Genomic DNA, 919,032 nt, shown 5'->3' with positions numbered 1-919,032 from the left:
AATAAACTTGAGTGCAGCAGCAGCAGCAGCACGAGCAGCCCAGGAGGAATTGAAACGACTGGCAAGAAGTGGAAAGGGTTTTGCAAAAGTCAGTTTTGCAAAAGAGGGGGAAAAAAAAGAGAGAGAAAAAAATGCTTTGTGGGAAAAAAAATCTCCTCGGGCACGCCCCCTCGTTAATGACTTGCGTGTAAAGCCGACAGCGGCGGCGACCCAGCGGCAGCAGCCTCAGCAGAGCGCGAGGCCGCGCGCGTGAACGTGGACGTGGGCGGGGGGATGGGGCTCCGCCCGGGCGTGTTGCGCGGGGCGCGGGGCTGGCGAGCGGGCGGGCGGCGCGAGCGCGGGTGTGAGCTCCGGACAGAGCAGGGGGAGGTGCCGCCAGCCCGCGCCCAGCCAGCGCTGCTGCCGCGGCGGCCCGGGTCATGTGGACTGCTTTTTTTTTTTTTTTTTTTTCTTTTCCTCCTTCCACGCCGTTTACTTGGGAAGGGTGGGGGCGGGTGGAGGGGAATAGCTGGTGCAGCCAGTCAGGGAACGGCCTGCTGTTTGCCTACAGATTGGGGGTTTTTCCTCTCTCTTTACTCCAACCGGATTGGTTTGCTCCACGAGAAAGAGGCGTTTTCCTAATCTCCTCCCTTCCCCACGCCTCCTGCCCCCTCCCCCCGCCCCACCTTCCAGAAACCTGACTAATTGAATTACTGGGAGTGCCGAGGCGCCCTCTCCTGCGCCCGAGGCCCGGCAGCCACGTGTAACCCTTTGGGTGCTGAATTCCGTCTGGGCTAAGGAATGATTTGACATCTTTCTACCTGGGAGTAGGGTCTTTCGGTTTTAAAGGAACCGGTGCCCACCCTTTGGCTGGAGAGCAGGCATCTGTCTCTAGTACCCCTCAGGTGACGGATGGGCTGGGACGGAGCCCCTGGGAGTGCGCGCTCCACGCCGCACCGTGCCTGGCGCTGGGTTATCTGGAAATCTGAGCACCCCTCCTGTGCCTTTCAACCCTCCTCTTCCCACTTGGGATTTAAAGATTCTTGGGCAGGAAGCGAGTTTTCTTTAAAGTGATGCTCTGAAAACACGTTTTTAAAAATCAGGCAAATCACAGTTTAAAGTGATTACAATTCAGCGCGAACCTTCCACAGAGAGGAAATGAATGCGGCAGACGAGCCCTTCAGAAATAACCTCACACCTCTTCCATTTCAACCTTGAGGGTGATTTGCTGCCCACTCCCCAAAGAATAAACGCCTTTAACGAACCCGGTGCTGAAAGAAATGGGGGCCGGGGGTGGGGGTGTGGGAAAGAAAGCAGTTCCTTTATTGTTGGAAAAGGCCCCTCGGTCCTGGACTTCAAGGGCAGGTTGCAAGCCTGGGTCTTCAGCCGCCACCGGAGCGCGATCTCCTGGCAGCGAGACTGTCCCAGTGCCTCGGGACGCGTCCCCACTGTGGTCCAGAGCCCGGGAAGCGAGCCCGACGCCTGTTCTGCGGGGCCAGAGGCCCCCGCGACCCGCCCTTGAGGGGTCCGCGGGCACCGGAGCAGCGGTATTTTTCTCGTGGTCTCTAGGGAGTTTGCTGCCTTAGCGGGAAGGGCAGATCCCCAAGAGAAAAAAGGCAGTTTAGTTTTGCTCCCACACCTGCCTGCTCTCCTTTTTACTTATTAGTCCAATAAAATCAAATCTCACGTTCTCCCTCCTGCGCTTTCCAGTCCTCAGACGGGATTTCTAGGCGCTTCAGAGCTGTTTGGAAGCGTCCAGACGCCCTCCAGTGGTGGGCCTGCAGTCCGCACCCAGCAGGGGCATTGCCTGCAGCTCAGGCCGGATTCAATTTTGTGGAAAATCTAGGGCTATGACCAATAAAGACTGAGAGGAAAAGAAACAGTTCATAGGGGCATGGAGGTACCTGGATGTTATGGGCTCTTGGCTAAACGTTAAGTCGGTTTTCAATTACAGTAATATTTCCTATCTGAAAAGATCCTGAAATCGTCCTAGGAAAGTGACTTATGTTTTGTGACTAGATACAAATTGCAATCTGTACAATAATGGACTTTACCACAAACCAACCGTCTGCCTAATTATTAAAAATTGAAATTCAGAATGTCGACACAAATACTCCTCCATCATCTGTATGTTTCACAAAGTTCCAGCAGTGAGAAAGAAATGGGGAAAGAAGAGAGAGAACCAATGGATAAGCTCTTATTTTTCAAATCAAATTTTCAGTTAAAGCGTTATTCGCTTTTTTCCCTGGTCTCTAATCTTGCTGATTTTCACGTTCTTGGCCCATTTTAGGGTTTTTGTTTTTTTTTTGTTTTTTGTTTTTTTCTGTTGCAGGAAAGATGGATTTCTTTCCTTGGCTTTTCTGGTAGTAGCTCTAATAGGTGCTCATATGACAGAGACAGTTTTGCAGGAAATATTCTGGACTCTTTTAAGAGATATGTGTATCTTTAGGAAGAAAATTCACGACTCCTGTCTGGGATAAAATGCTGATCCTCACTGAAGAGTCTTCATTCAGGGAACTATCAGGTAACAGGGAGCTAGCAAGCTGGCTTCCTGTGGGATCAAAGCCAAAAAAAGGTGAAGAAAAAGAAATGGTATCCACTCATTTCCCATGTGAAATACATACGATAGCCAAATGGTAAAATTCAATACATCAGAAAAATGTGGATGTCATCATATTTAAATATCTCTATTATTTAAAGTTTGAATAGCCCCATGTTAAACAGAAAAAATGTATACATTGTCCTCTTCCTTAAAGTGATTCATAAGATTGGAATAAGATGTTGAAATTTGCAGCTGTTCGTAACATAACTCAAATGTCTACGTGAAACAATTCATAAACCTAAATCAAATGACTCCGGGATTATATGCCTAAGTGATTATTGGTATGGAAGTTACTAGGCAGTGGGATGATAGATACAGTAAGTCCTTAATGTCAGGGATAGGTTCTTGGAAATTGTGGCTTTAAGCGAAGTGGCATATATAAGAAAAACAATTTCACCATAGGCTACTTGATATAAACAAGAGTTAAATTCCTGTGCATATCTCAGGTCACAAAAATGTCACCAAACTTCCAAATAAAGACCAAAACACTTCTAATGTTAAACATTGAAATAAATGTGAGCTAGACATACATTTGAGAAAGATTAATAAAAACAAGTAAGATCATTTAACCAATTTTTCCAATTCAGGATTGCAGGTGGTTGGAGTTCAGGGCTCAAGGAGGAAAGTAACCCGGGACAGGACACCCTTCTATCCTGGGGTGCACTCACACTCACACCCACACTCACTCAGACTGAGAATATTTAGATATGTGCACAGCTTAGAGACAACCTAGCGAGCACAGCTGTGGGATGTAGGAGGAAACCAGAGTACCCGGAGAAAACCCACACAGACATGAGGAGAATGTGCAAACTCCACACAGACAGTGACCATGGCCCGGAATCGATTTTTTTTTTTTTTCCTCATCACCCATTATGTCGAAGTGACGTTGAACCAAACAGCGTTGAGGACCTGCTGTACTTGAACAGAGTTTGAAGAGCTATATTATTAACTGTACACTTACCGTTAGATAGTGTGACTTTGTCTCTTCAGGAAAACATTCATGTGATTTAAATTTATACAAGTCAGCATTATATAAAATAATTTTACTATAATTCGCCCAGTGTCACAGAGGCAATGACTTTTAAATGACTTTAAATGGCCTTTAGAATGTAAGTATTTTGCCAGGTATAGAAGGAGGTGAACGTATAACAAAAAGAAAACAGCAAGAACCTGAAAACATGGAGACAAAAAAAATGCAGAGAATGTTTGAATGCTTCAAGTTTGACAAGACAGTGTTGTAGGGAGCTGAGACCTGAAAAAATAGATTGGTAATGGACTATAAAAGAGCTTACCTGCAATTCTGTTTCCATTTAAAGCTATAGGCTACTGGGTGCACTGGTGGTTTTAAAGCAAGTGCCATTGAAGCAATAATTTATATGCCTCAAATTAAAGCCCAAATAGGAATTTATGCGTTTATTTAATTTTTTGGCCTTGAACTACCTTGATCAGTGTTCTAACCTTGGCTACAAATTAGAATCATCTAGAGAGCATTAAAAACAAACATGCAAACAAAAAACAGCAACAACAACAAAAAACAATACCAGGGTTCCACTTCCTGTTTTAGCTGGTTAGGAAGGGGACTTGGGATCTACAATTCTTAAAAGCTCTCCAGGGAATACTAATGAGCAGAGAGGACTGAGAACCACTGATCTCAATAAATAACCACTGGTAATTTATTTTTTCCTTAACTAATATTTCAGGCAAAAGTAAGTTCTGCAGTTACTTATCTGGAGAAGTAGCCCAACTCACCATTAAGACCAGAATATTGATACCTTAGAGAATTTCATGATCTCTATGAATGTGAAGTGATACTGATACTTTTAAATAATTTTTACATGACACCAAATTATCTGTGAGTGCCATCTCCAAGATGTGGTTGCAGGGCAAAGCTTAAATATGATTAATCTTCTTTTTCAGATTAGTTTTTAATTTGAATTAGCTGCCACGAGATAGAAGTAGAGTTCTATGGGCTCAGGGTAGCTAGACAAATAAATGAAATAAGCTGGCAAATCAAATTCCTCAGTCCTAAGCAACTTTTAATACAGCAGTTAAATTAGAACTAGTATCCAGAAGAAATAATAAAGAAAATAAACTCTAGAGCAAAAATTCAATAATAATTAAACACAAAACTAACAGGTGACTAACATAATGGTATTTAAGCTAACCCTGCTATTTTCCTAGAACATTTAGAATAAATTCTGAAGCTCCAAGAAGCTCAGATCCTATCTCCAAACTGTGACTCAGCTGTCCTGCCCACAGACTGTTTGAAGTTACCAATAAAGCACTCTCCCCTCCCCATCTTTTTTTATAACAAGTTCCTAAGAATCTTCAGAAATAACTCTTTGCTGACTTTTCTCTCCTCAGAGACTTTAAGAAAAGCTCCTATTCTATTCCTGATCTAGTTATCTCTTCTGTGTACAATCAAAAAAAAATCTATAGAGTGTTACATCTCTCCTTTCATTCCTGTGACCTTCAACTTCCATCATGAATTTTCTCCCTTTTCCTCATTCTCCCCTTTATTTTCTGGGGTTTGCTAGAGTTTGTTTCCTTAAATCTACAGAGAAACAGAAGCAGTCCTGCAAGTTGGGCTGCAATATTCTGGAAGAGGCATTTAAAAATGTTTTTATTTATGAACTTAGTCTATTTGTTGTTTTGCTCATTTCAAAGCATGTTTTAAATAAAACGAACATAGTAAACTTCTTAAACACACAAAACTTTCACCAGTCATTTTGGTGAACAACATAAACCATATAATTAGGCACATTTGTAAATACGTGTTATATTTCTATGTATTACAAATGTGTATGTGCTCATATGAAATTTTTTTAAAAAGCAAGCAAGGACTGGTTGATGTAAACAATTTCCACATCACTTTTCATTATCTAGATTTCAGGACATATACCATACATACATTTATGTGACCAGTTTTCAACCATAAAGCTTACATTAGTAAGTACTTTTATTCCCATAAGCCATTTTCAGGTTGTCTTTTACTAACAAAATGTGCATATACATTCTACTCCTCTATATTTCCCTCTTCAGATTTTTAAATTAAAATTAACAAAGTTTATCTGTATTTTATAAATCTAATAGATCAATCAGCATAAAGTATACCGTTCTGGCTGGTGTGGTGGCTCAAGCCTGTAATCCCAGGAAATTTGGGAAGCCAAGGCAGGAGGATCACTTGAAGTCAGAAGGTTAAGGCCAGCTGGGGCAACATAGCAAGACCCTGTCTCAGAAAATACTATTAAAATTAGCCAGGTGCAGTAGCACATACTTGTAGTCCCAGCTACTCAGCGGAGGCAGGAAGATCTCTTGAGCCCAGACATTCAAGGCTGCAGTGAGTTATGATCACACCACTCTCCAGCCTGGATGACAGAGCAAGGCCCTGTCTCTAAAAGAGAAAAAATTTTTAAAAATATATATATACTCTCCTGAATTGTTCTTTGTGAATATTTCTATTTGCAATGAATATGTTTTACTAAATTCCTTGCTTAAAAGAATACGTATTACCATGAATGTATATTATCAAGGAAAATAAAAGTTTGTATTTATGTTTTACTACAATGGTAATCTTAGATATCTACAGCAAACTTGTTTTTAAAAAAGGAATACAAATAGAATTTTCAGAAACAAACTTAATTTGCACTTTTTTCTGCATTCAAACTAAAAATTAGGATATGTTTCTCCCAACAGGTGGAAGAAAAGCATATAAGTATGCATTTTTGTATTCTTTTACTTGCGTAGAGCCTTCCAAAAAGCTGATATATTTTTTAAAAATTTTGTTGATACACACACACACACACACACACAGAACATCTGTAATGAGCTTATAGACAGAGAGAAAGAGAAATAACTTATTTTTCAATCAATTTTCACCAAATATTTTCATCAACTTCTGTGAGAATTCTACTTAAAGATGAATAGAGGATATGACCCTTAGTAACCATGATTATATAAAACAGGAAATGCTGTTTCTAAGCCCCTGTTTTAGCTTTGGCTTTACTGCTTTTCCCCCTCCAGATCTAAACTGGCTAAGCAAAGTAAAGTGTAGAATTATGGCAAACTAAGATATTCTTTCCTCATATTATGTGTACTTTTTTTAGATAAAAGACTTCTTTAGAGGGATTTTGGTGTCAGTATTTTTCGAGTCTGGGAAAAATTGTTCTCCTACTGCAGATTTATAACTCTAGTCTGAGACTTCTAAATGCCTTATGCCAACATTGTAAATTTTATTGTGATGCTGTTAAGTTACAGTTTAAAGTATATATATATTTTAAAAGCATTTCATCTTGTAGTTTGGGATAATAGTTATAAAGCTGGTCTCCATAGAAACCATTTTAACTTATGATCTTAGAACGTCAGGTAATAACGCAGAGGATTATTGGCCAAAACTTTTTTTTAATGAGAAATATTTTACTGAATTGACTCTTTCTAAACTCAAGTCTGGGGAGGAACGTGTGCTCTTAAGATGACTACCTTCTAATCAGAGATTATCACTCTCCATTTCCATTAGTCTCTCTTTTTTTGGCATGTGATGTATGCTAAATTAAATAGGATTTATTGGTTCAGCTAGATTCTGAATTACCCTCTTTTCCTGTGGATTAGGAGAGTGCATTTTTAGCCCTTTTCCTTGAAATCCATCAGGATCTTTTATGTGGACTATCTAGTATTCTGCACACTTCCAATGCTTAATAAATATTACATTACAATATTAGCATAATAATAAATCATCTTAAAGTACTACATGGGCTATTGAGATCCCATTCAGTTTGAGCCAAGACATCAAAAAGTTTTATTTTCTCTATATGCATGCAAAATAATTGAAAACTCCCTTTCCATGAAATGTCCTTGCATCCGTAAGTCTACATGTTACAAAGTGAAGTGGTGAAGTGTGTACCTTCCAGTTACACATTTCACTTGTTCAGTATATTCTGGGGACTGAATTTGCCATTTTAATAAGAGAGAGTTTAAAATTGGGCAGACAAAAATGGAAATAGCATCATTTGTCAAGTAAATGTTCTTTTCCCAATGGCAATTCTGAAATTTTTATACAAGATTACCAGGCCAGCAGCTAGATAGTGTTTCTTGCCATTAAGAAGTTCTGCTTTGTCTATGATTGGTTATGTCACACAGACCTAGAGTAACAGCCACTGAAAACATTAAGATTTTCCTTACAGTTACAGAAGCAAAAATGAAGTAGAAAATGATTCCATTAACACAATTCCATCCTCACTGGTTGCTTTAAGGAAGGTCCTAGTTTGAAACTACCATCAAGGAAAAGAATAAAAATATTTCCCTTCCAAAGGTAGTGTTCAAATATTGTACATTTTATCCACCTATATGTAAATCAAATTGTATAAAAATGATGCATCATCTGTGGTAGACAGCAAAATGGCCCAAATCACCTCCTTACAGTGTAATTTTGCAATTAGTCCCCCTCCCCATCAATAGATAGAGTTTTGTTTTGTTTTTTTACCCTTTACACCTGAACTGATGTTGTGACTTGCTTTGGCTAACAGAATGTGGCAAAAGCAGTGCTGTACCAATTTTGAGCCATGCTTCATGCAGTCTTCAAGCATTCCTGTAAGAATGCTGTCCAGTTGCCATGCAGACAAGCCTAAGCTAGCATTCTGGTTAATGAGAGGTATGTAGCCCAGTCACTCCCAGTGTCCAATCCAATCCCCAGAAACAGGGCTACCTAGATGACTGGCAGCTGTCTGCAGATGCCTATAGATACATGAAGAATGTAGTTGAGACTAGAAAAACTGTGCACCAAAGCCCAGCCTAAACCGCCAATGGTTCTTGTAAGTCCCCTCATTTTGAGGTGGTTTGTTATACAGCAACAAATAACAGATACGTCTTCTTCTTACATTACTGGAAATAAAAATTTGAATATTATTTAGCTCAAATGTTATTCTTTCACAACCTTTTCATTACTGAATTACTTTGTGTTAAATTTGTAATTGGTAATCACAACTTTCCAAATATGTCTAACAAAAATGTTTGTTTCTGCTACTTTATAAATTTCACAGGGAGACTGTCTTCAACACAAGCCTAACATGGAACCCTAAATGAATACAATTAACATTCAGGCTTTTCTGATCTTCTTGGATAATGTCATTTGGTTAGAAGAGCAAACCTGAGCAGATGATTTATCCAGAGGTGATTCTTCTTCTAAAGTGGTGTCCAGCAAGAAAAATGAAATGGTAAAATCAAAGGAAGCTACGTTTAGCTTCAACTCAAATCTCTGCATCACTCACTACTATTGATTTAACATCATGGCACCTTCATATTTCAGCAAGAGGATCTGCCACAAGACAGAAACTATAGTGACCCTGTAAGGGTCATCTTGATGTCAACTTCAAATTACAACATCTCTCCTCTTGGCTGACAGCCATGGCAGGCCCAGGAAAGTACAGCTGTCTTTCTGTAGATGGAAGAGATGTATTTCAAGGAAGTGAGATTATAAAGGGAAATATTATATGTCAAATCTCATCTTCCTGTAAAGTTCTAAAATGAGAGGAAGGTTTTGTCAGGGTCCCTTATATGCAGGTCTGTTTACTAGCCCAAGTTTACTCATCCGGGTTTCTAGTGGGTGCCATCCAGGGTGGAATCTAATCCACAAACTCAAAGTCATCATTTCATCTTTCACTGCATTTTCTTCCTTGGCAGCAACTGAACCATTAGCTATCCTTCCTTCTTCTCCTTTGGAGTTTGTTACTTCGCACTTGCAGAGTTGGTTTTTTTTTTTTTTTTTTTTTTTTTTTTTTAATCTCCAACTGTTTTTTTCCACCACTTCATCTGTCACTCACAGTTCAGGTCCAGGCACATAGTAAACAACTTAATGATTATTTGTGAAATGAATGAATACATAGTACCCATTCCTTAAATATAGGTGTTTTTCTTTAGACTCCTTCTTTACCAACATGATCTTCTTTAACAATTCCAACCACAGTTACAGCTCCAGTTATAGTTTCTTTATGGCTGTCTCCCAACTTCAGCTCTAGGACTTATTGTGTGCCACTATCAGAACCACCTCCCCAGGCTTCTGGTTGACTTTTCAACATAACTGTACTCTAATACCTAAAAGACAACAAGTCCAAAAAAATGCATCTATTCTTTCAACAGACAGAGCTACCCTGCTCTGGCCCCTCCTGCTCTCCAGCATGCCAAGATCAGAATAAAATCCCCCACCGGTTCCCAAATGAGAACTTCTAGCTGACAGATCTGATAAAGCAGAGGACTCAGTATTCTGTCAAGGAATGTAAAAATTTGTTTTTCAAATTGTCATTTCTGTATCAAGTTGCCTCCTAACTGGTCTCAGCCATGTAATCTTACATCTGTCCAATGTCTATCCCATTCTACAATCAGATTGATCTATTCCAAAGAGAAATCCTGATGTCATCCTTCACCATTTAAATGCCTTTCCATATCTTTCAAAATAAAGATAAAACCCTTAACATGGATACTAAGCCCTGTCCAAGCTGATCTCTGCCTTCCTGTCATCTCTTTTCATAAAATTGTTGCCACATCAATAACTGCAGCCACTCTGGCCTTCTGTCAAGTCTTCAAAGAAGCCATGCATCTCCTTGTCTCCAGGTTTCTGCTTATGCTGTCGCCTCTGTCCAAAATATTTAGGGTCCTACCTGGTTAACTTGTATTCATCCTTCAAACCTCAGCTCAGATGTCACTTCCTCAGTCAAATCTCTTCTGACCCCAGAGAATAGACCAAGACTCCTCTAAATAACCACATGGCACTAAGGTCATTTTCTTTATATCACCTGTGCCCTGATTGAAATTCCATACTTGTTTGGCTATTTCATCTGTTTCCTCTTCTAGTTCGATTGCTTTCCATTATCCCTCCAAAGCTTAGCATTGTGCACAGCATGTAGTAGGCACTCTATAAATATACATTGAATGAATGAATAAATGAATGAGTGTGTTAGTACCTCACACGGTGTGTTCTCTTGTGGTTGCTATTAGGAACCAGATCTCAGGGTTATACAAAAGGCAGTGGAGATAAGAAGGAGGGACAGTCAAGTGACTCTCAAAGATTTGGAAAAGGATTTCCCTTGGAAGGTTTAAGCAGAGAAGCTCCACACAATAGACCCCAGCAGAGAGATACAAAACCCACCTTAAAGAAATACTTGCAACCTAGATCCAGATCTAACTGAAGGTCTTTCCATTTCTAAAAAGGAATGTGATAACCTCAAAAGGAGCCAGTCAGAAATGGAGTGAAGAAAACAAAATTGCCTGAGGCAAATTCACAGTTTTCATTCCTGAGTACTCGAGGAAAGTGTTGTTTGGGCAGGTTGACAGGTAAATCCAAATTATAGACAGCTCCACTTAGCTTTCTCAACATAATACCATTAAACATTTCTGTCACATAACATCTCCCTTATACTGATGCCACCAAAGAACTTGTTAATAATTTGCCTTCATTGTAGTCTGCTATTCACTCATTTATTCATTCGTTCATGTATTCATTCATAAATATATAAAATAATTTATTCATTAATAAATTTATTGAGAACAAGTATATTCTAATGTGTACCATGCTTTTAGGATATAATGGCAAGCAATAACAAGCTGTTCCCTAACTTCGTGGAGCTTATGTTACAGTCTAACAGGTAGCAGAGACAATTAATAAAGCAATTTATTATAAAAGTGTTGGATCCTATTGTGAACTAACGCTGCCTGCCTGCTTAACATCCTTCAGTTAGAGAACTTTTTCACCCATCTTTCTGATCCTAGTGAAGCTATCCATTCCCATGACCTAGCACCCTGCAACACCACTACAGCCCTATCACCACTACAGGGGAGAGTATGCTACTAAATTAGGCGTCTCAGGGTACTTGTTGAGATTTGTAAATGGAGCTGGGATAGTAAGGGCCTGCCCTCTTTTGGGAATTTGAGTTACGTGGATATAGGTTTGAGCAATTTTACTACGCTGGAGAGTAGGGTTGCCAGAGTCGACAAATAAAAGTAGAAGACGTCATCATTCATGCAATCAAAAAACACTTATTGGGCACCTACTATATGCCAGGCACTGTTCCAGGAGCTAGGAATTCATCAATGAACCAGATTAAAATCTCTGCCCCATGGAGCTTACTTTCTAGTAGATGGAGAAATTAATAAGCCAGATTAATCAGTAAAATATATGATGCATTAAAGAGTGATACAAAGGAAATGATCATGCAGGGAAAGGGAATAGGCAGTTTCTGATGGAGGAGAGGTTTGCAATCTTAGAGCAAGAAGACAGGGAAAGCTCTTGTGAGAAAATGACATTTGAATAAACACCTCAGAGGGGTAAAGGACCAGCCACTCTAATAAAAGAGACAGCTGGTCCAGGCAAAGGGAACTGTAAGCATAGGGGCTCTGAAAGGAAGGAGTACACAGAGTATTTGGGGAACAGCAAGAGGCCACAGTGGCTGGGAAGAGCCAGTGAAGGAACAAGCAGAAGGATAATATCTTAGGGGGAGCAGGGGCCAGATCTTTTAGGCATCATAAGCCTTTGTCAAACCATACTTTTAAAGTCCAGAACAGGCCGTGCATGGTAGCTTATGCCTGTAATCCCAGCACTTTGGGAGGCCGAGTCAGGTGGATCACCTGAGGTCAGGAGTTCGAAACCAGCCTGGCCAACGTGGTGAAACCCCATCTCTACTAAAAATACAAAAAATTAGCTGGGCATGGTGATGCATGCCTGTAATCCTAGCTACTTGGGAGGCTGAGGCAGGAGAATTGCTTGAACCTGGGAAGCGGAGGTTGCAGTGAGCTGAGATTATGCCATTGCACTCCAGCCTGGGCAACAAGAGTGAAACTCCATCTCAAAAAAATAAAGTCCCGAATGAGGCGAAAGAGTGAAGAGTTCAGAGCTGAGGATCAGACTTAAGTCTAGTAGGATCATTCCAAATGCTCTTCTGAGATTCCAGGGCAAGGCAGAACCACAGAGCCCATCAGGGGGCCTTATGTTAAAGATTTAGGCTGTTCTCTAATAGTTTTACTACCGTTAATTACATTAATTATAGGTAAGTTCTACATGTCAGGATTTCAATATCACTATATACTTTTAATTCATTAATTCTTTTCTTTCCTTGGTACCATTGGACTTTGTTTTGTTTTTTGTTTTGAGATAGAATCTTGCTCGGTCGCCCAGGCTGGAGTGCAGTGGCATGATCCTGGCTCACTGCAACCTCTGCCTCCCAGGTTCAAGCAAGTATCCTGCCTCAGCCTCCCTGGTAGCTGGGATTACAGGCACCTGCCATCACACCCAGCTAATTTTTGTATTTTTGGTAGAGATGGGGTTCCACCATGTTGGCTAGGCTGATCTCGAACTCCTGACCTCAGGTGATGCACCTGTCTTGGCCTGCCAAGGTTCTGGGATTACAGGCGTGAGCCACCGCTCCCAGCCTGGTACCACTTGACTTTGAAGCCCAAAAATGTACAGTTTGGAGCTGAAGAAATGGCACTGGAGATACCTGAATATCAGTAAATGGACCTTTTCCCAGGATTTTAGCTTTAGGAGCAACCATACATCAAGAGGGGAGATTTTAAACATCATCCTTGTCCCTTGATGTCCTAAGCAAAAAGAGCAACTTATCTGCAGCCACAAGGGAACTTAGCAACTGGTTCCTATGCAGGTGAATTATGGCTTAAGAAATAATAAAAAGAAATTGTGAATTACTAAATGACTTACATTGAAAAAAGCAAGAAGGGAGGAAAGATGCATGAGCATAGGGAGACGATTTTATAATGTACCTGAGTCTACTCAATGATAAATGTACATAATTAATCATGCACACCATTTTGGCAAATGATATTTTTAAATGATAGAGGCAATTATCTGTACAATTACATATGCACAGGAATGCATTATTTTCTGACTTTCAACAGGCAGGCTACCTTACAGAATAGGTAAAGAAGAGACTTACCTAATTTAGCATCCTGCTTTGTAACCTCAATCTAATTAGGACATTTTTTAGTGATTAGAAGAGGTTGAGAAAAGGAATGTAATAATAGTAACTTCATGATTCTACTACTAATATCTTTGTGAAACTATTTAATCACTTATTGTTTCCATTTTGCACTGTAAAATATAGGTTACATATTCTCTTCCTTTCTCTCTAATGAAATATAATTTTCTAAATACCCTTTCAATGAATGTTTTAGAAACAAATTGAAAAATTTGTGGAAACAATGAACGAATTTTGCTACTCTCTATAAATAACATTAAAGTGAGAAAATTTCAGTGACTGCAGTAAGCAATGGTGTCTTTTCTAACTTGATAGAATGAATTCACACTCTCTGCTATTTCTTCAGCCTCATGGTCTTATCATATAAGGCAGTATGGTATAGTGAAAAGAGTTCAGTCTGGAATGAGACAAATGTAGTTTCAAATCTGGCTCTGCAACGAACTGTGATCCTAACCTTGAGCAAGTTACTAAACATTGCTAAACCTCAAATTATTTTTAAAAGTCAGGCTGATCATATCAATCTTGTAAACTACGCAATGAGCAGTATATGACATGATAATGTTCAGGTATCTTATCTAATGTTAGGGATGCAACACATATTCACTACTGTGTGTATTATTAGTGTTAAGTCCTCCCCTTCACTCGAGTTCTTTAATATCCTTCTAAAATAAATCACAATGCCATTCTATCATTCACGCATTCTACCAATGTGTATTGAGTATCATGCATACATACAAGAGATCAGTACATAAATAAATGAGTTGTTTTGGATATAAGTGAGGAAAAGATGGATTATTCAGAAAACGGCTTGGAATGACAGGCCAGCAATTTTGATCTTTAAGTTTGATGGTCTAAAACTGTGTTGCTCCATACAAAAGTCATTAGCCACATGTGACTACTGAGCATTTGAAATATGGTTATTTTAAATTGAGATGTGCTGAAGATGTAAGATACACATAGGATTTTGAAAACCCAGTATGAAGAAAGGACTGCAAGATCTCTCATTAAAATTTTTTTTAATTGATCACATGTTGAAATGGTACTATTTTGTATATACAGTTGACTCTCAGTACCCACAGGGGATTGGCTCCAGGAACCCAACAAATAACAAAATCTACAGATATTCAAGTCCCTTGTGTAAAATAGTATAGTGTTTGCATATAACCTATGCATTACTTCCTATATGCATTAGATCATTTCTAGATTACTAATAATACCAAATACAATGCAAATACTATGTAAATAGTTGATATATTGAATTGTTTTTTATTTCTGTTATTTTTAATTGTTGTTTTGTTATTTTTATTTTTAAAATAAAAATAGTTTTAGCTTTAAAAACATATTTTTGATCCATGGCTGTTTGAATTCAAGGATGCTGAACCTCTGGACACAGAGGGCTAACTGTATTGGATTAAATCAAATATATTATTAAAATAAATTTTATCTCCTTTTTGCTTTTTTGATGTGATTACTAGAAAAATTACATGCTTGTTGCCCAATTTGTGGCTTGCATTATGTTTCTATTAGGCAACGCTTGTGTCAATATTAAATACCTTATAACAAGAAAGAAAGGAAGGAAAATAAAAAGAAAAGAAAGAATCTTTATTAACTAGAAGATGGAGAGAGGAGGTAGATCAAGTTGGCCAAGTAAATGCCTCCACTAGTTGATCACCCACACCTCCACCCCTAGGGACACCAAATTGAACAACTATCCACACAAAAAAGCACCTTCATAAGAAATAAAACTCTGGTGAGCAATCACAGTACCTGGTTTTAACATCATATTAAGGAAAGAGGCACTGAAGAAGGGGTAAGAAAGATAATCTTGAATCACTTACACCACTCCTCCACCATCACCCAGCAGTGGCCAATGTGGCACAGGGAATCTTGCAAGAGGGAGAGTGCAGTGACTATATTAGAACTCAGTCCTGTCCTGTTCACAGCAGAAAGGAACATGGGCAGAACTTAGCATCCACAGAGGGAGAATTTAGACTAGCCCTAGCCAGAGGCAAACTGCCCATCCCAGCAGTCAGAACCTGAGTTCTGGCTAGCCCCGCCACTACAGGCGAAAGGGCTCTGGGGTTCTAAACAATCTTGAAAGGCAGTTAGGGCCACAAATACCACAATTCCTAGGCAAGTCCTGGTGCTGTGTTGGGCTCAGAGCCAGGGACTTGGGGGGCACACAACGTGGCGAGACACCAGCTGGGATGGCAAGGGAGTGCTTGTGTCATTCTTCCCCCAACCCCAGGCAGTGCAGCTTGCAGCTCTGGGAGAGACTTCCTCCTTCTCCTTGAGGCGACGAGAAGGGAGAGTACCAAGAACTTGGTCTTGCAACTTAGATACCAGGTCAGCCACAGTTGAATAGGGTACCAGGCAGAGCCCTGAGGCCCTCATTCCAGGTCCTAGCTCCTGCGTGACAATTCTAGACACACCCTGGGCCAGAAGGGAATAAACTGCCTTGAAAGGAAATACCCTGTCCTGGCAGGATTCATCACCTGCTGACTAAAGACTCCTTCAGCTCTGACTAATAAGCAGTGGTAGTCTGGCAGTATTCACTGCAGGCCTTGGTTGATTCTCAGAACCATGTGGTTTCATGTGTGACCCAGCAAATTCCCAGCTGTGGTGTCTGTGAAGAGAGACTCCCTCTGCTTGAGGAAATAAGACAGAAGAGTAGAGGGGACTTTGTCTTGCAACTTGGGTACCAGCTCAGTCACAAGTTTGTGACATACAATGGGGTAGAACACCAAGCAGATTCCTGGGGTCCCTGATTTCAGACCCTGGCTCCTGTATGACATCTCTGCACCCGCTTGCTGTCCTGAAGGGAAAGACACAAGGCTGGCTGGATTCACCACCTGCTGATTAAAGAGCCCTTTGGCTTTGAGTGAACATAGGCAGTAGCAAGGCATTTGACACTAAGGGTCTTGGATGATACCCAGTTCTATGCTGGTTACATGTCTGAACCAGCATAGTCCCAGTGGTAGTGAATATAAGAGTGCTTGGGACACCTCTCCCCCAGTGTCAAGCAGCTCAGTACAGAGAAAGACTCTGCTTTTTTGGGGGAAAGTAGGGGAAGAGAACAAGAATCTGCTTGATAATCCAGGGAGTTCTGGATCTTCCCTAAGACCACCAAGGCAGTACCTCTACAAGTCTGCAAGAGTCACAGCATTCCTGGGCTTGAGGTGGCCACTAATGCAGATGACCAAAGACTTAGATCACAACACCCAAGTTCTTTCAAATACTTGGAAAGCCTTCCAAAGAAGAATGGGTACAAACAACCACAAGGTGCAAAGACTATGATAAATACCTAATTCTTCAACACCCTGACACCAACAAACATCCACAAGCATATTTACTGATGAACATCTAGGAAAACATGACCTCAACAAAGAAAATAAATAAGGCACCAGTGACCAAACCCAGAGAGATAGAGAGTTGACCTTTTAGAGAGGATTCAGAATACTTGTTTTGAGGAAGCTCAATGAAATTCAAGGTACCACAGAGAAGGAATTCAGAATCCTATCAGATAAAGTTAATAAAGAGGTTGAAATAATTTAAAAGAATCAAGCAGAAATGCTGGAGCTGAAAAATGCAGTTGACATAATGAAGAATGCATCAGAGCCTCTTAACAGCAAAGCAAAATAAATAATTTGTGAGCTCAAAGACAGGCTATTTGAAAATACATAGAGGCAGAAATGACAAAAGAAAAAAGAATGAAGCACACCTATAGGATCTAGAAAATAGTCTCAAAAGGGCAAATCTAAGAGTTATTGAACTTAAAGAAGAGAAAGAGAGAGATTGGAGTAGAAAGTTTATTCAAAGGGATAATAACAGAGAATTTCCCAAACCTAGAGAAAGATATAAATATTTAAGTACAAGAAGCTTATAGAACACCAAGCAGATTTAACCCAAATAAGACTACGTCAAAGCATTTATTTATTAATCACACTCCCAAAGGTCAAGGATAAAGAAAGGATCCTAAAATCAGCAAGAAAACAAACAAACAACAGTAACAACAACAAAAAATGACATGCAAAGGAGCTCCAAAACATCTGGCAACAGACTTCTCAGGGGAAACCTTCCAGGCAAGAGAGAGTGGCAATGTGCCAAGGGAAAAAAAATATTCCAGAATAGTATTTCCAGCAAAAATATCCTTCAAACATGAAAGAAGGAGAAATAAAGACTTTTTCAGACAAATGAAAGCTGAGGGATTTCATCAACACCAGAACTGTCCTGCAAGAAAAAATAAAGAGAGTTCTTCAGTCTGAAAGAAAAGTACATAATGATCAATAAGAAATCATCTGAAGATACAAAACTCACCGTTAAAGTAAGTATGCAGAAAAATACAGACTGTTTTAACTCCGTAATTGTGGTGTGTAAACTTCATATCTTGAGTAGAAAGACTAAAAGATGAACCTATCAAAAATAATACCTACTACAACTTTTCAAGACATTGTATAAGAAGATATAAACAGAAACAACAAAAACTTAAAAAGCAGCGAGATAAAGTTAAAGCGTATAGTTTTTACTAGTTTTCTCTTTGCTTGTTTATCAGTGTGTTTATATAATCAGTGTTAAGTTGTTCTCCGTTTAAAATAATGGTTTATAAGATAGTCTTTGCAAGCCTCATGTTAACTTCAAATAAAAAGAAATAAAACAAATACATAAAAAATAAAAAGCAAGAAATGCAAACGTATGACCAAGAAAAAATTACCTTCACTAAAAGGAAGACAAGAAGGAAGGAAAGAAGAAAGTAAAGACCAGAAAACAAATAACAAAATGGCAAGAGTAAGTCTTCACTTATCAATAATCACATTGAATGTAAACAGACTAAACTCTCCAATCAAAATACACAGAGTGGTTGAATGAATAAGAAACCAACACCCAATGATCTGTTGCCTACAAGATACACACTTCATGTACAAAGATACACATAGACTGAAAATAAAAGGATGGAAAAAGATATTCCATGCCAATGGAAACCAAAAAAGAGCAGCAGTAGCTATACTTGTATCAGACAAAATATATTTAAAAACAAAAACCGTAAGAGACAAAGGAGGGCATTATATAATGATAAAGGAGTCAATTCAGCAAGAGGATATAACAATTATAAATATATATGCATTCAACACTGGAGCACCCAGATCTGTAAAGCAAATATTATTAAAGTAGTTAAAAAGAGAGATAGACCCCAATTCAATAATAGCTGGAGATTTTAACTCCCTATTTGTAGCACTGGACAGATTGCCCAGACAGAAAATCATCAAAGAAACATTGGATTTAATCTGTACTACAGATCAAAAGGACCTAATAGATATTTACAGAATATTTCATCCAATGGAACAGAAAACACATTCTTCTTTACAGCACATGGATTATTCTCAAGGATATACCATATGTTAAACCATATAACAAGTGTTAAAACATTTTAAAAATTAAAGTTATATCAAGTGTCTTCTCTGATCACAATGGAATAAAACTAGAAATCAGTCACAGGTGATATTTTGGAAAATATACAAACACATGGAAAGTAAACAATATGCTCCTGAATAACTAGTGAGTCATTAAAAAAATTAAAAAAGAAATTAAGGGCCGGGTGCAGTGACTCACGCCTGTAATCCCAGCACTTTGGGAGGCCAACTCGGGGGGATCATGAGGTCAGGAGATCGAGACCATCCAGGCTAACATGGTGAAGCCTCGTCTCTACTAAAAAAAATCCAAAAATTAGATGGGCGTGGTGGTGGGCACCTGTAGTCCCAGCTACTCAGGAGGCTGAGGCAGAAGAATGGCATGAATCTGGGAGGCGGAGCTTGCAGTGAGCTGAGATCACACCACTGCACTCCAGCCTGGGAGACAGAGTGAGAGTCCATCTCAAAAAAAAAAAAAAAAAACAGAAAGAAAGAAAGAAATTTAAAAATTTCTTGAAACAAATGAAAATGAAAACATACTAAAACCTATGAGATTCAGTGAAAGCAGTATTAAGAGGAAAGTTTATAGCAATAAGTGCCTACATCAACAAAGCAGAAAAACTATGAATAAACAACTTAACAATGCACCTTAAAGAATTAGAGAAGCAAGAGCAAACTAAACCCAAAATTAGTAGAAGAAAAGTAATAATAAACATCAGAGTAGAAATAAAGAAAAAAGAGAGAAGACTCAAATAAATAAAATCAAAGATGAAAAAGGAAACATTATAACTGATATCACAGAAATTCAAAGGCTCATTAGATGCTTCTGTGAACAATTATATACTAATAAAATGGAAAACCTAGAAATGGATAAATTCCTAGACAAACACAACCTACCAAGAATGAACCGTGAAGAAATCCAAAACCTGAACAGACAAATAACAAGTAACAAGATCAAAGCTGTGATGAACTTTTTTCCAGCAAAGAAAAGCCAAGACCTGATGGCTTCACTGCTGAATTCTAACAAACATTTAAAGAAGAAGTAATACTAATCCTACTCAACTTTTTGCAAAAAATCAAGGAAAAGGGAATACTTCTAAACTCCTTCTATGAGGTTAGTATTACCCTGATACAAATACCAGACAAATATTTCAAAAATAGAAAACTATGTGCCAGTATCCCTGATGACCATTGATGCAAAAATCCTCAACAAGATACTAGCAAATCAAATTCAACAACATACTAAAAAGTTCATTCATCATGACCAACTGATTTTTATCCCAGGAATTCAAGGATGGTTCAACATATGTAAATCAATCAATGTGATACATCATATTAATAGAATGGAGGACAAAAACCATATGATAATTTCAACTGATGCCAAAAAAGCATTTGATAAAATTCAACATCCTTCATGATAAATACTCTTAAAAAATTGGGTATAGAAGAAACACAACTGAACAAAATAGAAGGTATATTTAAGAGACCCACAGCTAGTATCAGATTGAATGGGGTAAAACAGAAAGCTTTTTCTCTGAGGTCTGGAAGAAGACAAGGATGTGTACTTTCACCACTGTTATTCAACATAGTGCTAAAAGTTCTAGCTAGAGCTATCAGACAAGAGAAGGAAATAAAGAGCATCCAAATTAGAAAGGAAGAAGTCAAATTATCCTTGTTTGAAGATGATAGAATCTTATATTTGGTAAAACCTAAAGCCTCCAGCAAAAAAAAAAAAGCTATTAGAGCTGACAAATTCAGTAAAGTTGTAGGATACAAAAATCACCATACAAAAATCAGTAGTATTTCTATTGCCAATAGCAAACAATCTGAAAAAGAAATCAAGAATGTAATCCCATTTACAATAACTACAAAGAAAATAAAATGTTTGGGAATAAACTTAACCAAAGAATTGAAAGATCTCTACAATGAAAACCAGAAAACAGTGATGCAAAAAATTGAAGAGGACATAAAAATATGGAAAGATATTCCATGTTCATGGATTGGAAGAATCAATATTATTTAAAATGTCCATACTTCCCCAAGCAACCTACAGATTCAGTGCAATCCCTATCAAAATACCAATGACATTCTTCACAGAAATAGAAAAAAAAATCCTAAAATTTATATGGGATTATAAAAGACCCAGAAAAGACAAATCTATCCTGAGTAAAAAGAACGAAATGGGAGGAATCACATTACCTGACTTCAAATTGTACTACAGAGTTTTAATAACCAACACAGCATGGCATTGGCATAAAAACAGATGCACAGAACAATGAACAGAATAGACAACACAGAAATAAATCCATATATCCACAGTGAACTCATTTTTAACGAAGAGGCCAAGAACATACATTGGGAAAAGGACAGTCTCTTCGATAAATTGTGCTAGGAAAACCAGCTATCCATGTGCAGAAGAACAAAACTTAGAACCTATCTATAGCTAATATCCAAAAATAAAATAAAACTGGATAAAAGACTTAAATCTAAGACCTCAAACTATAAAACTACTAAACAAAAACATTGGGAAAACTCTTTAGGGCTTTGGTCTGGGCAAAGATTTCTTGAGTAATATACCAATAAGTACAGGCAACCAAAGCAAAAATGGACAAATGCGATCATATCAACTGACCAAGCTTCTGCACAGCAACAGAAACAATAGAAAAGAAGAAGAGGCAACTCACAGAATGGAAGAAAATATTTGCAAACTACCCATTTGACAAGGGATTAATAATCAAAATATATAAACAGCTCAAATAATTCAATGGAAAAAATCTAATAGTCTAATTTTAAAATGGGCAAAATATCATTTCTGAAAAAAAAGAGACATACAAATGGCAAACAGGCATATAAAAAGATGTTCAATATAATTGATCATCAGAGAAATGCAAATTAAAACTACAGTTAGATATCATCTCACCCCACATAAAATGATTTTTATCCAAAAGACAAGCAAGAGCAAATGCTGGAGAGGATATACAGGAAAGGAAACGCTTGTCAACTGTTGGTGGGAATGTAAATTAGTACAACTACTATGGAAAACAGTTTGAGGCTTCCTCAAAACAACAGAAATAGAACTACTATAAGATCCAGAAATCCCACTGCTTAGTATAAACCCAAAAGAAAGAAAATACGTATATCAAAGAGATATTTGCACATTTATTCCAGTACTATTCACAATAGCGAAGTTTTGGAAGCAACTCAAGTGTCCATCAACAGACAAGTGGATAAAGAAAATGTGTTACCATATTAGTCCATTGCATGCTGCTAATAAAGACACACCTGAGACTGGGTAATTTATAGAGGAAAGAGGTTTAATTGACTCGCAGTTCTGCATGGCTGGGAAGGCCTCAGAAACTTGCAATCATGGTGGAAGGCACCTCTTCACAGAGTGGCAGGAGAGAGAATGAGTGCAAGCAGGGGAAATGCCAGATGTTTATAAAACCATCAGATTTCATGAGACTCACTCATTATCACGGAACAGCATGGGGGAAACCACACCCATGATTCAATTACCTCCACCTGGTCCCACCCTTGACTGTGGGGATTATAGGGATTACAATTTAAGGTGAGATCTGAGTGGGGCCACAGAGCCAAACCATATCAATTACCTATACACAATGGAATACTATTCAGCCATAAGAAGAACGAGATCCTGTCATTTGCAACAACATGAATGGAACTGGAGGTCATCATGTTAAGTGAAATAAGCCAGGCACAGAAAGACAAACTTTGCATGTTCTCATTTATTTGTGGGAAATGAAAATTAAAACAATTGAACTCATAGAGACAGAGAGTAGAATGATGGTTACCAGAGGCTGGGAAGAGTAGTGGAGTTGTGTGGGAGAAGTGGGATGGTTAATGGGTACAAAAATATAGTTAGAATGAATCACATCTAGTATTTGATGGCATAACAGGGTGACTGCAGTCAACAATAATTTATTGTATATTTCAAAATAACTAAAGAGTGTAATTAGTTTGTTTGTAAAACAAAGAAAGGATAAATGCTTGAGGTTATAATTATTAAGCATTGTATGCCTGTATCAAAATATTTTAAGTAACCCTTTTATATCGATACCTACTCTGTACTCATAATTTTTTTTTTCAAAAAAGTAAGGCAAAACAAAAAACTAGGAGATGTAAACCTTAAAAGATCTTACAGTGGCATAATCCTTACTACAGACAATATAAATGGCAAAAAATGTCAGGTATTTATCAAATGCTCAGTTAATACCAGCTTGTATTATTTATTTGTTAATGATGATCTCCCACATTTTAGGCACTATACTGGGTGCTCCAATTGCAATTAGTAACAAATAATCCATTCTGTTTAGGAGTTCCCAGTCTAATGAGGAATACAAATAAGAAAAAATATTGCAAACTTTCGTATGTCCTATATTATATTGTTCTTATGGACCTAAAATATATTGTTTTTATTTTCTTTTAAAAAGTGTGTGTATACCTCTCCACATGTGACACTTATTAGAACAATAAACAATAGCTTCCATTTTGTTATTGTGAAAAATGAACAGCAGTGGGATATTGAAAGGCAGTTTAATTTGGCAAAAATGTTATTTACTAATATGCTGCAAAGGTGTTCAGTAATAAAAGTTAGTTTAAAAGCACTCATCTGGCAATTATTTCTATATCATACTATCATTCTCACACAAAACCATCCCTGACTCTTTCCACAATACTTCATGATACTATGGTCCTTTATGTAGTTATGCTTGTATATATGCATGAGTGAGAGAGCAAATACGTTAATTTTTGAGCAGTCATAACATTTTTCCTTCCCCTTCCACTAGGCTTCTAAGAAGCAGCCTTGCTGCTTGGGCAGCTCCAAGCCTGGCCTTATGTCCTGGTGATTAGAATAAGAGCAGAGCTGCACGATTTACATTTTAAAGGAAATGGAGCCCTGGCCCTGACCAATCCCATAGGGAGGAGGAAGACAGAAGAAAAGGTTTACAGAAGCCAGAGTTAGGAATTAGAGTTAGGGGGAGTGAAGAGAGAAAAAGGAAACAGTGAACTGTTACCATGGCGAGCTGTGCAAGATGCTGAGATCTGAGATGAAATTGAAATACTGAGATATGGATAAGGGCTGAGACGATACTGAGATCTGGAGAGAGAAGAGGGAAGAAGGCAGTGTGGGTGGAGGCAGGAAGACTCCTAAAAACCTTGTTGAGGGTTGCATAAGCTCTAGGTGATTTTCAGAGACGCTGCAACAAGGATTTAAAATGCTTTTGTTAATTTTTCCTGTGCGACTGGTGTTGCTACTGGCTGTGTAGCCATGTGACACTGTGGGTGAGAGCAGGTCCACGCAGCCCAGGTCTCTCTGGTTCTGTGTGTTACTTCCCCGTTGGACTCAGTCTTGAAAGTGAAGACTCTGCTAAACTTCTCTGTAGTGCAGCAGCCACTATGGTGGACTGTAGCACCCGAACCCTAGCAGGTGCTCCATAAATACAGGTTGAATTAAATCATCGGGGTCTGGAAGTGGGTTCAGCGTAGGCATCTCTGAAAACTAAATAGGTACAGCAACCAATTTCATAAATGTGCCTGTGTGGCTCTATGTCGTGATAAAGTACCAAGCCAAGCATAACTTCCTAAATTTTTGTGCTTGTGATGCCGACAGCTGTTTCAGACCTGGTTTACAGGTTTTACTCAGGTTTCTTGCTTGTTTTAAATATTCAGTTGTCCTTCACAATAAATACATATTCTCAGCTCAAATGTACAAGCTCACTTTGCTGCAGCTGCCACCTCCTCTTGCCCCAGAATTGTTGGAGGCCAGGTGAACAGGGAGGAGATTCCCTAGTGGCAGGATCTGTCCACCACTTTGCCAGCACAGGCCAATTCAGGAAAGGGCAAAAGAAGCTATAGTCTCCTGGAAGCCTGGGAGAAGCTGCAGAGTTCTGGGTAGTCTGTGCATTGGAATCACTGGCAACTTAAAAAAATGAAAACACTTGTTTAGGCCCAATCCAGAAAATTCAAGTTGAATTCCTGGGCATCTGTAATTTTTTAAAGTTCCAGGGACTTCAGAGACAGAAACACTCTCCTCGTCCTCCTAAGCAAGGTGGAGTCTTCACTTTCCACATAATACAATTGACTATGCCTCCAGGCCTCTAGGCCTCTACAATTTAGCTAGTAGCCTGGGGCTGTGAATCTAAAGGAAGCTTTGCTACTATTACTTTGACCCTAATTAGGGAGACCTGATGCCCTGGTTTGCCATGGCCAATGCCCAGTCATGCTGTTATCTTGGAAAAATTATTAATAGCTCCCACTTTTACTCTTAGAAGAGTCCAGGTTTGGATGGTAAATTATATGGTCACTTTATGCATAACATTTAAGGAAAGCCAAGCCCAGGATAATGTTTACCTAGGATGTCTTCCAGCAACAATTTTAAAATTTGTTCATTCTTTCTCTTCCTCAGTTGTCTTTCTTTCTGGTCTTTCATCTCTTTCTTTCAATAGATAAGGCTTAAATACCCTCCAAAAAGCTCATTTCCTCACCTCACTCCCCATCCCTATCCCCTAGAAATTTTTTGTCTCATCTCCATGTTTCTGGAGTCCCTGTTGAGGCTACACTTGAAGATTTTTTATCTTGTTTGTCTTGTTTGGGGGCAAGGAGAGAAGGAAGTGTCCTGAAGCTCTGTGTGGCCAGACTACCCTGGACTCTTCTCCAGACCCTGGAAGACTAGAGAAATTGTCTATCAAGCACGATGTCCACAGAAAATGTGCTATGGCTGACGAGCGAATCTGGCACTGTCAAAGGAAGGCTAAGCCAAGTGTGAGCCTCAGACCACTACCAACAGAGGAATGGGTCTTCAATATTAAGCAAAATCACAGACTTCTCACAAAGGAATGCAGGGGCCAGAAACGGCCATCTTATTGTTCCCACCTGTCCTGTAAGGTTTTTAGCTCAACCTTTCTCCTTTAGTTGGACTCTATTCTTTCAATCCAAAAGCCTGTGTCTGATATTTCTTGTGCTTCGATTCTGGGTTTGCATTTTCTCTACCTTTGCTTCATGTCCTAACTCCCGCACATTGTATTAATAATACCACCAGCTTGGACTGATGCCTACCTCATGAAGCTCTTCCTGGATTCCATTTCTATTTGTAGTGATTTCTCAAGAACATAGGCCAGGACTAAGAACTCACCACTTGGGGCAAAGATGATGCACAGTCTAATTCAATGGCAAAGAGCCTCTGACATGGTCATAAATGTAGTCGAGTTTCCTTTGCTTTTACTACCTGGTCTGCCCTCTAATCACCAAAGTTCAGATTTCTCTGCAGGGGTGATACTAGGAAGCAGACTGGAGCCTCTGAATCTGCTTTTACTTTATAGTGTGGCTCTTACCTTGACTCCTTCCCTTCCATTTATTCACAGCTCAATCTCTGCTCTCAGTGCATTTTCTCCCATCCTCCAAAATGGCCTCAGCTCCTTCTCATATGAATTGCATATTAGTTCATGCAGCAAGGATTGGGTTATATTTACCAACAAGCATTGCAGTTGCAGAACTCAACTGCAATGGAGCAGGGGTCTATCCCCTTAAATGATTGTAGTGGGCAGACCCACAGGTGTCCAATAGGCTGAGTGGTAACTAGAGCAAGCCAACAGGTGCCAGACCTGCCTAAAACATACATTCTCCTGTGGTAGACTGTTGCCATGGAAGAATGCTGGCCAAAAAAGCCAGATCTTTTCATTTTTCAGAAAAGAAAAAGAATTTAGATTCTTATGAGCAATCTACTAATTTTTAAGAATATTGGCAACTCATTTAAAAAGATGTGAATTCCATCCTAACTAAACAAAACTAATTAGTGAGTAGAATCTTGTTCTCTGGCTGCCAGTTTCCAATGGTTTTTGTAGTGTATTGAAAGATATGCTTTTATGTGATGTGACTTTAAGATTGAAAAATCATCTGAGGCAACCCAACATGAGGTCAAGTGGTGTGAAATTCTAAAGAACATCCTGGAAAACTACAGATGCTGGTATTTATGCATGAAAACAACAGTAGCAACAACGGGGATTCCTATTAAGTGACAAACAGCCACTTAAGAAAATCTTTTAATGAAAGGATATTTTAAACATCCCATAAAAGGTCCACTGTGCATTCTTTTGTGCCTGAACACTTCATTTTTCATAAACATAAAGCCTCTAATTGTCTTCCATTTTAAAACATCTTCGTCAGCAAGAATATCAAGCTGATAGTTACAGGGAAAAATAATGACACTGTAAAGGTTGACAGTAAAATCAGTTAATCTCTTATCCCTTATGACAGTTTACATTTTGAGTGACAACTAAGGTTATCTATTTTGCAAATATTACAGCTTTATTCTTGAGCAAAGTGATAGGAAAACACATCATTTTCCACTGTACACTGGACATTATCTTGAAAAGAGAATCCAAATGTAATGCTTTAAATAAAAATATTTCAACATGGGATGGCAAAAATGGCCAACTGATTAAAACTCCAGAGCAGGGCTTTTCAACCTCAGTACCATTGACATTTTGGGTCAGAGAATCTTTTGATGGGATGGGAAGCATCCTGCAGGCTGTTCAGTAGCATCCCTGGCCTCTACCAACTAGATGCTAGCAGGACTCTCTCCGCAGCCTGTTTGTAACAATCAAAAAAAAAATTGTCAGACATTGCCATATGTCTCCTGGGGCCCCAATTTGTCCCCAGTTGAGAACGATTTCTCCAGAGGAATTGTTGGACTTTGCAACTTGGATTATGATTCTCCAAAAGAGTCTTAAAGTGGCAGGTCACACAGTTCACACAAGAGGAGAGAGACTGGAGAAAGCATAAGCACTAGTTTCCTCTGAGTCCTCAGGGGCATCTAGGGGTTGAGAAGGAGGGTCTTTGAGGCATGAACAGTGAATGTATACTGACAAGAAAGTTATTGTGGAGGACAGGAGGGGTGGGCCCCAGATGGAAAATCCACTCTTCTCCTTGAAAATAATGCCTGAACAAGCAGCAACCAACAAAGATTGGGCCAGCAAGTGACATCTCCTGGTAGATTCCAAACTACAGATGAGAAACTCCAGCTGTCCTCCAGCCAAGTCTGAGGTGAATTTAACATATTGAAGGATGTGATGATACAGAAAAGTTAGACATTTAATAAGGAGTTCCTTTTCTTTTCATTTTGGAAAGAAAACATTTTTCCAGAAAAACTTGAAAGGTTATAATAGTGGTTTGAAATCAGTAACTCTCAATTTTTTCTTTGTGGTTATGGAAGAAATCATCAATTCCATTTCTCAATAGAACCTCATAAACACAATAGGTCAAATGCCAGAACAGAAATTAAATGGCTGTGTGATCCTCAAGGGAAGACATACTTTAATATGAAGTATTCACACCAAACCATGAGAGCAGCGCACGAAAGAGAATGAACTAGAGTACGTGGTGTTCGTGTTTTCTGTTTTGACAGCACTGTTTATCAAAATAACTACAATTTTCAAAGAAAAGACTACTTAATTTTTACTATATTGCTTTTCTGTCTGGAAGGAACTATAAAGAATAAGTTCACTAAGTTTTGGGTTGCGTTTTAGTTGATTTAACTTGTTTCAGCACAGTTAAATGTTTCAACATGGCATCTTTTAGTCTTCTTTTTGTGAAATTTTGTTAGCTTACCATCTGTTTTGGTGATACTGTAATGGTAGATACCTTTTATTATACATTTCTCAAAACCCATCGAATGTACAAGAGTCAACTTTAATGTAAACTGCAGACTTTAATTAATAATGTATCAATATTGGTTTATCAATTATAATAAATGTACTGCACTAATGCAAGATGTTAAAAATAGGGGAAACTGTAAGGTGAGGTAGGAGAGGGTGTGGGTGGAATTTTCCATACTTTCCACTTACATTTTCTATAGACCTAAAACTGCTCTAAAAATGAAAGTCTATTAACTTTTTAAAAAATCAATTAATTGTTAAAAAATAGTCTATTATTTTAAAAATCTGTTTTGTAAATTGTATTTTTTAAAAACCTAGCAGCATTAAAATTGTGTTTTATATCAGGCTTTTGGGAACTGAGCCTCATTGCTCATTGCCCTTCCTTGCTGCAAGATAATTGCCCAAGATGAAGTGGAATGAGAACCAAACTTCCTTCCTTGTCCAAGCCTGGCCACTGAGCATTCTCATCCAAGCTCCTGGAAAATAGAATTGGAGTACTGCAAATAGTGGACCTCACACTGCATTATATTTTGTGTTTTCTTCATTTCAGCAATTTTATACGCTTTTATGTTTTACTCTTACAAAATTACTTTTGAAGAACTATTTCCTATAATTTTTGTAATACATTTTGCATGATAGGTAGAATTTAGGTTTCTAATTAATGGTATATAATACTAGCTAAAGAAACAGTAACTTATGATGAGAGAGAGAGAGCTTTTTCTTGGTATTTATGCAACAGCAAACAAGTTATTAGGCTGAAATACAGTAAGCGTGTTTTCTCAGTGGCATTCTGCTCACTCTGTTATTATATATATATATAAATGTAAATATATATTTACATATATTTTATATATATTATATATATTTTATATATTATATATATAAAAGTCTCAGTTTTAGTCTCTGACACAATGGGAGATTTTTCAACATAGAAGCTTCTTGGCTGGTTGTCACAGAGGAATCTCTAGGATAATTAAAACCTCATCAGTCAGAGGAGGGCTCATAGCAGGGCTTCATAGTAGATGCCCTGAGGGGAGCTAGACAATCTTAAGAAAGTTTTCAATGATCCTGTATTCAGAGGATATACTGTCCAGCTCCAAGGCTAGAGCCTACATTTATGACAAAGGTTCAGCATATAACCAAAGCAGCTAATAGTAAGTGCAACTGAATTCAAGAGTAATCTAGACTCGAAGAGTGCCAAATACTTGCAGAGTTAGGAGGCACAGAATGAAGTAGTGAACTCATGAGCTCTGGAGTTCACAGAAACTCAGGTTCTACACCAAGCTGTGTAAACTTGGGCAGGTAACTTCACTTCTTTGGGTCTCAAATCCCACATCTGTAGACTAAGGAAAGTTGAGGTCATGTCTCTCAAGAGCCAGGTAAAGTACAGTAAGTGAGGGTTGTATTGCAGTTGTTAAGAGTAGTAGTGGCAGTAACAGCAGTAGGTACATCCTGAAAAAGGTGCACATTTCCAAGAAGTTGACATAGCTCAGTGGAAAGTAAGGAGGCTGGCTTTCAAGGTGGAAGCTTGTATTTCCAAGGTAGTAGGAAGGAACAAGCCACATTTTGAGGTAAGACTAAGAAACTGAATTTCATTTGAGGAATTTATATGAAGTACAGTTGATCCAGTGTTCTCATGTAGGGAACGCTATACCGAAGGTTTGGTAAAGCAGTGTGAAAGGTGAAAAGAGAATTGGTTCAAGAATCAGAAGACCTGAAATCTAAACTAGGCTTTACTTTCTGCGTCCTAATTCTTCTCCTGGCTAGCTGTGTGACTCTGGGCAAGGCAAATCCTCTCTGGGACTCAAGTCATTCATCCATGAGATAGGATGTATGGTCTCTGAGAGTCACTCAAGCCCTATGGCAAATATGAATCTACATGCTTGGGCAGAAAAGTGGCATGATCAAAACAGTAAAGCAATTGCTCTACAAGTTCTGTGTAGAATTGATTGAAGTGAAAAATAGAAGAGGATTGAAAAGAAGTTACATTTACAAAGTAATCTCATGGTGGCACAGCAGAAAGGACTGGATCTCTAAACTTGGTGCAGAAGGGATATTAGAGGCCCATGAATTGAGAGAATGGCAATGACATGAAAATAGCTGAAACAGAGAGTAATTATTTGTAGAGGAAAGGGAACATGATAAGCTTATTTTTCAAAGACGTTAATTGTCAGGACATGGCAGGGTATCTTTAATATTGATGACTGACCAATAAATTACATTTAGTAGTTTGATATAACTAGGATAGATGTTATACATTTTTCTTACCAATTTATTGTATTGAAGATTTTTTTAAAAAACTGATAAAATTCATATAAGAACATAAAGGTCCAAAGATAGCCAAGACGAATTTGAAGAAGTGAAATAAAAAGGATGGATTTGCTCCATTAGATATCATGAATTCATGTACTACTTTATCAACTAAAATAATGTGGTGTTAGGAGAGAGTCAACACATCCATGAATGGATTCACAGAACCTGCTCTTACATCAGACCTCAGTGAATGCAGACATGACCTTAAAAGCCAGTGGGTATTGAAAGTAGCTTTGCTATCCATATGGAAAATAATGTAATTAGAACCCTAACTCATGTCATACTCCAAAATAAATCCCAAATGAATTAAAGATGCAAATGTGAACACACAACAAATATATTTTTATAATTTGGGGATGGAAGAATTTCTTAAACCAAACCCAGAAAGCATAAATCTTAAAGGGAAAGATTGATCAATTTGATTACATCATTGTTGGTGACAGCAATAAATTTAGAGAGCATTTGGTAGTATACAGTGAAGGTGACGATGCATATATTCTAGATCCAGAAACTCTATTTCTTCTTAGAGACATTAAAGAAGTTTGAACATATATGCATAAAGAGACATGCTGCACAGTACAGCTGTGAAAAATTGGATGCAACCTAAATGCATATCATTAAAATAATGGATAAGTAAACAATAATGGAGTAGGATAAGTCAATAATAATGGAATATTCCATATCTGTTAAATTTTAAAAATCTTAATCCACATGTATTGATATGGATAGATCTTAAAAATAAAATATTGAATGAAAATAAGATGTAGAAAATAAAATTCTCACAAAAAATGCTATTTACCAATTAGGGATTCACAGAAATATAGTAAAAATATAGACAATATATGGTGAGAATATACTCCTACTTCAGGATAGAAGTTATTTGAGAGAGAGAGAAGGAAAAATAATATCAGGGAAGAGATTAAACATTCTTCAACTCTAAGTACAGGTTTAATTTTTTTAATTAATAAAGAAAATCTGTTCACATATTAAAATTCTGAATCGTACATAATACACATTTGTTATATTATTGTTGATGTTTTTCTATATGTTTGAAATATTTCAAGACAAAAAATTAGCATTAGTAGCATGCTTTTTTCACTCCAGGAATTTAAATATTATCTGTATAATTGTTTGAATTTTAAGGTATCATTATTACTGTTTTGGAAGTGTTTGAAAATTTTACCTCAAATTTTCAGAATTTTTTTTTGTTTTAGTTCTTCATTTCCTCAAATTGTTGCATAAAAGTTATATATGAAAGAAAACACTATAAAACACTGATGTTACAAAGCATTCTTGACTTATAAAGAAATTCACTGCATGGCTCCACTTCAATTTTGATCATTAATTACTAGATAGACAAGGAAAAATGAAAGCTGGAGTCCAGGGACCATTACCAATGGGAAGTATAATATGTTAGTGGGTTAATAAAATTCGATTCACTAAAATTTGCTCCCTAATACCTTTCAAACACGGAAGTGCTCTGTAAAATGAGATATACCAGTAAATTCCACAGTGTAATTCAGGCTCTTGGGACTTTAGACCCCTTTGATCTTGTCACAAATTGGCTCCTGGAAACCAGAAGGCCTCCAGGACTCAAGTCTCCAGGGACCTTACCCCTGAAGCATCTCAAAACAAATAAAGTGGCTGAGACAGACGCTGAACCCAGACAGAATGGCAACCATTTCACAAAATTAACGCCAAATGATATGAACAGACAATTCTCTACATGTAATTATGGTTTTTGTTATTTTTCCCCCATGAAAGCATTCTGTTACTTTGGCTTAAATGCAACAGATAGAGGTATTCAGCCCAGGCTGGCCATATTTCCGATCCATATTTCAATAGATTATCCTGAACTGGCCTCCTGGAAGCAGTTATGCTGACCAGTTTTGAAAACCTCTTTGTCAGCCCTCACCCTTACCTGCTAACACCCGCCGTAATGGATGAAAGCAGGGGGTGATGATAATCACTGTCTGCTGCCCAGCCCAGAGTGAGCTGCCTGAGTCTGCACAACAGTCCGTCTGGAGAAAAAAAAAAAAAAAAAAGGAAATAAGGGATGTAATTCAATGAATACTTGGAAACCAAGCTCGAGGGTTTCTTTTTCCTTTTAAAGGAGTAGTGATATCAGAAGCAGGATTATGAAAAAGAAAGAGTTGGTAAAAATATAATCTTTGTGAGTTAGAATAGTGAGGCCATTTCAAATTAAATTACACAGGATCATGGCAATTAGAATTGGAAGAGATCTTTCAGTCTTTCTCTGTCAAAGCATGATTACTCCCAATGGAATATTCTTCCAGGCTTAGTCCAGTCCAATTCTGAATGATTCAAGTGATCGAGCCTCCTTGACTTCTCTTGGGATATCATTTCAGAGTCTGAAATAGCTAATTGCTAGGAGATCCCCCCTCCTATTTTTCTTTGCCTTATTTATGTTTTGTATTTCCCCAACTCACCTTAAAACCATTTGAATTTAATTTTAACTGCATATGATCTACATAAAATGACTAAACCCAGCTTAGGCTGGGTCATTATGGCTAGGTTCATGTCTCTCACTCTCTTTCACACACACATACACACACACATATGAACATATGCATATGCATACAACAAACATACATACATTCACACATGTACTCACATGCATACACACACAATTAGAAAATGTTATGCAGCTACAATGTGACTTTTTTAAGAAAAATTTTTATGAGAGAAATTAATAAAGGCCCCTAACTTTTAGGTCATTCATTCATTTTTTAAAAATCACAAAAACATCAGTAACCTGCCTTAAAACTGATAGAAGCAACAGAGAAAACCTAAATGTTATTTTGCCTGTGAATATTTTTTAACATGAATAAAATAATATGATCTTTTAATATAGTATTATATTAACTATAATCTATTTACCATATTTAGCATAAATAATATAGATATAAAATAGGTACTAATACCACAATTGTATTCATAAAAATATTTTAGTCAAACTTTTAAAATCCATTAAAACAACACTGGCTCACATGTATATATAATTTTATGGATGGACTTGTTCTTACACTAAATATGGTTTGAGCTTTGAGTACGTTTGAGAGCCTGTGGGAACAGCTTGAGGTATTCAAGGTTAATGGAGGTTGCTTAAGGGTATTTAAATTTGATCAAAGAATTTATATAGCTTTCCATGTCTTTTCCAAAGAGCTGCCCCAAAGTATTTTTCACACCTGTCAATCAACCAGCCAATATCCAATCAGGTAGGAATGTGAGTACTCTGGAAAACAGAGAAAAATGTAAACAAATGATTTCATGGGCATGATTTTTTTATGTCATTCATTCATAAAATTTAATCTGGAACAAACCTTAGAGATCATGTAGCTCAGTGATTTTACAGTCGTGGTCTGGAATAATTATAAAAAGAGTCTTTGCAGCAATTTAAACTTTTGAATTTGTCAGTTGAATAAATTTTCATTAAATATGTATATTGAACATGTTTTTACATTAAATTTCTTTATAAATCTTCTCAAAATTATAGGAAAGGAATTTAAAAGAACAAAAGAAATGTGAGAGGAGATGCTAAAGATACACACTTATACATTTTTTGGAAGATAAAAGCAAATGGAATGGTAAATAAATAAGCTGAATAAAAGAGCTGATACTACCTAACAATTTTGGAACATTCATTATGTGCTAAGCATTATTACAAAAGCTTCACATAATTTATTTTAGTTAATCTTACAATAATACTGTGAGGTAAGTAACATTATCTCCATTTAACAGGTGGTGAAGCTGAAGCAGAGTGAGTTCGCAAGAAAGCTGTTGAGTGGTAGAACTGGTAAATAAATCTGGAGGATCTAACTCTCAGTCTATACGAAGGGGAATATCAATGACAAACAAGATAAATGGCCCCTCCAAAACTTGAAAAGGCTCAGTAATTGGGGGCACTTTCACTAGAAGGTAGAAGGAGTGATTGACAGGACTAAAACAGAGTGATTAGGTGAAAGACCAGGAAGAAAACACAGGCTACTAGCTCCCTTTACCCCTTCAAGTGAGGCAGAGGATTGGAAGGTTCTTTATGGCAAAAACTGAATCTCCTTAAAACAATACTTACACTAACTGACATCGTGGGCTCCTATATAAAAGCCAGCAAATAACTGAAGCCCACAAAGTGGTGCCTAACTGTCTACACATCCTATCCATGTACAGAGAACTTCCAGTTAGATTTTACAGCATCACTCTTGATGTCTATTTCTGTGGATCACTTTATCTCTTGATAATAGGTTGCTTTTCCCTTGCTTTTTTGTGTCTTATTATCTTTGATTGAATGCTAGATAGTGTGTGCAGAAGACCAGTGGAGACTGAGGAAAACATCATTTGAATATGTATGTGAAAAAAGTAAACCTTTACCTCTATCTCATAAGATATACAAAATCAGTTAAAGATGGATCATACACCTAATTATAAAAAAATTAAGTGTTCAGAAGAATTTATAGGAGAATATATCTATGATCCTATAGTAGAAAAAAATTCCTAAAGGGCATGAAAAGCACTAACCCAAAAAAAAGTAAATGGATATGTTGAACTACATTAAAATTAAGGAACTTGGTTCATCACAAGATATTATTAACACAATAAAAACTAAAGGCACAAATAGGATGGATATATTTGTAGTAAATATCTGATGTCTGACAAAACGCTAATGAGATCATATAAAGGACTCCTTCGAATAAGTAAAAGACAACCTAATTTGTAAAAATGAGTGAGAGACTTGAAAACAAATATCACAAAAGAGTATATGGAAATGTCCAAAAACATAGGAAAATGCACTTAACATTAGTCATCAGGGATACAATTAAAATGACAATGGGATGTCACCATAAAACCACCATAATCGCTTAAACTGAAAAAACTGACGACATCAAATGTTGGGGAAGATCTGGAATAATTTGAACTCTTACACATCGTTACCTGGTGTGAGCATAAACTGATGCAACTACTTTGGAAAACTATTCATCAGTGTCTACCGAATCTAACACATACCTACCACACAACTCAGGAATTCTAGTCATAGGTATTTACTCAAGAGAATCTAGTACATATGTCTACCAAAACATGGTAAAAGAATGTTCATAGTATTTTTTTCATAATAGCCTCAGATTGAAAATTATCAAAATATCAATGGGAAAATGGATAAAGTATAATATGTATACACAGTTGAATAATTATACAATAGTTATTAAATTAATAGCAATTATAATAATAATAGTAATTGTAATCATAATTACAATTTTTAAAAAAGAATTAACTATTACTACATGTAACAATATGGATAAATCACACAGGTGACATTTTTGGTAAAAACTAGTTATAAAAACATGTATATTTTATGTTTTGTTTATATGAAGTTTAAGTAGAGCCCAAAATATCTATGGTATTATTAGTTAGGATAGTGATTACCTCTGGAGGTTATTATCTGGGGTGGTGGAAATATTCTATATTTTGATTGGATATTGTTATATAAGTTTATACATATGTAAAAATTTATCAAATTGTTCATTTAAGATCATTGCACATTAATGAATATACACTACTTACTCCTTAATGAAAAATGTTAGAAGTTCTTTTTAAAAAAATGGTCAGCTAAGTTCATCACACATTTGAGGAAACCGCTAAAACAGAACACAAACAAAACAAATTAATTTTCTCAGAGAGTCAAGAGGTTATATATATGACATCTATGAAATAGAGAAATTTTTTTTAAAAAGATGGAGAACAAGCAATAGTTCTTTAAAAAAGGATAAATAAAATGTAAACATTTCATAGAAAATGAAGTTTAAAAAGTTATCTAGAAAGCAGAAAAAAATATTGGGAGATAGTCAATAAAAACTTAGATTTTTAAAAAATTTAGTCTCTCCAGGCAAACATGTTTATCACAGGCCACAGTAGTCCTTGCCCCTGATGATTTCACTCTTTTAACCCTGCAAAGGACTTGAGCATGTTATAACAAAACAAGGCTGCTGAGTGCTGCAATACTATCTATCTGTTTTTTGTCCATTTTTGTCAACTCAGCCCAGTGTATATTCCTTTTTCTCTCTTTCTCTCTTTTTAAGATAGGGTCTTGCTCTGTCGCCCAGGCTGGCGTGCAGTGACATGATAATGGCTCACTGCAGGCTTGACCTCCCAGGCTCAAGAGACTACCATGTCAGCCTCCCAAGTAGCTGGGCCCACAGGCATGTGCCACTATGCCTGGCTAATTTCTTCTAATTTTTGTGGAGACTGGGACTTGTTATGTTGCTAGGTTGGTCTCAAACTCCTGGGCTCAAGCAATCCTGCCTCAGCCTCCCAAAATGCTGGGATTACAGGCATGAGCCACCACACCTGGCTGGTGTACATTTCTCTAGAGTAAAAGAACCACACACACACACACGTATATGTGTGTGTATGTGTATACATGCTATACATATATACGTATAGTATCTATGTGTATACATATACACATAGGTGTTTGTACATGTTTATACATATATACATGTGTGTGTATATATGTTTCTATGTATATATGTATACACATACACACACTATATATAGTTATATACACATACACGCACGTATATGTATGTATATGTGTGTGTATATGTGTGTGTGTGTATATATATATATATACACACAGAGAGAGAAAGATTATTACAAGGAATTGGCGTACGTGATTATGAAGGCTGAGAAGTCCAGACCCAGGAGAACCTATAGTATAGTTCCATCTGAGTCTGAAGGTCTGAGAAACAGGAGAGCTGATGGTGTAAGTTTGAATCCAAGTCCAAAGATAGAAGAAAAACTATGTCCCAGCTGGAAAACTGTCAGAGAGAAAGAACTTTTCCTTACTCAGTCTTGTATTCTTTTCAAACCTTCAACTGATAGAATGAGGCCCACCCACACTGGGAGAGAGGGGCAAATCTGCCTGATTAGGTCTACTGATTCAATTATTAATCTCATCCAGAAGCACCCTCATGGATACACCCAGAATAATGTTAGACTGTATATCTGGGTACCTTATGGCCCAGTCAAGATGCCACATACAATCATTCGTCACACTTGGTAACAACTATTTCTTCACCTGTAATTGGCGAGTGTAATTTTTTGAACAAAATTGAGAAAACACATTCATTAACTTTTACTTACTTTTATTTGGTAGATGAAGTTTCAAAAGACAGTCTATTTGAGGAAGAGCATGACAAATATGGTCTCTGGTTGTTAACAAATATAAAATGGTAAGAGAGGTGGGAATAGATTGACCCAGACCTTTTGATATGTCACAATACTTACTATTATTTAATCCTCTGTATTGATCCATTTAAAAATATTGCATGTTATCATTTCAAAATCATTTCTGCTTTCCTGTCATCTTCAATAAATCGTGTAAATTATAAAATATCGGATAATATGGTAAGACACAGAGAGAAATATCAACCATAATTCTTCAGCACAGAGATGATTACTATTGATAGTTAAGAATTCTGTGTTCTTTTTTTCCTGTCACCATATACACATTTTGGAGGACAAAATTGATATCATACATAAAAATTAAGTAAATGCTTTACCTTTAATAATATATTGTGGATCTCTTCTTCTGTAGCTAGTGTAGATTTATAAAACCACTTTATTTTTTTTTAGATGGAGTCTCATGCTCTCACCCAGGCTGGAGTGCAGTGGCATGATCTCACCTCACTGCAACCTCTGCCTCCTGGGTTCAAGCAATTCTCCTACCTCAGCCTCCCGAGTAGCTGGAATTACAGGTGCACGCCACCACGCCCAGCTACTTTTGTATTTTTTTAGTAGAGATAGGTTTTGCCATGTTGGCCAGGTTGGTCTTGAACTCATACCCTCAGATGATCCACCCAGCTCTGCCTCCCAAATTGCTGGGATTACAGGAGGGAGCCCCCGCGTCTGGCCATAAAATCACCCTTAATGCATAATATTTCATCATATAGGTGCTCCATGATTTACTTGCCATTCTATTATTGTTAATCACTAAATTTGTTTCAATTTAAAAATTATGATGAATGATATAAAACATAACGACGTGAAATATTTGCACATTTTTTAAGTATTTGGCTCTTATTGCCAAATTGCCTTTAGAAATGTTGTCACAAATACATTTACACTAGGTGCTGCACAAAGTAGCTGTTTTACTGATCTGTAGTCAAGCAAGGAAATTATCATTTTTATAAAATCCTCAACAATCAAGAGGAAAAAAATTGTAAATTGTTGGGTTTTAATTTTGAATTTCTGTGTTTCTGATATTGTTGAACATTTCTTCATATATTTATTGGCCGTGTATGTCCTCCTCTTATGAATTGCCCATTCGTGGTATTTCCCAAGTTTCAATTGTGGTTTTTTCTCTGTTTCTTATTAATGTGTAAAAACTTAATAAATTAAGCATATCAAGACAAACAATTTTCAAACACTTTTCCTCTTTTGTTGTTGTTTTTGTTTGTTTAATAAATTATACATGTCAACATGAAGGAATATTTGTGAATGGAAAGATAACTGAAAACACCAGGATCAAAAGGCTTAACAGGGAGTGTGTACTACTTTAAATATGGCTGTGTTTGGAAAACATAGCCGAAGAGGTCATCTCTAAATCAAAAAGCAGAAGTCTGGAAGAATTGTTCTTATAGTTAAAATGTATTTTTGGGAGTCTCTCCTATGTTTGTATTACATAAGCAAGTATTAACGGTATAAAGTCTCTCCCAAAAACCTACTAAGAAGTCAATTCTTTAAATGACAATAGAAATTGTTCTTTTCAAGAATGAATATGTCTTTTGGCTAAACATGGATAAAAGCTTTTGCTCAATATGGCATAATAACTCCAGCAGGCTCACAGCAGCAAAACTAAGTCTGTCTCAAAGTGTCTTATTACAATAAAATCAAATTTAACCTCTTAAACCCAAGACATAAATCATTCACTTTTCTCTTCTTTCAAACAATTTGTGAGTATATTACCATAAATACTACCTGTCACAAGACTGATAGCTGTCAGTAGCTCTAAAATACGAATAAAATTGAAAATGCATTTGAATATGGGAACCATAATAGCATTTTGTAGAGAGGTGACAATAATAAGAGGCTATGGCAGACACGGAAAAAAAAAAATAGAAACCCTCTGTAATAGTAAAATCCAGAAAACTTTCTTCAAATTAAATAAAATCCCAAATCAGTGTTACCAGAGTTTTATTTCCACCAAATATAACAGTCAATAAAATACTTATTGGCCCTCGGTAGTCTGTAGCAGTGGTAAATTGAGTTCACTTTGTGAATTTTTATATTGAAAGTATGTATCAAGTTGCAGGGCATAATTTCAAAACTGCACAATCTGAGTTTATGTTTCATTTCAAATGATACCTGAAACTCTCATTAATATTTCTCCAACAAGGTAAAAATTAATCTCTCCTGAATTTTAAAATACATTTTTAAATCATTAGCTGAAATGAATAAATCCCAGTTATTTAAACAAATACAGACTTTTAAATGACCCAAGTCAATGTATTTTAGATAAAAGAAGTTTTTTCCAAATGTTTAAACTCAATTTGTATCTCTTTTGCACTTTCTGATTTTAAAAACATAGTATTACGTGCAGCAACTTAGGGGAAGCTCAAGGGCATTATGCTAAATAGACAAGGCTAACCCAAAGTTTATATACTTTATGATTCCATTTGTACAATATCCTTGAAATGACAAAGAGATGGAGAAAAGATTAGTGGTTGTCAGGGGTCAGGGGTGGAGGTAGGTGTGACTAATAAAGGGATAGCGTGACAGAGTTTCTTTGTGTTGCTTGAACACTTCTGTATCTTGATTGTGGTAGTAGTTATATAAATCTATACATCAAATAAAATTGCATAGAATAACACACACACACACACACAAACGCACGGGTGCATTTAAAAACTGGTGAAAATTGAACAAAGTCTGTTGTCTATTGAATGTTTTGTAACCAGATCAGTTTCCTGGTTTTGATATTTTGCTACAGCTATATAAGATGTCACCACTGGAAGAAACTGGTTGAAGGGTTCATGAGGCTCTGTGTATTAATTTTGCAACTTTCTATGTATCTATGATTATTTTTAAAAAATGTTTTTTAAAGTACAATATCCATTCAGTCAAACTTTCAAAGTCATATAGACAATTGTTAGAAAGAAAGCAAATTAGAGCTCTTAGCAGCCAAATTATATGTCAAAAATTCATGCACTAACAAATTCATTTTATTTATTGGAGAATTCCTCAGGTTCTCATGAAATGCCTACTTGCTCTTCAAATGCATTTCTTTTGTACTTGATAATCTGGTTTCCACATCTATAACAGATACATTCACTCAATGCTCTACCTCAGGCTACATAAATCAGCAGCTCTGAGGTTAGAGGCAAAGGCACCAATTTAAAAAAAAAAAAAAACTACTATCCCCAGGTGATCCTGATACGCAGCCAGGATTGAAAACCATGGCTATAAATGGTAATCAAACCTACCAGAGTGGATGAGATCATCCAAAGAGATTGTATGGCAGTGGTTCTAAACTTTGGCTGCATAAAGGAATCACCTGGAAACTCTAAAATACACTGATGTCTGGCTCCTCTCCCCAGAGAATCTGATTTACTGGTCTGGGGTGCAGCCTGGGAATCAGGATTTGGAAAAGCTCCCCGGTGATTGTAGTAATCAATCAAGGTTGTCAACCACTGTTACACATATACAGAAAAAACAAAGGTCGAAGTCAGAACCCTGAGGAATATTGACTTTAAATCACGAAAAGAGAAAGTCATAAAGAGAATCACAGAAATGTAGAAATAAGAGGAAAAAAGGACTAGAAAATGGCATTATAGAAGCCAGAAGAAGCAAGAAGCAAGTATTTTAAGAAGTAGAAAATAACAATATCAAATGCAACTAGGAAATACAATAAAGTAACAACAGTAATCATAGCCATTAATTATAGTACTTGCTACATTCAGGGAGTAGGTAGACACTTGACAAGCATTACCACATTACATTTTTACGACAAACTCATGAATTTCATGAGTAAATAATAAATAACAAACTGATTACTGTTTTCACTGGAGGTGAAAGACGACATGTAACGTCCTATGATGGCACATATGGTTAAGGACATAATCAGATCTACAGCCTACAATCTGGAAAGTGTTGAATTTAACTCCATAGAGCTCTCAGCTTTAGATTTTTATTTTGCTTGTGTGGTATCTTTTGGGATGTGCTTCCAGTGCAACACTCCTCCCTCATTATCAGAAACTTTTCTCTTTATTTGCCCCTAATATTTATGTTCTAGTCAATTTGATTTTGATTATTCTTAGTGTATCCTGAAAACTCATGAGGGGAGATTTGTCAAATATCCCTGAAATTCTGGACGATGTAACCTGACACAGCATGGTGGAATCTTCCCAGGGCTGTGCAGTTTTTTGCATTTACTTACAATTTGAATCCTGTGAGTACTTTCCTCACTTTTGCTGGTTGTTGTCAGACGCTTCCCCCAGGTAGCGTAGTGTCCCCTCTTTTGTGGGGTATGTGTTGATGATTTTTTTTTTTTTCCCTGGCTTGTACAATACGTTGGTAGACACCTTTTTTATTTCCCTACCAGCCCTACCACACAATTATTTATCTTGGTGCTTTGTGCATGCTCCCTTCTATTCTGGAATATGTAGGGATTCTTTTCCCCAGTTTTTTGAATACATCATCCATAATTTTCCCCCTACAATCCTAATTAGTCTGCTTTGTTTTCAGGGGGAATTTTTGAGAGACTAAAAGACTCCACTGTCATATCTACTAAAGCTAAACAGTGTATAAGGCCTACATTATGACCTAGCCCTCTCATTCCTAGATATATTCCCGATGAAAGTGCATACATATATTTTTGAAATGTATTGTATGTAAATGGATATCCATAGCAACACTATTTGTGATAGCCCCACACTTGAAACAACCCAAATATCATTTGTATAATGGACACATAAACCTTGGCATATTTACATAGTGAAATTCTATATAGCAATGAAAATGAATGAACCCTACAACTATTTTAACAGCATAAATGTATCTCATAAATGTAACACTGAGAAAAAGAAGCCTGACAAAAGAGTAAATATTGTATGCTTCTATAATAACAAGTCCAAAGCTATTTGGAGACAAAATAGTAGTTACTTTTGTAAATGGAAGGAAAGAGTAGCACAGGAAGGGGCAAGAAAGCACAGGAAGGCTTTTGTGTCTCTGAGAATTTTTTTTTTTTGATGTGGGGGCTGGTTAAATTGGTTTGTTTACTCTGCAAAAATTTATTCAGCTGTATGTTTGTGATCTGTATACTTTTTTCCATGTATGTCAAATTATGATTAAAATTTTACATAAAATACATACATACTAGCAAAATGCACTGAAATACTATATAATTTGCGTGTTAATGAAATGAATCCAACTGTACATCAGCTAGAAAGAAAAAAGATACATTTAAAAAATTATCCTATCACAGTGATAAGTCGCTATAAGCATATTACGTCTGCAATCAAAAGGAAGAGTTAGGCCTCTGTGTTATTAGCCGTCGCATTCACCAGAATGTAAAAAAATACACGAAATTTAGCAGCTTTGCAACATGTTTTAGGACTACAAGACTGAAAAATGTTTTTCACTTACTTTTAATAAATAAAAACATGACCTTCTTCCCTTAAACATTATCTAGAGACAATTCTAGATTTCCCCATAAAAGTAGGTCAGAAACTGGAAGTTTCTGGTCACTTATGTAAGATGCTTAGAAGTTGCCAGTCTGTCCAAAGAAGTAAAAAGCTGAACAAGCTGAAAAATCAATAATTCTTAAATTAATCAAGGAAATGAGGTCACACAGCAAACTGCTACCCCCAGAATTGGAGAGACAGAAAGGTAGACATAGAGAATCACAACTTACCTGAGACAGAGCCTCTGTGGGAAGCAGTGCTGGGGTAGGAAAACCTGAAGTGTAATCGATAAAATGCTGGAGGCTCGGTGTAGACAAGCCTCAGAGTTAAAAACTCCAGGAGGACCCAATCACAGGGAAGCCCCACACTTTCCTGAGTCCTACCACCTGGAGCTCTATTAGGTTCTCATGGCAAATACGGAAGAAAAATCCCCTGGTGCTTCCAGAGGGAAGGGAAAAAAAACATATACGAAACATGCCAAAGCATTCTGTTCTTCTTAACACAGCCTGCCCTCAGGAGAAAGTATTTTACTAGAGCCCAACCTTCTGGGGTATTCTCAGGGCCTAACCGACCTGGGGGAAGGGAGATACCCAGCTCCAGCTCCCTCTGGCCTTCTACGTGGGAGAAGGGAAATATCCAGCTCTAGCCCCTTCTAGCCATCCTGTCCCACCGAAGGGGTAAAACACTGAGAAGCACTCAGAAGTTCACAGTCCAAAGGCACAGACTCACCAAAAGATTGAAACATAATCATAGGACTATAGAACACTTCCTCTCCCCCAACACCTTATTACTACATCACTAAAGATTAGCTATCAATAAAAAATCGTAAGACATATTAAAAAGGCAACAATAGCTTGAAAATAATGAACAAACATCAGAACTGGAGTCAGATATGGCAGAAATGTTGGAATTATCAGACCAGGAATTAAAGAACAACTATAATTAATATGCTTTCATTAAAAGGGGTTTAATGGATTTAAGTAGACAACACACAAGAACAGATAGATAATGTATGCAGAGAGATTTTAAAAATCAAGGAGAAATGCTAGACGAAAAAAGAAAATAACAAAAAGAAATGCTAAAGATTAAAAACACTGTAAAATAAATGAGTAACTCTGAGGGGCTCATTAGTAGACTGGACATGGCTGAGAAAAGATCTCTAAACAACAATAGAAACTTCTAAAAATGAAAAGCAAAGAGAAAAAAGACTGAATAAAGTCAGTACAGAATTCCAAGAATAGCCTGGTCACAGTGGCTCATATCTGTAATACCAGCACTTTGGGAAGTCAAGGCAGGTGGGTCACGAGGTCAGGAATTCGAGACTGGTCAGACTGACCAGTATGGTGAAACCCCGTCTCTACTAAAAATACAAAAATTAGCCAGGTGTGGTGGTACACACCTGTAACCCCAGCTACTCAGGAGGCTGAGGCAGGAGAATCACTTGAACCCAGGAGGCAGAGGTTTCAGTGAGCCTAGATCGTGCCACTGCACTCCAGCCTGGGTGACAGAGTGAGACTCTGTCTTAAAAAAAAAAAAAAGAATTCCAAGAATAGTGGGACAACTAAAACAGTGTAACTTACATGTAATGAGAATACCAGAAGGAGAAGAAAAAGAGGAAGGAAGAGAAACAATATTTGAAGCAATAATGACTGAGGATTTCCCTCACATTAATGTCAGACACCAAGCCACAGATCCAGGAAGCTCAGAGAACACCAAGTAGAATAAATGCCAAAAACTCCTACACCTAGTTGTATTATATTCAAATTTCGGGAAATAAAAAAAAAATTTTTTTTTTAATATTGAAAGAAAGCAGAAATAGAAAACACTTTACCTGTAGAGGAGAAAGATCAAAATTCTGTCTGACTTCTCAAAAACTATGCAAGCAAGAAGAGAATGGAGTGAAATATTTAAAGTATTGAGAGAAAAAAATCACCAACTTAGAATCCTCTACTCTGTGAAGTAATTTTTCACGAGGGAAGGAGAAATAAAGATTTTCTCAAACAAAAATGGAAGAATGTGTTGCCAGTAGACCTGCCTTGTGAGAAATGTTAAAAGAAGTTCTTCAGAGAGAAGGACAATGATATAGTTCAGAAACTTAGATCTACATTTAAAAAAAGAACAGTGTCAAAGAAAGAATAAGTGAAGGTAAAATAAAAACCTTATTTTTCGTATTCTTAACTGATCTAACTGATAAAAGTTTGTTCAACATAATAAAAACAATGTAATCAATTACATATGCCTATATAAAATATATATGTCATATATACATTTGCTTATGCATACATGAAATGAATGACAGAGTGATTCAAGGGATAGGAGAGACTATTTTGTTACTACAAGGTACTTATACTAGCCATGAAGTAGCACATTGTTATTTGTTAATGAACTTGAATTAGTTGTAAATGTATAGTGCAAACTCTAGGGCAACCACTAAAACAAGTTTTAAAAATGTATAACTTATATGGTAAGAAAAGAGAGAAAACAAAATAATATAAAGTGCTTAATTAAAACCACAAAAGGCAAGGAAATTGTGGATGACAAAAATAAAAACAAAAAATAAAGGCAAAATAACTTGGAGCAGGGCCAAGATGGCCAATTAGAAATAGCTGTGGGAGACTCCCACAGAGAAGAAGGTAAATGGCAAGTGAATTGTGCACCAGCAACTGAGGTATTCAGGTTCTCTCACTGGGACTGATTAGGCAGTTGGTGTGACCCATGGAGAGTAAGGAAAAGTAGGGTAGAGTAACAGCCTACCAGGGAGCTGCACAGGGCTCACCCCTAGCTAGGGGAGGTGGTGAGTGATTTTGCTACCTCACCCGGGAAATCACACTCTTTCCAGATCTGTGCATCCTGAGGATCATGTGATCCCCTTCATGAGCCACACCGCCAGGGCCTTGGGTCCCAAGCACAGAGCTGTGCAGATTCTTGGCAGCCACTCAACTGGAGACTGTCTAAGATGACCGAGTTCAGGTGGTGGGGAGCAGCCACTTTCACTGCAGCTGTCTGCTGCCTGAGATGACTATGCTCCCAGGGGGAGGGGTGGCAGCCATCATTGCAGCTGCCTGCTGCCTAAGATAACCAAGTTCCCAGGGGGAGGGGCAGTCATCATCACTGCAGCTGCCTGCTGCTTAAGAAGACTGAGCACCTGGGGGGAGGGTCAGCAGCTATCACTGCAGCTCCAGTCTGTTAGTTTTCCCTTGCCAGTGCCAGGGAGACTGGGCACTTTGGACCCAGGAGGAATTCCCCACAGTGCAGCACAGTGGCTGTGACAGATCATGGCCAGACAGCCTCTTTAGGCTAGACCCAGACCCATCCCTTCTCACCACGCAGAATTATTGTGGGCATATCTACACACCAATAATCCTGTAAAATACATGCTTTGCTCCCAGTTATGTGTAACAGAGCAGGATTTATTCAAGATACTAGCCTTATCCTCTATGAGAAAGTTAAACCGAATTGAACAGAGAATTCAGGACTAAGATGTGTCTCTTGATAAAACCCTTGATGAAGGAATGGATGATGACATCATAGTATTTCAGAAGGATGACCCTGAAAATGGTAACAGTGAATTACCCACCGAAAAGGAGTATTTCCAAGATCTCTGTGCTGATGTTATTTTCTGTGATAAAACAATCCCTAATGATCCTGGATTTGTGGTTACATTATCAAATAAAATGAATTATCTTCACATTGCAAAGACCGTTGCACAGAGGCCCAACACAGATCCAATGTTGCTCCAGTTTTTCAAGTCTCAAGGTTATAGGGATGGCCCGGATAATCTTCTTAGACACAATTATGAAGGTACTTTAAGAGAGCTTCTACAATTCTTCAAGCCTAGACAACCTAAGAAACTTTACTATCAGCATCTTAAGATGAAAATCACAGACTGTGAGAACAGGTGAAGTTTTAAATGTACATAGTTAAACAGCCAATTTAGGGAAGAAGAAATAACACTATATCCAGACAAGCATGGGTATGTCTGGGACCTGTCAGAAGAATGTAAAAAGTCCGTGGAGCTTGGGGAGAAAGCAGCAGGGAAACTTGGGCTTCTAGAAATTGTAAGCTACAAAATCATTTGTGTCCATCAAGAAGATGAACAATTAGAATGTTTATCTCTGGCAATGAGCCGGACCTTGTGAATAGAGGAAATCCCTTTGGACTAGATGGACACAGACAAAGAGAATGAGATGCTTGTCACAGTGGCACATTTCCACAAAGAGGTCTTCAGAACGTTCGGAATCCCGTTTTTTCTGAGAATACACCAGGGTGAGCATTTTTGAGAAGTGACAAAGTGAATCCAGAGCCTGCTGGACATCCAAGAGAAGGAGTACGAGAAGTTTAAGTTTGCAATTGTAATGATGGGCCGACACCAGTACATAAATGAAGACGAATATGAAGTAAATTTGAAAGACTTTGAGCCACCGCCCAGTAACATGTCTCATCCTTGGCCTTGGCTAGGGCTTGACCACTTCAACAAAGCCCCAAAGAAGAGTCGCTACAATGATCTTGAAAAGACCATTAAAAATCCCCCAAGCTGGTGTGTTCAAGGCAAGGACAGTGCGTGGGGGCCCCTTAACAGCCTAGAACTTTGGTGCAGGCGCCCCCTAGTCAAAGTCTTCAGCAAGAGGATTCGCTGCTGGGTTTTTTTTTTTTTTTTTTTTTTTTTTTTTTTTTTTTGTGGGACGGAGTCTTGCTCTGTCATCCAGACTGGAGTGCGGTGGCGCGATCTCGGCTCACTGCAAGCTCCACCTCCCGGGTTCACGCCATTCTCCTGCCTCAGCCTCCTGAGTAGCTGGGACTACAGGCGCCGGCCACCACGTCCAGCTAATTTTTTATATTTTTAGTAGAGACGGGGTTTCACAGTGTTAGCCAGGGTAGTCTTGATCTCCTGACCTTGTGATGGGCCCGCCTCGGCCTCCCAAAGTGCTGGAATCACAGGCGTGAGCCACCGCACCCGGCTCGCTGCTGGTTTTAATTTTATTTGTTGAGGCTGTTCAGTTTGGCTTCTCTGTATCTATTGACTGCCTTTTTGAGCAAAATGAAGGTGTTTTTATAAAGCTTGGATGCCAATGAGAGTTATTTTATGGTAACTACAGTGCAAGGCAACTGTCAACGCAATGGGGGAGAAGAGGTTAGCGGATCGCAAGTCCCTGGCTCAAGGTCTCTGGACTGTCCCTAGTGGGCACGAATGGCCTTGGCTGCCTTCCTGGGGTCCCGTGCACCAGCCCTGCAGCTAGAAAGTCTTGTGTTTAGGCTCCTCTGATCTATTTCCTTCAGTTATACTTTCAATGACCTTTTGTGCATCTGTAAAGGCAAAACAGAGAAACTCACAACCTAATAAATTGAGCTATTCCCTTCAAACAAACAACAACAACAACAACAAATTTATAAGCCTCTAGACAGGCTAAGAAAGAGAGTGGGTACAAATTACTACCATCAGAAATGAAAAGGGGAACTCACTCTAGGTCCCATGGTTATTAAATGAATAATCAAAAAATACTATGAACAACTCTGTACCTACAAATTTGATAACTTAATGAAATGAACCAATTACTTGAAAGACACAACCAGTTAAACTCACATAAGAAGAAATAGACAACTTAAATAGGCCTATAACTATTAAATAAATGAACTGAGATGATATGCCAAATCCTGATTTGATCATTATACAATGATACATAAACCAAAACATAACACTGTATACCATAAATATGTATAATTATTATATGTTAATTAAAACAAAATTAAAAATAAATAAATAGAATTACTGATTCATAACCTTCCAAAATAGAAAGCACCAGGCCCAAGTGGACTCACTGGTGAATTTTACCAAAAATTTAAGAAATTGTATTAATTCTCCAATGTCTCTTTCAGAGGACAGAAGCAGAAGGAATATTTCTTAGCTCATTCTATGAGTCCAGCACGACTCTAATACAGAAACCAAACATACTACAAGAAAAGAAAACTACAGACCAATATCTCTCATAAACATAGATGCGGAAATCTTCAACAACTTATCAGCAGCCTGAATCCAACAACGTATAAAAGGAATTATACACATGACCAAGTGGGGCTTTTGTCAGTTATGCAAAATTGGCTAATATCCAAAAATCAATTAATGTAATTTATCACATAAACAGACTAAAAAAGAAAATGTATATGACCATATCAATAGACACAGAAAAGCATTTGAGGAAATCCACCATTCAGGCATAATGAAAACTTCCAGCAAACCAAGTATAGAGAACTCCCTCAAACTGATAAGATCATATACAAAAAAATCCACAATGAATACACTTGACGGGGAGAAACTAGACATTTTCTCATTAAAATCAGGAACAAGGCAAGAATTTCTTCTCTCATCACTCCTTTTCATCATTGTAGTGGATGTCTTAGCTAATACAATGAGAGAAGAAAAGGAAACCGAAGGTATACAGATTGAGAAGGAAGAAATAAAACTGTCTTTGTTCACAGATGACATAATCACATTTGTAAATCTGAAAGAATCTACAAAAACTGAACTAATAAGTGATTATAATGAGGTTACAAGGTCAGCATGCAAAAGTCAATCATCTTGCTGTATACCAACAATAAACAAGTGGAATTTGAAAGTAAAAACACATTGCTACTTAAATTAGCACCTCCCAAAAATAAAATACTTAAATATAAATCTAATGAAATTTGTATAAGATCTATATGAATAAAACTGGCCGGGCCCGGTGGCTGACACCTGTAATCACAGCACTTTGGAAGGCTGAGGTGGGCAGATTACTTGAGGTCAGGAGTTCAAGACCAGCCTGGTCAACATGGTGAAACACTGTCTCTACTAAAAATACGAAAATTAGCTACGCATGGTGGTGCATGCCTGTAGTCCCAGCTACTTGGGAGGCTGAGGCAGGAGAATCGCTTGAATCTGGGAGGTGGAAGTTGCAGTGAGCCGAGATCACGCCACTGCACCACTCCAGCCTGGTGACAGAGTGAGGCTCCATCTCAAAAAATATAAAAATCTATATGAATAAAACTAAAAAATTCTGATAAAATATATCAAAGAAGAACTAAATAAATGGGGAGATATCCCATGTTCACAGATTGGATGACTCAGTATTGTAAAGATGTCAATTCTTCCCCACTTGATCAGTAGATTCAATGCAATCTTAACCCAAATTCCAGCAAGTTACTTTGTGGATATTGATAAACTTGTTCTAAAGTTTATATGGAGATGCAAAAGACCCAGGATAGCCAACACAATACTGAAGGAAAACAAAGTTGGAGGTTTGATACTATTCCAGTTCAAGACTTGCTATAAAGCTACAGTAATTAAGACTGTGAAATTGATGAAAGAACAGACAAATAGATCAGTGAAACAGATTAGAGAGTCCAGAAATAGACTCACATAAATGGGTAGTTATTTCAACAAATGGTACTGGAACAACTAGATATCCACATGCAAAAAAATGAATCTAGTTACAGATCTTACACCTTTCACAAAAATTAACTCAAAATTTATCATAGACCTAAATGTAAAATGCAAAACTATAAAACTCCTAGAAGATAACATAAAAGAAACCTAGATGACCTGGGGTGTGGTGATGACTTTTCAGATACAGCATTGAAGGCATGATCCATGAAATAAATTATTGATAAGTTGGGCTTCATTAAAATTAAACCTTTGGCTCTGTGAAAAGCAATGTCAAGATCGTGAGGATGACAAACTATAGACTGGGAGAAAATATATGCAAATCATGCATTGAATAAATAACTGTTACCTAAAATATACAAGGAACTGTTAAAACTCAACAATAGGAAAACGAACAACTTAATTATTAGGTTGGTGCAAAAATAATTGCGACTTTTGCCATTACTCTCAAATGAACAAGTTAAAAGTGTGTAAAAATGACCTAAACAGATGTTTCACCAAAGAAGATATACATATGACAAGTAAGCATGTGAAAATATGTTTAACATCATATGTCATTAGAGAATTGCAAATCATAACAAAAATGCGATACCATTGCACACCTATTAGAATTGTTAAAATCCAAAACATTGACAACAGCAAATGCAGGTGAGGATGTAGAATAACAAGAAATCCATTCATTGCTGATGGGAATGCAAATGATACAGCTACTTTGGAAGACAGATTGGTGGTTTCTTATAAAAGCGAACCTTCTATTACCATATGATCCAGCAATTGTGCTCCTTGGTATTTACCCAAATGAACTGAAGATTTTACGTACACACAAAAACCTCCACATGAATGTTTATAGCAGATTTATTCATAATTGCCAAAATTTGGAAGCAACCAAAATGTCCTTTAGAAGGTGAATGAATAAATAAACTGTGGTACATCCAGACAATGGGACATTATTTCAGTGCCAAAATGGAAAGAACTATCAGGTCATGAAAAGACATGGAGGAAACTAAAACACATACTACACTGAAGAAACTACTCTGAAAAAAAACTGCGTAGTATAATTCCAACTATATACCATTCTCAGACAGGCAAAAACTATGGAGACAATAAAAAGATCAGCTTGCCACAGGTTGGAGAGGAGGGAGAAATGAAAAGGTAAAGAACAGAGAATTTTTAAGGCCGTGAAGCTATTCTTTATGATACTATAATATGGGCATATGTCATTATACATTTGTCAAAACCCATAGAATGTACAACACCAAGAGTTAACCCAAATGTAAACTATGGATTTGGGGTGATAGTGATGTGTCAATGTATGTTCATTAGTTGTAACAAATGTATCACTCTGATGCAGGTTTCATAGTAGGGGAGGTTGTGTGTGTGTAAGGAGAGGGGCTATATGGGAACTCGCTATAATTTGCATCCATTTTTCTGTGAACCTGAAACTACTCTAAAAATAATGTTTATTTTTTTTAAGCAGGGTCAGAAAATATAAGCCAATTTTCACACCCACATTTAGAACTTCCTTAGACATTAAACTATGAAAACTAGAGAAAAATGGTTTTATTCAGTTGCTTTTAGAATCATTAATACCACTTAGGTCTCATTTTTTGAACCTTGGTCAAGTTTTTTTTTCATGGCAGAAATACAGAAAAACTCTCTCTCATGGTAGTTGAGAGTTAATACACACCATTTCCATTGTAACAGAAGATTTCGATTTCATAGTTTTATATAATCCTCTCTGATTTTTAGATTTCTGGAGAGAAAAATATTTTATTATCTGTGTTAAAATATAGCTTTTGGGTATTTCTATTGAGGCTTTGAAAAGAATATGTCCTAACAGTTATTTCATTAATCTCTTTTATTTAGGCTAGCATGAAAATAAAAGTATATGTAATTTCACATTAATGCTAATACATAATACATTGTGTTTAGATTGGTTATATAAACCAAACAAATTTTTCAATGTGATTTTTTTTTCATTGCAGAAGAAATAATGTGAGTACCGGAAGAGAAATAGAGCATAATGGATGTAATTGGCTATATTTTTCTGATTACCTGCAGGTGGTAATATTTATGAAGTAGGCATTTTTTTTCTTTTTAATGTTGATCCCTGAGCAGATCTTTTGCTGTTACACTAGTCTGTGCCTCCTTCTAACTGCACCTGCTCTATTCAGAGATCATGTTGCAAATAATGATATAATTATCTACTTTGGGAGATTATTGCTATGTTATGAGTGAAAGATAATGGATCAGTCACTTTGCATGATTGTATTTTTTTTAAATGTTACCAATAATATTTGAACAACAAACTCCATGAAGAATGTATAGAAATCGATTCTCAAGACTTGGGAAGTCCTGGGAACCAGTGAGGGGGCATATTTAAAAGGACTTGCCAGGGTCTGCAAAGCCGAAAGAGTCTAACAACTCACTGAGATATTTTTCACATATAAGTTAAAAAAGTAACTCCCAGCATATTTCTACAAATGACCATCCAATCTTTCAAGACTTCATTCTCCACTAGAGACAGAGCACTTCCTTCATACCAAATTTGTCAACCTTACCTCCAATTATTTCCAACCCCATTCTTCTCTGATTTTACTTAATTGTCTACTCTCCAAAGAATTCCCACAAATGGCCCTAATAACTTTCTTTTACCTATCTTCCTTGACTGCCAACTATTTTTCTATGCCTCACTCTCTCTTCTGACTCTGTAGGGATAGTGTGCTCCCTGCTTTGACTCACCTGCCCAGGCCTCTTGAGGGATGCCTGAATGTCACCATAGTGATAGGGTACCACAGCAGGGCCCTACTGGGAATGGGTAGTGTTCAAGGGATGAGGCATACCTCTGGCAGAATGAGTTTAAGTCCTCTTAGTTGCAAGATAATAGGAGATAGAGGTATATAAAGCTATATTCTGATGCTCATAGACCTCAGAAGCCAAATTTAACTCACTATTTCAAAAAAGTAAATCCTGGTTTTGCAGCTTATATCTCTATTCCAATAAAAAGATAGTCAAAATTCAGGCCCCAGAAATATTGCTGTGTCATCTGTGTTAATGAACCTGAAGACATATATGTGTGTGTAGTATATAATGCTCTCAAACAAATTAAGCTTAACATTGGTTTGAGTCATCTATTTGTAGGGGTAGTTTCAGAGTAATTAGTGCTTGGGGGGAATAATTACTAGAAATCTAGTTATATCAAAGTGCCTTAGCATAGGACAGATAATCCAGCCATTCCTTCACAGCCTTATTTTAGATCAATATTGTTAAGGGATATCCCCATAGATGCTGAAAATCTAGGAAAACCCATTTTGTTAAGAGTCCATAACTAATGATGCAGTAACTACTTCATAACTGTAAGCTGGCATACAAAAAATCATCTCAAAATCTTCAGAATAGATTTAAATTTAGTCTTTTCACTACAAACATTTAGAAGACAAAATTCTAAAAAATATATTCTCTAAAATATCATAGATATTCCAATAACACTCTCAAACGGCTGCAGAAGGGAAAAGAATAATCATTTATTGATCAAAAACCAAGACAGAAACAAAATCACTGGCTCAACAGGATAAGGATAAGGAAAGATTTGAGATTACAAAATGCATTTGGAGTTTGAAAATGCAGGAAGTAAAGAAATAACAGACCACATAGGTAGTATTTTGTAATTATAATTTCAAGGATTTTGAGTGAGAGCTAAAATCAATAGTCTTGTATATAGAAGAAACATATATAACCCAGCATCTTACCTATTTTTCTCTCAAAATTTGTTCCACTTGGGTGGATCTCCAGCTGACTCCTCAGTCTCTATTGTCTAGCATGGTGCTAAATATGAAATTCTTTCCAGGTGTGGAAGAGACCCTGCACACATTCTTAAAGATTAGGGAAATTTAAGAATAACCACTGGGTTGGAAGGTAATTTTCTTATGTGCTAGAGTGGTGGTTCTCAAACTGTGGTGTGCATCAGACCCACCTGGAGGGCTTGTTAAGATGGATTGCTGGACCCTACTGATTCAGTAGATCTGAGGTAGGGCTGAGAACATGCATGTCTGACAATTCCTAGGTAACGCTGATGCTGCTTATCTGGGGGCCCCCATTGAGGACCAACATTCTGGACCAATGGTCTCTACCTTGGCTGCACATTCCAGTTGCCTGGGAGGTTTTAAAACTCCTGATGTCCAAATCATAACCCAGACCAATAACATTAGAATCTATGGTGGTCATGACTAAACTTCAATACTTTTAAAAGTTCCTTTATAGTTTCTAATGTACAGCCCTGATTGGGATACTGCCTAGTGTTGTAGTGGTTCTTAGCCCAAGCTTTACATTAGAGTTACCCAGAGAAGTGTTTTGTTTGTTTGTTTGTTTGTTTTTAATTGAGATATAATTGACATACCATAACACTTACCCTGTTAACATGTATACTTTTTTAAAGTCAGTAGTTCTTTTTTATTCACAAAATTATACAACCATCACCACTATATAATTCCAGAACATTTTCATCACCATCTAGGAAGTTTTTAAACAAAATTCTGGTATGTGAGTTCTACTCTCAGAGATTCTGACTTAATTGGCTCAGACATCATTGTCTAAGTTCCTCAGGTACTTCTTAAGTCCAGCCAGGGTTGAGAACCACAGTTCATGAGTTTGATTACAGATGTTCCAAGAGAGTTTGAAAAGTTAAGAACTAGTCAGAGGATTTTGTTTACCCTGGGAGGGATGTTGTCTGTACGGAGGAACTAAGACATATTCTCCTTACATCATGCCTGTCTATCAAATTTGGTCAATCATAATACAGAGGAACCATTACCCTGATTTCTAGCTTTTAATACATGGACACGGAGGTGGCATGCTGTTGAGTCTGGCTCCACTGCCGGCAGCATTTCCCTGCAAATCAAAGCTGAGTTTGGAGACTGCAGGAGCCTCTGCAGAGCTCAATGGGACAATACAGCCCTCAGAGCAGAGCCGCTACTGAATTTTCCAGCATTGGCTTACGATTTTTAAGAATTCTACAGGCTCATGCCTACAATCTCAGCATTTTGGAAGGCTGAGGTGGGCAGATCACCTGAGGCCAGGAGTTTGATACCAGGCTGGTCACCCCGATGAAACTCCATCTCTAATAAAAGTACAAAAATTAGTCAGGTGTGGCAGCATGTTCCTGTAATCCCAGCTACTCAGGAGACTGAGGCAGGAGAATTGCTTGAACCTGGGAGGCGGAGGTTGCAGTGAGCCAAGATCACACCATTGCACTCCAGCCTAGGTGACAGAATTTGACTCCATCTCAAAAAAAAAAAAAAAAAAAAAGAATTCCACTTCTTAGAAAGCATTGGATAGACATTGTTTCTGTATTGGCCTTTTGCTGATTAAGGCACAGAAGCAGGGTGCACTTGTTATTTGCCCATTTAAAAAAATTTTTAATTTATTGTCTATTTATTTTATCTTCGTTACAGAGTCTCTCTGTTGCCCAGGCTGGAGTGCAGTGGTGCAATCATAGTTCATTGTAACCTCGAACTCCTGGACTCAAGCAATCCTCCAGCCTCAGCCTCCTGAGGGAGGACTACACTTGTGTGCCACCATGCCTGGCTAAGTTGCATGATTTTTCTGTAGAGACAGGATCTCACTATGTTGCCCAGGCTGGTCTCAAACTCCTGGCCTAAAGTGATCCTCCCACTTCAGTCTCCCAAATTGCTGGGGTTACAGGTACGATTTACCTGATTTCAAGTAAAACTTTCTGAGCTAGAGTTTCTTCATTTTGTAATGGTCCCTTCCTTCCAGAGATGCTCTAATTATTAAGGAAAATAGTGTATTAGACACACTCACCTATGTAGAGTGAATATAGTAAAAATATTGTGAAATTTTGTGTGGAATGATCAGATTCAGTTCCTGGCTCTGGCCCTTTCTGCCAATAAGAGTTTGGTAAATCATTGAGCATTTATAAACTGTTATCCCCTCATTTGTAAAGGAAAACTAATACCTGAGTCATCTACTTTATAATTTTTTGTGAAGATCAAATGTTACAGTTCACATGAAAATGGTTTATATACCATGACACCATGTAAATGGTTAGGCATTCGGTTATAACCGGATAGATAAAAATATGAAAGGACAGAAAGGATGCATATTTTATAAATTATGTTGATTTCTTTTGATGTATAGACAGTTCAAACCTTAGGACCTCAGAGCAAAATGATACTTCCTCTTATGGATCATTTAAAAATAGCTTTTGCCTGAAATCTAGATAATAAAGCCTCATTTAAATATTTTAGGGAAAAAGAGATCCTGGTTTGATATTCTTCAATAAGTCACTTTTTTTAACCTTACCTGACCCTCTTCATTTTTTTTTTTTTTTTTTGGTCCTTACCTGCACAGCAGTGAGTGAATCATGCTCTTTGGTTCATAGCACTTCATTAGCCCATGCATAGCCACTCCTGTTAATTTACTTTCCTCTTTCATCCACATCTCTGATCCTATTCCCCATTTTCTCACAAGTCTTCATTCTTATGTTTGCAATGTCAGTTCTTCCAAATTACCTTCTGTGCATTTGTTAATGTGTATCTATCTGTACTTGTAAAAATATTCTTTGGTATATGTGAATGAGGGGAGGAATTTACACAATTATTGTGTGCTGTAAGTTTCATTTGTTTTATTTCACTTAGCAGTATGTTTTTGAGATCTAACCATGTTACTATATGGCAATCTAATTAATTTATTTTGACTACTGCATATTATTCCATCCTAGGTAAGTACCCTATTATACTTTCCTATTTCCCCAGTGAAAGACACACATACCACCTCCAACTCACCGTACCAAAAACAATGCTGCAACGCACCTTCTTGTGTCTCTCCCTGTACATAGTTGTGCCAGGAGTAGAGTCTCTGAATCATTGGATACACGAATACATAGTACCATTAAATTCTGCAAAATTGGCTGGGCACAGTGGCTCACGCCTGTAATCCCAGCATTCTGGGAGGCCGAAGTGGGAGGATCACATGAGGTCAGGAGTTCGAGACCATCCTGGCCAACGTGGTAAAACCCTGTCTCTACTAAAAATACAAAAAAAGTAGCCGGGTGTGGTGGCACACACCTGTAGTTCCAGCTACTTGGGAGGCCGAGGCAGGAGAATCGCTTGAACCTGGGAGGCAGAGGTTGCAGTGAGCCGAGATTGCACCATTGCACTCCAGCCTGGGCAACAAGAGCAAAACTCTGTCTCAAAAAAAAAAAAAAAAAAAAACCTGCAACATTGCAATCCAAAATGGATTATGTACCAGATTATGTTGCCCCCTGGTTTGCACGAGGGTTCCTATAGCTCTATATTCTTGCCAGCTGATGATATCTTTAACACTTGAATTTTGCCAATGTGAATAGTATCAAGTGATATATCCTGATAGTCTTAATTGGTATTTCTCTGATTATTAGTGAGACTGAACATCTCATCAAACAGTTTTTCATCATTGGAGTTTCATGAATTGCCTATTCATACCTTTTGCCTGTTTGTTTTTCTACTGGGTTCCTGTCCTTTCCCTGAAGATTTTTCAGACTTCCTTAGATATTCTAGAAACTAATGTTCTGTCTGTTATTTATGTGAAGATCTCCCAGTCTATGAGTCATTTATTAATGTTGTGTGTAACACTCCTTGTTCAATAGGAAATGAATTATTTTGATGCAGTCAAACTCAATCCTTATCTCTTTATGGATTATTCCTAGGATGTTCTACTTAAAAACATACTTTTCTGCCCTGAGACTTCAAAGGTTGCCCTGAAACTCTGTACAACTCTATGAAACTGTGTTTTGTAACTCTATTATTTTATATTTGTCATGTGTTCTTTCACCAGTACTATATTGTTTTAACTAGTATAATTTGTCATAATATCCGTAGTGTTTCTTAGTGTCTGCTAGGGCAGTTTTCTTATTTGCCCTTCTTTTTCAAAATTGTCTTAGTTGTTCTATATTAATTAATTAATTTACTGCTCCATATTAATTAGAGTCAGTTTATCCAGTTCCCTGCAAATACTCTGCTGGAATTTTTATTGAAGTGCATTGAATTTGTAGGTCAATTTGCAGAAGTCTACATCTTTTTTTTTTTTTTTTTTTTTTTAGGAGCAAAACTGCAAGTTTATTTTTGGTCACCTAAGGTGTGGGGGAGAGGTCTGTCGGCCTCCGGCAAAGAAGGCCGACAGAGTCCCCCGGTGGGGCTCTCGGGCGGGGTTCCTGATGCAGTCCCGACATCCCGGCAGGAGTGGGGCTGGGAAGTCCGCCAGAAGTCTACATCTTTACATTGTGAAACAATCACATCCGTTTATATGGTGTAACTTTCCGTTCATTCAAATCTATCTTCTTTCAGTTGAATCTTAAAACTTCCCCTGTAAAGATTTTCATTAGGTTATTTCCTAGGTAGTTCATAGCTTTGTGTTATTGTAAATAGTGCTTTATTTTCTATTGTATTTTCTAAGTGGTTAATGCTAGTGTAAAAAATGTTATTTCTCTTTGGTTAATGACATTTTATTTCTCTATCTTGCTGACTTGAACTCTCATATTACTTTTAATAGTTTGTTGATTTGCTTGTTTTTTTAAGTAAATTATTATGTAAACTACAAACGATGGCAAATTTTCTCTTCCAAATTTTATTTATTTCAATGTGATTGCATTGACCAAACCTCCAGTACCATGTTCACCCAGTAGCATTTGAAGAAATTAGCTTTGTTTAATTCTAGACCCAATCATATCATGGTATGAAACCATATATCCTCTTGGTTAGGAATGTAGTAGTTTTTCCCATAAGACTTTCATCAGCCTGTGGTGGAAAAATGGGTGGGATTAGAACACGGCAGGAAATGAAATGCAGATATATGAAAAGTCTTTGATAACACAAATCCATGGATTCCTTGTAATAAAGCCAGGTAATTATGTTAAAAATGCATTTTGGGTTAATACTTGAGTGATTACTATAATCCAAATTAAATTTCCTCCCTTTCTTTTCTAACCCATTCTTTCCTATTCTAAAACATACTCTAGAGCCTCTCTGCTCCCCTTTAAAAAAAAAAAAAAAAAAGACACTGGGTTTTGCTATGTGCTCAGATTGGGATGCAGTGGCTATTTACAAGCACCATCCCCCTATTAATCAACACTGGAGCTTTGGCCTGCTCCATTTCTGACTTGGGCTGGTTTACTCCTCTTTAGGCAACCTGGTGGTCCTCCACCCACAAGAGGTCACCATATTGATGCCATACTGAGTGCAGACACCCAATTGGCATAGCACACAAAAGCTCAGAACTCTTGGACTCAAGCAATCATCCTACCTCAGCCTGAGCAGCTGATACTACAGGCATGTGCCACCTCACCAGACCCTTCTGTCTTTAAACACGCCCAGCTCTTTCTTCACATGTGCTCACTGGCTTTTCTGTGTATTCTTCTACCCCCTCCTTCTTTCTCACACTATCCTTTATTATGTAGCATAATGTAACTTGTCTCTCAGAGAAAACCCTCTCTGGAAAGGGGAACATAGAATATACAAATAGCAGGTGGGAGCAGAGAGAGGCTGTGAATATTTCCATTGGCACATTGAGGGAAGATCATTACATATTCAGGTAGAAATATTTGAAAACCTTACTTTCTTTGGCTCTATGTCTTTCTACCCTGCAAACCTAACCTCATGATATGTGCAATATGACATCTGCCTCCATCACTACTGTATCCTATTTGTACAGTCCAATCTAACTCTATTTATTTATTTATTTTGGCAGTCATATCATGTTGCTGTCCATTTTAAAATTATATTTGACTAAATTTCAGTGTTACTCAGTTATTTGTATAATTAGTTTTTGGACCTAATTCAAAGATTTTACACTTGTTCTTCTTAAAATTCCATTTTTATACTCTAGCTTATGAAGAGTTTTAGAAACTAGTCTCTGTTATTCAACATACTATCTAGTCCTCCAATCATCTTGTCATCTGTAGCATTTGATAGGAATGCCATCAGTGTGCTCATCCAAACCTTTGATAAATATGTCAAAAAGGACAGGCCCAGGAAAGAACCCTGAGGCACACAGCTATAAAATTCCCTTCAGGTTGACATGGAATTAGCATTCTTGGACATGACCCTTCAATTATTGATGAAGTCACCTGACTGTACTTGCATCCACTCCAAATTTCTGCATGTTATCCACAAGGATTTCACGAGAAACACTGTCAGATGCTTTGCTAAAAGGCTAATGCACTGTGTATGCAGCATTTCCTTGACTTACCTGAGTAATAAACCCATGTATGGTTCAGTTCAGCTTCAATTTTAAATGAATTTCAATTTAAACTAGATTAAGCAAAAGAGATGATTTATAAGTTCACCTAAGTGTACATTCTATCCTCTAGAGCACTGGCTCTCTCTGCCTCTATGCTCTACCACCCTTTCCATGAGTTCCATTCTTATGCAGCCTCTTCACTCTTAGAGCCAAGATGGCTACACCAGCTACAGAGCTTCTTTCCCCAACAGCTCCTCTAACCTCTTAGAACTGAGTTGCATTGTCCCTGACTAGATCATGAGCCATCTCTAAACCAAACTCAGAGATAATCCAAGTGGCTAGCCCTGGGTCACATGCCTGCCCTTGATGACAGAGCTGCACTCTGTTCTACCCAAATTATATAAACTCACAGATAAAAGCCTCACAGATACCAAAAGAAGAAGAATGAACAGATATTTTCCATATTCAAGAAAAATATTTTACCTCTCAGTGTAGGCTCCACAGTATCTTCTCAACATATTGTTTTTCTCAAGGATTATTCATATTATATATTTATATAACCAATTACCTTCTATATATTTACATATACACATCAACCATATATATGTATAGATATAGAATAATGTCTATATACACGCATATATAAAATCTCTAGTTATACAGTTGAAGGCATGCTATGCTTGGATAAACAAGGTATCACCAGAAGTTTATTTCTATAGGGCTGACTAATGAGTATTCTCCATTCTGCAGCTGGCCAACAGACTTCAAACCCACTCACCACAGAAATCTGGGCAAGACAGTCTGTCCACAGATGAGAGGTGGGGTATCATGTATGCATTCTGTGGTGAGCTGTTCTACTATGAAGTGATAATTTCCTGGTCCTGATTCATTTGGATGGCAATGGTAATACACAATCCAGAATATAGTGGTCTTAAAGCAACAGGAAATACCAGAGTTGAGAGATATAAGAACAAAAGTTATACTTTGGCTTCAATATAACTATCAGAATCTGGGGCTGAAAATTGCTTTTTCAGAGATGGATTCTCCAAATGCACTTAATAATGGGCAAATTGGTTCATCACCAAGGCATTTTCCAAGGCCCCAATTCTATCTGTCCCCATCACATTCAAGTCCATGGAGAAAGAAGTTTCACTTTTTACCATGCAAAAATCTGGTAATGGGAAAATGCAGGGATGAAAGAACTCTTAGGGAACACTTTGAGAGGATGCTTTGGAGGAGAAAATCTTGGGAACCTTTATCTCATGGGATTGATCAAGGATCATTTGTAGCCAAACTCAATGGCAAAGTGAGGACACTTCAGGTGTGACTGCCTGATGAGGTCACCATATTGATTCCCACTCTATCTTTAGCTTTCTCATCTCTGTACTGTCAGGTGTCCCAGAAGGAAAGCCAACAGCAACAAAGACAGGACCCCATGCTCCCCTGTGACCACCCCCACCAACAATACAATATGACCTTGGCCTGAGTTATATATACCTCTGCTGGTACATAATACCTCATAGTGGTTTGTGTCTGCCTCTTTCCTGTTCTTATTTTACATGGTGTCCTGTCTTTTGTGTTAGGTGAACTTGATGCTGTATCAGAGTTAACATCTACCTGAGCAGCGACAGAATCACCATATCTGACACTGAAAGGTAGATAGGTAGGCAGCAGAGGAAAAAATAAGAGGATTGTCAGTGTCACAAATAAATTGAGCTTGGCCTGAATGTACTAGATATAAAAATGAATGCAAAAATCTGTTGGGATTTTTGTTAATATGTAATACTTATTAGCACTTGAGGTATTACTCTCAGAGAAAGTAGGGGAAAAGGTGGGTATTTCAGGAACCTAACAAAGAAGTCCAATAAGCCACCTTTTCTTGACAAAGTAGCGCCAAGCCACATAGCCATGGGAGTATTAGGGCATTTTGGTACTTTCCAGACTGATCAATAACATTAAATGCTGCACTTAAGTCTAACAAAATGAAACTAGCAAGAACATATCAATGAACACAAAGAACCTGATCATTATCACTCCTAGAATATATAGAACAACAACTAAAATGTAATTTATCTAAGGGTCTCACCATTAGAAAATAGAGCAGTGTCTTAATTTTCTTTCCCCTTTTCACAGTAAGAAAGTCAATCCAGTGCTCCAGGCACTATTACATTAAATATTGATATAAAGTCACCGTATAGTAGGTTTTCCTTCTAAGAAACTGATAAATTCTTAATGAAGAGTAGGGAGACACAGCCCAACATGAATGGGTAATTCATTCAAATACAGTTGACTTTTGTCTTTAGAGTTGTTCCTTTTCCATATTACTCAAGGAATTATTTTCCTCTGGATTTAATTTTTCTGACACAAAAACATATATACCTAATAAATATTTCTAGATTATAAATGAACATTCTTGGAAAACTTTCATTTGGCACAAATAAAAATGAACAAAATCGAGTAGGCAGTTAGCTGACTTAAAGCCTGTATTTTATGAGAGGCCAAACAATCAATAGCACCTACTTAGGAAAAGAAAAAATAAAAGCCGGTTGGATATGTGGCTTCTTCTCCTGCTGCTTTCTGAACCTTTGAGGCTGCAAAATTCTCTATGCTGTAGATATGTGGAAGAAATGGAGACTATAGTGCTCTGAAGCTAAAAGGGCTTTGAGATGTACATCTGCATTGGGGCTGCACAGAATCATCTAGATATATAGTTGTCAGTTCAAGGGTTCAGCTCCATTCACTTCAGCTCAACAAGTTTCCATTAAGCACTTAGGTAGACAGGTATAATAAGAAAGCTAGAAATAGAAAAGGCACAGAAGACATGATTCCAGTCCTCAGGATGTCACCTGGAAGACATTCAAAGCACACATACATGAACTAAAGAGCCAAGATTAATGCATGATGACAGTATTTATCAAGCTATATGCAGAGATGCTAAGTGGAGGAAGTTAATTAAGGAAGACTTTTTGGAGTTTTGAGTTGAAATTTAAAGAAAATGACAAAGCTATCTTTTGGCCTCAACTAGCATGCACCCACATGTGATATCACGGAAAGCGTGTCTCAATTCAATTATGCAGTAGGAGGGCTCTTTGGATTTAAAAGATCACTAGGGAATGCTCTTCGTAACTTAGAAAAGATGTATTTCCTGGAACTGGGTATGTATTTTTCTAAAGATCCCAGCAGAACTCTGCTCAGGGGATGGCCAGTGAGATGTCCCATACGATTTCCAGATGACCTTTAACCAGGCAATCGGCACCTGGAGGGCAGCCCAGCCTGTCCAACAGAAACATCAATTGAATAAGATAACTCCCTTATATAAAAAAGATCACAGGGAATTAAATATATTGGTGCATTAGACAATCTAATAAAAATGGAAACATATACTGTATTTAAGAGAAGGAAAGCCAATGTCTTGAGAAATTCCAAACAGTATTCCACAACCCCAGTATTGAGGTTTGAATTAAACTAATCAAAATCAGTCAAGACAAGAAGCTAGATAAAATTATGTTTACTAAGATTTACAAGCATTCCTATTGATTAGTACCAGGCCTTCTGGATGTATCTGAATGAGAGATTCAGTCCATGTTGTGAAAAAAAATGAATGAAGAGTCTTTAATTTACTTCTAAGACCATGGTTTTGGTATAATGAATACCTTTGTTTTTCAGCATTTCTTTTCTCCTATGTTCTCTCTTGCCTGATGGAAACAATGGCACTATATTTTAGTTGTATTTATCCATGTAATTTCATAATTACTTATTGTTGCACATGGGTAGATTCAGTACTTAAACCTCCCATTGGTTGACTTCCCAGTCTCCTATCATCACCAGGCTGTAGGGTGTGGCGGTTGAGAGTATGACTAAAGAGTCAGGCTGCTGTCTCCAAATCACCACCTTGTCATGCACTATTTGTGTTACCTTAGACAACTTACATAAAGTCCCTATGTCAGCGGTTCCTTATCTACAAAATGGAAGCAAAAATAGACCACATACCATGCATGGTCTATTATTTGTAAACATTTACAGTGATAATGTAAGAAAAGCTAGGTATAATGTCCGTAGTTGGCTCTCAAAAGTATTTGTTAATTATTATCACTGAAATAAAAATAATCCTATTAACTTCAATTAACATGGTTACAAAATGAACATTATTGTGCCACAGCTTGCAATTTCTTAATATTATCATTGAATACTTCCCTGCCTGATTGCCCTGGTTATGGTCAATTAACTCCACGTGGACTTCTAAATTGTTCCAGCTTCTGTCTGAGTCCTTTAGATGAGGGGTGATTTGATCCTTACCTGATTTATAAGGACCTACTCCAGGTTGACCTTCATTTTTGACATGACAAGAACTAGACCAGATCTGGAAGCAAGAAGTTAACTTTCACCAAACATTCATCCTGTACTCTTCTTTTCTCCTATAGAATTTCCCATCTTCTACTTTTCATACTTTTATTATTTATGGCTTACTGTATGTTTCTCCCACTAAACTATAAGCCCCAGGGAAGGAATGATCTTTGTTTTATTCTTGGAAGTATCCCAGTTGCCTGGAAGAGTTCCTGACACATAGTAGGAATCCAAGAAACGTTTGTTGAAATGAATCAACTTGTGGAAATGAATTGAGTGCAATGAGCCTTACAAACATGTTGTCCTGCCTTGGACCATATTCATTCAACAAATATCAATTAATTAGGGCTACCATGCATATTCAATCATCAGAGAAATCTCTTGCAGAAAATGCAATCCCCAAAGCATATGCAAAGTGGTCTCTAGTTGAGTACACACTAAGTGTACCTTATTTTGGGCTATTATAAAATACAGTACTGACAACTGATATGCTTGCTAACCAATTGGAGAGACAGGACAATTACAGAGAAAAGTATAACTGAAATATCAGACTCTATATATCCTGTGCCTCAAGAGTCATAATGAGAGTGAGGGCTGGCATTCAGTTGAAGGAGAATGGTAAAAGAAAGGTTTAAAGGCAAAAAAAAAAAAAAAAAAATGCAATGATGTGTTCACAGATCTGTAAGACTATGGCAGAGGTTGTGAAGTACAGTGGAGAAGGTATTAATGTTAGAAAAGGAAGTGTTCACTGCAGGCATTGTCCCTTCCAAACATTGACTGCACAAAAACTGACATGGCCCCTACACTCATGGAATTTAGTCTATTGGGGGGGGTGACAGAAATTAATGAAATAACCTCTCAAGTAAATGTAAATTTACCTCTTCTTGGGAGCATTTAACACAGGAACACGTACTATTAAAAATGCACATAGGGTATTTGACCAAGATCAGGGAAAGGTAGGGAAGGTTTCCCTGAAGAAGAGAAAGGAGAGAATTTGCCTCTTTCTCTCACTATTATAACTCGAGGTCAGAAAATGTCCTATTTTACCTTTGTCTTTCCAGGCAGCATAATAGATATACAGTATCTTAATCCATTTGTGCTACTATAATAAAATATTACAGACTGTGTAATTTATACAGAGTGTATTTCTTACAGTTCTAGAGGCTGGGAAGTCCAAGATCAAGGCACTGCATTTGCTGTCTGGGGAGGGACTTCTTGCAACATCCTCATATGCCAGAAGACAGAAGGGCAAGCTAGTTGAATGCTGTGTGAAACCTCTTTCATAAGGCTCTTACTCTGTTTCATGAGGGAGGAGCACTGAAGAACAAATCACCTCTTAGAAGCCTCACCTCTTAATACTATCACATTGGCAACATCTGAATTTTGGAGGGCACACATTCAAACCATAACACAGTGTATTTTCTATGAGTGACTAAATGAAGGGGTGCAGATTTTGGGGGGTTACTGGATTTTGAGTAGAGGATATGAATCTTAGTCCAAATTAGATCCCACTCTGAGCATACTTCTGCTAAGCCTGGTGGAAAAGTCCATTTTAGTTACTATTTTGCTGTCTGTCATTCCAAAATACACTAGAATCTGGAAAACATGTCTGAATCTCAGAAAAAAAAGGATCAGATCTCTATTGCCTATTCCAGTGTGAAGATGCTGACCATTCTTATTTACTGTGCTCATTGAAGTCCTTTACAGCCCCTTAAAGTTCTGTGGCTCTCTTGCTGGTTTTTTTTTTTTTTTTTTTAAACAGTGGCATCTGGAAATCTTTGCTAAGAATGTGAATATGATCCCATCTCTTGGGTAGACCCTAAAGCCATTGCTTCTGAAGTCTTACCTGCTTTTGGGGGCATTTCTGTGGAAGACACACTGTATTCCCTATCTTTTTTCTGAATCTGTAGCAATTACCCTTTCTCACCTCTAACTACCTTCAAAGACATTAGCACTATCTTCAAAAAACTAGGTCACTTTTGAGAAATGGGATAGGAGATATTAATAATAGAGGGGTAGGGTTTGAGTATCCCCTATTAATTAATATCTCAAGAATCTTCCTGCCACACCTAGATGAGAAGCTTAGAATTCTTCTTTTAGACAATGATTTTTTCGAATGTATAAATGATTCTCTAACTTAAGGGGACAAGATGGACTGTAGGGGGGCAGGTGGGGAAGGCATTATTGGGAAACCAATGAGAAGCTTATGGCCACAATCTACATATGATGCAAAAAGATTCTGGACCTTATTGGTGGCAGTGGATATGGGAAGCAGAATAGACATTAGAGGCATATAGAAAATACTTTAGTAACTTTGGGATACAGATCATGTGAGAAGGAAGATTTAAAGTCTCAGTGAGTAGAAAAAGTTGACTTGGAGGGAAACAGGGAGCATGACATGAACATGTTAGCAAGACAGTCATTAATGTAGAGGTGTTCAACTAGATGATGAGGTTGTGAGGTTGATCCTCTGGGAGAAAGTTAAGTGCTAGAGAACATTTTGGGAATCACTGGTAACAGGTGGTGATTGAAAATGTGAAAATGAATGAGAACTCTGAAGGAGAATGTTAGAGAGAAAACCAAGACAAGGTTGGATCTTGGAGTTTGGTGGAGTTTGGACAGAGGCAGCTAAAATCCAGAAGCCTGTCTCATGAAGAAGAAAATCTCCCTAAAGCACTGACACTGAAGCCTAGGGTCAAGCCAGGCTGACCTCTGTGAAACTAAAAGCCGTAAAGAGGACAGAAAGAATGAGAATGGCCGACTTCCTAAAATTAATTTAGGAAACAAATATTAAAAAGCTATTAGAGTAGGCTACTAGAATCTTTGTGGGTTCTAGTTTGGTGGGAAGAAAAATCAGGAGTTCGGGAAAAAAATAGGTGGTGAGGAAAAAAAGGAAGGGCTTGAAGACCCATTCTTTTAGAAATCTGGCAGGGAAAAGATAATGAGAAATATGACGATAACAAAAGGTGTTACAGAATAAAATAAGAAATTGTTTTCTCTTTCCCAGTACCTCAAGAAAATGTCTTTTCCAAGGGAGCAGAAGTATCAGATTTATACTCTTAAAGGAAATAACCAGATTTCTATAACATTTTGCCATTTGTAGGTAGTCATACTGGAAGTTGTTCATCTAAATTACTTGGCCCAGGGTCTACCGTGACTCAGTAAATGATTAAATGTCCATTTCTGTGGCCTTATGAAAAGACATTCACCATCACAGCACAGTCAGCAATGATAATGGATTCTTTATTTCTCTGTTGCCATCATGCTTACTAAAGCTGACCACTCCTGCCCAGCGGCTGTCCGTTCTGCTGCAGAGGATACAAGAAAGAGAGAGAGAGAAGTTGGAAAAGAAATATATACTCTAGTCCCACACAGAGATCTAAAGGGTTGGATTTAGATGTGTGCTCTTTTCAGAATTTGGATTAGGAATAAGCAGAACAGAGCCTTAAGAACAGTGCCTCTGGCACCATGACTCACTATTGAGGATTTCATTAGGAGGGGAAGTATATAGCCTTCAGTCAGTCATCAGGAAATTATGACTGCCTGCTTATTCCACCAAATCCTGCAGAAGTTAGCTGGAGAGGATAAGAGTCTGGGGGTGGAAACTTTGTACTGCAATGATTTCCTTGCCTTAATCCAATCTTTTCTATTTCAAGTCATGAAAATACATATTTTTTAGATGGATTGAGAAACACACATACAGATATATATATATCTTTTCATAAACATTTACCTGTCAATGTAACTTAGGGTGCCTTTAAATAAAAATCTCAACTGAATTAACCTAAAATGAAATGTTCTGTATACAAGTCCCCAAAAGAAGATGAACTCTAAGAAGGACTACTTAAATTCATTCCAGAGAAAATGGGGAATAAATGAGCATACCAGGTAGAGTTAGAGAGTTATTTTGATGAACTGATTTCTATATAATATGAAGGAAGATTACAGCTCATAGGGTTCTATATTTTAAAATAAATCATTGCATAGAAGCAGAGGAAATAGAACCAAGAATTTTGTTCTTATGTCAGGTTAACACTTTCCTCCCTTTACAGAATTCAAAATTGCAGAAGGAAAACACAATTTAGGCAGTCCATCACTCATTCAACCAGAAGGCATTGGTGGCCTCCCATGAGCCAGGCACAGTGTTAGGCTCTAGGACAAGATGGTGAATAGAAAGATCTTTCTCACTTGCCTGGAGCTGAGAGGTTAGTGGAGGTAGGGGGAGAGAAGTAAACAAATAATGGCACTGATGAATGTATAATTACAAACTGAGATAAGTGCTTTAACAGAAAAGAATGGAGACTTCTGAGAAGCAACAACAAAGGACTCCAAGTCGGGGGCATAGACCTGGGAAGGCTTCCTGGAGAATGGGATATTTGAGCTTAGATCTAAAGAACAAGGTTGAGTAAAAGCTAACCAAGAAGCGGGTGGGTGGCGGGGGGAGCATCCCAGATCCTGAGAAGAGCTTGCACAAGGGTGAACCCCACCCCCACTCCCAATCTCCACAGGGGCCAAGCCGGGCAGCTCCTTGTTAAAGATTTGGTCTTTATTCCAAGATCAGTGGGAAGCCATTCAAGGGTTTTAAGCAGGTTGGTGACATGATCAGATTTGTGTTTTGAAAAGAGCACCCTGGCTGCTATGTTGAAAACAAATTGGAAAGACATTGTTTAAAAGCCAATTGTCGCACTAAGTAAATGCGAAGGCCTGCAGCTGTCACAATCACTATCTTGTGGTCACCTGACCCCAGTCATATTTTTCTCTGCCCCTGAGGACATTTGGAAGCTATTTGCAGTGAAGAATTAAGAATTTCTTGATTCCAGATTATTATATGTCAATCTTTGAGCTAGAGACACAATGTCTTTCTGTCTGCTCAAACTTTTGATTGGCACAACTAATCGCTGTTCCTGTTGGTGACAGTCCATACAAGGCCTAACAAGCACACGTCTGCATTTCAGAGTCAGGGAGAGCAGCAGAGTCCTCCTCTTCTCCTTCCTTCTTTGTGTTGTACTTACTCATCACTCTTCTACCTTCCCTATCTGCACTTTGACTCTCCATGCTTCTCACCCCTGTCTCTAACTTCCCTGGTTTCCCATCAAACCTACACTCCCAGTCAGTTATTTCAACAGAGCTGTTGCTGTAGTGCCAGACTGAGGAGGACAGGGAGAGGAACTGGCAAGAACCAGGCAGGATCCAGCCATCTCTGACTAGCTTGTAACCTTGTCTTGGAAAGGACTGATTGCCAAGGCCTGTGTATCAAATCTCAACTAACCAGGACTAAAACCACGCGTATTGCCCTCATCTCAGAACCCTGAGTCCCATTGTCACGTTAGGAGTAGTCCTGGAGCCCAAGCAGGGATAAGATGGAGTAGAGGGCTGGCCATCTTAGCTGAAGTATGTGGTAGAACATGGGGACAGGGAGTTAGGTAGGTCCTGATGACTCCAGCCTGGGAAACCCACCTCTCGCTAAATGTATACCTGCCTCCAAGTTGCAAAACATTTCTGTAGAAACTAATGTGCTCTTAGATGGCAACCAAAATGCACCCTCTGCCATGTTTAAAGCTCTCTTCACCATTCAAGGCAAGTGGCCATCACCAGGTGTTAAAAATATGCCTTTAGCTGTTGTCTTCTTATATTGACTCCAAGCAGACCCCTCCCTTAATTTCCACTAACTTAAGCTAATTGCAGCCTCTGTGGCCACACAGAAGGCTAATCCTTTGTTGACAATAAAACCCTTTAGTACTTTAAGTGTGTCATTATGTCTCCTAGATTTTCTGCAGGCTGGCGCTCCTTATTGATTGGCATAGGTGCTTCTCTGCTGAGACTTTCAGTGTGTTTTCATACTGGCTGCACTTCTCTGGACCTGCCAAGAGTCTGAAAAATACCATTCTTAAGATATTTGCAATTGGTTGATTCAATAAGCTGATTAATCAACGTTATCAGTTTATCCATTGTTTTCAAACCAGTTCTGTTTCTACCTTTGCCCAAAGTTTGAAACAGACCCCGTAGCTTTTCTAATGTGGGAAATAAGAGTAGTCCTCTTGGACATTTAACAACTAATAACGCTGTAACTCCAGTTTGGTCCATCCCAGTTTGCTCAAAATTCCAAATATATGTCCAGTTTAGGGCTTATCCTTTCCTGCCAAGATCTGACCCAGTCTCAGAAGCCTGGAGTTAGGGGACAGAATATGATTGCATATTTATTGTTTCATAGCTCTTTTTCTTTTTCTCACTGACTGCTGTTTCCCACCATTTAGTGCTGGGCTGAGGAAGAAGAGACTATGGGAACGTGGCTGACACGGTTAAATGTGCCTTCAAGGTATAATGGATATACAAAGCTGATTCTCTCTTTTACATGACACCATTGTATGTTCTTTGAGGTGCTTTTCTGATGACATCTAAACCAGTTCTTCTGAAAGTATGGTCCATAAATTACACAATTATTATCACCTAGGAGCTTGTTAGAAACACACATTTTTGGGTCCTACCTCAGTCCTAAGGAATCAGAATCTCTAGGAAGTGTGGCTCAGGAAATTTATTTAAACAAGTTCCCAGGGTAATTCAAATGTAGACTAAAATTTGAGAAGCACTGATCTAGATAGTGGTTTATCCTCTGGCTGGTCACTTACAAGGCCTGGGTTTGGGGGCACATTGCACCTCTAGGCCTGTGTTTTCCTGTGAGCTGAGCCCACAGGTGAACTGCAGGACATGATAGCTTTTTCCCAGTTTCCTCCCAACATTATCCTTTCCTCTCTGCTGTACTTCTCAGAGGTCCCTGACCCCAGTTGTCCATCTTACACTTCTGGGATGAGGCAGGTGTTAAGTGTCTCTGCTCCAAACTCCAGGAGATAAGAACAAAGTTCTCAGGGAGTTCTAAGCCTCCCTCTCTTGATTTAAGGAGTGGAGAATGTTCCTCTTTTTTTCTCTCCCATTGAAGTGAGTAATAGGCCCACGTAAACCAAACTGGATTTACTGTCCATTAACTGTTCCACAAAAGTTATCTAGCATTTGCATTTGGGATGTGGAAGGACTTGATACCTCTTGTAATATTCATGGCCTTTGGGGTCTGTTGCAAAAATCTGAGAAGCAGAAAAGTCACGTTTAACATCTTCTTAGACATGGCAACCAAACTCAATCCAATAAGATGGCTCTTCTTTGTTGTACACACTCATTTTAGGTATGCAGTTGAAGTTCACATTGACCACATCATATCACTGATATAAGAGATATACTGTCAATTCCCTTAAATTATTTTCCTTTATACTCCTGTTGTCATGCCTGCCCAAATTTATTCTTAGCTGGGTCTTCGTGTTACTTTTTACATAGATTTTTGCTTCTCTTTCATATTTACCATGGTTATGGCCCCCCTTGCCTTCTTGTGTGTGTATGTTGTGGAGCTCACAGAACTTTCCAGCACTGACTTTTCTAATATCCAGATTATCTGTGTTACACACATTCAGGTAAAATGATCACAGTTCCCATTACTGGCAACATTTTCCTCTTCTTGTTGATCAGAATTAAGAACAGATTACTAATTCCCTGGCCCATTCCTCTACATCTGAAAGACGAAATTATCATCAAAGCAAATGAAGAATTTATCAGATGTTTTGCTGTCATTACATCAAACATCCTGCAAATGCTTATTACACATCCATGCTATTTATCCTTCCTGGTTGGGCATTCACTGCTGCTTTGCGATTGATTTCTTTTTTTTTTTTTTATTTTTATTTTTATTTTTATTATACTTTAAGTTCTAGGGTACATGTGCATGACGTTTATATCATGTATAACTCCCCAATGCAATCCCTCCCTCCTCCCCCCTCCCCATGATAGGCCCCAGTGTGTGATGTTCCCCTTCCCGAGTCCAAGTGATCTCATTGTTCAGTTCCCACCTAGAGTGAGAACATGCGGTGTTTGGTTTTCTCTTCTTGTGATAGTTTGCTAAGAATGATGGTTTCCAGCTGCATCCATGTCCCTACAAAGGACGCAAACTCATCCTTTTTGATGGCTGCATAGTATTCCATGGTGTATATGTGCTACATTTTCTTAATCCAGTCTGTCACAGATGGACATTTGGGTTGATTCCAAGTCTTTGCTATTGTGAATAGTGCCACAATAAACATACGTGTGCATGTGTCTTTGTAGTAGAGTAATTTATAATCCTTTGGGTATATACCCAGTAGTGGGATGGCTGGGTCATATGGTACATCTAGTTCTAGATCCTTGAGGAATCGCCATACTGTTTTCCATAATGGTTGAACTAGTTTACAATCCCACCAACAGTGTAAAAGTGTTCCTATTTCTCCACATCCTCTCCAGCACCTGTTGTTTCCTGATTTTTTAATGATTGCCATTCTAACTGGTGTGAGATGGTATCTCATTGTGGTTTTGATTTGCATTTCTCTGATGGCGAGTGATGATGAGCATTTTTTCATGTGTCTGTTGGCTGTATGGATGTCTTCTTTTGAGAAATGTCTGTTCATATCCTTTCCCCACTTTTTGATGGGGTTGTTTGTTTTTTTCTTGTATATTTGTTTGAGTTCTTTGTAGATTCTGGATATTAGCCCTTTGTCAGATGAGTAGGTTGCAAAAATTTTTTCCCATTCTGTAGGTTGCCTGTTCACTCTGATGGTAGTTTCTTTAGCTGTGCAAAAGCTCTTTAGTTTAATTAGATCCCATGTGTCAATTTTTGCTTTTGCTGCCGTTGCTTTTGGTGTTTTAGACATGAAGTCCTTGCCCATGCCTATGTCCTGAATGGTACTACCTAGATTTTCTTCTAGGGTTTTTATGGTATTAGGTCTAACATTTAAGTCCTAATCCATCTTGAATTAATTTTCGTATAAGGGGTAAGGAAAGGACCCAGTTTCAGCTTTCTACTTATGGCTAGCCAATTTTCCCAGCACCATTTATTAAATAGGGAATCCTTTCCCCATTTCTTGTTTCTCTCAGGTTTGTCAAAGATCAGATGGCTGTAGATGTGTGGTATTATTTCTGAGGACTCTGTTCTGTTCCATTGGTCTATATCTCTGTTGTGGTACCAGTACCATGCTGTTTTGGTTACTGTAGCCTTGTAGTATAGTTTGAAGTCAGGTAGCGTGATGCCTCCAGCTTTGTCCTTTTGACTTAGGATTCTCTTGGCAATGTGGGCTCTTTTTTGGTTCCATATGAACTTTAAAGCCGTTTTTTCCAATTCTGTGAAGAAAGTCATTGGTAGCTTGATGGGGATGGCATTGAATCTATAAATCACCTTGGGCAGTATGGCCATTTTCACGATATTGATTCTTCCTATCCATGAGCATGGTATGTTCTTCCATTTGTTTGTGTCCTCTTTGATTTCACTGAGCAGTGGTTTGTAGTTCTCCTTGAAGAGGTCCTTTACATCCCTTGTAAGTTGGATTCCTAGGTATTTTATTCTCTTTGAAACAATTGTGAATGGAAGTTCATTCCTGATTTGGCTCTCTGTTTGTCTGTTACTGGTGTATAAGAATGCTTGTGATTTTTGCACATAAATTTTGTATCCTGAGACTTTGCTGAAGTTGCTTATCAGCTTAAGGAGATTTTGGGCTGAGACAATGGGGTTTTCTAAATATACAATCATGTCATCTGCAAACAGGGACAATTTGACTTCTTCTTTTCCTAACTGGATACCCTTGATTTCTTTCTCTTGCCTGATTGCCCTAGCCAGAACTTCCAACACTATGTTGAATAGGAGTGGTGAGAGAGGGCATCCGTGTGTGCGATTGATTTCTTAACCCTTTATTGCACTGCATGAAGATTATGCCAAATCTTCTTCACTCCTATAAGTTCAGGCACCATTTGTTCCCCTCATCCCCCATAAACGATTCTACATCCACTGGACTAAAAGAATTTCAGACAATATGATATCCCTGTACTTTCCTCCTCTCTACCTCAAAAATCTCTGTAATTTGACTCTGTTACTCTTTCCTCCAAGACCATGCCTCCATCTTTGTCATTTTTTCTCATCCCACCTGGGGTTGCCATTAATTTTTCTCTTTAATCTGTCTCTCTGCATTAGCTATATAAGTCTCATATCCCAAAAACCAACCGACAAGAAAACATGCCATGACCATCATGTCCTTTTCCCATGTCCCACTTCTGTTGATCCACCTCTGCTCACTTTCCTCCATTCTTCTAATAAACTTTCTTCAATGCCAGTCAATGATCTAATCACAGATCCCAAGACCTTTTATTATTTTTTCATCCTTTTGGAACCCTGCGCTTTTTATGTTAAAATATATATTCCTGACTCTCCCCTGGGCATGTGATAAGTACTCAATGTATTTCAATCCCAGTGATTATAGTTTCATGAATTTTAAAACTGACCTCCCTACTGCTAGTTTCTTTGTCTATTGTATACTCTATTGCTGGAATTACTTTCCTAAAGAAAATTCAACCTTTGCTGAAAAATCTTAAATAATCTAACTCCAATATTTATTTCCAGCCTTATTATTTACTGTTTAATGGGTTTTGTTTTTGTTTTTGTTTGTTGACACACCAACCAGTGAATGACACAAAAAGGAACCATTTCCTCTTCTCCAAGAGGTTTTCATTTCTTCAAGTATTGGATTGTGCTACTTTTTCATTTAGAATTTCCTTCCTTCCAAGTTGTTTATGTCACAATAGTACTTATTCTTTAATATCCCTCACAAATGTTGCCTTTCTTCAAAGCTTTGCCACATTCCTTTAAATGAGTGTGACTTCTTTCTTCTAAATTCCTATAGTCCATTGACATGATCTTATGCTATACATTCAAATACACAAGTGTGAATAATTACTAAATTTAGAGAGTGTAATATTTTTCCAAAATAACTACATTTTCCAACACAAGATAAACAATATAAACTACTCCACTTTTCGTCTTGCATTAGATTAGACAAAATATCATCTGAGAATTGGGAAAACTATAATTTTCTCTAGTTTTTTGCCTATAATTTGTAAAACAACAGAAAATATTCCTGTGGGCCTGTTTAAAATTTTTCCCAGATGCCATAATTTCAGTACTCTATGGTGATGCGTTCATGACACCCACTGAATATTCAGATGTTGAAAAATCTGGAGGATGGGAACTGGAATGATTAGCACTTTCAGAAATAGTCCCTTTGTAGAAGTAATTTATATATGAAGAGGGATGAGGAAGAGGAGCTGGAACTGGAATTATTTGACTTAGAAAAGAAAATGCAGGGGCAGAAAATATTAGCAATTAATTTCTGAGTATCTTTAAAAAACGATTGTATGAGTGACAGTGAGCAGCTGTTTCATGTTCCTACCTAGAGCAGGACAAATGCTTTTGGGCTATTCCAACAAAAAATCCAAAAAGGCATTAGGAAAAGTCTGCAGACTCTAAAGTTGGTAAAATTGTGGTGTATGATAACAGATTGTCAATGAAGGGGAAAAGACATCTTTCTGCACAGGGGGTCAGGGTTGTAGCCTATACGGAAGAAAAGATGCTGTCGATGAGGCTTATTCAAGGTTTTTATCTATTCCAATGAGATCCTACATGTAAGGAAAGAAGTAATTCATTCTATCACATAGTATTGAGAGAGCTTTTTCAGAAAATGTATGTCAGTAATCTAATCTACACCCAAAGAAGAAAGGAAGGTTCTGAGAATATGGCATTGTGAGTGGATAGATGCACACTTTGAAACCAGACAGTTTGGTTGCTTCTCCAGATCATCACATCCTAGTTTGTGACCCTGGAAAGATTTTAAACTGCTCTAAGAATCAGTTTTCTCCCCTGCAAACTGGCGATAATAGAGATGTGAGTAGTCACAGAGATGATACTCGATAAACATCAACTTTTATTATTTTATTAGACATGTAGCACCTTCCAGGCACTATGTTAGGCATTTTCCCAATCATTATTTCCTTCACAAGCAGTCATCCAAGCCTCCTATAAAATAGGATGATATGATGACTTTTCACCAGAGTTATGTTCTTTAATTAAAAATGAAAGCCCTAGGTATCAAAGACCAGCCTGCTGAGTTCCCTTACCTTTCCCAACCATGAGACATTTCCCTGATGTCTGCAGCATGTCTTTGACGTCTGGGACAGAAGACCAATTTGCCTCCACGCCTACGTGGCTCCACCTGTCACCATTATTATGTGATCTTTATCAAATTAAACTGAGAATGTACTAACTTTTTTTCATTATGCTTCTAACCAAAGCCACCAAGCTCACAAATATGGTGTCTGTTTAGTAAAATGAATTGATACAGGAAAGAAAATCCTGGTATTTAATTTCACATCTTCAAGACAATATTTATATCAACTAATATATTCATGTTCAATTTGAGCTATAATGTATTTCTCACCACCTGATGAACTTGTGATAGAGGGTCTGTTTGTAGCCAGTGGTTAATACAGAGTGTATTTTCCTCTGGGTCATTGCCTCTTTCTTCTACCATTTACCTTCAGAAAAAAAAGCCATTTTCTCAGGGATCTCAGGGTCTGAATCCTTTACTCTCCTCTGTTTATATCAAGTAAAGAAATCATCATTCTGATCTTGGCAGTAGTTATTGTATATCAACATAGGCACCTGGTAAGGTTTCAATTCCCTTTCTTAGAGTCAGTTTAAAAGTGCAGGATGCTAAAGTTACCTATGTAGTTTTACCAGAGTTTATGCGTGTGTGTGTGTGTGTGTATCCTTTATAAAGAAAAGTTTGTATTCCCGGGAGCAAGGATAATGAGGCATATGCTCTATTCCTAGCAAAACAACAAGTTTAGTACCAAGTGTTAGATACAGTTTAATGTAAAATGTATTAATAACTTTCCCTATGCTAATAGCGAGATTTAAAAATCCAAACCATAAGGTTGAATTTATATGGCTAAATCAGAAAGAGCCATCATAATTGGAATTTCAGCAACATGTTTGGATGATAGAAATCAGTGGGGTATGACAATCTTTATTTTGAGTTATACATAAAGGTATCTTAGGACTTGAATAAGACATGCATTGTGTATAAAGAAATCCTGAGACACTATGAAAATAGTTAACCACTGTGAAGAGAAAAAGAGAAGCTTAAATTACTTTGGCTATAAAACCACATGTAATGCAAAAACCCAGTGAACCAACTTTGTTTTCCGGATGTGTTCAGAACTGCATAATTGCAGAATTTTGAGAAGTATATGAAGATGATTTCAGGATGTGCAATGATAAAGTTTTAAATGATCCTAGAAAGGACAAAGGAAGTACTATTGCATTAGATTCAGTATAGCATTCTTTTATAGAAGATGTTTAAAACATCAACGTTTGGAGGAAGAAAGACTTGGGTTTAAGCCCCAGCACCACCACTTCCTCTCTATTGGACTGTGGGAAAGTCCTTCAATTCACTAAGTTTAATTTCTTCATCTGCAAAGTGAGGACAATAACAAGGCCAATCACATGGGGATGTGAGGATTTTGATGACATAAAATAAAGTCCTTAGCACAGGAACAGGGGAATAGAATAAGTGCTCAATAAATGTCAGCTACAGTGTTGATAATGCTGAGGGTGGAGGTGATGTAGAGGAGAAGGAAGAGAACAAAGAAGAAAAAACATCAGGTAGACTCTGCATCTATATTATTTGTAAAAAGCAACGCAATAGAGGAAACAATTGTCTGATGATAAAATGAGAAAATCTTCTCACTCCTTTCGAGGACAAAATATTCTATAGTGAAGCATTTAGGTGCATTTTTTACTTGTCTTTGCAGAAAATTATTCATTTCAAAATTAAAAGGTTGTATACCTTTTGTCAGAGTAAAAAAATGATCCTTTTAGCCAAGAATTAAAACACATTTCAAATGTGCCATTTAAAAATAAATTCTGCCCTTGGCTAAAACCCTATATGGCTAAGAGTTTATTAAAAAGAATAGTTTCTTCACTCTCTCTATTTTGCAGAGAGAGTGGAGATGGAATGTGAAACACCAAAAACTGAGGCTGGATGAGGAGGCTTTTTGTTTGAAACTGGTGAGCTGACTCTAACATTCATATGAAAGGGCAAAAGGACCTTGAACATTCAAACAATCTTGAAAAAGAAAATCAAGGTTAGAAGACTTACACTACCTGATTTCAATATTCTATGATGTTACAGTAATCAAGACAGTGTGGCACTGGCGTAAAGATGACAGAACAATGGAACAGAACTAAGAGCAGCAGAATAGACCCAAACTTACCTGGTCATCTGACTTTTGACAAGGGTGCCAAAGCAATCCAATAGGTAAAGAAAATTCTTATTGCATACAATACATTAAATATTAATAAATTGAATATTCACATTAAAAAGTGACCTGTGACCCCTACTGATGTGGTTTGACTGTGTTCCCATCCAAATATCATCTTGAATTGTAGTTCCCATAATCCCCCCATGTCATGGGAGGAACCTGGCAGGAGGTAATTGAATCATAAGGGTGGTTACCCCCATGCTGCTGTCCTTGTGACAGTGAGTGAGTTCTCATGAGATCTAGTGGTTTTATAAAGGGCTTTCCCCACTTTTGCTCAGCATTTCTCCTTCCTGACATCTCCTTCCTGCCATCACGTGAAAAAGGAATTTTGAGAAGTATATGAAGATGATTGCGTTTTATTATTTTTAAATGGCACATTTGAAATGTGTTCTTAATTCTTGGCTAAAAGGATCATTTTTTTACTCTGACAAAAGGTATACAACCTTTTAATTTTGCAATGAATAATTTTCTGCAAAGACAAGTAAAAAATTTGCTTCCCTTTCCACCGTGATTACAAGTTTCTTGAGGCCTCCTCAGCCACGTGGAACTGTGAGTCAATTAAACCTCTTTCCTTTATAAATTACCAAACTCAGGCAATCCTTTATAGTAGTTTGAGAATGAACTAAAACAGTGAATTGGTACTGAGGGTAGGATGATGCTATAAAGATACCCAAAAAGGTAACAGGCAGAGGTTGGAACAGTGTGAAAGGATCAGAAGAAGACAGAAAAAGTGGTAAAGTTTGGAACTTCCTAGAGAGTTGGAGCGCTCAGAGGACAGGAATACACAGGACAATTTGGAACTTCCTAGAGACTTGTTGAACGGCTTTGACCAAAATGCTGATAGTGATTTGGACAATGAAGTCCAGGCTGACGTGGTCTCAGATAGAGATGAAGAACCTGTTGGGAACTAGAATAAAGTGATTCTTGCTATGTTTTAGAAAAGAGACTGGCAGCATTTTGCCCCTGCTCTAGAGATCTGTGGAACTTTGAACTTGAGAGAGATGATTTAGGGTATCTGGTAGAAGAAATTTCTAAGCAGCAAAGCATTCAAGAGGAAGCAGAGCAAAAATGTTTGGAAAATTTGCAGCCCAGCAATGAAATAGAAAAGAAAAATCCACTTTCCAGGGAGAAATTCAAGCCTGCTGCAGAAATTTGCACGAGTAAATGAGGAGTTAAATGTTAATCACCAACACAATGGGGAAAATGTTTCCAGAATATGTCAGAGAACTTCACAGCAGCCCCTCCCATCACAGGCCTGGAGGCCTAGGAGAAAAAAAAGTGGTTTCCTGGACTGGGCCCAGAGCCCTACTACTGTGTGCAGTCTAGGGACTTGGTGCCCTGTATGCTAGCCACTCCAACCATGGCTAAAAGGGGCCAAGATACAGCTCAGGCTGAGACTTCAGAAGGAACAAGCCCCAGGCTTTGGCAGCTTCCATGTGGCATTGAGCCTGTGGGTGCACAGAAGTCAAGAATTGAAGTTTGGGAACCTCCACCTAGATTGCAGAGGATGTATGCAAATGCCTGGATGTCTAGGCAGAAGTTTGCTACAGAGGCAGAGCCCTCATGCAGAACCTCTGCTAGGGCAGTGCAGAAGGGAAATGTGGGATTGGAGCTCCTAGACAGAGTTCCCACAGGGCCACTGCCTGGTAGAGCTGAGCTGTGAGAAGACAGCCACTGTTCTGCAGACCTCAGAATGGTAAATCCCTTGAGAGCTTGCACCATGCACCTGGAAAAGTCTCAGACACTGAACACTCAATGCTAGCCTGTGAAGGAAGCTTGGAGGGGGCTGTACCATGCAAAAGTAGGGGTAGAGCTGCCCAAGGCCATGGAAGCCCACCTCTTTCATCAGTGTGACCTGAATGTGAGAAATGCACTCAAAGGAGATAATTTCAGAGCTTTGAGGTTTGACTGCCCTGCTAGATTTCAGACTTGCATGGGGCCCCTTTCTTTTGGCCAATTTCTATCATTTGGAACAGGTCTATTTACCCAATGACTGTGGCCCCATAGTCTGTAGGAAGTAACTAACTTGCTTTTGATTTTACAGGTTCATAGAAGAAACTTGCCTTGTCTCAGATGAAACTTTTGATTTGGACTTTTGAGTTAATGTTGGAATGAGTTAAGACTTTGGGGGATTGTTAGAAGGGCATGCTTGTGTTTTAAAATGTGAGGACATGATATTTGGGAGGAGTCAGGAACAAAATGATATGGTTAGGCTTTGTGTCCCCACCCAAATCTCATCTTGATTTGTAGTTCCCATAATCCCCACATGTCATAGAAGGGACCTGGTGAGAGGTAATTGAATCATGGGGGTGGTTACCACCATGCTGCTGTTATTACAGTGAGTAAGTGAGTTTTCATGAGATCTGATGGTTTCATAAGGGATTTTTCACCTTTTTTGCTCAGCACTTCCCATTCCTGCCATCTCCTTCCTGCTATCATGTGAAGAAGGGTGTATTTGCTTCCCCTTCTGCCATGATTGTAAGTTTCCCAAGGCCTCCCAAGCCATGTGGAACTGTAAGTCAACTAAACCTCTTTCCTTTATAAATTACCCCATCTTGGGCAGTCCTTTATAGCAGCAAGAGAGCAGACTAACATACCTACCTTACATTATACACATAAATTAATTTGGTATGAATAATAGACCAAAACAAAAAGCTAAAACCATAGGCTTTCAGAAAAAAAAGAAAACACAAGAGAATATCTTTATGATTTGGGGATAAGCTAAGTTTCTTTAGGTACAACAAAGAAGCACTAACCATCAAAGAAAAACATTGATAAATTAGACTTCATCAAATGAATGCTTCTCTCATCAAAAGACAGTGCTGACAAGATAAATAGGCAAACTGCAGACTGGGAGAAACTATTTGCAAAGCATACACCTGACAAAAGACTCGTATCTAGAACATAAAGAACTTCTACAACTCAGTAATATAAAGTCAAATAATTCCATCAATAAAGGAGGCAAAAATTTAAACAGACACTTTACAAAAGTAGATGTATGTATGGCCAATAACTACATGAAAAGATGCTTAACATCATTAGTCATCTGGGAAATAAAAATTAAAACCATAATGAAATAGCAATATATATCCATAGGAAGGCTAAAATGAAAAAGACTCAGCAGCACCCAAAATTGGCAAGAATATGGAGTGATTAGAAGTCACCAACATTATTGGTAGAGGCAAAAGAAATGGTACAACCTGGAGGATGTGCAAGCTACTTTATGACCCAAAAACACTACTCTCAGGTATTTACCCAAGGAGAAATTGCTGTATGTATGTGTTCACAAAACCTTGTACAATCATATTCATAACAGCTTTATTCATAATACCTAAAAACCAGAAAGAGTCTATTAATAACATAAAAATAAACTGTGCTCTATTCATATAATGGAATATTACTCAGCAATAAAAGGGAAAAAACCTGCCAATTACAGGAGCACTGAGGAAACACGAAAACATAATGTTGAGTGAAAGAATCCTTACACACAGATTCCACTTAGAGTGGTTCTAAGACAGGCCAAACTAATTTATGGTGAAAATGTCAGAATAGTGGCTGGCTAAAGGGGACAGCAATTGACTGGAAAGGGGTATAAGGAAATTTCTTTGGAGTGTTAGTGACGATCTGTATCTGGATAGGGGTTTGAGTCACACGAATGTATATATTTGTCAAAGCTCAGCCAATGTTTACTTAAGATTTCTGCATTTCATTATAAATAACTTTTACCTCAAATAAAAACAACTCTGTAAACAAATATTGAACCCTGGTAAATAATATGCATGCTGACATGTTTGGGGAGAAGTGTACTGATGTTTAAAAGTGGTTTTGAAATACATCAAAAGATAAACTAGATCGATGGATGGATAAAGGGATGGATAGCTAGATTGTTGCGTGATAAAGCACATATAGGAAATTTTTTAAATATATTTTATTTATTTATTTATTTATTTTTATTATACTTTAAGTTCTAGGGTACATGTGCATAACGTGCAGGTTTGTTACATATGTATACTTGTGCCATGTTGGTGTGCTGCACCCATCAACTCGTCAGCACCCATCAATTCATCATTTATATCATGTATAACTCCCCAATGCAATTCCTCCCCCCTCGCCCCTCCCCATGATAGGCCCCAGTGTGTGATGTTCCCCTTCCTGAGTCCAAGTGATCTCATTGTTCAGTTCCCACCTAGGAGTGAGAACATGCGGTGTTTGGTTTTCTCTTCTTGTGATAGTTTGCTAAGAATGATGGTTTCCAGCTGCATCCATGTCCATACAAAGGATGCAAACTCATCCTTTTTGATGGCTGCATAGTATTCCATGGTGTATATGTGCCACATTTTCTTAATCCAGTCTGTCACTGATGGACATTTGGGTTGATTCCAAGTCTTTGCTATTGTGAATAGTGCCGCAATAAACATACGTGTGCATGTGTCTTTGTAGTAGAATAATTATAATCCTTTGGGTATATACCCAGTAGTGGGATGGCTGGGTCATATGGTACATCTAGTTCTAGATCCTTGAGGAATCGCCATACTGTTTTCCATAATGGTTGAACTAGTTTACAATCCCACCAACAGTGTAAAAGTGTTCCTATTTCTCCACATCCTCTCCAGCACCTGTTGTTTCCTGATTTTTTAATGATTGCCATTCTAACTGGTGTGAGATGGTATCTCATTGTGGTTTTGATTTGCATTTCTCTGATGGCCAGTGATGAGAGCATTTTTTCATGTGTCTGTTGGCTGTATGAATGTCTTCTTTTGAGAAATGTCTGTTCATATCCTTTGCCCACTTTTTGATGGGGTTGTTTTTTTCTTGTATATTTGTTTGAGTTCTTTGTAGATTCTGGATATTAGCCCTTTGTCAGATGAGTAGGTTGCAAAAATTTTTTCCCATTCTGTAGGTTGCCTGTTCACTCTGATGGTAGTTTCTTTTGCTGTGTAGAAGCTCTTTAGTTTAATTAGATCCCATTTGTCAATTTTGGCTTTTGCTGCCGTTGCTTTTGGTGTTTTAGACATGAAGTCCTTGCCCATGCCTATGTCCTGAATGGTACTACCTAGGTTTTCTTCTAGGGTTTTTATGGTATTAGGTCTAACATTTAAGTCTCTAATCCATCTTGAATTATTCTTCGTATAAGGAGTAAGGAAAGGATCCAGTTTCAGCTTTCTACTTATGGCTAGCCAATTTTTAATTGCATTATCTAAAAGTTTTAATTGCATTATCTAAATAAAGTGTCTGTAAGTGTTCGCTGTAAAATACTTTCAACTTTTCTGTGTGTTTGAGCATTTTACAACAAAATGCTAGAAAAAGAAATTAAGGTTAAACGGGTAGCCAAAACCCTGATGAGTGAGTTTGGTCCTATCATTGAGTATAGAATGGGGACTATGAAGGTTTTCAGCAGGGTATACTATCATCAGATTTACACTCCAGAATGCCTGAAGTATACAGGGTGAATTGTAGGCACGGGTATAGGAACTAACTTTAGGCTTGAAAACCAATAAGAAAAGATTTCAGTCGTCTGCGTGAGAGACTTAACAGGTTAAGATCTATAGAATCGTCATTGGTTGGTGATGGTTAGATACTGGGGAAGATGGTGAGGAAGGAGTCCAGGATGGCTTCCAGGTTTCCAGCCATGTTCAGTGAGTAAATGGCAGTGACCACTTCTGAGAGGGAATAGAGGAGAAGAAGCAAATGAGAGACTGGGAGAGGGAAGGGTGAGATAAGATGTTTCATTCTGTATTAGACATGTTGAATATGAGTTCATTGTAATTCACTGAGGTGAAGATGTACAGGTGGCATTAGCAATATGGGTCTAGAACTCAGAGAGGAGGTCTAGGTTGGTGTCACAGTCCATTTTGTGCTGCTATAATGGACTACCTAAGACTAGGCAATTTATAAAGAAGGAAATGTATTCTCTCACAGTTCTGGAAGTGGAGAAGCCCAAGACCAAGGTGCTGACAGGATAGGGTCCAGTTTCTCTGCTTTCAAAATGGTGCCTTGAGTGCTGTGTCCTCCAGAAGACAGGAATGCCATGTCGTCACATATCAGAAGAGCAGAAGAGAGACAAATAACTCCTGCAAGCTCTTTTATAGAATTATTACAGGGAATTAGCAGAGCTCTCATGACCTAAACACCTCCCAAAAGGTCCTGCCTCCTGACACTGTTGCATTGGGGATTAAGTTTCAACACATGAATTTTGAAGGGGGAAAATACATTCAAACCATAGCAGTTAGATATATGGATTTTAGAAGTATCAGCTAAAAGATGGTAGTTGAAACCATGCTAATAGATGAGATCATCCAGGAAGAGAACACAAGTGAGACAGCCCTGAGGTTACCAACAAATTGGGGGTTGACTGAGAAAGAAGAGAAACCCAAAGAGGCCTTTGATAAACAACTTAGAGCAATGTCTATAGTTCTGAAAAATACAAAGAATAAAATTTGTACAGTGGGTGTAGATAACTTTGTCAGGGATGTTGGTGTCAGGAAAGTTTTCACAAGGAAAATGGTACTTGAACAGGACTATATAGGGCAAGCAGGAGTTGTCCAGGCAAACAAGGGAGACAGAAGTAAGGGAGACAAAAGAAAGACAGAAAGAACAACATAAGAGGCTAGAAGCTCTAGGAGTGTTCAGGCAGGTTCAAGCTATGCCTTTTTGACACTAGGTTGGGGAATGTTGTATAGCATTTTCACTCAAAATGCAACCGTTGAAATATAGTCATGGGGTTGTGGAAGGGCAGCCTCTATAAGTCTCCCTGATGTAAACCACTAGTTCTGCACCAGAATCACCTGCAAGCCTTGTTAAACCACAGATTGCTGGGTCCCACCTCCAGAGTTTCTGGCATAATAGGTGGACAGATGAGAGACTGAACTGGGTAAATCTGGGTAGGGCCTGAAAATTAGAATTTCTAATGAGATCCCAGATGATGTCTGTGCTGTGGGTCTGGGGCCCACACTTTGAGAACCACTGAGGATGCTAGGAAGAAGGGGTGCTGTACAATGCCCAGAATCAGTTTCTCAGGGCAGGCCATTCTTACCAGAAGGTGCTAGTTATACTGTGGATAAGGCACAGTTCCCACCATATAGTTTACATCCCCTCACTTCCTTGGTACACGGAACCTTCTTAATTAAACTTCAACTTACAGAAATCTTGGAGAATTTTTGAGGCTGAGGTCTCTTCAATAAAATAGGCTTATACTCATGCTGCATCTCAAGGACTCCTCTGTTCACACACCCTGGTGACATATAGGAAACAACTGCTGTGCAATTCTCTGCATCCTTGGCTGCCTCATAGGGACTGATAGCTGGATAAGATGTACCTAATATAATAGTTGTTGAATGTTTTGTACATTTTAAAGTACATTTACATCAATTCAGCATTTTAATTTCCTTATAAGCCAGCACTACTATTACTGATCAATAAAATAAGCAAAAGGAGAGGATGACGTATTATTTTCCACACAGTTCCTGGTCTGTGGTGACCCCAGTGACACCCTGACATCTCCTAGAAAATGGGTAACAGGTTTCTATCACTTTATAAGAAGGAGTTGCTTTTTATTCTCCTCCTTTTCCCAAAATCTTGGGATTGTGGGGGGTCTTGTGGATGTTTTTCATATCACATGGCATGGGAATAGTATAATTAACATGTCTGCAAGGTGAATGCCAAATGAGTGCCCTGAGTCATTTGGTGACTCAGTTTGGTGCAGGGAGGAGCTGGGCTTTCCCTGTGTGCACAAGAGGAACACAGAAGGGATGAGTGAGGATCAAACTAGTCCACAGCGAGGAGGACATAGTATGAACTGTGGGGCCTCAGGACAAAGGCCATGTAAGAAGGTTACTTAGTTTGCTGATGGCAGATCATAATGCAAAGAGGTGTTTACACCAGCTAAGAAAGTTTAAATAGGGAGACTTACAAGCAACAGTAGAGACAGGACCAAACTAAAATTTACTTGCAAGATACTTCAGAGCTGTGGAAGGCATTCATTCAACTCAAACTGAGCCAACAGAGAGTTGAAGTTATCTAGTTTCAGGATATACAAAGAGAAACATCATCACTAAAATATGAGACTCCTATAGTCCATCCCATTCCTCTGTCAAACTAGGTTCAGTTTATGATAAAGACATTTACAAAGTAGGGTAGAGTAACCCAGAGGATCAAAAGGCCCAATCTCATGCCATCTGTGACACTGAACCGTGGGAAGAGGCAATTCAGGGAGATGTGATATTCATCATTGAATATTTAAGAGTCTGTCATGTGAAAAAGAATTACACTTCTGTGGATATACGGTAGGCTCTATGGGTGGATGTTACAAGAAGTAGATTTCAGAGCAAGCAATATAAGAAGGAATTTTCCAGAAAGTAAAACAGCATGAGGAATAAGAGCATAAGGTTTAAAATAAGGCTGCTTGGGTTTGAATCCCAGTCCTGTCTGATCTTAAACAAATTATTTACCTTCTTGGTTCTTCAGTTTTCTAATCAGAAAAATGGCATTAAGAGTAGTATCTTCTAATTGTATCATAAGATTAAATGAACTAGACATTTTAAAATGGTTAGAACATCATCTGGCATGTGCTAAGCACACAATAAATCCCAGCAGCTGTAGTTGTTATTATTATTGTTATTGATAGAGCTGGTGATGGAAGGACAGCCTTGATTGATGGTCTGTACCCTCTGAGGAGCTGTCCCAGCAGATGCCTGGAGACACCCGGCAGGAAGTCCTGGTGAGAGGAAGCAGGGCTGGCTCGCTGATGGCACCGGACTGATGGTTTTCAGCTGGTAGGCTGCATGCCACCCATGGGCTGGAGGAGCAGTACAGGCAGACACAGGATGTCAGAACAATTATATATTTATTCTCTGCCATCTTTATTTATAATGGCAACAGTATCATGACTACTTTTATGTTCTAGAGATACTTTTGTTTCAGCAAAAACACCAAAACTCACTCCCAAAAGTACTTCTGCAATTTCAATATCTTTAAACCTGTCCATAGATGATACATATTTTATGTAAACTAATAAAAGTCAGAGTCAGCCTTGAAAAAAGTAAGCGTTCTAAATCATGGTGAGGTCCAGGGATGCTCAATCTTCTTTGATCCAATATTTACTGAGTACTTCATATATGTCAGACACTGTGCTAGACACTGGGGATGTTTAGATTAATATTAATAAGCCATATCCCCTGCCTTCAATAAATTTACAATTTAGTCATTTTGGTTGGACATAAAATACAAAAGGTTAAGCAGTACTAAGTTAGATGAACCTTAGCAAAGCCGTTCAACACTGAGTGAGAGTCTACAATTTTATCATTCTCGACATGGTGAGCAGCAGCAGCAACCCAGTGGACAAATTTCATACAGAGGAGAGAGACAAACAAACACACACAAAAAGCCCCAGCAGCCTAGAATCAGCCTTGAGGTTGTATAAGCCTGTGAGTTAAAGGCACTGAAGGTCACTACACTTTTGAAAAGTAAAGCACAAGGGCAAAAAAGAGCAATCCCTGTGTGATAAAGCAGAGAAATGACTTCTTCAGAGAGAAAACAGAAATTCTTTAAAATAAAACAGCTTGTAGCAAATGAAAATCTACCTGGACATAATTATAGCCACTGAACTACCAAAGTAAATTCAGATGGGATGGGGTAGATAAACAGAGGGTACACAAAATAAATTGTTGAAAACTACATATGGTAGTTCAGAAGCTGGATGAAAAACTCTGTTGCCAAAGATAGATTTCACAAAGAATTTGACACCAAGCAGAGAATTTAAGAGATGCAGTTTCAACAAAAGAAGTTTAAAGTAAAACAAACATTTCTCCTGCAATCATTTTTAGTACAACGTTGATGGAGAATAAAGTCTTCCAGGAAGTCGTTACATAGCACTGAAGACATGTAAGTGTTTCAAACCTCCAAAGCCAGATGGTATGCACCGAAAGATCCCAGAAGGACTCACATGTGAATGGCCATCAGACTGGTCAGGACACGAAATACAGACTGACTGCCACGTTCCTAAGATCTGGCTCCACTGGCAATTTTTCTTTAAATAAAGGTTGGAGAATTGGGTCCCATCATCTATTAGTTCAGACAAATTATTGTGGGAAATTAGAAAGGTGTTCTGTTCTCAGGAGATGCAAGAAATTAAAAACCTCTGCGCCTCTTGAATTCTAAAACACTTGCTTCAAAGACTGATTGAATCAATATGCAGTTATAATCTTGATATATTCTCAATTGAGAAATAAAATCAATATTCAATTTAAATTGTTTTGGGGGAAGGACAATAAAATGTGGAGAAAATAACTAACATTACTTTCCGAAAGTAATTTATATTTTTCTTTTTTTTTCTAAATTTCCTATCATGCATATGCATTGTGTCTATAGTCAGGAAAGTTGGTTGAAATAAATAACTGTAAGATACCAATATTAAAATGTTTCCTGAAATATTTACCTAAAAGAGTATAATTAATTGTGGTGACTTTACTCAAAAAGATCTAGGACAACTATGCATAGTAAGAGTTAAGGCAACCACTCTTAGCTGGGACTCTAAACAGACACTGTAAGATGGAAGGTCCAGGCTGGGCGCAGTGGCTCACGCCTGTAATCTCAACACTTTGGGAGGCCGAGGAGGGTGGACTACAAGGTCAGGAGCTCAAGACTAGCCTGGCCAATATGGTGAAACTCCTTCTCTATTAAAAATACAAAAATTAGCCAGGCATGGTGCGGGCACCTGTACTCCCAGCTACTCAAGAGGCTGAAGAATCGCTTGAATCCAGGAGGCAGAGGTGGCAGTGAGCCAAGATCAAGCTGCCGCACTCCAGCCTGGGCAATAGAACAAGACTCTGTCTGAAAAAAAAAAAAAAAGGAAGGTCCAATACATGGTATGAAATTGAACAGTCTTGCATTATACTATTCTGCAACAGAGAAAAATTATTAGAGCCTTTATTGAGCTATTCAAACCCTCAATGAAATCTGAGTAACTAGACATTTTTACCTAATTGTCCTAAGGAGAAAAAAGGGACACTGTATGAAATTAATTAGGAAAATGAGCAAAAGATATGAATTAATATTTTTATCCTGTATAGACCTAATGTATGGAATAGAGGGCCAAATATTATAATAGAAAAATAACAGAAGTATATATTTTATGATCATTAATTATATTTTTCCCATCAGCATAAAACATTATTCTATAAATCTCTCTTATAGGTAATCTGAAGCTATCAAAAGCAATAGCATATTAATTATCTACAAAAGAGTATTTCCCTTACTCAATAATGTCACCTTGGAATGCATACCCATTGGTTATTGCATTATATGGAGCCCATGGCCAATTTATTTTGGAATTATCAGCTATTGGCAACTAATTAAACAAGACACCTGGTGAGGGAGACCAAATATTTGACTATTCATGGGAGATCTTTGTCTTGTAATATTTTTCTTTAGGAGACGCTTCTGGCCCTCAGTCGGGAAGACCAGTATATTTCCCAGGAACTGAAAGCTGTGTGTAAAATAACCTCCACTCAGCACGAGATAACATCTGTCTCCAGGTCAAAGAGAGGATATACTGTGTTGCAGGACACTGGTTCCTTTTTGTTCCCATTGGATTAAGATAAGGTCAGGCACTCGGCTTCAAGCAACTGCTGCACAAGTCACATACCCCAAAGTTTATCCATGGCCTAGTGTCAATCAGAAGTCTGGAGGGCAAAATTCTTTCCACATAACAATGATGCTTCATTTTCAACTCATAGCTGACATCCTCCTTAAAGGCTATTATCACATCAAAAACTCTCAACATTTAACAGGGGATGGGGTAAACATAATCATCGCCTTTACCAGGGGCAAGGACTACTAGGACTACCATTTTATTGTGCTCATACCCTTAGTATGTTGATTTTCTATTAATTTGCTGATCATGTATGGACTTTAGGCTCAGTGTATGTATTTAAAATTTGTAGAAATTGATTCCATAAAGACACAATATCCTGTGACTGCTTTAATAGAACTAAAATGCCTAAGCAGCCCTCCCCATACAATCTTCCTTTGTGTATCTGACTTCTGAAAAACACACTTTGTCTTTGTAGTGTTCAAGCAGTATCCTTGAGCTGGAAGCAAGAGTGAAGGTTAAATGAGAGAGGAAATCTTAAACAAATCAGATACGTTTCATTTTGCACCAAGAATTTTTCTATCATACCTACCTCTATCAAAAATCTGCCTATCTTTACAGTTTACTTTTTACTTGGAGTAAAAATTAGAGTTTGCACATTATAAATAGAGGGGGGAAGATAATTTAGCGCACTGTTTTATCACTGTCAACCCAGTGGTTTTCATAACCGAATTCCACATATTTCGAGAATGTCATTATTGCCTGGCAGTGTTTATGGAGCAGAGTGGAGCAAGCCTGCCTCCACCAGAGGTCAGAGAAAGAAACAGAATGACCCAGGGAAGGACTCTCACAAACAGAGAGTGACCTGTTTGTGATTAAACCCCGAGAAAGATAAATTGAGTTAGGATAGTGGCCAGAGTGGAGGAAATAAGGTGCACACTTCGAGTTCAGTCATATTTCCTGAACATTTTAATGCCCCCCACCTACCCAGAGGACACCACGATTAATAGCTGCTCTTTTACATCAAGGCATAAATGCTGTTTCTTCAATGCAGTCATTAAAGCTGTAAGAAGGTGAGGATCCTGTTTAGTGATGCCAGGATGTACTTCTGTTTATTTCTTTGTACTTGGGGACAGAAAAAGGCAAGGGGGGTTTACTCTGGATTTCAACATATGTCAAAATCGAGGCAAAAATTTTCAGCAGCTGAAGTCAATCAGTTTCTGGAAAGTGCTAAGCAACCATACCAAGTGCTCCCAACTAACATTACCTCTGAATGTGCATGACCAGGCATATTTCAATATGCTCTGCCAGGTGGTGTTAGTAATGTGAGCAATATGCAGCTCACTTTACTTGCTGACTGGCTTAAAAAGAGAAAATTAAATACATTTCTCATAAGGATATTTTGTGGAAATTTTCCACATCATTAAATAAAATGTAGCCCTGGTTTAAAGGCATTTCCTGAGAGAAAACATTTCTTAACCTAAACTAACTGAACTATGTGAAACAGTCTGCCTGTATACACCACAATATTTTTTTCCTGATTACATGTAATGGGTCTCCTATCATCCTGCAAGCTTACCCATATCACTGAATTGTTTCACAGCCATCCGAAAAAATTGACTGCAAACTTTTTAAAGCGATTCTTGGGAAATGGGTGGTTATTCAATTTTCTCCCCACAGTTACAAAAGACTGGATGGTATTGCAGGTGACATTTCTGAAATAATTAAGAAAAATAATGACATGCTTTCTTCAGCTAGGTACATACTTCCTTCACAACTTCAACATAACAAGCTATAACATCGCTTCCTTATTGCTAGAGAAAGGAAGATAAACTCAAATATGACAGACAGAAAGTAGCAAACGTTATAAAGAAGTACAGAATCAAATTGAAAGCTTTCTTGTTTGCCATCGTAATGCATATTTTCACCTTCTTCCCAAGGAAGGGATGGTACATCCCCAGCGACAGCTTAAATCCATTCAGAGTTAGGTTTTCCAATGCCCATTTAATTACTTTAGAACCCCAGTGAGGTGAATTACCACTCCTGACTTCGTGAGTTCATGTTTCCTGCCTAGGGACTGAGGTGCTGTACAAGGCTTATGTTTCTTTTTGGTTTTCCATTGGAATAACCACATGAGGTGTTCTGATTTTTCAACACACTCTCTTGGCCTCTTTGTCTCAGTCAGAAATTTTCTATTAAAAAGAAGGGAAAAAATGCTCCTTACAAGAAGATACCAAATATCTTCTGTTCAATCCCAGGAGCCCTCTAGCCAATTTGAAAGTCAACATCAGACAGAGAGGTAATGCTTTTTTGTTTTGTTTCAATCTGAACTCTCACAGTTTTTCAAATTGAATCAAGAAGCGAGAGTTTCAAACTAAGTGGTGAGCTAAAATAAAACTGGGAGACAACCGTTTTACAAGGTTGTATGGGAGAACGGCTGAGTACACCCTGACAGAAAAATAAAGGAGGGGGTAACATTTCTACAAGAGGTTATGGCTACACAACGATCCACAAAGCAACGTGTAGGAAGAGAATGTACGCACCTCCTATACTCCTACACAGCATAATCCACATTGTTGTAATATGGCTTGGTGAACTATTTTAGCTCTGGGGTTTTTGAAAGAACTCTGTGAGTGAGATGCCCTCTGAAATAAAAACAAAGTCAGGTTCCAAGAATCTTAGTGATTCTTGTTCCCATCTGGCAACACTGACACACGCGCATGAGTGCGCACGTGCACACACATACACAGTAGATGTGCCATTGAGACAAGGGTGCTGTGTCTAACGAGAAACATAGGACAATTTTCTCTTTGGGATACTGGATCAAATTCCCATTCTCCTAACTAGGTTAGGACTTTGTCCCTGCTCTGGGCATTGCCTTGTGGCAGAGAATAACCTCCTGCTCCATTCCTATTCCCTGAAAAAATAAAACTTTCAAGAAGAAAGAATGTCCTATTGTTGGAGCAGAATTATTCCCCCAGCTTCTCAAAGAGGAGGTATTTTTTGCATCTGGGAAGAGATTGTGTCCAGAGGGGCTTCTTAGTTTTACAGCTGGGTCCACTCAAACCAGTCCAACAAGCCAGCATTACATAGAGGAGCCCAGCCAAACACAGGCACTTCAATCACGCTCAATTCACTTGGGTTCTGGTAAATGAAATGAAACCCCAAAGCTTGGCTTTTTATTTTTCTTAGGGCAAAGTCCATTTAGAATTGATATAATCACTTGCTATGGTTACATAGGCCACATTTATTTTTAAATAGCTGTACATCCCAAGGGCTCCTGATTTCCATCCACACGACAGGTAGGAAGACCGCAGAAAAATAATTTTCAACACAGTTTACATGTTACTAGGCTCAAAAAAAAAGCACATCTGGAGATGCATGCCTTCGTTGGGAAGGAGCTGGGCAGCTTGGTAAATATGCCCAGCATTTTGTGTGCTGCAAAAGGGGGCCCAGCTGAGGGCATAGCTGGGGGATGAAATCCATGCCACAGTCTTCTGGCCAAGCCATGCATCCTGTCATGGGGTTTGCAAGTGCCTAGAGGAAGAGGTTTCTTTCCCTATTCTGTGTGAATATGTCATCCATTTGCAACCACTGTGCATGTGGGGCTGTATCTACAAGTCTTCTGATGTAACGGTGACTCTAATTAAGAGGTCTTCCATCTGCTCTTGAATCCCAGGTGGAGGTGGATCTGTTGAAGAACGCTTATCTGCTGAGACACAGCTCAGGTGCCAGACTTTCCCAAAGCCCAGCTAAGTTGCCGAGAAATGTTAAGATACGAGCTCCCAAGTCTGTTTGTTCCTCTTCCTAGCTAAATAGTATTTTTTGCTTCTCCAAAGGCAGTTTTTTTTTTTGTTTTTTTTTTGCCTACTCTTACCTAACTTTCGGGCTTTCCTTTTCTCCCTTATCAGTCCCTCGCAGCCAGGGACTGGGTCCCACTCATCTTTGAATGCTAAACCTCATCCAACTGAGTCTTGCTAGTTAATGTTTTATCTAATTCACAGATTGCAAACTGTGGTCTGCAGACTGATCTGGCTGGTCATGTACCATCGTCCCAAAGACAGTTTAACAAATTGTGAATTGGGTTATTTGTTTTGCGTACTCATGTTTACAAAGGAAGAGCTTCCATGTGAAAAATCTGCATTTCTACTTTCTTTGGAAAAATTGGATGTGCTGGCAATACTAGGCTTGCTTTCTCTCATGATAGCAATCAGTCAGAGGAGGATAGCTGCTGCCTCTTTTTACCTGGTGTGTTCTTCTGGTCACAGAATCAACATCACGCCCTATTCCTTCTTGTGATCATCTACCTTGCTCCTCTAGGCATTAGCATATATGATCCAATAATTTCCCTAATATTCAATTACTAGATCCCTTGCTGTAGCAGAGTTTGTCAACATTTTTTCTGCCTTATCATCCATGGTAGATGGCTTTCACATATGCAGCCACTCCCAAGGGTACTGTCAGGGTTATTCTAGCTGTAACGAGACTGTGAGATGGTTGCTATAGCCAGGAAACCTCTTCTTAGAAAAAGGAAAGCAAATACTTTGCAGGCTTCAGAGAAACCATTACTGGTAGGTAACAAATTTCTTGTGACATCTCACAACTGATCATGACACATATGCGGAGGGAATGCAGTTGAGAGCGGCTATTGTAGCTGAAAAAGGAAAAGCATAAATAAGTTTAGAGAATTATGTTTATAAAGTATGACAGGAAAAAAGCATCAATAAGACCTCCAAGTGAATAATTTTAGGTCAGGGTAAATACTAGGTTTACTAACTTCAATTCGATTTTCTACGCCTATACAGGCATACCTCAGAGATATCGCGAGTTCAGTCCCAGACCACCAAAATAAAATGAATATTGCAATAAAGTGACTCACACAAAATTTTTGGTTTCCCAGTGCAAATGAAAGTTACATTTACACTGCACTATAGTCTGTTAAGTGTGCAATAGCATTACATCTTTTAAAAATGTACATGCCTTAATTTAAAAAATACTGCTAAAAAATACTAGTAATTATCTGAGCCTTCGGCAATTTGTAATATTTTTGTTACTGGAGAATCTTGCCTCAATATTGATGGCCGCTGATAGATCAGGGAGGTGGTTCCTGAAGGTTGGGGGTGACTGCGGCAATTTCTTAAAATAAGACAGCAATGAAGTTTGCCACATTGATTGACTCTTCTGTTCATTAAAGATTTCTCTGCAGCATGTGATGCCAACTGATAGCATTTTACCCACAGTAAAACTTCTTTCAAAATTGGAGTCAATTCTCTCAAACACTACCACTGCTTTATCAACTGTTTGTGTAATATTTTAAGTCCTTAGTTGTCCTTTCAACAATGTTTACAGCATCGTCACCAGGAGTAGATTCCATCTCAAGAAAGCACTTTCTTTACTCATCTATAAGAAGCAACTCCTCATTTGTTGATATTTTATAATGAAATTGCAGCAATTCAGTCCCATCTTCAGGCTCCACTTCTAATTGTAGTCCTCTTGCTATTTCCACCACATCTGCAGTTACTTCCTCCACTGAAGTATTCAACCGCTCGAAGTTATTCATGAGGGTTGGAATCAACTTCTAAATATTAATGTTACTATTTAGACTTTTCCCCTTGAATCACAAATATGCTTAATGGCATCTAGAACGGTTAATCTTTTCCAGAGGTTTTCAATTTACTTTGCCCAGATCAAAGAAATCACCATCTATGGCAGCTATAGCCTTACCAAATGTATTTTTTAAACAATAAGACTCAAAAGTTGAAACTACTCCTTGATCCATGGGTACAGAATGAATGTTGTGTTAGCAGGCATGAAAATAACATTAATCTCATTATATATCTTCGTCAAAACTCTTGGGCTACTAGGTACATCTTCGATGAGCCGTAATATTTTGAAAGGAATCTTTTTTCCGAGCAGTAGGTCTTACCAGTGGGCTTAAAATATTCAGTAAATTGCTATAAACAGGTATGCTGTCATCAAGGCTTTGTTATTCCATTTATAGAAAACAGGCAGAGTAGATTTAGCATTATTCTTAAGGGCTCTAGGATTTTTGTCTCTAAGAGACTTTTAAAGACCAATAGGTTCTCTCAGACATTCTTCTTGAATTTGCACTAGGATTAGCATCTTAGATTAATCATCTGTACCAAGAAACTCACCTGGAGATTCTCGGGACTCTTGGGCGTGTTTCAAGAGAGGTGGGGGAGGTTGAGAGTTCAGCAACAATAGAAGGGGAGAAGCAGTAGGTCTGGAGCAGGGGGTTACAAAACCAGATGAAGAATTGCCAGGGAGCCTGGGGGTGCTGGGTCCTGGGTGCTTGGTGCTGTTTTAGGGAAAAAGACCCAGGAGATGAGCTTTTGAAAAAGAGAAATGGAGTAGGGGTGAAATCTACAGGGGTTGATTACTTCATAGGTTCTCCCCAAAGTTGGCTTTGTTAACTGATTTTGAAATTCACTAGTGTTATACCAGTTCACTTAAAGCATAGTTGATAGATTGCACTAGAAACCAGCCTTCACCTGTGGGGCAAGTGCAACATCAGATGCTTGTCCGTGTTGCAGAGCGTGGTTTTTGTCTTGATCACCAATCTGTTTTCCAGGATTTTCAATACAATGACTGGCATTTTGCTTAAGAGTAATAGAGTCATCTTAGGGAAAATATTGAACATCTAATGTTTTTAAGAATTACATTTTTAACAGGCAATGTAAGTGGATCAAGTGGTTCATCGTTTTTGTAGGCTGGATTATTTACAGGTTATGCTGAGAAAATTAACGTATCAAGAATTAGGTATTTATTACTCTGGTTTCTTCAGAGTCAAAGTCGAATTTTGAAAGAAAAAAAGAATTTCAGGGGCTTCTAAAAAATACGGTCTAGGTTAATGGTTTTAGTCATAGCTCTTTAAAATGTCTTTACCACCTCTCAGAGGGACTTCAATTTCAGCTGTCTGAGCTTGACTAATTATTGAGGTAGAGTTAAAAGTTGTTCAGTGCTCAGAGAGGACAGGGGAAATAAAAGCAGTGAACCACAAAACTATGTCAGGAAAGTTTACTTTTCCTGGTCATTGAATTAACGAAGGAACAAGCCAGCTCCGGCCCATCTCTGTCTGTCTTCGCATCACCCTGGGCCTCTCTGCTACAAAGGGGGGAATATTTGTCAGACCCAGACACTTTTGAACAACAGAATGCTCCTTTATTAGAATAAAAGGTTGGAAATTTCTAATTCTCACTTTCTATCCACTTGCTTGAAATGTGACAATTATGTTTCTGGGGTGTCCTTCAATAGATATAAGGATGAGAAGCCATGGGGCAGAGAACACAATGCCTGTCTTTTTTTCCTCTGTGGAAATGGAGGGTGAGCAGAGTGACTTGCAGGTGGCCCTCTCTGCAGCTGAAAGGAATGCAAGACTTTTGAAAAAAGAGTACTATTTTTTTTTAATTGCAAAAAAGAATGAGAAACAAATGCTAATCGTTGCAGCTAGAAAATATGCCTGGGAGAATGGTCTTTATCATCTGCTTTTGAAGTACGGGCTGAGAAAAAGATGAAGTCAGGGAGAGAACCGAAAGGGCCGATCAGGCTCTATGGGCACCAAGACACAAGTGACGCCTGAGGGAGAAACTTTTCTATAAAGCCATTTCAAACTTGCTCAATGATTTGGTAAGAGTAATTTACATGGTATTCTAAATGGTATATCCCTGTTTCATCTCCAGACAAGAATTCAAGTGATGTTTATAAAGATCCCAACCTCTGTTTAGTGATGTCTAAATACATTCAGTAATTAGCTTAACTTTGATCCAATGCAGTTCTTTCTCTTAGTAACATAAATAAATCAGTGAAAAGTTCTGGAACACTCTCTCTTTTGAGATCTCTGCCTATTAATATAAAACTCTGTTATTTCTAGGAATGTGGTTAGCATTTGATGTTCACTTTTTAAAAATTCTGATGTCTGGTTGTCCTGTTAATAAATAATATTCAACATCTACTAATAAGAGTTCCAAGTGAAAAACTGTGTAATTAATGCAATGCCTGTTTTTCCTCATAAAACAAAACATGAAAAATGTTCCATATGAGAATATCCACACTTTGGCAGTATTCTCATTATAATCTGCATCCAGGTTTCTCACTTTGTCAGAAATACTTGACCACATGGCAAAAGCAATAGAAGGGACAGTGTTCACCTTCCATACCAGTGAATGACTTATATTCAACATTTTGTGTGTGTCATTTTTATGCATTCCTCTACTCTAGAATCCAGAAAGAAAAGAGGTAGGTAGAATTACCATTTAGCTGAAAAGTATCACAGGCTAGTAAATATCAGACATACTGTCTACCTGCTCTGGTCCCCGTTTCCTGGCATTTCCTCAGTTGTGTTGTCTGAGAAATTGGCTGGCCTCAGATCAGACTCAAAGATATAAAAATAAGTATGATTCCTTTTATTATGAAGAGAGAAATAAATGGACATTTAATTATTTGATCTGAACATATATTATTAATGTACAACATAGTCTTGTAACAATAACTGATATCTTTTTGTAAAAAGATTTTGGAATGCTATTTCAATCTGTATAATCATGAGTAAGAGGTTCCAGAACAGCATTCTCACATAAAACAGCACTAACCCAAAGTTGATAAACATAACGTACTTTAACGGGGCTGGACATTTTAAAGCAGTCAGTGAAAGGAAGGCTCAAACAAGCCAATCTATTCTCATTCTGAAATTAGACATTTTAACGTAATTTAAAAATATAACTCTTTCTGAATTTAATAACCCATAAATATATAAAGAAAAAAATTTATTTGTATCTCACCACTTAGAGATCATCACTAACAACATTGTGAATGATTCCTTCCCAGACTTTTAGTATGCACATAAAATACCACTTTTTGCAAAATTGAGATCCTGCTGTATACGTAATATCGTACCCTAACTTTTTATTGAAAGTTAAGTTTCTTCTCCCATGTCATCTTATGTTATTTAAAAATAAACATTAGCTTTTTGTAAATGAAAATTACATGTTGATATGTTGAAAAAAAATCAATACACTGATTGATTGTGTATTGTGATGTATAGTGAAATGTGATGTGATGGAAAGGAATTCTCTCTTCTCTCATTGCAGACTTCAATTTTATTTCCCAGGATCGAATAACCATGGCCAACAGTTCCTTATAGACACCAGTTTTCATTAAAGTCATATCATACTATTGCAGTGAGCGAAGCATCCCACAGAATTTTTGTGAATGAAAAAGGGAAAGTTCCCATGCTGTTTGTTTAAGAAAATGTGAAAGTTCGTCGTTAATATGAACAATATTGTTTATGTGATTGTGCAGGTGGACAACCAAGGATCTGTACAGGTAAACGCAAACAGCTCTTCAGAGTGTCACTACAGTCAAAGGAGTTAGAATAGACAGTGACACTGGCCCCAATAAAGACTGTAGCATCCATGAGAAAGGCAAGGTATTGTCATGTTTAATAGAGGATATTGCACTCCACAATTTTTCCCAGGTATGCTCTTGCATCTTGAAGGTTGCAAATTCAGGTGCCTACCTGGCCAGGAGAAGCAAGTGACTGAAGTGGGAAGCTGTGAGAAATGAATAGGGAATGGTGGGAACCATGGAAAACAGGAAAGAATGTGTAACAGGGTAAGGGGAAGTTGCTACTCAGACTGGTACATTACGGAAATGCAGTCCCATGTTATCCTTCTGATTTGTTAAAAAGAGAAATAAAAGACCTAAATTTTTCTATGAATTTTGCCAATTTTTAGAGATTAGCTATTTATTTAAAAATGTAACAACCCTGAACTGAAAAAACTTGTCTAGAGGCTGCCTTAGAGTATGACCTTATTTTCCTACCAAAAGGCCCCCTTGTCAAGGACAACAGTTTCCTTAACTTTTCCTGCAAGCCCTGGTCTCACTGAGCTCTGGAACATACCTCCCTCTACTTATCTCCTTCCCTGCAGGAAGCCTGTGTGACAGAGCTGGCTGGCACAGATGCTGACATTACATCACATCACAAGTTTCAGCATATCCGGAGCAAAGATGAGCAGGGGTTTGGAGCAGGGGTAGAATGAGGACAATCTCGCTCTTGCCATAGACAGAAAGTGGTGCTTTGACCTCCTCGTCCTGTTGCTGTGATAACATGGTGGGTCTCCCAGGACTGCAGGGATGGACAGGACCCATTGCTGCAGCCCCTACCCAGGAGTTTTCAGGGCCATGCTTGTGTCTGTAACAGGAGAGCACTTAGGGTAGAAGTTATGGGTAAGAGATCTGAATATGGTACCATTGTCGTTTCTTTAAAATCCACTTAATGCGGCCTAAAACATTTTTCCCCACTCTAAGATATTCTTTCTGTAATCCAGTCCAACTCCCTTTATTTGTGTTAGCAGATTTGCCCTTGAGTGTCCCTGGGTGAGTTTACTTAGTTTCTTAAGAGGCAGAAAGAAAGCAGATTCAATTTTACATGAGTAGTGAAAGGCAAATACCATCAAGAAGCTCCAGGGGGCAATTGTAGATGTTTTTCACAAGGGGAATTTGAGACTGTGCTATGTAAAAATGACAAAAGCTTGCTAGAAAGAGTCAACAAACCAGCTTAGAAGCTGATGTGCCACAAAAATAATGGCCACTTGGCATGGTATGGGTGGGACTAAAGAGGGCTGGACCCCAGTGAGAACTGCAGGTCCTGTCTTTATCATGGAGCAGGCATCAGTTTACTCAAAAGGCTTACGACGCATGTCTTTGCTATCCTCCTACATAAAGGGGTGCCCTATTATTTGAATAGTAAAATATGGTCTCAAACAAAGCTATAGATCTATTTTTCCTAGTTATTTACATTTCAAATTAGCGAGATCTTTTGAAATATTAATATTCTTCGACTGGGTAACACCACTTACAGGAATTTATTCCAAGAAAACAATTCTAAACAATAGCAAAAAATGGAAAACAAGTTAAATATTCAATAATGGTGAAATGGTTAAGTAAAGCACAGTTTATGATCTCAGTGAAATGTTACAGAACCATTGCAATGACTATAAAGATTGTACAATAACAGAGAAAATGCTTATGCTAAAATGTTGTCAGAAAAGCAAGACACAAATTTCCAAATAAGCGTGATTATATATTATGCAAGCCAGCCAGCCAGCAAGTAAAAACTCTTTTGTATGGGAAATATAAGATTAGGGGAAAATTCACTGAAAAGTTAATAGTAGCTCTGTGTCTGGGTGATACCAGCTTTTTCCTTCTTTCCTTAATTTTCTGCATTTTCTTAAATGAGCATGTTTTACTTTTATAATGAAAAAAGTATAAATCCTTAAAATGAAACTTAAACATGTTTTAGAAAATGACAGCTAACACTAAAATGAAGCAGTCTCTTCAATAAAGTGCATTTCAGGTTGTCATGAACAAGCTTTTCTAAAGCAAAAAGGTTCATTTAGCTCCATAATGATCCAAAAGCACAGCTTCTGAGGAAGAAAAATAAATTCAACTCTTCCCTTGAATAGCTTTGCCCACACTCTGCACAGAATCAAGTTAATCATTCCAGGGATGGTTTACAACCCAAAGATGAGATTTTATTATTTTTATCATAATCTCAGCTAAACCTTGTAAAAGTGGTCCAATCAGTCAGAAAATTAACTTTATTAAAATCTGATACATTATTAAGTCAGGGATTTCCATGGAAGCAGATTGAGAAGGTTGAATGAATGTAATGCGAAGTGGAATTTCCTTTCATTTTGTACCCCCTCCCCTCATAAATCTTTGTCCTTCAATTCCATCAAGCAATCCTTTGTTCTAACTTTCTGGGCAGGAAGTATAGTGAGAACTGATCAACTTTTCTAACACCTCTCATGATTTTTGAATATGCACATGTTTGAATACATCAAACACATCTGCTTCAAGATAGTCCATGCTAGATATTCTCAACATGTGTAATTCATATACAACACGAACTCTCTTCCTCTCTTCTCCTCTTTATGTAATAGCAGCTCACGATATACACACACTGTAGCTTTCCCAGCCTGATTTTTTAAATGAAAGAAAACAAATTTGCAACAAGAATGTGCAAAGCAGTATGCTGCTATGTCCAAATAACCATCAAAAGTAAATTAAACTGAGGGAAGAGGAAAGAAATTTAAGCCTGAGACTTCATTGTGTGATTTTCAAAGGCTTTTCTGAGCTTTCTTTTCTCTATTATCACCTTACAAATAGCCTAACATATGCCCATTGAGAAGAAGTGGATACAAATGTTTGTTTTTGTGGCTTTACTACCTTCTTCTGGACTTAATGGAGGAAGTTTTTAAAGAAGATATTTTGTTATTCTCAAACAGCTTTTGCTTATGTTTCTTTGTAGTAACAAAAAGACATAAAGTGAACACACAAAAATAATCATTACTATTGATGGCACCTTGACTTACTTTTTCACATTGTTTTCTTGGTGTCTGTGGTTCATGTTGCTAGAAAAAGATACTGATGGGTTGACAACTATTTCCAAGACCCTTCCACAGGGATGTGTATGAATTAAATTTGTGTGTATATGTAACAAGTTTGACATAGGCCAACTTCATATTGCCTTTCCCCAGTCATTAGCATCTTTTCTTTCATTTGTCCAAATTAAATACTATGTGCTTTTTGTCTGCCCTCTTTCCCAATTTGCTTGGTTGCATCTAAAATGTCTTCAAATCTGCCATTGCTTATCCTTGAAGGAAGAGAATTACTGGCACTGAACATCCATAACTAGGCTTCCAATTTGGTTCAGAAAGTAATCTGGTAGACATTATTATCTGTATTTTGGCTTCAAGTTACTTATATGAGGATGTTCAAAAAATAAGGATACTCATGTAGAGTTTAATTGAATAGAATTCCTAGGAAGTTAAACGTCATTTACAGAAAAGTATATTCAGTTCCTACTCCCATAAGCAGCACTCAACAAGGGCGGGGTGGATGTTCTGCTGCTAAATGCTGCCTCACAAGTCCACAAGTCCTTTCCTTTCCTAGCTGGTTTTCAACTTATGAAGAGATCTGACTTTTACCCTATGGTTACTTATTTCCTTTAAAAGTCAGGAAAAATGAAATACTTTATTTAAAATATCTTATAAAAGATGGCATATTCCTCAAAAGCTGGCTCCTGCCTCACAGCTTCTCCCTTCCCCCATTTTCACTGGGATTTTAAACATGACTCTTGTTACCCAAGTCATGGCAGAATTTTATCATCATTTCTCACAGATTCCTCTGACCAGACTGAAATTTTATTTTATCTTATTTTTGAGACAGGGTCTCTATCTGTCACCCAGGCTGGAGTGCAGTGGCTGGATCATGACTCAGCACAGCCTCGACCTCCCTGGGTTCAGGTGATCCTCCCACCTCAGCCTCCTGAGTAGCTGGGACCACAGGTGTGTGCCACCATGCCCAACTAATGTTTTGTATTTTTTGTAGAAACAGGGTTTTGCCATGTTGCCCAGGCTGGTGTTGAATATCTGGGCTCAAGTGATCCTACCATCTTGGCCTCCCAAAGTGCTGGTATTACAGGTGTGAACCACCGCACCTGGCATCCAAAAATTGTAAAATAGCAAGAGCTTGCAAATTGGAATAAATGATTCTATAGGTGTTCCAAGTACCCATTAAGACCTGGGATTATTGGCCCGGGCGCGGTGGCTCAAGCCTGTAATCCCAGCACTTTGGGAGGCCGAGACGGGCGGATCACAAGGTCAGGAGATCAAGACCATCCTGGCTAACACGGTGAAACCCCGTCTCTACCAAAAAATACAAAAAAAAAAAAAACTAGCTGGGCAAGGTGGCGGGCGCCTGTAGTCCCAGCTAATGTAGTCCCAGCTACTCGGGAGGCTGAGGTAGGAGAATGGCGTAAACCAGGGAGGCGGAGCTTGCAGTGAGCTGAGAACCGGCCACTGCACTCCAGCCTGGGCGACAGAGCAAGACTCCGTCTCAAAAAAAAAAAAAAAAAAAAAAAAAGACCTGGGGTTATTAAGAGAGATGTATGTGGAAATGGCCTACCATGGCTAGTAGACTGGTATACGGGTCTTAAAATTCACCCAGTATAAGTATTTTTCAATGAGTTATTTCTCAATTTAAAAAAATTAAAACAGGGTCCCATAGTTATATATGCTCTATTAAGAACATCACACATTACCTATTCCTACCTGAAAGATTTCTCAGCCTCTACGAACCCTTAGTTTTCCTCCCAGGCCTCTGCTCTACAAGAGGGATCTTGCTATGTGTGGCCCTAGCAGCTACCCCCAAACTTGGTCTTAGCTCTTCAAAAACCATGACAATTTTTTTATAGTGACACTGAACAGACCATCTCTTTGTGACTACCTTCATGAAAATGGACCTCAGCTAGAACATACAAATGCACATACCCTTTCTCCACCCACCACACACAAATTCTCTTGCTTCCAAACCAAAATGCCTTTACTTTCCTTTGATGTTCCACTTGCCTTTTTGAGAGTAAAGAGCACCATGGTTTTAGACCAGTTTCAGTGAATGGGTCATTTCTCCGCCTTCCTTCTGCGTTATGAACACACTAGTGATAACAATTAATGAGAGGAAGGGTTTTTATGATAGTGCCCAGCATCCTGTTTTCAGCTCTTAAATTCTCCCTACATGTGCACGGATCCTATTACCCCTGGGCAAGCTCTTATTAATCTCAGTGTCGGAGCTGTTTCAACAAATCTACTGTAATAATGAAAAGTCATCTTATCACACTTTGCTCTCAGTAAATTTACCATTCTTTGATAAGGTTGCAAACAACTGGGAAGTAATTGATCTGTAATTAGTGTGGCAACTGCTGAAGAGAGACTGTACTGGGGTTTCATCATTTATCTGCCCAGCACAGTGCATCCTGCTCATACACACTAAATTATTTAGCATTCCTTTCAAATACAAATGGTCTCAATGGGTCCTCCATTATTTTAAGAACTTTCTGAAGAGGAGGCTAACATTTAAATTTCTGATTATCTGTCACCAGTGCAGTGCTTAAAGGAGCTGGGAGTGGAAAGGGATCATTTTTCACACATGACTTGCCCGCTGAAGCCGGCCTGTGCTATGAATGGAGAAGGACAGGGGCTCTTTGATCTGAACCAAACTTGCACAATTTATCTTTTAAATGCACTACAGCTTTTGATAAATGTCAATTTGACAATTAAATTCTTCAAGGGCCACAATATATCACCATCACAGTGTCTATTTTTGAGGGTCGGTCAGCCATAACATCTTTCAGCAGACTGAAGCAAGCAGAAGTCAGAAGGGAAATGACAACTCTCAGGCCTAGCTCTTCTACACATGGTAGTTTTATCTCTTGGTACGTAAAATAGCTGTGATCTTTTCCTTCAAGACATTCACAACTCCAATGGCAGAGTTCATGGTTGGCCTGGCAACCTAAAGGGATTATGTTCAAGATCTGTTCTCTATCATTTCTCTGATAGTTCAAGGGAGAAAGAAACAAACCCCTTTCTGTTATATGGCCTTTTGAAACTATTTCTCTCTCTCTCTCTCTCTCTCTCTCCACACACACACACACACACACGTATATATACATATGTATGTATATACATACACACATACACACACACACATATATTTCCCCCTTCTCAAAGATATTTTCCTTTGTATTTTGCAAGAGATGAGCTAAGGCAAGTCTTTCATTCACAGAGGTATCAGAGTCAGGAAGAGAAATGGAAGTAGAACCACTGAGTTGTGACTTTGGTTTCACGGAAGACCCCATTTATCCTTTGATTATAAAGGTCACTGATTAAGTCAGAGACTGTGGATGCAGTTGCAGGTTGAAGGGAATGGGGAAAATAAATAACAGGCATGATGATTTGGGGTGAAATTTCATCTTGGAGGCCATTCCAAATTTTTAGGCTATGGGAACTTCAAAGTTATGTCTTGCCTAAACTCAGATCTTTCTATGCATCTTTGAGAATGAAAATAGCTATCAGATCATGAAGAAGGGTTGCTCCCTGCCTTCTCAGGGTTTACATTCAAAAGCACTTCTTCTCTTTGCTCTTTTTGCACCATGAAAACTCAATGCTAGCTGGAAGAATAACAATTGTAATGTGACATTTTGAAGTGTTTCACATGAAAGATTATTTTGAACTCCATGGTTACGAAGGAGTTTCTGAAGAGCTGACAAGGGAGGACCTTTTGGACATAACAACAATGCCTCTCTGATCACCTTTCAAGCTCTTCCATCATCGTAGATAGTGTTGCCATGGCCCAATGCGGCCCCACCACTCAGATATTTGGCATTGATGTGATACTATCTTCTGACAAACTGACATTTCAGTATGATTGTGAAGAAGACTAAAGCTCCCGGATTAGATGGCTGACCTGCTGAAAATACACACGTTAAGATGCTGTGCGGATGTCTGCATGTTACCTTTCCTCAAGGTCAGAAGAATCGCTATAATCCTTACTATCTCTAAGAAAAAGTGAAAAAGACTCAACTGACTGTCTTTAGGGTGTTTCACTGCTTTCTACACAGATTAATTTTTTGGTTGGGCTATCATGCAGCATTGTCAATCAAACCCTCCTAGAATTGTCGTGTGACATCAGCTCTCAGGAGTGCTGAAGGTTAGCTACAAAAGAAATGTGGATCACTTTCCTGACCTTCATAATGTCTGAAGTCTTTAACTTTTTGTGAAGGACTGAGAATAAAAATTATTTTGCAGATGGGGCTACCAGAGGATGTTTGTCATGTGCTTAAGATTATTTCATGAAGGTAAGACTGGGTATAACGACTACACAAGAAAAAAATGTAATTTTGGCCAAGGCCATTTCTAGATGAAGTTCTATATAACATCAACCCCTCTAGATGAAATTTATTCAGTGATCATTTAGCTTTTCCCTGGCAGCTATATAGTGTGTAGGTCTTTGTTGTGACATATATATATTAATTTAAGGTACATACTTGCCTTGTAAGTAAACTCCTATTTGGTTTTTCCTCATATTTTCTCCAACTATATCTTATTGGATATATCTAAGAAGTCAGTGGGTAGGTAAACCGTTACAAACCTTCGATGGATAAACAATCATCTATTTTAAGTACTGATATTCAGATAAATGCTTTTCATAATATATATGTTAATGTATATTTTTAAGAGATTGGCAAAGTCCTTTGGAATGATATTGCTAATGTAATAAACTTCTAAAGCCTCCTTTTCTCTGTAAACTGTCTTTCAAGTATCACTAAATGAATCATACAGATTAAACATATGGAAATCAGATTGAACACTTAATTCCTAATTGAGAATTTCATCATTTACCCTGAAACAGCACTTAGTAAGTATCTCCTGTTATTTAACATTCTCCATGCATTACTGGATGAACGGCTGCAAGAACTATCCAGAGCTTTATCTTTTTCACTGTCTTTTGCTGCATCACACACTGTAGGACAGGCCTATCCTTAACACTGGTGGGGCCTATGGCAGGAGCACAGATGTAGGTTAATATATTATGTCTTAATATGTAAAAGGTAGACATTATATCTACAAGTATAAAAGTTATACATTGAAGCTAGCTCTCAATAAAATATACTTTCTTCATCTACCTTAATAAATATAGGTTCATAACAACAAAATGGAATCATGTGTATAAAGGATACATATAAAGAATAATATGTATATTATAAAATAATGTGTTTTTATATGACTGAATGTCAGCATAATACAAAAGATGACAGAATTTAATTATTTTTTGATTTTTGTTGATGTGCTGCTGATGTTTGGATAAATAACAAAGACACATATAATTCATAAATCACTATATATTTATCCCTCAAAATTGTGTCTTAACTTCCTTTCCTTTGTCCCTTAAAATTTTGTCTTGCCTTGCCTTTTTATTTAGGTGAAATTCACATAACATAAAATTGATCATTTTAAAGTGAACAATTCAGCAGCATTTGGGATATTCACAGTGTTGTGCAATTACTATCCCTATCTACTTACAAAACACTTTCATACCCCGACCTGTTGAGCACTTACTTTCCATTTCTCCCTCTCCCAAAGCCTTCATAATCACATGCAAAATTCTATGTAATAATTAAGAGTTTCACATAATTTTTGTTCTATTTCCAAGAATAAAGTGTTAAATGTAAAGGGTAATAGCAAAGTATATGACATTTGAATATAATTTTAAATCAAAATTTAAATCAAACAAAAAATTAATATTAGTTTTTGTATATTTTTCAAAGGTTATTTTTATTCTAAAATGTCAAAAGTTATACATTAAAATGAAAAGGCAAATTATAATAAGTGACAATTACTGGAATATCAACATTTCAAGAAAACTTTAAAAGACAAACTTGACTTTAAAATTTACTTTTAAAAAATAAAAAGTTAAATTATTTTTATAAAAATAAAAATAGACACAGTGTTAACATTCAGTGTCTGAATAGGAAATTAAAAGCAAGTTAGAGGGAACTCCTGCTTGACTGCCTTTAAGTTGGAACATTGATTTTTTTCCTGTCTTCAGATTCACACTGAAACACAGCTCTTCCTGGGTCACGAGCCTGCTGGTCTTCAGGTGGGAACTACACTATCAGCTCTCCTGGGTCTCCAGCTAGCTGACTGTGAATCTTTGGACTCGGGACTCATCAGCCTCCATAATTTATTGAGCCAATTTGGTATAATAAGTCTCTCTCTCCCTCTTTCTCTGTATATATGTATATATACACACACACACATATATATATATGTTAGTTGTTCTGTTTCTCTGTAGAACTCTATTACATCCCTTTCCCAGGGTTTGTTGTTGTGGCTATTTGTTTGTTTAATGACTTTCTTGAAGTAATTCTTATAGTTGTATTCTTTGTTGTGTGCTACCCATGTAGTCTCTACTTGGTTAGTTTAGTGGTCAGCTAATGATTGGACACACATGTCCTTAAATTCCAGAACCAATAAATCTCCCTCCCACACTTTGCTGAGAGGCTGTGTGTGTGTGTGCGTGTGTGTGTGTGTGTGTGTGTATGTGTTGGGACACACCTTCAATTCTAGGGACGTTCACAATTCTGCATTAGTCTTCATTTCTTGCTTATACAGAACTAACTCTCAGCTAGAGTTGAGAGATTAGGGCCTCTTCTGTTCTTTCCTGATCATACACACAGTCCTGCACATGCACATGGCTATCTAGATTCTCAGGAGTATGTCAAAACTTTTCAAAATCTCCTATAGACCTCTCATTACCCACACTTACCTTTTAATTATTTCGGCTAGCCTCTTGTTTGCCCCAGCTTGGAGTACTACATCATGCAGCTGCAATAGTAAACAATTGCCATTGACTGTTTTCAACAAACGGTTTGGGGATTGAGCTTTTCTCACTGAGTGAACTCTGAGTCAGGTCAAATAAAGAAAATGTTTCTAATTTTTTTAAGGGAGCTGACAGATCAAACAGTGGTAATTCTCTCAGTGTAAGGCTTCTGGGGGAGATCCAAACCCAGCCCTGTTCAGTGGCTGCCAGGATTTTGGTTTTCACAACTACCATAACTGTGAGGCTCCCAGATTTCAAAGCTACCACATAGCTGGAGAGAGGGAAACAAGAATGCAGCAAGTTAAAACACCACAAAATGTACTATTCTTATCAAAGTTCAGCCAATTTTTTTGAATAAATGCTTCTCTAATTTTTGCATGTCTTCTGTTAATTTCCAAAGTTCTGAAAAGGTTAATTTTGGCCATTTTGGGCCAGTTTTTAAATTGCTTTTATATAGAACAGATTTTGTCAGGTTCTTACTCTGCCAGTTTAGAAGTGCTTCCTCTATTCTGTAAGTTTTACATGTTCAAAACTTTTGTCTGTCATCTTTACACTTGCTGGAAATAAAAGTTTGGCTGAATATAAAATGATTGGCTTACACTTTTTTCCTTAAGCATGTTAAATTGTTGAGGTGCTGAAAACTTCTTTGGAGAGATTTGAAGCCAGCCTTATTTTTGCCTTTCTAGGAGACTTGACCTGTTAGCCTTGCTGTGCTCCCCGGGATGACAAGACGTCATGTGTATTGTCACACATTGACATTGAGAGGGTAATGTGTCCTGAGTGCAATGGAAGCTTCATGTTGGGGACTCAATCAGATTCTGCCCTGAGTGTGTCTTCTTCTGACTGGTTTTTTTTTTTTTTTTTTTGTATTCTTTCTCTATAATTAACCATATTATGAGGATAATAGTTTTAAGTGAGTTCTGTGAGTACTTCCAATCAATTATCTAAACTGATGGTGATTTTAGGCTTCCTCAAACTTGAAGTTGGTATCAGAAGTGAAGGTGGTTATGTGGAAGACTATGCCCTCAGACCTTGCAATTCGGCTAATTCTGGGAATGCCCATTTTAAAAGGAATTTTTGTCTTTTTAAATTTAAATAACTGATTTTTTTTACACATTCTGAATACAGGCACTTTGCCAGATATATATAAGACAAACATTTTCTCCCTGTGTGGTTTGCCTATTTATTTTTTAAGTGTCTTCTGATAAGCAGAAGTTTCAACTCTGAAGACATCTAATTCTTTTTTTTTTTTTCTATTGTGGATAGTGCTTTCTGTGTCCTGCCTAAAAAATCTTTTCTTGCTCTGGTGTCATAAAAATATTTTGACATGTTTTCCCTAGAAGCTTTATGGCGTTTGTATGTACTTTAGAATTTGTTGATTATATCTGTCTCCTATCTTCTCACTGAAAATAATGTTTACAGAAGTTTTCTTTATTTACTTTGTGCTTTTATATAGAGGAAAGGAAAGAAAATGCTGACATATGATATCCTGTTCTTACAGGAATCTATGGCAATATAATTTTAATTTAGAAAATCAATCCCAATATCCCATCAACTTCATATATTTGGAATCTGTTCTATTACTAAGAAGCATTAGCTTTTTTCTCCTTTATAGCTCATTTGAAAGTAAATTTTACTCAAGGAGATTGTTGTATCAGCCCCAGATAAGATGAGTGTATAATACTGAAAGAAACACCTCACTTCTTCCTCTGACAAGGAGAATAATGACATGTGCATTTGACAAGGGAAATGTGGAAATAGGGACCCAATGGCCCATGCTCAAATATTGACAGATGGCATTTGGGTAAGGAGGAACAAGGGAAGAAACAGGACAAAAAAGGCCATAATAAGATTTTCAATCTAGGTGCTTCTTTTTTTTCTTAAAAATACTTAGAAAACTTGTAGTTTCCATGTCTATAATAATCTCACAACTTCCTATCATGGACCTGGTGACATACAAATGTTGGTCTGGTCCAATTGGAGGAAGGAGAACTGAATGTGTTTTGTATAGAAAAGAGACATTTGGTAAAAATGATCTAGAAAATGACTGGTAAATTGAAGTCATAAATATAATTATGCTGCAGCCTAGCCCAACTTACCACTAATAGAAACGTGAGTGGGTTCAGAATTTGTCTTGAAAGAGATTAGGCAGTAAGTTAGTAAGAATGACAGAAGGATTGCGTGTTACAGTGGATTTAACTATTACTGAGTCTTCCAAACAGAGTTGAGATCATAACTAAGCATTTACTGCTGTAGGAAGGAATAGGAAAGTATTACTGGGAAAAAGCTTTTGCACAGACCCTTTTGCTGAGGTATCAACCAAACCAGTGCATATATGCATGTATATAAATATGAATCTGTTATTTGTAAAACATGCACATAGTTTTCCTGTTCATTATTTCCTGTCTAACAATCTAAGACAAGTACACTATACAAGTTAAGACTAAGCAGTTCTCCAGAATCTCTGGGACACATTTAAAGCAGTGTATAGAGGGAAATTTATAGCACTAAATGCCCACAAGAGAAAGCAGGAAAGATCTAAAATTGACACTCTAACATCACAATTAAAAGAACTAGAGAGGCAAGAGCAAACACATTCAAAAGCTAGCAGAAGGCAAGAAATAACTAAGATCAGAGCAGAACTGAAGGAGATAGAGACACAAAAAACCCTCCAAAAAATCAATGAATCCAGGAGTTGGTTTTTGAAAAGATCAACAAAATTGACAGACCGCTAGCAAGACTAATAAAGAAGAAAAGAGAGAGGAATCAAATAGACTCAAAAAAAATGATAAAGGGGATATCACTACCAACCCACAGAAATACAAACTACCATCAGAGAACACTATAAACACCTCTACACAAATCAACTAGAAAATCTAGAAGAAATGGATAATTTCCTGGACACTTACACTCTTCCAAGACTAAACCAGGAAGAAGTTGAATCCCTGAATAGACCAATAGCAGGCTCTGAAATTGAGGCAACAATTAATAGCCTACCCACCAAAAAAAGTCCGGGACCAGATGGATTCACAGCTGAATTCTACCAGAGGTACAAGGAGGAGCTGGTACCATTCCTTCTGAAACTATTCCAATCCATTGAAAAAGAGGGAATCCTCCCTAACTCATTTGATGAGGCCTACATCATCCTGATACCAAAGCCTGGCAGAGACACAACAAAAAAAGAGAATTTTAGACCAATATCCCTGATGAACATCAATGCAAAAATCCTCAATAAAATAATGGCAAACCGGATTCAGCAGCACATCAAAAAGCTTATCCACCATGATCAAGTGTGCTTCATCCCTGGGATGCAAGGCTGGTTCAACATTCGCAAATCAATAAACGTAATCCAGCAAATAAACAGAACCAAAGACAAGAACCACATGATTATCTCAATAGATGCAGAAAAGGCTTTTGACAAAATTCAACAGCCCTTCATGTTAAAAACGCTCAATAAATTCGGTATTGATGGAACGTACCTCAAAATAATAAGAGCTATTTATGACAAATCCACAGTTAATATCATACTGAATGGGCAAAAACTGGAAAAATTCCCTTTGAAAACTGGCACAAGACAGGGATGTCCTCTCTCACCACTCCTATTCAACATAGTGTTGGAAGTTCTGGCTAGGGCAATCAGGCAAGAGAAAGAAATCAAGGGTATTCAGTTAGGAAAAGAAGAAGTCAAATTGTCCCTGTTTGCAGATGACATGATTGTATATTTAGAAAACCCCATTGTCTCAGCCCAAAATCTCCTTAAGCTGATAAGCAACTTCAGCAAAGTCTCAGGATACAAAATTTATGTGCAAAAATCACAAGCATTCTTATACACCAGTAACAGACAAACAGAGAGCCAAATCATGAATGAACTTCCATTCGCAATTGCTTCAAAGAGAATAAAATACCTAGGAATCCAACTTACAAGGGATGTAAAGGACCTCTTCAAGGAGAACTACAAACCACTGCTCAGTGAAATCAAAGAGGACACTAACAAATGGAAGAACATACCATGCTCATGGATAGGAAGAATCAATATCGTGAAAATGGCCATACTGCCCAAGGTGATTTATAGATTCAACGCCATCCCCATCAAGCTACCAATGAGTTTCTTCACAGAATTGGAAAAAAAACTGCTTTAAAGTTCATATGGAACCAAAAAAGAGCCCGCATTGCCAAGACAATCCTAAGTCAAAAGGACAAAGCTGGAGGCGTCACGCTACCTGACTTCAAACTATACTACAAGGCTACAGTAACCAAAACAGCATGGTACTGGTAGCAAAACAGAGATATAGACCAATGGAAAAAAACAGAGTCCTCAGAAATAATACCACACAACTACAGCCATCTGATCTTTGACAAACCTGAGAGAAACAAGAAATGGGGAAAGGATTCCCTATTTAATAAATGGTGCTGGGAAAACTGGCTAGCCATAAGTAGAAAGCTGAAACTGGATCCTTTCCTTACTCCTTATACGAAGATTAATTCAAGATGGATTAGAGACTTAAATGTTAGACCTAATACCATAAAAACCCTAGAAGAAAACCTAGGTAGTACCATTCAGGACATAGGCATGGGCAAGGACTTCATGTCTAAAACACCAAAAGCAACGGCAGCAAAAGCCAAAATTTGATGGGATCTAATTAAACTAAAGGGCTTCTGCACAGCAAAAGAAACTACCATCAGAGTGAACAGGCAACCTACAGAATGGGAGAAAATTTTTGCAATCTACTCATCTGACAAAGGGCTATTATCCAGAATCTACAAAGAACTCAAACAAATATACAAGAAAAAAACAAACGACCCCATCAAAAAGTGGGCAAAGGATATGAACAGACATTTCTCAAAAGAAGACATTCATACAGCCAACAGACACATGAAAAAATGCTCATCATCACTCGCCATCAGAGAAATGCAAATCAAAACCACAATGAGATACCATCTCACACCAGTTAGAATGCAATCATTCAAAAGTCAGGAAACAACAGGTGCTGGAGAGGATGTGGAGAAATAGGAACACTTTTACACTGTTGGTGGGAATGTAAACTAGTTCAACCATTATGGAAAATAGTATGGCAATTCCTCAAGGATCTAGAACTAGATGTACCATATGACCCAGCCATCCACTACTGGGTATATACCCAAAGGATTATAAATCATGCTGCTATAAAGACACATGCACACGTATGTTTATTGCAGCACTATTCACAATAGCAAAGACTTGGAATCAACAAATGTCCATCTGTGACAGACTGGATTAAGAAAATGTGGCACATATACACCATAGAACACTATGCAGCCATAAAAAAGGATGAGTTTGCATCCTTTGTAGGGACATGGATGCAGCTGGAAACCATCATTCTTAGCAAACTATCACAAGAAGAGAAAACCAAACACCGCATGTTCTCACTCCTAGGTGGGAACTGAACAATGAGATGACTTGGACTCTGGAAGGGGAACATCACACACTGGGGCCTATCATGGGGAAGGGGTGGGGGGAGGGATTGCATTGGGAGTTATACCTGATATAAATGATGAATTGATGGGTGCTGACGAGTTGATGGGTGCAGCACACCAACATGGCACTAGTATACATATGTAACAAACCTGCACGTTATGCACATGTACCCTAGAATGTAAAGTATAAAAAAAAAAAAAAAAGACTAAGCAGTTCTCTAATTTTATTCATTTTTCTTTTTTTTATAAGGATGACTAGGTTTGAAAATAGAAATATTTTATGAGCTTTTTGACCCCACTTATAAGGCTGATGATACTTAATTCAGACTGTATAAAGCCTCCCTCATTCTAGTATGACAGTCTGAAAGTTGTTTAAGTAGGATATAGTCTGGAGCTGAGGTATTTTACATGGCCTTCATGTATTTAGACATGCAAACCTAATTTTTGTCCTTGGCTATGAAACAGTTATTTCCTTCACAGACAGCTACTGACATCACTGTACCCAACAAAAGAGTATTCAGCTGATTTTTGCTAATGTAAGTTCATGGAAAAAAAAGAAGCAGAACTCTTTGAAAAACAGAAAATGTTCATTTCCTCTTCTTTGTTTTCACAAAGTGACAAGAGTATCAGTGAACTGACAAATGCACAGACTGCCAATTTCATCTGAGGACTCCACTATTTCAGAAATGCAGGTACAGATTAATATATCTTTAGATTTATATTTCAAGATGAAATTTAATAAAATATAAATAATATTCAGCAGTTATATTCCATTCTGAAATTATCCTACCTATTCTCATCCTTTATCATTCCTTTCTAACTATGGAAATCTATAACTCTTAACCCAATGAGTTCTAACGCTTTCATCTTCTTTGAGACTGCAATTGTAGCAGGATTAATAAATTAGTTTCTTGCCTCAGTTCAGTCATTGGTCATCTGCAATCTTTATTTGACATATTCTTGATCCCCTCCCTAATTGCAATTAAAAGATTCTTTAGAAATAATAAAAACAACGAGGTTTTTTATAAATATTATAAATATTATATTTATAGTCATTGATTATATTACTGAAGGCTTTCCCATGATAGCCACCAAGTTACTTGTACTTCTAACAGAACTATATTCTCCTGACACTGCTTTGCTTCTAAGATTCAAATTGCAGTGGGAAAACCCAATAGTAGCCTTTTTCCAACCAGGTTCCTTGAAGTATTAGAATGCTGCAGACAGAATACAATAGGTCTTTAGCCAAAATAAAGAGAAGAGGTAGAATTTCATGAGAAAGTGTATTTGGAAAATGTTCTGTTAAAACAAGGCCTTTATTCTTTACTACAGAATTCGCATGACTTTTGATATGCTAATAGGTTTTGTGACTTTCTGAAAAGGCCATGATTTTTTCTAGGTTGAGGAATTTTGGTCAATTTCTTTCTTCTTTGCATTTTGTTCCTACAAATTTCACTTCTTAACAAATAACATATAATACTTTTAAAATATGAAGAAAGTTAAAAGTTTCTCTTTATTCATTTTCTGTTACAATCAGTCAGCCCATCATTATTTCTCGTCTCAACTATTTTAGTTGCCTCTTTACTTTCCCTTTACCTGGAATCAATCCTTTCTATAAGTGGTCAGCAAACTGTAGCCGCAGGCCCTATTGGGGCACTGTCTGTCTTCATAAATAAAGTTTTGTTGAAATACAAAATGTCCACTTATTTACATATTTTCTAATATTGCTTCTGCTTCACAATGACAGAGTTGAGTAGTTCGATTGTGACAGAGACCAAATAGCCCACAAAGCCAGAAATGCTTACTACGTCACAAGGCTGGGATTAGGAATACAAGTGAGGCTCCCAGGGTGCAACATTTAAGGAGGAATTCCCTTTCAGGGTAATTGTGCTCAAACATGTGAAGCACTGAACTGTGCAAGAGACGCTGGTGTCCGTTTGGGCCTCTGAGGAGCAGATACAATGAAAAAATTATTTGTGCTAGAGATTTATTGGAGGAAATGCCTGTGAAGATAAGGCAGAGAAGGAGCAGGAGGAGTTGTGTATGGGAGGTGTCAAGGGGCATCAGACCAATAGACAGGTTCAACTCTTGTGAATGGAATGAGTGACAAAGATTGGTTAGAAGCCGCTTCAGAGCGCAGTGTTTTCTGGGGAAGTCTCAGCCAAGCCAATGGGAAGCCCAAGAACAAGACTGGAAGGAGAGGAATCCTGCAGTAAGCTGGAATAGCCTGGATCTAATAACCCTGCCTTGAACACCATGGTGGGTCCACGGATGTCACTGCTGGAGGCTGTCAGCTGAATACGCACACAACAGAAAGCTCTTCTAAAGAGACATCCACGCAGTACACCTCCACGGCCACCACAATGCTTATTAATATTTGCCCATGTGATTTAAGGTGTGTAGTGGACATTGTGGTTATTTCCTCCCGAACCATCTGCAATGGATTGAATGTTTGCATGTTTGCATCTCTCCAAAATGTATATATTGAAATCCAAAACCCTAAAGTGATAGTATAAGGAAATGGGGCCTTTGGGAGGTGATTGGGTCATAAGGGTGGAGCCCTCATCAATTAGTGCCCTTATAAAAGGACGCAGGGAGCTCTCTTGCCCTCTTTCTGCCATGTAAGCATACAATAAGAAGAAAGCAGTCTGCAACTGGAAGTGAGCCCTCATCAGGACCCAACCATAGTGGCAACTGATCTCTGACTTCCAGCCTCCAGAACGGTGAGAAATTAATTTCTGTTGTTTATGTGCTGCCCAGTCTATGGTGCTTTGTAACAGCAGCCCAAAATGACTAAGACACCATCCTGCATTCCCTTTCTGGTTTGAAAGAGATTGGCCCTGTTTTGGACTAAGGCAATCAGAGTTAGGTCATCCCTAGTGCCATAGTGATTGTTGCAGGGATGATTGAAGCAGAGTGAAGTTTAGGACTTTTAGTGAGTGGTTACTGTTAATGGTCCTTGGGTATAAATGAGGAAGCATGTAACCCTGGCTGCTGCTGGTATTCTGTATTAGTCAAGAATGCTTTTAGCCAAAAGAAACAAAAGGACCCCTCCTTAATGTGGTTTGTTATTGTGAAAGAATAAGAGGGTGGAGAATAAGAGTTTACTTACATTGATTCAGTGGTTTTGAGGCAACATCTCCATGATTTGCTAGGTCTTTTTGTTGCAGCAGCTCCATCCTCACACATGTGTATTCAGTGGCAACAGGCAGCGGTGACAAAAGGCACAGGGCACCATTTCTCCTCACATACCTTCCTCTCATTAGCAATGGAAACATGTCATTCATAGACTCTCCCAAAGCCATTTGCTTATGCAGAACTGATTTGCATACCCCTCTTTAAAACAGACTGAGAGCCTGCCTTCTCTGAGATCGGGGCATCTCTGTTAAACACTACTATGAACTGAATATTTGTGTCTGCATTTCTCCAGATTCATATGTTGAAATCCTAACCTGCTAGATGATGGTACTAGAAGGTGGAGTCTTTGGGAGGTGAGTATGTCATAAGGATGGAGCCCTCATGGATTGAATTAATGCCCTTATAAAAAATGTCTCAGAGAGACTCCTTACCCCTTTCGCCATGTAAGGATGCAACCAGAAGACACTGTCTACGAATCAGGAAGTGAGCCCTCACCAGACACCAAATTTGCTACCACCTTGATCTTAGACTTTTCAGCCTTTATAACGGAGAGAAATAAATTTCTATTGTTTATAAGTTACCTTGCCTGTGGTATTTTGTTGAAGCAGCCCAAATAAACTAAGACAGAAAACTTGTCTGAGAAGGGGGTGCTCCTATGATAAATACCTGAAAATGTGGAAGTGGTTTTGGAACTGGGTAATGGATAGAGGCTGAAAGAGTTTTGAGGTGCATACTAGGAAAGGTCCCATTGTTATGCACTGGTCTTTAAGGGTAACTTTAAGGGTAACCGGTCTTTGAGGGCCCAGAAAGAAAAGAGCGCTAAGGAGAGGCCTCAGTCTTCCAAGAGAATACCTAAGGAATCTTGAACAGAATGTTGGTAGGAATCTGGGTGGTAAAGGCCATTCTGATGAGGTCTCAGGCTGAAATGAGGAACACATTACTGAAAACTGAAGAAAAGATGATCCTTGTTATAAAGTAGTGAAGCACTTGGCTGAATTTTGCTCATGTTCTAGACTTTTGTGGAAAGTAGAACTTGTTAGTGGCAAAATTGACTGAGAAAATTTCTAAGCAAAGGGTTGAAGGTCCCCCTTGGCTTCTTTGATTGCTTGTAGTAAAATGAAAGAAGAGAAAGATGACTTAAAGATGCAGTTGTTCATCAAAAGAGAAGCAGACTTTATCAATTTGGAACATTCTCAGCCTATCCATATTGAAAAGAAAGCCAGTTCAGGTGAGTATTCTAAGGATGTGGTAAAAAAAAAAAAAAGAAAAGGAAAAAGAAAAAAGAAAAAAAGAAAAAAAACTACTGATAAGGAGATTAGTCAATCATCTCAACAAAAAGCAGAAGCTATTGTCTAAGAGGGGCCACCTGCAAATGAGAGGCCCCCTGAACCCACAAGACCTCTGTGAGTGCTGTCACGCTGTCTCACATCACAGGCTCTGTTCTCCACACTCCAGAACCGTGCTCCTCGGCTGTCCCAGGTGCAGAACCAGTGGCCTCAGTGCAGCATGGTAAGCACCCAGCATAGCCTTGGGGACAGAGCTGCCTGGAGCTGTGAGGGCCCAATTACTGTCCAGCAAAGCTTTAGGGGGTTAGAACTATCATCCCAGTGGGTTCAAAAGGTGGGACCTCTGCCACAGTGGGCCTGGAGGGCACAGCATTGAGCCAAAGAGGATTATTCTTGAGCTTTAAGATCTAAAGGATTTGCCCTTTTGGGTTTCAGACTTGCTCAAGACTTTATTTCTCCCTTTTGTAATAAGAATGTTAATTCTATACCTGTCTCACCTTCGTATTTTGGAAGCATATTACATGTTTGATGTCACAAGTTCACAGCTGGAGAACAATTGCCCTCAGAATGAATCAAACCTTAAGTCTCACTCTTACCTGATGTAGATGATATTTAGATGAGACATTGGACTTCAGACTTTGAGTTGATACTGGAATGAGTTAAGACTTTTGGGGCTATTGAGATGGAATGAATGTGTTCTGCATTTGAGAATGACAGTTTTAGGGGCCAAGGGCAGAATGCTCTGGACTGAAAATTTGTGTCCACCCCCTCTAAATTCATATGTTGAAATCCTAACACCCAAGGTGATACTAGGAGGTGGGATCTTTGGGAGTTGATTATGTCATAAGAGTAGAGTCCTCATGAATGGGATTAGTACCTTTATGAAAGAGTTGCTAGAGACCTCCCTTGTTCCTTCCACCATGTGAGGATGCAGCAAGAAAGAGGTTGCTGTCTATGAACAGGCAGCAGGCCCTCACTAGACATTGATCTTGAACTTCCCAGCCTCGAAAACGGTGAGAAACAAATTTCTGTTGTTTATAAGCCACCCCATCATGGTATTTTGTTATAGCAGCACAAGCAGACTAAGACACAACTAAACAAAAGTAGGCCTCCACCTAGAGTGGAGGTACCAGGAGGTAGGAAATAGTTTCTGGAAGGGAAACAGAATATGCCTCTTACTTGTCTTAAAAGGACAACCTAAGGATGAAGCTGGCACAGACAGAAAGATAGAGCTCTAAAAACATAGAGACATGGAGCTAGAGCCCCAATCAAACCACACCTGAAGCTCACTTGAAGGTCAGGAATTGCCTGTTATGTGAATAAATATAACCCCTTTTCTGATCAAGTCAGTTCGAGTTGGTTTTCTCTTTCCTGTAACTGAAGGACTTCAACTGATAGAAAGGAAGAAGAGTTTCCTTGCCATTAGACTTTCCAAGACAGAGTAGCAAAGTGAAAAATCAACCAAGTATCACTGTGTATCAGTTAAAAGACATTTGGTTTCAAGTTACAAAGCATCCTGTAACTCAAAGTGACTTAAACAGTAATCAAACGTATTATATCTTATAACTAGAAGTGCAAAAGAAAAGCAAACTCCCAGATTTGGGCAGCTGAAGAATATCATTAAGCACTGAAGTTAGTTCTTTCTTTCTCTCTACTCTATCATCAGCATCAGGATACCTAAAACAAAGATGGATGCCATTGACAATGGAGGTACATCCAACAAAACAGAGAAGGAGCATAGAATCCAGGCCTTTCTCTCCAGTACGATATGGTCCATCTGAGCCAACAGCACATGAAGTAAATGGCTGTGTGGAGGGGAAGCAGGGATGAGATTTGGGAATAGCTGATATGTGTATGTATGTGTATGTAATATAGCTAGTCTCCTGTTTCTTCATGTTTAGAATAAATCTAGTCTTAAGTACTGCTTTCATCATTGTAATTACACAAACTAATAATTGCTAAGTGTTTACCGTACACCAGGCATTCTTCTAAGTATCTTTACATGCACTATCTCATTAAATCCTCATAACTGCAATAGCCCTCTGAGGCTGTTTTTATCATCTCTGCTTTACACAGGAAGTAACCATTTTATCATCCCTGCTTTACAGAGAAAGCAACTAAAGACACAGAAATGTTAAATACTTTGGACAAGGTCACACAGCTAGTAAGTGAAAGAGCTGATAGTTGATTTCAGAAAAGCTGAGTACAAGTTTTAGTATCCAGCAGTCCTGGTTTGAATGCTTGGCTCTGTTGTTTTCCAGCTCTGCAGTCTTGGGCACGTCACTTCACCTCTCTGAGCTTCATGTTCCATGCAATAGGATCATCTGATAGGGTCTGATTTACATCACAGATATACGCATCACTGTGCTGGAGTTCCCTAAGACTACCCTCAGGTTCAATGATTCACTAAAGGGACTCAGCACTCAGAAAAACTCTTTTCCTTGTGGTATGATTTAATACCATGAATGGATACACATTAAAATCAGTGAAGGGAAAAGGAGCATACAGTGAAGTCCGGGGAAGACCAGGCACAAGCTTCTAGTAATCCTGTCTCAGTGGAATTTATGAACAGTGCTTCATTTTCCCAGCAACAACATGTGACAATATGTACAGAATATTGCCAACTGGGGAAGCTCACCTGAGTCTTGGTGACCCCTCACCCCTTGGTGGTAAGGGGTTTTATTGGGGATTCTTTTTGGGGATTTGTCATGTAGACATAGAGTACCCACATGGCTGACTGTAGTTATTTGGTCTCTAATCCCTCTGAGAATCAAACTAATACAGTCAGGCCCTAGATCCCAGGTATACAAAGATACTATTATCGGGCAGGATCTTTCAAGAACTTAGATGTCATCTTCTGGGAGACAGACAAGGACCAATCTGTTCTTTGGAATATAAATGGTTTGAATGACCCAGGCATGCTGGTTAACCCTTTACTGTACAATCAGATTTGATGAAATTGCTACCATCTCTTGAATCCATCCATTGGGCCTGTCTCATCTAGACACTTACTTTTCTCTTCTTTACCCCTACCTTCACAGACACAAAGCTACACTTAGCAATTAAGGACTTGAGAGGATCCATCCAGCTTCAACTTATTGAGTACCTTTACCTAGCATCTAATTCTCACTATCCCTGGTCCCACAATTAGTAAATATCAATAAACTGCTCGTTTTTATTTTGGAATCTCAGAACCAAACACTTTTAAAGGGAAGATTCCTCAAAAGTCATAGGATTTACCCATAGCAAAAAAATGTCAGTGGTTTGGGGTTATACCCTTTATGATAAACATTATCAACTGTTTCCTCTAAAAATCAGATGATCACTTTTCATTTTATTCATGCACACGTAGACAGATCAAGATGTTTACTTTCTGTTTGGAAGTCTTTTCCAATAATCTCAAAGCTTTTTAAATTGCCTACTCCATCTCTGAAATAATTTTGACTTAGCCTCTCCAATATAGTCATGTGTCATCTAAAACATTTCTGAGAAATGCATCATTAAGCAATTTCATCATCGTGTGAACATCATAGAGTGTACTTACACAGACCTAGATGATATAGCCTACTATACAGCAAGGTTATATGGTAGAGCCTGTTATTCCTAGGCTACAAACCTGTACAGCATGTGACTGTACTGAATACTGTAGGCAATCATAACACAATGGTATTTGTGCATCTAAACATAGAAAAGGTATAGTAAAAATACAACATGAAAGATAAAAAGCAGTACACTTATAGAGTGCACTTACCATAAATGGAGCTTCCAGGACTAGAAGCTGCTCTGGATGAGTCAGGGAGTGAGTAGTGAGTGAATGTGGCATTACTGTACACTAGGGCATTACTGTACACTACTGTACGTTGTGTAAACACTGTACACTTAGGCCACATTTTTAAAAATAAAGTAATTGCACTATGATGCTATAATGGCTGACATCACTAGGTGATAGGAATTTTTCAGCTCCATTATAATCTTATAGGAATGCTGTCATATATGTTGTCTGTTGTTGAACAAAACATCGTTATGCAATGCATGACTGTATGTATATACACATATATATAAATTTATAAAATGTGTACATGTATGCTGCTGTACTAATATAATGTATATGTAACAAATCACATTCTCAGTAGAAATCTTCAGAGGGTAAAATTTAAAAGTAAATCTAAATAGGAATTCTAACACTATCTTCTCTTAATTGAGGGGATCATCTTGTGAACCCCTTGGGGTACATACCTCCAGTGTGGATATCATTGTTCTTCACATTGAAACCACATGTCAATCCCTTAATGTCATACTATCCTGCTGACCTAGAATTCATGCCATCTCCCCTGAGGCCCTTGCTGTTATAACCTTATTGTAACAGCACTGTGGTCCAGAGGATGTGATTTGATAAAGTAGTAGGATAAAAGAATCAATATGTCTGAAATAACTCAAGGCAATGGAATGTATGCTGTGTGGTAAGGGAATTGGGGATTCAAGGCCCTCTCCAGATGCTGGATTTAGTGGATGAGGGTCATTAGGAAGGGTCCATAAAAGAGGGAGCTATATGGTTAGCCTTTAAGATGGATGGGATTAGGTTGGGAGGTAAAAGTATAAGATAAGCCAAGGCCTGAAGGAAGGATTAAATGTTACCCAAACTGGGGAGAGTGTAGACCAGCCCAACGAAAACGCCCAACCCAGGCCAAACTCAAAGCTCTTGACTTCTTCTCCCAGTGGGCCACTAAAGTAAATCTGGTTCCTTTCCTAAGTCTCAGGAGCTCCAGAGGCTGACAGCTGTCCTCTCAGGCCTCATCTGTCAAGGTAACTAAGGAATGTCCATAGTTCTCACAGGACAGCTCTCTGCAGACTCCTTTCCCTGGATTTTTAGCCTCTAGCTGGCTTTCAGGCTCTTCCCCAGGTAGTCATAATAACTAAGCTTCCTCTAGGCGGGACAAGGTTGGGCAGATGATGGGTGGGGAGTTTTAGTCAGGATTAAAGCCTTTTTGCTATGGTAAGCAATCCATGCACTCAACCTCAAAGTTTTGCCCATATAGTGATGTACTAGGTGCAGTTTTCCTTTAAACATTGTACAATGCAGAAAAAGATAGTTCTATTGAACTATCAACAAAGTAAACAGACAACCTACAGAATGGGAGAACATTTTTGCAAACTATGGGTCTGACAAAGGTGTAACATCTTACATCTTTAAGGAACTTAAACAAACAAGAAAAAATGAACAACCCCATTAAAAAGTGGGTAAAGAGCATGAACAGATACTTTTCAAAGAAAATATACATGTGGCTGAAAAGCATAAGAAAAAGAGTTCAGCATCACTAATCATTAAAGAAATGCAAATCAAAACCACAATGTGATATCATCTCGTACCAATAACAGGTGCTGGTGAAGTTGTAGAGAAAAAAGGAACAGTTATACACTGTTGGTGGGAATGTAAATTAGTTCAGTCATTGTGGAAAGTAGTTTGGTGATTCCTCAAAGACCTAAAAACAGAACTACCATTCGACTCAGCAATCCCATTACTGGGTATATACCTGTAGGAATATAAATTATTCTATCATAAAGACACATGCATACATATGTTCATTTTGGCACTATGTACAATAGCAAAGACATGGAATAAACCTAAATGCCCATCAATGGTAGACTGGATAAAGAAAATATGGTACATATATACCATGGAATACTATGCAGTCATAAAAAAGAATAAAATCATGTCCTTTGCAGAAACATGGATGGAATTGGAGGCCATCATCCTTAGCAAACTAATGCAGGAACAGAAAACCAAATACCACATGTTCTCACTTAAAAGTGGGAGCTAAATGTCGAGAACACATGAACACAAAGAGGGGAACAACAGACACTGAGAACTATCAGAGGATGGAGCACAGGAGGAGAGAGAGGATTAGAAAAAATAACTAATGGGTACTAGGCTTAATACCTGGGTGATAAAATAATCTGTACAACAAACCCCCATGAAACAAGTTCACCTATGTAACAAATCTGCACATGTACTAGTGAATTTAAAATAAAAGTTAAAAAAAAAAAAAACTTGAACTTCAGTTTCTGTTTTTCCGTAATGGTAGGCTAGGTTACCTTAACCAACCCTCCTACTGAAAATATGTAATGTTGTTAAATAAAATACTTAAAAATATATTTGTAAAGCATTGAAGAGAAAAAAAGTGTGCAATGGGCCAAGGTTGAAATAAGATTGCACTGATACATCAACTCCCTCAGTAAAGTTCACTTAGGATCACACCCTGGGAATGTCTCCTCTGCTGAGAGTGGGCCTGCAGAAAGCTCGCTGAGAAGGGGTGAAGATGGTGGGTGCTGTGGTAGGAAGTCTGCATTAATGGAGTTGAAAATTACTTGGTGTGTGTGTGGTAACAGGAAAAATGAAGGAACAGATGTTGAGCCAAGGCCAGTTGCCAGCACACGGAGATGGATTGCCTGTCTTTCTGCCAGGACTCATTCGAGCTCCTAGGAGAAACTGTTTTGCTACCTCAAGGTCTTAATGGAACATTAGTCAGGGCTCTGGGGACTAAGTTTTTGCCAAAGAGATGTCATTCTAGACCAGATTTCGAAAAGGCAGTGGAAGCCAGGGGCTCTGCGCCTTGTGCGCTGTATCAGACCCACCCCTTCCAGGCTCATGAGCTCCTGTAGCACCTTCAGAGGCAAAACCAAATAAGTCCATTGTTTTCTATCACACACACTGTGTGCAGTGCCTGAGACATTAAGTCGCCACTCCATCTCCAGACTCAATCCAGCCACACCACAGGCCACAAGCGGCAGGCCTTGTCCTCCACAGCATTAGGAACTGTTAGGGCATGGGTCTTCTGCAGAGATGGGTTTCCATGCGTGATGCCATTCATTCGTTCATTCGCTGCAAAGACATGGTGAGCACTCCCATTGTGCTTTGTGCAAGCACCAGCATAAGCATTGAGATAGGTCAGTAAACAAGACAGAAAAATGTTTTCGTCCTCACAGAGCATACATTCCAATGGGAGGAGAAATCCATAAACAATAACTATAATGAATACATTAACTTTTTGGTTGAAGGGGATATGTTGTACTATGGATGACAGGAAAAAGTAAAGCAAGGTAAAGGGAATAGGATAGTGCCAGGGGCAAACACCAATGACAATGTTGAATAGAATGCTAGGTGTATTAGGCCATTCTTGCATTGTTATAAAGAGATACCTGAGACTGGGTAATTTATAAAGAAAAGAGGTTTAATTGGCTCATGGTTCTGCAGGCTGTGCAAGCATGGCGCCAGTATCTATCAGGCTTCGGAGGAGGTCTCAGGGAGCTTTCACTCATGTCAGAAGGCAGAGCAGGAGCAGGCACTTCACACGGTGAGTGCAGGAGTGAGAGAGGGAGTGGGGTAGCGGGAGATGCTATACATTTTTAAATGACCAGGTCTCATGAACTCAGAGTGAGAGCCTACCACCAAGGAGATGACCCAAGCCATTCATGAGGGATCTGCCGCCATGATTCAAACATCTCCCACCAGGCTCCACCTCCAACAGTGGGGATTATATCTCAACACGAGATTTGGAGAGGACATCCAAACTATATCGCTAGAGTGGCTTCTTCATTCAAGTGAGTCAAGCCCATATTGATATCTGGGGGAAGGGTAGTCCAGGCCATGGGAACAGCCAGTGCAGAAGCCCAAAGCTGGGAGGGCATGAGCAGAGTGAGCAGAGGAGAAACAGGTAGAAAATGAGGTCAAAGGGGAACAGGGCTGCAGCATGGAGGGCCATAAAGGCCATTGTAAGGCCCTGGGCTTTGGCTCTGAGTGAAATGGGAGCCATTGCGGGATTTTGAGCAGAGGAGAGCCATGATGTGACATGTTTCAAAAGGATCCCTCCAGCTGCAATGTTGAGAATGAACTGTAGGGGACAATTATAGACACAGGAAGATGATTTAGGAGTTCATTGCAGTAATCCAAGCAAGAGATGGTGGTGACTTGGATCAGGGCATAAGCAATGAAAGTGGGAAGAAGCAGTTGAAGTCTGGATATATTCTTTCGAGACTCTTCTTTATTTATATTTGAGTTTCCCAAAGGGAATACTGCATTTCCTTTGCTGTGTATTAGATACTCACTCTATCTTGAATTTCCCAAACATACATGAAGATAAACCTCCCAAACATATGTGAAGATAAACATACTCATGAAGATAAACCTCGGAGGCCAGGCGCAGTGGCTCACATCTGTAATCCCAGCACTTTGGGAGGCCGAGGCAGGTGGATCACCTGAGGTCAGGAGTTTGAGACCAGCATGGCAAACATGGTGAAACCCTGTCTCTACTAAAAACACAAAAATTAGCCAGGTGTGGTGGTGCATGCCTATAATCCCAGCTACATGGGAGGCTGAGGCAGGAGAATCACTTGAACCCGGGAGGCAGAGGTTGTAGTGAGCCAAGATAGCACCACTGCACTCCAGCCTGAGTGAGAGAGTAAGACTCTATCTCAAAAAAATAAATAAATAAAATAAAAAATAAACCTTGGAAAATGTTTTAATGTCTAAGCCTTAAGGCAAAAACTGGTAACTGGCCATCCACCGGCTATATCTGGTATAAAGTGGGGTTTTGTTTTGTTTTGTTTTAACTGAGCCAGCATTCTAAGAACAAGTGATTCACATAAAATCTGAATTCCTAGCTTCACTTGAAAAAAAAAATGGAATATCTGATAATGCATTTTCTCATGCAATCAGCTGGATTTGAGTAGCTGTCCTCATTGTGCTCTCCAACTCCCCACTGTCCCTACTTGGCTCCCTTCACACATTGAGGTTACTGCCGTGGAGCACATAGGCATTAGGGTTTATAAAACTGCCCAAGTCCAGGAGGAGCTTTCAGGAGGAAGAAGACAAATAGCAATGCTGATTGAGACCACAGGTACTGATAGTCCCTTAGGTCCCAAGTACCACTGGGACATAAGCAGACAACAAAATTCAAAGCTCATCTGTCTACACAAATAGTCTCTTTGGATTTTCTCTGTAGAACCTGTCTCTCTCCCTCAGTTCCTCTTGTCCTCTCTCACAAAACTGGTGTGATGAGAGGAGCCAGACCTCTTCCAGGGTGTGAAGACAGCTGCTTCTCTCCCATTCTCCCTGTAGAGAACCCAGTGGGTCCAACACGGGGTCCAGGTATCAGGACACAGGGAGTAGGTGGCAGACCTCTCATGCTCTAAACTTTAGGGAGAATTTCATTCTCTGTTGTTCTTGTGTTTATTATTTTCTGCCCTTTATTGCCTTCTGACTGGTACAGCCTGTGGGGCCAACACTAGTACGAGCTTGCGAGTAACAGACTTAAGCGATAGGTCTTGAGCCTAAGGGACAAAAGCCACTTGAGATCCAGTCCAGTTCTCCAAAGCCAGGGACCCTAAGGCGGTCTCTCGGCCCAAATTTCTCTGGTCAGGAAATGTGCATTTGTTTAGAATTTCTTTTGTGAACCTGTAGTATCTATAAACAAACAGTCACAGTCAAAGAGACGGTGACTGAGGGTCGTCTCTCTACATAAGAGCCTAATGGACCTCAACTAAGAGTGCTTAGTAGATGAGACATATTTTGAAAGGCATAATTCCTGAACTCCTTAGGAAAAGACAAGGGAAGACTCACCATGCCTTCCTCCTCTCTTGCTATGAATCTTGAGGATGCAACAACAAGGTCTACCTCACTCACGTGTACAGTTCAACCTCAAATGTATGCTCTCTTCCTTGGCCCTTAACAAAATCATCCCACACGTGATGAGATTTGAAATTCCAACTCTTCCATTCCAAAACGAGAAAGAAGACTTCAAATGCCAACTGTACAAGAAGAAATCCTCTGGCAGCACTGGTCCTATGAAGGTCCCAGGACAGCAGAGAAGGTAGAGATCATGAGACAAATTATCCAGGTGAGTTTCTAACTATCTTTCCTTACACAATGAGAAGCAAGCAATATCTTTGTCCAGGCTGGATTCATAGGAGAAAATGTTCACAAAAGTTTTATAACATGTCCTCATCTCTTCCTACTTCACATTCTTCTATCACCATGGCAACCCACATTTTATAAAGGCAGGAGATGAGATTTGTAAATCTTATCTTAGCTCCTTGACTTTCAGGCCTCTTTAACATTAATTTTTTCTCAGTGCTTTTCAAGAACATAAGTTACCTAACGTGTATATTGCAGGGGAGAGGATTCCTAGGGAGGAACGTGGGAAATAACAGAGAACTTCTAAATGGTTATCCAGATTAGCAGGAGAATCATCATGCTAATGGCTGATCATTTAAATCTGTTTCACCAAGGGAAGAAGATGTCAGGCTCCCAACTAAGACTGCATGGGGAAAAGTTTACGACACATCTGAGGTCACTCCCACCCTGTTTGAATGTTAGAACTTCTTATCATTAAAATTTTTCTCAGAGTGCTTATTGTTACAGATAAATAGATTCATCTGGGAGAAATGACATATGTACTCTAATTCTCACTAAGGTAGAAATGACTGACTCCAGATCACTCCCAAGGACAGTTTTATATAAAGGAAGAGGGGACACCAAATCTAAGAGCACAGATAAACACTATGGAGAAAAGGAAATCAACTGACTAGAAAAGTTGGTAAGCAATAGGTACAGAAAATGCCAGAGAATGGCATTTAAATAGTTTGCTTTTGGACATATGAATTAAACTTGAAGTGGAGATTTTAAAGATGGTCTTTGCATTCACAAAGGCTCTTACACAGTGAGTTGATAGAGATTTATTTATTTATTTATTTTAGATTTTATTTATTTATTTTAGCTTTTATTCATTTGTTTATTTATTTATTTTAGAGACAGGGTCTTTCTGTGTTGCCCAGGCTGGTCTTGAACTTCTGGCCTTAAGTGATTCTCCCATCTTGGCCTCTCAAAGAGCTGGGATTACAGGCGTGACCCACCACGCTAGCCTATGAGTTTTAAAATCTAATGCATATCCCGATTCTGGGTGAAATAATGAGCTCCAAGTCTCTCAGCATTAAATCATCTCCAGCATGAGGTGAGTCCAGTCAATATGGTTCCCAGATGCCCCTTAAGAAGCTCTAATTTGAGCCAGGTGCTTGGGTGTGATCAACTCACTGTCCTTGGCTTGGTCTGAACTGTTGCCACAGTGACAGGTCCACTGTTTTAAGACCAAAGAGGAAGCAGTAAATGCATTACTGTCAATGACATTAGCAGCCCTGCAGAGGTCTGGCCGTGAATAGCTCTAGTGCTCTCTCTTCACTCTTGCATGGAGTCACATTTGTGGCAGCCCACAGCCAAAAAAAACCTGATCTTTTCCTTGATTTTTTGGAAATTTGAGGAAGGTTAAGAACCTCGGGGTGCAAATGATAAAATGCACTCTTTACCCATGTAAATGTCTTGAGGCTCCGACTTCTGAGTGATCTAATTCATTGACACAAAGCCACAATATCTCAACAAGGAGGGATATTCTTCTATCAGAGAGCTATTTATCTGAACCTCCTACTGTTCTCAGACAATAACAGCCAAAACAGAGAAACAGGAAGACAAGATCAGTCATTTTAGAAATCCAAAAGATATTGAGTGGGGGGTGGGGAGGGGTAAGACAGCAAACATATGGAAGAGTTTTCAGTTATGCAGGAAGGAAGCCAAACACAGGGGCCATTATTTCAATTTTCTTTAGTTTTCAGCCTTAAGAGATGCCCAGGAAATACTTTATGCTAATTCTCATTTTTTAAAAAGCTGGAAAATCTTTCAAAACTAGAGGAAAATAAATGTGGCTTAGAACTGTGTTTTTCCCCTGTTCTTCAAAGTAAGCTGCATTTTTATTCTATACAGAATTTAACTAGTTCAAATCAGTTACATGAGTAACAATTCCACTAAAATAATGAGAATATATTTGCTGTGTAGAAATCTTCATGAAGTGAAATAGTGAATGAGAGCATTTTATAGAACACTAGGTATATTCACTAGTAAACATTCTGGAAACACAGAAGACAATGTGTATTCACAAGGGCATTCTGGGCTTTTGTTAATTTTCATGGTGCTTCTTGGCCTATTTTCACCCCTTTTTTCAGTGGCATTCTCTGTAGAGAAACAATTTCGCTGACAAAAATAAACAGACCAGAATTTAAAGCAACTCTTATTTTCATAAGCCTTACATAGTTTTTGACTGATATTTCAATAAACATAACCTAAAATTGTATAGGGATAAACATCCTCATGTAACATTGCTTAAACAAAAGTTTTTGCACTCCTTTGCAAAGATATTAATTCATATTCACAGCTACCAATGTGAAAATTGTACTATTTCTTTTACGAGGTCATTTTAATCACTTAAGATACATGAGGTATTGAGTGCTTTCTTTGATCTCAAGGAAAGCCAATCAGAGTAGCAGAGAGCAGAAAATAATCTCAGGCAAACAGAACTCACGATCTCTTCATGCACAAGTGCCAGTTTATGAGTGTGTGTATATTTGTGCACAGATATCTGGTGAGAGCACAGTACATTTCAGAGCAAGTTTTAATCGTCTCAAAGTGTCACTTTAAAAACAAAATGTGATCAAAGGTGAAAATTTGAGTAATTTTATCTTAGTAATACCTCTACCTTTAAGTTTAGTAATAGCACCACTTTTTCATACAGTGTTTCTTGGTACAACATGATTCTAACATTATTCTTAAAATGTATGTTATCAAAATTAAGTTACCTACTACTTAACACATTTATTAGGAACACACAAAAAATCATATAATTAGTCACAATCAAGAAAAAAATATATCATTATCATCAGTGGTAAGGAGAATTAGACCGCTCACAGCCTCTTGGCTCTAAAATCTGTTGTACTTTCCCAAATCCTTGTGGTATCAGAGTAAACCCTCTTGAGGCTCAGTAAATAACCACATCAATTCCTATAAAGAGCCTCAGTGGAGTGGGTGCTGGAGCAATGGGAGCCTGAGTGCTGGTGGTGAAGGATTAAGCACTGGCCTGAAAAGACCAATGGGAAGTTAAGGGACAGCTCATCAATGGAGCCCATATTTGGGATCTGCAATTATTTTAAAAGGTAAATATGGGATAAACATTTAAAAATCAGTAGATATTTAACTAAAAGTCAGAAGTTCTGGCTCCTCTTACAAAATTGAACAATCTGATCACACAGGGCATGCATTCTTGCCCAGAAATGCTAGGCTGCAACAGAGGAGCCCTGTCCCCTTTAGAGGGGAGCAGTGCAAGATCTTCAGTCTATTGTGTGCGTCCCTCATATCTTTCCTGTCTCACTCACTTGTGTTACCTTCCTGACAACGGTAGACATTTGAGCTGTCTCCATCCTCAAAGGATGCATGGCCCAAACCACTAATTTGGGCATGAACAGATGAAATAGCCCAACGAACTACCTGATGATAGAAACTAGGGTGTACCCCAATGTCCTTCAGCTGGAAAAACTCTACCCAGCCTTAAGTGTCCTCATCTCCCAGAAGGTTTCCCTGCCCCTCTGAAGACGAGTCTGGTGTCCTTATATCCCTGGGGCACTGTATGCTTCTTTATCATCCTGCTTGTCACGTCACAATACAATAATCTCTGAACGTGCTTGCTACCCACAGGTTTGTATGTATATCTTACCGTGCGCCAGGTCCTCCAAGGATGCTAGGATACATATAATATATTCCCAAAAGACATTAAAATATAATAGATGAAAAATGAAAAGAGCCATTTTCAAGTTTAAGAAGATTAAGAAGGACTTCTTGGAGAAATTGACATCTGAAATATTTTGTGAAGGTGTTTACAGGAAAGATGAGCATGGGATATATTCCAGGAGGAAGAGACAGACATTGGAAGAGCGTTTGGGATCAGTGAGTTTATAGGGTGTGTCTAAAGCACAAGGGAAGACCATCAATAGAAGGCCGAGGAGTGGACACTTGGTTGAATAAATGGCGAGAGCCCTGTGACGGTCTTTGAACTGCAGAGTGACTTGATCAGTGCTGGTTATGGTGGCATATGTGGCAGGAGGAATTGGAGAGGTGAGACATAATGTGAAAAGGAACCAGCATTTCTTGGGTGTGTCAGGCCTGTGGTAAGGCTTTTAATCTGATTTCATCTTATCCTCACAGCTCTATGAACAGGTTGCTAGGATTCTCATTTAAATTACAGAGGGGAAAGATCAGACACAGTTGGTTACATAAATTGCTACACTTTCTATATCTGTATCTGTCACATTTTGCCTAATAAGGGTTTACTGTAGGATACAGACAAAGATGAACAAATAGATGAATGAATGAATGGATTGGTGGATGGATGGATGGATGGAAGCAGTGTTGAACCAGCTCTGCCTGATGCTAAACTCATGTTCCCAGCCTTCTGCAGGTTGGAAGATGTTTCAATAGGCCAGAACAGGCTCAGTAAAGGCCTAAACTGGGGCTGTGGTGCTGAGAGTGGATAGAGGGGCCAGCAAGAAAGATGCTAGAGAGAGAGATACCATAGACTAAAGATCTTGCACTGCTTATCTCTATAGGAGGAAGGGCTCTTGTGTTCCAGCCTAGCATTTCCATATGGGAATGTGTGCCCTATGTGACCAACATGCCCAATTTTGTAAGAGGAGCCAGCACTTCTGATTTTTAGGTAAAATCTACTGATTTTTAAATGCTGATCCTTTACCTTTTTAAAAATTGCAGATCGCAAATATAGGCTCATCTGGACCCATAGGCATTAGTTTATGAGCTCTTTCTAAATGAATGAAATACTGCCTGGAGTGGCCAACTATCTAAATTTGCCTCAGACTAAGGAGTTTCTGGGCTCACAGCCTCTTAGTGGTAATACTGAGATTGTTTGTCCCCTTAACTAGAAGCCCAGAGGTAAGTATCATACATCCCAAGGTAGGGAAGGAGAAATACCGGGAAATCTTTCAGGAAAGGAATAATGCTATAACTGGATAGCAGTGGTTCTAACACTGTAGCAGCCACCAGAATCCCCTGGAGGGCTTATTGAAGCAGAGTGCTGGGACCATAACCTGAGTTTCTGACTCAGTAGGTATGGGGTGGGAGCCAATAATTTCCATTTCTAACAGGTGCTACTGGCACGGCCAAGTCCAGAATCAAACTTTGAGAGCCACTGCTTTCCAGTTTGCAAAGAACTTCTGCAGGCCTCAACCCATTTGCAGCTTATAGAGTGGGCTGAGACTGGGAAGGTCTGAGAGTAACTACCGGCCCATGGAGCTGTATGGTCTCAGACCAGGGAAAAAGTAGAAATGGCTGACAGACAAGGCGCTGCTTTGGGATCCAGTCCCTGGGAATTTATCTGTACTTCTTTGTCAATACCACCCTAAGGCTCTAATCCTCCACATATCCTTGTACCCCCAGAGAGCTTTTATGCAGAGTGAATCCTAACCTGATGCTCCAACATTTGAAATTAATCCCTTCTATCTAGGCAGAATCATGAAAGAATTATGAAAGACCTGCCATTTCCTGCCACCTTGCTCATCCTATGATCCTAAGCAAAAGTTTCTACTTCCTAGAATTGGTTTTCTAAAAGCTGCTCTGTTCTGGTGTTTATAGAGATGCCTGTCTATACAAAAAGAGTTGTCTGCTTGTAATTAACAATTTCCCAAAAGCACCCCTGGTTTTTATCTGGCAGTCTCTGGATTAAGCCAGAGGTTGCTTGCATCAGCTTTTATGCTTAAGTATTGAGGATGCCAGTTGGATATAGACTATCAACTTTTACAAAAGAGATTAAGGAAGAAAAGCTTATTTTTATGTATTCTTTAGAGTCTACAAAGTACTTTCATAGGTCATGTCTCACTTAATCCTTATAAAAATCCTCTGAGTCCTTTCTACATTTTACTGATGAATAAGTTATAGTGGTATGTCCTAGGGTTGCCATCTAAGAAGCAATTGAGTTAGGACACATCCTCACTTCTGCACTATTGTCTATCTTTACCAATCACAAAGGCAGAAAGCCTGACTGGCTGCATCCTTTCATACATACATGATGAAACATACGTAATTTCATATGAATGCCAAACCTGTGAATATCCAGATCCTAGCCATCCCTTCAAACTCACAGCCCCACAATGAATGCCCCCTTATTAAACTACTTTGTGTCATGGATTTCGTATGTACATGTCTATTTTCTCCAATTCGATGGTAAGTCCTCACAGACAGTTTTACTTTCCTTCCACTCTCCCTAAAACCTTAGAACAATACTTTATAAACAGCAGGAACACAGTGAGCATGCGCTTAACATTAAATGACTATTAAATAAGAACTTTGCCTTCCTGCAGATCTGTACAAACCAAATAGGGTGAGATATATTTTAGTTTCCTATTGCTGTAACAAGTGACCACAAAATTACTGGCTTAAAACAACACAGATTTATTCTACAGTTCTGGAAGTCAGAGTCTGAAAGGGTTTCATGGGAATAAAATCAAGGCATTGGCAGGATTACATTCCTTATGGAGGCTCTAGGGAATAACCCCTTTCCTTTCCTTTTCTAGCTTCTAGAGGCTGCCCACATCCCCTGCTTTGTAGCTCCTTCCTCCATCTTTAAAGCCAGCAACAGAGGGTGAGACTTGACATTGCATCACTCTGACCTTCTCTTCTGCCTCTTTCTTTTGCTTTTAATGACCCTGTGATTACACTGGGCCTACCTGGATAATCCATGATAAATTCAGCTGATTAGCAATCTCCTTTTTTTTTTTTTTTGAGATGGAGTCTCACTCTGTCTCCAAGGCTGTAGTGCAGTGGCGCAATCTCAGCTCACTGCAACCTCCGCCTCCTACAATCTTAATTTCATCTGCAACCTTCACTCCCCTTTGCTATGTAACATAACAGATCTCCAGGTGTCAGTCCACTTGCATTGCTACAAAGGAATGCCTGAGACTAGGTCATTTATAAAGAAAAGAGGTTCATTTGGCTCACAGTTCTGCGGGCTGTACAGGAAGCATGGTGTCAACACTTGCTCCTAGTGAGGACCTTAGGATGCTTACAATTATACAGAACGGGAAGGAGGAGTTGGCATATCCCATGGCAAGAGAGGGAGCAACAGAAAGGGGGAGGTGCCGGCTCTTTTTAACAATCAGTTCTTGTGTGAACTAATAGAGCAAGAACTCACTGATTACCTCAGGGAGGGCACCATGCCATTCATGAGGTATCCTCCCCCATGACCCAAATGCATCCCACTAGGCCCGCCTCCAACATTGGGGGGGTCACATTTCAACATGAGAATTGAAGGGGACAAATATCCAAATTATATGAACAGGTTTCAGGGATTAGTATGTGGACACCTTGTGAGGAGGGGCTTATTTTGTCTTCCACAGTGAAGCAGAGGTAAAAGTGAAAAAAGGGGCACAGAAATTTGTAAAATTCACATTAACATTACTCACCAAAAGCACCTGCCACCACTGCCTGCTAGTTGAGCACTACGAGGTATCTGAGTCTGTGCTCAGGGCCTTATGTAGCTTTTGGGTATATAATCCTTACATCAATCTGGTAGCATTGGTATTAGCCCAATTTTCAGATTAGGAAAGAGAGGCGAAGAGATATTATGTAACTTGCTCACAATTCGTCGAAGTTCTGAGTAACAGATCCAGGACGGTGCAATCCTCCTCACACTGCCCGGCCCGCCTCCTGGAGCCCATCTCAACTCCACTCTGCTGGCTGCATGGTGCTGCATTTTCATAGGCCCTCTTTTCTGTAACTCCCAGTCCAGATCCTGCTTAACTAGACAAAGAGAGGGTAAAATGAGACCTGGCAAAACCCTCCAGCAGGTAACTCTTAGGGGATTTGTTTTTCCTCTTATTCTTGTTGTTCAAGGAGACAGATGATAATTAAAATGTCAGGGCCCTTCATGCTTCCCTGATCAAGATAACTACGTTGCCACAGGTGATAGAAAGAAAAGGAGGAAAATGTGTGCTCTCAGGGGTGGGGGTAGGTAATGATTCTGATAAGGGGCAAAGCTGGGGAAACTGAGCTCCCTCAGCTCAAGAGAGAGCTCATTGCAGCTCCAGCTGCACCAGGGCGAGTGCTCACCCACAGGGTCTTCAGGGAGCTTCCCACCTCATCCCTCCTCCCCAAACCTCCATCCCTACCAGCTCTCTGGGAACCTATTCCCAGAGGATCCATCCAACAGCTTGCTAATTCTATCCAATCTCTCTCCAATTCAGTTAATTCCCAGTTTCAGTAACAGAAGCAGCAGCTGTCATGATCAGCAGCTGTGTTCCTTGTCTCTGTAGTTCTACCTCTCCCCCTTCCCTCACCAAGTTAACGGAGTGGATCGCACACAACTTTCTAGGAGACAAAGAGCATAAAGATCCTCAATAAATTGAGAGAAAAAAGAGGGGAATGAATTTGTATGAGCATGAAAGTGTCAGGTGGACTGGAGACAATGGAGAAAATTCTTCCCCAATCTCCAAGTCCCGATTTAACATGGAACAGCCTCCTCAACAGCCATGTGCTCTCTAGAAGTTAATTCTTCTCAAACTCATGATGGCAGGGAACTAGTTTTTTAAATTCCGATCTGTTGTGGACTTAGTTTACAGTTCTACTCTGGATGACTAGCATGTAAACTCACACCGCATATGACTCACCCCCAAGTGCAGCAATACCTGGATTGACCTACCCCTTGCTCCAGAGCCACATGCAAGGATGTCAGCGCAATGTCAAGTTGCTGGAAAAGTTCCACGCATTTTTATTTTTTGTATTTATCTCAGTTAACTAAGTAGCACTGTCCCAGAGGCTCATTGAGAAAGTGTGATTAGCACAAAGATGTAAGGTATGTGAGTCTTGTGAATTGTTGGAGGAAAAGTATTTTAGGCAGAGGGAACAGCTAGAACAAAGGCAAGAGCCAGGGTGGCTGGATCTCAGGGAGTGAGGGGATAATTAAAGATGAAATCTCACCTATAAGAGAGGGCAGTAGGTCACGTTGGGCCCTGTAGACTGTTAAAGATTTTGCCGTTTTTTCCCTCTGAGTAAAATGGGGTGCATTGTAGGGTTTTGAGCAGAGTGGCGGGATCTAGTTGCAGCACGAGGGGACCAAGGATAGAGGCAGGGAGACCCATCAGCTGCTGCGGTCATTTGGGCAGGAGATAAGAGAGGCTCAGGCCAGGATATCAATGCTGGAGGATGTACAAGAGGTCCCAAACTGGGTCTATTTTGAAGATAGAGGATGGATAGGGTTTAAGAGAAAGAGAGCAGTCAGGGATAGTGCCATGGTTTTGGCCTGAGCAACAAAAAGGGTGGAGTTGTCATTGCTGAGCTGGGGAACGCAGCACGTGAGGGAATATAAGGAGTTTAATTTTTGACACAGTGAGATTGAAATATCCAATAGGCCTCCAAACAGAGATGATAGATGCAGAGCGGCAGTTGGATGTACAAGTCTGGAGTGTGGGAGAGACGTCTGGGCTCGAAATATAAATGAGAGAGTTGTCAGTATTTAAAGCCATAAGATTCAGTGAGATCACCAAGGGAGTAAATTTAGAGAATAGGGCACGCTAAAATGAAGAGATCAGGGAGAAAAGGAAGAACCAGCGAGGGGAAGGTAGGATGGAAACAAAGAGAATGTGGTGCCCTGATAGCCACGAGAAGGATATGTGTGAAGCAGGGATTCGGGTGAATTGCCTAGCCTTTCTGCATCAGCTAAATGGGAATATTAATTCTTCATGTGAGGTTACTGTGAGGATTATAAATGAGTTAATCCATTTAATAAATACATGCTAAGTGCAGTGATTGTACTAGGTACTTGATTTTGAGTAGCATATAATTCTTTACCTTAAGTAGGAGGTTACATATTTGCAAAACATCTAAGCCCAGTGCCTGACCCCAGAAGGGGTTCAATAGATAGTTTTTTGCTAGAATAATAATTGCCTCTGTGTGGCCTATGTGGATCCACACTCTTCTCTGCTTCTTGAGACCAATTAAAATATTTAGTGTTCATTAGTTGGAATGGATAAGCAAGGGAATCTTTCCTTTCCCCACCACTCCAACCATTTCATGCTAATGCTCTGTTGCTCCATGTGTGTGAATTTCTTCCTTGGTTAGGGAATATGAAGGGTCCACTTGGGAACTCAGTAACGAGGCTTACCTGGCCTAATCTGAAAGCCTTCAGTGCCTAAGGCCACCCTGGGGAAGCCAGCAGCCTGATCACACCACATACACAACTCAGTCCCAACTCTCCCAGAGTTGAGGTGAAATAAGGCAAAGAGCAGTTTCCAGAAGGGGAAAGAGATCAAGGAAGGGCAGCCTCAAGTGTGCAGCCTGGAGGCCAGGCCCACTGCTTTCCCTGTGGCCCATGGACGGGATTTAGTGTTCGTTGCATATGTGTTCCCACAGTGTGCACATGGGTTTATATAAGTAAGTAAGACTTACTGTTTTATTTTCCCACAAGCCAAGCAGACACCTCCTTCACCTGGTTCACTCTGAGTCTTCCAGCAGCCCAGGGCTTGGAGCAGTGCCTCCTCATCCCTTCCCCCATTTTTCTCCAATCCTCCTGTCTACAGGCTAGGTCTGACACCAGGGCTACAAAGCCAGGTAACCAAGGTAACCAAAAGCCCCTGGAGTCCAGGGGGCCTCCCTAAGGACCACCCAGACACCACAGGCTCCATGCAGTCAGGTGCAGCAGCTCTCCCTGCTGTGTCCTCTCTCCCCCAACACTGCCCTGCCCATCCGGGCCGCTGCGGAGGGAGACTCCTTGGGGCCTGCTGTTTTGTTCATGACTATGGGTGACATTGCACAGGCGGTCCAGTTTCTCTCACAGTGCCTTTGCTTTGATCTACAAAAATCTGCTGAGTTTCTTTTGGGCCCTGTCATGTTAACAAAAACAAATGTAATAATATGCACTTGAAAAAGCTCACATGTCTTGATATTTTAATAAGCTTTTGATTCTACAGGGACCTCTGAGGCTTTAAAAGTTTAAAGTTAATAAAGAGAGTAAAAGAAAAAAATATGAATTGTTTTTAATTATTACTATGCAGGATTAACCAAGCCAGTTGTGTATAATTAGACAGTAGCTACCTTGCAACATAGAGGCAGTAAATAGGCCCACAGGGGGGCTGCCAGAAGGCTGAGGTGTTTACAAGGCACTGGAGATGTTTTCACCAAGCACATAATCCCTGTTGCAGTTACTATTGCTTTTGTAATGGATGTGTTCATTACAACCAGAGACTAATATGTGTATCCATCACCTTTCTAGCACAGATGACTCCAAAGTGGGGGATGGCAGTGAAGATTGTAGGATATACTTTGGTGGTAAAATTATTAAGAGAGCCCATTTGTATGCAGCTTTTTTTGTGGTTTTATTTTTGTTGCCATTGCTTGGAGGAATCTTAAGAAGTTAAATAAACAATTGCCAAAGGAGTGATGATTAAGATATTGCTAAGAAAGTTTTGTTTCTTGTAATACCTCCAGCAGTGAAAGCAATGAGCCAGGAGTTCTAGGGCTTTGTTATGAACCAGCCTGTGATCTTAGGGAATTCATTCATTAATTCAACATTTATTGAGTGCTGCCATATGCCAGGCATTGTCCTAGGTACTGGGGACAAAATGATGTGCAAGAAGGACTGGGCCCTTCTTCCCAGATGTTCTCAAACCGGGACATTCCTCATGATCACCTGGGAAGCTTTTCAATATGCTCTCACTGAGATCCCAGTCCAGTCTTAGTAGAGCTGCATAGCATCTTCAGGGTACCATTTGAGCATGAGAATTTTTGAGAAAGTGTTTCAGTGATTCTGGTGGTTTCTCATTGTAGTGGGAGGGAGTTATAAATAAACAATAAAATATGATAAGTGCTATGAAAGGGAAGATGTGACTGCTCTGAGCTTTCATTTCTCTATTTTTGTAAAGAAGGTAATAATTCCTGTCCTGTATATCTATCTTAGGTCACAGATTCTGAAAAGGAGAGTATAGGAAATTTACTAGGGAGTGCTCTCAGATAAGCTATTGTTGGGGTGAAATGGGCAGGTCATTGGCTGCCCCCAGGAGAAGATGTGTCTTGGGGCAAGTAGTAGTGACCAACCTTAGGCCAATTCCTGGAGAGTGGGTCAGCTGATAGCTGCCAGTCACCACATTCACTCAACTCCCAGAAGCTGGGGAATGAGGATGGGAATGAGAGCCTCTGTCCTGAAGGAGGAGGGTGCAGGTGGCATGTCACAGCTCCACCAGAGCATCCTGCAGAAATAGACAAAAGAATTCACATTGGGAAGTACTGAAAAAGATAAGAAGTCACTTGTTTTCTATTATTAACCCATAAATAAATTTGCTCATGACCATGGTTTTCTTTATTCATATTTGATGTAAGAAAAATCTGGCTGCAACATCTGTCACTCCATGCTTACCAGCATTGATTGGGCTCAGCTTGCTGGCTGGGCTAGAATCCTATTTTTGCCCCAAAGCTCCTTGTATATTACCTCCCAAGCCTGCACACTTGAGCTGAGACGGCACATTTCCAGGGAGAGAATGTCTGATTTTTGATAGGAGACATAAGTGAGGCTAGCTCTCCTACTATACATTTTAAACAAGTTGACAGGTTCCACTTGTCACTGAACTGCAACTACTAAGAATGTGGTAGTTCTTTTATTTACATTTGTTCAATATTTTTTTGACTGTCCTACTCAAGGGTGAGTTGCTGGAGCTATGTCATCTCCTCCTCCTTTAAACTCACTGGAGTAGGGAAGAAATACGTGGTTTTTACACAATGGCAAAAGGAGTGGAAGTGAGAAGATACTACCAAGGGGAAGAAAAACATTGTTGAAAATTGGGTAAAACATTGGGGTCCTCCTCCATTGTCTTGGCTGTATACAAATTACACTTCATCCTCAAATCATGTTCATCTCCTTTCCTGATTTTGTTAAACAATCCAGATGAGAAGCGCCAGTTAAGTTTTTCATTTTACATTTATGTAAAGAGATATCTCTCATCAAGCTGCTCCATCTCTCAGCATGTTCAAGAATATTTTAAACAACAAGAAATGTTCCATACAGCTTCACTGGAGACTGTAACTCCCTGTTGTGGAAACTGAAAGCAGCAAACCAGTTTGCTGGGGGATAGTAGGCTGAAACATAAATAGTTAGAGCCAGGGGTCAATACTTGGAACTCAAGAATGCTGGTAATGAGCCCAGATGGCAAGTTGGAAATGGGTTTTCAATACAATCACTTGACAAACATGATTTTTAGAACTTTGAGTTTCAACTACAGGCCATGTTATTGGACAGACATGTGAATAGGTAAATTCTAACTATTTGTATATTTCTATAATGTTCTTCCCTTTGGGGCTATCAGGACAACCTACCAGGCCTAGGAATCAGACTACTTTCAGAACCTGAAAGGGGGCTGATGGCAGCTACCAGGATTTGGGAACTAGGAAGAATGAATAATGACAAAACAGTTTAAGAAAAGATGAAAGAACTACTTTGGAGAAGAACTGGCTAGAAGAAATGTTAATGGCCTGCCTTCATGGTGTTGTATAGAAAATTAAATACTGAGAAGCCACAAAGAGAGCTCATCCCTGTGGTATAACTGTGAGGCGTAATAGGAGGGATTTAAAAAGAAAAACTTGAGACAGGCATTAGGGAACAGACAGAACTTCCACATTCCCAGAAGAAGGTGAGCACATTGAAGGCATTTAAAAACTGAGGTTGAATGAAACTCTAGGAAATTTTTTCTCTTGTCGGCAACAATTCTCTGCTGGCCCAGTGGGACAGAGTACATCATCTAACAAGACATTTTCATTTCTAATTTCTTTAACTCCATGGAAAATCCTTCCTGAATTCTCCGCAATTCTCTGTGGTGTTTACTAAGTGAAATAACTTAGTGCCCTCCACAGCCTTCACTAACTTAGTATCCATTCGCTCTTCCAAATCAATAATAAACACATTAAATAACATTGGTCCCCAAACAGATCCCAAATGCACCACACTATTAACCTCTCTCCACTCCAGGAGACCAACAGTCACTCTGTCTCCCGCGGCTTAGCTGGTTTTATAGAAATCTCCAGCCTTTGACTGCTCCTGCCCAGCTGAAAGAAGGGTCTGACTCCACTTCTGCTCTTTCCTGGTTAACACTGCAGGGCTCTCTGGTGGAAGCCTGCACGCCTGGGTCAGTGGCTGCAGATAACACTAGTCCGTTTCATGGAAGGCCTAAGAGTTTCAGCAAGGAAGGAAAGCAAGGTGGAAAAAAGTTTATTGTTCTTGCTGAAAACCCAATTGCACTGCCATTTTTCAATTCCATTGAGAAATGTCAATGTTCTTTCCTACCGTCTGGCGGAGGCAGATTTGACCAGGTGTCTCCACACAGAGTGGGTTCTCACAGTTGGGCTGCGTGTGTGTCATAAAGCTAAATAAGGAGCCAGTTCAGTCCGCCACCCCCCTTCACTTCTGCCGGCCAGACACACTTCCCCATATGACAGTCTTATAAATAGCTGCTAAGCAGCTGGTCCTCCTCTCACCTCCTGACTCTGTCAGAATCCCCCACCAGAAGCCCCTGACAGTCATGCAGCTGGGAGCTTCCCCTTTCTCTTCTTCTCTCCTCTCCACTCTCTACCTCTGACATATGGCCGCCATCTCAACAATGTCCACTGAAACCAGCCAGAGACTGACTTACATGGGAGAAGGGGTCAAGCAGGCTGAAGGCTGGATCTGACCACTGAAGCAAGCTGTCACCCAAGTAAACAGGGGGATGGAAGGTTGGGAGACACCACAGTGAGACACCAGGCAGCCCACAGTACAGCGGCCAGATGGCTGACCCAGCAAAAATTCCCAGGAATCTTTCTGGAGTGAGTCAAACATTATAAATATCTGTGGGACTCCGCAATGCTTCTATCTATATATGCACATATTCAAAAATAGTTTTGGACAAATAAATATAGGATAAAATGTATTATTATTAACTTTTACAAAGTTCCAACAATGTCTTCAGAGTTCAAATGAGGGTAGGATTTAGGATAAAGAAAATACATGAAAGAATTAAAGATTTAGAAGCCAAGATGTGATAAGAAGGTAATAAAACAGAAATGGTGCTTTCTTTCTAAATATTGTTGGTTTTCATGAAAGAAGAGGCTCTAGCTGATAGGGCATTAGAGCTGCAGGATGGTCAGAGTCAAGTCAATTTCACAGGAACTTACTGAGTGCCCACTATGTGCTAGGTACAGGGAATGCAAAGTTATCCCCAGCGTTGATCAGCCCAGACAAGTAGAAGGCCAGTAGATGTTGTAGAAGGTGGAAAGGTCAATTTTGTTTTTGGGGTAGAGAGTTGTGGAAGTCTACAGAGAGGACACAGGACAATCTAGACTGTAGGAATCGCAGGAGGTCAGCCAAGAAGATGCCCACTTTCCCACAGATCTAAGAAATAGTGAACAGGTCCCCCTGGCATAGCAGGCATAGTGTGGGAGGGGGGGACCTGCTGGAGCATGCTGGAGTGGGCATGCGGCTGGGCGAAGAGGACTTAGACATGAGAAAATGAAGCCATTGAACAAAGTGTGCGATAACCGCAAGCTAATGCTGAAATTTCAGATCTCGATTGTCACCTAAAGACCTCGCTCCTTTTCATGTAGGCTATTCTGAAAGTTTATATTTATTTATTTATTGAGACAGAGTCTCACCAGGCTGGAGTGCAGTGGCACTATCTCGGCTCACTACAACCTCTGCCTCCCAGGTTCAAGCGATTCTTGTGCCTTAGCCTCCCAAGTAGCTGGGATGACAGGCGTCTGCCATCAGGCCTGGCTAATTTTTGTATTTTTAGTGGAGAAGGGGTTTCTCCATGTTGACCAGGCTGGTTTCGAACTCGTGCCCTCAAGTGATCCACCCACCTCGGCCTCCCAAAGTGTTAGAATTACAGGCATGAGCCACCGCACCTGGCCGAATCTGAATGTTCAAACAGATCATAGTTTAAATCTCCTATCAGAGTCATCCTTGAACCATAGACCCCTCATGCATTTTTCCCAACATGCCCACACATTTCACAGGAAGTGCATAGTTGTGGCTGCCCTGAGGGACCCTTCACAAAGTGTTCTGAAGTTCTGCCCTGGCAGTGCTAGGCCAGGACCCCTCCGGGGTTAACACCACCATCTGGATATTTCACTGGCAGGGCTGAAGCCAGAGGGCAGGGAGGGCACAGACCACCAGAGAGAGTTAGTGGCTTCCTTTGGGAAAGATCAGGGCCGGAGTCCCGAGGCTGGGGAGGGGTAGCCTCAGTCCTGGATTAGGGGGGCCCAGCAAGGATTTGGTAGACGGGGCTGGGCAGAAGCTGAGTATGCTTTCTTCTGAGGTCAGCCAAATCATCTCACTCTCAGGGACACCTTCCCCAGCCCTTTATTACATATTCTCATAGCACTGTGGACCTTTTCTGCATACCACCGTTGTCATTGTATGGTTGTTAATTGACATCTGTTCTCTTCTCCTACAGCACAATCCGCAGATTGGCTTTGCTCTCTGTTGAATCCCGTTTCCAGCACCCTCCTGGGCATGCACTAGACACTCAGGAAATAACTGTTTCTTGAAGGATTAGAAGAGCTAATTTTTATTGAGAATTTTGTATTCTACCATTTAATCCTCAATAACCACTTGTGAAATAAGTAATATTAATTAATCTCATTTTACAGATGAGTAAATGGAGACTCAAAGGATTAAGTGACTTGCCAAATGCTAATGAGTGGTGGAGTGGGCCTTGAACTCTGGTAGTCTGGGAGAGGCCATGTAGCAGGTCTGGTGGCAGAAGAGGAACCAGAGTGGCCAAGAACAAGGGAGGCAGAGAAAGTGGTTGCTCTGGGGGCAGGGATGTGGGGAGATCCTTTCTCCCATTTAGGCTTACGGGACCCAGATTTCTGGCAGCACTGCTAGATCGCCTCCACTTCAGCTGTTCAGGGAGTATTTTAGCGAGTGAATGAGGCTGGACATCCTCAACAGATGCTGCCCGCCCACATGGACTGGTCTTCCAGCCGCTCACTACTGAGCTGAAGCTGTTGAACGTCTCCTCAGGCATCCCCTCCACAGCAGGGCCTTCCAGCAAACCTGCAGGCTTCCTGGCTGCTGCCTTGACCTAGGCCCTGTTCTCAGGAGCTTCTCCACAACAGGCAAGAGGCCAGGTGCTGGGAGTTCCTAGGAAACTGAGGTGATGACATTAAGGCTGTCTCCACAAGCTTAAGTTGGAAGTGTCCCAAAACCTGGGGGCCTGGGAATTTAAATGGTCTCCAGCAAGTCGGATTCTTTCTCCATCTCAAAGCTATTGTGTTACCCTTAAGTCTTAATATGACACCACATGAACAGTAATTTATAATGTTCTGAAAGTCAGGATGGCTTCCTTGGTGTAGCTTTCTAAAATGAACTGAACTTTCAACCTGTGCTAAGCACTCTACATGCATTCATTTCATCCTCATGATTTTACAGACAAATCAACCAAGGCTCAGGGGGGTGAAGGTGCTTACTCAATGTCACTCAGGGAATGAATGGTGAAGGTGGAGTGAGAGCCTAGATCTTTCTTAACGTAGAGTCAAAGATCCTGGCAACCAGCATATCCTGGGATAATAACCCATTATGGCTGCCAGGATATTACATGTATAATTTTTTATATTTTTGGCATTGAGAATAAGATTTTTAAACAGTCAAATCTATCACCTGAAATGTCTTGAGGAGTTAATGTGAAGATTTCTTTCTTAATCAACAATTTGATTGTTTAATGGCCTTATTTTATTTTAGAAAGTGAGACTCAGATTACAAATCCCATCTTGATCTGCAATATTAATTCTAGGAGGCCTCATCTTTAGTTCTTAGAGCAAAATGCAAGGGCAAAAATGAGAAGTAACACTGTCTGAATGCTATCATCTGGGGATTTTTTTTGGTGATGCTCATAACTGAACAACAGCTTTTGTCTAAAAAATTAAATGTGACAAGAAATTAATCCACATTGTGATCTAATTATTTTTAGAATTATGAGAAAAATGTAAGGTGTCTCAACTACTTAATTTTGAAAAGTGTCTGAGGAAATTAACTTTAACTATCTTTCATAAGGATTTAGTTTTCTTGCCATCCTTAAATGGCATTTTCAACAATCACTAATATTGTTATTGCTGTCGCGTAAGGTCACTGGCATGTGAGGTAGGGTTTCTTGCAAAGCCTGACTTTAAAGAACATGTGGCGTATCATGATCTAGACTACTCTAAAGTATAATTTATCAAATTCATGAATTAGAATACAGGGGCTAATCAAAGAACCAACCAAAATTAGTTTCTTAATTTCCTTTACGTCTCTGAAGAATCAGCTGTTAAGCAAGAATGAACACCAAACACAGGGAGATTTCTTGTGGTACATTAAAAGCAAATATCACTCTGTCCCTTGAAAATGAGATTAGAATAAGACCAAAAATAATGGAAAAGTGGTTACTGAATGAAAAATATTTGAATGGGGAAAAATGAGTTCACAATTGTGACATTTTTATAATAAAGGTTTTGGCGATGCTAAGGTCCACCCACCAGTCCCCTATGTTCAGGCTCTAGTGACCTGAATTCTGAGTACTGAAGTTGATCTTCTGGGAAAAGGCATTGTGATCCAGAAGGCACCGATCAAACTCAAGAATATAATCTGGAAAGGAACCTGCTTAAGTGGTCTACTCTTAGGAAAGGGATATTTACTAAAGAGAGAGCAAGTTGTAGGTGAACTCCAAACTTGGCACCAAAAGTACTAGAAATTCTGCTGTGGGGTAAGAATGAGGGGAAAGTAAAGGGAAAGGAAGAAGGCATGAGGCACGTGGCCTTAACAAGAGGGGTGCCACAGTGAGCTGTCAGTGGAAAGTTTTGGATTCCCAGTGCTGTGAAAGGAAAAGAAGGAGCTCCAGAGATGGAGGTGGGGAAGCCCAGGAGATGCTCAGTTTTATTTACCTGGCAATTCTGTGGACCCCTCAATCACTCTAGATCCTAAATTCAATGCGAGCACATGGCTATCTGTAATTCTAAACATTCTTTCTCTTGAATACCACCCTCAAGCCCCAGGGAAACACTCGTTCACATCTCTTGCCCTAGGTCCTCAAAACAAATGGTGACCACATCCAAATGCCATGAAGCTGTGTGGGGTGTCATCTGCTAAGTTGGGAGATGGAGGGGCTGGACTCCGCCTCAGAATACAGGGAGGATTTCATCAGCAGAAGTGCTTAGGTAAGAGCAATGACAAATTAATTAACTTGTCATAGTCTTCCTCTCACAAAGCATGAATGTTGTGGATTCTTGCATAACAAAGCACCGTTTCCCCGTGGTGCCAAATGTCCATTTGCTTGTTTCTCTTCTTTCTCCAACTGGGGATCCCAAAGGTACACAACATATTAACATGACAGTCCCAACAGTTACACATAGCTGCTAATGGAAATCACTCTGAAGTGTGTATCTATACATAGGTCTATAAGCAATGTGAGTGAAGCATGATGCTGATTCTTTACAGACAGCTAGATAGACATTTAATGCTAGAGCTGTAGGGCTTTTTAAAATAAAAATGTACATGTTTACAAAACTAAATATCTGGCCTTTATTAATGTGGCATTTATTAATTATAACATATTTTGCCTTTTAATTTTAAGAGATCATTTTGAGTGTTTCAAAAGAAAATTGTTCTTATTGTGGTAAAAAACACATAGCATAACATTTACCATCGTAATCAGTTTTAAGCATATAGTACTTTTTAAGGTATGGGGGTAACTATATGCACCTTGCTATACAACAGATCTCTAGAACTTTTTCGTCTTGAAAAACTGAAACTCTATACCCCGAACAACAACTCCTCTCCCTCCCCCTTGCTCCTGGCAACCACATTCTACTTTCTGTTAAAAGAAAATTGGTTTAGAAAACATAAGACACTTTTAATTTATTTTAAGCATTAATTTACATTTTGATGAAAATAAATTCAAATTTTGCATATATGTATTTGAATATAATTGTATCTTAATATTTTAACTCTTTGGACATTAGTCTCAATAGAACACAAATTCTATGAAAAATGTTGAATATAATATCTTAACTAGTGATTTTGTTGAAAGGAAGGAAAAAATAAATTTTATGGAATGAATCTATAGTAGTTCATGAATTATGTATGTCTTTATTTTATTACTCATTTAAACATCTCCATCTCTTCAACAAAACACCCAGACATATGCAATAACAATTAATTTAGTCATTTTTGACATTTTGCTAACTTTAACTCATACAAAGGCCATACTTTCACTCATACTTTTCAATTTATCTCAATGACATATAATTGTCAAGGAAGGAAAATAGAATATATTTTGTTTAACAGTTTATTAGCTTTAAACATTTAGGCATATGGTATGTGGGCTTCTATTTGTACTCTTGTCCTGGCCCGCAAAATATAAGTATGGCTGACTGCAGTTGCATGTTAATTGTCTGTCTTTACCGTGTTACCTACCATAAATTTTGAAGGGACAATATTTGTTTTGTTTATCATTGTATCTCTATTGTTTGGTATAATTGATCCTCAAAGAAATGTTTCAATGTCATTGAAGTCACCTTCATTGATGACAACTAACTGAGCTGTGAAGTGTCGGCCACTATTCTATCTATGCTCTGAAGAAGCAAAGGTGAATAAGACTGGGTTCCCACTCATAAAAAGCTTGTCATTTAATTGAGGAAGGAGATCAGGCTTATAGAAGGGGCTTTAAGTAGGAGTTTTCTTCATATAGGTACAAACTAAGTGCCACAGGCAGTAAGTCTTGCTAAATTCCAGACCCCATTTGTAATATGGTGATAATAGTAGGACCTACCTCGCTAGGTTGTTTTGAAGATTATAAAAGATAATTCATGTGAAGCACTTAGCACTGGGCTAGCACAGAGTATTCACTCAATAGTGGTAGATGGTGGTGATAATACAAGTAGTAGTAATTGTAATAATACTAGTGGCCATGGAAGTGGTATTAGTGGTAGTCATAATAGTAGTGATGGTAACTGGTGTAAAGTTTAATAGTAAACAGTGTTTATGGGTTCAGACGGTCAGGGAACACATCATGAAGGAAAATATAGAGGCATTAGAGAGTTGAAGGTACTTCGATGAAAGTATTTTCGAAAAGATGTTTCAAGGAGTCTATACTGGATACAAAAACAATGAACGAAGGTAGAGCAGAGGAACCCATAGGTCAGTGGATGCATCAGTTGGAAATGGGACAGGGTCACATAGCCGAATGGTCTAGTTCATGATGGAACTGACTCAGAGAGAAAGGAGGTGGGGCTGTTATGGTCAAGTAGAAGCAGAAGCAAAGAGGACTTGACCCCTCCTGCTGGCCTTGAAGAATACTGGATGGGATAGAGTAAGAGCCAGACACGCAAGGGCTGCAGCCTTGGGGAAGACCCAGGTGTCAATTCAAAAAAAAGAGCTAACAAGAGCCCCCAAGAAAAGAGTATAGACCTGGTTTGCTAGAACATGGCGAGTTTAATCTGCCAGGTAAAAGCATTGATGGTGATGAGTTGGTGTCAGGAAGCTGGATCAGGAGCAAGGAAGGAGACAACATCACCAGGGATGGTAGAGCATTCAAGGAGGATGTAAAAGTCTAAGTCTGTTGAGAATCCATGCACAAAGGGTCTTATGCTTACTGCACCAACTGATGTAAACAAGGAAGAGAGGTATTAAGATTTTATTTTCACCAGTTTCCTTGGAAAGGATAACATATCATCCCAATCCTGTCACCAAACATGTGTGAACTTAGATAAGTGACTCAACTTTCTGTATTCGTTTCTTCATTGAAAATATAAACTCAGAAGTGCTTGCCTCGTGTGTCAGTAAAAATAAAATTCTAAAGATTTGGAGACTTAGAAAGGTACAAAATGCTTTGCAAATATAAGGGATGATTATACTATTCATATTTCAAGTCAGGGTGGGTTCCCAGTTCAAATATTGCAAATATACTAGTGTGGAAAATACATAGAGGTGCATAGGGCAGCTTCAACTGCTTGCTGGGTTTTTGTGAGACACAAAGCGTTGGTCCTAACAATAACCTCAACCATGGGCATGTTGCAAATCAAGCTGGAGAAGGATGGACATGAAGAAAGAAGAGAATGGAAGAGGAGAAAGAAGCAAGGCCAGACACTTGGAATGTTGTGTGAAGTCAAAGAGCCAGTATGGTGACAGGTGCTCCATAGAGAGGGGACTCTCCCTTCCCTAGTGGAGTCACGGCTCCATTACATGCCACACGACTCAGCAGTCTTGAGTGGAAAAACAAAGAATAACTCAACAGGATAGAAATTAAATTAGCAGCATGGAAGAACTTGAGTCATGTTTGAGTAGAACAGTGATATTATTTCCCTGGCTCTGGTGATATTTTTTCCCCAATCTTGGCTGTGGACAGCTTTAGTCATATATCTCTCCTGAAAGTTGTAATTCACTGTAGTTTCTCACGTGTTCATGTATCACATTGAGTGTTGACAGGCTGGGCATTTAATTATCTGAGAACTGCTGTACTTTCCTTGCTTCTTGAATAATGAACTGGATTCTGTACCAAAGTGTGAGGTACTTACAGCTTCTTTTAGACACCTAGGACTCTGCCTTGGGTTGCACAGGGATTCACTTATTCACATATACCCCAAGAGGGCAAGTGAAGCAATTATCTGGAGATTACAAGAAAACCACTGACTCATCTTAATTATCTGGATGTAGGTACAATCCCATTTCAACAAACTTTAACACACTGTCCTAATTACTTTAAATATTGAATATTGTTTGTAAGAAGTGAGTCATCATTTGGGTATTAGATCGCATAGGCTGCTATCATTGTAATGGTGTCTGTGATAATCAGATTTAACCTGCTTAAATTACCTAAAAACAATGGTCTGAAATGATTACTTCATTTTTTTAAAGTATATAATCCACCTTGAGTAGAGATAAGCAGAAAATGCCCCTATCAATGATGTATTTGAGTTTGCAGAACATGAACTCTGCTACAGTCAAATTACGGTTCTAGCAAAACAATTTTTTCCAAATTTGCCTGAATGAAGGCAGCAGTGGGCTTGGGCTCTTGTGCTAGTCAGTTTTGCATTCTGGGCGGCTTGTTTAGATCAGCTTGCACACAGTGTAGTTCAACAGTATCTGAGCACTGCCTTTCCTCAGCCTGGCCTTTCATGCGGGGTGATTATCTAGAGCTGCTTCATTTGCCAAAGGTTATCACTCCAAGGGCCTAGCCTTTCCTCTGGTCATGTTAGGCACTACCACAAGGATGTGAGGGCTTGTGACTTTACATTTTGACACAATTATAATGGCTTTAATTACTACAAGGCCACAAGAGGTGGAGCCTCCATTAAGAAACAGAAGAGCAACATCCAAAGTACTACCTGAAGGCCTAACATCCTGTCTCATGCACAGAGGGTGCCTGGATATTTACTAAGTAAACGAGAATGTATCTAGAGCATGCCCCATTCTCAGACACAGCTGCTATAGAGCTTTCTGGAAAAAAAAATTGCTTCACACAGAATTGTAGTTTGACTCAACTTTCCTTTTCACTTCAAATCTTTGTTTTAAATGACCCAATTGCCATCAGCATCTTGAGGCCACATAGGCAGCTCAAACAACATTGCAAAAGACCAGTGTAGTAGGTGTTCCCTACAATGGCTGCCAATGACCCTGCCTCCTGGTATTCATGCCCTTGAGAAGGCTGAACCTAGAGACTTGCTTCTAACAAATGGAGTATGACAAAAACTTACGGGATATGAATTCTGAGGCTAGATGCCCAAAGACTCTAGCATCTGTCTTGCTTGTCCTCTCTTGCTCTTTAACCCTCTCTATTTCTTCCTAGTTTTCTTTCTCCCTCATTCTTTCTCTCTCTTTCTATCAGAGCCCTTGCTCCAGGGGAAGCCAGCTGCCATGTTGTGAGTAGTTCTATGGAGGGGCCCATGTGACAAGGAACTCATGTCTTGGCCAACAACCAATGAGAACCTGAGGCCTACCAGGAGCCACACAGCTGAGCTTGGAGGTGGGTCTTCTGAGGGCTCCCAACAGCCATATGAGTCAGCTTAGGAGTGAACCCTCCCCCAGTCAAGCCTGGAGATGACTGCAGCCCTGACTGATACCTTGATTGCAGCCTTGTGAGAGACTCTGAGTCAGATATACCCAGCTAGGCCATGCCTGGACTCCTGATCCACAAAAAGGGAGATAAGAAATGTTTGTTGTTTTAAGTTACTAAGTTCAGGGGTGATTTGTTACACAGCATAGATAGCTAATACAGCCAGTCCTATGTTTTCTAGGGTATTATAACAATCTGATGAATGGTATCCTTGTTTCCTTTAACTTCCTTGTTATTTTTCCTTGCCAAAAATTCAGTCATACTCACCTCACTGAAAAATATTTTATGATCCCTTGTTATTCCAAAAGAAAAATTCTGAAATCGAGCACAGAACATTCTAGGTATTCGGTCATCTGGTAATTACCTGAAGCTTTTCAACCTATTTTTTTTCTGTGCTCCCACTTCTTCTTTTTTTTTTTTTTTAATAGGGTCTCACTCTGGCACCCAAGCTACAGTACGGTGGCACTATCATGGCCTACTGTAGCCTCAACCTTCTGGACTCAAGCAATCCTCCCACCTCAGCCTCCCTAGTAGCTGGATTGCAGGCATGCATGAATATGCCCGGTTAATTCTTCTTTTAAAATTGTTTGTGGAGACGGGGTTTTGCCATGATGCCCAGGCTGGCCTCAAAATCCTGGACTGAAGCCATCTGTCTGCCTCAGTCTCCCAAAGTGCTAGGATTACAGGTAAGAGCCACCACAACTGGTGAGTGCTCAGACTTCTAAATGTCCTTATTCCAACCACACCAAATTACTTCCAATTGCCCAGCACACCACAATTTTTGTGTTCCTCTGTCTTGTCCTGGCTGTTTCGTCTCACTGGAATGCCCTTTCCACCTCATCTGTGCTGGTAACATCCTGCAGAACTGCTACCCATCCTTCTAGATTTAGGTTCCAACGTCCTTTCTGTAAAGCCTTCTCTGCTATAGATAAAGTGGGACACTCCCTCCTCTGTGTTCCCGTGGTTTTCTGCTCCCACTCTACCATTCTCTCCCTGACTAAACCGTGGATTTCTCACAGGTAGAAAAAAATAATTCCTAGAGCATGATTATTAAAAGCAAAGGGTTAGAACCCAACCCAACTAGATTCAAAATCCTTTCCCTATCTCTTTACGTAGCTACGAGCTAGACAAGTTATTTAACCACTGATATAGTTTAGCTCTGTGTCCCCACCCAAATCTCGTCTGGAATTGTAATCTCCACAAGTCAAGGCAGGGCTCTAGTGGGAGGTGATTGGATGTTGGGGGTGGTTTTTCCTCTGCTGTTCTAATGGTACTGAGGGAGTTCTCACAAGAGCTGATGGTTTTAAAGTGTGGCACTTCCTTGTTCTCTCTCTCCTGCTGCCACGTAAAACATGCTTTGCTTCCCCTTCTCCTTCTGCCGTGATAGTAAGTTTCCTGAGGTCTCCCTAGCCATATGGAGCTGTGAGTCAATTAAAACTCTTTTCTTTATAAATTACCCAGTTTCAGGTAGCATCTTTATAGCAGTGTGAGAACAGACTAACGCAACCACTGAAGACTTAATTTTCTAATCTGTAAAATGAGAAGAATAATCGGACCTATGTATAGGGTTGTTTTATAGTTAAATGAGATAATATGTGAAAAGTACTCAGCACAGGGCCTGGCAATAAGAGTTAAATATATATTAATTATTATTATTTATAATTATAATCATAGAGATAAGCACGCAGTAAAATTTCAAACACTGTTTCGTGATTCTCTGAGAATTATTTGCATTTTCACTGAGGACAAAGACATGTAAAGAAAAGGGTGTGACAATGGTAGAATTTCAGACATCATGGACACCTGTTTTGCCTTCTTCTAAGCTTGGCCCTGGGTATTAATATTAAAACGGATAATAAATTAGCAGGTAGGAAAGAGAGCAGGGTTCATTTATTCACTGGACTCTTTGTCAAGAGTCTGGAAATGAGAAATTTTCCCCAAATGAAAGATTAATATTAATGCGATGAAGTGATTGTAGTCTTGAGGATGAGAAACCGATTTCCATTTTTTTTTTTGAAAGAAAAATTGCCAGAGAATCTATTCAAGGGGTTCACAGTCTTTGACAAGTCCTTTTAAGCAGCAGGATGCAGTAGAAGGGGCAGAGACTGAAGAGTCCAGTGACCTGGGTTCTAGATCCAACGCTGCCTCTACTAGTGTGTGCCTTAAGGCAGGACATGCTCATGCCATCTGTAAATGAGGGATGGTAATATCCATTCTCCCTAATTCACAGCACCATAGCAGGGAGAAACTGAGATCACGAATGTGAAGACAATGTTTGAAAGTTTAAGAAAACAGAAATTCACGATGTATATATTTTCATGGTTTCGTATTTAAATAAGAAATAGCCAAGCATGTGTAAGGACAGCAATGGAAGATATAATTGATTCTGCTTATGTAAATGTGGTGTTTTTCTTATAAGCTTTCCAAAAAACTCAAAAGGAAGTCATAAGACTAAAAGTCATTTTAAGGAACTTTTTTTTTTTTTTTTTTGGAGTAAAAGCAATTTTTCTTTTTTGGAACTAACAGAACACAATTAAAAGAAAAACAACCTGAGGGATCCAATATTTAACATGAAGAAACTAAGGATTACAAGCCAGGAGTTGGCTCCTTTACATAGTATTTGAGTCCTTGCAGATGTCCTTGGGCCAGGTAGACCAACTCCTAAACATTAGCAAGTATATGTGTTTCCCAGGAGTCTATTTAGAATCTGCTCATAGTTACACTTAACAACCTGTCTTGGAAGGAACAACCCATCCGATCTTCAGAAACCTCTGTTATAAGGAGATATTTTTTAAACAATCAAATGCAAAAGAGAACTCTAGGTAAACTAGGTAAACATGATTATCCTTAAAGGGTACTTCATTTCAAAAGAGAAGAATAATGAAAGAAAACGATAGATGACCAACATAGTCTACATATTAAACAAGGTCTTCCAACTCCAGCGGTTTCTTCTTTGGTAATCTCTCAGAGATAAAACTCACTCTTCACAATTTGAAACAAAAGTAAATGGATGTTTGCAATGCTGAGAACCGCTGTGGAAATGAGGCGAAATAAGACAAGGCCTTCAGACCTGTGAGAAAAATCAATCTGATGGAAAATTGACAAACTTGTTTAACATGGGGCACAAGAGCCAAGGGCTGACCCCAGAGGCCTCCTCTGAGACACCCAGTGAAGTTGCCGTCAGTTCCCTTAATCTGTTCAATTACACAACAGCATCGCGAAGGGAACCTTTTTCTTTTCTAGCCAAACATCACTTTAAATTAACTTTTTTGCCATTGTGTTTTAAATTCCAATTTCCTTCTCTTCATTCTTTCTCTACACTAAATTATTAAAATCACCAACTGCTCTACAATCAAAAATATTTCAGAAAGCAGTGATGCCAAATTTGGATTGACTAAAGTGAAATCAGACAGAAGGAAAGATATTTTGAACATTTCTACGCTTGGTGCATTGTTTAAAGATATGGCAACAAGTAATTAAAATGGACTACTTGGCTTTTCCCCACAAAACCAACCTGGTGTTTGGCCCCATTACAGCCTAATTCAGACCAGAGAGACATCTGAGTGAAGTGAAACACACCAATATATTTACAAATAGACTGATTTTTTTTCTTCATCTATAACTTGTTCCTTTTTTATATAAAAAAAGTTAAGCTACACTAAAATGAAAAAATAAGTAAAATAAGCCTTTTATTTGGAAAGTCAGAATGAAAAGGCAAAGTGGACTAACTTTTAGAACTAGAGAAAGGAAGGACTTGATTTTTTTTTAAAGAGCAAATTTTACTCAAAATGTCGCATCAACGGACTTGCACATGGAAATGGCCATCTAAATTCCAACTATTTTCTTTTCACTGACCATCATCTAGCTACACATGACACAATTAAAAGTGTATGCACGGCCTCACAGAGGAAACCGAATTACACTTCGCCTTTACACACAAACACACCTCAGCCACGGGCCTTGTTTTCTGATGGGTGGTGGGCCCTGAGCAGGCTATCGCCAGGCCAGCATTAATACTCAACACCTGTCAGCTCATGGCTTCTCCTTATTACACTGCATTCAGTTCAACGACTGAATTCAAACAATTGTCACAGCACCTGGTGCTAAAGATGCAAAGATAGTCCCTGCTCTTTAAAAGGTGGTAGAATAGTGGGTCCCTTAACATTCCTTCATAGCAGGACCCTGAATTCCAGGTAGCACTCAGCAGAATATTTGTTAAATAGGTGCATCCTCAACCAACATATTGGCTTTATTTTTAAAAGAAATAAAGAGGTGGGTCAGGTGCTAATTATTTGATTGGAAACAATTCACTCTTTTCCCTGTGAAAGAAAATGTGCCAGGCACGGTGGCTCATGCCTGTAATTCCACCACTTCGGGAGGCAGAGGCAGGAGGGTTGCTTGAAGCCAGGAGTTTGAGACCAGTCTGGGCAACAGAGCAAGACCCCATCTCTACAAAACCAGGTTTGGTGGAGGTTGTGGGTGGGGGGCAGGCAGTCAACTACCTAGGGGTCAGCTGGTTAAGAAGTAGTGGTTCAGGGACTGGAATCAGGGCTTCTGGCACAAGAGCCCATGTTATTCATTCTACCTGAGACTGTCTCAGAATATCTCTGAGGTAATTCAAGTGATGTACCAAAGCATTGAACTTTATTTAAAATTAGAAAAACAAATGTTCATCTTGAATTTTCCAATGTTCCTGGGATATTTGATTTCTTCCTTGGGACTTTGAGAGCAAATCTACCTCAGAGAAGAATGAATTTATCCTGAAGCAGTTTTTCTGGCAGTGGATGAGAAGTTCAGTAACCATACATTATTACTAAGTTTATTAATTCTTGGTTCTATTTATTTGTAATAACCATTTAAAAAAATTTCCCCTATAAGTGGCCAGTTTGGAAACCAACATAATAATTAATCAGAAAAGAGAGAAGTGAACTGCTGCTAAAATACAAAGATAAGCTTGTAAAGACTGGCCCTGCTTAGTTTGGACATAGGTCACCTAAGGGGTTTTTTGTTTGGTTGCCTGGATGGTCTAAATGAAAGAGTAGAAACATCTCAGGGCACTTATTAAGGCGTTAGTTATACAAAGTTTACATAATTTTACCAAGAATTTTATTGAAAAGATTAGGCCTTCCAGAAAATTAGACTGAAGTCAATTGTATTTTTTTCCTAAGGGACCAAGGAGTGTAAAGGTACCAAAAGCATCACCAAAAACATGGCACTTGCAAGAACCGATTTTAAAATTAAAACACCTGAATTTTAGTCCCATGCTGAAGGTAAAGAAACAAAGGCATTTATATTGCAAGTTGTTAGACTGAGTGTCAGAAGTGAATGCGTTTGTGTCTGGTTGCATAAATGCATCATCTCCAGCTATTTCTAAATTCACAATACACCCTCTGTATGAAGTCTCACCCTTGTCCCCTCTGCCCGACTCCACATCACTTATAACACACACATAATTTATTACTGTACCATGCAATAATGACATATTACTTTTACTCTGTGAGTCGAATACAGCACTTTGCCACATGTTACCAAGCTGTAAGCTTTTGTTAGCTCTTGTGGGAAATTTGTGATGGTGTGAAGTGAACTCCTGTCACCATTCAATGGATTGCAAAACTGGTATAGCTCTTGCCAAAGACCTGGATCATATCTTGAAAGATTGCCTGATCAAATCATTATCTTCAACAAGGTTGGTTGTAGCCAACTTTTTTCAATGTGTGAAATCGATACAGTTTGTTTAAGAATGTATGGTTGGCCATCTTCTTCCACTGTATTCCTTCTAGCTAATCTTTTGGTATGGATTTTTGCAAGTATAAAAAAACACAAGGTAAGTATACCTTTCTTGGCACCCTGTGGACACTGAACTGACCACAATTAAGTATTATTGCAAAAGAGAAGATACTTTGGTGTCCTGCTGACCTAAATTCAAGGCCAAGCTCTGTTGCTAAATAGACATGTAACTTTGGGCAAGTTACCCAGCCCTCCTGAGTCTTAGTTTCCTTATATGCAAAATAGAGTTATAATGTTTGCATGACAGGTTTAAGAAGTTCCAGGCATGTAGCAGAAACCTTCTAAATATTAATTTACTTTATTTTATTCCTTCCTAGGTACAATTCTCTTTTCTGCTCCATAGTCTACCAACTTTTTATCTTTATATTATCCCCTTATTAAATATATCTTTACATTTATATAGGTGTTTGTGTGGATTTATGTCTTTATTTGCACATGTTGACTATTGAGCTCTACACTGATATTTGCTGTCATTACCTTTAAGAATTTCAAAATAAACTTCCTTTTCATATAGCTATTTTTATTTCCAGTTGGTATAGTTAATAAAAAGAAATATTCCTTTTCGAGTGGGATTTTTGACTCTAAAATGTGTAAAAGGAACTTATAATTAAAAAGAAAGTTTAAATGAGTAACAACATGCTGAAAAATTAACCATATGAAAAATAGTGTTTTTCAGGCACTCATTTACATGTTAAGGAAAATTGAATTCTAAATGGAAAAATTAAAAAGAAAATACCTTTAGAGGGTGTGTTAGAGAAAAGAAAGATAACAAAATCATACTGAATGTTACACTCCATTTTTATATAAAATTTGCCTTCAGAATATACCAAGAAGGACAAGAGCAGCAGAGAACAAGGAGAACAAGTTAGGAAGAGACCTGGTATTCACCACCATATTGGCAATATGGTCTGAGAGACCGGGTATTCACCAGTGTATTGGTAACATGGTCTTAGAGAGGGCTCAAAGTCCTTTGCTTAAGCTAAGACATTAGAACACAACCATTTCAGAAAGAAGAGACAAACATCAGTGTGCTTAAAAGCAGCCATATTTGGAAAACTAGCACCAAATTTCACAGAGTTTGCTGGAGTTCTTCATTGGGATATATTGCTTTGCTTCACCCTGAGCAAGCAAGTATTAGGAGCTGCAACTGGGGGGACTTTTCAAGGAGAGATTTTTGCTTACTATGTTATTTTATTTTTGTTGCAGAATAATATATTTGAAATATTAATGTGTTTTATACTCATTCAAGCAGCTGGGCCACTTTAGGGTCATTCTACGGGGAAGAATGCCACATAGGGTGGAAAGCAAAATTGCATTCCTGGATTTTATCTTCCAAAAGCCTTGGCTCTTGAATCTCCCTAGAAAATAAAGTGACAAAAACTTTGAGAGCTGGCGATTGAATGGGAAAAATGTAGAAATTCATTCCTCTCTACCCATAACTCATCAGACTAGAAAAAAATTCCTGGGCTGGGAAAGTTGAAAGAGAGACAAGAAGAATCCATGAGTGCATAGATGGTCTTCTGAATAGAAGTATCTCTAACCCTGCCTTCTGTGCCGAGCCCCGTGGAAGCAGGAAAACCCAAAGTGCTTTCTAAAATCCAAGACTAGAGGGCCCCTGTGCCTTTCCCAAAGGGATGAAATGGCTGTGCAGTGAATCTGGGTAGACGGGGAAAGACTCGTGACCATCTTCTGGAGGTTTTCATGGCTCAGCAGGACACATGGCATGAAAGGATCAAAATGATGACTCATCAAGCACGGCCCTGGTAAGCTGAGAGAGACGTTTGGCCTGGGGGGTTCAGGTGAACAGGAGCAAAGGACTGAGGACAGACGCAGAAGGACTGGTAGACTACTAAGCAGAAACCTAAGTGGCAGATACTCCATGATCAAAAGTATCTCCTCCAACACCTGCTTCCACACTCCTCTTCTCCCCTCTGTAAGTGCCTGCACAGCGGATGCCATCCCAGAGAGAAAGGTGAGGTGGAACCCTGGATCAACAGAGGGTACACTTCCTCTACCTCAGCAGAGTCAGGGCTGAATATATATTAACCAGAGTTGGAGAAAAATAAACTATTATAGTTATTGCCCAGCTGATTTGTGATGTGCATTCTTATGAAAGCCTAATGAAAAGTCCAGAGATAAAAACCAGACAGCCTGCCTGAGAGAGAATGGCCGGAACAAGGACAGGGCAACACGGTCTCCTATAGTCGGAATTGCATCCTCCTCTCTGTCATCTCAAGTCTCACTTCCAGTTCTGTTTAAGTTTTGAAGCTGAGAGAAAAGAAGCAATGTCAGAGGGAGTTGGGTCCTTTAAAATTGTGCACCGCAGTTAGCTCTTGAAGCAGAGCCACGCTGCTGCGGCGTTTCAAAACCAAGTGCAGTTCTCAACTCTCAGCACCTCACATTCGGGAACTTCAGTAACAAATTCCTTTCACATTTGTTCCAAAGACTCTCCTTATACCTGAGGGTGAAGCTCTGGGTTTTTTAAGTGTTCAAATGCAGTGTTTAGAGACAGGACAAAGTTTTCATTCCAAAGCAGTAGCAATGGAGAATGATGCCTGAGGCATATCAAGGTTTTCTTGCCAGATCCCAAGCAGCGTCAGTGGGGGGCCCCTAGAAGGTAGCCTCAGAAGAGTGGGGCACTCAGACTCTCCGATTGGAGCCAGGAAGAACCTGACTCCAAAGCAGAAACTCTCTGCTCTTTAAAACTTTGAATTGTTGAGCCAAAAAGCTCCATGATACTGAATCACAGTCGAGTGGGCCTTATTTTACAATGTGGCATGGGTGTAGGTCACTAATGCCGAAAGAAGCTGACAGATCAGCCATCTATATCCCAGGAAGGAAATAGGACTGGCTGGATTTTAAGCAAAACCTTGTGATGACAAAAACAAATACGTTAAGGGCTGGTCAAGGGCAAGTCAATAAATAAAGAGGGAAAGACAGCCTCCCTGGTGTGGCTGCCAGAGGTTAAGATTGATTGCTTTGCGTGTATTGTAAGAGAAGTTGCATGTGATGCATTTCATATTTGTGCTTCTAATCACACCACTTCTGGTTTACAGAGGGAGGACTCTGATCCTGGATGCCTACTGCCAAGCCTGGGCATGGAAGGGAAATGTCTTCCTTCTGGTTGGTCTCCTTTTGATTTGTGGTCACAATGAAATCACTTGTCTTCTTTTGTGATTCCTCTCAGAGTGTGGGGAGAAAGATGATAAGAGCATCTCCTGGGGTCTGCAGGATCCTCTTCAGCCTGTAAATAGCATAGAAGGTGTAGATCTACCTGGTAATAGTTGAGGGACACCTGGAAGATTCCTTGCCTGCCTCCTCCAATTGCTCCCAGGTGCTCAAAACTCTTTTAAATAAATGCAATCTTTCTTTCTACTATCAGACAGAAAGAACCTCTTAGGTGTAAATGACTGATATCAGATTCTTTCCCAGGGATGGGTTTTGATAAAAGGAAAAGAGGAGACAGCATGGAGTTATTATTGACAGCTTTGGAGAAGGGAGGGGGATGCTGTGTTGGGGGAATAATTAAAATATTGGAAGGGTGAGGTTCCCAAAATTGGTCACTTTACAATTTTTGCATAGGGCAAGACTTATCGAAAGCTAATGAAATGGCTTTGCTAAGCTATGTGGAGGTGTCATTCAGAATAACCTGCTGGTTGAGAATTCTTATATATTCCACATTATTAACAGTGATGTAAGCAAAACTCCCACCAAAACACTTAAAAACATTTGACCTTTTTCAGCTCTGGCTTTCTGGGTGATTCGGCCCTCTAGTAAAACACAATCCTAATATTGGTCCAGCAGAACCCGCTGCTGAGCGTGGAGGTCAGTGGGCAAACACCATCAGAATCTCCTTGAAGCTTTTACAAACAAAGGGTCCCAAAATGTTTAGTCAACAGGTCTTTTCATCATTAACATCAATTGTCTCTGAATTACGGATTTAACATGATTCCAACAAAAGCATGAATATTCCTAGTCTGGACCTAAACGAGCTGATTTTCCAGTTCATATGGAAAAATAAACAAGCAAAATAACCTGGAAATTCCTAAAGAACAACTGGCAAGTGCAGGGTTATTAGGATCAGCCCTAGTAGATATTAGAACATACTAATAAAAACTAAGTATTTAAAGACTCTGGTATGCCATATCAGTACACCGTTGAAACGGAAAAGAAAAATAAAATACACATAGAATTCAGCATGTGATAGAGAGGGACTTTTTTACACAGGGCATTGAGACAACTCCGTATCATGTGATAAAGGATAACATTGAATCCATACTTTTCACTCTACAACAAGATCCATGTTTTAAATATGAAAAGTAAAATCATAAAAGTACAAAGGAAACACATGAGAATTCACTCATAATCTTGGTTTCAGGAAGGCCTTTCTAGCTATGACTAAAACTTCAGGATCCATAGAAAAAGAAATTAATAAATTCAATTACATTTTAAAAAACTCCTCAATGCAGAAAGTAAGTCATAGGAGAAAAATAACTGCAGCTCACATATAAGCAAAGCACTAATTTCTCTGTGAAAGTACTCTTAGAAAAGAAAAAAGACTAACAACTAACAACCCAAATATAAAAATGAACCAATGACATAAGAAAACAGTAGAAAAAGAAACACAAATGCCAAACATACATCAAGATTAGCAGTGTCACTCATTACAAGAAAAAAGCAAACTAAAACTATACAAAATGCCATTTCTCCCTAGGAGACTGACAAAATCCAAAAGTTGGACAACAATTCCGTTGGCAGGGCAGGAAAAGAGGTGCTGGCAGAGTGCAAAATGGCAGACTCCTGAGATAGGTATTGACAGTGATCTTCAAAATAACAACACACTTACCAGATCTCCACTTTCACCTGTGACGGAGGAAGAGACACCAAATTTACTATCTCTCGAGTCTTCACCTAAAGACTCTCCTGATCCATGAGCTCGTCTCAGTTCTGGGTGCCTCTCCTGGTAGAAGCAACTTTACAGATTGTGGTTCTTTAAAGACTCATTTTCCACACAGCAGGCCCCCAAAAACCCAACCCACTACTTCATTTTATGTGCAACTTAAGAAGTAACGATTGCATTGACTCTGAAAGCAAACTTGGCAGCGTTGGACTCAATGACAGATGTGTTCATCTCCAGCATGGTGACTTCCTAAGAGATTTTCAGAGGCTATTCTGACCCTCTGTTATTTTCACCTGGTGTAGACTTCAGCTCTGTGCAAAATACAAATCAAATGAAATGGCAAGAGTACTCAATGTTGAGTCAGGTGACTTACTGTAGGCTTTGGTCTGTCATATAATCTCTCTGGGTTTGTTTTCATCTTTATAAAATGAAGTCCCCTGACTATGTGATCTCTAAAACCCCCTTAGTTCTAGAATTCTATAAAAATTTCTGATAAGAATACATCACAGTCACAAAGAATTTACAGTGCTCCAAGATAAGGCATAATTACACTGGCTCTAAAATATATAGTTATGCTACTTGATTTTATGATGAGATTTAATTAACTCTCCTTTCCCACTGTCAGAAGCTGCAGTGGAACAATTGTCTTTGCAAGTCATACAGAGCATCGGTGCCTTGGCTGGACACTCTGGATCCCAATGTGCTCTCATAGCAGCAGGCAAGAACCTTGGAAAGCAGCAATGCTTGCTTCACTGGTGAAGGGGGCAGGACAGTTGTGCAGGAAATCTGCTTCCATTCTCCCCTAGCAGCCGCAGAAGACCTCCCAGAAGAGCTATGGCACCAGGTGCCAGCCAACGACCACAAGAAGGATTTAGCCCAGTGGATAAAGTTTGTTCCTTTGGCTGCCTCAGACAGGTGGGTCCATCTGAAGCAAATGTTACGAATTGGACTTTTTCATATAGCCTTGTTGAAATAACCAGTGCCCCTAGGACCCAGTAGCCAACAGGGACCTGTCTGACTTATCCACGGTTTTACTCATCTTTCAGCTGGAGCAGACCTTCAAACATAAACCCAAGTCGTCCAGGGCACGGAGTGGATTTGTGATCCTCCCTGGAGGCTGTTGGCTCCAAATCCCAGGAATGTGTTATATGAAAAAATAAATGCCTTTTTTTGCCATCTGTGAATGAAAAAGTTCTTCATATGTTTAACTGTTTCAAGTTGCCATATGTGACATACACGCTCAACACACACACACACACACACACACATGCCTGTTTGGGGGCTGGGATCAAGTTGGTAATACAGACTGGGTTCCCTCTTTCACCCTCCATTTTTTCTTTCAAAGGGGCTAGAGGCAAAAAGCTTCCAGGTTTGTACCCACCCAGAAATAGAGCAGTTTTAATCTTCACGGGGTGGGAGGTGTGCTGAGGCTGACTTAGCCAGGGCATTTTTCTGGAATTTCAACCATCTGCCGCAATCCTCCCTTCCTGTGCCAATTGTTAGCCTAGACTGCCCCTACACTGCCTCAAAATCATAAACATCTGATGATCAACACTATGGCAGAACAGGGCACAGTCCCCTTATGTTGTTTTATGAGAGGCTAGAGGGTGGAAAGAGAGGGGAGAAGGAATAAACTGAAAGGATTTGCGGAGTTCAACTCTCCCACATTAACTCTCAATAAGAGAATGAATGGACTTCTTTCAAAGACTTTTTATTTGGTCATTTGCTGAATTTATTTTGGTCAGGGGGAAAGCCTAACAAACCAGAGCTTTGCTTATTGCTTACGTTTCATTATTCATCCCACAAAGCTGTTACGGAATGAAGGTGAAATCCTTAATAGTACCCACTGCAGGATCTGTTTTGATCTGACTCTCCCGTGGCAACTGTCACTGAGTAAGATCCTAACCCATCAAAGCCATTATCTTTTAAATCTAAAGGAAACCCTCTTATGAAGGACCTTTTCAATGAACTCACAGGTATTGCTAAATACGTCTTCTTGTAGCAGGCAGTGAAGACTGTTGCCTGCCTACCAAGATCAATCTACAAATGTTTCTTTGGCCCACAAGGTTGATATTGATTCCATTCCGCCTGGATAAGGTTTTTATTTAGTTATGATCATATGACTCAATTTTGGCCACAGAGATATGAGGGGCTTGGGATTTCTATAAAAGGCTGTTTTGGAAGTCTTTGTTCATGTTCACTGGTAATCTGGTTCTGGTCTACTTGCATGTACCTAGCGAATTGTACCTGCCCATCCCATTGAAATTAGGCACAGCCATGATAGAATTCTAGTCAACAAAATCTAAGATGCAGTTACATGTATCACTTCAGGCCAAAGGATTTAACAGCAGGAGCTAAACTATCCAGCCTTCTCTTCCCTTGCCACCACAAAATCTGAAGTTCTTTTTAATATAAGAGCCTCAATTAGCCTGGGTCCATTATGGTGAGTGTGCAAGTCTTTAAGACATGGAGCAAGAATAAGCAATGCACTTGTATTGTTTTAAGACACTAAGATTTGGAGGCTATTTGTCACTATGGCATAAATTTATCCTTGTGATTGATCCAGCTTTTCTTGTTCTTAAAAATAGACATGAGATGCAAGAAGGAACAGCCTCTTTTCCTACCCTAAATATGACTTGGGGGCTGATGCTGCCATCTTGCAACCAGGAGAGGACAGACTCTGGATCAATTCAAGTCAGGGGAGGACACCACCACACCAAAACGCGAGGAAACAGAGCTCTTAATAATGTTATTGAACCAGGGAATTAAACCTAGACAACTCTGTCACCAAACTTCTGTGAGATAATAATCATTTCATTGTTATGCTGCTTTTAGTCAGATTTTCTGTTACTGTCAGTCAAAAGCACTCTAACTGATACACTCCAGAAGAAGTGACTCTCTCCTACTCTATCTCCATCCATTCATCCATCCATCCATATATTCATGTGACAAACAAGTATAACGCATGCTTTTTAGGCCATGCCAGCCATGAGAAACAACACATAACGAGAAACTCCCAGCATTTTAGTTAGAGCCATATGCAGATCTCCTGGAACTCTGGCTCCACCAAATCCCCCCAGAGGTCATCAGTGCTGTTCTTACTACTGATCACCTCCAGGAGTCCACACCCACCGACACTTCTAAGGAGGTGCTGGAAAACTGGAGGTCTTCTGGGGTATGAGGCCTCCTTTCTTGAGTACTTTCAGTCCTTCTACAAATATGTTTCCTGTGGATGGGCTCTATGCTTGACACTGCAGTGACCACAGGAAACACTACAGTCACTGCCATCAACACAGACAAGGGGGCATTAGGCAGGGAAGCAAGACAGACAAATCAACAGGCCACCTGAACACGGGGGTGCCACTGTGACCAGCAGACACCCTACAGCTTCTCCCTACCTTCTCTCTGGACACTGTTCCACCCACCGCATCTTTGGCGGATGGGAGCTGTCATGTCATGTCAAGTCAGCAGGCCATGCCAGTCCTGCATGCTCCAAACCTTCATAACCAAGGATCCTTTAGCCCTGGAAGTGACTTTTCTTTTTTAGGTCTAGACTGATGCCCTGAGATGCCTTAGAAGCTTTTCTTTAAAGCTCTACTTTGCCACATGATAGTACTGCTTTAATCATCTCTAACCAATGATTGCTTCAGGACAGACCCTGGCCTGCAAGGTGACTTCCTAAGCATCCATCACAAGGATGGGGAGGCAATCTTTATCTCCTGCCCTTGATGCCTGGCTCCGGGGCCAAATATTCTTTCAGAGATAGCAATGGAACACATTCTCCAGAAGCAGAAGCGTAGATGGCATTTGGGGTGCAAAATGCTTTTTAAGGAATCATAGCTGTGAGTGGAAGGCAGATAGTGCAGAATTAGGCAGAGGGAGAGGGATCTGAGGCAGGAGTGACCGACCTCAGCCAAGACAGTGGGTGCTTTGGAGAGAGTACTGCCCATCAGAGTGCACTGAGTTTGGCTGAAATGGCCAGCTTCACACTACTCTGCCTTACTCAGTCATCAATGAGAGCTGTCCTGGGAGCACGTGACGTCAAGCGAGCAGTGCTCTGCATCTTGGCTAGATGGTAACAAAAGTGACGGGGGAGTCATCTGTCCACAGTGCTGCCCACAGCTGGGTGGCAAGTCCTTCCTTGAAAGAGGATCTGGGAGGTGTATCTCTGTCCCTCCACTCAGAGGGATCTGGGACGCATACCTCTGTCTACCGCAGCCCACCCTTTGGACCACCTGCATTCATTTCTCCATCTATGTTCAGGAAACAACTCTTCCAGGATTTCCATGGACTTCTCTTCCTGAGGGAAAACTTAGAAAAGGGAAATTCACGGTCTGGTACACACACTGACTCCCACCTGCAATCCCAGCACTTTGGAGGTTGAGGAGGAAGGATTGCTTGAACCTAGGAGTCTGAGACCAGTCTGGGCAACATGGCAAAACCCTGTCTCTACAAAAAAAAAAAAAAAAATTCTTTCAAAAATTACCCAGGCTTGGTGGCAAGCCTCTGTAGTCCCAGCTACTTGGGAGGCTGAGACAGGAGGATCCCTGGAACCTCGGGAAGTCAAGGTTGCAGGGAGCTACTATCTCACCACTGCACTCGGCCTAGGTGACACAGGGAGACCTTGTCTCAAAAAAGGAAAAGGAAAGGAAAATTCATGAATAATTATAGCGCCCATGTGATTTTCTGTGCAGGGCAGGTGCTTTTGGGACCCACAGGTGACCATCATTGACTCCTCCTCCACTATTCAGTTTAGAGTCCACTCACTCTCAGGTCCCACCTCTGTGCACCTTTGTGGCTGGGCCCAGATCATCCTCTCCAGGTGGCCAGGACCTCTGGTCACCATGTCCTTCACGGACCAGGGTTGCTGACCCTCTCCACTGACAGTTACATTAGGCAAGGGAGGAAAAAAGCACCCAGTGGGTTTCTCACATATTTCTCCTGCTCCCCTAGTGTAACAGTGGCCCATCCTCTGCTGATGATCGGGGTCAGTCATTCTACTGCTCTTCGTGCCCACTGGTCCCTGGATACAAGGATCTTGAAATGCCTGACCAGAGAGCAGGGACATCACTAGAGCCCACAATTCTGTGTCTATTCCAATCATGGCTCATTTCTGTTTCTGCACAAGTTGATGCCAGGTATGAGCCTTGAAACCGCTCTTTGGGAGGATGGTCCCTTGACGCTCTCTTTCAAGGCCGCTGTTGATGAGGCTATATTGAAGCTACCATCTATTTTTGGCTTACACCTACACACTGAGCCACCCATCTGTGAAGCAAACTCAGGCTTTCCCTCCATTTTCAGCTGGTTACACACTATGCCCCACACACTCAAAAGCAAGAGCCAAGGCAGGGCCTGTGTAACAGTGGTGGGTGCCGTGGATCTGGGCTACCTGTTCATGCCGCCTGCTTGAGTATTTGGTCCCACCTGTGTTTGATCCCAGATGTGTCACTCCCATCTTATTGCTGGGCCTGCCTGACTTTATGATGTGGAGGGTCTACAGGACCCAAACCATGATGGGTGGTTCAGGCTGCATGGTCACTTAGTGTTCTGTGCTTAGTGTGACCAACAGTCTCAGTTTGCACAGAACTGGGGGGTTTCCTGTGACATAGGACTTTCAGTGCTAAAACCAGAAAAGCTGGGAAGATCTCGGGCAAACTGGGATGCATTGGTCAGATGCTCTGTCTTTAGTAGGGCCTAGTTAATATGCCAGGAGTTCTATTTCAAAAGGTGTGTGATTCTCCTTTGAGCATAACATGGTTTAGCTGCAGAGCGTCAGAAGCCTGCATTGTTATTCTCCCACTGGGGTTTGCTATACACTTGATTTTAGCCAAAAGACAGAGAAGCGATACTGGGGTTTGCCATAAATTCTTTGGAGTCATCCACCCAGATGTCCTTATTCCATGGGTCAAGGTCCCAGGTTTCCCAACCAGAGCCCCGAACTTGGGTTAACAGACCTACCTTGGTTGCGTCAGCCACTCTGACTTAAAGTCCTGAGCGTGGTCCTTGGCTTTCTGCATCCTCCAGCTGGAGGTGATGAGAGCTTCACTGCGTGTGACCAAAGTGTCCCTATGGCTTGCAGTCCTGGCTTTCAGTTGCCTGTTGCTCATCTTCAGCTGTGCATTATCTTTTTGGAGAGGATCAATGACACTTAGCAATAGCCATCCAATCCCACTCTCTTTATGTCTGCACCTTGTTAAGTGTCAGGTGCCCTGTAGATTGCTCTCACTAGTTCGTTCCCTTCTATCAATACACCAGCCCAATTGGCAACTGATGAAAGTGTTAACAACAGGACCACCACCTGGTGCAGGGGCTGTCAGAACTCCACCTATCACCAGAAAAACAGGCCCTAATTGCCAGGCAGGTGGTGAGGGATTCAGCTTCCAACTCTGTCTTATCTCCACCAGCTTTCTCAGCCCTCCTTTTCTCAGGGCCAACTGTTGCAAGGCTGGCTCTCTAGAAGCAGTCACCGATACAGAGTTTGGGGAGCACAATATTTATTAAAGATTAATACCTGTAAAAGGAAGAGGGAAGAGAGAGGATTGGTCAGAGGAAGAAGGTGATCAGCAACGCAGACCCACAAAGCTTTGGCTAACCTGGCAGGGCGTTCTGGAATGAATACTCCCTTTCAGAGTCTCTTGCAGGGCGCCCTGGAAGAGCAAGACCAGCGAAGTGTCTTCTGCAGCTGAGGTGTATGCTGTAGCTGATATTGGCTGCTAACTTCACTCACTCTCTGCAGCTGGCCCTACATCCCTCTGGGAAGGAGGGTCTGCACAGCACATTTCCATGCTGACCACGTTCTCTCTCCTCAGACAACCCAGGAGACCTCATGAAACAGGGCAATGGAGGACAAATTGAGCCCTGTGTGTTCCCACTATGCGCTGAGGGGGAGGATGGCGGGGAAGACCCAAAGAATAATTGTGTGTAAATTAAAGGGTAAAAGATAAAAGCACCACTACAATCTAAGAAGAAAAATGACAGCTTGCCCCTTTCCAGATATCTCTTCCATGGTCTTTTCTTCCCATCTTTTCCAGTCCCAACTCCACAATAAGAACACCAGGACTCAGTTCCCCTAAACTTCTTGGAAAAGATCCAGATCTATCTGTATAAGTCTTTCTTCCAGATTTCTGCCGGAAATGTTCAGTCAAATCATGATTGATCTTCCCTGTATTTGAAATCAAAGCTGGAAAACAGAAATCTATTACTTGTCTATAAATGCTAGTCCTGGGAATCCCATCCCAGGCTACATTTCCCGCCTACTCCCCCTGACCATCTGGTACCTGCCCCCCACGGACCATCCTGCAGGGAACTGACCCGTTGTGTCATCCCTTTAGTGTGATCAGCCACAGAAATACACCAATACCACTTTCTACAGGTCTACAACGTTGCATACTTAAAAAGTTAAGAGCATTTAAAGTGCAAGTATTACTCTGAAAATGTTCCCTAATTAATAAATGTTCTACATTTTTATGTGAGAATGTTTAATATTTAATTTTTCAATAATTTTATCATTTATAATTTATTAAATTTATTTTGTGGCTTGTATTTATTAAAAATTGATATACTTCCTATTTCTCTTACTCCAGTGTTAGATTATTTTTATGCAAAATGAAAAAAAAATTGGTGCTTTTAAGTCACAGGAATTTTTTTCTTAAAGCCTCAGTTATGGCACATTAAGACTCCAATATTCCAGGCCCCCTTGTATATCTCTCCCAACATTTTCTCAATGGTTATTGCATTTTTGTAGGTCAGGGGATCAGGGACCTTTCAGAAGCAGGGTAAGATGTTTAGGTTTTTACCAGTGAGCTGGGAGTAGAGATTATTGCAGTGCTAAGTTTCATGTCATGGAAATGGTGTGGACTTAGAGCAGTCATGATCCACATGCCACTGAAAATTCAGAGTCTGCATGAAGATGCATTGAGTCAAGGATTGCTGGCCCTCAGAGCTGACAGCACAAATGTCTTCAGTTTCCAATCAGGTAATATAAAAGAAGGAGATGCTAGAAGTGGAGTTGGTGGTAAATGCCTCAACCTTTTGAAACTAAATGTTTTCAAAGAAACAAAACATGATTGATGTCTGTGATTTGGATTCTGCCAGTTTGTGTCCTCTGCAAGGGAAGCCTTGAGACTTTAAATGAAGTCTGAATATAAGGCAATTTGCCCTCATAGGTGGAGGGGATGATATTATTAAACTTCTTTCCATAGTGTGGGTTATAGGCAGTTCAAGTTGTTATTAAGGTCAGGGGGCCACAACGTGTGCTAATGGAGGGGCATACCAGCATAAAATTCAGCAAGCACACAGCAGGTCCAGTTCATTCCATGCACAAATGTTTATTGAGCATTTACTATGAAAGGTGCCCATGAGGTCAGCTGAAGAGAGAGGTTCAAGGGGTGAGAAGGGCTTGTCAATGGAGTTGGCAGCATGAGCAACAGAAGGGAAGATGACTTTCGACACTCTGTAAGTCACCAAAACTCTATGAATAAAAGCCTGTCAAACAGGGCTGTGAAGTGCTAGAAATACTGTGTTCAAAATATGATATAAAATCATTAATATCAAAATCTACTATTCATATTTAACATTATCTTAGGATGACCCATGAACACGCCTTCTCACCACTACTGAACTAAGGGTACGGTTCACATATGTTTTATGTTTGTTTCTTGACATCCTGCACAGTCCCTTGCTCATAGTAACTCTCATAAAGACAGGCCAAATGAATTAATGTTTATACCCAGATCATCTCTAGCTTGTAGGCCACTGGAAGATAGGTTGGATGTCATTTTAATTAATGTGTCTTCCAAGGAACCTAGAGCAATTATTTGCATTGAAGGTGCTGACCAGATGCTGGTTTCATTGAAGGGAACCCTTTGATACTCAATCCTATTTCTGATCCTCACTCCCTCAGTGTCCTTCTCCCAACCTGGCAGTGCTGAGTGGGGTCTCCTTTGGTGCCAAACAGATCTGTCTCCTGTAATCTAACTGCTGAGAGTCTGTAGCATTTTTATATAATGCATTAAAACATTTCCTCAGCCAAGTGTTTTACACAACATAAAATATTTTTCTATGCTAATGTTTCTTTTATTGAGTTTTTTTTTTTTACAAAAAATTATCGCACATTCTACAGATATTCAGCAACACTTACTCAACTGAAACACAAAATAAGATTACAGAAACACCAAATACAGACATTCTCTCAAATTAACCAGAAAAAAACATTGTTAATGAGGAACAAACTTCACAACATCAATGGCAGCACAGCCCTGCCTAGGGTCTCTCCTGTCATGTCATGTCGGTGGACACTCTTCAGGTGGCAGCACTGCCATGACTTTACCTGCTGACCCAGCAGTTGTGACAGAGACTGAGCATTCCATGTCTCTGTTCTTAGAAGAGGGTGTATTCTATAGCTCTAGGAGTCTACAAAGGAGACAGAAACACCAACACATTGTACAGCCCAAACCAAATGAGAGCAAGGAGGATATGAATCTCTTATGGAAATTCTGCAAGAGCTACTGCGTTGAGAAGAACACTCTCCAACAGAAGAAACTGGAGAGGGCCTTCACCCTGGGGAAGGACAAGAATCTGAGCAAAAGGTGGTGAAGAGCTGTCAAAAGACAGGAGATATCAAAGGCCTGGTCACAGGGAGGAGAGTGTGAGAAGAAGGAGGAGTGAGGGAGGATGTCCAGGTAGGACATCAGTGAGGGAAGGTCCACGGTGGAGGCAGTTGGAGGGGGGCGCAGGTTGTATACTGGAAAGTGAGGCCACGAGTTGCATATGATGCTCAAGGAAGGCTTAGATTAAGTACACAAAGCTCAACTCTTTATACTTCAATTTGCAACTTCACATTACACCAATTTCGTCCCCCTGTGAGTTAGAGGCAAAGGGCCAAGAAGCCTATAGCCTTGCAGACAAGGTTAACAGCACTCGTGCATATATACATCCTATACATCCTGTTTGAACCTCACAAATCAGCCATGAATTAGCCATCATGGGTGTTTTTATTCCTAGTGGACCACTAAGGAGACCCAAGGTCAGGAAGTTTAAGTAGCTTGCAAAATGTTGCAATACACAGGGAGAAGGAGATCTGGGGGCTGGAATTCAGGTCTTCTGACCACTCACTCACTGGGTTGCTCTCTTATTTCCTTTATTTCTCTGTTCACATTTTACCCTCTTGGTGAAGGTTTCTCTGATTATCATGTACAAGTAGTAACCCTCACTCCACATCCAGGCTTCCTTCCCCACTTTGCCTGACTTAACACTACAACCGTCAGAAACACAAATACCTGTCTGCTTGTTTATTGCCTTTTCTCCCTTTTCCCATTAAAACGTAAATGCAACACAAGCAGAACTTGTCTGTTGTATTCCCTACTGTATCCCCCAAACCTAGAACTGTGCCTGGCTGATCCTCTTTGGACTGAGGATCAGTCTTTCTGAATCATCTGCAGATTTTGTTCCAGTGCAGATTCTGATGCCTGGGATAGGGCATGTGAGGCTGCAGTTGCTGGTCTGCAGACCATTCACCATCACATTGGCCTGTTTGGTCTTCTTTGAGCTCTGGGGTGGGTGAAAATGGCCATTGAGGAGGGCAAGCAGGGCCAGAGTGGAGGGCAATGGCTAAAGCAAATCTTCCATAGATCCGTTCTCTCTATCTTCAGTAATTCCTCTATGATCTCATGTGCATGTTGCATGTGTGATGTTCCTAAACTCCAAATAGGAACTAGCATTTATCTCGCTTCTATCCCACAGCACTTTGACAAAACAGCAAGTCTCAGATTCACCAAGCCTCCTTCATGAACATTTAGGGAGCTGCTCTGTAGTTGAAAACCTGGTTTAATTCCGAAGCATACCTTAAAAACAGAAAAGCCTCAAAGGTTGCAGATAAAGGAACCAAATCTCTCAAACAGGGATTTTCTTTAGGGTCTGTTTGGCAAACACGTATGCTTCTTACTTTGAGGCAGGCCATGTCAGCAGTTTAATTTAAGACATCAAATGAGAAACAATCTGTCTGGTATAACCTTTTGCCGGTGAAATGAACAGCTTCTGAGCCATCTCCCAGAGAACACTCTCATTATCCTGGTCTCCGTGACATGGGACATATTGTCTCTTTTCTTGACTTGACCTTAACACATCACTGATGCAAAACATATTTCTAGTTTGAAAAATAGTCATCTAGAAAATAAAACCATTTTATCATCTCAACCACAGTTCTGAGCCTCAGCACTATTGAAAATGTGTTTTATTTGTACCATTGACTGCTTCCAGCCTCTTAAAAAATTAGGGAAATCTTTGTGAGCAGATCGGTACCTTGAAAAAATTGATGTCTTTCCATTCGAAACATAAGGTCAACAAACGAAGATGAGTAGGAACATAGACTCTGACTTGGGTCACAAAATGTTCCTTTAAAATGAGGGGTAAAGGGGGTTTTGTTTGTAACAGAGATTCCATGATCAAAATTTTAAAAATTACAAGCTCTGTAACTCCTTAAAATAGTGCAAATATTATCTACATCATGGAGAGTTCAGTGGAATGAGGAGAGGAAAATGAGAGACCATTTAATTTAATGCAATATTTTCACAGATGAGGGTCTAGACAGTGGCCCCAGAGAGGGGGACTTGCCCAAAATATGTAGCCTAGTTGGAAGAAGCAGGACTAGAATGCAGGTTCTCTGGTTTTCAGGCTAATGACTTCTCTACTTCACCACTTTCTTCCCTGAAAAAAGTCCGACATGATGGCTATACCTGTATTTATTGCTACATTACTTATATGAGAGTCTCTTTGCACTTAAATTAGTTAGGATTAGCTTCAACTACTATTAATAGTGGCTATAACAAGACAAAAATCTACCTGTTGCCGAAAGAAATGTACATTGTGATGCTACATCAAATATGGGTGTTTTCACTGAAGAAGAAAAAGAATAAGGGTATTGGGAGGCAAGGAGCTACCTACCTCTGCTAGCATAGACAGTGTGTATGTAGTACTAAAAACATCAGTGTTTGGCATCTTCTGGCAGCTTGTATTAGACTAACCCTCCATAGATAGCAATTCAATACTTTGGTGTCAGGGGGTGGTGCAGGGGTGGGGGATGGCCTTCTTGAAGTCACTGGAGAACAACGAAAAGTGAGCAGCTATTGAAGGGGATTTGATCATTTAAAGAAAGGAGTCACACTCATTGGGTGAGATCCACTTTTATATAGCTTTTCCCTTGAGGGTACTCCCTAGTCTACAAGGTAGAGGGAAGGTTAGAATCTGAGCAGAATGTTGCTATCTTACAGAATTGAAGGTCAGGGAATGGATTTGGGGTTGCCCATGAGACTGGAAATTGGGTGGGGAAAATCCTAGAAATTAAGAGACAAATCAGAATCTGCATATAAGCTTCCCACAAATCTTTTGCTGCCTCCTGTTCTGTGCATTCATGGGGGAGGTTATAGAGAGCCTAGTGGAAGCAGCAATTGGAAGGCTGAAAAAATTAAAAATTTAGTTCAGCTCTACAGATTCTGGCAAGCAAGAGCTGGGGATTTAGGTTCCTCCAGGTAACAGGGGCTTGGCTACTATTTTTTCAAATGTTTTTCTCCCCTATTCTTTTCTTCCTCTTTGTCTGGGATTCCAACTGCACATATATTAGACTGCTTGATATGGTATCGCAGACTACTGAGGCTTTGTTCTTTTCCGCACCCCCCAGCTTTTTAAGAAAAATCTTCATTCTTCAGATTGGATCATTTCTATTGCTATATATTCACATTCACTGACACTTTTTTCTGCCAACTTGCATTTGCTCTTAAGCCCATATTCAATGAATTTTCTATTTCAGATATTGTACTTTTCAGTTCTAGAATTTCCTTTTTTTTAAAAAAATATAGTTTCAATTTCTCTGCTGAGATTCCCCATCTGTTCACTTGTTATGACCATTTTTTCCCCTCAAAGTACTTGTACATATTTATAATAGTTTCTTTAAAGTACTTGTCTATTAATTCCAACATCTAGATCATATCAGGTCTATTTCAATTGACTCTTCTTTTCTTGAAAATGGGTCAGATTTTTCTTTTCCTTCACATATCTAGTAGTTTTTTTTTTTTTTTTTAATTGTACAAAGAAGGATTTGGAAGCGATTCTGGTTTCTGTTATCTTCCTTTGTATGCTGTTGATTTTTTTCCATCAGGTAATTAAATTATTGGCCGATGGTCTTAAACTTTTGAAGACTTGGTTCTCTGTGTTGTTAGAGAGAAACCGCAGATAGTCAAAGAAGGATGTTTTATTCACAGTAGAGGGTCTTACACTGCTTTCATTAAATGTATTCCTATGTATTATATGCTCTTTGATGCTGCTATAAATGTAATTTTTAATTTTTTTATTATGAAGTTGTTCATTACTAATATAGAGATATGTAACTTGTTTTTGCACATTGTCTTTGTATCCAGTGACCTTGCTAAATTCATTTACTAGTTCTAAGTAGTTATTTGAAAATGTCTAGAATTCTTTAACCTAAAAACTTATGTCACATCTGAAGACAGTGCTATACAAGTGCCATATAAGTGACATTACTATAGATTCTACAAATATTAAAAAGATAATAAGGGATTATGTACAACTTTATGCCAATAAATTCTACAACTCAGATGCAATGAAAAACTGACACAACAGAAAACAAACAATAGAAAATTTGCCTCCAGATAAACTCCAGGCCCGTGTAGTTTCACTGGGGAATTCTTTCAAATGTCTCAGAGGTAAATTACCAATTTCACATAAACTTTTTCAGAAAATACAGAAATATTACGAGGCCATATTCTAACAAAAGAAGATAAGTGAAAGAATCTCTATGATCATGTCAATCCAGTTTCAAGAAATACTAAGAAGAAAATTTTCGGGCCTTAAAAAATATTAGAAGAGACTTATACAAACATGAAGTAACAAAGAATACCAGAAGTGGTAGATATGAGGATAGATATCAAAGGACTAAGAAAACATTTGACAAAATCCAACACCCATTGATAATAAAAACCATAGACAAACTAAAAATAAAAGTGAACCTTTTTAGTTTTATGAAGGTAATCTACAAGACCCTACAGCTACGATCGTACTTAACTGTGAAAGATTAAATACTTTCCTCCTAAGATCAGGAATAAGCAGGTCAGCTCTCACCATTTCTATTCAATATTTTACTGGAGGTCATAGCCAGTGCAATAAAGCAAGTAAAAAAAAGGTATAGATATTAGAAAAAATAAGCACTGTCTTCATATATGACATAAGTTTTTAGATTAAAGAATTCTAGACATTTTCAAATAACTACTTAGAACTAATAAGTGAATTTAGCAAGGTCACTGGATACAAAGACAACATGCAAAAGCAAGTTTCCCTTCTCTATATTAGTAATAAACAACTTCAAAATAAAAAATTTGTAAATTACATTTATAGCAGCATCAAAGAGCATAAAATACATAGGTATACATTTAATGAAACCAGTGCAAGACCTCTACTGTGAATAAAACATTGCTGAGAGTAATCAAAGAAGATTTTAATAATAAAGAAATAGATTTTGTTCATGGACTAGAAGACTTAATATTGTTAAGATGTCAATTATCTCTAAATTAATCTAGGTATTGAAGCACATCTCAATCAGAATTTTAATGGGTCTTTTATTTTTAAAAAAGAGGTTGTTCCTAAAATGTATATCAAAATTCAGAGGACCTAGATTAGTAAAAAACACTTGAAAATGAATAATGTTGGAAGACTGATGCTACTGATTTAAAGGTTTGCTAGAAAGCTATAGTAATCAGGACAGTGTGGTATTGACATAGAATAGACAAATAAATGACTAGAACATGATGGAAAGTCCAGAAATATATCCACACATATATGGTCAACTGATTTACCAAAAAAATTGCCAACATGATTGATTTTGGAAATATTAAACCACATTTGGGTTGTTACAAATTTTTTACTATTATAAATAATGTACCTATACATATTTTTACATAACTCTTTTTGTAGGATATGTTTTCTTTTCTCTTGGGTAGATACCTAGGACTGGAATTCCTGTGTCATAGATATGCATATAAACTTACTTTCATTGAAAGTAATGGCAAAAACTGCAATTACTTTTGCACAAACCTAATACATGGTGCTAAAATGCAAACTTCACTTTAAGATAGATCAAAGACACAAACATACACTTCACAGAAGATGTAGGGATGGGTAATAAGCATATGAAAAAGGGCTTACTATCGTTAGTCATCAGGGAAAGGCAATTAAAACTACACTGAGATATAATCATGTATTTTTTAAATGGCTAAATTTAAAAGACCAACAACACCAAATGTTGGTGAAGATGTAGAGTAATTGGAACTCTCTCACTCATGGTACTAGTAGTAGTGGAAAATGGAACAACCACTTTAAAAACAAGTTTGCTAATTTTTATAAAAGTCTATATTTATGTGCACATCTATGACTCAGGAATTCCACTCCTAGGTATTTACCCAACAGAAAAGAAAACTTATATCCTACAAAAAGAGTCATGCAAAAATACACATAGCTGCTTTATTTGTAACCACTAAAAAAAAATTGTAACAACCCAAATGTCTACGAAGAAGAGAATGATAAATTATGATACATTTAGATAATGGCATACTTCTCAGCATCAATTGATACAACAAAAATCACATGAGAGAAAGAAGTCTCACAGAAATAATATATACTGTTTGATTTCATTTATAAGATGTTCAATAATAAGCAAAAGAAATGTGTGATAGAAATCAGAACAATGATTACCTGTGGTGGCACGAGGAAATTAGAGAGGTTTCTGGGGTGGTGTACACACACACACATACACACATACATTGTATTCTTTGTTTTATATATGTTGCACATCTTGTTTTGGGTGTTTATCACATAAGCCTATAGATTCATCAAAATGCAGAGAACTGTAGTATATGTGTATTTAATATAGGTAAATAATACCTCAATTGAAAAAAGATGTTACTTTTTAAGACATTTTTTCTATTATGTTTGTATATGTTTTGGCCTAAGTAGATGCAGTAAAAATGCTCTTAGCATGATCAGAACAGCGAGTTGGTTATTTAATTTTAAAAGCTAATTAAAAATCATTAAAAAGGTATATATGTACACACATATTTTAATATTTTATCTTTCATACAATAGCATATATGTGTGTGTGTGTGTGTGTGTGTATATATATATATATATATATGCATTCACTGCTAATCTTTTGATACATGGCCAAGGCCTTTGCTCTTTGATTTGTGTTCCACATTGTCATTCTTGTATAAACCATCTCTGTAACATATTAACATATTATCTATGATTTCCAGTCCGAATTTCTTTAAAAAGGAGTAAGAAATTAAAGCATTTTTGAAGCAATATAAATGGAAAATCTTTCTAGGTTTTTATATATTTTTTCACATTTTATGTCTTATGTGCCCTACAATTAATTTGACAGATTTTTTTGTGGCTTGCCTTTCATCTAGATTTCCAAAGCATTCAACTTGGTTTTCATAGCAGAGGAATGACAACTCTCTTTTTTTTTCATTCTTACTTCATTGGGTTACATGATATTCAATTAAATTACATTATCACAATAACCATACAATCTTACATTGAGGCATGGCTCAGATCCCTGTAGCTTCTCATTTAAACTCAAGGTAATGACCTCCTTCCATACATCAAGATGTAATAAAGTCAGAAGAAGGTAAAGGGGGGAGAAAGCTTTGTCTTTTAAACTTATAAACCTTCTAAAGAGTCTCTTGCTTTCCTTGCCCTCTTTGCATAGTTTTTGCTCCAATAGCTATAATCCACAGTGAAATTATGGCAATTCTTTTAAGTCTTTCTTCTCTATATTATTTCTTTCTCTGCAACATAAAGGAAATTATTGGTTTAAAGGAATTTATAAACATTATAACCCAAGTGGCTGATTAACATACAAAATAATACCCAGTATTTAAATATTCAGGAGAACACAGACTAAAATCATAAGACACCACTACATGGCAATCAGAAGCAAACTGGCTATCAATGGGATCTTCCATATACTGAAGGTTAAAATGTGAATTGTTCAACCTAAAATTTCAAAGAGGTATGGTATGACATCACCTAATAAAATTAAAAATGTGGAAATACTAGCAATCCATTTTTTAGGCATGTACCCTGGAGATATATGCACCTGGGTGCACTAGGACGTATGTTCAAGAATCTTCTTCACGGTTGAGTTTATAATTGTCCCACCATGGAAACAAACCAAATGCTTTTCAGTAGTATAATGAATAAATAGTGGCATATCCACACAATGGAATATTATTGCTGTGATCTGAATGTTTGTGTCCCCCAAAACTCATATGTTGAAACCCTAACCCACAAGGTGATGGTATTAGAAGGTGGGGTCTTTGAAAGGTGATTAGGTGGAACTAGTGCTTCATTTAAGAAGCCCCAGAGAGCTGCCTTGCCTCTTCCACCATGTGAGGACACAGTGAGAAGGCTCTATGAGGAGGTGAGCCCTCCCTCCCCAGACAACCCATCTGCTGAAGACTTGAGCTTGAACTTTCCAACATCCAGAACTATGAGAAATAAATTTCTGTTGTTTTTCAACTATCCAGTTTATGGCATTTTTTTTATAGCAGCCTGAATGGACTAAGACAATTACATAGCAAGGAAACTATATGGACTAGAGTTACACACAACAAAATAGATGGAGCCTATAAACACTATTGAGTAAAAAAATAAAGCCACAAAACAATACACACAGCATGATTCTTTCCTATAAAGTTCAAAACCAGGGAAAACAAAACTACATTTTAAAGGATGCATGCTATATTGATATGACAAAGATAAAAACAACAAAATTATTTCCACAGAGGCCAGGAAAGTGGTTACACATGGAGGAAGGAAGATGCATGGGTTTGGGAGGGGCGTATGAGGAAAGAATTTCCAGAGAGGGCCAGTGATGTTCCCTTTCTGACCTAAGTGGTGCTTGCACGGTGTTTGCTTCTTAATCATTTTACAACTGTGGTGCACATATATGTCAACTATTTTCTCTGTGTCACATTTCACGATATGTTTTACGACATCACTGAGCATTCTACATAATTCATTTAATACTCCCTGCCAGCACCAGCTCTTTCTCTCCCCAGTTCTTTGCTTGAAGATCACGCCCAGGTGCATCATTCACTCTAAGAGACATGAAGATTCTAATCACTCATTTTCTTAGTCTCTTTAGTTAATTTCAAGAATGAAGTAGGACTGAGAAGAAATGGGAACAGTAACATTCAACAGCAGCTACAGAGTAGGAAAGTGGACTAAACATCCGTTAGTACAAATTTATTCTAAGACAAGTATGTTTCCTATTTTACAGTTTACTTTAGAGCAAATTAACTCATCTAAATTATCTAATAATCAGAGTGCCAGTAGCTTAATTTTCACATTAAGCATAATTATTTAAGTTATCTACAAGTGTTTTTCCCAGTATTTGCCTCTCTACATCCATGAATTCTGTATTGTAATCCAATTTTGATTTGAAATTGAAAAAACACTTTAATAAAAGCTTTATTTAAAATCAATTATCAAGATTTCTTTTTTCACTTAGTAAATGATTCAGTTGCAAGATGTTGCTTAAGAATCCAGTAGAATCATGTCTGTCAACAAAATCAAGCTTGCTAAGCTTTCTCCATTCATTTCAGCATTATTTATAAAGCTTGCCATTGTCAGTAGCTACTAGGCCCATCAAGGCAGCATCTATTTATGAGACTGTTCTTTTTAAAAATCTTTTATTTAATGACTCATTTTTTATTTTCCATTATGTTAACCACAGAGGGCTGAATAGACTGCATTCGGTAGGCGGTGTTCATGGTGGGATGGAGCATGGACACGTGAGCACGTGCGCACACACATCCCAAGCCACATCATTGGAAGATTTCAGTCTACAGAAATGAACTCAGTGAGTGCCCACTGGCCCAGTTTAGCCAAATATCCTCAGGCCACTTGACATTGACGCCTCTTATCTCTAGATCTTTCAAGTAATGCCAAACTGTGGGGAAAAAATTCGAGAAATGCATGACTGTCTCTTCCATCATGTGGTGAATAAAAGAGCCGAATCAAATAATGCCTGCTCTTTCAAATATTTCTGTTTTCTGTTGGGCTGTTGGCATCCACACATAGTTTTATTAGTCAAGGAAAATCATAGGAAAGGGGATGCTTTGAAGGACTAGTTCTTAGATGATTTTAGTTTTCTAAAGTTTATTTCCTGGAGATGGTTGCATTTCAGGGATTGAGGAAGCCTCTCTAACTGCATTTGTACCTACTAAATAGCTCATGAAACTAGAATGAATTTTTATAAGTGTTATGCCCCAATAATATCCACCAACAGTAGTATGGGCAAATAAATTGTGATATACTAATATAATAAAAGGAATAAGCTTGACCTTAACTAAATTTCCATTTCAACTCTAGATTATCACATTATCAGATGAGTCTCTGTATTCTTCGAAGACGTTTTGATACCAGAGTTATTGGCATAATTAAAGTGAAGTGATAATGAAAGGGCCCCTCACTGTTTTACAAAACCTGCATAGTGGTCCTTTGATTTCTATGGCAATAACATGACAGATATGCCACACGAATTCTCACAGCTGTCTCGGCACAACATGAACAGCTGGTCCACTTAGAATTGCAATGAGGGTCAGCTAAAAACCAGGAACTTACACAGTGCTATGCTCCCAGCACAGGAGAAGAAGGGTGAGGCTACTGGGTTCTCCCATCTCTGCCACCTGCTTAAATATGGAATTCTGTAAGCTCTGCCTCATGCAGAGATAACCTCCATAACCAAATAGGTGGGCAAACTTGTGTCTTGGTTTATCAACTCTTGATGGTCAATCAATTTAAATAAGATATAAAACATTTTTAATTTAAAATTTTAATAATGGATGCAAAATAATTTGTTACATATTTTAAACATGTTTTGTATAATGTAATGTTACGTATGTTTAACTTAAAATATGTTTTAGATTCATAAAACAAATACTGGTAAAGCCACCGTTCAATTTACGAAATAGAACCTACGAATTTGGTCGAAGGCATTTTTGTGCTCCTAGAATCCCAGCCCACTCCCTGTCCTCCCATAGATAACAAGTACTCTGAAATTTTGCAATTGTTCTTTCTTTTTCCTTTTTTCTAAATTCACTTGCATCCCTAAATAGCACATTATTTAATTGTGTTGGTTTTGAACTTTGTGCAATGATGTACAGCTTTCCGCATTCTTCTAGGACTCGCCCTCTTTATTCAACTGTTTCTGAGATTCACACATATTGAGATATGTTGTTGTAATTCATTCATTTTTACTACTTTGCTTAATTGAATTAAATATGTAAAAGTTCCTGGTTTTACTATGATAAACAATGCTGCTATGCATATTTTGGTCCATGTCTCTTGGTTCACATGTGTTAATGTTTCTCTGGGGTATACACCTATGAAGGGAATTGCTGTATGCGCATGTTTCCCTTTTTAAGATAATGCCAAACTCTTTTCCAATTTCCACAGCAATGTGTAAGGTTCTCATTGTTCTACATCTTTGCCAAAACTTAATCATGCAAGACTCACTTTTTGCCAGTTTTTTGGGCATAAACTTTGTATCTTTTAATTTGCATTTATCTAAATACAAATGAGTTTGGGTTTGTTCTTCTATACCAATTTAAGAAAAAGCTTGTTGAGTTTGATTTTAAAAAACCTTAATAGGATTTTGTTTGGAATTGCATGATATTAATAGATTAATTAGTGGAGAATTATCAGGTTAAGAACTGTGAAAGGTTTGAGATTTTACTCTACTTGCAAATTCACGTCAGTCCGTTAGTTTCAGGGATGTTGGCAGAAGACGCGAGACTCTTGAATCAGAGACAAAGGACTTTATTACCCACAGCAATGGCAGTAGCCAGAGTATCAGCATTTTCCTGAAATGCTGATTCTGAAGGTTCTGAAGCTGCAATTCCCACAGGAAATGTGAAGAGGGTGGGTGACCCCTGTGTCTGTACTGGGTTGTGGTACAGGAGGGGAACACTGAGCATAGGAAACAAGCATTTTATATGTAACAGCAGGTATGTTTACCCTCTGCTCTAGAGGGAGGCACTATCCCTGTCTTTGAAGGCCATTCACCATAAGAACATCTTTGAAAAGATAATTCAGAGCAAAGGCAACATGTAAGTAAGCAACCTCTGCTTGAAAGATGTGCAGAAATGCAAGATGCCTATGGAGACTTGTCTCTCAACATGACATCCGCAGAAAATTAAGACTTCCTTTCCGTGAAGATGTTTGCTGTCTACATTTTTTTCTGTCTTTAATATAGTTTTGTAATTGACTCATAAAAGGAATGCTACTTTGTGTATTTGTTGCTTTTGTAAAAAGTATTTTTTGAAATTACATTTTTCTACTTCATGATTGGTATATAGAAATGTAAATAAGTATTATATTTGAACATTACATCAACTAACTTTTAAATCCTCTTAATTCTATATTCTAGATTCTTTTGGGGTTTTGCTTGTCTATGTCTGTTATGTCTATATTCTTGTCAGCTGTATATAATTCAGTTTGTCCTTTCCGTTATAGCTCCTACCCTTTTATCTTGATATTTCTGTGCTGGCTTAGCTTTCTGATTACCATGTTAAATAGAAGTTATAATAGTAGTAAACATTCTTTTTTCTTTTTTTGTTACAAGGTCTTGCTCTACTGCCCAGGCTGGAGTGCAATGGTGTGATCATAGCTCAGTGTAGCCATGAATTCCCGGATCCAAGCAATCCTCTTGCTTCAGCCTCCTAAATAGCTAGGACAGGAGGTACCACGCCCAGCGACTTTAAAAATTTTTAGAGACAGGTCTCACTATGCTGCCCAGGCTGGTCTTAAACTTCTGGCCTCAAGTGGTCCTCCCACCTCGGCCTCTCAAAGTGTTGAGATTACATGTGTGAACCACTGTGTCTGGCCTTTTAAGATTTTTATACTATTTATTTAGTTTTTTCTTTAAGTATCTGTTCATTTTGGTAGTTTCATTTTTCTTATACATGTTAAACATCTTTTTAATACAATACATTTATTTTGTAGTATGTATCTGAAAATGTAATATTGAAGTCTTTGAGGATGTGGATCTATTTGTTATTTCTACTGAGTTGCCCTGCTAATCCTGCGTTACGTCCTTTTTTTTTTCTCTGTGATTTTAGATTGTGGGTTTATATTTGCTGGCATGCTATCTCTGGGGTTTCTTTTGAGGCCTGGGTTGAGGGTACCTTTCTCCAGGGATGGTTTTTGTCTGCTTTTGTCAGACACTGAGAACTACTGATATGAATCCTCTTAAAAATACAATGATCAGCAACATAAACTAAGTAAACAGTGTAGATTCAGTTACTAACTCCATCTGTGTGTGTGTGTGTATGTGTGTGTGTGTTTGAGACAGGGTCTTGCTCTGTCCCCCACATTGGAGTGCAGTGGTGTAATTATGGCTTACTGGAGCTTCGCCTTCCCAGGCGCAAGTGATCCTCCCACTTCAGCCTCTCGAGTAGCTGGGATTACAGGCATGTACCACTATGCCCGGTTAATTTTTTTTTTTACAGTTTTTTTTGAGTTTTTATAGAGATGGAGTCTTGCCATGTTGGTCAGGCTGTTCTCGAACTCCTGGGCTCAAGCAATCCTCCTGCCTCAGCTTCCCAAAGTGCTGGGATTACAGGCATGGGCCACCACACTTGGCTTAAACCCATTTGGATGTTGTTAGCCAGTAGCTGTTAATTTGCAGGGAGCCCTTAAAAAAATCCATGAATAGCCCAGGCTGAGAATGGTTACTTTCCTCACTATCTGCCTCTTAATTTTTTGATTTATTGTAGTTCACTGTTTTTAAAAGGGTAGAGCCTTTCAGGGATCCAGGCTTTCTGTGAGGTAGACTCTGATATGACTCTCAATTATTCACTGGCCCTAATGTTTCCACAAGTTCTCTAGGCTATCATGATCAATATAATCCCATATTCTGATTGTCTCCAGGCTTGTCTCTATAGAGATAAAAGTTTAGCTCATGCATCAGAGTCACCTGGAGGATTTGCACACAGATTTTGGGACCTTACTCTCTGAGTTTCTGATTTAGTAGGTCTCACGTAGGGCCCAATAATTTGTATGTCTAAGTTCCCAGGCGATGCTAATGTGATTGATCTGGGGGCTGAACTTGAGAACCACCTCTCTGGACTAAGTTGGTTGGCAAATTTTCTTTTTTCCTTTTTCTTTCTTTCTTTCTTTTTTTTTTTTTTTTTTGAGATGGAGTCTCTCGCTCTGTCTCCCAGGCGGGAGTGCAGTGGCGCCATCTCGGCTCACTGCAAGCTCCGCCTCCCGGGTTCCCGCCATTCTCCTGCCTCAGCCTCCCGAGTAGCTGGGACTCCAGGCGCCCGCCACCACGCCCGGCTAATTTTTTGTATTTTTAGTAGAGATGGGGTTTCACCGTGTTAGCCAGGATGGTCTGGATCTCCTGACCTCGTGATCCGCCCACCTCGGCCTCCCAAAGCGCTGGGATTACAGGCGTGAGCCCCGCGCCCGGCCGGTTGGCGAATTTTCTCTGTGAAATACCAGAGTAAATCTTTCTGACTTTGTGGATCACATGGCCTTTGTGGCAACCACTCAACTGTACTGCTGTAGCATGAAATCAGCCACAGAGAAGGCAACAACAAATGGATATGATTGCGTCCCAAGAAAACCTGATTACAAAGATATGTGTCTGGCCATGATTGACCCAGGGGCCACTCCTTTGCTGATCCCTGTTCTAGACTGCTGTTCGCACTTTGTCCCAGTCCACAGGGAGCTTTCTTTTACTTTCTCGCAGGTATGTTGGTCACTTAAGAAGTTTTTGTTTGTTTTTGTTTTTGTTTTTGAAATGGAGTCTCGCTCTGTCGCCCAGACTGGAGTGCAGTGGCCGGATCTCAGCTCACTGCAAACTCCGCCTCCCGGGTTCATGCCATTCTCCTGCCTCAGCCTCCTGAGTAGCTGGGACTACAGGTGCCTGCCACCTCGCCTGGCTAGTTTTTTGTATTTTTTAGTAGAGACGGGGTTTCACCTTGTTAGCCAGGATGGTCTCGATCTCCTGACCTCGTGATCCGCCCGCCTCGGCCTCCCAAAGTGCTGGGATTACAGGCATGAGCCACCGCGCCCGGCCAAGAAGGTTTTTAAAAAATATGTTAATGAACATTTTTAGATGTTACACAGCAGAAAATCTTTCAGGATCTCCTTTCCACTATATTATTATAAGTGGAAGTCCTGCATTTTAAATTTCTAGGGAGAACCCCTCTTGTTGGAATAACTTAGGGCAAGGCTTTTCTAGCAGATCTGATTTTCCCTACAAGTCCAATCTCTTTAGTAGGCCAAAAAACGTTTATGATTTGCCCTTGTTTTCTTCCCGGAACCTTCTCCACCTGCTGCCTCTATATAACATACCTTCCTATTAAACTCAGTCACCTCAAGGGCCCTGCTCTTTCTGTGCTATCTCATTTCCTCATGCCTTCGCACATACTTTTCCATTTTCCAGGTTGTCTTCCATTCCTTCCCCCAAGCAAGGCTGGTAAATTCCCGCTATTTCTCTAGCCTTCATGAAAAGCTCCTCCTCTGTGAAGCTCTCCCTTCCCAAAGCTGCTGCATGGCCCTAGATGTGCTCCCCATAATTATTCCAGTCATTATATCTATGGTTCTCCACTGTTATTGCTACTGACCCAGAATGTCCCCTTGTTAGGCTGTGAGTAACTTGAGGGTGGGTGTTTCATTTATCTTTAAATTTCCAGTGCCTATATTTGTCACTCAATAAATGTCTTAGGTATTTATTTACTTTGGAAAAATAGAACACATGGCTATATAAATGATGACTGTTTAGGAAATGCGATTTTAAACAACTCACTTGATATGGTTTGGCTGTGTCCGCATCCAAATCTCATCTTGAACTGTAGTTCCCATAAGCCCCAGCTGTCGTGGGAGGGACCAGTGGGAGGCAATAGAATCGTGGGCGTGGTTTCCCCCGTGCCATTCTTGTGTATTGAGCAAGTTCTCATGAGATCTGATGGTTTTATACGGGGCTTCTCCCTTTGCTTGGTTCTCATTCTTTGCTCTCCTGCCACCTTGTGAAAAAGGACTTGTTTGCTTCCCCTTCTGCCACGATTTTAAGTTTTCTGTGAGTCAATTAAACCTCTTTCCTTTATAAATTACTCAGGTATGTCCTTATAGCAGTGTGAGAACAGACTAATACACACTTACTTAAATGCTTGAGGTTTTAATCTTATCTCTATACTCAGTCGCCCAATTAGAACCTCCTAAACTCAGTCTCGTTTATTATTCTGGGTTAGTCAAACCTACATAAGTCTGTAGTGAAACACACAAAAGCACAGACCACTGCATGCATCATACCCAACCAGCATCAGGGCAGTCATTTATTGTCTCTAAAATAAAACAAAAGACACAGTGTTTTGTTTCTCTTTTATTGCAACCCATTGCAAGGTCAAAGATTCACGGAAATATAGAAACTACAAACCGGGTGAATTTTCTTTATCCACTCAAAAAGACATTAAAGACAAAGGACCAGAATTTTCCACTACAGCAATATATTTCATAGTCTTTATTCTGAAAATACTGTTGACATTTTGGAGAGAATAAAAAGCCCTGCATTAAACGTATTCACATGTATTTATGACATTCTAAGCAAAAAAAAAAAGAAACTCTATATTGCCCAGAAAAATTATTTTAAGCCTCATTTCAAAGCATCTAATGAGAACACATTCAATAACCATCACAGGATCACTCAAGGTGATGCCTTTTTCTGGCTGGTTTTTTTTTTTTTTTTTTTTTTTTGAGATTAATGCTTTGAGGCTGGATATGGTATTTCTATGGAGTTCTACAAATGTACCAAAGCAGTTTTCCAGATTATATTGCATCAGGCTTTCTGGATTAGTCAACATTTTAGAGAATAAGTGCAAATCCCCACCCCACCCCATCCCGCAAGCTAAAGCATGTTATAGTGCTGTACTTTATATGCAAACAATGCAACGTTTAAAAAATCAATTATACACTCTGAAACCATTTGACAACCAAACTGTAACACTCCAAAGGTTATTACAACTTTGAACTGAAATGGTACCATCTATATCATAGATGGCTCTCCCTTCTTTTGTCTTTTTTAACTATTTAAAATATAGTATGACATATATAAAAATTAAACTTCTGCATATTCCCTCAAGCTACTATTACTATACATACTGTCTTATAAATTAGTTTTGGATTAAAAATCAGTTAAAATATTGTGAAATAAGCTATTTCAGTGGTGGGGAAGTGGATATGAAAATGATGTAGTTCAATGTGTAAGAAGAAATACAGTTTATTAATGTTAAACAGCTTTTTTCTTACACAAATTTTATTCCCTTCAAATTAAATTAGAAACTCATTTAGTGACGGGAAGAATACTCCTGGTGCTTACTGACTAGATTTCCTAACTGATTGGGATTAAAACAAAAATGCCACATCAGAAAACATGTTGACATAATCAAAGGAAACAGTTGTTTACAAAAAAAGAGAATCATTAGAAATCAGTAAATGGCATTCAAATGTAAAGCTGTCTTTTGCTTCTTACAGCTAATGTCATGTTAGCAATATGAGACTTAAAGAAAGTGAAACTCAAACCTCAGTATATCTGTTAAAGACCAAAAATAATAGTTATATTCACTCAGGGAAAAATAAATAGCAAATTCACAAGTTAGGTTTTTGTTTCTAGTTCTACTGTGAAAGATAATCACTCTTTAGCTTAAAAAGGCTCCCTGATGTCCTCATTATAAATCTAGACACAGGAACAGTTATTTGAGCCTGAGTCCCTATTATGAATTAATTGTAAAGATGTGTTAAATCAAAACATATATTCATTTACTGATAGGTCTTGTCTTAACTGAAGCTGGCAATCTTTAATTAAACAAAGAAATGCTTATTTCTGACAAGTGTAAACAGAATTTCAATGAACAGATTTTCTAATTTTCCTTCTTAACTCATATATTAGCTAGCAATAGATCTTTGCAGTAGCATGAGAACTAGTCCAAAATGACAACATGCACATATCCAAAACACCTGTTCAAAAACCCAAAGCAAAGCAAAAAAAGCAACAACGGTAGAAAGATTGTCTACTTATATCTCACTCATGAATCTTCGATTAATGTGACTACCCTCTCGTATCTCAGAAATACACTTTAATAATTACCAAAATTAAGAAAATAATGAAATGATCTGTACTTTTAAAAATAATTGCACACCATTAATTACACTGGTGGCTTCAATGCTAAGATTAGTTTCAAATATCATTAAAATATATCCTGACCAGTTACTATCCAGGAAATAAAAGCTAACACAATGTTAACGTAAAACCAACTAAAATATTTAGTGCTCAACAGAATGCATTTGTAGAATAATGTATAATTAATTTTTGTGAGCTGGCCAGGGGAGTTCAGATTGTTGCCTCTAAATAGCAAATTTAGAAAAGGCTTTATTCTTTCTAGTCCCCAAGTCACCTACCAGATAGCAAGTTGGCCACCTGAGGATACATGGAGTGGCAGTGCCACAGTGGATAACATGCTACCTCAGTGGCCTGGAAGAAGGCTTCTCTGTCAGGAAATGATCTGGAGTAGATCAGAGCCCTGGTGTAGATGTGCACACATGTGTGAGTATGTGAGAGTGTAAGTGCCTGTACGTGTAACATCACTTCTATTGTAGTCGTCATCAGCAGAAGTGCATAATTCATCCCATGTAAAAAGAAGGCCTTCTTATTTGGACATCTCCAAGTGGCAGCAATTAGAAGCTCAAAATAATACATCCAATTTTTTGACTCTACGTTAAAAAAAAAGTTTTGTTTTGTGTTTTTTTTTTTTTTAAAGAGAAAGAAGCCTTTGAAGTTAAAAACTAAAAAGTTTGTAGCTTTCATAATCTTTAATTTCTAAGAAAAAAAGCCAGCTCACTTGGGAACAAATGACAACTGCACTTTTGGTATGCAGTATGCAAACAAGACACAAATACACATACTTGAACACATACAGACAGGTGACAGTTAAAACTCTTCGGAGAGATCAGCCCCCCAAATGTACAATTCTCCTCTGCTCTGCTGAATGATCCCAGTGGACTAGGCGGGGCAGGAGCGTTAGGAGGAGGCGGCAGACATGTTGGGGGTCCAGCCCATCTGATAGGCTCTCTCCAAGGTCCTCTTGCAGTCCTGCAGGACGGTGCTGAAGGTGATGTGGGGGTACTGCTGCACCAGCTGTTCCACCGTCACTTCGTTGACCTGCAAACAAAGAAGAGCCATCATCACGCACAGAGACCACCAACACCATGCCGCTGCCCATGCTCACTGATGTGCTGCGGCTGACTCACGGTGGCACAAGGAGCCCTCGCTTTGTTCCTCCTAGCGATGTGAGGAAGGGTTTTGTGAGAAGATATGTGTCCCCTTTCATCTGACCTTTCTGATCTCCCAGTAACGCACCTGCCCTTAGGGATTTTTAAAAGACATAATATCAAGAAATCAAAAGTGTTTTCTAGAAGCATAGATGACCGTGATTTGTCAAGATCTTAACCATGTCCATTGAAAATGCAGTGCTTGGGAGGTGAAGAAGCAGTAAGATAGCTAATGTGCACTTGACTTCATCATCAACCCGACAGCCTTCTTAGGACAAAAATTGTGGAATGCCGGAGAGGATACACAGGATTCCAGACAGAAGTGTTGGGGAAGATGTTTATTTTTCTTCCCTTTAAATGTTAAGTTACGGCAAACTTCAAGTTCCTTTGTGAAAAGGGCTGAAATGTGAGGAATCAATAATTAAAACATACATGGCTGGCAGGTCAGAGATGGCCCCAATAGACCTTAACCATCAAAGATACCACCTTGATTCTTGATTAGACAAGGCAATCAGACAGGCCTAATTAAAACTAACACCTTTACAATTGCTGTGCTGTGAAGGGATTAATTTGTCAATTATTTTTAAGCTGATTGCAGTTCATATCACAAAATTAGACAGTTTTCTTCATCCTTTAGATAAATAAATGATTAACCTAAGAACCACAACTTTTAGGTAGCTTTATTTAAAATCTTTATTGAACACTTGAGCATTTTCAAATACATCAATATTTCATTTATACCGAGTAAGCTAGTCTGAAAGAAGGTACTTGTGATACACATTTTTGAGCATACCTCTTGATGTCCGTTATTGGAAAAGATCAGGATCACTAGGAAAAACCTAAAACAACATCAAACCCTTGCTGTTTGCTTTGAAAGCCTGCTTAGAAGTATGATGATCATGAAATTCAGTTATCTGCACTTTTCTGAAATAGCATGATGTTTTCTAAGTGATCTAGAAAGCTATGTTATCTGTTAATCTTTTTACATTATTGACACAGTTGATATTTCAACATTGTGTTGATGATACTAAATCTTTGCCGGAGCATTTCTCTATTTAAGACCTGCTTGTGTTTAAGTCAAATTTAACCAAGCCATATAAATAATTCTTTTTGTGATAAAGCTAAGATTTATAACATTTTATTTTCAAAAGCTAATAAACTAATTTTGAATAAAAAAAGGAAAACTGATACACATATTGGAGTTGAAATATGAACTGATTAATTTAATATAATTTAAATGTGTGCTCTAAGTCTAGAGTTCAGACAGCTTGTAACAGTACATTTAGGAGTCATCTATCATCTGGCCTTGCCTATTCCTCTAGCATATGTTTGATACTATCCAGCCACTTGGCCTAGTTTCAGTTTATTAAGTTGTTCAAGTTCCTTCTGGTCTTGGGATCTTTACACATCCCTGGAATACTTTTTGCCCCATTTATCCATTATGACCCCTTTCTCATGCCTACTTCCTACTCATCTTTGAGTTCTTAGCTTCCATGTCATTTTCCCAGCAAATTTGGATCACTGCCTTATCTCCGCTCCCCTCACTAAGTTACGTAAGTATTCCAGATCATTCACTCTTTCAATACTGCCTACTTTTCCCTCATAGTACTTATTATTGTACTAAGTGAATTTATGATTGCTTACTTTAATGTCTATTTCTCTTGCTCCAATCTAAGATCTATAAGAACTATGATGAGCCAGGAATAGTTATGAGTGAGTGAATGCTAAAACAAATACAAACTACAAATAAAAAATAGAAATCCAAGAATAAGGCAAAGCCAGACACTGACACTAACATACTAAGCAAGAAGGCCAACAATTTCTTGAGGAACTCATATTCAGCTCAAGAATCTTCTCCTTCAGGGAAGCCCTCCCTAAGCAACCCAACCCAGAAGGTTGAGTTAGGCACCCTGTCCCGGTGCACCATGGCAGGCACCCTGCAAGGTCTGTCCTCTCTTTGAGCATTCTCACACTGTATTACAATTATCTGTTCACTTGCTTATCTCTTCCACTTGAATAAAAGTCTCTGGAGATTAAAGACTGGCCTTTTATCTTTAAATCTACTGGGCAGTTCAAAATAGAGAAGAACTATGACAACTATTGTTCGTATCATGGACTTTGGAAGCCACCAGAAACAGGTTTGAATCCTGCTTTCATGTTACTTCTTTTCTTTTTTAATCTACCAGGTTTTATTTTGATAAGATGTGATTAAGGAATCTAATTTTAGTTTTTTAAAAACTTTAAGAATTTTACTTTAAGAATTATACTTTAAGTTCTGGGATACATATGCAGAACGTGCAGGTTTGTTACATAGGTATATACGTGCCATGGTGGTTTGCTGCACCCATCAACCCATCATCTACCTTAGGTATTTCTCCTAATGCTCTCTCTCCCCTAGCCCCTCACCTCCTGACAGGCCCCAGTGTGTGATGTTCCCCTCCCTGTGTCCATGTGTTTTCATTGTTCAACTCCCACTTACGAGTGAAAACATATGGTGTTTGGTTTTCTGTTCCTGTGTTAGTTTGCTGAGAATGATGGTTTCCAGCTTCAACCATGTCCCTGCAAAGGACATGAACTCAGTCTTTTTTATAGCTGTATAGTATTTCATGGTATATATGTGCCACATTTTCTTTATCCAGTCTATCACTGATGGGCATTTGGGTTGGTTCCAAGTCTATGCTATTGTGAATAATGCTGCAATAAACATACGTGTGTATGTGTTTTTTATAGTAGAATGATTTATAATCCTTTGGGTTTATACCCAGTAATGGGATTGCTGGGTCAAATGGTATTTCTGGCTCTAGATCCTTGAGGAATCCCCACAGTGTCTCATGTTACTTCTTTAAGATTTGGTTTTTCTCAACTGTAAAGAGAGGATAAAAGTATTTATCATAGGACTGTTATAGGGATTAAATGTAATAATATGCCTAGCGCTGTGACTCATATAAAAAGCCCACCATACAGGAGCTCTCACTATTGGAGGAGGCACTCAGTAAATGGTCACTGAATGAAAGAGTTAATTCATGATCTCTTAGGGCCACCAGTTCTCTATAGCGTTAATCAATATTGTTCCACCTCTAAGTTATCTCATAAGATAAACTTTGTTAACACTAGTTGTAATGTTAAAAATAAATTAATCACCAAGCAAAGAATAACTTTTAGAATGTTCTCCATGTACAAGAAAAATTTATTTTATCTTAATGTTTTATTGAGCAGATTCCAGAACGCTCCTTAATAACATAGTCTAGGTTTTAAGTAACTACTTTGGCATGGTTTGGATATTTGTCCCCTTCCCATCTCATGTTGAAATGTGATCCCCAGTGTTGGAGGAAAGGCCCGGTGGGAGGTGTTTGGTTAATGGGGGTCTGCCCATCATGGCTTGGTGCTGTCTTCAAGATAGTGGGGAACTAGTTCTCTCGAGATCTGGTTGTTTAAAAGTGCGTGTGGCACCTCCCCCAACTCTCTCTCTTGCTCCCAGCCTCGCCATGTGACATATGTGACATGCTTGCTCCCCTCGCCTTCCACCATGACTGTGTTTCCTGAGAGCCTCACCAGAAGCAGATGCCAGCATCGCACTCCTGTACACCTCAGAACCATGAGCCAATTAAATCCCCTTTCTTTATAAATTACCCAGTTTCAGCTATTCCTTTATGGTAACACAAACAGACTAATATATCACTGTCAGGAAATTCTTCCTTTTTTTAAACGGATGTTCCCCATGCTGCAGTTAGATGAGTTGCCTCTCTCCTGCCATAGACAAACAAAAGGATGTAGTTTTCACTAAGAGATGAAGTCATTTGGTCAGAGAGGAACCTTGGAAAATCTGCGTCACATTGCAAAGAAGTAAATGTAGTCCAAGCCATTTGGCATTCAAGGAAGTACTAACTAAAAATAAATGAGAAAAGAATGGAGCAGAGAAAACATTCAAACCCACTGTTAACGATATGAACTCTTTTCTGTGGTACATCTTTTCCAATTTATACACAGGTTTGTACAGAGTTTTGTACCTAGGGTTGACAGGCAATTTGTTTTGGAGGGCCAATTAATTTAAAAATAGAAAATATCTCTATGTGATAACTGTTTTCCAGGAAAAGGCACATAATTCACCTTAAGCAAACTTGATACATGAAGATAAGGATTTATGAAGTATACAAATTAGAGACTAATTGTTCACTTTAGTAAATAATTTCATGGTAGGGTTAATTTATTTTGCCAGCTTCCCCAGCATATTTTATATATCCTTTGATTTCCCAAAATGCAATTTACCTATTTCGGCTGCACAAAGTAAAATACATCTGTAGTTGAGAATATAGATGACGATGTGTTTGTTCTCTGGCTTTCATAGGTTTGGGGTAAGAACTGACAATAATTTGACTTTGTGTAACTGTATGAAAAATGGCACCAGTAATCCTCTGTGGATATAATGTATCTTCTAAGCAATCCTTTTGCTAACTGTACTCTGTAAATTTTAGGAAACAAAGCAGTGGGGAAAATGCAAATATTTCATTTTAGAGCCCTGCTGGGTAGAAGTTATTCAGGGGAAATACACGGGCTCCTACTTAGGGAGGGTTCTATCTATTACTTACAATTTCTCCTGGCAATAGTGTGACAAATATTATACTACAGTTATGCTCATTTACTCCTCAGAAGCACAAATTATGCTCACCTTTTCTTTGTATGGACTCCATAAGTGCTTTGGTGCCATAGAGGATTCAGGTAAGACACCAGCAGAGCCCAAATCCTTTTACATCGTTATGTCTACATGCACATTTCTGCAGACATTTTGTCATGCACAACTCCACTTGCTAGAATGAAAAGAACCTCTCTCTGTTCCAACTCATAAAATATATGTAATACAAAAAGGGAACATTAAAGATGAAGTTTTTTTTTTAAAATTTCTCCATGATCCCTGGTTTTCTGTATTCAATTTCTTTTCCTCTTGCTGAAAACTATCAATGGCAACTCCTATATGACACATGAGATTTAAAAAATGCAATGTATCTTCCTAAAAAAATATGCTGCACTGTCATTTGAAGAAATTACTGTGATTAAAGGGGAAAAAAACCATGTGCCACAAGCTTTTTTTAAATATAAGAAAGACTGGATTTTATACTTCTCTCCAAATGCTGCATAACCATAATTTACATTTTCAAAATTGTTATAACTCTTTTTAAGGTAGTAGCAATTTGTCTGGTATTTTAATCTATTTTGAGTTAACATCTATTAGCACTTTGTGAAAATGTGAGGCAAATTGCTATGCTAATGAAGGTAAATCACACCACAGTTTCATGATAGGGCTGCTGCTCTTACGGAAGGGTGAGGCAGAAACTTCAGAGTAACAGAGAGTCAGTGTAACCAATTTATCTAGGCCATTACAGTCTCTTTATTAATTTCCCCAGAAAGTTCCAGATAAGTGTAAACCCAGGCCTGACTTATCTCCTCAATGACACATACTGTTCAATAAATGTAATTTCTGATAAAATTTGCAGAAGAAGCCATTTACATTAAGTGATTGTTACTTCCTTTTTAACTCAGGTTTTAAAAGAAGACATATTTATGATGGGGGAAAATATTTGACATCTGATTATATTAAAATCACAATTAAGACAAAACCACTTAAAGTTCTTGACAACAAGGAGAATTTCAGTCATCTCTTTGTTTTTAGTCCTACAAGCACTGTCTGGTATATTCTTGCCCATTAGAATACAGGCTCTATGAGACAGATGTTCTTGCTGGTTTTGTTCACTGTCAAATCCCTAGCACATAGTATATACTCAATAAATATGTGTTGGCTAAATTCACATAGGAGTTGTTCCATGAATACTTATTGAGTACATTTAAAAAGCACTAAATAGTACTGCACCAGAAATTGTAGAGATAAGCTCATCTTGTTCCCAGACTGTTCAGTTAGAGTGGCAGCAGTCTCTAAAGTCCTGGTATTATGGCAGCCCCAAACTCCTTTAATCCTCTGAAGTTCATACCCATGGTGATTCTTTGAGCTATTGTCTTTTCCATCTGACATCACCAGATACCTCTTTCCAGATACATCTTCCCTAGAGTTTCCAATAATGTTGCACAGGAGACCAAAGCAGCTCATGATGGTGGTTTAACAAGTTTTTCTGGGTCATGTGGCTGTCAGGGCATACTCAGAAAATAACTAAGCTACACTTTGGATTACCTGATGTCAACCCTCCACACTGGAGATCGTTCTTAAACCAGGTGTGTAGACTAAGAGGCATGCTACTGATCCTGGACACGAGTCAGTTTCCAAAACTTGGCAAAACCCCACACAGTTCAGAGGATTTGACACTGGCGTTTACAGCATCAGCAGCCTGCTCAAGATGGCAGGCCCAGGAAGGCAGATGATTTGGAAATTTTGTGACATCTAAGCTCCCTTTTAATGTCATAGTTATCTGATGGCAAAGAGTAAATTGTGGACAGGTCTCCTGACTCAAAACAATGCCATTTCTATCTTCTGATTTCTTGGGCATTGGGAGTTGGTATGCCTTTACCCTTACGTGGAGGCAAGTGAAAATGTGAAGGGCTCTTTTTTCAGTTGGTTCTGCTGTCATGATAGTGTTTAGTATCTGATGCCTCAGAAGCGTGCAATGAATGGCAATCTCAGATAAGGAGAAATTCTTCCACCAAAACCGCCCCATGCCCCCACTGCTAAACACATAGTATTAGGCTTTTGTGTGTTAAGAGACAATCAAACGCTTCTCTTCAGCATGGTTTATTTTGGCAAAATACTTGAAAACAATTTGTTAATGTTTTACTCAAATAACCAATAAAGCAAAATAAAAGTATGTCCCTGTTCAGGCAAGGACGGGGAAGACAGGAAAGGAATAATATTCAGTGAACATCTATTATTTCTCAGACATCTAAGCATGAATACCCCTAATCAGATGGAATTCCTATTTCACAGAGCTAGTAAATGGCAGTTAGATTTTGAATTCAGGACCCTAACACACAGTGCTCTCTGCACTGTACCACATTGCCTGGCCCCTTAGGTAAGATGGTGTGGTATGGAAAGTGTCAGACTGGGGTCTAGCTGATTTCCTGCCCTGTAAAATATTTACTGACATTCGTTTTTTTATTGAACATAAAAGAGATTGCAGTTTGCATATACATACATTTCAAAGTCCTTGACAGTGTTTTCAAAATGGCTGCTCTAAATGTAAATTATAATGGATCTCACTTGGCCCGCAGAGCGGTCTATTGTGGAGCTGTGGATTACCTGAGACTTTGAAGCATGATGGAAATGCGAAGAAGCTGCAGGACTGACAACAGGCCTTTGGATAGGCCATCCGTGACTACGCCAGAAATGGGCACTGCTTCCTTTCCCGTCTCTCATCCATAAAAACACCTTCCCTTGTTACAGGGGTAGGATGGCCTGCAAGCCAGATATGGCCCCTGCCCTCTTGTAGCTTATAACCCAGCAGGGGAGGAAAATGACACCAGCAACAGCAAAGCCCGGGAAGTGCTTTCTAGGGAAGTGCAGGTTGCTGCAGAAGGAAGCCTGCAGTAGGCACCTGACCTGCTCCTTGAGGGCTGGAAAGGGCTTTCCAAATGAAGTGATATTTGGACTTCTGAAGATCAAGAAGGTGTCAGCCTGTGTACCATATCCACAAAAATATGCACATATTATTCAGAGAAGAAAGGAAACCAGCTCATGAGCTAGAATAAAACAACTCATCAGTCGTTACTTTGTAAGCTATGCAATGTTTCTCCCGCCCCATCCAACAAACTCAAGTGTATACCTGCAGTAAGTTCTTGTATCAAATAGCTCTGCTGTGAGGAAGGGAGGGGCGAAGAAGGTGGACCCCTTTATTTGCAGGTGGGAAAAGTAAAGGGCCCACAGTGTATCTGTGAAGGCATCACAAATAGCACACTCAGCTCCTACCTCCTAATTCAGGGCTTGGGCCTTCACACTGGTCTGTCATTCTTCACAGACTCCCTGGGTAATGTCACTCACTGCTAACAGCCCCAGAGGCTGACTCCTGGCGGCCCAGAGGCAGACTGTTGTCTCTGGGGCAATACGCCTCGGAGCCTGCTTCTCTCCGTGTTTCTTGGCTCTCTGGCAAACTAGTGGATATCCGTGGAACCTGGTATTCACCAGGTGCCAGCAAAAGTCATCGTGAACAATGCATATTCAAACAGACCTTAATGTGCTTTCAGCTGGTGCCCACAGGCTCTAAGATGGGCACATATTAAAAAGGATGAAATCAGGGTAATGTGAATTTTAGTAACACCCCAAATTTGCATGTAAATGAGGTGAGTCATCTAAGTGCAGTTTAAAATATTTTAAATAGGACACCAAGAAAAGAGAAAAAGAGCAGACGATATATTGATTTTTCCAGGATCCTGCACAGCTGACAACATGTGCCTGCTCTCTGCTGGCCTGTGTAGATTTTTATAATTCTATCTCTCTCCCTTTGCAGCAGGACTTCGCACATCCCTGTTCAAGTGACATGCCACATTCTGCTGAGGTCTGCTATGGTGAGAGCAGGGAACTAGGAAACTGGTGCCTCTTTTCAATCTCTCACCTCTTTCTCTTCAGTGGCAAGGCTAAACTTCCTACCTTAGCACTTGGCTCCTTTATTCTCTCCTGTAATCAGCTTCAACATTCCCTTCCTTCCCTCTTCCTTTCTCAGACAAACCAAGGCCTTCTGCCATAAACCCTACAGTGACTCATATATAGCAAACTTATGATAAATGTTTACTGACATGGGATGAATTAAACTGTGTCTACAAGGGCAAGAAAGACACAAACAAGAATAAAGTGGTTGTCGACCCAACTGCTCATTAGAATTACCTGAAGATTTTTCAGAAATCCCAGTGCCCAGGCCATATCCTAGACCAGTTATATCGGAGTCTTGGTGGAGAGGGAGTCAGCCATCAGTAGTTGTAAAGCTTCCAGGAGATTCCAAAATGTAGATCGGGGAGACCTACTGGTTTAAAGCCACTGACTGAAAAAAAAGCTCCTAGAATGCACAGGTGATTCCTGTTCTTGGGGATCTGAAGGCAAGGTTGAACTAAGCACCTGCCCACTTCCCACGATATGACACCTCTGAGCTAGAGGTTCTGGGGAAAAGGAACTGTTGCTACTATAGCTTATTAGCCCTTCTTTTTTCAAATATTCATCACTGTCTGAAAAAAATATGCATTCTTTGAATGTGGTAAACAGCATCAAGTCTTAGATCTCTAATTAGGCAAAGCCAAAGGTGGCCTCCATCTGATCTTCCCAAAAGCTAAGGGGAAGGAAAAAAAAATTCTCCTATCCCCAGTTCTCACATGGACCTAGTGCTTCCTCAGTGGAAAATCCATGATATGGAAGGAGAGGGTATTCATGATTAGGTATTTATTACAATTTTTTTTTTTTTTTTTTTTGAGATGGAGTCTCGCTGTCACCCAGGCTGGAGTGTAGTGGCGCGATCTCAAGTGATTCTCCTGCCTCAGCCTCCTGAGTAGCTGGGACTACAGGCACGTGTCACCATATCCATCTGCTTTTTTGTGTTTTTAGTAGGGACGGGGTTTCACTGTATTAACCAGGATGGTCTCAATCTCCTGACCTCATGATCTACCCGCCTTAGCCTCCCAAAATGCTGGGTTAATACAATTTTAAGAAAAGAAATTTTAAGAAGAAAAGTTGACTATCTCATTGGAGCCTAAAAGCAACTTGCTAAATATGGGAGTCAGCTGACCACAGAGCATCCATAATGTACGATGCTTCATGCGTGAACCTCATACCGGTAGCCTGGGGTCTTTAAGGATGTGTTTTCATACAGAGGTAAGAAATAGTACTCTCGGGTGGCAAAAAAAAATTCATCTAAAAATCCCAAAGTATACAATAAGACAGATACTGAGAATGCAATGAACCTGACAGAGGCCGGCTCATAAATTCACTCAACTTTGTCAAATGCAGTCATTCCATTTCGGAATCTGCAATGATTGGAAAGGCTATGCTCTGTCAATATCACAACAGGCCTGGCTTCATGCTGTCTCTTTTTCATGAAATGTGTGTTGCCTGTTAACACTAGTGCTGCTTCTATTCACTTGAATTAGCACAGTGAGAAAGCCGCAAAGAACTTGGGAGGACGGGGATCACAGAAACGCCTGCAGTGTTAAGTGAGAATTGGGGCTTGCTAACCTGAAGCCTCTAATTAGAGATTAGTGTGACAGGAAGTCCAACAACCAGACTGTCAGAGAGAAAAATTAGTGACATTTTCATTCCCTGTATCACCAAGCTATCCTCCACTGAGAAAGATGTTTCCAAGCTATCCTCCACTGAGAAAGCAAGCTCCAGGTACACAACCATGCATTGGCCACTCTAAGGCCACAAACCACTGGCCAGTGACTTGGCCATGCTCAAATCTATGCATATGTGCGTGTGGTGCAGATGAGAACCAGAACATAACGTATGTGGAACACCAGGATGGAGAAAGTTGCTTGGGGGAGTCATCTGTAGTGCTATAAATGGTTCAGCAAATGATCAACAATTTGCAAAAAGAAAAACTAGGCCCCAATAAGATAATTAATGTAGTCACTAAGTGAGTAGTAAGTGCAATGTACTTATGGAACACATCTAGGTATTTCTAAATTAAACTCATGAAGTTAAGCTGAAAAACATAATCGAGGGGGAAAGCTCTCTGAACTAAAAGTGTGTTTTCTTTTGTGCATAATGGCTTTCTCGATTTCAGTTTTTACTTTCTTACATAAAGGATACGGTAGTGGTAATCAGCAAGTGCACACTTGATGAAAAAAAATCTTTCTAAAATTGCCATTTCCATTATGTAGAATTTACTAATTTGACCTGTTTCCTAAGACAAATTCATGATTAGCAAAAATTTATTCTGCATTAATGTGACCGGTAAATCTGTAGATTCAAAAACCTGAAAATAAGTGGTATTCTTGGTTTTCAGAAGATGAACTGTACATAAATCAGAGCATTGCAGGGTTGGGCTCTGAAGGATGCCAAGTTCAACCATGCAGCAGATGCTGAGCTCATGTGAATGTCCTGATCCCCCGGGGCTTGCAGCTGCCCTCACAACTCCCCAGCTATACGGATTTCATATGAAATCCAAGGGGGGACGTTTCTTACTTGTTTATTTATTTTCCTCTGTCTAGGTACTTTTTACAATCCATTAAATTATTAAGAGGCAGTGGAATCTAATGATTTTCAAATTTACTTTTAGCTGTATAATAGTTTCACAAACCAAAACTGTAGATTTCAAGTACATAAAGCAATAATAACGGGGCTGCTCTGGTTGAAAAGAATGCAGATGAGAAACACAGTCCAATCTATCCATGCATCCAGCATGCAATACATATTTGTTTAGCAACTAGTGTGTACCAGCCACTGTGGTAGGTCCTGGTAATATAACATAGGAGAAACCCACAGATCTTATATTCTAGTAAGGAGAAGGAAAGAGATGAAGGTAGGAAGGGTAAAAATCAACCACTACAACAAGTAAGAGCTAATGTTTATTGCTTGCTTCATAGGAGGAACACCACACAGATTAATTCACTCCACTCTCTCGATGTGAGACAGATGCTATTATTTTCATTTTACAGATGAGGGAATGGCAGCACTGGGAGGCGGTGGGGAACGCAGAGATAGCAGCAAAGCCACAGTCTGGTGAAGTGGAAGACAAGAGACAAGCATTCTCTGGCAGGACGGAGTGGTTACCATATGGATGCTGCTGCCAAGACATGGGGGAAGTGAGAACAGAAAAACGGCCACTGCATTTGGTGACACAGAGGCCACTGCTGACCTTGAAAAGAGCAGCATCACTGGCATGGTGCGGATGGAAATAGTTCATAACAGGTGGCGAGAAAGCAAGGAAAACTCCTCCTAGACAATCCTTTTCAGAAATTAAATAGAATGGCAAGAAAAGAGGCTAGAGGACCACGGCTGAAAGCTGATGTAGGATCAAAGTGAGGCTCTTTGTTCAGAAGAAGCATAACCTTGGGTGTCACTTAAAAATAAATAATCAGCAATTTTACAGTACTGCAGCTGCCCATTTGCTTGTCCTCTCCCAAGAGGCTGCAGGCCCCATGGCATAGGGAGTATATCTTGTTCACTGTTTTTTTCTGACCTATCACCTATCACAGTGACTTGAATATACTAAGTCACTCAATAGATATTTCTTGAAAAAAATCAACCATTAATAAAATATATGATAAAAATTGGAGGCAGGAGAGGCTTAGTTTTTCTCTGAAAAATTGCTTGCAAATAAGAACAGGATTTTCTCTAGGCACAGCATAGTAGGCCCTGAAGACCTGCTGCTGCTGGATGGCCAGGCCTGGCATGTGGGCTGAGCCATCGCTTCCCTACCTGCAGTAGTCCCTCAGTCACCTGGTCACTGCAGGCTGGTCTTGTTGCTCCTTGGTGAAGTCAGGTGATTAAGAGTTCTGGGATCTCATCTGAGCTCTGTTGAGGAATTGCTGCTACCTATTCTATTTTTAAATTCGAAAAATAATATGATCCTACAATCTAATTCTTTCATATAATTACCGAAACCAAATCAAAGCTCCAAGGAGATTATTTACTGCAAAGCAATGACGCTCCAGGGTGCCTTCAGGCAAACTCCAACACAGCAATCTATTCACCCTACAGTATTTGGGGAACAGTAGGCTCTCTCCTTCCCCCTTTTAAAAGCAAATGAACAATTTCACTATCCATCAATCCCATAACAGAGGCCAGCGAAACATAAGTAGCTACTTGCAGCACATTCCCTTAAAAGGTTCTACACAGATGTTGATTTTCCTGAAAAAACAAACCAAACAAATCTCAGCCTGGACATTGACTGGCTATTTGACTTGGCAGGTCTTCACTCTCTGCTCACAAGAAAGGACTGACTCCTACCGGTTCCAGGTTTCTTCTTTCTCTGTAAGTTTGGCTGTAATTTAGTGAGTCCTAATGATTAGAAACAATTCTATTATTTTCAAGAATTGCTGCGTCTCAGGAGGCCAGTTCTTCTATGAAGATCTAAGCTTGTGAATTTATATTCATGGCTAGAATATTATGAACCTGTTGGACAGGTGATTAATATACCAGACACAAGATTCCAGAGCAGGTATGTATATGTGAATAAATATAATGATAATGCTAATAGTAGTTAACATTTATTGAGTGCTTATAGTGTGCCTGACTTTGAGCTAAGGTCTTTATCACAATATTTCATTTAATTTTGTAACAACCCTATGGGATAAATGTCATTATCATCCCCATTTTTCAGTTGGTGAATTTGAGGCTTTTAGAGATTAAGTCATCCAAGGTCCCGGAGAGAGTAAAATGATGGAGGTAGAATTTGAAAACCTAACAGTTTGACACTAGTGCTCAACCTCTTTTATAAAATTCCACATCAGTGTTTATTGGTTTCATATTTAAATACTGGAAAGGACTTTTAGTTACCACTTCTTAGAAGTTCAGGTGAACAGGGTTGGAAGAGGAGGAGATGGGAACACTTAACTAAAATGAGGTTGAAAGGTAACCTCTGAATTTCAGCTGATGTGTTTTTCCCTGTTTCAATTACCAGGAATAATCAGGAGAGGGTTGTAAAATGCGTTTTAAAGTGCTCCTATGTGAAAATCACCTGGAGAAACTGTTTCATCAGCAAAAGGAACAAGATGCTGATGCTTCAAGTGAAGGACTTAAGTTCAGATTTTAGAGCCCCAGCTGCACTCTCACCATTTCTCATCCCCTCTTTCTTTTGGGGCCACATGTCATGTGGGCTGTCTGAATAAGGGTTATGTCACCCACAACAGAGGACTGCACAGTCTCATACAGTTAGACCACTCCTGCCTTATTCGAATAGAATGTTTTCTTTTCATTTTGTTTTTTACTTTATTTTCTTTGATATGGCATCAATTTTAAATCTTACATTTTGGCTATGGGCACCCTGGACACAGCTGCGCAGACAAGGCAGGGAAGAGGAGAGTCCCTGCAGGTACACGCTTTGCTTCATGGCTGAACTGCTACCAAAACAGTCCTGGACACCGTGCCCTCAAATTATTTTTCTCTGAAACTGATTTTTCCAGTTAGTTCTGTATGTTAGTTACAGAGTCCTATATGATTTTCCCCATAGGGCTTTCCTGCTCATGATTCCTAAACAAACTGATAAAAACTCCATTTTCTCCACAGGAGTAGTTAAGTTGTTGAGGCTTTCTCTTACCATAATTACTTCCTGAAATATGCAGTGGTCAATTTTTCCTGAATAATTTTACATTAAATTGGGCACCCAACACTTGGCCCTAGTATTTTCAGGTGGTAAAGCAGACTCCTGGTTCGAAAGAGCTGATTGGTTTCTATTACTTGCTTTCTGTATTGGCTTCCTATTGTTTCGATTTTGAAAAATCTCTCTCCCATTTAAAAATGTAGAACTCCATGTGAAAACCAGGATTTCTTAGGTCCTGGAGAATATAGCAACATTTACTAAAAGAAATCACTATTTCACTCAACTAAGAACTTCAGGAATTGGGGCAGGTAAGGAGAAAGGTCTTGGCAATGTCAGTTTGATGAGAAATGAATTAATTCGATTATTTTCGTGGTGTGGATCAATAGTAGTCGGCCTCCACAGAGGCCCCTGGCCTGAAGGCAGCTGGATAATCAATAGGCTCACACAGAGGCGGCTCTCCTCTCCAGCAGCCGCTCTCATCTTTTCTGGGCGGGCTCTTCACGCCTGTGTAATTCTAATTTATGTCAACTAGAAATCAAAGAAATTCCAAGAGGCTTTGGTCATAGGACATTAGGGTGGACCTTTCACAATCTATTTATGTCTGTTCCTTAAGTAATGTGGCCCCCACAGCCCTCCAGGCGCCTCTACTGGCCAAGGAGGAAAAAAAACCTCCCAGCAGAAGGGTAGCCATCTGCTCCGGGCCATGGCAGAGGCGTGGGGTTAGGTAAACCGAGGCACACTTTCTCCTTCCCATCTATAACTATGCAGGGACATAAGAACCAAGCATTTTAAGCAAAATGCTTTGCCAAGAGTGGCTCCCTCAATAACGCTCTTTAATGATACCCCAGACGCTGGCATTTTCAAATCAAATGAACAGTGTATAAAATTAGTTCTGCATGAAGTTAAAAAAAAAATAGAAAGTGAAAGGGAGCTTTTAAAAGCTCCAGCATTTCTCCATCCAACTGCTTTTCACAAGGGTTTGGCATTTGAGAATTGCTACGTTTATGATGTTATTCACTGCTCATAATTCAGGCCTGCGTCTCCAAACTTCTGTATTAACACACACTGCAGAGGTTTCCACCACGACACTTTACCACCGAGGCCTCGCAAACTAGCCAGGCTGCCTCTGGTGAGGGCTGTTTTTTTCCGCCAGTGCCAGGCCATGGTGCCTCCTCCCTTCTCATCAACCTTGTCACCCCAAACATTTTTCATTAACCTTGAACACTGCATTTCCATTTGCCCTACAGCTTTCTCATGATTTTTTTTGGTCCTTTATAGTTTTGTTCTCCATCCAAACTGCCTTATAAGAAATGAAGAAAATATAATACAATTACAAGATACAGATCTATAGAGAATCTAGAATTCACTGAAGTCACAAAAAACATTTCTATGACCAAAGCTTCTGTTTATGATTGCGGTAAACAGAGTGAACATACTGCTCTTATTGGAGAGTTCCGTTGATTACACAAGTATTTTTAACTAAATCACCAAATAAATGTGAGTTAAGTTGATAGGTGATTTCGGGTCAACTCTAATTCCCAAGGTCAAGTAAGCCTTTGAACAGTCTTTAAGAATATAAGCTCACCCCAATTCATCAAAGCCGTCTCACACAGCGTTTTCTTCTCTTGGTTCTTACAATGCACTAAAGTTTAGGAGATTAAGTGGCGTCAGCTTCAAAACCCTCTAACATGCTTATCCATCCAGCAATCAGAAAAGCTACTCAAACAGGGGCTTCTTAATGCACTTCCTGACTTTACAACTGCATGGGGAATGCTGCATTGTTGAATGACTGGAGAACTCCTCCCCAGGAATCACCAATGTTGCAGCCAAACGTATTTACTGCAGTTTCGCTTAGCCCTTGTTTGACAATCCAAGTACATGTTGCTTTCATCTGCAACGAATATGTTTAACTTTTCTCATTTGTTCTCTGCTAACTTACCAAGAGAGATGGGGGGTGGGGGTCGTGGGGGGAAACACTGTTTTCCTACAACAAATACAATGCATTTTGTTATTCCTGCAATTCTTCAAAAGCTGAAATGAGGAAAAAAGCATCAGTTTGGTAAAGTATAGCCTCCAAATTAAATATAAGTGGCCCTCAATAAAACTGACTGTGAAAGAACATGCAACTAGAATGTTCTTTCTCAGAACCACAGGATCACAGAATACCAGTGCAAGGGCTTCACAAACCACATCTCTCTCCAGTGTAGGGATCCCACTGACGCCATTCCTGACCGAGGAGTTTATTGAGTAGATGTGGAGGTTCCCTGCCTCCTCCATTGACGCCATGGGTGTGCAGAAACACAGAGGAGAACTCTAATGGGTTTTATTAGTGGTTAGCAGATTTGGTTAAGGTAGGGAGAAAAGTGACAGGGCCAAATTAATTTTGTTCTTTAATGCTTTGCTGGCACAGATGATCATAGACTGCCAAGAGATGGTGTATCTTCTTCTCCATTCCCTAATCACAGTTTTTCTGTTTCCAGTTTCTATTCTTATTTTTCACCTTTATTTTTCTTGTTACTTTCTGTTTCCCTGAGTACTTGAACAGTCTTATCTTCAACTCACCCTTTTCTCCCACTGCAAATCTTTCTGCATCCCTGTGCTGGAGTAGATGGTTAATAAATTCATTCCAGATACTGAGTGTCCTACGGAGGCATTAGTTTTCCATTGCAGAGGTGTGTAGAAAGTGTAATTACTGGCCGGGCGCGGTGGCTCAAGCCTGTAATCCCAGCACTTTGGGAGGCCGAGACGGGCGGATCACGAGGTCAGGAGATCGAGACTATCCTGGCTAATACGGAGAAACCCTGTCTCTACTTAAAAATACAAAAAACTAGCTGGGCGAGGTGGCGGGCGCCTGTAGTCCCAGCTACTCGGGAGGCTGAGGCAGGAGAATGGCGTAAAAAACCCGGGAGGCGGAGCTTGCAGTGAGCTGAGATCTGGCCACTGCACTCCAGCCTGGGTGGCAGAGCAAGACTCCGTCTCAAAAAAAAAAAAAAAAAAAAAAAAAGAAAGTGTAATTACTGACATCTTTATATAAAAAAAATCTTAATTTTAAATTTAGTTGAGGAAAAAGCACAAAGGCAAAGCATTCTCTAATTTGAGTTTACTTTTTCCCTTTCTTTTTAATTTTCTCTCAAAATTGAATAGCAGGCAATATAAATTTTTTTTTCTCATTGGGAAATTCCACTATCACAGCACAGGTTAATATAATGATATTGATGATAAGAATAATCAGTAACAGATCATTTTATATATAATAGACATTATTCTAAGTGCTTTACATATGTTAACTCATTTACATGCTCATAATTCTACAAGATAGGTACTAGTACCCTCATTTTGCAAATGAGGAAACAAGCACTGAGAGGTTAGTAACTGCCCATGGTGACACAACTAGTAAGTGCAAAACCCAGATCTGAACCTGAACTCTGGCTCTGCAGACTATACCCTTGCTACTAATTTCTTTTCTTTGCTACTCAAATCTTCCTTTGAATCTTGATGGTAACTTAAAATCTGGAGATGGATGGCATGATACAAAATCTGAAAACTGAATAGCTACTTTACATTTCCATCCAACTGAACCAACAAGCAGGCTTTTCTGTGCAAGCCTTTACTTGTGCTTTGTGTGTGGTTTGGAACTGTCTTCCATCCTCACAGAGCCTCTCGTATTTGGCTCTGAGCTGCTTTAAGTCTGAGGAAGCCAGACAGCAAGGCTGGGTCCAGCATCTCCCTGAGCTGTGCTGCAGCAGGCTCTGACCAGACGGCATCGTGCTGGAGCCAATGGGTTCTCAGAGTGGCTCTCTGGTTAGAGAAAGGATTCAGAGGCAGCCCAGGGAAAGGGCTAAAACCCTCAGGGATATAGCTAATCTGAACAGTGTCTCTATTTAATTTTGGAGTAATTTGCATTTGGGTAGAAAATAACCCATTTCTTAACTAAAAATCAGCAAAATGCTGGTCAGCAAAAATGTCGGGAATAATACTCTCCTGTAGTAACTGTAACATACAACTTCTACAGTGTATCTCTGAAGATGGAGCCGATCTTAACCATCTAAAGATTACAGATTAGAAATACGGCAATTTCTGAGAATCGTTGTGGACACATATGCATGAATGCTTACATTTCGGTAGCTTTAGTTAGACAGCATTCACGTGGCAGCTTCTGCTGGAAGCTGAGGAGTTCTGCTGTCATTGATTCCTGTTTCTAGAGCACTCTGCCTATGGTAGATCCTTTAACTTGTCTTAAAAGAAGTCATTTTAAAGTGGCAGGGTTAGCAGCAGCATTAGGTTGGTTAGTAGAAAGATTTCTGGGAGACTTGCAAGCCCTGGGTCTCAGTGCTGTTGCTTAGTTACAAAGTAAGTCGCTTCTGGGCTGGGTTGAGAATATATAACAACATTTCTCTAAACATAACTAACTGGCAAAGGTCTAGTATAAGCTGGGATTCTAAAGTGTTTGGAGAAAAAGTCAATTCACAAAAAATGACAAAGGACACAAGGGCTTTGGGCCATACTTCATTTGCCCCCAGATTTGCTACATTTAGAAAATGCATGCCCTTTGAATGGCAAGTCTATTTAGTTTCACATTATTTTGCTAGATTTGTTCCTAATCACCATTTACAAAAGTAGCACACATGTGTAAATTAGTACAAGATGGCGGCACTTTCTGAGCAAGTATCTGAACTGGACCTTTTCTAAGGAAGCAGTCCCTGTGGCCAGAGAATGCCCCCTGGGTTGTGCCAGTAGCATTGGATACAGACTCCAAAGACCCGGCATGAAGTCTTGCCAGAGTATCCCTGGGCCACTGACTGGTCTTTCTGAGCCTCCATTTTCTCCACTTCACAATGCAAATAACTATTTCTTAGACTTGTTATAGGAAAAACATGGAATAAATAAAGAAGAAAACATCTGTGGAGTGCCTGGTGTCTAGTATAGGTTTTTTTTTGGTTTTTTGTTTGTTTGTTTGGGACACGGTCTTGCTCTGTCACCCAGGTGGTGTGGTACAATCACGGCTCACTGCAACCTCGGCCTCTTGAGCTCAGGGATCCTCCCACCTTAGCTTCCCTAGTAGCTGGGACTACAGGTGTGTGGCACGATGCCTGGCTAATTTTTTTTTTTTTTTTTTTTTTTTTGGTAGAGACAGGGTGTTTTGCCATGTTGCCCAGGCTGGTCTCAAACTCCTGGGCTTGAGTGATCCTTCTGCCTTGGCCTCCCAATATGCTGGGATTATAGGTGTCAGTATAGATTTTTATTATCTGTTTTCTCAGTCTTCAAAGGGTCCCACATTAAATGCTGTACCATTTCCTAAACTCATGCTCACACCGCTGGTCAGCTCCACAGGCCTTCCGCCAGGACCTCTGGAATCACTTCTTATCACGTGCTAGGAGTGGCATCTGATGTATGGGGAGATGCAAATTCCCACATACCCCCTCACTGGCCCTTTCTTGGTCCCGAATGGCCAGAATACATAGATGTTCAGTACCAAAATTACACACTTGTGAAAAACCAATTTGGCACTGTTCTTTCCACCTTTACTGTTGCTGGAAACTTGAAACACAGAATATAATTTTACGGTTAGACCCTGAAAATTGCAGTTTGTCATGTAACCTTTTACATTTTGGTCCATGGACTTATAAACAGGATGCCAAACTCTAAGTTGACTATATATATATGATTACTTTTTCTTTCTGCTTAAGCACAGCATTCATTATTAAGTGGGGAAATGCAAAGATTATCCCAGATTAGTTTACAAAAGCAGGCAAACAATGCATAGCTTAATTGTATATATATAAAATGTATATATAATATAGAATATATGGGGGTGGGGATAGAGAAGGAGAGGATACGACATCAAGCTATTAACTATACTGATATGTAGAAGGCAAACAACTTGATAGTCAACTCTTACTTTATCACATCTCATCAGCCCCAGATATCTCAGAGACTTGCTGCTCTGTGCAATCAGGGTGGCTCCTTGGTCTGTAATTTCTTTACACCATCCAACATCCACAGTCTCTATTGTCATGCTGTACCGCCCAATGGCTATGAGTGCTGCGAGAAGGGACGGAGAGAAAGCATTAGCGTTAGCAGTGTAAGGGAGCTCTATCTTGTTATGACTATTCATCTCATTTCCTCACTAAATTTGTTCCTGAAATTTTGTGTGTAAATGAATGTTTTATAAACGAAATTAAATTTGAAATGCTTTAGGAAAGCTTCCCTATGACAAACCCTTTTGCAAAGTGAATAATCATTCCATAATTTCCCTTTCATTGGACACAACCTTTTATCAGTTTTATTCATTACAAGGTTACCTGTGCTTTCAAACATTCAGCTCTGCAGAAGGAATACATTAAAATGAATTACAGATACAACGTTTAAGAAAACCCAAGTAATAATTTTACCCAAGATAACTTTAATTTTTTTTCAAGAAAAACCCATGTAAACACCGTTTTGAGGAGTGTTATACTGCATGTGAATGTCTTTACCAATTGGCATAATTTTTTCCATCTGCTTATGACCTATAAAATGTAAAAGTATAAAATATTTTTCACATTAGTGCTTCTTGGGACTGTTAGGAATTAAGAGTACATCATATATACAGCTGATTTTAACTGGTGCCATGCTAGAGTTCAGTAAAGGGAATGCATTTGTTATGGTGAATTTCCTCATCCTATCAGAAGTCTTCCTTCTATTAACATATAAAATAAAGCCTGTCATCTGTAAACCATGAGAGTATCTGTAGTCTTCTCAGCTGTTTAGCATTGTACCACCACTAAAGTGTAGACTCTTATCCCACAATCTATGACGTGCACTACTAATCACTGCAAAGCCCCACAGCTCATTACCACATCAGAGTGACCAGTTGGTGAATGTGGCTCTTTTCTACCGACTTTGATAGATGTGCCCACCTCTATATTTATGGAGCAGAAAAACAAATTTCAATACTCCAGCACCAGTTTATGGTGCATTGGTTTGTGAATGAAAACTCTGAAAACAGTGCCACAAATATCAAAAAGAAAAGAGAAATGGTTTTCTGATACTTTCCTCATTCTATGACAGCATAAGTTGATTTCTGTGACAATAAAGGTGAATGATAGCTCCCAAAATGTGTTGACTAGATGGATAAAGTACTCATGTTAACAAATGTTACTCCTACAGCTCACAGAAGAGAATATCTGGAAAAGTCTTTCTTTGCTAATTACCTCAGTATTTTTTTTTTTTTTACTAGAAAACTCATGTCTGTGCATTCCAATAGGAAAGCACTCCCAAGGAGCCAGATATTTAATGTTTACACAAACAGCAATCATGATCCCAGTATTTTACAGTGAAAATACAATAGAGAGAATTTTTTAAAAAATTTCTTTATGTACCAGTTTGTTAATGTTTTCATCTTTGTGCATGCTGTTTTGATATTTAAAGTTTTCCAAGGGATTTGGGGATTTGCCAACTACTAAAAGTTTGCAGAAATGGTCTGAATACTATTTTTGTGTAGAAGGAGCAACATCTCAGGTTAATTTTGGTATCTCTGACCTAAGGAAATTGTTCTCCCTGGTACCATCATAACTTTCATTGGTTACGATATCCTGAAGATCTGCTAAGAAAAATGAAGTAGGGGATACATAACATAAATCCCTTTTAATACAAAGCGCTCAAACTATAATTTCCAAAGATGACAAAGCACCACTTGCAGGATGGCTTGAGGTTGGTAGATTTTGTGAAGTTGTTTCATTGAGGTCTGAGGCTAGAACATGAAAGCCTGGTACTATCCAGAAAAGCCCTGACTATCACAACCTGCTTTATAAGCAGATAAAGCGACAATAGCTATTGATTCTGGGTGGTAAAATTACTGATGTTTGGAGGCTTTTCTTCTGACTTAGCACTATTTACTGAAGTTAGAATGAAACTTTATTATTTCTTAATGCATTCATTTATTTAATAACCACCTCATGAGCTCTAGAGCATTTTTGCCAACATTTATTGACTACACTCCATGTGCCAGGCCCTTGGCTAAGAATTTCAGGTGCATTATCTGATTTATTACTAACTGCAACCCTGTTAAGTCTTACTGTTATTTCCACTTTAATAATCAGGAAACGGAGTCACAGAGAGATTGAATAACTTTCCTAGTGTCACAAGATAGTAAGTTGGGGAGTGGATTTTAAGTTGGGAGCCAGCTCCCAGCAGAACCATGGGGCAAGGCACCTGGAAGTTCTCACAGGCCATGCCACCAGTGGTGGAACTGTAGTGTGACATGCTGGGCCTATGCTGGTTACTAGGAATATAAGATTCATGGAGCTCAGAGGCCAGTTGAGTGGAGGTGGGGGGTGGGTGTGAGGTGGGGTAGAAATGAAGAACAGCTCAGTAAACAGTCACAATCCAAGGCTCACCCCCTATCTCTTCCCTTTTCCAACTCCTTACCTTTCAGATCTCAGGTCAAAGGTCAACTTCTCAGAACTGATCACCCTAGCATTTTATTGCTATTGGGAATGTTATTATTTGTTTACTTCTTTGTGGCCCACTCCCTCAGTAGAATGACAGCTCCTATTCACTGCTGTGTGCCCAGCACCCAACACATGCCTCATACAGAGGAGGTTCTTAAAAATATCCATTGAATACAGCAACAACTATAACAGAGGCATGCTGAGGGGGCATAAGAGCCCCCTCATGCTTCAGGGAAATGGAGATATGTCAGAAGCCCTCACAGAACAGTTGAGTTAGGTCTTGAAGGATGAGTAAGGGTTTTCCAGGTAAACAAAGGAACACGGATAGGTATGTTGGGCAAAGGAAACAGCATGTGTGAAAGTAGAGAGATGAGAAAGGACAAGTGAGCTGCAGGTATTCCACGTGGCTGAAGTAAAAACAAGTACAAGAAAGTGGGAAGACTCATTTCAGAGAGACTTATTCAGTGATTAATGAGGGTGGTATAAGAGACACAGAGTAACAAAACCAAGCAGAGTCCTTAATGTCATGAAGTTTATAGTCTAGCAGAAGAGACAGATGTGAAACCAATAAGCATAAAAGTAAACATAACTCTAAACTGTTAAAAGTGCTCTGAAGGAAATGGACTGACCACTGTAGGATAGAATAACATTTAGCTGGGGGCTTCAGGGAGGGTCTCTCTGATAAAGGTACTCTTAATTCTTCCAACAGCTCTGCAGAACAATAACCATTTCAGAGGTAAGAAAACAGAGGTTCAATAGCTCATCAAGGCCCAAAATCTAATAAAGTGGCAGAACTGGCGTGCAAACTAAGGCTGTTTGGTCATTTGGCCAGTGCTTATTCTGTTACAGCAGCAGCACCTAGGGTGGGAGTAGAGCCCTGCACATGGTCAGAATGGATCTGGCCTGAGGGAATCTTCTGATTCCAAAATATACAGCATGTAATTTGCCTCTCTCTGACTATATCATGTCCTTGGACAGTTTTTCATTGTTGTTTCACAGCTAGCTATAAAACCTGTAGTGTGGTCTAGTCTCAAGTTCGGTTCTAGCCCTACTACCTAGCAGATCTTTGACACTGGGATCATGTTTAACTTTTCTGAGTCTCAGCATCCTTACCTGGACAATGGGGAGGTTGACTGTATGCCCTGTCTACTTCATGAGGTTGGTTTGTGGCTCAAGTGAGATAATAGATGTAAGGGACTTTGCACTACATAAATGTCATAATTTATTTGATATTTCCCCAATCCATCCTACAGTTGAGTAGTTGCTATAAAATGAAAAGACTTGAAAGAATTTTGAAAAATAAAAAACTCTGGGCAAATGATAGCATTATATAAATACTTAGTCATTATGTCACTGCTAGAGTTCTTGAACTGCCTACTCTCTATCAGTGATCATAAAATTCTAGTCTGCACCTGGGCTGATAGGGCTGTAAATGTAATGTATCATTACTACCTTCATTAGAGGCTGTTGACACATTACAATGGTATTTATTGAACCTTGAAAAGGGATAAATTATGCAAGACTAATTCCTAACTCCAATGCGATTTTAATATACTTTTTAATGTGCTAAGTGCAACTAATGAAGAAAGTTAAATTTTAAAAAAGGTACACAAATTAAAAGCTGTAGTTCAGTAACTTGTGTGTTGATGAAGGATATACATTAACCCCCTAACAGTCATCCCCATAGGCATACAAATGACAGACAGAGTGATTAAAAGACTTAAGCACACATGCACTTAATTTTGACCAAGAAATTCCATTTCTAGGATTCTACTCAGACAATATACCTCTAATAGTATAAAATTACTTCAATATATACAAGTTTATTTATTGGAGCACTGATTGTAATTGCAAAATAATAGTAACAGCCTAAATATCCATAAATAGGAGAGTGGTCGAATAACTATGCTATATCCACACAACTGAATAATACTATGCCACGCTAAAAATATGAATAAGGAAAATCCCTAGGAATTAATTTGGAATGATTTTCAAATCATTAAGTAAAACAAAAGCAGAGGCCAAAAGAGTTTATATGATGTGCTACCACCCTTCATAAAAAGCATAAGGGAATATAATAAAATACATATTAATCTGCTCATCTGTGCACAAGTAACAGGAGAAGCATAAACCAGAAACCACAAAATACTGTGTGACTATGAAGGCTGGTAAAAAATAAAGAAGCAGGCATGAGTGTGGGGGTGCGGTTGTGAGGAAGAAGAGATAGAAGAGATACTTCTTGTAATAGCTCTTTTTTATATAACTTTGACTCTCTGAACCATAGTAATGCTTTACACACTTCTCAAAGTAAAAAAAAAAAATGTGTAAGAATCCAAAGAGGAATACAAAGAGTAACAAATGAACTCAAATAAACAGCATAACCCAGATGAATAATACAACTATGGCAAGGGGATAGGAATTAAAAATGAATTTAAGTCACTTTGGAAACATGATCTTGACTGTATATTACAAGAGGAAAACCAAAAAGCATTGTGAGCAAACAAATACTATACTATAGTAAGTAAATTTATTTGTCACAAGAGTATGAGTTAGGAATTTAGTAACTACTCTGTGTAATCTAGGATTGCAAATAATGACAGCTAGGGTTTTCACTCTTAGAGAAAGAAGTTACAAATAAGAAAATAGGAGAGGCACACACATACACAGATACATAGGTAGCTATAGAAGTAAGTGATAAGTACTGTGTATGTGTATTCCTGGTTTAGTGTACATATATATTTCCTAGCTCTTTCTGCTGGGAGGGACTGGGGGCAATGGCAGCCTAGCAGCACTCAGATCTTTATTTCCAAATATCATTCTCCAATGAAAGGAATCAGAGCTTTGTAGAGAAATGGCTGATTTCAGGACTGGAGCAGGGAAGGTACAAGATGAGTCTGGAACATCTAGTGATGTCAGAAAAAGAAGAGCTTTTAAAAGAATGGGGGCATTTCAAAAGGACACAGGATCCAATCAGAAGAAGCTGCCAGTGACCAAAGCTGGAACAATCTGAACATCAAAATAAATAATGATAGTATGGATTATAGTTCATAAAATAAGTATCCACAAGTCCATACTGATACAAATAGTCAGATAAACATATTAACATCATATGTACTCCCTGATGACCTCTACAATATTATTGCCAAGATGAATAATTTCAATGTACTTATAAGAAAACACCACACAAATCCAAAATGAAAAACATTCTATGAATTAATTAACTAGTACTCATCAAAAGGGTCAAAGTAATGAAATAAAAAAAAAAAGGACAAGGAACTGTTGCAAATTGGAAGAAACTAGGATGACATGACAATTAAACATGATGTGGGGTTCTGGGTTGGATCCTGGAAGAGACAAATCAGGGAAAACTAGTTAAATTTAAATAAGACTTGTAGTTCACTTAATTGTTTCATGTTAATTTCATGGCTTTGATGACTGTATTGTAGTTATAGAGGTCGTTAAAGTTAGAAGTAGCTGGGTGAAGAGTTATATGTAAACTCTACTATTTTTGCAACTTTTCTGTAATTCGAAAATGATTTCAAAACAAGGAGTAAAAAAAGTATGGACAAGCTAACAATAGATAACAAGTGAATGAATTAAGTAGAGGACTAAAATTTTCTAAGTGTGACAACATTTTCACAATGGAACATCGGATATATAAATGTGAGGACTAAAAATACATTTCCTCCTCATAGAAGGAAGATTAGTCATACAAGTGCATTAACAAGCGACCTGCATGTGCCACTTTGTCCTTTCCAGTTCTATCTTCTGCTATGGATCTATGTACCTGTAATAAAATCAGAAGAAAAGCCCTAGTGCTTGAAAGAATTAGGGTTAAAATTTAACAGTAGGATTAACATCTTTCATGTAATACGTCGATAAAAGCCATTTGCAAAGAAATTTCTTGGCACGGTTACAAAGAGATAAATATGAAACGTGCTCTTCTTTGTAGAAGCCACAGAAGCTCCAAAAACAAAGAAATGACACTTTCAGAATCATTTGTTGCATTGATGGTCCCTGTGAAGGCTCCCTCCACCCCGCAGGGACCACAGGGATGATTCCTAACTCAGGCTGCTCAGGAGAATCACAGGTGTCTATTCAAAGTACAGATACCTGAGTCCCACCCCTGGAGAATCTGATTCAGGAGAAGCTATAAAAGGTTTTGTGATCCTGATATGCAGCTAGGGCTGAGAACCACTGGAAGACAATAACCTACAGCTTGGGCAAAGTCAGTCAAGTGAAAACAGAAGAGCTTCCTTTTAAGGATATAAATAGCTAATGTGTTCTGACACTTTAAAACAATTTGGTCTCTCAAACGGTAGTTACTTTTGTATATAATCCAATACTTTTAAATCTCTTTACTTCTAATTTATGTCCTTTCCATCCACTTTTGTACATTATTATATTCTCCCTATTTTCTATAGTAAACTGCACACTGACCACACTCTAAAACATTTTTCCAGATCGTTCTTTTTTTGCAACATTTTGTAAACATTTTCCTTTTCTTCATTGTACTTATTTTATATTTCTAATGTAGCACTTACCAGAGTTTGTTTCATGTTAAAATTATTTATCAACATGTCTGTCTACCCCATTAGATTGTAAAATCCTTGAAGCAGTGAATAAGGAGTGTGTTTTATCTAGGACCTCTGAATGTCTGAAAATCAAGTGTCACTCATTTTTCATAGTTTTAATTAACTTTCTGAAAGCATAACTAACTGTAGACAGTTGCACATGTCTGAAGGGTACACCTTGGTGAATTTTAGCAAAGTTCACACAGCTGTGTGACAGTTTCTAGGCTGAGAAACAGAGCAAGTCCAGCATGCCTGCGGTCTTTCACCCCCACTTTAGTCACTTCTATTCTCCCAGCAAGGATAATCATGATCTTGACTTCCAATCACACACATTACCATTCCTGTTTTGAACTTGATATAGAGTCAAACATCAAACATTCTTCTGGGTTTTTAGCTGCCCATTACGCATGTGAGATCCATCCACGTTGCTATGTATACTGGTAGTGTTATTCATTTCTCAATGCTGTATAGTATTTCATTCTGCTGATGGACATCTGGGTGGATTCCGCCTTGTGGCTATTACAGATAATGCTGCTGTGAACATTCGCATACATGTCTTTGTGTGGACATATGTTTTCATTTCACTTGGGCAATTACCTATGAGTGGAATTTGTGGGTCACATGGTAACTGTATGTTTAACTTTATAAAAAACTGCTAAAGTGTTTTCCCAAAGTGGCTGTACCATTGCACATTGCCACCAGTATGTCTGCAAGGTTCCAGTTTCCCTTGCATTCTTGGTACGTGATAACGTGTCTCTCTTGGATCACAGCTGTTCCAGTGAGTAGGTAGTAGTACCTTCTCGTGGGTTTTAATTTCCATTTCCCTAAAGATTAATGGTATTGTATTACCTTTATCATGGTGTCATACTTTAAAATAATTCTAGCAGAGTGCCTCTACCCTTGTAATACTTAGTAGATACCTATTAAATTAAATTAATGATGGGAAGGCACATAATTTTTCTGTTATTAGACTACAGCAAAGAATACCTTTCTAAACACCAGATAATTTCCCATGTAATCTGAAGACATGAAGCTTAAGTAAATTCAGGGAAAAATAAGGTTATAGAAAATGTTGCAAATGTTCAATTGTTTGTGAAAATTTTAAAGATGGTGGAGTATTTTTTATTTAGAAACTTTGAATCTCTGAAAATCAAGTGGAAAAATACAAATAATAAAAATGATTGCCCATCAACGGTGGATAACATTAGAGACTAAAAATTTGAATTGTGCTAGCATTTTCAAGCAGCTGCATGCAGGGGCATTCGTTTTATATAACTCTGCTTATTGAATTCAGAATAGCAACACTCAGGTATTGTCTGACTCACAAAGGGAACAAGCTGGCTGTGGCCCTTGACCTTTCTGGGTAGAGGCTCTCCTGCCCTGTAACTCCTGAAACAGTAATGCAAGACTTATTTATAGGTTGCATCTGCTTTCCTCCCTTTGAGATGAACAAGTTGGTGAAAAAGTCAGTTCAAGTGAAGAATTTTTTAAACAAATGTGTTTTAAGCATCAGCAGCAAGGGTAAGCATTTACCCATTGTCCCTTATTTATTTTTATTTTGAAAACAGAAAGACACAAATTCGATTGAGTATGTAGAAATGATTCCTATTATGTGACTTCCAAAAATGTCATAAACAAGGGGCATATTTAGAACCTATATTTAACAGGAACCTGATCCACTGCTCTGGTTTTCAGTGGTGCAGTATTTGGTGGGAACCAACCCTTTTAGTAGAATGTTAGGTTCCCCTGACAATCCCCTATTAAATTTTAAAATTAAAGATGAGGAAGAAAAAGAACCTTACAACTCTAACATTAGCTGAGAACCTAAAGTCCCTGGTTCAATGATTCTTTCTTATTCCAGCCTGCATAAATACATATATTACTCATCAAAGAATTATGCATCCTTTTCAAAATCCTGACATTACATTAGATTTCCTCACTTTATGAGAAATGAATTCTGAGTTTAAATATGTTAGTTTGCAGAGATGGAAAAGTACATTAGTGTCTCTGTCATATATCCGCCTTGTCCAGCTCTCTAAACTGAGTTTTTCAGATCACTGTAAAGACAGAGTATCAGTTTTAAGCAGGTCTCAGATTAAAAAAAAAATTGAAGCTGGGCATGGTGGTTCATGCCTGCAATCCCTGTACTTTGGGGGGCCAAGGCAGGCAGATTGCTTAAGGCCCGTAGTTCGAGACCAGCCTGGGCAACATGGCAAAACTTCGTCTCTACAAAAAATAAAAAAGAAATAAGCTGGGTATGGTAATGTACACCTGTGGTCCCAACTACTGGGGAGGCTGAGGCGGGAGGATTGCTTGGGCCTGGGAGGTGGAGGTTGCATTGAGCCAAGATCATGCCACTATACTCCAGCCTGGGGGACAGAGCGAAACCTTGTCTTAAGAAAAAAAAAAAAAATTCTCTGACCTAGTGTGCATGAGTAGGATGCGATTTCAGTGAACACCACTTAAAAGACACGAAGGTTGGTGAAAACACACATGTTGTCAGACTGACCAATAAACATTGTAGAAGTATTCTGACAGTGAAGCAAAGGAAACTGGAGGAAAAGGGAAGAACATGGGGGATAATGGCAGAGTGAATAGATTATCTTTTCTTTTATTCGACAAATACAAATTGAGTACCCACTATGTGTCAGGTAAATGTTTCAGTGGTTGGGGATAAAAAGGTCAAATTCCTGGTCTTGTGGAGCTTGTATTTGGGATACAAATAAGTAAGTAGAATATATAATTTGTCAGATGGCAATAATTCTTTGGAGAAAAATAAAGCAGGGACCAGGATGAGAGTGTTGAGGTTTTAATGAAGTCTGCTAGGGAAGCCCTCACAAAGAAAGTGACATTTGACCAAAACCTGAAGTGCTGGGGTAGTAAGCCATAAAGATATCTACGGGAAAGGCTTTCCATGCAGAGAAAACCCAGTGCCAAGGCCACGAGGTAGGAAGACTGCTGGCTTGTTCCAAAACGATGGAGTGCCATTAAGATGAGATCAGGGAGTTAATGGAAAAGAGGATGGAAAAATAACCTCGTAGGCCATTTTTAACAATATTGGCTTTCACTCTAAATAAAACGGGAATTGACCGAAATATTTGGGGCACAGGAGTGATATAATTTAAGTTAAATTTTCAACGAATTGCTCCAGCTTCTGGGTTGAGAACAGACTGTAAGGAGGTAAGAACAGAAGCAGGAAGACCAATAAGGAGGCCATTGCAATTATCCAAGCAAGAAGTGATAATGGATTGGCCTAGGGCTGCATAATAGAGATGGAGAGAAGGGGTTGAATTTTGAATCGATTTTAAAGATAGGACCAACAGCATATGCTCATAGATTGAATGTGGAGTGAGAAAAAGAGGACTCAAGGATGTAAAAAGAAAAAAAATTTCTTGGCTCTTAGATTTTGAAGGAAATTTCTTACATGGAATTTTACATAGTTGCTCTTTGTGTCCTTGTATGTCTAAGTGTCCTTGGATTGGTAGGAATATACTGATTTCTTCTACTGGATATAAACTCCACTGAGGGGGCAAAGACCACTCTTATTAATCTTTGCATCATCATTGTCTAGATGAGTCTTTCTTATTATGCAATATCTATTTGTTTAAATAGAGATACTGTTTAACTTACAATGGGGTTATGTCCCAATAAACCCATCATAAGTTTAAAATATCGTAAGTTGAAAGTGCATTTAATATACCCAACCTACAGGACATCATAACTTAGCCTAGCCCATCTTAAATGTGCTCAGTCACTTACATCAGCCTACAGTTGGGCAAAATCATCTAACACAAAGCCCATTTTATAATAAAGTTATTGAATATCTCATATAATTTATTGAATACTACACTGAAAGAAAAAAACAAAATGGTTGTATGAGAACTCTAAGTACCATCTCTACTGAATGTGTATTGCTTTGACACCATCATAAAATTGAACAATCATAACTCAAACCAACGTAATCTAGGGACTGTGTATGTGTACATATTAGTTATTACAATTATAAGCACTTGGGGAAAAATCAGAAAGGGGTCTTGTTCATTGGTCTAGAGTTCACACTTATTCTTTTATTCTAAAAGTATTTATTGGGTAGCTACAAATATGTCAATCACTGTGATGACTGTGTCACTGAGATGTCTTTGCTAGGGGGAGATTATAGGTAATACATATTTTTCCTTACATGTTTGTGTATTTAAAATTTTTCAACATTATGCATGCTTTATTTTTACAAAGTAAAAAGAAAAACATTTTAAAAGGCTTCTACTGAATAGATCACTTAATTTTTCCAGAGTAAAACCGAAAACTTGACATTTCCTACAGTGAATTTTCTCTCTAATCCAGTGCTCCCCAAGGCAAACAAACCTACCTACTGGTGCCAAAATCCAACACCTAAAATCATGTAAAATTATGTGGGGAAAAAAATATAAAGCTATTTACAAACTAAAACTAAACACGGAAAAATGTAGCCCAATTGTTTCTCCCTAACTGCAACCAGTACAGTTGGAACTCAGAGGCGGTTGTCTGGAATGTGGATTAGCATAGATATTTGCAATGATTTTTGCTATGGGCATTTCTTCCATAAGAAAGGCAAAGGAAATAAAAATATGAAATTCAAAACATTTCCAGTTTTTATAGTTTAGTAGAGAACTAGATTAGAATACAGCAAATAATAATTTTTCTATATTGTTTTTGATTTTCTCTATTATCTTCCTATCAATGGCCCCTTCCATTCCCAGTTTGCTGTCTAATATACCTGTCTATCTCTCAAGTCCAGCAATTATTTCAATCCAAAACTCCAGCAATGGGACTTGCGGGTATCATTGTCAGGGTTAGGAACTAATGAAAAAGTAGGGGACACAATCAAAGGAATGGAAAGTAGAAAAAGAAAGCACAAGAGGGAGTAACAAAACAGGGAGGGAAAGTAAACATTGAGAGAAAAAAGTTGAGGTGCATAGAATAAGCAGGATGGATGATACAGAAGGGAGAGGCCCGGTTCTGGATCTGCTCATCTGGGAGCTTAAACCATGCACACAAGCACACTGCTCACATGTGCACACACACACACATATATACACCAATATCACACACATTTATCCCTAGACCTTAACCCACAGGCAGATTTAGCATGAAGCTAATGAAGGTTGAGCTTCAGGGTTTATCACTTACATGGACCTATACATTAGAAGGTCCTAGAAGTGTATTCACATGGTAATATGTTTTGGAAAGTCTGTAAAAACAAGATAGTGTTGTATTCTTTTTCTTACAGAGCGCTTTCATATTGTATATAATCCTCAGGCACTACAAAATCCTGAATCTGTCCCTGACCCAACCAACAATATTCTGATTCCAGTGGGTTTGAGGATAAAGGCTGTCTTTTTTTTTTTTTTTCTTTTTCCTTAAATGTCACCAAGTGATTTTGATACATAGCTAGCTTTGGAAATCACTGACGAAGGACTACAGAATGATCAGTTTAATGAGTTTCTGACACCTAGGTGGTATTTCTTTCTGGAGTTTTGCCACCATTGATTGCGACATAAACCATATAACACTATGCAGTTTGGAAAAAGCTGACAATTGGCAACATTCACTTGCACATTGCAGTGATGAATCACATAACCCTCTGTGCCGAGTAATTAACTATCCATTTGTATGTACTGGCTGTAGCGATACAGTTCTTTCCAACGAGGAAGGAAGGGAATTTGGACATAACATTAACAGTTGTTAATACCAAGCAAATAGAGCAAATTGGATTTATTAAAAAGAGTATGTGTGTGGATTTTTCCCTAGGAGTTGATATAATTTGTCTAGCTTTCTAATTATAGCTGGGACAGAAAATGGCTGAACCCAAAGACCTCTCACGGTATCTAATAAACTTTTACTTACAGGGAGAACATTTCTTGGGTAGGAGAATGACAAATAATTTACTAAGCTTTTCCTGAAAGATAGCTAAAGGTGTTTCACCTATATCCAGCTGATGAATTAGCTTTAGCTAATAATCAGTGTCATGAGACAGGGAAGAAGCAGCCTGTAATTACTTTGAAAGGAATGAAGGAACAGATCTGATAAAGAAACTAAATCAGCTAATTCCTCTAGTGGCATACTGAGTGGGAGAGAAGCTTACTTTACTGCAAGTTTTAAAGTGAGGCAAAGATGGGGGGCATCAGTGGTTTTTACCTGCCTGGCATCAATTCTCATTTTCTCACAAGAAACTCTCAATTTTCCTTTCCATAGGATGCCATTTAGGGCATATGATCCAAGATTCCCTGCCTTCTTTAGGCCAGGGGTAGGCATGTGTCCCAAACCTGACTAACCATTCTCAGTTGCAAATAATCTGAATCCTGCCTGCAATGACTTAAGAAGAAAACCATCTGGAGCTGATCCACCCTGGGGGACATTATATATAAATCTTACTCTTACAGATAATTATACATGTGTGGAGATTTATACATAAATCTCATTCATATATATAATTACACATGCTTTTAAAAATGTATTTGTTTTTACATAAATTTAATCAAAATAGAATTGCAACTATAAGAATCACAGATTTTCAGCTATTTCTTTACCATAAAATACAATAATTTTAAAAATAATTTACATCAATTGATACAAAATTTTATGGAACCTTTAATAATTTGGAGTCATTTAAAAAATTATGCACTTTAAATTCAGATAGAATCTATTAGGAATCAGTTCTAGGAAAGATGAGAAAACTGGCAAGCACTTGTCCCTTTTCCCTCTTCCTCCTTTTATTTTTGTTAGCTATATTATTATTTTTACATTGTCAGGTTTTAATGTTTCTGTCTTCTCTTGTAACCACAATTCTCATGGTTGTTTTCCTCTTGTTCTATACTTAGCATATGATTATCCACAATTTTTTAAAGTTCTTGAGATCTTTATTGTGATTAATCTCTGGTGGCTAGATACCACCTTTAAGCATTTTTTTTTAAAAGAAAGATTCATCATATATTCCCTAAGTTCTTGTGTGCTTGAGGAGGACTGGTACCCTCATGCTTGGGGAAGAACAACATGGCTAAATACTGAATTTTGGGATCATCCTTAATTTTACCTTCGAGGCTTTATAGACTCGGTGCATCAGTTTGCTGTGAAGAAGCCTAAGTCTAACATGGTTTCTTACCCTTCTTATGTATCTAGCTTTTAATGTCTGAAGCTATATTCTTCCTTTGTATCTTAGGTCAATACCTTTATCAGGACATGTTTTCATTGTTCTGTAGCAATTTATTTAACTGGAACTTCACAGGCTCTTTTAATTTTTATAGATTCAAAACCCTTTAGACACAAGATCCACAAACGTCACTCCTGTTCTGTTGGTCTCACTTCACTCCCCATCCCCACTTTTCTGTAAATGGTGCTCTCAAATAAAATGCAAGTTAATAGGACTGTAAGTGATCCTATGTGTGTTCCTTTCAGATTGTTTCTTCTTTGATTGACAGGGGTTGGTTATCTGTCGGGAATACGGGAAAGTGATTAATGAGCTAGAGCCAATTAGAAGGTGAGTATTGTGAGCATCCACTTAAAACACTGTGACACTAATCATCTCCACGTGAGCAGTACATCTCTCCAGTAAATTGCATATCAGAGTAAAAAGTGATCTCTTGCAGTTCTTGTGTATTTTAATGCAATACTGTAAACCTGGAATAACATTATGGGACACATACAACATGCAACTAGTGATGCTGGAAATGCTCCCAAGAAGCAGAGAAAAGCCATGACATTCCAAGAAAAAGTTGGAATTGCTTGATACATACTATAGACTGAGGTTTGCAGCTGCAGTTGCCTGCCATATCAGAATAAATGAATTCAAGGTAAAGATCATTGAAAATAAGAAAAGAGAATTTGTGAAGCTGCTATTGCAGCAAGGCCAGCAGGCATGAAAATTTGGCATTTTTTGGTGAAATTCTATACCTTTTTAATCTCGTATTGAAAATATAGCTTTTATGTGGGTATAGGATTACTATAAGAGAGGCATACCTATAGACTTTAGTATAATTTGAGAAAAAAATGAAGTCATTACAGTAAATGACAAATTAAAGCAAAAGGAAGATGAGGGATCTAAACGTGGTGAATTTAATGCCAGCAAAGGATGGTTTGATAATTTTAGAAAGTGGTTTGGCTTAAAAAATACCAAGATAATAACAGAAGCAGCTTCTGTCAACCAAGAGATAGCAGAGTTCCCAGATGTCATTAAGAAAATCATAGCAGAGAAAGGATATCTGTCTGAACAGATTTTTCATGTAGATGAAAGTGCCCTATTCTGGAAAAAAATGCCAAAAAAACATTTATTAGTAAGGAAAAGAAGCAAGCACTAAGATATAAGGCAGGAAGGGATAGGCTAACTATGTTTTGTGCAAATGTAGTTGAATTCATGATCAAGATTGCCCTTATCTATAAAGCTGCTAACCCATGAGCCTTGAAAGGAAAAGATGAATACCAGCTGCCAATCTTTTGGTTGTACAGCAAGAAAGTCTGGATAATGACAACCTTTTTCTGGACTGGATCCTTGGATGCTTTGTCCCTGAAGTCAAGAAGCACCCTGCCAGGAAGAAACTGTCTTTTAAAGTTCTTTTGATATTGGACAATGCCCCTGGCCACCCAGAACTCCATGAGTTTGACACCAAAGGCATCAAAATGTCTACTTGCCTCCAAATGCAATGTGTCTAATTCAACCTCCAGATCAGGAAATTGCAAGGACCTTTAAGGCTCATTACACATGGTACTTTTTGAAAAGAATGATCAATGCTGTGAAAGAGAACCCAGACAGAACATATAAGTCTGGAAGCATGACATCATTGAATATGCCATTCTTATTATTTTTATATATATATATATCTGTGAAAACAATCAGTGCTGGAGAAAAGTGTCCAGATGTGCATGACTTCACAGGATTTATGACAGAGCCAATCAAGAAAATCACAAATGAGATTGTGGATATGATTTAAAAAAAAAAAAAAAAAGAAAGAAAAGAAAAGAAAAAGAAGGTGGGGGTAGAGGATTTCAAGATGAGGATCTGATCTTCAGGAAATTCCAGAACTAATAGACACTACACCAGAGCGATGAACAGAAGATGACTTGATGAAGATAAGTACTTCTGAACTAGTTCCAGAAGATGAGGATGAAGATGTAGAAGAAGCTGTGAAAGAAAGCAAATTGACATCAGACAATCTGGCAGAAGGGTTCCTACTACTCAAGACGGTTTTGGGCTTTTTTTTTTTCTTATGACTTGAAGTGGGCACTGAAACTAAAGCAAATGGTGGAAGAAGAATTGGTACCACAGACATACACTTTTAGTGAAAAAGGAAAATAGACGAAAATTATGCTGTATTTCTGTAAAGTTACACTGAGTGTAGCTGCGTCTCCTGCCTCCTCTTCCTCCTTTGCCACCCCTAAGACAGAAAGAGCAGCCCCTCCTCCTAAGCCTACTCAATGTGAAGATGATGAGAATGATGACCTTTATGATGATCCACTTCCACTTAATGAATAATAAATACATATGCTCTTCCTTATGATTTTCTTATTAATTTTTTATTATTATATTTTACAGGTTTGTTACATGTTACACCATGTGCCATGGTGGTTTGCTGCACCCATTAACCCGTCATCTACATCAGGTATTTCTCCTAATGCTGTCCCTCCCCTAGCCCTCCACCCATCAATAGGTCCCAGTGTGTGATGTTCCCCTCCCTGTGTCCATGTGTTCTCATTGTTCAACTCCCACTTATGAGTGAGAACACAAGGCGTTTGGTTTTCTGTTGCTGTGATAGTTTGCTGAGAATGATGGTTTCCAGATTCATCCATGTCCCTGCAAAGGCCATGAACTCATCCTTTTTTTATGGCTGCATAGTACTCCATGGTGTATATGTGCCACATTTTCTTTATCCAGTCTATCATTGATGGGCATTTGAGTTCCAAGTCTTTGCTATTGTGAACAGTGCTGCAATAAACATACATCTGTATGTGTCTTTATAGCAAAATGATTTATATTCCTTTGAGTATATACTCAGTCATGGGATTGCTGGGTCAAATGGTATTTCTGGTTCTAGATCTTTGAGGAATTGCCACACTGTCTTCCACAATGATTGAACTAATTTACATGCCCACCAACAGTGTAAAATCATTCCTATTTCTCCACATCCTGTCCAGCATCTGTTGTTTCCTGACCTTTTAATGATCGCCATTCTAACTGGTGTGAGATGGTATCTCATTCTGGTTTTGATTTGCATTTCTCTAATGACTTTTCTGTATTTACTTCATTGTAAGAACACAGTGTATAACACATATAACATAGAAAATATGTGTTAACTGTCTGTTTATGTTATCAGTAAGCATTCTGATCAACAGTTGGCCATAAGTAGTTAATTTGGGGGCAATCAAAAAGTTATAAGGGCTGGGCTCACACCTGTAATCCCAGCATTCTGGGAGGCCGAGGTGAGAGCAATAGCCTGACATCAGGAGTTGGAGGCCAGCCTGCGCAAATAGTGAGACCCTCCCTGTCTCTACAAAACTTTAAAAATTAGCCAGGTGTGGTGGCAGGCACCTGTAGTCCCAGCTACTTGGAAGGCTGGTGTGGGAGGATCACCTGAGCCCAGGAGTTTAAGGCTGCAGTGAGTTATGATTGCGGCACTGCACTCCATTCCTGTCAAAAGAGGATTTTTGACTACATGGGAGGTTGGTGCCCCTACACATTGTTCAAAGGTCACTGTACTTAAATTTAGATTATTCCATACAAATGAATGGACGATTTTCTAAATGTAAGTTGTATACATCTAGATGTACTTTATCAACTGGAGAACTATCTTTACCATTGAGTAAAATAATATTTAAAATTAAATCCTGAGGAGGGGGAGTGAGGGTTGAAAAATTACCTGTTGGGTCTAATGTTCACTATTCAGGTGATGGCTATACTAAAAGCCCATACTTCACCACTCAAAACATGCATTTCAACAAATCTGTACTTGTACCCCCTAAATATTAAAAAAAAAAAAAAAGTTTGGACACTTGAAACTTTTCCAAATAGCCTCAAGAAATAGTTTTGATAATTTGAATCTTTACTTTGTAACATATTTGAAACATTTTTTCTGATGTAACCAGCACCTTACATATGCTAAATATTTTTACTTCAAGATATATGAAAACAAACAAATAAACATCTGATATTTTTTGTAAAAGAGTATTTTCAGTAAGGATTGTCTTTGCTAAAATCAGTCTATTAGCAAGACTTGACTGAGTTGGTCTTTTAGTAAGGTTAATTCCACTTGGTTTAATTGAAGCAAATCTTGATGAAATAGTATTATGCTTCCATTTACTTCTTTCTATCATCTACCCACAATATATGTAATAGTCATTATATTCAGCCAACTATTTTTCAGGTCAAGAGATGTCTTCAAGAAAACAGACTATGACTGACAGTTCTCCCAAATCAGTAATATCATAAATATTTATATATACAGTTATAAACAAACTATTATTAGTTTAAGAAATGCAATTTATCCTTGGTGATAATAGCTTTGAAGGTTAAAAGGCAGAATTTAACATTTTAGTTCTCTAAAATGTTATGCTTTCAACAAAAACAAACTGTTCTAACTAAAGAATACCAGATAATGTAATTCTCTCTCTACTGATGATTACATTTCAGTTTCTTAGATATGCTTACAGCATGTAGTAACTGCTATGTGCTTAAAAATTATTTGTGTGCATTAAATACATTACTTGGTAGAATTCTTCAGACATCAAGTAATGAAAGATTTCGAATAAAATTCCATTCCCAAAAGCTTCTACTTAAGTACTTTGAATTTATTGAAGCTTCTTATATAGTAAAATCTACTGAATTTTAGGTGACAATCTGTTTCTAAAGTGAACCCTATAAAAACAGCAAGTTGCATCCACAAAGGAGAACTAACGAAGTGCAATGCACTTAATTTCTTAAACAGATTTTATTAGATGCTAAATAAAGTAAGCCTCTCCAGAGACAGGATTACATTTCAGGGGATTAGAGGATTTGTAAAGCCACTATCTGATCATAATGGAGGGCTTATCAACTGAAAAATATTTTTAATGATTTTACTGAGTATATTATCACATCGATGAACATAAGCTGCATTTAAGACTGTAATGAAGCATGATCTAGTGTTTTAATTGCTTTTAAAAGAGTTACATAATATTTGTAACCATTCTTCAGTATATTATAGATGTTCTTAACCTGGATAAAGCGCTGTCTCATTTGTTTGGTATTGTGGAAAAGAAAGAGTTCCATAGAAGTGAAATAAACATGTAGCACAATCTTACTTTACAGTGGGTTATTTCATGTGAAATTGCCACTTTTGTGGGTCAAAATTGTTAAATACGGACAATTTCAAATGGCTCAGCTCATACACCAAAGGTTTCTCATTTTATTAATAACTATTTTGGGTAGAAATAGTTCTGGAAATTTTTACTTTCTTGATTATCTTTTTCAATAGCCTTTATTAGATCTAGGCAAACTTTTGCTTAATGATAATGATTTCACTCTGCTGTAGTAAGAAGCTGTGCTCAGAACTACTGAAGAGATCTTTACTAAACCCCAATGCCTCAAGGGCCCAGGTAGGTAAAGGGAACGGGTTCAGGTGCTTTAATACATTATTTTGACAGGGACACACTTTGTTTGCACGTAACACACAGAAATATCCTTCTCCTCCATAAAGACATGCATTTGCTCCCTTTCTGTATCCGCCACTCATTCCTCTAGGCCTGCCTTCCTATTGCTCGCTTTTGATGGTGACTCAGATGTAACAAGTATATTGTTCAGTTTCTTTTCAGCCAGACTATTTTTAAAAACACACAAAGATAAATGGCAACCAACACTGGGCCTCTGTGTTGGGGAGATAATGGGGAAGGGTAGGAACTAGGGATACTGAAATGCCCTCCATAAAAGTGGGTGCTGTGGTAAACTGGAACCACATACACTGCAGTCAGTTTAAACTCCCAAGAATGAATACCTTTTAGGAATGTAGATGCAGTGTTGCTAGATCTTCAATTCTTCAAGAAAAGACTTGAAGTAGACTTTTTAAAATGTGAATTACCTGATATTTAACTGCTAGCAACCAAAACAAGACAAAAGAAAAACACCATGTAGATGAACATCGTGAGAGTTAAACAAAACTAGTTTGTGAGCTGAATACGGCCCATGGAGTTTGGAATCTCTGTTCTAATTGTTTCCATACTATGCTGTGGTTTTTTAGTTTTTCTATGTATTTCTCTCTCTTCCTTTGTTTTCATAGCTGTTTGTCAGTGGTTCCTAAGTTAGCTGGATACTTTGAGAAATCAGATCATCACACTTGTCACAACAGTATATAAAGTTGGAATTAACAGGTTTATATGGGAGGAAAGGACAAGAGATTTCTCTGAAATGGTTTAATTTATTGATACATTAAATCGATAAATTAATTTATCCAAGACATCATCACAGCAGGTTTTTAAAGAAATATTTATTACTGGCAATCTACTAATGCAGCTTAGAGTATCAGAGACACAGGTAAGAAAGAGCAGTTGCCATGCGTTATTATCTCACCACAGCATTTCTTTCTTAGGGTAGAAGTTGCGGCGGTCAAAATTGTTAACACTGCAAGATTTCAAACAGCTAAATTGGGATTATCCCTCAGACCCAAGCAAAGCAGGGGTATCTGAGAGGCTGTTCTCCTCCTTTCATTAAGTAAAGCAGCTACCTGAAGATGATGTGCTCTTGGAGACAATCTAAAAATACCTTTTAGTACTTTCTTCCCATCTGCCTTTATTTATTTTTTAAAAGTTCTTATTATGGAAATATAAAAACAAAAGTATGAGAGATTTTACGCATGCACTTTGTGGTATCTCTTTTAATTGCACAAAGTGTTTTTTTAAACAACTTGCAGGCTTTTGGTTTGTGTTCTAGTTGAAGTTGGTTGATAATTGATCTCCAGACAATTGAAATTTTACTGGAGTTTGTATAATAAAAATCATCATTCACTACACTGACTGAATAAAAAGTGAAGAGAATAGAAATTTTGTGTTTTGTCTCAGTTAGTCATTTATAAGACTGAATAACTTTCCTTGTGCATTTCATCGACCTCTATATGATCAAAATGAAAACTAATAAATCATTTAGATTTTGCCTTTGTAACTGTAACTTGATTTGTAATCTAAGCTTACACAAAGAACAAAAAGACTTGGGCAACATAGCTCTGGAAAATATTTCATATTTTACAGACCTTACAACAGTGAGACATGTCATTCTACATTATTTTTTGCTTTTGATTTTTCAATTTAAATATTAGCTTTACTTGATATACCTTTAAAATAAACTACCACTGAAAAAGAATTAATGAGGTATATTTATAGAGTTAGTAGTAGTCAAACATACAATAATTAATGAAAAATGTATGTATTGAGCATTTTCAAGGTACTTGAAACAGTATCTCATCCTCAATGTTACAAGGCAATGTATTAAGGTAAGCCACATGAAATTGCTGTTTTTGTAGTCCAAACATCAGCAATTTCAAGTGGTTCAAGTTAATAAGTAATGTTAGCATAGACCTTATCTTACAGAAGAGGTAACTGAGTAAAGAGAGGTGGAATGATTTGTTTATAGTCATGTACTTAGTCAGCAGCAAAGCTAGGATTCACATTGAGGTCTGCCTGGTCCCAAAGCCTGTATTCTTATATCAAAGAACTGTGGTGGGACATCTACTGATAGGTGAAGACAGAATAAAAGGAAAAAGGTAAAGATAGGTCTTTAACTACAGGAGATTTATAGCTTGCTTAGGGAGAAAATAATAATGCCAAAATTACCACAAAAAATACAAACCATCCTAACACAAAGTGCAAAATGATGGGATATTTGTTTTTACACCATGATTTGAGCTTTACTGGTGCAACTTCAGAATCAATTTTCCTCTGATGCTCTTCATTTCTCAAGTGCTTTTTCTTGAGACTATTAGAGTACCATGTCACTGGTTGGCAAGAGAGAAGTATTGCTCATGTGATCCAGCTTTCTCTAAAATATCTATAGTTACATATTTATAAGAACTACATTTTCACTTTGGTATCTGCATAATTCATTACAAAACAAATGGACTTCTAAAATATTAATGACTCTAAGCCTAGATCCCCTTTCCAGAGCTCTCCACTGCATTTCTGCCTCCAGGGCTTCACCTGGATGCTCCAAAGGTACTCAAAAGCAACATGTCCATTTATAAACTCACTCTTTTGTCTCAAACCTATTCTTCCTCCTATTTCCTATCTCACGATGGCACCATAGAGTCATCCAGATCAGAGCCAGGAGAGTCACCCCCTTCTCCCCCTGCCACTGGCCTCCACATTCAAATCAGTAACTCACTATTGATCCCGTCTTCTAAATAGCTCTACCGTCTCTTTTAGCATCTCCAGCCCCACTGACTCTGCTCCATTTGGATCCTCATCATCTCTCCTCAGTCAACGACGCAGTCTAACTGGTTTCTTGACTCCAGTCTTGCCCCCCTCCAATCTAGCTTTCCTAGGAAGGAAACTTTCTGGTACATCATCTGATATATAACTATCTAGTTTCTAGTCATACCAAGCATATTTAAAAGATGAAAAACCACCTTCTCTCCTTAAATAGCCTGCTTTGGGGCTTGGAGCAAAAGCACAGACATCATAAACACTAGATAACTCAGGTTTTGGCAGGTAAGTAACATCCACTGACAGGTTGGACCTATACACTGGGCTACTTAATGGAATATTTATTTATGCTAATAATAAAATATAATCACAAAACCCAAAAGTATATCTTGCTTAAATAAATTTGCTAAAGGACCAAATGTGTAAAATAATATCAATGCTTATATATTATCATTCTAAGAAAATCTAACATATGCTTAATTGCTATTAGATTTTTGAACTCCAGGACTGACATTCCGACACAAAGCTGAAGAACCCCCAATTTTGCTGCAGGACCTCTAGGTCCTTCATTTCCAGGGGTGAGGCAGAAGGAGGAGGGTGAAGGTGGGAAGCAGATGGAAGAGGAGGGAAGAGGAAAGGAAGATTCCAAGTAAGTGAGATTCTTAGCTTTCTGCTTCCAACTCAAACAGGGCAGCTGAACTTTTTTGCTATATATGTATGGATTATGGATCTTCATAAAACTTAATAATAAAAGAATAATAATTCTTAAAATAGTACTTTAAAAATTATTGCTCTATAGTCTGAGATGAGAAAATTTTGAGTGATGAGAAAAATTTCAATTCAGTGTGTAGCAACTATTTGTACATATACATAAAAATAGTTTTTAAGTAAATAATAATTAACACAAAAGCAATTCCTCTTTCATAAATATAGAACTATTCTGTGCCTTCTTAAACATTTTCCGTTTATCAAGTATCTGATGTATTTCTAAAAAGAGCTTATCCCAAACTCAAGATTTTATCCAACATTGTTCTGATTAATTCCTTTTGCTTTGATTTCTTATATAATCTACTTTTTTATTGTTGTTGTTAAGCAAAATAACTTTAAAACAAGGTGTATGGAATACCTCCTCAGACATCCATGTTGATATTGTTTGCTATTTGTGAAATAACATATACTGAGTATATATTGTGAAAATGACACTTTCGAATACACCAAATACACTCAATTACAGACATGTATAGTTCAATACAGCCAACAACAGGTCAACCTGAGCATACATATGATCACAATGTATGTGCTATGTGCCTGTATGTATGTACATATCTTCTCTCTCTGGATATTTAGATGAAGCTATAACTCACCCACACTAAAAGATTATTTTCAAGACTCTGTCCATCTGGAATTATTTCCATAATGGAATTTCATATCACACTTTTGGGGTGGAGATTCCCTTTTAATAAATTCTATATGTTTCACATTTTCTCTGGGCCTCACCTGCCTCAGGCAGCTGCAGCCTCCTATGGTAATTTGCGTGTCTACCTTTGTGCATATGTACCTCTGGGCAACATTTCTTGAGAATGAAGTGTGGGACTGTAGTCATACTCAGCATGAATAGAAGGGCATGACCACATTGGGAACAAATCTAATATTATGCCCAAAGAAACTGAAAAGGAAAAGAGGCAGACGACATGACTAGAGTGAAGTTTTTTTTTTTTTTTTTTTCCTCAAGAAGTTTAGCAAATCTGGTTAAATTCCCTGGATCCACATGTATATTTTGACCTTTTCTTGGAAACTAGATGACAGGCCAGCCAAATAGTCAAGTAGTCAGAATAATTTCTTTTTTTTTTTTTTTTTTTTTTTTTTTTTGAGGCAGAGTCTCGCTCTGTCGCCCGGACTGGAGTGCAGTGGCCGATCTCAGCTCACTGCAAGCTCTGCCTCCCGGGTTTACGCCATTCTCCTGCCTCAGCCTCCCGAGTAGCTGGGACTACAGGCGCCCGCCACCTCGCCCGGCTCGTTTTTGTATTTTTAGTAGAGATGGGGTTTCACCGTGTTAGCCAGGATGGTCTCGATCTCCTGACCTCGTGATCCGCCCATCTCGGCCTCCCAAAGTGCTGGGATTACAGGCTTGAGCCACTGCGCCCGGCCAGAATAATTTCTACTAATACATATTTTTAGAAGGCATGTTCCTTAAACTTCATAGAGATTCAAGATGTTATATTTATATGTATATGCTAAATGTGAACAAAATATATCCAGTATTTATTACTTTAGGCTTCATATACTAATGCATAATTGATAAAAACTATTTTAAATATATGTAAAATAAGAGGGAAAACAATATAGCACCCACTGTTACGAAAAGCACTTTGAACCTAACAACAACAAAAGGAACTACAGTTTTTGAATATTTACTTTGTGGTAACAGCACGCTAAGTGCTTTCAGGTACATTTACTAACTAATCCTCAGCCCATTCTTGTGATGTAGATGCTATTTGTATCATCTGAATGAGGAGGCTACATTTCAGATGATTGGGCATCTTAAGGACCCAGTTAATAAGAAGTAGGGACAGGACTGGAGCCCAGGTCTGTCTGACCATACCAGACCCCAACATCTCACCTCATACCACTAGGTAATTGGATAAAACTCAGAAAGGAAAGAGGGGAAAAAGATTTGAGTGGGGAGGACATGTCTAGGAAGAGGGCTAATAACTGCAAATTGTTATGAATAGTAAGCTAAAGTAACCAAAGAGATTTAAAAGCAACTAAGGAGGGCAATAACCTTTCATTTAAACAGTCTGAACAAAACAAAGAAACTACACATTCATTAACATTATGCAATATTTAGGTAGCTTATAATACTACTGTTACATTAAACTTAATTTTCTTTCAATTAGGCAGTATCTCTAGAGCAGTTTCCATTCTGCATGGGAAGTAATGTGATACTGAAATGCAAGAGCAGACATTTTCTAATCAGAGTTAGAAATATAGTCAAACTTTCAAATCATAATTAATATCTTTGTAAAATAGATAAAACTCCCATGACATGTACAGTAATTCATTGACGAATGGAGCAAAATATTAATAGCTAATTTGCACCTTCCTACCCTGTTGTCCTCTACCTCTCCTTGACCATATCATCCATTTACACTTCATACATTGACCTTGTAAAGACCTCTGAAGTGTGACTACAGTGTAATGAATAAGGAGTAGTCTCAAAAGACAATGAATTTGAAGGCAGTAACAATGATCTAAATGGGGAAGCTCTAGTTATGTTGGTTAGAGATCAGTCATATTACTTTATAAGCATCCTTTGTGCTTTTAGAATGAAATAAACACATACATACAAGCTCAGTACTAAGCACCTGTGAACTCTCAACACAGTGCCTGGCTCAGCACAGCTGCAAAGTAATATCTCTCCAAAATGACACAAAACGAGGTAAAGCAAACAAACAAAAAACATGGAGCCAACCAAGCAAATAACCAATGTGATTCTACCTGGCAGTAGGCTAAGAACTAATTATGATGTATTTTGGTTATTTAGTCAAGTTAGGTTATTTGCGAATTTCTCTATATTCAAATACTGCCTCTCACATGAAGAGAATCCACTTTTTTATTCAACAAATGATAATAGGGATCTACTAGGTTAAATTTCAGGCACAATTCTTAGGCACTGGAATATGAAAGAATGGGTTGAGTGAGAGATATTAAAATATATCATTTAAAGCCAAAAATATGCTTATATTCAAATTTAAAGGAACTTTGAGCTCATCTGAGAAAACGACATATTTAAAGACTGAGACATGTGGCCAAAAACCTACATACAATTAATTCTTCATAAAGAGCTATGGGTTTATAGGTAGGGATAATCTTATATGTGCTGGAGTAGTCAGAATACTTAGGAGAAGTGGGCTATGAGAAGGGCCACTGAAGCACAAGAGGGTTGAAAAGTGACAGGAGGACTGCGGGGCAAAGGCCCTTGGGTGGGAATGCTCATGGTAGAATGGAGTTCAATGAGCATATCAGGGAGCATTTAAATCTCTGGAGAGAAACCACTAGCACCAGGGTGGGAAATGTAGTTTGAGATCTTCTGAGGACAGTGTTAAATGTTAAATGCCAGTTTGGGAAGTTGAACTGTATTAACGGCCCCCAAAGCCTCAGGCTTATGGATCTGGGACAGTGAGCTCCTTCTAAAATGGTTCTATCTGCCGTGCCAGTGCACACCTTTGCTGGCTGCAGCACAGCAAATGGTCGTCATGATAGACTGTGCCCCATCTTAACTATGATTAACTGAACCCATGATAGTCTCATTTGTACACTTAAATGAACATAAATAGATGTTTAGAGCAACCTATATTGAGATTCTGGGTAAAAAATGAACAAAATTAAATAGAGTTCTATACTGTGAATCAATGTAGATTGAGTAAAAACACAGCGAAGGGAGTATTTCCAGTCAGACCATTTTGAAGACTCATTACTAACTCCTTTAAGTGGATTCTGAGTACTTCAGAAAGAACAATTGAGCCAAGTTTCCATGGAAAGAGCCACAATTTGTGCACAGTGCTTCAAGACTGTCAAATTAGCTTCAAATAATGATATCTACTGTATGTGAACAATGTTTATTGCTCAGTGGCTACACATAACTTGCATATTCTTTAGACTAACAGAGCTTCAAACTGTAATTAGCTGCCTTGCCTAATGAGCACATGGAACTTTAGGAAGGTGGTTGAATGAAATTGTCTTTAAGATCCTTGAACAACAATGAGAATGATGGAAATACAAAGAATAGCTATTAGTTCTGGAGGCCTTTGAAACATTTTCCCTCTAAACTAAAATATTTCTTCAGCCTATCCTGCATCATAAGCTTAAGTAGCAAAATCTTACTTTTCTCACTAATTGAGGCCTTTTTGCCTGAGGGATTTTTCAAGAAAACATAATGGCAGCATCTCCTTCACATCCTCACCCAGTGAATTCTGAGACTCTAAATAAAACATAAAGCTCTAGTACAGAGACAAGAGAGGTGAGCAGAAGGGCTGAGCACAAAGATTGAGCAAGGCCGTCAGAATGGATCAAGCCTCACTCTTGAAGCACTGGGACCAGACTAGAGCAGTCCTCTACTTCGAAGGAGGTTTAAACATTTCAGGAATAAAAGTCAGTCCTGAGGAAGGCAAACAAATACATTTATATTTACCTTACTATTATTGTTGCTGAATGTATATGATACACTTTGGTTGTGTTCTACAAACCTGGCTTCTTTAGAAAAGTAAAGTCACTAAATTATTCTTGGAGCATAACATACACTGAACTAAAGTGACCTCACCACAAGCCACTCAAATAAATGCAACTCAGAATCTCCAGTGTCATTTGCTTGCAGTATGGGATGGGGGTTTGGGGAGGGAGGTTATCTGGGCTGGGTAAAGGCCTGGCCATGGGGGATTAGGGGACAAACTATTCAAGCAATTCAAGAAAAGAACTTGTTATAGGAAGAAAAGAAATAATACAATTGGGCCTGACTCTTTTGAAAACTAAGTACGAAGCAAATGAAGTAAATTAAAAATCTTATACTCTTAAAAACTTAGTCAGTGATAAATACATCTACTAGGACTTCTAGAAGGCTGACATACACTTTTAAGGCTAATTGTTTTGGTCTTCAGAACAACAAAATGAGAAACAGCATGGTATAGCAGAGATTCTCACTAAAAAGTGTCCATCTGAAACTGACAGCAAGCATCAGATTTGATGGTCCAGTAGTGTTAAGTGTCCATTAAAGCCATAAACAAGTTAAGAGATGCGTCAAACATTCCCGGTATCCAGTATATTCATGGTCCTAGATGATTACAATAAAAAAGAAGAAATATGAGGCCTAAAAATTGGAAAGAGACAAAATGATCAGGATTTCCAAAGGATATAATTGCTTACCTAAAAAAGTACAAGAAACTCAAACTGACATACTATTAAAAATATTTTTAAAAATTTAGTACATTAGCTAGTTACAAGATCCACAAAACCAGTTGTATTCCAATACAGTAGCAGGAACCAGTTAGAATTTATAAAAGAGAAAAGATTCCACTGACATTAGAAAAAACATCGAAAAAAGTTATATAGGAATAAACCTAACAAAATATGAAATAGCTTTGTTGCAAAAAGTATAAAACTTTATTAAAGTGCATTAAGGAAGACCTGAAATGGAGAGCTATACCAAATTTAAAAATGGGAAAACCTAATGCTATAAATATGTCCTTTGTCTTCAGAAAAATCATTCTGTGCAAAACTATATTCAGTGTAATCCCCTAAAAATACCAACATGATTCTTAAGGAAAGCTTAAGAAATTGATCACAAAATTAATATGAAATATTATGTAAGAATTAGTAAGATAATTCTAAAAGGTAGTTAAGAGTGGGATGAATCTGCTAGATATATAGTCATTATGTAAGTTGCAGTAATCTGAAGAGATTCCAGGAACAGACTTGTGGATATATGAAATTTTTATCTATAAGAGAAGTGTTATATCTAATCAGAGGAAAATGGATATTGATGAATGATGTAGAGAAAATTCACGTTTCCTGTATTAAAATACACAGATGCCACTATCACATATAAAAAGTAAATTCCAGGTGGATTAAAGACTTAAACCTTAAAAGAAAACTGAAACAATTATGATACTAGAGGAGAATATCTGTTTGACTTTGTGTTGCAGAGTGCTTACTTAATAATAGAAAACACTTATGTGGTGTTTACTCTGTGCCAGGTACTTTATACATATTAACTCACACACTTTACGGCAATCTATAAGGTAGATACTATTATTATTCTCATTTTATGGCTGAGGAAATGAAGGCATCCAGAGATTATGAAGTTGTTCTAGACCTCACAGTCAGTAAGTGATAGAGTTGGAATTCAAATCTCAACTGTTAAGGCCTAAAGCACATAAAGGAATAGATTGAAAAATGTGGCTTCATAAAATTAAATTCTTCTAAAAGACAAATACATCTTAAGCCAAGATAAATTTAAGTGGCAGAATAAGAGAAAATACTTGTAGCATGTAACAAAATAGGGTCAAGAATATATATTTTTAAATTTTACAAAGGTCTACAAAAATAGAAACATGGGCAATGGCTACAAATAATTTGCAGAAGAAATAAAACTGGCCAGTAAATACATTAAAATGTTATACTTCATTAGTAATAAGGGAAATGCAAATTAAAATGTCACTGAGAGGACCTTCATCATTGGACAGAACAGCAAATAAAAAGGTTTGATAATACAAGGTGTAGGCAAGAATTAGGAAAATGGACACTTTCTCCTACTGCTGATGAGAGTATAAATCGATGTAGCCAATCTGGAGGACAATTAAACTGAAAATGAATACAGCTCAGGACCCAAACATTTACAATACTAACAGCTCTCTTTATCTGGAGTGCTTACCTTGTGCCAAGCCTGTAACTCCACACCTTAAATACATTATTCATCTAATCCTCATCACAACTCCATGAAGAGAATGGAACTCAGATTGTTAAGGCAACTCGTCTAAGGTCCCATAGCTAGTAAGTCCAGAGCTGGGATTTAACCAGCAAAATATATTGCTCACTGAACCCAAAGAGGTTCACTGAAGTATTTATAATAGTGGAAAATGAAGAAGAGCTTAACATTTACCAACATGGGAATATATAAATAAAACATAGTATATTCATTTCATGGTATACACAAAGTGGCTAAAAGAACAAAGTACATCTATATGTATCAATATAGATGAATCTCAGGGAATACTGTTGAATGAAGAAAGCACATTATTGACAGATATTTATACTCTGATACTATTTACATAATAAAAACAAAATACCATATATTTTGGATGGCTACATACATATAAATATGTATAAAATTATTTGGAACTATGACCACTATGAAAATGTTTTCCACTAAGGAACAGAAGAGAGGATTAGGAAGGAGACTGGTAGCTAAAAGGAACTTCAGTTTTATCTGTAGCATCATACAGGTTTTTACGGGACGTGTTCACATATTATCAGTGCAATTACAAATGTAATAATAAGGAAAGTGCACAATTTGGTGCCCCAAGAACTTGGGTTCAAATTTTAGCTCTGCCACTTATTTCCATATTTGGCCAACGAATCAAATGTTCTGGAAAAGTATAGTATAAGGCTTAGGGAAGAGCTAAGATCTGACGTGCAGGTGGGCACTGGGGACCCTTTGAAGGTTATGAGTGGCTTAACTAGGGTGGGAAATAGCTAATATAAGATTATAAGTGCTTTAAAAGTAGAGATCGTATTTTTTTTTTTATCTTAACAATGATTAGCTTTTTACACAGTAGGCTCACAATATATATGGAGAGTTGCTAGAGAGACTTTAGGAGAATATATGAGCTGATGGGGAGGGTAGAAGGAGCTGAAGAAGCTGGTATGGACTACTTTATTTACCACCTAGACAGTAGCCATGAAGGGCAATGAGAAGGTGGCATTTTTGTGGAACTGACAGATTGAAGGAAGAGAGAGGTCTGTTTTGTTGCCTTAGTTACATTCCAAGTAGGCAGAATGTAGAAATGGCATGTCAAGTCTTGGAGTAGGGCAGAGGAGATGGGATGAGAGAAGTGTATGTGCAGATGGTCGGGTTAAGAGAAGTAACATTTTCGTCCGATATGGAAGTGTAGGAAGAGAGGAACCATGAAGAGATAGTGGTGATGTGGATGACAGTGATGATCATGACAATGATGATGGTGTCACTTTTTATGTTCCCTTGATCCTCAGGGAGTGCTACTTAGGTTCAAAAGGTTTAGAACTCCCCTGAGAATCTTTGAACTTTAAGTGAAGCAGGTCCGCCAACTCTTGACTGCACTGCATCCTGGAGATTAGGGGTGGAGGGTGGGAGGGAGGAAGGAGGACACTCTAATGCTTAGACTCCTCCCCTGCAACATCTAAGAACAGCATTTGGGGCTTAGCTTCGTAAACAACATGAAAGAGATGCTATTTGCTCAGGGCAATAGTGTCACTGCTTATTCTGCAAAAACTAACAGCTGTGGGTGAAAAGTTAAATCCAAATAAGGGCCAAACCAGGGCAATTTTAGAGCTGTAAAAAACAGTACGAGAGCATGTGCCACACAGGATTGAAATGGGCATATTTGGATGATATTATGTAGACAGGCAGGAAAAATAAAGGGGAAAGACTTTAGGTTTCATTGTATGAGTTTTGTTTTTTTGTTTTTTTTGTTTTTTTTTTTTAAACAAGAGGCACTTCACACAATGATATAAGTATAAAATGCAACCATGAGTTTATGGTATGAAAATTTAGTTCTATAGGAATACTTCATTATAGATTTGGTTTAAAAACCTACAGTGAAACTGGTGAAATGATTCCTATCAAATTTAACTTTTCTCTAAACCCTACAAGTAGTTCACTGAAATGAGAACAGTGTTTCAAATCAGACAGTATAGTCAATTTAAGTGGATTGATGGGTTACTAGAGTCATGGGGGAAAACTCTCCTTTATCTACTGATTACACTACTCCTTCAAAAAGTGAATTTCCTTCCAAAAGATAAGGCTGCAATATCCCTACCTAGAAATACCCAAATAAAGGAATTGGATGAGTTCTCTCTGCTGAAAGGTAAAGGAGATGACGGACCAGATAAACTTTCCCCAACTGGTTTCAGCTTAAGCATCTAGTCTGTATCCTTTTTTAGATCCACAGGTGCACAGAATATTTGCTGCTGCCCCCAAATTATTCAATTTTCCTTTAAGAATGAGGCCATCCCAGCTGGGCATGGTGGCTCACGCCTGTAATCCCAGCACTTTGGGAGGCTGAGGCGGGCAGATCATGAGGTCAGGAGATCAAGACCATCCTGGCTAACAAGACGTCTCTACTAAAAATACAAAAAAATTAGCTGGGTGTGGTGGCAGGCGCCTGTGGTCCCAGCTACTCGGGAGGCTGAGGCTGGAGAATGGCGTGAACCTGGGAGGTGGAACTTGCAGTGAGCCGAGATCGCGCCACTGCACTCCAGCCTGGGTGACAGAGCGAGACTCCGTCTCAAAAAAAAAAAAAAGAAAAAAAGAATCAGGCCATCCCCATTCTTAACTGTACTTAGGTGATTGAAGCCATCCTCAACTCTGGGGTTGGGCCTTGATTGGCTTAAGCACACTTGTGTACTCCATCCACCTGGCCACGATGGGTGGGCATTTGACATAAGTCAATCCCACCCAAGTGACCACGGGACTTTTGCTGGGAATGCTCAGAGGATTCTGTCTTTCTTCAGGATGGCACTTATGAGGTATAAGGTCTAGAACTGTTGTAGCCCTTTCTGCTACCAAAAGGAAAGTCTGCCTAAGAATAACACCAATATATTGAGTAAGACAAAGTGGAAGGAATTGGAGAAAAACAGAGCTGAAGCCTGAGAACTGTGAACTGTTGCTCCAAACCTTACATATAACTAGAACTACCTCTTCATTTCCATGAGCTAATAACCTTCCCTTCTTTGTTTAAATCAGTTGAGTTGGTGTTTTTACTAATTGCAACGAAAAGATTCCTGACAATACTCCATTTAGTTGATTAATGGTTTTAAAAATAAACATGGATAGAACACTGAACTACATTTTAGTCTTTGATGAAGAAGATAATAAACTATCTTTTGTATAAAGAACATCTACTTTCTTACTATAATTGAAATTTTAAATTATATTATTTGCTTAGACCAAGCATCTCTTCATTACTTTTGGCACCCCCTAAAATTTATTCCATATGGAATCTGGAGAGGGATGTTTGAATTCTAAATGAAGAGTCTCAACCATTACAAGCTGCATAAAACATAAGTAAAACATTTTTGCCAATTTTTTAAATTTGTATACCCTATTTTAGATCTGGGAATCTGACACTAAAAATGGTCTCAGATTTAATGTTGATTTGTATTCAATGCCAACAATAAAAAAAAGAACCCTAGTTAATATGTCTTTGGTGTTTTTATTTTAGAGAACTGCTATTTCATGAGAGCTTTTTCCCAGACTGGGTAAGGGCTGGGATACGGGACTGGTTTATTCTTTATATGTGAAGAAAAATTTCCACCAATAGTCTGGAAAAAATACATAACAGTCTTCTTTTCTGCAGGAACTTATGAAAGTAATGAGATGTTTTCTCCTTAGCTTCTAAGAAATTTACAGTGAGCCACAATGTTATTGCATAATCTAGTCCTGGGACATACAATTTTAGAAGCTGAATGTACCTTTTTGCATGTAGAAGTAAAAGTAATTTTGGTACTTATAATAAATCAACAGCTAAACAGGAGGATTGTGTTTACTCTAGCCTCGTCTGCTGCCTTGTTCAACTGCTTGAACCAAATACCTTAATCCAAACTTGACTTCCCAAACATTTCATCATTATTGCTAGTTCCCGCTGTTGCTGCTGTCTGTGTTCAATCACCTGACATCTATTGGTTCAAAGAACTTTACACATCTGCCAGCAGACAAAGGACATGTGGTGCCACATCTGCATGTTACCATTAGGCACCTTGGACTTCTCATCTTTTTGCAGATATTTTCTCTCACCGTGTAAAGATTCATTTAATACTTTCTTTGCTCCAGACAATAGATTTTTCTTCTTCTGATGGGGCAGTCTAATAAGAACATAACCTGGTTGCTTAAAGATCTTCAGTGTAGCACAGACCTTACCTAAGCCACTGCTAGGTAGTGTACATGGTGCAGTAAACATAAAGTCCAGATCCCTGGTGTTATGTCCATATTTATTCAATAAAGACTAGGTGGTTTGGGACTACAATAATCAATCCTTTGTTTTCACAAGGTTTTATGAAATGTAAGGCCATCTAAACATGGTTAAGGTCATGCTTTTAAAGTCTAAAACAAAATTTACAACAGAGGTTCGGAATGCTCTTTGTTGAGACTAAAATCACTGTAAGAACCTAACCTTATATACATTCTACTTGAGCATGGGGGGTAGGGGAGGAGGGCTACCCCGTGTAATCTAATGTCTTCTCTGACATTATAGTTTTCCTCAAAGCTGCATCACCTCCTGCTTAACTTTGTAAATACAGTTTCATGAGATAAAAATGAAATCAAATAAAGATATTTGGAATACACAATTTCAGAAAAGGCTGTTCCTTCCTCAAAGATGTTCAACAATAAATAGGCATTATGTTTAATCATTTTAAATGAAGTCAAGTCTAAAATTTGCTATTTTTATTCCAGAGCACAGGCTATACAAACATATTTCTTCTTTCTTATATAAGAAAATAAACTTCTTAAATAAGCTGTCCTACTTCCCATGGCTCCCGGGCATAAAATGTGCTATTTAACTAAAGAATATTTTACTTCTTCCCTTTATCTTGTTCATCTTCCACAAAATAAGGTACACAGTTCACCTTCAGAACTGACTGAATGAGAAAATGCCTCAAACATGTGGTTAAAAATTTTTGTTTTCTGAATTAAGAATACTCAGAAGCAGAAACCCTTTTCTTAGTAACATGCTAAAAATTTAGTCTCTGAGTATGATCAAAGGTGTATCACTAAGACATAGTAACTTTTGGTTTAAGAATCCTATTTAGGATTCCTATTTCACACCCTGTCAGTATATTTCTATCCCTTCATAAAGACTTTTCAAAGAAACTAGTAAAAGTTCACTTTGTAAACCCTGAATATCTTTTACCCTGTTAACTTGCAAATATTAATAATTACTACCACCACCACTACTATTACCATCACAGCTACTATTACTGGTTGCTGACTGCAACTGTTAACTTGCTAGAAGACAGCAAACCGGGTGGTAGAAGGCTTCTTTATTTTCCTGTTCTAATTTCTAAGATTATCGAGGGTTTAAAATGATCTTTTGAGGATGCCGGTAAAACCACAGTTGAAAATCCAGAGAATGAGCATTCTATAAAACCTAAGAATGAAATAATATCAAAAGCCTTACAAAGCTGTGTGGTTTTTTTTTTAAAGAAGGTGAAAGATGAAAGAAAAACCTGCACAAGTAGCATACCAAGAAACAGATGGTCTTTTTAAAAAATGAACCAAGAGTGTGCCTTCCACAAGTCTGCTTCTTAATTGTAGCATACTGAGCACTTTCATGCAGATGATTTCAATTGCTAAGCACAGAGCCGAATAAACAGGGTTAGCTCATTGACATTAAATGACATAGTGTACTTGGAGCTCATCTACTATTTAGTCTGTAAACACCTGATATGCAAAATTGTATGAAGAAACTAGTGCCAAGACGGTTTAAGATTAACCAATGTTCAGTGAAGATTTAAAAGCTTGGCTTTCATTTTGCTAAAGATGCTCCCTTTCATATTTAATCAATGAACTTCAGTTCCGTTTTAAGTGCTCGATTTAGAATTTATGATTTTGTTTCTTTTTGGCTTATTCCAAAATGTGAATTAAAGAAAGCTTAAAACTAGGAGGAGAAAAAGGAAAAAACAAACTCACTAACTTATATGAGTTAAGCAGCAATAAAAGTTCACAAGAAAATTTCAGAAAGAAGTAGATTATTGAATTTACCTTCCACTGGGCAGACTGAGAAATAATGGTTTAAATCTTTATTACAGAATCAGGACAGAATAATTGAAACGTTAATAACAATCCTCAGTGAAGGTCTCCTCCTACCTTCCTCACTTCTGGCTTGCCATTCCATGTCCCCTCATTCCTTGCTGAGGAAGACTTTCAGTGAGTGTCCAGGCAGATCTACTCACCCTCAGGAATGCAGGCAACTCCCTCAGCTCCCATGTGGGAGAAGACCCAGAGCAATGGGGGCCTGTTGTGAAGAGAGGCTGAGCTCCCTAGGGGGCTGTGGGGCTGGGGCGGCCCTTATGGTGGCAAAACCAGAAGTGATTCAGAGTTTGCGCACAACTGCTCTCCAACTTCCTTGGACAGTCATAACCCAGTCAAGGGTACCTTTAAGGGCTGTCTGGGAACTGGCAAATCTAGGAAGGTTGCTGAGATTACATTACTCAAATGTACAGAGAGTTTTTAAAAAGAATCTTGATCAATATCTTCTGATTAATTTGGGTACTATCCAAACAGCTTTTTCATGGACAGAAAACTTAAGTAGCTTGTATAAATTCTTAGTTTACTATTGTTTTACTAATCAGGGTAGCCAAACAATTTCTGAATACTAAAATATGGGACAAGAATACGGATAGGTTTGCATTCACATACCTATATTGCTGGTTTCTATATACATAAAAACATGTTGAAATATTTATATATATCAATATTAGTATCTGTATTTGAAATAGTTACCTTACTGATAAATCTCTGTAAATGACATAAATAAAATCCTAGTGTTCCACTGAATTATGATAGACAAAGTGCTTTCATGAGACTTTAAGCTCCTCAAAGACAAGAAATGTGTCATATTCTGTTGTTGATTCCCAACGCTTAGCCTTGCTGCTTTGCTGAGTAACTACACCACCAGCTTTTGCTCATCCCTCTTCTGGATTTTGTAGATCCAGGGAAGCCATGCATGAGCTCTTGCTTTTGTTATATTTTAAACTTAGCCCTCTCTTGGCTTGCATTGCTAGTGGACTATACTTTGTGGGAGGGGCTGTGTGATGAACCTGGGTGTTTGGCAACTAAATTCTCAAGCAGTATCTCTATTTTGTTCCACCAGAGTAAAACTTTGTTTACTTTACAAAAAATACTACCAGTATCATGTTCTTTTTAAAGACAGATAAACAGATTTTGCATTGAGTCAAAAAAAGAAAAAAAAATGCGGGGTCCTGACTAAATAAAGATTGGATTCCTTATTTTGTCTACATAATAAATAATTGAGATGACAACACTGGCATCATCTTGACTCTCATCTGCTCTTACACCCATATTTGATCCATTAGCATGTCCTGTTGGCTCCACTTTCCATTGATCCAGGATCCAACAGCTTCTCCCCAACTCCTTTGCTCCCACTCGGCTCCAAGTCTGGATTACTGATGGATCACAACAGCCTCCTGACAGGTCCCTCTCCTTTGTCTCCAGAAGATCTACTCTCATGAATAGCCAAAGTGATCCTCTTAAAGTGTATCAGCTCAAGTCCCTCCTCTGCTCACAATGGGTTCTCACCTCACTGAGGGGAAGGCCGTAAAGGCTTTACATGCTCCAGTGTCCTTTACCTCCAGATCTCATCTCTTACTGCTCTCGCTCTTGCTCACTCCACTCCAGTTACACTGCTCTCATCCCTGTTCCACCATCAAATGAATCATCCTCCTGTCTCATCCCCCAGATACGCTCTATCCTCCCATCCCCAAATCTTCATGGCTCATACTCTCATCTTTCAGATCTTTCTCATAGAGTTCTCTTCTCCATGAGGCCTTCCCTGACTACCCTTGTTAAGATGGCACTTGTACCCATTCTCCATTATCCTCCCTGCCCTCCATCATTTTTCTCTAGATCACTTACCGACTGATTGTATTTACAGCATTTACTGACACTAGAATGCAAGTCCCAAAAGGGCAAGAATTTTTGCCTCTTTTCTTCAGTGCTTTATGTCCAGCAACTAGGACAATTCCTTGGGTAGAGTACTCACTAAATACAGAATAAATGAATTGAATGATGACTATATAGTGCAACCAAGCAACCTTCTAAGATCTAGTTTTATGCTACAGTTGCAAAATGCATACTTAAAACTTAAGCAAAACAGCAAAGTTATTCAGTGTTGTGACTCCTCTTCAGCAATTAGACATTTCAAATGCCATATTAGTTCATTTTTGAGAAATCTGCAAACTGAGAACCAAAGTGATGGGGCCAATCACATTCACATTGAAACTGTGGATGTGAATCTTTATTTTTCTTTTTGAGATGGAGTCTCGCTGTTGTTGCCTGGGCTGGAGTGCAATGGCGTGATCTTGGCTCACTGCAACCTCCGCCTTCTGGGTTCCAGCAATTCTCCTACCTCAGCCTCCTGAGTCGCTGAGATTAAAGGTGCCTGCCACCACGCCGACTAATTTTTGTATTTTTAGTAGTGATGGAGTTTCACCATGTTGGCCAAGATGTGAATCTTAATATAGGTATTCTGAATCTTAGTAGCACTGCCTTTGTCACTTAATCAGCAAAACGATGGTGGCCAGAAAGAGTTAATATAATTTCTAGGTAGACATGAATTATCAGAAGGGACTGGAACAACCTAATCCAATATGAATCTGAGAATATTTCTTAGGTGGTCAACTTCAAGGGATAACGAAGAGATGTCTGTAATATGAATAAATCCACACCCCAAATTCGTAAGTGAACTTTTGAGAAAATTGAATGACTTCTGTATAGCACCTTTTATACATCTAGCAGAAGCCAAAGTTACATCAATGTCAAAGGCAGAGTGAATCCTTCTCCAGGAAGTACCTAATCCTGCAATAAACCTGTTGAACAGATAGGTTTAATGTTCACCAAGGCTAAATGTTTAAGAGGTCTCCACGGTATAATTTGTCACCACTACAAGTTTCTGCTTTGCCTTAAAAGCCGTGAAAATTGCTCCACAATCTTACTAGGAACTAAGTTGCTCATGTAAGGGCTATGGTTTACAATGCATTTCTGTTTTCATAGAACTTCCTTGTTTATGGCTTGTTGAAAAAAAATACATGCTATTATATTTTAAAAGCCACAGAACATAGATAGTTGCATGAAAATTCAAAGGGTAAATGATTTAAAAACTAACATTATTTGACTACAATAAATTGAGTAAAAAATAACATTGTATTGTTCATGTAACAAGGCACAATAGTTTGAATAGAAGGTTTCAGATTTAAATGGGAATGGGGGAGCTGGTCATTGAATTTTTATTTCCAACCGGTGGAAAAGTTAATTATTTACACACTGTAGCCCAATAACTATAGTGTAGTCTCTGAGGCTTCTTCAGAAATTCTGTAAACAGCCGCCACCTTCATTTAGTGTGCTAAATATGATGCAAAGGCAGTAGCTGTGTGCATATATCCCATACACTCCATATATTTGCATGTGAAGTATTAAGAAATTAGTAATGCAAAACTTAGTATCAATGAGCCGCTTTAGTAGATTTTTCATAGCTGAAGGCAATGACATTGAGAAGCAGGAAACAGTATGGCAAAGCACAGGGCATAGATGGTGGCATGGCATAGAGGAAGGGGCTGTTCGTTAAAAGGAATGTAGAAAATGGAGACAACAAAGCAATATTTTCTCGCTTATTGTTAAACCAACTCCACACACAACTTGAAGAGTTGAATCCAAGCCAGCTGTCATGATGGCTGCTGGAAACCAGGAAGGGGCAGCAAGAGCCGCCCAAGGTGAACAGTTCAACACTTGTGCTTCCACTTGGGAAGCTCTTGCTCTGAGCACTGCTGGCTGCTCCTCCCCCTGTCTAGAAAGCCAGGGAAGGTACAGTCACATAACCCAAACCTGGTTTGACCCAGGTTTACTGAATCCTGATTCAATTTCAATGACTATTCAGCACTTGCTGAATATAAAGCTCACATTTTCTCTGCACACATGGGTGGGGCAGTATTGCTCCAATACTTTTGGAAACATGGATTCGAAAGCTAATGGCAGAGAACTGGGTATCACCAGACAGATTCTGAACAATGATGCCTGCTGCTGGCTTCCCTACACAAGTACTCAGGGATACTGGGAAAGAGAGAGAGGCCAATAAGACCCGCTTTTTCCCTTAGTGTATTGAACGATTCATTTCCAAAATGGATTGAGCTCAGACAGAAACACCACAAGGCATGCTGAATCTCTGAAAGCGGATGGTTTGCAATGTGTGCTCTAATGCTGTGGGCCCTAGAGTCACTAATATGTATGAAAGTCTACGGGACTATTTCTTCATGTCATACATTACAATGTCTGAAAAATCAATGTCCTAGGGCACAGAAAGATGAATGCAGAGCTTTTCAATGATCTCTTTTACTTTTTCCTAAAAATACTGCTCCCTTCAAACAGATTCAAAAGACAGTATGAGATTGTTTTCATTTTGGTTAAGAAGATGTTGAGTCTATGCAAGGATCTTAACTGGCTCAATCCCAGTGGGTAATGGCCCACTGGGCAGAAGACTATATAGACCTTGAAAACACAATAGGTTTTAAAAAAAACCATTCATGGAAGCTCCATGAATAAGAATGAGATCTCTCCAGCAATTGACTATCAGTGTAGCTGCACCCAGTTTCTTAAGATTGACACTGTCTTTGTTTTTTAAACCAACATCTTCTGTCAGTGAGTGCATAGATCATAATATTGTTTTAAAATAAAATTTCCTGTCACACTCACATCTTGGGAAACATAACAGAAGGAATCCTAAAGCCCGGCTACTTCATATTCAGTCAAATCAGAACCCAGAGTGAGGTTAATATAACAGGCAGAAACCTAACTTTCAATCTCAATTACCCAAAAGGCACAGGGTCATCTGCCACCTTTGAAGAAACAGGCCTGCACATAAATGATATGGTATAAAGAATAAGCTCTGAGACTTCTCAACTTCTTGGGGGACAGGAATGAATACTGTAGTGGGTCATAAAGCATTACAATTTTTTCTCTCATTCTGTGTTTTGGAACAGGTGTTTCTGTCTAGTGCCTAAAGCACTTCTTACTAGTGTTAATAAGGTGTGCAGAGAAGGCTTGTCAGACTTGTTATAGTGGCAAAGACCTTTTTGAAAATCAAATTTTTCATGAAACGCTAATAAATAATAGAGTCAAAAGTAGAATGACTCTGTAGCAATGGGTATGCAAGTATGTTGTGGGGAGGAGGAGAAGGAAAAAACAAGGCAGGAATTGAAATATTGAAATCGTACTGGGCCACAGAGGGTGCTCAATAAATATTTGTTAAAAGAATAAATTACCTGTCATTTCAGGAAAGCACAGACTGGATTGCTCTGAAGACCCCTGGTGTGCTTGCCTCCAATACACCCTGCCTGTTCTTTCCTCTGGTGGCCTGTTATGGCATTTTCATCCTTTCCTAGTCTTGGTAAGTAGGCCTGGGTAACTAGGCAATGGCTGCGATATAGGCCCTCTAAAATAGGGTTTCTTTCAGCCTCCTGAGTCTTGGCCAATTCATGTAGTCTTAACTCCTGAATACTTCCCAAATACAGTTCCACAGCTGCCTGGCACAATGGCCAAGAGCATGTTCTCCTGGCCATCTTCTCAAGCCCTGCACTTAGTGCTCCCTTTCAGAAAACTCATGGTCAATGGCTCAGTGTTCTACTCATGAAAAGCTGCCTCTTTTTAAAGCTTATGTTATTGCTGTAGTAAAATGAAATGCACTTTTAAGCTAGAAAGTGTTAATACTGTTCCCTAAAACGCTAGGGTACTTGATATGCTACATTTATTTTCAAGGGCACAGGATTCTTAATACCCACTCTTTCATTGATTCATTCAACACAAATTTATGGAGTGCCCACACTGTGGGATGCACTGTCTTTGACACTGGATTATTACAATGAACAAGCCAGACAATTCTATTCCTCCAAAGTGGTAACATGCTAGTGGAGACTGTCAGACAAACATACAAACCGATGAAGGAAGAAGAACTTTAGGGAGTGATGAGTGTGCTGAAGACAACTAAACTAGATGAAGTGACGGCAATGAGGGGCCAGGAGAGGGGGATGCTATTTTAGATCCAGTAACCAGAGAAGTTCTGCCTAAAAAAGTGGCATATGAGCTTAGTGGTTTTTTTTTTTGTTTTTAAGATATGGGGTCTTACTTTGTTGCCCAGGCTAGACTTGAACTCCTGGGCTCAGCCTTCTAAATACCTGGGACTACAGGGGTGAGCCACTACACCCAACTTTGCAAGACTTGTCTTCTGAGAGAGTGTTCCTTTCAGACCTTAGTTTGCAGCCTTCACCAGGAAATACCAAAAATATGAAGGAAGTACATAAAAGATCACTTTATTTGTCTGCATTAATGTGGTTTGGGTTCCACTAAAAATTAAACTTCATGGCGCAGAGCCACATACATTTCTAACTGGGTAAAAGGAGTCTTATTAGAGAAATATTTATTACATGTAACTGGGTAGAATACTCCAGATGGTATCTAGCCATTTGCATAGAACTTCATGTCAAATTAATAATCATTAATGAAGGCTTAGATTATTCAGAGTAAGATGGGTTAAAAATGGTAAATAAGTGGTCAGGCCAGTACTAATCCTCTATAAAACTTTAAAGAAGACAAGGTTTGGCTTTGAGGCTGCCCTAGTCTCCATCTAGAATTCTCTTCTTATTATATTCACTATCAATGTACCCAGCATCTTTATACTCGTCAGTTTAGCAATTCTGGACTTAACCAGGTAATTGTGAGGATCCGCCCTAAGAAGAATCTTAGGTACCCTCCTTTTAACCTGAAAGCAATTTCACCAGATGATCTGTTTCAAATTGAGTAAACCATCCATCACGAAATTCTCCAGACCAGTTTAAGAATTCAACACAATTTCTTGTGCCTAGTAACACTTGTTCAGCTGCAGAGGCAAACTAAGAAGATAATACGTGAAATACAGCAATTCTGAAATCTTTGCATTTTCTGATTTGTGTTATGGTATAATACAAAGAAAGAATTGCTTTTGACCCTGTCAAGTGGAACCTCAAGGACAAAGATTTTTATCATTTTCTTTTCCCGGAAAATTGATGTAAAGATTTGATTTACGTTGGAGTCTCCAAGTGCTTCAGCAACTAAGAAAAAAACAGATTGATTTTTCATATAGATGTGATATAATTAAGTTCTAATTTGATAAAAGAGCTGATCAAATAGTGGTGACTATTCTGAAATGTTCCTCAGTGCCAACCAATTATCTGTAATGGTTCTCAAAAGAAAAACTCCCAAGTATATGTATTTTCTGTAACTCAGGTATTGTGTTTCCACACTGTTTTCATCTTTATTCTAAAAAAAGAATTACAAAACCAATGTTTGCACAGTTATACTTCTCTTATGTTTCTATGTATTTTGATCTTGGCACATCCTGCCTCATGTTGTAGTTTTTGGGTGAAGATCTATGTAGCAGATGCTATCACTGCCCTCCCATATTCCTTCAATGATCACTGGTTGTGAAAAGGCCAATGGCTTCCTGTTGCAAGTACCTGTCTGTGACTTTGTTGACAGCACTCTCTGGCCCCAGAGCATGCCTGGATTGCATATAGTGCTGGCTAGAAATGCCATAGAATTATCTGCCCAAAAGCAGCCCCTGGCCAATGACAGAAAGGCAATGGCTAATAAATCTCCCAGTTTCTTTTCCCTTTGGGGAGATAACTCTGAGGTGTGCTTTGTCATCTTGCAGAAACCCCCAAGTGGGACTGAGCCCCAGTTGTCCACAGTAGTAATGTATTCATTAATGCACTCTCTAATGACTATTATTTTTCTGACTCCTCCTTCATCCCATTCCCCTACCAGTATGTCCTGAGATAACCTCTTAAATAAACGACATACATTCAAATCATTGCCTCAGAGTCTACTTTAGGGAATTGCCACCTAAAGTAATCAATATCTTAATATGCAAACATATTATTAATACTAAAAGATGAGTTTCATGCTTTCACAGACTTTTTTGCATTTCTTGTAACACCTAATGCAATGCTTTTGCGCATAAATTGTGGCACTGATAAACAAAGCATCTAACATCAACTGAGCACATTCTCTACGCAATGCACTGTGCCAAACTTTTTATCCTATTGACTCCACCAACAGCCTTATAAGGTAGATAGTGTTGAAGGCACAGACTTTATTTAGTTCACTGCTAAGCCCTAGCTCCTAGAAAAATACCTACACATATCAGGCACTCACTAAATATGTTGCATAAATCCAATTTTACAGATGATGTAATAGTGACTTAAAAACGTAAGTAACTTGCTGATGGTTCTGCAGCTATAACTGGGAGAGCTGACTCCAGAGCTGAAGCTCTTAACTCCATGCTATTCTTGATGACCTAGATGAGGAAGAGGAGGGAGGAGTGCATTGACAGAAATTACAGAGAGATTAAGTAATAGGTAGCGTTGCTAACACATTTGTCCTCCCCACCAAATCTGTATTACTTGCATCTTCGTTTTCTGATTATAGTAGTTCTAATCCTTCTGGCTACTTGCATCCTTTCCTACTCTTTTTCCTTGCATCTCCTGAGTAGGTAAATTCACGTTTCTGCCCTTGTGTATGGTGAGAATATTCTGATGTTTAATTTGGTGATTAATGTGTGTCATGATCTCTGGCAAACCTCCTACTCGTCTAATAGCTTGTTCTCAGGTCAAAAGTTAGGAAGGCAGAATAATTAGCTAGTATATGATAGGGAAAGAAGTAAATGCTTCCTTTTTTCCCATTAAAAAAGATAATATGGAAGAAGACAGTTGAGAAGGTGGTAGTGACAACATTTATTTTCTGCTTCAAAACAAATCAGGAATACTTAGTACTTCAAACATACATTCTTTTCAGTTACTAACGTTTTGGAGCTATCTACAACTGATTTCTCCAATAAGTTATGATTTTCCTAGCCCATTTAGTTGGAAACATTTGTTTTTACTGGAGTATTGACTTGAATTTTGTTTAAAGACAAAGCACAATAAAATTACCAGTTAAACATTTAAATGAAATAAAGCAATAAAGGATGTATCTAAAAATAATAATTGAAAATTGTATAAGTGAATGAGCAAGTTTTTAGAAAAAAAGTTAAACTTAAAGCTATATACAGAATAGGTCTCAGTGGTTATTAAAATGAAGCCCCTAAAGTCCTATGATTTTTAATAAAAACACTAAATAGAAAATAAATGCTAAATCAATTTCTCTTAAATATTTAAAATGTTAAAGGTTAATCTATTTTGGGGAACTAGCCATGACAAAGTGACATGTTATAAATAATAAATGGCTTCTAATAATAAGAACTGTAACTACATTATATAATAGCAATATTTAAATAATGGCTCAGGGCCGTGTTGCTTGCAGTGGTGTAGGCAATTAACTGTATGAGGGAAAAATGCAATGGCTACTCTGACTCCAGAGTTACTTTCCTAAAGAAGTGGATATTGTAGAGGACCAAGCAAATGCTTAAGACTCTTTGGTAGAAGGCTTATTTAAAGACTTTGATTCTTGAGCAGCCTATATGCTCAATAGCTAGGAACAATCACTTTCTTTTACATAAAGGAGTATGAGCCAACTGTAAAAACCAAAACAAATAGAAAATAAAATTTCCTATTAATAAGCTCTCATAAGGCTACTATGAACACATAATGATTCTCTAGTAAATAAACTTGATATAAAAGAACTATTATCTATCACAAGATTATATTTGTCACTAGCACAGTAATTTTCTTCCATAGAAAATGTTCTTTAATTTCCAAGCAGTATTCTTTACAATGGGGGAAAAATCTTAATTTTTTGATGATTTATAATGATAAGTCGACACTCAACCAACTCTTTTTCTTGCCATATGCTGACGGGTATTCTACATGTGTTCCAAGAAGTTAAGAAGAAACAGTGATCGAGGTTGCACATGGCTTTTTTCATATCATGTTGGCAATTACTCTTCTAAATTCACCTGCTCCTATAACTGACCTCCTCTGGCATTTAGATATCAAATATCCAAATATTTAAGAATGGCAAATGATATTTAAAAATGACTGCATTTCTCACCATCTGCAAACTTTTTAAAAATATTTAGGCTACCCTGGGAAACAAGGTTCTTGGATAATGCCTGCCATAACAAAGAAAATTATAAATAATAATTAATATGAGAAAATATAATTTCTCTTTGAACATGGGTGTAGGAAACAAGTATATCTTGAAATCTGGTAAAGAGAAGCAGCATGTAGAAACACATAAAGAAAAAATAGGACTCCTATGGGACCTGCTCAAGCTCTAAGGAAAGGTTTTTCACTAAGATTAAAGAGGCAGTGAGAAAAAAGACTGACTAGCTTTGCAGGGAAATACATATACAGTGGCAATCCATCACATCATTAGTTGTGAAACATTTATTCTTTTAAACCTTTATTTACTTAAGAGAGTTTGGCTCTAGGATTCTTTCCAAGAAACAAAAAGCTACATACTTTGATTTTTTTTTTTAAGTCAGCAAAGATGACCCCCACCCCAAATACTTCCTAGTTACTCTTTTTGAAGAGGCTGTATTGTATTTTGAAATAATACTACATTTAATTGTACATACAGAAACTCAACTTGGTAATATTACTTCTAAGTAATCTTATATGCTCAGATTTGAGGAAGACAAGCAATTGGCACATTTAGTTCACTGATCAATAGCTTCAAAAATTTACTTTTTGGGGGAAGGAGAGAGCTTGATGAGAAAGGTAGTGGTTTTAACAGGATTATCTACTATTTTACTACTATAAGCAGAGCAAAAGGCACATATCCCTAATATTCCAAGTCCTAGTCTTTCATTTGCTGTTTAGCTGTGGGCTCGCCTACAATTACACAATTACCAGTGTCTCTAAGTGTAGGCAGCCATTTGTAGAAAACATGCCCTTAAAACAGAAGTTACATATTTCCTAATTACCTCTCTGGAAAAATAATTCTTTGCTAAAGCAGATTTTTTTCCCCCAAATATAAACTGACAACATAAAAAAGAAAGCAATCTTCTTGTACAGGAGTGAATAGTCCAAAGCTCTCCATTTCATGCACTGCCATTTTACCATTTACCTTTCTTTACATAGTTCAGTAGAGGGGAAATAACACAAGGCAATGAAAGGTGAAATCTCTCTTTATCTCAAAGAAACTTGCCATACTGGTGGTGAAAAGAAACTCACTGTCAATATTGAAAACTGTGAAGACTAAACAGACACAATAGGGAAAGTCTTCAGAGAATAATTCATTTTTAAATGGCTTGTCCTTTTATTTCCTTGTGGGTGGGATGGAGGATATGGAGCCAAGTGCTTTTGAAAGCCTAAATCTAATTATTCTGTGGTTTCAGATTTGTCCTGATGCTTCTTTCCTACTCTAGTCTCATTACTTAAAAGAGCCACATTTGTTTGGCATTATTAAATCTGATAAATTAACCTAAATGCTCTAAAATTACTTTTACTACTACTTAGTGGGAACACATAGTAAATTATTATAAAACAGTGTTTAGCCAGGATAGGATATATATGTGTGCAATAGTAAAATAGAAATATTTAAACACACATATATATGTAATTTATTTTGGTACTGAGAGTTTCTAAAAGCTTCAGGTTTACTCTAAATCTAAAATGCTGATTTATTGACAATATTAATGTGATGTAAAAGGCAAAAATTGGAGTTGGAATCAGATAGCTATGAAAGAATGATTCCAAGAAATATTTGCTGATGTATCCAGAGGACCCCATAATGTGTTAGATCTCTGTGGGAGGAATCAGAGAGAGAAAGCCTGTAGGAGTGTCACCTGTTCCATCTCCTCCCCCATCTGTTATACAAAGGCAAATGGTTCTGTGATGACCACTCCAAAGAGGACAGAGTCTAGGATGGGAGAAGAGATGGGAGGTAGCAATTGCAAAATTTTTATACCCTATTTCCCTACACTTCTACATCCACAAAGTCTGGATATAGTCTTCCTAAAAATGATGCTCCTAGCAACTTCAAGTAAATTCCAGAAGAAAATCTAATGAACCATGAATCCATTCATTTTTGTCCATCTCCATGGCCACTGTCATCTTTCTTTGGGCCACAGCACAGTTCCCTACCTGTTTTTTTTCCTATCTCCAACCATTCTGTACACAGCAGCCAAAGTAAATTTTTCAAACAGTAATTCTGATCTTATTTCTCTGTACAACACCCTTCAACAGCTTCCTGTTGCATTTAGAATAGAAGCCAAGCCCAGCACCACGGCCTATATGAGCTATGTCCCAGTCCACCAATCCAACTTCTTGTCCATTGCCCATTTCTGGGGCTGTGTTCATCTTTCATCAGTTCCTTCGACTCACCAAACTCTCTCCCCTCTGCCAGGCCTTTGTGGCCACTGTTCTCTCAGTTTCTTTACCCAGCTCTTCTTGTGGCCAACTCCTCCTCATCTTCAGGCCTGTACTTAGACTATTTCCTTCAAGAAAAGCCTTCTCTGACAATCCTGTGTAAAGTTAGGCCCCCTACCCTGTTCTTTTCTGTCACAAAGTCTTCTAAATTCCCTGAAGCACTATTTTATTACTTGATTTGTTCAAGTTTTCATGAACTGCCTCTCCAACTATTATATAAACCCCAAGCGGAAAGAATGATTATGTGTGCTTATTTTACATGGCAGCCCCAGTGCCCAGGCCAGTGCCTGGCAACATCACTAAGTAAGCATTTATCAAATGGAAGAACACAAAAGAAAGAAGTGAAATGAATAGAGGATCTAGCAGGTTCCTGAAGTTCTTTTATATTTCACTTTGTTGTTACCTATTTATATATAATTATGACCTACAGGAGAAACTATTATGCATGCATTATGAAGGTGACTAATTTATTGGAATTAGTACTTTTTAAATAAATACTGGAAAGCTACATCAATTTTTTGAGAAGTTTCATTTATACTAGTTTGTCAATATTTCCTACTTTGACATTTTCTATTGATTGTTCAGCATCTTGTGGAAGTTAGTTCTATTTACCATTTTGAAGTACTGGATAAAAAGTAAATAAAGATATTTTTTCCTTGGGGCTATGTACACAGCCTTTGTGACCAGTGTGAACTATCACTTTTGGTTGTGCTGAGCAGTCGGTTGAATTGAGCAGAACAATAAAACTCAAGTGATGGATATTTCTGAGATGCTGCCAGTTGCACATCTGAACCGACCAGGTTGTATGTACTGTTGGCGTCAAGTAGATTGACTTGATGTTGCTTTTGCTAAGAAACATGTAAGAAGTCAAAACCTCTTTAGCATTTTTATTGCTGTTCATGTTAAAGAGAATTTTTAAATTTTTTTTTATTTTTCTTTTTTGAGACAGGGTCTCACTCTCATTGCCCAGGCTGGAGTGCAGCGGTGCAATCTCAGCTCACAGCAGCCTTGACTTCCCAAGCTCAGGTGATCCTCCCACCTCAGCCTCCCAAGTAGCTGGGACTACAGGCATGTGCCACCATGCCTGGCTAATTTTTTTGTATTTTTATAGAGACGGGGTTTTCCCATGTTGCCCAGGCTGGTCTTGAACTCCTGCGCTGAAGCGATTTGCCCATCTCAGCCTCCCAAAGTGTTGGGACTACAGGCATGAGCCATCATACCCGGGTGAGAATATTTTTAATTGAGTGATTTATACAGGTATCTTTCTACTTCATTGCATAGCAGATTTATTCCTGAGTCTTGCAAACATGACCTCATTCTGACATATCTAGCTCAAAACAGAATCTCTAGAATATGTTTAATTTCTATTAAAACTTAAAGACACCTAAGGCATAGAAATACAGGTAAATATTTATCCAGGTGCTCGCTCCATACATTAGGTCACATATTCACATTTTACATTCATTAGAAACATAAAGTTAAGTATTTATCAATGCCATTTCTATTAAAATAACTATCACTTGGTATTGTACTTCTGTATCTTTTCATGTCTGTCTTCTTGACATACAGGTGCCTCTCCAATTTATAAGCCTCAGAATCACTAGCTTATTAATCATTGGTTTATATAATAAGATGGCTTTTATTAAAAGTACAGATTCCTGGCCGGGTGCGGTGGCTCACGCCTGTAATCCCAGCACTTTGGGAGGCCAAGACGGGTGGATCACAAGGTCAGGAGATCGAGACCATGGTGAAACCCCGTCTCTACTAAAAATACAAAAAATTAGCCGGGCGCGGTGGCGGGCGCCTGTAGTCCCAGCTACTCAGGAGGCTGAGGCAGGAGAATGGCGTGAACCCGGGAGGCGGAGCTTGCAGTGAGCCGAGATCGCGCCACTGCACTCCAGCCTGGGCGACAGAGCGAGACTCCGTCGCAAAAAAAAAAAAAAAAAAAAAAAAAAAGTACAGATTCCTGAATCCCACTTGCAGATTATAATTCAGTAGATCTGGAGTGGGGCTCGTGAATCTGCATTTTTAACAAGTTCTGCAGACAATTTGGATGTTGGTAGAAAGAGGCATACCCTTGGAAAGACACTGGTCTAGACTTTCCTTCTTAGAAGAAAGATTTTTGTCTAGCTCATTTTAATGTCTCATTTAGTACTTTGCACATTACCTGGCATTGCATAGGCATCAATAAATTTCACTGAATGAAATGTTCATGTGAACAGAAAGTTTATTTTATAATTTTATGAGACATATAATAGAATGTTCTCATTGGTATAATTTATCTTCTGAGTAGTACTCTTAATTAATACTAGGTTTTTAGGAAAAGACTACATTTACAGAATATGTTGGTGTTTAAAATTTTCTAGGAATAGGATGAGGTTGGATATTTTAATTACCTCCATGTGGCTAGAAGCAGGTAGAACTACTGTGAAGAAGAGGAAAGTGCTCTTTACTACTTGATCTATTTGTGCAATTCGATTAAACAGTTTGAAATAAAGTGCTGACCATTGTCCACTGAACTTTCTAGCCCAAACAGATATAATAAAACAAATGTCATTTGTTTTAAAAGCACAATTGAATCTAAAAATCACTGAACTAAACAGTCTTTTTTCTCCTTAGCATATGGTGAAAAAATTTCAAGAATCAAAGACAATCTTAAAAAATTCAAAATGAACATGATTTATTTCTAAATAAGAGTTATTACCTGTTAAAATATGTTTAAAGAGAAACTGGAAAGAATAGCAAAGGAGAAAAATCCATAAACTATCTCTAAAACAGATTTTAGAATCCAAATTACTTCTAAGCTTAAAAAATCCATCACTGCCAAAAGCAACGAGCCAGCTAAGAAATACATGTCTTGTTCAGTGTTGACTGTGGATATAAACTAGGAAATTTAGGAATTGGATATAAGGTCATGGTTATTATGAAAGAGGAAAAAGGAGATATAAGTGGTTTGGAAACAGAAAATGGAATTGTATAGGAAGATGGGTGAAGGCAGCAGGAAGGAAAGGAAGTTTGAGGTCCAGCAGTGGAAGCTTGGCCATGTCACTTTTAAAAAGTTCCAGGTTTCTTATTTGAGGTGTGGAATGGTATTGAATTTACAGGTTTATTCTGAGGATATGCTATAATCTATGTTAAAGTGCCTTGTAAATGGTTGGTTGATATCATTGAGTTACCATTACTGCAGCACAGAATTAGGATCTACAGGTAAAGAATGAGATGGAACTTGGGAGACATCTGCATTTGCCATTCTATCCAGTTTCACAGGTCTGCTCAAAATTCACCTCCTCACTGATTACTGCATACATTCAGTCTGGGTATGTGCATCACAAATATTTTCTATTTACTTATCTTTGTTTTGGTTCAGTAGGCAAATTTTTACTTACGACTTACAAACAATAAGTAGTCACTTACGTTGGACTTAAGACAATATGAGTTAACAGGCTTCTCAAGTATTCTTTACATCCAAGTAGCTGGAACGCAAAGAAATGGAAAATCTAAATCTCTTCTTGTCTTCCTAATTATTTCAAACATTCAAGGAATTTATGGTAAGTGTACAGACTTAAACAATAAGTCTGTACACTTACGCTGAATAGACTTAAAATGTAGTCACTGAAATGTATGCAATTCTATTTCCTTGCTTTTTACCAATTTGTCTTTGATTCTGCTTATGAGTTTTCATCTTGGCTTGCTCTTCCTCCTTTTGCAAAGTGTGAGGTAGTGTTAGGAATTTTTTAAAAATCTGTGATTTATTGTAGGATATATCTCCCTAACTGTTTAGACTTTGACCATTACATTTCTTTTCATTTGACAATTTCGAAACAAAAAAATAGATAGGGATTGTGGAAGGGAAGGAAAGGATGTGAACTCATACCTCACATGATCAGCTTCCACATGAATTATATAGCAGAAGCTGTCTGAATTCCTACAGTGAGATGACCACTGTGGCTCCTCTTGAGTGTAAGGCATTACTACTGTGCTGCCATATAACATGGACTCAGGAGCCTTTAAGCCCTATCTGTCTTTTGACATCACAGGTGCTACACTGCGAGATCTGAAAAACTCTATTTTTTTAATAGTATCTGAAATATTTCTCTCATAATTGACTCTAATTTTATTTACCTTTTTTACTTTCCATTACAAATCTAGGCTTTGGGAAAGAAATTATCTTCATTGTGGATAATAATAATCTAAAAGTAAAGTTTGACCAAAATTCTATCTAAAAAATGGCATATTTAACTACATATATTGCACTGCGAACTTTGACAACAATTCTAGTTAAAAATCATTTTTGATTGTCAACCAATAACATAAATGACCACTTTACATCAATAAAACTCATCTTTTTCTTGGTTTCAAAATAGTCAATATGACAGAATAAGCAGACATGATATTATGATATTTTAAAATTATTTCCCAAAAAGTAAATTTATTGAAAAGTTCATTTAAACATTGAACTTTTCTTGGAAGCACTATAATGTCACCAAAGGTGTTTTTTCTTTTTAAAACTAGAAGTACACTCCCAACTTTAAAGGTTACTTTTTTACTTTCTTTCCTATTGTGTTTTCTTAATTTCATTTTCTTCTCATTCTCTCACTAGGCACTTTATTTTGCAGACTAGCTCTAGTTACCAGATCTAATAAGTTACCAGACCCAGTAGTTCCTTGGGTCCTTATTAGGGGATGGTAGAGAGGGAGAATCCCAGTGATTGCTATGACTGCATTTCAGACAGGCTGTTTCAGGAGGTCACAAGAGCTGGAATCTCTCACTATGTATTATATTTTCTGTGAAAGTATGGTAATGCAGTTTGAACTACTGCCCTAATGACACAAATTTTATCACATACTTTAACGTACTTGGAAAGAATATAAAGTCATATTAAACACATAGGTGCCAAATGTTGGCCTAAAACACAGTATTCTTTCGCCTGGAAATAAAATCCGTGTTCTGAAAATGTAGACTTCAAGTCAGGTGGTCTGTGAAATGAGTTGTTCTAAGAAGGTTATCATTGCCATTAGTCTACAGAAAAGAATGGTCTGTAGATCAAAAAGACGGTATCTTTTTGTCTTTTTGCACTTTACACACATAAGATACTGTTTAAATAAGAAGTCATATTTTATGTATTAAATGTCTATTTCCTTACTGAAGATGCAAAGTTTGTCTATATTAGATTCTGGTTGTTATGTGTGAATAGCAGCCTTCAAGAATCAAGGACTCTTAAGAATTGATTTGAAAGTGACTGCTGTCCTTTTTACATTGGCAGGAGAATACAGCAAAAGCATGTAAGTGTTACTGCTATGCCTACGCTTTTCTGTAAAAACACACCAAAGAAAACAAATGAAACAATGTTCTTGATTTTCAAAATAACTTTAAATAAAAGAGGCATCTCTATGTGTGTGTGTGTGTGTGTGTGTGTGTGCGCGCGAGCATTTCAAAATATTATGTTTAACATCTTTTAAAAAAAAGTGTTGTCAGTGGTAATGGAACACTTTTCACAGTGATAGTTAAGAATCTTTAAGAAAGAAGGCGAATGTGCTTTCAAGGTTTGCCTCAAAAACATTTTACATTCTTGTACTTTAGGAGTAACAATAGAGAGGTAGTAATAAATAGAATTACGTCATTTTTTTCTTTGACAATTTTGCAAGATGTAAGCACGTAAGTTGGTATAAAAGGCCATTTTCCAATTACTAAGCTAAACAGAAGTGTTCGGTAACAAGTCTGAATAGAAATGCCAGCACCAGTTTGTCCAATAGGTTCACAAGATCTCATTCCATAGATCAGTTGGAACATGGAAGCAATGGAGGGGAAGCTAAGATCGTATCACCATAGCAACCTGAAAGAGTGGGGGAAGGCAGCAAACTGCATGCCACCTGCTAATCAATTAGAACTGTTTGCAAGCTCAAGAAGTCCTGGAGAATCTGAGTGGGGCTGTAGGGTCAAGTACACAGAAAAACTTAATTGGGATTTCTCTTTTAAACTTATAACACTCAGTCAAATCGTCAACACCCATATATTAATAATACTGTAGTTCAAATCAGCCACTTTGCAGTATGCCATCTGCTTCGAATAAATCTTACTTCCTTGTGTTATTACCAGGAGTATGGTATCCATTTTTTAAAGTTGTATTGATAGTTTCTTTTTAGTTTGCATTCAATTGCAATATGGGATGAGTCTGAAAAATCAGCTTGATTTTTCAAATTCAGTATTTTATAATCTCTCATTAAGGCATCATGTAGCTTCAAAGTTTATATAACTGTTTTACACTCAAATCTTTTCAAATTCTTAATAGCTGAAAAAGGCAAGGTATCAATTCTCTCTTTACATTTATTTGTTTTGGGTGGCAAGATTACTCAATTGACTGTTAAATGGGGTCAAAAATGCTTGTAAGTTACTTAATTTACTATTTACTAAAATATATATATATATTTTCCCAGGGGCTGAGAATCCTGTTATGTTTGCTGCTTTTCTTTTACCTTCTAGCTAATTATTCTTCCTCCCCTTGCACCACCTTCTACCTTGACAGATCTAACAACTATTCTTTTGTCCTACTTTTCTTGAATTTGAAACTATTGATGATGCTACATTAGAAGAATGACTGATGCGTTACACAAAGGCCCCATGCAGGTGAAGTGTGGAGATCTGCTAAGCAGACCATTATTTTCACAGTACAGTGATCTGCTTGTGGAATTTTCTGAAAACACTTCCGAGGGACAAGACATCAGAGCCTCCACTCCTGTTTCATGTTGACTTTTGACCTAACATTGGACCAGTAAATCCCATGTGTAAATATGAGGCTGGGTGGCAAGATGACTTTTTAAAATATTTACAGTGGTAAACTCTCTGGATTATAAATTACAACAGAAACAAGATGGACAGCTTTACCCACCATGAACTCGTCTTTAACACTTTTTTCTATTATATTAAGCAGTCTAGCAGGAGTTTCACTAGCAGTATAAATAAACTCAAAAAAGAACAAAAATTAGATTAAACAATTCATCACTGAAAGTAACCATGGCTTAAAAAAAATGAATGGGAAAACACACAATGGCTAATGTCAGCCTTGAAAAATGTTTTTTAAATTAAAAAAAAGTCAAGATAAAACCTGGGTAATAAATAAGTCCTATTATTAAACAAAAAAAAATCCATATTCTCATTTGTAAACACAAAAGGATGTGAATTAGTGACAAAAACATATTACACAACGTATGTGAAACATCCAATAATCATCTGAGCATGAATAGGCTGAGACGCTCAGTCACCAATGGGCGAAGCAGGGATGCAAATCAGCCTGATCTTATTCAATCTATTGTGTGCAGCATTCTCTGAGGGTGGAATAAAAGACTCTGAAGCCAGTGTTAGACTGTGATTTTTGTCCTCTGGGAAACTCCACTTAACAGCTCTGAATATCATTAAAAGCCCGTAGGCAGTCATTCAAGGGCTGCTGTTGTAGGTTGTCATGGGAGCTTTCAAAATGTACACACAGAAAGACAGGCCATGATTGCAATCTTACTGCAGAGTAAATCCAGTGGCCAAAATGTTGATATGCTTACTCTGACCTCCAACAGCAATTATTGTCTGTCCCTTCTAATCATGAGATAAACTTTCATCATCATACAATAATGCTGTAAGCTCCTTGAAGTTAGAAACTCTACCTTTATTTCTCTCTTGTGGCATCTTGTGTATTTCTGGGCAAATGGTAGGTGTGCAGTGAATACACGTTGAATTGAATTACAGCATGAGATCATGTACTTGCCCCCGTCGGCAGAATCCTACACACCTCTCACTGGCAATATTGAGATTACAGGGGTCACTGGCAGCACTCTGCCTAATGGCATACTGACTGACAGAGTAGAAAATCAAATCAAGAAGGCCAGTATGACCTTTGAGTCGGCAGACAGGGTGTGCACTCACTGTAGCAACAAGGTCAAGATCAAAGTGATGAATGTCCAACCTTCTCATACATGGCTAGAGACCCAAACTGACCACATCTGATTATCTGCACAATTTCATCAGCACCACATGTGAGTAATACTTTAAATAATAGTAAACACTGAGAGAGGAGCACAAACAACACAATCCCAGAGTGCAGCAAATTTACCAGCTTGAAGACGTGCACTTGACGACGGGCTTCTTGTGGATTATGCAAGCCTGCTGATTAGACATGAAAACAACTGCTTTATGGTGACCTGAAATGGGATTAACGTAAGCCGGATGAGTGTTAGAAATGCTTTAAAGAACCCAGTGAAGTACCATTCAAAATGATACAGCCAAGCTGTTTAAGAAAAAAAAAAATCCTGGGAAAACAGAAAAGCTGAGATCAACTTGCTTATCAGTAATCAAAAAACGGAGCAGCGCATACTGAGAAAGACTATGTGGGAAAACACGATTCTAGGCATCCAAGTCACTAGTTTCTATGAACACAGGGTGAAAGCGGTTATTAGTCACTTATCTGTCTTTTAGTGACACTGGCCTTCACAAACTGTAGTCAGAAGAAGTAGCATGAATTTTAAATACTAAGGATAAAAATAAATACATTGTATGTAAATAGATGTCTAAATGAGTTTTAATTTTTAAAAATAACTTCACTTTCAGCTATTGAAGAGCTCCTTTAATTGCTAAGAGAGAAGTCAGTAGGTGACTAAGGCACTGCAATTTACATCTGCTTAGTGGTGATATATTAGTATACTCTCCAGAGAGCTTCCAACCTGATTTTCTCCATATGTTGCCCATATGTTATATTTCCATAAACATATTTTCTAGAAAACAGCCAGATGCTTCACTTTTATACCTGAATAATAGTGGCCCTTCTTTATCCTTTGGTCTTATCTCTTCTGTAGATTTTGAAATATTTATAGTAATTAAATATGGAAAAGAATTATTTTAAAATGCATTGAATATAATCCCAGTTATTCATGATATTGTATTTCTAGGACCTACAAACTTCTTTTCTATAATACAAAAACTCTCAAGCTTGAATATCGAGATAGAATATTATTGCCATTCAGATGAAATAGAATTTAGCGTGAATTTTAGTGCATGGTCCGAACCCACATTCCTGACTATGTTCTGGAAGTGGATGATTTCCTGAATGAGTTGTGAATGATCATCATCATCCTCATAATATCAACAACAGTTTATAGTTACTGAGCACATATGATGTGCCAGGTATTATGCTATTGGACATAATGTATCATTTATCATTTTACCTACAAGTAATATGTAGGCAAAAATGTCGTAATAATGTTTACAGCTCTATTATTTTCAGGTTGAATTCATATAATTCTCAGTTATCACAGTCATGATTTTGCACATCTGAGACTTGACAATCCTGGTGCTTCTAGGGCATGCAACATGAGAAAGAGTAAATAAGTGACCTCTTTATTTCCTCTCTGTCCTCTTTCTCAATCTTCTTTCTTTTCCTTTTAACTACTAGAACCTCCACAGATTTGAGCCACGGGTCAGGGAGGAGTATGCAGATCTGCTTTCAACAAATGCCTCTGGGTAGGTGACTCTAGCCATGAAGTATTAGTGTGTACCCAACTTTTAACGTCAGGCTCCTGTATAGTGGGGAATTCAGAGGCAGTCTCTACCCTCAGTTGATTCTCATTATTTCATGTCAGAGTATGGAGGATCACCCTGTTTCCAGTATTTCCTTTTTTCAATCACTGTACAGAATAATTCTCTGCGTATATTATACCATCTGAATTATTTGACTCTCTTGCTATAGCATATCCTTTCAAAATACAGAATCCTCTCTCTGTCTTCCAAAGTCTACTAGCTGATTCCTGTGTACTCCTTTCTCAAGACTAGTCAATGAAGGTCCTGGAAGAGAAGAGCAGGAGGGCTCAGTCAACCCAGACCAGGCTAATGCAAATTTCATTGACTATATTTCACCTGTTTCATGCTATTCCTGTCACAAATAATTCTTACAGTTCCATCCAGATAAAAATCAATTTAGGGGTAATAAGAATAATAACAGTCAGCATTTAGTGCTTAATGTGTTAAATTGTATACTAGCCACTCTGACTAGCATCCTATTTCAGTCTCAAAAGCCTCTGAAGTAGGCAACAGTATTATTTCTACTTAACAGATAATGAAATTGACACTTAGAAACATGAAATAACTTATTCAAGGTCACAAAACCAGTAAGTGGCAGAGTTGTCATTTGAACCCAGGAAGTCCGACTCCAGAACCTACCTACTGCTACATATAATGCATTTTTAGAATAAATTTCATTCATTCATTCATTCATTCATTCATGTAGTTCCTGTGTCTTAGGCACTGTGAATAATACAAAGAATAGTAAGGCATGAATCCAACCATCACATAAACTCTGGTTTTTGGAGGAGGGGGACACATAGACAAACAACAGTGAGATGGCATGTATATGCAAGGTGGTCAGCATGCAAGGTACAGAGAGGAGTGAATGCTGCCTGGAAGAACCAGGGAAGGCTTGTTAAATAAGGTGGTGATCTTCAGGGGCATGTTTAAAAATGGAAATACTTTAGTGGGGAAGGATATGGTCTCTTCTCCAAAGTATTTGCTAACACGTAGAGATGGAAGATAGGACTGCCTATTAGAAAAAAATGAAGTAGTTGGAGGGTGGGCGTGTACAGGAGAGTAGCATGAGCTTATCTGGGAGGGTAGCGGGTTTGTTCTAGGAAGGACCTAAATGCCTTGCTCCTTAGCAAGGAGGCTAAGGCTTAGGCTGTTGAGGAAAGGTTTTAAACTAAGATACATAATTGGATCTGCATTTTAAAAGGCAGGTGTTCTCAAACCTGGCTACACACCAGAATCACCTGGGGAACTCTGAAAGAAATACTGGGGGCCTGACTCCATCCCCAGAGAATCAAATGCAATTAATCTGTGGGAGGCCTGGGCATCAGTATTTTAAAGAGGTTCCTATGTAATTCAAATAGGCAGCCTAGGCTGAGAACCACAGCTTCTTGGCTTCTAATATCTAATTTATGGGGAAAAAAGTACTTTATTAAACATCTGCCATACAAACAGAAAAACTTAACCAGTAATTCAGGACATTTCACCTAAGATATGATTCTAAAAGATGTCTCAAATAAAATTATTGCTAAATCAAATGAAAAAAAAAAAAACCCACATACACTTTTGTCTGCGATTACATTTCAAAGTTACAGGTTTGCTGGCAAGGTGTGTGCCAGGGTGCTGAGGGGTTAAATTACAGAACTAGATGATAATGCAATATTGAAAAGCCATGGCATTTAATGGAGTAAAAAGGACATCAATCACACAACTTGAAAACTCTTTCCCTAAAATTCCGTGATTCTCTATCATTGCATCTTGGGCGACAATAGTTAAAAATCACTTGAATCATTGCGCTACTCTACAGAATCATGGCTGTGATAAGTGCAGAATACCCTCGGCTGAGTTACATAATGGAAGTATCTGCAACAGTGAGTTATTCCAACCCTTGGGTAGAATGACGGATGCTCCACAGTTTCCTCGGATGTGAAGCCGCTAGGGACCTGGCTGCAAGCATATATTTTTATAGACACCTTAGCTCATGTAAAAGTTCTAATGCAAACTTTAGTGCTTGGGAACATTAAATAGGTTTAGGACGCTTCCCCAGAGAGTTTTAGTTCCATTAACACAAGACTTGGTGACTAAGGACGGATATAATCCTGATCCCACATTAGAGATATAGAAAGAGAAACTCTTCACTGTCTTCAAGTTAGCACTCACATTTCAAAAGATAAGAAGAACCTTTCAGCATCAAGAGGACTAAATAATTCAATCTGAACCTAATTCAGCATCTTATGCATCCCCCTTCCTCCAACAGAGCTCATGTGGCACAATATAGCTAAATTTTTTCAGCTGTTAGAAAAGAAAGAGACAGAATTCGTAGGCTTCCTTCTGTGACCGTTGTGGCTGAAAGTTCTATTACTGAACTACTGGTGCTTGGCCTGTGGAGATCCTGACTATTCACTCTCAAATGGTTAAGGGCTGAGCTGCATGTAATAAGGTCTGCCACCAACTCAAAGGTGCCATGTTGGTCCCTGACCAGGGAACACAGATGTTCCAGGAGCACAGATACCAGGGGCACAGATGTTCCCCTGCAGAGCTTCTACCTCTCCGCACAGGGCTGAGGGTGTACACAGCTGGGTGCAGGCAATACCAGCACATCTACTGAGGTCCCATGACCGTCTTCAGAGTGCCTAACATGCCCGCACTGGATCCTTCCCTACCACCATGGTTCCTCAGGTCATGCAAGGCTCTAAAGGAAAAATAAAACTTTATCCTTTTGGAAAGTTCAGAGCAGAGGTGGAGGGGATGGACCCTGACATTTCAAGGCTTCCCAATGGTAGGCTCCACAGCCATTTTTTCAAACGTCTGTGTTCCTCATCTCTTTGTATAACCTCTGCTGCAATTAAATGGGCCTTCTCAGCAGTTACCCAACTTGATCTGCAAATTCTTACCAACAAATAACTACTGATGCCACATCTGTCTCCTCCTCACTATCTAATCACAAACGGCTCACTCGAACCATGAAGATTTGCCTATTACATTAGCTTTGAATGACTTCCAAGGGAGAGAACCAGGACATTTGGTTGGAGCTTTTTCCACCTAACTCAATCCCTTTATCTATCTTCCCCTTAGATGCAGCCAACCTCTCCACCTGCGCCTCCAATGCACTCATGACTACTACTCTGGGATTTTGTCCCATTGACAATGCCTCTCCCTAGTATCTCTTATTATAACCAGCTCCCATTCTCTGTGTACAAACATGCACAATTTTCTCCCTTGTTGAAAAGAAAAAAAAAAAAAAAAAGAAAACCCATCTGATTTCTTCAACCATACTTCACCCAAGTAGAATCCTCCTTTACCCATTTCCTCACCTTCCACTTGCTTCTCTAAGTATTTTGGCAACTGTTTCATGATGCTGACTGCTCTGACAAAAGTCACCAATGTATTTCCCTTTCCAAATACAATGGACACTCTTCAGGTCCTCGTTTCGTTGAACTGACCTTTTGGTAGCGCCTGGCGTAGTTGTTCATCCCTCTTTTGTGGAATGCTCCTCGCCCTGTCTCTCTGGGTATTTGCTCGCTCTTGCTGGCTCTTCTTTGCCTTGGTATCATGTAAATGTAGGTGAGCCCAGGCTTTGTCATTGCTTGTCTCCCACTATACAACACTTCCTGTATCCTGCGGACTCCAATCAACTCTATGCTTTGAGTCCCAGACTCTCCTAAGCTTCAGAGATGTAAGTGCAATAACCCAAATCTCCCTGTGAGCCCTTTCCATTCGGTATGCCAAAGCTGAAATACTTTCTGTTCTCTTAGCTCCCTCACTAAGCCTCCTTCCCTCACACCATCCTCCCCTGCAAACAGAAAATACCATTCATCTATTCCTAGGTTTACTACCTTAGTTGAAGCCATCACCATCCACCTTTTGGTTAACTCCAGTCTTCCCTTTCCCTTACCACTAGCCCCACACATTCCAGAGCAGTGTTGCCAAATTTCTTTTGCAACCTTTTCCTCATTCATCCCTTTCTCTCTATCCCAACTTTCATAGTCTTGGTTCAGAACCTCATCCTTTTTTTTTTTTTTTTTAATTACCCAATCTACTGCAGTCATTGCAGTTAAGTCTTCCCTTCTTCGATGCATCTTCACTCCAAGTTATCCTCTACTCCACTGGTCAAATAATGATGGCGCAGGGTCAAATCTGGCCTGCTGCTTTTGGTATATAAAGCATCTGCCCACTCCTTTATGTATTATCAATGACTGCTTTTGTGCTTCAATGGTAAAAGAGACTGTATGGTCCATAAAACCTGAAATATTTACTACCTGGTCCTTTAGAGAAAGTTTGTCCAACCCATTACTGCCAGGATGATTCTGATCAAAAATACAAATCTGATCATGTTGCTTCCATGCTTAAAAGACTTTGGTAGTTACATTAGGTGGTGAGGTACCAATCTGTAACTGTCAAATGCAGCACTTCTGGCCACACTAAATAAACCTCTGATCTTGAAGGTGCCTTGTATATTGATGCCAACTTTGTCCTTCTGTGCTGTTGCATATGCTGTGCATTTTGTATATCATGCCTTTGATGTGAATAATTTATTTTCATCCTCCCAGATTCAGTTCAAATGTCATCACCATGTAGCCTTCCTTGACTCCTCTCAATAGTGAGATCCTCTCTACATGCCTTATTTCCATACACTTTATACATTTGTCTATTTTGCATTTATCACTCAGTATTTCATTCATTCATTCTTCTATTTACACATCTGATTGTCTTGCTAAGTCATGAGGACTTGACTTAAATATACCAAGAGTAAACTTCCAAATGAATGTAATGGAGGTTTTATGCCCTTATTTATATTAAGGTCAATTTTATTTCAAAATAGTTTTGAGAATTTCTTCTACATGTCTGCTCACAGAATCACTTTATGTTCATTCAAGAAAGCCCATCTTAACATTTCAAAGTTAACATTTCATTTTAAATTAAACCAAAACGTTACCCTCCAGCTTCATCAGCAAGCATGTTCTTTACTAAAGGAGTTTGAATCTTTCCAAAAATCAAATCTGCCCTTAAAGGAAGAAGTTTACCAATGTTGGTAGTTGTTAAGTAAGGAACAGCAGACATTGGATGTAATTTTGAAAAGATAATTTTAGAAATATTTTGAGCAATGACAACCATCTTGAAATACAGAAATACTTTTGTTAACTTACTAACTTTGATGAGACTGCTACATGTTCTGGAATGTCTTTTTTGTTCATTCAATTAAATCACATTGAAAAAAGAACGGACTACTCAATAAATGTATATCCACATTTTTTAAAAGACTATTGGATTCAAGTAGATAAAAGATCTAAATATAAAAAGCAAATTCAAACTTTTAGGAGAAAATTATCTTTATAAAGTTGGAATAAAGAAGGCCTTAAAAATGTAAAATAGAAGAAACAGAACAAAGCAAAAGATAACTTTAACTACATTAAAATGAAAAATTTGTTCATTAAGATAACATAATAAAAGTCAAGCCATGAATTTGGAGAATTCATACCAGTAAAAAATATAACTGACTAAAGATTAGCATCCAGACTGTCTAACTACAAATCAATAGAAAAAAAATTCAATCTTCTAAATAAAAAAAGATATGAATGGACAATCTAAAATATGAGGAAACTTGAAGATTCAATACACATACCTAAAAAGGCTCTACCTCATCAGAAATCAAGTAAATATAAATTTAAACCTTAAGGAGATTCAGTTTCACAGCAATCGGATTGGCAAACATTAAAAAGTCTGGCAACATCAATCATTGGCAAGGATATTGAGCAATGAGAAATGTTATACCTGATGGTGAGAGTATAAATTAGCACAACTTACTTTGGAGAGCAAATTGGCAATATCTAGTAAAGCTGAAGATGTACTCCTATATTTATTCTTAGACACAAGGAGACACACAAGGATATTCATTGCAGCACTGTAATATGAAAGTGGAAAATAACCTAAATGCCCATCAATGTGAGAATGGGAAATTAAGTTGGGGGTGTTATATATAATGGCATAATATATAAGAGCAAATGTGAAATAATTAGGACCACATATAACAACGTGGATAAATCTCAAAAACATAATGCTGAAAAACAAAAAAAAAAGCAAGATGCAGAGAACATACACATACAATTTACATAAAATTTCAAAATCTGCAAAGGAATGATATATATTGTTTATAGATGCATACAAATGAAGCAAAGGTATCAAGATGTGCCTGGGAATGATAATACTAAAATCACAAAGGTGGTTACTTTTGGAGGGGAGAGACAGGGATGTAATTAGGGACTTTAATTTTCTTTGTTAACAGTTATTTTTTAAGCTAAGGTATAAAGGTATGTTTGTACACTATTCTCTATGTTTTGCTGAATATCTGGAATTTTCAAAATTTGAAAACTTACTTTTAAGACAACTATTTTTGGAGGAAGTTGTATAAAGCATGTACCACTATAATGTAATCTAACAGCCAGATATATTCCAGTGCATTGAAATAGAGATTTTAAAGTACACAGTATTAGCAGTTTTAGAATTAGAATTTACCTTAAAGTCTGACCAGTCTACCCCTTTCCTATTTGCAAATAAGGAAATGGAAGAATTACTTTAATCATTCAGTATTATTAGATTGGTTAGTAACAGGGTTAAGACCCCATCTGCTACAACCCCAGACACATGAGTGTACTTAAACTAAGGCATTCTAAGCACAATGCTCAAAGTTGTTCTAGTATTATTACTTTTATCAATCTCATTTTATATGTATGTGTGTGCATATGTGTGTGTGTGTGTGTGTGTATATATATATATATATATATATATATATACAGTGACAGAGTCTTGCTCTGTTGCCCAGGTTGAAGTGCAGTGACATGATCATGGCTCACTGCAGCTTCAAACTCCTCGGCTCAAGTGATCTGCCTGTTTCAGCCACCGGAGTAGCTAGGACTACAGGTGTGTGCCACCACACCTGCCAATTATTATTATTATTTTGTAGAGATGAAGTGTCATACTGTTGACCAGGCTGGCCTCCAACTCCTGGCCCCAAGTGATCCTCTGGCCTTGGCCTCCCAAAGTGTTGGGATTACAGGCATAGGTCACAGCTCCCAGCTAATCTCATTTAATCTTGAATCACATTCTTGTATCTTGAAACTTTTGTCAGGGACAAAAGCCCCTGCATAATTTTTGGGTTGGAGATGACTCTGTATTGAGAAAATAATCATAATTATCAAGTGAAAACAGTAATATGCAAAATAGTGTGTATATTATAGTATCACTTTGTAAACAATGAAAAGAAACAAGAATACTATATTTGTGTGGCTTGCATACGGAGAAAAATACCCATGAATGGATAATAAATAAGAACCATGATTAGCAATTAGCAGGAATGGGTACTGGGTAGAGCACAGTGACATCTGGAAGGTGATTTTTTTTCTCATACCTTTTTATTTTTTTTTTGCAGTTCGAACCATGTAAAGGTATTACCTATTCAAAAGTTAATTGAAGAATTAAAAAAGAAAGCCCCTATAAGATGCATGATATAGCTCCTCTGTTGTGAAAGATGTATTATTTTTCTCACGTACTTCTCTCAATGAACTCCAGTTCCAGCTTCTAATCACACCAACATGACTTTTTTCATGGGCTGATCAGAAAATGATAGCTGACAGATCCTGACAGGTAAAGTACAATGGCCTTTACCATGGCATTGCTATGGGCAATGGAGACAATTTCAAGGTCTCAGCTTCTTGTGTATTAAGACTTTAGTTTTAGCTTCTGAGTTGAAATGTCTCATGCCTCTTCCTTCCTATAGGCTTTAAGCTCTGGCAGGTAACATGGTGCAGGCCTTGCCTGGGCTGTGAGGTGCCTGAGTTTCTTTGGAGTATCTAAAATATGCCCACCAGCCACCTTGGCTCACCTTGACCCCTAGGTTTGTGGGTGCTTACTGGCTCATTATCTTTGCTTAGGCTTGGCTGACCTTGACCATGTGCTGCTAATTGTCATTGGAATATCCACGGTAAGCTCTTTTCCCCCTTTTCTCACCTGCCAAAACTACTAATTCCTAAGATGTGAAGTTATCACTAATATATTCTTCTGTTCTGATCATTTCTACCAATCAGATGGATGCTACTTCTTCCTTAACTTGTAATTTTGTTTCTTTATCTATTGGTCCTTTCTAAAGAGCAGGGTTCTAGCAGATAGCTTCCAGGAAAATCATGACAGTGGAGAGAACCCTAGACTGAGGATCTAGGGCTCCCGGCTGAATAAAGAATAACTTCTATGGTCAACTCTAAAATGAGTGGCTTAGTAGACATCTGTAAAGTTCCTTTATAGAGCTAAAATTCTATGACTCTCTTATTTTTTAAAAAATTCTCTTTTACCTCCTTCCACTCTATTCCTTTTCTACCTAAACATTTAAAACATATTCTGAACAGAAGATGTGTTCAGACACATGTACCCATAATTTAATCTCATAGAAATATATCAGAGAAGACTATAAAGCCTCAGAAACCTAAAGGAACAAATGGGACTTGCTGCCTGCCAACTTTCCTCATGGAAAAAAGGCATTTTCTTTTAGATAGAAAAATCTCTTAAGGTACTATGGTTAAAAAAAATAGGCTCCACTTTCTCATAAGGATATTATCATATATAATTTTCCCTAAGAATAAGAGGCAATAGAGAAATAAACTTTTGAAAGTAGTCTCTTATTTTAACTTTAACATATATAATCTATACATTTAGTCACTCACTTTTTTCTGCGTATTTACCTATCATAACCATGTAATTAATTCTTCTTAACTAATTTGTATTTTTAATAATAATTGTCATCGTGTGACTGACACTGGACACCTAGGAGTCATACTGGACTCCTTCCTTTCCTTGACCACACATTCATTCCATCACCAAATCCTGGACATTCAAACTCCGTAACAGACCTTGAACCGTGTACTTCTCTGTTGCTCTTCTCCAGGGCCTAACCATCTCTTGCTTATACTCTTTAATACCCTTGTGGTGGCCTCCTTGCACTCTGGCCATTCTCCAATCTCCTCTCCAGAGAGTAACCAGAGCCGTCTTTATAAATCCATAAACCTGTGTGTCACTCCCCAGGGAACCCTTCAATGTCGTATCAACAGCTTTTGAATTAAACCCAAATTTCTTCCTTGGCCTTCAAGGCATACATGATTTAATTCCTGCCTTCCTTTCCATCATTAACTAGTTATGTGAGTTTGAGAAAGTTATAGGACTTCTCTTTACAGTATAAATTTCATGCTATAAAATGCCACTAAGAAGCAGATCCTGCCTATAAAGTGTTTAAGATAGCTCTTGGTACATAGCAAGTACTCAATGAGTGTTAACTATTTAAAAATTTAATAGTCAGTAAAGACTTACAGAACATTCGCTGTGTGTATAACACTAAGCTTGGCACTTCAAAAAACTAATGAAGCCTTTCTAAAACTTCTCTCAAAACCTGTATCTTTTTCTCATCACTATATCAACAAGGAGATTCCTAGTAACTATATAAAGTCTTGCACTTGGGGTTAAAGATCAATAGTACCAAAAATGGCTTAGGGCATTTTCACAGTTAGTGTGAAAACACCTTAAGGATTTTAGGTGAATGGCAAGTAGCTAAGAGCACAGTGGTTTTCACACCACATCTGTCAATGCACTTCACACACAAAAAAATTAAAGAAATCTTAGACCATCATATTACTTATATACAAAACAAGAGAAGTAACATGTTGCACTGTTCAGATAATATTTGGTTTTATTCTGGGTACCATATCTTATTAGGGACATTAATGACCAATTTAAAGCAAGTAGGGAGGTAAGGGGCCTGCAAAGAATGTTATGCATGAAAGTTAAGGGACCTGGGTAATTACCCTTGAGAAGAAAATATCTGAAAGAGTAGACAGACAAGATATTTCAAATATCTGAAAAATCTTTTTATAGACAACACATTCTACATGTTTTAATGAGCAGGGCTGGACCCAAAGCAGAGAAGTCACAAGAAGGAAGACTTCCATTCTCATTATTAAAACTATCCAAAAACGAGGGAAAAATACTTGGGAGAGGAGCAAATGGCTCTTCATAGGGAAAGTTTTAAGAACAGGCTGAATGATCACCCTCTTAGAAGCATGTGAAAAGAATTTCCTTTTGGATAGAAGCACAGACTAGATAACAGCAGCTAACATATACTAAGCACTTAATGATATGCTAGGAGCTTTACAAAATTATTCATTTAATCCTCATGACAACTCCATGAAATAGATACTGCCATTTTACTGATGAGGAAATTGATATAGGTTAAGTGACTTGCCCACTGTCCAACAGGAAGTAGCTGAAACAGGAGCGAAATCCAAGCGTCTTGGTTCCTGAGTTTGACTGTTAGTTTACGTTCTACGCAACTTCTAAACCAGATGATTTGTGAATGTCCTCCACCTCCAACTTCCATGTTTCCATCTCACCTAACTTTCTGCAGCACTTTGTTGACCGCTGTCCCATACGCCTTTAATTTCCTGTTACTAAGATTTGTTAGAAAAGAAAGTTTTTCTGAATAGATGAAAGTGTACAATTTCCTGGAGATGTACAGCAATTCACACGCAAGGGGGAAGGTTGTTGAAGAAGGGGAACATTAGTCTACGCAAACCCTCCAGGAAAAAAACAGAAGTCCCTGCAACCAGAGAGGGACACCTCTCTGCTCATTCAGAAAGCACATTTCTGGGATCACTTTAGATATACAATTATTTTAAATATGCAACATTTAATCCCTATTTAACAAAGGGATCTCAGAGAAAATAAAAATATATAGTAATGTTTACAAATATCTTCTTGCCATTAGTCTAAAAAAGTTTAATTGGAAGTTATTAACACTGGGAATATTCTGAAAATAGAATAATCATTACACAATGTTCCCCATAAAGAGAGAGTTTATAAAATTAAATGTTTCAGAATAATTTGAGATACATACAAATATGGGGTAGATAAACGAGGTAATGGCAAAAAGCAGAACGCCCCAGTGAATGCACAAATATGCCACTCTGGTAGAAACTTTTGGGTGTATTACTACACTCAGATGTCTCATTTGGTCTCATCTGGCACAATTTTGCAGTGATAGTAAAAAATACAATTTGCTCACTTAGAACATGTTTTAGAGCTGGGTGAGAAATAATTTCCCTAAATTGAATATTTGGGAACCAATTTACAACCCCAAATCTGCTATTAACCTCAAAATAGGTAATTGCAAGTTTCTGTCTAAATCCATTTGTCATAATAGAGCAAATTAAGAATCACATGATGGATGTGATTAATGTGTGACAGTTATCATGAACACCATGAGCACAAACTAATAACAACATCAAAGAGAGATTCCAAATGTGATGCAGCCATGAAGGCAAAACTAATTTTCAAATTATAATAGCAACATCCAAGAAAGCTAATATTTTCTTTGTGTGACAGTCATGGCTGGGCATCTGGACGATGGCTGGCCACTAATGTCCTAATAAATGGCAGGCACACACTAGAAAGGCTGTCACCATGTGGTGGGCTGAGCATAGTTGCTGCTGCCATCATCATAATGGACTGGCTAGGCAGAAGGTCACAGGGTGCTGGAAAAAAGGAAGCCTCATTACTGGTTCAGTCTCAGGGTTTGATGTGCCTGAGAGTTCTGATGCACACGGCATTTCAATGCATATGGGTAATATGTCTGCTTAATTTTGGTCTTATGCAGTATTTCTTCATTTCACATTTTCAATGCATATGGGTAATATATCTGCTTAATTTTGGTCTTATGCAATATTTCTTCCCTATTTTCTGCTGAGAGAATATCAGAAGACTCGAAAAGTACTTGTAATTTAGTAATTTAGTGTCACAACAATTAAAACGTTTTATTTATGTGTAGAGCTTACTTTCAGCAACCATCACATAGGCATTCAGATAAAAAACTGCCAGTGCATTCTGGCAAAACAGGTACTTAGCTGATGGTGCTTGAAATCTGGGGGAAGCACATACTCTGGCAGGGCCTAGTGGGCCTGGTGCTACAATGCACCTACCTTGCTAGACTGAATGCCATGAGGGGAGGGAGAAAGTATTTTTTATCTTGACATACCTGGCACTGAGCATGGTGCCCTGAGCAGATGGCCAAGAAATCAAGGGCAATATATGAGAGAACTAAGCAAATGGATGTAACTCTGGCTTTGCCATCTACTAGCCTATGTAATCCCAGGCGATGACGTCAGCTCTCTGTCTCAAGTTCTCTCTCCAAGAATGCAAACAAGTTGTTGTGAGAATTAAATAGTGTATTAAAGCATTTAGTACATAATTGTGCTAAAAATGGCAGTTTATTGCATCAAATACATTTTCATATATTAACCATAGCAACAAAAATTCTCTGCACAAATCTACCCATCTGACAAAGGGCTAATATCCAGAATCTACAAAGAACTTAAACAAATTTATAAGAAAAAAATCAACCCCATCAAAAAGTGGGTGAAGGATATGAACAGACACTTCTCAAAAGAAGACATTTATGCAGCCAACAGACACATGAAAAAATGCTCAGCATCACTGGCCATCAGAGAAATGCAAATCAAAACCACAATGAGATACCATCTCACACCAGTTAGAATGGCGATCATTAAAAAGTCAGGAAACAACAGGTGCTGGAGAGGATGCGGAGAAACAGGAACACTTTTACCCTGTTGGTCGGACTGTAAACTAGTTCAACCATTGTGGAAGACAGTGTGGCGATTCCTCAAGGATCTAGAACTAGAAATACCATTTGGCCCAGCCATCCCACTACTGGGTATATACCCAAAGGATTATAAATCATGCTGCTATAAAGACACATGTACACGTATGTTTATTGTGGCACTATTCACAATAGCAAAGACTTGGAACCAACCCAAATGTCCATCAATGATAGACTGGATTAAGAAAATGTGATATATATACACCATGGAATACCATGCAGCCATAAAAAAAGGATGAGTTCACGTCCTTTGTAGGGACATGGATGAACCTGGAAACCATCATTCTGAGCAAATTATCTTGAGAGAAAACCAAACACCGCATATTCTCACTCATAGGTGGGAACTGAACAATGAGAACACTTGGACATAGGAAGGGGAACACCACACACCGGGGCCTGTTGTGGGGTGGGGGGAGGGGGGAGGGATAGCATTAGAAGATATACCTAATGTAAATGATGAATTAATGGGTGCAGCACACCAACATGGCCCATGTATACATATATAACAAACCTGCACATTGTGCACATGTACCCTAGAACTTAAAGTATAATAAAAAAATTCTCATTAAAAAATGATCTGCACAGCACCTGTGAGATGGGCACAAACAACCTTTAATTGTACAAAACTAGTTTTAATAAAGGAAAAATCTAATTTGCTTTTCAAAGCTTTTTCTCACAACTGTCTAAAAGAAAGTAGTCCCCAAACAGTAAATAATAAGAATAAATGATAATCTGAATATTTATTGCCATATATAAGCTCAATTAATTTTGGAAAATTTTTACTATTTTAACACTCGCAAAATATCAACAATAGGAAAACACAAGCATTAAAAAAAACTCCTTTAGTCATTTGTGCAAGTATGCACATATATGCCAATTTATGTGCAGAAACATAAAATAAATAATTGATGGATCCTCTCTTTCAAATATTTTTACATTTACTCTTTGTATTCTTCTATAACAGTCTTTCTCTGGTTTATCTCCTTTGACAGAATAGAAATTGAATTTTTTTGTATTGCTAATAGTCTTGAAATTAAAGTGGATGTATTAGGTGCTGGCAATTTTCTACATCTGCCTCCACTATAACTGAAATTATTTCGGCATCATCTTTGGGGATAAACTTTACTTGTTATTTGTAGACTTCAGTCACAGAGTTGGTTAGAAATGATGAGTATTTTAATATAATTGTTTCTTATTAAAGGGTCAAATCTTAAAGAAAGTATTGCTAGGTCTTTGTGGAACTGTTTGAATTACAGGTTCTCTGATGTATGTTACATTTTGAATGCACAAATGTGATTGTCTTATTTTAATATACCATCAAAAAGCTCAGATAACCAAATGATGTTTTCAGTGGTTCAATTTCAAATATTGGCATGTTTCCAAAATGGAGACCTGGAGTAAGTAATCAGAGATTAAAGCAAGGCTATTTGAACTATTCAAATGGTATAAACGGCAAGTTGAAATAATCACACATTCCGATTAAACTATGTAGTGTACATGAATATGGTTTGGACTAAGGAAGTCCAGCTTCTCTTAGAACAGGTAATAAGTTAATTTGACTTTCCTGATGCATAATATATAAATATTCAGTGCATATAACTGGGGGAAATCTATATCTATATAATTTAAATTTAAAACTACAGTGTTCCTCAAGGCTCAGTCCTCCTCCATTACTCCCACCAAATATTCCTCCCCTCTCACAGGTCAGATGTGCTTTTGTAGATTCAGCTATTGCTTTTGAGTGGAGAACTCTGAAATGTTTATTTCCGGTATGTTAAAGGTACAAGGAAATTTCGAGACTCTTGTTTCATACTTAAAAACAAAAGGAAGATGGAATCCATGAAGTCGCTTGACTACATTTACACATCTAGTTGGTGTAAGGAAAGGAACTAGAACACAATTCTCAAAAACTCCAGTTATGTGCTGCTCTCTATCATACACTACTGCTTCCCTTTCTAGCTTTGGTATCTCATTTGTTCTCTTGTATTATCTGCCTTCTTACTAGACCTCACACTTCAAATGTCCAAAAGCAAAGTCTTCACCTTCTCTTGCAAGCCAGTTCCCATGACATCTTTCTTCACCAGTGACGTCTCAGTCTCTAGGTAATCCCTGCATGAAATTGTAAGATTGTCTTTGACTCCTTCCTTTTTACCTTCTAAATATAATCAATAAGTCTTTGGTATAGTGAGTACATTGAAATTATATCCACCTTTCGAGAACAAGTGCAAATATCAGCTCTTCAATCAAACCCTCCAAAGTAATTAATTCATGTTAATTTCTCTTTCCTTTAAAATCATAGAGCATTGATTGAATCCACCAATTATTTCGATACTTAATCATATATCTTACTGTGTCACTAATGACTAAACTCTAACTTGTTTTGTATTTCTCATAAGACCTAGAAAAGTTTATGATTAGTAGGTACTCTATAAATTCTCACTGCGTTGAATCACATTTCTTTATAACTTGTTATTGGCTGACATATATCTAAAACATGAATAAAATGCTTGCAAATATTTTTGATAGTTTTGAATATTAAAACCACAGAAAGTGAGTTCCGAATAAATATTCCTCTTAAAAGAACATTTTATTTAATATAATAATTCCAAGTGAGAAGAAAGTGTGAGAAAAGTTATGAACAAAATAAAATGGATATAAAATAACCATCAAGTATTATGTACATTACCAAAATGGGGCCATTTAAATAAATACTTTTCCTGACACTTACCTATTTGAATCACATAAAAATAACTTAAAATAGCAATGACTTTAAAAGACCAGTGATATCTCATTAGGAAAGAGCAGTTCAGAAAGTAGGCTGAATCGTGCAGTGAACCACCGTCAGTGGGCCTGTAGGCCATGGAAGGAGCACTGTTACAGAGTGCAAGGGTCCTCAAAAGGAAACACTCCTTTAAGAAATCATTACTAGGCAAAGACAGCTGATTTTAATTGTTCAGACTGGTACACAGGGAGAATGACAATCTCCAAAGTAGAGAATTCTTTTTACCCTCCTAATTAGTCCAAGAAGTTGACATACCATGGCATATTCATGAGTCTACGGGAGAGGAAACAGATTTTAAAAGGAGAGATGAATGAAAAGACAGCAGATGGAAAGAAAGTGGTTTTGATCACAGATGACTATAAATGAAGGACAATTGAGGTAAATTAATATTAGAGAAGTCAGAACAAAATTAATAAATATAAAAAGCAGAAGAGAAATGGAAGAAGGTTATAGGAAATTCTTATCTATAAAATTAGGTTTAAGAACTATAGATTGCACAATTTCTGCTTTGACATTAAACATGCTCATCAAGCCAGACATTTACTTCCAAAGCCACCCAGGAAATTCAATCTTGTTAATTTACTGACACCCCATAGATGTTAAGTATGGAATATGTAAAGCACTTTGAAAATTGACTATCTTAAGTTTTACTCAACTTCAAGGAAATAAAATGATCAGTTTTAATTATAAAACAATTTCTTAGAAAAAGAAAATGCTAAAAACTAGTAAACTAGAAAGGATGTCACCTTTTATTTCTTGATATTTAAAAAAACTGCAAGAAATAACAGAATAATTTTTATAAATAAATTAACATTAACTAGGAGTAAGCACTAGGCCAAAAGACCATGAATTCAATACATATCACAAAATGGTTCTTCCTCTCACCTAAACAGCCCTTAGTCTTAACAAAAAAAAAAAAATTAGAATGTCCAACATGAGTAGCATAAGTCTGAGATTTTTTAGAAACAAAAAAAGTAAGATTACTTTTTAAAAACCAATAACTAAGAAACATCACAAAGATGCTTCACTTTACCACAAAAGTGATCTGAAACCCTCTTTCATGTTGATTTTGCAATCACAGTAGAGGCAGCTTAGAGCTATTGCAGTGCGCTGTGACAAGAGTCTCCAAAGGAGATGAATGAGATCATCCTATCGATAAGGTCGCAATCGATCTGAAGCAGACCTTTTTTAAATTAGCAAAATGTTACAGCACTTTAGTAAGTGTCACCAACAGCCCTTCTCCATGAAAAATGCACTGGCTTATGGAAAAACTAATTTTGTAAATTAAAAATCTGTCTCATAACAAAAAAGCGTGGCTATACCTATTTTTCCTCCAAACGCTCAGAGACAGAGATTCTCAAGGTAGCCTGCTTTTATATCTGGTTTCAGAAGAGCTCACCTCTCAAAGATCTCTTAAAATAAGTTGTTTCTACTAATTAATATCAATGGCTATGGCTAAAAGAGTCAAAAGAAAGGTTCCTCAAAATACTAATAGATATCAATCTCAAATAAATTCTGATCCCATGAACATAAAAACATCTTTAGCATTACTTGCTAAAAAGTCAATTACCTCAAAATCAATTACCTCCAATTCATCTGAAGAAAGCAAAACTAATCCTTCAGCTTTCTTGGGAGGAAGAAAGTGGACACAGAAGGAATCTTAGAGGGTAAAGGGGCTGTCATAAAACCATCAAAAACATAATCATTGTGTAGTAAAAGTCAATTTCTTTTCAAGTAAAAATATGGAAACTTCTAGATTTATACACACATAATGGATGAATGTATAGATAATAGAAATAATTTTATTAATATCTTTAGAAAGTGATTCTCAAAATGGAAATCTGCTTCAGAATTACCTTGCACTTGTTAAAACTTCAGATTCCTGAGATCTCTGCATGTATGGTAAGGAACCTGCAATTTTACTATGTTCCAAGGTGTTTATTTTGCATGAGGTTTCAGAACCACTGCTATAGCAAAACTTGGTTGGCCACTTCACTTATATCCAAGATGGTGCTGGTAACATGGAGCTTTCTTTCTAAAGGTGTAAGGGGGAGTGATCAGAGGTCAGATAAGCCAAAGGCACCAACTCTAGTTTTTCCCTTTATAATCTAACTTGGGGCAAGTTACTTAAACTCTTGAGTTTAGTTTCTCATCTGAAAGTAAAAATTTTAACATCTCATAGAGATGTTTTAGAGATTAAAGAAAATTTATGTTAAGAGTCTGACACACAGGAGACTTTCAAAGATAGTATAATTAATTCAATCCCCACAGTGACAATTAACTTGTTCTGCAGCTGGTCCACAGAATGTACCTCCAAACAGCAGCCAATCAAAGAAACTGACTGCTCTGGGGTGGTGTGATCCTAACTCCCCAAGACAAGCTGATTTCAAGAAATCTTGAAAATTTTTACTACGATTTCATAAAATTAATTTTCAGGGGTGGGCAGAAAAGAGAACACTTACCGGGCAGCTTAGGAAAAAATTAAGAGAAGCACCAAAAAGAACTGGCTACAAAATAAAGACAAATTTTTGGGTTTTCTCAGTGCTCAACCCTAGGCACTGATAGTACTGAGATGGTAGCAAGTGAATTAGCATCGATTTCACATTTAAAATTAGGATGCAATTTGCTACCTTCAGTACTGTGAGGTTGACTCTTTAGTTTTAAATTTACATGGCTTCACTGCTTTGATTAATATAGTCACTTCCTGATTATTCCTTTCTTTCTTTTGTGGTTTCTCAACCTCTTGGTGTCACTGATTAAGATTCCTTATACCAAAAGTATATAGCTAACAGGACAAAGGGCCTCAGCTTTGTAAGTAATCCAGGTGAGGATAATAGGGACAGAGACCCAGGAAGAGTGGGTGTAAACAACATCTGGTTCCACCGACTGTTCACTATACTCAGTCAATTAGTGTGATCAGGAAGTAACATGCTAATAAACAGTTCTAACACTGGAATGGAGAGAAAGGAAACAAGATTTTTTCCCATTGGTTAGAAAAAACTGGCTCCAGGTCTAATTATTAAAAAAAAAAAAAAATCACTCAACAAGAAGAGAAGCTTTAATTCTTATTTAGAATACACAGTTAGAAATATATTATTTAAAAAGGACTACACTCAAAAATGATGTTAGTGAACAGAAAGTTGACATCATCTTTCGGATCTCCATACAAATTTTAACTCATTGGTGACATATGCTTTCTAAATTTGCGGCACATACTATTTTTCCAAATAAAATAACTGTACAGTTCTGTGCTCACATCACCTCAGATTTAACCTAAATTGGTTTGCATGCTTACACACTGCATAAACACACACTGACGTACACATATAGAGAAAGTAAGCACTTTCAACTGTACTTTGCCTAGGCCATAATTTGTACATATTTAAAATATAATTGTGGTAGAAACTTCCTAGTGATTCAGTTGGATTGAGGAAGAAAACAAAAAAGTTGACAAATGAATCTCTATTTTCCATGTTCACAGAGCAGTTTTAAGATGACCTGGTGAATTGTGTGGAGAGCAGACACCAACACAGGCAACGTATCCTTAAATAGCAGTCTGTGGCCCAAGCATTCTGTGCAGGCAGTGAGGTCCAGTGTCCAAGTAATACACTGCTAATTGTTGACATGGCAGAGAAAAGGTCTAAGTTGTAATAGTACAATGGCCATGTGATACAGGTGAACAGCATGATTATTTCCCTTACGATTATGAATCAACTTTGGTACACAGAAATGGAGTCGCTTGAAAAAAAAAATTATCATGAGTAACAATAAAAGGAGAAAAGAGAGCCCAGGTTCTGTTTTATTTTGTTTTTTTTGTTTGTTTGTTTTTGTTTTTGTTTTTGGTGGCTGTTTAGAGCACATAAAGATATAAAACTGCTTGTTTATTTTTTCATAGGTTTAAATATCTCTTTTCCCTTTATGGTCATCACTATTCCCCCTTTTCAGTTCTAATACTCTTATGGACTAATATAAAATCTCTAATCTCAGAACCAAACATGTACTATATGGACCTCAGAGTAATTTGCACTGCAGCCAGCTAGAAAATTTGAGAATCAACATCTCATATAGTTTTTCTGACTTACTTTTGAAAAGAAAGAAAAGCTTAAATTATCTTTCCTTGTATAGTTTGCCAGCCAGAGGGTAACTTGTCCTTAAAAAGCACTGAAACACAGATGACTTAGCTGTTTAATCTATAGATAGCTCTTATGTGCTCCTCTGTCCTGCGGCCTCACTTCTTCAAGGAATGGTGCAAGAGCTGTCAAAATGAACATGTATGTGGGTGCTCCTGGCATGCCCCTAAACAACAGTTTCTGCTTCCAGTACCTGTCTTTTCCCAGATAATGTGGCTGCCAGCTAATACCTGTGACCCATTTTTTATATATTAGGCAGGCCTGTGCTTTCTCAGAAATATCTAAGTTAAAAGAATTACATTCGAAATTAAATGGAAAATAATCCTGTCATAATGCTAAGAAGAAAATAATGGAAAAATTACATCATGTTCTAAATCGTATATAGATCACTCATTTTCTTAAAATAAATTGTGGCATATTAGAGTTTAAAATGTCAAGTATGGTCAAGGTTCTGTGGAAATTAGTGAAGAATTGAAGATCAGGTGCGTTAGCATCAGGAAGTGACTTGAATCATGTGGTCTCCATGGTAACAGCCTTGGTGCTTACATCAAAGGGCCTTCTCTTACACGCACCACACGCCATGATATTTCTGATGAGTGCTTGGGCCATAGAATTGTTCTCCTCATAGGTGGGGGCCCTCTGCATTCAAGGCTGGCCATTAACCTTAATTTAGGAATGCTGATGGGTGAAATTATCTGTCACAGAGCCCTGGGTCTAGCAGGGTACAAGGAGCACTTTGTAAAAAGAGGGGTAGTCAAGAATAATTTAGAAGTACCTTATATATTTTCAACTTACTTTTAGTAATACAGAAAACTAAAGTGTTTTGAGTCATGATCTTTATTTAACATACAGGGCTGCTATATAAACACACACACACACACACACACACACACACGCAACACTTTATCATTGAAATATATTTTATTTCTGTATATATGTTGTGAAGTGCTCCACCTGCCTTCGCCTGGTTCTAATCAACATCATGCCCCCTTACACTCACTCATCAAACTCACTGGTTTATTTGCTTCGTACACTTCAATGGTCACACTGTGAAAAGCATGTTAACCACCCCATCTTGTTTATATTTTAATAGGAGTGGCTTTTATTACATCCCCAATGTATAAAGTTTTGTTATAATGGTTCTTATAATATGGGGACTAAGTGTGACATTTGTTACTAAAAACATTACAGTTTTCAGGTCTTTTCCAACCTGGCCTTGATTGACACAGAATAGAGCTTAAAGAAGTTTGCTGAAGTTGTGGTCAGAAACAACCTCTGAGCTCCCTGCTTCTTTGAAACTCTGTTTTCTCATCTGTTGAACTAACATAGTCTCACAAAGGCAAGAAAAGCTCTGGGAGGTTTATTCAGCACTTTGTAATAAAATCCATACTTACTTCAGGGGGTGTTTCAGTAGATCTGTTCTCAGTGACTAAAATTAATCTATGTACTTTCCTTCCCACGTGACACACAAGTCCCAGGGCCTTACTTTGTTGTGGAAACTGATATTCAGAATAATGAAGAACAGGAATGATAGGGACAGAAATCTGGAGAACTCAGTGATTCCTATTGGTTCTCACTTCCTTTTTATTTTTGCTCCTTTAGTTACCTTGCTTTTCATGTGGACTAAAGCTTACTCATTTATCCATGGTTCTGGGACACAGTTTGTCCTCACTAAGTCTCTCAACAGTTACACATTCATCTACTCTTTCTCTTTTTTTAAGGTGTACAATGTGATATTTTAAGATATGTATACATTATGGAATAATAACTTCATATATCATTTTTGTGGTGAAAACAGTGGAAATTTACTCTCTTAGCAATTCTTTTTTATTATACTTTAAGTTCTAGGGTACATGTGCACAACGTGCAGGTTTGTTACATATGTATATTTGTGCCACGTTGGTGTGCTGCACCCATCAACTGGTCAGGACCCATCAACTCGTCATTTACATCAGGTATAACTCCCAGTGCCATCCCTCCCCCCTCCCCCCTCCCCATAATAGGCCCCGGTGTGTGATGTTCCCCTTCCCGAGTCCAAGTGATCTCATTGTTCAGTTCCCACCTATGAGTAAGAACATGCGGTATTTGGTTTCCTGTTCTTGAGATAGTTTGCTGAGAATGATGGTTTCCAGCTGCATCCATTTCCCTACAAAGGACACAAACTCATCCTTTTTTATGGTTGCATAGTATTCCATGGTGTGTATGTGCCACACTTTCTTAATCCAGTCTGTCACTGATGGACATTTGGGTTAATTCCAAGTCTTTGCAATTGTGAATAGTGCCACAATAAACATACGTGTGCATGTGTCTTTATTGCAGCATGATTTATAATCCTTTGGGTATATACCCAGTAATGGGATGGCTGGGTCATATGGTATTTCTAGTTCTAGATCCTTGAGGAATTGCCATACTGTTTTCCACAGTGGTTGAACTAGTTTACAATCCCACCAACAGGGTAAAAGTGTTCCTATTTCTCCACATCCTCTCTAGCACCTGTTGTTTCCTGACTTTTTAATGATTGCCATTCTAAAACATACATTATTACTAACCATATTCACCACGCTGTGCAACACACCTCAAAAACATATTCCTTCTGTCTAACTGGAACTTGTATCTTTGACCGACAACTCTCTGCTCCCTCCCACTCCCAGCCTCTGGGAATCACCAGCCTACCCTCTGCTTCCAGGAGTTCAACTTTTGTAGATTCTACATATAAATGAGATCACGCAGTATTTGTCTTCCTGTACCTGGTTTATTTCACTTAATATAATGTCCCATAGGTTAATCCATGTTGTCCCAAAGTAATTCAAAAAGGTTTCTGAATAAATAAAAAATACAAATCCAGGAATCCATTGTTCTTGGGTCTGAGTACAACTACTACTACTACAGCTGAAAAAAACGCTAATACTGTAACATTTATTTAATCACTATTTACTGACTGCCTCTTCCTTCATGCCAGGTACTGTGCTGGGAAATCAAGATACAGGTAAGTCACAATCCAAACTGTAGGGAGTTCCAAATCTATAGACAAAGAAAGATAAGTAAGTATATATTCTCAGTACAGTGTGACTCAGGTTACCAGAGGGTATACACAGGAAGTTACTGGGGAACTGAGGAGAGGCAGGTAGGATGGGTGCCAGGGAAGTTTTCCTTGATAAAATGAAGTCTAAGCTGAGTAAAAAGTGATAGGGAGAACAGGCTGGCTGGAAAGAAGTGGGGGTCCAGGTTGGAGAGGGACACTTCAGGTAGAATAAGCAACACATGCAAGAAGCACAGACATGGGAACTTTAGGTGCTGTCAGCTGCTTTTTTTTTTTTCTCCTTTTCCTTTTTTTTTGAGACAGGGTCTTGCTGTGTTGCCTAGGCTAGAGTGCACTGGTGCAATCTTGGCTCAGTGCAGCCTTGACCTCCCAGGCTCAAGCAATTCTCCCACCTCAGCCTCCCAAGTAGGTGGGAGTACAGGCACATACCACCACGGCCAGCTAATTTTTGTAAATTTTTTTGGTAGAGACAGGGTTTCGCCATGTTGCTCAGGCTGGTCTCTAACTCCCAGGCTCAAGCCATCTGCCTGCCTTGGCTGCCAAAGTGCTGGGATTACAGGTGTGAGCCACCAAGTCTGGCCAGGCAATATCTGATTAACCAATGTGATCGGGGTGGAGAGTGGGAGCAGGCAGTAAGAGTAGGGCAAGGGGCAGGAACAGGGGAAGTAGTTACAAATTATTCAAACTCCTGATTGAAACAAAATGAGTCAAAACCTGGTATGATTTGGATAAAATGGAACATAAAATCATGAAATGTATTTTCTGATATATATTGTGTTTGTTAAAAGATACCTGATTCAAGAATGCTTGCATTTCAATGTGAGACAGCCTATCTCAAGGTTGCATGGGTTTCTCAGCTAAACTTCTTTATTTCAAATGATCATGGGATAGGGTCTATGTCTGTGCAGATAGGTGGGAGGGAACACAGGCTAGGAGACAGGCCCTTGGGGTTTGAAGAAGAAAAGATCAACATTTTTAAAATGATACTTTTATTTACATTTACAATAAGAAACTAATTGTAAATGTGACCCATCAGACAGTGAAATGCCTTTGGAAGAACAAATGTGAGCATGAAATTATGTTCACTATAGATCTGTTAAATATACTTCTATTGTATAATTCTTTGAAAGGAAGAATCATTTTAAGATTAAAAATAAAATATCTACACAATTTCTCTTTCAGATGATGAAAAAGGTCTGGAGATAGTGGTGATGGTTGTACAACACTGTGAATGTACTCGATGCCACTGAACTGTACACTTAAAAATGGTTAAAGTGGTGGCCGGGCGCGGTGGCTCAAGCCTGTAATCCCAGCACTTTGGGAGGCCGAGACGGGCGGATCACGAGGTCAGGAGATCGAGACCATCCTGGCGAACACTGTGAAACCCCGTCTCTACTAAAAAATACAAAAAAACTAGCCGGGCGAGGTGGCGGGCGCCTGTAGTCCCAGCTACTCGGGAGGCTGAGGCAGGAGAATGGCGTGAGCCCGGGAGGCGGAGCTTGCAGTGAGCTGAGATCCGGCCACTGCACTCCAGCCCCGGCGACAGAGTGAGACTCCGTCTCAAAAAAAAAAAAAAAAAAATGGTTAAAGTGGTAAATTTTATGCTATGTATATCTCACCAGTTAAAAATTATTTAAACCTATAATAGTTATAATTTGTAGTATAAGAATTTTTATGTAGAGTAAAACAGCATTAACGACATTTAGCAATCTATGCTTTCACCGTGATCATAACATTCTAGTATATAAATTGCTACCGATCATTAACCATCTATTCTGTATCAGACCAGCTACACATATATTGTGTAACTTGGATACCGGTATTTTTCTCATTTTAAAGATGACAAATACATATTACTGGGATAGAAAATACCATTCACATACAAAATTAGAAAAACATACATGGATGTTATTGCTACTATCCTGCATGCCAAGGGAAATTTTTAAATTGATAGTTTATTACATTATTAAATGCATTTTAAAAGTTATCTATGGGCTAGTTTCTCTGGAATTAAATAGCAGGGCAAGTGTTAAAAGTTTTTTTTAATGAACAAATTTGATTTTATTTTGAAGGAGACATGTTTATCTATAAGCTAATTATTTTTTCATAAATTAGAATGGAGAAGTAGGTATCAATAAATTTATATTGCTCAATACATTTATTTTAATGACTTCAGTTATTTCATGATCTATATAGAAGTCTTTGTAGATGTGCCCAAATTTGGCAAAAGTATAAGGTTTGATAGAGAAGACAATTATTTTATACAATGCACACCACCCGAATCTAATTTTTAAAAGTTAGACGCGTAATTTCATGGTACAAAACCCATCCTCCATTAGGAAACATTTTCATTTGAAACTGAAAGTTTTATGTTCCCAGTGAAGGGAAAAAAACAACACTTAAAATATTTGGAAGTGCTAATCTCATACTATCAAAGATCAAATATATTTTCTTTTCATTATTTCTAAGATTCTGGTGTCCTGATCTTTTACTAAAGTACACATATTTTAAAACTGAAGAACTTTACCAGAGAGAATATTTAAAGGATTAGCCTAGACATTAAAAGCCCATGGCTCTGATACTGGCATGCCCATCCACCCATACATTGACGGCCTATTGTGTGCCAGGTACTGTTGTTAGCATTGATGAATAAGACAGACATAGTCCCCTGCTCCCAAAATGGGAAATGAGAAATTAAACAAAACTCATGTGTGTGTGTATGTGTATACTATACATAATTATAGTAAGTCCTATAAAAGAAATGTACAGGAAAGTGCTAAGACTAAACATGAGGGGAGGGATCTAATTTGCCACTAATTTTAACAAGCCAAGAGCAAAAGCTTTGAAGTCAGAAAAAATGAGTTTTAATGGTGGATTCTCTAGTTAGAAGCTGTGTTTCTTAACGGTTGTGCTATTGAACTTTCCTAAACTTGTTTTATTTCCTTTAAAATGAGGATCGCACTACTCTTTTAGGGTTGTTGTAAGAGTTAGTGATAAAGTATGTAAAATACTTAATAGTATAAATTGCATGCAAAGGATATTACTATTATCATAATACCTCCATTTACTATAAAATACAATAACTGAGCAGAAAGCACATTTAGCCCTGGGAGCATGGAAAATCTTGTTGCTTCTCTATGTCAGACTCATATTTCGGAGAAACAAATCAACAGTTTTATTATTTGAAAACTCATTCTAGGCTTTATAAAACAGAAACTAAAAATTGTGGGAAATAGATTCTTTTCTAATTAATGAGGTTAATCATCAGATAATTCAGGACATCTAAAAATCCTTTAACTATTTCTTAAGTTCGTCTTGCTTTTCCAGTACAATGGAGACCTAACACATTTATCACTTAGGCAAATGTCCAAACAAAGTTTGAGAAATGTGAATAAAGTAGCATAGTTTTTATGTCAGTGGGAGCTTTATAAGATTTATTACGGTTCCACTCTAGTACAGACAGGTGAATTCACTGCACAGCTGGCAACTTCACTTTGTGTGGTGAAGACCTGGCATCAACCAAAGGTTCCCATTTTCTTTATCCAAATGGATAATTTTGCCCAAAGAGATCACTTTGTCATATGAGCTTTCATGTGGTGAGCTGGCAGAATTGCCGCTGCCTTATATGATCAAACAACAACAATAAAAATCACAGGGGATGCAGCGTATAGGCAAAGTACAATTAGAGCCATCAATTATTCTCAGGGATAAAACTTATTATTTAGAGAATAAACATTATGAAATTACTGATTATCTGTTCCTTTCAAAAAATTACCCAAAACGAAGAGTAATAACATGTAATACAAATATCAAATGTAACACAAATATCCAAACTGGATCATAACTACACAAGATAAAAATCCTGAGCCAAGAAGCTGTACCCAATTCTCATACTTTAAATTAAGAATCTTAATAGCACTGATAGTCCCCATTAAATTTTGTCCCATTATCATTAGTACACAGTTAAGACATTATATACAATGGATAGCTTTACCTTCAAGGCTATTTATAACAAGCTAATAACTGAGACCCCAAAGACCTCAATTTACATAAAAAGAAGGCAAGGCTACATTCACTCAGGTATACAAATCACAACCACATACACAAAAGCTCTAAGAACTCATAATCTCTTCTTTTTGGATTTTGTCAGGGATGGCTGGCTAATTGGGGAAACTCATGAAAGTACCTTACAATCCAATTAGCACTTCAGTGCAATTAAGTGGTAGAGGCTTCCCTATTCTGCAGAGACTGGCTTTGATCTTGCAGTGAAAAGTGTCCTTCCTTAAAGCTGAGGTTTTGATTTTTTTCTCAGTAATTAGTGCTAATTGTAAACCCAAGCCTGACCTGCTATAAACAGTGTTTTACCACATTTGACACTAGGACCCTAAATCAGTGTTCTCTTTTGTCTATGTTGTACTTGCTTATTAGAAATCTGGCTATTTTGCTCATCATTTGATGCACAATGGATAAGTACATACTAAAGTCAGCTGAAACAAATGCCTTGATCTTAAGAGCTTGCGTGGGTATTTTCATTGATGTCTTTTAAGCCCAGTTACCATAAAAGTAGTTGATTGAATTTCACTTAAGGAATATACTGTAGTTTTTCTACACAAAGAATGACTATTCAAAAGCAGTTTCTAAAGAGGTTTAACAACGCTTGTATGTTTAGAAAATAAAAACAAAAGATGAAAATGGTCTTTTCATGGGATCAAACATAAAGAACTGCATAAATCAATTGCAGAATTCTCCTGAAAAATATCTATTATAACAATGTCTGTTAAATCAACTCATTGTTTAGATTTATAAAAATGAATTAAAATAGAGGTCAATGAGTGAGTAGGCTGATGAGATATCTCTATATGGAAATAAGATGCTGTAAAATAGAAAATCCCAGACCTTCTCCAAGGTATAGATAAGATCCTTTGAAATTAGCACACAGTTTCTATGCAAATGCAAAGCAGCTGGATGTTAGATAGACTGTTTCTCCCTCAAATATGTTTTTAAACATACCCTGTTCCATTATTTAGCAAATGCTTTCTTCATAGGAAAAATTATACATAGGGCTATAGCCAGTCGAGGTTATAATGTTAGACACTCTGAATTAGGACCAATTTAGTGATCTTGAAATAGACATAGTCTAGTGTACAGATATATAATTACTGGAGGGAAAAATATGTTCCCAATACAAATATGCATTACACATAAAATATGATGACACCAATTAGCACTTCTTAGAAATAGCTATTTTGGTGATATTTTTCCCCTTAGGGAAAAAAAATCAAGAGTCTAAGAACAGTTTTTTTCTATAAAAGACAATATGATTGAATCTGACTAAAACAAACAAAAGGCAGAATGAGTTCTTAGAAATTTTCCCTGATTTTATGCCTTGTAAATTTATTTTAATCATTTTAAAACCAAAGTATTACAGGCATAAAAATCAAACAATAATAAAAAGCCTGTTGAAAACTTTGGGGTATTTGCCCTATCCCTTCCCCTCCTCCTCTCCAGACACAACTACTTTCAACTCTTGCGAGCCACTGCTTTGACTCTTCATCTCCGTATTTTTAAATCAGAAATGGCTCAAAGGGATAAGTCTTGACTATCTGTATTTTAGAGTTACTCAGGGGAAGGGGCTGGGATATTACATTTAGCACCAGACTGTCACCCTTGTTTTCAGTCTGATCTCACCCTCTTCAGTCCCTGAGGTCTCCAAGCCCTGAGGCTCTCTAATTCAATCTTCCAAGAGCATCATTTCCTGACAGGATGGAAGTGGTGTGGTCATTTGTCCAGTGACAGAGAATGTTTCGAGGAAGACGAGATCAGGAGATCTGGTTGGAACTTATACACACTTTCAAGCAATCCCTGTTTCCACTACCCACAACTTCACTACCTGGCTCCCAATTTCTCAGACCTTTCTGGGAGGTAAACTGGGTAGCTGCTTTTTGGTACTCTCAACCTGGAAGCATTTTTGTTTGACTTCACGTCTCTCTACTAAATCCTTATCATTCCTTTACAAAATTTTCGCGGTAACATATATATAACAAAATTGGGCACGTTAACTCTTTTTAAGTGCACAATTCAGTGGTATCAGTTACACTTATCTTATTGTACAACTATCACCACATCTAGTTCCAAAACTCTCCCATCATTCTGAACATTTTTTATTCTTCCATCTGCTTTCCTGCTTCACAGGTTGTGTTTTAGGACTTCAATGATCTACTTTACTAACAATTGAACTGTGTGTTTCTTTTTTCCTTATTTTGGGTATTTTTCCAGAGACGAATGCAGAAGTATCTTTATTCCGTCATCCTAAAACTAAAGTACCATCTTCTCTTTTAAAGATGGGACAACTCTTGCTTGGAATGATTAAGTAACTTGATCTGGCTATCAATGTGAATCAGTGGCATGACAAGTTTAAAACCCAATTTGCTTAATTATCTACCCAGGGTACCTGCCATCAACTACATTATTCATATCATTATTGGAGTTCTTGTGAGTTAGGATCTCAATTTTTTTCTTTTTCTTGTACACTGTTTTAAATTGTGTGTACCAAAGAGATTGACAATGATGTTTCTGTAAATATTATTATAACACTAACTGTTAGACAGTTGCTCAGTAGGAAGCTAAATCTACCTAATTCTTGTGGGGACAGTAAGTAGGAAATCGAAGATCAGAATCAAATCTCTAGAACTTCTTAGATGTGCAGGCATGGAAGAACTTGACTAATGCTGACAACTAAGTTTATGGGTCCTTCTCCTAGAGCTGGCAGTCTGTATTTTAGGACCCGCTTAAAACAACATTTTCAATATTTTACCTAGCATGCATCCCAAATTAGATGTAAATTATAGATTAAATATTTAATGATATAATGGCAAAAAGGATAAAAAAAATTATCTGTAATTGGATGCAGCTTTTTATGTTATAAATACTAACTTCCTATATTCCACGTATCATGTGGCCACCTATTTTAAGGTGGGACAAATAATTTTACCTAATATTAGGTATTATCTGCTTCAATGATAAACTGGCTTTAATATGGTGGTATTACAAATAGCACATTTTTATTTTTTGAGGTTAAAAAAGCTGCTCCAGTTATACTAAGGTATAATTGACAAAACAGTACATATTTAAAGGTATAAATGTGATGTTCTGATTATGTGTTAAGTTTTAAAACTAGACTTGATGTGAGTGTCACTGACAGAAAGGAGGACGAAAAGAGTAACAAGGACAACAGCATCAAAGAAACAGAAAACAATGCTCTCAAGCGGGTATCCTTAGAGTCTCTATTTTATAGATGGAAGAGCTTTTTTTTTTTTTTCCAGAAAAGTTACGTAACTTGTCTAATATGACACAGCTATAAGTGATAGAGCTAGGATTTGAACACAGATCTAGTGCTCTCAACAACTAAGCTATGTGTGCAGATTAAAGAGTTCCTGAAAATTCAAAAAACAAAGTTTACTTATGCATATAAAGTAAACCTAGATGTAAGCATAAAATATACTAGTGCAGTGATCATGGTGAGGGCAGGGCAATTTCTTCTCATTTGTAAAAGGCAATTTAGTCTCTTCTCTTAGAGTAGACACATCTGTTACTCTTGCTAAACCATTCATAAATATGGAAAACATGGGATGAGAAACACTAAACTATGTCCATGAAAATGTAGTTGAAAATTTTGTTCTTACTTTTAAGTGAATGTGATGAATCATTACAAAAACCTAATGAATCATAACAAAATTCTTTTAATATAAAACTTAGTTTACATGCCAACAATTAGGTGAAGAATCCAAAAATAAATAAAAATTGCTTCTGAATAAGCACTGAGAAGGAATGCCATATCAAATGCACTCTGTACTTTCTTTATAGGAAAGCCTTATGAACCTTGCTTGGAGTTTAGTGGCTCTTATTTTAGAAACAATTTTGATAAGCTAGCTTTTTTCCTTGTAGTCTAAAGCATATCAAAGTAAGTAAACAGAAAGGAGTGATATATTGCTAAAAGTAGGAATACAAGAACACTAAAACATCAAAAATAGCCATGATGACCCCCCCCCCAAAAAAAAACCCAAGAAAGAAAGAACTCCCTAAAATTACCCAAGCATAACTTAGAGGTTGTCAAACCACAGCCTACAGGCCAAATTCAACCTACTGCCTGTTTGATGACAAAGTTTTACTGGAAATCAGCCATGTTCATCATTCATACATTGTTTATGGCTGCCTTCCCAGTGCAATGACACAGTGGAGTGGCAGCAACAGAGACTAGGTGGCCCAGAAAACTTAAAACATTTACTATTCAACCTTTTGCAGAAAAGGCTGTCAACACTGTGGTCCAGGTCATTGAAAGCATGGATAAATAGCTTTCCACACTGCACGGGGTACTGTGGACATGGCACATTTGACTCACACAGAAATTGTTGGTTTATGATTAGCACACTTTAGTATACACTCTTTAACAAATCACTGAAAAATGTAAGGCATTTTAGAAAAGTTTCCAGAAAAAATGACTCATTATTGTTTAACAGACACAGCCTAAACATTTCAATTAACCAGAAACCCATTTATATAGAACACCCAAATAAAGATATCTTTCTCCATATTACAGAAAAAAAATAGAAGTTGAAATCCCAAAATTATTCCCTGGCACAAGCAGGTGAACAAAGTTAAGTCAATTCAGATGCTCTTGCTAAAATATTTTTTCCCCTTAAGTTCAAAGTTTGTGTTCTTCTAATTTCCTTCAGGTGACTCACAGTCTCAGGACTGTAGAAGCCTCATGTTCTCTCAACTGAACACACTGGAAACACTGATATTAGGCAAGCGAATTGGCATTTTTGAAGAACTACGGCTGTAATTTAAACTACTCCTTGATCTTCCCCTAAAGCATGCTAGAGAATCTAATTTCCATAAAACTTTCTAACCCAATTTGAACAGTATAATGTGGACAGTGGGGAATAAATGGGTTTGATCAATTATGAATTTATATGATATGTTAGTAAGTTATTCAGGCATCGTCTTACAATTCAGTATTTTGAACACTAATGCCATGCTACATAATTTTAAAATGGTGCATTTCAGAAAAACCTCACTACGGCATATTTGCATATTTGGAAATCTAATTAACCCAAGCATATCTTAAGGCTTTCAAAAGAGAACATACAATAACATTTTTGTCAGCTGAATGTTTGCTTCAGGCCATGTAAGGACTGTATCATCTGGTGTGTGTTAACCCTTCAGCTCCCCATTTTTTATGTAATGGCTGTTTAATCTGGGAGTTGGGCAGATAGAACTTTCCACTCCCTTTCTGGGCTGGAGACTCTAGGGCTCAGCATGAACAGGAGGACCTGTGATGGTTCTCTTTGTTATCCAACCCAAGTTTAAAACTCTCTTCTCTCCTACCTTAGATGATATAACTGAGAACTGCACTACTTGCAGAAACAATTAAAATTAGAGGAAAAAATGACCATCACATTGTATATATAGCGAAACATCCCTTTTATATTTTCTGTGGGAAAAATATTTCAGAAAAAGGACAGGTGCCCAGTGAGGGACACTACCCAACCCCACAGCTGCTACCTCTTCCCTCTTCTGCCCTTAACTTTAATTCCCTCTAGTGGGGTTTTCTTCTATCCCTTAGGCCAGAATCTATGACCAAAGCCAAAAATAAGAGCAGAAAGAAAAGGCCTGTTCTTTAGACCTATCAACTCTACCAGAAGGCAACACTCTGCTCCTGCATGCATGCCTCTCTCTCTGCATGCCTGGTAGTAGACGCTGATCCACGGCCCAAGTCCCACTCTCCTGTGATTTTTCCTTTGAAACTTTGGCCATGTATCTTGCCAGAGTGGAAAAAGGCCTGCTGCCCTTGTTACCACACCTCCCCAATGATTGCTGCAGGTCTGGAGGCTCCGACTGCAAGTAAAACTACCTGCGCTTCCACAGCCTTCACCTGTTTTGCCAAGTTCCCTGCAGGTGCTCCCCGTGTTAGCAAAGCCCAGAGAAAAATGTTTTTCTGGAAGAAATGGAAGTTACTTATGTGAGCGTTAGTTAAGTAGAAAACTGGATTTATGTAAAATTATGATATGCCTGACAGAATCTAGACACAGTATGCTAGAAATTTCAGAAGTGAGGTAAAAAATTATAAACTTAATTTGCAGCAATGTACAGTCAGTTCTTCTACAAAACGTGTTTTGAAGTCACAAACTTATTCCAAAAGGATTGATACATGAGGGAACAATTTGAGCATAATGCAAATTACATTTGCTTACCGTTTCTTTGTGGAAAACACCAGTTCAACACGGAAAACTTCACCAGGCTGAACTGGGCTAGAAAGGTGAAATTCACAAAGCACACACAAGCACACATCTTAAACTTCTACCAGCTATCTCATTCCACCTCCTGTTATCTATGAGCCGCACCCCTCCACATCTGCTGGTACATCTTTACATGGGATTTCAGATAGCTCTACTTCCACCATGTCACCATAACCTTCTGAGGCCAACTTCCACATGTAAACTTAAGGTATTTTTCAAGGTGCACTGCCACATTGATTGTAGTATATACGGAGTTCTATAGTATCAGTATGTATTTCTTAACCACTTAATACATGTAAAACTATGCTATTTTTTATGAGGTCCCCATCCTTTAAAAATTTTGTGTGTTCCTGATAAAGTTCTTGAGTGTTTGCCCCTGATTCTGTTTTCTCATAAGCTACAATTTGGTGCATGGTGTGATGATTTTGTCACTTTATAATGGAACTGACCGTAAATCAGGTTTCATTGTTTTATTAAAAAGCAAACAAAGGGCAGAGGACAGAATCACTAACATTTTAGTTGATAAAGTGAAACAAATGTGTTCATGTCTACTGCTACTATATATCCTATTAGGTAGGAACAAACAATTCACATGATTATTGGCATTTTAGAGTATACTGGGCTCCCTTCCCACCCCACCCCAATTCAGCACACATGTCATCTCCTCCAGCAAACCTTTAACTCTTCACCCCAATTCTGTATTAGATGTCTCCACCGTATCCCATGTGTTTCTAAGTTCCTGCTCATACCTTTGGCAAAGGCCTCATCACACTGCATTGCAATTCTGTGTACTTATTATACTCATTCACTAGATTGTGAGCTCTTTAGAGCCCTCTCTGCACATGTATTTGAATTCTGAGCATGTAGCGCAGTGTTCAGAGAGCGGAGGTGCCCAGCAAATGTGTGTGAAGGAAGAATAAAGGAATGTCCAGTTCTTTGTATGACTCACAGCCCTGTGCACAGTGCTTTGCACAGAGCAGGCACTCAACAGATACTTGCTGAATAAATGAAAGAAAAGAAAAGAGAAAACAAAAAGTGTACTTATTTAGAGAGAGGCAAACAGTAAGCAAACTTGTATCTTGAAATTGTCAAATAAAGTCTTAATATAAATGGTGTAAATGTATCTTTTTAGGTAGATAACAAAAGAAGATGACTCATATTTTATAACAAGGATAGAACTGTAAGATTCCTCAAGAGGCTGTCTGGCTTGTTTTTACCATCCAGTCAACTCTTAAGGTAGGTGTTCATTCCATTTTAAACATCTTCAAAGACTATAATATGTTCCTTGGTAGCCTTAGACAGGCTTAATAATATTTTACAATCAGGAAGTTTCTTCCAATGTAAGATCAAGCTTCCCCTTGCTACTTTAAACTAACTTTTTCTTGTTCTTTCTTCTATGGGATGGAGAACTGGTCAGCATTCTTATTTTTATATGTTATTCTTATTCTTATAAGCATTCTTATGACAAGTATACTATAAGACAGTTATTAAGTCACCTCTTAGCTTTCTATTTTCCTGGCTAAGCAAAAAAACTCCTTTAATCTTTTCCCATATAATCTATTTTACATCCCATAAGCATTTGTCACTTTTTTTTTTACACACCTTCCCCAATTTTCCCACTTAATTTTAAAATATGGAAACTCAAAGTTGTCAAAATAGTTTAATAAAAGCTTATACAATGCCAAACATAACAAAGAATTATTTCCTAATTCCCTAAATCCCAGTATCATATGAGTTTTATAGCATGCTTTGTTAATAGCCAACAACCTCTCATCCCATCTCCATCCCTGTTAGTCCTCACACACTCCCTGAATGGGTGGTGTTTGAAGAGGGCCTGGCACCCACACTTTCTCTATGGACAACATTCAAATGTGCCCTCAATGCATGCAACACTCTCTGGGTCTGCCCTCACCAGCTCACTGAACTAGGGCTTCAGGAAATGGAGCCTGTTCAGGGTGTACTTCATTTTAATTTTCTGCAGTTCTGACCACAGAGGAGCTAAACGTGCCTTATGCAGAGCAAAGTTAGCCTTTTCAGTCTTGTTTTAGAGTAAGCTTGTCCAACCTTTGGCCTGTGGACCACATGCAGTCTAGGACAGCTTTGAATGTGGCCTAATACAAATTCATAAGCTCTCTTAATTAAATGTGATTTTTTTTTCGTAGTTTTTTTTTAGCTCTTCAGTTATCAATCAGGGTTAGTGTATTTTATGTGTGGCCCAAGAAAATTCTTCTTCCACTGTGGTTCGGGGAAGCCAAAAGATTGGACACCCTTTTTTTAGAGTGTACACCACTCTGCTAACTGTCATACCTGTGCTCAGAAAATCTTCCTCCCTCTGCTGACAGTATAGTTTGCTGTCTCTCTCAGAATATAACCTTGAATTTGTTCCACAATTTTGAAATGTGATTTATATAATTTATTAAGATCATTTTGAATTCTAGTTCTAGCGTTCCAAGCGTTTGTAACTCCTGTTAGCTTAGTGTAATCTCCAAACTTAATCAGTATGCCTTTAATTCTGTCACCCAGGAAATAATGAAAAATGCAGAATGGAATCTAACACGGGCACCAGGACTGAATCCTGAATATCTCCAATCAACAGGCCCATATTGGCTTATGGTAAAGACTTTGGGGGATAATCTAAAAAAAAAAGTACACTTAACTAATTGTGATAGACTCTAGTTAGACAAAATCTTATTTATTGATAAAGAGTAGCAACTTATGGGGCTGAATTAATGTGATACTAAGTTGATAACAATTCCATTCATTGCTTTCCTTTAGCCTGTGTAAGTTAATATTTTATCACAGAAAAATATTATACCACTTTGGGTAGATTTGCTATTTGCAAAACAGAAAGTAAAATAATAACCAAGGTTTTGCAAAGGGTGATTTTTACTACATTGTTTATTGTCACTGTGGGATTTCTAAAACATCAATAATCTAATACTTTTAAAAACGTAAAATTATATTACATTAAAATGTAAAAGGATATTTAAGTCAATATAAGAAGTTAAAGATAGAGACCTCATCAATCTAGGTGACTGTGATAGTCAACAACATATGTACTGAGTAACTGCATAGAGAGGAAAACACTAGCAAAAAATAACTTTATTGTGAAATGCATTCTTCTAAAAAATTCCTTTACCTTCTAGACTTCAAACTAGATACTCTATTATACAGTTAAACAAAAAAGAGTAAAGCAATTATGTCTTAATACTTATAAATACTTTTTTCACTGGCAATTTTTAAGTAGGTAAGTAAATTTAATTTCCACTCAAAAATGTGATCCAGAGCAATTTCCATCAGAAAACATTTCTTTCACCATTGCTGCAGTCTCCAAAGGATCTAAATAACACATCTAGAGACAATTAACAGCAATGCTCTTAAGAAACAGTGTTTGGTTAATCAACAATATTTATTGACTGAAAATTCAATTGCCATATAGTCTCTTAGTTGATTATTTTCTAATTTTTTTTTAGTTTTAGGTTCAGTGTTTTCCGATTACTAGGTTGTTTCATGCAACTGCTTATTAGATATTTACAAAACTGCACAGAAATAGATAAAGGGAGAGTTAATAAAAAATTATCTCACTAGACTCAGATTTATGGAATATTTGCTGAAGGGATATCTACTAACAGAAAAAGGAACATGTATCAAAAGAAGAAAAAAAAATCTGAGCTGTGATGTTCAGCAAGGAGTTAGTGAACTGACCTTGGAGTTGTATTGTATAAATGTATAATTCTCCCCATTTAGTTTTCTGCTGGCACATACACTTCTGTTTTCATGTAATGTTAATGCATCATTTATTTATATCAAAAACCTGCCCTAGACGAGAGTCCTAAAAATATAGTAAGATTATAATCTTTGTTCTGGGAGTAAAATAACTTGAGAAAGTTCTCATTCTTAAAATATGTTATTTTATAAAATCAATTCTTAGATACTCAGAGTCTAGTCACTGAGCTATGAATTGCCTATAAATATGCTCGGATATTTCTCCTCTTCCTTCCTTTTCTTCATGTATTGGCTTTGACTGCTCATTAGCACATCCAGGATAAGACAGGCTGGGTGACACAAATCTACCAATTTAGAAAACTTGCCAAAAACTTCTGGAAGTTGACTTCTCTACAGTTATCTTATTTTTCATTATATACTGTTCTTAATATATGTTTAATTATTAGGATTAAGTCCAAGGGCAAGTAAACAGATTACATAGAGAAATATCATATTTATTTTCACAGTTCATATACCATCAGCTTATAATGTATTTCCATTAAAACCTATCTGATATTTGTTTTTTATTCTACACAGTATTCAAGATTAAAGATGTAGGTGAAATCTTAAAATGAATGTGTTTTTTAAAATTTGTTTTGGCACAATCTATTATATTAAAAAGTACCTGAAATAAATGTATTGTTGTCTGGGATTTAGATAATAAAAATAGTGTGATTTTCATTGTAATGACATTAGGATTAGTAGAATTTGACTTATGAATTGAAATGGGTAGGATGAATTTACTGTTTTCCTCAATAAGACACAAAGAATTCCAGAAAGCAAAAGGAAAAAAGGATGCATGGAATCTAAACCAATCTACATGCAAATGTGACACTTTGCTTTTATTATAATAATTAGAGGTTTTTTTTTTTTTTTTTTTTTTGAGACGGGGTTTCACTCTGTCACCAGGCTGGAGTGCAGTGGTGCGATCTTGCCTCACTGCAACCTCCGCCTCCCGGGTTCAAGCGATTCTCCTGACTCAGCCTCTTGAGTAGCTGGGACTACAGGCGTGTGCCACCACACCTGGCTAATTTTTTATATTTTAGTAGAGACAGAGTTTCATCATGTTGGTCAGGATGGTCCTGACCTGGTGATCTGCCCGCCTCTGCCTCCCAAAGTGCTGGGATTACAGGCGTGAGCCACCGCACCTGGCCTAAAAGTCTGTCTTATCTCTACTAGTTATAAGAAGTATAAAGAACACTTTAAGTACTACAAAAAGAGAACAATCTAGGATTCTCTATCTGCTGTTTTTCATCTCATCCCTGGATTTCCCTCAAACTAACAATTACTGAAGTATGTATAACAACGTCTGAAATAGGGAGGAAATACATTATTTAAATTGTTATGATTATTTGAAGCTAATAGATAATAATATTCAGTCAACAAAGAGTTACTGGGTAGGTTTGTTAATTTTATACAGACTTAGATAATGGACAAAAAGGAAGAAAAAAGGATCCTTCCCTTTCTCACTTAGAGATAAGGAGTCATAAACACAAAGACTGAGTGATGGTGATACTGGCAGCAGAAACCTGAACGCAGGAATTGTCTGCCCTTGACTTCCCATGCTTGTCTAGTTTGGGCTTGCAGTTGGACTATTCGGGAATGCCTGTTCTAAACAACAATGAAGAATCAAACATGTGAGATATGAGTAGAAAAAAGGACAATATTTCATTGTTTAAAAATGCTTTAATGACATTATTTTTTTCTCCTGCTTTTTGGGACATTTCATGTTATAGAATCAATTGGATAAAAAAAGGGTAAGACAAAACATATATAACAGACTTCAATATATTAATAAATAGTGTTTAAGGTCTCAAGCCATATAAGCTAGAGATAAAAGATGGCTGATTCTAGTCTCACAGGAGTTGAGGGAGAATTATAAGTGTTAGAATATACTAAGACAATGAGATACATTTTAAATCCCATTCACTTTCACTCCCTTCTCTCTTTCCAAGCTCATATATGATTGGGTTGGTTTGGGACTGAAGAACAGGAGTGGAAATATCTGTACCAATTAAAACTAAAAATATACTTATCCCTTGCCACTATTATGGGGCAAAAAATATCTGGTTGGGTATAGGCAAGCAGGAGCTAAATCTTATTCATGTATTATACTAAATTGTTCATTGGAGATAATTTCTTTCTGAGAAGGTTAACAAAGAACTGTTTAGTTTAGAGTCTAGCAAACTGCACATGTTCCAATTTTTTTTTTTAAATGAGAAGCAATTGTGGTTATCTCTGAGTTATCATTTATTTTATTTATGGGTTATCATTTATTTTCTGTCTTTTCCAAATGATACAGAACACACACACACACAGTTTAATGAGTGCTGTACTAAAATGCTAGGAACTTTACATTTATTATTGCTAAACTTTCAACAATCTTGCAAGGTTGGTATTATTACTCCTACTTTACAGAGAAAAAAATGGGGCTCAGAAAAGGGTAGTCTTGCTTAAATTCACACACAGATAATTGTCAGAGGCAAGACTGTTTTCAAGAAAAATGCTAATGAACAGAGATGGGCTGCTTATTATTGTGTGAGGGGCATTTATGGGTCTTGGGTATAATCTTGGCATTCTTTGCAGTCACTGCTTGAGAGTCTTCACCTGGCCATCTACGGACTTTCAATGGATTAGCTCCAGGCAAACGTGATGAACACAGTCTACATGGACATACATAATGTGCACTTCTCTGGGCAGGAAGTTCATAACTTTCATCAGATAGTGACTAGATAAAGTGCTTGTTCAAGAAACCCAGCACATAGTTTGTTTTTGAATAAACATAAATAACATTTCTTGTATGGCTGGATTCTTTAAAGACAGGAACATGGTTAAAGGAGGGGCTGGGGGGATGGGAAGTGAAAGCCAGAAATCAGCTGCGGCTGTCTGGGCAGATGTAGGTTAGAAAAGCTAGCTGGACACCCATGCCTGAGAAGGGAACAGTGGAAGGCCATGATCTCTAACTTTATGTAGCATGATCAGAATCACCTATAGGGCTTGTTAAAACAGATTGCTCAGCCCTATTCCCAGCGTTTCTTATTCAGTCAGCCTGTAGTGGGGCCCAGGAATTTGCATTTCTCAGTGTCCACGTAATGCTGACACTGCTGGTGAGGGGACTGACACTACCTTTGCAAAGATTATGACAGTGAGAGAAATCTAACATGGCTGACCCCATCTTGCTTCTAGCCACACAGGCTGGCTGCCTTCACTCATTCCTGGGTATAGGCCAAGCTAACAATGGGAGGAAATTTAGTTTATAGTTTAACTTTGAAGCAAGGATGATAACAGTCCCTCCCTAAACTGCTCCCACTCCTTGTTCGGGGGCTGAAACTGCCTTTGTAAAACTAATGAAAGGCCACAAGGTTAGGATTATGAGAGGGGCCCAAATTTTTCTAAGATGTATTTGCAGTTACATGATATCCAGCCATTGTTCCAGAGCTCATGAGATTTGTAACTTCCCCACTACTCCTGCAGATAACATCACCATTGCAGAGCCTAAAATGGACCTTTCAAGATGTTTTTTTCAGACTTTTACATATCTGGCAACTGACTGATTCTACCTGGACCTACAACTTGTGATTCAATCTGTCTATGGCCCTGACCCAGAGGCTGGTGCAGTGTATGAGGACCATTTTCCACATCCCTATGATTTCATTCCCAACCAATCAACATTCTCCATTCCCTACCTCACTGCCCACCAAACTATCCTTGAAAAACCCTAACCTCCAAGCCTTCGAAGAGACTAGCTGGATATCCGAGATTTCAATAATAACTCTGTTGTCTTGCATGTGGCTAGCCTCATATTAATTAAACTCTTTCTTTACTACAATACCACAGTCTCAGTGAACTGTTTTATTTGTGCAGGGGGCAGGAAGAACTTGTCAGGACATTACAGAACCACATATAAGGGCTGAAACATAGGCTCTGGTGCCAAATGGAGTTTAAATTCTGGGTCTTACCAGATGTGGAATCATTGTCAAGTTAACTTCTATCTCAGTTTTTTAACTGTAAAATGGGGATAAATATGTCTCGTGAAGATTAAATGAGATAATGCATGTGAAATGGTTATTCCAGTTCCTGACATACATTAAGAGCTCTATAAACTTTATGTATAAGTCAAAATTAATAGCTCAATAAGCTTTATACATAAAATATATACATGTCTCCTTGGATTAAATGGAATTATGTAATACTGAAACAATTCCCACAGAATAGGATAATATATTAAATCAAAGCAAGTTGAGTATAATATAGTTTTAATCATCTTTTGGGTAAATAAATCCTGTTCAAATTATTGAGTCAAGCTAATCATATCATTACTATTTCCTTAAATTTCCAGCATTTCAATCACAGCAGACCCATCAATGTTAAGGGAATCCATGGTAACAACATAAAGTAAACATCCACCTACCCATTAGTGCCAACAATTATTTGGCATTTGTTATGTTAGTTAAATTGCGTAATGGTGTGTGAGAAATCAGTTTCTGCTTCCTTGACCCTTTGGAAAGCTGGTTCTCCAAGCCAGCATCCCTTGCTGAGACTCCAGAGTCTGACAGCTATAACTTTAGGCACTGGTTCTCTCACAAGCCCCCTCTGGAAATGAGGCAGCAAATGTGGTCTTCTCTAAAAGAGCATGAATCTATCATCGGGGCTTGATTATTGGTAAGGATCATTTCTATTCTGGGGCTAACATCTAATTAGGACTTTTACTATTTATTTGAACAAGTATTCATCATGAACCCTGAGTGCTCCTTCAAAGAACATCAATTTTAGATGCATGCGATATAACAAAACAAACTGAAAGGATTATTTTCATGCCTTTAGATTTCAAGCAATATATCCTGTTCACTTAGAGTATATGAAGAAAAAGAAAAGAGATTTAAGAAATAAATACATTATCCTTAACAATAATGGTTTTAAATATAAATGCATCTGGTATGCTCTGACAAATCTTTAAATTTGATCTTTTTCTTGTTGGTGGAAGAAATAGTCATTTTTGTGAAATAGACCAGGAGGTGTCATTTGACCACATGCTCAGTGTGAACCTATGTAGGATGTGGCTGTCAAATGAACTAAAAAGACTTTAAACTGCATTATTAGAAATTTTTTAAGGGAGAGAGCTTCCAGTTTCATTTTGCAGAAGGTAGACAGAGAAAACTACTGCTAAAGAAAAGTGGTAAGGCACCTAGAATGGTGAAAATCTTATTACGAACAAAATGATAAAAGGACTTGATGAAGCTTGGCCTATAAGAGAAAAGACAGAGAGGGGATAAAATAATCCTCTTTCTATTTAAAGAGTTGTCATGACTACCCTTTAATTAACCCTACAGGTATTATAGATCTAAAACCACCCACAAATTTTACTTAACAATTTTTTTGTTGTTGTTGTTGCGACAGGGTCTCCTAGGCTCAAGCAATCTTCCCACCACAGCCCAGCTGGGACTCCAGGCTCATGCCACCATGCCCACCTAATTTTTGTATTTTTTGTAGAGACAGGGTTTCACCATGTTGCCCAGGTTGGTCTTCAACTCCTGGGCTCAAGTAATCCACCGACTTCAGCTTCCCAAAGTGCTGAGATTACAGGCGTAAGCCACCATGACTGGCTTATAAAATAGTATTTTTTAATACAATAGCTATTTACTATGTCTCCTTAGTATGATATCTTGTATGAAATTCTGGGAGGTATACAAAAGTAAGTAAGTGCTTCTCAGTCATTACGGAGCTTATAATTCAGAGAGAAGATGAGACACAATTGTGAGGGAAAGTGGGAGGGCATCTAAGACACAGGTAAGGTCACAGAAACTGGGCTGAGGATAGACACTGAAGGGAGAGTGAAGAGGAGCCCAGCATGGCTTGAGCAGGAGTCCATGCTAGAGAGAAGTTGGAGATAACACTAAGTACGTGGAAAACCAGGGCTGAAAATGAATCCTATGGAATGGATCCTCTTCAAAGCTAAAGGCCTCGTAAGCCAGAATTCTGGTATCAGCCTAACATTTTCTTCTTTACTGTTTCTGCATATCTGTGCTGGTCATGGATATGCCTAGGAGGATGTTTACATGGAGTGACCACAACTGTGGGTCAGTGCTCCTCTCCATTTCCACAGCATAGAGATTTTGCTAGGGGAGTAACCCCTTATTGGAGCAGAACAGAAAGGGCAGAGGTGGGAAGCTGCTCAGTCAGGACAGGCAATGGTGTAGGAAGAAGGACCGACGAGGTCATCACCACCCACCCACTCCATTCTGCTTTGAGTGTCCCACTGGTCTAACAGAACACTTCTCCGTTCTGCCCAGAAGAAAGCACTTTCTCTTTAAAGAAATCTCAGTTTGCTTTCGCAGTTTATGTTTTAAAATCTAACAAATTATGGCACCAGGGCAGGGAACATTATACAAGAAAAACATTCTCCTTGATATTCTTGCCAGCATGCGGAGGGGAGAAAAACCAATGAACAAACACAGTAAGTAAAAACAGCATTGATTCTAGAGCCACATCTACCTGAATTTTTTACCCCACCATGCTGATTTACCTTTTCTACCACTTCCCCTCATTACGGCTGAAAACACAATGCCTCCCTGTGGATAAAACCATGAATGTAACTTTATTATAGAAAAATGTACAAAGAGGTCTAAACTAAGGCTGATTGTGAAAAATATTATACATGATTGCTAGTTCACTGTGCAGCATTTCTAATATAATGTGGAGTCTCAAAGAGTAGGGACCTAACTATGAATATAATGATAGCTTAATGAGGGTAATTTCATATAATATCTTAAGGTTAAAAAAGAGGCAAAGATGAATCTTAAGCACAAAGGTAAAAGATATTTGAATATACAGTACTCTCCACTTAAAGTAAAAGAGAGTCTTGTCTTTACTACATAAATAAATTTTCTTTCACTTGTAAACTGAAAGCTTAAAAGGATAATTGTACTTTGAGGTACATCAGGCATACTTTACAGGATTACAGTACTGGGTCATCAATATTGACCTTATCTACACAAAAGGCTTTTATATTAGGATGTCAAGGAAATGTACCAGGTTCATCTAAAAACAAATCCTTCAATATTCAGTAATAGAACTATGAAGTGAGTACTCTTTGCTTTATCATGCCTTTGCTCAATGCTTTTAAAAAAATAACACGTAGCAATGAATTTGCTATAAAAACAATGATATTTCAAAATGAAACTTTGCTCTACTGAGAACCAGAGGAAAAACATGCATCCATTTGCTAAAGGTGCTGCTTAGCTACACTTCATTTATGCAGATTTTAGGTTAATTGATAGGACACACAGACAAGAGTTCTATAAACCATTTTACTGAGCATACATCCTGATTATAATGTCACGTTAAGAAATGGAGTGCAATCTGTCTTCATGTCATATTTAATAGATTTCTAGTAAATAGCCCACAAGTGCTCTTTCTAACAGGTGATGAATTATATTAATGCCCTGCTGTACTTTCATAATTAAGGGTCTGGCAGCACTTCCATTATAATCAAGACTTGAGATTGGAAACAAAAGGAGTGGTTTCCAAGTTTCCTGGCTCTGACTACAGTGCTCCTCCCATGCCCCACTGCTACGTTTGGCCATGGGGAACACACCTCGAAGGTTGTTCTCAGAAATAAAAGCTGGGGAGTTAGCTAAGATTTTCTTAGCAATCCATTATCACGTCATTCCTTTTTTTCCCTGGTTTTCTAGCCCCTTCAGTCAGCCTCTGCTTCTCCCCTTTCTAATTAATTCATAGAAGTCCTGTTCTTTTCATCTGGCCTGCACCTGATGACTTTTCTTTGATGCTATTTCCTTATCCAGATGGGATGTTGCCCTGCTGTTTCCTCCAAATGAAACCTAGCTGCCCAGTGTCTGAGTTGCATGCTGTCAGTTTTTGTTTTGTTTGAGATAAGACTATCACTCTGTCACAGGATCATAGCTCACTTCAGCCTCAATCTCCCAAGCTCAAGTGATCTTCCTGCCTTGGTGTCCTGAGTAGCTGGGACTACAGGCATGCATCACTATGCCCAGCTATTTTTTTTTTCTTAGTAGAGACAGGGTCTTGCTATGTTGCCCAGGCTAGTCCCAAACTCCTGAGCTCAAGCGATCCTCCCATCTCAGCCTCCCAAAGTGCTGAGATTACAGGCGTGAGCCACTGCGCCCACCCAGCATTCTTTGTCTTTTGCATAACAAGGAACGAACTTCATAAACAAAAAATACTGAGATAGCAAAGAGAGAGCGGGATATGGTTGATGGGGAACTTCTCTCGACAAAACAAACACAAATTTACCAGAGAATTCAGAGAATAAAACCATATCTTCTCGGGTCCATCCCAAAGAAGTGTTTCTAATGGTAAGAATGTCAGAACACCTAACCCAGGAGAGGGGGGCAAAGTCTGGAGAGGACTGGAAACTGGCATCTTTGCTGTATTCCCCAAATTATTTTGGGTAGATGCATCATACTCCACCTGCATTAACACACATCAGAAATAGAAATGGAAGAGACTGGGCATGGCAGGGAATAATAGAGGGAGGGAGACAGGAAGAAGAGGAGGACCCAGTGAGAACAAAGGTGGGGAGGGTGTCCTGGATTGGATTTACATGTTTTGCAGTGAAGAAAAAGAATTGACATCCAGAAAAAAAAAGAAAAGAAAAGAAAAGAAAAAAAAAAAATGGGGTCGCCAACTCTGCCCCTCAAACATAAGTGATTTTTATAAGTCTTCTTATATTTGCATATTCTTTATATTCTTATAATTTCTATCACAGGCAGACTATCTAGTGAGCAAGCTCGGCCTTGGGGATTTGTACTGGTAGGGTTTTTTATTCTCAGCTTTTTTCCTTATGAGTTGGCGGCATCAAATTGGACAATTTATATAGAGGTAATATTAGTAACTTCCCATAGCTGTTATAAAGGTATGCTCAGGTATTTAAAAAACTTCAAAGAGTCACAGTCCCATTTCCATCTCCCTAAACTTTTGTGCTATTAAATTATGTTAATTCGTAACACAAATTGTACTTCATTTTTACAAAATTCATACAGAGTATATTACTATTAACAAGTGAGCACATATTATTGGAATGACAATATTAACCAAAGTCTAGTCTCTCATGCTGATGCTGATGAGGTCCTCAAGGTTACTCAGGATCTAGTTCCGGGGTGTAGCAAGCCAGCCACACAACTTCAGTTCCCAGATACCTATGAGTTCCTGGTACCTACTTGCTATAGTATACACTGCATCCTTCAAATGTCCTCTCTACTTGCTCAAACCCACGCGCGGCTTTGTTTCTTGAAACCAAAATAGACTGAAACCAAATAAAAATGAAAAGTGGCTATCATACCATCTAAATTCCTACTTGTTTTGCACTGGCATTATATGACTACAGAGCAAAAATAATTTGTTATCCTTTTAAGATAGATCAGATATATTAAAATATTGAGAAATACCATTAAATATTGAGAATACTAGGAAATATTCAGAAATCTATCATTCATTTTAGCACACAATAAGGATATTGTGCATAGAATCCTTACATGTGCATTTTGGGGCAAAAAGGACGAGTATTTTTGTTGCTGAATTGCATATACTTTTCTAAAGTAAAAACTTTATACCTACCTTTTGTAGAAAATCACAATGAATTAGTATGGTGTATACAATAACCTACTATGTCATTGTGCCAGAAGTTTGACCAATTCCTTTTCATGGAAGTTTGAAAATGTCAAGTTCATTTTTAAACCCATGGCTAGTTTCATCTAGTTTAAACCAAAAGTGACAAAATAGGAACTGACTGGGGGGAAAATTCTGCAATCCACTGTTCTTAATATTTGATAATCCATGTGAAGCAGGTTTACCACAAACTGCTGTGACAGAACAAAGATGACAGATAAACTCCTGTGACCAAATTAATTGGAAATAGATGCCTCAGTCTTGTGATCCTATTTCAGTTTTTGAAAGAATTATATGCACCTTCAGAGCATGCCACATCTAAGGATGATTAGTCCTTGTACTGTTGGCATTGGGCTGATATGGCATGTGGCCAAGTGTCTCAAGAGAAAGCTAAAAGTTCAGTGGAGGTGGTGCAGACTGTGTAGCTATTCCAGAATTACCTTGGAGAACATTCTGTCTTTTCTGTTGAAAGCTTGTCAGAGTTTGATATCTATTCTCTCTATGCCTATGATGTGTGTTTTCAGATTGCCCTAAGTGGACCTTCTTAAATTAGTCTCTTGTTCACTTCATTTTTTTCTATACTGCTGAGAAACAATAAAATTACTTTGATCATTTTATCAGGTCATCTATATCCACATAACTTTTCTCACCTTTGTTATGATTTATATACATCTGAATGATCTCATATTAAACTATGGCAACTACTTCCAAAGGGAACTCTTAATGTTTTCTATTTGTCAAAAAACAATAACACCATGCAAGAGGCAAATGGTCAACTATTTATAAATACAAATTGCTAATTTTAAACAAGTCATAATGTCTCTTGGATTTGCTTCAAAATAATCCAGCGTGTGGGTAGAGAGTAGGGAAGGTGAGAGTGCAGATGGAACAAGTTTAGCTGTCTATTGGTCACTGTTAAAGCTGGGTTGTGTGTACAGGGCTTCATTATAGTCTTCTGTAGACTATGTCAATGTTTGAAAAACTACACTATAAAAACAGTTTAAAGACACAAAACAACTCCGAATAGCTTTAATAATATTATATGTGGTTAAAATAAGTCTACTCTTTTGACTACAGATATAATCTATTAGATTATCAGTAATTGAATCTGCTCTACACAGCCAACCATAATAAATTTAAGAGATAACCCATATCTGTAGCTGAGGTAGGTATTTTAATGTCTGATATAGGTATAAGTTTTTTATACTGATAAACATACTTCTCGCCTTGTTATGCCAACCATAACAATGATAATATAAGAAAACCTGAAATAAACAATTACTCTAATAGAGACTTCTTTTTTAGCATGTTTAACTTATAATCACAAATGATGTTAACCCTCGCAAATTAATCTTTTCAAGGCTAAAAAAATTATGAGATTAAATATAAAGAAAAAAGCAATTTAATCAAATGTTAGAACAACATAACACAAACCTAACATCAATTTATATTAATATATATTTATCATTTTGTTTGCAATGTGAGTAAAATTGCAAGTATCTTACTTTACACTATAGAATTCAAATCACAATGTGGCATATTTTCCTTATATCTTGAATATGACAGGGATACCTACTAAAATCAAGTAAACTGTTTAAAAAGACCGAAATCACATCACTTAAAATTGTAAGGTTAAAGTACAATATTCTTTTAAATTATATTTTATTCAAGTTATTTTAACAAGAATTTGATATTCTCATTTGAAAAATAAAGCAGATTTTACAATGGTGCACTACAACTTTCGAGGTAGTAGAATGACATACAAATGTGCAGCCCTATTTATAATGACAATTTTGAAAACCATTAGTCACTGAAAATTTAAAATATATTCTAAGAATCAGTTTTGAGGGTGGAAACATCTAACAAAAAATGCAATTTTAACCTGGAAGATAAATTGTGGGAAAACTATGTTTATATGGTTGATCTTTTTTTTTTCTAATTTTAATGATACTGTAGTTTCCAAAACTTTATACAAATTTATTGACATGCTAAACTGAAAATACTAATAAACTCAGGACAAAAATGTCACATAACTGAAACCTTCATACATTTTTGAGCAATGGCATTTATGAAAGAATGGCTGAAAATGAATTAGCTCCTTTGAAAAGAGATAGGAAAACACAAGAGAGGGAATTTAAAGTATAATATAGCACATGCAATTGAGTTATCTTTTCTGTACATTCCTTTGATTATTTTTAAAAAGTAGCATTAAAATATTTTCTAATTGACATGTAAAAACCAAAACCACATAAGTAGTATGGATTTTCAGCTTCTCACATCTGCTATTGTTTGTTTTTTTAACCAACAATCACCTTTTCATGAAAAGAAATTTCAAATTTATAATGGTCAGGCAAGTGAATGAATTTTACCTCCCTGGTGCTAAAACCTATCTTGAAAATAATATTTTTATTTTAAGATAATAACAACTATCACTTGCAGAACGAAACTTGTTGAGCTGGGTGCTTTTTATAAGTTCATGCGTGCACTCCTTCCTAAATATTTCAGTTTTTTTCAGTTGAAGGAAAAGGCTCGAGTAGCTCAAGACACACAACTAGTAAGATAGTTGCAGTGGCCTGGCATGAGCCCAGCTCATGCTCTTTGCATATTGTGTGTCCAGAAGATAAAACCTCTTCATGAAAATCTTGTCTACTATTTTTAATCGATGTTTATAATAAAAATATTCAAAACCAAGAAATCTAGTGTAATTTAGCACATGTTGAATAGATGCTATGAAACCCTGGTTGGGTATGACAAAATTGGAAAAGAGCTTTTGAATACCCTTAGAATGGAGTGAGAAGCTCTGCTCAGGCCAAACAATCAATACATCTATACCATTTTAATAATAAAATATAATTCTTTGGCCATGTTGAATTCATCACAGGATGCATTAGATGAAATTGAATTGATGCTGATAGCTGAGAGGATTATTTTGTAAATCAGTTAGATATTACTGTCTAAATATTGGTTAAAAGAGTACTGTTGGATTTATTTTTATACAGATATGTTTGAAAATGAACACACAAAATCTACCAATGATAATTTTAAATCACCAATTAAAAAAAGGAATATTATCAGGTTTTCTCAATTTTAATGCATTTCTCATTTTAAAAAAATATAATTAAAATATTAAAAATCAAATGACAAGATATTCAGAAGTCTTCTTCAAATATATCCTGTGTATAATACAGTTACAATATCCTGAGTTCTGTGATTAGTCTGAAACCAAGTAATTCTATATCTAAGAGTCTAGCAAGATATCGCCTTTCAATTCATTACCACTTTTTTTCTACTGCAGAAACAGATTACTCTGGGAACTTACTGGTCAACACTTTCCCTCCACTTTGGCAAATAAAATTTTTTTTTCAATCATTTTCTCTTGAAGATGTCTTACAGAGTGCTAACACTTTCATAAGCAAAATCAACACCTTTAGAGCACTGAAAATTTGATACGAGTTGAATATATAGGCTGCTACAAATAGTCCTTTTCTACGTTTAGTTTTAGGAGTAGTATTTTTGCAAATGACCAAATAAATCACTCTATTAAAATGCAGGCAATGCATTTAAAGTAAATATTATTTACTACATATAAATGAAACATCAAAGATTCAAATAATGGGTTCTATTGATAATAGATCAAATTTGGATGATTAGTTTTTAAATGTAAAAATCTTGCTTAAGTGAATTAAAAGGATGAAATTCTTTTATGATATAGTGCTGTCTTTAAATCTGTTGGTCCATTAATTAAAAGTGAGTAAGAAGAGCATGATGATCTGATGTTTTGTTTAGCTTAATGCAAGTAACTGCCCACCCTGGAATTTAACTCTAGGGCAAAATTTTCTCATAGACATTACCGAAATTTGGCCAAGAAAGAATCTTATACAAAGAAGCCAGCTCTTAATTGTACCTGATAATGAAGAGCATAATCCCAAATGACTACTTTAACTCATATCATGACTATTTGCCCATGGGGATGTCTTCATTTTATTTTTTCTCTTTTCAGTAATACATAATAATTGTATACATTTATGGGGTACAGGTGACATTTTGATACATACATACAATGTGTAATGATTAAGTCATGGTAATTGAGATATTTGTCACCTCAAACATTTACCATTTCTTTGTGTTAGGAATACTCTCTTCTAACTATTTATATACAATAAATTTTTGTTAACTATAGTTGTCCTACTATGCTATCAAACAATACCACTTATTCCTTCTATTTTAATGTATCTTTGTACCTCTTAACCAACCTCTCTTCATCTCCCCCTACCCCCTTCCCAATCTCTGGTGACCACCATTCTACTCTACCTCTATGAGATCAATTTATTTTAGTCCCCACATATGAGTAAGATCATGTGGTATCTGTCTTTCTGTGCCCAGTTTATTTCACTTAACATAAAGTCCTCTAGTTCCTAGTTCCAACCATATTTCTGCAAATAATGGGATTTCATTCTTTTTTTATGGCTGAATCATATTCCATTGGAATATGCACCATGCCTTCATCCATTCATCTATTGATGGACACAGGTTAATTCCATATCTTGGTTATTGTAAATAGTACTGCAATAGTAACAGAAGTGCAGATATATCTTCGATAAACAGTGATTTCCTTTCTCTTGGATATATACCCAGCCGTGGTATTGCTGGATCATATGGTAGTTCTACCTTTAGTTTTTTTGGGAACCTCCATACTATTTTCCATAGTTGCTGTGCTAATTTACATTCCCCAAGAACGTGTTTTCATCAGAATATCTAAATAAGGGTGTGTATTTGCAGCTTGTAATATTTCTAGATAAATAATGAAAACATACTGTGACTTCCTGAATTAAGGCAAATACAAAATTGGTTAATTTCTCCACCAGGTTTACTGATTGAAACTGTTCCTGGATTTCTCCATGAAAAGGACCACCACTGCTGGGCTCCAGAACAAAGCCGTGAAGTTCTTTTCTTCTCTTCCCCTAACCCCTTTTCATTTCTCTCAAAGGAGGAGGAGTGCAGATCTGAAAGTGGATTCTGGGATAGTAACTGAGCAACATATTCTAGGGATGAAACTTTCGAAAGAGGTTAGAGCTTTTCTTTATCTACCGTGGTTGTTGCTTTCTTCTGGCATCCTCCTATGACAGGAAACTAGTAAGGTAAATTCAAGTTCCCTAACATCCCTTTTTCTTTCAGCTGGGGCATACAGAACTGGAGCTATCGCCCTAGGGAGACAAGGTCTGGGATAGTAGGGATGGGTATGGCTTTTTATTTTAACAGGGTTACTAATTATAAGATTGACATTTGGGAGCAGAAACTCATTTGGTCCTTAAACAAGGGAAAAGGACCATGTGTTTTTAAAATTAGAGTTCTGCATTAGCTTTGGGGTAAAAGACGTTTAACATCATTTATTCATTTATCAATTGATTATTAAGTGAATAACGATTAGAGCAAGCTCTGGAGTTGGTCTCTGTCAATTTGAATTCTGGCTCCATCACTTAAAAGCTGCATTACTTTGGGCAGGTTATGTAATTTATCTATACCTTAGTTTTCTTATCTGCAAAATGGAAATAATAACAGTAACAACTAATAATAAATCCCTAGCAGAAGAGCTGTGATAACTGATTAAGTTAATAAACGTGAAATCCTTAAAACAGGGCTGGCATATAGGAAGTGCTCAATAAATATCAGTTACTATTATGAATAGTTATTTAATATAAGAAATAATGTTAGTCTTATTTGGCAAACTGCTAAGCAACAGAAGATGCAAATGGAAACATGAAAGACAAAGTCCCTGTCTCCAGGGAACCTATCTCATGGTATCTTGTGTATGCATCTTAGAGACTGACATCTTCTCCGAGACTGGTAGGATTTGTCTCAGTCTCAGACTTCCAGAGGCAAAGGACCATCTTAATAACCATCTAATTTTATCCTCATAACAAACATCGACTCTCAGAATGATGCCAGGACCAAGTCTGAGGCCCACTAGCTAAACTCTTTTGTTTTTATTTGAAAAGGGCTAGTTACAGACATAAACGCAGAGGCTCTGAGCTAACACTGATGTGTGGCATCATCAAAAAGGAAACAGAAAAGTGTAGGGGTAATGTCAAAATGACCTACTTAGATCATTGTTACTGTACCTCCAGAAAGATGAAGGATATGGGCAGTCTTAAAGATGGACAACTAAAGGGACTGAAGGGATGGACATTTTCAGTGGTTACAGGGGCAGAGGACTAGCTTGCTTAGAGGCTGAGAAGTCTGGAGGAAACTGAGGAGATACTGAATGCAGCAGCACCATCATAAGAAGAAACCCACAAGAGAGCTGCTTTAGTTCCCTACAGCTCTTCAGTTTCACACCTAGGTTATTCATCTTTAAATATATCCTCTTTTGTGGGAGGAGGTTGAGGTGGGAAGAGGTGGCTGAATGAGTCCCTATTTCTTAGTTCCTATAATTAAAAGAATTCATACCATGCCCACAGATAGGATTTCTCTACTGCTTCACTCCATTCCCTTTCTCAATTGAGACTGTTTCCCTTCTACTCAATTTAGAGCCTATATTGGTTCTGGAGTGTCAGGAAGAAAGATTGTGTTGGCCTTGCAAGTTACTGTGTTCTTGCCCAGGCAGGGCTACAACAGAGAGAGAAGGTGGCCACTACAGTTGGCAGACTGGCTATATTCATCCCTCCTATTCCCCAGAAATAACCTGCTCTTTCAGATCTAAGTTTCTCTTGCTATTTTATCTCTTTCTATCTTTGGTATTTAAATATTGCTATGCTGGGAGAAGAACAATCCTGCATGGTTTATCTGCTATTTTATAATATCCTTTCATTAGCTTGGAAAATGAGGAGTCAACATAATTAATTTTCGGGGATACACCATATAAAACCCATTAAAAAATATCTAAGCATATCATTTCATTGCTTAAGGTAGAGAGATTTAATCACAGTATTTAGTAAAATAAAAACTAATTGCTTAAATCAGAGTATCAGCACTTTTTTCAATGAAGTCAGAGGACAAATGAATCATGACTTTTGCCTGTTCACACCTAAAACATTGAGATAAAAATTATACACGCACACACATATCATATTAATTATGTGTGTGCATGTGTGTGTAAAATGACTTTTAAAAATATAAATTTGGGGCAGGTAGATGATCATTTAAATGTCAGAATTTTCTTTATGATAAATAAGAATCAGGTACAAATTGCCTTTCTTTACAGAGTTTAGTGATCAATAGATTTAGTCAAATTAGGATGGAACTAACTTTCTATTATGGAAAGAAAACATATCACTAACCAAATACCCTGATTTAACATGAAAAGTATAGTATTAAACACAGAACAAAGGGAAATTTTCTAATTTGGTGTATCAGGAAAAAAAAAAAAAATCGTCTCCTTGAAACTGGAACTACAATCAGAAGAATGTTGGCCTTGAGAAAGTCATATAAAAAAAGGCCATAACTCTTCCAATTTCTGTCATTATTTATTTAACGTGAAAAACACTGCCATTACTAAGTAGATTTTCCCCTTTGTCCTTCTACATGATGAAAAAGGCAACTGATGCCACTTGTGTCACTGAAACAGGAATAATTATTTAGGTAAGTTCTATGCATGCTTTGGGGTGCACAACATAAATAAAAGTACATAAATAGTATAATAACTTTCATGTATCCAACTCCTAGCTGCAACAATTAACCCATAAACACAAGCATTTTTTATATATCCCTACCTACTTCCCCTATTCTATGTATACATTGACTGATTGGTTTTTTTTTTTGAGACGGAGTCTCGCGCTGTCGCCCAGGCTGGAGTGCGGTGGCGCGATTTCGGCTCACTGCAAGCTCCGCCTCCGGGGTTCATGCCACTCTCCTGTCTCAGCCTCCCGAGTAGCTGGGACTACACGCGCTCGCCACCACGCCCGGCTAATTTTTTGTATTTTTAGTAGAGACGGGGTTTCACTGTGTTAGCCAGGATGGTTTCCATCTCCTGACCTCATGATCCGCCCGTCTCGTCCTCCCAAAGTGCTGGGATTACAGGTGTGAGCCACCGTGCCCGGCCGACTGATTGTTTTATAGCAAATACCAAACAGCATGTCCTATCATTTTGGTGGTTCATTTAATTAAGCCATTACCCTGCATAACAATAATTACACTTTTGTTTTTCCTTTTTCTATTTTTTTTTTTTTTTTTTGAGACGGAGTCTTGCTCTGTTGCCCAGGCTCGAGTGCAGTGGTGTGATCTCAGCTCACTGCAAGCTCTGCCTCCCGGGTTCACGCCATTCTCCTGCCTCAGCCTCCCGAGTAGCTGGGACTACAGGTGCCCGCCACCACGTCCGGATAATTTTTTTTGTATTTTTAGTAGAGACAGGGTTTCACCAGGATGGTCTCGATCTCCTGACCTTATGATCCGCCCGCCTAGGCCTCCCAAAGTGCTGGGATTACAGGCGTGAGTCACTGGGCCCGGCCTGTTTTTCCTTTCTGAGTCCTATCACTTGTACTTTTCTTATTCCTAAATTTTTTTCCCTCATGTCTTAATGCATTTATAAGCCTGCAAGGGGTAAAAGAAAGATTCTCATACTGTCATGGTAAGAAGATGAGTGATTATTCTTTATCCATGTGTATTTCTGATATATAATATGTGAGTCTACTAAACAAATAATTAGATAAGGAATTAGAGATACAGGGATTTATTAAACCCCCACGTGCAAATATGTTCTAAGCAAAGCTACTAAATACGTATGATTTTCTGACATTTCTAATAAATTACGGAAGTTGAATGTCAGTGAAGCTTCCATTTTTACATTCAGCTAGCAATAAATAGTCTAGGCAGTTGCTTTTTCACATATCTAAAAGCCAAGACCTGCACAAACAGGAATATTTCTTATATTTTCTCAAAATATTTAATATACATTTTCCTACTGTTTTCCATTTTCACATCCGATGTCTACTTTAAACATAATGTTTATGTTTAAAAGGAAGGTATACATTTTATCATTTTTCAGGAATTTTCCTGTCAAATCACACTCCTTGGTATCATGGTGCCAGTCCCAATAAAACAAAATATGTGGCAAACCAAAATTTACATCGGATAATGCCACAGCTAACCAATTTTGGGATACAGCCTATGCTACCAGATCAAGCTCATTTCAGATTAACATCCTTTTCTGAAGAATATACATTCCCCTCAGAGCGTCCCTCTCAGGGCTGTGGTATAGAAGTTAAAAAGTTAGAATTAGCTGATAGAGATTTTCAAAATAATGTTAAATCATAGTAAAATCATAATTATCATTAGTTTTGCATGTTTGAAAACAAAATTTTAAGGTGAAAATTGTTTCATTAATTAAGAAGGCTTGGAAAAGGCATAATATATATTGATTCATAAAGCCATATTGTTTCCTCTACCATTCTAGGAAGTTACTAATTTATCTCCATTGAAGCCTAGTGACATGATATCACAAATACTGATTTTAAAAATAAAATCCTCTGTTTTAATGCCAAATAATTCCAAATATTGAAAAAATTAAATGAAATAATATGTTTTCCTTCTTACCACTGATAATATGTTTTCTTGCTAATCCACTGCTTTAAATCAGAAGAATTTGTGGTAGGGCAAAATCTTTTTAGTGTGTTGTGTGTGTGTATGTATGTATATGCACACGTGTATCAGTCTCCCTCCTTCTCTCTGAGGCCACAGGTAATTCATTAAAAATTAGTTTATCTTCAGGCTGAAAATAGCATTAAAATTGCATATTTAAACAAATAAACATAAAGGGCAATAAGCATACTATAAAACCTATACAGGCCAGGCACGGTGGCTCATGCCTGTAATCCTAGAACTTTGGGAGGTCGAGGTGGATGGAGCATGAAGTCAGGAGTTCAAGACCAGCCTGGTCAAGATGGTGAAACCCCATCTCTACTAAAAATACACAAATTAGCCAGGCGGGGTAGCAGGTGCCTGTAATCCCAGCTACTTGGGAGGCTGAGGCAGGATAATCGCTTGAACCCAGGGGGCGGAGGTTGCAGTGAGCCAAGATCGCGCCCCACTGCACTCCAGTCAGTGAGACTCCATCTCAAAAAACAAAAACAAAAAAAACCTATACAGGTATTTCTGTAATGTCATATATGTTTAAACAATGTTTTCTAAGTATAAAAGAAGTTATTATTAATCAACGTGGTTAGAAGTAATGATACTGGTTACCCTCAGGGTAGGGCAGTGACTGGAAAGTGTCATGGAGGCATCATGGCAATAATAGAAATGGTGTTTCTTGACCTGAATTCTGGTTACAGAGTGTATTCAGTTTGTGAAGATTCAATGAACTGCGTACTTTCGATAGGTGTGCAATTTTCTCTATATTTACATCAATAAAAAGATTTTTAAAGCAGAAAAAGAACTAAAATGGTATTAGAGCATTTTAACACTATCACCTACACCATTCTGCTATTTCTTAATTATGATATATTAGAAAAACATTTTCACATTTATAAATACATATAAAATACAGAAGTGATTCTTCTAATTTCAATGTTTTACAAGCCAACTATTTCCTATTTAACCTGATTTATTTAAAATACATGCTGTTTGAAAAATGTGGAATCTTGCATATGACTTAGCTCCCATTAAGAGAGGCAAGCATGGCTAAATGAACTCTTTCCTATAGGATATTTAAACTCTATCAGATGAACCAAAAGAACTAAAAAGCCAGGATGCAGTCTTCATTAATTGTAGTAGGACTTATATGAGATAAGACAAACTTTCCCTTACCTTTTATTTTTTTGGAGATGGAGTCTCGCTCTGTCGCCCAGGCTGGAGTGCAGTGGTGCCATCTTGGCTCACTGCAAGCTCCGCCTCCCGGGTTCACGCCATTCTCCTGCCTCAGCCTCCCGAGTAGCTGGGATTACAGGCGTCCGTAAATTTTTTTGTATTTTTAGTAGAGATGGGGTTTCACTGTGTTAGCCAGCATGGTCTTGATCTCCTGACCTTGTGATCCGCCTGCCTCGGCCTCCCAAAGTGCTGGGATTACAGGCGTGAGCCACCGCGCCCAGTCCTCAAAGAGGCTAACACGGTGAAACCCCGTCTCTACTAAAAAATACAAAAAAATTTGGCCCAGGCGTGATGGCGGGCGCCTGTAGTCCCAGTTACTCTGGAGGCTGAGGCAGGAGAATGGCGTGAACCTGGGAGGCGGAGCTTGCAGTGAGCTGAGATCGCGCCAGTGCACTCCAGCCTGGGTGAAAGGGTGAGATTCCTTCTCAAAAAAAAAAAAAAATCAAATGTTTTATAAGAGTTTGTGTGTGTGTGTATGTATATCAATGTAACCAAAGCCAAATCAACTCAAATTTCTGAAGAATTTTATAAATTATTCAGTATCTTTAAAATACTTATTTTGGAAAATTACATGAGATTTATACTTAGAAATTCAAGTAATCTGGCCTCATTTAATAATGTTATGAAATAAAAATAAATAACATTAAATAAATTAAATAAATAGTATTAAATCAATATGCATTTAAATTAGTTCTGTGAAATCTAATAAAAAGCACAACGCTGTTATTCTGAAAGAAGGTGAAAGTTCAGGACATTAAATATGTAAAATGGAAAAATACAGACATGGAAAAATGAGACAATGAAGCGGCCCCCAAAAATCAGAATCTGCAGTTGATGAAACAGTGCAGTAGCTGAGTCTATAAAAGACAATCCACCTCAAAAGATTTATTCTTTTTCTTTTCTTAAAGCTACAGTTACGTTAAGGCAGAAGCAGCTACGTAGTTTTATGGTTAGCTTATGACCAAAAACTCAACAACTTGGACCATGTCTAAATGCTCAAAAAACATGATGAATGTCAAATTTCCTAATATACGCCATGCCTGATTTTTCCCTTTGTTTCATACAGTACCTCTCCGCCTTGCTGAGTTCTCCTGTCCAAATCCTCCCTTCCTTTCTCTACCAGCCTAAAATTTCATTTTTTCTTAAATGTTCCCTGATAACACTCCAGTTCTTAAATTATCTTTGTCTTTCTCTGAATTCCTACGACACTTTTTTTTTTTTTTTTTTTTTTGGAGACAGAGTCTCCCTGTGTTACCCAGGCTGGAGTACAGTGGCAAGATCTCTACTCACTGCAACCTCTGCCTCCCGGGTTCAAGTGATTCTTATGTCTCATTCTCCCGAGTAGCTGGGACCACAGGTGTGTGCCACAATGCCTAGCTAATTTTTGTATTTTTAGTAGAGACAAGGTTTTGCCATGTTGGCCAGGCTAGTCTAGAACTCCTGATCTCAGGTGATCTGCCCACTTGGGCTCCCAAAGTGTTGGGAATACAGGCATGTCACAATGCCCGGCCCAACGCTAATAATTTAACATTTATATAAGAAATGCTTTAGAAGTAAAACTCTCAAAGAATAAAATATATCTACTATTTTTTATCATTGATTCTTTACCATAGTTCAATTTACAGTGAAGAAACTGAGATCCAGAGAGACTAAATAATATGCCTGTCTTCACACAGATATTAAGACACAAGTTTGGGTTTTGAACTTAGGCCTGCTTGCTTCCAAAGCACTGAAGCTTCTACCTTTAAGCAGATGGTAATTTTGGAGGACAGAGAGAATTTGATTTCATCATGGTACCTCTCCTGGAAAAATGGGTTCAATTTTTAACATCACTACTCTTAATATCAGGGCTGAGACTGGAAACTGTCTCCTGGTCCCTTTGCACTGACATTTCTTTATCAGTATAATACTAGTAATACAGATATTGAAGGTTGATAACTGTGAAGACTAACAAAATACTTAGAGCTGGTCTCTCTGCTCCATCCTATCTTACATGTAAAATTGAAATGCTGAACTCTGATATTCTAGTAACATGTCATCATTTGCAGGGGTTTGTCATACAGCAAAGTCCACAATTCAGATGTACGGTCTCTACAGTGGCTCTTCTCCACGTCGGTGTCCAAGACCCCTCCAGGAATCTTAACGAGGGAACAGTGCTTCTCAGTATTCATTACCCGAGAGTATTAGGGAGATGGCATCTTGAAAATAATTTCAAGAATTCATTATCATATCAAATACTACAGGTTTCATTACAAGAGGGCAAGCAGTTATGAAGGAGATGGTTTCCTTTTTCTTTCTCTGTCTGATGTTCTTGTCTGTCTTCCAAGATGTCAGATGAACAGTCTGCTTTATTTATAAATGCGACTGAGGCTGAGAACAAAAGGATGTGATTATAAAAAGAAAGGAAAAGCCTCAGAAAGATGAGGTAGGAGGTGAACTTAAGGTCTGCTAACTAGATGGATAAATCAATACCCTGAGTCACTAAGACAATAAACAAAATAAAATCCATGTTCAGTGACTGCCTGCATATTTGCCATAAAGAAAGAAACTAAAGTCCACACTGACAGCCATTTTCTCATGTTTCAATAAATTTAGAATGAATCCTGAAGTGGAGTTTTTACACTACAGAAGGTTATTCTAGAGCTACACTGTCCAAAGACACACATGGCTACTGAGCATGGGAAACATAGATAGTCCAAATCGAGATGTGCTGTAAATGTAAAATACACACCTGATTTCAAAGACTTACCATAAACAAAGAATGTAAAACATTTCATTAGTATTTCTTAATTGATTACATGCTGGAATAATACTACTTTGATTACGCTGTATTACATAAAGTATATTATTAAAATAAATTTCACCCGTTTCTTTTTACTGTTTTCAATGTGGCTACGTTTTTAAATTATATATGTAGCTCATATTTGTGGCTTCCATTAAATTTCCATTGGACTGGTTTGCTAACAGCAAGAATGAAAGACATTTTAGGCAAGTGACAATACAAAGCAATTACTTTCTTCAACTCAAACATAAAGGGTTAAACTTCATTAAGAATTCCATTTGCTGTCGGGCGCGGCGGCTCACGCCTGTAACCCCAGCACTTTGGAAGGCTAAGGCGGGCGGATCACGAGGTCAGGAGATCGAGACCATCCTGGCTAACACGGTGAAACCCGTCTCTACTAAAAATACAAAAAAAAAAAAAATTAGCCGGGCGTGGTGGCGGGCGCCTGTAGTCCCAGCTACTCGGAGGCTGAGGCAGGAGAATGGCGTGAACCCGGGAGGCGGAGCTTGCAGTGAGCGGAGATCGCGCCACTGCACTCCAGCCTGGGCGACAAAGCGAGACACCGTCTCAAAAAAAAAAAAAAAAATTTTGAGTCACAGATGTCCATGTGATATTAAACAGTAGGTATTTAGTACGTTACAGTGCTACCTGATATATTTTGGTCATTAAATTTATAATCTACAGAGATAAGATTTAAATTGCTTACTTCTAAATATATATATTCTGAATATAAGTTCTAATATATAAATATAAATTCTAAGTATATACAGTGATACTGATAAGGTGTCACTAGAATACCAGATTTCAACATATACATATATAAAATTTTTGAGGTCAGAAAGTCAAAAGCAAAAACCCGAGAAACCTGAAATGTGTCATCCTCAAGTACTCTAATACCTTCCTGATTGTTGGTTTCTTCATGAAGCTCTTCTCAGTGCCAACCATCCTCCATTGCTAAAGTTCTATCATTGCAAGATAAATCTGACTTGACACTTGCCTCTTCAAACATCTCCAATAACTCCTAACATTTATAGCATAGAGTCTAAACTCAGGGTTAAAGCTTGGCAACACCTTACTCCAAACCCCCTTTCCACTTTCACCTCAGCTAATTCTCCACAACATAGTCTAAATACTGAAGGGGAATACCCTGCCCTTCCCAATCAGTCCAGGCTTCAGCAATGCTCCTGCCCCTGTCTCCCTCCATGTCTGCTAGTGATCTCTCCTCACCCTGGCGTGACTTTGGGAGGACCTTGTCTATACTTTCCAGGTATCTGGTAGATGAATATCATCATATATCCCATCTGTCATATTATGTTATATAGGTCTATTGTCCCCAAGGTTAGTTTGAGATAGAGTGAGTATGATGAAGATAAGAATTATGATATTTTATTTTTGTGTCCGCAGTATCTAGCACAGGGATAGGCGTACAGTAGGTCTTCGACAAATATTTGTTGATTGAGAGCATTATGCCTTTTACCCTCCGTATCTTAGGCACTAGCCATGCAAGACTCTTATGTTTCTGAAATATCTAAAATTGTCCCTATATCCCTGCCATTCTACTAAAGTGCAGGATACTTTTTGGAAATTTGTTTACTTTTGCTTTTACTTTGTTAAAAACACACACACACACACCACACATATATTTTTAAAGTCAAATACTACAACTAGCAGTCTCACGCTGTATGCCTCCACATTCCCAAACCCCAACCACTTTCAACTCATTTAGCTGCTTCTTGCAATTCTTCCCTTCATTCTCATGTTTCTAAATAACATATGCACACACACACACACACACATACACACACAAACGCAGACACACCTCAGGCCTTGCTTTCAAAGAAGATATAAGCAAAAGGAGGCAGGTCTATCTTTATCTTTATGCTCCTCCAAATGCATGACTTTACACATGATAAATACTCAACAAACACAGTTGATTGGATTAGTGAATACACATGTTCTTTGGTACTTAAGTGTGATCCATTCAACAGTCTGAAGTGGAGATGCATTCATATACCATAGTCAAGGCAAAGAAACAAATGGGCATACTAATTAAGAACAAGTAGAAAGGAGATAATGAAAGGCAAGAAAGACAAGGAGAGTAGAAACTAGAAAATCCTCCTGAACCAAAAAGTCAGGATAGCCTGGGAATAGAGGTTATGTGAATGAGTTTTACTTCCAGATGCATAATCTTGGCCAATTTACTTAACTTCCCTGGATTCCTGTTTTCTTATCTGTAAAATGAGGATAATGCCTCCTTCCTTCTAGATTTGCTGTGTCTAGTAAGCTGTATAAATGAAAGATGCACTGTTTTTATTGTTGTGTGTATGTATATGTGAATAATAATATCAATAACAACATCACCCTGGCAACTCTGAAGATGAGCTGACTTCCGGTCTAACCAGCAGATTCTTATAGACATACTGCTAAGGCTTCACCAGGCGAGGGTGAAAATAGAAAGATGTGGGTACACTTGGTAATGAAAAGTATGCAGGAAGAAGATGAAGACAGGTTCCTTGCAGCAGTACTACAAAAAACAGAATTATATTTAGAGCTGCATGTTAATCACCTTTTCTGTTTGTTGGTTTCAGACTCCACCAAGGAAAATCAAGTCTCTTCTTTAGATGGCACACACAGAAGCAATAACAATATTTTACAAATGACAATGGATATCTGATTACTGCTAAAATTTAATACATATACTTGATGGAAAAATAAATTTCATAACATCCTATACTAATGTAATCCATACACTGCATAAAAACTCTATCTTCAACTTTCTATTAAGATAGATATGCCAGAATCTCAAGACAATAAAATCTCACTAGAGAGTATCATATACCAGAACCTCAAATTGCTTTCAGCATCTCCACAATGATTCAGTGCATTAATGTTAAGTGATTAGTTAAAAGCATTTAAATCAACCTTCTGTTCTTGAAATTTTCCATGAATGAAAACAACATCCATTTAAAAAGATCTTGCAAAAATGATTTTGTTGAAAAGAAAAACAGGAACATAGCACAATAAATTATTTTAATGCATTTGGCTAGTGAAGTAGAATACAGCACAAGCCCTTGAATCCTAAGTGCTCATAGATGATAAACATTTAAACACACCTGTGCTCCCTTTAATTTCAGCATGAACAGGAAATTATAAAATATCTGTGCACTTATTCATTAAAATGATCTGCAAATATAAAACTTTAAAGCAACAAATAATACTAAAATTTTGACTTCAAAGCCCTAAATAACCTAAAGGTAAAAAGAAGAAAAATTTTCTTCACATGTGGTATTAGACTTTGCTAGCTGTGTAATTTACACACACACACATATATATGTGTGTGTATATATATAAAACACCTTCAACTACTCAATAGTTTTGATCCAATTTAGAGAAAGGGAAACCCCAAACAGAGAAATAAGAATGATATGTGTGAATGTTTTTATGCTTTTAGTGAAAGCACAAGTCAAAACCATGTCTGCAAAATGGAATTTATTCCTAATTAAATTGCTTCATCATTTAAAATGTTTTAAATTAATTATCACAATAATAAAGGTAGAATTTAAGTACTCTATATTTAAATATTTGAGCAAATTACAAATATATTTATTTGGCTGAAAATGCAGAAGGAAAATTAGTTTCTTAAGGTTAGTTTCCTATGTCCCAGAATTAAAAAAAAAATTCCTGGGCTAATACTTTAAACATCCTATTGAAATTTTTCCTCTTGTGCTATTAAAGAACCTTGATGATTCTAATAACTAAAAACAAAAAAGAGATGCAAAACTATGATCATTACCTTGCAAGTGAATATTTTCAAATGACATAAATTTCAAATTGCAAATTTCTCTTGTAGATTTTTTTTTTTTTTTTTTTTAGATGGAGTTTCACTTGTCACCTAGGCTAGAGTGCAATGGCGTAATCTTGGCTCACCACAACCTCAGCCTCCCAGGTTCAAGGGATTCTCCTGCCTCAGTCTCCTGAGTAGTTGGGATTACTGGCACACACCACCACACCCAGCTAATTTTTGTGTTTTTTTTTTGTATTTTTAGTAGAGATGGGGTTTCACCTTGTTGGTCAGGCTGGTCTTTAACTCCTGACCTCGGGTGTTCCACCCGCCTCGGCCTCCCAAAATGCTTGGATTACAAGCATAAGACACCGTGCCCAGCCATCTCTTATAGATTTGAAACAAACAAAGAAACCACTTATCTTTAAAAAACTCTTGTGCTCCAGGCTTGCCAAAATTTTTTCCCACTTCAACAGAGCTAGAAATGCTGGATGAAATAAAATAAGCATTCTTTAAAATACATAACTGACTTAGTAAGAAAGTAAGAAAAAAATTATGATGCAACTCAGTAACATTTTTCCTAGGTAACTACCTAAGATAAAGGAGAACACGTGTTCAAATGAAAGACTGGCATGAGAATGTTCATAGCAGCATACTTGTAATAGTGAAAAAGTAGAAATAACCCAAATGTCCATCAACTGGTGAAAGGATTAAAAAAATGTGGTATAGTCATAAAATGGAATACTATTTAGCAATAAAAAAGGATAAAATAGTAATACATTCCACAACACAGACAAATCTCAAAATACTAATACATGCCACAACATAGATGAATCTCAAGAAACTTACTAAGAGAAAGAAGGTAGATGCAGAAGACCACATCTTGTTTGATTCCCTGTATACAAAGTTCAGAAAAGACTAATCTATATAGACAATGAATTATTAGTTGCCTGAGATTGAACAGGAACAGTGATCAACTGTAAACAGAGAAGAGGATCTTAATGGAGTGAAAGAAAGTTTTAAAACTGAATTGTGATGATTTCACAACTCTGCAAACTTACTAAAATAATTGAAATGTACACTTAAAATGCATGAATTTTATAATATATAAAGTTGTTTAAACAAAGAAAGTAAATGTAAAAAGTTAAGGACCCAAAAATTAAGTATGAATGCCACAGTTACCTTGAGGAAGCTTGCTAATATCTGTGGCCTTTTGAATTTAATGGCCATGTGGGATAAGGGGAAAAAATATCTCCTCTGAGAATTAAAGTCACAGGCCAACCACATGAACATGGAGTGTGAATTACCCTTTTTTCTGCGCTTAGAAACACCTGCCCAAGAAATAAACTGAAAGTAGTCCAGAGTGGGAGTGTCCCAGTGTTCCGGGTGGAGCAAACACAGATCTTTGAAGGCACATCCATTAACATGGGTCACAGTGGGTTCCCATAGATCAAGATCAAATACAAGCTCACAATTAAAAACAAAACAAAAAACACAATTCACTATGAATGAGAGCCAGCAAAAAGAAGAAAAAAAAGAATAAAAGCCTGAAGGACTTCAGATTTTAGATTATCAGACATAAATGTAGTAAAAATATATTCAAACTGTGAAATAGAAAGAGAATTGACAACATGAGCAAATAACATGTTACTATAAAAAAGACAAAGCAGATTTATGAAAAAGAATCATTATTTCTAGAAAGTTCAAAGGTGATCACTGAAATTAAAAATGCAACAGCTTACAGAGTAAATTGAACAGGGCTGATGGAAAAATCAGGAAATCATAAGGAGATGTGAAAATAACACACATTATAGCATAGGGATGGATAAAATAAAAGAGAGATTAATAGATTAAAAACACAGCATGAGAAGGTCTAATATATGACTAAATGTCCAGAATAGAGATAATGGGAAAAAGGCAATGTTTGAGAAAATAAGGATTGAAACTTTCCCCAAACTAATTAAAGAACTGAGTCCTCAAGTTGAGGAAGATCTATAAATTCTGAACATGATAAATAAAAAGAAACACATAAGAAGAGATATAACAGAAAAGCTGCAGAACACTAAAAGTAAAAATAAGATATTGCAAGCAAAGAAAAAAGACAATTACTAACAAAGGAATAATGATTCGCAGCTCTTTCAACATAATGCAAGCCAGAAGACAGTGGGATAATATCTTCAAAATACACAAAAAACATTTTAATTCATAAAACTGTATATCCAATTAAATATTATTCAAGAACCTGGGTAAACTAAAATATAGTTTGATATTTTAACAGATATTTGTGTGTGAAAGCCTCATACATTTCAGTTAATGAACACTATTTTCCCCATTTTTTAATAAACCAAAAAGTAATAATGTAATCCTACTTATTCTAAATAATTAGGTAAGAAATTGTACTTATTTTGAAAAAGTTTATGCAAGAAATTAATAAAAAATATTTCTAAAATCATTACATCATAGAAATAAAATAATATTCCATTATCATATAACATTATTTAATTGGAAAATACTCATATTTTCTACCCCCTTTGCAATACTACTGAGTAAAAGTATGTCTGGTTGTCTCACAGAAAAGTTCCCAGGCAAAGAGGAGGAAGCCGTGCCATCATTAAGCAATGGGAGGAAAAGTACTACAGCCTGGGATAGAGGACAGTTTAGTTCTGGTTCTAGAGCTGGGAGAAACTGGGTCTCAGTTTTCTTCTGAATGAAAATTGTGGCTTCAGAGGAATCAGCATTTTCTCACAGCTCTTACAGCTCTGAAGCTTGAAAAATTTTTAGCCAAATTCTATAGGATGCCACTGAAATATCTGTCCTTCATAATCTCAGAACCAATAATCAAACTAGTGGGAAATACTTCTAGACAGAATTCATAGCATATTATATAATACATTCTTGCAATATTTTCCCACAAATATTTATTTATTTATTTATTTATTTATTTATTTATTTTTTATTTTTTTTTGAGACGGAGTCTCACTCTGTCTCCGGGGCTGGAGTGCAGTGGCCGGATCTCAGCTCACTGCAAGCTCCGCCTCCCGGGTTTATGCCATTCTCCTGCCTCAGCCTCCCGAGTAGCTGGGACTACAGGCGCCCGCAACCTCGCCCGGCTAGTTTTTTGTATTTTTAGTAGAGACGGGGTTTCACCGTGTTAGCCAGGATGGTCTCGATCTCCTGACCTCGTGATCCGCCCATCTCGGCCTACCAAAGTGCTGGGATTACAGGCTTGAGCCACCGCGCCCGGCCTAAATATTTATTTTAACTAGGAAGTTTCCATTCTGATTCCTCATTTCCCCAATCCTAAGAAATCAGATAACAGAAATACTTGTTTTAAAAGATGTTTGCAAAACTGACAACTTTTTGCCAAGAACACTCTATGCTGGTTAGGGGATACTAGATGCCTGTCTGCCAGTGTTCCCAACAGTAGCAAAGCAAATTGCTAGAGTGTCAAATTTTCAATGACTTTTTTTGTTTTGTTTTGTTTTGCTCTGTCATTTGGAGACCAGACTGAATAGGCACAAGCAAGATTCTGGGTGATTTTGCTGCCTTGTATTAGCTAGGTTTTTCTTCCTCATGCAAAAATAAAATAGGAATCTGATGGTACTTATTCCTGTGGCTATGTCTGGACTATACAAAAGGTATCAGAGTCCCAGGTGAGGCCAGGACTGGCTGGTCCAGAGGCTGAAGGGAAGGATTTCAGAAACAGCACTGTCATCCTTTCATATGCCTACCTCCTCTGTCTCAATTTTAGGCGTATAATAAATGTTCTCTTAAAAAGCATGCTGGGCAGAGGAAATAAAATATGTGGTATGGATGGTGGTTAAATATCTGCCCTCTAACACATATAGAATTGTTTTTACATTTAAAGTCAAATCTGAAGCTGATTTAAAAATCCCTACAGTAGGTAAGAGCTAAGAAACCTTTTTCATGAAAATATGACCTTTGGTTAACTTTCCAGACCTGTTCCTCTGGCAAGTCTAAGATGGTATTTTAACCATGTTACTACAAGCAACTATTATTGCTTATTGTAACAATGACCCCTGATTGATAAATAGCTCTGTCTGGTTTGAGAGAACTATAAATACCTGATGGGGACACCATTGCTTTCGATGACCTGAATGCAATCATTGCTATAACTGGACCTATAATGTGTGGCAATTCTAGAAGCTATGCCTGTTGACTGTTCCAAGATATATTAGGTGGTGGGGGCTTGAAGCTTACAAGCCAGGGTAATGCTCGTATCCACGCTATGTGGATCTTACTTCCTTATACTTGAGCCTTCATCTGATGGGTGAAAGAAGAGCCTCCCGACTGCTGGGTGAACCGTGATGTGGGACTACCACAAGGTCTCCTATAGAAGCTGACTGCCTGACACTGTCCTCTGGCAAGCTAAGGCTCTTGTCTTGCTGAGTACACTGTGCCAAGGGTGGCCTATGGTGGCTAAATGTCTAAATATTTAGTTGAATCTAAACTAAATGGGAGGCAAGGCACCGGAATGTTTAAATTTTAATGTTTCTTTTGGTTTCAGGTCTATATGTAACCCAGGATAAACACCATATTGCTAAAGTCATAAAAAAATTAATTTAAATAACATTTTAATTCATTCAAAAAACTGTAAAATGTTCATTGAAGCCACTCTGTGATAAATAGATTATAAGATAGGAAGAAGACAAATAGGGGATACAGTTAAGTGGTTAGCACAGTTATCAGTGGATCTGGCTCTACTGAAATATATTTTGAGGACAGAGTTGACCAGGCTTGCAAATGGATGTGATGAAAGGCAGAAAGAAACTGAAGCATCAGGGAGATCAAAGTTTTGGCCAAGTAAAAAGGTAAATAGTGATGCCATTTACACAGGGAAGAACAGTAGTGGTTATGATGAAGTGATAGAAATTATTGTGAGAATAAACAGCCTTCTACTCTGCATTTAGATTAACCAACTGAAAAGGAAGTACTTACATTAGCCAGTGCAGGGATATGATGCTTTGAAAACAGTGATAATGTGGATCCACTTTTATAATCAGTATTATATACTTAGCTCTTTTTACGGGAAGCAGGGATGAATAAAGAAGAAAAAGTAGGAAAGTCAAAACACAGTTTTAAGTGTGCAGCACATCATGTGTTAAATTGAAACACCCCCAAAGTTCAACTTTCTTCACTGTTCAAGGAGAAAATCCTTTACTATGTACTTCAGGATAAAGGATTTGCAACTATATGGTGCTTGAGAAATATGCTATTGCTGTAATTTAACTCACTGTATGTGGGCTTCAAGATGCACAGTGGCATTCCAAACCAACTTTTAAAGAAAATTGCATGGAATTTTGAAGACATCAGGAGCGTTCTTAAAAGTTATGCAGAGAAAACGGATTTTTGATAGTTATGAATTATATTTAGTGCTGCCAGATTGCAGGGAACGCTCTTTTTGCCTCAGTATGGTTAAAATTACTGTTGACAAAGTTTTAATTTAAAATTTTAAGGATTTAAATGGAAGAATATAGGTCACAGAATTTTCATTCACTGTGTAAGTATGACTACTGGCAGAAAGCAAGCTTTGTTAGTGAGGGTCCAATTTTGGCCCTGGAGTCCATCTTTTCTGTCGTAGTTGGGAATTGAGTATGTGTTAGTGAGAATAATTTGGCTCTCAGTCAGTCAATCAGTGGACTGAACACGCACAGTTAGAAACCTGCCTGGCACACAACAGAAGCTCAGTTCAGAAAATACTAAATGCATTTGTGAGACAGACTAGAGTCCACACAAATCAGATATTACAATCAAAAGCTGGAAGGGATCCGATCTTTCCTACCAGGTTGTAGATTTAGATAGATTTGTAATAGTACAAAAATACACTACACAGCTTCAAAGTCTAATTCTACAATTTTCAACCTGTTTCTTAAAGGTGGAAAAAAAAGTAAATATTTGTAGAGCCCACTGCATGTAAAAAATATTTCAAAGGTCCTTCCCATTACCAGAAAAACTTGAGAAATTACAGTAGACTTTTAAGTTAAATGCTGTATCTTAAAACAACTAAAAGTGTATGGTACGTAGGCTACTAAATATCAAGACCACACTTTTGAACAATATTTAAAAAGTATATATATTTTTTCATAAATCTGAGAGAGTCGAATAGATTTCAAATCAAGTCTAGGAATGAAGATGAAGCATGAGCTTCATGCAAAAGACAGCATAATGATAGAAAGGCTGTACCTTTCCCCATAGAGTGTGTGGGAGCGTCATCAGGTTTGTGCTGTTTGGTGTCCTCTTTGTCCTCAAGGACTTCCTCCAGCTCTAGAATCAGCATGTTCCTCCACCGAATGATGAATGTAATGGATAATGTTTACATGTGCGGCACATATTTATGTGCATTCCTTGAATTTTCTGTAGCCCCAAAGTATTGTGGAAATAAAAGAATGTGACAGAAATGTGGGGGGAATATGCATTAGGGGAATAAGGGACTAGACTTTATAATAATAATAATACACTTCACAGGCATGTAAATAACTAATAAATCGTACACTGGTAAGTACAAGCATCAAAAGCTGTGACAACAAAGAAACCAGAAATCATGTGCAAATATCAACATGCTTGACACCCTCATCCCTGTTTCTAGCACTTACAATTTTGTCAGGGTCCAAGAGAGTGAAAAGAAGATATCACTGAACCTGTTCCAATTTATAATCTTTTTGAAAGTTAATCATTTGCAAACCTTGAATGCAGGTGTGTTATAATGGCAAAGTTGAAAATGAATGCTTTAGAGGATTTCACCCAATTTCTTATGTAAACCAGAGCAGAAGGGATGATTCTCAAAAAAGAGCCCAAGTACATTTGCCTCAACATAAAATAGGACTGATTAAATTTCAAACTCTTCATTTATTTTGTAGAGCAGAAATTTTAAATTCCTTATTGCTGTTCAAAATTGGCAGCTTAAATTTTATTTATTATTGATGCACATATATAGGTATGCTACAATAATATATATGTGTGTAATAATATGTGTTCATTAACAGTTAATTGGTTACTATAAGATAGAAATAATTTAAAATTTCAAATATACCATCTTCTAGCATATTCAGAAAGTATCATTCTGGATGCACGCAGCTTGGTTGTGAGTTGCTCCCTGTACAAGTGCCTGCTCCTCAGAACACCAGAGACACATCTCTGGACTTCAAACCTCCAAATCTTACTTCATAAGGCTGACTTCAGAGAGATTTCCAAACATACAAAGGGCAAGGAAGGGACTGGATCCTATTAGGATTTCATTGTGATTTTATTTCTAATAGTTGTACAGAAGAATCCTTTATGAGCGGAAATAAAATATCTTCAAAGCAAACTGCTTTCTTGGAGAGGCTCCTAGAGCCATATGTGAGGAAAGAGATAGTAAGTAGGAAGAAAAAAAAAGGGAAATTTTAACCTAAGAAAGAAATAGAGATGATTAAAAATACACAAGTATCAATCATCAAACAGTACTTAGCTAGTTTTCCACACAATTTTTTTCTTCTGCTTCTAAGAATTATTTACCATATGAAAGTATTTTGGCAGGCAAAATGAATATCAATATGAACATAGTTCATTTGAAAAGCATATATATATATAAGGTGAATAGAAAAGTACCATAACTTTGTGAAGATGGAGTGAATTTTCTTTGTTTATTCCTAATTTTTAGTTTTTTAAAATCTTTCCTCTGCCTGCACTCAGTCATTTTCAGTGAAAGCCAAGTCACTCTCAGGCACCTGGCATACACTGCACACAGAGGCACGGAGGCAGGATCAGCCATGTCAACTCAACACAATTGTTTGAAAAGTTGAAAAGTTCAAAGTATTTATTTAATGTCATGCAGATAAACCCAAGGAAAGAAACACATTTGACAGATAAATTCTAGGTGACTGATTCTATACAAGCCCAAGGGAATGTTTTAGGATAAGGGTGAAAATTAACAGCTTAATATTTAAGTTAAAAGTAAGTTTGATTTACTTAATTAGGAAATTAGATGAACAAAATGGTCTTTTTGCCTAAGGAGAAAGTTCCATTTAATATCTATCCTACAGTGAAATCATCAATCTGTCTGGTTCTTTGCCTCCCAAAAATATGAGATGGAAGGAATGTTAACCCCTGATTTTATAGCTAATAAGATCTGATGTGGAATCTGACGAGGATGGGAAGGTTGGCACCTTCTACCTCAAGAATAATGTCCATTTTGTACCAAGGAAATCTACCGGTTTTCTACTCTCTAGCAGGTCATTCACTGACAGATCCAGTTCTTACATATATATTGAGAGAGAAGTTGAACTAGACCAGGATTTTTCAAACTTCTGGCCATTGTGTTAAGTGACAAAATTAATCTACTGAGAGTCCAACAAGCATTTAAATGCAAAATGGATTTCTCACTGTAGGACAGAGAAGTTTGAAAGCCCATAAATGTAATACCATACAGTTTTCAACACTTTTCTACTTATTTCCAAATGGCTGGGTCCAAGGGGTCCATTTTCAATACTTACTTAAAACAAATGCAGAAAATTTCAGACACACAAAATCAGAAGGTAATCCCCAGCAAGTTGATGGACTAGCTAAAATATAAAATTACTTCTTCCCAAGTGCCACCTCTAACTTCTCCAAAACTAGAAAATGTGTCTGGGGATTAAGTGAGTGTTGGATACAAGAAACTGCAAGCTTTTAGTATACTGGGGATCCTTGAATGAGGATGCTTTAAAACCTGTGGGGGAGGGGCTGACTTTGCTGAGCTGTAATGAGAAGGCTGGACCTGTGATGAGGAATATAATAGGTTTTAAGCTGGAGGAATAAAAGGCACAAAATACAGTGACGTAAGATTCAGGATGTAGCACAGACTTAGAAAAATTCAATCAAAGGAAGCAAGGTTATTTAGAAAAATGGATTATCCCACGTCTCTACCATAATGTGCATAAGAAGAGCCTGGTGTACCTTGACATAATGAGTCCATGTCAAAAGAAAACAGGAATCAAATGAAGAAGCTTCTACTATCAAAAATAGGGCAATTTGAGCATCAATAAAAAAATTGCAATGGATCATTGAGTTTAAAATGATAATTAAACAACAACAGTTCTTCATTGATCACCTTTATGAGATGATGCAAAACCACTGAATATTTTAAAAACTGGAAAATAAAGGTAAACAATTATGTACTACTCCTGCCTTTCCTAAATAAATTGAACTCAGGTAAACTGTAAAGTTGACATTTATCTAAGGAAGTCTAGCTAAGAGATGAAAAGGGAAAGACCTTCTGGAGAGGCTTAAGTATGCCAATATTAGTGGATACAAGAATGTGACTCTAATCAGTGATAAATGTACATATAATGAATTATTTTAATGTTAAATTTATATTGTGTTTTCAGTGTTGTTACTCTCATTTTCTAAACAGGAAAGTTGGGAAGTGTTTGTTTTGTTTTTATTTTTTTCTTCAAAATAAATCATGTGTTACATGTGTAACACTAGTAGGCTAATTAGTAAGTAGTGAAGTAGGTTTAGTCCAGCATCAGCTGGTGAGGACAAAATTATCTTTAAGAGCAGGTAAAACCGTACAAGAGCACTAGGGAGTAGAAGTGATATGGTTTGATACTTTAGAAGAAAGGGATGCAGCTCTTGGGCTTTTTCTCCCTTTTTGCTCCTACTTTTCATTATATCTCAGAAAATGAGGAACACTACAGCTAAAGAGAATGAAGTAGGTAGAACACAAAGCCACACTGAAGAAGGATTTGATTTTTATTTCTCAGAGAACATTCTTGGATAGGCTCTCTCAGGAGAAGAAAGTTAATGGGGCTGGGTGCAGTGACTCATGCCTGTAATCCCAGCACTTTGGGAAGCTAAGGCATGCAGGTCACTTGAGGTCAGGAGTTTGAGACCAGCCTGGCCAACATGGTGAAGCCCTGTCTCTAGTAAAAACACACACGCACACACACAAATTAGCTGGTCATGGTGGTACGTGCCTCTAATCACAGTTACTGGGGAGGCTGAGGCAGGAGAATCACTGGAACCTGGGAGGTGGAGGTTGCAGTGAGTTGAGATCTCGCCATTGCACTCCAGCCTGGGCAACAGAGTGAGACTCTATCTCAAAAAAAAAAAAAAAGTTAATGGGCAACTGAGGGTAAATGATGACACTGAGGCCTGAGAACTTCAGAGTGTAGGGTTAAGAAAGGAATTCAAGAAAGCAGTTGCTTACATTTCTAGGAATAATAGTTATGTATCCCTAAAAATATTTGCACTTTAAAGCTACTATGAAAGTATCTCATTGAATGTTGTCTTAAATTGCTTTAAAATTACTACTTAAATAAAGAAATAATTCTTATATGAAAAGCAGAGAAATTTGAGAAGTCATCTGCAAGGGGGAAATTTTAATTTTTGTTTTGCAAATTAATTAAAACCTGTCAGGCCTCAACTTCCTTATCTATTGAAAATAGGTAATACTACTTCTTTCATAAGTTAGTTATAATAATTTTAAAAGAAGACTAAAAATTTTTTTTTTTTTTTTTTTTTTTTTTTGAGGCGGAGTCTCGCTCTGTCGCCCAGGCTGGAGTGCAGTGGCCGGATCTCAGCTCACTGCAAGCTCCGCCTCCCGGGTTTACGCCATTCTCCTGCCTCAGCCTCCCTAGTAGCTGGGACTACAGGCGCCCGCCACCTCGCCCGGCTAGTTTTTGTATTTTTAGTAGAGACGGGGTTTCACTGTATTAGCCAGGAGGGTCTCGATCTCCTGACCTCGTGATCCACCCGTCTCGGCCTCCCAAAGTGCTGGGATTACAGGCTTGAGCCACCGCGCCCGGCCAAAAAATTTTAACTCATGAAGAATTATATACATTTTTGAAATCATTTTAAGAAAGTATTTGTTGAATACATCAATATATACTGAATATCAATGACAGTCTCCCCCTTTCAGCTAGAGAACACTTAATCATGACATGCAACTTACATTTGGTATCAGCATGGCAAAGTTATAGTGAATAAGTAAATTAAACCTATTAAGTTCTAGAAGAACATAATTAGATCTCATGTGGTAGCTGCTTTATGACATTGTTTTTTCATATGCAGATTAACAAATATGGCTGTCTGGATTTAGTAATATTTTTAAGGCTCTGACATCTGGAAAAATCCTACTGGAAAAAAAGTGTTGCTAATAATAAATACATCACATCACTGACCTCTGAGTGATTATGCAAGACACTGACTTAATATTGAATGCATACTATAGTGTTACTCACAAATTATGTAAACCTGAAGCTCTCCAGGTCTCAGTTTCCATGTCTACAAGCCTGAATATTAATAGTACCTACCTAAAGTGGAATATTAATACAATTAAATGAATAATGCCCACAGAAAACATTCAATAAATTTTAGCTATTTTATCTTTATTATTATTGTTATGAAAGCTTGTTATTTAACTTATTTCTAATTTAACTGGATACTTACTTAGTGATAACCCAAAGTAATATTTTCTTTTACATAATACATGTTAATGGAAATTGTTACCATGGAAATGCTGAATAAGACAGGAAAAGTCACAACAAAAACTGGAACTTACACTGAATTTTCAACTAGAATGTTTTCATAAGGTTTCTTCAAAAATTTGTCCGTGTTTGCATGTAATCACTTTGGATGATTTCTGTTCTTTCTTTAGAATAACCAACATGTACAAAAGCTTCCATTCAGACACCTGTTCTTGCTGTGAGCCTTTCCAAGGTTGTTCTACCTCAAATGCCCTTCCTTCTCCTCTCTGTTCTCCCATGTCTCCTCTTCTACAAATCCTTCCCCAAATATTGCAGTCTATGATGATTCTGCCTTCTCTGGAGCCCCAACATGTCATAGGTAGAAAATTTTACATGGCTTACATCTTCCTTCCAACACAAGAGTACTTCCCATCTATCTCTGTATTTTCCAGAGCACCTTGCCAGTACCATGCACACACAGAGTAAACATTTGCTGAATGAAACAAAAATAATAAAACCAGTCCAGAATGAATTCCAGAATTAGAAAGGAATTTAAAGATCACATAGGCTGATTTCCTACCCAATGCTTCCATCTTTCCACATCCTCCCTCAGATATTATCTCTGCTTGAATAGTTCTTGTAATAGAGAACTCACTACCACTCAAGATATCTATTTTCAGGAAGTTTAAACATTAGGAAGCCATTTCTTGTTTGGGATACTGGAAGTCTAGCATTGTTGCAATTATCTTGGTATTCATTCCAGCTCCATTTAGAACTATCCATCAGTGATATAATACTGATAATGGCCAATAATAATTCTATATATATACCTTTAGATAGTACTTGGAAAACAATGCTTGGTCTGCATATCCTAGGGTACTGTACAATGAGGATTAAAGATAGGAATTTTGTGAAAAATTATGCTTTATATGATTTGGGCCTAATTTCCTATACCTATAGAAGACTGTTTCAAAGACTAATATTAAAAATAGCTAGTTAAAATTAGACACTATACTTCAGATATGCTAACAGGAATTGAGAAAATAAAAGATGGAAAGTTAATATTTCAGTTAATAGTTAAATATGTAAATTTATAATTTAGCTACAAAAACTAATTTGGAACAACAACATATATGTACTTTGAGGGGTAAGAAAGTTAAGGGGTAAGCACACAAAAACAGGTTTATTTGTCTTTTAAATGAAGGCCAGAATGTTTCTTAATTAAAAAAAAAAACGATTAAATGTGAAACTAGAGTTAATCTTTGAATTGGTTGTGGTGGTATTTCCTTGAACAAATGTTTTAAGAAGTGCTTCTCAATAGATTTGACATTTGTAGTCTATTCTAGCAAGACACAGTGATAAGAGTTGTTACTGCTCAGTCTTTTATTTCAAGGTTACTTAGCTACAGTCTTGGGATGACCTAGGAAATAGGAAAGAATGTCAACCATTTATTTGCTGTTGAGCAAAGGAGAAAGGAGAAAAGCTTAATAATTAAATACCAAATTTTGGGTGAAAAATCATTTCCATTATGTATTAGTCTGCTTTCATGCTGAGGATAAAGACATACCCCAGACTAGGTAATTTATAAAGAAAAAGAGGTTTAATGGACTCACAGTTCCATGTGGCTGGGGAGGCCTCACAATCATGGTGGAGGACAAAAGGCACATCTTACATGGCAGCAGGCAAGAGAGAATGAGAGCCAAATGAACAGGGGAAACCTCTTATAAAATCCTCAGATCTCGTGAGACTTATTCACTACGATGAGAACAGTATGGGGGAAATGGTCATTATGATTCAACTATCTCCCGTTGGGTCTCTTCCACAACACGTGAAAATTATGGGAGCTACAATTCAAGATGAGATTTAGGTGGGGACACAGTCAAATCATACCACATTACTAAGAAAAAGAACATAACACCTGCTAAATGTAACTGTAGGAATATAAATCCCTACAGTAATGGGGTACTCTAGGAACAAAACAAAATTTAGAAATGGAGAGAAATAACTTTTAAGATGAACACATAAACAAGGGAAATTTGCAAGAATAGATTTAGCAAGTTAGAACTATTTTGTTAGAAACAATAAAAGTTACCTATATCTAAATAATAGCATGGAAAAAAGTGCGAATAATCAACAGTAAATATTAGGACATTCTTTTTGACTTACAAATGTCTTTTCTAAAGTTCTTCTCTATCACCTTACAACTATTAGAGTTATTCCTGCTGATGAAAGGAGTATAATCTTACCTAGCAATCTTGGAGCAGTTTAAAATACTATTTAAAAATGAAACAAAATATAAAATTAAAAAAAAACAGGAATTTCATTTAAAATGGGAGATTACACGCAATGCATACCTAATAATATAAAACATAAAATGATACAATAAAGAACAAAATTATTTTGGGTGTAGAATTTTTTTTTTCTTGAATAATTTATCAATGTTAGTCTGGCAACAAAAGGGATACCGGGGTAACCCAGAATGCTTGTTGGGGTTTCTTTCGTTTCTTTCGTATTTACTTTGATGATGTATTCCAGATCCTAATTTGGGTTAACTAACAGCTTAAAAGGGTTGGTATCCCAAGGGGAGGTAGGTAAGAACAACCTTTTAATCTTTCAATAGTATTAGAAGGTCAACAAGGCTGGGGTGAGGCGTGGGTTACACGAAAACAATGAATAATGTCACCAGGCCACTCCCTGCCATTCTTCTTGTCTGGAAAAGAAGATGTATTACTTTTTTTTTTTTTTTTTAAATAAGCAGGCTAGCCTGTCCTCTGGATCCTACCAGCATTATCCCTTTAGGAATGCAGAAACTAAACATCTGCATCTAGCACATGGTCCAGCACACACAGTGGGTGCTGAATCAATATTTTTTGACAGAATATTATGTTTGACAGAATGAAATTTTTTAAATCATGTCTGACATATGGCAGCCCAACTAAAATGACATCTCCAATCATAATCATGGACAAAGTGATCTCCTTGACTTGGAAGACCTTTTGCCCAGAGCAATTCAAAAGTTTTGTCAAGCCACATGGTTATGTTAAAAAGTTCCAGATCAGTACTGCGATCAAGAATACGGGCAGCCAAAGACAGCCCCAGGACAGCAGTCCACTGTGGGTCTGTAGAAACCACACAGAAGGATGTGGAATGGTACTGAGTGAGCCTGTGGGTTGTCAGTGACCTTGTACGCCCCCAAACAACAATGTCAGTATGTATTTACAGTCCTCTTTAATTAAAGATTATTTCACTACTTAAAAATGGAAACAAAAAGATATCTCTAGAGTGTATTTCTAGGGCCCACAGGAGTGCTAAAGTGAAAAAAAAAAGTGATAACTCTGAAAGAAACCTGGGTCATTTTACAACTGCCCCCTGGCACAAGGGTCACAACGGTAATATTCACTGTGGAGACACTAATGGAGATAAGCACTTTATTCTCATCCATCCCATTTATTATACCATATGAAGTGCTGTGCGGCCCAACAGAAAGACCGCTTCCTCCATAGGCCTGAGTGATACAGGTTGATTTCTCCTTCTTGTCTTCCTCTTAATCCCAAGGATACACTTTCCTGAAGGAAGTAAATTTTCTTTTCTTTTCTTTTTTGAGACAGAGTTTCACTTTTGTCACCCAGGCTGGAGTACAATAGCATGATCTCGGCTCACTGCTACCTCTGCCTCTCAGGTTCAAGTGATTTTCCTGCCTCTGCCTCCCAAGTAGCTGGTATTACAGGCATGCGCCAGCACGCCCAGCTAATTTTGCATTTTTAGTAGAGACAGGGTTTCACTATGTTGGTCAGGCTGGTCTCAAACTCCTGACCTCAGGTGATCCGCCTGCCTCAGCTTCCCAAAGTGCTGGGATTGCAGGCATGAGCCACTATGCCCAGCCTTGAAGGAAGTAAATTTTCAAAAGAAATTTGAGCAAATAAGTAGGTTGGGAAGTACTCACTGACAAATTGTTCCAGGAACAAAGAAGAGCGTAAGGGGAGCAATGAGAAACTTATCCACATAAAATGAAAGTAGCACAAAGGAGAGATAGGTGAGAAATCTAAGACAGGAAGGCAAATGAAAGGTTTTAGATTTTTTGCTGTATATTTTTCTATTCCTTACTAATAATCTTGTTTAGCTAGCTTAGCTCTGGAGATCAAGTAGGCAGGTATAGACTAATGTAGGTCAAATTTCTAAATAATGATTTCCACAAACAGAAAAGCCACACTTGGAAGAGGAGAAGGGCTAATTCCTCTTCAGAGGGAGAGAGAAAGAAGATTCTGTATGATAAGAACTGCCAATTAGTGAGTGTCGACTATGCCACCAGGCACTACACGAGTGTTTTATATTGATTTTCGCTAACGTATGTGGCATGTATCATCATGTGGATTAACAGATGGCAAAACTAGGAAGTTAAGTAACTTGCTTTAGGTTACAAAGAAAAGAAGTGGCAAAGCTGGAATTTTAACCGAACTCTGTAACACCTAAGTTTGAGTTTTTTTCCACAACACTGCCAATGACATACATTTGTGCAGTGATACAGGAATGACAATATTATATTTCTCTTCAGGGAGCAATTTCCCCAGACTGTATTTGCTATTTAGCTGTGTTTGAATTATTGATTTGTTTATAATTGCTACCCTTTACCATAAAGATATATGTTCAATTTGGGGAGTAAGAAGCCTATTAGCATGATCGTTTTCTTTATGACAACTGTATCATATATCAATTAAAATAAACATAACTCCGTAACAGCCTGGGCAGGTGTTACTAAGTACTATAATACTACATTTAACACCTGTGAGAATCTTGACAAAAATTACAAATTATATGCCAGGTGAGAAGCTGTTTCTGAATCAATGAAGCCTGTAAAAAAATCAAAAATCTCAGTATACCATACTAAAATAATGTACATATCCACCACCACAGAAAGAGGAGGCCAAAAACAGACTCACCAGCTTGAATAAGAGTAAAGCAATAGGAAGTAGAACCATGGGGTAGTCTCTTAAAGGATGAATTGCCCACCTATCAGATGTACATCAAACTTTACAATTTCTAAGTAGCTTCAATAATCAAAAAGTTCTATAGAATATGTTTCTACTTGTCCAGTCAAAGAAGGAAAAGGGCATCTGTTTTTCCTTCTTAGAATTTAATAGGGTAGGGGGAACACAGTCTCTCCAGCAGAGCAGTTACCTTCAATAACATGCTGTTTCTCTGGTTACAATGAATAAGCTTTTTGCTGCCTCTCTGACAAAAATTACCCATATAAGCATTGGCATTGTAGTGGGTGAAAAGATGAGATGAGCTGAGCTTTCAGTAATTTGTTTAATTTTATAATCAAATAGCAATTGTAGTACAATCTCATAACCTATCAACCTTTCCCTCTCTTCCTCAGTTGTGCCCCAACATTTTGGAGAACAGAATCAACAGATGCAAAGACTTTCACCATGAACCTTTTGAATACTTGAAATTCTAGTGAAGAAGGAAGGTAAGATGGGGCAGAGAGCTTGAGAGCTGGAAGGACTGAGGTGCAAGAAAAATCATAATCAATTTCTTATCACCATGGAGAGGAAAGTCCACAAAATTTTCAATTCTGATTCTGCTCAAACGGACAAGATCAGTTGTCAACTTTGCCTGACATTATCTTCATTTAGGCAAGTTTTACAAAATGACACCAGTGGTTGGGCCCCACTTCATAGAAATTCTAATTTGAGGCCGGGCGCGGTGGCTCAAGCCTGTAATCCCAGCACTTTGGGAGGCCGAGGCGGGCGGATCACGAGGTCAGGAGATCGAGACCATCCTGGCTAACATGGTGAAACCCCGTCTCTACTAAAAAATACAAAAAAACTAGCCAGGCGAGGTGGCGGGCGCCTGTAGTCCCAGCTACTCGGGAGGCTGAGGCAGGAGAATGGCGTGAACCCGAGAGGCGGAGCTTGCAGTGAGCTGAGATCTGGCCAGTGCACTCCAGCTTGGGTGACAGAGCGAGACTCCGTCTCAAAAAAAAAAAAAAAAAAAAAAAAAAAAAAAAAAAAGAAATTCTAATTTGAATAGTTTTAGGTGAGGCTTACATGTCAATGTTTTAGAAACTCTTCAGATAGTCTAATGTGCAGACAAGGTTGAGAAACACCGAAATAAAATAATTCAGAGACACAAATAAATGTAAACCATATTAGAAGGGTTTTAACATAAACCTCTTCCAAGACTTAGGAAAGGAAAGGTGGCAGAAAAATTCTAAGTGAATCTTGTTTTTATCCCACTCCTGTAGAAAAACAACACTTACTAGCAGTGTACACTGTGCTACTCACAAGGCTAGGTATCAGATACATACAGAAGCATGAAGTCAGACATTAATTCCTCATTTTACATCTGAGGAAACGGAGTGTCCTGTATGTGAAGGAACTTCCCTAAGGTCAAAGAACAAAGACAGAACTTGATCCCAGATTTGTCGCAACTCCAGAGCTTTTTACCTTCTCAATATCTTCTGGAACATTCCTTTTTGTACTTGATAACTTAATAGTAGATACTGGGCACTGCCTTTGTTAGGACACAAAGTATCTCTACGCCTTCAGAATAAAGTGTGCCTTTAGCAACATTTTACACTGCAGAACCTCAGAGGAGTTCATTATAAGGGATTTAATCCATAACTCCTGGCTATTAGCTACCTGACAACTGGCAGTGAAAAAGGGGGAAATACACAAAAAGACTGGAAGAGCAGGTTGTGACAAGTTTCAAATGAATGAATGAAAGTATTAGTTGATTAACAAATCTACATGGGTATATATACAACATACATATATAATACACACACACACCCTTTCTCTCTCGCTCAATATGCCCTGTGTTGGTCAGGGAGAACTCTTCAGGGTCTAGACAATGCTAGACATAAGAAGTTTTAGAGAGTTAACCATGTCTAAGTAGCAATCTAATTGCCAATCCAGAAAACAAACAACGTAAGTAAAGAAAAATATATCAAAACATTACTTTTACAAGGCAAAATTAGGAAAAAAACTCACAACCCAGAAACATTATGAATAAGACATATTCTCTAAAATAAACTGAAATTAGGTGTGTTTTTAAATTAAAAACATTAGAGTATTTTTAAAATTATAACTTCAGTAGAGTTTTTCAAAAAGATGAATTTAGTAGCTAATAAAAGACAACTCTCCCATCCATGGCAGATGGTCAGTGTGACATCCTAGGACTGGAGTCATTTATTATTACATGTCAGAGCTAACAATACAAACTTAATGGATTATTAACTTCCCTTGAGATAGAAAGCATATTCTCAAATTTAAATGAAGAAATCAAAAAGTCAGAAAAAATAAAAGAAAACCATTTCATTCTCTTATGAAGTCTAATGTATTTTCGGTTAAAACTCTGTAATTAGATTAAATACACAAATGGTTAAGAAAAAATTTATAAAATTAAACAAAAAAAGGAAGGGCTAGGTTATTTTTATTACTCCAACAATATGACTTCATATCTTTCATAATTGTAGAAAAAACTTGCTTTTTGCCGCTTTAAAAGAATATTGAAAATTAAGATAATTTAAAATGTTGCATATAAATGTATGCCCTTTACTTCCTATATCCACAAATGGACATTTCCAATGTTTTTCAGAATTTCAAGCATTAAGAAGTTTGCGGCCGGGCGCGGTGGCTCAAGCCTGTAATCCCAGCACTTTGGGAGGCCGAGACGGGCAGATCACGAGGTCAGGAGATGGAGACCATCCTGGTTAACATGGTGAAACCCCGTCTCTACTAAAAAACACAAAAAACTAGCCGGGCGAGGTGGCGGGTGCCTGTAGTCCCAGCTACTTGGGAGGCTGAGGCAGGAGAATGGCATGAACCCGAGAGGAGGAGCTTGCAGTGAGCTGAGATCCAGCCACTGCATTCCAGCCTGGGTGACAGAGCAAGACTCCGTCTCAAAAAAAAAAAAAAAAAAAAGAAGTTTGCTATTTAGAATGTCAGCAGATATGCTTTTGGCATGATATTACATTAAGCAAATAAGCTCAATGTAATAATTTTCTTAGTTATATTTATTATGCCCATTTTATTGTTAAACTTATTTACTGTTAAACTTATTTTCATTGTATACCTCTTTTAGCCATACTTTTTAATTTTGTGTATGTGTGTGTATGCAAATGTACATGTGTGCATGTGTGTGTGATTGCATGTGGCAATGAAGTAATATGAATATTCATTTTACTCTGGTTCTCAGCTCATAACTTTTTTATTTTTAATTTTTGGTACGGTCAGAATGAGCATAAATGACGATAAACAGTCTCTAAGATATAGTTCTTGATTTCTTTTAAAAAATCTTTCAATGATTTTGTAACTTTTTATTCTTAGAAAGGATTAGGACAATGGTTCATTACCTACCATAATCTGTGATTTTACAGGACACCAAATATAGCTCTTTCAGGTTTTGTCCTTCCTTTGCAATGACCTCCACACACCTGAAACATACAAAAAGTGGTGAGTTATACTAATGTGTTTCAAGTTAAATTAGCAAGGGTTTGAATATAACAGGAAGAGATCAGCATTTGGTGAATGCCACAGCTTCTTTCAAGGTTTTGCAGGAAAGGTATTATATTCTCTGCTTTAAAGTCAAGTGCTGTCATACCTAACTGACTTTATTTAAATACATTTATGACTAGTGCATCTTTTAAAACCAAAGAGCTTAGAAAGAAATATTCTCATAAGGGTAATGTTACATTTGGTAATAAAAGACTAGTAAACATATGCTGCTTAATGAATATATACTATTTATATAATTAAATAATAATAAAATAATTATAATAGAACTGTAGAATATAGATAATTATTATAGGTAGATGGTTATACACTCATGGTTAATGAGCTCATGGTTAATATGCTCAATTATTAATGATGGAATTAGGTAACATTGAAATAATATTTTTTGCAAAATTTTATTCAATTTGATATCAAATATGTTCTGAAAAGCTATAATTTTACAGATTAAAGATGAAAGAAAATATGTACACATAACTTTAAAATATCTTATTCTTAATATTGTAAATAAGTTGTTGTAAAGGTTTAGGCCATTTTAACAATATAGATACAGATACGTAAGACTGTCGTTTCTGGTTTCATTTAAGTTAAAAAAAATTTTTTAATGGTGCACTCTGATCTAATAGGCCTAGTGGAAGTTGCATTACAGAATTGAATGAACTTTAAAAGTAATGATTAACAATATTATCCATTTTGTGGCTCAGTTTCCTATAATGTCAGAAAAATTTGTGCAGTCATACAGACACACAGGCAAATGCACCCTTCGATGCAGTCCCTCCTTTAATCTTTATAAATAACAGTTAAGTAAAAGGGTAAAAGCAAAAACAGTCATTAACCTTTTCTAGGAAGTAAGGATCAAGTAATTTGATACCTGTGCGCATAATCTATCAAAAAATTACTCAGTATCCATCTCTGTCTTTCCTATATTTTATTTGCTCTCTGGCTTATTTGTAGGAATCTTCATAAAATGTCAGGAAATTTTATACAATTTTACTTCACATAATTCATTATTGAAGGTTAAATTAGTTATAGAGAAGACATATATTTCTTTTAAAAAATTTTTATGGAATTTTGTTTTAATGGAATGATAAACATTTCAAATTTCCTCAGAATAACCACATAAACATTCTTTTTCTTCCACTATTAAAAAAAACTGTAAAAAAATGGATAAATTTTTCCATGTCTAAAACAAGAAACTTAAAACAGCAAGACAACGCAATTATGATTGACACAGGTTGTGAGGAAAATTTTAAAGCTAATTCCATGTCATTTGGTTTTTACATAATATTTTAAAAAATTCATTATAAAAAGAATAAAAACAGAAATGAAGCATTACCAACAATAACAACCTTTTATATGGTAAAAACTATTTTTACATGCTAAGAGTACACAAAAAGGCCCTAGATGACTGTAATATCCTAAATCATTAAAAAATAATCTGACGACTTTCAGTCAAATCAAATATACATATCTCACTGTCCTCTTCCATTACGTACCAAAAAAACAAACAGATCCAATATTTCGCATGGCCACCAAAAATCATTAATTATAGCTTGTTCTCATGCTCTATTTGAATAGTTCAAAATGCCTGATTTATATTTGATTATGCTCTAAACAAGTGCAATATCCTATTTATCTTCCTTGTACTTGATTTTACATCAGATATGCACATAAGACATACAGATGACTAAAAATAGCAAATGACACAATTGACTTCACTGTACAAGCCAAGTCAAATGTTAGTACATAGGCAACAAGAACCAACACTTATATAAAATAAGATGATCAATCACTGGATAAAGACTTCCTAAAAACTGATAAAAGGTCATGAGCATCAGGTTTCCCCGCTATTGAACAGAGAAAAGTTCAAGAGGTGTAGACAATTATGAATACCTATTATAAAATCATTTAGCACACTCAGGAGGCAATACAGTGGCCAAGAGATAACACATGATTAAGAGTAAGCAGTGTCTTTCAGATCAAAAAGGGAGAAATAGAAGAGAAAAGCAATTTGCTTTCTATGAAGAATCACCTAGGATTTTTGTTTTTCTTGAAAGTTCAGGTAAACAGGGTTTTCCAAATACTTTTAATTACCCTGATCACAGCCAGTGTGCTAAAAGTCATGTACAACATAAAATTAATTTCTGAAATAAAAATTCATGGTGACAAAACCATACCCTTGGAAAACCTGTAGCAAAATATTAATTTTATATCTGTTGTGGATTTTACATTTGAAAAGAGAAACCCCAAATTTTGTGATTTTGGACAGAAACGTCATATACATTGAGACACAAAATTGAGTGGTTGCAGTAGGTAGATAAAGTAGTTGTTGTTTTAAGAATTGAAAATGGAAGTGGTTTGTATTATCCCATTACTACAAATTGGTGGAAATGGAACACCACCTCATGTTCCTGGCTAGTGTATGAAGCCTCATAATCCATCTATGTCGTGTTTCCCGGGTAGCATGTGGTGATAGCAGTTCACGGTGAGAGATTGTGGATGCTGACTATCCTTTTCTCCTGGAACTTTCAGAGTCCATTCTATAACATGTTTACAAGTAGCACATAACACAAGTCTGTGAACATATTTACTTTAAATAATTCCATTGTTTTACAAAGAATCTTGGCTCTAGTCATAACCTTTAGTGTATTAAAATCAGAGCAATTTCTAGTTCGCTGTATAGTATGCATGCAAAAAACAAAGTCATAAATCTTAGTATGGACTACAGGTACAGCAAGTTAAGAGGTATTTATAAACTGATACCAATAAAAGAGAGAAATGTGGGCAAAGCAATAATCTTGAAGTGAGAAGGAGAGTGACAGAACCAAAGACCACATGTAAAATGTTTACTTCTTCATCACCTTTCTTACTCACAGATTACATAGAGGAATATTCATTAATCATAGTGATGAATTAGTTTGGTCCATAGGAGCAAGCCATGAGTCTCTAAACTCACAATATAGAATTCAAATTTTTCCTATTCTTCCCCAACCCCTTGTCCCCATCATTCCTATAGGCAAAGCTCAGAATATCACATGGCCATTCTCTATGAATCAGTAGGTTCAAAGATTTCCCACTTCATGTATGAAAACATAAGGAGTTACAAAATTTAGGAAAAGAACTGTGTCCTTACAGAAAGTAACGATGTATAAGATAATTAAGAAAAATTCATAACATGGGAAAATGGCATAGTGGATAAATGCTGAAGAATATCAAATACTTTTAAAGTAGCTCATGAATGTCAAGCACAATTAAGATTACTAAACCCTAAGGAGAGATCTGTCTTAACGAGAGAATAAAGGAATCAAAAGACATGCTAGTCTCCCCTTCAGGGAATCACAGAACAATCACGTACATTTCTTGGAGCCCTACATCATCATTCTCTACAAGATAAGTCCATATGAAAAAGTTCTCCAAAAAAAAGTCTTAGGTTCATTTAAATATACTTTAATTTATTCTGAATTGCCTACCCTCAGTTTATTTTCCTGCTTTTATGTTTGGCAGGGGTCTGAAGAGAATTTTTTTTTAAAGAAAAAAACAACATTGCTACCATTGTAAATTCTTGAGTAACAGCTGTTGAATACATATATATAAACTCTTTTGGAATACAGAAAAAGGGCCAGAAAACCTGCTCCAAAGTATCCTAAGCATCCAGAGTTATTTTTGATAATAATGTAACTTTATGCTCACTTGCTTTTGATAATGTTCTAAAATGCACCTGAAACATCTGATGAAATATGAAAAGCAACAGAAAGGTTACTTTGGTAAGCTAGACAGGATTTTTTTCAAAGATGAGAAGGCATTACTTATTTTCAGTGGAGGGAAAATCTGTCTGCTTAGCAATAGATTCCTAATCATATGATTTATGTGAAGGGTAAAGGTTAATGAATTAAGCTGTGTAAGCTTCAAAACTATCAAAGGAATTCAAAAGAGCCTTGAATTATGGAAAACAATGGCCCATTCTACATACATACCAAATTTTTATGTTTTTTTTGTCTCCTACTCAAAAGCTAGAACATGGCATTAGTGACAATTGAAAAGAACTAATGAGGAAATATGACTACATCGCTTGCAATAGGAGTGTCCTAGGAGACCTTGTTACTGTTTGTGATGTGCTTTAAACCCAAAAGAAGCTAATTGGAGCTGCCAGACACTGGTTTGCAAATCTCACTTTAAAGGACAGCCTCAATCACCTCAGAGGTGTGAAAAGAAATGTCCCTATTAGAGATGCATTAGTATGTGGCTTGGTGAATTTCTAAATAAACTTTAGGATGTTTTTTCCGAAGTCACTTTTATATTTGAATAATAGATATATCTTTAAGTGAAACACAAATGCAACAAGACAAAAACAACCCCACAGATCTAAAACAAAGAACTGTGAAGAGGGCCAGAAAGGAATTGGCAAATAAGTGCATCTGGGAGCTAGGTATATTTTGGTTGAATAAACATGTGGATCAAAACTCAGAACTCCTGAAACAAATCATAAAAGTGATCTATTTGGGGTTTCAGAAACAGAATCTCATCTTCATCATTTCTTGAAAGTAAGCAAGCCAAGAATCCAACCTATGTTACATAGATTGTAAGTGGGTAGGGGCTTAAGTAGCTACAACACACACACATACACATACACACCCAACACACGAAAGGAGTAAAAAGTGTTTACGAGATCTAAAGAGAGTAACAAGAGAGCAAACAGTCCAATTCCATGCTGCAGAAGCTCATCCTGACTAATTCATACATGGGTCATTTAAATGACAGCAGAGGTCACCAAAACACAATTGGGTATCTTACAGAAAGAATAATGATATCTGATTGATTTTTCTAAAGCTCTAAATGAAGTTTTACTGAAGAATAATCCAATCCCAGTGCAGTAAATGAATGGGTATAATTTATAGGTTTACTCTGCCTTCAGAAAATGCACCATATAAAAGATTTCTATGCACAAAAGAGATAAATTTACAAGTAAACTTTTACAAGATGAGTCAATTCGAGAATCTATTAATACACTCGATCTTAGTCAAAAGGCCAAGAAGCAATCAAGAATCTACTAATAGTATGTTTCCCCTTAATACATTTGAATACAATTTCATTTATGAGTCTTATATTTATATACTTTTTCTAAGTAATAGGACACCTTAACCTTGCAGAAATGGCATGAAATAGTTTTTTTTAAATCTTCAAGTTAAACAGCTGTACATAAATGACAAATACAAGATTATTTCTGGAACATGGCAGATGGTATCAAGGTGATATGTTAAATCCACTTTGTATTCTGCAGTATACTTTTTTTGTAAACGCTCTTGTATTCAATCCTATTGACAACACAATACCAAATATACACCTAAGTCAATTTTTCATGTAAACTTCTAAAGATGTGCTCATAGAAGAGATGTTTACTACAAGAAAAATTCTTTTTTAAAGGTTGACTTGCAATTAAAATGTGAGAGCATTTGCTCAAAGCACATTCTTAATATACGACAGGGGCAAAGACTAGGAGTGACATGCAAAATGTCACCAGCTCCACCAGTTAACAACAATTATCTTGGGACACTCATTAAGTTCTCACTACCAAATGTTATTCTCTAGAAAGCCAATATCTGATTAGTGTGGCTGAGATTAATTTAAGCTCTTGCTGCTTAAACAATAGCAAGCCGATGCCCATTTTGTCACACTGAGAGGTAATGGAAGACTACAAAATTAGAATAGTAGTGTTTTGTTATTTATGTTTTAATGAGGTACACCACAAGAGGTGGCCTACAAACTGAAATGTTACTAAAAGTTCAGTTCTATGGGTTTGCATCTTTGCCAACAGAGGGTGTTACACTTTTAAGGAAAATGAGGCAGAGCAGATGTCATTTGCTGATTCTTTCTGGACCACTCTCTCCTTGAGTGTCTATGACATTAAATAGGTTTTCTCATTGGAGAACAGGATTTAGCACTGAAAAAGTAATATACCAACAAAATAATATTTTTCATATATTTAGGAATGGCCATCACAAACCTGCTGTTATGAAAATACGTTTTTCTTCATTTATATAGTAAAATATGTTTAAATTTAATTTGAGTGTTTCTTAGAATACTTTAAACATGTATTTTAGATAAAATAATGCCTGCAATATTTTAAAATGCACATTTTCTTTAAGATACTAAGAAACAAGATGATTAAAGGTTTTTCTGAGGGGTGGGTACAGAAATTGAATTAACAAACTTGCAAGAAACTTGGCTCTAGGTTTACTATTTCAGATTTATTTAACCAAAAGTCTTGTTTTTTAATTTTAGCCATTGTTCCATCCTTTACCATAACTAACTAAACCTTATATAACAGGTTAACATTTTCTAAGTATTCCTCAGAATATGCAAGAAGCAGAAAAAACATGCTAAGTTTTATTAATTCATTTATTTAATTAAAAAATGTTTCATTGAGTGCAAACTATGTTTTAGAAATACTAAAAGATATAATCAAAAGCCACATTATTATAAAATGAGGAACATAATACTTATAACCTTGATGGATCAAATACTGTTTATTGTTTGTGGCTGTAGTTGATATTCATGGTCATACCCAGGAGCAGCAAAGTCCTATTACTACCTCTATAACTACTAAAATCAACTGAAGGTAAGCATTTCCTTTAGTCCTATAAAGCAAATATTTCAGGACTAAAGGAAACACTAGAAAAAAAAAGGAAGAAAAAAATTAAAGGCAAGCTTTCCTAATTCACCAGTTTATTCATTCTTCAGTAGAAACACATGTTGTTAGTTACTTTGAATACGTAAATGCTAAGACACCTCCTTCATCTTTTAAGGTGTTTCAGTTTCCATCAATTTATAATCTCTAACTCTAAGGGAATCCAGATACTGTACAATTTTGATATAGCTAAGACTGGTGCTATCTTTATGGTGTTCTGGCATATTTTAATACAGATAGCAGAGAGAAGACTTTGTCACCCTACATGTAACAAAGATTTACCATGTGGAAACAAAAGCTCAGGACCCTAGAAAAGCAGAAATAGTAAACATTTAAAACTACAATCTAGGTTAACGAACTGTTAATTCTTTTAGAGACCACACTTGTCCTGAAATAAAAGTCAGGCAAAATTCTGCAAGCTCCAAACTGATGCTCACCACAAAAACATTAATAGTGAAACTAGAAATACTGTAAAGAGATTTGACAGGCCTCCAAATAGCTAAAAAGGATACTGTGAAATTTAGGTGAAATATTAAACATATAATTGATTATAATCTCTCTGCCCAGCCTGTTCCCTTTATCTTAACTGCTATAAGTATTGATATGAAAGTTTCAATTCAACAGACCATGTATTTTAAGCTCACTTTTAATTTAAAATGGCTAAGACTAAATTATTTTAGTGGAATATAAAAGCACTCAGGAGATGAGATTTCAGGCATCATTCATGAAAGAGTTAAGCACTTCCTCACCAGAAGACAGTCACAACTCTGCTTTGTAGTGACTAATTGCCTCTTTAACCCTTGTGCTCTGGGAGTTGGCCTGTGCTTCAATACTAGTTTTGTGATATAGCCAAAGACTGATGTTCAACATAGACCTCCCATGACCTGTGTAGCCAAGGAGGCAGCTCAGACAAGATGCTGACAAAAGGTTTCCTTCTCATTTGGGAAGGCACAGAATCTTTTTTTGGATAAGCCAAATTCTCAGAAGACTATAAAACACAGGAGGTAAAGATAATTTATAAAAGTTAAAAGAATGGTTTCTCACTTGAGCTAAGAATGATTCTAAGCATCCCAATGTATCACTCAAAATTTTGTTCAAAAATGGTTTTAGTAATATGAAAAAAAAAGTTTAGTTCTCTTAAATGCAATGAAGAGGGTCCCTAATTTGATGTCTTTGAAAGCTTATAATTAGATAGCTATAATCAAATACAGAGGAAAGCAGGTCAACATCTTCATTCCAAATGTTTCCCGTATGCTTTAAACATTTGTAACCAGGAAGCCTGCACATTGTCATTAATTTTTAAGCCTGGCAACTTCCGGTCTGATCAAAAACTAACAAAAAAAATTTACAGGAGATTTTATGTAGAGATTATATAAAACTAATTAATCCTGCAATTGGGATGGCAGAACAGGATAGTCATGCTTTCTTGTTTTCTAAAAGGGAAGGAATGAGGAAGGAGTTGTAGATTAGGGAGCAGGAAAAGTATAGGCAGTGGGAACAACTAACCCACATACTCATTCAGAAATAAGATAGGAGAAGAATCACATAAGCTTGAGGAAGGCAGGGACCTACACAAATTTGACATTATTGATGCTTAGCCAGATTGTACTCTGAATCCTTTGAGTCTCAAGGATCATCATATAAAACCTGCTTCCAAAGCTCTGGGACTGCCATTGCTTTACTCTCATTTTTCCCATATAATTTGCACATTAATGTTCACTTCAGAGGCAAATCATCTTTGCTGTAACATTTATAAGAAAGAGGCAGCAGGTCATGTTAAGTTGTTTTGGTGCACTGTGTTTACGCAGAGAGATAACTTTTTACTTAAAAAATAATTGTTTTTATTTATAGAAATATGTGGACTATATTTAAAAAAGAATGTGACAATAAAGGGCATCAACCAATAATTCTCTACAAAAAAATATGTAGTTTATTTTTTTAATCCAAAAAAAAGGATGATAGTTGATTTCGATTTTTTTTTAACCTGAAGGACAGAGAAACAAAGTCTTCCACATTTCCTTTTTAATGTTCAAGTAAATGCTATAGGATTAGATTTCAAGATTCCAGAAGAGGCTATTGAATCTTAGCTTCTCTGGCTATCAGGCCATTTCAGTGGTTCCTAACATTAAGAAGTCCAATTGTCTGTAAAATAAATATACTTCTAGAGGTTTCTTTCTAAACTGTTTATCTAATAATGCAGACTTGGTTGTAAGTAAGTTATAACCAAAGGACTATGTAGTATATATGTACATGTATGTATATACATTTATGAAGAGAACTCTTAACAAATATATTTTTTCCTTATCCATATTGTCACTAAATCAGCAAATACACAGTTGTTGTGTATACACTAAAAAAAATAATTTAGCAGCCTAACCTCTGAAATACCATAATCACAAAAATCCAGGTTGCTTTGCATGGACTAGTCACCAGTCTATTCCCTCTGAAGAGAAACACATCTCTTTGTTCACAGGGAGAGTGGTGGAAAGCTAATGAAACCAGTGTGTAAGACTGATAGAGACCACAGGGAGGAAGTTAACCCATGTTCTTCTTGAAGAAAGTCGCAAAAGCAAGACAGTGTGTAAACACAGAGAAAGGAGAAGGAACATTTCACTATTTGTTTCAGACAGTGGATACCTCTGTGGGAACATCATGTCTGATAGACAGCAGAAACAACCAACATTCCCAATCCAGTACTCAGATTTACAGTATTTTAAAGGATAAACCAAAATGAACAGTGCATCTCTCTGGCATATTTTGAAATGATCTACCATTAATTAATACAGTTACTGTTCTGTCTGCATAATCAACAAACCATTTAGCAAAACAGAGTCACAGTATTAAAATTTCTGCTCTACACAAAAAGCACTCCTTTTAAGTACCCAACTAAATAAAGGAATAATATTCTGGCATTCTGCGAAAGAAAGATTGAGAGTTCGGGAGAAATAGTTTATTATTTTCAAAAGTCATTAGTGGAATAAGGAAGGAGAGCAACGGCAGGTGTTTGAAAGAGATGGCAGGTAGATGTGCCTGGAGTCAGTTGGCCAGTTTTGTGCTTCTATAGGCTGTGAGGGTATCATGAATTCTGTCCTGGTAATGATAGAACTTTATACAAAAAAAATAAAGTTAGAGCATAAATTCATTTTTTGGAGATCTTTTATTGAAAGGTAAGCACAGACAGGGTCATTCGATTCACAATACTATTAGGCCACTTGGCAACATTTGGGGAATGTGAAAAGTAAGAGCAATCCAATGACACATCACACTCTGAAAAAGGTGACAAATTATAAAAGGTAACAGCATAAGCAAGTTAGTGAATGTGGATACATACTCAAGGAAGCATTAGTTGAGTTAGTGATTTAAGTTTGTGGAGAGAACATTGTAATGGGGAAAAAGAAGAGAAATAATACATTAATATATTGCACAATTACCAAGGAGCCCAAATTTATTTTAGCTGTTTACTTATATTTAGCTGTATTCCATTAGAAATTCATATAAAACTATAAAAGAAATATTTGAGAAAGGCAAGGAGGGTAAAAAATAGGTAGAAAAATATTAAAGTCTGGGATATATCCATCCTGAAGGCATTCATATAATTCAGGCCTGGAAAGCCTCCACAAGTGGGATAAAATTTCAAGCGTTCAAAGAACCAAAGAAAGAGGGAAGAATGGTAATTTATGCATAATATCACAGGACTTTAAAAAATCAGATGTTCAAAAGAAGCTACAGAAAGGCTAGATATGCTTGAGGCATTTCTGGTGGAAGGCTGAAGTTTTAAGAAAGTTCAAAATATTTTGTATCCATTGAGAAAATTTCCTCCCACTTCTTAATAGCATTGTAAACTTAATCCATGAGAAATTGGTCTCTCAAAAAAAAAAAGTTTAAAAAATCAAAATGTATTATTGTACATGGTTAGTAACATAATACAGTAATAAAACAGAGATGATATTTCACTACACCTGTATTTTACTAAATTTTAACACTTCAGGTAGAAAATCAATTGGTTATAGATGATGGAAATGCATCTGCAATGCTGACTGCCAAAATTCTGTGTGTGTGTGTTTAGGACATGGTACTGAAGTTGGGAACTAAATTCAACTTCTCTAAGTCTCTTCTATAAAATGGAAATTATAATATTTACCTCCAAGGATTTTGTGAAGGTTACATTTCATAACATTTGCAAAGACACTTTTAGTCATTTAACAAACATTTGCTAACATCTACTTTGTCATTAATTATTTGGATACAAAGACAGATAAAACAAATCTCTTCCCAAAGGGAATTCGCAATCTTGTCAACTTTAAATACCCTCCACATAAATAAGGCAGGGTTATTTAGAACAAAATAGTATTTCCTAAAGTACATTTCTCAGAAAACTAGCACTCTGTGGTGCTTTAATATTTGACATATGCAAGAAACAGTAAGTTTATGTGAAATCAATCCATTTTTTTAATTTAGTAAAAATATAAATGCAAAGTACATAGAGCAGCACCTAGCATATAGTAAGCAATTAAATGTTATTTATCATTATTTAATCCCTAGCATGGAACCTAGCTCACTTAAAAACTACCTGTAGTAGGCTGAACGGTGGCTCCCAAAGACATCGGGTCCTAATTCACAGAGCCAATAAATGTTACCTTCCATGGAAAAAGTGTCTGCAGGTATGATTTTGAGATGGGGAGATTTTATCTTGGATTATCTGGGTGGGCTGTAAATGCAATCACTAGTATACTTACAAGAGAGAGGCAAATGAAGATTTGACACTGACAGAATAGAGAAGGCAATATTACTACGGAAACAGAGATGAGGGTGATGTGGCCACAAGCCAAGGAATTCCTGTAGCTATCAGAAGCTGGAAAGACAAGGAATGGATTCTTCCATAAAACCTCCAGACAGAGGATGACACCCTGATATTGGCCCAGAGAAACTAGTTTTGGACTTCTGTCCTCCACAATTGTGGGAGAATACATTTTCATTGTTTTTAAACTACAAGGTTGAGGTAATTTTTTTTACAGTCACAGGAAACTAATACAGTGTTTAAGAATGATATTAAATTAATCACTGGATTACATGTGTAACACCAAGGAATTTGTTTTATAAAGGTAACATGCTAATGGCAATTAAGATGATGTGACTGGATGGAACAAATTTTAAGTTGTGACAAAGACAAAAAAAGAAAACCTATACTTAAAGAATGCTACCATATCTTCAGTCTAATTAGAATAAATTCCAAAAGGTATGTATTTGAAACTTGAAACTTTTTTAGAATAAAGACCCATTTTCCTCTGATATTATGGAAAATTTCAAGCAAAAATGTTGACAGAATTGTGCAGTTAAAAAACCATTATCCATCACTTAGATTCTATTAACATTTTGCTACATCTGCTTTATCTCAGATGTATCCATCTATCTCTTTATTCATCCCTGTATTCATCCATCAATTTATCTTATTTTTTATGCATTTCAAAGTGCAGACATTGATACATTTCACTCTTAAACACTTTAGCATACACATCATAAACTACAGATGAATGTTTGTTAATGGTTATTTTTTAAGTAAATTTTACTCACTGTCAAATTTGTGATTTGGGCACAAATCTTAAAAGCAATTGGTTTTGACAAATGCTTATACATGTCTACCTTGAACCCCTAACAAGATCTAGAGTATTCCTAATATCTCCTAGTGCCTTCACATCCAAAGCTCATTCCCACTCACAAATGCAACTACTGTTGTAGATGTTTTTGTTACTTTGTTTCATTTTACAATAGCCTAGTTTTATCCATTTTCTTTTGTGAGTAAAAACCTAAAAGTGAAATTGCAGAGTCACAGAGTATTAGTAGTACCCACGTAGTAGGTGTGCAGTTAGTTTTATAAGAAACTGCCAAATCTTCTTCCAAAGTTGTTATATCATTTTACATTCTTACCAACACTTACGAAATTTTTAGTTGCTCCACACCCTCAACAACATAGATGTTATCAGGCTTTCAAATTTTAGACATTCTGGTGAGTTCATAAAGACCAGTTCAACATTAAAAAATTTAGAGATCCTGTAATAACAATTCTACTTTTTAAATATTTTCATTAAGGAAATACACAATGACAAAAAGTAACTAGAAATCGGGTAATATTTTTAAAGTCATTCATATACTTCCAGAATTTTGAAAAAGTGTACAGGACATAAAAACACACATATGTCATATAATTTATGCATTTTACAGGCAATACTTGTTGTAAACCCTATGCAATAGCTTTCTGGTCCCAGATAACATTTCACATGCTAGTTCTTTGGGATATTTTCATGGTTAATTCTACATATTTCACCACCTTTATTCCAAGCAACCTACATATCCAACAATGACCAGATAACTTCAGGACAGAAACCTTAAGTCATTGCATGTAGCCCTCAATATTATATTACATGCAGTTCTCCACTTTATCTCTCATGAGTTGAATTGGAAGTTGGGAACCAATTTTAAAATCAGCCCCAAACTCTCATGCTCTGTTAACATCGGGCTTTTCATTTAAGGTTTCTACTCTAACTGAATATTTGATGGAAGACCTTACATAATGTTGTAACTTAAAAGGTACACTGCTTATCCTGTCACCAAAAGAATTCTTAAAATTGTGTTGCCAGAAACTGGATTAGGACTCTGGCATTAGCCAGCAAATAGTAAAGCTGGATACCATGTACCTCCCAGCAGTTTTCTTCAAATCACTGAAAATAAAAAAGGAATTTCTTTTCTTTTACTATTTCTAATTAATACTTAAGTGAATTGCTCAATTTTAATAAACATGCAGTTATTGATTTTCATAGCTACGTATACTGAGTATGAAATAAAATTCTTCACTGAAACATGCTAAAACCTTAGAAGTTTTTAAATGAACATAAAGATGCTTTGTACTACTAGAGAGACAAACTGTATTATTTTTCATAAGATTAACGTTTTAAAAATGGAAACCACTGAGAAATAACTGTAAAGTTAAAAACTGTATCAAAGCTTTTAAAAGTCATTTTACACTGTTACACTATTCAATTATGCCATATAACTTTCAGAACATTCAACCTAATTCTTTTTAAAGTAAACTTACTATCAACCTCAAGGTTTTCATTTATTGACATGAAGGGTAATTTATCTTCTTTCATTGTTCTTTACAACGTTTGGCATTTCTAAGCAATGAAAGACCATTCATAGGAACCCTTCCCCTAATAAACATTATATAATTTTTTTCTACTAATGATCTAATACAGAAAGCCTTGGAAAGTGACTCCAAATTACTCAATTGTTTTCAAATTCAAAGTAATTGATCTCTCAGTGTGTAGTTATGTACCTTTATAGTTACGTATCTTTATAAATAGTTATGTTTATGCCTTTCCTCTAAGAACAATGATTAGAATCAATATCTACAAATAATTGCAAAGGAGAATAAATGCATACCTATTGCAAAGATTAATACAGAACCCAAATCTGAGTTTAAAAATCTCTCATAATAGCTAGCATAACAAATGCCAAACATTAATTATAAAGAGACATTCAGAACTATGTGGGAGAGGAAGAATTTTTTTGTTTGCTTTTTTCTTTTTTGAGACGGAGTTTCACTCTTGCCGCCTAGACTGGAGTGCAATGGGGCGATCTTGGCTCACTGCAACCTCTGCCTCCCGGATTCAAGCGATTCTCCTGCCTCAGCCTCCTGAGTAGCTGGGCTTACAAGCATGCACCACCACGCCCGGCTGTTGCATTTTTAGTAGAGACGGAGTTTCTCCATGTTGGTCAGGCTGGTCTCGAACTCTTGACTTCAGGTGATCTACCCGCCTCAGCCTCCCAAAGTGCTAGGATTACAGGCGTGAGCCACCGGCGCCCGGCAAGGAGAGGAAGAATTTTTACATGGCCAGCCAGCTTTTTATTCACACAAATGCAGTACCACCATATTTACTTTTGAGCCTTGCTTCCAACGCTCATGCCCAGCCACCTCAAGTTTAGAGTTCAGCCAAACACCTACAGCACTCTTCCCTTGAAATCTGAGATATTACTGCCTGATCCAAGCCAGATAAAGGTGTGGAGAGGCCATGAAGACCTGGGAAAAAAAATATGGCTCCTTTTCCTTCTGTAGTTTTGTGAAAAATAACAATGAAAATACTAAATTGTAAAATTAATGAAAGAAAAACCAAAGTCTAATTTTTTTCAGATTGTTTATGCACTCTTGTCATGCTGACACACTAAGGCTGTGCCTGGTATGCCTAACAATAATCCAGGAGAAAGAATGAGTTTGTAGAAACTGACTGCTGACCGTACTGGCACCAGTCTACTTTCCTGTTTTATGGATTGAGGTGACTGTGCCAGTTTTTTGTTGCTGTTCAAATGTTGGCCCCCATCTATTATTTTCAATGTAACTTGAAACTCTGGATATTGACTTCTGGTTCATATATTCTTCATAACTATAACTATGTCTGTGGATCTACTGGACATATTTACTACAAAGATGGTTTCTCAAAACAATAAACCTTTCATATACTTAGATTCCATGAGAGTCACCAGGAAGCATCTCAGGCATATTTTGCGTGGCTGAGTTAGGGTGTTAAATAAACATCTGAATATGGATACCTTTAGATCAGATGTGCACTCTCCAGTTGGCACAGTCCTGAGCATTCCCTAATGTTACATTTGATGTACTTTCTTCATTTACATTCTGTATCTGGCCCTTACAGAAATTTAAGTTTGCAACCCCTAGGAATACCATATACATTGTCTCCACATGAATCTGAAACCCGTAATTCAGACCGAAGCACTTGTCTTTTCTCAGAGCCACCATTGCTCCTAACCCCTAGTTTCCCTTCGTTCTGTCGTGACCATTGTATGAAGTATGTCATCATGCTGACCCAGCTTCCTCCAGTTCTGGCCTGACCTGTCCAGCTACCATTCATCACATACCCACTGGCAGCAGGGCTCATGCTTATCTTGGATGAGATACTCAAAACAGGTTTGTTGAATGAATGAGAGAAGTATTGGTGCATAGTAATAAGGCAGGTCATGCTGTTATATACTTAGCATTTGAGTAATTTTTGTTATTCAGAATACCACTTTTGTCAAGAATATTTCAACAAAGTAGTGCATTATTTTTAGGCATGAAGACTGGTTTACTTATAGTGAGGAAGAGAAACACCTAGGCAAAATTTATCTAATAAAAGGGATAAAAAGCATGTAGTAACAAAACAAAGGGACTTAAAAGGAGAAAAAGTTGCATATGTAGATCTCTAGGACTTAAAATATAAATAATAAGGTAAGAATATGTAATGAAACATAAAGTAGCTTCTGCTGAATTTCTCTCAGTAAACATATCTCCTATGCTAGATAAAACAAAACGATCGAGAAGACACCATGATATTTATTTTGTAGTAAGCAAAAAAGCAACAAAAGTTATAATAATTTTTGACAATATTATATGTATTGAAAATTATAAAATGCCATTAATTTCAAGAAACTCACTTTACACTTCTTGATACTGGAAAAGAAACATTTACCTAAGGGAGGCAAATTTACTTTCCATGAAAATTTCCACTGTAAGACAAGGAAAATATCACAATTTGTCAATGCGAGAGTAAACACCATAGTAAGACACTATGGGTTTTACCAGCTATTATTTTCAAAGAAGGTAGATGAGGTAAACAATATAGTTTAAAAGTACATTTTATTAAACATATATACTCTTTAACATTATTTACTTACAGAATTAAGACAACATGTTTACTTGAAGTACCTGGAACACACCTAATTCTTTTTAGTTTAATTCAGAAGTGGCAGTAGCTTTAACAGGCAGAATGACAGGGTGCTCTGGCCATAGACTCAGCAGTCTGAGTTCCCAGGACCAAATCCAGACTTGAAGACCTCAGCAAGCTAGTGTCTCATGTTCCTTATTTTTACAGTGGGGGCAATACGATCTACCTCAAAGGGTTTTTGTAAGAACTAAAATAAATGCTATATGTAAAGAGTTTAGAAGAGTGCCTTGGATACACTGGTGCATGTCTTAGTTATTATTACTTGAATTAAATTTTCCCTTATCTCTAGACATTATGTGCCTCCTGATTTCATAAAACAAGACATATCCCCACACTGTCTATGCAGTATCTTGCCCCAAAATAAAAAACCAGAATTGAAGCAAGCCTCTACTTTACCTATCAATTTACAAGAAACGTGAGGGAAGCAGGCAAGCAGCAAAACATGGAATGGCACCATAAGAAGACGATTAGCTAAATACAGAATGAGATAAATTTTGCAGGACAAATGATTCATGTTCTTCAACAAATAAATGACATGCAAAAGAAGGTAAGGGGATGTTAATTATTTAAAAAGACCTAAGAGATGTATCAACCAAATGAAACACTTGACCTAACTTGGATCCTAATTTGAATAAATAAGCTGAAAAGGGCATTTTTTGAGACAGAAAAAATTTAACATAGGTTCCATATTACATAATATTAAGAAATTATTGTTATATTTGTTAGTTGTAATAATAGTACTGTATATGTATATTTTTTAAAAAAACTCATCTGATAGAGATAACTGAAGCATTCATACATGATAATTTTTCTGAGATTTATGTTAAAATACTCAAAAAAACCCCCCAAAGCTTAGGAGATCAGAAGATGAAATATCAATGGCAAAATGTTAGCAACTGTGTTTGGGTGATGGGTACACAAAGTTTCATTATATGATTCTATATTTATGTGTTCGAAACTTTCCACAATGAATGTGAAATTTCACAAATTCATTATCTTGTGGATTTAACATTTGTTTGCCCTTAAATTTGTTTATATGCCTATCATATTTGTTACTTTACTTGAGCAATTTAATTAAATGTTATATTATAATGAATAAATAAATATGAACACAAAAGAGAGATAATTATTTCTATAAAACTACATTGAATGCATATATGTGATAAAGGCAATTCACAAAAACTATGCTTTTGAATTAGGTGTGAGATAATTGTAAAAATTTACAGAATGTGGAAGTTGATAAAATTTAAAAGGTTTCTACACTTAAATTGCTTCACAAGTATCTTAGTGATAACCTCACCGTGATATACTGAAAAATGGAAATCCTTGATGATGCACTCAGGGTGTGGTTTATATTAGAAAGAAAACATGGAATTCCCAACAGTACACTTAGATGCAGATAAAATGTCTCAGATCTAAGTAGAAGACTAGTGAATAAATGGACATTTAAATAATTTTTAAAGATACAAATGCTTAAAAATATTTTATTTTACAATCTTCCTCTTGCTTTAACTCTTTAAATGAACAAATACTAATTTCCACCAGGGCAGAAAAGAGGGCCTTCTACTGCATTACAAGTTTTTGTTCTTTATTTATTTATTTATTTATTTATTTTTTATTATTATACTTTAAGTCCTAGGGTACATGTGCATAACGTGCAGGTTACATATGTATACTTGTGTCATGTTGGTGTGCTGCACCCATCAACTCGTCAGCACCCATCAATTCGTCATTTATATCAGGTATAACTCCCAATGCAATCCCTCCCCCCTACCCCCCCCCATGATAGGCCCCAGTGTGTGATGTTCCCCTTCCCGAGTCCAAGTGATCTCATTGTTCAGTTACCACCAATGAGTGAGAACATGCGGTGTTTGGTTTGCTGTTCTTGTGATAGTTTGCTAAGAATGATGGTTTCCAGCTGCATCCATGTACCTACAAAGGACATGAACTCATCCTTTTTTATGGCTGCATAGTATTCCATGGTGTATATGTGCCATATTTTCTTAATCCAGTCTGTCACAGATGGACATTTGGGTTGATTCCAAGTCTTTGCTATTGTGAATAGTGCCGCAATAAACATACATGTGCATGTGTCTTTATAGCAGCATGATTTATAATCCTTTGGGTATATACCCAGTAGTGGGATGGCTGGGTCATATGGTACATCTAGTTCTAGATCCTTGAGGAATCGCCATACTCTTTTCCATAATGGTTGAACTAGTTTACAATCCCACCAACTGTGTAAAAGTGTTTCTATTTCTCCACATTGTCTCCAGCACCTGTTGTTTCCTGACTTTTTAATGATTGCCATTCTAACTGGTGTGAGATGGTATCTCATTGTGGTTTTGATTTGCATTTCTCTGATGGCAAGTGATGATGAGCATTTTTTCATGTGTCTGTTGGCTGTATGAATGTCTTCTTTTGAGAAATGTCTGTTCATATCCTTTGCCCACTTTTTGATGGGGTTGTTTGTTTTTTTCCTGTAAATTTGTTTGAGTTCTTTGTAGGTTCTGGATATCAGTCCTTTGTCAGATGGGTAGATTGCAAAAATTTTCTCCCATTCTGTACGTTGCCTGTTCACTCTGATGGTAGTTTCTTTTCTGTGCAGAAGCTCTTTAGTTTAATTAGATTCCATTTGTCAATTTTGGCTTTTGTTGCTGTTGCTTTTGGTGTTTTAGACATGAAGTCCTTGCCCATGCCTATGTCGTGAATGGTATTACCTAGGTTTTCTTCTAGGGTTTTTATGGTATTAGGTCTAATACTGAAGTCTCTAATCCATCATGAATTAATTTTCATATAAGGAGTAAGGAAAGGATCCAGTTTCAGCTTTCTACTTATGGCTAGCCAATTTTCCCAGCACCATTTATTAAACAGGGAATCCTTTCCCCATTTCTTGTTTCTCTCAGGTTTGTCAAAGATCAGATGGCTGTAGTTGTGTGGTATTATTTCTGAGGACTCAGTTCTGTTCCATTGGTCTATATCTCTGTTTTGGTACCAGTACCATGCTGTTTTGGTTACTGTAGCCTTGTAGTATAGTTTGAAGTCAGGTAGCGTGATGCCTCCAGCTTTGTTCTTTTGACTTAGGATTGTCTTGGCAATGCGGGCTCTTTTTTGGTTCCATATGAATTTTAAAGCCGTTTTTTCCAATTCTGTGAAGAAACTCATTGGTAGCTTGATGGGGATGGCATTGAATCTATAAATAACCTTGGGCAGTATGGCCCTTTTCACAATATTGACTCTTCCTATCCATGAGCATGGTATGTTCTTCCATTTGTTTGTGTCCTCTTTGATTTCACTGAGCAGTGGTTTGTAGTTCTCCTTGAAGAGGTCCTTTACATCCCTTGTAAGTTGGATTCCTAGGTATTTTATTCTCTTTGAAGCAATTGTGAATGGAAGTTCATTCATGATTTGGCTCTCTATTTGTGTGTTACTGGTGTATAAGAATGCTTGTGATTTTTGCACATAAATTTTGTATCCTGAGACTTTGCTGAAGTTGCTTATCAGCTTAAGGAGATTTTGGGCTGAGACAATGGGGTTTTCTAAATATACAATCATGTCATCTGCATCTGCAAACAGGGACAATTTGACTTCTTCTTTTCCTAACTGAATACCTTTATTTCTTTCTCTTGTCTGATTGCCCTAGCCAGAACTTCCAACACTATGTTGAATAGGAGTGGTGGGAGAGGGCATCCCTGTCTTGTGCCAGTTTTCAAAGGGAATTTTTCCAGTTTTTGCCCATTCAGTATGATATTGGCTGTGGGTTTGTCATAAATAGCTCTTATTATTTTGAGGTACGTTCCATCAATACCGAATTTATTGAGCGGTTTTAACATGAAGGGCTGTTGAATTTTGTCAAAGGCCTTTTCTGCATCTATTGAGATAATCATGTGGTTCTTGTCTTTGGTTCTGTTTATATGGTGGATTACGTTTATTGATTTGCATATGTTGAACCAGCCTTGCATCCCAGGGATGAAGCCCACTTGATCATGGTGGATAAGCTTTTTGATGTGCTGCTGAATCCGGTTTGCCAGTATTTTATTGAGGACTTTTGCATCGATGTTCATCAGGGATATTGGTCTAAAATTCTCTTTTTTTGTTGTGTCTCTGCCAGGCTTTGGTATCAGGATGATGTTGGCCTCATAAAATGAGTTAGGGAGGATTCCCTCTTTTTCTATTGATTGGAATAGTTTCAGAAGGAATGGTACCAGCTCCTCCTTGTACCTCTGGTAGAATTCAGCTGTGAATCCATCTGGTCCTGGAGTTTTTTTGGTTGGTAGGCTATTAATTCTTGCCTCAATTTCAGAGCCTGCTATTGATCTATTTAGGGATTCAACTTCTTCCTGGTTTAGTCTTGGAAGAGTGTAAGTGTCTAGGAAATTATCCATTTCTTCTAGATTTTCTAGTTGATTTGCATAGAGGTGTTTATAGTATTCTCTGATGGTAGCTTGTATTTCTGTGGGGTCGATGGTGATATCCCCTTTATCATTTTTTATTGCATCTATTTGATTCTTCTCTCTTTTCTTCTTTATTACTCTTGCTAGTGGTCTGTCAATTTTGTTGATATTTTCAAAAAACCAACTCCTGGATTCATTGATTTTTTGGAGGGTTTTTTGTGTCTCTATCTCCTTCAGTTCTGCTCTGATCTTAGTTATTTCTTGCCTTCTGCTAGCTTTTGAATGTGTTTGCTCTTGCCTCTCTAGTTCTTTTAATTGTGGTGTTAGAGTGTCAATTTTAGATCTTTCCAGCTTTCTCTTGTGGGCATTTAGTGCTATAAATTTCTCTCTACACATTGCTTTAAATGTGTCCCAGAGATTCTGGTATGTTGTATCTTTGTTCTCATTGGTTTGAAAGAACATCTTTATTTCTGCCTTCATTTCGTTATGTAATCAGTAGTCATCCAGGAGCAGGTTGTTCAGTTTCCATGTAGTTGAGCGGTTTTGATTGAGTTTCTTAGTCCTGAGTTCTAGTTTGATTGCACTGTGGTCTGAGAGACAGTTTGTTATAATTTCTGTTCTTTTACATTTGCTAAGGAGTGCTTTCCTTCCAATTATGTGGTCAATTTTGGAATAAGTGTGATGTGGTGCTGAGAAGAATGTCTATTCTGTTGATTTGGGGTGGAGAGTTCTATAGATGTCTATTAGGTCTGCTTGGTGCAGAGATGAGATCAATTCCTGGATATCCTTGTTAACTTTCTGTCTCGTTGATCTGTCTAATGTTGACAGTGGAGTGTTGAAGTCTCCCATTATTATTGTATGGGAGTCTAAGTCTCTTTGTAGGTCTCTAAGGACTTGCTTTATGAATCTGGGTGCTCCTGTATTGGGTGCATATATATTTAGGAGAGTTAGCTCTTTCTGTTGAATTGATCCCTTTACCATTACGTAATGGCCTTCTTTGTCTCTTTTGATCTTTGATGGTTTAAAGTCTGTTTTATCAGAGACTAAGATTGCAACCCCTGGTTTTTTTTGTTCTCCATTTGCTTGGTAGATCTTCCTCCATCCCTTTATTTTGAGCCTATGTATGTCTCTGCATGTGAGATGGGTCTCCTGAATACAGCAGACTGATGGGTCTTGACTCTTTATCCAGTTTGCCAGTCTATGTCTTTTAATTGGACCATTTAGTCCATTTCCATTTAAGGTTAATGTTGTTAAGTGTGAACTTGATCCTGCCATTATGATATTAACTGGTTATTTTGCTCATTAGTTGATGCAGTTTCTTCCTAGCCTCGATGGTCTTTACATTTTGGCATGTTTTTGCAATGGCTGGTACCGGTTGTTCCTTTCCACGTTTAGGGCTTCCTTCAGGGTCTCTTGTAAGGCAGGCCTGGTGGTGACAAAATCTCTAAGCATTTGCTTATCTGTCAAGGATTTTATTTCTCCTTCACTTATGAAACTTAGTTTGGCTGAATATGAAATTCTGGGTTTAAAATTCTTTTCTTTAAGAATGTTGAATATTGGCCCCCACTCTCTTCTGGCTTGTAGAGTTTCTGCCGAGAGATCTGCTGTTAGTCTGATGGGCTTCCCTTTGTGGGTAACCCGACCTTTCTCTCTGGCTGCCCTTAAGATTCTTTCCTTCATTTCAACTTTGGTGAATCTGGCAATTATGTGTCTTGGAGTTGCTCTTCTCGAGGAGTATCTTTGTGGCGTTCTCTGTATTTCCTGAATTTGAATGTTGGCCTGCCCTATTAGGTTGGGGAAGTTCTCCTGGATGATATCCTGAAGAGTGTTTTCCAACTTGGTTCCATTTTCCCCCTCACTTTCAGGCACCCCAATCAGATGTAGATTTGGTCTTTTTACATAATCCCATACTTCTTGCAGGCTTTGTTCATTTCATTTTCTTCCTTTTCTTTTGGTTTCTCTTCTCGCTTCGTTTCATTCATTTGATCCTCAGTCACTGATACTCTTTCTTCCAGTTGATCAAGTCAGTTACTGAAGCTTGTGCATTTGTCACGTATTTCTCGTGTCATGGTTTTTATCTCTGTCATTTCGTTTATGACCTTCTCTGCGTTAATTATTCTAGCTGTCAATTCTTCCACTCTTTTTTCAAGATTTTTAGTTTCTTTGCGCTGGGTACGTAATTCCTCCTTTAGCTCTGAGAAGTTTAATGGACTGAAGCCTTCTTCTCTCATCTCGTCAAAGTCATTCTCTGACCAGCTTCGATCCGTTGCTGGCGATGAGCTGCGCTCCTTTGCAGGGGGAGATGCGCTCTTATGTTTTGAATTTCCAGCTTTTCTTCCCTGCTTTTTCCCCATCTTTGTGGTTTTATCTGCCTCTGGTCTTTGATGATGGTGACGTACTGATGGGGTTTTGGTATAGGTGTCCTTCCTGTTTGATAGTTTTCCTTCTAGCAGTCAGGACCCTCAGCTGCAGGTCTGTTGGAGATTGCTTGAGGTCCACTCCAGACCCTGTTTGCCTGGGTATCAGCAGCAGAGGTTGCAGAAGACAGAATATTGCTGAACAGCGAGTGTACCTGTCTGATTCTTCCTTTGGAAGCTTCCTCTCGGGGGTGTACTCCACCCTGTGAGGTGTGGGGTGTCAGACTGCCCCTAGTGGGGGATGTCTCCCAGTTAGGCTACCCAGGGGTCAGGGACCCACTTGAGCAGGCAGTCTGTCCGTTCTCAGATCTCAACCTCCGTGTGGGGAGATCCACTGCTCTCTTCAAAGCTGTCAGACAGTGTCGTTTGCGTCTCCAGAGGTTACTGGTGCTTTTTTTATTGTTGTTGATTAGCTGTGCCCTGTCCCCAGAGGTAGAGTCTACAGAGACAGGCAGGCTTCCTTGAGCTGCTGTGAGCTCCACCCAGTTGGAGCTTCCCAGCAGCTTTGTTTACCTACTTAAGCCTCAGCAATGGTGGGCGCCCCTCCCCCAGCCTGGCTGCTGCCTTGCTGTTAGATCGCGGACTGCTGTGCTAGCAATGAGGGAGGCTCCGTGGCCGTGGGACCCTCCCGGCCAGGTGTGGGATACAATCTCCTGGTGTGCCCGTTTGCTCAAAGCACAGTATTGGGGTGGGAGTCACCCAATTTTCCAGGTGTTGTGTGTCTCAGTTTCCCTGGCTAGGAAAAGGGACTCCCTTCCCCCTTGCGCTTCCCAGGTGAGGTGATGCCTCGCCCTGCTTCAGCTCTCGCTGGTCGGGCTGCAGCAGCTGACCAGCAACGATTGTCCGGCACTCCCTAGTGAGATGACCCCAGTACCTCAGTTGAAAATGCAGAAATCACCGGTCTTCTGTGTCACTCGTGCTGGGAGTTGGAGACTGGAGCTGTTCCTATTTGGCCATCTTGCTCCGCCCCCCTCCAAGCTTTTTTTCTTTAATGAAAGTTTTTGGATCCCTTGTTGAGTCCAAAGATTACTTCTGTTTTAAAACACTGCTGAAAATATTGTTTCAACTATGTAAATTAAGTATTTAATTAATAATATAAAATTAAGCAGTATAAATTGAGCAAATGATATGACGTTTTACGGTTTTAATAATAAAGACTATGTGATACAACTGTAGCTTCAATAAATATAACCTAGAAGCTAGAGGCTTTTCCAAAAGCTGTGTTTTGCATTTGATCAAAGACAAAATATATCAACTAAACTTAGTAAATACTATAACTGTGACAAGTTATTTATTTATATTCTGCCTCCTTAACAAAAGAATTGATAATAGCTAAAAATAGTGTTTATATTAGCTAGTTATAAGAAAATAAGATGCCTTTGAACTTTGCTGTAAAAAATAAATGCCTAAAATAAGATTTTTCCCAAAGCAAAGTCATGTAAAATATTCACAGTCAATAATATACAGTACCAGAATTTAAATATCACTTCCTGTTAAAATTATCAGTCTTCATAATAAATAACTTGATATCAGCTCTAGCATAATTCTGAGTTTTATTCATATTCTTGGGGGACCACAGCAAATGCACAGAAGGCTACCCAAATCCTGACCATTAAAGTAGAAAAAAATTAATCTTAATGAGATACATGTTGCTATAGGTTTAATTTAATATAGTCCCTATCTCAAAGATGTTAGAAAATGTAACAAAGCAAATCAGAATAAAATTAATATATAATTAGTGCCTAAAGTTCCATGCCAGAATTCCTCATCATCATACATTTTAAAATGATATTGTTTGGCGATTTATTTAAAAATAGTAAAAATGTTGAAGCATATTACTTTATATCTGGGGAAACAAAATAGAAAAGTTTATATTATAATTTCTCTTAACCAAACTTTTCAAATTATAAAAACTAAATATTTGGGTGTAATAAGAAGATCTTGGCTTGCCAATAAGAATTTAGAAATCAGAAAGTGCCTTTTCAAAAATGCTGTGGGCATTTTTGCTGTTTGGGAGTCACCCTAAACATAGTCAGTAACACGAGCCTCTAATCATTTGGAGTTTCTACCTTCACTCTACAAACAGCTTACTTGTGAAAAAGAGAATGTGGACTTAGTTGCCAACTTTCATGCCTTGCTTTGGGAAGGATTTGGGGGGAAAGACACACACACAGCATAAATTAGCAAAACCATTCTAGAGTGTGGTCTAGCATTACTTATTCCTTAATATATATACTTCTAGACTACCATACATGACCTAAGGTTGTACCAGATTCTAGTGACATAGGAGTTAAAAAAGACTAAGAATACTTTTAACAACTATGTCCTGTGACCCAGAAATTCTATTTCTGCACATACAAATAGAAAAGGCTAAATAAATTATGGTATCCAGATGCAGGCATGTAATAAGATATATATTTTCCTTGACATGCAAAGATTTCAAGAAATATTGCTGGATTTTAAAAGAAAGTCAAAAGCAGCATGAATAATATAATCTTTTCCACACAATTATTTTATATTTCTTACATATTCTTAAAATGGCTTGAATTTATTATCTTTGTCCTTTTCAAAACAGTAAGTTAATTGCCAAATGATATGCAGGAATAAAGGGAGAATTTCTGAGGCTTTGTGGACATGAGGTTTTTACTGTGGAAGCTGACTAAGAGACATTAAATATGTAGGAATATAAAAGTGGAGTGCAGCTTTGGCATTGTAAGAGTGATTTGGTTTAGATCGGGCAATGAAACAGGTATAAAAATCATAATAATGTATCGTAAATGGGAAGCATTATTGCACAGGATTTGGAATCAGAGACCTTGGTTCGAGTGTGGTTTCTGTCTTGTAATATATGAACACAGACCAGGTTATATAATCTCTGTGATCCTATCATCTTAATAATAAAATAGAGATAATGACTACATGGGATTGTTGGGAATATTAAATGATGTAATATACATACAGTGCTTCATATTCTTGAGTTCAACTATTTTAATTGGTAGCTATCATTATTAAATACTTCTAAATCAGAAAATATATATTTGTAAAATGGTTAAGGGCTTTTTTTCTGTAGTACTTTATATTAAATCTCACAACATGAGAATGTTCCCCCTTCCAACAAAGGAGTCTCATGTTTAATCAACCTTCACAACTGGGTGTTAAGTAGAAAGGATTTCTCATGTCACAAGGCATTTGTCAAGCCAAAATCATGCTAAGGACCTTGAATTGCTTACCTTTGACACTAAGAAAATTGCCTTTTTTTTTTTTTTTTTTTTTTGAGACAAGGTCTCACTCTGTCACCCAGGCTGCAGTGCAGTGGTGCAATCATAACTCACTGCAGCCTCGAACTCCCGGGCTCAAGTGATCCTCTCACTTTAGCCTCCCAGGCAGCTCAGACTACAGGCGCATGCCACCATATCTGGCTAATTTTTTAAATTTTTAGTGAGATGAGGTCTCACTATGTTGGCCAGGGTGATCTCGAACTCCTGAGCTCAAGTGATCTTCCCACCTGAGCCTCACAAAGTGCTGGGAGTTACTGTACTCTGTCTCTTTTGTTTAAATAACCCCAAATTCTCAAATTCCATTTTCTTCCTAATATTTTATTGTGAAAATTTCGAGAAATACAAAAAAGTTGAAAGAATTTTATAGTAAACACCATTATACCTACCACGTAGAGTCTACCACTAATGTTTTACTATACTTCTTCTATCATACTCATATTCATCTATCCATTCTATAATTCAGGTTTTTTTTTTTTTGAGACGGAGTTTTGCTCGTTTCCCAAGCTAGAGTGCAATGGCGCAATCTCGGCTGGCTGCAACCTCAACCTCCCAAGTAGCTGGGATTACAGGCATGTGCCACCATGCCCAGCTAATTTTGTATTTTTAGTAGAGAGGGGGTTTCTCCATGTTGGTCAGGTTGGTCTCGAACTCCTGACCTCAGGTGATCTACCCCCTTGGCCTCCCAAAGTGCTGGGATTACAGGTGTGAGCCACTGTGTCTGGCCTTCAGTTTTTTTATAAAACTTTTTATTTTGTGAGAACTGTAGATTCACACGCAGTTGCAAGACACAGAGAGAGCCCATGTGCCCCTTCCCAGTTTCCGCCATCTTGCAAAATTATAGTAGAATATCACAAGCAGGATCTTGATATTGACACAGTTACACACAGAACATTTCCATCACTACAAGGATTCTTCATGGTGTCCTTCTATATCCCACCCATTTCCCTCCCACCCCTACACCATATTTAACCCCTGGTAACCTCTAATCGTTCTCCATTCCTACAATTTTGTCATTTCAAGAATGCCACAGAAATAGAATCATACAGTATACAATTTGGGGAGACTGACATTTTTACTCAGTGTAATTCTCTGGAGATTCATCAAGGTTGCTGCACGTATCAACAGTCTGTTCCTTTTTATTGAGTAGTAGTCCATGATATGCACATACTACATTCTGTTAACCCATTCACTTATTAAAGGACTGAGTTATTTCCAGGTTTTGGCTATTTTGAATAAAGCTTCTATAAACATTTGTGTATAGACTTTTGTGTTCATTTCTCCAAGATAAATGTCCAGGAGTGCAATTGTTGGGTCATATGGTAGTTGCATGTTTAGTTTTTAAAGAAATTGCCTATTTTCCAGTGACTACCCTCTTTATCACTTTAACAATATATGAGTGATCCAGTTTCTTCACATCCTCAACAGCATCTGGTTTTGTGACAATCTTTTTTTACCATTCTGATTGTAGTAAAAATCTCAATTGTGGTTTTAATTTACATTTCGCTAATGGCTAAAGATAGTGAACATCTTTTCAAGTACTTAATTTTTGTTCATCTGTATATCATCAGTGAAATGTCTATTTATGTCATTTACTCATTTTCTAACTGGCTTGTTTTTATTATAAAATTTCAAAGTACTTTCTATATGCGATATGTTTGTCATTTGTCAGATACATAGTTTGCAAATATTTTCTCCCATTTTGTAGCTTGTCTTTTCCATCATATTAAAAGGGTCTTTCATATAAGCAAAAGTTTTTAATTTTGATGAAATCCAGCTTGTCAATTTTCCTTTTATGGATTGTGTTTCTGGTGTCAAGTCTAGGAATCATATGCCTAGCCCTAGACCCTGAAGGTTTTTCCCCTCTAGGTTTCTTTCTACAAGTTTTATAGTTTCATGTTTTACATTTAAGTCTGTGATCCTTTGTGAGTTCATTTTTATATAAGGTATGTGACAGGTTGAAGTTCACTTTTTTTGCCTATGATGTCCAATTTTTCCAGCACCATTTATTGAAAAGGCCATCTTTTCTCCATTGAATTGCATTTGCATCTTTTGCAAAATCACATAAGCATATTTATGTGAGTCCATTCTGAGTTTCCTGTTCTGTTCCATTAATCTGTATGTCTAGTGCTCCACAAATGCCACAGTCTTCATTGCTGTAGCTATATAAAAACTCTTGAAATTGAGTAAACTTATTCCTCCAACTTTATTATTTTTTAAAATTGTTTAGTTCTTTTGACTTTCCATGTAAGTCTTAGAATAGTCTTGTCTATATCTACAAAAAAATCTGTCTGAGATTTTGATAGAAATTGCATTAAACCCATGCATCAATTTGGGGAGAAATTACATGTCTCCTATGTGGCTTCCAATCCATCAACAAAGTATATCTTTCCATTTATTTAGATCTTTGATTTTCAAGGATTGTATAATTTCTGGCATACAATCCCTATATATGTTTTCATCGGTTTATACTTAAGTACTTCTTTATTTTTTAAATTGAACGTAAATTGTATTGTGTTCTTAATTTTAGTGTCCACACGTTCATTGCTAGTATACAGAAATACAATCGATTTTTGTATATTTATCTTTTATCCTAAAGTCTTGCTTACTAGTTCTAGAAATGTTTTTATACATTCCTTAGGATATTTCACATAAACAATCAGGTCATGTGCAAATAGGGGCAGTTTTAATTATTCCTTTCCAATCTGTATGCCTTTATTACCTTATCTGGCCAATTGCACTGGCTAGAACTTCCAATACTGTATTAAGAGTGGTGAGAGCAGACATCCTTACCTTGTTTCTGGTCTTAATGAAAAAACATTCAATCTATCATTATTAAGTATAATGTCAGTGGCAGGATTTTTTTTGCAGATACTCTTCATCAAGTTGAGAAAGTTCCTGTCTATTTCTGTTTTTCTGCAAGTAATTTTTATTATTAATGGATGTTAAATTTTGTCAAATGCTTTTTTGACAACTGATATGATCATATGATCTTCTGATTTTTGAATACCAAACCAGCCTTGAATCCCTGGAATAAATTCCAGTTGACCATAGTGCATGATTCTTTTTATATGGTCCTGAATTCTATTTGCTCATAGTTGTAAAGGATTCATGGGAAACAGTGTTCTATAGTTTTACTTCTTTGAAGTCTATTTTTTTTCTGATTTTGCTCAGCAGGGTAATATTAGCTTTACAAAATGAATTGAGAAATGTTTCCTTCTGTTCTAATTTCTGGAAAATATTGTCCAGACTTGGCATTAATTCATCTTAAAATGTTTGGGAGAACACTACAGTGAAACCATGTGGACCTGGAGATTTATTTGGGGGGATTTTTTTAAATTATCGATGCAATTTCCTTAATAAGTATAGTGCTGCTCAACTTAGCTGTTTTATATTGGATAAGTTGTGGTAGCTTGTGTTTTTCAAGGAAATGGTCTCCTTCATCTCAATTGTCAAATATATGTGTGTAGAATTGTTTGTTGTATTTCTTTATTATCTTTCCATGTGTGCAAGGTCTGTAGCAATATCTCGTTTCATTCCTGACATTGGCAATGTGTATCTTATCTCTTTCTTTGCCAGTATTGCTAGAGGTCTATCAATTTTATTGCTCTTTTTAAGGAATCAGCTCTCGGCTTCATTGACTTTATTGTTTACTGCTTTCAATTCCATTGATTTCTGATCTTATCTTTATAATAATTTCTTTCCAGCCAGGTGTGGTGGCTCACGCCTATAATCCCAGCACTGCAGGAGACCGAGGCGGGTGGATCATGAGGTCAGGAGTTCGAGACCAGCTGGCCAGCATGGTGAAACCCTGTCTCTATGAAAAAAATACATAAAAATTAGCCGGGCATGGTGGTGCACACCTGTAATCCCAGCTACTTGGGAGGTTGGGTCAGGAGAATCACTTGAACCCAGGAGGCAGAGATTTCAGTGAGCTGAGATTGCGCCACTGCACTCCAGCCTGGGCAATAGAGCAAGACCTTGTTTCAAAAAAAAATAATAATAATAACAATAATAATAATTTATTTCCTTCTGCTGGTGTTAGCTTTACCTTGTTCTTCTTTTTCTAGCGTCTTGATATAGAAGCTTAGAGTTTTGATTTAAAAATTTCCCTCAAAAAAAAAAAATTTCCCTCTTTTCTAATATGTGCATTTAGCAATATAAATTTCCTCTTAGCACTATTTTAGCAGTTTTCTAATACCAAATTTAGACAATTGTATTTTCATGTCAATTCAATTCAATATATTTTTTCAAATTATTTCTCTTGTGACTTCCTCTTTCACCTATGAATTATTTAGAAGTCTTTTTTGTTTCCAAGTGTTTGGAGAATTTTCTGATATCTTTCTGTTTTTGATTTCCAGTTTGATTCCACTGTCATCAGACAATACAATCCATATGATTTTAATTCCTCTAAATTTTGAAGTTTGTTTTATGGTTCAGGATATAGTGTGTTTTGGCATATGCGACATGGTTACTTTTGAATGTGAAATATTGTTCTTGGATGGAGTGTTCTATAAAAATCAATTAAATCCTGTTGGTTGATAGTGTTATGGAGATCACTTGTATCCTTGCTGATATTTTCTAATTGTTCTACCAATTGTTGAGAGAGGAGTGTTGACGTCTCCAACTACAACTGTGGATTTATGTTTCTCCTTTCAATTTTATCAGTTTTTGCTTCACATATTTTCTTGCTCTGTTTGCTGTACAAACATTTAGGATGGCTATGTCTAACAGGTGGATTGATCCTTTTATCATTATATAATGTCCTTATCTATCTCTTGAAATTTTCTAAAACATACTTTATCTGATGTTAATGTAGCCATTCCTGCTTTTCTATGTTTGCATGATATATCTTTTCCTATCCTTTAACTTCCAACCTGCTTATATTGTTATAGTTCAAGTGAGTTTATTAAACACAGCATATACTTGGGTCATGTTTTAAAATCAACTCTGTAAATCTATATCTTTTAATTGGAATAGTTAGAGCTTTATACTTAATATAATTATTGATATGTAAGGCTTATGTTTGCAGTTTTATTATTTTTGTTTTCTATTTGTTCTCTCTGTTTTGCATTTATCTGTTTTCTCTTTCCTGCCTTCCTGGGGTTAGAGGAACATTTTTTAGAATTGTATCTTGTTTTTAAGAGTATCTCTTTATATAACTTTTTAAATGGTTGCTCTAGGTATACATTATATATATACACACACATATATGTATATGTATATGCATACAATTTATCACAGTTTACTGGTGGTATCATTTTATTGGTTTGAGTGAAGTATATAAACCTTACTTCTTTTTGCATCCCTTTACTCCCCACATTTGTAATCAAATATTTCCTCTGCATATATTTAGAACTACATCAGGCAGCATAATAATTTTTGCTTCAACCATCAAATACAATTTGGAGAACTCAAGAGGAAAATATGTATTTACCCACATGTTTGCTTACCATGTTCTTTTTGATATTGCAAAGTCCCTTCCTTTATTATTTCCTTTCTGTTTAGAAAATTTCCTTTTGCCATTCTTTTAGGGTAGGTCTCCTGGTGCAAATGATTCTCTTACTTGTCCTCCATTTGAAAAACATGTTGGATTGGGTGGGGCCAAGATGGCCGACAACAAGCAGGGGCGATCGGAGGCTCCCATGGGAAAGAACCGTAATTAGTGTATGAATCCTGCACTGACAACCAAGGTATCAAGGTTCTTTCAACAGAACTAACTAGCCAGCTGGCATGATCCATGGAGGGGAAGGAAGAGCAGTGGTGTGGTGGCACACCTGAGAGCCACACGGGGCAGGGGAGCCACCCCTCATCCAAAAGAGGTGTTGAGTGAGCGTGCTACCCAGCTAGGGAAACTGTGCTTTCCCCATGCAACTGTGCAACCCACAGATCAGAAGGTCCCACTCGTGAACCCACACCACGGGGGCCTAGGGTCCCAACCCTGAGTGACACAGATTCTCAACAGCCTCTCAACTAGAATCTGCTTAAGCCTGCCAGGTCCCCAGGGGGAGGGGTGACCAGCACCACAGCTGCAGCAGCCTGCTGTCTAAGCCCTTTGAGCTCCTTGGAGGAGGGCCAGCAACCAGCACTAGGACTCATAACTGCTTAACACGCTAAGCTCCCTGGGTAGGGGAACGGTGGCATCCATCTCTGTAGCTCTAGGCAGTGCTTTTCCCTTGCGAGAGCCAGGGAGGCTGGACAACTTGGTTGTAAGAGGTGTCCCCCACAGCCCAACACACTGGGTGTGGCATACTGTGGCCAGAGTGCCTCTTCAGCCCTCATTCTAACACATCCCTCCTCACTGGGTATGGCCTCCCTGCACGAACTCCAACAACTCCAGCCAGAGGCTCAGGGACAGAACCTGTATCTCCCTGGGCCTGAGCCCCTAGTGGGAGGAGTGGCCGCTGTCTCTGCAGACCAGCAGACTTAACCTTTCCTTCTCATAGTTCTGAGGAATCCAAGCAGCCCAGACAAATGGGGTTCCCCACAGCGAAGCACACCCCTCTACCAAGGAACAGTCAAAGTGCTTCATTAAACAGATCCTGTTCCCCATGCCACCCAACTGGGTGAGACCCTCCAACAGGCGTTGTCAGACACCCTAGAAAAAAGCGATCCTACTGGCATCAGGTTGGTACCCCTCAAGGTCAGAGATCCCAGAACAAGGAGCAAGCAGCCATCTTTGCTGTTCTCCAGCCTCCTTGAGTGACATCTCCAGGCGTGGGAGCAAACCAGATGAAGAGGGCTTGAAGTGAATCCCCAATAAACTGAAGCTGCCCTGCAGGAGAGGGACCCGACCATTGAAAGAAAAACAAACGAACAGAAAGCAACAACAAGAGCATCAACAACAACAAAAAGTTCCTACACAAACCCCACCCAAGGGTCAGCAGTCTCAAAGATTGAAACTAGACAAACTCATCAAGATGAGAATCATCAAAAAAAGAAAACACTGAAAAACCAAGAGGCCAGAGTGCCTCTTCTCCTTCAAATGATTGCAATGTCTCTCCAGTAAGGGCACAGAACTGGACGGAGGATGAGATGGAAAAATTGACAGAAGTAGGCTTCAGAAGATGGGTAATAAAAAACTCCACTGAGCTAAAGGAGCATGTTCTAACTCAGTGCAAAGAAGCTAAGAACCTTGATAGAAGGTTAGAGGAGTTGCTAACTAGAATACCCAGTTTGAAGAGAAACATAAATGACCTGATGGGGCTGAAAAACACGGCATGAGAACTTCATGAAGCAGACACAAGTATCAATAGCTGAATCAACCAAGCGGAAGAAAGAATATAAGTGTTTGAAGGCCACCTTGCTGAAGTAAGGCATGCAGACAAGATTAGAGAAAAAAGAATGAGAAGGACCAAACAGAGCCACTGAGAAATAAGGGACTATGTAAAAAAGATGGAATCTAGGATTGACTGGAGTACCTGAAGGAGAAGAGGACAATGAAAACAAGCTGGAAAACACACTTCAGGACATTATGCGGGAGAAGTTCCCTAACCTAGCAAGGCAGGCCAACAAATTCAGGAAACATCACTAAGATACTCCAAGAAAAGATCAACCCCGAGATATAAAATCATCAGATTCTCCAAGGTCAAAATGAAGGAAAAAATGTTAAGGGCAGCCAGTGAGAAAGCCCAGGTCACCTACAAAGGGAAGCCCATCAGACTAACAGCAGACCTCTCAGGAGAAACCCTACAAGCCAGAAGACATGGGGGCCAATATTCAATTTTCTTTTTCTTTGAGACTGGACCCCTTCCTTACACGTTACACAAAAAAAATTAACTCAAGATGGATTAAAGACTTAAATGTAAAATCCAAAACCATAAAAACTCTAGAAGAAAACCTAGGCAATACCATTCAGGACATAGGCAGTGGCAAAGACTTCAGGACAAAATGCCAAAAGCAATTGCAACAAAAGCCAAAATTGAGAGATGGGATCTAATTAAACTAAATAATGTCTGCACAGCAAAAGAAATTATCATCAGAGTGAACAGGCAACCTAAAGAATGAGAGAAAATTTTTGCGATACACCCATCTGACAAAGATATAATATCCAGAATCCACAAGAAACTTAAAGAAATTTACAAGAAAAAAAACAAAACAAAACAACCCTATCAAAAAGTGGGAAAAGGATATGAATAGACATATGTCTCAAAAGAAGACATTTACACGACCAACAAACATATGAAAAAAAGCTCAACATCATTGATCATTAGAGACACGTAAACCAAAACCACAATGAGATACCATCTCATGCCAGTCAGAATGGCAACTATGAAAGTCAAGAAACAATAGATGGTGGCGAGGCTGTAGAGAAATAGGAACACTTTTACACTGTTGGTGGGAGTGAAATTAGTTCAACCACTGTGGAAGACAGAATGGCGATTCCTCAAGGATCTAGAACCAGAAATACCATTTGACCCAGCCATCCCATTTTGGGTATATACCCAAAGGAATATACATCATTCTACTATAAAGACACATGCACATGTATGTTTACTACAGCACTATTTACAATAGCAAAGTCACGGAACCAAGCAAATGCCCATCAATGATAGACCTGATAAAGAAAATGTGGTACATATACACCATGGAATACTATGCAGCCATAAAAATGAATGAGATCATGCCCTTTGCAGGGAAGCTGGAAGCCATCATCCTCAGCAAACTAACACAGGAACAGAAAACCAAATACCACATGTTCTTATTCATAAGTGGGTGTTGAACAATGAGAACACATGGACACAGGGAGAAGAACAACACACACCAGGGTCTGTTGCGGGTTGGGGGAGAGTTGAAGGAACTTATGGAGGATGGGACAATAGTTGTAGCAAACCATCATGGCACACGTGTACCTGTGTAACAAACCAGCACATTCTGCACATGCATCCCGGAACTTAAAGTAAAATAATAATTTTTTAAAAGAATGTATTTATCTCTTCTGCATCCCTGGAGGGTATTCTCATTGGGTACAAAATTCTGAGTTGAGAGTTGCTTTTTTTTAGCATTAGGCCTCCTCCAATAAGACTCCAGGAAGAAAAGGAGGGTCACCTCTTACTGCTGGGCAGTGGTGGAAGTCAGGCTCCTTATAGAGCCTGACTCCTCTACAGAGTTTACAATGACACCTCTGCATGTGGGGTATGTATGGCAGATAGTTGGTAGCTGGCAGTAGTGGAAGATCCAGCTCCCTGCTTGGCCTTCTCTGCTAAAACCACAGTGGGGTGGCCAGGCGCGATGGTTCACACCTGTAATCCCAGCACTTTGAGAGGCCAAGACAGGCGGATCACGAGGTTAGGAGATCGAGACCATCCTGGCTAACACGGTGAAATCCCGTCTCTACTAAAAATACAAAAAAGTAGCCAGGCGTAGTGGCGGGCGCCTGTAGTCCAAGCTACTCAGGAGGCTGAGGCAGGAGAATGGCGTGAACCCGGGAGGCAGAGCTTGCAGTGAGCCAAGATCGCACCACTGCACTCCAGCCTGGGAGACAGAGTGATACTCCGTCTCAAAAAAAAAAAAAAAAAAAAACCCACAGTGGGGTTAACTGAGGTTTCCCATTGCAGCTTTGCAAGGGTAAAAGTCTAGTCTTCCTACTCAGCCTTTGCTGAATGGGTAAGAGTAGGGCCACCGTGGTGCTTGCCTGGAATACAGTGGTTATTATCTAAAATATTTTTCTCTTATAGGGTGGTTATTATCTAAATGGACCTTTCCTGGTCCTTTGGCTACAGAAAGCAGGCTTTTGTTGGAGCATTTCTTTCTGTGCCCATTGCTGTCTCTAGATTGCCAGCTTATTCACCTCCAAGTTTGGGATATATGAAACAAAAAGAAAATCCAGGGAGCTCACCACCATGTTGTTCATCAGGTCCCAAGTTCCCTAGTCAGTCAGACTCTTCTCTTCACCATTTAGAATCTTCTTACGTTCGTTTGATACATAATGTCTGGGATTTTAGTTGTACTTAGTGGAGGTAGTAGGAAAAAGTATGCCTATTCTATCTTCCTCAAAGTGGAAGTCTGTCACAGAGGTTTAAAGACACTGAAAACTCTCAAATGCCAAGCATGTAATAATATCATTTGAATTCCAAGGGGTTTTAAAGATTTTTCATCTTCAATAAAATAACAAAGAATGATATGAATTTTTTAATTCAACATTGTTCCTCTTGTTTTTTAAATAATAAAAAAACCTTATTATTTATAATATGCCACTGTATTATTACCAGATGAGTGTCCTCCAAGATGACTTTTAAATGCTGGTGACGGATTTTTAAATGACAGAATTTTTAGAAAAAAACGCTTCAGGCCAAGCACGGTGGCTCACGCCTGTAATCCCAGCACTTTGGGAGGCCAAGGCAGGCGGATCACAAGGTCAGGAGATCAAGACCATACTGGCTGACACAGTGAAACCCCATCTCTACCAAAAAATACAAAAAATGAGTCGGGCGTGGTGGCAGGCACCTGTAGTCCCAGCTACTCGGGAGGCTGAGGCAGGAGAATGGCGTGAACCCGGGAGGCGGAGCTTGCCGTGAGCTGAGATTGTGCCACCGCTCTACAGCCTGGGTGACAGAGCGAGACTCCATCTCAAAAAAAAAAAAAAGAAAAAGAAGGAAAGAAAAAAAAACCCTTCAAAATAAAAGTGGTTCCGCATGTATGTAAAATAAAAGGTATATGAACTATAATGAAAATAATGAATTTTTAAAATTTAGAACTGGACATTCAGCCTTAAAAATTATCTTTTGTTATTCTTCACCTGGAGAAATAAATCTTTTAAAAGTTTCCTCCCTTGTTACAAGATTTTCAAATGCACTTCCTAATCTCTTCTGTAAAAGAAAAAAAGTCTAGTCCTCATGTCATTTTTAGCTTACTTTGAAAGTAAATACTTATAATAATAAAATAATATAAAGTAAATGATGATCAAGGTTATAGAGAGACTAAGACCTTCATGGAATCACACACCTTCCCACCACTGGCTTTGATGTAATACATGGAAAATAACCAGAGGTAGCTTTCTAAAACTATTTGTATATATCATAGCATTTTTCAACATGACTGATTATCCAACATAAAGTTATCTATCTAGTCAAAATATTTCTATTAATTCTTTTATACTTTACACACATTCCTTTGGGGTAAAGGCCATGGTAGCTTGACTCATAGGTGGGTGTCTGTGATGGTCCTTTAGTTGCCTTGTGGATGTAAATACTCATAATTTCCCTGGCAACTGCCCATCAGAGAGAAGCCAAAGCCTCTGGTCAGAGACTTGCCTCTCAAGTATTACAAAGAGTTTGCAGAACAGCACACACCTGCAGTGAAAGTAAGTCTATTGAACTACGAAAGCTTGTGTTTCTTACAACAGGTAGTGGAGAATAGTTTGTCTGTAATTACTTTTCTAGTTTTGTTCACTCCCTTTCTGTGATTGGTTATATGCAAAATAGAAAACCCTAATATGATCCGAGACATGATTAGTGCATATGCTGGGTCTATCACCCCAGCCAGCTGGTGATGAGTTTTACAAATACACAAAGTAGTCGACCCTAATATATTGATGCGGGTAAGAAATGATGACCTCTCAGTGAGATGTAGGCAGCCACAGTGTTGAGACAGGGCTGTGACTACAAGTGAAACTTAATATAGAAGTTCATATACTCTATTATGACCTCCTAGAAAACTAGCTAAGGAGCTCTCTGCCATCATTAATGAAATAAAAATAGACATCTAGTCTATGAACTTTTGAAATGTCACCAATTTAAGCACATCTTAGATGGGATAATAATTTACATGCTTGGACAGCTTTTCTCAAAAATACAATTTTAAGATCATTTCCGTATACAAACTTAACTCCTACAGGACATTATAAAATGCCTACCTAACTATTCTCACTTGGAAAGTGAACTATGAATAGATAGTTGCAATAGACAGAATAAGCAGCCAGGTTGTTAGAGACATAGCCCAGTAATCTGGATGTTTCTCCTAAATGTTCAAGAGAATAGAGATTTAACAAAAAGGCAAGCTATCTGCCATCCAGAAGCATTTTGCAAATATCTTCAAAAACATTATTCTATTTAAAGAGGTTAAGTATTCAAATGAAAAATTTAAGTAAAAAGTGTTTGACATAATGTAAGATAAATATAATACATGTCTCAGAATAAATAATCTAGTTTACAAAAAAAAAATGCCTTAAATTTCTGGACCAAACTACTAAAAGTTCACATCAGAAATTAATTTGAAAATGCATTAAAATAGCTAGAGCAAAATTATAATACCAATAATATATTTATGTTGTGAAATTAATAGATTTAATAACATACCTTAAACATGACAGAAGAAATAAACAGTATGGTTTTCATGTAGGAATTTAAAGACAGTTTCCCAGAGTTGTAAACTGTAGTTTGTGAGCCTCTCTCGAAAACACATTTTCCACATCTTTCCCATTTCAGGGTCCCAAAGACTTATAACTTGTTAACTCCATCTCCCCAAGCTCTATAAATTTTCATTTTGGAGCCTTCCTGATGCATGGATTTGATCTATACACAATTCAGCTAAAAATTAAATGTACGATCTTCAAAAACTCTAAATCTCTTACAGTTGTGCAGCTGAAGATGAAAGCACTTGTATACAAATGTTTAAAACTATATAAACCTTCCCATGTAAGATAGAAAACAAGAGGCTCAGTACTTTTTCTTAAATCCGTCCTAAGGGATTTTGTTCAAATAGTGTGCTCTTTCAGCAATCCCATTACAATAGCTATTTTACCAGAAACAAAAAGTCCCTCTGTCAGACTAATAGTCAATAATAATTTTACTGGTACTAAGAATAAGTGTGATTAACTGGCACATTTTTTGAATCTTTCAAAATTAATTACACACCTGTTATTTCATTTTATCCATAAAAAACACCATGTGAGGTGGTTTTATCTTCATTTGACAAATGAAGGAATGAGTTAGAGAGAACTTAAGTCCCAAGGCCAACAATAATCTATGTTGTGCAAAGTAGCAATGAATTAGTAAAGGAATGAGACTAGGTTACTAGATTACTAATTCCAGGACTACCTGCTAGACAATGAAAGAATAAAGTTACCTAACATCAGTGCACACTCAGTAATAATGGTAATCTGCTAAGTATTTACTTAGCTAATTCTTCAAAATATTAGTCTGTTTTACTATTTGACCATCTCTGTTTTACAATTGCAGAAACAGAGGTTCAGTTTGATAGTGGTCTGATTTATTGTATCTAAGTGGCAGATTTAAACAGAGGTAAGTGTGACTGCAAAGTTCCTCTTTCTCTATGAGGAACATCTTACATTTAGAAAGAATTTCAAAGCCAAGATATGCACTCCTACTATTGTCTACATGGATTCTTTCCTTTTTTTTTTTTTTTTTGAGACAGAGTCTTGCTCTGTCACCCAGGCTGGAGTGCAGTGGCCCAATCTCAGCTCACTGCAACCTCAGCCTCCTGGATTCAAGCGATTCTCCTGCCTCAGCCTTCCAGGTAGTTGGGATTACAGGCGCATGCCGTCACACCCGGCTAATTTTTTGTATTTTAGTAAAGACAGAGTTTCAGAAAGAAAAGGAGAATGAAACTGAAATGCAGGTGAATTTGGGCCAGGTCTGTATTGTAATTCTTTATTCTGATATTCCTACACTTCTTCCTAACATTGAATTCATAGCCCAATGCCTTGAGGTACTGCTACAGAAGTTGCCCCTCAAAGCTAAAGCAAGCTAGTAGAAGGACAGATTTTAGCAAAAGGAACACTCAGTATATTTGATGATTGTTTAGCTGAATATGTCTGCGGGTTGAGAAGAGCCCAAGTCATCATTTCCCAGAATGTAGAGACTTTCTGCACAAAAAAGGGAGACTTCATTCAAATCATTCTGGAACCTTCAGATCCTTGGGTCACAATGCACATATGAGCATTCAAAAAGCTCTGAGGAGTATTGCAGAATGAAGGCTCGTTTCACTTGGTTTGACTGAGCGTTTCCCAACTGTAAGACCTATTAATATTCCATGGAACATCTTCTGATGTTTCAGACTTGACTCTGAAAATAATCTGAATGTGGACTGCACTGTGCGATTCCTGTGCAACAGTTGCCACAGAGTGAAACCTTTAGTGCTTTTTCTCAACGTTCAGACCTGTGGTACATTATTCTAAAGGTATAGACAAGAAACAGTTCCAAGGCGGATGAGACTAAATCTCTGAATATTAGACCTGGCAGAGGCCTTAGGGGTTATCATCTCTTTCCATTAACATATGAAGAAGCTAGAGTCTACAGGGATTGAGAACTGGCTCCAAGATCATAGGATCTTAGAAAGTGGCTGTCCTGCTACCCTCTCATTACCAGACTTGGCAATGGTGCCTCAGCAGGATGGCCTGTCAGAGGCACCCCATCTTGCACAACCTGGAATTCTCTGGAGGTCTAGTCCAGGGCCGCCAGGTGGAGGGCTAAGGAGGAACAGCTATGAGCACTGCAGGAGACCGCCTCAGGATACTCTTGTTCTATCCTCTTGCTTCGCTGTTTTTGTTCTCCAAACGACCATCATGGTCGGAAGACAATTTTGACCATAAAATGTCTGTAGTGAGAATATCAGGCAGGTGTCTGATATTCCATGGTTTATGGTTTATTCCAGGCAGGTTTATGTTTCCATGCTAATATACCTACAATTTTCCCCCAACTACTGTATTGATAGGCATTTACAATACTCAGGAGTATTTCTAAATTTTACATGAATAATTTGGGGGAAAAAATTAAGTGTTTTTCATCATACCTACATAGAGAATGATTTTAAAGTGGTTTTTCTAGTGGAAGTGTATATAAATATATATATACATATATAGCATATGAATATATAAATATACATTGAATATGTTTTTATATACTGAATGTATATAAAAACATACATATACTGAATATATATTTATATATTCATTTACTGAATATTTATAAAAACATATGAATATATATATTCAGCAGGACATTTGAAGTTTCTATATTTGTAGTAATATTATACTAAGTACAAATCTACATGTTATCTAAACACCTCTATTCCACATATGTGTGTGTCTATATATAGATATATCACCACTAAAAATATATTGATTGGTATTAGTGATTCTGCTTCACACTATTTTTCAGCTAAATGGAGAAGAAAGATTATTTTAGAGTTGATTAAGTAATTATATTATTTAAGAAATTACTCTCGTTGGATTACACATGGTGAAGAGGTAGAGTGAGACTGTGTCACCATCCCTCTGCTGTTCAGCCAATCTGTTTATTATTTTACGTCATTTGTTCTCAACCAGCCATCTCAAATTAGTATATGGGACATATAGCACTTTTTGATATATTTTTTTCACCAGGCAAAAAGTGTCACATGCCAGTGAGTTCAGTAATCTCTTATCAAGTAGTACTTTATGTAGCCACTAGTCTCTTACTGTCTAGTTATACTTCTGAAAAAAACTTTTTCAGAAAGTGATCTTCCTAAAGTCCCACTCATCACAGAAAATCAAACTTCTAACCAGTATATTTAAATTTCTCAGTTCCCATAGAACTCTCTCTCAGACCCTGCCTTCCCTGGTTTTAACTTCTCTCGTTCTATCCCCACGACCCACACACAATCCTATGGCTTCCCTTCTCAGTGTAAACCACACTTCCCAGAGTCCTTTCACCCCCAAACTTCCCAGAGTCCTTTCACCCCCACCTCCACATGCATGCATTAAATCAATTCGCACACCACCGCCAAAAGGGAAAGTGGAAAAAAGATGTTCTTAGTCCCCATTCCTTTGATTTTCTACATCCCTGGGGCCCCTCCCCACAGATGCAGTGCAATGCAGGGGTAGAACCACAGGCCAATAACCAGACATCTTGCCAGCAAGATGATCTGGGTTTTTTAATTTTAAAAAATTTTCCTGGTCAGGTGTGGTGGCTCATGCCTGTAATCCCAACACTTTGGGAGGCCAAAGTGGGCAGATCACTTGAGGTCAGGAGTTCAAGACCAGCCTGACCAACATGGAGAAGCCCCCGTCTCTACTAAAAATACAAAAATTAGCTGGGCATGGTGGTGCATGCCTATAATCCCAGTTACTCAGGAGGCTGAGGCAGGAGAATAGCTTGAACCCAGGAGGCTGAAGATGCAGTGAGCTGAGATCATGCCATTGCACTCTAGCCTGGGTAACAAGAACAAAACCTCATTGCAAAAAAAAAAAAAAAAAAATCCTTATTTCCTATTAATCTCTTACTCAAGCTTTTACAAATAATTATCCACATTTCTCTTAGTACCAATGAGATGATTTATGCCTTTGGCAAAAGAGAAGAGGAAGAGAAGAGGGAAAATGAGCACAAGGCTCATTTCCAGAACCAGCCTTTCCTGCAGCCCTGGCCAGACCCCAGCCACAGGCTGCCCTTTCTCTGGCCCTCTCAACCACAGTCACAAATTGTTCAAAAGTTGACCCTGACCACACTTTTTCCCACTTGTTATTTTTATAATTTTGATATTTAAAAGTATTAAATGAATAGTCAGGTCTGTCAAATTAGGCTTTGTTAGAGCTCATTTTTGTTATGCCACCATTACTCCTAACTGGATTATGACAAGAATGCACTAGTACCTATTTCTACTCTCCACAATTTTGTTACTCTTCAAGAGGAGTATATAAACTGATATCCAAGTCCAAGAATCCTGAGTATTTTCACAGGTATATATATTTAATTAAAATCATGACTTTTGTTGTTGCAGGTGTAGGTTTCTTTTAGTCATTTAAACTCTCTAGGCTTCATTTTTTGTACTTAAAAAAAAAAGCCAAGGGAAGTGCTACTTATGCATAAAACACTTTGAGCTCCCCAGATGAAAGCTGGCATATATAAGTGTGATACGTATTTATTGCCTCTCCTCTGATGAAAAGTGGCAGCCTTCTGCTTAAAATGGGATTAGAAATTCTGACTATAACAGAGAAGAGAGAAGCACAAATGAGTAACAAGCAGTCAAAATAAATAAAATTGAAAAGATGGAGAGGACTCCTTTTACAAAAGGAACATCAGTTGCCAAACTTGTGGTTCAATTTCGTATGCTTTTCACTTTTAAAAAGTTGGGCTCAACTGCATGTATAATGAGCTACAAGCAGAAGGTACATTCAGTAGTACATGAATAAAAAATGACCTTTTCATTTGCTCTTCCGTAGCTTGGCATTCCTATATTATTAAAATATAATGTATTAAAGATTAAGTAAGCATATTAGCATAGAGACATCATGCTTCTGTGGTCATGGATATGAGGACTATCTAACATGAGGCTAGAAATCCATCCATATAAAATTCACATTTTTAACAGTATAGATATCGATTAAAAAGAACACAAAACTTTTCTAACAACTATTATAGTTGGCTATTCTATTAAGTATGGAAAAAAAAGGAATGAAGAGAGAATCTCTAAAGGGAGCCATAAATAATAATCAACAATTGTAGCTGGGAGTGAACTGAATTCCACATTATAGGAAACATATTAAATATATAAACTTCCTACTCTAATAAAACTTAACATTTTTTAAACCTAGGAATTCAAGCTGAAGAAATTTTCATGCCCTTTTGGGAGAATAAACTACTCATTAAAATTTTTTGTTGAATTTATTTCATTTCTATGGCTTATTTTTCTTTCTGTCTTTTCAACATATAATCCATAAATATACAGAGTATCAGAAGAATGCACAAAGAAGTAACTGCAAAAATATAAACAAGATAAAATTATCAGATTTTCAAAGCAGAGAGCTTTCCTTTCACCTCATTAATATGTAAACAATATGGGTTCATAAAAGAAAATTTGAAGTTCAGCAAAGTGAAAAGAGAGAACAAATAATACTATGAGTATTAGTGCAATCACTGGTCACTTCTTACGTATTTACCTTTACTGTTTTCTTTTTGTATTTTTTTCTCACTTTTATCTCATACACTATTATAGTAGAGATACAATATTGTATCATGCTCTTTTCACTTATGTCAAGAAGTATTTTATACCCAAGCATGTTTTTCTTTTTTGAGTTCATTTTTTTTTCCTCTTCTGAAAACTGCTTTAACCTCTCACAATGGAAAGCTGACATTCCTAAATGTACAAAGAGGAGGCACTGTTGAACTCAGAGCTTCAGCATATGTCCTACAGACTGTTCCCAATGGTGAGAAATGGCAGTGGCAGTCTTATTTGTCGTGCTCCAAGAAAAGGAGACACCATAGTGTCTTGGTATCTAAACTTAGAGAGAAGCCAATAACTAATCTTGTCAACTATTCAAGAATTTAGTCACATATTAGTTACAGGAAAGTCTTGGGTATGTCCAAATATAGTATAAGATCATAACTATCCAGTAACCTAACTTTAACGTGGCTTTCAAAAACCAGAACTGTCAATCTCTGTCTGTTGCAGCTCTCTCACCCTCAGCCTGCTGTACTACCTTCACCATGTAGGGAAACAAGAAACCCAATCTATGAACTACCATTCTGAATTTGTCAGATTCACAAGGGAAGTAACATATAAGTGTATATTGGAAAGGAAGAAAGTCCTTCATATATACATTCATTAAAATGAGTAAAAATCTTCCTTACGTTTAAAAAATTAGGTAAGACAGGCTGGGCATGATGGCTCATGCCTGTAATCCCAGCACTTTGGGAGGCTGAAGCAGGAGGATACGAGGTCAGGAGTTCGAGACCAGCCTGGTCAACATGGTGAAACCCCATCTGTAGCAAAAATACAAAAAATTAGCCGGGCGTGGTGATGAGCGCCTGTAGTCCCAGCTACTCAGGAGGCTGAGGCAGAAGAATCGCTTGAACCTGGGAGGCGGAGGTTGCAGTGAGCCAAGCTTGAGTCACTGCACTCCAACCTCGGCAAGAGAGCTAGACTGTCTCAAAAAAAAATATTAAATAAATAAATAAATAATTAAAAATTAGGTAAGATAGAAATCACATAAAAAGTTAAGCTAAACTGAAAATCTGGGGGGAAATGCAAGCTTTTATTTTTAAAACGATATCAATACAAAACAGATATTTATAATAGATGTACCTTTCTTGTTTTCTCTGTCGTTTTCTTGGATGAAAAACAACAGTGATTTAAAAAAAATTGCTTTGAATAAAATTTATCATCTGCTGATGTATTATTTCTCAATTTCTTTTTCATATTATCTCTTGGAGATAAATGGCAATAACAAAGACACATTAACATGACACTAAGAACAGCTTTTTACAGTTTTAATTATTTTTTTTCTTTATGGTAATAAAAATGATGTGGTATGTTTGCATGTGTTATATATTGCGAAGCAATAATATTGTTTAAATATTCATAATTATGAAGATAACTTTCACTTGATATTTTAAAAATGAAATAGCTTCTAGCCCCTTAACATTATGGCCCTGTTTACTAATATATATTGCAGGCACACCTATATTTGGTCAGTCAATCACTTACTGTGCTTTTTATGCTATTCTGAGTTATTCTGCATAAAGATAATTTTCTTTTATGAGTCCATCAAATTTCACTTTCTGAGAAATAATTTCACAATTTGTAATGTAGATAATGAGCAGTCATTTTCCCACTTCTCTTGGGATTCGAGCTCATTTCAGTCTGTGAAATAAAAACTGAAGAAAAGAAACTAAAATCTAAAGTAGGGGAGACCATGGATGAGTGGTGAATATGTATTTCAGCCCTGCTACAAGCAGGGATGGAGATGCCAATGGAGGGTGCCAGCCAGCAGCTTGGCAGGGCCTCTCAATGGCAGCACTTATCCAGGTTACTACAGTCAGGGCCTAGTCTTACCTCTGCACTCCAGAAATGATTATACTCTTACAGAGAAATTGAGAAGCCTCTCTGGGATAAACTCATGAAAACTAAACTCCTTTATAATGTGATTTTATTATTTTAGAATAAGACATTATTGTAATGCAAGCTGAATTGCTAGTCTTGTCAGATTAGTTATTCTCACCCGCTCAGCAATTTATAGTACAGAATTTGCCTGATGGGCAGTGTTAGAACTAAAGGGCTTGGTGATTTTATCTCACAGTTCCTAGGCTAAACACTTAGGACAGCCTTCCTGCAGCTTCCTTCTAGCAGAGGATCTCATCTGGGCCACTGCTTTTTAATTTTAGCTTTTTAAACTTAATTTTAATAGTATATATTTTATTTTTTTATTAAGATAGGCATTACACATAAAAGCTACAACAGTTAAGAGAGTGAAAGTGAAGTCTACCTCTCTCCCTCTTCTATCCCTAGAAGCTCAGTTTCTTTCCCTGGAGGCTACCCTATTAGCAATTTCTTAAATGACTTTCCAGAGGTAATGAGTGAATTTACAAATATATGCCGTGTGTGTATGTATGTGGGTATGATATACATATATATGTATGTATATATACAATTTGTCTCCCCTTCAATAAGAACATAGCATACATGCTGTTTTCACATTTTGCTTCTTAACTTTCCATATATAGAACTTTTAAGTTTTAACATGTACATAGGACATAAAAATAGCACATACAGGAAGTGTGCTTAAATATTATTTTATACATGTAGGAGTTTAAACACCTACAATGGAATTTCTGTGTCAAAAAGTATACACTTTTTACTTGAAAAGATATTACCAAATTGTTTCTTACATTTTATCAATGGTAAAAACTTGGAATTCACAATCACAATGTGGCAATTAATCCCTTCTATGTTGTGACTATAGAATGATTTACCATGAATTTTTACAGAAGGGAAGACAATTCAAAATTAATAAATTCTGTTTCTAGTTACCTTCTTATTCTCAAGGCTAATAATTCAAGGTGTATGATTGATTACAGATCCCTAGAAAATAAGACCATCAATCACATGGAGTATACTGTTTGATAGATAAGAAAACAAGAAATGAATTAGGTCCAACATGAAAGAAAAAGTTTTGGACTTGGGTTTTAAAAGAGTCTCCTTTCCTAAGTAACCTTGGATTTTCAGGGCAAAATTTCTGTCCACCTACCTCTGAAGCAAGAGTTGATGAGACAAAAAGAAACTCTGGGAAGAGTAAAATAAAACAACCAAGACTGTCTGAATTGGAAATCCTAAAATTTCCAACAGAGTCTCACATAGGAAAGGGATGGCTGTCAACGAAGCAAAACAAAACCCCCAAAACTAATGGTCCATGGGTACCTGGGGAAGGAAATGGCTTCCTAAGGGAACAGGGGACTACTGAAGGTTAGGTTTATGGCAGGGATTTTCATGGACTCCCTTCCTGATAAGAAATTATCCAAAAGCTAAGAAGAGTAAGGTGGGAAGAGTAAGTGGGTAGACCTAGGCTTTCAAACATCAGACTCCTAACCCAAAATACCTTTACTGGGGACAAAACAGACATTACGACATTGATTGTAAAGAAGGTCATGAAATCTAAGAGATTATTCATACTCAGCTAACTTGTACTGTTATTAACCACAGCACTATGTTGGGTTAAAGAAAAGGACATTTAAAATATACAGGATACAACAACTATTAATATTCATTTCTATAACATAGAAATTAAACATACACATTACCATTGTATCTTTTTTGACATAAAAAGTTTGGGATATGCACTTGTTATGAACTAATACATGTATATAACCTTACTGCCTTTATTGTAAGACTTAAAAGAATTTATAAAAATTATTATAATTTTAATATTAAATGACTTCAAACAACTTACATAATTCTTGAGAACTATAATACCAGCTTTTTTATTAACTATTTGTGAATTTTTCTAACTAATGCAGGACATGTAAAATAGGTTTCAGGTGTATAATTTGTATCTAAAATTTGAGGGCAGAGCCAAAATATTAAAACATTCTTTTCATAATGTATCATCTTAGAAGGAAAACAATTATAATTTTCCTCCATTTTATTTTATCCTTTCTATAAACTTACATATTTTCACAAGTTTTTTAAATCACTTGTTTTTATAATTATAATGTTTACCTGAAATGGGATATATTAATTATTCACTTTTATTCTCAATTCTTCAAAATACAGCAGATGTGCCTTTACAGTATGAATTCTGATTAGTCTATAAAAATATATGAGAAAATTCTATCTGAAATTCAAGTTTTTTGAATATTGAAAATGAGCACTAAGCATTTAGATGTAAAAGCTAAATAAAAATTTAAAGCAAAAATATATTCTACAAATAAAATTTTTTGAAAATTAACTATTAATTTTCTTCTAATATTTATAACAAAGCAAGGTCACAGTACTGTATAAACCTGAATCTACAGTGGTTTTAAATAAATGTACTGAAAGACATACTCTAGAATGTAGTTTGTTTGTTGAATGAATATTCTAAAGGAAATGTGATGAATGTCATTAATAATTTACACAACATAGAAGAAAACTTGTTATCGTAACAATATGGGCTTTGTTAATGCCCCTAACAGTATATGGTATTATTTGAGACATGTAAAACAGACTTAATATCTACTTCTTTTTTTGTTGTTGTTGTTATATGTATACTTCTTTTATCTTCCTTCTGGGCACTATATCATTTTGTTCCGATTAGTAAGCATAGAACCTCATAAATTGGAGGAGTTCAATAAATACTGATTAAATAAACAAACAGGCAAAAACACTCCTACAGTTAAAAGGAGACAAATTACTACTATAAATAACTAGAAAACAAGAACTTAACAGAATAAATATATTTACTAGAAAGTCAGTTTCTATAATCTCTGAGCTTGAGGGCCTCTAGATTGTGTGGGCTGTTTCTAAGGCTTGAGAGAAGTCCTAGCACTGGATTCACATGGTCATTTGTGTTTGTACATTTTTCATATTTTAACTATAATTAAGACAACTGCACGTTTAGAACCCAACTTTGTATTTGTAGTTTTTTTATATGATTTCTTAAGAGGTGGAGGACAAGTATAAAAGAGAAAGGCCCAATAAACTTGGATCTGCTCCTACATATTTCCCTATTGTACTGTGCATAACTTAATAGGAGAATTGAAACTAAACCAACATTTGGACAAGTAACAAAGGTTTAGTTTACATTCATAAATATTTGTCACTCCCTGTTGAAAAATAAAAATATATATTCTGAAACACAGTTTATCACCTAACAAATCATGTGGTGAGATCTCCATTATGCATCAGTGCATATCCTCAAATTCTTGTGGTGAGATCTCCACTACACATCAGCACGTATCCTCGAACTGCAGGTTTCTTTTCTGGTCATCATGCTTGGACATTTATTGACAATTAACAGCTGCTTCACTACTTCACTTTTTTAAACTTCACGTACTGACATTTCATATTCACTCATACTTTCAAATAGCCTAAAGTATTTGAAAAAATCCAGCTGCTTTAATACAATGTGACTTTTTAGATTCTCTACTTTAAAAAATCTTTGCCTTTTATTGCATATATGAAATTATCACAAAGTTGTTAATTTTTGCTTATGGATCTAAGATGTTTCATAAAAGTGTAGATTAATTAAAATACACAAATAACACTGGTTTTCAGTTAAATATTTTGACATACTTATTCTACTGAATATGAAAAGTCACTTCTCAGAAAACCATCATCAAAAACTTAGAGTCAAAGATGACTTTGTTAAAACTAGCCCCCCGAAAAGTTCTCCTTATACCCCTAAAATCTAAATACTCCTAATTGCTTTTTCTTTTTTTTGGTGGGAGGTGGGGGACGGAATCTCACTCTGTTGTCCAGGCTGGAGTGCAGTGGCGCAATCTCGGCTCACTGCAACCTCCATCTCCCGGGTTCAAGTGATCCTCCCGCCTCAGCCTCCTGAGTAGCTGGGATTACAGGTGCGTGCCACCATGCCTGGCTATTTTTTTGTATCTTTTTTAGTAGAGATGGGGTTTCACCCTGTTAGCCAGGATGGTCTCGATCTCCTGACCTCGTGATCTGCCCGCCTCAGACTCCCAAAGTGTTGGGATTACAAGTGTGAGCCACCACGCCTGGCCAATACTCCTGATTTCTAACCGACTTTTTCTGACCAGTGTTAGGCCAAAACCAATGTTTACAACCTATAGTAGGTAATGGATGCCTGGAAAATAGCATTCACAATGGAAACACTGACACAGTTTAAAACAAAAATGAAGGAAAAAACATCAAACTTATACAGCAGTGCTAACTAATGGGGTGATTAGAACACTCTTGGCCTTGGAATTGATGCAAGAAAACATTTAGAGAACATCTTATTTGGCTGGAAACAAGATCATAAGATAATTCTGTTAAAACAAGTGCTTGAAGTTGTGAGTGTAACACTTTCACACACATAAACACACAAACACACACACACCCCTCACAGGCTACAGGAAGAAATATTTTGACCCTAAGACATGTTATTTTGGGGGCAGAGCTAAGAGAAATAAGAAAAACTACCCAGAGAACATGCCCTAAAATTTACAACTGAATCTTGTCAACTGAAACCATAATATCATTTGTTTTCCCCTCTAAATAAGTGGCATTGTATCGAAAAGGTAGATATCAAAGATTTAGAAGACTAGCATTTGATTCAACAATTTGGCTTATGGTGAGGCTACTCTAGAATACATATTTGATTTTAAAAATAGGAACATTAAGGATATACCATTCTTAAGTCAAAGAACATATGGAATATGAGTGCTATCTATGTGCAATGAAACAATAAGTAAAATTCATTTTTAAAGGATAATTTTGTGTTATCTCTGTTAACGTGTTTTTGTGTATATGCATCAGGCCAACAGTAGGCGTAAATAAAAAGTAAGAACTCACAAGAAGAAGTCACAAAGGAAATTATACTCATTAAGAAGCATGATTCTATACCTGCAAGTCAGGAAATCACAGAGGTAAACTTCCTGCTGATCCAAGGAAGAAAGGAAATTTTTCCTTCCCCATAGCCTGGTTACAGTTGGTGAAGAAAACTGTCTTAACTTTTCTTGGTTTCAAAGGGTGTCATGCCCCACACAGCTGGAGGAAGAAATAAGAGCTGACAACTCCTTACATATATCTTTCTAATTTCAAAACCTTCTTCATGCAGATGCCTGAAACAAAGTTCTATAGTGCTGATAACGGATTTTTTTTTTCACTTTATATTCCAGACTACTAGCTATAATTATTTTGAAGCTAGACAGCACTCCAGTGGTCAAATAACAAAACTAATCTGCAGAAACAGTCTTACAAAGAGAATTATCTATCTAAGTTAGTTGATTGATTCTTCCTCTATTGCTGTTGTTTCTCTGGACACATGGCATATATTTCAAATTAAAATAACATGCATTAAAACATCAAATTAAGTAGAAGTATTTCTTCATGCAGCAGATTTGTAAATGAGCCTGTGAATGTTAGAAATCTCATCAAAAATTAATATGTTCACTCTATCACTCCATTATAACCAATAAAGTCCTGCAAAGCCTAATTCTACAAAAGATTCACTAACATATGTAATCTTAAGGCTCTGATCAGGTTAATGATGGTTTCCTTCAGGATTGCATCAGTCTACACAAAGTATGGTAGTCTTTAAAAACCACTGTTAGGTTCAGAGGCATTAACTCTTAAATATAATTTCAACAGTTCTTCACTATTACTAAAAATCTTATATTTCATGCTGGTAAATGCAAAGACCTTTTGATAATACCATGAAGAACTAAATTGCTATACAATTATACTGTTTTTAAGTCCCCAACAGGGTTTACTTAATAAGGGTATACCTTATCACTACGAATACTTCAAACCCATCTCACAAGATACATCTGCTTTTCTTACTGTCATTTCCATTGCATAAATCAAAATGGTACTCATTAGTGTAAACTCATTAGGGTAAACCAAACCTCAATTGCAAGGATCTCAGCATTTCTGAAAACATAAAGATATCCAAGTGGATGTCACTTAATTAAAAATATATAGTTTGCTTTGGACAGTTTTTACTAACCCTAGTCCTTATTATCTGGACTAGTGAGATTAAGATAATTTAAGGCTGAATAGTTCGAGAGTGCAGCAGAGCATAAAGGCCCGCTAAAATAAAGAGGCCCAAATCCAGAATACCCATTACCATGTAACTACCACAGGGAACTGCAATTTTAATCTGCAGCAGGATTTTAAAGAAACTCTTTGGTGTAAAAGAGTTTATTTTAGTTCTACAATTCTTTTAAATTCAGGAATTTTGCAGATAAAGCAGATAAGACATTGCCATAACACTTTTATTTTCAAAACCAAATAAACACAGTTTCTTGATGGAGAAAAAGCTATCTCAACTAATTGCAATCCAAAGCACCTTGAGATAAAATTAAAGAACAATTTGTGACAACAGTGTAAGTTTACTGAGATACAAATGGTACTATCAGGTATAGGTTGCATTGCTGCGATGAACTCAGTTGTCACACTGCAATTCTCAAAGTGTAACTCTTGGCTTGGTTGCCAAAATGTGCACTTTAATATTGTGTTTCAGCAGCAGAAATGTGAGTACTAAGATTTTCATGATCCTACTACACTTGACCTTCCAGGTTTAAGACAATGGAGCATAATCTGTACACAGCAACTATCTGCTTCAGGCCTCAACAACAGTTGAAAAGTCAAGGGCTCTATTTGGGTCACATCTCATGTGTAGACTTGAAATTAGAAAGAAAAATTCATGTCATGATTGTGATCTCCATTTGTGGGAATGACTTCACTGAAGTGCATGGATTCCTCTTTGGGCCAATCTCAATCCAGATCTAAATTGACAACTAACTTAATTCCAAGTCACTTCCCTCCCCTGCTGTCCCTTTCCCACCTCCTTCTCCTCCTGTTCCTCCTCCTTGTCTTCTTCATTCTCCTGCTCTCTTTCTCTTCCTTTTCCCTTCTCTTAGTCTCTTCGTCTGTTTCCTCATGTTCAAGTTTTTCAAATTCTAAAACAAACTTCCCTTATTCTACTTTATCCTGAAGTGATTATTGCATGTTTCACTTATTGATATGTTATAATCTAGTTTCTATCTCCTACATTTTAGAGTACGACTCCAACAAAATTACCTAAATCACAGAATTTCTTAAAGGCCTAGCTCAGGATCTCATTTGCACAACTTCTGTGGAATCTAATATGCCAAATATTTCCTTCATGAAACTGTCTTCTCTGCAGCATCAGATTGGTTCTTCCTCCATCTTCCGGATTGTTTCTTAGTTTCCTAACATAAAGCTAGTGATGTCTCCTCAGCACTCTTGAATTGGGTAACCTCGATTATTCAAAGTGATGGGTACTTCACTTTGCCTGAATGATTCCCAAATGCATTCTGAGTACTGGTCTTTGCTCTTATGTTTATGGCAGCAACACTTATCTACATGGATTTCAATTGAGATTCCATGTGTCTATCTTCCTCACACTTTACCTAGCTAAAGTTTTGCATAGTTCATGTAACAGAGTGTAAAGAAGTAAGAAAGACTATCCAAAAAACACTCCTTATTAACATCTCAAGCCTTTACAAAATATTGTAAAAATGAAATAGTTATTATCAGAAATTAAGGTATGAGCAAAAGCAAGTCAATTAACAGTTACAGGGCACAATTGGCAGAAACGTTCCTTAGAAAGTACAGCAAGGAAATCCTCAACCATATCTTGACTTCAACCAACCACAACACTTACTATGTCATTCCTCATTAATGCTTTTTCATTAGAACCATTTCAGATGTCTAAAGGAAGGCTAATATACATTTACCTTCTCGGATATGAAATATGTTGCTTTTAGCAGAAAGATGTCCTATAGCCATACAAATAAAAGGACTAAATCTGAGGTGAAAAAGATAAAAGTATATGAGATCGTGACTATAAAACTAGTGAAATATATATGCTTATTTTTTGATAGCCTTTTAAAATTTACACATATTTTTACCTCAGGATGAAAACTCTTTAGTCCTATGTCTAGTTACAGAAGTTAGAAAGGCTATGTTTTAACAGTATTCCACAGCAATAGTTGGTTAAAAGACACAGTAAAGAGGACAAAATAAAAAATGAAAAACTCTGGCTATACTTCTAAACTGAGTAACACCAAATCTACTGGGAAACAACTCTTAATGGATAAAAATATGAACCACATTGGTTTTGAAACTTAGCGCTAAAGTGGAGACAAGGGGTGAAGAGAATACATATTTTAAATATTTATTAACACCCTGCTTAGTTTCTGAAAAGAAACATGACTTGATTCATGTTTCATTTTATTTGTGACTTGAGACACAAGTAAAAGGAAAGAAAATGCTACTCATGAATTTAATTACTGCCACATATAAGGTATTATCTACAAGGACCCAAACTGAAGTAAAAAACTTACCATAAAAAATATTGCACATGAAGAAATGAAAAATAACCAAAACTAAAAAAACTACAGCAAGTAATATAGAAATAAAAATATACAGCAAGTAATTAACCTGCTCTATCTGGAAGGCTCTTCGGATGAAATAAGAAGACAAACATAATGAGGCTTTACAGCATACTATAAACAAGTTTCCCTGAAAATCCAACATGTTAAGGTCAGTGCCATGGAAAGCACTCAGCGCTATATTTATAAATAAATAAACAAGAGTTCACACAAGATCTGGTTGTTTAAAAGAGCCTGGCGCCTCCTCCCTCTCTCTCTTGCTCCCTCTCTCACCATGTGATACACTGGCTCCCTTTCCACCTTCTGCCATGATTACAAGCTTCATGAGGCCTCACCAGAAGCCAAGCAGATGCTGGTGCCATGCTTCTACTGCCTGCAGAACTGTTAGCCAAATAAACCTCTTTTCTTTATATATTACCCAGTCTCAGGTATTCCTATACAGCAATGCAAACAGACTAACACACTGGCCAAGCCTCCACTCTCCCCCATAGCCTTTTGCCTCTATAACCTGATTTACCACCATTAAATGTTTTGGACTATGTTCTAAGGCCCCATTCTTTCTGTAACCTCAAGAATGTATAAAAGCTGTACCCCACTGGCGGACCATGATTCTCCCAGTGTACACATTAATATGAGCAGTCCATTTTGGTTTGATATTTGTGTGACTTTTGATATTCTGGGGTATCCACTTAACTTCAGAAAGTACCTTTCATAAAAAGGAATTTAAAAGCCAGAGATATTGACAGTTTATCCTAAGCTAAAATCTGATAAGAGATTTGAAAAAAAAAAAATACACACACATACACACACACACACATATACATATGTGTGTGTGTGTATATATATGTATGTATACATATATATGTATTTTTTTTAAGGAGCTCTATGGTCAGAAGTCAGCTTAATTAAAAGCTAGTTTTCAATGTATGTATTTAATGGACTTTCTGCTTCTGCTCTTTTTGGATCCTGTTTTGGGGATTTTTTTATTTTATTTTTTTAGGTGACTAAAAACATTTTTTAAATTATGTATTTGGTCCCTCTGTTTGCTTCCAAATTTTTTATGAATTGTTTTCCCATTAATTCTATTTCTCTCTACTCTTTCTTCCTCTTTGCCTTTTAAGGTACACATGAAAGGATCTATAGGGGATGTCTAATGACTCAAACCCCTTAAGGAACACACAAAAAAGGCACCACTCACCTCTCTTCTGCCTTTTCTGTCTTCCTGAGGAGTCTAAAGTCATGGACAGATTCATCTAAGGTCTAAAACTCTGCTCTCTTTCGTATTACATTACCTGATCGCTTTGGCTTTTGTGGATACCAGATATTACTTTGTACTGTGAGAGAACACTTGACCTTTGTATCTGTGATGGCTGACAAGTCACTGGTGAGAGCTGCAGTTTTGGAGGTAGCTGACAGCAGTTATTTACAGTAAATCGTTGTTACTACAGGAGGCTACTCATTTCTCTGTGCATTTAGATAAGAAAGGCATGATTTAAACACTCAGAGAAACGTCTTTGTAACAAATTTCATTGTGAAAGGATTGCTCTGTCCAGTCCCATGGTGGTTCCCTTTTGTGGGGAACCCAGGATTCCGTGTAAAAGTGAAATTCTTTATTTTTTAAAGATCTAGATGGTCTGCCTTCCAGCTATGCATGTTTTCACATATTTACATTAGACCCTAAAAACTGCAAATACTTTGTTGGCTCTGTTTCTTTATGGGCTCCTCCCTGAGCTCAGTTGTCCAGTTGGGAAAGAGATCAAATTAAAAGCTACCTATCTAAATGAAACTGGTCTTCTTATAAGATTCTATGGTAAATTCCTGTGATTTTGTGCTACCTTAGCATCATTCTTATTCTTCCTCTAACGAACACAAAATCATCTTTAAGCTTAAACTTTCCATCATTCTCTTGTGTTTTGAGATGTAAATTTGCCACTGTTTTCTCTAAAATTCCATAAGGGCTTCAACCATGTGAAACAGATAAGCTTTACTTTTTCCAGTTACACAAAGGCACAGTTTGAATCCTATGCTGTTTTGTTTTGTTTTGAGATGGAGTTTCCCTCTTGTTGCCCAGGCTGGAGTGCAATGGCTCCATCTTGGCTCACTGCAACCTCTGCCTCCTGGGTTCAAGCAATTCTCCTGTCTCAGCCTCCTGAGTAGCTGGAATTACAGGTGCCTGCCACTATGCCTGGCTAATTTTTGGTATTTTTAGTAGAGACAGGGTTTCACCATGTTGGCCAGGCTGGTCTTGAACTCCTGATCTCAGGTGATCTGCCCACCTCAGCCTCCTAAAGTGCTGGGATTACAGGCTTGAGCCACCACATCTGGCTGCAACCGTCCTTTTAAACTAGTGAGTTTTACCTTTCCCACAGCTAAACTTTTAAAGTCAAAGTTATAATGTCATTATTTGTGTTTGTCTGTATTTCTATGCATATATGTGTATACATCTATGTTTACATATGTCTTTGTGATGCCAAATTGACTTATAAAACAAATGAGTATTCATAAATTAAGGAAGTTAGTCCAAATGTTTTTCAAATCCAATAATTGTAGTAATCTTTGCTAAATAAAGGTAGTTTTAAAAGTGTTGGTAAAATAAAATAGAAATGTCTTTAGAATTTCAACATTTTGGCCTGGGTTATTTAGTGAGACAGGTTTATACTATCTCTGCTAGATGTTTTAAGGTCACAATATTGTTGTGTCTGTGATATTTCTCATACCTGCTTAATTTGTCTTTGATCTTATATATTTGGATGTGAGCTTTTCAACTCTGAGGTTTAGACAAGTGACCATAGTAAGGCCTGAGGACAACACCCAGGCCCTATCTTCCTGATCCACCTTCCCTGGCTGGGGTGTGGATCTTCGCCATGCTGGGAGGAATCAGATTGTGCAGGCATTGCCTTCTTAACTCTATCCTTTATCCTATAGTTTGCATCTGTTACATAATTAAAATGGCTTACTTCTATGTTTTTCACTGAAAATAAGTGTTATTAAGAGTTAACATTGGCCGGGCGCAGTGGCTCAAGCCTGTAATCCCAGCACTTTGGGAGGCCGAGATGGGCGGATCACGACGTCAGGAGATCGAGACCATCCTGGCTAACATGGTGAAACCCCGTCTCTACTAAAAAATACAAAAAACTAGCCAGGCGAGGTGGCGGGTGCCTGTAGTCCCAGCTACTCCGGAGGCTGAGGCAGGAGAATGGCGTGAACCCGGGAGGCGGAGCTTGCAGTGAGCTGAGATCTGGCCACTGCACCACTCCAGCCTGGGCGACAGAGCGAGACTCCGTCTCAAAAAACAAACAAACAAAAAAAAAAAGAGTTAACATTATAATAAGTATATAAATTAAAACTCTAATACATAAGAAAAACAATTCTATACATAAAGTACAGGAAATTTGGTTTTGTTAAGAGAGGTCATTAAAAAGCATAAAATGTGAATTTTTTAAAGAAAATTAAAATATTTTACCCTGAAATATATTGATTTGACATATTTTAAAATGGCTGCTGCTTGGGCATAAGGCAGAAGTAGCCTTGCAAAGCTACCTTACAGGAAAAATTTGCAGCCATAGAGAATCTACCTTAATACAGCATGTCCCCTCGCCTTTCTATATCTTTCCCCAGACCCAGGAGAGACTGAGAGTCTGATACCTTTCAAAGTCTGAAAAAGAAACATTCACCACCTATTCCCTCTGAGGGAGGCTTCATCTACATAACAAAGCCATTTTTGCTAGCCAGACTTCTTATTTTACTCAGGCTTTGACTGGAACGGCACATATTCAAATATAAATGAACTACTTCAAGGAACTGAGGTTGACTTTATGGAGCCAATAAAAAACCCCTTGGAAAGACTGGTCTGGTGCCTTGCCTATATGGTTCTTTTAAAAGGTTCCAGATCTAAAGTAAGTACAGAATATCACTTTCTGACAGGTCCAGGAACCTCAAGTTATTTTGGGACCTCAAAAAAAAGAGGAATTCACCCAATTCATACAGGTATTGCAAGCAAAGTCTGATGGTAAATACTTGGCTTGACTTCCTAGCCTCATGGATATCAAAAGCCTAATCTGAGATTCCTTATGAACATTTTCCTTGTGAAAATGTTTCAGTAAAGCCAATATAAAAGAGCCCACATGATCAATCAATACTCTTGATGCAAACAGGCCAAGTATAATAAGACTAAAATTTATTTTGCAAATAAGTTAATCCTACTATGATTTTCTCAAGTAGAAATGGGGAGCTGGAGGGAAAAAAATAGTGTTTCAAAAGAAAATTACAGGCTGGGTATGATGGCTCATGTCTATAATCTCAGCACACTGGGAGGCTGAGGCAGGAGGATCACTTGAGCCCAGGAGTTTGAGATCAGCCTGGGTAACAAATGAAATCCCATCTCTACAAAAAATCAAAAAATTGACCAGATGTGGTAGCATGTGCCTGTGGTCCCAGCTACATATGAAGCTGAGGCAGGAGGATCCCTTGAGTCCAGGAGGTTGAGTATGCAGTGAGCCATGTTCATACCACTGCACTCCAGCCTGCATAACAAAGCAAGACCCTATTAAAAAAAAAAAAAAAAAAAAAAGGAAAAAAAAATGAAAATGATAGTATACCCATTTTTGGATTGTCCATTGTTTTTGAGTTATTATTTGTCTACCATCTGGACTGAATCCTGAATTCTTTCCTGGGCACAAGTCTCCAAATTAACATTTTCAAATTTTTCTTCCATTACTTCTAACTTAGAATCACTAAGAAAGTGATTCGAAGATAACTTAGAATCACTAAGAATCACTAAGAAATTAAAACTGTGTTTTTCTTAAAGCCCTGAAAATGGAAGCTAAACAACTTAAATGAACTTCAGGAGAACGCACACCAACTTACAGCCTTCATGTCTGTTGCTGTATAGGCTACTCAGAAAGTTCACTTCAATACCTGATTCAAACTATAATCCAGAAAAATCTGTCACATTGTCACTGCAATCTGAAGATACTTCAGAGGTGCTAAAAAAACTAGTCTATAGACTACTCCAGACATTAACCTTTGTTTTTCTTACGTTTCCACAGAAATACCTCTTTTTAAAAATCTGTTTGCCTACATCATATATAGAGGCCTCGCCCATCTGCAATGCCACCACCTGGACTGGGACACAGCTGTTCAACTGAACTAATCTATTCTCAGGAGTAAGAGACTGATTCAAGAAGATATGAGATGATATACTTAAATTTTCTCTTTTTTGCTTATCTCAAGTTGTTTTCTCATTCCTTTGTCCATCTCTAACAACCTCTAACCCAAATCTCTCCAAAGCTATCAGCTTGGTTGTCATATGTGAAACTTTTTAAAGTTTCAAAGTGGGAACTGAAGGAAATCAAAATATTTTACTCCAAAATATATTTCTTTGACATATTTTGAGATGACTGTCAGAAAACCAGCAAACAGAAGTGGCCTGCAAAGCTGTCTTTTGTGAGGAAAATTTGCAACTGTAGAGAATCTACATTGATGCCAGCAGGCCTTCTCTTGCTGGGATCTCGGAAAGATTAACTGAGAGTCTGACACCTTAAAGATCTGAAAGAAGCATTTACTCTCTGTTTTCTCTGAGGGCTGCTGTATGTGAGGTTTCATCTACCTAAAAAGACTATCTTTGCTAGCTAAGGCTTCCTCTTTTCTCCCTCCCATAACCTGCCTTGCCACTATGACCTGATTTATCACCATTACTTGTTTTTGGCTATGCTCTAAGCCTCCATTCTTTCTGTAACCTCAAGATATTAACAGTATAAAAGCTTCTGTACTCCACTGTGGGGTTAGGAATCACTGTGTGATGCTCCCTGTGTACAGATTAATAAAATGTATGCCCTTTCTCTTATTTGTTCATTTACTTATTACTAGAGATGGATCACACTCTGTTGCTCACGCTGCAGTGCAGTGGCACAATCGACTCACTGCAGCCTTAATCCTCCAACCTTGAACGATCTAATTGTTTTTTTTTTTCTGTAGAGACAGGGTCTCACGATGTGGTCCAGACTGGTCCCAAACTCCTGGGCTCAAGTGATCCTCCTGCCTCAGCCTCCCAAAGTGGTGGAAATAAGGGCATGAGTCAACAGGTCTAATTCCTCTTTTTTTTTTTTTTAATTAATCTGCCTTTTGTGAGTTGATTTTTTAGCCAGCCTTCAGAGGAAGAAGGGGAAGGCCCCTACATATGCTTATTAGAAAGCTAGGTGATTCTTAATGAGACCATTGGGAAACGTTTATTTAGTATCTAGATTATGTGCTGAAAAATAGTTGTGTAATAATGGAGCAAAGTGATCCTGAAACTCTCTCCACAAATTTCTGACATATTTCTGAAATAGGAAGTCTGAAGATACAATTCCTGACTACTGATTAAAATAAAATTAGAAATAATAATGTATCTGAGGTTGTTCGATACGATGAAAGACACTGGGTAGAGTTTCAATACTGTTAAAGACAAAACAGTCTTTACATATGTTTTAATCTTCTGTATTATACAAGGACCAGAGAAAGTAATGGAGAAAAATAAAATACCTTCAAACTAAAAAAAAAAAATCCCATTATTAACCTCTGCTTAAAAAGTTAAATGTGTAATTATAGGCTCACTAGGAAAACATAACCAATGTAGTTATAAAAAAAATTGCATGGTTATTTTGTGGGTGCCAGCAATGAGATTTTAAGGATTATCTCACAGGGGGTTTAGAAGTAGCAACTGTGAAGTATTTTAGGTTGCATAAAACAGGCTTGTTTCATGTTAACTACCCAGCAATTGCAATGGGCCTAATTTACACAACAATTTCCTAGAAGTTACTCTTTGGAAATGCACTGTGTGATTAACTGACTTGGCTTCAGAAATGGAATGTTGTTTCTACATTTTTGTTCACTTCAACCTAATGCCCCCTAGAGCACAGATCAAATTAAGAATTAAGGCAGGGAGGCAGGCAGATATTAAGTACAGTGTTTCTGTATTACACAGCACTTTTGTGTAGGATTGAACACCACCTACTGTCTGCAGGCACTAGATTTATTCAGTGTATCCCTGTGACACTGTGAATATGGGTGACGGAAACCCATGAATATGAGTTAAAGCAAATATCTTAGCAAAGAACTACAACCAGATAAATTTACCTTACAGTAAAATTTTTGGTGCTTTTTAAAATAAAAGCCTATCTACAGCTAAAACTTAATTTTCACATAGAAATACAAAGGATAATAATCTGTTCTATTATATTATTTATATCTGCAGTAAGAATAGAATTTTCCTCTGAAATTAATGTTTTCAACCAAATTGCCATCAGGGAAGCAATTCTTATGTTTCAACAGCATTTACATTTCCCATCTTGTTCAGAAGTCATGCACTTTGTTAGTAGAGGCAAGATCTGTAATCAGTAGAGTCATATACCAAAATTCATGTTATTGATGAAAAAGAATCAAACTCTGTAAAATATTTGCAGGAATATATTTTGGGCCAAGTATGAGTGACCAAGGTCTAAGGCACAGTCTCAAGAGGTCCTGAAAACATGGGCCCAAGGTGGCTGGGTTACAACTTGAGTGTATACAGAAGTTACAGGCAGACATCAATCAATATATGTAAGGTACACATACATTGGTTCAGGCTGAAAAGGCACGACAACTTGAAGTGGGGGTTTCCAGGTCTTGGTAGATTCAAATATTTTCTGATTGGCAATTGGTTGAAGGAGTTAAATTATTATCTAAAGACATGGAATCAGTAGAAAAGAGCATCTGAGTTAAGATAAGGGGCCCTGGGGACCAAGGTTCTTATTATGTAGATGAAGCCTCCAAGTAGCAGGTTTCAGAGAGAATAGATGTTAAATGTCTCTTATCAGACCTAAAAAGGTGCCAGACTCTTAGTTAATCTCTCCTGGATTAAAAGGAAACCTGGAAAGGGAAAGGGATTCTCTACAGAATGCAGATTTTCTTCATAAGAGAAAGCTTTGTAAGGGCATTTCAAAATACGTCCAAGAAATATATTTTGGAGTAAAATTTTGACCAAGCCCTGCTATCTGTCATGTGATGCTACACTAGAGTCAGGTTGGAATTTGGTATCTTATTGCAACAAAGAGTTTTTTCAGTCTTAAGATCTCTTTTTTAACGTTAATGCTGGTCATTTGTGCCTGAATTCCAAAAGGAAGAGAGTATAATGAGGCATGTCCGACTCCTCCTTCCCATCACAGCCTGAATTAGATTTTCAGGTTTACTTTGGAATCTCCTTGGCTGAGAGGAAGGATCAATTCAGTTGGCTGGGGAGCTTGGAATTTTATTTTTCATTTTACAATGTGAACACAGGATTTATATTTTGAGAAGTTAGGATTCCTTACCATTAAGACTGCTTCTTCTAAGATAAGAGCCAGTAGGCCAGGCGCAGTGGCTCAAGCCTGTAATCCCAGCACTTTGGGAGGCCGAGGAGGGCGGATCACGAGGTCAGTAAATCCAGACCATCCTGGCTAACATGGTGAAACCCCATCTCTACTAAAAATACAAAAAAAAATTAGCCACGCGTGGTGGTGGGTGCCTATAGTCCCAGCTACTTGGGAGGCTGAGGCAGGAGAATGGTGTGAACCCAGGAGGCAGAGTTTACAGTGAGCTGAGATCGCACCACTGCACTCCAGCCTGGGCAACAGAGCGAGACTCCATCTCAAAAAAAAAAAAAAAAAAAAAAAAAAAGATAATAGCCAGTAACAGGATCTCCTTAGAACCACATGCTCAAATATTATTCAAGCTTTGCTTCACAAATAAATGTCCAAGTCATTCCTCCAGCCCCACTCCACCTGCTCTCATCCAGCTTCCCTCCCGCTTCTACTCTCTCTGAGTAAATTTCTAGTCTGCTGACTTAGCTGAACATCACGTAAGCCCATCTCTCTGGGCTGCAAGTTCATCAAGAAAGAAAGAGTTAAGCCTAACTCTAAATTCTTCATAGAGCATAGATAAGGCCTCCAGTATTGTTACAAGGGCAGAATACTAGTAGATGAGAAAACATGGAACCAAGAAGTGCACAGGCTCACCTAAAATCCTACCTCTATTCTGACAATCTGACCTTTGGAAAGCTACTGAGTGTCTCTGAGCCAGTTATATATTTACATAGGAGGATACATGAAAAGTAAGGAGGATTATTACAGAGGATTTATTAAATCCCCTCTGGTAAAAAAATGCTAATGCTGTAATGTGGAAAGAGCAGCAGTTGAACCAAGGACAGTGGGCTCAGATCTCCTGGGTTTAAATCTCAGTTAGATCACTTCCTAGCAATATGACTGTGGGTCTCTGATTTCTTATCTCTAGCATGGTGATATACCTCACAGCATTGGTATAAAAATTAAATGAGTCAGTATTATCAATAAGTGCTTACAATAACAGCTGACACATATAAAGTGCTCAATATATGTTTGTTATGTCATTGTCATTCTAAAAATTTCCAGTGACATATAGGGGTAAGCAGCCACCTGACATGCTGCCTCTATTTCCCAGTAGAAAACATTTTACAAAGTAGCAAGCTCTTCTGCTTTTTCAACTTTTCTTCTTTTCAGTCCTGGAAATATTCCTTTATAACTGCAAAGTGTGATGGAACACGAATCCCAATGATAGTCCAGAGTGATCATCTACAAATCCCTTTTTAAAAGCATCAAAATAATAATAATAGTAATAATCAAAAAATTATAACATTATTGTTTTGTTTCCAGTCCCTTTTGTAGACTTTATTTCCTCATCTTTGAACAGACTGAACTTTGCTGTGATCATATGTTTGGCCAGAAGAAATATAAAAAGATTGTAGAACTAGAGTGAAAATAGTTGAATTCTTCCAGAAGTGGAGCCTTTCAGTAGAAGTTGGATAATAAAATTTGTAATTTAAATTTAAGAAATGTACTTTTCAATCAGCTATTTACATTTGTTTAAGAAGGCAATGTTGTGTAGCAGTATTGCTGAAATGTTATAGAATTAATGCATTATTTTGCCCTTGTCCATGACTGAAGAGGGGAAGATATAAGAAAACTGAAAAATTATAACCTGCAAATAATCAATATTTAAGAAGGTGTAAAATAGTAAAAATATTTAATGTGAAAAACATCTACCTAATACAAGGGCAATAAAGCAAGAAACAATCCATCCCCACGACTTCTCCCTCACTCTCACCTCAGAACACACACTCCCCCATACACACACAGATATATTCAGACAGCAGCTTCTTTTATCATGCACATAGGAAGAAAATATTTTCCACTCCTTCCCTAGCTCCATGTAAACTCACAAAACACTGCTCTCTAGGGTTTTCCAACTTGTGACACAAAGCATCCGTCCCAGAGTTTATTTGTTTGTTTGTTTTGAGACAAGGTCTTGCTTTGTCACCCAGGCTGGAGTGCAGCAGTGTGATCTCAGTTCAGTGCAACCTCCGCCACCTGGGCTCAAGCCATTCTCGCACCTCAGCCTCCTGAATAGCTGGGACTACAGGTGCATCCCACCATATTTTTTGGGGTTTTTTTTTTTTTTTTTTTTTTTGGTAGAGACAGGGTTTTTACCATGTTGCTCAGGTTAGTCTTGAACTTCTGGCCTTAAACAATCCACCTGCCTTGGCCTCCCAAAGTGCTGAGATTACAGGCATGAGCCACCATGCCTGGCAGTCTCAGAGTTTATGAAACCATTAAACTATAGATGGCTTAAAGCATACTGGAAATGTAAATGTTCTCATAAAATATGATTAAACATGACCAAAAAAAACCATATGGCATAACAGCAACAAAACAGAGTAGACAGCTGTATACAGGGACCTGGGCCTGGAATCCTTACTATGTCTCCACAGCTTGGAGACTGGTGCTCAGCATCATCAATGTGAACGATCTGACTGACACCTAAGCTAGGAGGGAAAACAAAAGCAACTTTGAAAATGTAAAATAGTTTCAGACTGATTTTCATAAGAAAGCTGGAAAGCTCAGTGTGTTTAATCGTTCTTACTTAGCAAATAATTTATCTTTCATATTCTTATAAAGTGGCTTTCTTCTGTGTTATCAATAAAAACTAACACTGACCTTCCTCTTGGAAGGTTAAACTTCTAGTTTGTGTTTGAAACACTAGAGTGCCTTTTCTCAGAAGAAATGCTACATATACGTGCCGCAAGCAATGAAAAAGAATACACCATCTCTCCGACCCTTCATCAGTCAGAGGATCTTGGCAACAGCAATGCTACTTGTATACGATCTCTGCATGAAAAACTGTTTTCAAAGGTAACCTTGCCAAGGGCTATGTTCTGTCTTGGCAAAAGGAACCAAACTTTACTTTTCCACCAATCAGTTTGCTCTGCATGAGAAACAGGTGTTAAGGTATGAAACAGGGCTTGGAGCAGTAGCAAAATAAAACTCACCCAAAATAAGTTTCATCTGGAAAAAAACACAACTCAGAGATAATAAGCCTGCAGGGCCAACATGTTTTTGCAAAATGCAAATCATGAAAACTGGTTAAGGGATTAAATGCTCTTTTGCAAAAATGACCATGGAGATTATAATCATTAATTAAAGTCATGTAAATAATTTTCTGAAAGAACTCTCCCTTTTTATCTCATAGGTTTCAAGCAGTCTAATGGTAAAAAGGTTTAGTCTCAGAAGAGATTCTCCAATTAAAACCAGAAATCTGGTATAATTAATAAGTGTCAGCCTGCAATCTCAACCACTTAATAAAGGCAGAGAAATCAAATGCTGATGTTTTGTAAAAAAACCTAATAAAATCTCCAAGAAAATGAAATTTTTATAGGGTCTACTTCCCATCAATACAATAGGTGTCCCAGATGGGACAAGAAACTTCTTTTTTTTTTTGAGACGGAGTCTCGCTCTGTCACCCAGGCTGGAGTGCAGTGGCCGGATCTCAGCTCACTGCAAGCTCCGCCTCCCGGGTCACGCCATTCTCCTGCCTCAGCCTCCCAAGTAGCTGGGACTACAGGCGCCTGCCAACGCGCCCGGCTAGTTTTTTGTATTTTTTAGTAGAGACGAGGTTTCACCATGTTAGCCAGGATGGTCTCGATCTCCTGACCTCGTGATCCGCCCGCCTCGGCCTCCCAAAGTGCTGGGATTACAGGCTTGAGCCACCGCGCCCGGCCAAGAAACTTCTTAAAGTAGATAAATATTTTAACACTTACAATTCCTATATGCCAGTTTTAGTCGTTTTTCTTTTCTCTTTGGAGCTGCAACTCGACCCAAAAGAAAGCTTTTGGCGATTTAATTTGGGTTTACATTTTTGAATTATCTAAGCTCCTTGGTTCTTTCACTTTTTTTCTTCATTATCTTCACCCAGAGGTGAACCAGAGCAAAAAAGACAAGACGAAAGTCAAACATATCAATTTCAAATTTTGATTACATAGTCTTGCATAGTTCCTCCTTCCCTTCACTAGATATCCAACTCTATGACAGCTTTAGTGTTTATAAGTTTAATTTTACCCACAAGTAACAGTTTGAAGAACAAAGATAATTGGTTTTTAGTAACTAAGTTTTTGGTTTGTAGCTTGGTCTAGAGTTCTGCCCACACAGGTAAGGTAAACTGATTATCATCTGACAACAACACAGTCAGAGGCATTTTCCAAAAATCCATTTCACATTGTTTGTTGGTGGCCTCCCCTCCCTATGCAACAGCCCCTGACTTCTACTGGGAAACCGAGGGATTCCAGGAAACGTTGACTCCACTGGTGGCTTCAAGAATAGATGGCTGAGCCTAGGCTAAGCTAATTATTGCCTTCTTTACCTCTGCCACTATTCCAATCCCATGTGGTCCAGGTTGAGCTTATCTCCGGACTGTGCCTGAACACTGTGTGCTGCTGGGGCTCAGAACATGACACCCCAGTGTATGGTACCTTGGCATACTGAATACCTTGAGAAACAGAACCCTGGGGCTGGTGTGGTGGCTCATGCCTGTAATCCTAGCACACTGGGAGGCAGAGACAGGCGGATGGTTTGAGTCCAGGAACTCTGAGACCACCTGGGCAACATGGCAAAACCCTGTCTCAACAAAAAATACCAAAAAAAAAAAAAAAAAAAAAAATTAGCTGGGCGTAGTGGCATGTGCTGTAGTCCCAGCTACTTGGGAGGCTGAGATAGAAGGATCACTTGAGACTGGGAGGCAATGGCTGCAGTGATCTGAGATTATGTCACTGCACTCCAGCCTGGGTGACACAGTGAGACCCTGTCTCGGTAATAATAATAATAATAATAAAGAACATTGGAAAAGCCTTAGAAGGAAGGTCTTTCTGACTTTCTTCCCTTCTCATATCCCCTGCCCCTTTTTTCTGCCCCTACCAAAGTCATTCATAGAAATCAGAATTTCTTTCCACCATGGAAGATCATAGAAACTGGAATTCCTCAATCCCAGACTGAGCCATAAAAACCTAGAAAGGTCACACTCTCCTTTCTCCCTTGAAGATCCTCATTCCAGAGAAGTCCTGCCCCACAATCGGAAGGAAGAAATGGCACACAAAGAGGCCAGGAAAAATCTAGACAGACAGGCCTTGGTGGGTCCACCCAGCCTCCCATGTATTACCATTAGATCACAGCCTTTTGTCCAATCACAGTTCTACATAGCTGTCTATTCTTCATCAGACCTAAGCATAAAAATAGACAGTTGCCCCTGGGTCTATGGGTCTTGATTTCTGAAGGCTCCATGTCACATAAAACACTGATTACATAAATTTGTTTTTTCTCTTGTTAACCTGACTTTTTTTTTATAGGAATGTTGGCTGTGACTGTTTGTTTTGTTTTTTGAGATAGAGTTTCACTCTGTGCCCAGGCTGGAGTGCAGTGGCACCATCTTGGCTCACTGCGACCTCTGCCTCCTGGGTTCAAGTGATTCTCCTGCCTTAGCCTTCCAAGAAGCTGTGATTACGGTGCATGTGCCACCACACCTGGCTCATTTTTGCATTTTTAGTAGAGGTGGGGTTTCACCATGTTTGCCAGGCTGGTCTCGAGCCCCTGACCTCAAGTGACTCACCTGCCTCGGCCTCCCAAAGTCCTGGAATTACAGGTGTGAGCCACTGTCCCCGGTCAGCGGTGACTCTTATAATGTGTGAGGAAAGGAATCACACCCTTTCACCACTACTGTGGCATACCACCAGATGGTCTTTCCTTTCCGGACTGGCTGGGATGCAGCTGTGGGGCCCCAGTCACCCTGCTACCACCAGAGAGGCTGGCCTGCAGCAAGAGCAAACTGAATAGGACATACACTTCCCATACACTGTCCACGCACTGAATAGGACAAGGTCCAGAACACTCTGGCAAATGGAGCTGGAGCTGATGGATTAAGGAAATTCTGAAGCCTACCCAACCTCTGGGCCTCTGTTGACATGAACCTATCAAGGCCTTGACTGGGTAAGTGCGGGTTGTTGCTTTTGTTATTTGTAACATAAAAGATTCAAACCAATTTAAATGTATACAAGGTATTCAACTCAATTACTTGGAAGATTACAGTATACTGCGGTAGACACAGCTGCACTGCTCAGATCCCTCTTCAAGTAAGGACTTGCAGCCAACTACAGGGTGGGGCAGCAGTCAGCCTATTCCAAGCAGCAGCCTGCAACAGCCACTGAATGAGGTGGGGCATAAACGTCCATCCATGTCAACCCAAAGCAGGACACTCCAACAGGGAATACTTGCTTGAGAGCTCCTGTTGGGCTGGCCAACACATCTTTGTGACTGCATCAAAGTTTGAATTTTACCTCTGTTCAATCCTCCTTCCTTCATACTTTCTTTTATGGAGGTTGATGCCTAGTAAACATCTTATTCCCCAGTCTCGATCTCAGTGTTTGCTTCCAAAGAATCCAACAGTAACAAAACATCTCTGTCCTTTTTCACAGTATAACACACTTTCACATTATAAAAACATAACAAAGCAGAACAAAAATCAATTAAATACATATGAGAAACCACATGTAAACAAACAAAATGCCTCATCTCTCCCCTTTTCAACCTTCCTTTGATAACACTATAGCCACATAGAGAACAAATGTTGGTGAGGCAGAAAGGCATGATTTAATAAATTGACGTAATACAAGTAAGTCTGCCGGAAAGCTGCTTATAATCGAAAAGGTCTTTCAGCAGCGCATTTCTTATGAGTCACCAGTTTTGCTTTTTTTAAAAAACAAACATTGTAACTGTTGGAACAAGAACCTTTTTCTCATTATTGCCTGTTTTTATTGAAGGGGATTTGATGTATAATCTGGGTAAGATTTAAGTATTTAGGTGATGGGAAATAGATGTTTTCAATCAAAATTTGCTGTGAAGCAAATTTCTTTTAAGTGAATCCATTTTTAATTAACTGCCATTATAAACTTGGAGATCAATTGAACAATAAAAAGATCACATCTGGGATTGTAGGTTTTCTTTACAACTAATATATTTAAAGGTATAAATAACTTTGATAATAATTTAGGCATTCTAGTCTCACTGCCTCATCGAAACATTTCTTGCTCTGGTCACCAAAGACATTCATTTCACAAAATCCATGGACATTCATCAATCTCTTTTTGTTGACTTTTCTAAAGCATTATTGTTCCCTTGACACTTCCCTTTCTTTGACTTCTACCACACTACACTTTTCTAGTTTTATTCCCATTTTTCTGCTTCTCCTCTGTATACTTTCCAGGCTCACGCCTGTAATCCCAGCACTCTGGGAGGCTTGAGTTGGGGGGATCACGAGGTGAGGAGATTGAGACCATCCTGGCTAACACAGTGAAACCCGGTCTCTACTAAAAATGCAAAAAATTAGCTGGGCATGGTGGCACGTGCCTGTAGTCCCAGCTACTCAGGAGGCTGAGGCAGGAGAATTGCTTGAACTTGGGAGGTGGAGGTTGCAGTGAGCCGATATCGTGCCACTGCACTCCAGCCTGGGTGACAGAGCCAGACTCCATCTTAAAAAAAAAAACAAAAACAAAAACAAACAAACAAAAAACCTGTATATCTTGGTTCAAGGCCTCTCCTTCTCACTCTGTTAGCAATCTCTGGTGTTCTCAGCCATACTTATGGCTCTAAAGTAGCACTTACCAACAGATCACTAATACACAGATATGCATAATCCACTTATACACAGATAATTCACATAACATTTCAAATGGATGCCTCAAAGGCACCCCTAATTCCACCTGCCAAAGAATGAACTCTTGACAGCCCTCCTCCCAAATTGCCTGTCTCAGAGAATGGTGCTCCTATTCATCCGGTAAAGAAAAACCAAAACCAAATAGTTTTATGTAAAATCCCTCTTTCCTTCACTGTCTCTCCATATTCAAATCCATCAGGTTCTGTTGGCACAGCCTCCAAAATGTATTCTGAATTTATCTACTTTCCCTATCCCTATTGGTACTATCATAAAACAAAATGCTCTCATCTCTCACTTGGACTGCAATGACCTTCAAACTGGTCTAGCGGGCCAGTTAGAATTCATGCCCCTTGTTTAAAACATTTCACTGTTGCTGCTTTTGGGGTAAAGACCAAAAATCTTAATATGGCTACAAGGCCGGACATCTCCTGGCTTTTGCCTCAATTTCCACCCACACAAAACTCTTCCTTTTTCCTATACCTGGCCACAGGAGCTGATTTTCACTCTTAATCCTACCATGGACCCTTAGCACCTATACTTCCTTCTAACCCAGATGCTTACCACTCTCCCATGCCCATCCTCAGAATAACCACTGTTTCTTCCTTAAATCTCTGCTTAATCTCTACCTCCTCAGAGAAGATTCTCACGGTTCTCTGATTCTGGACCTGCTTATTATATACTCATATCCTTGATGTCAATTACAGGCTTTCCTAGGAAAATGCTGTATTTGTTTGTGATTATTTGAGAAACCTCCTTCTTCCCCATAGACAGTAAGCTCCTAAAAGGGCTGGGACCCATAGCTTTTCTCCCCTTATTTAGTTTTTGTTTTGTTCACCATTACAACTGAGGTTCCTGAGAAACTGCCTCATACACAATAGGCACTCAAGAGATATTTGTTAAAAGAGTGACCAAACAAAGAGTTAATAAATATAAGTAAAATGCTTTTATTGTTGTTGTTTTGTACTGAGACAGGGTCTCACTTTGTCACCCAGGCTGGAGTACAGTGGCGCAAACACGGCTTACTGTAGCTTCGATGTCCCGGGCTCGAGCGATCTTCCCATCTCAGCCTTCCAAGGAGCTGGGACTGCAGGTGCGTGCCACTATATCCAGCTAATTTTTAATTTTTTTGTAGAGATGGGGTTTAGCCATGTTGGCCAAAGCTGGTCTCAAACTCCTAAGCTCAAGCAATCTACCCGCTTTGGCCTCCCAAAGTGCTGGGATTACAGGTGTGAGCCACCATGCCCAGCCAAAGTAGAATGTTTTAATAAGCTTAATCATAACATAAAGAAACTATTAATAACATGTATCATCACTAAATAATCTGAGTAGATAAAATCTCCTGTTTTGACAAATTATAGACATCTTAAAAATGCTTCACATATATGAATTTGATTATGGCATACCACATGAGAGCCATTCACTCTCAGTCTTCTACATTTTCTCCCTTGTATTTCCCCCCTTCATTGTGTGGACCTTGCTTAGCCTACCCAAATAACCAGAATCAAGACCACTCTTTCACGATGCCTTCCCTGGTTTCAGCATTTAATGGTCCCCCCTCTTTTTCCACCATACTATTTCTTATGCAAGGGATTGGTAAACTTTTTCTATAAAGGGCTTGATAGTAAGTAATTTAGGTTTTGCAGGCTATATGTTCTCTATCACAACTACTGTGCTCAGCCACTGTAGCAGAAAAGCATTCGTAGACAATATGTAAGTGAATGAACATGCCTGTGTTCCAATAAAATTTAATGTATAGGTAATTAACTAGAATTCCATATAATTTTCACATCATGATAAATTCTCTTTTAAAAAAATTTATTTCAACCTTTGAAAATATAAAAGTCAGTTTTAGCATGTGGGCCATACAAAAACAGGTGTTGGCCAGATTTGGCCAATGGACTACATGGTTTGTTGACCCCCTATCTCACAAGCCTTACTGGGGTTTCTCAGAGCACATACCTTGGAAAGTTAGTTTTACTTGAGGATATTTTAAGGGGTTTTCAAATGCTTGGTTGTATTTTATAGGTTAAACATGAATACAAAACACACAGTCATTACCACCTCTTTTTTGTGTACTAAAATCACCAATGATTTAACTTGTGCCACTCAATTTTGTTTGTTGTTGTTGTTATTGTTTCCTCTGTTGGGTGTGCATGGGGGTGCTGCTTAAAAGAAACTCTTCTTGACCTCTTATTTAACTGAAGACTATCGCAATGTGACATTAGCAGAGCAAGCTGTTAAAACGACACAAAACATTACAATGTACAACTACTTATCCATGTGAATCAAAATTCTTCTCTACAATATGCAGCCTGAACAAAATACAGAAACAAACTGAAAGCTGAGGCTAATACCGTATTGCCACAGCTATCCAAAGCACATAATATATAAGTAATACCAACAACAGTATTTAACATTTATTGAGTCCTTCCCACAGACCAATCCCTCTGCTACTTATTTAAACGGCCTCATTTCTTGAATAATTTCTTGAGTAAATGTTACATACATTTGAACTTGTATGACAAAATTACAGTAATAAAAGATCACATTTCTCTGTTTTCTATGTTGGTGTTGTGCATGCACTTTGATTTGGAAAAGGAGGTCTGCTTTTACTTTTTCCTTTAATACACCACCCATTTGGGCACTTTATTGCATGTTTCTTATTATTATTTCTTTATTGCATATTTATTATTATTATTTGCTTCTCTGCTGTTTGTTTTATATGAACCTTGCTTTTTCTCTAAGTAGGTTGTTAAATAATGTTTCTTGAGAACGGGAATCAGGCCTTATACTTTCCCCCTACTTCTTATACACAAAACACATACCCTCTACACTCCACTAAAACAAGGTTTAGCACAGCAGGACCCTAGGGAATGAACTGCTGCTTACAGAAGGGAATTTTTCACTTAATTTGTGAATTCCTTAAATCTGCATTTTGCTCAAATGAATTTCACTGAAATTGAGGTACATGTAAGAATTCTTGTAAATTTTTAATATGCTCTAATCTTTACATTATGTTATAGATGAGAATAATATATGGATAGCAAAACAAAAGATTTAGTTTTAGTAACAGTAAAATAATCTATAACAACATGTTTTCTTTGTTAACTTATGTGTCATACACCTTTGCCTGGTAAACACAATATCCTTCCTCTGTATATTTTCTGGCATTAGCTTTGGCACTGTCCTGTAATCTGCCAGGCTGAGGAAAATATTACTTTACATACTAAAACTTACTGGAATGCAACACCAAAAATTAACTAGTGTCATAGTTGTAATTAAAGATCAGAGAAGCTCTTCAAAGCCTCCTCCTAGTATGCTGGACCAGTGAAGGTCTGGGCTTTTTCAAATGACACTTAGCAATCCAGAGAAAGGTGGATACAATGAGAGTAGATAACACTTGGCCTTCAGAAAGGAAAAAGTGAAAGTGAGGCTGGAGCTGAATGGGTCTTTTCTTTTTTCTTTTTTTATTTTTTTTTAAGACAGGGTCTCACTCCTGTTGTCCAGGCTGGAGTGCAATAGGCAACAGCGTGATCTCATCTCACTGCAACCTTCACCTCCCTGGTTCAAGTGATTCTACTGCCTCGGCTTCCAAGTAGATGGGATTACAGGATTACACCACGCCCAGCTAATTTTCGTATTTTTAGTAGAGACAGGGTTTCACCATGTTGGACAGGCTGGTCTTGAACTCCTGACCTCAGGTGATCACCCACCTCGGCCTCCCAAAGTGCTGGGATTACAGGCGTGAGCCATCGCGCCAGGTCCTTAGGTCTGGACTTTTTCAAATGACCCTTAACATTCCAGAGAAAGGTGGATACAATGAGAGTAGATAACACTTGGCCTTCAGAAATTAGAGAGTGAGGCTGGAGCTGAATGGGTCTCTTTATTTGTTTTTTGTTTTTTTTTAGACAGGGTCTCACTCGTGTTGCACAGGCTGGAGTGCAGTGGCGTGATCATGGCTCACAGCCTCGACTTTCTGGGCTCAGATGATTCTCAGCCTCCATGTAGTTGGGATCACAGGTACGTGCCACCACACCCAGCTAAATTTTGTAGTTTTAGTAGCCATGTTGTCCAGGCTGATCTTAAACTCCTGGGCTCAAGCAATCTGCCCACCTCAGTCTCCCAAACTGCTGGGATTACTGACGTTGAGCCACTATGCCTGGCAAGTATGTAAATATGGAACTTACAAAATTTGGAGTTGTTTTCTTTCTATTGCCAAGAATCATTTATAGGTCTCATTAAATGCTTTCCCCGAAATGAGAATACAAGCAGGCCTTTTCAATTACACACCTGAGGGATGAATGTTTCCCAAAGGGAACAGAATGAAAATAAAGCAGTAACTACTGAATTTGTGCATACTGTTAAGATGTATGACATATTTTGAGAATTTGGTTGTTTTTGTTTTGTTTTGAGGAAAGAAAGGACTATGAATGGAGAGAGTGACTACGGTATAATCTCTTCGATTCCTATATTATATAAACATATAATCAATGTGTGAAATAATTACACAGAAAATTGGCAATAGAGAGGGGGAATAAAACATTTCTAAACCATTCACTTAGACCAATAACAAAATTTATCAATTAATATTTTAACTTTATACATGCGCAGACCTCTTTTTTCACCACCCTATCCTTCTCCCCATACGTGCATCATGCATACTTCCAAGCACTCTTCCAGAGAGTAAATTAAAATTCAATGTTTATAATTCATTAACAAAACTGGTAATTAGTTTACTATTGAAAAATGCCGTTTTCTGTATTTTATGTGCCATAACCAACTGTTATGATAATGTTCCCACTAAAAATTTTAATCTACTTAAAAAAAAAAAAAGAGTAGTTCAGTGCAGATGGTGATCTTCCCCTGGAATTACTGCCCCCTTGAGTTCTGTAGGAAAACTCAGTCCTGCACCACCCCTCACTGCATTCTGTCAGTAAATTACCAATGAAAAACAAAACTGTATAAGGAACCAAAGTTGACTTCACTAATGTGGAGCATTAAAATGATTACTAAAGAAAATTTCCTTTGAATTTCTAATAAGAAACTCCTCTTGAAAAGTTGAAAAGGTAATTGACACTACTACTTATTCCCTAAGGGTCACCAATGAAAAAGTATTTTATTATACAGTGTTTGCTGTCTCAGAAGAATTTCCTTTTCTACCTATTCAAGTTCACAATTCTACACTGACAGTTTTTAACATCTTTTGATTTAGTCATTTTATTGCATTTATATTGGCAAAGATTATATGCAGACCTCAGAATTAAGTGGGTGGATCTGTCTAAGGGTAAGTACAATAGAATAAGATTTAAAATCTTTAACTCAGTGGGGTGTCTATGTTTTATTCTAATGCTTAAATTTATTTCAAGATGTAATGTAAATGTATGATAATGTACAAAGAAACAGTGTGATTTTTAAAAATCAAAGTCATTAAATACTTAGAAAACCACAGACGCAGGATGTTGGAGCTTGAACACATGGCATGTACTATTATAAGCCTTAATTTTAGACGTTTGTATTCACCTTTGTAGTTTCTTGATCACTTGATGTTCTAAAACAATAGCATAAAGTCTATGAACTAAAAAATCAAAATCTGTACCTCCACATAGTATGCTCTCTGAAGGCTACACAGTTAAAAAGCCTTGGGCTCTTAAACTTTAAATGGTTACTTTACTGGAACACAGGCACAAAATGCAATCTATAGGTCACAGTAACCTGTGCTCCTTTCAGTCATTGTTTTGTGCAAATTAAGCTCCTTTGCCCATTTAGTTAATCAAAAAGCAAAGGTAGAACATGAGGGAAAAGCTCTTCTGCACAAATTATGAAATCATCATTCTGATAAAAAAAGACAGAATTAATTATGTATCTCTGTATACCTTATATCCAGAAACTTGTTCAAACTCTGGTACACAAAGGAGGGATAACTATTAGGTGATCAGGTTTCCTTCATACAAATGCCAGCAGGACAAGTGTCGAACACTGGGTAACCATTTTGCATTATCTGGAGAAGAAATCCAGAAAACTTTTCCATGTTCACATTCATTCTATCTCTCTCCAATATATTTAAAGAATAATGACACTATTTTTAAACTTCATTCTGCTCATTCACATGAACAACATTTACAACTTCCCCATTCATGTATAAAAACAGGTCTGTGGACAAATAACATAAAATTGCAAATGTGTTCCTACTATTTTATGAAAGAAAGGTCTTTTGTAATTGAAAATAGATTCCTTTCAAAATCTGCAAAGGGCCCTCACAGTCTGCTCTAAAAATGTTATTGTGTAAACCATTTCTGGGACTAATTATTACATTATTTACTATGATTAGGAATCTCATGGAGGCTGAAGCAAAAATAAAAATGACTTTAAAAGCCTACATTTTGAAAGGTTATATCAAAATTGACAGGAACAAGGATGCAAAAATATAAATGAGTGACCTTCTATGAAAACTCAACTGTTTATCTTGGCAAGCCTATTTCTTATGCATTTTATCAGAGCATTTCAAAATTGGTAGGGAAGCAATCATCACACTGAGGAAAAAACTTGCTTTTCTGGCCAAATATGATAAGTGATATATTTAGCTCTTCTACTTTGTATATAAGTGAGTCCCTTTAAAAAGCAAATAAGCAACTTATAACATTCATTTCAAAATCATAACATGTAATATATTTATTTGGGGGGGCTCACGAACTTTTCTTCCTATTAATGGTAAGCATTTTCCATGTGTCCATCAGAATTCTACTTTTAAAGGTCCCAAATCAACTTTTATAAATACCATCAAATGGTTAAAAAAAAAAAAAAAGTGTTTACCTACAATATGAAGATAAAGAACTAAGAACAGATATCAGTGGGAACCTCAGATGCTTTCTCACTTAATATGTGGTATGTATTTAACCTTTACCACACTTAGGAAGAAAGAGAGGGTATATTATGTCCACTGTGTGGAGAAACTTAATCTAAATAAAATTTAAATACAGTATTTTAGTAAGCTACTAACAAAGAAATTGTTGAAGAAGTCTCTTCTAGTCCTAACCTCATACACTCTATAGGATAGATTACTTGAGTAGCTAATCAAATAAATTAACAAAATATTATCTAGCATCTGTTTTGATAATTTATTGACAATTTAGATAATTTTTTGATTCTTCAAAAAATCTTAACAATATTTGGTGTATTAGGAACATATAATGTGTTATGAACCCATTATGTACAATTTAACAGTTTTAATATTAGATTAGAGCCAATAAATGGCAAATTTACTTACATTTTATTCATAATAAGAACTAAAATGATAAATAGCATCATTCATAGAGTTTTCACCAGAACAAAATGACACAAATCTGATGGTTTGAAAAGAAGTAGGAAATTTTATGAAGAGAACTGTCTTCTCAGAAATAAGAAAAACTGATGAATCAATTTCCTAGACAGGTAAAATCAGTGCAAGACATGGACATACTCTCTATGCCAAAACACAACTTCTAAAAACACAGATAAATTTTTTTTTAAAGTTTAAAATTCTAAGGAGCTAAAACTGCTCTAAATCTGTTTAAACAGCATGATTACCATATCAATCTAGTTATCTTCCTAGATATATATTCAGTGTTTTAAAACTGTTACGCGGCCGGGCGCGCTGGCTCAAGCCTGTAATCCCAGCACTTTGGGAGGCCGAGACGGGCGGATCACGAGGTCAGGAGATCGAGACCATCCTGGCTAACACGGTGAAACCCCGTCTCTACTAAAAAATACAAAAAATTAGCCGGGCGAGGTGGCGGTCGCCTGTAGTCCCAGCTACTCGGGAGGCTGAGGCAGGAGAATGGCGTGAACCCGGGAGGCGGAGCTTGCAGTGAGCTGAGATCCGGCCACAGCACTCCAGCCTGGGCGGCAGAGTGAGACTCCGTCTCAAAAAAAAAAAAACTGTTACGCTTGTTTGCAATTCCATAAAGCTAAGGAGTCCAAAAAAACATGAATGATTACTGCAACACAAAATACTCTGATTTTGTTCATAAATGTTAGTTATCCTTTTCATATGTGCAGAAGTGGCAATTTATTTAGGCATGAAGAGTCCATACATGGAGCATTAGCAAAATGATTTTTCAGCTCAGTAATAAGCCATTAATTCGTTATCAATAACACTGATCCTGTGCAAATAGAAAATATAGTGTTTTTCAGACATAAGCAGAACAGCTCTTAATTTAGGCAGTTAACCACATAGGACGATCTTAGTGTTACAAGGCCCATTTTCTCCAGAATGTCTTTGGTGGCAGTTCAAAATCAATACCAAATATATGGGAGATGCCCCAAAAGACCACTGGAAAATGTGCTTATGTTACCCTGGAGTGAGACAACATGATTGACAAGCAAGGGGAAGTGTGACGGGACACAGAGAAGGAGAACATAGTCAAGCTTTCTTGCACTCATTGGCTTGGCTTGGGATAAATCAAATTATCCAGAAGTAAACTCCAGAAGAACAAGAATTTGGAATTAAGCAGACAAAAACAACAAGATCAGTTTTTCTTATTTGTGGGGTGTGGGATGCATGCAACAAATGTGCCTGGATGGCCAGTGAGTATGGAAGGAAAAGGATCAAGAAATGAGCTGTCTGAGCAATGGGAGGACAGTGTGAAGCCCTGGGTTAAGGAAGGCAGGCCTCACAAGAATGGATGAAAGGCAAGAGAAGTATATCAAACATAAGCATCCGGCTTTGGGCTTTGCACTGGAAGTTAAAAGGCCCCTATGGTGTGTTGATGAGTGAAAGAGTGGTACAGATTTAAAGGCACATGCAGGAGACATTTAGCTAGTTTACTGATGGGCCTAGTAGAACTAAGGTTATACATATATTTATACGGTTTGGCTCTGTGTTCCCACCCAAATCTCATCTCAAATTGTAATCCCAAGGTGTCAAGGGAGGGGCCTGGTGGGAGGTGACTGGATCATGGGGGCAGTTGGTCTCATGCTGTTTTCATGATAGCGAGTGGGTTCTCAGGAGATCTGCTGCTTTTATAAATGGCAGTTTCACTTGTGTTCACACTCTCTCTCTCTCTCCTGTCGCCTTATGAAGAACGTGCCTGCTTGTTGTGGGAAGTCAGGGACCCCGAATGGAGGGACCGGCTAAAGCCACAGCAGAAGAACATAAATTGTGAAGATTTCATGAACATTTATTAGTTCCCCAAATTAATACTTTTATAATTTCTTACAACTGTCTTTACTGCAATCTCTGAACATAAATTGTGAAGATTTCATGGACACTTATCACTTTCCCAATCAATAACCTTGTGATTTCCTATGCCTGTCTTTTTACTTTAATCTCTTAATCCCATCATCTTCTTCATAAGCTGAGGAGGATGTATGTCGCCTCAGGACCCTGTGATGATTGCATTAACTGTACAAATTGTTTGTAGAGCATGTGTGTTTGACCAATATGAAATTTGGGCATCTTGAAAAAGAACAGGGTAACAGTGATGTTCAGGGAACAAGGGAGGTAACCTTGAACTGGCTGCCGGTGAGCCGGACGGAAGAGAGCCATATTTCTCTTCTTTCAAAAGCAAATAGGAGAATTATCGCTCAATTCTTTTTCTCAGCAAGGAACATCCCTGAGAAAGAGAATGCGCCCTGAGGGTAGGTCTATGAATGACCCCCTTGGAGGCATCCGTTTCTTATGGTCAAAGCCGAAGGGATGAAATAAGCCCCCATCTCCTGTAGCGCTCCCAGGCTTATTAGGATGAGGGAATTCCCGCCTCATAAATTTTGGTCAGACAGGTTGTCTGCTCTCAAACACTGTCTCCTGATAAGATGTTATCAATGACAATCAATGGGTGCCCGAAACTTCATTAGCAATTTTAATTTTGCCCCATCCTGTGGTCCTGTGATCTCACCCTGCCTCCATTTGCTTTGTGATATTTTATTACCTTGTGAAGTATGTGATCTCTGCGACCCATACCCTATTTGTGCACTCTTTCCCCTTTTGAAAATCGCTAATAAAAACTTGCTGGTTTTACGGCTCGGGGAACATCACGGATCCTGCCGACACGTGACGTCTCCCCCCAGACACCCAGCTTTAATTTTCCCTCTCTCATACTCTTTCCCTTTATTTCTCAAACCAGCTGAGATGCCTAGTAAATAGAAAAGAACCCACGTTAACCATCGGGAGCAGGTTGTCCCGATACCTGCTTCACCTTCCACCATGATTATAAGTTTCCTGAGACCTCCCCAGCTGTGTGGAACTGTGAGTCAAACCTCCTTTGTTTATAAATTAACCAGTCTCAGGTAGTATCTTTATGGCATTGTGAAAATGGACTAATACATATATATTATTTGGACAAAAGCCTGACTCTATGGAAGTTGGACACAGCTCTAACATTCTAGTTTTTAACAAGAGAACTAAGCAATTCATTTTTGAATGACTGACTCTTTGTTGATATTCTGATCTCAACTTAAAGATTGTATCTTCAGAGGTGTCTTTCCTGACCACCTAGTGTCTCTCTTTCCATAACATCATGCAACCATAATTCTCTGAATAACATTTTATACTAACAGGTTTCTTATTTATCTATCCACAACCCCTATAATGTAAGCTCCATGACAACAGAAAACTTGTCTATTTTTCACCACTAGATCTCCCAGAAGAAGCTCATAGTACACACTTCTCAAATGAATAATGAATGAACAAATGGACAAGTGTATGGTCACATGGATGGAAACATAGTGACTTCAGTAAAACTTCAATAAATATCTGATGATCATATTCTGAAATAAACAGAAATCTAATCTGGGCGATCACATACTGCAAAGATGATTTTCATGTCTATCTGCAACAGTCTATGAATCATAGGGTAGTTTTTTTCTTAATAAAGGTTTTGATTTTTTAAAGAAGGGTAGCTTGAACTCAGGAGGTCAAGGCTGCAGTGAGCCATGATCATGCCACTGTACTCCAGCCTGGGACACAGAGTGAGACTCCGTTTGAAAATAAATAAATAAAAATAAAAGCTTTGATTTAACCTCCTTTCAACTTTTTGGGTCAACCTGCCACAAAAACCAGTATTTTAAAAAATACTTCTCAAATGGAATGCCATCAAACTTTCCAAGCTGAAAAAAACAATATACTTTAAATGTTTTCATATGGCAGAAGTAAATGATTGTAAACATGAATATATCATGTTTATATGTTTATATCATGTTTATCATCACTAATAACTTCTTAGCTAGGATGTAGCATTCTTCAGAGAATATAAGATCAGTTATTTAGGGTCTGAATTGCTATATTCAAGAGAATACTAAGAGTAGCAATAGATAACAGCAGAGTCATTAAAGACTCATCCTGTTTACTCAATAGTTATCAGCAACTACTTGATATTCCCATTGCCTGGAATACTAACATTAATGGCCTCATTAGAGTAAAGCTTTCCCAGTGGGAATCCACCAAGATATGTCCATCCCCCCACTAAGCAATACTATAACTACATTTTTTTAAAAACCTGAACTTTAATATAGTTGATTAATGGTTGAACTGAGCCAAAGAAAAATAAAGTAGAAAACAGCTTATAATGTGATATAAATAGATATGAACATATTTATCTGTTACTTTGGGCTCACAAAACATTGTGGAGGGGCAGTATTTTGCCTCTATCCTCTTACTTTTCTTAGGCTAGGCCTGAGAATTAAACTAACCAAAGACAGATCAACAAGAGAAGAGCAAACAAATTAATTTAATGTAAGTTTTACACTCCACAGGAGACTTCATAGGAAAATGGAGACCCAAAGATGCAGTTCGAGTTGAACACTTAGATATTGATTTATAAACAAAAGATTACAAAAAATTAGACAAAAAGCAGTAAACTGTGAAAATGTGATAAGGCAAAGAGGCTTGGGCTAGAGTGTTTTGGGTAGAGAAGGGACAAGGAAGATGAAGGTTTGCGTCTGTACAGATTTTCCTTGGCCTCAACTTACCATCCTAGAAATGAATGATACTTTCCTTCTGGTATAGGGAGGGAGGACATATTTCAAATGGAAATTTCATCTGCTGCTTTTACAAAACAGAAGGAAGGTGAGAGTGATCTTCTTGCCCCTGCTGTTTATCAAGTGCCTTTACCTCAAAATAGTTAATATGCCAAAAAGGCATTTTTGAGGATGGCATATTCTTAACTCCTTCTTCATCTTTCATTCTCTTAACTGACACTTTATTAATCAAAATGTTTCCAACACCACAATGATATGATGAATCATAACCATAAGAATCCAACCATTTTCTTGATCATTTCATAGATATTAGGTTGTCTGGTGTGGGTTTACTGCTACGTATTCCAACATAGTAATGTTTTTGGCATTGTTTACCTGTGAATAACCTATATTAGAAATTAAACTATCCCAATTATCTCAATGACCTAAGCATTTCAGGTATCAAACTATTTATAGTATGATTTTTATATCCATATTCACAGCTAGTATTCTAAATGCAATCACTGAAGTAAAAATAGATTATTCACAATTGTATTATTTGCATAGCGTACAAATTTTTAAAGATTCTAAAGTGGCTTAGATCTTTGGACTCTTTTTCTTTAGCAAGAAAACATTTCATCCTATGAAATCATCATTCTGAACCATCAGAAAAAAGTTTTTAACTTTTAATTATAAAAAATTTCCAACATCTAAAAAGTAGAGGGAATAGTATAAGAATGTGCATGTATGCGTCACCCCGGTCAACAATGAATTCATGGCTAATCATATTTCCTTTACATGCTGATCTATTTATCCTTACATCAAACTGTTTTTAAGCAAATCCCAGAAATTATGTTGTTATTATGCAAGTATTTCACATGTATTTCTAAAAGATCTTCAGATTTTAAATACTTGCATAATGTAGGTTCTTTATCGTTTTATTTAGCTATTTATACCCTACCAGGAGGCTGTTTTTATAACAGGAAATTAAAATATGCTTTAGAAGAACTCCTAGGAGACTCTTCTTGATAATGTACAATATCAACAGCATACGTTTCTATTACCCAAATATTCCTGGCTTCTTCAGGTACTGTCTGGCAGACTCGGACTATAAAATTTTTGTTCTGTTTTTAAGAGTAAAAATTAGAAAGAAAAGGCAAGTTACAATGTCATATCTTTAATAATCTCTAGAGCTTAGTTTTCCTCTTTTTCTTTGCTTTCAAGGGGGAACTGCTCATAAGCAGATCAATTCATTCTTGGAATTGAGATGTACTGAGACAAATTTAGACATTTCACTACAAATACAGATGGAGCTGTAAACAAAAAAGATCAGAACATCAGAAATTCTGCAGCAAAAAATCTGTGATTACCACAGCTTTCAGAGGGAAAACCTTTTGAGGGGCGAAACAGTGAAATGTCTACAATGCTGTCCAGCTTAAAGAGTTTGTTCTTCAAGTCTTTGGACTTAAATTTCAGAGAGCTCCCAAATAAAGGAGTAGAGCTATGCCATTTTTACATCAGCCACTTGTTTCTGGGCATACTCAGAGGAGAGGCATTGAAGAACCTCTTCAGAGCTTTGCTTTCAAAGTTTAATTATGAATGGAGTAGCATAGCAGGAAGACAGAGAAATTCAATGTGTGTACATAGACCTCTGTCCACAAGCCAAGATTTTATTTCCAAAGGAACACAGGGCCTTCTCATTGAACAATGCCATGGTTAGCTCATCATACTGACACAGGGCCTGTGCCAGGACATTTAAGCCTTTCGATGTTCCACTATTCATTACTCCCTGATGCTTGCCAAAGACCAGACTGAGGCCATTCAGTATAAACTTAGTGCTGGGTCCAATCAAAGGAGGTCAAGGAAAACATGAACAAGTGTTTTGTATGCAGAATATAGCCACTGGCAGTGTCTATTAATGTAACAGTTCTCAGTTAATTCCTCTCATTTAGAAAATGGCTTTTGAACTAAATTGAGTTACCTCTCTGCCTTATTTCAACACTAAGTGATACAAAAAGAGGAGAAAATGTTTATAATTAGCCATTTTAAAATATACTTTGTGATAGTAATTTCCCAAGCAATCTTCTCCCACGCTTCTCAATAGTGCATGGGCAGGGAAAAGTATTGGACAAAAAGTACCAACTTTTAATCACCACCTACACTAATCTGTAGCTTTTCTTTTAACTAACAAAAATGTTTCAAAGCTACTAAAAATACAGAATTGACTGTACAGTGCATGCCACTTCAGTTTGGGAGAATTGCTAAGGATATACTTTGCAAAAAGTTCAAAATAGACATCACAGAAGTGAAAAACTCCTTGAGAAAGTGGCACATTTGACAGAGACCTGTGTGAATGGGTTCCCAGGTTCCCAGGGCAGCTGCACTCCAGGACTGGGGCAATTGGTAAGGCAGGAAATCTAAGTGGCTGGGGCACCAGTGAGATGAGTTGAATTCGTTTTGGCAGCTTGTATTCTGCCCCAAGGAAGGATAAAATACAGCCTTGAGAGAGAGATAGTAATTAAAGTGTTTCTGTCTCCAAAGAGGGAGATTCATGGAGTCAGAATCTGGAGAAATACAGAGGGCATAGGAGAGCCTGGTCCCAAAACAAAAACTCAGAAGTGACTTAGCACTATTTTTAAATGCTAAAATCTTCAGTTCCGTATCAGTTTTCAGTCTCAAATTAAGAATATACATTATTACAAATTTTAATTTTCTTTTATTAAAAATGACTTTATGTCTATCAAACTTTTAGAACTGAGGTAGCCAAACTCGTGGTTCCAATCAGACAGACCTGAATTTTAATTCTGATTTCACCACTAACTGAGATCTTGGCAAATTGCTGAAACCTTTGTGAGATACTGATTCCTTCTCTATAAAATGAAAACAATGCCTACATTATTGCATTTAAAGTGTGTGTAGTGGTGGGGTGGGGTATCTCCATTTTAGCTTAGGCCACTCTGTTGATCAGAAGGGCTCCAGACCACAGCAACTGTGTTACTTTTGGCTTTTCTTTTGTTTTGCTTTCATTTAAGTTCACCATTGCACAATGGTGGGTGTAGATATACAGTACAAAAAAAAAAAAAAAAAAGCAAGACAAAAAACTTCATGAAAAGATACTTCTGCAAACACACACTCAGGAATAATGCCTCCCTGTGTGTTATTAATGTTTAACCATCTAAAGAATTCCTGGCAGAATAAATATATAAATAATAAATTTTATAAGATAGAGAAATCTTAAGACAAAGCAATTTTCTCATGGCATTTTTTTCTGCCAATAACAGTTATTATTCTAAACACTGTAAAGCATAGTTGAGAAACTAAAAGACATAACATCAACTAATAGCAAAAGGTAAAATCGGTTATAAACACCACGGTGAAGCTAATCAGAGTGGGGATGATATTTGCCCTAAGAATTACTGGGTACTTTAAAAATATGTATAACATCTTGTGAAGCTGTAGGACTATTTCATTTTTCTGTCACTAAAGGTTTTATTTTATGTGAGCCAGTTAATCTGTCTTTGCTCTGCTTAAAACCATCAGCTGTGAATTCACTTGGGTAGAATTTGGAAAGCAATCACAGCAAAAGAGACCCATTTCATCAGCTTTATACAATTATGCAAAAGGTAACCTGTATTCAGTAATTCAATTTCTAAAAGTTCAGGAAACTTCCTGCAGCTTATGGTTTTAAGCTGCAGCCATTCTGCTTTCCAGTGGCATAAAGAACTTTAAAATTCAAATAGCATTCATTAGAAAATTCACAAAATCAGGCCATTGTCTGTTTCAAAAACAACACATTTATTTGCTACTGTTAAAAATGATCTTTTGGTCAGTGGATCCTATCACTGCTATCGTCAATGTGAACCTTTAGTATAAAATACTATTAATCTAATTTAGGAAAAAATAAAATATAACAATCTTTGTGAGAATCAAAAGTAAACAAATAAATGTCAGAAGATTAATTTTGAGCTTTTATGTCATGTATTTATCAAGCAATCTCATACTTTTGTAGTAAAACTTTTTATTTTTCAACTGTTTCAGGACAAAGAAGAGATGTTCTCTTTCATTTACACACAAAGCTTATCTTTTTCCTTGATGGAACAGGTATTTTGGGAAGCCAGTAGGGCTTTTATTATAGTTAAAAGGATAAAAGGTCTCTTCCGTAGTTTTTGTACTGACTACATGTATTTGACTTCTCAAAAAGTTTCCCTTCATTTACCCTTTCTCTCAGTCCCCAATCAAGTCACTGTTATACTTTTTGTTGATTTACCCTTTTTATTCCCCTCTACCTGCTTTCCTTTTCCCTCATTTCACAAAGCAAACTGTGCCAGACAGTATGCCTTATGCCGGGTCTTCTCAAATTTCTGACATCAATTGTATTCTTTCTGCAAACCAATTTTTTTTTTTTTTTTTTGAGATGGAGCTTCGCTCTTATTGCCCAAGCTAGAGTGCAATAGAGTACAATGGTGCAATCTTGGCTCATTGCAACCTCCGCCTCCTGGGTTCAAGCAATTCTCCTGCCTCAGCCTCCCGAGTAGCAGGGATTACAGGCATGCACCACCACGCCTGTCTAATTTTTTGTATTTTTAGTAGAAACAGAGTTTCACCATGTTCGCCAGGCTGGTCTCGAACTCCTGACCTCAGGTGATCTGCCTGCCTTCGCCTCCCAAAGTGCTGGGATTGACAGGCATGAGCCACTGTGCCCAGCTCTGCAAACAAATATTAATTTTACATGCAATTATACTTCTAAATGTATTTTCATTAGAAAGATTACCTATAGTGAAAATAAGTCAGTCCTCTAAGACTTCTCTTGAATTTATAGACTTCTTTTGAATTTACAGAAGATCACAATAAGTATAGGCTCAAAATGTCCAAATTAACCAACAACACTTACCGAGTACCTCCTACAGAGCAGAACTCTGTGCATTCCTGATGGAGAAGAACAAAAGTTTAAGAGTTAAGATATAGTCTCTGTCCTCCAAGATGTGTCTTATTTTAATTGGAGGAGCAAGACTAATCCACATAAAAACATTAAATAAAAACAGAAATAAAAAGTAAGCGAGTCATTCAGTGAGTGCAATAGATGACACATAATTTTGTGACAAAGCAAGTGCACAACAACATATATGGGATATTCTCATTTGTGTCAAAAATGTACTTGGATATATATTTAAAACGACTGGAAGGTTACACATAGAGTACTTTGGGGAGTACACAATTCTGATTTTTTTTTTTTTTGGAGGCAGAGTCTCGCTCTGTCGCCCAGGCTGGAGTGCAGTGGCGGGATCTCGGCTCACGGCAAGCTCCACCTCCTGGGTTCACGCCATTCTCCTGCCTCAGCCTCCCAAGTAGCTGGGACTACAGGTGCCCACCACCATGCCCAGCTAATTTTTTACATTTTTAGTAGAGATGGGGTTTCACCGTGTGAGCCAGGATGGTCTTGATCTCCTGACCTTGTGATCCACCCGCCTTGGCCTCCCAAAGTACTGGGATTATAGACGTGAGCCACTGTGCCTGGCCCTGACTTTTTCAATGTATGAATTGCTTTTTGTATCAAAAAATAGCTAGCAGTAAATAAAAAGGATTCTAATGAATGAAGAAAGAGGAGAAGGCTTCTTGGAGAAGGCACAACTGAAGTGGCCCTTGTGGGCTGGACAAGAATAATGGGCCAGGCCGGTGGCACAGAAAGGACAAAACACAATGGAAAGAAGGTTGATGGCACTTGTGAAAGATTGTAATTGTGTCACTTTGGCTTCAGAATGTGATTCAGGCAAAACTGTAGTAGAAAAGTCTGGCTGTTGTAAACCAGTGAAAGCTTTGGCCACATGCTGTTTTTAAGCCATTAGACCTTGCATATGTTCTCAAAGTTGCCTTCACCTGACAAGAAGGTAAAGGAGAAAACACAGCTTTCCTTGGATACACACTCAAGTTATAAGAATAAATAGTAAAAATGTGGAAAAACAATTTAAATACTAGAAAAGAAAAAGAGCCACATTCATCTCTTAATTATCCATGTATGTAGATTATCTACTTCATTTATTATCCTAGACAAATTATAAAATTCTTCCCAAATGGCACAGACCAGGAGACAAACTTTGCTTTCAACTTTTCTGCTGATACAACTAACACTAACATAAACTACCCATTACAAAGACAGAAATTTAAAACTTGTTTAGGGTTTATATCTTATTAGGGAAAGGCCATTAAGGCAAAATTATTTAATATCTCTTCTTATTTATTTACTTAAGAAACATGCATCAAAGAGAGAGTAAAATGGAGGGAGACGGAAAAGGAATATATTTACATGTTGCTTTACTGGATCATCGCCGGAAAGCAAGGGTTAATCCTATTTTAAATAGGGGGAAACTGAAGCTCACAGAAGTGAAGCGAATGATTTATTCAAGGTCATTCAAGCAGCAAGTACTAAACCGGGACTCACACCAATTCTTCTAAGTTTAGGGCTCTTTCTACTATACCATAGGTACCATCTCCACTGTAGTCTATAGCAGGGAAAAACTGAGCATGTAGAACAAGCAAGCAGGACAGGCTTCCAGTTCCTCTAAATGTGAAAATTAATGAAAATAAAATTGAAAAAACAGACAATAACAACTGTTTGCAAGAATGTGTAGAAATTAGAACTCTTAAACTCTGCTAACAGGATGATAAAATGGTGCAACCACTCTGGAAGGGAGTCTGGGAGTTCTTCAAAATATTAAATGTAAAGTTACCATATGTCCCAGCCATTCTACTCCTAGGTATAGATCCAAGAGAAATGGAAACATATGTCCACACCAAAATGTATATACAAATACTCACAATAGCAAAAAAGGAGAAACAACCTAAATGTCTATCAACGAATGAATAGACATGTGGTATATCAGCACAATGGAATATTATTTGGAAATAAAAAGAAATCAACTTTGAAAGTGAATACATTACAACCTGAAGAACATTGAAAACACTGTATTACGTGAAAAAACCCAGACATAAAAGGGTACATATAACATTACAGTATTCCATTTATATGAAATGTCCAGAATAGGCAAATCCATAGAGACAAAACGTAGATTGGTAGTTGCCAAGGGCTGAGGAAAAGGAATAAATCAGGACTGATGTTATGGGTTACAGAATTTCTTTTGGGACTGATGAAAATTTACTGAAATTAGATAGTAGCAACAGTGAATATACAAAACTGTGAATATACTAAATATGAATACACTAAACCACTGTGAATATACTAAAACCACTGAATAGTATACCTTAAATAGGTGAATTTTGTGGTATGTAAGTTATATCTTAATAAAGTTACTTTTTAAAGAGGTGAAAAAAAGTACAGGAAACGCTCAGAAAATTGGAAAAATGGAAAAATATTATAAAAATCAGTTATGTAAAATTTCCTCCTTAAAAATCTCTGAATTTTATTTATTTATTTATTTTTTTGAGACAGAGTCTCACTCTGTTACCCAGGCTGGAGTGCAGTGGTGCCATCTCAGCTCACCGCAACCTCCAGCTCCTGAGTTCAAGCAATTCTCCTGCCTCAGCCTCCCGAGGAGCTGGGATTACAGGCATGCACCACCGTGCCTGGCTAACTGTTGTATTTTTAGTAGAGATGGAGTTTCTCCATGTTGGTCAGGCTGGTCTTGAACTCCCGACCTCAGGTGTTCCGCCAACCTTGGCCTCTCAAAGTGAAAACCTCTGAATTTTAAATACAACTATGAAAAGTATATTATTTTGGTGTTTTCTGTTAATTAGATGAAATAAAGACACAAATGCCTTTTAACTGTTAAGCAAAGTGTCTACATGATCAGTCATTAATTTATAATTCACCTTCCTTTGAGGCTTAACAATTTCATTTTGTTAGATTCCTTTAAAAGAAATCTCGGCCGGGCGCGATGGCTCAAGCCTGTAATCCCAGCACTTTGGGAGGCCGAGGCGGGTGGATCACGAGGTCAGGAGATCGAGACCCTCCTGGCTAACACGGTGAAACCCCGTCTCTACTAAAAATACAAAAAACTAGCCGGGCGCGGTGGCTGGCGCCTGTAGTCCCAGCTACTCGGAGGCTGAGGCGGGAGAATGGCGGGAACCCGGGAGGCGGAGCTTGCAGTGAGCTGAGATCCGGCCACTGCACTCCAGCCCGGGCGACAGAGCGAGACACCGTCTCAAAAAATAAATAAATAAATAAATAAATAAAAGAAATCTCGGCCGGGCGCGGTGGCTCAAGCCTGTAATCCCTGCACTTTGGGAGGCCGAGGTGGGCGGATCACAAAGTCAGGAGACCGAGACCATCCTGGCTAACACAGTGAAACCCCATCTCCACTAAAAATGTAAAAACTTAGCTTGGCATGGTGGTGGGCACCTGTAGTCCCAGCTACTCAGGAGGCTGAGGCAGGAGAATGGTGTGAACCCGGGAGGCGGAGCTTGCAGTGAGCTGAGATGGCGCCACTGCACTCCAGCCTGAGCAACAGAGCAAGACTGTCTCAAAAAAAAAAAAAAAGCGAAATCTCATTCTCAATCTGTTCAAAATCTTCCAATGGCTTTCCATTGCACTTAGAATAAAATCCAGACCCCTTTGCATGACCTATTAGGCCCAACATAATCTGCCTGTTGGCTAGCACCCCAACCTTATTTGCTACCTTTCCTTCTTTCTCTGATTTGGTCTGACTATACTGCCCTCCGTTTTGTTTCTCAAACACACCAATGTGTTTCTGCTTCAAGGACTTTGTACTTACTGTTTACTCATTTATCCATGTGGCTTACTCCTTGATTTTACTCAAGTTTCTGCTTCAGTGCTAGCTCCTCCACGAGCTGTATTTCAAACTGCAAACACATACCCCACCTTCTACATCCATTTAATCTCTTATACTTTTGTTACCACTATGTGATGTAAAGAATATTTCTACTTGTCCATTATCCATTCTTCCTGCTGGAATATAACTCCACAAAGGCAGTGGAGTTTTATTTTATTCACTGCTGTAACTCCAGTGCTAACAATAGGGAGATCAACAGGATTTGTTAAATAAGTAGATAAACAATCAGATGAAACTTAATGAAAGTGTTTAGAAAACTATAAAGTATCATGAGCTCTTTAGATACAGGAGTCAATTTGGGGCACTTAGGGTTGCATATCTAGTACATTTAAAGGTTTGATAGATTTATGAATGAAGTTATTACGTCTAAGAATAATCATGTTAGGATAGATCTACATATTTAAATAAAGACATGGGTAACAATTACTAAAGATTTCTTAATTTTTCCTTTAGTTTTCTACTGTAAAAAAATACTTTGCTATCCTTTCCATTTTTTCAGCACTAAGTAGGACACTGCTTAGAAAACCTGGATCTGTGTCCTTACTTAAAACAAGGCAAGTTAGGAAAAGCACCCCCATTATATCTGGTTGCCCAGTGGGCCAAAAGACTCACACTTTCTTTTTTTTGAGACAGAGTTTTGCTCTCGTTGCTCAGGCTGGAGTGCAAAGGTGCGATCTCAGCTCACCACAACCTCCGCCTCCTGGATTCAAGCGATTCTCCTGCCTCAGCCTCCCAAGTAGGTGGGCTTATAGGCATGCGTCATCACACCTGGCTAATCTCGTATTTTTTAGTAGAGACGGGGTTCTCCACGTTAGTCAGGCTGGTCTCGAACTCCTGACCTCAGGTGATCCTCCCACCTCTGCCTCCCAAAGTGCTGGAATTACAGGCGTGAGCCACTATGCCCGGCCAAGACTCACACTTTCTTTTTTTTTGAGATGGAGTCTCACCCTGTCGCCCAGGCTGGAGTGCAGTGGCATGATCTGGGCTCAATGCAGGCTCTGTCTCCCAGGTTCACACCATTCTCCTGCCTCAGCCTCCCTAGTAGCTGGGACTACAGGTGCCCATCAAGCCCAGCTAACTTTTTGTATTTTTAGTAGAGACGGGGTTTTACCGTGTTAGCCAGGATGGTCTCGATCTCCTGACCTCATGATCCACCCGCCTTGGCCTCCCAAAATGCTGGGATTACAGGCATGAGCCACCGCGCCTGGCCAAGACTCACACTTTCAAAGACCTACTGGAAAAGTAAAAAGGGAGAATAGCAAGGGAAATACCTGAGGTTTACAAAAGGAAGGACAAAGAGTAATGGAGAGAACTGATGAGGGTCAGGACACACTTCCCCAAAATATGGTACCTTGGCATTTGAGAAAATAGCAGAAGGAGGAAGGTCACTCTCACCTTCCCCACATCCTCTTTCTGACCTTCCCCTGAAGCCGGTCATAAGACCTTCATGTGAGAGGTGCCCATTCTATATCTACAAGAAAGGAACATCCTCATGTCTGAAGATACAGGGACACAGAGAAGAATCTCAACAAACAAGACTTGCTAAGTTCTTCCCAGTTTATTACCATTAGATCATAACCCTTTTGTCCAGTCACACTGCTCTGTATTGACTGACTTTTTCATCAAACCTAGCACAAAAAACACACAGGTTTACCTGTTTCTTTAGGTTTTAATTTCCTTATGAAGGCCCCTATGTCACATAAAACTTGTATTTAAATACATTTGTATGGTTTTTTCTTGATAATCTGTCTTGTTATAGGGGTCTTAGCCATGAAGCTGGTAAGGGATAAGAAGAGAAATTTATTTCTCCCACAGAATGGAATACCTGTTAGTGCCCCACTGCCGATTCCCATACAGTCCTATGGGAATCTTTAATTACATTATGGCATTAGCTCAATGTAAACAATGTATATCAATGCAAGAGCAATACATGATTAAGATGTTCTGAGACATCTTTAATCACAATACTACATTTTATCTGAATCACTTTTCAAACATCAAATTCATTCAGTTCACAGAAGGCGGGGTCATGGGGTTGAGGGAGAGAACACTCCCACTCTACTAAAATCAGAGAAAGAATTCCTTTCCTTTATAATGAATATTTCCATTAAAAAGTCTGCCATATGACTGAGTCAGATACTTTCATCCTCTTCTAGGTTACAGGTAAATAAGTGATTAAGATCATAGCCTATTGGTACCACACAGCTCCTAAGCGGGAAGTGTGGGCCGGTAGCTCACACCTGCTTCTTGGCCAGCCAAGCAAAACTCTCACTGTTCTGTCAGTACTCATTCTCATTCACTTACTTTAAAATACAGTGGTTGGCCGGGCGCCGTGGCTCAAGCCTATAATCCCAGCACTTTGGGAGGCCGAGATGGGTGGATCACGAGGTCAGGAGATCGAACCATCCTGGCTAACACAGTGAAACCCCGTCTCTACTAAAAAATACAAAAAAACTAGCCGGGCGAGATGGCGGGCGCCTGTAGTCCCAGCTACTCGGGAGGCTGAGGCAGGAGAATGGTGTGAGCCTGGGAGGCGGAGCTTGCAGTGAGCTGAGATCCGGCCACTGCACTCCAGCCTGGGCAACAGAGCAAGACTCCGTCTCAAAAAAATAAATAAATAAATAAATAAATAAATAATAAAATCCAGTGGTTTACTGGATTCAAGAACACCCAGGCAGAACCTGAGCATAATTTTGAATTAATCTCTTATAAGATCCTCTCTTCTGGCCGGGCGCGGTGGCTCAAGCCTGTAATCCTAGTACTTTGGGAGGCCGAGACGGGCGGATCGCGAGGTCAGGAGATCGAGACCATCCTGGCTAACACGGTGAAACCCCGTCTCTACTAAAAACTACAAAAAACTAGCCGGGCGAGGTGGCGGCGCCTGTAGTCCCAGCTGCCTGGGAGGCTGAGGCAGGAGAATGGCTAAACCCGGGAGGCGGAGCTTGCAGTGAGCTGAGATCCGGCCACAGCACTCCAGCCTGGGTGACAGAGCGAGACTCCGTCTCAAAAATAAATAAATAAATAAATAAAAAAAATTAAAAATTAAAAATTAAAAAAAAAGATCCTCTCTTCAAGTTTAATTTGAAATAAATTCTTCAGTAATACAGCCTACTTATTTATATTAACAACTGAAATAGACTAAAGTACATATTTCTAAATTTGGAATTTCTGAAATTTCTTAACTAGATATTAATGGAATTGCGGTATATTACAGCTATGTCATACAAAAAAGAAAAACCTATGAATTAATGCATGTATTCATAAACAAAATTGCCACCTGAATGTGGGAATTAAATTTTAATTAATGGGCTGTTTTTATCATGTTTGTAAACAGTTTACCATTTGAAAGTGGTTTCCTGCCAGGCACGGTGGCTCATGCTTGTAATCCCAGCACTTTGGGAGGCCGAGGCTGGCGGATCACAAGGTCAGGAGATCAAGACCATCCTGGCTAACACGATGACACCCCGTCTCTACTAAATATACAAAAAAGTAGCCGGGCGTGGTAGCAGGCGCCTGTAGTCCCAGCTACTCGGGAGGCTGAGGCAGGAGAACGGTGTGAACCTGGGAGGCGGAGCCTGCAGTGAGCCAAGATCTCACTACTGCACTTCAGCCTGGGTGACAGAGCAAGACTCCGTCTCAAAAAAAAGAAAAAAAGAAAGTAGTTTCCTATTTAGAACCCTAATTTTCACACAGAGGAAAAGAAGGCACAAGATTAAACGATTTCCATTTTTCAATGCTGAGTAATGTACAATTTTTTCAAAATAGTCTTTATTTTCTTGTTTAAAAATGTTATTTTTTTATGAGAATCATAACTTGCCAATCCTACTGCAGCTTTCTTTCTTTTTCAGTATATTAGCACGCAAAAAAAAGGGCAAATTTGTGCCTCAAAATTTTCACAGTGCCATTATTTGCTATACCTAGTTTTTTTAAGGAGAAAAAAAGCCCTGCACATCTTTATTAGGATGATATTTGATTTTTTTGTATTAACCATCTAAAGAGTAGTTAAACTAAAATATCATAATAAATATTAAACTAGGTACTAAGCCTCCCTCTACTCCTCCCTAATACATTGAATAGTTCACATTCACCAGCATCAAGTCTCTTTTACTAGGACAATGGCAACAAGAAATCTTCAACAAGTGCTGGCCTGACCCCTTTCCTTTTTCTACAGATCCAGCTGAGCAGCAAAAACTGCTTGAAATTCAGCAATCACATTTCTCACTGTTCCAGAATGACCTATTTCGCACTAGAATGAACCAGTGAATTCATACATATAAATAACTATCTGCAGACCCTGCTTTTCAAAACATGAACAGAAATAAGTAAAAAGAAGAAAAAAAAAAAGGAAAGAAAAGAAAAAGAACAAAGGGGGAGCAGCAGTTACAAATGAAGGTTTGATTGGATTGGTATTTTTCAATTGTTTGATATGATAATTAGAAACAAAACAAGACTATATAACTTAGATATCAATGTTACATTTAAAGGTTTTTGGAATTATCAATAAATAATATTCATGATAGTTCAAATTAAAATAAGTCAGATTACTTTTCTCTAAAACACACATCATCATATTCTTATTTATTTAAGCTATCTTTTCTTGGGAACTAAGAAAAAATGCTGTAAGCATTTCTTAGCAGAATATGCCTATAAATCAGCTACACTATCCTTCATTCTTAAGCATTTATTGAATGCTGTATACAAGATCTAGTTTTATGTTACATCCTGCAAACACAAAGTTTCTAAGACTTTCTGATCTCTCAGGATAATCTCCAATTATAACAATCTTTTAATCTCAAGTCAGTATAAAAAACTGTCTGTACATGCTAGTTTTTTCAACTAGGCTATGGACCACACTTTATTCATCTCTGTATTTCCAATAATTAATAAAATCCTATTACATAATTAACTCTCAATGAATGTTTGCAAATGGATTGATTACTTAGTCACTGCCCTTGAGCTTACAGAAGTTCAAGCAGTGTTCAGAGAACCCAGTATATAGATCATGTTAGCACTCTGTCATAAATCTGTTGACACACATCAAACAACGGATAATGCTACACAATAATATCTGAGAGAAGGGAGACAAATGAGGACAGCCATATACATAAGTAAAACGTTCAGTGCCTGGAGACAGTTTCCAGATGTGGCAAGGGGAAGGAGATTCCAAACAGAGCCCAACAATCTTGCTTGGAGATACAGTTTAGGGCTCTAGGACACCAAGGTGGCCAGAATCTGCTCGGAAGAGTGCCAGAAAGGAGGGAGATGCACAGAAAGGGCAAGTGAGCAAACTCTGGAGATAGGCACAGTCCAATTAAGTCTTTGGTTGAATACTGGTCTGGTCATACAAAAAAGAAAGCTACTGAGGCCAGAGAAAGAACCATCATTAAGGAATAAGTGGGAAATATCTGGAGTTTATAAAGGCCTGGGAGTACCTGATACTTCCATGAGCTTGGATAGAAATGACCTGCTAATTCACAGGGCATTGAGTCAAGGGCTCAGAAGGGCAATGCCTCACTATTGTGGCTGAATTAGCCCTGGACTAAACACTGTTCAGGATTTACCGATCAAACTATGCCCAAGTAACTTTAATTCTTCCCAGAACAAGACCCACATACATTTAAAGAATTTTTTAAAAAATCAATACCAAACAACATCATATTCACAATGTTGGTCACCTGGTCAAAATTACCAGGCATGAAAAGAAACAGGAAAACATATCCCATAATGAGGAGAAAAAAACAATCAATATAAATAGACATATAAATGACATAGGTGATAGAATTAGTGAACAAGGCATTGAATCATGTATTAAAATATATTACTGCTCAAGAAGGAGAAAGAATGCATGAACATGATCAAGAGTGAAATGAAAGTTGTAAAAAGATCCAAATCAAACTTCTACAGATGAAATGGTATGCTAATACGCTTCAAGGTCAAAATATTCTAAATTTAACAAATATTGTATTTTCATAAAAGTTTACTTCCTCTGATATCTTCTGATATTTTAACTCTAAAACAGGGGTAAAGTGGGAGTAGATATTATGTCACATCTCACTGGTCCCAAACTTTTTCTTAATTCACCATTTATATTCTTAATTAATCTTTCTAGTATTCTTCATCTATTCTACCTCCATTTACAGACAGAAAGTCATATTCCTAAAATTGCCTAGCACATAGTGATCAAGTTGACTAAAATCTAGAGTTTTCTAATAATTTAAAATCTAGAGTTTTCTACTAATTCACCCAGTCTTTCTCATACTTCTTACTTACACCCAGACCACTTTCATCCACACTTGGCAGTATTGCAGGGAAGGTATGGGCAGGTCATCAGAGACATGTGTTCTCATCTGAGTTCTGCCTCTGTCTGAAGACCACATGGGCATTGTGGCTAACCTGACTAGATCTCAGTCTCTTTATTTTCTAAATCAAAAGATGGGATGCAATTTGCAATTTTAAAACACATTTTAACTACTGAGCCTTTAAATCTAATATACAAGAGAGACAGATGCTATGCTAAGCTTGCATTGTGTGTACATATTTAAGAAAACAATTTTTCCAACACATGCACATGTGTATATATGCTATACACACATATATATACATATAAATAAATTTTTCTTCCAATGTATCGAGAATGGAAGGAAATATGAATGGGGGTAATAAATGTGAGCAAATCCAGTAAAGTAAATGAAAAATATGGGCAAGTGGACAGAAAAAAAGTAATTCTGAGATGTTCTCCAATGGAGGACAGCTACTGAGGGACTCTCATAAAATAACAGAGGCACCATTAAAAAGTAATAAATCTCTCTGAGAAACATCCCCATTGAACTAAACACTCTTCACATTAAAAATGTCCAATTTTAGGTATACCTATTTTAAAATTCTCTTTTCTTGTTAATCTGGAAAGTCTGTCCCCAGAATCATTCTACACTATATATCCGTCTGCTTTGACATAATCCCTGAACACGACACCTGAAACAGTCATGCCAGGAATGAAGCTGTGTATAATCATTCTTCAAAAAATTGGTTTTTCAAAAGAAAATGTGCATCAGAATTAAGGCATAATTAATTAAGAAATATCCATTTCAGTTTCTTCTATATTTTAGAACTTTTACATGCAGAAGAAATGTATAATTATTAATTTTGAGTCATTTAAACAGAATAATCCTTTGTATGTCTCTTTCAGTTCTAGAAATAGACTTGTGGCAGTCAACTATTTGTATTACACAGCAGTGCTGTATATGAAGGTCCTGAAGCTAATCTTCATTATCATTCTGTAATAAATAAAAAAGAAAGTACCCCTCCCAAAGAGTTTATACTCCATTGTACGAACATAACATGTACATATTTTACATAATCCAATTCCCAGAGCTTTACAATTGTTTGTTTATTGTGCATAGTAACAATTTGCTTACTCTTAAAGTACTTCTGATTTGTTTTGTATCTTAGTGAGTTTATTCCATTCAATTCCCTATAAGTTGTCTCGTTTCCAAATTATTATAAATTCAGTATGACACCAAGCATAAATCATCATTTATACTGAGTGTTATTGTTAATGAAAGACAATTAGGTACACATCAATAAATGTCTGATTGAAACAAATTTGGCAAGAAAATAATTTTATAGTCAATAATGAGAAATAAAGTAGTGTGTTCAGTAGCCCCACAGTCTTTGTTTGTGATGGTGTAGGATACTAAGTGACTTTTATATTCTTATTTGTGGACATTTGTTTTTCAAACTATGTACATCAGAAAGACACTCAAATGGGCAAAATTTACCCTGATACTGAGAGGAGCACACAAATGCTTGGCACACTGAAAATGTTTCAAGCTTGGTTGGCTTTTCAATGCCTGTAAAGAGAATTAGAGATAGGCCACTGAATGCTAATCACACTACTGCATCTATTCACCACATTTAAATTCTTAGGGTGAACATATTTATCATTGGCTTGTGATGCTACATCATTTTTTAATATTGCTCTCAAGCTGCTAGATAGAATTTCATGTGCTAAGTCCAGAGAAACAAGGTAAATGACAAACATGTTGCAGATTTCTTATCTGGAAAATTAACAGAGTGTCTCTAATCCTATACAGAAATGTAGTCGAAAAAATGTAGTGATTTCAATATGGTGTGCACTCTTTTAAGTGTATACAAGATCATAATCCCCAAGCAGTTTTTTAAATGACTGCATCAATTACCTGACAATTGGGCAAATTCAAGACATATTTAAAACAAACCTGAGGAATAATTAGTAGGAAATATAGGAAGGTGTCTATTGTCCAAGTGCAATAACCTGCTAGAACAGTAAGTACTCAAGTAAGGCAAACAAAAGTATTCACCTCTTCCTAGTACCCAGAGGAAAATCAGAATGTTCACGCTAGGAGAAAAAAAAACAGAAACAGGAGAAGCATGGGCTTTATTCACTGGTTTTTCAAGCCGAATTTACTTTTTAAAATATGAGAATTGAGTATGCATATAGGTTGAAGCTGATACAAAAAAAAATTATAGTATTTAAACTTTTTTTTCTTTGAAAAGCTCATGCTCTCATATACATAAACTTAGTCCTTAAATTCTAGAACTGACCTTATTTTTTACACTGTTTCTATGTAAACCTTATTGGCTTAATTCATTACAAAATTGGTGAGGTAGGCACTGAGGCAAATTGAAAAGGACAGGACACTAGACAGAAGTGGTCATCAACACTCAGCTCAAGCTGCTGGGGGGAAGGAGAAATGCAGACACAGTATTTTCACATCTTTCCATTTTTAAGAAAAAAAAAGAAGAGTAAATTCTCCCAGTTTTTAAATATTTACAACTAATTAAAGGTTGAAAAAGCGATTTCTCTGAGTAGTTCTACAAAGTGACCCACATATACACACCATGTCAGTAAAGAGCAACTGAGCAAGATGAAAAGCAGTAAGAATTAGAGCTATCAGAGATGAAAGAGAAGGCCCCAAGATATCTTCTCATTGGGCCCCTATCTGCAGACAGGTAAGATATTCACCTAGTTTAAAAGCTCAGGCAGTCAAGGCTCAGAGAGATTAAAATGAGCTTGTCCAAAATCACACCAAAAGTAAATAACAAAACAGGCTGACCATGACTTCCATGACTCTTTTTGTTTGTTTTTAAGCTAAATAACCATTGGCTTGGAAATGTCATGGCCTGAATAAGTCATGGCCTGATAAAAGATGAAAAGATCTAGAAAAAATTTTGAAATAAAGGTGACAGTGAACAAAATTCCCATAGAAAGAATGTAGTAAACAAAAAAGAAAACAGAAACAAGAAAAACACTTAAGAAAGCATATAATAAGGGGCACAGTAAGGATTTCTCTGCCTTCTATCAGTAAAACTACTAAAGAATAGTGGTCTAGGAGAAAGAACAACAAAATATAAAGCAGGTGGAGAATCAAGTTAGGTAGTTAAGAGATTAACTGCAATTCATGGGAGGGTAGTGAATGTCATTAATTCGAATTGGGCAATTAAAAATAATAAAACAGGGCCATGTGCAGTGGCTCACGCCTGTAATCCCAGCAGTTTGGGAGGCGGAGGAAGGCGGATCACAAGGTCAAGAGATCGAGATCGTCCTGGCCAACATGGTGAAACCCATCTCTACTAAAAATACAAAAAAGAAAAAAAAATAGCTGGGCGTGGTGGCAGGCATCTGTAGTCCCAGCTACCCAGAAGACTGAGGCAGGAGAATCGCTTGAACCCAGGAGACAGAGGTTGTAGTGAGCTGAGATCACACCACTGCACTCTGGCCTGGCAACAGAGTGAGACTCTCTCAAAAAAATAAATAAAATAATAATAATAAAACAGGCTAATAAGATATAGAATAATGGGATGACAGATGAATAATACAGTTTTCAAAAAAAATTATGTGCACAAAAAATTCTTATCACTCAAAAAAACAGCTCAGATAGATCCATCCTGGGATTAACACCCAGGTATTTAATTCCCAGTCTGGCCAGCAGCCTTGTATCCTCAGCTTTAGCAGGACTGAGAGGGTAATTCTCTGCCCTACAGGTAGGTGACCCTACAATCAGAAAAGAGGAGAGAATACATTTTTAAAAAATGGGTGAAAACAATAATTTTCATAATTTTGTTAGGGTTGCAGATATTTCATTTGTTATTTCAAGTGTGTGAAATGTTTAAGAGAATGCGACACATTGGGAAATTGATTTGAGGCTTGTAGTTTTTATTTAAAACATTTTAAAGAGATAAGTAGTAATCTTGACATTTTAATTTTAAATAGTTAAGGACAGTTTGATTGGCGAAGTTTGTATACAGTGTTTGAAAACTGATTGACTAATGCATACATTTGTCTTTCAGTGTGAAAGCAGTGTTTAAGTGCTCAGGAAGACTTGCATTAGGTTTGTAAGGCTGCCTTCCCAGAGATTCAGAGTGCTTGGGAAAATTAAGCATATTGGGGGTTACAGTTTGAAAAGTCTAAAGGAATGCAATTTAATCAAGTTTGAAAATGATCTGAAATGTTTAATAGAATTTAGTCTGTCAAATGTGTAAGCTAATTGATCACTAATTATGGAACAAATGAAAACGAGTGTATTAAATATAACCCCAAATTACTAGATTTATGAATAAAATAAGATTTATAAATTGAGCTTAAAGGCTTATGAAAACTTGGCTTTATAATTTACAATTTTTTTTTTTTTTTTGAGACGGAGTCTGGCTCTGTCCACCAGGCTGGAGTGCAGTGGCAGGATCTCAGCTCACTGCAAGCTCCGCCTCCCAGGTTTACGCCATTCTCCTGCCTCCGCCTCCCAAGTAGCTGGGACTACAGGCGCCCGCCTCGTCGCCCGGCTAGTTTTTTGTATTCTTTAGTAGAGACGGGGTTTCACCGTGTTAGCCAGGATGGTCTCGATCTCCTGACCTTGTGATCCGCCCGTCTCGGCCTCCCAAAGTGCTGGGATTACAGGCTTGAGCCACCGCGCCCGGCCGCCTACAATTTTTTTAAATGTTAATTACTCACGGTAACTATGAGTATGCCTTTCACATACAAAAGACCCTCAAAGATTAAAAGCCCAAATGACTATGAAGATGACATTAATTTCTTCAATCAAAAGATGAGCATTTTAAAAAATACATTGAGATATTAATAGGTAGTCCATGAGGAAAAGGGGTCTGTGGTTCGGGGAAAAAAAGAAAAAAAGCTCAGGAAAGAGCTACTAACTACATCCCCTCTTGGAAATCCTTGGTGTGTATTATAAAGGTTTTGAGAAGGCCTGCAATTAAGAAATGTTTCATATTTTGGTTTTTAACACAGGAATTCATGGATACTTATTAACATCTTGCAGAATTGCCAGAGATGCTCTAGAAAGCACAGTTTGCGAAGCCCTACATTAGATAGCTGGGAAAAAACTCCTTCAAGGATTCTTCTTTGTTGGCATACTAGAAGCCGAAAGGAATGAAAAAGCAGGAGATGGAGGGAGGCTGAAGTTTCCATTATTTGGTATTACCACGTAACACCTGGCAGGTAGGCTAACTTAACGGCATGGTATAGTTCTACCTCAGGATTTTTTTTCATGTATTCCCAGTGTCCAAAGTCACTGTTTGTGCTTTCCTGAGTATAACACTTGAGCCTGTTTTCTTTCTCCATGCATCTATAAGATTTTTACTACAACCTATATCCTGGATGGTTCCAAAATTCTTATCTCCAGTCCTGACTTCCATCTTCAGATTCAGACCCAACTGCGTAAGGGACATCCCTGCCTGGTGGACCTACAATAACTTCAAATTCAACATGTTCAAAACTGAGTCCATTCTTTCCCATCCAAAAGGTGTTTGTACTGCAACTTTCCACAGTTCTGTTACAGTATCCCATCTACCCAGGTGCTCAAGCTAAAAACTTGAGAAAATTCTAGAGTCCCTCATTCCCCTCAGCCTCCACATGGGTAAGATCTTTTGCAACACATCCTTGATCACACTTAAGTTCATCCTTTCCTTTCCATTTTGGTTTTCACTACTGACATTTAGGATGTCATTATTTGTTTCTCTGGACCTTTACAATCTTCTCTAGTAAGCTGTCCTTCTTACATCTCCCTCTGTATGCAAGTGTTTTTAATTTTGTTTTTTAGTATAAGTCATTCAATGCTTCCCCATCATCTGTATATAATATTCTAAATTCTTGGCATAATATCCATAGTCCTTCATGCTCTGGTTCCTACTTATCTCTCTAGACCCCTCTGTCACTATCACCTCCAGGCTTCTGCTGCATTTTGGACACATGTAACTTCTCGCACTTTCAAGTATATGCAGTGATCCTTCAGATCTCTCTATCTTTACACATGTGATTTTCCCTAGAATACCCTCACTATATTCCCTTCTCCCAAAAAACTCCTAACTCATCCATGAAGATTCAAATGAGATGCCACCTCCTCTGGGAAGCCTCTCCTGCTCTTTACATATTTCCTTTTCTTTCTGGCTTAGTTCACCACATTTTATTCATATATGCAAACGGCACTCATTTCAAATTGCTGCAATTATTTGCTTTACATAGCTGCCATACCTGCTAAGACTAGAACAACATGGAGTATTTTCCAGATATTTTAAAATCTTTGAAAGATACCTGGCATAGTACCTAAATTAAGTCAATACTCTAATTTTGTAAAAGTCTAAGTTATAATTTGACCATTTCCTTCTTTGTCTAATTCTCCCTTAGAAAATCCATCAGAAATGTCCATCTCACTATCTTACTTCCTCAACTTCTTTTTTGTTTTTTAAATTGGACAGTAGTAAGTGAAAAATGTCTCCTCCTATCTTTTCCTACTCATTTCTATAATTAAAGCACAAAATACAGTCAAGTTTCAAATATCTTAATTTTAATATATGTCCCTTCTCTTCTGGTCACAAATCCATGTGTCTGAAGGACATTAGGACCTGAGGTGCTTGGGATGATTCTTCTGACAGTGTCAGAGACCTTAGTCTTTCTTCCTCTAAGGGAAAATTAATTCAATTCAAAAAATATTTACTGAGAAACCACAAAGTAGTCACCCCAGGTATAAAGATACCAGTTTTCCCTATCTGGCAAAAACTAGTCATGACAGTGAGCCTTTCATTCCTTTGAGCCCTATTTAAACATGCCAAGATTTAGTATAATTTGCTACCTTCAAGAAGCCTTTCTTAACCACCATCTCTCTGTTATTTGTCCTTTGTATTTAAACAAAACACAAATGTTTGGTTATACCACCGTGCTCATCATTTTATTCATTAATATGTGTGCTTCTCCTTGTTGTTGAATTTCCCCATGTCTCTCGTTTTTGTCTTGCCTCAGGAGCAGGACCATTATTTCCTGTTTCATTTCTGTGTCACTGATAGAACCTAATGTAGTGCTCTGAATACATGAACTCAAAAACACATGTTCTAAAAGGAAATATTCTAGGACTATGATTTTCCTGATTCATGTATTAATATATTTCATCTAACAACTCATTGAGTTAATAGACTTTCTATAATAAAGTTTCTAGAAAGTCAGGCTTAGATAAAGGCAAAAGAGGATGCCAGTACCTTATTAAAAATATAAATAAATTCAAGAGAATGTGACATTCCAATAGCCTCTTATTACTCTTGTTAAGTGCTCAGGGTGAGGACTGCACAGGGTCAGATGGGAAGCTCCTGCCTGACCCTGGCGTGGATAATCATGTCCTGAGGTTGTGCAAGGGGAATGCCACTAGTCCCAAATCAACAAGCTCATTCTATTCATAGCCTGGAATAAATTAGGCACTTCAGGGAATGGAAACTGCTGTTCTCCCCAGGAGGAACCAGGGCTATATGAGCAGGTCAGAGTACCTGCCTTGGGCATGTCAGGTGCCCAGCCAGCTGTGAAGTTCTTCCTAGCCTTGCTCAGTTGGAAGCAGCATAATAGGGCCCACGGTTAACACTGAGAAAATCAGGACCCTCAACTTCAGAAAGAATATATTTCTCTTTCTCTAAAACTCAATGAAGAAAGTTCTGGAATATAGGCCTTAAGCAGGCAGTGAAATTGCAGCATTCATATTTTTGTCAGAAAATTAAATAAGAGCATCTAATACTCTAATGAGGAGGAATTAGCTGTATAGTAACTTTTTACTTTAGTTAGACATTTTGCACAAGGTTCTATGTAATGAGAATACACAATCTACTCATTTTGAACCTATTTAATCCCCCTACATTATAACAATAGCAATTCCTGATCATTTCCCCATGTTTTTAAATAATTCTGGAGAACAAAATTTAGTAAAGATTAACCTGTGACTGAATTTCCATGTTATAGAACTTCAGGAAATAAAGAAGGTGGCCCACAACCAGCGTTAGCTGATGGGTCACCCATTGGCTCCAGGGCACTGCTTGATCAGGCCCTGGCATTAGATTGCTTCAAAGCGTGCATTCATCATTATTGCAAACACATGCTGCACTTGTCCTCTTTGTGTTGGTCTACAATTAACTTTTGCCTACCTTCATTCCCACTCCAAAAACTGGGCACTAGGTGAAATGAAACTGGCTTGAGAACAGCATCTTAATGAGACTTAGAGGAAAACAAACTCTCTGTGGGCAAGGGGAAAGGCAAAAAATTCCCTGTTTCAGTGTTTTGGAACAAAGAGGTTGATCCATAGCCTAAATAAAACTAGTTTAAATCCGGTAGCAAAGCACCACTTATTATCCAAATTTAATGAAAAAGGTGGCTTATAATAAGATGGAAGTTCTATAAATAATTCTATTGTGTGTAATCTCACCTTTGTAAGAGATGATGTTTCAGTTTGACCATTACATATGATAACTAAGATGTTTTATAGAAGACAATAAAAAACCGTTTTAACTGCATGATTAGATAACTGTGTACTGAATGTGTACTTGGATGCTATCAACAATTAAGACCATGAAGTTCCTATATCATTGAGAAAAATCTAATTGATACAATTATCAGTTTACAGTCTGATCTAAAAGTTTCACTGGGGTTGGGTACAGTGGCTCACATGAATAATCTCAATGTTTTGGGAGGTGGAGGCAGGAGGATCACTTGAGGCTAGGAGTTTGAGACCAGCCTGGGCAACATAGCAAGACTCTATCTCTACAAAAAAAAAAAAAAAACATAAAAATCAGCCAGACCTGGTGGCATGTGCCTGTAGTCGTAGCTACTCAGAAGGCTGAGGCAAGAGGATCCTTTGAGCCCAGGAGTTTGAGGTTGTAGAGAGCTAGGAGACAGAGCAAGACCGTGTCTCTAAATAAATAAATAAATAAATGTTTCACTGATGTGTCCTTAGTGCCTCGAATAGTGCCTGGAAGCACTCAAATACTAATTGAATGAATGAATGAATGCCTATCCTTAATCACCATATGTATGTTATTTTTTAAAAAAAGAATCAAAAACAAAACAAACTTTAAAAGCTCAGAAGAATACAGGAATTTCAGATTCAGTCCTTCACTGTTAAATAATTTCTAAGTAAATAGGCTATACCATTAAGAAAATCTTTTTGGCCGAGTGTGGTGGCTCATGCCTGTAATCCCAACACTTTGGGAGGCTGAGGTGGGCAGATTATGAGGTCAAGAGATGGAGACCATCCTGGCCAACATGGTGAAATCCCATCTCCATCAAAAATACAAAAATTAGCTGGGCATGGTGGCGAGTGCCCATAGTCCCAGCTACTTGATAGGCTGAGGCAGGAGAATCACTTGAACCCAGGAGGTGGAGGTTGCAGTGAGCAGAGATCACGCTACTGCACTCCAGTCTGGAGACAGAGCAAGACTCCGTCTCAAAAAAAAAAAAAAAAGAAAATCTTGTTAATGTTTTTTGGCAATGGAATACATAAAATGATGACAAATAGAAGCACACATTTATATGCTCTAACACCAAGTCTTGACAAAAATGTAATTAAGGAAGAAAATCTAAGTTATACAGAATGAGTCCATGCATATTTTAATATAACTGTTTATTATATAAAAGGAAAATGCTATATAAATCTAATTGATACAAAAATATATTTACAATTTTAAAGTTTTCTTTACTTTATTTTTAAAGATGATGACAAGAGATACTTTGTTACTCTGTATTTTTAACACCTATTCCAACCCCAAAATTTTGCTTTTATTTGAGAGACTAATACTCTTAATTCTAGGCACTAGAAAACAGATGGAATCAAATTAATAAATATTAAAAACATCTTTGAAAGGCAATGAAATAGTATTCTCTAAATTATAAATCACATTTTGAAAAGGGCTTATTATGTATCAGTTACTATACTAGGTACTATATATATAATATTAAAATATGTAGTTTTTATTTAATTTATAAAGTACTAAGTACAATACACATATATTTGATTCTCACAAGCATCCTACGAAGTGGATGGGATAGTCTCCACTTTAAACATGAAGAAGCGGAGGCATCCAGATATTAATCACTTGCTGACAGGTCACATAGCTAATACATAACGAAGCCGGGATTCAAATTCAGGCTCTGGCTCCTCATTTCACGTTCTTAACCACAGTGCTATACTTCATAAAGAAATACGTTTTAATTTTTTGTGAAAATATCACAAATTAAGTATATTATTAGAAAAATATAAAGATAATTTACACTATTTTAATAAACCCACTTATGAATTTCCCTTAAAATATGGACTTATGTTTTATGGTAACTTATTTTACCATGAATGGGAGGTGCATGCATACAGCAGGAAAGAAACAGAAATAATCTCTAGAGAGAAATGACTATAACTAGAAAATCAACATTATAGAAATGTAAAACGAATGCCAATTGTGTATTCACACAAAAGCAAGACCTTGAGTAACATATACTCAAAGTCAAGGAGGCAAATGCAAATAACTCTTAATATTGTCTACTGCATTATTTATCTGTAAAAAGCTTTACAGAAAATGCCCATGAAGAACTGCCCAGACAGCACTGCCTCTGCCTCTTCCTATAGTACGCTATCATTCCTGGAGCATTTCAGAAAAGCATGTGCAAGAAAACATGTTCCTCACAGTCACCTCTGATTACTGGCAGTGCTATCGCACTCATTAGCCTAACATTTAGTTTATAAGAGCATCTGCTTCTGATACCGCCAACACATGACCTTAATCTGTGGCCAAAGGCTAGGGCTGAGTGATACAAGCATTATTTCTCAGGTTCTAGGGTGAGTTTTACTCTTTATTCTTTGGCTGCATATAAAATCTCCTACTTCTCCATACTGGATCTTTTAGGAAAAGGCTTTCTTTTTTTGTTGTGTGATGGTGGTTGTGTATGTGCTTGGTAAGTTTTTTGTCTTTTGCTTTTTTTAATTGCCACTATACAGTTTTGGCAAAACTGTATACAGGAAAGTTAAGATTCCCCAAGAATTGTGCAAATATCTCTATTTTCAATACAGTTTTTTCCTGAAAGAAGTACATTAGCCTGTCAATTTCCCTCTCCCCACCTTTTCTTTGCCCTCAACACAGGCAAAGCTCTTAAAAGTAACATCGAGCAACTCTTAAAATAATTGAGAGAAACTACCTAAAGATCAGTAATCATGTGTGCAAGCCAATTCCTAAACACAAATCTTAAAATAAATGTCACTGTGGGCACTGAAATATATTCAGCTACTATGTTTATATTTCCATTTGAAAACTTTAATACAAACAAATTATTTACTAGTGTTTTCATGTTACTAAATCTTTAGGAAAGATATCACCGAGTCTTTTCCTTAGAGCTTACTTTCTAGGATGAAAGAAAAAAAACAGCAGTCTGAATGAAAGCACACCCTAGTTTCATCCTATTTCAGCGCACTTCAAACTGTCATCTCATTGTCACCTTTCATTAGCTGATACTCCCTATTTCTGTTTTCTTGTCTATATACCAATGGAGCACACACAAACACAAAAACCACTGCAAAATATGAGATCTCCCAGATTCTGCTATTGAGTAATGGGAAAGTAAAACAAAAACTTACATTTCTAAATGGTCAGTCAAAATCAGTACTTTCATATGCAAAACATACCATAAGACACTACTAGTAAAATGAAGAATTAAATTTCCACGGAACCTAGGGCTAAGAGTTCTTCTCCTGATCCCAACTATAGACCACCTACCAACCAGCATTCTTTTTGAAAATATATTAAAGAATACAACACATTTGAGTCAGTGACTGGCAGTTTATTTAGGGTAAAGGATCACATCACACTCCTGTTGTTGACATTAGTCAACTGTCTTCACAAAATAAGAGAAACATATTTGCTAATGCCTAATTTAGTCTATGTTTTTAAAGTTTTGGCCAACTTCACCAAATGAGTCCTACAAATTCATCTTAAACACTGCAAATTTCAGGTCATCTGGAGGTTAAATGTAAACTGGAAGAAGAAAAGGCATTTATATTCCTGAAATGAATACATATTAAGCATGGCAATTTCATAAGATATGAGATATGTTTAAAAAAAGAACCAGAGTGATGCAGGAAAACTTATTTTAATTCCATTCATGCAAATTTCTAGGTCTTTGACCTTGGCATATTTTTTAACACTTCTGGGCCTCAGTTTCTTCATATGTAAAATAAGAAGGCCAGGCTGTTATAAACACTATGGTTCCTTAAAATTCTAAAACTCCAAACTTAAGCAAATTCAAGAATTTTAAAAAACAAACATAATTACAGGCATTTAAGCCCAGGAATGACTAAACCAGACTACTACAATATGCAACAGTACTGAAAACATTTCATTTTGGCTCAAAATGTTTTCTACTTTAATAAGAGTGCTACCCAGATAGTAAGCAAATACCTGTACATTGAAAATATTTTTACAGCAAGCATAAACAGTTTGACAGTAATTTGTATCATTCTCACGGGAAAATAACTTCTCCAATCTCATCTTTCTAGTCTATGTAGCAGTGCCAATTTATAGGCATATAAAATTTGAAATCTCTTCTGTGCATCAATTATAACTTACGCAGCTCCCTGAGCAGCATTTAAAAAGCAAAGAAGTGCAAACAATATTCTGCTTGCTGACATAGTAAAAAATTTAGCTAACATAGCTTTACAACTTCACAATTTAACCGCAATCAAATATCCCCTTTTCAAGAAAGGAAAACGACTAGGGCAATATCCTAAATATAAAAATCCATGTTCAACTAAACCATCCCTGAAATTATCTAACTAGTTGTTCAAGGAAAAGGGCTATAGTTTGAAAACCTGGCTAACACTATTTCTCCTTGTTATCTAGGCACTAGAAACTATAAAATTCTATATTTTATTTAAAAAACGATTGCTTGAAACCAAAGACATACATATTTAAGCAACATACTAGAAAAATAAAATGTAATGCAACATAAATGAGCAATCTTACCCCATGTATCTTGATGTGATTATTATACCTTATATGCCTATATCAAAATATTTCATGTACCCCCTAAATATGTACACCTACTATATACCTGTCAAAATTAAATAAATAAACAAGGGATATTAAACATTAGGGCTTTCTCTGCTTGTACTAGATAGAAAGATGAGATAAAGTTACATAAAAATAAACTTGGAAGGACTGAAAGTTTTTTAAGAGTTCCAGAAGAATCAATAAAAGTAGGTCATGATCAAAACTGAACAAAATGGATAACACTTATATCAGCCAGAATTTAAGTTACCCTGAAATAAGAACTTCCTAAATGAGATATTCAGAATTTATATTTATATGTGTTAGTAACTATAGGAGTATTCTATGGAGGGTGGCAAGGAAGGGGTAGGTAATGAAATGTTTTAGACCTCTGAAATGGCAGATAGTTTTGATGGAAGGTAGTAGCTTTGGTGGGCTATGTTAATACAAATTTGGGGTGATACATATACTCTTCATTAGTGTTGCCAGAACTATGTTATAGTTTTGTGTTGGAGGAGAGGGTCTTTTTAAGCTGGATGTGTTTATAGGTATTCAGTTATCTTTCAAAAAATATCTAAACCCCAAAAAGAACCAGAAAATATATTTTTAGTCATATATAGCCTTCTATTTTCCTGATAAAGTAACCAAGTGAAACATAACACCTGTATATTCTTACAGTCCAAAGGGCCCAAAGATTCAACATAAATTCTGAAAGCCCACAAGTGGAAAAATCCTATTTCTCAACTCCTTAATTTTAGATTGCTCTGATGGAATGGGGCTTTTGAGAATTTCCTCTAGAGCAATCATGTGCAGCTATAAGACGTGCAGAGGCAAGTAGTTGCTGGTCAGCTGCAGACTAGAGATAGTCCTAAGGTGCCCTGCTAATAGCATATGGCTTAACTAAAATACAGAGCATAATTTAGCCTCTAATTTGATCAGTTTAAAAATCAGACCCCAAAAAAAAAAATTGGGCCTCCAGGCTAGAACCTGGCATATGAGATATTTGGCCCAAAGGCATATTTTCTTAGAAACTATTTTGGAGGTCTTATAGGTGGAACCAGATTGGGTTCATTCACTTCCCTCTATTTTCATTTAAGATTGTTTCTTTTGTTAAACCACTAAGCATTTTTTTAAAAATTGCCTGCAGAAGTAATAAACCTAAAAATTTCATCTAATTCAAGTCAGACTATATTTACTTCAGATTAAACATGATTTTATTAACATTCTAGACAGCTAAGACCCTAGAAGAAGAAACTGACAGTTTATATTTTTACCATCAGTCATAGCTTATTTTATATATGTGTGTATGTATCATTAATTCTTGGAGCAACTCACACTATATAAGATTATCTCTCTCTCTCTGTCTCTCTCTCTCTCTCTATACACACACACACACACACACATATATATGTGTGTATATATATATAGCATGAGTCAGCTAAAGGCCTATTTTCTAAAACAAGGGTCAGATGACAAAGCTCATTGACTTTAAAAAGCTTTCACAGCACAATATTTTTGATAAAAAGGTTTGGTCTATTCTTTAATTCACCTGAAGATACATTTAGCAAAAAAGAAAAAAAAAAAGGTCATTGAGAGTCAAAAGAAAATATCATGTCAAATAAAAGTAAAAGGAAAAATATAAGAAAAAAATCACAGTAGTCACTGAATACTACTATAAACATCATAAAATTTCCATTTAAAGTCACCAGAAACCCTTGAGTTCCTAATACAATTTCAATCTTGTCTTTGCTTCTGTATATCATACTTGATATTGTTGTTGTTTATGTGTATGTGTTTTGTTTTGTAGTTTGCTTGTGCCAACAAGAAAAAGGAGAAAGATAGGCACACATATGAAATTTTTAAAGCCAGTTTTGTCTAAGAAAGTAATTATAAATTTGGAAGACACCAACACTTATGTATTTGTAGAAGTAGCTTTCAAATTGCCTATCATCCTCACTATAGTGCAAAATGAGGCCCACAGTGATAAATTCTAATACTCAAGAACTACAATGATGACTAACAACAAACCACTGTCATTGTCCTGTTCAAAACATAATAAAAAAGAAAACAGTGTAGAGGGTATGCATGTTTTTATTCCCTTTTTGAAATTACCATTAGGGTAATTCTCTTACTCATATAAATAAAATGCACAGTCAAACTGGCATAACTAACAGGACTTTGGGTTTCAAAGATTATCAACACATAATGCTTGTTCCCTTAGGGAAAAGGAGATGCTTAGAATTAAGAAGATGATGAGAAAAGAGAGTGCTTAGGACATGGAAGGAGTTAAGAAGGGGGAAATTCTGAAGCATGGTATTGTTTCCAATTGAAAAAATCTTTCTTTAATAGATTTTTTAAAATTCTGCTTCAAAAAATCTATAGGTAATATGAAGTAAACTTGAAAGCATAATTTTTAACATTTAAAAAAACTTCCCAAATGCCAATGGCTTTCAATGAAATTAATCTAATAAAAAAAATCACGAATTAAAAATTAATTTTTTAATATGCTATGTATAAATCCATCCAAACAGTGACAAATCTTTGAATAATAATCCCCTGGTAGGATTTTCAAATCAGAGTTGTACATTTTCATAAAACAATATTTTTTTTGTTTTCTCTACATATCAGTTAATTATTAAGAATTTCTCGCTGGGTGCAGTGCCTCATGTCTATAATCCTAGCACTTTGGGAGGCCAAGGTGGGTGGATAACTTGAGTTCAGGAGTTTGAGACCAGGCTGGCCAAAAAGGTGAAACCACGTCTCTACTAAAAATACAGAAATTAGCTGGGTGTGGTGGCGCACGCCTATAATCCTAGCTACTGAGGAGGCTGAGGCACAAGAATAGTTTGAACTTGGGAGGCGGAGGTTGCAGTAAGCCGAGATCATGCCACTGCACTCCAGCCTGGGCAACAGAGCAAAGCAAGAGTCTGTCTCAAAAAAAAAAAAAAAAAAAAAAAAAAAGGAATTTCTCTTTAATCCTGAATTTATCAGAAAATGTAACCATCTTTCAGTAATTATTTTTTGTTTTCACTGGATTTCCATCTGTGATGGAGGCCAGTGTTCCTCATTTGAGGTATAATTTTCTCTAATATGAGCAGTCAGTTGTGCTACTAGGGATTTTTTAGTCAACTAGCCCAGTTCAGTTTCAGTACCAAAAATGCTATTACATTACAAAACAAGGTTACAAAACAGATGAAAAGCAAAAGGGTTAATGTACCAACAATAATTTGTCACCTTATTATAACTTGCCCTGTGTGTGGCACATAGAAACTCTATGATAAAAACAGCAACCAAAAGAGCTTCTCCTAAACACAACACACCTCTGATGATTTGTCATGATAGCTGATTAAAATACCAAATTCAACAAGAGTCTACAAAGCACAGTTAAAAATTATGTGAAGATCTATAGCACAATTTTATTTCAAGCAGTTTAAAATTATAATGAGATATAGATCACTCAACACTAGCTAAAGAAAGCAACTGGGAAACACCAGGGAGTATCAACTGTAAGGAAAACAAACTTTTCAAAAGTATATGTAACTTCAACAGGAACAACTAGATATTTGAATATCTGCAACAAAATAACGAGCCCAACCAAGCTCAATTACTACATTTGTGTTTATGGTATGTAGGAATTCACTTCCCAAATATTTAAATGGGATTTTTTGGTTGATATGATTTTTAGGTAGATTTGATACCAATTATGACTGAGAATTACATACTCAGAGAATTGTATCAAATAGGTGAACTTAAAAACTCATTCAACGGTCTTGACTATTGTTAGTGGAAAATCTGAATTTAAGTATTTTGATGGTAAGCAATCAATCTACCGTTATTGCATCCTTACGGAGCATGTGAATTAAAAATGTGAAAACCAAAAGAAAAGAAAGGCTCTTTCAGCGCTGCCTTTTCAAGAACTGGGATTTTACCAATTTGTTCTGCAGTTGTATAGGCTGTCAAGTATTATGAAATCAATGTAATGTATTCACTAGTTGTCAGTCACAGGAGGACAGTATTGTAAATTAAGGGAATGCATCTTCAAGCAGGGTTGCATACACATATTTCTAAGGAATCCATCTGTAGTCTGATTTACACTCTTAAAATAGACAACCTACCACTATCTGTTGAAAAGTCTCACAGGTATGAAATTGTCTAATTGAATATCATTTTCCTTTAGAATCAAAGTAGGCTCCCATTCAGCTTCAATCACTTTGCAGTTTTAACCTTAATATTTTCTATACAGTGAAAACGAGTCAAAAGACTTCAAGAATCATTTTGAATAACATTACTTATTTAAATATGTCTCTACTGAGATGAAAATTACTGAGTAAAAATATGTCATGGTAGTTACATAACTCCCGAGAATACATCAAATTGCATTCCTTAAAGCAGTAATTCATTACCATAATAGATTGCTAAAATCTATTCTAAAACAAACCTGAATAGAACAAAGATTTTCAAAATAAATTAAAAAAAAATTGGCAGGTAAACTAAGATCTTTTATATCTAAAATAATGTTAAATTACCATTTTACAAATAAGGTTTTTCAAGAGGCTATTGTAGTTTTTTTTTTAAATCTAAATAAGCTATTTTTTTAACCACATTTACTTAATAATCTAATAAAAAGTGACCAATGTGAGAATCAATACAAGTTCTGATAAGTTTCTATAAACAATTACATTTTTTATGATTGTTTTATTAAAATAGTGTTTTAAAAGAAAAAATTGTTTCAAAGGAAGAATAATCATACATAAACTGCTTTTATTTTTAATGTTTCCTTTAAGACTTTGTCATATACTTTTATATGACCATGAACATAATAATAAATATAATTTACTTTTAAAAATATAATTTTTATCATGGGAGATAAAGAAAACATTTAAAAAGTTTTGTGAGTCAAAACTGAGACTTGGATTAGGAAAGAAACGACAGGAAGAAAAAAAAAATCTCGCTTTCATATGCACATGTGAACTCTAAATTCTAACCCAAGAATCACAAACCTTAAAATTAGCAGAAAATCTCAAATCTTCGAAATCAAGAAGCTCTGAGTGGGAGTGAAAAATAATAATGATATTCAAAAGTATCTGGATATAGTAATATAATTTTAGGACATGCCTCTAAATAGAATGATTACTAGGCCTTTGGATAAGATGTCAGGGGCTGTTATTATATGCAATTCAATTTAAATGAATAAGAAAATGAAAAGTATCTTTTCAAGATTTTAACTCAGGTAGTAAAATGTAAAACCCAGAACAAGCTCATTTGTAAAGACAGCTTTTCTGTATGCTGAAAATATCTCAAACCAATTCTTTTCTAATGCTACCTTAAAGGAACATTTATTAACTTCTAGGTTGATAAATGTTAAAGAATGTCTGCTTTAACATCATACTTTATTTTTTTAAACTTTATATAGACTGGCAATTGTGTTCTAACTGCATCAGATTTATGGGCTCAAAGATGGCACAACCACATTAGCCAGGTGTGCTGAGATTAGGATAGCTCTTATAAGTTCAATTAATAACACCATATTATTGTGTCCTAATCTAAAAAACTGACTTTGAAGTTCTGGTCCTCATTTTAATGTATTTCTCATTTAGATTTTGTTTCTGAAAAAGGAAGATAGAATAAGTAATTTTTTTCATTGCTCTGAATTTTTCAAGTCTTTCTAGACCTTCAATTTTTAGGAAAATAGCAAAACTCAAGAAACATAGTTTTCATATAAATCTCTAAGCAATTCTCAACTCTGCTACTGAAATAAATAACATATTATAAACAGGAATAGGAACAATTTTGCAGGTTTAGGTCTACGCCTGTTTTATGTCTATTCTGACACAAACTTCTTGGTTCAAGCTATTTCTAACCCCAGTAAATTATTACTTCCTGGTTACATTAAAAGGCTCCTTAAGCATCTAATGAATCTTATATAATAAATGTGTTTCCTTGACTATTCACCAGTGGAAGTTCTGAATTCTCTTATAAATAAATCTGTGACTGCTTGGTAATAATATTTTGCTATAAGAGTGATTTGTGAAAGATTTGCAACCAGACCAAGAATTCAGTTACCAAAATCACAAATGAAGAGACCTCCAGAGTCCTCATTAATAGAATGACTATAAATGATTTAAAATTGCAGTGGTGGTGCTTCTACAAAAAGATAACTTACATAGGCATTATTGGTTTTAATAATGAGAACCTACACCTTTGAAGGAAAATTCTAATAAAACATTCCATTAAAGGGATAAAAAATGGGGTGGGATTTACTTCTTACCAACTAATCACTACTGTGAATTCCCTTATATTCTCAGAGCAGCAAGATACCACATTTTCATCAAAATATAAATCTTTACTACAAAGGAAATTTCAAACATTGAGTAAGAAAAAAATAATTAGTATTTGTTATAATGATGAATGCTAATTATGATATGGCTATAGTAATTATGGTTCCATTATAACTTATAGCTTTCTCTTATAATTTCTAAAAATTATCTCAATAAATGTAAAGGCTAAATTTTAGGGTTTTATTTGTATAAAATCTTTTTAATTATTTAAGAGTAATTGACACATAAATTTGCATGTACAATCATACTCAATTTAGTATTCTACTAGGAGGAAAACCATGAGTCCTTCCAAAATGAATTATTTTATATTAACCTTGACTGAAGAAAGTCCTTTTTAAGAAATGCAAAACTGTAAACAATTCACATAGCTCTGTTAAATCAAAATTATCTCTTACAGATAGCAATGACCACAATAGACCAAAATCTGTGTTTGTTATTAGTATTACGTACAAAAGAACAGAAACCCCTAATTACTTAATACACTAATGCTCACTTTTTGTTAATAGATATTAACCAAAATGACCACTATTTAGGAAAATGTGTTCTTTTTAAGAGAATAAATAATATTTTGCTCTATATAATATATGTATAACAAACACTGAAAAAGTATGTAAATATTTTCTCTTTAAAAATTATTTTAGAGAAATTTTATTTTCTAATGGATTTGATTAGCAAGTACAAAAATGTCTGCATTTCAGTAGGCTTTCAGTAAACAATGATTTACAAAATATCTTTGCCTTCATTATTACTTCCTTTTGACAGACATTTTATTCAACTACGTAATAATGACGGTCTTACCATACAAAGAAGTATCTGATTTCCCAGGTCAGAATGTGAAAACTTCACTATGACCACTGAAGTTTACATTGCCAGCCCTCACTCACACTCCATATTGCCAAATATGCATAAGAACATCTCCATTTGGATGTTGTGCCATCAGTTTACCTCTAAACTGGCATAGAAATATGGAACCAAAAGAAAGGAATGTCGTATTAGCAGTGAGAAAAGTAATTTTAAGGGTCTTCAAAAAGAGAAATGGAAATGGTTAAGTAAAGTGTGATAAATACCCACTCCAATGCATATCAGGAAACAATACTCATCATTAATATGATCACTGAAGATTCTAGAGAACGCAAAGGCAAACAGTAAAACTGTACAAGCACCATGATGATGGTTTTAAAAGCATTATTCATAAAGAGGTGGAAGAAAAGCATCAGAAATAGTAAATTTTTTGAAATAAATTTTAAACTTCTCCCATAAACCACCTCCTCTTTATCTTTTTCTACTTGTATATCTAAAATTTTTTATATCAAGTTTGGCTCTTTTTTTTCTTTCAGGGTTCTCCAACTAGTACCATGCCTGGGGTGAGTGGCCACGAATGAGATATTAGTATACTGTATTTAAATATTAATAGTTCATGCATTTGAATTCTATGTGCCACATTAGCCTTATTTATAAGCAGCAATAATAAACCATTTGAAATTATGAGAGAAATCTGAAGTATTTATTTTATTTACTCCATTCATTCATTTATTCAGAGTACAAATGAACAGTGCATTTTGGAGACTGAATTTTAAGTTCCCTGAGAGCAACACTGAATTCTCAGTGCCTACCATGACTACAGGAATCAAGACAGCATGCAGAGATCTGCTGGAAGAGAGAAAGAAAGAAATGGAGGGCTGAGAAGAAAGGAAGGAAAAAACATTGGTCTATATGAAAGCAAAGAAAAGGCAGAGAAAAACACACAAAAAAAGAAGAAAAGACAAAAAACTGCAGGCTTTGGAGTCAAATATCTCAACTAGAATGCTGTCTATTCTTACTGACTGTACAATTTCAAATGTATTTTAATTTTTATGCTCCCATTTCCTCATCTGTAAAAATGAGTCAAATGAGCTGGCACTCGTAAAATGTTTAGCAGAAGTCCAATACACAGCAGGTATTCAGTAAATACCAGCTGCTCTATTAATGCCTCAGTACACTTGGAAGAATATACATTTTTAAATAACTTGTAATGTTCTAATACTATAAATTTAAGTACTGGCAGTAAGGTAAGGTTAAACATTGGCTGTCCTTATTAGCTGTTTTGAAGATATATTACCATTACTTAGAAAAGCCCAACAATCCAGCTTCATTTTTTCCAAAAATGGCAAAAAACAATAAATAGTGATTCTCAAGATAATGCCAATGGCAAACAACTCTAGTATTTGCTAAAAGACCACAATATTCCACCAAAGGGAAATTATGTGAACAAAAAAACCCCAAACTCTTATATTTCATCTCAGAATTGGAGCTGGAAGCAAACATATGAACATATATGGAGTTGTAAATAGAGAAAATCTATCAGGAGAGCCAGAGTGAATCCTCCATTTTGTTTTAAGAAATTATTTCATAATGCAAATAACTCCCTATTCACTTTGGCTGGTTTTTACTTTTATAATTTAATACATGAGGTTTTCTTAAACTGGGGACATAGTTGTACTTCTAACCGTAAGTTTTTAAATAAGAGATAGATGTAATTTCAGAAAAAGACACATAAAAATCCAACTAATTTTCCCCCCAAAACCACGTATCTGAACTGCAGCCACTCTTTCTGGGATAATAACAGAGTTCTCTTTCCAAAATGGGCCCAGCTCAGTGTACTGAAGGAAAGAAAAGCACAGTTGTATCAGGAGACAAACCCCACACAGGACTAACAGTGTGACAAGAGTAAATTTTGAAAGAAATTCTCCATGAAGTAGAACATTTGAAAACCATACATATGTGTAGTATGTGTAATATACTGATGTATCCGCTGGTTTCCAATCCTAACTCCAACATCCTCCAGGCTCCTGAATTCCCCACAGGTTGGCCACTTCTTCTGTAGAAATTCTCAGATGATGATGCTTTGTCCCCCACTTCTGCTACAATTCAGTCTTTCCTGCATTGGCTTTTCTTTCTCTTCCTTATTCACAAAAACAGCTGCTATGGAATTTGTAGTGTTTAATAAATTTGTATTTTAAAAATGACATCATCTAAATATATTTTTGTCATTATATGTTTAAATAAAAAGTATTGCTGTTATCCCTTATGTTCCAAAGTAATCTGATCAGAAATTCACAGCCTCAAAAAGGGTAGCAATATATGTAGCGGTAGCTTCAGAATTTCATTGAAGAAGATATCTGGGGACATCAATCAGATGGAAGGAAGAGTACCAATGGGTATCATCTTACTGCGGTGCTGACTTAGATGACCCACAGCTTTTACAAGTCATCTGTTTACTTAGCACAGATTTGGAGAAAAAAGGCTGGTGGTAGTTCTGAGAGGTGCTAAGACCCACAAAACACTCCTTATAACAGCTCTTTCATATTTAAAGGGGAAAGTTTCAATAAGGACTAGGAGTGAAGGTGGGAACAAGCGGAATATTTACTCCCAAGTGTTGTTTATGTTCCTGGTAATTTCGCCCTTACATGTAAAAGGGTAAGAAGTATGCAAGCATCTGGATCCTGATGAGAAACCACCTTAACTAATATCCTTGGGAATGAAACCATGTTTATAACAGATTCGGTACTCCACTAACATCTTAAAGCAGACTTATCAGTAGTAAAGTGAACAAATCAAGATTTCTGTGTCTATCTTCCTTCATAATTTCTCACACTCCTAAAAATTTCTTACTGAGTAAACAACAAGGAACTTAGGCTACACATGGAATTTTGGAAAATCCAGAGAAAAGGGAGAGGAAAAAAGGTCTTTGTTATAAAAGGTGACATCTGCATTTGGCATTCCTTTTCTTCTTAATTTTCGATTTAGGGCTTATAGAGTTCAGAAGCAGAAGAATAAGATGGTTATTTCCTCTCCAATCAATCACTCTAAACTTTATAATAAGTTGGACATATCTGATTTCCCATAAAATGAAATTCTTTAGGTGAATTATTTTGGGAATCATCAGAATGGAGGCAAAGAAGTAAGTTCTAAAATATTCATCTTTTCCTCACACTATCCAGATGTCAATGCCTCCAACATAGTTTTTTATAGGCCATGGCAAGTATAAGGGGTATTTCAATCATCAGTGAGCAACAACGATTGCTGTTTCAAAATAGGAGGAAAAAAGTCGAATTATTTTGGGGGAGAAAAAACATAAGATGACTTTTGAAGAAAACATTTTTGTCATCTGAAAATATGAATATATGTCTATGTACACTGTTTATATGTAAAAGAAAAATATGCAGATAGGTCAAATCTTTTAGATTTGGAGATGGAAAGACCTTAGACCTTATTCTTTGTATTTATGAGCTTAACTCTTCAACTAATTCAAATTGCTACTGGTTAATTTTTCTTGAATCACTCATTTATCCTGAACAACTTTCCTTTATTCTCACAAAAAAGGAAAATGGCAAACACATTTTAAGTTTGGTAAATGTGAAAAAATTAGGTATTCAAATAAAAGATCCAAAACCTACAAGTCACAATGATAGCAAGTTTCTGTAACACATTTCTGGGCATGCTACAACACCAACTTTAAACAATGATTTTTCTTGCTCCAAAGCGGGTTGTGGATGTAAGAACTAGTTTTTCTTTCTCAGTCAAGGAATATGAAGCAAAGGACTATAGCCAAAGAATAGCTATGAATAGCTTCTGCAGCCAATCCATACAAACACACAATGTGGTACTTAGTGGTACCTTCCTTACACCAAAAAAGATACATACTAATACATAAAACTGATTTCTCAGAAAAAAGTTCATAATTATATTAAATTTGCACTGTGGATAAAGCCCAACTGCAAAAACTTAGTGGGCTTGGTAATCCCAGAAATTTCTGTGAGTGACTATGATTAGGAATGTGGTCTAAACTCAACAGGAAACCTCGTATTTCTGTCAGTATGAAAAACAGATTTGATCATTCTATGTTTTCTTAACATAGCAAAAAAGGAAGACTTGATGAATCCAGAATATTACTGATGTTATTTTGAAACCAGATTTTAACTTATTAATTACTTCAAAACTATAACTTAAAATTGTATATTTAAAGAAAAGGTAACATTCATTCCAAATTCCAAGAAATTCATTTTGATGATCAGACAACATCATCCAATCTTTTAAACAAAGGGTAATAAAATTTAAAAATTAGAGTTATCAGAAATGCTATATTAACTTATAGTATTATCAAAGTTGCCATAACATAATTCTCTATGAACTAAATATATCTCTTTTAAGATGATAATCATAATGTTAATCACGAAACATGGAAAAATCTTGAAATGTCTTTGGCATTTTTAAGAAGGATAATTACATTCAGTGTAATCTCTTATAAACATACATTATTTCCTTCTGACTCTGGAAATGGGTTATCTGCTCATAATACATAGCAGATGCTGGCAAGCCAAGACCATTTTTTTGTAGGAGGAGGTAAGAGGATCAGCCACTGCTTTCTCTCATGCATTACTTGGAAGAGCCTCCTCCCTGATATCTGCCCCTACGTCACGGCATGTTGCTCCTTATCTCCCCACCACCCACCTTTACAGAATCAGATACATCACCCATAACCTCTGTGTTTTTGAATATTGGCATGATCACCTACTATAATCATGCAAGAGAATAAAGTGGCATGCCACTTTTGAAAAAGTTGCCATAGACGATAAATGCACACTGATGAGATTATTTAATTATTCTGGAACTTATCATTGTCCAGCAATTACTTGCTTCAGAAAATGTACTGTACTTGTGAATTATACATTTCAAGAGCAAGTCATGAAATCAATTTGATAAGATACTCCTGGACAGGTATCTTAGTAGCACCCTTCTTCCTCAAAATAAATGATCTAACAGGACCATCTGCACATTTATTTCATACAATGTCTCTTGAACAAAATGAAACCTCACATATTGGGATAAAGAGAAGCATTACATGTAATTTTAGGTCCAGTAAGAACTGAATGAGTTGCTAAGAAACACATTATCTATGCTAGACTATCGATAATCTGGGCACAACACTTCCAAGATAAATACCCAAGAGCTATTAAAACTATTTGTAACTGTATACTACTTGGATTTTAAGTTACCTTGTTTTATTTTTCTGGAATTTTTTGTGCCTATTTTTGTAACTTCCTAAGAAAGTTCTCAGGACCAGGACTTTATAAATGCAAAGATAACTTAAAGATCCTAAATCAAAAGGACAAGATTGTTGGTAGGATAATATGTTATTCAGTAATTTGTCTAAAGTTATTTTTAAAACATACCCTAGCTAATTGGAGATGTCTTACAAACAAAACTAACACAAGGTCAAGCAAAGAAAATATGTTTCAGACTACAAATGTCAAGATTACTGACATTTATAGAAACTCTTTACTTCTCCCCTTTTTCTCCTTCTCTCTCACACATCTGGCTAATTTTTCATTGGCTTCACTCTAAATTTGCATTATCCATAGAACCTAAGCATGGAGAATTTAAAACGTTCTCTCTCTCTCTCTTTTTGCTTATCAATAACATTGGTAAAATATTTTGTGTGGGCTTTTGGATTGTGTGTAGATATCATATCTTTTTTTTTTCCTATTCCAATGCCTAGTATAATTGGGCCTGATATTATACAAGAGATAACCATCTCCTCTTTAACTGGTCAAAGGTTAAAAAGGTAAACCAGAAAATACTACAGGTGGGAAGAGGGGACAAAGATAAATTATAGGTAGTCAAAAAGAATGTTTAATTTTTCCTCTCACTTACACATAGCCTTTATTTCGAAGAAGTAATGTTATCATTCATGAAGTTAATATTTACTTACTACTGATTTAGTGTGCAATTTGCACTAGGCAACAGGGAGACATTGGAAATACGAAGATGAGTAAGACTCAGTCCCCACTCCCATGGAATCCAAAATTGTATAGAAAGAACCATGAAATTCTGTGGTAAGCGCAATATGGACAAAATATGAAAAAGAGGCAGGAAGAGGAGATCAAGTTGCCTATCTAAGAGGGAAAATAAAAGCTTGTGACAAATTTTACAGAGAGAGCCACATAAGAATTAGACTTGGGTAAGAACTGACTGAGATTTACTAACTCAATGAGAATGAGCATTCATCTCTCTGCAAGAGAATCATTTATCAGGAGTAATCTTGTATTCATAGGTGGCCAATTGAGAAATAATTCTCAGATGAAACGATCTAACTGAAATAAGAATATTTTAGGCAAAAAATGAAGCAATATGCACTGGAAGAATGAAGATCGTGCCGTATTTAGTGTGTGTGTGTGTGTGCACACTCATGACAGGGGAAAGGGGGAAGCATGGGTGTGGTGATTACAGTGTTTAACGGAGGATATTCCTGGATAGGAAACATTGCATAGAAAACAAATTGTGTCCATTTAGCACCTGAGGTACAGCATTTGCTAATTTTAGAAATCACAGAATAATTCAGTCTATTGTCATCTACAAATCTAAATTTATGAAATTTGATCGGTGTCTTATACATCTTGGATTCACAGCACCTCCTGTTTCAGTTTCAATCAGCATTTTTTGAGTTCTCATAACTGGACTGCTGACTTCTGCTGGAGAAAATACAACAATCATGTGGACTGATGCCACTACAAATTTATAGTTTCCAAGCTCTCAAAACCACTCAGCAATTCTACATTCTGCTCGTCAGCTCCCTCTGCCACTTCTCATAGCAGCTCTTCCAAATTTTAGCTCCTGTCCCAAGGGCTTTACCCAATTCCTTCCTTGGTTCAGGCTTTTATCTCACAACTAGATTGGCTTCAAAGAACAATCAGAAGACCTTATGCTTGCATTCTCTCAGCTTCTAACACTCCGCAAACTCTTAGAAATGTTTAATCACCATCCATCCTCTTTCTTAGAGATAGAAAGCATCTACTCTCTGCCTCCTTCAGGTTAATTCCTTCTGATATTCCTTATTCTTGATTACTTACTTCTTAGTGATTCAGTGTGCAATTTGCATGCCTTCTGAATTCCTCCTGAACTGGTTCCATGAATTTCGCCTTCCTCTCACTTATATCTCTCTCTCTCTTTTTTTTTTTTTTTTTGAGACGGAGTCTTGCTCTGTCACCCAGGCTGGAGTGCAGTGGCCGGATCTCAGCTCACTGCAAGCTCCGCCTCCCGGGTTTACACCATTCTCCTGCCTCAGCCTCCGGAGTAGCTGGGACTACAGGCGCCCGCCACTTCGCCCGGCTAGTTTTTTGTATTTTTAGTAGAGACGGGGTTTCACCGTGTTAGCCAGGATGGTCTCGATCTCCTGACCTCGTGATCCGCCCGTCTCAGCCTCCCAAAGTGCTGGGATTACAGGCTTGAGCCACCGCGCCCGGCATATCTCTCTCTTATCTCCTTTGGCTCAGCCTCTAAACATGTGTAAGTTTCTCCCACTTTGAAAGACTAAACAAAGTGAAACTCCTCAGTATATTATAATCTGGGTTTAGTCCCCCACCCCATCATTTTTTGTTTGCTTGTTGGTTTGAGACAGGGTCTTACTCTGTCACCCAGGCTGGAGTGTAGGAGCGTGATCTCAGCTCACTTCAACCTCTGCTTCCTGGGCTCAAGCAGAACTCCTGCCTCATCCTCCCAAGCAGTTGGGACTATCAGCACAAGCCACCACACCCAGCTAATTTTTCTATTTTCTGTACAGATGGGGTCTATGCTGCCCAGGCTGGCCTCCAACTCCTGGGGTCAAGTGATCCACATCTGCCTTGGCCTCTCAAAATATGGGATTGCAGGTGTGAGCCACTGTACCTGGCAACCCACCATGTTTTTGCTAAGACAAAGAGTCTTCTTTTGCAAGATCCTCCTAATGCTAAATCCAAACTGCTTCCTATAGTCCTTAACCTTCATAACTCTCTGAGGCACCTGGCAACCTCTTGCTTCAAATTTTCTCTTCCTTTGGCTTCAGGTGACAACTTCACCTATTTTTCAAATGGCTGTCTTCTTCATTTTCTCCAGAGTTTCTGCTTCCTCTGGCTACCCCTTACAAATGATGTTTATTGGGGTTACATCTGGGCCCTCATGCCATAGCAATCCTGAGAATGTATCCACACCCAAGGCTGTAACAGTCACCTATAGATTGACATATCCTGAATGACTGGCTCAGATTTCTCTCCCAGGTTCTACTCTGTATATTCAATAGCCAAGTAGATATAAACGCAAGGGTATCCCCCAAAATTCAAGATGACTGCTTATTCATTGAATGGTACCACCCAATTACACAAACAAGAAACTTCAGCTATTCTTTTTTTTTCCTTTTGACTCTCCACATCAAATCATCAATTCTATCTCCTTCTAATTTTGAATTCTTTTCCCTTAATACTTTGTCCCTACCCCTGCCTTCAAACTAGGTATTGTCATCCCTTGCCTGGACCACCTGAATTGTCTCCCTCCATTGATTTTTTTACATCTTGATATTAAACTTCTCCTATTTGTCCTAACATGGAAATGTGATGATATCACTCCCCAATTCAGAGTTTCCTTCACAGTGGCCCCTGTCTACCTTGCCTGCTTCTTGTACACATTATACTCCAGTAACAATGAGCTATTTCTATTGCTCCACACAGGGTGTTCCTCCTACAGCCTGGTTTTGTCTGCCCAGGATGGGTTATCTACCTGGAAGAACAGATCATCTGCCTCGCAAAATTCTACTTGCATTCAAGTCTTAGGTCCAATGTTTTCCCTTCTTAGTGAAACCATCTTTGGATCCCCTCCCTTGACCCACCAACCCCAACACACAGATCAGGAAGTTTCACTCATTCCTTATCCAATTGTCAAAATGACTGCTATCGACTACAGACCTTTCCACACTATATTCTTATTTGCTAATATGGTGTATCCCTGCTATTCTCTGAGCAGGGCAGAGGCCAGGTTTGCTTTGCTTGGTAACCCCAGAGTCTCAAACCATATCTATGCCATTGTAAGACCTAATCAATATTTTTTTCAATGAAAAGAAGACATCAATCCTTTCTCTTTCCCATCACTCTTCTACACATCTACAGGAGTTCTAGTTCTAAAAACAGATCTGATCAGGTTACTTGCCTAATTAATCTGAAGGCAATGCGGAGCCTCTGGAGAAATTTCCAAACACCTCAAAATGGCATCCTAATCTGTACAAGACCCACCTGAACCTGTTTGCTTCAGTCACTTTCTAACACTCATCCTCCTGTCAGATTCCAGCAATCAGACTATACATTGTTCTATACCCCAGGCCTGCACTGCTCTCCTCCAATTTTCAAATGGGCAAGTCCCCCTTATCATTCAAGCTTCAGAGTAAAACTCACACCTCTATGAATCATTTCTGACCTCGTCACTCCCATCCCAAGTTGAGTTGATTGACTTGCCCTCTGATAGACTTCCAGCAGAGCTCAGTACCTTTGACTCACTTTCTGTGTTTTAATTATTGGTTTAAAAAATATGTTTTTCCTACTAGACTGTCAGCTCCTTCAGAATGGAGGTTGTTACATTTATCTTTAAATCCCTGGTACTTAAAAGCATATGTTTCACATACCAGTAGAATAAGAAGATAAGCATGTATAAACAAAAAAATACAAACACATTCTAACTCACTTTGATTGGCATTAATTTGTCTACACTTAAAATATTATCTCTCTATTCCTATCATTTTTGCACTGGTACTTCAGAAACTATAAGAGGTTCCACTCTAATTATAATTATTTTGAATCCAGTGTTTTATTTCCTCTATAATCTTTTTTGCAAATAGTAATTTTTTTTCAAAGATTGTTTTGGTATTTTTTTGCCCATCTACTTTTAGCAAAAAGAGATTCTTAGAAGGTGTTTAATGAGCTAAATCTGTATAGACCCAAAATGATAGAGTAAATGGTAAATCAGTTGGACTTGAATTTCTAGATGCTCCTTACTATTTATTTTCTTAAATCAACTCAAAGCAGCAGTGCTCTGGCATTCACAAGAACACCTCTGCCCAAAAATGTTGTTTATAAATAAATATCAATTTGTGAACTGATTCTTTTGCCTAGAGCCTACATAAATAATATTAATTGGTTATCATCGCATTTGAAAACCAATTGGGAACAAGGAAAACCGTAGGGGAAAAAATGTCAATGAGAGGTTAGACTGGATTTCTTTTAAACTGTAAAAACTCCTTACACCAGGAGTCCCCAACATATTAGGAACCAGGCTATTCAGCAGGAGGTAAGCAGTGGGCAACCAAGTATTATGACCTGAGCTCTGCCTCCTGTCAGATCAGCAGTAGCAGCAGGAGGGGTATAAGATTCTCACAGGGGAGGGATAGCATTAGAAGAAATACCTAATGTAGATGACGGGTTAATGGGTGCAGTAAACCACCATGGCACGTGTATACCTATGTAACAAACCTGCACGTTCTGCACATGTATCCCAGAACTTAAAGTATAATAATATTAATAAAAAAAGATTCTCACAGGAGCATGAACCCTGTTATGAACTGCGCAAGTGAGGGATCTAGGTTGCATGCCCCTTATAAGAACCTAATGCCTGATGATCTGAGGTGAAATGGTTCCATTCTGAAACCAACCGCTCCCTGACCCTGAGTCTATGGAAGAATTGTCTTCCACAAAACCAGTCCCTGGTACCAAAAAGGTTGGGGACCACTGCCTTACATACTGAATTTCAATGCTTAAAGGAGAAAATATAACATTACAGATCCCACCATGCAAAGTTATTCAGATACTAAACACATTCTTCAATGAATGAACATAGACAATTAACATGTTTTACAAGAAGAACAGCACACACACACACACACACACACACATATACACAGACATACACAAATAACATCCTATTAATGTATTTATTCATCTGCTATAGTATTTTATAAAGAACATGAAGTGTAACCCCAGGTATCTCCTCATGACCAGATTTTCTACAACAGATGTTTGGTCACAATGGAACACTCAGTCTTCTGATTCTAACTTGTTCTCTTCTCTCTTCTTTTACCAACATCTGCAGCTAAAATTCCCCCCATCTTCTTTTATGTATATGAATATTAAGTATATTTTGAAGCCCAGATAGCTCCAAGAAAGTCACATCCAATAAACCTTCCTTGAGCCCCTTAGCTGAGGTAAAGTTACTTCTATAGTCTTCATACTTGCGAACTTGCTTTTTTTCATGAAAAAAAAAAAAAAAGACCCAAGACTGCTTTCTTAGACTGATAATCATCCTGTCTGTGGATGTGTCTGCAATTTGGCTCCATGTGAATTTGAGAAAATTTGGCAAGGAAAGCACAACTCACATTCTTTAATTTCTTAATCTATGTCCCAGGAAGCTGGTAGAGATTTTGATTTAAAAAACAAAACAAAACCCAAAAAACTTAATCTACTGGAAAAAACTTATAACTGAAAAATGATAGAGAGATATCATAGCATCTCCTTACTTGCAGCTTTTAAAAAATAGAATAGCAACTCACATTTATATGATGATGGCAGAACCAAGGAAGGGTGATACCCCTGGAAACCTTACTTTGGTTCCATAATTCTTTGGTATTTCTAACACACTTAGACCAAACTAAAAAGAATCTTAACTTAAAAAGAGGTTTTCTATTTGAACCGTTTCTCAAACCAAGGAGAAGACTGTTTCCTTCCAGGTCATACTCTAATGCCCTCAAGGAGTTAATGCACATGTTATTAGGGAAAGTGATTTTTAAAAGGTGCTTAGAAAACTAATTCTATATGAACCCAAAATGATATGATAAATGGTAAATTATTTGGGCCGAATTTAGGTATTTTCATGGACCAATATAAATACACTGGAATTATTTCTAACATGAAAAAGCCCTCATTTAATCATGTGTCAACTGGAGAAAGCTATTTCCCACAGCTAAAAATATTTAAAAATCTGATATAAAAACAAACTTATATTAAAATGCCATAATACATGGATTTGGCTACGCGCCAAGGGTAGATACCGACTTCTGCAGATTTTTCTTTCAAAGATATACCAAGTGTTCCAACATTTCTAATCATTTGATAGTCAACTGCTGTAGGCAAAAAACCGTACCTAGTAATTCTGTACTGTCGATATTTTAAACTATTTCATAAACATCCTCATACAGTATGTCTAATAGATTTTGCATACTTTTTCTTATCAGAAATTTCTTTAACACATATAATCTACTGAAATTCTCCAACTAAATTAAATCATAATAGGAATGAAACTGACAAAATCTTTTAGTTGGCCTATTTTACCTGGAGGAACCAGTAAAATAGAGCTCATGACTCTGAATCTCCATATAAATTGAAAATAAACATGTTTAATATTCAAGTAATTTAGTTGGACTTACAGACTGATAATTTTGCTAACTTTTCTATATTTAAAAATGCAAATGTGATAGAGCAGCATAATAACATTTTAAACACATTGTTTTAGGATTATGCATTTTCAATCCAAACCTGCTAGAACCAAGAAAAAATGGCATTAAGTAGAGAAAACAGTTGCTTCACTATCAGAGTTTCACAAAAATTTTTTAAGAAAATAGTAAATTAGGACTGAATTTTCCATATACTTTGATATATTCTAGTTTATAACACTTGCCAATGATGGATTGAGGAATACAATTTAGATTTAAAAAATGCATGAAGTTTACTGTTCAGATAATTTTCTACTTCTGTCATTACAAGTAAGGAAGTACTTGTAGGAAAAATGCATCAAAAACAAAACAATAAACTTAATAAAAGTAAATGAGTAGAGATCACATGGTAACAAGCAGAACTGTATTCCTCAAAGACAAGAGCAACACAGATTTCTTCTCTCTCAGAACTGCTAGAATCAGGCAGAACTCTAAAGTTTGTAAAATCCAATGCCAGATAGGTAGACATGCTACATTTTATCTCCCCACCAAACCAACTTACTTAATAATTTCCCTCATTAAACAGTATTAACTGGCCAGTTTCCTTCCTTCTCCCACTTACTTTCATTTACTAACACATAAATGTTAAGAAGTGTCTTACAATGTTTACTATGGGAAAGTCAAGGATATGAAACAGGTTACATTTTTAGTCTCAGTTCTACAAATAAAGAAAATGACTTATCAGATAGTGGGAATTATTCTAAACAGTGAGGTCAGTTTTGAAGAGTTATTTGAAATCAGAACATTAAGTGGCTAGGTCAGTTCCCAAAGGACATTTTTAAAGGGCAGCAAAGGAACCACTTTACTTACAAAATATAGCACTAAATTTTTGGTTACCTAAATAATAATAATTCATTACAATATAGAGACAATCACTATCAACAATGAGAGAGAAATGCACAAGACAGCAGTGGTAATCAGAAGATACTAAGACTCATCACCAAAGCTGCACCAGGATCTTAGAATATGTATTAATTTTCACCACTCTGGTACAAAATAAAAGTAAGTATAAATCCCCAAATTCGAATCAATTTGATTCATGGGCTCCATGGTAATTCTAGTGGTACTTTCTTTTTCACTATCACTATAGTAGGATATACTAACAGGGGTTCACACTCTCAGCTCAGTTCTTGGGATGCCATATCCTCTTCCCCCAAAATGTCCACGAAAGTCTACCTCACAACCTCAGAGAAGTGATCCTGATAAAATAAGAATCAAATCCTTCTTTGAGTTTTATAAACCCTACCCAGGCTTTTGAGTTACAATAAATGGGTTTTTAAACATTAAGGACTAAAGCTACATAACTTATGCCATCACTCAAAGATCTAGAAGACTCCTGGACAGTCAGTCATTTCTCTCATGTCAAAAACTATCTAAAGTTTCCACACAGAGGAGGAGAGAAACATTCAGAGAAGCTGTATCCTGGGGGTGGGGACACTAGAATCGTAGGCGAGGGGCCCCCCAGACAGGTTTCAGAAAAAAGGGATCTGTGAAACCTTATATAGCACAGGCCAGAAGAGCAGTGTTTTAGTCTGTTCCTGCTGTTATAGCAAAATACCTTAGACTGGGTAATTCATAAGAAATAGAAACTTATTTCTTACAGTTCTGGAGGCTGAGAAGTCCAAGATCAAGGAACTAGCATCTGATAAAGGTGCTCTCTCTGCTTCATAGAAGGTGCCTTGCTGTTGCATCCTCACTTGGTGGAAGGGGACAGGCACATTCACTTCAACTTCTTTTAAAAGGGCACTCTGCCCTCATCACTTTAATCACTTTCCAAAAATCTCTACCTCTTAATACTATCACAGTGGGTATTCAATTTCAACTTGTGACTTTTGGCAAGACAACAACATTCAGACCATAGCAAGCAGCAAGAACTCAGAGTCTTCCAACATCCAGCATAAAGTAGAAGCAGAAAAAATAAAAGCTGAGGCAACAACATCTTTCTCCGTCTCTCCTTTGCTATCTCCTCTCTCCCAACTCTTACAGTTAATGGAAACTACTGTGTTTAGATGAAATTGGCAAAACACAATTTTGATGACCTTTCATCAAAAATGTAAAACACAGGCCAGGCACGGTAGCTCATGCCTATAGTCCCAGTACTTTGGGAGGCAGAGGTGGTGAGAGGATCACTTGAGGTTAAGAGTTCTAGACCAGCCTGGGCAACACAATGAGATCCTGTCTGAAATAATAAAATAAAATGAAAGACAGGTTACAAGATATTAAGTAGAATATATGTAGAGGGAAATGACACATATGTAATCAGAATTCCACAAGAACACATCAGCATAGGAGAAAGTAAAAATTTACAGAGGTACTGGCTAAGAATGTTGAGAAATGAACACTAATCCTCAAATTTAAGGAGCTCAATTAAAAGCATAATAAATAAAAAATAAACACCTCAATGTCTCATTATAAATCTACATGATACCAAAGACAGAGAGGAGATATTAAAACCTGGCAAAAAATAAAGGCTGATCACCTATGAAAGAATGTTAATTAGATTTATAATGGCCTCTTAACAGCAAGAAAGAGTACCAGGAAACAGCAAAATCATATCTTCAATGAGCTGAAAAAAAAAAAACTCATAATGTAGAATTTAATATTCAGCCAAACTATCTTCCCAAAGAATAAAAGAAAAATATGCACAGGAAAAAAACTGAAAAGGGCCTCTCATTAAAGAAAATTCTAAAGAACACAACGGAGAAGGAAGAAAAATTATCCCAGATGGAAGGACAGAGATGCAAGCAAAAACACTTGTATATATATGGGTAGTCGTAAACAACAATTGTATGAAACAATTATGTCCACTAGGGAAGGGAGAAGTCTGACAAAAGAGTACATATTGACTACCTATATACTTTGTTAAATATGTATATTAAAATAGTGAGTGTAATCATTAAAATACCAGATAATAAGAGTATATATAACTGCTAAACAAAGGAAAAATAAGTGCCAGCGAATCCTGATATTCCACTGACACTTTCCACTGAGATGATCCAAATAAGGCTAGAGCTCCACTTTAACCAATCAAATATTTCGTTTGCCTTGCTTCCGCATTTGCCCTATAAAAATCTTCCCCTTGGGTCCCTTTAGCCGAGCCCCAAACCATCTATTGTCTGGAACTGGTTGGTTCATGAATCACTGTCTGTCCAAATAAATCCTCTAAAATTTTAATGTGCCTCAGTTTATCTTTTATCAAACAAAAGAAGGAAGTCATGGAGGAATACACACAGTATGATGTCATCTACATAAAGAAACAAAAATAGGCAAATGTAATTATTCAGAATTACACAGGTGACAAAATCCATGCTAAAATGTGCCAGGCTAAGAGTATGGTGAGGAAGACTCTGAAAAATTGAATATCCACATCCTAAGATTACAGATTAATATCTTAGGGTGGTCTCACAGGACACATCAGGCCAAGTGATTTCATCCTCTACAGTAGCATATGTAATTCTGATGGCTGCCACTAAGTGGCAGTTCATGCTACAGGTTCTGGAAAAAATACAGAATGCTGAACTATATAAAAGTATGTCACAACAATATCATTAATATTATCATGTTTATAATCTCTTAGATGTTAACTACACATCAGGCCTGTGTTATGTAAGACATTATGACTCCTCGTGACTCCAGCAAAACAGAGGCTCCTTGCTTCGCTAACAATAAATGCAAGACAAGTTATTTTGTCAAGGTTACAAAGCACATGGCAAATGACAGGTTCTAATTACATGACTCCAAAGCCTGTTCTCTTTCCACCACTGTTTTGTGGAATGTACACAGTGTCTCTTGTAGGATGATAATGATTTATAGACATATATATTATAATTCAACAATATAAATTCCTTAAGGGTGGGCTCTATGTCAGATTTATCTTTTTTGTATCGTTCAAAGTAAACATTCAATTTTTAAAAAGCCTTAATTGTGCAAGGAGAAAAATCTTTTAATTTATTTAATTTTTAAAACTAAAACCTATCATTACATACATTTAGAGAAATTATCTGTCATTTGAAGAATATCTTAGCTACAAATTCTTTCCTTCAAAGATAGTTTCTGACTGCTCAGTTTCTCATTACTCTCATTTCTTATCACCCCCTAAGTAGATCTCACATTTAAGCTTCCACAGTCTCACTTTGAAGTGTGTTACACATGTATTAAGCATGAAAGAGCTAGGCTCTAGTTCTGGCTTCTTTTATTTTAACTACCCTTGACACATGAGTCTCTTTGGACAGTCTGTACAGTGGCTTCAGTTGGGCATTATGAAGCCTCTTCTGCTATCTCAACCACCTTACATTACATACCAATCTCGGTACTTTCAGTAAGTCATATTCAAATCTTCTCATTATTAAGTCCACGTTAATTATCCATTAATTTACTATGAATGGAAAAAAATACCCCTAACTTTAAGATAGTCCATGTTCTCTCTGTGTGTTTTCTTACATACCATATGGCTTAAGTTTTTAAAATATTCCTCTTTACCTTGATTATTTTTCTGCTCTTAAGTCCAACACATAAGAGAACAAAAGCTGACAGCAGAGAATTCTTGAGAGACTTTTCCTGTTTCTAGGCCCCTTAACTTTCCATCTTATATGTGGTTAAAATCCCGATGTTTATTTGTTGGAAAATTTTCAAACACACTAAAAGAAGAAAGAGTAGAATGTACACCTATGAATGTTTAACTCAGATTTATCAATTGCTAACATTTCACCACACTTGCTTCACTGCTTTCTCTCAACATACATTTTGCTTTGCAAATTCATTTGAAAGTAAATTTCAAACATCGTAACATGTTACCCCTAAGTATTCAGCATGCATCTCCTAAGTACTAGGAGAGTCTCCTATTAAATCACATTATCATTATCATACCCAAAAAATTTAACTTTGATATAATCTTTTTTTTCTCAGATACAATCTATCTCTCCTTGTCCCAATCATACTGCAGCTTCAACCTCTCAGGCCCAAGTGATCCTCCCACCTCAGCCACCCCAGTAGTTAGGACCACAGGCACACGCCACCACACCTGGCTAACTTTTTTAGTTTTTGCAGAGATAGGGTCTCCCTATGGTGCCCAGGCTGATCTCAAACTCGTGAGCTCAAGTAATCCTCTGGCTTCGGCCTCCCAAAGTGTTGGGATTATAGGCATGAGCCACCATGCCTGGCCCCTAATCACGTTCTTAATAGATTTCTTTCAATCCAAGATCCAACAAGGGATCATGCAACACATTTAATTGTCATTTTCCTTTAACTTTCGCTCTTGTGTTTCATCACAATGACAGTTTTGAAGAGTCTATATCAGTTGTCTTATGAGACATCCATAATCTTGATTTGTCCGATTGCTTCCTTGTGATTAAATTCAGTTAAACATTTTTTTGGCAAGAATACTGTAAGAGGTGCTGTACTTCCCACAGGATCGCAGGATCACAAATGAAGGCACGTAATAACCATTTCCCACATTATTGGTGGTGATATTTGATCACCTGATTAAGGTGCTATCTGCTGGATTTCTCTATTGTAAAGGTACCTTTGCCCTACATAACTAATAATATTAGTGTGCTAATATTTTGAGACTACAAAATTATCTTTTCCACAGTTTTCCACACAGTCATTTTATTAAGATGAATCTGATAACCTTAGTTTTGTGTGGGTCTCTTATTCCTTTTGGTTGTTACATTAACGAGTCTTTCTTTCTCAGAATGCTTACTTAAGTAATAGTACCTTAGGTTCTTTTGTGAGGCCTATAGTTTTAGAATAACAGTCTACTGAAGTACTCAATGCAAAGAGTCTCTTTTTTTCCCTAACTCTTCTGGACTTTTTCTGAATTAGAGTTTCAAATATAGTATTTTCCATAATACTTGCTTCACGGGTTCTATAGGACAAACTCTGGTATATCTGCTTGCCTTACATTCTATAAAAAGAAATAAAGAAAAAAGTCATCCAAATACAAGCAGAACTAAACTAAACCCATCACATTTGAGCCTATCAGACTTATTGGTTAATAAGAAAATTATTTTTGCTTCACAAAATTACAGGACAATCTGTCAATCAAACTCCTAACCTGCCTCATAAAAAAGTTTTACCAGGTTGCCTGTCACATCTCCAGTGTTCTGTATTTGCTGTGGATCTTACTTTATCAGCTCTAATGAAGCAAACCACATAGGAAGGTGAGATAAGGTTTCTATCAAAATCTTAATTCCCAAATCAGAAGTCAAGTGGGCAATTCAAGGCAGAGCATAGCTATCTATAGACACCCACAAGAAACTTTATTAAGACAGATAATTACAATAGTGGAACTTTTTGAGAAAGTAACTGACCAAGGTCAAACGTTACCCATAAAAATAAAAAATAATCTTTCTATCATGCAAAATGGAAAGGCAATTTATATAAGGACACCTGTGTTACCATTTACATTTTTACCTCTGTGAAAAATCTGGCAGACAATCAAAGGAAGTGATCTTGGGATGATCAACATTCATTAATGGTTTCAATAAAATGAACACAATATGCTCTAATGACATTCTTTATTCTTAAGAACTCTGATATCAAAGGCAAAAAGAATGCTTGAGTTAAACGATTCATTCTTCCACAGGAAAGCCTGAATGGCCAGCAGAAATCACAGCGAGTAAGAAATTGTGGTCTCAACTTTGCCATTGTGGTCAGTTTCTTTATTTATAAAAAAAAGAACTCAATGAGTCCTCAAGATTTTGAATCACCTGTGAACCTGAATACATAGGTGACTTAGATATAAAAACATTAGGTAGATACTAAAATGAAATAACTCCATGCATTCTCCCAAAAGACTTAACTAGAAGCACAAAATTTAAGGGGGTACCAAAACACTCAAAAGTCAAGACAGTAATTTAGTGCAATATTTTTAAAGATAAAAATTCATGTAATATGATGGACAAAATATCAACATTTTAAACTAACGCTGCTCTTGTGTGATAATCCTCCACCATTATGCAATGGGAATAGTCATTTCTACTCAACTGGTGGAGTCCCCCACTTGGAAGGACACAACGGTGTCCAACAGGTTGGGCATTGTGGATCTTTCCATAGAGTCACTTTTTTTTATTGTAGAGCTTTTATTAACTTTTTTCATTTGGTACAAAATATGAGGGGATATTCTGATAAGTGTATATAGAGGCACACTTTCATTTATATTTTTGCCTTGGCCTCCAGTGTGATTCAGTCTGTCAGCTGATACAGCATCAAGATGCTTAAAACTAAATGCCTCCACTACAGGAGCTTTCAGTCTCATAAAAATGAAGAGTCAGTTTTGCAAAAAGTAAAGTGAAATACAGAGTACCATAGAGAGAAAAAATACCCTGCAATTCAGGGAGTATCATGTATCCTTCTGTTGAGAGGCATGAAAATTAGAAAAGGACCCCTGGAAGTGATACAGGATTACCATATTTAGTAAATAAAAATGCAAACATTGCATAAGATATACTAAAAAGTATTCTTTTTTGAGACAAAGTCTCACCCTGTTGCCCAAGCTGGAGTGCAGTGGCGCAATCTCTGCTCACTGCAACCTCCACCTCCTGGGTTCAAGCGATTCTCCTGCCTCAGCCTCCCGAGTAGCTGGGACTAGAGGAATGTGCCACCATGCCCAAATAATTTTTTTATTTTTAGTGAAAATGGGGTTTCACTATGTTGGCCAGGTTGGTCTTGAACTCCTGGCCTCAAGCGATCCACCTGCCTCAGCCTCCCAAAGTACTGGGATTACAGGTGTGAGCCACTGCACCTGACCTAGAAAGTAATTCTTGTTTATGTAAAATTCAGATTTAACAGGACATCTTATATGGTTTGGCTGTGTCGCCACCCACATCTAGAATTGTAGCTCCCCTAATTCCCATGTGTTGTGGGAGGGACCTGGTGGGAGGTAACTGAATCATGAGGTCAAGTCTTTCCCATGCTGTTCTCATGACAGTGAGTAAGTCTCATGAGATCTGATGGTTTTATAAAGGGGAGTTCCCCAGCACGTGCTCTCTCTCTCTTGCCTGCTGCCATGTAAGGTGTGAATTTGCTCCTCCTTTGCCTTCCACCATGATTGTGAGGCCTCCCCAGCCATGTGGAACTGTGAGTCCATTAAACCTCTTTCTTTATAAATTACCCAGTCTTAGGTATGTCTTTATTAGCAGTGTGAGAATACACTAATACAGTGGCCTATATTTTATCTGGCAATCCTGATATGGTAGCATATAAACTGAATCTTGAAATACAGATCTAAATTAAAAATTCCTATTTCACTATTTGGAAACTACTACTCAACTAGGAAGCATTATGACACATGGCACTGAAGTGAATTCACCAACTAGCAGCATAACACTGGATAAGCTACTTCTTTGAATTTAGTTTTTCCACTTAATTTAATGATATAATTTGTTCCATATACTTTGCAGGGCTGGTAGGCGCAAAAAACCTGATATTAAATATTTGTGAAAAAGACTTACAAGGTATAAGTAATGAGAAAATAAGAATTTAAGATAAAGTTTTATTGTAGAGACCAGACTACATGTTGTTGATCTACTTGGTGGTAACCCCACAGTTCCGCGATCAGCACTTGGTCCATGGACAATTACGTCTGTGACTGAGAGTTAGGAAATTTCATTTAAAAAATATCAAGGTTGGGCCAGCTTGCCTTCTTGAACATGGAGCTTCATTTAAAGTCAGAACCATCCTCTGAATCAGGGTTCAATCCATGAGAACACTCGCTACACTGTTGTCAGGACTGGTTATAGGTGATTAATTATTGTGTAAAACTGTGTTTAAAAACTGTTTTTTAAAACATCCAAAATGCTCAAACACCCTTTATACCTGTATCTATGAACCAACTAGGTATCCAGGGCCCAATTAACCTGTACAATTTCCTTCTTGTAGGCGGTGTTTCTTTCTTGTGGCTATATAGGAACTCCCACATAGCCCAAACGAGAATTCCCCAAATCTGCCAACAAATGGCCCAAATGAGCCCGATCCTCAAATCTGCTAACCGGGACATCAGGTAAATGGTGGGTTACTTTACTCAACTGTGCTCCACCTTCCACCAAACAGCAAACATTGAATTTGGATGGTGGAGAACAAGATTATCTTCAAAATGGGAAAATCAAAGAGAAAGAGAGAGAGGAGAGAAAGGGATATTACAGAAAACAGAGATACGTAAATTCAGAGGAGGAAAAAGAGAAAACTGTGTGGAAAGGATCACAGCTGAAAAGAATAAGATATGAAAAAAGGGGACAAAAAATATTTTTAAAAAGATGAATGAAAAGGGTGAAAAGAGGAAGCATGAAGGAGACCCAGCCAACCATTACTCCTGAACAGACCAATGAACACCAGAGAAATCAGGAAGGGCCTAATTCTTACAGACTGCTCTGAAAGCAGGAAGCAAAAAACGAAGTCAAGAAACTGTGGATTTCCATAAGAAGCAACAGATTAGAGATTAACAAGAAATCAGGCCACCCTTCAGACTTAATAAGAAAAAACAACCTAATTTGCCACTTTCCTCTAACTAGGTACCAGTAAAATTAATTTAATAAAACTAATATTCATGATAAGCTGATTAAATCTTTTGTAACCAAGTAGGGAAACAAACTAAACATATATAAACTCAACTACAGTATACACACATAATTTAAACCTCAGGTGAAGTGTCTCAGACAGAAAAAACTGAGATATTATAATACATAAAGCAGGTTCTTACAGCTGTTTGTGGTTTCCAATGAGAGATTAATATAAATTTTGGACTGGGCGCAGTGGCTCATGTCTGTAATTCCAGCACTTTGGGAGGCTGAGGCGGGCAGATCACGAGGTCTGGAGTTTGAGACCAGCCTGACCAACATGGTGAAACTCCATCTTTACTAAAAATACAAGAATTAGCCAGGCATGGTGGCACGCACCTGTAATCCCAGCTACTCAGGAGGCTGAGGCAGGAGAATCAATGGAACCCAGGAGGTGGAGGTTGTTGTGAGCCGAGATCACACCACTGCACTCCAGCCTGGGCGACAGAGCAAGACTTGTCTCAAAAATTTTTTCTTTAGTTCTGGTCTCTACAATTAATCCCCAAGTAGCTAGGAGGGGAAAAACTCTGTGACTTTGAACAATGAATAACATTTTGACTAGCAGATCCTTGAAATGCTTACTAAGAATTTATTTTGATTTCTGATGAACTTACAAAGTGTGCCTTCCTAATTTCTCTAGCTCCTAGTCCATAAACTGATTTTCTGTAAACACCTAAAATGCCATCAGAGTTCAGATATAAATTAGTCCTAGAATAAATTATGATTTAGAACAAAAAAGAAAAAGAAAAATTTTTCTGTAAACACCTAAAATGTCATCAGAGTTCAGATATAAATTAGTCCTAGAATAAATTATGATTTAGAACAAAAAAGAAAAAGAAAAATTCCTTAAGGAATTCATCTTGCAATAAACACTTTAGGTCCTTGAGTTATTTTCAATTTTAATTATTATCTTTCTCTGCATTTTGCTTTTAAAATTTAATTTATAGCATACCAAAATTATGTAATTCTCATATGCTGCCTGGAAAATTAGAGTACTATAAATAAAAAGGCTACCTTTTGCTGGAAAAAAAGACACCAAAATGTAACTTTAATTTTAATTTTACAGAAGCAATCTATAAACAGTTCAGATTAGTTGAGGACAGCCTTATCCACCATAAACTATTAAAACTTGGGAATAATATTTGCTATAACCCTAACAAGGAATTATTCTTATTTTTAATTTTGCTTCTCATGATTTCTATTACAATATACATCAGATCATGCTTTAGTTATTGGTTCATACTTAAGATAAGAGATCACATTATTTATTTACTTTTTTGTGTCCAGCACCTAGCACAGTGTCAGAATATATTAGGTGTTCAATATATACATACCTGAATTCATAAAATTAATTGAGATGACAAAATCCTCTATGAAATGTAAATTGTATATTCTCAATGAAGGAAAAAAATCAATATATTTGATATCAGTAAATAATTTCTGGAAACATGTACAGTAATATGGATTGTAACTACATAATCCTATTTATATATCTTAGACATATTATACTGAAGTTTTTTTTTTTAAGTTGTCTTTTTTACAATGTTGAGAGTTAAAATTTCCTAGAGTAGAGAAAGGATCAAAGCTTGTTGAAATTTTAGCATCCTATTAGGAATCAATCCCTAATTGTTTTTGCTGCTTTTTCCTTAAAGAAATTATAAATGTGTTGTTACAAAAATATTTGGTATAAATGAGTTTTCATCTTCTTTCATAAAAGCAAGTTTTAGGAATCATTTTATGACTCTATTTAAAATTGCTTTTTCTTGAAATATATTTTTAGTTTTATATATCAAATAAAAAACAAAACGAAAAATTAATAGGAGCAATTAAACTCCTGCTCTAATCTGAAGTTCCAAAAATAATAATTTGCTTCTAATGCAAATATGTTAGCACATTTGCATGGCAAACAGACACCAGAAAAATTAAAACAATTAAATTAGTGACGGCCAAGACTATTAGTTATATGAAGGACTAAACTAACAATCTTTCAAAATTACATTATATAACTTTATTTCTAATCATTCTTTAAATAATCTATATTTGCCATGTTTAAAAGAATTTCAATAAATCTCTTTTACACAATGAAACAAAACACAAGAGTTAGATCTAGCTCTTAGATATGCAAATACCTACCATCTGATATTATGCATCATCTAGTATTCGATTTTCCAGTTCATGCACTCCTATCTATGGCACTGAACAAACTGGAAAAAAAAAAAAAAAAACTAGGCTAGGTACAACATACAAATGTGACATAATTAGAGAAAAAAATTAAATAAATAAATGAAAGGGGAAAGGTTTCTTTCCAAAAGACTTTTCCATTGCAAATAATTCATTTCCTTTGACAACTCAGGAGTATTAATACACATTCTGTGAACAAATGTTCTAAAATTCTAAATCACTACTAAGTTACATTATTTCACATAGATCTTCACATGAAAACATGTCACGGTATCTCTTACAGGAAGGTTCACTTTTTAAAGAGAAAATATAGGAAAACTCACAAATAAAATTTTTTATTTCAAAGATCAAGTTTGCTGTATTCTATGAACAGTTTTATGAACAGTCTATGAAGACTCAATAACCAGTTAATTCAACTTTGATTTTTCTTTAAAAAAAGAACTAAAACTAAAATCTGTAGGTAAATTATTACATTTAGCATATTATATGCAAAATAAATTAATATAATGGTATTATTTGAGAAGAGCCATATTTTAAGAAATATAAACATTTTAAAAAAGAAAATATTTTAAAAATCTGAGAACCGCTAATTTTTACTTGGTAGAAATTAAAACCAAAAATGTAACCCAGTTTAGCTTTTTAAAAGTTCAGTGTTAAACAGAATGAATGCATCAATTATATCTACATACCACCTTTCAACCCTAATTTCCCAGACAATGGTAACCTTCCATTAATACTTGTTGCCATTTTATTTCATTTAATGCATCTGCTTAAAAAATAGAGAAGAAAAAGCAAAGATGGAAAGTTCACAGAAAAAGCAAGAAGTAGATGTAAATAACTAAACTTTACTTACAAAACTTGCCTCTTGAATATCTAGAACATACAATCAGGTATATAAAGGAAATGAAAGGTAAAACTCCTAGGAAGACTGGGCAAATTTATCCTTATTTTCAGATGATGTAACTGTCTACTTTCAAATTCATACTCATCTATAAAACTATTAAAACTCATCTATAAAACTATTAAAATTATTAAGTCCAAAAAGATGATCAATTACAAAATTAGCATCTATAAGTATATTAAAATGTACAAAAAGTATATTCTCATTTACCAACAACAACCAATTAGAAAACACTGAACCAATATAATTCACAATAGCCAAAAATTATTAGATACATAAAACTAAATTTAGCATGAAGTATATAGAAATTTTAATAAGAAAAATAAAACCTCAAAAAGGGGGCTTAAGCAAATAGGAAGTACTATGTCTTAAAATACTTTAAAGATATCAAATTTCCACAAATAAAACTATAACTGTAAAGCAGTGACAGTGGGGTGTGTGTGTATGTGTGTGTGTGTCTGTGTGTGTATGCATGTGCCCACGTTTGCACATGTGCATCCATGTGCCCAGGGTGAAGGGAGGTAGAGGCTGGCATTATTTAAAGATTAAAAAAAAAAGAGAGTCTGGTGCAGAAACAGCAGGGCCAGGCACTATTCTGGTGACATACAGACCAAGGATTAAAGATCCTAAAATCAATTCAATCCAAAATTTGATTTCTAGAGAGTCAGGATAATAGTCTCTGATTATGCAGATAAGTGGAATGTCTCAACTCCAGTTTTAATTACAGCAAACCAGGCTCAGTAGGAAGTTTAAGGTAATCAACCATGAAATATTCAGGTTAGGGAATTTAAGATAACAGCATCTGGAAGCTAAAACAATAAAAGAAAGCCTTGATGAGTCTTTTTGGTTTTACATATTCTCTGGGGTGTAGAAGATACCAGAAGAGATAAATACAGCTATGGAGAGCTTCAAAAAGTAGAAGATACACTTGGAATCTCACTGGAACAAGGAAAAGGGAACCAGTATAATATACATGTTTCTGACAAGTGAGTGGTAGTATTTCAATTAGTAATGCAACCTTTTAGATTTAGAAGGGTATCAGAGAATAAACATCAGAATGTCCTTGACCTTATTACCACAGACAGTTACTCTGAACAGAGAAATCTACAATTCAATATCAAGATGTAGGTATTTTCTCATATCCCTCAAAAATCTAAGCCAAACAACTTTCCTTTCGCTTTTTCTTACTTCAAAACACAATGAAATTTGATCCATAAAAATCCTACAGCAAGAACAATTTAGGAAGACAACCTTTCAGATCTGTAATAATATGCTGATATGTGATACATCCTGCATAGCATATACTATGCTGTGAATGTCTGTGTTCCCTGAAAACTCATATTTTGAAACATTAACCACCAAGGTGATGGTATTGGGTGATGGGGCCTTTGGGAAGTGATTGGTCAGAGGCAGCGTCCTTCTGAATGGAATTCACTCCCGTATCAAAGAGGCCCCAAAGAGGTAGGTCCTTCCTCTACTATGTGAGGACTTAGTGAGAAGGTGCCATCTATGAATCAGGAAGTGGGTCCTCACTAGACCCCAACAATGCTGGCACTCTGATCTTAACTTCCAAGCCTCCAGAAATGTAAGATACAAATTTTTGTCATTTATAAGACAGTTTATGGCATTTTGTTATAGCAGCCTGAATAGACTAAAACATCGTGTAAAGATACATTCAAAAGTGTTCAGATAGACTTTAAATACTAGGTGAAACTAATGAAAATATTTCATTTGTATCATATTTTCTTAACTTGTACTAAATCCACGATGTCTTTTATGAGCTAAAATCCCTTAAATACTACATGAAGATATAAAAGCAGAAATAGCTATGATAAATCAACTTAGATCCCAGGATTATTTTCTCATTAGGAGAGTAAAAATGTATATACTTTCCCTATATATAAAAAGAAACATGATTGCAATAGTATACAATGCATGATTACATAGTATATCCCTGTCAAAAAAAAAAAAAAAATCAGAAAAACCTTAATCTCAACAGGTTACTTTGCTTTGTCAAATACCTAAAAATAAAAGGGCTAATCAGTGATTTGAAGGACCTATTTGTACTCATGTTGGCCAGGTTTTACAAAACCCAGATCTTAAAATTTATGATAAATCAAATGAAAAGATACACAGTTAATATAGGTTGCTTGTAATAATCTCTTCTCTGCAGTACAAAAGCCTTTAATAGGGTGAGTGTACTATAATACCACGATTAGATTTACATGTCTTAGAAAACGGGTTACACACTGATGAACAGCATTAAATTGACATAATGGCTCTTAGTGGTTATAAATGTCGCTTTTTCCTACTTTAATTGGCAATGACTAGAGTGACCTTTTCTCTGTAATTGTAACTACAGTATAGTAATTAGACAAACCACTACTTTCTTGTGAAACAAAGAGAAGAAGAAGAAAGTTCTCAGTTAGTAGCTTTGAGAATATCGTGTGAAATTGGGTTGCCATTCTACTGGGGCAAAATGAACAACCAATAAGAAAAACAGTTTTTCATAAATTACGTCCTACGTTTAGTTGAATATCTGAACTACAGACAAAAATTCTATAGGAAAGACCTTTTCATATACTAGAGGCAGCCATCCTGAGGACAAAAACTAGACCTAAAAACAGGGTTGAAAGTCAAAAAGTGAATTCAGCTATTATTTAAGACAGTTAGAGAAAGGACTAGAGAAGATAGAAGTTTACTCTTAAAGATCTAAAAATAATAATGATTTAAAACACCAAACTGTGGTCCATGTACATGCACCTTTTTTGGGCCCACATAATTCTGTGGGGAGGTAAGAGTCTTGACAAGGGCCTTGTTGGAAAGTTAGCTGCCATCAACCCAGAGGATTTATAGCTGAGGCTATCAAGGGAGCCATTTTCCTTGCTGAGAATAAGAACACTTTTCTTCACCCTGTTTTTGGGCCTCTGAGAAGGTCATCTAGTCTCCAAGCCTTTAAGCCTCCACATTGGGAAACACTAGGTTCCTGGAGGAGAGGTAGGGGAAGAGAATTTATTTTTCAACATCTGAGATTATGCATAAATGGTAGCCTGTTAAGACAGTCCCTGGAGAAAAAACTGTGGCATGTTGGGAATAATTAATACATACATACATACACACATACATACCCCGGCCAGGCACAGTGGCTCACACCTGTAATCCTAGCACTTTGCGAGGCCAGGCGAGCAGATTGCCTGAGCTCAGGAGTTCGATACCAGCCTGAGCAACACAGTGAAACCCCGTCTCTACTAAAATACAAAAAAAAAAAAAAAAAAAAATTAGCCAAGCGTAGCAGTGTGTACCTGTAGTCCCAGCTACTCAGGAGGCTAAGGCAGGAGAATTTCTTGAACTGGGAGGTGGAGGTTGCAGCGAGCCGAGATCGTACCACTGCACTCCAGCCTGGGTGACAGAGGGAGACTCCGTCTCAAAACAAACAAACAAACAAACAAACAAAAACCAACACAAACTCAACCAGTAAGTTGATTCTTTTCACAAATTGCTACCCATTTGCATCCCAAGATCTCCACAGAGGTTAGACCTTCCTCATCAGCTGCAGTAACCAGCAGGCATTCACACCACTGGGCAATAATGAATCAACTCAGGGTCCAGGATTACTTTCTCATTAGGATAATAAAAGCATATTCATTTTCTCCACATATATAAAGAAATTTGATTGCAATAGAAATTTTTAGTTAAATACTATATCCCTGTTAGTAGTTCCTAAAAGTAAGTAAGAAAACCTAAGTGAGAACCAGGGACCATCTTTCATCAGCAAGAGGAATGAAGTTAGACATATAAAAGGTTAAGGAATTTATTGTGCAATGTGTGAAAAATCTAGGTTACAGAAAAGTACAATATACAGTAATTAAAAACTGTCCACATATGCAAATTGGAGACCATTAATTATAGGAACAGCAAATAAGGTTTCAGAGCATGCTCAGCAGAGTTAAAAGGGGTAAACTAATTATGAAAATGTAAAGTGGCAAAAGCATTACACAATTATTGCTAAGTTAAAAACTCTGTGAGGCAAATATTGCTAAATTATAAATTCTGTGGCAAATTCATGTCAAATTTTAAACTATATGAAGGTAGGAAACCCGAATGTTCTACTCACTGCTTTATTCCAAATGCTGGATCAAGGCAGGAGCTCAATAAACACCTGGGGCTGGGTCCAGTGACTCATGCCTGTAATCCTAGCACTTTGGGAGCAGAGGCAGGAGGACAGCTTGAGGCCAGGTATTTGAGACCAGCCTGAGTAAGACTCCATCTCCATTAAAAAATGTAAAAATTAGCTAGGTGTGGTGGTGGTGTGCACCTGTAGTCCCAGCTACTCGGGAGACGGAAGCAGGAGGACTGCTTGAGCCCACAAGTTCAAGGTTACAGTGAGCTTTGTCACTGCACTCCAACCTGGGTAACAGAGCAAGACTCTGTCTCTAAAAAACAAACAAACAAACATATAAAAATCTGGTAAATGAATGAATGAAATTACATTCAGCAATTTCCACATGTTCATTATTGGATAGCACAAGCAACTACTTCTCATAATGTATATAAGATACAAAACAGTGACATGTGAATAATGCTTCTCAAAATACCTCACTTGGGATAGAAAATTGTTTTCTACCTATACAACATTGGGCAAGTTATTTAATCTCTTGTGCCTTGGTTCTCTCATTTGAAAACTGGGCACAATAACAGTATTACTTCACAGGGCAACTGGAAATTTAATATATATATATAAAACATTTGGAATAGTAACTGTCAGAGTCAGCGTTACAGAACTGTTAGTGGTTATCAGTATTATTCTGTATTGATGTGCAGAGGTTTATGAAATCCTAGGTAGCCATCCATAGGTCTTATTAATTTCTCAGAGTAGAGCCCACTTCTGATTCAACTACGTATCACCAGTACAAAGCACAGTGCCTAACATATTAAAAATGATGTAAAAAATACAAACTGTACTGGATCAAACTCTTATATTACAATATTCTTAACTACATCAGAAAAAAGTCATCTAGTACCATTATGATTCAGAGCATATTTCCTACATAATAAATTCAAATGTGACAAGCATTTTTCTCTACATTTGATAATATCTAATTAGACAGTTACAATGAAAGAGGTTAAAATGTTTCATTTTTGCCAGGGCCCATCAGAGAATCAACCTCTATTCCTTTATATTCTCCTTACCATTTATTCATAATTCAAAGACTAAACTCTCAATCCTTTAAATGTACTATTGTGATACCAAAGGCAAGGAAATAAGATAAGAAGGCTCAACTGACAATCAAATACAGGAAAATGGGCTCAGATGTCAACAATGCAGGACATTAAAACATTTTTTAAAATCTGTACTGAAGATATGGAGAACTACATATTGGTCAAAATATGTTTAGCATTACATGCAAACTTGTCTGCAAAATTATATGTTAGAGGTCTAAGAAACACTGGATTTGTTTTACTTATAGTTTTAAAACTTTCCACCTAATTGCCTGAAATATTGCTCTCTTTAATTTCAGAAAAATAAAGTCGTTATTGGTTATCTTAATGCAACATGCTAGATCATCTAAAACCTGGCAATAAACTATTTTTCCAGATTTTATCTCCTGGTATTTATAAGCAGTACATGATAGGCAAGTATGAGCTTTTCCCTGAGCACCTGAAAATAAGATTATCCTCTAAACCAAACTATAAAATCACTCCAAAATAGAACAAATGAACAAAGATGCCTTAGTAATCAAAATAGTTCTCAAGCCAAAGCAAGAACTGACATCACAACGACACTGACAGAAAGAAAATATCAACAGGATATAGGATAAGCATATACTTAGTGTATTATCCAACCATGACATGAAGCCATACATGAACCAGGACTGTGGTGTACCAATTGAGAAACATGATCACTCTAAAGCAGAAAGTTTGTTCCTGTTAGAATAAAAAACAAGTAAAACAAACTTCATTATTGCCTTCCCAAGTATTAAAAGAGGACCCTATTTCATGAATATATCACTCATTTGGTAATTAACGATGTCTTAGTACAAGCCTCTTCTTAGGCTGTAGTTCTGCTTTATTTAACCTAATTATGCAACTTTCATTTACTGCACGTCTTATTTCCTCCAGTATATTGTAGGTATTTTTTTGAACACTGTGGTGGTAATGTCTCATATTTATTTTCAAATTCCACATTCCAACATCATTGTAGGTAGAAATCAAATGCTCACTGACTGATAATAATCATCATCATCATTATTATAACTGATATGTATTATAAGTAGTTAACTATGTGCCAGGAACTATTCTAAATACTTCACATGTATAATGACATTTAAATCACACAATAAGTTTATGAAGTAAGTACTACTGCTGTCTCCATTTTACAGATGAGAAACAGGGAGGTTAAATAACTTGCCCAATGACAAGCAGGTAGAAAGTGGCAGAGCCAGGATTCAAATCCAGATGGTCTGGTTCCAGAGCTGATGCTTGTATCTATTACAGTATTCTGCCCCTTAGTGAAAATTATGCTTGTGCCTAAATAACTTATTCCAAGTGTCAGTTCTTAAACCTTAAAGCCATTTTTAAATGCTCCAAAATAGTTGATGACAGCATCCACAATTGGCATAGGTATGGAGAAAGAGACACAGACACAGAAATTCCATTTCATGAAATTATTCCTAAGGAGACAACAAAAAGTATATAAAAAGATATAGGTATAAAAATGTTTATCATACAGTTATTTATAGGAGTAAAAATTGGAACTAGTCAGAATGTCTATTAATAAGAGATTTGTTAAATACACTGTGCTAAAATCTTACCACTAACCTATTAGAAATGGTGACATAGGTCTGTATTTATTAAAACAAAAAGAAGTTAAGTGACAGACACCAACTGCAAAATATTACAGACAGTGTAATTACAGAAGGAAGTGGGTAAGTTACACATGGATATGCACATAACTGAAAAGCTGATCACCAAAATGTCAACAGTGGAAATCTCTGAATAGTGGGATTTTTGGTAGTCCTGATTTTCTTTTAAAAATATTTACTAAAAATCTACTGTGTGTATGCTATTTTCCATTCAAAGGAACATAAAAGAAATACCAGGGCCTACAATCTAGAGACTACAGTCAATTCCAGACCATGAAAGAAAACAAACATTGGTGACAAATAAATCACTAATAAAGAAAGGCAAGGGAGTAGCTGAGCATAGTGGGATGTAACAGCCTCAAAATTAATGGAAAGCAGCATTCAGGCTTCACCTTCATCACTAACTAGCTGCATGAATCTGGACAGGTCACAGATTATCCTTGAGCCTCAGTTTCAAAAAAGCAAATATAGGTGTTAGATGGGTTGTCCTGCTTGAGAGTTCTTTACAATTCTGAGTGTCTGTGGTTAAAATTTTCAAAAAGAGCATGCAGGAACATGAAAACTCTTCCATCCACTACCAGTCACAAATTGGATTACTCTGCAGTTTATTAATCTACATTTTAGTCAGTTTGTACAAGATACAAAATACCAAAGCACAGAAAATGGGAACAACAAAGGAAATCCACAAACACACTTAAGTGCTTGTCATTGAAAATGTGATTATTCTTCAGAGAGTGAAACAATACACTAACCTAAGGAGGAAGCGCACGTGAGACACCTCACTATCCCACCAAAAGCTCATTTTCAAGCAGTTGACAGTTCCCTTATAACATTTCACTTTCATGCAGATTAAAAAGTACATGTGATCTACCTGACATTGAGGTATATATATTTCTACTGGCAAATATCTAAGGAAAGAATCAAGTGAGACTGATGTTGTATTCCACTGTAATTCAGATATATCAATAATCAAATCTGGAGAGCTGCCAATAAATATGGAATAAACAGCATTAGCACTTTAATAAACCTGCATGCACGGGCCTGGAAAAACAGAGCAAGACCCGAGCAAAGAAAAATCAGCACCTGCCAGTATCTTACCTCTAGCAGTTTGCCCTTTGGCAGTCCACAGTGCCCTACCTCTTCTACTCTTGCAAAACACATGCTCCACGGAGACACTTCTGTTTTTTAAAATTTCTCACAGACGTTTCTAAGTTCCAAAGTTAAGATGATGTGTTATAGCCTTTTTTAAAAAAACTAATAATAAATAACCTGATTTTAAAAAGACTCTAAGAAAGTGCTGATCTTGTAGTTGTAAGAAGCATTTTGAGCATCAGATAGAGTGTGATTTGATATGTTAACAAAGTGGACCCAGATGATATATGAAGAAAACATGGTAAAAAGATGAAAAACAAAAAACAACAAGCTATATGCAATAGATAAAGAGCCAAGAGCTTGTTGGCAGAAGGCTAAATTAGCCGACCTTTGACACTATTTCCAATCAGATCCTTTGATTCCCGGAATACATCAAGCTCAAAATTAAATATAAACACTCAAAGTAAATAGTTAATTTTCAGTCACTAGATCATTTTCTCAAATGAGCTAGAAATTAGAAATTAAAAGGTATGCTTCCTGGAATATTTTGAACTTCATTTAATCTCCTATTAATCCATTTGACTGTATGTGTATGTGTACGTACAGATAATGTTAAAATATATATTTTAAAATTTAACTCATTAAAATATGTTTGGATGAAAAATCCAAATGAAAAGCATTTCACAAAAATATAAAATAGCTATATACTAAGGGATCTTATTTTATGGCAGCATAAAATATAAGTAGAGATCACTGTTTTTTTTTTAAATCTCTATTATGAATTTGAATACACTTTGTCCATTTAATCTGAAAACAGATAGTATGTGTACACTATAATTGTCCTATTTTCTTCAGATAATCGTGAACACTTCAGTGCTACCATACCATAAGCAAAAAGTAACCTTCAAGAATCTGCTAGTGTCTTTACAAAGTTTGATTTAAGACCTTCACTGTCAATTTGCAGAAAACCATGAGGCTAAGACGGTGATAAAGCATCGATGATTGATGGTACCACCCAAGCCACCATTCTAATAATGAACTAATGATTCATGCTCAAGGTGCTTTTGAAACATGATTAAGCCTCCAAACATTTCACTAAGGTGGGTTCCCATTACCCCAAGCATAAAAGAGAACTTAAATAAGTTTAGCAAGGTTATATAGCAAATGACCCAATAATAAAAGTTTGGAACAAAAACAAAAACATAAAGGACCTCAGTCTCCTAGTTCCCACTGCAAGCTCTATTCATAGGTATTTGAAGAAGCCTTTCAGTGTAATTTATGTCATTGCTCTGAGTCTAACTGACCTTCTCTGGTGGCCACTGGCAAGTGTTTGCCAAAATGTCAGTGACCAAAAAACTCCTTACAAAGCCATGTTTTATAAAAGGAATATGTCAAGAACCAGATGAAAATGTCATCCATGACACTGACAACAATAAAAGAAAATATTCTACAGATTTAAGAAAGTGAAGAAGATCCATATTAAAGGGGAAATAAATTACCTGAGAAAATGTCATCAGAGACTACAGTGACAAAAAAGTAAACAGATCACAGCTTTAAGAAAGGGAAGAAGGCACAACTTAAAGGGGGGGAAATTATCCAAGAAACAAATGTTCTTTAAATGGTCAGAAAAAGAAAGACTGATTTTATAAAAGCTGGTGGAAACACTACATCTCTTTTAGAGATCATATTGTTGTTCCTAGGGAAAGGAGGAATGAGGAGATGGGAAGCAACATGTCTAAGCACCTGTGAGGAGCTCATCACATCTGAATTCCAAAGTTATTCATTTTCCTATCTGCATGTCAAAGTGAATGACATAATTTGTGAATGTCAAAAGTAGTCACAACAAATTAGATAAAAATTGAACAAAATTTACTCCAGCTGCCCTTGAAATAGAAAGTCAAAAGTTGTTGATTTTCCCACTTTGCAGTCTTTGGAAGTTAAGTTTCACTTAAAATCAAACAACCCAGTTGAATACACCTACTCTCTTGAAATTTAAAAAAGAGAGGGGAAGTGGAAGGGTGATTTCATGGAGAAAATTACTTTTACACTAAGACTGGATATCTTTCTTTCAAATGGGTCTAGCTTACAAATGTGATTATCAAAAGAATGACTGCAGCTCATTACTGATGAACAGAATTTCTTTTTGTATATTCTGAAATTTTCATACATATATGATTGGCACATTTCAAATGACTGCTTTAATAGAATGTTTGAAATAACCCATATGTAGACTTTCCATTAACGGCCTAAGGACTGACTGTTTTGAAGATTAATCTATCTAGATGGAATCCCAGGCAGTCTGCTCCATCTAAATGCTTGCGGGCCATCATCCTCCCAACACCCAGCTAAAGTGAAATCAATGTTAATACAAGCATTAATAAAACACAGAGAGCTGTGATTTAGGATCTCCTACCACTTTGCATTACTATTCTGTGTTCTCTCCCACGCATACCCCCAAGACAACTGGTGTGGATCATCACAAATTCTAAATGCTTTACCAAGTGCAACATGTACATAGAGAATCCAGAGGACTGAAATACAGTGTACAACTAAGAGTGGCAAGTTAGTAAAGAAAAATAAAACCATTGAAATTAAACATAAGAAAAATACTGTCACTGGAGAATCAGGTGTAAAATACGTGTGCGTACCATAAACATCAGGAATGTAGCATTGTAAAGTTACTGTGACCTTTTCTCTTTTTAAACAGCTACATTTTTCACAATGGAAGATGGCCATCAAGCAGCAGCAATGTCTGTGTGGATGTCTAAATGTCTGTCAGGGCCTGCTTGGTAATACTTTACACTTCTCCCCCTCTAACAAGCTTCACTTCACTGTTATGTCCTACTTAGAGATGGATGGCTGCCAAGAGCTTTCACACAAAAAAGCTCCTCTATAACATAATGATGTCTCCGTACTGGGAATAAACTTGTGAGAAAAATCTTGGAAATAAAAAGAAGATAGAAATCTATTTAAGGATATAAATTACTGAAAGTTTCTAATTCCAACAAGGACATAATATCCAAAATATTAACTCTATGTAAGTAATATATATTTCCTCAAAGACAGTCATCCCATAAATGTCTATACATCTGCAGAAAGAAATGTTATAGAAAACAACTGTTGTTTTGGTTTCCTTCAAATTCATTTACTAAATTTAATAAAGAAAGCCAGGGCATTGTCTTGACATATTTTGTCATCTCTTTTCCAAATAAATTGTTGTCACAAGAAGATTATGTTTCTCCAGCATTTTTATCCCCCTGTATTTTGTTTTTTCATATCTAGTAAGGTTAACACGTTGTCAGTTAGATTAAAACTGAATCCACATACCCCACACATAAGCCACCATTCCATGTTAGAGAATTCAGTGAGTGCTGCTTTAACTCTTCCATTACATTTACAGAGTTTTTTTTTTTTTTTTTTTTTTTTTGAGGCGGAGTCTCGCTCTGTCGCCCAGACTGGAGTGCAGTGGCCAGATCTCAGCTCACTGCAAGCTCCGCCTCCCGGGTTTACGCCATTCTCCTGCCTCAGCCTCCCGAGTAGCTGGGACTACAGGCGCCCGCCACCTCGCCCGGCTAGTTTTTTTTGTATTTTTTAGTAGAGACGGGGTTTCACCGTGTTAGCCAGGATGGTCTCGATCTCCTGACCTCGTGATCCGTCCGTCTCGGCCTCCCAAAGTGCTGGGATTACAGGCTTGAGCCACCGCGCCCGGCCTACAGAGTATTTTTAAGGGTCATGTCTACCCCCAATAAATGAACTTGAAGATTTTTACTGACTTATTTTGATGTATTCTATCTTGTTTAACTTGAGTAGGTCAATTTTCTTCTATCTTACCTCGAACATAAGCTTATATTCAGTAGGTTTGATTGCCATCCAATCAATCAATCAAAATGCATTTACTGAGCTTCTGGTTAGGAGCAAAAGACTGTGGAAAAGTCACAATTCCTGGCTATAGTTTTAACTCCCATGCTGTTATCAATGTAACATTCTCAAAAAATTATAATCCATCTGAACGTAAATTAAAAGTAAAAGAAAAAATGTAACTTACTCTCTCCCTTCTTTCCCCAAACGTAAAATAAGATTCTTCAAATATATACTCATATATAGCAAAATATTCATGTGCATGTGTGCACAATACAATATTAAAATCACTGGTAATTTATTAATGAAAAAAGACTGTATCAATACCAAAAATAGGAATTCAGTTTAAATTCAAGTTAAAAGGAAAACAAATGTAAATCATATTTCCCAAATGAAAACAGTTCTCAAAATACCATAATAAATCATGGAGAAAATGCTCCCAGACATTAATATTTAACAAGCAATAAAATCTGAGGCAGGTCTGATTAGTGTGTTGCTATGGTAAATAGGCATGATGAGATATTATATACATGTCAGAATCACCTATTAATATTAACTAGTTTATGGATGTAATGTCATTAAGGTATTAGTTAAAATAATTTCAAAAATAAGATTCCTATTTCTATATGTGGAGTTTTTTGGTAGATATTAGTACCATTATTACATACATACCATAGAAGTTATGCTATTATAAGACCTTTTTTTTTTTCCTTTTCTTGAGACTAGAGTCTCGCACTGTCATCCAGGCTGGAGTGCAATGGTGCCATCTCAGATCACTGCAACTTCCACATCCCAGGTTCAGCAATCCTCCTGCCTCTGCCTCCCAAGTAGCTGGGACTGTAGGCGTCTGCCACCAAGCCTGCCTAATTTTTGTATTTTCAGTAGAGACAGGGTTCCACCATGTTGGCCAGGCTGGTTTCACATTCCTGACCCCCAAGTGATCCACCCGCCTTGGCCACCCAAAGTGTTGGGATTACAGGCATGAGCCACTGTGCCCAGCATTATAAGACTTTTTATTAGAAGACGTAGATGTTGAAGGCATAAATATAGTGGTGATTATGCCACAGTCACAATCATTCTAAGGAAGGGTCTTCTTTCCCCTCTCAATTTATCCATAACTTGACAACAGAGAAGAAAAGAATACAGATATTTAATACCATGAAATACCAAAACTATCTTTAATGTACATAAAGTCAAGGGCTTATATTTATATATTTTAAAATTTGTTTTCACATTCTCCCTTTCAGACTCAGGCCCTTATGAGACCAAAAGAAGTGCTTTTTCTCCATGCATTCACTAAATGAATACTCAAGATTAAATAGCAGTACCAGAAACTGCAAATGGATGTTATTTTATTATAATATTTATTTTATTTAATATTTATTTTATCGTAATGTTATTAGCTAGCACTTGTATTTCAGGGAATCCAAGGTAAGTTTAACTGCTTGTTGCAACCAGCTATATTTGTAAATTCAGAATAAGGTATTGGAGGCAGTTTGACAGCTAGGAAATTGTGGGGGCTTTGAGGTCAGACAGATCTGCATTCAATCCTGGCTCTGCACTTGCTATCTGTGATCTTCAGCAAGACACTCTACCTATTTGTGCTCCATTTTACTTTATTTATACAACAGGGCATAATGATACCTATGTCATAGAGTTAATGTGATAATTAAATAAGTTAATGAATGAAAAACTCTTAGCCTGACTTAATATAAAATTCCCCACATAGGGCAGCTACAAAGTCAGTATTTTAGTCATTTATTGCTGTAAAACAAACCACACCAAAATTTAGTAGCTTTAGAAAAACAGCTCTTACTTGCTCACAACTCTGTGGACCAGCTATCTGAACTGGGCTTTGCTAAGCAATTCTGCTAGTTTTACTACAAAGGACTGCAGGACTCTGAAGGCTTGACTAAGATTGGATAGGGTTTGGCTGTGTCCCCACCCAAATCTCATCTTGAATTCCCACGTGTTGTGGGAGGGACTTGGTGGGAGGTAACTGAATCACGGGGGCAGGTCTTTCCCATGCTGTTCTCACAACAGTAAGCAAGTCTCACAAGATCTGATGGTTTTAAAAAGAGGAGATCCCCTGCGCAAGCTCTCTCTCTCTCTTTTTGCCTGCTGCCATCCATGTAAGACGTGACTTGCTCCTCCTTGCCTTCTGCCATGATTTTGAGGGCCCCAGCCACATGGAACTGTGAGTCCAATTAAGCCTCTTTCTTTTGTAAATTGCCCAGTCTCAGGTATGTTTTTAACAGCAGCATGAAAACGGACTTATACAGATGGTCTAAGATGGCCTTACTCACATGTCTGACTGTTGGTTAGACTTCCATCTTCATGTGATTTCTTATTCTCAGAGAGACCAGTCTGAGCTTATTCACATGTTGGTGGTAGTATTCCAAAAATGCAAGAACAGAAGTTACAAGGCCTCTTGAAGCCAAAGCTTGGAAGTACCACAACAAAATTTCCACCATATTCTATCAGTCACAGCCAAGTCACAAAGCCAGCTCAGATGTAAGGGGATAGAAGGATAGAGAAAAAGACTCTACCTTTTGATGGGAGGACAGGCAATGTCATATTGCACAAAAGAGTGCATATATAAAAATACAGCCACAAATTGTATCTATATTTTGACATCTTCTATCATCTACAAAATAGAGAAATTTTTATAGTACCTATATTTTCAACTATACATAATCACAGAAGTCAAGTTTTGAAGGACAAAAGTAGGTACTAGCTTGCATTTTCCCCAACATGAAGTAATATTACTCTGCTGCTTCAGTCACAGATTTCAACAGAAGACCAAGATCCAGACTCAACATCTGATATTATCATTTAAGTTGTGTGGTTGGTTGATTTTTTCTGTGTTTTAAGAGCCTTCAACACTTTTCTATTTGATCTAATCAATGAATTTCCATCTAATTTGATATTTTTACCTACAAGAGCAGCTTTATTTTATTTATTTATTGTTTTTTGAGATGGAGTTTAGCTCTTGTTGCCCAGGCTGGAGTGCAATGGTGCGATCTTGGCTAACTGCAACCTCCGCCTCCTGGGTTCAAGTGATTCTCCTCCCCAGCTTCCCAAGAAGCTGGGATTACAGGTGTGTGCCACTACACCTGGCTAATTTTGTATTTTTTTTTTAGTAGAGACGGGGTTTCACCATGTTGGTCAGGCTGCTCTCGAACTCCTGACCTCAAGTGATCTCCCTGCCTCGGCCTCCCAAAGTGCTGGGATTACAGGTGTGAGCCACTGTGCCCAGCCAACAGCAGCTTTCTAATTGAACATTCCACAACAAATAGCATCACCAAGAAATCTAGACTGAGTATGTAGCACTACTAGAAACTATGAAGTTGGCCGGGCGCGGTGGCTCAAGCCTGTAATCCCAGCACTTTGGGAGGCCAAGAGGGGTGGATCACAAGGTCAGGAGATCGAGACCATCCTGGCTAACACGGTGAAACCCTGTCTCTACTAAAAAATAAAAAAAAACTAGCCAGGCGAGGTGGCAGGCGCCGATAGTCCCAGCTACTCGGGAGGCTGAGGCAGGAGAATGGTGTGAACCCGAAAGGCGGAGCTTGCAGTGAGCTGAGATCCGGCCACTGCACTACAGTTTGGGCAACAGAGCGAGACTCCGTCTCAAAAAAAAAAAAAAAAAAAAAAAAAAAACCATTAAGTTTATAAAAGAAGAAAAATATATCCTTATAAAAAGCACATATACTTTTTTCCTATGAAAATAATCCCTAGAGAAAATTTTAATTTTGTGATGTAGCTAATTAGCTATGTCCAAAGATCTGTTCATACTGAATTATGAGGAGATCAAATTTATTACAGTAAAGAAATGATCATTGCTAGCAGGACTTCCTTTAACACGTGTTTCTCTAGAAGATTCATTTGCAGAGCCACAGTCTTTAATACAATACAACCTATTTTCTTTGAACAATTTAATGGGGCAGGATATGTCACTAAACATACCACATAAGAATTGCTTCTATGGAAAGAGAGAGGTAAATGAAAGAGTTATTTGTTTGTTTGACAATATGGTAAACAGAGAAACAGTTTGGGGAACGAAAGGTTATTCCTCCAATAATGGTCTTTCTACATTCCCTAACAAGAAATTGATTCCTAAAATTGTCATTCTTTTCAGCTGAGGACCTGCTACAACACTGCTTCATAGAGAAAGAGCTGGAAACTTAAGTAGTTTACAATTTTTGACAAATTGGTGCTGCCAAAATTATAATTGTTAATAACAAGGAAAACCTCAATAATGTGAATTGTGTCAAATCTGGTGGTTAATACATTGTAAAATCCTGATTATGTTATGAGAAGCCATATAAGAAGCCAAACATACATTCATCTGGAGAAAATGCCAGTAGCCAATGTCACCTTTGGAGGCTATTTCTCACCACATTCAGCAAGCTGTCATAGCGTGAATTGTTGAAATTAGATAATTCTAACTGATAATTAGGATTAAAGATAACCCTATGCTATAGTTCAGGAATAGGTAATCTACTCCTCAATTTATTTTTTATGGAAATCTTATGAATATATAAAATAATCTTATTTTGTTTAATTATTTCAAAGTACTACATGGATGAGAGATATACTGTACAGGTTTATATGGAATAGTTACCCCTTTTAAAAAATAGTGACTATTCTAACATTTTTAAATTATATTGCTCACTAATCTAAATTGCCACGATTTCAAAAGACAGTTCCAAAGTGCATCTTGAACAAACAGAAAAGCAATTAGCCTAAATTAATTGCTTTGCTGATGTGATTTGCAGTAGGTATGCTTGGTGGTTTTGAAACTCCTGCCAGTGCTTTCACAACTTGATGTTCTGATGATTTTTTAGCCTCTTTTTGCACCAGAGCAATTAACCAGATAATTGTTCTAATGTGAACCTGGCCTTAATAAGTGTGTTTAGGTTCATAGTAGCAATTAACCAAACACTTATAGATTTGAAAGGTAGCACTTAAAAGTACTACAAAAAGAGCTAAAGAAAAACTCATAAGATTTTTTTCTCATATAGCCATACTTTTTTCACAAAGAAGCAAAAAATAAAAAAAAAAAAAAAAAAGCTGCAACTGTCTGCAGGCAAAGTTTCTGGTTCTTCACTTCTTCAATCAAAGTATTCCAAAGTCCCTACTAAAAGGGCAAAATGCATTGATTGAACATTGGAATTCTATTCCTTGTTCAAAAATGAGGCTATGGCTTTCAGACAAATAGCATGTAATACATAAAGCAAGCTTTATCTGAATCCGAACAATGACATTAAGTTTTCACTTTCTGAAGCACCAACTTTATTCAGAAATAAATAAATCTGTTAGAAAGGGAGAATCTGAACCAATTGCCTGGATTTCAGCCAGAGTTTGAGCCAAATTTAAAAGAAAATTTATTCATCATACAAAAGCATGATCTATAATTCTCTCAACATGAATGTATTAAATTAATTCTCTGAGCAGGGTCCTGTGTGAGGTGCTGACTGGAAGTAGAGGTGGAGGGGGGCTGTGAGGTGAGGGCAGAGGGCACAAGATGAAGACCCAGCTCCTCCTTACAAGGAGAAAGACTCACAAACAAAACGTCACACAGTCGCACAATAATATATGCCACCAACAGAGCCATGTGCTATAGATTCAGCTAGACAGTAACATGATAGAGCACTTCATTACAATCATCATTATTATTTCATCTTTTCTTTAAATAAATGGAATTCACATTCATTTTAAGGGAAATTATTAGTAGCAGTGCAACTATAATTATTAAGTAACAACTTTGATATTTTTCACACTTCAGTAAGTGAGTAGTAATTTTACACTGTCTTAAATTAAATGTTTTATCAGTTGAAGAATGATATACATAAAACCTTTCCATTTTCATGAGGCATAAAGGTTCAAGCTGAAAGTATTCTGCCATTCTTCATGTCTTCAGGAAACACCCTCCTTTCTTAATCTCTGAAAGGTCTGTCATACAGAAAATAGCCCAGACACTTGCATGTCATGTCTGCCATTTTTAATTACTACCAATCAAGTTCCAGCAATTTCTCCTATGGTTAAACATGTGTGTACCTATCTTCTAAAATATTTCTTTATGCCACTGTTCATAAAATATTTTAGGCTGAAGCAAAATCCCTTGCACTAAATTAATAACTAATCACAGGAGATATTTATCATCTCAAGTCTTTTACAAGAAAATTGTCAGATTTAATCACCTTTCTCATATTTTCACTATTTACTGGGCTTCATTTATCATACATTTTAAAATTTTGACAACAGTGAGTTATTTTAATTGCCACTTTTGGTTTGGTGAATTAGGAATAAGACAACTCCTGGGAGAAGTGGGAGATGGTACAAATTTGTCCAGGCAGTCAATAAAGTATCATCATTGTCATCAATAAATGAAGATTTTCTTCATTGTTGGCAGTTTTAAAACAGATGAGAGACTAGGATGTCCCTAAATCCATGGGCTTATAACACTGTATTCACCATCACACAAAATGTATCATATTCTTTCCTGTAATTTAATCACAAATTATGATTTCATAAAATGGAAAATATGTTTAAATACTGCAAGCTAAATGCCTACCTCTGTTTACTCATCTTTTTTATGGCCTGAAAAACACAAAAGCAGTTGCAGCATTTAGAGGAGCACATCCAGAAATATCCATAATGTGATTCTATGGAACCTCTTAGTCACTACTATTTGTATTTGTAGAAATGTTCACTTATGCACTATTACTCACTAGGAACCAAAGACAACACTGAAATTAAAAATGACCATTATATGTTAGGACGATAATAAATATTCACATTATTCTATTAGACAAAATAACGTCAACATGGAAAATCAATAAGCCATAATCACCCACATCAAATTCAGTCCCATCTCATCTCTTGGAGTTAAAAGTCAAAGCAGCTTGAAATATACACATAACATACAGACTTTTCCTTTAAAGTGATTTTACTAAGTTAAATACTCTGGTGTCACATAGCAACCAGTATTTCCTTAAAAATGATATTAAACAACTAGAAGTACTAAAAGAACCAATATCAGAACTGATATTTAATACCACTACCTGCCAAACAACTGAAAAAGTTTCTTTAAATTTGAATGCACTAAGAATCTCATCTAGGGATAAATGCACAAATAATTTTATCAGAAAAACTTTGCCTTTTGTAGTAAAATATAATCAATTATTTGGAAAAAAAAACCCCACATACTTAAAAAAGTATAGAGATTAATTTTGCCAATTATTTCCTGCCAAAGGTACTGAACCATACTTAAAAAAGTATAGAGATTAATTTTGCCAGTTATTTCCTGCCAAAGGTACTGAACCCTTCGATGAAGATAACTTCCTTCTTTTTAACTGAAAGACAACTTATTCAAAGTATTATAACCAGTAGTCTCCTTTAATCTGCAATGATTATTTGCCACAACCTACAAGGAAGCATTTACAGATAGTGAAATATGTGTAAAAATAATTGTGCATCATTATAAGTTACATAAATACCTATTCAAAATTTATTAGTGAAATTCTTTTTCAGACCAACTATGAGTCATGTGTAATGCAAAACACAAAAAAATGGGCAAAATTTTCTACTTTTCCTCAAGAAATATCATAAGAAATGAAAACTATTTACAAATGGAGTTGACTGGAAAAATTACTTTTTACAGAAAATAAGCTGTTTTTTAAAATATCCACAATTCGATATTTGCAATAAAATATTCAAACATGTCACCCTTCAGATATCCCATAGGGAAAAGCAAAGGTACCATTCTAACCACGTTCAGAATGATCAACTGTGTCTGATGTCTGAGGTCGGACGACCATTTAATTTATCATTTAAAGCAAGATATTTTGGAACTTAGGAACAGCAGCAGCACAAATACTAAACCTGACAGGATGCCAAAACAACAGGCATGGGTTGGAACTATCCTGGGCAAATCAGGATATATGGTCACTCTAGGTCTGAAGCAGAATAAGGACATGGAACATAGTATGCCCTTCATGGTAGGAGCTTCGACTCAAGACCACAAAAATGGGTTCCAGTCTTGGTTCCCCTAGTTGTGAACTATTCAACGTGTCTGAGCCTTAATTCCTTTGTTTGAAAATGGGGATAATTCCTTCCTCAAGGTTGTTGTAGAGATTACATAAAACAATGTGTATAAACAGAACAGTGTCTGGAACAGACAGTAATTAAGTAGTAACTATTTTTAGCCATTGCTATTGTCCTTGCTCCAGGAAAAAAAAAAAAAAAAAAAACAGAGAGATAAGAAAATGTATATATACATTCTTAACTCAGTAGCAGTACATGGCCAATCATGATTTTAGAAAGAAGATCTAATGGACAGAACAGAGAAGGCATGGTTTTGTTTTTTTTTTTTTTTTTTTGAGATGGGTCTTCCTGTCACCCAGACTGGAGAGCAGTGGCACGATCACAGCTCACCTCAACCTCTGCCTCCCAGTCTCAAGCAATCCTCCCAGTCTCAAGCAATCCTCCCAGTCTGGAGCTATCCTCTCAGCTCAGCCTCCTCAGTAGCTGGGTCTACAGGCATGTGCCATTATGCCTGGCTAATTTTTAATTTTTTTTTTACAGAGATGGGGTTTCACCATGTTGCCCAGGCTGGTCTCGAACTCCTGAGCTGAAGTAATCCACCCTCCTTGGCCTCCTAAAGTGCTGAGATGACAAGAGGTGAGCCATCACACCTGGCCTCATGATTTTTTAAAGTTAGTTTGGAAGCCCGGAATAATAGTTACTCCAATACCAAACTACCCTTCTAGGGATGGTCTTACACATAATTGTGAGTATGTGAATAAAAAAGATAGTGTCAAAAATATGCTAACCTCAAACTAACGTCACTAGTTTAGAAAGACTCCATGCTGTTTCTATAATCCTCTCAGAACTCATAAAGAATATTTCATTATTCTTTTTGCAAAACTACAAACAATGTCATAGAACATACACAAAATTATTCAGTAGATTACAAAAAATAAGCTAAAATTCAGTTTTATTAAAGCTTCACCTAACCAGCCCAGACACATTATTAGGCACCAAAAGTATGCAGACAGATTGCTCTGCATTCTATAGAGGCAGGGCAGTGCTGCTATAAATACCACCACCAAGCAGCTTCAACAGTCAACATGATTTTGGCCACCTCTTTATTTTCAAGTTTTCAGGCTTTTATGATAGAAAATGGCTCAAACTTCACACTCAATACTCCAAGGTGAAAAGTATTTCTCTCCTCCATACCACTTAACTTTAATAGAAAACAAAATAGTCTCAAACTCAAATTCAACTCTGCCTGCTGGATTTAATGGATAGGTTTGTTCCCCTTGGGCAATCTTTAAACCTCAGTCTCTAGGAGAATTAAGTAATATTAGGGGATTGAAATGAAATAAAATTCTAAGTCCACTGTGACATGACATTCACAGGAAGATGGTAGATTATCTACCCAGTCCTTGAACACTTATAAATACAATATATAGCATATGTTCACAAAACAATTCTTGGAAATAAAACACAATGGGCACTCAGCAAATATTTTATATCACCAACACCTGCTCAAATCCTCTCTGAACTTTATTTCTAAATATCACCGCTTTTTATTGAATCAACGGAAATTTGAAAGAAGAAACAGAATAAACACCCAGAGAAGATCAGGGGAGTTAGAAAAATCTTTATATAAAGCTTCATTGAGTTTTACATGAGCCAAGGTGCTGTCAGTCTCACTGAAAGGGGTGGTGGAGTAATCTGTCACTCTACAACTTTCACCTCAGTACACCTAAAAAAACAAAAGAGGACTTTTTCTATACAAAAATAAAAAAAGAGAGAGAATAGTATTACGATTTTTCTTAATATTGAAAACAAAGGAATCACAAATCAAACACTAAACATTGCCAATGAATCATTTTAAAATAAGCAACTTCACATCATAGGTTTGGAGTTTGAGGGACTTTTTAATAAACTAGTCCAACCCTCCTTATAATTCAGGAAACTCCTTTACAGCACTCTGAACACTAACAAAGAGTACACTCTCTATTTTGGAAGGCAGTCGATGAAAATCAAAGTTTTAACTTATTTTAAACTGCATTCTGTCTCTGTCTATAACTTCCACCTGTTGACTAACATTCCGGTGCCTGTAACAGTAAATAACCAATTTAGTAGACTAATGAGCTATCAGTTTTTTAATATATTTTACCAGACTCCATTTAAAAAGAACCATATGATTTAAATATGAAATATCTAAAATTCTCTACATCTCAATTTTAAGGAAGGATAATTCAGTTTGGTGGGAAGAGTGGATAAATGGAAAGGGGGCCAAAGAGAACAGTCTGTTCCTCATCCTGAAAAGAATGTTGACATGAGAAAATGTGGGCATAGTATTATTGGGTCCACAACTTTTCCAAAAGAAAGCCTGAATTCGGAATATTTATGTGAACTATCCCAATTTTTAAAGTGTTGGCAACTAATTCAAAATTTTTAAATACTGTATATGCCAAACAAAACAGCTTTGTGGACTAGACTCAGCTGTGGACCAGAAGTTTGCAACTTCAAATGGCCTTATTAAAAAGTTATATTTAAAGAGAAATATCTAGCTGGGGGCAGTGGTTCACACCTGTAACCCCAGCATTTTGGGGGCCAACCAAGGTGGGCAGATAACTTGAGGTCAGGAGTTCTAGACCAGCCTGCCCAACATGGTGAAACTCTGTCTCTACTAACAACACAAAAATTAGCCCCGCATGGTGGTGAATGCCTGTAAACCCAGTTACTTGGGAGGGTGAGGCAGGAGAAGCACTTGAACCCGGGAGGCAGAAGTTGCAGTGGGCTGAGATTGTGCCACTGCAGCCTGGGCAACAGAGCATGACTGACTTTAAAAAAAAAAAAAAAAGAGAGAGAGAGAGAGAAATAGCTATAGGTACTATTTTAACCCCTAGCATATACAAAATAAAATAGCAATATTTTGTTTTATTTTTTACTTGAAAGAAACTGGGTAACAGTCTAAGATTTAAAATTCTCCAAATTTTAGAGTGTGCACTGATGCAATAGCTTCCCTTACATAAATACAAGATTCACACAGCAAATCATGGCAATTTAACTGATATTAACAACAACTCTGGCCTTTGTTATGCTTTGTGACTTTAGCTACTATATGTTAGATAATCTTATTTGTCTTGTATTATTTTTCTATATTGTTCACCTAATTCATGAGCAAGCATGGTCAACTGTCAAAGAAAGGCTCATATGTTTGAGAATGGGGATATAAAACGTAAGATTAAACTAAGTTCATTTTCCCAACCAATGTTAAAAATTGAAAATGGGGAGATAACATCTTTGATAGTTTAAAAACTGAAAACAGCTTTTGTACAGATCTATTAAAATCAGTTAGATTTTATTTAATTCTTATTAACAAAAAAGAATAAAAGAACCATTGTAAGTATATTGCTATAACAATGCTCAGACCAGTTTTTTACACATCAGCTGTTACACCCAAAACATGCTGCTTTTGGACTCTGTGTCAGACATATAAAAATATTGTAGACCAAACTGGATGTGAAATAATAAAGACTGACATAAATACAAAAAAAATTCAATAAACTTAGAATCAGGGAGTGGAGGAGACATAATAACCAGATGTTTAATTTAAATCACTGATAGAAATAGTCAGTGTCCTCTTTTCATAAAACACTTGGAAGTTATTTGTATTCAAAAGCAATGGTAAATGTCAAATGACTACTAGACCATCCTTCTGAATACAAGAAAATATCATGCTGTTTAACTCTCTAAACACAAAAAGTGCTTTTAGAAAAACAAAGATAAAGAGCAGCATGTCTTAGTCACAGAGATCAATTCGAGGACCAGAAAATGCTAACAGACACCGTAAGCATAACAGTAAAGTCTTTCAATTACTACACATTTAAAATTTTGAACTTAAAAAAAGTTCACAGATAAGAACTATTAAAACCTAGGATAAATGTTATACATAAAGGACTGTGACAAGTATTGAAATTTATCTTAATGTGAGAAATCCTGTATTAAAACTAGCACAACATTCAGGATAAATTCTTATAATAGGTATTGTATGTAAATTAATATCTAAAAGTTCCATTATACTTTCAATATGAAAGAAAATAATGAACTTAGTTAAAAAATTAAGAATTTTATATATAAATGTCAATTGCATGTGAATCCCAGCTATGACACAGAAAATTGACTGATTAGCCATTCACTTTTCTTGTTTGTCCTCACTTAGTTTTTACTGCAACGATGATGGAAAAATACATCCACTGAAAAGCCAAAGAAAGTCAAAGAAATAATCTAAATTTAATAGAAATAGTATGACCTTCCCCTGAACAAAAGACGTTGAAGAGATTAAATGAGAACATGTGTGAAGTGCCTATCAATTACCTGGGTAATAAAGGTTACTTTCGTCCCCTCAATCCTTACAAGGCTCACTATTATCATTATGTCTTATGTCACCTAAAGAGAGTGACCTTTGAGAACAGCAGGAACTCAGTGCCCCACAGTCTGAGACACAGTACCATGTATTTAGTAGGGGGCTAATAAATGCTTTCTGATTTACTGGAGGATAACAATAATGAACGCATGTAAAACAGAATTAATTGATAGGCTAAACGCATTAGTGCATTCCAGTGCCCTCTATATGGAAGGTTACTAACCCATCTCAGCTAAGTGCTGAAATTATAATTAAGTCTGATGGGAAGTTCTAGATTTATACCAATATAATTACAAATATTACTTAGCTTAGTAATATAGTATGGCAAGAACAATGAGATGAGTAATTTAGATGATACTGTAAAGTGGGTTTTAATGTTTGAAACTTCTATTACAGTATACAGGATAAGTGCAAGTAGTGTAATTAAAACCTAAAAGAGCCTGATCTTTGAAACTCTACTGCTCAACCTCATTAAAATGCATGTTTTCTCAATTAATCCAAACTTTTCCATTAAAAACATAAAAATACACTTTCATTCCTTGCAAATAAATCTCTACAATACATATATTCAGGATCAAACACCAAATAACCATTACAGTTAAGTAGGAAAAAAATGACTAAAATAGCACAAGGTTTGAGTACATGAAGCCTAACAAAGGGAAGGGAAGGCAAAGTGAGAGCTCTGGACATTTTCATTTGTAAATTACCCAGCTACAATAAAATAAGCATTTAAAGAACTAGAAGATTAGAAATCCACTCTCCCATCTTTATTTAAATGATACAAACCTAAGCAAAATATTTACTTACATAACTCATAAAACCATGTATATACTGTATCTTATTTATCAATTATAGTAGTCTCCCATTAAATGACTCTTCTACTCATGTCCTGTACACAAAAAATTGTTGTGAGATATAATCATCTTATTGCAGAAACAGTTTTCTACTTTTTTTTTTTTTTTTTTTGAGACAGAGTTTCGCTCTTGTGGCCCAGGCTGGAGTACAACGGCGTGATCTTGGCTCACTGCAACCTCCGCCTTCTGGTTCAAGTGATTCTCCTACCTTAAGTCTCCAGAGTAGCTGGGATTACAGGCACGCGGCACCATACCCAGCTAATTTTTGTATTTTTTAGTAGAGACAGGGTTTCACCATGTCAGCCAGGATGGTCTCAATCTCTTGACCTCATGATCCGCCTGCCTCGGCCTCCCAAAGTGCTGGGATTACAGGCGTGAGCCACCACGCCTGACTCAGTTTTCTACCTTTAATTCAATGCATTACCAAGAAATTTATGGTAATACATTGAACTAATGTTAGATATTTAAAACCACAAGATAATATTTATGTACTTTATTATGAGTTATGAATAACTTTTTAAAAATTACTTTAAATTGTCTATATAGGATGTTGATTATAGAGAAGAATTTCACTTTGTACACTTTCTTTTCAGGAAAGTTAATTTATTTGAATTTTCTTTTTCTTAAATGTTTTAATTTCAGTAACTTTAGGGGCACAAGTAGTTTTAGTTACATGGATGAATTCTGTAGTGGTGAGGTATAGGATTTTAGTGTGCCCATCACCTGAATAGTGTACATTGTACCCAATAGGCTGTTTTTATCCCTCACCCCCTCTGAGCCTCCTCACTTGGAGCTCCCATGTCTATTGTAACACTCTACATGCCTTTGTGTACCCACAGTTCAACGCCCACTTATAAGTGAGAACACATAGTATTTGGTTTTTGATTCCTGAGTTACTTTACTTAGAATAATGACCTTCATTCAGTTCCATTTTCTTTAGAAGATGATATATTTCATATGGTGAGTATTATTCAAAAACAAGAGAGAAGTTTTATAAATGGTGATCACATACCCATTCTAGAGGAGTACATTTTTCAAGAAAAATTTTACTAAGAAAGAGTGAAGTCAAGGCTATCACATAAAGAGTAATGCAGGGTAATTTAAGAAAATGTTACTAGAATTTACCAAAATTGGGGAAAATGTAGTCTACATGGTTTTATTTTAAGGTATAAAAGGAAATTAAAAGAGGAGAGGCCAGACATGGTAGCTTATAGCTTGTGCCTATAATCCCAGCACTTTGGGAGGTTGAGGTGAGGGGGGATCAATTAAGGCCAGTAGTTTGACACCAGCCAGGCCAACAGAAACCCCATCTCTACTAAAAATACAAAACTTAGTTGGACGTGGTGGTGCACACTTATAATCCCAGCTACTCGGGTGGCTAAGGCAAGAGAATCCCTCAAACCCAGGAGGTGGAGGTAACAGTGAGTGGAGAACATGCCACTGACTGCACTCCAGCCTGGGTAACAGAGCAAGATTCGGTTTCAACAACAACAACAACAAAAAAAAAAAAAAAGGAGGGGGGGAAATTTCTTAAATTTAAAGCATTATCTGACACAAACAAATTATTTCTCCTATTTTTAAAAGAATATTTAAGTCTAAATAGGCTCTAATTTTAGCTGAAATAATGCTTTCTATTTTGAAAGGAAAATATTTTCGGAAACTTATCTTTTTAAAACAAATCTTGGAAACTTACTGGGCAAGATTCCTCTCATGCTCATATTTACAAATCCACCTAATCAGTAGTGCTAGCACTGCTCTGCAGTTGTTTTCATTATAATAGTCTACTTCTAAGGGTTTTCCTGTATCTCTCTCTTCCTTCCTGCATTATTTCAAAGAAAAATGGGTTAATCATTATTCATAAGAAAAAAACTTCTGATTCTATACTGTATATTAAGCTATTCATCACATGACTTCAATTTCTGAAACAAATTACATATACATACTGAGAACAAAATGTCATCCTTAGGTGCTCATATGGTTTGGATTTGTGTTCCCACCCAAATCTCCTGTCAAATTGTAACCCCAATGTTGGAGGAAGGGCCTGTTGGGAGGTGACTGGATCATGGGGGTAGATTTACCCCTTGCTGTTCTCCTGATAGTGAGTGAGTTCTCACAATAACTGGATGTCTAAAAATGTGTAGTACCTCCCACGTCACTCTCTTCCTTCCTTTTCCAGCCATGTAAGATGTGCCTGCTTTTTACCATGCTTGTAAGTTTCCTGAGGTTTCTCCAGCCATACTTCCTGTACAGCCTGCAGAACTGTGAATTATACCTCTTATCTTTATAAATTACCCAGTCTAAGGTAGTTCTTTATGGCAATGCTAGAATGGGCTAATAAAGGCATAGTGGTGTATGCCTGTAGTCCTAGCTACTTGGGAGGCTGAGGCAGAAGGATTGCTTGAGCCCAGGAATTGCACCTGGGAAACACAGTGAGACTCCATCTCTGAAAAAACGATATCACCTTTAAGAAAGGGTTTAAATGTTAATGCTTCAGATGGTTTCTCCAAATCATAAAATCAACCACAAATGTTGTAAAAATGTTAAAGGGACAAATAACATATCATTACAAACTTACAAGTGTGGCAAGAAGCAGGCACTTCTTAGATGGATAACAAAGAAAAAATTCAACAGCCTACTATTGTTACAATTGTTGAGGCAAATATTTGTATGAAAGCACCTAAAAACTTTGCTGCACTCACAAGCAATAGATGCATTAAAAGTATAGATCTAGATGGTTTTCAAAACTGAAACATAACAATTTGAAAAGACACAGTTGCATTCAATTTCAGTTAAAGACATGCCTTGTTATAACAATAATTAGTATTTGCTAAATGTTTTCCTCTAGAAAAGCATTTTTAACATGTTACAAAGGTTACCTGTCATTTATGATCCAGTTCAGACAGAGATTGAGAGAGCTAAGATTTTTGCACCTCTTGACAATTTCCATCACGGTTTCATTATCCAGTTCAGTGATATGACGTAGGTCCAAGCTGGAAAGATTTCTTAGCTAATGAGATAAATAAAATGAAAGATGAAAAAGGTAAATGCTACATTCACTCTCAAAACTTACAAATGTAGTTTATTACAAGGTAGAGTATCATTGTAAAATATTTAAAATAGATGATAGCCTAGAATCTTTTAATTAAAGATATTGTATATGTAATATTTTATACAGCAAATTAAGCATGAGTGTATAGAAATCTATGGTGAGTATCTGAATGACAACAAACATTAACAGAAAGTAGATTTGGCCAGGTGCAGTGGCTCACATCTGTTATTCCAGCACTTTGGGAAGCTGAGGCAGGTGGATCACGAGGTCAGGAGATTAAGACCATCTTGACCAATACGGTGAAACCCTATCTCTACTAAAATACAAAAAATTAGTTGGGCATGTTGGTGCATTCCTGTAATCCCAGCTACTTGGAAGGCTGAGGCAGGGGAATTGCTTGAACCTGGGAGGCAGAGGTTGCAGTAAGCTGAAATCGCGCCACTGCGCTTCAGCCCAGTGACAGAGCAAGACTCCGTCTCAAAAAAAGAAAAAAGAATGAAAGAAAGAAAGATTTTACTCAAGTATCCTAAAAATCAAGTTACCAATCTATTGTCTAATAGGCAAGCAAGGTATTGAATATATTACATTAAGTACCTACAATTTGATAAGATTATTCTAACATTGTTCAATTTCAGATATTACCTTCATAATTATAATGCCATTTCTGTATATATGTATTTTTATTTTTTAAAGACGAAATATGACTAAATGGTTAATTCGGAGATCGCCTGGTTTTGTGTTATCAATGTACTCCAAACTGTACGATTATGGGTATGTGTTTCATCAGAAAACCATAGAAAATGTGGCTTAAGAAGCAAACATTTCTCCAGGTTCCACCTTCTCCATGTCTTCATTTTCTATTTCTTTAAGTTTCTTGTCTTCCCCTGATGTTTGGCCTCTAAAGCAAATTAATGACAATATTTACATAAAGGTGGTAGGATCTTAATTATCCTCTTCAAATAACTACCTTTTCAAATATTAAGCTATTTTTGCTTAATACTATGCAAAACTTAATCTGGAGACATATGATAGACCAAATAACACAAATATCCCTCCCACCAAAGATATCTATGCTCTAATATGTTACCTTATAAGGCAAAGGGGATTTTGCAGATGTGATTAAAGGTATGGATCTTGAGATGGGGAGACTATCCCAGGTTATCTGAGTAGGCCCAATGTAATCACTGGAGACCCTTATAAGCACAGGCTCACTCAGAGAAAGCCAGAGATGTAATGGAAGATACAGGAGATGTTCCACTCATGAAAGGGATTCAAGATACCTTTACTAACTTCAAATATTGAGGAAAGGGCCAGAAGCTAAGGAATATGGGCAGCTTTAGAGTTGGAAACAGCCCTCAGCTGACTGCCAGAAAGAAATAAGGATCTCAGACTTAGAACCTTAAGGAATTTAATTCTGCCAAAAAACCTGTAAGAGTGAGCAAGAAAATAGATGCTCCCTTCAGAAACACAGCTGACATCCTGAATTTACCCTGGTGAGACCTGTGTCAGACAGGCTTCTAACTTACAGAATCGTGAAAGAATAAACGGGTGCTGTTTTAAGTTGCTAAGTGTGTGAGAATTTAAGTCAGTTCAGCTTAAACCCCAAGAGAAGAGCAGACACTTGAATCTCCACTGAAAATGTTCTGTATTTCTGCTGTCTGATATAGTAATCACTGATCACTTGTACCTATTGAGCACCTAAAATGTGACCAGTGTGACAGGGGACCTGAACTTTTAATTTTATTTAATTTTAAATAATTTGCATTGAATTTTTATATCTGCATGTGGCTAATGGCTACAGTGTTGGACAGGACGGCTCAAAAGAATGGTCGTTGGAAAGGTAGGAGGTAAACCTGCCAGGCAGTACTCACACTCTCTTTCCACCTCAGCTCCCAATCGGAGAAGCTACACAGAGAGAGTTCACAGAGTCACTACTCAATGCTGTCTGAAGCATGCTGCCCAACTATGGAGATAGAGATAGCTGCGACATGTAAAACACAAAAAGGTCCACAACAGCAGGTAAATTCTTTCTAATTGAGACAGCAAGTGTATGTACCAGCTTCTTCTAAGGGCTAGGTTGTAGGCATTAGTAAAGGCAGAGCTTCAGGAAAAGCTCTCTGCAATTGGCTTATCAGGTAAGACGTCCAAGGAAGTCACGTCCAGTCCAGTATGGGACTTAGCAAAATGATGCTCCAGAACAGAGGCAGGACAAGCAAAGAAGAAATGGGTTCTCCAAAGTTCCTATTCAATAACAACACATTAAGGATTTCAGCAACATCAGAACATAATTGGTACTTGGCAACCAAAGCACACAGGAATGGACTCGTTAAAACAGACCTTTCTGGCTGTCTCAGTAGCTTCAGGCAACTGATCAGTCAGAACCTTGGTCAACTCCCTCAGTTTCCCCTTCCTCAGGGTTCGCCTTACTAAAATAATTATAATCAATATTAAGCCCAGGGCTCAAAGGTGAGCTGTTTGGGCTGCAAACATAGCCCCTGATTCCTATGTCTTATCTCTCATTGTAGCTAACTTTTTTTTAAGTATCTAAAAGTACAAGAAGAAGAGAGACAAATAAAATACAAAATAAATAGCAAAATAAGTTTCTATAACTTTTCTGACCTCACTAGAATTCACCTAAGGGAATAAAGGGCTGATATGAATGCTCTTTGCTATGCGTTCCTCCTTCCCAACACGTGATCTGCATGTGGTGGGCACAGAAATTGAAATCACCCACAGTCTTGGCTGTGCTCGGAGCAAAATGGAAGGCCAACATCTTTTATGAACAGGAGACACCAGAAGGATAGATGGCAATGTACATTTATCAACTCACTAGTTCTGTGTGTCAGGAGACCAGACATGGCTTAGCTGTGTCCTCTGCCTAGGGTTTCTCAAGGCAATCAAGATCTCAACTGGGGCTGTATTTCTTTCTAGAGCTCAAGTCCTCTTACAAGCTCATGTAGTTGCTGGAAGAATTCATGGGATGGGATGGGATGGGATGGGATAGGATGGCAATAAAATGAAAGAAACAATGGTAATGCCAAAATGCACAAGTCTCAGACTCAGTGTTTTTTTGTTGTTATTTTTCATGAGAGGAAGGAAAATAATAGCCTGAAAGCAGCTATGGAAAGCAAAGAGCATCCTGCCCTCACCTCCTGACCCTAGAGAAATACACTGAGAAAATGTGGTAGGCAAAATTCTAAGATGCTCCCAATGGCCTATGCTCTATAGTAATCCCTGCCTCCTTTAGTGTGGACAGGACCCACGATTAGGATGGAAATTCTCCTTATAAAGCAAAGACATTTGGCAGCTGTAATTACGGTTCCTGATTAGTTGACACTGAATGAATCAAAAGGGAAAGTATCCTAGGTGGGCCTCACATAATCAATTAAGTCCTTACAAAGGGTCTAGAGGTGAGAGAAATTATCCTGCTTGGCCTTGAAGAACTAAGCAACTGTGTTGTGAAAAGGACTGTGAGAGGCTTCTGAGGATTGGCCACTGGCTGAGGGCCAGCAAGAAAATGAGGATGTTAGTTCTACAACCATGAGGAACTGAATTATTCCAGCAACTACATGAGCTTATAAGAACACTTGAGCTCTAGAAAGAAATACAGCTCCAGTTGACATCTTGATTGCCTTGTTAAACCATAGGCAGAGGACATAGCTAAGCTATGTCTGTCTGGTCTCCTGACCCACAGAACTAGTGAAATGATAAATGCACATTGTTTTAAGCTGCTAAACTTGTAGTAATTTGTTGCGTATCAGTAGAAAACAAATACAGGAGGGCTGTGGGGAGGTTGTATTGCTGAAGAAAAGTCAGGCTTCACTCAAGACAAGGGGAATATCCTTGCCCACTTTAAATGCTGAGGCTCTCTGTCCTTCTTCAGACACTTAATGCTCCCAAAAGCACAGAGTGAGAGGCTTAGTCCATTCAGCCTTCTCCTCTAGGTTCGTCTTCAGCTTCCAAGAAAATACTTCCTAGAAAACAGTCAGTTATGATGTGGACACTCTTGTCAGAAGAAAGAGAAATAGAGAGAGACAGAGAGGCCGAGACAGAGACAGAGACAGAGAAAGATACCTAGAAAGTGGGGAGGTCTTCCTTTCTTAAACCGACCCTTACTCATGGGAAGATGGGTTTGATGGAAACACTTTATGGAAATATTTGCACAGCTTCTGGCCTTTACTCAATTCATAATTGTCAATAGTTATGTACTTCCATATATATCTTAACACAGGTTAACTGTCTTTTCATGTTCCCTAAAGTTTTATTTTTCACAAGATTTTGCATTAGGGCTAGAGAGGTGGATAAAATGGTTTCACTAGTCAAGTTTTCTTGTTTTTGATTGAGCAAAGATGAATTTGTATGTGTCAAGGATTTGAGTCACTGTTAAATTTGATAATCCTCATATTACTGTTCCCCACGCTTCTATTTTCTACCTAAAAATCACCATTTTTTAAAATCACATTGTCTTTACAGCTAACTTTCTTTATAGGGCATTTTTGATCCCCACACCCAAAAAGTTTTTATAACTGTTGGAAATACACTGTTCCAGTAACATGTAAAAAGAACCAGACAGCCCCTGAGAACTGCAGATGCTAGGCAGCTTTCTGGGCTCATGTGCTGATAGCAGCCCCATGTTGGTATCACCGGAAAATAAGAAATAAACTACATTAAATGGACCTATAGGAAGGACTGCCTGAAAATACTTTGACATATGACTCTTAAACCTATAAACATTAAGGATTAATTTTGCTATTTGTAACTACATGCATATGTGAACTACTGAATAGAACCATACTAAACACACATATAGCATGACTTTATTTTCCCAATTTATCTTTTACCATAGTTTCTAGGAAGATTCAAAGTCACAAAAATTTTATCCAGCTACATAAGTATCTCCTACACATGCATATTCGGGGTTCTAGCACAGCTTCTGATATGGAGTTTCTATGTGAATTCTTACCTATCTCTTGGCTTCCTTCATTGTAATGCATCTCTTCATCACAACAGTTTGAATGTACTTAATGCCACTAAACTGTACATTTTAAACGGTTAAAATAGTATATTTTACGTTACATACATTTTACCACAATAAAAAAAATTCACATATCAACAACAAGATGGTGACAGCATACAATAAAAGTTGTATAGAGAAGAAAATATAAAGCTGCTTGTACCAGTTAACTTATCAAATTGCAGATACTGGATAGAGAGATGTTGGCAAATCTAACCTATTTTATAGACTTGTGAAAATCCAAAAATTTCTAAACTTTGAGTTCTATTTGACTCTCGAACTTTTAGAAAGCTTGCATCCAGGCCTACTCCTCACAGTAAGGTAGACCAGATGATGGATGACACTGGGCTACTTGTGACTCTTACTGCCCTGCATGTACTGTCCATAAATAAAACATTTCTCACTCTTCCAGTGGAGCACAAATGTATCCATGAAGAAACAGGTTTACTTGAGCTCTTACGCTCCAAGCTTCTACAGGGATCTTAAAGACTATTTTACTCTTGTTTTCTCATGAGCTGACAGTCACTACATTCACATGGCCTTCCCCATAACCACTTTGGCCAACTCAATTTGAAATATGACAGTATCCAAAGGCAGTTCCAAGAGACTAATCCCCAGTAACCAGCATCATTACAAGACACAAAACTAGCACTTCTATGAGATGTGGTATTTGTATTCAAAACTCCACAAACAGTTCTGTCAAATTCATCACATTTCTTTCTTCACTATGGGAATTTCATAAAGGTGCCCTCCAGTGTTTCATGAAAAGCTACCTAAAATAATCCTTCATAGCCTCAAACAGATAATTACATTTAGGAAACTGACATTTTAATTAAACTTACTTTCCTTATAATTCACTGGTAGTTGTGAGTTATACAAATCACAGAGGATTTGAATAAGCAAAGCCTTACAATCAAGATCTAAATGTTTCACTCCAATTTTTAAATATTTAGCAAGGTATTTTAACAGAAACACAAGTCAGAATGTAGAATATGGGAAATCATCTTTCAGTTTAATACTGCTTTTTTTAGAAAACAACGTGACATCTAATTAATTCATGTTAAAGATTAAAATTAGTCAATGATTGGTATGGCCATGTATGTATTTAAATATAAAATGAGACACTAAAATGTTACCTAGGAAACATAGGCTTGGTGGATTATAGAAAGACCTCAAATGGTCAGGAGTTCAAGACCAGCCTGACCAATGTGGTGAAACCCCGCCTCTACTGAAAATACAAAAATTAGCTGGGCATGGTGGCATGTGCCTGTAGTGTCAGATACTCAGGAGGCAGAGGCAGGTGAATCGCTTGAACCCGGGAGGCAGAGGTTACACTGAGCCGAGATCAGACCATTGCACTCCGGCCTGGGTGACAGAGGTTACACTGAGCCGAGATCAGACCATTGCACTCTGGTCTGGGTGACAGAGCGAGACTCTGTCAGGAAGGTGAAGGGAAGGGAAGGAAAGGGAAGGGGAGGGGAGGGGAGGGGAGGGGAGGGGGAGGGGAGGGGAGGGGAGGGGAGGGGAGGGGAGGGGAGGGGGGAGGGGAGGGGGAAGGGGAGGGGAGGGGGAAGGGGAGGGGAGGGGGAAGGGGAGGGGAGGGGGAAGGGGAGGGGGAAGGGGAGGGGGAGGGGAGGGGGAAGGGGAGGGGGAAGGGGAGGGGAGGGGGAAGGGGAGGGGAGGGGAGGGGGAAGGGGAGGGGGAAGGGGAGGGGGAAGGGGGGGAAGGGGAGGGGGAGGGGGAAGGGGAGGGGGAAGGGGATGGGGAAGGGGAGGGGAGGGGGGGAGGGAAGGGAAGGGAAAAGAAAAGACCTCAAATGTCTTCCAAATTTTCTTAAGGCCCTACAAAAGTTAAAAATGAAACAAAACCCTCGATTGTAAAGATTGACTGAAGTGGATGAACTAACAAAAGAGGACTCACAGTACCTTAGCAAAGGCAGCATGGATGTTCTATCACTTCAGGACTCAGACCTTGAGAAGGTCTGATATCTACACTTAGAGAGGGACTTGGTTGGACAAGGGAGGGAACAAGGCATATACCTTCTACTCATTAACTAGGCTGGAACCTCAGCTAGTGTATTAAAATGTAATAAAAATCTAAATAAGCCACATTTAGGACATTAGATAAATCCTTCCCAGCGTCTGAGCATAGAACTGAAAGGCTCTAGATAGCCTTAAAGCTTCACAGAGACAACAACAATTTCTAGTACTAACTATGAAAACTGGACTTCCAGGGTCTTGGAATTAATAGTAGCTACGATCTTAATTCTCAGGCAACTTCTGTATGTATTCTCTTTCACCCACTGCCTTCTTAATCACACTGGGCTTTCGTTTCTTTGCATTATTTTCAAGTCCAAGGTCTGTTTGGTTTTGCCATTCTTCTACTAGATCTGACGTTATTCTCCATTTTATTCATTCTGTTTTGTTTTCTGGGACATTTTACGGCCCCGCTTCTCATCAAAGCTGTCCCTTCTAACTCCTTTTTCTCATATCACTGGCCAGATTGATCTTCTTGAAATAATTTCGATCAAATCTCCCACCTTCTCCAAAGCCTTTAGGAAACAAAAATATTTCTGTTGCAAGGAGGAATCCCAGAGCTTCCCTATCAAGGACCTTCACTGTCCATCCCTACCATTCCCTGAAATCCGTTAAGCCAACTCGAACCTCTTTCCCCAGAGTTTGAGAAGTTGTTCTCACTATGCTAGGTGAACTGTACTTATTATTTTAAAACTGCTCTCACTTCACTTATTTTACTCTGATAACTTAGACATATCTGTTCTTCTCTCCCTTCTTCTTATTCCACTACCTGGTTCAAATCTCATCCTCTTCACAAAGCCTTTTTGATTAATATAGAGAGGAAAAAATAAAGTCTTGGAAACATAATATACTTGCCTTAATGCAAATTATTAACTAGGCAGTTCCCAACATATCTATGCTCTTTAAATGGGGAGTCATTAATTGGCAACAGCTACCAAGGAACCAGGCAACAATCTTTCCTTCCTGCTACAACTACTTAGGAATGCCCTCTTTGACTTCTCTTCACCCTCCCTTACCTGATTCCTTCCTTCTCCCCCTCCAGCCCTTCCTAGGCTGTGCTGCTCAGGATCAATCTCTTGTCACAAACATTTGAAATCTAATCTTAATGCTTAAGCTGGGCCTAATCTGAGTCTCTGAGGTAGTAGTTGTGGTGACTCTTTATTCATTCATTCCCATTCATTTAAATGTTTCCTGAGCACCTGGCTCTAACCTTGGCTCCCAGTTAGGATAACCAGGGAACATAAAAAAGAAGACTGACGGCCAGGCCCCATACTTAGCGATTTTGATTTAATTTTCTTGGAACAGGGTGAGCCATGAGTATTTCTGAAAAAGACAGCCAGTTGATCTCAGCCTGGACTGGTAGCCACTTCTCTGGTGCAGCGCAATTGATATTTAAAAATCCAGTTACTGGGCCAGGCGCGGTGGCTCACACCTGTAATCTCAGCACTTTGGGAGACCGAAGTGGGCAGATCACGAGGTCAGGAGATCGAGACCATCCTGGTTAACATGGTGAAACCCCGTCTCTACTAAAAATACAAAATAATTAGCCATGCTGGTGGGCACCTGTAGTCCCAGCTACTCAGGAGGCTGAGGCAGAAGAATGGCATGAACCTGGGAGGCAGAGCTTGCAGTGAGCCGAGATAGCACCACTGCACTCCAGCCTGGGCAACAGAGTGAGACTCTGTCTCAAAAAAAAAAAAAAAATCCAGTTACTGAAAGTACAAAAATAATTTGTAAAGCTTAGTCTGTTTAATCACTCAAAAAATGCAAAAGGTATTATTCATGTAGTCAGTAACTATTGATTAAGCAGCTATTGTGTACCAGGAACTTTCTCTAGCTGATAAAAATACAGCAGCAAACAAAAAAGCAAAAATCTCAGTCCATAGAATGGTTATATTCCTAGTTGGGGGGTTGCAGGGGGCAATAAATAAAATAAACAAATATGTTAAAAGGTATTAAGTACTATAGAGAAAAATAAAGCAAGACAAGCTGGATAGAGAAGAGAGAGAGAGGGAAGATGGGTATAATTTTAAACAGGCAGTCAACGATGATCTTACTGAAAAGATGATATTTGCGCAAAGATTTAAAGGAAGTGAAGGAGCAAACAAAACCAGGCTGATATCTGGGGCAAGAATTAGGACAGTGCAAAGGCCCTGAGATAGAAACTGGCCCAGGGCTTTGGAACATGAATAAGGAGCTAGTGGTGCTGCAGCAGAGTGAATGGAATGAAAACTAACAGGAGACATGGTCAAAGAGGAGAGCTAAGAAGGACAGATAGCACAGGGTCTTGTGGGTCCTGTAAGGATTTTAGCTTTTGCTCTGAGAAATTTGGGGAACCTCTGGAGGGTTTTGAACAGCAGTGGACCATGTTCCAATTTAGTTCTGAAATGATCACCCTAGCTTCTGTGTTGAATTCAGAACATAGATCCAAGGGTGGAAGCAGAGAGAAGCTATATTGAATTAATCCAGTCAAGAGTTATCAGTGACTTGGACCACTGCGACAGCAGTTGGAGATGGTATGAAGTGATTTTGGCCATACAGTATTTGAAAGTAGAATCAACAGAAATTTTTTGACAAATATCTTATGGGGCATGAGAGAAAAAGAGGAGTCAAGGACGATTCCAAGAGTTTTGGTTTGAGCAATCAGAAAATACCATTGCAACTAACAAAGACAGTTTGGGGGCAGGCAGAAAAGATAGTTTTCTTTTGAATATGCTATGTTTGAGATGCCTAGATAATCAAGTAGAGATGTCAAATAAATTTAGAAGCCAGTAGCACATAAATGACATTTGCGCCTCTACATTTAATATATAATTGTATTAATTATATATAAATGTGTTAAATTCATTAACTAGGTACAAACAGTAGTCTTACAATTTATAGTGAATAAATTTTGAATTAATTGATTGAATTAATGTGCAGGCATACATTGTCACAGTAACAAAATAGAACACAAAGAGCCTAGCCCAATCCTTTAAAAAAAAAATACATTTATAACAATAGTGTCCCCCAGGCCATCTGAGGCAGTTACAAGGCAGAATTCATTTCCTTAGTCTACAACAGCATAATTCAGCCTTCACAGCCCTCTGTAAAGCTACCTGGGATGCCAGCATTCAGAGCAGGAGACTGCCCTCTGTACACCCACTGATGTTGCTTATTCTTTCACCATGTTGTTAACCAGGCTGCTTTATAATCTGGTCTAATTTAAGTGTATGTTCCTTCCACTAGAGTCAAAAGGAAGCTATTGCAGGTCAGGACCATGTCTTACTCACTTTTGTGTTGCCAGTGCTTAACACAGTATTAGGTGCATTAGACACATTTATTAAATGCTTAGAACTGAATGAGTAAATTTGAAATCAGGATCAAAACTTTAGATATGACTTTATTTATTTAAGTTTCCAGAAATCAGTTCTCCGTTCTCTTAACTCCATCAAATGCAGGATCTGCAGCTCTGAGGCTACATGCTTTTAAAGTTCTTTTATTTGAACATAAAGTTAAGTAATATGTAAACATTAAATAATAAAACACAACCTTCTCATAGCATACAATTAAAGGTCATTTCAGAACAAGAAGCATAATGAGTTCTCTATTTACATATTTGTTCTTAAAATCCAGAACTTTTTTTTTTTAAGAGCCTCTGTAAGTTATCAGTTTGAAGTATGTGGCAGGAATTTTTAGTAGTTCACCAAAATTTTAATCACTGTCTGCTGCTGCAGAAATGTGAGTTTGTTAATTGGATTTCTGCTTCTCAATATACCAATTCAGAATGGATGCTCTGCTCCTCCTCTTTCACTCTGGCAGTCACACAGTCTCTAATTGACTTTTTTTTCTAGGACTTTTCTTTCCACCAAATCTCTTTCTTTCCTCCATATAAGATTTCTAGAGCTCATAACAAACTACAAACAGCACTTAAAGTTAGCAACGCTAAGCAACCTTGTCACTTTTTTACCCAGCAGGAGCTAAGAATGAAAATTTCCCTTCAATTAAAAAATAAAATATTCACACTGCTTCACTCAAAGAAGAAAAGAAATAAAAGCTTAAGTAAACTAAGGGTAAATTAAGTCAAATGTTAATGCAAGCAAGAAGAGACTGCTTCAACTAATTGAACTGGTTGTGTACTTCATTTCCTCATATCAAGTTCAGAGATCTACAAAAAAGGAGACAGTTCACAAAATTTTGAAGCAATTTCAGTCACTTGCACTCATGGATCACACTTCAAAGGGTCAAAAGTTTTCAAAATATATTCCAAATGAAAGTTTTACAATCTTATTTTTTAAAGTAGTGAAATAACTAAAATGCCATTAGCCCAAGACGAAAGCTTACCATATCCAAGCCAAGTGACCTGTACACTGGCCTCTTGATCTTATACTGTCTATTAAAGCAATACCGTCAAATCATTTCACTCATTATTTCTAAATGTGTTAAGCTGAAAAACAAAGGAATGACAGTAATGATTTTTAACTTAATGCATGTTCTGTCATATATTTTTATTTTCTGGCATTCCAAAAATGTTACAGAAATGTTGTGTCTACACTCTCAAATAAAATATCTTTTTTTTCCTGGTTTACAGTATGCAACTGGGACTCACCTTCACATGGAAAATCTCATGGCCTTACACTCTCATTTATTGGTCTCAACTCTAAGTTAATGAAAAATGCCTAAACCTTAATTTCAGAAATCAGTTTTTCCATTCTGTGACCAGCTACTGTTTCAAAGACTGGATGAGAAACTTTCGTCTTTTGAATCAAAAAGCTGTAGTGCACAGGATGATAACCATCAGCTGAGCCACCTGCAATCTTTGAGCCTTTTACACTATCACAAAAAGATTCTCTAATACGTGGAGAAACACCATGAGGCCCCCGTCAACAGGTCCCTATGGCTTCTCTCTGTAGAAGGTTTACTGCATAGACCTAGAACACTCTAAGTCACCCAGGAAGAAACCAAATAATCTAGGCATTCAGCAGCAGCTTTCTCTCCTTCTAATCTTAAGCCATTTTTATGATAAAAAAAATTACAAAATGTATACATAATTCTCCCCCAACCCGTGCTCCAAAGTCTGCAAAGAAAGTCACAAGTCTAATATTAATAATCTAAAAATAAATCAATCAGGTCATCCATTGTAATGAAACAGGAGTCACGGACTATGGTCCTAAAATAAATAATGATGCACGTTTGAAAAAAATAGTATTTCTTCCACAATCTTCAGCATTGTACTTGATTTCACTTTTTAAGGTTATTACCAAAGTGCTCCCAGTCACCTGTGATGGATAGTGAAGGAACGAACACTTCCCAGGTGAGAAAAATCTTAGAAGAGTCAAACATTTTCAAGGGCAGGTACGGATTCATATTCAAAATCCAGGTCAAGAACTCCCCAAACACTGAATCAGATCCCATTTGTTTCACTTAGTTTTACACTGTTCTATAAACAGTTCCAAGAAGCAACAGCATTTGGTCCACCAAGTATTTCAATTTGGAATTAGTAAGTTTTACTTCTTGACTTCTGTAATTACACTCAATTTTATAAGCTGGAAGTGAATGAGCTAAAATTCTAGGTTAATGACTGTGCTACAGGGAGTATATCAGTTATCAGTAAGAAATGGTAATCAGAAAGATCTCTATAAAGTTTTCCTTGATATTAAATAACATGGAATATGAAATTATTAAAGATGATAAAAGTATTTTTTAAATGAGGTGCAAAAATTTATAACTTTGATTTATATATTAAAGCACTACTTTCTGAAACAAGGAAATGTCCATTTGCAAAACTGCTCTCTCAACCAATTTTAACCACCTATGAATTCAAAAGCTTCAGCCAATTGAAATAAAATTAAAAATAACAATATCTAGTGTACATCTAAGGTAGGACTTTAAATATCAACTTATCATTTACCTTAATATTGCATACTTTGGGTCACTTATACCTTCTCACACCAATACAAAAACATTACCAAGATTTTTTAAAATAAATAAACAAGTACAGACAGGATAATATGAATTGTCTTTAAATTGTCAATCAAAACTATCCAAGATACAGTTTCAAATAACTAGTAACCAATAACTCAAATAACTAGTTCACAACAGTTAACGTCTTTAGTCAAATATTTTTCTTTACATTTGCTTCTATAGATTGACATTATAGATTACAGCACTGAGAAAACATTTCAACTCTGTTGTTGCTAGGAGCATGTGTGAAAATGATCTTTCTATAATTAAGCAGCTAGCACTCCCCCCATTCTTGGAATTAATCATGAACTTGTAGCTTTATTATTCTTAACTGTCATGTAACTGCCTGAGCTTACGTTTCTAGCTACGACTTTTCTGGATTCAGGACGGTAGTATAGAGTTAGTGGTAGTCTAAGAAAGAGTCAGGTCTAATTTACATCTAATATTATGTTCAATTCTCTGCTTGCGCTTTGATGCCAATTGTTCCAACATTCTCTTAAAGAAAATAAACATCAGTTTGATTGTCTTAAATGTGATTTCATGTAAGAAACCCAGAATGACACAGAAAGGAAGATGTGTTAGTCAAGGTATAATTAGGAAAACAGAAACTACTGTAAATATGAAATTACACAAAGGAAATTTCATTAAGGGAATTAGTTATTTTGGTGAAGGAGAAGCTAAGAAGACAAACTGGATATGGTAGTGTAAGCCAGAAACTTAGCAACAGCAGGCTGAAGACACTGAAGTTGATCCCTTAGCATCCCAAAGCTGAAGACACAAAAGGAAGAGTCAGTGTTACTGGGACCCACAAGCCACAGTCAGCCAACACAAGTTGGAACTGCAGATCAGTCCAGGGCTGGAACCACGGAGGAGATAGAGATGTTGCCAGAAATGCTACCTGAGTTAGGGAGGGAGAGAGAGAACATTTATTGTAGCTTCTGCCTCCCTGCGGCATTCCTGTCTCCCAATAAATGCAGCCTGCAAAGTGAAACCCCCACAGAATATAGATACAGAAGAGCTTGCTTAGAGACAAAAAAGGTTCTGAGGGCAAGGAGGCCTGGTTCTGAGGGCAAGCAGCATGAAGCAAAAGAAAAGAAGGAGGAAGGCGGGCACAGGTTTCCAGCAATGAAAAGAAGCACAGTCACTAAAACGGGAGTTCTTTATAACAATCCAGAGGCAGAGACGGGCGGATCACGAGGTCAGGAGATCGAGACCATCCTGGCAAACACGGTGAAACCCCGTCTCTACTAAAAATACAAAAAACTAGCCGGGCGAGGTGGTGGGCGCCTGTAGTCCCAGCTACTCGGGAGGCTGAGGCAGGAGAATGGCGTGAACCCGGGAGGCAGAGCTTGCAGTGAGCTGAGATCCGGCCACTGCACTCCAGACTGAGTGACAGAGCGAGACTCGGGCGTCTCAAAAAAAAAAAAAAAAAAAAAAAACCAGAAACATGAATAATTGCCAGAGTATTCCTGTACTTTGCCTGAGAAAACCACAGTGTTGACCACGTTTGTTTTCTTCTTTGAGCCAGATGAAAGCTGCTTTCTCAGGCACAGGAATATTGTTTCACTGTTAAAGATTCAAGATTGATAGTCAACTGCATGTTCAAAAGGGCCTCTGATAAAACACAATAACCAAGTATTTCCTCTAGTGAATATAACAGAGAAAGTTCTACTGGGAAGCTTTTTCTTGGGGAAAAAAAAAAAAATTGATGGCCAATCATCCCACTGGGATACAATCAATTGAACAGAAGTCCACAGTGGGGGAAGCAGCTATGCTCCTGAAGGTTTTGTAAATACACTGTGATCAACAGCTTTTGTGTAAATGCCTGTAATACCTCTGGGCTAGAGAGCAAACATGTGAAGAGCTCAATTGCCTTTAGTCAATGTACTCTATTGGACTCTATTATTGGGCAAGTATTTCGAGAGAAGCGGGAGCTCAAAACCAAACTCTAATCCCAAAATTATTAGAGAAAATAATAAGTAATAAGATGTAGGCCCAAATTCTGCTAAAATATTGAGGTTCCAATCTAAAATTTCACAACACTCTACTGTCTCATAAACAACTAACTTCTAACAATTAGTAACAGGGATTTACTATGAAAATGAATTCCCTATTTTTAAAGAATGAAACTACGATAAAGACACAACATAATTTATCTTGCTTTCAATATCCAGGAGCCCCTTTAGAATCATGGAGAATATTTTCAATCACCACTATAGACTTCACACAACATTAAACAAAATTGCAAATAAAAAGATAATACATAGATTCTTTGGATTAGCTATGATTAACAATTGGTGCAGTGTGAATGTATGCATTGTGTTGAAGCATGCATGTAAATGAATAAACAATATGTACACACACAGGTACTTCCCTGTGGCTGATTGTGGCAGATAAGATCTGCCCAGGTGCAGTAAAAATGGTTCTGAAATAAAATAGTTTAATTATTAAAAACAAAATATAGTTAAGTATTTTATACATGTACAAAGCAATGGCCTATAACTATCAATGTTTCTAATCAATTATGCTTTTTAATTTATTGGATTCTATTTAACCCTGTAATTCTCAATACCTGCTTACTTCAAGTTAATAAATGAAATCTGCTTTTTTTTCTCAGTAGTATATTTTCTCATTAAATTAAATTATTAATTTATTCTCATTAAGCTCCAAACTGGTTTCTCTAATTCAGGCAGTCAGTTCTGCTGATTTAGAAATGGGACCCCTTTCATATTCAGTATCACTCTTTATGTATAAACCACAAGACTAGGGGAAATAGAGTGACACCAATCCTGAAATAAAATTTCTGCCACAAAACACTGTGAATGAATTTGAAAGTAAAAAAACAAAAAAAACAAAAAAAAAAAAGAATGAAAGCAACAGCTCATAATCTCTTTCTTGGATAAAGACTGACCTCATGTGTTAGAGACCAGATAAAATAGAGCTGAAATCCTTTTTACAAGAGTATTTTCAACAAAAACCACAATTTACAAACAAGTATGTGATAAACATTCAAAGAGTGGACTGAGGATAATATAAGCAAAGCAAAATAATATTTAAAATATAAACCCAGATCCAAGAAAGTCTTTTTCAAAAACAATTGCCAATTCTCTTCATTTTATATTTATATGTTTATGTTAAAACATGAAGCCACCATTTTATAAAAAGATAGATGCCACAAAGAAACTTATCAACTTACTTTATTTGTTAGGACTTTTACAAACTAAGTCATTTGAAAGATGAATTCATTTATTTTACTAGTGTGATACTGACACATATTGCCATTGAAGTTGCTAACATGAAAACGTAGCACAAACAAATACACATTACAACTACAGTGTAAGTAATAGAGTTATAAAATATAAAAGATTACCCTCACTGATCAGGTATTACTGACTAAACAGCATGAAAAATAAACGTGGTAAGTTTCTATTGCTTATGTAGATGTTGTTTATACTAATTTATAAAAACACTGAAGTCACTAATTTGGGCAATAATAATAAGGTAGAAGAGTATATCCCAGTTTCCCCTTTGCCAAGGGAGATGAAATCCAAGACTACCAGGGAATGCCTGAAACTGAGAATAATACTGAACTCTATCTGTACTATATTCTTTCCTATATAGTAACAGGAAGGTAGCATATACAGTACGGATATGCTGGACAAAGATGATTCACAGCCTTGGCAGGAGGGAGTAGGACAGTGCAAGATTTCAACACACTACTTAGAACAGCTGCAAGTTTATATCTGAAATTTATCATCTAACAGTTTCAGGCTGTGGTTGACTGCAGGTAACTGACACCTGGGAAAGTGAAACAGCAGATGGTGGGATCTACTGGATCCCCTTATTCAGTTTATTGCTACAGTATGAGTTCTTTAAAATGATTTTTTAAAAATACTATTTTAGTTACACAGTGCATTTAACTTAAACCAATAATTAAGCAACCTTTAATGGGTCAGCAGGAAAAGAAAAAAAATTATACAACAAACAGTAAACAAACATAGTTATTAATCTTAGCATTCAGCACTGGCACTCAGGTGGAAAAAAGGTCACAAAGTTTTTAAGATTTATTTTCATAAAATTATTGTATCTTATGTTAATGAAAGAATATACGTACATCAGGACTAACAAGTTATGAAGAACTTTTGTACATCATGATGAATATTTTTTAATTAGCATTTTTTTTTTCATTTTTCAACCACTTCTTTAGTTATATGCCAAGCACTCTCCCTCACACAACCCTAGAGGTAGGTAGATGCTATTACTATCCTTGTTTTACAGATGAGGAAACCGAGGCAGAGAGATAAGGTGACTGGTCCTAGGTCATACAATCAGCAGTCATGCAGTTAGCTTTGTTGACAGCAATAAATGCTTTGCTGGCCTTGGCAAACTTATAAGAAAAAAAGAACAATTAGTGGATCACATCAGGTCTAGATAATCAACGCTTATATTCTCAACACTCGATTTTTGACACAACTCTTAACTGTTAAAAAGCCAAAAAGAACCAAAAGCATGGTCATCCAACAAAGCCCTTTCATAATACTGTACTCATTAGGTCATATTCATTAGGGAATATTTCAGAGCTGAATGAATTTAAGAACATATTTTTTCCATCTCAGAATACCACTCAAGCACCTATAATTCAATCAGAAACAAATGCAATGATAACCTATGACAAAGCGGCAATATGACCATTTAAGTAGTAAAACAGTATGTTGTTTCTGTAGAGTAAGGCAATGTAATCGGTTGTTTGAAAATTTAAAAGGCAAGAAAGTTAATTTTTCATTTCTAGTCCCTGAATAAACAAAAAAAGGAAGATGAAAATTGAGTTAGCTGCATGAATCAACATTCTTTCAGTTATGCTAAATCAATTGAAAAAAATCAATTTTGTTTTCCTTAAAAACATTTCATATTTCCAACCATAAGCACTTTTAAAATATGTGCTTTTCTTGAAGTTCTTTAGATGTGATTATGATACAAGAAAATATCACAAGTTTTATTCAGCTGTCTGTTACCTCCTAAGGAACTCTGTTTTTAAAAAACAATATAAAACAAAACTCAACCAAACCCATATGCAACATACCCCAAATATTGTTAATGTTTATAAGCTGTTGATAAATATTATAAATATAAATAAAAATTCTCTACCATCTCAATAGTTATTTAATATAAGGTCTCTTCTTTTTTGTTGTTGTTGTTGTTGTTGTTGTTTTTGGTTTTTTTGTTTTTTTCCTTTCAGAGACAGGATCTCACTGATTGCAGTGGCAGGATCATGGCTCACAGCAGCCTCAAATTCCTGGGCTCAAGCAATCCACCCACCTCAAGCCTCCAGAGTAGCTTGGAATACAAGCATATACCACCAAACCCGGCTAATTTTTTGTAGAGATGGGTCTTACTATATTAATAGCCCAGGCTGGTCTTGAACTCCTGGCCTCAAGGGATCCTCTCATCTCGGCATCCCAAAGTACTGGGATTACAGGCATGAGCCAACATACCCACCCTAAAAAAAGGTCTTCTTGATTACTGATTGAAATCATTTGTACTGATTTGATATAAATAAATACACAAGAGATTTGTGACATTATATTGATGAATCTACAGCATTTTAAGGCTTACCTTTGAACTACATGTAAAAATAACTTGCCATTTTTGGCATTTCAGACTACAGGTAGCGTATTCAACTGAATTTTAAAATAATATATGTTAATACATATTTTCCTAAGCATTTTCCATGTCATTACGTATTCTTGAAAAGTATAATATTGAATAGTACAATTTTATCATGTTAGACTAACATGAACATTTTTAATTTTTTGACTCCTTAAAAGTTTTTTTAATCATTATGGAAATTTTCAAATATAAACAAAAGTATTGAGAAGGTATAATAAATCTTCATGTCTTAAAACCTAGCTCGATTATCAATATTTTGCAATTTTTTTTCTTTCAGAAACAGGGTCACACTCTAGTTGCCCAAGCTGGAGTGCAGTGGTGCGACTGAAACTTACTGCAGCCTCTAACTCTTGGGCTCAAAAGATCCCCCAGTTTCAGCCTTCCAAGCAGCTGGGACCATAGCATGTCAGCTAATTTCTAAATTTTTTTTTAGAAATAGGGTCTGTTACCCATCTCCAAAAGGCACATCCTTTATTATACAAGCCATCCTCCCACTTCAGCATGCCAAGCATCTGAGATTACAGGCAAAAACCACCATGCTGGCCCAATATTTTCACGATTTTTGTTTCCTTTATTGGTCTATGCACTTTTGTCTTTTTATTGTCTTTAGTCCCTTTGTAATACTTTAAACCAAATCCCTAGTACTGTGTCATTTTTACCAGTAAATAAAGTATGTGCCTCTTACTGATAAAAATTTAACAAGCATAACACTATCATTCTTGACAAAACTAACAATAATACCTTATTATCATTCAATGACCACTTCACATTCAAGTTTTCTCAATAATCTCAAGGATATATATTTTAATGTTTTGTTACTGTCAGGATTCAAGCAAAATCTCCACATCACATTTAGTTATTTTGTCTTGAGTGTTTTCTATAAAAACATCTCTCTTTCTTTTCTACAATATTTTTTCCTTGGAGAAACTGGGTCATTTGTCTTAGACAAATCTGGATTTAGCTGATTTTTGTGTGTGTGTGTGTGGTATTATTTAACATGATGCTTTAATTCTACTATTTCCTGTAAATGGGTAAATATAGAGGCAGATTAGATTCAGGCTTTTTTTTTTTTTTTTTGAAGACAGAGTCTCACTCTGTCACCCAGGCTAGAGTGCAGGGGCACAATCTTGGCTCACTGGAACCTCTGCCTCCCAGGTTTCAAGCAATTCTTGTGCCTCAGCCTCCCGAGTAGATGGGATTACAGTCAGCCCCCAACCTGCCTGGCTAATATTTGTATATTTAATAGCAGAATACTACATAAGTGATGCTGTGTACTCTCTACTGCATCACCTCAAGAGTACTTAAGGTCTGCTGTCTCACTTTTCTTCATGCTAAAATTGATCAGTGAGTTAAATGGTATCAAATTCTTCCCTCCATTATGATATTCCTACATGGGAATATCAATCCACATATAATCGCTTTTGCTTTCTTTGATGATGATCACTGCCTCAGTCCATTATTTCAAGATAACTGCAAAATTATAATTTTCTATTTCTATCATTCTTCTTTCGTTTGTCACTAGAATCCTATTCAGAAAAAACTTTCCCTTATGAATTGTGTGGTTACTTTTTTGTAATTCCTATAAGAAAAAAGGATAAATATGAGATTCTCATTTTGTTTACTCATTTTTAGAGTAATAAACTGCTGCCTTGTTAAGTTCCAAAAATGACCGATGGGCTTTTCTTTAAAAACAGCTTTACTGAAGAAAAACTAAAATACCAAAGACTGCATATACATATTTAAAATGTATAATTTGGTAAGTTTTCCCACATGCACCACGAAATATTTACCACAACCAACATAATATATGGCATCCCCCAGTCATCACATGCTCCTTTGTACTCCTTCCTTTTTGTTCCTCTCTCCTCCCTCCCCTCCCTTACTGGTGAGCTCTTTGTAACTAGAATCATTTGCATTTCTTAGAATTTCACAAATGAAACAGAACTCTTTTTTTTCCATCTGGCTTGTTACACTCAGCAAAGTTATTTTGAGATTAATTGATGTGACAGTATGTATCAGTAATTCATTCCTTTCACACCCTATGTGGTATCCCATTGCATAAATATACCAGATTGTTTATACGTACAACAACTGACAGAAATTTGGGTGGTTTTAAGTTTGGGACTGTTTCTAATAAAGCTGCTATATGGATCCATGTCTTTGCATGTACATGTGTTTTCACTGATCTTGGGTAAATACTGAGTTGTGAAATGACCATATCATATAGCAGGTACACATTTAACAGTTTCAGAAATTACTGAAGTGTTTACCAAAGTGGTTAGACCATTTTACATTCTCACAATATGTAAAATTGGACCACAGGTATGTGTAATCGGACCACATACCTATGATATAGCTTAATCCATCAGTTAGGCATGAGATTAATAACTAATAATAAAATAGAACAATTATAACAATACACTGTAATAAAAGTGATGTGAATGTGGTCTCCCCGACCCCCTCAAAATATCTTCTTGTTTTGTACATTGGGTAACTGTTACCACCCACAGGAAGTGAAACTGCAAACAAGGGAAAAGGGACTCTCCCCTAAATTTGCATGAAATTTCCATTCATCTATATTGCTGAATTAATAGAGGGTTCTGGTTTTTCTAAATTCTCACCAACAATTGATATGCAAGTTTATATTTTATTATTATTATACTTTAAGTTCTGGGTACATATGGCAGAACGTGCAGTTTTGTTACACAGGTATACATGTACCATAGTGGTTTGCTGCACCCATCAACCCGTCACCTACATTAGGTATTTCTCCTAATGTTATCCCTCCCCTAACACCCCAGCCCCCAACAGGCCCTGGAGTGTGATGTTCCCCTACCCATGTCCATATGTTCTCATTGTTCAACTCCCACTTACAAGTGAGAACACACGGTGATTGGTTTTCTTGTGATAGTTTGCCAAGAATGATGGTTTCCAGCTTCCTTCATGACCCTGCAAAGGACATGAACTCATTTTTTTTTATGACTGCATAGTACTCCATGGTGTATACGTGCCACATTTTCTTTATCTAGTATATTATTGATGGATTTGAGTTGGTTCCAAGTCTTTGCTATTGTGAATAGTGCAGCAATAAACACACATATGCATGTGTCTTTATAGTAGAATGATTTATAATCCTTTGGATATATAACCAGTAATGGGATTGCTGGGTCAAATGGGATTTCTAGCTCTAGACCTTTGAGGAATCACCACATTGTCTTCCACAACAGTTGAACTACACTCCCACTGACAGTGTAAAAGTGTCCCTATTTCTCCACATCCTCTCCAGCATCTGTTGTTTCCTGACTTTTTAATGATTGCCTTTAATGATCTGGTGTGAGGTGGTATCTCATTGTGGTTTTGCTTTGCATTTCTCTAATGACCAGTGATGATAAGCATTTTTTCATATGTCTGTTGGCTGCATAAATGTCTTCTTTTGAGAAGTGTCTTCTCATATTCTTGGCCCACTTTTTGATGGGGTTGTTCTTTTCTTGTAAATTTGTTTAAGTTCTTTGTAGATTCTGGATATTAACCCTTTGTCAGATGGATATATTGCAAAAATTTTCTCCCATTCTGTAGGTTGCCTATTTACTCTGATGATAGTTTCTTTCACTGTGCAGAAGCTCTTTAGTTTAATTAGATCCCATTTATCTATTTTGGCTTTTGTTGCCATTGCTTTTGGTGTTTTAGAGATGAAGTTTTTGTCCATGCCTATGTCCTGAATGGTATTGCCCAGGTTTTCCTTTAGGATTTTTATGGTCCTACATCTTACGTTTAAGTCTTTGATCCATCTGGAGTTGATTTTTGTATAAGGTGTAAGGAAAGGGTCCAGTTTCAGTTTTCTGCATATGGCTAGCCAATTCTCCCAACACCATTTACTAAATAGGGAATCTTTTCCTCATTGCTTGTTTGTGTCAAGTTTGTCAAAGATCAGACGATTGTAGATATGTGGTGTTATTTCTTAGGTCTCTGTTCTGTTCCACTGGTCTATATATATGTTTTGGTACCAGTACCATGCTGTTTTGGTTACTGTAGCCTTATAGCATAGTTTGCAGTCAGGTAGCAGGACGCCTCCAGCTTTGTTCTTCTTGCTCAGGACTATCATGGCTATGCGGGCTCTTTTTGGGTTCCATGTAAATTTTAAAGTACTTTTTTTCAATCATGTGAAGAAAGTCAGTGGTAGCTTGATGGGGATAGCTTTGAATCTATAAATTACTTTGGGCAGTATGGCCATTTTCACAATATTGATTCTTCCTATCCATGAGCATGGAATGTTTTTCCATTTGTTTGTGTCCTCTGTTATTTCCTTGAGCAGTGGTTTATAGTTCTCCTTGAAGAGGTCCTTCATATCCCTTGTAAGTTGGATTCCTAGGTATTTTATTCTCTCTGTGGCAATTATGAATGGGAGTTCACTCATGATTTGGCTGTCTGTCTGTTATTGATGTACAGGAATGCTTGTGATTTTTGCACACTGATTTTTTATCCTGAGACTTTGCTGAACTTGCTTATCAGCTTAAGAAGATTCTGGTCCGAGATGATGGGGTTTTCTAAACATATAATCACGTCTTCTTCAAAAAGAGACAATTTGACTTCCTCTCTTCCTATCTGAATACGCTTTATTTCTTTCTCTTGCCTGATTGCCCTGGCCAGAACTATGTTGAATAGGAGTCGGGAGAGAGAGGCATCCTTGTCTTGTGCCGGTTTACAAAGGGAATGCTTCCAGTTTTTGCCCATTCAGTATGATACTTGCTGTGGGTTTGTCATAAATAACTCTTATTATTTTGAGATATGTTCCATCGATACCTAGTTTATTGAGAGTTTTTAACATGAAGAGGTGTTGAATTTTGTCAAAGGCCTTTTCTGCATCTACTGAGATAATCATGTATTTTTTGTCATTGGTTCTGTTTATGTGATGAATTACATTTATTGATTTTCGTATGTTGAACCAGGCTTGCATCCAAGGAATGAAGCTGACTTGATCGTGCTGGATAAGCTTTTTGATGTGCTTCTGGATTTGGTTTGCCAGTATTTTATTGAGGATTTTCTCATCGATGTTAATCAGGGATATTGACCTAAAATTTTCTTTTTTGTTGTTGTCTCTCTGCCAGGTTTTGGTATCAGGATGATGCTGGCCACATAAAACGAGTTAAGGAAGATTCCCTCTTTTTCTATTGTTTGGAATAGTTTCAGAGGAAATGGTACTAGCTCCTCTTTGTACTGCTGGTATAATTCTGCTGTGAATCCATCTGCTCCTGGACTTTTTTTTGGTTGGCAGATTATTAATTACTGCCTCAATTTCAGAACTTGTTATTGGTTTATTCAGGAATTTGATTTCTTCCTCCTTTAGACTTGAGAGGGTGTATGTGTACAGGGATTTATCCAGTTCTTCTAGATTTTCTAGCTTATTTGTATAGAGGTGTTTATAGTATTCTCTGATGGTAGTTTATATTTCTGTGATCAGTGCTGATATTCCCTACATCATTTTTTATTGCATCTATCTGATCCTTCTCTCTTTTCTTATTAGTCTGGCTAGTGGTCTATCTATTTTGTTAATCTTTTCAAAAAACCAGCTCCTGGATTCATTGATTTTTTGAAGGTTGTTTTTCATGTCTCTATCTCCTTCAGTTCTGCTCTGATCTTAGTTATTCCTTGTTTTCTGCTAGACTTTGAATTTGTTTGCTGTTGCTTTTCTGGTTCTATTAATTTTGATGTTAGGGTGTCAATTTTAGATCTTTCCTGCTTTCTCTTGTGGGTATTTAGTGCTATAAATTTCCCTCTACACACTGTTTTAAAGGTGTGCCAGAGATTCTGGTATGTTGTGTCTTCGTTCTCATTGGTTTTAAAGAACATCTTTATTTCTGCCTTCATTTTGTTATTTACCTAGTAGTCATTCAGGAGCTGGTTGTTCAGTTTCCACGTAGTTGTGCAGTTTTGAGTGAGTTTCTTAATGCTGAGTTCTAATTTGATTGCACTGTGGTGTGAGAGACTCTTTGTTATGATTTCTGTGCATTTGCTGAAGAGTGTTTTATATCCAATTATGTGGTCGATTTTAGAATAAGTGCAATGAGGTGCTGAGAAGAATGTATATTCTGTTGATTTGGGGTGGAGAGCTCTGTAGATGTCTATTAGGTCCTCTTCATCCACAGTACTCCAGTCCTAAGTATCCTTGTAAATTTTCTGTCTCGTTGATCTGTCTAATATTGACAGTGGGGTGTTAAAGTTTCCCACTATTATTGTGTGGGAGTCTAAGTCTCCTTGTGGGCCTCTAAGACGTGCTTTATGAATCTAGGTGCTCCTGTATTGGGTGCATAGCATATATATTTGGGATAGTTAGCTCTTCTTGCTGCATTGGTCCCTTTACCATTATTTAATGCCCTTCTTTGTCTCTTTTGATCTTTGTTGGTCTTAAGTCTGTCTTTTTTTTTTTTTTTTTTTTGAGACGGAGTCTTGCTCTGTCGCCCGGGCTGGAGTGCAGTGGCCGGATCTCAGCTCACTGCAAGCTCCGCCTCCCGGGTTTACGCCATTCTCCTGTCTCAGCCTCCTGAGTAGCTGGGACTACAGGCACCCGCCACCTCGCCCAGCTAGTTTTTTGTATTTTTTAGTAGAGACGGGGTTTCACCGTGTTAGCCAGGATGGTCTCGATCTCCTGACCTCGTGATCCGCCTGTCTCGGCCTCCCAAAGTCTGTCTTAACAGAGATTAGGATTGCAACTCCTGCTTTTTGTTTTGTTTTGTTTTTTCCTTCCCATTTGTTTGGTAAATATTCCTCCATCCCTTTATTTTGAGCCTATGTGTGTCTTTGCATGTGAGATGGGTCTCCTGAATACAGCACACTGATGAGTCTTGACTCTTTATCCAACTTGCCAGTCTGTGTCTTTTAATTGGGGTATTTAGCCCATTTACATTTAAGGTTAATACTGTTATGTGTAAATTTGATCCTGTCATTATGATGCTAGCTGGTTCTTTTGCCCATTAGTTCATGGAGTTTCTTCATAGTGTCAATGTTCTTTACAATTTGGTAAAGAATTTCTGCAGTGGCTGGTACCAGTTTCTCCTTTCCATGTTTAGTGCTTCTTTCAGGAGCTCTTGTAAGGCAGGCCTGGTGGTGACAGAATCTCCCAGTATTTGCTTGTCTGTAAAGGATTTTATTTCTAGTTCACTTATGAAGGTTAGTTTGGCAGATATGAAATTCTGGGTTGTAAATTATTTTCTTTAAGAATGTTGGATATTGGCCTCCACTCTCTTCTGGCTTGTAGGGTTTCTGCAGAAAGATCTGCGGTTAGTCTGATGGGCTTCCTTTGTGGGTAAACCTGACCTTTCTCTCTGGCTGCCCTTAACATTTTTTCCTTCATTTCAACCTTGGTGAATCTGATGATTATGTGTCTTGGGGTTGCTGTTCTCGAGGAGTATCTTTGTATGTGTTCTCTGCATTTCCTGAATTTGAATGTTGGCCTGTCTTGCTAGGTTGGGGAAGTTCTCCTGGATAATATCCCGAAGGGTGTTTTCCAACTTGGTTTCATTCTCCCTGTCACCTTCAGGTACATCAATCAAACATAGATTTGGTCTTTTCACACAGTTCCATATTTCTAGGAGGCTTTGTTCATTCCTTTTTATTCTTTTCTCTGATCTTGTCTTCTCTCTTTCTTTCATTAAGTTGATAGTCGATCACTGATATCCTTTCTTCTACTTGATCAATTCAGCTACTGAAACTAGTGTATGCTTCATGAAGTTCTCGTGCTGTGTTTTTCAGCTCCATCAGGTCATTTACATTTTTCTCTACACTGGTTATTCCAGTTAGCGATTTGTCTAACCTGTTTTCAAGGTTCTTAGTTTCCATGAATTGGTTTAGAACCTGCTCCTTTAGCTTGGAGGAGTTTGTTACTACCAACCTTCTGAAGCCTACTTCTGTCAATTCGTCAAACACATTCTCCGTCCAGTTTTGTTCTCTTGCTGGCAAGGAGTTGTGATCCTCTGGAGGAGAAGAGGCATTCTGCTTTTTGGAATTTTCAGCCTTTTTGTGCTGGTTTCTCCCCATCTTTGTGGATTTATCTACCTTTGGTCTTTGATTTTCATGACCTTCAGATGGTGTCTTTGAGTGGACGTGCTATTCCTTTCTGTTTGTTAGTTAGTTTTCCTTCTGACAGTCAGGCTCCTCTGCTGCTGGTCTGCTGGAGTTTGCTGGTGGTCCACTCCTGACCCTGTTTGCCTGAATATCACCAGCAGAGGCTGCAGAACAGCAAACATTGCTGTATGATCTTTCCTCTGGAAGCTTCGTCCCAGAGGGGCACCAGCCAGATGCCTGCCAGAGCTTTCCTGTGTGAGGTGTTTGTCAGCCCCTAGTGGGAGGTGTCTCCCAGTCAGGATACACAGGAGTCAGGGACCCACTTGAAGAGGCAGTCTGATCCTTAGCAGAGGTTGAATGCTGTGCTGGGAGGTATACTGCTCTTTTCAGAGCTGTCAGGCAGGAATGTTTAAGTCTGATGAATCTTCATCCACAGTCGCTCCTTTCTCCAGGTGCTCTGTCCCAGGGAGATAGGGGTTTTATCTATAAGTCCCTGACAGGAGTTGCTGCCTTTTCATTTCAGAGATGCCCTGCCATCTAGAGAGGCAGTCTGGCTGCAGTGGTCTTGCTGAGCTGCAGTGGGCTCTGCCCAGTCTGAACTTCTCAGTGGCTTTGTTTACACTGTGAGCTTAAAATCGCCTACTCAAGCCAGAGCAATGGCATGAGGCCCTCCCCTGACCAAGCTCAAGCCACAGCAGACTGCTGCTGTGCTGACAGTGAGAATTTCAAGCCAGGGGATCTTAGTTTCCTGGGCTACATGGGGGTGAGACCCGCCAAGCCAGACCACTTGAACCCCTGGCTTCAGCACCCCTTTCCAGGGGAGTGAATGGTTCTGTCTCACTGGTGTTCCAGGCCCCACTGGGGTATGGAAAAAAGAACTCCTGCAGCTAGTTCGGTGTCTGCCCAAATGGCTGCCTAGTTTTGTGCTTGAAACCCAGAGCCTGGGTGGCATACGCACCACAGGGAATCTCCTGGTTTGCTGACTGCAAAGACTGTGGGACAAGTGCAGTATCTGTGCTGGAGTTCCTCAGGCTCAGACCTTCAAGGCTTCCCTTGGGTAGGGGAGAAATTCCCCTACCCTTTGTGCTTCCCGGGTGAGGCAACACCCCACCCCACTTCAGCTTGCCCTCTGTGGGCTGCAGCCACTGTCCAACCAGTCCCAATGAGATGAACCGGGTACCTCAGTTGGAAATGCAGAAATCACCTGCCTTCTGCGTCAGTTTCGCTGGGAGCTGCAGACCAGAGCTGTTCCTTTTTGGCCATCTTGCCAGCAATCTATGGCAAGTATTTTTTAATATTAGCCAATCTAATAGGTGTGTGGTGGTATTTTCTATAGTTTTAATTTGCATGTCCCTAATCCCTAATGCTACTGAACATCTTTTCATGTGCTTATTTTCTTATTGAGTTTTGACAGTTCTTAATATATTCTAGACATAGTTTATCAGATATACAGCTTTCAATTATTTTTCCCAATCTGGGGCTTCTCTGCTTAACAGCACAGGAGTCTCTCTCCCCTATCTGCAGTTTCACTTTCCATGAGTGGTATCGGTTACCCAATGTACAGTTCCAGAAGATATTTTGAAGGGGTGGGGGAGACTACACTCACATCACTTTTATCATAGCATATTGTTATAATTGTTCTATTTTATTATTAGTCATTGTTATTAATCTCATATTGTGCCTAACTGATGAATTAAACTTTATCATAGGTATGTACTGTAAGAAAAATCATAGCATACGAAAGGCTTAGTACTATCCATAGTTTAAGGCATCCACTGGGGGTTGTGGAATATATCCCACAAGGATAAGGGGGAAACTACTGTATATGTCAAAGAGCAGAATATTTTAATTTTCATAAAGTGTAATTTATTAATTTGTAAACTTATTAACTGACTTTTTTTTTTGAGACAGAGTCTCACTCTGTCACCCATGCTGGAATGCAGTGGCTCAATCTTGGCTCACTGCAACCTCCACCACCTGGATTCAAGAGATTCTCCTGCCTCAGCCTCCCAAGTAACTGGGACAACAGACACGTGCCACCATGCCCAGATAATTTTTTAAAAATATTTTTAGTAGAGACGGGGTTTCAGCATATTGGCCATGTTGGTCTCAAACTCCCACTTCGTGATCCACCCACCTCGACCTCCCAAAGTGCTGGGATTACAGGTGTAAGCCACTGCGTCGGGCCCAATTTATTAATTTTGATCATGCTTTTGGTATCCTATTTTAGAAATCTTTGTCTAACCCAATATCACAAAAGTTTTCTATCTGTTCTTCTAGAACTTTTTAATTAATATAAAATTTATTTCCTATAAAAGTCATGCTCATAAATTATATAGTTCAATGCTTTTTAGTACATTGAGTGACTTGTGCAACCATCACCAATATCTAATTTCAGAGCATTTTCATTAGACTAAAAAGAAACCCAGTATACATGGGCAGATTCTGGACATTTCATATAAACAAATCATACAGAAAAATAGCCTTTGTAGCTATCTTCTTTATCATAATGCTTCCAAGGCCATGCTACAGCCATATTATAGCATATTTCAGAACATCATTCTTTTTCAAGGCTGAATAATATTTCACTGTATGAACATAACCACATTCTGGTTATACATACATGAGGTGATAGGCATTTACATTGTTTCCACATTTTAGCTGTTGTGTATATTGCTGATATGGGTATTCATGTACAGGTTTGTCTTTGAATTCTGTTTTTAATTATTTTGATTCTATACTTAGGATTGAAATTTCTGGATCATATGGTAATTTTATATTTAAACTTTTGAGGAACTGCCAACTATTTTCCATAGCAACTGCATAATTTTATATCCCCACCATTAATATACAAGGGTTCTAATTTCTCCACTTCTTTGTCAACACTTGCTATTGCCCTTTTTTTTTTTATTACAACCATCCTAATAGGTGTGAAGCTGTACCTCACTGCGGTTTCTTATTTGCATTTCCCAGTCATTTGCATAACTAATAATGTTGAGCAGCTTTTCATGTGCTTGCCAGCCAAGTATATCTTCTTTGGAGAAATATCTATTCAAGTCTTTTGCACATTTTAAAAAATTAGGCTGTCTTTTTGTTACTAAGATATGAGTTATTTATATATTCAAGACACTTACCAGATATGTGATTTGCAAATATTTTCTCCTATTCTGTCGATTGCCTCTTCAATTTCTTGACAGTATCCTTTGAATTTTTAATTGTGACAAAGTACAATTTATCTTTTTTTCTTCTGTTGCTCATGCTTTTGGTGTCATATCTAAGAATTCATTACTGAATTCAAGGTCATGAAGATTTCTCCCATATTTTCTCCTACGTGTTTCATAGTTTTAACTCCTACATTTAGGTATTTGAACCATGTTTTAGTTAATTTTTATATACGGTCTGAGGTAGGGGTCTGATTTCACTCTTTTCCATATGGATATCCAGATATCCTAGCATCATCTTCTTAAGAAACTCTTCCCATTGAATGGTTTTAGCACCCTTTCAAATATTAATAGGACACAGATGTGTGAGTTTATTTCTGGACTCTCAATCCTTTTCCATTGACCTACATGTCTATCCTTATGTGTCTGATATAAGTATACACTGTGGAATGGCCAGATCAAGATAATTAATATATGCCTTACCTCACATACTGAACAGTACCTTACTGTTTTGATTCTTATAGCTCTGTAGTAAGTTTTAAAATTTGAACATATGAGTCCTCCAACATTGTTTTTCTTTTTTGAGATAGTTATGGCTCTTGAGTTGTCCTGCAATTCAATAACAATTTCAATATCAGATTTTCCATTAAAAAAAGCTGCTGAGATTTTCAATTTACTCCATAAAGTGCTTTGAGTAATACTGCCATCTTAACAATATTAAGTATTTTAAGATGAATAGTGGATGCCTTTTCATTATGTAGGTCTTCTTTAATTCCTTTCGGTAATGTTTTGTGGGTTTCAGTGTACAAGTCTTGATATCCTTGGTTAAATATATTTGTAAATGTTTTATTATTTTTGATAATAATGTAAATGAAAGGTGTTTCTTTATTTCATCTGCAGATTATTCATTGCCAGCATATAAAAATAAAACTTTTAATGCTTCTTTTAAAACAAATCTTTTTAATTTTTTTAACTGACAAAATTTGTAAATATTTATGGTGTACAGCATGATGTTTTGATATAAGTATACATTGTGGAATGGCCAGATCAAGATAATTAATATATGCCTTACCTCACATACTGAAAGGAGTTAGTTAGCTTCCCTTAGGTAGATAACAAGGGAAGGGTCCCAGAGAGCCCCCAGCCTATGGGTCAGTGCCTCATCCCCACATAACATAAAAAGCAGCCCGAGAAAAAATTCAAGCGGCAAGCACCGATAAAGGAACTAGCAAGGGGTGTTGTACTTAAGAGACGTGCCCACGGCTGCACAGAGAGAAAAACCTCCAGTCCATTTGGATAAAAACTTGCACAAACCTCCAGCTCACTCAGATAAGGGGACAAGGCTTGGCACAAAAATGCCTTTGTCCTTTGTATAGTCAGTGGGCTCCCAGAAAAAGTTTCTTCTCCTTTTGTGGGCACGGGCACAGTGGGCTCCAGTGGGTTCCAGTGGGCGATCTACTTTCCTTTATTTGAACTGTAAGTCCGGCCTCTATGAATCATCACCTCAGCCCCTGCTTGGTCCCAGGCCAAGCTGAGTCACACATTCACCAAGACAGCCTGCAGACAAAGCACATTCCTTCCCCTTCCTAGTCCATAGAAACCCTGGACCCCAGTCCCACAGTGGATAACTCCCGTTCCGGACCCCCTCTCTCCTGGCAGAGAGCTTTCTTTTTTTGCTTATTAAACTTTTGCTCCAACCTAACCTTTGTGTCCATGCTCCTTAATCATCTTGGAGGTAGGACAAGAACTCTGGGCATTATCTCAGACAACAAAAGTCTGTTTCAATATCATACTATTTGTGGTCGACCACTTAAAATTTATTCTCTCAGCAATTTTCAAGTATACAATATAGTTACTAACTACAGTCGCTATGATGTACTAGAGATCTCTTGAGCTTATTCTTCCTGCCTAACTGAAATGTTGTATTATTCGTCCACCACCTCCTCAATCCCTTCCCTCCCTTCAGCATCTGGTAACCACCATTCTAATCTGATTCTATGAGTCTGACTTTGTTAGATTCCATATGTAAGATCATTCAGTACTTGTCTTTCTGTGCCTGGCTTATTTTACTTAACATAATCTCCCGCAGGTTCATCCATGTTGTTGCAAATGACAGAAATTTCCTTCTTTTTAAGGCTGAATAGTATTCCATTGTGTGTATATACCACGTTTTCTTTTCTTTTCTTTCTTTTTTTTGTTTTTTTTGAGACAGAGTCTTGCTCTGTCACCCAGGCTGGAGTGTTGCAAGCTCCACCTCCCAGGTTCACGCCATTCTCCTGCCTCAGCCTCCCTAGTAGCTGGGACTACAGGTGACTGCCACCACGCCCAGCTAATTTTTTTGTATTTTTCTAGTAGAGACAGGGTTTCACCGTTAGCCAGGATGGTCTCGATCTCCTGACCTCGTGATCTGCTCGTCTCAGCCTCCCAAAGTGCTGAGATTACAGGCGCGAGCCACCGCGCCTGGCCTATATTTTCTTTATCCATTTATCATTTGATGGACATTCCATATCAACTTTGGCTATTGTGAATAGTGCTGCAATGAAAGTAAGAGTGCAGACATCTCTTCAACATACTGATTTTATATCCTTTGGATATATACCCAGCAGTACTATTGCTGGTACATACGGTAGTTCTATTTTTAATTTTTTTGAGTCACTTCCATACTGTGCTCTACAATGGCTATGCTAATTTACATTTCTACCAACAAAGTTCAAGAGCTCCCCTTTTCCTACATCCTCACCAAAACTTGTTATCTTTTCTCTTTTTAATAATAGTCATTCTGATAAGTGTAAGGTGATATCTCATTGTGGTTTTAATTTGCATTTCGCTAATGATTAGTGACACTGAGCATTTTTTTTCATATACTTGCTGGTGACATGTATGTCTCTTTTTGAAAAATGTCTATTTGGGTACTTTGCCCAGTTTTTAATCAGGTTATTTGTTTTCTTACTATTGAGTCGAGTCCCTTATATATTTTGGATAGTAACTCCTTATCAGATATATGGTTTGGAAATATTTTATTCCACTCTATAGGTTGTCTTTTCACTCTGCTGTTTCCTCTGCTATACAGATACAATGGATTTTTGTGTATTGATTTCCTAGCTTTGATTTATTTTGAGTTCCTAACCAACTTTGCTTTTCTGGGATAAACTCTATTAGGTCATGACGCAATTATCCTTTTAAAATACTGTTAGACATGATTTTCCAAACTTTTGTTTAGAATTTTTGAATCTATGTTCATGAAAGATAGTGCTGTTCAATTTTCTTCACTTAGTGTCTTTATCAAGTTTTTTTAACGTGGGTAATAATAGTCTCTTTTCTAGAAGACTTGTGTTGAATTGGTATTCTTTCTTTCTTAAATATTTGGCAAAATTCAACAGTGAAGTCATCTGGGATGGGAGTATTGGTGGAAAATTTTTAACTACAGATGCAATTTCTTTAGGAAATACAGGGGTATTCAAGTTATCTGTTTCTTCTTAAGTGAGTTTTGGTAGTTTGTGTTTTTCAAATAAATTTTCCATTTCATCTAAAGTGTTGAATTGATAGGCCTAAAGATGTTCACTGGCTGGGTGTGGTGGCTCACACCTGTAATCTCAGCACTTTGAGAGGCTGATGTGGGTGGATCACCAAGGTCAGGAGTTTGAAACCAGCCTGGCTAACATGGTGAAACCCCGTCTCTGTTAAAAATACAAAAAATTAGCTGGGCATGGTGGCGGGTGCCTGTAGTCCCAGATATTTGGGAGGCTGAGGTGGGAGCATTGCTTGAACCCGAGAGGTAGAGGTTGCAGTGAGCCAAGATCCCATTGCACTCCAGCCTGGGCAACAAGAACAAAACTCTATCTCAAAAAAAAAAAAAAAAAGATTTTAATAATATGCCCTTGTTATTCTTTTAATACCTGTAGTATCTGTAGTTTTGTCAACGCTCTGAGCTACAACATTGGCAATTTTTTTTTGATCACTGTGACTAGAGATTTATCAATTTTATCTATTTTATCAAATCGCTAGCTTTTGGTTTCATTAATTTCCTGTCTTCTTTTTGCTTTCCATTTCATTGATTTCCTCTTTAATCTTTACCATTTCTTTTTTTTTTTTTTTCCCGCATACTTTGGATTTAATTTGCTCTTCTTTCTCAAATTTTATAAAATAGAAGTTGAAGTCATGATTGAAATCTTTCTTTTTTCTCGTATTGGTATTTGTTTCATTATTTTTATCTAAGTAGTACGTTAGTAGCATCACACTAAATCTGATACATTGTGTTTTCATTTTCATTCATTTCAAAATACTTTCTAATTTCTCTTTTGATTTTGGCTTTACTTACAGGTTATTTAGGATTGAATGCATAAGGCGGGTCATCCACCGATCCCTGGGTTTCTCTATGCAGTACCCTCCACTCCAGTATTCAGTCCTCCAAAATCTGGCTGCTTTGGTCTCCCTGACCTTTCTGTTCTGTTTTGTCAACTCAGACAGTCTGTTGTGTGTTACCTGATTTACCCCCTCCCTGTGCTGAAGTCTGGAAACTCAATGCAGTAAACTGAGACAATTACAGAGCTCCTCTTGCCTGTTTCCCATATCATAGGGATCATTGTCCTTGGTTGCCTGATATCCAGTGTCTTAAAAACCATTGTTTCCTATATTTTGCCTGTTTTTTTAAAGTTGTTTCAGGAAAGAGTAAATTTGGCCCCTGTTACGCCACCTAAGCCGGAAGAAGTCCAGTTTCGTTTTGCTTATATCATTATAAACCCATTTTTATATATTTTATTTCTTTTAATTCATTGCAGAATCTTCCTTGTCAATGCTCAAAATATCCCAGCCTAAGTCAATAGGAGCCATTTCACGTTGGCTTTTGGGTCCTTTGACATGTTCCTTCTAGTCTCTTTAGTGGCAAATGACATGCAGATCCCACAGTCTAAACACTGAAGGTAACTATATATTTGCATTTGCCGAACTTGTTTTTAAAAGTGGGAGAGAGAGCAAGATATACAGATTTATATTTATATAATAGGTACAGTACAATGAAAAGAACACACTTGTGTTAGAGTAGACCCAATTCTGCCACATACAAGTCACTAATACTCTTAACTGTTAAATGTAGACCTCAAAAATTCTTATCTTTGCTTCCTAAATATAGACCTCTAAGTTTCCAAACAGTCCCATAAATCTGACTTTATCTTATCAACCTGTGTACATTCAGTCTGGTTATTCTGGACTCTCATTTACACAGTCACAGCAACTCAGAAAGGCTTCTTATCCCAATATTGCTTGATATTAGCAGAATCTAAGTAATAATAGTGTGTTATCAGTAAATATTACAAAGTAAACAGGAATCCAGTCAAGCCTGAGGACATCAAAATAAAATTAAATCCAAGGAACCACAAGAGGATATCAATGTCCTTCCACCTATTCCCAATCCTCTGTTTTCTTGCCCTTGATTTAAAAATCTAAGATGTCACAAATCCCCAATCTTCCCTTCTAACCTACTAAATTAGACTTGATATCTCTTAGTTTCCATGAGAGCCCCTCACAGTCCCTTCTAGGCCAATGATTCCTAAATTCATAGATTATTCAAGGTGCAAGAAACTCCAGATCTGAAGACAGATCATCTAATACAGGCACATAATTTCAAAGACAGGAAACTAAGGTACAGAGATTTTATGATCCTTGCCTCTCTTAGCAAACTTAGAAAGCCAGAGATTTAGTGACATCATGTGTTAGAGAGATTTTCTAAATCATGTAAAAACATATGTAGGCTGATAACTCTCAATATTCTATATCTCACATCTTCTTGCTTATTTCTTATGTACTATGATGACAAGGAAAATACAACTTTTTAAGTGGTGTTTATATGATTACAAACATTTTTGTGAATGTCTTAGTAGCTGGTATGAAAACACTGCCAGAACACAAATCTCATAAAATAAAAAGCATTAATTTTATTAAAAACTGAGTCTACCCTTGGTTTTCAAGAGATAAACCAATTAAAATAGCTTTGCAGAACCGATGCATGTATAAAATGTCCTCTTTTGCCTTTACTTGAATCCAAAAAACTAAGCAACGTTCATTGCTTAGTTGTACACATCAGTTTTCTCATCAAAGAAAGGTTCTGTTGAAGAACAAAGATGTTCCTTAAAACTTTGCGTACTAACTCTAATATGAGTCCAATAGATTCTGATTGTTGATAGACCAAACCAGCAATCCTCGCCTATAATCTTCAGAAGAACCATCTCAGCAAATTGAGTTTTCCACTGCAGACACTTGGTATAGCTGTATTTTATCACAGAGAATAATTGTGATCTTTTAAGTACCAGTGTACCATAATTTTTGGCCATCTCAAAATATTCTGGGAAGCACTTACTGATCTAATAAGTCTTGTTTTGTCTTTAATGAGTACAATTTCAAGTGATCATAAAAAGCCCACATATGGCCATCACAACACTTGTGCACAATCTGTTCAACCAAAGGCATTTTTACTCTACACCATAAACAGCATTAGATGTGACTAGAAAAACATTCATCTACCAAGATGTTCAGGCCAAGGTTATAGGAAATGAATTAAAAATTATGGTTACATATGATCTTGTATGGTCTTGGTTACACTAAGATGTTCTGATAGAGCAATAATTGAGAATAACAGGCCTATCCTCTCCTCTAGCTTTAGGCTCTGATCCTCACAATAAAATTAAAGTTAATCAGTCCTTTAAGACATAGTATAACCACAGGCTCTCTTTCAGATACACTAGACTAGAATAGTGATTTGATTTCTTAAAATCAAACTTTGTACTAATTTTCTAGCAATTTAGATACTATGGCATCTGTTTTTTGTTTGTTTTTTGTTTTTGAGACGGAGTTGCACTCTGTCACCCAGGCTGGAGTGCAGTGGCGCAATCTCAGCTCACTGCAACCTCCGCCTCCCAGGTTTAAGTAATTCTCCCATCTCAACCTCCCAAGTAGCTGAAATTACAGCCACCATGCCACTACGCCCAGATAATTTTTGTCTTTTAGTAGAGATGGAGTTTCATCACGTTGGCCAGGATGATCTTGAACCTCCGCCCTCAAGCGATCCACCTGTCTTGGCCTCCCAAAGTGCTAGGATTACAGGGGTGATCCACTGCGCCTGGCCCACATCTGTTTTAATATTAATAGCTAACATTTACTTAGCATTTACTGTGGTCTCTATTCTGAATCAAGTACCTTATATACATTACCTTATTTAATACCCTAAAAAATAATTTTCCCACTTAGCTAACTGATAGACCCAATAATCCAACCTGAGGTTATAATGGTACCCAGGGTCCTATTCACTGTATGACGCTACCATAGTCCTAGGTAACTCATATACATTTACTCTTTTCCTAGGGAGTAAAGAAAGACATTATTTCCCATTAAACTGTAAGCTCAAAGAGATCTGAAGACATCAAACCAAAAGAGACCTGGGATCTTACCTAGTTTTATTCATCATTGTATTGCCAATACAGCAACTTTCTAATAGTTGTGAAATGAAGGAAGGTTGAAGGAAAAGATTGCTCAGCTATAAGTTGGAAAAGGCAAGACTCACATTCATTTTCCTAAGTACCATATGATAGAATTGAAATTCATAACAAATTTCAGATAACACATAGGTAAATTTTATAGTAGCCAGTTTTTCCATTTCACAGATGTAAGAATTGGTTTCTAATTATTTTAAAGCTCTGGGAAGCAGCAGAGATGACACATCAGGGAGAGATTACTAAAGAACTGGCAGTTTGATCATTTCTAAAAATATGAAATTTCATATAATTGTTATATTAGTGAACTCTCTGAGCCACAATGTAAATTTTTGTCACATATTGACCTCTCTTTTCTCCTTACATACTCAGCTTGATCATATGCACTGACCATATTCACTTTTTAAAGTCAAATACTCATAGGATCTAGTGATATATGAGCACTTAAAATTCAATCAAAATATCTTCTAAGCACAATACATTAACATTTAAATGATTCTGGTCATATATATTTCTTTGATATATATTTCATAGCCATTAGCAATGAAAAAGCAAAAAGCTTCTTGTTTAAATGAGTATTCCATTTCAGAAAGGATAAGTTTGGTATTGCTTTCTTCAACTCATTTTAACTTTTATCAAACACTAGTAGACTTCCATTTGGTCTGACTATCCCTTATTCAAGTAAATTAAACAATTTAGGGCTCATCACCTGTATCATACTCAAAAATACCAAGGAAAAGCAGCCATAGTACCTACCTTGGTTAGGTGAATGACTCCTTTAGAAGTGACTGAACAACCCATGAAGCCTACATATTGAAGCTCAGGACAGTGTTCAGCAAATGCTTTCACCGACTGATCTGTCACCTAGGGAAAAGACATTGATGAAGTTACTCAAGGTGATAGTCCAGTGAACTCAAGGATTTGGCTCCTGAAAATCCCTTGGCCCCACCTTTCATCATTACTATTTCCTGCCCTGTTAGATTGTTTGAATCAGCATACAAACATGCTATAATATTCCTGTATTTTAAAAGTCGTCTCTTGACCCTACATCCACTTCTCATCATCCCATGTTTTTATACTTCTTCAGAGATGTTGACACTGGCTACCTCCACTTCTTTACCTTCTCTTCTCTCTCTGTGTGTATACACACACACACACACATTTGTTTGGTTGGTTTTTGGGTTTTTTGCTTTGTTTTGTTTTGTTTTGACAGAGACTCACTGTGTTGCCCAGGATGGAGTGCAGTGGCACAATCTCAACTCACTGCAACCTTCGCTTCCCAGGTTCAACTGATTCTCCTACCTCAGCCTCCCCAGTAGCTGGGACTACAGGCATGCATCACCACACCCAGGTAGTTTTTTGTTTGTTTGTGGGGTTTTTTTGTATTTTTAGTGGAGACGGCATTTCACCATGTTGGCCAGGCTGGTCTCAAACTCCTGACCTTAAGTGGTCCAGCCTCCTTGGCCTCCCAAAGTGCTGGAATTACAGGGGTAAGCAATCACACCCAACCAATATATATATTTTTATTGACATTTAATTCACATACCATAAAATTCACCCTTTCAAAGAGTACAGTTCAGTATATTTGCAAGGTTATGCACCATTACCGATACCTAATTCCAAAACATGTTCACCACCCTGCAAAGACCCCATGCCCATTAACGGTCATTCCTCTATTTCCCACTGCCTCCAAGCCTGGCAATCTGAATTTTCCTATTCTGAACACTTCATATCAAAAAGAACTACACAATTTGTGACCATTTGTGACTGGCTTCTTTCACTAAGCATAATGTTTTCAAGGTTCATCCATGTCATAATATGTGTCGGAATTTCCTTACTTTTCAAGGCTGAAAAATATTCCATTGTATGGATATACTACATTTTTATGGGTTGAATTATGTCTCCTTAAGATTCATATTTTGAAATCTTAAACCTCAGTACCTCAGAATATGATCTTATTTGGAAATAGGGCAGCTATAGTTGTAAATAGTTAAGTTAGGATGAAGTTGTACTGGAGTGGAGTGGGCTCCCAATTCAACCTAACTGGTGGAGCAGACATGCACACACAGGGAGAATGCCATGTGATGACTAGAGTTATGCTGCACAAGCCAAGGCACACCTGATTGCCAAAAAGACTGCCAGAAGTTAGGCGAGAGGCCTGGAACAGATCCTTTCCCAGCACTTTAGAAGAAACATGGCCCTGCCAACACTTTGATCTTGGACTTCCAGGCTCTAGAACTGTGACACCACAAATTTCTATTGTTTAAGCCACTCAGTGTGTGGTACTTTGTTCTAACAGCCCTAGCAAGCTAATATACACATTTTCCACTCTCTCTTGATTTCACAGTAATCAAGTTTTTGTCCCTCTCATTCACTGTCACCATCCTATCAATTAAATGGTCAATCTGAATTGTCCCAGCATTTCAGCAGCATCTGACACAACTGATGATTCTTCTGGAAACAATTCATTCATTTGCTTCTTGTATCAACTATCATGGCTTTCCTCCTTCCTTACTGTTGGCTGTTGGTCACTTGGTTGAGTCTGCCTCTCATTTTAGTCCTCAGCTCATTACTTCTCTTTTCCATCTTACTTCACTCCCTAGGTGATCAGATCTAATTGAAGAGCTCCTAAATAACTCTCCTAGTCCCTCTCTGTATCTCACCACACTTTGATTTTCTTTGTAACACTTATCACTACTGATCACATTACACACTTACTCACATATTGGTTTGTCAGTCTTCCCCTCTCAAAATAACTCTTCCCTCCTTCTCCCTTAGATAACCAACCATTCTGATTTGCCTCGGACAGTTTCAGTCTTAGCACTGAAGTCTTATGACCCAGAAAACCACTTAGTTCCCCATTGGCACCTAGAATAATCCCTGGCACTTAGTAGAAAATATTGAAATAAATAAATGCATTTTCTCCTTTTCATGTACTCCATCATACCTTTTACTTCTACTTTATTTTATTTTTAGACAAAGAGTATATTTGTATCATTTTAATATACTGATTTTTTAAATGTCATTGTACTAGTGGCTTTATTTTCTGATATAGTTCATGTGTCTTATGAAGTCTTTTTTTAAAGAAGTGGGAGGAGGCACATTTTTACACCAGTGACTCAGCTTTGATCTGTACCATGGTTAATTTTCTATATCAACTTGACTATGCCATGGGGTGCCCAAATACTTGCTTAAACATTCTGGGTATTCCTGTGAGAGAGTTTCTGAATGATATTAACAGCTGAATCAGTAGACTGAGTGAAGCAGATTGCCTTCTTCAATGGAGAGAAACTTTATCTAGTCTGTCAAAGGCCTGAATAGAACAAAAAGTCAGTGTAAGGGAGAATTGGTGCTCTCTCTGCCTGACTGTCTTCCAAGCAGGAGATCAGTCTTCTCCTGCCTTTGATTCAGACATGCACTGGAACTTTCACCATTGGCTCTCCCAGTTCTCAGGTCTTCAAACTTGGACTGAAATTTACACCATCAGTTTTGGTACTTCTCAGGCCTTCAGACTTGGACTGAGACTATACCACTGGCTCTCCTGGGACTCTAGACTGCCAAATGGAAATCTTGGAACTTCTCAGTCTCCATAATCATGTAAGCCAATTCCTTACAATAATATCTAGAAAGATATATAGACAGACAGACATACAATCTCCTAATGGTTCTGTTTCTGTGGAGAATCATGACTAATAACTTGAATATTACAATCCCAAGTTTTATTATATGAAAAACTTAGAGCTGAAAGGAGTGGGGCCCAAGGAACTGTATTTTCAACAAGCCTCCAAGTGACTCTTAAGCATGTGAAAACTTGAGGCCCCAGTGCTTCAAAGAAGTTAACACTGACAGTGTTTTGTATTTCTAAGTAGCCCTGCTTTAAATGAATGGCAGAATAAAATTCCTCTTTTATCTCCCCCACCTCCAAAAATTTTCCATTTATAAAATTATCTTCCTGTAATTGTGCTTAAATTTTATTCATGGTTTCCCAAAGATGCAGCTTATAAAAGAAAGTCCAAATATTCTCCATCATATGCTTAATTTCAGATTCACTTTCCTCACAGTCAAGAGGAAATTGATAAATTTAACATCTTTGTTAGTTTTTCAAACAATAGCAACCTACATCTCTTTGGCATTAGCTTTTAGTATGGGTGGCTCTTTTTGTATCTTCCTTATCTATGCTGAACAGATATTGGAAAAAAGAGGTATGTGAGTAGCATTAATGCTAAAACAATCATAAGAACATTTTCCTAAAATAATGAAACCAACAGCATCTATGGTACATGTGATAAAAGATTAATCCTCCCCTCAAAAGTAAAGTGTGCTTAAGCATATTAAGACTAAGGGTGCCATTGATAAATTAAAAATAGGCTTTCCTGACACTTAGCATTCAAAAGGCATTATGGTAACAAAGAATTTTTAAGGCACTCAAATCGCTGGAAGCTTCAATGAAACGCAATCACTATTAAAAACAAAAAGGGGTAACAGAGGTTAAGTACATGGTCAGTTGGTTAAACATCCTGCTCAATTTCAGTCTAACATTCAGTTTTTCCTATATCCATCTTCGAGGAGAAGAGAGGAACTCAGATGAGGATTAAGGACACTAGAAAACTCAGGTCCAAGAGGCCAGAGCATTCAGAGAGAAAAAGTGGGGTTTAAAAATGTGCTTCTTGGGTCTTTCTCTTTCAGCTCAAGCAATCAGAATAAGACAGCTCAGAGGAGCCTCTAACATCAACAGATCCCTGGAAAGCAAGACAAGAGTGTGTCAAGAGGATACAGAAACACTCTTAGTAGGCTTGGGTATGTTTTACGAGACTAACAAAAGGGCCTTGAAGATTTGGGTGGCATCCAGCTCCACTCCCCAAGGATAGAAGATCAGTTAGGGACTTATGGCAGAAGGTCTGGCAGAAACAGACTACAGACTACAGGAAGCAGGTACTGGTGGGTGTCAGCTTCTCTGGGACCCTGGAGCCTCACTGTCTAGCTTCAAATCCCAACTGGACTACTTACTAGCTATATGATTTTGAACAAGTCATTTCTCCTCTCTATACACTTTGATCATTCTATAATATGGAGAAAATTACAGTACCTACCTCACAAGGTAAAATGTAAGGGTAAAATAAGATAATGCATGTGAAATATTTTGAACAATGCATGGTGCATTTAATTGTTCAATAGATTTTAGCTATTACCATAATCACTCCAGGTTTCCCTTTCTTCTGTATTCCAATTCTTAGCCAGGACTAAAGGGTTGAAATGTGTAAGAGAATATTCAAAAAGATCGTATTTAAAGCATTCTAGTTTCTTCTCCTGGTTATCACAAGAGATCCTGATCATAATTTGGGGGTTTTCAATTATAACCTAAACTATGGGATGGCTGTAAGGGAGACATAGGTCAAAGTCTGTTACTGATTCCCTATGGTAGAAAGAATCCCATTTTGTCAAGGCTCTTAACTGAGTTGCACATAAGTATCACCAAAGAAGATTTCTAATTTTATTTGTTGGGTACAACTCTGCATCAATTTTATTTTAAAAGCTCCCCAGGAGATTCTAATGAACAAATTCCAATGCCTTCCATTCAAAGTGTGGTTCTCATATCAGCAGCATTGACATCACTTTGGAGCTTGTTAAAAACACAAAAGCTGTAGATTGCTTTTAGCAGTATCATCATTTTCACAATATTAATTCTACTCATCTATGAGCATGGGATGTGCTTCCATTTAATACCCATTAAAATACCACCATCATTCTTCACAAAACTAGAAAAAACAATCCTAAAATTCATATGCCATCAAAAAAAGAGCACACATAGCCAAAGCAAGACTAACCAAAAAACAAAAACAAAAACAAAAAACAAATCCGGGGGCATCACATCACAAGTTCAAACTATACTGTAAGACCACAGTCACCAAAACAGCATGGTACTGGTATAAAAATAGGCACATAGACCAATGGAACAGAATAGAGAACACATAAATAAACTCAAACACTTACAGCCAACTGATCTTAGACAAAGCCAACAAAAACATAAAGTGAGAAAAGGACACCCTGTTCAATAAATGGTGCTGGGATAATTGGCAAGCCACTTGCAGGAGAATGAAACTGGATCCTCATCTCTCACCTTATACAAAAATCAACTTAAGATGGATCAAGGATTTAAACCTAAGACCTGAAACTATAAAAATTATAGAAGACAACATCAGAAAAACCTTTACACTGGCTTAGGCAAAGACTTCATGACCAAGAACCCAAAAGCAAATGCAACAAAAACAAAGATAAATATGTGGGGCTTAATTAAACTAAAGAGCTTCTGCACAGCAAAAGGAAGAGTCAGCAGAATAAACAGACAACCCAAACAGTGGAAGAAAATCTTCACAATCTATGCATCTGACAAAGGACTAATATCCAGAATCTAGAAGCAACTCAAACAAATCAACAAGAAAAAAACAAACAATCCCATAAAAAAGTGGGCTAAGGTCATGAATAGAAGATTCTCAAAAGAAGATATTCAAATGGCCAATAAATATATGAAAAAAATGTTTAACATCACTAATGATCAGGGAAATGTAAATCAAAACCACAATGCGATACCACCTTAGTCCTTCAAGAATGGCCATAATAAAAAAATCAAAAAGTAATAGATGTTGGTGTAGATGTGGTTAAAAGGGAACACTTCTACACTGCTGGTAGGAATGTAAACTAGTAAAACCACTATGGAAAACAGTGTGGAGATTCCTTTAAAAGCAGAATTACCATTTGATCCAGCAATCCCACTACTTGGTATCTACCCAGAGGAAAATAAGTCATTATATGAAAAAGATACTTGCATACGCATGTTTATGACAACACAATTCACAATTGCAAAAATATGAAACCAGCCCAAATGCCTATCAATCAACAAGAGGATAAAGACATTGTGGTATATATACATAACAGAATATTACTCAGCCATAAAAATGAATGAATGAATGGTATTCACAGCAACCTGGATGGGACTGGAGACTATTATTCTAAGTGAAGTAACTCAGGAATGGAAAACCAAACATCATATGTTCTCACTCATAAGTGGGAGCTAAGCAATGAGGATGCAAAGGCATAAGAATGATGCAATGGACTTTGGGGACTCAGAGGAAAAGGTAGGAGCTGGGTAAGGGATAAAATACTACAAATTGGGTTCAGTGTATACTGCTCAGGTGATGGGTGCACCACGATCTCACAAATCATCACTAAAGAACCCATTAATACAACTAAATACCACCAGTTCCCCAGAAACCTAAGGCAATAATTAAAAAAAAAATAACAAAAAAGCTAAATCTAAAGGCATAAGAACTTTACAGTGGACTTTGGGGGAAGGGTGGGAGGGGGCAAAGGATAAAAGATTACAAATAGGGTACAGTGTATACTGCTCAGGTGATAGGTGCACCAAAATCTCACAAATCACTGTTAAAGAACTTACAAATGTAACCAAATACCACCTGTACCCCAATAACTTCATGCAAAATTTTTTTTAAAAAAAAGCAAAATAGTAGGCACTGACACAGACCTATTGAATCTTAATCAGCATTTTAGCAAAATCCTAGGGTGATTCTTATATACCTTAAAGTTTGATAAATACTGTTCAAGTACCAGAACCATGCTATTTTGGTTACTGTAGCCTTGCAGTATAGTTTGAACTCAGGTAGCGTGATGCCTCCAGCTTTGTTCTTTTGGCCTAGGATTATCTTGTCAATGCAGGCTCTTTTTTTGGTTCCATATGATCTTTAAAGTAGTTTTTTCCAACTCTGTGAAGAAAGTCATTGGTAGCTTAATAGGGATGACATTGAATCTATAAATTACCTTGGGCAGTATGGCCATTTTCACGATATTGATACTTCCTATCCATGAGTATGAAATGTTTTTCCATTTGTTTGTGTCCTGTTATTTCCTTGAACAGTGGTTTGTAGTCCTCCTTGAACAGGTCCTTCACATCCCTTGTAAGTTGGATTCCTAGGTATTTTACTCTCTTTGAAGCAATTGTGAATGGGAGTTCACTCATGATTTGGCTCTCTGTTTGTCTGTTATTGGTGTATAAGAATGCTTGTGATTTTTGCACATTGATTTTGTATGCTGAGACTTTGATGAAGTTGCTTATCAGCTGAAGGACATTTTGGGCTGAGATAATTGGGTTTTCTAAATATACAATCATGTCATCTGCAAACAGGGACAATTTGACTTCCTCTTTTCCTAACTGAATACCCTTTCTTTCTCCTGCCTGATTGCCCTGGACAGAACTTCCAACACTATGTTGAATAGGAGTGGTGAGAGAGGGCATCCCTATCTTGTGCCAGTTTTCAAAGGGAATGCTTCCAGTTTTTGCCCATTCAGTAAGATATTGGCTGTGGATTTGTCATAAATAGCTCTTACTATTTTGAGATACATTCCATCAGTACCGAATTTATTGAGAGTTTTTAGCATGAAGGGCTGCTGAATTTTGTCAAAGCCTTTTCTGCATCTATTGAGATAATCATGTGGTTTTGTCTTTGGTTTTGTTGATATGCTGGATTACGTTTATTCCCTCAGAAATAATACCACACATCTACAGCCATCTGATCTTTGACAAACCTGAGAAAAACAAGAAATGGGGAAAGGATTCCCTATTTAATAAATGGTGCTGGGAAAATTGGCTAGCCATATGGAGAAAGCTGAAAATGGATCCCTTCCTTACACCTTATACAAAAATTAATTCAAGATGGATTAGAGACTTAAATATTAGACCTAAAACCATAAAAACCTAGAAGAAAACCTAGGTAATACCATTCAGGAAATAGGCATGGGCAAGGACTTCATGTCTAAAACACCAAAAGCAACGGCAACAAAAGCCAAAATTGACAAATGGGATCTAATTAAACTAAAGAGCTTCTGCACAGCAAAAGAAACTACCATCAGAGTGAACAGGCAATCTACAGAATGGGAGAACATTTTTGCAATCTACTCATCTGACAAAGGGCTAATATCCAGAACCTACAAAGAACTCAAACAAATTTACAAGAAAAAAACAACCCCATCAAAAAGTGGGTGAAGGATATTTACAGACACTTCTCAAAAGAAGACATTTATGCAGCCAACAGACACATGAAAAAATGCTCATCACTCGCCATCAGGAAATGCAAATCAAAACCACAATGAGATACCATCTCACACCAGTTAGAATGGTGATCATTAAAAAGTCAGGAAATAACAGGTGCTGGAGAGGATGTGGAGAAATAGGAACACTTTTACACTGTTGCTGGGAGTGTAAACTAGTTCAAACATTGTAGAAGACAGTATGGCAATTCCTCAAGGATCTAGAACTAGAAATACCATTTGATCCAGCCATCCCATGACTGGGTATATACCCAAAGGATTATAAATCATGCTGCTATAAAGACACATGCACACGTATGTTTACTGTGGCACTATTCACAATAGCAAAGACTTGGAACCAACCCAAATGTCCATCAATGACAGACTAGATTAAGAAAATATGGCACATATACACCATGGAATATTATGTAGCCATAAAAAAAGCCATAAAAAAAAGTTCATGTCCTTTGTAGGGCCATGGATGCAGCTGGAAACCATCATTCTCAGCAAACTATCACAAGAACAGAAAACCAAACACTGCATGTTCTCACTCATAGGTGGGAATTGGTCAATAAGAACACTTGGACACAGGAAGGGGAACATCACACACCAGGGCCGGTTGTGGGGTGTGGGGAGGGGGGAGGGACAGCATTAGGAGATACACCTAATGTAAATGACGAGTTAATGGGTGCAGCACACCAACATGGCACATGTATACATATGTAACAAACCTGCACGTTGTGCACATGTACCCTAGAACTTAAAGTATAATAATAATTTAAAAAATACTATTCAAGTGATAAAGAACTACATCATCTTCTTGGCATGAGATGAAGCAAAAACAAAATGGCTGTGTCATAATCCAAGCACTATGCATAATTTTTTAAACAGCTTTACTGAGGTACAATTTATATACCATAAAATCCATCCATTTTGAGTATAATTCATCAAGTTTTAGTAAGTTTATACAGTTATATAATCATCACCACAATCCAGTTTTGAACACTTTCATCACACTACCCGAAAAATTCCCTCTATATTCTATGCTCATACACAGTTAATCACAGCTCTCACCCACAGGCAACTACTGATCTGCTTCCTATCTCTATACTTTTACCTTTTCTGGAAACTTCATATAAATAGAATTGTGTCATAAGTAGTCTTTTGTCTCTAGCTTCTTTCATTAATGTAATGTTTTTGAGGTTTATCCATGTTAGTCCATGTATCAGTAGTTGTGGAAGTGGCATCACTCACCATTAGTGATGATGAGGCACCACCGTAGTGATCCACTAGCAAAATTTGTGCTTCCTGTTCCCATGACCTTACATTCTGCTGGCCTAGAGATCTTAGTTCCAGAGGGAACGCTGCCACCAGGAGACACAACAACGATTCCATTAAACAGAAAGTTAAAATTGCCATCTGTTCACTTTGGGCTCCTCCTACCTTTAAGACAACAGGCTAAGAAAGGAGTTACAGTGTTGGTTGGGGTGACTGACAGGACTATCAAGATGAAATCAGTTTACTACTCCATTAAGGAGATAGGAACACAGGAGATCCATACAGGATACAGGAATGCATGGAATACAGGAGATTCATAGGGCTTCTCTTAGTATTACCATGCCCTGTGATTAAGGTCAATGGGAAACTACAACAGCCCAATCCAGGTAGAACTACAAATGGTCCAGACTCCACAGCGATGAAGGTTTGGTTCACTCTACCAGGAAAAAAAACTACAGCGTGCTGAGGTGCTTGTTGAAGGCAAAGGGAATATAGAATAGGTAGTAGAAGAAGGTAGTCATCAATACCAGCTGCGACCACGTGACCAGCGACAGAAACAAGGACTGTAACTGTCATGAGCATTTCCTCCTTCTTTTGTTAAAAACATGTTTGTGAATGTATACACTTGTACTAAGAAAATATCTTCATTTTATTTCCTTTTCCTTCATCATGTGACATAAGATTTATTGACTTCACATCAGCATTTAAGTATTGTTAACTTTATGTGATAGTATTTGGGTTGGGGATTGTTGCATTTTCGGTTGTACAAAGGGTAGTTGCATTACGTTAGACATAATTATGACCTTATTATTGTCTTTATTTGAAGATTATGTATGATCTCAGGAGACGTGTATGGCTTCCAGTTGGCAAGGGGTGGAATTGTGATGATTAATACTGAGTGTCAACTTGATTGAATTGATGGATACAAAGTATTGATCCTGGGTGTGTTTGGGAGGGTGTTGGCAAAGGAGATTAACATTTGAGTCAGTGGGCTGGGGAAGGCAGACCCACCCTTACTCTGATGGGCACCATCTCATCAGCGGCCAGCGAATATAAAGCAGGCAGAAAAACGTGAAGAGGCAAAACAGGACTACCATCCCAGAGTACATTTTTCTCCCATACTGGATGCTACCTACCCTCAAACATCAGACTCCAAGTTCTTCAGTTTTGAGTCTCAGACTGGCTCTCCTTGCTCCTCAGCTTGCAGACAGCCCATTGTGGGACCTTGTGATTGTGTAAGTTAATACTTAATAAACCCCTATATATATAAAATTATAAAATATATTTTAATATATTTTAATATATATTTATACTTTTATTATAAATATAAAATAAATAATACATATACTATTAGTTCTGTCCCTCTAGGGATCGCTGACTAATACAGCAGTTTATTCATTTTATTACTGAGTAGAATTCCACTGTATGGATACATTATATCTTGTGTATCTATTTACCAGTTGAAAAATATTTGAACTGTATCCAATTTGGGGCTTTGACAAATAATGCTGCTGTGATCATTCACACATAAGTACTGTATGGATATATATTTTCATTTCTCTTGAGTAAATATCTAGGAGTAGAACTGGTGAGTCACACAAACGTATGTTTAATTTTTCACCCATTTTAAAAATTCGGTCATTTGTCTTATGAAGTTGCAGGAGTGCTTTACATATTCTGAATAAACACCCTTATCAGATATTGGTTTCACAATTGTTTTCTTGCACTCTATGCCTTGTCTTTAATTTTCTTAATGGTGTTCTTAGCTCTGACATTTAGGTCTATGATGTTCTCAGAGTTCATCTTTGTCTATGGTGTGAAATAAAGGTAAATGTTCATCTTTTGCATATGTATATCCAATTTTGCCAGCACCATTTGTTGAAAAGACTATACACTATAGAGGAATTTTAAAGCTCCTGCCTGGAACACCTTGAAGAATCATATATACTCACAGGCTATGGGAAAACCAGGTCATAGGTGAGAATTAGTATGCAGACAGAAATGTGACTCAGGATTTGGAAAGAAGCATCAGAAAATTAGGGAAGAATGAGATCAGTTTGCAAAGCAGATTTTGATCTTTCAGTCAATCAATGCTGTGACAGAGACAAAGAGAAAGATAACCCTCAGATTCAACATGATTCACACGGCAGAGGTAAAGAATGATCTTCTCCTTACGTTGGCATTCTAAAAGCCAAGCTACACTTTCATAACTGCATGAAACAGAAGTAGGCATGTTTAGTGTTACACCATGAAAAGCACTGGTGATAAGGAATGTCTGTTGTACTAGAGTCAAAAGGACCATTAAAGGCCTGCATAATATCAACACACATCAAGAGCCTAGTAAAGCTTCAGTTTAGAAATCTTAAGCTTCTAAACCTAAGGCAAATGAAAACCAGAGACCCAGGGTGCAAAAGGGAAAAGGACAATGTTGGTTCTCATAAGCTCTTGAGGGTTGCACTCAATCAGAAATCTTTTGAGGGTGGATTCCTGTGAGATCAAATGTAGGGACAAAAGAGAAGCCCCTGCGGGAGGCTGAAATAATAGGCTTAGAAAAATGCAGAGTTGGGGGACAACAGCGACTGTGGCAGAAATGGCCATATATAACTAAGAAACTCTTGGCTAGCAGAAGGATAAAGAGATGACAGGCAGTACAGGGTCACCAATTTTGCTTGGAGAGTTATTGTTTATAAATGTGATTTGGGACTGTGGATTACTCTACTTCTAAACCTGGAGATTGAGTCTCTAGATGGCTCACACTCAGCAAAGGTTTAGGGTACTAGTTGCCACAGGGTTGAAGAGAGAATAGACAATAAAAATAGCTACATTTACTAAGGCCTTAACGTATGCCCAGCTAAGTCCTCTCTATCCATCATCTGAGAGCCTCATAATAGTATTGAGAGGCATAATTATCCCCACTTCATAGACTGACTTCCTCCTCCAAATCAAACCACTAGCAGGTGGCAAAACTGGGTTTTAAACATTGGCCTTTAAAACCTATGCTCTGTATGTTATACCAATTAGGATATGATTTCTTTCATGGAACTAATCTCACTCAAATACAAGAGCAAATCCAAGGCCTTCCTTTAACCTCCAGAGAAGTAGAGTGGCAGATATCAAGGCACAATGGGTCTACTTTCTAGGGAATTTTCTGAGAGAAGTGTTAGCACTTGATTGCTGTTTTCATCTCCTGCAGATAGAATCGGTATGGTACTGATGTTATGAGTCTTGTATATCCTGAGAAATGCTCCAAAAGATGGAAGCATAGTAGAGGGTTAGGGGAATCTAATTCAGAGGTATGGAAGAAGCTGCATTAGTGGTAGTAAATTATAAAACCATAAAAGTAGTAACTGGAATCCAAGGAAGCAATTTTATCTAGAAAGGATTCAAATTAACAAAGAAAAAAAAAAAGGACCGGGAAAGCTTTTCTATAAATTTCAAGATTCTAAATAAAGAGATGCAATGTTGTCTTATTTTAAGAACTGAAGTTTTCTTGGACTATAGGAAGACAGATCTATCTTTATCAGAATAAGATTGATTCAATGAGAGAATTTTGTAATGTGTGCTGAAAGATATTTTGGGAATAATTGCTAGCATATCTGGGATGAAAAGGAATTTGGTGTACTAATTCTAAAAAGGTGGAACAATCTTTGGACAGCATTATAGAGTTATTCTGTGTAATCCTACATGCATGTACCAAACAATATAACAGTATTTCTTGACCTTAATTAGAAACTAAAAAATTTTCCTAGATTTCACCCCAGACTACCAATTCGGATCCTGAAAACATACACTTCTAATCCTTCTCTTAATGATTCTTATGGAATCAATCCAGAAAGTCTCAAGACTAAATCTAGTAACGATGGCTAACTGGACCCATCATTATACTAGTACTGTAGATGGCCTGGAATATACACTGTGGTTATCTCTTTGCCCATTTCTACTGCCCCCACCATGGCCAAAGATATGTCATTCTTTTCCCAGATATTTGGAATAACCTACACAATGGACCTCCTTCTGCCATTCTTGATGCCACCAATCTATTTTCCACTCATCAAGCCAGAGTGATCTTTTAAGAAGCACAAATCATCAGATCATGTCAGTCTGCTATTCAAAATCCTTCGGTGGTACTCTGAAAATAAAATCCAAACTCCTTTTATAACCTATAAGGCCCTGCATGATATGATCCTATCTCATCTAACTCATTTCATCCCACTATCCCCTCTCCTTGATCACTTTGTGATGATTTCTCCATTTATCCTGTTCACTACTCTATCCCTAGAGGTTGGTACAGTGTCCCATGTAGCTCCAGAAATTAAAATGAATGAATGAAGCACCGTTCTGATGCATGCCAATGGCTTGCTGGTTCAATACTAGAGGTTGGTACAGTGTCCCATGTAGCTCCAGAAATTAAAATGAATGAATGAAGCACTGTTCTGATGCATGCCAATGGCTTGCTGGTTCAATACTAAAGAAATATATTTTTTGATGCCAAGAAAAACAGAACTACTGATTTTATTGGTTCCATGTGGCACACAGAAGTAGTGGCTAAGAATTAGATAAATGGCTTCACAAAGCTAAGGAGAGAATTTTCAAAAAAATCAATAGTAATACTTTGCTTCTTCAATATGTCTGAAGTGAACTGAAAAACCAGTGTGGGATTAGCTGGGAATAGTGGCACATGCCTGTAGTCCCAGCTACTTGGGATGCTGAGGCAGGAGAATCACTTGATCCTGGGAAGTAGAGGTTGCAGTGAGCAGAGATCATGTCATTGCACCCCAGCCTGGGTGACAGAGCGACACTCTGTCTCAAACAAACAAAACACAAAACAAACAAATAAAAACAAAAAGCAAACAAACAAATTCAATGACAATGTGGAAGAATTTACCAGGGGTGAACAACTAATCTTACTTGAGACCTCAGGACCAATTCAAGACCTTCTTTCCACCCTCAATGGAAAACAGCAAAACAGAGACCCACAGCATAGCAAGGCTAATTTCTGGGTCATTTTCCAGGAGAAATACCAATAGTTGATTAATTTTTTCATCTCTTGCAGGCCGAGTGGTCAGTAGGCTCATAAGGTACCCTCATCTTCTGAAGGCAAAATAAAGCCAGCATAAAGTAATCTCCTCAAACTAGGCTCTGCTTTGACTAAGCTTATGGAGGAAGGGGAAATTATTTCCACATGTTCCAGCTCAGTGAGATTTACCAGTCTAGAAGAGTCATATAGATTCTGGGTAGGAGCCTTGGGATAGTTTGGTTATCTGACTATCCCCTCTGCCACGTAGTGGGTGGTAAGAAAAGACAGCAATGGTGGGCATCGGGACAGGTTACTGGTTTAGGGAAGCATAAGAGAATTTATTACAATCCTGGACAGCTATCCCAGTCCACTGAGTCAAAACTATCTTTGAAATAATAAAGTCACATTTATAGTGTGTCTAATGAAGACTTTATTTCACTTAGGCATACTCAGTCTCCTAAATCCCTTTAATTCAACAAATATACAAGTACCTACTATATGCACAACACTTCATGTTAAGTGCTGATGCTGTATGAAGATGAGGTACAGTCTCTGCCTTCAAGAGCAGAGGTAATAGGCTGGGATGTGAACAGGCCTAGCTCCTACAACTACCAGTGAGATCTCTGGGAATATTTTAATCTGTAGATTGCATCCCAGTTGAGTTTCCCAAGGACTTCTGACTAGATCCAAAAGCAAGTTTGAAGAGAGAACAAGATTATGGGAGACCGAATGCCAGCAGAATGGTTGCGACTTTATACAGAAGGAGTCTATTTTATTAGTAATATAGAAACACATGAGCTTAATGGACTTTAATATCCCCTTGAGTTTCAACAGATTGCAGGTCCATGACAGATGAAGTCATTCATTAAGGGCTTTAAGGGCAGGGTAATAAAGAGAAAGCTGCACTTCAAAGTCCAGCAGGTATACGCAAGACCAACTAAAGGGATATTTTGGCCTCAAGGAGGCTGGCCAGGAGGCTATGGATGCAACAAGCCCCATGTACCCAGAAGATGATAGCATATCACACCCCAGGGCACCTTAGTTAGACCTAGCCACATGCCAATATCAGTAAACATCCATATCTGATGCTCTACAGAGTACATGAAGTACTGTGATGACAGAAATACCAATGAAAGAAATTTATTTAAATTCCCAATAAATATAAATTATACTTATTAGAAGCCTTAAAAATGGAATGCAAGAAAATTTTTCCCTTTGTTTACTCAACTCTTCAAAACCCATGTGAAAATTATTTTTTATCTTTAACTTCCTTTGCTTTCATGTATTTATATCTTTTACAGGGTAGAGTATATACACCTACTATTAATGCACCAGGAAGCCTTCTTATTTGAAACAGTAATACAAAAACAGAGAACACATTGGCACTTGTCACATAAAAGGAAACAGCTAAATATGGTGACAGAATACTTGGTATGGATTCACTTTATAAATCATTTCAGTAAGACTCATCACTGTGCTCTTCATTTAATAAAAACTTCATATCTAGTAAATTTTTAAAAGACACCTAAAAGCAGATTATTTAAAGCACTTTTCTTTTAAACCACAGTCAGACAACAATATTTACTGAGTACGTGTTATGTACTAAGTACTTTGCTATATAGAATGATTAAGAAAGGCAGACTACCTTCTTGGAGCTTACAATCTAGTAAGAAGGGCACATGTTAAACATCTATTTCAAGTGTGATCACTATATATTAATATGGTCATTTGCATTAGTCAATGAATTGTGACTTTTTAATTTTTATTTACTTATTTTGGGGGAACAGGGCCTCACTCTGTCACCCAGGCTGAAATGCAGTGGTGCGATCATGGCTCACTGCAGCCTTCACTTCCCAGGCTCCAGTAATCCTCCCATCTCAGCCTTTCCAGTAGCTTGGACCACAGGCATGCACCACCATGCCAGGCTAATATTCTTTTTTTGTATTTTTTATAGAGATAGGGCTTCACCACGTTGCCCAGGCTGGTTTTGAACTCCTAAGCTCAAGCAATCCACCTGCCTCAGCCTCCCAAAGTTTTGGGATTACATGTGTGAGCCACTGCACCCAGCCGAACTGTTACTTTTTATATATGCCATAATTCCATGTGTGGTTAATGTGGAAAGGAGCCAAACACATGACTAAAAATTACAGTAAATTAGTAGTACAAAATATTTTTCTCAAATATTTTATGATGTAATTATATGACTGATATTTCAGTAGAGAGCTATAACAAATATTACTTTTTAAATATTGCTTTTAGAAATCATGAGAAAAGAAAATTTAAGAACTTATATGTACTAATATAACTTTGACATTGTTTTTCTTAGAGACAGTGTCACACTGTGTCACCCAGGCTGCAGTACAGTAATGCGATCATACCTCACTATAGGAGGCAGAGCAAGATGGCTGAGTAGAACCTGCCTCCAATTATCCTCCCTGCGGAAACACCAAACTGAACAACTATCCACATAAAAAAGCACTTTTGTAAGAACCAAAACTCAGGTGAGCAATCACAATAACTGGTTTTAACTTCGTATCATTGAAAGAGGCACTAAAGACAGTTGAAAAGACCTTCTTGAATTGCCAACACCACCCCTCTCTGCCATCCCCTGGCAGCAGCCACATGGCACAGGGAATCTGTGTGCTCTGGGAAGGGACAGTGCAGTGACTCTGTGACCTTGCATCGGAACTCAGTGCCTCCCTGTCAGAGTGGAAAGCAACAACAGGCAGAATTATGCTGGCGCCTATAGAGGAAGCATTTATACCAGCCCTAGCCAGAGGGGAATTCCCATCCCAGCAGTCAAAACCTGAGTTTTGGCAAGTCTCCCACTGTGGGCTGAAGTGATCTGGGGTTCTAAATAAACCTGAAAGGCAGTCTATGCCACAAAGACTGCAATTCCTAAGCAAGTCCTGTGCTGGGCTCACAGCCAGTGAACCTGAAGGGCACATGACTCAGGGAGACACCAGCTGTGTGGGATCAGGGGCGGGGGCGGGGGGCAAGGGAGTGCTTATACCACCCCTTCCTCAACCCTAGGCAGCACAGCTTGCAGCTCCAGGACAGACTCCTTCCTTCTGCTTAAACAGAGGGAAGAGTAAAGAGGACTCTGTCTTGCAATTTGAGTACCAGCTCAACCACAGTGAGGTAGAGCAGCAGGCAGAGTCCTGAGGTCTGCATTCCAGGACCTAGCTCCTGGATCACATTTCTAGATACACCCTCAACCAGAAAAGAACCTGCCATCTTGAAGGCAAGGACCTCAGCCTGGAAGGACTCATCATCTGCTGACTAAAAAGAGCCCTTGGGGCCTGAATAATCAGAAGCAGTACCCAGGCACTACTTGCCATGGGCCTTGGGTGTGACTTAAGTGCTGGTTTCATGTGTGTCTCAGAGCATTCCTAGCTGTTGTGGCTATACGTAAAAAGCTCCTTCTGCTGGAGAAAAGAAGACACTAAAGAGGATTTTATCTTGCAGCTTAGGTACCAGTTAGGCCACAGCTGGGTCGAGCAACAAGTGGTCTATTAGCATCCCTGATTCCAGGCGTTAGCTCTTGGATGGCATTTCTATAACTACCCTGAGCCAGAGAGAAGCCAACTGCCCTGAAGGTGAGTCCCAGGCCTGGCAGCACTCATCACAAACTGACTAAAGAGCCCTTGGTCCTTGAATGAACATCAATGGTAGCCAGGCAGTACTCCCTGTGGGCCTGTGGTAGTGGAGGCCATGAGAAGAGACTCCTCTCCTTATGGAAAGGGGTGGGAAGAGTGGGAAAAACTATCTTGTGGCTTGGGTACCAGCTCAACCACAGTAGAAAAGAACACCAAGTAGATTCCTAAGGTTTCTGATTCCAGGCCCTAGACATCAGATGTAATCTCTGGACATGCCCAGGACCATGGGGAACTTGCCACCCTGAAGGGAAGGATACAAGCCTGGATGGCTTGACCATCTACTGACTGTAGAGTACTAGGGCCTTGAGTGAACACAGGCAGTAGCCAGTGATTATACTGCAGCCCCTGGGCAAGACCCAGTGCTATTCTGGTTCAGGTCTGACCCAGTACAGTCCCAATGGTGGTGGTCACAGGGTGCTTGTGTCACCCCTCCCCCAGCTCCAGGTAGCTCAGTGCAGAGAGAGAGAGAGAGAGAGAGATAGAGAGACTCCATTTGTTTAGGAGAAAGTTAAGAGTCTCTGCCTGGTAATTCACAGAATTCTTCCAGATCTTATCCAAGACCACCAAGATGGTACACCTCTATGTAAGAGCCACAGCATTACTGGAAAGCCTTCCCAAGAAGGATGGGTATGAACAAGCCCAAACTGCAAAGACTATAACAAATACCTCTTTAATTCCCAGACACCAATGAACATTCACAAGCATCCAAAAGTCCATCCCGGAAAACATGACATTACCAAACAAACTAAGCAAGACACCAGTGATCAATCTTTGAGAGACAGACATATGTGACCTTTCAAAGATAATTCAAAATAGCTGTTTTGAGGAAACTCAATGAAATTCAAGATAACACAGAAAAGGAATTCAGAATTTTATCAGATAAGTTTAACAAAGAGACTAAAATATATGTTTTTTAATCGAGCAGAAATTCTGGAGCTGAAAAATGCAATTGGCATACTGAAGAATGCATCTGAGTCCCTTAACAGAATTGATCAAGCAGAAGAATCAGTGAGCATGAAGACAGGCTCTTTGAAAATACATAGAGGAGACAAAGGAACAAAGAATAAAAAGAATAAAGAATGCCTACAAGAGCTAGAAAATAGCCTCAAAATGACAAATCTAAGAGTTATTGCCTTTAAAAAGAAGTAGAGACAGAGAGTGATAGAAAGTTTATTCAAAGGATAATAACAGAATTTCTCAAACCTAGAGAAAGATAACAATATTCAAGCACAAAAAGGTTATAGAACACCAAGCAGATTTGACCCAAAGAAGACTACTTTAATAAACAAGGCATTTAATAATCAAATTCACAATGGTCAAAGATAAAGAAAGGCTCCTAAAAGCTGCAAGAGAAAACAAAAACAAAAACAAAAACAAACAAACAAAAACCCAATAACATACAATAGAGCTCTAACACGTCCGCAGCAGACTTTTCAGTGGAAATCTACAGGCCAGGAGAGAGTGGCATGACAATTTAAAGTACTGAAGGAAAAACATTTTTATCCTAGAATAGTGTATCTAGCAAAAAATATCCTTTGAACATGAAGAAGGAACAAAGACTTTCCCAGACCAACAAAAGCTGAGGGATTTCATCAATACTAGATCTGTCCCACAAAAAATGCTAAAGGGAGTTTATCAATCTGAAAGAGAAGGATGTTAATGAGCAAGAAGACATCATCTGAAGGTACAAAACTCACTGGTAATGGTAAGTACATACAAAAACACAGAATATTATAATACTGTAATTGTGGTGTGTGAATTACTAGCATCTTGAGTAGAAAGACTAAAAGATGAACTGATCAAAAATAATAACTACAACTTTTCAAGATATCGATAGTACAATAAGATATAAATAGCTCATTGTAACCAGGAATTCCTGGACTCCAGCAATCCTCCTGCCTCAGTATCCCAAGCAGCTAGGACTAAAGGCAGGTGCCACCATGCCTGGCTAGTTTGTTGTTGTTGTTGTTGCAGAGATGAGTTTTTGCTCTGTTGCCCAGGTTGGTGTCAAAGTCCTGGTCTCAAGCAACCCTCCCACCTCAGCCTCCAAAAGTACTGGGATTAGAGGTGCGAGCCACCGTGCCTGGCCTATAACTCTGACTTTAAATTAGCCCTATGTAATTATTTCATCAAGCAAATTAGAAGCACAAAGCAGTGAAACATTTCAGCTTTTAATTATGAAAAATTTCAAAAACAAAAAATGAAAGTTAACAAAAATAGTAAAATAAACCTCCATTTAACAATCTTCCAGTTTCAACAATTACTAATTCATGGCTCACCTTGTTTCATGGTCAGCTGCATCTACTTCCAAAACATATTTAAGTATTTCAACATATCTATAAAAGACAAGTCTCTTTGAAAATCATAACCATAATATCATTATTATATCTAAAAAAAATTCAGCAAAAATGTTCACGTGAAACTTATTATGAAAAATGAACTAAGAATAGTTTTATGTAGCTAATAATACACTGAATGATTTTTAAATCTCATTTAAATTTTACCACAACTTTATAAAATTGACCCTTTGTCAACAAGGCCATTGGAATTCATAGGTATCATTTTCTAACTATTTAAAACTCTACTAGCATCCAACGAGAATCTGATAATTTGATTATTTGAACTTCCCTGATTTTTGTTCATTCTATCTTGCTTAGCATTAGGCTGGATTTGGAAAAGTCAGATTGGCTGATAAAAAGAGATTGGTAAGTTATGTGTTAAAGTACACGAAAGAGAAAGAAATTGGTCTACAACTAATGTCACAAAAATCTGTACCTATTAAAAAGACCTATGATAAGTTCAATATGACTTAGTCACTTTCCTTCAATCTGCTGACCACATTTCTTTGACTAATACTGCTTTTATTTATTGGTATTTATATACCATTTTTATTAAATCGTATTTATATACCATTTGAATTCTGAATCCTCTAATCATAAAGGATGAGATGAACTTAAGTCTCAGAAGGGTAACATACAAAGAACAGTGGAAGAGCTCTGAGCAGTGGCAGAGCTAGTTAGTATTTCAAAAGGCATGCTAAAATTCACAAAACCAGGGAAATGCCAACTATGATATAAAGGCAATGTATTTAGACTTTCAAACTGTCTATGGCTCTTTTCTTACCTATGTAACTTTGCTTCCCGTGTTTTTATTCTTCAACCTCTTCCTGAATACCTTTTCCTCTCCATGTCATTTGTTGTCCTTGCACCTTTTCTCCATTTCCATCTGTCACTTTACCTCCATTTACTAGTTCTCTTTTCCTCATATTTCTTCTGAATCCTTTTGCCCATTCTCATATCCTTTCTTAACTGGCTGGTCATAACATGGAATGAAAGCATTTTAAGTATAATTCTTATATTAATTTAAAATCAGTGATATTAAACTTTTATTTATCTCAAAAGGAAATTTAAGTTTATATAACCTTATGAAATTACTGAAATGTGTGTCTAGGTTGCAATCCAGCTCCACTTCTTAATAGCTACATGACGTTAAGGAAGTTATTATCTGAAAAGTGTGAAAATGAGATACCAACCTAAGGGGGTCTTGTGACAATTCCTTCAGAAGACCTGCACGTCATGCATATACTATACAACGTGCTTAACCAGAGCTACCCACTATTCAACGTACAAACACTTCCTTTCTCCACCTACATGGAGCTGACATTTTGAACATTATTGGAAACTAACTTATTTCTATCATTGTACTTGATAGAATGTAAATCATTTAATGAAAATCTTCATTATGACATCTTGTACTAACCTCTCCAAACCATTAGAAATAGAAATGACAATACATAAACTGTTCTATTCTATACTTATTCACGAGGCTGAAGTTATATATCGGGGGGAAAAGCGCAAGTTATACAAAACTTTCAGTTAGTAAAATATCAATAACAAGTTTAACTGTATATAACAGGTTTACCTGTACTTTGCAACATATTTAAAATTATAGGTAATTTTTTAAAGTATCCAAATAACTGATACTTGAATATGGCAGCATATTCTACTGTTGTTAAAGTCTTTGGAAAGCACAACAATGTGTATATACTCAAAATTAGGCTTTGTAATGGTCTTAAAGATATAAAATATTGAGTAATAAGTAAAATAGTGAAGTTTCTTATTTGTAAAGGAAATATATCAGGAAGGTTTCCACTAAGGTATTTAACTCATATAGATATGAATAGACTTGATTTAAATGTATAATATTCCATAACAACAAAGAACATACCCATCCCTGGAAGTCTGATGTATAATATGCAAAAAGAAAATGCACAGAAGCAAGAGCACGACCTTCAAAAAGTCACCTGTGTTTGTGAAAATATTTCAGACTAGACTTTAATATTTTAACAGGAGAAAATGCTTCCCAAGATGAATAAAATCTAACCAAGGTATAAAGCCCTAATAATCTGTGTTTTAATCATAAATGAAAGACAATAATTACTTGTTAAAAAAGAAAACAAACACCCTGATGTATGAATATAGAACATTTCTTACATATTCATGTTAATATTCTTTAAACAAGAAAACCTATCATCAAAAAACAAAATCTAAAATTAGGTTATACATTTTTCATCATGTCAGACAAATAAATTCACAGCTCACTAAATGTTCTTTCTTACATTTCAAACAGCTTATAAAATCCCACCTCCTTTAAATAAGGTTCTCCAATAACGGGAAGTAAGATGGAGAATTGAACATCTATCCTAACTTAGTCCTCTTGGCATAAACACTTAAACTCTACAAAGAAAGCTATCCTAGTAACAAGAAAGCACAGAAGACATTTTCTTTGTCACTTCTGGCAGAGAGGAAAAAAAGAAATCTTTTATACAACTCTGTTTAACTTTTTTCAAATTAGAAGGTCAGAAAGGGCAGAGCTCACATTGTACAACACCAAGACATAGACTCATCTCTCTAACTGGAGGGGTCAAAGGAAGTTTTAGGGTATTTTCATAACTCTTCTACCCAAGTCCAAGTTAACATGTATCAGTAGCACAGGGCCTGATAGATAGTAAGTACTCAATATAAACATTTACTGAATACATGAATGAGTTAAAATCAATCCAGTGATTTGATTCAGAGCTCAGTGCTTCACAATGTCTGTCTCTCCCACACAGTTTCTTCAGTTTCTGGCCCTTTTCCCTCTAACTACAGGAATTAAAATCAAGTACAAGAGGTTGGATGAGGAAGAGGTGCCATACACCTCGAGTCTTTCTTTACTCTCTCAGCACAAATCTCTCCCTCCTCCTCATATTTTCAAAAGATACACACTAGAAACTGTCAAGCACTAGAGGCTGGGCATGGTGACTCACACCTGTAATCCCAACACTTTGGGAGGCCAAGGTGGGAGGATCACTTAAGCCCTGAAGCTCAAGACCAGCCTGGGCAAAATGGTGAGATCCTATCTCAAAAATAAATAAGTAAACAAGCAGGCAAGCAAGCAAGCTGGGCATGGTTGTGCACACCTGTATTTCCAGGTGCTCGGGAGTCTGAGGTGGAAGGATCACTTGAGCCCAGGAGGTTGAGGCTGCAGTAAGCCATGATCATGCCACTGCACTCCAGCCTAGCTGATCCTGTCTCAAAAAAAAAAAAAAAGGAAAGAAAGAAAAGGGCAGACAACAGTTTCTACAAGTTCAGATGGTTAAGACTTGCATCCAGAGTCAAAAGGACTGGATTTGAATCACTCATTTAACAACCCAACAGTCACATACTTAACCTCTCCTAACTCTAATAATCTCGCTGTAAACAGAATTGCCATAGTGCATCCCCCATTGAGTTGTAAGGATTAACAGGAATATTGCCAGTAAAGAATTCACATAATATAAATTCGGCAAAATTGCTTTAAATTAGTTAATTTGGCAAAAGGTAGAAAAGATTATATGTTAATCTGGAGGAAATACCTAAATTTTCAAAATTTCATTTAAGAAACAAAAGCATCAAGAAAAGCATATCTTTGCTCGATGATGTATTTAGATTAGTTTTGTTGAGGAGACTCAGTGTCTTTAAATATTAGGTAATTTGTACTTACCTAATATTGTAGAATTCACTATATTCAGAGTATGCATGAGTGAAGTGAGGGCCTGACTGGGAGTAGATATTAAATATAATTCAATTCACAAATGTTCACCACAACTACATAATAATGCAGACTTTCAAAAAAATAAAGGCCTTGTCTACTGTATCTGTGTTTGCAATAGTGGTGATGGTGGGATAATGTGCACAAGTATCCATAATAACATGAGATAAATGCTGAAACAATTATGCAAAAATTGCCCTGGCTTCAAAGAAGAGAAAGCAATTGGTTTTATGTATTTGGAATACCATTTGGTTCTACATAAAACGAAGATAGAAGGTACAAAAGGAAAGCCTTTCCAAAGATAATACCAGGGGTGGAGATGAGGTAGGGACCATTGTAAAGAAAAAAAAAAAAAAAAACAGGAACAAGGGCCCAGAGATGTGAATGTACAAAGTATATGAGAGGATAAAAAAGTGCAGGTATCAAATTGCGGCTTTGCCCTAGATAGCACTATGACAGTTGGTCACATTATTTAACCTTCTGTACCTTAGTTTTATTACCTGTAAAATGGAAATTAGATTGTTACGCTAAGGCGTTCTCATAAATAAGGGCATTCTCCTAAAAATGTAAGGTAGTATTGTTAAGATATAACTTTTGTCAGATTCCTTTTAACCTCAGGTTTTAATATTTTAAATATAAATATGCCTTTAAAATTAATAAATCTAAACTTGTGATATTTAAAGTTTCTTTTTAAAAGTTTTGAGGCTATTTTAATTTTCACTCATAGTATTTAAATTCTGCTGCCTTTTAAACTTATTTCAGAGTACCCATGGCTTTTAGTGGTCTACATCATTCATCTACATGGCACTTGTGAGTGACATGATTCATAACAGCCAAATACCAGGGATTAACATTGAAGTCAACACTTCCAGTTTCAGGGCAAGATGGTATATTCTATTCCTCCTGCTAAGAACAGCTAAAAACTCTGGACACTATCTACAAAACAAACACATGAAGACTCTGACTCTTTGGCTAGAAAGAGCAGTATTTCCTTGGGGCTTTTTTATCTGCATGCATTGGTGTTTCCAGGTTACCTGCTAATGTAGCACCTAGTCACCAATACAGGAAGCAGAAAGAAAATCCAGAGAATTCATTGCTCTGCTGCTCCTCTGATTCCTAGGAAAATCTCAACTTAAATAAGAAAAGACAATCAAGAGATAACACAGATTTTAGAATTATTTGACAAAAATTGTAAATGAACCATCATAAAAATACTTTAACAATTACAGACATAGTTGAAGCAAATGAACAAACAGAAAGTCTCATCTAAATAAGTAGATGATATAAAGAAGAATCAAATGGAAGTTTTCGAACCAAAAAATATAATACATAACCAAAATGAAAAAGTCATTGGATGGTCTCAATAGCAGAATGAAGGCAAGAGAGAGGAGTCAATGAACCTGAAGATAGAATACAAAGTACCCAATCTGAAAAACAGAGAAAATGAATTGAAATAAAAGAACATAACCTTAGACACCGATGTGACTATGACAGAAAATTTAACGTTCACGTTATCAGAATTCCAGAAAGATAGGAGAAATATAGGAATAAAACAGTATTTAAAGAAATAACAGCAGAAATGTCCCCAAATTTGGTAAAAGACATAAACCTACAAATTCAAGATGAACAAATGTCAAACATGAAAAACCCAAAGAAATACATGTAAGGACGTATCATAACCAAATTCCTAAAAACTAAAGACAGAAATAATCTTGAAAGCAGTAAGATCTCTCTGCAACTCAATTTCAAAACACAATTTGAATGACATCAGATTTCTCATCAGAAACTATGGAAGCCAGATGGAAGTAGGGCAATATTTTACAAGTGCTAAAAGAAAAGAACTGTCAGCAAGATGGCCGAATAGGAACAGCTCCAGTCTCCAGCTCCCAGCGCGAGCCACACAAAAGACAGGTGATTTCTGCATTTTCAACTGAGGTACTGGGTTCACCTCACTAGGGAGTGCCGGACAATTGGTGCTGGTCAGCTGCTGCAGCCCGACCTGCGAGAGCTGAAGCAGGGTGAGGCATCAACTCACCTGGGAAGCGCAAGGGGAAAGGGAATCCCTTTTCCTAGCCAGGGGAACTGAGACACACAACACCTGGAAAATCGGGTAACTCCCACCCCAATACTGCGCTTTACCAAGGGTCTTAGCAAACGGGCACACCAGGAGATTATATCCCACACCTGGCCGGGAGGGTCCCACGCCCACGGAGCCTCCTTCATTGCTAGCACAGCAGTTTACAATCTAACCGCAAGGCAGCAGTAAGGCTGGGGTAGGGGTGCCGGCCATTGCTGAGACTTAAGTAGGTAAACAAAGCCGCTGGGAAGCTCGAACTGGGTGGAGCTCACAGCAGCTCAAGGAGGCCTGCCTGTCTCTGTAGACTCCACCTCTGGGGACAGGGCACAGCAAAACAACAACAACAACAACAACAAAAACAAAGCAGCAGAAACCTCTGCAGACTCAAACGACTCTGTCTGACAGCTTTGAAGAGAGCAGTGGATCTCCCAACACGGAGGCTGAGATCTGAGAACGGACAGACTGCCTGCTCAAGTGGGTCCCTGACCCCTGAGTAGCCTAACTAGGAGACATCTCCCACTAGGGGCAGACCGACACCCCACACCTCACACAGTGGAGTACACCCCTGAGAGGAAGCTTCCAAAGCAAGAATCAGACAGGTACACTCGCTGTTCAGCAATATTCTATCTTCTGCAGCCTCTGCTGCTGATACCCAGGCAAACAGGGTCTGGAGTGGACCTCAAGCAATCTCCAACAGACCTACAGCTGAGGGTCCTGACTGTTAGAAGGAAAACTAACAAACAGGAAGGACACCCACACCAAAACCCCATCAGTACGTCACCATCATCAAAGACCAGAGGCAGATAAAACCACAAAGATGGGGAAAAAGCAGGGAAGAAAAGCTGGAAATTCAAAAACTAAGAGCGCATCTCCCCCTCCAAAGGAACGCAGCTCATCGCCAGCAACGGATCAAATACGTGACAAATGCACAAGCTTCAGTAACCGACTCGATCAACTGGAAGAAAGAGTATCAGCGATTGAGGATCAAATGAATGAAATGAAGCGAGAAGAGAAATCTAAAGAAAAAAGAAGAAAAAGAAATGAACAAAGCCTGCAAGAAGTATGGGATTATGTAAAAAGACTAAATCTACGTCTGATTGGGGTGCCTGAAAGTGAGGGGGAAAATGGAAACAAGTGGGAAAACTCTCTTCAGCATATCATCCAGGAGAACTTCCCCAACCTAGGAGGGTTGGGGAGTAAAAAAGAGTAGAAGAATTGATAACTAGAATAATTAATGCAGAGAAGGCCATAAACGAACTGACAGAGATGAAAACCATGACATGGAAAGGAACAACCAGTATCAGCCATTGAAAAACATGCGAAAATGTAAAGACCATCGAGGCTAGGAAGAAATTGCATCAACTAATGAACAAAATAACCAGTTAATATCATAATGGCAGGATCAAGTTCACACATAACAATATTAACCTTAAATGTAAATAGACCAAATGCTCCACTTAAAAGACACAGACTGGCTAACTGGATAAAGAGTCAAGACCCATCAGTTGCTGTATTCAGGAGATCCATCTCACATGCAGACACATACACAGGCTCAAAATAAAGGGATGCAGGAAGATCTACCAAGCAAATGGAGAACAAAAACAGCAGGGGTTGCAATCCTAGTCTCTGATAAAACAGACTTTAAACCATCAAAGATCAAAAGAGACAAAGAAGGCCATTACATAATGGTAAAGGGATCAATTCAACAGGAAGAGCTAACTCTCCTAAATATATATACACCTAATACAGGAGCACCCAGATTCATAAAGCAAGTCCTTAGAGACTTACAAAGAGACTTAGACTCCCATGCAATAATAATGGAAGACTGCAACACCCCACTGTCAACATTAGACAGATCAAACAGATAGAAAGTTAACAAGGATATCCAGGAATTGAACTCATCTCTGCAACAAGCAGACCTAATAGACATCCACAGAACTCTCCACCCCAAATCAACAGAATATACATTCTTCTCAGCACCACATCACACTTATCCCAAAATTGACCACATAATTGGAAGTAAAGCTCTCCTCAGCAAATGTACAAGAACAGAAATTATAACAAACTGTCTCTCAGACCACAGTGCAATCAAACTAGAACTCAGGACTAAGAAACTCAATCAAAACCACTCTACTACATGGAAACGGAATAACCTGCTCCTGAATGACTACTGGGTACATAACGAAATGAAGGCAGAAATAAAGATGTTCTTTCAAACCAATGAGAACAAAGATACAACATACCAGAATCTCTGGGACACATTTAAAGCAGTGTGTAGAGGGAAATTTATAGCACTAAATGCCCACAAGAGAAAGCTGGAAAGATCTAAAATTGACACCACAATTAAAAGAACTAGAGAAGCAAGAGCAAACACATTCAAAAGCTAGCAGAAGGCAACAAATAACTAAGATCAGAGCAGAAATGAAGGAGATAGAGACACAAAAAACCCTCCAAAAAATCAATGAATCCAGGAGTTGGTGTTTTGAAAAGATCAACAAAATTGATAGACCGCTAGCAAGACTAATAAAGAAGAAAAGAGAGAAGAATCAAATAGATGCAATAAAAAATGATAAAGGGGATACCACCACCAACCCCACAGAAATACAAACTACCATCAGAGAATACTATAAATGCCTCTACGCAAATCAACTAGAAAATCTAGAAGAAATGGATAATTTCCTGGATACTTACACTCTTCCAAGACTAAACCAGGAAGAAGCTGAATCCCTGAATAGACCAATAGCAGGCTCTGAAATTGAGGCAATAATTAATAGCCTACCCACGAAAAAAAGTCCAGGACCAGACGGATTCACAGCTGAATTCTACCAGAGGTACAAGGAGGAGCTGGTACCATTCCTTCTGAAACTATTCCAATCAACAGAAAAAGAGGGAATCCTCCCTAACTCTTTTTATGAGGCCAACATCATCCTGATACCAAAGCCTGGCAGAGACACAACAAAAAAAGAGAATTTCAGACCAATATCCCTGATGAACATCGATGCAAAAATCCTCAATAAAATACTGGCAAACCGGATTCAGCAGCACATCAAAAAGCTTATCCACCATGATCAAGTGGGCTTCATCCCTGGGATGCAAGGCTGGTTCAACATATGCAAATCAATAAACGTAATCCACCATATAAACAGAACCAAAAACAAAAACCACATGATTATCTCAATAGATGCAGAAAAGGCCTTTGACAAAATTCAACAGCCCTTCATGCTAAAAACACTCAATAAATTCGATATTGATGGAACGTACCTCAAAATAATAAGAGCTATTTATGAAAAATCCACAGCCAATATCATACTGAATGGGCAAAAACTGGAAAAATTCCCTTTGAAAACTGGCACAAGACAGGGATGCCCTCTCTCACCACTCCTATTCAACATAGTGTTGGAAGTTCTAGCTAGGGCAATCAGGCAAGAGAAAGAAATAAAGGGTATTCAGTTAAGAAAAGAAGTCAAATTGTCCCTGTTTGCAGATGACATGATTGTACATTTAGAAAACCCCATTGTCTCAGCCCAAAATCTCCTTAAGCTGATAAGCAACTTCAGCAAAGTCTCAGGATACAAAATTTATGTGCAAAAATCACAAGCATTCTTATACACCAGTAACAGACAAACAGCCAAATCATAAATGAACTTCCATTCACAATTGCTTCAAAGAGAATAGACTACCTAGAAATCCAACTTACAAGGGATGTAAAGGACCTCTTCAAGGAGAACTACAAACCACTGCTCAGTGAAATCAAAGAGGACACAAACAAATGGAAGAACATACCATGCTCATGGACAGGAAGAATCAATATCGTGAAAATGGCCATACTGCCCAAGGTAATTTATAGATTCAATGCCATCCCCATCGAGCTACCAATGAGTTTCTTCACAGAATTGGAAAAAACTGCTTTAAAGTTCATATGGAACCAAAAGAGAGCCTGCATTGCCAAGACAATCCTAAGTCAAAAGAACAAAGCTGGAGGCATCATGCTACCTGACTTTAAACTATACTACAAGGCTACGGTAACCAAAACAGCATGGTACTGGTACCAAAACAGAGATATAGACCAATGCAACAGAACAGAGTCCTCAGAAATAATACCACACATCTACGGCCATCTGATCTTTGACAAACCTGAGAAAAAAAAGAAATGGGGAAAGGATTCCCTATTTCATAAATGGTGCTGGGAAAATTGGCTAGCCATAAGTAGAAAGCTGAAACTGGATCCTTTCCTTTCCTAGCTTTCCTTACTCCTTATATGGAAATTAATTCAAGATGGATTAGAGACTTAAATGCTAGACCTAATACCATAAAAACCCTAGAAGAAAATCTAGGTAGTACCATTCAGGACATAGGCATGGGCAAGGACTTCATGTCTAAAACACCAAAAGCAACGGCAGCAAAAGCCAAAATTGACAAATGGGATCTAATTAAACTAAAGAGCTTCTGCACAGCAAAAGAAACTACCATCAGAGTGAACAGGCAACCTACAGAATGGGAGAACATTTTTGCAATCTACTCATCTGACAAAGGGCTAATATCCAGAACCTACAAAGAACTCAAATTTACAAGAAAAAAACAACCCCAGCAAAAAGTGGGCAAAGGATATGAACAGACATTTCTCAAAAGAAGACATTCATACAGCCAACAGACACATGAAAAAATGCTCATCATACTCGCCATCAGAGAAATGCAAATCAAAACCACAATGAGATACCATCTCACACCAGTTAGAATGGCAATCATTAAAAAGTCAGGAAACAACAGGTGCTGGAGAGGATGTGGAGAAATAGGAACACTTTCACACTGTTGGTGGGAGTGTAAACTAGTTCAACCATTATGGAAAACAGTATGGCGATTCCTCAAGGGTCTAGAACTAGAAATACCGTATGACCCAGCCATCCCATGACTGGGTATATACCCAAAGGATTATAAATCATGCTGCTATAAAGACACATGCACACGTATGTTTATTGCAGCACTATTCACAATAGCAAAGACTTGGAATTAACCCAAATGTCCATCAGTGACAGACTGGATTAAGAAAATGTGGCACATATACACCATGGAATGCTATGCAGCCATCAAAAAGGATGAGTTTGTCCCCTTTGTAGGGACATGGATGTAGCTGGAAACCATCATTCTCAGCAAACTATCGCAAGAACAGAAAACCAAACACCGCATGTTCTCACTCATAGGTGGGAACTGAACAATGAGATCACCTGGACTCAGGAAGGGGAACATCACACACCGGGGCCTATTATTGGCGGGGCGGGGGACGGAGGTGGGATGGCACTGGGAGTTATACCTGATGTAAATGACGAGTTGATGGGTTCTGACAAGTTGATGGGTGCAGCACACCAACACGGCGCAAGTATACATATGTAACAAACCTGCATATTATACACATGTACCCTAGAACTTAAAGTATAATAATAATTTTTTAAAAAAAGAAAAAAAAAGAAAAGAACTGTCAAGCCAGAGTTCTATATACAGAAAAAAAAATCCTTCAGGAATGAATAGGAAATTAGAACATTCATAGATAAGAAAAACTTACAGAATTTTTTCCCAGCAGACCTACCCTAAAATTATAAGAGAAAGGTCGTGAAATGAAATCCAAATGATTAAAGAAGGAATCTTGAAACATCAGGAAGAAGGAGCAACAGGAGAAGTAAAAATATGGATTAATACAATAGACTTTCCCTCTTCTCTTTTTTCTAAATTATGTTTGACATCAAGACAGTCAAGTCAGTCCAGGATGAGAAAAGTTCAAAGCCAGATTCAATCCATAGTTAATGCTCCTTTTCCCATTTTTTCCCTTTTTCACCAGAAAATGGGTACACTAATCATTCCTTGGCCTAGAGACCTGTCTAACCCTCTGACCCTGCACCACCATGACTAGACATGCCTTACCCTGTTACAGCTTTAAGAAAGGGAGATTTCAGTCTTTTCTCCTGCTAGGGAGGGTATGAGACAAGCCAGGAATATATCTGATATAAGAGCTCTGCACATGATTTTTAAACATGAGAGGAACAAAATATTAAAAGTGAAGGTTCACCAAAACAGCATGGTACTGGTACCACAACAGAGATATAGACCAATGGAACAGAACAGAGTCCTCAGAAATAATACCACACATCTACAGCCATCTGATCTTTGACAAACCTGAGAGAAACAAGAAATGGGGAAAGGATTCCCTATTTCATAAATGGTGCTGGGAAAATTGGCTAGCCATAAGTAGAAAGCTGAAACTGGATCCTTTCCTTACCCCTTATACGAAAATTAATTCAAGATGGATTAGAGACTTAAATGTTAGACCTAATACCATAAAAACCCTAGAAGAAAATCTAGGTAGTACCATTCAGGACATAGGCATGGGCAAGGACTTCATGTCTAAAACACCAAAAGCAACGGCAGCAAAAGCCAAAATTGACACATGGGATCTAATTAAACTAAAGAGCTTTTGCACAGCCAAAGAAACTACCATCAGAGTGAACAGGCAACCTACAGAATGGGAGAACATTTTTGCAACCTACTCATCTGACAAAGGGCCAATATCCAGAATCTACAAAGAACTCCAACAAATATACAAGAAAAAAACAAACAACCCCATCACAAAGTGGGGAAAGCATATGAACAGACATTTCTCAAAAGAAGACATCCATACAGCCAACAGACACATGAAAAAATGCTCATCATCACTCGCCATCAGAGAAATGCAAATCAAAACCACAATGAGATACCATCTCACACCAGTTAGAATGGCAATCATTAAGAAGTCAGGAAACAACAGGTGTTGGAGAGGATGTGGAGAAATAGGAACACTTTTACACTGTTGGTGGGATTGTAAACTAGTTCAACCATTATGGAAAACAGTATGGCGATTCCTCAAGGATCTAGAACTAGATGTACCATATGACCCAGCCATCCCACTACTGGGTATATACCCAAAGGATTATAATTACTCTACTACAAAGACACATGCACACGTATGTTTATTGCGGCACTATTCACAATAGCAAAGACTTGGAATCAACCCAAATGTCCATCTGTGACAGACTGGATTAAGAAAATGTGGCACATATACACCATGGAATACTATGCAGCCATCAAAAAGGATGAGTTTGCGTCCTTTGTAGGGACATGGATGCAGCTGGAAACCATCATTCTTAGCAAACTATCACAAGAAGAGAAAACCAAACACCGCATGTTCTCACTCATAGGTGGGAACTGAACAATGAGATCAGTTGGACTCGGGAAGGGGAACATCACACACTGGGGCCTATCATGGGGAGGGGGGAGGAGGGAGGGATTGCATTGGGGAGTTATACATGATATAAACGTCATGCACATGTACCCTAGAACTTAAAGTATAATAAAAAAATAAAAATAAAAAATAAGAAAAAAAAAAAAAAAAAAAAGTGAAGGTTCATTCTATTTATTATCTGCTCAAACAAATACACTGCCTTATTCTGTACCAACATACTAATTTATAGAAACATATCTAATCAGTATTACAAACAGTATTCATGCACACTGATGATAAATTAAGACAATTCTACATTTATTCAACTAGTGAAGCTTGTTGCTCTGCAACCTTTGAAAGGCCATACACTCGTATACGAGTACAGTCTACACTGTAACAAAAAGAAAAAGGATTTTTGCACCCCGGCCTTCAGGAATGTTATCTACAGTGTTTGGTCTCAGTTCATATTCCATTGCCCTAAGCAAGATGTCATAAGCAGCAGTACAGAGCTGAGAACTACAAAACATGAGCAATATATATTTTCTGGAACATGCTAGTAGAGGTCATCTGACTACAATTAGATATATTCTTGTACTAACAAAATATGCACCCTAGGAAAGTCCTGCTGGAGGCTACCACATTAGGGCAGAGAAAGTGACTCCTCTTCCCTTTATCCAAAAGTAAACAGCAATGAATGAAGAGACTGTAAAAATAGTTAGAAGGGGCCGGGCGCGGTGGCTCAAGCCTGTAATCCCAGCACTTTGGGAGGCCGAGACGGGCGGATCACGAGGTCAGGAGATCGAGACCATCCTGGCTAACACGGTGAAACCCCATCTCTACTAAAAAATCCAAAAAACTAGCCGGGCGAGGCGGCGGGCGCCTGTAGTCCCAGCTACTCGGGAGGCTGAGGCAGGAGAATAGCGTGAACCCGGGAGGCGGAGCTTGCAGTGAGCTGAGATCTGGCCACTGCACTCCAGCCTGGGCGACAGAGCAAGACTCCGTCTCAAAAAAAAAAAAAAAAAAAATAGTTAGAAGGAGCTGACAGCTCTCCTACATCTAGGAAACACATTTTTGGCATGCAAGAAAAAAGTGACCTTATGATTTTTTAAGAACTGTTTCATATCCAAGAGCCCATATAAATCTCTTCAAAGGTTTTTAAAAGGTTTAAAAGCCAGGAAATTTAGATGTTTCAGTACCATTAATGCTAACCTTGGCACTGCAACTGCTACCAATCAATTTTTTCCTTTTTGAAAGAACGCATAATTTTGATGAATGCTACAGCAAATTACACATTAAAAACATAATTTTTCATATGAATGGGGCCAATGTCTTTTGGCATGCTTGTCATCACAATATAGCTGCTAATCTTCAAATACAGTTATTAACAACTTCAGAAAATCATTCAGAAGACCAATTCTCCTTTATAAGGTCAATGATTACCACAGTTAATGACCAATTGGCTTTAGCCACTAATGTTCTGACCTTTACATCATTTTTTAAACTAACAAGGCAATAAATAATTATTATTAATGACCTATTTTGAAGGGTGTTTTTTAGTGACCATCTATGCTCACTGAAAACATAATTGTATTGTGTTTTATGTAATCACTTGCTGGTTTTTGCTTGTTTTCTTGTTGCAGCTGGCAATCAATACAGGAATAAGAGTAGAGGATGAAGAGATGCAAATTCTGACATAAACTCTAGTGGCATTTAAAAACACAGTAAAACATATATTAGGTTAGCAAATATAAAGAGTACTAAAAGATACAAAATGAAAAGTAAAAGCCATCTTTCTCTTATATTCTCCAAAAGCAAGCACTGTTACGTTTCTTGTAATTGCTTATAAATTGTTTAATGCAAATGCTCATGTATGGTATATGTACTTATTTTTCCTTTTGATTTTACATAACAGTGTCATACTTGATACATTCTTTGCAGCTTATTTACTTAAAATATCTTGGAGAACCTTCCACATCAGCACGCATAGATCTCATTTAATAGCTATACAGTATTCTATCACATGAAAATACAAAATTATATAATCAATTATATATCGATAGATATCTAAGTTATTGTCTGTTTTTGTTATTTGTTTTGTCATTGCAAAAAAATACTTCAACAAATATCTTTGTAGATATATTTTGAAAAACGTATGCCAATTATCTGCAATAATTTCTTGCAGTCCAGCTCTCAGGTTAAAAAACATGGGCCTTTTTAATTATGAGAAATTTACTTATACTGTCTTCCAGAAAAACTGCACTGATTGATACCAGCCATTGAAAAGAGTGTCCCTTGCTTCATGCTCTTGCCATCACCAGAAATTATCAAACTTACTTTTGATAATTGCAGGGTAATTATCAAAACCAACCTGCAGGGTAAAAAATATCTCGATGATATTTCGCTTGGAGTTCTTTCATTATTAATAAGGGTGTAAACCTTCTCATATGTTTATTCCAAGATGGTGTTTTTAGTTATTATTATTCTCTTAATGGAAATACTATTATTTTCTTATAGGAAAATTAAGTCTGTTCCCTTTTATTTTGGGCCTTAAAGATAACAGCCACTTAAATGCTTGTCCTCTTATCAGATGAATCAAGTAACAGTTTAATAGAAATCTTCCTACAGCCATACTTCATTATTCTGACACAATCTAATGTCTGGTTTTCAAAATTCGTAAGATTTCCTGAAACTGAGCCAAGAGAAGTTGAAAACACTACAGGACAAGCAGGTTACAAACAGAAGAACATATACTGCAAAAACAACATGTAGTAGCTTTCCTTTAGCTATAATCATAGGCAATTTGCTACCCTGTTATACATAACAAACATTTCTTCACATTATATAAACTCTTCGCAAAGCTCGATAATATTCCATCAATCCTATATAAATTGTGTTTTATAGGTTTTTATTCTTTATATAAATAACATATTATATAGTTCCACAATTAGCTTTTATCTTTTCATTCAGTATTACGTGGCTGAGATACAGACATATTCACTGATACATGTAGATACATTCCATTAATTTTAACCACTTCTCATTATTTCATATACAGTGATTTATTAATTCTCTTATTTTTATTACAATGATACAATGAACATTCTTGACATGTCTCTCTGAACACATGGACAATAACTACGATAAGATCTGTATATGTAGATATGTGTGTGGAATTGCTGAGTCTTAAGGAAGCTCTTGCACAGGTGTTGGAGAGAACGTAAAGAAAAGAGAACTTTTCCAACATTGGTGAGAATATAAATTTTCATAAGCACTTTGGAGAACAATTTGCCAATATCTTGTAAAGTTTCTTCATCTGTAACTATAAACTAGTTTATCACTAAGATTACTTCCAGTCTTGTAATTTTATAACTGGGAGGGTTTCTTGTTATCAGGTATAAAACTGGCTTAAGTGTATTCAGAGCAATTAAGCAGCAATGGAAAACATACCAATGCATGATTGAAGAAAAGTGTTTTACAAGGTTAAAAAACATCATTCATACAAAATTAAATCAGCAGCCTCTTTGTTAAGACAAAATGCAATGTTGTTTAAAAAAAAAAAAAAACTAATTCTGAAAAACCAGAATTCTGCAAGAGTATTATTTTCAAATTGCTTCTAAAATTTCTGGAACAAACAAAATGACTAAAACTCAGGTAAAAACATAGTAAGATAGTTGGTGTGAACTCCAGTAGTCATTCGTTATCTGAAAGTTGGCAATGCACATATGCCTAGGAACCTAACACCATTTAAATATGTTCTACTACACATAGAAAGATACATGAACACATATAAGACTATCCTTGGCTTTGGTTTGAGGGCAAAAAGTCACAGAAATAACTATAGGCCACAAGAGAGCTGTAGAGATATCAAATTTCTCTGACAGCAGAGAGGCAAACATTATTTCACCCACAAAGCTGGGTAAAAGGTACTGCTGCTATTCCTTATGCTCTAATTGAAAAATTCTCAAATTCTCATTATGCACAGCATATATGGACCATCATCCACATGAGTCAGTTCCACCTATACTCTTAGAAAAGGCTGATATGAAGATATTCTGAGGCCCCCAAGTAGAATCTGTGGATCCGCTAAAGGATTTAGGATTCTGTATCAATGATCTGAGAGATTCCAAAGAACTGCAATAATAAAGCACCTCAGCAAGTTAAAGCAGATTAACATATCAATAAAGCATTCTCAAAACAAACATTCAAAATTGGAACTGCACGATCAAAGTAACTGTAAAGCTAATGAAGAGAAGAAAAGCTTTCCCAACCTATACTATGTGAAATTTTCCTTGTAAGACAGGTTCCATGAATCACAGAAAAGGTACTTTATTCTAGGAAAAAAAGGTGATTTTTAAAAAAATTTTTATTTCTGTCCTCAGCAGGTTTTCTATAATGGTAATTCTGGTATTTATGCATGTAGAATGGTTATTTGAATACTGTCTCCAAATGATTCATACCTGCTAAAAGTGTTATTTTTAAATCTTTACTCATGTTTGTTAAAGCATGAAATACCATCTCTCCACTCAAAGTTCTTCAGATTACAGGAATACTATTCATCATTTAATGGTTCTTTCAATGTCATATGTCTTACCAATATATCTCATAAAATTTTATTCCTCTCTCTTCTTTGTTCTCTTTACAAGAGGAAAATGAATAAATTAGCTTATATCCTGCCACCAGCTAACTCTCCTACTCAGCCCATTCTCCTTGGTTCTAACGTTCCGCATTAACCATGAGGGATATTAGGGGATATTAGAACTAACAATAATTTAAGAAGTAAGTAGGCAAATATAGCAAATAATAAAAAATTTGTAAAGAGGGCTGAGTGCAGTACCCTATACCTGTAATCACAGCACTTTGGGAGGCCAAGGTGGATGGATCGCTTGAGCCCAGGAGTTTGAGACCAGCCTGGGCAACAAGGTGAAACCCCATCTCTACTAAAAATACAAAAATTAGCCAAGTGTGATGGTGGGTGCCTGCAAACCCAGCTACTCAGGAGACTGGGCTGAGAAGATCGCTTGAGCTTGGGAGGTGGAGGTTGCAGTGAGTGGAGCGAGACGCCACAGAGTAAGACCCTGTCTCAAAAAAAGAAAAGAAACTGTAAAGAGGTATCCACGTACAAGTAACACTGTAATAGACATGAAATCACCTTTTCACACAGTATAGATAGTCTTATGTAAGCTCGTATTTTGAATCATAGAAACAACTGATGAAGGCAAGAATAAGTTTTACAAAATCTTAAACTTCAAATTGAAAGAATTTTCAACTCGTATTATATATTAAAGAAACTTACTGGTGAATGAGATAATTATGCTTTTTGACAAATGTAAACTGTGCTTCTAGAAAAGAAAGAACAAAGATTTTCCCCCAAATCACAACATATTCAAGGTAGTTTCCCTATTTAAGCTTGAACTGGATAAATTATATATTCTCTGGTATTTTAGAGGAGACAAGAGAACAACTGCAAATTTCCAAAATGCTCTGCCTATGGTCTCTTCCCTATCAATTCCCAACTACACAGAAAACTCTGTTCCGAATGCTTCCTTCTCTCCACTGTTTAAGTCATTGCTGTGATTAAGTGTGCTGATCTGGTAAGGATCAGAAATCATCATCAGGACATTCTATAGGCATCATTTATTCTCAAGAGATGAAATGAACAGTGGGAGAAAATGAAAATCATAAATGCCTCTAATTTCCCAACATGCTCATTTAACTCTGTAATATTGAAGAGTAATAGATTCCTATTTAATTGTATTGCAAGGATGCTACAATATGTTAATTTGTAGAATATTTAATAATTTAAGTCATAATTTCACACAAATATATATTTTCCCCCACAAAAATAATCATGGTTAAACAAAAGACAGCCCTACCCTCCTGCCTTCTTTAATAGGGCTGTTAGAAGCACTGCATTAAGAACTTCAGAAAAATCATCGAGTGTCAATGTTTAAGTTAATCCCAATGTCTTAAACTGGCTATATACATACATGCCACTCAATCACAATTTATTGTAATATGACACTGTGCAATCTGCACAATGAAGTTATTGCCTTACATATGTATCTATGATGCTGAAAATCATTTAGTATGGCTTTAGTGAGTGTACAAAGGGCTCATATAACTTGATGGAAAAGAGCGTTAAGTATTACCTCCATTAAAGAGATTAATCAATCTGGAGGAAAAGTATACATACACAGACCTACATACACATACATACATACATACACACATAATCTGTCGTTTATTTTTCGACATACTAAAACACATTTTTTGCAAGTCCTGAGAAACATCAAGATAGAACATAATCATAGCTGAATATAATTATTCTAAAAATAGAAGTATGTTACTGTGCACTGAAAGCTTAGCATGCAGCATATTTTAATACATACACATACTGTAACATAGATTTTCACTTTTTCATTTCGTTGTTCCTATCTTTGTAGCATTTTATAAAGTCATAAATCTAAAAACTGACATCGTTTTTGATGTTTGTTCAATGATCCCTACATTTTGACCAATTCAAAGCTAAATTCCTAAAAGAAGAACAGATAGTAGGGTTTCTTTTCACTTTTTTAAAAAAGTAGTCACTGCTTTTAATTCATCATCAATAGGCTTTCCTGGTTTATGGGAATTTAACAGAATTCTGTTGAGTTCATATTTAGGCTTAATCTCAGGAGTCCTCTGGGCTTGTGTCCAAGGAAAAACTGACCAGATCCATGACATGATCTAGTTTCACTGCATGCAACAAAGGCAGACGTCATTTCTAACACGTGGGGCATGTTAGTTTATTTCCACACATTGCATTTCTGTAAACTGGTTGAAAATCAGATAACGGGAGTCTCACTATCCAAAACAGATAACACATACTTTTTTTTTTTTCCTAAGACCTCTTTCTAGGAAGGAATCTTTAGATAAATCACTTAGGAAAACTGAGATTTAAATATATTACTGCACATTAATTCCAAAGTTTTTATTTGATTGTTGGGGAGAGGTAGGAAGTAATACCTAAAATACAGAGTTATTATAGTGATAAAGTAAGAATCTATGTAAAGATGATTAGCAAAAAGCCAGGCTATCGGGAGGCTGAGGCAGGAGAATGGCGTAAACCCAGGAGGCGGAGCTTGCAGTGAGCTGAGATCCGGCCACTGCACTCCAGCCTGGGTGACAGAGCGAAATTCTGTCTCAAAAAAAAAAAAAAAGCCAGGCTCATGAAAAGCATGCACAAATTTTAGCAAAAACTTTGAATTCTGGCTTCTATGTTGACCTGGAAAATAGCCTAGCATTTTGCCCTGAGAGAAACCACTTAGCCTTTCTAGGCTTGTTATCTCCTTTCCAGGCTTGTTTTCTCATCTGTAAAATCATACTCCTAGGTTCTAACCTTTCCAACTAAAAGAGACTCAGACTCAAAGGACTGGTCAGGAAGAAAAACTGAGAGGTGATCTGGTTCCTATTTCATATAAATATTATATATAGCCTTTCAGTAGTTTCACCTCTGCCCCATCACAGGTACTCAAAAACACATTTGTTGACAAATGAAGAAACATTTGCTCTGACATAAGAGGAAAATTAGAACTAAAAATACAATGTCAATGAAAAGGTTTTGTTCCTGCCAATTGAATTTCTCTACCTGGGATTCGACTTAGGTGAAATCCACCAAAGAAAATGCTGAACAAAGCAAGGCGTAAGGCAAGGGCCAAGATCACCAAGACTAGAAAGAGATAAAGGTCTAGAATAAAGCCAATTCTGCAAATCATAAGCAAGACCAAGATCACTGGAAATATGAGCTGTACTATCAACCCAAGGCCTGAGGCAATGCTCAGAGTCAAGAAGACTAAGAAAAGCCTGCTCGCCTGGCAGGTATTACATACAATCCTCCATTTCGGTTATTTGCATATATCTCATCTCCTGACAGGATCACAACTTCCTTGGAAGGATTACTGTCTAATTTACATTTACATCCCCTGCTATGCCTAGCACATTGCAGACATTCAATTAATATTAGGCAAATTAATTAAGTACTATGCCTTCTAAAGAAAATCAATGCTTATCTTGACATTCAAACAAAACATCAGCTAAAGTAAAGTCAAAATATTTATCATTGGGCAAAAGTTAACTTTTTCTTTATTTCATTTTATTAAAATTATATAGGCACCTGGCTTGAATTATCAAAAAACTCCAAAAGGTTTGTTTAAAAAATAGCAGACTTGTCTTTCCACACCACCTCTACCCTATTTCCCCCTTCCCAGAGGTAAACATTTTCAGTTCTTTCATGATTATTTAGGAATTTACTTCCATATGTCCAAATACCATATCTCCAAATGTTTGTATTGCTACTTCTTGATTTCAAGTTTTATGCATTTGACTTTTTCAAATATGAAAATAAGGATGAAGTTATATTTCCTCCACCCAGATGCAACATATACACGATCTTTCCTATGTAGTTGTATAATTTTAGATTCACATTTAGTATTTAGTTATGACTATACAAAAATATATTTTTATATTTATCATTCCTATTATTCCTATTATATTTATTACTCCTATTATTCCTTCTTCTTCCCTGCACAAGTTTTTGTTTACCTGAGGTAAATAAGTGTATTTTTTTTCTTTCTGTTCTGTGTTTTCCTTACTTAGTTGTTTAAGCATGTAATAAGAATTCAATACAAAATTCTTCACTAAAGGATATTTTTAAAGTGGTATCCCTTTAGCATTTTCAGGAGCAATATAAATATTTAAATTGTTTTTAACTGTGTTTCAGTTACCAGCCTCTGGCTGAATAGGAGTCCATTAGGCTTGGATCACAAACTACCTGGGCTTTATATGGGTTACAGATATTTCAGATGTTACAGAACTTAGAACACTGAGTAGCTATCACTTAAAAGTATTAAATTGTTTTAATGTGACGTAATGAAAACAGCACAACAAATGAAGACAGACAGATCCAATAGAGAATTCTGGCTTCACCCTAGCTGAACAGTTATTAACTTCTTTGACCCTCAGTTTCCTTATCTATAAAATAGGGATTATTGGGAACATCATAAGTTGATTTCTGATTACTCACTTGGATAATTTAATAATAACAAAGGACTTGGATAAAATATTCTATAAGCATACACCCACCATGATGAAACACAGAATTGATTAAATCTTACCTAGGCCGTAAATGACAAAGCGAGGAATCTTTAGGGTAAATACTGAGAACAAATGAGAGTCATTTGAGCTCCAAAGTTCAGGAAGAGTAGCAAAGGAGGATAATAATTATCATTATTATTAACTGAATAATTTCTGTTTATCAGCTGCTATCTCATGTAATCCTCACTGTCAGTAGCTGTGATGTAATCTTGTCCACTTTACAGATGAGAAACAGAGGCAGTGACTAAATCCTATCCAGGTTCACAGATACTGAAGTGGCAGAGCCAAGAAACCAGGAATTCTGATGCCAAAATATGTGCCCATGTGGACTCAATCATGACCTGATAATGTCTTCCATGAAGATTTAAAAGGGCAAAATGATCTTAAATTGCTCACCTATATAATGTATTATGATTTTTTGAAAGAAAGACCTGGCCGAGCACGGTGGCTCAAGCCTGTAATCCCAGCACTTTGGGAGGCCGAGGCGGGCGGATCACGAGGTCAGGAGATCGAGACCATCCTGGCTAACATGGTGAAACCCCGTCTCTACTAAAAAAATACAAAAAACTAGCCGGGTGAGGTGGCGGGCGCCTGTAGTCCCAGCTACTCGGGAGGCTGAGGCAGGAGAATGGCGTAAACCCAGGAGACGGAGCTTGCAGTGAGCTGAGATTTGGCCACTGCACTCCAGCCTGGGCGACAGAGCGAGACTCCATCTCAAAAAAAAAAAAATTAAAAAAAAAAAAAAAAAGAAAGACCTGTTGGTACCGGGACAGAGGAACTGAGAGTAATCCTATAAGGTTGTGTATGCTTTGTTAAAGGTAGCAGAAAAAATTATGTTTGCATCAACCTGCATCTCCCCAGACCACTCATACCTTGATCTCAAAGATTGATCACATTAAGGATGCTGAGGCAGGGATGCCAACAACTGTGGGGAATGCAAATTACATTACAAGGTTATGGATACATAGAGCATACTATAAACTGAATTGTGCCGCTCAAAAATTCTTATGTTAAAGCCCTAACTCCCTAACTCCAGACTGTATCTGAACATAGGGTCTTTGGAATGTAATTAAGATTAAATAAGGTCATAATGGTGGAGCCATAATCCAACAGGGCTGTGGCTTTAGATGCTCTCTCTGCTATGTGATGACACAGCAAGACGGCAGTCATCTGAAAGCCAGAAGAGTGCCCTCACCGGAAATTAAACCCTGCCAGACCTTGATCTTTGACTTTTTATCCTCCAGAGTTGTGAGAAAAATAATTTCTGTTGTTTAGGCCACCCAGTCTATGATATTTTGTTATGGCAGCCTTAGCAGACAAATATAAAACATCAACTTAAAAGGAACAAGGTTAGTTTTCTTCTTCTTTCTACCCTTTCATATGTTGGGGTAAAAAAATAGGTAGCTAAGAAGCACTCAGTTGTTGAAAAGAAAAGTAATTGTGAGATTCCTAGAAGTAGAATAGGTTCAAAGAAAAAAATACAAAATTTCTGTTTGTCATTCATTAAGAAGATTAAGTGGCATATAAAGATCAGGGCTCTAAGGAGGCTCAGTCTCTTATTAGCTAGATGCCCATTCGCCAAGTCATTTAACGTTTCCATTTTCTCAGATTAATCAAGGAAATCAGGATAAATGGCCTTTAACATCTTTTCTTTGATAAAACACTCTAGGATCCTACAAGCTAGCTGGTGGAAAGCTAGTCAACAGAAGAATACACCCAGGATATATTCCTGAAGTGGTAACACACAGAATTTAAAAGAAATTCCAAATTAGATTTCAGAAACCAGTAGAAAAACTAAACATAATAAAAATAATACCTAAAGTTAGACATAATAAAAGCTGTGACATGCTTTATCTAAGGCCCTTATATTTCCAAGGCAGTCTATAGATCATAATGAAAGCAATTATACAATTTCCATTTAAATAACAAGTTTCTGTGCATTAAAAGTGTCAGGTTTTTTCTCCCTCGAACAATAAGTCTTTGACGACTATCAGCTATTTTCAAAGCATAATCTGAATTGAAGAAAAGACAGCACAAACAATACTGTTTTCCAAGCTATGAGAATCAGGAATTGAAGAGATCTGATGTAAGAGGAAGTCAGGTACAAAGAAACTATGTTGGTTAAAAATATATATATGACAATCCATCAAAAATGTCTATCAATATAGGATATGATGGTTTCGTGGAAATCTTTGACTTAAAGGTTTCTAAAAAGCTAAAACTATGAAATTCATTTTATTACGAAAACTGAAATTAAGAATTGCTTTCAAAGCATTCAGAAAATTCTAATGTTTAAAAAAAAATTGTATCCTTCAATGTAGCTGTAGTGAGGCAGACAGAGAGCCCTGGAAGTAAAGTTGTTTACATTCCCGGCCTGCCAGCTGCTGGCTGTATCATCAGGTCTAACACATTTAACCTCTCTTAGCCTTACAGTTTCACCCATACAGACGCAGTTAGAAATGAATATGACTAATGTATGTGAAAGGGCTTTGCAAAAATGTTGCTTGAAAAAAATGTGAGAACTTCTAAAGAAGTCCAAGACAATTTCTCAGTGTCAAAGACGTGATAATATGAGATGTAAAACATATAAGGGGCGGAGCAAGATGGCCGAATAGGAACAGGTCCAGTCTCCAACTCCCAGCGCGAGTGACACAGAAGACCGGTGATTTCTGCATTTTCAACTGAGGTACTGGGGTCATCTCTCTAGGGAGTGCCGGACAATCGGTGCGGGTCAGCTGCTGCAGCCTGACCAGCGTGAGCTGAAGCAGGGCGAGGCATCGCCTCACCTGGAAGCGCAAGGGGGAAGGAAATCCGTTTTCCTAGCCAGGGGAACTGAGACACATAACACCTGGAAAATCGGGTTACTCCCACCCCAATACTGCGCTTTAAGGAAACAGGCACACCAGGAGAATATATCCCACACCTGGCCGGGAGGGTCCCACGCCCACAGAGCCTCCCTCACTGCTAACACAGCAGTCTGCGGCGATCTATCCGCAAGGTAGCAGCGAGGCTGGGGGAGGGGCGCCCGCCATTGCTGAGGCTTAAGTAGGTAAACAAAGCCACTGGGAAGCTCGAACTGGGTGGAGCTCACAGCAGCTCAAGGAAACCTGCCTGTCTCTGTAGACTCCACCTCTGGGGACAGCCCACAGCTGAGGTCCAATAGGGAAAGCAGCAGGGGCCGGTGCAGAGGCAAACGACTCTGTCTGACAACTTTGGGGAGAGCCGTGGATCTCCCAACGCGGAGGTTGAGATCCGAGAACGGACAGACTGCCTGCTCAGGTGGGTCCCTGACCCCTGAGTAGCCTAGCTGGGAGACATCCCCCACTAGGGGCAGTCTGACACCCCACACCTCACAGGGTGGAGTCATCCCTGAGAGGAAACTTCCAAAGGAAGAATCAGACAGGTACACTTGCTGTTCAGCAATATTCTATCTTCGGCAACCTCTGCTGCTGATACCCAGGCAAACAGGGTCTGGAGTGGACCTCAAGCAATCTCCAACAGACCAACAGACAGTCCTTCTGACTGTCAGACGGAAAACTATCAAACAGGAAGGACACCTACACCAAAACCCCATCAGTACGTCATCGTCATCAAAGACCAGAGACAGATAAAACCACAAAGATGGGGAAGAAGCAGGGCAGAAAAGCTGGAAATTCAAAAAATAAGAGCGCATCTCCCCCTGCAAAGGAGCGCAGCCCATCGCCAGCAACGGATCAAAGCTGGTCAGAGAATGACTTTGACGAGATGAGAGAAGAAGGCTTCAGCCTATCAAACTTCGCAGAGCTAAAGGAGGAATTACTTACCCAGCGCAAAGAAACTAAACATCTTGAAAAAAGAGTGGAAGAATTGACAGCTAGACTAATTAATGCAGAGAAGATCATAAATGAAATGACAGAGATGAAAACCATGACACGAGAAATACGTGACAGATGCACAAGCTTCAGTAACCGACTCGATCAACTGGAAGAAAGAGTATCAGCAATTGAGGATCAAATGAATGAAATGAAGCGAGAAGAGAAATCAAAAGAAAAAAGACGAAAAAGAAATGAACAAAGCCTGCAAGAAGTATGGGATTATGTAAAAAGACCAAATCTAGGTCTGATTGGGGTGCCTGAAAGTGAGGGGGAAAATGGAACCAAGTGGGAAAACACTCTTCAGGATATCATCCAGGAGAACTTCCCCAACCTAGTAGGGCAGGCCAACATTCAAATTCAGGAAATACAGAGAACGCCACAAAGATACTCCTCCAGAAGAGCAACTCCAAGACATAATTGCCAGATTCACCAAAGTTGAAATGAAGGAAAAAATCTTAAGGGCAGCCAGAGAGAAAGGTCGGGTTACCCACAAAGGGAAGCCCATCAGACTAACAGCAGATCTCTCGGCAGAAACTCTACAAGCCAGAAGAGAGTGGGGGCCAATATTCAACGTTCTTAAATAAAAGAATTTTCAACCCAGAATTTCATATCCAGCCAAACTAAGTTTCATCAGTGAAGGGAAAATAAAATCCTTTATAGATAAGCAAATGCTTAGAGATTTTGTCACCACCAGGCCTGCCTTACAAGAGACCCTGAAGGAAGCCCTAAACATGGAAAGGAACAACCGGTACCAGCCATTGCAAAAACATGTCAAAATGTAAAGACCATCGAGGCTAGGAAGAAACTGCATCAACTAACGAGCAAAATAACCAGTTAATATCATAATGACAGGATCAAGTTCACACATAACAATATTAACCTTAAATGTCAATGGACTAAATGCTCCAATTAAAAGACACAGACTGGCAAACTGGATAAAGAGTCAAGACCCATCAGTCTGCTGTATTCAGGAGACCCATCTCACATGCAGAGACATACATAGGCTCAAAATAAAGGGATGGAGGAAGATCTGCCAAGCAAATGGAGAACAAAAAAAAGCAGGGGTTGCAATCCTAGTCTCTGATAAAACAGACTTTAAACCATCAAAGATCAAAAGAGACAAAGAAGGCCATTACATAATGGTAAAGGGATCAATTCAACAGGAAGAGCTAACTCTCCTAAATATATATGCACCCAATACAGGAGCACCCAGATTCATAAAGCAAGTCCTTAGAGACTTACAAAGAGACTTAGACTCCCATACAATAATAATGGGAGATTTCAACACTCCACTGTCAACATTAGACAGATCAACGAGACAGAAAGTTAACAAGGATATCCAGGAATTGAACTCATCTCTGCATCAAGCGGACCTAACAGACATCTATAGAACTCTCCACCCCAAATCAACAGAATATACATTCTTCTCAGCACCACATCGCACTTATTCCAAAATTGACCACATAATTGGAAGTAAAGCACTCCTCAGCAAATGTACAAGAACAGAAATTATAACAAACTGTCTCAGACCACAGTGCAATCAAACTAGAACTCAGGACTAAGAAACTCAATCAAAACCGCTCAACTACATGGAAACTGAACAACCTGCTCCTGAATGACTACTGGGTACATAACGAAATGAAAGCAGAAATAAAGATGTTCTTTGAAACCAATGAGAACAAAGATACAACATACCAGAATCTCTGGGACACATTTAAAGCAGTGTGTAGAGGGAAATTTATAGCACTAAATGCCCACAAGAGAAAGCAGGAAAGATCTAAAATTGACACTTTAACATCACAATTAAAAGAACTAGAGAGGCAAGAGCAAACACATTCAAAAGCTAGCAGAAGGCAAGAAATAACTAAGATCAGAGCAGAACTGAAGGAGATAGAGTCACAAAAAACCCTCCAAAAAATCAATGAATCCAGGAGTTGGTTTTTTGAAAAGATCAACAAAATTGACAGACCGCTAGCAAGACTAATAAGAAGAAAAGAGAGAGGAATCAAATAGACGCAATAAAAAATGATAAGGGGATATCACCACCGACCCCACAGAAATACAAACAACCATCAGAGAATACTATAAATGCCTCTACGCAAATCAACTAGAAAATCTAGAAGAAATGGATAATTTCCTGGACACTTACACTCTCCCAAGACTGAACCAGGAAGAAGTTGAATCCCTGAATAGACTAATAACAGGCTCTGAAATTGAGGCAACAATTAATAGCCTACCCCGAAAAAAAGTCCAGGACCAGATGGATTCACAGCTGAATTCTACCAGAGGTACAAGGAGGAGCTGGTACCATTCCTTCTGAAACTATTCCAATCAACAGAAAAAGAGGGAATCCTCCCTAACTCTTTTTATGAGGCCAACATCATCCTGATACCAAAGCCTGGCAGAGACACAACAAAAAAAGAGAATTTCAGACCAATATCCCTGATGAACATCGATGCAAAAATCCTCAATAAAATACTGGCAAACCGGATTCAGCAGCACATCAAAAAGCTTATCCACCATGATCAAGTGGGCTTCATCCCTGGGATGCAAGGCTGGTTCAACATACGCAAATCAATAAACGTAATCCACCATATAAACAGAACCAAAGACAAGAACCACATGATTATCTCAATAGATGCAGAAAAGGCTTTTGACAAAATTCAACAGCCCTTTATGCTAAAAACGCTCAATAAATTCGGTATTGATGGAACGTACCTCAAAATAATAAGAGCTATTTATGACAAACCCACAGCTAATATCATACTGAATGGGCAAAAACTGGAAAAATTCCCTTTGAAAACTGGCACAAGACAGGGATGCCCTCTCTCACCACTCTTATTCAACATAGTGTGGAAGTTCTGGCTAGGGCAATCAGGCAAGAGAAAGAAATCAAGGGTATCCAGTTAGGAAAAGAAGAAGTCAAATTGTCCCTGTTTGCAGATGACATAATTGTATATTTAGAAAACCCCATCGTCTCAGCCAAAATCTCCTTAAGCTGATAAGCAACTTCAGCAAAGTCTCAGGATACAAAATTAATGTGCAAAAATCACAAGCATTCTTATACATCAGTAACAGACAAGCAGAGAACCAAATCAGGAATCAACTTCCATTCACAATTGCTTCAAAGAGAATAAAATACCTAGGAATCCAGCTTACAAGGGATGTAAAGGACCTCTTCAAGGAGAACTACAAACCACTGCTCAGTGAAATCAAAGAGGACACTAACAAATGGAAGAACATACCATGCTCATGGATAGGAAGAATCATATCGTGAAAATGGCCATACTGCCCAAGGTATTTATAGATTCAATGCCATCCCCATCAAGCTACCAATGACTTTCTTCACAGAATTGGAAAAAACTGCTTTAAAGTTCATATGGAACCAAAAAAGAGCCCGCATTGCCAAGACAATCCTAGGTCAAAAGGACAAAGCTGGAGGCCTCACGCTACCTGACTTCAAACTATACTACAAGGCTACAGTAACCAAAACAGCATGGTACTGGTATCACAATAGAGAAATAGACCAATGGAACAGAACAGAGTCCTCAGAAATAATACCACACATCTACAGCCATCTGATCTTTGACAAACCTGACAAAAACAAAAAATGGGGAAAGGATTCCCTATTTCATAAATGGTGCTGGGAAAATTGGCTAGCCATAAGTAGAAAGCTGAAACTGGATCCTTTCCTTACCCCTTATACAAAAATTAATTCAAGATGGATTAGAGACTTAAATGTTAGACCTAATACCATAAAAACCCTAGAAGAAAATCTAGGTAGTACCATTCAGGACATAGGCATGGGCAAGGACTTCATGTCTAAAACACCAAAAGCAACGGCAGCAAAAGCCAAAATTGACACATGGGATCTAATTAAACTAAAGAGCTTCTGCACAGCAAAAGAAACTACCATCAGAGTGAACAGGCAACCTACAGAATGGGAGAAAATTTTTGCAACCTACTCATCTGACAAAGGGCTAATATCCAGAATCTACAAAGAACTCAAACAAATATACAAGAAAAAAACAAACAAAAACCCCATCAAAAAGTGGGCAAAGGATATGAACAGACATTTCTCAAAAGAAGACATCCATACAGCCAACAGACACATGAAAAAATGCTCGTCATCACTCGCCATCAGAGAAATGCAAATCAAAACCACAATGAGATACCATCTCACACCAGTTAGAATGGCAATCATTAAGACGTCAGGAAACAATAGATGTTGGAGAGGATGTGGAGAAATAGGAACACTTTTACACTGTTGGTGGGATTGTAAACTAGTTCAACCATTATGGAAAACAGTATGGCGATTCCTCAAGGATCTAGAACTAGATGTACCATATGACCCAGCCATCCCACTACTGGGTATATACCCAAAGGAGTATAAATTACTCTACTACAAAGACACATGCACACGTATGTTTATTGCGGCACTATTCACAATAGCAAAGACTTGGAATCAACCCAAATGTCCATCTGTGACAGACTGGATTAAGAAAATGTGGCACATATACACCATGGAATACTATGCAGCCATCAAAAAGGATGAGTTTGCGTCCTTTGTAGGGACATGGATGCAGCTGGAAACCATCATTCTTAGCAAACTATCACAAGAAGAGAAAAACAAACACCGCATGTTCTCACTCATAGGTGGGAACTGAACAATGAGATCACTTGGACTCGGGAAGGGGAACATCACACCCTGGGGCCTATCAGGGGGAGGGGGGAGGAGGGAGGGATTGCATTGGGGAGTTATACATGATATAAACGTTATGCACATGTACCCTAGAACTTAAAGTATAATAAAATAAATAAATAAATAAATAAAAAATAATAAAACATATAAAGCAAAACAAAAAGCAAAAGGAAGTCCCAAGGCAAAAGAATCACATAAGGAATTTTTTTCAATAGCCAGCAAAATAAAAATTTAAATACCTGAAAGCAAGCAATAAATTGTTATTTTTAAATTTACCTACTTGGCACTAACAGTTTTTAACACTTAGGCTAAGTTGAAATGTGCAGTTATCTATAAGGTAATATATTTTATTGTTCGTATCAGGATGGTAAACTCTGTCCACTACTGGCTTCCTCCACAAAAATCAATACTGGAGAAACTAGCTTAGTGAGATAAATAGTTATAAGAAACTTAAAAACAAAAAACAAAACAAAACAAAATAAAACCTATGTACATTGAAGTCAGGATGCTGCAGCCTAAATTTGGGAGGAAATTGGTTGTTGGAAAACTTTTCCATGCTACTCTTGCCTCTCTTATAAAGATAGGTAAAGCATACACCTTCATCACAGCATAGCCATTGGACAGGAGAGGACTAATTGTTAATGTCAGCATTAACGATTAGGAATATGGGGCAGCTTAAGGACTCTTGTGAAATGAAGGTGAAAACCATAGGTAGTGAAGAGGCAAGGGGCGATCAGCAGAGATTGGGTGGTTCCTATAGTTTTTCTGCCAGCTTAACAATAACCAGAGGCTGGTCTTCTGCCCTTCCCAATTCACAGTACGACACACGGTAGCTATATCCAGGAAATAAGAACTGATCTAAAAATCAACTAACAAAAATATCTACCTATTAAAGAGATACAGCTATCTAAACATATAACATAATGGGCTTCCCCTTTCGGTAGGCATAAGGAAAGGGGGATACAGGAAAAGGAGGAAACAGCAAAACCATGCCAGGCAACATCATATTACATGTAGGGAAGAGGAGAACGGATTCCTTTATCCCTACATTTCTCCCAGACCAATCATTCCAATCAGGCCCACAAAATGAGAGACTGCTAACCAAGAGATTCTTGGAATTGCTGCCACTGTCTTGGAGCTCACAAAAGGAAACCGTATTGTGGAACTTCAAGCCAAGGAGCAGAGGAGGCAATGGCCACTAGGTGGCACCAAACTACAGCCAGGACCAAGAAAGATTCCGCACTGTGCCCAACTCCCAGGACTTCTGGCTGTCATCTGCACGAGTTTGCTATAGTCATTTCACCAATATCAGTATCACACAGTATCACACTTTACACAAGTGAAAAATCTGGGATCCCCTTATTGTCTTGTGTAGAGGTTTTATGTGCTGAAGCAGAATTATTGAAAGATGTGCCAATAATTCAAAATAAACATGATATAGCTAAGGCAGTAAGGAAAGATATCAGCAATGTGAAGTGTGAATAAGAAAGCATTAAAAAATAATGTTAAGTATTAGTAAAAAAAGATATAATTCTAAAATACAATAGAGATAAACAGTAGGATAAATACAATTATAGGTTAAATTGTTGATTTAGAAAATCACACTGCAGTCCTTCCTAAAAGAGATTAGAAAAGACTATAAAACAACATGAAAGAAAAGCCAAGGAACAGAAGCAGTTATGTGAACATCCAGATAACAGGAGGCTCAGAAAAAAAAAATGGTGAGAAGAGGGAGGTTGACAGAGAGACAAAAAAAAGTTTGAAAGGATAATTAAAATAAATTTTACAGAACTGAAAAAGAAAGATCAAAGATCTCAGAATAGAAAAATTAATAGGACAAATAAACCCGTACCATGACATATTATGGTTAAATTTTACAACAAAAAAGATAAAATTTCTAAATCTTCCAGAGAGAAAGAAGATAAACTTTGGAAAATGAGTACAAGAGTATATTTTTTAAGTACTGAAGAAAGCAATTTTGATTTTAGAATTTTTTACATCAAGCCAAACTAACACACAAAGATGAGCGCACAACAGAAATGCTTTAGGCATACAAGGCCACAGAAGGTTTGCCCATAAAGACCCAAACTAAAAACATTCTAGAGAAAGTACTCAAATAAAAAACAAAATCAGGAAGATGATGCAAATATACAGGACAGAAGGGTCACCCAACATTTTACCTGTTATTGTCTTAAAAACTAGGATAAACTAAACACAAACAAAAAAAAGGGGGGGGGGCGGGCGCGGTGGCTCAAGCCTGTAATCCCAGCACTTTGGGAGGCCGAGACGGGCGGATCACGAGGTCAGGAGTTCGAGACCATCCTGGCTAGCACGGTGAAACCCCGTCTCTACTAAAAAATACAAAAAAAAAAAAAAAAGCTAGCCGGGCGAGGTGGCTGGCGTCTGTAGTCCCAGCTACTCGGGAGGCTGAGGCAGGAGAATGGCGTGAACCCGGGAGGCGGAGTTTGCAGTGAGCTGAGATCCGGCCACTGCACTCCAGCCCGGGCGACAGAGCGAGACTCCGTCTCAAAAAAAAAAAAAAAAAAAAATTATTTAGGACATTATTTAAAAATCTAGTTGACAATAAAGAACCAGTTTCCCTAAATAACAATAAGAAGTCAAATTAAGAAAAACTGATGCTGTTATTAAATCTTTGTATATTTGAAATTGTTATATAATCTAAATATCAAACATCTAGTAGTGTTTACATCTAGCTATTCAATTATTTCTAGCAAATTCTGCATAATACATACACCTAATCTTACTTTTCAGGGCTGGCAGGATTGTAAGTTTACTAAACAACACTTGCAAATGTTAGCTTGAAAATAATTTTAAGTTTGGAAAATGTTTACCCTTACTGTTATTTCAAAGTTTCTAAATCTGTACAAGCAAATCTAAATGTTTTTCCCATACACTGCTGAGTTAAATATTTACATGTACAGAAAACGTAACATTTTTGAAACATCTATGCACCGAAGTCTGCAAACATAACAATGGCAACATTTCAAAGACATGCTATAGAACACATTTAGAAAACAGACCAAATTTTTACTACTGAACTAGAAATCTAAGAACTACAATAAGAAATTTCACATAACCACAAAATACTCAACTTTTAGTTTATATAAGAGATTAACAAATTTAGGTGGTTTGAAATTCTTAATTATGTAAATCATCAGTGTTCAAAATATTCAGTATAAGATGCAGGTGCTACTTAATCCTACTCCTACTAGTCATAAGTAGTGTTACGTTGGTAAAGGTATCATCATTAAGTATTAATTTCCCATTTCTATAAAAACAAAGCAAATAAAATTACTTCCCTCGTTTATGGTTTATTACACAAATATTTTGCGCCTACTCTGGGGCAGGCACTATGCTGAAGTAAAGAAGACCAAATATTCACCACAGCACTTACAATCTAAACCAGAAGAAAGACAATATACAGGTGGCCGGATAAGCAGATGAATAAATAAAATAAGTGCTATGAAGTCAGATAAAGTCAGATACGAGGGTTAAAAATGACTAGAGCTGCTGTATTTGGTAGGGACAGATTAAAGAAGGACTCCTTGGGGAAGTGACATTTGAGCTGAGATCTGTCTCTAAGACAGTATGAAAAATCAATGTTCACGCCTGTTTTAAATGTATTTTCTAAATTTTATTATTTATCAACTCTGTTTATGTATAATGATAAACAGGGATGACATAAAGTGCAAAAGATAATTTCCAAGTAATTTTAGTTTTTTGTTGATTGCTAACAAAGTACAAAGTTGAATAATTTAAAGTGTGTGTCCTGGACATGTCCCATCCTCTAGTATAGCAATAAGAAAAAATAGAAAACATTAGGCAGCTGATGGGGAGAAACTGGGGAGAGGGGAAGAATAAAGGGAAATTAAAGATCTACATGATCCATAAAGTGGATATTCGACTCATGAATAAATCATGAGCGACACTTCTATTTTCATTTTATTCCTAAGAGGCAACAAGAGGTAGGTGGGCATATGTGTGTGTGTGTGTCTGCAGGCAAAAATGCATGCATGTGTGCTGTTGCTTTTATACTTAACTTCACCTAACACTCCTCTTTTTACTTTCGAAGCATTTAATCTCAAAGTATAAGATTTAAAGGCAAATCTGCAACTATGAAATGACTCTGGTTCAGTGTTATCAGAAAAGGACCAGAACTTTAGGTTATATAAATTATCCTGTTTTTCTTCTGAGATACATCAGTCACTTGGCACAATACTTCAGTCATTGCAGAATGCCTGATTCCTCACTCCTTCCCTGATAAACTGTTCAATCAGAACTATGTTGAACGTATTTTTAAGTATCAAACTAAAAAGCTAGAAGTCAAACTGAAAAAAAAGGCAAGAAATGCATTTTCTTTAAAGATATATAAATACTACTCAAAGAGGTTGATATCAGTTATTACATACCTCTTTTATAGGTTTTTAACTAAAGGACTTTAAAATGGACTATATGAATTATCTTGGAATGTATTCTTTAGGGGAGGTAGAATTTTACCACTATCATCCTAGGGTTTTTAAGCTGGTCCTGAGAATTAAACTGACGTAAGACAGATCCACAGGAGAAAAGCTTACACATTTATTTAATACAAATTTTATGTGGTACAGGAGCCTTCATAAAGAAATGAAGACCCAATGACTCAATTAGAGTTGAATACTCATATAATGAGGTGGACAAAGAATAATACATTATGAAAATATAACAAAGAAAAGGGACTTCAGCTAGGATAGTTATTTTAGGCAGAGAAGTGACTAGGAAGATAAGGGCTGGTTTCATAAGGTTGTTTGTACAGATTTCCCTCAGCTTCAATTTCCCATCCTTGGTAAGAATGTTACTTTCCTTCGTATTGGGAGGACCTCTTTCACGTAGGAATTCCATCTTGTGCTTTTAAGGAGTAGGAGGAAGGTAAGAGTGATCTTCTTCAACCTACTGTTTTTCAAGTGCCTTCACCTCAAAATAGTCAATATGCCACTCAAAGTGGCGTATTTTGAGGTGGCATGCTCTTAAGTTCTTTAATTATTTCCTTACGCTGTTATGCAAGCGTTTAATCTTTAGTTTTAGATGACATCCATGATCACAGCAACAGTACTGTTACCATTATCTCTAAGGATAACCCAAGAAAGGTATAACCTCAAGAACTTAGTGGGAAGAATATACACAATAACTAATGCCATCAAATTTGGTTATATTGGATACAGATGAAAAAATCTATAAATTCCTCAATTTTTATTCTTTTTCCACATGATCATAACACTGGTACACAAAAGAAGAATCTTCATTCTCTAGACCTGGAGAAATCTGAAGTAAGGCAAGAATATTAAAATATGGGTACCAGATCTCCTCCCTCACCCTCCATGCCCCTCTTCCACCACCTTCCTTCCACCAATATGTCACCTAGACAGACTGTAAAGTCTTCCAAAGAAGAGAACCATGTATTATTTGTCTTGGAATCCATAGTACCTAAGACAGTGCCGCCACAAAAAAGCTATTCAATAATAAAGAATAATTGCTGAAATCTTTTAGACGAGGGTTTGTTTTCTCTCTTTTTAAATCAAGTTACTTTACTACTTGAAACACTGAATAAAACCTAGGTACTGCCCTAAAATGCATTTCCCCCTACTACTGTTGCTACAAATATTAAGGTACAGGAGTTTGGCTATATCCCCCTCAATGGAGATTAGGTAGGTCACGGCAGAACCAGAAAACAAAACAAAACAAAACAAAAGCAGCCAAACCAAGTATCAAAGCTAAAAGGTCTTCCCAACAATTTTGAAACTAAGACCTCAAACATGTACATTAAAAGACACTAAAAAAGTAAGCGATCTCCATCATCTAAAAGCACCCAGGAGAGGTAAAAAGTACAGACGCCAGGTATGCTGCCATATAAAAAATTAGATTATAAGACAACCACAGAAACTCTTAATGGAAAAGGAGTCTTAAATACTGAGAAACTCTCAGTGTCTGTGGATACCCTACAAAAAAATGACGGCGATCTCCCCTACAATCCATTCCAGTCATAGGCTGAGAGAGGCTGTTTCCCCCATACATGTATCTAAATGAAATGCAGCTAAATCATATATTTATGATGCAGTTAAATCACATATTTATTTATAACTATATGAATCATTTTAATTATATTTATAATACATCATATTTATATGTATTTATATATTATGATTTATAAATACATAAATCACATATTTAGCAACAATTGTAATGAAAAAGACATGACTCTTAGGTTAATTAAAAAAAAAAAAAAACATGTTCTCAAAGAAATTTGTCTAGTAAAACCAAAGAAACAGAGCATCCATTAGCTATAAACTTTGAGCATAACTGACACTTAAGATTTTCTTTCTCAGAATGATGTTTATTTAAAGTATGTTAACAGTTATGCTAACAGTTTTAAATTATTATGTTGAAATAATTGAACAGTTGACAGTTTTAAATTATTTCTGCTTTTTACTATTATGAGAAGGGGACAGTTATGTTAACAGTTTTAAATTATTATGTTGAAATAATTGAAGAGTTGTCAGTTTTAAATTATTTCTTCTGTACCTTTTTTACTATTATGAGAAGGGGGGAACCACATAAACATAAAGACTAAAGACTGCTGAAATTCTCCCCCAAAAGTCTTTATTCATCTCTCCTTCTTTCATCTCTCCTTCTTTCCCCCTCTCCCTCTCCACATTCCCTACCTCCCTGTGTAAGCAAGCAATTCACCTCCTTTCCCAATAATTACATCCAAGAGAGCAGTGGAAATGATGAAGACAAATGATTTGGTAAATAAAGACAATGCAAAAAAAAAAAAAAAAAGAAATAGCAACAGAAGAGAATATGATTAATGAAAATTAGGTACCTATATCTAATCAAATCACAGTAGAAATCATAACACACGATGGTCTGAATTCCTCCAGTGAAATAAACCACTAAAACTGGAGCTCCCTTCCTCTTCCAGTCTATTAAAGAAGGCCTATCTCCTCTATTAATCCAACAGATGTCCAAATCATATTTACGTGTGGCAGCTTCTCATCCTTCCCCCACTCTCAGCCCAACATCTGTTTGACTGTGATAAGGAAAAGAACGCTACAAGCTAAAGAGAACATTCATTTTATATATTCATTTACATTTACTCATACACATTTATTAAGCCCATTCTAAGTTCCCGGCCCTATGCTTGGCTAGAAGGACTACAGCTAAGATAAGAATTGAAACAAAGAAGACAGGTTGCTCCAAATTCAAGATGTGCTCTGTGAAAAGTATCACTGAGCTCTCTTATGCTTTTCCTGTTCTTCCTCTACCCATTCAGTAATCTGGGAGGAGGCACCAGAATATACACACACAGAACAAAGCAGGTTAAGATAGCTGGTGAATTCCTGACACCCGGCAAAACCATAAGCAATCACTTTATTCATTACAACACAGACTCAAACTCTGGAGAAAAAAGTAGCAAGGTCCTACAACCACACATTATCAAGGATGGGCAGCTACCATGAAGGAAACTACCAATATGGCCAACTTCCTGAGAACATATTGGTGGATTAATACATGTTTATGAGTTGGGAAATACCTGCCAACAGATAATAAACTATGAAACAACAACTGAAGCAACATGCTTAGAAAGACAGATATAAATGCAAGATTTCTCTATGTATCTATTTGTAACATCTTAATGTTCATTCATTGCTTTCATCCGGTTGGAAAAAACCTTCCAAGTATTTAGTGAGAGAACAAAGGAGGAAGCCTTAAGAATTCTTTAAAGATCTCCGAAACAGGAATTTCTGGCTCCCTTATGTGACCTTCAGCAAATTAACCTCTCTGTCCTTCAGTTTCTTCATCTATAAAATGAGGCTATTACCAGGGCAAAAGGCTCTAAAATGGGCCTTACAGGGTGGTAACGAAGACTAAATGAGCTAATACACTGGCACAACGTGTGGCACATAAAAAGCAACCAATGGCCGGGCACGATGGCTCACGCCTGTAATACCAGCACTTTGGGAGGCCAAGACGGTGGATCACGAAGTCAGGAGATCGAGACCACCCTGACTAACACTGTGAAATCCCATCTCTACTAAATAACACTAAAAAATTAGTAGTGGCGGGCGCCTATAGTCCCAGCTACTCGGGAGGCTGAGGCAGGAGAATGGCGCGACCCCAGGAGGCAGAGTTTGCAGTGAGCCGAGCTCGCGCCACCACCACCGCACTCCAACCTGAGCGACAGAGCAAGACTCCGTCTCCAAAAACTAAAAATAAAAAATAAAAATAAATAAAAAAGCAATCAACAAATGTTAGCTATAATTTTTTTTTTTTTGGAGACAAGGTCTCACTCTGTTGCCCAGGCTGGACTACAGTGGCACAATTGGCTCACTGTAGCCTCCACCTCCCAGGTTCAAGCGCTTCTTGTGCCTCAGCCTCCCAAGTAGCTGGGACTATAGGCATGTGCCAGCATTTCCGGCTAAAATTTTATATTTTTAGTAGAGACAGGGTTTCACCATGTTGGCCAAGCTGATCTCAAACTCCTGGCCTCAAATGATCAATCCGCCTGGGTCTCCCAAAGTGCTGGGATTACAGGCATGAGCTACCACACCCGGCCATTAGCTACAATTTCTATAACAAATGATCCTGTATTTTCCCAATAAAAGGGTTTCTCATTTAACTTAGGATAGAACCAATATTATTGTCATCAGAAACCTATTATGTATATGACTAGTGTCCTAATTGTAAAATGTCACATCATGAACACAGCTATAGCAAAATGAATTATTTATATGTGTATGTATATGAAAATACTCTATGCAGAGTATGGTATGAAAAACATAATCACAGTTAATAACATTAAGGATTTTATACGTTACAACTTTAACATTTGTTATAATATTTATTTAAAAACAGAACCCCAAGTGTAAGTACTATTATTAATATTATTATCCTAATTACACATATAAGGATATTGAAGAGCAGAGAGGTTAACTACTCAAGTCCACAAAAAGGAAGTGACCAAGACAGAATTAAATCCCAAGTCTTTGTAATCCTCCAAAACAGAGTTCCTTACCAGCATGAATGCTACATCCACAAATAACTCACTCAGAATTCAATTTATACACACATATTTAATCTCATTTAATGACCTATATTACTTATAATAATTGCTGAATAAAATGCAAATGTGCAACTTATAAAGTAGAATATAAGAATGCTTCTTTCACCCTAGGACTACAATGAGAGTCTGGTTGACTAAGGCACTGCCTATGACACAAGACTCCAACAAACAAGTTGGTCAAAGAGTTAGTTCAGGGTTTTGTTCTGGAGAGTTTTTTTTTTTTTTTTTTTTTACAAAATTTTAGAAGTCAAACCAGTGTGTGAAATTACTAAAGCAATTTTAAAAAATGCCACAATTGTCACCTTCTAAGTGGCCTGGCCTGTGCTAAGCATGCTATGACTTACCCTGAATACATTTCCACAGCATGTAAAATAGTAACCATGACTCCCTTCTAACTACTTCTATTGCCATTAAATAGATCAAATATTTTACTATCTTAGATATCAGACAGGAGTGATGGTAAACAGGAACCAGTATCAATGAAGTGCTACTTGTGTCAAGAACTATAGACCCCTACAAAGGTTGTGAAATAAATCTTCCCAACATCACATGAGCAAGGTATTCTTCAAATTTTACAGATAGGGAAATGCAGACCAAGAGAGACTTAAGTCTCTTGACTAATCATCCACTAAGCAATGGACAGAGCCTGAATTTGAACTCTAACTCTAGAGCTTGCTCAAGCCTGGATTCCAGAAGCAGCCTCAGCTATGATTAATGAACAACATGCACCCTAACTTTCTTTGCTGGCTCTAATCTCCTAATTCCAACTCATTTACTATCCCAGAATCAGTGTGGATGAGGAATGTTGATAGGAGAGAATTTGTACATTGCATATAGATTTACTCTTTAACATAATCAGGAGAAAACAATTGGAAGAGACATTAAGCATAAAATTTTTAACACGGTATTAAAAGTTGAAAACAATAAGAAGAAAGAAAGTAAATGTAATCCAATATTAAATTATCACTGGTGGAAAAATAACATGTCTAACTTCAAGTATGAAACAAAATGCTTAATTAATTAGTTGGATTTATTTTAATGTTTCTTAACTTTTTAATCCTTCATATTTCACTCCTTCATTGTACTACAGAACTTTAAGAAATGGACACAGCAGTTTATTTTAAATACTTGAATTGCTTTGTTAGAATATGAAGACATTACTTTCAGAGACACTATCAAATGACCTTGATGATCTACACAACATTCATTATAGACTGGTAAACATTTGTGAAAATCCTTGCTGTGATGATTGATTGCATTTTTCCTTGCTTCAGTTACTGTAAACTAAATTGCCTGTCATTAAAGTGATGACTTCTGTCAACATAGTTTCTTAATCCTTATTCAGTCCTTTCTAGCAATGACAACCTTAGAATAATATATTGTAAGTATTTATGGATCAATAATGCTCAGTATAAAACACTGCAATCTACCACCAGGATTTTTATCCCTCTATTTATAATGATCTCTGACAAGCTAACTAGCAGTAAAATTTCTTACTAAGGAGAAAAAAAGACATCTAACAAACAAGTCAAATACAACACCATAAACAGCATATGCCAATGAGAACAAGTTAAGAATTTTGAGTGAAGCTCACTATTAGCAAAATGCTTTTATCCTAAAGTAGTTAATGACTGAGATGTCATTTGTAGACTACTCAAGAAAAAAATTATTATTCAAGCTCTTAGACATTTTGAAATGATGTATAGGAGGTTATTTATGTAAAAAGCCTTCTCTACAATCTCAGAAACAGAAAACTTCCACTTAAAAACCATAAAACATAAGCCAATGCATACCCTAGCTAATTTTTTCTCCACAGGCAATTAGAGGACTTTTTTTTTTTCATTTAGTCTATATTTAGATTGTACCTCAGACATTTTTATGTGAGAAGTAGATTATAATTGCCTTTAAACACTACCATTTAGATGTTTCCATTTAAACCAAAAATTACTTAAAATAAATGCCATTCTATCAATGAAAACAGAATCATGACACTGCTTTACAATTGACATTGCCTCTTCTATACATAGAGTTAACTATGTCTTCTCTAAATCTGCATTTTTATCGTTTATTAAACTCAACTAACCTGATATCTTTGATAGCACTGAACTGGAGGGGAAATTTTTCAACAAGCTAGCAGTTCACCATATTTCTCCTCCCAAACTCGTTAACTGAGAGGAAATAATCTGATTTTATTGTTATTATTTTTTAATGAGAGTTTATTGGATTTATGAAAGAATTAACTTCTTATCAACTTATTAAACTTTCTGGGGGAAAAAAATGTAACCTCCATGCATTCCTTCTCAAGAAACTACTGAAAAAATTAAAACTGAAGATGTAAAACAAGTAAAAGGAAAATACAAAACCAAGAAAAACACAAATCTAATACAGAAAAAACCTTCAGCAGGAGGGCTGAAGGTTTCAGGAGGAATGTCTCTAAAAACAAATAAACAAACAAAAAGCCAAACACTAATTTATTTGGTCATTCTGAAAAGAGCTTATTAGAGTTCTCTCAGTCTGAAACAAGAAGCAGCAGTTGGTACAAAGAAAATTAAGCAAATGGGGGTTTAAAAGTTATTAACTTCCCCTAAAAAACAAAGGAATACCTCAGAGATATTGCAGGTTCGGTTCCAGTCCACCACAATAAACTGAATATCATAAAAAAGCAAGTCACATGAATTTCTGGTTTCCAGTGCATATAAAAAATATGTTTACACTATACCGTATTCTATTAAGTGTGAAATACCATCATGTCTTAAAAAATGCATATATCTTAACTAAAAATACTTTTCTTTCAAGATAGTTGACTAGAAGCATTTCAAGCATGCCTCATTCGTTTAGAAGAACCCAAATCATGTGTAGACAATCACACTTTGAATACATGCCTAAGAGGGAACACAGGAGTTCAACAGAAAAGCAAAAGGAAACACTGTAAACTAGGAAGGAAAAGCAGAAAAGGCAGCCTGCTTGGCTGGCACCAGCCAGGAATTGGGAGTTATTCCCAGTATGGGAGAGGATAAGTGAGGGTCCTATTAAGGTTTCCCACAAGGGAATTACATAATCCAGGTCATGAGAGAACACCCTGACCCTCCAACCCTCCAATCCCCAAATCTAACTTACAGAGTGACTAGAAGACTGTGAAAAGGAACTACTTCAGGGAAGGACTGGGTCCCACACACTTTCTGAAACCTAAGAAACAGTAAGATCTCATTCTCAATTTTAGCTCTTAAAAGGCTGTGTGCAGTCCTAGGAACCCGCTGTGCCAGTTCTAGGTGTTAGGGAAACTCGGGCTGCTGCATGCAGAACAGAGGCACAAGTTGGGGGTGGACTCATGCAAGCAGGACTGAGAAGAAAAGTGTAACATGGGCTGCAGCCCCCAGTGCTAGAAGCAGGCACTGTCTCTGGGACTTAGGCAGGAGGAGAGTTGCCACAGAAGCTTGATCTTGAGCTTGGCAGGGGCTCCAATGGCCCAAGACTGAGTTGCAGGCCAGGCACAAACTGCCAGGTCTGACAGAACAACCAGGTCAGCTGCAACAGCTGGGACAGGGGAATGAGCCTCACCAGAACTGGGGTATGAGTGGGATGCAAGGTCTTGGCCACTAGATTTGACCCCACCCTCCCTGTGGCTGGACCTCAATGCTGCAGCAGCCACCACCCACCCAAGTATTCTGCCAGGGGCCTGAGAATTACATCGCCTCCCCATCACAGCTGGGCAAGCACTCGCCACTGGGGGGCCTGAGTGCAAGCTTGACCAGCCCAGATGTGCCTGGCTTTGCCCAACCTCCTTTGACAAGACAGGGTGAGAAATGCAGGGTCCTAAAGGTTTACAAAGCCAATCCACCACCTGGTACACTGAAGCACTCCTCTTGAGAAACTGAGGTTGCGCATAAACACCCTGCTGCTTCTGGCTCTTACCTGTAAGCACCACCTGCTGGCCTGGAAGCCAGCCTGCACATTGCAACCACTGCCAACACAAGCACAAAGCATTTGGAACCCAGAAAAGCATCTCAACACTGTTACTGCCATCAACAATGCCATGTCAGCCAACTCAGAGAGTCATGAGCCGCTTCACCTGTCCAGTAAACTGCTATTACAACCAACATTCAAGAAAGACACCTAGAGGCCCAAGAATCAGCATGCCTGGAATCACTAACACAGTTGCCAGTGTTCAAAGCCCCGGGAACCAAAGGCATGCTTAGTCCACCACCATCACCACTACAACTTGAAGACCAGGCCATCCAGCATCCCAGACCCCAGCACAACTTCATCACAGCCTCCACAAACAACAGCACCCTAATAAACAGAGGAAACCACGGATATCAGTAATGCTATTTAGCTAAAATAATAATATTCATAATCATACACAGACTTCAGTGCTGCATGCACCCAGAAACAAAAACAAAGGGCCCTACTCAACCAACATTGTAGTCACATCTTCGGGAAAAAAAAAAAAAAAGTAATATGACACCCAAAAAGAAGTACAATAATTCTCTACCAATAGATCTTAACCAAAAAGAAATTCTCAAAACTCCAGATAAAGAATTTTAAGTATTTATTCTAAAGAACCTCAACAAGATGCAAGAGGAATCTGAAAACAAATACAAAGAACACAGAAAAACAATTAAGAATATTAATGAAAAATTTACCAATGAGGTAGGTATCTTTGGGGGAAAAAAACAAATTCTAGACTAAGGAATTCAAAATACATTCAAGGAAATATAAAATACATTCAAAAAAATTTATAAAAGACTAGTCCAGACAGAAGAAAGACTTTTAGAACTTGAAGACAACTCTTTTGAAATAATTCAGTCAAATAAAAACAAAGAAAAAAATAAAAAAGAATAAGCAAAGCCTTCAAGACATTTGGGACAATGTGAAGCAGCTGAATTTATGAATTATTGGTATCCCTAAGGAAAAAGAGAGATCAAAAAGTTTAGAAAACCTATTTAATGAAATAATAATTGAAAACTTCCCAAGTTTAGCATGAGATTTAGACAACCAGATACAGGACGCTCAGAGATCCCCAGGTAAATACAATGCAAAAACGACTTTGCCATAGAACATTATAATCAGGCTATCTAAAGTCAAAGTAAAAAGAGCAAATTCTGAAAACAGAAAGAAAAAAAAGCACCTATTCACCTATAAAGGAAATTACATCAGATTAACAGCTGACTTCTCAGCAGAAACCTTACAGACCAGAAGAAACTGAGATACGTTGAATGTTGAATGTGCTGAAGTAAAAACATTGCCAGCAAGATTAATCTTCATAAAAGAAAGCAAAATAAAGTCTTTCCCAAACAAGCAAATATTGAGGGAAGTCATTGCTATTAGATTGGCTTTACAAGAAATGATCAAGGGAGTCCTAAACTTGGAAGCGAAAGGACAACATTAACCATCATAAAAACACATGAGAGTATAAAACCCATTGGCAAAGTAATCACACAAAGGAGAAAGGGAAAGAAATGTCACTACAACAGAATACCACCAAACTACAATAATAAACACAGAAAAAAAAAAAAAAAAACAGAGAATTTAGAAAACAATTACAATATGACAGGACTAAAACCTCACATATTAGTGTTTACCTTGAATGTAAATGGATTAAATGCTCCAATTAAAAGCTATACATTGGCTGAATGAATTAAAAAGAAAACATGATCCAACTATATGCTGATCACAAGAAACTGACCTTACCTATAAAGACACAAAGAACTGAAAATAAAGGGGTAAAAAGAGATATTCCACACAAACATAAATCAAAAGCAAGCAGTAGTAGCTATACTCATATTAGATAAAACAGACATTAAGTTAAAAACAGTAAAAAGAGAGAAGGGGGATAAAATAACAAAGGAATCAATCAATTCAGTGCAAGGATGTAACAATTCTAAATATATATATGCTCCCAAAGTGGGCCACCCAGAGTCATAAAGCAAATATTACTAGACCTAAAGACAGAGACAGATAGCAATACAATAATAGTGGAGGACTTCAACACCTACTCACAGTGTTAAACAGATAATCAATACAAAAAATTGGTAAACACTGGACTTAAACTGGACTTTAGACCAAATGGACCTAACAGAATTTACAGAATATTCTGCCCAACTACAGAATATACATTCTTTTTGTCAACACACTGAACATTCTCCAAGATAGACCATATGTTAAGCCACAAAACAAGTCTCGACACATTTTTAAAAATCAAAATAATATCAAGTATCTCGCAGTGGAATAAAACTAGAAAATCAATACCGAAGTGGAAATCAATACCAAGAGGGACTCTGGAAATTTTACAAATACATGGAAATTAGACAACATGCTCCTGAATGAACACTGGGTCAATGAAGAAATTAAGATGGAAATTAAAATTTTTTGAAATAAATGAAAACAGAAATACAACATAACAAAACCTGTGGGATACAGGAAAAGTAGTACTAAAAGGGAAGTTTATTGCATTAAATGCCTACATCAAAAAAGAAGAAAGAGTACAAATTGCCAGTATAACAATACATCTCCAGAAACCATAAAAGCAAGAATAAACTAAACCCCAAATGAGCAGAAGAAACAAAATAACAAAGATCAGAGTGGAACTAAATTTAACAGAGACTTTAAAAAATACAAAGGATCAACAAAACAAAAAGTTGGTTTTTCAAAAAGACAAACAAAACTGATAAATAGCTACACAGACTATTCAAAAAAGAAAACACAAAATCAGAAAAGAAAAAGGAGAAATTACATCTGATAACTACAGAAATACAAAAGATCATCATACACTTACATACTCACAAACTAGAAAACCTAGAAGAAATGGATAAATGTTTGGAAACATATAGCCTCCCAAGGTTGCATCAGGAAAAAATAGAAAACCTGAACAAATCAATAATAAGTCAGTAATAAAAAAACTGAGTCAGCAATAATAATAAAAAAAAGACTCCCCCAAAAAGAAAGACTCAGGACCAAATGGATTCACAGCCAAATTATCACAAAGGTACAAAGAACTAACTACAATCCTCCCAAAAATGTTTCAAAAAATCGAGGAGGATGGAATTCTCCCAAACTCATTGTTATGAGTTCAGTATCATCCCGACACCAAAATGAAAGACACAACAAAACAAGGAAACTACCGACTAATACCTTTGTTGAACACAGACACAAAAATCCTCAACATACTAGCAAACCAAATCCAACTGAACATCCAAAAAATATACCATGATCAGGTGGGTTGTATATCAGGTATGCAAGGATGGTTCAACATTTGCAAATCAATAAATGTGATGTATCATATAAACAGGATCAAGGACAAAAAACCATATGATCATCTCATTAGATGCAGAAAAAGCATTTGATAAAATTAAGCATCCCTTCATGATAAAAACCCTAACAAAACAGGCAGAGAGGAAACATACTTCAAAGTAATAAAGGCTATATGTGACAAAACCATGGCTAACATAATACTAAATGATGAATATTTAAAGCATTTCCTCTAATAACTGGAACAAAGCAAGGATACCCACTTTACTATTCCTATTTAACACAGTACTGAAAGTCTTAGCTACAGCAATCCCGCAAAAGAAATAAGTAAAAGGCTCCAAACTGGAAAAGAAGAAGTCAAATTATCCCTATCTAAAAAAAATTTAAAGACCCTATTAAAAAACTCTTAGATCAGATAACTAAATTAAGTGAAGTTGCAGGATACAAAATCAACATACAAAAATCAGTAGTGCTTCTATATATCAACGATGATCTAACTGAAAAAGAAATTGAGTTGGCAATCCCTTTTATAATAGCTACCAAAAAAAAAAAAAAAAACCTAGGAATGTTTAACCAAGGAAGTGAAAAATCTCTGCAAGGAAAACCACAAAACTCTAATGAAAGAAAATGTATCATAGATGACAAAAATGAGAAAACAGTCCATGATCATGGATCAAATGAATTAATATCATTAAATGGCTCACACTACCTAAAACAATCTATAGTTTCAATGCAATCCCTATCAAATGACCAATGTCATTTTTTACACAATTACAAAAAAAAAAAAAAAATCCTAAAAATTGTATGGAACCAAAAAAGAACCCAAATAGCCAAAGCAATCTTGAACAAAAAGAACAAAGCTAGAGTCATCACATTAGCTGATTTCAAATTATATTATAATTTTATTATAAAAGAACAAAGCTCACATCACATAAGCTGATAACAAATTACAGTAACAAAAACAGCATGGTACTAGTATAAAAACAGATACATAGATCAATGGAACAGAATACAGAACTCAGAAATAAAGCCATATATTTATAGTCAACTGATCTTTGACACAGTTGACAAGAACAAACACTGGCGAAAAGACAAACAGTGCTGGAAAAACTGGACTGCCATATGAAGGATAAAACTGGGCCCCAATCTCTCACCATATACAAAAATGCACTCAAGATGGATAAAAACTTAAATGTAAGAACCAAAGTTATAAAACTACTAGAAGAAAACCTAAGGACAACACTTCTGAACATTGATCTAGGCAAAGAGTTTAGATTAAGACCTCAAAAGCAGAGGCAACAAAAACAAAAATAGATGAATGTGACTTAATTAAACTACAAGGGTTCTGCATGGCAAAAGAGATAATAAACAGAGTAAAGAAACAACCTGCAGAATGGGAGAAAATATTTGCAAACTAATCATCCAACAGGGGACTAATATACAGAATATACAAAGAACTCAAACAGCTCACCAACAACCAAAGACTATAAATAACCCCATTTCAAAGATAGTAAAAGAAATGGATAAATATTTTTCATAAGAAGACAAAAATGGCCAACAGGTATATGAAACAATACTCCACATCACTAATCATCAGAGAAACGCAAATCAAAACTACAATGTGATGTCATCTTACTCCAGGCAAAATAGCTATTATTAAAAAGACAAAAAATAATAGATGTTGGCAAGGATGTAGAGAAAAGGGAACACTTATACACTGTGGTGGGCATGTAAATTAGTACAACCTCTAGGGAAACAGTATGGAGATTTTGCAAAGAATTAAAGATAGATTTACCATTTGATCCAGCAATTCTGCTACTGGGCATCTACCCAAAGGAAAAGAAATCAAAAAAGATACCTGCATTCATATGCTCACTGCATCAAAAAGATATCCGCATTCATATGTTTACTGCATTATTCACAATAGCAAAAAATATTCAATCAACCTAAGTGTCCATCAACAGATAAAGGAAATGTGGTATATACACATAACAAAATACTACTCAGCCATAAAAAAGAATAAAATGTTTTTTGCAGCAATATTGATGGAACCAGAGATCATTATCATAAGTAAAACAAGCCAGGCACAGAAAGACAAATATCACGTATTCGTATTCCTAAGTGTATGCTAAAAAATGTGCTGGAATGATAGATAAGGAAGACTTGGAAAAGGAGGGAGTGGGAGGGGGGAAGATGATGAGAAATTGTCAAATAATGTAGGTTATTTGGTGATAGATACCCTTAAAGCCCTGACTTTACTACTCTCCAACCTATCCGTGTAACAAAATTGCAAATGTACCCCGTAAATTTACACAAACATTATCTGAGCCTTCAGTAAGTTGTAATCTTTTTGTTGGTAGAAAGTTTTGACTCACTGTTGATGGCTACTGATCAGGGTCCTAGGTACTGGCTGAAGATTGGGGTGGCTGTGGTAATTTCTTAAAATAAGACAACGATGGAGTTTGATGTATCAATGAACTCTTTAGGAAAGATTTCTCTGTAGCATGTGATGCTGTTTGATCATATTTTACCTACAGCAAAACTTCTTTCTACTATGGAGTAAAAATTGGAGTAAATCCTCTCAAATCCTGCCACTGCTTTATGAACTCAATTTACACAATATTCTAAATCCTTTGTTGTCATTTCAACAATATTCACAGCATCTTCACCAGGAGTAGATTCCATCTCAAGAAACCACTTTCTTTGCATTTCCATAAGAAGTTTGATCATGCAACTGCAGCAATTCAGTCACATCTTCAGACTTCACTTCTAATTTTAGTTCTCTTGCTATTTCTACCACATCTGCAGTTACTTTCTCCACTGAAGTTCTGAATCCTCAAAGTCATTCAAGAGAGTTGGAATAAACTTCCTCCAAATTTCTGTTAATGTTTATATTTTGGCCTCCTCCCATGAATGATGAATGTTCTTAATGGCATCTAGAATGGTGAATCCTTTCCAGAAGGTTTTCAATTTACTTTGCCAAGCTCCATTAGAGGAATCACTATCTATGGCAGCTATAGCCTTACAAAATGCATTTCTTAAACAATAAGAGTTGAAAGTCTAAATTACTCCTTAATCCATAGGCTACAGAATAGATGTGTCAGCAGGCATAAAAATGACATTAATGTCCTTGTAAATGCCATCAGAGATCTTGGGTAACCACGTACATTGTCAATGAGTGGTATTATTTTGAAAGAAACCTTTTCTTTCTGAGCAGGAGGTCTCAAAAGTGAGCTAACAATATTCAGTAAACCATGCTTTAAACAGATGTGGTATCATGTGGGCTTGAAAACAGTGGGCTTTGTAAACAGTAGGCTTACAATATTCAGTAAACCATACTATAAGTGGGCTTACAAACAGTGGGCTTTACAATATTGTAAACAGTGGGCTTACAATATTCAGTTAATCATGCTATAAAGAGATGTGGTATCATTTGTTGTTCCATTTATACAGCACAGACAAAATAGATTTAACATAATTCTTAAGGGTCCTAGGATTTTTGAAATGGTAAATGAGCACTGGCTTCAACTTAAAGTCACCAGCTGTATCAACCCCTAGCAAGAGAGTCAGCCTGTCCTCTGAAGCCAGGAGTTAACTTCCCTCTATCAGTGAAATCCCTAAATGTCATCTGCTTCCAATATAAGGCTGCCTCATCTCCATTGAAAATGCACTGTTTACTGTAGCCACTTTCATCAATGATCTTAGCTAGATCTTCTGGATAACTTGCTTCAGCTTCTACACCAGCGTTTCCTGCTTCACACCTTGCACTTTCATGTTATAAAGACAGTTTCTGACCTTGAGCCTCATGAATCCATCTCTGCTAGCTTCAAACTTTTCTTCTGCAGCCTTCTTACCTGTCTCCATCTTCATAAAATTGAGGACAGTTAGGTCCTTGATCTGACTTAGGCTTTGGCTTCACAGCTGGTGTGATCTTCTATCCAGACCACTAAACCTTTCTCCATATCAGCAATAAGGCTGTTTAGCTTTCTCATTTATGTGTTCACTAGAGTAGCAATTTGAATTTCCTTCAAGAACTTTTCCTTTGTATTCACAACATGGCTGTTTAGCACAGGAAGCCTAGCTTTAAGCCTATCTCAGCTTTTGATATGCTTTCCTCACTAATCTTAGTCATGTCTAGCTTTTGATTTAAAGTGAGAGATGCATGATTCTTCTTCTTACCTGAACACTTGGAGGCTACTTTAGGGTTATAATTGGCCGAATTTCATTATTGTTGTGTCTCAAGGAATAGAGAGGCCCAGGAGAGGGAGAGAGACAGTGGAACAGCCAGTCAGTGGAACAGTCAAAATACACGCAACATTTAGCAATTAAGCTCAGCAATTTACATGGGCACAGTTCATGTACCCTAAAACAACTAAAACATGAATATCACCAATAACCATAACATATATAATAATAATGGAAAGGTTTAAAAAGTTGTGACACAACAAAATAAAAAAAAAATTTCAGGCCAATATCGTTAACGAACATAGATACAAAAATGCCCCAAAAAACACTAGTAAACCATATCGAGTAGCTTATCAAAAAAGCTAATTTGTCACATTCAAGCAGACTTCATTTATCCTTGGGATGCAAGATTGGTTCAACATACATGTCAATAACTGTGATTTGCCTTATAAATGAAACTGAAAACAAAAAACACATGATTATCTCCATAGATGCAGAAAAGGCTTTCAATATAATTCAACATCCCTTCATATTAAAAACCCTCAACAAACTAGACATTGAAGAAACATACTTGAAAATAGGGGTGGGCGAAGCAAGATGGCTGAATAGGAACAGCTCCAGTCTCCAGTTCCCAGCACGAGCGACAGAGAAGACGGGTGATTTCTGCATTTTCAACTGAGGTACCGGGTTCATCTTACTAGGGAGTGCCGGACAACTGGTACTGGTCAGCTGCTGCAGCCCGACCAGTGAGAGCTGAAGCAGGGTGAGGCATCGCCTCATCTGGGAAGCGCAAGGGAGTAAGGAATCCCTTTTCCTAGCCAGGGGAACTGAGACACACAACACCAGGAAAATCGGGTAACTCCCACCCCAATACTGCGCTTTACCAAGGGTCTTAGCAAATGGCACACCAGGAGATTATATCCCACACCTGGCCGGGAGGGTCCCATGCCCATGGAGCCTCCCTCATTGCTAGCACAGAGTCTGCAATCTAACTGCAAGGCAGCAGCCAGGCTGGGGGAGGGGCCTCCACCATTGCTGAGGCTTAAGTAGGTAAACAAGGCCGCTGGGAAGCTCGAACTGGGTGGAGCCCACAGCAGCTCAAGGAGGCCTGCCTGTCTCTGTAGACTCCACCTCTCGGGACAGGGCACAGCTAAACAAAAAGCAGCAGAAACCTCTGCAGATGCAAACGACCCTCTCTGACAGCTTTGAAGAGAGCAGTGGATCTCCCAACACGGAGGTTGAGATCTGAGAACGGACAGACTGCCTGCTCAAGTGGGTCCCTGACCCCTGAGTAGCCTAACTAGGAGACATCCCCCACTAGGTGCAGACCGACACCCCACACCTCACACGGTGGGGTACATCCCTGAGACGAAGCTTCCAAAGCAAGAATGAGACAGGTACACTCGCTGTTCAGCAATATTCTATCTTCTGCAGCCTCTGCTGTTGATACCCAGGCAAACAGGGTCTGGAGTGGACCTCAAGCAATCTCCAACAGACCTACAGCTGAGGGTCCTGACTATTAGAAGGAAAACTAACAAACAGGAACGACACCCACACCAAAACCCCATCAGTACGTCACCATTATCAAAGACCACAGGCAGATAAAACCACAAAGATGGGGAAAAAGCAGGGAAGAAAAGCCGGAAATTCAAAAAATAAGAGCGCATCTCCCCCTCTAAAGGAATGCAGCTCATCGCCAGCAACGGATCAAAGCTGGAGAGAGAATGACGTTGACGAGTTGAGAGAAGAAGGCTTCAGTCCATCAAACTTCTCACAGCTAAAGGAGGAATTACGTACCCAGCGCAAAGAAACTAAACATCTTGAAAAAAGAAAGGAAGAATGGATAACTAGAATAATCAATGCAGAGAAGGCCATAAACGAACTGACAGAGATACAAACCATGACATAAGAAATATGTGACAAACGCACAAGCTTCAGTAACCGACTTGATCAACTGGAAGAAAGAGTATCAGCGATTGAGGATCAAATGAATGAAATGAAGCGAGAAGAGAAGTCTAAAGAAAAAAGAGGAAAAAGAAATGAACAAAGTCTTCAAGAAGTATGGGATTATGTAAAAAGACCAAATCTAGGTCTGATTGGGGTGCCTGAAAGTGAGGGGGAAAATGGAACCAAGTGGGAAAACACTCTTCAGGATATCATCCAGGAGAACTTCCCCAACCTAGTAGGGCAGGCCAACATTCAAATTCAGGAAATACAGAGAATGCCACAAAGATACTCCGCGAGAAGAGCAACTCCAAGACACATAATTGCCAGATTCACCAAAGTTGAAATGAAGGAAAAAATCTTAAGGGCAGCCAGAGAGAAAGGTTGGGTTACCCACAAAGGGAAGCCCATCAGACTAACAGTAGATCTCTCGGTAGAAACTCTACAAGCCAGAAGAGAGGGGCCAATATTCAACATTCTTAAAGAATTTTCAACCCAGAATTTCATATCCAGCCAAACTAAGTTTCTTAAGTGAAGGAGAAATAAAATCCTTTACAGATAAGCAAATGCTGAGAGATTTTGTCACCCCCCAGCCTGCCCTACAAGAGACCCTGAAGGAAGCACTAAACATGGAAAGGAACAACTGGTACCAGCCATTGCAAAAACATGCCAAAATGTAAAGACCATCGATGCTAGGAAGAAACAGCATCAACGAACGAGCAAAATAACCAGTTAATATCATAATGACAGGATTAAGTTCACACATAACAATATTTTTTTTTTTTTTTTGAGACGGAGTCTTGCTCTGCCACCCAGGCTGGAGTGCAGTGGCCGGATCTCAGCTCACTACAAGCTCCGCCTCCCGGGTTTACGCCATTCTCCTGCCTCAGCCTCCCGAGTAGCTGGGACTACAGGCGCCCGCCTCCTCGCCCGGCTAGTTTTTTGTATTTTTAAGTAGAGATGGGGTTTCACCGTATTAGCCAGGATGGTCTCGATCTCCTGACCTCGTGATCCGCCCGTCTCGGCCTCCCAAAGTGCTGGGATTACAGGCTTAAGCCACCGCGCCCGGCCCACACATAACAATATTAACCTTAAATGTAAATGGACTAAATGCTCCAATTAAAAGACACAGACTGGCAAACTGGATAAAGAGTCAAGACCCATCAGTCTGCTGTACTCAGGAGACCCATCTCACATGCAGAGACACACATGGGCTCAAAATAAAGGGATGGAGGAAGATCTACCAAGCAAATGGAGAACAAAAAAAAGCAGGGGTTGGAATCCTAGTCTCTGATAAAACAGACTTTAAACCATCAAAGATCAAAAGAGACAAAGAAAGCCATTACATAATGCAAAAGGGATCAATTCAACAGGAAGAGCTAACTCTCCTAAATATATATGCACCCAATACAGGAGCACCCAGATTCATAAAGCAAGTCCTTAGAGACTTACAAAGAGACTCAGACTCCCATACAATAATAATGGGAGACTTCAACATCCCACTGTCAACATTAGACAGGTCAACGAGACAGAAAGTTAACAAGGATATCCAGGAATTGAACTCAACTCTGCACCAAGTGGACCTAATAGACATCTACAGAACTCTCCACCCCAAATCAATAGAATATACATTCTTCTCAGCACCATATCGCACTTATTCCAAAATTGACCACATAATCAAAAGTAAAGCCCTCTTCAGCAAATGTACAAGAACAGAAATTATAACAAATTGTCTCTCAGACCACAGTGCAATCAAACTGGAACTCAGGACTAAGAAACTCAATCAAAAGCACTCAACTACATGGAAACTTAACAACCTGTTCCTGAATGACTACTGGGTACATAACGAAATGAAGGCAGAAATAAAGATGTTCTTTCAAACCAATGAGAACAAAGATATAACATACCAGAATCTCTGGGACACATTTAAAGCAGTGTGTAGAGGGAAATTTATAGCACTAAATGCCCATAAGAGAAAGCTGGAAAGATCTAAAATTGACACTCTAACACCACAATTAAAAGAACTAGAGAAGCAAGAGCAAACACATTCAAAAGCTAGCAGAAGGCAACAAATAACTAAGATCAGAGCAGAACTGAGGAGATAGAGACAGAAAAAACTCTCCAAAAAAATCAATGAATCCAGGAGTTGGTGTTTTGAAAAGATCAACAAAACTAATAGACCGCTAACAAGACGAATAAAGAAGAAAAGAGAGAAGAATCAAATAGACACAATAAAAAATGATAAAGGGGATATCACCACCGACCCCACAGAAATACAAACTACCATCAGAGAATACTATAAACACCTCTACGCAAATCAACTAGAAAATCTAGAAGAAATGGATAATTTCCTGGACACTTACACTCTTCCAAGACTAAACCAGGAAGAGGTTGAATCCCTGAATAGACCAATAGCAGGCTCTGAAATTGAGGCAATAATTAATAGCCTACCAACCAAAAAAGTCCAGGACCAGATGGATTCACAGCTGAATTCTACCAGAGGCACAAGGAGAAGTTGGTACCATTCCTTCTGAAACTACTCCAATCAATAGAAAAAGAGGGAATCCTCCCTAACTCATTTTAAGAGGCCAACATCATCCTGATACCAAAGTCTGAGAGAGACACAATAAAAAAAGAGAATTTTAGACCAATATCCCTGATGAACATCGATGCAAAAATCCTCAATAAAATACTGGCAAACCGGATCCAGCAGCACATCAAAAAGCTTATCCAGCATGATCAAGTGGACTTCATCCCTGGGATGCAAGGCTGGTTCAACATATGCAAATCAATAAACGTAATCCAGCATATAAACAGAACCAAAAACAAAAACCACATGATTATCTCAATAGATGCAGAAAAGGCTTTTGACAAAATTCAACAGCCCTTCATGCTAAAAACACTCAATAAATTCGATATTGATGGAACGTATCTCAAAATAATAAGAGCTATTTATGACAAACCCACAGCCAATATCATACTGAATGGGCAAAAACTGGAAAAATTCCCTTTGAAAACTGGCACAAGACAGGGATGCCCTCTCTCACCACTCCTATTCAACATAGTGTTGGAAGTTCTAGCTAGGGCAATCAGGCAAGAGAAAGAAATAAAGGGTATCCAGTTAGGAAAAGAAGAACTCAAATTGTCCCTGTTTGCAGATGACATGATTGTATATTTAGAAAACCCCATCGTCTCAGACCAAAATCTCCTTAAGCTGATAAGCAACTTCAGCAAAGTCTCAGGATACAAAATTTATGTGCAAAAATCACAAGCATTCTTATACACCACTAACAGACAAACAGCCAAATCATGAATGAACTTCCATTCACAATTGCTTCAAAGAGAATAGACTACCTAGAAATCCAACTTACAAGGGATGTAAAGGACCTCTTCAAGGAGAACTACAAACCACTGCTCAGTGAAATCAAAGAGGACACAAACTAATGGAAGAACATACCATGCTCATGGATAGGAAGAATCAATATCATGAAAATGACCATACTGTCCAAGGTAATTTATAGATTCAATGCCATCCCCATCAAGCTACCAATGACTTTCTTCACAGAATTGGAAAAAACTGCTTTAAAGTTCATATGGAACCAAAAAAGAGCTCGCATTGCCAAGACAATCCTAAGTCAAAAGAACAGAGCTGGAGGCATCACGCTACCTGACTTCAAACTATACTGCAAGGCTACAGTAAACACAACAGCATGGTACTGGTACCAAAACAGAGATATAGACCAATGCAACAGAACAGAGTCCTCAGAAATAATACCACACATCTACAGCCATCTGATCTTTGACAAACCTGAGAAAAACAAAAAATGGGGAAAGGATTCCCTATTTAATAAATGGTGCTGGGAAAATCGGCTAGCCATAAGTAGAAAGCTGAAACTGGATCCTTTCCTTACTCCTTATATGAAAATTAATTCAAGACGGATTAGAGACTTAAATGTTAGACCTAATACTATAAAAATCCTAGAAGAAAACCTAGGTAATACTATTCAGGACATAGGCACCGGCAAGGACTTCATGTCTAAAACAACAAAAGCAACGGCAACAAAAGCCAAAATTGACAAATGGGATCTAATTAAACTAAAGAGCTTCTGCACAGCAAAAGAAACTATCATCAGAGTGAACAGGCAAGCTACACAATGGGAGAAAATTTTTGTAATCTACTCATCTGACAAAGGGCTAATATCCAGAACCTACAAAGAACTCAAACAAATTTACAAGAAAAAAACAAACAACCCTATCAAAAAGTGGGCAAAGGATATGAAGAGACATTTCTCAAAAGAAGACATTCATACAGCCAACAGGCTCCTGAAAAAATGCTCGTCATCGTGGCCATGAGAGAAATGCAAATCAAAACCACAATGAGATACCATCTCACACCAGTTAGAATGGCAATCATTAAGAAGTCAGGAAACAACAGGTGCTGGAGAGGATGTGGAGAAATAGGAACACTTTCACACTGTTGGTGGGATTGTAAACTAGTTCAACCATTATGGAAAACAGTATGGCGATTCCTCAAGGATCTAGAACTAGATGTACCATATGACCCAGCCATCCCATTACTGGGTATATACCCAAAGGATTATAAATCATGCTGCTATAAAGACACATGCACACATATGTTCACTGCGGCACTATTCACAATAGCAAAGACTTGGAATCAACCCAAATGTTCATCGGTGACAGACTGGATTAAGAAAATGTGGCACATATACACCATGGAATACTATGCAGCCATCAAAAAGGATGAGTTTGTCCCCTTTGTAGGGACACGGATGTAGCTGGAAACCATCATTCTTAGCAAACTATCACAAGAACAGAAAACCAAACACTGCATGTTCTCACTCATAGGTGGGAACTGAACAATGAGATCACTTGGACTCGGGAAGGGGAACATCACACACCGGGGCCTATTGTGGGGAGGGGTGACGGGGAGGGATTGCATTGGGAGTTATACCTGATGTAAATGACGAGTTGATGGGTGCTGATGAGTTGATGGGTGCAGCACACCAACATGGCACAAGTATGCATATGTAACAAACCTGCACATTGTGCACATGTACCCTAGAACTTAAAGTATAATAATAATAATAAAAAAAGAAAATAATAAGAGCCATCTATGACAAACGCACAGCCAACATCATACTGAATGGGCAAAAGCTGGAAGCATTCTCCTGGAAAACCAGAAGAACAGGATGTCCTCTCTCACTATTTATATTCAACATAGTACTGCATGTCGTAGATGAGCAATTAGGCAAGAACAAGCAATGAAAGTCAACCAAACAGAAAAAGATGAAGTCAAAACCATCCCTGTTGCAGACTATATGATTCTATACCTAGAAAACCCTATAGCATCTGCCCAAAACCTCCTTGAACTAACAACTTTAGCAAAGTTTCAGGACACAAAATCAATGTATAAAAATCAGTATCATTCCTATATACAAACAACATCCAAGCTGAGAGCCAAATCAAGAATGCAATCCAATTCACAGTCGCCACACAAAAGAATAAAATACCTAGGAATACAGCTAACAAGAGAGGTGAAGGATCTCTACAGTAAGAATTACAAAACACTGCTCAAGGAAATCAGAGATGACACAGAAAAACATTCCATGCTCATAGTTAGGAAGAATCAATATTGTTAAAATGGCCATACTGCCCAAAGCAATTTAGAGGTTCAATGCTATTCCTATCAAACTACCAATGACATTATTCAAAGAATTAGAAAAAAACTATTTGAAAATTGATATGGAACCAAAAAAGAGCCTGAATAGCCACAGCAATCCTAAGCAAAAAGAACAAGTCTGGAGACACCATGTTCCCTGATTTTATACTACAAGGCTATGGTAAGCAAAATAGCATTATACCGGTAGAAGAAAAAAAAACACATAGACAAATGGAACAGCATAGAGAGACCAGAAATAATGACACACACCTACAACAAACTAATCTTCAACAAGGTCAACAAAAACAAGCAATGGGAAAAAAGACTCCGTATTCAATAAATGGTGCTGGGATAACTGGTTAGCCACATGCAGAAGATTGAAACTGGATCCCTTCCTTATACCATCTATAAAAATCAACTCAAGATCAATTAAAGACTTAAATATAAAACCTAAAACTATAAAAATACTGAAAGATAACGTAGGAAATACTATTTTGGACACAGGACCTGGCAAAGATTTCATGACAAAGTAAAAGCAATTGCAACAAAAACAAAAACTGACAAATAGGACCTCATTAAAGAGCTTCTACACAGCAAAAGAAACTACTGACAGAGTAAACAATCTACAAAAAGGGAGAAAATATTTGCAAACTATGCATCTGAGAACGGTCCAATACCTAGAATTTATAAGGAACTTAAACAAATCAACAAGCAAAAAGCAAACAATCCCATTAAAAAGTGGGCAAAGGATATGAACAGACACTTCTCAAAAGAAGACATATACATGGCCAATATGTATATGAAAAATGCTCAACATCACTAATCATTAGAGAAATACAAAGAAAAACCACAATGAGATATCATCTCACCCCAGTCATTTAAAAAAAAATAATAACATGTTGGTGAGGCAGCAGACAAAGGGGAATGCTTCTACACCACTGGTGGGAATGTAAATTAGTTCAGCCATTGGGAAAAGCAGTGTGGTGATTTCTCAAAGGACCCAAAGCAGAATTATCATTCAACCCAGCAATCCCATTATTGGGTATATACCCTAAGAAATATAAGTCATCCTACCCTACAGACAAATGGACATGTAAGTTCATCACAGCACTATTCACAATAGCAGAGACATGGAATCAACCTAAATACCCACTGATGGTAAACTAAATAAAGAAAATGTGGTATATATACACCACGGAATACCACAGTCATAAAAAGAATGAGATCCTCTCCTTTGCAGCAACATGAATGGAGCTAGAGGCCATGATCCCAAGTGAACTAACAAAGGAACAGAAAACCAAATACCACATATTGTCACAAGTGGGAGATAACCACTGAGTACCTATGAACACTAGGAAGAGAACAACAGACACCAGGGCCTACTTGAGGGTGGAGGGGAGGGGGAGGGGGAGGATCGAAAAACTACCTTATATCAGGCGCTATGCTTGTTACTTGGGTGGCAAAATATTCTGTATAGCAAACCCCCACAACATGCAATTTACCTATATAAGAAACCTGCACATGTACCCCTGAACCTAAAAGTTCAACAACAAAATAAGCCTAAGATCACATTTAGAAAAAAAAAGTTGTGAGTTACCAAAATATGACACAGAGACATGAAATTAGCACATGCTATTGAAAAAATGGGACCAACAGACTTGCCTGATGTAAGGTTGCCACAAATCTTCAATTTGCAAAACACACAGTATCTCAGAAGCACAATAAAACAAAGCACAATAAAATGAGGTACGTGGCTGGGCGCGGTGGCTCACGCCTGTAATCCTAGCATTTTGGGAGGCCGAGGCAGGCAGATCACGAGGTCAGAAGATCGAGACCATCCTGGCTAACATGGTGAAATCCCGTCTCTACTAAAAATACAAAAAATTAGCTGGGCGAGGTGGCGGGCGCCTGTAGTCCCAGCTACTCAGGAGGCTGAAGCAGGAGAATGGTGTGAACCCGGCAGGCCGAGTTTACAGTGAACTGAGATCCGGGCCACTGCACTCTAGCCTGGGCGACAGAGCGAGACTCCATCTCAAAAACAAAAAACAAAATGAGGTATGCTTGCAAACAACCACAAGTTACAAAAATGGGGGAAAAGTGAACATAGTACATTATGTAGCTCTGTTGCAAATGTTCACATAGTAACGATAGTGTTGTATAAATAGATTGGAAGGATGGGAAGAGAAAAAAACAGAAAATGATGGAAGGGAGGAAAAGTACTAAATTATTTTCTTTCATCGTAGAAAGGCATTACATAATTAAAATTTAAAAGTCAGGAAATGGCAGTGAGAAATTTGTGTAAATAAAAGAGGAAATACAATAACAAAAGGTTGAAAGCAGCTGTCTCTGTGGAGAAGACTAAAAAATGGAGAGGTATCTACTCTTCACTTTAACATAACTTTGACTTTTTAAACTATGTACACTTACTACTTTTAGAAACATTTTTAATTACTTGAATGAAGTAAAACTACATGAAGCAATGCTGATGACATCTCAAAAAATGTTGGGCAGAAAATGAAAACTGCAGAAAGTTCACTATTGATCCTATTTATACCAAGTTTAAATACAGAAAACCAACAAAAAGAGGGAAGTGTGAACTCTGAAGTTAAGCAAACTGGAACACCTCTACTTACTAGTAATGACATCATGGGTAAATGAATGACAGCTCTTAGCTACAGTTTTCTCATGTGCAAAATAGAGATAACAATACCTGTATGATTATGTTGTTTTGTAAATTAAATGATATAATACACACAAAGTACCTGGTTCATAGTACATGCTTGATAATGTATTATTAATTTTCTTTTTCTCCACTTTTAATCTTTTCTATAATGAATACGTAAATTTAATTCAAAAATGTTTTTCTAAAATGTTAAGATGATCCTTGAATTAGGAAGTTACATCTATTCTTTATTCTAATATTTGGTGTTAAAGGAATAGCTCAGCCTCAATTACTTACACCTCCTTTGTGCTGATCTCACACACAAATAAACATTGGACCAGTATGTAAAGAGGTATCAGTTTGAAGAAGTGCCCTGATCTCCTCCTCTACTTTTATTCATTCTACAGATTATTGACCATTCATTAGGTTTCAAGGGATGGTATAAGAAGGTATGGGGACTATAAAGATGCAAAATGCATGGTGTCTATGCTCAAAGAGCTTACTGTAATCAGGAGAGGGAAGCAGAGAGGAAACAGGCAGATGCTGCCATGACATGACATGGCTTTGAAGTTAGGCAGTCTGGGGTTCCAACCCTATAACTGTGTTTTTGGGAAAATTTCTTAAACTCTAAGTTCTAGTTTCCTATGTCAAAATCTGAAGAACAGAAATTGCCTTGGAAGGTTGCCTAACAGCCACGATAACATCCTTAAAGCAACTATCATATGACTTACAGTACGTGCTCAATATTTGGTACCTCTTGGTCCTATTAAAATTATTGTAGGAGATACCTTCTAAAATGAAAAATTCAGAGGAAAGTCTTTGTGCAAGTGTATTTTACTCTGTAAAACACTCACGAAAATGCACAAATACGTGCTATGCAGATTCACAGGGAGAGAATCTACTTTCAGATAAGAGAAACCAAGGGATATTTTTAGTGGAAACACTGGCATTTTAAATACCATCTTCCATAAATCTTAAGACACATTTTCATGTTTTAACATCTCTGAAGCTGGGTGTATCTGGCAATGATGGTGTGTCAGTTTAATTGGCAACATTTTTTCTTAGTAGTACATAAATTAATAACACATCTTAGATTCAGTGAAGTGGAGTCCATAGGGATGAAGAGAATTCTGTAGAATGGCAATAGTAAAGGCTCACAGTACTGGGCGTGAATGTTAGCACATATAGCTCAGGTTGGCTGGCATGTCGTTGTACACAAAGAGGAGTTAGGAAGCAAGACTGAAAAGGCAGACTGTTTCATTAGTTGTTTTTTTTACCCCATGTCTCATGATCACACTATTTTAATTTACCATTCCTGTATGGTAAATCTTGGTATTTGGTAAGATGAATGACCCTTACTATTCTTCAAAATTATTTGGCTCTTCTTGCTCTTACTTTCCCATGTCAATTTTAAATCAAATTGTCAAATATTGTAAAAAGAAAATGCTAGTTGGGATTTTGATTGGGATTGTATTGAACTTAACGGATTAATTTTGGGGGAGTTTCTATTCAATCACAGAAATTACAGAATAGAAACTATAGAGAACAGAAATTCCTGTTTTCCCATCCAAACGCGTAACACTGATCTCCATTTATTTAGATCCTACATCTTTCAACAAAGTTGTATAATTTTTTTCCATAAAAGTCTTACATATCTTTTGTTGGATTTATTCCTTGGTATTTTGGGGGTTGTTATTGCAAATAATGTTTGAATTATATCCTGTAAATTGATGGCATATTAAGCAACTTCAAGTATATACGGTGATTCAATTAACGCTAATGTTCAATCCTGTTTTCTGTATGTTATATAGATCACAATTTAAAAATTAACAAAAATATTTCCATGACATACAGAATATTAAAACTGCAGAAGTGGAAACAAAAAAGTTCATACCACATATGCAATGCCATTTAAAATAGTTAAAGAACAGATTTAAATTGTCCTGGAAAGAACACTGCATCCAAAACCTATACTCATGTATATTATACAATACATATAAAATGTTGAGGTATTAAATATTGGACTAGTTCCATTTCTGCAACTGTGAAATAAATATGAGTGGCAATGATATCAAAACAATTATTGTCACCACCTTACTGATTATATTCTGTCAACTCTCAACTGCTCACACCAACAGAGAGAAACAATGATACATGCAACAAAAAACTACAAATAGTTCACCTAGGTGAGTTGGAGGCATGCTAAAAAGTTAGGCATCCTCTAAGTTTGTAAGTATTCAGAAGAGCCAGGTCATCATGTGCTCTACTTTTCCTTAAAACAACTTCACTGATCCTACAAGACAGCTGGTAGCAGAGAATTGAACTTACTGGCAGGAGGAATGAATCCCAGGCAGTTTCCTTAAGTGTGAAATAGGCTCTACACAGACATTTACTTTTCCAAAAGTTCTTTAACCTAAGTTCTAAATTCTCCTTATTCTCATTACTTTACCCGTTCTTAGAGGAATATTAACAAACTAAAAAAATGAAAATAATGAAGTGAGTTTGGGACCAGTACGCTAACTTCCAAATGGCCATGTCTTGAGTTCCAGATCTCAAGATATCCAACTGCATACTTAGACATTCCTAAGTGTTCTCTGACATCTCAAATGAGACATGTTTACTACTGAAGTCCACCCATTCACAAAACTGTGTCCTCTTTCCATTAATACCTATGTCAAGGACTAGCAGTTCAAGTCAGAAACCCAGCAGTCAGTCTTAAGTACTGCAAAAAACATTCTGAACCCAATGTACAATTAATAATCAAGACTTGCTGGCTGACTCTACTTCCTTAATACCTCTCTCTTCTCACTATCACTGCCCTCAGTTCAGGCGGTCATAATTTCTTTCCTGTACTATTGTAGTAATTCCTTTAATTGGTCTTTCTATCTCCATCCTCTACAGAACGATCAGAATAATAATTCAAAAATGTAAATAGATGTGTGTTACTATTCTTTTCAAAATTATTTAATATCTCCCCAGTGCTTAAAGGATAAAAGTCAAAATTGTTAACATAGCATCCAAAAAGCTTTGGGTTTTCTTTTTTTTTTTTTTTTGGAGACGGAGTTTTGCTTTTGTTGCCCAGGCTGGAGTGCAATGGATGGCATGATCTTGGCTCACCGCAACCTTCACCTCCCAGGTTCAATCAATTCTCCTGCCTCACCCTTCCAAGTAGCTGGGATTACAGGCAGGTACCACCACACCCAGCTAATTTTGTATTTTTAGTAGAGATGGGGTTTCTCCATGTTAGTCAGTCTGGCTTCAAACTCCTGACCTCAGGTGATTCGCCTGCCTCGGCCTCCCCAAGTGCTAGGATTACAGGCGTGAGCCACCATGCCCGGCCCCCCCAAAAGCTTTTATAGTCTGTATCTCTAGTTAGCCTCATGATCCACAGTCTGTTCTTCCTGAACTTTCTAAATGCCCACCAGAACTTTACATATACTGCTCCCTCAACCTAAACTCCCTTCTTTATTTTCTACTATTCACCTGGAAATATTCTTCAAATCTTTATAAACTAGCTGAGGTATCATGACCTCGCAAAAAACCTCTGAACTCCCAAGAAGACTTAATCAATGCTCTAAGTTTCTTTTCAATCATGCCTTATTACATAGCACTTAGAACATCACATTTTAATCCTCTATTAATATCTTTCTCCTCCTAAATATTTAATTGGGAAATACCAAGACAGCATAATGTCAGTATTTATTAGACACTGTAAAAATACTTGTTGAATAAAAACAGTATACCTATATTAGTTTCTTATTAGTCTGAAAATATGGTTATTGCTGATACTTTAAATATTTCTTGTTAGGAATCATTACATCTTACAATAAAGATTTCTCATTATAAAGTGAAATATTGTAATATTAATAAGTTATTTTAGAAAACTGAAATATTTTACACTAATTTTAGTGGCCTATTCACAAGAAACTATTGAAAGCTTTCACATCTAAAACAAAGTGTGAAAATTGTGAATTCCACTAAGTGAAAGACATTTTCAAATATGGGGACGTGCATAATTTTATTCCTAGAAAATAATACTGGAATACTTCTGTTTCCTCTATAATTTCCCTAAGTTTTAAGTCTCTACCTGATTCTGACCACACAACTTTTAGGGACTCATATACAGTTTCCAAAACAAAAATACAGCTTCAAAATTATAAGTCTAAAATGAAGATGATATGTTTAAGAAACTTCTCCAAATAAACCAGACTTGCTTGCTAAATCATGGTATATTTTATAATCAAATGATGAAACACCATAAAAAGCAAACAGGTACTTTCTGTTAAGTCATAAATTTTACCACTGCACAAATTATTTAAGAACATTATCAATAACGAGCATCTCACTCAGAAGTAATGTATTTTGGCCAGGCGTGGTGGTTCATGCCTGTAATCCCAGTACTTTGGGAGGCTGAGGTGGGCGGATCACTTGAGGTCAGGAATTCAAGACCAGCCTGGTCAACATGGTGAAACCCCACCTCTACTAAAAACACAAAAATCAGCCGGGCATGGTGGTACATGCCTGTAATTCCAGCTACTTGGGAAGCTGAAGCACAAGAACCACTGAACCCAGGAAGCGGAGGCTGCAGTGAGACGAGATCATACCACTGCACTCCAGCACTCCAGCCTGGGAGACAAAGCGAGACTCTGTCTCAGAAAAAAAAAAAAAAAAAGGGAGGAGTAATGTATTTCAATCATTAAGATAAAAAATTCAAAGCAGACATGATATTAAACAAATACTGATTGTCAAATCTATATTTATTTCTAACATAAGCATTCAAAGAAAGAAAATAATACATATCAACAGTATTTTGAAAATATATACTATATATATATATTCTTACTGACACTAGTGTTCAAAATATAGGCTCTAACCCAAAAAAGGATGAACTCTTCTTACCTTATTGTCTGAAGTATATACTTTTTGTAATTCCTAATAGCTGTAGGCTTCTAAAAAATACTTAGTGTTTTATCATCTAAGCTAACATTAACACTACTCAGTGATTCTCATTCATTATAAATATTTTTATGAATTTTTGAGAACTGTCTAGGTTCAGAAGTTTATATCCCAACAGAGGCTTTTATCCTTCATCTTACAATGCCAAACGATGAATAAAAATCTCAAGCTGAAGAAATCAAACTTAACTCTCTCTCTCTTCTCTTGACATTTGTATCCATCCATATTATTCCTCCAAAAACCACTGAAAGCAAATTGCATAAAGGTAAATCTTTACTCTGAACTTGGCTAGAAGTGATAAGAAAACTCATCAAGACAACAAATATAAAAACAAGTTATAAAAACAAAAAAAAATCCATATCTAAGACATTATTAGTCATAAGCAAGTCTATTTCTGCAATAAGCCTTGTTATAGAATGACTTACTTCATATCCACAGTTGTTCTTTAAAGTCATCTACTAATGTTACTATATTCAGCCTATATCTAAAACAAAAACACCTATGTTAGGTCTTCATTTTTAAATTTAAAAGTCTGCTTTTACAGAAAAGGTGCCAATTTACTTTTGTTCTTAACAGTATTTGTGTTTCTAAAAAAGACACATTTTGGTTAATAGTTATTTAGAGTGACATTACTTTAACACAATGCAGCGACAACAGAAAATATTTATATAAAAGTGCACTTTTTTAATTCTGAAGGATATATTATTTACTGAAACTTTACAAAATTCGATTCTTAGTAAAATTTTAAACAAAATATTTTTAGTCAAGAAAAGATTTTCAATTAACATTAATTTCTGATATTTTACAAGAAAAAATATTTAAGAACTTTCTCCCAAATTCACGTACTTTTCCAAATTTTGAAATATAGCAAATTATTCTTTTTAATATTTTAAATATTAAAAATAACATTGCGCACTTAATTCTCATATGCACCTATATACAGAGTACATAGTATCATGTAATGTTCTAAGCACATTACATATATTAAAACATTTAATCCTCATAGTCATCTTATAACATAAATACTGTTATAATACCCATTTTACTGAAGAGCTAGGGAATTAAGTAAATTGTTCAAGGAGACAAAGCAGAGGAGCTAAGAATTGAACCCAGACAGTCTGCTCCAGAGTCCATACTCTTTACTATATTATTATACAGTAAATAATAATAATACAGATATTATTATTATCCTGCATGCCAAGCACTATCCGTAAGACTTGAAATTAAGAGATCAAACAAATAAAACTAATCATGGTTACTGTTTTTAAAGAGTTCACCAACTATCAACACACACACAACCAACAAACCTTCTAGGATTAAGAGATCTTCCAGTAATACAATCCAATTGCTAGTAGAGCTCAAACCAGCATGATTAATTCTTAAAGTAACACTTTACAAATTTGGCCTGTGCCTCAGGTCTCAAAAGGTAGGAAGGGGAAGGAGAAAGGAAAAAAGTAAGGCTAAAAAGGTCAACTGGAACAAGACAATAAAGTTCTAGTGAGTGACGTCCTAAGGAATTTAGATTCGATTGTGTAGCACACAGTCAACAGCCATTAAAGAATCTTTAAAATGACCAGTCAAGTGTTTTAGTAGGAAAATTAAACAAAACCAAAAAAAACCCCAAAAAACAAAAAACAACAACAACAAAAAAAACCTTTCAGTGTTAGTAAGAATATGGTGGAACAGGAAAGAGATTGGAGACGATAACATTAGTAATTCAATTAGTCAACATTACACAACAAGCTCTCTGGAACAGAGAAATGAGTAAGACTGAAATAGGAGAGTTGTGAGGAAAAAGAAAGAATAAAGTTATTTTCAAAGCTTAGACACTAAATTTTTAGGAGAAAGATAAGACATAGGGAAGAATCAAGGCTGAGTCTCAAGTTTCTAGATTAGAACACTAGGAAGAAGTGATGACGTTAAGTGGATGACGAAAAAGCAACAGGAGTCAAGGGGAATCAGTATATGATTCATGATTTGAACCAGTGTAATACTGCGGATACTACAAGTCTTTATTTTCATATAAAAAATCAGTGACTGTTATGAAACATAAAATACCAATTTAGTTTCTTAAACTTGTTTCTTTTGCCCTTATTTATAACTATTTTCTTGCTAAGAATACATCTAATACTAAGTAATGAATGATTTATGTTTAGAAAGTACAACCTAAAATAAAGAAAAATCACCCTCCCTACAACCCAAAAGCATTGATTTATTTACTGTACATTATTAATGTATGAGGGTTAAGACTTTGATACAGCTGTAGCCTCACTTTGATGTCAGGAATGGAGAGAAGTACCAGAGTTGCCTTCTATATCTAGTCTTAAAGAATACACATTTTTAATATCTTTGAGACCATGAAATGTCATTTCACATTTATTTTTTTTGCTTTGCTCTGAGAAAATAAGTAGCTTTATTAATATCTGTATTAAATCATTAAAATATCTTTTAAAATTAAAACTTCATTTACTAATACACACTTCAGCTGTATCCATTTCAAACAAAATAACACATTCAATATGATAAAAATCAAAATTCTAAAAATTATATATTAATAACAAAAATGGCTTTTTTGTTTTTAATATACCTAATTCCATTGTTGCTCAATTAGATAATAAAGATTTTTTGTTCAAATTGATATTAAAGGAAAACAAAAAGTATTTTATTATCTTAAATATTAAATTTAGCATCATTTTCTGAAATAATAAACCTAGCATTCATAGGTAACAATATATAAATCACTTAACTATTCTGCTTCAATTGGATAATCGCCACATAAAACAAATAATCACCTTGAATAACTCCATAAATAAACAGGGTATATTCTTAACACAGGGTTAAGACCATTCACCTATTTTAGAGGATAACTTATAATTCAGTAGTATATAGCAGAGTTAGAAACTTAAATAGTAAAGGTGAGTCATTTTATAATCTACAACAGTAAAGGCATTCTGGTGAATTTTATAAGAGGTACACTCTTTAGACGAAGATCTTATTGTGACAAAATCATGTAATATATAGAACCTCAGTAAGGAATGTAATTAAGTAACAATTTTTGCTGAATTCGCAAATTAATATACTTCAGGTTGACCAATAGATGGTGCTCAACCTCCATATATAAAAAATAATAAATATCCCAAAAGCATTACTAGTAAAATAATTTTCAGACTACGTGGCAATTTAAAGACTCAAACATCAAAAACCCAATGCATAAACATCACATTAACTGTTTGTTCCGTGCAGAGGGAAATAATTTTGGATACCTTCAAAAAAGAATTTTAAGAATGATACTGACTGACCATTCATCTATAGAAGACTGCTAAAATTGTTTTTTAAATGTTTCTGAAACATTGTTTTCAAAATTAGCATTCAGTACTACAAAAACATTAAACAACTCAGAAATAAACTTCAAAAAAAGTTTATTCACAACAAATTAAGAAATAATTTTAAGCCATTTATCCCAACTTAACTCATGCTTTAGAATTCTTGCTGAGTAAGCATTTAACATTCTATTCCTTTGGTAGAAATACAGTTTTTACAACAAACAAAAAACCTAAAAAATTCAGCAAAATCAGAATCCACATATCTTCAAAATTTCACATTTTATGGCATTATAGTCTCAATTTATAAAAATGGCATATGACCCAACTGACTGAATTCTAAATGTAAGCTACAGTCACCAAAAGCAATGCAATTACTTCCGAATAGAATGGTGATAAAGCAATTACTCCTGAATTGCCACAAATACCCAAGTAGGGCTTATATTATACAATTTTAATTTACTATTATATAACTAATTTATTTTTCTTTTTAGGGAGAAAGAAACATAAAGTACCACAGAAATTCTACAAAGTACAGCTCCGTATGATAGACAATGTCCCAACAATAATTTTTTGTCTGTTTTAGTTATAGTCTTCTTGCTACTTCTCACTACTATGTGAACAAGACATATAAAATTTGGCTTCCAAACATCTAAATAAAGAACAGAAGGCACTGAGAAAAATAGTTTTTGTATAAAATCTGTGCATAGAAAAGGTTGTTTCTTTCTACTCCACCAGTCAAAGAAGATCAATACCAATCATAGATTTAAACTAAAATCTTAACAAAACAACTTCAATAGGCTTTAAATTTTACTGAAAGCATCTAAAGCCCTAAGTTTTTCTTTATAAAAATTAAATTCCACTAACTTGCCTAACGGTGCTAAGAAGAAATCAACAAAAATTCAGTCTGAGAGATGGGAAACAATGTTGTAATTGTAGAAAATATAAATCTTGGCCAGGCGCGGTGGCTCAAGCCTGTAATCCCAGCACTTTGGGAGGCCGAGACGGGCAGATCACGAGGTCAGGAGATCGAGACCATCCTGGCTAACACGGTGAAACCCCGTCTCTACTAAAAAATACAAAAAACTAGCCGGGCGAGGTGGCTGGCGCCTGTAGTCCCAGCTACTCGGGAGGCTGAGGCAGGAGAATGGCGTAAACCCGGGAGGCGGAGCTTGCAGTGAGCTGAGATCTGGCCACTGCACTCCAGCCTGGGCTACAGAGCGAGACTCCGTCTCAAAAAAAAAAAAAAAAGAAAGAAAATATAAATCTTTTTTTAATAGCAAAGTTCTTGATCAACACAAAACATAGTTCATCCTTTGATATAGTAATATACTATCTCATACAGAATATTAAATAAAAGTATCAAAGTCTTATAATTCCTAATTCAATTTCTTTAATTTTTAAATTCATGTTTGTTTATTCACTATTCTTAACTATTAATCAAAACCCTAATTTAGTTTATAAATATTTTCAAAATAAAACAAAAAATAAAAACCTAACATATCAACATTTAAAATACATTTATTCTTGCAGTTTCTAAAATAAGTCTTTTTTCTATACCTACATTAAAAGTATAGCACAATGATTTAAATATTATTTACTTTCAGTTTCACATATAGTGCCAGCATTTAATTTATTAGGAGAGTATAACACATTTTCCTCTATTACCTAACTGCGAATACGGACACCTAATTTTAACATGAGTAAATATCTGAAAAAAAAAAAAAGCCCCAAATTTTTACTGCTATTTTAAAACAGTCTGATTTATAACCGTTTTTTAAATTATTTAAAATTGTTAAAAAATCTGTCAGGATTCTATCAAGCTCATTTTTCTTTTAAACAAATGGCAGAGTTGGACCTTTATACCTTTATGACATACATAAAGGATAAATTCACAATCTGAACCTAGTTTAAAGCTCATCAGGGCAAATCCCTCTATTCTATTTCCAAACTAAACCTGAGGTTCTCACTCACCCATCTCCCCATCCCAAGATACCATTAACGTATATGTTGTACATACACAGTACAGTTTTCAAGCTACTTTTTCACAGTGACACAAGCAAGTTTACATTACACAAACATGTACTAAAAAACAGACACACTAGTTTATAGAAAAGTGCTTAAATCACAATCTAAAAGTTATTAAATAAGGAAAGAAAAGAAAACAGGTGGGCTAATTTCCATATAATCCTTCAATTTTAGATAAAGACATGTTTTTCCAGAAAAGCTCCCTGGTGTTTTACTTTCCAATAAATTGCTGTAATGAATATCTATACTTCAAAATGCAAAAAATTATAAAAATCAAAATTAAAAAAAAAAAGGCCAGCCTGCCCCTGTTCATGATTGGCTGCTTGTCCAGTAAGGCCTGGGTCCCTAGGTAAGTTATCCACTCTGCAGGAGCTGATTGAAGCAGTGCATGTGAAATTCGGAAGGCTCCAGGAGGAACTAAATAGCGTGGACACAATAACACGATAAAATGTCAGTCGAGAATCTGCAAAAAAGGGTAGATGCCATGGAAAAATCATTAGATATTTCTTCCCAGAACATCTAAAATGATGGGTAAATAAAGCTAAATGTCCAAATCTAGATCCTACGTTTAAAAGTTTCAGAAAATTAATTTCTCCAAGTTTAAAAGGAGTATGTCCATTCTTATGGACAATTCTTGTTAAAATTTTCAGTTTATAAAGTTTTCAAAACCAGAAATAGATGATCATGTATCAGCAGTTCACTTGAGATGTTTGTTAACCTTTTAGAATAATCACTGCTTATACAAATGAATTAGTATTTATATCTCTGACTCAAAAACTTTTAGCAACTTAAAAAGTAAAATAATTTTCAAAAGTTTTACTCTTTGATACTAAAGAACTCCATTTACTTGATTTAAAAAATACAGCATCAAGGAAAAAAACATATATATATATATATATATATATCCTTCAATATTCAACTATGTCAAAGATCTAAAATGGAAGATTCATTTTACAGAGACACTCAAACTTTTTCTACTTCTATATTTAGTTCAAAGTGTCCCAATTTAGAAACAAATAACATTTATTATTTTTTTCTCATACTCAATTTTTGGAATTGTTGAACAAATGCTTCCAGAAAGAAATATAATAGTTCTAATTAAATGGGTGAATCAAATTATCTATGGTATTGTTTGCATAACTGTTTAAAACTAACGACTATAAAAGATCTTCTATTTTATATTACTTATCTCCACATGAAGATTTTCTACTGGAAAGTTTAACCATGTTTTATATACAGAAGAAATAGTTTTATTTCACTATTGCAGCAATTTAAGAAAACTTGGAGGGCAGCTCCTGGACCTAAAAATTATTCATTAGTATGAAATAACTCACTTAGCTTTTTTCATTCACCCACAAATAAACAGGTAACAAAGAAAAAGGAAAAAATAAAGATATATAATTTTATTACCTTGCATTCATATAATGAAGGTCTATATGGAATTGTGTTATATATGTAAGAGTAAAGTTCTGCTAGTTCCAAAAAACTGATGACTCAAAATGATTTAGAATTAAAGATCACAGTAAAACACAATGAATATTAAAGAATATGTCTATATATACATATTTAAAGTCTATAATTAGTCTATAATTCAATCACAGAGAGTAAAATATAGTATACATATACATGTACACAATAAAAGGAACAGACCTACTAAAGTTCATTTTGTAAAACCAAATTGATTCATGATATGATTACCATAGCATTTTAATTATGGTTTCTTACTGCATTTTTGTGTCTCTTAGCATATGAAAATGTATAAAAATACTCAGAGATCTCTGAATTCTATTATTCCTCCCACTTATTAATTCAGTGGACTTTGGTGCTCAGTTTTCTATTACCCAGTCTTAAGATAGAGGGGACACATATTAATCCAGATGAATTAAGTGATAAAAACCTAAGATGAATTTGAGAGCTTTAAAAACGCATAATAAAAAGAAGCTTTAAAAACAATGCAGGTCATTTTTTCATAGATAACTGTTGGCATCATTTGAATTCCAAAACGATTTGAGGTCAGTAATTTGAATACATTTATTTTTACACACATTTACAACAGATACAGCACTTGCAGCTACATTTCTAATGGGAAAAAAAATTAAATATTATGCTAATTGCCATAGAGTTGAATGCAACAAAAATGAACTGTGGTTAAGTTCTAGGGGAGTTGTTTGTTTTAAATTACAGTACTATAGGTTTAATCTAAAGAAAAAAGACAAATACTGGAGAAATAACACTTATTTTTGGATGGAATGTGAGTAATAAAATTTTAACATTCCTGGAAAATGTATATCAGTCATTGGTATAAATGGTGTGTATTAATAACTATTCACTAAGAGACAGGATTTTTCCATTTAGGACAACCATCAAAAATTTAGAATGCAAAAAAGTTCAGCACATTAATCCCAAGAATGATAATTTCTATAACTTTTATAGATGCCTATCATACCTATAAATGCCTATTACGATTTTTAACTCTGATAATAATGAAATCCAGATAGGTGTCATTCTTAATGGGAGATATACGTATTGATACACTATAACAGGATAACTAATTTTAAGAATACCTCCTAGTAGGACAGGCAATCCAACCATTTCTCATGTCGTGATTGGAATATGACATTTCTGTGCGCCAACCCATCATATGTCTTTCTGAAAAACATGCCACAAATGTGGACCAATCAATAAAGTAATTGGTCAAGGCTACTTTTTCTGAAAATACATATGTCATCCAATGCAACTAAACTGATACATCCAAGATAAACAAATTTTACACTAAAATCAAGACAAAGATAGTGTAATGACTATCCCAAGTAAATATAGTCATCACTAGTCAATAATACTTCCATGAATACACCAACATATTGTAACTGAAGAACAATTTCTTTCCAAAAAAAAGGGTGGGAGGGTTCACCTCCAGTTTATGGAATGAGTGCTTCAAACAAAATCCCAAAATAAAAGAAATACATACTGCTTCCCAATCCTACAGAGTTAAGTCTTTACCTAGAAGCCTCTCTAAATGAGTCTTTAGCTTAAGGAAATAGTCACTTTTAAATTAACCCTTTTAAAAAAGAGAATTAGCCTATCATTGCCTAGGGTTGAGAGAAATCTTGAAAATTAAGAGATACAAAATATAATTCTACAAACAAAGCCTGAAAAATTTCTTCTAATCAAACAACTGTAATTAAGATAATTTTCCTCATCAAACCCTTAACAAACCGTTAATTTTACTATATTTAAATAATACTTTAAGGAATATAATATTTCATATTTTCTTGAACATTTTACTATAAAACATTTGTTCAACCACTGACATTTATCCTTTATGTATACACTAATAGTTTTCCAATAATGTAATCTATGGAATTTACATATAGATATGCCTCATTTTCTAAAGAAAAACCTATGTTGAAACAAATCAGTGATAATTCATAGTTGAAAATCCTTTTTTATTTATAAAAAAGAAAAGCCCTATCATTTAAGCCAAAAATGTCACAAATAATGAACATGTAACTCAATACAGAAACGCGATTTACATTCACTTCCTAAGTAGAGTACCTAACACATAAACCTGCAAACACTAACATTTTAAGAAAACTGGACATGAAATGATACAGCTTCACCATTACATTTAAGCCCTTGGTCTAAATCTAGTTTGTGTTCATAACAAACATTACGAAGTGCTTAAGTTTTAATATACTCTTCCTAAAGCTCAAAAAGATCATAAAATTTGTATATACATAAAAATGTTTTAAAATATAGTCCCTCTACTAACTCTTAATTAGTGAGTATAGGACACAAGTAACAGTCGTATAGTAAACCACAATGTATGACTAAAAACAGGCTGCAAAATGCACATATTACCATCACAAATGTTAACTTAATGAGCCACCAGAACAAATTTCTAGTCTCAGTTCAATTCCCCTTGACCAGATCATTTCCTCCAAAACTTGTGGGCATACACACACACACACAGACATACACACACACACACTCTCAACATACTCATTCCCCTTTTTCATATGTTGGTCTTCCAATTTAAGACTACATGCAAATAAAGACAAGTCAAACTGCTTTCTTTCACTGTGGAAATAATTCTGAATTTAAAAAGGATGAGTTTGCTGAACGACCATATACAACATATGTATTCTGAAGACTTTATTTTTACTTCAACTAGAGGCTTCTCCCATTTAAAATAGAGTTTTAAAGTGAAAATATTTTAACTACAAGCAAAATTTTCAGAGTTTCATCCAGGGATTCTTACCTGGGGTCTGTACAGGTATCTGCAAGGTCAAAAATATTTTAATAATAACATAATACTAACACATTATTTGCCTTTTCCACTCTTATTCTCTCAGTTAACAGTGGAATTTTTCAGAGACTACATGACCTGAGATAACATCATCACTCTGATGACTAATAGAATGTATGCCTGTATATTCAAACTTTCTCATTTTGAATTTCAAGTGAAAAAAAATTCAATAGATATAAAAACGTAACAAAATCTCTTTGGCATCTCAAATAACTTTTAAGAGTATAATGGGTCCACAGACCAGAATTTGAGAATCAGTGAACTAGTAGAAATCAAATACAGCTTTTTATTGGGAGTGGGATAATCTTATACCATGTTCCTTCCTACTAATTTACCTTTCACAGCCCAAAGACATGTGTCTCTATCCATTTTAATTTTATTACACTTTTAAATTCAAAACAAATAACCTATGATGGGTATTAAACACTTTGATAGTTGTTTTAAATAAATTTGCAACAGCCAAAATTTCTATGAAAATATGTCTCTAGTACCTTACACTTCTTTAAATCTGCTTTTCTTCAAGTAACAGCATTCTAGAAAAATTATTTTAAACTTAATTTGAATTACTGATATGCTTCAGAAGTCATATGCCAATATTACTTCATTTTAACATTCAGTAATTCAACCCAACAGGTTTATTCAACATTTATGAGTTAACCAAATAACGTAATTATCATTTACAATTATCATGAAAAATTTCCTGAATTCCAAAATTCCTGAATAAACTTGAATGATATAATCACTTTCAGTGAAGATTTCCCCTACTTAAATGAAACTAAGATTAGTCAAAAAAAATACCTATCTGCTTTAATTTGGTATTTAAAAATAAATACACCTATCTGCAAGCCCTTTAGATTGCCAAGAACAAAAATAAACTGAAATGAAATTCAGAAAAAGAGAATCTCTTACAATTGTCAATACAAGAAAGAATAGGCCTAGGCACCAAGAAAAACCTCTATTTGGTATATCTAACTCTCATAATCAATCAATATTCCTTTTCTGCTACCTCATATCTGAGTCTTGTACATACTGGATTAAAAACTAAAAACTATTTCCCTCCCTGCGGGAAGGGAGATCTCTTCTTTGTCCTTCTCTATAATAAAATAAGAATAAAACTTTTCCATAAGGGACCAATAGTCTACTGTATATATACAATAAAACTTTTGTATTAGAAACTGATTACGTTTCTCAATTTCTAATTCTTAAAAGAAGAATTCAGGGAAAGGTAAACTTTTTGAGTTTTCATATCTCCATATAAAAAATGAGGATATAAGACCTCCCTCATAAAGCTATCATAAATCAAGTCTGACCCTAATAGAAAAGAGGGGAAAGAGAACTTGTGAGTAGGAAGAAGTGAGTGTATATGGCATGTTCAGAAAACCACATATGGATTTGGCTAACACAGAGTGAGTTAGTAAGGACATAGAAGTCAGATTTACTACCACATGTTCTCACATATAACTGGGAGCTGAATGATGAGAACACATAGACACATGGAGGGGACCAACACACACTGGGGCCCATTGGAGGTGGGTGGTAGGGAAAGCATCAGGGAAGATAGCTAATGGATGCTGGACTTAATAATTAGGTAACGAGATGATCTGTGCAGCAAACCACCATGACACAGGTTTACCTCTGTAACAAACCTGCACATCCTGCACATGTACCCTGGAACTGAAAAGTTGAAGGGGCGAAAAAAAGTGAGAATTGCATAGCAGAAGTGAGGCCAAGAGAGGCACTGTCAACTATGCTAAGCAATGTGGCATCTCCATCCTGTGTAAGAGGAAAAAATCACTGAAAGGCTTTAACCAAGAATGGGAACACAGAAGAAGAATATAGTGACAGAAGAGGATAGCTAAGACTACAAGTTCAGTCCAATTGAATTTTGGGCTTGCTCAGTTTGAACTGAAAACAAAGAGAAGACTAAAACAACTGCTCAACAATCTCAGCAAAAAGGAAGTAAAACCAGAACACTGTAAGGTAGTCCTTTGAAACTGTTTCAATCTGCACACAAAGAAACATCCATCCATTTTATCTCTCCACCGTTGAAAATAACAGTTCCATAAAACAATGTTTACCCTTATTGTATAATACATCCTGATAGCTTCTTTTCTTTTTTAAAAAATGCCAGTTTGGATCTCATAAATTTATATCAAAATCCATTAGTAGAGTCGGATTAATACTGATCTAGGATACTGGTTTAGTAATATGAGTAGATCCCCAATATCCAATGGCTGTTACATTTGGATTTTTAATCTTATCCTTACCTGTTTACATACATGGAAGAATACATGAATTTGCATATTTTTATGAGATCTTTTTTACTTTGGCAGTAAATTTTATACATTTTCTTGAAAAAATGTATGTGTACTTACTGATATTATAATTCTGCTTTTTAGATATAAGGGGGGAAATACTCTTCCCACTGCCTCAAGTAGGCCTAAAGATTTAATCAGTGATGCTGTGAATGAGAAACACTGGTGATTATGCATTTAATGCAAATTACTAAAGGATATAGGTCTCCAAGAGCAACTTTCTACCACACTGTACTCTAAAACATTATATTCAATAATTTGCTACACAGATAGTAGTGGTTAAGAATATGAATTTGGATGCCATACTACCAGGTTTCTAACCTTGTACCTGAAACACACTGGCATCTCCCCGAGTTTCAAGTTTCCTCATCTGGAAAATGGAGTAACTACCTTACAGAGATAGTGTGAGAATTAAACTAGACAAAATATTTAAAGTGTTTTTAAAAGGGTCAGGTTCAAATATTAACTATTACTATAATTTATCTTTGAGCATGTTTTCTAGCTTCTTTGAAGTAAAGGTGTATTTCACTCTCTGGTTTGTCAAGTATTCTATCAAGTTCAGTATAAAAGATAGGGGATAGCATTTTCCTTCATTGTGTCCACAGAACACAGTCATATTTTAACTTAGGTAGAATTTGCAGGTCTTATATAAAAAGAAACTAAACCTTCATATTCTCTCTCTTCACTAATTATCACTTGTGAGCATGTTAAGAAAAGTCCAAGGGTTATCTCGAAATATTGACACTAGCAATTACTTCATACTATTAAAATGTACTAATTTACTTTATTGATTATGCCTCTCTTATTCCCTCCCATTTATTGGTTCTTAAACTTCCTCTCTTTTTTATGATATACATTATCTTTGGGTATCCATCATGAAACCCAAAAAGTAATACTCTGAGATCATCAGGTCAAGTACCCCTATACCTCTCACTTTTCCCTCAGTGTATCAATGTGTGTAACACAGGATCTGTTACTGGCGGTGATGGCTGTGAGTCACCAAGAAAAGGCTGCAGTATATTGATATCTATTCTCCTTAAGAAGACATTTTTGAAAGAGAAAAAGCTTTTTTAAAAAAGAGAAAAAGCTTTACATTTAAGTTAGTGACCTTTAATTATCTAGTCTAGGGTGTTAACTCTTTTGAGTATATGTAAAATCTTGTTTTATTTATTTATTTTTTGAGACAGGGTCTCACTCTGTCACCCAGGCTGGAGTACAGTGGTTGCAATCATAGTTTACTGCAGCTTCAAGCTCCTAGACTCAAGCAATTCTCCTGCCTCAGCTTCCTGAGTAGCTGGGACTACTGCCATGTGTCACCACAGCCGCCTAATTTTTTAATTTTTTTGTAGACACGGGGTCTCACTATATTGCCCTGGCTAGTCTTGAACTCCTGGTCTCAAGCAATCCTCCCACCATGGCCTCTCAAAGTGCTGGGATTACAGGTGTGAGCCATTGCACCCAGCCATATTTTGTTCTATTGTACACCATATCAACCTCTGATTTTGTTTAACATATATATTGCGATTACTGATAGTTGATCTTTGCACAAAGGTACTTCACTGCTATGAATGACAGGATGTTTTTCTGTATGAAAGAGCCTATACAACAAATTACCCTTCATCCTGACCCATTAACATAGCTTTAAAATAAGACAACTAAAGAAAAAAAGGCTTTTTTTGAGATACATTGTTATAAAACATCAAGGAATAAAGAAAAGGCAAATCATCAGAAACTTTATAAGCAAGTCCAGTTTGCTTTAGGTCTTATCTATGTGTATATGTAATACACAATTTTACAACTTCATTTAAGTAGTGTATAATGGAAAACATAATAAAATATGATACATGCACATTTTCTTACATATTGGATGACCAATGAATACTGCCTCACAGATTCAGGTTCTTGGTTCTGTTTGTTCCTATGAATAGAAACATGACCTTGTCTCCATTTTTACCCTACCTATCCAAAGAAATGCCTACTACTGCTTTTTTCACTATCATGACTTTTTCAAAATTTTTGTATCAACTAAAATTAAGGAATGAGAAAGAACATTATTATAAACAACAATATAGTAAATATAGTAAAAATAACAATGGTAGTAGTAAAAATAATAGTAATAGAAATAACAATAACAAATAATGGTGGTTTTCATTTTTTGAGTGTCTAGAATGTATAGGCATTATAAAAAGCATATTTATACATTATCTCATTATAATAATCCTATAAGGAAAATACTCTCATTTTATAGATTAGTAAAACTGAGATTCAGAGAGGTTAAACAACTTGACCACGATCACAAAGCTAGTTAGGGTGGAACGGAAATTCAAACCAGTACTATCATCTTAACACTAGTAAGAACTCTGACTCCTACAAGTATATTCTGTGGTCAAAACAGGTTTTGCTTAATGGAAATTGTGATAGAAATATTAACTCTAATTTGGGAAGAAAATCTTCATCATAGATTTTGAATTAGCAATTATTCCACAAAATAGCTTAGTTACTAAGAGAATCTGAATGAGCACTGTGATACATCAGGTTGCTGCTCAGAACAGAATTAACTTTGGCCTTCACTTCCTCCATCCTTTACCCGTAGTTGGTAAGACAACTATTTTCACTTGAAATAAATTTTTTAAAGCACAATTGTAAATTTGCTGATTTTAAATAATTTTAAAATGGCTAACATATGGTTTAGAATAGACACAAGGAAAAGAGCACTCATATACACTGTAGGTAAGAGTATAAATTGACACAACTATTCTTCCTGAAAGGTATCTGCCAATAGGTAGCAAATTTTAAAAGCAAATACTGTCCAGATCCCAAAATTTCACTTTCAGAATACATTCTCAGGAAATAATTCCAAGAGTAAAAGAAAAAACAAATACCTGGCATGGCAACAGAGAATTATTACAGGGATGCTTATAATACTGAAACATCAGAGACAACCTAAATATTAAACATAATTAATTGGTCATATAGACTATGATACATCAATACAATGGAAGACCAAAATCGTTTTTTAAAATGATGGTATCATCGGTATTTCTTCACACAGAAAAATGAAAAAGAGATAGTGTAAATAAGCATAAACCGAAGTAACAGAGCACAGCCATTTTTAATATTAAAATAAATACACTTATATCTGTACATATATGTATTAATGTCTAAAATGAAATTGACCAAATTAACAGATTATGTGTTTGAAAGAACTCCATAAATGTACACTTTTAAAAACACATTACTGTACTGTTTAAATACCAATCGACATGTATTACCTTTATAATCAGAAAAAAAGGCCATTTTCATCTTTTTAAAAACAAAGGAAACAATCAAGATGCCTACCAACATGTAACTACAATATTCACTACAGCAGAACATAGAAAGCAAGAAAGAGAAAATTTTAAATACCAAATAAATTAATATATACACTATTTCCCAGCCATAAATAACTAATGTTCTATTTGATTATTTATCTTGGAATAAAGTTCAAAAAGTACTAATAAGTGAAGTCACATATAAAGAATAACATTTTTTATGAAATACAACTTACATTTACACAGAAAATAACAAAATATTCACTCAGGTACAAACAGGGACTGATTTTTGTATTTGGGTGGTGGATTATGGGTAATCTGTGATTTCTGCCATTTGAACTTTACTGTGTTTTCCAAGGTTTCTTTAGTGAGAATGTACTGATTTTTAATTCAAAAAAGTAAAACAAAGAAATAAAAGGATTCTCTACCCCCATCTACTTATATTTGCCACAACAAATATTCTATATTCAATACTTCAAATAAAAACATTTACGTTTAAATCATGTTAGGTGGCTTAAAATCACAAAGGTTCTTCTGAAATTGAATATTTATCAAAATGCAAAACATTCTATAAGTTAAATATTTAAGGTTTTTTAAAGGCAGGTGAATTTCTGTGCATTAAACAATTAAATTGTTAAACAATTGTTAAACAATTAAACAATCTTTAAACAATTCTATTTGAGGGTAATTCAGGTCTTCCTAAGCATCACTAGGATTTTCTGGCATAATATTTTCTATACAAGATCACAGTTCTACAATTTTGAGGTCTCACAAAACATTTAAGACCTCTGGGTGGACTACCACCTTCAATATATGCAAAAGGAGTGCAATGTTAAGAGAAAAGCACTATCATACTATCCACATATCCTTACCTATAAAATATTACATAACCAATGGACAGTTCCTTTTCTACCCAAATATCTTGCCCTCAATTACTAAATGTTTTTACTCTAAGAACTGCTTTACTCTAAAAATTTTTTTAAATCTTTTGTCCCAAATTTGGCCACACTATTTCTACTTAATGATCCTGTCAAGTTATCTGTGTCCCAAAAAGTTTAATTGTATCAGAAATTGCTCATGTAAACTGTGTAGCTAAATAAATAACCCAGCTGTGGTTACAACATATATAATTTGAGTAAATTACTTATATAACAATTATTTTCAGTCAGAACTTTGAGATATTTTTTAAACTGTTTCAAGAAATAATTTAGAGCTAGCTACTTAAAATTAATAGATTATGTATGTTAGGAAATCTGGTCAAAAACTGCAGGGCCCTTCTCTTATTGCTGTACTAGACAATCATTATACCACTACTTAAGCATCATAACACGGAACGTAAGTTTATTTTAAATCAGAGGCAATATGTGACTTGTCAGGGTTCCTTCTTCACACATGTCCTACATATGAATTGCCTCCAGACCAACACTGAAAGTCCACAGACAATTTTACTTCACTACCTGCTGTTGCCAGTTGAGATTTAATCTCCTCTCAGCATTCCCTTTGCCAAAATGCCAGTAAACTTCTTCAGAAAACTACAGCCACTGCCATTCTCACTTCTAATAGACAATAATTAACGACCAATTCAACACAAATAAAATTTGGGGCTGAAGAAGAAAAGGGAATGAGGGAAAAGGTAAGCATCACTGAAATCACTGCATTCTACCTTCAGTTCCCCAGGACAAAAAAGTCAACCTACCCAGCCTTTTCTTACATACTTTTTTAAATTTTATTTTATTTTATTTTATTTTATTTATTTATTTATTTATTTCCTGAGATGGGAGTCTCACTGTTGTTACCCCAGCTGGACTGCAATGGCGCAATCTCGGCTCACTGCAACATCTGCCTTCTGGGTTCCAGCAATTCTCCCGCCTCAGCCTCCCAAGTAGCTGAGATTACAGGCATCTGCCACCATGCCCGGCTAATTTTTGCATTTTTAGTAGATACAGGGTTCCACCATGTTGGCCTGGCTTGTTTCGAACTCCTGATCTCAGGTGATCCACCTGCCTTGGCCTCCCAAAGTGTTGGGATTACAGATGTGAGCTGCCACGCCCGGCCTTCTTACATACTTTTTATCACTAATTCTCTTCATGTTCTTTACTCTTAATATGCTCCAAGAAAGTCTGATATTCTTCCAAATGTACAATAAATTATTTTGGGTCTCTGAATTCCCAAAGATCCACTACTGGTATCTTTCCTTGGACTGAGTCTTCCCTAAGAGTCTTTTTATTTCATTTCCAAATCCCCATTTGTCATTCTGCATAAGCTCATGGAGAATCTAAAAAAAAAAAGATTTGCTCTGATGACAGGAAAAGAGAAAAAAACATTAACACTGTTTTTTGTCTTGTTAGTTGAAGAAGAAAGAGCTCTTAGAAAGAGAATGCATAACAACAAAGGGCTAATAATGAACCAATGAAAGAAGAGAGATAATGGCCCAGTGCCAGGAAATGCTGCATGCATTCTAGGTACTTACGTAGGAAGAGTTCTAGTTAGTCCCTTTATTTTCAAACTATAATAGAGAACCTGTTCTCCAGACCCTGACCCCGTCTCCTGTAGCTTCAGCTAGCATAGGGCTTGATGCTCTGTCCAGGTCATTGAAGTTACCATCAGAAGACAGAAATGTGTCTTTGGGATACATTTCTAGGACTGAAAAACATACTTTTTTTTTTTTTCTATAAAAACATTCTTATAAAAGGTGGCAAGGTCTCATAATACATGCCATCAGTATCATAGCTTATGTAAAAGGCTATTGCAGAATAGATTAGGGACCCATTACATAAAACATTCCTAGAAAGAATAAGCATCCCTAGTCTCTCTCAACTCCTATAAAAAACACAACTTTAAAAAAATCAACTCTTAGAACGGTGCTCATTTGTATTTCATGAACTACCTATACTTCTAATCTCCATGTAGAAAGCAATTTCCTTTCTCTGTTAAAACAAAAATGAATCTCTTTTTTCTAAACTTACATATCCTGAGTAGCAGATTGCTTGACTGTAGCAGTCCAAGCCATTGCTGGAAGGCAGCCCCAATAGTAGGATGAGAGTAATTTCACACATATCTTCTATTTAAGCAGCCACACATGTTATGACACTGCCCAAATGCCAAAGTATGAGTAAAAAACTTTTGTAAACCTAAGTTACACTTGAAAAGCACCTTAAAACTAAAGGAAAAAAAACCCTGTTATTCTAACTTTAAATGTTACTTCCAAGACAAGGTAATGCTATAGTAAAAACAAAATTTCTACCCTTAAAAACACAACTACGTAAATTTTTCATTACTTTAAGGACATACAAAGAAATGAGTCTCGCTCTATTATTGTCCATAGGGCCAACTCAGTTATTCTACGTAATATATTCCACAAATGTATGTATTTCTTCCAGGCCCTCTAATTAAACTACTGCAACACCGGTAATTTCTAAGTTATCAGCATAGTCATTTCAGCAGTTAAAATATAATAAGCTAATAACAGAGACTCTGACTTCCTATTTTTAGGTTAGATTGAAGTCATTCATACGAAATAAAATGAATTTAATCAATTACAAATTCCAACTGATAATTACCACCATGTTTTTAAATAAAGGGAAATATTTCACACATAATCAAATCTTAGTTACTAAAAATCTGACTGTCCAATGTTCAAGCAGCTTTTATTTCTCCTTCCAACTTCTGCTCTTGGGTCATCTTCACTGCTTACCCATCGAAGAAATAATATAACTATAAGAAGAGATGATAAAGTAGAGATTCACCTAATCCAGCTTTCTACCTGATGAATGATGCTTCCAACCATATTAAAGTACAGATAACCCATTCTATTCAGAGAAGTACCAAGCATCACAACTTCTCTGGAAGAAGCTTATCTACCACTTATATTTACATGCAGACTTGGACACCTGGATTGGATAAACATCTACTCGGAGCAGACTTTTCAATTTGAAAACAACAGCCCAGACGGTGTTCAAAAAGCAGACACATAAGGACATTTAATTTCAACTCTACCTTCTGCCACATAAGAAGTCCACCACTGTGTTGGTGAGGGAAGAAGTAAAATAGACCTAGTTCTGTCATTCATTTACAGCAAGCCAACAACTGCAAAATATGCGCTTAGTAGCTATATTAAACTATTCTCATTAACATTTCAGTAAGAGTTGGATAGTGGAAAAGATGAATTATCACAGGCTGGTATCAGGTTTAAAGATTTTTCTTTCAATTATTTACATTTATATACTATCAGATTCTATTGTCTATTATTCTTCAACCCATTATTAAGATAAGGATTATTGTTTCATTCATCAATCTGAGTGACAAGGAGTACCACATATACGAAAGGAGGTATATATCTGTACGTTGTAGTCCCAAAGCATATCTAAAAAATATTTTTGAACAACTAATACACAGTATTCTATTTATTTTACTATATAAGGTTTACATGGCAAAAAGAAAGAACCTGACAGAACAAGTCTAAAATCAAAATTCTTACTAATACGAATATTTAGTTACCATAAAGAAAAATGTAGGCTTTCATGATAAAAATCGAAGATGATGGGAGATATGATATTTGGTGGCAAAACGTTAAAAATTATTAAATCTGGGTAAAAGGTAAATAGGAGTTCTTTGTGCTATTTTTGCAACATTTCTATTTTCTATTACTTTAAAATAAAACAAAATTTAAACTCAAATCTGCAACAAAGATTGTATTTAAAACATTGCAATACTACCAATATTTAATAAGTAATCATGGAGCCTTAAATGCATGTTTCCACATTCTTCTGAATATATTTTCTCCTGAACTGTGATAAAAGAAAAAAAGGCATATAGCAACTGAAATACACTCTTAAAAATAATTATGGTCTTCACATTGTCGGCCAATATTGAAATGGCATAATCAAAAAGTCTTTAAATTATATTTACAAAGACTAGATGTATAAGAAAAAAGTAATTCTGTCAAAACATAAAATTCCTAAGACTATCCCATAAGTGAGTTTAGAAAACAAGTACAATAAGAGAAATAATTTATAATTTAACATTTCATTCATATGGTTTGTCATATGCTGTGTTCCAAATGCCATTATTCACTTTAACTCTAAATTTTGTATTTAGCCTGAATATTTCTTCTTCCATATTACAAATTTAATTCAGATTAATACTGTGTTCAAAAGTTAGTCAGTCTGTACTACCTAGAAATTAGGCCAAAAAATAGGAACCAGAAAAAAAAATCAAAGTGTCTGAAATTACTACTTCTAAGAGTGATGATGAATTTATTTAATTTCATTATTTTAAAATCAGGCAAGAAAGTTATTAATAAGTCCCAAGATTTATAATACTACTATCCTATGTTTATATAACATTTTATAATTTATAAAGTACTTCAAAACCTATAGTCTTATTTTAGTCCCACAAAACACTGCAGACTAGGTCAAGACAGGTATTATAACACTAATTTAGCAAGTAAGTTTCGTGCCTATTGTAATACTAAAGATCATTTATTGTCTTATTTTCAAATTTAATTTTTTTTTCCATTTTTATTTACAATTTTATGTAAAGTCTAAACAACAAACACCAGGTAATACATCATTATTTTCACTATAAGAACTGTCCTCTAAAAATCAATCAAGAATGATAGATTAATCATTTTTAGAATAAATTATCAGAGTTTTAACAAAGTACAAGCTCATCAGAAAATAAAGAAAAGACAATCAAAACTCAGGAAATAACATAAATTTGGTCACTTTATTACTGAAGTAAAAAGGTAATTTAAAAAATCAAAAAAGAAATTCTCATTTATCTTTTTAGAATCTATTAGATCTGTGAAATCCAGAGAAGATGGAAAGAAAACCAACTTTAGTAACATATTGTTTTACTTTTTCTGAGTTATTTAACATATAAATAAATAGTAACATCATCAAGATTCTTCTACAATTTAATATTTTGTGCTTTTAAATGACAAGGTGAAAATATGTAATTTATGGATAAACGTATTAAAAGTACAATCAATACACTTATTTATTAAAGTGTAAATAATTACATTATATTTCAAAATATTTGTGTGTCAACAAAGTAACACACTAAAAATTACCCCAAGCTTGTATAATTTTAACCAAATCTGGTAATATATTTCTTTCACTGTGTTATTTCTAATTATAATACAACCAAGAGAATTTATTCTCTTCCAAACAAACGAAACTTGCTTAAAAAAAAGAGAGAAAAGAAATCCTTTAAGCAACAAAGCATCAACCATATGCTTATTTAACTTTAGCACCATAGTCTCTCATAAAAACACAAAGAATTCCCAAACAAAATAATTGAAATTAGGCTTGCTAATCAACATCATTTAATAATTCAATTAGGATATAAATCTGTTTTTCAATCATTTAAAATACATACTATTTGAAGACCAATTAACATGTCATAAGTCTATAAAATACTTCAGAATTGATAATGTTAAGAAGCATCATCTTTGATGTATAAAATAAGCCCTCTATGTAAATAGCTATCATTTTTAGACATTCCAAAATGGCCACAAAACATAATTGGAGTCTGACTGCAATGTTGCCCTGCAAATGCACATACCTTGATGATGAGGCTATTTCATGAGATCTATTAAAGAAGGATCTTCGGTAACAAAATCTCTTTGAATGAGGCCCACACAGATTTATCCTGAACAGTATGTCTTATGATACATGAACAATTGTATATTATGAAATGTAATAAAACTCTACCCTTAAGAAAGATTAAGACTTTTAGTAGAATCCATGCTTGCTTGCATGACCCTCTAAAACTTCAAAGGAGAAAAAAAAACAGTGACAAACCGTTATTAAAACACTTTGCTAGACAAATATATCTTTAAAAGATCAACAATGGAAGAATTCAATGTGAACTATAAATCATTTTTATATGGCAATATCAATTTTAAATTCTAAGTTCCTATGAAATTACTCCTACAATAAATTACTTCTGTTCTAGATTAAATATTAAACCTAACAGAAATTTAATTTATGATTAATAAAATCCTCTTTTAAAACACAGGTGCTAAGCCAACATTGTACAGAATCTTAACATAGCAGGCACTCAAAAGTAAATCATATAAATAATAGCCATCTTCAAATATGAAATCTAAAATGTTTAACATTAAAATATCAAAACAAAACACTGAGGAGCATTTTTAAATTCAGAAAACGAAAGTTACTTCCTTTGTTTAATGATGTCTATTCATTATTACGCTAACTAGATTCAATATAGTTTTAGCCTTATCAAATAGTCATTTTTAAACAGTATAATAATATTCTAAAAACAATAAGCAAGTCATGAATCAGGTAACAGCATACCAAAATAAACCTTAAAATAAATAGTATATATGGGAAATTATACTGTTGATATTTTAGAGATCAGTAATCACTAAATCACATCAAAGTATTAAACAACTGGAAACTTCAGTTATTACACATCCAGTTAATTACATGAAATGTTAAGTTTTAACGCTGAACCAATAAAATATTCTCCACCTTTTTATACAATTAACTGTGTATTTATCAATCTGTATATGTATCACATTTAAAGTTATTTATAATAATTTCAAAGTCTATTCATGTAAAAATTATACATAATGGTCTCAATTTCTAGTTCTGAGTTATACCACTATCAAATCCCAATAGGTACTAAATTAAGGAGAACAGATGCAATGCTAAATCCTAGCTTTCTTCTGTATTATGTTTTCCTCTATAAGGTCTTATAAAACATGTTAACAAATTAGTTCCCCCAAAATCAAACCCATATATATTCATCTGTTAATGTCATGTACATAAAACCTTGGTCATAACTTTTTAAATTCTAACATAAAGAACAATTTTTTTAAAGTTACAATAAATTACCGAGTTGTTTTTTGTTTTCTTAACTAGAAAAGATTTGTAATGGTCCCAACACAAAGAAAAGACAAAAGTTTGAGGGGATGCATATCCCAATTACCCTGATTTGATCATTACACATTGTACGCAGGTATCAAAAAATCACATGTACCTGAAAAATACGTACAACTACTATACATCGATTGAAAAACTTTTGGAGATTTTTAAAAATAGTATTTTTAATTATCACTATTTTTTCTATAAATTAATAATCTGCTAAAAATACTCTGTGTTATGGTATAAAAATGAGGATAGAATATGCTAAAGGTTAACTACCTAAGTACAATAAAAACATTTTCAAACATCTTAATATGCCAAATTCATGGAAGAGTTATACCAATAAGTGCATTCCAAGTATAGTAATATTAAAAATATTATCTTAAAATATGATTAAATATCTATCCCAAGACCTACACAGAATTTCTGCAAATGGAACAGTATTCTTTAGTGTAAAAGTATTACAACTCAAGTGATATAAATGCAAAAGGATTTAAAATCAGAAAGAATCAATCATTCACTACGTATCTGCAAATAAATAATCAAATGAAGCTACTGTTTTTATTAGAATTCATATTTGCTAACATAAAAGCTTTACAGATAATCAATAATTATAAAATTATATACAGTTCTGGCCCAAAATGACTTTTATGAAACAGATCACAAAAATATTCCAATGCCTGTATATAATGTAAAATACACTGATAGCTAAAAAAACCATAAACATTTTTCCTTCCAAACAAATCAACATTATGTTTCCTAATATAAAAGGAGAAAAAACCCATGGGCACAACAAAAATGCCTTGTATTCTTACTCATCAACAGCCAGCTTATCAACAAACTAGTAACGAGCTATACCCAGCATACTGTACTCAATAGAACAATAACACACCCAGTAACTTAGTGCCTTATGCATTTGTTTTTCACCCTTGCTGCGTCTTTAGCAAAACAATCAGTAAGATACACAGATATCAATCAAATAGTACTTACTGACCTCCTATTACATACTTTACACTGTGCTATATGTTAATAATTTATAATTATCTCTATTTTGATTTCCAAATAAATCCCAAATAATCCAATAGTGTTAAAAAACATGATTACAGAAAAAAAATGTTCCTCAATAACCAATATACATAAAATTTCTGAAATTTTGAGGCAGGAAGTGAAAACTAGTTTTAAAGGCTAATAGTAATTAATATCTCTTACTATGTGTATATAATTTCAAATATGGGATACATTTTGATTCTCTCTCATCAAAACTGTATTTCATTAAGCATTTCTGGCACTCTGTGCAATCATAAATAGGAAACAGAAAACTAGCCTAATTTTACAGGATTAAGAGCCAGAATTTGAGTACCTAGAATTAACAGCATATAATGGCATAATATGGTGCTCTCAGATAGTGAAATGTTTAATATTTCCATCCCTGGTATCAAAAATTATGAGTCAAACAAGTGATGTTTATGAAAACAACTGCCTAGCCTCCATTATATTTATAATGGGATAACTGCAATTAATATTTTAAAAGCCCTGTTAACTTTACAGTTTTAAAATCATAGTGAAAAAGAAATACTGATTTTTAAAAAGTCGTAACACATCCCAAATCAAGGCCAAACCCAACCATGACTGACTATGACTGAGTTCACACATGGAGCATTCTGCTTTGTCTACTCCCCTGAAAGACACAAGGTGGGGACACACGGCACTGCCTTCCAATGGTTTTATTCTATGCAAACAGGCAACGACAACAGAAATATTTTAAATAAGTCATTTCACTTAAACTTGTCTATCTTCTGTGTAATAGTGTTAAAATTACAGAAGAAATCTAGTTCTTGAAACTGATCATTCCAGTGCAGAATGGGCAAATTAACATTAGAAAAAAGCAAAATACCAAGTCATTCCCACTAAAACAGCATTAATTATGTACCATCTCTGAAATTTTTCTGGATGTGAAAATTATCAGTGTGGCATTACAACTACAGCACACCAAAAATTAAGCATCTTATTTCTTGAATTAAAGCATTTGTAATTTGGTTGGGACAAGTAACTATCATTAGGGAGAGGTTATACCTAATGAATTTTATGCACTGTAATGCAAAAGGATTAGCAAAAAAAGTATTTAATATTCTTCAACAGAATATACTTTATAAAACATCTGAAACAATAAGAAGATTTTAACGTTTTCCTATCATAGTTCAAATATTTTCAAGATAATTTAAAATTTTTATTTTTCAATAAACACAAACTAATTTTGAAAATATATATAACCCTAAGAATCATATATTTTAAATGGACAAAATCTAAAGTTATTATTTTAACTGGAGAAAATTATCTCTCAGAAAAAAATATAACTTGACATTTTTGATAACTTTCACTTTTTCAATTTAACAATTTATTTTTAAATATATAACTTCTATTAATATTACTATAATAACTAGGATAATTACTTCTAGAATCCAGGTTAGATACCACCAAAAAGCAGCAATCTTTTTTCTCAAATATGTGTATAGGATGTGCAGTGAAAAATAAATTTATCAAAATACGAGGTGAATCTGTTTACTAGGGTCCCAAAATGACTTACTTGCCTTGAATATTACTTATACATCATGAAAAATTACTCAATTTTGAAATTAAAAAAAAAATCTATTCTCTTACCTCAAAAAACATTTTCTAAGATGATGAGGTCCTCCTTTAGAACATTTAGCATTACAAACTTCTCTCTCCTGACTACCTAGAAATTAATTCACCACTCTGAAATTATCATGTTTTCCTTTTCTTTTACCTTTGGCTTTGTTCCTTTCCTTACCTTTTCTTTTACGCCCTTCTTTTTGTCTTTTCATATTTCATTCTTTCTTTAAGCCAGCAGCATACAGACCCAAAGTGGCCTATGTCACTAGGTCTGGTATAGCTATAAAAAATAAATTCTTAATATTTTTAAGAGAAGAAAAACAAGCCAGTAATCATCTGGGAGAGCATGAGGGGATTTTAAGCCACCAGACAAGCCTGTCCAATAAAACTCAGACTTGAATCAAGTGATTGTAACTTCTCAAGCAAACACATAGAGCTCTTGGAAAGCATCCAAAAAAAATTTTTTTTTGGTCTCTTCTCTCTTGTCTAGAAAAGAGAACTAAAAAAAAATTGGACTATAATAATTCAATCTCTTTTACAAGTCTATTTAACACGAAAATGTTTTAAATGAAATCTTTATAAGTTAGGACTTCAAATGTTGGGAGAATTTTAAATTTCGTTTTAACATTTAAATCTGAGGGAAGGTTCAACTCTGTTTTCTACTTCCCACAATGTTTGCTCCAATTAGATATCAGTTACTAAATATGTAATTGCTAGATTCGTTAAGAAGAAAAACCCTCATTTTTACAATTAAGAAAATAACCAAAGTAATTCTGTAAGCCTCTAAAACTTCATTTTCAACATATTATCATATTTAGGTAGGTTATCTTCTAACAGGATTTTCTTAAAACGAATTAGCTTTGTAACAATGTATAGATAATGTTGATTTTAATTAGAAAATCATGCAAATTTGTTTAAAGAAAAAGCACATGTTTAATGCCTGTGAACCAAACTTTACGCCAAATACGTAAAGTTAAATAAATAATTACCAACTAGTACACCTAAGAGAGGTGCTCTAAGAGTATGTATTCCACAATGTATCTAGTAACAGTTATCTTCATGTTGCCTAACCATTGATGCGTATAAGAAATTATTTTTCTGATAATAATTTTCTCATCCAATATAACTGTTGATGCTTATAAGAAATTATTACTATTATTACCTATTATATGTCACACACACACCTACTGTTGTAGTATTCTCAAATCCAAGCAATGTTCACATTTAACATCCTTAATTACTGAGTATATAATAATATTAAAATATTGAATTGGAAGAAACTGAGTATCAAAGTGTTTATTGGTAGAGGTAAATTTACAACTCTAAAATATTTATTCTGCTGCTTCTTTGAGGACAGAAGAGTAGAGAAAACGACTTCTTTCCAAGTACTGAGCAAATTAAGTACATATCTTTTATTTATGCAGATTTGAAAAAATGGCCAGAAGCTCTTTCCATACTATTTCACATAAAAAAAAAAAAAAAAAAAAAGGCCACTGATTTACAGAACAGTAGACTGGCATAGTATGCTATTCTTTAAGAGTACATCTGCATACTATTGTCCTGAACATGTTCCAATGTCCCTGGACACATGCCATATTGTAAAATCTACATTGCTACTGCTCCTATTACCTGTGGATATTGCAGTCCATTCAAAAAGTGCTGTTTTGACTTTCTAACTATAACTCAAAACTCAGAAGCCAAAAAACAAAAAAGTGGTAAATGTAAATAAATTTCTAAAAAACGAAAAACTTTTGCATGTCAAAAATGTTACATAGGCAAAGGCTAAAACTAAATGACAAACAAGAAAAAATTATAACTCCAATCACATATGAGGAACTAATACCTTTAATTTATAAAAAGTGCCTAGGAATGTAGAAGAAAAAGATTAGCAACTCAGTAGAAAAATGAGCCAAGGATACAGCTACAGAAAAAGAAACCCAAATGGTTTTTAAACACATCATTCCCAACCAGATTCATAATAAGAGAAACACAAATTAAAACCAACTCAGATACCATTTCTTGCCTGTCAAAATGGCAAAAATTGACTAGCTCAACAACACACCACTGGCAAGAGTGTGGAAAACAAGCACTCTCAATCCACTGCATATAGGAATGCAAAATGGTATAATCTCTAAGGAAGGAAATCTGGCAATATCTACGAAAATCACAGGGGCCTGTACCCTGATTCTGCAATCCCATCCTGAGAATGTCTCCTATAAATACACCTAAATGTGTACAGTATATTTATAAATGATATAATTTATATAATTGCAAAACAGTGGCATATCCTAAGTGTCTAGCAATCAACTGGCTACTGATTGAAAGAATTAAGCTACCTCCTAATACTATGCCACACTTTTAGAGGAGAAAAAAAGGGAACAATCTTATGAACCAATTATGAAAGACCTGTTAAGTGCGGGGAAAAAAGTGTGATGTATATACTAATTTAACTTTTATGTAAATATCATCCTGTTCTTTGTGTAAATACTAGCTACTCTTTGTATAAGAAAAGTATAAAAATAGATTTTTTTTCACATTTTCATAAACACTAATTATACATAGAGAGCAGTGGAGAAGATGGTGATAGGTGGGAGCAAGACTTCCTCATTTGTATTTTTGAAAATAATTACATTTTTGAACCACAACCCTTTCTAAAAATAATAACAATAAATATTGACTTTGCCAGATGTTAGAGGTAAACTATTACTTTAGATCTCTCAAATCATCTATTAAATTTCCATCAACAATTTAATAGCTGTTTCCAAACAGGGTGCTGAGGTAGTATCAAGGCCTTTCTATACTGTACATCAATGTCTGTACAGTCACTGAAAATGCTATTTGAGAACTTACTGTATGCAAGACTCCTGGAAAAAAAGATCAAGCTCCAAAATCTTATTAAATGTCAATATAACATGGTCAGTTTATAGCTAGAAAATGTATAATGTGTACATTGGATGTGACTAACAGTGCTCAATAAAAACTGACAGAAAGGTCCCACAGCTAACGACATATTCAATGGTGAAAGACTAAAAGCTTTTCCTCTAATAACAGAAACAAGACATGATGCCCATTTATGCCACTTCTACTTAATATAGTACTGAAAGTTATAACCAGAGAAATTAGAGGGAAAAAAAGAAAGGAAAGACGTCTAAATTAGAAAGGAAGAAACAAAATTATCTCTGTTCACAGATGACATGATATTGTAAACAGAAGACCCTAAAGAAGAACTATTATAATAAATGACTTCAGCAAAGTTACAGAATAAAAAAAAAACATAAAAATTCAGGTGCATTTCTAAACACTTATAAGGAACAATCTGAAAAAGAAATTAAGAGAACAATTCCATTTACAGTAGCATCAAAAGAGGTAAAATTCTTAGGAATAAACTTAAAGGAGGCAAAAGACTTATACACTGAAAATTATAAAACATCACGGAAAGAAATTAAAGACATATAAACGGAAAGAAATCCTGTTTTAATGGATTGGAATACTTAATATTGTGCAAATATCTATACTACTCAATGCAATATACAGGTTCAATACAATCCCTATCAAAATCTGAAGGGCATTTTTTGCAGAAAAAGAAAAACTCATCCTAAAACTCATATGGAATCTAAGGACCACAAACAGCCAAAACAATCTTGAAAAAGAAGAATCCACTGGGAGTCCCACACTTCTGATTCCAAAACTTACTACAAAGCAACAGTAATAAAAAACAGTATAGTGCTGGCAAAAAGACAGACACAGACCAAATGAAACAGTCTAGAAACAAATTCTTGCACAAAAGGTCAAATGATTTCCTTCAAGGGTGCCAGCACTATTCAGTGGGGAAAGGGCAGTCTTTTCAACAAATGGTGCTGGGAAAACTGGATATCTACATGCAAATGAATGAAGCTGGACCTGATCCATATGTTAAAAATTACCTAAAAATGAATTGAAGACCCAACACATATGAATTAAAACTATAAAACTCTTAGAAGGAAACGTAGGGCAAAATCTTTACAACATTGGATTTGGCAATATTTCTAAGTTTTGACATCAAAAGCACAGGCAACACAAGTTAAAATACATGTTAAAATACATAAAACTTTTAATAATTTCTGTGCAGTATAGGACACAATTAACAGAATGACAAAGAAACCTACAGAAGGGATAAAACATTTGTAAATCATTATTTGATAAGGAGTTAATATCTGAAACATACACAAAGAACTCCTACAACTCAACAACGAAATAACCCAACTTTAAAATGAGTAAAGCATTGGAAAAGACATTTATCCAAAGATATGTAAATGGCCAAGAAAAGCACATGAAAACATGCTTAGCATCATGACTCATTAGGGAGATGCAAATCAAAACAAAGAAATTCAACCTCACATCAAGATGTCTACTGTAAAAATAAATAAATAAGCAAACAAACAGAAAATAACAAGTGTCAGCAAGGATGTGAAGAAATTAGAATCCTTGTGCACTGTTGGGTGAAATGTAAAATGGTGTGACCACTATGTAAAACAGTATGGCAGCTCCTAAAAATATTAAAAATAGAATTATATTAAGATCCAGTAATTTCACTTCTGGATATATACCCCAAAGAACTGAAAGCAGGGTCTCAAAAGAGATACTTGTATACCCATGTTGACAGCATTACTTATAATACCAAAAAGTGGAAGCAACCCAAGTGTCCATCAATAGATGAATGGATAAACAAAAGGTGGTGTGTATATGTATATATATGTGTGTATGTGTGCATGCAAGCACGTGTACACACATACACAATATAATATTACTCAGCCTTTAGAAGGAGGAAAATTCTAACACATGCTACAACATAGATCAATCTTGAGGGATTATGCTAAATGAAATAAGCCAGTCATGAAAAGGCAATGCTGTGTGATTATAATGAACAATCTGAAAAAGAAATTCAGACACCTAGAGGAGGTACCTACAGGAATCAAAGTCAGAGAGGCAGAAAGTAGGTACCTAGAGGAGTCAAAGTCACAAAGACACAAAGTAGAATGGTGGTTTTCAGGAGCTGGAGGAAAAGCAGTGTATTGTTGTTTAATGGGTATAAAGCTCAGTTTTGCAAGACAACAAGAGTTTTGGAGACCTGGTTACACAACAATGTGAATGTAGTTACCATCACTGAACTGAATACTTAAAAATGGATAAGATGGTAAATTTTATGTTATATGTATTTTACCACAGTTATTTTTTTATTTAAGAGGTAAAAAACTGATAGGCACAAACTTGCCATGCACCGTCATCAAATTCAGTCAAGGAAGAAAAGAGTAATCAACCAAGAAGTATTATCTTTGTATTCAAAACTTTACCAAAGAAGTAGAACGCATGAATTCTTATCTCAAGGAGGAAACAATTCTAAGGGCACAAAAATATAGTATCTGTGAAATATTCAGCTAGGTAAGTTAGGCAAAAATTTGATCTTAAGAATAAACGGAAAACTTGAAAAATAAGTGAGATTTATATTAGCAAGAGAAAAAGGGACACGTTTTCCAGCAGAAAGTATAAACAAAGGTAGAAACTGTGAAAAATAAGAACAAAGGGAAAAAGAAATATTACCATGGCAGGTTCCACCTCACCATCTATAATAGAGCTTAAATCAGTTCTTAAGCAGGAAAGCAATATTATTAAAAAACAGTAAATACCCAATTTGCCTGGAATTGGATTACAGGTACACCTAGGAGAAGTGGTGGCATCTGACAAGCCTAAGGAGATGCTACTGCAGTTCAGAAAAACATAAAAGGGTTAGGATTAAAGAGTCAGAAGTAGGCCGGGCGCAGTGGCTCAAGCCTGTAATCCCAGCACTTTGGGAGGCCGAGACGGGCAGATCACGAGGTCAGGAAATCGAGACCATCCTGGCTAACACGGTGAAACCCCGTCTCTACTAAAAATACAAAAACTAGCCGGGCGAGGTGGCGGGCGCCTGTAGTCCCAGCTACTCGGGAGGCTGAGGCAGGAGAATGGTGTAAACCCGGGAGGGGGAGCTTGCAGTGAGCTGAGATCTGGCCACTGCACTCCAGTCCGGGCGACAGAGCGAGACTCCACCTCAAAAAAAAAAAAACCAAAAAAAAGTCAGAAGATAGAAAAGCAAAGAATCAACCTAAGGAAACAATACAGTAGTAATGACAGGTGAAATACAGGGGATAGAAGTGAACAGTACATAAGCAATAGCTAACATTTTCTAGCCTATGAAACCAAAAGAATCTACTCATTCAAGAATTACTTTTGAGCAACTACCATGTGCCCAACACTCTTCTAGACAGAGGACATAGCAAGGAACAAGGAAGATAATCTCCCCATTTCCACTGAGTTTACACTTTAGGGGTGGAACATGATAAACAATAACACAGAAAACAACTGATACTATCAGATTTTAGACAAGACCTAAAAGTCCTTACCATTAATAAATTGAGCATCAAAATTAAAATCGTGCACTCTTCAAAAGACACTATTAAAATGAAAAGATACACACATAGAAAAAGTAATCACAATGCATACATCTGACACAAGAACTTACATCAAAAATATCGAACTCTTATAACCTGATAAGAAGACAACCAATTAAAAAAATAGGCAGAAAATCTGGTTGGGTGCAATGGCTCACATCTGTAATCCCAGCACTTTGGGGGGCCAAGGCCGGCAGATTACTTGAGGCAAGAAGTTCAAGACCAGCCTGGCCAGTAAGGTGAAACCCGTCTCTACTAAAAATAAAAATTAAAAAAAAAAAAAATGAGCTGGGCATAGTGGTGCATGCCTGTAATCCTAGCTACTCAGGAAGCTGAGGTAAGAGAATCACTTAAACTCGGGAGGTGGAGGTTGCAGTAAGCCAAGATCGTGGCATTGCACTCCAGCCTGGGTGACAGAGCAAGACTCTGTCTCAAAAAAAAAAAAAAAAGGCAAAAGATTTGAACAGACACTTTACAAAAGAAGAGATAGGAAAGGCTAATACATATGTTAAAAGGTACTCAACATCATTAGACACAGGGATGACAAAATAAGGTACCACTCTACACTCACTGAGAGTCAAAATCACAATAAGATACCACTACACACCCACTCAGAATGGCTAAAATTTAAAAATCTAAAAATAATACCACCTGTTGGTGGGGACACAGTAGTGCAAATGGAGTTCTCAAACACTGCTGGCAGGAGTGAAAAACGGCACAACCTCTCTGCAAAACTCATCGTTTTTCACAAAGTTCAAGTTAACCATACACTTCCCAAACAACTCGGCCAACTCATTCCTTAAAATTTACTCAAGAGAAACGAAAGCTTTCGTCCATTCAAAGACTGGTTCATGTGTGTTCACAGCAGCTTTATATGAAATAGTTAAAAACTGGAAACAACTGAAATGTCCATTAACAGGTAAATGGATGAGCAAATTGTTGTATGTCCTTACAATGAAATGCTATTCAGCAATAAAAAAGCAATAAACTATGATATACATACGACAATCACTTAGGAATTGTTGTCAACAATCTTTGATCCAGAAGTAAATCCAGACTTAGACTAAGGTTGACATAAGAGAAAGCTAAGCCAAAAAAAGTCAAAAAGAACTAGCTCCCTAAATGCACTGTGGAGACACTGAATTAACTCAAACCTAAAGCCTGAACTACACCTCATCACAGTTCAGTTATAAACCAATAACCTTTTTATTGTTTAAGCAAACTGACCAGAATTTTCCGCCATCAGGTAAATTACAGATTATATGATGTAGCTCATATTTAATGATTTTGATATTTGCCATTTAATAGTAAGATGATTTAACTGCAAAGAATGATTTGTGGCAAAGAAAATGACAGACACCAAAGGAAAAAAAATGAATGAACTGGAACACCTACTGTGGATATGTTACTAGGAGTAAAAAATATAAAAGATATAACAAGTGTAGGCAGAGTTTTGAAAACAACAAGCAAACACTAAGGTTAAACATGACTCTCCAGAAATTCCCAAGATGAAAGGCTCACTGAACCTCAAATACATAAAGCAACCATTGGTTACTTTTCCCTCTTGCTAAGTACTCAGTAAGACCATTCACTACCAACAAAGCTCTGGCAATAATTCCAGGTTTCCTTTGGTCATGAAGAAGAGAGAAGAAAAATGGCAGTTGGGAAGTTAACGAGAGGGAAGCTAACATTTGTGAACAACTATTTCCCAAGAAGCTTTGTTGGACAGTTTACATACACTAAGTTCATTTGATCTTCTCAACAACAAAATAGATTACATTGTCTCCAATCTATACATTTAAAAAATCAAGATCCAAGGAGCTTAAATGCTTAAGAAGGAACCTACAATTTGTAAAATGGTAATACTGGTATTGGAATCTACATCTGTCTGACACAAAAACTATCTTCCCATAAACCACTTGATGAGGATAAGCCCCAAGAAGTTTGCCACTGTGTGTCCCTTTGTCTGGCCTGGCTTTAAGGAAAGCATTAGTTACTTCCCAAAAGAAAAATATGCTCACTAATGACATGACCGAGTATATGGTATCGAACATTTTTTAAAGCATCTTAACATCTTAAGTCTGTTTATTCTTATCTCTGAATCCAGGTATTAAACTATTTGGTGGTCTCAGAGAATGACAGCAGCAGACATGGACGTTATTTAAAAGAAAAAACAAAAACACGAGGAATGGAGATGAAGTATGTAGAAAGACATGCCTCTTGGTTTCATCAAAATTATCAACAAGATAACATAAAAAGGGCAGGAGAATATGAAAATATATTCTTCTGATAGAAAACCATCGAAATTTAGGGCTATCATTTGTGATAGGAAAAAATGAAAAGACCAACAGTACCCATCAATGATGAAGTGTTGTAGAAGAGAAAATGCAATATAATTTTTGAAAATAGGGACAGATATATGCATGTTGGTATGTGTATTAAAAGTTTTCTGAAAATAATCACCAGAGGAATTAGCAGAAGGCTTTCAGTTTTTATTTTCTACTTTTCTATACTATTAGAATTTTAAAATATGCACATTTTTTATGAGAACAGGAATTAGTTGGGCATCTTTCTTATATATCTCAATACATTATAAAACTGTCCCAAGTATACATTTTTAAATTATGAATAGCATTCAATATTTATCAAGAGTTTTGACAGGTAACTGACTGAAGGGAAAATCTAATCATTTAACATGTGACTAACACTTTTACGTATATCTGACTTAATCCTAAAGTAATAATGTTATTCTTATGCCATAAATGAGAAAACCACCTCAGAGTCACTTGCTAAGGGTCACTCAACTAAGAGACAGAGGTAATTATCCCTCCTTTGATATTCCCAATTCAAGCTCCAAGGTGCTTTTCATTACACCACAATTGCCCATGCAAACAAGAAGGTATTTTAAAGTTAAAATATACTTATGTAAGAACATCTGTTTATATTTAGGTATATCTTGTCTCTTTCCAAAAAGAAATTGAGGCACTTCTTTCTGGAAATAAACCCTATAGGAGAAACACAAGTAGAAATAAAAATTAAGGAGAAAGTAAAAAGAAGCATTTTCCAAAAAGTTGTTCTATAATAAAGAATATAAGAAAGAAGTCCTGAATACTTTGCCTTAGATGGATTACTATGTGTTTCTTGGTTTCTTAGATGTCAAAGCAAAGAGGAAAATGACAACTATACATTTTAATAAAATTCACAGCATTATCATAATAAAAGAAAACAACTGCTTAGAAGTCTAGCTTTCCCGAGTACTAAGACCAGGGGGAATACTTAACCGCAGGTTCTCATAAGGGAGGACTCACAGGATACAGTGGAAAATGTCCTTAACAATAAATAAACATCAACTCAATAGAATAATGCCAAAACTCAATTGACTTCAATTCTTCAAGTATCGCTACCTATGCATTACCCAAGTACTACCATAACTCAATGAAATAAGTCTTTAACAGCAAATAAGTCTTTAACAGCAAAATGTCTTTATAAAAAATTATCAGAAGAAGTCATTGTAATGAGTACACCACCACATAAAATAAATATTATGTAAGTGCCATCACTTTCAAATTCTTACTCTTAAAACACAGTATTCAATATATGAGAGGCGAACAGTCCAGGCTCAGGAAGAGTGGTTTTGATACTAGGTGTTACTGTCCTCCCTAGCAAGCACTTAGATAGGTAAATACAACATAATAGGAAATTACTCCTATGAGTTAAAAGTTACTATAAAATCAGTAGACTGGCATGGCCTATGGAAAAAGGGTCTGGAATCGCACTGCTTCATATGTGGTTAGTATTCAATAAATACTTAATGCATGAGAGAACAGTAGGATATGGGGTTACAAAAAATTGACTGAACCACATAGCTAATAACCATGAAGTAGCCAAAGACTATGGATCCAGGATCATACTATCTATAACAACAGAACCATATATGCCCTAGCTTTCAATATAATTTTTCCAGGGTATAAAATAACATCACACCACTCTCAAATCTCTGTCTCTTCTCCCAAATGTCATAAGGAAATAACTGCTATGAATCATGTGATAACTTTTTTCCATTAAATTATTTAAATGACTGATCTACACTGAGAAAAACCAATAAGCTATACCATTTTATCTTTATAAAATTATTTGACATTGTTTTAAAAAGCATGCAAGGGATTACTGTTTAGCTTCTTCATATGTTTAAAACAATACTGAGTAAACTTCAATGCAATCAATTATGTGAAACTTCTCAAACTACAACCCAAAACCTTCTATGCCAACTGTTTTATTAATAATTCATAAGCAATCTCACCAAGATATATTTTAAAGAACACATACAAATCGACAAATACAGATTTCCTAGAACACTTCGTAAAGCAAAGAAGTATAGTCTCAATATAAAGTAACAAGGGGACAAAAAAACACTCCCCTTCTAAACACACATTACCACCTTATATTATTTTATACATACACACACATCATCATCGCACATGCACACACATACATATGCCCGTATGAGCTTTCCACTTAGATGAAAATCTCCTAAAAATTGAGACTGGTACAAAAATTATTCTCTATCCTGGTGAAACCCCGTCTCTAATAAAAATACAAAAACAATTAGCTATGTGTGGTGGCGGGCACCTGTAGTCCCAGCTACTCAGGAGGCCAAGGTAGGAGAATCGCTTGAACCCAGGAGGCGGAGGCTGCAATGAGCCGAGATCGTGCCACTGCACTCCAACCTGGGCGACAGAGCGAGACTCGGTCTCAAAAAAAAAAAAATGTATTTTATACTCCACATCCTCGTAAATACAATCAATCATAACTTGTTCAAAAGGAAAAAACATCTATTGTTGTCAATGTTAAGAAGTGCTAATTTCATCTCCAGTAAAATTTTATTAATTAGCTCACTCAATATCAAGAAATCATTAACCATTCTGAGTACTGAGTATTCTTAGTTATAACCAACCACATTTCCAAAGAACTAGCAAAAGTATGAAGGCAGATATGAGCACGTATTTTTTTATTTTACATATACTACATGTTAAAAATGGAAACTGGAGAAAACTCCATCTGTAGTGAAAGCAAATATTTTGTTTGGTTTGATTTTACCAAAACTGTGTATGAGATAAATACTAAGCTACTGACCAATTAACTAAGCTGTTACAGAAAAAAAAAAAAAAAAGACTAATGTTTTTTGCAAATTGGTAGTTTTGAAATCCAAGTCTTAAAGTCAACATGAATATTTAATGTGGTTTTTCCATTTTTCTCCTTTAAAGTTGTTATTAAATCAATAGCACTTCCAGCAATCAAAGAAAATTAGCACATTTTATCCTTATGAAAAATTACAATGGTTGAACTTACTAATGACACTACACACTGCTAAGTAAAACATAAAAGTCATTTGGTAAGCATGAAATTCACAAACTGGGAAATGACTAGACATTCCTGACCAACTACACCTGTCACCTAACACAGTAACTCTTCTAACCCGTACATCATGTCACAGGAATTGCTAAAATTGCAACAAATCAAAACTGGAAAAAAAGACCTTGTTATCCATATTTATGAACATAACTTATAAATTGAAAATGCAAAATGCAAGGGATCAACATATAGATATCACATATTCAATCTAAAGATCTGAAATAACTTGACATGAAAATATCGTAAAGAATATCTTAAAAGTTAGAACTGAATAGTATCAACCAGTTCACCAGTGACCTCCTTGGAAACTTATTTGATTAAAAACTAGTAAAAACTAAATAATGTGTTGATCAGACATATATACAAATGTAACAAAATGAAAAGAATGATAAATATAAAATTCAGGATAGCAGTTAATTCTGATTACCTCTGAAGGGGAGTCAAGATGAGAGAAGGAAGGAATGCATAGGTAGAAGAAAGTTATTGATAACATTCTAATTAATAGTATGGATGGGGCGTTCCTGGGTAAATGTTTAAAAGCTTTTCGATAAATTAACTTTTATAATGAAATAAGATTATGCCTGGACCAATTACCAGAGTATATCATGAACTAAAGATTGTAACTAGTAAAATTCTATGTTGCCAAGGTCCATTTTGAAAATAATAATTTATATTTACTTACAGATATTCACCTTTTATAAATGTTTCTTCCTAACATTAATATTAAAACATCAACAAACTCCAATCTTTCTAAACAAATATTCAGATTAAAAGAAGGATTGTGGGAATTACCTCAGAAAACCAAAACCAAAATCATTCTTCTCCCTAAATCAGAGTAATACTCTCATATTGGTTTCAGTTACTATCCCTCAGAGGTAGTACAGGACAAACTGTTTGTTTGTTTGTTGTCGTTGTTGGGTTTTTCTGACAGAGTCTCGCTCTGTCACCCAGGTTGGAGTGCAGTGGTACGATTTCAGCTCACTGCAACCTCCACTTCCTGTGTTCAAGCAATCCTCCTGCTTCAACCTCCCGAGTAGCTGGGATTATGGTTGTGCACCATCATGTCCAGCTAATTCTTGTATTTTTAGTAGAGATAGATTTTCACCATGTTTGACCAGGTTAGTTTCGAACTCCTGACCTCAAGTGATCCACTGCCTCAGTCTCCCAAAGTGCTGGGATTACTGGTGTGAGCTATGTGGCCAGGGCAAACATATTAAAAAACAATCAAAAGCAAAACCGAAAAAAAAAAAGAAAAAAAGAGTCTATAGTTAAAGATTATGAAATGAATCCGTATTAAGATCTTGTAAATTTCAAAAAGTTTCAAAAATAGATTTAAAATCTTGTATAAGAAGTTCTAAATCAAACCACCTTAAAATGAGAGCTGAAGCAAAACATACAATAATTTATAAGCAAATTTTGCTTAAGTCAAACCAGAAATATCAGTATATATACACATATATATATTCAACATATTATTCTGAAATTTCCCAAGCATAAAATATATTTATAGCTAACAGCAGTCTATAAGACAAATATTAATGTGAAGACAATGCAACATAATATATATTGTTTTGTATTTACATTTCTAAATACATAAAGGAAGAAGATTTAAGGTTACCTAAAGTATCAAAACCAAACATGAGACTTTATGCAAAGATGGACAAATTACTAGATTAAAAAATCACTTTTAAAATGCTTAAGTACTAAGATTCTTTATTTCAAATAAACTCTTACATCCAGAATTTTGAGGACAAAATGACTGTTAACTATTTACAAACCTGAATAAAATGTGGCAGTATTTAAAATATCAAAGGTTGAGACACTGAAATCTAGTAGTGGTCAAATATTTGCTCTTAATGTAAAGGAAAACAATATAACTGAAATTTTTAGAAATTGTCAGTTGTTGATTTATCCACACAGAAAGCTAACAAAAGACAAAAAGATCATCCTTCTGGACTTCAGTCACATACTCTAAAGATGAAAGGGCAGGGAAAAAGAACCATACATACAAAAACCCCAATGAGATTGTCTCTTTAAATTTTCTTCAATTGAGTTGATTAGAAAGGGTTACCTTAAAAGAAAACATAGTAATAAGTACTTATGTGCAAAGAGTTAATTCAGATTTATTCAAAATTACTTAGTGAGGTAACTTCCCAAATTTTACAATGAAGAGACCTACAATGTGCCAAGCTCAGTACTATGTACTTTTAACCATTATATTTTACAAATGAACTAATTGAAGTTACAATTAGAAGTGTGAGAAATGTAGTCTGATGACCTGTAAAGCCTGACCTACAGTGCTATTGGAAATTGCTTATTAGTAGCATTTCCAAATATATAGTGATAACAAAGTCAGAATGAGTACATTTTAATACTCAACAGAATGACTTCTAAGTAATTAAGGTAAAAAAAAAAAAAAAAAAAAAAACCTAAATTGCCCAAGAACTAGGAAATAAAAATCTCTGTGTTCCAGTTAAGCTTCCACTCTGACTTCTAATTCACTGTACATCAAAGAAAATCAACTGGCCCTGACACATAAGGACTATTCCCTTCAGTGATCAGGCAGGTGTTGAGGCCAGAAAGAGAGCCTATTTTCCACAGCCCTTTACCTTGTTTGATCACTGGTTACTTTTGATCTGACACTGCCCTCTCTCTAGTAATGACTTCCCCCTCATAGACCCTACCTCACATCTGTCAGAAGGAATAAAGGGCATCAAACTGAGACCTGACAACGCCTATGGGCCATGCGATGTGTTGCCAACAGAATGTTCCCCAGCTCCCACAATTTTCAATTCAGTTTCTTTTGTTCTGGTAGGTAGAGGGTTAGGGTACCAACGACAGCAGAAAGGATTATGCACCAACTGTGAAACCAAGCCTTCTTGAATGTGTATCTTTTATCTTTGCTTCTTCATCTTCTTAAATGCTGCAAACTTCATGGTGGTTACTATAAAATACATATTCAACAAGTGCAATAGAAAGTTTGTTTAAAATCCTTGTCCAGGAGAAAACAAAGGACACAATATATTGTAATTCAACTATAAAGCTTAAAGGAAAAAGTTTCAAACCCATGGTGTGAGATTAGTAAAGGCCAGCTGTCAAAGTGCATGTTAATAGTAAATGAAACCACCGAAGTTTTACGAGGACCACTACTTAGTGGGTACTGCCATTCACTGTCTAAAAATGGAAAAGTCCCCTAAAACAATGTAAGTATTCACAAGAAGCAATCATTTCAATTGTTAAATTACAAATTCTACATATTGGTGGGAGAATAAGGTAAAATTGAAAATAAATTCCACTAGTCTTGTTTAAATAATGTGGTGAATATATACAACCTTTTTCTTAAGGCACTGATAGTACTAGTTTTTAAATGTTATAAATGAGAAAAATCAGATCAAATATCATTTTGATATCATTTTACTCATAATTTTTCAACTATCATTAAAAACATTTTGAGTTCTTGAATATAAATATTTGCACTCTCCCACCTCCCACACACACACACACACACACAATGCTATATGGCTCATTATCAGGCATGCAATAAAGAGATTTGCCAAAAAGCAGGCTTAGAGGATAGTATGACTTTCAAGGTTAAGGCACTATCTTTAAAAAAAAATAGGGCTTTTTTTAAATTTTGAAAAGTAGGACAACAGGAAACTGCATGATTATAAGTTACAAGCAAATTTAATGTAAATATAGCATTATAATGCATAAACACAAATAACCTTAGACATGTACTAATAGAGAAGTTCAGAGATGGAGGGTAAGCACTAAGGTGATTACAAGTTGATTCCAGTATCTGGAAGTTCATTTTTACAATAACTGAGAAAGGTATGCCTTAACAGAAAGGGAGAAGGTACCCATGTCTAAAGAATTAACCTGTGACACTAGGCAAATGCACACACTAGACTGACAATGATTTACTGCTATTGAAGACCAGATGTGAAATACCTCCTATTATTATACTGATCAGCAATTAGCATAATTATATACTTCTTAAAAAAACCGTTTTTGACTGTAATCTAAAAACATGATAATATAAAGTATATTAGAAAAATGTGATTGTTTTAAATAGATTTTAATGTATGAAAATAGATTATTCTTATATACTTGGACTAACTTTACAGCAGAAAGCCATATGGGTATACTAGAAAAAGATATTACTTCTAGAGGGGAAAAGAAACACAATTTAGTCCAAGGATAAACAATAGTTTGGCAGAACCAACACTTGTCCACTTTTTTACCTTCTCAAGTTGTCCAAATGTCACTTAATCCTCCAAGAAAATGAATAAACAAACTGCATTATTGTAACAAAATATCTATCCCTATTCTTGGGCATTCTTTTCCCATTTTTGATTCTAAAAAATTGTTAGAACATATTAAACAAAAAATATATATGGGAAGAATTTATGAAATTAAAAACTAAAAATTTTATATCAAGTATTTTTTTAAAAAACACTTGCCAGTGTAACTTCTGCATGATATATTACTCTCAAGGCATGCAATGTTCTGAACTAAATTTAACGCCAGATTTGGTGACGCATTTGATTGGTACCAAGCAGCAAATATCTATCAAATATTATATTTAATATCTACCTCTAATTACAACAATAAGTCAAGCTCTTCTGAACAAACTCAACCACAGAAGCAACTAGTTAACTTTCATCTTTTCAAGAATCAGGTGATTAAAGTATGACAAAAGAAAAGAGACCACACTTATTAGCAGTCTTGAGAGATTTTTGTTAGGGTTGCCTGAAACAGAAGGATGAAATACTGAAACAAACCAAATATCTTCAATGAGATGTACAACCATGTGAATGAAAATATATAATAGGTAATTTGTAATAAAAATGTTTAAAGACATTAAGTTTCAAAATCCACTTTTAAGAAATCATTTCCTAAAATCTACCTAATTCTTAAAAAGAACACACTTATTTGGGATTTTACTTCTTCAAACTATCATTGCCATTCTTCTTGTATGAATGCTAAGGAAGAATCACTTGATATTGGTATAGAATAAAGTATATTTCACCAATTCAATTAAGAAAAATTAAATTTTATGTCCTAAGCGCTATACTTTTACGTACATATTAAAGTATAAATGGTTATGTTTAAAGTTACTGACGTGTCTCATTTAAAATGTGATTTTAAAAGAAACTCTTCCTTCCTTATCTCAAGAATTTTTGGCCAGGCATGATGGCTCACGTCTGTAATCCCAGCACTTTCAGAGGCTGAGGTGGGCAGATCACAAGGTCAAGAAATCAAGACCATCCTGGCCAACATGGTGAAACCTCGTCTCTACTAAAAACACAAAAATTAGCTGGGCATGGTGGTGCATGCCTGCAGTCCCAGCCACTCAGGAGGCTGAGGCAGGAGACTCACTTGAACCTGGGAGGCAAAGGTTGCCATGAGCCGAGATCGTGCCACTGCACTCCAGCCTGGGCAACAGAGTGAGACTCCATCTCAAAAAATAATAATAATAATAATAATTTTCCCAGAACTAAACCTAAAGGACTTAAGTATATAAATGGTTCATCTTCATTGGCAGTCCTTTTCAGAAAATTTACAATTCATACATAGAAAAAAATTTTATTTTTAAGAAGGTCTAACAACTATCTATTTAATCAAAACCCTGAAGAACATACAGGTTTCTCTAACCTGTATGCAAACAAACTCATTCTTATTCTAAGGAGCTACACTAGGAGACATTACTGAACTAAAACTCTCAAACCTACAACAAATTATTAACGGATTAATAAGAAGTAACTAAATACAGGAAGCTGACAGAATACAGGAAAGTAAAAAAAGTGAGGTAATTCTCAAAGAGTATTTGCAAAAAAAATAATATTCACCTGAGCTTGAAGGTAGTAATGAACACATTCTGGAAGAAAGATAAGAAGAAGAATGATAAATGAAGTATAGAAAGTAAAAAAAAAAAAAAAAAAAGTAATGAGACAGAGACTAGTAACTGAAGAAATCTTTGAAATGAGCCACTACACATTTCTGAAATGATAAAAACAGTATTTTGGAAAGAGCACTCCTGGATTGTAGATATGATCAATAAGAGTCAACCCTAGGCCGGGCGCGGTGGCTCAAGCCTGTAATCCCAGCACTTTGGGAGGCCGAGACGGGTAGATCACGAAGTCAGGAGATCGAGACCATCCTGGCTAACATGCTGAAACCCCGTCTCTACTAAAAAATACAAAATAGCTGGGCGAACTGGCGGGCGCCTGTAGTCCCAGCTACTCGGGAGGCTGAGGCACGAGAATGGCGTAAACCCGGGAGGCAGAGCTTGCAGTAAGCTGAGATCCGGCCACTGCACTCCAGCCTGGGCGACAGAGTGAGACTCTGTCTCAAAAAAAAAAAAAAGAGTCAACCCTTAGAAACATCTCAGTTTGTGAGTGAATTCAGAGGAATATATACAATGTATATTTAACCTTTCATACTTTTTTCCATTAAATTCTTCACACAAAAAAGCTTAAAACAATGAAAAACTATAGAATGTATACTAGATTACATGATGAAACTGCCTACAATTATATACGATAAACAGAGATTTATCAGTATACTAATAGAATAACAGTATATGTGTGGATATTAAATTGTGTCCTGCAACAATTTAAAATGTATGAAATAGCAAACTACAAAATTATCTTCAAATACTTACAGTAAATATTAACCTAGTAAAAAGATACGGAAATGTTATCATGTTCTCAGAGGAGTTAAAATGAAAAGCTAGCAGAACATGATGCAAATAATTTTATAACCTCTAGGCATTCATTTGGACATTTAAGCAGTAATGAATATAAACATATGCCTTCTTCTTTATATTCTCAAAGACATTCGGCAAAAAGGAAAATAAAAGAAAATTACCCAAATATAGTTCAATAAGAAGGACTCTGATTTACAACTACTTTTCTTTGTATTACAGTCTCAATATATTTATTCATATGTCTTATTAAGTGAACGATAACCATCTAGATTTTATGCTCCAATCAAAAATAGCCAATGAAGATCTGGTAACAGACACTACAAATTTTTTACCCCCAAACTCTCCTGATGTAACTTGAGTACTTCTACCATCATACATTAGAAATCCAAAATAATGAAATATGGCAGCCAGTAAATAAAAATACTATACTGATATAGTCTGCAACCTAGATGTGGCTATACAAACTCAGACGCAACAGAAGAAGGGTTGGAAAAAAAAGTATCAAATCACTATGGACTTACCTGGCTTTTAAACTTCGTGGCTATTAAAATCTAGATGATATAGCCAACAACAACCACCAAAAGAATCCACCCCAAAACTCACATGACTATTCATCCTTCTACTGCCTATTAGGTAACTTTATGTTCAAACCTTTGAAAATAATTTCAAGAAAGACAGTAAGACAACCAACCTAATATGAGTAAGTAAAATCTGCAACACTAATAGGAACAGTACTTAACACAGGTTTAGATAGAAATATCGCCTGTATATCTTTGCCTGAAGACAGGGTTGTCTGACAAAGGCCCAAGTGCCATAGGACATTCACAATAATGTATCTTTGTGATAATGACTACAATAAAATGATGGAAAAAGTGCATCCTATTACCTGGAAGTCAGATTCAACTGAAGTTTGTAGACTATATTTAGAAAGGCAAATCTTTATTTAAAAAAGAAAGAAAGAAAAAAGGCTGATTCTCCAATTCTCCTTCTTTTAAGCCTAGTCACTGAAATAACTGGGATTATTAAGTATTGGATATCCTAAAACCCTAGAACCTTATTACTGTGGATAAAAACGTAAGTCAAAACTTCTTCCTAGATCCAAATAATACATTTCACTTGTTGACTGACAGGCTAGAAAGGTAGTTCAGGAACATGTCCTCATAAATGATAGGCTTAATGTACTACTAGCATGCCACTACCATCTAACTCTTATAAAATTTCTATTTGCTAAGCCTAATGAATCAAGTCTTTATCTCAACCCACTATCTCCTGTGGCCAACACTTGAGCACAAAGCCCAACACTGCACTTCTGCACTTGTATCTTAGAGATAATTTGTTTTGCTTCAAATCTCTGATTTTAACAGGTAGTCAAAAAAGAAAGCAAATAAAAATCAGATTTTTATTTTAAAAAAACACGACTTAAACTACAGACTACATATGTGGGGAAAAAAAGCACTAACAAAAGAATTACACTAAAAATAATCTACCAATTATAAATTTTAAACCCAAAAGAAGCACTCTAGAATTTAATACAGAAAAAAATATATTTTTAAAGAATACTTAAATACTGTTTGGAATTTCCTATTTTTAACCATAACAAATTCTGCATTATCCACACTGGGATATCTTTATCTGAGTTTTTAATACTAAGCTAGCTTCCTCCTGAGATCCTATTTGCATTTGGTCATCTCCTATTATCAGCTGATGAGTCCCCAGAGTTTGTGAACTAATTTTAATATTACTAAACTAATATAATTAAGCAGGTAAATCTGCTGGGTAAAAAATAATGCATTCCAAAGAAAAATTGTTTGGATATCATCCAAGTCACTGCCTGTCTTCTATACGACACTGGCACACAGGGAAAGAAAAAATACACCTTCATTCTTTATTGCTCTTTATGCCTTCAAATAATAGAATATAACTCACTTATGTTCCTGCCAACATATCTGATTTTAAAACAAACAACCAACCAAAAAAAACAGCCTTAAGAGAAAGATACCAATAGACTAAAAAGGGAGTAAGAGGATAAGATCTAGCAAAGAATTTAAAATGAGCAAAAATGTATTGAATGAAATTATACTGTCAAAAAACTTGTTTTAGGTCAGGCATGGTGGCTATGCCTACAATCCCAGCACTTTGGGAGGCCAAGACAGGAGAATCACTTGAGCCCAGGAGTTCGAGACCAGCCTGGGCAATATAGTGAGACCCTGTCTCTACTTTAAAAAAAAAAAAAGAAACTTGTTTTAATTGAAACTATATCTTTCAAATACCACTTTAACAAAATAAAACTGATTTCATTAACAGTAAGAATGTACAAGTCAACATAATTCTGACAACAATTATATTCTAGTTGATCAGAAGTGCATGTTGTTAAAGACAATTATCCCCCCCCCAAAAAAAACCCCTTGAGTACATTAGTGACTTTGGCTGGATAAATTTGATACACAAAGAATGCCATCATTAATGTGCTAACTAGGTCAAAACAATTTACTTACTTAAAAAGTGAAAAAATGTTTGACTCTTTAAACTATTTTAAGCTTTCATTTAATAAAATATGTCATCAAAATATATGAAGTGATACATTTTTTAAAGCATGCTCAATGCAGTAGTAACCCATCTGTCCCTAAATCAACATTTATTGAATGTCTATTATATTCCAACACGAGGAGGGATGAATAAAAAGATGAGTACATACTCCTGGCCCTCAAAAGAGTTGACACTCCATCAGCAAGATACATCTCTAAAGCATGATTTCAATTACCAGTAGAGAGTGATTTGACATGATCTAGAAAAATTTGAAAATGTACATATCTTAGCACCATATTATATATACTTCTAGCATATGCCCTAGAGAAACTCTTGAAGATGAGCACAAGTGATTTATACAATAATTTTATTGCAATACTGCCTCTGATAGTAAAACAGTAGAAGCAATGTAAGTGACCTTCAACAGGGAATGAATAACCAGGAGATTTATACATATAATAGACCACTAACAATGAAAAAGAATGAATTATATTCATTATGGCTAGATCTCAAAAATAAAAGTAAACATGCAAATTGTAGACTCATATATACTTTGTGAGACCAGATATTTAACCATACGACACTAGATATAAATTACATGTGACCACAAACTAAATAATACCACATGTCATGGTTATCCACATACATATTAAAATATTTTTTAAAGCACTTTACATCATCATAGCAGCTGCTCTGGAAGGGAACAATGGGACAACAGTATGAATGTAAGACAACAGAGACTTGAAGTTTATTTGTTTTATTAATTCAAGCAGCAGCAGCAGCAAATTTAATAAAATATTAACAACTGTCAATTTACATGTGATGGGAATACAGCTGTTATTACTCCTTTTTGTATTCTATATTTTTCTTAATTTTTCAAAATAGGAAAATAAAACAAGAATTAAAATCTGATCACATTTCACACTTGCTAAAATCTCATGCTATCATTCTTATTACCTAGAGACTTTCAAATTTCACAGCATGACACTGAAAAAAATTTAACAACCCGGTCCCTTCTTTCTTTTCCAAACCAAATATGAATACTTCCCTACTATCCAGCCTATCAACCTAGTGGCACTGTAACACTCACCACTTATTAAGCATTTCCCATATTTTTCTGATGTTTTATCTTTGTTAATGCTCTTTCCCATTACTGCAATTACCTTACCCTAAAATATGTCTGCTTGCATATTCATCACATCACTACATGTAATTCAAAACTCAGTTCAAATATCACTTACTATTTATAAGATTTTCAGATTCCTTCCTTATCCCTCACATAAGAATAACTATTTTTGCAATTGGTGTTTCTATAGCACTATCATGAGACTAGGATCTTCTCTCTTTGGCAGTGTAACTCTTGTTTAATCCTTCAACACCTCTCACAGTGCCTGGAACATAGTAACTGTTCAAATGCTAATGGAACTGAATGAACATCTGAAACAAATGTTAAGGAATAGAGTACAGAGTTACCAGTTCATGAATACATTAAAATTGCCACTAAATCTTCTGGACAAAAATCAAATGGTACTAGCTTCTGAATCGAAATATCACAAAAATATAAAACACCATGTTTGCAATACAGAGAAGCTTTGTATAAAATACTGCAATTCTATTATTAATTATATTCATATCCATATAAGATTAAGATCAACACTAAATACTAGCTTTCCTCTTTGATAATTTCAGTAATTTTCCTAGAAAATGTTTTAAATACACTCCTGCTGGTACTTGCAGCTTCTCCTGCAATCAATTATCACCCTAAAAAATGATTGTCTACTCATGCTAATAATTAACTTCTTCCTTTGATGTCTCACATCACTGGTCAACAAGTGTTTTAAAGGGAGATAATGTCTTTTGGAAGTTGCTACTTGGTTCAAAGGTGTGTGGATTAGCATTACAGGTAATATATCCATGCAATCCAAAGGGCTAGCAAAGAAAAGTTTGGGAATCTTAACAGATCTGGGTTAGAATTTTGACTTTGACAGCTACCTGTTGTTAACTTCTTTATGCCTCAATTACCTCACTGGTAAAATTGGATAAAAATAGCTACCTCATGTGATAGTTATGAGGATTAATTATACAAAACAGCATAGTACCTGGTAAATTAACAATACTCAATAAAAGATAAATTGTATTAAATATTTTCTATTACCAACAAATGACAGCAAAATCCTGAAATGTAGTTGCTATAGTCTAAAGGTTTGTGTACCCCCAAAACCCATATGTTGAAATCCTAACCTCCAAGATGATAGTATTAGGAAGTGGGATCTTTGGGGAGTGATTAAGTCATAAGGGCAGAGCCCTAATAAATGGGACTAGTACCTTTACAAAATAGGCCACAGGGAGCTTGTTTGCCTTTCTACCATGTGAGAAGGTGTCTATGAACTAGAAAGTAAGCCCTCACCAGATACCAAACCTGCCAGTGCCTTAATCTTGGACTTGTCAGCCTCCACATCTGTGACTAACACATGTCTGTTGTTTGTAAGTTATCCAGTTTATAGTATTTTGGTACAGCAACCCAAATGGACAGAGACCACAATAAGATAAGGTTCAATACCTCTAGGTCACCTCCTTTAGAATGCCACATTCAAGTATCACTGTTCACTGGAAACTACCATTCTGGGTTTAAGTAAATGCGCCATCCATTAAGAGAGGAAAGAACACTGAAGGCAAGTATATACTCTGGATGATTTTGGAGGCTAAAGTGAGTACTTGTTCCTTTTGTATAAAATCCCTCAAAAATGGAAATTATTTATGTCTGGTATTACAATTAAACTCACTTCACAAGGAATATTTGAGAAATAAGACTTAAAGACTATAGTAGGGGGGCTAGGGTTGTGGACAACCAATCTCCTTAATATATTAACTCTTATATATAAACCCATTAATATATTAACTCTATGGTGAACAGTAAGAGTCAGGAAATGGAAGCTGTCACATAATGCTGAATTAACTACTGCTATTTAAACTCTTGATACAAATGTTTATCTTATATACTACTCTAGTTTATTATCAACATGGCTACCAATTTTTTCACCTAACTGCTACAACAGCCTCAAATCACAGCAAAGAGAAAAAAAAAATTAAACTGTCGGTGGCTAACAGGTAAAATCAGACTAGGTGACACTAGGCATTGATACGGCCCAATTCAAATTAGTAAACTGCAGAAAGCAAATAATAGGCTTCAATATCCTCTCTCCTGATAGGAGAGGATAAAAACCTTTATTGAAGCCTTCTTGTGTTTTGTGGCAATGAAACCCATTTGGTGCTTTACCTCTTAATCTCATTTAGTCTGATCCTCATAAGAACATGTATGAAGTAGTATCCTTTCTGCAAGGAAGCAAAACAAAGTGCAAAAATTAAGATAACTAAAGCAAGTCACGTGAGTATGCATCAAGGTTTTAACTGAGTTCTGTGCAACTCAAAAATGGTGTTTGCCTCCATCTCCCCTTAAAATGCTTTCAGCCTGGGGGGTGGGTGGGGGGAAAGCCTGGAGAGGTGAATTTGATCCTGTATCATTCATGTAAGCCTCCAAAGGATAAAATTTAAAACAAGATTGTTACAGCAGCAGCCAAAGGACTCTAAGAGAAGTCACAGAATTATAAAACTAGTAAAATATCAACTAAGAGATTGAAAAGTAAACATTCACAATTAACTTTCAAGAAATCAACTTTCAATTAGGAAACTTTAATCATTTCCCTATAACTTTCTGAAATCTATTCATAGTACATTACTATTTTTTTTTTTTTTTTTTTTTTTTGAGACGGAGTCTTGCTCTGTCGCCCAGGCTGGAGTGCAGTGACCGGATCTCAGCTCACTACAAGCTCCACCTCCCGAGTTCACGCTATTCTCCTGCCTCAGCCTCTGGAGTAGCTGGGACTACAGGTGCCCGCCACCTCGCCCGGCTAGGTTTTTTTTTGTATTTTTTAGTAGAGACGGGGTTTCACCGTGTCAGCCAGGATGGTCTCGATCTCCTGACCTCGTGATCCACCCATCTCGGCCTCCCAAAGTGCTGGGATTACAGGCTTGAGCCACCGCGCCCGGCCTATTACTATTTTCTTGACAACTGAGTAATCTATAATAGTTTACAGCCCAATTATTCAGAGTACAAAATGTAAAAAATAGACCAAATACACACGTAACACATACAGATCTACATCAAAAATGCTCTGACATAGGACATAGCACAGAAGCTATTTTTGGAATAACTCATAAAATTCCAGTACTTTAAAACATCGGCCTATATAACAAATGACATGTAATCTATCTGACCTCATCATTTTACAACGAAATAAAAAGCCACCCAAAGAGCTTCTCTGTCCAAAAAGTAGAGAAGCAGAATCTGGTACAGGGAAATTAAAGAAGCAGAGGAAATATACTTAACTGAGGTTTCTAGATCATTAACAACTATATGCTCAAACTAAATATGACTTAAAAATAGCTTTGTGGTATGCACTATTCAGAAGTGATATAAAACCTATCACTAGAAGAGAGAGACACATACAATATGCTAGACCCTCACTGCAGTTGTACTCCTCAAATCTATTTGTATAGTCAACATAAGAGTTTTACAGCAAATGCAAACTATACCTATGTAGGTACATGACACTTGTCTCACTATTCTGCATCTAAGGCCAGGCGCGGTGGCTCACACCTGTAATCCCAGCACTTTGGGAGGCCGAGGTGGGCGAATCATGAGGTCAGGAGTTCAAGACCAGCCTGACCAACATGGTGGAACCCCATCTCTACTAAAAATACAAAAAAAATTAGCTGGGCATGGTGGCTTACACCTGTAATCCCAGCTACTCAGGAGGCTGAGGCAGGAGAATCTCTTGAACCCAGGAAGTGGAGGTTGCAGTGAGCTGAGATCGCGCCATTGCACTCCAGCCTGGGCTACAGAGCGAAACTCCGTCTCAAAAAGAAAAAAAAAAGAAAAAAAATTCTACATCTAAGTCCTGAGTCCTCTGCTTCACTATAACTCATTTAAGGCATATCACTGTCCTCACTTTCCACATGAATAAAATTTCTCCCTCATAACCACAAGAATCCTTCCTCTATTCTAAAGTTTATCTTACTTAAACCAGTGCCACAAATAAAAATGTTCTACTATCTTACTACTTTGTGTAAAATGGTAAGATCATCCTGTAGCATTGTAAATACAATTTTTTAAAATAACTTAAGAAGAAATTTTCCCATTAAGGTTACATAAAGAACAAAAATGTAAAACAAACCATAACATCAGCAGAAACCATCAGCAGAAACTTATAGAGGCATTATATCCTTATAGTTACATCAAGGACACAAAAGCTATGCCACAGAAATACACAAAGACAATGCTGCCATCTAAAGGCCAAGATATAATATGAAAAGATGCATGTATATTCAAATACTACCAAAACAGCTTGATAGTTTAAGTCAGCAAAGTTTATACGAAAACTATGCCACCATTATTTTTAGACTATGCAATTAAACTATAATACTCTTTTTGAGAAGATTCAGTTTATTAAGAGAATTAGCAAAATAATTTGACTGATTATCAGTATTTGTCAAAGCATAGGTGAAATTCTTTTGGTATTCTTTCTGACAGTGTTCTCTGTACATACCTGTATTAGTTGCTAATTTAAAATATTTGCTGTTACATTATTAAGAATACGTGTCAAAGTAAAAACATTCTAATTACTTTAAATTGTGGCTTTGCAAGTATTTAAATATTTCTCCTTATTTCGTCAATTTTAAAAATACAAACTTCCTATGAGAGGTTAGGTATCAATATCTCAATAATCCAATAAAGAGTTCAAATTATTCTAAATTTCCTTTTCTAAGAAACTTAAATGGGAAGAACTGTAGTGAATGAGCCTTTAAGACTTAGCAAAATTACCTGAAATTTCCAATGAAATGAAAATGTTTAATAAAAAAACTAAATACAAAACTGATTCCCTTAGCATTTAAGTATATAACATCTTTTTAATGTACCAAAATATTAGGAAAAATCTAATGTGAACATAACAAGAACCTTCAAAACATAAACAGTTGCTTTTTTGGGAAACCACTAGCTAAAAATTGTTTGATGTGCCAATAAAACTATTTCTCTACGTTTACTCGACAAGAAAAATATGAGTCAACAAATATCCTATTGCTTGAGAAATAGAAAACTTCTAAATTGAGATCACCATCCTTTAATTTACCTTGGATGTAAAGTGAAAACCAAAAGTTAGATAACAAATACAGTTGTGATGCCATAAAAACTACTATGTTTTACATGTCTCCTATAAGTCAGAGTTTGTACTAGACAATTTAAAGATACAGTGTCATTTAATCCTCGAAACTATAACTAGCAAATAGTAGAGATCAATAACCTCATTTACAAATGAGGTGTAAAGAACTCAAGTAACTTTCCCAGGGTCACAATGCAAGTGAGTGAACACCAGTATTCAAAAATTCAGTGTCTCTAACACAGACCTAACTTATCTTTACAAAATCCTACTGTCTCAAGAATGACTATTACATAATAATTATTAAATGTTATGAACTGCAAGGGGCAATAAAAAGATCTCTTCATTTCTGAAATACAACTAAAAAAGCAAGTCTTCTTTGTGGTTTACTACACATTCAAGACTACCCTGACAACATTTTCAAATACAGACACGCATTGCTTAATGACAGGAAAATGTTATGAGAAATGTGTCACTAGGTAATTTTGTTGTGTGAACATCACAGAATGTACTTAAACATTCTATGAGCTAACAGAAAGCCATGAACTATATGTTATAGCTTTTATTGTTCCTAAGCTGTCAAGCTGAACAGCATGTCACTTTACTGAATACTGCAGGCAACAATACAATGGTATTTCTGTATCTAAACATAGAAAAGGCAAATATACAGTATAATAATCTTACACGACCACTATTATATATGCTGTCCACTGTTAACTCAAAAATTGTTACATGGCCCATGACTGTATGTATGCTATTTTTCAATTTGAAGAACTCCTACTGGTGCCCCCTAGTGACAACTTTTTCTTTTAACTGATACGATGTACCTATCATATAAAAATGTAAATGCTTTGGAATATTATTCAGCCATAAAACATAATAAAGCTCTGATACATGGTAAACGTGAATGAGCCTTGAAAACATCATGCTAAGTGAGACACCAGAAACAAAAGACCATGTATCATGTGATTCCATTTATACAAAATATCTAGAATAGGAAAACCCATAGAGAAAGAAAGTAAATTAGCAGTTGACAGGGACTAGAAGAAGTTAAGGTAAAATGGGGAGTGATAGCTAATGGGCACAGGATTTTTTTCAGGGGTAATGAAAATATTAAAAAATTTGACATTGGTAATGACTGCACAACATGGTAAATATACTAAAAGCCAATGAGTTGTACACTTTAAAGAGTTTTGAAATGTATTTTATGTTAATTACCTCTCAATAAAACAATTGTAAGATTTTTTAAGCATAATACATTAAACACATCTGAGTTATCCATGCACATGCTTAAAATATAAAATTTATGTAATTGCCCATATTATACACTCTAAATTATTGAATCCCATTTTTTATCATACTAAGTAAAAGGCTCTATTTTACAAGAGTACATTTTTCTGGACAATAAAAAAATTCTAACTGTCTAGAATTATCATAATCCCTAGAGATACCAGAAAGAACTAAAACCATAGACTTATGTTTGACAAACAAATTTGATTTTTCCAATTTACCAGTGTTAGTTCACGGTCCACATTTAGAAAAGATGCATCAGCACATGCTAATGAGGGATTTTTAACATGCAGGTACCACACACAAACACCATCTATTCAGTTAAAAGATCCATTTATAAAATCATCACTTTAAAAGAATTTTTGCTTTTGATTAAGTAGTATTTGAACCATCACAAGACAATAAGCAGAAAAAAATTATAAATAAACTTGAAAGAATTCAAAGGTTAGGAACAAAATGAACAACACAAGGATGATAACAAGTACTTACTAATTTGTTTTCCTGCATGTATATCCTTTGTAATTTCAGACAGCCCTTAGCTATGACGATCATGCCTTCATCTGAGATCTTGTAACACTGGCCGAAATGAATATCTTTGAGTTCTCTGCATTTTGAGCCCAGCTGTAAACAAACATATTTAGCTGAATGCTCAAAAAATAACAGAGGCAACATATTTCAAGTGAGATTTTCATATAATTTTTTGAAAATAACCATGTCAGAGTTAAATATTTATGTTACTTGTAAAATAAGATAGAATGTAAGCAATCCATAATTTAAAACAGTAATGTATAAACATTTTTAACCTTCTAATGTACCTCCCTGTTTCAACCAACTCATATTACAAGCCCGCCAAGGTATCTGTATTCCTTAACAGTTCAAAATTACATATTTATCACTCCAGTATTTCTTTTTTAAAGACAGGGTCTCACTGTGTTGCCCAGGCTAGAGTGCAATGGCTCAATCACAGCTCACTACAGCCTCAACCTCCTGGGCTAAAGAGATCCTCTTACCTCAGCCTCCTGAGTAGCTGGGAGTACAGGTGTGTGCCACTACATCTGGCCACTTTTTAAATTTTGTTGTAGAGCTAGGGTCTCACTATGTTGTCCAGACTAGTCTCAAACTCCTGGCCTCAAGCAATCCTCCCACCTCAGCCTCCCATAAAGTGCTGGGATTACAGGTGTGAGCCACTGCACCCAGCCTCTTTAGTGTCTTAATAGTGAGGAAAAAAATATAATACTTAAAGGAATAAATTATAGCATATTCATAAGACTGAGTATTATACAACCACTTAAATTGGAACAAACGTGACAAAAATGTATGTAAGCTGTTATAGTATAATCCAATTTTATAAAGAAATTATGCATAAATGCATACATATGTATTTGTGCACACAAACGGGACTGAAATACATACCAAGGTGTTCACAGTGGTTAATTCTGATTAGTGCATGAGTTTTTATTCCCTTCTGCCTATGAATCTTCTCTAATTTTTTTAACAAACATTGCTTTTGTGAGAAAAAAAAACTTACAAGTTCTGTCTCAAGTAAAGTAATGACATCAGAAATACATGTGAGTTCAGTTACTTTTCCAGGGGTGGTGATAGATATAAACTATATTATTATAATCTAGGCTGCACTACTACCAATAACATATTCCTACAGAAATGTAAACTCCATGAAGTCAGCAGATTATCTATTTTATTAAATAAGGTATCTCTGGTGCCCGGTATCTTACACTTAGTTGACACTTAATAAATATTTGTTAAATGAATGAAAAGGCTGATCAGGATTATGTACTATAAAGAAGCTCATTTTAAGTGGGCAAATACAAGAAACCATGACTGTGGCCTCATACACTACTAAGTTCCACAGTTAATTCATGGGTTCTAACTGGCCCATGGAGAGAATTCAGGGGTTTCAGGAAAGCAGATTTTTTTAAAGTACATGTTCATTTTTTATGTTATCCTTCAACTGAACTTTAGCCTTTCCTTATTATATGAAAAACACTGCAGTAGCTTAGCAATACCTGAGACTTTGTAAGCAATCGAAATCAAAGATTACTTCATATATCACTGTTGCAGATACCTTGAAATATTTTTCATTAGTATTCATCATGCTCATTAGATATCAGATTTTTATTGAATTCATTAAAAAAGGTATATATATTTCTACAACAAATGTACAATGGCATGTCACTATACCTAAGCAAACAAAATCCAAAGCCAACAGTGGGAAAAGCAAAGAAGTCTACTAAAGAACTCTCAACAGACTCACATATGTCTGGCAGTGAGGCTGCGGTTGGGGCTAAAAATACTAGAATTCTTGAAAGTCTGTTGAAAAAGTAGTTAAATCCTCAGATCACCTCCCCATTACTGCACAGTCTGACCTTGCCTTTTTTCCCACAATGCCAAAACAATGTAATCTCTGGAGAGAGGAAACCATAGGGTTTTTGGACTGGGGTATACCACACATAGCTGAGAACCAAAGCACAATGGGGAAAATATGGGGATTTGTGAAAGTTTATTCAGTGAAAACAGAGGAATTCAAAGAAATATTTCTATCCAATTTTCCAGAATGAAAGGGTATCAACTTCCAGACTGGAAGGGCTTATCCATGTGTCCAGCACAAATAATAAAAACAGACACATTGCAATGCAAATCATCATAAAGTTTCAGAAACATGAGTTTAAAGAGATTCTACAGACTTAGAGAGATAAACTTCATATAAAGGATTAGGATGAAAATGCATCAAACTTCTTAACAAAACTAAAAGAAAGCAACAGTCCAATGCCATCAAATTCTGAAGATAAATTATTTCTAACCTAGAATTCTGTGCTCGGGATTCAGACTATGAATTAAGTGTGAAAGTAGAATTAGAGATGTTTTCAGACATACAAGTTATCAAAAGATTTACCTCCCATATACAATGTATCAGGAAGGTATTGGAATCTGTGCTCTATAAAACACGAGAATACACCAAGGGAAAGAAAACATGACATCTGGGTTACAGAAGATCTAACCCAACAGCAAGAGAATGGAAATCTTAAGGATAACGGTGGTAAGATACTAAGATGACCACTAATGCAATCACACTTGTGTACGAGAAGTCCAGACTAGACTATCCCAGGCAAATCTGCTTTAAGGCAGTAAATGTAATGAAGTATTCACATAGAGACATACTAATGCAACTGGAGGAAAGCTTTGGTCTTCATTAGTGTTGAGTATAAAAACTATGTAAAGAAATAAAAAGACATTTATTAATTGCAACGAAAACAAAATGCTTTAGAGAAAAAAAGGTAGGTACATAATTATAGAATGTAAATACTGAATACTTATTTAACAAAAATTATAATAGAATTATGTTGGAAGGATGAGAGGATAACACACAGGGAAGGAAGTATAAGTGAGCTAAATCCCTACCTTTGATAGCAAGGAATCAGCAATAAACAGTCAAAAGTGAGTAAGTTTTTTAAAAAGTACAAACAGACATGGCAGGGGAAAATGTTTTCTCATTCTGTAGGAAGCCAAACTGATCTGATTCCCAGTCTCTTCACTGATTAGTCTGTATTTAATAAACTGGATATTTTCAGCTGGTATGTATACTTCTTCCCCTTGTGAATAAACTGCACACAGGGAGCAAGCAATCTTTACTTCTCTATTTGGGGCCGCTCTGCTGGTCAGCCTAGTCAATGACTAGTCAGTTAGCCAAACTCCAGAGTCAGGTTAACAATCCTATTTAGCACTGTTTGTAAGCAATATTCTCCACCTTAGATTTTCTGAGTGCTAATGCTGACATCTTGCTCCTCCATCACTATTTCTTTGCCATATTTATCAATCTCATAACATCCTGTGCAGTGAATAGGAGGCCTCATGAGACCTCAACAGTTAGTACACCAGCTAGAAACATGGAGAAATAAAGGAACATAATCTATATATTAACAGAAAAAATAAGCGTGGTTTTTGGTGAAGTCTCAGACATCAATGTGTGTGGACAAGTTGGTAGAGCCTCAAGTTAAGACACGTAAATCACAGCGCCGCAGACTGGTAAAATAGTTTAAACTGACTACATGGTGTTTTGACATTGAAAAGTAGCTTTGGTGGCTTTATCTATAAGGAAATGACTTTTCATAGAGGCCACATGGATAACCAAAGATGAGAACCACGTGGATGGCATATGTAGAAATTACCAGCATGTGAGCTAAAGTTAGATATGGGGAACAGTGCCTCACAGGAGAAGCTATTATGATTTACTACTACTGAGTAAAACCATCATTTATTCTCACTACAGAAACTGACACTCTGTTTTAGACATCACTGGATATAACCAGCAAGACCGGACCTAAATCAGTGCCTATCTGCACTAAACACCATTACGCCGTCCATAAATGTCCTAAGTTCCAGACTATCCCAGCATTGTAAAGTCAGTCATTATAACTGATATATTTACAATTTGGCTGACAGACTTTAAATTTCTCAATGTTGTATTCGTCTATGACCCACAGAAAAACATTCAGAGGGCATCAACCAAACCCTACAAAAGCATCACCATTAGGATGCCTTAAATCTAGCACAATTAGTACTCTATCTAAAAACCACAGAAATAGAATACAATTCTTTTTCTTTTTTTTTTTTTTTTTTTTTTTTTTTTTTTTTGAGACAGAGTCTCGTTCTGTCGCCCAGGCTGGAGTGCAGTGGCCGGATCTCAGCTCACTGCAAGCTCCGCCTCCCGGGTTCACGCCATTCTCCTGCCTCAGCCTCCCGAGTAGCTGGGACTGCAGGCGCTCGCCACCTCGCCCGGCTAGATTTTTGTATTTTTTAGTAGAGACGGGGTTTCACCGTGTTAGCCAGGATGGTCTCGATCTCCTGACCTCGTGATCCGCCCGTCTCGGCCTCCCAAAGTGCTGGGATTACAGGCTTGAGCCACCGCGCCCGGCCATTTCTTTTTCTTTTGGAGATGGAGTTTTGCTCTTTCGCCCAGGCTGGAGTGTAGTGTGGCACAATCTCAGCTCACTGCAACCTCTGCCTTCCAGTTTCAAGCGATTCTCCTGCCTCAGCCTCCCGAGTAGCTGAGACTACAAGTGCCCGCCACCACGCCCAGCTAATTTTTGTATTTTTAGTAGAGACGGGGTTTCACTATGTTGGCCAGGCTGATCTCAAACTCCTGACCTCATGGTCCACCTGCCTCAGGCTCCCAAAGTGATGGGATTACAGGCGTGAGCCACTGCGCCTGGCCGAATACAACTCTTTTAAATAAAAAATTATCTATCCAGGAAGACAGTGCTAGAGACACTGGAACTCTACCCTGTCAAAAGGGAGAAATCCTCGTAAGTGCCCTGGCGTCCAGCTGAGACACCAAAAAGATAGTACCTTGAGAGCAAGAACTATGCCTACAGTAAGGCCTATTCTATACCATCCAAGTTAGAGGGATTTGGGAAATATCTTGGGCTTTCCACATAATAAAGCATAAAACTGAACATAAACAAGATAAGGATGATCATTCAGTAACTGTAACACTTGCTTTAAAAGAAAAGATTTCTGGTTTTCAGTCTGGCATGTAAGGAGTTTAGAAGTTGCCACTCTGCTCTAAAAAATAAAAAGCTGAACACACTGAAAAATTAACAATTCTTTTTAGATCCATCAGAGAAATGAAGACACAGACCAAACCACTGCCACAAAACTGCAGAGATAGGCAGATACAGAGAAGAACAACTCACCAGAAGAGAAACTACTACCAGAAACCTCAGCAGGAACCAGGACTAGAGTAGGAAAATCTGAACTCTGCATTTGCCAAAATACTGGAGGCACAGCATAGATAAGTCTGATAATTAAAACTTCCAGGGGAACCTAGTTATAAGACAATACTCATGCTTTTGTGAGTTTTTTTTTTTTTTGAGACGGAGTCTCGCTCTGTCGCCCAGGCTGGAGTGCAGTGGCCGGATCTCAGCTCACTGCAAGCTCTGCCTCCGGGGTTCACGCCATTCTCCTGCCTCAGCCTCCCGGCTTTTGTGAGTTTTATCTACAGGAGCTCTACCAGGTCTTCACGGAGAATACTGGAGAGAAACCACCTCATGCATACAGCAGTGAGAGGACAAAAGTAACCATTTTGAAATATGCCAGAGGATTCCATTATTCTTAACAAGATCTGTCCTCAGGAGGAAGTATTTTACCAGAGCCTAACCTGTGGGAGTTTTGTCAAAGCCTAACCTTCCTAGGGGAAGGGAAATATTGAACTCCAGCCAGCTATAGCCTTCCATGTAAGGAAAGGGATATACCAAACCCGAGCCTTCTCTAGCCATCCTAGCCCACCTAAGCATAAGGGGAAAAAAAGAAACACTAGTAAAGGTGGCCCAGTGGCACAGACTTGCCAAAATATTAAAACCTAATCCTAAAACTATAGATCATTTCCCATCTCCCCACACCTAATCACTATATTACTAAAGGCCCATTTATGAAAGTTGCATTTCCCAGTATAGGTTGAGTATCCCTTATCCAAAATGTTTGGGACTACAGGCATTTTAATTTTTGGATTTTTTTCAGATTTTTGAATATTTGCATTACATTTATCAGTTGAGCAAGCTTAATCTGAAAATCCAAAATCTGAAATGTTCCAATGCGTATTTCCTTTGAGTGCCATGTCAGCTCTCAAAAAGTTTCCAATTTGGAACATACTGGATTTTGGAGTTTTGAATGAGGGACACGCAACCTGTGCATCGTGTCCACATTTCAATGAAAAATTAAAAGGCATACTAACAAGGAAAAGACAATTTCAAGAGACTGGAAAAAGCATCAGAACCAGAGTCAGATATGGCAGGAATGTTGAAATTACCAGACCAGAAATTTTTTAAAACTATGATTAATATGCTAAGAGCTTTAATGGGAAAAGTAGACAACATGCAAGCACCAATAGGCACTATAAAAATATACATTAGTAGACTGGACATGGTTAAGGAAAAACTCTGAGTTTGAGAATATAACAGAAAGTTCCAAAACTGAAAATCAGAAGAAAAAAGACTGAATAAAAATGAACACAGTATCTAAGAATCAGAGAACAACTACAAAAAGTATAACATAAGTGAAAAGTGAATACCAAGACAAGAGACACAGGAACAGAGAAACGTCTGAAGCACCCATGACTGATTTACCCAAATTAATATCAGATACCAAACTACAGACCCAAGAAGTTCAGAGAATACCATGAAGGAAAACTGCAAACAAACAAACAAAAAACTACACCTAGGCATATCATTTTCAAACTACAAGAAATCAAAGGTTAAAAAAAAAAGAAAGAAAGAAAAAGTAAGAAATCTAGAAAGAAGCCAGAGGATAAAAACACCTTACCTACAGAGGGGCAAAAATAAAATTATATCTAACTTTTCCTTAGAAACCATGCAATCAAGAAGAAAGTAGAGTTAAATATTTAAAGTTCTGAGTGGAAAAAAAACCCACCAACCTAGAATTCTATAGCCTGTGAAATTATCTTTCAAAAGTGAAGGAGAAATAAAGACTTTCTCAAACAAAAAATGAGGGAATTTATTGCCACTAGACCTGCCTCACAAGAAACGATAAAAGAAGTTTTTCAGAAACAAGGAAAATGAGACAGGTCAGAAATTTGAATCTATACAAAGAAACAATGCATCAGAGAAAGACTAATGAAGGTAAAATAAAAACATTTATTTTCCTTATTCTTAATTAAGCTAGCAGATAACAATTTGCTCAAAATAATAATGATGTATTTCATCATATACACACATATATATGCATATATATGGGAAATAAATAGTATCAATAATATAAGGGATGAAAAACTTTATTTATTTATTTTTGAGACAGTCTCATTCTGTCCCTAGTCTGGAGTACAGTGGCTTGATCTTGGCTCACTGCAACCTCCGCCTCCCATGTTCAAGCAATACTTGTGCCTCAGCCTCCTGAATAGTTGGAATTACAGCCGTGCACCACCACACCTGGCTAATTTTTGTATTTTTAGTAGAGATGGGGTTTTGCCGTGTTGGCCAGGCTGGTCTCGAACTCCTGACCTCAAGTAATCCACCTGCCTCAGCCTCCCAAAGTGCTGGAATTTCAGGCATGAGCCACTGCACCCAGCCAGAAAATTTTAAAATATTTTGTTATTATAAGATATTTTCACTACCTGTGATGCAGTACAAAGTTATCTGAAAGTGGATTTGAATTGGTTGTAAATGTATATTGTGAATTCTAGGATAACCACTCTAAAAAGTAAAAGAAAAAAACCAACTATGATTGATTGCTAAGAAAGAGAGAAAAATGAATCATTAAAATGCTCAATTAAAACCACAAAAGGCAGAAAAAGCATGGAAGACAAAAATATTAGCAAAGGACTAGGGGAGCAAATAGTAAACATTAACAGATATGGTAGATATTAATTCAACTACAGAAATAATCTCTTTAAACATCAGTGGTCTAAAATTACCAATTAAAAGACAGATTGTCAAAATGGATCAAAAAACAAGACTCAACTCTACATTGTCTACAAGAAATCTACTTTAAATAGACAGAAATATATAAATTAAAAGTAAATGAATGAAGAAAGATATGCCATATTAATACTAATCAAAAGAAAGCAGAAGTAGCTATATTAATTTCAGACAGCGCAGGCTTCAAAGCAAAGAATGTTATCAGCGATAAAGGGGGACATGATATAATGATAAAGGAGTCAACACTCCAAAAAAAACTTAGAAATCTTTAAAGCATATGTACCTAACAACAGAGCATCAGACTATGTGAAGTAAAAAATGACAGATCCTAGAAGGAGAAATAAATGAATTCATTATTATAGCTGAAGACTCTTACCACATGATCCAGCAATCATGCACTTTGGTTTTTACCTAAAAAAGTTGAAAAATTATGCCCATGCAAAAACCTACACACAGAAGTTTATAGTAGTTTTACTTATAATTACCAGAACTTGGACATGCCCAAAATGTCCTTCAGTATTTGAATGGACAAACTTGTGGTACATAACAGGCAATAGGATATTATTCATTGCTAAAAATAAATGAGCTATGAAAAGACATGCAAGAACCTTAACTGCATACTACTAAGTGAACGAATCCAATCTAAAGGGGTTACATACTACATGATTCCAATTAGAATCATAAACATTTTGGAAGAGTTTACAAAGACAATAAAAACATTAGGGGCTGCCAGGAGTTAGAGGGGAGGAGTGAACAAATAGGCAGAACACAGAGGATTTTTAGAGCAGCGAAAATACTCTATACTGTATCTATAATGGTAGATACATGTCATTATATATTATCCAAACTCATAGAATGTACAATACCAAGAGTGAACCCTAACATAAATTATGGACTTTGGAAATAATGATATATATATCAATGAAGATTTATCAATTATAATAAATGTATCACTCTGGTGGGGGATACTGATAATGGGAGGGGCTATGCATGTGAGCAATAGGAGTATGTAGGAAATATGCAAAATTTCTCAATTTTGAAATGAACCCAAAACTCCTCTTTTAAAAGGCTTTTGAAAGTCAAAAGAGTATTCACAAAAATTAGGCAGCAAACAAAATTTCAAAATTTCAATGAATTCAAAAGTGATCTGGACAGTGAATAAAACTGTAAATTAAGAGAGTTGTAAACTGAGAGAAAAAGTACTTAAAAGCAATCCTTCAGAAATGCTTAAAGAAGAATTACAATTATTAACTAAAATAAAACTGAGAATAGCTATAATAACTTCAGACAGAGCAGACTTCAGAAGAAGAAAAGTTATCAGGGATAAAGAGGGACATACATAATGATAAAAGGGACAATACTCCAGGAAGACATAATAATCCTTAACATGTATTCATCTCACAAAAGAGTGTCAAAATATGTGAAGCAAAAACTGTTAGAACTACAAGGTAAAATGGATAAATTCACTGTTAGAGACCTTAATATCCTCTATCTGAAATGGAAAGATTCAACAGGCAGAAAATTAGTAAAGACATAGTTCAACTCAATAAAACCATTAATTGACTGGATATAATGGACATCTAGAGACCACTTCATCCAGTAGTAGAATACACATTCTTCTCTAACTCACATGGAATATTCACCAAGATAGACCGCATTCCAGGCCATAAAACACACATTCGCAAATTTAAAAGAATAAAAATTATACAATGTCTGCTCTCAGACTACAATAGAAACAAAATAAAAATCAATTACAGGAAAATGACAAAAATACTCCCAAAACACTTAGCGATTTAAATAACACTTTTTTAAAAATAATACTTTAAGTTCTAGGGTACATGTGCACAACGTGCAGGTTTGTTACATAGGCATACATGAACAACACGTTTCTTAATAACACATGGGTCAAAGAAGAAACTTCAGAAGAAATTTTAAAATATTTTGAACTAAATGAAAATAAAAATAAAAATATCAAAATTTATGAGATACAGCAAAAGCAGTGTTTAAAGGGAAATTTATAGTTTTGGATGCTGTTGTAAATGAAATCGTTTGGATTCTATTTCTTTTGGGTGTGCAGAAATACAACTGATTTATGGTATCTTGATTTTGTATCCTGGCACTCTGCTGAAATCATTTATTAGTTCAAACGAGTTTTTTGTGGTTTCCTTAGGGTTTTCCATTCATAAAATAATGACATCTTCAAATAGAAATAGTTTTACTTCTTCCTTTCCAATATGGAAGCATTTTATTTCTTTTTCTTGCCAAATTGCTCCTTAGAACTTCCAGCACAATGTAAAACAGGATTGCCAAAAGCAGGCATACTTGTCTTATTCTTGATCTTAAGGGAAAAGTTGTCCATCTTTTATCACTGAATATGTCAGCTGTGGGTTTGTCACATATGGTCTTTATTATGTTGAGGAAGCATCACTCTATTCCTAGTTTGATAGGTTGTTTTGTTTTGTTTTTTCAAGAAAGGCTGCTTATTTCACCAAATGCTTTTGCACACCAATTAAGATGATTTTTTTTTCCTTTCATTCTCTTTATGTGATATATTACATCGATCGATATTTGTATGTTGAGCCACCCTTGTACTACTCGGATAGATCATAGTAGGTCATGATGTCAAATCCATTTAATCTGGGGCTGAATTCAGTGTGCTAGCATTTTGAAGATTTTTACATACTCATTAGAGATACTTGTCTGTAGTTGTTTTCTGTTTGTTCTGTAGTTTCATTTTTGTAGGGTCTTGCGCTGGCTTCAGAATCAAGATAATGCTGACCCCACAGAATAAGTTAGGAAGTTTTGCCTCCTCTTCAATTCTTTTTGAAACAGTTTGAGGAGGACTGGTGTTAACTCTTCTTTAAATATTTGAAAACATTCATCACTAAAGCTATGGTCCTTAGTCTTTCTTGATTGGAAATTTCTTTTAACTAATTCAATTTCCTTATTTTTTTATAAATATATTCTGATTTTCTACCTTTTTTTTTTTTGTTAAGAGACAGAATCTTGCTATATTGCCCTAGCTGGAGTGCAGCGAATATAGCCTCAACCTCCTGGGCTCAAGCAATCCTCCTGCCTCAGGCTCCTAAGTAGCTGGAACTCAGAATTTCTACTTCTTGGGTCAGTTTTTCTGGTTTCTGAATCTCTAGAAATTTTTCCATTTCATCTAGGCTATCCAATTTGTTGGTATACAGTTATTCATAGTTTTCTCACACAATCCTTTTATTTCTATAAAGCCAGTAGTAATGTCTACTCTTTCATTTATGATTTACCAATTTGAGTAGTTTTTTCTTAGTCAATCTAGTTAAAAGTTTGTCAGGGTTTTTTCAAATCTTTTCAAAGAACCTAGTTTGGTTTTCAATAATTTTTTTCCCATAGCTTTTCTGTCCTCTATCATGTTTATCTCTGCTGTGATCATTATTTCCTTCCCTCCACGAACTTTGGGTTTAGTCTGCTCTTCTTTCTCAAGGTGTACGCTTTGATTACTGCTTTCAGATCTTCTTTTTTAATGTAAGCTTTTACAGCTATAAACTGCCCTCTGAGCACTGCTTTTGCTACATCCCTTTAGTTTTGGAATGTTGTGCTTTCATTTTCACTCATCTCAAGATATTTTCTAATTTCCTTTGTAATTTCTTCTATAATCCATTGGTTTTGCAAGGCTCTGTTATTTAATTTCTGCATATCTGAGTATTTTCCAATTTTCTTTCTATTATTGATTTCCAGATTCATTCCATTATGGTTAGGGAAGACACACTGAATGATTTCAATCTTTTTTAAATGTATAAAACTTGTTTTGTGATCAAACATACGGTCTATTTGTGAGACTGTTCCATGTGCACTTGAGAAGAATGTGTATTCGTTCTTGAGTGTACTGTACATATCTGCTGGGTGCAATGGGTTCATGGTACTGTTCATCCTCTATTTCTTTGTTAATCTCCCTCCTAGTTGTGCTATTCACTATCGAAAGTCAGTTACTTAAGTCTCAAATGATTAATGTACAACTGTCTATTCCTCTCTCCAAGTCTTTCAATTTTTGCTATATATATTTTAGGGATTCTGTTGTTAGGTACATATGTGGTTATAATTGCTCTATCTTCCTGACAGATTAATATTATATATTTACCAATATATAATAATTCTCTTTGTCTCTTGGATCCCTTTGGACTTAAAATCTGATTTTTTTTTTTTTTTTGATAATAAAACAGCTATTCTAGCTCTCTTCTGGTGTGGAATATCTTTTTCCATCCTTTCAACCTCTATGTAGTTACTTTTATCAGTTTTCTTTATTCTTCATGCGGCTTTCATTTACCATGTAGTATCTTATTTCAGCCTGGAGGACTCCCAGGAGTATTTCCTGTAGGGCAGATCTATTAGTAACAAACTCCTGTAGCTTTTGCTTATCTGAAAATATCTTAACGTCCCCCTGAGTGGCCCCCTATTCTTTAATAGTTTTGACAGATATAGAATTTTTGTTTGACTTTTTTTTCTTTTGACACTTTAAATATTGTTAGCCCACAGCTTTCTGGCTTCCATAGTTTCTGATGATAAAACAGTTGTAAATCTTATTGAGAAGTGCTTGTATGTGATGAGTCACTTATCTTTTGCTGCTTTCAAGATTCTGTCTTTGACTACTGACATTAGACTATAATGTGTCTCAGTTTGTATCTTTTTGACATTATCCTACCTCAGTTTGTTGAGTTTCTTGAATGTATAGATGCATACCTTCCACCAAATTTTGGAAGTTTGGGTCATTATTTCTGCAAATATTCTCCTTGTCCCTTTTATTTCTCCTTTCCTTCTGGAATTACTAAAATGTGAATGCTCTTCTGCTTGATGGATGTCCCACCCATCTCTTAGGCTCTACTTACTTTTCTTCACTCTTTTTACTGTTTCTTAGACTCAATAAATTCAATTGTCCTATCTTCAGGTTCATTTATTCTTTCTTCTACCTGCTCACATCAGCTCTTGAATCCCTCTGGTAAATTTTTTATTTCATTTATGGTACTTCTCAGCTCCAAAATTTCTATTTGTTTTTTTTTTCCATAATTTCTAGCTCTTCATTGATATTCTCAATTTGTTCATACACTATTTTCCTAATTTCCTTCAGTTCTTTGGCCATGGTTTCCTTTATGTCTTTGAGCATATTTCAGATAATGGATTTAAAATCTTTATCTAGTAAATCCAATGTCCAGGCTTCCTCAAGAATGGGTTCTATTTATTCTTTTTTGTTTTAATGGGCAATACTTTTTTCTTCACATGCCTTGTAATTTCTTGTTGAAAACTAAATATTAAAACATTAGATTATAATGTGGTAACTTGGGAAATTAGATTCTCCCCACCTCCCCACGCTTCACTGCTTTTGATTAATCAAGGCTTAGCTTGCATTCAGCCAGTATTTTGAAAGAGATTTCCTTGGATGCCAAAGCTTAAAAACAAAACTAAAACAAAACAAAAAAAAGCACTTATCCTAGTCTTTGCAGACTGGCTCTGTGCTGGGATATTCCTTTAAGACTTAGCCATACCATTCACAACTCTGCCTTGGCCTTTACTTCCTGCTTGTACTGGGTCTAGCAAGCACACAGTGATAAACTTTATGGTCTTCTTAGGTCTTTCCTGAACATGTGTTCTGCCCTGGGCATGCATGCAGCTTTCTAAATTCCCTTCTGTACACTGAGGCTGATTGTCATAATTTCAAAACAAAAATAAAAACAAACTCTCTCCCAGGCTCTTTTTCCTAGGTCAATTGTATGTCTCACCATAATCTATTGCCCAAAGAAGCTTGCCCAAAAGCAAGTTTTTTTCATTTGCTTTATAATGTGCTCAACCAATGTCCACAATTTTCTTCCCTGACTGTGTTCTAAATTAGGTAAAACATATACAAGCACCTGCATCAGCCCTTCAAATAGCTCTCAGGTAGGCTGATCAGACAAACAAATAATTTGCAAATAAGGTCTGCTCTGCTCCCTCTGGAACCAGGGATCTGAGCCCCACACTGGGAATATGGACTGTCATCTTCAAGACTGTTGCCAAGCTGGGGAAGGGGTGAAGCACAGGCAAGTAAAAAAGCCACAAAGTATTCCTTCCACCTTTCCACCTGAGACATAGTAACATTGTCTCAGCATTTCTTTGGTTACTATAAACCTTTGACATTTCCAGAGTTCTAACAAAGTTGGATCTGATACTTTAGGCTTGTTTTTCAATGTTTTTATGGAGACGTAGGGTTTTGAAGCTGCTTGCTCCAACATTTTCCTGATACTACTCTACACAGTTATTTTTAAAGACCTAAAAATTGATAGTATAGCCAGATTTCAAAATTTACTAATGTAACATTTATTATTTTTGTACCATTTTTTCTGAAAAAAGCCTACAGTGACTTATTTCCAGAAATTTCTACTGCTCACCATGAGTTGGAATGTTAAATTGCTAAAACTGCATATAATTAAGTCACATAAAATAGTAACTTAATGTACACAATTTCTTAGATACATTTTAATACTTTGACTACAATTATCATTTGTTTGCTGGCAAGTGCTAGATGATAACAAAACTTCAGAAAATTGAAACAGCCTCTTATTCCTAAATAGATTTTTCCCCTAGATACATGATTGTAGTTTTAAAAGATATATATATATAATAGAAACACATTCCACTGGTTAAATTATTTTGAGTAACTATTACGAAAATAAAAATATAAATATTTCAGGGTGGTACTTCACAAAGAGGATAGTATTTAGCCAAAACCAGCCTGACTTTTTTAGGTGCTTCACCATGTTTAAGAAATATTGTTAAGTAGAATCCGATATTTAAAACATTAGAGTCTACATCTATTAGAGCTCCTAATTGAAATGCTCTAAGCAACTCTTTTTGTAAACAAACTGACAGAATTCAAAAGGCACACATATTTGGTATCTGCTAAAGTCAATCAAAATTATAGCAATTATAAAGAAAATATATTTTAAAGAAATTATCAATAAAATTTACATATATCATTCTAAAACATTTGTCAATTTTTACTGACAGAAGAGGAAAAAAACAGAATCCTGCAACAACTGAATCTGTAAAATCAACAATTCAGTCAATTGCTAAATTAATGAGTTCAAGAAAAAATAAAAAAGTCATCAATTATGGCCAGTTCCCTCTTTGGCTTTTGTAACTCTATTATACATTTTAACATAACATTGTTAGTTTATTAAAACCAGAATACAAATCCATAGTTGGATTTATGAAATATCACTAGGTCATAACATTAATTTAGTGAGTGGGTCAAGGCCAACATTTAACATAATAGAACAGAATAGATAATAGCAATGTGCATTGCACATAAGGATATGTATTGTTTCATAAAACTTAATTTCTATTTTATGTATATATGAAAGCCATTCTCTTTCTACTATACCTACAACACTATTGCATCAGAGGAAAGAGTCTATTATGAAATCAAACATACCCTGCTACAGCAGTCTTAAGTATAGGAAAATATTCTCTACACTGCAATGAGATCCTACATAATTACTTACGAAGAAAACTACCTAAGGGGAAAAAAATTTGATTGTTTTGCTACTTTTATCAGAATATTACCTCACATGTAACTAATTCATAATTCAGAAACCATAAATATCTGAAGGAAACATCTAAGTAACAGGCTCCAAAACACCTCACATTCTAGGGAAGATTTACATGATTACTCTCAAAGTTGTAAATATAAGATAAATTCATAATACTTGATTGGCATATTAAATTTTGCTCCTTCTCTACTTCAACCATGACTACAATCTTACTCTTTTTCACAAAAATTACTAGGTATACCCTAAGAAGTCTGCTAAACTATTACCTATTTGTGTTATATCAGAATTAAATATGAAATAGATTTATTCCAGTTCTTAATACATACACCTTTTTGAAATGTTTCATTGTGAAAGATAAATTGCTGAGAAATTTCCATCAAAGTAAATAAAATCATGCTATATACACAAAATATATATTTCTTCATAAAAAATTTAATATGTTTAAGAACTTCATGAAATGCTTTGCTAGTAAATAATCCTGTACATAGCAGAAATGAATCAAGAAAAATATTAAAACAAGTAAGTCTTTTTGCACAATATGCCTTTGCAAACAAAATAGGCTCCCTTATAAGTTGGTAACATTCTTAATATATAAGTTGTACTGACACACTCAGTACTCACTATTTAGGATAGAGTCTTCCCAAATTTCTTCTCATACCAAGCTTTCAGTTAATTAATATATAAGGTTTAAATTTAAGGATATTCATCTGTTGAATAAATAATCCACTCTGAGCCAAGAAACCTTAAATGCCATTTCCAACGGAAGTGTAATTAACAGAAAGTATGCATAATACTATTTTTAACCCCTTATTGTACCAAATATAGGTAATTAGCCCTTTGTTCTAACTTTTATAATCTTCAATTTGGACTTCCATTTATCCCTTCAACATTTAGATATTTAAGCATGTATGTCATCTAGTATAATAAAAGGGGAATTAAAAGTTAATTTCTAAAACCTCATGCTGACCCAAACTACGCAGTTGCCCAAAGCAAAATGTGGTAAAAAAAATTTAAGTAACAAAAGCATAAATTTATAAAATGGCTGGTCACAGAAGTTCAGGCTCTCACTATAAAACATAGCAGTTAATTTACTGATTATAACCATGGCACTCTAGTTAACTAATCTAAACAAATATTCATTAATAGGTAAAAAAGACGACTCACTTGAGTCTCTGGGAATTATTTTTAACATAACCATTTAAAATGTTGTTGCTAGAAAACATTTTGAATCAATTCAAGTAAAATCACTTTATAAATGCTAAAATTTACCTGCTTGAGTCCTTCATCAGTAAGTTTGTCCTGGTTGCCTACATGCACTTTCTGAAGTAAAGGACAGTGAGAGGCAACCGCAATAATAGAGGTGTCAGAAAGTTGTTTACACCTGTAGGCTGTATACCTAAGAAGTCCAGGACATTTAAATGCTAGAACACATACGCCAGTATCAGACATACTGCGACAATCAGAAATGTTGATTTCAATTATATTCTGACTTCTTGATGCAATTTTTTCCAATAATTCATCAGTGACCTGGAAGAGAAAAAGCAATAAATTTAAGCTTTTGCTAAAAACAAAAACTTATTTTCCATTCTTTAAATGTTCCACAATAAACAATATACTAATTAGATTACAGCATGAACAATACAATCAAAAGAGAAACCACCTTAATATTGAAGCATAACAAGAATTTGCTATAACAAAAATGTTGTATTTGGTCTTTGTTCTGAATTCTTGCCACAGATTTCCCAAAACTCTTGGAATTTCCTAAGCAATAGAATTTCTTTAGTTATTCATAACAAGTCCTTTAGACCATACCTGAGTTCATACTAATGAAGTGACTTAGAGTAGGAGGCCTAGATGGCTTCAGGATGGGGACTGAAGGGTTTAGTTTTTACCAGAAAAACTAAACCCTTGATTAAAGGGTGATAACTTTCAGCACTACTTACAGGAGAGGAGGGAAGGTGGAAATTGGGTTACAGAAACTCAAATGACAGAGATTCAGATGGTAAACACATCACAGTGCTGAGAGGGAGGTATATTCCATACCCTGCCTTCTGCATCTCTTCCAGTTGGCTGGCCCTGAGCTATATGCTATATCTTTTATAATAAACCAGTAAATATAATAAGTATTTTCCACAATTCTGTGAATAGTTGTGACTAATTATCAAAACCGAGAAAGAAATTAAGGGAACTCACAAGTTTATAATTTGTCACTGAGAAGTTCAGGTGGCTTCTGGGACTTGCAACTGACATCTGAAGTGTGGATAGTCTTGTGGGACTGAGCCCTTAAACTCAATGATACCTCTGGGAATTAGCTGAATTAAATTGTTGTACAACCAGTTAGTGTCAGAAAATTATTTGTTAGTGTGGAAAAACTCCACATACTTGATGTCAGAAGTGGTGTCAGAAAACACCAACAAAGGATATGTATTCATTTTGTTAAAAGCCTAAAAAACCTATCCTTCGCGGGAAAATTCAAATTCAGCAAAAACTCACCACAAACAAAACTATATTGAGATTTTCAATGTTTCACTTTCCATTTGTAACCCATGAAATAGTATACATCAGTAATAATGTTATATGAATCTTTACTTTTATACTTGATACCAGATGATACCACAGCACATAAGTTTTTTAATCTTTTACTGTTTCTATGAGAAACAGTACCTCACATATAATTCATAGGTTAGAAAATATACTATTTTGCATATCAAAACACCAAAGACTATATAGAAATGTCCACATCAAAAAGCTTTTCACAGAAGACTCAATTCATCTAGTGAAAAACTCAGATAGTCATCTGAATTTTTGTTTTAAAACTAGCCTATATATTCTGTGACCAATCACCACATTTCCAAAATACAAAACAAAGTTAACGTTATTAAGTCCTTTCAGTAAAAATAATGGAGACAGAAAATGCAAATGAAATTTAGAATAGAAGGAAAGAACTACACTGTTAAGCAGCACTTGGAGTAAAAGCCAAAGATAAAACTATCTTTGTTTACACTTGTTGGAAACAACATAAACACAGTTCTCAGAAAAGTTAAAACTCTGACATACCTCTCCTTTCATTTTTTACTTTTTCATCTCCACACCTTACCACCAGCAGCGGGCTGGGTGGGGAGGGGGTTGGGGATGGGAGAGGAAGCTATTCTTAGTCTGAGTTCATAATAAATAACTCAAACATTCAAGAGCAATGATGTAGCAAGCCAACAGATTGCTTTACACATATCTGCTCTCCATTCTACTGCCCACAACTAACTCCCTCACCATTCTCCTTGGACATAAATATCATGAACCCAAGCAGGTAAATAACAATTATCTTAATTGTTTTAATCTCTTACCAATGAAGCAGAAAAACAGAAAGGGAACAACTTATACACAAATCCTCGTGAGCTTGCTTAACTGGGTTAAAGTGTGTGTTACACACACACAAACACATACACTACCAGTGTGCTGGAGCTGGCTTGTAGCAACTCACAAGAGTTTATAGTGTGCCCCTCTTTCCAAATCTGTATTCAATGGCATAACGTGTAGCTTGACATTGGTCATGGTGGGAGTATTTATGTAATAGAAACTGGCAAATATTACAAATCAGAGCTTTTTTTAAAGCCAGTTGCTAAACATTTATCAGCACACCAGTAGTAATATACCATGGCAGAACTTAGACCAGGTTTAGTACTTCAATAAAATGCTATTCTTATTGATATTTTTACAAACTTCTAATGCCAAATGTCATCAAGTTTTAAAAATGGAATCTAACAAGTCCAAAAAACTGTTTGCAATAAACACTACAAACTCTTTTTTCCTAATTTATGCCCCTATATAATAAACATATTAAGCAGCTAAGCAACAGGAAGACTAGAAAGTCCACCAAAAGGAAAGTTAAGGGAAAAAAAAAGGTTATTTTAGCCCATTTTACTTCCATTTCTTCATCTGTAAAACAGAAAAAATAATAGTATATACTCACAGAGTTGTTGGGTGTATCAAATGAATTAATATGTATAAAGTCCTCAGAATAGTACACAGCACAGAGGCAGTGCTACAGATATGTTTGCCATCATTTTCTACTATTAAACTATTTGTAATATGATCTCCCACAGAAAGAAGTTTAATAACTTTTTGAAAAGGTAATGAAAAGAGACAAAGACAAAAAGAATTAAAAAGCAACCCTAAATTACCGATCTACATGAAAAACCATCTTGTTTACTATGAGAATCTAGCTTTAACTTGAAATCACATACACAAAAAACTACAAAAGCACGAAACTGTAGATGATAGTCATTTGAACTATCTTAAAAAACAAGAAGAAAGTAAAGATTTCTGAAGAGGAATAAAGATATTTTTTGAGTAGGTCATATGAGTGTTACTTAGAATTCAATTCCATACCTGCTGACGACTACTAAGATCCAGCTGCTTCCAAAACTGGAAGTCTAAACAAAGGTCACGCCAGTACTTGCAAACCAATGATGCAGAAAGGCAACGCTCGTCCAGTGACAAATTGGAAAATATCTGTGAATAAAAAACGGTACCATGTAATATGTGCTAAACATTTTCAAGGCACAGGAAGAGGTTTCTATTATAGTTAGAAAAAGTTAACTTTTTAAAAAGAAAACCTTCTTGAATAAAAGTGGCCATTACTGTAAGTCACTGAAAGAGACCACCTTAAAGAGAAACTATGATACAGGAGCAAAAAACGAACTGATGTTATCTCTTCTGTAAGAAGAGGAGGGGAAGAGAACAGGCATGTACTGACATGTGTGTCCATGTACATCTTTGTGTTTGCTTATATTTTTAAAAAAAAACAACAACAAAGAATTGAAAGCATAAACCAAAAACTAATTAAAAAAAAAAAAACTATTTACCTTTCTGGGAAGGGAAAAAAGACTAGGGAAGAAAGAATGATAAACTTGAGATTACTCTGAAGTTTTACAGCTTGACCTTGGAGCCACGAGAACTTTTCATATGTGATTTAAGAAAAAAAAAAAAAAGTAAATCATAAGAAAGGTACTTAACCTTTATGGTATCTTTTCCAAAATATTCATAACCCCAATCTAATAATAAAGAAAATATATATACCAAATGTGGGACATTCTACAAAATACTGAATCAAAACTCCTCAAAAAATTCAAGGTCATGAAAAACAACAACAAAAGACAGAAAGTATCACAATCCAGAGGAGACTAAGAAAGAATGACAACTAATGTTACCCAGTTAGATCCCTGGCACAGAAAAAGACATTAATGGAAAAACTGGTGAAACCACCTAAAGACTGGAGTTTAGCTAACAATAATGTACCAATGCTGATTTCATAGTTTTGGCAAATGTACTACAGTGTCAGAAGAAAATAAAATCAGGGAAAGCAAACAGGTATGAAAGGAAAATAAGTCTCGGGACCCCAAAATCGCTAAGCCAAAGACAAAAGTCAAGGTGGGAACTGCATCAGGCAAGTCTGCCTCCCATTTTATTCCTAAATGAGATAGCTACAAGGATTAAAAAAAAAAAAAAAAAAAAAGCTACGTACTTCCCTCACTATTTGACCACAAGGAAATTCTCTGTGGACCTCAAGATCTTGATCCTAAAGCAATTCTGTTGAATTTCACCCTGACCATGTAAATTGATAGCTTCTCTTCACAGATGTGGGACAAATGATGACAGAACACCCTCATCCCTCTGCTCACCTGAGACAAATGCATATGTGATTGCTTCCTCTGCCAGACTGTTTATATAAAAATGCAGGTTCTCTGAGTCAGACTAAGGCATAAGTGATTATTCCTCTATACCCCCTCAGGTGTAAATTATGTATTCAGTGAAAGGCTGATAAAAGACCCAAAAGAATGCAACCTTTTATCTTTTAACTACCTATAACCTGGAAGCCCTGACTTCCAGTCTGTCCCTCCTTTCTGGACCGAACCAATGTATGTCTTATGTCTCGTGTCTCCCTAAAATGTACAAAACTAGGTTGTGCCCAACCACCTGGGGCATATGTTCTCAAGATCTCCTGAGGACTGTGTCACAGGCCACTGATCACTCACATGTGGCTCAGAGTAAATCTCTTCAAATATTTTACAAAGTTTGACTGCTTTCATCAACACTGGATAAGGAATACAGAGGAAATCTCTGTACTATCATTGCAATTTTTCTATAAATCTAAAAGTATTCCATGTCAAAACACCACATATTTTAAATATATACAATAAAAATAAAATTATTCCAAAATAACATCTACTCTAAAAAATAATTTTTAAAAGTTACATCATAAAAAGATGATTAGGGTCAGGATGAGAGCCAAAACAAATCTTGGAAAATTAAAAGCTATATCAACAAATACCATGTATGGGCCACACTGGGATCCAAAATTGAACCAACTCTAAGAGATACTGTTGAGGCAATCAAATAAAACTGAATATAAAAGATAATAATTTAAAGGAATCATCACACAAGATTAAACACTGAAATAAATGTGAGCTATACATTTAAAAAAGATTAATAAAAACAAGTAAGATAATTATTTACCCAATTATCCCAGTTCAGGGTTGCAGGTGACCAGCGGTTAGGGCACAAGGTAGGAACTAACAATGGACAGGGCACCAATGCACCACAGGGCACACCTACACTCACTCATACCGGGACCATCTAGACATATGCACACAGCTTATACACAACCTAACGTACACAGCTTTGCGATGTGGGAAGAAACCAAACCAGAGTACCCAGAGAAAACATGTGCAGGCATGGGGAGAACATGCAAACTCTACACACACAGTGGGCCTGGCTAGGAATTGTCTGTTTTTTTTTTTTTTTCTCTCATCAACATTATAACAAAATGATGTTGAACTAAAGGCTATTAGTCAAGGATTTGCTGTAATACATAAATGATTTCAATTATAATTATGACCGAAACAACTTACCTCTATATGGACAAAAGTTGTAGACATATAAGCTAGAATCTCTACTATGTTTAAATCTTGTGCCTTAGGAAAACAACTGCCTGTTCCCTTCACAACCAGCTTTTCCTCCAACATGTCTAGTGAGAAGTATAGAATATCATAAAAGTGGCCAGGCATGGTGGCTCACGCCTGTAATCCCATTGGGAGGCCGAGGCAGGTGGACCATGAAGTCATAGGTTCAAGACCAGCCTGGCCAAAATGGCGAAACTCCATCTCTACTAAAAATACAAAAATTAGCCAGACATGGTGGCACGTGCCTGTAGTCCCAGCTATTCAGGAGGCTAAGGCAGGAGTATCATTTGAACCTGGAAGGTGGAGGTTGCAGTGAGCCAAGATCGTACCATTGCATTCCAGCCTGTGCAACAGAGCAAGACTCCATCTCAAAAAAAAAACAAACAAACAAACAAAAATAAAAAAACCATAAAAGTCACCAGCAAATTTGTCTCCCATGCCAGCAAACATGTATTAAGCCCACTACAGCCTTTCACTTGCAGGCATTACAACTGAAATATCTGGACAATATACTAAAAGCAATTACTTCAAAACTCTAAAAAATTAGTAATGAATTGTGGAAGGATACCAAAATTTGAAGAATGGCCAATAACAAAGATGAGTTTCCTGGGGTTTTTTCCCCCCGCTTTAATCCCCTAGCATGGAACTCAGGGTGGCCCTGTACAGAAATGCACGGGAGGTAAATATCAACAAAAATTCAAAGAAAAAGCTATCTTTCTGGACAAAGGACCAGGAAAATGGGCCTCCGCAAGACAGAGAATGTGAGAAGAATCTTCATTTTGGTTTTCCTTTCTTTCCCTTTTCTCTTTTCTCCCTACTGGCTATGTCTCAAATGCTATGTCAGTAGCAGAGCTGCAATACAGACCCCAAAAGTAAACCCACCATTCTGGCCAAAAGAATTGGTGAAGAGAACTCTGTGGTCCAATAAGTAAGCAAGGAATCCCCACTACTGTTTCTTAATTTTATCATAAAAGCAGCTCCAGTCATGCAAAACCATATAGCAGCACAGGTGGCTGTATCTCTGAGAGACACTCCATCTTTCTAGCCAGATGACCAAATAAACTCTTATTGGCACACAAAACATAAATGAACGTGTACAACTATGTGCCAATAAAACACGATTTACAAAAACTGACAGTGGATTTGGCCTGTGAAGGGCCACAGTTTGCTGGTCCATTCACAAGAAAAAAGGAAATGAAAAGAAACTGCCCATGAGGAAAACCAGACATTGGATTTACTAGACAAAGACAACAATTTAAGACATGCTTACAGACTTAAAGAAAATTGTGGACAAAGAACTAAAGGAAATTATGAGAACCAAGTAGAAATGTCTCACCAAATAGAGAATATTAATAAAAAGTAGAAATTATGAAAATAAATCAAATAAGAATTCTAGAACTAAATTATACAATTACTGACATTTAAAAATTCACCACAGAGATTCAACAGATTAGAGCAAGCAGAAGTGTTATATAAATGAGCCAAAGATGACCTCTGTGTATTGGTCCTTAGGTTATTTCTTCACTGAAGGATAAGACTCATTAGCTCAAGAGCCCGCTAGTATCACACTCAATTTTTTACACATCCCACCATGCTGCTGAGTGAAATCACCCAGACAGGTAAGCCTGCTCTCCAATTCTCCTGTACCCCAGAAGGGTTGCCTTGCCCTTCTCCCCTTCTGAGTGGTGGTCTACCTCACTGTAAGTCTCTGCACAGCTTCATGCTGTAAAGGAATTTTCCTCTCATATAATCCTGTCCAACTGCCACCAAATGAAGCTTGCTGTGTGTTACCACCTCTTATAATCATATCTCTTTCTTGAGAAGCATCAACCTCTAAAGAAGAAAGAATCAGCAAACCTAAAGATAGGTCAATTAAAATTAAAATTAAAATTAAAATTACCGAGTCTGTGGACTGAAGGAAAATGAACATACCTGTGGAACACCACCAAACATACATATAATTGGAGTCACAGAAGAAGAGAGAGTGAAAGAGGCTTAAATATTTGAAGAAATAATGGCTAAAACTATCCAAATCTGATGAAAGACATTAATCTAGCTCATAAACTCAATGAATTCCAAGCAGGATAAATGCAAAAAGATCCATATCAAAGATGCATCATAATCAAATTGTTGAAAGACAAAAACCGAGAGAACCCTGAAAGCAGCAAGAAAAATGCAACTCATGAAAAGGACACTCAATACGTTAACAACTGATATTTCACTGGAAACATTGGAGACCAGAAGGCAGTGGGACAACATATTCAAAATGCTGAAAGGAAACTGTCAACCAAGAATCCTCTATCTGGTAAAACCACCCTTTAAAAATAAAGGCAAAATTAAGATCTTTCCAGATAAACAAAAACTGAGGAAGTCTGTGACTGGCAGACTTCCCCTAAAAGAAATGCTATAAAGAGTCCATCAGGCTGAATTGTAAAGGCATGAGACAGTGGCTTAAAATCACAAAAGAAATAAAGGACACCAGTAATTGTTGGTATTTACATAGGTAGATATAAAAGTGCATATTAATGTGTCTTTGGTTTGTAATGCCTCCTCTTTGCTATATGATTTAAAAGACTACATTAAACAGTAATTATGATTCTATATTGATTGGCACAAAATACACAAAGCTGTAACTTGTGTCACTAACAACAAATACAGGAGCAAAGTTTTTATATACCACTGAAACTAAACTGGTATTAATTCAAACTAAATTGTTATAATATATAGTGTTAATTATAACCCCCAGGGCAAATACTATGAAATACACATATAATTATTTACTGTATTTTATTTATATATGTAATTCTCATATATACATATAATTCTCACATTATATAAAGATAACATATTTAAATATATTAATATATTTATACTTTAGTTATATTATTTAAATTATTTATATAACATATTTAAATATATTAACGTATTTATACTTTTGATTTATATTACTATATTTAGATATGTTATATTTATTTATACAATGTGAGAATTATATGTACATATGAGAAGGGGATCAAAATGGTACACTAGAAAATACCTGACATAAAGAACAGCATCAGAGGAATTGACAAAAAAATATATAAGACATAGAGAAAACAAATAATAAAATAGTAAATGCATTTCCTTATCACTAATTACACTAAATGTAAATGGGCTAAACTTTCCAGTTAAGACACACAGGGCCAAGGCCAGGCACAGTGGCTCACACCTGCAATCCCAGCACTTTTGGGAGGCTGTGTTGAGTGGATCACTTGAGCTCAGGAGTTCAAGACCAGCCTGGGCAACATGGCAAGACCCTGTCTCCACAAAAAAAAAAAAGACAAAATTAGCCAGGCATAGTGGTATGCACCTATGGTCTCAGCTACATGGGAGGCTGAGGTTGGAGAATAGCTTGAGCCCAGGAGGTCGAGGCTGCAGTGAGTTGTGATCGTGCCACTGCATTCCAGCCAGGACAACAGACTGAGACCCTGTCTCAAAAAGAAAGGCACAATGAATGACAGGATGAAACTTAAAAACACAATCCAATTATAAACTGCTTACAAGAGACTCACTTTAGATTCAAAAATATACACAGATTGAGAGTAAAAGCATGGAACAATACATATAGCAAAAACTGACAGAATTGAAAGGAAAAAAATAAAAAGAGTTCTGCATTAATGCTTGGAGACTACAACACACAACTTTTAATAATGGACAGAACAACCAGACAAGAGATGAAGAAGTAAAATGAATACCTGAACAAAACTTAAACTGGGCCTATCAGATATCTCTAGAACACTACACAAAACAGAATACACATTCTTCTGAAGTGCGTAAAAACATTCTCAAAGACCGAAGTCTAAAATACTACACTACAAGTCTCAACAAATCTTAAAATATTAAGCTCATACAAAGTATCTTTTCCAATGACAATGAAAGGAAACTGGACATCAGTGACAGAGGCCAGGAATGGCAGCTCAAGCCTATAATTCCAGCATTTTGGGAGGCCAAGGGAGACAGATCACTTGAGCCCAGGAGTTTAAGACCAGCCTGGGCAATGTGGCAAAACTCTTATTTCTACCAAAAAAAAAAATACAAAAATTAGGTGGGCGTGGTGGCACACACACCTGTAATCCAAGGTACTAAAGAGGTTGAGGTGGGAGGACTGCTTGAGCCCAGAAGGCAGAGGTTGCAGTGAGCCATGATCACACCACTGTACTCCAGCCTGGGTGATACAGATACTCTGTTTCAAAAAATGAAAGAAAAGAGAAGAAGCGAGGGGAGGGAAGAGGAGGGGAAATCACTAACAGGAGGAAATCTGGAAATTTCACAAATACATGAAAATTTAACAATCAACAAGTAAGAAGAACTAATAAAGAAAATTGAAAATAATTTGAAATTAATGAAAACAAAAACATATAGCAAAATATATGGGATACAGATACAAGTAACCAAATTTAAAAAGAAGAAAGATCTTGAATTGGCAACCTAAACTTCTACCTTAAGAAACTATTAAAAAAAACTCAACACAAACCAAGCAGAAACAAGGGGAAAAAATAGAGCTAATACAAATGAAATATAGACTAGAAAAATAACAGATGATCAACAAAACCAAAAGTTTATTCTTTAACATGATCAGGCCAAGCACAATGGTTCACACCTATAATCCCAGCACTTTGGGAAGCCAAAGTGGCAGGACTGCTTGAAGCCAGGAGTTTGAGATCAGTCTGGAAAACACAGCAAGACCCTGTCTCTACAAAAATTATTTAAGAAATTAACCAGGCATGCGCCAGCATGCCTGTGGACCCAGCTACTCAGGAGGCTGAGAGGAGGGAAAGCCACTTGAGCCCAGGAGTTTAAGGCTGCACTTCCATTTACATAGCTATAAGCTATGATCACATCATGGCACTCAAGCCTGGGTGAGAGACCCTGCACACACACACACACGCACACACACACACACACAATTTTGCCTAGACTAAGAATAAAGAGAGATTCAAATTTTAAAATCATGTATAAAAATGGGAACATTAATATCAACCTTACAAAAAGTACACAATTATAAGAGAATACTATAATTGTGTGCTGCCAAATTGATGAAATAGATGATGAATTCCTAGAATATAAACTATAAAAACTGACTCAAAAGAAATAGAAAATCTGAATGGATGTACAGCAAGTAAAAAGATGGAATATGTAATAAAAAACAAAAAAACTTACAACAAAGAAAAGACAAGGACCAGATGGCCTCACTAGTAATATGCTTAAATCAGAATGAAAACCAATCTATCTTAAATTCTTCCAAAAAATGAGAGGATGGGATAACACTTCCTAACTCCTGCTATAAGGCCAGCATATACTGATACCAAAGCCAGGCAAAGAAATCTCAAAAAACTACAGACCAATGTCCCTTATGAATACAGATGTGAAAATCTTCAATAAAATATAAGGAAACTAAATCCATAGTATAGTAAAAGGGTTATACACCATGACCAAGTAGGATTTATCCCTTGGAATACAAGGATGGTTCAACATATGAAAAAAACCCATGTAACACACCATATTAATAGAATAAAGGTTTAAAAAAAAAAAAGATCATCTCAACTGACTCAAGAAAAAGCACTGGACAAAATCCAACACCCTTTCTTGATTAAAACATTCAGAAATATAGGAATAAGAGAACACTTCATAAACCTGAGAAACAGCATCTACCAAAAACTCCTAGTTATCATTATACTTAATGGTAAAAGACTAAAAGTTTTTCCCCAAAATTGGAAACAAAAGAAGGATATCTGCATCATGACTTCTACGCAACACTGTACTGGAGATTCTGGCCAAGGCAATTAGTCGTGGAATATAAATAAAAAGCATCCAGATTGGGGAACTGGAATTAAAACATCCTATATTCACAGATTTCATGATCTTATATAGAGAAAATCCCAGAGAACACAAAAATTAATGTTAGAGCTAATAAGCAATTTTTTTTTTCTTTTTGAGACAGAGTCTCACTCTGTCGCCCAGGCTGGAGTGCAGTGGCACAATCTCGGCTCACTGCAATCTCCACTTCCTGGGTTCACGCCATTCTCCTGCCTCAGTCTCCCAAGTAGCTGGGACTACAGGCGCCCGCCACCACGCCCGGCTAAATTTTTTTGTATTTTTTTAGTAGAGATGGGGTTTCACCATGTTAGCCAGGATGGTCTCGCTCTCCTGACCTCGTGATCCGCCCGCCTTGGCCTCCCAAAGTGCTGGGATTACAGGCGTGAGCCACTGCACCCAGCCGCAAATATTTTTATATACTAGCAATGAATCATCTGAAGACGAAATTAAGAAAGCACTTCCATTTATAATAGCATCAAAAAGAATAAAACTTTTTTTAAAGCTCTCTTTATTGAGATTCCAATTTGTTGGGTCAATGTCATCATATTCTCCTCTAATTATTTAAATGTTTCCTTTCTTTTACCATGTTTATAATAGCAGTTTGAAGTCTGCTAAGTCTAATATCTAGGCTCCCTCAGAGTCAGTTTCTATTAACTGCTTTCTTTTTCCCTCAGTATGGGTCTCTTTTTCCCTCAGTATGGGTCTCTTTACGTGTCTTAAAATTTTTTGTTAGAAACTGGACATTTTGGATGACACAGCCAGCGTATAATTTTTTTTTTTCTTTTTTTCTTTTTTTTGTGAGACGCAGTCTCACCCTGTTGCCAGGCTGGAGTGCAGCGGCATGATCTTGGCTCCCTGCAATCTCTACCTCCCAGGTTCAAGCTGGGATTACAGACATGAGCCACCACGCCTGGTCGCCAGTGCAGAATTGTTTATTTCCAACCCTTTTAGCATGTCTGGCCCTAAACTGTGGAATCTGTGTTCTGGGCAGTGTGACTACTTCTGTTCAGATTTTAATTCACATATATATATATATTAGCCTGGCTTTCTAGGGAAGTCATCCTGTGTCTGAACAGCTTAGTTTTCAGCTATGTATATGCCAAAGATATGCTCAAACAGCTTGAGCCTGCTCTTCAATCTGTGTGTGGGTTAAGAAGGGCACATTCAAAGCTTAGAGAATTCTCATCTGCCTTGGCCCTTGCTCTCAAGTTAGAAAACCTCAGGTCTCCCCTACACATGTGCATAGTTTCACAATATGCCAGGATATGCGGAGTGGTCATCCCTTTATGATTCTCTCATTTCCAGGGTCTGCCTTTTAATTTATAGCTAGTCTTCCACTCACCCCAACTGGCACTACAACCTTAAAGGAGCAAATACATGGTTTTTCCTTCTTTTTCCCTACCAAGTTCGGTACATTTTATCGACAAAGATTTTTATTCATTGCCCCAAACTGAATCAACTCTCTGGCAACAAAGCTGCTGGTTTTCCAAACTACAGTTCTTGCCGAAAGTGCTGGGACAGGAGGTCACATTAGAAGCCCAAGCAAGAATGCTGTAGACTTGCACTATTCTTACCTGAAGCTCTAACAGTTTTCCTAAGAATAAATGTTTCTCGGTGTTTTTCTTTGCTTTTGGTTGATTTCCAGAGTTCAAATAGTTTTGGGCAATGTTGCCAGTTTTATACTTTTTTGTGTGTGGAAAGGATTCACCAAACTCTTCATGCACCCAGAGGTGAAAGTACATTTCTTGTGGATATTTTTATCCTCGTCCTCCTCATTTTATAAATGAGAAAATAAAAATTTAGGAGGCCTAGATCATTTTTTTAAGGTTAAAGGACTATGTGGTCTTAAAGGGCTAATTTATCAGTCACTGGAACCAAGTAGCATCTTGTCTGAAACATGCCTGACTTTAGCTGTTATCTTTTTTGTAAAAGTGATATGGCTGTTATAAACCACAGGCCACTGACTAAATCCAGATTTGGTTTATCCAAGTGAAGAAATTTAAGATGTGGGTAATAAGCATAAAACAGGATATTTTGCCAAAGCTAAACAACTTTTTAAAGAAACTATTATATTAAAATGCATTTTTGACTGCTTTAAAGCAGGTAATATTAACCTATACAAAAGAAAAACATCCTTACTGATATTGAGCCAAACATCAGCCTATGATGCAACACATTGTTTAGTTTTCTCTTCTGCCACTAAAAAAAAAAAAAAAAAAAAAAGGCAAGTATGGTAGCTTTCTCAAAAAAAATCCTTTAAATTCTTAAACATCCTCACATTTCTCTCCCAAATTCTACCTGCCTTGTTTGATTTTTTTTGTTTTTACAGCTATAGTAACTTCATAGCATACAAGATGAAGCAAAAGCAATACAATTATAATAGCTATTGACTCACTACCAGGAGAAAAGGGTGTAATTTCTAAGAATGTTTTCCAATAGTGATGATGAACTTGTGCCTCTCCATGCAACAACCCTTCTAATATCAGAAAAGAAAAATGGTCATAGCTCCTTAAGTCTTCTCTGCTCCAAGTCAAACAACTCCAGTCCTTACCAGCAGAGCTAGAACCCTTTCACCACCACATGGCTCTGCCGTGGCTCAAACAGTAACTCCAGTCAGAATATGGACATTGCTTAGAAATATCTCTTCGTGGTGTGGCATATTCACCCTGAGTCTCAGCCCAGACTCCAAACACCTGATCATACATTCGTTCATAAGTATTTACTGAGTGCTACTATATGCCAGGCACTGCACTTAAAGGAGGAGAGAGAGCATTCAACAAGACTATGAATCCAGAGTCTCTGCACCCAAAAACTGGGGTTAGCAGACACTGAACAATCACTAATTCAATTCATCCCAGATAGTACAACTCACTTCGTGCTGAATACCACTAGGACCATCAGACTCAGACAGAGAATCTTTATTAGAGTTTTCTAATACAAGGAATGGAAATCTACATAACATGTCCAAATACACACAATAGGGCAAGTCCATGGTAATTCCCATATGTCCTTTAGACAAAGTTTTCAACAATCCTCAGGAAAAAATATGAAAAAGAACAATGCAGTGTTAATAGAATAAGTTTATTTTATTCTATTAGAGTTTCTCTTTATTATGAGACCATGTCCTCTTTTTTTTTTTTTTCTTGGCATTAAAATGTTTTTTACCTCATGAAATAATGGTTTAAGCAGAAAAGCAGAAGGTACCTGGCTTTGTTTTGGTTCATTTTGAAACAGTCTTATTTGCCAAATAAGAAGACAGCAATCAAATTTCTATACCAAATATTTGTAGATATTTTATTTATCCATATCATCCAGTGATTTAAAGGACTCAAGAAAGTTCCCTTTGTCCTAAAATGCACCTCGCACACAAAGAGTAGGGAATTACTCTTCCAACAAGTAGACCTCCATAAGAATTAGATCATTACATTTTGACACAAGGAAATGTAAGTTTTCCCACCCTCTTGCTGTAACATTCACAAGAACATTAATATCACAGTAAAAAAGAACCAAACACACAGTACTGTAAATATGCAAAAAGTCTAGTCACAGAAACTATATTGGTGACAATAACAATTGTATTACTGACAGTTACTTCAGTAACGGTAAAAGTAGCCAAATTCTTATCAAGATTATTTATGGATAGTCTCTAGTATCATCCACAATGAAAATGGTTTATATTTATTAAGCTCCAGATAGGGTAGGGTGGGAGAAGACAGAAAAAGAGGAAAAAAGTTAATAATAACTTAAGAAAAACTCTATTATGTAACTAAAGTTTGTCACTAGCATTGACAAAACTGCAAAATATCCTTGGTAGTTGAAAATGACACAAAGTTCATACAGAATACCTACCTCTACTCACCCATTTCCCAACAAAAAATACATCTGCGCTTACCTCTGGTAATCGGTATGCTTTTATGCAAAGGTTAAACTGTAGAAGGGCATTACAACATAGCATAAACAAAGGGGTTTTTAAGTCAGGTGGTCTTTAATTCCCTCATTCAAGACCTAGATCTGCCCTTTACTTTCTGTATGTGACCTTGCACAAGTCATTCGACCACTTCAAGCCCCACTAGACTGTCAGCTCCACAGGAGCAAAGGCCACTTCTGCCTGACTCACTACTGTAAACAGTGGCCCACAGCTCGGAGAAATCAGTTTCTTCTAGTATAAAATAAAGTATTTATCTCGCAGCTTTAACTGGAGGAATAAATGGGATATTATATACATAAAGTTTTGGTGCAATGCCTGATTATGGTAAATGCTCAATAATAAGTTAACTGTTTGACATTAACTACCAGTCATCAAACATGAAAGTAATGTTTGAAGACCTTCAAATACTAACGCAAAGCCTTTACCCACTAAGTATAAATTTCCCGATTAAATCCCCCCCCCCCCGCCACAGAATACCTGCGAAGTTTCTAAACCACTGGGCTGGGATTCTAATAATAGCTGAACCCTGAATGGTGGGTTACAGAGTCAAGCTATTAAAAGATATTCAGTAGACTCCAAGTGCTCCTACTTCAAAAAATAGGTCATACGCAGAGGCCCCACTGGCTTCCCAGTCTCCCCTTCGGATGTCCCTAGGCTGTCAGGGAACCCCCCTCCTCCACGCTCAGGGGGAGGAGAAAGCCTCAGAGGCGGGGGCCGAGGGTGGGGGAAAGCGAGCATCCCTGCGCCTGTCGCCCAGACCCACCTTGAGCAGGATGGACGGCGGCAGCTGGTTGATGTCTGGGGTTTCGGGGGACGGCTCCCTGTGACAGTCGCAGGGGTTTTCGGGGGGCTCCCGACAGTCCGCGTCGCCACATTCATGCTGCTGCTGGGCGGACAAGGGGGCGGTGCCCCCGGCTCGGACAGCGTCCCCGCCAGCTTCGGTAGGGGCACCTTCGGAGGTGGGAGAAGAGGGCGGGGGGCAGAGCGGCTGCGGGTGCTGCTCCGGGCCCTGGCAGCAGCCGGCGTCGGGGGGTCGGGGCGGCGAAGCGCCTCCCCCGGCAGGCCCTCCCCCACCACCACCGCCGCCGCCGCCGCCGCAGCCCCCGCCGCCGCAGCGGGGCTGCTTGCAGGGGGTGCAGGCTGGGACCCCGGCCCCCTTCCGCTTGCACACCATTTCGGGGGGCGTAGGGGGCTCGGCCGGCGGCGGTGTCGGCCCCCGGAAGAGCTGCACGGCGGCGGGCGGCCCCAGGAAGCGCACTGGCCCCAAGCTGGCCAGGAAGAGACTTCGGCCCTGCTGCTCCCAGGCGGCGGCCGCAGCCAGCCCCAACTCTTTGCAGCAGGAGGCGGGCGACGAAGCCGAGGCGGCAGCGGCGGCGGCGGCGGCGGCCGAGGATAGCAGGAAGCGGCGGGCGGCAGCGGCGCAGTCCTCGGCGGCCAGGGCCGCGTAGCGCCGCGCCAGGTGCTGGGAGGAGGAGGCGGCAGCGTAGGCCCCGTCCCGCGGCGGCGGCGGCGGCGGCGAGAGCGGCGGCTCCTCCTCTGGGCCGGCGGGGGCGGGCGCGCCGGGACTGTGCACGATGAAGCAGAGCATGCAGGGCCCGCGGAAGAAGCAGTCCCGGCTCCGGGGTGCCGCCGGTTGAGGGGGCACCTTGGCTGGGGTCCGGCGGGGCAACCTGAGGAGAGGGCGTCGGCGGCGGCACCAACTGCAACAGCGAGGCCTCTTCTGGCTCGGGCGGTTACGCGGCTCCTTCGAGAGAAGGTGGCCCATATAGAAGACCCCGAGGAGGGGGACCGGGACGGGAGGGAGGGAGACCCAGAGAGGCGGGCTCCTGGCAGCGGGGCAGGCCGCTCGCTGGCTCGGCCCCCGGCCCGCGGCGGGGTCGCCCTCCCTGCGCACACACGGGCACACACGCGACGGTGGGGGGTGGGCGTAAGCTGCGGGCCGCCGGAGTGCCCGACGGGGGCTACATGCTTTGCCCAGGGAAGCCGGGAGAACGATGGGCGCGAGCTTTGGGGACGCGAGGGAGTGAGCGAGCGAGCCTGCCGGCTAGGTGACCAGTCCGGGCCGGCCAGCCGGCTCAGTCAGTCAGCGCGGCAGCGGGGGCAAGGCCGGGTCCCGCTCGGACCATTTTAACTGCGGATCCGCCGCCGGCGCGCGCGCCCGCCCGCGACTCTGCTCGGAGCCGCAGGAACGCGCGGCCCGTTCCGGCAGGGGGCGGAGCCAGTTGCGGTGGCGCGCTCGTGGCGGGGACGCCGGCTCCCGGCTGCTCACCCGGAACGGCAGCCACACGACACTACGGGAAGAAGCCGGCCGTCTAGGGCATGGAGCTCTGGGCTCGGGGGGTGCGGCGCGCGCCCCTCCCTCCAGCCGCTTAAGGTTTTTCCGAAGCTGCTGGGCGTGCGCCGCTTTTCTGAGGCGGGAGGAGACACTTCCGAGCCAGCTGTGTGACATCCGTTTACACAGCCGCGCTGACGTCTCGAGGTGTAAGTTCAAGAGCTGCCATTGGCCGGTAGCCGCTCGGCTCTTCCCCTCATCTTCCACCCCCATCACCACCCCTGACTCGGAAACCGAGGGCACTTCGAAGCCGCGAGGCGGGTTCCGCCGGAAGGGCCGGTGTGGACGCTGACCGCGCCTCGGGCGGAGTGGCAGATGCGGCCGGTGGGTGCAGCACCCAAGTCATTTGAGGGGTTGATTGGTTGTGCGGCACCACTGTTTACTCACTTGTGTTTTATTAATTGTTGCGTACTACTGCCTTTCCACAACTTTATTTCAGAATGAAAGCATATATCAAATTATCTGTGCACAGCGGAAAGATAACAGCTTCCCCACCCAATGAGCCATCCAACACCCAGGCTACAAGCTGTAGATCACTTCATTGTCTGCACCCTCGGAATGCTGTCTAGCCGTCTGTTGTATATTTTAAACATGACGGTGCAGTGCCGGCTGTATGACAAACCTTGGTGATTCGGATGAGAAAGAGGAAATAGCTATGCGGGCAGTCCGTTAGAAGGTTTGACTATATCGAGGCTAGAGAGCTAGGACAGCTACTAGAGCGGTACCTGGTCTGGAGAGGTTAGCTTTCACAAGCGAAGAATTGGAGAAAGCAAATAACGATGGAATGAGCGACGCCAGTGAGAGAAATAAGAGGAGAAGGTGGAATGGAGAGTGCTTTAGGAAGGACACTTTCTTTATTGTGATTACAGAGAATGACGAAAGGTAGGTAAAGGATGAATACAGATAGGTGGATGTTTCTAGCCGGAAGGTGAGAGTTCCTTTCTGTTGGTTTCTGTTTTCCTTCAGATAGAGCTTGGTTACCTGCTGAAGGGTGGAAGTGAAGTGGCAGGTGTTTAAAAAAAAATCTGCTAAGGATAACTTGAGAGAGCTGACTGAGGGAGCAGCATTGCAATATTCAAGGCCCAGTGACTTAGAGACCTCTGTTGGAACCTACATTGCTATTACCACTATAGTGGCCAGCCCCACCCAGTCTGCACTCAAACATGCTATCAAACATTTGTTAATTCTGGCCTTTTTGTCAGAAATGACTAATCTTAAGTCTGTCACATTCAGGGATCCTTCTTTCAGAGCCTAATGACAGTGATGTGGAATTCTAGAAGCAAATATTTGTCAAAAGGTTTCACAGACATACACGCTATTCACTATCAAATGCATTGACTGAACTACGTTTACCTACACATATAATCCACATAACTTTCATCCATCTGCCTGTAGGGGAATCTTCCAGGGCCCCAGAGCAGTGCTTGAGGACTTATTACAGATCCTTTGACATCTCTACTCGGCTGCACTTTCACAAAAGGCAGGAGTATTATAAAATGTTTTGTAACTTTATGTCAAAAATGTTAACCTGTCAGGGCCAGTTGTGGTAGTACCTATCTTTCAAACTACAGCAGGGCTGGTGAGGCGTGAGGATCGCTTGAGCCCAGTTTGTTATGATTACGCATGTGAATAGCCGCTATACTCCATCTTGAGTAGGGTAGTGAAACACAGTCTCATAAAAAAAAAAAAATGTGACCTGTGCATTTAATATAAATATACATCTGCCCTGTGAGCCAGCAATCCCACATCTAGGTATTTATCCAGAAAATAAAAGCATATATCGATAAAAAGACATACAAAAAATGTCCATAACAGCTTTATTCATGGTCGCCAAAAACTGTAAACTCCCCAGATGTCCATCAGTGGGAGAATGGATTAATAAACTGATATATTCATCTAATTAAATACTACTCAGCAACACAAGAAAAAAAGCATGGATGAATCTCAAAAACTTAGGATGATTTATGTTTTCTGGATACCAGGCCCTTGAATCTACCTGATAACAAGCTCCCTATGTGATTCCTGTACAGACAGCTTGGTACCATGTAAATGTATCAGAACTACACGTGCCATCCAACTTCAACATCTTGTTTTTACAGATGAAGCAACTGACTCTGGGAGTTCTGAAGTCATTCCTAAAATTTACAATATTTGTTTTCTTACTCCCAGTTCGTAAACCATACAACCACAAGCAGATTGTCTTTGGTCTATCTATTGTACTCTGTGCTGACAAAAGATAACCTGTTTTTTATAGGTGAGATATTTTGCATGTCTGTTCTCATCACTCACCATCATCACACCACTAGTTCTCCCCAGAAAAAACTTCACATTCCTTGAGGCTTAGGATTATCTCTAACCCTTCTTTTTATTTATTTACCACAGCAAATAGCAGAGAGTCACATTCTTGTATATTTCATCAATGATTAAATAAGCTACTACTATTACCAGGAGAGCTGTAATGAGTTTTGGAACTCAGTACCCTAAATAATAATACCAATGTTTTAAATGTTAAAGATGCAGAATTATGAATAAGAGTCATAATTGGAATTATAGAGACAATTGTAGCAGCTGATGGCTTTGCTAGTTGTGGGGGCAGAGGGGGCGGAGTTGCAGTGGGAACCAACCCCAGCCAGCCAGGAGCTGGACAGGCACTATTAGCTAGGCATTTGTGGTACTGGCATTGGTCCTGGCATTCTCAGTTCTCAGTGTTTTGTCAACTATAAATAGTCTCACAAAACATCAACATCAGTTATAGTTACTTTATGACTACAATAGACAAGACGAATATAAGACCCCTCCATAATCATGTCTGAACACAGCAAATAGAAGAACAGTCTCTAAACCACAAAAATGACCAAACATTCTGGTTAATATAAGTGACCACTGTTTCTTGGCCAATTACAACCTTAACCTTGATCCATTCTTCCTGCCTTCTAGATCGCAAATATTAAAATACTCAGTTGTAGGATCACCTGTTTCCTGCCAGCATCCAATCCAAAGCAAAACGTTGACACTTCCCCAAAATCACCTAACAGAAGCTCATTCCTGCAATGTTTTTCACAATATCAATACCCTCTTAGTGAGAGTGCCCAACTTCATTCCTCATTGCTCTTTTCCTCCCTGCAACAAATCATTGAACCCACCTTGGTTTGAATCTAATTGTTTTCCTGCTGCTCTTTAGCTGGAGGGCATTAGCATTTGTTATTATCAAATGTCACCACCTTATCTAAAGTTAATCCCTCCTTTGCCATTTCACCTTACTGTTTTTATTTTCTTTATAGCTTATTATCACGTTTTAAAAATTTTTTGGTTTGTTCAATCAGAACATAGGCTCCATGAGGACAGGGATTTTGTTCAGTTTTTGGGAAGATAAATCAGGCTACTGTGTAGAAGACAGACTAGAGGAGAAGCAAGCTCTTAGAAGGAAGGCCAGTTAAAGTTGTTCAAAGGGTCTGTGGAGAAGCCTTAAAAGTATGAATTTAGGGCCGGGTGTGGTGGCTCATGCCTTTAATCCCAGCACTTTGGGAGGTCAAAGTGGGCAGATCACCTGAGGTCAGGAGTTCAAGACCAGCCTGACCAACATGGTGAAACATCGCGCTACTGGCACAGTGGCACCTGCCTGTAATGTCAGCTACTCAGGAGACTGAGGCAGGAGAATCACTTGAACCCGGGAGGCAGGGGTTGCAGTGAGCTGAGATGGCACCGTTGCACTCCAGCCTGGGCAACAAGTGCAAAACTCCATCTCAAAAAACAAAGTAGAATGTAGGCATTCTGAGAATAATTAAGTAAGGTTGTTATTGAGAAATATGTCTGATCATGGAGTTGTCAGGATTTAATGAATTCTTTCTGAATTGGATAGAAGGAAGGGAATGATGAATATAGGGAGAAAACCCCCAAATTGTTTGTTCTTATGATTTATTTCAGTGAATAACTTACTGTGGTAAAATAATGGATTCTATAATATAAAATAGTTACATATTTGAATAATATTCCAACCTGAGGTAGATTGGAGTTATGGCCTACTGAGATTCACACTGAAAACCAGTATATAAATTTAAAATGTGGCAAAACAAGGTAAAAAGAAAAGTTTTTCTTTCTTCTTTGTTAACATAGATTATACTTAATTTGAAATTCACATTTGCCTATAAAAAAGACAGCCTTGTGTGAAAGGTTTTCATGCTTAAAGTTGGATAATAGTGGTTGTGGTAAATATCTAAAACATCCTATAGCACCAGTGACGCACAAGGAGAGAAAAAATCACATGCCATTGATCCCAATAATTGTGGTAAATGTGATGGATTGCCTAGAAAGACGTTGTTTTATGCATCTTGAAATCAGGGAACACCCAGGTGTTCCTGGGTAAATTTAATTCCATGTTATATTATGTTTTCGCTAAAATACTCAAGGCCAAAGATGACAGTGAAAAACAAGTTTCCAGAGAATTCCCTTCAGGAGGACAATCTATATTTCTGAATAATTTGTTTCAGATGTGATGTGAAAGTTCAGCTGCTGCCTGGCCTGTTCTTCCCTAAGCTCTTCTCTTGACTGATTTATTCTGAGATTCCAGATGATGTCAGCCCTGATATCACCTCCTGTCATGAGAGTTCTTCCCCAGTCACTCTGTCACACTGCCCTGTTCATTTCCTTCACAGCAGTTACCACAGTCTGCAGTTGTGGTATTTCTGTGTTAGTTGACTATCATTCCCATCAGAATTAGTTCCTACTTTGTTTAGTCTCAAATTGCCAGCACCTAAATTTGTTAATCAACTGATTTTTAAAGGCAGATTTTCAGAAGCTGAGACAGGAGGAAATCTTAAGTCCAGGAGTTCGTCGAGACCAGCTTGGGCAACATAAGGAGACCTTATCTTTACAAAAAATGTAAAACTTAGCCAGACATGGTAGCTCACACCTGTAGTCCCAGCTAATCTGGAGGTTGAGGTAGAAGGATTGCTTGAGCCCGGGAGGGCAAGGCCACAGTGAGCCATGATCTTGCACCACTGCACTCCAGAGCCTGGGCAACAGTGTGAGAGACACCCTGTCTCAAAAAGAAACAAATAAGTAAAGGCAGATTATCCTAGGTGGACCCGACATTATCAAGTGAACTCTTAAAAAGAGGGTCAAGGAGCAGATGGGCACGGTGGCTCACGCTTGTAATCCTAGCACTTTGTGAGACCGAGGCAGGTGGATTGCCTGAGCTCAGGAGTTCGAGACCAGCGTGAGCAACATGGTGAAACCCCGTCTTTACTAAAATACCAAAAAAAAAAAAAAAAAAAAAATTGGCCGTGTGTGACAGCATATGCCAGTAGTCCCAGCTACTCAGGAGGCTGAGGCAGGGGTATTGGCTTGAACCCGGGAGGCGGAGGTTGCAGTGAGCCGAGATCTTGCCACTGCACTCCAGCCTGGTGACAGAGCGAGACTCCGTCTCAAAAAAAAAATAAAAAATAAAAAAAAAAGAGGGTCAAGGAGAAGTCAGAGAGATTGAAAGCAACAGCAGATGCTTTTCTTTTGGCCGTGAAGAAGTAAAGTTTGATTTTGTAGAGAGAACTATATGGCAGAAAATGGCAGGTGGCCTCTAAGAACTGAGAGTAGCCCCTAGCTGATGGTCAGCAAGAAAGCACGCACGCCTTCCTACAGAATTCTTAATTCTGCCAACAACCACATGAGTTTGGAAGAATACCCAGAACTACAGAAGGGAGCACAGCTTGGCTGACACCTTGATTTCAGCCTGGTGAGAACCTGAGCAGAGAACCCAGCTGAGCCCGTGCCAGGACTTCTGACTTACAGAACTACGAGATAATAAATGTGTTATTTTGGCCGGGCACGGTGGCTCAAGCCTGTAATCCCAGCACTTTGGGAGGCCGAGACGGGTGGATCGCGAGGTCAGGAGATCAAGACCAACCTAGCTAACATGGCGAAACCCCGTCTCTACTAAAAAATACAAAAAAAAAACTAGCCGGGCAAGTTGGTGGGCGCCTGTAGTCCCAGCTACTTGGGAGGCTGAGGCAGGAGAATGGCATAAACCCGGGAGGCGGAGCTTGCAGTGAGCTGAGATCCAGCCACTGCACTCCAGCCTGGGCGACAGAGCGAGACTCCGTCTCAAAAAAAAAATAAATAAATAAATGTGTTATTTTAAGTCACTTCATTTCTGGTAATTCGTTTTTGCATCAAATGCAAATGTTTTTGCATGGAATAAAGCTTGTATTCAAATATAGTCCTATGGATACCAAAACTTGATGTAGTTTTAATAGCAGAAACCAAATGATCAAGTATCCATAATTCAAAGATTAACCTTGTGAAAGAAAACAACTAATCAGAAGTTAATACCTGCACAGACTCTTTGTTGTTCTCCCACTTTTACATAAATTAGATAATTGAGACAAAGGTATGGGCTTATTTTTTTTTGCTTAAGATTCACGTATTTGTCTTTTACTTAAATGGAATTAGTATAACACAAAGATGTTCAACTATTTATATTCAATTTTGTGTGTGTCTATATTCTATAATTAGTATTTTCTCATTTTCAACTGACAGAAATAGTGCTTATAGAAAAATGAATTAAATTACATGTGTCTCCCTAACATTAAATGTTTTTCCTCCTAAATTTCTTTTTTCTCTTTTTTTTTCTTTTTTTTTTGAGAAGGAGTCTTACTCCATCACCCAGCCTGGAATGCAGTGTTGCTATCTTGGCTCACTGAAACCTCCACCTCCCAGGTTCAAGCAATTCTTCTGCCTCAGCGTCCCAAGTAGCTGGGATTACAGGCATGTGCCACCACACCCAGCTAATTTTTGTATTTTTAGTAGAGACAGGGTTTCACCATGTTGGCCAGGCTGGTCTCAAACCCTGACCTCAGATGATCCACCCGCCTCCCAAAACTGCTGGGATTATAGGTGTGAACCACCACACCCAGTCTTCTCCTAAATGTAATAACATTTGTATTTCTTATTATATATATATATATATATATATTTTTTTTTTTTTGAGACAGAATTTTGCTCTTATTGCCCATGCTGGAATTCAGTGGCACGATCTCTGCTCACTGCAACCTCCCTGTCCCAGGTTCAAGTGATTCCTCTGCCTCAGCCTCCTGAGTAGCTAGGATTGCAGGCATATGCCACCACGCCTGGCTAATTTTGTATCTTTAGTAGAGACGGGGGTTTCTCCATGTTTGTCAGGATGGTCTTGAACTCCCAACCTTGGGTGATCCGCCCACCTGAGCCTCCCAAGGTGCTGGGAATACAGGTGTGAGCCACCACGCCTGGCCCTTATTATATAATTTTTAAATGGTTACATACTTGCACGCAATAGCCAGATAATTAAATCTACTTTTAGTGACTCAGAAATGACAAATCACCTTTACAACTCCCATGTGTTGAGAATTTGTTGTATTATAACGAAATGTCTATGTCCCAAACTTGTGTGCTCTACCCTGAGTCTGATGAGTAGTAGCAGGTTATCCCTTCCTATTTCATTCCCTATATCTGGAGGTAAAATCATTATAACCAGAATCCAGAAACTGGAGGGATGGAAATAACCATTTAAGTTATATGTAATCACTCCTGAGGCAGGTGGGCAACAGAGGAAGGGTGGCAGGAGCAGTGAGGCAGATCACTCATCAGAGCCACTGCTGGTGGCTCTCACCTATCTAATATATCTGATACTGCTGGGTTTAGTAATTCCTAGAGTTTTTTTTTTTTTTTTTTTTTGGCTCCTGAGGAAAGTAATGAGGCATTGGTTTTTGTTACCACTTAGGGAGTGGATAATTTTCTTCTCTGTATCCTCATAAATTATATAAACTCCCTTAAACTTATGGCAGGACACTTTATCAACATATCACCAGTGTTGTATGGAGTGGGCTTAGGTTTTGATTCTGTTCTATTTGCTTGTTAGTTATATATTATTGTTTATCATGTTTAGGTTATTGTGTGTTCAGTCATACCTACAGTATGTTGTGATGCAAATGGATCAACCATACTTAGGGCCCATTATTTAGGGTCCGTTATTTCCTACTAACTACATGTTAAGTAAGCTAAGGGGACAGGTATTTAAAAATATATCTATACTCAATTGTCCAAACAGATGGAATCATCTTTTTTTTCTATTTTTATACAGGTTATAACTCTGTCATCCCGACTAAAGTGGGCAGTGGCACAATCATGGCTTACTGCAACCTCAACTTCCTAGGCTCAAGCGATCCTACTACCTCAGCCTCCTGAGTAACTGGGAATACAGGCAAGCACCACCATGCCCCACTAATTATTTTCTGTAGAGACACGGCCTTACTATGTTGTCCAGGCTGATATTAAACTCCCAGAGTCAAGTGATCCTCCAGCCTCAGCCTCGCAAACTGTTGGGATTACAATTATGAGCCACCATGCCAGGCCTGAAACATAGTATCCTTAAATTTGTTTGTTCACCAACACTTGTTATTGAGTCACCTCTCCCATTCACAACTGAAAAATGGGAATGAGTAAAATACCGGTGTAAGGATCTTTTGCTCCTTCCAGGGCAATTCATTTTATAAGCTTGAGAACCATTATCATGGGTAGTATGCTGTCCTTGCTAACTTCTTTCCCTTTCAAAACTGCTTTATATCTTCATTTAAGTCTTACTTTGGAAGAGAGAGAGAAAGAGAGAGAGAGAGAGAGTGTGTGTGTGTGTGTGTATGTGTCTTGGGGAGAATACTAAGAGGCAGGGAGTCTTCCAAATTCCCATTTTTTTGCCAGTGATTTTCCCTGGCAAATCAATGTATTTCCTGCCTGTTGTCATCAACATTTGTAAAAATTGACATCTCTAAACATTAATGAATTGGGTCCAATTTTAATAATTTGAATCTTTATTGCACTACAAATCAAAGATATTCACTGCTGAGTTACCAATAGGTAACATAACTGCAGATTAGTGGTAGGTGCTGTTTTCATGTGCTGTGGATCCAGAGGACCTCTATTTAAAAAGTAATATAGCTGTTTTCCATGTCAGCCATGAAATAAGTAATATCCTCCCATCTTTTCCCCCCCATCTTTTTTATAAATTAAAAAAAAAAAGGAAAATTTACTTGGAGAAGTAAAGTGTGTCAGAATCTTCACTGAAAAAATTTTGTAAAGCACATACTTGTTGGAAAGTGACAAGAATCCATAAAGAACTGCAAGAAAATGTGTTATTTCTAAAGAAAGTTAATTCTAAGGGAAGTTAACCCCAAAACCTACTTTAAATTACATTGCCTGTTTCATACTGTTGTCATCTACTTTCATTACCTACCAGCTTTCTCTCACCCCTGAAATGTCCCATTTCTAACTGTGCCTTTATATTTTAATCTACACCTCAACAATATTGAAATATGCATCATAGTTTTTTTATGGATAAAGTTTTGGGGAGTAGTCTGTGAAGAAAATCCTTTTCAGGCACATTAAAGGGAATATTTGCTAAGATCAAGTTAGAAAAGATTTACTCTGAAAAGAAATTTTGAAGGGAAGGTTTATGGAGTAAAGAACAGTTTCTGGAATAAAACGTGAGCATGGAATACATTTTCTGAAAAACCACCATTCTTTAGACTGTGTGAGGTATTCGTATATGTATATGTGTGAAAGAGAAAGTGAGGGTGGCAGAAATAGAGCACATCATTTCTGCTACCATCAATAATAATTTTCAGGGAATTCCAGATGATTCCTGACTAACTCATTCTCTTCCTTTGGTAGTGAAAACATAATCCATACAATTAAAAAAAAGAAAAAAAATCAGTGTTAGGAAAATTCTGTCAGCCTTCTGAGTAGACTGAGACAAACATTGGGGCTTGGTTTTATTTTCTCAGCCAAAAGAGAGAAGACTTGAAAGGGGGAAACAAAGACAGTGGAGAAATTGCTTTAATATTTCACTGGGGTAGAGTCTTTCTAATAGCAGACAGCTTAAAAACTGTCCCTTCCAGCCGGGCGCGGTGGCTCAAGCCTGTAATCCCAGCACTTTGGGAGGCCGAGACGGGCGGATCACGAGGTCAGGAGATCGAGACCATCCTGGCTAACACGGTGAAACCCCGTCTCTACTAAAAAATACAAAAAACTAGCCGGGTGAGTTGGCGGGCGCCTGTAGTCCCAGCTACTCGGGAGGCTGAGGCAGGAGAATGGTGTAAACCTGGGAGGCAGAGCTTGCAGTGAGCTGAGATCCAGCCACTGCACTCCAGCCCGGGTGACAGAGCGAGACTCTGTCTCAAAAAAAGCAAACAAACAAACAAAAAAAAACTATCCCTTCCAGACGTAGAAACAGAGTTCAACATAATTGTTCATGAGGGTAATACAAATTAAAGCCATAATGAGACACCATCACACGACTATTTAGAATGGTGAAATGAAACAGTGACATAGCAAGTGTTGGCAAGAATGTGGAACAACTAAAAATCCAATAGGCTGGCTTTGAACTCCTGGCCTCAAGTGATCCTTCTGCCTCAGCCCCACAAGGTACTGGTTTATAGGCATGAGCCACCACACCCAGCCGGACTCTCATGTACTGATGATGGAAATGCAAAATGGTACAGCTACTTTGGAAAACATGTTGCCAGTTTCTTATACAATTTAACATACAGTTACAATATGATTTCCCAATCTCAATTCTAGCTGTTTACCAATGAGAAATGAAAACATATGTTTACACAAAAGCCTGTATACAAGTATTTATAGAGGGTTTATCCGTAATTGTCAACACCCGAATACCAAAAATTTTTCCGCTTATAAATGGATAAACAAATTTTGGTACATCCACACAATGGATAACTCTCAAACAAATATGGAAAGTAAAAAGTCAGATTCAAAAGGCTACATGCGCTATGATTCCCTTTATATGACTTTCCTAAAAAGGCAAAACTGCAGGGATAAAAATAGAGCAGTCGTTGCCAGAATATTGCAGAAGAGGAAAGTGTTTACAACAAAGAGGCACAATGGAACTTTTTGGGGAGTTAGAAATGTTCTTTATCTTGATTGTGATGGTTACATCACTGAATGTATTTGTAAAAACTCATAAAAGTACATACTAAAAAAGTTGAATTTTACACTACATAAATTATACTTCAATAAACCTGACTTTAAAGGATTATAGAACAAAAATTTACAAGACATCAAAAATTCAGTGTCATGAAAGAAAAGTAGGATATCTGAACTAGATCTAAAGAGACTACAGAAACAAAAATACCAAATGAAATATGTGAACTCGGAATATATTCTGGTCTGAAATAATCCAATAAAACCACTAATAAAATTGTGTTTATACAATTGGGAATATTTCAATATGGACTGCATTTAGATATTACATAATTAATGTTAATTTTCTTAGACATTAAAAGTATGTGATGATTACATAGAACGCGTTTTTTTTCTTTAGCAGACGCATACTGAAATATTTAAGGTGAAACAGTATTTACAACTTTCTTTCAAATGATACTGCAAAAGGAAAAAAAAGCAAGAGGGAACATAGGGTGTGCTGATTGTATTAGGGTTCTCTAAAGAGACAGAACTAATAGGATATATATATATATATATATGAAGGGGAGTTTATTAGGAGATGATCACAAGGTGAAGTCCTAGAATAGACCATCTATGAGCTAAGGAGCAAGGAGGCCAGTCCAAGTCTCAAAACCTCAAAAGCAGGGAAGCCAACAGTGCGTCCTTAAATCTGTGGCCAAAGGCCCAAGAGCCCCTGGAAAATCACTGGTGTAAGTCCAAGAGTCCAAAAGCTGAAGAACTTGGAGTCTGATGTTCAAGTGCAGGAAGCATTCAGCACGGGAGGAAAAAGATGGAGGCTGCAAGATTCAGCAAGTCTGCTCTTCCACTTTCTTCTGCCTGCTTTATTCTAGCCGTGTTGGCAGCTTGATTAGATGATGCCCACCCCGATTTAGGGTAGGTCTGCCTCTCCCAGTCCACTGACTCAAATGTTTATCTCCTTTGGCAACACCCTCAAGGACACACTCAGGATCAATACTTTGCGTCCTTCAATCCAATCAAGTTGACACTCAGTATTAACCATTACACTGATCGTGATCAAAATGAGGTGAATAATCTGTGGGCACACATTGCATTAAGCAGACAATGTCTTTTAAGTTGTAACAGTGATCTGAACTGTCACCTTTATTATATACCAAATTTGGAAGTATATTTTTGGAAAGTGTTATTTTGTTCCATTCATCATTTAATACCTACGCCAGTGCCATCCTGTTTTAGTTGTAATTTAATAATGTTTTTATGTCTGATAGATCAAGTCATTATTACTTATATGTTTCCAAAATATTCAGGGTTCATCTAATCAATTTAGACTCTCAGATGAGTATCAGAATCATTTTGTCAGTGTCTCTTTTGACCTTTGGTTAGTATTAAATTACATTTATAAATTAATTTGTAGAAAATTAACATAGTTTTGTTTTTATTTATTTTTGGAAACAGGGTCTCACTCTTTTGCCCAGGCTGGAGTGCAGTCGCAGGATTATGGCTCACTGAAGCCTAGACCTCCCAGGCTCGAGTGATCCTCCCACTTCAGCCTCCTGAAGTAGCCGGGACCACAGACACACACCACCACACTCACCTAATTTTTTGTATTTTTTGTAGAGACATGATCTCACTGTGTTGCCCAGGCTGATTTGAAACTCCTAGACTTGAGCAACCCTCCCACTTTGGCCTCCCAAAGTACTGGGATTACAGGCGTGACCCACAACGCACCGCTGACATATTTTTAAATAGTAATATTTCTTTAAGAAACATGATATAGTTCTACATTTACTCAAAGCTTTATGTTCCTTAATAAAGTATTGCATTTTCCTGGACATTTTAAAATATTTCTCATTACTTCATAGCATTTGTACTACTGGAAATTGATGCTTTTCCTAGCATATTGTTTAGTTAGTGTAATTAATGCTATGTAGACATGTAGTGCTTGTTGTATAAGTATTTTGTTACAAACCACTTTAGCTGGGCATAGTGGCTCACACCTGTAATCCCAGCACTTTGGAAGGGTGAGGCAGGAGGACCACTTGAGGCCAGGAGTTTGAGAACAGCCTGAGCAACATAGCAAGATGCCCATCTCTATAAAAAAATTAAAAAAACACTTGAATGAATTTGCTTATTAGCTCTTATATCTTTTGAATTAAAAGTTTCTTAGTGGAAAATCATCCAGTCTTCTAGTTTGACTCATTTTTCTATATAAATAACTTACATTTCTTTTTCTTAATTTTATTAATTTGCATAAACTTTCCAAGCAAGATCAAATTATAGTGATGAAACAAGCAAAGGTGTCATTTACCTGAAATATAAAAACTAATGATTCTAGTGCTTCCCAAATTAAGTGTGATTTCGCTATTTGAGATAAATATTATTCTTGCATTCCTATTTTTGTATTTTTTAAATGACCAGCAGTGGAAATTGGATACAAATTCATTATTTTGGGGGCATTTATATTATTAATTATACATTTTTAAATCTTTGTCCTGCTGATGTGATAAATTACATCAACAGATTTCCAACTAGTAAGCCATCCTCACATTATTATAATAAACTTTATGTGATCATATTATTTGAATATGTTAGTAGTCATTTTGTTTATAGTTTTTTTTAGATTTTTGAAGCTATGTGAGTTGAATTCATTATTACTTTTTTGGCTTAAAAATAAGATTTCTCATTTCACTTGGAGAAGTTTTTCTATTTCACACACTAATTATTATTTTGTTATTTTTCATAGGAAATAAAAAATTGCTTCCTAAGCAATGCAGGGAAGCTGTAATTTTAAAGAGGGGAGTAATGGATTTGATTGTATTTAAGAAATTATACATTTTTGTTTTTTTTGAGACAATGTCTCACCCTGTTGCCCAGGCTGGAATGCAGTGGCACTATCATGGTTAACTGTAACCTCTGCTCCTGCACTCAAGCAAGCCTCCTGACTCAGCCTCCTGAGTAGCCGGAACCCCAGGTGCACACAACCATGCCCAACTGATATCTGGTCTTAAACTCCTGGACCCAAAGGATCCTCCCACCTTGGCCTTCCAAAGTGCTGGAATTACAGGCATGGGCCACCTCGCCCAGCCACATTTGTGCATAGCTAGTGACATGTGAACAAACTCAAAAGACTGGGAGAAAATGGAATGAAGAGTTAATAGAGATATTTAGATATTTGATATTTAGAGGGCTTCTAGAAATTAATAAAAAATTTAAAAGCAATATAAAACAGGAAAATGGGCAAAAATATGAAAAGGAATATTTGAAGAAAAACATAAAAATAATAAATACATTAAAATGTGTTTAACTTCCTTGTTGGTCAGGAAAATGCGAATTTCTGTAACAATGAGATTCCATTTCACTCATCACATTGTCAAAACTTAAAAGATTAATACAATCCAGTGTTGGTGAGCATGTGGAAACTGCTATTCTCTGATATTCTTCAAGAGTATTTGGGAGGAGTAATAACTTCTACAGTCTTTTGAAAAAGCAAATTGGAAAAATCTATTAAAATAAAATACATTTATATAGTTTTTCCCAAAATTTATCTTACAGAAATGATGGTACAAGAATATTCAGATATAAATGTAAAGATATCCATTGAAGACTTTCTTTTTTTTGCAATGGCAATATACTAAAACAAATGACCATTAATAGAAAAATGGTTGAATAAACTATGATCTGCCACTACAAAAAATATTGAATAACTCTTAAAACTAGTGAATAATAATCCTCTTATTCTGACTAAAAGAAAGTAATAAATGGCTATGAATAAAAGGAAAATTATAGATAATATGTATTGTATGATTCCAGGTTTTAAAAATCTGTGTGATTAGTACATATAGTTCTATCTTTATAAACTCCTGAAAAAGTTGGCATTGATATACCTAATATCATTAATAGGGGCACCCACTGCTAAATGAGGCAGGGGGGCAAGATTGGAAGGACCCAAGTGGGAATTTCATTTAGTACTCTATAATTAATACTTTATATTACTTTAAAATGCTAAAAGTCTTTTGGATGATTCCTACATTTCTTGTAGTAAAAGACTCAAGGAAAGTGGAAAAGAAGTCATCTAAAAATTATTTTTTATCTTTAGTTTCTTATCCACAAAATGAGACAAATTATTTCCAAAAGACTTTTGGCCCTTTCTAAAATCAGATCCTCCTTAAATGGATGAATATTACACTGAGGTATTCATAGTAGTGTACTTGTATATTTGAAGACAATTCTAAAGAATTTTGAGAAACATTTTCAGTAACAACAACATCATTGAATAAGTACATACATTCCATAGATAATCTAGTTCCCAATACAATAATAGAATAAAAATTTATTTGTAAGTTGTTACTAGTCGTCTTGCTTTTTTTTTTTTTTTTTTTTGAGACAGAGTCTCGCTCTGTCACCTAGGCTGGAGTGCAGTGGCACGATCTTGGCTCACTGCAAGCTCCGCCTCCCGGGTTCATGCCATTCTCCTGCCTCAGCCTCCCGATTAGCTGGGACTACAGGTGCTCGCCACCACACCCAGCTAATTTTTTGTATTTTTTAGTAGAGATGGTCTCAATCTCCTGACTACGTGATCCACCCACCTCAGCCTCCCAAAGTGCTGGGATTACAGGCATGAGCCACCGTGCCTGGTCAGTTGTTACTAGTCTTGTAGTCATAAGAAATTATGAGAGTAGGTCCTTTTCCTCTTCTATTTAAAAAAGCTAGAGAAATGTTACTAAGATTTTTATTTAATCAAAAGTCAAAAAATGTTGAGTGGAATGCATTACACGGTTTCCTACAGCAACATTTTTTTTGTTTGTTTGAGATTGATTCTCACCCTGTCACCAGGTTGGAGTGCAGTGGTGTGATCTCAGCTCACTGCAATCTCTGCCTCCCAGGTTCAAGCAATTCCCCTGCCTCAGCCTCCTAAGTAGCTGGGACTACAGGTGCGCACCACCATGCCAAGCTATTTTTTTTTTTTTTTGTAATTTAGTAGAGAAAGGGTTTCATCATGTTGGCCAGGATGGTCTCAATCTCTTGACTTTGTGCTCCGCCTACCTTGGCCTCTTAAAGTGCTGGGATTATAGGTGTGAGCCACCATGCCTGACCCAGCAACATTGTTAAATATGTCTTTAAGGCTTGAAGGCTAGATTGAAAAAGTTTATTCAACCCAAATGTGACTAGCTGTAGTACTAACAGTATGCTTCAATAAACATTTGTAGTGTAGAAGAGTGAGTGGATGGATGAATCAATAGAAAGGACCAGGAAATTCACTGGGTTGTAAATTCTGGGAGGAAGGAACTAGTCTTCTATATTCATTATTGTATCCCCAACACCCTGCCACATAGTTGGATCACATGAATGATCCCAAAGCTATCCTCACTCTCCTGAGTGTGTATAACTGGACTTTTATAATAAATTATGTATGTCGTAACCCATTATTAAAGGATATTAAATGTTTTTAAAGGTAAAATGATGAATCTTGAACAAAAAAATAAAATAAAGATATGTTAAAGAATGTTTTAACTCAGTTTTTGAAGGAACTAGAAAAGGGTAAAGAACCAAATCAAGGAGATTCCAAAGAAGACACAAATAGAAGTAATCCGGAGTGCTGAAATGAATTCAATAGATTCAAAATTGGTCAAACTCCAAATTGCACAGGGAAATAATCAATTGCATAATAACCAGCAAAAGTCATTTGAATTACTAACAGTTTACCACAACTAATAGAGTGGTAAAATAGCTAAGAAGCAATAAAAGTCCCAAATAATGAGAAAGGGTGGGAATTTGCTGGCAAGATAGCCGAATAGGAACAGCTCCAGTCTGTAGCTCCCAGCAAGATCAACAGAGAAGGTGGGTGATTTCTGCATTTCCAACTGAGTTACCCAGTTCAACTCATTGAGACTGGTTGGACAGTGGGTGCAGCCCACGGAGGGCAAACTGAGGCAGAGTGGGACATCATCTCACCTGGAAAGTGCAAGCGGTCGGGGGATTTCCCTCTCCTACCAAAGGAAGCCATGAGGGACTGTGCCATGAGGAACAGTGCACTCTGGCCCAGATCCTGCCCTTTTCTCACATTCTTCACAACCCACAGACCAGGAGATTCCCTCCGGCAGCTATGTCACCAGGGCCCTGGGTTTCAAGCACAAAACTGGGCAGCTGTTTGGGCAGACACTGAGATAGCTGCAGGAGTTTTGTTTTGTTTTGTTTTGTTTTTTCCATATCCCAGTGACCCCTGGAATGCCAGTGACACAGAACTGTTCACTCCCCTGAAAAGGGACTGAAGCTAGGAAGCCAAGTGATCTGGCTCAGCGTGTCCCAACCCCATGGAACCCAGGAAGCTAAGATCCACTGGCTTGAAATTCTCACTGCCAGCACAGTCTGAGGTTGACCTGGGATGCTGGAGGTTGGTGGGGGCAGGGGCACAGCCCCAGTCAGGGACTTTTAGATAAAACAGCCATCTCCCTGGGACAGAGCACCTGGGGGAAGCAGCGGCTGTGGGCACAGCTTCTTCAGCTTAAACATCCCTGCCTGGTGGCTCTGAAGAGAGCAGCAGACCTCCCAGCACAGCATTCGTGCTCTGATAAGAGTCTGACTGCTTCCTCAAGTGGGTCCCTGACTCCCGTGTAGCATGACTGGGAGACACCTCCTACTAGGGCTGACAGACACCTCATACAGGAGAGCTCTGGCTGGCATCTGGCAGGTGCCCCTCTGGGACGAAGCTTCCAGAGGAAGGAAGCGGCAGCAATTTTTGCTGTTCTGCAGCCTCCGTGGTTGATACCCAGGCAAACATGGTCTGGAGTGGACCTCCAGCATACTCCAGCAGACCTGCAGCAGAGGACCCTGACTGTTAGAAGGAAAACTAACAAACAGGAATAGCATCAACATCAACAAAAGGACATCCACTCAGAGACCATATCCGAATGTCACCAACGTCAAAGACCAAAGGTAGATAAACTCACAAAAATGGAGAGAAACCAGCGGAAAAAGGCTGAAAACTGCAAAAACCAGAAAGCCTCTTCTCCAAAGGATCACAACTCCTTGCCAGCAAGGCAACAGAACTGGATGGAGAATGAGTTTGATGAATTGACAGAAGTAGGATTCAGAAGGTTGGTAATAATAAACTCCTCCAAGCTAAAGGAGCATGTTCTAACCCAATGCTAGAAAGCTACAAATATTGAAAAAAGGTTAGATGAATTGCTAACTAGAATAACCAATTTAAAGAAGAATATAGATGACCTGACGGAGCTGAAAAACACAGGACAAGAACTTTGTGAAGCATACACAAGTATCAGTAGCCAGAGGGATCAAGCAAAAGAAAGGATATCAGAGATTGAAGATCAACTTAATGAAATAAAGCAAGAAGACAAGATTAGAGAAAAAAGAATGAAAAGAAATGAACAAAGCCTTCAATAAATATGGGACTGTGTGAAAAGAATAAATCTACATTTGATTGGTTTACCTGAAAGTGATGGGGAGAATGGAACCAAGTTGGAAACACTCTTCAAAATATTATCCAGGAGAACTTCCCCAATGTAGCCAGACAGGCCAACATTCAAATTCAGGAAATACAGAGAACACCACAAAGATACTCCTCCAGAAGAGCAACCCCAAGACACATAATCATCAGATTCACCAAGGTTGAAATGAATGAAAAAATGTTAAGGGCAGCTCATCAGACTAACAGCAGATCTCTCAGCAGAAACCCTACAAGTCAGAAGAGAGTGGGGGCCAATATTCAACATTCTTAAAGAAAAGAATCTCAACCCAGAATTTCATAGCCAGCCAAACTAAGCTTCATAAGCGAACTAGAAATAAAATCCTTTACAGACAAGCAAATGCTGAGAGATTTTCTCACGACCAGTCCAGCCTTACGAGAGCTCCTTAAGGAAGCATTAAACATGGAAAGGAACAACCAGTACCAGCCACTGCAAAAACATACCAAATTGTAAAGAACATTGACACTATGAAGAAATTGCATCAAACAATGGGCAAAACAACCAGTTAGCATCATAATGACAGGATCAAATTCACACATAACAATATTAACCTTAAATGTGAATGGGCTAGATGCCCCAATTAAAACACACAGAATGGCGGATTGGATAGAGTCAAGACTCACAGCTGTGCTGTATTCAGGAGACCCATCTCATGTGCAAAGACACATGTAGGCTCAAAATAAAGGCATGGAGGAATATTTAACAAGCAAATGTGAAAAAAAAGCAGGGGTTGCAATCCTAGTCTCTGATAAAGAGACTTTAAAACAACAGATCAAAAGAGACAAGGGCATTACATAATGGTAAAGGGATCAATGCAACAAAAAGAGCTAACTATCCTAAATATATATGCACTCAATACAGGAGCACCCAGATTCATGAAGCAAGTTCTTAGAGACCTACAAAGAGACAGACTCCCACACAATAATAGTGGGAGACTTTAACACCCCACTGTCAATATTAGACAGAACAATGAGACAGAAAATTAACAAGGATATTCAGATCTTGAACTCAGCTCTGGACCAAGTGGACGTAATAGACATCTACAGAACTCTCCATGCCAGATGAACAGAATATGCATTTTTTCTCAGCGCTTCATCGCACTTATTCTGAAATTGACCACATAATTGGAAATAAAACACTTCTCAGCAAATGCAAAAGAATGGAAATCATAACAAACTGTCTCTTAGACCACAATGTAATCAAATTAGAACTCAGGATTAAGAAACTCTAAACTGCACAACTACATGGAAACTGAACAACCTGCTCCTGAATGGCTACTGGGTAAATAATGAAGTGAAGGTAGAAATAGAGATGTTCTTTGAAACTAATGAGAACAAAGACACAAGGTACCAGAATCTCTGGGACACATTTAAAGCAGTGTTTGCAGGGTAAGTTGTAGCATTAAATGCCCACAAGAGAAAGCAGGAAAGATCTAAAATTGACACCCTAACATTAAAGTTAAAAGAACTAGAGAAACAACAGCAAACAAATTCAAAAGCTAGCAGAAGACAAGAAATAACTAAGATCAGAGCAGAACAGAAGGAGATAGAGACACGAAAAACCCTTCAAAAAAATCAATGAGTCCAGGAGCTGGTGTTTTTATTATTTTTATTATCATTATTATTATTATTATTATTATACTTTTAAGTTCTAGGGTACATGTGCGCAATGTGCAGGTTTTATACATAGGTATACATGTGCCATGTTGATTTACTGCACCCTTCAACTCATCATTTACATTAGGTATTTCTCCTAATGCTATCCCTCCCCCAGCCCCCAACCCCCGACAGGCCCCAGTGTGTGACGTTACCAGCCCTGTGTCCAAGAGATCTCACTGTTCAGTTCCCACCTAGGAGTGAGAACACACGGTGTTTGGTTTTCTGTCCTTGTGATAGTTTGCTGAGAATTTTTCTGTTTCTTCTAGATTTTCTAGTTTATTTGTGTGGAGGTGTTTATAGTTATAGTACTCTCTGATGTTAAGTTTGTATTTCGTTGGGATCGATGGTGATATGCCCTTTATCATTTTTTACTGCATCTATTTGATTCTTCTCTCTTTTCTTCTTTATTAGTCTGGCTAGTGGTCTATCAATTTTGTTGATCTTTTCAAAAAATGGGTAAGTTCCTGGGCACATACACCCTCCCAACACTAAACCAGGAAGAAGTGGAATCTCTGAATAGACCAATTAACAGGCTCTGAAATTGAGGCAGTAATTAATAGCCTACCAACAGGAAAAAAAAAAAAAAAAAAAAAGGCCAGGACCAGACAGATTAACATCCGAATTCTACCAGAGGTACAAAGAGGAGCTGGTACCATTCCTTCTGAAACTATTCCAATCAATAGATAAAGACGGAATCCTCCCTAACTCATTTTATGAAGCCAACATTATCCTGATACCAAAGCCTGGCAGAGACACAACAAAAAAAGAGAATTTTAGACCAATATCCCTGATGAGCATTGATGCAAAAATCCTCAGTAAAATACCAAGAAACCAAATCCAGTAGCACGTCAGAAAGCTTATCCATCACGATCAAGTCGGCCTCATCCCTGGGATGCAAGGCTGATTCAACATATGCAAATCAATAAACATAATCCATCACATAAACAGAACCAACGACAAAAACACATGATTATCTCAGTAGATGCAGAAAAGACCTTCAGCAAAATTCAACAGTACTTCATGCTAATAATTCTCAATTAACTAGGTATTGATGGAACGTATCTCGAAATAATAAGAGCTATTTATGACAAACCCACAGCCAATATCATACTGAATGGGCAAAAGCTGAAAGCATTCCCTTTGAAAACCTGCACAAGACAGGGATGCCCTCTCTCACCACTCCTATTCAACATAGTGTTGAAAGTTCTGGCCAGGGCAATCAGGCAAGAGAAAGAAATCAAGTGTATTCAAATAGTAAAAAAGGAAGTCAAATTGTCTCTGTTTACAGATGACATGATTGTATATTTAGAAAACCCCATCATCTCAGCCCAAAATCTCCTTAAGCTGATAAGCAACTTCAGCAGTCTCAGGATACAAAATCAATGTGCAAAAATCACAAGCATTCCTGTACACCAACAACAGACAGAGAGCCAAATCATGAGTGAACTCCCATTCACAATTGCCACTAAGAGAATAAAATACCTATGAATACAACTTACAAGGGATGTGAGGGACCTTTTCAAGGAGAACTGCAAACCACTGCTCAAGCAAGTAAGAGAGGACACAAACAAATGGAAAAACATTCCATGCTCATGGATAGGAAGAAACAATATCGTGAAAATGGCCATACTGTCCAAAGTAATTTATAGATTCAGTGCTATCCCCATCAAGCTACCATTGACTTTCTTCACAGAATTGGAGAAAGCTACTTTAAATTTCATATGGAACCAAAAAAAACCCCACATAGCCAAGACAATTCTAAACAAAAAGAATAAAGCTTGAGGCATCATGCTACCTGACTTCAAACTATACTACAAGGCTACAGTAACCAAAACAGCATGGTACTGGTACCAAAACAGATATATAGACCAATGGAACAGAACAGAGGCCTCAGAAATAACACCACAGATCTGCAACCTGATCTTTGACAAACCTGACAAAAATTAGCAATAGGGAAAGGATTTCCTGTTTAATAAATGGTTTTGGGAAAACTGACTAGCCATATGCAGAAAGCTGAAACTGGATCCCTTCCCTATACCTTATATAAAAATTAACTTAAGATGGATTAAAGACTTAAATGTAAGACCTAAAACCATAAAAACACTATAAGAAAACCTAGACAATACCATTCAGGACATAGGCATGGGCAAGGACTACATGAGTAAAACACTAAAAGTAATGGCAACAAAAGCCAAAATAGACAAGTGGGATCTAATTAAACTAAAGAGCTTCTGCACAGCAAAAGAAACTGTCATCAGAGTGAACAGGCAACCCACAGAATGGGAGAAAATTTTTGCAATCTATCCATCTGACAAAGGGCTAATAACCAGAATCTACAAAGAAGTTAAACAAATTTACAAGAAAAAAAAAACCCATCAAAAAGTGGGCAAAGGATATGAACAGACACTTCTCAAAATAAGACATATATGCAGCCAACAGACATATGAAAAAAAGCTCATCATCACTGGTCACTAGAGAAATGCAAATCAAAACCACAATGAGGTACCATCTCATACCAGTTAGAATGCCGATCATTAAAAAGGAAACAACAGGTGCTGGAGAGGATGTGAAGAAATAGTAATGCTTTTACACTGTTGGTGGGAGTGTAAATTAGTTCAACCATTGTGGAAGACAGTGTGGCGATTCCTCAAAGATCTAGAACCAGAAATACCATTTGACCTGTTAATCTCATTACTGGTTACATACCCAAAGGATTATAAACTATTCTACTATGAAGACTCATGTACACGTATGTTTATTGCAGCACTGTTCACAATAGCAGAGACTTGGAACCAACCCAAATGTCCATCAGTGATAGACTGGATAAAGAAAATGTGGCATATATACACCATGGAATACTATGCAGTCATTTAAAAAGGATGAGTTCATGTCCTTTGCAGGGACATAGATGAAGCTGGAAACCATCATTCTCAGCAAGCTAACAGAAAATCAGAAAATCAAACACCACGTGTTATCACTCATAAGTGGGAGTTGATCAATAGAACACATGGACATAGGGAGGGGAACATCACACACTGGGGCCTGTTGTGGGTTGAGGGACTAGGGGAGGGATAGCATTAAGAGAAATACCTAATGTAGATGATGGGTTGATGGGTTCAGCAAACCACCATGGCAGGTGTATACCTATGTGACAAACCTGCACGTTCTATACATGTACCCCAGAACTTAAAATATAATAATTTTTTTAAAAAATGAGAAAGAGGCCGGGCGCGGTGGCTCAAGCCTGTAATCCCAGCACTTTGGGAGGCCGAGACGGGCGGATCATGAGGTCAGGAGATCAAGACCATCCTGGCTAACACGGTGAAACCTCATCTCTACTAAAAAATACAAAAAACTAGCCGGGCGAGGTGGCTGGCGCCTGTAGTCCCAGCTACTCGGGAGGCTGAGTCAGGAGAATGGCGTAAACCTGGGAGGCGGAGCTTGCAGTGAGCTGAGATCCAGCCACTGCACTCCAGCCTGGGCCACAGAGCGAGACTCCGTCTCAAAAAAAAAAAAAAAAAAAAAAAAATGAGAGGGTAGATCAGACAACACAGGATTTTATAGGACACCTAGTAATGGTTTCTTCTTTTTTGTAGTTTCAAAGTCTTTCACAAAACTGAATGTACAATACTAAAATAATACAATAGGATCACATAAAGTTTATTTCACTAATACGAGGAATGATGTTCAGCCTTCCCCTGAAGCAGGTCAGAAGACCTTTATGTGAGAGTATCCTCCCTTGAGTGGAGGAAAGGAGCATCCTTATCTCCAAAGGAACAGAGATGCCAATAAGAATCAAAACAAACATACCTTGCTAAGTTTCCCCCAGTTTATTACCATTAGATCATACTGTTTGCCTTATTTGTCTCCATAACTGTTTACTCTGCATCAAACCTACTATGCAAAAACCCTTATATTTAACTGTTTCTTCATTCTTTATTTCCTTGTGAAGCTTCCCGTGTCAAGTAAAACTTATGTTAAATAAGTTTGCATGTTCTTCTCTTGTTAATCTGTCTTTTGTTGTGGGGACTTCAGCCATGGGTAGAAGGAAAGGTATTTTTTCCTCCCTTATAACCTAAGACTCCAGTATGGCTTGGCATGGCACTAATACATCTCATTCATCTCGTCCTTGTCCTGGTCCTGTCACAAAGCTTAAAATATTTACTAATTGACCTTTTATAGGAAAATTGATGAAGAAGAGTGTTAACAAACTGTATAAGCTTCCTTGGGTCTGCTATTCAAACATAAGCAGTAAGTGCTAAGGCCATAAAATAAACTTCTGTTTGGGAGGTGTCATAAGGAATCTTGGATTGGAATCTTAAAAGTATCTATTATTTGGTATCTTGAGGTTTAGAAATCAAGACCCAAAACTTACCTCCACCAGTTTCCTTCTATAACATCTATAGAAAATGAGTAATTGCCCTTCTTTTTGAGGTCCTCACAATTGGCTAAATTTCCTAGCTTGCCAATATCTGATCTTCCTTTAACCATCTGTAAACCTGGGACATGTAAACCAGTTTTACGAGGTGGGCTTCATAAGTATTGGTCTCATATGTAAAGTCAACCTTTGTTTTTCATAAAAGTGACCTGTCGTGTCTGATTAAAAGAGCATCATTCTGAAATCATACCTTTCAGTCTAGGCTTTGGTTGTACAATATATCCAATTATATCCTGGTATAAGAGCAGATAAATTTCTATCAAATGTATAAAATAACTATATTGTCATGAAAAGCACTGGGACTTAGTAAAAGTCTGTAAATTCTGGGGAGTGAGTCAGTGAAAATCAGATACCATGTAAAACTTTTATTTCAGCATACAAAGGCAGTCAACTGAATTATGGGTTACAGATTATTTAAGAAGAAAATAGCCTTTTGATATACCCAGAAAATAAAACAATAACACATCAACAATATTCCAGACAAATAACCACCATAAAATTTCCCTCTTCATTCCACTCAGTCCTCTGTAGTTAATTGTTTTACCGGATCTTGCTTAGCAGTCAGCTTTCATGAAGTCACCAGTTTACAGACTTTAAAAAGAGTTCTGGAAATTCTGACTCAGTTCAAGGTAGGGTCTGAAAGTTAGCTAAGTGATATCAATTCAGAAGCCTAGGCAATATGTGTGTTGAAGTGTCAACAGTTAAAAGTACCTGGTGTGGTCCCTTTCCACTAGGATATAAAATTGTATTTATTTGTTGAAGACAAACTCTGGGCTGTAATTTAGAGTCTTCAGGCAAACCTGAGAGTGAAGTAAAAACTATGTGCAGATTACAACAAAGACAATGGGTGTGGTTTATTTATTACTGCAGAATAATATAAGAAAGTAAAATTCTCTATTGTGGTATAGTACATAACTATTTCATGAATTTCCAGTCAGGTGCCGTGGCTTATCATACCTGTGATCCACTTTGAGAGGCTGAAGAGAGAGGATCATTTGAGCCCAGGGGTTCAAGACCAGCCTGGGCAACACAGCAAGACCTTGTCTGTACAAAATATGTTAAAAGTAGCCAGGTGTGGTGGTGTGGGCCAGTAGTCCTAACTACTCAGGAGCCCTGGAGTTTAAGAATGCAGTGAGCTATGATCGCGCCACTGCACTGCAGCTTTGGTGACAGAGTAAGACCCTGTCTCTAAAAACAAAACAAAACAAAAAAACTATTTCTTGAGTTTTGATCATATTTCCCCTGAGAGTAAAAACCTATTATAGATAGCAAGAACACTGGCAAACCTCCAGGAACTTCCCATAAAGCATACACATTGTGAAAAGTTACATTAATAACATTTGCCTACACAAACATTCTAGGGAAGATTGAAAAGATTGAACATCTCTTCTAATCTGACGAGTCTTCCCATCTAATTCTTAACAATAGTAGCATTTCAAAAAAAACCTAATTATTTCTAGCTTTTCTTTTTTTATATGGTGAGAAACCAAATCTCTGTGATTTTTCCAGGAGCCCTTGAGAAATCTGAAATATATTGTGGGGTCCATAAAAGATAAATTTTGGCAAGGTATATAAAAATAATTTTTTTCTAAATTTAGGGTTTTAATTTTGGGAAATCTATTTCGAAAGAGTTGTCAGAGGATATACAAACACTTAAGGTAGGGTCATGGGTTACTGAGAAACAATATTTAGTTACCTGTTTAATCAAAGAGACAGTAAACAATTTTTGGTAAGATGATTGTAAAGAACCTTAGCTCTTTCAAAAGTGAGACTTTTTTTCCTTTAAATAGTAAAGAACATAGTAAAATCAAAATAAAGCAAACACAAAAATTTCTGATTAGCCGCAGAATCTCTGCTATGTAGGCAGATAACAGGAAAGGTAAAAAGTAAGCTTTCATATTATAGGTGACAGTTATTACTCTGTAAACTGAGGAAGTAAGTTATTAAAATTGAGTACTCTTTGCTAAAATTTAACATATTTTAGAATCTCTTTTCATACTCAGTTATTTTAAATCAAGAGAAAAAAATCACTCTCAAGTTTTCTCCATTGTACTTTTATATTCTAGCATCAACTCACCCTTTTCTTAAAGATAGAGTACAATCTTGGGAACTCTAAGGTTCCTGAAACCCTTTTGGAGATGCACAAAGTAAAAAATACTTTCATAATAATATTAAAATAGCGTTTGCCTTTTTCATTCTCATACATGTACAGTGCAGAGACTACATGATATGTCATATTATAATAGATTAAATGCAGACATAGACATGTGAATCCAGATATTTTCTAGTAAGCCATACATTTAAGAGATTTACAAAAATGTAAAACAATGCCATTCTCATATATTTTGGCTTTAGAAAATTTCGTTATTTTAGCCGGGTGTGTTGGCTCATGCCTGTAATCCCAGCACTTTGGGAGGCTGAGGCAGGAGGACTACTTGAGGCCAGGAGTTCAAGACCAGCCTGCAACATACTGAGACCCTATCTCTATAGAAAATTTAAAAATTAGTTGGGTGTGGTGGTGCTCACCTGTAGTCCCAACTACTTGGGAAGCTGAGGTGGTAGGATCACTTGAGCCCAGGAGTTCAAGGTTGCAGTGAGCCATGATTGAGCCACTATACTTCAGCCTGGGCAAGACAGCGAGACCTTGTCTCTAAAAAAAAAAGATAGCTAGATAGATACATCTTTTTTTATGTCTGACATAGTTTTTGTATTTAACATATATATAGTTATCTTTCACAAAAACTATGTTATTTGTTTTAATATACAATGGATTCAGATGATTGATATTGCTGCTGTCCAATGACTGAAAAAATAGATATTTTTTACATTTCTCATACAAACCAAATCTCTATGGCGTCCCTAAAGTTCTTACACTCTTTGGAGTAAAGGAGTTGAAGATTTAAGAAAACAACCTTTTTATCTTCAGGGGAGAAAAAAAACCTACTCTTTTTCTTTGAAAAACAAAAGCATAATCCCAATTTTATTTCTGTATTACTATTACTCCTGTTACGGTCTCAATGATCCCTAATAATTACAATTTTTAACAAAGTTATTGACTTTTAATTCACAGAGAAAAAAAAGTGATGGTATGGGAGTGAAGGGATTAAAATTACTTTAAAGTGAAAACATATGAACAATCTGCAGCCACAGAGAGAAACATTATCTAAACTAAAGCAGATACTCCCCAAATATAGCAGCCATTCACCCCTTCTCAGAGGAAGTTGCTTGTTTGAAAGACTAACTCTTACCACCAGATGTGTGAATTCAGCTGCTCATTAGCATCAAAAAACCCAACAGAACCTTCGATACTTTCCCTTTAAAGTCCTAAATCTACCCTTTTTTGGTTAAGTTTATATATAAACCTTTACCTCTGGCTGTTCAGCAAGTTGCTCATTATTGAATGACTTACTTATGTAGACATAAATGAATCTTGTCTTTTTTCCTGCCAGTCTGTCTATTGTTAGTTAATATGCAGGCCCCAACCAGTCTAACCTAACTGGGTAGAGTAAAACTTTTTCTCCCAAGAGGGTGGATTGTCAAACTTTCTGGCATGCACAAGAATTTGAGTAAACTAGCACGTGAACACACAAAACACAACGTTCTACAGCAGCTGCACGTCTCTTTTACATCTTCTTAAGGTGGTACAAATAAACATACTCGTTCACATGACTGAAAAATATAGCCTTTCTGTCTGTAGCATATAAAATCAGAAGCAAAAGTAGATAAATTTTAAACTGTTTAGTTAATGATTCAGTGTTCTTATTTACTTAGAAATTGTCCTAGGACTCAGTGATTATCTATTAATTAACTCAACTTAGTAGCAGTCCAAGGTTTTAAGTTACCTAAAGATCTTGGAAATTATCTTAAAGCTGACATACTAAAATAATACGTTGTTTCGAATAGTGACTCAATTTAGCTAAACAAAATTTATATTTTTTGAAATCCTAAACATTATATAGGAGTAATGTCAGCTTATTTTATCAGTAAGCCTGTAGCTTGGGGGAAAAAATTTCAAATAAAATGCACATGAATGGGTCCAGAACATGCTACTATAGCATAAAAATTATTTTGAGCAGTCATTTGAGTCCCTGAAATCTATCTACCTAAAAACAGAGCCTCCCAGAAGAATTGCAAAAAAAAAAAAAAAAAAAAAAAACCTCAGTTGTCATAAATCTCCTCCCCAGGAGCAAAGAGGGAAGATAGACTCTCATCACTGGTGATGAGAAGTTTCTGTGCCACTCATATAAAGAAATTATCACAAAGCTATCATGTCTCTGATATACTCTCCTAAGGGCTGCTTTGACTTTCCAAAAAGTCATTTGTTTTCCCATAAGTGTCCTTTGTCCCCCACCCCTTTCTCTATTAAGGGGATATATAAGGCCCAAAATCTAATGACCTATTTGTGTCACATTTTTCTGTGAACTTCCACATATGTGTGTGTGTGAATAAAACTGTATCTTTTCTTTTGTTAATCTGTCTTTGTCATTCTAATTCACAAGCCCTAAATCACTGAATTAATAAGGTAGAGGAAAATTTCTCCCCTACATACACATATATTATACTTAACACTGATAAATCAGAGAGAAGACATAGCTCTTTTGTGAAAACCAAAATTATTATTTTTTGTTATTATTATACTTTAAGTTCTGGGAGACATGTGCAGAACGTGCAGTTTTGTTACATAGATATACACATGCCATGGTGGTTTGCTGCACCTATCAACCCGTCATCTACATTAGGTATTTCTCCTAATGTTATCCTTCCCCTAGCCCCTCCCCACCCCCTGACAGGCCCCAATGTGTGATGTTCCCCTCCCTGTGTCCATGTGTTCTCATTGATCAACTCCCACTTATGAGTGAGGAAAACCAAAATTATTAAACTAGTCTCATTTACCAAAGATTCATTTAATTACATAAATTTGAATTCTAAAATGTTCATTTAGCTGTTTCTACAGGATGGATTTTTTTTTTAACTACAATACTTTTTAAATATTAAACATTTGATTTCCTTATTATCTGGGAATTTAGGGATATTCAGTTTATATCAGCACTTACTTCTTTATAAATCAATCAGAAAGAACTGTTAAAGAACCGAACTGGGCTCTGCTTGCCAGGCACAACAAGATCAAACGGTGACATCAGGACAGCAGTGAGAGTAAGTGAGGCATTTATTTGCACATACCAAGCAAGGAAGATAGTGCAGCTAATGCTTAAATTCTGACCTCTCTAGTGGCTTGCAGGTAAGGGTTTTTAAAGGCAGGAGTAAATTTCAAAAAAGCAGAAATTATAGGCAAAATTGTAAATGAATACACTGAGGTTAAACATTGGTTTTGGCCTAAAAGGGCAGGATATCTTGAAGCAGGGCTTACAGGTTATATGTAGATTCAGAAATTCTCTGATTTGCAATTGGTTAAGGAAGAGAAGTTTTGTTTAAAAAGTTGGGGTCAGCAGAAAAGAATGTTAGCTCTAGCTTGTGGGTGTGACTTTCTCCAGGTCACTCAAAAAGAAATTCAGAACAAAGAACAATGGTTGAAGTTTAGTCCTATTTTCCCCTTACCTGAGGTCTATGAGCTGGCAGATCCATTTGGTGGGAGACATATGTTAAGATGTAAGTATTCTTTTACAAAAAAAAAAAAAAAAAACTATTTAAAGGGACTTAATTGAGATATAGTTTACATTTCATAGAATTCATCTTTTTTTTTTTTTTTTTTTTTTTTTGAGGCAGAGTTTCACTCTGTCCCCCAGGCTGGAGTGCAGTGGTGCAATCACGGTTCACTGCAGCCTTGATTTCCTGGACTCAAGTGATCCTCCCCCCTCAACCCTCCAGTAGCTGGGACTATAGGCATCTGCTACCATGCCCAGCTAATATTTTGTATTTTTCGTAGACATGGGGTTTTGCCATGTTGCCCAGTCCGGTCTCAAACTCCTGGGCTCTGCCCACCTTGGCCTCTCAAATCTTGGGATTACAGGTGTGAGCCACTGTGTCTAGCTGAATTCATCTCTTCTAAGTGTACAATTCAATGATTTTTAGTAACATTACAAGTGGTACAATCATCACCATGAATCAGTTCATAACACTTTCACCCTCCTAATAAATAAAGATCTCTCATACTCATTTAGAGTTAGTCCCTGTTCCCACCCCAAGATGTTATCTTTAGTTTCTGTAGAGTAACCAAATATTCCATTATTTTAGCCTTGGCTATTGTTTTAGGCTGCTATTACCTTCTTGCTTCTCAAGTTGCTTATTTGCTGCTCAAGGCTAGGTAGGTGCCTGGAATTTCCCTTAAAGAATCTCAAGATTTTCCTTTATTTCTATGCTTCAGGGGCCTGACACTCTAGAAGTATTTTAAGAAACTTTATTAAATAGTGTATTAATATTCTCCAAAGATAAAAAAATTTTATAATTACAAAACGAAGTAAAGGCTTTCTGAATTATGAACACATATACACAGACACAAAGAATATAACTTCAGTTGTAAAACTGAAGTTACAAGTTTAAGAGTAAACAAAGAAAACACAAAAACTCACTGGTCTATATATATTCTGAGCAGATGAGCACAAAATTCTTTTTTTTTTTTTTGAGGCGGAATCTCGCTCTGTCCCCCAGGCTGGAGTGCAGTGGCCGGATCCTAGCTCACTAAAAGCTCCGCCTCCCGGGTTCACGCCATTCTCCTGCCTCAGCCTCCTGAGTAGCTGGGACTACAGGCTTCTGCCACCTCGCCCGGCTAGTTTTTTGTATTTTTTAGTAGAGACGGGATTTCACTGTGTTAGCCAGGATGGTCTCGAACTCCTGACCTCGTGATCCGCCCGTCTCAGCCTCCCAAAGTGCTAGGATTACAGGCTTGAGCCACCGCGCCCGGCCGAGCACAAAATTCTTAATTGATTTGAGCTCAGAATGCACAGACACTTAATCAGTGGAGGGGGGGAAGGTCGAGAAACAGATTCAACAGAGTTAAAGTTCTGTTAGTGCTTGATATTCATCTGTGGGAGCTACAAAACATGTGCTGGGGTTCCTTTAACGTGTACATCTCCAGCAATATACCTCCCCTGGCTCTATCAAACATTATGGACATCTTGGAAGATAATCTCTTAAACTGTTGAAGTTTAATTTTTTTTTTTTTTTTTTTTTTTTGGAGAGACAGAGTCTTGCTCTGTCACCCAGTGGCGTGCAGTGGCGCCATCTCGTCTCACTGAAACCTCCGCCTCCCAGGTTCAGTAATTCTCCTGTCTCAGCCTCCTGAGTAGCTGGAACTATAGGTGCACACTGCCACATCTGGCTAATTTCTTTTGCGTTTTACTGGAGACGGGTTTTCACTGTGTGGTCCAGGCTGGTTTCGAAGTCCTAAGCTCAGGGAACTCTCCGGCTTCAGCCTCCCAAAGTGCTAGGATTACAGGCGTGAGCCACCACACCCAGCTTAAAGTTTAATTTTTTTTTTTTTTTTTTTTTTTTTTGAGAGGGAGTCTCGCTCTGTCCCCCAGGCTGGAGTGCAGTGGCGTGATCTTGGCTTACTGCAACCTCCGCCTCCCGTGTTCAAGCGATTCTTCTGCCTCAGCCTCCTGAGTAGCTGGGACTACAGGCACGCCACCATGCCCGGCTAATTTTTGTATTTTTAGAAGAGGTGGAGTTTCACCATGCTGGCCAGGATGGTCTCGATCTCCTGACCTTGTGATCCACCCGTCTTGGCCTCCCAAAGTGCTGGGATTACAGGCGTGAGCCACTGCGACCAGCCAAGTTTACATTTTTAAAAAAGAAAATCAGAGCTTTTAACAACTGTAAAATGAATACATGTCAAAGATTTTTTAGAACTCATTAATTAATAAGGGAACCAGAAAGGTTTTAAAAACAAGGCCAAAAGAGAATCCAAGGAGCAAACAAAGTTACAGGCTGTCAGATAGGCTGAAATGAATTTGTTAACGGATGCAAACCTGGCGGGTATCCACAGGGAAATAATTGCATCCCCACTAGCAAAAAATGTATTTGCATTTTGATGGACAAGAATTATTTGTATTACTGTCTGTTTACAACAACTAAGAGTGGTAAGATAACTCTGAGGCAATGAAAGAGATAGCTAAACAAGAAGCTTGGGCTAGACAAAAACCAAGCATTCTATAGAACACCCAATCATCTTCAAAGTGTAACAGTGAAAAGGAGGCCTAGCATGACTAACTCCATTTTGCTTGTAATTGCCCCCACTTGATAATATCCTTTAGATTAACTGCTTCTGCTTATGTCTACACATGGGCCAAGCTAACTATGGGAGGAATTGTTTATAGTTTAACTTAAAGTAAGGATGATAATAGTCCCTTTCCTAAACTAACTCCTGAGGAGATAACGAAGGTGTACATACAAGTTAAAATATTGTGTAACTTTTAGGTCAATATTAGTAATAATTGGATAATATTAATTATCCTATTAAGATTTATAGGAGCACTGTGACTTGACCAAAGACAAAGAAGTTTCACAACCTCCTTGGACTCTCGCTGACGCCGATGTTTGTGGTCATTGGGGACCTCCTGATCCCATCCTGATCCCATCCCCTCCCTCTTCCCCTTTCCCCTAACATAAAAGGAGTCAAATTTGTATTAACTTAAGATGGTTCTTTAGGATTTAGTTCACCACCATCTTGGTTTGCTGGCTCTCTGAATAAAGTTGCTCTCCTTGCCCCAACATCTCTTCTCTTAACTTATTAACTGTCATGCGGTGAATCATACAAGCTTGGACTCAGCCACAAAAGTGTTCCACACTTTTTCCTGACACTATTTTCTTTCACCTCTCAGTGTGCCTCTTTCCCACTACCCTCAAGCTGTCCTAACAACCTCACAAAAGCCTGCCCTTTCCTTCTCTATCCTCCTCCCTCAGCACAAGTCCCATTTGCCGATTGGCTCCAATGCAGTTGTTCTCCATTAACTTTCAGAAAAAGCTCTAGGAGTGAAGTAATGCATAAGAAAAAGCAATCAGCCCCATGTACTTTATCTGCTCAAGTGTATGGATATGCTGACAGTAATGATAATAGTAATGATATTTATTATCCTAAATAAAATCTCTAATTGAAAGTATTTTTTTAGTTGGTAGCAAAGTAAACAAAAATCATTTAGACACTTTATAGGGAACAAGTTTTTTATGATGCATAAATACTAGGCAGCCCAGCTGTGGCTGTTCTTGATCTTCCAAATTTTGGACTTCATAGAAAAGCTTGTAGCCAAGGTCACATGAGTTTCAATAGTCAGGGAAGTAAAGGTGGGGTCAGTAGTAGTTTGGATGTGTGAAAGTTATCAGAATCAAAACAGAGTCACTGATATTAAGAAATCCCTGACAAATAGAGCCAAGGAAAGCCATGAAGAAAGCGTTCTCATGCTTGTATGCCTGGTAACAAAAACTATCACAAAAGACTGCAAAAATCATAATCTTGTACGAAAGCCATCATATCCTTACACAAAAAATACCTCTACAAGGATATCTGCCCAGCAGCTGTCTGTCCCATAAGTGACCTTGGGCTGGCATCACTCTTGTTATTAATGGCAAAGATATTGTAGCCAATGATAATTTCTTCCAAACAATTATGTAATCCTCATTTTTTTTTCTTTAAAAACCTTTGTCTTCCTTCACCTCCCTGAATGTGCACATAGTTTACTATGGCATGAATATTCCCATTGCAATGCTCCATTCCCAAATAAATATTTTTCTTTTGGAGAAAATTATCTGTAGATTACTTATAATGCCCAGTACAATGTAAATGCAATGAAAATAGCTGTTATACTGTATTGTTTAGGGAATAATGAAAAAACCCTGTGTATGTACTGTACAGGTGCAACTATCATTGTTACAGTTATTGAGAGAGGCATGTTACAAAGGTGACAAGCTTATCAGTGTTTCTTTTTTAAAAGTTCACATTCAGAAATATGTAATTATGTGTTCTTTGATGGTGACAGTAGTCATTGGGTAAATGACTGAGTTTTGGTCACTTAAAATCATTTTGTTTACATAAGTCATCTTATGGTAACAAAAAGTTATGAGTAATGTTTTCCTCTTTGTAGAAAGTGGGAGAATTGTTATGAAGCTTTTTATTTACTTAAAACAAAAATAGGTCACTTTAATCTAGTGATTTAAATCATTTTAATTTAGAAGTGTTTTTTTTATTTAAAAGAGTTAAAATACTTAAAGTTTCAATGTTATAGTCTTTATATTATTTTTGTTTTCACATGTTCCTCAATTTAGCATTTTTGAGTTTATTGAAACTTACTACACATGTCTGTCTTTTCTTTTTTTTTTTTTTTTTTTTGAGACGGAGTCTTGCTCTGTCACCCGGGCTGGAGTGCAATGGCCGGATCTCAGCTCACTGCAAGCTCCGCCTCCCGGGTTTACGCCATTCTCCTGCCTCAGCCTCCCGAGTAGCTGGGACTACAGGCGCCCGCCACCTCGCCCGGCTAGTTTTTTGTATTCTTTAGTAGAAACGGGGTTTCACCATGTTAGCCAGGATGGTCTCGATCTCCTGACCTTGTGATTCGCCCGTCTCGGCCTCCCAAAGTGCTGGGATTACAGGCTTGAGCCACCGCGCCCGGCCACATGTCTGTCTTTAAGTTATTCTCTCACTAATCGTGGTTTTGAGAAAAACTCTGTGAGGAAAATGATATACAATTGGCCCTCTATATCTGTGTGTCCCACACTCAGGGGTTCAACCAACCGAGGATTAAAAATATTCAGAAAAGAAATGATGGTTGCATCTGTACTGTCAGGGTTTTTTTCATTATTCCCTAGATACAGTATAACAGCTCTTTCCATTTCATTTCATTTACATTATATTGGATATTATAAGTAATCTACAGATTATTTAAAGTATATGGGAGGATATGTATAGGTTACATGCAAATACTATGCCATTTTATATCAGAGACTTAAGCATCCCTAGATTTCATTATCTGTGGGAGGTCCAGAAACCAATCCCCCACACACAGATAATTGGGGATAACTGCAATTGATTTTCATTGATTGATGAAGTACAAGAAGAAGAAGTGATGTAATGACAGATGGTGTCTTGGAAAAAGTTCTCATTTTTACAATTATTGAGAGAAAGCATTCAATAAAAGTTTGCATTTGTAAACCGAAAATAAAATTCTAAGCTCCTCAGCAGACTAATGGACCCTCCCCTCGGCCCAGGGCATTCCAAAGTTAACTTGAAAAACTGGTCCAGGCCATGATGGAAAGTGGAGGTTGAACATGCCTCATTTTACCCTCCTCCTATTGGAATTCAGGCACAGCTGACCAGCATTAACATTAAAACAGAGACCTTAAGACTGATAGAACAGAGTCTCTAATTCTACAAGAAGCATTCCCTTCTGTTGATTGTGTTTGCGTGATGAGAGCCTTGGTCTCCACAAGCTTTTAACCCAGACATTCCCTTCTATTGATTCTAGGTCTTTAGACAGTAACTTGATTCTTTCAACCAATTGTAAATTAGAAAATTTTTGAATTCACCTATGACCTGGAAGCTCCTGCTTTGAGTTGTCCACCTTTCTGGACCAAACCAATGCACATCATCTTATATGTATTGATTGATGTCTTGTGTCTCCCTAAATTGTGTAACACAAAGCTGTAGCCTGAACATATTGGGCACATGTTCTGAAGATTTCCTGTGGTTCTGTCACAGGCCATTGTGACTTAGAATAAATCTCTTCAAATATTTTACAGAGTTTGACTCTTTTCATTGATACATTTATCTTGACAAAGACTGTCTGCTCAAGCAAACTTTACTCAAATTCCTTTGAATCCTCTTTTCAGCTAAGCCCTGATCTTGGCCCCCACTATGTCTTTGGCCTGCCTAGGCCATAGTTTTAGCAAGAATCCTGCTAAATCAGTTTAGCAAGAATCCTCACCCACCCACTCTTGATATCTGATCATGCTTGAGATCTGACCAAGATACCCATCCTTCACATTTGAGGTATAAGTCTTTGACCTGTCTTTAGCAAGAATCCTATTTGATCAGTTTAGCAAGAATCTCCCTAACTTGATATATTCTCTTAGTAATTTTCATTCAATGACTCCCTCACTCTGCTCTTTGCTTATAAATTTCAGATTCTTGCAAGTGGCTGGTTCCAGATGGAGTCCACGACCAGAATGAGAACTTCTTGCCTGCTCTTTCCCAATTGGTTCTTTCAGAATAATGCTTTTTAACCAATCAAATGTTGCCTTTTTCAAGGCTACTCACAGCCCACACTTCCCCAGTTCTGAGCCTATAAAAACCTCAGACTCAGCCACATGGGGATACTATCTGCCTTTGGGTGGGGACAACCCACCTTCAGGTGGGGGACTACCCACTTAAGGTCTGTCTCTGCTGAGAGGTATTCGGTCACTCAATAAAACTTTTCCACCTTTCTCACTCTCTGGTTGTCTGCATAACCTCATTCTCCTTGGATGAGGGACAAGAACCCAGGACCATGGAACAGTGGGTACAAAAGGAACTGTAGCACGGATGAGCTGCGATCCTTGTGGGGCCCAGACCTCGGGACTCCCTGAGCCAGAGCTCTAACACACTAACACCCACTTTGGGGTTCTGTGGTTGCTGGTGTCTCCAAGTTTTTTGGTCACCATCGTGTTCCACTTGTCCAGACACCAGTACCCAGGAAAGAAGCTACTTGTGGTATGCCTGGTCCAGCCATAGCCTCACACAGAGCCAGCGCCTGGGGCTGCCCACCCTGCTGCAGCAGCCAGCATGCCTGGCTTACTCTTAGTGGGCATGAGATCCAGGCTGGTAGCACGAGCCAAGCACAGCCTGCCAGGGCCGAGTGGGCAGTGCAAGTCTAGTGGCAAGCCCAGAGCTGAGCAAAGCCCAGACAGGAGTGCTGCCAGCCACGGAAATTTCCGGCTGGGAAGCAGCACCGAAAAAAAATTCTGTGTCACTTATACCATATACAAAAATCAGTTCAAGGTGGATTAAAGTCTTAAATGTAAAACCCAAAACTATAAAAATCCTAGAAGACAATCTAGATAATACCATGATGGACATAGGAATGGGCAAAGATTTCATGACAAAGACACCAAAAGCAATTGCAACAAAAGCAAAAATTGACAAGTGTGATATAATTGAGCTTACTGGTTACTGGGCATAAATTCCTGGGCAATGAAATAATCTATACAACAAACCCCTGTGACATGAATTTACCTGTTTAACAAAGCTTCACATGTACCCCTGAATCTAAGAAATAAAAATAAATTTTAAAAAAAAGACAAGTGCTTTGGAAAACCAGAGAAAATGTATCAGTTAATCTTGTGGAGGGAGGGGGAGATCTTTTGGGAAGCCTTCACAGAATGGAGCAGCTGACTGTATTTTTTAAGTATGATAATGATAATGACAACAGTTAACCTTTGTTAATTAGATACACTTCTGATGCTGTGTGGTGGTGGTGGTCTGAGACTGAAATGAGAGATTATTTTGGGAAGGCAATTTCTAATAAATCCAGGTTATGTGAAGTCTTGAATTACACCCAGGGAACCAGCAACAGATATGTAAGCCTTAGCAGATCTTGACTGGCAAAAATTACTAGACAAAAGCCACTATGCTGTCCTTACCCTATGTCCTACATTCCTCTATTCTTCCCAACCTAGTGTTTTCATGTTCTCTCAAGCCATATAAGCAGCCACCTCTTACCCATGTCCTTCCAGTGAGTTTAGGTAGTTGCCCTTCAACATTCCCATTATTCACAAATAACAATAAAAAATACACAGTATTCCGAGTATATTAACACATGGTTTTACAAAAGTGTAGGAAAAGTGTTTTCTTGTTTTGTTGATACTGGTATCAGCATTTCCTAGGGAGGGTATTCAGTAATCACTTAGAAAAATATCAATAGTGTTTCTAAGCTAAAACACACTCAGGCCCTGTTTTTCAAAAGTTCCCATTTCGATTCCACCTTCAGTTACTTCTCCCACTACCCCCATTCCATTCTGTCTGCCTGTCTGTCTGTCTCTCACAGACACACACACACACACACACACACACACACACACACCTTTTTCTCTTTTGGATGATAACAGTGCATTTAATTGGTCCAGAGTCAGCTATTCAAAATCCCTCAGGTAGAGACAGAATTTATTAACAAGTCGATAACTGAGTTTCTTATCTTAAATCCTTCCTGCTATACAAAGGAAAAGTCATTAAAGCCAATGATTCTCTGATAAGACCTTCTCCACAACATTTATAAAGATACTGAAAAGACTGATTCTACCACTAATTATTAAGAAATCAACCCTTCAAACTTCTCATTTATCTACTCTATTTTCTATCTCCAGGCCAACTTTCAGTTTTGGACAAAATCCCACCTCCTTCCCTGTCTTATTTCCATAACGAATTGTGAAAAAAAAAAAAAAAAAACTATAATTTCAGCCGTTAGTCCCCTTCATCCACATTTTCTCCTTTGAAGAATTCCAATAAATCAAGCATAGTTTTATTTTTGCAAAACACCACCAATGTTTTGTTTTCCCACTTGGCAATTTTATCATTTACAAAATCCAGTAGTTGTAGTTGCATAAATGGGAGAAAGTCAAAACAGATTTTCTATCTGAGAGCTAATTTCCATATCCGTGTAAAGGCCGGCCCAGCAGCTCTTCCATGGTTAATGAGCTCCTGTTAGTGAGGACCACCAACACACAGGCAGCAGGTGCACAATCACTGCTTTTTCTGCTCCAGACAGCTCACAGGCCGCTTTGTTTCAGCACATCATGTGATCCTTCTAAACTGGCTTCATCTTGTCCACAGCTATCACCTGTTATGCCAACAGTCTAGCCAATAGTAGTTCAATTTCAGCCACAATTGGCTTCACGTGGGTTACTCTTCTTTTTTCTGCCTTAAATCTTTTCATCAACAAAGCAGGGCAGTACATACATGCATGCATTTATTTTGTCAATGTAACTTGCAGCATTTTAGATATGAATCACTATTTGATGCAGTAACTCACATATAAGATCATATATTTATTCATTAACTCATTCATTCAGCACATATTTTTGAGCATCTGCTCTGAACCAAACACTTCTAAGATGTATTGAATAAAACTGTCAAAGTGCCTGTTTCCTAGGGCAGCCAGTGAGCAGTGAGGGGTGGGAGGATTGGGCGAGGGAGCTTACCTTTTAGAAAACAAGAGTATGTGTTTTGGGAACTGGGGCTATCTTAGATAAGGTAAGTAACAGAAGCCTCTTGATGAGGTAACATTTGGACAGATTGAGGAATGCAATGAGTGAGCAGGTTATGCTGAAAGGTGATGGGGTTGGGGGAGAGGACAGTAAGTACAAAGACCCTGACATGCAACTCCCAGAACAGTACGGAGAAGTGTGGCTAGAGCAGAGTGACTAAGGGCAAAGTATAGTAGAAATCTGAGAGGTAGCTACAGGCAATATCAAGAGTGACCTTCTTCAGCTCTAGTAAGGTCTTCAGAATTCATTCTGAATGATGTGGGAAACCACTAGAAGGAATACCATTTCAAATTGGGCCCTGCTTTTAAAAAGACCAATGCTAAAAATCAGCTCAGTCCTTGTGTTACCAGAAACGGGGCGCTCTCCAGACCCCAAGAGAGGGTTCTAAGATTTCACACAAGAAAGAATTCAGGGCGAGGCCACAGAGCAAAGTGAAAGCAAATTTATTAGACAAGTAAAGAAATAAAATAAAGGCTACTGCATAGGCAGAGCAATCTCGAAGTCTGCTTGTTGGCTGTCATTATCATGATTTCTTAATCATATGCTAAACAAGGAGGTGATTATTCAGGAATTTTCTGGGAAAGGGGCAGGGAGTTCCCAGGGAACTAGGGGTTCCTCTTCCTTTTAGGCCATGTAGGGTAACTTTTGGACTTAGCCATGGCATTTGTAAACTGTCATGGTGCTAGTGGGGGTGTCTTTCAGCATGCTAATGCATTATAATTAACATATAATGAGCAGCAGTCACTTTCATCACCGTCTTGGTTTTGGCAGGTTTTGTCCGGCTTTTTTACTAAATTCTGTTTTTGTCAGCGGTGTCTGTGTAACTGTCTTCCACATGAATTTATATTACTATATTTAAAACAAAACCTATTCTTAAACTAAGAGCGCTTTTGTTCTTAAGATATCAGAACATAAAGACATTTCCTGGGTCTGTTAAGTCCTGGGTCTGTTTAGTAAACATTATTAATCTGTTCCTTTAACTGTAAATATCCTGTGACTAAGCGTGCTTTACCTCCTGGGGAATGCTGCTGAGTAAGCCTCAGCCTCATTTTACCCAGCCCCTATTCAAGATGGAGTCACTCTGGTTCAAATGCCTCAGACACATGCATGGGTCGTTTTATTTCTGCCTTGACGCATGCTCTTTTCTTTTTTTTTTTTTTTTGAGGCAAGAGTCTTGCTCTGTCACCCAGGCTGGAGTGCAGTGGCACAATCTTGGCTAACTGCAACCTCTACCTCCTGGGCTCAAGCACTTCTCCCACCTCAGCCTCCCAAGTAGCTGGGACCACAGGCACATGCCACCATGTCCAGCTAATTTTCATACTTTTTTTGTAGAGACAGGGTTTCACCATGTTGCCCAGGCTGGTCTCAAACTCCTAGGCTCAATAAATCCTCCCACGTTGGCCTCCCTGAGTACTGGAATTACACGCATGAGCCACTGTGCCCAGCCTGAGGCATGCTCTTATTCATACAATAATTAACTGACACAAACGTTCAACAAACATTTTCTGTAAAGAGCCAGATGTAAATATGTTAGACATTTTGGTTCATACAATTTCTGTCACAACTACTCAACTCTACCACTGTAGTATAAAAATAGCCATAGAAATGTGTGAACAAAGGAGCATTTCTATGTTCCAATAAAACTTTATTTATGGACTCTGAAATTGAAATTTTATATAATTTTCCTAAGTCGTGAAATATTACTATTTTTTCCCATTTTTAAATTTCTTTTATAAAAAAATGGGATACATATGCAGAAAGTTCAGGTTTGTCACATAGGTGTATGTGTGCCATGGTGGTTTGCTGCACCTATTGACCTGTCCTCTAAGTTCCATTCCCTCACCCCCCACCCTCCAACAGACCCTGGTGTGTGTTTTTCCCCTCGCTATGTCCATGTGTTCTCACTGTTCATCTCCCACTTATGAATGATAACATGTAGTGTTTGGTTTTCTGTTCCTGTGTTAGTTTGCTGAGGATGATGGTTTCCAGCTTCATCCATGTCCCTGCAAAGGACATGAGCTCATTTCTTTTTATAGCTGCATGGTATTCCATGATGTATATGTGCCAGATTTTCTTCATCCTGTCTATCATTGATGGGCATTTGGATTGATTCCAAGTCTTTACTATTGTAAATAGTGTTGCAATAAACATATATGTGCATGTGTCTTTATAGTACAATGATTTATATTCCTTTGCGTATATACCCAGTAATGAGATTTCTGGGTCAAATGGTATTTCTGGTTCTAGATCTTTGAGGAATCTCCATACTGTCTTCCACAATGGTTGAACTAATTTACACTCCCAATAGCAGTGTAAAAACATTCCTGTTTCTCCACAGCCTCGCCAGCATCTATTGTTTCTTGACTTTTTAATAATCACCATTCTGACTGGTGTGAGATGGTATCTTATTGTGGTTTTGATTTGCATTTCTCTGATGATTAGTGATATGGAGCTTTATTTCATGTTTGTTGGCCACATAAATGTCTTCTTTTGAGATGTGTCTGTTCATATCCTTTGCCCACTTTTTGATGGGGTTGTTTTTTTCTTGTAAATTTGTTTAAGTTCCTTGTAAATTCTGGATATTACACCTTTGTCAGATGGGTAGATTGCAAAAGTTTTCTCCCGTTCTGTAGGTTTCCTGTTCACTCCAATGATAGTTTCTTTTGCTGTGCAGAAGCCCTTTAGTTTGATTAGACCCCATTTGTCAATGTTGGCTTTTGTTGCAATTGCTTTTGGCTTTTTTCTCATGGAGCCTTTGCCCGTGCCTATGTCCTGAATGGTATTGCCTAGGTTTTCTTCTGGAGTTTTTATGGTTCGGAGTTTTACATTTAAGTCTTTAATCCATCTTGAGTTAATTTTTGTATAACGGATAAGGAAGGGGTCCAGTTTCAGTTTTCTGCATATTGCTAGCTAGTTTTCTCAGGAGATCATTTGCCCCATTGCTTGTTTTTGTCAGGTTTGTTGAGGATTAGTTGGTTGTAGGTGTGTGTGTTATTTCTGAGGTCTCTGTTCTGCTCCATTGTTGTATATGTCTGTTTCGGTACCAGTACCATGCTGTTTTGGTTACTGTAGCCTTGTAATATAGTTTGAAGTCAGGTAACATGATGCCTCCAGCTTTCTTCTTTTTTGCTTTGGATTGTCTTGGCTATACAGGGTCTTCTTTGATTCCATATGAAATTTAAAATAGTGAAGAACATCAATGGTAGTTTGATGGGAATAGCATTGAATCTAGAAATTACTTTGGGCAGTATGGCCATTTTCATGATATTGATTCTTCCTATCTATGAGGACGGAATGTTTTTCCATTTGTTTGTGTTCTCTTTTATTTCCTTGAGCAGTAGTTTGCAGTTCTCCTTAAAGAGGTCCTTCACATCCCTTGTTAGCTGTATTCCTAGGTATTGTATTCACTTTGTAGCAATCATAAATGGGAGTTCATTCATGATTTGGCTCTCTGCTTGCCTATTGTTGGTGTAAAGGAATGCTTGTGATTTCTGCACATTGATTTTATATCCTGAGACTTTGCTGAAGTTGATTATCAGTTCAAGAAGTTTTTGGGTTGAGATGAAGTGGTTTTTTAAATGTAAAATCATGTCATCTGCAGAGACAACTTACTTTCTCTCTTCCTATTTGAATATCCTTTATTTCTTTCTCTTGCCTGATTGGGCTGGCCAGAACTTCCAATAGTATGTTGAAAAGGAGTGGTGAGAGAGGGCATTCTTGTCTTGTACCAGTTTTCAAAGGGAAGGCTTCCAGCTTTTGCCCATTCAATATGATACTGGCTGTGGGTTTGTCATAAATAGCTTTTATTATTTTGAGATATGTTCCATCAATACCTAGTTTATTGAGAGTTTTTAACATGAAGAGATGTTGGATTTTATCAAAGGCTTTTTCTGCATCTATTGAGATAATCATGTGGTTTTTGTCATTGGTTCTGTTTATGTAATGGATTATATTTATTGATTTGCATATGTTGAACCAGCCTTTCATCCCAGGGATGAAGCCCACCTGATCATGGTGGATAAGTTTTTTGATGTGCTGCTGGATTTGGTTTGCCAGTATTTTACTGAGGATTTTCGCATCGATGTTCATCAGGGATATTGGCCTGAAATTTTGTTGTTGTTGTGTCTCTACCAGGTTTTGGTATCAGGATGATGCTGGCTTCATAAAATGAGTTCGGGAGGAGGCCCTCCTTCTGAATTGTTTGGAATAGTTTCAGAAGGAATGATACCAGCCCCTCTTTGTATTTCTGGTAGAATTCGACTGTGAATCCATCTGGTCCTGGGCTTTTCTTCATTGGTAGGCTATTAATTACTGCCTAAATTTCAGAGCTTATTATTGGTTTATTCAGGGATTCAATTTCTTCCTGGTTTGGTCTTGGTAGGGTGTATGTGTCCAGAAATTTATCCATTTCTTCTAGATTTTCTAGTTTATTTGTGTAGAGGTGTTTATTGTATTCTCTGATGGTAGTTTGTATTTCTGTTGGACCAGTGGTGATATCCTCTTTATCATTTTTTATTGTGTCTACTTGATTCTTCTCTCTGTTTTTGTTTATTAGCCTAGCTAGCAGTCTATCTATTTTGTTAATTTTTTCAAAAAAATAGCTCCTGGATTTGTTGATTTTTTGGAGGGTTTTTCGTGTCTGTATCTCCTTCAATTCTGCTCTGATCTTAGTTATTTCTTGTCTTCTGCTGGCTTTTGGATTAGTTTGCTCTTGACTTTCTAACATTTTTAATTGTGATGTTAGCGTGTCAATTTGAGATCTGTCTAGATTTCTGATGTGGGCATTTAGTGCTATAGATTTCCCCCTTAACACTGCTTTAGCTGTGTCCCAGAGATTCTGACAGGTCATCTCTTTGTTCTCATTTGTTTCAAAGAACTTCTTGATTTCGTTATCTACCCAGGAGTCATTCAGGAGCAGATTATTCAATTTCTATGAAATTGTGTGGTTTTCAGTGAGTTTCTTAATCCTGAGTTCTAATTTGATTGCACTGTGGTCTGAGAGATTGTTATGATTTCAGTTCTTTTGCATTTGCTGAGGAGTGTTTTACTTCCAATTATGTGGCCAATTTTAGAATAAGTGCCATGTGTCACTAAGAAGAATGTATATTCTGTTGATTTGGGGTAGAGAGTGCTGTATACATCTACTAGGTCCACTTGATCCAGAGCTGAGTTCAAGTCTTGAATATCCTTGATAATTTTCTGTTTCATTGATCTCTAATATTGACAGTAGGGTGTTGAAGTCTCCCACTAGTATTGTGTGGGAGTCTAAATCTCTTTGTAGATCTCTGAGAACTTGCTTATGTGTCTGGGTGCTCCTGTATTGGGTGCACATATGCTTAGCATAGTTAGCTCTTTTTGTTGAATTGTGCCCTTTACCATTATGTAATGCCCTTCTTTGGTTTTTTGATCTTTGTTGATCTAAAATCTCTTTTGTCAGAGACTAGGTTTGTAACCCCTGCTTTTGTTTTGTTTTCCATTTGCTTGGTAAATTTTCTTCCATCCCTTTTTGAGCCTGCATGTGTCTTTGCACATAAGATGAGTCTCCTGAATACAGCACACTGATGGGTCTTGAATCCTTATTCAATTTGCCAGTCTGTGTCTTTTAATTGGGGCATTTAGTCCATTTACATTTAAGGTTAGTATTGTTATGTGTGAATTTGATCCTATCATCATGGGGCTATTTGGTTATTTTGCATACTAGTTGACACAGTTTCTTCATAGTGTCATTGGTCTTTATATTTTGGTGTGTTTCTGCAGTGGCTGTTACCGGTTTTTCCTTTCCATATTTAGTGCTTATTTAAGGATCTCTCTCGCAAGGCAGGCCCGGTGGTAACGAAATCCCTCAGCAATTGCTTGTCTGTAAAGGATTTTATTTCTAGTTTACTTATGAAGCTTAGTTTGACTGGATATGAAATTCTGGGTTGAGATTCTTTTCTTTAAGAATGTTGAGTATTGGCCCCGAATCTCTTCTGGCTTGTAGAGTTGCTGATGAGAGGTCTGCTGTTAGTCTAATGTGCTTTCCTTTGTAGGTGACCTAACCTTTCTCTCTGGCTGTCTTTAACAGTTTTTCCTTCATTTCGACGTTGGAGAATCTGATGATTGTGTGTCTTGGGGTTGATCTTCTCATGGAGTACATTAATAGTGTTCTCTGTATTTCCTGAATTTGCATGTTGGCTTTTGTTGCTGAGTTGGAGAAGTTCTGCTGAGTAATATCCTGAAGTCTGTTTTCCAGCTCATTTCCATTCTCTCCATCTTCTTCTGGTACTCCAATTAATCATAGGTTTGGTCTTTTTATGAAGTCTCATATTTCTTGGAGGCTTTGTTCATTTCTTTTCATTCTTTTTTCTCTATTCTTGTCTGCATGTCTCATTTCAGTAAGATGGTCTTCAAATTCTGATATCCTTTCTTCCGCTTGGTCAACTCAGCTATCGATACTTGTGTATGCTTCACAAAGTTCTCATGCTGTGTTTTTCAGCTCCATCAGGTCATTCATATTCCTTTCTAAACTGGTTATTCTAGTTAGAAATTCCTCCAACCTTTTATCAAGTTTCTTAGCTTCTTTGCCTTGGGTTAGAACGTGCCCCTTTAGCTCATTGTAGTTTTTCATTACCCATCTCCTGAAACCTAGGTTCTGTTAATTCATCCATCAGATCCTCTGTCAAGTTCTGTGCCCCTGATAGAGAGACATTTCGATCATTTGGAGGAGAAGAGGCATGCTCGCCTTTTGGGTTTTTCAGCATTTTTTCACTGATTTTTTCTCATTGATTTTTTCATTGATTTTTTCTCGTCTTCATGAGTTTGTCTAGTTTTGGTCTTTGAGGCTGCTGACCCTTGGATGGGGTTTTTGTGGGGGCCTTTTTGTTGTTGTTGTTGTTAATGTTCTTGTTGTCACTTTCTGCTTGTGAGCAGCAAAGGTGGGTGCCTGCTGCTTCTTCTGGTACCTCTGACCTGGAGAGGCATCAGCCTGATGCCAGTAGGATTGCTCCTGTATAAAGTGCCTGACAACCCCTGTTGGAGTGTCTCATTCAGTTGGGTGGCACGGGGAGCAGGACCCATTTAACAAAATCCTTTTTCCCTTGGTTGAGAGGGTGTGTTTCGCTGGAGGGAAGCACACTCATCTGGGCTGCCCGAATTCCTGAGAACTACCAGTAGGAGAGGCTAAGTCTGCTGGTCTGCAGAGAGTGTTGCCACGCCTTCCCCCTAGGGGCTCCAACTGGAGTTACTAGAGATTTTGCAGGGAAGTCCCACCCACTGAGGAAGGATGGGTCGGGATTAGGCCTGAAGAGACACTCTGACTGCAGACTGCCACAGCTGGTTTGTTGGGCTGTGGGGACAAGTCTTGGGACCAAGCTGTCCAGCCTCCCTGGTTCCAGCAGGGGAAAAGCACAGGCTGGAGCTATAGAAATGGGTGCTGCCCTTCCCCCACCCAGGGAGCTTAGCATGTTAGGCAGTTGCGAGTCCCAGTGCTGGCTGCCACCCCTTCCCCAAAGAGCTCAAACAGCTTAGACAGCAGACAGCTGGTGCTGGTCATCCCTACCCCCAGGAGTTTGGTAGGCTTAAGCAGATTCCAGCTGAGAGGCCATAAGAATCTGCACTTTCTGAGGTTGGGATGCTAGGCCCTGGTTGCACAGGTTTGTGAGTTGGATCTTCTGATTTCGTGGGTTGCACTGTTCCGTGGAAAAAGCAGTTTGCTGGAGGAGGGGGTTCCCCTTCCCCATATGACTCTCAGGTGGGCTGCCGTACCACACTGCTCTTCCTTCTCTCCATGGGTCACATCAGCCTTCTAGTCAATTTTGATGAGAGAACCTGGATACCTTGGTTGCCAGTGAAGGATTCACACACTTATTATGCTTTTTTCCGATGGGAGCCTCTGAACAAGGCAGTTTCTAGTCAGCCACTTTGGCCCCACCCCTTTTCCCAACCATTTTAAAATGTAAAACCCATTCTGAGTGCACGGGTCATACAAAAAAAGACCTTGGATCAGGTGTGATCGCTCTCACCTGTAATCTTAGCTACAACTACTTAGGAGACTGAGGTGGAAAGATTACTTGAGTTTGAGACCAGCCTTGGCAACATATTGAGACCCTTTATAAAAAAAAAGAAGAACCTTGGGTTGGACTGGATTGGGCCCACAGGTTGTAGTTTGCCATCCTCTGTCTAAATCATAATTTGTTACAATATTATATTGAGTTTTTATTTCTAGGAAGAAGAAATAATAACTTGTGGCAGAAGAAAAAAAAATTACTGCCATTTGAAATCTCTTAAGTAACATATTCACTTATATATTTAAAACAAAAATATACAAGAAAATGTACCAAGATCTTCTTAGGTGAATACAATTTTTGACTGGGCATGGTGGCTCAAGCCTATAATCCTAGCATTTTGGGAGGCCAAGGCAGGAAGATCACTTGAGCCCAGGAGTTGGTGACCAGGCTGTCCAACATATCAAGGCCTTGTCTCTACAAAAATAAAAAATAAAAAAATTAGCTGGGCACAGTGGGCACACCTGTAGTCCCAGCTACTTGGGAGACTGAGGCACTAGGATGCTTGAGCCTAAGAGGTTGAGGCTGCATTGAGCCATGATTATGCCACTGCACTCCAGTCTTGGTGACAGAGCAATATTCTTTCTCAAAAAAAAAGTATTATAATTTTTAAGGTCAGAAATACAAGTGTATGTAAAGCAGAAAAGAGAAAAATCACTTTTGTAAGAAATCTGAAAAACACATGTAAATTTTTATAGCTCAGAAATAAATAGAAAGTCTGTTTAGAAATAAAGCTATTAAATGTGGAATTTTCTAAAGATTCTAAAAGTAGGGTAAAGCTTACTTGTGTGCAGTAGATTCCACAGCAATGGACAACTTCTAATACCTTCCAAAGTTCTTTGACTCACCAGCTTGATGATACTTGAAGTTTCTTTAAACAGAATGAATCCTTTTATTTCATATATATAAATAAAGCTTAAAATACATTTAAGGTTTAAAAAATGACAATATATACACTTAAATAGTTTTAAGGGGTATTAACATCCTATGCACCTTGACTAAAATTGATCTGCCTATAATGCCTGATTTCCCAGTGGTCCATAAGAAGGGTACACTGATGTCCAATCTCTCATCCCAAATCTCACTACAACAGTTGGCTCTGGAGTCTAAATACCTCTGAGGAACCAAAAATAGAAATATAAAGTTTATTTTGTTCAAGAAAACCTTTTGCAATGATTAATTAAGGCACATATGTCTTATGCATATTTCTGTTAAAGTTAAAGTTTGGTCTGAGAAATAAGGTGTTTTGACCCACGTTGAAATGCTCTGAATTCAGAATAGGATAGGCAGTGTAGATGATGATACCTATTCCTTTAAATGCAAATGGAATGTGTCATGAGGCTATCAAGTACTTGAAATAAAATCCACAGATAAAAAGTTAACATCACTTCCTCAGATGGGATATACTTATTCAAAAATGTAGTTTAGAACCATTTCATCAAATGCTACCTTGAAAGATTGATTTCAATTTTACTTAATCATCCCATTTTATTTAAAAAATATGTAAGATTTTATATCTTCTATTAAAAGTAAATACACTTATTTAAATACATGATAACATTATAGTTGTCAGAAATGAGCAAGAGTGTTCATAGATTTTCATATTTATTTTAATCAATAAGTAAATAAAAGTGTTTGAAAACATTGTGAATCATTGTCCTAGAAAGCTATGTGGGAGTCAGAATGATTATTATTAAAAAGTCTAAAAACAACAGATATTGGCAAGGCTGTGGAGAAAAGGGAATGCTTACACACTGTTGATGGGAATTTAAATTCAGCCACTGTGGAAAAGTAGTCTGGAGATTTCTCAAAGAACTTACAACTACCTTTTGACCCAGCAATCCCACTATTGGGTATATATCCAACAGAAAATAAATCTTTCTACCAAAAAGACACACACACTCACATGTTCATCACAGCACAATTCACAATAGCAAAGACATGGAATCAACCTAGGTGCCCATCAATGGTGAATTGGATAAAGAAAATGTGGTACTTACTCACCATGGAATACTATGCAGTCATAAAAAGAATGAAATCATATCCTTTGCAGCAACATGGATGCAGCTGGAGGCCATTATCCTAAGCAAGTTAATACAGAAACAGAAAACCAAATATCACACATTATAACTTAAAAGTGGGTGCTAAACATCGGGTACTCATGGACATAAAGATGGAACAACAGACACGGGGGACTGCAAGAGGAAGGGAGGAGAGACAAGGGTTGAAAAACTAACTGTTGGGTACTATGCTTAGTACCTGGGTAAAGGAATCATTCATACCCCAAACCTTAGCATCACGCAATATACCCAGGTAACAAACCTGCACATGTACCTCCCGAATCTAAAAACTGAAAAAGAAAAGAAAGCAGGTGTGGCACTTGGTTCCTGCAGAGGGAGCAAGAAAACAGGGAGAGGCCGGAGGCATGGAGAAATTTGGGGGACAGCACAGAAAGTCACTGAAGAACCCAAACACAAGTACCTACTTTACAGTTTTTCCAAAGAACGGCCCTAGTGCTATTTACTAAATCTACTTCTTTCCTTATTCCTTTAAGATTGGGCAGGAAAGGAGATGAAGAGAAAGAAGCTTAACACAAATTGTCCAATTTAACCAACATTTTTGAATGCAAAAGTAAAGCTTGAGGGAGCTGCATGTGTCCCTGTCTGGGTCTGAAATAAAAACTGACAAAGTTACCAAAAAAAACATAAAAATTTATTTAATATGCATTAAATGTGACATGGGAACCTTCGTAAGGAAATGCAGACCAAAAGGAACAGTTAAACCAGAGTTTTAAAATTTGTAGTTTCAATGAAGAATGGTGACTCATGGAGAAACATGATTGGGTAAAGAGAGTGAACCTTATGTCATACACTGGGGAAACTTAGCAAGGCCTTTTTATTTTTTCAGATTACTTTTTATATGTCTGGGTCTTCAGAGACAAGGATGATCCTTTCCTCCAGGTAAAGGGAATACACCTCTCACATGAGGGTCTTTGGGAGGTCAGACCTCCCGAAGGAGGTGTTATGACTTGATTCGGGGAGAAGGGCAAGGAGAAGGTGAGAGTGACCTTCCTGTTTCTGATGTTTTCTCAAATTCCTTCAGCCAAAAATATGCAGCCTGAACGCCATCATCATAAAATTTAATTATCCCAACAACTCTGGGAATAAATATGATTCCCTCAGCAACAGATGAAGGAAATGAGGCGGAGAGAGACTAAGCGAATCTATTAGAAATATGCCGTTAACAGGTGATAGTGATAGAAAACTCAAACTCTGTATTCTGACTCTAAAACCCATGTTCTTTCATCTCACTTCAATTTCACAACCACAAGGCAGAGTTAGGTTCACTCAACACTTCTCATTACATGCTGTTGTTCCTCATCAGAGAACACCATCTCAGGTTTGCAGAAAGAACAGGGTACTTGAAGTGGAAAAAGAAGACTGTAAGCTCCATGCAGAACTTCCTCAATAATTAATTCCCCAGTGCCTTTAAGATGCTAAAGCAGATTTTTTATAAGAAACCAGCATCTATTAAAGGTGAAGAAGAAGAAGTGTGCTCTGAAAAATTTTCATGTTTAAGGAATCCACCCTTCATTTTAAAACTAGGCTATTAGGAGAGGGAGAAAACTTCATTAAAAACTCTTTCTATCACAGAGTGGGAAGTAAACCTCTCTTAGATAGAAGAGAAAGAAGTAGATTCAAGGGCAGCTTAAAGAATTCCTAAGAGCCTCATCTGAAATTTTCAGCTTCTGTTTTTACAGTCAGCCTACCAAGAAAGAAAATAGGAAGTAAAATAAAAATCAAATTACTTTGAAGCCTCTCATTTAAAAAAAGAAAAAAAAAACTCACTAAGGTCATTAAGAATATAAAATTGGCAAATGAAAGAATAATTTCTTCTTAAAATTCTCCTAAGTAATTTTCCAGAACCCCTAAAATCTTCATAAAGACTCTTTAAGATCTTCAAAGCTAAAATGAATAAAATGGTAGAACTTACCTAAAAGCAGTGTCTTGGGTCTTTAAGAGTAGGAGGAAATAAAAATACTCCTGGGGAAATTAGAGAAGCTCCGTGAAAAAATCTTAAAACAAAGCCAGAAAAACTACAGGTAAATAAATAAAATAAGGAAAGACAACACAAAGAGAATAATTTTAATGGAAATAAACAGTAAATTTATGTAAAAATTTCCTAAGATGTTTGAGGATCTGGATTCCACCAATCTGATGTAGAGGAGGAAAGATTTTACTCAACAATTTTAGGGTCCCTGGCTAGGTCTAAAAATCAAACTGAACCTAATGTAGGTCACAGGTTGATGGGTGCAGCAAACCATGGCACGTGTATACCTATGTAAGGAACCTGCATGTTCTGCTTAAAATATACAATATATTAAACTTAAAACATATTATATATGTTATCTATTATATATTAAATATATTAAACATATTAAACTTAAAAAATCAAACTGATGAAGAGAGATTAGTAGAAGGAAAGCATACAAATTCACTTAGTAAGTTTTACATGACACGAGAGCCTTTATGAAGAAATGAAGACCCAAAAAGACAGTTAATCTCTTTCTCTCTTTTTTTTTGTTTTTTTTTTTTGTTTGTTTGTTTGTTTGTTTTGTTTGTTTTGTTTTAAGACAGGATCTCTCTCTTTATCCCAGGCTGGAGTGCAATGGTATGATCACAGTTCACTGCAGCCTCAAACTCCTTGTCTCCAGAGATTCTCCTGCCTTAGCCTCCCAAGTAGCTGGGGCTATAGGCATGTGCCACCACTCCCAGCGAATTTTAAAATTTTTTTTGAAGAGATGAGGTCTTGGTATGTTGCCTGGGCTGGCCTCCAACTCCTTGCCTCAAGTGATTCTCCCACACTGAGCCCCCCAAAGCACTTGGATTACAGGCATGAGCCACCATGCCAGGCCCGAATGTTTCTTTTCTTTTCTTTTTTTTTTTTTGAGACGGAATCTCGCTCTATCGCCCAGGCTGGAGTGCAGTGGCCGGATCTCAGCTCACTGCAAGGTCCGCCTCCCGGGTTTAGGCCATTCTCCTGCCTCAGCCTCCCGAGTAGCTGGGACTACAGGCGGCGGCCACCTCGCCTGGCTAGTTTTTTGTATTTTTTTAGTAGAGACGGAGGTTTCACGGTGTTAGCCAGGATGGTTTCGATCTCCTGACCTCGTGATCCACCTGTCTTGGCCTCCCAAAGTGCTGGGATTACAGGCTTGAGCCACTGCGCCCGGCCCCGAATGTTTCTTTATAGTAGATTTCATGAAGTTAAATATGATGAGACAAAATGGATATAACTGAATGGTAATAAACTGGGGAAAACTTAGCAAGGCCTCTTTGTTTAAATTCTTCTTGGCATCTTTGTGTCTCGGGAGATAAGGAGGCTCCAGGTTTGGGTCATAAGCTTGAAAGACGCAATTCTGAACACCATAATTCTGAATGTTAAAATCCCAAAAGTCTAAAATCTCTAACATTCCAAATCCCCAAAATCACAACCACAGGATAGTTGCATCATGTTAGGCAGAGCTATTACCTTGTTATTGTCTTTGAAATTAAGTATGGTTTTAGGAGATGAATATGGGTGCCAAGTTGAGAAGAGGTGGACTTGTGGACTTAATTTTAGGTGTCAACTTGACTGGATTAAGGATTACCTGGAAACGTAACAAAGCAATTTGCTATGCTATGTATTTCATCTTAACATCATTTCCAATACTGGAGGTATCAATTATGTAGAGACTTTTAGAGAGTTCTAATTCATTTTATGCATTTTTTCCCACAAATTTGACTGCATGAAAGTGCATTATCACAACACTTTGTGTGTAAGCACTGTGTATATACATAAAAATGTTGAAACTTCCTCAATAAATGAAGAGATGTCGTTTTGTAGACATGCATTTGTCAAAGATAAAATTTCTGGAGATCTTAGCCTTTGGGGCAACTGCATATGTGTTGGTCACCCATTGTAGTTTTTTTGTTTGTTCGTTGTTGTTTTTTAGCAACGTGATCTCACTCTGTTGCCCAGGCTGAAGTACAGGAGTGCAGTGGCTAGATCATAGCTCACTAAAGCCTTGCACTGCTGGGCTCAAAGGATCCTTGCACTCCCCACTAGTTAGGACTACAGGAATGTGCTACCATGTCCAGCTAATTTTTAAATTTTTCATAGAGATAGGGTCTCACTATGTTGCCTATGCTGATCTTGAACTCCTGGCCTCAAGGGATCCTGATGCTTCAGACCCCCAAAGTGTTAGGATTACAGATGTGAGCAACTGCGCCTGGCCCCATCACAGTTTTTGATCAATCTTGTCAAAAGACTTAGGTTGTTCATCATGGTATTTCAAATAACTGCAGTTACAAAGCAGTTTGCACACAACTACCAGCCATAGTAATATGTGTTTGTACAGTTCCCTTTTTGACCTATTTCTTTATGAATATGGTTCATCTACCCATAACTGTTATACCTGTGCAACTGTGCTTAGTGTACCTCAATGTTTATGCTTATAAAACTATGTATATTATTATTGCTGATTTTATTGTGTAAAGTGGCCTATGAAGGGTTCTGTTATGTTTTTATATGTTTTTCAAATAAATTCCCTTTAAAAATGTAAGTAAATATCTCTTAAAGAAATTTTTAAATGATTTTTTCCACACTTATATTTTCAGGATTATGATCACTTAGGATTTCAGCGTTTGGAATTACAGCATGCAGGATTGTGTCTTTCCAGATTATGATTGGCTCCTGGATGCTCCTTTCCTCCAGGTATAGGAGGACACCTCTCACATGAGGGTCTTATGATCTGCTTCAGGAAAAGGTCAGAAAATCCTTCTTAGGTTTTATGACCTGCTTTAGGGGAGAGCAGTGGGAAAAGAGAGACTTTCCTGATCCTTTAGTTTTCTCAAATTCTTTCAGTTTAAAATATACATCATACCAAGGCATCATATTTTGGGATAGGATATTCTGAGCCCCATCACTGACCTTTTAAACTAAGCTACTGAAAGGGCAACAGGCCTCAGAGCTGGTACAACAAGATAAAAAAGTTCAGAGAAGTTACATTAAATAAGTAGAGGGAAAGAAAGGCCTTTGTGCAAGATTTTCTAAACCATTTCCCAGTACCGTCAATAATTAAGATAAAATACTTCAGAGGGTAAAAAAGAAATGTTGGAGAAAGAAAAAGAAGTATTAAATAAATTACTCTATGAAAATCACAGGTTTTCTAAATGTACTGTGGTATTGAAATCTAAATGCCTCAAGGAAAGAGTTTTTTTCAATGTAAAGATTTTGTAAATACATTAATTTAGTATTGAAAAGTCAATTTTAGGGCCTTATGGCTAAGTAACTAGAGGAAAAGAAGAATCAATTTCTCTTATTTAGCTAACTCATCAGTGTGGGTAATTGATTTTCAACTATGATCTCATATGAAGGAATTTAAAATGCACACACACACCCACACACACACACACACCCACTCCAGGTCTCACCTTCCAGAGATTTTGGTTTAATTGATCTGGGGTAGGAATCTAGTACTATATTTTAAAATATCCCCTGGTGACATTTACCCTCATGTGTGTAGCCAGGGTAGAAATTCACTGGTAGTACAGAATTGAGGATATGCATTAAGAAACTTTTGAACTGGGCACAGTGTCTCACACGTATTATCCTAGAACTTTGGGAAGCTGAGGTGGGCAGATTGCTAGAGACCAGCCTGTGCAACATAGGGACATCCTCTATCTACAAAAAAACAACAAAATAGTCCAACATAGTAGCGCATGCCTACAGTCCCAGCTACTCAGGAGGCTGAGTCAGGACAATTGCCTGAGCCCCAGAGCTTGAGGCTGTAGTGAGCTGTGTAATTGTGCCACTGCACTCCAGCCTGGATGACAAAGCAAGACCATGTGTCAATAAAAAAGAAAAAAGAGAGATTGCTGACAAGATAGCCAAATAGGAACAGCTGCAGTCTGCAGCTCCCAGTGAGTTTGATGCAGAAGGCGAATGATTTCTGCATTTCCAACTGAGGTACCACGTTCATCTCACTGGGACTGGTTGGACAGTGGGTGCAGCCCATGGAGGGTGAGCTGAAGCAGGGTGGGTTGTCACCTCACCCGGCTAGAACATGAGGTTTGGTAATTTGCTCTCTTACCCAAGGGAAGCCGTGAGTGACTGAGCCTGAGGAACTCTGGCACAGATACTGCGCTTGTCCCACAGTCTGCAACCCGCAAACCAGGAGATACCCTCGGGTGCCTACCCCACTAAGGCCCTGGGTTTCAAGCAAAAAACCGAGCGGCCATTTGGGCAGACACCGAACTAGCTGCAGGAGTTATTTTTTCCCCTATACCCCAGTGGTGCCTGGAATGCCAGCGAGACAGAACCGTTCACTCCCCTGGAAAGGGGTGCTGAAGCCAGGGAGCCAAGAGGTCTGGCTCGGTGGGTCCCACCTCCACAGAGCCCAGGAAACTAAAATCCACTGGCTTGAAATTCTTGCTGCCAGCACAGCAGCAGTCTGAGATCGACCTGAGATGCTCAAGCTTGGTGGAGGGGAGGGGCGTCCACCATTGCTGAGGCTTGAGTAGGTGGTTTTACGCTCACAGTGCAAAGCTGCTCAGAAATTTGAACTGGGTGGCACCCACTGCAGCTCAGCAAGACTGCTGTGACCAGACTGCTAGATTCCTCCTCTCTGGGCAGGGCATCTCTGAAAAAAAGGTAGCAGCCCCAGTCTGGGATTTATAGCAGACTTAAACATCCCTGCCTGATGACTCTGAAGAGAGCAGCAGACCTCCCAGCACAGCGTTCAAGCTCTGCTAAGGGTCAGACTGCCTCCTCACATGGGTCCCTGACCCCCGTATATCCTGACTGGGAGACACCTCCCACTAGGGGCTGACAGACACTTCATACAGGAGAGCTCTGGTTGGCATCTGGCAGGTGCTCCTCTGGGACAAAGCTTCCAGAGGAAAGAACAGGCAGCAATCTTTGCTGTTCTGCAGCCTCTGCTGGTGATACCCAGGCAAACAGGGTTGGGAGTGGACCTCCAGCAAACTCCAGCAGACCAGCAGCAGAGGGACCTGTTAGAAGGAAAACTAACAAACAGAAAAGAATAGCACATACACTCAAAGACCCCATCCGAAGGTCACCAGCATCACAGACAAAAGGTAGATGAATCCACAAAGATGGGGAGAAACCAGTGCAAAAAGGCTGAGAATTCCAAAAACCAGAACGCCTCTTCTTCTCCAAAGGATCACAACTCCTCACCAACAAGGGAACAAAACTGGATGAAGAATGAGTTTAACAAATTGACAGAAGTAGCCCAGAAGATAGGTAATAACAAACTCATCCGGGCTATCAGAGCATGTTCTAACCCAGTGCAAGGAAGCTGAAAACCTTGATAAAAAGGTTAGATGAATTGCTAACTAGAATAACCAGTGTAGAGAAGAACATAAATGACCTGATAGAGCTGAAAAACACAGCATAGGAACTTTGTGAAGCATACACAAGTATAAATAGCCAAATTAAGGCGAAGAAAGGATATCAGTGATTGAAGATCAACTTAAAGAAAGAGAGAAGAGAAGATCTAGAGAAAAAAGAATAAAAAGGAACGAACAAAGACTCCAAGAAATATGGGACTATATGAAAAGACCAAATCTGTGTTTGATTGGTGTACCTGAAAGTGACAAGGAGAATGGAACCAAGTTGGAAAACACTCTTCAGGATATTATACAGGGGAACTTCCCCAAACTAGCCAGACAGGCCAACATTCAAATTCAGGAAATACAGAGAACACCACAAAGTTACTCCTCAAGAAGAGCAACCCCAAGACACGTAATCGTCAGATTCATCAAGGTTGAAATGAAGGAAAAAATGTTAAGGGCAGCGACAGAGAAAGGTTGGGTTACCCACAAACGGAAGCCCATCAGACTAACAGCAGATCTCTCGGAAGAAGCCCTACAAACCAGAACAGAGTGGGCACCAATATTCAACATTCTTAAAGAAAATCATTTTCAACCCAGAATTTCATATCCAGCCAAACTAAGCTTCATAAGTGAACTAGAAATAAAATCCTTTACAAACAAGCAAATGCTGAGAGATTTTATCACAACCAGGCCTGCCTTACAAGAGCTCCTGAAGGAAGCACTAAACTTGGAAAGGAACAACCAATACCAGCCACTGCAAAAACAAACTGAATCCAGCAGCACATCAAAAAGCTTAACCACCACAATCAAGTCAGCTTCATCCCTGGGATGCAAGGCTGGTTCAACATACGCAAATCAATAAATGTAATCCATCACATAAACAGAACCAATGACAAAAACCACATGGTTATCTCAATAGATGCAGAAAAGGCCATTGACAAAATTCAACATCCCTTCATGCTAAAAAATCTCAATAAACTAGGTATTGATGAAATGTATTTCAAAATAGTAAGAGCTATTTATGACAAACCCATAGCCAATATCATTCTGAATGAGCAAAAACTGGAAACATTCTCTTTGAAAACCGGCACAAGATGAGGATGCTCTCTCTCACTACTACTGCTATTCAACATAGTATTGGAAGTTCTGGCCAGGGCAATCAGGCAAGAGAAAGAAATAAAGGGTATTCAAATCGTAAGAGAGAAAGTCAAATTGTGTCTGTTTGCAAATGACATGACTGTATATTTCAAAAAGCCTATGGTGTCAGTCCACAATCTCCTTATGCTGATAAGCAACTTCAGCAATGTCTCAGGATACAAAATCAATGCGCAAAAATCACAAACATTCCTATACACCAATAACAGATAAACAGAGACAGATAATGAGTGAACTCCCATTCACAATTGCTACTAAGAGAATAAAATACTTATGAATACAACTTACAAGGGATGTGAAGGACCTCTTCAAGGAGAACCAAAAACTCAAGGAAATAAAAGAGTACACAAAGAAATGGAAAAACATTCCATGCTCATGGATATGAAGAATCAATATTGTGAAAATGGCCATACTGCCCAAAGTAATTTATAGATTCAATGTTATCACCATCAAGCTACCACTGACTTTCTTCACATAATTGGAAAAAACTACTTTAAACTTCATGTGGAACCAAAAAGAGCTGCATACCCAAGACAATCTTGGGCAAGAAGAACAAAGCTGGAGGTATCATGCTACCTGACTTCAAACTATACTACAAGCCTACAGTAACCAAAACAGCATGGTACTGGTACCAAAACAGATATATAGACCAGTGGAAGAGAATAGAGGCCTCAGATATAATACCACACATCTATAGCCATCTGATTTTTGACAAACCTGACAAAAGCAAGCAACGGGGAAAATATTCCCTATTTAATAAATGGTGTTGGGAACACTGGCCAGCCATACACAGAAAACTGAGACTGGACCCCTTTCTTACACCTTATACAAAAATCAACTCAAGATGGATCAAAGATTTAAATGTAAGGTGTAGGACCATAAAAATCCTAGAAGAAAATTTGGGCAATACCATTCAGGACATAATTGTGGGCAAAGATTTCATGTCTAAAACACCAAAAGCAATAGCAACAAAAGTCAACACTGACAAATAGGATCTAATCAAACTGAAGGGCTTCTGCACAGCAAAAGAAACTACCATCAGAGCGAACAGGCAACCTACAGAATGGGAGAAAATTGTTGCAATCTATCCATCTGACAAAAGGCTAATATCCAGAATCTACAAAGAACTTAAATTTACAAGAAAAAAAAACCCCATCAAAAAGTGGGCAAAGGATACGAACAGACACTTCTGAAAAGAAGATATTTATGCAGCCAACAGACACAGGAAAAAATGCTCATCATCACTGATCATTAGAGAAATGCAAATCAAAACCACAATGAGATACCTTCTCACACCAGTTAAAATGACAATCATTAAAAAGTCAGGAAACAACAGATGCTGGAGAGGATGTGGAGAAATAAAAACACTTTTACACTGTTGGTGGGAGTGTAAATTAGTTCATCCATTGTGGAAGACAATGTGGCGATTCCTCAAGGATCTAGAACTAGAAATACCATTTGACCCAGCAGTCCCATTACTGGTTATATACCCAAAGGATTGTAAATCATTCTACTATAAAGACACATTCACATGTATGTTTATTGCAGCACTATTCACAATAGCAAAGACTGGGAACCAATCCAAATGTCCATCAATGATAGACTAGATAAAGAAAATGTGGCACATATACACCATGGAATACTATGCAGCCATAAAAAAGATGAGTTAATGTCTTTTGCAGGGACATGGATGAAGCTGGAAACCATCATTCTCAGCAAACTATCACAAGAAAACCAAACACCGCATGTTCTCACTCATAGGTGGGAGTTGAACAATGAGAACACATGGACACAGGGAGGGGAACATCACACATCGGGGCCTGTCAGGCAGTGGGGGGCTGGGGGCGGTATAACATTAGGAGAAATACCTAATGCAGATGACTAGTTGATGGATGCAGCAAACCATCACGGCATATGTATACCTATGTAACAAAACTGGATGTTCTGCACATGTACCCCAGAACTTAAAGTATAATAAAGAAAGAAAGAAAAGAAAAAGAAACTCATTTTAACAAAAAAAAATGTACTATTGAATAGTAAAATATTTCAGCTTGCATTTTATTTACTTTTATTTTTATGTATTTTTTATTCACTTGTATTTTATAAACATTGTTGTATGATGAAGTAGAATTTTAAAATTAAAAATTACTGTTGTAAATAATTTCACAGTGTCTGAAGTGTCTTCAACATATATTTTAAAGGTTATGCTGCAAAGTCTTTTTGTGGCAGAAAGAAACAATTATTTTTAATATTATTTACAAATTATTACTTTTTTTGAGACAGGGTCTCACTCTGTCACCCAGGCTGGAGTGCTGTGTTACAGTCACAGCTCACTGCAGCCTTAAACTCCCTGGGCTCAGGTGATCCTCCTACCTCAGCCTCCCGAGTAGTTGGGACTACAGGCACGCACCACCACGCCCAGCTAGTTTTTGAATTTTTTTGTAGAGATGGGGTTTTGTCATGTTGCCCAGGCTGGTCTCAAAGTCCTGGGCTCAAACAATCCACTCACCTCAGCCTCCCAAAGTGCTGAGATTACAGGTGTGAGCCACTGCATCCAGCTACTATAAAAAGTATTATGGATCCAAATAATAGTTGATGTGATATCAGAAGTGTAGTCAGGAATTAACTACAGTGAGGGGTGAGGACCATAGCATGGGCAAAGGCCCTGAGGTAGGAGAGTGCATAGCCATAGAAGACACCAGAGGAGGTCCAGAGGGCGGGAAAAGAAAAAGGTCAATATATTTACCTCTGACTGGTCATAGTGGATTAGCTGCGGAAGGCCCCATCTCTTATCTGTTTATGTTATCTATCTCCTGTATTTACCCCTCAGGCTTAGAGATTATAACCAATCTCCATGGTTACTATCCCAGGTGTAGGGAATGATCCCTTGTTATTTTTCCCAAACCCTACCCACACCTTAAACTAGCTTCAAATTACCCAATTTAAGGGTGTCATCTATTCCAAACAGGACTGATACAGATACCATCTCTACATTTTAATACTTAAAAGCAAAACAAAACCCACAGATTTCTGATTTCCTCATTTGCATGAATGCCAACATGAATCAAATTCCACTAATCAGATATAGACTCCTGCAATATTTATTTGGAGCTGAGTTACACAGGGAAACAAGTGGGTACATAGCACCCATTTTGCTGTCATGGATTATTGCAGAGAAGGTGTTTCCATGAAGCTCATTCATGAAAACAGAACAACTGTGAGTATATAGAATAAGGATTTATTTTAGGAATTGGACAGTACACAATTGGGAGAAGTGCTAGGCAGTAAAGTTCTGGGGAAAATAAAGGAGTTGGGGGATTATGAAAAGACCAGTTGCTCTAAAGCACTGGCACATATGGACAAGTCAGAGCTTGGGGGAAGCCAGGCACATCCAGCTGCTAGAGTGGGACCCTACGGGGCTGGTGTCAACGTCTAGGAATAGCTGTTCCCTCTTCTTGACTGTTGCCTCTGAGTTCACAACTTTCCAAATCCCTCTCATACTTCTCTTTTGACCATCTCTAACCAGGAACCAAACCATTGTCCTGAGGTCTTTCAGGGAGTTTGGGGGCCTACATTTTCACTTGTGGTTGCTAGACAGCAGAGGACACCAGCCAGACTCCAATGTAGGGTTAAACTGACATAATCATGTGTAGCAGTAGACTTTGTTCACTCTCCTGGCAGATGCAATGTTGGCAGCAGCTGAGGTCATCCCCACAGAGGGGGTTTGGGGAATCTTTGTGAAGTTTTCCTTTGTGGTCCTTGTATTGTACCAAGTTGTCCCAGTCATTTTGAACATGACCTGGTCTGCATATAGCTCCAGCTGGCCTTGTTGGACACATCATAGCAGCTGGAGAGTTTGTTAGCATGAGTCAGGTTGCACTTGGCAAGATGAGAGAAAACCCTAGGATATGGTGACCATGCATGATCAGCAAGCCTTCCTGAAGGGGTATCATGTTCACTTTTCTGTTTCTACCTGCAACTAAATTCCTGCCCCAGATGGAAGCTCCTTGAGAACAGGCCCCTAGAGACACAGAATTTCTAATCAATTATCAGTTAAAAATGATTATTATTCTTAGGAGAAAAGAAAGTATTTTATTTGAGAAACAAAGCAGGGTTTCATCAATTATAAAACAAAAGGTTTGGCCAGACATAGTGACTCACGCCTGTAATCCCAGCACTTTGGGAGGCTGAGGCAGAAGGCCGAGGCAGGTGGATCATGAGGTCAGATTGAGACTATCCTGGCCAACATGGTGAAACCCCTTCTCTACTAAAAATACAAAAATTAGCTGGGCATGGTGGCATGTGCTTTTGGTCCCAGCTACTCGGGAGACTGAGGCAGGAGAATCCCTTGAACCTGGCAGGCAGTGGTTGCAGTGAGTCAAGATCACACCACTGCACTCCAGCCTGGCAACAGAGCAAGACTCTGTCTCAAAAAATAAAATAAAATAAAATAAAGGTTTGACTATGTACTCTATTTTGTGAAGAAATTGACTAAACAAATTTTGTAATTTCACCCCTGTATTCTCTTTTTATAAATCATTGGTAAGATAAAATAAGGACATAAACAAGAGTATATAAAATATGTAATGTTAATTAAAATAAAAGGCCTAGCAGATGATATGATTATCAATGTAGAAAATCTGAAAGAATTGACAAAAAACTCCAGGAACTAATAAGCAATTATAGCAGGGCTGCAGGATACAAAATTAATACAAAAAAAGTTAATTGCTTTCCTATATACCTGCAATGAACAAGTGGAAGTTGAAATTAAAAACACAATACCATTCACACAAGCATAAAATAGTGAGGTATAAATCTAACAAAATGTGTATAAGATTTATATGAGAAAAATTACAAAACTTTGATGAAAAAAATCAAGGAACTAGGCAAATTGAGAGCTATTCCATGTTCATGGATAGGAAGACTCAATATTGTCAAAATGTCAGTTTTTCCCAATGTGATCTGTAGATTTAATGCAATGCCAATCAAAATCTCAGCAAATTATTTTGTGGGTATTGACAAACTGATTCTAAAGTTTATATGAGTCACCCCAGGGTCTCCCCTGGTATGAGAGAGGATGGGACCTGCTAGGCAGGCAGAGTGTCTGTAGGGGTTTGACAAGAAAATGAGCTATGTGTGATCATGTGTGACAGTAAAAATACAAAGATTAGTTCTTCCATAAATAGCAATTTAATTATCTGGAAAAGGATTGTTATCTCTTCAGACCAACAACTGGATTCAGCTCTGTTAGTGGCTGCCACTAAACAGCACTGCGATGGGGTCTTGCTCTGTTGCCCAGGCTTGGAGTGCTGTAGTGCAATTAAAGCTCACTGTAATCCCAAACTTCTGGGCTCAGGTGGTCCTCCCTCTTTGGCCTCCCAAAGTGCTGAGATTATAGGATGAGCCTTATTATAGGCACCCAGCCCTAGAAAAAGAAAAAATTTTAAATCACCAATAGTCTCACAAACAAGAGATAACCACATATTTTTTCAAATGTCATCTAAATATTTATGCAATCATATCAAATGATGTCAAATACTACATACAATTTTTTAACCTGCTTTTTTTCATGTTTTAAAACACAAAATATTACAATAAAATGCATATACCTTTCAAATGTTAAAAAACAAAAACAAAAAGTGAAGTTTATATCAAGAGGCAAAAGACACACAATAGCCAACACAATATTAAATCTGAAGGAGAAGGACAAAGTTGAAGGACTGATACTACTGAACTTCAAGACACACTGTAAGACAATAGTAATCAAGACAATGTGGTATTGGCAGAAAAAAAAGAAAAAAGACACATTGATCAATGGAACATACTAGAAAGCCCAGAAATAGACCCATATCAATAGAGTCAATTGGTCTTTGACAAAGGGCAAAGGCAATAAATGGAGAAAAGATAATTTTTTTCAACAAATGGTGCTGAAATGACTGAACACTCACATTCAAAAAAATTAGACCTAAACCTTACACCATTCATAAAAATTAACTCAAAATGAATCATATACCTAAATGTAAAATGCAAAACTATAAAAACTCTTAAAATATGGCAGGAAAATCTCTTAAAAGATGACTTTGAGTTCGCTGAGGACTTTTTAGATGCAACACCAAAGTCGTAATTCATAAAAGAAATAAAGAGAAATCTGGACTTCAATAAAATTAAACATTTCTGTTCTTTCTGCAAAAGACACTGTCAAGAGAATGAAAAGACAAAGTGCACTCTGAGAGAATTTGGAAAAGATAATTGACTGTTATCAAAAATATATAGAGAACACTTAAAACTCAATAATAAGAACCCCAAAATCCAATCAAAAATGGGTTAAGACCTTAACAGACACCTCACCAAAGAAGATGTACAAGTGGCAAATAAGCATATGAAAAGATGCTCCACATCATATATCATCAGAGAAATGCAAACTAAAACAACAGTAAGATACTACTAAATACCTATTAGAATGGTATTAGAATGGCCAAAATTCAGAACACAAACAACACCAAATATTATATTAACAAGGTTGTGGAGCAACAGGAAATCTCATTCAATGCTTTTGGGAGTGAAAAATGGTACAGCCACTTTAGAAGACAGTTTGATAATTTATTACAATATTAAACATGTCCTTACCATACAATCTAGCAATCACACTCTTTGATATATTTACCCATGGATGTTTATAGCAGCCAAGATGTCCTTTAGTAGGTGATAGGATACATAAACTGTGGTATATCCAGACAATGAATTACTATTCACTACATCAAGCCGTAAAAAGACATGGAGGAAATTTATATGCCTATTACTAAGTGACAAAAGTCAATCTGAAAAGGCACTATACTGTGTAATTCTAACTATATGACTCATGTCTTACTTCTTTTTCTTCTAACATTTAAAAAAGTATGAAAGTAACCTCTTTCAGTGTTTTTGCACTCTTCTGTGGTCTCCTTTTACCCCCTAATATTCCCTTGAGCGAAAATATTTAGCTGGGGGAGGGGAGAAAACGTAGATAGGCCCTTGCTATGTCACCCTAGATTAGTTAGGAGTGTTGCTGTGTCTAGGAATAAAACAATCCAGGCTCAACCACTCATTTATCTCACTCCCCACCCTCAGTCTATGCCTACCCACTCAGGAACAGGGGCCACCTTTTAAAATTTTAACTCATTATCCTATGGCCGTTTGACTGTAGGGGGTGGAAATGGAGGTCTGAGGACATAGGAGGATGGTGAGAGGTGGGAATAAAGGCCTGCACTGACCCTTATCGGCTCCAGTCTGTAGCCACGTTTCTGCATTACTCATTCTTACCCAATACCTCCAGCTGGCACTTGGATAGGGCTGCTACACATCGCATTGCAACAACCAATGGGATTGTCTAGGAAATGTTGAGGGGCAGGGAAGAGAAGAACTAAAGAAGCCCTCCCTAGCCCATGCCTGTCCCTGGTGTCTGGCCTTCATTTACTCTATGGTTGGTCATAGGGGAGGAAGACATGACATGTCACACAGTAATTAGACATGGATTGGCTATGCTACTTTCTAATATGTTTTATTTTTTGGTTCAGAATATCTCGTGATCATTTATCTCCATCATTAAATATAACTCCATGTCATAGTTTGGGTGTGATAGTTCTTTAGATTATCCTGGAAAGCACAAGTGAGGAAATGGTCAAATTGAGACAGGCAAGATAGAAAGTCAAAAAAGAATACATTATGGAGTCTGTAACTACTGTGGGCAACTGGGACTCAGGCCGTCTCTGAGAAAACACAGGGAAAATTCCTCTGAATAATAGCAGGAGAGGAGGAGAGGATGGAACATTTATTCCTCCATTCCCTTCCCCCATTGTTTGAAGCTCAGAGGCTTAACTTCCCCTCACTGTAGGTCACACCTGCTGGACAAGACTACTTGCATTTGATGCCATAAAGAGCTCACAGGCAAAGAAGTGAGAATAAGCACTTGAGCCGAGAACCTCAGCATGCTAGACACTATCTACAGTAGGTGCAAGTGGACTCACTGGATTGAGGGGATATGGGCTTGGAGAGCAGCCATATCTGGTACATCTAGGATGACTAAAGTAATGGGAGAATAACTCAGAGAAAGGGAAATCATCAGACCCTTTATGTTTTAAGAATTACAAACAGCTGGGCATGTGGTGGTGCACACCTGTAGTTCCAGCTATTCTGGAGGCTGAGGCAGGAAGATTGCTTGAGCCCAGGAGTTCAAGGACAGCCTGGGCAACATAGTGAGACTCTGTCTAAAAAAAAAAAATTAATAATAATTAAAAAGAAAAACTACTGTTTGCCTTTTGGATTAGGCTCTGCGAGGAAAAGACAGACATGGTTTTGATGTTGTGAGAAGGCCTAAACCAGAAACCAATCCCATCCCAGCACTCCTGGCTTAACAGGAACCCTGGGATGTGTCTATGTATGATAAATGAAAGGAGCTAGCACAAAAAGCTTCTCTCCAAGGAGCCCAAGGGTAAAGGAAACTTAGCTGGTTAGCACTGAGGGAATGGATCATGCCCATTCAAAGGACAATGTGCCCTGGTGAGGGATCTGTTTCAAGACTAATGAATTATATTAATTTTAAAAACCCTTTTATTTTAAATTAATTTTAATTTTCAATTTATTATAATTTTTTTTTAGAAACAGGGTCTTGCTTTGTTGTTCAGGCACTGGAGTGCAGTGGTGCAATCATAGCTCACTGCAGTCTCCAAAACCTGGGCTCAAGTGATCCTCCTACATCAGCCTCCCAAGTAGCCTTGCTAAAATCTAAAAAAAAAAATTTTTTTTTGTAGATATGAGGTCTTGCTATGTTGTCCAGGCTGGTCTTGTACTCCTGGCCTCAAGTGATCCTGCTGTTTCAGTATTGCAAAGCACAGGGATGACAGGCATGAGCTACAGCCCTTTTATTTTGAGATAATTTTTAGACTTATAGAAAAGTTGCAAAAATAATTCAGAAAATTTCCATATACCCTTTATACAGCTTCTGCTAATGTTAACAACATCCTACATAATATATAGGCACAAGTGAATAAATGGTAAAAGTGAAACAGGCAAGCTAGAAAGTCAAAAAAGAATACATTATAGAGTCTGTAACTACCGTAGGCAACTGGGACTCAGTGATGTTATATACATAATAATAATATAATGATCAAAACCAGGGAATTAACATTGGAATAATATCAACTAAACTGCAAACCTATTATAATTTTGTCATTTTCTCACTAGTGTTCTTTTTCTAGTCTAGGATACATATTGCAGTTAGTTGTCAAGTTTCCTTTATCTGTGACATTTCCTCAGTCTTCCTTAGTCTTTCATGACTGACACTTTCGAAGAGTTCTTATAGGTCAGTATTTTTGGTTTTTTTACAATGTCCCTCAGCTTGGATTAGTCCAGTATTTCATTATGTATGATTAGTTTGGAGTTATGCATTTTTGGCCAAAAATCACAGAAATGAATTTGTGCTCTTTTCAGTGAATCATATCAGGAGGTACATGATGTTAGTGTATCATATTACCAGGGACGACATTACCTTTCATCACCTGATTAACATGGTGTCTGCAGGGATTTTCCATGTACACTTTCTATTTTTCTATTTTCAATTAATAAATATCTTGGAAGGAGAGTCTTTGAGACTGTCTTATTTCTCATTACATTTTGCCCACTAATTTTAACACCCATTGATGATTCTTGCCTGCCATGTTATTACTATGTATTTGCCTAAGGGGCTGTTTTTCAATAACCTATTGGGTTCCACTAATTACAAGGATGGGCTGATCATAATGCAGTTCTATTCCTACATACATGTGGAAGCTGGAGTATCCTCCTTCTGAATTCTGGGGCATTGTAATGGCCATGAGAACTCACGGATAGATCTGTGAGACAATGGAGCATCAAGAGGGAGATACTGAACTTCCTTTTAATAAAGCAATTAGGGAACTCAATAATTAAATGAAACAAGATACGAAACATATTTACAGATGATTTTTGTGGAGTAGCTTGTTCTGGTTACATTAATTTTTTTTTTTTTTTTTTTTTTTTTTTTTGAGACGGAGTTTCGCTCTGCCACCCAGGCTGGAGTGCAGTGGCCAGATCTCAGCTCACTGCAAGCTCCGCCTCCCGGGTTCACGCCATTCTCCTGCCTCAGCCTCCCGAGTAGCTGGGACTACAGGTGCCCGCCACGTCGCCCGGCTAGTTTTTTGTATTTTTAGTAGAGACAGGGTTTCACCATGTTAGCCAGGATGGTCTCGATCTCCTGACCTCGTGATCCGCCCGTCTCGGCCTCCCAAAGTGCTGGGATTACAGGCTTGAGCCACCGCGCCGGGCCGGTTACATTAATTTTTATCTGTTATGCAATGAACCCTTAGATCTGTAGACTAAGATATGTATGCTTCCATTTTATGAAAGTTTTGTTGTTTTTGTTCTATTGGGCTTATCCTTCTATTTGTAACAAATATGTATATTTTGGCTTTCTGTTATCTTTCTATTATCTTTTTTCTCCTACACTATGTTTATCCTTTTATCTTTTTCCTCTGCATTGTGTGGAAATCCTAAACATGTCCGAATGTCATAAGTTCACTTTTTTGTAGGGTAAATTTTGCTCCAGATTAAGTTCAGGTATCTTCCTCCTAAAATACTTAATTCTATCTATTCTATTTTTATTTTATCCTCTTATTTTTTTCCTCTAACATTATTAAGCCATGTTTTATATATTTTTTTCTATTTTCTGAAGTAAACTTCTTCCAGTGTATGCTCTTGGGATGCTGATGTTCACTCTCTTTTTTCCTTTTGCTAAACTTTTGCATAGGTTCTATTAAAATTTGTTTTTTTATTCTCAACTTTGAATCAGAATAGTTTATATGGGATTATTATTTGCCCAAAAATACTATATATGAATTCTTACTGACTTTTCCTATTTCCCTGTGCACTGAGTCTTCACTTAGAGCTCAAACTAGAAGACTACACATTGTTGGTTTGTATTCTCTATCCAATTATGAAGCTGTATGAGATGAATGAAAAGAAATCTATGTCTATGGGCAACTGTATGAAGGGAAATTTATCTTTGTTGTCTTTTTCTTTCATAATTCTGCTGAAATCCCTGAACCAAAGGCCAGCTGAGTTGAGCCAGTGATGTAGTATTTCCTAACCAACTGGGAGGGCATACTACCTTCAGTATGTTTTGCTCTTCTCTTCAAGTTGAGTGAACCACGTTGGTGAATAGTCACCATATTTTTTGTCATTTGTGTGTGTATGTGTGTATGTGCGCCTATATTCCTGAACTAATCTGCCTTTTCTTGCCACTCTCACTGAAGAATAAGATAGTGGTCCCCAGGAATTATCCTCATCTCTCTCCCACTTTGTGGTGGATCAAGGAGAAAACCTCTGTGGCTTGGTATCTCTTCTACCTCCTGCCTTAGAATGTTGACTAAGGGTCCAAAGAATACATTCCATGTCTTATCGTAGTGTGCTCCTGTCATCAGATGTGGTACTTCCAAACTGGAGAGCACCAAAGAAGTTGCTGGGGTTTTTTTGTGGGGTTTTTTGTTTTTGTTTTTGTTTTTGTTTTTGTTTGAGACAGGGTGTCACTCTGTCACCTAGTCTGGAGTGCAATGGCAAAATCATGGTTCACTGCAGCCTTGACTTTCTGGGCTCAAGCAAGCAATCCTTCCATCTCAGCCTCCTGAGTATGTGGGACCACAGGTGTGCACCACCATGCCTGGACAATTTAAAAATTTTTTTGTAGTGACAAGTTTTCTTATGATGCTCAGACTGAAAGAAGTGTTTTTCTTTTCTTTTCTTTTTTTTTTTCAGTGTCTTGCTATACATGTTGACCTTTCCAGAAAGGAAGCTCTTTTGACCCTGGTATTTACATTTACCTCGATCTAAATTGAGTTATCCTTTATTGATGACCTGTAGAGTTTTTAGACAAGATTAGACACATTCTCTTAGTTCAGAGCTGATAATGGTGTCATTGTACTTTGCTTTGTTTATTGTTGGATTAAAAAAAAATTTGTGGGAGGAATCTTCCACAAAATCCCCGTATTTTCGGAAGAATCAATATACTTTTTTAACATAAAAAGCAGCTTTCATCTTTCTTACCAATCAAACAAGATAAATCTAGTTGCCGTTTTTTGAGCTCATGAAATTGAAAATATCCCTTGATTGATTTTCATTATATAGCCCATTTCTTACTACTTTTGTAATCTTCTACATGTTTTATCTAAAAGCAACTTTTGAAGTTCATGAAATACAAAAGTACACACTTAAAAGTTTTTGTTTCTATAGAAGTCTTAAAACACAAATGAAATATTTCCAAGGGCTTAGTTGTATGTGATAAACTTATTGATCACCAGATGTCACTCTTGCTTCATGCTATATAAAGACAACTTTCAACCAGAAAATGAAAAAGAGATACTGCATTGCTGGTTTTTAAGTGGCAAAACATTTTTATCAGCAGGGAAGACTTATATCCTTTAATTAAGCAATAAAACATAAAAAGGAGTTCATTTTCATAGTTGAAATGCAAAAAGTCTTGATTGGCTTTAATTACCAAAAGAAAGAGATAATTCTTTGAAACACTCACCTGTCACCAAAAGAATGAAGAAATTATCCCACGGGGCTTAGCTTGCTGTTAACAACATACTAGCTTTATTAAATTGACATATGCAATGGTTATTTCATGGTTTTAATTGATGTTATTAAAATTATAATAAAAATTTAAAGTATCATTTTCTCTAAGTTTTGGTAAAACTGATGAAGTTTAAGGTCAGTAAGGATGAATTAGAAATTGTTATAAATGACTTTGAATTTTCCTACTAAAGAAAGTGCAGGTGTTAACTTTTTTGAAGGTCTCTCTTTTCAATTATATGTGTGATGATGAATTTCCATAAATATTGCGCAAAAGTTATCTTAAGGATTTGTACCTGAGGCCGGGCACAGTGGCTCATTCCTATAATCCCAGCACTTTGGGAGGCCAAGGCAGGTGGATTGCTTGAGCCAAGGAGACCTTGAAAACTCAAAGTCTGGTTTCCAAATCCATGAAATGTGTTTCCAGGACCCAGCACTATGCCACCAATGAACTTTAAAAAAAATTGTAGAAGTTAAACTACCATAGATATACAGTACTTTAGCAATTTTAGGGTGGTTTTATAAACTTGATTATAGATCAGAAGGCATAGGGACTGGTGGGGAAGGGAATTCAATTAACAGTTGAGAATACATAGGTTCTATGCCAAAAACAGGGGGAATGAGTGACCATATGCTTAACTGAATGCTGAGCGCAGACTCCATAGCTTCATCCCTTATATGGCTTCCAGAACAACGACAGCCAGATGTTCACCCTCCAGTCAGAGTATCAGAGGACTCTTGGAAATATGACCAGGCCAGAAGGGAATACTTAAAGATATCAACACCAGATCTTTCTCCCAAAATGGCTTATCCAGATAAACTTATAAAGAAGTTCAGAGTTGACAGACCTCATTCTCATGCCCAAAGCTTCTAGTTAGCTTTTTAGTCTCCAATTCTTAATCAGTCAAGGACATGAGTCAAGTATTTCCAGGTATAGGAGGAAAGCTACCATAGAAAATGAGGACAAAAGCTAGCAGAAAACAGCAACTTGGTGGGAACAAAAACTATCCAGGTTATAAGGTTTGGCTGTATCCCCACCTAAATCTCATCTTGAATTGTAACTCCCACAATTCCCACGTGTTGTGGGAGGGACCCAGTGGGAGGTAATTGAATTATAGGATGGGTCTTTCCCATGCTATTCTCGTGATAGTGAATAAGTCTCACAAGACCTGATGGTTTTTTAAAGGGGAATTTCCCTGTAAAAGCTCTCTCTCTTTGCCTGTTGCCATCCATGTAAGATGCATCTTGCTTCTCGTTGCCTTCTGTGATGATTGTGAGTCCTCCCCAGTAATGTGGAACTGTAAGTTCATTAAACCTCTTTTGTAAATTGTCCACATTCTGGTATGTCTTTATGAGTGGTGTGAAAATAGACTAATAAAGTAAATTGGTACCAGTAGAGTGTGGCACTGCTGAAAAGATACCTGAAAATGTAGAAGCAACTTTGGAAATGGATGACAGACAGAGGGTGGAATAGGTTGGAGGACTCAGAAGAAGACAGGAAAATGTGGGAAAGTTTGAAACTTCCTGGGGACTTGTGGAGTGGCTTTGACCAAAATGCTGATAATGATATGGATAATGAAATCCAGGATAAGGTGGTCTCAGATGGAGATAAGGAACTTGTTGGGAACTGGAGCAAAGGTGACTCTTGTTATGTTTTAGCAAACAGACTGGTGGCAATTTGCCCCTGCCCTAGAGATTTGTGGAACTTTAAACTTGAGAGAGATGATTTAGGGTATCTGGAAGAAGGAATGTCTAAGCAGCAAAGCATCCAAGAGGTGACTTGGGTGCTGTTAAAGGCATTCAGTTTCAAAAGGGAAGCGGAGCATAAAAATTCAGAAAATGTGTAGCCTGATGATGCAGTAGAAAAGAAAACCCATTTTCTGAGCAGAAATTCAAGCCAGCTGCAGAAACTTACACAAGTAATGAGGAGTCAAATGTTAATCACCAAGACAATGGGGAAAGTGTCTCCAGGACATGTCAGAGACCTTTGCGGCAGCCTCTCCCATCACAGGCCCAGAGGTTACGAGGAAAAAAAATGGTTTATGGGCCGGGCCCAGGGTCCCTGTGGTGTGTGCAGTCTAGGGACTTGGTGCTCTGTGTCCCAGCTGCTCCAGCCATGACTAAAAGGGGCCGAGGTGCAGCTTGGACTGTTGCTTCAGAGGGAGGAAGCCCCCAGCCTTGGCAGCTTCCACATGATATTGAGGCTGTAAGTGCACAGAAGTCAAAAATTGAGGTTTGGGAACCTCTGCCTAGATTTCAGTGGGTACATGGAAACTCCTGGATGTCCAGGCAGAAGTTTGCTGCAGGGATAGGGCCCTCATGGAGAACCTCTGCTAGGGCAGTGCAGAAGGGAAATGTGGGGTCAGAGACCCAACACAGAGTCCCTACTGGGGCACTGCCTAGTGGAGCTGTGAGAAGAGAGCCAGTATTCTCCAGACCCCAGAATGGGTAGATCCACTGACAGCTTGCACCATGTGCCTGGAAAAGCTGCAGACACTCAACACCAGCCTGTGAAAGCAGCCAGGAGGGGGCCTATACCCTGCAAAGTCACAGGGGCAGAGCTACCCAAGGCAGTGGGAGCCCACCTCTTACATCAGCATGCCCTAGATATGAGACCTGAAATCGAAGAAGATCATTTGGAGCTTTAAGATTTGACTGCCTCACTGGATTTTGGACTCGCATGGGACCTGTAGCCCCTTTGTTTTGGCCAAGTTCTCCCATTTGGAATGGCTATATTTACCCAATACCTGTACCCCCATTGTATCCAGGAAATAACTAAATTGCTTTTGATTTTATAGGCTTATGGGCAGAAGGGACTTGCCTTGTCTCAGATGACCCTTTGGACTGTAGACTTTTGAGTTAATGCTGAAATAAGTTAAGACTTTCGGGGACTGTTGGGGAGGCATGATTGGTTTTGAAATGTGAGGACGTGACATTTGGGATGGGCCAACAGTGGAATGATATAGTTTGGCTATGTCCCCACCCAAATCTCATCTTGAATTGTAACTCACACAATTCCCATGTGTTATGGGAGGGACCCTGTGGGAGGTAACTGAATCATGGGGCCAGGTCTTTCCCATGCTAGTCTCATGATACTGAATAAGTCTCATGAGATCTGAGGGTCTTATAAAGGGGAGTTTCCCTGAACAAGCTCTATTCTCTTGTCTGCCACCATATGAGATGTGCCCTTCACCTTCTGCCATGATTGTGAGGACTCCCCAGCCACATGGAACTGTAAGTTCATTAGACCTCTTTCTTTTGTAAAGTGTAGTCTTGATTATGTCTTTATCAGCTGCCCAAAAATGGACTAATATACCAGGTAAAAGAAAATGTAAAACAAAAAACTATCTGTAAAATATCCTCTGAGTGATAAAATGTTGCAACTGTAAATGAAGATGAGGATGCTAAGCCATTTTTTAAAATTATACTTTAAGTTCTGGGATACATGTGCAGAATGTGCAGATTTGTTACATAAGTATACATGTGCCATGGTGGTTTGCTGCACCCATCAACCTGTCATCTACATTAAGTATTTCTCCTAATGCTATCCCTCCCCTAGCCCCTCACCTCCTGACAGGCCCCGGTGCGTGATATTGCCCTCACTGTGTCCATGTGTTCTCATTGTTCAATTCCCACTAATGAGTGAGAACATGTGGTGTTTGGTTTTCTGCCTGTGTTAGTTTGCTAAGAATGATGCTTTCTGGCTTTTTCCATGTCCCTGCAAAAGACATGAACTCATCATTTTTATGGCTGCATAGTATTCCATGATGTATATGTGCCACATTTTCTTTATCTAGTCTATCATTGATGGACATTTGGATTGGTTCCAAGTCTTTGCTATTGTGAATAATGCTGCAATAAACATACGTCTGCATGTATCTTTATAGTAGAAAGGTTTACAATCCTTTGAGTATATACCCAGTAATGGGATTGCTGGGTCAAATGGTATTTCTGGTTCAAGATCCTTGAAGAATCGGCATACTGTCTTCCACAACGGTTGAACTAATTTACACTTCCACCAACAGGGTAAAAGTGTTTTTATTTCTCCACATCCTCTCCAGCATCTGTTGTTTCCTGACTTTTTAATGATTGCCATTCTAATTGGCATGAGATGGTATCACATTGTGGTTTTGATTTGCATTTCTCTGATAACCAGTGATGATGAGCTTTTTCTCACATGTTTGTTGACCACATAAATGTCTTATTTTGATAAGTGTCTGTTTATATTTTTTGCCCACTTTTTTGAAGGGGTTGTTTGTTTTTTTCTTGTAAATTTGTTTAAGTTCTTTGTAGATTCTGGATATTAGCCCTTTGTCAAATGGATAGATTGCAACAATTTTCTCCCATTCTGTAGGTTGCCTGTTCATTCTAATGATAGTTTCTTTTGCTATGCAGAAGCTCTTTAGTTTAATTAGATACCATTTGTCAATTTTGGCTTTGTTGCCATTGCTTTTGGTGTTTTAGTCCTGAAGTCTTTGCCCATGCCAATATCTTGAAAGGTATTGCCTAGGTTTTCTTCTAGGATTTTTATGGTTTTAGGTCTTACATTTAAGTCTTTAATCCGTTTGAGTTAATTTGTGTATAACGTATAAGGAAGGGATCCAGTTTCAGTTTTCTGCATATGACTAGCCTGTTTTCCCAACACTATTTATTAAATAGGGAATCTTTTCCCCATTGCTTGCTTTTGTCAGGTTTGTCAAAGATCAGATGGTTGTAGAAGTGTGGCATTATTTCTGAGGTCTCTGTTCTGTTCCATTGGTCTATATATCTGTTTTGACACTAGTACCATGCTGTTTTGGTCACTGTAGCCTTGTAGTATAGTTTGAAGTCAGGTAGCATGATGCCTCCAGCTTTGTTCTTTTTTGCTTAGGATTTTCGTGGCTACAGGGGCTCTTTTTTGGTACCATATGAAATTTAAAGCAGTTTTTTCTAAATCTGTGAAGAAAGTAAATGGTATCTTGATAGGGATAGCACTGAATCTATAAATTACTTTGGACAGTATGGCCATTTTTCACGATATTGATTCTTCCTATCTGTGAGCATGGAATATTTTTTTATTTGTTTGTGTCCTCTCTTATTTCCTTGAGCAACGGTTTTAGTTCTCCTTGAAGAGGTCCTTCACATCTCTTGTCTGTTGTATTTGCAGGTGTTTTATTCTCTTTGTAGTAGTTATGTAGCAGAATGTAGCAGAATGGGAGTTCACTCATTATTTGGCTCTCTGTGTATTATTAGTGTACGGGAATGCTTGTGATTTTGCACATTGATTTTGTATCCTGAGACTTTGCTGAAGTTGCTTATCAGCTTAAGGAGATTTTGGACTGAGATGATGAGGCTTTCTAAGTATACAATCATGTCATCTGCAAACAGAGACAAATTGACTTCCACTCTTCCTATTTGAATACTGTTTATTTCTTTCTCTTGCCTGATTGCCCTGGCCAGGACTTCCCATACTATGTTGAATAGGAGTAGTGAGAGAGGACATCCTTGTCTTGTGCCGGTTTTCAAAGGGAATTCTTCCAGCTTTTGCCCATTCATTATGATCTTGGCAGTGAGTTTGTCATAAATAGCTCTTATTATTTTGAGGTACATTTCAACAATACCTAGTTTATTTAGAATTTTTAGCATGAAGGACTGTTGAATTTTGTCAAAGACCTCTTCTGCATCTATTGAGATAATCATGTAGTTTTGTCATTGGTTCTGTTTATGTGATGGATTACGTTTATTGATTTGCATGTATTGAACCAGCCTTGCATCCCAGGGATTAAGCCAACTTGATCGTGGTAGATAAGCTTTTTGATGTGCTGCTGGATTTGGTTTGCCAGTATTTTATTGAGGATTTTCGTATCGATGTTCATCAGGGATATTGGCCTGAAATATTCTTTTATTGTTGTGTCTCTGCCAAGTTTTGGTATCAGGATGATACCTCCTACTCATAAAATGAGTTAGGAGGAGTCCCTCTTTTTCTATTGTTTGGAATAGTTTTGGAAGGAATAATACCAGCTCCTCTTTATACCTCTGGATGCTAAACCATTAAAACACACACACACACACAAAGTTTTGGAAGTTAAAAACACAATAGCAGGGGAAGATACTTGATAGAATATTGGAAGATAAAATGGGGAAATCCCTCAATAAACAGAACAAAGATATAAGATGGAAAATAGAATGAAAAAAAAAAAAACAAGAAAATTAAAAGACTAGTCTAGGGAATTCAATGTCCAAATAATAGGAATTCCAAGAAGAGAGAACAGAGATACCTGATGGTGGGAAATATTGAAGGGGCCCAGGAAGTGTCCAGCATAATGGATGAAAGTAGACAGACAAACCTGGAATGCTGTGAGAGGATTGGCTAAAGTACTCATTGTGGTGCTCACTGTGGGTTGTCTTATCAACAGGCTAACTGAGACTCAGCTTACCTTCTCCATTGATTGGAGAAGCTACATCCCGATTTAGCTTCCCATGGGATCAATGACTCCTGCCTCCTGAGAGAGGAGGTGCTATACCATCCCACAGACCCCCCAGATCTCCAGGTGTAAACTCCAGGCTAGTGCTCTCATATAACTCCTATAAAGGCTGGCACCCATAAATCAGATTAGGTAGTCCCCTCCCCTTAAATCCAGTTTGGCTTTAGAGACTTGCTTTACTCTAGAGAATGCAATGGGCGTGACGTTTTGGGACTTCTAAGACTAAATCATAAGAAGCCTTGCAGCTTCCACCCAAGTCGCTTGACCACTTGCTCTTGGAAATCCCTGGCCATGCTGGAAAGAAGTCCAAGTAGCCCTCTGGAGAGGAACTGAGGTTCCCTAAAAATTTCATCTGAGCTTCTAGATGACAGCTAGTACCAACTTGCTTGCCAAGTAAGTGAGCAAGTAAGTTGATCTGCCCAGCTGCAGTTGAGACACCCCAACTGAAGCTGTGTATAGCAGAGATGAGCTATCTCTATCAAGTCCTGCCCAAATTACACAATTACAAGCAAAATAAATGTGCTTTTTTCTTGAGTCTGTTACTATGGTAAATTGCATTTGTAGATTTTCTGATGTTGAACTCTTTGTGTTCTTGGAATAAGCCCTTTTTAATCTAGATGTACTCCTACAATTTGGATACTATACTGAGCATAACCATGGAAAAATAGATTTACCAAATTAATAATGTAAATAAAATACATGAAAAATGTTTCACCTATTTCAGAGAATTTCAGACACATAGGTAGAATATCATTATTAGTCCAGAAGTACTCCTAGCTGGCAACATTGTAAACCAGTTTTTCTTATTTTGCATAATTGGAATTTTCTTTAATTTAGAACACTAAATCCAAATGAGCTAGTATCTCATATTTTTCAGCTGTTTTGAAGGCTGCATTTGAAGTTCTGTTTTTCCATTTGCCTTTTTTATGATTCAACTTGGGGACTTGATTAATGAAATTCCATTTAGAAAATAACCCAGACTTTACTAATATGAAAGAATCAGAAGAGGAATTATCTCTCCCCCCTCTCCTTCTCTCCCTCTTCCTTTCTACCTGTTGCTCTCTCTCCCTTTCCCTTTCCCCCTTCACTACCCTCCCCCTCTCCCCTTTGTCTTAATATGACTGAATGTTTTATTTTGTGAATGTAATCAACTGTTTATGTAAAAATGGAGAAACACAATGATGTTTGAAACATTTCTGAAAATTACAAATAAGAAAAAATTAAAATAAGGCAGTCTAGAGGCTTGGGACTGTCAGTTTTAAACGTTTATTAAATGAAAAGGCCTTTCTCTGTTTTTCAGATACAATATTTAGGTGAGAACTTTCCACCCATCCCCCACTTTTCAACTCCTTTGCCATACGTGGTGTATGGCACCCCCCCACACACATATATACACACACTCCCCTATCACTCCATCACCTTTAAGGTGATATACTTTTAAACAATTCTTCTAAGCATTTAAATGGAAATGATGAACGCTCCCCTACAACCACTACCTTAGGAAATTTCCTAGGGAAAAAAAGAGATGTAGAAACCTTAGCAAATTCCCTTAGGGTGTATTTCTATTTCTAAGGTTTTTCATTCAAAGTTTCCTCTAAAAGACTGCCTGCTTGGAGAAATTTACTGAAGTCCCAGACAGTGAAGGACCAGCATTTATCGCCAGAAGTGACACAAGCAGACAGTAGAGTTCCCAGCTGGGAAGCTGTCATTATGTAAATGTACCCATGTGACAGCTCTCTGTGGAGGACAAATGACTGTCAGTGACTTCTTAATCAGCCTGTCTCTAGCAATAATAATCTAATCACTGGTCACCTAATTAAAAATGAAAGAAATTAGTGCCTTTTTCAAACACTGAGCTTCTAGAATCTCAGGTCACGGACTGTCATTAAGCAGAGAGCTGTCAGCTGTTTGCATGTCACATCACAGAGAGGCAGACTTTTGTGAGTTGTCTCCTGCTCATGTCCCTGATTTGATTCCTCTTACTATCATTCCGTGAATGTACTGATTTGCATTTTTTTGCTGCTATGGGCCCTTGTGCATTTATTCTTTCATTCACCATTCCCACCACAAACATTTATAGCAGGCTTATCATATGCCAGGAGATACATCCTGGGGGATATAAAGATGAATAGGACAATGTTCCAGCATTTGGAGGCTGTCACTTATGGGAAAAACAGACATAGAAAATATTTAATTATGATACAATTTGATCAAGCTGTTATAGAGATGGCAACTATACATATGTATTCCATATTATGGAAGATGAAAAATGGTGGCTCATTGACTAGAACCAGTCCACAGAATTTGGGATGCTTTTATTTCGGGCTTGTGTTCCTCAGTTTGTCAAAGACTTCACCATATCCTATTCTGTGACACTTAATCTGCTTCATTTATGTATGTTACCTGCTTGGTCTTTGCTAAGCAGTTGAGTTTGAGGTACTGGTATAGAGAGAAGTCTAACAGGCAAATACCTACCATGAGATGCTATATTATGAACTGATTTTAAAAACTGTTCTTGTAGGCTGGGCGTGGTGCTTCATGCCTGAATCCCAGCACTTTGGTAGGCTGAGGTGGGAGGATTACTTGAGCTCAAGAACCAGCCTGGGAAACAGCAAGACCCCATCTCTACTTAAAAAAAAAAAAAAAAATTTACTGTGTGTAGTGGTATGTACCTGTAGTCCCAGCTACTCAGGAGGCTGACGTGGGAGGATCACTTGAGCCTAGGAGGTCAAGGTTGCAGCCAGGTGTGATCAACCCATCGCATTCCAACCTGGGTGACAGAGCAAGACTCTGTCTCAAACACACACACACACACACACACAACACACACACACACTTCTTTAAAACTCATTTAAAAGAAAATTGTGTAATTGTGTGTGGTGTGTTAAAATATTGTCACTCACACTCCTCTCAGCTGTGGAAAAAAATATCTCCAAGCCCCCTATGTTGCATAATAGGGAAACTAAGCAAAATTTAAACTTTGCTTATCAATAGTATCTCAATTTATTTCCATTTAAGTCGTCTTTTGGGGATACTCATTCCTTTTTGGGTCACTACCAGTACTTGTCTCTTCCCTCCTACCTGCTTTTCTCCAGAAACTTTTAGGTGTGGCAGGGAAGGGGCTTTCTAATTTCTGGGGATGTTGGGGAGAAAAGTGTCCTTGCAATCATTGCTGGTCCTGCTATGGACCCTGGACCAGCGACTTGGAAGTACAGCTAGTGCCTGGCATGTTGTGAACTCTCCAGGCACAGGCCTCATCACAGAGTTTGTCAGTCATTTGTCTCCAATATTTTCACTCATGGTGACCTCTTTCTCCTGAGGTCAGGATTTTGCTCATGTATAGCACTCTTAGCACTTTTAGGCTACCCTGGAGCACTGAAAACTTCTGGATGCCCTGAAACTGATGTATAGATTGTGGTATTAATTGTAGTGGTATCAGAGAACATAATCTGTATGACATTAGTAATGTGAAATTTGCTGAAACTTGCCCTAAGACTTTGTTTGTGATCATTTTTTAAATATTCCATGCGTGGTTGAGAATATGCTTCTCTAAGTGTTGAATGTGTACAGTAATCTGTGGTTTCATTTTCCATTGTTTTGGGTACCCACGGTCAACCACAGTCAGAAAATATTATTATTATTATTATTTTTTTTTTTTTGAGACGGAGTCTCGCTCTGTTGCCCAGGCTGGAGCGTAGTGGCCGGATCTCAGCTCACTGCAAGCTCCGCCTCCCGGGTTTACGCCATTCTCCTGCCTCAGCCTCCCGAGTAGCTGGGACTACAGGCGCCCGCCACCTCGCCCGGCTAGTTTTTTGTATTTTTTAGTAGAGACGGGGTTTCACCGTGTTAGCCAGGATGGTCTCGATCTCCTGACCTCGTGATCCACCCGTCTCGGCCTCCCAAAGTGCTGGGATTACAGGCAGAAAATATTAAATGGAAACTTCCAGAAGTAATTTATAAGTTTTAAATTGCATGCCATTCTGAGCAGTGATGAAATCTCATGCTGTCCCACTAGGGATGTGAGTCATTCCTTCGTCCAGTGTAGCCATGCTATATGTACTACCCACCGATTAGTTAGTAACCCTTTCAGATATCAGATCAACAGTCACGGTATTACAGTGCTTGTGTTCAAGTAACCCTTATTTTAATTATTAATGCCCCCAAATTACAAGAGTAGTGATGCTGGTAATTCAGATGTGCCACCAAGAAGCCATAAAGTGCTTCCTTTAAATAAAAAGGTGACAGTTCTCAACTTAATAAAGAAAGAAAAAAATTGCTGAGATTGCTAAAAGATACAGTAAGAATGAATCTTCTATCTCTGAAATCATGAAGAAGGAAAAAGAAATTCCTGTTAGTTTTGCTGTTACAACTTAAACTGTAAAAGTTACAGCCTCAGGATGGATCACCTGAGGTTAGGAGTTCAAGACCAGCCTGGTCAACATGGTGAAACCCCATCTCTACTACAAATACAAAAAATTAAACAGGCATGGTGGCAGACACCTGTAACCCCAGCTACTCAGGAGGCTGAGGCAGGAGAATCACTTGAACCCAGGAGGCGAAAGTTGCAGTAAGCCAAGATCGTGCCACTGCACTCCAGCCTGGGCAACAGGGCGAGATCCCTCTCAAAAAAAAAAAAAGAAAAAAAAGTTACAGCCCCAGTCCATAATAAGTGCTTAGTTAAGATGGAAAAGCCATTAAATTTGTGAATAGAAGACATGAACAGAAAATGTGTTCCAATCAACAGCAATGTGGTTTTCACCAGAAAGCACTGAACCTATATGGAGACTTCAGCAAATGATCCTCTGAAATGAGTGACACCAAGCCATTTACTGCAAATAAGGGATGGTTACACAGAGTCAGGAATACAGAAAGTCAGTAGTAGCCTAACGCTCCATCACAATGCCTATGTCATTCACCTCACTTCATCTCATCACATAGTCATTGTAACAGAGTACAGTACAATAAGATATTCTAGGAGAAACAGAAAGACCACATTTACATAACTTATTGCAATGTATTATAATAATTGTTTTATTATTAGTTATTGGTGCTAATCCCTTACTGTGCCTAATTTATAAACTTTATCATGCTATGTTTTTATAGGAAAAACAGTCTATATAGGGTTCAGTACTATCTGTAGTTTCAGGCATTAACTGGGGGTTGTTGAATGTATTCCCCTCAGAGAAGGAGGCACTATTGTATTAAGTTTCTATTCCTGTATAACAAATTAATACAAACTTGGAGGCTTAAAACAACACCCATTGATTAACTCACAGCTTCTAGAAGTCAGAAGTCTGGGCATGGGCTCATGGGAAACAAGACTGAAATCAAAGTATCCACCAGCAATGTTCTCATCTGCAGCTCAAGGTCTTCTTCCAAGCTCATTCACGTTATCAACTGTACTCAGTTCCTGTGGTTGTAGAACTGATGTCTTCATTTCCTTGCTGACTGTTGGCCAGGGGTTGCTTTCAGCTCCTAGAGCCCACTCTGGTCCTAGCCAAAGGATCCTCTCCCTGATGACAGGTTACTTTACCAAAGCCAGCTGGAGAATCTCTCTAGTCTGGCAAGATGGATTTGGATATAATATAGTGTAATTAAGAAAGTGACTATCACATTATATTCACAGGTCCTGCACATATTCAAGTGGAGGAGATTATATGGGTTGTGTATATCACAGGGCTATATTGGGGACCATCTTAGAATTCTGCCCACCACAGGATATAGGGTCTTACATCTCCTTTATGCTTATTTTTTTGTCTGCTTGACTTATTTTAATCACTAAAACAGTTGTGTTGATTTTGAATTTATCTACTTCTTATAGTTGCATCATTTCCTTTTTTCTGCTTTATATATTTTGAGAACTTTTTATAATGTGTACACAATTTAGAATTATATTGACCTTTAACTTTAATAGTAACTTTTGTATTAAAATTGATTTTATTTGATATTAATGTAGAGCTGAACCTTGTAAGTATTTGTCATGTATATTTTTTAAATCTTTAATCACCCTATACCTTCTACTTATGGTACACATTTGTTATCTATTGCTGCTTAATATGATGATCGAAAATTTACTAGCTTGTTACAGCAACAGTTTAATTTGCTCATGATTCTGTGGGTCAGCAATATGGGTGGAATTGAGCCACATAGTTCTTCTCCAGGCCTTGCCTGGGATTGCTCAGGTGGTTACAAGTCACCTGGTAATTTCAATGGAGTTAGATGGTTCAAGATGTTCTTAGGTCTGGTGGTTGGTGTCAGCTGTTGACTGAGTTACTCTGTTTAGTCTCTTATTCTTGAGGAGGATTCCTGGGCTTCTTCCTGTGGTGTTGGCACGTGAAGGCTGAGAACAGAAGCTACGAGACGTTTTGAGGACTAGGCTTGGAAATCTCACAGTTTACTTTTCTGGTATCTCCACTATTTGCTTATTCATAGGCTGGGAGCAGGAGGAGAGTATGTGGCCTCCATGTGAAGCTTGTGGAGATATGACAGTCAATAATGTTCCTCACAGCAAATACTTTGAAAGGAGGTCTGAGTGCTGCTTCTCAAGGGTCACCACATAGATATGGTTGAATACAATAATTAAAAACATTTTTGACTTTTGCTATTAGTGAAAAACTAATAGCAAAACCATATTATTGACTTCTATTTTGTGTTTTCATTGCTTGTGTTTTCCCTTCACATGTATCATATGAAGGATTCAAAACATTAAAAAATAAAGATATAAATCTTGGGCATAAATTCATCTTTTAAAAACCAATTGCCATAACCATGGGTCAATTAACTCATGTAGACAAAAATTTGTTACCTGTTTTTTTTTAAATCGAGTATACTTTTCTTCTAAACAACTAGCTCTAAATGGCTATCATTAAGACAATGTAATTATATAGTAAAGACTATAGAAGATATAAAACAATAATTAGCTTCTGCTTATCAACTTTATTTTTCAGCTTAAGTGTAGTCTTCAGAATTATTCATCCTGATTCTCTCCTTTCTGCAGTGCAGTCCATTGACTCTTAATATTTGTCTTTCCTTCTTCAATTTTTAGCTGGGCATATGTTGGGTAGGAATGAAAACTAGTTTTAGTTATAGAACTAAGTTATTTAAAATGGGATATTGATAAAGTGACATATGGAATTTCCAAGAAGTGTCTTTAAAGAGAAGATGTATGCTCATCTTCTTTTCCTTTTCCCCCTCTTTTGGCTAGAATACTATAGACAAGAGAAATAGAGCTGAAGCTACCATCTTGGATCACTAAGCAATAGCTGCCTAATGAGGTTGATGGAACAGTAAAATAAAAATAAAGCCCACTGCTATCTGTTCACTCTAGATCTTTGGACATTTAGATGAGAGAACAATAAAATTCTGTCTAATAAGCCACTGTTATTTTAGGTCTTTTGTCATTAGATGCAAAACTAATTCTAAACATCTCCTTTCTGTTTGTTTCTGCTCACCATTATATACCTGGTGATATGTTCTGTTCTGAGGGGAACAGAACTATGAGAGGCAGCCATCTAGAAGGATAAGTATGATCCATCTTCCCCAGCTTGAGGAAAGGGATATAAAAACATGGGCCAAAATTAGGGACAAAACTCATTTCTGACACAAAACATATATTCATTAAATATCTGTTAAATAAATGTATGAATATCAGAGATCGCTGCTCCAATTTTGACCCAAATGTTCTACCTGTGTAGAATATCCCTCCTTCCTTTACCAGTTAGCCAACTCCTATTAATCTCTCAAGATACAGCTCAAATGTGACTTTTCTGTCAAGCCTTCCCAGCCTCCTTTCCTCCCTTGCATATATCTTTGCTGTTGTCTCATCATGTTGAAATGTCAGAGCAATGCCCATCATTTTTCTTCTTTGTATTCTTTTTTTTTTTTTTTTTTTTTTGAGGCGGAGTCTCGCTCTGTCGCCCGGACTGGAGTGCAGTGGCCAGATCTCAGCTCACTGCAAGCTCCGCCTCCTGGGTTTACGCCATTCTCCTGCCTCAGCCTCCTGAGTAGCTGGGACTACAGGCGCCCGCCACCTCGCCCGGCTAGTTTTTTTTTTTTTATATTTTTAGTAGAGATGGGGTTTCACCGTGTTAGCCAGGATGGTCTCGATCTCCTGACCTCGTGATCCGCCCATCTCGGCCTCCCAAAGTGCTGGGATTACAGGCTTGAGCCACCGCGCCCGGCCTCTTCTTTGTATTCTTAATACCCAATATGGTATCTGAAATGATGGAGGATAATCAAGGAAGAAATCCTCCTAAACATAAAAATTCATGTAAGACTTTCCTCTAAAGATTTACTTTCTTTGAAATTTAGGAACAAGGGTTCTCCAAAGAAATACAACTAATGGGGTATATATGGGGTGAGGATTCCTTAACCAAAAGGCTTGGGACCAGAGGTGTTGTAGATTTCAGATTTTTTCAGATTTTGGAATATTTGCATATACATAATAAGATATTTTGGGAAGGGGACCCAAGTCTAAACACAAAATTCTTTTATGTTTCATATACACCTTATACACATAGCTGAAGGTAATTTTATACAATATTTTAATACCTTTGTGTATGAAAAGTTTGTGTACATTGAACCATAAGAAAGCAAAGGTGTCATTATCTCAGCCATCCATGTAGATAATCTGTGGTTGTTTGGCGTCACTATCATTCTTGACTCTGAATTAATATGCTATGGATAAGCAATCATTTTCTTACACTTATTCACACTTAAGCACTTAACAGCAAAATAAATGACATAACATTAATACAGCAAAAAAATAATAAGATCCGGGGAACTAAGCAGCATGGTAGCACCACCAGAATACCTGTATCAGCTGTTAACACAAACAACAAACAACAGCAGGCTTTCAGTTAGTCTCCACCTACAATGTTGTGGGTTTTTGTTTTTAGAAATGGGATCACTCTTTGTTGCTCAGGCTGGGTTTGAACTCCTGGATTCAAGCTGTCTTCCTGCCTCAGCCTCTTGAGTAGCTGGGACCATAGGCTAGAACTATTGCACCCAGCTCGAATGCTGTGTTTTTATTTAAAATGATTTTTTTAAGATGAGAAGAAACAATCAGAAGCAGTTGAGGGATGAGGAAGTGGGTCCTCTAGGGATGAGGAGGCATTCTGCTGGATGGCTTTTTAAAATATTTCCTCCAGTCATCTGCTTCATTAACAGCTTTTATTCTTTTGTTGGCTCAGAAGTCTCTCTTTTCTTTTCTTTTTGGTTTTGATTTTTTTTTGACAGGGTCTTGCTTTGTCACCAGGCTGGAGTGCAGTGGTGTGATCATGGTTTACTGCAGCCTCGACCTCCCAAGCTCAATTGATCCTCCCACGTCAGCCTCCCAAGTAGCTGGGACGACAGGTGCATGCTACCATGCCTGGATAATTTTTTTAATTTTTTGTGGAAATGAGATCTCACTATGTTGCCTAGGCTGGTCTCAAACTCCTGAACTCAAGAGATTTTTCCACTTCAGCCTTCCGAAGTGCTAGGATCACAGGAGTGAGCCACTGTGTGTGGCTGTCTGTTTGATTTTACAAACTGACGTTATTTCTTGCTCTGTTATGAATGCAGACTGCTGTAGTTCTTCAGTAAGTCCGTCACATATTTTCACCATGCTGTCTATTGACACTTTTTCTGCAGCATTAACAAATGTCATCTTCATTATCAGTGTTATCACGATCACCTTGATTCAGAACCATTTCTGCTATCTCACCATCAGTCAAAGAATAAATAACTGGAGCCTCATTTTCTTACTTTCTTTTTTTAGGCGGAGTTTCGCTCTTGTCGTCCAGGCTGGAGTGCAGTGGCACAATCTCGGCCTACTGCAACCTCCACCTCCCAGGTTCAAATCATTCTCCTGCCTCAGCCTCCCAAGTGGCTGGGATTACAGGTATGCCCCACCACTCCTGGCTAATTTTTTGTATTTAGTAGACACAGGGTTTCACCATATTGTTTGGGCTGGTCTTGAACTCCTGACCTCAGGTGATGCACCCCCCCTCGGCCTCCCAAAGTGCTGGGATTACAGACATGAGCCACCAAGCCCGGCCTGGAGCATCATTATCATTGTCAAAAACTTCTTCAATATCCACTTCTTTCAGTTTACTGATGGACTATGAGACATATATTTTTTGCATACGTAAAGAGTCAGACATCTGGTTCCATTTAATGAAGAATGGGGCTGAAAGGGTCCTTTTTTCCTTGGGGATGCTGGATAAATGGTGGCGTGGTCCTGTGTTTTGACTGTGACCCATCCCTAGGCTACTTTTGGAATTTTCCACACGTGGCATCATGTTGGCAATCAAAGAGTTTTGGGCTTTGGAGCTTTTCAGATTTTGGATTAGTGATGCTCAACTTTGTGTGTGTGTGTGTGTGTGTGTGTGTGTGTATACACTCACAGGCATACTTCAGAGATGTTGTGGGTTCTATTCCAAATCACTGCAATACAGCGAGTCACACAAATTTTTTTGGTTCCCCAGTGCATATAAAAGTTATATTTATATTATACTGGTCTATTAAATGTGCAGTAGCATTATGTTTAAAAACACAATGTATACTTTAATTAAAAATATTTTGTTGCTAAAAATGCTGAAAATCATTTGAGCCTTTGGCAAGTTGTAATCTTTTTGCTAGTAGAAGGTCTTGCCTCAGTATTGATGGCTGCTGACTAATCAAGGCGGTAGTTGCTAAAGGTTGGTGTAGCTGTGGTAATTTCTTTTCTTTCTTTCTTTTTATTTTCTTTTTTCTTTCTTTTTTTGTGTGTGTGTGTGTCGGAGTCTCACACTGTCACCCAGGCTGGAGTGCGATGGTGCAATCTTGGCTCGCTACAACCTCTGCCTCCAGGGTTCAAGCGGTTCTCCTGTCTCAGCCTCCCAAGTAGCTGGGATTACAGGCGTCCACCACCACGCCCAGCTAATTTTTTGTATTTTTAGTAGAGACAGGGTTTCACTATTCGGCCAGGCTGTTCCCGAACTCCCGACCTCGTGATCAGCCCGCCACGGCCTCTCAAAGTACTTTGATTATAGGCATGAGCCACTGTGCCCAGCTGGTAATTTCTTAAAATAAGACCACAGTGAAGTTTGCTGTGTCGATTCCCTTTTCCTTTTCTTTCTTTCTTTCTTTCTTTCTTTCTTTCTTTCTTTCTTTCTTTCTTCTTTCTTTTTCTTTCTTTCTCTCTCTCTCTCTCTCTCTCTTTCTCTCTTTCTCTCTTTCTTTCTTTCTTTCTTTCTTTTTTTTGAGACAGAGTCTCACTCTGTCGCCCAGGCTGGAGTGCAGTGGCACCATCTTGGCTCACTGCAACCTCCACCTCCCAGGTTCAAGCAATTCTCCTGCCTCAGCCTCCCGAGCAGCTGGGACTACAGGTGCCCGCCACCATGCCCGGCTAATTTTTTGTATTTTTAGTAGAGATGGGGTTTCACCGTGTTAGCCAGGGTGGTCTCGATCTCCTGACCTCGTGATCTGCCCGCTCCAGCCTCCTAAAGTGTTGGGATTACAGGCATGAGCCACCACGTTGTCTGGCCCACTTTTCCTTTTATGAGAGATTTCTCTGCATTCTGCAATGCTGTTTGATAGCATTTTTAGCCGCAGCAGAACTTCTACTTCTTTCAAAAGCTGAATCTATCCAATAGGGAAAATAGCACTGATAGACTTGCTCAATGCAGGATGCCACAAACCCTCAATTTGTGAAAAAACACAATATCTGCAAAATGCAAGAAAGCAAAATATACCTACACACACACACACACACACACATACACACACACACGCACACCCAGATTTATTTTAAGGATATGGCTCACCGTTTGGAGGTTGACAAGTGAAATCTTAGGGGCAGTCAAGTGGGCTTGAGACCCAGGGAAGAGGTGATGTTGCAGTCTCAGATCCGCAGACTATGTGGTGTTCAGACTATGCAGAATTCTTTCTTTCTTGGGAAACCTTAGCTTTCTCTTAAGGCCTTTGACTGATTCAATAAGACCAAACTATGTTTTGAACACTAATCTGCTTTACTCAAAATCTATAGTTTTAAATGTTAATCACATCTAAAAAATACCTTCCCAGCAACATCTATACTGCCATTTGACCAAAAACTGGGGTACCATGGCCCAGCCATTTGACACATAAAATTAGCCATCATAGGACCCTTAAATAGAAAGAAGTTTATTTAATAGTTGTATTAGTCTGTTCTCGCATTGCTATAAAGAACTACCTGAGATTGGGTAATTTGTGAAGAAGATGGGTTTAATTGACTCAGAGTTCTGCATGGCTGAGGAAGCCTCAGGAAACTTACTATGAGGGTGGAAGGCAAAGGGGAAACAAGGCATGTCATCACATGGCCAGAGCAGGAAGAAGAGAGGGCAAAGGAGGAGGTACTACATACTTCCAAACAATCAGATCTCATGAGGGGATGGTGTTAAACCATTAGAAAACACCCCCATCATCTAATCACCTCCCACCAGGCCTCACCTTCAATACTTGGGTTATTACTTTTTTTCATGACTAAAGTTCATTCTCACTATTTGCTATGTAATAAAATTAAGCCAAGCTTATGTGAACCAAGAGCTCTGGGTGACAAGCAAAAAGAATGTGCACATCAGCAATATTCATTTAAGATTAAAAGATTTTTAGTATTATTAATCAAGAATTTAAATGTCCCAAAGATATAATACTTCTTTGCTTAAGACAAGATGTCCTATTCATAACTCAGATGAAAACTATATAAAAAGGAGAAAAGAAGAAAGTGGTCCCTAGAATGCATTGATCTAGAGTAATGGTTCCAGTCTGCCATGTTGTAAATTTAACTTCTATTGCTGTTTGTGCACTAAAGGGCACTCAATTGCCCCGAAAGAATTAATGCAACTTCTAAAAAGTAGGCCAGCTAATTTATAGGCAATAGCTTATATACCAGAAAAAAACTGGATCAGTAAGCGATGTGATATTTATTTCCAAGAAATCTGGCAATGTTTTCTCACTGAAAAATGAGTAGGAATGACGTCAATCTGAAAGTGATTTTTTTCTGAGGTGGGTGAGCACAAGGAAACACCTTTCACTGATGAAGGAGGAATATGAAGCAGCAGTCGCAGAGGTGAAGAGGAAGAGGAGTATTTGCCAGGAAAAATAGGATGGACCTTTCCCAGTATACATACAGGGAAGATGTAAAAGTCAAAAACCTGGGTCAAAATTAAGGCCAACACCAAGAAAGAAAAATAATCCTCTCAGGTAATAGAATTACTAGAATCCCATTCAGCCCTTCTTTTATTCATTCATTTCTCAATCTTCCTTTTTGTTTGGCTCTTGTTTATGGAGTGTGTACCATATTCCAGAGCTTGATCTTGGTACTGAGGTTATGACAGGAATAACTTGTTCTTGCCTAACCCATATCCATTCAGCCTTCTCCGGAGATTTCCTGTACATGGTCCCTGTTTGTGCCAATGGATTCTCAAGTGTCTTTGCTGAGGGTGTTCTCTAGGCCTGGGTGTGCATTAACACTTCTGGAAGGATCCTCAACCTTTCAGAACTGACTGAGGTTGATCCTCAACCAATGAGGAGGAGATGTTGGATATACCCCAGCTTCCTTATCCCTCAGTAGAACAATTCTGAAACATCTCCCATAGTTTCTGAGAGGATCTCCAGAAGGATTGAGGCCTAGTTCGCCCCCAGTGGTAACCTGCTCATCAACACTGTCTTTACTTTCCTTCCTTCCTGTCTCACTTCTGGACTTACCTCTCAAAAAACCAAATCTACATCTGTTTTGGGGTAAACCAAGCTAAGACAGCAGGGAACAAGGCAGATAAGGTCCCTGTTCTCATGGAACATATGTATCACCTCAGAGAGAGAGACAGTAAATAAGTAAAGGAAATAAATATACAAGATAATTTGGGATCAGAACCCAAAGAAGGCAATAGCCAGGATTCTGGAAGAATTGGAGGGGGTGGTCTCATCAGGCAGTATAGAGGGCCCCAGTGAGGAGGTGACCTATGAGCTGTGGCCTGAGAGAAAGGAGCAAGGTATGTAAAGAGCTCAGGGGAAAATCCCTTTCCCATGAAGCTCTTTTTTTCTCCCATCAGGATCCCAGAGTTCCTGGGGATCCTTGTTTCTCTTCCAGAGTTACACTCACCCTCCCATCCCTGTAGAGTTCAAATATACTTGGCTGAGGCAGCATTATTGGTTCTAGATGCTGGACTGTACACACTGCAGGGGAAGGAGAAGTACAGAGCATTATGGGCCTTCCTGCTTTGAAATCAGGCATCAAAGGGCCTTGGGATATCCCTGGGGACCCTGCCTCCCCTAGATCTGCCAGAATCCTTGTCTCTGTAATAGTCTTCACTATAATCTGAGACTTGTGGCCCCTTCTCCAGATCTGTCTCTTTCCCTTCATGCACAGCAAAAAGAAACTCACACCCACCTTTTTCAATTCCTGGGAGGCTGGGATGGATGAGGTGGCATGCGGGGGCCATGACTGCTAGTAGTTTTTCTCTCCATTTCTGCTGAGCTCAGCCCAGTGGACTGGAGCTTCTTTAGGCTGCCACTCTGGGCCACTCTGGTTAGGGGAGAACAGCTGAAGCCAGAGGAAAAGGGTATTTCCTTATACCAGGCATTTCCTTTATTCTTCCTTCCATCAGTGGAGAGAAGAGTCAGCTTTCACCTGCAGAGGATCTAGGAATTCCTCTAAGGGCATTCTGATTACCTCCTAGTAACATAAGTTGGAGAGGGAAGGAGAATAGTCTACTCAACTTGATGGTAAAGACTTCCCTTTTTTTCCCCTCAAGGTGGTGGATTGGAGGCATTGTTAGCATGCCTGTCCCCCTTGGAAAGACAAAATAGTGTATAGAGATTCACAGTGTGAACTTTATTCCAACAAGCAACACACAAATTTAACAGGAAAACTGAAAGAAACCACAGATCCTTTGAATGAAGTGGCAGGCTACAGCCTACACCATGAGCCAGATGGAAAACTGCAGAAGACCACAGTGCCCAGGAAGGAGAAACCTTGTGTGTGACCTCAGCTATCACCATTGCCTGAATCACCCTGGCTAGATAACCAGAAACTCCTAAGTCTGTTACATGACCAGTTCATTACTACTACAACTGGAATTTGAGAGCCAACACTGTAAGGTTATTTATAACCAAGGAATCTCACAGAGTGTATATCATTTCCCTGCCATCCCTATCAGAGCTGGTGCTGGTACCTGCTCGTAGGAGACTTGAGGACAGTTCACATGTCTGGATCCTTTGCAGACATTTCCCGGCACCAGTGTGGAGTATTGTGGTCCCACTGGATGGCTAGACCCAAAGGAACAGCCGAATTGGGCCTCAGGGACTCCTGCTCCAGAAGCGGGAGTATACCACATCAGGGGAGCACTCCATGGGACAAAAGAATCCAGATGACTGGAATTGAGTCCCAGAACTTTCTGCTTGTGGGAAGTTTCTTTCAGCAGAAGTACAGGTGCAGTACTGGGCTCAGTGGGGAAAGTCTGCAGCTCTACCCCAACAGTTAGGCAGCCCTGGTGCTAATGAAGGGTCTTGGAGAAGAAATTTCTTACCCTTGCCCACCACTGCGGACCCAGCTGGGACTTTTCCCATGGGAGCTTGGTGTGGGTGCACTTGTAGACAGACTTTCTGGAGCACTTAAGGGTGACTGCATCCCCACAGGAGGACTGCTCTTCAGTTCAGGCTTCCACAAGAGATTGAGTCACAATCCCTTTCTACATGGAACATCAGCATTCCTACAGATGTAGAGAGGTGCCTGTGTGATCTAAATAGCTGGAACACTGGGTCAGGAGTGTGACTGGGAGGCAGATTGCTTTCCTGCTGGCCTACAGGAGAGCTAAGGGGGCTACCTCCCTCCCCGTGAAAAGACCTCAGTGTGTTTCACTGAGAGCTCCCTCCACCATCTCTGTCAAGACTGGGACCTCAGCCCACCACTGGGTACTGCATTTACCCACTTGTTTTAGCCACAGCTGATTTGTACCCATGGACCCCGTCTCTACTGGCCTGAATCCTGAACTGTTTAACCCAGTAAATAAACTCCTGGGGGAAAAATAATAAATAAATAACTGCATACCACTGAGGAATAAGATAAGCTTCAAGAGAACTCTGCCATTCTACCCCACAGGAGACAGCGAATCTGCTCACACACTGAGCATATTGTTACTACAACCAATATCTGAGAAAGTCATCATAAAGACTCTCTATAAACAGGAAACTCATGCAGAGTCTTCACCCTTAAAAGCACCAAGAGCTGAATTAGGTTACAATAAACTATAATAATTAAAGTCACATCCTTAAGGGGAAAAAAAAGAAAAAGAAATTTAAAAATAAACACAGTTGAATAAAAAAGAAATTCTAAAATAATTAGAGGAAATACTCTATCCAAATGAAGAGGAATCAGAAAAAATAATTCGCATAATATGACAAAACAGGGTTCTATAACTGCCCCCCCGACAAAGATCACAGTAGCTTTCTAGCAATGGATCCAAACCAAGATGAAATCTTTGAAATACCAGATAAATAATTCAAAAGGTTACTTATTAAATTACTGAAGGAGATACAAGAGAAAGGTGAAAACTAACATAAAATTTTTTAAAAATCAGGATATGAATGAAAAATTTTCTAAAGAGTTAGATATTTTAAAGAAAAAACAATTAGAACATCTGGAAATGAAAGACACATTTTAGGGAATTACAAAATGCAGTGGGAAAGTTTTAACAATAGATTTGAGCAAGTAGAAGAAAGAATTTCACAGCTTGAAGATGAGCCTTTCAAACTCGCCCAATCAGAAAAAATAAAGAAAAAAAACTCAGAAGAAGTTAACTAAATCTCCAAGAAATATGTGATTATATAAAATGGCCAAACCTAAGAGTCACTGATGTTCCTGGGGATGAAGAAAAAAACAAAATGTTTGGGCAACTTATTTGAGGGAATAATTGAGGAAAACTTCCCTAGTCTTGCTTGAGATTTAGACACCCAAATATAAGAAGCTCAAAGAACTCCTGAAAGATTCACTGGAAAAAGTACTTCACCAAGGCATATAGAGTCATCAGGCTATGTAAACTTAACATGCAGAAAAGAATTCTAAGAGCAGTTAGACAAAAGTGTCAAGTAACCTGTAAAGGAAAACCTATCAGACTAACAGCAGACTTCTCAGTAGAAACCTTACAAGCCAGAAGGTATTGGGGTCCTATCTTTAGCCTCCTTAAATGGAGTAACTATCAGCCAAGAATTTTATATCCAGCAAAACTATGTTTCATAAATGAAGAAGAAACAAAGTCTTTTTCAGACAAGAAAATTCTGAGGGAATTTGTCACTACCAGATTATCCCTATAAAAAAATGCTGAAAGAAGTTCTAAATCTTGAAACAAAAGCTGGATGTGCACCATAATAGAACCTCTTGAAAGCATAAAAACTCACAGGGCCTATAAAACAATAATAATGAAAAAACAAAGTATCTAGGTAACAACATGATGACTGGAACAGTACCTCATATCTCAATATTAAACATTGAATGTAGGTGGTCTAAATGCTCCACTCAAAAGATACAAATTGGCAGGACAGATTAAAAAGTCACAAACCAAATATCTGCCATCTTCAAGAGACTCATTTAACATATAAGGATTCTTACTGACTCAAGGTAAAGGGGTTAAAAAAAGATATTTTATGCAAATGGAAACCAAAAGTGAGAAGGAATATACTATTCTTATACCAGATAAAACAGAGTTTAAAGCAACAACAGTAAAAAAAGACAAAGTCACTATGTAATGATAAAAGTAAAAATCCAACAAGAAGATATTACAGTCCTAAATATGTATGCATTTAAATCTGGCATTCCCGGATTCATAAAACAATTACTGCTAGACCTAAGAAAAGAGATAGACAGCAACACAATAATAGCGGGGGACTTCAACACTCCACTTACAGCACTAGACAGGGATCATCAAGGGAGAAAGTCAACAGAGAGACATTGCATTTAAACTGCACTCTAGAACAAATGGACCTAATGATATTTACAGAACATTCTATCCAAGAACTGCAAAATATACATTCTCATTAGTACTTGAAACAGTTTGCAAGATAGACCGTATCATAGACCTCAAAACAAAGTCAATAAATATTTTAAAAATTCAAATTATATCAAGTATATTCTCAGACCACAGTGGAATAAAACTAGAAACCAACTCCAAAAGGAACCCTCAAAACAATACAAATACGTGGAAATTAATCTGTTCCGGAATGATGTTGAGGTTAACAATGAAATCAAGATGAAAATTTATAAATTCTTCGAAACGAATAATAGTGACATAAGTTATCAAAACCTCTGGGAAACAGCAAAAGCAATGTAAGAGGAAAATTTATAGTGCTAAATGCCTAGATTGAATAGTCTGCAAAGTCACAAATTGACAACCTAACACACACCTCAAGGAACTAGAGAAACAAGAACAAACCAAACCCAAAGCTAGTAGAAACAAAGAAATAACAAAGAACAGAGCAAAACTAAATGAAATTAAAAATAAAAACAATATAAAAGATCAATGAAACAAAAAGTTGGTTCTTTGAAAAGATAAACAAAATCAATAGATCATTAGTTAGATTAACCAAGAAGAGAGAAGTTTTAAACAAGCTGTCAGAAATGAAAATGGAGACATTACAAAGACACCACAGAAATACAAAAGATCAAAAGAAATACAAAAGATTTGAGGTCACTATAAATACTTCTGTGCACACAAACTAAAAAATCTAGAGGAAATGGATAAATTCCTGGAAATATACAAACCTCCTAGCTTGAATCAGGAAGAAATAGAAATCCTGAACAGACCAATAGCAAGCAGTGAGATTGAATTGGTAATAAAACAATTTCCAACAACAAAACAAGCCCAGTGCTAGATGGATTCACAGCGAATTCTACCAAAGAAGAATTGGTACCAATCCTACGGAAACTATTCCAAAAGATAGAGAAAGAGGAAATCCTCCCTAACACATTCTGTCAAGCCAGTGTCACCCAGATACCAAAGCCAGAAAAGGACATAACAAAGAAAAGGAAAACTACAGACCAATATCCCTGATGAACATAGATGCAAAAATCCTCAACAAAATACTAGCAAGCCAAATCAAACAGCACATCAAAAAGATAATTGAAGCCAGGTGCAGTGGCTCACACCTGTAATCCCAGCACTTTGGGAGGCCAAGGCAGGAGGATTGCTTGAGCTCAGGAGTTCAAAACTAGCCTGAGCAACATTGTGAAACCCCATCTCTACAAAAAAATATAAAAATTAGATGCATGTGGCAGTGTGCACCTATACTCCCAGTTACTCAGGAGGCTGAGGTGGGAAGATTGCTTGAGCCCAAGAGGTCAAGATTGCAGTGACCCATGATTGTGCCACTGTACTCCAGCCTAGGTGACAGAGCAAGACCCTTTCTCAAAAACTAACAACAATAATAATAATAGTAATTCACCATGATCAAGTGGGTTTCATCCCAGGGATGCAGGGATCGTTCAAACATATGCAAGTCAATAAATGTAATTCATCGCATAAACAGAATTAAAAACAAATCCCACATGATCATCTCAACAGATGGAGAAAAAACATTCAATGAAATTCAGCATTGCTTTATGATAAAAATCCTCAACAAACTAAGTATAGAAGGAATATACCTCAAAATAATGAAAGCCATCTATGACAAACTCACAGCCAACATCATACTGAATAGGGAAAAGCTTAAAGCATCCCCCCTGAGAACTAAAACGACACAATGATGTCCACTTTCACCACCTGTGTTCAACACAGTGCTGGAAGTCCTAGCCAGAGCAATTAGGCAAGAGAAAGAAACAAAGGGCATCCAAGTTGGAAAACAAGAAGTCAAACCATCTCTGTTTGCCAATGTTGTAATCGTATACCTAGAAAACCCTAAAGTCTCCTCCAAAAGGCTGCTATGTTTGATAAATGAATTCATTAAAGTCTTAAGTTACAAAATCAATGCACACAAATTAGTAGTACTGCTATACACCACCAACAACCAAGCTGAGAATCAAATAAAGAACTCAATCCCTTTTACAACAGCAATAAAAAAACAAAATACCTAGGAATATGCTTAACCAAGGAGATGAAAGATCTCTACAAGGAGAAGGACAAAACGCTACTAAAAGAAATCATAGATGATGCAAACAAATGGAAATACATCCTGTGCTCATGGATTGGAAGAATCAATATCATGAAAATGATCATACCATCCAAGGCAATCTACAGATTCAATGCAATTCTTATCAAAGCACCAACATAATTTTTCAAAGAATTAGAAAAAAATCCTAAAATTCATATAGAAACACAAAACAGCCTGAGTATCCAAAGTCGTCTTAAGCAAAAAGAACAAATCTGGAGGCATCACATTTCCTGACTTCATACTGTAAGGCTATAGTAACCAAAACAGCAGGATACTGGTATAAAAGTAGTTACATAGGGCCAGGTGCAGTGTCTTATGCCTGTAATCCCAGCACTTTGGGAGGCGGAGGGAGGCTGATCACGAGGTCAGGAGATTGAGACCATCCTGGCCAACATAGTGAAACTCCGTCTCTACTAAAATACAAAAATTAGCTGGCATGGTGGCACATGCGTATAATCCCAGCTCTGTAATCCCAGCTACTCAGGAGGCTGAGGCAGGAGAATCCCCTAAATCAGGGAGTTGGAGGTTGCAGTAAGCCGAGATCACACCATAGCACTCCAGCCTGGTGACAGAGCGAGACTCCGTCTCAATAAATAAATAAATAAATAAAATAAATAGAAATAAAAATAAAAAAGTAGGTACATAGATCAGAATAGAATAGCGAACCTACAAAGAAAGCCAAATACTTAGAACCAATTGATCTTTGACAAAACATACGGAAACGTAAGTTAGGGAACGGACATCCTATTCAGTAAGTGGTGCTGGGAAAACTGGATAGCCACATATAGAAGAATGAAACTGGATCACTATCTCTCACCATACCAAAAATTAATTCAAAATGCATTAACATTTAAATCTTAAGACCTGGAACCATAAAAATTCTAGAAGAAAACCTAGGAAAAACTCTTCTGGATATTGGCCTAGGCAAAGAAATTATGACTAATATCCCAAAAGCAAATGCACTAAAAATAAAAATAAATAAGTGGGACCTAATTAAATGAAAAGGCTTCTGCACAACAAAAGAAATAATCATCAGAGTAAACACACACCCCACAGAATGGGACAAAATATTTGCAAAGTATGCTTTCAACAAAGGACTAACATCCAGAATCTATAAGGAACTCAAATCAGCAAGGAAAAACATAAATAATCCCATCAAAAAATGAGCAAATGACATGAATAGACATTTCTCAAAAGAAGACATCCAAATGGCCAATAAACATATGAAAGAAAATACTCAACATCACATATCACCAAGGAAATGCCAATTAAAGCCACAGTGAGATACCACCTTACCCCAGTCAGAATGACCATTATCAAAAAACAACGATATTGGCATGGATGTGGTGAAAAGGGAATACTTATACACTGCTGATGGGAATGTAAATTAGTACAATCTCTATGGTAAACAGCGTTGAGATTTCTCAAAGAACTAAAAGTAGATCTACCATTTAATCCATCAATCCCACTGTTGGGTGTCTACCCACAGAAAAAGAAGTCGCTGTATTAAAAAGACACATGCCCATGTATGTTTGTCACAGCACAATTCATAATTGTAATAATATGGAGCAGCCTAAGTGCCCATCAACTGATGAGTGGATAAAGAAAATGTGGTCTATATAAAACATGGAATACTACTTAACCATAAAAAAGAGTGAAATACTGTCCTTTGCAGCAATTTGGATGGAGCTAGAGGCCATTATTCTAAGTGAAATAACTCAGGAATAGAAAACCAAATACTGTATTTCTTATAAGTGGGAGCTAAGGTATGGGTAGGCAAAGGCATAAAGAGTGAGATAATGGACATTGGAGACTTGTGCTACTTTATATTAGCATCCACTCCATCCCTGTCCCCTCGCTGTCCCCTCGCATCCACTGATCTTTTCTCTATCTCTATAGTTTTATTTGGAGAATAGTATATAAGTTTAACCATACAGTATTTAACCATTTGAGGCTGGCCTTTTCACTAAGCATGATAGCCTGGAGATCCATCCAGATTGTTTATTATATACATTTATTCTTTTTATGGCTGAGTAGTATTCCATTGTATGAATGTAACATAGTTTAACTATTCACCCATTGAAGGTCATTGGGTTGTTTTCAATCTTAGCAGCTGCAAATAAAACTGCTACGAACATTCATGAACAGGTTTTTGTGTGAACATAAATTTTCACGCCTAAGAGTGTGACAGCTGGGTCATATGGCAAATTCATGTTTACTTTTAAGAGAAACTGCTAAGTTATTTTCCAGAGTGGTTGTACCATTTTACATTCTAACAGTAGTGTATGAGTGATAAAATTTCTCCTCATCTTACTTAGTATTTAGTATTATCACCATTTTTTATTTTAGCCATTCTCATAGATGTTTAATGATATATCATTGTGGTTTTAATTTGCATTTTCCTAACAGCTAATGTTGTTGAACTTGTTTTCATGTACTTATTTTCCATTCCTATTTCATTCTTGGTAAAATGTCTCTTCATCTTTTGCCCATTTACTAATGGCATCATTTGCTTATTTTGCTTTTGGGATTTGAGAGTTCTTTATATTCTAGATAAAATTCCTTGCTGGGTATGTGGTTTACAACTGTTTTCTCTAGTCGGAATATTGTTCTTTCATCTCCTTAACAGGGCTTTCACAGAGCAAAAGTTTTAATTTTTGATAAAATGAAGTTTATCAAATTTTCCTTTATGGCTTTATTGACTTTTAAATGCTCTTATATTGAGGAAATTAGCTCTATGACTGTCAGATGTACTGGAAATATTTTTCCAATTTAGGTTACTTTGTTTCATATAAAATTATTCTTTCTGTTGTATAAATTCATCATCATTTTAATGTATTACTTGTTTTGTGCTGTGATTTTGCTAAACCTTCTCATTCTTAAAATTCTCTTCTCCTTTGGCTTCTCTAATATGTACCCAGATTTTCTTCAGCTGCCCCAAAGTGTAAGACTTTACAAAAAAATTTCAGTTACTGACATCTTAATACAATTTTTTTTCTCTCTACATTTTTTTTTCCAGCCGATCTCACAACTTTATCTGCCACTTTTAGCTTTGACTTGTATTTCTAGCTCCAGATTGATGGGACATTTACATATGGCTATCGTTCCAACACCTCAAAGTCAAATGTCCCCTCAAAAAATTATTTTTCTCTCCCCTTTGGTTATGATTATCCCCATCATCCTGGGTAGGAAACTGTAGCATTATGCTAACCTTCTTTATTTATCTTATAAACACATCAGTAGTCATAAATTCCTACTAGTTTTATTTTACAAAATCTTCTCCACGGTTCAGATGTCAGTCATCACTAATTTGAGATGTTATAGTTGCCTTCTAAACAGTGTTCCTAGTGTTCTCTTTCAGCCCATTATATTCATTATCATCAGTGTTGTCTCTCGGGGACATAGTCCAAATATGTCATTCTCATGCTCATAATCCGACAATAAAAGAGGAAAGTAAAAGGATATAATGTTAAAGATAAAAATTTATATGGAACTGTGGGTAGATAAGAGAATAAAAATTTTAGTAGATAAGAGAATAAAAATTTTATAGAAGAATATTATTTGCAACTCTATGACAATATATTTAAAAATCTGGAAGAAATGAATGCTTTCCTAGAAAAATGTTAATTATCAAAATAGAATAAATAGAAAACCTGAATAGATTAGTAATCATGGAAGAGATGGAGAAGACAGACCATTTGCAGAGGGACCAGGCCTAGTCTTAGTTGCTATAGAGGGGAAAGAAATGAATACAAACTTTCAAGCTAGAGTAAATTTACAGCCTACTAAACAGGTTTCAAAACCAACATAAACAGGTTCCACTTAATAGATTGGGCCAGGCAAAGCAAGGGAATGAGACTGGGAAATTTCATTCTTCTTTCTTTTGAGTTAATGACCTTTTAAATTTTTTTCCAAATAAAATCCCTTGCATATAGAAACATCAAACAGAAACAGAGTGTTTGTGGGATTAAAGTTTGTGTGTGTGTGTGTGTGTGTGTGTGTGCCTCATTTTTGTACTCTAGAAGCCTCCAGATGGCAGCATTTTACTTTGGAAAATGTTCAGTGCTTGCAGTGCCTCTCCTGCTTTTTGATTCATAACAGCACCTGAGTCAGGCTGTCAACAGCGGGAGGGGACGGGAGACAAGGTGGTAGATGTGTTTCAAGATATTCTTACCTTTCACACTCTCCTCTGATTTGCCATCCACAGAGATCCTCTGTAAATTGGCAGTTGAGGTAAGCACTTTCCTTACAGTCAATATAAAAACAGGCACTGTATTCCAGCTGCCTTCGTACCACCCTACAAAAATTAAAACAGTTGATTTTTGTGTTCCTGACATACCATTTGCACAAAAACAATTTTTGTTTTTCATCTTGAAAATTAGGTAGTAAAGAGTCCATATTACAAAATATCAATAACATGGCCGAGCACGGTGGCTCACACCTATAATCCCAGAACTTTGGGGGCCGAGGCAGGCAGATCACAAGGTCAGGAGTTTGAGACCAGCCTGACCAACATGGTGAAATCTCGTCTCTACTGAAAATACAAAACGTAGCCAGGCGTGATGGCATGCGCCTGTAGTCCCAGCTACTCGGGAGGCTGAGGCAGGGAAATCGCTTGAACCCAGGAGAAGGAGGTTGCAGTGAGCTGAGATCATGCCACTGCATTCCAGCCTGGGTGGCAGAGCAAGACTCCATCTCAAAAAAAAAAAAAAAGAAAAAAATTGAAATAACATTAGCCCTTGCCTAAATTGCTGAAATGTCCTACTTCTTGCCTCTGTAGAGCCTCTTATCCAAAGTGCATATCATGTCACTCTCCTATTCCCAGCCTGTGCCTTCTCATCACAACCAAAGTAAACCCAGCCTCCTTAAAGCAATCTTCAAGGCCCTACAGGATCTGGCCCTCTCCACTTCCCTGACCTCATCTTCTACCATTCTCCCTCTTGTCTGCTCACTTGGTTCTAGCTACTATGGTCTTGATGCTTTTTGAACATAATGAGCATGTCCCACCTGGGGCCTTTGCACTTCTCTATTGTCTCTCTGATTTTTGCATAGTTTATGTCCTCAGTAAAGTCTCTTCTCAGGTGTCCCTTCTTTGGAGAGGCCTTCCCTGATCACTGCCCCCTCTCCCAACCTTATCCTCACCCTGTTTTTTTTCTCCCTCAGAAGAACAGAAGTATCCATTTGTCACAAAGTATATAAATTCCATGGAGGACTGGGATTCATATTGTTTATTCTTATCTCCCCAGGACTAAAAAAAAAAAAAAAATGCCTGATACATAGTAGGTACTCAATAAGTTGTTGAATGAATGAAAGAATAAGCAAAGTTCAGTACTGATGTGTCTATACCATCTCTTTTGACAAGCTGTATGGCAGATACTTGGAAAGTAGTAGCCCAACCCCAATTAAGTGGTCTTATTGATGCTAGCTCATTAAATTTCTTAGATACCCATGAGCCTATACTTTTATTTCTTAAGCAGACACTTAATTTTTAAAAGTCTCCCCAAATTTGTCACTAAAACAAAAGTGGTCAGATAAATGATAGAGATTACATATCGTTAGCATTTATGTAATTGAAAACACATTGAAATTAGCATCAAATTATTCTATAATAGATCTGTGGAACTAATTCTTAAATAAAGTTTATTTTACTGAGAAGTTATGTAAGTTACCAAAAAGAACTTGTTACCTGTGTCGAAAGAGTGTTTGCATCACTAATCCTGGATGATATTTTGTCTGCAAAACACTTCTGAAGCATAGAATATTCAGGCTGCAAAGAGAAGAGTGTAAATAATTAAGATGTAAATTCAATTATGGCTGTCTCCCCATTACAGATCTTTTTATGGTAATAGCAATATACTGTGTCCTCAATTTAGAAGTGGAATTGCATCCAGATATAAGTATGTGGAAAAAGAAGTTCTCAAAATTTCTTGTAAATAAAAAGCAATTTATTAAATACTATTCCCATCTGTATGGGTCTAGTTATACTCCCAATATTTCAGTTTTGTAACTACATAGAGTCTCAAAATTAAAACATAATAATTTAAGTAATATTATATTCTAAAAGATAGTAGAATAATTTTGTAAATTCTTCTTTAGTAACAATAAACAATCTTTAAGCTGAAATATATTAAATACCTTCTTTAAAGTGGAATTAAGGACTTAATTTTTCATATTACCTTACTGAGTATTCCTATCTGTCATCTTTCTAAGTGCTGTTACCTTAATTTGTATTTTTTATTTTAAAAAGTTATTCTGATGATTTTGTTCATGCTTATATTATAACTAATACGAATCTATTAAGAGTTTACAATGTGCTAGGCATTGTACTAAGCACCTTCAAATTACTTGATTAATACTCATGGGTTAGCCTGAGAATCCAGTTACAATTTATAATAAATTTTCAATGTAAAAATGAACTCCAACTTGAAAAGCACTGACTTACAAATGAAGTATCTTAACACAATGTGTTTGTGAGTAGAGAACTGTCTGAACTGCGTGACTGCAACTTTCAATGAATGAAAACCTATGCAGCATGATAAATTGAATCAAATTAGAATAACGTGTGTGTAGGAGACTATTGGCACTCTTTCACATCTTATCTTCATGCAGCATTCTTTGCATTTAAAGATACTACTGATGACAGTATTGCTTTCTGAGTATTTGCAAGGCTACAAAGGCTGATGCATACGTAACTTGCGGTTACTTTCACAATAAGCATTATCCATGTGAATTCAGTCTGTGGATTGTTGTGTGGCAAAGTTCTTTGGCAGCAATGTCTACCCTCTGCGGTAAAAGTTGTCTTTGCCCAAATAGCCACATCATCTCTTATTGCTATAGCCTCTAAGTTTTCTGCTGCTTTTGTTGTGTCTATACAATCTGCACTGATATGATTCAGTGAGACCTTGTTAGTATTCTTTGGCTTACTCTTGCCTTAACTAATCACAGATTAGTTCACCATCGGGAAGTCATGGTGATGGAGATTCTCCAAATCTCCTCAAAGTCACATGACAAGATGCCAACTTATTCTTTTGGCTTGCCAAAACGGATATAATGGTCATCTGTGGTTTATCCCTGCTCAGCATCTGTTTCCCTACATCGAGGTAAAATCAACTCTCTTGGAGATTGACCCTCCTCCGTTGATTCAGTTAAGGCCCATGATACTACTAGGGCTAAACCACGCTCTGGAGCCAGTGATTGGTACATGACAGTTGAGTATAATATATGCCTTGATTATAAAGACTAGTTAAAGAGTAGGCCTGTGATCTAAGCAGGCCAGTTACAGCCATTAACATAATTTTAGGACTTTCTGCTGGAACCATTGGGAAAGAAAAACTGTCTTTTGTTTTTTGTGGTGGTGAAGCCTAAGCTTGCTGGTAGCCATTCTGACACCACTTGAGGTCAGCCTAAGAATGAAGGCAACATGGGGGAAAGCCAAGCTGGGAAGTGAAGAACATACAAATTACATTGTTTGAGCACATAGATCTAACTTCACTTGAGGCCAGCAATAAGCCCTTCACATTCTTCACATTTTAGATTAGTTTAAGTTAATTGGATTGGGTTATATCTTTTGCAACCAAAAGAATCTTGAATAATTCTGTAGGCATGACCACAAACTAAACCTCAAGAGCCCTTATGTACCTATACATGCCTACCCATGAATAGGTAGATAGTCATATTGAAATATGGTATAGTAAATAGTCATATTGAAGACCTCTGTTAATAATGAGGAGCAGGCCATGATATCAATTGCTAGCATATCCCTAAAGATCAGAAAGTGAAATGCAGATTGCTGGTGCTGTATTTTGGAACTCTACATTTCTGTCCTTTATCCTTTTCATAAAACTGGAATAGTGGAGAGCGCTGATTAGAGTGCATGTTACATCATGATGTCAGCTCTACAGTCTTAAAGCAAATCTTAGTAGGTGGTTGACAGGTACTGTAATTAATAAATAGATGGGGAAATACCAGTTGAGGTACCAAATTACTCTCATGTGATGGACATATTTTGAATTTAGGCTCTGCTTTCTAGCTTTGTTATTGTGGCCAAGTTACTTAGCCTTTCAGCCACGGTTGCCTCATATTTAAGGTAGGAATAATAATAGTCCTGCCTAATAGGGCTTTTAAAAAAATTAAACAGATTTATTTGGGGAACAAGCTTAGAACAGTGTCTAGGCCTAATAAGTACTCAAAATGCATTGATTATATTATTTCTCTTTAATTTTAGACATCACAACATTGCCCCAGAGAGGAACCCAGGATTCTCACACCATGACACCATCCTCATCTGTTTCTCCAGCCACATTTGGACATGGATCTGGCAGCCAAAGGTACAAATAAGAGATTCTATACTAGATCATAGAAGGTTGTCAGTTTTTTGTGCGTTAATGGTTAATACAGAAAAGCAACAAAGTATGACTGCTATGTCAGGATTATATTCAGCCTTGAAGCAATTTCCATTTTTATATGTTCACTTAGACCAGTTTGTATGCTATGAAATCAATGAGAAGAAAATTGTGTTGGCAAGAAATCTACCTGGTTAAAAAAAAAAAAGAAAGAAAGAAAGAAAAAGATGTTTTCTTAGACTACATATGCCTTTAAACATTTTTATTTAGAATTTTTTATTTCCCTGCAAATATGTGATTATAGCATTACAAGGAAGACATTGTAGTTGTACAATAGCCTTCATTCAGCTCTCGTGAAGCAAATATTAGACATGTCTAGTGTAAGTAAAACCACATGTCATAATGGGAAACTATTATAAGAAAAGGGATGTAACATTTGAAATTGGTCAGAAAATCAGAGAAAGGTTGCCCTTTTTGGCATATTTTTAAGCTATACTCCTTTAGATAGTATTGCAAAATATGAATTTCTGTTACAGGAACAAAATTATTAGAGAGTGAAAATGAGACATTATAATAATGTAATGAAGATTTTTTTTTTACTGAGATAGTTGATCTTAGTTTCAAGTAAATAATTACCCACATCTCTCAATTTAAGGCTGCTTTGAATGCTTTTTCTGCCTCCTTTTTTATTGTCATTCTGTTAGCTATCACATATTACAACTGTCAGATGCCTGAGTCTAGAAGCTACCCCTTTTAATTTCTTGCTTCTAATCTGCAGTGAAGAGGGAAATTAGATGTTCTCTAAAACAAGAGTGAATAGGCTTTAAGTGAAAATCTGAGAGTTTTCTAATGGTTAATTGGGTGACCTTAGTGTGTGGTTTTGTGATTTTTTTTTCCCCCTGAATACTCAAGGCTGCTTTTTGCTTACTTCCGGTTTTCTCAACCATGTCTAGATGAGGATATGACCTTTGGTTAAGTGAAGTGCTTTTGTAACAAATTTAAATTTTCAGGGAATTTCTATGTAGCTAAACTTTATACTTACACGTAATTTATTTTCTTTTGTTCATGATCTTCCAGTGGGGGTGTTTAATGTCAACAAGCAATAAATCTAGATTCTATGTTTTGTATAGGTTGCTCTTCCAAATTAATACTCATCCCCCTTCTAACCAATCCAAGACAATTATTGGCCTCATCATTGCTCTCTGAATATACCTTGCTTACTCTTGCCCTTATGCAATCTTTTAAACTATTGCTTTGAGGTAAGGGACATTTTCCTACCTCTGTTAATGTTCTCATGCTTTCTAAGCCATCTCACGTTCTAATGTTTCCATGACTCTAAGTCTGCACCACATGGGTCACTTACCATTCTAATTACCTATAACTACTTTCCCATGCACTGGGGGAGTGGGGACTGATCAAATACTATTACTCATTGTTCTCCACTTGGGGGTATACAGGCTTAGCATCTCTAAGTATACTATTACCTGCTCTGAGTAAACATACATTCTTTCTGCAGTACAGAGAAGAGAAGGACATTATTAATACCCTTTAATCATCTTGTCTTACGTCTGGTAGGAAATAGATGACATCTATTCAGTTAAGGATGACAAAACAGCAGACAGGATGGCTAGTGATTTGAGAAAAAATGTCTGTCCTTCTTTGTACATATCTTTGTTTCTCCTCAAACAAGCCTTCTTTGTATAAAGATGTCTGGAAATTGTCACATTACATAGCAGTGGGTAGGAAAAAACAATTCCTTTACTACTAATGTACATCTATGCAGGGCTTCAAAGACAACTTGAGCTCAAAGGATTCAGTTTCATACATGATAGTTGAGGTAACAGGTTCATCTATAGATATTAGATTAGCTCAAGCACTTTTTTCACAGGATTTCTTGTCTCAGACATGTGGTCTAGGTATATGACTAATGTAGCTCTCTAATTGTGGATCCTTTATACTTTCAACTTTAAAAGATCTTTTCATAATTCTGTTTCTCCCTTCTAAATCTTTATGTTTTGTCAAAGGGAATCTTTTCTAATATGTTTCTTCCTGTTTTGAAACCACTCTGATGGAAAAAAAATGGTGTTTTTTTTGTTATATTTCAGAAGAAGTTTATTTTGTTTTTATTCTAACCATTTGTTAATGAGTCATATAAATCCCTTGGGTTTTCTTGACCTAAATTTCAAGTCCTATAAAAAATAATCTCACAACATAGTTAACAATTACTAGAGATGAATAAAATTTTTTATGAAACCCCTCAGTCCTCCCAAGCCCTGGGCCTAGTATAGAGAGCTGCCTGGAGTCCATGTGACTGCACATTGCTCCAGAGAGAGTATGTGTGAGGAGTATCACCTCTGGTCCCTAAGCTGTTGCAAGATGGTGCCATTTTGAAAGAACAGCCAACACTAGACTTCATCCTGCCCTGGGGCCCAATAGTCACTATACTCCACATCCTTGGGACCCCACCAAGATTCCCTCACATCCACCCAGAGGGTTGCAGCATCATGGCGCTGTCTGGACCCAGTAGTACAGCTGTGTCCTTGGCATCTGAGCCCATGCTACATCCTACACCCTGAGAAATGGGTGGTTGAGCACACCAAGGAGGCTGCCCCCAAAGCATAGGGAACCACAGCATCAACAGAATAAAGGACAAAATGATATGATCATCTCAATAGAAACAAAAAAAGCATTTGAAAAATTCAATATCCCTTCATGATAAAAACTGTCAACAAACTGACTATAGAAGAAACATGGCTCAAGATAATAAAGGCCATATATGACAAACCCACAGCTAACATGATACTGATGGGGAAAATTTGAAAGCCTTTCCCCTAAGATATGGAACAAGACAAAGATGCATACTTTTACCACTTTTATTGAGCATAGTTTTGGAAATCTTAGCCAGAGAAAGAAACGGAATCCAAATTGGAAAGGAAAAAGTCAAATTATCCTTATTTGCAGATGACGTGATTTTATATTTAGAAGAACCTAAAGTCTCTACCAATAAATGCTCAGAAACTGATACTCGATTTCAATAAAGATGCAGAATAGAAAATCAACATACAAAAATCAATAGTATTTCTATCTGCCAACAGTGAATGATCTGAAAAGGAATTCAAGAAAGCAATCCCATTTATAATAGCTACAAAAAAATAAAATAACTAAGAATAAACTTAACCAAATAAGTGAAAGATTTCCACATTGAAAACTGTAAAACACTGATGAAAGAAATCAAAGAAGATACAACAAAAATGAAAAGATATCCCAGGTTCATGGATTGGGATAATTAATACTGTTAAAATGTCCATACTATCCAGAGTAATCTATCTACAGATTCAATGCAATTCCTATCCAAATACCAATGACATTTTTCAGAAAAATAGAAAAAACGATTTCAAAATGTGTTTGAAATCACAAAATACCTGAATAGTTAAAGCAATCTTGACCAAAATGAACAAAGTTGGAAACATCAGACTACCTGACTTCAAAATATACTACAAAGATATAGTAACCAAAACAGCATGGTACTGGCATAAAAACAGACACACCGACCAATGGAATAAAATAGAGAGCACAGAAATAAATCCATGTGTTCACAGCCAATTCATTTTTAACAAAGACACCAAGAACATACACTAGGGAAAGGACAGTTTCTTCAATAAATGTTGCTGGGAAAACTGGATATGCATATGTAGAAGAATAAAACTAGATTCCTATCTCTCACCATATACAAAAATCAAATCAAATTGGATTGAAGGCCTAAATGTAAGACCCGGAACTATGAAACTATTATTAGAAGAAAACATAGGAGAAACACTTGAGACATTGCTCTGGTCAATGATTTTTTGGGGTAAGACCTCAAAAACAAAGGCTACAAAAGCAAAAGTAGAAAAACAGGATCACATTAAGCTAAAATGCTTCTGCAGAGCAAAGGAAACAATCAAGACAGTGAAGAGACAATCTACAAATGGAAGAAAATGTTTGAAAACTACTCTTCCAACAAGGGATTAATGAGCAGACTATATAGAGAAGGCAAACAACTCAACAGCAGGAAAAAATCAAATAGTCCAATTTTAAAATGGGCAATTGATCTAATAGACTTTTTTTTTTTTTTTTTTTTTGAGACGGAGTCTCGCTCCCTTGCCCAGGCTGGGGTGCAGTGGCTGGATCTCAGCTCACTGCAAGCTCCGCCTCCCAGGTTTATGCCATCCTCCTGCCTCAGCCTCCCGAGTAGCTGGGACTACAGGCGGCGGCCACCTCGCCTGGCTAGTTTTTTGTATTTTTTTAGTAGAGACGGGGTTTCACCGTGTTAGCCAGGATGGTCTCGATCTCCTGACCTCGTGATCCGCCCGTCTCGGCCTCCCAAAGTGCTGGGATTACAGGCTTGAGCCACCGCACCCGGCCTAAATAGACATTTTACAAAAGGGGACAGATAAATATGCAACTGACATATGAAAAAAATGCTCAACACATCATTAATCATCAGGGAAATGAAAACCACAGTGAGATATCTCACTCTAGTTAAAGTGGCTATTATCATAAAGACAAAAAACAGATGCTGGCAAGGATGTGGAGAAAGGGGAATGCTTGTACAATGTTGGTAGGAATGTAAATTAATACAGCCACTGTGGAAAATCGTATGGTGGTTCCTCAAAAAACTAAAACTAGAACTACCATATCATCCAGCAACCCCACTACTGGGTGTATTTCCAAAAGAAAGGAAATTAATATTTTGAAGAGATATCTGTGCTCTCATGATTATCATAGCAGTATTCACATTAGCCAAAATATGGAATTGACCTAAGTGTATATCAGTGGATGAATACATAAAGAACATGTGGTATATGTATACAATAGATTACTATTGAGCTATACAAAAGAATGAAATTCTGTCATTTGCAACAACAAAGCTGAGCCTGGATGCATTATGTTACTTGTAATTAGGCACAGAAAGACAAATATCACATGTTCACACTTTTTTTTTTCTTTTTTTAGCAAAAAGAACAAAACTTTTCTGGGAGCTAAAATGAAAGTTGATCTCATGGATGTAGATAGTAGAATGGTGGTTACTAGAGGCTGAGAGGGGTTTAGTTAATGGATACAAAAATACTGTTAGAAGGAAGGTTTCTAGTGTTCAAAAGCATAGTAGGGTGACTTTAGTTATCAATAATTTATATTTCAAAATAGCTAGAAGATTTAGAATATTCTCAACACAAATAACTGATAAATGTTTAAGGTGATGGAGATGTCAATTACTCTGATTTGATCATTACAGATTATATTCATGTATCAACATATGTAACAAACCTGCACATTGTGCACATGTATCCTAGAACTTAAAGTATAATAATTAAAATGTATATATATTCATGTATCAAAATATCACATGTTCCCCATAAATATGAACAATGATCATGTATCAATGAAAAAGTAGCAGACTGACAAAAAAATCCTTCCTGAAAGTAAAATGTATATCATTAATTGACTAAACCATGAGAGTCCTCACTTACTAATTCATAGAATGCAGTAAAAGAGTCAAAGGTAGGCCAGGCACGGTGGCTCACACCTGTAATCCCAGCACTTTGGGAGGCCGAGGCAGGCAGATCACGTGGTTAGGAGTTCGAGACCCGCCTGACCAACATGGTGAAACCCCATCTCTACTAAAAATACAAAAATTAGCCAGGCATGGTGGTATGTGCCTGTAATCCCAGCTACTCAGGAGGCTGAGGCAGAAGAATTGCTTGAACCTGGGAGGTGGAGGTTGCGGTGAGCCGAGATCGCGCCACTGCACTTCAGCCTGGGTGATAGAGTAAGACTCCGTCTCAAAAAAAAAAAAAAAAAAAAAAAAAAAAAAAAAAGAGAGAGAGAGAGAAAAGATTCAAAGGTATGTGGGTTGTTTGGTTACAACAGGATGCTAATAATGGTAAGGATGACAGAACCTCATTTCAGGCCAAGTAGATTAGTTTTATGTTGAGAAAATTTCTGCTATAAATGGGTGTACGAATCAGTGCAGTCAGACATATAAATAATCCACCTGCTTCATCAGGAAGTCGGAAAACTGAATGTAGCCTCATCACTGTGAGTGAAGTTTCAAAGTGAAGAGCTCACATTTCCATGGATGCAGAACTGGTGAATATCAAACCATTTACTTATTTGTAAATGTCTCAGAAATTAAAGATCATGCTATATTCACTTTCATGTTAACCCTGCACCTTTCTCTTCTTGGAGCCAAACTAGCCTACAAAATGACACAGAATATCAACCTGTTCTGGTTTAGTTACCTTTACTCCCACATCTTTCCACAAAGCTTATTGTAAAGGAAAGTTAATTGCAGATATTACTAACTACACAAAGCTGACACATTTAATACATAAAAAGCTTTTTATTGCCAGATAAATGCTTTCTCAGCTGCAATTCTATTGAACAGCAAGTAGTGATACACAAGGATGGCTAATAACAGGTCTGATTTCCAGGGGACTACACAGAGGTTGTACTCTGCTTTCTACTTTCTGTTAATGAGAGGTATGAATTTGAATCAGGTAAAACTTTTTTAGATGCCATACCTGTTTCATCTAAAAACTTACATTTTATGACTCATAAGGGCAAATGATTAGTATAAACTGTGTTTCTTCTTTAAAATACATTAAATGAAAGGATCATACTTGCATTTGGCATTCTTATAACTTTATATAAAGAGATTTCTAGTATTTTCTCATTTATTTCCCACCACTTTTTGTGAATAATATGTTACCTTATAGATTCTCAGTAGAGATTTGAAACTTTCAAGGGAAAATCCTATATGGTAGGAAAGTTCAAATTCTTTTTAAAATATCAAATTTGTATTCTATTATGTTACTACTTAGAAGCAACTTTTGGGATCCTATCATTTTTTCGATGTCTGCTGGAGAATTACTGCATATACATTAACCGTAGGGCTCAGATTGTTTGCTCACTTCCAACTCTTCAGGTATCATCCACTTGTCCATTAATCTTTTGTTTATAACAGGATTATTGTTCCACAATTATTGAAGAAGGCCAAGCTTATAGGAACATCAATTTTCAATGTAGCCACACATTAACGAAAGCTCTCTCATTGAAAATTTGTATGACTTGTTAAGAAAAGGATCTATTTGCACAAGATTATTCTATCAACAATTTGGGTGTCTCACTGACATTAATTATTCCAATTTTATATTTTTAATTTTAGATTTATTTTTAATAAACAATACATACACATAGGAAAAGTTTCAAGAATTACGAAAAGTATGCATTCAAAAAGTAAGCCTCCCTTTTATTCATGTCTAGAACAACCACTCTTACCAGCATTTTTCGTGGTCTTCTAGAGATATCCTATGCATATGCAAGAATATAAAAAATCCATCCACTTTTAAACACAAAGAACAGCATGACATATAATGATTTTATACTTTGCTTTTTCATGTAATGATATATCGTGGAGATAGATCTCTTCATATTTGGTTTTATTGGTTTTTATGGCTGTATTATATTCCATCACAATTCTTGAATACACAAAGGGTCTCTGATCTTTTAAGACTTTTTCTTTTAATTTTAATTCTAGAAGCAGGGGATACATGAGCTGATTCGTTACAAGAATATGTTGCATGATGCTGAGGTTTGGGCTTCTATTAATCCTGTCACCCATATAGTAAACATAGTAGTATTCAATAAAAAGTTTTTCAGCCCTTGCCCCATTCCCTCCATCTCTCCTTTTGGAGACCTCAGTGTCTGTTGTTCCCATCTTTATATGCATGTATACCCAGGGTTTAGCTCCCACTTATAAGAGAGAACATGTGATATTTGGTTTATTGTTTCTGTTCATTTGCTTAGGATAATGGCCTCCAGCTGCATCCATGTTGTGGCAAAGGACATAATTTTGTTCTGTTTTGTGAATGTGTAGTATTCCATTGTGTATATGTACCACATTTTTCTTTATCCATTCTACCAGTGATGGGCACATAGGTTTCCTGTTGTTGCTATTGTGAATAATGCTGTGATAAACATACAAGTGCAGGTATCTTTTTGGTAGAACAATTTATTTTCCATTGGGAATATACTCAGTAATGGGATTGCTGGGTCAAATGGTAGTTCTGTTTTAGTTCTCTGAGAAATCATTTAACTACTTTCTGCAGGGGCTGAACTGTGTGTAAATGTTCCCTTTTCTCTGCAGACTTGCCAACATCTATTATTTTTGACTTTATTAGTAGCCATTCTGCTGTTGGTATGCCATTGTGATTTTGATTTGCCTTTCTCTGACCATTAGTAATGTTGAACATTTTTTCATATGCTTGTTGGCCATTTATATGTCTTCTTCTGAGAACCGTTGGTGTTCTTTGCCCACCTTTTAATAGGATTATTTGTTTTTTTTGATTGTTGATTTGTTTAAGTTCCCAATACCTTTTGGATATTAATCCTTTGTTAGATGCATAGTTTGTGAATATTGTCTCTCATTTTGTAGGTGTCTGTTTACTCTGTTGATACTTTCTTTTCCTGTGTGGAAGCTCTTTAGTTAATTATATCCCACTTGCCAATTTTTGTTTTTGTTGCAATTGCTTTTGAGAACTGATAGAGTTTGTATGTTTATCCCTGCCCAAATCTCATGTTTAATTGTAATATCCAGTACTAAAGATGGGGCTTGGTGGGAGGGATTGATTCATGGGAGTGGATTTCTTATGAGTGATTTAACACCATCCCCTTGGTGCTATCCATGTGATAATGAATGAATTCTTGAGAGATCTGGTTGTTTAGTGTGTGAACACCCCCCAACTGTCTCTATTGCTCCCTTCTTGCCATGTGATGTGCCTGCACGCTCTTTGCCTTCTGCCATGATTGGATGACTCCTGAGGCCTCCCCAGAAGCAGATGCCACTATGCTTTCCTGAACAGCCTGCAGAACCATGAACCAATTAAATCTCTTTTCTTATAAATAATTCAGTCTCAGGTATTTCTTTAGAGAAGTACAAGAATGACCTAATATAGAAAATTGGTACCAGATGTGGAGCATTGCTATAAAGACATCTGAAAATGTGGAACCAACTTTAGAACTGGGTAACATGCAGAGATTGGAAGAGTTTGGAAGGCTTAGAAGAAGACAGGAAGATGAGAGAAAGTTTAGAACTTCTTAGAGACTGGTTAAATGATTATGACCAAAATGCTGACAGTGATACACAGTGATATGCAGGCTGCCAAGGTCTCAGATGGAAATGAGGAACTTATTGGGAACTGGAATTTCTTGGGAACTTATTGGGAACTGAAAGGTCACCCTTGTTATGCCTTAGCAAAGAAAGTGGCTGTATTGTATTCATGCCCTAGAGATCTGTGGAAGTTTGAACTTGAGCATGATTACCTAGGGTATCTGACAGAAGAAATTTCTAAGGAGCAAAACATTCAAGATATGGCCTGACTGCTTCTAACAACCTATACTCAGATGTAGTAGCAAAGAAATAAGCTGGAACTCATATTTAAAGGGGAAGATGAACGTAAAAGTTTGGAAAATTTGCAGCATAGCCATGTGGCAAGGAAAGAAAAAGCTTTTTTGGGAAAGGAATGTAAGCAGACTGTGGAGCAACCACTTTCTAGAGAGATTTGCATAACTAAAAAAGAGCCAAGTGCTAATAGCGAAAACATGGGGAAAAGGCCTCAATGGCATTTCAGAAATCTCTCAGTATGCCCCTAACCTCACAGGCCCTGGGGTCTATGAGGACTGAATGGTTTCATGGGCCAGGTCCAATACCCCACTGCCCTACATAGCCTTGAGACACTCCTCTCTGAATCCTGACCACTACAGCTCAAGCCTCAGCTCAAAGGTGCTCTGATAGAGCTCAGGCTGCTGCTCTGGACAACATAACCAATAAGCCTTGGTGACTTCCATGTGCTGTTAAGCCTGCAGGTGCACAGAATGCAAGAATGAATAAGGCTTGGCAGCCTCTGCCTAGATTTCAGAGGACTTATGAGAAAACCTGGGTGCCCTGGCAGAAACATGATGCAGGGGCAGAGCCCTCACAGGGAACCTCTACGAGGGCAGTGCCAAGGGGAAATATGGAGTTGCAGCCCCCACATAGAGCTCCCGGAGCTGTGAGAAGGGTGCCACAATCCTCCAGATTCCAGAATGGTAGATCCACCAGCATCCTGCACCCTGTGCCTGGAAAAGCTGCAGGCCCTCAACTCCAGCCTGTGAGAATAGATTTGGTGGCTGCCCTCTACAAAGCCACAGGGGCCGAGCTGCCCAAGGCCTTAGGAGCCCACCCCTTGCACCAGTGTCCCCTGGATGTGGGACAAGGAGTCAAAGGAAATTATTTTGGAGCCTTAAGATTTAATGACTGCCTTGCTGAGTTTTGAGCTTGCATGGGCCCTAGAGCTCCAGTGTTTTGGCTGATTTCTCCCTTTTCAAAGAGGAATGTTTACCCAATGCCCATACCTTCACTGTATCTTTGGAAACTAGTTTTTGATTTTATGGCTTGCAGGCAGAAGGGATTTGCCTTGTCTCAGATGAGACTTTGGACTTTTCAGTTAATGCTGGAATAAGCTAAGACTTCGGGGGACTGTTGGGAAGGCATTATTGTATTTTGCAGTGTGAGAAGGACATGAGATTTGGGAGGGGCCAGATGTTGGATGATGTAGTTTGGATATTTGTCCCTGCTCAAATCTCATGTTGAATTGTAATCCCCAATCCTGGAGTTGAGATCTGGTGGGAGGTTTTGGATTATGGGGGTGGATCCCTCATAGCTTGCTGCTGTCTTTGTGATCATGAGTTCTTGCAAGACCTGGTCATTTAAAAGTGTGTGGCACCTTCTCCCTACTCTTTCTCTCTCCTGCTTTCACCATGTGATGTGCTTGCTCCCACTTTGCCTTCCACCATGATTGTAAGCTTCCTGTGGCCTCCCTAGAAGCCAAGCAGATGCCAGCACTGTGCTTCCTGTAAAGGCTGCAAAACTGTCAGCCAATTATATATCTTTTCTTATAAATTACCTAATCTCAGTTATTTCTTTATAGCAATGCAAGAATGGCCTAATGTAAGGATTTAGTCATAAATTGTTTCCCAAGACTGATGTCCATAATGGTGTTGCTTAGGCTTTATTTTAGGATTTTTATAGTTTGAGGTTTTACATTTAAGTCTTTAATTCATCTTGAGTTGATTTTTGCATATGGTCAGAAATCAGAGTCCAGTTTCATTCTTCTGCATATGGTTTGCAGTACCATTTACTGAAAGAAAGCCTTTTCCCTATTGCTTATTTTTGTTGATTTTTCTGAAGATCAATTTTTGTAGGTGCACAGCTGAGTTTCTGGATTCTCTATTCTGTCCCATTGGTCTATGTACTTATTTGGTACCTATGGTACCAATATCATGCTGTTTTGGTTATTGTAGCCTTATAGTATAGTTTGAAGTTGGGCAATGTGATGCCTCCAGATTTGTTCTTTTTGCTTAGGATTGCTTTGGCTATTTGGGCTCTTTTTTGTTCCATATGAACTTTAGAATCGTTTTTTTCTAATTCTGTGGAAAATGACATTGATAATTTGATAGGAATATAGTTAAACCTCTAGATTGCCTTGGGCACTATGGACAGTTTAACAATATTGACTTTTCCAATCCATGAGCTGGGGATATTTTCCCATTTCTTTGTGTTGTCTATGATTTCTTTCAACAGTGTTTTGTAGTTCTCTATGTAGAGATCTTTCACCTCCCTGGTTAGATGTATTTATAAATGTTTTATTTTTTTGTGGCTATTGTAAATGAGATTGCATTCTTGATTTGGTTCTCAGCTTGTATGCTGTTGGTGTATAGGAATCCTATTAATTTTTGTACTTTGATTTTGTATCCTGAGACTTTGCTGAAGTCATTTATCTGGTTTAGGAGCCTTTAGGGTTTGCTATCGTATCATCAGTGAAGAGAGATAATTTGACTTCCTCGTTTCCTTCCTTTTACTGCTTTCTGTTGCCTGATTGCTCTGGCTAGGACTTTCAGTACTATGTTGAATAGGAGTGGTGAGTGAACATCCTTGTCTTGTTCTAATTGTTAGAGGGAATGCTTCCAGCTTTTGCCCACTCAGTATGATGTTGGATATGGCTTTCTTTTAAGACATATTTAAAATGAAGATAGATTTCCTTTCTCATAATCAGAATACATAACAATTTACCTTCCTATTCTAATTTTGAATATTTTTGGGCAAGAAAATCAACCTAATATGTTTGCTTATGCAGATAACAGGCAAATGCAGTGTGGTTCCAACTACTGACACTTTATAGCTAAGTAACTTTGGGCAAGTTATTTAAAGCCTCTAAACCTGAGGTTTTTCACTGGTAACATGAAGTATACCCATCTCAAAATATTGTTGAAAAGATAAGACAAATTAGTGACTATGACGCACCTTAGCTCAGTACATGGAATATAATTAATGCTATGTCTAGACTGTTTAGATCTATATTTACCTGCATATCTATACCTATTTATATGTTTTTATCTGCACTTATTTATGCCCAGGTCCACAAGAATATCCATATCTTCACTGTATGAAATTGAAATAAGGAAGACTGTCCTAGCTAAAACCACCCTGATAACTCTCTATACTTTTTCCATGCTTTGTTTTTCTTCATACCACTTACTGACACCTGACATTATATTATACATTTATTTATTATGTGTCTGCTTTCATAGAATATAAACTCCAAGAGAGCAAATAGCTTGTTTGTCGTGTTTATTATGGTGTCCTACAGAGTCTAAACTATGCCTGACTCATAATAGGTGCTCATTAAATATTTGCTTAATAAATGAATGAATGAATTTAACAAATATTTACTGCATATCTACATAAGACCTTTCACTGAGCTTAACTCTTACAATTAAAGAGACATTGAATATATAGTTTTTCATCTATTAAATCCACTGCATGGGATGTGATAGAATTTTAGAATCAAACCAATATGATGTACATTATTTTGACTATCATGGCTTCTGGGCAAATAACTAAAATAATTAGAATCTAGTGGAATCAGGTTTCAGGAGGTAAAAGTGGTCTGAGTGATATGCATCCAGGCTCTTCAAGTCCCAAATAAAGAGAATTCAGCCTGAAAGGCAAAGCTTGAATTTAAAAAATGATCTCCTGACTCACATACTTTCTATCATATTAATTTGTCTCTCAAATATCTACTGTGTGCTCAACTTAATAAAAATCACTGTCAGAATCTAGGGATATAAAACAACGTCTCTGTCTGTCTCTGAGGAGACCTTATTTGAGAAAACAAGTCTAACACATGTGAACCATTAGAGAATACCAGGAGATAGCACAGTTCTAAAGATAGTGATATCCAATAAAGTGATTCAGAGATACTCAAGGAAAGATTCCATGGGAGCCATGGAACTTCAGCCAGACCATGAAGGATGACTTCATTTGGAAGAGAACTTTGGGAGAAATATTACAAGTGAGGAGACTACATGGAGAAAATGTGGGAATGAGCATAAGTGTTTATGAGTCAAGGAGAAGGGAAGCAGATGACATATTGTAGGAGTACATGATAGATAAGTGGTGGGTAGTATTGTTGGACAGAGAATGTGGCACAAGTAAAACAGCCTACGCAACATTTATCTCTCTATGATGTAGGAGTTTAGGCGTAATGGTGTAGGAACTGGAAAAAAAAAATGGGAGGATTTGATAAGGAAACTTATCAAATGTGTTGAAAGTGACATTTAAGGCCAGTAGGACTGGTGATGTTGTGCTTAATGGTTTAGGTGGAGACAGCCTGGATTTAGTGTAGCCAGAGATGCTGGAGGGAGGATGTCATTTTCCTCCTGTACACTTCTGGTGCCTGCATCCCTCGCTTGCATATCATAGGGACTGGCTGTCCTAAATCCACCTATCTACTTCCTAATTAATTTCCCCAGTGTAAAATCTCTGAAATTGTCAAGTTGTTGACTATACTTTCTCCTTTGTATGCCAGCTATAGTTGGATATTTCACATCAATTACTACCTACCGTGTACTAAATGGGATATGTTTATTTACCAGTTTTCTCTGATCAACTCTGTGATCAGAGTTGAACTCAATAGTTCATATTGAGTCTGTCTCATCTCTTAATGCAGTACCTGATACAAGTGGGGCTGTACAAAAGTTCATTAAATTGTTGCCTTCTTCTCCACCTGAAGTCCTTCTGGGTTACCTCAATATCTACACATACTGTTTTAGCATCACACTTGCCTTAGGATTTCTACTCTCCTTGGCTCTAAGGACTTTTGCCTACTCCCATTTAGTCACCTACTTCAAAGCTGTTCCTCGAACCAGATTGGTTGCAACTCTGAAATATTAGACCTCTACATGTTGTTATATGACTAGAACATCCTATCATTTTGGTTCCCTTCTGCCTGTCTCCTAGCACACTGACCCTTAATCACATCATCATCTCTTAGGCCATCAGTCTTGTCCTGGCTTTACTTCCTTCTTTCTGGCAGAGATCCATGACACATAAATACCCTCAACTCTTTTGGCCTCTTGTTTTCACTGTACCAGCTTACCATATAAGCCATGGAGAAAAATCATACAACTGGGTTGATATGGAACCTCCACAGATTCATGGCCTGCAACGTGTGCTGGTCTTTCACACTAACTATAATTTATCCTTATTCTCCTAGTCAGCTCACTTTCTCCATCATCTCACTTTGGTGACTATTCCAAGCCTTCACTACTCTCCTCATGTCTTCTAACCCACCATTACTCTCAAGAAAGAATTTCAACTCCCACTTAACAGACAAAATAGAATTAATCAGGCAGGAACCTGTTCAATTTCCCCCAAGATAACTTCCAGTTCCATTTTACAATCTATGTCCAGAGCTAATTTCTCCACCTCTGCTCATTGTTTTCAAATTTCCACCTTGAATTAGTTGCTCAGTCAATTGTAATGTGATTTCTGTTTGACCCTTACATACCTTGCCTCATTACTGAAACTTGTCTTGGTAAGAGTACTTATATCTTTGTAATTGCCAAATTTCTTGGACAAATTTCAGTCTTTGTTATCTCAACTATTCTCCAGTGTTTGACACTGATAACTGTGCCCCTGCTTTTGGTATTTTTTGTGTGTGTCTCTGGTTTCTGTGATATGCCCTTCTCTTGACTTTTCTTTCTTTCTCTGTATTTGTTCTGTGTTTACTTTAGGAGCTCCTTGTCTTTATTCTCTTCATAAATTCCACTAGTCCTTGAGGCTCACCTTTCCTCTTCCCTTCCCATTCTCTTCCTAACCCTTCCTTCCCTTCCCACTCCTCTCTCCTCCTCTCCCCTATTTCCTCTTCTTTTCTCTTCTCAATCTATGTACTTTCTGTGTGTGATATTATCAAAATCCATGGCTTTGACTACAATGATGGTTGACAAAATCTCTATCTCTACCCCAAACTTCTCTACTAAGCCAAAGAAAATGTAATCAATGGAACACCTCCATTTTGACATCCCACAAGAACTACAAATTCAACCTGTCAAAAAATGAACTCATCTTCTTTCCCAAACTTCCTTTTATTCCATCCTACTTTGACAACCATAAATCTGAGAATCATCCAGGACTTTTCCTTTGCCTGCTTTCCCAATTTTGGAGTCTCTAAGTCTTGTCATTTTAAACTCCATTATCTGATCAGTCATCTTTGTGTCCTCACTGTCACTAACCTGGTCTTAGTTTGTAGGATTCCTGTATTACAACAGCTTTCTAGCCAATCTACTGGTTTCATTTGTGCTTTTCTAAACTATTCTCTAAGTTATTGTCAGTTTCTAGAAAGCAAAGCTGCTCATTTTCCCATTATACTTAAAACATTTCATTTGTTCCCCATCTCCTTCAGGATGAAATTCAAATTCCTTGATATGGCAATAACAAGCACTTGGTGGTTTGGCTCCAGATTCCCTTTAAACCTTGCATTTCATTCATTTGTTAAGCAAAGAACATGTGCCGAGCATTCTGCTAGGCAATTAAGATGCAAAGAGAATAAGACAGTTCCTGTCCCAAAGAAACTCATAGTCTCACAGAGGAGAATGACATGTAAACAAATGTTTTTTACAAAATAGGGTAACAGGAATAACACCAGGAGTCTAGACTAGGCTCACTTCTCTAGTCTAATTCCAGCCATTCTCCATGTAGGCACACAAACACAAACACAACTCTAATTGTGGCCTTAAAGCAAAGGTTATAAACTAAAAACTCAAGAGATGAATCAGGTCAGAAAATACATTACTTTTTTATGGCTGCTATAACAAATTATGACAAATTTATTGTCTTAAAAAAACACAGATTTATCCTTGTATAGTTCCGAAGGCCACACAAGTTCAAAATCAGTTTCACCACACTAAGCTCAAGGTGTTATTAGAAGGGCTGTTTTCTTCTAGAGGATCAGGGGAAAGTTTTTTGTTTTTTGGTTTTTGGGGTTTTTTTTCTAGTTTACAGAGACTGCCTGCATTCTTTGGCTTGTGAACCCTTCTTCTCATAATCCCCATCTCTTGCCTCCATGTCACGTCTACTTCTCTTTTATAGTCAAATCTTCCTTTACCTCCCTCTTCTAAGGACACTTGAAGTGTCGTTAGATTTGGGACCCTTTCAGATAATCCAAGATTATCACCCCATCTCAAGATTCTTCTCCTTAATTATATTTGCAGAATCCCTTTTTGTCACTTAAGATAACATATTCACAGGTTCCAGAAATTAAGACCTGGATATCTTCCAGGACCATTATTCAGCCTGCCACAGAAGACATGTTTTAATTTGTCTAAAGAGTGGTAATTTAAAAAAAATACATGCTAACAATGAAAAATTTTCAGATACAATATGAAAATCCACATTTCTGGCTTCCTTTGAGAACTATAAGAACTACACATTCAACCTGTCAAAAAATGAACTCATCTTCTTTCCCAAACTTCTTTCCCATACTTGAAGGCCCATGCCTTCAAAGTGGCCTGCATTTGGCTTAGTACCCATCAGTTCCTACTGCCCTGCATTCAGCTGCATTCTCTCATCCACACTGTCTGCCTGGTGCCTGGAGACACTGGAGTGTGTAAGCCGTGTGCTAAAATTTTTGTGCCTTTTCACAACTCTCCACCTTCATAGATGTTCATCTCCTCCTCCTAGAGTTCTTTTTCTCATTCTCCTTCCTTCGCAATCACCTGGATACGCCTACTTATCCTTCCAGAACAAGTGAAAGTTCTTCCTTTCTGGGAAACTTTCTCCACATCTCCTGTCTGTGTGGAATAGTAGCTGTCAGCACCGGTGTATTAATGTTTGGTTCACTTCATCTGTCACCTCCTTGAAGGCAGAGTTAGAGTCTTCTATCGTTAGCACATCACCCACAGATGTTTGCTGAGTAAATATATGTGATGGATGAAACCAGTGACACTACAGATATGGGTGTTTATTATGAAGTTAAAAAACACTATTAAAATGCTATTAAAAGAAGAGTTTTCAGCTACAAAAAAGAGAATAATTTTTATTTTCCCATAGAGCAACTTTCTGGGAAGAATAGAGGGAACTAGATACTTTTGAATGAGAAAATATTTGAGGCTGTGTGCAGCCTCCTTGTAAGAGGGAGGCAGAGGAACATTTGACTATAAAAGAGAAGTAGTCATGACGGGAAACCAAGGAGGGCAGATCGCTTGAGCTCAGGAGTTTGAGACCAGCCTGGGCAACATGGCAAAACTCTGTCTCTACAAAACAAATAAACAAAAACACCACATGCATGTGAGCGCACACACACACACACACACACATATATATATATTAGCCAGGCATAGTGGCACACTCCTGTAGTCCCCGCTACTCAGGAGGCTGAGATGGGAGGATTGCTTGAGCCCAGGAGATTGAGGCTGCAGTGAGCAGTGATCATGCCACTGCACTCCAGCCTTGGCAACAGAGTAAGACCCTGTCTCAAAAGAAAGGAAAGAAAGACAGAGAGAGAGAGAGACAGAGACAGAGAGACAGAGAGAAAGAGAGAAAAAGAGAAAGAAAGGAAGGGAAGGAAGGGAAGAAAGGGAAGGAAAGGAAGGAAGGGAAGGAGAAAAGAAAAGGATGAAAAGAAAAGGAAGAAAGGAAGGAAGGAATGATTTGAATTCAGGGAGAGTATTAAGGAGTATGGAAAAGAACCAGACCAGATTCAGGAAGAGTGGGAACCATAAGACCTGGTCATACTCTGCTTTACATGAGTGACAGATCTACAAATAATATCAGAGGGTTTGATGTCTAGCATCGTTTCAGTTCTAGCATGGTGAAAGTGCTCTAAAGAGATACAATTTGAATAATGAAATTGGTAAAATCTTGTGGAAGACGCAAGGGAGATGGAAAGCTTACCTGAATCATGAATTATTCATACTTCACTGGAGAACAATGAGGTGGAACTTTGGCTTTTATTACTGCTTCTGGTACAAAGTGATTAGTTTTAATTTTAGATGATTGTGCATGCTTATGTAACACACTAAATTCTATTTGTGTATTAACATTTTTGTTTTGACCATTCCAATTTGAGACAATTTACTTGAGGTTATGGAATTGCTTCTTTCTAATGAATGCATTAGAATTGAATATTAAGATATATGGAAGACTTCTTCCCAGTCCTCACGATTAATCAAATGAAGTAATTTTCATCTCTGATGCAGAACCAGAGATGAATAAATCTTTGAACTAAAATTAGATTAAACTGACACAGTCATCTGAAGAACAGAAATATGCACATCCTTTGCTAATATTTATTACCAGAGAACATGCGTGTTTTCTGCTGTTGATCATAGAGGTGCTGGCTGTGCCATGAATTGGACTGAAGTCACAAGTTGAATTTCTAAAGTTGGCAAAGGTGGTTTAGCTGTTTTTTCACAACCAAGAATATTGACTATGTAATGGTGAACAGAAATAATCTAATATCAGAGTTGTTTACCATAATCACATGAATTTAGCTATAGATACCCTGTTCAATTTTTGCTAATCAATAGTTATAACAAGGGTTTTGAATTTAGAATTTCTTTGGTTGTCTTGCATATTCTGCTTATTTTCAAATTATAAGGGGATAGTTATTGATCCCTTATGAAGCTTAGTTTTAGATTGTGTTACTTGTATATATTAAAGTAGACTCATTCATATTATTGTTATGCAGTTTTAAAAAATTGATCTCAGCAGAGAAAATGGTAGTTTTTTCTGTGATCCACCACCCACTGATACCATAAGTTCGAAGTCAAAAGAATGACTGCAATAATTTAAAAGACAACTGGGTGAATTATTTTTTCAGCTAAGAAAAAGGTATCAATAAAAACATTAAAAATACTGATTTTAGTATTAAGGCTATGATAATCTTTAATCTCAGGATCAAGGCTTAATTTAAATTTGCAGGCAATTAAAAAACAACAACTCTACATGTATTTAAACCTCTGGTGATCACAGACTATGCAGATCTCTCTTGGAATTAAATGAGTCTCATGAAGCGTGTTTTTCAAGAATTAGTATAATGGCCTAGATCTGAAGAAAGTTTTAGTTTTTACATTTTGAAACACAGACAGTTTTAAAATATCTTAAACTGAAAATAATCTTTGTTCATCTTAACACTGTACATTCTGAACGAAAAATGTATTTGTTTCAAACAGTATTATGGAAATAATTGTATACCTAAACACATGTTGTTTGTGTTAGGATCACCTGTTAACTTGTTGACTTTTTTTTCTAATAATAGAAAAGCTAGTCCCTAATATTTGGAGATAATTGTCATGATTTAATTGTTCTTATCATATGAATAGAGGTAAAATTGATTCAAGAGAGCTGAAATGTAATAATTATCTTCCAAACTACGAAGATGAAGGTTCATTCCCACAAACTTTAGCAAGGGCATTTCTTAAAAATCTTTTTCAAAATAGAACAAAAGTCAAGAATCTATACTTTTTAGAGCCAAAAGTGACACAGGGGTCACTTTTTAGTTGTCTTCAGCCTGGCTGTAGCCACCAGTGCAAGTCTCCTGCTGTTTTTATGTAGGAGTTGCCCATCTCATCAGTTCAAGTGCATTTTCTCAAAGCACAAAAGTAGAATACTGTCCCCTCTTTCCCTCTCAAGAGTTGCCATGGTAATATCCTTTCCTTGTGCTTCGTGAGAAGCAATGGCTTTCTCTACTAACTAAGACAGCTAAAAATCTGCCACCTGCTTCACTCTTCAAGAATGAGTTGGTCTTAGCCATCACACAATCCCCTCTGCCTCACATTTCCCAACCCCACACTCTGAAAATGTAAGCCTATCAGAAGATGAATGACCTTTAGGATATTGCTTCTGCAAGGTTGGTGGCACTTACTTGAGAGATTAGATTTCATTAGATCATTCCATGGAGCTTTCCTTTACCTATGACATTTTTTGCTTTACCTTCTGATGTCTCATTTTCTCTGAGAGAGAAGAGATGTAACAGTAGCATTTACTTCCTCCCAATCATTTCTAATAATATTGCTACTGTTTGCCTACTACCTGAGGACTCTTGGAAGAAAAGTGCTTTGTGCTTCTCAAAGGTATGAAACATTTTTTGGCATTTGTGAAGAGATTTACCAAATTGAATGACTCTTAGAATAAAAGTGAACAACTCTGCCTGGAAAAGAAAGCCAGAAAAATGTCTGAAGGCACTCTATTCTTCTGAAGCCTTCAGAATTCACTGTGAGTTCAAATGAAGGTTTTAGAAGGGGCAAAGCTAGAGTGAGAGAATGCAGTTGTGCTCAGTATAGTGGGTTTCAGCTAAAGGTTACTCTTTAAAAAATAAAACAAAAAACAACTTTGGTTTTTATATCTAGAGAGAAATCCTTATTTCCTAGCTAGAGGAATTTCGATAGTGACGAGTCCACGTCCTGTGACATCTGAAAACATGCTGAGGGCTCATAAGGAATCCAATGGTTTTGGTGTCTTGAAACATCTACTAAAGAGAGGTTCTGGGAGGATCTAACAGTCCATGAAGAGTGGTCACACTCTGTACTACTTTAGGGGAAAATCTCACTTTAATGGTACCTTTTAATATAGTAAGTCTAAAACACGATATTCTCTTCTTACTCTGAGGAAAAAAAATTCTCCATTTTGAATTTTCCGGAGATCGAAAATGCCACAAGAAGAGACAACCCATGTTTTATTCAGAGTATAGACTTTTAATGATTAATACGATTCATTCATTCATTCATTCATTCAATAAACATTTATTGATTACCTAGTATTATGTGCCACAAACTGTTAATCCGTAAACAATTAATTGAGACTCCATTCCTTTCAAAGAGGGATTCAGATGGGGTAAGATGGACACATAATCAACTAATCATACTGCATGGCGATAACTGCTTATGGTAAGTAATATACAAGATCCTCAGAGAACAAAGTATCTAAAGTTTGTCAGATATTTCCAGATGTAACTCTATAACAAATTACTCTCTACAGACCTTTGTATGTCCTTTCTATATGGATATCAAAGATGATGCTTTGGGCTTCCTGACCAGGCCTCTAAAGGGCCATAGCCCACACTGTGCATGGTGTGCTTTGACGTCAGGCAGTGTACCAGCTACATACACCATACATTGGTGGCCCTGTGCCTAGGACGTGCTGGCCTCTCAACTTGCTGAAAGAATAGACGAATGGATGTTCATGTAGTGGGATGGTTTAGGGGGTAGATAACACGTTACATAGAAGAAGAAAGTGGGGAAGCTGTGGAGGTGAGGCAAGTTTGTCCCATTTCAAAATAAAGTCCTCTACGTTACAGCAGAGAGAAGAAACTGCATTTATAATAGTAACAAATATTTAGGAATAAAGTTAACAAGAAATATCTAAAATCCATATGAGGCAAACATTTAGAAATATCTAAAACCCCTATGAGGTAAACATTAAAACACTCCTCAAGTACACAAAACATAGACTTGAAGAAATCAAAAGTATACTCACTATTCTTGAATAGAAAAACTCATGACATGCACCCTAAATGAATTTATTAATTTAATGCAATCCCAATAAAAATACTAACAAGCTTTGCTATGGAGTTAGATAAGTTGATACCAAAGTTTGTATATAAAAACAAGCATGCAAGAATTGCCAAGAAAAAAAGAAACAGCACTAAAAAAGAAAAACATGAAGGAGGACTACTTTTATGAAGCACTTAAACATATTAGAAAGCTTCCATAATTAAGGCGGTGTGATACTGGTGCATGAAGAGACAGAAAGGCAAGTGAAACTGAACAGAAAACCCAGACAGAGATCCAAGTTCATACAGAAATTCAGTGTATGATAAGAATGGCATCTTGAATCACTGAGTCAAAGATGTACCTGAGTAGCCATTTGGGAAAAGGAAATTAGATTCCACAATACACCAAAGAATAAACTCCAGATTCCTCAGAGAACTAAATGTAAAATTATAGTAACTTAAATGTCAAAGGAAAGCAGGGGTGAATACCTCTTTAATATCAGTGTGGGAAAGACTTTCTAACTATAACTCAAAATCCAGAGACAATTAAAAGAAAAGTGATAAATTTACATAAAATCAAAACCTTTTTTTATAACTTCTATGATATTGCTGCTAAAGACACTTAATCAGGATCTAATCATAAAGAAATATTAAACAAACCTAAACTGAGGAGCATTTCACAAAATAACTGCCCTATAATGGTTTTAAGTGCCAACATTATGAATGTCACTGATAGAATATCTCCTTCCACACTGAAGGAGACTAAAGGGATGTGATAACTAAATGGAACACATGATTCTGAATTAGATCTTTTTGCTGTAAAGCACATTCTCAGTACAACTGGTAAAACTTAAATGGGTTTGAGGATTAGATAGTAGTAGTATATCGGTGTTATGTTCCTGAATTTGATCTTTGTAGTGTGATTATAAGGGACACTTTCCTTGTTTGTAGGAAAATTACACTAATATTTGGGGATGATGGTGCAACAAGTCAACAAGTTACTCTCAAAGAACTCAGGAAAGCCAAAGTTCTTTGTATCGATTTGCAACTTTTTGTAAGTTTGAGATTACCTTAAGCCGTGTGTGTGTGTGTGTGTGTGTGTGTGTGTGTGTGTGTGTGTGTAAACTCTCTGGATAAATGATTGACTTCATGGGAAAAAGTTTAATTACCAAAAGTGACCTCAGAAGAGATTTGAAAATATAATCAGGAATTATCAGAGGAGAAATATGGAATGTTGTCAAAAAAAAAAAAAACCCCAAACCATTATCAAATCCATATGCTCTCACAATAGAATCCTACTTAGCTCCTAAAGGATAGTTCCAATGTTACCTAAATTGCTCTAGAACATAGGAAAAGAAGTAAAGCTTCCAAATAATTTTCATAAAATGAGAAAACATTGATACTGGAACCTAAATATGACAGCAAAAATAAAGAAAAAAATGGCAGATTAGTCTTTTTTATGATGATATGATCTAAATAAAACATCAACAAACAAAACTCAGCAGCACTTTAAAAGGATAATAAATTATGACCAAGTGGCATTTTATCTAGAAGTATAGGGATAATTCAACATCAGAAAAAAAACTATTAAAATAATTTATCACACTAATAAAACAAAATGTAAAAATATATGATCATGTTCAGAGATGCTGAAAATGTATTTAATAATAGGCCATATCCATTCTTCATAAACAATCCATAAATAAGATAGGAATTAGTAGATACATTTTTTCATGTTGAAAAAGAACACATCTTCACCTTAAAAGGATGTCATGTTAATTTAAAATTGTACCCTGAAAATGGTCTCATAAGCTAATGAGCAAGACAAGGATGCCTACTGCTATTTAACATTCTTCTGGAAGTCCTGGTTAATACAATTAGAAAAGACAAAGAAGACAAATGAATACACATTGGGAAAAGGGAAGTAAAAGTACTGTCATCTCTAGATGATGTAATTCTCTACGTGAACAACACAAGACAATCAACTGGAAAACTATGTAAACACTGAGATAATTCAGTGAGATAGTAGGGTACAAAATTATATAGAAATAAATTTCCCTCATATATACAGACAATGCTGTGAACCTTAACTACTAGTAGAGGAGTCAGCATTTCCAGGAACGTCTTTGGGTTATTTTCTTTATGATATGAATATGATCAGAGGTGAGTTATCTAAGCCTGTGATCTGACTTTTCTCTCTGATAGCTGTTAGGATTTTCTCTGTGATCTTAATATTCTCAGTTTCAGTGCAGTGTTGTCAGATGTGCATTGATTTCACCTACTTTCCTCAGGAATTGGCATGCTCCCTTTATTTAATACCTCATGTTTCTTTATAGACAAGGTGATTCTCTTGGAAAATCTAAGCCATTTTTAATTTAAATATTGCATCTCCTTCTCTGGAACTTTAATTAGATATATATGGGACCTGATTTTTCTATCCCCAATGTCCCTTAATATCTCATTCATATCTTCTATTTCTTTATCTTGCTTTGGCATTCTCATGATTTCCTAGCTCTGTCACTCAATTTAATACTTCTCTTTTAGTCATATATAGTCTATATAAGGGTTAGAGGAAAGCTTTTCCTTTGCCCTCGAAGCTTCCTGAAAATCAAGTGACAAAAGGCAGATATAAGAGAAAGGGCACACGAATTTTCCATTTTTCTCCTTGAAACAAACTGACCCGTTGTTCATTTTAGTCAGCTTAAAACTAAGGAACACATTTTCTTCAGGGAGATATAGAAACTGAAGTTCTGATTTCAGCGTGGTGTGATTCAAAATGGCTTATAATACTGTACCTCTGAGAAGTAGAAATTTTAGTGGTGATGGCCCCAAGATAAAGCTGCATTACTGCAGTGTGACGTAAGTAGGGGCTGTCCAGTGGAAAGAATTATGGGTAATATATTGTGGAGTTATTACAAGGCCAGCACACAAATCCAAGCTGGCTTGAATAACCTACCTCTGAAGCGTATTTACATAATCAAGAAACTTCCCAAAGGAATTACTGAACGTTCAGAATAATTTGCCAATAGTTAGATTTCAAAACATAAGCCATGGAAGCAAATCATAAGCCATGGAAATATATTGGGCTGAGTCATTTTCCCTCTGCAGGTAATATGGGCTGAATTATGAAATATGCAGTCAGTCTAGCTCCATTTGCAGAGTGATTCTGAAGACTGTTGTGGGAGATATAGTCAAGCAGACATTATAAAATGTGTAAATATAAATAGTGTATGAAATTAAACAGGGTACATAACCAGGAAAAACTTATCATATGTAATAATCAGCATTATTCAGTTTTTAACTAATTGGGTCCCAAAGAGCCACAACTAAATCAATGCCAGATAACTGAAATTTAACTGGCTGTGTGCAGCGTTGCTAATATTACTACTAAAGCCAGAAATAGAAGAGTGCCTTCCTTGATTAATAGGAAAATCACATCTTTAATGTAAGTTCTATTTCCTCCATCCCATTAGAATTGCTTGGGTTTACTCTCAAGGATAGAGTTTTTTTAAAACTGTAAATATAAATCTTATTCTTTGGGGTTCTAGCCTTTCTGCCCAAGTGCAGGGTACTCAGAACTAGTCTTTTGCTACCACACAAGGGCTTCTAGCTGGTCTAGAGTGCCTGCAGCCATCTGGAGGTCCTTCTTTTTGCTCAGTGATCCCCAGTGACCCTCTCTCCAGCAGCATCCTTTAGACCCCACCCTGTCTCCCTATCCACTTGCATGGACAATAGAAATGCAAAGGAACCAGAGCCCCATCCCCATCTCTTTTCTTTCTGAAAGCTAACTGAAGCAATGAAATTTATTTTAGGCTTCCTACACACAGCCACAAGATTTATTTTCCACTACCTGGCTTCTACTTCTCAATAAAAGCAGTTGCGCTAACCATGGTAATCAGTTCTTTCCACTAGCAATAAAGCACAAATATCACAAGTTTGAGCTTATTTTTTAAAAGAAACACAACTTAAAAATCTTACGAAAGTTGATGCCTGGAGCTGTGAGTATAAAGACCTCTCTTTTAGAATCAACATTAGACCCAGATTGTATTTCCAAGTGAAAAGGCTGCTGGGCCAGAGCAAGTGACCTTTGGATGAGTGACTACTTGTTTCCTTGTCAGCCTGCCTGCTGCCTGCCATTAGAAAGAACTACCAAGTAATAAACTATTTACAGCCTGCACTTATCTATCCCCTAAAGAGCACTTTCTGGGGTGGGGTAAAAGAGACAATTGATTTTTTTCTATCTGATAGTCATCATCTTATACTTAGGTCATCTAACATCCTAGCACTGCTTATGTTCAGTTCTCAGTTCCCTTACATAACAAGGACAGTTGATTTTTCTTTTTCTTTTTTGACAGATTTTAAAAGCCTAGTGTTTTTGCAGAACACAAAATAATACCTAGAGTTGTAGATAAATTAGGTGCAGAGACAAGGAAGACAGAAGGAGGCTATCCTGTCCTAATGAATTTCATTCGAAAATATCCAAATTCTCTCTCTATGACCTCCAACCATTCTTATTCTGATTAATTAAGAAGTATCTTGAACTCTGAACATTTCTTTTGGAATTTTAAAAACATGTAAATTCACACAATATCCCAAAATTCTGGTTTCTACATCTGAAAAATAAAGTTTTCTTTACCTCTTAGATTGTTTTGATTTTAAGGAGTAGATAACATGTAGCAAGAAACTTCTACTCTTATGGTTAGTTTGTGTGATGGAACAAGTTTTTAGACAAGGAAGTCATCAGGATACTTTTAAAAAACAAATAAATTGCATGTGAATGTTTTCAACAGATGTTTTCTGAAGATCTCATATTCCTCAGTATCCAGACTATCTGGGTGCCAGAAATCACCAGAAACCTGACTGGTCTCTGTCTTCAGGCCTGATAGTGCAACTGAAGACCCCGTTTTTAAAGTTTTATTCTTTTTTTTCTTCGTGTTTACTTTACCACTGGGTGCCCCCTCACACTGTTAGTGTATCTTATTATCTTAAATACTACAGGTGTTACTAGAAAGGGGTCCTGATCCAGACCCCAAGAGAGGGTTCTTGGATCTCGCGCAAGAAAGAATTCCAGGCGAGTCCATAAAATGAAAGTAAATTTATTAGAAAAGTAAAGGAATAAAAGAATGGCTACTCCATAGGCAGAGCAGCCTTGAGGGCTGCTGGTTGCCCATTTTTATGGTTATTTCTTGATTATATGGGAAACAAGTGGTGGATTATTCATGCCTCCCCTTTCAGACCATATAGGGTAACTTTCTGACATTTCCATGGCATTTGTAAACTGTCATGGCACTGCTGGGAGTGTAGCTGTGAGGATGGTCAGAAGTCACTCTCTTTGGTTTTGGTGGAGTTTAGCCGGCTTCTTTACTGAAACCTGAGTTATGAGCAAGGTCTTTATGACCTGTATCGTGTGTTGACCTCCTAACTCTCCTGTGACTTAGAATACCTAACCTTCTGGGAATGCAGCCCCATATGTCTCAGCCTTATTTTACCCAGCCCCTATTTAAGACAGAGGTGCTCTAGTTCAAACACCTCTGACACAGGCACCTGTGGAAATCTCCCCCACCAAAAGATTGCTTCAAGGCTACAGTTAATTTACAACGCAACCGAACCTGAGATGATGCCAGACCATTCACCATATGGGGCAATAACTCAAGAAAAGTCATTGGAACAAGTCACGTAGACCTGCACTGCCTCACCCCCTACATACTCTCTATGCCAAAACTTTCCCTTCATAAACCCTTGCATTTCACTTGGAAACTTGAAGCAGTTCCATTAAGGCAAGAGCCTGGATCATTTTCCCCCACTGCTAGCTTTGGTTTATAATAAAGTCACTCTCCTTCTACCATACCTCAACCTTGCTAATTGGTTTTGTAAGCTGTGAGTGGTTAAACCTGCATTTGGTAACAACAGCCTTGCTGGAGAGACAAGATATGTAGACATATAAGCCAAAGAGTCCGTATTAGTCACGGACAGAACTAGAGGGACAGAACTAATAGTGATATAAGAGTTAAAAAGAAATTATTTATGCAGATAGTGAGGGTAAAGGAAGTCCTTGGCAAGATTTCCCTTGTAATAAAAAGCAGCCCCGAAATCATTTCTTTTCTAACAAAAAGCAGCCTGTAAAATTGAGCTGCAAACATAAATAAGGAAGCTGGAAGCTTGCGCGAGTGAATGTCAACAGCTGTGACAATAGGAAAAGTCTACCTGGTGGCTATAGGCATGTTCAACATGGCGGCTCCATCTTCCCTTTTCCTTATCAACCAAGTGTACAGTAAGGAGCAGACAACAGGGTACCAGTCAGGTAAAAAACCCATTTACATAATAAAAGATTAACATCGAGTGGCCAGCTTCTTCACATACTGTGTGAATGTCACACCTGGTCCAACCAATATTTGGGCCCTGTGTAGATCAGACACCACCTCATCAAGCCAGTCTATAAATCCCCATGCATTTCACCACGGAACCAGAAGACCCACTCAGGAGCCCCTCTCTCTGCAGGAAAGAGAGCTATTCTATTTTCTCTTTCTTTTACCTATTAAACCTCCGCTCTTAACCTCACTCCACATGTGTCCATGTCCTTGATTTCCTTGGCATGAGGCAACAAACCTTGGGTGTTACCCCAGATGAATGACGCTGCTTCAATAGGATATATGTATATATGAAGGGGACTTTATTAAGGAGTATTGACTCACACAATCACAAGGTGAAGTCCCACAGTAGGCCTTCTGCAAGCTGAGGAGCAAGGAAGCCAGTTTGAGTCCCAAAACCTCAAAAGTAGGGAAGCTGATGGGGCAGCCTTCAGTTTGCGGCCAAAGGCCGCAACTGGAGCACTGAAACACCTGGAAAACCACTGGTGTAAGTCCAAGAGTGCAAAAGCTGAAGAACTCGGAGTCTGATGTTTGAGGGCAGGAATCATCCAGCGTAGGGGAAAGATGAAGGCCAGAAGACTCAGCAAATCTGCTCTTTCCAACTTCTTCTGCCTGCTTTATTCTAGCCACGCTGTCAGCTGATTAGATGGTGCCCCTCCAGACTGAGAGTGGGTGTGCCTCTGCCAGCCCACTGACTCAAATGTTAATGTCCTTTGGCAACACCCTCACAGACACACCTAAGAACGATACTTTGCATCCTTCCATCCAATCAAGTCGACACTCAATATTAACTATCACAAAGTCCAAGATAGCATGTACTCACATGGGCCCGGCAATAGGCAGGACAGGACTAACATGGGACCCCATGTGTTGGGGAGGTCACTTAGGGGCCTCCTGGAAGGCTTCTTAGCCAAGGAACTGAGCCTTCAATTGCAGTGAATGTGTCTTACCAGGATTGCAGAAAGATAGCTCCTTATACTATGGGATTTACCTTTTGTAGCAGTGAAAGATAAGTTTAGAGAGGGATAGGAGGAGATTACAGAGGAGAATTATGAGCTTGGATTCAAACCTAGATCTTTTGGGAAATGCCTCTCATTTTGCGCCTTTATTGTAGTAGTCTCCATAGTAGGGTACACCTATGCAAGGATTGGCATAAGATAACTCATTGGAATGTGGGAAGAAAGTAACAAAACTTTTATTTATATTTATTCTGTATTGTATCCTTCAAACAGTTCTGTTTTAATTTTTTGGATTGTGTGTAACACATTGGGCTATATGAATATAATTTTAAAGAAATATAAATATTTTGGGGATACAGTATCCAATTTTATTTTCTGATAGAAGTGAATGGTCAGGTCAGGTGTGATGGCTCACGTCTGTAATCCCGGCGCTTTGAAAGGCCAAGGCGGGAGGATTGCTTAAGCCCAGAAGTTTGAGACCAGCCTGGGCAATGTAGGGAGACCCCATCTCTACAAAATAAAAAAATTAGCCTGGCATGGTTGCTCATGGTGGTGGTCCCAGCTAACTGGGAGGCTGAAATGGGAGAATCATTTGAGCCCAGGAGTTTAAGACTGCAGTGAGCCATGATCACCCCACTGTACTCTAGCCTGAGTGACAGAGCAAGACCCCATCTCCAAAAAAAAAAAAAAAAAAAAAAAGTGCCAGGGACTATGTTAAGTTTTTTTATGTAACAATGTTATTTCATTTACCCCACACAGTCTATGCAGTAAATAGTGTAGAGGCAAAAGGAAATTTTCTCCCTCTGCTTCTGAAGGTTTGATGATTTCTGTCTATCAAACAACTGACAATAGACAGATTAACAGGAGACGAGGCATACAAATTTATTAATGTGCACATGGGCATGGGAGCCACACAAAATATGAGACTGGATGAACGGTCACATGACTACATGACTGAAGTTTTTACACTGTACAGAGAGAAATAGAGCCTTGGAGCTCCTGGGTGAAGTTGCCACAGGTTACAGGGGTTATGGGGAGACGAGGGGAGGAAATACCAAGGTTATCTGTTATACGGATGCATTTCTAGTAAAAGTTTCTCTGTCTGAACTTAAAAAAGTGCCAGACCTTTAGCGTCTTTTTCGTGTGCGTTATCTTTTCTAAAACCAGATAAGGCAGATAAGGGAGCCTCAAAGAAAGGATGTTTGCATCTGCTGTTTACTTCATGAGTGCAGATTTCCTCTACAGATGCAAATCTCCCTCACAAAAGGACAGCTTTCAGAGCTAGTCCTGCGTCTGCAGGCCCTCTGAACAGCCATCTCGAAATATGCCAAAGAAGTGTATTTTGGGGTGGTCTATTTTGGTTTCCCACAGTAGTGTATGTGATCCCACTTTATGGATTTGAAACTCAGACAGGTATAGTAACATGTCCATGGTCACTCGGAGAGTAAATGGCAGAATCAAGTTCGAACCCTAAACTGCCAGTTCCAGAGCCTATAAACTACATTTTCATTCTTTTGGTCTAACAAAGTCCTAATTGTCAGATCTTGCTTGATATAAGTAGTTTGGACTTTTTTCCCTGTCATTTATGAAGCACAGATGAATGGTATTCATAATAATAGTTTATGTCATAATAGTTTATTTCGTAATAATAGTTTATTCCAAGAAATCATGCAGCAGGAATCGTTCAGAATTTTTAAAAGTATTTTTAATAGCATTGCATGATGTACCCACACTAGAGTAAAATCAATAAATATTTCTGTTGATTTATCCACTTGTCCTCTGGGACATTTTGTATGGAGTTAAGACATTACTTTTCCAGAAGACAGACTTTATGTATATGTGCCATGCCATTAGTAGCCAGAAGAGGTCACCATTTATAAAGACTTAAAGGCATGTGGCCATACCTCTCTTGTAATTATACTTGAAGATAGGGCTATATGGCACAGAAAATTGGGAATGGATAAGCCAAAGGTCAGATTTCATTACGCAGAATCCTTTATGGGGCACAGCAGTTCATTTCCCTACTTCTCTGGACTGCTCAAGACAACATTCTCTGAAACTAGTAAAGTCTGGGAGTGGTGGAGACCACCTGAAGAGTGATGTGACACACTCATCATTGGTGGGGGTGGATAGGTATAAGGCACACATCAATCTCCCCCACTTTGCATATACATGCAGCTGGGAGTTCCTGCACACTGTAGTACCTAGGTAAAGTGCTTGGTTCCAAGCCAATCAGAACAGTCTAGTAATGATCAAACTATAGAGCCTATTGACCTGAAGACTGTAAGAAAAAACCTCTTCAATAATGGAACAATTAGAACCCATGTCTTGGGCCACTCAAAGACTAATATTCCTATAATGAATACGTCTACCTGAATTATCTTCATATTTTCCATCCAAATCTGGCCATAGCTCAATTTGCTTTATTATAAAGTTTTCCCCCCGTGAAGTTTTAATTTGTTCTCCTTGATAGAAGAATCATTTACTTTCGGTTTTTGTTGTTGTTGTTGTTGTTTGTTTTTGTTTTTTTGAGACAGAGTCTCGCCCTGTTGCCCAGGCTGGAGTGCTCAGCTCACTGCAACCTCTGCCTCTCAGGTTCAAACAGTCTCCTGCCTCAGCCTCTCGAGTAGCTGGGATTACAGGCGCCCACCACCACGCCCAGCTAATTTTTTTATTTTTGGTAGAGATGGGGTTTCACCAGGTTGGCCAGGCTGGTCTCAAACTCCTGACCTCGTGATCCGCCCTCAGCCTTCCAAAGTGCTGGGATTACAGGCATGAGCCACCGCGCCTGACCTACTTTTGTTTTTTTTTAATCATGTCAGAACATCTTCTATTCCTCTTACTTTTGCTATTTGTTGTCTTGGATCCATTCTGTTTTTCTCAAGGACCACTTCTGATTCTTCCGTTTTTCGTAGGATTTTTGTTTCATCAGCACAATACGTTTTTCTCTCCCCTCAATGGTGATGGTTTCCTAATCTTTCTGTGATTTTGTCTGACAGTGTTGATTTCCAAATAGCTGGCCTGGAGTGCCTTTGCTGTTTTTCTCATTGGTTCTTTAGCATCATCAGGATGACTGACCAGGAGCTCAGGAGCTCTACGTCCACTGGGAGTGGCGGCAGACAGGGAGCAGGCCATAACGCAGGAGTGGCCTCTAAATGTCAGAATATTAATGGCTGCACACATGTACTCTAATAACTCTAATTCTCCTCTGATAGTTGACTACATTCCTAAGAGAAGAGCCCCCTGATTTTTTGCCTGGGAATGAAATTCTTGGCATCCTAGAGAGAAGAGCCTGGGAGAGGAGCTATTCAGAGGCACAAGGTCCATTACCCCCTCACTCTTTTTGGTTCCCCTTTCCATCTGACTTTCTCATAGTACCTGCTTTCCCAAGCTTCTGCAGAATATCAGCATTCTTATTTCACATGCACAGCTCAGAGTTGTCTTGTCTTTGCTTTGTTGAATCTGTCAACAGACCGTTTTTCTTTTTTATTTTCTAGAAATGTCTCAAAATCTCTCCTCCACTGATGTGATATGGGTTTAATTCTTTACTATCATTTCATTGAGATCTAGGGAGAGAGAAGAGATAAGCATTATTTCTAAATTTGCTATTTGAACCAGAAATCACAATTTGTATCTTGAACTATATAAATGTAGCAATTTTCTATGGAATATAGAATGTAGAACTATCTGAATAAGAGATTTTGAATCTTTCACTAGTCTTCAATGTCCTTTAGACTGGGAAGCTTTGGCCTGAGATAGTTTCTTGCACTGAGTTGAAGCTGAGAAATGATATTACAAACCTTCACTGACCTAGTTTTTTTGGGGAAGTTTTACATGTGGTATTTAAACTAATGTCTGCTGTAAAATGTAAAATGCTGACCAAGTGCACAATTGTAAAACACTCGTCAGACAGACCCAGTCTCAGATACAATGGAAAACTTCCTAAGAGGCAAAAAAATAGAAGAAGATGGAAGAGGGTAATGAAATCATGAGTCAGCCAGAAGAACTTCCTCTATCAGAAAAATGAACACCACATTTTCCATAAACATTTAATTTCCATTTGAACATCGCTATTGAGTTTACTATAATTACCTCTTTAGGGAAATGGTTCTACTTTCTGACTGTAATTAGCTCCAGGAATATTTTTCCAATTTCAGTTTGAGTTTGCCCTCTGCTCTTGCCTTACTCTTCTTCAGACCTCTTCAATCTAAAGTCTGTTTTCATCTCAAGTTAGATTTTTTTTTAGAGTTTTTCTACTTGAAATGTTGTTTCTTTAAATAAATCAGATCTCTTGACCTCTTTGTGTAGTTTCCCTCTCATATCAATAGCTTGTCTTTGTTTGTTTCTAGAGTTTAAAGTTTCTCTTAATATTTTATCTCCCAAACTCATTTTTCTCATAATGTATAAGTGAATATTTTATCCTACTACAAAATAGCACCATTAGAAACCTCTTGCCTTACTTTTCAAATCAGAATTGGGTGACTCTTTATTTAATAATGTTTCACACTGTATTCAATATGCTTATAAGTATATCTCTTGGGGTGAATTCTTAAGGCAATTTTAAGAATCAGTTGCTATTCACTTCCTTATTTGAACTCTCTTTGTCCTGTTTAACCCATAAATTCTGCAAGTGTTAAATTATCAAGCAGCAAGACTTACAGCTATTCATGCAGACTTTAAGCCCAATAAGTCATCCATCCATCTATCCATCCATCCATCCATCCATCCATCCATCCATCCAACAACAATTTTATTCTAGACGCTATGCTAGGCCCTTGGAAGCAGTAGTGAATTAAAAATAATGAATTAAAAGCCCTTGTTCTCATGGAGCTAGCCATCTAGTTTCAACTGTGGTAATTCCATCTGTGGTAATGCTGTGAAGGAAAAGCATGGATAGGATTAACTCTAATGGGACTAGAGGGATTTAGGAAAGCTTGCTTGAGATTAGAAATGAAATATACAAATATATTTATTTGTGTGCATGTGTGTAAGTAACATTTAAGAGGTATTTTTGGCTTCAGCAGCCATAGTTGTGTGTGTGTGTGTGTGTGTGTTTTAGTAATAGCTTTGCTGAGATATACTCCACATATAATATTCACCAATTTTAAGTGTGCGATTTAATGGCTTTGGTGTATTATATTATTTTTTAAAATTATGGTAAAATGTATATAACATAAAATTTGGCATTAAAAAGTTTGACCAAAATGTGGTTATGTGAAAAAAATGGAATTTTAACTATTCTTAAGTGTACAATTCAGTGCCATTAATTACACTCACAATGTTATGCAACCATTTCATCACCCCAAACTGAATCTCTACACTTATTAAACAATAACTCCTCATTCCTCCTTCCCTCAACCCCTGGTAAACTCTATTCTACCTTCTATCTCTATGAATATGCCTAGCCTGGGTACCTCATATTAGTAGAATCGTATAATACTTGTCCTTTTATGTCTGGCTCATTTCACTTAGATAATGTGTTCAAGGTTCATTATGTTATAGCATGTAGCAAAATTTCATTCCTTTTTATAGCTGAATAATATTCCATTGTGTGTCTATATAATACATTTTGTTTATCCATTAATCTGTTGATGGACACTTGGGTTGTTTCCACATTTTGGCAACTGTGAATAATGCTGCAGTAAACGTTGGTGTACAAGTATCTGCTTAAGTCCCTGCTTTCAATGTTTTGGGTAGATACCTAGGAGTGAAATTTCTGGGTCATATGGTAATTCTATAACTTTTTGAGGAATGACTAAACTGTTTTCCACAGTGGCTGAACCTTTCTACATTCCCATCAACAATATATGAGCATTCCAATTTCTCTCCAAACTCACCAATACTTGTTAATTTCATTTAAAAATGTATAACCATCCTAATAGGTGTGTAGTAGTATTTTATCTGTAACTTTTGTAAAAAATGCTAGGCTATTTTCCAAAATGGCTATATCATTTTGCATTCCCATTAACAGTGTGTGAGGATTTTGATTTCTCCATATCTTTACCAACACTTACTATTACCTGACTTTTCAGGTCTAACCATCCTGGTGAGTATAAAGTGGTATCTCATTGTGGTTTTAACTTGCATTTCCTTAATGACTAATGAATGTCTCTCCATGTGTTTATCAGCCATTGGTATATAACAGATCCTCGAATAACATTGTTTCATTCAATGTCATTTCGTTATAATGTTGATAAGAAAAACAAAATCAATTCCCAGTCAGGACCACTGTCTGTGTGGAGTTTGTACATTCTCCCCATGTCTACACAGGTTTTCTCTGGCTACTCTGGTTTCCTCCCACATCCCATAGCTGTGCCCATTGAGTGAACTGGGGTGTCTGCATCATTTCAGTCTGAGTGAGTGTGGGTGTGTGTATGAGTGTGTCCTGCAGTGGAATGGCATCCTGGCCAGGGTGGGTTCCCACCTTGTTCCCTGAGCTACTGGGAGAGGCTCTGGCCCCCTGTGATCCTGAACTGGAATAAGTGGGTAAATAATGATCTTGTTTTTATTAATCTTTTCTAAATGTGTATAGAGCTCACATTTATTTCCATGTATAATATAAGAAGTGTCTTGGACTTTATTTAGAATTTTGGTGATGTTTTTGTGACCAGAAATATACCATAAAAACTGAAACTGTTGTTCATATCAATTAGCCCATGGTTTTGTTTTATGCCATTTTTCGTAAAGTCACAGTTTCCAAGAACCTAACAAACACATTAAATGAGGTCTTAACTGTGTCTTCTTTGGAAGAATGTCTATTCAGTTCCTTTGCTCATTTTTAATTGGTTTATTAGGCTTTTTATTGTTGAACTGTAAGAGTTTTAGAAGCAATAGCTTTAACTTTAAGCTACTGGGCAACATTTAAAAAGGGAGCTCATCTTAACCCCAGTGAAATAAAAGATGCCCATCTATAACCCTTCAGAAATTTTTATGAGTCTTGAAATACTGCAAGGATTTATCAGGGTAATTATTTTCCTGCCTTGATTCCTTTCGGGTTTTCATATGAAGTCAAATGATCAATTCTGCAAGAGAAACAAAGCAATAGCCAAATGGTTGTCTTATTTTGTTCCCGCCCCACAATTTTATTATTTTTCTTGAGCCCTGAGCTGCTTTTTTATTATTTTGAATTAGCGTTTAATTTTTTTCTCAAATGTTTATATCTATTTCCATTTTCATTCCTTCCTACTTGGCTAGAACCATCAAGTTTTATAATTACATATTTTATACCACTCCTAGGTCATGACCAATTTTGATTCATGTCAAATTAACTCACATTTGATTAATGTCAAATGCATTCAAGGTTATTAATGAGAAATAGTACTTGGAATTTTTAAAGCAGTTTCTACATACAAAGCAGTCTTCAGATAGTAACTAATTATACTTTATAATATACTTGAAAGATAGATTTATTATTAATAATGTTTGTCCTGATGTCAAATTCCATGAAGTACCCACTTGACATAAATGCCTAATGTGATATAAGTTAATTGAGAAGAACCTTTGCTTTTCAACTTGCAGGCAACTGTTTATCCAGATATCATGTTACTAATCTCTTAGCAAATGGTTTTCTTCAAAAGCAATACATCAAAATGTTACTAAAACTTGATAAATTATACCTTGTCTTAATAGAGAAACTATGAATAAAACTCTGCCCTGTAGCATTTGATTTCAAGATAAAAAGAAGGGGAAATGATTCCATTTATTTTTTAAGTTTTAAACATAAATGTCTTGAGAAATGATTAACCTATTTAAAGCATTCTGAATTTTAAGTTTGTTATTGAATACATGTCAGTGGAACAAGTTCAAGAATCCTTAGGGTAAGAGGAGTGCTAGGAACCATAAGAATTCGGTTCTAATTTGAACCTTGACATTAAGTACTTTGGTAATGCTTGGACAGGTCTCCTAACCTTGACATCTTACTTATACAGTTGTGGAGGTGGTCACAGTAGGTCAGTTCCATAAAATGGATCAGATATCAATCCCTTCCCATAGGATTCTTTCTTGTGGTACATACTGACGATTTCCAAAATGTGTGTGTGTGTGTGTGGTGTGTGTGTGTGTAGTTGTAGTAGTAATAGTAGTAGTAGTAATAGTTTCCTACTGATGCATAACAATTACCCTAAAATTTAGCAGCTTAAAATATTTATTATCTCACAATTTCTGTGGGTCAGGAATCCAGGAGTAGCTTAGCTGGATAGTTCTGACTCACTGTCTCTCATGAGGTTACAACCAGGCTACTGACTAAGACTGAAGTAATCTTAAAAGGTTGATAGACGCTGAAGGATCCACTTCCAAACTCACTGATATGGTCGTTGGTAGAAAGCTTCATTTCTTCCTTATGTGAGACTCTCCATAGGCTACTCATAGCATGGCAGCTGGCTTCTCTCAGAGAAAGTGAGAGAGAGAGAGAAAGAGAAACCAAGATGGAAGCCAATGTATTTTACAACTGAATCTCAGGAGTGACACACCATCACTTCTGCCATGTTCTGTTCGTCACACAGACCAGACCTCATCCAATGTTATATGTACCTAAGGGTATGAACATACAGAGCCAGGGATCACTGGGGATCATCTTGGAGGTTGGCTGTCATAATGCCAGTATACAGGTACATGTATATATTTATGTGTGTGTATTTATTTTTACCTATGTGTATGTACGTAGGGGTATACATGCATATATTTCCTAACTGCTGAAAGGGCTAAGAAGCAGACATACCAGTAGCAATCAGTATACTTAGCATCCAGATTTTAGTCTCTAGTATCAGTCCCCACAGAAAACAACTACGACTTTTCGGAGAAATGGCTTCCAGCGTTTGGGCAGGGGCAAGGTAGGTACAGGGTAATACAGGAACATCTTGTTATTCCAGAAAATAAAGAAGTATTCAAAAACATGATAGGGGCATGTCAGAAAGGCACAGAGGCCAGCTGAATAGGTTCCTACTGGCCAAATATGGGAAAATTTGAATACCAAAATCACTAAGTAAAATAATGAGTTATAAATCATTGAAAAATATGAACTCATGAGTCTTCATGAGTCTATAATCTAATGATAGACAGATAGATGATTGGTAAATAGGTGGATAGATAGATAATAGAATATAAGTGACTTCTCTTGCTTAACACAGAATGACAAGGACTTCCTGGTAAATGTCAAGGGAATATTGGATTTGGGAGACCATCATTTGCAACCATGGTGGTAAAGACCGGTTTATACAAGAATCATCAATGCATGCCAAACCTAGGAGGAAATTTAGTGAGAAGCAGGATATTTGCATAGCATTATAATACCTCTCTACTGCCTTCTTATTGATTGCAACTGAGGGAAAACCCCAGTAACTATAGAGTGGAGAAACTGGACAATACTTTGACCAGATGATTAAAATTAGCATCATCCATGAGGGACAGATGCACACTGTGTGCTTCCAGGTAATATTTACTGTATTACTCCATTTTCATACTGCTATAAAGAAATGCCCAAGACAGGGTAATTTATAAAGAAAAGGAGGTTTAAAGGACTCACAGTTCCCCACGGCTGGGGAGGTCTCACAATCATGGCAGAAGGCAAAGGAGGAGCAAAGGCACGTCTTACATGGTAGCAGGCAAGTGAGTGTGTGTAGGGGAAATACCCTTTATAAAACCATCAGATCTTGTGAGACTTTTCACTATCATGAGAACAGCACAGGAAAAACCCACCCCCATGAATCAGTTACCACCCACCAGGTCCCTCCCATGACACGTGGGGATTATGAAAGCTACAATTCAAGATGAGATTTGGTGGGAACACAGCCAAACCACATAATTCTGCTCCTGATCCCTCCCAAATCTCATGTCCTCACCTTTCAAAACCAGTCATGCCTTCCCAACAATCCCCCAAAGTCTTATTTCAGCCTTAACTCAAAAGTCCACAATCCAAAGTCTCATCTGAGACAAAGCAAGTCCCTTCTGACTATGAGCATGTAAAATCAAAAGCAAGTTAGTTACTTCCTAGATATAATAGGGGTACAGGCATTGGATAAATACATCCATCCCAAATGAGAGAAATTGGCCAGAACGAAGGGGCTACCAGCCCCATACAAGTTTGAAATCCAGCAGGGCAGTCAAACTGTGAAGGAAGAAAGGAAGCAACCAGTTAGGCAAATAGCAAAGTCCTCAGTTGAATTTCCTTTCTGATGGAAGAGGCAGCCTGAAAGATTAAACTTCACACACAGATAAGGAAGCAAGGTCCAGCATAAAAGGATGCCTTCTGTGTAATCAGCAGGTTTCACATATATACAGTGGGCCTCAGTGAGCACACTCCTTTCCTTTTTTGGATATACCCAGATAAGAAAACTTACACTGGGGGAAGTTTACTTAGAACATGTCTGCAGCTGCAAAGATAAGAGGAGCTACACTGGGCGAGGCACGTCTGCAAGGAAGAATTCTGCCCCTTAACACAAGTGCAGTAAGGGAGGTTGAACAACATGGAGTAACTCCAGCCAAGAGCTCACATACGCACTAGGAGGGCAGGGTGGGGGCTGTCAGAAATTCACACCTTATGCAAATGACATACCTAGTCCTAACCAGTTTTTTGCACCTTATGTAAATTAAACACTCCTCCCCACTAGCTTGTTTATAAAAGCCTTTGTATTCAACTGTAAAACGGCCACTGTTTATTGGGATCCCTTTCTGTGACAGAGAGCTTTCTCTCTTTCTTTCACTTACTAAACGTCTGCTCTAACCTCTTCCTTGTTCGAGTTCCCTGATTTCCTTGTTCACAAGACAAAGAACTACAGATAGTACCTCAGGCAATGAGGCCATTTCAAAATCTTAAAGCTCCAAAAGGATCTCCTTAGACTCCATGTCTCACATTCAGGACATGCTGATGGAAGAGGTGGGCTCTCACAACCTTGGGAAGCTCCACCCCTGTGGCTTTGCAGGGTACAGCCCCCTCCTGGCCACTTTCATGGATGTTGAATGTCTGTGCACAGTGCAGGCTGTCAGTGGATCTGCCATTCTAGGGTCTGGAGGACAGTGATCCTCTTCTCAAAGTTCCACTAGGCAATTCTCCACTAGGGACTCTGTGGGGGTTCCGATCCCACATTTCCCTTCCACACTGCCCTAGCAGAGGTTCTTCATGAGGGGAACCTCATGGTTCTACAGCAAACTTCTGCTTAGACATCCAGGTGTTTCCATACTTCCTCTGAAATCTAGACAGAGGTTCCCAAACCTCAGTTCTTGACTTTTGTGCACCCACAGGCCCAACACGACATATAAGCCACCAAGGCTTGGGGCTTGCATTCTCTGAAGCAAAGGCCTGAGCTCTATGTTGGCCCCTTTTAGCCACAGCTGGGATGCAGGGCACTATGTCCTGAGGTCACATAGAGCAGGAAGGCCCTGGACCTGGCCCACAAAACCATTTTTCCCTCCTAGGCCTCCAGGTCTGTGATGGGAAGGACTACCCTGAAGGTCTCTGACGTGCCCTAGAGACATTTTCCCCATTGTCTTGGCAGTTAGCATTTGGCTCTTCATCACTATGCAAATTTCTATAGCCAGCTTAAATTTCTCCCCAGAAAATGGAGTTTTCTTTTCTACTGCATTGTCAGGCTGCAAATTTTCCAAACTCTTATGCTCTGCTTCCTCTTGAATGCTTTGTCACTTAGAAATTTCTTCCACCAGATACCCCAAATCATCTCTCTCAAGTTCAAAGTTCCACATATTTCTATGTGTCCTCTAGGGCAGGGGCAAGAAGGCACCAGCTCCTTTGCTAAAGCACAACAAGAGTCACCTTTGCTCCAGTTTTCAACAAGTTCCTCATCTCTATCTGAGACTACCTCAGCCTGGACTTTATTGTCCATATCACTATCAGCTTTTTGATCAAAGCCATTCAACAATTCTCGAGGAAGTTCCAAACTTTCCCACATTTTCCTGTATTCTTCTGAACCCTCCACCTGTTCCAACTTCTGCCTGATACCCAGTTCCAAAGTTGCCTCCACATTTTTTGGTATCCTTACAGCAGTGCCCCATTACCCAGTACCAATGTCTGTATTAGTCAGGGTTCTCTAGAGGGACAGGAGTAATAGGATAGAAGTATATATGAAAGGGAGTTTATTAAGGAGTGTTGACTCACACAATCACAAGGTGAAGTCCCACAATAGGCCATCTGCAAGCTGAGGAGCAAGGAAGCCAGTCTGAGTCCCAAAATCTCAAAAGTAGGGAAGTTGATGGTGCAGGTTTTCCATGTCAAAAACCAAATGTGATCACTAAAAATGATCTCTCTATCCTAATAGTGAAACAAAATTTTCCCTGATTCCTTCGTGGGACTTATGCAAAAGGTGGCTGATTTACTCAGCCTGCAGCTCTCAATCCCTCACAGGAGTGGGAGCACACAGGTGAGCGGGTGCAGAGGCCAGGATAAGTGCTTCTGGGAACCCACAGGAGCAGAACTCCATGCGGCCCCATGGCAGCATTTAGGGGAGTACCCGTGACCCTCAGAACCACAGAGGATATGTGTTACAGCACATTCTTTTAGCTTTGCTGTCCACAGATGGCTTAAGGGTTTAGCAGCTCAGTGTGACAGCCTTCTGTATCCTGAGCTCTTGTTCAGTGTCCAGGAAGAATCAGGTCGCACAAATGAATTGAAGATGGTAAATGTGGAGGATTTTATTGCCGATGAGAGTGGCTCTCAGTGGGATGGAAAACTGGAAAGGGTATGAGCAGGAAGGTGATCTTCCCCTAAAAAAGCATCTTGACTTCAGAGGGACGACTTGACTTCAGAGGGACCTCTTCTCTGAGGTCCTGCTGTCAAGCCATCCCTCTGAAGTCAAGCTGCTTCTCTCCAACATCTGGCTTTTCTTCTCTTTTCTTCTTCTGTGCCATGCTGCTGCCAGTGGAGCCTGGGGTTTCTATGGGTACAGGATAGGGGCAGGGCAGGCCAGGTAGTTTTAGAAAAGGCAACATTTGAGTGGGAAGAGGGGAATGTAAAGTTCCCACTTTGGGCTGCAGGTCCAGGCTGGAAGGTAGGGCCCTTGCTGGGAACTGCCCTCTTCTACCCAGTATTTCCCTGTCTCCTGTTCATATCAACAGTATGAAAGAGTTAAACAATTTCACTAAGCATATATCTTACCATCATGAGGAATTAAGGCCATTGCTACATGTGGTCTAATTTTTCTCAGCTACTTTAATGATTGGTGTTGGCACAACCAGACTAGCTGTACTACACCCCCATTTGCTAATTAACTGCCAAAAACAGTTTTGATTTTGTGTTAGACTCCTGCCGAACACCAAATAAGACATGACACCAACCTAGCAAGTTGGTTGTCTCAATGCCAAGATTGTCTTTTCTTGTGTCCTATGAATTCCCTTTGGGGCATTCTGTAAAGGGCATTCTTCAGAAAGACAGCAATATTTCAATATATATAGGATTGAATTAGAATTTGAATAACCACAATCTTTAACAGATTCCTAGGATTTCTTCGAGTAATAGAACTGGTATTGAAAGAGACTGTGTAAGTTCCATACCAAAATTTTTGCTTTTTTAGTAATTTGTCTTTTATTTTATTTTATTTTACTTTATTTTAGTTATTTTTTGAGACAGAGTCACTCTGTTCCCCACCCTGAAGTGCAGTGGTAGGATTTCAGCTCACCGAAGCCTCTGCCTTCCGAGTTCCTGAGTAGCTGGGACCACAGGCACGTGCCACCGTACCCAGCTAATTTTTTGTATTTTAGTGGAGAGGGGGTTTGCCATGTTGGCTAGACTGGTCTCAAACTCCTGACCTCAGGTGATCCGCTAACCTCAGCCTCCCAAAGTGCTAGGATTACAGGCATAAGCCACTGTGGCTGGCCATAATTTGTTTTTTTAGTAACAATGATAACTCACTAGGAACATGAACAGTCACTAAAAATCAGCACAACACAAAACATAACAGAACAGAATCCCTGGATTTTTTTTTTTAACTAAATTGTATTACATGCATTGCCTTCTCTGACCTACCGGCCCCTTAAGGCTGGATAAGATCCCTCATGCACCCGCCATGCTTCTGACCTATTTCTATTTGCAAGATATATCAGGTTTACTTGAAAGGACAGAAATTCATGGGCATATTTTTAAAATTTTATCCTTTTATTGTGGAAATAATACATTCACTTAGTTCATTATTCAAAAGGTACAGAAAGATATGTAATGAAAAGTCTTCTTTGAACCTCAGTTCCCAAGCCACACAGTTACTGTCTGTAGAGCAATCAATAATATGAGTTTCTCAATTCATTTATTGAAAAACATGTATCTGTTGACTTATGTTGAGGTTTGTGTAAAACTTGTTTTTGTATGTTTGGGTTTGTCTGTTTGAGTGCTGATATTCAATAAGTATTAACCTTCTCTGTGTAACACGTTCTCTAATTAGTGTAGCGAACAAAGCAGTGCTAATATCTCTCTGTGCTCCAACCTGACATTCTAGAAGACAGTAAGCAAGAAAACAAGCAATGATAATAATAGTGAATTTCTGATCTATTTCCCTAAGCATATTTTGTGCATATACAAGCAGATATTAATATATAATCTCTCCCTCTTCTGTGGATGATAGTGTACTATATATACACTGTCCTATACCCTGTTTTTATTTTTCACCCAGCAATATATCTTGGAGATCAAGATATGGATCAGTGATATGGACAGGAGGCAGGGAAATACTGGGTAGAGGAGGGTGGTCCCCAGTGAGGGACCCACCCTCAAGCCTGGACCAGCAGCCCAAAATGAGAACTTTACATCCTCGCTTTCCTGCTCAAATGTTGCCTTTTCTAAAACCACCCTGGACTGCCCCATCCTCCATCCTATATCTATAAAAATCCAGCCTCCACTTGCAGTGGTGCAGCAGAGGAAAGAAAAGGAAAAGCAGCTGGATATCAGAGAGAAACAGCTTGATTTCAGAGGGACAGCTTGACATGGGACCTGAGAGAAGAGTTCGGCCAGGGACGGCCAAACTCCAGGGGAAGACCACCTTCCGGCTCCATCCTCTTTTCAGGTCTCCATCCCACTGAAAGCCACTTTCATCAGCAATAAAATCTCCTGCATTTACCATCTTCAATTCGTTTGTGCGACCTGATTCTTCCTGACACCGAACAAGAGCTCAGGATACAGAGGGCTGTTACACTGAGATGTCAATCACTTAAGCTGTCCACAGACAGCAAAGCTAAAGTGCACACTATAACACACACCCTCTGGGGCTCCAGGGGTTGCGGGTATCCCCCTAGATGCTGCTGCAGGGCCGCAAAGAGTTCTGTTCCTGCCAGTGCCCAGAAGCACTTGTCCTGGCCCCTGCACCCACTCACCTGCATGCTTCCCCTCCTGTGAGGGGTTGAGAACTGCAGGCTGATTAAATGAGCCACCTCCTTCATGAGTCCCGTGAAGTGGTCAGGGAACATTTCCTGTTTCATCAGCTCATAAAGAATATCCCCATTCTTTTCTGGGGCTAAAGGTATCTTGTTGTTTGACTTTAGTATTATTTTACCAGTCCTCTACTGGTAGACATTTAGGTTGCTTTCATCTTTTGCTCATGCAAGCAATGCTGCCACACATATCCTTGTATATGTGTCAACTTACAAATGCTTAAACATGTCTATAGATTAAATTTTTACAAGTAGAATTGCTGGGTCAAAGAAAATCCATTTGTAAACGTGATAGATATCATCAAATTATCCTCCATAAAAATGGTACCAATTCACATCTCTCTGTAATATAGAAAATCTTGAAGATCTCCTTGATTTTGCCACATAGTGTTAACAATCTTTCTGACCTTGAACAATCTGATAGACAAAAAGTTCTGTTTCAAAAAAGTTTTGTTTATATTTCTCTTGAAATGGAATTGCACATTATCATATATATTTAAGACCCTCTTGTATTTCTTTTTTTGTGAACTATAAGTTCATATCCTTTGTACATTTTTTCTTGGGTTATAGATCTTTTTCATTTTGATTTTAGGAGGTTTATATATAGCCTACATAATTATATATAGTTATATATAGATGAGGACAATTAACCTTTAGTCTATGATATGAGCTGCATATATTTTTCCAAGTTTATTATTATGGAGCATGTCTTATATTACCTATTTTTACATTTTATTGAGGTGTAATATACATACAAAGTGAAGACACCCATGAATCCACCACCCAGATAAGAAATATAATAATATTTTCGCATTCATAGACATATTTTTAATTGCAAGAAGTTCAATGATAAATCTTTCAAATAGGTGAATCATTTTGGACAGATTAGAGACTATAGACAATTAACATTTTAATTTCGATTAATTCTCATTATTTAGTAGGATTGTTTGGATAGTAATATTAAAAAGTCGTGCACATTGTGCACATGTACCCTAGAACTTAAAGTATAATAATAAAAAAAAAAAAGTCGTATTTTGTATAGGAGCAGAAAATTGTAGGGAATAATGATGTTTTTGGCTAGATTACATATTTTAACACTCACCTACTCATATTCTCCTCTGATAAGGTAAAACACACCCTAAAGTAAGTGCTATGAAAGGAGCCTTGAAGAACATTAATTTTTGATGGACCTTAGAAGCATGATTCACCATTTTGCTCTTGGAGCAAGGATCTAGGGATGTTCCACTGAACTCACATTTGCTGATGATTCCTTGAGAGTTTCTGATGCATTTTAAATAATATGGAAGCTTTTCTTGTTTGGGTCAATGATTCATTCTGTAGCAGGACGAGCTGCAGACAAAACTCCTCAGACACGGAGTTAAAGAAGGAAGAGGTTTATTCGGCCATGGGGGATCGGCAAGACTCCTGTCTCAAGAGCTGAGCTCCCCGAGTGAGCAATTCCTGTCCCTTTTAAGGGCTCACAACTCTAAGGGGGTGCGTGTGAGAGGGTCGTGATTGATTGAGCAAGCAGAGGGAACGTGACTGGGGGCTGCATGCACCGGTAATTAGATCATAATTAGATCGGAACAAAACAAGATAGGGATTTTCACAGTGCATTTCTATATCTGTAATCTATAGATAACATAACCAATTAGGTCGGGGTTGATCTTTAACTACCAGGCTCAGGGTGTGGTGCCGGGCTGTCTGCCTGTGGATTTCATTTCTGCCTTTTAGTTTTTACTTCTTCTTTCTTTGGAGGCAGAAATTGGGCATAAGACAATATGAGGGGTTGTCTCCTTCCTTAATTTAAACGCTTATTTCCTCTAAATGTTCTAAATGATTGTCCATTGAAAGATCTTTTCAAATTAAGCACTGAGAGTCTTTGGCAGCAACACTTCAACAATTTCAAGACTCAATATACAGCATCAAAAAGGCCTCTTTCAAATATCTTGATTTTAAAAGGCATGCAGAAATTTTGACAGTAGACCATAACGAATAGCTATTAAAAGAGGAACTCTTCTTTGAATAAATGTACTCCAGCCATAATCTCAGATTGGTACAATTACATTTTGTCTTCCTGTTATAACTTCGTTTTTAATAAGAAATCTCACACCCAACCCAGATGAGAAATACCTAACTTTATAGCATATTCGTAGCTCATGAAAATCACAAATGAGGAACAAAAACGCTCCCAAGTCAGGCAATTCAAGTAAGCTATCCAAGTACAATATCTTCTGGCCTAAATTTGTTCAGTACTGATTTTTGCCTTAGGTGGAAACCCTGGAGAATCATGAAGAAAATGTATTAATTCTGTAAATTTAACTGGAATTTTTTTTGGCTGCGTTACATAGCAAACATACCAAAGACTCCCTTCTTGCCCAGCATTATTGTTAAACTGCCATGCCCTTTGTATAATAAGACTTTCCAAAAATATGATGAAATCGGAAAACCAAGGGTAAAGTGATTAAGAGAATAACTAGAAACTACTTATGTGAGAATTTCTGACAAGGAAAGCGCTTCTCCTGCTGTTTGTAGCAAGCAGAATGTGAAATAGCGGGAGCCTGAAACCCTCTGATCACCCCCAGGACGAGAATAGCATTATCCTGTGTTGATATTCAAATATGTACCCTGTATGAGTGCTCTGAATAGCTGAGAGCATCTTGCAAACTTCAGTAAGAATGGGACAAACATCAACTCTTTTGAAACTAGTTCAGTATTTCAAAATACCCAATTCATCTCTCTTAGTCGAATTTGATCGAGGGCTATGTGTTTGCAAAATACAAAGGTAGGCAATGCTTTTCATCAATATCATCTTGTCTTGCATCCTTTGCCACATTGTTTGCACTCACTATCCAGCCCACAGCACTGAGAACCCTTGGCCAAACTTCTACTAAAACACCTGCTCTTGGTTCCACCATGAAGAAGCAATAGGGTGGAAGAAATGCTGAACAGATATCTGGGTTTTTGTAGTCCTAACTCTGCAGCAAAGTAGATGTCAAAGTAGATGTTTATCCCTGCTATTTCTGTCTCAGTGGTCTCTAAGTACCCCAGATCATCAGCACTCTGTATTTTACACTAAAGTATAAGTGACTGACAATCAAACTGGCTACTTTATCCCTCCCAATGTAAGCTCAAAACCTGAAAAAAGAAATCTTCCCTTCATATCAGCCTGCTTGTTGGAATTGTTAGAAGGGCAGATCAAACAAAGAGGAACCACAGAGGCATGCAGAAAGAGAAATGTTGAAAAGAGGACATCAGAGGCTGTGTTGGGCTATTTCTGTGGCTGCTGCTTCTTCTAAAGATGCCAGTACAAACTGGAGGTGGCTAGAAGCTGGGTTATATAAATATATGGCTTACATGTTGCCAGTCTAAAAATATTTTATTGACCCAAATTTCTATAGCTCTGATATTTCTTTTGATGCTCTACTGATACTAATAGTAATCTTCCACCTATCAAAATTTTACCCAAATAACTGGCATAAAGACAGACATACAGACCACTGGAATAGAATAGAGAGCTCAGAAATAAACCCTCATGCACATAGTCAAGTGCTTTTCAGCAAGGGTGCCAAGACCATTCAACGAGGGAAAGTCTTTTCAACAAATGGTGCTAGAATAACTGGATATCCACATGCAAAAGAATGAAGCTAGATCCTTATCTAATTCCATATGCCAAAATTAACTCAAAATGGATCAAGAAGTTAAATATAAAATCTAAAACTACAAAACTCAAAAGAAAATATAGGGCAAAATCCTCACCACATTGGATTTGTCAGTGATTTCTTGGATATGACATGAAGGACAGAAGCAACAAAAGAAAATAATAGATGTTAGCCTTCATTAAAATTAAAAACTTTTGTGCATCGATGGGTATCATTAACAGAGTGAAAAGGCAACCTACTGAAAAGGAGAATATATTGCAAACCATATATCTAATAAGGGATTGATATCCAGAATATATAGAAAAAACTCCTAAAGCTCAACAGGAAAAAAACAAACATCCAGATTCAAAATGGACAAGGGACTTGAATGGACACTTCTCAAAAGAAGATATACAACTGATCAACAAGCACATGAAAAGATGCTCAATGTCACTAATCGCTAGGGAAATAGAAATCAAAACAGCAATGTGATACCATCTCACACCCATTTGGATGACTACTATCAATAAAACAGAAAATAACAAGGTTTGGTGAGGATGTGGAGAAATTAGAACGCTGTGCACAGCTGATGGGAATGTAAAATGTCACAGTCATTGTGGAAACCAGTATGGTGTTTCCTCAAAAAAGTAAAATTAGAATGACGGTATGATCCCCTAATTCTACTTCTGAGTATATATCCAAAAGAATTGAAAGTAGGGTTTCAGCCAGGTACAGTGACTCATGCCTGTAATCCCAGCAAATTTGGAAGGCTGAGGTAGAAGGATTACATGGGGTCAGGAGTACAAGACCAGTCTGGACAACACAGCAAGACTCCATCTCTAAAAAATAAATAAACTTACCTGGGTGTGGTGGCTATGCCTCTGTAGCCCCAGGTACTCAGAGGCTGAGGCAGGAGGATCCCTTGGGCCCAAGAGTTGGAGCTGCAGTGAGCCATGATCACTCTAGCCTGTGAAACAGATCAAGACCCAACTCTAAACAAAATTTCAAAAACAGAAGGGAAGTTCTGAAAGGGTTATTTGTACATTCGTGTTCATAGAAATATTATTCACAACAGCTAAAACATGAAAGCAACTCAAGTGATCATCAATAGATGAATGGATAAGCAAAATGTGATATATACATGCAAGGAAGTATTATTCAGCCTTAAAAAGGAAAGGAATTCTGATATATGCTACAACATAGTTGAACCTTGAGGACATTTGCTAAGGGGAATAGGCCAGTCACAAATAGACAAATACTATATGATTTTACTTACATGAAGTACCTAGGGGAATCAAGTTGATTGATACAGAAGGTAGAATGGTGACTGCCTGTGGCTGGCAGTGGAGGTAAGAGGTTGCATTGTTATTTAATGGGTATAGGGTTTCAGTTTTGCCAGATGAAAAGAGCTCTGTAGGCTGGGCGTGGTGGCTCACGCCTGTAATCCCAGCACTGTGAGAGGCCAAGGTGAGAGGATCACCTGCGGTCAGGGGTGATCGCAGGTCAGAGCAACCTAGCCAACATGCCAAACATGCCAAAAACCCGTCTCTACTAGAAAATGCAAAAATTAGCAGGGCATGGTGACTCATGCCTGTAATCCTAGCTACTCAGGAGAGTGAGGCATGAGAATCACTTGAACCCAGGAGGTGGAAGTTGCAGTGAGCTGAAATTGTGCAATTGTGCTCCAGCCTGGGTGACAGAGCAAGACTCAGTTTAAAAAAAAAAAAAAAAAAAAAAGAGATCTGGAGATAGATAGTGATAATGGTTGCACAACAATATGAATGCACTTAATACCACTGCACTATACACTTAAAATAATTAAGATGGTAAATCTTATGACTGGTGCATTTTACCACAATAAAAAATATTGAAGAAAAAAAAACTTCACCTAAAGAATCTGCGAATTAATTTTAACCAGGTAGGAGGTACTCTTTGAACTTCAGGCCACGAATTCCTTTAACAGGCTATGAAATCCACATTATTCATTAGAAGTCAACACCTTATTTGTCCTATAGCAGATTTTCAATAAATGTTGGTTGAATAAAGACAAAAATGTTGGTTGAAAATTTTTTCTGTTTCTTACTCCTTTTTTCCCCCTTTGCTTAATGAAAGAAAGATAAATTAAAATCTGATTTCAGTAGAGTGTTAGAAAAAAGGATAGTCACAGGAATTATTCATCATGCTGCAATACTCAAAGCTAGCAGGTGTGAGGAGAAGGTTTTTAATGGCCACTGATTTGAATTCTGAAACCATCTTCTTCTAACAGAAGTCCTCAGCCCAGCTGTATGCTTAAATAATCTGGGCCATTATGAAAACAATGCAGATGTCCAGGTCCTACCCTAGAATAACTAAGCCAGTTTCTAAGCATTAGTATGTTTCATAATGACTCCATATGGTTGTAATGCACAGTGCAGTTTCTAGGAGCAACATATCCCCAGAGATGATTTAAGACAAATTGGAAGACAATCATTAATACAATGCGAAGAATAAGCTAGAGAAATATTAAGCTATGGTATCACAACAATTTAGTATAAATTATTGAAAAAGGTATCAAATGATCTTTTTCAGTCAGTGACCATTTCTTTATGTCTGTTTTTCTTTTTTCCTATGAGTTAATTCAAACAATTGTCCTTATATGCTGTTCTGCCCCATTTCCTGAATCCATACCAAGGGGGCAGTAACAATATTTAAAGCCTACTGCTATCACTTGATGACATTTGTATTGTTGGCCAAGTCACAACTTTAGCATACTTCCTGTTCAACAGTCTATGACTTAAACAATAGTAACTAATGTTTATCGAGTGCTTACTGTATGCCAATATGCTATTCTAAGTGCTTTATATATATATATACTAAACTTCATTACAATGCTATGAATTGGGTGCTATTTGTTTTTTTTAGACAGACTCTTGCTCTGTTGCCCAGGCTAGAGTGCAGAGGCACGATCTCAGTTAACTGCAGTCTCCGCCTCCCAGGTTCAAGCAATTATCTGCCTCAGCCTCCTGAATAGCTGGGATTACAGGCGCCCACCACCATGTCTGGCTAATGTTTGTATTTTTAGTAGAGACGGGGTTACGTCATCTTGGCCATGCTGGTCTTGAGCTCCTGATCTCGTGATCCACCCGCCTTGGCCTCCCAAAGTGCTGGAATTACAGGAGTGAGCCACTGAGCCTGGCCAGGTGCCATTATTATACCTGTTTTACATATAAGAGAACTCAGACATAGAGGGGTAAAGTCACTGAGTAGTGGGGTTGGGAGACCATCCCTAGTTTTTCAGCAGGCAAGTCTCTGCCTGTCTCCAGATCCACTCCTTTTCACTGGCTCTACAGTGCCAAAGTCCCAGCATATTTTGCAGCTGAACCAACCCTCAGTCAACAACTTGATGAGTGTATTTCATTAGAATTAGCCAATGCCCTCAATAATACTAATACAATTAAATTTTCACTGTGCTGTGCACAGTTGCAAATCCCTTTATATAGACTATCTCATTTGATCCTCACAATAACTCTATTAGCTAATGTGATAATTAGCTCTATTATTCACAGGTAATGAAATAATAGTACAAAGAGATAAAAATAAAATAACTAGCCCCAAATCACAGAGGTAGAGAGGGGCAGAGTCTGAACTCAACATCAGGACTCTGTTACCCAGCATGCTATACTGCCTGTCAAGAAAAAAAAAAAATGTTAAATAGCTCTACATAATTTAACATCTCTAATAAAGAGCTATAGTTTGGGGTTTGGGTTCTCTTTAATGTAGACTTTGAAAATACAAGATTCATGATATGAATTTCTTTGTATTTCTGGAAACAGGATTCATGCATTTCTCATCACCTGGTGGCAGCTCCCTTAATTGTAAGAAAAGGATTTGAGTAAAGCTGTACACAGAACATGAAAATCTAGTCCGTGGTGTGCAGTAGGCCACTCTCATTGGCTTGCATTGACTCAGGAAAGCTAATTATATGCAGCTTTCAGCTCCAAAATGATATCACACTGGTAGCTTGAAACCAACCACGGTGAATGGGTATATTTAACACCATGGAAATTGGCAAATGCTGCAAATCAGAACCCCTCCTCCCCACCCAAAGAGTCAGTTGTTAAACATTTATGAAGACACTACTGCCTAAAGTTATAAAATAATGAAAAATGGCAACCTACTCATCTGACAAAGGGCTAATATCCAGAATCTACAAAGAACTCAAACAAATATACAAGAAAAAAACAAACAACCCCATCAAAAAGTGGGGAAAGGATATGAACAGACATTTCTCAAAAGAAGACATTCATACAGCCAACAGACACATGAAAAAATGCTCATCATCACTGGCCATCAGAGAAATGCAAATCAAAACCACAATGAGATACCATCTCACACCAGTTAGAATGGCAATCATTAAAAAGTCAGGAAACAACAGGTGTTGGAGAGGATGTGGAGAAATAGGAACACTTTTACACTGTTGGTGGGATTGTAAACTAGTTCAACCATTATGGAAAATAGTATGGCAATTCCTCAAGGATCTAGAACTAGATGTACCATATGACCCAGCCATCCCACTACTGGGTATATACCCAAAGGATTATAAATTATTCTACTACAAAGACACATGCACACGTATGTTTATTGCGGCACTATTCACAATAGCAAAGACTTGGAATCAACCCAAATGTCCATCTGTGACAGACTGGATTAAGAAAATGTGGCACATATACATCATGGAATACTATGCAGCCATCAAAAAGGATGAGTTTGCGTCCTTTGTAGGGACATGGATGCAGCTGGAAACCATCATTCTTAGCAAACTATCACAAGAAGAGAAAACCAAACACCGCATGTTCTCACTCATAGGTGGGAACTGAACAATGAGATCACTTGGACTCGGGAAGGGGAACATCACACACTGGGGCCTATCATGGGGAGGGGGGAGGAGGGAGGGATTGCATTGGGGAGTTATACATGATATAAATGATGACTTGATGGGTGCTAACGAGTTAATGGGTGCAGCACACCAACATGGCATAAGTATACATATGTAACAAACCTGCACGTTATGCATATGTACCCTAGAACTTAAAGTATAATTAAAAAAAAAAAAAAGAATAACACCCAAAAAAAAAAAAATTAAAAAGTATTTCCAGAAAATGTATTCTATGTAATATATAAATACTTTGAAAAAATGAAAATAAAACCTAGGAAAGAGCTAACCTTGCATTTTCACAGATCAAAATGTTCATTCAAGTAGTATTTGTTGAAAAATGGCAGTGTATATGGTGTGAATGATGCTATATTCACCATACTCTGTGAAAATCTGATAAAAGGCTTGGAATATGACTAAAAAAAAAAAAAAATTAATGAAAAATGAAAAATATTTTAGTAATTTAAAATGAAGGAGCCTGTTGTCATTTTTGGAAGTTATTAGCATTATACTTATTTTTAATTGAAATTTTGCTTGTAGGAAATTAATGAGTAAAATTCATTTAGTTTTAAAAATGTCATTAAATGTCAAGTGCTTTATCTGTTAACTTGGTTTAGCTTTAGAGTAGCAATTGAAGATGGTTTTACTCTAAGTTTTGCAACTGACGTATTATTTTGGCCACTGGCCAGGAGTCTTATATAATGATTTCATCTTACAAATACTAGTGCATATTAGAACATTAATTTTCTAACTCCTCTTGCCTTTGTTTAGATTTATATAACTAAATAATTGAAATACTTTGGATGTGCTACCTTGAAAGGAGTAAATGTGAAATATCTGAAAAGAACTAGGATAGGCTTGAACCCTTGCTTTTTGAGACAAATGTATGTTTGAGTTTTAGAGTAATTCTTCCTCGTGCTGTTTAATAAAATGGAATGTCTTATCAATTTATGTGAATTTATGTGACACTTCAAATATTCAATATATATAATTGCTGTTCAATACCTCCCTCAGCACTACCACTTTAACACCACCCTGCCCCCTGAAGATCTAGGGCTCATCCGTCCATCTGGGACATCAGGATTAGCATTTGTCAGTCATGGGCTGGAACTGGTTACTCTGCTGAAGATGCTACAGCATGCTAACATCTAGAGTGATCATTCCATGGTGGAAAGCTGAGGTTCAAGGACATTGAGAGGAGTTGAAGCTGGGGCTGACAGAACTAGGGATTCAGAGCTAGGTCCACAAGGTCAGGAGTTAGCAAGGTAATTGTCCAAACTCCAGTAGGGACTTTTAACTCACCTCACGGTCTGAAGGTTTATTTTACAAACATGTAATCCTTCAAAGAGGATTAAAAGCCTAGGTTCAATTTTATAGTCTCCCTGTAGAATGAAACCTCTATGAAGGTGGTCTTTGTCTAGCTCTTTCCTGTATCTCCAGCATGTGAAACTCTGCCTACCCCATAGTCAGTGGTCACATTTAGTCATCGTAAAGATTTGTGGAATGAATGAATGAATACATGTTTGGCCCTACTGTAAAGCAGATTAGTTTTTTTTTAACCCTCCTATCCGATTATTTCTTTAGTATCTGTTTACTTCAAGCATGCAGAGGGAATTTTTTTTTCTCTTCAAAAATTATAGCATTTTTCCTAAAAACTGTTCTGCAGCATACTAGTTCTGAGAGACACTACTGCAAAAGGCTTAATGATAAAATAAAATGGAAAAATGATGAGTTAAAAAATTGTAAAAGCATTATTTAATGCTGGGCTTCTCAGAGCTCTTACTGTGCTACTCTGCATATTGAATCTCTAAAAAAAGGAGAGATGGCATGTCAGGTTTTCCAAAGATAATTTGCCAAGGAGCCCTTTTACAAAGAGAAACTTGGGACAGGTGTTCCAAGGAAAAAAGATTTGGAAATTTTTGTCTAGAAGTCTGGAGGTTTCTACAATGGTACCCTGTCTAAATCAATGCATGTGGCATTTCCTCCATGATCTGACTCTTTCTTGACCTGTTACATACTCCCCTAAAACTTACATCATTTTAATCCATTTCCACCAGTGTCTGCCAGGGAACTGACCAATTTGATAAATTATATTGAGGTAAAATGTTAGTGCCTGCTAAGAGCTTTCTTGCTTCTCCGAGGCTGCACTGACATTGCAAGGAAGCATCAGGTGGCCCCAGCCCAATGGTCAGCCAGTTCAGAATTTCAGTCAGGATCAATCAATGGAATGGAAGCAGAAAGTGTGCTACAAATGAGGAACAATTTGGCTTGGAGACAAAAATTTTTCAATGCCCTCTTAAATCATACCCTTTAGGGATCCACTCTTCTCTGTTCATAAACTGCAAGTTAGTTATAACCCCTGGTGTCAAACTGATTGGGGGAAGTGGGCTTTTTTGTTTGTTTGTTTTTCTTCAGTATCAGAGGGAGATACCAGTAGAGTAACCAACTATCTCAAGTTTCCCCAGATTGAGGGGTTTGTCGGGACTTAACCATACTAAAACCAGGAAAATCCTAAGCAAACCATGACAAGTTGGTCACCTTCACAGAGCCGCCACTTCAGGAACTGAAATAGCTCTGTAGGTTCCTAAAATGTTAGGAATCAGAAACTTCAATTATCAACCACATGTACAATATTTTCCACTGATGTTGCAGAAATACATTTATGAGCTTATTTACATATGATGAAGAAAAAAACACTTATAGTGTGCTCTCGATCATTTGAAATCTAATTATTCAGTTGGTAGAAGGCCCTGAGTCCTTCACTTACCCACTCCTCTTCCACTTGCCTTTTTGGGTACTTCACTGCTTTTTTGCAGAAGCACTAGAGGGTGTGGAAGCTGGCAGGGGGCCTGTTGATTCCAGTAGATTGGGGCTACTTGCTGTTCTCATCCTGCTTTTCCTCATTCCCCAGTCTCTCTAACCTACTGAGATGTGTATCTGGACTTTCTATCATTATATATATATATATATATATTTTTTTTTTTTTTTTTTTTTTGAGACGGAGTCTGGCTCTGCCGCCCAGGCTGGAGTGCAGTGGCCAGCTCTCAGCTCACTGCAAGCTCCGCCTCCCGGGTTCACGCCATTCTCCTGTCTCAGCCTCCCGAGTAGCTGGGACTACAGGCGCCCGCCTCGTCGCCCGGCTAGTTTTTTGTATTTTTTAGTAGAGACGGGGTTTCACCGTATTAGCCAGGATGGTCTCGATCTCCTGACCTCGTGATCCGCCCGTCTCGGCCTCCCAAAGTGCTGGGATTACAGGCTTGAGCCACCGCGCCCGGCCTCTATCATTATATTTTATCTCTCTTTCTTTCACCTTTTGTTTTGTTTTGCTTTCCTTGTATTATTCCCTAATCTTTTCATGAAAAATAAGAATAACATCCAAAATTTACCATGTGTCATACACTGTGCTACAGACTTTGTATACATTATTTTTGTCTACTTTTCACAATGCCTAAGATGGAAATAATAAATGTATCTCCATTTTATGGATGATACAGGTTAAGCAACTTGCCCAAGGTCATATAGCTAGTAGAAGATGAAATTAGGATGCAAACCCAGGTTATCTGGCTCTGAGCCAGTATTCCTAAACCGTGACCTACACACCTGTCTCTGTGGCTTCCCAAGGTTTGAGAGAAACCTAGTGAGACTTCGCAACCACTGGCTGTCATCATCAGGTGGGATGAATCTGAATGTTGGAAAAACTCACACCTGACTATCAGATATTTGTGTTAGACTCAGAGCTATTTCGAGAGCTGAATTCCTCTTTGCTCTCTGGCTCGTCCTTCTCAGTTTCATTTGTACACTTTGCCTCTCACTAGTCATTATATGATGGGATTCCTCGAGTTTCATTCCTAGCCCTCTCCTCTTTTCACTCTTCACTGTTCTCAGGCCATCCGATCTCTGCACATGTCTCACAAATTTACATCTTCCAGACTCCCCAGACCCATATGTCCAGCTGGCCACTTGCCCTTATCTTGGATGTCCTGAAGGCCCCTTCCACTAAACATATTCAGAATCAAAATAAATGAGCTGCTCCCTGTGCTTGCTTGCTTCTACTTGGAAAACCTGGTTCGTTCCAGTGTTCTCCATGTTACAGCTGCTACGTTATCCCGTTACGCAAGCTGGAAACCTGGGAGTAATCACCATCATCTCCTCATCTAAATCCATGACAAATAGTATTAGTCTCTCCAGGGCAACTGATAAAATTTCCTAATAGATCTACCCACATCCATTCTGGCTTTCTTACAATTGTTTTTTATTACAGCCAGAGTAATCTTTTAAAAAACGTATCTGACCATATCAGCAGGGTTGTTCCCTTCCAGTATCCTCGCCCTCATTTCACACCAAAATTATCCAGCTATATCAGTCAGCAAGAATTGGATGGAACAATCAAGTTAGATAATTTGAAGAGAGTTTAATAAAGAGGTTGGCAGTGTCTATGGCGTGTGGAGCTAGTAGCAAGGAGGTACGGGGACCCTTCAAAGCTTGAAGGGGCAAGAGTTACCATAACCAGGAGATGGTAACTCTATGAAAATATTGCCTGGCAGGAGCCGTGACCTTGAATAGAGAAACACAGATAACCCATGATGACCTGTCAGGAAGCATGCTGTGGAAATAAGTACTCATACACATTCATCTCACATGCAACTCATCTCCTTCTACCCATCCTAGTGCCTATCATTGACTGAACTCAACTGTAAGTCAGGGCAAGAGACCACTGTGGAAATGCATGAGCCTCAAGGAGCTGAAGCAGGAAGAGGCTAGAAAATGGGGGAGGAGCAGTCAGAAGCTAGCTAGGATACCTACTAAGTCAGGGAGAAATTTCAAATATAAAAAGAGAATCAATGCAAAACAAAAATATCTAAGCAGTCATGACCACAAAATATGAACCTCAGATGAAATAATATCTACTTGATCTTCGGTATGTAGTTCTGGAACAGAACTTCCCAAATTTACAGAGTTCCATTTTTCCACTGGTCATAACTAATGGATATACTTGCTTGTATGGTCATACCAAAACCTTTTTTTACCAAACATTGGGTGCCCCCTCACATCTGGGTTAGTCAGTCCAACTCAGAATGTTCTTTCTAACTAAACTTGTCTTAACCAGTTTGAAGATTGTCCCCAGACAACCTTCGTCCCCTTTTCTTTACTACTCTGCTATGAAAGAATTCCCTTCATTTTTATTCTAATACCTATGAAAGAATACCTTTCATTTTTGTTCTAATAAAGGAAAAGTCTTTTAGGGTTTTTTTTTTTTCTTAAAGTATTAGACAAGTACTGTTGTTCTCTATTTAATAACTATAAAATATATCTATGAAAACAAAAATTATTATATAAACACATTAACACTGAAACAAAGTGAGTTGTTTAGATTAAATTGACATACCCCTAATAAAATCTAGCAGATGTTTTATAAATATCTGTCAGCTATTTAAATTTTGAGATTCTTATGGGAAATTACTATTTGTGCTGACTACAATACATATTTAGAATATTTAGGAAACTTTCAAGACTTTCACTTCCAGAAATTTGGCAGGTTTCTTATCCTGAAAAACTCCCCTGCTACACCTAGAAAAGCTGCATATGGTAGAATAAACGTCTTTTAAAATGCATAGATGAGGCCAGGTGCGGTGGCTCATGCCTGTAGTCCCAACTATTGTGAAGGATGCAAGTCAGAGATAACCAGGTCCATGCACATTTGTGTCTTTCCACAATGTCAGACTTTTATTAATGCTATTTCTATTACAAAAGCCAAGAGCTCCATGGAGTTCCCAAGGAGGCAGTTCTCCTTAGTACTTCCTGTTCACTCGGTAGTCAGAGCCACGGGCACACAGGCTCAAGCCACTCTACAAGTCAGTCAATTTTGCAAACCATATACAATAGTATACTTATTCAATGTATAAATATTATAGACTAAATGTTCCACAACAAACATTTAACATTAAGAGAAAGGGGATAGGAAAAAGGATTAGTGAACCAGTCAAGCGAGAGTGATGAGACAAAAAGAATATCCTGGTCTGGCCCAGGTGATCTGTTGTTCTTGCAAGGAAGAGTCTTTGTTGTGGGCAGAGCCTTCGGCAGCAGATACCAGGTGCTTATCACAAGTGACAGCAACGATGGGTGTTAGGAGATGCTGAAGTCCTGCTCTTTTTATAGCCACAGAGGCCTCTGGTGAGGATTGATAGTGGAAGAGTGTGCTTGGTTACATCCTTACCTGGTTGGATGCAGTCTTTATTGATCAGGCAAAACATCTGGTCCCTATTGGCAAAGTGCCTTTTGAAATGTAAGATGGAGTATTTTTCTAAGATGCAGTTACTTATGTCAAGGTTACTTATGCTCTGTACACTAGCACTTTGGGGGTCAGAAGTAGAAGACCAGCCTGGGAAACATATGGAGACCCTGTCTCTGCAAAAAAACAAAAAAGTTAACTAGCTGTGGTGATGTGTGCCTGTACTCCCAGCTACTCCAGAGCTGAGGTAGGAGGATAGCTTGAGCCTGGGAGTTGAAGGCTGCAGTGAGCCATGATTGCGCCTCTGCACTTCAGCCTGGGAGACAGAGTGAGACACTGTCTCAAAAAAAAAAAAAAAAAAAAAAAAAGCATAGATGATTTCACAGTAACCAGGGAAATCCACAAGTGTCAAAAATGAAGAGAGGAGAAAAATCTGAGTGGTGGTGATACCCACAGTGTTCCCTGAAGGAATCTGAAGAATGAAGAGACTAGAGTAGAGGTGTAATGGGGCTGTGGGATGGTGGGGAGTGCGTGGGATGTGGCAGGAGGGGACCAGAGATCAGGTTAACAGTGCAATGGCACTCACCTGGTGGGGAGTTGGAACTGATGCCCCTATAGGAAACCCAGAATCTCAAAAGTCACAATTTCACCTCTTCTTTTCAGAACAGAATGCTATATGAAGTTTAAAAAATATAAACTAATATTAGATATTTTGGGGGGATAAAAAATATAAATGTCTATGTGGGGAGGAGCTGAATGCAGTGGAGGAAGGGAATACATAGGGTGCAACGTTTAATTTCTTAAGTTTTGTCCAACTTGGGTTTTTTATGTTACTTTTTGTATTTGTGAGATGTCTTAGGATGAAAAACTGTAAAGAAAAATGAAGTTACAAAACAGCATATACAGTATGTCTGGATATGTGTGTGAACATGGATGTGTATAGAATTTCTGAAAGATGTGCACTTAAATATAACTAGAGCAGATTACAGAAGAACTTACACAGCAAGGTAACACATACAATTTAGAGCATGCAATACAACACTATTGGTTTTTAAAGATACATACACATTTAGTAAAATTATAAAGAAATATATGAGATTGATAAACACCAAATTAAGTCTAGTCATTATATTTCAGGGGCAGGATGGAGAAGGCACCCAGGGAGAGCCACACTAGGTGAATTGAACACTGTTGGCAATATATTGGCTCTTAAGCCAGGTAGTAGTTGTCACTCACGTCCATGTGAAGAGACCACCAAACAGGCTTTGTGTGAGCAATAAAGCTTTTTAATCACCTGGGTGCAGGCGGGCTGAGTCCAAAAACAGAGTCAACGAAGGGAGATGGGGTGGTGCCATTTTATAAGATTTGGGCAGGTAAAGGAAAATTATAGTCAAAGGGGGGTTGTTCTCTGGTGGGCAGGAGTGGGGATCACAAGGTGCTCAGTGGGGAAGCTTTTTTGAGCCAGGATGAGCCAGGAAAAGGAATTTCACAAGGTAACATCATCACTTAAGGCAAGGACCGGCCATTTTCACTTCTTTTGTGGTGGAATGTCATCAGTTAAGGCAGGTACCCGCCATCTGGATGTGTGCCTGCAGGTCACAGGGGATGCGATGGCTTAGCTTTGGCTCACAGGCCTGACAGTAGTACATGGGTATTAGTTATGTTATTCTTCATTATTTTTTCTTAAATGTCATAAAATATACTTGAACACTTTTTAAATAAAATGTTTTCTGATAATCTTCTGAACTGTACTCGGGCATGCCTGAGGCCTTGAATAGATGTTGGTTGTCTGATACCTCTAGAGAGTGACCACCTCTGCCCAGAATTGCATCTTATTTTTTTCTAATGCCACAATTTACTTTATCAGCAATATTTATTGAGTACCTACTATGTCCCAGGCCCCGTTCTAGGCACTGAGAACACAGCAGTGATGAAAACAAACAGATATATATTGTAGTGCATTTTAGGTTTAGATAATATCAAGAAAGATGACTGTAGGAAAAAAATTGCTGAGATTTTCTCTTATTTGCTGTTAGTGGATTTGGTGGATGGGTTGGTAGAGGATGCCCAAAGGCCTTTCAGGACTAATCTCTGAGGATGCTGCACATCCTCAAATAAACTTAGAAATCATGATCAGATGCTATTATTAGCACCTGATAAAGTACACCTATGATTACCACCTCACACACTGTCTGGATAGGCTTATCAGCTAGGTCTGGAGGAAAATTAGATTGGAATAAAACTGGATGTTATAATGGTATTTCTCATTTATGTGCTGTCCTGATGAGATATTCTTGATATTATTGTGGTTTGGATCAACCATCCTAAAAAACAGGAATCTGTTCCTGCACCTATGAAGCCACCTTCATCACCCACCCTTCATTCCCAAGCGTTGACTATGGTTTTGTTGCATATCATGTTGCTGGGCAATTGCAACCATTCTTTCAAAGTAGGACAGGAATAGACAGTCATACCTTCTTTGAAGTACAAAAATCAGTCTACATGGTAGTCCTGTCATGTATTGTCATTTAACAAGCCACCCAAAATGTAATGTCTTAAAACAATAGTCAATTCATTAAGTTAAAAATCTATAGGTTAGAAATTTGGCCAGGGCTTAGCTTGGCAATTCTTCTGCCTCATGGCATTGATTGTTCAAGTTATCTTCAGCTGGTGGCTGTTCGGATTTGTGGGGGTCCAAGAAGCATTCTTTAACCTGTCTAGCAGCTTAGTTGGGTTGGCTGATGCCTGGGCTCAGCCAGGGCCCTCTTCCTCTCCTATGGTTTCACGGCTTCTCCACATGGCCTCTTTGCAAGATAGCTGAACTTCCAGGTGGCTCAGGGCTCTAACAGAGTGTGTTTCCAGAGGCCAAAAATGGAAGCAAAAGTGTCTTAAGTCCTAAACAAAGGTCTGGAACAGTGTTATTCTCAGTGTATTCTATCAGCCAAAGTATTTGCAGACCCAGATTCAAGTGGATAAATATTCTCAGACATATACTGGAGAAGAGTGCTACTGAGTTTGTGGTGTTCTTTAATCTATCATATCATCTTTTCCCACTGTTTGCTAGTGAACTTGGATGACAGTCATTGGCATTCCTGGTCAGACACAGGCTAAGCCCACTCTCATAAGCAGAACTCAGTCAAAGCAGAATAGGTCAGAAGGTGAGTATATCAAACTGACTTTTGCAGTGCCTTGAACCAGAGGAAATCCAGATAATGTAACACTGGGAGCAGGGTAGCCTAACAGCTAGAACAACTCAGCAACTCGGGGCTGGAAATTAGAGCCAGAATGTCATTCCTTCACTACTGAGTGCCTACTGGGTACCAGTTATTACTAGACATAAGGGCGAGATACTTATTCTCATAGACCCCTCAGTCTGTTGAAGATGAACCATTAATGAATGAATGGTGAATCTATAAAATGTGACTGATTTGGCAGAGAGTGAAAACCTACTGGTGGCTGGGAAGGATGTTCTATGGAGTGGACATTAATCTGATTACCTGAATGGTACAAAGAAGCCAACGTTGGAAGGAAGAACCTTCTAGGAAGAGAGGGCAGCAAGTGCAAAGTAGTAGGAACAAAGTGGAAGTCAGTGTGTTTGGAGGATCATGAATGATGAGTTACAGGAAGTGAAAACAGGGAGAGAGAAGTCAGATAACATAGGATCTTGAAGACCACAGTCAAGAATTAGGATTTCATTTGAAGTGCAAAAGTGAGCCAATGAAGGAATTTTATTAAGACAGTGGTATAACTCAATAACACCTCTCTGGCTGCCAAGTGGGGAAAGGACTATGAGAGCACAGGAATGGGAGCAAGGACAGCATGGTGGTGGTGGTAGGGGGTCCTGGTGAGATGAAGGTCAAGTATTAGTGACTGAGATGGAAACAAGTGTATGGACTAGAGACATTTAGGAGGTAATATCGTTAGGGCATGGTGATGGATTGGAGGGGGTACAGAGGGAGAGGAAGGCCTCAAAGGAGACTCCAACATTTCTGGTAACTAGGATACACTGTCATCCCACCCTGCCTTGTCACCTAACCTAAGACAGAATATTTAGATCATGAGTTTTACTCAATTCATCTTGCTTTTGAGAGTGAGTCTTCTATATCCCTACTTGGCTTCTAGAAACACTACCCAGCAGTGAGCCCAGAAATGTTCAAAGACACTAAATATATTTTCAAAGTGCTTTTCAGTTCACTTAGGAAAAGAAGAGGGGCAGGTCTGTTCCTAACCCTTTCACTGTCATCATATTTAACTAAGCCAGGCAACACAGGCTTTCCCCTTGTGAGTGTCACAGCACGTCTTTGAAAAGTAGCTAACCTGATCATGAAAATGAAGTTGAGAGACTCAGCCTCTGTGGGAGACTCTTGCTCTCCCAGCCTGCCACAGAAATAGTTCTGGGATACCTCACTTCCCTGCCACATGGCGCTGTTCTTTTTGATTTATTTTCTCTGATGAAGGAACGTTGAGTGATCACAGCTCCAGCTTTGTGTCATCATGACCGAACTCAATCAATCGTAGCTGGGACAAACAAGCTGCTTGAAGAAAATGAGTGAGAATTATTTTCTGTGCAAACCTTTGCAACTCTTCAGATTATAATTTATCATTCCCATCTGAGGGAAGGGGAGTGCAGACACCAGAATAAAACAGTAGTTTATCGTTGTGAGGAGTGACTGACAGGTATTCCTTGAAGATGCAGCAATGGAGGGCAATAAATGTGTTTCATTAGCCAGACACTGCAATCTCTGGCAAGGAAATGCTGTGGGTTCACATTTTCAGGCCCTGCTTGGCCTCACAGTTTAGATGGTTGTTGATCTCCCTGTGTAACATTTTCCAGGCTCATGTGAGAAACGTGTACACATAAATCTGAAGATGAGAATCAAAGCACTTAGGTATCAAAAAATCCATGATTCTTGCCTCTGACAAGTAAAATTTGCTTTCAAGTGAAATGCTTCCCTGACCCTTCACACTCAGCAATACGCTATGCTCAACTTGCAGCAAGACATTTTAGAATTGTTTCTAAATCTAAGTTTCAAATGTGCACAAATACATAGAAATTTGCTGTCAGTGGTCTCTGCTCCATCTGCACCAGACTAAAGGTTCCAAAGTGCCCAGCCTGGGCAACATAGAGAGGCTATGTCTCTGACAAAAAAAAAATTAAAACATTAGCCAGGTGCAGAGGCATGTGCCTATAGTTCCAGCTACTCAGGAGGCTGAGGTGGGTAGATCACTTGAGCCCACTTTGAAAATATATTTAGTGTCTTTGAACATTTCTGGGCTCACTGCTGGGTAGTGTTTCTAGAAGCCAAGTAGGGATATAGAAGACTCACTCTCAAAAGCAAGATGAATTGAGTAACTCATGATCTAAATATTCTGTCCTAGGTTAGGTGATGAGGCAGGGTGGGATGACAATGTATCCTAGTAAATGTGCAAACTGAATATCTCCCACTCAGGGTCAATGCATGGGACAACTCCATGCCATATTCACTGTGGGTCCCTGCCTGGTGCCTACCGGGTAGTAGCAAGGGCTGACCTTTAAATGCCCTTGGAGTTGTAGAATGTGGCAGCCCTGTTGCTCATACCTCCATGAACCAACCTCATATGCTTACTAAATACCCCTTTCCCATCTGTGGCAAGGGTCTGTGGTAACTCTGGTAGGCCTCCAGCCATTCTCAGGCCTGTCTGGCTGCAGACTTTCCCCCTCAACCAGTGGGATACATTGCTTATGACTTGGCTTTTGCTTCGGTTTCTTAATGTGGTTTGTCTTTCTGGTACTAGAACTCTATCCCAATCTCTATATAGTTCTTACATTTCTTTCTCAGGGGGACTGGAATCCGTCCCCTGAACCTATCCTACTCTACCCCCACATTTGGCTAGAGTCTTGTCCAGCAAAGTATAGTTTGCCTCACCTGCTCCAGAAACTCTTGCTGGCAAACTTTTTTTTTTTTTTTTTCTGAGACAGAGTCTTGCTCTGTCACCAGGATGAAGTGGATGTTGCAGTCGTAGTTCACAGCAGTCTAAAGCTCCTGGGCTCAAGTGAGTAGCTAGAACTATAGGCACATGCCTCTGCACCTGGATAATGTTTTAATTTTTTTTGTCAGAGACAGAGCATCTCTATGTTGCCCAGGCTGGTCTTGAACTCCTGGCCTCAAGTGATCCTCTCCCTTGGTCTCCCAAAATGCCAGGATTCCAGGCATGAGCCACTGCACCTGGCCATTGCTGACAAACTTCACCTGTCAGATTCAACTCAGATTAAGCCCATGCTCAGCTTCCTAAAACACTGTGACTTGTCCTGCTGTGATTTGATACTTAGCACTGATCCTACCATTTTGGGCTTATTCCCTTCTTCATGCAGGGTCACTTTTGAGGGTCTAGTGGGCAACACAAAGGACAGTACTTTCCCATTATAAATCCACATCAAATGTGGGCCAAGCTTTAAGTTACTTCAGTTAAGAGCCTCTGACAATAAAGTTTTAAATTTAACTCATGAAACATGCCAACAAATACCACATTCTTTATTTTTTGTTATATATTAAAAACTCAAAAATATTTAGAGGATCAATTCCCAAGCATCTTTCATTAAGCCAGCTGGTGACATCAACTTTCCTGTCATGCACTTTTATCTTCCTCTTTTCATCCAAGATCATACCATCAAACCTTTACAAATTTGGGCAAAAGAAGGAAGTTAGGTATGGGAGATGCAGGCCACAGAGTACCTTCAGTGATTATTTTCTTCATGGTGATAGGGTGAGATCTGTCCTTATCTTCCTAAAGAGACTCATAAAACTCCGGATGTAATGAGTTCTATTTTGAGAAGTAAACCAAAAATTGAAATTTAGAATTTTTAGTGCTGTACTCCAGTGATTCAAAGAAAATAATGAATTGCATATTTGCAATTACTGTGATGTGACTTAGCTACACTGTAGTAATCTGGACACAGATTTAAGACATAAAATCCCTATGCTCCCTGGTGGCCTCAGGGGTGACATCACTTGTTATGAAATTGAGAGGCAGTTGTTCAAATAATGTAATGGAAAAATCCCAAATGCATATGCAGTTGGTTATGAATCCAGAAAGATCACTGTGGTTATACCCGGAAGACTGACTGTATCTTGTAGGAATCAGGAGAGTCTTTCACTGTTACCAGGAAACTGTCTGTTGACAATCCTGTTCCTCCTACTTGTGGAGCCAGATTTTAGAGGTTAGGAACCAGACCTAAGCCTAAGGGCATACAGCCACTGCTTTTTTGGCAGAAATGGGAAGTAGGGGGTCTAGGGTCAAGGGGTAAAACCCCACTCCTTGTCTCTAATAATCTCTCCTTACTCTCAGAGTGAGAGAATTTGTACAAGTGTCCAAGGAGTGTTCACAGTAGGCCTGTGAATTAGGCACATGTACTGGGGTCACACAGCACAGTATTCATAGTTACACAATTCAAAAATTATAGCTTTTCCTACCACCCACCCCTGCATCAGTATTACAGTTGTGGTCAGGGGAGCTTAAGTCCCATTATGGTGTTGGGGTAGTGTGTCTGGTCTACAGACCTGCCGCAGGTCTTCCCTGGCCTCTGCTGTTGTCTTCCTCACTGGGCTCTTTAGATATTGGCCTCTGTTGCTCTATGCTGCTGATATATCTGGTCACACCTGGTTTGGGGGCTTGAACAGAAATATAATGCTGATGTTTGTGGTCACTGCCAGAGCCTCTAGTGATAAGGTCCATGTCTTCTGCATCCTCTTCACCACTGAGTAGGGCATCTTTTAGTCCACTGCCCTTACCTCCCTTCTGAGTGCCCTACTGGGGAAGTGAAGTTCTGGACAACACCTCATATTGTGCTCAGGCCACTCTCTGTCTAAACACACCCCTCCACCTTTCTACCCAACTTCATCACATTGTGCCAATGCCAGTACACTGACAGGAAGCCTCCTCCTACAGTTCCAGATAGGAAGTGGGTGGTCAGCCTACTCCTAAAGTGTATAGGATTTTTATAGCCTCATACTTCTTTCTCAGTTGAAGCCCAGGTGATGGATGACATCACTGGTTGCCTTTCTAATGGCTCTTTCTCTTCCCTTTGCTGAAAGAAACCCATTTTTGTTCAGGGTACTAATGTGATTAGTACCAATATTTACCTTTTCGAATTTCCTTTTGCTGGAGATGGGTAATAAGACATAAATGGATATTACTTGATAGGCTTTTCAGAAGGACTTAAAAAGAAAAAAGCTGACATGTACCTTTTGCCTTTGCTCTTTTCCCTTCTTAGTGATTGTACTACGAGCATGATGGAAGGAGGTAGAGCAGCCACTTTGCAACCAGCAAGCTACATGCTAAGAGGGCAGAAGGAAGCCAGGAGGAGTCTGGATTGATGATTCTTCCTCTGAGTACAGACCTTCAGACTTCTTTAAGGGAGAAAAAAATAAATGCCTATTTACTTATACCACTATGATCCGGCCACTTGTACATGCAGCTAAAAGCATTAAAAAATGATCAGCTTGGGCACCATATTTATGCTAGTTTTCTGGCCTCTAAGTATATGTGGCCTCCTAAACCCCATCTCTACCTCCCAGACTAGCAAGTTTTTTTTAATTGTCATCATACATTTTGGGCAACTATTGTTGTATCATTGTGGGGATATGAAACTTTCAATTCATCAGTGCTCTTGTAAAATGTACTAGCCTCCTGAAACTTTGAAATGTAACTGATAGAAAGAGGGAAAAAAAAAGTTGGCTCTCACTTCCCCTAGAAACATTTTCACATACCATGAAGATTAGATCTGTAGCCAATGTCTTCCTAAATGATGGAGCTAATAGCTCTGATATAAAAGGATAAGAAAACTTCTCTTATCTCCCCTAAAGTCAGTTGTCCTGAGACAGTTATCTAGGTTAGCTCCTAGGAATTTACATATTAAAAGAGTGGATTAGGACCTCTCCAGGTGGGAATACCCTCCTGGAGACATTTCATTTGTAATCCAAATGGTTAAGGTGAGAAACCAGGATCCTTCTCATCCCCACCAGAAAGCAGCAAAAGGTTTTTTTTTTTTTTTTTTTTTCCTTCCTCTCTTATTTTGGGAGGGAAGCAGGAGGCTGTTGGTTTCTTACTGTATGTAAATGGAGAAAAGCCATTATTTCCTGTCCCCTGGCACCCACATAAAAAGATTTCATGGCTCATATCTCCTGCAGGGCTAGGTGTGGGGAACTGGTGCTGCAATGTTATTCTGGCTGTTGATCTGCTTATATGGGTAAAGAACTCTTCCCTGACCCAGATGCCTCATGTCTCTGCAGTATTCACATAGAAAAAGCACATAGCTTTTCCAGGGGAGTTGTATCTCCCAGTTCTCAACAAAGCAATTATAGCTGTATCCTTTCTATTTTGGGGTCCATTTTATAACCTCTATTCTTTGATTCCTTGATGTTTATGCTCATTTTAAACAACTTGACACTTTCACACTCTTGGGTGAAGTGGACTTTATGAACTGAACTTGGAAGTCCAGATGGAACCATTTAATCTTTTGTCTGCTGTGTTCTTTCCTCACTTTCAAGAGGGCCTTTGGAGAAGTAATCTTCCAGAAATAAAATATGCATGGTATAATATTTGAAAATATTAGCCTGCTGTACCTTTTTGTTTTAGCAAGCATGATACTGTCATACTACATGACATTGTAAATTTAACCCATTTTCAGACTTCTTCAGGACCATAGTAGTAGTACTTCTGTCCATCCACCACACTTTGTTTCATCTCACACTGGGCCATTTCCCTCTGTCTCTTTTCACAATCTCTTTCCTGCATGAACATGGTACTTTGCATCTTGGAGTAGTCTCATGTGTGTCCATCAACTGGCTTATCTTTTTTTCCTTCAAATCTGGAGGTTTTGATTAAGGATGGCCACAAATTCTTTGATCATTTTCTTCTTGAAAGGTGAGGCCCATTTTTCTTTCCTCTGAATCTGTGACTGTTTTGGCCAATAGAATATAGCACAAATGATGCTGCACTAGCTTCTAGGCCAAAAGATCAGCTGCTTCCACATCACATCTCAAAGAATGATCACTCTTGCAACCCTGAGACACTACGTGAGCAGACCAGTTACCCTGCAGAAAAGATCACATGGAGATGACAAGGAGCCCAGACAAACCTCACCTCTAACTCTCCTTGTTAAGATATTGGGCATGCACATGAAGCTGTCCTGGACCTACCAGACCAGACTATCCACCAGGTGAATATCCCTGCAGAGTGACTAGTGGGCACCACATGGAGCAGAATTGCTCAGGTGCCTGAATTCCCGATCCTTAATATTATGAGATATAATTAAATTGACTATTGTCTTAAGCCACTAATTTTGAGGAGAGTTTATTACATAGTACTTGGTAACCAGAACATCCAAGCTCATTGCTGTCCTTCTTCCTAGTCACCTCTCTTGTCACTAGCATTCATTTTTTCCTTTCTTCTCTCCAAGACAGCCTCATTGCATCTCCAATACCAGTTTTACCCAAATGATATTTATTTTGATAATGGTGGTTCAAGGAACCAGATAGAAATTTAATTGCCAGACAAATTGTTCAATAGCCTAGAATGCGAATTGTAATCTTTATATTTGGATATCTTCAAGATCTGGGTCTGTCCTCTACTTAGTGAGACAATGAATTCCTTTAGAAATAAATTTTTTAAAGCCCTAATCAACATTATCATTACTTATTCTGAAAGAAGTATCAGTATTAGTAAACCCTAAGCAGCCTCAGTGCTTAAATTTCTTTTCCATTTAGAAATGTCAGGACTCATAAAACACAACTTTGATTAATGCAAAGAAATAAGTTTGATATCCAATGATGTAATTAGTGTCCAAAAGCTTAGGGGGGAAAACAGCGTTTTTAAAAAAAGCAGAATGAAGGTTTGATTTCATACTATGCTTCTCTGAGAGATTTAGAGGGGTGAGAAAGGAAGAGATGAAGAGGTTACAATATGTTTGCATAGTCATGCCATTTTGATTTTTCCTCCAATATTTTAGAACCATTTTCAATCAAAGTGTTTCCCCTGCTACTGGAGTTTACCCATGTGAAATAGACAAATCTGAGGTATCAGGCCCCCCTACCATTGAATGTCAAATGTAGCAGACCCAAGACCCCCTTACTTTCCTGAAATGAAACTCACAGGTGATACTATACAAATATTTTGAACTAAATATATAGTGTCCTAATTTTAATGTAAAAAAGAAATAAACTAAAAGTAATTTATAATCAAATATTTCAATAAGTAAGAAGTTGGGCTCATTAATACTACAAGAGTAATGAACAACTGGGTGCCTGCACATACACACAGAATCACTATAATGGTGACAGCTATAAATGATTCAGTGTTGTGTACTGGCAACTGAAATACCTCAAGCATTGTTGCCATAGGTGAAATGATTTTCTGGAACAATGAATAGCTGAAATGACTAAAACAAAAAGTCAAATCATCCCTTAATTTACACAGTTGTTGCATTCTGATTCTTAAGATTCCATTGTATGTTAAATTCATTGTACATTAAAACCAACCCAAAATACTTTGTTTTCAAGAATGTCCATGGAAATATGCACATAGTCATGTGGCTATGGGACAATTCTCTGTTGGGTAAGATTGTTCAACACATGCACAATATCTAGCATCCCTGATCCCTCCATCACGGTGATGACAAAAATTATCTCCACAAATTATGAAAAAGCTCCCCAGAATAGGGTTGCCAGATTAAGTCCAGGATGCTTAAATTTGAATTTTAGAGACACAAATAATTTTTTCAGTATAAATAGGTCCCACACAATACTTGGGATCTATCTTTACTTTAAAAAAAAAAATGGTGCCTCTGACATTACTTTTGAGCTAGGTGTCTTGTACTTTTACTTACTAAATCTGGCAACCATATCCTGGAGGAAAGAACCAGTCTCTTGAGAACTGCTTGCTCAGCAGGCTACTCTCAAGTCCTCAAGCCAAACTTCCAACATCTGGGATCATGACCACGCTAATTTTCCCTTTGTGTCATGCACTGCTAGCAATATGCAAAAATTCTTCAATATTAGAAATTGTTTCTTTGGTCAGTCAAAAATTTGCCCATGGCATTGCACTTACTTGTCAGTGAATCAGTCCCCTGTCCCAATTTTAATTAAGAGAAAGTCACGAAGGGACCCTAGGCCAAATTTTTCTGATAAGTAATCATTTTAAAGATT

The 919,032-nt window shown here is 37.5% G+C and overlaps 2 protein-coding genes across 3 annotated transcripts; one reads left to right on the top strand and one right to left on the bottom strand.

Annotated features, from left to right (window-relative positions):
- The first annotated feature begins 46,982 nt into the window (after positions 1-46,982).
- On the top strand, positions 46,983-48,168 carry LOC117064413 (ubiquitin carboxyl-terminal hydrolase 7-like). Its single transcript, XM_033178583.1, has one exon. The coding sequence runs from the start codon at positions 47,160-47,162 to the stop codon at positions 47,547-47,549; it is 390 nt and encodes a 129-aa protein (XP_033034474.1). The 5' UTR covers positions 46,983-47,159; the 3' UTR covers positions 47,550-48,168.
- Positions 48,169-191,045: 142,877 nt separating this feature from the next.
- On the bottom strand, positions 191,046-741,735 carry FBXL17 (F-box and leucine rich repeat protein 17). Of its 2 annotated transcripts, XM_033178969.1 has the most exons (10): positions 741,525-741,735; positions 740,019-740,999; positions 726,899-727,021; positions 723,782-724,039; positions 706,990-707,121; positions 564,900-565,007; positions 526,611-526,741; positions 355,216-355,292; positions 213,720-213,862; positions 191,046-193,530 (listed from the first exon to the last, which is right to left on the bottom strand). In XM_033178969.1, exons 1-10 carry the CDS (start codon positions 741,702-741,704, stop codon positions 193,390-193,392), a joined length of 2,274 nt encoding a protein of 757 aa, XP_033034860.1. In that variant the 5' UTR covers positions 741,705-741,735; the 3' UTR covers positions 191,046-193,389. The 2 variants fall into 2 exon arrangements, with proteins under 2 accessions (XP_033034860.1, XP_033034861.1); XM_033178970.1 differs by lacking the exon at positions 741,525-741,735 and having other exon boundaries at positions 740,019-741,427.
- Positions 741,736-919,032: the final 177,297 nt, after the last annotated feature.

Source organism: Trachypithecus francoisi, unplaced genomic scaffold, assembly GCF_009764315.1.
Source record: "Trachypithecus francoisi isolate TF-2019V2 unplaced genomic scaffold, Tfra_2.0 Lachesis_group2, whole genome shotgun sequence".
NCBI lineage: Eukaryota > Metazoa > Chordata > Mammalia > Primates > Cercopithecidae > Trachypithecus > Trachypithecus francoisi.
Note: the sequence above shows the minus strand (reverse complement) of the source record. Positions and strands in the feature narration are given on the sequence as shown.

Bases quoted from the DNA above. Each gene is read 5' to 3' on its own strand.
- LOC117064413 (XM_033178583.1), top strand. From the start codon at position 47,160: ATGGATGATGACATCATAGTATTTCAGAAGGATGACCCTGAAAATGGT.
- FBXL17 (XM_033178969.1), bottom strand. From the start codon at position 741,704: ATGTCACACAGCTGGCTCGGAAGTGTCTCCTCCCGCCTCAGAAAAGCG. The intron at 741,000-741,524 runs GTGAGCAGCCGG...CTTCTCTCGAAG, and splicing joins TCGTGTGGCTGCCGTTCCGG to GAGCCGCGTAACCGCCCGAG. The intron at 727,022-740,018 runs GTGGGTCTGGGC...TTTTATTCACAG, and splicing joins CGCCGTCCATCCTGCTCAAG to ATATTTTCCAATTTGTCACT.